Here is a 1,130,160-nt window from a genome sequence, read left to right on the forward strand (position 1 = left end):
TTTAGTACTTAACAGCAAAATTATCTGCACTGCCATGGACTTTGCATCCGCCAAGGCACTAATTTTGCGGATAGTGAAGGTTCTAGCTATAAGCCCAAATGTGGGCACACGATATAGTTGCAATAGGCCTAATGTTTCAATGTATGTGTGTATGTATCTATGTATGTATGTCAAAATTCAAGAACACATCTTTCTCGTAGCATACTGTAGAAACTACAATTGGCAGCGTCAGTGTTGCCTTATAATCACTTTAAAATTAGAAGTGGTAATGCCTAGAAGAAAAGAGCAAAATGCTAGTTCAAACGTTGAGCACAGAAGCTGGCAGTTATGTTCTTTCATTTTAAAGCGAATCCAGATCAGATATACGCAAGTGGAACGCGTTGAGCACAGTCCTGGGTCTCAGAGGAGACCTTTAACTTGTTTATACAAACATAAGAAATTCTTATCTGAGAACAAATTAACAAATGGCAAAGAAAGAAGGAAATCCCAAGAAACGTATTCTAGGTACGTGATCCTGAACTTGTACTTGAAATGAAGACAATCTCGAAATAAAGATTATATTGACCTGACCATCAATAATGCTAAACAGAGAGAAACTTGAAATGGTTGCTGACATTTTAACGTCGCACTAATTCAGATAGGTCGCGGATGTCGGCAGGGATAAGGAAGGACTAAGACTGAGAAAGAAGCGGAGATGGGCTTCATTAAAGGTAGTGACCCAGAGTTCACCTGGTTAGAAAAAGGGAGACCATGGGAAATAGTCTTCAGAACAAGATGAAAATAAACATCAGTAATACAAGAATTATGATGGGAATCCCCCATCTTCATGTAGTGAAATCGTATGGCAAACCCCTAAACAGAGTTCAAATTGTTCGTACAGATACGAGGGCTACGGTATAAATCATGGTAACTATTTTTTGGCACGAATGCGGAATCTACAAGACAAATGGAAATATACAGGTGGCAGTGGGGAGAATAAGGTGCTGTGAAATGTATGCGTAATGCTTAATAAGTTTACCAGGTGTAGGGTACAAAGCAGGGAAACTGTTAGTCATAAAATCCTTGTGCTAGGTAATGTATAATCTCAGGAAGTACAGTAACATTAAAGGGTAAACCCTCAAAGTGGTGCCCTATAGTGTCCACAACACGTCGGCTACCAGTCGCTCCACCATGTGTAAACTTTGGAATCTCATGTTTCACAGTGTTAGCAATGTCCTCTCGTGTCCAAACCGTCTCCCATACAATGTTCATTCCTTGTGGGATTTAGACCAAAATCGCACGAAGACAGATCCTGTGAATATGGTGAGGGTTCCAGTACTTGCCTCGTCATATTCATTCTAAACGGAGCCCGACTCACTACTGCAGTCCTATCGCCCTTTGCATGGTCCCTGCCTAACGCAGCATTACTTCCAGAAAAACTGAAAACTAAGCATCAAATGTACAAACATACGGTCACAAAGTTTATCTAAAGAAGTTTAGTAACCAAGTTAAGAGGGTTATTGACAAATGTTTTAAATATTCTCTTTAAGTTATATTCTACATGAAAGGAAACAAAACAAACAACTCTTAAACATCAGAAATCAATATTGTACAGAAGGTACTACCATGTTTTATCAAAACTTATAATGACAATTAGAATGATTTTTGTTATCTTCCGGTTAAGTAACAAGATTACTTTAGACACGATACTGTATAGGATTTTGGGCTTATGCAGCGGCAAGAAAATAAGGTGAAATTCTGTACGTTTCGCAGAGCACTGTGCTCTGCGTCATCAGAAGAAAATCTCGACTGTCCACGAGAAAGGTTTCTTAAACATTTTTTAAGCACCTTATTTTCTTGACACTTCATAAGCCCAAAAGCCTATACAGTATCATGTATGTAAGTACGGGCCGTGAAAGCATCAATGGCAACAAGATTACTTTAGTTGAAAGTTAGAAATAAACATGTCTACATACCAAAATTCTATCACAGAAATAATCTTGAAATATTAATCACTGTCCTCGTCCCCCAATTCAAGTTGCCCACGGTAAATTCGGTTGGTAGAATATTTTGATTACTTCAGGAATATAATGAATGATTTAAACATCATCATTGAGATTTATTTTTTGTGTGGGGAACCTTCTCTTCGTACGCTCTGACAATAGGAAATGTAACCTCACAACACTTGCACAGATTATTAAACACATCACTAGTTAAACCATCAATAAAATCATGGCCGGTTACCTAACCTCCTGTTCTAGACGGAAAACAGGCTTTTTCTATCGGCTGATTTGAAAGTTTTCGTTTTCCCAACATTTCAGGCGGGTTGTATTTTCAAAGAATGGCGACGACCAGCTCTTTACTGCAGAATTTAAATGGCTTCGCAGTTTATCTTGAACAAAATTGGTAATATTTTCCTTTACAAACTCACCCATTCAATTGATATATACACAGGGGAGAGATCCCTGTCACTTTCACCATAAGAAGGAGCGTACTGAGACAAGTACATGTTTCAGATGAGACTCGAATATAGTCCGTGGTCCACGCTAGTCACAAGATCATGATAGTCAACGGTCTAAGCCCTGCCTCTGTTCTGAGGTTCTCGGTCTTTTGATCAGTGGGGCGTTTGAGGGGCTTCACGGACTGCCGAACTGAGCCCAATGGATATTACTTGGCGAGATGAGTTTCATCTCCCATCATTACAAAGCTTCTTTCTTTCTGACAATATTCCGTAGTGCTTTGCTTACCTCTAGTTCCATTTTATCATGTTAATGAGATCTCTTCATCACAAATATTAGCTTTCATCTGCGATACAAGTTTCCTCACCTGATGATTCCTCGTCCGAACCCTGAATACATTTAATCCTAGCATCATATTGAATCGTGAGTTTATATAACCATGTCGAATATTAACATACTATTTTAACAAATAATTTGCAAATAACCAACTCACCTTACGTAATAAGATTTGTTTACATTAGAACTTCTTCCTGCCGTAGAACACTTCAAATTACTTCGTCATTCATTCTCGTACAGCTAACGAGGTAGTCTACCCATTTACTACAGAGCACACAATACAGTTAATACCAGTTCCACTAAATACAGATTCGCACATCCAAGTAAACACCATTAAAAGAATTACACTCATCACACACACATGGGACTGATAAACCTAATCTTCTTACCTACAAATTGGTGAAATCACAACAATGTTCAGAAGTAAGAAGTAAGTCGACATGACTCCCGTTAGATATAAATTGATCACTCACTGTTCAGATTACAAAAAATTGCCCAAGCTTCCTATTAATCTGTGACTGCAGAATTTAATGTAGCATACTATGATCGTACCTTATAACGATACATTTAGTTTGTATGGCAGTCATCATTTGATGTAGCAACAATTCAAAGCCAAACATATTAGTTATATTTCTTTTAATATCCTAATCAAAAATTTCTCAAAAAATTAATGACAGTTTCATATAAAGTGGCACCATAACGTATCTATGGTCCTATGATGATATAAAATACAGAAAATAACTGACTATGGAGAAATGACAATCAATCACAATAGCAAAATCAGTTGTATTCTCTCCTCAAAATAGAGAGTTAAATCCCGACTGAGGTCGGTGCCGCTCGACTACGTTTAAATGCGACTAGTCCGTGACGTCGGCTGAATAGATCATCTCCAGTATAGACTCCAGTAATCGAGCATGTCAGACTCGGATTAGAAATTACATCGTAGATACTAATTATCAACAGGTATTAGGCAACAAATATGCAATGGAATTACTACTGCTTAGAATAACGTTCGGCCACATACGACGGACGATAATAGAAACAGGAGTGAATCATGGTCGTGTTCAAAAAGCAATTAAATTTAGAACGATGGAATACCGCAGTATATTAATTTACTAGCAAATGTGCCCGTGCTTCGCCACGGTATTCTACTCGGACATTGTATACTTCTGTGTAAATTACTGTTCACGCAATGAATAAGATTATATTAAATTGCATGTCTCTTAGCGATATCCGAGAAACAGCATGAGAAAGTCTCCATACATTGTTTCCGATGAAAGGTGCTCGTTGGGGAGTATTGATGATAATGACAGGCTACGTTTCCTACTGCCATTCACAATCGAGATTGAAAGATTCTACTATAAAGGCAGGCTCACTTGCTACTGTATTTCACAATCGAGTAGGGAAATTTTGGTTATAATCGAGAAATGATGCTCTATCTAATGTATAAGGGATCGAGACACGACAAAAAGTCATTGGACGAAAGTTGTATAGTTGTTTTGTGATATGATTTTCCGTTAGGCCACCAATTACCCGAAGGAAGGTCTGCGCTGTCACATTTGCCTCCATATTTCGACAGTTTTCTGGGCCAAGGTGTTGCACATTTGAACAGCTTGGAATTTTTCCTCAAAGGAAAGAGTCTCCAGGTTTCGAGATTAGCGGTCGTATACATACGGATAAATGAAGGAAGAAAGATGACATTAATTTAAGATAGGATAATAACTGAGGACAGCTGGATAGGACAAATATGTAAATACGCGTACCAAGTGGATGTTCCTCACTAAATTGTGATGATATGAGTTACGGATTTAAGAAAGCGGTGACAAAGGAGAAATTTAGGCACACGGATTCTTAGGTAATCAGATAAGATTACATATGGTGTTATTACCCAAGCCTAACGAGGCAAAACAAAGGAAAGAAAGCAGAAAGCGGAAGTAGAAGAGAAACACAGTAAAATGTATAGCAAGTGCCAGAAAACACGTTACGTTGTGAAATAATGGGCTACACTCCGCGGTACTGTTGAAACATTGACAGCCACCCTTATTGCTATTCGAAAACGGTTGTAACCTCCAACGGTATTCCGCAAATATCCAGCAGAATGGTAGCTTGACGCCTCTCTCGCCTTCTATCCAACGAACAACCACGAGTTTACAGCAATAATGACGAAAATGGCACTACGTTACTTCGCTGCTTGTAAGCAGACAGAGACGTTGCTATGATAACTGGTAGGTTCGTTGTCCGTATGCGAGGGTGTCCGTTACTCAAAGCAGAGCAAGAAATCCGCAAAAAATTGTAATTTTCTCTGTCATTTGAAGAGTTAGCGAAATTATGGAGACAACGAAAAATATTTAATTTGAAGGAATGTTTTATATATAGCCTACAGATAGTACAGAAAATCAATAGTGCATGAGAAAATATTAAGTAACTCGTTAGATCCTCCCATAAACACCCAGTCTATTACGTGATTTCAAAATCATACGCATATGAAAACCTGCTCTTAAATGAGTATGAAGTTTTGTCGAGAGCTATGCAGACGTTTCGCCGTGATAGTGGAACAAGCAGACAGACAGAGACATGAAAGCGAAAATCACCGAGCACGATAGCTGCAGTCGCTTAAGTGCGGCCAGTATCCAGTTTCGGGAGATAGTGGGTTCGAACCCCACTGTCGGCTGCCCTGAAGATGGTTTTCCGTGGTTTCCCATTTTCACACCAGGCAAATGCTGGAGCTATACCTTAACTAAGGCCACGGCCGCTTCCTTCCCATTCCTAGCCCTTTCCTGTCCCATCGTCGCCATAAGACCTATCTGTGTCGGCGCGACGTAAAGCCAATAGCAAAAACAAAAAAAGCTTAAATCCACTGACATGATCTTGAGTTGACCTAAAACGGATAAATATCTGAAAAATTGGCAATGTAAACGAAATCACAGACCTCAGACCCCCTAAAACTTCATTTTTACAGCTTTACGCTCTACCTATTATAGCCATAAGTACTGTTACATATTACAATAGCAACATATGAAATACAGATTGCAAAAGAGAATTTAATTTTTTTTTGTATCAGACATGGATTTCAGGTATACTATTCAAGATATCCACCCTTTACTCGAACACAGGACTTTAACCTTCCTGACCGCGCATCGACTGCGCCAAGCACGATGTCTTTTTTTTCTTTTCTTTTTCTAGTTGTTTTACGTCGCACCGACACAGATAGGTCTTACGGCGTCGATGGGACAGGAAAGGGCTAGGAGTGGGAAGGAAGCGGCCGTGGCCTTAATTAAGGTACAGCTCCAGCATTTGCTTGGTGTGAAAATGGGAAACCACGGAAAGCCATAATCAGGGCTGCCGGCAGTGGGGTTCGAACCTACTATCTCCCAAATACTGGATACTGGCCGCACTTAAGCGACTGCAGCTATCGAGCTCGGTAAAGCACGATGTCAGTGGGAAAACTGGCTACATCAGTCTTGAAGGATCCTTCTAGGCTGTCAATATTAGGATATGTCTTCCCTCCGATCATTTTCTCACGCACTGACCACAATTTGAAATAGGCCTATAAATCTTCAGTGATGCCCGATGATGAACTCCTTGTCTATTCCAAACTGTAATTGCATTCAGGGCAGACACGCGATCAGTTTGTCGGTTAAAATACTCTTGAGATTTCTAAATCCTCCCATCAGTTACGAGAATTTTTCGATGATCACTTCACGCGTATCCGTTAAGCAGGGCTCGCCATTTGACCGGGTTCGGCTTCTTCAGTAGTTTTTGGGAAGTGCCTAGTGCTGCGACAACCTTCAGTCCAGTGTCACTTCTCAGCACTATAGACAATGATTGTCTTAAAATGGTCACCTCACTTACTCTAAATCTTTGCGTACAAGATTTAGGCCATTATTTTGTTTCATGGCATCGATGAGCTCTGGTATCCTAGCAGACTTTGGATGGCCCGAAATACGCCGTTCGGACATAGCCCGGCATCAAGGAGGCGTTCGATTGTTTCATAGATGTATATTTTGCTTATGCCAAGTGTTTATTATTATTATTATTATTATTATTATTATTATTATTATTATTATTATTATTATTATTAAACATATACAGTCGTATCAGCACACTAAATTTCATTTCAGAACTGGTTTTCGGACTAAGGTTCGTTGAGATCAACCGTAAAATAAGAAGTGTAAGAGTATGCGTAAAACACATATAAAACTCAATGATGATGTAAAAATATATATGACATACCACAGGAAGGGCTGGATTATCCTCGTGATCTAGTATTAGACAAACTTTCAGCTTTAAGTACGGGGCACGCTGGAAGCACATGATACTACGTCACCTCAAGGTTGTGAACAATATGTTGCTTGCGACTGTTTCATTAAATTTTTTATCAGGTTCCGTTATCTGCGCCAGGAATATTTCAATGTTTTTGCGGGTATTTAGTTCAGATCCATAATTATCCTTAATAATTAATTTCACGTCCTTTTCTATCCCTGAAAAGTTATGATTATTGTTATAAATGTGTTCGGCAAAAGCTGAATATTTGTTGTACTTTATTGCCTTGACATGTTCTTGATATCTTTGATTTAAGGCTCGGACAGTCCTTCCTATGTAAAACATTTTGTATTCGTTACAATTGAGCCTAAATACTTCTGAATTAGTGTAGATATCATTTTTGTTGATACTATGTGCATTATATATTGTTCTGATATTTTATTTCAGGTTCTAAATGCTGTTTTGAGTTGAAATTTCTTGAATATATTAGCGATTTTTAAAACTTGAGTTCTAAAATGCGCAAATGTTACAAATTGACTACGTTCAGAGATTTCCTTTCTTCTCTTATGTTTTTTCTTTTTTTCCATTTTCTTTTTTACGTATAATTTTGTCTATCATTTCTGGGTTGTAGCCATTTGCTTTGGCAATTTATTTTCTTATTCTAATTTCTTTCAGAACATATATATATATAAAATGCACATATTATCAACAAAAATGATATCTACACCAATTCGGGAGTATATAGGCTCATTTGTAACGATTGCAAACTGTTTTACATAGGAAGGCCTGGCCGAGCCTTAAATCAAAGATATCAAGAACATTTCAAGGTAATAAAGTACAACAAATATTCAGCCTTTGCGGAACACAGTTATAACAATAATCATAAAATTTTAGGGATCGAAAAGGACATGAAATTAACTGTTCAATATTATTATGGATTTGAACTAAATACCCGCGAAAGCATTGAAATATTCCTGGCGCAGATAACGGAACCAGATAACATTTTAAATGAAACTATCGCAAGCAACATATTGTTCACAACCTTGAGATGACGTAGTATCCTGTGCTTCCAGCGTGCGCCGTACTTAAGTTAAAGCTGAACGTCTGTCTAATCTAGATCACGAGGATAATCCAGCCCTCCCTATGGTATGTCATATACATTTTTATATCAACATTATGTTTTATTTGTGTTTTATGCATACCCTATACATTTCTTTTTCTTCTTTTACAGTTGATCTCAAGAGAGCTCTATTTTAACTATTTTAAAACTCAAAGTGACAACCCATTAATGTAAAATCAAATGGTTTAAAATATTTCAGCACTGATGATGATCCTTAGAGTCCGAAAACCGGTTCTGAAATAAAATTGAGTGTGCTGATAGGACTGTATATGATTAATTATTATAATACGTACCACCATCAGCACGTTATTAAGATGGCTTTGTTATTTTATAACGATTATATGTGCCAAGTATCATAAATCAACGATGCCTGCCTATTAAAGCAATACGATTTTCCTTATCATCCTATTTTACGATTACGAGGCACTGGATGCAACGGAATCGTCTTCGAGGTTAATGCAGACTATTATATACCACCAGATAGCGTCACGGAAAGAAATACTGGAACCTTGCGTGTAGGTTGTAACAGTATTGAAGACCAGAGTAGATAGATGTTTCTTCCAATCCACGACAAGTACCATTCGAACTGAAAAAAAAGCTATTTTTGGCAGCAAACTCCCCAGATTTATTCTGAATGCAGTTGTTAATATTTCCATTTTTTTAAGACTAGCAAATGTACCCGTGCTTCGCTACGGTATTCTATCTACATTGTGTACGGATATCGAAGTCAATTACTGTACACGCAGGGAATAATATTTTTTAAATTGCATGTCTCTTGGCGTTATCCGAAAAAACATGGGGAGGTCCCCATACGTTGTTTTCAATACAAAGTGCAAGTTGCGGAGTTGTGATCATAACGGCAGGCTCACTTGCCTACTGCCATTCGCAATCGAGTGGGAAGTTTTCATTATTATGACATTCCCCCTTGCCTACTCCACGGTCACAATCCATTTGGGGAATTTTCTTTACAACGGAAGGCCCCTCTCCTACTTCCATGCATATTACAGTTGACGGGTTTTTGTTATAATGGCAGTCGCCTTCCCTACTGCAAGTCAAAATTTAGTTGTGTTGTTATCATTATAATGACAGGCCCCTTTTCCTAATGCCAGTCAGCTTACTGCCGAGTTGATGAGTTTCCAGTAACTTATAACAGCAGTCCACTGTGCCTAGGGTGAATTTGTTTATAATTGCGGGTACCCCGCCTACTGCCAAACACAATCGGGTAGGGGAGTTTTGAACAAAATTGCATGTTCCCTTGCCTTCTGCTAGTCAAATCGAGAAGAAAATTATTGATTACAACGGTGGGTCCTCCTTACTACTGATAGTTACGCAGGAGATTGAGAAGGTCCCCGTTCCTACGGCCAGTCAAAGTCGATATCGGAGTATTGACTATAATAGCAGACGCCCTGCTGCTGACAGTCGCCATAGATTTGGAAAGTATTAATTATAATTGCAGACATACCCTTTCAAGATCGCTACAAATCGATTTCAATGAATATATATATATATCGACATACGAAAGTATATGCACGTTAACAATTTTTTGCGGATTTTTATTCACAGATGAATTGCTGCTAAACGGCACGTGATATCGATAAACGGATTAAACGATAAGACGCCTCTTTTAGTGGTCTAAATGGTTGAAAATATGACATTTTCTCGTATACCCTCTAGAAACATTGAATAGGCCGAAATATGGGTAAAGTTTTCATACAGTGCTTTACTTTTCGGATACTAATGTCACAGCTAGACACATAGAATTTGAATCACATATGGCTACTCGGTGGCCCAATGTTCGTGCCGAATTTGATGATTCTATCTTTCCTATACGTGTGTCGAACTATGAATTATACGTGCAAAAAGTGCAACATTTACGTACAAACGAGAAATACAGCCAAATCTAGCACATAAGAGATAGGGATACGACAAAATGTCATAGGACCAAAGTTATATATCACTTCAAATTGAACCGAGATTGTGCCATCCGTTTTGTGATACGACTTACCGTTTAGCCACAACATACCTCGAAACGATTGTCTCCATATTTCGATATTTTCCGGGAGTAAAAAGTGAAACATTTAAACCTTTTGGAATTTTTCCCTTTCTTACAAGCTATAACCTATAATTTGCCCAAATTTCAATTTTCTAGCTCGTGCGGCAGATAGTGCCGCCATCTTGATTTTAGAGGAGGGGTGTAAAAATTAGGAGTTTCAGGAAACTAAAGCTAAAAATATGCAGATGATCATTATTACACCTGAAAAGGATGAGTGTATGATCATTTCGCTAAAATAGTCAATGAACAGACACACGGTCGTTATGATTTTATTTATATAGATAAGAAATCTGTTCCAAGTGCAACACCTTTCGGTCACAGTCTAATGCGACATAGCCTGTAGAACCATTCGTCAATGATATCTCCCTTGATAATCATCCTATCGAATAGGTGTATATGAGAAAAAGTTTTACAAATAAATTTCCTTTAATGTTGGTAGATTTCCCTTCATGGCGGTCATCCTACAGATGGCGCTATCAAAATGGAAACTGGCGATAGGTGTTTTTAAAGAGGAAGTACACTGACTGAGCAAATGTCATGGGATAGCGGAGTACTGATGCGCAGGTGTGTTGTCTGCGCACAACACGCCCCCTGTGCCGGCGGCAGTTGTATAGGAGACCTTGTGAGCAGTGGCTGTGCATGTGACAGGTGTCGTCGTGAGCTGACACCGTTCGAACGGGGTATGGTGGTCGGTGCCCGACGGATGGCAAATGCAATTTCGGAAGTGCTGCAGGAATTCGGCTTCACATGATCAACCGTGTCCAGGGTGTATCGTGAATGGTTGAATGCGGGTGTCACCGTGCACAACAGACGAACAACCGGTCGTCCAGCCACCCTCGATGACCGTGACCGGCGACATATGAGACGGATTGTCAATAGTGCCAGACGGGCAACCGTGCAACAAATCACGGCTCAATTCAACACAGGCCGTACTAGGCACGTCTCCCAGTGGACAATCCGTAGGAACATGGGTTTTATGGGGTATGGAAGCCGGCGCCGTACACGGGTGCCACTCTTAACCCAACGTCATCGGGCACAACGAAGCGCATTTGTCGCCAGTCACCAGGGATGGACACTGGAACAATGGCGTAACGTGATATGGTCGGACGAATCACGATTTCAACTGCACCATGCCGATGGGAGGCACCGTGTATGGCGCAGACCACATGAAGAGATGGATCCCGCCTGCCTCGAAGATGTGGTCCAGGGCGCTGCTGTCTCTGTTATGGTCTGGGGTGCATTTTCCTGGTATGGAATGGGCCCCCTGGTTGTTCTGAAAGAGACTTTGAATGGTACGCGGTATGTTGATCTGCTCGGAGACCATCTCCACCCATTTTTGGCCTTCCAGCGCCCAGGCGGTTCTGCGGTGTTTCAAGATGATAACGCGCCGCCACATCGCTCCCACGTCGCCCGGGAATGGTTCCAGGAACATGCAGCGGAGGTCCAACGACTACCATGGCCACCCAGGAGCCCCGGTATGAACCCTATCGAGCATATCTGGGATGTCCTGGAACGCAGGCTCCGTGCCATGGATCCTGCACCCACGAACAGACCAGCATTAGCGGCCGTTCTGCAAACGATTTGGTGTCAGCTGCGTCCAGAGGACTACCAGGGACTTATAGAGCCACTTCCAAGGCGTCTCACTGCAGTTCGCAGGGCCAGAGGAGGCCCCACACGCTATTAGGTGACTATCCCATGACATTTGCTAAGTCAGTGTACACTGTAAGTTCTGCTAGAACATACATCATTACTTTCAAGTATCCTTATTTGCAGTGTTACAGGCAATACATTCACGGACTACTGTGAAGTTAAACGAGTTATTAACGATTACAATGAAGTTAAGAAATTGATAAAATAAATACTAATATCATCACTTAGGTTTTCAAGGCCAATATAACTATTCATGATGTAATATTTTTGGGATTGTGCCATGCAACCTATATATATAAAATAAGAGTTTTGTCTGTACATTGCTCAGAATTTGAAAAGAATGGTAGTTCTGTATCGGTCATGTCCACAGTAACAAGAAAATAAATTTTTTACATTTCCGTAATTTCTTTCTGCTGTATGTATGTACACGCATCACGAGAAAATGGCTGAAGAGAATTTTATGAAAATCGGAATGTAAAGTCGGGTGATAAACCGCTACAATCTAGGCTATAAATTATTTTAATCACGCTGAGTGAAATGGTAGTTTAGGGGAAGGCCTGAAATTGAATTCTCAAATATTTATGTTATTAATGGTCGTTTCTTAACGAAAATCGCTAGACAAAGATGGAAAGTAAGTCGCTACAATATAGGCTATACACACTGAGAAAAATGGTAGTTTAGGGGAAGGCCTAAAATTTAATTGTCAAATATTTATTTTATTAGTGGTCGTATCTTCACTGAAATTGGTATGCAAAGTCGGGGAATAGGTCGCTGTAATCTAGGCTATCAATAATGTTATTTGCACTGAGTGAAATGGTAGTTTAGGGGAAGGCCTGAAATGTAATCTATATATATAAAATAAGAGTTTTGTCTGTACATTGCTCAGAATTTGAAAAGAATGGTGTTTCAGAACCGGAAGACAATTAATAATGTGAAGGCCTACAATATCGAAAGCGCGTAACATAGATCAACAATAACATTACACTGACCGTTGTTTGTTGTAATGTTCTTTGTCTCTTATGCTGACATTGAACTCCGATAGATGGGATTACTGCTGCGTACCGAGTATAACAGCCTAACTGAATATTGGCGGGAAATAGCTGAGGAGTCAGATAACTTTCTTCTTTAGCACGCCAATCCTCTGGTTCATACATTTTCTGATACTGCTGGTACATAACACACTGCTTCATCATAGTATGCCAGCTATTCGATACCTACTCTGACGCACTGTTTTGAAAGAGCAGTGTGCGCACTTAAGTCAGAGTCTCAGTTAGTAGTAGTAGTAGTAGTAGGAGTAGTTGTATGAACTGGTCTGGAATTACAATTTAGCCCTATTTCAAATTATAGTACAATGGAATTACAATTTAGCCCTATTCCAAATTATAGTACCACAATTCACTAAATAACTCAAAATTCAACCCTGAAAAGAGCCGTTTCTTAAGAAAAGTTTCTTCCTCTTCACTTTCATTAAATCTGCATTAATTTTATTCCAAATTAGCAGCGAAGATGTGGTTTCTTCTCTGGCTTGGAGGAAAAATTGCCTCCACGTCAGACAGTTCTTTCCCCCGCCAGTGTAGTGAATTGAGATTTTCCGACTCATCGGGTACTCCCAGGAAACAGATAAGTAAACGGGCATAGTTTTTGCCCTGGGACTATCCACTATTTGAACCCCCCCGCCCCCCGGAAAAAGGACGAAGATTGTTCACGGATCACGGATGTCTGCGTCTTGGTCATTTCAGCACTGTAGCTTTGGACTGTTAGATCGGCAGTGTAGTCCCGTTCGTTAAAAGTGAGAAAATATGTGGTTTTTCATTTGATCGAGTATTTCATATGAAGGCATTGTTTTTAATCGCGCCATTCCTACTGACGTCATTGTAATGACCCATGTTCATTTCAGTTGGGAAAACCACTAAGAGAGTCTTTCTGAGAATCTATACAGGCAGGCGGAGGGTGAGTGTCTGCCATTATAATGAAAACTCCCCAACCTGATTGTGACTGACGGTAGGCAAGGTGGCCTACCATTACAATGAAAATTCCCTAACCCAGTCTTCATATGAGAAAAGACGTTGGTGACTTGCCCGTCGTGTTTCTAGGGCAACTTTAAGAGCTATGCAACTTAATACAATCTTGCTCACAACGTTTATACTACCTAACCTAGAATTCTGTATAAAATTTAGAATTCCGTAGCGAAACACTGGTACATCAGCAAGTAAAACATATAAACACACTCAAGGCGCGTTTTGAAAGATATCTTGCCTTTCTTCATCAGATGTGGATGTTCTTGTCCGTATAAAACAATATCGCCCCAGAATACGTAAACTCAGACAATTTCAACCGTAATACAGGCTACAACCTCAGTGAATCATTGCTACCTATTATCAGAACCATCAGAAAATGATACTTTGCTGCTGCCATTCGCTAAATGGCGTCCGTATACATCTTAGGGCACCATTTTAAGTTCTTTGTTGCGTTCTCTTAGCAATCATTGATACTTCGTGTTTCCGTGTTTTGTTTCCTCCTGACGAAGAAAGGTAAGGTACCTTTCGCAACGCGCGTCAAGTGTGTTTATATATTATTATTATTATTATTATTATTATTATTATTATTATTATTATTATTATTATTACACGTCATAATCCCAAACATATTCCGTCATGAATAAATGCTGATATTGTTTGGCAGTACTAAGTAACAATTAAATAACAATTGATGATATCGCGAATTTATCCCTGAATTCTCTAAATTAAACAAGAAGTTAAAAATAAATGACAAGACTGGAAAATTACTCACGAGTTATGTATTATAATATAGAAATTACAATCAGTGGCATGCAAATTAATAAATTTACACAAAATAACTTAATATATTTCCTTGCATGGAACGTGCAACTAGCACACACAACTCAGTTACAAGATTTTGAGTTTATTCCTGAGCGACTAACATTATTCCACTGATTAAAGTAACACAGGATAGGATAGTATCGAGGCAGCCTATGGTCTGGGGACCCAAACAAACAACAACAAGAACAACAACAACAACTTCAAAATTAATTTCGTAGCTCTTACTCTTGTACGTGTTTACAACTCGCTTCTCTCCACATTTAGTTCATAAATAATGACACGCAATTTTTCAGCCAATTCACTATTTCTGCAGACGTTACGAAGCATTATTTACTGACAAAATCAGAAATTGATGAGGGCAAGCAAATGACAAGGGAATGACAGTACAGGGTATGAAAATAGCTTCAGGTGCATCAGTGAGCTGAGAGTAATCCCATATTGAACGCCTCACATCTGTTTCTCCAATACATCATTCGTGGAATATTTCATCTGACATGCACAGCGCCGGAGAAAAAAACTAGCTCAGAGAAGTAACTTTATTTCTTTTCTCATCTATGGTGCAGATGGAAAGATATTAATAGAGATAGATTTGAACGGCTCCTTAGGGACTCAACAGGCTACTGCGGTCAGCTAAAGAAGAAATTTACATTAAGTGGTTAGGCCCTTGTCTTCCGTTGCGGGGTCGAATACAAACATGGTAGTCGGCATATAGTTAGCCTGTAAATACATTTTTATTTCATTTTAACATTAAATACTTATTTTTGGACTCCTTGGAAGGTTTAAACCACGGGAAGATGTTTTAAACATTTTAAAAATTTAAAGAGATTTATTTTGCAGGTTTGATCGTGGATCAGTCAGGTTGTATTTGAAGGTGCTCAAATATGTCAGCCTCGTGTCGATAGATTCACTGGCACGTAAAAGAACTTCTGCGGGACAAAATTATGTCACCTCGGCGTCACCAAAAACCATTAAAAGTCGTTAGTGGGACGTAAAAAAGTATTATTATTATTATTATTATTATTATTATTATTATTATTATTATTATTATTATTATTATTGAAATGAAAATCCACAGCCTGTTTCCAGTCATTCGACCTGGCCAGGAATGGAATGAATGAAGCCCCAATCTAGCGGCGAGGGTGGGATTTGTGCCGGCTGCCGAAGCCTGCCGCACTCCTCTGGGGCAATGATTAAGGAATGACAGGTGAAATGACATGATATTGGAGAGTGTTGCTGGAATGAAATATGACAGGGAAAACCGGAGTACCCGGAGAAAAGCCTGTCCCGCCTCCGCGTTTTCCAGCGCAAATCTCACATGGATTGACCGGGATTTGAACCAAGGACCCAGCGGTGAGAGGCCATCGCGCTGCTACCTGAGCCACGGAGGCTCTATTATTATTATTATTATTATTATTATTATTATTATTATTATTATTATTATTATTATTATTAGCTGATGTACCCGTGCTTCGCTACGGTATTCTCAGTAAGACTGACTTAGTGGTTTTCCTAACCTAAGTCAACATATGTCATTACAAAAACGTCAGTAGTTATGTAGCGATTAAAAGCAATATTATCACATAAAATACTCGATCAAGTAAAAAAACGCACATTTTCTCACTTTTAACGAACAGTACTACGGTACAATTTATTAACTTGATGAGTATTGATTGGGTGGACCAAAACCTAGCATTGTTTCTCAGTAATATGGTGCCGATCTAACAGTCCAAAGTTCAGAGCTGGAATTACCAGGCCGCAGACTGCCGTAAACTCTTCTCTGTCATTATTCCGTTAAATATGCACACTGATCATTTCAATCAGTGCCTCAGAGTAGGGATTGATAGCTCGAATGCTATGATAAACCAGTATGTTACGCACAAGTAATATCAGAAAATTTATGAACCAGACGAATGGCATGCTAAAGAAGAAAGTTACCTAACTCTCCAGCTATTTCTCGCCACATTCTGGCAGGCTGTTACACTCAATACGACCAGGCGAGTTGGCCGTGTGGTTAGGGGCGCGCAGCTGTGAGCTTGCATCCGGGAGATAGTCGACTCGAACCCCACCGTCGGCTGCCCTGAAGATGGTATTCCTAGGTTTCCCATTTTCACACCAGGCAAATGCTGGGGCAGTACCTTAATTAAGGCCTAGGCCGCTTCCTTCATACTCCTAGCCTTTCCCTATCCCATCGTCGCCATAAGACCTGTCTGTTTCGGTGCGACGTAAAGCAAATTAAAAACAAATACTCGGTACGCAGCAGTAATCCTATCTATCGGAGGTGAGTTGCAACAGAAGACACAAAGCACATCACAACAAACAATGCTCAATGTAATGTTATTGTTGATCAATTTTGTAATATTTCTATATTGTGGGCCTTAACATTTAGTTTTCTTTCGACTCTGTGATATTAGGGCGTCTTATAAAATTATTTATAACGTAGACTGTAGTTCCTTATTCTCTGACTTTACATACCGATTTTTATTAAATTCTGTTTACCCATTTTCTTGACTCGGCGCTGATATGGACTTTGTAACAAAAATCCAAATTCATGAATATCTCTGTGATCATAGCCGGTACGGTAACACTGTATAAGACACAAATGATCGGAAATGACATACTACATAACTTTAGTTATGTATTCATCGATACGACCACCAATAACAAATATTTGAGAATTAAATTTTAGGCCTTCCCCTAAACTACCCTTTCACTCAGCGTGAATAAAATTGTTCATGGTCTATATTATAGCGACTTACTCGGACCTTGTAAACCAATTTTCATTACGATAGGAACACTAATAACATAAATATTTGAGAATTAAATTTTAGGCCTTCCCCTAAACTACCATTTCAAACAGCTCGAATATAACTATTTGCAGCCTAGATTGTAGCGACTTATTCCCCGACTTTGCATACCGAGTTTCATTAAATTATCTTCAGTCGTTTTCTCGTAATGCGTGTACAGACAGACAGACAGACAGACAGACAGACAGACAGACAGACAGACAGACAGACAGACAGACAGACAGACAGACAGACAGACATTACAAAAAATTAAAAAGTGCATTTCCTTGTTAATGTGGACACGGCCGATACAGAAATGCCATCCTTTTCAAATTCTGAGCAATATACAGACAAAACTCTTATTTTATATAGATATACATTATTATTATTATTATTATTATTATTATTATTATTATTATTATTATTTTGCATGTTACATCATAGATAAGTATTCGTTTCACAATCGACATGTTTCTATATACAACATATAAACGTAAACAAGTGAGTTCTTTTTTTTTTTTTTACAATTTGTTTTACGTCGCACCGATACAAATAGGTCTTATGGCGACAGTGCGATAGTAAAGGGCTTGGAGTGGGAAGGAAGCGGCCGTAGCCTTAATTACGGAACAGCACCAGCATTTTCCTGGTGTGAAAATGGGAAACTTCGCAAAACCATCTTCAGGGCTGCCGACAGTGGTGTTTGAACCCATTATCTCCCGAATACAAGCTCATAGCTGCACGACCCTAACCGCATGGCCAATTCGCTCGTTCTTCATATTCCTCCCCATTTATTTGCTACAAATAATGTGCATGCATTGTGTGTGTTTATTCACTGATAAAACAGTAGATGAAACCATAATACAGCTTACTTTCTTAGTTTCAGTTTCTCTCAGTATTCTTCTCATTTTAGGAGGACTGCACCATCACAGTCTAAAATTACATACTACTGGGGAAAGCCCATGTAACAGTTCTGTGTAGAAATAAAGGAACACTTCATACGAGTATTTTGAGCAGGAAACCAGTGTGAACACTTAACTTCATTAGGAAAACACAGTTATGAACTTGCAGGCTGTGGTCTAAGGTATTATTGAAGACGTTTCACTACACTTCTATCGTGCCGAATGTACATAAAAACAACTGCACATAGGTGCGATAATACAGAAATAATACGAATGGCGATAGACTGTTGTTGATTGAAGTTCCTGATATTCTTGTACCAGACTAGCAAATTCAACCATGAACTAAACCAAACCAAACCCCACGGCACTTAACGCCCTTGAAAGGGCCTTGGCCTGCCCAGCGACCCCTGCTCAGCCCGAAGGCCTGCAGAGTATGAGGGGTCGTGTGGTCAGCATGACACATCCCCTCGGCCGTTATTCTGGGCTTTCGAGACCGGAGCCGCCATCTCACCGTCAGATAGCTTCTCAGTTCTAATCACGTAGGCTGAGTGAACCTCGAACCAGCCCTCAGATCGTGAGAAAAATCCCTGACCTGGCCGGGAATCGAACCCGGGGCCTCTGGGCGAGAGGCAGGCACGCTACCCCTACACCACGGGGACGGCCATGTACTTAACAGTCGTTAGTAAATTTTCTTTCCTAACCTCAGATTTCTAACAAGGCGACTTCAAGACCTCTAAAAGTTCTACAGCTGCTCAAAGGTCTGGGAGTAATGAAATTGAAACTTATGACTTCGGTTATCATTTTAACTTATCATTTTAAAACGGTGAAATGACAGGAAATGGCTACGACTGGGAAGGAAGCGGCCGTGGCCTTAATTAAAGTACAGCCCCAGCACTTGCCTGGTGTGAAAATGGGAAACCACGGAAAACCATCTTCAGGGCTGCCGACAGTGGGATTCGAACCTACTATCTCCCGAATACTGGATACTGGCCACACTTAAGCGACTGCAGCTATCGAGCTCGGTGGTTTATCACTTTATAGCAAACAAGTGACCACCAGATGATCGGATGAAACTATCTTTACATAGGTTTCTTTTCAGACCAAATTTTGTGTACGCGAGTGAATGGTGGGTGGACTCAGGATGTCGCTATCTTAAGTTACAAGTAACATATAAGGAAGTATAAAGATAAAAACAAGAGAGAAAAATGGCAGGGAATTCTGGAAATAAAGAGAGAAACGCCAAGATAGGAATAAACTAGATGGATGTAGCTATAGGTATGAATCGTCTTCGACTGTGGGATCTTGTTAGGCGAATGGAGGAGTAAAGGTTATCTGGAGAGTAATGGACTCTGCCTTGGAGGGTAAGAGAAGTAGAGGGAGAACAAGGTGACGATGATTAGACTCAAATTTTAATGATTTCATTACAAGAGGCGAGGAAGTAAACGACGTATGATATGTTGCAACCTGGAAATGTAATGCAATATTTGCGAAATTATTTTTAAAATTCGCGTAATAGTTTACATAAAGATGGTGTCTCATCATTTCTCACTCAATCACCGCTACACCAACTGAGCTGAAATTTGGTACGGGTATACCTCAGATCAGGGCCTCTCAAACGCTCAAAATCTCACGCGTGCAAATTGAGGTGCAGAGTTCCTGTGCACAGTGCATCGGTCCCATTCGGTTCGGCTCGGATCAACGCTTCGTCTCCGGGCTACTCGGCTAAGCTCGGCTCAACTCGGCCCGGATTTGGAGCGCTACGGAGCAACCAAGTGAAGTCGTCTTTTGCACCGTGCACTGTGCATGCACCACATGCATGCACTCTGAGAGGCCCTGCCTTAGATATTCAACTTAAATACAAGTTAATTCTAATTTTTCAGGAATTAACCTTTTAAGAATGGCGGCTCTTAATATGTACATACTGAACATCCGCATGTTTTGACCGCTAAAACTCCTAAATAATGGGCAGTTCTATCGCCAAACAAAGCCCATCGTAAAAGAGGTAAAACACAGTTTAAGTAGTGGCAATATTGATAGAACGATATATTTAATGAACTAACAAGAACGATTGGATTATATTCCTATATTCCTTCAGTGTAGTCACCCGCAAAGTCTATTACCTTTTTCCAAAAGTCGGGAAGCCGTTGGGAACCGGTGGCAAGGCGTTCACTGTTGTTGACAGCGACGGAGGGCCCTTCTGCAAGGAGTACAGATGGCTCTACGGATAATTCCCGGACAGTCCATCGACGGTCTACGGAAACGAGACAACTCACGATATTAATCTGGTCTTGAGGTTTGGACGGACGACCTGTGCGGTGCAAATCCGCAGTCTCATTCCGGCCAGATCGGAACGCCTTGAGCCATTGTGTAACCCTTCTATACGGCAATGCATTCCCGCCACAGGCTTAACGTAATCCTCGATAACATTCTGATGGACTTTTGTCAAGGGAAACCTCGATTTTTATTAATGAACGCTGACCACCTTTTTAAACATGTTTTAGAGCGATAAAATCGACACTCTTCACTTCAACGCCACAATTTAACAATACTCCCAATTCGATGCCCGTCAAATGCACACTGCCCATCGACAACAGGGATACTTGACCGATCCCATATCCTATTTGCGCATGCCCGATCTCCTGTGAATGTCTGGACTACGTTACCACTACCATATTTATAGCCCTACTATGCAAAAGAAAAGGACGTACGCATTTTCTCTGTAAATCCGTGGTCTTCATGAAATTCCACTTTTATGTGTTAAAGCACACATTCCAAACACCCACCAGGCGAGCGCTGTTTCGATGAGTATTTAGCAGGTTTTTGGTATATCTTGCAAATTCAAACTGGACGCCAGAGTGTGCGAAGGTTTCTACAAAAAATTTACACGTGAAGGGGGTACAAACAGAAGTCAGTGACATCATCAAATATCGCCTCATCAATGACGGGTACGTTCTGCTAGCCCTTAATAAAAAATAAAATTAAAAACTATTGTGCTAAGGGACAAGCATAAACCGTTTTGTGAAAACTAGGAACAAAAGTTAATCAAATATTAGTCCGTGAACATGAAATCACACACACAAATTTAGCAGTTGTCTAAAAGACAAAGTATTTTAAACTTTGTTACTTCAATTGGTGTAATAAATTATGCAATGTATTTCTTCATGACTTTCTTTCTTTCTTTCTTTCTTTCTTTCTTTCTTTCCTTCTTTCTTTCTTTCTTTCTTTCTTTAATTATTTATAGTTTATCTCCGCCTTGAAGACTTAGATACCTTGGTTTGGGATGTTAATCTCTCTGTATATGCAACAGAAAGTCTTTGTTGGTTCGTGAAATATAGTTATTTCCAACATACGGCTTGAAAGTAGGAAATGAAAATGCATGTCAACTTAACTAGTAGACATTGTTTGATCAGACTAACAGGTTATTTGAATAATATAAATAAATAGAAGAATAAAGTGCATCACGAAACATCGGAGGATATCAATCAATATCGAATATAGAGCCAGGGTTAGAATACTGACAATAAATAACGTATGCAGATATACGGTTTATTTACCTTCAATACAGATAGCATTTATGTATTGGTCTTCATAAGGACATAAGCAAAGGAAACACATCTCCGTACAGACACGGAAGTCTATTGGCAGAGTGGCTTTCCCTCTTCGTACCTTCAGTAGAAACAATTGAGATAGAGTAATTAGCTCTATTCCTGGCCGTCTTCGTCCTCAGGAGTTAGCCATGTACGCATTTTAGGTGTAGGCAGAGTGAACATCCAAGTGCTCCTTAAGAACTGAAAATCACGCTTCAAAATATCTTGAATTCTTGATGGAAAATCAAACCCACATCAACATTAACTGCATCAGAGATTATTGATATCGTACATTGTTTCTTCAATCGATATTTCCTTGGCATAGTTGTTTATAAATATATTGTAAATCATGATGATACAAGAAACCGCCCCGTAGTGGAAAGGATGCTAATGTAAATGCTTATTGAATTTTTCAAGCATTGTAGTCCAGAATATCTGATACGAAGTCCAGCTATTAATTGCAATTTTTTTCGATAGCCTATGATTATAGGTCCCATAATACCTCCGTTTTCAGGATGTATTTTTATCACAGTTGGAGAGCTTCAGTATGGTTATGTCCTTCACGAGCATTTATCACAGCTTGGCACCTACGTGGCATGATCCGTATAAGTCGACGGAGGTCACCTTGCAGTATAAGGTCCCATTCTTCAATGAGAGCCTGTTCGACATCTTGAAAACTCTGTGGTGGAACAGGACGCCCACGAACACGTCTGTCAATTCTATTCCACACATACTCGCTGGGATTAAGGTCTGGAATCACTGCTGGCCATTCCATCTCTTGAATGTCCAGTTCTCGCAAGACAGCTCTGGTGATGCGTGCTACATGAGCCCAGGCATTGTCGTGCATGAGTACGAATTCAGGGCCAACACCGTATGCAGCAACCAACACATACTGTAGCAGTATCTACTGTATGTACCCCGCAGCGGTAATTAAGATTACCACGGACGACGACAAGATCCGTGTGGCCATCAATACTGATGCCACACCACATAATCACAGAAGCTTGTCCGAATCGGTCGCCTTCCTGGACAACATTTGGCATGTACTGATCTCCACGGCGTCTCCATACACGTTGACGTCCATCACGCTATGTCAGGAAAATCTGGACTCGTCTGTTTACAACACAGGTCTCCATTGGCGAAGTTGCCAGTTGACGTGGGCACGGGCAAACAGAAGGCGAGCTGCGCGATGTGGCTGCACTCGAACAGGACGTCTGGGAAATCACGGAAACCATCTTCATGGCTGCCGCGAGTGGGGTTCGAACCCACTATCTCCCGAATACAAGCTGATGGCTACGTCACCCGAACCGTACAGCCACTTGCTCGATCAAGGAGAAAATTAAAGCATTTCGGCGTATTATTTTCTTCTCTAAACCAATAACACTGTTCTTTGCTGATTTGTAACATTTCGTTCTTCATTACAGAATCTAACAATATTAATTTCCCTGAACTCGAACTAATCCGACCCATTTTATTGCGTAATAGGTCAAGTCACTCTTAAAATATGCATCCCCTCTTATAAATTTCTGCCTATTACTCAGTGGTCTGCTGTAACAATCGTGGAAGTAGCTACTACACGCGTGTGGGAAATGGCACGTGCGTGACGGCACGAAGAGTTCAGATTACTTCTCCCGCACGAATCCCAAGTTTGCAGATAACATGCCTGCTACTTCACACTGCTCCGTATCAGCAATGTTAACGAAAGGGGAAACATGCATAATAAACTTTGTTTGCATTAACTCGTTCAGGTAATTATTGCGGCTGTTTCGTTGGGATCGCTTAAGAAAATAGTCTCTGATTAAAAAGCGAGGGAATGAAAATGAGGAAGTGTAATGTAGGCACTGAAATATTTTGATTAAGAATATTCCCTCGAATAACCACCTAACCGCATCTCTCTGTTTGCATTATACATATTTTAACTCGTCCTGCAGATAGAGAGGTTATACAATCCCGCAGCTTTACATCTACACCACCACAGGTGCTCTTTCGTGTACAGAGTACAACAGAGAGAGAGAGAGAGAGAGAGAGAGAGAGAGAGAGAGAGAATTGAATTGAATTGAATTTATTGATAATGATGATATACATGCCACTGAGGCTGAAAAGCCCCTTTATGTAGCGTCTACTTATAACACAATACAAGTTTATGAATATACTAACTACATTTTATAATATTAAAATATCAAATTAAACATTAAACTTAAAATTAAACTTAAAATTAAAATACAGATACCAATTCCAATAAAGTTAAAACATAAATCATATAAGAAGTAATAAAGCATATCATTCGTTATTTTAATATTTTAGGCTACAAGAATCTCAGGAATATAAAAAACAGACACAATTTTCTTAGAAATATACATATTTCTTATTATTGGACACAAGAATACCTGATCTCAGCCCCTTGCGTACTCCTCCAGGAAGATAGATGTTAAGGACTGCTTTAGTTGGGTGTAGTTCCTGTCATTTGCGAAACGGTGAAGGTTAAAGACATTGAAGATACGGGATGCAGTGCAAACAAAAGATTTGTTAAATTTAGTGGTACGATGAAGGGGAATTTGAAGGGTAGTTTTTGTAAACCTATTATCTCTGTTATGTACTGACTCCATAGATTTAAATGCATTATATAGGTAGGGTGGGGTCTTCAGTTTGAGAATTTTGTGCGTAGCAACGGCTACTGAGATTTCCCGTCGTTCATGGAGTTTCAACCATTGCAGCTTAATGTAATAGGGTGTTATGTGTTCATCACGCCTGGCATTTGTCACGTAACGAACACATGCGTTTTGCACCCTCTGTAGTTGTATGTTCAAAGTTTCGGATAAGTCGTTGTATACGACTGATCCATAGTCAATTATGGGGAATATAAGACTTTGAACAAGTAGTTTCCGCATAAAAGGTGGTGTACATGACACGTTACGTTTCAAAATATGCATGGATGACACAACTTTTCTGATCACATTTGACGTATGATCAGACCAGGATAGGGTTCTGTCGAAAATGAGTCCTAGATTGTTAACGGTGTCACTATAATGGATATCTGAATCTAGAATTTTTATTGGTGGGAGGGATTTGAGGTCAACAGTTTTCAGGAGTTTTGAGTAACCTATGCAAATAAACTGGGTCTTAGCCACATTTAATTGGAGATTATGATTTGCGCTCCATTCGATCAATCGAGAGATATCATGGTTGAAATGCATTATACAAGAAGGTGCGTTAGTGGGACTGAAGTGGAAGTAAGCTTGTAAGTCATCAGCATACATATGGAAAGTACTACTTTTAGAGAGAGAGAGCACGGTGTCATGTGGGCAGGTGTGAATAGCTTAACGTAATATTCTTTATTCTTTATTCTTTCTCCAGATCTACATAATATGTATATGATCCATTTATGTGGAGAAAAAATAACAAATCTTACCTAAACCAGCTCACAAAAGGAAAAGGAAAATACTGTCACCTGATAAACAAACAGACACATGAACAAAACAAAATAATAATAATAATAATAGAAAAAAATGGCAATAGGCAGAATAAACACTGCCGCCTCACCCGAGATCAACCCTTATTGATAGTCTGTTGGCCGTGGCAGAAATGTAGTCTGGGAGTATAATAATCAGAAACTAAAACAATAACGCATTGCTGCATATAGATATTAAACAATAACATATTGCTTTGTAGAGTGCGAACTAAACCCATAACACATTGCTGTGGAGAGTGTCTACACAATAACATATTGCTATGTAGGATGCAATAGTGTAAGCAGACGGTGTCTGTTCTTTAAACACGCGGCATGTCTCTTCCGGCCTGGTACGTTACTCAGCACAATCTTTTCTGAACACTGACCTTCCTGTATTTCTACTTACATTGCAAACCCAGCTATCTTGTTACTTCCATTGCCGTGTCCTTGAGCACTCTTTCTCCTCCCGTTCCATTGTTACCTCCACTGCCGTGTCGCTGTGCACTTTTTCTCCTTACGTTTCATTGCTATTGTCCGTTCTTGAATTCCACTGCCTCGCTACACTTATTTACTTTTATCCACACACAGTTCACCTCCTACTAATTTAATACTTGATCACTCTTATTTTAACTGCAAATAACACACATCCTCCACTATTCCCTTGAGCTTAAACAATTTACTTGCTACTACTGCTTGTTTTTTTTTACTTCTCGTCATTACACCTACGTCCAGGTTACTCGTCTTCTCCCAAATTTCTTTCAGGCTCAAGCTCCTCCCTTTTACCAAGCCACCTCGTGCTTCTGTCTTCTCCCTTTCACTCCGTTTCTGTGCACTCGTCACGTCTTTTGGTTCCTGCCCCCCATTCACTCCGTGTTTCTTCCTTTCGTCTCTGGCACCGAACTCCGACCTCATCTCCTCAATCATCGTCTTGGGCTCCCTCCTCATCTCTTCACCGATAATCTGTATGATCTCCTCTACCGTGATGTCTCCTTCTCGTTGCGAGCTCTTTTCTAATGCCCTATTTTCCTTGGTTTTTTCTTTGTTTCCATGCCCGTTTTCACCAACTATACTATCTGTAGTTCGCATTTCTTCCACCCTCTTCCCCATTACCACTTCCTTCTCATTCTGCTACATTTCATGTAATTTCGTTACTGTCCAATATTTGGTCCATTGACCATTGGTTACCACTAATAATTGACCGTTGATGTAGGCTCTTAACCCTTGCAATCGAGCCCGGACCAAATGTCTTTTCAGGGTGTTTATATTCTTGATCCCATCTCTTCCCATATCTCTTTTAATCCAAATTTTTGCTCCCTGTATATTACCCGCTCCTCTTATCACTATTTCCGCCATCAGAGTGGAAAACAACTTCATTTTTATCGGTCTGTTACCCCGTGCTTTACCTACCCTTTCCACATCGTCAATATCAGCTTCGCTAAAATTGATTTTCATCATTTTTTGGATGACTTCCACCACTTTGCATATAGTCAGCACTTTGTCCTCACCTTTTTCTTCCGGCACCCCATATATGAATAAGCATTTATTCCTGCGTTCTTGGTTACCATCTTCTACTGCTGACTTCAACTTTACCATCTCTTCCTCCATCTTCCTTATTTTCGTCTTGAGTGATGTAATTTCTCTCTCGTTAGTTTCCACTTTGGTCATTGTTTCCTCCGTTTTTCCCTGTATCCATCGCCTTATATTTTCAAGTTCTTTCACTTGTTCCTTCATCACATTTTTAATCTGTTCAAACGGGCAAACTTCTTCTACAACTTCTTTGACCACTTTTCTTATGACCTCCACGTCTTCCCAGTTCATGTTGCCACTGTGAGTCGGGCCGGGATTTGTTTCCACACCCCCTATAATTAACAGTACCATAATCACCGCTGCCACCAGTATTATCTCACCCATCATTCTCGTTTCTACTTTACCTCCTTCACTCCAGGCTGTTTCCATCTTCCATCTTCCCTGCCATATTCCAATAACCACCCGATATTGGTCCACACCAATCATCTTCCTCTTCCCTCCCGTTTTCCTTCCCACTCGCCGCACACACTGCGCTCCCGCTCTACCGGCACTGTCAGCTCCGAACGTCTGCTTCCGTCCGCTGCTTAGGTAAGACTGCTTAACGTAATATCATATGCAGGGTTATAACAATAGTCATGTATTATTTGTTCTATATTATGAATACATCAGTTGCAAAATCACTGCATGAGCCGATGTTTCTTCGAAGTAGCTCGTTCACCCACGATAACGTTTTAACTCACCGGCTTTCGATACCCAGAATCTGAAATTCAGTATTGGAAACCATCTGTACGATATTTTATTTACGTCTACACGAATATCCCGGTACCTTCACTTGCGCTGTACAGAACGTATGACCAGCCGAACAGACACACTGCATAGTTTTCGTAGATTAGATTAACTAAGTAAATTAAGGAAATTATAAATGGTCAAAGTCTTTATTATAATAATACATACGGATTCTTTCATTTTTAATTTTTTTTAATAAGTTGCTTTATGTCGCACCGACATAGGTAGGTCTTAGGGCGAGGATAAGACGGGAAAAGCGCTAGGAGCCGGAAGGAACCGGCCATGGCCTTAATTGAGATACCAACCCAGCATTTGCTTGGTGTGAAAATGGGAAACCACGGAAAACCATATTCAGGGCTGCCGACAGTGGGGTTCGAATCCAATATCTCCCAAATGCAAGATCACAGTTGCGCGATCCTAACCGCATGGCCAACTCACGCCGTATTTATTTATTTATTTATTTATTTATTTATTTATTTATTTATTTATTTACTTATTTATTTATTTATTTATTTATTTATTTATTTATTTATTTATTTATTTATTTATTTATTTATTTATTTGACTTTTCCTTCATGCCGGTTTCGCCCGCGGACAAAGCAAGAAATAATTCCTCAGTTATTACGTCATTTATTTTGGCATACAAAATTAAGGATAGGGATTTGGTCTGAAGTGCAGGTCTTAGAGAGATATTAATGAGGAGGTGTATATCTAAGATGGAAGATGTCATGTCTGTTAAAAAATTTACTGCCGTATCAGTTTCCTAAGGTAATGCGGAACCACGTAAAACCATAGCAAGTGCGGTTGACGGTAGTGAAGGAACGCATTGCGTATTACATATTTTAACTATTATAAAATCTGAGTGGTACGTAAATCTTCATGATGCTATTGGTCTTAATGAGATTCCTGAGTCCCTTAAGTTCCTTAAAATGAGTTCCCCAATGTGGTAGAACATCTGATTGTGCAGTCTCTCACCTTAAAAAGTCCGAAATGTAATCCGATTCGGCTAGGATTATACCTTACAATTTTAAACCAAACAGATTCGAACCAGCTGATCCACCCAGGCAGCCAGCCATTTCTCACCTTACTCTTCTGAATGCAGAAATATAATATTTCGAATTTAACTGATTCAATGATTCACTCTACACCGCCGGTTCCCAAACTTTTCCAGCTGTAAACCCCCCCCCCCCCACACACACACCTACCTCCTGCTAACCCCACCTCCGACTGTAAGCTCTGGAAATTTGATACCCACCTCCCCACACCATTCATACTATAATTTTGTTCAAGAACAGTTATATTTTAGAAAAATAAATCACAGGATTACAATAGTGATGTAACAAATGTTAACAAAAACTGGGTTTTATGGCCGAAACATTATTATTATTATTATTATTATTATTATTATTATTATTATTATTATTATTATTATTTTCCTTCTCCCAATCACGTAGGGCAAGGCCTCTCAAACGCCCAAAATCTCACACGTGCAAACTGAGGTGCAGAGTTCCCGTGCACAGTGCATCGGTCCCACTCGGCTCGGCTCGGACTAACGCTTAGTCTCTGGGCTACTCGGCTAAGGTCGACTAAGATCGGCTAAGCTCGGCTCGGATTTGGAGTGCTACGGAGCAAGTGAGGAAGAGGGAGAGAGGCGTGAGGAAAGAGAGAGACAGCGCTATTGCTCCAAATCGAGGAGTGGGAGTCTGCAGTCTGGTCAACCAAGCGAAGTCGTCATTTGCACCGTGCACAGTCCAATGCACTGGTGCATGCACCCTGAGAGGCCCTGACGTAGGATCAGCACTTTGCATAGATCCAGCATGATTTCGATACCTTCCTCAATGCAACCCTATGTTGAGGGATGTATTCACTATTGCGTGTTTCTGTGATGGTTTGTAGTGTGATATGTATGTACTTCTACCCCTAAGCCGCTCTTCCTGATACAGTGTCATGTTTTCCGGCCGGATGTCCTTCCTATCGCCAATCTCAGTTGAAGAGCTAATGAAGATGAATGATGGTAAGGAGGAGAAATGAATCGGCTGTGATTTACTAGTAGGAAATGCATTTGCCTGGAAGTGAAAATGCGAAACCACAATAAGACATTTTCAGGACAGCCAACGGTGACGTTCGAATACACTCGCCTCCCGAACGGAGAGCCTGACTCCATAACCGTGTCTATCTACATAAGTTTTCACTACGTCCCTAAAGGGGATAGCGGGCTTCCTAGACGGTAAACCGTCTCTCTGGCCAGGAAATTTGTAACGGTGACGGAGAAGGTGAGGGGATGGCGGCCGCGGCCTATACTAGAAACTGTCTCGATATTCACCTTAGTGCAGGAGAATGGAAAACCACGGAAAACCATTCATAGCCGTAGTGCGTTAACACGTGCAGCGACTCCGTTCGGTTCTTCAGCGCTGAATTTGCTACTGTTAAATGTCGTTCCAGACGTATGGACCGCAAAGCGTCGTTACTGAGGGCATTATAGCACACAACAGGTTACGACAGTTTTTCAACAAACGCGATTCGTGATGAATACAGTCTTCTTTATACAAATCAAATCAAATGAAATCAAATCAAATGAAATCAAATAATTTTTTAACAAACATTAACACATAACATACAAGTGCAAATAAATTACTACAAAATACTATCGGCTCAGCATGCAAGTCAAAGCTAACCTTCTAGACCAGCATCAAACACCCCAACACAGTTCTATGTATTTTTCTATGTATCGTGTCGCGTCTTATTTCTATATTGAGTTGAGAAGCTGGTCTTCTGACCCCAACTTGGCCAGTTCGATCCCGGCTCAGTCCGGTGGTATTTGAAGGTGCTCAAATACGTCAGCCCCGTATAGTCAGATTTACTGGCACGTAAAAGAAGTCCTGCGGGACTAAACTGCGGCACCTAAACGTCTCCTAAAACCGTAAAATTAGTTAGTGGGACATGAAGCCAATAACTTACTTCTGAGTAAGTTTCTCGGACACTCTTCTCCCCGCCCACCGTAAGCCGTCAATTACTCGCACCCCCAGGAAGGGGGAGGGCGCAACGACCCCCTACCACCACCGCAGTTGGAGAAACATTGCTCCATTATGTTCTTTTGATATTTTACATAAAGAAATTATCATTGAGTTGAATAATTTGTGTAGCGATCTTTGATTTCTAAAACTAACGAAATATTGCAAGTATAATTTATTCGAAATAGGATTGCACTTTGTCGTTATAGGCGCTAGTCCTTGTTTATCGCAGTAGTTAGACTGCAGTGGGGCGAGCAGCGAATACGTCAGTGGACCGAATGCAGCCATCACGTGAGTCTCACGCTACCGACAGGACAAGATGAATTTTAGAAAAGAATTTGTGAGTGCTAAAGTGCAAAGTTAATAGAGAGAATTAATCGGAATGAAAATATGCAAACGAACAAGACAGTAAATAATCCACGAAGTGTTAGAACGATAAGAACCACCGTGTCACCAAGAACTGGCCGACTGCCTAACTGTTCAGTCACAGATTTAGCGGGCTTCTGTCCTCCATGATAGAGTCGGAAGTAAACGAGCTTTATTTTCTGGCAAAATGCACATATTGGACTATGGAAGGCGGGGCAAGATTCTTTCTCCCATAACCTTTAGTAGGCCCCTACCTCAATAATAGTACATAAGCTTCTCTGTTACTACCTCGTTCAGAGTCTCCATGTCTGCTCCTGAAAAGGCGAGCTAAACTGATTAATTTGATTAGAACCATGTTTGTGTATTTACTCTCCATCGTAGTATTGCTGCTTACCAGCTATGTAACCTGGCTGAACAAACAGCTCCCTAGTTAAAGACAACAAGAGGCAGTAGCTGCTGGCAGGATTCATCTCCCCGGACCAATCCTGATCGTATAGTTTGCAAGTTAGCCGGTACTGACGGTAATCCCGTGTTCACATCGCGCGTCCATTAATAGTATTACGTCATATCTTGTCTCTAATTTCATTTTTCTAGCCGGGCTGTGTGTTCAGACGACAGAGCGCTGGTTTCTAAGTCCAAGTAGGTGGTTTTTGTCCCGGCACAGTCCGGTGCTATTCAAATACGCCACTCTTGTGTCTTAAGGGGGACCGACACCTTGACCGACCAAAAATGCAATTTTTCAATTTATTCTTTTCATTTATAACTGAACTTGTTGTCTTTATAACAGCGCAAAGGTGTTGTTAATATCTCCAATACTTTCGGGGTTATGACCAAAAAAGTGAAGCTCTGTCACCCAAGCAAGCCCTTTGTCGGTAAATTTGTTGCTCGTTTGCCGTAATTTTCGTTTTCAGAACCGTTTCCCAAATAACTCGGAACTGCTCGTTGGTAACCCACTAATATTGCCCCCAGCTAAGTCAGGAGGCCACTGACAAGTATCCTGAGCCGGAGTTAACTTTTGGAAGAGTGACTATTTTCTTTCGGTTCCTCTTGTAGCCAACAGCATGCTGGGTTACCCATCCAAGTAGAAACCAGGCCCGATGTTGCTTAACTTAAGTATCTCACGGGATCCGTTGTTTCAACATGGCTACGCCTTTAGCATTGTGTATGTATGTATGTATGTATGTATGTATGTATGTATGTATGTATGTATGTATGTATGTTCAGTCCTCATCCACAAGGCTGGTTGGATCCTCAACAGCTCCACCACTAGCTGACATAGGTGGCGTAGGCATCACTGAAAATGTGATTTTGGGAGATGAGGAGTGAGATAGTTTGTTTTCCTCACTGAACAAGAAGTTGCTATTAGAAATCGGTTTGCCAAGCCCACTGAAACGCATGAACGAATCGGCCCTATGAGCAGGGACTGGCTGCATAAGGAATGGCATTACACTATTAGCATCGATCATACCTCAGTCACTTTCACACTGTCAAAGCCAAGGATAAGGCTGAGATAGATCAATGAAAGTAACAAATTATTTTTTTTTTTTGCTAGTTGTTTTACGTCGCACCGACACAGATAGGTCTTATGGCGACGATGGGACAGGAAAGGGCTAGGAGTGGGAAGGAAGCGGCCGTGAACTTAATTAAGGTACAGCCCCAGCATTTGCTGATGTGAAAATGGGAAACCACGGAAAACCATTTTCAGGGCTGCCGACAGTGGGGTTTGAACCTACTATCTCCCGAATACTGGATACTGGCCGCACTTAAGCGACTGCAGCTATCGAGCTCGGTAGTAACAAAATTGCTCTAGCCCATAGCAAAGGACATAGTGCACTGTAAACACCAGGTCTCTCTAGCAAACGCAACCTTTAAGTATTAGAAGAGATAACATACCTTCTTAACTAAAGACATATAATGATTTACGAATGTAGTGCTAATACATGTCTTTATATTCCAGGCACTCATTAACCTCCTGCCATTTTTCTGCCTTTTGCACATTCTTCTATCCTTAAATGGCTTGCCACACTCTACATACTCGCCCTCCAACTATCCTTGTTTAAATCCTTGCAGAATAATTTCAACGACAGACCATTCAACGATTTCGGTGCCTTAAAATGTCACTTAATCCCTTAAAATTCATCACTGGGTATCCTGAAGTTCGGCGAGTGTTTCCACGTAGCACTTTGTACAGCAAAGTTCTATCGTACATGAGCAGTCGAGTTGGCCGTGCGGTCAGGGGCGCGCAGCTGTGAGCTTGCATATGGAAGATAGCGAGTTTAAACCCCACTCTCGGCAACTCTGAAGATGATTTTCCGTGGTTTCCCATTTTCACACCAGCCAAATTCTGGGGCTCTACCTTAATTAAGGTCATGGGCACTTTCTTCCGGCTCCTAGACCTTTCCTTTACCATCGCCGGCTTAAGACCAACCTGTGTCGGTGCGACGTGAAGCAAATTCTAAACAAATAGTAGCCTACATTATGCAACAAGCCTATAATGGTAAAAATTAAGACACGAGTATCTTCGCGAGTTTTATAATTTCCATACGAGTGTCTTAATTACCATTATAGGCGAGTAGCATACGGCTGTTTATGCTCGACGATAATTATAACTCTATTTTTAAATATTCATAAATTTCTGTGGAGATGTCGCTTAACAGTTGAGTTTACTGAACAGAGCGCTGGGTTACTGATTTTCTGTGAGTGGATCAGAGACCTTGACAATGTCATATGTTTTCAAAGCTTTGATAGAAGGTTATCACAACCCAGCTTTATTTCAAATACAAATTGTTAATTGTACAGTTGGTGAAGTGAATTTGCGGGTAGATGTGAATATGTGTGTCCGTTATGTTTTATTTTGAAAAACAAGTGCGAAGCTAGTGCATTGAGCGCAGTGCGATGCTAATTGGTCAAACAGTTTTATCATAATGAAATTCTGAACTCTGATTGGTGGAGAACCTGTGTCATAATGAAAATCTGAACTCTGGTTGGTGGAGAACCTGTATCATAATGAAACTTGAACTCTAATGACCCTCATTAAGATTCAGTTTTCTAGCATATAATATTTACATTTCGGCATTATCGAGCATAAAATAAAGAAATCCATCGTACATCTTCTTAAAGGAATAAAGTTCCCTGTAGAGTGTTCTGCTCGACCTTTATATTCAACTAATAAAGAATACTAAAACTGAAACACTTTTAACTGGGTTATCTCTGTCCAGGGAGTGCAACTTTCACTATGAGAGCGAACTCCATGGTAATTGTATGACTTCTGAGAGTACAAGAAAAAAATTAGAAAAAAAAAAAAGAAAACATTTTTAGAGAGAATAGAGTGTAAGCGTTAGCTGGAAATAATGAAACCAGGACCATGTAATGAAGAGCACAGCGAGAGGTCTAATCTGGTAGTCCTCATTAAAACAAGGTGCCGGTGCTGCAGTCATGGAATATTAAACTAACATTTACATTTCACATGGAACAGCCTGCCCTTAGGTTAATGTTATTTATATTCTCAGACAAGCACGCTGAAACATGGCTACTACGATGTACACAACCACCACCTCGCGATAGGCAACTTTTTTGGAACTGTACTCACACGGTAAATATTTGGAATATTTTTTGTGTCGGCCCTGCAGGGGAGTAAATGTAAAAAAGAAAAACAATCCATGCAATTTAAAGCAGATCTAAAATTTTACAATGGTAGCTGTTGTTTAATTAATGTTATTAAACCACTAGTGTCGAACATTCCCTTCGTTTGATGATAGTTTCATTTTCATTATTGCCTTTAGATTTTCTCAGCCCAAAAATAATTTCAAGATCTTAGATTTCTGAACATTCTATGAATTTATCAATTTGTACTTTTCGTTCCGATTGAATGACTGGTACTGCTATAAATCTGCTTTCATTCCCTACGCATGTTTTGGATTCTACAAGCCACTTTTTAAATAAACACAAGTTGTAGAAATACGTGTAAGCAAGCTTTCACTTTTCCATGTCCGTTCTTCTTCATATCCGTCTGACCAGGCTGACTAGCTCAGGCTTCAAGTTGTCGGGTTCGATCCTGACTCAGTCCGGTGGTATTTGAAGGTCTCAAACACATCAGCCTCCTGTCGGAAAAGTCCTAGGAGTGGGAAGGAAGCGGCCGTGTCCTTAATTAAGGTACAGCCCCAGCATTTGCCTGGTGTGAAAATGGGAAACCACGGAAAACCATCTACAGGGCTGCCAACAGTGGGGATCGAACCAACTATCTCACGGATGAAAGCTCACAGCTACACGCTCCTAAACGCACGGTCAACACGCCCCGTTTATTTGTTATTTACACTGACTGACAGAGCAAATGCAACACCAAGAAGGAGTGGTTCGAAAGGGATGAAAGTTGGGGAAAAAACAGAGACGGCACGGACGAATAATTGATGTTTATTTCAAACCGATATGCAGGTTACACAATGCGCACGGCATCGACTCAGTAGGATGTAGGACCACCGCGAGCGGCGATTCACGCAGAAACACGTCGAGGTACAGAGTCAATAAGAGTGCGGATGGTGTCCTGAGGGATGGTTCTCCATTCTCTGTCAACCATTTGCCACAGTTGGTCGTCCGTACGAGGCTGGGGCAGAGTTTGCAAACGGCGTCCAATGAGATCCCACACGTGTTCGATTGGTGAAAGATCCGGAGAGTACGCTGGCCACGGAAGCATCTGTACACCTCGTAGAGCCTGTTGGGAGATGCGAGCAGTGTGTGGGCGGGCATTATCCTGCTGAAACAGAGCATTGGGCAGCCCCTGAAGGTACGGGAGTGCCACCGGCCGCAGCACATGCTGCACGTAGCGGTGGGCATTTAACGTGCCTTGAATACGCACTACAGGTGACGTGGAATCATACGCAATAGCGCCCCAAACCATGATGCCGCGTTGTCTAGCGGTAGGGCGCTCCACAGTTACTGCCGGATTTGACCTTTCTCCACGCCGACGCCACACTCGTCTGCGGTGACTATCACTGACAGAACAGAAGCGTGACTCATCGGAGAACACGACGTTCCGCCATTCCCTCATCCAAATCGCTCTAGCCCGGCACCATGCCAGGCGTGCACGTCTATGCTGTGGAGTCAATGGTAGTCTTCTGAGCGGACGCCGGGAGTGCAGGCCTCCTTCAACCAATCGACGGGAAATTGTTCTGGTCGATATTGGAACAGCCAGGGTGTCTTGCACATGCTGAAGAATGGCGGTTGACGTGGCGTGCGGGGCTGCCACCGCTTGGCGGCGGATGCGCCGATCCTCGCGTGCTGACGTCACTCGGGCTGCGCCTGGACCCCTCGCACGTGCCACATGTCCCTGCGCCAACCATCTTCGCCACAGGCGCTGCACCGTGGACACATCCCTATGGGTATCGGCAGCGATTTGACGAAGCGACCAACCTGCCCTTCTCAGCCCGATCACCATACCCCTCGTAAAGTCGTCTGTCTGCTGGAAATGCCTCCGTTGACGGCGGCCTGGCATTCTTAGCTATGCACGTGTCCTGTGGCACACGACAACACGTTCTACAATGACTGTGGGCTGAGAAATCACGGTACGAAGTGGCCCATTCGCCAACGCCGTGTCCCATTTATCGTTCGCTACGTGCGCAGCACAGCGGCGCATTTCACATCATGAGCATACCTCAGTGACGTCAGTCTACCCTGCAATTGGCATAAAGTTCTGGCCACTCCTTCTTGGTGTTGCATTTGCTCTGTCCGTCAGTGTATTAAGTTTATTATTATTTTCACATGGGAAAACGCAAGCAGCGGGATAAGGAGGCTATGCAAAAGGTTATTAAGGCAGTGAGAGACAAGATAATGGGTAACAGACGTGCAAGTAAAGGGTTTAACATCCCACGAGACTATGTTCAAAAGAATTCAAAAGAAAATATTTTCATAAAGGGCTTTCAAGTAATCCATTATAGGGAAAGTGTTTGGTAAGGTCAGAGAGGAAAAATATATTAAAATTAATTTTACTTTTCATAAATTTGGTGGGGGACAATATTACGAACACATTTTTGGTAATTTAGTTTTTATAATATTTATAACAAATATTGACTACCTTACATTTTAACCGCCTATGAAAGCGTTCGCGCCTATGAAAGTCCCGAAAACGCTCGCGCTGCGGCAATTGGACCGCATAAGAAAAGCTAGAATTTTTTCCGTGTTAAAACGTTTTATTACAGTGGAAATTGGATAAATGAAAAAAAGGCACATATTAGGCAGATATGAAAGTATGTTTAATTAATTACTGAACTAGACACAGTAAAATAAAAACAAAATATTAGAACCAGAATAAGTAATTCACACAAGAAAAATATAAACCTGACAGTTTTACAAGGAATCTGTTGAAATATAAACAATTTGCAACAAAGTAACATTAACGCTGCAATGAGACGTCTCAAAGTACAATGTCATAGAAGAAACTAGAAATACGATTTTTCCTCGGTATTACTTATTGTTTTTCTAAAGGTGTTATATGTTGAACAAAGCAAGTCAACAGTATCAACAACTCCCTTTGTTGAATTGTAGACAGGGATCTGCAAGGGTTTGTTTGTGTCATGGTCCATCTTATTAGTATCATGCACTGAAGACAGTAAAAACACAGCCTTCTTCTTCTTGATGAGGAAAGACACTAAACTGCAAGGCAAATATACGCGACTCAACCTCACGCGATTTGTCCTGGAGGAATTTAGTATCTCTTTTTTCTATTTTTCTTCAAGTTTCCCAAGTAAGTCAGCCCGTTTTCCAACAGGCGTTCGGCCAAGGGATAGCTGCTGAAGTAGTTATCCGTGGTCACATTGCTGAAGTTAGCACGAAGAATCGTCATACTGCCGGTCCTTCTATTTTTTTTTTTTTGCTAGTTGTTTTACGTCGCACCGACACAGATAGGTCTTACGGCGACGATGGGACAGGAAAGGGCTAGGAGTGGGAAGGAAGCGGCCATGGCCTTAATTAAGGTACAGCCCCAGCATTTGCCTGGTGTGAAAATGGGAAACCACGGAAAACCATTTTCAGAGCTGCCGACAGTGGGGTTCGAACCTACTATCTCCCGAATACTGGATACTGGCCGCACTTAAGCGACTGCAGCCATCGAGCTCGGTACTGCCGGTCCCATCGGAGCGTAAGTAATCTAGGCTATTAGCACGGATGACTTTCTTGACAGAAATGAAAATCATGTAAAAAGGATCGTCCAACATTTCCGCATCCCTTTCTTCATCTGACAACTCTTGGAGAGTCCGAAAAATTGCATCAGGATTTGATGTAAAGATGGACCAATGCTATTTTAAAACCCTTCCCCCTCTCTGACCTACTAAAAATACACTTTTCATCCAAACCGCAAACCGATAAGAACAAAAACCACAGAGGAAAAATAATTAGAAAGTAAAATATATATAATTACATTGTCAATCGCACCGCGGTTTGTAGAACAATTGCGCTCGCGCGGGGGCTTCCGGACTGCACTTAGCGTCCACCCATGATGTCACTCATCTTCACACTGAACGCTGATCAGATGGTGCAAATCATAGTTGAAGATTAGCAGTAGCTCTCATTGGTCTGCCTACTGCCGTGAAGCAGCTGTATCAAAAATGTAAAATGTGCGGTCCCAATGCCACACATGCGAGCGCCTGGAGGTTAACAGTTTCATTTTAACTTTCCCGTAAGTGGAGAATATATTCAGTAATGTATATACCAATTTATAGCCTTGTTCATGATATTCCTGAATTTCTACAAGTCCATATCTGTTAAGGGGATGATAAATGGGCCCCATGCCTTAATAAAGGGGTTAAAACTTAAAAGGGTTAACTTTAATTTTCTTTATCATTTCTTTCTGTAAGATCCGTCCTGTTATTTCAGAGGATACAAAAAGTGACATAGACGTGATACACAGTTTAGTCCTTTAAAATCCCTTAGAAATACTATTGAAGATAATTTTCCCTTTGTGTCTGAATGGTAAACGTGAAGAGTGGTCACATGCTGCTAGTAATTATCCCGGACCATTGACATGTCTTACCCTGGAGAACTAGAACCGGGGGCGAATGACTTCATTTGACGAGTTTAGCCAACGTCCCAAGAGACTGCAAGCTCCATTAGTTTAGCGGTTCGTGAAGTGCTTGCCTGCCTTGCCTCGCCTTCCATTCCACTCCGTTTTACGAGAATGACCCCGAGAATCAAGCCGTAATAGAACTGTGCTCCGCAAGATATCCTTCGAAATCAGAGAGCGAAATTATCTTCCTTGATTATTATTATTCACTAGTAAGAGAGAATTCGGAGACGACATCTTCCTGCACTGAGAGAGACATCGGTTCTGAACCCTAGCGAAACTGTCAGTTCCTCTTAAATATTGGGCAGGGATGAGTTTGTACGGTTTTGCTTTTAACATTTTTGTTGCTTTGTGGGCAGAAGATAATGACACATTAACTTATATGGCAAGGCGCGACAGGGATTTTGTTGGAGTTCTTTCCAAGAAAGCTCCTATTTCGTCAAGCTTTTCCTCTATTAAACGGTTTGTCTCCTGCGTGATTTCTTGTTAAAAATGGACCCGATGGTACGGAACTTCTTTACTGATTTACGTACCGTACTCCTATGGGGAGGGAGTATGCCGGGAAATTTGCGAATGAATCGAAAGCGGCTTTCTGTATAAGAAGAATGCTTCGCATAGCACAACACAATGAAGACACGCTGTTCTACTGTGTACATCACTCGTTAAACAAATTATTACTTTAGTATTCCTACAGAAAGTACGCTATTTTAAAGCGAACACATTGAACACGCTACCAATACTACAGATGTTGAACTAAACTGTTGCTCCCGAGACCGGGAGAAGTTTTACTACTATGATTTCTGTTTTCTACGTCAGTCGGTTCAGGATACCTTAGCGGACAATAATCAGAATAAGGACGCTACATTATCCAGCCATAATGATCAAATGCTGCTTCTGTGATACGCCACCATTACTAGCAAGGTTGCATGTGAGCGAGCGACACGTCAGTATACACGTACTACGGTAGCGCATCACCCTAGGTTATCAAACAAGAGAGTTTGACCGGCTACACGCTGCATAGGCTGATACAGAAGTTGCTCACGACTGAACTTACGCAGCTAAAATCTCCGACGCGGTCGAGAATAGAACCGGAAGTTCTCTTTTTTTTATACAAGTTGTTTTACGCCCCACGGACACACATAAGTCTTATGGCGACGATGGGACAGGAAAGGGCTAGGAGTGGGAAGGAAGCAGCCGTACAGCCCCAGCATTTGCCTGGTGTGAAAATGGAAAACCACGGAAAACCATCTTCAGGGCTGCCGACAATGGGGTTCGCCCACTATCTCCCGAATACTGGATACTAGCCGCACTTAAGCTTCTGCAGCAATCGAGCTCGGTCGGAAGTTCTCTGAACTGAACCGCAGTACGCTGACCATTAAGGCAAAGAGACGGCCAAACAATTATAAAAATAATAAGTAAAAATATTAATTTTGCATCTCACGTTCATCAGGATCTTTTTTGTCAGATTTCAATTTTAATAAGAAAATATAAATATCGAAGTATTAATTTTCGTAAAATGTTCCCTCTCTTGAGAAATACGTATACATAAACATGTATTTCCATATTCGAGGAATACCTAAGAGTTGTCAAGGACCAAAGAAACAAACAAACCAAAACTTACTACAGCTCAAAGAGCCATGAAAAGATCAATGCTAGATTTCTTGCGAGTACACAGAAAGAGACCGGGTGATATACGCTTAGTAACTAAGATTACCAACATCATTCAAAGAGCGGTAACACTTAAATGGCAGGTTCGTAGAAAACGACTGTCGTCCGAATCCTTGGCTGAATGGTCTCAACGTAGTGGCTGATTTCGATTTCTGGCTGGGACAGGGATTATAACTGCGTCTGGTTACTTTCTCTAGCCCGGGTGCTGGGTGTTTGTGTGCGTCTTAAATATATAAGTTCAATTCAACAAGTCAATTCAGAATTAATAATAAGAAAAATACAAAATTGCAGCTGAGGATGATGATTATGATATTTCTTGGGCCGGTATCCGATTTGGTCGGCTTCGTGGTGCCTCTTATCCGGAGGTCCCGGGCTCTGTTCCCGTACAGGTCAGGAATTTTTACCTGGATCTGAGGGCTGGTTCCAGGTCCACTATGCTTACGTGATTACAATTAAGGAGCTATCTGACGGTGTGAGACAGCGGCCCTGGTCTAGAAAGCCAAGAATTACGACTGAGAGGATTTTTTCGTGCCGACCACACGACACATCGTAATCTGAGGGCCTTCGGGCTGAGCAGCGGCTGCATGCTAGGCCAGGCTATTCGGGGATGTTGCGCCAGGGGATTAGGTGATTTTGCGTATTAAAAGAAGAATACTTTCTATCACCATAGTAACCCAGGCTCTGATTTTACAACCCCATAACTTTTAAGCTCTATTTGTTACTGATGTTATGTCAAAACACAACGCTGATTTATGTACAAGTTAAACCGATGTTATTGCAATGCGGTTATACACTATAATAGTTCATGCCATATAGTGTCACATATACAGTATTTCATGCATTGCGTGAGGGATTTGGGTTGTTATTTTACCGTACAAAACATCTGGCAGCAAAAGACAAATATCAAATTCGGGACTAAATGACAAGTCTTCAGACAAAAAATGCAAGAGGATAATCTCAGGCATTTTTTATTTTACTGATGACTCACTACAATCCCTCAATGTCCCTCCATCTGACCATTTGCTACTTCATCGCTTAGAAATAGCTGATACCAGAAAAGTGAGAAGAGTACTGAAAGAAAGGGCATTCAATTACTGGTGTAACTTGCAACAGAAAGGTAAAGATGTATGTTTATACAATGAATATACCCCTGCCAACTCCCGGATTCGAGGCCATCAAGGCGTTTATTGTATCATATTTCCCGGCTACTAGATGCATTAAGAAAGCTAGTGAACAACTTAAATTGAAGGAAGAAAATCTTGCAAGTAATAGATTTAAATATACTGAAATCTGCACAGATCGTGCCAGGATTCGGCACCACAATCTGCAGGTGAGAAGGTGAAAACATAACCAACAACGCTCAGCAGCCCATTCTAAAATGCGTAACAGAGATGTCAGTGTTTCCTTAGATTCCGTAACAGAAGATAGAGGCATTTTGTGCCGTTTCTTTTGGTGAGTGGAATTAGAGTGCTTTGCAGTTTCTCTTAATCGCCCATTGCGGTAATTGCCAAACTCCATTTACCTTGTGAGAAAAGATAGCAGTGTGCTCGCTTTAGACGAGCTATTTACACTGTAAGCATCGAGACGACGTACTGCGATTAATAAACTCACCCCATGGAGCGGAAGAGACGTCCATCAGCTGTCGTCTTTCACTTCCTGGACATTAGCGTCACCAGAGCACGCCTTTCAGATAAGCTCGGTTATTATCACTAAACTCGGTGAGCTTGTCAACAATGACAGGCAATGAGTAACAACAAGAAGGGAGTGATTTAGAACACTCCGGATCACAAATATACTTTTCCAAACAATGTTCCGAACACATTTCAATCCACCTTCTAGTATTTTATTGAGGCCCTTCTACTAAGGTAGTCAGCTAAGATATCAACCTCAAATAACTCAAAAACAGTTAAGACATCGGAAATCTGTTTTCACTTCTAGAAATCGTAACAGAGCGCGGGAATAAGAAAAGCGAACAGGCCAAAGATCAGGACGACTTTATCGTTGCCTCCTTTGAGACAATGTTGTTGTTAGCCATTTCCATAGAATGAGATTAGCTCATGTATTTTCCGGTCGATATATCCAATTTGGGCCGGCCCCGCTGTGTAAGACTAGTGTGTCTGCCCCATACCCGGAGGCCCCGGGCTCGACTGCCGACAAGGTCAGGGATTTTTACCTGGATCTGAGGGCTGGTTCGAAATCAATTCAGCCTACGTGATTATAATTGAGGAGCTATCTGACTGTGAGATGGCGGCCCTGGTGTAGAAAACCAAGAATAACGGCCGAAGGGATTCGTCACCACACGACACCTCATAATCTGCTGGCCTTCAGGGTGAGCAGAGGTCGCTAGGTAGGCCAAGGCCTTTCGGGGCTGTTCCTCCATGCGGTTTGGTTTGGTTTATATCCAATCTGGATATGACTTTCGTACTTCTAAACGATAAGATGCAAAAGAATCAAAACTGCACCAATTTCCGAAATACATTTTCAACATCGCCCTTTTACCTTGATTAAATACTTCAATGTCCCCCTCTGTGAGGGATGGGAGGGGATGACCTGTAAACATAATTAATAATAACTGATATTAATTTCGAATCCATTGTTTATGTGTCTCTGAGATGAATCGAGACCCTCTATACTGCTAATAATAAGAGTTGCCGTCTGACATTTCTTAGAGGGAGGTCCGTTTACTGCCTGCCGAGGCGGGATAAAGGGAGTGGCTATGTGGTTGCCATGGAAACGAGGGTGGAGCGACTGCGGTTGCCATGGAGATAAAACTTCAGGGCAGCTCGTCTTTCTGGGAGTTGCCAAACCTCTCACTGTCACTGATAAGAACCGGATTGTTTGTATAAGAGTGATCGCAAATGGGACGACACCGCCTCGCCAGGTAGTCTACAACAGATCACAGCGGTCAGAATGAAGGAGGGAACAAGTGAGCCGGAAGCGAGGGGTAAGAGCATGTAGAAAGGAATGCTGGAATGTGGCAACATCGTGAAATGGCACGTGCAGTGCTCCTCCCCCCAACCTTACCTGTCAGACGCCAACTTTAGTTAAGGTTATAGGTACCGCTTAAGCCCATGATTAGCCTCCATTGGGACGGGGGATGAGATAGATGATGATGATGATGATGCTTGTTGTTTAGAGGGGCCTAACATCGAGGTCATCGGCCCCTAATGGTACGAAATGACGCGAAATATAATGAAAATTAAAAGTCCAATATCCTCCACTGACCAGAATTCAAAACGTGAGGTCGAAAAATGAATGGATGGATATGAATTTAAAACAATCAGTGGATCCGACCCGCAATGCCCCACATTCACAGAAACTGACGTAAAACAATAGTATTACTGATTAACCAACCCTGTGGCCAAGCAATCAAACCATCGACCAGAGGAGAAGCATTATACACATAAAATATCTGACTTAATTGTGAACATGGAATCGTCGATGTTACAACCCACCCTTAATACTCAAGACTTCACTTCACATCAGTGTCAACCACTGTAAGCAGGAGGCAGTTCTCCTGTCGCAGACAATCAGTACCCATCGAAAGAGATCACAGGTCCCACGTATACCGTAACACAACTACGTATTATAAAAAAATCAGGTAACAACTTAATATATACTTTCAATGGTGCTCCTGAATTTCAACTGAAACGTTTCCGTCGAGATGACTGTGATAATAATAGTGACAATGTTGGTAACATGATGATGGAATCTAGTAGTGTTCTCGAAACGACCAATCGTTCGGGCTTGGCAATGAACAATTCTAACGCAGTAACCCCCACCCCCCCCCCTCCGTAGATTCTTCGAGAACCTCAAAACCGCCACCCCAACGCAGTAAGGATAACCGATATAATAAATCAGACAATAGACCTTTTTTATGTTTATATCGATGGAATGCGCCGCACAATAGGTAATTTACACGCTACGACACTCGGAAGAAATGAAATGAAATGTCGTATGGCTTTTAGTGCCGGGATATCCCAGGACGGGTTCGGCTCGCCAGGTGCAGGTCTTTCTAATTGACTCCCGTAGGCAACCTGCGCGTCGTGATGAGGATGAAATGATGATGAAGACAACACATACACCCAGCCCCCGTGCCGTAGGAATTAACCAATTATGGTTAAAATCTCCGACCCGGCCGGGAATCGAACCCGGGACCCTCTGAAAAGAAGACCAGTACGCCGACCGTTCAGCCGAGTCGGACAGGAAGGAATGATATTTAATGAGGCTATAGTACGCAAATCGGGCATCGTAAATATAAACTATGTGGGGAAAAATAGACTCAGAATCAGACATGGTGCCGAATCATTTAGTTGAGTCTCCCTACTTGAATCCCCCTGTGGGTGGGGGCGGTAGAATAACACCCACGGTATCCCCTGCCTGTCGTAAGAGGCGACTAAAAGGGGCCCCAGGGGCTTTGAACTTTGGAGCGTGGGTTGGCGACCACGGGGCCCTCAGCTGAGTCCTGGCATTGCTTCCACTTACTTGTGCCAGGCTCCTCACTTTCATCTATCCTATCCGACCTCTCTTGGTCAACTCTTGTTCTTTTCCGACCCCGACGCTATTAGGTTTGCGAGGGCTACGGAGTCATTTTCACGCCCTTCGTGGCCCTTGTCTTCCTTTGACCGATATCTTCATTTTTCGAAGTGTCGGATCCCTTCCATTTTTCCCTCTGATTAGTGTTATATAGAGGATGGTTGCCTAGTTGTACTTCCTCTTAAAACAATAATCACCACCACCACCACCTCCCTACTTGAAGCAAAATAATCTAGAAGCTTACATACCTCATCATACCACTCATAGGGAAGGTCTCATAAAGAATGTTGTCATTCTGCTCTTAAGTGAGATTTACAGAGATTTCCCGGTATCACGCGTAAAGCGATTTACAAAACAAACCCCATCTAAGGAAACTAGGCCAATTCCAGTCTGCTTAGTAACATTTCGCTCGTAGTGCCTGCCTGAAGCTGTTTACATCCACGGTACGCGCTATGCTGTTCTCCCGCATATGCTACCTGTTGTCCAATGTCACCGTTGTTTACGTTATAACCATTCTAGTTTCCAATGCCGCAGTGTTCAGCGCTTCAACCGCTGTACAGGACCTCACGGTGTTACTGTATGTTCGGCATCAGTCAACCCGTGCTGTATTTACTGTCAGGGTGCACATCTATCTACAGACAAAGGATGTCCAAAGCACAAGAGATGGGCTGAAGTGAAACAACTGATGGCATTGAACAACAGCACCCAGCAAGCTGCTCTTAACGTGTTGCCGTATGCAACAATTGCTTCCAGCCCTGCTTGCAACTGGTAAAGCAGAGAGGATTTTTGTCCTCTCCCAACTGTAACCTTTCAAATACGAAATGAAAGGGCTGTCACTCCAACTCAGGGAACATATTTCCGATCTTACAATCCCATTTGAAGTACCGGCCAACGCTTCTAGCTTACAGGGGCTGTTGAATCAAAAACCCATTGATACATCTCGAAATATTCTTCCTACTCCAACCTACCCTCCAAATAGTTCTATCAGTCAGCCTTCTGCAGTCGTTCGCCAAACGAACTATCCCTCTATTTCTGAACGTACTTATATCCCTCAACATTTACCTATAACTCCCATACAATATAATCCGTACCCTCCAGAGCCACATAGTATAACCCCCACCACCACCATACAGCGATCATAAGAACAACTAATCGAACAAATCTTTATTATTATTATGGTCATCATCACCCAACTGCGGTCAACTACGTCACAGACCTTACATCCGGCGTCTATATACGTCAAACGATTACCAGCAATTTTAATAACTCCAATGCACTATAAGGTAATGCAGTGAATGCCCGATCTGTTAATGCGAATCGGTAAACTTCACAACACGAACTCTACGCACAAGAAGTTCAAATCGCCGCTCTCACTGAAACTTGGTTCCACCCCGGATCAAATGTGTATTTCAGAAGTTACAATACAATACGTTCCGATCGTGACGATTGGTAAACAGGAGTTGCTTTGCTCATTAAGAATTCACTATCTGAAGCTAATATTAACACTGATCATTCCAATATAGACAGTTTTCAAGCAACCGCATGTCGCGTCTCTCTTCAAAATTACTGTTCACAGTAATTTTTATCTACAGTCATCCAATAATGGCGACTAATAAGAATGATTGGATTCTCCAACAAATGGAACCATATTACTTGTTCACGAAGATTTTAATGCTCATCACACTTCGTAGGGTTGTGATTTCAATGACGCCTGTGGGTACGCCATAATGGACATTATTAAAGTTGATAATTATTTCCTTCTAAATGAGGACTCGCCAATCTTAGTATCCACCACAGAACATAGACCTTTCGCTATATACCTTACTTTTTGTTCAGCGTCTCTAATGGTTTTCAATGGAATGTTTTACCATGTATGTTGGGATCTAATCAATATGCAACACAAATTACGATTATCAAAACAGGCGCACCTATAACGTATTATGTCACTTCAAAATGGGTAATTAAAGATGCTGACTGGGTAAAATACCGTAATTTCATCGAGGGACAGGATATTGTGCTAATGTTTGGTGACCAACTAATTCTGTACGACGCATTCATACACGTCATTAATTCAACGACAGCTTCAGCTATCCCACAACGAAGGACAACTGTTTACACAAAGGGACCTCCAGCACCGTGGTGGACTCCGGAATGCTGTCGACGGATTGCATGTCTAGTGCATGATTAACAAACTCAACAGGAAACCTACTCATCACAAGTCTCTTCGGAACTGCACTGAATAATTTGCAGACCTTATCGCCCCTCCTATAGCAATACCAGCAGAGTCCCTGTTATCTAAAACTGATTCTTCTACACCGTCTCAGCATACTATGACAATGTTTGGCGACCCACTAATTCTGTACGACGCATTCATACACGTCATTAATTCAGGTGCAGCTCCAGCCATCCCACAACGAAGGACAGCTGTTTACTCAAAGGGACACCCAGCACCGCGGTGGACTCCAGAATGCTCCCGAATGACTGCAAAAATAAGACAAGCACTCCGTATCTATAAACAGTTGTCAACTTGGTATCATTATCGGGCATATCGGAAAATGGACGCCGAAGTAAAACGATTTCTTAAACGACTAAAACAGAATAGTTGGCGACAACACTGTGAGAAAATAAATTACGATACTACTCTGTCAAATGTCTAGTGCATGATTAACAAACTGAAAAGGAAACCTACTCACCACAAGTCCCTTAGGAACTGGACTGAAGAATTTGCAGACCTTATCGCCCCTTGCACAGCAATACATGCAGAGCCCTTGTTATCTAATCCTGTTACTTCTACACCCTCTCAGCATATTCTGCTGAAACCTTTTACATTTCAAGAATTCCTAACAGCAGTAAAGTCTTCATTAAACACTGCACCAGGTTATTACCAGATACAATATCCCACGATCTGCCATTTACCACTAAAAGCCATGAAGTTTCTTTTACGACTGTTCTCGGATTTTTGGACAAGAAGTGTATATCCTACGGACTGGCTCGAACAGGGGAACATGTTTTGTAACGTCTGGTATGTGGACGTTAATTTTGTAGACGGGGTTCCAATGGTCGTATAGCGTACCTTGAGAGCTTAGCTACTCAGGGTGTGTCAAATCGAAGTTATACTCCATCTGTAGGCGTAGCCATGCATTAAGCTCTTAGGTGACCACTCAAAACAAACCGAATAGCGGTGAGTCTGTGTGCCGTTGTGAGGTACACAGGCCACTGCGGTCATTTGAGCACGTTGTATGTAAACCAGCACATCCCATGAGACATCTTCACGAGGTTGAAATCGCAAGGGCCGTCACTTTAATCGAGGAAGGATGGACTTCTCGTCGTGTTGCTGTGGATCTCAATTTGTCTCCATCAGTTATTCAACGCTTATGGAATCGCTACATTGAGACAGGTCAGTTCACAAGGAGGGTTGGACAAGGTCATGGACGCATTACAACCCCACATGATGACCGATATCTGACCATCTGTGTGTTGCGACGTTATTCAGCAACTGCCAGAGAACTGCAAGAAGACCTCAGAAGGGTCACAGGCGTCACGGTGTCTGACCAGACGTCCAGTTCGAGTGCCGCGTTTAACGCAGCAACATCGCGCAGCTCGCCTTCTGTTTGCCCGTACCCACGTCAACTGGCTACTTCACCAATGGAGACCTGTGTTAATCACAGACGAGTCCAGATTTCCCAGGACATAGCGTGATGGACGTCAACGTGTATGGAGACGCCGCCGTGGTGTGCAGTACATGCCAAATGTTGTCCAGGAAGGCGACCGATTCGGACACGGTTCTGTGATTATGTGGTGTGGCATCAGTATTGATGGCCACACGGATCTTGTCGTCGTCCGTGGTAATCTTAATTACCGCTGCGGGGTACATACAGTAGATACTGCTACAGTATGTGTTGGTTGCTGCATACGGTGTTGGCCCTGAATTCGTACTTATGCACGACAATGCCAGGGCTCATGTAGCGCGCACCACCAGAGCTGTCTTGCGAGAGATAGAATTGCCAGCAGTGCGTCTCGACCTTAATCCTATCGATAATGTGTGGGATAGACTTGACAGAAATGTTCATGGGCGTCCTGTTCCACCACAGACTCTCCAAGACCTCGAACAGGCTCTCATTGAAGAATGGGACTTGATACCGTAACGTGACCTCGGTCGACTTATACGGAGAATGCCACGTAGGTGTCAAGCTGTGATACATGCTCGTGGAGGACATACACCATACTGAAGCTCTCGAACTGTGATAACAATCTAGCCTGGAGGACTGTTATCACTTTGTTTTCGCCCCTATTTTGACATTTTACGTTTGTGTTCTGAAAATGAAGGCGAACCCATCGATGTTCTTGTATAGGCTATACATCAACGGTAAAGATTAAAGGTTTAGTTGGTAATATGCCGGGGTGTGATGTATTGTTTTCTGGAGCATGGCATACGTTCAAAAACATGTTCCCTTAACTTTTTGAACTGTTTACTTACAATTCTCAAACCGGGCAAAGACTCGAACGATGCGTCGTCATATCGTCCGATAACGTTATGGTCCTGTGTAGTGAAAACGTTCGAATGGCTTCTGAAACTCCGCACAGAATGGAGCACCTCAATATCTTGCCAACATCACAATACGGTTTCTGGAAATCCAAGAGCACTGAGGACAACCTCAGCATATTTGCGATGGATATAGAACGAACTTCCTGCATCAATGGGCATCTTGTGGTTCTCTCTTTAGACATATCCGGAGCTTACGATAATATCATTGTACAGATCCTTATTAACATACTTCGACTTGTAATATTTCCTGAAATTTATCTTCGAGGGATTTACACCTTGTTACACTACCGAATCACTTACGTCCGACAAGAAGACAACACTCTATTTGGACCACGAATTGAAACACGAGGCTTACCCCAAGGCACCATTTTAAGTCCACTTCTGTTCGCATTGTGTGTTGCAGATCTGGACCACATCTTCTTCACTCCAAGTACAAAGGGGGATGGCGATTGCATCTATTATTCATCTCCTAGCTTTCAGATCGCACGTTAATGGATAGAGAATGCAGCAAGGACACACTTCAAAGCGACTTTACAGACCAGACTCACACTTTCGTCCACTAAAACCTCAGTGGTCATATTCGGAAGACAACGAAAAACATACGTAAAATCCGATATTCGTCTTGGCCCGTACACCTTTCCTGTGTATTTATCATTGAAACTTTCTGGATTATATTTCTACAGGCGATTAACGTGGAATCGCCAGGTTAGGTATATATCAAATATCGCACATGGTGGGGAGCCGATCCTGCTACTCTATTATTATATTACTCAATCGATCCCTAATACGTCCTGTTCTTGATTACGGCGATATGGTCTTCTGAAATGCATCAAAATATGTACTATTTATTACAATACGGGCCATCCGCGTATGCCTCGGCACCATGAATTTTACACCAACTAATGCTCTTTTGGTAGAAGCTACGGAAATGGGACTCTCACATCGTCGACAGATGCATTCCGACATATTCTTGCGAAGCCGAGCTTCAATTACAACACACACTCTTCCATCAAGAGCCTAGCAAATGGATAGGCTTCTTCGCACCAAACGGATTCCTGAACACCGTATTCCTTTGCTAATTAGAAGCCATCGAGGTCTTCATCATCTGTTTCCACTTATACTGAAGAACAACTCTGTACCTGCCTTTTGTCATGCGTATGAATTATCCCTTTCTCCATTGAAATACTTCACTTTGCCGGACTTCATCATTTCCAGCCCTTCCATAATCAGTATAGTAGATGAATTCCTACATCAAGTTTGGCAGGAGAAAATTGGTTAACAGAATTGAATGAATATCGGTATGTAAAGTCTGGGAATAAAGGACTAAAGTCTAGGCTATAAATAACTTTATTCGCTCTGGATGACATAGTAGTTTAGGGGAAGGCACCTAAAATTTTATTTTTATGTATCTATGTTATTATGCAATATAATAAAATTTTATTAAAAACGTGTACGTAATTCCATCTAAAGTTCTGTATGGAATGTAGAATTCCGTAGCGCAGCACGAGTGCATCAGCTAGTTATATTATAAATAATTTTGAGGCGTCGTCACACAAATCATGCACGTTTCACGAGGTGCCGCCTGAATCATGGGTGATCGAGGCGGCCGTGATCGACAAATCGATACAACAGAACGTGAATAAATGATAAACATGAATCGGTCAACGGAGGGAAATTCAGAAAATCAATGCTCGAGAGGAATTTTTAACGATTCAGAGAAGCTGTTGGTATGCGAACCTGAGTTCAACAAATTAAAAACGATTTTTGAAGAAAGAAGTGTACGGCAAGTAGTTTCTGAAGCCTAAAATGTCATTCACCGTACATTTTTGAGTGTGGAAGGAAGTCAAGTTTGTCATGGAATGGAATAAATGGTCTGTACACGTACCGCTGAATGTCTGCACAGCGCAGTACATTCTTCTTTTCCCTTTAGGGCTGTCTAGCCCTTTCCGGGTCACGGCGCAATATATTGCGCCTCGCGGGAAGTGCCCCAGCAGTTACGGCGCAATATATTGCGTGTCGAACTTCCAAGCATCATATCTTCGCTTCTCTTTGACTTTCAGCAATGATTGAAGAATTTGTCGTATCTGCCATCTATCGGCTATATTACGGAAGCTTGCGCTAATTTGTATTCTCTTTGGGAACGCTGTTAACTTAAATTTTTTATGTGAATGTCTACCACACTTGCGAGTCAATGCGATCTGATAAACATGGCTGCTCGCAGGCAAGCGGAAGTTTTTGAAAAGTGATGAAAAAATGTTTGAAATATTAATGAATGATGAAAGTGAGGGTTCAGAGTTGTGTGAAATTGACTTAGAAAGTGTTGACGATATTGTGCCCGAAATTTCAACTTGTGACGATGAAGGTGTAAGTGACAATGATGAAGAATTATAACCAGCTACCGCGAAGAGGCAGAAACGAAATATATCAACTGATCATCGGGTCTGGGAAAAAGAAACGGGTATTAATAAATTTTTACCTACTGATTTCGGCTATAAGCCTGATCTTACCGGAATCCAGGATCAATATTTGAATGAAAACTCTCCAGAACTAGACATTTTCAAAATAATTTTTCCGCATACCTTAGTGGAAAAAATAGTCATAGGAACGAACTTGTATCACTCGCAATATGTAGAGAATAATTAGGTCATTTCTCCCACATCACGAGCGTCAAAATGGACTGATGTTACTGTCGAAGAAATGTATTTGTTTTAGCAATAAGTATTAATGGGTCATGTAAACAAACATACCTTGGAAGAATATTGGTTTGTGCTCAGCCCCGTGCTTTGAGGAATATCATACAAAAAAACTTTTAAGCAGGTAAATTGTGTGATATTGTTGTTTTTCATTTCATTCATCTGTATTTTATCCATTTTTGTGAATATAATGTCCAATGAGTGTGTTTTGCTATTTATAGAGAGATTTATTTATGTGCCTGTAAAAACCTAAATTGTGGGGTATGTGAGCGTTTAGAAAACCCGACCTTGAAAGGGCTAGTGCTAACCTCAGACGAAAGATTGAAAAATGTGTTTACACGTTCTGTAGGTTAGCTTATTAAACAGAGCACAGCGTTTACAAAAAGATTGGTTAAACACGTATGAGTTAACACACGTCTATCTGCTGTTTCAGTTTATGGGAAAGTTTAAACGACTGACATTCTTTAGAAATTCTTATCGGTGCATTTTTTCTTTTGTACTCCTCATGAAATTTACGAATATTTATGTATTTCGTTTCCTGCCTTCTTCTGAACTTCTTTCTGCTGGCACCTCCAAATTTCAAATATCAGTGGCTATGTGGAGTGATGGATTAGATGACTAAAAATTCTCCTAGAGATTCTTGTGAAAGCATTCGGCTCGATTAGTCGTGCAAGGAGTGTGTAAATACACCGAAAGTACAGAAGGAAAGAAACTATCTTACGGGGCGAATGTTTCAAGAATACAGTCGGAGAAAATGTTAAATCTGTTTTCTTGCAACGAAACGCTGATAAGGTCCAAAAATGCTTCATCTATAGCTATCAAATTCAAATAAGACAGTAAAAAACCATGATCCGTTCACTTATTTCCCCTTTACTCTTATACAAATTTGCCAATCCCAATTCTGAAATCATTTGTGAACAACTGAAAGCGCCCTGTAGGAAGATCAGAAATGTAACTTATATGTTGCAGGCCTCCCATGGATCGATTACCGGAAGTGTTGTGCGCCTCTCACTGGTACGTTTTAATGGGATTTCATTAATTCATAAACGTCAACTTTGGTGAACTTGGTGCGCTTTCAACGCGTCGCCAGCTAAAGTATTGGCAAAGCAAGTGGTAACGAAAGGGTAAATCCACGACTGCCATGTAGATCGCAAATATGAAGTTCCCAACACACGATAAATCCAAATTAGAGACAGCACAGGCACCTGGCAGTTTGACAAGTAGCTTGCTCTGTAGAACTAAGGCAGTTTTCCTGCAGGCCAAGCTATGATTCATCTGTCTTGATACTTCTACATTACCAAAGTGAAATCCATTACACTGTCAATATAATTATAACTAACACCATGTACAAAGAATATTCATATCCGAGATAACACTTTTCACTCAATTACCTATGAATACGAGTAATAATATTATTAATGTGTTCAAGCTCTTTAAGAATATTCAATCGTGAAGCGTTTAGCCCTAATTGTAAAAGAGAGCTCAGCAGTTCGTTTGTCACACTTTTGCAAGACGTTGGAGGCTACTGCACCGTTGAGAAACCATGCAAGCCTCCTTTGTAAGACAGTGGAGAGTGACTGTGTACTAGGAAATATATGTACCTACATCAGTATAGTCATTACGAAAATGAGCGCATGGTATTGTGTAAGTTCCTTGCAAGAACACTTTTCTCAGAAACAACTGAACCTAAACATATAATGTTTGGTGTGGGTATGTTACTTAGTATGTTACAGTTACAATGACTGTACAGTGTAGCCTAATTACTCGCGGTTAATGTAAGTGTTCAAAGACTGTTTTCATGTTCATTCAAAACAACTGCACCAAAGTATCTAATAACCGTCAACACCAGCTCAACACTCGACAACGCCAATCGCTCAGCTCCCAATAGAGACAGAACTTACACATCAATCCAAACGATACTATGGAACGTTGAAGGACTCAGAACGCTACTCTCCAGAGATGCAATCACAAATTGGGACACATACGACATCGTAATGCTTACAGAGACCCTCGCCACAGAGGGAATTGACATCCAGGGATTCTACGGCACCCATATCATCGCAAAACAAGGAAGCAGAGGACGCCCTGAAGGTGGGATCAGTTGCTACCTCAAACCACACTTGCAACCAACACGTGTAGTTTTCAAATCACAGTTCACAATGCCACTATCTACCCAACTCATCAACATAATAATAGCCTATTTCAATCCAAATATCGATGCAGAAACCATTATAGACAGCTTAGGAAGAGTCATCGAAGCATTCAACGACAATAAGCCCCTCCTTGTGGCCGGGGACTTCAACTGCTGGATTGACAAAAGAAGCATCAAAACTGACAATGTTGTAGATTTCCTAATAGACAACGGGCTGAGACTAGTGAACACAGAAGATACGTATACATACATAGGACATAACGGGAAAAGTACAAACGACCTGGTATTCCTCAGTAATCAAGGGATATACCAAGTGGAGCAGAGGATCGCACTCAACAATCCAATCAGGAAACACCTACCAGTCAAGACCTCCCTCCGCATAGGTTTAGACGCAACCATGGAGGTTCCGGAATTACCAACAAGATTCCCTAGAAGACTAGACATGAACCTATGGGAGGTAAACAAAAGAGCCATACCGGAAATAAATTCAATGATCAAACTGGGAGACATTGAAGAAGCCACGGCAAAACTGCAGCAAATTCTACTGGCCTCAACTACTAAACCAAACATCCAGAGAACGGCCAAGAAATGGTTTGACAAAGAATGCTACATTGCAAGACAAGAAACTCTGGAATACCTCCACAAAGCCAGATCCAACTACTAGAAGAGAAAAAGCTGATCGAGGAAGCAGAAGAAAAACCCCACCGAATCCTGAAAGGAAGCAAGTCAACACAGAAAACCTCTATAATAAGCCCGCAGCAGGGAATGCATCTTCGAACGAGTTTGAAAAAAGAGACATACCGGACATACACTCCAACCACTCACAGCCGATGAAGTATGGAGAATTATCCAAGAATCCAAGGACAAAAAGGCAGCAGGCCCGGACGGAGTGTACAACGAGCACATCAAGGCCACGGCGGCGGACACTGTAAGTGTACTGACGCTACTGTTCAATGAATGCCTGAGAAGCAAGAGGATTCCGAACATATGGCGACAGGCCAACCTAATCACACTGTACAAAGGCAAAGGCAATAGGGATGATCCCAGCTCATACCGAGGAATCGCCCTGGAGTGCAATATCTTCAAAATGTTCTCAAAGGCCATCATGGCCCGCATCAGACCAAGAATAATAGAAGAGATACCACCCAACCAATACGGATTCATGGACGGAAAGTCAACACTACAAGCCATAGGGAAAGTAACAAATGAAATAGACACCGCTCTAGCACAACCATCCACACCACTGTACACTATATTCATCGACTATCAAAAGGCCTTCGACAGCATCGACATGAAGACACTAATAGGAAAACTGGAAGCAACACTAACACCAACCAACTTGCAGCATGAATTGGAAATCATAAAAGATATACTTAATGTAAACTACGTGAAAATCCACGATGGGACAACAATCTCAACACCTATAACGCAGACCAAAGGAGTACTCCAAGGAGATCCAATGAGCCCGGTATTGTTCAACCTGATGACAGCCGACATCGCAAGTGCAACAGAACCAGCAGGGGTCAATCTTGTAATGTATGCCGACGACATGGCTCTGCTATCAAGCAACCCCATCGCAATCCGGAAGGCATTCAATAACCTACAAGAATGGGCAGACAAAAACTCATTAAGTATCAACAGTGAGAAAACAAAAGTGATGAAATTTAGAAGAGGAGGAAGACTCGCAAAAGACGACGTTTTCTCAAACGGCAGGGACCAGCTAGAAATAGTATCGTCATTCAAGTACCTAGGTATCACGCTCCAGACTACAGGAGCAACTTTCACACTACACGTCAAAGAAAGAGCGATAGCAGCAACTAGAGCAATGTTCGAAATCCCCAAGCTCCAGAATCTATCAGTGAAAACGGCCGTGGCATTGTTCAAACTTAAAGTTGCCCCGGTAGCCACGTACGGTATACAATTAGTCTGGAACAAACTAACCACAGCGAATCTAAAAAGAATTGAAAATATCAAAGCCAGATACCTCAAGCGAATCCTCCAACTATCAAAATATACAAAGAACAGACTGGTGTACACCCTGGTGGATGAGCCGTTCTTCCTAGAGGACATAAAAACCTCCTTCAACCTTCCCGAGACCGAAGCATCCGCCGCAGTCCTGGAAGAAAGACGACGAAAAGCACAGAAAATCCCGGAAGAATTCTATGAAACTGAGGCAGTGAGGAACGGCGAATGGAAAGGGCCAGGCTTCAACCTACGCCACACCTTCACCCGATTCGCCGTCCACGGGTTCCACGGAAAGGTATGCCAAACCGGTAGATACCACGAACCAGACGAAGAATGTACCTGCCGGCTCTGTGGTGGAAAATGCCCCAGGTACCACCTCATCAACTGCACCGCAAGAACAATATCCATTACCGCACTCGCTAAAGACTAGTAAAGAGGAACCGCGTGCACCTACAAGCGGACGAGGCATGTTCAACAGAGTGTTGCAAATTAGACAAACAGAAGACTTTTCATCACTGTGCCCTGCAAAATGCAATCTCAATTCAGTGTCGCAAATTAGACAAGCAAACGGCGTCTCATCACTGTGCGCTATAATATGTGTGAGGCAGAGTTCAGCTCTAAATGTCCTCTCACAGATGGAACACATGGACACACGAGCACCACTGTACGGACCTGCTTACAAGCAGAACGGAAGTCGATCCCCACTATGACTACTCGTAAAGACCTGACATTGTACCTTTTACTCTATAGATTACATAGGTAATTAAATTCCAATCATTGTGAATTGTTGTGTGTATGGCCATTGGCTGCAATAAATTATTACTTTTTAATGTTGTATTGGAACCTTTCCCTAACTAGGATGACGTCTGCACACAATCAAGTCATTGGTGGCTGGTAACCACAAATTCTAAGTTATCTCGCAAACGGCTCGTTTGCGGACCCATCTTTACTAACACTGTTTTGCTTCTAGTATCGTGTACTTACAGCTGTTTTAATTTGCGCTGTTAATTATGCTACATCCTGTATATAAAATGAGAGTTTTTCTATATATTGTTCAGAATTAAAAAAAAATGTATTTCTGTATAGGCCATGTCCACAGAAACAAGGAAATGCAATGTTTCATTTACCGTTTTTCTGTCTGCCAATATGTATGTATGTACGCGCATTACGAGAAAACGGCTAAAGAGAATTTAATGAAAATCGGTATGGAAAGTCGGGGAATGAGGCATTACAATCTAAGCTGTAATTAAGTTTATTCACGCCGAGTAAAATGGTAAATTAGGGGAAGGCCTAAAATGTCTTGTGAAAGTTATTAGTGGCCCTTTCGATAAATATTACATAACTAAAGTTATATATAATTAATTTCCTATCAGTTATGTTTTATACGTTTTCACTGTACCGTCTGTGATAAGAGAGATATTCATGAATTTAGATTTTTGTTGCCGTGTCCACATCAACGCCGAGCTACGAGAAAATGGAGAACAGAATTGAATGAAAATCGGTATGTAAAGTCGGCGAACAAATAACTACATTCTAGGCTATAAATAAATTTATTCACGGTGGATGATATGGTAGTTTAGAGGAAGGCGCCTAGATTTTAATTTTTAACTTCCTATGTTATTATCCAATGTAATAAAACCTTATTTACAACGTGTATGCGACTTCATGTAGAATTCTGTATGTAATGTAGAATTCCGTAGCGAAGCTCGGGTACACCAGCTAGTCAATGTGGCCTGAAGTGATCAGAAATGAAAACATTTGGAAGGAAACCAACCAGAAAAAAATTGATGTACAAGTACGGAAAAGACAGTGGGGATGAATAGGACAAACTATTAGAAAACAGGCCGGAGCAGTTGAAAAGTCGGTCTTAGAATGGAACCCAACAGAAAAGAGGAAGCGTGGAAGACCTAGGAACACTTGGAGGCGAAACGTTAGACATGAACGGATTGGAATTGGGAAAACATGGGATGAAGCAAAAGACCTGACTGCAGCAGTTTCGAATGGCGAGCTCTTCTCGACGCCCTTTGCTCCACAAGGAGAAACAGGAATTACGTAAGATTAGATTACATTAGATCTGTTGACGGCGATCAGGCTGAGTGGCTAAGACGGTTGAGCTTCCTGACCTCAAGTTGTCTGGTTAGATCCTGGCTCAGTGCGGTGGTATTTGAAATGTGCTCAAATATTTCAGTCTCATGTCGGTACATTTGGAGTCTCCAAAACTATGAAAGTAGTTAGTGGGACGTAAAACCATTAACAGAAATTCATTGATTATTCCGAATGGGAACATGAGTAGAACATTCATTATATATAGCAACAGGTAGGAATATCCTGACTCTTACAAACTAGTGAAGAGATTCATAAACTTTTGAACAGCCATCATCGGGCACATCACAAAGAATTTTTCAATGTTTGACAATGCAATGTTTGTGTAATACAACAACGTCAAGCAGGTTATCCATTTCTACTATGAGTGAGAATATTTTGTTTTTCGTATTATGATGGGTCTGGGTCTCTTTAGGGTTGATCTGGAGTCAATTTCGTGCAGCTCAATCACAGTGGGATTACTGTAAATAATTTAGCTCTAGCATGATTCCCGATATATTACCTCTGTCATAGTGCATGCAAACCTATATATTATCGGCGTAGAGAGGTTTTTAATGAGTTTGAAATGTCGTTGGCAAAAATCGAAAACGATAACGGACCCAGCACAGAACCTTGAGAAATGCATTAGTGACTTTATTCCAGGAAGATGGACTATTGCGAAAAATGACTAAAATCGAATTTACATGTTAGAGTCACTTTTCTCTTATATTCGCCAATAAACAAAAGAAATAGGAAACTGAAAAGAAAACTATATCTTTGAGTCTCCATAGGGTGGAAGCAAGCAGGAGAACAGCGCCAAACAACGATGGTGGAGAGAACAAGGAGAGCTCTCTGGAGTGTAACGCTGACACAACATCCCCAGGGTTTATTTAAACGACCTGACTGAATTCTTCGCCACGCTCTGATTGTGCCATTCTATAATGCAATAGAGTTCAAATTCGAACGACCTCAATACTTTTCAGGGAAATAATCGCCAACTTAATTTCGAATCATCGTGAACTCAGCGGCATCAATATTCGTTCTTCGCGATGGAAATAAAGGCTTAAGCACCCTTGAAGTCCAGTTTCAACACGTTTACACAAATTATATTGAACAAGAGTAAAGAACTCTATTTTTAATACCGCATTACAGTAACTTAGTAACTATAACGGGAATTGAACAGATGATTATCACAAGTCTGAGATCAGAGGGATATCAGGTTGGTGATTATTATTATTATTATTATTATTATTATTATTATTATTATTATTATTATTATTATTATTATTATACTGAATTCTGACTTCAATTTATACATTCGTAGAAAAATCTAAAAAGAACACTGGAAAACAGTGAACAGAAGAAGGTAAAAACATCACAGCGAATTCATGAAGAGATTTTGAAAGAGAAGCAGAAGAGGAAGCCGTCAAATCAAGTTGACAAGTTCAAACGTGCTTTTTAATTGGGAATAACAAAGGAAGGAAGAAAGAAAGAAAGAAGGAAAGAAATAAATAGAGAAAGAAAGAATAATAATAATAAATTATAATGGACCACGGTCCTTTGTACACAATTTGCTGTAATTTTATTTATTTCTTTTAGTTAAACGTCACCCTAGCCTGGGCAGGTTATCAAAAACGCTAGGATTGGGGAAAATAGAGGCCGAGGCCTAAGTAAGGTTAGACCGAGTGAGTTGGCCGAGCGGTTAGGGACGCGCAGCTGTGAGTTTGCGTGGGTTCGAGCTCCACTGTCGGCAGCTCTGAAGATGGTTTTCCTTGGTTTCCCATTACACACCAGGCAAATGCTGGGGCTGTACATTAATTAGGGCCACGGCCGCTTCCTTCGCACTCTTAGCCATTTCCAGTCCCATCGTCGCCTTACCATGATGTATCGGTGACACGTAAAGCAACTTGTTAAAAAACTAAGTAAGGTTAAGTTTCGGCATTTACCTGATGTGTAAAAGTGAAACCCATCTTAGAGTGCTGACAGTCATATTCGAACTCATTTTCTCCTGAAGGCAAGCCTACACCTACACTCCCCATAGACTACAGGAAAGAAAAATGACATTGCGTATGACTTAGTGCCGGGAGTGTCCGAGGACAAGTTCGGCTCGCCAGATGCAGGTCTTTTGGTTTGACTCCTGTTGGCGACCTGCGCGTCGTGATGAGGATGAAATGATGATGAAGACACATACACCCAGCCCCCGTGCCAGAGAAATTAACCAATTAAGGTAAAAATTCCCGACCCTGCCGGGAATCGAACCCGGGACCCCTGTGACCAAAGGCCAGCACGCTAACCATTTAGCCATAGAGCCGGACTACAGGAACGGAAACTTGCCCAGTCTAGTTAGTTAGTGAGTCATATCAGTCAAATAACATGATAGCGTAATTCTAGAGTATGCACTTGTATCTCTAATTAAAAGTGACTTGGAATTTGATGGAAGTGAACCTGATTCAGATTTTGAGTAAAATTAATTCTACCATGATGGAGGAAAGGAGTTCAGTTCACTTTTCTCCGTCAGACCTATATGTGCGTAGCTCCAAATTACGATACTAATAATAATAATAATAATAATAATAATAATAATAATAATAATAATAATAATAATAATAATGGAGAAAGAAAAGCTATTTTAGTTTACAAGAGGACAATCACAGGTCGTTGTTCTTTTCCCAACAATCCAGTGTAGCAAATTCCACTCACTACAGGATGAAGAGGCAAATAGTACGGACTGTCTGTGTTGTCAAGGAACCTCTCCTCAGGACGAAATCTGGCATTCCAGTGTGTCTTAAACATTATACTTGCTAAAAGAAAGACGCATGGATATTACTATGCCTCGCATTCTCATTATCATCAGAAGATACTAGTACTTATTTCTCTTCTTGTTAACTGGAACAATGTAAGCACAATTAGATTGTGATTAGGTTTACGTAGTTGAAATAACAATTGTTCCCCTGCAATAGCCTGCTGCTAGTTCTTTATGAATGCACCATTTTTGTATCTGCATTTCGACACAGAGTGAGAAAAATGTAGCTTCCACTGAAGTCGCAGTCTCATTTATGGCTATGGAAGTTGCTGAAATATGTGTGGGTGTTGAGTAATGACATTGGGGCACGACTAGTGCGTCCGGGTGGAATGAAAGGTGTTACTTGTAGGGTTGGTCGTGCTTCAATAACATTATCTGTCTCAAGGAGGAAAGCTCTGGCAAACTGTCTCACCCCTCATTATGACACCATAACCGGAGAAACTTCAGAAGTGGTTTTTGAAGATCCAACCAGCCTCCGGGCTAAAGGCCTAACAAATCAAATAGGTGAAACACGTTGTGAAGTCTACGATGCTGGCAAATGAACTAGTAGGATTAATGTAGTGTTTTTATCGAAGATACTGTTCTTTTCCCCTTTCTTAGATATACGTTTTATTGATTATATACTTGTAACTTATACTTGTGCAACCTTGATAGAATTCTGCATCTTGAGGAATTGAGTTCCTTCTTATTAAACTTGTTCCATTGCAGCCCTGACAGATTAGGGCTAATAAGTAGATGTCTTTATTAGACATCCATGTATGTATGTTGGGTATTCAGCCCGAAGACTGGTTTGATCCTCTGCAGCTCCGCCAATAGCTGTCATAAATAGCCTAGGCGTCAATGAAGAGGCGTACTACCGAAACGAGGAGTGGGGTAGTTTCCCGTTTCTTTCCTCACCGAGCCAGCTGTTGCTATTACATACCAGTCTGCCAAGCCCACTGAAATGCATGCACCAACCGACCCTATGAGCGATATTTTCACACCATTCATAACAGGGACTGGCTGCATAAGCAATGGCATTACTAGCATCACTCGTACCTCAGTCACTTTCATATTGTCAAAGCCAAAGATGAGACTGAGACAGGTCAATGAAAGCAACAAATTTGATATAGCCCATACCAGAAGACATAGTGCACTGTAAACAATACATCTCTCCAGCAAAGGCTTTAGACATCCATATATTATACAATTACTTAAATATTTAATTCAAATTTGCTTCAAATATACAGCCGACATGTTTTCTTTCCATGAATATAAGAGAACTGCCATGTTACCAAATAATTAAATAATTTATTGATATCAGATGCAGTATATAAAATATCGAGTACAAAAACTATTGGACACTTTAGAAGGAACGTGCACTTTTAACCTATTACTGCCCATTATTACAATTAAAGGTAAAACACTGCTTAAATGTTTAAGTTTAGAAAAAATATGACAATGATCACTCAGTGTAATTTGTGGGTATGAGCGTTGCAAAATAAGATGTATAACACTGTGATGTCAGTACCACTGTATTCTTCATGCTCCAGGGATAATATCGTACATAATGCTGCAATAATTTGTTAAAAATTAATCCGGAAAAAAACACCTGAGGCTCCGATTCCAATAATTCACTTTTGTCTATCCAATCATGTCACGAAGTTTTATCCAAAGCAATAATTAAAGAAGTTGGTATACCAAACTGCTCAAAAATGGTAGCTATCGAATAAGAAACATTAAACCAAAACTAGAAGCGTTGCTTCATATCTTATGGTTAAAGTAACCCAAAGAGAACAAAATTGAGATTATGAAACAATGCAGCCAGAAGGATGACGTCAGGATGTTAGCTAACGGATCCAGAAGTTCGAAGACTACAATTGGAGATTAAGCGCGATAAATTTATCTCTCCCGATTGGACAGGCATAGCCCAAGCGGGGTACGTCATGATGAATAGAAAGGGAAAAGTGGAGGCATTTATAATGTGTGTCTGGACCGGTCCAGTGTTCAATTTCCACTACTGATTAAGCGTCACTAGTCGGTGCATATCGTCGTTGTTCCATCGTTGATGCATGGTAGCCTACTGTTGTCTGTATTTCGTTATATTTCTTGTTGTAGGAGAGCATGTACAACTTTCAGAACTTTCGACAACAGGCTTAGATTAGGCAGAGAATATGTTACCTATAGATAGAAATAATTACGTGGTCAAGGGTAAAAATGATTGATAATCAATGGCACGATTTCAAGGCATAGATAATCAGCGTGTTATTTGTTCAAGTGAAAGTATAATTAAACCAAGTGAAAAAATCAGTGAATATAAAAAGGCACAGTATTAAGTGAATGGATTCTTCTGAAGATACCATGTGTCGATGGTAAAATTCTAAAGTTTGTGAAAAGAACCCCACATATACAGTACGTCCATTTCGTTATTTGGCTATTGATGCTAGGTCTAATACGTGCACGCTTTTTGCAAGGTCAAGAACTACGCGCCTCCCGTTTAGATGCTTAGGTCTGCGAGAGTAGAAACGCCACTGGACGGTCTGGGTTTGTAGGAAAGACCCTGTACAACCCCTGGGAGAGAAGAAAATTATCATGCTCTGTGTGAATTCGGAGGATGAATTTTGATGAACTCTAGCGCCCAGTAACGGACATTTCGGTTAATTATTTTATCTAAAATTAATTCATTTCAAGTTCAAGGCAAAGCATAATCAGTGAAGTTACAATTGACGCCCAGTGTGTGACATGTGTCATAACTGATGTTACGACTGGCGACCAAAGTATCAATATTACAAGTATAGTCCTAAGTCACATCACATGCGCTATTTACAGATTGGTTATAACAGCCACACAAACAGCGATAGAAGAACCGTTGCGCTACGTCTGTGTTTGTGTCATCGCTCGAAACTTTAAATGTTTGCAGATCCATTTACCAACATTCGCAGATACAAATGCTTTCTACATGCACTGATACATATTGTGACAATTATCAATAGTACAATAACTTCGAATAATTCTGAGCTGTGCTTGAATTAACAATGAAACGAATAAGGGTTTCCAAAATTCTCGAAGAGACGGTCATAAACAGAGTCGTAAAGCACATATATATTTTCAAAGAGCCCTGTAATACCATAATACACAAAAGGGTAAGATAGAAGAATATCTTTATAAAGCTGAATGGTGAACACGTCTAAATGATCCAAATAAATGTTCGTTTAAATATTACTACAGAGACGAAAGTTGATGCAGGATACAGCCAACAGGATAGCAAAGTTAAGCAGTTTTTCCTCCTCACAGCACTCGGTACAGAACGAAGAGTGGAACAGCTACAATCCATTAGCTAGGCAAGGCTTAGTTATGCAAATCCACTGGCTGCCACATAATTGCCATCTCCTCTTCCAGTCCTTTCTCGTATTGATTTTCATACACGAACATGACAAGATGCATCTCAATTGAAACAACTCAGATATAAAGGAAGGGCTTATAGCACATCACAGAGTGAAGGTGTCTCAAAAAACCGAATCACATCTTGTTTCCAAGCAGAGGACTGCAAATGTACTGTAAAAGAGATTTCATTCGCGCATAATAATAATTTCGTGTGGCTATTTCTAGCCGAGTGCAGCCCTTGTAAGGCAGACCCTTCGATGAGGGTGGACGGCATTTGCCATGTGTAGGTAACTGCGTGTTATTGTGGTGGAGGATAGTAATATGTGTGGCGTGGGAGTTACACGGATGTTGGAGACAGCACAAACACCCAGCCCCTGGGCCAATGGAATTAACCAATGAAGGTTAAAATCCGCGACTCAGCGTGGAATCGAACCCGGGACCCTCTGAACCGAAGGCCAGTACGCTGATCATTCAGCCAACGAGTCGGATACTCGCGCATTATTAATTGTGATTGCCTTGAATATCTACCCAATGGTAAACAAATAAAAGGAATTTCCACCGAATTTCACCAAAATCGATTGACGAACTTCAGTATCATGATATACCTATGTACAAACTATCTGTAGTTTAAACGCATGCAAAATTCTAAGTCATATGCAATATTTTGATGTGTTAATACCATTTCAAACATGCACTCATACGCCCACCCTTACCCTACACCGATTACAACAGCGATTCGTAAACAGGGGTAAAATCAAATCTTTCACTTCCTCTCATGCGATCCACCTGTGATGTAATCGTTGACAATGGTTTCGCGAGATCCGTAGATGTTATTCACCATACGACAATCTTTGTATTCAGCTGTTAGATAGGTTTTCTTCCTACTCGTATTTTCAATTACCTTGGTAATTCACTTATTTCATGCACAGTCATACTCCACGAGATATCAATCTAATTATACACTAACTTAATATAGTATTAGCAGATTAAATGTAACGCACTTCACTTCCCGTTTCACTTGCACTCTTAAATAGTTCACATTTAGAATACTCTATACTAATGCATATGCCTAGCTAAACTAAGAATTATAATACTTATGGCAAACACTTAGCTCGTCTTTCATCATATCAGCAGCTGTCAGTTGCTCTCCTGCTCGTCACATCGCTGGTTCATTGGCCATGGTTCGAGGTTCGGTTGGATTCCTCATTTCATCTTAGGTAGGGTCAGCTGGTTGGATCATATCTTCCTCCAGGTTGGTCCATCTGGATGTTTAGCAAGTCATCATTTTCTCGGAATAACTGCCAATATAATCAAATAATGACGACAAGTAAATGTTCATTTTAAGTTTTTCTTAGAGTAATATTTCTTTTTTTTTAATGTTCTATTAGTCTTCTCTTGCGTTCTAGTTAACCAGTTCTCTAAATCTGCGTAAAATCTTCCGCCTCGTCTTATAAAAATCTTCAAATTTAAAATTATTTGTTTTCTGAAAATATTATTCCTTCCTCGATCCCTTTTCTGACGGAATGACTCTTTCCTATCCTTTTCTTCTTTTACGACTTCCAATAATTAATGTTTTCCGATGTATCACTAATCTTGCGCCTCGGGTTTATCAGTGTACGTATTTAAATAAATCCTCGTATATCCCGCTGTCTCTATATATTTTACAGTGTTTCTGCAAGTATCTTGCCGTCTTCCCCTAATTTATAATAGTTAGGCCTATTCTTCTAAACTTCCGCCGTAATCTTGACTATTTCCCTTCTTCGATGCAGCAACAGCAGTTTGCTTCCTATCGTCTCGAGTTCAGTTTTCAAGTATATTTTTTTAAAATAATATCTAATATTTTACTTGTTTTTTTTAAACAATTGCCCTGACATTGCTCTGTTCTGCACCGCCTTTGAAAAGTAGTTGTTCCAAGTTAATCATGGCCTCCTATTGTATTCACATGTCAAGACTTTCTTGTATACTCTCTTGGGTCTGAGTGGTCTATACCTTTCCTGGACGCCATTTTGGAACACGTCCGAAAATGCAACGGGCACAGTATTATCCGCACACTTTATCTTGGTGCATTTGTGTACGGGGGTGAGGAGTAAGGAGGGAGCTGTCCCGGTATCGATAGTGCTGCCTGGTGCTGCCAACTGAATGAAAATGAAATCTGAATTGAATCGAGAATATGATCGATCGATATGAAATTTCTAAACTGTTATCATCTTAAGCCTTGCAACCACTCGCTCGGTACAAAATGTTTGTGGACCTTGCACAGAGCAGTAGTTAACAGAATCTTACTAAAAATAAGAAATATGCTATAATTTGATAACTTTTTCTTCCAATGTTAACACACAACAGCCGGCAAGGCAACAATGGTAAATGCAAGTAGCTGTAACAATAGCGGCTTCGTACGGCTAGTGCAGCTGCGGGCTGATGGAAATTCCAGAGTCAAGAAATACAATCACTCAATCAATCAATCAATCAATCAATCAATCAATCAATCAATACTGATCTGCATTTAGGGCAGTCGCCCAGATGGCAGATTCCCTATCTGCTTTCCTAGCCTTTTCTTAAATGATTTCAATGAAATTGGAAATTTATCGAAGATCTCCCTTGGTAAGTTATTCCAATCCCTAACTCCCCTTCCTATAAATGACAAATAAGGACGATGGTTTGTATACATACAAAATCTGAATTGAGAAACGTCACTTGATTGGTAGAGATGACGAACGTAACAGCAGATCGGCACAGGCAGCAACTGAAGATATTTTCTTGCAACGGTTTCGTTCTACAATGGTCGAGTTCCCGAAACGGATGCGTTGTATTTGTCTTGGCTCTAGCACCTACCAGGGGTGAAAACAGCAGTGATTACATAATCATTATATTTCCTGTAAATTGTACAGTAGCCGGGCTGAGGGGCTCAGACAGTTGAGGCGTTGGCCTTCTGACCACAACTTGGAAGGTTCCATCCTACCTTAGTCCGGTGGTGTTTGAAGGTGCTCAAATATGTCAGCCTCGTGTCGGTAGATTTACTGGCATGTAAAAGAACTCCTGCGGGACAAGTTCCGGCACATCAGCGTCTATAACAACCGTAAAAGTAGTAATTGGGACGTAAAGCCAATAGCATTATTATTATTATTATTATTATTATTATTATTATTATTATTATTATTATTATTATTATTATTACAATGATGGAAAAGATATCCAAACACCAAGAAGGGGTTGTGCTAAATTCACGAACATTGGTAGGCGTGTTTATAATCTGACAGGTGATGTTGATTCAAATTTCTTGCAAATTGCATTAGCGTCTCGCTAGTAGCGGCACAAGGCGTAGATCTATATAAAGTGCGCGGCACATGGCTTGGATCTATACAGAGTGCGTGGCACAGGCTGCGGATCTATATGAAATGCACGGCAAATGAAGTGGATCTATACAAAGTATGCGGCACAGACAGTGGATCTATAAAAAGTGCATGACACATACACTGGATCTATATAAAATGCGCGGCACAGGCCGTGGATCTATATAAAGTGCGCGGCATGGCGTGGATTAATATAAAGTGCGCGGCAAAGGGCGTGGATCTATATAAAGTGCGCGGCACAGGGCGTGGATGTGTATAACTGCGCGGAACAGGTCGTGGATGTATATAAAGTGTGCGGTACAAGCCGTGGATCTATATAAAGTGCGCGGAACAGGGCGTGGACCTATATGAAGTGCGCGGCACAGGCCGTGGATGTATATAAGGTGCGCAGCACCGGGCGTGGTTCTGTATAAAGTGCGCGGTACAGGGCGTGGATCTATATAAAGTGCGCGGCACAGGGCGTGGATCTATATAAAGTGCGCGGCACATGCCGTAGATCTATATAAGGTGCGCGGCACAAGCCTCTGATCTATATAAAGTGCGCGTCATAGGGCGTGGATCTATATAAATTGCGCTTCACAAGATGTGGATCTATGTAAAGTGCGTGGCACAGGCCGTTGATCTATATAAGATGCCCTGCACAGGGCGTGGATCTATATAATGTCCGTAGTACAGACCGTAGGTCTATTTAATGTGCGCGACACATGCCGTGGATCTATACAAATGCGCGGCACAGGTCATGGATCTATATAAAGTGCGCGGCACATGCCGTGGATGTATATAAAGTGCGCAGCACAGGGCGTGGACCTATATGAAGTGCGCGACACATGCCGGTGATCTCTATAAGCTGCGCGGCAGAGATCATGGATCTATACAAAATGCGCGGCACAGCCAGTGGATCGATATAAGGTGCGCGGCACAGGACGTGGATCTATATAAAGTGCGCAGCACAGGGCGTGGATCTGTATGAAGTGCGCGGTACAGGCCGTAGATCTATAAAAAGTGCTCGGATCGGGCCGTGGATCTATATAAACTGCGAGGCCGAGATAATGGTTCTATATAAAGTGCGCGACACATGCCGGGGATCTATATAAACTGCGCGGCAGAGTTCATGGATCTATACTAAGTGCGCGGCACAGGCAGTGCATCGATATAAGGTGCGCGGCACAGGACTTGGATCTATGTAAAGTGGGCGGCCCAGGGCGTGGATCTGTATAAAGTGCGCTGTACAGGCCGTGGGTCTATAAAAAGTGCGCGACACATGCCGTGGATCTATATAAGGTGCGCTTCACAGTCCGTAGACCTATATAAAGTGCGCGGTACAGGTTGCGGATCTTCATGTTATGTGCGGCATATGACGTGGATCTATATAAAGTGCGTGGCGCAGGCCGTGGATCTATATAAAGTGCGCGCCACCGGGCGTGGTTCTGTATAAAGTGCGCGCCACAGGGCGTGGATCTATATAAGGTGCGCGGCACAGGCTTCTGTTCTATATAAAGTGCGCGGCATAGGGCGTGGATCTATATAAATTTCGTGGCACAGGCCGTGGATTTATATCAGGGGAACTGCACAGGGCGTGGTTCTGTATAAAGTGCGCGGCACAGGGCGTGGATCTATCTAAAGTGCGCGGTACAGGCCGTGGATCTATACAAAATGCGCGGCACAGATCATGGATCTATATAAAGTGCGCGGCTCATGCCGAGGACCTATACAAAGTGCGCGTCCCAAGCCGTGGGTCTATATAAAAAACGCGGCAGAGATCATGGACCTATATGAAGTGCGCGGTACAGGCCGTGGATCTATAAAAAGTGCCCGGCACGGGCCATGTATCCATAAAAATGCGCAGTATAGGGCGTGGGTCCATCTAAAGTACGCTACAGAGGCAGTGGCTCGATATAAGCTGCGCGGCACAGATCATGGGTATATACAATCGCGCGGCAAACGGCGTGTATCTATAAAAAGTGCGCGGCACAGGGCGTGGATTTATATAAAGTGCGCGGCATAGGGCTTGGATCTATATAAGGTGCGCGGCACAGGCTCTGATCTATATAAAATGTGCGGCACAAGGCGTCGATCAATATAAGGTGCACAGCACAGGCCTCTGATCTGTATAAAGTGCGCGGCACGGGCCGTGTATCTATGTACATGGCGCGGCATAAGGCGTGAATCTATAATAAGTGCGCAGCACAGGCCGCGGATCTATAAAAAGTGCGCGGCACGGGCCATGCATCTACATAAAATGCGCGGCAAGGGCGGGATCTATATAAAATGGGCGCCACAGGCTGTTGATCTATAACATTTGCGCGGCACGGGCCGTGTATGTATATAAAGTGCGCATCATACGCCTTGGATCTATAAAAAGTGCGCGGCATGGGTCATGTATCTATATAAAATGCGCGGCATAGTTCGTGGATCTATAAAAAGAGCGCGGCACGGGCCATGTATCTATCTAAAGTGGGCGGCATAAGGCGTGGATCTGCATAAAGTGCGCGGCAAAGCCCGTGCATCTATACAGAGTGCGCGGCACAGGCCTTGCATCTATATGCAGTGCGCGGCAAGGGCGGGATCTATATAAAGTGCGCGCCACAGTCTGTGGATCTATAAAATTTGCGCGGCGCGGGCCGATGTATCTATATAAAGTGCGCAGCACAGGCCATGGACTTATAAAATGTGCGCGGCACGGGCCATGCATATGTATAGTGCGCGCCACAGGCTGTGGAACAATAACATTTGCGCGGCACGGGCCGAGTATCCATATCAACTGCGCAGCACAGGCCGTGGATCTATAAAAGGTGCGCGGCACGGGCCATCTATTTATATCAAGTGCGCGGCATAGGGCATGGATCTTTCAAATTAGCGCGGCACGGGCCGTGTATCTATATAAAGGGCGCGGCACAGGGCGTGAATGTGCGCGGCACAGGTCTCTGATCTATATAAAGTGCGCGGCAAGGGCGGGATCAATATAAAGTGCGCGCCACAGGTTGTGGATCTACAAAATTTGCACAGCACAGGCCGTGTATCAATATGAAGTGCGCAGCACAGGCCGCGGATCTGTAAAAACTGCTCGGCACAGGCCATATTTCTATATAAAGTGCGTGGCATGGGGCATGGATCTGTATGAAGTGCGCAGCACAGGCCGTGGATCTAAAAAAATGCGCGGCACGGTGCATGTATCTTTATAAATTGCGCGGCATAGGGCGTGCATCTATATAAAGTGCGCAGCACAGGCCGTGGAGCTATACAAAGTGCGCAGCACAGGCCGTGGAGCTATACAAAGTGCGCAGCACAGGCCGTGGAGCTATACAAAGTGCGCGGCACCGGCCGTGTATCTCTATAAAGTGCGTGGACCAATAAAAAGTGCGCGGCACGGGCCATGCATCTATATAAAGTGCGCGGCACAGGGCGTGGATGTGCGCGGCACATGTCTCTGATCTATATAAAGTGCGCGGCAAGGGCGGGATCAATATAAAGTGCGCACCACAGGTTGTGGATCTACAAAATTTGCACAGCACAGGCCGTGTATCAATATGAAGTGCGCAGCACAGACCGCGGGTCTGTAAAAACTGCTCGGCACAGGCCATATTTCTATATAAAGTGCGTGGCATGGGGCATGGATCTGTATGAAGTGCGCAGCACAGGCCGTGGAGCTATACAAAGTGCGCAGCACAGGCCGTGGAGCTATACAAAGTGCGCAGCACAGGCCGTGGAGCTATACAAAATGCGCGGCACCGGCCGTGTATCTCTATAAAGTGCGTAGCAGAATCTGTGGATCTATAAAAAGTGCGCGGCACGGGTCATATATCTATATAAATTGCGCGGCATAGGGCGTGGATCTATATAAAGTGCGTAGCACAGACCGTGGATCTATAAAAATTGCGCGGCACGGGCCATGCATCTATATAAAGTGCGCGGCACAGGCCGTGGATCTAAAAAAAGTGTGCGGCACAGGCCGTGGATCTATAAAAAGTGCGCGGCACGTGCCATGTATCTATATAAAGTGCGCGGCATAGGACATGGATCGATTTAAAGTGTGCAGCACAGCCCACGGATCTAAAAAACGTGCGCGGCACGGGCCATGTATCTACATAAAGTGCGCGACCAGGGCGGGATCTATATAAAGTATGCTCCACAGGCCGTGGATCTATAAAAAGTGCGCGGAACCTGCTATGCATCTATATAAATTGACGGCACAGGGCGTGTATCGATATAAGGTGCGCGGCACAGGCCTCTGATCTCTATAAAGTGCGCGGCACGGGCCGTGTATCTATCTAATTTGCGCGGCATAGGACGTACATCTATAAAAAGTGCGCTGCTTAGGGCGTAGATCTATATAAAGTACGCGGCATGGGCCATGTATCTAAATAACGTGCGCGGCATAGGGTGTTGATCTATATAAAGTGCGCGGCACATGCCGTGGATCTATAAAAAGTGCGTGGCACAGGCCGTGGATCTATAAAAAGTGCGTGGCACAGGCCGTGGATCTATATAAAGTGAGCGGCAAGGGCGGGATCTACATAAAGTGCGCGCCAGAGGATGTGGATCTATAAAATTTGCGCGGCACGGGCCATGTATCTATATAAAGTGCTCGGCATAGGGCATGGATCTATATAAAGTGCGCGGCACAGGCCTTGGATATAAAAACGTGCGCGGCACGGGTGTGGATCTATATAAAGTGCGCGGCACATGCCGTGGATCCATATAAAGTTCACGGCACAGGCCGTGGATCTATCAAATTAGCGCGACACGGGCCGTGTATCTATATAAAGTGCGCGGCACAGGCCGTGGATCTATCAAATTAGCGCGACACGGGCCGTGTATCCATATAAAGTTCACGGCACAGGCCGTGGATCTATCAAATTAGCGCGACACGGGCCGTGTATCTATATAAAGTGCGCGGCACAGGCCGTGGATCTATCAAATTAGCGCGACACGGGCCGTGTATCTATATAAAGTGCGCGGCACAGGCCGTGGATCTATCAAATTAGCGCGACACGGGCCGTGTATCTATATAAAGTGCGCGGCACAGGCCGTGGATCTATCAAATTAGCGCGACACGGGCCGTGTATCTATATAAAGTTCACGGCACAGGCCGTGGATCTATCAAATTAGCGCGACACGGGCCGTGTATCCATATAAAGTTCACGGCACAGGCCGTGGATCTATCAAATTAGCGCGACACGGGCCGTGTATCTATATAAAGTGCGCGGCACAGGCCGTGGATCTATAAAAAGTGCGCCGTATTGGCCGTGGAACTTTAAAAATTGCGAGGCACGGGCCGTGCTGTAATAATCGTGGTCGCCACGACATTTACATAATTTGATTACCCACCCGAATTAATTGTATATATATGTATCATGTATCATATGTAATTTTATTAATTATTAACGTCCATCATCATCATTTATGCAATTGTACGTAAGAACGAGAAATAATTTTTAATTGTAATATATTAGAATATTCCGTGGTAATGTCAAGACAGGTCTTGCGCTAACAGGCTACTTGGTGTCTCGCAATAGTCCAGGAAGGTTAATTTTGGATGGTTCTTGGGAACGTACGCAACAGCAAGAGGAAGATACCTAATTTCGTTGTTGCGACGCTAAATTACCCCATATCACGTGCTCCTATCAGGAGGGCTTTTTCTGTCAAGGACAGACACTTCATCTATATATCGACAGGGTAGTGACGTATATCGGCTCTCTTTGGAACGAGATGTCATGTGACACCAAGGGAGGAAGTGGGAATATGAAGAGGATTTATATAGATCTAAACGGCGTGGCGAAGATCATTCATCATTCTGATTTTTCTTCTTCATTCGGCATTCTGCATTCTGCATCCAACTCTGCTATTTGAGTGCATCGCTTACGATGTGCTTATACTCAACATTTCTTATCGGCTCTGTGAGACTTACTCAGATTATTTAGAAAGACAAGTTCAAATAATATAGAAGGACTGGATGTTTTCCTTCTCTCTATTCAATTAATTCCGATGTGGAATTTCACATTGTAAGGCTGGTACTATGTTTTTGGTACTCAGCACAATAGGGAGTGATAGATTCGGGGTGGAATCCATTCCATGAAGCAGATGCCAAGGATGATGCTGGTGGAAGAGGGACAACAACGATCAACCACGGAAGCAGACGATGAAAAGATCAACCTACGGTGAGCATTAGTAATCCCTGTTAACGCAAGTCCGCGCGTGTAGTAATGAATTGTAATCTTAGTCAGTAATTTTTAATTTTGGTAAAAACTCGTTTTTACGTAATTCCATCTTTTTTAAATAACACTTTTTTTCTTTTTATGTCGTTAAATAATTGACTTTTTAGTAGGTTCCCTATGTTTTTCCACATGGTATTTAATGGTTAGTATCCCTATACCTTACGACCGAGATAGTCTCATTAAATTATGTTTAGTACATTTTATATCTAAATTCGGTTTCAAATTACATTTAATTTCGAAGCCTGGCGTCCAGCGTGCAATTGTTGTTAATTATCTATATAGGGTGTTTGATCTGTTACAATCTATATATATAAAATAACTTGTCCTGACTGACTGACTGACTGACTGACTGATTCATCATCGCCAAGACGAAACTATTAGACATAAAGAAATGAAATTTTGGGCATAGATTCATATTAAGATGCAGGTGCTCGCTAAGAGAGGATTTTTGGATATTCCTTCGCTAAGGGGGTGAAAAGGGGGTTGAAATTTTAAAATGAGTGTATCTATATCTCAAAACTTTAAAAGTTTACAGATGTAAAAATTGGTATTTAGAATCTTCTTTAAAAATAAGGAAACACGTATTTTTTGTTTTCAGAAAATCCCAATAGGAGGGGTGAAAAACGGTGAAAAAGTGATTGAATGGCTTTTATCAGGATACCGGTACTTATATCTCAGAAACTGAAGATATTACTGACCTGAAAATTGGTATTTTTGATCTATTTTAAAAGTAAAGAAACACGTATTTTTTCGTTTTTGGAAAATCCAAATATTGGGGGGTGAAAAGAGGGGGTGAAATTTTTAAAATGAGTGTGTCTACATCTTAAAACTTTAAAATTTACAGATGTAAAAATTGGTAGTTAGAATATCCTCTGAAAATAAAGGAACACGTATTTTTTTGTTTCCTGTAAATCCTAATAGGAGGGGTGTAAAAGGGTGAAAAATGGGTTGAATGCCTTTACTGGGGATACACATATCTCAGAAACGAAAGATATTACAGAACTGATAATTCGCATATGGAATCTCCTTTAAAAATAGAGAAACACGTATTTTTTAGTTTTTGGAAAGCCAATTAATGGCGGTTAAACAGGAGTGACAAATTGGGGTGAATTTTTTGAAAGACTATATCTACAGAATATCTTGGAAACGTAAAATGTTGCAGACGTAAAAAGTGGGTGTAAATCTCCTGTAAATGTAAAGAAATATAGGTGAATTTTTTTGGAAACTCCACTTAAGGGGAACTCAAAAGGGGTGAAATTTCAAAATGAGAATTTTTACAGTATATCTAAAAAACTTAACATGTTACAGAAGTGAAAAATGGTATTTTTTATCTCTATTAAACATAAAGAAAAGTGTACTTTTAGTTTTCGGAAATACCACTTGGGGGGGGGGTAAACGTAACTGAAAATTGTGATGAATTCTTTTAATTAGGCTACTGATATCTCAAAATGAAGATGTTACAGACGTGAAATTTGATATTTGCAATCTGCTTTAAAAGTAAAGAAACACGTATTCTCGGAAAATCCAATGAAGGGGGGGGGGGCGTGAAGGAATTTAAAAATTAATTGACTTAATTGTATGAGAATACATACATCTAATAAAAACTAAAGTTGTTGCAGACGTGAAAATTCGTATTTGGATCTCATTTAAAAACAAAGAAAAAAGCGTTTTGGTGGGGAAACCATCTTGGAGGGCGGGAGTGTAAAGGAGTTGAATTCCTTTCATGAGGACACATAAATCAAAAACTGAAGAAGTTAGAGTCGTGATAATTGGTATTTAGAAGATCCTTTACTATTAAAGAAACAAGTATTTTTTGCGGGAAAATTCACTTGGGGGGGGGGGATTATTGTGAAATGAAGTGAAAAAAGTAAATTATGTTTATGGGGATACTTATATCTCAAAACTGAAGGTAATAGACGTGAACATTGGTGTTTGGAATCTCCGTTAAACATAAAGAAACAAGCATTCTTTAATTTTTTTTGGGGGGGGGGGGGTGGCGGTAAATAAACTTAACGGCGGTGGGGTGTAGAAGGAGGTGAGACCAATTGATTTTACTGTTATTAATGTACTTATAAGGATCCTCCGTTGCTCAGGCGGCAGCGCGCCGGCCTCTCACAGCTGGGTTCCGTGGTTCAAATCCCGGTCACTCCATGTGGCATTCTTGCTGGACAAAACGGAGGCAGGACAGGTTTTTCTCCGGATACTCCGGTTTTCCCCGTCATCAGCCATTCCAGCAACACATAATAGTAATAATAATAATAATATTCCGGACCGTCGTCAAATGTGCGGACCGCGCTGGAACCGGCTCCTGGACGGGTAATGACTAAGAATGCAGTCCGGCCGCGGGTTCAGTGCCGCCAAAGCACCCAATACGACACCTCGCCGGATCTCCTGAAGGATTTTATACATATTAAAATGATTATAGGAAAAGATGGCAAAGATTTACGGACCCAACTGACCGGGAGGGATACCTGAGACTAGGCCGGGAAGTACGAAATCGATTGCTGGAAAGGAAGATTGAAAAATGGGAGGAAACGTGCCGGAATCTAATAGACAACGAGTCAGATCGGTAATTTTGGTGGATTCTCGCAGAAAACGAGTCAGATCGCGAATTTCGGCGGATTATATATCTAAAACAATAAGCATTCAATTATAAATTTCAGTATAATACCGTAGCGAAGCACGGGTATCTTGCTAGTGCATCTATAAAACGTGCGCTGCACAGGGCGTGGATCGATATAAGGTGCGCGGCACAGGCCTCTGATCTACATAAAACGCCCGGCACGGGCCATGTATCTATATAAAATGCGCGGCATAGAACATGGATCTATAGAAAGTGCGCAGCACAGGTCGTGGATCTTTAAAATGTGCGCGGCACGGGCCATGTATCTATATAAAGTGCTTGGCATAGGGCGTAGATATATATATAAAGTGCGCGGCACAGGCCGTGGGGATAAGGATAATGGTGGCAATTTCTTCTTTCATGTTGTCTTGCTTTCAGTTTTCCTATAAAATAAATAATACTTATTGGGGCGGGATAGTGGGATTATAGCAAGCGTACAGGAAGGATCTCTCCTGTCTGGTACTCCAGATATTGTAAAACGTTCCTTTTCAATGTTTACTAATGATTACCAATGCCGGCCCGCTTGCGGTAGCGCGACCAAAGTGCGCAGCACAGGCCATGGATCTATAAATTTAGCGCGGCACGGGCCCATTATCTGTATAAAGTGCGCAGCATAGGGCATGGTTCTATAGAAAGTGCGCGGCATAGGCCGTGGATCAATAAAAAGTGCGCGGCACGGGCCATGCACCTGTATCAACTGCGCAGCACAGGCCGTGGATCTATACAAAGTGCGCGCACGGGCCGTGTATCTCTATAAAGTGCATAGCACAGGCCGTGGATCTATAAAAAGTGCGCGGAACGGGCCATGCATCTACGAAAAGTGCGCGCCACAGGTTGTGGATCTATAAAATTTGCGCGGCACGGGCCATGCATCTATATAAAGTGCGCGGCATAGGGCATGGATCGACATAAAGTGCGCAGCACAGGCCGTGGATCTATAAAAAATGCGCGGCACGGGCCATGCATCTATATAAAGTGAGCGGCAAGGACGGGATGTACCTAAAGTGCGCGGCAGAGTCCGTGGATCTATAAAATTTGCGCATCACGGGCCGTGTATCTCTATAAAGTGCGCGGCATAGGGCATGGATCTATATAAAACGCGCAGCACAGGCCGTTGATCTATACAAAGTGCGCGGCACGGGCCATGTATCTATATAAATTGCTCGGCATAGTGCATGGATCTATATAATGTGCGCGGCAGAGGCCATGGATCTATACAAAGTACGCGGCACGGGCCATGCATCTATGTAAAGTGCGCGGCAAGGGCGGGATCTATAAAAAGTGCGCGGCAAAGGCCGTGGATCTATGAAAAGTGCGCAGCAAAGGCCGTGGGTCTATATAAAGTGCGCGGCAAGGGCGGGATCTATATAAAGTGCGTGGCACAGGCCTTGGATATATAAAACGTGCGCGGCACACGGCGTGGATCGGTATAACGTGCGCGGAACAGGCCTCAGATCTATATAAAGTGCGCGGCACGGGCCTCGGATCTATCAAATTAGGGCGGCACAGGCCGTGTATGTATAGAAAGTGCGCAGCATAGGCCTTGGATGATGGGACAGGAAAGTGCTAGGAGTGGGAAGGAAGCAGCCGTGGCCTTAATTAAGGTACAGCCCCGGCATTTGCCTGGTGTGAAAACGGGAAACCACGGAAAACCATTTTCAGGGCTGCCGACAGTGGGGCTCGAACCCACTATCTCGCGATTACTGGATACTGGCCGCACTTAAGCGACTGCAGCTATCGAGCCCGGTCAAGGCTTTTTACTTAGCTTATTATTTTAATAACTCAATACTTTGCCTAAGTATCGCAGATCAAACGGACCCTATATTATCATTAATATTTTAGGAAAATACCCCAGATTTTTCTCAGGGCCAAGGAGGAAGAGGGGCTCTGGGAAAAAAGTTTTTTTCACAAACAGAAAGTAAAGATGTGAAGAAAGGTGGACATTCAAACAAATGATCGACATTACAAAAGCATATGCGGATTACAGATCCAAGTACTAGTTAGTTATCGTATGTTTAGAATTTCAATAATTGGAAAGAAGCATAATAATGATAGCCTGATAGCAACAGAAGTATCACTTTATGGAGATCAGAGCGCTGAAGCCTCGGATCTATCAAATTAGGGCGGCTCAGGCCGTGTATGTATAGAAAGTGCGCAGCATAGGCCTTGGATCTATAAAAAGTGCGCGGCATGGGTCATCTATCTATATAAAGTTCGCGGCAAGGGTCGTGGATCTATAAAAAGTGCGTGGCACGGGCCATGCATCTGTATCAAGTGCGCGCCACAGGCTGTGGAACTATAACATTTGCGCGCCACGGGCCGTGTATCTATATCAACTGCGCAGCACAGGCCGTTGATCTATAAAAAGTGCGCGGCACGGGCCATCCATCTATATAAAGTGCGCGGCATAAGGCATGGATCTTTGAAATTATTGCGGTACGGGCCGTGTATCTATATAAAGTGCGCGGCACAGGCCGTGGACCAATAAAAAGTGCGCTAAGATCAAACCACTCTAATTTAGCTCCCTTGCCCGGTGATGAATGAGCTGTGAACGGCTATGAAAGAAATAAGGCATGGGCGAAAGATGAACATGTTAAATAGGATTGAAGGGGAGAGATCATATATAGAGCAGGGTAACATAACAATGTGAAAATAAAAGGTAATATGATATGCCAAATATTAAAGAGCACGAAAATGAGATTTGGTGGAGATGGATAAAGAGGATGAGAAAGAAACAGGTGAGAGAGTGGGACAAAGGAAGAAACGCATTTAATCACAATCACTGACGACAGCACGCCGTAGCGGGAGAATATTAATTGAGATCTCCACGGAAAGACTGGCAAATTAACAAAACTGAAATTTATAGACGTAATCAAGTTTTTAATGGAATTGTACAAACCACAAAGTTAGAGAAGAAAAGTAAGAAAAATATTTCTAAGTATGCAGACAGGGTAATGAAGAAACAGAAATAATAAGACTTCGAAAGCAAGAAGAATCTAAAATAGTGAATATAATATTTCTCGTTCTAGGTCTCGTCCGGCAGTTTCTTAGAAGGAACCGAAAAAGTGGCAATCATCTCGTACAAATGAAGCGCACTGTATAGACAGAATTACATATCGTCGTTGCACCTAGAAAAACCGCTATGTGATAATATTTCAGATGAAAAAACTAACCAGAAAGGTTCTGTCATCTAAGGTTCAGTATTGCATGAACTATATCAACAAATTTTCATTCTAAGTGATACATGTGCTACGGGTCAGTATTTCTACCCTGAACAATAGCACAAAACGGTATTACGAGGCGCAAGGATGTTACAATATTCTTCAACCGGAGAGGCTGACTGGCTCAAACGATAGCGCACTGGCCTCTTGAGCCTAAGCGGTTCTTATTCCGACTCAGCCCAGTGGCATTAGAAGGTGCTTAATTACGCCAGTAGACCTACTGAAACTTGAAAGAACTTCTGACGGATAAAATTTCGGCACATTAACGTCCATGGAAATCGTAATAGTAGTTAGTCGTATTTAAAATAATAATAATAATAATAATAATAATAATAATAATAACAATAATAATAATAATAATAATACGAAAGTCTTCATATATTGTTCCCTTATACCATTCAAAGATCTCTCACATTCTCTCTCTTATTCCCACTCTTTTTCTAACTGTTTGAAGAATCATGATGAATTCCTGATACTACGACGGTGCAATATATGATTTTATTCATATTATACTAGCAGTTTCCCGCTGGCTCCGCCCGTAATGTACAAAGTATGGTGTTGTTCATTACTATCATACGGATGTATTTGCAAAGTTTCAAATTAATGAAATAAAGCACATGATCTGCTGTGGTAATAGAATGCAATATTATGTCAACAAAACACTTGAAAATACATCACACAAAGAAATTGAATTAAATGTTCCTTGGAACAACACTACGTGCCGAACTGTTAAAAAGTCCTTCAAAGATCTTCGTCGTGGAGACAAATGTACTCATAACTTTTCTCAGGATCTACCAATTTAAGTAGTTAATACTTCAAAAGAAAGCGCTTGATCTACTGAGTGTGTTTAGATCAAAACGAACTGCGTACCTCAATTAGAACAAAAGATATGATTGCTTCAATGAGAAAAAAATGTTGAAGAACTGAGACGTCAAATTGATTGTGCACTGATAATGTTCCTCAGAATCAACCCATTTGAATAGTTAAGAGCCGAAATGAAAGAGTTTGATCCACTGAGTGTTCTTAGGCCAAAACGAATTCCGTACCTCAATTAGAACCAAAGAGATGATTGCTTCAAAGAGACAATAAATTGAAAAATCAAATAATTTGAGGAAGACGTAAGTTAAGTGATTTATAGTACCTGGTGACAAATCTGTGCATGGATACCTTTCAGTTAAAAAAGAATGAAGGAAATCGACCGGATATAATGGTCAGACTGACTGATTTTAATTTTCATTAAAAAATTTAATATATGGATAGAACCAGCTGTTTTACCCGTCGATGACAGGATAGTCACTTGGCAAGAGTACGATCATATTTTTGAGGGCCCATCAGAGCGTTCCTGAGATTCTGAGGCTTATAGGTGGATATGCGGCTGCCAGTGCTTACTCGAGACGTACAGCACTTGCTTTCTGGCTCTCTGTGGCCCTTTCAAGTTTCGTCTTTATTGCTGCTCTTGATTTGATCTCCCCCTTCGAGGTATGAAAATCAAGTATCAGGTTAATATTCAAAGAACTTTCTTTTTACGTGTTTAACGTCGCGCTAACACATCGAAGGTTTTCGGCGATGGTAGGATGAGAAAGGGCTAAGGTTGGGAAGATAGCGGCCGTGGCCTTAATTAAGGTACAGCCTCGGCATTTTCACTGTGTGAAAATGAGAAACCATGAAAAACCATCTTCAGGGCTGCCGACGGTAGGATTCGAACCCACTATCTCCCGAATGCAAGCTATTATCTGCGCGACTCTATTCGCACGGCCAACTCACACGTAGTCCACAGGTACACCTTCATTAAACGGTGCCGGGATGATATTCATAGCAACTTGCTACAGAGTTAGTTATCAGCTCTTAAACTTAAACTTCCACACGACCGGCAGCGACATTTCCCTTACTTTCACATTATCGGTAAAAGGTATAGAACAAAAATGTTTGTAAATGGCATTCTAAATAAATGTTGTCATGAGCAATTTCCCTGTAAATTCAACTATAAAAAAAGATACTCGAGTTTTATGTTCAAGGCTGCGACTGAAGCTTCCCTCCTACTGAATGTTTTTGACATCCATCACATTATGTATACATCAATTTCACGGAATTAAACTGACTTCACTGTTCGGCTATAACGGTAAGCGAACTACTTGAAAACATACATCAAGAGCCCGTGTCCTGGTAATCAGCGGTTAATGATGGCCACTCACAAGGGAACTACCGTACCGTAACTGTTTGGGTTCGACAAAACAGATTTCAATACAACTCGGGCGAGTGATCAACTAACATATCCTCAATTTAATCCCCAGCCTGTATCCAGTCATTCGATTGGGTTAGGAATGGAATGAATGAAGCCCCATCTAACGGCGACGATAGGAACTGTACCGGCTGCCGAAGCCTATAGCACTCCCCTGGGGAAATGATTAATGGCTGACAGATGAAATGGAATGATATTGGAGACTGTTGTTGGAATGAAGGACGACAGTGAAAATCGGAGTACCCGGAGAAAAACCTGCCCCACCTCCGCTTTGTCCAGCATAAATCTCAAAAGAAGTGACGGGATTTGAACAATGGAACCCAGCGGTAAGAGGCTGGCGCTCTGCCGCCTGAGCCACTGAGGCTATCTTCAATTTAAATGGCAACATTCCTTGTGCCGAAAAATCAATGGTAGTTTCATAAATAATTGCTAAAAGAAACATCTGGGTGTCTCACAACAGTTAGCTGATGGTGACAGACCTCACGTATTCGAGAGATCTATTTTAACTTTACATTAAGGAATTTATACCAAAATTGAAATTTTGACAACGCGAATAAAATTCGACGTCTTAAAATCCTATTTTACTAACATAATTTATATGCATATTCGAGAATATCATGGTTTTAATACTTCTATCGTTGGAAATAGAAGACAAAATATTACTCAGTATGAAGAAGATATACCGCCATCTTGACCCACAATGACATGGCTATGTACATTGATATTCTCATGGTTTTCGATATAGTCAGTTGTTATTAGCAGGCTGTGTACCTGATCTTGTCATATTTTGTTATGTTTGTTACACAATGAGTAGCCGAAAGTCATGGGAAGACACTGAATGTGATATTAATAACGAGTTGCTCTACGCGAGCCCTCAAAACGGCAGGAATACTGCGAGGCATCGACTCCACAAGGTGTTGGAATCGTTCTAGAGGGATCTAGATCCACGCATCTTCCACTGCTACCCACAACTGGTCTTGTGTAGTTGTGTGGAGTTCATCGAACGTACACCAGCATCCCATAAATGCTCGACTGGATTAAAATCGGGGGATCTGGAAGGCCAATCTATGATCGTAACTTCACTGGAGTGTTCCTCCAACCACCTGCTTACCACCAAAGAGCGGTGACATGGCGCATTGTCCTGTTGAAACATGGCATCTCCATCAGCGTACTCTAGGGCCAGAAAGGGATTCAGATGGTCTGAAAGAATGTCCACATAACGTACACCTGTCAGCGCTCCCTGCAGCCGGACAATAGGGTCTAATTGCGACCATGAGAACTCCGCCCAGACCACAACTGAGCCACCTCCTGCCTGGACACAACCTCGTTGACACGCAGGATCCACTGCTTCGTGGGGCATACGCCACACTCTCACGCGCACATCAGCTCGATACAACAGGAACAGGGATTCATTGGACTATACCACACGGCGCCACTGTTACATGATCCATTGCCGAAGTTCGCAAGCCCATGCACGTCGTTGACCTCTGTGTCGTGGTGTCAGCAAATGGACACGAGTTGGTCGTCGGCTGGTGAAGCCTATGCGGTGCACTTACCTCTTTACAGTCCTGACAGAAATGGGTTTCTGACTCCCAACGTTCAGATCGGCGGTGATATTACTCACAGTAGCCCGTCGAGAGCCCAATATGGTTCTGCGGAGGCGACGCGATGTCTGTCCTTTAATCACCTGTCGTCTTCCTGTGTGGCGGTTTACGCGGGTGGTAACATTCCCTCTGCGATACTTAAGATCCACCCTCGTCACTGTTGACCTCGGAAACCCGAATTCGTGTGTAATCTGCGCAATGATATGGCCCATGCACCGTGGGCTGATGATCATCCCACGTTCAAAGTCTGTTACTCGCGACGTGTTACCATCTTCACGACACAGACTGCTCAGCTACGCCGCAGCTAGCCACAACGCTCACGGATCCTACACGACACATCTTCTAATGGGACACCCCTCCCAATGACTTTTGGCCACTCAATATATTTTATTACGAAAGTTTACATTTAGTAGTTAGTCTGTTGACAACACAAGTGAAATGCGCTGACGGTGAGTATGGTTCGTGAATAAATTGGCTTATGAGAAACACCTGTGCCTAATTATGGTTTTTATACTTCTATCGTTTACAATAGAAGGAAAAATATTATGCAGTATGACATCTTGGTCATCTGCACATAGATATGTATGCTATTAATACAATATTTTATTGGCGCAAACGAATGAACTGACGGATTTCTGTTCAGGATCACCAGTTTTGACATGCTATGGCTAGCCAAGGTAACAATAAAAATGGATGTGCAGAGATGTTCTACGTTCTCTACTAATAATACAACCAAACTTCACTGCAATCAATGCCTTTGCCTACACCACGTTCCATTTAAGACTGCAGAAAATAAATTGCTGTAATTTAAGTGTGTTAATAATATTATAGGGGCCTGGTCGAGGCGTTAAAGGCGTGCTTGGTTCGAATCCCCGTCAGGAAGTCGTAAAAATTTAAGAAACGAGATTTCCACTTCCGGAGGTGCATATGGCCCTGAGGTTCACTCAGCCTACACCAAAAATGAATACAGGTTAATTCCTGGGGGCAAAGGGGGCCGGGCGTAGAGCTAACCACTCTACCCCATCACGTACCGAAGTGAACAATGGTGGAAGCCTTTACCTTCCACTCCTCCAAGGGCCTTCATGGCCTGTACGGAGGTGACTTTGCTTTGCTAATATTATTGTACGTCATAATGACTAATACCGTTCAGTTAACGATGACTTAATTGATCGTCCTACTCAGTTTCATTATAATCAGGATGGTCTTACTCACTAAATTCCTGCGTCAGAAAGGGTTAAATGCTATAATGCGGTAATTCATTTACCGTTATTAGACATTTGCGACGGCAACTCGATTTCGTAAATAATATGTCGATAAATTAGGGACTTCAATGGCACTCTTTTATTTCCTTGACTACAGCCTGGAAACCTAACATCATGCTAGCCTGCTTGAACTCAGGGCCGATGACCTTCGATGTTAGGCCCATTAAAACAACAAGCATCATACTTTAAATCAGTATTCACCGAAGAGGCCTGAGCGGATATAAAAGTATTGTCCGCATCCGCTCCGCATCTACGCATCCTTCATCTGCAACCGAATGGATATCCGCGGATATTGCAACAAATTAGGTACATTACACCCAAGGTATTGAAACGGATAGATCTGTTAACATAATACAATAGGCCTAGTACCTGGCAACAGTCCCCCTACAGTCATAGGTTTGTGAGGAATTTCCTCTTGCGACAGCTACGGACATATTGAGCGGTTCTCTTTCGGAACTTTTGTTCCTTCGTTCCATTAATTGCGGACAGGAGACAGTTAGGCTTACTGTAGATCAGATTTACGGCTTCATGGACTCACAGCTCTTTATATATCACCATTATCCCATACCAACGTCAAGGATTGTCTCACCAGAAGCCAAATTAACTGCATGAAATGTATAAAAGACTGACGTGTAGATATTTCTAGAGTATACCTGAGAGAAAAATCAATAAACATCATGATTTAGGATTTATCAGCAAAATTATCCGCACTGCCAAACATTTTGCATCTGCAAGACACTAAATTCCATGCAGGGCTCTACTCGTGGTCCGAATTAAACACTCTACAATACATATTTTTCCCGATTACCCTTATTTCTCACCACCTTATTAATTATCCATACCGAGCGAGTTGGCCGGGCGGTTAGAGTCACGTGGCTGTGAGCTTGCTTTCGGGAGATGGTAGTTTCGAAACGCACCGTGCGTCGGCAGCCTTGAAGAAGGTTTTCTGTGCTTCGCCATTTTCAAGCCAGGCAAATGCTGGGGCTGTACTTTAATTAAGGCCACGGCCGCTACCTTCCCATCCGTGCGTGGCCGCAAACCTTCAATGTGTTACAGCGCCATTAAAACACTAGCAAATAGATCCGAGGGTTGGGGCATAAGTCATAGCAACGACATTTTTTTCGCAAGAATGCGACAAATGGAAATACTGTATAGAGATGGGAGTAGGGAGCCTATGGAATGTATGGATAATATCGAGCAGGATAGAAATCGAGGAAACTATCAGCCAAGAAGTCCTTGTGCTACATAATGTTTATTCCCTAAGAGTAAGGTAACCTTCAAAAAGTAAATATTCAAAGTACTCCTCTAGATTGTCTACAGCTCGTTGACAGCGATGCGGAGACGTCGGGTACCAGTCAACTCACCATGTGTAAATTTTGCAATTTCATGCTTCGCAGCGTTGACAATGTCCTGTCGTGGCCCAAACCACATCCCACGTAGTAGTTCTTTTCCTTTGGTGATGAGTTCAAAATCTCACGGAGACAGGTCCGGCGAGTATGGCGGCTGTTCCAGTACTTCCCACCCCAATCGCTGAAGTTACCTCGTCACATCCATTCTGCACGGAGCCTGACTCACTACTGCAGTTTCATCACGCTGTGCGTTGTACCGGTCCAATGCACAGCCATATCGTGCTTTGTCTGTGTACTATGCGCCATGCTTTCCAGAACATATGATCATTGTATGGTAGCATCGTGCAAATGTGAGAAAAACAATAGTTGCAGTGACTTATGCCCCAACCCTCGTGTATATATACGAGGCGCGTCTTTTAAGTAAAGGCCGATTGAAAATAACTACACAACGAAAGACGATTTTCAAACACCACATTTATTTGCAGATTCTACATACTTTACTCTATTATTCAACATTCAATTATCATACCTTACAACTAAGTTTTGAATACCCTCTTTATATAAACTTGCCGCCTGCTCCGATAACCAAGAGTTCATGATCTTGATCTTGCGCTGGGACAGAGTCTGTTTACAGGCGAATGTTGCTTCGATTCGGGCGTGATATGCGAAACCCATGATTCGTCTCCCGTTACGATCTGACTCAACATGTCGTCACCTTCTTCGGCATAACGAGTCAAAAACGTCATCGAACACTCAAACATGGGTTTCGCATATCACGCCCGAATCGAAGCAACAGAGCATGGAATGGAGACACATTCGCCTGTCCGGTTGGCCATTTTTGTTCTGTACTTAACATCTCTTCAACACGTACTAAATGTACGTAACACGACGTAATAGCAAATGCTGAGGCTGTACCTTATTAAGGCCATGTCCGCTTTCTCCCCACAGCTCTTTCCTGCTCCATCGTCGCCATAAGACCTGTCTGTGTCGTAAATCAACTTGTAAAAGCAATCATATGAATCAAGGCTTTTTTTTTGCTATTTGCTTTAAGTCGCGCCGACACAGATAGGTCTTATCGCGACGATGGGATAGGAAATGCCTAGGAAGTGGAAGGAAGCGGTCGTGGCCTTAATTAAGGTACAGCCCCGGCATTTGCCTGGTGTAAAAATGGGAAACCACGGAAAACCATCTTCAGGGCTGCTGACACTGGGGCTCGAACCCACTATCTCCCGATTACTGGACACTGGCCGCACTTAAGCGACTGCAGCTATCGAGCCCGGTCAAGGCTTTTTACTTAGCTTATTATTTTAATAACTCAATACTTTGCCTAAGTATCGCAGATCAAACGGACCCTATATTATCATTAATATTTTAGGAAAATACCCCAGATTTTTCTCAGGGCCAAGGAGGAGAAGGTTAAAGACTGAAGGTTCATTCAGATCGAAAGAAGAGGGGCTCTGAGAAAAAAGTTTTTTTCACAAACAGAAAGTAAAGATGTGAAGAAAGGTGGACATTCAAACAAATGATCGACATGACAAAAGCATATGCGGATTACTGATCCAAGTAGGCTACTAGTTAGTTATCGTATGTTTAGAATTTCAATAATTGGAAAGAAGCATAATAATGATAGCCTGATAGCAACAGAAGTATCACTTTATGGAGATCAGAGCGCTGAAGCCTCATAAACTTTCAATTACTTTGAAGTGTGTTTTCTCAAAAACCTTTCATTTTATTTTATTCTAGGCCACTAGTCTTATTGGTATGGTGCGACAAATAATTAAAAATTAAACAAGATTTAGGAACACCGCCTCGCAAAGTCCATTTCAATTCGCCCGCGAAGCGATCTGGTTGACTAGCTTCAGATGCTAAGAAAATAACAACCGCGCGAGATACCGAGTTATGTTTTTAAAATTATTGTTACGAATAAAACTCCCGTCTATTTCATTACTCCAATTTATTTCAGGATGACCAAATAACTGCACACACACATACCCACACAATTCTAATTAACCATGAATGGCCACACTCACAAATTACAAGTCTATTCACAAGTCCCTCTTCCTTACGGCGTAGCAGGCGGTCCAGCCCGTTGTTATACCTGCGGACGCTTAATCCTTACTTTTACTTCCCCAATTCCAGTCACCTCGTAGAGTAGCTGTGTGTAGACAGCTGGATCTGAACACAGGGCTACGGGCCACTCAACACACGACGACTGTTCGTTGGTTCGACTCCATAGACATTCCTGTAATTCACACAGTCACATGCAGCGAACAACCAAACAGCTCAACAGTATTCATCAGCAGGACGATACTCACGACAGCGAACATTAACACAGGTCCATTTATCCTCGCACTCACGATAGCGGGTTTCCTCACTGGCTCACGGCGGTCCTCAGTCCACAGAAATACACAAGCACACAGTACTCTCAAGTAGTAAACGCCTTCCGTTCCATCGTCTCCGGCCCATCTACTCACTGGTCTCTCCGACACCACAACACCGTTCAGACCTCGGTGGGACACTAGCGACAACCAACACCGCTGTCGCCCTCAGCCCAGCCACCGAACCCTAACGCACTGAGTCTATCACTGACTTAACCACGGAGTCCAACACTGACCCCGCGTCCAGCACAGACTGTCCGCGACTAGCCTCCGTTTTTATAGCTCGGGTGATTTCAGCCAGAATTTTCGCGAGGTGGCTACAGGCAGAACATTCCCGTTAAATCTCTAAGAAACTCACAGGTAAGCCGGCCGACGAGAACAATACACGGAAAGGTCGGCCCCATCCCACAAGCCGGCTGGGAGATCCCAGGTCGTCTGAATCACTATCCCTCTCCTGTAAGTAACGAAAGGGGCTACCACGGGGCTGGTACGTAATAATATTTATCAGTATAACCAATCCTCTAACGCACATATACCCGGTCCACGTTGTTTTTTTTTTTTTTGCTAGGGGCTTTACGTCGCACCGACACAGATAGGTCTTATGGCGACGATGGGATAGGAAAGGCCTAGGAGTTTGAAGGAAGCGGCCGTGGCCTTAATTAAGGTACAGCCCCAGCATTTGCCTGGTGTGAAAATGGAAAACCACGGAAAACCATCTTCAGGGCTGCCGATAGTGGGATTCGAACCTACTATCTCCCGGATGCAAGCTCACAGCCGCGCGCCTCTACGCGCACGGCCAACTCGCCCGGTGGTCCACGTTGTTTCCGACCACCCTGAATATATTGAAAATGGATCAAACCGGCAAGGCCATATTGGCAAGGTCTCCTTGAGAATGCGATAATTTTCATATGAACTCATTTGCGGAGCTATCGGAAAACAAAGATACAAAATGTATCAAAAATACACAAACAGGATATGTTGAGGGGAAAACTGTTTTAAATTTAAAGAATCATGAAGTTCATATCTTCCACCCAATAATATGCATCAACATCAAAATATACATAATAAGATCGCAGTTGCATAAATGGGATTTCGAACAGATAAACGGGATTCTTACAATAATTACCTTCCTCACTCCCCTTAGGGAATCGTATTACGTTCTAGAAATACCCACTCTCATAACAGACCACAAATGGAAATCCAGAACAAATAGAGAACTACAGACTACACAATCCAACCCAGACTAACGTCGTTACGAAGGAATTTCTGAAGTTAACCGGTAATAACTTACCTTTCCCTTAGACGGTCGGTCAGGATTTCATCTTTATTACTTCCCCGCTGATATTTCTGGAACAAAGATTACTCTTCTAATAACTACCCAGCACAAGCAATTTCGTTTCTCTTTTCGTTATACCTCATATGTATATTGAATTTCTCTTAGTATTTTCTTTATGATGTTATTATTGTCTTCAGTTTGTTATGGCAGAAATAACCACTTGTATGAGCGATGTGAGAACAAAGAATGGGCAATAAACACGGACAAAATTCATTTTTAAACAATCTGAGCGTCGTATGTCAGAGATAGAGTCCCCCCCCTCCCCTGTGAGTGGGGGTCAGTACAATACTTCCATGGTACTGCTCCCTGTCGTACGAGGCGACTAAGAGGGGACCAGGGACTCACAACTTGGAAGCTTGGACTGGCAACCACGGTTTTCGTAGATTAGTCTGGCACTGAACTCATGTCCCCTTTCGATACCGACGGTGTTAGGTTTGCGAGGTCTAGGAAGTTTTCATTTTCACCCCCTTCATAGACCCCGTCTTTCATTTGTCGATACTTTATATTTCTTAGTGTTTTCAATCTCTAAAGACCTCCTAAGAATCGGAATCCACTTGTCGAGCATCATGCGGAGAGGTGGAAAAATGAGATCACATTCAAGTTATACTGCAGTATGAAAACGAAACCAAACTCCATGGCGCTACAGACCCGAAGGGACATGGCCTACCAAGCGACCGCTGCTCAGCCCAAAGGCCTGATGATTATGAGGTGTCGTGTGACTGAAGTATGAAGAGGGAAAATTAATTGTAGAAAAGTGAACTAAAGAAGTAGTAGTTCGAAAGGAAATTGATTGAAACATCTAAGAGAATTTCTGTTATTTATGGAGGCAAGTGTAGTGGGGCACGAATTTTATAAGGATGCCGGAAATAAAAATTGCGCATTCGAAGTGAGGTAGCTATAATCAAGCATTCACCTCAAAGAACTCGTAAACTTTTGATGATATCGAAAATCCGTTTTGTACTCTGGTAACATTACAGGCGGTCTCGTTACAGAATTTGCAGTACTTTTACAGAAACTGCTGAGAAGCGGTATTAACTTTCCTAGCATCTTACATTAGTTACGGACGTTGTAAATTGAGGGGTATACTTATTTTCAAAATGTAACAAATATTTCCTAACCAAATGGAATGCTTTCAAATCTGTTTCGTTGGCCAACTATAGGCTACCCTGTTCGAATGAACTACCAGACAACTGGTGAAGGCACGTACTGCGTACTGTATGAATACAGAGCTGACATATAGAGATCCAGCATCGACTTCTGACAACCACGTAATTCACTTTAATGTGCTCATAAGTACAGTATTATAAAACTGTATGATTCAAAACCTTTAATATCGTCGTAGGTAACAAGTAAAGGGAAAATATGGACATGCGATGGCTTTTAAGTGATATTATTATCCTAATGAACATTCAGCCAATGTCACTTCTTCTTCTTATTTCCTGGTCTTTATTCAATTACCTGGGATCTGCACTAATGTGAATTTAGCCACGTTTTACAGCCGGGTGCCCTTCCTGACGCCAGCCCTTTGCATAGGAACGTATTCACTATTGCGTGCTATTTTTTTTTGTGGGACTTAGTACAGTGATGTGTTAAATACGCAATCAATGTCAATGAATGATTGAAATTAAATCAAAGTTGTATTTGCTCGGGAATAACGTAGCCAATCACGAATAAACAAAAAATGTTAAATGTACATGATAAGGGTTAGCATTACAAGTCCGATAGTAATGTTGCCCATGAGAAGCCGTCGCAGATCAATTTTTTCCTTTACTCGTTACGTATGATGATTTTATTATTTGTATTCTTTTTACAATTTGCTCTACGTTGCACCGACACTGATAGGTCTAGGAAAGCGCTAGGAGTGGGAAGGAAGCAACCATGGCTTTAATTAAGGAACAGCCCCAGCATTTGCCTCGTGTGAAACTGTGAAACCACGGAAAACCATCTTCAGAGCTGCAGACAGTGGGGTTAGAACGCCAACACAAGCTCATGGCTACGTGACTCAAACCTAGTAGCCACTCGCTCGGTTTAAATCATACAATGTTATCACTAGAGGGCAAATTTTGTCATATCTGCATGTTTTGTTTGTTTCAAGATTTAACTTGCCCATAAGAAATAAATGGCTAAGTTTTATAATGCATATACATGCATATATGCATAATACGAGCATATTCTTGACATACGTGTATATAAACGCACAACTGCAGTTTTATTATTTTGTATATTGATGTACAAATTGGTACAGCAATGCAAATGAATGAATTTTTAAAAATTCCATTCGGCGCCGGTTTCCTTTACAAGGCATTCTTGTTAACAGACCACAATATTAACAACAGCTTGAAAATGTGCAACTCTCTTTTTTCTGGTGGCATTTTGACATTACGTTCATTTGTTGGAATAATTGAAAAATAGTGTTTTACGACACTTGAAGTATCAGAGAGAAGAGATTCTTGCTCGATACATGCCAAGACCCAACCCACCCATTCGAAAACGTATTCCTACTTACATAGAAGAAATAAAACGGAAACAGCCTGAAACTAAATAAAGCCACCATTTTCTTTGTTCCCAAGGTCTTGTCACTAGCCCAACCTAACCAACCCAGACACATTGTCTTGTCCAGGCCGGTGTTTTGTAGCTCTAACCTATCATCATTCCTGTTGGATAATGTGCCGACGTTGGCAAGCTTGTACAACGCATTGAAAGCTCACCGGAGACGCTCCTATGTTGGATTCTTCGCTGTATGAAGACCAGTAATCACTAGCAATCTTGCCAAAAGAAAAATCAGTTAGAGCAGTGAATCAATCTTATACATAATGGAAAAACAACTGTTTTACATAGTATGCATTAGAGCATACATGAATGCATGTATTCTTGTTTATAGCGCATAGATCCATGCAGATTTTACTGTTTATAGTGCATATAAATCCGCCCTCTAGTTATCATAGTGTATTGACGTGATCGAGTAGTCACGCAAGGAGGTCCGTATAGTAGTGCGTTTTCTGCGGGGAAAAAGCACGGAAGCTGAGAATCTTTTGTATACGGAGAGAAATATCTAACAAGTGCGGAAGTGGTGCCATGAATTTATAGACGCTGGAAAATGTGAAATCGGCACAGCGGAGTGCCTGTCCATCAACATCAGACGCGCTCGTTAATGCCATTGATGAAACGGAGCGGGATAACCGCTCAATGAGTTATAGATATTCAATGAATTGGACCTTACTTATATCGTCAAGCAAAGTGAAACATTTATTTTACACTATGGCAAATGGTTGAATAACTTTAGATAGATAGATAGATAGATAGATAGATAGATAGATAGATAGATAGATAGATAGATAGATAGATAGAAACCTTTATTTTCTGTGGCAAAGTTTGGGCTCCTGGCCCTTTCTCACACTTAACTTCGGTGATTATATCAAAAAATAAAATATACCGTTGTTGCGCTTCGAAGTACCGTTATGTGGCTATGATAAGGGGAGAAATACTGGCCCGCAGCACATGTTTCACTTAGAACGAACACTCATTGAAACAATTCATGCAATACTGAACCTTAGATGACAGAACTTTCTGGTCAAAGTTATTTTTTTTTCTATTGTCTTTACGTCGCGCCGACACAGATAGGTCTCATAGCGACGATGGGATAGGAACGGACTAGGAGTTGGAAGGATGCGGTCGTGGCCTTAATTAAGGTAGTCCCAGCATTTTCCTGGTGTAAAAATGGGAAATAACGGAAAACATCTTCAGGGCTGCCGGTAGTGGGATTCGAATCCACTATCTCCCGGATGGAAGCTCGCAGCTACGCGCCTCTAACCGCACGGCCAACTCGCCCGGTGGTCAGTGTTCTAAGCTGAAATATTATCATATAGAGATTTTTCTAGGCGCAACGACGATATACTACTACTTTTACTACTACTACTACCGCAACATCTACATTCCGTACCTTGAATGGGTACGGCGGGCATCCTAGAGGGTTAAGCCCTCCGTCAGGCCAAGGAGCTTTGAAGCGGTGATTTGAGGTGCGGAGAAATTGACGGGTGGCGGCCGTGGCCAATAAAATCTATCCCAACATTCGCCTTAGTGCAGGAGAATAGAAAACCATTCTCAGAACAGTAAACGGTGGTGATTTTCCCCTCTATCTCCCGTATGCAAAGCTGCCAGGCTAGTAAAACTAGCCACAGTTAAGCCGAAACGTACAGCTCGGTGATAAAATACACACCTTCGTTATAGCCCTACGACGTCATAACAGAGTGCCCTGCTGCCCCATATTTTGGAGCGGGCGCTGTGCTTATGTTAAAGTTAGCAGTGCCAGCCCGTTGATTTTTTGATGACTGTTGTTCATACTTGAGAAACTTAACCTAGCACTAATGACGAAATTAAATAAACCGTGCGCTCATTTCAAACTTCCCACCTAGAATAAATTTAATGGTTCTTATTTTGATTTTTGGTCCCAAAACACGTCAATTTAGGGATAGTACATAAAATTCAATCAGCAGTTGTTTTGAACTTTCCCCTAGAAAACGAAATTGACGTACTTTAACTCAATAGCAACAAACAAAATTAAAAAAAAAACATTAAATTTATTTAAGGTGGGAAATGTTGAATTGAAAGCACGTTATATTAGAGGAATATAAAATCAATTAACTGCAAATATAATGTTATCAATATTAACCAAATGAATTATTTTATATCAGCTATTATCCCAATTACTTTTAAAATATATTCAAAATGTTTATAAATGCATACATACAAACACACATACAACATTACATACATCTTCATCTTAGACTATTATGCCTTTCAGTGTTCAGTCTTCAAGCCTCTGTGAATTTACTAATCGCCGCCACAATTCGTTATTTGTCACTTGCTCTGTGGTCTCGTTTAGTTATATATCTCTTATCTTTAAACCGTTAGAAACTAGTCTAACCATCGTCATCTTGGCCTTCCTCTACTCCTCTTAGCCTCCATAACAGAGTCTATTATTACCCTAGATCACCTATCCTCCTCCAATCGCCTCGCATGACTCCACCACCGAAGCCGGTTTATGCGTACAGCTTCATCCAACGAGTGAATTCCTGGCTTAATCTTTATCACCACGTTCTCCGAGTACCCTCCTGGCATTTAATGGTTCTTATTTTGATTTTTGGTCCAAAAACACGTCAATTTAGGGATAGTACATAAAATTCAATCAGCAGTTGTTTTGAACTTTCCCCTAGAAAACGAAATTGACGTACTTTAACTCACTTTAACCGCACGGCCAACTCGCCCGGTCACCTGTTTGTACCAGCAATCGTTCTCGCTACTTTTAACCTGTGAATAAGACATCCTGAGTCCACCCAGCTTTCACTTCCGTAAAGCATAACTGGTCTGAAAATAGACCGATATCAATAAATTAATATTAATTAATTAATTAATTAATTAATTAATTAATTAATTAATGTCATCGTCAACTATTCAACAGCGTTGCATCTTACTAAACTTTATATTTACCCAACTCTTATTCTTATAATTATACCAGGAACTATCTTTTGTTCTTCACACTAAGGGAAAAAGAAAACTGAATATACCTAGTGAAATAATAACTTTATAATTCCATCTCATTGCTTCATACAATAATACAAAATTCAACATCGTACTCTAGTTGCACGTGTCCACTCCTGCCACACTCCAGTAAAGACCTCCCTCTCAAAACACGCTTACCAGCACAGAAAGTACTTACCTCGCCCTCTGCCCACTTTTTTTGAGTTGAGGCTGCATGTTAGAGCTTGTTATGCCTTTCATCGTTCCGTCTGCAAGCACCTGTGAATTATGTAACCGTCTCCGCAATCATCTATTTGCAAATAGAATTGTCGCCTCGTTTAGCACCAGGCCTATTATTATCAAATCACTAAAAACTGAATCTACACACTACCGTCTTGGCCTCCCTCTACTTATCGTACCTCTGTCTTTCCCCATTCGCTTCACATGACTCCACCACTGAAGCTAATGAATGCGTACACCTTCATAAATACAGTTTATTCCTTACTTGGTCTTTATCTTCTCATTCAGAGTATGATAATGATGATGATGATGATATTGATTTTACGTCCCATTAACTACTTCTACGGATTTTTGAGACGCCGAGGTACCGCAATTTTGTCCCTCAGGATAATCTGCCGACACGAGACTGACGTACTCGAGCACCTTCAAATACCACCGGACTGAGCCAGGATCGAATCTGCCAAGTTGGGCACAGAAGGCCAGCACGCTACCATCCGAGCTACTCGGCCAGGCATATTCCAAGTATCCTCTTGTTATTGTTCCCACCGTTGTGTACCAAGATCATTCTCGCTACTTCCTACTTACGAATAAGATATCCTCAAAGTACCCAGTCAAATGAATGAAAAGAATGATGCTGAAACAAAGAATTGCTCTTTATCTTAACATATCCTTAACTGTGCACCTAAAATCTATAAGCGAAACTAACTTTTTGACTCTCGTATGAATGTACCCATAGTAGGCAGTATAAGAACAAGAAAAATGTGTAAAATCCAGCCATAACCTTTCTATCAGAAGGTTCCTGAAGCGTACTGGCACGAAAGTGAACACGACGAAATGCCATCATTAATATCCTCCCTTCGAGCTAGTCAGGACGTTTAACTCCCCTCAGACAAGCTTTATAAAGTTAAATGCGCCAATCTGCCCGTTTAATAACATCTCCTCCTAGCTATATAATCTTCGCGACATTTCACTAAGACCTAATGATGCGTTATTCAGCAATCCCGGGCGTCCCAAACTGAGTTAGCTTACAATTAGCGTCACTGAGAACGACAAAGCATGATAATGACCAACTGGATGTAACTATATTTATTATCCATAATAATGTCAGGAGGAGTTGGATTTATTCACTACGTACTGTACACACACTTGTTGAGTAACTCACATGCACAGTGACCCGTCAATAACATGAACGACACCTCATTTACCTGAACAAAAGAAATGAATATCATATTTACTGTAATTCAGTTAACTCCTCGTATCTTCAGCTGATAACTACGACCTTGCCTTTACAACGTTTTCCCTCCGTGATCACTCATTCACATCAAAAAGAACTTCAGGGGCCGATGATCTAGATGTTAGTCCCCTTAACCTTTTCACTCCCACTGCCGAGTTAACTCGGAAATCTGCGAGTCTTCCACTGTCCTAACCACGAGGTAACTCGAATTTCAAATTTCGCGCTTTCTTCCTGTCCCGTGTTTAGTCGTATGGACCGGTTCTCTTTATTCATTAACAACTATCTTAGTCGCGCGAGATGGCTGCATCCACTAGTAAACACAGCCTGAAGGAAGATGATGCCGGTATTTTAGATATTTTTTGCAATGATGATGATTGATGAGTCAAACTATTACTAAGATAGTGAAGATGATTAAAATCCACAGCCTGTTTCCAGTCATTCGACGGAGTCAGAAATGGAATGAATGGAGCCCCCATCTTGCAGCGAGGATAGAAATTGTGCCGGCTGCTGAAGCCTAACGCACTTTTCTGGGGCAATGATTAACGACTGACAGATCAAATTATATTTGAGAGTGTTGTTGGAATGAAATATGACTGGAAAAACCGGAGTACCCGTAAAAAAACCTGTCCCGTCTCCGCTTATGTCCATAACAAATCTCAGGTGGAGTGTCAGGGATTTGAACCAGGGAACCCAGTTATGAGAGGCCAGCGCGCTGCCGCCTCAGCCACGGAGGCTATAGTAAAGATAATATCTCAGAGAATGATTCTGTGGAAAGTGATAGTAGGAGTGGTTTATCTGGAGGTGGGGAGGAGGAGGAAGCGAAAAATTAGCCTGCTCGTGTGGTGTACACCAGTGCATGGAAATTTATCACACAGTGTGAAATTTCGATGAAAATGTGAAGAGACAATGTTTTAATTTCATGTTTGTCCTAAAACTTTGTAAATAGTTGTAAATTTAAATTAAATATTAGCCTATATCAGTTAGTGTCAAAATATCCAAAATAACCTGGGACGAGTCGTGCGTAAGATACCTGGGAGTGAAAGGTTAATAAAAAGCATCATCATCAGCATTATCACCATTATTATCATCATAATCATTATCATTAAAAGAGAGTTGCCAGATACCTGAAATCAAAATACGGGGCAGATATGGGGTTGACAAAAGAACAGGCTGGGAAACCCACATTCTTTCAGAAATAACTACCGTACTGTTATTGACGAAAGAAGCTCTGCACTACGACGGCCTAAGTTTGGAATAACCCTCTGCAATACAAATAATACCGTGTTGTGTGCTGTAGCTTTATCAATACGTAAAATCACTCTTCAGCTATTGAATTAAGAAACAGTCATGGGCCCCTCACAAGCCGTGGTCCTCCCGCCCCGTGGGTTCTGCGCGGTCCTTATCGCCGCCACTGCTGCCTGGGCTTGAGCGATGGTCGTATGCGTGTCCGACGTAGAGAGAGACCTGGTATTAATCACCTATGTGTGAAACATACTGTGCCCACTTCAGGTGTTATGGTATGGGGGCCGTGTTTTACAATAGTCGCACAGGTCCTGTCACAACCATCGGTAACCTGACAGCCGAAGCATACGTGCAGCAAGTTATGTAACCTGCCCTGCTCTTTATTCTTTCAAGGCCGCAGGGGCCTTCTTTTCCAGCAGGATAACACCCATCCTCACGCTGCACATGTAACACAACGTGCTCCAGGGATTATGTAGTCCGCTGCTTGGTCCTGCTCAATTCCAGCCCTGTCCCTGATCAAGCGCGTATACCTAGGTAGATTGGATTACACATGACGTCTTCTGACTCCGGCGACAAATCACGACCACTTCAGAATCTGTACGGCACTATGCATATTAGAATATGCACGTGCATAGGAGCGCATCGTGGTTATCCCCAATATAAAATGGTGTATTGGGGAATAAGCCTTGACCTCGGTATGACGAATTCATTGCCATACTACTTACATCTTCGAATGATTTGCGCAGTTCCCTCGCCGATTTTCACCTTCCGATCACCATGCCTTCTGGGTGATATTTTACCAGTGTATTACAATTTAACGATTATATCCTACTGCCTCCTTTACTCTCAACGGAGTAATCCATAATTCCTTTGCATAATACTGTACATTTAAAGTCCGGCAGTTGCTGGTAGGAGAGGCATCGAGATCACACAAACCTCAGAAAATTTCGGTAGTCGTGCCCGACAACAACTGCGGTAAGTATGACTCGGCACGACTAATCCACTGTGTAGCAGTTATTTTCAAATTTCCTTCCATGAAGCGAGTACTTAAGTTTACCAAGGCAACGGTAATCAGAGGGTGTAATATCAGAACTGGAGACTGGGTGTGGATCTCAGTTCTGGACAGTGTCCTTGGTTTTCTTACAGACTTACAGTCGAGCGTTATCGTGCAACGTCAAAATATCCTGCTGTTGTTGATGTGGTCCAACACAACTCAGTCAAGAGTGAAGTTTCTTAAATGTTGTCACATATGAGTCGGAAATAACGGTGGTTCTTCGAGCCATGATGTTCACAAGCAGAGTGCTCCCGGCCGCCCACCACCGTACTCTTCCTTGATTCCCAGGAAACGATAATCATAACATTTTCTCCCAAATTGACCACTTTGTTTTTCTTGGGGGGCCTGGGAGGAGGATGGGCGAATTCGCATGATACCACTACCTTGTTTGTCTCTTCGTCTCTGGTTCAAAATGGTGCAGCCATGTTTCATCTTCCTCATAATTCTTGAAAGGAATATATCCACACTATTCTTGTACAACGCCAAGGGTTCGCTGCAGATCATCTTTCATGCTTCTTTATGAACAGCTGTCAACATTCTCGGAACCCGCTCGGAGAAACCTCAGATGTAGAGCAGTTGTCTTGGAGTAACCCTTGTAGATAAGCATACGCACTGGTGTATGAATGAAACCACGGACGAAATTTTCGTGTTTTTTTAAACTCGGATACAGCTCTTTCAGAATAATATAGCCGACCTAGGGTATGTTGCATCAACAAGCAACGCTAGGTTAACCTGGGAAAAACTGAGACAGTTTTGTCTTAAAATAGTAAGTCTATGGTACATGATCTAATACATTTAAAAAACAATTTACTAAATTAACGGGTTGTTCTCGCCTAATATTTATAGGTTGCTACTATTGAGAGAAAAGGAGAGGCGGGTGGGTACTGTTACCGGTAGACCGTTAAGATTATTTTGATTTGTATTCGAACTGTAGTCAGTGGACAGCTACAGATTCTAGTTCCTATTAGCGGTTCCGTATATTGCATACTTTTATACTACGACCCGACTTAAATTTGGTAGCATGTAGCTCTGTTTTCTCCACTATCACGGTTTGGCCCTCTGGTTTAAAATAGGAGTGAGGAGACTCCATCACATCGCCAAACGGACTATGATTTCCACTCTTTGGGAGAAATAGGCTAATTCCGCACTTACTGAAGTATATTTACTGCGGCTTTACCTCACCTTGAGGAGGAGGTCTGATCGACTTATTAAGTCCTCTAAACATCTTGTACTCTAGTGGTTTTAAATAGTGCAGTATGATTGCAGAAGTAGGGAACTACTACATATGATGGCTGAAGAGGGATTTACACTGGTTAGTAAGAGAGAAGACAACACATACTTCGCACATAATGGTAGCAGTACCATAGACATAATCCTGTACAAAGGCAACGATCTAGAAGTAACGGACCATAAGGTGTTATATTCCGACGCGGTGACACCAATAAAGAAACATTGTCCAGTGACAACTACTTTCAAATTGAAAGAGTCTACAGGCACACGACAGGAAACAAACCATACGAAACGAACCTCCAGAAAGATAGACGTGAATAAAATACGCGAAAATGGAGACAAGCTTACCATCTTTGAAAACAAGATTCAGGAAAAGGACCTAGATGCTGCTGCAACAGCGCTAGAAAACATAATCAAAGCCGCAACCTCCGCAATAAACGAGAGAAAGGCAAAGAAATGGTTCGATCAACAATGCTATACAGAGAGAAAGAGAGTCATATCAGCCCTTCATGTGGCCAAACGCACTCAAAATCAGGACGACCTGATCACATATAGCAGACTCAGAAAAGAATATAAAAACCTTCTAAAGAAGAAACGAGACGATTTCACAGAACTCGAGGCTAGAAGAATGGTGGAAGAAGCAAAAGAAAACCCCTACATTGCTCTGAAGCCACGATAGTCACAGACAATGGGGAAAATAGAGATGCCAATCTGGGAGGCTCACTTCACGAACATCCTAAACCAACAAAGGGTCAACGAAGCTCATGAAATAACAAGACAATACGATGACATCAGAAGATTTACAACAGAGGAAATTAGAAACACTATATTAACATTGAAAAACAAGAAGGCAGCAGGCCCGGATGGGATATTTAACAAGCACATCAAAGCAGCCTCGGAAGTTTTAATCCCAGCAATCACGAACATGATGAACTTATGTCTCTATAAAGGACAAATCCCGGTGAGCTGGAAAACCTCGAAAATTAGAATGATATACAAGGGAAAAGGAGAGCCACTTGACCCAAACTCGTACCGGGGAATCGCGCTAGAGAACAACTTTCTCAAAATTCTGACGAAGCTTGTGAAGATAAGACTAACAGAGGAAATCGACAACAAGATCCCAGAGGAACAATTTGGATTCAGGAAAAGCCGAAGCACCCTACATGCAGTCAAAAACCTCATAGACGACATCGAGGAGGATATAAGATTCCCAAAAGGAAAATTCCACGCAGTATTTGTCGATTTTACAAAAACGTTCGACAATCTCAACAGGACCTTAACATGCGCCAAACTAGAACAGATGGTGGAACAAAACAAGGAACTAAGCGTCTTGATACACAACATCCTGAGTAAAAATACTATCATAATTTCAGACAACGTAACAACCTCGCAAGAAATTATACAGACAAACGGAGTGTTACAAGGAGACCCCCTTAGTCCCCTTCTGTTCAACGTAGCCACACATGACGTGGTCCAAGCAATAAGAACTTCCGCTCCGTCCCTCAAGATTTATATATACGCAGACGACATGGTGATGGGTTCTCACGATACTAACGAACTCCAGAAAGGAATAAATGCTCTAGGAACATGGGCTGAATACAACGGACTGCAAATAAACGCAGAAAAGACAGTACACATGGTCTTCAGGAAAGGAGGACGCCTATACGCAAGGGACAACATTTACCTCAAACATGAACCTCTACAAACTACGAACAGCTTCAAATATCTGGGCGTAACGGTCCAGACAACAGCACACTCATTCAGAATTCACACAACACAACGAGCAGCTGCCGCAACCAAAGCCATCTACGACATCATGCCATTAAGCAAACTTTCCCTGGATACAGCTATAGCCCTCTTTGAAGCCAAAATCGTTCCTATTCTAACATACGGAATAGAGATAACATGGGAAAAGTTAAGCTATAAAGACCTAATACGAATGGAAAAAGTGAAAGCCAGATTCTTGAAAGCAGCCCTCGGAATTTCAAAGTACACCAAGTCAAGACTAGCGTACGAACTCGCGAGAGAAACATTTCTAATAGAGGACCTGAGATGGAAATTCAATCTGCCCTGTACAGAGAACTGGAAGAAACTGCGGTTAGAGAGGGAGAAGAAAAATAAGGAGATATGGCCAGAGTTCTACGCTTCAGAGGCCATGATGAACAGAGCATGGACCGGCACAAACCAGGAGCTGATACATTTTGCAAATTCCATGGCAGTCCATGGCTACCATCACAAAATCTGTAGGTCGAAGACATACCACGACCCGGACTCGATGTGCATATGTGAACTCTGTGGTAAACATTGTGACCGATACCACGTACTGTCGTGTAAAAATCGTATGAAATCAATCATAGACCTCTGTATTGATTAATTATCCTAATACTGCACAACTTGTGCGCAATAAAGTTTATATTAAATAGTGCAGTAGATCCTTTTGGCGGAAGCTTTTAGAACTTCAGTACTTATTCTGTTTACTACGTTTGGAAGACAAGCTTCTTTAACGTGAGTACTACTAAAATATTTATTACTACTTTCAAGCAGTATTGTTCGCAGTTTTATTAGCAATGAATTAACGGATTACTACGGATTTACCTGAATTACAATTATAATCATATGAATGAATTAAAAAGTAAATTGTAAAATTGTTAGAAGTACTAAGTTCTTTTCATGGTGATCAAATTGCGGTGTACGATTAGCCAAAAGTTCTCCAGGAATGGTCAATTTTGAATAAATCTTAGTTTCGTTCATCATATCTAGATGTCCAGAAAAACCGGGCTTGTCATCAGCGCTGCACGTATCCATAAACCACTGATTTCGTCTCAAGATACAGCTGTAGATCAATCAAGGTTTCGCGTGGTTCAAGAGAAGAAGGCTATCTTTGGCTCACAGTCATTCCTTCAACCAATACAAGAAATTTTATGGATAAAACATCTTTTATAGATAACTTTATTTCCGGATTGCAGTAGCCTTGCGCCTGGGTTGCAAAATATGTCCGAAGCATATCTGCATCTGCGGTGTCATTGTGAATCAACTAGAACTCCATGGTTTAAGTTGCCCTAAAAGCTAGGGAAGGTTTCCCAGGCATTTCTCGTTGAATGACATAATCAAAACAACCTTGACGTCTGCGGATGTTTCAGTTACTTTGGAACCTGTAGGAACCAGTTTACCTGATGGTTCATGAGTCACACCTTGGAAGAACGGATAATCATTAATGTGGAATGCAACTTGTGTGGATACTGTTGTGGTTACACATTTGAGTACCTACCGCCTGTGAAGAGTTTAAACTTGTGTGGATACTGTTGTGGTTACACATTTGAGTACCTACCGCCTGTGAAGTGGTTGGGTCAGCAGCAGAGCCAGCGGAAAAAAATATTGATGCACAGTCAATAATTACATTTTCGTCGTGTTTGGTGTTAAACGCCCCATAGTGTTCCGAAGCAAAGGACCTCTATTCTGAAAATGGGAACTGCTACAGAGTATCGCATATGATTCCTGTGCTATAGAATATCTCCAGCAACGCATTGGTATCGTTATTCAGAGAGGGAATGCTGCAAGTACCGTGGGAACGTCTTCTTTCTCTCCTTTCTTGGAAATAATATTTAATTTTTAATTCTCTTCGAATCATTGTATTCTACTCCTGATTCAATTTGTATACCGCGACAAATTGTCAAGCACTAAATACAGTATAAGTAACAGTTGTTTCACTGCGTCAGTATTATTATTATGATCATTCTCAAAATACGGCACACTTCCAATGTCACTTTAATTGTGCGAATTTATCCAAACCTCCCCTATCACTCTTCAACGCTGCTCCAAGACAAAATAAATGGCAGTCAAAAAGTGATGTCTGAATACAGAAGATTCTAGAAGTCCTAAAAGAAGGCCTAGAAGTTCATCAGCATCCTTGTGTGTTTTGTTTGGTATTTAGCAACGTTTCCATACCTCGTTTCTTTGTGTACTTTGTTATCTGCGTATCTTCACAAGGCTGACCAATTAGTTTGGGGCAATTGTAATAAGCCGCTCTATCTCAGGACTAAAGAGATTAGTGCGAAATATTGTATTGCTCTGGTTCAGCTATAATCATAGCCGTTTTCCCTTTAAAATGTCATATTCGAACCACACAGCGCCTCTTACAAGTTTATGGACCATAGTTCTGGACACATACACTGCATATCCGTTCTGTGGATTCGTAACGATAAGATGAAAGTTACTACTTTGGCAACATCGACGACTACAAAAATAAATCTTACAGAGGCAACCAATCCTAATGGAAATCTTTTCTTTGTCGTGAGTTTTCTGAAAGCGAGAATAGGCAAAATTGAGGACTAAAAGGAATCACAATGGCGAGGAGACTCTGGGAGATAAGTAAGAATAGCTATTTCTGAGCAGTAACGACTTCCGCGACACAAAGGATTCCGGCCCGACTTTAATGACATCCGCTACCGGCGAAGCTACAGGTGCTTCACCTCGGCGTACATGCTCTGAACCAAGTCTCTATCTTACGAACGATAACAATTGTTCCCCCACCCATTTCCTCGTGTCACCAATTAAGATCTAGTAGCTTCCACACAGCGAGCACGAACAGTTCAGTAAATTAATTACTTTACTAAACTGCGCTGTATCAAAAGACAGCGGTTGTGACTAACGACAATCGGAGCACAACTCCACTGTATTCTTTAGTGAAAATGCACCTTCCTATATTATGAGGAAAAACGTTAATAGCACTCAATAGCTCCTCTAAGCAAATATGCAACTTCCACGAAAATTCCATACACAGACTCGTCATTTGCAATGGCCTCCTTTCTTTTGACTCGTTAATCTCATGGCAGAGGAATTCGGGTCTTGTGAATTAGGTACAACTCCTAACTATTGCTCCCCGTTTTAGTTGAATTTCTATTCTCTGATAGAGGTCAAAGAGGTATTCTTGTGAAGCATATCAGCATTTCATCTGTTCCGATCATCTAATTCCTGTTCTGCCTCTGTTCCGCTTTCAGTCTCCCTTTCCTTGTACATGTTTCTCAAGGCTAGTTTCATCACCGCGAATCACGTGCCCAAACTATTGTAAAATGCGACATCGGCAAATTGTGGATAGCCTGTGCTGAATATCTAGTTCGTTTATAGTTGAAATGTTAATTCATCTGGCCGTCCTCTGAATACGTAGTATTCATCGCCAGAACCACATTCCAAAGGGATATATCCGTTGTATATCTGATGCCTCCATTGTTCATGATTCGACATGGACAGAAAAATGCTGAACACCAGCATTTCCATACTTCGCTTTTTTGTGTGTTTTGTTGCCTAATTATAAGACCCTATTTTCACAAGGCTGACCAATGTGTTTCGGGCAGTTGGTATACGCCTCTATCTCTGCCACACAGCTGCCCTAGTTAGAAATTAATCATCTAAGGTAAATTAATTCGTTAACAACTTGAATTTGGGGTGGAAAATGTAGGCATTGTGTCTTTCCATGCTTATCTCCACTTCAAAATTATCACTTTCAGAAGTGATCAGCTGTAGCATGTCCCGGAGGTCAGCAGCGCTCTTGGCAAGAACAGTCATATCTTCAGAATATTGCAAATTGGTTAACTTCTGAGCTCCTATCAACACGTCCTCTTCAAAATTCTCCAAAGCTCGTCTTATTACAAATTCGCCATTGGTATTAAACAGTCTTGGCGACAGAATGCAGGCATGTCGTACGCCATTTTCGATGGTGAAGTGTTTTGATTTATTATTTTCTACCCGGGCGATTCCAGTTTGTGCACCATAAAGTGTTTGAACCACGAGTACAAGATCGTTTAATAAATCTTTCAAGGTAAATTTATTTCAAGTGATAGGGCAAGGTACTCTTTCATGAAAAATTACTGAAATTTACATACCGAACACGATGCTACAAATATTAAGTATATATTCGAACTTCGTTATGTTAAAATATTAGTGACGTCATACGGCATCAATGAGCAGATTCAGCCAAGGAGTCTCATTCAGACAAATTCTAAATATATATTTCACTTCATTCGATCGATTTTTTTGTATTATATGGGTGATCGTTTGTGCATGAACTGCAGGGGCTAATATCTAATTTAAAATTTCTCTCCCATTTTTACAGACTTAAGATTGCCTGTATACTTTACCGGTGGAGATGCTGTGTTTAGTATATGCAGATATAGTGTAACAAAATATTCAGTGTTAGAAAGACTGAGCTAATACAAAATTGTCTTAAGGGGATACGGAACGGCTAAAATGGTCAAAAGTACATTTTTAAATTTTTTTATTTTATGAATCTCTGAAGTGTTCTTTTCAAAATGATGCATAATACATTATAGTTTAACCATTAAAAGTTGCCACAATTTTAATTTAAACTTATGCTAACAATGAGAAAATCATATGTGTGGAAAGTTTTAACTGCAGTTTTCACAGTTTCTAATTTTTTCAAATGTATGTTCCTTTTTCTAGGTGACTATTTATCATAGAGCTGTGTAATTTTCATCATGAATTTGTATCATTGTGGTTAACATTTTAACGGAGGTATTTCCTGATTTATATAAAACTGTATGAGATTTGGCTGTTTTTCTAGGAAAAAATAATTCTACTTATTGGCTGTTGAAAAAAATATGTACTGTATCTGAGTCCCCTTAAGTCCAATTACAAAAACGCTCCGTCAGTATGTCAAGTAAGGTTTGAATAAAATGTGACATAAATTTCGTTTTCATAACGTTTTTAGATCCTGAGAAAAAGGAACATGAATTAAACAAATTTAACATTGGTAAGATAGGCGGCTCCGTATCCCCTTAAAGAGCTGATGTAGTACTGCCTTGTGGACTTTTATTTTATATTTCCTCATAGTTATATCCCGAATATTTGATCTGTTACATACGAGTCATTCACCAGCTACATATTTATTCCACAACTAGCAGTTGTGCCCATTCTTTGCACGGGGATTTGCAATAGATTACATGTTTCCTTCACGAATTCATGCGAAGTTACACGCCTGTATTCAAACGTTTAATACGGAAGGTTAAAGTGAATTTTTTCTACGAAAGCACGTGGCAGTAACGAGAAGTACGATAAATATGAACAAAGTAGAGGCAGAATGAGGACGATTAGAGAGTTTATTGTATGGTACAGTTCCTGGTCCAAACTTGCACGAAATTCTCGGTTACATATTGTTGTTTCTCTGACTAGTGGAGTGGGCTGTGGCTAAAGACTTATGAAATCCATTGTTGATGACAATCCCACTTATTATCTGTTCTACCGAAAAAAGTAAAATGTCTCTTTATTTCTTCCTGTTAACACACCTTGAAGTGATATGCACCAAGTATTTCACGGAACTTGGACTAAAAAGCCGCTATGCTTTACACGCAGCCGCTTTTAAGCAAAGTCCGTTGGGACATACACTGAAAAAACGGTCCGTTAATAATATCTCCCTTATTGATCCTCCTATCGAAAATGTGCATATGAGAAAAATGTTTTAGGAATTGATTTTCATTAAGGCTGGTAGATTTTTATTAAAGTTGGTCATGCATATTGTGCGGGAGGGTAAAATCACTGTTTCGTCTTCCTTATAAACTCCCAGTCCATTCAGGGGTTTAGAAATAATATTGGCCCTAAAACCTACCCAAAGGCAGGTGAATTACATATATGACGTTTGGTAGAAATATATGCAGTAGTTTTCTATTTTTCCAGTTATAAGAGCTCAGACAAACAGAAAAACCGACTAACAAACGGACACCAAAGCTAAAAAAAAAAAGAAAAAAAAAAGAAAAAGCCGATGGTCATTATTACAACTGAAACGGATAAATGTACGAGAATTTTGCCAAAATGTTCAATGTACAGAAACATAGTCGTTACGATTTTATTTATACAGTTTTTTTTTTTTTTTTTTTTTTTTTTTTGCAAGTTGCTTTACGTCGCACCGACACAGATAGGTCTTATGGCGACGATGGTACAGGGAAGGGCCAGGGAAGGGCCAGGAGTGTAGGAGTGGAAAGGAAGCAGCCGTAGCCTTAATTAAGGTACAGCCCCAGCATTTGCCGGGTGTGAAAATGGGAAACCACGGAAAACCATTTTCAGGGCTGCCGACAGTGGGGTTCGAAGTCATGATCTCCCGAATATTGAATACTCGCCGCACTTAAGCTACTGCAGCTATCGAGCTCGGTATTATGTAGATTTCAATTGTTCTTCTGTTCTATTCATAGTCTGCAATTTCACCTTCCTTGTTAGCTGTTAGCTTATGGAGTTGATTTTCACAAATGTTTCTATCTGAACTTTTTTAATAATCTGTAGAACACAGTGTATCACTGTTTACTACGGTTTGCAAAATAAAACTGTTAAAGTCGCTGTTGAATTTTACGGCCTCATTTGTCGGGCGAGGCCCCCTTCGACTTTTATATCACAGGAAACTGTTTCTACCTGAAAACATGTTGCCTTTGTTTTCATATTATTTGCCAAATTGATGTGCCGGAGACTCGCCCAAATGATGTGTTTGTTTTAACCGAAAGTTACAGGATCCACCCAAATTATTTACCTTTGATTCAATGTAACTCTTTATGGAATTTCTATAGTGTGAAACAGGTATTCAATTTAAAATTCATTAATAGAAACCTCTTGGCTATAGAAAAAGTATAGCGGAGGACGAAATTGCTGAGATAAAGAATAAAATAGATGATATGAAATAACACAGGACAAATACTTAAGTAAATCAGGAAGATATTAATAATATCGTTTGTTTTTACGTCACACTAACTACGTTTTTCCGGTTTTCGGAAAATACGAGGTGCCAGAATTTAGTCCCGCAGGAGTTCTTTTACGTGCTAGTAAACCTACCGACACGAGGCTGACGTATTTGAGCACCTTGTAATACCACCGGACTGAGCCAGGATTGAACCTATGTAACAAGTTGGGGTCTGAAGGCTAGCGCCTCAACCGTCGTGGCGGTTTTTCTGACCGAATGCCCTTCCTGACGTCAACCTCAACAGAGAAGTTGATGAAATGAAATGAATGACGTGACATATGATAGTGGGAAGGGAGAAGGTGAAGCCCGGTGCCGGCACATATCCTACTCCTAGCGAATAGCACAAAAGGGGTTGCTCAAGGCATAACGTCTCCATCCGACGGACAAACCGCCAGACAAATCACCATCAAAAGCGTTGTATGTCCTCGCTCCATATGAGTACTGCGGAGAGGTTTGGAATTTAATCCAGGCGTTTGGCACGCAATCTACTGATTAGGAATTGTATACCATCTCCTCCACTACGCCGCCGGCCAACATTCCGATGGTGAAATTGTTTCGACCAACGGAACTCGAACCGGCTAACCACGGTGTCAGACCGTTTATACTTCAACGCCTTAACGATCGTGACCACCATGCAGGCTATGTACTTCATGAAGATTTAAGAGTAATGTCTCTTGTATAACACGTAAGTCCTGAAAATACTCAAATATTTTGGAATGGTCAATTGCTAAGCTACTCTAGTGTTGCCAACTATCTCGTTTACACCACAAAGAAAATTACCATAATGTCATATAGCTTAATTGTAAATTATAAATGGACTAAAATATCAAGAAATATTGTAATGCCACATTGCATAACTGGGTTGGTAAGGTTCAAAAACTATAAAATTTAATTAGAACCTACAGTAGTCCGGCTCCATGATTGAATGGTCAGCGTAGTGGACTTCAGCTAAGAGGGCCCCGGATTAGATTCCCACCTCCTTTATAATTTTGTTCGCTGGGGGACTGGGGTTTGTGTTGTCCCAAACATCCTTCCAAAATTCATGCAAATCATCCATCACACAACACTATCATCCACCATAATAATAATAATAATAATAATAATAATAATAATAATAATAATAATAATAATAACAATAATAATAAACAGTATAATTAGTGCGGTATTTCAGTGCTGCAGAGGTAGTGTCTCAGGATCTTCATGGAGACTCGGAAGACGAGTGTCACAATTTCGGGGATGTTATAATAATAACACATAAATCGCATCTTCAATATCACCGAAGTGGTACGGGTATTTTCTGACACACCCCCAAGGGAGGTGAGTTACAAGTACATTTTCAGAAACATTCACGCTCTCCTATCATTTTTAAATTTCTGTCGGAGGTGGGAATCGACCCAGGCCTCTAAGGACACGAGCTAATAGCGTTAGTCTTGCACTATGGAAGCGGACAAAACACTGTACATATATGGGATTCATCGCGGAACAGTAATTTTTAACATAACTCTCACCTTTTCTTCTTCATTTTTACCGGCATGTGACTAACATTCAGCTGTCGAGCTAGAATTGCCTCCTGGAAACAAAAATGGCATACATTTCCTAACTGTCCTAAAACAAAATGCCTGCAAATGAGTAGGGCTTCGCTAGCAATATCCATATCTGATTTCTGTGTGTAATACACGCCTTCCCCAGCATTCCACCTCGTTTTGCAGTCGACTGGGACGATATGACAAATGACATGAAATCGAGTTTCCTCACAATAGTCAGCACTTTTGCATTTTCTCTAGTATCATGTATTTTTTGTTGATTTATTCATTCACTTATTTATTCACTCATCATCATCATCATCAACATCATATTCTATGAGTCTGGTGACTACAGTGTTATGATGATCCGTTGACACGTATTGCTTTTCATACTGTGCCTCCCCATCGGTTACTGTGTTCAGCCACCCGGGTCGCCTGGTACTGTGCAGGTTTCCTACGAGGACACTCCAGGGGGTTAGCGGCCTGCTATGTCGTGACTTCCCGTTGGACTTCCCCTAGACCAGTAGTATTCAAAGTGCGGTACGCGTCTCACTAGAGGTTTTCAGAGAGTAGTTCAGAAAAGAGTCGAACCTGCTCATTTTCAATAAAATTTCCTTTTTGATTTAGTATTTTTGTCTACCAATACACAGAGTCCCCCTTCTGAACTTTTTTTTTCTAAAATATGTCACTGTGTACCTCCCATTGATTTGATACGTAAAAATGCTTACTCGTGCTGCACTGCCCTGGTTTCATTTTTGGTTTCGAAATCCACTCATTCACGTCATTTTTAGTAGCAGTGTATATATATCTCTCTCTGAGTCCAACCCTTCGTGAGGGTGTAGTGGCATCACGCGAAAATCCTTTGGTGATCTGCATCCAGGAGTCTCTGCTTTGGGCATGGTGATTTACTTACTGTAAGTTCATCCTGGTCAAGCTCTTGATCTGGTCCATCCATTATATCGGTGCACAACCTCTAAGTCTTCGGCCGTCGACTTTTCCCTCTATGATAGGTATATCCATTCCCTCTTGCCTCCTGACAATATGGCCAAAATATCTAAGTTGTTTTTGGTTGATAAGGGTCGACAGTCTTGTTCTGATGCTGATATGTTACAGGATCGATTCATTAGTACGGTGTGCTGTCCATGGTATTGGCAGTAATCTCCTATAGCACCACATTTCTAGAGCATCAATCCTGCGGCAGTCCACCATCATCATCGTCCAAGTTTCTGCTGCATAGGTCGCGATAGGGAAGATCAGAGTTCGAATGAGGGTGAACTTTGTCTTGAAAGTGATGGAGGTGTACCTACAGATGCGAGCAAGTTTTGCTGTTGAATTTCTCGCATTCGCTATGCGCTTACGGATCTTAGCTTCACAGTCTCCGGTATTTGTGACAATAGATCCCAGATACTCGAAGCGACTGACAACCTGATAATCAGCAATTCTTGTTATGGCAGGTATATTGTTATTAAAACGATCTACAATCATCTTGGTCTTCTTATTGTTGATTTCAAGACCATATTCTCTGCTTCGCTCGTCTAACCTCCGCATGATGGTTTCTAGTTCATGATCATCTGTTGCAATTATCACAGTGTCATCCGCATATCTGAGATTGTTAATTTTCCTGCCACCAACTGTGATACCGCCACTCCAATCTTCGAGAATCTCCCTCATAATGTACTAACTGTATATATTAAATAGGAGGAGGGAGAGAATGCACTCTTGTGGCACTCCAGCAGTAGCAGAAAAGATGTCTGCGAAGTTGCTATTAACTATCGCTGTCGCAATGTATATAGTACAATAGTAATTACAGCATTAATAATTTTATATATATATATATCCTTGCTAGGCAACGAAGTAATTCCGCTCGTGATAAAACCTACCATTCTCCACCTGTCTTATAAAGGCTGGCCGCGTTGCCTGAGAAAGGAAAAAACAAAGACTCCAATGGTCGAATAATTAGGCTACTTAAGCACTGAAAATGCCAGGAACAGTTCTCGGGCCATTGCTGATCGCTCATTTTTGGGCTTCTTCTGCAAATACTCCAAAGCAGTGAACGAGGTTTCTTTTGCCCTGCGACAATATACAGGGTGGGCTATTTTAATCTATCGGAGTAAATATCTCGAAAACTACACATCGGATCAAAAAATGGGTAATAAAAGTTGTTTGTTTCGGCAGGACACATCCAATGATACCAAACTCCACCCCCTACCCACACCCCCTGGGGGGTGGAGGAGGGAGGAGAAGGAAATCTTAACTAGGAACCCCCATTTTTATTTCAGATTGGGATTCCCCAGAAATAAATACCCAAATTTGACCTATGATTAAAGTCATTTTGGCTGTCAGATGGCGCTGTAATCGACGAAAAGGAAAAACTTATGTTTACAAGCTGATGGAGGGAATTTTGAAACACATATCCGTGGTTAGTACTAAAGGCCGAAATGTGAGAAGCAAGGAGACCCACCTAAAGAAGCACCCCAAAGGGAACAGAAAACTGCTACCACGTCGTTGTTCCTGGGTAACGCTAAAAGTAATATTTAGTTATTGATAAACAAATAAATGAACTTTCCCATAGTTTTTTATTGCAGCGCCATCTAACAATAAATTTGCACCAATATTAAAATCAAAACATTCGATTCGGTACTGGAAAAACAAGATTTGATTTTAAAAATTGGTTTCCCATTGAAGATTTTGAAATAATTTCCACTCTCATAAGTGGGGATGGGGTGCGTCGGTGAATAATGGTGCCCCAGGATACCAATTTTGAAAATATCGTTTACATGTACTTTTATTTTTCTGATATCATGTTTTTCTCAAAATATCCCATTTTTGATGATTTGTTAACCGATTCAATTTTTGTCGATTACAGCGCCATCTGTCAGCCAAAATGACTTTAATCATAGGACAAATTGGGGTAATTTTTTTGGGGGAATCCAAATCTGCAATAAAAAAGGGTCCCTATTTAAGATTTCCTTCTCCCCCTCCCCCACCTCCAGAAGGTGTGGGTAGGGGGTGGAGTTTGTTATCATTGGATTTCCCCTGCTGAAACGAAAATCCCGTGGAGTTAGGAAGGACATTCGACCTTAAATCCCCGGCCACACATCTTTCATACCTCAGTGCATGCAGAGACCATGAGCAAGCGGGATAAGCTGCAGAAGTAGAAGAAGAAGAAGAAGATGATGATGATTATAGTCAGTATTATTTGGCATCTAGCAACAATCACTCTCTCCGGATTTCCTCTCTTGTGATTTCTTTATCCAGGTCATAAATTGCCACTCCCCTATTCCTCCAAATTACTTCTTCTCCCGAACCTCTCCATCTATCACCCCCCTTTTTTCCTAGTAATTCATCAAAGTGCCTGACCCATTGCACTTCCTCAATACTCGTTCTCTCTATATTCCTTCCACCCTTAATAATTCTATTAATCTTATCCCAAACTCTCTCAAAATTGTTTGTCTTGCAGTCATTTTATGGCTTCCATTTGTTCCTCTAACCACGTCTTTTTTGTCTCAGAGATTTTCTTTTTATACTCCTTCCTCAATCTACAGAAAAACTCCCTTTCTTGGCTCCCACCTTTCCTTCTATATTCTCCTAACGCGTCCATCACCTTCCTCCGCAATCCTTCACACTCCCTATTAAACCATTCTTCTCCCTCTTTCTTATTTCCTTTTCTAGCTTTCACCTTCTGCGCTATCATCTTTATTGGATGTAGCAACAATTCCAAGGCTTTATCAGTATTATTCCCTTTCTAACGCCCCTTCCCACCCATATTTCAGAAGATGTAGCTCCTCCTTTACTACCCTATTCCAATCCCGGCCCACCTTCTCTGTCCATTATACTTATTATAACCACTCCCTCGTTTATCCTTTGTCTCATCTTCCTTCATTGTACACTTCTCTTCCTCCCTTTTCAGCATAACCCTCACCGGGAAATGGTGTGATTCAATCCAATCTCCTATTTCCATACTTACAACTTCCTCAATCATCCCTTCCGAACTTAAAACCATATCTATCACACTACCCCCCTTCTCCGTAACATATGTCAATTTCCCCGTCCTGTCACCCTCTATCCACCCATTCAGAATATACAAATTTCCCACAGCACACATCTCTAGGAGCTTCTCTCCATAACTATTTGTAATTTTGTCCTCACTCCTTCTACTTTCCAACAAACACATTCCATCCTCCCTACTATAAACTGGGCTCTGTTCTCCTATTCTCGCGTTCCAATCCCCAAATAACAACATATCCTCCTCACCTGGATACATTCCCCTTATCCTACCAATATCCACCAATAACTCTTCAAAAAAATATTTATTTGCATATGCTGAATTACTAGGGTGGCAGTAAACAAAAGCTAGATTTATTTTCTTCCTCCTTCCCTCACTCCCTCCCAAATTCAATCTCAGCCATATGGTTTCCATCATATCGGTCTCTATATCCTCTACTCTTTCACTAATTTCTTCCCTAATTAGAACTATCATCCCTCCTGGTGCTCGTCCCTTATTCCTCTCTTTTCTTCTATATTTATATTTTATCTCAAACCCCTTCCATGAAATCTCCCTCCCTGTTTCCAGCCACGTCTCCAAGAGTGCCACAACATCAAAACTTTCAATTACTTCCCGAACTTTCTTGTTTCCTAATTTGTTCCTTAGTCCCTCAATATTCACACATCCTATCTTCCAATATAGTTATAACTTTCCCTCCCTCCCTTCTAGGTCTCCCCCTCTATTCTTACTTCTAGTATTTATCGACCTCTCTCCCTCTGTATCCTCCATCCCTTTACGTACTTTTCCCCATATGTCTTTTAAGCTCTTACTTCTGACTTTACTCATAATTTTTTTACCTTCTTGTCGATCTGTCTCCTCTTGACCTTTCTTGTTCACTACACCACTGCACCCTGTTCTCACCCCTTCTTGCTGCTCACCTCCACTCACCCCCTCACTATTTTGGACTTCTGAATCCACCTTCCTTTGTCCTTTCTTGCTCACTGCACCTCTACACTCTACTCTCCCAGTTTCTTGCTGCTCACTCTCACCGTCCACTTCACTATCTTGATCTTCTGTCTCCCGGCTGCACTGCCCATTCTCTTCCGAGATGCTCTGCTCTCCTGCCACGTCCCTCCTCCTCTTCTTTTCTTCTTTCTTCTTCCCATCTTGCCTTGTCCTCTCACCACCCTCAACCCTCTCGTTTTCGTCCATTTCCTTTAGCTTCGTCACTGAATGTACTCTAACCCATCGCCCGTTTGTCACCTCCAACCTCAGACCTCTTATTCGGGCCTTTAGCCCCTGGTTCCTCGCTCTCCATAGGTGCCTATTCAAGATCTTCATATTTTCACTTCCTTCTCTTCCCATGTCTCCTTTCACCCCTATTTTCAGCCCTTGTAAATTCTTGCTGTTACCTAACACAGTTTCTGCCATTAAGGTTTGGAACAATTTAACCCTAATTGGCCTCCGACCTTTGATTTTACCAACTCTCTCTACATCATCTATGTCTATCTCACTAAAGTTTATCTTCATTGCATCACGTATAACTTCCACCACCTTATATATCAGCTCAATCTTGCTCTCTCTCGCCCCTTCCTCAACTCCATATATAAATATGGCTTTTTTCAATCTCTCCTGCCTGTACCCCTCCGCTTCTTTCTTCATCTTCATCACCTCCTCTTTCAGATGTTTCACTTCCCCTCTCAATAACTCGATTTCTTTCTCGTTATTGACCACTCTCCTGCTCGATTCCTCTGTCTTCGTTTCAAGCCATTTCTTCATGTTCCCTATCTCCTTTCTCTGCTCCTCCATCATGTCCTTTATTTCCTGCACCTTATCCCATTGACACTTTTCCTGCATAACTTCACTTACAACCACCCTGAGTGCGGCCAAATCCTCCGTACTATATTTTCCACTGGTATTTGGGCCTGGGTTTACTTCCACCCCCCCCAATAACCAGTAGCACTGCTATCACTGTCACCACCAGCACCGCCTCACTCATTTTCAATCCGTCCGTACTTATCACCAATCCACTCCTGGTCTCCTTCTTCTGCCTTGCCTGCCATTTCCCAATAGCGGCCCGGTACTGTTCAATGCCGACCATGTTTACAGCACGCACTTCACTACGCAACCTCTCTCCTCGACCGCTCGAGCTAGACTGTGATCTAGCAACAATCATTATTTTGTTATTGGCTCGGTGCATAAGTTCGTGCGATATTCTTTTTGGTTGGCAACAATGCGGCGTGAAGCGATTGCTTATCCTTATTCCGTTGTTTTAACTGAGTTTGGAGTTTGTGTGTTGTCAAATACAGGTTTTCTTGATTGTGAATGTAATATTTGTGTATATTTCAGACAAACGGACATGGAATGTCATGTTGAGAAAAGTGATCATTTCCGACACATTTTACTTTTTGAGTTTAACCGAGGATCCAGTGCAGCAGGAGGTGCGAGAACAATTTTTGAAGAGTACGGGAATGAAGCAATCGCTGAAAGAACAGCACAAAAGTGGTTTTCCCGCTTTCGAGCAGGACGGTTTGACTTGTCTGATGATCCACGTTCTGGAATACCTTCCTAATTTGATGAAAATCGCTTGAATGAATTTCTTCATGAGAATCCTCGTTAAACAACGCGGGAACAACAACGTGGGAGTTTTTGAATGTGATCAGTAAACTATTGTACGCCATTTACATTCTATGGGTAAGGTACAGAAATTGGGTATATGGGTACCACATGTGCTAAGTGACAGTAACAAAAATCAACGAGTAAACATCTGCTCGTCATTGCTTGGCCAGCACCAGTTGGCTTGTGATAGGCGCAAGTATTTCTTTCGAACATTGTCACCGATGACGAGAAACGGTGCCTGTATGTGAACATGAAGAAGAGGAAAGAGTGGCTCAGCCCATCAAAAAAAGCAACTCCCCGTGCCAAGGATAGTGCCCAAACACAGAAAATCGTGTTGTATGTTTGGTGGAACAAAGATGGCATTCTTCACCATGAACTTCTTCCGAAAAACGTTACAATTACCTCTGATGTGTTCAGTGACCAGCTAAGATGGCTTGCCGTTGCTTTTGACAACAAAAGACAAAGACAACACCCAGTCTTATTGTTCCATGATAACGCTCGTCCGTATACAGCGCAACTGACCAAAGGTGTGATGATGATGCTTGTTGTTTTAAGGGGCCTAACATCGAGGTCATCGGCCCGACCAAAGGTGTGATTGCTGAACTTCGTTGGGAACCTCTTCCTCAACCTCCGTATTACCCTGACCTTGTCCCCTTAGATTTCCATCTTTTCCGCTCTCTTTTCTAAGCACATTCAGAGGCAAGTGTTTCATGACGAAGCTTCTCTTGACCAATGACTAACAGATTTCTTCCAGTGAAAACCAAAACAGTTCTACCTAAACGTTGGCAGAAGGTCATAGAGAGTGGAGTGAATACATCACTGAGTGATTGTGAGTTACAGTGCGTGACAGTGACAGTAAAATACAATAAAATATAAGAACCACACAAACTTATGCATCGACCCTATATTTCTGGTATAATCGCAATATACTCGTACCTTTGGGGTACGAAGGTAAAATAATTGGATTTTGGGGATTCACCAACCAAAAAGTTTGAATACCACTGCCCTAAACCAACAGCTTCTCCAGATGCAAGCTACGAACAATATGCCCAAAGAACGAAGGATCCTCTAGTAGAACAGCGTGGACAATCTTTGTGGCGATCGAACTTCCGCGATGACGCATGCGTTACTTCCGAGTGTTGTCTGCGGAATGCCACAACTACCACATCCCAAACGTCTCGACACCGTGGAGGCCAGAGGTCCGTGAAGTTCATGTCCTTGATGTAGGGAACACCAAGGTGTTGACCAGCCTGACTTTTGTCGCAGAGGTTACCTCCTCAAACTTTGGTCAGTTGTGTCATGGCAATGCACCCCAGTTGTCTGATCCAATTTGTCATGTGTAAACAGAAATACAGTCACGACTATGGCTGAAAATGGAAGGTATGAACATCTGCAAGAACCGGAGAACCGGAGGAAGTAATGGAAGAATCACGGGAAATTGCTAGAATTCTTAGACCTCCTAGATCAACACTAACAGGGTCAGAGAGGAATAAGAATAGACAAGGACGGACGGACAAAAACTAACACAGGGATCCTGCCAGAGAAAATGAAATAAGTAATGCCAGTAACATTAGTTACTTGAGAGGGTTACGTAGACAATTCGTGGGGAGAGTATACTCCCAAGCCAACGCATTCGGACCCAGGAATTGCTCTGATATTAAGTTCTGTTACTCTCCAGATGTCATCTTCTAAATATCTCCCTACTTCTTAATGGTGGGGCCGGCCTCGCGGTGTAGGGGTAGGGTCCTGTCTCCTACCCGGAGGCCCTGGGTTCGATTTCCGGCTAGGTCAGTGACTTTTACCTGATTTTGAGGGTAGGTTCGAGGTCCACTCAGCCTACGCTATTACATTTGACGAGCTATCTGACGGTGAGATAGCGACCACGGTCTAGAAAGCCAAGAATAACGGCCGGGAGGACTCGCCGTGCTGACCACAGGAAACCTCGTAATCTGCAGGCCTTCCGGCTAAGCAGTGGTAGCTTGGTAGTCCAAGAAGGCCCTTCGGGACTGTTGTGCCATGTGGTTTGGTTTAATTTGGTTTCGTAATGGTGGATTGTAGGTACTTTTTTGGGGGGTGAACCAAATAGGCTTTAACAACACCGGTAAGGCAACCCTAAAGTAGTGGAATAAAGGCAATTCGAATTTGAAGGGTTATGCTGGTTTTTCTGCAATTCTATTAAAATTAATCTCCCTTTTTAATCGTTACGAGAAAAGTTGTTATATAGTGCATCGTGTAAGTTAACACGATTGGCGGAGATTTGTTCGCGTTATTTACTCTGGTTTTCGAGTAATAGCGTGAAATTTACAGCGAGGTTTCCCCGGGAAGCAAAGCTTTTTCTTCAAATTAGGTTTGGGAGTGGCTATTATCGTTGCATCGCAACAAAAATGAAATATTACTAACACTAAATAAAATATTGGATTTTCCCGACAAAATTTTGCGATGTCAAGTAATAGGTCTACACTTCCAGATACAGACCTATGTCTTCTTTGATATAAAGTTGCCTTCCAGGCTTTGTACTCCCTCACCCACCTGTAATTGGGTTGGGAAATAAGGTTTGGTAAAGACGAAGCATCTACTTGTTATACCGGTTTTGATTAAAGTAATTATATCGGAGTAAAGAAATATGCGACTGTGTAGAAGCTGATCATCTTTTCCCATTAATTCGTATTTACTCAATCTTCAGTTTAAATTATAACGTGCGAGAAATTTCTGGTTTTTTAGACAGCAATTTCTTCGTAATATTGTACACCTTACGGGATAAATGAGCAAAGGAAAATCCTCTTATAATTAGATCCGACAATATGTTCATTTTTTTGAAATATGAGAGGCAATGTTACCTCCCTACAGACTATGACAGCTTGTAGTGGATTGAACAAACACATCTAAGACAGAGCGTCGATTGGTTATCCCGGTCGCCTTTGATCCCAAGAATTAACCTGGGTCGTGTGCTTTTCCAGACGAAAAAATTCCGTTTCTAAATTGTTCGAGTTCGCGAAAGTGATTGGAACCCACGTCTTTCTGGGTGAACCAGACACGGCTTTACCACCTGCGCTAGGCAACTCCGTCTCCATATTTCACTTGTTCTCAACTTATGGGATAGTAAGATACAAACCATTCTCCGTGGCTAAGGAGGCAGCGTCCCGGCTGGTTTCCGTGGTTCAAATCCCGGTTACTCCAAGTGAGATTTGTGCTGGACAAAGCGGAGGGGGCAAAGGTTTTTTCTAGGAGTATTCCGGTTTCCCCCGCCCCTGTATGTGGAGGCGGTAGAATAACACCCACGGTAACTCCTGCCTGTGGTAAGAGGCGACTAAAAGGGGCCCAGGGGCTCTTAACTTGGGAGCGCGGGTTGGCGACCACTGAGCCCGTAGCTGGGTCCTGGCATTGCTTCCACTTACTTGTGCTAGGCTCCTCACTTTCATCTATCTTATTCGATCTCCCCTGGTTAACTCTTGTTCTTTTCCGACACCGACGGTATTAGAACACTCGAGGCCTAGCGAGTCTTTAATTTCCACGCCCTTCGTGGCCCTTGTCTTTCTTTGGCCGATAACTTCATTTCTCGAAGTGTCGGATCCCTTCCATTCTTTTCTCTCTGGTTAGTGTTATATACAGGATGGTTGCCTACTTGTACTTCCTCTTAAATCGCCGCCACCACCACCTCCGGTTTTCAATGTCATCTTTCATTCCAGAAAGTCCGACTCGTTGGCTGAACGGTCAGCGTACTGGCCTTCGGTTCAGAGGGCGCCGGGTTCGATTCCCGGCCGGGTCGGAGATTTTAACCTTAGTTGGTTAATTCCAATGGCACGGGGGCTGGGTGTATGTGTTGTCTTCATCATCATTTCATCCTCATCATGACGCGCAGGTCGCCTACGGGAGCAACTAGAAAAACCTGCACCTGGCTTGCCGAACCCGGGATATCCCGGCACTAAAAGCCATACGACATTTCATTTCATTTCATTCCAGAAACACTCACCAATATCATTGCATTTGTCAGTCATTAATCATTGTCCCAGAGGAGTGCGAGAGGCTTACGCAGCCGGCACAATTCCTATCCTCGCCGCTACATGGGGATTCATTCATTCCATTCCTGACCCAGTCGCATGACTGTAAACAGACTCTGAATATGTTATTGTTATAAAATAAAAAACCTTCAGCTATAACCTCTAACGTTATAAATACCTGTCAATAACGATTGAAATATATTGTTGTAAATGTAAGAGTTGTATACAATGTACTATCGTCATCACTTTAATGGTCTTCTTACTTTGTTTGATTGACGTCATATATATTTAGCTCAGTATACCACAGTCCGGCTCCATGACTGATTAATCAGCGTCTTGACCTTGTTTCCTTGGGAACCTATATTCTATTCCCGGCCTGTTCGAAGGATTTTTATCTTAAGAACTATTCATCATCCATTTCCGTGCCTGGTCAGCATTTCCAAAAAACTGCAGCCATGATGGCCTTGTTGTTTCCTCTAAAAACATTTTGTGATGTTAATTTCCCCTTCTCGGAGGCTGAGAGTTCGTGCTGTCCAAAACAATCCTACAACTCACGATCACACTAAATATAGTAGGTACGATTAGTTGTCCGATCATCAAATGTTTTATAATGATTACATCATGGTTGCCTTAGTTGTACTTCCTCTTAAAACAATAATCACCATCACCACCACCATCAGGTGCTGGTTAACATTTCCATATGCCTATTATTATTGCGTTTAATACCAGTTCAGGAAACATTAGTGCACAATGGTAAATAAGCACGCAATTTTGAAAGGTCATTAGCCCTCACTACGATATAGACCAAATTAACGGGACAAAACTGAAGACCGCAGTTCAAAAACCGGCCAAGTAAGAAAATGTTACAGATGACAATGAATAACGTTCCGAAACTTTCAAATGTGCGTGAAAATGTTTTCACTCAAGAGTTACAATAATTATCGAGAATATTATGTAGTTACCTAGGTATTTGTGCTTTTTGTTTTTTGCATAGACGCATTTTAGAACGATACATTAACTGTACTTGCTCCGAAAAGAAACAGTGTCGTTTTAGTTGAGTTTAAATTGTGTTCATTTGTAAATTACTTAAAAACAAAACCGTACGCCCATTTTGCTCTCAGTTTCAAAAAAACCTTGGTCGTTAATCAATGTAAATATGGAAGTCTTCTACGTATCCATAAGTGTACATATCCAATCAAGTGTAATTTCCACGTTGAGGGTAATAAAGAAAACAGCTGATATGAACAACATAAAAAGTGACAAATATAATACAAAGATTCTACATCTCGCAGTTGTCGTATGGGCTTTAGGCTGCTTCTTAAATCACTTATTTCTTGTTCTGTGTCCAGTTCTTTGGCTGAATGGTCAGTGATGATGGCTTCAGTTCAGACGGTCCCGGTTTCTATTCCCGGCTGGGTCATGGATTATAATCGCATCTGCTCATCCTTCTGAATTAAGGACTAGGTGTTTGTATTTGTTCCAATGCACTCTTATTCATATTCACACAACACACCATACTACCGAACCCATAGAAACAAGCATTAGTGAATATATCTCTCCCCATAGGGCTGGCGTCAGGAAGGGCACCCGGCTATAAAACAGGGTAAATTCACAAGTGCGCCATAGTTTTCACCCGCGACCCCAGCAAAAGGTACCACAATAGGAACAAGAATAAGAAAAAAACTTTCCTGTTCTGCGGAATTACATTACTTAGGCCTACGAGAGAGAGATTTATTAAATTATGTGTTTATTTTATTTTATTTATTAATTACTAGCAAAAGTACCCATGCTTCGCTTCGGTATTCTACATTTTATACGGATATCGAAGTAAATTACTGTATATGCAGTGAATAAGATTATTTCAAATTGCATATCTCTTAGCGTTATCCGAGAAACAGATTGGGGAGGTGACCAATCGTTGTTTCCAATGTAAAGTGTGAGTTACGGAGTTGTGATGAAAACGGCAGACTCACTTGCCTGCTTCCATTCACAAACAAAGGTCTGCACTATCATTAGAATTGCGTCCCTATTTCGTTATTCTTCAGGGATAAAAAGTGAAAATGTAATGATATTGGTAGTTCTCCACCGGTTAGAGGCTAAAACGTATACTTTTTCCAAATTTCAATTTTCTAGCTCGTCTGGCAGCTTGTGCCGCAAATCTTGATTTTTAGGGAGGGGGTAAATGTTAGGACTTTCAGGAAGGTAAAGCTAAAAAGTATGCAGTTCATCATTATTACCCCTTAAACGGATAGCTGTACGAAAAATTCGCCAAAATAGTCAATGTACAGACACACGGTCGTTATGACTTTATTTGTATAGACAGATAAGGAATCTGCACCATGTACAACACCTTCTGGGCTATGTCCGCTGGACTTAGCCTCTAAAACCGACCGTTCATGATATCTCCCTTATTAACCCTCCTATCGAAAAAATGCATACGAGAAAAATGGATTTCTATCAAGGTTGGTCGATTTCCAGTCAGACTGGTCTCGTATACATCGTGAGAGAGTAGAATCACTGTTTCTGTTCCATGAAAACTCCCAGTCCATTCCCGTAATATGAAATGATATGGACTTTAAAACCTACCTTTGGGCAGGTGGATGCTAAATATAAAGTTTGGTTGAAATATCTTCAGTGGTTTTCAAGTTATAAGAAACATGCTTCACACGCACTCGTTTTTAGTCACGTCCGTTGGGACTTTGAGTTAAATCCGTTGAAAAACCGTCCGTTAATGATATCTCCCTTATTAATCCTCCTATTGAAATGATGCACATGAGAAAAAAGTTTTGGAAATTGATTTTCATTAAGGCAGGTACATTTCCATTCAGTCTGATTGTGTTTATTTTGTGGGAGTGCATAATCAAAGTTTCGGTTTCTTATAAACTCCCAGTCATGTCAGGGATTGAGAAACAATATTGGCCCCAAAACCTACTCAAGGATAGGTGGATTCCAAATATGATGTTTGGTAGGGATATATCCAGTAGTTTTCAAGTTATTAGAACTCAGACAAACAGAAAAACACACACCAAAGCTAAAAAATATGCAGGTGGTCATTGTTACACCTGAAACGATTAACTGTAAGTACATTTCACCAAAATAGTCAATGTACAGACACACGATCGTTACGATTTTATTTATATAGATATGTATTAAAGAATGTATTAACACTTTGGCACATATTATATTAAAAGCATTTACACATATTTAAATTAAGCTGTCTTGATTGTTAATGGACTATGGTACACGTTAATACACTAACACGTATAATTTAACGCATCAACACACACAAGGAGTCGTATTCGCACCGTCCTTAATTGCAACAGACACGTGAGTAAGCTTACCGCCATCTAGCGAGAGGTTTTCGGAGCAAGTTCAGTCAAGTCCGGACTGGGTTGTTTTTGACACTAATTCTAGATGCAAAATATTCCTTCCCTACTGTAGAGACGTTGTTTAAAGATGGACAAGTCTGATTATTTGAAAATATGTGTAGCATCTTATTGCTCTACCCAGTGCACATAAAATGTCTTTTTTTTTTTAAAATAAATTGGGTCCGATCGGTTTTGGCGCACAGGTCTTTAATTATATTTTCGTGAAGAAAAGCGTATATTAAAACTGTTATATCATTTTTATCCGAATAGTGTTCCAGGCCTCAGGAATATATTGGTCGGACAGCTTGTTCTTGATGACAAATTCTTCCACAGTAGACTTGTTGGTAGAGAAAGTCAATTTCCTTCAAATTTCCACCATGTTTCTGTACTGATCGTTACACCCATATGTAAATACGATCAGTTTAGTCTAAGTCCTCCTAGATTTAGCCTCAAGACACCAACGACAGTCCTGAATAGTGGAGTTGAAAAGAGTGAATACAGCGGCCGTTAAGGAACTTCAAAAGCACCGTGTTATCATCCTAGTTCCACCCTGTCCACGCACAGGGAATACTGAATTGTCCCAAACTGCTTTCACAAATTGATAATTATCCGCTTTTCCCTCACGCCATGGGCTCTGCACACGCACTGAGCTAATTGTCGCAGTTCTGGTGAATCACTAGTGGAAGTCGGAGAGCTGAGACAAACAAGAACGTGCCTCTAATACCAACTAGATCGGTTAATTTAACAGAGCTCCAACTCCAACGGTTTGTAACTTATTCAATTATAAATGTCACACGGTTTATTAACCTATTTCAAAGGGTAAAAGATCATATGGAATGAAAACTAAAGTTGTAATGTAACACTCCTCCTGAAGCTGAGGATAGTCACGTTCACGCTCTAGTCGAAATTCGTGGGGAGGTTTGAAGGCAGAATTCTTCTCTTCTTGAACTCTATGTCGTTGACTAATTTTATCGGAAACGCACAGTCTAAGGAGTACAAGTAAAGCACAGCTAAATGTCCACATAGTCGTTCAATTCTATGATTAGTTTCGCACAGAAAAATAAAATGGCGTATGGCTTTTAGTGCCGGGAGTGTCTGGGGACATGTTCGGCTCGTGATGCTTAAAATTCCCGACCCTGACGGGAATCGAACCCGGGACCCCTGTGACCAAAGACCAGCACGCTAACCATTTAGCCATGGAGTCGGACTTCGCACAGCAATTGTATACCTTAACATGACCAATCTAAGGACAAACATAGCGATGCAGCTATTCAAAACAGTAGTACCGCCAGTCGTGACATATGGCATATAAGTTGTCTGCTGAAAACTCAAGATAAGAGACTTGAGAAGAATAGAAAAGATCAAGGCGATATTTATGAAACGAGTAAGCTATTAGGAGTCAGGAAAACAGCGCTATCACCACTGGTATACGAGCTTATGAAGGAAACTTACTTCATAAAGAACATCACGCTACAGCACTGGTTACCATCCACAGGGCTCTACCAGAAACTAGTCAATATCAGAGAAAGGAGACAGGACTAGAGTTGTACACCACTTCAGTCATGATGGATGGCAGCTGGAGAAAGAAGTGCAAGACGCAGAGATATGTCACAAAAAAGAACAGCAATCCATGGGTTTCACCATAAAATATGCGAGAACAAGGGATTCTATGAACCGAACGAAACTTGCCGGTGTTTGCTATGTGGACAGGGCTGTGTAAAATGACATACAGTAATACGTGCAAAGAGAAGAAAATCTCTTCCAGACTATAGCAAAGATTAAATTGATGTTCCTTACATCTGTACATTAACGCTCAACCTTGAGCGCACTCTATGAGTGCGCTCCCGGAAATTTACTTTCAAGGGAACTGTTTGGACCGGATTAGACCACAGCTTGAAAGTGGGTAGGAAGCTCAATTGATACCTTATCAACTTAATAGTAATAGTCGTTCCTCCGCAAAAAATAGTATCTGTTTGAATTTCATAACGTTCAAAACAATGTTATAATGACTTAAAGTACAGCACTGTCATTTAACGTAACCCAGCTACCGTAACAACGAGGGTTGGATCTTCTAATTGTGGCAACTGTTTAATTGCAACTGATACAAAAGAGATAAATGTTACCAAGTTTTACTGTCCTTCAAAATAGTCACCAGCATTGTGTACAACTCGTTGCCCGCGATGTGGAACTCTTAGGATACCTTTAGCACCGCCTGTTGTATTGATAGTTCGAATGGAGCGGTCTGCTGCCAGAAGAGTTCTGAAGCAAATGCCACGAAGTCGTTCGTTCAAATTAGGAATCAATTCAGAGTCGCAAGGACTTAAGTCCAGAAAGTATGGTGGATGGTACAGCGATTCCCAGCCCTATCGACCGAACAAATCAGTTACAGCTTGCGCTGTATGCGGCCGAGCGTTGTTGTACAAAATAATGGGTGGGTTCTGCAGAAAATATCGCCGCTTTTTTCTCAAAGCTGGTCGCAGGTTGTGTTACAATAATGAACAGTAATAGTGCGCAGTGACGGTCTGTTCTGGAGGAGCGTAATGCGTTAGGATAACATGATCACAGTCACACATGAGAATAACCATAACATTCACATTGCCGGGGTTCTAACGAACTTTCGATCTTACTAATGATCGGTAATAACGCCATTCCTTCGACTGACGTTTCAGTTGTGGCTCGTACTATTTGGCGCATGTCTCACCTAGCGAAATGACACGGCGTAAGAAAGCCTCTCATTCGCGCTCATAGCGCTCCAAGTGCTTACGAGCAGCGTCGTATCGTAACAATTTCAGCATTTCCGTCAAATTACGCGGAACCCATCGTGATGCAATTTTTCTCATGCCCAGGCGTTTCTTCAGAATATGAAGCATAGTCGTATGCGCTCATCCCGTGTCTCGGGCCAGCTCACGAATCGTATGGCGTCGATCACTGTCCAGTAACGCGGCAAGAGCATGCACTTCTTCTCTAACACCAGGACGACCTGGCCGACGCATGTCTGCTACATGTTGGCGTACGTCGCTGAATACTTTCACCACCCGTGCCTCTGTTCTTTAAAGCAATGCAGATTCCCCGCAAGCCTCTTGAAGACCTTGATGACACTGTCGTGCTGTGCGACTTCTGGCACCTTCAATCTGTATCCAACTCCGTTGTTCCTGTTTCGAAAACATTCTGACAACACTATCTTAGATCGCCAGCTAACACAAGGCTATGTTCCTCTCGGCAGTTCGCATGCACCTGATGTGGGATGTAAGTAACGTGCGCTATCAGTGACATTATTAGGTTCTGTTGCATGGCGTCCCTACAGCAGTGTTGCTACTATTAAAATTCCTACCTTCGTATGTAAGTAACCATCCATAAACAATGCAGCCAGGAATGAATACAAAGGAGCCATATTGGTGGACGTATAGCACAACTAACGCTCAAATTTAAAAAATATATTAGTTTGCTGCAGTTTTAGAATGCATTGATCGCAATAAAACTTGGTAGAATGATCAATTAAGAAATCAGCAAATCCCTAAACACCTGCCAATGTTGTATGGACTGTCCATACCATGGGAGAATGAATGATTCTGAAAAAGAATCCGGCAGTTTACTTGTCTGTTTTACAACCTCTGTCTGAATAGTTCGGTGAATGGTCTCATGAAATAAAGACAACGTAAGTAACACAAAAAACTCCTTTACTGGCCTTCGAAGTAATCTCCGTTGGCTACAACGCACTTTTGACATCGACTGTAAAGCTGCTAGAAATTGAAAGCAAACGTTTCTTTTGGAATCTCCCGGAGAACCTTTCTCACACGTTGTTGGATACCTGCTACACTATCGAACCGGTGGCCTTTCAGGGCTAATTAAAGGCGGCGGAACAAAAAAATCTGCCGGCGCCAAATACGAAGAATACGGAGGGTGTGGAAGAACAGTCGCCTGGCGTTCAGCGAGAAACTGGGTCAAGCGGATCGCGGTGTGCGGACGGGCATTGTCGTAGAGGAACTTCCACTGTCCACTTCGGTACATTTCAGGCCGAACCCGTCTGATGCGTTGAGTAGCCGTTTCAAAACTCCCTCGTAGAATTCCGCGTTGACAGGTGTACCCTGTGGTACAAATTCATGATGAATGACACTATTGCTGTCGAAAAAGGCGATCAGCATTGTCTTAATCTTGGACTTTGTGCGCCGACTTTTCTTGGGAGGCGGAGAAGACGCTGAACACCACAACATTGACTGTCTCTTGGTCTTCGGATCATACTGGTAGCACCACGACTCGTCTCCGGATTTTGGTCACAAACGTCAATGAAATCTCCCGACGTTTCCACCCGAGTTTGCTTCTGTTCGTCTGTCAGGTTGTGCGGTAAAAACCGGGCACAAATCTTCCGCTTTTTTCGAATGTTCGTGATCAATGGTCCTTACACTGTTCTTGGCTACACCCACTTCATCTGCTGTCATTCGCAAGGACAGTCGCCGATCATTCGCAAGCATCTGTCTCACTCGTTCGATGTTATCTGGAGATGTGCTTGTGGTTGGTCGACCCGAACGCGTCTCGTCCTCAACACCTTCCTTTCCATCTCGAAAGCGTTTAAACCGGTCAAAAACGCACTTTTTACTCACTCCTTGAGCGTGGTAAACTTGCACTAACATTGCGTGTGTTTCCGTTGCCGTTTTGCCTAGGTGGAAGCAAAACTTCATGTTAACGCGTTGCTCCGTTTCGCACTTCATTGTGCAATGACACGAGTCCTCACACTGACTTCGTGGGATGTGTTGCAGCATTCAACTCCGTTTAACTGTGTTCAGTTGACAGATAGGGGCAATTGTTATCATGTCTCGCAATGCGTATGCGCAAGCGCATCGTCCGAACTAGCACGGAGTACAACCAAGGCGACCATTCACCGAACTTTTCAGGCTCAGGTTGTATATTAACAGCATTCACGTTGCTGTATATACCACCAACATTTTATACCCCAACATAAACGACACAGAAGTAGTAAACCGCTAATATTTTGCTATATTCATACACTGTACATTTATTGAGCCTGTCGCGCAGTGTAGGGGTAGCGTGCCAGCCTCTTACCCGAAGGCCCCGGATTCGATTCCCGGCCAGGTCAGGTATTTTTACCTGGATCTGAAGGCTGGTTCGTGATTAATACTGAGGAGGTATCTGACAGTGAGATAGGTCTAGAAAGCCAAGAACGGCCGAAATGATTTGTCGTCCTGACAACACGACACCTCAATCTGCAGGCCTTTGGGCTGAAAAGTGGTCGCCTGGTAGGCCATGGCCCATCGGTTTGTTTTGGTACCTGTATTGAAAGACTCGAGCAGGGTGGTTAATGTAGTCGCCGCCAGGACCTCGGTGGAAGCAAAACTTCATGTTAACGCATTGCTCCGTTTTGCACTCCATGGTGCAATGACACGAGAATATGTTTCGTACCATATGACCAAAGTATTCAAGTTTTCCTCTCTTGATGGTATTGAGAATTTCAGGTTGTTTGTTCGTACGATTCAGAACTCCTAAATTGGTCATTTTGGCGCTATCTTTTACAAACTTCAGTATTTATCCTGTTTACTGTGTTTGAAAGGCAGGCTTATTTAACGTGAGTACTTCTACAATATTTAGTACCACCTTCAAGCAGTTTTATTAGCAATGAGTGCACGGACTACTGCAGAATATTGTGGCTCAATAATTTCAACCAATGGTATGAGCTAACTACAATTTCTTTGTTTACAAAAGCTACGGAGATCACCAACGTTCTGGGGCGACAAAGCACGCGAAGAAGAAGAAGAAGACAAAGAAGATTAAGATGATGAAGAATAAGAAGAAGACTATACACTGGGAATGTTAGTAAAGCATAGTGTAGAACGTGAACTTCTGCCAAGTGTTTTATGTAACTTTGAATGTTTACGCAACATATTTCTGTGTCATCCATCATCAATTAACTGCTACGAGCTGGTCAGTTGGTTTTCAGTAATTAATTATAATACTACCACTGATTTTACGGCAATATTATTATTACCCTCATTTAATTGGCTTATGTCTGGTTCAACCCTAAGAGTTCTTTTGTCTGTACTAATTTCTCTCGTAAGCTCCCTAAGTCGTAGGTAGCCTCGGTTTTGAATTTCTCTGGAAAAAGTTGGTATTATACATCTATTCAGATGGCAGATAGCAAATTAACCCAAAGAAATAAATTTTACGACTTGAAGACTAAATATCAGCTCTAGAACTCGCGGTGCTCTGTAACAGTTGGTTCTTTTCGTCGAGGTAAATTAAATCTATTAACTGAGGAACAGCACGTTAGATTCAAGTCACGCAATCCTGGGGAGATTTTCACATCAGAACTGGTCTCGGTGGAATTCACGTCTTTATCCAATTTAACCTAAATCTCATTGCCTTTGATCAAATTAAGAGAAGAATTTCATCCTACAAGAATGTATAGTCTATCTAAAGGAAATATCACATCGGTATAGTTGCTAAACGTGCGATGAGTAAAATACTACACTTTCCTTTAAACTCTGGATTCCTTGGTTGCGAATACAAAAAATATTGTGAGTTTCCGTTTTCTGATAGGCCCTACGTATAAGTATTATTCAGGTATTTTTCGGATGATCTACATTATGATAGTAGACTCGATATTGTGTCTCAAACTCATCTTCAATTGTTAATTATTTATTTATTTATTTATTTATTTATTTATTTATTTATTTATTTATTTATTTATTTATTTATTTATTTATACACTTATTCATTAACATGATATTAGTTTATCGTCGCACTAAGACATCCGAGTTTTCCGTAACGGAAGAGGAAGAATATTTGCTTGGTTTGAAAAATAAAGCAAGGCTGTCAAGAATGGGATTCGAATCCACCATCATCTTTATACATGATCACAGCTACGGGACCGCGCAGCTAACTCACTCGTGTTATATTGCATTGATCAAAATGATCATACCTACAAGAAGCCGCACTGAGAAATCCAGTAATTTCAGATAATAATATGATAAAAATGGTGGAGGTGTCCGATTTCTTCACGAATCTCGTTAATAATGCTTCCAGTTGACATTCTTCTCTCTTCAGTCATTTTAAGTTCTAATCTGGATGATCACCTCTATCCCTATCGCCCTTTTCCTAAACGTTAATCATTACTTCCAGTGACTTGTCTGCTCACAGATAATAAAGTGACACCTAACAACACTCTATATAATGTTACCAACGCTCAGCGGTCCTAACGAAGTGTCAATCTGACAAGTCAATGACAGCTTCCACTCCGATTAATTACTACCGTGCCCTTTTATAATGTACCTTTCGGTGACGATATGACGTAGCAATAAGAAAGATTATTTTGTGATATCAGAAGCCATCTCTTTTCACTTTCGACTCGGTTACTTTATAACTGTTCGGTTCTTCCAGTCTGCTGAAACTAATTTTGAATACATACATTTATAGACTATCTGAAAGAGAAAACGTATGGTAACAGAATTATAACTAATAATCCATTTACCCTCCAGAGTTGGTTTTCCCCTCGGACGCAGAGAGGGATCCCACCTCTACCGCCTCAAGGGAAGTGCCCTGGAGCGTGAGACTTTGTGTCGGGGGAAACACCTGGGGAGAAGGACCAGTACAGTTGTTCTATATGATCCCACGCGATGCTCTTCTTCAGAGATGGTCAACACGTAGCGCTGGGAGTAAAGAGTGCCCGACATTCTTACTTACTGCTCCCAGCTTGTAGCTGTTCTCTATCCCTTCACTCGGTCGTCGATTTGCAGCTCTTTGCTTTTACTTTAATTTTCTGTCAGTAACTGCGTATTACAGTATTTTTGTATATTTTTTATTTTTCTTCATTTTCCACAATTTGCTTTACGTCGCACTGACACAGATAGGTCTTATGGCGACGACGGGACAGGAAAAGACTAGGGGCGGGAGGGAAACGGCCGTGGCCTTAATTAAGGTACATTACCTGGTGTAAACATGGGAAACCACGGAAAACCATCTTTAGGGGGCCGACAGTGGGGTTCAAACCCACCTTATTCTGAATGTAAGCTCACAGCTGCACAACCCTAACCGCACGGCCACTTTCTCGTATAATTTTGCCTTAAAATATAGGCCGATAAGAGGTAACTATTCACTGTACCTTCTGCAGACCATGGTACTTGTCAAACTTACCTTCCTGTTGTGTTTCTTAAGTTGAATGAATTGAAATGGCGTATGGCTTTTAGTGCCGGGAGTGTCCGAGAACAAGTTCGGCTCGGCAGGTGCAGGTCTTTCGATTTGACTCCCGTAGGCGACCTGCGCGTCGTGATGAGGATGAAATTATGATGAAGACGACACATACACCCAGCCCCAGTGCCAGTGCCGGGAATCAAACTCGGGACCCCTGTGATCATAGGCCAGCACTCTAACCATTTAACCATGGAGCCGGACGTAAGTTGAATGCAGAAATGTATCTAAACTATTGAGCATATAACATTTAAATATCATAGGTTTTGCATTAACATGTTCACTACACTTGTTACTGAGCAGCAGTTCACTAAACTACTCCTACTTCGATCCTGAAAATGCTTAGCCAGACAGCTTTGCAGGTAAGTCGGCTCCGTACCGAGCTTCGTACCTCACAATGGCTCCACGTGTATTTATACAACATATTGCACTGATGAGTAGTTGAACTAGAGAAAGCTGACGTTTTAAATTAATTACACTGCATTCTGCCCGGCGAATGTAATAGTAACTGTAATGTCGTGAGACCTCGCACTAGCCAAGCGAGTAAAGCAGAGGATAGGTAAGACACGAAGTTTCAGCACATTTAATGGCGGCCAGACTGTCGGCTCTAGATGTACGGGACATTCCATCTTCGACGTCAAGCAGGCACTGCGCTCTCCACTGGCCACTATGTCAAACGGGCACCGTGAGTGCGTGGATTCGGGAAAAATCACCGCCACTGGGGTCAACTGCCGTGGTGTACATTGTCTTGATGCGAGGGGTTGCAGTTGGCTAGCTCGGATGGAATGAATGGGTAGACGGACCAGAGGGCATCAAATCAGCCGCAAATTCAAGGCTGAATAACGACGAGAAGAACAGCTAGGTAAACACCTCCTCTTAACTCTAATCAGAGATGAAAAAGGAAGAGTTCTAACCTCTCCAAAGGTATTGCGAAAAGAAAAGAAAGGTCCATGAAGTGCGAAGCATTTAAATACCTCCAGGATCAGAAGAGTGTTTGGATAGCATAAATGAAAGCGAGGAGTCTGATACAAGGAAGTAGAAACAACGTTACACTAGGAGAACCGCGGTCACAATTCTACGCCACCAAGTTGAGAGCCCTTAAGAGTCACCCCTTTCAGTCACCGCCCCAACCCACATTGGGTACACAATGATGAAGCTTATTACATATTTACACACAGAATTAAGGACCACATTTGTTCCTGATCACATTTAAATCGAACCAACGACAACTATACAGAAATCAGGGTTATAATTTAGGCATCCATACATTCCCCTTCCGTCTACTGCTAAATGAGAGGAGAATTATAAACCAGAACCGAGGTTTAATAACCTTTGACGTCTTATAATTTCCTTCCCTTCGCAAACCTTTTCACGAATTATAATTACTTCCAGTAAATATCAAATTAAAAAGACTAATTCATTTCTAGCAGGCTGTAGGTGGAATAAATCACGAATTGCTCTTTTATCTCTCCTTCCCCCTACTGTAAATGCAAATCCTACACGCACATTACGTTGCCTTACAAAAACCACGCTATGTCAATACCAGGAGATTATGCCGAACCAATTAAAAATGAAATACAAAAAGTTTTAAAGATAAATATTCCGATGAAATTCTTACGAGCACCTTTTCTAATTAGAACCGAGATGATGAGCTATGGATGGGCGTGGTAGAGAGCACCTTCTTTATCTGGCCGATAATAAGCTACAAGTTCAAAGGTGTGCTCTGCTATTGCCATACCAGAGAAAATCAGAATTTGAGACTAATTGAAAAAATAAACATTATTTAATCCGCAACAAAGAGTAAGTTCTCACAATGTCAACGGTTATTTCTGGGAGAATTTAGTGACTGGCATCCGCATATTCAGGTAAATGATATAAAATATTCTTCTCACTGGGAGAGAAAAATCCTCTTCACACTAAGAAAGGAAATCCTTCCAAACCGATAGAAGTTTTCAGCTCTGGCGGAAACTAACACTTTGATAGAGTGTCAAAGGAAGGTCAATATAATATGGTTGATTAAAAACTTTAATCGATATGAGCAGCGCATCTTATACTTTCGAAACACATTATGAATCTCAACGTCATCTAAACGGCATTATTCAATTTAATATAATCTATCGAAGTTTAATATAACCTAGCAAATATGAAGATATAAATTAAAGTAAGTTTAAATGTACGACCTGTGTTTGTTATGCAAGAGAAAATTAATTCTTGATAGTCTGGAAAATGAAACACGCCATAGAGACATGCACAAAATGTTTCTTTCAGAAGAAATTTGTCAATGAGATAGGTAAATGAGAGCACCATTTTAGGGTAAAATATATCCCTAACATTTATCCTAAATTACCTTCTAGTATTATCAATATAAATAAAATTGCAAGGAGTACCTTTCGTGTACAGTCAATTCTTTTGCATTTCCAGGGATATCTATCCGTATCAGGACAACTCTAAACTATATCAGCCGTTTTCAGCATTCATGTCCGTTTGCCTGTTTGCTCCACCATCCAGGGAAAGCGTTTGAATATACAATATACAAGTGCATAACTTCAATTTAAGAACAAAAAGTGTATTTAATTACCTTAAGCCTTGGATGTTCTTCATTCCTACAACATTTATTATAAAATGTTAACAAGTGCTCTGCATACTTCATACTGATTATTGAAGTTTTTTCTAAGTTCATCCAAAAATTTCTTAGATGCTGTAATTTATTAAAATGTTATTACCTTAAATTAACATGTCAATACATTGAGCAAACTTATGAACATACCACTGAAAGCTTTCCTGATGTCACTCTACACATTTCTTGCCTTAGTATCGGGTCTTACCACTTCTGGCGATGATTATGGCTTCCATCCTTCGCAACATGATAGCTAGAAGGTCCTGGATCGTTTCCTGCGGGATGAGCGCCCACTCTTCCAGCAGTATTGCCGCATTTCGCTGAAAGTGTCAACGTTGCGACGCTGGACATTTCGGCCAAGCATATCCCACAGGTGTTCTGAGCGAGCTGGCCAGTCGACGTTTCGTATCCTGACGTCGCGTAGATAGGCAGCGAACGGCATGGGGGCATGCATTATCAGGCATCAAGATGAAATTTTCATCAACTAAGGTAGCATAGGCAATTACATGCTCTGCTAACACCTCTACGATGTAACGGTGTGCATTCAGAGCACCTGCACCGTTGAAACTAATTTCCGTCCGGGCATCAAAGCTGATACCAGTCCACACCGCGATGGAGCCACCCCCAAATGGTGACCTCATGGAGATACTGCAAGGTGAATATCGCTCCCCACGCCTTATTCACTCTCTCTCTCTCTCTCTCTGCCATTAGGTGACCGGAAGCATAATCGTGACTCATCTGTGGACAGTACCATTGACCACTGCTCCACAGTCCAATTCCGATGTTTCCGCGCAAACTGTAATCGAGCCACTCTGTGCTGGGTGGAAAGTTCTGGACCAGTTTCAGGTCTTCTTGTGATCAAATTGGCTACTCATAGTTTTTGTCTGACAGTCCTCGCAGTCATTGTGACATTTTTTACTGCTTTGTGTTAATTTCTGGCTTGGATGGCTGTAGTTTGACGTTCCCTCAAGACTTGGATGACCAGAAACTTATCGTCCCTAACAGATGTAGACCTCCGACGGCCTCATTCAGATGGTCTGTGGTAGATACCGAGTTCATGAAATCGTCCTAGAACACGCTGGATGCTTCCATATGATGCACCGATGGCATTAGTCGCATAATGAATGCTGCATCCATCATCCAAAAACGTCTCTGCCTTTGCAACGCCCTCTGGGCTAAGAGGAATCTTAACTTGTCAAATATGAAAGAGGAAGTGAAGGAAAATGTTCATTTGTGACAGATATTGTGTCACACACTGATACTTCATCAACAGCTTCCCCCCCCCCCCCCCCAGTATGGTAAAACTTCTAAGGTGTCATTGCTAGTCGTTGCAATAAAATTGAGTGTTTAGCACTTAGGGATCAAAAGTGGCTCCTTAATTTTATTTATGACTTCAAAACATTATATTCTTATCCAAAACTGCAGAATACATATTATAAACTGGTTTCAAGTATAAATTAATGTAATTAATCGAAAAATTCCCTCTAATAATTGTTTAACAATTACGATTTTGTTTTTACAAAGCGAACCACTTTTTTGTCCGCCAGTGTATTTCTATAAAACTTCATATTTAGAGTCTACCCATCCAGAACAAGGTTTTAAGACACATGCTACGTCACTATGACTCAATTGGCTGGGAGTTTACAGGAAAACTAAAACGGTTATTCCACGTTTTCTTTATATACCAATAGGTTATTTTAAAACCTGCATAATCAGTCTAAAACTTACATTTTCTTAGCTTTTTTTTGTCCACAATACGTTTTTTTTACTCTTGAAATAATCGAGTAAATAAATACTTTCTCTGGGGCTTATTGGCTCCCTCGCAGCTAGCCGCTGAACCTGCTATTTGGCTACGCTGCGGTCTGGCTGTAACTGCTCCTGCCGGCGAGGAAGTCATTTGACAACACATTCGTCAACTATACAATATAATCAACAATCATTACAATGAATGGAACAGTGTCATAGTAAGAAGTATGACTTAAATGCATGACACGTTTTATGTACGCCCTACAAGGCAAAAACTATGCTGAGGTTATTCCAGATAGCATAACATTCAACCTATGATAATTATTATTTTGTATGGCTATTTCTAATTTCGTGATACCCTTGTAAGGTAGATCTTCCGATGAGAATACGCGGCGTCTTCCATGTATGGGGGAACTGTGTGTTAGTGTACTGGAGGATAGTTTTGTGCATAGTGAATGAGATGCAGGTTGCAGGAATGTTGGGAACAGGGCAAGCACCGAGTCCCTGAGTCAAGGGAATTAACCAACTAAGATTGAAATCCATGGACCCGGCCTGGAATATAATGAGGAGTCCCAATACTCAATGGGCAATACCCTGACCATTCAGCCATTTATCTGGACAACAATCTACCTCAAAGTGGGGTAATATTTATTGTATAAAAATTACGAATTAGTCTCCACGTTCCGTAGATCAATAGCACAAATTAACAGATTATGAAGTGACTTACATTATTGAATGTACGGTAGCAAAGAGTAGAAAGCATAAAAGCAGAGTTGATTAGAAATCATAGTCAATAACGGACATATCAACGAGGCATAGTATGAATTTAAAATCCCAAAGTGAATGAAGAAGGAACCTTTTTTAGGAAATATCCCATTTACTGTCCTGCTAGATGTCCCGAAGAGAGTAGTGTGCGAAGTGGTCAACATGGTGATATCTTCACTTGGCCAGCGTGTCGACATCTTCAGCTGTAGTGCTTGCCTATTTCTGCGTGCATTTCGATTTTCAGTCAAATTTCACTCATACCTTTTTTTTCACAAAAATAATATTCTCCTCACCAACAATTGTGTGGGCTTAGAGAGGTCGGAGAGATAGGAAGAACGAGAGGAATCTGGTTCAAATACAAGTAAACCAATGTTGAAATCGCCTTGACCCCTTTGGTCCAACCATTCTATTTCATGTTACTGGAAAAAATAGCAAGAAATTACGGCAGTTCCATTACATATTTTTCACGATTGCATGTTAGAATCCAGACAATGCAGGGTGTAGTGTAATATTTTTAAATGAGAGATATAGGTTATCTTCTAGTTTACGGGCACCATAAAGCTAGATTAATGAAGACAATAGAGAAGAACTATCTCCTTGACGTCGTGTCTGACATCTGACATTGAGTGTGTCATAATAACATGCGAAACAGGACGACTCCACGAGGTAATTCATTTTATGTACTTTATCAGGCGACACATCCCTAGTGGCTTAATTTACATTCTGTATGTGGCGTGGTGATAGGATCAATGGTTTTGTTCCTGCAGGCTACCACCGTCCTGCGCTGCTGATAAGACTCGCCAATTCACACAAACAATACTGATGCAATATGGTGAACGTATTTACTGGTTCGATAGAAACGGAAGAATAAGCAGCTGCAATTACCGCGACAAGAATCAGTCACTGAAACACTTGTCAAGCAATATGAAAGAAACCGGTGGTTAATAATGTGACGCAATTTACAACATGATTTGAAGCGATCAATTACATCGTAATGGAGGCATATTGTGACTGTTAAATTCTTTATACTCGTATATTGCCGTCGAAAATATATGGAAAAATACGAATCTTGGAGTGAGAGCTGGAGTTCACTTAGACACGTAAGATGAAAGCGTCTGGTATAAGAGGCAGCAGATGAAATCTCTTTAGTTTCAAAATCTGCTCATAAAGATTCTGAAACAGAAAATTTGACGATCACGCACCGCAAGAACATAAAACCATGTTACATATGTATGTGCTATGGATGCGAGACATGGGCATTAAGAACTCAAGACGTTTCAAGAATCACAGAAGGAGAAATGGTGTTTATGCGCAGTACTGCAGGATACACCAACTGGGATCATAAAAGGAACGAAGTGGTGCTAAAAGATCTGAAAATACAACCAACAACTGACTACATATAGAGTTATCACCTATTCATAGCAATACTGTCGGTTACCTGAAAGCTTAATATTCCTTGAATGTTCAACGATGACCAAAATCCCGAGCTCGATAGCTGCAGTCGCTTAAGTGCGGCCAGTATCCAGTAATCGGGAGATAGTGGGTTCGAGCCCCGCTGTCGGCAGCCCTGAAGATGGTTTTCCGTGGTTTCCCATTTTCACACCAGGCAAATGCTGGGGCTGTACCTTAATTAAGGCCACGGCCGCTTCCTTCCAACTCCTAGCCCTTTCCTGTCCATCGTCGCCATAAGACCTATCTATGTCGGTGCGACGTAAAGCAACTTGCAAGAAAAAAAAAAAAATATATAAGGCTAAAATAAATTAACTAGTATGTTACGATCTGAGTGAACTAAAATCAATGTTACTCTGTAGTCTATTTCTATGAACAGTCTATAGCCTTAAATGAGAGTAGTATGAACATAAATGGGATAGCCTAAGAACTTAAATCTAGTACGTCATTTTTGGTTTCATTCACACGTCATTCCCTCTTACATTCATTCGAGTCAACTGTATGTACTCTGGAGGAATTTACGGTAGGCTGTTTTATATGTCCTAGACGAGCAAGACTTTTTAATATCATCCGGGATCGTATTCCATAACCTCGTAGCGGAGACCAGAAATTAATGGCTGTAGGTATTCGTTCGATGCGGTGCTATTTCAAGCAGTGATCCGGAACGAGTGTTAATTTCGTGGAACGAAGAAAGAAGCCTAAAATTGGACGACAGGTAGGTGGGGCTGTTTGAGGAAAGCAAGATGCTATAGGTTTTCTAATATTTTAATTAGCGGAAAGAAGCACTATCTTAGATAAATTTTCGGTGACGTGGAATATAAATGGGATAGTACTGAGAAGTAAGCGACCTTGACATTAATTAAGATACAGCCCCAGTATTTGCCTGCTGTGGGTCTGGAAAAACACGGAAATCTATTTTAATGGTTGTCAATACACTAAATGCAAGCTTACAGCTCCATGTAGCCATTTCACCAGGTATAGGTACTGAATTTTAGACGATGTGAGAGAAATATATGTACAAATTAGGTACCGAATAGGATTCATTTGTTATCCCCCTCCCGCCCTCCAGTCCATACCCCATCAGTCTCGCTCAGAATTGTCTTACGGGATGCATACCAGAATATTGCACTCGGGCCGCAGCAGAATAATGTCAAACACTGACGTATTATTATTATTATTACTATTATTATTATTATTACTGAATATATATTGTACGGAATGTCGTATTATGAATATATTTCTTTTTCTTGCAGGTAAGCCATCGTTTCACGGTGATTTCCCTTGCTGAGGTGTTCCATTCCAGAATCAAGGAAGCTGTTTAGTACAAGGTATAGCAAAATTAATGAAAGATAATACACAAGTGTAATGTTGCCAAAGCAAACATCAACTATAAAAGGGAAAATATCGCATTGCACAACACGGCGAGTTAGGAAAGACAGAAACAAGTTCAGAACTACATAATATGCACCTAAAATTTAAATGTCACTTTTCGACACACCAATACGGCATACGTGGAAATGTACAAGATGTAAGCTGAAAATCCTTGTTTATAGGAGCAATTAAAGTAAAACATTAATCCTGAAGTAAATGAAACAAGTACAGTTGTCTTAGAAATACTAAAGGATTTTTTTTTGCTGTCACATGCTTGTTATTAGTATTTCTCTACTACTTTCCTTGCTCGACTTCGGAATGTCCTTCATTAGGATAGCTAATATGCATTCATTAGGGTAACAAGTTAAGTTCCTCAACAATTACCCGTGTATTTACCCAGCCAAATATTCTTTTCAGTAACACAGATACAAAACTTAACTACAGTACCACAAAGTATAAATTTCATGTTTCCGTATTGACGGCTAAACTAATATTCTTTAAATTACTATAACAATGATTTATTGTTGAACAGTGTCCTCCTTATTCAATACTTTATGGTTACTGTGAATTTAGTAAAACGTAAAATTTCACATTCGTCACAGCTATACATGTTTCGATCCTAATTGGATCATCTTCAGTAGATTGCTAAAATTGACATTACATATTGTAGTTAAAACATTTAAAACTGAAGTAAGAATGATGTTATAAATGTTAAAATGTTCGTTTATGGTCTCATAAGGTCGTGTTTTCAAATCTTCAGTGTGCACTGTTATGGACTTGTGATGTCGTCTTGATGTTATCATTAACCGAAATTCTACTAATTGGACTAAGCGGTATCTGAATAATAATTGATATTATGTGATATGGTTTGCTGCCAATAATGATTAGCATAACTGCATACGTCTCTGTGGTATGATTGCCTTCTTTGCCCAGTTGACCGTTGTGTTTACATGCGTGGTTTTGTGCAAACTGTAGTATCCAAAACGGGGAACAACAACAAGACAATGAAAAAATATGCTACAGTTGCAGTATGGAACATACGAGGGGGAATCAAAAAGTAAGTTGCACTAGTTCGCCGCGAGAGCACGCTGTGTGTCGTGACTGTGGCCAATGCGGAGCAAGCTACAGTAACTGCTGATACGTCCGACAGGAAGGTTGGTGTGGTATCCCGTCGTACTGTGTGTGTGTGTGTGTGTGCAGAGCGGGCTAAGGCTCAATGACGCGTCAACTGGATGTTCACTCCAAACTGGAGGTGCGTGCAAGGATCAGATTTATACAGGCTAAATGGCTCAATTTCACGGACATTCATCGTGAGATCACTGCTGTGTATGGTGAGCATGCAATTTCTCGCCCAGGTATTGTAAAGTGGTGTAAGCAATTTGACGTCGTACGCACGGATCTCACAGACGAATATCGCAAAGGCAGGTCCGCAATTTCCAGTACCGTTGCAAATGCTGACCGTTTGGATGGGATCATTAGAGAGAATCGGCGCATAACACTGCATAAAATTTCCAGCAAGCTGAATATTTCGTATGGCAGTGTGTTCTCCATTGTTCACCAGCACCTTGATTTCGTAAACTGTGTAAAAAATGGGTCCCCCGTAAACTCACCGATGTTCACAAGAGACATTGGCATTTTTGCAACGTTATTCTCTGGAGGGCAACGAGTTTCTGCGACGAATCATCACAGGGGATGAAACGTGGGCCCACCAATTCATCCCCGAAACAAAGAGAACATCGATGAAATGGGTGCACACCACATCCCACCACGAAAGAAGTTGAAGGACCAACCTTCAGCAGGAAAGGTAAGGGTGACAGTGTTATTTGACATGGAGGGTATGGCGCAAGTGGAATTTATGCCGAAAGACACGGCAATCAACTCGGCTTAGTATTGTCAAACGTTGAAACGGTTGCGCAAGGCAATTAAAGAGAAGCGACGAGGATAATTGAGCGCCGGTGTGATTTTGTTGCACAGTAATCCAACACCTCACACGGCCCGCCAAACGTCCGAACTGCTGCAGGTATTAAAGTGGGAGGTATGGCATCGACCTTCATATTATTCAGACGTAGTTCCATGCGATTATCGTGTGTTCGGTAAGCTTAAAAAGTATTTCGGTGGACGACGATTCCGAAACGATGAGGAGGAGAAAGCACCTGTCTTCACGTGGTTACATAGCGCTGGAGGTGACTTCTACGCGTCCAGAATCGAAAAGTTGGTTAACCGTTCCGAGAAAGATTTACAGTCTCTTGGGGACTATGGGGAAAAGTTAACTTACATTGTATGTTGTCATAGCCGCGTTACCTATGTGTCGGTGGTTCCATAAATGGCCATAATTTGGAAGTGTAACCTACTTTTTGATTCGCCTACGTACAACGTTATGGCTTGCACAACAACTGAGCTTCACTTTTCGCTCACTTGGAGAAGCACTATCTACATCAGCTTTTGGATGTTGTAAATCGAGGCACTTACAACCCATTACCACAAGCAAACGTGTTTCGCTCATTTTGGTATTTACAAGGTTTCGGCATGGCAGCCTTCATTTATGTTAAAATCAGGGTTGTAGTGGAAATGCAGGGTTTCTGCGGCATCCTCACACCTCACGCTGAGGAGTCTCGGCTACATGCGCCGGCTTCGCTGAGAAGCATCGGTTAAGAGTGCAGGCTTAACCGCACATAACATTACGCTGACCACGTGTGCAGGTTTAACCTCAGATGACGGGATAACCTAACTAACGCTGGCTAAGAGTACAGTATTAACTTTACATAACGGCGCGGTGACCACGTGTGGAAGAATAACCTCACATAAACTCAGGGTCTTAGAACTACCAAGATGACGTTCTCAATATTTTATACCCTGGATAAAAATTTAACTAGCTTGAAGCAAGAAATGTACATTCCGATGATTTGTTGTAATGCATGGTATTATTTTAAAGCGAACTACGATAGTAACATTTCATAAGCGAAGCTTTATTTAGCTGTTATTTATTTAGTTCTAGTCTCATCGTCCACGAGCAACGACGCTACTTTCTAAATGAAAGTCTCTTGCTGGATTCCCACCTCGTTTAAACGTTTGAGGGAAGAAACCGCACACGGCATACGGACAATTCACCCCAGATTTGTTGTGAGTTTATCCCACACACGTGAAGATCTTTTCCACACTTTTAAAAGGTTATCAATAGTATTCTTTTTTTCATAATAGAGTCGATATTGAATTGTACTGCACATTCAAACCATATCTATATAAATAAAATTGTAGGGGGTCCGCTGTCTGTAATTTCTTTTGTTTTGCCAATTTTTCAGATATTTATCCATTTTAGGTCAACTCAAGACCGAATCGGTGGTTTTTACGTTTCGTGTCTGTTTGTTTGTCTGTTTGTCTGTCTGTTTGTCTGTTCCACCATCACGTCAAAACGGCTGGATAATTCTCAACCAAACTTCATATTTAGAGTATACTCATCCCGGGGAAGGTTTCGATATGCATATCTTTTTAAAATATTTGAATACACGGGGGGTTATAGGAAAACCAGAATGGTTTTTCCACCATCACGTCGAAACGGCTGGATAGATCTCAACCAAACTTCATATTTAGAGTATACTTATACCGGGGAAGGTTTCAATATGCATATCATTTTAAAATATTTGAATAGACGGGGGGTTTATAGGAAAACCAGAATGGTTTTCCTCCATTTTCTCTTATACTATTGATTTTCTGTAAACTTCGTTTACCGTACGTGAAACGTCTCTTCATTATAAACAACTTTCGTTATGTTCTTAATTTACCTTACTCTTCACATGACAGAGAAATTTACAATTTTCCGCTGGTATCATGCTCTGCATTGAGTGACCGACAGACGACAACGAACCTACAGGTTACCATGGCAACGTCTCTGACTGCATGCCAGCAGGGAAGTAACGTATTGCCATTTTCCTCATCATGCTTTTAAATTCGTGGTTGTTCCTTGGGTAGGAGGCAAGAGAGGCGTCAATCGGCCTATCTGCGGGATACTGGCGGAATATCGTTGGATGTTATAACCGCCCTCGAATAGATTAAGTATTAACACCATTAGTCATCTTCTTCTTATTTGTTTACCTGGGAATCACTGGACCTAAATTTCTCCTCTGTTACCGCTTTATTATATCCATAACTCACACTAGCATAATTTATTGAGAGGCATTTGATTTTCCAATACATTAACTTGGCATTTACATATTTGTCGTTATCTGGCTGTCCTCAGTTATTTTCTATTACTTTCAACTTTCTTAACTGTATTATTTTCTTCCTTAATTACGCCGTATGTACGCGAGTGCTACAAACTACTGGATGTATTTCCACCAAGACTCACATTTAGAATACACCTGTCCTCGATAGGTTTTAGGGCAAATATTGTTTCTAAATCCCTGAACTGACTGGGGGTTTATACGAAACCGAAACAGTGATTTTGCACTTCCACAAAATATACACAACCAACGTTAATTTAAATCTACCTGCCTTGGTAGAAATTAATTTCTAAACGTTTTTTCTCATGTGCATCATTTCGATACGAGGATTAATAAGGGAGATATCATTAACGGACCGTTTTTCTGTACAAGTCCCATCGGACTTAACTCACGAGCGGGTGCGTGTAAAGCGTATTCCTTACAACTTGAAAACTACTGAAGACATTCGAACCAAAATTTATATTTAGCATCCACCTGTCCAAAGGTAGGTTTTAAACGTAAATAACATTTCATGTTCCGGAATGGACTGGCGGTTTATAGGGAACCGAAATGGTGATTTTACTCTTCCACAATATATACAGAACAAGACCAACCTGACTGGAAATCAACCAAACGTGATGGAATTCCACCTCTAAACCTTTTTTTCATGTGCATTTTTTCGTCAGGAGGATTAATAAGGCAGATATCATGAATGGTCAGTTTTGCAGGTTAAGTCCAGCGGACATAGCCCAAAAGGTGTTTTACATGGAGCAGATTTCTTATCTATATAAATCAAATCGTAACGACTGTGTGCCTCTACACTGACCATTTTGGCGAAATTTTCGTACAGCTTTCCGTTTAAGGGGTAATAATGACCATCTCCATAATTTTTGGTTTAGTTTCCTGAAAGTCCTAATTTTTACCCGCCTCGCCCAAAATCCAGATTGCGGCATAATCTGCCAGAAGAAAAAGAAGATAATTGAAATTTGACAAAATTATACGTTTTAGCCTGTAACGAACGGAAAACATCCAAGATCATTAAATTTTTCACTTTTTATCCCCGAAGAATATCGAAATATGCAGGCAATTTTAATGGTGGTGCAGACCTTCGGAAATTCCTATCACATAACAGATTGCACAATCTCCGTTCAATTTGGAATGATCTACAACCTTGGTCTTATGACTTTTGCCGTATTTGTATCCCTTTTACGTTTGATTTTTCTCTATTAATCGATGTTAAGTCAATTTGCAATTTTCACATCCATAATTCATACTTTCGATTACTTATATGAATTACAGAATCATCAAACTCTTCACGAATATTGGCCCACCCAGTAGCCATATGTGAGCCAAATGCTATGTATGTATGTATGTAGCTGTCACATAAGTTATGTAATGTGAGATAATCTTACAAAAACATTACCCTGTTCCACGTTTCTAACTCAGTCTGACCCAAGAATAGATGACATATCATAGGACCAGCCATTTAGGCCACTAAATCCGGCGTGCCTTATGGTATAATCCTTTGTCGATATGACGTACGTTTAGTAGCAGTTAATCTGTAAATGAAGGTCTTCAATATTGTAAACACGCATATACTTTCGTATGTCGATCTATATATATTCACTGATGTCGATTTGTAGCGATCGAGAAAGGGTGGGTCTGCTATTGTAATCAGTACTCCCCACACCGACTTTGACTGGCAGTATGAAAGGGTTCCTTCTCCAACTCCTGTGTAACTGTCGTTAGTAAGGAAGGCCTACAATTGTAATGAATAGTTCACTTCTCGATTTGACTTGCAGAAGGCAAGTGAGCATGCAGTTTTGTTTAAAACTCCCCTACCCGATTGTGTTTGGCAGTAGGCAAGGGTGCCCGCCATTATAAAGAAATGTCCTCATCTAAAATGTGACTGGCATTAGGCATAGTAGCCTGCTATTTTGATGGAAACTCACCAACTTGGTGTGACTGGCAGTAAGCTGGCTGGCAGTAGGAAAATCGGCCTGACATTATAATGATAACTGCACAACTCAATTTCGAGTGATAGTAGGGTAATTGCCTGCCATTATAATAAAAATCCTCAACTGTAATCTGTCTGGAAGTAGGAAAGGAGGGCTGCCATTTTAACGAAAACTCCCCAAATCGATTCTGTCCGCGTAGTAGGCAATGGGGCCTGCAATTATAATGTAAACTTCCCAACTCGATTGTGAATGGCAGTAGGCAAGTGAGCCTGCCGTTATATCACAAATCCATAACAAACACTTTACATTGGAAACAACGTACGGGGACCTCCCCATGCTCTTTCTCGGATAACGCTAAGAGACATGCAATTTTAAAACAATCTTCTTTACTGTATGTACACTATTTACTTCGATATTCGAATACAATGTAGAATACCGTAGCGAAGCACGGGTACATTCGCTAGTTCCAAATAATCTAATGACAGATATTAAAATACTGAAGAATAAGTCTAGTATAGATATTTCGCTTCATTGACAAATCACTAAGTCTATCAAATGCAATTTCCCTAATGCTCCACACTTACCATGAATCTATCCCTTGAAGCGAACGATAAACGAACAATGAAATATCACCACAGTATGTCGGATGTAACACATATGATCAGTGCTATTTCAAATGGAGTGAGGTAGTTTGTTGCCGCTCACATGAACAAGTGCAACATGGACATCGATATTAATGTGTCTTGTATGCGCAATGCCACGCCTGACAAACGATACAATATACAGAGCTGAACAGGTATGAATGCCAACGTTTAATCGAGAAAATAAACCTACTCATTCACAAGATTTGAACGTATGCCGTTAAAATGCTTGCATCGATTCATTTTCATGGTCACAATGTAACATTATATGGACGAGAAATTACTTTCCAGAACACCGTAATAGATAACAGTGATGTAATAACTAAAGCAGTTGTATAAAATATTGTGCTTTACTTCAAGAGGTGACATTTAAAACAACACACCCATCTTGTAAACCAAAATTCAACAAAGTCCTTATCAGAGAAATATTACACGCATTAGTTGTATCATAGGGTAGTGATAATAATCTTATCGGATTTACGTTCTACTAACTACTTTGGTCGCTTCTTGAGACGCTGGCGTATCGCATAGTTTGTCCACGTGAGTTCCTTCTGTATGGTAAACCCATTAGAACGGAACTGGTGTATTTGAACAAATTTAAACACAACCGAACTGAGCTGGGACCAAATCACTACGTTGGACTCAGAAAACCAGCGCTATACTCAGCCCGGCGGATCAGAACGTTATGATAGCTGAAGGATCTTAGTTTTAGAAAATAAACTTCTTTCTTGTTTTATTTCTTTTCTATGACTTTTCTTCGCCATAATTTCTTTGTCTACATCGAATCGAGTTTTCTATCTTGGTTCCTCTTTCTCAGTGCCTTCCTATCCTGTGCTTCCTCTCATCTCCACCCTTTGTCTCTCGATTCGACGGCTACCATATCCTTCCAACGTAGCTTGGGTCTTCCTCTTCTTCTGCTCCCAGAAGGAGCCGATAACCTAGATGTTAAGCCTCTTCAAGCAACAATCATCATCATCATCATCATCATCATCATCATCATCATCATCATCACTACCTCTTCGTGGCAAAATCTGCCCCTCACACTATCATTCTCTCCATACGTAAAACCATTTCAACCTACTGTACAAAAGAATCCCTGTATCCCACCTTAACCGTACTCCTAGCACGCCTGGTGGCCGTGATCGTTAAGGCGTCAAGTCCATATGGTCTGGCACCGTGGTCGGCCGGTTCGAAACCCGTTGGTCGAAAAACCTTTACCGTCACAATATTGACCGGTAGGGTAGGAGAGGTGGTGGTATACATTTTCTAATCACTAGACTGCATGCAAAGAGCCTCGATTTACCGAGCTCGATAGTTGCAGTCGCTTAAGTGCGGCCAGTATCCAGTAATCGGGAGATAGTGGGTTCGAATCCCACTGTCGGCAGCCCTGAAGATGGTTTCCCGTGGTTTCCCATTTTCACAACAGGCAAATTCTGGGGCTGTACCTTAAATAAGGCAACGACCGCTTCCTTCCACTCGTAGCCCTTTCCTATCACATCGTCGCCATAAGACCTATCTGTGTCGATGCACAACTTGCAAGAGATTGGATTCTATTCCAAACCTCTCCACAGTGTTCATATGCAGTGAGGGCATACGACGCTGTTTGTGGTGATTCATCCGTCGGATAAGGGACGTAAGGCTTCGTGTTATTCGATGGGAGCAGGCTACGTGCTGACACCGAATTTCGCCCTCTTCCTACCTCATTACCATCATCCCACAACCCTCATGGGCGTCAAAAAGAAAGACCTGCACTAGGCGAGCCGAACATATCCTCGGCACTAAAAGTCATACGAGAAATAAATAAATAAATAAATAAATAAATAAATAAATAAATAAATAAATAAATAAATAAATAAATAAATAAATAAATAAATAAATAAATAAATAAATAAATAAATAAATACCGTACTCCTAATGTATTTACATCTTATTGTATTTTCCCCGTTACACTACACCACGAATTAAGTCATTAAAAAGAAAAAGAAACCTATTATTATTATTATTATTATTATTATTATTATTATTATTATTATTATTATTATTATTATTATTCTAGTACCTTGTAACTGCCCACACTGCTCCATACAGCACTGCAGATATCCCCAAAATACTGTATTGTGCAATATGCTCTTCAGGCTACACCTTCCTTTCTTGTCACACAACACACCACCCAATTGCCTCCAGTTCAGATGGTGGTGGTGATTATTGTTTTAAGAGGAAGTACAACTAGGCAACCATCCTCTATGTAACACTAATTAGAGGGTAAAAATGGAAGGGAACCGACACTTCGAAAAATGGAGATAGGCCAAAGGAAGACAAGGGCCACGAAGGGCATGAAAATGAAAGACTCCCTAGGCATCCATACGTAATACCGTCGGGGTCGGGAAAGAACAAGAGTTAACCAAGGGAGCCTCCAGTTCAGCCACCCACATCGGACTCTACGCTGTGTCTCATTCCTTGATCCCCTTCAACAGTTGATACACCCACCAAATTCTCATCCTTAGATTTTATGACACTGTCTTCTCTCTTCATGATCATATACTTTCTGCTCTGCTTATATTCATGCCTCGCTCTTCCATCGCTTTTCTCCATTATTCCAATTTATGTTAGAGAATAATATCGAGCTTAAAAGTGTACGTTAAAGAGATATAAGGTCTTAATTAAGTCGGAACGTTCATTATAAAGAGAGCAAAAAGGCAAGAAAAGCTATCCCCGTATAGTCCACCAAGATCCTTGGAGGAAGGGAAAATAAAAACTGTAAGGTTTTCTTGACTTCCTGCCGGAGAATCAACATCGCATCCTTCCGGGATAATTGAGTACACCTTCACTGCTTCGACAAGGTAGATATATATTAGAGCAAGAGGTATACATTACAGTTAATATCTACTAGAATTAGGAGCTGCCTGGCCGAGGCTCGGTTCGCCCGGAAGGATGTTAATTCGATTCCTTTTCAGGAAGTCGAAATATTTAAGGAACAAGATATTCACTTCCGGAGATAAATAAATTATTTATTTAATCTGGCGAAGTTAGGGTCATCCGTGCCTGTCTTATACTTAACCCACATTTAGTAATTTTGAGAAATATACAAAATAATTGAAAAATATTAATAATACGTCAACTATCACTGATATTAAGCTAGGTGGTGTTGATGATGATAAAATAAATCACATAATAATAATAATAATAATAATAATAATAATAATAATAATAATAATAATAATAATAATAATAATAATAATAATAATAATAATAAAGGCTCAGGTGTTAAAGCAAAGTGATTTTACCCGAAATGCGAAAAACAACTTTGAATTATGGGTTCCTGGACCCGTTTCAAACATTTTATATTGCATATAAATGCATATTTCGGCCATTGCTTTGAAAATATTTTTTATTTCAGTGATATAATATCATACTTGGTTATATTCTGAGCATTTTTCTTTAAACTGAAGCATCGTTTTTAACAAGGTACACGTTATCTACGTCGAGTTTCAAATACAGAATTACAAAATACTGTTAATTCCTGGGCAAAGGCAGTCGGGAGTATAGCTAACTACTCTAACACATCAAGTGCCGAGGTTATGGATAGTGGAAGCCTTTACCTTCTACCCCTCCAAGGGCTTTCACGACTTGTACGGAGATGACTTTCCTTTTGCTACTAAAGTAGGTTTTACTATAGTATTCAGTCCAGATATTTTGGCATTTAGAGAATACCTTCAAAACCTCAGAAATCACCTAATCAAAAACTGAGAACACTATACGGACGAATTATTAACTTGCATTACATTGTATATTTTGTCAATTTTTGTAACCCAATCATTTTATGAAATATAAGTAGAAAAATAACAGTTTCTTGGAAAACTACGAATTTCTTTGAACTCTTATAAATGTTCCTGATCTGTCTAATAATAAACACAGAACTTGACAGCTTTTATAAATAAAGAAGTCAAATCTACTGACACAAGCATTTCGAATGTCAGCTTTCACCCAATAAGTCACTGATATGTAGTGCGTGCTTCAGACACATACAGCTCAGTTAGCTGGGTGGCCTAAGTAACCTGTGCTTCGAAGAAGTTTTCTTTTCTTGCTATGTGCTTTACGTCGCACCGACACAGGTAGGTCATATGTCGACGATGGGATAGGGAATGCCTAGGAGTGGGAAGGAAGCGGCCGTGGCCTTAATTAAGGTACAGCCCCAACATTTGCCTGGTGTGAAAATGGGAAACCACGGAAAACCATCTTCAGGGCTGTCGACAGTGGGATTCGAACCCACTATCTTCCGGATGCAAGCTCACAGCTGCGCGACACTAACCGCACGGCCAACTCGCCCGGTCTTCGAAGAAACAGATTTTTCAGTCTACACATTCGAAATGTCGGCTATCTCTCTGCTTTACCTGTACAGCGGGACGGTATAATGTGAAGGTGAAAGCGTAATGAGATGAAGAGTATCGTAAACAAACAGAGCAATTTCTTTACCGTGTAGAACCATAGTATATACAAAACATACTGGCGGAAAAAATATCCAAACACCATGAAATAAGGAATGTAGAGTTCAGAAATTTTGGCAATATATTTATCGACATAATATATTTAATTGATTAAAGGTAAAAAAACTACAGGTTAAAATCCGCGCGAGAAAAGCCATCGCAAATGTGCCATGCTGGTCCATTTATAACCGGTGTAATCGCCTGACTGTTGAATACAGGCATGGAAACGTGCATGCATTGTGTCCTACAGGTGCCAGATGTCAGCATGTGGGATGGGATCCCATGCCTATTGCACTTGGTTGGTCAATACAGGGACTGTTAATGCCGGCTGTGGATGACGCTGGAGTCGGGCAGGCTAAGGGAACATGTCGACATTCTGTATAGCACGTTGGCTTATAACAGCGGCACGGGTTGCGTGGATTATCCTGTTGGAAAGACCCCCGGATATGCTGTTCATGGATGGCAACACAACAGGTCAAATCACCAGACGGACGTACACATCTGCAGTCAGGGTGCGTGGGATAATCACGAGAGTGGTCCTGCTGTCATAGTAAATTCCTCCCCAGACTAAGAACTACCGGTGTACGACCAGTATGTCGACGCCGCAGCAGGTAGAATGCAGGCGCTCGCCTGGCCTCCTCCTAACCAACAAACGGCCATCACTGGCACCAAGGTAGAACCGGCTTTCATCGGAAAACACAACGGACCTTCACCCCATCCTCCAATGAGCTCTCCCTTGACACCACTGAATTCGCAGACGGCGGTGATTTGGGGTAAGTGGAATGCACGCCGCAGCGTGTCTGGCAAGGAGCTGTCCTTCAAGTAACCGATTTCGAACAGTTCGTTGAGTCGCTGTGGTGAAAACTGCCACTCGAATTGCTGCTGCAGACTCACTCCATTGCGCCACAGCCATACGCCGAATACGGCGGTCCTCCCTCCCGGAGGTGCCACGGTGACGTCCGGAGCCCGGTCTTTTTGCGGTCTTCTCGTGACCACTGCTGCCAGCACGCATGCACAGTGGAGACTTCCCTGGCAAGTCGTTATGCAATAGTGCGGAAGGAATGTCCACCTTCACGTAGCACTAATATAGAGCCTCGTTTAAACGCAGTGAGCTGTTGATACTGACCTCTTCGTCGTCGTAAAGGCATTCTTGACCCACTCAAGTCACTCCGTTCAATCTCACGGGTAACTAACGCTCTTACACAGTACAGCCTACTTTTAAAGCAAATCTGATGTGCAACGTCTTGGGGCCGCAACTAGCGCCACGTTAATGCGATTTGCGGGAAATGTGAATAAATGTAATATTTCAGATGTATAAATACGCTATCAACCTTCGATAATCTAGCACAACCCCTTCTTGGTGTTCGGATATTTTTTCCACCAGTGTATGTTTAAAAATCCCACTCCCCTGTTCCACACGCCTCATAACGCTTTCCTACCCACTCAACAGCATGAGGGGTATGGTGATATTCTCACTTACTGTCCAAATCCTTCGCAGAATTCATCTCTACTTTGCAGGCAATGTTGCGTAAATTATGTCACGCATGTATCCTACTAGAAGAAATCCATTTCTTGGAATATCCCATACACTAACAGCATAGCCACCATTTCATTGTTGCTATAACGTCCCTGTTCCATTCAATAGCACACAACGTGCATCCGAAATGTTTATTAATGCTGTAGAGTTAGCAAAGACATAATGCGAACAAATATCCCTCCCCTCACGAACAATGCTTTTACCCCCATCTAGCGAGTTGTAGGAAGACCAGCAGCATTAGCCATGCGTCAGAGAACATCATCCCGATGCACAGTTACAGCAGAGAGTTTGCCGCCATATCGGGAGTCTGGACTGAACGTCTACTCCTCCGAAGCACCTGTTACTTTAGGCGAAACACCATACTGAGCTGTTTGAATCGAAAGCATGCGATACTAAACATAACTCATATGTAATATTTACCTATCCTAGAATCGACAGACAAACAAGAAAGTAAAAACAGTCGAAACCGTTTAAATCGGCATCGCTTTTAACGACGTATTGGATATAACGGCGAAATCTAATGGTCCCGTTTGAATTCTATATAAACACCATATTTAAAACATCGCTTAGTACGACATCAGTTATTGCGACATATCGCATAAAACGACGTATTTTATCACAATTTCGGATAATTTTATCGGCTATAACGTCCAATGATATATTTTTTTAAATGTAATGTATTTTGGGATTACTGAAAACACTGTAACGCTCATTATCGGAGACTTCAAATCAGTCTGTCAAATATTCAAGGCAAGCATCGCTGTGAAGACGTCGCAAAAGAAACTGAAAATGTTTAATATTGGACAAAAGTCACACATAATTTGGCAAGTGGAAATTGGGGAAACAGGCGTAATATCGCGAGGGAATTGGGTGTATAACACAGAACGATTTTTACAATTAAGAAGAACAGAGAAAAAATGCAGTCTCTTCTCTAATATTTAAAAAAATCAAGCGGGCCAGATCATCTGGGCACAAAGATAGTGAGGAATCTTTACTCCGAGCGTTTAAGCAGCAAAGAAATAATGTGCCGATCAATGGACCTGTTCAAGGGAAAGCCAATGAAATTCCTCTCACTTCCACTCCACAAATATTATACTGTACTGTAAATAGAGTACTAATGTCAATTACTTTGTTTTGTAGTTTTAACTTAACATTATGGTAATTAACCATGTAAATGTGCAGCCTAAAACTTATAGATATTACATTTTTAATTAAAAAAATAAAACAGTTTGTGCGACCATCGGCTATAACGACAGTTGAATGGCGGTCCCTTCGGAGTCGTTATAATCGAGTTCGACTGTATTTCGATTTAATTTCTTGAAAACAATGGTACACGACTCGCAAATAGCTGCGTAATGATTATCATATGATTTCACTGAGGGGCAGAGGATACTGTGCAGAGCAAAGGAATCTTGCGACAACTACAATAGAAAACTGACGAATGTAACAAATGAGTGGCCATCGTTTCACACAATGATGAGATATTTGTGAGTAGAACGTATGAAACCCGAAGGCATTCATCGATAGATCGTGTCTGTGTAGAGGGGTGAAAATGATATCATAATTTTCGCCGGAGTTCAAACGCTAAAATTCGAAAAAAAATAAGTTTCTCCCACTAAAACGTCAGAATTTCCCAATCAAATTAGCATATCGTTTGTTAAGAAACTCATACTAAATACACGATATTTTCGAAGTTATCGAGTACCTAACAAGGAATACTTTTTTACTTGCTCTACATTTCCGAAATAGTATCTGTCATGGTGGTTCCAAATTATATGTAGGATAAAGTCATTATTTACGTGCGTGTCATCGTTGTAACAGGTAGAGTGTAGAAAGTTACTTGATTTTTGTTTGTTATTTACATAGTTTTTCCTTTTGTGGTCTAACATCGCGCTGAAATAGGAGGTTTTCCGAAACACTGGGGCGGAAAAGGGTACAATTAAGGCACAGTCCATTTACTTGGTGTGAAAATGGGAACCCAGGGAAACCATATTCAAGGCTATCGACGGCGGGGTTCGAATTTACAATCTCTTGAATGCAAGCTTACAGTTAAACGATCTGCACCACGTAGCCTGCACTTCTCTAGTTCTGTAAGTTCCAAATGCCTCATCTTGAACTTATAGAAATTATTAGTTATCAGCAATGAATTAAAAATTTCTGGTTTCAGTTTACTCGATTTGCTTCAGTAAGGCACATCATAGAAAACATCGTTGTGTGTCTACATTTGAACGTTACAGCGTTAATACTATTTTAAGAGTCCCAATATTTTGAGAAATTAGTTTTTCCTCAAAATGCTTCACCAGTGATAATTTACAAAGAGTCCCTTCATTTCGAGATAAATTCAGATATGATGCTCACTTTTTTACAATTTACTTCGCGTCGCCCCGACACACATAGGTCTCATGGCGACGATGGGATAGAAGAGCTAGGAGTGGGAAGGAAGCGGCCGTGGCCTTAAGTAAGGTACAGCCTGGTGTGAGAATGGGAAACCATCTTCATGGCTGCCGACAGTAGGGTTCGAACCCGCTATATCCTGAATGCAAGCTCACAGCTGCGAGCCCCTAACAGCGTGGCCAACTCGCTTAGTCATATCATGCTCAATATCTCAACATTAGAGAAAATGAAGCTAAGCTGCTGCGCGTAATGGCATTCCTCTGTGATACAATTGCATACATATTAAAATCTGAACTTCGACGATAAAAGGTGCTCAAGTATCCTTTGAATAGGGTCGAAAGATTGAGATAGCTACTACTAAAATGCTTTCATTCCTCCTCTGAGGGGAGGCTATCGCCGTCTCTCAGATCAGGGAGATATGATACGGAACTGTTCCGGTTTTTGACTTAGTGCAGAAGAATGAAAAACCATTCCCAGGACAGCCGGCGGTGAGGAAGAGCCCCTCCCGGTCTCCTAAATGCAGAGGCGTAGAGCCACGAAAGAGCCGCAGCCACCCCTGCTCTGCTCATTTGGTCGGTCGGAGTGCTGAACCGTCGAACCACGGACCAGCCGTGGCCACCTATAGGCCGAAGACCATTCTGCAACTGCAGACGTTGAGAGAGGTGAATTTCGGAGGTGGCATTCATCAATGTAAGACGTATATATTTGTAATAAAAGTAGTCGGAGGAGCTACTGCTTCTGTCCGGTTTTCTTGTGCTCTATTGGTCGAAACACATTTCTCAGTTTGTAAGCAGGTCGGGCGCAATCAAGTTAATTTCGATCGTGGTATGGATTGGCTAAAGCTGAAGCAGTCATTCGTGGTTGAAACAATAGTGCACTATGTGTTACTTCAACCAATTCATGAGCCCATGTTGTTGTTATCCGCGTGGAGTTAGCTGCCTCAGAAAACGATCAGCAGTACCAGGGAACTGTTTTCCCCTCAATGATTTTAATTAATTAATTAACCTCAGGTGTATGTCAGTCTAACTTCAAAATGGCCACATACACGGGCTACAAGCTGGTAACTCATATATAGTCCAGCAGTTTTTGAAGAAAATTGCTGGATTTGATGGACAAGGATTCACGAATTTAAAACGGATTTGAAAAGCCTAATCCTCGTTAGGATAATCATGGAGCTATCTGTTTCGGATATAAGGTGATATGTTTTTAGTAAACGGTAAGTTAGTAGGACCCATTGAAGTCGGAAAATAATGTCCTTTATCGAAGAAGGCAATCAATCATCTTTCGGTATTATAAATAACTAGCTGATGTACCCGTGCTTCGCTACGGGATTCTCAGGAAGACTGACTTTCCTAACTGAATTCAACATGGGTCATTACAAAAACGTCAGTAGGAATGTAGCGATTGAAAGCAATGTTATATAAAATACTCGATCAAATGAAAAACTGCACACTTTCTCACTTTCAACGAACAGTACTACAGTGCCGATCTAACAGTCCAAAGTTCCAGAACTGGATTAACCAGGTCGCAGACTGCCGTGAACACTCCTCTGTCATTATTCCGTTAAATATGCACACTACTCATTCCAACCAGTGCCTCAGAGTAGGGATTGAATAGCTCGAATGCTATGATGAACCAGTGTATTACGTACCAGTAATATCAGAAAATGTATGAACCAGAGGAATGGCATGCTAAAGAAGAAAGTTATCTAACTCCCCAGCTACTTCCTGCCAATATACAGGCAGGCTGTTACACTCGGTACGACCAGGCGAGTTGGCCGAGTGGTTAGAGGCGCGCAGCAGTGAGCTTGCATCCGGGAGTTAGTGGATTCGAACCCCACTGCCGGCATCCCTGAAGATGGTATTCCGTGGTTTCCCATTTCACACCAGTCACAACAGACTGTACCTTAATTAAAGCCTAGGCCGCTTCCTTCATATCCCTATTCCTTTCGTATCCCATCGTCGCCATAAGACCTACCTGTGTCGGTGCGACGTAAATAAAATTTTAAAAACCTCGGCACGCTGCAGTAATCCTATCTATCGGGGATGAGTGGAAACAGAAGACAAAAAGCACATCACAACAAACAATGGTCAATGTAATGTTATTGTTGATAAAGTTTATGAGCTTTCTATATTGCAGGCCTTCACATTAGTTTTCTTTCGACTCTGTGATATTAGGGCGCCTAAAAAAATTATTTTTATCGTAGACTGTAGTTATTCTCAGACTTTACATACCTATTTTCACTAAATTCTGTTTACCCATTTTCTCGTGACTCGGCGCTGATATGACTTAGTAACAAAAATCCAAATTCATTAAATATCTCTGTGATTATATGCGGTACGGTAACAATGTATAAGACATAAGTGATCGGAAATTTAATAACTTCTTACATAACTACTACTAAATTACGACATAACTAAAATTATGTTAGTTACGTAGTATTTATCGATACCTGCCTACCAGGTATCCCTTGAGAACCTTATTTGAGAAATAAATAAATAACTTATTTGAGAATTACATTTCAGGCCTTCCCCTAAACTACCATTTTAATCAGAGTGAATAAAATTATTGATGGCCTAGATTATAGAGACTTATTCCCCGACTTTGCATACCAATTTTCGTGAAGATACGACCACTAATATAATAAATATTTGAGAATTAAATTTTAGGCCTTCCCCTAAACTACCAGTTTTCTCAGCGTGAATACAATTATTTATGGCCTAGATTATATCGACTTATTACCTCGACCTTGCATACCGATTTTCATTAAGACGCGGCCACTAATAACATAAATATTTGAGAATTAAATTTCAGGCCTTCCCTAAACTACCATTTCACTCGGCGTGAATAAAATAATTTATAGCCTAGATTGTAGCGGTTTATCACCCGACTTTACATTCCGATTTTCATTAAATTCTCTTCAGCCGTTTTCTCGTGATGCGTGTACATACATACATACAGACAGACAGACAGACAGACAGACAGACAGAAATTACGGAAAAGAAAAAAATGCATTTCCTTGTTACTGTGGACATGACCGATACAGAAATACCATTCTTTTCAAATTCTGAGCAATGTACAGACAAAACTCTTATTTTATATATATAGATATTTTTAAGCAGTTTTAACACCGTGTTGTACTATAGTGTTTCTCGTCGACGGTGAGATAAGAAAGGGCGAGAACTGATGTAGCCATGGTGTAATTTAAGCACAGCCCTAGAATTTGCCTGCTGTGAACATTGAAAACCACAACAATAAAACACAGATGCAGACATACCGAAAATAGTGCTCGAACTCACTGTCTCTCGAACGAAAGCTTACAGCAACAAGGTTCGCACCGCGCAGCCTACTAGATCGACGATAGTCTAAAGGAAGAATGAACCGAATGTAGCTGAAGGTTGTTTGGATGGTTGGTTGGTTGGTTGATTGATTGATTGATTGATTGATTGATTGATTGATTGATTGATTGATTGATTGGTTAATTAACTGAAACACTATACACGTCACCTCGTAGCGTCGTTGCACCTGAAAAAAAGCGCCTTGTGAAGGTATTGTTTGGAGAGATTCTGACCCGCAAAACGCATCAGTTCTATCACTAAGGATAAAGGCCACTACACACAGAAAGCTAAGCTAAGCTAAGCTAATCTAAGCTAAGCTAAGCTACGCAACCCAACGAAAAAACTCGCTGTAATGAAGTTGTATGGAATGGCACACAGAGACTGCTATGCTAAGCTACGCTAACCTACGCAATGCCAAGCTAAGTTTTACAGATCGTCAAGGAGGCAATTTTAACAGCTGTAGCAGGCTTTACGCATGCACACAATCATTTTTTTGCCCGGCATATAGCTAAGAGCCGTTTCACGTTTCTTGAATTATCTCATTTTCAATTAATCACCATTTCCATGCAATACTCGAATGGAGTTATGAAATTTACCATGAATTATTCTCCTTCCAGGTTTACGTTTGTATACAGAATAATCCCCTCGTTCTGTTTCTTTCTCTTTCTTCATCTCCCATGACGTCCGACTCGTTGGCTGAATGTTAAGCGTACTGGCCTTCGGTTCAGAGAGTCCCGGGTTCGATTTCCGGCCGGGTCGGGGATTTTAACCTTCATTGGTTAATTCCAATAGCCCAGGGGCTGGATGTTTGTGATGTCCCCAACATTCCTGAAAACCACACACCACACATAACACTATCCTCCACCACAATAACACGCAGTTACCTACACATGGCAGGTGCCACCCACCCCCATCGGAGGGTCTGCCTTACAAGGGCTGCACTCGGCTAGTAACAGCCACACGAAATTATCATCATCTCCCATGACAGCGGCCAATAAAGAAAGCCTCCTCCTCAATCAATCCGCCATCTTTGAACGGCTTCCTGGTACAGGTTAGTTTAGCGTTCTATTCGTGACATAGCACAACATATGGTTAGCGTCCTGGCCTTTGATCCAGAGAGTCTCGGGTTCGATTCCCGGCTGGGTCGGGGAATTTAACCTTAATTGGTTAATTCCAATGGTTCGGGGGCTGAGGGTGTGTGGCGTATTCACCATCAGAAATCATCCTAGGTCATCTTCACAGACATGCAGGTCGCCTAATAGGCCGTCTACGAGAAAAAGACCCGCATCAGGCCTCCCCGGAGCTAATCTAAGCTAAGCTAAGCTACGCAACCCAACGAAAAAACTCGCTGTAATGAAGTTGTATGGAATGGCACACAGAGACTGCTATGCTAAGCTACGCTAACCTACGCAATGCCAAGCTAAGTTTTACAGATCGTCAAGGAGGCAATTTTAACAGCTGTAGCAGGCTTTACGCATGCACACAATCATTTTTTTGCCCGGCATATAGCTAAGAGCCGTTTCACGTTTCTTGAATTATCTCATTTTCAATTAATCACCATTTCCATGCAATACTCGAATGGAGTTATGAAATTTACCATGAATTATTCTCCTTCCAGGTTTACGTTTGTATACAGAATAATCCCCTCGTTCTGTTTCTTTCTCTTTCTTCATCTCCCATGACGTCCGACTCGTTGGCTGAATGTTAAGCGTACTGGCCTTCGGTTCAGAGAGTCCCGGGTTCGATTTCCGGCCGGGTCGGGGATTTTAACCTTCATTGGTTAATTCCAATAGCCCAGGGGCTGGATGTTTGTGATGTCCCCAACATTCCTGAAAACCACACACCACACATAACACTATCCTCCACCACAATAACACGCAGTTACCTACACATGGCAGGTGCCACCCACCCCCATCGGAGGGTCTGCCTTACAAGGGCTGCACTCGGCTAGTAACAGCCACACGAAATTATCATCATCTCCCATGACAGCGGCCAATAAAGAAAGCCTCCTCCTCAATCAATCCGCCATCTTTGAACGGCTTCCTGGTACAGGTTAGTTTAGCGTTCTATTCGTGACATAGCACAACATATGGTTAGCGTCCTGGCCTTTGATCCAGAGAGTCTCGGGTTCGATTCCCGGCTGGGTCGGGGAATTTAACCTTAATTGGTTAATTCCAATGGTTCGGGGGCTGAGGGTGTGTGGCGTATTCACCATCAGAAATCATCCTAGGTCATCTTCACAGACATGCAGGTCGCCTAATAGGCCGTCTACGAGAAAAAGACCCGCATCAGGCCTCCCCGGAGGCACAACATAGCTTGGCATTGCTTAGCATACTGCAGCTTATCTTAGCTTTCTGTGTGTGATGGCATTAAGAATCCTGTGAGGGGAATCATACAATATTGAACTTCAAACGACAGAACCTTTCCAGCAAGATCACTATTACGAAATATTTCACATAGCGGTTCTTCAGGATGCAACGGCCATAAATTTCATACAACCGATAGGTATTGTCATCCTAGGAAAAAACAAGGAATAAATAAACATTTTGTCATTCATTTAGCAGACTGAGCTAACTTAACATTAGTTTCCCCAATTCCTCGGTGTATGAGTTATTGGAAAGGCATGTCTTCAATAAACTATGTCATTCAGCACAGTGGCCATGTTTTATTCTAAACAGAATGAATTATATGTCTCGCTACTCAATAAACAGTTTTTGTAACTCGGCAATAAATCGTGAAGCTGAGTGATGAATATTTCAGAGCCGAGTGGCTTAAACAGCTATGATTGAAAATACTCTGACACTGTTCTAGTTTAATCATGATTAATAACATACCGATGGTGATGCAGACAACACAGAAAGGCCTTTTCAAAACCACTCACCTGAAAACAAAAGAAGATAATTAGATATATGTGACATTAACACCAAAATAAATAAGTTTATAACCAAAAATTGTTATTTCAAGGATAATACCGTCAAGATCATTTGCCCATTTTAAGGAGCCAAAGGCACTTATTCAATAATTAAGAATTAATAATTAATTAATTAATTAAGAATTAAGAACTAGCTGGATTGAGAAGAAAACTAATGAAGCAGTGCTTAGAGAAATAAACACCCAGAGACATTTAATAACAACGATAAAAAGGAGAAAAGCGTCAGTTTTCGGTCACATTCTCCGGCATAATAACTTCATAAAGAACTTGTTCGAAGGCAAGGTGATGGGAAAGAAAGGCAGAGGGAAACCACGGAAGAAGATCATTGAAGAGGTAGTTGAGATGATGGGATGCCAAGGTTATGGAGAGATGAAAAGGATCGCAGAGAGAAGAGATCAATGGTTGCAGCGACAAGGCGAAGCCTTTAGATAATGATGATGATGATGATGATGTTTACGACGGAATGCACAGTGTTTCAAAAAGATAAATTATACATAATTGCAAGAATACGAACATAAGTAACTTGGAGCAAGATGATACTAAAATTTGTGATATTTGAATCCAATTATTTTCAGTTTCGATTAGTTTAGTTTTCGAATAAATAAATTTAAATTTTCAGGTATAATCTGTTATAACAATCTAAGTTTTCATTTTCATGATTTTATATACTTCCTTAGCATGCATTAGTTCCGGTAGACTGAAGAACCTAACAGTTATAAATTGAGTCGAAAATGAAAAGGAGTGGATTCAGATATCACCAAAGAATCCAGACCTTTCGCCAGTGTTCTCACCTACATCTACCGGCAATCATTCTGTTACTTCTAACTTATGAGCAAGATATTCTGAATTCACCCAGCTTTCGCTCTCGTACAACAAAATCGGTCTGAAAACAGACCGATGTAAAGATAATTTGTTCGAGAACTTGCTTTTTTCTTACAGAAGATCGTTATTCGCAACTGCGAGCTCACTGCATTAGCTTTACTGCACCTCGAGTCAATGTCGCTCTCTGGGGGTAATAAACTTCTTAAATACAGGTAGACCTCGTTATATGCGATAGTTATGTTACGCGGAATTGCGGCGCATACCGAATTCGCGTAAATCGAGAGCCATTTTATATGTAAAATATAGGGTTAGGTTTCCGTTTACTCGCATATTAAGTTTAAAATAGCTGAGATTCTTACTATTTTCACACACAAAGTAGCCAGTATGTTTCTGAAATGCATTTTAATGCAAATTTTATATAAACTTATATTTTTAACACTAAAGCACAATAATAAACTAAATTTGGCATACAAGCTCTTGGATTTAGCTTCAATAGCATCTCTATAGAGAGGCATGTGTTGGTTGAGGTTGGTTGTGATGCTCAATCCAATCCATTATTTCCATCGCTTCCGAACGAGATTTGGTCACTGTAAACCACTTAAGTTAGTAGAAGATTGAGCAGTTTTTCGAATTGATTTCTCATTGCCACGAATAGTTCTCACAGTGGATTCAGTAAGTCCCAAAGCACGCTGAATATCAACAATACGCTCACCTTCTCATAGCCATCCAACACTTTTAACTTTGTTTCTATGAATACGAGTTTGGTAAACTTCACAGCTCTACTGACCGAAACTGATGATTCACGTCTCGTCAAATACGACAGAACATACGCTTGCTCCGTTTAACCTTGGCGCGCGACGTAGTGTACGTTACACAGTTCGGCATGCATGTCTGTACCCGCCTTAAGGCATTACAGCTTCCATGTACTGTTAACAGATGGCAGGACTAGACTTAAAACCAAAATCGCGTATATGCGAAATCGCGGGTATCGAATCCGCGTATAACGGGGTTTAGTTGTACATAGAATAAACAACCTGTTCAAGTCATATTCCGTACATGGAATTCAACCCTCTTAGGTTTCTTTCCTACTCACATTACCTTATTCTTGGAACGCTAATTTTCATATCACATGTCGTATCACATTTTTCATATCACATATGACATATTTCTTATTTGAAAGAACATCATCAGATTTTATCAAATCACACTCAAAAATATTTAGAAATATATAAACATTGATGATTAAATTATTTTGAAATCCATAAATAACCGAAACTTGGAACTTATATTAATGAAGTCCTCACTTCTCTCCACTCGAGCATAGAATGCAATGAGGTGTAATCAGTATTGCCAACCCTAAAAGCAACGAAAACGGTACCCGAGATAAAAATTAACCCTATTTCCGGCGGCAGGATCGTACAATACTATTTATAAATGTTATGGCTTTGTTATGTACATGATAATTTTCACTCTTTTCACAGATTATTTTGTCTACATATTTTACTCGTAAACCAAGCGATAAATTGTTATTTATAATAATAATAATAATAATAATCTACAAAACAGAAAAAAATAAGTCACCGATATGTCATTCATCAAAAGTGAAGCTGTCAGTTTCATCCTAAAAAGGGACGTTGTACCTTTCTGCTGCTTGTGATTTTGTGCTCGAACTGTTGAGAAAACATCCTGTGATGGCCTTGAACATTGTTTTTAGTTGGTGCAAAACTCTCGGATGTGGATCCATCGTTTTGTACACTCTTACTGGTTAGATCACACGCATTAATTGTCGACATAATTCATTTCTGTTTTTCACTTTACTTTGATTTTACCGAACACTCCCTCACAATCGGCACTCGAGTACGGTAAAGATAAGGCAGAGAGAGCAAGTTGAGAGAGATTTTTTAAAGGAAATCTCGTCAGAATATTCTGTGGAACTTCAGAAAGTGGCCCCAAAATTTGTCTCGTTTGGTGTAGTAATATCACAAAAATTATTGACGTGAGAAGTGAGAGGAAACAGGAGACAGAAAACATTGTAATTTCCCTTGTCATTAAGGTCTATTAAAGACAGCTTTTTACTGAAAAACGCATTTCACAACAAAATGTCACAAGACCGTATATAAAGCGTACGGTCGAAGAGTCGGGCCATACACCGTACGGGAAGGGCAAAATACCGTATTTGTACGGCCCAGGCCGTACGGATGACAGCACTGGGTGTTAGCACTTTCGTTGGCCAGTTAGCAGTTAATTAAGTTATTTCTTTTTCAGGTATAATTCTGTTATCATATTTTTTCCTTTTCAGTTAATTCATAAGCTTATTTATAAATTAGTTTCGGCAGATTCAAGAACCTAACATTTATAAATTCAATGAGAAAAGGGTACTCAAAATGAGAAGACAGGGGTTAAGTTTATTCCCAACCGATGAAACTTAACGCGTAAACAGGCTTCGGTGGTAGGGTCATGTAAGGCGAATGGAGGAGGGCAGTTTGCCTTGGAGAATCACGGTCTCGGCCATGGAGGGTATGAGATATAGAGAGAAGCCAAGGCGACGATATTTAGTCTCAGCTAATAAACATTTAATGATAAGAGGCATGGAACCGTTGCAAACAGAGGATTTTTAGAGGTAGAGGCGATTACTTAATGATCAACTAGAGGATCTGTGCTGCTTCACAGCATTCGTTATAAATAGGTCAGATAACTCGTCTTGATACGCCTGTCGTATTCATATTGTTTTGCCTGCCCCTTTCAATGGTTTTATGAACACGCAGTTGTTCGTAGTCATGACATCATCATGTCGTCTGTTTGGTAAAATCTATCCGTATTTTCACTTTTTTATCCTACAGTTATTGATGTAAGGCTTGGTATTGTGACGTAGAAGGCAATGGTATTTTTCATCGCAGTTCTTCCATATAGAACGGTTGTTTTGTGAGCTCATAGGTCTGCCTCAGATGAGCGTTCTTTGCCAAGCAAAGAGCTTTTTTAACATGCATGGCCTTCACTCTTTCTAGTGTAGCTAGGTTATCCTTCGACTGGAGCTTCCATATAATGTCTAAGACGAATGTCGTGATGGGGTCGTTTGTACATAGACTTTTTTCTCTTAGCAGCATGTAAGTTATTAGGAACGCTCTGCCATCTTTTGAATATATTTGGAAGCTGGGAAAGGTTAGAGAATCAGAGTATCTAGCAGGGAACAGTATTCTTCCGCGATCAGAGTAAGTGTATACTCTCCGGCTTTGCAGGAAGTAATCAAACATGGCTACATACAGTGACATTACTAAGGATTAAAATCATATATATAAGAAGAATAATGAAAGTGATAGACGCTTAGCAACCTTGGTTCAAAATGTATTGCGGGTTAGGGTAAGCCTTCACCTGCAAGTACTGGAGTGATCATTTAATGATTTGATTTTATGACTACTCAAAGTTGGCTGAACTTGTAGACCTATCAATGCTTGATGATTCACTGTCAGGTAATTCCGGAGAAAACAAAGCAAAAATGAAGCAAATCGGTTCAGTAGAATAGGCGAACGGATTTGCCAAAGCTGTTTCTAGTAAACTAACGTCTTAAGACGGCCGGCGACGGGATGAATTACTTTCCGATCGTGTGGGCCGTGGCGAATTGGGTTAGTAGCTCCCAACGTTTCACCGAAAACCTCACCTAACTTCTCAAGGGCTCTGCTCCTGCTGAAGGTCAAAAGTAGACTACAAATAATTTCTCCTTAATTCAGAGAGGATTATAGACTGAGCGTTGAAAGTTCGGGGTAAAGTTGGGGGATTCCGATCAAGGAGGCAACTTCGATCACGACTTTCATTCAAAAACGAGAATGAGAACAATGTTCTGTTTAGGGTGGCCAACTCTAAACTTTCAAATGGAGGTCAAATTCTTAATAAAAGGAGAACTTTTCATAAAAATGGAGGACGAATGGAATTTTAATTTTTAAATACAACGTTCATTATTACATACCATATTACTGCTATGCTGATATAGATGCTCAAAATTGTAGCCATTCTTTGCTGATACTTATCGACTGCACCAACTTTCGACAGCAAAGATGAATTGTTTTCTTGTAATAAATACACTTAAGAAAATGGAAATTGCAACACCATGAAGGCATTGGTCGTTTGTGTTGATTTTCAAGATATGGAACGATGCCACATATGTATGTAAACGATCAAAGTTTCAGACCCATTGGACTGTTGCTATTGGTCTCCCCACGTGATTAGTCGCGGAGGAATCAACTCCAGTATACGGACTCTGGTGTAGCGTAGTTGACTTGCAGTCTGTGCAGTGAAGTGTTCCCCGTCAAACATGCCTCGACGACAGAGAAGAGCACGCTATCAACAACTGTCGCCGTTTGAGAGGGCTCGGATAATTGGGCTGTGTGAGGCTGTATTATCGCTAAGGACTGTCGCTGCACGTGTTGGCCGACAGGCATCTACGATACAACGTGTATGGCAGCAGTGGTCAAATTAAGATATCCACACTCGTAGACCTGGCACAGGCCGAGCGCGACAGACAACTCTGAGAGAGGATCACCGCATCATTCGGATGGCCCGGATGGAATCCCATGCAACAGCAGCGCAAATTCGAGCAGCTGTGGCACTCCACGTTACACAACAAACAGTTTGTAATCGCCTGCGTGCAGCTGATTTACGAGCCCGTGTCCCTGCAGAAGGTGTTCCATTGACCCCACAACAACGACGTGTAAGGCTGGCCTGGTATCAAGAGCGATCGACGTGGGTCGACGAATGGCATAGGGCCGTCTTTAGTGATGAATCGCGCTTCTGTCTTGCCCGCAGTGATCGCCGGAATCGTGTGCACCGACGTACCGGGGAGAGGGCCGCCCAGATCTTATTTTCGAGAGGCACACAGGGCCAGCACCAAGCATTATGGTCTGGGGAGCTATTGGCTTTAATGTGAAATCACAATTAGTGCTCCTTGAGAGCACTATGACTGCTCGAGAGTACGTTGATAGGGTACTCAATCCAGTGGTTGTCCCTATGATGGCGAACATTGCTAATGGGATGTTTCAGCAGGACAATGTCCGGGTTCACACTGCACGCATCCCCAGAGAGGCTCTCCACGACAACACAACCTGTGAATGGCCCGCCAGATCCCGGGAGCTCAGTCCTATTGAGCATGTGCGGGACATGATGGGTCGACAACTGGCCAACCGTCCTCAGCCACCCACAACTCTGGAACAACTGACCCGTGCAGTGCAGCAAGCATGGGCCACAATTCCTCAGGAAGCGATCCAGGGCCTTATTGACTCCAAGCCTCGACGAATTCATCAGTCTATTGCAGCTCGTGGTGGGCACATCCTGTATTGATTGTTGTCCAAACTTGCGGTCAGAGGGACCTGAAAGTGTAATCATCGAATCATAACCGAACACTCGTCCTGCATGTTCAATTGCAGCAATGTAGCACCACTCCTTCTGGGTGTTGCAATTTCCATTTTCTTCAGTGTAATTGTAAAACCTCCACATGGCATGTTTTTAAAATCGTAATTCACTATTAAAATACACTTAAACGACTCGGTCAGCAAACGGTTTCTTTCTTCTGACACTGTGAATTAATAAGCGAAAACAATCTTTCAACAGTTGCATTGCAGCCTGGAATAACGAAATAAAACTGACAAAGTTAAAGCAGCTCACTAAATGTTTCACTGTCAGGGCTAAATTTGAAAAACTCGCACCACTGCTTATCTAATGTTATATGTTTATCAATTTCGGAACTCCTAGGGTAATTCTGAACATTGAAAATTTGGTCAAAAAATTCGAATCGTCTATCTCCACACCTTTAGATAGAAAATATTCTAGACAAGGAAGAACATTTTCTAACTTAATGTCTTTCATACTATGGAGTTTCATGTATTGAAAATATTTAAACGATTCCACCATAGAGTTACTCCACTTCAATAGATAATGAATGCACATGTTCTACAAATGCATTCTCTTTCGAAGTCAGTTCCAGTGAAGGATTTCAGAAACTGCTTGCTTGACTTTAAGAGGCATACATTTATGTTCCATCCTATCATGAAAGGTTACTTTGGTGAATACCCGTCTGAGTTCATTTGAAAGCCAGGGTAGGGAGGGTGAACATGAATGGATTGCTGCAACTTACGATTGCATTGCAAGATGTCATCACTGACGAAATCAGAGCGACTGCTCATCGAATAACCAACTGTGTAAATGACAGGGGTATCCAGAATATTGATTGAGATAGACGAAGTTCAACAACAATAGCTTTGCGACAAAGAAGAGAACAGGCAACTGAATGATTAAGAACACAATATACAAAGAGCCGACATTTAATAGCAAATAATAAATGCTTACCGGACGGAGGACAAGCATTATGAAAGGAGGACATGTCCTGCAAATGCCGGAAGGTTGGTCACCCTAGTTTTGTTTAGTGCTGACATCAATAGGAAATTGCTTGGAGTCTCCTGCAGAGCAGCCATGTGAGCAGCTTGTTTGCTGTGTGGCGCACGTTCTGTGTTTTGTAATATGTTTTTCTTGTTTACTGTTCGCTTTACATCGCACCAACACAGATAGGTTGTATGGGCTAGGAGTGGGAAGGAAGTGACCGTGGCCTCAATTAAATTCAAGCCCCCACCATTTGCCTGGTGTGAAAATGGGAAACCACGGAAAACCACATTCAGGGCTGCCCGCAGTTGGGTTCAAACCCACTATCTCCCGAATGCAAGCTGACAGCTAAGTGACCTAAATCACAGAGTCACTTGCTCGGTTGTGACATTTTCTTATTAACGAGCTGAGTCGATAATTGCCAGGTAAGTCACGCATATTTATTAATTATTATAACAATTTTACAGACTACCATACCAGGCGAAGTAACGATGTCAGTTTATTCGTAACAGTTTTAATTTCTAAATTCGTTAATTAAGCGAAGGCGATGTGTAATTTCCAATATGGCAAGCTGAGGTAAGTCCGATCATCAATGATGGTTCGTGCGAGGATGATACTGTATCTCTTGATCTCTGTGAGTACAAGAATGATGACATAGAGTCCACAATTTGCAGCGAGAAGGACATTTGCATCCTATGTGGTGATGAAGGCCAGGACAAGGAACTGTGATATAGATGCACTCTATACTCAGCTTGGGTCCATGCAGCGTGCAGTGGCTATAACACAGCAAGAGGTGTGAATACTGTTTTAAGTCGCAGATAAACTAAACAGGTGAACGGAATTATCTATGTGTCAGGGCAACTTCGATCGATTTCACAGGTACTGTAAAAATTTATATTTTCTCTGTTAAGATTAAAACACTTTCTGTAGACCTACTTCCACGTGTAATCAAGAAGATAACAAGACAATAAACAGTTATCCATTTTACTTCATTTTCTGAACATAAAAATAGCTGATTCTATTAGTCATTGCTTAAGTGTTCGGAATTCCCCCACTCTGTTCCTATACCATTCCATAATGGAGGTGCGGTGTATGTGGTTTGTTTGTATATATCAAGGTCTGTCTAGACAGACAGGGTCTAGACAGACCTTGTATATATTATTATTATTATTATTATTATTATTATTATTATTATTATTTACTTGAATGATCTGAAAATACAATTTGGTTAACATTTATTATACTACGTAGCACATTTCATGATAAAGTAACAACTTTTTTTTTCTCGATGTACCCTTGTTATTCTTTGACTGCCTGAAGTGAGTTCTGTAGGTTTATTATGGTCCATCAGTGAATCTGCCGAGGCATACTCACAACGCCGTAGGCAGCAGGACAAGAGCCATTGTGTTGAGTCCTAAGTGACAGCATTACAAGCCATTCGCAACTGTAGCAGTGGGAGTTGACTGGCTGCCATCATTGTACGCCCCATTGGTGCTCTTTGACAGACCAGGTGCCGCGCGCATTGGACCATATTACGTCACGCCAGCCTTGCACTATATCATCACATTCATCACTCTTCCTCCCTGCATTTCCTCACTCCGGACAAAGGAAGCCAGTCACTGCTGAATGCTCGTAAAGTGCAGGGGATCTCCTCTACTCAAAGCTTCACCTGATGCTCATCTCAACACACTACAACGTACGTTTGATCTTCACGGCTGTAACAGACCATCGATTTAATGAATGAAGCCTTGACTGCTCGGTGTTAAGGATAAGCTTCGGTACGAAATTGTTATTCACGTAACATTGGCTAGAAATGATGTTTTACATAGGAGGATGACTCGACCGGAATTCCGAAACTAATACGTGAAACACTTTCGCCTGTGTAACGTATAAAATTTCATACTATGCCGATTTTTAAATGTTTATTTAAACGACACTGAACCCGTCGAAAATCGATGGATTTGTTGAAAAAATGTAGAAATAAACAGCATGTTTATATTTTTAGAAAAAATTATAATAGGTAACTTTCTGTAATAGATAAGTAAGAGGTCCCGTATTCATTGCATTCAATGCCGTTTATAAACAGCATTTTTATATTCTCCATTGATCTTTGCGTATTGTCTGAACCTTGAAATAATCGAAGGAACGCACTCGACACATACTCATATATAATTCACTACGAGTAAATACTTGTTGGAATAGAGACACCAACACAATATTACTAAGTTTGTCCTTGTGGTTTGTTAATCGTCATGCAAGAAACATACAGAATTAGAAAATATCATCGTCTGAACGAAATATGACATGTTATGTCTGATCGGGACTGATGATGTTAGATCAATTCTTATAATTAGATTTATTTGACTTATTTTTTACCAGTAATAATTTCCACATCTAGACGATACGTAAAAAATTTAAATCTAGAACGTAATCCACCTCTTATCATAAATTACAATCACACTTACACAAATTATAAAAATTCATCTTCAAATATTCGATTATTTGTTTTTCTATCTCTCCATGGTATTAAAGTAAAACACTTTGGATAGCTTGTATTGGGTTCTGACACGCAACAAAGCATTTCAGATTCCTACTATTTATTTCAGGCTTTTAAGAACGATCGAACATTACACAGTATTTGTCAATGACACTTTTATCGTCCAAATCCCTCTACGTTTCGAATTTGCTTTCAAAATCTCTTTTCTTACGTATAACTATTCATCAAGTACATCATTTTTATTCATCGCAAAATTGTGTGGCACTCTGTCTACGGATAAGTAACTCTCTTTTATGTTCTTCCGTGTCACAGGCTCTTTTCACTTCAAAGTGGCCATACCTACAGTGTGAAAAGACTTGAGAAGTAGTGATCACAACTCAATATACGGTTTTCAATGCAGGTGTCAAAGAAATCTATTCCATGGTTATGAAGTCCTTCAAGTATTATATGTATATTTCAGCTTCTAGTCCTTGCAACCACGTATCGTGGGTTAAGAAATAATACCACGTATCTGATAATTCTCTTCCTATCCACGCCTCAGAGCCACACCTGGATATGAAGTCCATCAGAACAATTTTCGTTGTGTTCGTTTTCCTATGTTTATATGTAAAGAAAAATGAACCTTAAATACATCATACTCTACAAGTGGGTAAATATGTCATGCACATTTACATTCCTACAGTAAGGTTCATTTTTCTTTACACATAAGCATAGGAAAATGAAAACAACGAAAATTGTTCTGACGGACTGCATAATCCAGATGTGGCTGGGAGGCGTGACCTGTCTTATGGAAACTAATGGATAGGATGAGCATTGTCAGATACGTGGTACTGTTTCTTAACCCGCGATATTTGACACGGAATACATTCTGAAATTCAGTTTCTTTTCGAAAGGTCACTTAAAAAGAAAAACATTCAGAAAATTTTCGGGACACTGGGACTTTTGAACGGAAAATGGAACAGTTATGAACAAGAAAATGGGAATCAATGGTGACCCTATAAATCACAACTGTCCAACTCAAAATCCATCATAATGTCCATGTCCATAGACAAGTTCTTGTAGGTCGAGATGGCACCAAATGTAGGAATTATCACAGGTTGGACTGTCCATTCAAATTGAGGGCACTGGAATTTTGGTCACCAATTATATGTAAGTGTTAAATATATGTTTAATCAAGTGTTAACATTTGTAGGATACTCATGCAGCAAGAGTCAACTCAACGTAACAAATGAAAATCTGAATCGATAGCTGTCTCATTTCGAGTATCTAGGATTCCAGGTAAAACAAGAAGGGAGTGCAGATGCAGAAATCACAACTTTAATTGTCATTGCAAGAAGTACAGCATTGCCACAACGAGGTAGAAACTCACGTCCTCGGTTACTGCTCGCACGGAGAAGCTCTACGCAATGCTAGGCATCATAAAGTACGATCTACCACTGCTCAAGCGTTAAGGGACTCAGGCTTTACTGTCTTCGAGGAGGTTCACGGTCGCTCTGTTACAGGCAGCACAAGTCGAGTTGACACTAAATAAATAATGGCGTATGGCCTCCGGAGAGGCCTGGTGCGGGTCTTTTTCTAGTAGACGGCCTATTAGGCCACCTGCATGTCTGAATAGGGCCCTACCTAATGTTAAATACGCCACACACACCCAGCCCCCGAGCCATTGAAATTAACCAATTAAGGTTAAAATCCCCGACCCTGCCGGGAATCGAACCCCGGCCCTCTGAACCGAAGGCCAGTAAGTTGACCATTCAGCCAACGAGTCGGACGAGTTGACACTAAAAGGGCTTAATAACAGATCCTACGATCATATTTGAGACATCCGAGAAACAACCCAATGAGGTACATGAGGAAGAGAAAAAACATATGAGTCAACCAACCCATTCTATCAGCAAGGACACCAGTTGGATGATATCGAAGTCATAGGATTACTGGTTGGCGCTAGAGGAACCATTCCTCTCCTATTCGTCAAATTATTCGAATATTTTAACCTCGATCAGGCGTTAATAAGGGTAGTAGAAGCGACTACCTTGAAATATTCGATACAAATCCTGAAAAACCACATCTCCCAAAATGTTTAACGCAAGAATATAGCCTATGTTAAATGCGCTTACGAACCATTATGCAATCAACTCACAATTACTTTTAATATTAATCTTGTTTCTTTTTTCCTAAGGGGCAATCTCCAGTTCGGGAAAGTCGAAATAAATAAATGAAAATCCACAGCCTGTTTTCAGTCATTCGACCGGGTCAGGAATAGAATGAATGAAGCACCCATCTAGCGGCGAGGATATGAATTGTGCCGGCTGCCGAAGTCTGTCGCACTCCTCTGGGGCAATGATTAATGACTGACAGATGAAATGAAATGATAGTGGGGTGTGTTGCTGGAATGAAATATGACAGAGAAAACCGGAGTACCCAGAGATAAACCTGTCCCACCCCCACTTTGTCCAGCACAAATCTCATATGGAGTGACCGGGATTTGAACCATGGAACTCAGCCGTGAGAGGCCGCCGCGCTGCCGCCTGAGCTACGGAGGCTTACTCAAAATAAGTCAATAAATAAATAAATAAATAAATAAATAAATAAATAAATAAATAAATAAATAAATAAATAAATAAATAAATAAATAATATCTGAAATTAAAATATCTTATGTGGAACCGTGATGTCGGATTAAAAACTCGTTGGCGTGTCTGGAAGTGTTATTTCTTTCTGGTGCTGCTTTACGATGTGGAAGTATGCATACTAATAGCTTCGCCAATGAATCGACCGAAGGCCTTTGAAATTCGGATGTGTCGTATAATATTGAAGATTTCATGTGTAGCAACCTATTTCGGTCACCATCTTCCGACATGACAAATACAGATTGATAAAACTGATCATTAAGGCAGCAAAGAAGGAAAATGTTGAACGTAGGTGGAGAAGGTTATCCTGGATGTAGGACGTTCGACGTCCACAATACGATAACTCTCCTACGGGAAACACTAAACAGAAAACATTACACTCTGATGGTCGACAAGCTTGTGTGAGAAGACTGCACCAGAGGAAGAAGAAGAAGAAGGGAGTAAATTAAAGACTTGAAAAAAATTACTGTGTGGAAGATAGATGATGTATCTACTGAAACTAATCGACGTTAGTTGTACTATTTTTATTATCAATGATAAAAGGAAAGGATACGAAGAAATGCTTCTTTGTTGTTTAAAGTAGTTTAACATCTAGGTCATCGGCCCGATACGAATAAACGTAACTCGTAATTAAGAGGAGAGGCATGACAAAATGGGTAGAAAGAAAGTACGGGAATGTAACAGTGTAGAAGAGAACAGATCATAAAAGAGGGGAAGGATATGAAGTAGAAAATTAGGAAGACAAGAGGGCGGATGGGAAGGAAGAAAAAATATATTAGAAGCGAACAATCTCTGAGATTGTTGAGGCATTCCGTGAATGAAAAATTAAGAAGACCTATCCCACTTGCAGTATCCCCAGTAGCTGGAGATGGTGCACAGAATGGGAGCTACTGGAAGGATGAAGCAGCCCGGCTATGCCATCATATTACACTTGACAGCGGGCGAGATTGCCCAATTACGTTGGCGCGGCAGTCAGGGTCGACCGAGAACAGGGAGTACGCAGTTTAACTGATTGTGATCTAGAGTGTGGTGTGTGAAACTTGAACAGGACATCAGCAGCATTAACACCATGTAAGTCAAAATTTAACACATAGTTGCTTAACAACGGAGACCTCATATCTGCAATTTAGTGTTCGTTGTGGCTATACGAAGACTTCGAATCGTTTTGTGAACACCACGAAACAATATATCCAATAGAACTGTTTACAATGAACCTACACCGCAAATTCATACTGTACTGTATACTATGACGCTTGTCTTACAAATACCTCGCAAGCGTAAAATGAAAAGCATTAAAAAAGCACAATTAATTTTGCGTACTAATCAATATCAAATTTAATTTAATTCGAACAACTGTTTTTGAACAGTTTCTTCACTCTCCTGAAACATCAAGTTTTTGTTACATACAAGGTCTCCATTCTTAAGCGATGTGATTTTTTTAAATTCAAGACGTAATTTTGAGCTTGTCAGAAGTAATGAAGATGTAACACGTTCGTGATGGTTCTTCTCCTTTCAAAAGATATTCGAACGTCACGCACTGTTGGCTGTACGTTCTACCACTCTAGAAAACGAACTAATTCAGCACTCTAATTTCGAAATGAAACAAAAAGGAACATTTTTTTTTTGCTAGGGGCTTTACGTCGCATCGACACAGATAGGTCTTATGGCGACGAACAAAAAGGAACACTTTGCACCAAAAATTAAATGGCCAAAGCACATTCCTCTTTCGCATTTTAGAAAAAACAAATTGCCATTCATTTCCGTACTTTTCTGTTCAGCCGTCCAACACATTAAACGGAAAACCCAATTACCCTGAGTGAGTAAATACTAATAATTCGTGCCAGGTCATAATGTTGAATAAGACGGGCAACGCTATCAATGAAATAATGCCTTTTGACATGCTTTTCATCATTTCCAAATCGGCCACTCCCACACCTCGGCATCTCCGAAAACCTAAAACGTAGTTAGTGGGACGTAAAAAGCAATAACAATATTATTATTTTTTAATTATATTATAGTTGCACTCTAGAGTTGCTACAATCGACTCTTGGGTAATACGGATGGCAGTTATCGAAGGCCTATCAACCGAAGCAGTTCCGGTGTTTGTCCATTCATCAGATCACTGGATTATTTATTTATTTAGCGTATGACTTACATACAATACAAAACTATGGGCTATAAACAAAGAAAAGAAAAATAAGCTGATTATGGACACTTTCCAGCAGCCCTTATAAATTACAGTCCAGGTTGTTGAACCATTCAATTACATTAGGTGTCGCATCAATAAAATCTCGTCTCTCGCCTGGGTAACACCTGATAGGACACTCAAAGGCGATGTGGTAGATTGTCTGACGGTCATTCTCACAGTCGCAGGCAGCTGGTGGTTTCCAACCCCATTCATATGCCACGGCAGCACAGAGTCCATGATTAGTTCGTATCCGGTTTAATCGGGTCCATAACCGACGGGGTAGCTGGAATCCCGGTTTTTCTTACTATGCTGTTTAACTCGTAGCCATTGTGGAGGGGCTTGGTGGACCATTCTTCAATCCAATTCTGCTGAAGCTTGAAGTTGTTTACTTAGTAAATCAATCCTGCTGATATCGGTGGATTTCCTGAAGCATGATGTAATAGTATATGATCTGAAATATCAGCATTGATTGGTAACTGTAGGTTGGACTCATTTTTTGTACATTCTCGGATTAAGCTGTTTTGTCTCCTAAGATGTGGAGGAGCAGAATCACTGAGAGTTGGTAACCAATAAACTGCGGTGGATTTAATGGTCCCAGATATCAGACTCATAGTCTGGTTCAACTGGACATTAATCTTCTTGGCAAGGCAACTGTTGAGCCAATCTGGAGCACAATATTCAGCCAGAGAGTAAACTAGGCCATGTGCAGTCGTCCGGAGTACATTTGTATGAGCGCCCCATGAAGTGACCGTCAGTTTACGCAGGATATTGCTTCTTGCTCCTAGTTTAGCTGAAGTCTGAAATTGGTGTTGAGGGTAGGTCAAGGATCTGTCCACTGTCACACCCAGATATTTAGGATGTTTATTGTGGTGAAGCTGTACGCCACTTAAGACAGCAAACTTGTAACTCAGATGGAACCAACTTACTTCAGATTTTGTCATATTAGGGGAAAGTTTCCATTTTCTGAAGTAGTCTGCCAGTATGACCCGATTAGTCGTCAACGTTTCTTCAGTCACAGTAAAGGATCAGTGTTGTGTGGTCATGGTACAGTCATCAGCACACCCAAATTTTCTGCTGGATCTTTGCGGCATGGCGTACAAATAAAGGTTGAAAAGGATTAGTGCAAGAACAGATCCTTGTGGCAGACCGTTGTTTAGTTTGAACTGCCTGCTGGTTTCGTTGTTGAGATGTACCGTGGACAGCCTGTTACTCATAAAACTATTTATTATGTTTACTACAGGGTACTACGTTTAATATTTTGTAAACAACTCCTTTTCTCCAAACAATGTCATATATGCTGCAGACAGATCTATGAATGCTGCTGATGTTTTTAGCTTTACTGGATGATCTTGTATAATCATAAGAATTGGCAATTTTACCCTTTAGCGCATCTTTTCGTTGAATATATATGTTCTTATTCTTCCTTTTCCTAATTATTTGACCAAGTTTTACAGCCGGATGCCCTCCCTCACAGCAACCCTAAGTGAAAGGATGTACTTACTAGCGCATGTGTCAATAGTGGTTGGTAGTGTGGTGTGTTGTATGAATATGAAGTGAAGTGTTTTTTAAGACGAATATAAACACCCAGCCCAGAGACAAAGGAACTAATCATACGCCGCTAAAATCCGCATTCCGAGCGGGAATCGAACCCGGAACACTCCGAAAAGAAGTTATCTACTCCGACTTTCTGCTAACGAGTCGGACACACAAAGCATAGTTCTCCTTCTTCTCAAGTTACTGGGGTCGGTACTTGACATGGATCTGGTCCAGTTTTACGGTGGGATGCCCTTCCTGAAGCCAACCTTACTGGATGGATCTATTTACTATCGCATTTTTCTGTGGTGATTAGTAGTGTTCTGTATATAGATAAACAGAAGCGTATTACGACAAACAAAAACATCCAGTGCTAGAGCTAGAGGAACTAATTGTACCCAGGTAAAACTCTCAGTCCGGCCGGGAATCGAACCCGCGACCCTCTTAACCGAAGGTCAGTACGCTGACCATTCAGCCAAGGAGACGGACAGATATAGCAAATATTTTAACGTGAAATATGGGATTCTTGTTACATCCTTTCAGGATGTTAGTTTCGTAAGGATTTTTTTGTTCACCTGTCGGAATGAATTGAGAGAAGGCTAGTAGACGTGTCCGGAAAAGATAAATATCTCCTTTGTTTATTTATTTCGTATCATTCTACGTATACATAATTCATCATGAAAAGTTTCTGAAAAAATCTGAAGCGTGTTTTAATCTATTTAAAAAACGAGGTGATGCTTAGTACGGAAGAGTTTGTACGTATGACTTAGTTCTTTTTCTCTTCAAACTTCAATTTACGTCAATTAATGCCAGCCATACAATTGGAAACATGAAATAAGTAGATCTTAGCAAAAAAAAAATTAAGGCGTATGTGGTACTGGGCTTTTCAATCAACCACGCGCTTAGACGGAAGACAGCGATATAAATTCTCATTATACAAGCTGGGTTTTATTCTTTCCCTTTCTCCGACAAGAACGGTAATGAATGTCACAAATAACGTGTTTGTTTTCATGTGATTCATCATAATACTGCATTTTATTTTACGCGGAATGAAATTAGTTTTATAATACACAAAGAGGGATTGCGTAGTCGAGCACACATCCGCCTTTTCTCTCTCTCTCTCTCTCTCTCTCTCTCTCTCTCTGCCTCCTCTAGAAACACAATGAAACAGAAAACGGATAACAACAAACTCCATTCTAAATGAGACATAACTACGTGGCACTTCTACCATTTATCAACTTGTCTACTCCAATAAACATCACATTGAAGTAAACGTAACTTAAAAGCTGTTCATTCTGTCGAACACACAAGTTAAATATACATACTACACTATAACATATCTGTAAAAAAAACACACACATTATTAAACAAGGAACAAAATTACACACTATTACTAAAAATGACATTTTTTGTTCTTAAAGAACATCATCAGAATCCATTAAGGTAAGTAACAAATTTCAAATTCCTAGGTGTTTAGACCGAAATATAAATATTTCCAAATACTGAGTGTTCCTTGATATACAAGCTTTTCAGTTAAATTTAGTTGAATCGACAATTGAAAGTATGGCTTCCTTCTTAACAAATCACATTGGAGTCAATACTGTTGAACAACACACACAAAATCCTTCAACAAAGACATTTAGTTATGAATGTGAACCGGGTAAAAGATATTTTCATTCTAGGATAGTATTTAGATTAATGGATTGTCATTATGTGTGTCTAAAAGGAGTACGGTTTATGCGCAGATGTATAAGTACAACTATAAAAATAAAGCAAAAAACTTGAAAATTCGTCGTAGAACTAATGATAATTCTATCAGTCGTTCAACATAAGTTGCTACTGTAGTTGCTTGAAGTATTTGAAAGAGAGAGGTTCGTCTGCAACATTCTATACATCAAGTCCATCATGTGTTTGGAAAGGGAGGGGGTTTGCGAACGTCAATTATTACTACACACTTATCATAAATGGAGACAAAGAAATATCGAATGCACGGCCAACAAAAACATTTTGACAACAAAATCAGTAATGTAAGGATGACTATGATGTCTGCTATTAGTTGACTTATAACTATTCTTCTGCAAGCGTGAAACGGCGCTTGTAACTTCAAGTTCGGAGCATATCACTCAGACGATTTCCTCTACGACCAGTGTCCGCACTTATTTCGTTCTCTTGTGCCTATCACTTATGAACTATATATATAAATCGTTCCTTCAACCTAAATTCCTCCGTACGAGAAAGCAAAGCAGTCTCCGCTCAAGCCATGAAGGCTCTTAGGGGAGTGAAAAGTAAAGATTTCAACTATCCGTAACTTAAGTGGGGTAGAGTAGTTAAAATTATCCACGGAAATTAACCTGGTATTCCTTTTCCGATGTAGACTAAGTGAACATCATGGCCACGTGCCTCTCTGGCAGTGAAAATCTCTTTATTAAAGTTCCCGACTTTTTGGATAGGGATCGAACCAACGTCCTTCCGGGTGAACCGAACACTCTTTCACAATCTCTCCTCCTTACAGTACCTATCTGGAATTCTTATACAAGAAAAAGAAAACGTATGTACTCTTTATTACTGAAAAAATGTGCAATATTGATGTTACTTTCTATTAGTATAAAACTTGTTTAAAAATATGTTAGCCAATGTAAATAACGGATTTATCATACAACACCACTCAAAGTGCATAAGTTGTAACGCAAGATCAAAGAACCCCTTGTAGAACCGTACAGACCGACCCTGATACCAGGAAATGAAGTAACTATGAATGTAGTTGAATCGATGGATGCTTAAAAACACGAATCCCTTTTTGCCCAAGCATTCTTAAATAGCAAAAACATATTTTGACACAAAAACAACGAATTTAAAAAAAGGATATATCCCTATGATATATTCTGTAATTTCTTCATATTTACCTTCTGATACCAGCAAATGTACCGTCACATGGTAGAAATGAATGTTCACACACAGGTGAGAAGTATCTCCGAACCTGCTAGTATGTACGAAACATTTCATTGCCCTAACAATTTTATTATTCGTACTGAGAAGAACATCCATCAGGAAAAAAAAGTTCAGTTCTGTAATACATTCTGGCAGCTCTGTTTTGAAGTAGACAACGAAAAGGAAAAAAGAAAAGAGCAAACTTCATTGGGTGGTATACAAATAATTTTGAATCATTGCTCTTCAGGTCTGTGACGCGGAATGCATTAATGTGCTAGCGTAGATAAAATGCTTCCTGGACAGGCACCTGTGGAATCGGGACGTTTTGTATGTAATCGAAACACAAACCTGCCACTTTCTTATTTTCTACTTCTGCTTTACTAGTTCTATTAATTTACCATTTTTATAAAACATTCCAGATATACCCACAACAAATTGTGTATGTATGTTGGGTAGTCAGCCCGAAGGCTGGTTTGATCCTCTGTAACTCCGCCAACAGCTGTCATAAACAGCCTAGGCGTCACTGAAGAGACGTACTAGGGAAATGAGGAGTGAGGTAGTTTCCCGTTGCTTTCCTCACCGAGCCAGCCGTTGCTATTATATATCATTCTGCCAAGCCCACTGAAATGCATGCACCAACCGACCCTATGAGCGATATTTTCACACCATTCATAACAGGGACTGGCTGCATAAGGAATGGTATTACTTTTTTTTTTTTTGCTAGGGGCTTTACGTCGCACCGACACAGATAGGTCTTATGGCGACGATGGGATAGGAAAGGCTTAGGAATTGGAAGGAAGCGGCCGTGGCCTTAATTAAGGTACAGCCCCAGCATTTGCCTGGTGTGAAAATGGGAAACCACGGAAAACCATTTTCAGGGCTGCCGATAGTGGGATTCGAACCTACTATCTCCCGGATGCGGAATGGTATTACTAGCATCACTCATACCTCAGTCACTTTCATATTGTCAAAGCCAAGTATGAGACTGAGACAGGTCAATGAAAGTAACAAATTTGATATAGCCCATACCAGAAGACATAGTGCACTATAAACACTACATCTCGCCAGCAAAGGCATACACTACAAATTAACATTTAGTAAATTCAATAATTAAACAGTGATAATAAAATGGTTTTGATACATTATAGGCGTAACATTTCGTACCAAAACTTTTAACTTGTAATAACAAGATAAGTCCACAATATTTAAACATTGTTGAGCAGCAACAATAAACAGAATCATCTCGCTCTCTTTAGGAACAGTAAGCAAACACTGGGGCTTAGTACTGAACAAATTGAAGACACTCCAGTGCCTGGCTGAGTGGCTCAGGCGGTTGAGGCGCTGGCCTTCTGACCCCAACTTGGCAGGTTCGATCCTGGCTCATTCCGGTGATATTTGAAGGTGCTCAAATATGTCAGCCTCGTGTCGGTAGATTTACTGGCACGTAAAAGAACTCCTGCGGGACAAAATTCCGGCACATCGGCGTCTCCGAAAACCGTAAAAGTAGTTAGTGGGACGTAAAGCAAGTAGCATTATTATTATTAGACACTCCAGTGCTCCCCATTTTGATGTTAAGTCGTTTTAGGTTTCTCCTGTAAAATTTATCTTTATGGACTAATGTTGTTTATGCTTCTACTAATACATTATGCATAATCCACGGCACGAAGGCTGATCAGATCCACAACAGTTCCACCATAAATTTCTGTAGATAATCCGGGGGTATTTGAAGAGGTTTGGGGAAATAAGGAGTGGGATCTTCTTCCGTTGGCTTCCTCACGGAAGTGGTTTACAAATCAGATAGCCAAATCCTCTGAATATAACAGAGTCTTTCACATAAAACGAGTGTTTCTAATACTGTTTCAATTTTGTTTGGTGACTGCAATAAACATACGATACATTTCTAATTTACAATGCTTGTAAGAAAATTGCTTGCCCTTCAGTTGATGTTGCAAATGACCTCCTCCTGTCTGTAGACATCGTTGCGTGTTTCTGTCAGAACACTGCAGTACATCTGGATCAATATAGTTGATTTCGGTGACAATATCCTTCTTCAAATCGTCAACTAGTCTTGGCCGATTAAGATAAACGCTATCTTTAAGGTAAATCCAAAAGGGAAATCTAGTGGCGTGAAGTCGGGAGATCTAGAAGGCTATAATGTTCGTGAAATTAATAGGTCTTCACAGGAACTTTGTACAATGTACTTACTTACTTACATACTGGTCGGCGCTACAGTCCTTGTAGGTCCTTGGCCTCCTTTAACACCTGCCTCCATCCACCTCGGTCCTCAGCTTTTCTTCTCCAACGTTTAACTTCTAACTTTCTAAGGTAGCCGATTTTCTCGCCGGTTCGTCACCAAGTTTTCCAGTCCTGCTTTATTCATTCTTAAGGTATCCGTAACAGTTGTTTTTTTACGAGGTAGGGGAGTTAACCCTACGCTCAACCCCCAACTTGGAGGACCAGGGTATCACTCTTAATCTGGATCATCACCTTAGACCTGCTCGGCTTGGGTGGCCCTACCAGGAGCAGATGCTCCCGCCGGCATAGCTCTAAGGGTCATTTGACCACGCAAGCCTCCAATAAACACCCGGCAAAATATATTTTGCCTTCGTCAAGGTGGTGATAACTTCGGGAGGTTGTACAATGAAGGTAGTAATTTAATTCAACAATTGTGGAGAAATTCCCCGTCCCACAATACGTAGATCTTACACTTCGAAAAATGAAAATATATTTTATCTTTAAATACAATACGTAACAAGTAGAATTAAAATTACGATATTTAAAATCATATGAACAATTATTTTTATTAATAGTGAATCAAAGCCATCATAATTCGAAACCTCGTTCATAATTATTTTAACTTGTAGTTGACAGAAGTACGAAGACGTGTTGAAAGGCAAGTATAGACAATGTCTCATTGGAATGAATTTGAACAGAGTCAGGTTTGTTGTTCTAATTATGTCCACTGTGTGTCTCTTAATTAATTTGTCTGCTGGGCGAAGGACAAACAGAATGAAGACTAATTAAATATGCTGTGATCAGTTGCGCAGACCTGAAATGCTAATTGCCTTACAGAAGCTACTGTATCCGACTGGACGACAGTTACAGTAGAGCATTGCAATAAAACAAGAGAAATAAAATGATGACCGTCCGTGTCACAGGATAAACCATGCTGTGTGTTAGGTGACGGCAAGGTTTCATTCAGTTCCGCAACTATGTTACAAAACTGACATATATAAATGCTACGTGTTATTTATACAGATGAACGATCTCTATGAATTAATAAAATCCTAGATATATTTATTACGGCAAATATACATAAATGGCAATCACACAGGACAAGTGGTTATTACGTATAATCACATTAAGTAATTTTCAAAATTTTGAATTTTAAAACATAGTTTATTGGAAATGAGGAATTGAAGTACAGTTTTATTAAAATAGATATCTAAGGTTTAAGAGTACTGTAAGTGAACACTTTGAATGTGTGAAAATATACTAGACATTCATAGAATTACAAGTAAATCTAAGAAATACAGTACCCGGCATAAGCCTCTTATTCCCCTATAAGGTCGACATTCAGTTGACGGTCACTACGAATCGACTCCAGCTGTGACATATCCTCGTTTGATTAACTGCTGCCAGAGAGCAATAAAGCCTGCTGAATCATGTTTCAAGTTAAACGAAATGATAAATAGGCAAAAGTGCGTACCTCTCTGACCAGATTCCCACATGCTGCACACTTTCAAGAGAAAATAAATGTTACTGGTGTCACAATATGGGCAGGTATATGCAGTTCCAGTGTGCTTGATTCGTATCTCATTATGATATTGTGAACGCTGTAAATTATTTGCATATGTTGGAGGGAAATTTTATAAATCTAGAAAATAATCCTTTTTTTAAGTATGAGGAACCAACACATCTGGCAATAGATCACTGGATTAATTGTTCGCGAATTCCTTTATGAAAATTTCACTGAATGGATATGCAGACGCGGTACAACTGAGTGGTCCATAGGGTCACTGGACCTTAGGCCTTGTTATTCCGCTATGTGGCGGATGTTGATGGACATACATTTTGCTACCAAATCGACAGACATGGAACATTTGAACAGCTTGATTAACAAAGAGGAAAAATATTTTTCATTATTAGTCAGAACTGTGTCATGATATATACAAATCCGTGGTCAAAATTTTTTCCAATGCACAGATAATAATGGCGAACATTTTGAGCAGTTTGACTACCCATATCGATATCTTAAAACTGTATTTCTTAGATTGCATCAGAACACAAACTACATTTTTGGGGTGGCGAATTACCCTGTGTATTGTACCAGTAAAAGAGCCCGACTCTCAGATTAAATTTTAAAGTAGCATGAATATAGTTCTCAGGGCGAAAAACTGGATTAATTGTAGCTAGGGCTCGGTACAGGAGGTAGGGTCCTATCTACAGAAAAACTTTGACTCTGATTGCACAAGAGTTTATTCAAATAAGTCATGAATTTGCACATCACCTCTAAGTAGAAATGGATTGTCTTCCTCGTATTCCAATAGTATGGCTCGGGTTCTCCAGCTCACCAAGGCAAGCTGGTTGAAGCACGTTCCAGAAGACTCCAGGGATTCCAGGGACTCCAGATACTCCAGACAGAGGCAGCTGGACTGTCTGGATTGACGGCAAGTAGAGATGTCTCGAACTCTGAGGCCCGGGTTGAACCCCGGTGATCCAGGCGATGTTGTAGATAGTCATGTACAACCTCAGCCCAATGAGACTGAGAGGATTGATGTTCCCAAGGTCACTAGTAGCACTGAGTCCATGAAAACCTTGGATGATCAACTTATAAGCAGAGTTCTTGATAATTGTACATCCAGACTTCCAACACTCCTAAAACGATATGAGTGGTATTGTTCGGAGATCAGAAGAATGCACATGCCTGCTGTGGCACGGGGTGAAGGGGTTTTCACCGGCAGAGCCAGTGACGCAGTGGTTACCATAGCAACTCCGCTACTACCCAGGCGACTTTATATTGTCCTCTACTGGCAGCTCTTCGATCTTGTCAGTTGTAATCCAGCTGTGTCTGCGTTCATTGCTGTTGTGTTGTTCTGCGTTCGTTCGTTCGTGTTCCTTTCTCAGTTGTTTGCCTTTTATTTCTTGTTACTGATGTTGCTCTTAATTTCTCTTGTTATTTCTGTGCGTAACTGTTTTGTAAAGACAGCGTAATGTCTGTCGTACGCAAGAAGGGAAAGACAATTCACAGTGAAGCTAGAGAAGTGATCAGGAATATTACAAACCAATGTGATGAGGAAGCTAGACAAGGAAAATTCAAGTACTTAGTAACTGAGAGTAACTTGCGGGCTGCTAATTACAGTGGTGTATCTGTTCGAACGATCTCAAAGATCCGAAAGGAAGGACTTTCTGCTGGTGAGTCTTCACTGTGTACTCCAGGAAAAAAGAGGCCTAGATCAGAGGAACATAAGTTTCATTGTGATGAATTTGATAGGGGAGTCATAAGAGACGTCATAAACGACTTCTATGTAAAGCTGAGAATAGTTCCAACAGCACCGAAGCTGCTGAAGGCAATTCAAGCGAAAATTAACTTTCCCTGGAAGGTGCACACACTAAGAAAGTTGTTACATGATATGGGTTTCAAGTGGAAGAGATGCGCCAGTAACAGGAAAATACTGATTGAGCGCCCAAACATTGTTTATTGGCGGAGTAACTATTTAAGACGCATGAGAATTTACCGTTCTCAGAACAGGAACATCATTTATATTGATGAATCATGGGTTGACAATAACCTGACATTTAATAAGTGTTGGCAAAGTGACAGTGTTCAGGGCATAACAACCAACAGAAGCTCTTCAAATAGGCTTATACTTGTCCATGCTGGTTCTAAGAGTGGGTTTATTGATGGAGCAAAGTTGATTTTTAGAGCAGGAAAGGCCACAGGAGATTACCATGGCCAAATGAATGGAGTAAATTTTCATAAGTGGGTGAGTGAAAAACTTCTTGCTAATCTTCCCTCTGAAAGCGTTATAGTAATTGACAATGCATCTTATCACAGTACTGAAGTAAACAAAGTACCTTCTCTGTATGCTAAAAGTGATATGGTGAAATGGTTAAAAGAGAATAAAGTGAATTTTTCTGAAGAAATGTCAGCTGTTTGAACTGATCCAGAAGTTCAAAGATCCTGAAAAAAAAAATACCGGTTCGATGAATTACTGAGATTTCATGGGCACACGGTTTTACGCTTACCTCCTTACATGTGCGAATTCAATGCTATCGAACTGGCCTGGGCCAAAATCAAAAGAACTGTACGAGAACAGAACATTTCGGGTGACATCTCGTTAACGAAGCTGCAGGAAGTGACGGCGAATGCTATCGCATCTGTGACACCCGCTGACTGGGAGGGATTCGACCAACACGTCATCAACCTCGAAAACAAGTTCTGGGAAAAGGATGGGTTAATGGAAGATGCAGTTGACAGTTTTATCATACGCTTAGGTGATATGGAATCCAGTGACGATGATGATGGGGAGAGTGGTGATTCATCTTCTGATTCTGACCTAGCTCAACCGCTTGCAGTGAGCGATGATTAAATTGCTTAACCGGAATCCTGTTACTCACTCTCGTTTTTAATTCCTCCATATCTGTTCAAAATCCTAAGATTACTGTGTCCCCATGCAGGCTACATTTTCATTTTTTCCTGAGTAACTTACTGTATTTTATGCCATTTATTCAGTCTCAAATTGTTCATTCAATTAACTTCAACTTTCATGTTTTCGCATAATCTTCAAAGCATTTTACTGAGCACCATATTGATAACTACCATACTGTAATAATTTGCAATTATTTCTTTGAAGATTTGTGATAGAAAGTGCAAACTTTATTATTTTATTATTCTCAAAGTGTTTTTGTCGTAGGCTTAATGCATTGTTAAGTGATATTTACGAACTATGTTATTGTACTGAGACAGATATCACAACCCCTAGACATACATTATTACATGTAATTCAGAATTAATTTATTTGATACGTTAGATGTAGAAGCTTGGAGATTTTTCCATAGTGGATACTTTTTACATATAAATGTGCAGCATTTGGAAACTATGTTCTAATTACGGACTAGCATGATGTATTAAGAAGACGAACCATGTTTTACCACGTACTTTTATCTTTTTATGCACAATATATTCAAATGTTTGTGGGAAACATTCTAGTCTTTGGTTTATTAGTGTAGGGTTCATTATTATCGTATGCTTGTTTATGAGATATGTATATATAATATATATTATGCATTGTTGTATGTATTGTTGAAATCTGAGGTGTGGATATATTATATATAATATAACAGGAAACAGCTGGTTGATTTCAAGTCAGTGGAAAGGTGTACAACCCAGGTGCAGTTCCCTAAACTTTTAGTCGTTTTCAGATGGTTAGGTAAGCCCGATTAATGTGAGCACAACACGGCCTGAAGTACATGTGCTGGGAGGAAAGAAAGAACTATCACTCTTTATTAAAATAAAAGGGATCGATTTTGGTGAAATTTTCGGACATTTATTATTATTATTATTATTATTATTATTATTATTATTATTATTATTATTATTATTATTATTATTTACAAATAGAGGATTGTGGCGGTGATTAGCAAATTCACAGAGGCCTGCAGAATGAACGATGACAGGCATAACAGTCTCTAATGAAGATGCATGTATGTTATTATTACAGTGTTATTAATCACACATCAAGAGAAGTTTCAAAGTTTCAAAATAGGTACAGCTACAACATTGTCGAGGTCTCTTTGCGGTCACTCACAATCCTGTAACTTATTTCACCTGCAAGAAGTCTTATCTGTAATTCCAGTTCCATTTCTTTAGTCATTCTTAAAAAAATAGTGTTGTAGTAAAGAAAGTCACTCGGTTGCAATCCAAATCAAGTGCCGACTCCAGTAAATAGGCAAAAAAGGCCAAGGAGAAGGAGGAGGAGAAGCATAAGACTTTAAAATACAACGTAAATCAAAATACTGGAACTCGACATGTCTGTCTAAATAATGTTTCACCATACATTTGGTAACCAGGCGAGTTGGCCGTGCAGTTAGGGGCGCACAGCTGTGAGCTTACATCTGGGTGATAGTGGGTTCGAATCCCACCGTCAGCAGATCTGAAGATGGTTTTCCGTGGTTTCCCATTTCTTCACCGGACAAATACTGGGGCTGTACCTTATTTAAGGCCACGACCGCTTCCTTCCAACTCCTAGGCCTTTCCTATCCCATCGTCGCCATAAGACCAATCCGTGTCGGTGCCACATAAAGCAAATAGTAAAAAAAGAAAGAAGTTTGGTATGCTTTATCATTACTAAGATTAATTCGAAGCAGTGGCGCCCGCATCAAAATACATTCCCTAGCGCATGAACTAATAGCACTTTCAACTTGAGATTTGATATAGTATATTATATTAAGTTTATAAACTTTGAACCTTTCTCTCCAACTCTGTCGCTGGAAGTTTTCGAGGTAATAATGCGTGTTTTCATAGCATGCTGAAATAACGCTTGCAAAAGATTTAGCCAGATATATTGCAGACTTTTGCTCTTATTAATGCTGTGATTTGGTATGCCTGACCAATATAAATTGTGGCAAAGCAGTATATGGATCAACTAAGTGAAAAATCGACAGATTCTTCCATATTCATCTGAGTGTTCACATATCTGATTAGATCAGGCAAGACATTGAACACTGCAAAGTGTGAGTCAACGTTTTCGTGTAGCAGATACGAGCAGATAAGAGCCGATCTGTCTGGGCAGAACACGAAGTTCGTGCTTGCAGCCACATTCCTCATTCTTGCATTCTTCTCATCTCGCCACAATATTAATAATTTAGAGTTCATCACTAGGAAAATCCTCGTCCCTGAATAACTTCGGCAACGAAAAATACAAGTCCCTTCTTGTGAAATTATAGTTAAACTCAAAGTTCATTACTGGCGAAGGTGCAAGTCTTTGCCTAAACTCGAATGAAAAACACAAGTCCATTCACTTGGAAGTTTGAATATATTTAAAGTTAATCACTGGTGAAATTCATAAAGTCTTTGAGTGACCACTGACGGAAACACAAGTCCTTCCACATAAGTAAATTCACTGACGAAATTTATAAGTCTTTTAAACCAACACTGGCAAATGTACAAGTCTTTGAGTAAATGTAAGTGAAATCCTAACTTCGTTTAAAGCCGTTGGTAAGTTAAAGTTCATCACTAGCAATGTTAATCAATCACTGTCTATTAGAAGGATGAGTTCCTCAACAGTCGCAAATATTCCACGTAAATAATACAAGTCCATTTCACGAACACTTAGAAAAATTCCAATCTCGAATACTCGTAAATAATACAAGTCCATTCAATGATCACGTAGAAAAGTTCTGGTCTCGAACACATGAAAATAATACAAGTCCATTCAGTGAACACTTAGAAAAGTTTCAGTCTCGAAGGCACGTAAATAATACAAGTCCATTTAATTAACACTTGTAAATATTCTAAGTTCAATTACGAAGACTTAGAAAATTTTCTACAACATTCGAAGTCTTATGAGTCCACTTTATAGTACTTGGAAGAATCGTCTTCCCACACTTGTATAATGACAGAGTTCCACGATGATAGTAGCAGCAAGAGTGTCCCCGCTGACTACTCAGCTGAGACTGTGTGTATAGGCTACAGTAGGTCCTCTTTTTATTCAATCCGGGATGTCTACGTCATAATACGGTTTGATTGAATATCTCCCGAATCCCTCGATGGATTTGCTTGAAACTCGAGCATTGGGACGTTTAGGTGGTCTCAAACAAGATGACATATCGCTCGACTCGCTAGCATCATTATTATAGAAATTTCAAAATTATCTCCATCGAACTCTCTAGAACAAGTGACGTGGAATCCAGAAAATACCAGTCAAGGCTGGTAACACGTGTTGAGACGAGCGGGCGGTCTAGCTAGCCCCTGTGGCTATGTCACAGCTCACAGTCGTCATACACTCGCTAGCTGGTCCTCGCTGCTGGTAAACAAACCAGGCGCTCTTGGAACATTACGCGTGGTAAATAAACGTAACTTATGCTCAATAAATACTTATGTACAGGTCGTAACCGGTACAGTATCTATCAAACCAAATGAAGTATAATTAAGCCTGTAACTGGATTTATTTAATGTTGAATATTAAGTCAGAAATTTAACGAACAAAGGGTACAGATAAACATGTGCACATAACTTTCGAGCAATAATAATTTGGGATATCTAAAAATATTCCTTACGTAATTAATTTTAATCATCTGACACCTTCAGTTCATTTCTTGGAATAAATTACTCGAACTACTAGTCCGCCCAAGATCTTCGCTTTACGTCTGACAACTCTCACAAGGATTTAAATAAATCATTACTTCCTCACAAGTTACATTTCTGTATATTCTCTGCAATTGTTGCATCAGTTGACTTCTTCCAACGCGGCCAAGTGCTACGTTTCTCAAGAATGAACTTTAAAAGTTCATATCTTAAAGCAGAGTACCCAAGAGTATAACTTGATCCATTCACTAGATAAATAAGCTTATCACATTCACTCTCCCTCATAATATCACAACGCGTCAGTGTTCTTTTGCCTTTTTATCACTTAATTTAAATCTGATCAATTAATGCACTGCAATTTTCCTTAATTGAAATGCTATTGCTATTCCCTCTCCTAAATAGTGTCAACAAGTTTGCTGTCTATTTGAGTGCATGATCAGCGCACTGGTTTTCGGTCCAGAGGGCCCTGGATTCGATTCCCGGCCGGAAACAGACTTTTCACTATGTTTATGGCTCGGGGACCGATTGTTTGTGTTCATCTTAATTTATTTATTTCTATCTACATACAGAACTCCAAACAACTAACGACCACAGAAACATAAAATAGTGAATACATCTCCCTACATAAATTGTTGGCGTCATACAGGGTATCCGACCGTAAAATTAGACCAAATCTACATCAAATGCCAACCCCAATAAACTGGTAAAAGACTAGGAAGAAGAAGAAGAAGAAGAAGAAGAAGAAGAAGAAGTTTGCTGTTAAATCATTTCACCATTACTCCCAAGCTACATCCATACACAGACTCGGTTGTTATCGGCAACTCTCCGTTCTCGACATCTGGGAACAATTTATTATTTTTGACATAATGTTATAGAGATTATTCATAATAGGGTATACAGTAAATATGAAACACATTAATCATATTCACCAATCTTGGAAATTACGAATAGTATCCGGCTATTATGCATAATGCCATCATACTTCAAGGGACTGTGGCTAAGCGAATAAGTGTCACAAAGCACCTATCTCAATTTCTGTACGTGTTAAGTTTGTAATCAGAATAGTCAAGAATAATAATTGCAGCTATTAAATCAATCGATGTCAATAAGACAGGGAGAATGATTACTTCTAGTTCTCAAGCTACTCACTTTAGCTATAATCAGGACTACATGATAGAGAAGAGCACTCGCTGTAATTTTCACGCAATAGGTAAGAGGGTAATGTAATGAGTTTACATGAAGGGAGATGGAGAGAAAAGAAAATGAGGAACGGAGATATATCCGGACGTTTTCTTATTATTTAAACATACTATCGGCAGTTTTATGATTTCTGGGCAAAACTATAGCGTAGAGAGAATATGTATGCAAAGTTTGAACTCCGTACCTCATACGGAAGTCGGTAATAATTTTCGGATTGACCCCACAGCCGGTTAGAAATTATAATGGATTATATTTAGATTATTACGTCTAAATGAATCAAAATCCACAGGCTGACTCACAAGTGCACAGAAGTGTAATGTATTTTATATAGAACGGGATTGAAGTGTAGACATGCATTTGAATTACATCTTAAATCAAGCAATGTAATTTATTCAAGATATTCGTAGTTGTGGAAATATACGCCATTCGCGACCGCTGCTCGGCTCAAAGGCCTGCAGCTTACCGGGTGACGCTAGGTCAGCGCGGCGAACCCTCTGGGCCGTTAATTTCGGCTTTCTAGAGCAGGAGATACTAAAATGTATACACGCTAAAAGCTTTCATTCTCCACCCTAAAGGGGTGCAGCGGGCATAAAAGGAAGAAAATCCAAAAATAATAGCAGTACTAGGACGAGTCAAGCGGAATATGTGTAATCAAAATAAACAACTATCCTGTTATCGAAAGTACGTTACGGATCTCTAAGAATAGAATGTACACTCAAGGAAAAACAGTAAACATGCAGAAGCAAAGAAGAGTGATGAATTTGACATTCTATCATGCAAGTTCACTCGATTGCGCGGAATCATGCCGATATAGAAACAGCCGTTTAGGTTGGTAATATAAAGTTACAAAGCCTCTGCCCCACCCAGTGTCAATTAATTGTGCATCCGGTTCTAGCAATTATGATGTTTCTTCACGGCCTGCCCTCATCCTTTGCTCGTGGTCGGTGGATACAAGCTGCAGTATAACGAGGTAAAGATAGCTAAAAGGTCAAGTTATAACAATGTGATAGGCTGGAAACCATAACAAATACTCTGAATTAATCATATATTTTCGTTTAATTAACGCCCAATGGTTGAAAGTAAATATTTCAATTCCTTCCTTGTACTGCATGTTTGCTTTTCACTGGTGGTGGCAGTGATGGCTATTATTATAAGAGGAAGTACAACTGGGCAACTATCCTTTCCTAACAACGAATTAGAAGGAAAATGGATAAGAAAAGTGAAGGTATCGGCAAAGGAAAGGAAAGAGTTAAGTAGGGAGTGAAAATGAAAGACCCCTTAGCTTTACAAACCTAATACTGTCCGGCTCGGAAGAGACGAAGAGTTGTTGCACGAGAGGTCCGATAAGAAAGGTGATACAAGCAAGTGGAAGCGATGACAGGCTCAACTAAGAGAACCCTGGTAGCCAACCCACACTCTCAAGCTGAAAGCTGGTCCCACTTTTTAGTCACCTCTTACGACATACAGGGAATACAGTAGATGTATTCGACCGCTCGCAACCATACAAGATAGCTTTCCATTGGGATGAAACCACTTATTAGGCCATAACATCTCTATTATATACAGCCAGAAGGCAAACTGATTCACTTACTCACTCACTGACATTAATGTCTAGCCACTTTTAGATAAGCTAGAAACTTGAAATGTTACACCTATTAGGCTGTACCATTTGGAAACAAATTTTAAATTTGAAATTTTAGATTGTTAACCCCATCCTTCTAACAAAATGGCGGACGTAGATTTCCAGGTGCGTTAGAAGATTGAAATTTGGCAAAATTATAGCTCATAGCCTGTAACCGACTGAGAGATTCCAAAAATTCCAATGTGTGAGTTTTACCTCCCGAAAATACCGTCGTTTTGAGGCATTTTGTGGTTAAACGGTAATTCGTATCGAAAAACGAACAACACATTCGCCACCCATCATGAAGAGATCTACAACTTTGCTTCTACGACTTTTAGCCGTATCTCCATCCCGTATGCCTTAAATAGAGTTGCATTTTCCGATTTTACGTCAATTATGTACATTTTCCATAATTAATTTTACTGTTTGGCATACTTAAATGACGGATGGAATCATGAAATTCGGCAGGCTCAGTGGAACGTTCGTGAGCCAAATGCAAGCCAAATTTGATGATTCTAGCTGCCGTATATGTATGATTCAATGAAAGGAATATGTGGAAACTATACTCAGATTTCAGCCTAACCTAAGTTTCTAAACCAATGTAAGGTGTACCCGATGGAGATCCGACTAAACATCAACGAACACAATTGGAGATAGTTTCATCCTCGATACGCCTCCCAAGTGTCAAGACTGTAGCTGTCCATTAAGCGAGGAAAATAATTATTCAACTTATGAAAAACGTACGAAAGTTACACCAGATCGAAATGTTTCCCTCTACCTCTGCTATAAATCACCTTAAAACGAGAAAATGCCATAGGACCAAACACGTAGGCCACTAAAAGAGCGGTCTGGTGGTGTAATCCGTGGTGATACGGCGTACCGTTTCGCTGCAGTCATTTTTCAAATGGCCATTTCAAATGAAGAGTAACTGGAAATTTGGAGGCGTAGACCCCAAGGAGCAAAAGCGAGTTAAACATAAAATTTGCAAACGCTTTATAAGACTCGACAAGTAACACGCAGATTTTCATTTAATGCAGTTATATTGCAATTTATAACTGTATGTCAGAAACGGCTTGTTGTCGAAGAAATGGCAAAAAAAATTGCAATACATCGTAATTATTTAATACTATATAAATAATACTGTATGACTGTTCGACCCGCCACTGCTACTCCTGACCTGTGTGTGCATGTGTAGAGGGAGTAGCGGGTTTGGGGAGGGAATGTATACTCGTATGAAGGAAATCAATAATTAGAATTTGACATGTAAATAAACTCGCTTGCGTTATCAACTAGAGTCGTATGATGACAGTGTAAACTCGTCCGGATGCAAAAGAGAATCCCGAACATTTTTCTTCCCTTTTATCTATATTTAGGACAGGCAACATTTATATGAAAACTGGCATAGTTAAAAATATTTGCCCAACTGGGCTTTTGTGTTACAATTTTAGAGGCCTTAGTCAATGTAAATTAAAATAAGATACGATTTTTATAAACTGTAGCGCAGACCCTGGTCAATGCAGATTAAAAATGGTGTGAAGTGACTTTAATAAAATGTAGCCTGGATACATTCCCAGTTTTATCATTGTCAAGGGATATCCATATAGGAATTTCAAGTTTTTCTTTATAGAGCTCATTCCTGTTAGAAGATAATACATTCTTAAAACCTTTGATGTTTACGTTTCATACTAACTTACAATACTTATACCAATCTGAAACAGTACTAGTAGATGGCACATGTAACTACCGTACCAGGTTTTTAAACCCAATTATTTACAACCCATGGGCATTTCGAAAGGCACTACGTACCTCGCCTGTTTTGGATCTTACCTGACAAGATCTTGACGATTTCCAAAAAAAATATTAAAAATACTTTTCAGATCGTTCAACTTGAGTGTGATAAGTAATGATTAGCATTTTCTCCGAAGATCGCTGAAGCATATTTTGAAAAAGCAATCTACGCTGCATTTATACTCGTATGGCTAAGATACCAAACTCTCAGCTGGCCGATTTTACATTTCTCAAGCCTGGTGGCGAAAGATTAAACATCTTCGATAAACTGTGGAGTATAAGAATAAAACTGAACTACTGTTTGACATCCCTTTTGTGGGCGCACGTGACAAGGCAGTTCGTTTCAACCACTCAGGTTGACTTTCTCTCATTCTCCCCTTTCATTTCTCACCTAGACCTGAACTTTGTTCATAGGATAGTGTATGTGTGATGGAAATTACTTCAAACCAACAAAATACTGGTTCATCAAGGAACAGGTGTGGCCAAAGAATGATGAGGAATTTCTGCCAACATTAGGTAAGAGGAAACAATATTTGATACCACATGCAACAGCACAGTACTCTGCTCTTAAGAGTAACTGTAAAATAAAATAGAAATAGATATTTTGCTACTAATACTTTCAATGTTTATGAGGTACTGAATTATTAATGTTCAAACTGAGTACGCGGAACGAGGGATAATTTGACTGTACGAAGGATTTTCTGAGGTCTGAAAAGGATTTTCGTTTCCTTGGACCTCACAGCATTCGTAGCAGAGATTATTATCCTTCCTAGCGCTTTTCCCACCATACTGTAGTGTTTGCTACTTTGCACGCCATTCACTATTTGGTCCTGTCAAGGGCATCATGAGCTCTAATTCTCACGACCTTCATGTCTTCCTTCAGACGATCAAGCCACCGCTTCTTGGGACGGCCGCGTGGTCATATCCTACTAGATTTTTCTGGAGAGCTGTCTTAGTAACCAATCGATCGTCTCTGTTCATGTCATATCCATACCATCCGACATCTGTTTCGATGTCTGACGTCACTGTGTCCATGCACAGGATGAAAAGCAGAGGTGAAAAAGGAAATCTTTGGTGGACTCCAGCACCGACTGCAAATACAGGCGAAGATCCCGCTGGGCAACGAACCGTAGTTGCGACATGCTGGTACAGAATATGGACCGATCGGACATAGACTTCTGGGACTTCATGTGCTCGGAGTTCCCTGCAGGTAAGTTCATGTGGCACCCTATAGTAGCAGAGAATATCAGAGTACTTTAATCAGTACCAATCCATTTTTCATCATCCATGAGCTGTGTGACAATCCTCCGTCACCACGTACCACGGTATTAGTTTGGACTTCCTCACCAAAATCTACACTAGTCTGAAATAACATTAGGCAGATTATATCTATCATTAATCGCCTGCATGATCATAGCGAGTGTAAGTTACTTGTTTTGGTTTCTGCACCAATGTGTAGACGATGGCATGCGATCAATTGCTGATAAAACTGGGATGGAAGCTGCTTACATCTACTGTATATGTCAGAAAGAGGAGGTTGAAAACGTGATAACTAAGTGGTATACTTACTGGATTCTCACCAAGGCGGTCGCGGTTCCAATCTCGGCTAATGCATGTGAGATTTTTGAAATAAAATGATCACATCCCGATGGTTAAGATTCCACAGCAAGCTGACATTCCGTGCTATAACATGAATAGTCACGTAAAATTATGCTGAGTTTCTCTCATCGGTCGGCCGGCAGGGGCGCCGAGCTTATCTGTCTTCCGTTGACTCATCACTTCCCGTTACACAGCCCAGCAACAGCACGGGATTGCCCGCACTTCGCAGTTCAGGTCCGTGCTTAGAACGTGTATTAAGTGTTGATCTGTCGCTCCTACTGTTCTCAAGTTGTGGAGGTGTATAATTCTCATAATGCCTCCACATTTGTACACGGCAGGGTATTTATGTACGATAATTATGTGAAAACAGAGTCTTTCTGGGAAGTCGTTATGCGATTTCTAACACAATTTCAGGTGTACGCCCTCCACATACAGAGACCGTGCGGAAACTCGTAAACATATTGAGAGGAACTGGTTCTTCACTCGATAAGAAGCGAAGTGTTAAAAAAGGTGTACTTAACGACTAAAAAGTAAATGAAATCGCAGAGCGATTAGAACATACGCCTACAAAATCCCTAAGACGACTTGGACAATAATCTGGGTTTTCGAAGAACTCAGCATAGCGAGCTACGAAAATGTTAAAATTGAAACCATACAAGGTAACTGTATTTTCTTATTATTTCTTATGATTTTCTTAATTGTAATTGTTATCTCATGTCATGCACGGATAAAGTGAGCGAAGTGCTGTCCTTGTTGCCGCGGAGCGGGGAATGATGAGTCAACGGGAGGCAGATAAGCTCGGAGCGTCTACCGGTGAAACGATGAGAGGAACTCACAATATAAGCTTGGTTGCTACATGCCAGATACCATCCCAGCATTTTATCCATAGCTAATGTGACACGGATCACATACAACCAATTTCATGATACCCAATAACTAGTCCTTCAAACACCTTTATCACGCATATCGTCACTTAAGAAACAATACCGCATATCTGACAATGCTCTTCCTTCCTTCCTTAACACTGGTCACGCCTTCCAGTGACATAAGGATATGCAGTCCGTCAGAACAACTTTCGTTGTGTTCATTTTCGTATGCTTCTGTATAAAGAAAAATTAACCCTATATGCAGTATACAGTAGGAATGCGTGAATATGACATGCAAACATACATCCCTACAGTACGGCACGGTAAGTTTTAATTTCCTTTACACGTAACCATAGGAAAACGAACACAAAAAATGTTCTGATTGCATATCCATATGTAGCTAGGAGGCGTGACCTGTCTCAAGGAACATAATAGATACGAATAGGATTGTCACATAGTTGGTATTGTTTCTTATGCGACAATATATTCCCTAATCTAAGTAAGCACAGCTTTACGGTCCCGGAATAATCTCAAATTCGAAACAAAGAAAACTGGATGGGAGTCTTATGTTAAACCATAGATTATGGTGACGCTGAATGTAAGGATGAAAGGCTTGAGGCCAAAGGTACACTTGTAAAAAGTACGGTATGTGAACCAAGTATCACATGTTTCTACACAGAAGAGTAGTATATGTGTATGTTGGGTAGTCAGCCCGAAGGCTGGTTTGATCCTCTGTAACTCCGCCAACAGCTGTCATAAACAGCCTAGGCGTCACTGAAGAGGCGTACTAGGGAAATGAGGAGCGAGGTAGTTTCCCGTTGCTTTCCTCACCGAGCCAGCCGTTGCTATTACATACCAGTCTGCCAAGCCCACTGAAATGCATGCACCAACCGACCCTATGAGCGATATTTTCACACCATTCATAACAGGGACTGGCTGCATAAGGAATGGTATTACTAGCATCACTCGTACCTCAGTCACTTTCATATTGTCAAAGCCAAGGATGAGACTGAGACAGGTCAATGAAAGTAACAAATTTGATATAGCCCATACCAGAAGACATAGTGCACTCTAAACACTACATCTCGCCAGCAAAGGCATAAGAGTAGTATAAGAATAAGAAAATACTTTTTCCACGAAATACATGTTTTTTACCTTCTTCACGTTAAATTATGTGCTGTGTTGTATTGTGTCTTTTCTATTTAACAACTTACACCTGGCTGTTGAGTAGTGCTCCGTTATATTGTGTCAGTTTTATAACAAGCTACAGCTGGCTGTTGAGTACCACTTGTCAATATGTATACCGAAGTGGGCTCACACACAGCGTCTTCTAATGTCAACACCGTGAAGCTAGTGCTAGTAGTAACACTCCACCACCCTTGTGGGAAGCCACGAGTGGTCTGTTTGCGGTTATCCCGGACGACACACGGGTTACTACAGCTTCGATCCTCAGAGGAGATGTTTATAAACTGATTAAGGCTAATGAGTAGAGATGATGAAGAGTTCATTAATTCGGTATAATAACAAACATGATCACATCAATATATTTCATATGTTGATGTATAGGAGTTATACGCATATGAGTCATGAATGAAATTAAAAGGCGAACAATTGGGGCTAGTCGCAACAGGTGGAGTACTGGAGAAGCTATAGCCTCAATTCTATGATGTAAATTTGACAGCTGGCTGAATACCTCATATGAGAGAGCACTGGTCTTCTACAGTACCTAACAAAAGTTTTTTTTTTTTTGCTAGGGGCTTTACGTCGCACCGACACAGATAGGTCTTATGGCGACGATGGGATAGGAAAGGCCTAGGAGTTGGAAGGAAGCGGCCGTGGCCTTAATTAAGGTACAGCCCCAGCATTTGCCTGGTGTGAAAATGGGAAACCACGGAAAACCATCTTCAGGGCTGCCGATAGTGGGATTCGAACCTACTATCTCCCGGATGCAAGCTCACAGCCGCGCGCCTCTACGCGCACGGCCAACTCGCCCGGTTACAAAAGTTTAAAACCACCAGCGAAACTAAGTTAATGAGTTAATGAACTCCTGGTCCTATTTTTATTGTGAGAATTGGTCCGCAAAATATTGAGTTGCTTATTCGTGTTGACACACACATTATGAAAAACAACAGTTGAACCGCATAAATTTAATTTTTCAAACATTTTGAGAACCAATAAAAGTACCCAACTTTTGGTTGTTAAGACAATCGTATTCACTAAACTACAGAAGGTATGTGGCTGCTTTATCTTTTTCTAAATAACTATCCAATAGACAGTATATATTAGCATAAAATCCGAAAGATGAAAGTATCATGGGGATGTTCTTTTTAAATTTTTGCATTTAAATAATAAACACTAACACCGTATTTTGAAATGCTTGAAAAAGCTTTGAAATGAGCTTAAAGGTGTACAAATTGTACTTCAGGCTTGCCTGCCCCAAGCTGCTCTGCAACAAGCAAAGCAGCTTAGCTTGAGCGTCAGCGAAGCAAAAGTGCACCCGTACTGAGCGCGCTAGTCTTAGCAAACCAAAACCTGGGTTTCCCTAAGCCTGACAGGTTGCCTGGGACCCGTTCGGACTGCCGGACTTGACAAGAGTGAACGTGAAGTTTGCTATCGACGTGACGTGAATGTGTCGTTATATGTTAGTGTAGCTACGTTTTGAGCCCAGTGCAGCTCCGTTGTAGTTAGAAAAACCAACAAATCAACCGTAAAGGAAGTCGAAGAAAAATTAAAAAGTGGTGAATTTATTCTAGTAGTAAAGCAGGGCTCAAGTCTATTATGTGAAAAATTTTCACGTGTTTATGAACAGGTATCAAATAAACCAGTAGGTTACTCGCAATGCAATTTTTGCAAAAGCTACTCAGCACCCATTCAGAGACCTCAAGTATGTTGCGACATGTCTACAAATTTGACCCAAATTTTCCACAGTCTAAAAATATTTTGAAAGATAACAAGGACTTGGTGACTGATAAGTGCGTGGAAATGTGCGCCAAGGACTTGAGACCGTTTACAACTATTGAGGGTGAAAGATTTTTAAATTTGGGGCAAACGCTGATAGAAATGGGCAAAAAGTATGACTCGGTGGATATTAAAATTGTTATACACTCTCGAGTCACAGTTGCTAGGAAGGTACAAACTTTCGCGGATAAAGTGCGCAGTAAAACGCTTCTTGATATAGTACGTGCTATTAAATCTGGTATCTGTGCGAGTAACACTGACCTGTGGACAGATAAGTACAAGGGTGTGCACTATATGTCTGTCACAATGCACTATATAAATACAGATTGATCTCTCAATAAGTATGTATTCATGTGTTCGGCCTTCCCTGACTGCCTAGAAACTGGTGAAATTATTCGCAGTGAATTTGAAGATCGTTTGAAAGGACATGGCGTTTCTCATGAAGATATTTGCAAAATTACATTTGTAACAGGTCAGGGAAGCAATATTGTTAAGGCCCTCAGCATATACAAGCGTCTTCCATGAATGGCTCATATTACGGTATTAATACGGTCTTCAAGCATGTTCTGAGCGAACCTCTTTTGAAAGAAAGTGTTCCTAATGTGTTGGCAGTTATCCATTCAATGAAATCTCCGGTTTCGTACTTTAAAAGAAGAAGCCTATGTGTGAGGTTACAATCATCTTTGAAACCGTATGTTTCCACTCGGTGGAACAGTTATTTTGACATGCTGCAATCAGTTCACTCCCAGATAGATGCTGTGAGAACTATTTTAGAGAAGGAGGGTGCCTCTGATAAAATGCTCGGTTATGATCAGGACATTACTGGCCTGCTTATAACATTTCTTAGGCCACTTAAGGAAGCCACAATTGATCTTGAGGGTGATCAGGAGCCGACTTTACGTCTGGTCCTTCCGTGGTTTTATGCCTTAAGAACCTATTGTACTCCACAGGATGACGATGAACAGCTAATATTTCATTTCTTTTAAATTTTAATGTGAGTCTCCTGATATTTAAATGTAAAAATGTTTTCACACTAAATGAATTTTCATTACTTGAAGCTTTTGAAACAAACCGGTGCTGTCTGTCTGGAGCAGAAAATGGAAGTCACCATGTTACAAAAAATTGCAACACTTTTGGTGCCTAAATATCGCAGATTAAAGAAACTAAATGTAGGAGAACAAATGCCTGTTTTAGAGGCAGCTCGACAAATGTGTGCTGAAGGTAAGGTTCTCTGGTTATTTCTTCATTATTATTATTATTATTATTATTATTATTATACCTATGCAAATTAAATTTTCTTAATATTCTGTTATTAGCATAAAATATCAATAACTTGGGCAGATATATTTTCAGAGCAGCTACCCAATCAAAACAGACAAAAAGTCCAATCTTCTTCAAATGAAGAAAATTCAGTGCAACGTAAGAAAACAAAATTTGACGATTGGGCAGAAAATTCGCCAATGATACATGATGAGGTCAGTAGGCACTTGCAAGAAAGGTTTATTAGTGACGAAAATATACTGCGGTGGTGGAAAAATAATTCGCCTGTGTAGCGAAAAAGATGCTTAACATACCCGCTACAAGTCTCTCCAGCGAGAGGGTCTTCAGCTGTTCGGGAAATTTAATCAGCGAAAAACGTTCCCGTCTTCATGCACAAAGACGTAATGACCTCATAGTAATACACACAAGCGATAATGTGTCCATGCATTAAATATTGGTATGCAATGTGCACAGTATGAGGCGACCACAAACTAAGAGAGCAAGTGGTAAAATTACACTTCTAAACTGATTAATTTTATAGTTATTTCTTTTGGTTTTGTGGGGAAGGGGTTCCTAAATTATTAAATGTATTTCCAAAAAGTTACCTATAAAATTATTTTTCTAAATATATTTACGACCTGTACCTACATTATGTATATCCTTGTTTCTAATTCTCTCGAATAATAAATAATGCATTATATTTATGGTCATAGTTCCATCAACAGGCATTATGTTTATTTAAATATTCAAATATTTTGTTCAGAGAACCTACTGTTTATTAAGTAACTATGCTTGACAGAGAGAAATATTATTTGTTAATTAGTTACATAAGACCTCTGAATTACGAAATACATTTAAACACAACTTTGCAATGATTAACATAATACTAAATAACCATATAAAATAATATTTGTGTTGACGAATCCTATATAAATTTTGGCATGTAACAACCCCTTTCCTGCCTGCATTCACGCGAGTCTCATATCAGCACAATGAACGAGCAAACATCAATTAACGCAGCAGGAAGAAGAAAGCAAGCAAGCAAGCTAACCTGTAGCCTGTCCAAGTTGGGCTGAGCTTGACCTGGTCAGGAGTGCAGCAGCCTGCCTGTACTGTTGTTTACGTGTGGCTAGCTTGCCTGCCTGGAGAGCAGGCAAGCATGGGCAAGTTAAATGCGGAGTTTGTACACGCACGCACATTAATGGTGTCCCGACATAAACAATCAACACTGCCCCACCCCAGTACTGAAAAGGAGGGGAAGGGAGTGAACAGGTAGTGCTGAATACACAGTGTGTGTATTCCGGCGTTATACTGTAACATTGTAATAAGCTGGCTCCTATCCTATCGCAGGTGAATCAAGGACGTATTATTGGCATGTGGAAGGCTCACATGGTCCCCCAAGCAATACCATGCAGTCTTAAGTCAGTTTGGAGATGGATAGAAATATGGCAAGAACGAGGTGAAGAAGGATTGGTAGACCCGATATAACGCAGCTACAAAATATCCCTAACTAGTATAAAATACTTTTCGGTTAAAAACCTCCTTTACCGCTTAATACTGTAATTATCAGAGTAGGTTACTTTTTATTTTTTAAATGTTAAAATGCTATTTGTTCGGGGCGTCGACCTATAGAGTTCTTTTTCCCCTACTTGCACAATATATGAACCTGCATGTAATTGGAATTGCGGAAGTGTTGGGTGTTGAATGTGAGAAACGTTAAGGACGACACAAACACGCAGTCCCCAGGCCAGGGATATAATCATTTACAATTAAAACCCCCTGACCCGGCCGGGAATCGAACCCCGGGTGGCCGGACGCGTTGCCCCGTACACCGCGGGGCCGGACGAGTAGGTAACCTAATGCTATACGTCAATACATCCTCCACTGTGCCCATTTCGATCACAACGAAGTCTTGTAGCGGGCTGTCTGCATGCAGTCCATCCAGCAATGCGTTAAGCGAGAAGGTGAGTCATTGTGCCTTCAACACTACCCCTTCACTCTCTCCCCTTCTTTTCAGTACTGGAGTGGGGCAGTGTAGATTGTTTATGTCGGGACACCATTAATGTGCACGTCTGTACACCTCTAAATGAGCTACCGTCACCAAACTTGCACACTCCTCACGTAGTACAGGTTTAGCTCAACAGATCGCAGGGGCCGATACTTGTTATAGATTGAGAATTACCGCAGACTGGCGTCTTATCTTCGAGGTTACAGTCATCGTCTGAACTGGGAGGTGAGTGTCATGAAATACGCAAAAAGAATAAAAAGGATCCAGTGATTCTTTCGTCTTCCGCATTTTACGGATATATACATTCTATTGGATAAGAATTTAGAAAAAAATTAAGTAGCCATAATACCTGCTGTCGTTTAGTGAACAGGGTGACTTTTACACCCAAAATGGGGTACATCTATAGGTTCTCAAAATATTTAAAGAATTATAGCTCATAAATTTCATTCAATACTTCAATAGTTCCTTTTTCATTAGTTTTATATAAACAGGAATAAGATAAAAAATATTTGCAGACCAATTAATACCACAAATGCAGGACCAGGACTTCGTAAACTGATTTTCGCTGTTGGTCTTAAACTTTTGTTAGGTACTGCAAGTCGACGATGGCATATTCGATACTGGTTCAGTACAGTATTAGAAGGTTTCCAAATATATCAGCCTCAAGCGGTGCATTTTTTCCTTATTCGTTCTGCCTCTCGGCTGAAGCGTCGTGACTATCATAATTCAGCCATTTAGCTCATGAACAGGCCTACACTCCATCATTCTTCTCTATCTAAAGCCTTCAGTGTGGTTACTCTGTAAGAGACCATTTGCTATGTCGATCAATCGTGTTGGTACTCGCCCTCGTGGTCTGGTTCTTTGGACTTTGCCCTCAGCAATTAAATTTTTAAGACTACCTTCTCGCCTCATTATATAGCCGGAGAAGCGTATGATCGGCTGATGCAAGACAGACGAACATTTATCTAAAGTTGGTTTAGGAGATGAGCTATTCAAGGAATCCTCTGCATTTTCCTCCATTTCGAAACTTTCTATTCTTGGAAGCAGAAACAGAAGCACTACAGATATGCTCTTTCACAGCACAGCAGATGCCTGTAAAATGTAGAGAATAAAATAATCCTTTTATACATTGCCTTCACCGACCTCACCAAGGCATTTAATTTTGTAAGCCGTGAATTTTTACGGAAGATCTTGGCTCTGTATGGCTTTCCGCCTAAATTCATCACTATTCTGAGTTTGCTGTGCTAAGATATGACTACAGAAGCCATGACTAATTATTCTACTGGGGAACCGTTCCACATTAAATCACAAGGTAAGCACGGTTGTGTGACTGTTCTCACTTTATCTCTATCTTGCCACAGCAACGTTGCTTGTCAAAGGCGATCTTCCTCCAAGAAACAAATACCATACAGAATGGATGGGAGACTTTTCAATTCGAGTATATTAAGAACCAGAACACGAACATCTACTGCAGCTTTAGTTAAACTGCAATATGCTGATGACAATGCCATTGTAGGACAGTCAGAGAATGAAATGATGCACATTTTGAATGCTTTCGACACTGCAAACAGAAAGATTGATCTTCAGATTAATACATAAAGATCCAGATCCTGCATTTATCTTCCCTAAGAGAAGATCAACTAAGGCCTCAATGTGAATTTCAATAGAGTTAGGTCTTCGAGTTGTAAATACCTTTCCTTTCTTAGGCAGTAGGCTCTCTTCGAGCGCAGATATTGACCTAGAAATCCAGCACAGAATTAACCGTACGGGAGCATCTCTTGTCACTTGACAGTAGAGTCTTCCACAACTATGATATCAATGCAGCAACCGAAATTCTCGTGCGCAATTCAACTGTAATTCCCACCTTGTTGTAGGGTGTGAATGTTGGACAAACTAAACATTTAAAAAATGCTGGAACAATAGCATCAACGACGTCTGAGGAGAATACTTGGAATAACATAGCAAGACGCGTACAAATATCAGTATCTTGAATAAGGCTAAGTCCTAAAGTATTGAAGCTATGAAGCAATTATGCTGGTCGGGCCATTTAGTCCGCACTCCCAACATCGGCCTTCCCAAACAAATATTATATTTTGAGCTATCAATGGGTAAACGCGGTTTGGAAACTCCTAGAAAACATTTTAAAGATGTATTTACAGCAAGTATCACGAGGTGCAACATCGTATTAATAACTGGGAGCCGATATCCCTGGACGGTACATCTAGGAGGGCATTGGTACGTAATGGTATGCTCCATTTTGAAGCATGCCAGCGGCAGACTGAGATGATAGGAAACAACGAGGGAAAGGAAAGGAAAGGAAAGGAAAGGAACGGGAGTTCTCAGAAGAAACTGAAGATTTATTGTTCAACATCCCATCATAACTCCGCATTAGGCTATGCTGCTTTCTCAAGACCCGGATATTAAGTTAGACCTACACGTGTTCGAGTGTTTATTATTATTATTATTATTATTATTATTTTATTATTATTATTATTACAGGCTGCCTAGCAGAGGTGGTAAAGATGTATTCGACGCGTGGGTTGATTCTCCTTTAAAAAGAAGAAAAGTTTAGAAATGTGATTTCCACTAGGAAAGGCACATACCCATGAGGTTCAACTCAGCCTACGCCAAAAGTGAGTACAACATTCATTTATGGAAACACAGGCGGCCGGGTATATACTCACCTAGTTACGTTGCTGTGCAGTTCGGGCCTTGTAGAGGTGTGTTTGAACCCCACCGTCAGCAGCCTTGAAAATAGTTTTCTAAGGTTCCCCATTTTCAAACGAGGCAAATTTTAGGGATGCACCTTAATTAAGGCCACAGTCTCTTCCTTCTCAGTCCTAGCCCTGACTTGTCCCATCGTTGCTATAAGGACTGCCCAAGTCAGTACGATGCAAAACCAATAGAAAAACAAAACAAAAACAAAACTACCAAAACCTTTTACCTTTCGCTCTAAAAGGGCTTGCATGACCCTACAGATATGGATTTGCAGTATTATTATTTTTTACATTTTTAATTTGTGAATTAACCACTTAAGATCACGCTACAATTTCATATTTTCTTTGTCTGAAGTTTCCTCTTCCGCCAGTACTCCTCCTTATAGGCTCTATGCTGTTTCTTTGTTCATCCGTCCAGGCTCTTCCCGTCTTTCTTTCCACTTGAAACCCTTGCAAATTTTGAATCATGGTCCGAAATGCTTTACTGACTTAACATCTGAGCTTCCTGGATGTTGGACTTCTCTAGATCTTTACGAACTTCCTTAAGTCATACCGTCGTTGTCTCCTTGTTCCACAGGTAGTCGAATCATTTTTTGGTTAGTCTGGTTTTGTCCATTCTGTACAAATTTCCGAGAAATGATAACCTGATGATGATGCTCGATGTTTTAAGAGGCCTAACATCGAAGGTCATCGGCCCCAAATGATAACCTACTCTTTTTCGTGGTCTCTGAAATTTTCTCCACATTTTTGCAGACTTCATTGTTGTTCCGGTTTCCAGCCGGTTTCAGTATGGATTGGGCCCAAGATTTTCCGTAGTATTTTTCTTCCTAGGATCTCCAGCTTCTCTAACTTGTAATTCATAGTATTACTGTTGTTGTTGTTGTTGTTGTTGTTGTATTCGAGTGATTGAATAATTTTTACACAAAATAACCATTGATCAGCCTATTTATAGTACCGTACGCGAAAGTTGAAACTGCTGAAATCTGGTTTTAATTACTCACCGATTCAGGATGTGAATTGTGAACGTTCTATCTGGCCACGATGCGCATAGCTTTCGGTGACTCCATGAATAAAGCAGTTCTGCAATGGACATTAAAACTTAATTTGCTTAAATTTCCAAACAAATGGCAAGCGCCACAAATCAATGGAACGGAATTAATAACGATATTTTTCAAAAAGAAAGTATTCAACAAATATATCTCCATTGTTTTCCTTTGCTAATTTTGTCCAACCCCGTCGTGTACAGGTACCATGCTTACGTCTTACCCAGAGGACCCAAGTTCGATTCCCAGCTAGTCCTGGATTTTAAGTCTGAACAGAGGGCTGGCAACAGTAAAGCATCATTTTTTTTTTATGATTCTGATAATAGGTAGCCATGATAAATCATGATGTATATTTTGGGTTTATGCCGAGTAATGAACTATATATGTTGCCATTCGTTGTCCTAAGATAGGGCTAAAATGGCATCCCTATTAAATCTTCAGGCACCATTTTAAGTTCTTTGTTGCTTTGTCTTAGCGACCTTTGATGCGTCATGTTTCATTTTTCTTGTTTTCTCCTGATGAAGAAAGGCAAGGTTCCTTTTGAAACACGTTGACACATATAGTTCAACCATTGTCGTATTCTGTAAATAAGGACGTAAGTTAAGAAACAACATTATATCTTAACAAATTTTTGGGGAAGAGGACTTGGCCCTCACATCCCTCCAGTTATGTATCGAATAGCAGAAGGCATAATGGTGTCAAGCAAATATGTGTGAGGTTTGATTGTAACCGTCGATAATATGGATGTGCCTAAAATACGGAGCGTGGAGCAAATATTTGGATGGGGCACACGGACTTGTAGGGTACACAGACATTATAACCTTCGTGTGTGAAATACATGCCGTGGTCATTAGAGATTCATATATGAAAATATATGCTCATAGCAAATTTCAATTTTGATTATGGGGGAGAAGTTCCAAGTTTGTGCTCCTAGATTCAAATTCGTGTCCGTATATTCTGGGAATGGCAGAGTATCTATGTACCATATTAATGTCACTTAAGTTAATCTGCTCCATGTAATTTATTTTGGAAGAAAATAATGTTTAATTATTGTTCTTATTTTGTTTATTATTTATTATTTTCTGCTACTTGTTTAACTTAGCAATAACACATCGGATGTTTCGGCGACGAAAGGGCTAGGACTGGAAAGGTAGCGTCCGTGTCCTTAATTAAGGTACAGCCTTGCCTGGTGTGGAAGTGGGAAACCACGGAAAACCATCTTCAGGGCTGCCGACGGTGCGATTCGAACCTACTATCTCCGGAATGCGAGCTCACAGCTGTGCTACCCTAACCGCACGGCCAAATCGCTCGGTTATCGTTCTTATATAATGCCAAATTGTCTATTATCGGTCACATCGGGAGTTTCGGACAATTTGTCGTTTCTTCTTTTACATAATGAACACTGTATAATTTAGGCGTAAAGATGTGCTCGGTTCACCGGAAGGACGAGGGTTCAGTTCTGGAAATTTACAAAAGGAACTTTTACTTCTGAAGTGACACATAGGACTAGAATTCAGCCAGCCTACACCGGAAATAAGGTATCGTGCCGGCTGCCGAAGCCTGTCGCACTTCTCTGGGACAACGATTAGTGGCTGACAGATGAAATGAAATGATACTGGAGAGTGTTGCTGGAATGTGCTTAATCCAGCAAAAATCTCACATGGAATGACCGGGATCTGAACCGTGGTACACAGCGGTGAGAGGCCAGCACGCTGCCTGAGCCACGGAGGCTCCATATCACTACATATGTACCGCAAGTAAGCAATGTGTTCGGTGGTCATCCTGTAGTATTGCCAGTAATTCAGTGAGATACGTTCCTAACTGTTAAAACCTATTATATCTGTACATTAAAAACCAGGCATTAATTATTATTGTTAATAATAATAATAATAATAATAATAATAATAATAATAATAATAATAATAATAATAATAATAATAATAATAATAGTAGTCAGACCATCAGTCCTCTATGCAGCAGAATGCCTATCCCTAACTAAAAAAAAACCACTGAGAGCCCTGGAAGTGCAAGAACGGAAATTCCTGAGAAGAATAATAGGGCCAAGGATCCTACCAGATGGAAGGCGATGGTACAAACCCAACAATGAGCTCTACCAGCATCAAGAAAACCTCATAGATGCCATCAGGAGAAAACGTCTGACTTTCTATGGACACCTATACAGAATGGATCCTAATAGATTATCCCATAAAATCTTCAAGGTTGCTAACAAAGGCAAAGCTACTGGATTCCCCTGGACCAAACAAGTGGACAAAGATCTTGCAGAGCTTAATATTAATCAAGCCGCCATTACTGACAGAAATGCATACCGTTTAATGGTCAAAACTAAACCTTTCCTAACATCCCTTACATCAGCTAGCCACAAAGGAGCCGGGAATTGGTCAGAGGAGCGCAGGAAAGAATTCAGCGAGAAAATGAAGGAATACTGGGCCAACAGGAAGGCTCAAGAGGCCACTAAGAACACAATCCAGTATGATAAAAGGGGCAGACGAAGACAAAAACACAGCTAGAACACAAGCACCGTGGTCCACAGATGGCCTAAACGCAAAGAGAGAGAGAGTTAGAGTGAATGTATATTACTTTAATTTATCCCTGGCATTTAAATGAAACACATATAGCATGAAGGGGCTGCCTTGTCGAGATATGAAAGGCGTTCATCGGAAACAAATAGGTTCCATTCCCCATCAGGTAGACGGAAACGTTAGAAACAAGATTTCCACTTCTGGACAAACACATATCCCTGCGGTATACTAGCTACCGTTACGTGGTATTGCACTATCTGCTAGGAAAGAGCGGGTAATTTGCTTAGAGACACCGAATATTTTTCACTTACAGTAAATTTCATTCATTTCTGCTCTTAATTCAAAATATTGTGATGAAGAACTTGGTTTAGTGACTCCGAGAGTAATTTTAGAGACAGTGAAAGTCATGGGGGAAGTCATACTGCATCCTCGGATGAAGAACGTGATCCCAAATCTTCCGATGTTAGTTTATTGAGCATCACAATGTGGTTGAAAATAGACATGAACTCCCTTCACTTAAAATTTTTAATAGATATTGTTTAGAAAATAGTCATTGCTAAAATATTTCACGGAGTTGACATTTAACAGTAAAGCATATAATTTGGGCTTTTAAGATATCGTCGCTGCCGGGAAAAAACCTCCTATGTGAAATATTTCAACTTACAACTTTGGCCGGTAAGGTTCTGCCTTCTAAGGTGCAATATTGTGAGAATGTTGTAAAGCATTTTCGCTCTTCATAATGTATTGCTGCGGGTCAGTATATCTCCAAAAATATTGTCACATAGGAGGTTTTGTCCCGGCAACGACGATATGTTGTTTTAAACAAATGTTTAATGATCATCGAATAATTTTGAAAATTATATTTCTCTATAATCTATATTTATAATAAATACTGTAAATTTCAGGAACAGCAATTTAATTTTTCTGGATCAATATTTTGTTTAAAAATGTAAAGTTAGGAGGATAATGTCGAGTTGGTCGAATGATTTCAACGAATTAATATTTTGACTACAGAGTACCATGGATTACTAATAATTAAATTATTTAGAGTATTCTATCGTCCGTTTCGTGGAACGTTACCGGTAGGAGAGTAGACGAAAGATGTGGCGAACCCGTAAAGCAGGGCAAGCGTGCATGAAGAGTCACAGTGTGTGAGTGGGCGGATCGAAGTTGTATGTGACCTGTCGCCGTTCGGAAGCAGGAATGTCCAGCTATTTTTATCGCACCAACGAGTGGAACAATGAACCTATCGTACATCATTATCCTCCAGCTTTTGTTTCACACAAAAATGGTCTACATCACATACATTATCTGTCGTTTTTCTCACTGTCTATATGGTCCTATAGCCACAATGAAACCCATTATCCATCAAATTCCGATAAAGTCTATCATTTTGAGGTCTCTATTCTGCCAGTAATGAGATGAAAGTCCATACTTAGAATGTTATATTACTTCAATTACAAGTGAATAATCGAAGTAGGATATCAAATGTTTCGTTACAATACACATCAAGATGCAAGGATATTTCATTCACATAATAATAATAATAATAATAATAATAATAATAATAATAATAATAATAATAATAATAATAATAATAATAATAATAATAATAATAATACCACAGTAATTAAAAAGTTATTTACATCTCAGAAACTAACCATCAAAGGAACGAAACAGTTGCACTAACTGGAGGTCGAGAAAAGAACCATACTGGGAATAGGACCAAGGATTATAAACGGAAACACAGCAATGAGGAACTATATCTCGAACAAGAACCTTTAACGGGCGCCATTATCAAATGACGCCTCAGTTTTTATGGACCCCTAGAAACGGTGGAAGATTCAAGACAACCAGCATTATCCACAGAACAAACATATGTAAGAAAATAACATCGCTTTTGTACAAACAAATCAAACAATATCTTGAAATTTTCAACACCATCTCGGTAAAGTAACACATAAGAGACAATATTTCAAAAAAGTGATGCAAAAATAATCCATAAATTGAGTTTAAGAAAGAACTTAATTAATTAATGGCGTGTGACCTCTGGAGAGGCCTGGTGCAGGTCTTTCAATATGACTCCAAACAGGCGACCTGCGCATCTAAGAAAAAACTTAAATGAACGAGATCGAAAGAAGCTACACAACTGAACCATCAGTAAGGCTTGCACCAGTGGTTGCGAAGACCTTAAACGGCTGAAGTCTCGAGAAGCCAGCCTGAGTCTTATGAAAATCACATCATTTTCAAGTTTCTTGATAGATGTTACTATTTTGATTTTGGGTACCACCTAGTGATTTGGAATGAACTCTCTTTAGTGGGGTATAGTAACTGCTATTTCAAAGTAAGTCAACCAATTATCGCCCAGCTCACCCCTACAAATAAGAGCAAAATTGGACGTTATGTATCCATCCTGATCAGTGCAACGACCAGTAAGGTTCTCCTCACATAAGGCTACAGGCGAGCTGGGGCAACATCTAAGGTAGGCGGCTAAAATCTTACTCAATCATGTCAACTTACTTGCCTGTGGCAACGGAAAGATACCAGCGTTGAACTCTAGCATGCAACAGTTAGGGTTGAGCCGCGTTTACCTCGTTTTAATGTAGGTTTTTAAAAAATTTAATTTAGTTTGTAAAATGTATGTCTTGCTACAAAGACACAGAATGAGACATCCAAGCAAGGAAGGAACCTCTCAAGAACGCACAATCAGTTCTTAGTTCTTCCTTCTGATTGAAACCCTTCCACTGTACCCCGGAATTTATTTCTATTTAACATTTCGAACGCTGGGAGGTTAAACCATTCAATATCTTTCAATGCTGTAGTAGTCTTCTTTATCCAGAAATAATAAAATAGCTGTTTGGTAAGACTATTTCCTGAAGATGGTTTTCCGTGGTTTCCCATTTTCACAATAGGAAAATTCTGGGGCTGTACCTTAATTAAGGCCACGGCCGCTTCCCTCCAACTCCTGGGCCTTTCCTCTCCCATCGTCGCCATAAGACCTATCTGTGTCGGTGCGACGTAAAACCACTAGCAAAAAAACTATTTCCGTTCACTCTGTACATATTTATGAGAAACGCCTGCCTCCTCTTCATGGTTTACCTCCTGGTGAATATTTTTGTTGCTCTTAAGTTACAATCTGCCTTCAGATTGGAAAGGATTCTCCTTTCTAAAACATTTAGCTTCTCCAAATTGTGGTTCATGAGCAGGCATTCACTGACAGACAGAAAATCTGCTTTAACGACGATTATTATTAACTTAGTCTCATCATCATCATCATCATCATCACATCATTTACCGATATAAATTAATTTTATTCATTCCATTTCGAATTAAATAAAATGTTGGGAACGTGCATACTTACTTTCTGAACAAATGCATATCTCTCTTCATATAATTGAGCCACATTTTAGTATTTTTCTTTTCTGAGGAATTTAGTCAATTTATGCATCATTTCCTGTCATTTATTAGGCCTTAAAAATGCAGGACTTAGTTATGATCACATAATTTAGGATTTTTTTACTTTATATTTAGTAACAAAAATTTTGAACGGCCTCTGGGGCCGTACAAGAGGCATGCATAAACTGGTTTAAATCCGGGTCGGTTTCGACCGACCAGCGAACATAGGGTGGTGTAGTCCCAAAATATCCGAATTCCAGAGGACAGTTTAACAAACCAATTTACTATCTGGACAAGTCTCAAGGTAAGGTAATGGTTATTCTGCCCGAAGGCAGGTCCGAACCTCCGCAGAGGTGTTCCTGAGCCGGAGTTTACGTGCGGTAGGGTGGCCAGTTCCTTTCCGCTCCTCAATTCCCTTACCCCCCACCAACAGCGCGTGGCAACCCATCCAACTTCTGACCACGCCCAATGTTGCTTAACTTCGGAGATCTCACGGAATCCGGTGTTTCAACACGGCTACCGCCGTTGGCGACAAGTCTCAAAATATCCGAATTTCCAAGGCGGTACTGTTTCAAAACACCCTGCATGTATGCAGTATTATCATAACAAGCATGAAGTAATACACTAACTGAGCAAATGTCATGGGCTAGCGGAGCACTGATGCGCAGGTGTGTTGTCTGCGCACCATGCGCCCCCTGTGCCAGCGGCAGTTGTATAGGAGACCTTGTAAGCAGTGGCTGTGCATGTGACAGGTGTAGCATGGAACGTCGTCGTGAGCTGACACCGTTCGAACGGGGTATGGTGGTCGGTGCCCGACGGATGGGAAGTGCGATTTCTGAAATGGTGCGGGAATTCGGCTTCACACGATCAACCGTGTCCAGTGTGTATCGTGAATTGTTGAATGCGGGTGTCACCGTCCACAACAGACGAACGACCGGCCGTCCAGGCACCCTCGATGACCGTAACCGGCGACATCTGAGACGGATTGTCAATAGTGACAGGCGGGCAACCGTGCAACAAATCACGGCTCAATTCAACACAGGCCGTGCTAGACACGTATCCCACTGGATAATCCGTAGGAACATTGGTTCTATGGGGTATGGGAACCGGCGCCGCACACGGGTGCCACTGTTAACCCAACGTCATCGGGCACAACGACGCGCATTTGTCGCCAGTCACCAGGGATGGACACTGGAACAATGGCGTAACGTGATACGGTCGGACGAATCACGATTTCAACTGCACTATGCCGATGGGAGGCACCGTGTATGGCGCGGACCATATGAAGCGATGGATCCCGCCTGCCTCGAAGGTGTGGTCCAGGGCGCTGGTGTCTCTGTTAAGGTCTGGGGTGCATTTTCCTGGTATGGAATGGGGCCCCCAGTTGTTCTGGAAGAGACATTGAATGGTACGCGGTATGTTGAGCTGCTCGAAGACCATCTCCACCCATTTTTGGCCTTCCAGCGCCCAGACGGTTCTGCGGTGTTTCAAGATGATAACGCGCCGCCACATCGCTCCCACGTCGCCCGGGAATGGTTCCAGGAACATGCAGCGGAGGTCCAACGACTGCCATGGCCACCAAGGAGCCCCGATATGAATCCTATCGAGCATATCTGGGATGTCCTGGAACGCAGGCTCCTTGCCATGGATCCTGCACCCACGAACAGACCAGCATTGGCGGCCGCTCTGCAAACGATTTGGTGTTAGCTGCGTCCAGAGGACTACCAGGGACTTGTCGACTCACTTCCACGCCATGTCACTGCAGTTCGCAGGACCAGAGGAGGCCCCACACGCTATTAGGTGACTATCCCATGACATTTGCTAAGTCAGTGTACAAACAGATGCGAAAAGATTCGTTGTTAGCACCAGCAAGGGCTGCGTGCCCTCTTATTAAAATGGCACCTCAATCTTGTGCCTGCCGTATAGCCTCTCACATATACGACAGGGGTCAGTAGATTCACGGAAGTCATGAACCCTTTCAAAGTTAGGCTTAATCCCATTGTTTAAAATGCACCTATTACTTTGTCAGATATGAACAAACTTAACCATTTACAAATTTTCTATTTCGTCAGAATGTTGCCACAGGTTTCAGTCCATTTGATGACGTAAGAGATTATTGTGAAAAAATCGATGTCTCCAGTTTCGACGCATATAGTTGTAGCCCTTCTGATTCTGTCGTCTAAAATGCAATATTACTTTCTTCTCTTCTAACCGAAATTCACATCCATCTTGGCTATTTGAAAATCACATGTTTCAGCTCCTTTCTTCCAAACAAGATACCAACTCCTTGAAGCGGGAATGAGGTGTTTTTATCAGACAGTTGAACTGAGAATACCAACCTTCAGCGATATTGTTTGTTCGATACAAAGCAAGTGGCCGCGTGGTTTGAGTCATGCATCTATCAGCTTGCACACGGGAGATAGTGGGTTCGAATCCCACTGTCTGCAGCCCTGAATATGGTTTTCCATGGTTTCTCATTTTTACACCAGGCAAATTCTTGTTTGGCTGTTAATTAAGGCCATGACCGCTTCCTTCTCACTCCTAGCCCTTTCCTATCCCATCATCGCCATAAGACCTATCTGCATCGGTGCGACGTAAAGCAGATTGTAAAAAAAAAAATTGTTGAGTGTCGTTTTCCATGACAATTCTACAGTACAAGTGGCATTTGTAGATTGTCCAGCCATTGGTCATCGAAGCAGTCGAAAACATCTTTCAAATAAAATGAATAATAATTTAAAAAATTACCTTCAACGTAGCGAAGTACGGCACCTAGCTACTAAATTTAAATTGATTTTCAAGTCCCTGTCACCTATACTGCTGCCTACACTTCTTGGAAAATTTGATACTCGTTAGCTTATTTATTTTGGATACACATTTCTTGCGGATATTTTGAGACTGCACAGGTCAAACATTTCATAGTTGAATGTTCTTACTCCAGAGTAAACCATCGCTTAAGGAACAGATTCGCGTAGCTAATATATACAACCAAATGCAGCGGTTCAATATCGCGTAACCAACATGGACACTTACCTAAAAAAAAAAAAAACGAACGTATGGATATAATGTGTGTTATAGGTATCCACAAGGTTTTGTATCTACAAGGAAGGTGAATTATAATGTAATAATAATCAAAATTAAGCCTACCGGGCGAGTAGGCCATGCAGTTAGGGGCGCGCGGCTGTGAGCTCGCATCCGGGAGATGGTGGGTTCGAATCCCACTGCCGGCAGCCCTGAAAACGGTTTTCCGTGGTTCCCCATTTTCACACCAGGCAAATGCTGGGGCTGTACCTTAATTACGGCCACGGCCGCTTCCTTCCCATTCCTAGGGCTTTCTTGTCCCATCGTCGCAATAAGACCTATCTGTGTCGGTGCGACGTAAAGCAAATAGCAAAAACTAATAATTTGAAATATTTCGTTATAAGAGACCAATTACTAAGACTTCTAGACAATGTTTATAGTTTTATATATTTCTTCCATTCTGGGGTAAAATTACAATTTTGTTCTTACGCAGTAAGCGAATCCCACTGTCGGCAGCCCTGAAGACGGTTTCCGTGGTTCCCCATTTTCACACCAGGCAAATGCTGGGGCTGTACCTGTACGATATAGATTTTATCCATAGGAACTCGTTACTCTACGATTAACATTAAAGCCTGGGGATTTTTTCTAAATGATTAAAAATGCACTTCTTTTATTCTAAATATGTTAACAATAATTAATTTATGTCTAGTGTTACAAAATTATTTTCTCAGTCATAATAGGAAGAAAACACCATACCGTATGGCTATGTGGTGGTGGTAGTGATGGTACAATTCTGCGGCAAGCAAAGAATTACCCGAAGGGACAGATTTGATACAGACAGAATGGACAATACTGCTTTACAAAAACGTCTGGTGGTTTGCCGGTACAGTCGGGCGTCAGACTACTTCATTTAAACCAGGGTATTCATACTCTGTCATTCGGGGCTTTAGTTCGAATTCAGATCTTGCGAATTAATGGCCCTTAGGTAACTTAAATGCCTTTCGGCGTTCCGTTCTCGATATCAGACTGTGGCACCTATCTTATGTAACAATTACCTGTCTAAGTAGCTCAATGAAGAATTCAACATTTGGAATGCAGGGTTGAAGATCATTTTTTTCCAGTGGTTTAACATCGCACTCTGATAGGTATATGGCGACGATGAGCTTTGAAAGGGATAGAACTAGGAAGGAAGCGGCCTAGCATTTTGGGTAATGTGAAAACGAGAAACCACGGAAAACCAACTTCAGGGCTGCCGGTAGTGGGATTCAAACACAACAGCTCCCGAATGAAAGCTTACATCCACATGGTCCATACCACGGAGCCAACTCGCTCGATAAAAGGAATGGATGCTCGAAATCATACTCTCTAAATTAAGTAAGAAACAGCTTAGCAATCTCTTAACTATTTTTTTTTTTTTTTGCTATTTGCTTTACGCCGCACCGACACAGATAGGTCTTACAGCGACGATGTGATACGAAAGGCGTAGGAATGGGAAGGAAGCGGCCCTATCATTTGCCTGGTGTGAAAATGGGACCACGGAAAACCATCTTCAGGGCTGCCGACAGTGGGGTTCGAACCCACTATCTCCCGAATACTGGATGCTGGCCGCACATAAGCGCCTGCAGATATCGAGCTCGGTAATCTCTTAACTAAAAAAATGTTAAACCTAATTATAATAATGGCTTGGCGTTTCACTAACTATTTTTACAGTTTTCGGAGACGTTGAGATGCCGGAATTGAGTCCTGCAGGAGTTCTTTTACGTGCCAATAAGTCTCCCGACACGAGGCTGACATATTTTAGTACCTTCAAACATCAACGGAATAAGCCAGGGTCGAACCTGCCAAGTTGGGGTCAGAAGGCCAGTGCGTCAACCATCTGAGCCATTCAGCCCAGCAAAAATGTAAAACATAGCACTCACTCAATGTGTCGGCTGATGTAGAATTACAGCATAATTCCAAACTGAGAGACAGAATTTCAATGACCGGAACCGCGAGACTCGACAAAGCGAGGAATATCAAAGAGGCAAGTGCTGCCCACCCCTGCAGGCGCTTTTCCGTCGCAATCACATAAACGTTTCACATAATGAGTTGTCATTGAGTCCCCGCCGTCAGCAGCTGGCCGCTACAGCAGAACTCCTCTCACGCTCCAACCAATGGTGCCTATCAGAGACCTGCTCCCAACAATACCTAACGTGTCAGTGTTATGTAAGCAATGGTGAACTCGAAATGCGAAGGGCGTTTTCAAAAGGTTTTCCTTTCAAATCCTCGATTGTGATGATCTAAAGAATCGCAAAAAGTGCATGCAAATGTGCACTTTCCTGATCTCCTTCCAATTGTCTGAGGTCGGTGCTACATATGCATTAAGCCCAGTTTTATGGTCGGAAGAACTTCGTGACACTAATCCGATGTAGACGGACATACTCACTCTTGAGTGTGTGTCTGTGGTGGTTGGTAGTGTGGTGCGTTTTGTGCGTAATTGGGGTGTGGACTAAGAAGAACAAAAACACCCAGTCCTCAGATCACAAAAATTAGCTAGGTGCTGATAAAATTCTCGACCTAGCCCACTGAACCGAAGGCTGCTACCCTCACCATTCAGCAAAGAATCCTGGCACCGTTAAGGTGGTACCTTTAAGAACATATCATCTAAAACTAACAAGAACGTCCTAAACATGCTTCTTATGAATTATACAAAATATGACTCAAATCAATGCAGTAAATAGCCGACATATTATTTTCCATTTAATCTTTATTTTCTTATTAGATTTTTTGGAATATGTATTCCTACTTGGGAACATTTTTGTAAGCTGCTACACATTAGATAAATTTAGAAATTTGTCTTAAACAAAGAGGAACAACGTCATTGTTAACCGCTAAAATACGTCAACTTATTGTTATACACGATTTTAGCTAGTGCGAAGCGAGTCTGCTAACCGTACTGTGAACTTGCATTCACGAGATGTTTTGTTCAAAGTTTACTACTGGCAGTCCTGCAAATAGTTTTCCATGGTATCCCTTATTCATCGCATAAATACCGAGGCTGTATATTTCAGGTCACGCCTGCTACTTTCCCTGTCTTAATTCTTTCCTCTCCCATCGTCAGCGATAACCTAGCTCACTCTGTGAAACAGTGGTTACAGTGTTGAGTGTTCATTGAAATAAAAGTCATCGCCATCATTATATACATCCATATGAAGTTCATTTTAGAATGATTAATCGGAATGCTGATTTTCTTATTCAGTCCGCCAACGGTCAATATGCGAGTACGGCACTCTGACGTTCTATCCTCCCGATCTACCAAGCGATATTGAAATTGACCGCTGACATGCGGAGCCATCTAGCTGCCACGAGCCATGCTAAGAATTCCACCTTACTACCTCAAGGATACATAACGTGGACGAACTGGAGAGGGATTAGAATGACTAGAATTCATTCAAACACAACATTACATGTAAGTCATTTCATATATAGTTTGCCTGTTCTATTTACAGACTGTCCATTTACTTTACCTTTCACGAATTGGTAGTAGTCCGTTTTAAATTTAGAGACTGGCATTCATCTGAGGTTTTTGGCATCACCTTAAACCGTTCTTTAACATACAAAAATCACCTGGAAAATACAAGTCAGAAACTTAAGTCAAGAAACAACATCATGAAAAAACTAGCTGGTACGACATCGGGAACTGATGCATCCACACTACGCACTACTGCCCTCACCATGGTTTATCCAGTGGCTGAATATCGTATCCCGGTGTGGCAACGTAGGGCTCATACTAGGAAGATCGACATCCATTTGAACGAATGTATGAGAACCATAACAGGCACACTAAAATCCACCCCAATCCCGTGGCTACATACTATCAGTAACAAACCATCTCCGGAACTGAGACGGCAGGAAGCAACTGTACGCGGCTGGAGAAAGTTACACCATCCTGATTATCCACAGAATCTCCCAATCCATGAGGTCCTTACAGACCTACAGTACCTCCTTCTCGTCTTAAATCAGGGAAACCAATATGGCATGACATAACTGGCTTCAATATCCAGGAAAAATGGCATCAAAACTGGAGCTCTGCACGTGTGAAACACCAAGGCATCCAAGACCCCACAACTGGACTCCCAGGATTTCACCTGAAGAGACACAAATGGTCTAAACTCAAACGTTTAAGAACAGGCCACGCTAGACGTAATGCCATGCTACATTAGTGGGGACTTCGAGAATCCACTGCCTGTGGCAGCGGAGCCCCTTTCCAGTCAGTGCAGCACATTATTGAAGAGTGCCCTCTGAGGAAGTATGGGCGACCAGCCCAAGATGTCATCAGTGCTACACCCCTCCTTTCTTAGAATGGCTACAGCAACTGGGCATTGATTTGTAAATGTGAACGCTACCAACATTCTTGTCCTTGTATATAGTGTACATTTTCTTTTGTATACTTGCCATAAGATAAATAAATAAATTAAAAAATCTGAGGTTTTAAAAGTAGCGGCGAGAGAACAGTTCCGCCTACAACTGATAGTTTTCTCTGCTAGTTAACTCCTTATGGATGAGAACAGAATAGGTTCTTTAACTGACTGAAGTAAGGTATTCTATTGGTTGAACTACGGACTACTAATTCATTTGTTTTAACCATTCCTCGCTGCGATCGATGTTAACGTATGTTGAAAAACATGAAGAAATCAACAAGGCACTTATAGTTTAGATATATAACATGTTTATGTATGTATGTTCAGTCCGTCAGCGCTAACCCTGGTGGGATCCTCAACAGCTCTACCACCAGCTGTCATAGAGGCCTAAGCATCACTGAAGAGGCGTACTAGGGAAATGAGGAGTGAGGTAGATTCCCGTTGCTTTCCTCACCGAGCCAGAATTGCTATTACATATCAGTCCGCCAAGCCCACTGAAATGCAAACACCAACCGACCCTACTGAGCAACAATTTCACACCATTCATACCAGGGTCTGGCTGCATAAGGATTGGCATTACTAGAATCGCTCATACCTCAGTAACATGTTTATATCAAACGTTAAATTCGAAATGAAACTGAACGTATGCTGTTATATCAGTAACAAACCACCTCCGGAACTCAGACGACAGGAAGCAACTATACTATACAGACAGGGAATCTGCCAACTGGGCGACTGCCCTAAATGCAGATCAGTATTCATTCATTCATATAAATATCTCGGTCTTATTAATTTAATAACCTCAGCCTTAAATTTGACCCATTAGAGAGCGAAGGACGATGTTTAATTGAACTTCTGAATTCAAAAACGTCCCAAATTCAGGAGACTATTTTTTTTTAGAAAAGAGGAAAATGTTAATATTTGAAAAGGAATAGGAATAACATGAAATATACTTACACAATGAAGTAGAAACCGTCCGCCTCTGTGGTGTAGTGGTTAGCGTGATTACCTGCCATCTCCGGAGGCCCGGGCTCGATTCGCGGCTCTGCCACGAAATTTGAAAAGTGGTACGAGGGCTGGAACGGGGTCCACTCAACCTCGGGAGGTCAACTGAGTAGAGGGGGTTCGATTTCCACCCCAGCCATCCTCGAAGTGGTTTTCCGTTTCCCACTTCTCCGCCAAGGAAATGCCGGAATGGTACCTAACTTAAGGCCATGGCCGTTTCCTTCCCTCTTCTTTGCCTATCCCTTCCCATCTTCCCATCCCCCGATAAGGCCCCTGTTCAGCATAGCAGATGAGGCCGCCTGGGCGAGGTACTGGTCATCCTCCCCAGTTGTGTCCCCGACCCGAAGTCTCACGCTCCAGGACACTGCCCTTGAGGCGGTAGAGGTGAGATCCCTCACTGAGTCCGAGGGAAAAACCAACCCTGGAGGGTAAACAGATTAAGAAAGAAAGAAGAAAGAAGTAGAAACCTCTCAACATACTTATAACAGTAGCATATATGTTGGTTCACCTATCATTTTGTCTAAACTTTTATTTTTGAATGAAGTTGGTTCATTCTTGAAATATATGAAACAAAACAAAAATCCACAAGGAATCTCACTTGTTAATATATATTTTAAACATTTTATGCAGTTTCATTCCTAATCATTATTTGTTCACATAACTGTGCTTTATTTTAAATTATGAATAAAGGAAACTGTATCAGGCGCTAAGAAAACACAGTATCTTTACGTACCGGTAACTTAGTTTCTCTGGCTTCACAGGTATTCGATCATTATAACATTTAACATAATTCTAGGATAACATAATTGTTTAGAAAAGGAAACCTGTATCTTGGAGCAATGGAAGACATGGATTTAGTAATCGATATTTTATTCTTCATACAGCTGTTGAAAAGTGAATGTTTTGTATTCACTCACATTGAAATTTTCGTTATTTTTTGGTTACAGAATTTTTAAAGAATATCTGTAAGTGACTCTTAAGTTCAGAATCATGTCCACAGTCACCCTCAAAACATCAAATTGTATTTCAACAAGTTGCGTCCAACCGTCATACATCCCCACCCACGCAACTTTTCGTTTCATTTTTCAAGAATGTCATATTTCTGGTCACACGGGAGGAAAACTGTCACCCCATACCGGCACCTTGTATAGAATACAGTATTAGTGAATTTACCTGTGAATAGTATGATGAATAAGATTCGAATCACTGTGTAATTATAACTTTCAACCTTGCAGTCATCTGAAAACCTTTACATCTTTCTTCTTCTCTTCTTCTTCTTCTTCTTCTTCTTCTTTATCTGTTTACACTCCAGGGTCGACTTTCCCTCGGACTCAGCGAGGGATCCCACCTCTACCACCTCAAGGGCAGTGTCCTGGAGCTTCAGATTCTGGGTCGGGGATACAACTGGGGAGGTTGATCAGTACCTCGCCCAGGCAGCCCCACCTGCTATGCTGGACAGGGACCTTGCGGGGGATGGGGAGATTGGAAGGGATAGACAAGGAAGAGGGAAGAAAGCGGCTGTGGCCTTAAGTTAGGTGGGGAAAGCACGGAAAACCACTTCCAGGATGGCTGAGGTGGGAATCGAACCCACCTCTACTCAGTTGACCTCCCGAGGCTGAGTGGACCCCGTTCCAGCCCTCGCACCACTTTTCAAACTTCGTGGCAGAGCCGGGAATCGAACCCGGGCCTCCGGGTGGTGGCAGGTAATCACACTAACCACTACACCGCAGAGGCGGATACATCCTTATTCAAGTGATTTGTAAATGTGAAATAAGCATGGCACAACTTCCTTCACACCTCTGCGTGCTCCATTTTCATGTGAATCGCCAACGGCCGTAGCCGTGTTGAAACAGCAGATCCCGAGATATGTCCGAGGTGAAGAAACATTGGGCGTTGTCAAGATTTGGATGGGTTGCTACGCGCTGTTGGTGGGGGTAAGGGAATGGAGGAGCGGAAAGGAACTGGCCACCCTACCGTACGTAAACTCCGGGTCAGGCACACCTCTGCGGAGGTTCGGACCTGCGTTCGGGCAGAATACACCCTTACCTTACATTATTCACAGGAGCCTTTTTTTGTTTTATAGTTCTAAGCTATGTGAAAAAATTATACAATCATAACTGTCGAGAAAAGAATACATCGTCTACTTCTAAATGCGGAAATGAAATATTTTGTTCAAAGTCAATGCACATTGTTTCTACACCTGGATTAGTCTGTGATTCGTTTTCATCTTTCTTTGGTTGTTGTTTAAGGTATTTGCATTTAATTTATGGACCCTTAACTGTAAAGTCAGCTTCCCCATAATATTTACATCCTCATGGTTAATTTCCATTTCAGAACAGCACATGTGCCACAAACATTTGTTTTCAGTTTCCTAAACCAAAGTTGAACTGAATACGGAAGTACGGAAGTACTGTACGGAAGTACACACTTAAGTTTGTGTACGTCATACCCTGATTTTAGATCCAGAAAGGCATCGAGATAATATTCCTTGCTGAAAAGGGTTTACATTTTTAAAACATTTACGTCACTTGATAAAAATCTGCGTTTACTGTCACCTCATTTGTAGTGAGAAACCGTGTACGGAAATCGACTAATATGCCCATTATGATTTGTATAGATTTCTTCTGTCTTCTGTTGTGGACGTGCCAGGCCGGGTAGCTCATGCAGTGGAGTGCTGACCTTCTGAGCTCAAGTTGGCGGGTTTGATCCCGGTTCACTCCGCCGGTATTTGAATGTGTTAAAATACGCCATCCTCGTGTCGATGGATTTATTGGCACGTTAAAGAACTCCTGCGTGACAACATTCCAGCACATCGAAACCTCCGAAAACCGTAAAAGTAGTTATTGGAACGTAAAATTATTTATGTATTAATTTATTTATTTATTTATTTATTTATTTATTTATTTATTTATTTATTTATTTATTTATTAGTTACTTCCGTTTGGGCTTGCTATGGACCACGTGGTTCTTTCTTCTTAGACCAGTACTCCTTCATTCTTTTAATGTGAACGTATTTCCACTCCTGAGTCCATTTCACACCTCCTCCCAGACGTAGTTTTGTCTGTTAGTGGCTGGAGAGAGTTTGATGTTCTGATCAACGTTCTGTACCTGTTCCTGTCATAGATTTCACTAAGAGGAATGTCCAATTTTTGAAGGTCTTTTCTGACAAGTGCCAACGGCCGTAGCCGTGTTGAAACACCGAAGTTAAGCAACATTGGGCGTGGTCTAGATTTGGATGGGTTGCCACGCGCTGTTGGTGGGGGGTAAGGGAATGGAGGAGCGGAAAGGAACTGGCCACCCTACCGTACGTAAACTTCGGCTCAAGCACGCCTCTGCAGAGGTTCGGACCTGCCTTCGGGCAGAATACACCCTTTCCTTACCTTACCTTTCTGACAAGTCTTGCACACTTGGCATTAGCCGCTCTCCCTCTTCAGATCGTTATCCTGTGCTGCTCCTTGTTTTACTTCGGACAATTTACTCTCTTAATAGTTTTCTTCAAGTTACGTTTCTCAGTGTCGTTTTGTACTTCCTTTGTACACAGATATTTCCATACTCAATACATCTCCCTCTTGCATTTGAAATTTAGATTGCTGTCGGGCTGAAATTTATTACACCGTTTTGTTCAAGGCTCTTCTGTGAATAATGCTGAAGGTCGAATTACTTCCATGCCCTAGCAAGTGCGTGTTAACTAATCCACATGCGCCAGAAATGGCACCCCCCGACCTACATCCTTTCCTTTTCATGTTCCTTTCTTTAATGCAATTCGAGGGAAATATTGATATATTGAGCTGTGTATAGTTCTTCCCATCCTTAAATAAACACAGTTAACCTTTATTTATGCTATGTCGAATTTCGTATATTGGTAAGAATTGCTGTCCATGGAATGCAAAGCATTCTTCTCCAATACTTGTTCAATATTTAAGAACAACACTCTAGTGGAAATTGATAGGCCTACTTTATAGCGAGAAGATCTAGATATGAAAACATAATCTGAAAATAGTCGCTGAACACACTATATAAAGCATGCAACCAAGACATCCCCAATACAAGTAACACGGTTGGAAGAAAGGTGCGAAGGATGGAAACGGATATAAAGAAATACAGACATCGCGATCAATCAGGGCTGAGGAACAAAAAGATAAAGCTCCTCAATAATTGCTGACTTGTTGATATAGACGCGCTCTTTGAGCTCTTCCCTAGAAAAAATCCAGACCTGTCAAATGTGAGGATAAGTCAGAATAACAAATTGCTGATTTGCAAAGCAAAGTTTAGTAAGTCCCGTTCGCTGTTCGGTTCTCAGCTTCTCCACGGATTCTTTCCCAAGTGTCCTTTATATGACAGCAAAAGTAAAAGATAATGTCATTGTAAAGTCAAAAACTATGAATTATTTGAACCCATGTGTGAATTCCCCGATATTTCAAGGCCTTAGTACGAGTATACCAAAACGACTGCTGCCCAGAGCCACATGGCATGTTTATATTTGAGTGCCATGTAGTCAGAATGATGACTTCGTCCTTCGTATCGTTTGGCTACCTTGACCTGCTCCACTGTGTATCATGTTATCTAGCTCTTCATTTGGGCTCACGAACCGACGGTAAGAAACAGTGACGCTACCTCTACACCACGGAACTAGAATGTTATAAGCGGCAATTTACAGCAAAAAGAAATGCATTTCCGTAAGACTTTTGGAGTAGTGGAACGTAAAGACTTCCAATGTTCTAACCTCGGCACTAAGTTGAACAGTGTGGTTAGTACTATGCCCTACCACTATTGCTCCCAAGAATTAACCTGGCACTCATTTTTGATGTAGGCTGAGGTCATGTGCCCCTCCAAAGAGAAAATCCTGTTTCTAAATTTTTCGACTTCCTGACGGAGAATCGAACTCACATACTTTTAGGTGAGCCAAGCACGCCTTTACCACTTCGGCTAACTAACAAATTGTTCCAAAATCAATGTAAAATAGTCTTTCCCTCACTCCAATATGTTTATACGCTGTAAAAATATCTCAAGAAATCTACCTCTCGGTTTAGGAGCCATTTCTTTAGGCAAAGTAGCATTTCATGGGTGTTATAGTCTACAAATGAAATTTTATATATCATTTTATAGCCTTAATATAATTTCGGTATGACTGTTTCATCTAAATTAATGCAATTCTAAGTTTGTTAATTTTAGTTGTAGACCACCTGCCCCATAATTTTATTATGTTCCTTCCTAAACATTATTTTACCTCTTAACCCAATTTTATTCTGGGCCTTGTCACACTGAGTAACCTCCAATTATGAAAAACGTAAAATAACATTCATTCGGAATGAAAAAAAAAACTCTTTCAAAATCCGCTGGAATGTTCTGTTGATGTGCTCTGCCAAAGGACACTCATTTATAATGAATGCTAACATTTTTAGTCTTAAAATATGTCGAATTCGTTCTAAAGATACTAGGTCTTCTCAGAATTCTCGAAAAGAAACAGTTCGCTCAGAGTAATCAATTTCACGACCCAGGAAACTGTACAAGGTAGAGCAGACAGGACAGGAAGGGCCGGCGAGGGAAACGAGCAGCTTTTCAAAGGGTATCCTGGAACAAAGGAAGATGGTGAAGAGCAAGAAGACTTCCTGAAAATAAAGAAGCCTTACACATGAGCTACTAAACGTCTGTCTGCCCAACGAATATTTCTTTTATTTCCACGCTAAGCTGAACTTCCCCTAGTGTACGCTACGATAATTTCTGTCCGAGATAAACCAAGTGTAAACCATGTACGACAGACGTCTTTCCACATTAATCACTTGCTGACTAAAGAAGAACGGAACACATTTATTGGTGGTGTACATATATATTTAGAGTCATTCTCAGAGAGAGATTCACGGTTTATGGAGAAGGGGAACAAAATGTTATCGTTTTTAATAGTAAATGTTAGAAAATTGCCTTGTCATCGTGAGGACAGAAAGATTTCTTTGAGAGCGCGAAGGTCCCTAGATTGAGGTTCATTTCTGCTATGCATTTGCTCCAGCTGTCGCACAGTCTTCACAAAACTTTTTAATAATAATAATAATAATAATAATAATAATAATAATAATAATAATAATAATAATAATAGGCCGGCTCCTCAGCTGAATGGTCAGTGTAGAGGCCTTAACATCATAGGGCCCTAACACAGGGATAAGTCCACATGTGGGCCACAGTTGCAACCGCGACCCCTCAAGAGTAGGGGGAAAACGAGAGAAGGAGAAAGTAAGGAGGAGAAGAATAATAATAAGAAGAAAAGTCATGTCTCACGATTTTAATTGAAAACTACTACAGTAATGACTATACACATTCCCAACACATGGAATTCGTCCGCAGTATCACCCTGAATTCAGTAGCTATTGTTTGTTACTGTTGCGTCATTTGGGAGACTAGGTGGTCGAAAGTGGTGAATACAGGAAAATTCGAAACCAAACACTAACAAATCCTGGCTGTCAGTTTGAGAGTGGGGTCATTTACTAAGTTATATAAAGTAAGTACTGTCAGTTCCATTCTTCCTATTTGCTCTTGGATTCTTCCGACACCAGTTGTAAGGCACGTCAATGCTCTTCATAGCCCTTCCTCCTACGTCATACATGGGCATTTACAGGTTCACGAACCACACATACAAGAGATAGCACCGCGGGAGTTCAGTATTTATTCACCCGTTACTCGTTCATATATTTGCAAATATAAAAGAAATGTACTGAAAAGTAAAGTATTGTAATTAATTATTTGTTTAATATTGTCTCAAGAACATACAGACTGTAATCAGTATTTGTGCAAGAATCAGCAACACCACTGCACTCAATGTCCGTTTGTGCCTCCATCTACCAGTTCGTTCAGATTTAAGTGAATTTTGCTGGCTTAGCGAGTTGCATATGAAGTGGTTCCCGGTTTACCCATACAGTAGCCTACATCCTCTTCTTCCAAGGGACTGACTTCACTTTTCCCTACGATTAGAGTTTATTGAGGCCGATGATCTCGCCCTGTTTCTTGATTGAATTGTCAGCGTTATGGCCTTTGGTTCACAGGGCTCCGGGCTCGACTTCCGGCCGGACCAGAGATGTTAGGCGCGTCTGGTTAATTTGTATAACTCGTAGGTTGGGTGTCTGAGCGTCTTAAAACATATCTTTATTTACTAACACGTGGTAGTGAATACATCCCTCCACATAGGGTAGGCGTCTAGAAAGGCACCCGGCCGTAAAACTGGGCTTAATCCAGATTAGTGCCGACCCCAGATAATTGGGAGGAAGTTCAGCAAAAAAGGGGATGATTATTTCGTTTTCCCAGGGTCGTGAAAGATAAGTGGTGTAGTCACTAACTTCTCACCAAGGGTGCGGCGTCTGAATTTCAGCCAATGCAAATTCAAATGAAAATTCTGGTCGCTATGGTTCGGATTCCTCATTAAACAGGAGGTCCCGTAGCTATGACTGTGATAACACACATATGTATATGCCTAGGCGTCACTGAAGAGGCATGCTAGGGAACTGAGCAGTGAGGTAGTTTCGTGTTGCTTTCCTCTCTGAGCCAGAAGGTGCTGTTACATATCAATCTGCTGATCCCACAGAAATGCCTATGAGCAACATTTTCACACCATTCATCCCAGGGACTGGCTCGTAAGGAATGACATTATTAACATTTCTCATACCCCAGTCACTTTCATTTCGTCAAAGCCTAGTATGAGCCTCAGACAGACAAACTAAAGTTACAATCTTGTTGTAGCCCATACCAGAATTCACAGTGCACTTTTTTTAATTTGAAGACTAGCAAATGTACCCGTGCTTCGCTACGGTATTCTACATTGTATTCGAATATCGAAGTAAATACTGTACATGCAGTAAATAAGATTGTTTTAACATTGCATGTCTCTTAGCGTTATCCAAGAAACAGCATGGGGAGGTCCCCATATGCTGTTTCCAATGTAAAGTGTTTGTTACGGATTGCCTACTGCCGTTCACAATCGAGTTGGGAAGTTTACATTATAATTGCAGGCCCCATTGCCTACTGCGCGGTCACAAACGATTTTGGGAGTTTTCGTTACAATGGCAGCCCCCCTTTCCTACTTCCAGGCAGATAACAGTTGAGGAGTTTGTATTATAATGGCAGGCAACTATCCTACTATCAGTCGAAATTGAGTTGTGCAGGTATCATTATAATATCAGGCCCATTTTCCTACTGCCAGCCAGCTTATTGCCAGTCACACCAAGTTGGTGAGTTTCCATGAAAATAGCAGGCCACTACGCCTAATGCCAGTCACATTTTAGATAAGGACATTTCTTTACAACGGCGGGCACCCTTGCCTACTGCCAAAAAAATCGGGTAGGGGAGTTTTAAACAACAATGCATGCTCCCTTGCCTTCTGCAAGTCAAATCGAGAAGTGAACTATTCATTAAAATGGTAGGCCTTCCTTACTACTGCCAGTTACACAGGAGTTGGAGAAGGACCCAATTCCTACAGCCAGTCAAAGTCGGTGTGGGGAGTACTGATTACAATAGCAGACACACCCTTTCTCGATCGCTAAAAATCGACATCAGTGAATATATATAGATCGACATACGAAGGTATATGCGTGTTTACAATATTGCAGACCTTCATTTACAGATTAACTGCTGCTAAACGTACGCCATATCGACAAAGGATTGTACCATAAGACGCCGGATTCAGTGGCCTAAGTGGCTGGTTCTATGATATCTCATCTATTCTTGGGTCAGATTGAGTTAGAAACGTTGAACAGGGTACTGTTTTTGTAAGATTATCTCACATTGCATTACTTTTCGGATAATTATGTGACAGCTACATACATAGCATTTGGCTCACATATGGCTACTGGGTGGGCCAATTTTCGTGAAGCGTTTGATGATTCTATATTTCCTATAAGTGATTGAAAGTATGAATTATGCATGTGAAAAGTCCAAATCTTCTTAACATCGATTGAAAACCTACAACCTGTTTTCCAGTCATAGACCGGGTCAGGGATGTAATGAATGAATCAGATATAGGCTGTTATTACGATGTGGTCGCCACTCCCAAAATGATTTATATTAATGAGTGATAGATGCTATGAAATGAGTATGGAGAGTACCGGGCGAGTTGGCCGTGCGCGTAGAGGCGCGCGGCTGTGAGCTTGCATCCGGGAGATAGTAGGTTCGAATCCCACTATCGGCAGCCCTGAAAATGGTTTTCCGTGGTTTCCCATTTTCACACCAGGCAAATGCTGGGGCTGTACCTTAATTAAGGCCACGGCCGCTTCCTTCCAACTCCTAGGCCTTTCCTATCCCATCGTCGCCATAAGACCTATCTGTGTCGGCGCGACGTAAAGCCCCTAGCAAAAAAAAAAAAAAAAGTATGGAGAGTGTTGCTGGAATGAAAGATGACAGGGAAAACCGGGGTACCCGGTGAAAAATCTGTCCCGCCTCCGCTTTGTCCAGCACAAATCTCACATGGAGTGACCGGGATTTGAACCACGGTATCCAGCCGCCATCTGAGCCACGGAGGCTCCCTCTTAACATCGATTAATAGAGAAAAATCAAACGTAAAAAAGGATACAGATACGACAAAAAGTCATAAGACTAAGGTTGTAGATCATTCCAAATTGAACGGAGATTGTGCAATCGGTTATGTGAGAGGACTTCCCGAAGGTCTGCACCATCATTAAAATTGCCTCCATATTCTTCGAGAATAAAAAGTGAAAAATTTAAAGATCTTCGAAGTTTTCCGTCCGTTACAGGCTAAAACGTATAATTTTATCAAATTTCAATTTTCTTTTTCGTCTGGCAGATTATGCCGCAATCTGGATTTCGGGCGAGGAGGGTAAAAATTATGACTTTCAGGAAACTAAACCAAAACAATATGCAGATGCTCATTATTACCCCTTAAACGGGTAGCTGTGCAAATTCGCCAAAATGGTCAATGTAGAGGCACACAGTCGTTACGATTTGATTTATATAGATAAGGAATCTGCTCCACGTACAACACCTTTTGGGCTATGTCCGCTGGACTTAACCCGCAAAACTGACCATTCATGATATCTCCCTTATTAATCCTCATGACGAAAAAATGCACATGAAAAAAAGTTTTAGAGAGGAATTCCATCACGTTTGGTTGATTTCCAGTCAGGTTAGTTTTGTACTGTATATATTGTGCAAGAGTAAAATAACCATTTCGGTTCCCTATAAACCACCAGTCCATTCCGTGATCATGAAAAGTTATTGACCTTTAAAACCTACCTTTGGACAGGTGGATGCTAAATATAAAGTTTGTTTCGAATATATTCAGTAGTTTTCAAGTTGTAAGAAATACGCTTTACACGCATCCGCTCTTGAGTTAAGTCCGATGGGACTTGTACCGAAAAACGGTCCGTTAATGACATCTCCTTTATTAATCCTCGTTTCGAAATGATGCACATGAGAAAAAAAAGGTTTAGAAATTAATTTCCATTAAGGCAGGTAGATTTCCATTAAGTTTGGTTGTGTATATTTTGTGGGAGTGCAATATCACGGTTTCGGTTTCGTATAAACCCCCAGTCAGTTCAGGGATTTAGAAACAATATTTGCCCTAAAACCTACCCAAGGACAGGAGGATTCTAAATGTGAAGTTTGGTGGAAATATATCTAGTAGATCCTAGCACTCGCGTATATATGGTGTAATTAAGGAAGAAAATAATACAGTTAAGAAAGTTGAAATTAATAGAAAATGGATTATAACTGAGGACAGCTGGATAACGACAAATATGCAAATGCCAAGTGAATGTATTGGAAAATCAAACGCCCCGCAATAAATTATGCTGGTGTGAGTTACGGATATAATAAAGCGGTAACAGAGGAGAAATTTAGGCGCAGTGATTCTTAGGTAAATAGATCAGAAGATGACTTAATCATTCGAGGGCGGTTATAGCCTCCAATGATATTCCGCCAACATCCCGCAGATAGGCCGATTGACGCCTCTCTTGCCTTCTACTCAAGGAACAACTGCGAATTTAAAAACATGATGAGGAAAATGGCAATACGTTACTTCCCTGCTGGCAAGCAGTCAGAGACGTTGCCATGGTAACCTGTGGGTTCGTTGTCGGTCTGTTGGTCACTCAATGCAGAGTATGATGCCCGCAGAAAATAGTGAATTTCTCCGTCATGTGAAGAGTAAGGTAAATTATGAACATAACGAAAGTTGTTTATAATGAAGTGACGTTTCACGTACGGTCCACGGAGTTTACAGAAAATCAATAGTAAAAGAGAAAATGGAGGAAAACCGTTCTGGTTTTCCTATAAACCCCCGTCTATTCAAAGATTTTAAAATGATATGCATATCGAAACCTTCCCCGGGATGAGTATACTCTAAATATGAAATTTGGCTGAGATCGATCTAGCTGTTTCGACGTGATGGTGGAACAGACAGACAAACAGACACGAAAAGTAAAAACCACCGATTCGGACTTGAGTTGACCTAAAACGGATAAATATCTGAAAAATTGGCAAAACAAAATAAATTACAGACAGCGGACCCTCTACAACATTATTTATATAGATTATATAGATACAGCACACAAATTGTGCATAGAGTTGAGAACAAACCAGAATTACTGACATCACTCGCTTTTACAAAATTATACAAGACCTCCGGCTTGTACAAGTGAGTACATGGCATCGGCTGCATTGTTCACCGCATAATTTACATACGCAGGATTCGTCTGGGTCATATAAGTACTCGGTATTACACAGCTTATGGTGGTATCCATGTTCCGAAATAGAGTTAACAAAGTGCCACGGGTCTTGGTTAGTGTTTGTCCATGTCCTATTCATCGTGCCCCCCGTTGTATAAAATTCAATCCAGATTTCGACTCCTTTCCTCACTACGTTCTGCATTAGTTTCTCCCAGGCGTCTGTGAATGGTAGCCCTCTCTTCATCCGAAGGTTCTTGATGAAGAAGTTCTCCTTGACAAATTCATATGCTAGTAGAGATTTTGCGTATTTCGATATCCCCAGGGTAGCTTTCACAAAACGCAACTTGGCTGCTTCTAGTGTCCTCAAGTCTGCCATAGTCAGTTCCTCCCAGATGATTTCCAGCCCGTATGTGGCAATGGGAGCTATTTTCGCGTCAAATAACCTCATAGTGGTTCCCAGTGAAAGTTTCGTGATTGTTTTATGGCTTTGGTTGCCGCCGTTGCTCAAGACTTTATGTGGACTCTGTAAACTCTAACTGTTGTTTGTAATGTCAATCCTAGATATGTGAATATATTTAATGATTTGAAGGGAGTTGATCTTAGGTAAATCTTATCACTAGCTGCTTCTCTGCTTCCTTTCCGAAACGTCATTTTTACAGTTTCCTCAGTGTTGATTTTCATCTTGTTATCCTGTGTCAATGGCTTTTTGGAATTCAGGTAGGGAACTCGAACCAACGACCATATCATCTGAATACAAATATATGTTAACATTTACTGTCCCAAGCTTAGTTGCCATCACCACGTCGTATGTCGCAATGTTAAAGAGCAGGGGGCTGATTGGGTCGCCTTACAGTACTCCACTGGTTTGCGTTATCAGATTCAAAGTTGTAACACGGTCATCTATATTATATTTTGCACATGGTATTTCACCAGAGACAGATTTGAGTTTACAGTTACGTAAAACTACTGAATAAGCTAGCTTTTTATCTCAGTGTTCCCTTTAAAACAATCATCACCATCAGTAACAAATCTTGAAAACAAACCTATATTATGACGCTGCCTCGTTTGCATACACACAATTTCAAACCATTATAGGAGGCTCTGAATGAAATACATTGCGCGCATTTGAAATTGTAGCAAAATCGAGAATAGGCAGATACAATACCACACACACCGTGATGACAAAACATAAAAAAGAGCAAACGCAACGCACATCAAATAATATTACGTATATTCTCTAATGCTTTTAGTTCCAACGATGGGAAGTGCGCATGTGCATGCGATGTGTGGCACCTCACGAACCCTGCACTTGGCTAAACACCAATACATTCAGATGCGCGGCACGTTAAGCTCGGAACGTGTCTGAAATACATGACATTTCAGTTAGCTTTGATCATTCTGTTCCACCTTCTCCTTGGTTTTTACTTTCTTTCAGTCACCTTACTCATGTTGCAACCTTACTTTCATTACTATTATTATGATTATAATTATTATTATTATCATCATCAAATTCTCCCAATATTGTAAGACGTTAATCAAATAACTCGATCATTTCTTCTGTGGGTTCTTCTTGTTTTTCCAATGTTCTTGTTATTATTATTATTATTATTGTTATTATTATTGTTATTGTTATTATTTTCTCACACTTGTTCTATTGTTCTGTTCCATTTCTCATAGCCCAGCATCCTGCAATACAAGTTAGTTTCTCTCTTTGTTCTGTAAAAATCACCAATGGCTTTCATCCGTACAGTTGTTCCTGACCTATACAGCCCTCTTAGATGGTGAAATAAGGAAAGTAGTGAGAGTTCACTTATGTTACACTGAGCAGACATTCGCCTCAGTGTCACAATCTGAATGGTTAGAGACCACACTTTCCATAGTCAACTTATTTACAGTTTAAAAAAAATAAAATGATCGAACATAGTTTCAGATTTCTTAAATTATACAAAGCCTCCTTGAACACGTATACGAGTATCATCATAGCCAATACAATGAAGAAACATGAACAATGATTGCAACCCAAAATAATAGAAGAGTTTGAGATGTGGGTCTACAGACGCATAAAAAAATCTCTTGGACAGACCACATAGAAAACCATGAAGTATTGCGGAAACTCGGGAAGGACGTATAAATTATTAAAACCGTGAAGAAAATAACATTTGATATCTGGAACAAATAGTGAAACATCCTGAGAGGTTTGGAATCCTTTAGTTAATTCTTGAAGAGAATGTAGCTGACAGTCGGTGACGTGGAAGACCTCGGATGATCTGGCTAAACATTTTGAAGATTTGGTTCAATATTTCAGAACTACAGAACTACTTCAAACTGCAGTCAACAAAATAAAATTGCCATGTGATCTTCCAATATCCGGTAAAACACTCTAAGAAGAAGAGAGATGCACAATAGTTAGGTTGACCTCTGGCGAAACGTAGTGTTCACAGTGCATTATGTTTTCTAGTGTGGACTAGAATAAATTTGTTGATTTCCTTCATTTGCCTGATATCTTCAGCCATCATTGTGTACATTGCAATGGTTATACGCACAGAAATACAACATGGAATCGTCAACTGGGTGTGTCTGAAGGAGAACAAGTCATATCATGTTTTTGGAAACATACAATTCTGCTGTTTTTAAAAAAAGTTTAAAACATCCCAATGTATATTGTGTTGAAAATTGGATTAGATCAGATGATGGGTTTTTGAGTAACAGTATCTTAAAATTAACGCATGGTTGAAAGATATTTAAAAACGGGAATTTTTGCGTTCCACCTGCGATATGAATTATTAATATAGTTACAAATTCAAAACTTAACGTAAAATTAAATTAAAATAAAGCGAGGAAAATGATGTCATTGGATTTTCTGTAGGCCTATTGGTTATTTTCCGTGGTGTAGGGGTAGCATGCCTGCCTCTTACCCGGAGGCCCCGGGTTCGATTCCCGGCCAGGTCAGGGATTTTTACCTAGACCTGAGGGCTGGTTCGAGGTCCACTCAGCCTACGTGATTAGAATTGAGGAGCTATCTGACGGTGAGATGGCGGCCCCGGTCTAGAAAGCCAAGAATAACGGCCGAGAGGATTCGTCGTGCTGACCACACGACACCTCGTAATCTGCAGGCCTTCGGGCTGAGCAGCGGTCGCTTGGTAGGCCAAGACCCTTCAAGGGCTGTAGTGCGATGGGGTTTGGTTTGGTTTGGTTCTATTGGTTATTTAATGAACAACCTCCGAACTCGAGTATATAGCCTATAATAATTTGGTCGAGAGTAAATTATAAGTTTTAAAATACTGATTACCGGGCGAGTTGGCCGTATGGTTAGGAGTGCGCAGTTATGAGTTTGGATCCGGGAGATAGTGGGTTCGAACCCCACTATCGGCAGCCCTGAAGACGGTTTCCCATTTTCACACCAGGCAAATGCTGGGACTGTACCTTAATTAATGCCACGGCCGCTTCCTTCCCATTCCTAGGCCTTTCCTATCCCATCGTCGCCATAACACCTATCTGTGTCGGTGCGACGTAAAGCAAATAGTAAAAAATTAAAAAAAGCTGATTCGCATCACACTTTATCCAGAATGTTAATCTAGAATGAGCGAGCAGGAGCTCAGGCTGGTTAGCATGAATATCCCGAGATTAATCTAATGAGGCCCCCCTCCCCCCCCTGCAGCAGTGACCGCAAATCTCATGTGAATGCTGGAGAATTTTTGTGAGCGGCCACAAGTTTATCTCAGTTACCGCAAATGTCCCTGATCGCAAATACCCGGCAACCCTTTAGAAAGCCTGCACGACTTCAGAGATGGAGTGGTCCGTAAGTCTGGCGCCGACAATCTGGTTGTGGTCAAATGGACTGAGGTCTCATGTCTTATTCAAACTCAAGTCAACTGTTATTTATACAGCCCGTATGAGGTGTAACGTCCGAACTGTTAAATTCTACGTGTTAAATTCGCCGGTACGAGTAGAGCGTCATTTCGCCACTAAGGGCCGGTATTGTAATAAAGATTTAAACTGTTGGTTCAGTTTAAACTTCGGTTTATCTGTTAGTCGTGTATTATAAAACTTAATCTTAAGTTTAACTAAAGATTAATTTTCACTCATCTACCATTTAAACTGAAGTTTAAGAATATATAACCTTACAACATGGCAGAACAAATAGATCTCGAAGATATTTTTGAGGTTTTTGAAGAAGAAGTGGTTCAAATTATTGAACGGCCATGAGCACCACAAGTTTTTCGAGCAAGGTCGTGTCATTTTCATGGAATGAAAAATTGTTTTTAAATAGGTTTAGTTTTTCAAATCAGACTGTCATAAGCCTATTTCAGCAAATCGGTGCTAGAATAAAACATGCAACGTAAAGGTAAGAATGTAAAAATGACTTTTTGAACTGTTTGAATGTCAAAAGTGTAAATTTTAGAAAATAAAGTAACTTCCTTCTATTTCAGAAATCGTGCTGGAGAAACCCTCAGTCAGCTACTAATAGCATTACGATTTCATGCCTCCCGTAGTATGTTTATTACAATGGGAGATTTCGGAGGAATTCGTAAGGCCACTGTTTCACGGACTATATAAATATTTCTGTACTAATTGCACAAGCAATTCTATTTCCTTACAAGTAAAATTAGGACAACGTTTATTGCAAGTCACTGCTACCAAAATCGTATATTTCCTTCTTCACCTCAGTTTAACTTAGGCCGGCCATTATAAGACTCAACATAGGTTTAAACTCAAGTTACAGTTTAACTCAATCTTCAGTTTAAACCCTCATTATAATACCAGTCCTAAGGCAGTTATTTCTAATCCAGTTGCTCATGAGTACACATTGTCATAAAATTTATTTTCCCTTGTTTAATGGGGTGCTCCCTTCCCTTGTTCTTGTACATAGTTAATATTTGCTTATTCTAAGTAGCTTGCGATTAGCCTTTGTTTGATGTCGTGTGTAATGAGCCCCCCATATGTTGAGATCATAATTAGTTCTCTTTCACGTTTCTTTTCATATGTTATTGATTTTAAGTCCCACTGACTGCATTTAAGGTTTTCGGAGATGATGAGGTGCCGGAGGTTTGCCCGAATGAGTTCCCTTACGAGCCACTAAATCTACCGATACGAGGCCGGTGTTTTACTTGTTTACAGTCGCACGAACACACTGAATGTTTTCGGCAACAGAATGACGGGAAAGCGTTAGGAGTGGGAAGGTAGCAGCCGTGGCCTTACTTAAGGTACAGCCCAGCATTTGCCTGGTGTGAAAATGGGAAACGACAGAAAAACCATATTTACAGCTGCTGACAGCGGGCTCCGAACCTACTACCTCCCGAATACAAGCTCACAGCTACGCGATCCTAACCGCATGGTCAAATCGCTCGGTGCTGGCGTATTTAAGCAACTGGACTGAGCCGGGATCGAATACACTACGGTAACTTAAGATCAGAAGGCCAGCACACTTCCGACTTAAAATCACTCACATCGGCTTTCCACGTTTCCATAATTGCAAATTGTTAAGTGTTGTTCCTTTGCATGCTGATTTACATCGCACAGACACAGATAGATCTTATGGCGACGATGGGAAGGGAAGGGCTAGGAGTGGGAAGGAAGCGTCCGTGGCCTTAATTAAGATACAGCCCCAGCATTTGCCTGATGTGAAAATGGAAAACCGCGGAAAACCATCTTCAGGTCTGCCGACAGTGGGGTTCGAACCCACTACCTCCCGAATACTGGATTCTGGCCGCACTTAAGCGACCGCAGCTATCGGGCTCGGTATGTTGTTCCTTAAAGGGTAGGTACGGATTATATCCTGTGTAAAAGAGATACCAACGCGACCCCGTATTATTATTATTATTATTATTATTATTATTATTATTATTATGATTATTATTATTATTATTATTATTGTTGTTGTTATTAGTGGTCCCATGATGCTCCGCAGCAGTCGTTATAAATAGGTCAGATAACTCGTCTTAAAATGCCCATCGTAGCGGTATTGTTTTGCCTGCACTTTTCAATAGCTTTATGAACATTTGGTACCGGTACATAATAACTGATTCATTCCGTATAGAGTGTGCAACACTTCTTTTTCCATACAATATTCACTGTGCTTCGACTAATCGGAAGTGTCTGAATCTTAACATTTTCGAATGTTCTTGCCCGAGATGGTGCAACATACAATTGGCCGAGACTAAATACTTTTTCAACATTTTGTCCCTGCACTTTATTAATGAACATACATAAGGCCAGTCGACTTGATACCTCCCCATTTGCGTAAGTCGACTGTTTTCTCTTACCAGCATGTAAGTTGTATGGAACGTTCTGCCATCTGTTGAGTATATTTAAAAGCTGGGGAAGGTCGGAGAATCAACGAGTGATAGCAGAGAATAGTATACTTACATGATCACAGGAAGTGCATACTCTCTGGCTTGACACGTAGTAATGAAACATGGCTGCATGCAATCACATTTCAAAGGGAGAAAATCACATACTATACATCAGAAGATTAATGCAAGTGTTAGTCGCTTAGCAACCCGCTAAGTACAGAATGTATTGCGGGCTAGGGTCCTGCAATTATTGGAGTGGTCATATAGTGATTTGATTTTAGGATTATTCAAAGTTGACTCAAGTTAGAGACCTGTCAATGTTTGATGATTCACCGGCAGGTGATTCCGGAGGGAACAAAAAAAGAATGAAGTAAATCGGTCCAGTAGAACGGCTGTACGGACTTGACAAAGCTGCTTTTAGGAAACTCTTTTAATATATTATAAATGATTATTACTATTTTTAGTATTATAATATACCAATCTGCTAGGTGCTTTCTACTGTTGGTAATCAGCCTGAAGTTCTGGATTATTTCCAGTTCCTGAATCAAGTAATCCTGGTAAGGGTCCCATACACTGGAACCATACTCAAGTTGAGGTCTCACCAGAGACAAATATGCTCTCTCCTTTACATCCTTACTACAACCCCTAAATACTCTCATAACCATGTGCAGAGATCTTTACCCTTTATTTACAATCATATTTATGTGATTACTCCAATGAAGATCTTTCCTTATACTTATACCTAGGTATTTCCAATGATCCCCAAAGGGAAATTTCACCCCATCAACGCAGCAATTAAAACTGAGAGCACTTTTCCTATTTGTGAAACTCACAGCCTTACTTTTATTCCCGTTTATCATCATACCATTGCCTACTGTCCATCTCACAACATTATCGAGGTCATTTTGCAGTTGCTCAAAATCTTGTAACTTATTTGTTACTCTGTTCAGAATAACATCACCTGCGAAAAGCCTTATCTCTGATTCCACTTCTTTACACATATCATTGATTCATATAAGAAAACAAAGGTCCAATAATACTGCCTTGAGGAATTCCCCTCTTAATTTTTACAGGGACAGATAAAGCTTCACCTACTCTAATTCTCTGAGTTCTATTTTCTAGAAACAGAGCCACCCATTCAGTCACTCCTTTGTCAAGTCCAATTGCACTCATTTTTGCCAGTAGTCTCCCATGATCTACCCTTAGATAAGTCAATCGCAATACAGTCCAATTGACCTCCTGAATCCAGGATATCTGCTATATCTTGCTGGAATCCTACAAGTTGGGCTTCAGTGGAATAACCTTTCCTAAACCCAAACTTAGCCAAAATTGTCAGCTTTTTTGTACTTTTCTTTCGGTCCTGCACTCGGAACTCATATTGGCTGTAATAATAGTAATCACAATAATAATAATAAAATAATAATTAAGAAGAAGATGATGATGAAAATACGGTACGATGGATATGAACAAGAGTAAAATATGGTAAAAGAAAATCACGCATGTATAGAGCTCTAGTCTTCAATGTTTGAAGTAGAGAGCAGACGTGAAAGTGACACTCGATATCCGGTGACTGCGACTTGGTTAAGAAAGAAAAAAGAAAAGGAAGTGGAAGAAAGACATCCTCTCGTCTTCATCTTCAGAACGCATGCTCAAGCTTCTTCAAAAGCTGGATATTGCGTTACGTAAAGAACAGTGCATATCGTAATTAAATTCTTTCTTTTCTCTGACGCTTTCAAAGACTTTCAACTCCACACTCAGCGACAGAGTAACTCGTGTTTAGTGTGGAACACCAAACTGCATCACAATGTCTGTTCATATGACACTTCATCAGTGCAACCCGTTGGTTGTATTCCTTCTGTCACCAAGATAACTGGTTCGATTCTCACTAAAGATGCAGATATTTTAGGGTGTTTAAAGGTGACACTTCTGCTTTATTAGCTTCTGTCATGGTTTCCTGAGGGATAACATTTCAACAGCCTGGCATCTCTTAAAGTGGCAGTGGTGGTGATTATTAGAGAAAATACAACTGGGTAGTCAACCTCGATTAACAGTAATCAGAAGAGAAGGAAGAGGTCCGACCCTTCGAAGAATGGAGGTACCGGCAGAGGAAAGGAAAGAGCCACGAAGGGTGTGAAACTGAAAGACTCCCTAGGCCTCGCAAAACTAATACCGTCTAGATCAGAAAAGTACACAAGTTAAGAAAGCAGATAGGGAAGATGAAAGCGAAGAGACTGAGAAAAGTAGATGAAAGCAATATCCGACAAGCTTGAGTCCCCGTGGTCGCCAATCTACGCTCCCAATTTGAGAGGCCTTACCAACCCCTTTTAATTTCCTCTTGCGACAGGCAAGGGATACCGTGAATTTATTATACTCGCCACCCATGGGGCGAGACCTATTAACAATTAAATGGAGTTTAAGTGAAGAACATTATCACGTCTCTTAATATATAGTTTAGAATTTTATACCATTCTAAAGAACGCAACGCTGCGTAATATAGTTAAACTATGCTCAAGGTTTCTAGATCAAATTTCAGTACATTCACCTGGCGACTAGAATTGTTCGAACAACAGATATCAGTGAAAAGAGATTTAGTAGCACGATAGAGAAAACTTTACAGGACAAAATGTCGGTACTCCACAGTCTTTTAAGAATGACAACAATTAATAGGACCTTAAGTAAATAGCATCGTATATGTTTCTTTTTCTTCTGCTCAATTTCCCATACCTTCGTGAGGTTGTGGGAGAGATTATATAATAATAATAATAATAATAATAATAATAATAATAATAATAATAATAATAATAATAATAATAATAATAATAATGCTCCTAACATTGCTCTATATACAGAAGAATGACGAAATAAAAAATCAGGGTCCACAAATGGCTACTGAGCTAATTATGATCATCATGAAATATAACCCCGGTACCTTAGAGGAAGTAAGGTCTATGAAACATGGTAGCAGATGTTGGATGCCAGCAAGCAGTAATATTTAGATACCGATCCTAAAGTTGCGTTGTACGATCACTACGAGACTTCTGATTCACACTGTCCGTTTCACTGAAATTGTTCTACTCCACATACACGTTTAAATGTTTCACTTTCAGGCGCTGTTAAGTGTATTTATTCAAATTTCAGATTTCTGTTAAGTATATTTTGTCATCAGCGTGTCTTTACGGACGCGTTGTATTCTAGCACTGACGTATTTAGAGATCTCCCTTGCGGTTTGCCAGAAATCACAAAAATGATTAACTAAAGGAAACAATTTTACTGTATTTTCTCCAGCGATTTAAATTACCGTGCAGATGAAATTAAGACAATTGTATAATTTAACTTGACTTACAACGTCTTGTCACATTAAATTAGCTGTAGAGGCGGTCTAAGACAAAGGCAATTAGCTAATGCTGCCATAAATAGATTACAGACTAAGAAACTGGAGAATCCAGCGGGGCATAACACTGGATGTGCACAGTGGAGGATGATAAATTCCCTAAGGCCTATCAATAATGCCGATACAGTAGTAGTAGTAGTAGTAGTAGTAGTAGTAGTAGTAGTCAGTCCTGTAGTGTAAGACAGCAGGTTTGCCTCTTATTTGATGGCCTGGATACAATACCTGACCGAACGTTTTTTTTTTGCTAGGGGCTTTACGTCGCACCGACACATGTAAGTCTTTTGGCGACGAATCTGACTGAACGAGTTGGCTGTGTGGTACGGGCCGCCTAGCAGTAAGCTTGCATTAGGGAGATGGTGGGTTTGACCATCGGGAGATCTGAAGCTGTTTTTTTGTACTTTCTCATTTTCAAATCAGGTACATGCTGGGGTTGTACTTTAATTAAAGCCACGGCTACTTCCCTCCAAGTCCTATCCCTCTCCTCTGCCATCATTGTCGACAACCTGTCTTAGTGCGACGTTAAAAAAATTCGATCCCTATTTCGTCCAAGATATCTACACTGTCCGTGCCACAGTTGAAGTACTAGTAGATACTATCAAACTTTATTAGGAATTATTATTTATCGGGGTAATATAACGAGATCTCTAGAATTTAACTTGAGAGGATCTGAAGCTCGTGTTGTGTTCATTCGGACTACTTAGCAAATAACTACAAAGTTAAATAAGTAACGATAATAAACGTGAATAATATACTCTTATATTTCCATTTAAACTCTTTGGGCCGGAACCTGCCAAAATGTCGGGTGTCGGCTTCTTCACAATAACAAAGTTATGTCTTCCTCACTGTGTGGTCAAAGAAGCTACAAAGATAAACGGTAAAAGATTGAGTATACCTGCACCCGTATTAACCAGCTTTAATACATTTGTATTTAATACTTTAATTATTTGTATGACTTTGCCTTAAAAATAAACAAAATTCACCGTAATATAACATGAAACACTTATAGCTTTGCACGACAGACTTTGGGGATTCAAATTTATAACCATCTGCGACACTCCGTAGGAATTTCTTTGCATATTTTGTCCCGCTTGATTGTAATTTGGAACGATATAATTATTTTCAAAGTTCTGGAACCCCCACCTAATTCTTGATCAAAATGCAACATTTATCTCCAATAATCAAAAGGATCATTGATATACAAAGTTTGTGGTTGTTTATTATCATGGATTTGTTAATTCACTTTAAAATCATTAGCCGGAATTTCAAATATTCTTCTCCTTACCTTCGCAACAATCATCAAGAATACTGGAAAGAAGGAGGAGGGTCAAAGAGTAAACAAGCTAACGACTTCTAAGGACTGCAGATATTGAACTATCACACGGTCAGCGGCTTATTCAATCGTGTAGCTTCGTTTCCGTGACGGAGTCCGCTGCTTCTCATAGACAACAACGTTACTCTGGTCTTACCAAGATGAACTAAACAAAGTAAGCAAGTCTGTAGATTTACATTAATATTGCCGTTCCGGCCTCCAGTTTTACCTGGTTTCCAAACAGGAGAGGCTTTTATTTTACTATCAGCAACCATTTGAGCTGGTCATAGGGGTGGATCTCTGGAACGAAGCCGCTTTATAAAGTCATCATCAATCGGAAGTTTTCAGTGCTACACCTTGAGTGGTTAGCTAGATTGGACGTTAGGCTCTAAGATTATTTTATTATGTGTCATTCCTCTAATATGTATTTTATAATTTGTATTTTTAATTTCTATTATTGTGATTAGTTAATATTTGTATGTATTATTTTTATTATCTGTTATTATTTGTAATTATAGTAGTTTGTATGTATACTTGTTTTTCTTCCTTGTGTAATGCGTTACGCTAAATAAATAACCTTTTACTTTTTACTTAAAAATCCAAACTTCAACTGATAATCCCGGTCTAGGAAGCCAAGAATAACCGCCGAGAGGATTCGCAGTGCTGACCACAAGACACCTCATAATCTGCAGGCCTTCCGGCTGAGCAGCGGTCGCTTGGTAGGCCATGGTCCTTCGGGGCTGTTGCGCCATGGGGTTTGGTTTTTTCGTCTGGCAATGGCACTCGGATATTTTTTATCGCACTCCGAATCAAGGCGATTCAGCCATCCATCCAGTACTAAAATGCTTGGACGAACACAGGCATCCAGGTAAGGGGCAGGCACGCTACACTTCAGTTGCGAGGGTGGAGTCAAAGGATAAAGAGCAATGTAAACAAAGGCTATACTAGAGATAACCAGTTCTAACGTCAACAACATTCTCTGTTTCAACGTCGGAATGCACAATCAACTTGCAGCATGGCACAGTCAAGGTCTGACCCTGCCATTCCAAAATAAAATGTGAAAAGGATCCGGGTGCTATTTATCGAAAATTGCACGTGTTGTTGACATTAGAACACACAACGAAATACACTACAAACACATACGTAGGTACTCCGCGCGGTATGGACGGTTGCCGCACTTCTTAGTTTCAAGGCCGTGAATCCAACCAGGTCATTCTTGGCTTGACATTGCATAGTTTTATGATGATCACAGACTTATACAAGTGCTAGCGTAATTTAATAACGTGGTAAACGACACACCTCATACTTGAACGAAATATACAGTTGTTGCGTTTGCAAAAATCGCTATGTGAAATAACTTAGCTTAGAACTTTGGCCGCTAAAGGTCTGTCATCTAAGGTTCAATATTGTGCAAATATTACAACTAAAGATCACAACCCTAAGGTTGGTTGATGTCAGCTCGCCAAAGGTACCGGTCTTGTGACATTCTCTTCAATTCTACATAAGTTTGGCATCCCAGCTCCTCTACCAGTTAACTAATAAATTGCATTCCAGTCTAGGCCTTCCCCTACAACTTCTTCCTTTCACAGAGCCCTCCAGGATGAAGGCTAGTAAACTCTCATGTCTGATTATATTTCAAATTCATGTATTTCTTCATTTCTTAATATTCATTGAGAAGCTCGGTATTCTTCCAACTCTTTCGATTACTTCCTTATTAGTAACAATCTGTCCAAGGAATTCTCAGTATTCGTCTATAACACCATTGTTCAAAGCTTCTACCGTCTTCCTCTCTGCCATCCCTATGCCCAGGTCTCACTTCCGTACAGAAATACACTCCATATATATAACTAATTGTTTCATCAGTTTTAAGCTGATATTTTTAAATGTGAAGAGCTTTCTCTTTTTATTGAAGGCTATCTCTGCCTGGTTAATTCTGCCGACAAGATCTCTCTTACTTCAGTTATCAGTTGTTATATTGGTACCTAAGTAAGAAAACTCTTCAAAGTTACTGAGCTGGTTCCCACGCAGAGCTGTATTTATGTACCTTTCTTGCTTAATGATCACCATTAATTTCGTTTTGTCTGAATTTTTCATGTTATATCCATATGTAAATGAACCGTCCATTACTTCTAGCATTGTCATTAATTGCTCTTCACTCTCCGCTATTATTACTATGTCGTCAGCAAAACGAATTGTATCTATTCTCTCTCTTTGAATCTAAACATCAACTTTTTTCCTAGCTTCTCCCATGCTTCATATAGAGCTTTCTGGATATATCTGTTGAATAGTACTAGTGGGAGAGCACATCCTTGTTTGCTTCTTGTTGATTCCTACCGCAATTTATGACCACCACTTCTTCTTTGTAAAGACTCCAAATAACGCTCCTGTCTTTAAAATCTCTCTCTTCGTGTGCTGCGGGTCAGTATTTTTTCTAAAAATATTAACACACAGCGGTTCCCACAGGCGCAACAGCAACATGTGCGGTGGCACAAACTGTTTCTCAGTAGTTACATTTGTCTGTTACTTATTCTTTCGTACTCTGAACGCACTGGCACCCTTAGGAAAGCATTTCAATCAGAAATAATTCCCTGTTCTAAAACAGGGTAAATATTCAAGGTGTATGGTGAGAGTACAAGTTGTCCATGTAGGCCAATAGGAAGGGGAACTAGAAGAGGTTAGTCTGGATGTGCATAGCATTGCGTGCCATGAAGTAGCAACAACAACTAGTAGATGGGTTTTGCGTGAGTACAAGGCAGTGGTTACACGCAAGTAGTAAGAGAAGCCGCCCGAAATATGGATGGGGAGAGAATACACATGAGCTCTGTGTCAGCAAAACCCCTCTCTCACAGTCAGGTTATTAGTGTGCATCATGAGGGAATTCGCTATCATTCAATTAGAAGTAACAGTGAGTGGGGCAGTATTAAGAGTGGGGAGGACTGGTATACCACGCTGTGGCGAACACTCGCACAATCTTGCCCATGCGCGCAGGCGCCAAATTTGACAGTGAAAGATAATAATAAAGTTATTGTTTCTACGTCCCAGGAACTACTTTTGAGTGTTTTCGGAGACGCTGAACTACCCGAATTTTTGCTCTCAAGAGTTCTTTTACGTGCCAGTAAATCTACCGATAGGAGGATGACGTATTTGAGCATCTTCAAATACCACCGGACTGAGCCATGATCGAACCTGCCAAGTTGGGGTCTGAATGTCAGCACCTCAACAGTCTGAGCTACTCAGCCCGGCGAGAGTGTATGACATCTTCAAGTTCTGAAGACAGTGACATTGCCTCCCTTCCAATAATGTTACCGAGGAGGCCTGGACGAAATGCTTCAGAACACTGGTCATCACTCATCAGGAATCAACAACATTTTGATAAATTCACAAAGAGCCTCTACCTTTCCCTTAATTCCTGACCTATTTCCCAATTATCTGGAGTCGGTAATAATGCAAATTAAGTCTAGTTTTACGGCCGCATGCCCTCCTTTACGTCAACCACATGTGGAATGATGTATGCATTACTACTTGCTTATTTAGTGGTTGACAGTGTTACGTGGTGCATGCAATAATAAAGATTATTAAGACGATCACAAGTACCCAGACCCCGAGTTACAGGAATCATCCAAACGCGGTTGAACTCAGTGGCCCAGTCGGAAGTCGAACCCTGGGCCCTCTGAACCGATGGTCCGTACACCGGTTCTTCAGCCAAGGAACCGGACAAACTTTCTTCATCTTATCTATATAAATGTCCGACTCGTTGGCTGAATGGTCAGAGTACTGGCCTTCGGTTCAGACGGTCCCGGGATCGATTCCCGACCTGGTCGGGGATTTTAACCTTCATTGGTTAATTCCAATGGCTGGGTGTTTGTGCTGTCCGCAACATCCCTGCAACTCACACACCATACATAACATTATCCTCCACCACAATAACACGCAGTTACCTACACGTGGCAGATGCCACACACCCTCATCGGAGGGTCTGCCTTACAAGGGCTGCACCTGGCTAGAAATAGCCACACGAAAAAAATCTAAAAGTTGTAGGGGGTCCGCTGTCTGTAATTTCATTTCTTTTGCCACTTTTTCAGGCATTTATCCGTTTTAGGTAAAGTCAAAACCGTTTGAGTGCTTTTTAGCTTTCGTATCTGTCTGTTTTCTGTTCCACCATCACGGCGAAGCGGCTGGATAGAGCTCAACCAAACTTCACATTTAGAGCATACTCATCCAGGAACAGGTTTTCATAAACATATGATTTGAAAATCACGGAACAGAATGGGGGTTTATAGGCAGATCAAACGGGTCATTTGATATTTTCTCGTACACTATTGATTGTCTGTAAAATCTATATATTCTATGTGGAACGTCCCTTCATTTTAAATAATTTTCGTTATCTACATAATTGCGCTTACTCTTCAAATGACGGAAAAATTACTATTTTCTACGGATTACATGCTCTGTGTTAAGTGACTGCCACCCTCGCAGACCAACAGCGAACCTACCAGTTACTATGGCAACGTCTCTGGCTGCTTGCCAGCAGGGAAGAACATAAAGCCATTTTCATCATCATTCCTGTAAACTCGTGGTTGTTCGTTGGGTAGAAGGTGAGAGAGACATCAAGCTGCCATTCTGCGGGACATTCGTGGAATACCGTTGGATGTTACAACCGTCTTCGAGTAGCACTATTATTTCAATGTTAATATCTGAACAGTACCGCCGAGTGTGGCTCGTATTTCACACCGTAAGGTGTTTTCTGTATTTCTGCATTTCTCTTCTACTTCCATTTTCCGCTTTAATTTCTTGCCTCTGCCCTGCCTACAATAACACCATAAGTCATCTTATCTGATAACCTAAGAATCCCTGGGCCTAAACTTCTCTTCTGTTACCGCTTTCTTAAATCCGTAACTCACATCATCACAATTTTGTGAGGAGTATTTCATTTTTCCAATACACCCACATGGTATTTACATATTTGTCCTATCCGGTTGTTTTCAGTTATTATCCTATCTTCAATTAATGTCAACACTATTAACTGTATTACTTTCTTCCTTAATTTATCCGTATATATGCGAGTGCAAATCCAGAAACCTGAACTCTCTTTTCATTGAGTGAGTCTATGTACTCTTTCTTCCGTGCATCTTTTTCTTCGCAGTCTATGATTTCGCCTATTAAGCTGCATAACGTACCTTTAACTCGAACTTACTTACAGTCAGTAGGTACGTTGTGACACTTTTGAGAGTTGGTGCCTCTTTCTATGGGAATTAAAAACCGAAAACCACCACGCCACGCCTAGGGCGTCTGAGAATATTTCTGAACGTGAAGCCGGTTTCAGTGTGCTCAGATTTAAGAAGCATTTAGGGACGATGCTGATAACAGGCCAGGTTCAGCTCGCAGAGAGGGCGTCTGTGGCTGCTGTTAATAACGCTGCTTACATCCCAAGGTTTCCGAAGACAGCGAGGAGCCGGATATTTTGTGCCGAAAGAGTTCAGTTATGTACAGGTAGATCTACCGACACAAGCTTTGCAGATCTCCAGCTTCCCAAGAGTGATACCTCTTCACATACCATCGAACTGAGGTAGGATCAAACCCAGTTCTGGATTTGAAATTCGGGGATCACCACAAGAACGCAAATGTAAGCATTTCTTTCACCCAAATTTGTTATTTTCCCGAAGCGATGACATATAGTTGTCATGGGCTGAACAGTTTTGGGACGTTCCTAATCCCCCCCCCCCACCTCATCCAAATAAAAATGCCGGACACAATTTGGCAGACGAGCTATAAAATTGAAATTTGGCAAAATTGTAACTTTTAGCCTGTAACCGAAGGGAAAATTCCAAAACGTTCAAATGTGTAACATTAGTGAGTAATGTTTAATTTTACCTGGCAAGATTAAGGCCTTCAGGTGTTCTCTTACATCTAACCAGGCACTGAAATATACATATATTACATTGTATCACTTTACAATAATAGATTTAATACTAATCAAATTAATAGTAATGCAAGAATGATGAGTGATAAGATTAAATTGTGATGAAATAAATTAGATATAATAAAGGGATACATTTTTAAAACTAATATCCTACATGTAAAAAGAGGTAGTAGGCCTACATAAAATTTAATAATATTTGAAAAACAGTTCGGGTAAGAATTTTAGACTAATCTTCTACCAGAACATCCATGACAATAGAATAGTTGTGAGTAGCTGCATCAAGTTTACAGATGATCCTTATTTGGTGCATAAAATGTCTCCAAAGTGCTTCCTTGAAAATGCGAATAGCGCTTAACCCTATGATATTTTCGGGAAGGAGGTTCCACTCCAGGCAGGGAATTACTGTGAATGATTTATCGTAGATTGCAGATCTATGGGTAGGTAAAGCAAGGATGGAATTATAAGTAGATCTGGTGTTAAGATTGTGATAAGAAGATAGGTTTTTGCCCTGAAAAATATCGTTTCGGGGTAATTGGTGGCTAAACGGTAAGCTGTAATACAAAACAGATAGCACAATCGCCCCTCAATTGGGAGAGATCTACAACTTTGATCCTGTGTATTTTTGGCGTATCTCGATCCCCTATATGTTATATAGAGCTGTATTTGTCGAGTGTAGATAAAATTTGTAATTCTTACACTTAGTGTACCCATTCCGGGCAATATCAGGGCAACAGTTACATTATTCGCCTTCACAAACAAGTACATATATGGAATTCCTGGATGAGAACCTTCGGAAATCACTTCTCGGGGCTCGAAGTCTCATCCTCCCTACTTTCATTGGGTCAACGGCTAAAGCTCAAAAGCATATGGGTAATGGAATGTTCGTAAAAGAAAACTAGGCACTACATAAAATATAACGAAAGTAGGGTTCTCTATAATGTAAGAGGAATACATTAATATTATAAAATGAGGAGATTCTTTGTTAAGTACATTTACTAAACATTTTATTAAACTGATAGAATCACACGATAAATATATGAGATAATGCCATATTATTACATACCATATAAACAAAGAAATAATCATCTGAAAAGCAATCACTTGTACACAGTATCCCTTAACGTCCTTTCAATTTATTCACGGTTGTGGTTGTCGCTTGGCATACTTTAAATCACTTTATTAACGCGCACTGATACTATGTACGGTTTATTTATTTCTAAACAATGATATTCGATGGTATCTGTTATCTGAATGGACTGACCAGAAGTCATGATGGCACTTTCTCAATGAATCATATTATTATTAACTGTCATGGTTGTGGAATTTATGTGTGTTAGTAGGTACATTTTAACGCACGAAATTGCATCGCCACATATCAAACACGTGGTCTATTTGACCACGTCAATTGTATATTACACTGAACACATACGCGTATCCTGTGTTTACCTAATCCTGTTATATAGAAAGTAAATCAACCAACACTGGTATCTAACCCATCACCTTAAACACTTGGGAATAATGAAATATATAAATACATTACATAGGAAAATATCAAACATATAGCAAACAATACATCTTGAAGATATGACCTAGTCAAGTCATAAAGTATCAGATTAAATCCATAGATCCAACGCGGGACGAACCCACGTTCTTCACCTTCCGAGGTAAAAATCTGAAACTCCTATCACGAGCTAATTTGATACATAAAAATGGGGAGGAATACGTCCTTCGCAGAATCATAAAATTATCAACGCTACTCATAACGTGTCATTAGCATGGAATTGATATTGCATTGGCGTATGAAAGAAAGCTTACAGGTAAATGTTACGACGCTTGGAGACAACACAGATCCCCACGGACCGTGCGAACCCTTGCATCGTAAATCCTTCTTCCTCTAGTAATGGGCCATTGTCATGCCTCGTGGCAGCAAAGAGACTTTCTATTCTATCTTTCTTTCTTTTTCTTTCTTTTCATCTTGGCTCGTTCCCAAGTACACGTTTATTTAAAGGCCACCAATTCTTATTAATTATCCCGGCTACATGTACGGCCTACTTCAATACATCACGATAGCCGTTATTATTATAATTCTTTGTCATTCCAGCATCTCAAACATTTCACAAGCCTCATCCTTCCCATATCACACCACTGGATTTCAAATCCATTTTTTCATTTATAGAGAAGACTCTATTCTCACAGGTTATTTGACTGATTCAATTTCACTCGCGTATGTATATAAGTCAAATTATACCTCGATTTGAACATCTTCAATGACCATGTATTATTGTATGGGATTTATACAATACCTGACTCACCCTGTGAAGCGAACAAACAGTCTGTATTCAAATTACTATGAAGATCCTTACCAGTTAGTAACATTAGGAAGAATTATAAATTTAACTGAAGTGCCGTTCTCCTCAAAATATGTGCTTCATACGCACTAAGAATTTATGGGATCTATGTACTAATTCATGCAAATAAGCCCACTAAAATATTAGTGATTATCCTTAAAACACAGAAAAAGTCCTAATTAAATTAATAAAATATTCCCAGTCACACGCGTATAGTGTTCCCTACATTTAATATTATTAATTACAACATTCTTTATTATATTTTTATTTACAAATAAAAAATTGATATTAGCATGCAAATCTCGTGGTTTAATATATTTTAAAAATGTACTTATCAGACAATGCCTGTGGTTCGCTGCCATCTCGAGGGTACTTCTAGAAATTTTAGATCATCATGATGACAGCTCCACTTTTAAATAGTCCTTGGTTCTTCTTCCTCCTCACAACGTCCATGTCCCGAATTGAGGAGCGTTTCTTTAAAACTCGATAAATGCAAAAATTTTCGAAATTGAGTTATGCATACTAATGTTATCAGTTTGACCTTGCTCACCATCCTGTGCAATCATCCTTTGCATAAGTCGATATTTGCCGTATATAGAAGTGGTTGAAATCACTAGGTTTTTGCAAAAGTCGATATACGCTCTCGGAAAGTTAAAGAAAAACTCGATAAATGCAGTTAACTATTAATCACGTGGCATTCTCATGGATAATCGGAAGTGTTATTCTGTGGAACAATAGAACGCCGGATTCCTTTATTGAAAGGCTGTATTCTTGGAAATGCATGCCACATGTTCCCGCGATTAGCCCTCATTGTCGTCGACAGAATAAAACTCACTTCTTGAGAAGTTTTAAGTAAGTTACTGTGTGAGGAACTATTTCACTCTACAACAGTATGAATAATGAATATGAAGATCCTGAAGCTGGCGTGCCGGTTCAGGAATGTGTCAGAAGAAAGTCTAGATACAAGAAGAGAATACCTGGAAAGCTGGCTAGAACTAAAAACGAACCTAATATTAAATGCATTCATGGACTCAAAGACATGCCCACAAGTACAGAAGCTAAAAAACAATGCAAAGCTGCTGAACTCTGCTACGATGATATCACAGAATTCCATCATCACATCACTTCTTTAAACAAGATCGATCAAGACAAGTTTCTATTGAAGTATATGCACACTTCCACACCTCAGCGCAGGGTAGTGAACATTGAAAGTGCTAGGAAAAAGAAAACGGTTTCTGTGAAGTACAGCATTACGAAGAAAACTGGTGAAATACTTCCTGTCTGTGCTGCAACTTTTCAAGGAATTTCTGGGATGTCAAAGGACAGATTATCTTATCTGGCTAGTAGGTTTCATCATACCGGGAAGTTACCTAAGGAAAATCGAGGTGGTGACAGAACAGACAAGGAACACAAAGACATAACAGTTGCCATTAAGAATCATATCAAAGGTATAAATGCAGAGAGAGCCATCATGGCAGAGGAAAGTCTAAGAGAGGATATTTACCGTCATTTCTCTCAGTCAATAAGATGTGGAAGACATTCTGTGAAGAAAGGAAAAGTTCTGGATTGAAACTGTGCTCGCTGTCAAAATACAAGTATATATTCTATAAGTGTTTCAAACTGTCATTCAAAACTCCTCACACTGATACCTGCTCCACTTGTAAAATTAGTCTGATGAAAATAAAGACAGAAATATGCCTAGAGAAAAAGAATGAACTGAGGACAAGTTATAGATTGCATAAACTTCGTGCAAAGCAGTTTTATCAAATAACGAAAGAAGAAAACCCAGGTGTCATAAAGATATGTTTTGACATGCAACAGAATCAACCAATTCCAAAGTTATCAGTGAGTGAGGTTTTCTATGCTAGACAAGTGTGGTTATACAATCTCTGCATCATGATTCACTCAAAGGAGCAGAGAAAGGAAGACATATTTTTCTATACTTGGCTAGAAACAGAATCTTCAAGAGGTTGCAACCAAGTTGCTTCGGCTTTATTGGACTTTCTTTTTAACCTGGAAAAGAAACTGCACAAGGATGGCCCTACCACGATACATTTATTCTCAGACTCCTGTAGCAGCCAAAACAAAAACAGTGTCATCCTGGCCACACTTACGGCTTTCTTGGAAAAAAAGCACATTATTCAGTAATATTCTACATTTTTCCCCTATTCGGGGACACAGCTACATGGCTCCAGACAGAGTGTTCCATAGAATTGAGAAATCTCACAGAAGACAGGAAAACATACTGTCTCCCAAACAATACTATGATATCTTAGAGAAGCATGGCACCCTTAATATTCTGAGCAGGGACTGGGAAATCAAAGGTCTAAAAGAGAGTTCACAGAAGGTACTACGAGCTAGGTTGCCATTTAAAATGAATAGTCAACGTGTTATCACATATAATAAGAGACAGAGTCTCCGTATCAGTACAGGATACCTACTTCGCATACCCAGTGGAAGTTGAAGTTCTGAAATGAAATCCAGCCATGAAGTATTGCTAAAATCCTCTGTTTTACCAAAAAAATATGGTGAGCAAAGAAAAGAAGAAGGATGTTCAAGCTCTGTTGAAGTTTTTTGAAATACCGGATGATGCTGTGGATTTCTACAGGGCCGTGTTAGAAGACAAGTAACAGCCTTCTGATGGCTAAGTGTTTTGATGAGTTCTTAAATATTAATTGAGTAGACTTTATTTTGTAAGACTTTAATTTAACGTGTGTGATATTAATGTGTTCATTCATTACAATAGGATTGATATTATAGGTTAATACCTTATTTTGTTTTATGTTACACTGCTTGATGCTCAGTATATTAGAATCTAATAATATTATGTAATCTTACAATACCAAGTAGCCTATATTAAAAAATGCATGACAATGGAGCTCAAAAATAAATAAATAAATAAATTTTAAAAAATATTCACTAAATAACAAAAATAAAAATAAGTAAATAATTCCATAAACAAAAGTATATCATTCAGTTAGGGCATTAATGTGACGTTCCATGTTACCAGAATATTTGCATATATCGACTTTTGAAAAAACTTGCGAAAATTATCTTCTAATCTTACCTCATCCACCTTAAGTTTCAACAAGTTCTATTCAGGTATCGTGCTTGTCTCTATTGGAACTAACATCGACGAAAATTTGAAATGTATCATGCATATCCTTCTAAGTGGAAATTAAAAAAAAACACATTTCCTGAAAAATGATGTTTGCTGCAAATGTCGAGTTTTGAAAAAAACGCTCCTTAATTGCGGTCTTCCGCTTTTGGAATCTCTAGACGTTCCCTGAAGAGATGAATGCTGTCACTTTAGGCGCGATTCTCGTTGATTCCGGTTTTTGGGTACAACGATCACTCACGAACATACAGGCAAAAATTGGAAAATTAGTTAATAACACTGTTTATGTGTTTTCAAAGAAACTACTGGTGATTAGGTCCACTTATAATAAGAAATGGACTAATCCAAATAGTGGTAAGTTTGTATAAATCACTATTCGTTTCCCCATTAATCACACACTCTGACTAATTGTTACCACGAGCGCCCATGGAGTATGCAAACGTTCTTTCTGTTACGGATACCGTTCCTTTAATTTTTCTGAACGTCACTCACTGGTTAAATACTTTTAAACCGGCCACTAGCAATTACTGAACGTAATCGGCTGTCTCACTACTTCTAAACCACTTGATGCGTTTTCCCTGTCTCTGATGATTGCATCATAAGCCGACACTGACTACCGTCGATATTTAAAGGATTAAATGTTGAAATAAGACTTCTATTCATCACTACTGTACTTTATCTCGTACCACACAGCTTATTTCGCGATATTTACACCGCATTGATATGTTTTTCCTCGACACAGCACTTCATACACTGATATTCATTGTTCATCACTACACGTGAGTACTGCGGCTACACAAATTGCAATGGGATACTACATCTAAGTCCGGGTCTTATTTATAGTATCTGGGCTGAGTGGTTGGAGAGGTGGTAGACCACATCCCTGATCGAAATTGAGCTCCGGTAAACGGAATCTTTCAGCGATGTGAAAGCAATCAAATTATAGTTCATGTCCCCTTGTTTTATACTGATCTACTTTTGAATAAATACGATCAGCGGGTCATTCACAATCTCAAAAGCGTCCTTTTATAAATTCACGCGTCATGGTTCATCTCGCAAGACCTCCCACTTTTTTCCTCACGTTGCCAGATCTCGGTAGTCATCTTTAGTCTGCGTACCACTATATGACATGCGTCATTACCGATCCACTATCAGAGTATTTCGTTTATATGCATCAATAATTAGTATTAAATACGTTGGTTCGAATGAGACCTGACTTATAAATATCCACAGATTATCTCAGACAAAGGTGTTCTACTTCTCCTTTTTAGTTAATTATGGTGAATTAGCACCAATGAATGCGGTGATGAATCAGTAAGGATTTTTATATCTTGGGGGTTAACACACCTTAATTCAGCCCACTCTCTGACAACCTACATGTCCATGCGTAGCGTCATCTCTCCTCCTCTCTCGCACGGAGTGAGAGCGCGATCTCAAGGTTCCGTAATAATACGTTATCTTTTTCTCAATACAGCGCAGAAAACTGCTTCCTTCGGGCCTGCGTATCGCAAATCATACCCCGGTTCGGCACGTAGATTGCTAATTACAACTGTATATGTCACAGAATGTTGCGGATAACGGCATATATGACTGACTACACCTCCTAACATGCCTATGGCATAGTGATGAACGGTCACATCATATTTCTTAGTGTGCAAGGAGGCCTGCCATTGTAATCAAAACTCACCAAGCTCGACTGTGATTGTCGGTAGGCAAATGTGGCTGCCATTATAACTAAAACTGCCCAACTCAATTGTTACTGGCACTAGGTAAAGGGGCCTGTCAATATAATGAAAACCGCCCAACTCGATTGTGAATGGCAGTAGGCACGTGAGTCTGCCGTTATAGCAGAATCTCCCGAACTTGATTGTGGATGGCAGAAGGAAACACGCCCTGCTATAATCATCAAAACTCCCCAGCGCGCACCTTACATCGAAAACAACGTATGGGGACCTCCCCGTGATGTTTCTCGCATAGCGCTAAGAGACATGCAATTTAATAAAATCTTACTCACTGCGTGTACAGTAATTTACGTCATTCGTATACATTGTAGAATATCGTAGCGAAGCACGGGTACATTTGCTAGTTACTAGTACTTCTTGGGAGCCACCCAAGCTCACTTTCGTTTTACCAAGGGGTTTAAGGCTGAAAGACCTTCCTGACACCACGTGACTTTTGAGACAAAATTTTTAACCGAGGATCCACCGCGATTCGAACCTCAGCCTGATCCACTGACCTATCATATGTATAATAACACATCTGCACTTCCTCAAATGGTATGTAATCTCCCCCTGTCTTTCCTCGTATAGGCTTCTGAAAGAATAGCCAACGGGACATCACCTGTATGTGACAATATTTTCATTAGGCTCAGGTTGTACACATAACTTCGATCTTTTATAAGATAAGGTCGGCTAAACACTGTTTTCGACATTAGAAAACATCAGGAGAGCATAATGGTGTTGACAGACAAATTCATTGGTAGGAAGAAGTAGGAGTGTAACATTCTTGGTGGTAAATGAAAATGAAATGGCGTATGGCTTTTAGTGCCGGGAGTGTCCGAGGACATGTTCGGCTCGCCAGGTGCAGGTCTTTCGATTTGACACCCGTAGGTGACCTGCGCGTCGTGATGAGGATGAAATGATGATGAAGACGACACATACACCCAGCCCCAGTGCCAGTGAAATTGACCAATGATGGTTAAAATTCCCGACCCTGCCGGGAATCGAACCCGGGACCTCGGTAACCAAAGGCCAGCACGCTAACCATTTAGCCATGGAGCCGGACGGTGGTAAACAATAAGGTTAAATATTGTATTTATTGATTGAAAAGTTCTTCTTCTTTTCTTAATCTGTTTACCCTCCAGAGTCGGTTTTTTCCTCGGACTCAGCGAGGGATCCCACCTCTACCGCCTCAAAGGCAGTGTCCTGGAGCATCAGACTCTGGGTCGGGGAATACACCTGGGGAGGATGACCAGTACCTCGTCCAGGCGGTCTCAGCTGCTATGATGAACAGGCGCGTTGCGGGAGGATGGGGAGATTGGAAGGGATAGACAAGGAAGAGGGAAGGAAGCGGCCGTAGCCTTAAGTTAGGTACCATCCCGGCATTTGCCTGGAGGAGAAGTGGAAAACCACGGAAAACCACTTCCAGGATGGCTGAGGTGGGAATCGAACACACCTCTACTCAGTTGACCTCCCGAGGCTGAGTGGACGCCGTTCCAGCCCTCGTACCACTTTTCAAATTTCGTGGCAGAGCGGGGAATCGAACCCGGGCCTCCGGGGGTGGCAGCTAATCACACTAAACACTACACCACAGAGACGGACGGTTGTAAAGTGCAATAACTTGAAATCGTTTGAGTAAATCGTGTTAGAATGTTATGACAATTAAACAATGGTGTTAATGCTATCAGTAGTTGATATCTAATCTTGCAAATACTCACCAATATTTCAGAGAGCTCTGTCTATGCGTGTCTTACAGTAAATTCAGTAGCCTGAATAGTCATCATTATTAAACTCTTCCACATTCTTACAGACAGAGGGTTGCCGAGTGACAGTGTCATCACCGGCATCCCACTAAGAAAGCCGCGGTTCGAATCCCACCTCGTGATTGCGGAATTTTTAAAATTAAAAAGTGCATTCCAATCCCATCCGAACATCGAGGTCCCGTGACAATGATCACGAATTCAACAATAATTCACAATTACAAGCTCGCTTGCTCCCGAACTTACACGGGAATACTATGCACATTAAGGGGAAATTACATGACTAAACGATGAACTGTGTATCGGAATTGGTTAGGCAATCATCTCCCGCGCTCAAGGTTCACCGCTAAGTTCCACCACAGTTGATTGGCATTTAGCAGTGCTTAAATGTCTTTGTTATGAATTATACATGGAATAAAACATGTTGAAATAGTATGTTGCCGCATGACATTACTGGGATGGAAGGGGTTCACGTTAAAGGTAGATAGGTTTGAATCACATCGCAGGTTATTCCTGAAATGTTCTCCGTGTTTCAACAGCAAGCAAATACCGAGATGGCAAGTTTCTTAGGAATACAATTGTTTCCTTACCAATTAGTTTCATAACAGAACAAAATAGGAAAACACACACAGTAGAGTTACAGGAAGTCGTTCACCATGATAATCGAAACGAGTGTCCGCCTTCGAAGCGTAACGGTTACTAGTATTAGCTGCTGTCCTCGGTGGCCCGGGTTCGATTCCCAGTACTGCCAGAAATTTAAGAATGGCAGGAGGGCTGGTATGTGGTTGAAATGGTACATGCAGCTCACCTCCATTGGGGTGTGCCTTGCACCACCTCGGGATGAGGACACGAGTTTACTTTATCGAAACGAGTGGCTTCCTGTGTGGATTAATAGTAGAGCGTCGGCCTGCAGATTAAAAGATTGGGCGTTCAAAACAGGCAGACGTAAAAAATCCATTCGACTCCCAACGTAATGAGAAGTTGGCATTTAAAAGATTTCTGGTAACAAATTTGGTATTTACTCGAAAAAAAGTAATTAAAACTCAGCCCAGTATGGATCTGCTTTTCTGCCATCTGCTAGAGGAAAACAGAACGTCGAAATTGACACATAGGTAGCCTAAACGTTGTCTAATGAAAATACCTGCACACGGTAGCCGAGGCTACATTTTATTATTATTATTATTATTATTATTATTAAAAGTTATAACGAAACAGCAACACGAAAACCACCATAGAATTAAACAACAGTGAGAAAATACAAATTAGAACCATAGAAAGACCTCAAGCATTAAGATCTAACGAAATTATTATTAAGCATTTAAAGGAGCGACGCAGGTGTTCTTGATGCTATACTGCACATCATTTCCACCTTCCTTGCTAGTTTACAGAAGGGATGACAAGCTATATCCCTTGCACCTCTCCTCATAGCTATTCCCAATTAAAACCGATCCTCAACCTACTAATTACGTCAAATAGCATAGTTAAACAAGATTTGTATGGTGTTAGCGAGTCGCCTCATTAGGAAGGAAGACCTCGGACACCAGCTGCTACACACACACACACACACACACACACACACACACACACACACACACACACACACACACACAGAGAGAGAGAGAGAGAGAGAGAGAGAGAGAGAGAGAGAGAGAGAGAGAGAGAGATCCGCCATAAAACCTCAAGACCAAATATTACTATCATATTTATAAGCGTGTATACGTACCGGCACACATACTGCAGGTAATTGGCAATATATATATATATACCGTACCCTATGTATAATCGTGACGTCTGTCTATTTTTCACAACGATACTGGGAAACGAGACCGTTTCAACTGGTGATATGTGTTTACAAGAAAAATACAATTAATCTCTCACGACCAAGATTATCTGCACTTTTTTTTACAGAAAAATACATCTCTTTCACCGAAGTGAATGTAGGCTCAGATTCAGTGTTTTATTCCAAGAATATGAAGGGTAAAGGAGAAATAGTAGATATCAATTTCTTCTACTTTTGTGTAAACTGAATTTCAAAGTTTGTAATCACGTTGTATTCAAGTTTACTGGGTCAGGTTATCCTTCCAATTCACAGTAGTAAATGGAACTTACATATTACAAGCAGGCAATTTAATTGGTTGGCTACATCTCATTGTAAGGTATTATTTAATATTTTATCCACTATAACACCGGATCGTAAAGATGAAAAATAATGAACGTCACATTAAACTAAACAAAGACAATGAATGTCAACACTAATACAATAATACAATGAATAATAATACTGTCAGTGTATTTAAACGTTGGAATTGCATCTCCATCTTGCACTTGCCCACAATGAGGTAATGATTCAAAAAATGCTTTAGCATCATTGCCACAGAAGTTTTTCAACACAATAAGGTCCTTATACTTACTAATGGGTAAGAGTTCATCATACAGACGATCCGGCAGTCTGAATTCATGAGGATGAAGACACAGAATATGAGGCGTTTCTTTCTTTGGAGCAATTGCTGCAGTCAGACATGCACCATTTATAATTCAGCTGATTTTTCGCGAGGCGTGGGTGTTCCTGTTCTATGAGCAAACGTATTATTGGTCTTGTTGGAAAAGGATATTTTGTTAACATATGCAGCGTAATATGTGTTTCTAATTCTTGGGTTTGTGCCTGTCAGCAACACAATTAATTAATCAACATCACACGCAGTCATTAATGACATTGATGAATATCAGCAGGACAGACTATTTTCCAAGGACGATCAAGATGAAATGATGAAATAGTTCAACAAGTAGGACACCACTGTCTGTCCTCAGGGAATGGAGAAACTCTTTTTTTTGCTATGAGAAATGCTTGAATAGCTTTGATGATTATGCAAAAAATCAAGGAGTGGTTCCAAAAAAGCAGTGCCCTATATCTTGGTTTATCTCTTCAAGTTCAAAGAATTAGTATAAAGTATTTCTTGACTCACCCTCGTACATATAATGATGAATGACATGCAAGTTGCTCAATGTCCAATACAATGTTTCGGCTAAACTACTTAAAACATACGGTAGGCATATTTTGAAAAGAACGTGGATATGAAAATGAATGTAAGTCTCTAAGTCACGTTGCAGATAACTCCATCCGCTTTTATTTGCTCGGTGCACGCCAAGTGACTCTGACACGCAAACTGGATGCTTAATGCAATCTGCAGTTGTAAGTTCCGCATTCCCCCACCGAGCAGCAATAATTACAGGAACAACACGCACATATGCATGATTCATTCTCCATAATAAAAACAGCGGTTATCTCTCCAGATAGTGCAGCAATTAATACTTTGACTTCTCGTACGTGACGGTTTACTGCATATTGAGGATGAGATTTAGAGTAGCCGACGGGCTACCAGAGCAGCGGAACCAGCGTGTGTGACCTCGGAGAAATAATACCTTGAATGGTCTCAGAATTAATTTGTAGCCATTTCCAGTTATTTCTTATTAATAACCGCTTCAGAAGCAGCTGTACTCTATCAGGCCTAAATTTCCCAATAGGCCTCATGGGCCCAGGGAAGCCGCTGTACTTTCCTAATATGGCTGTAGGTTTCTGTATGAACATATTCCTATCTTCAGTTTCATCGTCATCATGGTCGTCATCATCATCATCATCACTGAATACAGAGTGCATCATAATTTATAGCGCAAATTGGAACAGCTGTACGTACGCGATACTAGAATCAAAATAATCTTAGTAAACATGGGTCGCAAACGAGCGGTCTGCGAGATAATTTAGAATTCGTGGTTACCAGCCACCACTGACTTGATTGTGTGTAAATGTCGTCCTATTTAAGAAAAATACCAATATAACATTATGAAAAGTTATTAGATACTTTGGTAGAAGTGCAGTTGTATATAATAAAAAGGAAAACACCCTTACTTAGTATGTTACAGTTACATCACAGTCTTATATATACAGTCGCGAAGCTCTGATGATATTTTTCATCCGAGGCGACTACAGCGCTCCAAGCGGCGAGGTAGAGGCAAGTTGCTAGCAGACAAAAGGGAACGAATTACCACCACAGTCTAAAATGGCCATAACTTCTGAACCATTCATGCAAATAATGTCCTGACAAGGTTATTGTTAATCCTTATGAAATAGTGGAGGAGGTCGAACAATTTATTTCGATGAGGAGTTCGAGGCTAATATCGAAATATTTATTTAATTTTAAGGAGTTATTTTTCTTTACCGCGGACTATAACATAAACTCGCTTCTAGAGGGCAACCGGTTCGAAATAGGCATATACCATCCCGGACTTTTTTGTAGAGGTTTCTATGCTCTACAATTCGTACGTTTACACTTGGGGTCTATCGTTGACGGTTCAGGCAGCGTAAGCCAAGAAAGCAAGTGACCGACCGACCGACCGACCGACCGACCGACCGACATCGAACCTGCCAAGAAGGCCAGCGCTCTACCATGGTCGGTCACTTGCTTTCTTGGCTTACGCTGCCCGAACCGTCAACGATAGACCCCAAGTGTAAGCGTACGAATTGTAGAGCATAAAAACCTCTACAAATAATGTCCGCGAAGGTATATACCTATTTCGAACCGTTTGCCCTCTAGAAGCGATTTTATGTTATAGTCCGCGGTAAAAAAACATAACTCCTTAAGATTAAATAAATATTTCAATATTATCCTCGAACTCATCGAAATAAATTGTTTGACCCCCTCCACTATTTCATAAGGATTACAATAACCTTGTCAGGACATTATTTGCATGAATGGTTCAGAAGTTATCACCATTTTAGACTGTAGTGGTAATTCGTTCCCTGTTGTCTGCTAGCAAGTTGCCTCTACCTCGCCGCTAGAGGTGCTAGTGTTGCTCCAGCTGTCAAGTGGATGAACCTTCCTCTTATTAGAGCTTCGCGACTGTATATATTAGACTGTGGTTACATGTTACAATGACTGTACAGTGTACTTACTCGTAGTTAAAGGAAGCGTTCTACTGTCGTCCTTGTACCCGGATACAACAAATCTGGAAGATAATGCCGCAGAAACTGAAGGGTCCATTGAGTTTGTTTGGTAAAATGTACGACCCAATTAGACGATCTCCTAGCGCACATTCATTGAGAAAGTAGCTAATAATAATAATAATAATAATAATAATAATAATAATAATAATAATAATAATAATAATAATATAATGGCGTGTGGCCTCCGGAGAGACCTGGTGCAGGTCTTTCGATCTGACGCCGTATAGGCGACCTGCGCGTCTGTGAGGACGGGGCCCTATCTAAGATGAAATATAATGCTGAAAACGTCACAAACACCCAGCCCTCGAGCCATAGGAATTAACTAATAAAAGTTAAAATCACCGAACCGACCGGGAATCGAACCCGGGACCCCTTGAACCAAAGGCCAGCGTGCTAACCATTTAGCCATCGCGCCGGACGAGAGAAAGTCGCTGATGTGGTGACTCACGCACAGCATGTGGGTTTAAGCCACGATGACTCCTTAAAAACAACTGTACTTCTACCAAAGTACCTAATAACTTTTCTTACTGTTATATTGATACCTTTTTCTAACTAGGATGACGTTCACACAAGTAAAGTCAGTGGTGGCTGGTAGCCACACATTCTAAATTATCTCACAAACGGTTTCTTTGTGGGCCCATGTTTACTAAGACAGTTTTGCTTCTATTAAGGTGTACTTAGAGCTGTTTCAGTTTGTGGTATTAATTATGATACGCCCTGTAGGCTATATTCCGTAATGGTTTAGCCGTAATGTACAGTAATCAGTATTCCTTTTCAGGATATGATATTATGACAGGGAGTAACATTACCACAAACAGAATGACAAACTTACTTTATTGCTATATATCAAATCATTAATTTACATCACGAATATACACGTCAATAAATATACTTTCTAGCAAATTAACTTACGAACAAGTGGCTGCGCGGTTTTAATCACGTAACTACCACTTGTATTCCGGAGATAGTGGGTTCAAATCCCACTGTCGGCAGCCATGAAGATGGTTTTTCGTAGTTTTCAATTTTCACACCAGGAAAATGTCGGGGAAGTGCCTTAATTAAGGCCATGGTCGCTTCCTTCCCACTCCAAGCCCTTCCCTATCCCACCGTCGCCACAACACCTATCTGTGAAAGTGCGACGTAAAGCAAATTGTAAGAGAACATTATATACAAAATCACGGAACGCTCTTCATTCTCAGAAGAGCAATCAAAGTGCTTATAAAGCACATCATGTTAAGCATATAGCAATTATTTGCTGTTTACTGAAGACTACACGAGACAAGGCATAATTACCACCATATGCAGAATTGCCTCCAATTTACCTTGCTCTGCTTGTTTTATTAGGTACATTCATAGCTATACAAGATCATACAGAGCACATAGTTACATGGAAGGTATAGCGAAATAATGAAGTCGGATTATTTGTTCCAGATCTGAAGAAAGTTAGTTGATATATAGGTTGTCCTTGAAAAAGGCGCCAGTATGTATAGAGGAGGAGGCACCCAACAAACCAAGGAAAAATGGTCCTATAAACATTGGTCGCAAACCCAATATCTCCGGAGTTATGGTCCGTTACCACTACCATCAATGACCATCTTGTCTTTGATGTACTCTTCACAACATGTGTTCGATGTGGCCACCATCCATTGCAATGCAGCCTTCCACCGTACATCGCATGGAATCACGCATTCGTTGGAACAATATTGCTGTTGCCGGATTACATCACAGGCATTGAACACGCGTTCTCGTAGTGTATCCATATCGTTTATGGGGATCGCATACACCATGGTCTTTACATATCCCCCAAGCCAAAAATCTAAAGGTTTATATTTAGGAGAACGGACAAGCCAAGGTATTAGCCCTCCCCGACCAATCCATCGCTGATGGCAGACCCGTGTTAGGTGACGCCTAACACTACGATGAAAATGGGCTGGTGCTCCATCATACATGTACCACATTTTCAGTCGTTTACGACCAATGATTAGGTTGCATGAGACCCTCCGTAAATTACTGGAATATAGTGGTTATTGATGTTAGTGGTAACGGACCATAACTTCGAAGATATTGGGTTCGCGGCCAATGTCTAGACCCTATAGCACAGATTTTCCTTCGTTTGTTGCGTGCTGCCTCCTCTGCAAATAATAGAACCTTTTACAAGTACACCCTTTAGAAACGTCTCCATAACAGTGTGAGTCAACTAAATGTTCACTTTGGACCGATGACCTGCGATGTTAGGCCCCTTAAAACAACAAGCATCAGCATCATCAGCAAATGTTCACTTTAAATAATTCGTAAGCCATAAAAGATACCGAAATATCTGTTCTTACTTTCAGTCATGTTAGTTACCAAGGAGTTCGTAATCGAACCTGCAATTCTCTTCTGGGAGGTCAAAATCTTCTAAGACTTACTTTGTTTTCTAAAATAGAACTGCAGTCTTCTACATCCAGCAATAATATGGGCATTGCAAATTCAAGGGTGTGATTAGTTTCAAATTCAACAAGTACTTGTCGGTAAAATGTAAAGTATTCAAATGTAATTAGTTCGCCAACTGGGGGCCACTCTATTCAAATGAATCACTGGCGAAGCGGGCAAGGCATTCACTACCTCGGTGTAGAGCACGGGTGCCAAACCTTGCCCGCCGTAAGCGCAGTGCTCGTGCTAGATATATTACTGCACGCGGACCAACGAGCTAGAATAACATAGAGGGGCTGTATACCTGACATCAGCGCTCCCTGCTTGAAGCAAGTTGATAAGGGGCAGCCATGTTAACGGTTGTCAAAACAAAGCGAATTGGCGCGAGAGCATATGTTGATTTGACAGGGAGATCGTGCATGCCAATTTTTAAGAAGTGAAAACATAGATTCTCGCTTTCAAGAATGCCAGCCGTAAGCTCAGCGTATGGTTGTACTAATCGGAGTAATAAAACCAAGGATATATCGTACTTTAAGTAAGTATTACTGAATTATAGCCGAGATTCCTTTTTGTAATTTCTGTTTGTAATTAAATCCATTTTATTGTTTACTTAGCGAAAGTACGCATAGCCAAGGTAATTATTTGTCGAATTTTGTTTCAGATCTCGTTTAAAGAACAAGAAATTAACGGAACAATGCGTTGTGAGGGCGAAAAGGGATAAATGGTATCCCACTCAATTCAGTTGCTTATGCTCTGTACATTTCCAGCCCTATTTAATTTTCATTCACATTTACAAATAAAGGAAATGGAGCGCCCACCACCAAGAAAACGTAACCACAAAAAATCACTTATTTCGTTCAAACGTACACTAAGTATGATAAATACAGCATTTTACTGCTATTTTGGAAATGTATACAGCCTTTATTGTAGATGTCTGTTGCCTTGGTTTTTAAAACTATGCCACAGTTCATAATGGACAACTTTCAACCTTACCTTTCAGCTAGTAATCCCAGTATGATATGGTAATGGGAGAAACATGATATCCCCCCTATATTATAATAAATAATTACACTAAACGATTATTGTGGTAAAGTATTCATGGGCCGCCTCTGTGGTGCACTGGTTAGCGTGAGCAGCTGCCACCCCTGGAAGCCCGGGTTCGATTCCCAGCTCCGCCACGAAATTTGAAAAGGGGCACGAGGGCTGGAACGGGATTCTATCAGCCTGGGGAGGTCAACTGAGTAGAAGTGGGTTTGACTCCCACCTCAGCCATCCTCGAAGTGATTTTCCGTGGTTTCCCACTTCTCCTCCAGGCAAATGCCGGGATGGTACCTAACTTAAGGCCACGGCCGCTTCCTTCTCCCCCCACAAGGCCCCTGTTCAGCATAGCAGGTGCAGCCCTCCCTCACAGTTGTATCCCCCGACCCAATGTATCACGCTCCAGAACACTGTCCTTTGGGTGGTAGAGGTGGGATACGTCGCTGAGTCCGTGGGAAAAACCAACCCGGGAGGGTAAACACATTAAGAAAGGAACACAGTACTCATGAGGATGCAATAATTTTTAAAATATTAACAGAATGAGGTTGTAACCTATTGTAGGTCCTATGATTTTAAGGTTTCCTGTCATAAATATTTACAGTATGTACATCGTTTTTATTCTAATTTACGCTTAACCACAACAGCCAAGCACGGTAACGCTCTTGTTCCGATTTCGAGGCCTATTCGTATGTCACTGTGCGATGATTTCGAACTACCCTAGAATCAACTGATCGAGATGTTGGCCTCGTGCCGCAATATGATGAAGTGGCTTCGCTTTCATGCTTCAAGCTTTCGGCAACGGTCTTTAATTCTCCCCCAGCGATTATAAAATGCGCATTTTCTACACTTTTCGTCATTTAAAGGCCATGCCCCCTTGCTTGTGTGACCACAGGAAACATGGCGGACGTTCGTTCTATTAGGTTCACCCAGGCAGCGCTTCCGCCTCTCTATGTTATTCTAGCTCGTTGACGCGGACGCAAGTCTCTTCCCCTCAGTCGGCTTCAGGCTCCAGTTACCCGTTTTGGTCTACAAGCAATGGTTGAAACATACACTTATATCGGCTGTGGCATAAGGATTGAAACAGTAATTTGTTAGTGTATGATTGTATTTGTGTATTTTTGTATCAACATGGTTGCTTGAGGAGCTCCTACTTTTAAGCCTAGTTTCCTTTGTTTAAGTTTATAAATGATGATGATGATGATGATGATGATGATGATAATAATAATAATGATAATAATGATAATAATAATAATAATAATTTTATATCCCATTAACTACTTTTACGGTTTTCGGAGACGCAGAGGTGCCGGAATTTAGTCCCGCAGGATTCTTTTACGTCCAGTAAATCTACCGACACCAGGCTGACGTATGTTTTGCACCTTCAAATACTACTGGACTGAGCTAGAATCGGACCTGGCAAGTTGGGGTGAGAAGGCCAGCGCCTCAACCGTCTGAACCACTCTGCCCGGCCTTTTAAGTTTATAAAATCATTACGGTTTGCTACAGAAACGATATAGAAGAGGCCCAGTATTCAGCATTATTCTGCTTCGTAATTGTTCAAAGGAGAGTTGAACACGGTAAGTCCCCAAAAATATAAATGTCCTTTTTTCTGTACTTCATGCTTTATGACAAGCATTTATGTTCCTAGCACACGGTAACGACAAACCATGGTGTTTCGCGCATTTGATGTAACTAAGTGTTGAGCATATTTAGTTGTGTGTCCTTATATGAAAGAATACATACATGTACTGCAGGAGTAAATAGTTATTCACAAGTAAGGTACAACCCTCCACGCTTGCGTTATCGGATAACGTCCTGGGATAGCGGTCCAAACAGCTGTTTCTCATGCACGCCGAACTGTCAGTATGCTCGGAGGCCTTGACATGCCTAGTCTAGGGCGTTGCCTACGAGATACATAAGGCCGGGAAATACAGCACACTAGACTCGGCCTCGAGATACTTCCGACAAGCGCCGCTAGAGTTCTCTTCACTGAACTGTCTCGCCCGCTCCTTGCAACACGTTCCAGTACGAAAACCTATAACAATTTATTAAAACCAGCAATTTCAGAAGACACCAAACATGTGCGACATTTAAAAAAATAGACCAAGAGCAGTTGTATGACTTACTTTCTACAACGTATTTCTTACACTTTTCTTAAACGAAATAAGTAATTCACGAAAGAAGCAGAGAAGTCTATTAGCGAGTTTGTCACTTCTTCCCGTTTTCTCTAATTCTGCCTTAGCGTATCCGATAAACTGATCGAGTTTGTGGTCATAAATAACTTTGGGTTTAATCAGCATCTTATAAATTATAAGCTCTCCTACCTTTTCCTCCACACATCTGATGTTGCGACATTCTTATTGAAACCGCTGTTTGGAGAGCGATGTTATGCCCGTTTTGCCATTAGAAAATCCTATATAATGTTTAGCATCTCCTGATGAGGTACAGTTAGGCAGTGCAAGGATCTCAAATCTGTAGCCGGTAGGTGCTTTCCTAGGCCAGAGGACGCAAATTTTTAGCGTCGTTTCTCCGTATTTCACTTTTTCTTCCCGTAAGATTCAGTTTGTTCTATAAGGGATAAAGCTCCTAAATGATCATTTGTACCATTATTTTGAATTTGGTTTACATTTTGGTTAACTTCAGATACCTTAAATCATTTTTCTGATTTCATTACCGTATCCTACTTCTCAATATAATACTGTTTTCCGCAATATGGCCTTTGAAATCTCATCAATATATATTTAGATTTAACATAGATACTCGTAACCTTTCCTTGACATAGAAACGAGACTTGTAGGTACTTCTTTCTTGTTTGTAGGCGACGTAGATCAGTTATGTGCTGAAGATATGGTATGTTCATCGTTATCTGAATCTGAAATTTTACTAAATTTTGATGGCAATACGTCATTTCTAGGAGCTGGAGCCTTCCTGCGTTTGACACTTTTCTGTTGTGAACAGGATATACACTAAAAACAAAAGGAAATTCGTTAGGGAGAAGTCGCTTGATTGATATGCTTACACTGAAATCTGATGTATTAAAATGCAAGCTACACGCTCGTGCCTCGAAATAGCTTGTCTGCATCTCTAGGGCTGCCGACAGTGAGGCTCGAACCCTGTATCTCAAGAATGCAAGCTGGCGTATGTCGACCTCCGACCTTCTGTAGAGATATCATGAACAGTAAAGCACTACCTGGTTGGCCTGGTTTAATGTAGTTTTATGTTGGTTCTTCATCGCTACATACCTAGCACATCCTGAATCCGTCCTATTTCATTCTGTTTCCTTGGCCTTCCTTGGCCATTAATCCCATACGCCTCCCTCCGAAGCTAAATCAACAAGTCCTGTGTGTCTCAGAAGGTGACTAATCAATATCTTCGTTTCAAATGTCGCCATATCATATTTTTTCCACACCTGCTCGGCTCAATACATATTCGTTTGTAATCCAATCGACCCATCTCATTTTAAGCTAATTACTGTGATACGCGATTACATAGCTCTATATTATACATGAAATCATCTTTGACACACACACACTCATACACACTCATTAATATTACCTTTGTGCTGTGGCGTGCACTGAATCCCAGCTATCCCAGCGCTGGTTGGGTAAGAATTTTGTATTTACATTTTCGTACTGTTTCATAGAACGTTTCTTTATCAATTTAAAAAACTGCAAACAACTAAGTCAAGGCAAGACAGCTGTCTCGATAACCCGTTCGCTTGGTTGATACATGAGCTTCAAAGCCTCCTTCTGTAGGGGTGGATAGCTGTTGGCCTCGCTCGAGATTAACAGCATCTTACGGCGGCAGAGCAGCTAGCTTGGGTGCATGTTAACACTCTAAGTGTTCAGCGCCACACACCAGAGGCTACAAGAAGAAGCAGTACAGCCACTTGCAGATAGTCTTGCTCATAAAAATAGCTACTTTATAAATTCATTGTAATAAAAGTATTTATTTTAGTTTTGGATTTCGGCATGGATGAAGTTTTTGGTAGTGATTCATTGATGGCAAGTGTAGAGTACATGTTTCGGTGATGGTGGTGGTGATTATTGTTTTAAGAGGAAGTACAACTAGGCAAGCATCCTCTATATAACACTAATCAGTGGGAAAAACAGAAGGGATCCGACACTTCGAAAAATGAAGATCTCGGTCAAAGAAAGACAAGGGCCACGAAGGGCGTGAAAATGAAAGACTCCCTAGCCCTCGCAAACCTAATAGCGTCGGGGTCGGAAAAGAACAAGAGTTGACCAAGGGAGGTCGGATAGGATAGATTAAAGTGAGGAGCCTGGCACAAGTAAGTGGAAGCAATGTCAGGACTCATCTAAGCGACTCGTGGTCGCCAACCCACGCTCCAAAGTTCAGAGCCCCTGTGGCCCCTTTTAGTCGCCTCTTACGACAGGCAGGGGATACCGTGGGTGTTATTTTACACACAGGGGGTGTACATGTTTCGATGTATGCGGAAAAATATTTAGGTTGCCCAGCCTGAACACGGAGTCAAGCGGGAGAAGTAAAATAACTTTGTATTTGCTTGCTCTGTACGAGTGAGTTTGCCTGTAATGGTGGTATATTGTGAATTTTTGTAGCGTTCCTCTTGTATTATAGGTGAAGTATTCGCGATTTCTGTGGCATTCTTCGTGAATATAACAGTGGTATACGTCATGAGGAATGTTTCCCTCATTTTGCTCATTCACTTTAGATTAGTCTTTTTAAGTTAAAAACAAGAAGTTAGTCCCCGCATATTTTTGTGAAAACCATGACTGTACTATTAACAAGTGTAAGTGGGTGAAATTGTTAGTACAATTTTAAAAATCTGCTGTGGCTTAAATTATAATGGTACCGTCACTGCCGTGAATACCAATTTGGAAATATGTGCGAGTATGAGGTTGAAAATAATGTTATTCAAGTGAGTTATTAAGCTCTTTAATATTTCATTATTTATTTATCTATTTATTTGATCTGTTTGCGTGTTATATTTCCACTTAGTTATCGAGTGAGTTAATGAAACAGTAATGTTGGCTTTAGAGAAGGACATGGGACTGCGATTGCTTATTTTTCTTAATTTCAGCTGGTGTAACGAATGTATTCACCGCACGCCACTGGTTTTATTAGAATACATCCAAATTAATAGTATGGAATTTTCTAACCCATATTTCTTGCAGTGGTCCGTGGGACCTCACGTCAGTAACTACGTACAAAATTACAACATCCGTAGTTAAGGGTTAGACTCAGCTAGGGCCTTCTGATCGCAATCCAAATTCCCAAGTTGAGAGCCCCTGAGGCCTCTAGTTCAGTTTCCTCTTACTACAGACAGGGGATACCGTCGGTGTATTTTGCCCATAGAAAGAAGAAACATGTTTGAAAGACTCCAAAACCAAACCATCAAACCTCACGGCACTTAACGCCCTTGAAAGGGCCTTGGCCCTCAGATTACGAGGGGTCGTGTGGTCAGCACGACGCATCCTCTCGGCCGTTATTCTGGGCTTTCGGGACCGGGTTCGCCATCTCACCGTCAATAGCTCCTCAATTCTAATCACGTAGGCTGAGTGGACCTCGAACCAGCCCTCCTCTATCCATATTCCCTTCAGCTCCGATTGTGTTAGGTTTGCGAGGTTTTGTGAGTTTTTGTTTTTCACGCCTTCCTCGGTCATTTCCTTTCTTCGGAACTTTCCTTTATTCTTCCACAACTGGAGTTATCACGACAACGTTGAGGGATTACATCAATACGAGTAAAACAAATTTATTAGAACAGAACCATTCATCAGTTTCTACGGAAACATCTGATTCTATTCTTGACATTGCGTACATTGTTGGGAATTTAACTCGGAGAAAACGATCAATTAGTTTGGGTGGTGGTGGTGGTAGTGGCGATTACAGTTTTAAGAGTAAGTGCAACTGATAGTTTGAAAGGAGCGAACTGATATTCAGAGGACATAACCGGACAAAAAATTAGTCACCCTAGTGCGCACGCACAGATGGATCGTTAAGCCTGTACAGATGGTGCAGCGAACAAGTCGCGTACTCAACCGCAACCGCCTGCCTCTACGTGAGCATTAGGCCGTAGCGATCAGTGAGACATTGATATTTCAAGCGGACAGTGTACGTCAACAAGGGTAGATGTAATGGATGTAAGGGTATGACAGAATGGCAAAAAGGGGCAATAGTGTTTGGCCGTTGCTGGATTTGTGGTGTTTTGCGGCGGACTGTACAACGTGTCTGCAACGTGGCCACGAAACACGACGTAAGAACTGTGGTTGGAAAAAGATCCTGACTGAGAGGGACCGCAGACGCGTTTCACGGCTTGTGAATCAAAATCGCTTCCAAACCCGACAGGAATTGCCGCAGTCAGTGAATAAAGGTCCATTCCAAGACATCAGCGAGAGAACATTGCGACGGAAACTGCATTCAATAAACATTTGGAGTCGGTCACCTCGCAAGAGGCCATTGCTCACAAGGGAACATAAATCTGCTCATCTTCACTGGGCTAGAAATCATAGAACGTGGACAGTAGCTGACTGACAGATCGCAATGTGGTCTGACGAATCACGTTTGTGACTGTATTCCAATGACGCACGTCATCGAGTGCACGGAAGGCCCAATGAAGCTTTTCATCCTGATGTGTGCAAGATCAGATTCAAGCCGGAGGTGGGTCTGATGTTTTAGGGATGTTTCTCTTATTGATTGGGCTCACTCACTGAGGTGACCACTAACGTGAACCAACATGTTTATTTAAACATTCCGGATGTTCAGGTCTTGCTGCCTTTCAGTCAACATCTGCATGATGAGTATGCAATTGATATCCAGATTGTTCAAGGTGACGACAGTAAATTTCATCGGGCTGTTATATCTCGACTGGCCTTCAAAATCACCTGACTTGAACCCCACTGAAAATCTGTGGGATATATTTGAACAAGGGGTGAAACGCCGACATTAACATTCCCGCAATTTGATAAAAATGCGCGATCACATCCTCAGCGAGTGGCTTAACGTGGATGCGACATACCTGCACAACCTTGTGGACTCACTTCCTAAATGAATCCAGGCTGTTATTAAGTTCATAGGTCGAGTTATACGGTATTAAATTATGCTTGTAATTATTTCTCCAGGGGTGAATAGTTTTTTGTCCGGTGAGCTTTTTATGAAGCTTATTCTCAAATATTTGGGTGTAAATACTGCTCATATTCGAGAGGGAATAATGCAGCTCAAGATGGATAGAACCAACGAATGAAACTCCAACGTTTTGTTACACACGGTAACATTTCCCTGTTTTTTAGTCATAAACACAATATCAAATTAATCATTCTCTATACCGATACCAGACAAAGCCAGAACGTATATCACTACGCTACTCTATGGTTTCCTGTACGGTCCGTGCTCGGCTTATATAGAGAAGTGCATTAGGAATTCAGGGCACCTTTACGCCAGGTAAGTATGCCCCATTTGGGATATACCAATATCCCTACAGGCCGTGAGCCTCTGCCTTCCGGTACGCTCTTATGCGGCCACCAATTGCCCCCCACTGCAGTGCCGAGAGCCTCTGCCTTCTGGCATGTTCTTATGCGGCCACCAGTTCCCTCTCTACAGGCCGTGAGCCACTGCCTTCGGGTGCCTTCGGGTCTTCGGGTACGCTCTTATACGGCAAACTCACAATAACGGAGGCGATATTACCTGGATGATCGCCACGGGTGTCGGGCGGGGAGGAGCCTACACCAAAACACTGTGATATCAACAGTGCGTCAACCAACCTCGAGACTATAGGAAAGGTTCTTACATTACATGGCTATCCTCCAGTGGAGTGCACTGAACCCCATCTACCCCAGCGCTACTGAGGTAAATAACTTTCTATTAACATTTTATTATTATTCCTTAGAACGCTTTTTATAATATTTCAAAAACTGCGAACATCTGAGCCAAGCCAAGTACAGCTGTCTCGACAATCCGCTCACACTACCACAGTTCAGCTTCTCCAGCGAGCTGGATTTCCTTGCCGGCGCGAAAGAGAGCTACCCCAGCGAAATTTAAGTCGCTTAATTGACGCATACATTTGAAGCTTCCTTGTCCTAGGAGCGGGGCGGGGCTGTGGGTCCACCCCGACAGCAATTTAGGCGACAGGCCAGCTAGCTTAGATAAGGCATGTTAGTTTTAATACTTGACACTCGAAGTGTTCAGCGCCACACACTAGAGACTACAAAAAATATATCAACATGTTAACAGTGTAGACACTTGCACATCGTCTTGATAATAAAAACAGAGCCAATTTATTAAATAAATTGTAATACAGAAGAATATATTTTATTTTTGGACTTCGGGATGTATAAAAAATATCGAGCAATTCATTGATGGCACGTGTAGAATATGTTTTCCGATAGCCACAGAAAAATATTTAGGTTGCCCAGTATGAACACAGAGTTAAGCGCGAAGTAAAATAATTATGTATTTTGTTGTCTGCAATGGTGGTATATAGTGAATTTTTGTAGTGTTCCTGTTGGATTATAGGTGAAGGTTTCGCTAGTTCTGTAGCATTCTTCATTAATATAACGTGTGTTATACGTCGTGACAAATACTTTCCCTCGTTTGTTGTTGATGGCGCGTACACTCAGTAAGCGAGTGAAACTAAAACTTCGGCGACGGTAAAATACCAGTAAAATTTTGCTGATTCAGTTTCGGTTAGGCTTTTTAAGTTAAAACAAATAGTCCCAGTGTATTCAGGTGAAAACCATAACTGTACTATCACGAAAAGTCACCGGGTAAAACTGTAAGTACATTGTTTAAAATCGGCTATAGATTAAGTTATGATGGTGTCGTCACTGCCATGAATATCAATTTGGAAATATGTGCGAGTGTGTGGTTGAAAATATTCCTTAAGATATTTCTCAGGTAGACCTTTCCACGAAATATGCAGCCTTATAAAATGGTAATGTTGACTTCGCTTACATTAAAAAAAAACATTTTTTGCAGCTGGGGTAACGAGTGTGTTCACCGCACGCCACTGCCTGCGTGTAATAGTTTCCCTGGCCTTCAATTATTTTGAAGTGTGTGTAGTACAGTATAAGAAATGTTCGATGTAAAATCTTACACTGCATTAGTTTAAACAACTGAGAATGTCTTCAAGAAAAATCTTTCATTTCTGAGTTAGAGAGCAGTTGAATTATTCGGTCAGAAGCCAGACTATTGAAATATTTAAATACCATGTTACTCGAAAAAATACTACCTTAGCTGTCACGTATTTTGACAGACACTAAGGAATGTTTCTAATTATAAACACTTGTCACGAGACGCCTAGTTAAAATACGTCCTATCAATATTCCCGCAACTTCTATGGCTAAAAAAGCGAATGGCAGGCATTTATACCAGTGGTGCTACACATATCCTCCAGTGCACCATCACTGCACTGTCCTACATAGCATGTTTGCTGTGGTGTCTCAACAGCGCACAAGCCTCCAGCGCCTTGGAAAGTTGTGGCAATCCAACTGATGAGCCACACTGAGACAAACGCTGGTAATTGCACGAATCAAAAGATCTAAACAGCTTGAATGTCTTTAAGTCACTGATACTTATGAATCGTTTCCTCAAGAGCAGCGTGAAGATTAAGACACAGCCCTGACATTTACCTATGTGAACTTGGGAAACAGAAAAAGTCTACAGCTGCACGACCTGTTCCACTTGCTCGGTATTCTACAGTCTAATTTCTCACATATAATATTTGTAGTCAACACTACTGACAACATCAAAGGGACCCAAAGGTAGAAGCCTGTGACAATCAAGTGTTTGCTACATTCAGTATTTACTTGTAATTACAACAGCCACTAGAAAGCTTTGTAAGATGTACTCACTAATGTAATTGAATGTTGTACATGCGGACATGTCTGAAATACTTTTCACGAGATATTCTGGAGAAAAAGGGGACGTCAAAGGAGAGTGGTGGTGGTGGTGGTGGTGGTGGTATTTATTTTGATATCAGAGAGAAAAAGGAAGAGGCAAGATCCTTCGAAAAAATAAGTTACTGGCAGAAGAAAGTGGATGACCTCGGAGGGCATAAAAATGAAAGACTCCGTAGGTCTCTCAAATTTCATACCGTCGGGGTCGGAAAACTGCAAGTCTTGACTAAGGAAGGTCAGATACAGAAGGTCGTTCGGGATCTCTGGTGACGAGTTTGAAAGCCGCTGGCGGCGTTGGTATCAACTTGAACACGTCAAAACTGGGAATACTGAGATCGTGTGTGTAGAGTTTCGTGACATTAGCTGCAATGATGCCGAAGCGGAATGACCCTTACTGGGAGGGTTACATAACAGCCTTTTCCGATGCTAGACAGAGAGATTTATTAAAGAGAAAACATCCGTCCTCCAATGAGGATGACAATTCGGATCTGGAATACAGTTACAATTTCAATGGAGTTTAAAAATATAAAAAGTGGCATATTAATCGTCAATGCTGTCAACATTTTTCCAGGGTTACTGGAGGAGGAATGTTAATCACGTTCTTAGGTATAGATGGAAATGAATGATTTGTAGAGAATCCCTCCTTTTGTAGAAAGGTCGATGTCTAACTAGGGAGGTTGCCTCTTGCTCAGAATAGCAGGCCTCTGATAATCCACCGATCTATAGGTATTTGATACTTTGTTGACAGGTAAGGCAAGCACGGAATATAAATAGCTTGCTTTTCTAGGTCCACATTCCGAGCCTGATTTAGGTCTCTTTCAAAGCGAATGGTGGGATCTAAGACCATTGCTTTAATGTCCTTTCTGTTGATGGCTATGATGTCAGCCCTCCGATTAGAGTCATCGGTAGAAATGCAGTGAACCTCCTCATGCACCTCCTATCCACGATGTCTCATGGATTGAGCAATCGACGTTCTTACACGGTGGTGGCGATGATTGCGCATTACCTCAGTGCTCCGGAAGAATCCCAGCACATGTCCAGGGGTTTTTGTCTCGTTGCAGCCATTTTGGCGGCAACGGGTTGTGCTGAATGACCTACCAGGAACCGATCTGACTGCGGTGAGGTTGCATGACATCTTCAGTGCGTTTATGTATTCAGAAGAGGACAGAGGTGATTTACGAGTCATCCACAAGTTTGCCTTCGGGCAGTCTGAATAGAACGAGACTCCCTTTCCTTTATGTGGCAACTGGCACCACGACAAAAAGGATCGATTTCTCATCATTTCATGTAGTTTTCTTCCCATAATCTGTAGGGCAAGACTATTTTTGTATGTCTAGTGTGTGGAGTGCGTATCTTGTTTTTCAGGTAACATCCTTACGTATTATAGGTGAACGTTTTGAATATGAAGTAAGCGACTACAAATATTTTAATGCTGTATACTGGCTTCCCATTCTGCGCAAATTATTCCCATCCCTCTGAACTTTCTGGCACTATACAGCATTGAATTTGGAGTATCATCTGGCAACATCATTATTTCTGTTACAGAACGTCTTATAATTTTGTCAAGACCTTTCAGAAAGGCGTTTGATACTTGTGTCAGGGGGGCACACTGTAGAGGATAGATCAATCCGGCCAAACAAACTCGTTAATAAACTTGATCTTTTGCTCTGGTTTCAGAAGTTTTATTTTTACGAGATTATTATTTCTGCCTGTCAAGGGATATTTCGTTGTTGAAGTCAATTCCTAAGTACGTGATTCGCTCATTGTTTGTTTTTATAGATGGAAGTAGTGATCCTTCGAGTGTAGTGACGTTTCCTTCAGTTAATTTTCCTTTCTTCAGTATTATATATTTGCTTTTAAAAGGATGGGTATCTAAACCAATTTCTGCAAAGCTGCTTTCGGCTAAATTTAACAAGGTAGTAGCATCACTTTCGGCTTTGCTGAGTATGACTAGGTCATCTGCGAAAGCAAATGAGGATAACGGCGGTAGATCGTCAGATAAAATATAACCATAACGTTGGCATATGTCATGGGCAGTGAGATATTGTATTACAGTATTGATTACTGAATTAAAAAGCAATGGTAAGATGGGGACCCTTGAGCTACGCCACACTTAATTTCGATAGGTTTTGATTTCTTATGACCAGCTTCCACTTGCACTGTGTTCTTTTTAAGACATGCTTCAGTTAGTCTACATAAGTTTGGAGGAATTTCATATTGTCGGAGAGATCGTTTGACATGTTCATGTTCGATAGAGTCAAATGCTTTTGTGACATCTAAAAAATGACGCAACAATCCATTTTGCTACGTTTCGAATCCTGGAGGCAACCATTCACGGGGGAAGCGTTGACACGAAGCCACGCTGGTGAGGACTTAGTGTGACATGAACGCAGTCTCATATCTAGTACTCAATCAGTTATTCTCCTAATCACCGAATATATGGTGATAGGTCTCCATTCTTTAATATCATTTATGTCTCCACCCTTATGCATTAAAGCTGTTCTGGCCATTTTGAGTTTTGTAGGTACGTAAGAAAAATGAAGCATCGTGTTGATGAGTAACGTCAGAAATTGAGTAGCTTTTAAGTGCCGTAATACACGAACTGTAATATAATCTGGGCCTGGCGAAGTGTCAACTTTATTGTTGTACGTATAATGCCTTATGGCATCTACTGAAATATTAATATCAGCAGGTAAGTCGGTACTTTTATCCATGCGAGAAATAAGGAAATTGTTATTTTCGGTAATACATGTCCTTCCAAAATGATCCGAAATAGTAGTTATTGGGATTTTACAAGAATGGGCCTTAGTAGTTTTGTCCAAAATTTTGCGAGCAATTTTCCGCCTCTGATTATAGAAATGATACTGGGCTACCTCATAGGATGTTGAGGGCCAGGTAATTGATTTACCTAATCTGCAAAGAACTGCATAACCTCAGAAGTAAACGATTCCAGCTGATCAGCATCACCGTTTTGCATACTGTTTGAAATCCTATTCTCCCAACTCTTCATAGGATTAATATTTTCAGCTCTGTGCTTTTCTCCCGTTGACTTTTATATCTCCGCTGTGAATTACTACGGATTTTATGGTCATATTTACGATTACTTTGTAAACTTTTACTTTTGCAATATCTAACAGCAGGATGTTGAGGCCCAGGTAATTGATTTACCTAATCTGCAAAGAACTGCATAACCTCAGAAGTAAACGATTCCAGCTGATCAGCATCACCGTTTTGCATACTGTTTGAAATCCTATTCTCCCAACTCTTCATAGGATTAATATTTTCAGTTTCATGATCAGAGACTATAGGGGTTTCTTCTGTCAACTGTAAGCTTTCCAAGACATTCATGTTACTAGCATGTTGTGTTACGATTTTATTTCTCCTTTTCTCAGGGTGAGCTTTTCCTATGCGAATATTTATTCCTAACGTCGACTTATATAACATTTATTACAGATAAGTCATGGAATTTCGCCATCAGACTGTGAATCAATGTTGGGCATTTTAATTCAGTATGTTTATTTAACGTGGCAGAAGATGGACGTTATTTCTTTTTCATATAGTTACTAAGGTACAGTACTGTAGATATCGGAGCTGTAAGTATTCTTAGCGCTGGATCAATGATCATTTGTAGAGACAAGATAGTTGAACGTGGTGAATATTAAAAAGAAAAACACTGTAAATCTAATATACGAGGTACGTAGAGTATACATACGGGTAGATAAACCCACTCCATATGTTGATATCAGATGTAACTAATGCGAATTCCGCCAGATGGTAGTGCGTTATTACTTCAAAGATTTGGTAACGTTTAAATTAGTCTGCCTCGAGAACTATTTGCAATCAATGCCAAGCAATAAAATAAAAATGGCTGTTGACTTTGCCACTAACTTAACTTCACAGTGAAATGAAGAATCTCGTAACAGGAAGATCGCATAAGACAGACAACACTACTGCCACGTAGAACATATTCTTGTATCATAATTTTGATTAAATGGTATATTCCCTTTAATATAATTTATGTCTCCACCCTTATGTATTAAAAATTTTCGGGCCTTTTTGAGTTTTGTAGGTAAGCAGGAAAAATGAAGCATCCTGTTGATGAGTAACATCGGAAATTTAGTATCCTTGAGGAGCCGTAATACACGAACTGTAATATGATCTGGGCCTGGTGAAGTGTCAAATGGCTTTCCTTTTGAGCATGATCATTGGTGGAGAGACGACTTTACATTCATCAGTTAATTAGCCTCAAACATCGTCCCCAGAGATCCCGAACGACCTTCTGTAGGGAAGATGAAAGTGAAGAGCCCAGCACAAGTAAGTGGAAGCAATGCCGGACTCAGCTAGGTGAATCGTGGTTAACAATTCATACCACCAAGGTGAAAGCACATAGTCCCCTTTTTCAGTCGCCTCTTGCGACAGGTAGGGGATATCGTGGATGTACGTCCCAGTGGTTGGCATTTCACTTGAAACTGGAGACCATGAGGCCACGATCACGATATCCATAACCATATAAAACAACAAGCTGGCTTCTGGAGAGGGAATGAAATCTAAGTGAAATGCTTCTTGAAGTTTAATTCATTGACCTTCAGTGCTTCAGTTATACAAACATTAATAAAAATCTAAGCTGTTACAGAAATGTACAAAGAATTCATGGAGAAACGTTAATAACACATCAACAGCGGGTTGATAGCAATAGCCAAATAATATTCCTATTGTGAACATCTATAATAAGTCATAATAATTAATATTCATTACGAACTAGTCCATGCTGACACTAACCGAGCCAATTAATGGTTAATAAAAGAATAATCAAGTTTTAATTGCATAGTGTTTGCAGTGGACATCACTGATAACATCAAAAAGTTCAAACAAAGTTTCGTTGACAATGGGACAGTCACTGAAAAAGTACACAAAGACGAAAATGAAACGTAAATCCTTTAAAATATGCGGGAAGCAGTGATGATGTAATCGAATACGAAAAAAGTAAATACTCATAATTAAATCCCCAGCATTTGATAACTATATCAGTGGATATAAATGCTGGACAGGAGGCTGAAAAGAATATATATTTTGTTACTTGTTGTCGAACGTTTTCTGCTACGGAAGGATAGGAAAGGACGAGGATTGCGAAGGTAGCGGCCGTGACGTTAATAAAGGTACAGCCCCAGCATTTGCCTGATGTGAACATGGAAAAGCACGTGAAACCATCTTCAGGGCTGCCGACGGTGAGATTCGAACCCGCAATCTCCTGAATGCAAGTTCACAGCTGCCCGACCCTAACCGCACGGCCAACTCGCTCGGTTCTGAAAATAACAATCCGCGGAGAAAAGTCTACCAATGTATCAAATTTCATCAAAATTAGAAGAAACTTTCTGATGTTCATAGAAATAAATACACAAGCATGGAAAGAAGAACTAAATTTAATTTATTGAGAGTTTACATACCACGAAGCCTGAAGAGCACCTTTATACATCGTCAACATAAAATAAGATAAATATCTAAGAATATACCAAATAAATGTACATAACATTAACACAGTTAAACATTAAATTTGAAACAGATTTATATTAGGATTATGTTTGTACAAATAACAACTCGAGTTAAATTAAAATATGCAATATTACCTAATTTGAAACTAAATCACTAATACATTATTTTTTTTAGCATTAAGAATTGGAAAATATCAGAACTCCAAATACCTGGATTGCTTTTTATGGCAGATATTCATACCATTATTGTAAAAGTTCCTGGCTATAATGATTGTGATATAGATGATGTGAGTCAACGGTCCAAGGATTTCAGATGTTAGGTGACGAAGAAATTGTACAAAACATTATGAAATAATCTCAGTAAATGGACAGTGATGACGAAAATATGATTGAAAATGAACCGAAAAGAGGACATATTGCTGGTGAAGCTTTCACCTGTTTTGATACCGCCCAAAAGTGGATGCATTGACAAACTGAATACGATCCGCGACAGCCTTTTGCCATTAAGCACCGGCGAGACCTGGCTACACACAAGAGTTTTCGGCCTCAAAGCAACTAAATTTGTAGGAAATATTTAAATAAAAATATTGCTTTTGAGTGTACACAGTCCTTTTCTGTAGAGCAGTATAAAGAGTTCCTTGTACGGCATTTCATTGTATGTTGTGTTTAGAAATACTTCCATGTTTAGATACGGTATTTGAAACTTCGCTTCTTTAATACATGCAGTACCGTACAGCAATCTCACAAAGCAATAACATGTTGTTTGACTGCAGTTCTGTATTTCTGCATGTCCAGATGATGCCAATTCCCAATTACTCCGGATAAATCGGAGTTCTGCTGTAATTAAAACAATTGTTTTACGACATATCTGGCTTTCTGATTGAAAAACTCAAGCTTACGTGTTTTCAGCTCCTTGCGTTCCCGTCCAAAAAGGTGTTAGTTAAACGGTGAAGGTAAAATGCAATTAAAGATGCGTGATACCATGAAAATAAAATATTTCTTAAACTTAATGATACGGTGTATGGGAATCTGAAAAGTAGTCTTTGTAACCCCTTTATCTCTATTATGCAGTGATTCATTCTAGTAGTTATAACATCACTCCAACACAGACAGGCTTTCTGACAACGATGGGAGAGGATGGGAAGAGCACGTGGCCTCATTAAGGCACAACTACAGCATTTTCCTGGCGGCAAAACTACGGGAAACTATCTTCTAGGCTGTCGACAATTAGGTTCGATCTCACCAATCCAAGCTAACAGCTACACGAACCAAACCGCTCAGCCAGCTCGCTCAGAGTAAGGAGATTAATCCACATGTCTATTATATAAAGATAGTAGACTTGTGAGGCTGTTTGTGGAGAGTAATCTCGGGACTCATAAAACCGATTTAAGTAAATCTTGCACCAGAAAACTCACCTCTTCCATATTATTATAAATCAAAAGTAAAGTCATCTTCATTACAGGCCATGAAGGCCCTTGGAATGGTGGAAGCTGAAGATTTCCACTATCCGTAACCTCGGCACTTGGTGGGGTAGAGTTGTTACCTCTACGCCCAGACGCCTTTGCCCCCACGAATTAAAAAATCTGGAGTGTCACTATACTTCTCAGCGACCCCGAAAACTATGGGTTCAACACTATGTCAGATTATTCTTATACCTCATTCTCCTCTCGCCTACCACCCCAAAGAGTGATGAACTTGAACTTTAAAAAATTCCGGAGTGTCACTATTCATCTCAGCCACCCTAAAAATTATGGTTCCGACTCTATTTTCTATTATTATTATTATTATTATTATTATTATTATTATTATTAGTATTAGTATTAGTATTATTATTCCTCACTCCCCCCTCTCCCCCACCCAAAAGGGGGCTGAAATTGGACTTTAAAATTCCGAAGTGTCACCATTCCTTTCAGCGACCCCGAAAGTAATGAATTCGACACTGTTTTCGATGTTTTAATATTCCACACACCTCACCCCCAACCCTAAGGATGCTAGGGGTGTCTTGACCCCACGCGATTAGTCTCCTGATAGTAAGACATAAGTGTACCAAGTTTGATTCAAATCGCCCCAGTAGTCTTGAAAACTATGGATTCGACACTATTATTGGTCCTTTTTATTTGTATTTGCATTTCACTCTTTCTCCTAATGTTTCTGCGGGTGTCTCGTCCCCACCAAATATTTCACACATAGTAAGTAATATTTGCACCAAATTCAGTTGACAGATATGCTGGAAAATACACACATACATCCATTATCTCTGTTATTTTGGTCATTTTTTTACCCTTTCTCACCTTCTATGCCAAGGGTGGCTGAACTTGGACTTTAAAATATCCGGAGTGTCACTATACATCTCAGCGACCCCAAAAAGTATGAATTCGACCTTTTTCCGATTATTTTTATATCTCACCCCCCCCCCCTCATCCCACTCGAAAGAGTGCTGAATATGGACTTAAAATCCGGAGTGTCACTATACATCTCAGCGACCCTGAAAACTATGCATTCGTCACTATTTCCGAATATCTTTCTATGTTATTCCCCCTCGCACCCCACCCCAAAGGTGATGAACTTTGACTTTAAAATATTCCGGAGTGTCACTATCCATCTCAGCGACCCCGAATACTATGGATTCAACACTATTTTCGATTATTTTTATATCTCATTCTCCCCTCGACCCCCACCACCAAGGGATAAAAATCGGGAGTGTCACTATTCATCTCAGCAACCCCGAGAAATATGGATTCGACACAATTTTCTATTATTTTTATATCTCACTCCCCCATCACCCCACTCGAAAGAGGGCTGAACTTGGACTTTAAAATCAGGAGCGTCACTATTTATCTCAGCGACCCGGAAAAGTATGGATTCGACACTATTTTCGATTATTTTTGTAACTCAGACCCCTCGCACCCCCCACCCCCCAGCCTTTAAGGGTGCTTGTGGTGTATCTCCCCCACGAGGTTTGTTTCCTGATACTCAGTCGTAAATGTACCAAGTTTGGTTGAAATCACTCCAGTGGTTTAGGAGGAGATTTAATACATACATACCCACCTATAGATCTATATATAGATTACCTAGACTCGCCTTTGCTCGTTGGGAACCCCCAGTTGCTCTTCGTTAGGAGTGGGTGATAATTCGTGTCATTCCACTGCTGATATTCAATATTTTTAACAGTTTCTTAAATATTTTCACACATCTAATGCACAGCTACATTCTTCAAAATGGGCAGACCCTTCATTGTTGGGTCCTATCACATAAAAGTACATCTCGATCACGGCATGTTGGATTGCTATTTCTAAATAATAGGCATAAGAATGAACCTCCTATCAAAAAAAGTACTCTATAAAACATGGCGGCGTGTTCCATCCTCCTATATACAGCATTTATTACCGGACTATCATGAAATAACGTAAGCTGCTGTCGCCTAGCGACAATCTATCAAGTCGGTCCAATTTTGGTGCAGCTTTGCAATTTAATAAAATTACATGAAATTACTCATTGTAAAGACTATCCATAGTATTTCGTTCAAACAACTTCATGAACATTCTCAGAATTAATAAGAACAAGTTGTGCAATTTTCAGCGAAATCGGTTCAGTAGTTTTTGAATCTATTAATCTCAAATATACCAACATCCAATTTTATATGTATAGATATAGATTTTACTAAAAAGGAGGCGTAAGGCAGAGGCATAAGGAAAGATTCATGCAACTTTTTCAGTATATGCAGTAATGCATACGGTGTTTTATGCGAAGAGGCACGGAAAGTTGCACCGGATAAACGCCGACAGAAGGGAGTTTTAAACTCCTCATAGTTGCATGATGCGGAAGGCAAAGAGAAAGGAAAGATAACCCGCCATCACAAGCTCCATACTTCCTTACACTTCTCTCAGCTGTCTGTTCGCGAGACTGCCATACGTGTCACCTTTGCCAGGTAGGTTCACACTGTCAAGCTTTACATATTGTCCGTATGAAGGGCTGAAGCACTGTCATTATCTTGCAGGCAACCAGATAAAAGATACTTTTGGTTGAAATTCATATTAAATTGGAAGGAATTCCACGCGTGCGAAGCCACGGGTATACGCTAGTACATTACGAACATAGAACGGAGTTTGTGTTTTTAGATTTTTATCTGTTGTAGTTATTGAGATCGAGTCCGGCTCCATGGCTAAATGCTTAGCGTTCTGGCCCTTGGTTCGACTCCAGTCACGGATTATAACTTTAATAGGTTAATTCGCCTGTCTCGGGGGCTGGGTGAGCACGCCATCTTCATCATCAGAAGTCATCTTAGGTGGGGCACCATCCTCACAGGCATGCAGGTTGCCTGTATATCGCTTACTAGAATCAGAACCGCATCAGGCCTCTCTGGCTGCCATACCCCTTTATTATTGTATCTAATGCGAGAGACAGACAGACAGACAGACAGACAGACAGACAGACAGAGAAAGAAAGAAAAACAGAATTACACCACACGAAATTGGTTTCAAAAAGTTTCTATAGTAAAGAAGTATGGAAAACAAAACACTAATTAGAAATAGTAATTACAAAGGCGAGACTTCTCTTTTTCGCTATTTGCTTTACGTCGCACCGACACAGACATGTCTTATGGCGACGATGGATAGAAAAGGCCTAGGAATGGGAAGGAAGCGACCGTGGCCTTAAGTAAGGTACAGCCCCAGCATTTGCCTGGTGTGAAAATGGGAAACCACGGAAAACCATCTTCAGGGCTGCCGACAGTGGGGTTCGAACCCACTATCTCCCGATTACTGGATACTGGCCGCACTTAAGCGACTGCAGCTATCGAGCTCGGTACAAAGTCGAGAACATCGAACTTGGCAAGAACTCATAACTCCACACAGAAGCTAATGGTAAAATCTATTTCTCTTGAAGCACGATAATCTCGCTGTTAACAAGATACGCTGTGTGATACGTGTACAACACGAATGCGATTTTATCTACTTAATGGAAGAATTAGCGACAAATGAGATTGGAAATAAAAGACTAGCAGACATTAACGATCGCAAATAATCAAGAAATATATGCTGCATGCTAGAGAAAGAATAGCGTGTGTTAGCTCACGACAGCTTCCAGCGAGACGATCATATTACTCTAGTTATTATTTGAGAGCTCATAGCTATTGTACAGTAAGAGTCATAAGTTTACGATCACCTTATATGAAACCACGATATTTGCTGACAATTGACAGGTTACCACATTCCAAGTATCCAGGATGATAGCTAACACAGAATTGGAGTCCAGATATAGAAATCAAAACGAGAAATCAGAAAGTTGGCAACGCAAGAAAGAGTGTTCCTGAAACTGAAACATCTTGCGACCAACGTGACCTCTCATTCGAAACTCATTGGTGTATCGTGAAGTGTTATTCGTTATAGGTACAGCTTTACAGTATCGAAATATGGGCACTAAGGGCTTCGTCAATGAGTATACCGAAGGCCACTGAAATATGTATCACAGAAAGATAAAAGATCATATGGGTATACCATGTCACCAATGAACAGGCATTCCATTGTGCCAGGAATTCAGGTGAAGTCTTGCCCCTCATAAAACGCAAGACGGACACAAATGACTAATACAGCCTGATACAAATTATCATAGAAGGAAATATAGAAAGAAAATGTGGACGTGGATGTAGGCATGCTAGTGGAAGATTATCCTGGACGCTTAATCACCTACACTGATTTGAAATCCACGTTACGGCAACTAGGGAACGATAAACACAAAATATGAAAAAAAAATCTTCATGATAGTCACCAAACAAAAGTGATCAAATAGGTGGTCAAATATGTGGAAGAATAGACCTCAGAGAATGAGAGTACGGTAGTTGAAGCTTTATCTCATCCTCTAAAGATAACCCTAAGGATGAGGGTTCCACGCAGCAGAATTATACGACCTTAGATTTTTTACTGTATATGTACCGAGTGTTTTGGAGAAGTATAAATAACCTTGCAGAAGGTAGGAATGAAATTCCTCTGAAATTACAAATGTGATTTTTTTTAAATTTAGCGAATGGTTTGTCCGAAGGAGGAGCTTGAAGTAAAGTGCAATGTATGTGAGGTACGTTGTAGCTTCGTTTGCCCCTCGACTGATACTACCCGCCGTTCACGCATATGCAAGCGTAATGTGCAAGAAACAGTTCTAAGTACATCACTGCACTGCAGCTGCAGGTAGTATACATGCGTTAAGTTATATGAAAACGTTCCACATACAAGAAGCGAATGTTTTCACAATGGAAAATATTGTAACATATGTCAGCAAAGCAGAAGTGAACATTTTCATAATGGGAAATCGAACATCACTGCCTGACTACAAACATCAAATGTTGAATTTTACTTTCATTTTTTTAATAGGCATTACTTTGACATATTCCGAGTCTTACCAATCATCTTCCTAGCGTTTTTCCCGCACAATATCAGGGTCCGCTTATTCAGGGCTTTACTAACAACGTGCAGAGAACATATTTGTATATATCTCCTAAATACTTTGTTTAAATAATCAGAGTAAGGACCTGGAAGCATAGCTAAGGTCTTTTGCGGATCATACTTATGTATAGAGTAATAAATGTTACAGGATTGTGAGCGATTGCGAAAAGAATGTTATGCTATGGACTGCAGACCATAGTATGACGGTTAAGGAGTCGAAAATCAGGTCGTAAGTTTCACCAAGAAGGAAATTTCTCTAAATTTTAATTACAATGCTGATAGAGTGGAAGTAACTCGGGAGGATCACTGTAAGGACCTAGGTATAACAGTAAGGAAAGACCTTTTTTGGGAATATCACATTAACGGGATTATAAATAAAGATTACTGATCTCTTCATATGGTTATGAGGATATTTAGGGGTTGTAGTAAGGATATGAAGGGTTCGGCCCCGCAGTGTAGGGAGCAATGCGTCCGCCTGTCACCCGGCGGTCCCGGGTTCGATTCCTTGCTGGGTCAGGGGGTTTTAGTTGTAAATGATTAATATCCCTGGCCTGGGGACTGGGTATTTGTGTCGTTCCTAACGTTCCTTTCCTCGCATTCAACACACTACACTTCCGCCATTCCAATTACACGCAGGTTCATATCACATGGTGCAAGTAGGGGCAAAAGATCTCTATTGGTCGACGCCCCGAACAAATAGCATTTATACATTTTTAAAAAATATATGAAGGAGAGGGCGTAAACGTCATTTGTCAACCCCAAATAGAGCAAGATTCCAGTGTACAGGACCCTCGCGAGGATTACGTATATCGAAAACTGGAAAAGGTCGGAAGGGATGCAGCCTGATTTGCTGCGAGAGATTTCTGACAAAAGAATGTTGCAAACCTTAGGCTGGGAAGAACTGGGAGTACGGAGACGAGCTGCATGACTAAGCGGTATGTCACAAACTTTCAACGGAAAGATGGCGTAGAATAACATTTGTAGACGAATTACCTTCGATATAATTATTTTTGATCAATTTCCAACTTCTTTAGACTAATTTAAGAGAAGAACAAAGAACTATTCTTATTTACAGGCCACAGCCGCTCCATCTCAAATCACCACCACACATCTCCTGGCCAGAGGGATGGCGTACAAGGTAGACCGTCTTGCCCATTCAGAGTACGGAATGAAAACTTGCAAGAGATGTTCACCGAACAGCGTGGCTCTCGACACAAGATCGCTTAGTGCCGGGAGTGTCCGAGGACATGTTCTGTTCGCCAGATGCAGGTCTTTTGATTTGACTCCCGTAGGCGACCTGCGCGTCGTGATGACGATGAAATGATGATGAAGACGACACATACACCCAGCCCCCTTGCCATCGAAATTAACCCATTATGGTTAAAATTCCCGACCCTGCCGGAAATCGAACCCGTGACCCCTGTGACCAAGGCCAACACGCTAACCATTCAGCCATGGAGCCGGACAAGATGTACTTTAAGCCAGTAAAATTAAATAGTTCATGGCTTTATTTGATACAGAAAGCTAGGAAACGAATTTCGGAAATCGTAACCGACATTATAGAACAACATATCTTGTATCTATATGTAAGAAGGACCTATGTCCGACTCCTTGGCTGAATGGTCAGCGTTGATCGGTTCAGAGGGTCCCTGGTTCGATTACCGGGAGAATCGGGGATTTTAATTGCGCCCGATTAATACTTCTGGCTCGAGAACTGGGGGTTTGTGTTTGTCCCAAAATTTTCCTCTTCATATTCAAACAACATACTACACTACCAACCACTGAAACATATAGGGTTGGCGTCAGGAACGGCATCCGGCCGTAAAACAGCAGTAGTAGAAGAACATACATGAAGAATCAACGATTTTAATTGAGAAGAACAGTTTGATTCATAATCGGGACATGTTCCTTTGGCCTTGACTAAGCGAAAGGCTCTGGAAAATGGGGAATAGGAAAAAATGAGAGCCGTCTGGGATGTGAAAATTAATGACCTGGAGCCGAGTAATTAACAATAAGAAACACGCAATAGGGTTGGTATGACTTTACTCGGTAGATGTAGTGTTTACAGTTCACTCTTCTGGTATGGGCTAGAACAAATTTGTTACTTAAAATGACCTGTCTCAGTCTTATCCTTGGTTTTGACAGTATGAAAGTGACTGGAGTATGAGAGAAACTAATAATGTCATTCCTCATGCAATCATTCCCTGTTATGAATGGTGTGAAAATGTTTCTCGTAGGGGCTTTCGGTGCGTACATTTCAGTGGACTTGGAAGACTGATATGTAATAGCAACTTCTGGCTCGGTGAGAAAAATCAACGGAAACTACCTTACTCTTCATGCAGTGATACGTAGGTTACCTTAGACAACTGATGGTGGATCTCTTTGAGGTTTCAACCAGCCTTTGAGCTGAGTATTCGACCCAGAAATATATTTATTTAAAGGTCCCTTTGGCTGTAACTAACTGCCACTGTAACTTAAATGTGTATGTTAATATACAAAATCTGATAACAAGAATACATAAAAGAGCGTAAGATACAGTCTCCGACTGAAGATATATAGAAGATTAAAGTCATCTTTGTACAGGCCTTGAAGGCCCTTGAAGGGGTGCAAGGCAAAGGCTACCACTATCCGTAACCTCGGCACTTGTTGGGGTAGAGTGGTTAGCTCTACGCCTGGCTGTCTTTGCCCCGAGCAATTAACGTAGTACTCATTTTTTGTGTAGACTGAGTGAATCTGAGGATCATATGTACCTCCGGAAGTGGAAATCTCGTTTCTTACACTTTTCGACTTCCTGACGGGGACATCTAGGAGATAATAATATTACTTTTAACATTTCAGAAACATAGACTATACTAACAAGGAAGAGAAGATATATTTTAATGCCAAGAATGAATTAAGAATAAAACTAAACATCTAAAATGTACCTACAAGGTTATAATATTTCGTAATATTTAATTTATTTTGTGAAAATTCACTTACATGGCTTAGTAAGTGCATAGGGAGCGGTATTTAAGACATTTTTTTCTAAATTTTGACACTACTTTGCTGTGTTTCGTATAGTTTAAGGTCATTGTATAATTGAGTGAAAACAAACAACTTACTGCACTTTACCATACGATGCTGTGGAACGTGAAGGGTGTGAGCCTTAAACCTATTGCATAGGGTTGCTATCGGGAAGGGCAACGGACCGCAGAGCTAGGCCACATAGACATGTGCGAAACGGTTCGCACCAGCGACCGAACCTCAGTATGGGAAAAGAGCAGCAGAAGAACAAAGAATGAAAACAAAAGTAACTAAGTAGAATAATTCATCTCCGTACTAAGGCTTTCGCATTAATAAACACTAGCAAGCCCTCTCCACACTCACATCACAGTATTATATAGAGTACATCTTCATCATAATATACTAGAGCAGGGTACGTTCTTTTTAATGGACTAAACTTTTCATCTCGTCGTCCAGAGACCTGCTGTTAGTTACATTGATGTACACTCCAAACCAAAAATGGAGATTCCCAGCGGTAATTTCATAACCAGACCTGTTTTGCATCTGCTGGATGATATGCAAATATTCCCACAGACACCAGAACTGGTTTGAACTCCAAAGTACACAGTATATCAACAGGGAGAGATATATCACCTCCATAATACGACTGTCGGATTCGAGGAAGAGATACAGCAACTGGCTAACTCGCAATAACCGAAGATAAACAACAATGGTTTAATTTGAGTAATAACAATAAGAATGTGATATACTGAGGGCAGCTATAGCGAAACGGTGCTGGTGATTATTGTTTTAAGAGGAAGCCCAACTGGGTTATCGTCCTTTCTTTACACTAGCAAAGCAAAGCAATCTCCGCACAGGACTTGAAGGCCCTTGGAGGGGTGGAAAGTAAAGGCTTCCACTATCCGTAATCTCGAAACATGATTGGGTAGAGTGGTTAGCTCTACGCTCGGCCGCCTTTGCCCCCGGGAATTAACCTGGCACTCATTTTTGGTGTAGGCTGAGTGAACCTCAGGGCCATGTGCACCTCCGGAAGTGGAAATCTCGTTTCTTAAATTTTACGACTTCCTGACGAGGATTCGAACCCACGACCTTCCGGGCAAACCGAACACGCCTTTCCGTCTCGGCAGAGCAGCCCCTTTTCTTAACACAAATCACAGAAAAAATCAATTAAGGTAACGGCAAAAGAAATACAAGAACCCCGAAGGGCATCAAAATAAAATAATGAAAAACTCTAGATCTCGCAAACAAAATACCGTCGGAATCGTATGAAAAACTCTCTAGATCTCGCAACCAAAATGCCGTCGGAATCGTATGAAAAACTCTCTAGATCACGCAAACAAAATACCGTCGGGATCGAATGAAAAACTCTCTAGATCTCGCAAAAAATACCGTCGGGATCGTATGAAAAACTCTCTAGATCTCGTAAACAAAATACCGTCGGGATCGTATAAAAAACTCTCTAGATCTCGCAAACAAAATACCGTCGGAATCGTATGAAAAATTCTCTAGATCTCGCAAACAAAATACCGTCGGGACCGTATGAAAAACTCTCTAGATCTCGCAAACAAAATTCCGTCGGGATCGTATGAAAAACTCTCTAGATCTCGAAACAAGATACCGTCGGGATCGTATGAAAAACTCTCTACATCACGCAAACAAAATACCGTCGGGATCGTATGAAAAACTCTCTAGATCTCGCAAACAAAATACCGACGGGATCGTATGAAAAAATCTAGATCTCGCAAACAAAATACCGTCTGGATCGTATGAAAAACTCTCTAGATCTCGCAAACAAAATACCGTCGGGATCGTATGAAAAACTCTCTAGATCTCGCAAACAAAATACCGTCTGGATCGTATGAAAAACTCTCTAGATCTCGCAAACAAAATACCGTCGGGATCGTATGAAAAACTCTCTAGATCTCGCAAACAAAATACCGTCGGGATCGTATGAAAAACTCTCTAGATTTCGCAAACAAAATACCGTCGGGATCGTATGAAAAACTCTCTAGATCTCGCAAACAAAATACCGTCGGGATCGTATGAAAAACTCTCTGGATCTCGCAAACAAAATACCGTCGGGATCGTACGAAAAACTCTCTAGATCTCGCAAACAAAATACCGTCGGGATCGTAACAAAGCAAGAGATAAGCAAGGAAGGTCGGACAGGAAGAATGAAAATGTGGAGCCTGACACAAGTAAGCTGAAGCAATACGAGACCCAGCTAGATGAATCATGGTCGCTAGCACACCCTCCTAAGTTAAGAGCCTCTGGTCCCCCTCCTTACAATAGCAAGGGGATACCGTGTTTGTACTGTACTACCCCACACACGGGGTGGGCTGTTTTTAATGAATCGTCAAATGTTTTCTGGCATGTTAATTCCGAAACAGGGTGATTTTTAAGGAACTCTTAAAGCCAAACTAATTTTCACTCAAATCTGGACTTATTTTTTTTCATATGGGGCCTAAGCATTCATCGTACTAAAACAAGACTGAAGAACTCCCGACGGTATTTTGTTTGCGAGATCTAGAGGCTTTTAGTGCCGGGACATCCCAGGACTGGTTCGGCTCGCCAGGTGCAGGTCTTTCTATTTGACTCCCGTAGGCGACCTGCGCGTCGAGATGAGGATGAAATGAGGATGAAGACAACACATACACCCAGCCCCCGTGCTGTAGGAATTATCCAATTAAGGTTAAAATCCCCGACCCGGCCGGGAATCGAACCCGGGACCTTTTGAACCGAAGGCCAGTATGCTGACCGTACAGCCAACGAGTCGGACTACAGGGGACTAACAGCTAGGTCATCAGCCCCTACGGTACGGGGTGCAATGAAATGAAAATTTAAAAATGTATCCACTGACTAGAATCTAAAAGGAGTTATGATGAAACAATTATCGTCCAATACAATCAGTGGATCCAATTCACAATGCCTTAATTACTGGGATGAAGTCCAAAATCCAGATAACCAACCCTCATAATAGTACTAATCTCTGGTAAAGTACAACCATGGTGTTCCTCCTATAGTGGTACTAATCACAGATAACGCAGACTCGTCATGTTCCTTGCATGGTGGTACTAATCATAGGTAATGCGGACCCATGGTATGTCACACACAATGGTACCTTTCACAGTCAACACAGACCCATGGTGTTCCTTACAGAAGGGTACTACTCATAAGCAACGTAGACCCATGGCGTTTCTCACATTGTGGGGACTAATCACGGCCGCTGACTATATCCATGGTATTCCTCACATAGAAGTACTAAGCACAGGCCACGTATACTCATGGTGTTGCTCACATAGTGGTACTAATCACAGGCAATGTAGACCCACGGTGTGTCACACATTATGGTATCACCAACAGGCAACACAGATCCATGGTGTCCCGCACACAAGATTACTAGTAGTATAATGCAGGGATTCGGCCGCCTCCTCCTCCTCCGGCTCTCGGGAGAGGCCTCCTCCTCAGCCAGTGGCCTCCTCCTCCTCAGCCAGTGGCCTCCCAGTGGCCACCTCCTCCTCCTCCTCAGCCAGTGGCCTCCCAGTGGCCTCCTCCACCTCAGCCAGAGGCCTCTTCCAGTGCTGCCAACTTAACCTAACTAGCGCGAGATAAACAAAGCCACGTGCTTTTTGACAGACAACAACGCACCGCTAACCTCAGTACTGCCATCTTGACGGGCCTAAACCTCAGTAGTGCCAACTTAACCTCACAAGCGCGAGGTAAACAAAGCCACGTGCTTTTTGACAGCCACGTGCTTTTTGACAGATTTGTAAACAAAGCCACGTGCTTTTTGACAGCTGTCATCGACAACAACGCATCGCAAACCTCAGTACTACCATCTTGACGGGCCTAAACCCCAGTAGTGCTAACTTAACCTAACTAGCATGAGGTAAACAAAGCCACGTGTTTTTTGACAGCCACGTGCTTTTTGACCGATTTGTAAACAAAGCCACGTGCTTTTTGACAGACAACAACGCATCGCTAACCTCAGTACTGCCATCTTGACGGGAATAAACCTTAGTGGTACCAACTTAACCTAACTAGCATGAGGTAAACAAAGCCACGTGCTTTTTGACAGCTGTCATCCGCCATCTTTAAACTACAGAGCGCTGTGCTGCCCTCTTTCGTCACCTGTCATCGGCAGTGCTGCCATCTTGGCGGGCCTAAACCTTAGTGCTACCAACTTAACCTCACTAGCTCGAGATAAACAAATCCACGTGCTTTTTGACAGCCACGTGCTTTTTGACAGCTGTCATCCGCCATCTTTAATCTAAAGAGATCAGTGCTGCCCTCTTTAGCTACTTAGCTTTGAAATGTGGTGGCGGATAATTTGAAAAATGCTTTTTGACAGCAGCCATCTTTGTACACCGTGCTGCCCTCTTTAGCTAGATACCTGTGGTGGCAGACAATTTCACGTGACAGCAGCCATCTTTAATCAAGAGAGCACCGTGCTGCCCTCTATGTGGTGGCGGCAATTTGAAAAATTCTACATTCTCTTGTTTGGAAACAAACCCATGCGCTTTTTTTGACAGCTGCCATCCGCCATCTTTGAGCACCGTGCTGCCCTCTTTAGCTACTTACCTTTGAAATGTGGTGGCGGCAAATTCCACGTGCTCTTGGTTGGAAACAAAGCCATGTGCTTTCTTGACAGCTGACATCCGCCATCTTTAATCTATAGAGCACAGTGCTGCCCTCTTTATCGTAGTAGATGTAAATTCGTCACAGCTGTCATCCGCAGTGCTGCCATCTTGACGGGCCTAAACCTTAGTGCTACCAACTTAACCTCACTAGCGTGAGATAAACAAATCCTCATGCTTTTTTGACAGCTGTCATCCACCATCTTTAATCTATAGAGCACAGTGCTGCCCTCTTTAGCTACTTACCTTTGAAATGTGGTGGCGGATAATTTGAAAAATGCTTTTTGATAGCAGCCATCTTTGAGCACCATGCTGCCCTCTTTAGCTAGATACCTGTGGTGGCAGGCAATTCCGCGTGACAGCAGCCATCTTTAATCATGAGAGCACCGTGCTGCCCTCTACGTGGTGGCGGCAATTTGAAAAATTCTACATGCTCTTGTTTGGAAACAAACTCACGTGCTTTTTTCTGACAGCTGTCATCCGCCATCTTGCATCACAAACCTCTGTGCTGCGCTCTTTAGCTAGATACCTTTGAAATGTGGTGGCGGCAATTTGAAAAAAATCTATGTGCTCTTGTTTAGTAAACAAAGCCACGTGCTTTTTTTGACAGCTGTCATCCACCATCTTTAATCAATAGAGCACTGTGCTGCTATCATGCGGGTAATTTCATCACCTGTCATCCGCCATCTTTAGTCTACAGAGCACCGTGCTGCTCTCTGTAGTAGCGGGCAATTTGAAAAGTTCTGTTAGCTGTCATCCGCCATCTTTGAGCGCCGAGCTGCCCGGTGGCGGCAAATTCCACGTGCTTTACAAACTCACGCGCTTTTTTGTCAGCTGTCATCCGCCATCTTACATCGCAAACCTCAGTGCTACACTCTATGTGGTGGCGGATAATTTAAAAAAGAAAAATTCTACATCAGTCCTCTCTCGACGCTAATTGCACAAGATGGTGGCTATACATGACTCCTTAAAGGTGCTTATGCAAGATGGCCGCTATACATAGACTCCCTTGGGTTGCTTGCGCAAGATGGCGGTTATACATGGCTCCTTTTGAAATATGGTGGCGGATAATTTAAAAAGAAAAATTCTACATCAGCTATCTCTCGACGCTAATTGCACAAGATGGTGGCTATACATGACTCCTTAAAGGTGCTTATGCAAGATAACCGCTATACATAGACTCCCTTGGGATGCTTGCGCAAGATGGCGGTTATACATGGCTCCTTATGAGACGCCCTAGAGATGCTTGCGCAAGATGGCGGTTGCTCTTATGAGGTGGCTTAAGGGTCCTTGCACAAGATGACTAGAGACGCCCTAAGGATGCTTGCGCAAGATGGCGGACACAAGATGGCGGCTATACACAACTCCTTATGAGACGCTTTAAGGGTGCTTGCGCAAGATGGCTGCTGCTCTTAGCTTAGAGGCTAACGTGTCGTGCTAGTTCGATTCATTAAATTTGGGGTTTAAATGCAAAATGTTAAATATCTCGAAAGCAGTGCATCGTAGAGCAAAACGGACAAAATTTTTCTGACCAATGATTTAACAGCTGCTGTTATGCATGCGGTGGAGGGCAATTTGAAATTCTATGTGCTTAATCAACAGAGCGCCCTGCTGCCCTCGTTAGCTGAAATGTGGTGGTGGATAATTTGAAAAATTCTTTTGACAGCTATCATCCTTAAACAATGGCGACTATACATAGGCTGTTAAGGCCTTATCATGCTCCTCCTCCTCCTCCTCCTCCTCCTCCTCCTCCTCTACCTCCTCCTCCACCTCTTATGTCAAGGCATAGCTTTATATCGAACAAGTTTAAACCTGCATCGCGAAGGCAAGCGTGTGCAGCGATAACATTATTGTGCATGTTTAGACTTTCGAAACATAAGAAGAGTAGAATCAAACGCTGTACTAGATACGACATGTGATCAGAACATTGATTGATGCGTTCAGAAAACAAAATAAGTGATCAAGACTAGAATCGAACACTGTACTCAATACATCATGTGTTTAGAATATGTCATGGGATACCCTTGATCAGATTGAAACATAACAAGACTAGAATAGAACACTGTAATCGATGTTGTTAACTTCAACATGTGATCAGAACATTGATTGATGTGTTCAGAACACAAAATAAGTGATCATGACTAGAATTGAACACTGTACTCGATACAACATGTGATCAGAACATTGATCGATGTGTTTAGAACACAAAATAAGTGATCAAGACTAGAATCGAACACTGTACTCAATACAACATGTGTTTAGAACATGTTAGGGGGTACTACAACCTCATCGATCGCTATCAGCAAGAACGCTTGTACTTTGTTAAGTGTAGAAAATTAATCTTTATTGGTAAATGGTTTTATGTTCAGAACAAGGAATGGAACCTAGGGGTTACGTCTTACCTAATAAAATCCCCGAGGTGCGATGAGTTACGTTTTTCGAACTAGTGTTTGGAACACTGAACTTTTCAAGATGGCAAGAGTGAGGTTAGCAATGTTCTGTTGTTGGATTTTAAATTCCGCGCTGTAACATGCATAAGGTGGCAGCCTTGAGGTTTACCGCCGTAAAGATGGCAAGAGTGAGGTTAGCGACGTTCTGTTGTTGGATTTTAAATTCCGCGCTATAACATGCATAAGGTGGCAGCCTTGAGGTTTACCGCCGTAAAGATGGCAGCAGTGCGGTTAACGACGCTCTATTGTCCTTCAATGTGAGGTTAGGGTCCGTCAAGAAGACAGCTGTCAAAGAAGCACGTGGCTTGGTTTACTAAACAAGAGCACGTGGCTGTGACGTCACGGTCACGTAATCAATCCTTAGCTCGACGTCGTTAAGAGCAGCATTAGGATTAGCTATGTTTAAAAATCTTGGGAACAGAGCAGCAATATGAATAGCCATGTTTCAAAGCGTGTACACATCACCTATCGATTTTACATGCATCGACCCTCGTACTAATCTTCTTCCGCTAGATCGTGCTGCTATCTTAGCATAACTTATACGCATGAACTTACAGTACAAAGAATAGCCATGTTTCAAAGCGTGTACACATTACCTATCGATTTTACATGCATCGACTCTCGTACTAAACTTCTTCCGCTAGATCGTGCTGCTATCTTAGCATAACCTATACGCATGACCTTAAAGTACAAAGAATAACCATGTTTCAAAGCGTGTACACATTACCTATCGATTTTACATGCATCGACTCTCGTACTAAACTTCTTCCGCTAGATTGTGCTGCTATCTTAGCATAATTTTATACACATGAACTTACAGTGCAAAGAATAGCCATGTTTCAAAGCGTGTACACATTACCTATCGATTTCACATGCATCAAATATCGCACTAAACTTCATCCACTAGATTCTGCTGCTATCTTAGCATAACTTATACGCATGAACTTAAAGTACAAAGAATAGCCATGTTTCAAAGCGTGTACACATTACTTATCGATTTTGCATGCATCGAATCTCGTACTAAACTTCTTCCGCTAGATTGTGCTGCTATCTTAGCATAACCTATACCTATAAATTTAAAGTACAAAGAATAGCCATGTTTCAAAGCGTGTACACATCACCTATCGATTTCGCATTCATCGACTCTCGTACTAAACTTCTTACGTTAGACTGTGCTGCTATCTTAGCCTAACCTATACGCATGAACTTAAAGTACGAAGAATAACCATGTTATAAAGCGTGTACACGTCACCTATCGATTTTGCATGCATCAAATATCGTACTAAACTTCTTGCGCTAGATTGTGCTGCTATCTTAGTATAACTTATACACATGAACTTAAAGTACAAAGAATAGCCATGTTTCAAAGCGTGTACATATTACTTATCGATTTTGCAAGCATCGACTCTCGTACTAAACTTCTTCCTCTAGATTGTGCTGCTACCTTAGCATAACCTATGTGCATGAACTTAAAGTACAAAGAATAACCATGTTTCAAAGCGTGTACACATCACCCTGAACTTCTTCCGCTAGATTGTACTCCTATCTTAAGCATAACCTATACGCGCGAACTTAAAGCATAACAAATAACGATGTTTAACAGCGTGTACACATCACCTATTGATTTTGCATGCATCGACTATTTTTTTACCGCCAGAGTGTACAACGATCGCATATGTGTATTGCTAACGTATGTGTATAAAGTTAAAGCACAAAGAATAGCTATGCTCCAAAGCGTGTACACATCACCTATCGATTTTGCATGCATCGACTATCGTACTAAACTTCTACCGCTAGAGTGTACAACGTTCGCAATTGTGTGCTGCTACCTATGTGCGTGAACTTAAAGCACAAAGAATAGCGTGTACACAACACCAGTCAATTTTGCACGCATTAACTCTTGTACTAAACTTCTTCCACAACAGCGTGCGATCATCGCTTGTGTGTGCTGCAATCTTAACATAACCTATGTGCATGAAGTTAAAGCATAAAGAATACCCAAGTTCAAAGCGTGTACACATCACCTATCGATTTTGCATGCATCGTCTTTCTTACTAAACTTTTTCCACTAGAGCGTGCAACAACCTTATAAGTATGATGCTAACTTAGTATAACTTATACGCATGAACTTAAAGCATAAAGAATACTGATGTATAAAAATCTTGTGAACATAGCAGCAGCAGCAGTAAGAATAGCAATGTTTTAAAAGCATGTACGCATTGAATATCGATTATACACGTATCAACTTCTTCCTCTAGATTGTGCTGCTACCTTAGCATAACCTATGTGCATGAACTTAAAGTACAAAGAATAACCATGTTTCAAAGCGTGTACACATCACCCTGAACTTCTTCCGCTAGATTGTACTCCTATCTTAGCATAACTTATAAGCGCGAACTTAAAGCATAACAAATAACGATGTTTAACAGCGTGTACACATCACCTATTGATTTTGCATGCATCGACTATTTTTTTATCGCCAGAGTGTACAACGATCGCATATGTGTATTGCTAACGTATGTGTATAAAGTTAAAGCACAAAGAATAGCTATGCTCCAAAGCATGTACACATCACCTATCGATTTTGCATGCATCGACTATCGTACTAAACTTCTACCGCTAGAGTGTACAACGTTCGCAATTGTGTGCTGCTACCTATGTGCGTGAACTTAAAGCACAAAGAATAGCGTGTACACAACACCAGTCAATTTTGCACGCATTAACTCTTGTACTAAACTTCTTCCACAACAGCGTGCGATCATCGCTTGTGTGTGCTGCAATCTTAACATAACCTATGTGCATGAAGTTAAAGCATAAAGAATACCCAAGTTCAAAGCGTGTACACATCACCTATCGATTTTGCGTGCATCGACTTTCGTATTAAACTTCTTCAACTAGAGTGTGCGACAACCTTATAAGTATGCTGCTAACTTAGTATAACTTATACACATGAACGTAAAGCATAAAGAATAGTGATGTATAAAAATATTGTGAACATAGCAGCAGCAGGAAGAATAGCAATATTTTAAAACCGTGTACGCATTGCCTATCGATTGTACATGCTTCAACTAGAGTACAAAACTTCTCCCGCTAGAGTGTGCTGCTATCTTAGCATAACCTATGTGCACCTATTTAAAGCACGATGAATAGTTAAGTTTCAAAGTGTGTACACAACACCTATCGATTTTGCATGCATCAACTCTCGTACTAAACACATCCCGCTAGAATGTACAACGTTCGCATGTGTTCGCTCTGCTACTTTAGCATGACCTATGCGAACGAACTTAAAGCATAAAGAATAGCGATCTTTGAAAATCTTGCGAACATGGCAGCGGTAAGAATAGCAAGGTTTAAAAGCGTGTACATATCATCTTTTGATAATGCATGCATCTTCTACTAGAGCACGTGACCATCGCTTGTAAGTGTGCTGCTATCTTAACATAACCTATGTGCACGAACTTAAAGCATAAAAAAAGTTATGAGTAAAAATTTTGTGAACATAGCAGAGTGTTTACTACGTAGGTGTAGACATTGAACTTTGCATGCTGAAGCAGCATACTACGTGACCGTGACGTCACGACCACGTGCTCTTGTTTAGTAAACCAAGCCACGTGCTTCTTTGACAGCTGTCTTCTTGACGGACCCTAACCTCACATTGAAGGACAATAGAGCGTCGTTAACCGCACTGCTGCCATCTTTACGGCGGTAAACCTCAAGGCTGCCACCTTATGCATGTTATAGCGCGGAATTTAAAATCCAACAACAGAACGTCGCTAACCTCACTCTTGCCATCTTTACGGCGGTAAACCTCAAGGCTGCCACCTTATGCATGTTACAGCGCGGAATTTAAAATCCAACAACAGAACATTGCTAACCTCACTCTTGCCATCTTGAAAAGTTCAGTGTTCCAAACACTAGTTCGAAAAACGTAACTCATCGCACCTCGGGGATTTTATTAGGTAAGACGTAACCCCTAGGTTCCATTCCTTGTTCTGAACATAAAACCATTTACCAATAAAGATTAATTTTCTACACTTAACAAAGTACAAGCGTTCTTGCTGATAGCGATCGATGAGGTTGTAGTACCCCCTAACATGTTCTAAACACATGTTGTATTGAGTACAGTGTTCGATTCTAGTCTTGATCACTTATTTTGTGTTCTGAACACATCGATCAATGTTCTGATCACATGTTGTATCGAGTACAGTGTTCAATTCTAGTCATGATCACTTATTTTGTGTTCTGAACACATCAATCAATGTTCTGATCACATGTTGAAGTTAACAACATCGATTACAGTGTTCTATTCTAGTCTTGTTATGTTTCAATCTGATCAAGGGTATCCCATGACATATTCTAAACACATGATGTATTGAGTACAGTGTTCGATTCTAGTCTTGATCACTTATTTTGTTTTCTGAACGCATCAATCAATGTTCTGATCACATGTCGTATCTAGTACAGCGTTTGATTCTACTCTTCTTATGTTTCGAAAGTCTAAACATGCACAATAATGTTATCGCTGCACACGCTTGCCTTCGCGATGCAGGTTTAAACTTGTTCGATATAAAGCTATGCCTTGACATAAGAGGTGGAGGAGGAGGTAGAGGAGGAGGAGGAGGAGGAGGAGGAGGAGGAGGAGCATGATAAGGCCTTAACAGCCTATGTATAGTCGCCATTGTTTAAGGATGATAGCTGTCAAAAGAATTTTTCAAATTATCCACCACCACATTTCAGCTAACGAGGGCAGCAGGGCGCTCTGTTGATTAAGCACATAGAATTTCAAATTGCCCTCCACCGCATGCATAACAGCAGCTGTTAAATCATTGGTCAGAAAAATTTTGTCCGTTTTGCTCTACGATGCACTGCTTTCGAGATATTTAACATTTTGCATTTAAACCCCAAATTTAATGAATCGAACTAGCACGACACGTTAGCCTCTAAGCTAAGAGCAGCAGCCATCTTGCGCAAGCACCCTTAAAGCGTCTCATAAGGAGTTGTGTATAGCCGCCATCTTGTGTCCGCCATCTTGCGCAAGCATCCTTAGGGCGTCTCTAGTCATCTTGTGCAAGGACCCTTAAGCCACCTCATAAGAGCAACCGCCATCTTGCGCAAGCATCTCTAGGGCGTCTCATAAGGAGCCATGTATAACCGCCATCTTGCGCAAGCATCCCAAGGGAGTCTATGTATAGCGGTTATCTTGCATAAGCACCTTTAAGGAGTCATGTATAGCCACCATCTTGTGCAATTAGCGTCGAGAGATAGCTGATGTAGAATTTTTCTTTTTAAATTATCCGCCACCATATTTCAAAAGGAGCCATGTATAACCGCCATCTTGCGCAAGCAACCCAAGGGAGTCTATGTATAGCGGCCATCTTGCATAAGCACCTTTAAGGAGTCATGTATAGCCACCATCTTGTGCAATTAGCGTCGAGAGAGGACTGATGTAGAATTTTTCTTTTTTAAATTATCCGCCACCACATAGAGTGTAGCACTGAGGTTTGCGATGTAAGATGGCGGATGACAGCTGACAAAAAAGCGCGTGAGTTTGTAAAGCACGTGGAATTTGCCGCCACCGGGCAGCTCGGCGCTCAAAGATGGCGGATGACAGCTAACAGAACTTTTCAAATTGCCCGCTACTACAGAGAGCAGCACGGTGCTCTGTAGACTAAAGATGGCGGATGACAGGTGATGAAATTACCCGCATGATAGCAGCACAGTGCTCTATTGATTAAAGATGGTGGATGACAGCTGTCAAAAAAAGCACGTGGCTTTGTTTACTAAACAAGAGCACATAGATTTTTTTCAAATTGCCGCCACCACATTTCAAAGGTATCTAGCTAAAGAGCGCAGCACAGAGGTTTGTGATGCAAGATGGCGGATGACAGCTGTCAGAAAAAAGCACGTGAGTTTGTTTCCAAACAAGAGCATGTAGAATTTTTCAAATTGCCGCCACCACGTAGAGGGCAGCACGGTGCTCTCATGATTAAAGATGGCTGCTGTCACGCGGAATTGCCTGCCACCACAGGTATCTAGCTAAAGAGGGCAGCATGGTGCTCAAAGATGGCTGCTATCAAAAAGCATTTTTCAAATTATCCGCCACCACATTTCAAAGGTAAGTAGCTAAAGAGGGCAGCACTGTGCTCTATAGATTAAAGATGGTGGATGACAGCTGTCAAAAAAGCATGAGGATTTGTTTATCTCACGCTAGTGAGGTTAAGTTGGTAGCACTAAGGTTTAGGCCCGTCAAGATGGCAGCACTGCGGATGACAGCTGTGACGAATTTACATCTACTACGATAAAGAGGGCAGCACTGTGCTCTATAGATTAAAGATGGCGGATGTCAGCTGTCAAGAAAGCACATGGCTTTGTTTCCAACCAAGAGCACGTGGAATTTGCCGCCACCACATTTCAAAGGTAAGTAGCTAAAGAGGGCAGCACGGTGCTCAAAGATGGCGGATGGCAGCTGTCAAAAAAAGCGCATGGGTTTGTTTCCAAACAAGAGAATGTAGAATTTTTCAAATTGCCGCCACCACATAGAGGGCAGCACGGTGCTCTCTTGATTAAAGATGGCTGCTGTCACGTGAAATTGTCTGCCACCACAGGTATCTAGCTAAAGAGGGCAGCACGGTGTACAAAGATGGCTGCTGTCAAAAAGCATTTTTCAAATTATCCGCCACCACATTTCAAAGCTAAGTAGCTAAAGAGGGCAGCACTGATCTCTTTAGATTAAAGATGGCGGATGACAGCTGTCAAAAAGCACGTGGCTGTCAAAAAGCACGTGGATTTGTTTATCTCGAGCTAGTGAGGTTAAGTTGGTAGCACTAAGGTTTAGGCCCGCCAAGATGGCAGCACTGCCGATGACAGGTGACGAAAGAGGGCAGCACAGCGCTCTGTAGTTTAAAGATGGCGGATGACAGCTGTCAAAAAGCACGTGGCTTTGTTTACCTCATGCTAGTTAGGTTAAGTTGGTACCACTAAGGTTTATTCCCGTCAAGATGGCAGTACTGAGGTTAGCGATGCGTTGTTGTCTGTCAAAAAGCACGTGGCTTTGTTTACAAATCGGTCAAAAAGCACGTGGCTGTCAAAAAACACGTGGCTTTGTTTACCTCATGCTAGTTAGGTTAAGTTAGCACTACTGGGGTTTAGGCCCGTCAAGATGGTAGTACTGAGGTTTGCGATGCGTTGTTGTCGATGACAGCTGTCAAAAAGCACGTGGCTTTGTTTACAAATCTGTCAAAAAGCACGTGGCTGTCAAAAAGCACGTGGCTTTGTTTACCTCGCGCTTGTGAGGTTAAGTTGGCACTACTGAGGTTTAGGCCCGTCAAGATGGCAGTACTGAGGTTAGCGGTGCGTTGTTGTCTGTCAAAAAGCACGTGGCTTTGTTTATCTCGCGCTAGTTAGGTTAAGTTGGCAGCACTGGAAGAGGCCTCTGGCTGAGGTGGAAGAGGCCACTGGGAGGCCACTGGCTGAGGAGGAGGAGGAGGTGGCCACTGGGAGGCCACTGGCTGAGGAGGAGGAGGCCACTGGCTGAGGAGGAGGCCTCTCCCGAGAGCCGGAGGAGGAGGAGGCGGCCGAATCCCTGCATTATACTACTATTACTCCTAACAAGCAACGCAGACCCATGATGTTCCTCACATAGGGGTACTAATCACGGGCGATGCACAAACCCGTCGTGTTCTTCACACAGTGGTACTAATCACAGGAAACTTAGACCAATGGCGTTCATCATATAGTGGTGCTACACGTAGGTAACGCAGACCCATTCTTAACACAGTGGAACAAACCCATTCGAGGGGAGCGCTCGGCACCTGCTCTCGCTAGTCTATGCAACCGAGCGCCCGCGCCCCCCCACCACGCTGGAATACACACGATGGTACTAATCACAGGCAACCACCAGGCCCGTGGTGTTCCTCACGTAAAGGTACTAATCATAAGTAATCTCACGGTTCTAATTTCATCATCCCTTGGTCCCGCTCTTTTAGTCGCCTTTTACAACAGGCAGGAGATACCATGGGTGTATTTTTCGTCTGCGTACCCCAATCACAGGGGATGCCCTTAGATGAGTCCTGGCATTGCTTCCACTTACTCGTGCAAGGCTCCTCACTTTCATTTATCCTATCCGAACTCCCTTGGTCAACACTTGTTCTTTTCCAACTCCGACGGTATTAGAGCATTCAAGGCCAAGGAAGTCTGTCATTTGCACGACCTTCGTCGCCCTTGTATATCTCTGGCCGTCACTTTCATAACAATCACCACCACTACTGAAAATGCCACAGACATAAGCATCTCTCATTAAAGCACACGTAAATTCCAAATAACTGTGCTAACTGTGCAAACTTGACCACAAAGAAAGCCATTAACCAACTATGATACTCAACCTAGACAAAGAATTTTGTTTTTTGCACTGCATCACTGTATTCATTCAATATAAGGGACAAGGAATAAAATTACTGAAATGAATAGAAAATAATAAAGAGGAGAAGCCGTTATCTGTTCATGAGTGTATTAACACAATCATAGGATACTCAGGCATACTTATAGAATAGAGACACGTCATCAAGTCCACGAGACAAGGAATTCCTTTCCAGGGGTTTATTACTTTGAATGATAATGTCCGTCCACATCAGGTAAGTACTGAGCAATATGCTCTCAAAACACTGAAAGTAGAATAACAACCTATTTAAAGCACTGTTTCACTATACATTTTAATGAACTGCGCCGAAATATTCAACCGTGCGAATGTGAGAAGGCTGCGAAAATGCTTTTCAGGAGAAACCGACCATGTTCGACAGTACAGTCACCGATTTTAAGGAAATATTTTCAGATTTTTCGTTTAAATTTCTATGTGATTCGTTTTAATTGTTGTGTTACACCAGTGGTACGTAATTTTGAATTATCGTGTCTTTTTTCTTTTTGTTTTAATGTATTTCATATTTTATCTTATTCTTCTTTTGATATAATTCCATGTAATATTTTCTTTCGTGTAATTTTTGTCGTATTTTTATTGTAATGTTATTTATATTGTAATTCAATTATATATGTATAATAATAATAATAATAATAATAATAATAATAATAATAATAATAATAATAATAATAATAATAATAATAATAATAATAATAATTGTACCAGGCGGTACACCTCCGCGCCGCTAATTCAGACTTTGCGCCAGTTGAAACTCCTCTACTGGAGGAAGCCTGAACTCTAACAACCATGTTAATTCTCAAGTTTCTCAGAAGATGTCCCTACTTGTAAATTTTGAAGTGTTCTGAACTGTGTTGTTTTCGATGTATTTTTGTTTTCCCTGTAGTAAGAAGTGTGAACATTCTCTTCTAGATGGCACTACTGAAGGACTATAATTGTGCACCCTAGTGCGAAGTGAAAGAACTGTTTTTTTATTTTTTTATTTTTTTTGGGGAAATTTTGTGTTCATAAGTTTGTTCTTTGTTAAATTTCTTTCAGTCATTTGTTTGGGTTGGCAGTATAACCCTTCTCTTTCCCCTTGTTTTGAAGAATTTAACCAATCCCGAATTTCTCTAATTAATTTTCCACCAATAATGTGTTTCTTCCTCATCAGGTGTAGTGGTTTTCGTTGTTAGCCAATAAAAGCTTGTGGGCGGGTGTTCTTATTCTTGAAAGGTCTCGAATGTTCCACGAGGGTATATAAACTGCTGATTTTCTGGTCTCCTCGCCACTTCAGTAACATCTATCATTGTGTAAATTATGTAGCAGGGGGCGGGAAGCGCCTCTTTCTTCGGGCAGCAGTTCAACCACCAGATAATGGCCTTTTAATTACTTCTTTTCTTGCTAGCTCAGCAGTTTAACTCTCGGGGCAGGTTCGATACCTCTTACCATGTAACTTTCCTCTAAAATGTAAAAGACTCTTGGTATAAATTCTATCTCTTTAAACTACAAATGGGGATAGAGAGTGCCTAACCCTCTCGAGCTCCCTTTCATATTGTTTTTGAGGCGACTACGTTTTCTCAACCATTTTTCTTCGTTTCGTAATGTAATAAGTTTTCCTATCGTATCACCTCTTTAGTATGGGATTAGCCCTTGCATATGCGGCCTAGTGCCAAATAGGTTTTAAATAAAGTGTATTACAAGTGCAAGGACGCCTCCTCTCAAGTTGGTATTTTGGAGGTCATGTAATTGTCCTGTTTCTTTATTGAGTAGGCCTTAGTAGGTTGGGTATTTTTACCCCTGTTTTCATGTGCTTGGAGGTCAACTTGAAGGTGGAGTTTGGTGTGGCCTTTGATAGGCTGGAACTTTGAGAGCGGGTTGCTCTTCCCAAAAAAAATTGTTTCTGCGTGCCTCGAGGAGGCTTTACTGTGTAATTGGGAGCAAGAGCTCCTGGGCATGATTGGGGTTTTCTGCCCCTTTGTCAAACCTGGTATCTGGCTAAAGTTGGGCTAATTGCTCAAGAATTATGTGTCTGGCTCTCGGAGTCCAAATCCTGTAACATTGTAATTGTACATGCTCGATTTGTTGCTAGGCTATTGAGTACCTGTTATATTTGTTATTTCTTGATCTTAAAAAGAAAATATAACCTTGTTAAATTTTAAATTAACTTTAATTTCGTAGATTGAGACCTATTCATCCCAGCACCTTCTTTCACCTCTAACTACCACGGATAACTCCGTAACAATAATAATAATATACATAATTATGCTTTGATTTCTCACACTAATCAGTTATCGTTTAGTTGACGAGGCATTTTCCACTTTTCAAAAAGATCAAAAAGCTACTAAAGATTGTCTCGGAAGTGGTTGTTTGGAAAGTCGAAGCATTACAAACCTTCTGTTTGCACATTCTATTGTACTTCTGTTTGCACATTCTATTGTATATTATAGAAACACAATAATCCATTACAAATACTCTAGGTATCCATTACCCAGTGTATGAAATATCGTTAGAAAATATTTTTTGTTCAAACGGTAATTTTAAGTCAGAAGAGCTGAAAAATAACAACGTCAGTGTAAGACAGAACACTATGGCACCGCTATACATTACACATTACAGCTAAAATCAGGTTTCCACAAGGCATAGGGTTAGTCAAAGGGTGTTAGATATATTGTGAGAGTAGAGGGTTTTTTGATGGCCTCAGGCGACACGTAGAGTGGAGTGAAGCAGCGATTTAATTGTTCACAGAAGGCAATGAAGTAATGTGAGTACAACCCTTTTTAATTAACACGAAAATGATCCTCCCACAGAAGTCAGTGGCACGGAACTAAATTGTAACTCTTCGTTCCTAACACCAAGATCTATTTTCATGTTTAAATCAGCCTGAAAATATTGTAAAAACGTCTCTCGTTTCTCCAAATGAATGTTATGAGTGGTTTAACACTCACAAAAATATTGCTTGGATTAAAACAGGGAGATTTCAATGAAACTTGGGTAAATGGTTAATTAATAAATCCGGGCGAGTTGGCCGTGCGCGTAGAGGCGCGCGGCTGTGAGCTTGCATCCGGGAGATCGTGGGTTCGAATCCCACCGTCAGCAGCCCTTAAGATGGTTTTCCGTGGTTTCCCATTTTCACACCAGGCAAATTCTGGGGCTGTACCTTAATTAAGCCCACGGCCGCTTCCTTCCAACTCCTAGGCCTTTTCCATCCCATCGTCGCCATGAGACCTATCTGTGTCAGTGCGACGTAAAGCCCCTAGCAAAAAAATAATAATAAATGTTAAACTTAATGATGATGTGATGTTGTTCATAATGATGATGATTCTGCCTAAAAACTACGCTAGTATTATAATTAAGAGCTGAAATATGGCTGGGTAGTTCAGAGCAGTTAGCTGATGACGTAAAATGACCTTGCGTATATAGAGTGTAGAAACATATCGATAATTTTGATAAATTTAGAGTTCCAATTACAGTCGTATTCTTCTGTACTAATGTTTGCATTTTCAAGTCTAGCCTTATCTTACCTTTCTAATTAAAATTGAAATAAAGAGCCTTAGATGTGGATTTTAGAGAAAATAAGAATTGTTCCTTGTACAGCTTCGCGACACCAACAGTGAATTAATTTACACAGAATTTTAATAAGAACAGTAGAAGGTAAGGCTGTATGACACGAACGTCTCCTTTCACCTTAAATAATCTAATGAGTTCTAGAAATGAGAGTAAAATAAAATGAAGTAAAAATGTTCGCGTAAACTCTCGTAGCCCTCCCTTGAGATCACCTCAGCCTCTCCATATATTCTACGACCTCTTCTTCCTTTTCTGTCCATTATTATTATTATTATTATTATTATTATTATTATTATTATTATTATTATTATTATTATTATTGCCTTCTTCCCAGTTATGTGGGGTCGGCATTTATGAAGAATAAGCCTATTTTTAGGGTTCGCAATGGACTTCCTGACGCTAACCTTATGTGGAGGGATGCATTCACCATTGCGTGTGCTTGTGATGTGTTGTATGTAAATGAAGAGGTGCATTAGCGCGATCACAAACTACTAGGCCTCGTGCTAGAGGAATTAGCCAAAGAAGGTTAAAGTTCTCGGCCCGGTCGGGAATCGAGCCCCGGGCTCCATCAACCGAAGGCCACTACGCTGACCATTCAGCAGCCAAGGAACCAGACACACTCATTCCATTTTCCTTAGAAGAAGAAAAGAAGAAGAATACTGAAAAAATTAAGTGGTGTATGGTTTGTAGTAGCAAGAGTGTCCGACGATATGTTTGGCTCGCCAGGTGCAGTTCTTTTGATTTGACGCTCGCAGGTGTCCTGCGCGTCGTGATGGATAAAGACGAAATATAGCTACATCCAGGCCTCACGCCAGCGGAATTAACCAATAACAGTTAAAACTCCCGACCCTGCCGGGAATCGAACACGGAACCCCTGTCATCAAAGGCCAGCACGCTAACCATTTAAGCAGTGGAACCAGACGTAATAATAATAATGATAATAATAACGCTGTGGCACATACAGCTAGTTAAGTGTATGTTTTTGTTAAGACGACTCCTGCCTATCCAAATGACATGCATATATTGAAGCGTTACGTGGCCTTCGTGACGACCTCCTCAGCTGTATCGCTGTATCGCTTGCCTCTCGTTTGAACTGACAGGTATAGGCTATGCAAACTCCCAGAATTGTGTGAGGTTGATTACTTGTGAAATAAAGAGTGCATGTAAATTCTCACACATGTGCGTCGCCAGTGGTATGAAGAAAGCTCCCAACTCTTGTTAAACAGAAATGGAACGTTGGCAACATTACGCGTGATGACGGTATTATATCGACCCCTTCCTCGGTTTCAAGTTCAATTGGCCCTAAATTATAGCAGTCAGTATGTGCCAAGGTGGTGTCTGAGATGATAACTCAAAATGGGAAGATGCTGTTAGTGATAGATGGAGGTAAAATTAATTTGGAATGTACAGGAAAGGATGGACTGGAAACTTAAAGGCATACATATAAGTGTAAATGTCAGATACAAACATGATGTGATTAGTTACTACTGACCAATTAATCATACCTGAATAAAATGGCTTACTGTTATTAAACCATCTGACAAAGTTGGGGAGGTAACTTTAGTGTTACGTAACTTCATTGGAAGTACATATTGTAGTGCAGTTCTGCAATTCATAACATTCCTCGGAGATTGCATTGTAGTAATTACGGAATAACTCAAGTTCTTCATCCCATTAAGGTCGCCAAATTAAATTTTCTAGCAGTTTACATAGTTAATTTATAGAAGTGTACAAAATCTCTAGGAGTTAACCATCTGCGGAATTAACACGAGGATGAGTGAACCTTGTTCCTTCAACTAACCGGAAATTCAAAACAAAGCCTCTGCGTAAGAGGGAAGCATGCTACCCCTAAACAAAGCCAGTGCATCTACGAGCAGGCCAGGAAGGCCCTTGGAAAAGAGGTAACCTCGACTCGGAAAATCTATAGGATAGTTTTATGCATGGCCACATTTTCTCCAGAAATTAACCTGGTACTCATTTCTGGGGTAGTCCGAGTGAACTTCAGAGCCGTGTGAACCTCCAGAAGTGATTTCGTTTTGAAATTGTTTGAACAAACATCAGTGGGTTTTCGAGCGAACCAAGAACTCCTTTATTGCCTTAGCACGAAGGTCTCTCCTACACCGAGGGGTTTATTATTATTATTATTATTATTATTATTATTATTATTATTAATATTATTATTCCGGCGATACCGCGGAGCATAGAGGTGTAAGAAGGTGCGGGATGAATGGGTGGACAGAGAAAAGATCAAATCTGAATGTAAAACTCTAAAATTTGAAATTTTCTTTCCTTGTTTTTTTTCTTCTAAATGAAACTTAGATGAACAACAGCCGAGCTCGATAACTGCAGTCGCGTAAGTGCGGCCAGTATCCAGTAATCGGGAGATAGTGGGTTCGAGCCCCACTGTCGGCAGCCCTGAAGATGGTTTTCCGTGGTTTCCCATTTTCACACCAGGCAAATGACGGAGCTGCACCTTAATTAACCCACGGCCGCTTCCTTCCAACTCCTCGGCCTTTCCTATCCCATCGTCGCCATAAGACCTGTCTGTGTCAGTGCGACGTAAAGCAGATAGCAAACAATACATGAACAACACCAAATAACAGTAGGAAGGACAAGGTTTGGCTCGTTAACTCTGGTAACAAGAATGATTTGAAAACCCTAAAACAAGCAGGAACATAATAAATTACAGAGTGAGCTTGAAAGTCCAACGTGACATCTCTTCCAAAGAGCGCCTTCGCTCCACACAATTGACTTTCTAGGAGACTATTCTCCAAAACATATTCCAATCTAGCCCCTCCAAGGCACAATCTCAATTTTACATTAGGTCAAATACAGTTTTCACTGTCTTACTCACTCGACAGTCTAAGTTACATTTAAATACGAAGTTAAATAAGAATAGTTAACTTTAACGGAGGCAATAAGTGCCCGTTCTACTTGGCCTTAGTGAAAAGAAAAGGTTAAAGTTATTGGCCGTAAATCAAAATGTTAGGAGGCGAACACTTCCACTCCTTTGAAATTCACTTGAAAATACTTAAAACCTTATGAGGGCTTATGGCCAGAAGTTACAGAGGCTAAGCCTATACTACGGAGGTGACTGGATGGAGAGAAAATTTTAAATTACAAAAGGAAGAGATAAATTTTAAAGTTTACGAAATCATAGTCACCCCAATACCAAGTTGAATGGGAACTGAAAGAGGGTTCACACTCGTTATTCCCTAAGTTCGAATAAAATCTTAGACTTGTTTGAAAGTTTACATTGAAAGATTGAGTTTTACATTAAGAAATAACTTTGAAACCTTCTCCTAATGTTAGTTTTCTGAGACTGTTACATGATTACAAGGTGTCTGCCATTACCTTGAGCTGGTGGGCTTTCCGGAGATGGATAAGCCTTGCCTCCTGCCTCCTCTACGAACACACTTTAAACCTCTTGACTGAAGCGATCGAAAGACAACATGGCCCAAAAGGTCCCAGCTTTTATAGAGGAGAGGAAGGTTCCAGAACTATCTGGGCCGAAGACACCCAAGATTTTGATTGGTTACAGAGTTAAATACCGAAATTTTTTGATTGGTGGAAAATTTACATGAAGAAGGAAGGGATAGCAGTGCTAGTAACCTAAGAACACAGAAAAATCTACAAATATTACAATTTTGCAAACTTAGAAACTAAACACATCTTTGAGGATTAATTGGTCCTGGGAAAGGTAGATGCTGCATACAGGAAAATCAAGGAAACCTTTGGAGAAAGGAAATCTAGGTGTATGAATATTAAGAGCTCAGATGGAAAGCCACTTCTAGGGAAAGAAGACAAAGCAGAAAGATGGCAGGTGCATATCCAACAGTTGTATCAAGGTAAAGATGTAGATAATTTGGTTCTGGAACATGAAGAGGCTGTTGATGCTGATGATAAAATAAGAAACTTCTTGTGCAAGAAAGTTCACTGTGCGTATTGCAGATGCCTTCTAAAAGGCACTCACTTTAAATGAACGGGGTTGGTGTTATTACTATTATTATTATTATTATTATTATTATTATTATATTATTATTATTATTATTATTATTATTATTATTATTATTATTATTATTATTATTATTCCTCTGCGAACAATGTGACCTTGCCGCAGTGGGGAGGCTTGCGTGTCCCAATGAAGCAGATAGCCGAGCCGCAGGTGCAACCATATCGGATGGGTATCTGTTGAGAGACCAAACTAACGAATGGTTCATCGAAAGGGGGGTAGCAGCCTTCCGGTAGTTGCAAGGGCGGCAGTCTAGATGATTGACTGATACGGCCTTGTAATAATACTCAACATGGCTTAGCTGTGTTGATACTGCTACACAGCTGAAAGCAACGGGAAACTACAGCCGTAACTACCTCCCGAGGACATGCAGCTCTCTCTGTATGAATGATGTATTGATGATGGCTTCCTCCCGGGTAAAATATTCCGGAGGTAAACTAGTCCCCCATTTGGATCTCCGGGTGGGGACTACACGAGAGGGGGCGATCATCAGGAAGATGGATACTGACATTCTGCGAGTCGGAGCGTGGAATGTTAGAAGTTTGAATCGTTGTGGTAGGTTAGAGAATCTGAAAAAGGAGATGGATAGGCTAAAGTTAGATGTAGTTGGTATAAGTGAAGTACGTTGGCAGGAAGAACAGGATTTTTGGTCAGGCGACTACCGAATTATCAACACAAAATCAAACAGGGGAAATTCAGGAGTTGGTTTAATAATGAATAAGAAAATAGGACAGCGGGTAAGCTACTACGACCAGCATAGTGAAAGAATTATTGTCGTCAAGATAGACACCAAACCAATGCCCACCACAATAGTGCAGGTCTATATGCCTACTAGTTCAGCGGATGATGAGGAAATCGAAAGAATATATGAGGAGATAGAAGCTTTAAAACAATATGTCAAAGGTGACGAGAATCTAATTGTGATGGGAGACTGGAATGCAGTGGTAGACCAAGGAAGAGAAGGTAATACAGTAGGAGAATTTGGATTGGGACAAAGGAACGAAAGAGGAAGTCGGCTGGTTGAATTCTGCACTGATCATAATTTAGTCCTTGCCAATACTTGGTTCAAACACCACAAACGACGGCTGTATACGTGGACGAGACCTGGAGACACTGGAAGGTATCAAATGGACTTCATTATGATTAGGCAGAGATTCAGAAACCAGGTGTTGGATTGCAAAACTTTCTCAGGAGCAGACGTGGACTCTGACCACAACTTGTTGGTCATGAAATGCTATCTGAAGTTGAAGAAATTGAAGAAAGGAAAGAATGCAAAAAGATGGGATCTAGACAAGTTGAAAGAAAAGAGTGTGAGGGATAGTTTCAAGGAACATGTTGCACAAGGACTAAATGAAAAGGCTGAATGCAACGCTATAGAGGAAGAGTGGATAGTCATGAAAAATGAAGTCAGTAGGGCTGCTGAAGAAATGTTAGGAAGGAAGAAAAGATCAACTAAGAATCAGTGGATAACTCAGGAGATACTAGGCCTGATTGATGAACGACGAAAATACAAGAATGCTAGAAATGAAGAGGGCAGAAAAGAATACAGGCGATTAAAGAATCAAGTGGATATAAAGTGCAAGGTAGCTAAGGAAGAACGGCTGAAGGAGAAGTGCAAGGATGTCGAAGGCTGTATGGTCCTGGGAAAGGTAGATGCTGCATACAGGAAAATCAAGGAAACCTTTGGAGAAAGGAAATCTAGGTGTATGAATATTAAGAGCTCAGATGGAAAGCCACTTCTAGGGAAAGAAGGCAAAGCAGAAAGATGGCAGGAGCATATCCAACAGTTGTATCAAGTTAAAGATGTAGATAATTTGGTTCTGGAACATGAAGAGGCTGTTGATGCTGGTGAAATGGGAGACCCAATTTTAAGGTCAAAGTTTCACAGAGCTGTGAGTGACCTAAACAGGAACAAGGCACCTGGAATTGATGACATTCCCTCTGAATTACTGACTGCCTTAGGAGAAACCAGCATGGTAAGGTTATTCCATTTAGTGTGCAAGATGTATGAGACAGGAGAAGTCCCATCCGATTTTCGGCAGAATGTTGTTATACCTATTCCCAAGAAAGCCGGTGCTGACAGGTGTGAAAACTACCGCACCATTAATTTAGTATCTCATGCCTGCAAAATTTTAACACGTATTATTTACGGAAGAATGGAAAAAAAAGTTGAAGCTGAGTTGGGAGAAGATCAATTTGGCTTCAGAAGAAATGTAGGAACACGTGAAGCAATCCTGACTTTACGTCTGATCTTAGAGGATCGAATCAAGAAGGACAAGCCCACGTACATGGCATTCGTAGATCTAGAAAAGGCATTCGATAATGTTGATTGGACAAAGCTATTTAAGATTCTGAAGATGATAGGGATCAGATACCGAGAACGAAGAATTATCTACAATCTGTATAAAAATCAGTCTGCAGTGATAAGAATCGAGGGCTTTGAAAAAGAAGCAGCAATTCAGAAAGGAGTGAGGCAAGGCTGCAATTAGTCCCCCTTCCTTTTCAGTGTTTACACAGAACAGGCAGTAAAGGAAATCAAAGAGAAATTTGGAAAGGGAATCACAGTCCAAGGAGAGGAAATCAAAACCTTGAGATTTGCCGATGATATTGTTATTTTATCTCAGACTGCAGAAGATCTCGAGAAGTTGCTGAATGGTATGGACGAAGTCTTGTGTAAGGAGTCCAAGATGAAAATAAATAAGTCCAAAACAAAAATAATGGAGTGCAGTCGAACGAAGGCAGGTGATTTAGGAAATATTAGATTAGGAAATGAAGTCTTAAAGGAAGTAGATGAATATTGTTACTTGGGTAGTAAAATAACTAACGATGGCAGAAGTAAGGAGGACATAAAATGCAGACTAGCACAAGCAAGGAAGAGCTTTCTTAAGAAAAGAAATTTGCTCACTTCAAACATTGATATCGGAATTAGAAAGATGTTTTTGAAGACTTTCGTGTGGAGGGTGGCATTGTATGGAAGTGAAACATGGACGATAACTAGCTCAGAAAGAAAGAGAATAGAAGCTTTTGAAATGTGGTGTTACAGAAGAATTCTGAAGGTGAGATGGATAGATCGAATCACGAATGAAGAGATACTGAATCGAATTGGTGAGAGGAGATCGATTTGCTAAATTTGACGAGAAGAAGAGATAGAATGATAGGACACATCTCAAGACACCCAGGACTTGTCCAGTTGGTTTTTGAAGGACGTGTAGGTGGTAAGATCGCTAGGGGTAGAACAAGGTATGAATATGACAAGCAGATTAGAGCAGATGTAGGTTGCAATAGTTACGTAGAAATGAAAAGGTTAACACAGGATAGGGTGGCATGGAGAGCTGCATCAAACCAGTCTATGGACTGATGACTCAAACAACAACAACAACAACGTTATTATTAAGTCCAGATACATGACAGTGAGGTATAATGTTTACAGTGCTCTCACTATATCTTCTGGAATGAACTTTTATGTTTTGGTTTTAACTGCACATAGAAAAGTGAGTGAAGTTTCAACGTCATCACAGACAAGCTCTGTGTTAAATTGTGTATAGCTTATGGATGGCTCATATCATCAGTTGTGTACGTTTCAGAGAGCTTGGCAGGCAGGTATGTAATAACACCTTTTGACAAAGTGAGAAAAATAACTATCACAATTCTCGTTACCCTAGTGCGTTCCTTAAGTGACGCATGGGCTTTCTATGACATCCGGGGGCGTGATAGCCGAGTGATATTGTGGTGGCTTCTCACAAAGGCAGCTACGGTTTTAAACTTAAAGTCAGGCCCCTGTGGTACAGAATCCACGTTAAACTAGAGTCAGGTGACTATGATCCAGACAACAACAGTTACCTTTTTCTATGGCATCTGACATTGGGGCTGGAATTCAACCAGTTCTCGTACTGAGGGATTAACATAAAGTATTATTGCGATGTTTAACGGTGAATGGTTGGTGGCATGTTAATATATTGTTGGTACACCCAGTAATGCTGACTGTAAATTTGGCGGTCGAGCGCAAACGTAGGGGAGATATTGTTCACTGGTGCTAGTACATCATACACACACTGTACTGGACGTCCCCTGTCGGTCTTCTGTCCAGTAATAACTCTTGCAGCTGCCCACAGCAAACTAGCCGTGACGTGGGATGACCAACTCGGCTAACAACTCGATCATTGCCACAAACAACATCAAACTTTCACAAACAGCACGCGAGCTCCAACTCAAAAGAACAGTTCAAAACCGTGTAATAAGGTTCATAAAGTCCACGCTCTCTACGTAACTTTAGGATACTGCTGAGTAGACATCTGCAAATATCCATTTCAATTCCATGCCTGTATCTCACCCGCCTAGTTAAATAATTGCACACCCCATACCACTAATTTAAGAGGTTATCAGATCGATTTTACGCTACTATATAGGGTGGTTCTCTCGAAGGTATCACTACCATGAAAGTAGAATACATTTTGCCGGGTGCTTTAGAGGCTTGCGTGTTCAAATGATCCTTAGAGCTAAGCCGGCGGGAGCATATTTATGCCCCTGTTAGAGCCACCCAAGCCGAACAGACCAAGAGTGATACCCTGGTCCTCCAAGTTGGTGGTTCGGCGTAGGGTTAACTCCCATACCTAGTAAAAAGAACATTGTTACGGATACCGTAAGATTGCCTAATGTAAAATTAGATAACTTGATGACGACTCAGCGAGAAACGGCTAAAGAGAAGGAAAATTGACATCGTCTTATCGTTCTCAAGTGCGATTTTATTTGACGGAAATATCACACAAGAACACGTTCACTTCCTTGTGTAAATTTCTTATTGCTTATTTCTAGTTAGGCGTTTGTTGAATAAGATCTTTCGGATTATTTGACATAAAATTATAAAAGTACAGTATTTTGAATGGTTCACAATTATTTGAGTAGAGAATACCAAATAATACTTCTGACATATGTCTGGAGTTGAAAATAGGAAATTACATCACAGAAGGTCGACGGAGGAATTTAAACCAATGTATCTCTGAAGTCCAGTTAGTCAACCCGATAGCTGAGTTGAGCTGATGAGCGAGCATAAAATCTAGTTGTTATTTTTGTTGTTTTTATCGTTATTGTTTCGGTCAACAGTCTATTGACGGGTTTGATACAGCTCTCCACGGCACCCTCTTCTGTGCTGACCCTTTCATGTCCATGTAACTACTACAGCTACTCTAATCTGTTTCGTATATTCATATATATAATCATTTATTATTTAATATCTATTTATTTATCCATTTTATATACTGTTTTGTCGTTTAGCACAAGAGCTCCAAGTAATACGATCCAAGGTTGTCTGTTCTGATGAAACGAGGGACGAAAAAAAAATCGTTAACCAAGTCTTGGAAGGTCGCTCTTTTCCTTTTTATTATTTCCTGTAGTTCTAATATTCTTCCTTGGCATGTGAGTTTCTGGACAACGCATTACGTTAACGTACAACCTGAGTATTCATATTAGCCTGATATTACGATAACTGACGATGAACAACGCTTCACTCTCATACAGTTTAGGGGCTACAACGGTGACTGCAAGTGCTATTACACCACCTATCTAGTTTAATACGCCGTTTACATTTAATTTTCACACTCCCATTACATAAGCTTCATCCAACTATGTTTCCAGAAATAACTACTATTTAAGTTAGCCCTGCAAATGTTCCCACAATGATAACACTAATTGTGCGAGAACAATTTTTACCCCAACAAGGCCAGATTAAATTTGTCTATTGAGAAGATTAGTGCCACGCGATGCCTTCTTTTATATCTTGCCCCGTGGTGTAGGGGTAGCATGCCTGCCTCTTACCCGGAGGCCCCGGGTTCGATTCCTGGCCAGGTCAGGGATTTTTACCTGGCCCTGAGGGCTGGTTCGAGGTCCACTCAGCCTACGTGATTAGAATTGAGGAGCTATCTGACGGTGAGATAGCGGCCCCGGTCTAGAAAGCCAAGAATAACCGCCGAGAGGATTCGTTGTGCTGACCACACAATACCTCGTAATCTGCAGGCCTTCGGGCTGAGCAGCGGTCGCTTGGTAGGCCAAGGCCCTTCAAGGGCTGTAGTGCCATGGGGTTTGGTTTGGTTTGGTTTTGGATGCACTACGTTTGCTCCTGCCTCTTGGCACAAGCCGGAGTAAAATATAGCTTCCACCGAAGTCTCAATTCCATTCGTGATTGTCACAGTATGGTAGGAGCTGAGGTAGGAGTGGTGTTGGGTAATGAATGACGTTCGGATCACGACTATACTGAGAGTCAACTCAAGACCTAAGCGATCCCTTTGATGTAGGCCAGACTTCTGGTCAGTGAAGAGGCTTCCGCAGCGGTGTATAGTTCCTAGGTTTGTTGCTTGTTTCTGAAGTCAGGAACTTCCTTCAGTTTGGTGAACTGAGTTGGCCAATTAAAAATTTATGACCTGTAAAAATATGGATAATATTTCACAAGTTGTATGTTATTCGTGTTCGTTACCAACTCTTATCTTTCATACCCATTTGGCTGTGAATAGTTGTTGTTCTCGGTGGTATTTGTAGCAAAATATATAATTATTTAACATGAGCTTGATATCCTACTGCACTTTGTACTTACTATGCTTTATTCGAGTTCATTCCATTTATTTTTATTTGGCATAATTTTTACGACGTGAAGATGGATTCCAGAACAATGTTGGCAATACTGGTTGTAATAGCATGCTCAGTATCCATAATGGCTGTCAGCTGTGAGCAACATGTGTGTGATGCTGTGACGTTTGAATTACCAATGAAATACTTTAAAACTAATAAAAGTAGAGGGAAATTAATTAAGACATCTAAACAAATTGTTCTGAACGTTATGAGATGAGATGAGAATCCACTGTGGACTGTAGAAGAAGTGGTAAACAAACCACGCAGCTGACAGGCGTTCCTACGTACAGTACTTAAAAGAATTCGTATGTTTTCTTGTAGTACTATATCACATATGCTGTCCTGTGGTTATTTATATATGTCGTGAATGTTTCTAATGACACGTCTCCCTAAAGTCGCTGAAAATTTAGTTTTAGTTTTAAGAAAGTGTCTGAATTAGGTATGTAAACAAGCCATCAAGGCCGTAAGGAAAGTGAAACAAAACGCAACTCAACTAAGCTGCATGCCAAATTTACTGTATGTGACAGAAAAAGTTTGTTCGTTTGGCCGTTCGTCAGTAGGCTTATATATCAGCTCAGTACAAACTATGCACTCGCCGTAAGTAAAACAGGAAGGGCCTTAATACGGTGTGGGTATATGATCATTAGTGTACTCGAAATAATAATAAATAAAATAATTTGCACTTTATATTCGTAACTGTCGTCTATCTGCAGAAATGTTTTAACGAGGAGATAATGAGTTCGTTTTTACCTTCCGAATGACGAGACTACAATATTTACAACATTCCTGGAAACACTGTATTTTGCAATTCCACTCACATGTGGGTTTTCAGCTAGTTGAAATGTGAGAAACTGCCACCGACAGTCGTTGCACGAGAGCTGAACCGTATACTTGTGTCGTCATACTTCTGGTTACAAGTCCCCATGTGCCTCACATAAATTGCATTATGAAATAAAAATAAACTTTGCTTCTCTTGCCTCGGTATTCTTCAGTAAGCTGTAGGTTGTAGATAACCAATAAAGGAATAAATAGGTACGATACGTAATCAAAGTACAACGATGTGAAAGGAAGCAATTTATTTTGATGCTACACTATTTGAGAATGAAGTATTTGTCAGATAAGCGCTCGACTTTAATAAGCCAGCTGTGGCGGAGAAGGAGAAGCGGGACGGGGAGGGGAAACAGGGGAAGTGTTTACTCGCGGAAGGATACTTTTCCTCAGCTCTTGAGTTGACTTTCACCATAGTGCGTCTGGATGTTAAGAAATGTGCTACTCATATGGCCGTCGTGTTCCAGGAATACTTTCGAGCCTAGTGAGAAAAGTAACAGCACGCTATTGTAGCCTACTTCGCTCTTCATTATGCTTTATAGCCTCCTCATTATGGCGTTGTCATCGGTTTGATTGCGGTTTTCCTATAACCGCACAACTTTCGGTGGTGCTTTTGAAATGAACATGTCTTACGGCTGGGGTTATCCGAAAAGTTGTGTAACGTTAATGAGACAAAATGTGAGACGGATTGACGTCACAGTAGTCGTTACCGTAGGCCTTGGCCGCCAAAAATCCTGCGGCTACAAGTTCCTTTGACGTAGAATTGTAGACCTCCTTGATACAACATTGAGTTTCATTTTTGAAAGACATATTCATGATCATTAGCTTTTCGTAAAGGGAAACGTTTCTTTTTGAGGACCCAACCAGCCTCCAGGCTGAAGGCTTAAACTGTGTAAAAGGGAGCTATCCCACAAACCTAGAAAAAAAGAGATTTTATGGCAATCAGACACCATCGTTTATCTAGTGTAGAAATGCTTAGTACTTTGGCTATGCTTCTGGTCACCTACAGCTAGTTACAGAAAATCATTTTTTTGCTTGGTGAGCGTTTTAGTAGCAGGAGTAGAAATTCCACATGAGGATGTTGTCCACTTTATAGACTAAATTTGTACCAAACCTACCAACTACTAATTTTATCGTTTAACTTCAGATACAGTATATGGTTTATTTTTCACATTCACTCAATGAGTCATCCTTAGCGCTAGAAACGAATGTTCACCATCCTTTTTATGATAGTTTCAGAGTTCCAACTCTTTAAATTCCAATGAATAGCCCGAAGTTATTGTATAATTGTAGAAAGAATTCATTTAATTATTTTTTTCTCTTAGAGAAAGAAAAGCAAAGCCATATGTGTACAAGTCATAAAAGCCCTTGGAGGAATGTAATGCAAAGGCTTATACTACCCGTAAGTCCAGTACTAGGGGAGATAAAAGTTAGTTCTATGCCTGGTCTCCTTTCACCTAAGCACTTACCATCTTACTCAATTATGATTCAGGCTAAGAGAACCCCGCTGTTATGCGCCTCTCCGGAAGAGGAATTCTAGTTTTTTAAAATATTTCATCTTTCTGACGGCTAATTGAATCCACGTCCTTCTACGTGAGCCAAATACGCCTTTGCCGCATCTGCTAGGTAGCAGCCATTTGATTTGGAAGGGAAAACCTTTTCCAGAATAAGAGAAGCACAAACTTGTGGTCTAAACTGCATTTTTTTTCATTTACAGATAAATAGTATAACATGTATTCGATGAAAGGAACACTTCTTCGGTTTACTCAATATCTGAACACCTATGCCAACAAGAAATATATTCACAGGAATTTTTCTTCATGAACTATATATTATAAAATGATTTAATGCTTCATTGCGATAAATATTCTTTGTTAATGAGAGAAACTGTGGGCAATCATTTAAGTCGAGGTTTATAATGTCCGGAATTGTTACATTTGAGAGAGAAGAAAATGTACTCATTTTGTTATTCAAGGCGTAGAGTTATATTAATGTCCAATTTAGGACATATAAACTTATTTTGCTTATCAAGGCGAGTATTAAGATAGAAATAACTCCACGTAATAGAGAAGATAGGGACACGTTTAGTCATTTAAGGACCGGGCGAGTTGGCCGTGCGGTTAGGGGCGCGCGGCTGTGAGCTTACAACCGGGAGATAGTGGGTTCGAATCCCACTGTCGGCAGCCCTAAGATGGTTTTCCGTGGTTTCCCATTTTCACAGCAGGCAAATGCTGGGGCTGTACCTTAATTAAGGCCACGGCCGCATCCTTCCAACTCCTAGGCCTTTCCTATCCTATGGTCGCCATAAGACCTATCTGTGTCGGAGCGACCTAAAGCAACTAGCAAAAAAGTAGTCATTTATGGAGAGTGGCGGTAAGAACTAATCTATCGGAAATAATGTACCGATTCTATTAAGGCAAATTACTTATAATTTTGGCATATTTAGACTTTTTTGACTTCCATTCTATGAAATGTTTCAGAATTATCTGCATTAGTTTGTCATTTATTTAAAAGTCAATTTTCGAACAGGTACTTGATGTTTACTACGTTACATTACTAACAAGGGATTAATAACCGGGGATTCGCCGATCTTACGTAAATTTTCAGACATGTTAAATGAGCCAAGAATAACACAACGGGGACAAAATATTTCTTTCGAAAATTAACCTGTTCGATCTACAGAACGCGATAAAGTTCGTATGTATGAATTAGCGCGCTCAGGTACGCAGGATTGCGTCGCGTGCTGTGCTCGCTCGTCGAGTGACCGTACCACAGATCTCCTCTTTTATTCCGTCCATAATTGCGTAGCACGTCGTGAAAATGGTGTAGCGGCTTTAAGAGAAATAATTTAACTCCTACACTAATTGTGGGTCAATACAGGCAATAGAATAGGATTATTATGGGGAAAATACAGGTTTCCATCAAGCGGGTAGTGGTAGGACAGTAGGCTATCATATGGAAGAAAGATGTAAAATCATTAAAAATTCATGGCATGTTGTATTAGGAACAGTACCATTTGAAACATCAGGTACAAACTCAAAGTACACTGACTGACAGTGACAATGCAACACCAAGGAGGAGTGGTTCGAAAGGGATGAAAGTTGGGGAGAAAACAGAGACGGCACGGATGAATAATTGATGTTTATTTCAAACCGATATGCAGGTTACACAATGCGCACGGCATCGACTCAGTAGGATGTAGGACCACCGCGAGCGGCGATGCACGCAGAAACACGTCGAGGTACAGAGTCAAGAAGAGTGCGGATGGTGTCCTGAGGGATGGTTCTCCATTCTCTGTCAACCATTTGCCACAGTTGGTCGTCCGTACGAGGCTGGGGCAGAGTTTGCAAACGGCGTCCAATGAGATCCCACACGTGTTCGATTGGTGAGAGATCCGGAGAGTACGCTGGCCACGGAAGCATCTGTACACCTCGTAGAGCCTGTTGGGAGATGCGAGCAGTGTGTGGGCGGGCATTATCCTGCTGAAACAGAGCATTGGGCAGCCCTTGAAGGTACGGGAGTGCCACCGGCCGCAGCACATGCTGCACGTAGCGGTGGGTTTTAACGTGCCTTGAATACGCACTAGAGGTGACGTGGAATCATACGCAATAGCGCCCCAAACCATGATGCCGCGTTGTCTAGCGGTAGGGCGCTCCACAGTTACTGCCGGATTTGACCTTTCTCCACGCCGACGCCACACTCGTCTGCGGTGACTATCACTGACAGAACAGAAGCGTGACTCATCGGAGAACACGACGTTCCGCCATTCCCTCATCCAAGTCGCTCTAGCCCGGCACCATGCCAGGCGTGCACGTCTATGCTGTGGAGTCAATGGTAGTCTTCTGAGCAGACGCCGGGAGTGCAGGCCTCCTTCAACCAATCGACGGGAAATTGTTCTAGTCGATATTGGAACAGCCAGGGTGTCTTGCACATGCTGAAGAATGGCGGTTGACGTGGCGTGCGGGGCTGCCACCGCTTGGCGGCGGATGCGCCGATCCTCGCGTGCTGACGTCACTCGGGCTGCGCCTGGACCCCTCGCACGTGCCACATGTCCCTGCGCCAATCATCTTCGCCACAGGCGCTGCACCGTGGATACATCCCTATGGGTATCGGCTGCGATTTGACGAAGCGACCAACCTGCCTTTCTCAGCCCGATCACCATACCCCTCGTAAAGTCGTCTGTCTGCTGGAAATGCCTCCGTTGACGGCGGCCTGGCATTCTTAGCTATACACGTGTCCTGTGGCACACGACAACACGTTCTACAATGACTGTCGGCTGAGAAATCACGGTACGAAGTGGGCCATTCGCCAACGCCGTGTCCCATTTATCGTTCGCTACGTACGCAGCACAGCGGCGCATTTCACATCATGAGCATACCTCAGTGACGTCAGTCTACCCTGCAATTGGCATAAAGTTCTGACCACTCCTTCTTGGTGTTGCATTTGCTCTGTCAGTCAGTGTAAATACATGTTGTGAAAGGAACTGCTACAGTTTAAAGTAAAAGATATAGGGACTGCCTAGCCGCGACCGTCAAGGCATTCCTTTTTCACACGAAAAGAGTTACGAATAATCGAAGTCTTTGCCTTTCAATATTTCAGTATCTACTTCTCACATAGAATACGGACATTACTTATTCAAAATGCGATTTGCATTTGGGCGAGGAATCTCTAGTTTTTGTGGAGGACAGGAGGGCGAGCAGCGGGCACATCAGTTGACCGAGTACTGTCATCAAATGCGTCTCGCATTACTGACATGACAAAATGGATTTTGGGGATGAATATTGTGTGATCTACAAATTCAAAACCATTAAGGCGAATTCAGAATGAGATGTGTGTTGATTGTTCAGGGATTAGCTACGTTAGAGCGAAGGAAAAACCATTGTATCACCAAGAACTGACCGACTAAATAACTGGGCATTCATAGATTTAGTTAGCTATTACACCTGGTGACAGAGTCGGATGACAGAGAACCGGACGATAGCACACGGTAGTTCCTGGCACGACTGAGTACAATCGCACTTTAAACACGTAATACTTATTTCTTTTTATTTGAGAGCGGCAGAACATCGAGTACTCAGCTCTGTTGACTGCATGTGAGTATTTCTAACTATAGATCATTCCATGTTAAGAAAACAGTGTTGCTCTTATGACAACAGGGTTGCCATATCGAACTGTTCTGCTCAACAGAATCACGGAGAAACGGTGGCACGTGCATTTTTGAAACTCATTATTTAAGTTCAAGATAAAAGGTAGAAGAAAGTAAGCTGAAAATAGTTTTAATGAGCTCAGGAGGACGGGGGTTTAGAGGGGGGCTCATTTCGGCTATACACAGCGTAATGGGAAAAGGGCGGCACATACATTGGTGAAAGTCAAGTTTCTAAGTTACAGATAAAAGGTACAAGAAACTAAGGTAAGATAAGGGTTATTCTGCCCGAAGGCAGGTCCGAACCTCCGCAGAGGTGTTCCTGAGCCGGAGTTTTCGTGCGGTAGGGTGGCCAGTTCCTTTCCGCTCCTCCATTCCCTTACCCCCCACCAACAGTGCGCGGCAGCCCATCCAACTCCTGACCACGCCCAATGTTGCTTAACTTCGGAGATCTCACGGGATCCGGTGTTTTAACACGGCTACGGCCGTTGGCTAAGAAACTAAGGTTAACATTATATTCATGAAATCTAGGGGATTCGGGGGGGGGGGGTTTATAGGGTCTCGTTTTGATCAGTTCGCAGCATAAAGAGAACGGTGCTAGATAAATTTGTGAAACTCTGTTTTTAATTTCAAAATAAAACAGGAATGTAAGCTGCAAATTAAGCACATTTTACTTTTATCTCTTCCTCAGCCTCATCCATAAAGTGAATTAAATAAATCACGATATTAACGTTAAAGAAAGAAATCGCACACGTAGGCTAATTAATCACCTACAAATCACTCATCACAAGACAAGTACGCACTGGTTTAAAGACTAAGAAACATGCGCAACACAAAAATAGACGACTTGTCTAGAACAGTAATAAGCTTCGAGGATTCACAGAGTAACGGATTGCGCGTTACAGGTACCAGAGCGATACAGAAGGATAATGAAGGAAGGCAACAAACCGATGGCTGTTCCCGCCATTGTGCTTCCTCCCTGCGAATGTATTTATAAAACAGAAAAGCTTCAAAAGTTCTTTTAATAACGCACGAGCATCAAATGCCTCATCCTTGTTTTCTTTCTTTTATAATAGATCATAAAATAAATTATAATATTCCTTAATCACGAGGAATTATGGGTGTCTAAGAGGGGGTGTGTTCACTCCTTGTAGTTCCATAAGAGCAATACTGTTTCCTTAACATGGAATGATCTATAATAATTGCTGACTTATAGGAACATTCCATCACTTAAATCTAGAAATTTATGCTGAAAAATGCAGATCTTTTTAAGATATATAGTATATCGACTTGCAGCATTTCACCGAATGATTGAAGCGAAATAAAATAAACTGAAGGAAACACAAAGAAACTCATAAACATCAGTCACTTTACATTAGCAAATCTTCTAGGGTCTTCATTCGGAGAACGACAGCCTTGTTACAATCAGATAATCAAAAGCTAACAATTTCAACTCCCGCATTCTGGCGTATCTCATTTTCCTTGAAGAAGACGCGAGATGAATGTCTGAACTGTCTTGACGAACGACAGATTACAGAGCATTCTGCATGCGGTGTGCTATTTAGGAGGAGATTCCTGCTGTTCCCAGAATTTAGTTACAGCCCACTGTTGATGAGCTTGAAGCTCTATGGGGTACAGATGCAACATAATAACACATATCCCAATAACAGACGCTATTAATTGAAATGTAACTCTTTAACATAACGAACCATACATATATATGTTTAAAATCTTTTACAGTAAAATGCAAGTCATTCAGCTAGTTAATTAATGTATGTTAATTTTACACGAGACCTTTCGTGCATATGAAGATTCATAGCTATTAGTAGCATAATGCAGAAATATAACAATTTGCATTACGACATTACGACATCGACACTCTTTCAAATAACAAAAGTTGAAAAGAAAGTTCGTTATTTACATTCTGAGACAAATATCATCGATGAAGGAACCAAACCTCTTTCTTTCTTTCTTTCTTTCTTTCTTAATCAGTTTACCCTCAAAGGTTGATTTTTCCCTCGAACTCAGCAAGGAATCCCACCTCTACCACCTCAAGGGCAGTGTCCTGACGCATGAGACTTTGGGTCTAGGGATACAACTTGCGTTGAGGACCAGTATCTCACCTGCAAATGCTGAACAGGGTCCTTGTGGGGGCATGGGAAGATCGGAAGGTATAGACAAGTATGAGGGAAGGAGGCAGCCGTGGCCTTAAGTTAGATAACATCCCGGCATTTGCTTGCCTGGAGGAGAAATGGGAAACGACGCACAACCACTTCAAGGATTGCTGTGCTGGGAATCGAACCCTCCTCTACTCAGTTGACCTCCCGAGGCTGAGCGGATCCCGTTCCAGCCCTTATACCCCTTTTAAAATTTCGTGGTAGAGCCGGGAATCGAACCCGGGGCTCCAGGGGTGGATGCTATACACATTAACCACTACACCACCAAGGCGGACCATAATACTCTTCCTATCCATTATGTTCCTTAAGGGTGTCACGCCTTCCAATCACATATGAACACGCAGTCCATCAGAACAATGTTCGTTACGTTCATTTTCTTATGGGATAGTGTACAAGAAAATGAACCTTAAATACAGTACTACTGTAGTAGTGACTAAATGCATCACCCAAACATAAATTCCTACAGTACGGTACGGTAAGGTAAGGTCATTTTCCTTTTCTTCTTCATAAAGGAGCTGACGTAAATGATCCCAGTAACTGGCGTCCAATTACTATATGCTCAGTTATTAGACGAGTCATCAAGAAAGTTCTTGATAAATAGCTTCGGAACTACACTGTGTTTCTAGAGAATCAAATGGGTTTCACCAATACACATGGTACTTACATAAATTCCTCGATTTCGGAAGCCGTTTTACAGCACACTAGGCAAGAAAAGGACGATGCATGCATTATATTCCTGGACGTTCGAAGAGCTTTTGATAACGTCGGACATGCACACGTCAGAGTACACTGGAGTCGGTCGGAGTGCCCGAAAAATTGATGAAGCTGCTAATTGCTCTACAAGACGGAAAAGTAACACAGATACAGACCCGAAAACAGGGAACAAAACCCATCAAAATTAATCGCGGTGTGCATGAAGGCTCCCCTTTGTCATCGGCATTATTTAACATCGCTACCGTCCGGCTCCATGGCTAAATGGTTAGCGTGCTGGCCTTTGGTCACAGGAGCCCCGGGTTCGATTCCCGGCAGGGTCGGGAATTTTAATCATCATTGGTTAATTTCTCTGACACGGGGGCTGGGTGTATGTGTTGTCTTCATCATCATTTCATCCTCATGACGCGCAGGTCGCCTACGGGTGTCAAATCAAAAGACCTGTACCTGGCGAGCCGAACTTGTCCTCCGACACTCCCGGCACTAAAAGCCATACGCCAATTCATTTCAACATCGCTACCAATCATATTGTGGAAGAACTATCTGAAGAATCTTTAGCAGGGAATTATGATTACTCGATTGCAAACGAGCAGCCTTACCTCACTATAATGTGTTTCGCCAACGATACGGTAATATTTGGGAAAAATCTCGAATCTGCTACCGAACTAGCCAGGATCACCATAGAAAGATTTAAGGAACTCGGCCTGGACATCAGCGCTTCAAAATCAGCTTGTGTTTCTATCAAGAAAGGTCAGCTAACGGAGGAGAATATGATCATGAATGACGACGGTCAAAATTAAGTCACAGTGCAACGGAAGTGCTATTCGCTACTTAGGTGTGAACTTCATTAATGAACTTAAACTGTATCCACAAGCCGTACTTGACAAGACGCTAAACAAGATTGGCACCCTTGTTAGCTCACCATTGCTGCAATTCGACCAGAAATTTTCAATTTTAAATAGTTCAATATCACTTACTCTTATTTACGCACTCCAAGTTACTCCTCTAAACAAGATCCCTCAAATTCTATCAGATGCGGATAAAATATTAAAGAGTGGAACTAAATAATTATTACAACTGCCAGCAGACGTTCCGGACCACATGGTGTACACCGAAAGAAGGTATAAAGGTCTCAGTTTGTTTCGCGCCACTTGGGAAGCCAAACTGCAGCATATTAACGTCTGTAATAAATGAACGCTTGCAAGTAACGGCTATATTAATGCAACTAGGAACTTGGAGGAAGAACATATAATTTGTTTGCAAGATCTAGGCATAGAACCAATAACATTAGCATGAAAATACACAAAGAACCCGCACAGTGAAGTAATGATTCTAAAATATCCTTAAAAATAACAAATTTGATCTTTCTTTCTTTCTTTTCTTTCTTTGTCTCTTTCTTTCCATCCTTCCATAACCAGCCTAACACAGGGATGACATGAATCTGGTGGCACTTGAATTCATTTCAAGACATCATATTGTAAAAAATGACCGATTTACGGTGAGTTTTTCGAGTGGTTGGAAATTAAGTTGACAGAATTTCAAGAGAGCTATATCTGGATGAACAAATTCGCCAAACTTGGTGAAAGATTGGGGAAAATCGAGTGTGCTGAATTATGCTGAATACTCTGTCCAGAAGCCCGAGAACTTTATACTTGAAGAATAGAACAGACTCTCACAAAAGTTTAGAGCCATTAAGAAACTTGCCACTGCTTACTTTGTTGCGGTCAACACACAGCTCTGAGCAGATATTTTCAGCAGTGAACTTTGTGAAGTCAGCTGTTAGAAAGCGTCTTTATACAGACTTAAGTTCATGTTCCGTGTTACTGAAGACAATATGTTATCAAAATAACGTCGACATGGCCAGTAAGATTCAGCAATAAGTATGACACTAAATATAACCTAAGTAAGTAAGTAAGTAAGTAAGTAAGTAAGTAGCTCAAATCCTCGTATTTCTCGAGATGATGCAGCTTATTTAAGGCACACCGTCAATGGAAGAGAGCTGCATGTACCCGTTTAACTACTTACAAGCTATCCTGTCTTTCTTAAATCTCTGGCAGTACGAGGAATCAAATCCAGGTCTCCGACGATGGCAGCTGATAGTGCTAACCGCTATACGCTACGGAGGCAAATAATATTTCTGATAAAACTCATTGGCAAAATACCTTTTAAGTTTGCAATATATCTACCATTCTTTTTAATAAAGAAGTTTGTTACATAATGTATGGGATTATATTCTTACCAATTATTATTTTTCATTATTTCCTATTTTTGAATTGCAAATTTTGTGTGACTTATTTTACAAAATAAAATAATGGAACATTTATTCCAATCTACTGTATTTGTGTGTGATGCAATCTAATATCTATATAAAATATTATAAAGTATAATTTGAAGTTGACAGTCAACCGAGGGATTTCACGAAATATTTTGAAGGAAAGTAACAGGCAGGACAGACACAAACTTACATTATGACTTCTAGGTCTGCACTCCATTCCTTCCCCTTCAAGAAGCCAAAGAAAGAAAACGATGGCAGAAAGCGTATTTTCGTTTTAACACCACAAGGGAGACGAAGACAAATCGACGAGTATTGTAGTGACACAGGCAATACCTGGTCCCAGCGACGAGATGAAGCCATCCAATGGACAGAGGAAACAAAACAAAAGATTATCAACATCCCTGGAGTTTTATTCGGCTGATAGCATATCCACGCTCGTAGGCCATACACAATAACAAGGCGACGACGACGTCTGAAATGATCAACCACAAGCGAGCATCGCTATGGTGACAAAACTTGAAGGGCTTCTCGAGAACATAGATGGCATTTCTTCTTTTTGCCTCTGCAATGAATCCGTGAACTGTCTTCGGAAAACTAATCATGTAACTTACAGGCAGTGGAAATACCAAAAATAAAAGTAAAATTTAACCAAGCGATAAGAAATATTACCCAAAACAATTTATACCCTTTAAGGACATACATTTTCTTTTTAGTTCCTTAACATAACTGGTTTGTATGCAAAGACAGTTTAATTTGCCCTCTTATCTTTAACATTCGTGTCTATATTAATCTTCAGAGTGAGACAATACAACTATTTTGTATCCTTTGTAGGCTGACGTTCTCAATGCATCATGTTCAAGTTTTACAATCATCATTACTTTTCCTTACAGTATATATCAAGTGAGCCTGCAAACCCTTATAATTTTGGAAGATATGTTATTCAGCAATAAGCGTCTCTCCTCATGGTCGATATTCCTATGCTTGCGTCCCGTATGGTAATAAGCACACTGGACACTATCACCTATAACAAAATCGGAAAACGAACTTTCCACAATATTTTTTTCAGTCAGTTGTACATTAATCTAACAAAGAGTGGAGTTTTAGGTCGTGCCAACTAATTGCGTATAGCAAAACCAGGATACAGTGGCATGATACAATTATGAAACACAGCGAAAGAGAGGAGAATTGCACGCTATCCAGGTGTCCTTAATACTAGCACCTATATTCCGTAGCTGAGTGGGAAGATTATTGAAGCACTTGTCAGACGGTAATAGGCTCAGCGATCCTACACTGCAAAAGTATTGTTACGTGTACATGGAGCTTCAGTTTTCAAAAATAGGCCAGTTCTTTCCACATTTGACCGGTAAAACACTGGTATGTTACTTAAGTTCGCAGTAGGGTGTTGGAAATCTCTACATAGGCCGATGTACTTTCAACGCGCTCGGCGAACCACAGCCTAACCAACATATAGGCTATTTGCTTCATGGGAATAAAGCATGTGTCTTTGATATACTCACTCCTTGTTTTTCAACTCCACGTTTACGTTCTGCTTGTTGTTAGCAGTGAGAACAAATAAACATAAAGTATATATATTGCTGCGTGCTTGACTGCGATTTTTCTTTAGCGGCCTGTGTATCAAACTCGACATTCAGATTTTCTGCCGTCTATGAGAGAAGCGGACCTTCCCTACGGCACAGTTAATTCTGACAAGTGGAGGCGGAGTGTAACAGCAGAAGTCTTTAACATGCCAACAATTGTAACATAGAGAGACAAGATTTTGCTTCATGACTGCTCGACAGTACGCTGGTAGAGAAATCAACCAAGTGTTGTACATCTTATATTCCACCCTAGAAAATTATTCGTTCCAGAGGATGCAAGAGAAAAAATTAGAAGCAGCTTGTGGAATTCTCATCATTCATCATCTAATATTCACCAACTGGCAGTCTGAGTTCAATGGTCCAGAAATTTAAGGCAGTCATTCAGAAACGTTTCGACGATAAAAGCGCAATAACCAGTATAATTCACCATATCAATTGTCAAATTTCGTGAGGTGCAAAGTCAAACAGTGAAGCTGACCTAAATTTGCGATAAAATACTATTTACGGATGATTATGTGAAGTAAATATTTTAAATTATTTTAAATACAAATTGGCTGACAAACCGAAATTTCTTACATTACTTCTAGCAATATATTTCGAATCTTAAAACATTGTTTCCCACTCTTCATCACTGCCGTGTGTACGCTAACAAACGAACATCTTTCCGCAAATTCCGCCATTCATACTCGAACATTTGTTCGAAAAAATAAATTAGGATATTTTTTAATGTCGTGCAAATTATCCTAAGTGTAGTTTGGGTAGGGAGATTTCGGAAAGAATCTTGCATAAAATAGATGCGATGCTCGCTTCTATCTAATCGCACCCCGTCTTCACGGACGGGGCGAGCAAGTTTCTTTCTAGGGCCGTAATCTGTGGGTTAGAGTTGGAGATTATGAATGATTCATGCTGTAAAGCTGGTGGGCTTAGTGTGGCAAGCCAAATAATGAATAAATCTGGGTGCGAAGCCGCGAATTGACAGGAATGAATAATGTGCAGGTTAGTAGGTAGATGGCAGCAATCAATACATGACAGCCTCTTTAGCACCCCCCCCCCCCCCCCCGTTTCGCGAATCACAAGCTGTTATCAACCACCACAATTCTTCAAAGTTATTGGTTGAAAAACATGTTTGTTAATCGTTTATTTATGTAAAAAATAAAATCGTTGAAGTTGCGTGCCAGTACATTCCGTGAACTGAAATTTCCATAGCCTGTCGAACTAAAAATACGTATTTCGTATGTGTTAGAATCTGTTGTATCCTGTGTACAGATTATCAAATTTAGGTACAGACTCTTAGGAAGAAACTGAGAAATCTATAGTTTGAAACATGGAAAAAGCTACCAGACCGTGGAAAAGGTGTCTCGCATTTTTCAGAATGGTCACAATCAACACCTGGATTACAACGAAGAGAGGACGTTCAACTTCCCAATGGACTAATGCCATTAAAATGAACTGTAATGTGATAGTAGTCCGAAGCGCTCCCGGTAGAAGCCAAGAAAACCGTTGCCGAGACTGCAACGAGATTTTGAAAAATGTCAGGCACCATAGGGTCAGGAGAAATACTGCATAACTTCTATAAAAAAAAAAAAAGATGGCAAATTTGAAGTCTTGGAAGAAGTGCACTGTATCTCTAGCGATGGATCCAGTAAACGTGCAGACATATCGCGACTGATAGGAAGAGAAAAGTCGGCGTTGTTATTGACCCAACAATAAGTTTTGAGAGTAACAGTTCACATGCCAAAGAAGTTGATTCTGAAAAGAAGAGACACTACGAACCCTGTTTTAAGTATTTTGAAGAAAAGTATCACATACCCGCCAGCTACTGGGAGGAACTCACAAAATTTTAAGTTAATTTCTTGCTCCGTTTTGGTATTCCTGTTTCGTTTTTAAAAGATATTTGTTTAGATGTATTACGTAATTCATTGTCAATCGTATATCACCATTTATAGGGTGTATGTAAAGAAAAACAAAGTTGTCCTGATCGGGGATAGCTGTACAATAGGAGAATTTAAAAATTTAAAAATACGTAAGTTCATTTTATCCAAAGATAAATGGTGCGAAAATTGTGGATTTTCTCTCTTCTCTCTCTTTAAAGTATGGGTATTCTTTTTCGATGACACTTTATTTTATTAACGTATATCTCTAAATTTCCAGGGAAACCGTGTATTATTATTATTATTATTATTATTATTATTGTTATTATTATTATTATTATTATTATTATTATTATTATTATTATTATTATTATTATTATTATTATTATTATTATTATTATTATTATTATTATATAATTCGCTGGGGCCATCAAGGACCACGTTAAGTCTTGTTGCATTTGACACTGAACTTGGCCTTCTTTAGAGCCCAAATTTCCCTCATTCTTTGTGAGTGGGCCTGCTTACGCTCCTCTGTCCAAGTGGCACCGTGTCTTCTCTTCGGTTGCTCGTCTCGGTTTAGCCCGTTCGTCAATATTTTCTTGCGGAAGAGATCTCTGTTAATGGCGTCTTCAGCTGAGATATGTAGCATTTGCAGGTCTTCTTTGGTATTTCTAAACCAGGGAATTGTGGTTTTGGGGTTTGAATCAAAACAGTGAAAGATTCCTTTAATTAACTTTCTTCCGTCCATTCTTTTCAGATGACCGTAAAATCCTGCCCGTCTTTTTCTGATTGTGTCGGTAATTTTCTCTATTTTGCTGTAGACTTCCTTGTTGGATCTCTTTTGATGGACTCCATTTCTGTACTTTGATCCCAAGATTCATCTCACAATTTTGCGTTCTCTTTTCTCCAGTTCTTCAAGGAGTCCTTTGTTGGCATTTAGAGACAGGGTTTCGGCTGCATATAGAAATACTGGCTTCAGAACTGTTTCATAGTGACGTATCTTGGTGTTTTGGGAAAGGCATTTTTTGTTGAAGATTGTGCGGGATGTTTGGTAGGCTATTTCCAGTTTGCGTACTCGCTCCTGAAGTGCTTCTTTGTCCAGTCCATTTTTCATGATGATCTCACCCAGGTATTTGAATTTGTCTACTCGGGTGATGTCCCCGTATTTTGTATGGAGTTTTGGTGGAGCCTCTTTGATGTTAGTCATTACTTCTGTTTTCTCAAACGATATCTGCAAACCAGTTTGTTCGGCAATTTCCTTTAAAATTTCAACTTGAGCTCTAGCGGTTTCTATGTCGTTTGAGAGAACAGCAATATCATCGGCAAATGCTAAGCAGTCTGCTGCGATCCCCTTAGATTTGGTTCCTATTCTCAATGGACTGTAGTTGGTTTCCTGTAATCTCAGCCGCCAGGTTCTGATGATCTTTTCAAGAACACAGTTGAAGAGTATCGGGGATAGCCCATCACCTTGTCGGACTCCTGTTTTGATGTCAAAGGAATGCGAGAGACATCCGTGGAACTTCACCTTGGATTTTGTATCGGTCAGAGTGGCTCTAATTAATGACAGCAGTTTCAAATCAACTCCAAATTCATTTAAGATGTTTAGCAGGACATCCCGGTCAATGGAGTCGTACGCTTTCTTAAAGTCCACAAAGACAGACACATACTGCTTGGACCTTAGTGTACAATATCTGATGATCGTTTTGAGATTTTGGATCTGTTCAGCTGTTGAGCGACCTTTTCTGAACCCTCCTTGGTATTCACCTATTTGATGTTCGACTTGTGCTTCCAAACGCTCCAGGATGGCAAGTGATAGAATTTTGTAAGTCACGGGTAGCAAAGATATTCCTCTGTAGTTGTTGATGTTCTTCATGCTGCCTTTTTTGTGTAATGGATGGATCAAAGCTATTTTCCAATCTTCGAGTAGGGTCTCCTTGTTCCAAATTTCTTCTATTTGCTTTTCCAAGATATCAAGTGATTCCTCTGGGGCATATTTCCATAGTTCTGCTACTACTGAGTCTTCACCCAGCGCTTTGTTATTTTTGAGACGGGCGCTTGATTTCATCTCTGCCGGGTAGTCTGGAATCTGGGTACCTGAGTAAGGGTTCCTTGGTTTCAATGGGGCTTTGCGGTTTAGAGCAATTTAGTAAATTCTTGAAGTAGTCTGCCAGAATGCTGCAATATTCTTCATTTGACGTCGCCAGTGAGCCGTCTTTTCGCTCAAAGCATAGAGATGGTGGTTTATAGCCAGTGAGTTTGCGTTTGAAGGCTCTGTAGTACTCTCTGCTTTCATTCTTCCTAAAGTTTTGTTCTGTCTTTTCAATGAGAGATTTTTCGTATTTACGTTTCTCAGTTCTGAACACCCTAGCTGCTTGGGCACGTTGGGTTTTGTAGGTTTCCCAATCATTTTCTGATTTCGTAGAGTAATACTGTTTCCACGCATTGAGTCTTTCTTGGAGGACTGATTCGCAGGTACCATTCCACCAGGCATGCTTTTTGCTTCTCTTGATTTCTGCAACGTCTTTGGCGGCCTCAACAATGAGACTTTTGGCGTTGTTAAAGTCACAGTCATTTGGTCTAGCCTTCTCCTGGAACTCCTCGGCCCTTTGCCGAAGTTTATCTTTGTCGAAGCGTGTGATCTGTTTGGTTGTCTTCCTTGTGTTTGCGGGAATTGGTTTGAATTTGATAAGAGACATATAATGATCTGAGGCCACATTGATGCCTATCTTTACCTTGACATTCATAATCTCGGGGCTGTTTCTCCTGGAGATTGCAACATGATCAATTTGGAACTCTCCGAGAACTTGGGGGGGAGAACGCCAAGTCATTTGCTTTCTGGGTAGATGGCGAAAGTGGGTCGACATGACCTGCAGGTTGTGATTTTCGCAAATGGACACCAGTCTTTTGCCGTTGGGATTGGTTCTTTTGTGAGCAGGGTAATTTCCTATAACTTTCTTGTACTTCCGTTCACGACCTAGTAGGGCATTGAAGTCACCCAAAAGAAGCTTGACATGGTGTTTGGGGATTTTGTTTAATTTTTCATCCAGTAGGTCCCAGAAATTATCAACTTCGTCTGGATCAGACTTGTTCTTATCGTTTGTAGGAGTATGTGCGTTAACTAGGGCGTAGGTTTTGTTCGCGCATTTAATTGTGAGTATAGACAATCTGTCATTCACAGGTTCGAAATTTACAACCGATTTAAGGATCTTGGTTCTAACAGCAAACGCGGTTCCAAGCATCACAGCTCCATTGAGGATTCCTCTTTGCGCTTTGCTCTTGAAAAATCGGTAGCCTTCGGATTCAAAAATCTCTTCATCTGGGTAGCTTGTTTCCTGTAGGGCCATTATGGATATCTGATTTTCGTGAAGAGCTTTGGTGAGGGTTTTCAGCTTGCCAGTTTGTGTAAGTGAATTTATGTTGAAAGTTGCTAGAAAGGTTTTAGATTTTGGCCTGAGTTTTTGACTCTTCGGGGTACACCGAGAGGCTCCGACTCGTCTCTTGCATGATGTCGAGTCTCCCCCAGAATCCGAACGAGACTCGTGCGCCGTGCCGTTCACGACGAGGGATTTATCCGAAGATTTACCCCCTGGGGTATGTTTCTTGAAATGTTGTGCCATCATGCTTTTTGACTTGACTTTGCTTTGGACGGGTACCCATCCTTTTACAACTAGGGTTGTTAGCCCTAGAGGTTGCCTCAAGATGTTTTCTGGCTTCTGGTCATTTACCAGTCTTCGCCGTAACCCTGGCAAGGGACCAGGTTTTTTCACGGTGGTATTTTATTTCCCTACTACCCTCTGACTCTGCTGGTGGCAGAGCCAGCGAGCTTCCCCAATTCCAGTGGGACGCGTCCGATGGAGGTAACCGGTATATCCCCACACGGGTATTATTATTATTATTATTATTATTATTATTATTATTATTATTATTATTATTATTAGTCTGTGCATGTGAATGTAATCTCTGCTGTCATTCGGCATATTTTCCTCAGAGGAATACGTAAACATACTCCTAATTTATGGGGAAGCAAGCCAAAATATGTGAAAGCAGTACGTCTGTAGCAGGAACGGTATCCCGAGAGGCGACACTCGGCTTCTATGGCATTCCGCCGTGTTGAAAGACGCTTAAGGACAGCAGGAGTGATTTCCAAACAGCCACCAGTCCGCGAAAGGCCCGTTATATCGGGTGAAATAGAAGCGGCCGTTCTGGAGGCACCTCGTATTAATCCACTTATCAGTGCAAGGACGATTGCGCACAACAGGCGAACACGAGCCAGCCGTCCGTCTGGCGAATTCTGCATGAACGTAAATTTCACCCATACCATTTGAGCTACACCTAAAGCTCCATGGGCGGCATTTGGAAGCTCGAATGGAGTTCTGTCGGTGGCTATTAGGCAGGCTAGACAATGATGCAGCATCCGCATCTCACACCTTGTTCTCGGATGAATCGCGCTTCCACAATAATGGTAACGTTAAACGGCACAACATACACTATTGGAGTCCGGACAATCCTCACTGGGTGCGACAGACGGTCCATCAAGTATGATGGGGAGTGAATGTGTGGTGTGGAATCTTGGGGGATTGCCTGACTGGATCTTATTTCTTGGACGCCACGTTTCACTTTACCCGTTCGTAACCATCTAAACGAGGAACTGCCAGGGAAATGGATAGGACGAGGAGACCCTGTTTCTTGGCCCACCAGGTCGCCGGATTTAACGCCGTTGGACTTCTTCTTGTGGGGGAGCAATTACACCTGGCATGTTTCAGCGCGCAAGACGATCTATTGGACACCGAGCCCGACTGTGCATAAACCAAAACCGTCACCACATCGAGTATTTGCTGCGATAAAACATTGTCAGAGCAGCTGTGTTCTTATTATTTCCTGTCCGTATGTGTCCGGCCTGCTAACTAATCGGCCCTTCTTAGGGCCACAAACACATTCATTCACACACAATTTGCATGAAAGTGGATATTTAACTTGCATTATGTGTGGTACGTATTAAACAAACATATTAAAAATATGTAATCTTCGACCGGACTCGAAACTCCCACCCCACATGTAAGCCCTCTTCGCCGCACCTTTACCAACTACGCCACGGTTTCGTACGACACACTGTGCAGTTTAGAGCATGTATTAGGTTTACTGCGGTCACAATATCAATTTAGTATTTCGTCGGCGTGTCAGGTTCATCTGATCTACAAGGCACACGCATGCCTTCCAGTGTTTAATACGCGTATAATATTACGGCATCCAATCACGGTTAGGCGGTAAATACCGAGATATCCGGTTGTGTTGTCTGAACATATCGGCAGGGCAGATGTTTTCAGAACGGAATTAATATTGCGGGTTGCATAAAACTACATTGGAAGGAGCGGCTGAATCATGCGGTATAAAAGTTTTAAATTCGTAGGGAATTAATTTGTAATTTACGGTGCGCCATGTATGTACAATGATGATTGATGCTTGTTGTTTAAAGGGGCCTAACATCTAGGTCATCGGCCCCTAATGATACGAAATGAGACGAAATGAAATGACAAATTAAAAACCCAAAATCCTCCACTGACCACAATTCAGAACGTGAGGACGAAGAATGAATGGATGGACGGATATGAATTTGAAACGATCAGTGGAACAGACCCAAAGTGCCTCACATGCACAGAAGCTAGCGTAAAACAATAGTATACTGACCAAGGGATTGATTCTATACCACGATACTGAATCGATGATGCTTGTAGTCGAAAGGAGTCCAAAATCCAAGTCATCGGCCCCTCATAATGGGACTTATCGCTAGAAAAGTAGAACATGGTATTCGTCATGTTGCGGTACTAATCAAGAGTAGCGTAGACTCGCGATATTCCACACATTGTGGTACTACTCACAGGTAATGAAATTCGCACATGGATTACAGACCTGTTGTGTTTCCATATTGCGGCGTCATTGACAGGCAACGCAAACCTATGGTGTTGATCACCTAAGTGAACTAACCACATGGACTCGTACTATCCCGTGGTGTTCTTCATATAGTGGGTACTAATCATAGGCAAGCCAGAATCATGGGTTCCGCCATCCCATGGTGTCACTCATATAGTGCTACTAATCACAGGTACGGTACTGTAAAAGCCGTCGCGCTCTCGTTTGCTACTAATCACAAACCTATTTGGTACCCAACATAGTGGTACTACGCGCAAGTAAAAACGAACTATGGTGTTCCCTACATGGTGGTACTAATCACAAGTAGTATCATGGTTCTAATATAATCATCCCTTAGTTGCCCCTATGAGTAAAGGAGTGGAATCGGAGGTAAGGCTTTTTGCGGATGATGTTATTCTCTATAGAGTGATAAATAAGTTACAAGATTGTGAACAACTGCAACGTGACCTCAAAAATGATGTGAGATGGACAGCAGGCAATGGTATGTTGATAAACGGGGCTAAAAGTCAGGTTGTGAGTTTCACAAACTGCGTTGATGGGGTGAAAGTTCCTTTTGGGGATCATTGTAAGTATCTAGGTGTTAATATAAGGAAAGATCTTCACTGGGGTAATCACATAAATGGGATTGTAAATAAAGGGTACCGACCTCTGCACAAGGTTATGAGGGTGTTTAGGGGTTGTAGTAAGGATGTAAAGGAGAGTGCATATAAGTCTCTGGTAAGACACCAACTAGAGTATGGTTCCAGTGTATGGGACCCTCACCAGGATTACCTGATTCAAGAACTGGAAAAAATCCAAAGAAAAGCAGCTCGATTTGTTCTGGGTGATTTCCGACAAAAGAGTAGCGGTACAAAAATGTTGCAATGTTTGGGTTGGGAAGAATTGAGAGAAAGAATAAGAGCTGCTCGACTAAGTGGTATGTTCCGAGCTGTCAGCGGAGAGATGGCGTGGAATGACATTAGTAGACGAATAGGTTTGAATGGCGTTTATAAAAGTAGGAAGGATCACAATATGAAGATAAAGTTGGAATTCAAGAGGACAAACTGGGGCAAATATTCATTTATAGGAAGGGGAGTTAGGGATTGGAATAACTTACCAAGGGAGATGTTCAATAAATTTCCAATTTCTTTGAAATCATTTCAGAAAAGGCTAGGAAAGCAACAGATAGGGAATCTGCCACCTGGGCGACTACCCTAAATGCAGATCAGTATTGATTGATTGATACCGTGGGTGTATTCTTCGTCTGCGTCCCCCACCCACTTTATATTCCTCAAGTTCGCCGGCAAGCCGGTTAGGACCCCCTTTCCACCACCTGGGACGCGCCAGGTGCGAGTATCACCTCTCCCCTGCTACGCCAGCGTAGTAGGTTCGTGGACGTAGGCCTATGTACAATGCTAGGTATGGCCTGTTTTACGGATAGTATGGAGACTTGGACGTTGAATACTTCTATATATATAAAAACAAGTCGGGCTGGAGCGATATATATATAAATATTTAAAAATGAAAAAAGACGTGAATTAATGAGGCACTTCCAGAAATATCAGAAATTTGAAACTTGGTACGGGGGAAACTGATGACCCCATCATCCCTAGAAAAATAGGAAATTATCCAAATTCCCTGAAGGGGGCACGCTGGGGGGCTCAAATTTTGGGCTCAGCATAAGAACACAGTCGTATAGTATATCCAAAACGATAACCTATAGGTTTCGTGGGCTTAAAAATTTTCGGGAATTTCCTCATTTTTATCCCCTATCCCCCCAAATCAAGATGGCGGCACAACCTGCCAGACGAGGTAGACAATTGAAATTTGGTGAAATTACAGCGTTTGGTCCCTAACCGACGGGAAAATTCCAAGATGTTCAAATTTTTCACTTTTTACCCCCAAAGATATCGAAATATGGAGGCAATTTTAATGACTGTGCAGACATTCCTTTTGAGCTATTTTTTGGCTAAACGGTAAGTCGTATCACAAAACGGATGGCACAATGTCGCTTCAATTCGGAGTGATCTACAACTTTGGTCCTGTGACATTTTGTCGTATCTCTCTCCCTTATACGTTAAATTTGGCCGTATTTCTGGATTGTTCGTAAATTTGGTGATTTTTACAAGTATATTTCATTGTTTGACACACTTATAAGAATGATAGGATCATCGCGTTAGGTGCGCACATTGGCACGATTAAGGGACATATGTGTACCTAATTTCATGATTCTAGCGTATACATAAGTAGGCAAAAAGTAATGTAAAATGTTAAAAATGCGCCCAAATTTCACCCTATTCAAAACTTGAACTCAATTTACCCCCTTAATATGGGAGATACGAGGATATGGTTTAGAAACAAACATGTAGAGCGATAAATGAGGCCTCTGATGGCGCAAACCGTTTCTTAATATCATAAACCGTTTAGGAGATATGAATCTCGAAGTAGAAGTCTGCACTTTTCAACGTGCTAATGCTTATCCGTCATCTATATATATAAAAGCAAGTCGGGCTGGAGCGATGTATATATAAATATTTAAAAATGAAAAAAGACGTGAATTAATAAGGCACTTCCAGAAATCTCAGAAATTTGAAACTTGGTACGGGGGAAACTGATGACCCCAGGATCCCTAGAAAAATAGGAAATTCTCAAAATTTCCTGAAGGGGGCACGCTGGAGGGGCTCAAATTTTTTGCTCGTCATAAGAACACAGTCGTATAGTATATCCAAAACGATAACCTATAGGTTTCGTGGGCTTAAAAATTTTCGGGATCAATAATATAAAGAATTAAAATTTTAGAGATATGGGTACACCGTCCCAGTACTGTAAACGGAAATTACTTTTAGAGGAGACTGCTAAAATCACTTAGCATTATGTCAAAGGAGGCTCCACATGGGCTCGTATTGTATTTCTTTTGCAGTGTTTAATATATTTATTACACCTACGTAAACTAGCCAACATGTTCATCCTAAAAATCGCCTTCAGTAAATTTAAAATGGCCGAAATGTTTTATTGGCAATAATTAAATCTCTTATTTTAGTGGCTTGATGAACTTTTGAACATGGCAACGCAAGGTATTTTCAATTCAAAGCTAAAGAAATTATTTAGAAGGGTTCGATTTAGCCACAAATTATATCACTGGCTACAGTGATAAGTTAATTCCTCCTCGAGCAACCTGAAAACACTAAGCCTTTGCAATTCTGGAATAAGCAAATCATTGAATTGGAATTCTTGATGTACAACACCAGAATGTGAACGAACCTATTCGAGGGTAAGCCACGAACGTTCGAAATTATTTGACCACATAACAGCAAATGATAAGGCGGCCGTCCCTAGTTTTCAATAAAAGCAAACAAAGAACACGTGTTTCACGAAAGAGAATAAAATACAATATTTTGAAATCAAAATAGTACTGAATTTTAGAAACTTCATTCTGTTCCGAATTGAACTGGGATTACAGTAAAATGGTTAAAAGTCCACCTTTTCAATACAATGAATATTTATTGATGTGAGTATATATCACATAACGTTTAAACAAGATTGGTACTAGTTTCGACGCTCATTGCGCGTCATCATGTGTTATATACTCACATCAATAAATATTCATTGTAATGAAAAGGTGGACCTTTAACCATTTTCATCAAAATAGTTTTAAATAGTTTTAAATTCTATGCATTTTTGTCAGTACGTTAATCACGTGCTTTTATTAATGCTGGCACAGCATACCGGTCCATCTCAACTACAATACTGCACAGTCCCTTACTGAACGTTCCTTGGACGGATCGAGTACAGAATGATGACGTCTATACAATTAAACTCAGGAAAACATCTTATTTCGGTCATATCGAGCCGAATCTCAAACATAAAATTCATCAACTATTCTTCACAGCACATTAGTTAGCAAAAATGGATCAAAAACATCAAGGAGTGACGTCAGCGAGAACAACTGGTGAGCTCTCCTATTTATAGCCTCTAACTGAATTAAATTTTGACGTGATAATCAATATCAAGAAGTGGAAGAAGAAGAAGAAAACAAGCATTTCTGTTGCTATAAGCAAGGCTGATTTGTATGCACAGCCGTCCTACATGGCACTGATTTCCTTGAGTCACTTCCGTAGATGGGAGTGGTAGAATACATCTGCGGTATCCCCTGCCTGTCTGAAAAGGCAACTGAAAGGGGACCGAGGGGGTTTGATCTTGGGAGCATAAGTTGGCGACCTCGGGTCCCCTAGCTGAGCCTGGCATTGCTTCCAAATAACTGTGTCAGGCTCCTCATTTTCAACTGTCTTATCCGACCCACCATGGTTGCCTTTTGTTCTTTTCCGACCCCGATATTATTAGGTTCTCAATGCCTAGGAGGTCTTTCATTTTCACTCCCTTTGTGCCCCTTCCCATACTTTTGCCGATACCTTAATTCTTCTTTTCCTTCTGATTATTGTTTTGCCCAATTGTACTTCCTCTTAAAACAATAACCACTACTACCACGACTCTCCTCGAGTCGATTAACAGCATTCTCTAATCAGGTCCGAGATATGGTACTTTAAACACTGGAGATATTCGAACCTATTCGTACTTATTTTTTGTCACGTAATGGCGTCACTCACAGACCATCGCGTTTTTGTGCGACATATTTACCTGTAATGCAAAAAATTAATATACCGTAATTAAGCTCTCTATGGACTTTCATTCAATAGCAGTGCATAATTGACTTTGGCTAATATTACTCATTAAAGCGAAATTTCAGAACTGCGCTTGCGATTTTGGTAGTTTATTTTGACAAATTGGTTTTTTAATGCCATTTTAAGCCTCAACATCATATCAGTTTATGGAAATAACGAAACTCCGTAATTTGGTTTGACGTCAAATATGTACATCCACCTGGACGACCAGATAAGCGCTGGACAGATGAGGTAAAAGAGGAGATGAGGGCCGTTGGTTTGAGGCCAAATGACGTCCACGACCGTGCAATACGGTGCTTAAAGACTCGAAGAACGGACCCTGAACGCTAATAATAAGAATAACAAGAAGCATTATTACATCTCTTTTCCTGGTTTGTCAGCAACGAATACATGCATTTCAAGCTATGTACCTACACAGGAACTTATTATCGGATGACAGGGGGAAAATATTTTTAGTTTATTAACTGTGATTTACATAAATCAGAAGAAACAGTGGCAGCCGATTCACCCGATATGTCTCGTGAACTCTATTTAGATATTTGTGTGTCTATAGCTATTTTAAAGTACATTATATTTGCTTAAATATGCGTAATCCACGCACGGTGAGCAAACACGTGATTTGATATTTAAAACTTTACAAATAAGCAGAAAGACCGGTAAAATATGTCTGAACACTCCTACAGGTATTTAATTGTTTCCCTGGAGCAATAATATGCGTCATCCAAATGACGTTGTGCGATCTGCCTACACGCAGAGTACGCCGCCAAAAATGTGTAACATAGCAACTAAGTTAAGAATGTTTAACTGTCCTCCGGAAAACTTCTACCCAGACATTGCATTACTCAGGAACACTGCCTCTAGTCCACCAGAGTTAAACTATATAGCGACATCGTATATAAACCAGAGAGAAACATTTTCAATATTGTGTTCATTTCATTAAGTTATGATTGTCAGAACTACGCTGCCTCTTTTTAATTCCAGCTAAGCACAATTCTCGTTTGAACCAATAGTCGTCCTCGTTACATTACTCATGCCATAATTGACTTAAACATGCAGACGGAAATGTATATAATATTCACTATGACAATGAAAGTGATGTGAACACCTTACATGGTTATTTAAAAAAAACGCCAACATCGGTGACTGATGGATATGTACTCTATGTTACTAAAGCCTTACAGCCAGATATGTCACTACTGAAGCAGTTTTTCCCAACATACCAAGAGCAAGAAATCATGCTTCAGGATTTCCAACTTCATATTACACAAGGGTGAAACGAACTGACAGCCATAACATAATTTTTATTTACTTGTTCGAAATATAGTAGAGTTCCATAAAGACTTTTGCTAAACTACACTCGGAAATCACATCATTTCGCGAACAAAGTTGTTTTGTTGATTTCAACTTGTAGATTGAGGCACTTGATTCGTATAAGAGCGGTTTATACAAGAGTTGATCATGAAATTTCTAATTTCGTTTACATTCGCTCTCGTGAAAGTAGCCTACCAAACGACGTGTGATGTATGACGGGAGAGAGCGTTCCAGACGAGCAACTCCTATGACGAGAAGCGTAAAAAAAGATACTGTTTGAGAAAAGAAGAAGCCCACGGGACATGTGATAAATAAAGGATATTTAGCGTAAACAAGTATTTGATGATGTCCTTATATACAGTAGTTCTGAATAAAAACATGTCGTGTAATATACTAGGAAACGAGAATTTCAAAGAATAAGCAACATATAAGAAAACTAAACGTTGTGTACAAAACACTAAATTCGAACAGGTAAGTCTCATTCAAAAGCTTGGATACAGATTTACTCCACGATTTAAGTATAATGATAGTGATATAATAATGAACAAATAATGCTGAATGAGTGAACATTCCATTGTGATCTAAAACATATTTCAAGAAAGAAGTTGGTCTGCAGATTGACCTATTCTTACGACGTTCGAAACTGAGATCGATGCTCCTACAGCGACGGGAAGCATATTAAGGGTTTCTGGCTCATAACTTGTAAAACATATACATAGCAACAACGAGAATTATTCCATGTACGTCTTAAATGATTCGAAAAATATCAGGAAGATTTGGTGGTTGGCTACTTGCTACTCCCGAACGTACTGATGGGATAAAGACTGGCAATTCAGTACCAGCAACTTTTAATAGCAATGATTTCCACAAAACTAGTTCACATACAATACTCGTAACTATGCAATCTGTCACGGAATATAATGCAAGAAGTACTGGTAATAAAACTAATCCCGCACAGTGTTGACAATATCCAGCAGTACTTCAAACACAAAGCTATTCACAATGCGAAACCGATCGTACTGGATGTAATATGCCATACCACTACTGACTGATAGAACGATAACTGCTAACGAACCAGCCAGAGTTCCATAAATTCTACTCCAAAAATACAGGTTATGCACACTTCAATTCATAACATCAAGAACAGATGGTGGAAGCAAATTTGAGTAATACCACTCAACATTAACTGTAATGAGTTTAGCGGGAGGAAGTATGCACAAGTTGCATATACCCAATAGGTCAGCGAAGTGAGGGAAACAGCATTGACTGCCTTACAATCAGTAGCGTACCGTAAGGATAAAAACATGCCAGGATATATATTGTATTACCTACACTTTGGTTCAAAACTGAAATTAAATCATTAGATAAACATACGATGAAACTTTATGAAAATCTAAGAAATGCTTTGAAGTAACAGGAAATGGTATTTCAGGAAATTAGAGGCATTATGCAATCGCTCAGATTTCACAGTTATCTTGTCACCAACTAAAACCTCAAATAGTACAGTTCCACTTGGTGAACAAAATTAGAATGACAGTCTTATTCAACTCGAATGTGAATGTTGTTGTTGCATACCATCCCCTTCACCATAAGCAAGCAAGGCCTTCTCCGTATTAGTTATTAGTTAGTTTATTTATGCTTTTCTTTTCATTATTCCGTACAGAATGGCTAAGGAGTGCAAGTGTAGAAACTGCGGGAGTGGCCAGGCATTAAGGAGTATAAGGGAGGAGTTGGAGAGTCTCAGGGAAATAATTAGGATTCTCTCAGAATCCAGGAAGACCTCCCTCAAAAATTGTGCAGGATACAGTAGGTGTAAAAGAGGGATGGGAAGGAAAGCAGGGGGCGGGGCACTGTAGAAGATACGTGGTCTATTGTTTTAAGGGGAAGGACATTGTAAGCTAATAAGGGCTCTATTCAGGATTTGAATTCAGGACAGGTGCCTATGAGAAATCGGAACGAGTCTCTGCAGGTAGAACAACAGAGGGAAGATGAGAAACAGGGAACTCTTGCTGAGAATTGTGGAAACAGGATGTGTAGAAAGGAAAATGTAAAGTAGAGAACAGGGCAAGACAGGTGGAACAGAGTCGTGGGAGGTAGAAAAGGGAGAAGGAAGTAGTTTCTTCAGCCGTCAGAAAAGATAGGGCTGACCAAGAGGGGAGGGGATCAAATGTGATGGGTAGGGTTGAGGCTCTGGTCATGGGGGATTCAATTGTTAGACGTGTCGGGAATGTGTGAGGAGCAAAGGGAATCAGGGTAGAGTTTTATCCAGGAATTAGGTTAAGGCAGATGTTGATGAAAATAGAAGAGGTGGAGGAGAGAAAGAAGAAGATGGTACTGTTTCACGTTGGTTCCAACAACGTAAGGCGAGCAGGTATAAGTACCAACATAATTGGGGATGTGTGGAATCTGCTAAATGCAGCACGGGTGAAATATAAGGAAGCGGAGATTGTTATCAGTGGAATACTGTGCAGGAGGGACACTGACAGGAAGGTGATTGGGGATTTAAATGAGACTGTGAATTTGGTATGTGAAAAACTGGGAGTGGAATTTCTAGATCGTAATGGGTTGGTAGGAGATACGTATCTGCACCAGATGGTCTCCACTTAAACCGCAGTAGTACGTATAAGTTAGGAAATTCCTTTAGAAGGGTTATAGGAGGTAAATTCAGGGAAACGGGGTGGTCTACGAAGCAGCGATAAGCGTACAGCGATCTGGAAGTCTAGTAGGGATGACATAAAAATGTTAGTGTTGAACTGTAGAAGTATTGTAAAGAAAGTAATAGAATTAAGTAATTTAATAGATATATACTTACCAGGTATTGTAATAGGAGTTGAATCACGGCTGGGAAATTATATAATGGATGCAGAAATGTTCTCACGGAAGTGGAGTGTGCATCGTAGAGATAGGATAGGAATGGTACGAGGGGAGTATTTTTTATTTATTTATTTATTTATTGACTTGTGGCGTGGCTCAGGCTATGAAGCCTGCTGTTATGCCAAACCATCTCATATGTACTACATTGTACAAACTACAGAGTATTAGGATTTCTAGTTACATATAATTAATTATAAAATTAAACTTAAATAATAGTTATAAACAAAAGGAAAATTTCTGAGAGTTACTTTTTTAAAAAAAACATTAAATACTAATTTCTTAAGTCTATGTACCATTTATAACATGTTTTTTAAATACATTTCTACTATGTATGTCTCTAATTACAGCCGGAAGGGAATTCCAAGAGCGTATGGTTGCAGGTATGAATGAGTTGCCGTACCCGGTCGTGCGGTAAATTGGGAAGCTCAGCAGGGAAGAGGTTTCTGACCTTGTAGGTATGCTGTTGGGAGATGACAAGTATTTAAGATCCATTCTCAGATAACTTGGTGTGTCTGTACGGAGAATGTTGTGAACAAGCGAAACAGAGTGAAGGTTTCTTCTCTCCGCCAAATATAACCACGACAGCTGTTCAAGACAAGGTGATATATGGCAATACCTGGGCATATTTAATACAAAACGGATGCATGTATTATAAGCCCGCTGAAGTTTAGTGTTAAGTGTGGTGTTTAGGTTGTTGTATATTACGTCACCATAGTCGAAGATGGGTAGAATTAAGCTTTGAATAAGTAACTTTCTCGTATTTAGAGGGAGGAGATCCCGTAAACGTTTAAGAGAGTGCAAAGAAAAGAATACTCGTTGGCATATTTTCGTCGTGTTCTCCGTCCAGTTTAAGTACTTGTCAAAAATGAGGCCAAGGTTTTTTACTGTTTCGTTTATTTGTATTGGTGTTGCGTGGAATAGGATTGGGGGAATTTTAACACTTTTCAGTTTGGTATGATTACTTTTGGATCCAATTATGATTGCTTGCGATTTGAATGGATTGACTTTAAGAGAATTATTTTTAGTCCAGTCTTTTATATTTTCCAGGTCATCGTTTAGTTTGTCAATGTCTAGTTGGATGTCTTTCGGGTTTGTTTGTATATAAAGTTGAATATCGTCTGCGAAGAAATGGTATTTACACGTTTTTATATGTTCTGGTAGGTCATTTAAGTACAGTGAAAATAGCAGTGGCGCTAGAACACTGCCCTGAACTACGCCAACTTCAGTTTGTTGCCAGTGTGACACTTTCGTACCTGCTGAAACGCACTGCTGCCGCCCAATTAAATAAGAGTGCAGCCACGTCAGTGCGCTTGAAGAAAATTTTTGTGCTTGTAGTTTAGCTAATAATATTTCTCTGTCTACACAGTCAAATGCTTTACTTAGGTCTAAAAGTACAAGGATAGTCATTTGTCCGTTGTCCATGCCTGCTTGAATGTCATTTGTAACTTTTAGTAGTGCTGTAGTTGTGCTGTGGTTAGGTCTAAATCCTGACTGGTATTTGTCGAGTAAATTGTGTTTGTTAATGTAATTTGTTATCTGCTTGTGAACGACCTTTTCTAATATTTTACTAAGACAAGGAAGTATGCAAATTGGTCTAAAGTCTTCGGGTTTTGTTGGATTATCGATTTTTCTTATCGGTCGTATTATGGCACTTTTCCATATATTGGGAAAGATTCCTGTCATGAGTGAGGTATTTATTATGTGTGTAATTGTTGGGAGAACAATTTCAGTGAGTCTTTTAATTAATGTCAATTTTTTTCCGTCACATCCTGTAGCCTCTGACTTTATTTCATGAATTGCGTCTCTGGCGTCATTAAGAGTTACATGTGAAAAATAAAATTCTTCTCCATCGTGTTTTGTTTTCGTATGTAGTCTGTCGATTGTTTCCCTTTCAGTTCGTTCGTCTGTATGTGAATTTTGTGAGCAGAAAAATTGATTTAATTCGTCTAATGGCAAGTCAGTGTTGTTTTCGTCGGTTTTATTTTTTGTCAAACCAATGTTCCGAAGAATTTTCCAAACATTGCCAGAACTGTTATTTTTTAGAATTTCATGTGTGTGGCGTATCTTAGCATTCCTGATGGTCTGAGTTGTAGTGTTACGCAATTTTTTGTACTTTTCGAAATTTTCTGCGGTTGGATTTTTTCTATAATATTTGTAAGCTGCATTTCTTTCCTCCATTTTTAACCTTATGTCTTGCGTCAGCCAAGGTGATGGTTTTCGTTTCACTCGTGCAGTCCGTATGGGGGCGTGTTTGTCATACAGTCCTAAAAGTAGTTTGTTAAACAAGGTTATTTTATCGTTAATGTCTTGTACGAGTTGTATGTTGTGCCACGGTGTTTTGAGTGCGTCCTCAATGAACGCCTCTTCGTTTAGGCTTTTGAAGTCTCGATAGGAAATTAATTTAGGCTCATATTTGGGACATTTCAGTGAGTAAGTTGCGTAAATAAAGTCATGTTGGGAAAGTCCGGGAGCTGGCTGTTGTCCGTAAGTCTGTATTCTATCAGTATTGTTTGTAATAATTAAATCCAGTAGTGTATGGGAAGTAGCTGTGTGGTGTGTAGGATTTAGGAGAAGGATCGTCATATTGAGTGAGGTAAGCATGCTTTTGAGTTGTCTAGATTCAGCAGAGTCACATTTTATCATGTCAGAATTAAAGTCGCCCATTAAAATAGCATGCTCATACCTGGGTAATAGGTCCTGTAGTGCTTCCTCCAGGTCTTCGATATATCTCGTCTTCGGTGCACGATACACAACACCCAGTAAACACTTAACACTGCGAATTTGTAATTCAATAAATAGGAACTCCGGCCCGTTGTGAAATTCACTTGGTGTTTTGAGTAATTCTTTGAATTTCATATCTTTGCGCAGATATATCCCTACGCCTCCCCCACCTTTTCCTACTCTATCGTTTCTTATCAGCGCGTAACCCTCCATATTTACTAGTGAAGACGGGATACTTGGTTTCAACCACGACTCTGATATTAATATGGCATGGAAGTTGTTGTTAGAGAATATGTCTGAGAATTCAGTGAAATGGGAAAGAAGGCTCTGTGTGTTCACGTGGCCCACCTGCAGAGAGCTTGGAGGTACAGGAGGAATGTTGCTGGGGCAGCCAGCAGTGGTTTGGGAAGGGGTGGTTGTAGTTTGACCGGTCTGCGTTTGGGGAGGGGAGGTTTGCAGACTGTAATTAGAGACATTTGTTTCCTTTAACCTAAGAAAAGCCAACTTGACAGTTTCTAAATGCTAACTGAACTAGTTTCCTGGAATTTAGTTAAGCCTAATCTAAGTTATCAATTAAATTTAACATATATTTACAAATCTAGGTATTTTCCTATTCAATTACAGTTATCGCCTAGTTTTAGCTTAGGCTCATGATTAACTAATGTTGTTTAGTTCTTGACGATTTGTGACCCGAATTTTCCTGTCACCTCGTTTCACTATCACTGTCCCGTCCTTCGACCACGTATTTTTTACGCCGTACTTTGAAATTGCCTCCTGGAGAAGCTGTAGTCTCAGGGGAGTGAGATCTTCTCGGATAGTTTTGTTTGTGCCCTTCAGTTTTTTCTTATTTGTGAACATTGCATTCCTTTTCCGATAGGACACAAACTTCACTATTATTGGTCTCGGACGACCGCCTTCTCTTTTGCCTACCCTGTGTGACCTATCAATGTCTTCTAGACTGAGATCGACCCCAATTTCCTCAGCGATATTTAAAATTATGTTGTCCGTGTTCTCATTTGCGGACTCTGCTACACCGAACACTCGCAAGCACTGGCGCCTCGTGTACTGTTCCAGATCGTCGGTCTTCTCCTGTAACTGGGACTCTAGTCTCTTTATAATTTTGTCCCTATCTTCGAGAGCACTCCGCAAGTCTTCAATTACCTTAGTATTGAAGTCTATAGACTCCTGCAATTGTTCTACCACTACCTTTGTCACTTGCTCCTGTATTAGGTTGGCAAGCGTGCTCAAGATGTCCTTGCTACACAGCGCGTCCTGGACGGCTTGCTTCACCAAGTTCTCCATCGACACTTGCTTTACTTTACGCGGCATGATATTTTTGTCTGCTGGTAGATGTTGATCACACGTATCACGTCACTAACACTTCTGTATACGCACAACAATGGTAGGAACAAGTATTAGCGTCACAAATCGTTTACACTGCGAAAGTACACCTTCAAACTTAACGTTAATCAGGAGCCTTGCCTTGACCGACTATGCACTGTCCGCCATCTTGTATTACTCTACATTCATCCTCATGAAAGAAGAATTTGTGAGCTACGAGAAAGTTAAAGCTGAAAAACATGAAATTCTAGGTGTAAGCCTCATATCTAAAGGTGATAGGCAACTTGATGTCTTTGGAGTGTACAGACCGGGAAAGGGTAGCACTGACGCTGATTCGGAATTATTGATAAGATAATCAACTATGTGGGAAACGGCATGGAAACTAACGTGATTTTAGCGGGTGATCTCAATTTACCAAATGACAATTGGGAAGGTAATGCAAACAACAGGAAGCATGACCAACAAAAGGCAAATAAATTAATATGGGAAGGACATCTGATTCAAAAAGTGATGGACCCAACCAGAGGGAATAATATTCTGGACGTGGTGCTGGTAAAACCAGATGAGCTCTACAGAGAAACCGAAATAAAAGATGGCATTAGTGATCACGAAGCTGTTTTGTCGTAGTTAAAAATGAATGTGATAGAAAGGAAGGTCTTAAAAGTAGACTATTATGTAGTACCATATGGCTGATAAAACGGTTCTGTATGAGTTGCGCCGGGTATAATTTGCGCCGTGGAGATTCCCCACTGGGAGTACAAGTGGTTTGACAGCTGTCTTAAGCATCTGATACCTGCGCTGCACCGCAGGGGGTTATTTCCAAGTTCAAGGAATGTCTGTGAATATCTGTAGTACTGAGATTTTGAAATGAATATATAAAAAATATCATTCACTCTATCTTTTTTTTGCTAGTTGTTTTACGTCGCACCGACACAGATAGGTCTTACGGCGACGATGGGACAGGAAAGGGCTAGGAGTGGGAAGGTACAGCCCCAGCATTTGCCTGGTGTGAAGATGGGAAACCACGGAAAACCATTTTCAGGGCTGCTGACAGTGGGGTTCGAACCTACTATCTCCCGTATACTGGATACTGGCCGCACTTAAGCGACTGAAGCTATCGAGCTCAGTATTCACTCTATCAATGTTGGTTTCTTGCATATTTAGAAAACCTGCATCATATTTATATCAGTGGGTGAAATGTGTATAACTACGTAGTTTGACTTAATTTACAAACCAAGTGTGGAAACATGGAATCAGTCTTTCAGTCTTATGAAGAATATCCACGGCCTGTTTGTAGCTAACTGATAGGGTCAGGAATAGAATGAATGAAGGATGAAATACCGCTAAAGGAAGAAAATATTGCCGAATGCGAGATCTGACGTGCTTTTGCGGACAAAGATTAATGGATGGCAAATGGAATGTAGCGAATTTGTTGAATAAAGAATGACCAGTGAAAACAGAAAAAAACTGTCTCACCCTACGTTTCCCCCACATGCACCCCTTATGAAGTGATAGGGCTCAAGAATGAACCATAGCTACTGCCAAAGAAAGGAAATTGTGTGCCCTGGCGAGGCCTGTCGCATTCCCTGGGTATGAAAGATTAATAAATGACAAATGGAATTGTTTCAAACAGTGATGCTGATATAAATATGAAGAAATCAGAAATAATAGTTTGACGCCAGCTTTGTCCAGCATAAACGCTATCTAAAGTTATCGTAGATTTAACCCCCGGAGCAGTGATGGGAAGCCTATGTTCCATCAGCGTCATGAAGAAGCTTTTTCAAAACCCTGGTAGGGAGTGGACACTGTCACATTCTGAAACACTAAACTTCCCTGTGGAATTCCCAAACAAGACCTCTAGTTCCTAGAATGATTAATGACCACGGCGCAAGTTATACTGATTTTAACACGGCGCAACTTATACTCGGCGCAACTCATACGACACCGATAAAACAGGCATGAGGGAGTTTTCATAAAGTAACTATGATCGGTGGAAAACGGTAAAGACAAATATAAACAGACTCTGGGTGGGTTTAAAGCAATTGATGAGAAATGTGAAAACAAGTTTTGTACCTTTAAAGGTGGTAAGGAATGGTAAAGACCTTCTATTATAACAGAGAAATAAAGAGACTAGGAAGGAGGTGCAGATTGGAAAGAAATAGAGTTAGAAATGGCTATGGAAGTAAGGCGGAATCGAAGGAACTTACCAGGAAATTGAATCTAACAAAGAAGTCAGCTAAGGATAACATGATGGCGAACATAATTAGCAGTCATCTAAATTTCAGTGGAAAATGGAAGGGTATGTATAGGTACTTTAAGGCAGAAACAGATTCTAAGAAGGACATTCCAGGAATCATTGATGAACAAGACGAATGTGTTTGAGAGGATCTTCGAAAGGCAGAAGTATTCAGTCAGCAGTACGTAAAGATTATTGGTTACAAGGATAATGTCCAGATAGAGGAGGCGACTAATACTAAAGAAGTATTAAAATTTACCTATGATAAAAATGACATTTATAATAATATACAAAAGTTAACAATTAGAGAAGCAATTGGAATTGATAAGATTTCAGGGGATATGGTATCATATCTGAAGTACTTACAAATTATTGTTAGCATGAAGGAGCTATACCAAATGAATGGAGAGTTGCTACAGCAGCCCCTGTGTATAAAGGTGACAGACATAAAGCTGAAAATTACAGGCCAGTCAGTTTGGCATGCATTGCATGAAAGCACTCTTATTATATGAGACATATTTGCGAAGTTAATAACAGGTTATATAGAAGGCAGTTCGGGTATAGGAAAGGTTATTCCACTGAAGCTCAACTTGCAAGATTCCAGCACGATATCAGGAGGTCAAATGGACTGTGTCGCGGTTTACCTGACCAAGGCATTTGATAGGGTGGATCATGGGAGGTTGCTGGACTAGACAAAAGAGTGACTGAACGGGCGGCAATATTTCTAGAAAATAGAACTCGGAAATTTAGAGCAGACGAAACTATCTGACCCTGTAATAATTAAGAGGGGAATTCCTCAAGGCAATATTATTGGATCTTTATGTTTTCTTATTTGTATATATATAAATGATATGAGTAAATATAACTCAAATAAAAAATAAGGATTTTTGCGGATGATGTTATTTTGTATAGAGTAACAAATAAGTTACAAGATTGTGAGCAAATGCAAAATGACCTCGATAATGTTGTGAGATGGACAGCAGGCAATGATATGGTGATAAACGGGATTAAAAGTTAGGTTGTGAGTTTCACAAATAGGAAAAATCATCTCAGTTTTAATTACTGCGCTGCTGGGCTGGAAGTTCCATATGAGGATCATTGCAATTACCTAGGTGTTAATATAAATAAAGATCTTATTGGGGTAATCACATAAATGGGATTGTAAATAAAGGGTACAGATCTCTGCACATGGTTATGAGGGTATTTAGGGGTTGTAGTATGGATGTAAAGGAGACGGCAAAGTCTCTGGTAAGACCCAAACTAGAGTATGGTTCCAGTGTATGGGACCCTCATCAAGATTATTTGATTCAAGAAGTGAAAGAAGTCCAAAGAAAAGCAGCTCGATTTGTTCTGGGTGATGTCCGACAAAAGAGTAGCGTTAAAAAATGTTCCAAAATTTGGCTTGGTAAAACTTGGTAGAAAGAAGACGAGCTGCTCGACTAAGTGGTATGTTTCGAGCTGTCAGTGGAGAGATGGCGTGGAATGGCATCAGTAGACGAATAATCTTGAGTGGTGTTTTTAAAAGTAAGAAAGATCACAATATGAAGATATAGTTGGAATTCAAGAAGATAAATTGGGTCAAATATTCGTTTATAGGAAGGGAAGTTACGAATTGGAATAACTTACCAAGGGAGATGTTCAATAAATTTCCTATTTCTTTGCAATCATTTAAGAAGAGGCCAGGAAAACAACTGAGAGGGAATCTGCCACCTGGGTGACTGGCCTAAATGCAGATCAGTATTGACTGATTGTGATTTTATACAGGCTCTTGGAATTAAGTGCGATGGTGTGGCTATCTCAATGCCTGTCCGCCTTTGCCTCCAGAAATTAACCTGAAACTCATTTTTTGGTTTGGCAGAGTGAAACTCCGGGCCAATTGCCTCTCCACAAGTGAAAATGCCGTTTCTATTTTTTCTTTTCGACTTTTGGAAAAGGGAACTGAAATCGCCTCCTCTGGATGAACCGAGCATGCCTTTATGGCTTCGGCTAACACCCCCTTGCGTTATCACCAAACTATAAATTTGAAAAGACCGAATTAAACTTCAAACTTTATTAAGAATCTTTACAAGGTATTACGAAACGAGACGAAGTACGGTATTCTATTAGTACTACTTTTCATTCTACGTTCCAATACCGGAAGATCTCTTTTTCAGCTAATGTTACAGGTAGTACGATGAGTTTATAACGGAACGTAGCAACGTTTTGAATTTATTTACAAGGTCGAATATTTTCGTTCACTTTTAATGCCGTATTTAGTATGTCCTCGTAAAATCTTTGTTTTAAAAAACATACTTTTATGGCCACTGTTATCCATAAATGTATTTAATATAGCCATTCAACCAGTGGTCAATATTCACACAAGCAATCAAACTGTTAATAGATTGTCCTATGCTACAATAAACAGGATCTATGACGGCCATAACTTCCCTAACCCAACGTTTTAGCATCACGTCTGGTTGTATGTCAAAGTACTCACAGCAAAATACAAAGTTCATAAAATCATAATAACATAGAGGTCACCAAGAAATTAATTAAAACAATTTGTGCAAGAAATCGCGAGATATTTAACCTATATTTCCAACCTATACTTTCCACCTATCATACAAAACTCGCTGCACTGCAGTCGCTCAAGTGCGGCCAGTATTCGGGAGATAGTGAGTTCGAACCCTGAATATGGTTTTCCGTGGTTTCCCATTTTCACACCAGGCAAATGCTCGGGCTGTACCTTAATCAAGGCCACGGGCGTTTCCTTCATACTCCTAGCCTTTTTATCTCCCACTGTCGCTATAGGACCTATCTGTATCGGTGTGACGTAAATCAACTTGTAAAAAAAAATCCTGACTTTGTTTTGTTTTTCGTTTCTAGTACCAGCATATTTTGTTTAAAATCCAGATATATAATGGAGACTTTCTGAGAGCATGTTTTATTCATGAATTAATCAATAGGCCTATTACAATGTTTTCAGTTCAGCAAACATTTTATCGCTAGAGGCAGTACTTTCAAAACATTTTAGTATGTTTAAAATATTATGAACAGGGGAATGTTAACAGATACTGTAGTCTAATGGTAAAAACTCGTGTCCTCATCCGAGGTGATGCAGCTCTTTTCAGTCACCCCCCCCCCCCCATCACAATGAGGGCGAGTATCATGTACCACTGTGACACATACCAGTATCGGAAATCAAACCCTTACCTCCAATTACTGGAGCTAGTAGTGCTAACCGTTACGCTACAGAAGCGGACAGTCTAATAGTTGACAGATCGGAAACTAAATTACGTTTACTGAAACAATAAGTACGTAATAACTAACTTTTATGACAGAATCGGCATTAAACTTAGTATATATAGCCCTGTGTTACGGCCTTTCAAAACGAAATATTTATAATCTACACTTTTTGCCCAATACACACTTTGTTAAATAAACTTGTGAATTTCTAATATTTTAGGAGACTAACAACGTTTAGTACGGTTGACAGCGAATATTATCATTCAAACTCATTCTAAAAGCACATAAGTGCACCTTTTCATTGGTTAAGAGTAGATGAACCTTAACGTATAAACTGGTCAAAGGATATCTATGATAATGACCTCTCTCCTTTCGATCACGCTTGTACTCGGGACGTTTTAAAACGAAAGTAGATCTCTTCCTGTGCTACGAAGTGTACGTACCTGAAAATGAAGCAATAATGTTTGTTATGTACAAAATTTTTCCTACAAAAGTTCACTCATAGCTAATGATTTTTTCGTGCGAAATTTAATAAGCGAAGAAAGAAGGGGCAAAAGATCTTCATAGGTCGACGCCCCGAACAAATAGCATTTTAAAAAAAGGGAAGAAAGATACGCATATGAGTGCTAATCTTAAGAAATGTCACTATTTTTACTTCCGAACCGAAATTCTAAAATCACATACTACTAGCAAGTACCACCCCTACGCAGATGATCTTCAGATTTATTGTCATTAACGCGCCTGACACGCATGTGGTTAGTCGAAAAATAAATTTTGACTCTCAAGAGACTACCCCAAAATTAATACTTTCTTAATGAATCGTAACAAAGCTCTGAATATAACCTTAACTCGTTAAGAAGCAGACTTGTGCCCTCAATTATGTTTAAGGATACTATAATGCCCTGATGTACATCAGTAAGAAACTTGGATATTATAATGACTGACACGCTAAATTTGACTGAAGAAGTGACAAGGTACATGCCGTAAAATTCAGATATCACTATTTCCCCTCGAACTCCACTATATTTCCAAAGCATCTTAAAATACTACTGGTATAGCAGCTAATCTCACCCGTTATAGAGAAATGCGACACTTTACTTACAGATATATCTCAAGAAAGTAATAAGATGATCGAATGGAGTTTAAACACTCGTACTTTATTATTATTTAAGCAGCGATACAATTCTCACATTTCACCTTATTATAGGATGTTTTTCTCATAGCTTCGTGTACGTACATAAGCGTCGCAGTCACCACATGTTGTCCCTTCTGCAACGAGTTCTAAATTCGGGTGTACCGAATTACTTTTCTTCAAACTCCAATCATAATCATAAAAATCATGCATCTAACAACAGAGCTGCTCTGCCATAGAAAGACTGTTTGAACAATTGCACTTGTATCTGAATGAAAAGACACTAAATTTCTGACAATTTACAAGAAAAAGTTTAATAGTGAAATATTGAACTATTCTGGCTCCTTGGCTAAAAGGTCAGCATAATGACCTTCGGTTCAGAGGGCCCTGGGTTTAATTCCCAGCCGCCCCGGTCGAACTAAGGATTCTATCTGCATATGGTTAATTCCTCTGGTGCGGCGACTTGGTGTTTGAGTTCGTCTCAATTCACACACAATAAATCACTCTACCAACCAACACAGAAACACGCAATAGTGGATACACCCTTCAGCGTATGGTTGGCGATAGGAAGGGCATCCGGCCGTATAACTGGACTAAACCCTTACCAAGTTCCGACCCCAATAAACTGGAATAAAGACCAGGAAGAAGAAATATTGGACTATTATTCCTATAGATTAGGCCTACTGATTTTAGAGTACGTGGCCTACCAAGCTGAAAATGATGCCTGTAATGAATTTTAACCTCACTACGAGCATCATGTTTTTAAATAAATGGGTGATCGCTATTTAAGGTGCAAAATTCCTATATTATCGGCCAAAAATTATTATCCTAAGAATAAAATGCCGCAATCGAATGCCGGAGAAAATATTAATGACGTACCATGTGCAGATGCCATCTTCCTCCACGAAAGCTCATCGACATAGTTATAGAATATGATAAAATGTTCTGATTCTCAAGTCACCCACCTTGTGTTCACAGACAAACTCATGATTTAGACTGCTTTGAACATTTATGCCTTGTTACCATTTCTTGATAGATGCAGTACTTTTGCATCTGTTATTGGGCACAGGCTGAAGCAAACTGTAGCTTCCACCGAAGTTCCAGTCGCAACCGTGGCTGTGACAGTACGGAGACTGCTGAGGGATAAGTGGTGCTGAGTAATGGCATTCAGAGCACAACTAGTGCGTCTGGATATTATGAAAGGTGTTACCCATAGGGACGGCCGCACTGGACCAGACCAAGGAAAGGGTTTTCATTCCCCTACCCGAAGAGGAGTGGCGGGCCACCTAGAAGGTGGGTTTGGGGGTTTGATGGAGTAAAGGGATGGATTAGGGTGGTTTGGCATGGTGAAGGAGATGGGAAAATTTTGGCTCTGGCTGTGTGCTTTATTGCCGTTTCGAGAATTTTTATATTAGTTTATTTTTTACAATAATTTGTTAACAATTTACAATTTTCCTGTTGATTTACAATTGGGTTGTAGCTTCTTATATTCTATTTGAGACTTACAGTTATTGTGTGTTTCTTCTATCTAGGATGGTTGGTCAGATTACAGCTGATATACGCTTTTACATGGTGTTAATTGCAATATATTAACACGAGACTGAAGTATTGTTACATTTACTATATATACAAATAATGAGCTCATCTTCTTGTAGATATCTTACAATTGACATATTCCCTTAGTGTATTCTACAGTAGATTTACATATGCCGTGAATTTTTACTCTGGTATATACAACTGAAGTGTTTTGCTGTAGTGGTTGTATACAGATAATTGCTTCGTCTTCATTCTTGATAGTTAGGCCCATATAATGTACTGCTGATATATGCATTTATGGTATACATGCTATAAACAGTTATAGATTGGATCTACAGTTGAATTACAATTGGGGTATTCTTCTAGCGATGGTATATACAATGAGGTGAGAAGTTAAGTTGGCGTGACCTTCTTTTAATATTATACACATTTTTGGAACATAAAGAGTAATTGGATTGCGGGCCATTGTGGTAACTTAGTGTTTACAGTTTTTCTTGGTCCAGTGAGGAAAGCAACTGAAAATTACCTCACTCCTCAACTTGCCTAGTATGCCTCATTTTGGTGCCGTTATCGGTTTTTGTGGTTTCGTTTATTCGTAACTTCTCAAGGTGCTATCTGAAGATCCACCCAGTCACTGGGCCGATGGGCCAAACAGACATGGCAAACCATTAAAACGATTTAACAAGCCTAATTTTCTTGCTCTCTGTGTCATATACATATCTGGACTGAAGAGATCAATGCACAATCGAAACGGCTCGAGCAATATTTTCTAAATTATGAAGTTCAGGGATATTCGGGTTAAGCACTAGCCTGTAAATTATTTCGTTGATAAACAGTGGCGTAGCAATAGTAATGGGGCCTGATTTTCCCGTTAATGTTAGCCTGTCGAATAAAAGGTGTGCAAAACAATATTTCTGATCTTGTATATTCCAGACGTTTCTACTGTACAAGGAATAATAACGGAGATATTCAAGATTATTATAATTATCACAAATTTCCATATAACTCTGGAGATATTTGTTCTGTCTAAAAAAAATCATAACGCACGATTTATAAAATGCAGTTTCGTATCTTTTACATCCTATACATTTCACTGCAAAATGCTAAGAGTTTTATGTTTATTGCGAAGACGTTCAACGCGAACATCGCTGACATAGAAGTATTGTTGAGTGCGCAGTGCTCATATGGAGTGAGGGCATATGGCACTGTTGGTGGTGATTCGGCCGTCGAATGGGGACGTTAAGTCTTGAGCTGCCCCCTTGGTGCTATTCGACAGGAGTAGGCTATGTGCCGGTACCGGGTTTCACCCTCTCCCTGCTATCATATATCACGTCATTCATTTCGTCTCATTAACTCCTCTGATGAGGTTGACGTCCGGTCATAAAAACCCGCCACGACAGATTCATCTCACTTCATACCCGACCCCGTAGGGAAACGGGAAAAGTGTTGGACAAACAACAGAGACGGTTGGTGAATGCATTTCGGTGGGCTTAACAGACTGATATGCAATAGTAACTTCTGGAACGGTGAGGAAAGGAACGGGAAACTACCTCACTCCTCATTTCCCTAGTATGCCACTTCATTGACGCCTAGGCTATTTAGGACAGCTGTTGGCAGAGCTGTGGAGGATCAAACCAGCCTTCGGGCTGAATACCCAACGCACATTATTACAATACATGAATACAATAACATTACAGTTATATATTGTTGTTAATTGAGGTGTACTTTGTCTTTTATGTTGACCGGGCGAGTTGGCCGTGCGGTTAAGGGTGCGCAGTTGTGAACTTGCATCCGGGAGATAGTGTGTCCGAGCCCCACTGTCGGCAGCCCTGAAGATGGTTTTCCGTGGTTTCCCATTTTCACACTAGGCAAATTCTGGGCTGTACCTTAATTAAGGACACGGCGCTTCCTTCCAACTCCTAGGTCTTTCCTGTCCCATCGTCGCCATAAGACCTATCTGTGTTGATGTGACGTAAAACAAACTGTAAAAATTGTGTCTTTTAAGTTGCCATGTACCTCCGCAAGATGACATTACTAATGTGATTACAAAACTAACCGATCAACGACGGGTCCACAGCTAGTTTTAAATTTAATGTCGCTAGATACTGAGAACAAACCAATGTAATCTATTGAGACTCAGACAGACAGAGCCGGATAAGCAATGATGGTGGGTGGCAATATAGAACAAGTCCTCGGAAAATGTCTCGACGCTCCAGTCCCCGTCGTACAGTAGAAGGTACAGACGCGATATATCATCCCCTTCTCTTTTCCCTCCGTCCACGGCCACGAATATCAAGAAGATATATGTAATCAAAAAACAAGCCCGAACTCGCCACATATATCCAAGATAGCGCAAGTCCCTAGGGTGAGAGCTACTGAAGTAATACAAACGGAAAGGAAATCTGATATCTTGCAGCTTCACTTACAATAGCGTGAACGTAGAACCCACGAGATGACAACTTACGAATTAAAGTCTACATATGCTAAACTTCTAATATAGTTTTTCTCTCATTTTACAAACAGACATTCATACGTTTAACTTTCTAAACCAACGTACTGGAGTTATAAATGATCTAATACCCCCTAAACTTGGCAAATCCAGGATTTTGGAATTAAAAGTATTATTTAGTGGAGTATTGTCCGACTCGTTGGCTGAACGGTCAACATACTGGCCTTCGGTTCAGAGGGTCCCGGGTTCGATTCCCGGCCAGGTCGGGGATTTTAACCTTAATTGGTTAATTCCAATGGCACGGGGGCTGGGTGTATGTGTTGTCTTCATCATCATTTCATCCTCATCACGACGTGCAGGTCGCCTACGGGCGTCAAATAGAAAGACCTGCATCTGGCGAGTCGAACCCGTCCTGGGATATCCCGGCACTAAAAGCCATACGACATTTCATTTTCAGTGGAGTATTGTACTAAGAAACAGGTATATAGTGAAAAGTTATAAATTTTTATTTCTAGGTACTTTCTGAGTAGTATCTTACAGATACATTGCCAAGAATATCGACCTAGAAAAAGTAACCTTAACTTCAGATCAAAATAATTACAACAGCTTTATATACTACAAACATTGAATAAAATATTGCAATATTGATTAATTAAACCTAAAATTATATAAATGAGTGTGATAATCAAAAATATTGAACCACACTTAATATTCAAAGATATTGCGTATGTCAATACCACCACTTAGGCCTACTTCATCATCCGAGTGTATCATGTCTTCATCCTGAAGTTCAAAATCAGGACGATATACCTCTTCTTAGTTTTTAAATAAACTTCCTTCATCTGCATTCCCATCCAAATCTTCTTCTGTGTCAGATTCTGGCCCTTGAACTGACAATATTGAGAGCATCTTCTTGGTTCGTGACTTATAAAAAAATATTCTTGTGAAAGAATATGTAAAAAGCCCATTCATTAAACATATTTTCACCACAGATAATATATTAAAATGTAAATAATTAATTTATAACTAAAAACAACTAACTACCTAACAATTTGTGGTTATAATTACGAATCTCGCAGGGCTTGGCAGCGTATCTCCTGAGATACACTACTTGTAAAAACTGAAATAATTTTTATAATGAATTAGAAGAGTTCTACGAAGTCAATAGGTAAAAAGCTTTATTATTTAAATATATTTTGTGACATTTATTTGTAAATTGTTACTTACCTCTGAAGAACTCTTCATGTAGGCAGCCATCATGTAGACTCCTTTGTCTTGTTATTACATTTAGTTCCACAGCACGTCCTGAGAGGGCAGTACACGATAGATTAATACTTCAGCGTAGTATCTAGCAATAAACACTGCTATGAGTACCCAAACTTTAATACTTTAGAGACAAGACGATGAAATATATAAGTATCCTATAGGATACTTCGCCAAGTTTATGGTTAATGGACTTCCGTGAAAACGTGGCACAAACATCTTAGGATGTTCATGTATATTTGAGTTTTAAGGCTTGAAATACCATTCATACAAGCAATAAGGACAAAATAACGCTCAACTGCAGTGCCTTTTAGAAAGCGAGCATCTGTGAGAAAATCATAACTTGCAGAAGTAATAAACAATAATGAACAACCATCGGAAGAATTTACGACATTTAAATACGGTGATGAAAGAGGAATGGACTATGTCTTCACAGAAATTCCTGAACATTCTCCACCAAAGATTGCAGAGATGATGCAATGAATACATAGTCGTTGGAGATGTTCATATCCCCTACTGATGAACCAAATATCTCTTCTGTACATTTCCAGTTCCATTTCTTCAAAGGTCAGTAACATTATTTTTGAAAATAGTTGTAGATTACAATTTACAAATAAATGTCACAAAATATATTTAAATAATAAAGCTTTTTACCTATTGACTTCGTAGAACTCTTCTAATTCATTATAAAAATTATGTCACTTATTAGTATGTACCCATTTTTAATAAAACATTAGGCCTATTGTACAGATTTCTATTTATTATATTTTATATTCATCACTGTTTTAACTTCAGTTAATTACGAAGAAGCCTATATCTGATATAATTTTCTCGCACATAACTCATTTCCTACAAGTGACTATAGGAGAAAACCTTAGTATTCCACACTAATGTACAGTACACAGGGTGATCGGAAACAACGTGAACCGAGTATATGAGCCTTAGAGCGTTGGTCATACTGATAGGTAAGTTGAAAACATTACGCCGATATCCCGCACCGTTGTCATTTTATCACCTGCTGAAGTTAGCCAATCAGGTCGCTTCCCGGGACACTTCAGACGGGCTATACGAGGCGGTGTTGCTAAACCTGCACATGGCTTGGTCGGACTTGAGAGCCATAACAAGAAATGAGCATCAAACACTAACACACCGTAGGTTTCAACCAATGCCACCGTCCCAGTTCAAGTCCCTCCCCTGGAGAAGTTTATTTCTTCTATTGGCGCTCTCAAACCGGGCATTATAGACTTTTTTTTACAATTTACTTTGCATTGTACCGACACAGATAGAACTTATGGCGACGATGGGATAGGAAAGGGCTAGGAGTGGGAAGGAAGTGGCCGTGGCCTAATTATGGTAGGGTCCCAGCATTTGCTTGGTATGAAAATGGGGAAACGAAGGTGTTGTATGTCCGTCGCTCCCTTCTCGATCCGCCAGCCAGCTACACGCGTGCCAGTGTGTTAATCTTCGAGCCTCGACGCGCAGCCCTCAGTGCGCGTGCCTGGAACGTCGTGTGTGCTATATAAAGGAGCTCCTAGCCTGTCCAGACGCCCACTGACCCCGGTGTCCAGCTCCAGAATACACCCTACGTCGAGCACGGAGGCTACTCGTCTTGAAAATGTGCTTCGGCCAGGTGGACTGAATTTCTGGCAGTAAGAGGTCTCACCTCGGGTCACCGCTCCTCTTGCCTATTCCGCTGTCCATGCCCAGTCTTACCATTATATGCCACTATCATTCCCTAGCTAATACAAGCTCCCATTATCGACTTAGTTTCGCTAAGTAGGAACTCTTCAGTCATTGAACTTACGTTAATGAACTCAGACACTTCAACAAGGAAGGACTCTCTGAGATATTTACGTCAGTGCTTCTGATAGTTTTCGACTATCAAGAACTTTTCATGTCACAAAGACTATCTTTCCGAAATAGTAGTGAACGTGAATACTCCAACGTGTATATAGTGTACAAAGACAGACTCTTTCTCCAAATTCATAGTTCAATTTGCTTCGAGATAACTTTCAGTTTTGTTAGTGTAAATATTGTAATTTTACATGTGAAGCAAATAAAGAAGTTGTGCTTTTTGTAAACCCAACCTTGTTTACAACACAACTAAAACCATATGCAGGGCAGTGGGGTTCGAACCCATTATCTCCCTAATTTTAAGCTCACAGCTACGCGCCCCTAACCGCACGGCCAACTCGCTTGGTACTATTACAGACTGCTATGCCTCCTAGCGTTCGGTTCGTAAGCCTCTGTGAATTAACCACCGCCGTCTCAATCTCTATATACTGCCTACTCTGTGCCGCGAGAATTGCGTTTACAGCGACATTGCAGATGGCAGCACTTACCGCACCCAGAGTACATGTTGATTAAATGAGAGTTGGTCCAATATAAAATGAAAAATAATCCTTAACATGTTACTAATTGAGAAGATAATGCACATACAGAAACTAACATTTCACATTTGAGCTTGGCTTAAGATATAGAAACGTAAAATATATAAAAGCTTACCAGTTACAGTAGATATATTAGGATCATCCCATGCTGCATAGTACATACAAATTTCAGAATTTTCTCGACACGAGTAACGGAGCACCTTTTCAGTCCTTTTCTTTACCACCAGTGGACGCAAAAAAATTCTATCACTATTTCCCTGACCCTTTGTTCATGACCAGATATCAGGATAAATTTTATAGCACATAATGCAGTCATGTCATTAAATCCACCACCCAGTCTCACTGAACTAAACAGAGCTTCTAATGCGTCCCCAGAAAATCATCTAATGAGAACATAAAACATAACCGATTTTGTAACAGACAAGACACACATTCCACTATAGATTTCACAGTTAGCGAGACAGCATCTGCCGTCTCATTAGTCAGACACTTCAGGTTTTCACGCTTTGATTCCAACCGATTAATTTTAACATACTCGATGAAATCATCATTCAACCATTGTATTTTATCTGCTGGTGAATAGAAATGCACACAATCTGGATTGTTTTGCCGAAAGGCATTACAGTAATCATTTCTGAACTAAAAGGGATAGATCGGAGGCTTCTAAGCCTTTAACGAGAAAGTAAGCAGCAGGACTAAAGAACTTCTTTGAAAGTCGGATTACAAGAAAACACAACAGTTTATTCACGAGAGCAAGCGATTTTACAATATATGTGTCGCGTACACCTTCAACATTGACCACGCAAACAAGCCTGTCACTGGTTCGGTCGTAGAGGCGCCGTACCTAATTAGCCATTTAATCGGCGATCTCTGTTACACTCTTCTCTGTTGGTCTGAGAGTTTTACATTCAGCTCTAAGTCTTTCCTTCACTAATTGGGAAATCCCGACAAACACTATCAACATTTTCCACTTGGGCTACCTGTCCAGAGTACTTCGTGACGGAGCTGACACTAGACCACGAGTCCTGCCAAATTCGTAACCGTTTGGGATATTATTCCCCACGCCGCATAGTACCGCGTGATTTGCTCCGACTGCCCGGACTTTATCCTGCGGAAATTATGGATTTCATTTAAAAACGATCGTTTTTCCTTTATATTTGGCTGCTTCCTTTATTTTATTCAGACGATCAATTTCTGGGTTGTCTTCGAATTGTCTCTGTAGTCTCTTAACTTCATGATGGTTAGTCATCAGCTGTTATCGCAGTCTCAGAATTCTTGATCGGAGCCTCTAATGTCTGATTTTCTGATCACTGCTGCCCTTCTTACTCGTTGGAGTATTGACTCGGATTGATAGTCTACATCGCTGTTCAAATTAATTTCGTACTCGTCATCCAATGTATTTCCTGCAGTTGAACAGCTTGTTTCACCACAGATTTCTTCCGAAGAAATATCTTGTCGCTGTCTGGTCTTTCGTGGAGCTATTTTTCTGGTTTGAAGGTAATGGGGATAATTCGAAGACCGACTAGGCACGCTCTCTGGCTTCAATATATTTTTCTTTTAGTTTTATCTTTTATCTCCATCTCTAAAATTCAGGCTACAAACACGAAAATAATCGGATGGATCCATTGATTACCCTTGGTTGATCCTTGCCTTGATATAGCGGTAAGCCAATTTTCCCAAAGTTCTTTACATGGGAGGATAACAGGAATCCTCACACCTGAAGAATTTGGATTTCCTGCTTTGATATACAGAGAGGAACACAACAATTAATCATTTTACAACCAGAGATACATACATAAATGCTCGATGCAAAACGCACTGGAACACAACAAAGTGGGTACGGAGGTAAATTGGGTGCGTTAGCTGGCGCCCCTAGCGGAGGTTCGTGACACTAAGAGCTCACGCTGCGAAGCATGTTAACCGCATACATAGAGCAGGCAGCATATAGGATTGAGACTGCGGTGGAATTAGTGGTTTAACGTCCACCGACACAGATAGGTCTTATGACGACGATGGGAGAGGAAAGGCCTAGGAGTTGGAAGGAAGCGGCCGTGGCCTTAATTAAGGCACAGCCCAGCATTTGCCTGGTGTGAAAATGGGAAACCACGGAAAACCATCTCCCGGATGCAAGCTCACAGCCGCGCGCCCTTAGCCGCACGGCCAACTCGCCCATTGCCGCGTTTAGTTACACACCTCTAATGTTTAAACAAATGGAAAATGAATCTAACCATGGTCACCTTCCGTCACCCTCTGTTCGTTTTACCTTTCATGATCGAGTCCATTTTTCTGGGTCACGTATCTTCCTCCATCCGTCTGAAACAAGGCCACCACCGAAGCCAGTTTAAGCGTACAGCTTGCTTAATAAAGTTCATTCCTAAGTTCGCCTTTATTTCCTCATTCAGAGTACCACATTTTTGTACCAGTAATCATTGTTGCTACTTTCATGTGTGTGTGATAATAACATTATTGTTTTTTACGTCCCACTAACTTCTTTTGACGGTTTTCGGGGACACCGTGGTGCCGGAATTTTGTCCCGAATGAGATCCTTTACCTGCCAGTGAATTTACCGACACGAGGCTGAAGTATCTGAGCACTTTCAAATACAACCGGACTCAGCCAGAATCGATTCTACCAAGTTGGGGTCATTAGGCCAGCACCTCAACCATCTGAGCCATTCAGCCCGGCCTGTCTGCATTCAGACCGACTCTGCTGTAAGAGAGTAAAACATCTTACCCATACTACTCATACTCTCGAAAGATTTCTTTCATAAGATTTCATACGAAATCTTCAACACAATTCGAAGTCTTAAAAGAGATACATAATTATACTGTCTGTATGTTTAAGTTCCTAAACATTGTTGCTGAATCGTTCGAGTTGTACAGCAACAGAATAAAAAAAGACTACTTAAAAATATGATGTTAGAGAAGAGATCTGAATTTGGATTGCAGAGCTTACAACGGTCTCTCTTAGTGTGCTATTCAAGAGGTGACTGCTTTTTATACTGGCAGAAAATAATAATAATAATAATAATAATAATAATAATAATAATAATAATAATAATGTATGACCTCAGCTACCGGGACGCAGACTTTCTGAAGTGCTGCCATCTAGGTGGCCTGCCTAACAATTCAAACATTTCTGATTATGCTGCTATCTAGCAACGAAAAGGAATTTACAGTATACTGGGCGGCTCTTATGCCTGAGTTAATTTTATCGGATGGCTCTGAGCGCGCCACCAGAGATATTTTAACTTGTAAATGACATGAGGGCAAGGATTAGACCAGCCTTTCAAAATCCACTCATTCAGGCGGGATCGAACCCGACAACTTAGGATCATAAGTGGCACACGCTACCACTGACGTAGCTATCATGATGTTGAATTTTACGAAAGAGAGATGAATCCACAATTACGGACTGTGGAGAAGTACCCCATTTTAAATTGACAGTGAATACAATGAATGGAATAATCGTCAGCCTGTAACGTGCTAAAGCATAGAATCTAAATTCGAATTCCAAAACTAACAAGTGCCTACATTAGAATGCATTGTTTGAGATATCTGCTTCAGATACTGGTAAATAAATATGAAGATACAGAGAGAAAAGGAAGAAATCCATGATTTCCGAACTTTAAAGTAGTAACTTTTAAAAATAAAGTTCTGTGTTCACCACGGAATCAGACTTTATCTACGCATCCTGTATCCAATTGAACATTTCGTTTATTCTTTTCAATTTAATCATAATTGGATTACTGTTCTGGATTCGATTAGTATGAATTCTGCCTGCAATTTTGAAGCTCTGAGTGTCAATTCGATGTTATCAATATGCATTAACTGCATAAAATTAATACCACTTACTGTGCATTTCAAATGTTACATGCATTAAAAATGACCACTCCATATAACCTGTATGGTGGTCCATTGCCAGAGCTGAAATATCAACTGTAAAAAGTCGGCCAACTACATCCATAATTAGCTGCTGTAAATCAAATACAATTAATTATTCTATTAACGAGATGGCAGTTCGCTGAACAGATGCCACGGACAGGGTGGTGGTGGTGATGGTGGTGGTTTTAAAAGGAAGTACAATAAGGCAACCATACACTATTAACACTAATCAGAGGGGAAAATGGAAGGGGACCGACACTTAAAAAAATTAAGGTATCGGCCAAAGAAAGACAAGGGCCACGAAGGGCTTGAAAATGAAAGACTCCCTAGGCCTTGATATCTAATACCGTCGGGGTCGGAAAAAAACAAGAGTTGACCAAGGGAGGTCGCATACAATAGATGAAAGTGAGGAGCCTGGCACAAGTAAGTAAAACAGGTGGAACTTCAGTAGTGAGTCAGGCCCCGTGCAGAATGGGTGTGATAAGGAAATTTCAGCGCTGGAGGTGGAAAGTACTGAAACATACTCACCGAACCTGTCTCGTGCGATGTTGATCTCATCCCCAAAGTGAAAGAATCATTGCGTTGGAAACTGTTTGCGCCAACTCGGTGAAACATTGTAACATCCGATGTCTCCCGCATCATTGGCAACATGTTACGGCGTTTACCGTAAAGGTTGTTGTAATTTCTGAGAATAAACACAAGAATTCATGGCGGATAATGTCCTCGCTTTATATCCTACACACCTGGTAAACCTACTCGACATTATTCATATATTCCACAACACCTTACGCTTCTCTCTCCTTCTGCATATTTCCATTTGTCTGGTAGATCCCGCATTCGTGATAAACAAAATAGTTGCCATGACAAGGCAACGAAACTAATAGATGTAGCCTATGGTTCTTACAAGACTCGAATTTTTTTTAAAATTATTATTATAAAACTTGATATGAGGATTTCTTGTTTTACACAGATAGATAAATCGGTCGATACATATTTTCTGTCGTGATGCAAACAGTTATACAAGGAAACTGAAAATAACACCGACAACACTTAGTGAGTAGTAAGAGGTGACAAACTGATTATTTTACAAGAGAGAGCCTATGTCCAAAAATACACGGTTTGAGCGCCAAAACAGTCACCAGATCTCAAACCTCTCGACCTTCTTGTTTGGGACCCTATCAAAGGTATGGTGTGCTGGACTTTTGTATCATCGGAGGAGTTTCTTTTATCGCACTAATACTGTACAGGCAGTGATTGAAACTTTTTTTTGCTAGTTGCTTTACGTCGCACCGACACAGATAGGTCTTATGGCGACGACGGGACAGGGAAGGGCTAGGAGTGGGAAGGAAGCGGACGTGGCCTTAATTAAGGTACAGCCCCAGCATTTGCCTGGTGTGAAAATGGGAAACCGCGGAAAACCGTTTTCAAGGCTGCCGACAGTGGGGTTCGAACCTACTATCTCCCGAATGTTGGATACTGGCTGCACTTAAGCGACTGCAACTATCGAGCTCGGTGATTGAAACTCTGAACACTCAATCACACGTGTGCCAACCTCTATACCGCCGAAATACACAGTGTAATCAAGTTGGAGTTCAAAAATTCGAGCCCTTATAACGTACATAGAATACGGCAACAGTTCTGTAACTTGGGCCGGTGAGCATTACAAAAGCATGGAAGTTTCAAAATCGATATAATTTCTAGATAACAAGTACGAAGACAATGTTCAATATCCCATTGTAAAGAGGAAGGATCAATGCACCTAACAAGCAATAGAGTCTATCAGTGTTCCCTGCAAACGTCTCTTAGATAAGACACAGTGTGTTAATCAATGTACGTGATAAATCACATTTAATAAGGCTGTAAGAAAACCAGTTAAAAACATAAAGAAACACACTTAAATACCCATTCATCTTTCATTTTATACTGCACACCCTACTTTTCCTTCCATAATTTGTTTTTCAGTACACTACAAAAATCTTCTCCAAATTTTCTCATACAAATCTGTGGAGTTCGTCTGTTAAAATGAGCTTCAGTGCGGGGAATGAATGGTCTCTCTACATCTACAAATGTGACAGAACAGCCCTTGAATTCAGGAGCGAATGCAGGTGTTAAACATCCTGGTAGATCCACATTAACAGTACCAGTATCTGTTTATAGTTAGCATGATGGCGTAGCTCGGATATCGTTTGAAGACATCACGATATTTTGTGTGAGACAGCGTCATCAGCACCTGTCAGAGTTAGAAAAGGGCCTCACTGTGGTCTTCATTTGGCCGGCAGGTCAAACAGTACAATATCCAAATTTGTGGGACATTCAGGTGTGACAGTGGCCCGATGATGGACTGCATGGGAACGTGAGGGCAGGCATACTCGTCGTCAAGTTTCCGGTCGAACACGTCTAACCACTACAAGGAAGGATCGCTCTATTGTACACCAAGCACATCGTAACAGCTTCACATCTGCACCTGCCATCCGAGAACAAGTAATGGACTCCCTGCAATATTCTGTGTCCTGCCGCACCATTGGTCGGAGACTAGCAGCGACCCGACTAGGAAATTACCGTCCCATGTGTCGGCTGCCGGCTGCCGTTAACACCACAACACAAACGGCTGCTTTAGGAGTGGTGCCGAGACCGGGAAACATTGATTGCTGATAAATGGCGTCGCACTGTATTCAGCGATGAATCGCGGTTCTGCACTACCCCGGATGACCATCGTCTGCAAGTATGACGGCGACCTGGGGAGAAGTCCCATTCTTCCAATGCTTTGGAGAGGCTCAGTCGTTATGGTGTGGGGAGCCATCGGATATGACTTCAGGTGGTGGTGGTGGTGGTGATGGTGATTATTGTTTTAAGAGGAAGTACAACTGGGCACCCATCCTCTATATAACACTAATCAGAGAGAAAAAATGGAAGGGGTCCGACACTTCGAAAAATGAACGTATCGGCCAAAGAGAGGCAAGAGCTACGAAGGGCATGAAAATGAAAGACTCCCTAGGCCTTCATACGTAATACCGTCGGGGTCGGAAAAGAACAAGAGTTGACCAAGTAAGGTCGATAAGGATAGATGACAGTGAGGAGCCTGGCACAAGTAAGTGGAAACAATGCCGGGACTCAGCTAAGGGTCCTGTGGTCGCCAACCCAAGTTCCAAAGTTCAGAGTCCCTGGGTCCCCTATTAGTCGCATCTTACGACAGGCAGGGGTTACCGTGGGTGTTATTCTACCGCCCCCACCCACAGGGGATATGACTTCGGGTCACGGCTGGTAGTGATTGAGGGAAATCTGACGGCACAACGGTACGTCACGGACATCCTCCGTCCTCTCTTGCAACAGTATCGTGGTGCCATTTTTCAACAGGACAATGATCGTCCAGACATGGCACGTGTATCTATAAACAGTCTGCGTGATGTCGAGGTACTCCTATGGCCAGCAAGATCTCCAGATCTATCCCTGATAGACGTCAACTCCGTCCCAGTGCCAGTATCCAGGGTACCAATGATCAGTTACAACAGTTGGCCAGATTGCCTCAGGAGAGGATACAATGGTTTTATGACACCCTTCCCAACCGAAGCAGTGCGTACATCTAGGCAAAATGGGACGCAACGTCATACTGATAAGTGGGCTCTTATTGCCAAGTTTTTTGTAAATTTAGCTCGATTTTGTAATCACTGAAATAACATCACATATCCTCTCAACCTCTGAAGTACCGGGCGAGTTGGCCGTGCGCGTAGAGGCGCGCGGCTGTGAGCTTGCATCCGGGAGATAGTAGGTTCGAATCCCACTATCGGCAGCCCTGAAGATGGTTTTCCGTGGTTTCCCATTTTCACACCAGGCAAATGCTGGGGCTGTACCTTAATTAAGGCCACGGCCGCTTCCTTCCAACTCCTAGGCCTTTCCTATCCCATCGTCGCCATAAGACCTATCTGTGTCGGTGCGACGTAAAGCCCCTAGCAAAAAAAAAAAAACCTCTGAAGTATCATTTCGTTTCCTACTCGTCTTCTGTCAACGGCCGTAGCTGTGTTGAAACACCGGATCCCGTGAGATCCCCGAAGTTAAGCAACATTGGGCGTGGTCGAGATTTGGATGGGTTGCCACGCGCTGTTGGTGGGGGGGGGGTAAGGGAATGGAGGAGCTGAAAGGAACTGGCCACCCTACCGTACGAAAACTCTGGCTCAGGCACACCTCTGCGGAGGTTTGGACCTGTCTTCGGGCAGAATACACCCTTACCTTCCTCCTCTTCTGGGTGCTCCAAATTTTTGTCAGGCAGTTTATGAAAGAAGCTTATAGTTTTATTAATTAATGTTATTGGCTTTACGTCCCACTAACTATTTTTACGGTTTTCGGAGACGCCAAGGTATCTGAATTCAGTCCCGCAGGAGTTCTTTTTTCGTACCAGTAAATCTATCAACACGATGCTGACGTATATCTGAGCACCTTCACATACTGCCGGACTGAGCCAGGATCGAACCTGCCAAATTAGGTTCAGAAGGCCAGCGCCTCAACCGTCTGTGCCACTCAGCCGGGCGTTTACAGTTTTAAAAGATGGTTGATATCGTGGCCAAGCCACAGTTTCCCCAGTTGCAGTGTCTCAACCACAGGAAAGTGAATTTTCATTTCAAAAATAACACACTCATTGGCCGGGATTCGAACCGCGTCCGTTATGCGAGAAGTTAGTGACAATGCCACTCAGCTCTCATGTCCCCAAGAATACACGAGTGCTGTATCACTAGAGCTAATACTAAACTGTGCCGGGGGTAGAGTGAATCAAGTTGTAATCATCCAATCGACTTGATGAGATCGTAAATTGTAGGTAGGTGTACGGACAAGAATTGCTATGAAGCACGACACGAGGAATAAACAAGTCACATCCTTTAATCAGAATCACACGACGCAGTTTCTTTAGCACCTCAAACTAATGCCAGCACTTCTCTCAGTAAACGATAAATCGTTAACCATCTAACGCAGAATGAAATTGAACTGATCGGACCAAGTGACCTTCCTGTCATCCAAGGCCAATCCCGATGTTTTCGCGCCCACTAAAGATACGTTCTACGACGGGCAGGTGTTATTATGGACTTCTGCAGTTGTATAGCTCTTAACGCAACTGCCATATGAATTTATACAGGGTGGACAAAATAAAATTGGCTTGGAAAATATTTTTAAGATTGACGGAGAACTGCCCTCCAAAGAAATGCTGGAAATCATGATTTTGATTCACCAATCAGTTGCTGTCACATATCTGCGCGTGCGCATCGCCCACATCTCCCGAGTACTCGCTGCGTTATTACTAGAGCCCGGATTATATGTAATTATATATTCTGTTCCCATATATGTAGCTACAAGAAAAGCTAAAATGTAGGCAAATCACACTAAAAGGAGCATTATTCCAGGAGTTTATAAATACACTGACTGACAGAGCAAATGCAACACCAAGAAGGAGTGGTCAGAACTTTATGCCAATTGCAGGGTAGACTGACGTCACTGAGGTATGCTCATGATGTGAAATGCGCCGCTGTGCTGCGCACGTAGCGAACGATAAATGGGACACGGCGTTGGCGAATGGCCCACTTCGTACCGTGATTTCTCAGCCGACAGTCATTGTAGAACGTGTTGTCGTGTGCCACAGGACACGTGTATAGCTAAGAATGCCAGGCCGCCGTCAACGGAGGCATTTCCAGCAGACAGACGACTTTACGAGGGGTATGGTGATCGGGCTGAGAAGGGCAGGTTGGTCGCTTCGTCAAATCGCAGCCGATACCCATAGGGATGTGTCCACGGTGCAGCGCCTGTGGCGAAAATGGTTGGCGCAGGGACATGTGGCACGTGCGAGGGGTCCAGGCGCAGCCCGAGTGACGTCAGCACGCGAGGATCGGCGCATCCGCCGCCAAGCGGTGGCAGCCCCGCACGCCACGTCAACCGCCATTCTTCAGCATGTGCAAGACACCCTGGCTGTTCCAATATCGACCAGAACAATTTCCCATCGATTGCTTGAAGGAGGCCTGCACTCCCGGCGTCCGCTCAGAAGACTACCATTGACTCCACAGCATAGACGTGCACGCCTGTCATGGTGCCGGGCTAGAGCGACTTGGATGAGGGAATGGCGGAACGTCGTGTTCTCCGATGAGTCACGCTTCTGTTCTGTCAGTGATAGTCACCGCAGACGAGTGTGGCGTCGGCGTGGAGAAAGGTCAAATCCGGCAGTAACTGTGGAGCGCCCTACCGCTAGACAACGCGGCATCATGGTTTGGGGCGCTATTGCGTATGATTCCACGTCACCTCTAGTGCGTATTCAAGGCACGTTAAATGCCCACCGCTACGTGCAGCATGTGCTGCGCCCGGTGGCACTCCCGTACCTTCAGGGGCTGCCCAATGCTCTGTTTCAGCAGGATAATGCCCGCCCACACACTGCTCGCATCTCCCAACAGGCTCTACGAGGTGTACAGATGCTTCCGTGGCCAGCGTACTCTCCGGATCTCTCACCAATCGAACACGTGTGGGATCTCATTGGACGCCGTTTGCAAACTCTGCCCCAGCCTCGTACGGACGACCAACTGTGGCAAATGGTTGACAGAGAATGGAGAACCATCCCTCAGGACACCATCCGCACTCTTATTGACTCTGTACCTCGACGTGTTTCTGCGTGCATCGCCGCTCGCGGTGGTCCTGCATCCTACTGAGTCGATGCCGTGCGCATTGTGTAACCTACATATCGGTTTGAAATAAACATCAATTATTCTTCCGTGCCGACTCTGTTTTTTCCCCAACTTTCATCCCTTTCGAACCACTCCTCCTTGGTGTTGCATTTGCTCTGTCAGTCAGTGTATTTTTACATATTTCGATGCATAATCAATATTTTGATAAGTATTGCATATTTTAAATATTTTGAAGGATACTGCGCATCTGTGCACATTTTGTTTCACTAATTTTACATCGATTTAAGTTTTTTAATTAAACACCTGATAATAATTGGAAAAGTCTGTACATCTCCAAATCTGTAAAAAATTTAATTAATAATTTAAAGTGCAGTATTCTGTCAAAGAACGCATCCCTTAAGAAGTGACGGTACAGTGTGAAGGGTTGGTCAATGACATGTCGCTGCTCCTACGGAGAAAGACACAAAGTAAAATTATGACAAATGTATTGGGTGTAACTCCCTGAGAATTAGAACGTATCTTCCAGTATCATTCCTTATTTAAAATACGCGCCAGTGACTTCATGTGAAGTAAAAGATCTTTCTCTATATAGAAAAGAACATCCTAACAGACAGAAGGCATTCGATGACCGCAGAAATTTTAGAAAATAATTAGTTATTAATTGCGCCCCCAAATGAAAATTAGAGTTTGAATATTTTTTTATGCGGGTTTGTTTCCTTTTCTGTGTACAAGAATACATTAAATAAAGCTTAGAAATTAAGTTACATGTTTTTTTAATTATTTCATATTTAACAACATATTTTGTCAATTTTAGCTACGTATTTATGTGCATATTACTTATTTTTATTCTACATATAATCCGGGCTCTAGTTATTACGAGTGAGTGATGGGAGCAGACGTGTTTAGTGACCAGTTGAATGCAACACAAAATGGTACTCACGATAAAACAGCGCGTGTTCATTGTCGAGTGTTCAGCGAAGCACGATTTGTGGAAAACCTGTGCAGAACTGTTCGCGCAAGAGTTTAAGATTGGAACTGATTTGGCAAAACCACCAGCAAAGTCTGCAATGGAAAACTTAGTGGCAAATGGCGTAAAACGGGCTCTGTAGCGAATAAAACCCGTAATTATCCGTAAAGAGTTAGGACACCAGAAAACGTTGCTCGAGTCAAGAAAAGCTGGAACGAAGTACGACGAAATCTCAACGCCGTTTATCTGTGCAAGTGAGAATTAAGAGATTGTCGTGTCAAAACATTATCAAAAAGCACCTGCATCTGTATCCTTATAAATTTACTATCGTGCATGTGTTAAAGCGTCCAGACGAACCTTCGCGTGTTGAATTCTGCCGGTGGATTCTGAATGAAGAGGAGTCCGGACTTCAGATGATCCTCACTTTTCATTTCTTCAGATGGGGCTATCTCCAGCTTCTTTTGTGATGTTCTATCTCTTCTTCTCGTTAAATTCAGCCAAATTCGATTCAGTATCCATCCATCTCACCTTCAGCATTCTTCTGTAACACCACAGACCAAAAGCTTTTATTTTCTTTCTGAACGAGTTATCGCTCATGTTTCACTTCCACGCAATGCCACGCCCCAGACCAAAGTTTTCAAAAGCATCCTTCTAATTCCTATATCAATGCTCGAGGTGAGCAAATTTCTTTTCTTAAAAAAGGCCTTTTTTGCTTGTGATAGTCCGCATTTTATGTCCTCCTTACTTCTGCCATCGTTAGTTATTTTACTATGCAAGTAACAATATTAACTACTTCTTTCAAAGAGTTCATTTCCTAATCGAATATTATCTGCATCACCTGACTTCGTTCGACTGCACTCCATTTCTTTTGTTTGGGACTTATTTTCATCTTGTACTCCTTCCCCATGACTCTCCATACCATTCAGCAATTTCTCCAGATCTTCAGCAGTCTCATATAAAATATCATCGGCAAATTTCAGGGTTTTGATTTCCTCTCTTTGGATTACCGTCTGTTCTATATAACATTGAAAAGGAGGGGAACAAACTGAGCGTTGCTTCACTTCTTTCTAGATTCCTGCTTCTTTTTCACAGCTCTCGATTCTTATCACTGCAGACTGATTTTTATACAGATTGTAGAAAATTCTTCTTTCTCGGTATCTGATCGGGATCACCTTCAGAATCTTAACTAGTTTGGTCCAACGGCCGTAGCCATGTTGAAACACCGGATCCCGGGAGATCTCCGAAGTTAAGCAACATTGGGTGCGGTCAAGATTTGGATGGGTTGCCTCGCGCTGTTAGTGGGAGGTAAGGGAATGGAGGAGCGGAAAGGAACTGGCCACCCTACCGCACGTAAACTCCGGCTCAGGCACACCTCTCCGGAGGTTCGGACCTGCCTTCGGGCAGAATACACCCTTACCTTACCTTACCTTAATCAACATTAATCGAATGACTTTTCTGGATCTTCGAACGCCATGTATGTGGGCTTGTCCTTCTCAATTAGATCTTCCATGATCAGACGTAAAGTCAGGATTGCTTCACGTGTTCCTACATTTCTTCTGAGGCCAAATTGATCTTCTCCCAGTTCCTTACCTCTCAGCTGGTTTTTGTTTTATCGAACTGTAAAACCCCGGAGGGACTTACGACTTACTCTGTACTTTAGGTACTGCAAAGTGTAGTACATAATGCTTGTTTATTTACATTTGTAAACTGAACCAAGTGCAATTGTTAACTATATAACAGACAGGTCAGAAAATCTGGCTATTTAGTTCATCCTACCTGTTTTCGTTCAGTCAGCGTTAAAAGTATATCGCCTAAACCATAATTTTGTTAATGATTATTTTTGAAAGAATATAAATGAGTAGAATGAATAGATGAATACACTTATCTCTCAATCACGAATGACAAGGAAGCGGGGCGAGAGTTTTACTGTATTTTCTGTAACCGTTACTGATATATGCAGTTAGTTCTTTATAATACAAAATACTAAAGATATTGTAACTAACAAAATATTAAAAATATTATTAAAATATAATTTAGTAATGTATACACTATATCGCTTCTTAGGCGTATATTTTTTTAAACTACAGTAGACAAGTAGACTTTAAGATATTACCTGGACTTTAATTTAGTTAGGGTGTATAGCATGAACTCAATGTACATCCTTACTATTTCCTACAAGCATCTTCTCTGTTTTTTATCTTCCTTGGATTTCTTTTCGCACAGTCCTCAGATATCATTACATAGTTTTGCTATTCTCCTCGGTTTCTTACATTATCTGTTTAATAACTTAACAAGAGTGAAAGTTTAAGTTAATTTTCAATTCTAGCTATCTCTTCCCCATGTATTTGTGTATGTATGTATGTATGTATGTATGTATGTATGTATGTATGTATGTATGTATGTATGTATGTATGTATGTATGTATGTATGTATGTATGTATGTATGTATGTATTTATTTATTTATTTATTTATTTATTTATTTATTTATTTATTTATTTATTTATTTATTTATTTATTTATTTATTAAAATGCCGAGTGGCCTCCGGAGGAGCCTGGTGCAGGTCTTTTGATTTGACTCCCGTAGGCGACCTGCGCGTCGTGATGAGGATGAAATTATGATGAAGTTAAGGGGAATGAACCAATTATGGTTAACATTCCCGACACTACCGGTAATCGAACCCGGTGCCCCTGTGACCAAAGGCCAGCACGCTAATCACTTAGCCATGGAGCCGGACATTCATTTATTTATTTATTCGATGGTTTTTGTTTCATTGCAGTGTTTATTTCATAACATACATTCATTTTCCTTATTTGCTTCTCTTACGGCTTTATTATATAATTTTTTAAGAATATGCTCATACAAAGTGGAAGTCGCAACATTTATAAACAAGAGTGTTACTTCGGGAGAGGCAGATAACCACGGGGTTCACACAGTTTATACGAGAAATAAGTATCAGATTAATTCCAGTGCCGAGGTTAGGAATAATAGAAGTCTTTACCCTCCACTTTTTCAGGTTCCCTTCGTGGACTGTACTATAAGGAGATGGTTTTATACTAATACAGATCAAAATGCACGACAAATTTAATTACGATTATTGTTAAAGTAATTACACAGAAAGAAGCATACTCTACTGGAGAAAATAGCTGATTTCTTCAACCATCATTTGTCATTCCAAATTCATACCTGGTGCTGAAACTATGTTACTGGCTATGCCAGTGTCATACAGAATAAAAACAAATAGCGAAACATTCCCGAAGATAAGAAGGTGGTTTGAGGCTTAAAAATATAAATATTCTAATTTTTGTTTACAGTTTGTTTTACGTCGCACCAACACAGGAAGGTCTTATGGCGACGATGGGACAGGGAAGGGCTAGGAAAAGGAAAGAAGCGGACGTGGCCTTAATTAAAGTACAGCCCAAACCTGGTGTGAAAATGGGAAACGACGGAAAACCGTCTTCAGGGCTGCTGACAGTGGGGTACGAACCCACAATCCCCAGAATCATATATTATTAATTTACAACAGGTACTAATGATGACATTGACAAACAACAACATTATTATATGATTTTTATTAGTTATTACTGTTTCTGTATGCATTAGTCGCTATGTATAATAATTATGCAACGATCAAAATATTACTGTAATATAGCAGACACGGATAACTACGTACTGCATCAGTCTATCGACCATAATTTAAACTCAATCAGGAACAGCAAGAATAGCTGCAGCAATTATCCAAAGTTTTTCACCCCACTAAAACCACTAATTGTACAACTGTTGTACGCTTTAGCTTTTAATTCTGCAGTTAACATTCCTGGTATGATGTGCGTGTTTATCCACATCCATCAAAATGTAATTTGTGGGATTAGCCTTAATCATATCTAAGAATAAACTAATGTTGAAATGAGGACGAAACAAATAGTACCAGGGGCTACTTTATTTGCATGTACGTCATCAAGGAACGTCAGAGGAAACAAGTGAGCCATTTCCACGAGAGGAATAAAATTGAACAGTTTATTGTGTAATTAATGAGAATGTCTGTCTGTCTGTCTGTCTGTCTGTCTGTCTGTCTGTCTGTCTGTCTGTCTGTCTGTCTGTCTGTCTGTCTGTCTGTCTGTCTGTCTGTCTGTCTGTCTGTCTGTCTGTCTGTCTGTCTGTCTGTCATAACAAGGCTTAAATTTTTAAACTCCTTGAACTTTTGTTTCAGGTTTTCTTATATGTCTAAATTATGTAATCTTCAGGGTTTTTGTTACAATGGCAGAATGTTAAATAACTATTAGTATTTGTCAGCATCATCAGCGTCAGCTAATTTTATCAAGACACTGTGGCCCCGTGAAGTCGTAAGTTCAAGTAATTCTTCTCTAGTTCTTTACAGGTGGAACTGTTTCGGGCGGTTCTCCGCCCATGACCTCTAGCGATCTTCCGATTGCTGTTATTCCATCGCTCCGGCGGTTTCCCTCTTGGTCTCTTGGACTCTCTTCCAGCATTAACTTCGTCCATCTGTCGCCTTTCTTGCGAGCAACAGGCTGGTCCACTGTCATTTCAAGATGGCTATTGTCTCCACGATATCATTAAACATTGTGACCACTGCTCACTTCATATCCTTCCGCGAAAAAGTCAACACTGACCTCTCCATCCCTTTTTGTTGGGTTATTCTGTGTTTTCCTTTTGTTAACTCATTCACAGCCCAGGTTTCACAGCCATAAGTCACCAATGAGAGAATGCGCTGATCAAAAACTATTTTCTTCAGATTTACATCTACGACTGATCTGAAGATGACAGAGTTTCCCAAATGCTTTCCAGCTTAGACTGATACCTAGGAAGATTTCTAGTTTTGTATCTCCCATCATATTTAACTTATAACCTGACCAAAGTAGATCCATGTAATTTTTTTTACAAAACCGTTCTTCGGTAAACTGAACATCAGAAATGCACAGATAAAACATTTAACTGGTCCTTTCCTTTGTAATCGCAGTAAACAACTACATACATGTACAATTTTTCGATGTGAACGATTTTCTATCATTTCACAGCACATTCCTCAAAGAGGAAAAAGTTAATTCAACGACACATGACGCCGGTGAAGCCAATGCTACAGGTTTTTTAAAAGTTGTTTTTCCCTAGTACTGAACAAACGTTATGCAAGTCTCTAAATTGAGGATTGTGTTCAATAAGTGTTTTCGGTTTCGAAGAATATGCAGCTTCCATTGGTCTGGGTTTTCGGATTTCCTTTCAGTTTCAAAAACGTTCACAATTTTAAGGAAGCTAAAATGATCGCAAAAGCTCATTAAGGCCAATTCTAGGTCAATTAAATTCACATAGTTTTCTTCAGGAAATTTAAATACATCGTACTCTAGAAGTGCGTAAATATGTCATGCAAACATAACTTACGTTCCTACAGTACGGTACAGTAAGGTTCATTTTCCTTTACATATGCGCATAGGAAAAGGACCTCAACGAAAATTGTTCTGATGGACTGCATATCAATATGTGCCTGAGAGGCGTGACCAGTCTTAAGGGAAATAATGGATAGGAAGATCAGTGTCGAATTCGCGGTTTTGGCACAGCAGCGACGCCATGCTAATGGGTCTTAATGGAGAAGCCTTGTAAGTGTACTCAATAATAAACACAATGGATGCATAGTGTGCAACCTAGAAGAATATGTTGTCTTCCTTGTACAACACGAACTGATCCCACCTCGAAACGTAGATACTGCGTGTTAAATCTGGCTAAGATGACAGGAATATGTCACGAGCACGTTAACACGTGACCTCTTAGTTTTAGTTTAAGTTTAGTTTTAGTTTGATGGTGACAGATTCAGTTTCTCTTTTCGGCACTTACGTAATCTGCCGACTTCTTCGAAGATCCAGCTCTACTGAAGTCTGGCGACGTTTCAACATCCGCGACTACGTTTGTGCGACAGAATGGATCCTTGTACGCATAAACAAGTTATAATGACGTATTCCTTTCTCCACAGAAAGACTTTTTTTAATTTTTATTTTTTTTGCTAGTTGCTTTACGTCGCACCGACACAGATAGGTCTTATGGCGACGATGGTACAGGAGTGGGCTAGGAGTGGGAAGGAAGCGGCCGTGGCCTTAATTAAGGTACAGCCCCAGCATTTGCCTGGTGTGAAAATGGGAAACCACGGAAAACCATCTTCAGGGCTGCTGACAGTGGGGATCGAACCCACTATCTCCCGAATACTGGTTACTGGCCGCACTTAAGCGCAGAAAGACTAGCAGTACGAGAAATTTGAAGAAGTTGCTAGGGAATCCCATCTACTTCAATACTATACAAGTAGTATATGTGTTGGTCGTGAGATTTTGCTAGTCTCTGATTTAAAACCCTACATCACACCGACTTGAGAGAGAAGAAAACAATATCAGAGAGGAGTTAAGTGATACACACCTTCTAATACATTTTGGTGCAAACCGAAATTCAGAACATATAGACAACACAAATTGACAGGAGAGGCTTAGCCTTACAGACCACATGTAAAAACTCTTTCCAGACAACTACAATGCAGAAAAGCTGTTGCCGACAAGGAACAGGATATTAAACAGAATGAGACATACTGCCATAGACGAATATCTTTATTTCGATTAGCAACCCAAATACGTAAAACCCTAGATCGTTCAATAGCCGATAAAGAAGTAGACGTAGTCCACATGCAGGAAAGATTTGCCTTTTCCTCCCGTTTAATAGCATCAAGGTTGGTGGATGTTAAAGTTTTCGTAAACTCTTCGGAGACTTTTCCTAAAGGAGAACTGAGTACAGTCGCACTCTCTACACAGGACACAGTTTTGGCGAGAACTATAGGTACTATGTAGAAAGAATAAAATTTTCAGAGAACTAGCAGTAACGATGTCTATTAGAAAGCAAGTTAGAAAGAGAAACATTCTCCCAGGTACGAGAACTATTCATAATTATTTATATTACCCAGAAAGATATTTTTGACCCCAAAACGAGTTAAAACTAAACTGACCATTTTTGCGAGGTGGGTCGGGGATTCAAAGAGGACAGTTACTGTAAACTGACAATGTTTGGAGGGACAAAGTGGGACGGTGAGATTCTGAAAGGTTTAAAAGTTTAGTTAAATTCCAGCACAAATCACGTTTAATTAATTATTAGATATTATTAATACAAATGCACAAACGTGGTCACATACTTGCATGGTGCTATTCAACAAGTGTGAAGGTTAGTAATATACAAATTTATGAAACTGCAACATATTTCATAACATTGCCCGATGTTTTACAAGATTGAGACTGAAGTTGTAGTAGTTTCACTTCAACACCAATGAAAGAATCATAAAATCGAACGACAGGAAACAACTTTATATTTCCATGGTTCGACGCATAAACAGCAGAGTGCACTAGTGCTCATACACGCAACATAACACAATACACGATTAATTTCGCAAGTGAATTGCACTAACTCAAGAACCAGAAATATCTTATTTGTTTTTCAGACGTTGCCAATACTGTGGTATATGGAAATGAGATCTCCATAATTGCGACATAAAGCGTGACATTTAATCGTCCCCTGAATTTTGGCGGGGGTTGGGTGGAACAGCAGGGCAAAATGCCTAAAAGCGGGACTGTTCTACCTAATCCAGGACGTTTGATTAGATTAGTTAATCCAGAATCGGCCCCTCTGTTAGAAACATTCTAACATCGGTAGCCTGGATCAGCGGGTAGATCTCTCTGGAATGCTTTCTCCTCTTCCTTAGCGACGCCATGTCGTTATTTTCAGGGGTACAGGAGTAGCACGTGAGGTTTTAGAACATTCTGAAGTGGATACCACCCTCGCATTATTTGGCATCTAGCCACGGGACTGCTTGGTTTGGGACCCGTCAAGCGGACCACAGGAATACTACAGCACTGCACCATTACGACGGAAATATGGGGGATATAATGTATTTCGCCCCGGGTGACAAGTACGAATGATGTTGCTACCGCTGGGTTGGTCAGTGGGCTCTTTAACGTCCAGGAATTTTGGGGATGGACTCACTTTACACTCTCCATTTCACAGAAATAAAATATATATATACAAAATGATGAAAGAATAAGTCCACTAAAAACGTTCTTCATGAGTCTAGGAGATAATGATGTATATAGCTGATATTTGGGCATGATGACAGTATGAGGATATCTGCTGCTTCTGTAACCTCGAAAAGTCAACGAGGACGAAAAGGTCTGTATCTCCATCCGTTCTGACATCCGTCATAATTGTACATTATATAATGTCACGGTCTATGGAGTTAAATTATGGGATGAAAAATCCAGCGGCAAGAACATCATTCGTACATGTCACCCGGGGCGAAATACATTATATCGCCCATATCTCCCGTCGTAATGGTGCAGTGCTGTTGTATTACAGCCGAGTAACTACAAGAGGACATACAATTTTCGGATTTTCAAATTACAGCATCTTAAAAGTATCTGGCATTTACATTTGCACTAGTGAAAGAATTATAATAATATACGGTTTAATCATGGAGATTAATAATAAGTTGACATTGGCGGAAAATTTTAATAATAGCCTACAGTGATTTACTTACCACATTGTCAATATCGTGTGGCATCTATATATATAAAATAAGAGTTTTGTCTGTACATTCCTCAGAATTTGAAAATAATGGTATTTCTGTATCGGTCATGTCCATAGTAACAAGAAAATGCATTTTTTACTTTTCCGTAATTTCTGTCTGTCTGCCTGTCTGTCTGTCTGTCTGTCTGTCTGTCTGTCTGTCTGTCTGTCTGTCTGTCTGTCTGTCTGTCTGTCTGTCTGTATGTATGTATGTACACGCATCACGAGAAAACGGTTGAAGAGAATTTAATAAAAATCGGTATGTGAAGTCGGGGGATGAGCCTCTACAATCTAGGCTATAAATCATTTTGCTCACGCTGAGTGAAATGGTAGTTTAGGGGAAGGCCTAAAATTGAATTCTCAACTATTTATGTTATTAGTGGTCTAATGAAAATCGGTATGTGAAGTCGGGGGATGAGCCTCTACAATCTGGGCTATAAATCATTTTACTCACGCTGAGTGAAATGGTAGTTTAGGGGAAGGCCTAAAATTGAATTCTCAACTATTTATGTTATTAGTGGTCGTATTTTACAGAAAATGGGTATGCAAAGTTGAGGAATACGTTGCTACAATCTAAGCTATCAATAATTGTATTCACGCTGAGAAAAATGGTAGTTTAGGGAAGGCCTAAAATTTAATTCTCAAATATTGTTGTTATTAGTAGTCCTATCTTGATGAAAATTTGTAAGCAAAGTCAGGAAATAAGTCGGTATAGTCTAGGCTGTAAATTATTTTATTCACGCTGAGTGAAATGGTAGTTTAGGGGAAGGCCTAAAATGTAATTCTCAAATATTTCTTATTAGAGGTGTAATCGATGAATGCTACATAACTAAGGTTATATAGTATTAATTTTCCTATTATTCATGTCTTATACATTGTTACCGTACTGGTATGATCACAAAGATATTCATGAATTTGGATTTTTGTTACTAAGTCCATATCAGCGCCGAGTAACGAGAAAATGGGTAAACAGTATTTAATGAAAATTGGTATGTAAAGTCGGAGAATAAGAAACTACAGTTTATGGTATAAAATATTTTACAAATCACAGAGTCGAAAGAAAACTAAATGTGAAGGTTACAATATAGAAAGCTCATAACATTGATCAACAATAACATTACATTGACCATTGTTTGTCGGGATGTGCTTTGTGTCTTCTGTTGCCCCTCATCTCCGGTAGACAGGATTACTGCTGCGTACAGAGTATTTTTTATTTGATTTACGTTGCACCGACATTATTAGGTTTTATGGCGACGATGGGATAGGAAAGGGCTAGGAGTGCCTTAGGCCTTAATTAAGGTACAGGCCCAGCATTTGACTGGCGTGAAAGTGGGGAAACCACGGAATACCATCTTCAGCGCTGCCGACAATGGGGTTCGAATCCACTATCTCTCGGATGCAAGCTCACAGCTGCGCACCGCTAACCACACGGTCAACTCGCCCAGTCGTACAGAGTGTAACAGCCTGTCTGAATATTGATGGGAAGTAGCTGGGGAGTTAGATAACTTTCTTCTTTAACATGCCATTCCCCTGGTTTATAAATTTTCTGATACTACTGGTACGTAACACACTGGATCATCATAGCATTCGGGCTATTCAATCCCTACTCTGAGGCACTGATTGGAATGAACAGTGTGCATATTTAGCGGAATACTGGCAGATGAGTGTTCATGGCAATCTGCGGCCAGGTCATCCCAGCTCTGGAACTTTGGACTATTAGACTGGCACCGCAATCTAACCGCAGCTCTGTTCGTTAAAAGTGATAAAACGGGCGGCTTTCCATTTGATCGAGTATTGTATAGGATAGCATTGCTTTTAATCGCTACATTCATACTTACGTTTTTGTAATGACCTATGTTGATTTCAGGTTAGGAAAACCACAAAGTCAGTCTTTCTGAGAATCCCGTAGCGAAGCACGGGTACATCAGCTAGTTCTTTAATAAACCAAACTCGCTCATTTCTAACTATCAATCACTTTGGCAGACTATATTTTTCTTCCGACCGCAACTGTATTACGTCTGGAAACATAGGCAGAGTTTCATTTTTATTTTTATTGCTAGTGGCTTTACGTCGCACCGACACAGACAGGTCTTATGGCGACGATGGGATAGGAAAGGCCTAGGAGTTGGAAGGAAGCGGCCGTGGCCTTAATTACGATACAGCCCCAGCATGTGAAAATGGGAAACCACAGAAAACCATCTTCAGGGCTGGCGACAGTGGGATTCGAACCCACTATCTCCCTAATACAAGCCTCAGAGCCGCGTGCCTCTAACCGCACGGCCAACTCGCCCAGTAGAGTTTCATTTTAAAGCCCTTGGTGGGCTTTCCGTGTCTTTCGACAAAACCTTACTTTTTAACGTAGACTTACGTTCCTCAAAAACGGGTACATGGAAAGAAAAATTTTAAGACGCTTTCAGTGATTGCTAGTTGTTTTACGTCGCACCGACACAGATAGGTCTTACGGCGACGATGGGACAGGAAAGGGCTAGGAGTGGGACGGAAGCGGCCGTGGCCTTAATTAAGGTACAGCCCCAGCCTTTGCGTGGTGTGAAAATGGGAAACCACGGAAAACCATTTTCAGCGCTGCCGACAGTGGGGTTCGAACCTACTATTTCCCGAATACTGGATACTGGCCGCACTTAAGCGACTGCAGCTATCGAGCTCGGTTTTCAGTGAGATAAATTTAACTAAGGACTATGTTTAATGTCTCAATTGACAGATAAAAGAGGAGGCTACCTGTCGCAAAAAAAAAAAAAAAAAAAAAAAAAAAAAAAAAAAATCTGAAACGTAATTTTCATGAAATAGCGCTTCAAGTAAGGCAAAATTTGTGCTATATGTGTGACGTCACATGCATCCTCTGTTTGTTGTTTGGGTTTTTTTTTTTTTTTTTTTTTTTTTTTTACGATTTGCTTTACGTCGCACTGACACAGATAGGTCTTATGGCGACGATGGGATAGGAAAGGGCTAGGATTGGGAAGAAAGCGGCCGTGGCCTTAATTAAGGTATAGCCCCAGCAGTTGCCTGCTGTGAAAATGGGAAAACACGGAAAACTATCTTCAGGGCTACCGACAGTGGGGTTCGAACCCACTACCTCCCGGATGCGAACTCACAACATGCTCTGTTATAAGATGGCGCTGTGTTGACTCTCGCACTCACTTAGAGATTAGCTGTCGTTGAGAATACATCGCGGTCAGTTGTATATTACTCGTAATATTACTACAGAATTCTTAAATTATGTCTCGTTATTTCTCATATCACAGGCCACATTCCTAGTGTACCACATTCTACCGAACAAAATGTATTATCCACATAATATTTGTCGTTTATTTCTAGTAAGTAAGACCGACTCCTTGGCAGAATGGTCAGCGTTGAGGCCTTCGGTTCAGAGGGTCCCGGGTTCGATTCCCCACCGGGTTGGGGATTTTAATATCGTGTGATTAATTCTTCTGCCTCGGGCACTGGGCGTTTGTATTTGTCCCAACACTTTCCTCTTCATATTCAGACAACAAACTACACTACCAACCACCACAGAAACAAGCAATAGTGATTATATCCCTCCTTATAGGGTGGACGTCAAAAAGGGCATCCGTTACAATATTGACAACCAACCGATAATTGTTCTAATGTTATGACATCTTTCCATTCCTCCCTCTGATTATTAAAGAGGGGAAGGTTGCTCAGTTATACTTCGCCATAAAACAATAATGAGCACGTCATCGCCACCAGATTAACTTTTCACATTTCTAAAATATTAACGACAATATCCCTGCAGTAGTCATGCACATTTCAGCGTTAAAGGTCACGTGACATTCAACAGACGCAGTTAGTTTCCATATGGAATTTTTGCTATCTTTGTGACAATTCATATTTGTGCTTTTTAACATTATTTGAATCATTATTTACACAATGAGAAATTTTCATCTTCTTCTACCGCTTTAACCACACTCTGTGTCACACATGTTGATTTGGTCCTTCTTTTTTTTTTTTTTTTTTTTTTTTTCGCTAGTGGCTTACGTTGCATCGACACAGATACGTCTTATGCCGACTATGGGATAGGAAAAGCCTAGGAGTTGGAAGGAAGCGGCCGTGGCCTTAATTAAGGTACAGCCCGTGCATTTGCTTGGTGTGAAAATGGGAAACAACAGAAAACCATCTTCAGGGCTGCCGACAGTGGGATTCGAACCGACTATCTCCCGGATGCGAGCTCACAGCCGCGCGCACACTGCCAACTCGCCCGGTTTGGTTCTGTTTTACGGCGACGTATGCTGTGAATACCATGGAGAGCCACAGGAACGTAAAGTACATAATACGGGCGCGCCTGCCAAAATTAAATGTTAGGTCCCCTGAAATAAAATGTAAAACCCATAAATAAGTAATAAACATTAAATTACAGTAGGTAGAAGTAATGCAATATACTGTCAAGTTGTACAAGCTATTGTAAATCTCAACCTCCCAATGCCGTGGATCCTGGACTCAAACCACATTAATTGGTTCCATTTTATAGTAACTAGAAAACGATACTCTGTAGCCAGTATGGAAGTCTCAGTAATAGTTTATTCCATTAGGTTTAGGCCGCAGATCTCTCACTACGCGGTTCAGTGGTTCAAATCAGGACCCTCCGTGTGAGATTTGCGCTGGACAAAACGGAGGCGGGACAAGTTGTTCTTCGGGTACTCAAGTTTTCCCTGTCATCTTTCATTCCAGCAACACTCTCCAATATCATTTAATCTGTCAGTCATTAATTAACGCTCCAGAGCAGGGCCTCTCAGGGTGCATGCGCGTGGTGCATGCACTGTGCACGGTGCAAAAGACGACTTGGCTTGGTTGACCAGAGTGCAGACCCCCCACTCCTCGATTTGGACCAATAGCGCTTACTCTCTCTTTCCTCACGCCTCTCTCGCTCGCTCCGCCTGTCTCCCTCTGTCCCACTTCCGCCGTAGCGCTCCAAATCCGGGCTGAGTTGAGCCGAGTATAGCCGAGTAGAGCCGAGCTTAGCCGAGTAGCCAAGAGACGAAGCGTTGATCCGAGCTATACCGAGCGGCACCGATGCACAGTGCACGGAGCTCTTGCGCCTCGCTCTGCACGCGTGAGATTTTGGGCGTTTGAGAGGCCCTGCTCCAGAGGAGTGCGACAGGCTTCGACAGCCGGCAAAATTCCTATTCTCGCCGCTAGACGGGGTTTCATTCATTCCATTCCTGACCTGGTCAAATGACTGGAAACAGGCTGTGGATGATAGTAAACGAGATGGAAAGTCAGGCTGCAGGTTTCTCCAACAGGAACAGTCCTCTCGGTTTTAATTACTGTGTGGATAGGGTGAAAGTACCTGATGGGGCTCACTGTAAGTATTTGGGTGTTAATATAACGAAAGATCTTCACTGGGGTAACGGCACTAACGAGGTTGTAAATAAGGGTCACGGTTATCTTCATACCGTTAAGAGGGTATTCAGGGGTTGTATTAAGGGTGTGAAAGTGAGGACGTATAAGTCTCTGGTAAGAGCCCAATTATAGTTCCAGTGTATGGGACCCTCACCAGGATTACTTGATTTGTGAACTGGAAAAGACCCAAAGGAAAGTTGCGCGATTTGCTCTGGGTGATTTCTGACAAAAGAGCAGTGTTATGAAAATGTTGCCAACTTTGGGCTGGGTAGACTTGAGAGTAAGGAGAAGAGCAGTTCCGCCCGCGGCCCCACGGTGTAGGAGGCAACGCGTCCGCCTGCTACCCGGCGGCCCCGGGTTCGATTACCGGCCGGGTCAGGGGTTTTTAATTTTAAATGATTAATATCCCTGGCCTAGGGACTGGGTGTTTGCGTCGTCCTTAATGTTTCTTTCCTCACATTCAACACGTCACACTTCCGCCAATTACATAATACACGCAGGTTCCTCAAATATGGTGCAAGTAGGGGCAAAAGATCTTCCTAGATCGACGCCCCGAACAAACAGAAAAAAAAGGAGACGAGCAGCTCGACGACAATGCAGTGTGCTCCGAGCGGGTACTGGAGAGGTGGTGTAGAATGACGTTAGCAGAAGTAGAAAAGAACTCAAGAGGACAAACTGGGGCAAATGTTCATCTGTAGGAAGACGAATTGGAGAATGGAATAATTTACCAAGGGAGATGTTCGATAAATTTCCAACATGTTTGAAATAATTTAAGTTACGACTAGGCAACAGCCCTAAATGTCGATCAATGGTAATTAATTAATTAATTGACTGTCGAAGGTTCCGCGCCCACGTCCACGTTTCTCCTCGATCTTGCCTTCTATGATTAGTTGTATCATGTCGTATTTATCATTTCTGAATATGTGACCGAAATAGGTTATTTTCCTGCATTTTGCGAGAGTTAAGAATTCTCATGATTTCCCGGCAACGACGGTTGGTGACGTGGTCGAACCATATGATCTTCATCATTCAGCGATACATCCGCATTTCAGAAGTCTGACGAAGCTTTTAACGCCCATACTTCAACACCGTAAAACTGCACCGATAACACAGAACAATTCACGTTATGACGAGTTTCGAACTGGAAGTCGCGGTTGCACACAATATATATTTTTAATTTCATAAACACACTTCTTACAGTGCCAGTTTTGGTTTAGATTTCCGGATCACATTCTTGCGTTAGCCAACACCGTAGATACTCTAAATATGATGCCCTGTCCAACATGATAGCAGTATTGCTGATTTACTGTTGGGTGATTACCATGAAAATATAATAGGGGTCCGGTACAACCAAGGAGAAGCGAGGGCCGTAAGTTGCGTCCCCAGGTAAAATATCCCGTTATTTGCATCCTCTGTTGACTTTTGCTATTTGCTTTACGTCGCACCGACACAGATAGGTCTTATGGGAAAGGAGGAAAGGCCTAGGAATAGGAAAGAAGTGGCCGTGGCCTTAATGAAGGTACAGCCTGGTGTGAAAATGGGAAACCACAGAAAACCATCTTCAGGGCTGCCGACAGTGGGATTCGAACCCACTATCTCCCGGATGCGAGCTCACAGCTGCGCGCCCCTGACCGCACGGCCAACTCGCCCGGTCTTCGTTCAATTCGTGGGTACAGAAGTTATGTTCAGTGGTTCTATAGAATCGATTTCCACGCGCAGGAAGCATTTATTTATTTATTTATTTATTTATTTATTTATTTATTTATTTATTTATTTATTTATTTATTTATTTATTTATTTATTTATCTATTACTAAAGAGCAACCGTTCACGGGTACACTGAATATGTGTAAACTGAGTGTGTCACGAAAAACATTGAATTATAAACAAACATTATCCTTCCCAACTACATATACAGGACTGACATTAACACCGAAAAAAATGTTGCCAATATTAATTATATGGTTTAAAATGTTTGTGACATTCAGTATTTTTTTTAAATATGTAAAATCAATTAGTCATTATCTTTTAAAAATGATTAGGTTATACGTGGCCCTTATCGGAACGTGTTTAAATGCAGTAGTCTTGTAAAAACTGGGGTACTGAAATTTATTTAGTCATCGAGGAATGCAGACCTATGTCCCTTTTCATTGTGCATTGATTCCACGCTTATCCATTGAATTCCTCGAGCACTATAAAACTAAGATATTCACTGTATATGATGGCATCGTTCCCACTACCAGAAATATGTGCTTCAAACCAATGCAATTCATCGCACATATTCAGGAAATTATATCAAAAATATTACTTATGATGAATAATAACATTTATCAATTAGTGTTTAGAATAATCTGCTGTTAAGCTGCTAAGTCACAACATGCTACGTATGAAGTAATGCACAAAAGTTTGTACGGTACTTGGTTAGCTTTTTAAAGAAATCTTGGTACAACCTTGTGTGACGTAAGTTACGTGGCTCAAAATTCCGCCCTCAAAATCGTAAACAAACGACGAAGACCCAACATGAGTCACAATTTACCTGCTCCCAGGGGAAGCAGTGCCAGACTAAGCAGGATTCTCTTTAATCTCTTATATGTCTCACACAGTATGAATTTCTAGCAGTAGGGGTGATTGATTGATTGATTGATTGATTGATTGATTGATTGATTGATTGATTGATTGATTGATTGATTGATTGATTGATTGATTGATTGATACCGTGTGGCCCCTGAGCGGCCTGGTGCAGAACTTTGTAGTTGACACCTGCGGGCGTCCTGCGTGTCTGGGTACGTGGTGGTGGTGGTGGTGGTGGTGGTGGTGGTGGTGGTGAGGCAGGGGAGGGTAAAACCCTGCACATAGCCTACTCCTGTTGAATAAGGCCAAGGGGTGGGTCTGCTCAAGGTTTTACGTTCCCATTTAATGGACGAATCACCAACAGCGTCATATGCCCTCACTCCATTTGAAGCTGCCTCTGGGGATCCGTGGTAGAGTGTCGGCCTCCGGATCCCAAGATAGCGGGTTCAAACCCGGCAGAGGTAGTCGGATTTTTGAAGGGCGGAAAAAAGTCCATTCGACACTCCATGTCGTACGATGTCGGCATGTAAAAGATCTCTGGTGATACATTTGGTATTTACCCGACAAAATTAATTAAATCTCAGCCATAGACGCCCAAGAGAGATCCGGTTTACTCTAGGTCCGCTAGATGGCAGACAGAGTAAACCGGAACGTCGAAATTGACGAGCAGACAGCCAGATGGCGTCAAATCGAAATGTCTGCAAACGGTAGCTGAGGCCATACGATTATTATTATTATTATTACTCCATTTGAACAATGCGGAGAGGTTTGGATTTAAACCCAGGCTTTTGATACGCAATCTAGTGATTAGAAATTGTATACCACCACTTATCTTATCCTGCCAACCGACATTCTAATGGTGAAGATGTTTTCCACCTACGGGACTCGAACCAGCTAACCACGGTGTCAGACCACAAAGCCCTGCCGCCTTACGGTCACCAGGCGGGTTTATTAGCAACCTGCCAAATTGTTTCACCGACGAGTCGCCGATCTCTTGATTGTTAATAATAGACAATCATGGTCTCACCTGGAAAATAATAGTGAAATAATTGATAATTAATAAGTAACTAATTAATTGATCATTAATTATTTCCCACGGTATCTTCGGTGTGCTTGTGTCGTGCCTCGCGGTACTCTTTAACGCAGAAGACGCTGTGACCGTCTGAAATAAAAATGAATTATCCAGGAATAAGCATTCCTATTTCACTATTCTCTTTTCTACAAACAAAGCAAAGAACGGTAGCTGCATAATACACACATTCATTCCCGTAAGTAATTATAGAGAATGACGTAATTCCAGTCAATACCGGTTCGTTGAATAATCCTAATAAACTAGAATATGTTCCCGTTTCACGAATCCCCCGATTCTCTTCACCAGTGAGATATATAAACATGATTAAAAATTTAATTGATAGCCATAAGCTAGCTTCGGAGCAATACATCATAATTTATAGTCTTCCAATCCCGTTCTCACTGTGTAACACATAAATAATGAGACCTTTACAGCAATAAAGAGAAGGGGAAACGCAGAAAATAATAAAAATAATAATGTTATTTACTTTTTTTTTTGCTAGGGGCTTTACGTCGCGCCGACACAGATAGGTCTTATGGCGACGATGGGATAGGAAAGGCCTAGGAGTTGGAAGGAAGCGGCCGTGGCCTTAATTAAGGTACAGCCCCAGCATTTGCCTGGTGTGAAAATGGGAAACCACGGAAAACCATTTTCAGGGCTGCCGATAGTGGGATTCGAACCTACTATCTCCCGGATGCAAGCTCACAGCCGCGCGCCTCTACGCGCACGGCCAACTCGCCCGGTGTTATTTACTTTACATCCCTCTATGTTTACGGTTTTCAGAGACGCCGAGGTGCCGGAATTTCGAAATTCTTTTACGTGCCAGTAAATCTACCGACACGAGGCCGATGTATCTGAGCACCTTCAAATACCATCGGGCTGAGCCAGGATCGAATCTGCCAAGTTGGGGTCAGAAGGCGAGCGCGTCAACCGTCTGAGCCACTCAGCCTGTCTTTATTATTATTATTATTTATACATCGTTTGCCCTACTCAGGAGCACGGGTGAACTTGCTTAGCTGATGTGTTGGCCTTCTTTTCCTCCCAAAATCTCTTCATCCTCTCGCTGAGCTTCTTCCTTCGTTCTTCTGTCCAAGTTATAGTAGCTCTGGTGTTGGGTTTGTCTTCAAAGTGGTTATTGTCGATTTTGGTTCTGAATTTACATCTGTCCTGTACAATGTCTTCTGAGATGTTGATTTCCTGGAGATCTGTTTCAATTTCACGAAGCCACCTGTTCTTGGTTTTTTATGAAAGGGCCAGGTTGAGAATTCTTTTAATTAGCCTGTTAGTGTTGTTATGTTGTTATCAAACAAGGCAAATGGAGGATAATAAACCACAGCTCAAACGAGCGATTACGCTGGCCTCTCCTGCGAGAGGTGGACCCTAAAGATTCTCTGCCCGACCGGGTCCCTAAGTAGCAGCGAAACTCCAATATAGTACACGGTCCCCAGAACCGGGGGGCAAGCTTACCAGATGGAACAATTTTTTTTACAAAAACCTTATCGCCGACGGCCAGGCTGGTAGGTTTACGCCCTTGATTGTAGCGTTGTTGCTTCTTCAAATGAGAAACCTTCAAATTATGCATAGCACGTTTCCAAGTAGCCCTAATATCAGGAGGGTGAATATTCTCGGGTAATAAATCACTCATGCTCCATAAGTTGGATAGGGGGGAATTAGGAACGAATGAAAACATAAGCGAAAAGAGCGACATTTTATGCACCTCATGGATAACAGTGTTGAAAGCAAACTCTAACCATGAGATGGATATGTCCCACCTCGAAACATCCAGGTGATGGAAGGCAATGAGAGCGGAACGTAAATTACGATTTACCCGTTCTGCGTACGACGGCTGAGGGTAGTACGCGGAGGTCGTAATATGCGAGATGGACAGGCCAAAGCAAAACTTCCGGAACAGGTTAGACGTAAATGCTTTTGCATTGTCAGAGACTAAACACTGACAAGGCTCAAAGGTAGAAAAAATGCTCTTCAAACATTTTATGGTGGCATCAGCAGTAGCCCACGTAAAGCGAGAAAAACCAGCCACACAAACTAGGATGAAAGGGTTCCCCTCTCCTTTCGACTTGGGGAGAGGTCCAACGTAGTCGATAAAGATACGCTCCATGGGGCGCGTCGCCTGAGTCGATGACAATAGTCCTACCTTGGCACTAATCGCCGGCTTACTGATCCAGCAGATCTTACAGGCCTTGACAAGTTCTCGAATCTCTCCATCCATCCCCTTAAAAATAAAATACTCCCTAATTTTTTCCCTAGTTTGAAATATTCCTTGATGCCCGGCAAAAGGAGTTTCATGATAATATTTGAATATCATTGGAATCAAAACTGTGGGCACCACCACCTTCATCTTCTGATCGTGGCGAGAAGGACAACAAAGAACTCCATTTCTGAGAATATAAGGAGCAACCGGGCTACCTTCCTTTAACTCCTGAATAACAGGTCCTAACTCAGAATCTTCAGCTTGAAGCTTAACAATATCATGGTATAGAAGGGGAGCATTGGCCAAAATTGCCCCAGAAATCGACAAGGAGGTTAAAGGATCAGGGTCTGAGTCGTCTTCCTGTTCAACGCTGGGATAAAACATACGACTCAGAATCGGCTACTACATTTTCCGTGCGCCGAATATGACGGACATCAAACTTGAAAGCTGAAATCCTAATTGCCCAACGAGCTAAACGACCAGTTCTTCTGGGCCTACCCAAGACCCAGCTCAACGCCTGGTTATCCGTTTCAAGTTCAAACTTGACGTGTTCCAAATACATTCGAAATTTCTCGAGGGCGAATAGCACAGCGGGTCCCTACAACTCATATATGGAGTACTTAGTTTCAAGGGGAGAAAGGGTTCTGGATGCATACGCGATGGGACGTCTCCCTAACTCGGAGTCCTGCATTAAAACAGCGGCGACTGCAGAGGAAGACGCATCAGTTTGAACCACAACCGTTTTCGAAAAGTCAGGCATGGCTAAGACAGGGGCATTAGAGATAGCTAGCTTAAGGTCTTCGAAGGCTGCTTGCTGGGAGGGATCCCACTCAAATTTAACACCTTTCCGACGGAGAGCGTTCAGTGGGGCAGCACGCTTAGCAAAATCCGGGATAAACTTCCAGAAAAAGTTTATCATGCCGACAAAACGAGCAACCCCTTTTACGTCCTTAGGAGGGGGAACTCGCGAATAGCCTGAGTTCGTGACAAGTCGACAGACACACCTCCAGGAGAAACGATATGTCCAAGGAATGACATTTGGGGCTTCGCAAAAGAGACCTTCGAGAGCTTAACGGTGAGCCCAGCCTTACGGAGACGGGTCAGTACCTCCTTGAAGTATACCAAGTGCTCCTCAAAACTTTCTGAATATACGACTAAATAGTCCAAATAATGGTAGAGGTAATTAAACTTAAGATCTGAAAATATATTATCCAATAGCCTGGATAGCACCGCGGCGCCTGAGGAAATGCCAAACGGGAGCCGACAGAACTCGTATAAATTCCAGTCGGTGGCGAATGCGGTTAAATGGCGAGATTCTTCGGCCAGGGGAATCTGACAATAGGCTTGATTTAGATCTAAAACCGTAAAATAGCGGGCCTTCCTGAACCATGAAAGGCACGAGTGTAAATCGGGGAGAGGAACCGACTGTAAGACAATTTTCTTATTTAGGACACTATAGTCAAGAACTGGCCTGGAGCGGCCCTGCGGTTTAGGGACGAGGAAAATGGGTGACGAGTAGGCCGAGGTGGAAGGCCGAATGATTCCCTGATCGAGCATTTTATCAATGATCTCCTTCAAGACCTTGACCTTAGGAGGAGATAAACGATAAGGGGGAATTCTTACAGAAGTAGGATCCGAGACTTCGATTTTATAGTCCAATACATTAGTCATACCCAATTTCTCGGAAAAAACATCGGAAAATAAGCCACATAACTCCCTCACACGCTGCACCTGATCCTCAGGCAGATGGCTAAGGTCACAGACCATCTCGCTCTGAAGGGGCGTAACCGAAACGATAGGAGAATTTTAAAAACTTAACGGCATTTTTACAGAATTACAAAATTTGAAGCAACAAGTGTGATTTTGGAAGTCTAAAATTAATTCGGAATAAGAAAAAAATATGTTCCTAATATGATGGGGCACGACAAATTTACAGCTACGAAAAATGAAAATTTCCAAGAGAAGTTTGAGATTCGAATTTTTGCCCTAACCAAACTCCTAATCTCTACGTTCGAAGAGTTGGCCGATAGGCACGAAAATGAAACATGTTCCAAGTCCGAAAACTTACAAATAGACTTATGGGCGGCATACCACTTCTCACTTATGAGGGAAACCACACTGCCGGAGTCTAACAGTGCAGACACGGGTTCGTTACCAACCTCAACCTTAATAAAGGGAACAGGACCTTTAAGATCGGACGAGATGCTTACACAGTCTACCGGACACGTACTAGCAGGATGATCAATAGGCAGACCTCTATCACCATTGAAACACGAGGGTTCATCAGTGGGAATATCCACGACTGCCCCCTCACCTAGTCAACTGGAACTCGAAGTTCCCGGACAATTTCTCGCCAAATGACGAGCTAGACTACACTTAAAGCAAACCAACCTACTGGTCCTTGATTGTCCATTAGCGCCAGTGCTAACTCCAGAAGACCGCGCTTCCGAAAATTTAACTGGGCAGCGGTTTCGCAGATGTTCTGACGAGCCGCAGGCATAGCATTTCCTTACATTTCCTTACTTGCGCGACGAAGGTGTACTAAGAGCCTTAGGCACTGAGGGATCACTCGACGTACGCAGAGAGTCCGCATGACGAACTCCTTCGGCAGATACTACCATCGCCTCCAACTCCGAAAAATTGCGAGGATGGGCCGCAAAACACAAGCAGGAGCGGTAAACAGGAGAAATCCCCTCTACGATGGTTGAGATAATTTGCTCTTCCGAGTAGTTCAACGCAATGACTCTCGCATAAAATTTGATGTCAGAAATGAAGTCCGATAAGGACTCGTCAACGCGCCGCACTCTAAAATAGTAACTTTGAATAAAGGAATTAAGTGCCCGAGCCGGAATGAAATGTGTTAATAAATATGCATGAAACTGTTGAATGGACATATGCTCAGCAATTGCATTCACTATCTTTTGCGACAAAACACCAAGAGCAAGCGGATAAATAATCTGTAACATACGAGCGTGTGATAATCCAAAGAGCGGGGCATGGTCTTGGAACTCTACGAGAAAACGCAGGGAAAAAAACAGTATCGCTAGCCGAATTTACACGATAATATGGAGCCTCTTTTAACATCAAGGTCAACGGATGGGGAATATTAGAAAACGGCGAAACATAAGACGATAAGGTTGACTGTAAAGGTTGCTGCTCCACCGATTCTAAATTCTCTCGATGTTTACCCAAATCGTCTTCACCTACAACTACACCAAGCGGGGTAGATTTGGCCTTAACGGCCAACTTACTTAGCCGCGAGTCAAGCTTCTCTAAAAGGCTACCGGCCTTAGCTTCTAAATCCTTAATTTGGTTCCTAGTTTCCTCCTTCAAGGTTAATGAGAGTAGGTCTTCGATACGGTGAAGGTAATGAGTAATGCGACCTTGAACTCTTCGAAGTTGGTGGTTCGATGCTACATCGCTCTCAAGAAACTCCTTTACTGACAAAATTTCAGATAGGTTTGCTTCAATCAATGAGGCCGCTCCACCAACCTCGCCGTCAGTTAGGTTGGGCACAGAGATTACTTTGTCTAAGTTAGCACTTAATAATACCTTGTCACTCTTAACAGTGCCTCTAGATTCCAAGCCGCGAATAGCTAATTCGTACAAAAGTTCCTCCATCCGGAGAGCCCCAGGATAGGCTATTTTACGACAAAAATAAAGAAATTCAGGGATCCCACAGACGGAAACACCCTCAGGGCACACGTCTCTCCCAAGCTTATACAGCGGTTGATCCTAGGCCAGCCCCATTCAACCACGACCGCTCTGCTACCAGAACTGTGCCAACATCTGGCAAGCGTAGCGAAAGAGAAGGAAATGGTGGGCCTATGGGGCTGGAGAGATAAGCACTCGAAATCAAAGTGCCAAAACTTTATTATATAACAGATTTAAATTTGCCTTGTTTTGATATCATGTACTACGCACCTTAAACATAAACTCTGTCAGACTCTTTATCCAATATATAGTAAGAACACTCTGGTATAATATTTAATTCACAACCGTGACACAATGTCACCTAGGGAACCAGCCCAGGTAATTTAAAAATACAGATAATACAAGCTTAAGAGGAGGGTATTCCACTTCATATTATCGCCAAATACCAACAGGTAATTCTAGAAAATACCGTGGCTAACAATCTAAAACTATTACACTTTAGGAAAGCATAAGTTTGCCATAACATCTAAACAGCTCTTGGAACAGCATAGAAACTCTACGAGTTTCTAACTGATGCGACTTACACATTACTTGGCATTAAACGAAAGTGCGTAAAACCTTGCCACTTCATTATAAGGAACCTCAAATAACATTACCCGTGGCTTTACAACTCATAATGAAAGACTTTACAATTTAAAGGTCCCCATGCAAGGGGTCCGACATGCCTCATCAAACAAACTGCCACGGCAGAAGTGGAAAATATTACAAGAAATAACGAGCACTAGCTCTAAGTAAACGCACCAACGAGACTTTTACAAATGAAAGTTACAATTAAGTTTTGCGCCAACCTAAAGCCTTGATTTCATATCATTACAATACTAAAAGAGGTCCAACCACCTCATACCCTTTCTTACTTGGTAAGACATCGGGGAACTATAGAAATTTCAGCTCCCTACCTGAAGGGACCTGACCTTGCCGAAGGGGCAAGGTGACGTGTCGAGCGAGTCAACAACGATTGGATCCCCGAAGGGGCAGGGGAAGTAGCCCAAAGACATGGAGGCATGAGAAGAGGGGAAACGCTCCCAAAGTGGGAAATATCCACTTCCTCTGGGGCCATACTTAATAATTAAGGAATGACACTTTATTAAGGGAGGGAAGACAGGCAAAGAAATGAATACATAAAATATACATATACAAAAAAGAGTTACAAATATAAGGTTACACGTAAGATTAGAGCCTGGCCAGGCTGAATAAAATACCAAGGGCCGGGGGAGACTTCCCACGGCACAATTATTGTTATTATTATTATTATTATTATTATTATTATTATTATTATTATTATTATTAATACATCGTTTGCCCTACTCAGGAGCACGGATGAACTTGCTTAGCTGATGTGTTGGCCTTCTTTTCCTCCCAAAATCTCTTCATCCTCTCGCTGAGCTTCTTCCTTCGTTCTTCGGTCCAAGTTATAGTAGCTCTGGTGTTGGGTTTGTCTTCAAAGTGGTGATTGTCGATTTTGGTCCTGAATTTACATCTGTCCTTACAATGTCTTCTGAGATGTTGATTTCCTGGAGATCTGTTTCAAATTCACGAAGCCAGCTGTTCTTGGTTTTTAATGAAAGGGCCAGGTTGAGAATTCTTTTAGTTAGCCTGTTAGTGTTCATTCTGATAATGTGTCCATAAAATTTCAATCGTCTTTTCCGAAAAGTGTGAGAATTTTTTTCAGAATGACAATATATCTCCTGGGATGATTTTTTTCCTCCATATTCCATCTATACAAACTGGGCCAAAAAATTTTCGTAAAATTTTCCTTTCTTGTTTCTCAATGTCTTTGGTTAAAGATCCGCCACCAATGATTAGGGTTTCTGAGGCATATAACGCTTAAGGCTTAATCACTGTATTTATAGTGTCTAAGTTTTGCATTCCGAGATATTGATTTATTATTATTATTATTATTATTATTATTATTATTATTATTATTATTATTATTATTATTATTATTATTACTATTATTATTGCCTTTATGTCGCACCGACACAGATAGGTCTTATGGTGACGATGGGACAGGAAAGGGCTAGGACTGGGAAGGAAGCGGCTGTGGCCTTAATTAAGGTACAGCCCCAGCATTTGCCTGGTGTGAAAATGCGAAACCACGGAAACCCAACTTCAGGGCTGCCGACAGTGGGGTTCGGGTTCGAACCCACTATCTTCCGAATACTGGTTACTGGCCGCACTTGAGCGACTGCAGCTATCGATCTCGGTATTATTATTGTACCGGGCGGTACACCTCTACGACGCAAGTTCAAATCTTGCGCCAATTGAAACTCCTCTACAGGAGAAGCTCTGAATTTTAAAAACGGAATCAACTCTACTGGTTATCAGAAGATGTCACTGTGTGTTTTTGATTTGCTTTTGTTTTTCATTGATCAAGAAGTGTGGACATTCTCTAACAGATGTCTCTACCAAAAACTATGATAACGCACTCTGGTGTAAAGGAATGAACCTTCTTGGAGAAATGTTGTATTCATAAGTTTTGTCTTTACTAAATTTTGTTCTGTGGTTTGTGGGTTGGCAACATTAATCCTTTCTTTCCGCCTGTTTTGAATTTAGCCAATCAGTAATTTCTGTAATTAATTTTCCTCCAATCATAGCTTTCTTCTTCGAATGTCCATGTGTAACTCCTTGTCAACCAATAAAAATTGAGTGGGTGTGTCTACTCATTCCTGAAAGGCCTCGAATTTTTCGCGAGGGTATAAAAACTGCTGATTTTCTTGTCTCCGGGCCACTTCAGTAACATCTAGCTTAGTGTGTGGATATGTAGCAGGAGGCGGGAAGCGCCTCGTTCTTCATGAAGCAGTTCTTCAACAAGGTAATGGCCTTTTAACATCTGTATTTCTTGCTAGCTCAGCAGTTTAACTCTCGGGGAGGGTTCGAAACCTTTAAAATGTAACCAAACTCTTTAAAATGTAAATCCCTTTTCCCTCTATGTAAAAACTACAATCTCTTTAACTGTAAAGCGAGGATAGAGAGTGCTTTACCCTCTCGAGCTCCTCTTCATTTTGAATTTGAGGTGATTATGTTTTCATAACCGTTTTTCTCTTCCTTCTTGTATACTAGTCACCTCCATAGATTGGGATTAGCCCCTGTGTGATCGGCCTGGCGCCACTTAGGTTTTAAAATGTGTATTTAGGGGTGCAAGTTCACGCATCCAGTCCTCTCTGTACTTTGGGCCAGTAACTTAACCTGTTTTTTTTTTTTTCTTTTCTTCATGCGATGGCCCTGTAGGTTGGGTACAAGATACCCCTGTTTCACTGTTAGTGTGCCTTGAGGGCAGTTAGGAGTAATATTTGTTGTGGCCTTTGATAGGCTTGTAAAATTGAGAGCAGGTCAGCTCTTTCTGGTATGTTGGAAGGTGCCTCTAGGTGGCTTGACATTACTAAGCGGGAGCAAGAGCTCCATGTAATTAGGGGTTTTCTGCCCATTGGTATTTTGTGGTTGTGAGCTGAGAGCTCAGAGATTGTAAAAGGTGGGGCTTGAAGCCCAGATAACTAATTTGTCTCTAAATCCTTGCTTTTCTGGTCTTGTACCTGATTGACTTGTTAAGTTTTCAAATTATATGTAAACTTTTGTTAACTCTTGTTGTCTATTGAAAATATAACCTTTATTTAAATTTTAAATTCATCTTTCGGACTTGTAGTTAGACCCATTCCAGCCCGCACCTTCTTTCACCTCTGCTGTTCCACAGATACCTCGGAACAATTATTATTATTATTATTATTATTATTATTATTATTATTATTATTATTATTATTATTATTATTATTATTATTATTATTATTATTATTATTATATGTATAACCCCATGTCCGCCTGTTTTTCATGGCGATACTGAGACAGGTTGTTATCTCATCTTTAAAGAAAAAAGACAATGGACCTCTCCCGACCAATATTTTTATACTTTTTAAAGAAAAATATTTTTCAGCGAATTGACTGTGTCATATTCAACACGTTAACGTGTACAGCTCCATCTATCTATGTTTTATACCGGAAGTAAGAGATCAAATCAAGATCAGCAATGGAAATATGAAACTGCACAGGGTCATAGAGAGCAAGGGAATGAGTACGTCATGTCCATTTCCGAGTTTTTCCACTGTGATGCTGTAAAAACGAGCATGTTGGGAATGATGAAATTGGAGTCAGATATAGGGGCTGTACCCTAATTACTGTAAGGCCACGGTCGTTTCCTTCTCATTCCTAGCCTTTTCCTGTCCCATCGTCACCATAAGACCTATCTGTGTCGGTGCGACGTAAAGCAACTTAAAAATAACAATAAAAACCTGGAAGAATGCAATGATGACTATCATATTTCAAGTGTTTAGTGAAAAAGACCTTCTTTCATTGAAGTGAATTAATCATAATATTGTATGTAACGATATTACCTCTGTCTATAAGCACGAGATAGAAAACTTACTGCTGAGTTTGGGAAGAAAAATCTACAAAATTTAGATCGTAGATGTTTTTTTAGTTCTCATGGCAGGGATATGAATCGGGCGAGGTGGAATTTCACAGGCTTTGTTCTTTCTCAGATAAAATACCTCTCAGTCGGTGAGCTGAGACTGTAATGTTTTTGGACGTAGCAATAGTAACATTGTCTAGTGGCATAAGACCGAACCATGTCTTATTTATCAAGTACTTAGCCTACTGCTGTTAAGTTTTCACGTATACAGAGCGATATCTAATAAATGACGATCGTTGAAACTTTGCTGTAGGTTGTAGCGTGGTAGACGAAGTCTCTATTTATTCGCACAATGACAGATTTAAAGCGTAAATTAGACTTCAGTGATCATTTATCGGAATAACATGTTCATTTCATGTATCGAATTACTTTATAAATAATAATAATAATAATAATAATAATAACAGCAACAACTGCAAGAAAGTTCGGAAGGAAACATGGACGAAATGAAGAAGATTAACGTGAGCGCAGAACCTCGAACAGTAGCTCAGCATCCACGATAAAGCTGCAGTGAAAAAACCCATGGCACAACAGTCTGTAAGGGTATGACATGTCAAGTCGACTGCTGGCCAACCACATGATTTGCTGATGTTAGAGTGCCACCAGATCAACGTCCCCAGCTGAATTGCTTGAATTTCTTGACTGAGCTCCTCAGCTGAGACCGAATAAACGCCGTTTCAACCCTCAGTCCAAATTAATGCAAATCCTTGAACTGGCTGCAAATCAAATTTGGGGCCTCCAGGTACGATATAAGCATGCTTGCTACACCTACACCATGGCGCTGGCGTGCAATCCAGATAGGAGAGATGCAAAACAGAGAGAAATATTCCACGACGGTAATCAATCTTAAGTGAGGAAAAAGCGCCAGATGAATTTGATGATATCCAATGGTCATAATTCATTATTTTTTTATTTTGTTATTTATTTATCTTTTTGCTATTTGCTTTACGTCGCACCGACACAGATAGGTATTATGGCGACGATGGGACAGGAAAGGCCTAGGAGTGGGAAGGAAGCAGCCGAGGCCTTAATTAAGGTACAGCCCCAGCATTTGCCTGGTGTGAAAATGGGAAACCACGGAAAACCATCTTCAGAGCTGACGACAGTGGGGTTCGAACCCACTATCTCCCGAATGCAAGCTCAGAGCTGCATGAGGTCATAATTCATTAACGACTAGAGAACATAAGAGCCGTTACCTATACTAATAAATGAAATTTGAAGGCAGCGATGTCTTAAAGTGGGTATGAAAATGAAAAAAAGACATGAATTAATGATAGACTCCAAAAACCTAAAACCCCACGGCGCAACAGCCTCGAAGGGCCATAGCGTACCAAGCGACCGCTACTCAACCCGAGGCCTGCAGATTATGAGGTGTCGTGTGGTCAGTACGAAGAAGCATCTCGGCCGTTATTCTTGGCTTTCTAGACCGGGGCCGACATCTCACCGTCAGATAGTTCTTCAATATTGTAATCACGTAGGCTGGGTGGGTTTCAAACTAGCCCTCAGATTCAGGTAAAAATCCTTGACCTGGCCGGGCATCGAACCCGGGTCCTTCGGGTAGGAGGCAGGTGCGCTACCTCTATACCCTGAGGCCAGCGTTGAGGGGCTTCAAGAGACCCTAGAAATTTTTAAAATCTGGTACCCTCCCCCCACTCCAACATCCTTCGAAAGATCTAAAATTTTCAAACCTCCCCGAGAAGCCGAGCTGGGAGTGGTTCCATATTGAAGTTCAGAAGCAAAACAGCACAAATACCGAGTGGAACTTTTTACAACGGTGCATGTGTTAAGAGACAAAATATCAACTTAATAAAACACAGGAGTTAAAAACATTTATACGAATGAAATAACTTATAAACTTAAGGAACATATTTGGTCGTTTAATTTGAAGGCGATGGACCTAATTAACCTATAGTGACCACAAACAAGTGTTTACGACAAACTCAAGTGAAGCACGCATGGAAAGCTAGCGAGCTGACAGGAAGAACAGGCTGTATTCACCCAGAACCCTACCAGCCCTTCCCGCTGGAGACAGCCACTATTCGCTTCGACAAGAAGGAATTTGGAAACAGCCCGATTACCAGTTTATAAAAACGGAAATAAATAAAAAGCAGGCAATGATTCTTCTTTCGTGCCTTTCTTACGGATCCATTTGCACACCATTTTTTCCAGCAAGGCAGGACATACGGATATGATGGTGTAGAACTTTCCGGAAATCATTTGCGATACTTCCGCACCCACCTATAATTCAATTCCCTCTTTAAAATGTTTCAACAACAAACAATCGTTGCTCAACGGTGTACTTAACCATTGTTATGTGCACTTTGTAACTGCAATCACACAGCGCGTCAAACAATACAAGCACAAACCTCCACTAACAACCGAGCCTTACAGGACAGAGGATGGGACGAAGAAGCTCCTCGCTTGTCCTACCTGTCAGTTCGTTGTGTGTGACTCGCTTGTATTTGTCGTAAAGTCTTGTTTGATAGTAACTGTATTAATATGTTTTACGGTCCTTTCCATTATTAGCATGTATTTATCGTCGATTTCTTTTAAACTCGTTGCGATTTTTATGTGTACCGAAGAGCACGAGTTTTATGTAATTAATGTAAAAGGAAAATACAGCAGTTTAAGAAATACATTCAAAGCGGCAAACAGTATACGTACTATTAGACCGTACTTGAAAAATAAACAAACTTGATTCAAATCGTCATGCTCAAGCTGAAAGGATATCAATGAATTGATTACATTTTTGTTTTTGAATATTAAAGGGTTAAACTTAGTTTAGCCATTCTTTAAAATAAGAAAGGATAACAAAGAGTGATAATAACAAACACCATGTTTATTTTTTATTTTTTATTTTTTTACAGTTTGCTTTACGACCCCCGACACAGACAGATCTTATGGCGACGATGGGATAGGAAAGGGCTAGGAGTGAGAAAGAAGCGGCCGTGACCTTAATTAAGATACATCCCCGGCATTTGCCTGGTGTGAAAATGGGAAACCAGGGAAAACCATCTTCAGAGCTGCCGACAGTGGGATTCGAACCCACTATCTCCCGAATGCAAGCTCATAGCTACGTGATCCAAAGCACGTGGCCAGTTTCTCGGTAAACACGTTTTTCAGAAAAATAATTACACAACTATCCTCTATGTGGCATATGGTTGAAACTGTAACAATTACAGAGACAAATAATTAAGCTGAAAAATCATAAATATGCAGCCTTATTCTACAGATCTACAAAATCAAATCTCTTTTGATCCATTAAATTTTAAATGGATAGGAATATCTTTTGGCATAGCGTGAGGTTCGAAAATTCGACATGTATAATCTTATAATTGGAAAAGAAGTATTCAAGAAACCTTAGCATTCTCCGCATCTACTCTTTGTTGAAACATTGGTTTCTTCTACCCTGACAGTCACATCTTGTAAGAAAGGTAGGTACGTTTGAAAATCACTCTCCATCCTTCCTGATCGCAGGGATATTTAGAACAGTTAACATACAATGCCGTGTGGGTGACTTCTGCAACAGTTCAATTATCGTCATCATTTCTCAAGATATAGTAAAAACTGCTGACAACACACCCAATACGAAATCAAAATCTCTATACAGGGTATTAGAATGTGAGGACAAGTTAACAAAGTGAAAGAGTGTTCACTATGCTTCATTTACATGGCTATGCGAACGATATGATGAGCTATGGACAAATTTGTCTTCACACACTCTCTGACGGGAGTGCCAAGGTAACGGATAGAGAAAGCCTTTAGTTCCACTCCTCCATTGGCCTGCAGGGCCTGAACGGAGATAGCTAAAGGGAATCACATGAAAATGAAGTACTTTTCACTGTAATTTAGCAAGCATGGAAAACTTGTTTCTAGAAAGAGTTTATTAATAAACTAACAATGTCCACGATTTCGCATGCGTGGAGATTTATGTTGTAGCCATTTAAATGATGAACTCTGGAAACTGTATCGAAATGCGTTCAATATCTTTTTGGTAACGTTAGAACAAGTGCATTTCTGTTAATTTGTTGATAGAGGCGGAATGTTTTCTGAAAGAAGAGAGTAGGAGTGTACAGAAACCAGCAATCCACAGAAAATCGCTTAAAGTGGGCATATAACATCGCGATCGGGAGGAAACACTAGCACTGACGTTTCCAATGGAACACCACTAAAACTAGGTCTCAAAACAACGTGAAAGAATAAGGTACCTAGGATGGTTTTGGATTCCATCTAGCGAGCGGAAGGCGAGAAAGTGCCAAACATAACCACTGTTGTTAGCAGCAACAAGGTGTGATATCGGTGGCCCGCGAGGTAAGTTGCTGACTCATTCTCTTCTCTCTGTCAAAGATGTGGTATTTTTGAGGTTGAAAAGGTTATTTTTCAGTTTCTACACAACGGACTGAGATAAAACTAAGGAAATAAGCAGGGAAAATTATTTACCATGTTTTATCAAGTATGTATCAAAATATGTTCAAAGCGGATTGTCCAAGTTGATTGATTTTAGTATACTGTGTCTTCTAGCAGCTAGATGAAAATCTAGCAGTACATTAAATAAATGTTTTCTCCTCTCTCTCTCTCTCTCTCTCTCTCTCTCTCTGTATATATATGTTAATATTGGCCAGAATCGTGAAAAAAATGTGTTAGCAATTTTGCGTTTATTCAATCTAAACTAGACGACAGACACACAGATAACACTTTCAAATATGTTTGATATCATCTCCGCATTGTGTATACCATCAGCCCTGATAAATCTGCGATATACACTATATTCTCAGTATATTAGTAATATGATATACTAATTTAATTAAGAAATTGTAAATTCCTTTGTGAAATGAAAATCCAAAAATGTCAGAATTTCTACTTTTAGACCTATGGCTTCCCCTGAAGGGATGCCTGAGTGCCGGAACTTTGCCCAGAACAGAGTTCCTTTAACGTGTCAGTTTTCTACTTACGGACTTCTCGAAAATTACCAGAACGTACTTTTAATTATGAACCGACCACGCTGTGAATAGTTCTTTAATCATGAACACAGAAGTGAGCATCTAACGATGCTATTCAACTGACCACACCAATTGGAATTCTAACTGCTTTAAAAATGAATTATTGGTTTTTTGAATCTAAAGCACGACTTTCTGTTAAATTAAGCTTTTTTTTTAATTTCTGCTACACTGATTCTAATGTCCTAAGCACGAATTACACATTGCTTTGTTCTCACAACCTGTTTTACTCCAGTGAACAATATTAATACTCTATTGACGAAAATTATGCAGTTGATTGACCTGGTACGATAAAGTGAGTGGCTCATAAAAATTCCCTGTTTCTACATCGCCTGGATATGGCAGTATAATTAATAAAGAGTGAACTTCTGAATGAGAGTTTGTGCGGGATTTGTTGGCGATGATCAATGGCCGACGTGTAGTGTAGTGTAGCTTGAAGGATGGCTTCATACAAGCTCCACTAATAACAATGTAGCCGCCTGATTGATGGACCGCATTACAACCTAACCAAACACAAACCAACCAGCAAACTTGCGTATCGCTTACTACTCAATGAATACAGATTGTTACAAGACTGATATAAACGTAACCATCTGACAGTATTCATCTACGAAAGCGTGGTAATGGTATTTCTCTGCAAAATTTGCCATACAGATATAGAGGAAGTAGGAAAGATACAATTGAATGGTGGCAAGTTGTACGTTACACGCGATTTAATAAATAATCTGCTTGTCACGATCAATGAAGGGGTGTACTAATAAACGTCTTCGAGGATTAGAAATAGCCCACCATTATACATATTAACGGGAAAACTAGATGATTACACTCCAACTCATTTAAGTATTAAATTCGTATACGTTCTTTAACAAATTCATATTTGATAGCTTCACAATTCAGGCAAACACTGTACATCATGTCTACGAAATCAAGACTTCAGCAATTTCGTTCCATTATTAAGACAAAATTGTATATATACAATATAACAAATAGAAGTTTGCTATTACCATAAATATAACTCACTCTGTGGATCAAGTTTCGGCTCCCGGATGTCAAGATTACGGGTTCAAAGCAGTCAGAAGATGGCGTCAAATCAAAAATGCTTGCATACAGTCGCTGAGGCCGTACGGTTATTATTATTATTATTATTATTATTATTATTATTATTATTATTATTATTATTATTATTATTATTATTATTAGGGTCTACAGTATGTATGCCCAGGTTCGAACCCCAGCCCGGTCAGGAATTTCAACCTGAATCTGAGGACTGCTTCGAGGTCCACTCATCCAATGTGAGAACAACTGAGGCGCTATCTGACGGTGAGATAGTGGCTCCAGTCTAAAGAACATTCTCGCGCTGACCACACATCATTTCACTGAGCAGCGGTCACTTAGTAGGCCAAAGCCCGTAAGAGCAGTAACACAATTAGGTTTGTTTATTATTATTATTATTATTATTATTATTATTATTATTATTATTATTATTATTATTATTATTACGGGGTTACCGGTGGAGCATAAAGAGGTTAAATAAGGTGCTTGAACTGAAGGTTATATTTTTCCAAAAATACAATAGCTTAACAATTTTCACTTGGTGAACATAAAAAACATATCAGGTACAAAGCAATCTTGAAACAAGACTAGAAAAATTCAAGATTAGTGATTTTTACAAATTCTGGGCTTCAAGCCCCTAGTTTTACAAATTTCTGAGCTCCCAGCTCAAATTTACAAAAGAGCACAAATTTATTCAAGGACAGAAATCCCTTAATTCACAGAGCACTCGCTCCCCAACATACAATTTCTAGCCTTCCAGAGGGACTCGTTAATCTTACAAAAACTTTGAAAAAGAGCAAACAGGCTCTCAGTTCCTTACTGCCTACTCAAGTCAACCTTACATAAATCTCTTGCCTCCCAAGCCACCATTTACAAATCGAACTTACTTTACAGGGATATTTAATACCCAACCTACTGGGCCTTCATGGAAAAAGTATAGGTTAGATAACTGGCCCAAACACAAAATGAATGGAAGCGCACACTGCGTTCCAAGACAATGAACACTTAAAATCATAAAGGGCTCTAGGCCGTTGAAACAGGGGATATTCCCAAACCACTAAGGTGACTCGTATAGAAATGACTTTTACACATTACAGAAGAAAACCGTTACAAAACGAAGTCACCTCTAACCAAGATGAAGGGGAGCTCGAGAGGGTACATCACTCTCTATCCCCGATTTACAGTTAAAGATTTTATGAAATGTTTACACTAGCCGGAAGAAAGTTACATTTTAGAAACGTAGGTTACATCGTTAAAGATTCGGACCTTCCCCTTGGAATAATCTGCGAAGGTAGCTACGACAAGAAAGATGTAATTTATGTGGCCGTTACCTTGTAGATGTTCTGCTGCCGACGAAAGAGGCCGCCCGCCTCCTGCTTAAGCACACACACCCAGATAGATGACGATCAATTGGCCAAGAAACGTGATAAGCCGCAGTTTATAAACCCTCAGGGAAGGTTCGAGATCGTTCAAGACTAAACTAGCCACACCCTTTCAATTTTATTGGTCGAGTTCAAAAGTAACAATCAAAATCGAACAAGAAGCCTGTGATAGGTTGAAAATTAATTACAGAAATTAGTGATTGGCTAGATTCAAAACTGGTGGAAAGAAAAAGGAAATATTGCCAATCCAAAAATAAATGAACATCAATCAGTTACAAAAACCTAGAAATACAAAACTCCTTTAAATTATAAGATCTTACACCTCGCACCAGGGTGCATGATCATAATTTTTTTTTTTTTTTTTTTGGTAGTGTCATCTATGGAAGAATGTCCAAACTTCTTGATGAATGGCAAACAAAACAAGGAGAAATTCACTCAGATTAGGAAACTGCACAATAACAAAATTACATAATATTTCGATGGTGACATCTTCTGATTAACGTTCCAACTTGTTGTGTTATTAGTTCCACTTTTGATTGATAGAGGAGTTCATTTAGGCGCTAATTTAGAATGCGCGGCGTTGAGGTGTACCTCCCGGTACGATCATTATTATTATTATTATTTATTTGCTAGGGCCATCGACGACCACGTTAATTCTTATTACATTTGGCTGCAAACTTTGCTTTCTTCTAAGCCCAGAATTCCCTCATTCTTTTTGAGTGGGCCTGCTTGCGTTCCTCTCTCCAAGGGACACCGTGTCTTCTTTTTGATTGTCCGTCTCGGTTTAGCCCGTTCACACTATCTTCTTTTTATTATTATTAATATTATTATTATTATTATTATTATTTTACAGTAAGGTATGCTTACTTGTGTACTTTCGAGAATAATTTATCTTCTACCGGGCGAGTTGGCGGCGTGGTTAGGGGCGCGCAGCTGTGAGCTTGCATCCGGGAGATAGTGGGTTCGAACACCACTGCCGGTAGCCCTGAAGATGATTTTCCGTGGTTTCCCATTTTCACACCAGGTAAATGCTGGGGCTGTACCTTAATTAAGGCCACGGCCGCTTCTTTCCCGTTCCTAGCTCTTTCCTGTCCCATCGTCGCCATAAAACGTATCTGGATCGGTGCGACATAGAGCAAATTGTAATAGTAATAATAATAATAATAATAATAATAATAATAATAATAATAATAATAATAATAATAATAATAATAATAATAATAATAATAATCGTCTCTCCTTACAGGCAGCTATTGACACATCAGTCAGTTTTCTTTGGTGAAAAATAGTTTTGAAATAAATACATTCCCCAACAATACAATGCAAAACCACACGAGAACGACAACGCAAAGAAATACATATTGTATAGACTGCAGTTCCAGAACTTAGAGCATTCGCCATACTGCTCGGTCCCATTCCATATCTGAACAGTGGTCTAAACAACACGATTTACAAAAATACAGGGGATGTAAAAACAAAATTGTAAGACTATTTTATTTCAGAGAGCCAGAGATCTCTTCAGTTCTGACACTAAATAACCTGTAAATATCCTAAATGAGTTTATTTCGAGTACGTTAGCACAGTATCTCTCGTTCAGATATGCCATTCAAACTGGCCATTATTTTCTGATCGACCTGGTAAACCAAAGGTTGGAGGTATTTCAAAGGCGAAACGTCCGACAAGCGAATATCGACTACTACGTTCCTAGACTCAATTAGAAAGCAATAACGACAGCATAAAGTAGGTTAGTATCAAATCTGTACCTGCCAACTGTGTGTCAAGTCTCGTATTGTGAGTGGACCATGAAACTTTATTACATTTAGTTAATGGGAGAGTAAGTGCTTTTGAAGACTAAGGTGTGGTGTTGCCATGGTTGTGAACAGTTCGGATTGTACAATGAATCTTCAGCTTGGAAGCTGGTTGGGTCTTCAAACAGCATCACCAAAGGTCATGTGGTTACAGGGAAACATTAAAAAATCTGATGATGGTACCATAATGGAGCATGAGGTAGTCTGCCATTGTTTTCCTCATTAGGCTTACCGTCTCACCAGAGAAGGCAAGGCTGGAGCTGTGGAAAAAGAGGATCTCACACCTCCGCGCATGGATGCCAAGCAGCTGAGTAGTTACCAGCTGGACATAGTGAAAGCTGGCTGGTGTGGAAGTCCCTGAACAGGCTGCGCGATTAGGAGTGGGAAAATCCAGGAATAACTGAAGAAATGGGGATTCAGCACAAGTGATATTCAGTGCCCAGATGAAGAGATTTTAGGAGATGAAAAAATCAACATCAGCTAAAAAACGTTCTACCGCGCTCCAGAGATGGTCATAATGGTGCAATAATAATGAAAAAGATGAGATTGACGTTCTATGAACATATTAAAAAGGATGGGATCAGAGAGACTCGCCAACAGGATCCTCACCTTCCAGGAGAACAGGAAGACACAAGTCCCATGGGTAAAAGCAGTCCACCGAGATTTAGAAAAATGTGGGATCGCGGCAGAAGATATAACAAACAGAAAAATCTTCAGGTAGAGAGTTGCGGAGGTGAAGGACCTAGCTGAAGAGAAAACGAGAAGAACAGAGTATTCTCGGCAGAAGAACGAGCACGAGCAAGCCAACGGATGAAGGAATACTGGCGAAAGGGGAAGGAGAAAGCAATGGAAGTTGCGTAATCGCAGCCCATAGATGGCTGAAACGTAAATAATAATAATAATAATAATAATAATAATAATAATAATAATAATAATAATAATAATAATAATAATAATAAAAATAATAATTGTATTGTCATTCTGAAAAGATCGCCGATACCATCAGGAAAAGGCGACTGAAGTTCTATGGCCACATTCTCAGGATGAACCATGACAGGCTCACCAAAAGGATTCTCTGCCTTGCACTCTAAATAAAAATCAAGAAAAACTCGCTTTGTGAAATAGAAAAACACATTCAAGAAATTGGCATCCGACAGGATATTGTTCAAGATCGACTCCAGTTCAAAAAATAAAAGCAGTCAACAGCCTTCATTTTGCTGAGAAAAAGAATTCCAGGACCAATAAATCATGGTCTACCGGGCGAGTTGGCCGTGCGGTCAGGGGCGCGCTGTTGTGAGCTTGCATCCGGGAGATAGTGGGTTCGAATCCCACTGTCGGCAGCCCTGAAGATAGTTTCCCGTGGTTTCCCATTTTCACACCAGGAAAATGCTGGGGCTGTACCTTAATTAAGGCCACGGCCGCTTCCTTCCAACTCCTAGGCCTTTCCTATCCCATCGTCGCCAAAAGACCTATCTGCGTCGGTGCGACGTAAAGCCACAAGCAAAAAAAAAAAAATCATGGACTGAACAACGGAGGAAAATGTTCAGCGCCCAGGTAAAGAGATTTTGGGAGAAGAAAAAAATAACATCAACTAAATAAGTTCTACCGCGCTCCAGAGATGGGCATAATAATCATAAGAAGAAGAACGTCGAGACACATTACTTGTGCTCTGGATTCCATTACTCAGCAGTTTACATAATGTCACAGATATAAATGAGACTGAGACTTCAGTGGAAGCTACATTTTCTCTGGCCTGTGCCAAGAGATAGATGCAGAAAAACTGCATCAAGACGCAGGCTAAACATTTAAGTACTGGTCCGTAAATGATGTGTTAACTGACGGTAGACAACAAAACGAAAGCACACGCTCCTTGACAGAACTCTACAGTCAAAATGATGCTATAATAAAAATTTCGTGTGGCTATTTCTAGCCGAGTGCAGCCCTTGTAAGGCAGACCCTCCGATGAGGGTGGGCGGCATCTGCCATTTATAGGCAACTGCGTGTTATTGTGGTGGAGGATAGTGTTATGTGTGGTGTGCGAGTTGCAGGGATGTTGGGGACAGCACAAACACCCAGCCCCCGGACCACTAAAATTAACCAATTAAGGTTAAAATCCCCGACCCAGCCGGGAATCGAACCCGAGACCCTCTGAACCGAAGGCCAGTACGCTGACCATTCAGCCAACGAGTCGGACAAATTGATGATGATGATACTTGTTGTTTAAAGGGGCCTAACAACTAGGTCATCGACCTCACAGTCAAATTGGATACCGGTTCAAGCTATATTAATAACATGCAATTTTGCTATTGTTTTAAGTATCCCTTTCTCTCCAAGAAAAAAGGTGTTATAATATCCTATTAGAAGTCGTTGGTTAGGTAGCCCAGAAGCAAATCACATACTTGACCCTTACCATCAACTCCGCAAAAGCGCACGTGTCAGACACCTTCTGTACGAACGGGGCTGATGATAAGAGGTATCTCCATCAACATCTTTTTGGCCTTTTCGCCATTTTATTGGGGTTAATACTTGTTACGGATTTAGTCCAGCTTCTCTTTTTACGGTCGGATGCTGTTCCTGACGCTAACCCTATGAGGAGGGATTTATCAACTATTGGCGTGTTTTTCTCGCGGCAAGTATTGTGGTGAGTTGTGCGTACACGAAGAGAAGACGAACACAAACAGCAGTCCCCGAGCCAGAGGAATTAACCATACGCAACGAAAATCCTCAACCTGACCTTGAATCGAACACAGGGCCCTCTAACCGAAGTCAGAACCCCAACCATTCAACCAAGGAGCCGGACCAAAACGTATTAGATAAATGAAAATGCTAATTTGAGGATATTAGGTCGCGTAATGTTTATAATCTGCTGCAGCGTTTCGATCCTGCGACTAGGATCGTCTTCAGAGCAATAACACTTTTAATTTATTTTACAATTGGCTTTACGTCGCCGACACAAATAGGTCTTATGACGACGATGGGATAGGAAAGGGCTGGGAGTGGGAAGGAAGCGGCCGTGGCCTTAAATACGGTAGAGTCCCAGCATTTGCCTGGTGTGAAAAATGGGAAACCACGCAAAACCATCCTTACGGCTGCCGACAGTGGAGTTCGAACTCACTATCTCCTGGATGCTAGCTCATAGCTGCACACCCCTAACCGCATGGCCAACTCGCCGGTGCAATAATAATGTATTGTCAACTGTTACTCTATAGTAATCAGACTCAAGACAGAGAGACCCTTTTAGAAATATAGTTCGTTCCAGGGCCTCCAGAGTCAAAGAAAAATATGTTAACGAGGTAACTATGGAGAGTAGCCATGATCTACTCAGTACAGTATATAGCCGTCACCCTTGTTAAAATTATTCGGGTGTTAAGCAATTTCACCGCCTCACGAATGTTTCTTTATAAATGACAGAAGTTGCTTATGCCTATACAACATACACTCTAACACAACTATGTTGTTGATCCGCTCCTTCGACTCTTAAACCCAAGTAACAAAAATTAATGCAAGAACTTCTGTTGATTGGTTATTACATCCATAGCATTATGTTTAAGCCATATTTATTCTAGAACTGCACCCATAACATTGCTTGAATAAATGGTTTATCCACTGAAGTAGTAATTATTTCCCAATGCAAGCATTGCCTTCAGGACTAAGCATATCATACAAAAATATCTCAACTGAACAACATGATTAAAATTACAGAATAAATATTTATAATGTGATTTACATACTTTACTTATGCAGAATGTTCAAATTATTTATCAAAATATGCAGGGAGCCCTTCAGTGTTAATATGCGTACGTCCTAAACTACTTGTTTTCTTATAGAAAAGTGGCCACAAAAGTTACAGAAGAATCTGGATAATGTCCCCTGCATTTCGACAATCAAATGGTTGAGGTTGCACAGTATGTTGTTTGTCTACCCCCTTGGTCCCTTTCTCGATACGGGGTCGGGGATGAGGTGAGATGAATTTATTGTATGTGACATATTTTACGACCGGATGCCCTTCCTGACGCCAAACTCAGTTGAGGAGATAATAAAGATGGAATGTATGATGATGAATGAAACTGCGTTAGGAGGCGGAAGGAATCAGCTGTAGTGCAAATTCGAAACCAAAGAAAATCCTTCTCACGACAGTCAACGGTGGGGCTCGAACCCACGCGTCTCCCGAATGCAGAGCTTGGCTCCGTAGCTGTAGCGCGTCAACACTCTGCTCGGTGGATGACATGTATAGTAACTCAAAAAATAAAGATGGTGATTGTTTTGTTTATGGGGCCTAACATGTAGGACATCGGCCCCACAAAAAATTAGCACATGGTATTGTATGTTCCTCGCATTTCATTGTTCTTCTTGGTTCGAATGAACCTGATTTGGACCACGCTTGTTCAACTGTTGGGCTTTGATCTTTGCTCATGTTTGACGCATTTTCTGCCGGTGTAACACCTTTCTTTTATCTAACCAGGGGGCACCTTTCTTCAGGGTTTTTTTCCTGAAATCCATGGATTTCTTTCAGAGTATGTCGTACAGACCGTCTATCTCAAAGATCTGATATTCCCAATTCTTTAATGTCCTTCTCAGTTTCTGTCAGCCAAGTGGTACGATTCTTCTTGTTCTGCCAGAAGATGAACAGGCGATTGGTCAGTCTTTAGGGAGGCAGCCTTACTACAAGGCACAATCAGAGAGCCTCTCTATACGTTCGTACAGCTCGGAATTGTGCCGTCTACGGAATTCTTTATCTTCTGTTAGGCTAGTTTCACACCAAAGAAGTCTTTACATGTCAATCCAGTCACGTCTGGGTATGTTTAGGTCCGTCAAGGCCAAGCCCGTCTAGTTAAGTCCTGTGGTTTCAAACCAAGTACGTCCAGTCCAGTCACATCCCCCGAAGAAAGGAAGGTGTGGATAGAAGTCAGTTTTCCTTCTGCCTTGGAAATGGAAGGTGAGCTAGTTAAAATTATAGTTTTCCGCCGGATAGTTCGCCGGAAAAAAAAGCAGATCGCGATCGTGGGTTCATCCGATTAATTTCAGAAGGGTGCTTTCTCATTTGTTTCCCGACTTGGTGAACGATCCATTCAAATTTTTATATTTTTTTCCGGAAGAGATATAAAAGTTTTGTGAAGCTTAATGACCTGGTTCGAAAGGAAGTTGAAAAGCAAAACACTAATTACCGAAAGTCTATACAACCAGAGCTTCGGCTAGCAATATTTTTAAGGTAAGTTAACACAAATACTACTTTTAATGCAAATTAGTATTTATTACACCACACAAAATCATTTCAATACAACTGATTTTATTTTAACATAAATATTATAATTACAGTGATATTAACATAATTACAAAGCACAGACATTTAAGAAAAGTGTATAAAAGAAAATTCACTTTTCCAGATTCATGCACAAAGCGAAGGAAGGAATAAACGCTAAATCACTACACTGCTTAGAATGTGACTCGTGTTGTTAAAACAATGAGACTGGACTGGACTGACGCATCAGAATCAAGCCCGGTTTGGTTCCCCTTCCACTTGACGGGACTGGTTTAACCTTGACTTGACTGAGACTTGGTCTGTGTGAATGAAATATAGCTGTGGTAGCCTAAAACAAAGGGAGATTTCAGTGTTGGATTTTCCTATTGTCGGACTAGACGTGACTGGACGGGCTTGAAGTGACTGGTCGTGTTTGGTGTGAAGCCAGCCTTACCGGACCTGAATTCTTCCTGAGAACTCCCCTTTCTGTCTTCCATTTCTCCATCAGACCTCTTCGGTTCAATGAAAGACACTCCACTGAATACAGAGTTTCTGGTAGTAAGACTGACGTGTAGTGCTTCAGTTTCAGATGGCGTGACAGGCATTTTTGTTATAATTGTTCTTTGTCAGTCGATAGGCCAGTTCCAACTTGTTGACTCTCATGGATAATGATGCTCTTCCTAATAAGTTAGGTTCAATCCATTCACCGAGATTCTTAAGTTTATCAGTCCTCTTGATTTTTCCCCGTTTTGGTAGTAGGGGAGCCTCTCCCAGTACCGGCCATTTCCCAGTACCGGCCGCCACTTGTTTTTCCGAAACGCAGCTAGATGGCAGATGTTTACTGTGTCTGGTACTTACATACAATGACAAAGGGATGCCCTACAGAATCTCTCGCGTTTGTGTTCATTTGCTTGAGAGCTGTTGTGATGAGAAGTTGTCATTGTGTTTTCGGTCTGTACTTGCTAAACTTTCGGTCTTTGTGTACCAATCTCTGGTGAGTTGATCTCTTTTTATTCATATTTATTTTATTTGTAGTTAGATAAGGCATAGATAGTAATCGTAACAACGTTATTGGTAGACTTGTGATTAAATTAAAAATATATGTATGTTGCCGTGTATATCGCCCAGTACCGGCCACGTGTCATTTCCCCAGTACCGGCCATAAAATTAATTTATCATATAATTACAATATCAGATTTTCTTGCTTTCCAGAACTATTTTATCGATAATGGAAGGCAAATCTAAAAGGAAATGGTTGCCGGAAAACATGAAAGAGGCAATTCAGATGGTTATGGACAGAAAATTAAGCATCAGGGAAGCTTCAACGTAGTAGTCTGTTCCAAGAAACACATTGGGAGGTAAAGTAAGAGTAATAAGAACTGGTGGCGAAGTGACTGTGTCTCCACAGATGGGAAGAAGAATTGATGCTCAGAAAGAAGATCTTCCTACAGAAGCAACTTCTTCTTCCAGAGTTGAAATGCCTTCTACATCACAAGAATTTCTGAAGATTGTAGAAGAAATATCCCCACAATCAGATTTGACAGAAAGGAAAATTACCATAAGAAAGAGGAGAAGTGAAAAGAGTGAAATTCTAACATCCACTCCCTATAAGAAAATGTTGGAAGAAAAAGACCAGAGAATGAAAGAAAAACGGGAGAAAGCTGATGAAAGAAAGAAAATAAGAGATACAAAAGTGTTTTCAAAAGTTAAAAAAAACAGTAGAGCTCCGAAGAGACTTAACTTCGAGTCCGAGAGAAAGCATAATGGCACAGGGCAATCAGGCGATCGAGAAACAGAATGCATCATTTGCCTGGAAACAACGGACGAAGCTTGGGTTCAGTGTGTTTCTTGTCAGGGTTGGGCACATCTTCAATGTGCAGATCAAGAGAACTTTGACTTTTACAAATGTGATCATTGCATTTATAACATTTTTTGTGTATTCCACTGAAGTTTTTAAATATCTTGTTTGAACTTTTCTAACTTTGATATGCAGGATTATTTATTTATCGTGTAAAAATTTGACGTTTACAAATGTGACCATGCATTTAGAAAATTTGTTTGTGTGTTCCACTGAAGTTTTTTAATATCTTGATTGGACTTTTCTATCTTTGATATGTAGGGATTATTTATCGTGTAAAATTTGCTTCATGCATTTGTATTGTTAATTAAAGTTTTGTAATGTCTCACTGAAGTTTAAATGTGTATTTTTAAAGTATCACTTCATCATTTTTAAATAATAAGAGAAAGTGTCTGGCTGGCCGGTACTGGGAAACATTTTTTGTAATGTAAGGTTTTGTAAGAATTCTATCTATTGTTGTAATGGACATGCACACTCATTTTCTTCATGTCTACTCAAGGCAATTGTAACAATACTGTATCAGGCCTCTTTTAACTTGATCAGATTTATTGCTGACCATTCTATTTTTAAACAATGAAGGAAAATTATTAGGTGGCCGGTACTGGGAGAGGTTCCCCTATCCCTCTGATAGCTTCTTTGATAGTGGTGAAGAATTCTGTTTTCTCCAACGACACTTGAAGACCCACTTTGGCTGCCTGTCTTCTGAGGCTATTTACCTCTATTTAATATTTTATCAGACTTCATTTTTATTATTATAAAGATATAATTCACTTTTCACCCACCCGACCCCCCATCCCCCACCAACAAACGTTATACAGAGCAAATCCCGCAAGGGTGAGTTTCCGTCCTTTCTGCATGCCGCATATCAGTGAACGAGAATGTAGTCCCCGTACGCTCCTAGAAAAACCATCAGCCTCAATAAACAGGTAGAAAAACACCACCAATTACCCCACTACAGGAAGTGTAGATTAGCGTAGTAGCTTGTGATGATCTTCCAATCGACTCTTTGCAATTCAGCCTCATGAATCTTCAAAATTGAGGTGCATTTAAAATACGCTGTTCAACACTTAATGCAGAAGCTATGAAATGTACTAAACTGATCAATTACCGCTGTACAAGAAGCAATCACGCTGTACGCTGTACGAAAGATGACCGCAGACAAGCTGAAACCATGATCATTGGTCGAGATACAGGGGTCAGGCGGCTATTCCGTCATTCACTCGTCCAGACACGGCACAGTACATAACCGGCAACTCGACTGAGTCTGTCACTGTACCTATAGGTTCAATTGTTTCGGAGGAAAGTATACCTGCGAGGAAATTTACTATGTATTCTTTGTTTGAGCGACTGTACATGTTTTTGAAATCAATCTACGTAAGATCATAAATCATCACCCTTTTCAGGATCAACTAGCGACGACTGATCTTTATCATTTTCGAACCGATTTTTAGAATCACTATTGAAGCTTGACCTCGTTTACTTGATTTTCAGAATGTCAGATACACGATCATCGTTGGTTCCAACGCAGTGGATTTCCTCGAAGACCTCGGAAGTTTTAGTGACGCTATGTTACTCTCTATCATATGGTGCCTTGTATTCTTCACGAGATCCCCATACTATAATTATATACTATTCCAGCAATTGACATTGTTCACTGGTGTAATATGCACCATTGTAACATTGCTTTTCTTACCGGCGCCAGCACTTTACTTACTACATGGCTCGAATAACACTTTTATCCTTTAAATCCTTCAGGTGTGAAATCCAAGTATTTTTAAAGCATTCAAGAGAATTTTCATAAAAATTGCAGTCGCTGTTATTTCTCACCTTACAAGGGAAGGGCACGTACCGGGGTATCGGCGATCTTACGTACATTTTACACACACATTAAATGAGCCAAGAATAACATAATGGAGAAAATACTTCTTTCGGAAATTAACTTGTGTGACCTACAGAAAGTGTTAAAATTCGTATGTTTAAATTAGAGAGCTCGGCTACGCAGGCCGTTATTCCATACCGTATCCGCAACTCGCACTGTCCAACAGCGAATTTGAGGCCACGCTGACATACGCTTAATGTATAGTCGTTGTATGGGACAAGTGGCTGTTTTGTATTATAGTAATCAACATGGGCAAAGTTATTTTTGCGTTGGAAGAAAAATATCGAAAATGTGATATTAAGGCCTTATCCTCGTTCCGTTAGGTGTGGTTGGTCTACAACCGCTTTGTGCTTTCAACATCTCTACCACGAGAATCATTGTTGCGGAAGCTATATGGAATAACTTGCTTTCGTGTGTAACGTCCCTTGTTATAATGATTAACCTTTATTTTCATCATAACAGTCTTATTTTATTGCCTTTATTGTCTCACAATCAATGCAGGAATTAAATTATAGATCTTAATACGGCTACATCATTTTCACGACGTGCTACGCAGTTATTAACGGATTAGACAAGAAGATCAGTGATGCCTTGTATTCTTCACGAGATCCCAATTCTATGTATACTATTCCACAGCACAGTAAATAACCGGCAACTCGACTGAGTCTGTCACTCGTTTACTTCTCGATTGTCAGAATATCAGATACACGATCATTTTCGCTGGTTCCAACGCAGTGGATTTCCTCGAAGACCTCGGAAGTTTTAGTGACGCTATGCTACTCTCTATCAGATGGTGATTCCCCGGTGCAACACACACCTAAATTAAAACGCTTATATGTTCAGCAATAACTACAACCAACGGCTTAAGAGCTATAAGTATAGCTGATGGCCCGCCTACCCTACTCGGGGTAGGAATGAAATAACCTCTTGATGATGATGATGATGATGCGCCGTGACCTTAGCTCCAAGTTTCGTTAAAGTACAGTATATCCATGAAGATCTTGGTTTTTTGTTTTTGTTTTTTCTAGTTGCTTTACGTCGCATCGACACAGTTAGGTCTTATGGAGACGATGGGACAGGAAAGGGCTAGGAGTGGGAAGGAAGCGGCCGTGGCCTTAATTAAGGTACATCCCCAGCATTTGCCTGGTGTGAAAATGGGAAACCACGGAAAACCATCTTTAGGGCTGCCGACAGTGTGGTTCGAACTCACTATCTCCCGAATACTGGATACTGGCCGCACTTAAGCGACTGCAGCTATCGAGCTCGGTGATCTTGAATTTAAAAACAATTTTCCTCTTAAGGGGCTTCTAATACGTTTTCAATAAACGGCCACGGTGGGGGTCCTGTATGGCAAGCATGACGCGGGCCAGCTCTGGCGCTTCTTGGATTGCGGTGATCCTTGTAAAAGAAAAAAACTATTGCATGAACGAGTGAACCCAGAATGCGCCGCAGTCCTGCGTAGCAAAGTGCGCCAATTCAAACATGCGATCTTTAGCGCTTTCTGTCGCATAAATTAGTTTACGAACGAAATGTTTTGGTCATTATGTTATTTCTGGCTCATTTAATGTGTGCGTAATTTACATAAATCCGTGATTCCCCGGTACACACCCTTCCCTTGTTAAACGTGAACCATATGTCTAATTTCTTGGTCGTGAAAGCATCAAACTATTGATCTTGTGAGTACATAAACACTAACGTGAGATATACTTGAGTACCATTTTAGTGGTGTATATAATTTCAGCCTGCAGAATATCAGTCAGATAGTGTCAGTAATTATGCTGTAATGTATATCTATTTCAGATCGTACAATGAGCTTTTGTCCATGATTGTATTGCCACTATTTTGTTAACTGAGGTAACTGCACTCAATCATGTAATATGTGAAGCTCATATTGACAACTGTACAAATGTTCAGTTTCTATATCTCAAATTGCCCGGTCTAGAAAGCTAAGAATAAAGGCCAAGAGGACTCGTTGCACTGGCCATGCATCACCTGATAATCTGCAGGCCTTTGTACTGAGCAGTGGTCGCTCGGTAGGTCAAGGCCCGTCAGAGCTGTAGTACCATGTTTCTTTTCTTTTTAATGTCTCAAATTGTGGGTTCTGTGCATTTTGAAACAAAGTGTTATATTATCAGTTACATCTCCCCTTAAACGTTGTTTCCCCAAGATCGAGACAGTAGGTTTCTATTATGTCTTTTTTGCTCAGCAAATATGCTCTTGTATCTTGGTGCTAATTGGGGTTTCATCACCAGACGCTTGGATGTAGTTGGGTTAAGTAGACTATATTAAGATACATGCAAAAGAAACAGCAATAAAACAAGGAGTCTGAAATCTGAATATTTCATATAGATGCGTGGATTAACTGGCGTGAATGAAAACAGAAATGGCAATGATGAGATCTAATAAGGCAATTAACATACCAGGTGTACTGCAGCAGACATTGGAGCAACGTCCAGAAACCACTCACCTGAAAGAGGAAAACATAATAAGATTCCTGAGGCAAAAGAATCTTGATACAAGCAAAACGACAACATAATTAATTACGACCTACTCTTCAATGTACATACTGCTTCAAAATGATCATATAAAAACTACAGAATGGACAAACAATGCACTACATTCAAGTACATTACGTGTAAAATGATTTAACACATTTTCTACATACATCCGATTTGGTAATTATTAAATGGCTTAGGATATTAAACAATCCAAAATGAAGTCTGATCTACTGTACACCATTATGTAGATATTAAGCCCGGTAATTACATCTGAAAAATTAAAGTGATCAGGATGTAGAAAACTAGATTGCATTTTGATTTCTTTTATCAATGTCTGAGGGAAGGCGTATTGACTTCTGTATGGTTTCATCTAACTTCAACAATAAGACACCTAGGTCCACAATCAAAGATTCCAAAAATGTCTTATTTATTTATTTATTTATTTATTTATTTATTTATTTATTTATTTATTTATTTATTTATTTATTTATTTATTTATACATACATACATACATACATACATTATCATTATAGACTGTTATGCCTTTCAGCGTTCAGTCTGCAAGCCTCTGAGAATTTACTAAACGTCGCCACAATCCTCGATTTGCAACTAGTGTTGTGGCCTCATTTAGTTCTATACCTCTTGTCTTTAAATCGTTAGAAACCGAGTCTAACCATCGTCGTCTTGGTCTCCCTCTACTTCTCTTACCCTCCATAACAGAGTCCATTATTCTCCTAGGTAACCTATCCTCCTTCATTCGCCTCACAGGACCCCACCACCGAAGCCGGTTTATGCGTACAGCTTCATCCATCGAGTTCATTCCTAAATTAGCCTTTATCTCCTCATTCCGAGTACCCTCCTGCCATTGTTCCCACCTGTTTGTACCAACAATCATTATTGCTACTTTTTATTTATTTATTTTTTATTTATTTATTTATTTATTTATTTATTTATTTATTTATTTATTTATTTATTTATTTATTTATTTATTTATTTATTACTACCGGCTTGTCAATATGCATTCCTCATTAACGTGTGAGAAAAACCTATTATCTAAATATAAAAAATACAAAATACGTAAAATTAAAATGAAAAGCAGGAATTGGACTTACATTAAATATTTTAAAATTCAAAGTAGACTTACCACCTAAAATAATTTCTAAAAAAAGAAATATATTAACTTTAAAGAAACTAACAATTTAGAGTTTACACCAAGTTACATCTCTCTTTCAACAAAATGAATTAAAGCCTTACAACGACACCAGTTAGAAAAAACACCCAAAACGTCTAAAACGGCAGGATAAACATTTAAGTACTGGTCCGTAAATGATGTGTTAATTGACGGTAGACAAGAAAACAAAAGCACACGCTCCTTGACAGAACTCTACAGTCAAATTGATGATGATGATACTTGTTGTTTAAAGGGGCCTAACATCTAGGTCATCGGCCTCATAGTCAAATTGGATACCGGTTCAAGCTATATTAATAGCATGCAATTTTGCTATTGTTTTAAGTATCCCTTTCTCTGCAAGAAAAAGGTGTTATAATATCCTATTAGAAGTCGTTGGTCAGGTAGCCCAGAAGCAAATCACATACTTGACCCTTACCATCAACTCCGCAAAAGTGCGCGTGTCAGACACCTTCTGCACGAACGGAGCTGATGATAAGAGGTATCTCCATCAACATCTTTTTGGCCTTTTCGCCATTTTATTGGGGTTAACACTTGTTGCGGATTTAGTCCAGCTTCTCTTTTTACGGTCGGATGCTGTTCCTGACGCTAACCCTATGAGGAGGGATTTATCAACTATTGGCGTGTTTTTCTCGTGGCAAATATTGTGGTGAGTTGTGCGTACACGAAGAGAAGACGAACACAAACATCAGTCCTCGAGCCAGAGGAATTAACCATACGCAATTAAAATCCTCAACCTGGCCTGGAATCGAACCCAGAGCCCTCTTACCGAAGTCAGTACCCCAACCATTCAACCAAAACGTATCTGTCGCCGATGTTTACGAGTTACCAAACCCACCTTCGTATTCCAGATCTACCATGAATTTCTGACGTGTTTTAGGAACCGAAACGGGTGACGCAGACTTAGATAACCCACGTGAGAAGAAGAAGAGTGGGTGACATCATAAAACAATTATTCCCTCCCACCAAATTAATGTGTGTATTTTCTATCTTATTTTCCCTCGTTTTACTGCATGTATTTATGCCTTTATTTTCTTCCGTATTAATATACCCGAATGTATTACTATTACAATTCGCTTTACGTCGAACAATACAGATAGGTCTTATGGTGACGATTGGATAGGAAAGGGCTACGAGTAGGCAGAAAGCAACCATGGCCTTAATTGCGAGGTGTGAAAATATCGGGCATGGTTACCACTTGGTTGGGTGACCACACGTCTGAGACTTGCCTCGCTGACATACTTCAAGACAGCCTGGGACTCAGCCACCGAGTTCCAAGGTCTCCATCGAGAAGGCGCCCCTAAGGGCGCAGGACACACTCTGACCAGCTACGATGTAAAAATCAACAACTGCCACCAACACTACAACATCCAGTATGGAAAGATGTACATCCGGAAATAGCACTAAAAGCCCAAAATGAGGCTGATGGGCTAAAAGCTCACGGCGCAGGCCCCGCCTGCGCCAATGAGAAGGCTGCGCGCGGGGAAACGAGGGCAAGCCATTTTCGGGTTGCAAACTGTACGTTTTGAACCCCATCTCCCGAATGCAAGCTGATAGGTACGTGAACTAAAACGCGTAGCCACTTGCTCCGTCATTATTAGTGTTATTATTATTTCACGAAAGGTTTTGTTCTATTCAGCTTACCCCAAGAAAATTTCCACGTTTCACCATTGCCCATTTTACTACCTATCTTAAGTACGAAATCCAGATTGACATTACGGAGGCGACCACGCGGAATCTGGAGAATCTGAGTGATATCCAACTCCGTACTCTATATTGAGTATACTAAAACTCGACGGCAGAAATTTAGGAATGCATTCCTGACATAGAGAGAAGAAAAAAAGTTTATTACAACATGGGTCCAGAGACGTATACTTACAGATTTATTCAAACATGTACATTTACATCGTACGTCTGTAACGGCAGCTGAAACACTTTGAGCATGTATCAGAGGAAATGTTCACAGTGACGACCTTCAGCTTGAATACAAGCCTCCGCTTGTCGTCGCATGGAGTTAAGCACGCGATGAAAAATGCCTGGTGTAGTGCGCACTGCCTGAGAGGTTGTCACAATGCGCTCCCATAAAGTTGCTTCATCAGTAACAGGAGTCGCATATATGAGAGACTTAACGTGTCCCCACAGGTTAAAGTCCAGGGGGTTCAAGTCAGGAGAGCGTGGTGGTAGCCACTCAATCGGTCCTCCTCTATCAATCCAGCGCTCAGGAAAATGGGTATTCAGGTACCTGCGGGCAGCAGACTGAAATGTGCGGGAGCACCATCATGTATGCAAAACATTTGTCGACGGGATGCAAGTGGCATGTCTTCGAAGTAATCAGGCAATGCAGTATGCAAGAAATTCGTGTAGTTCTGTCCAGTAAGCCTATTCGGAAGAACGTAGGGTCCCAACAAGCAATCACCAACAATGCCTCCCCAAAATGTTAGTGGCGAACCTCTGTTGATGAGACGATTGGATGATTGCATGAGGACATGTAAATTATTGCTAAAATTAATTTGTGTCACAAATCTGTAAATATACGTTTCAGGACCCATGTTGTCATAACCTTTTTTTCTTCTCTCTATGTGAGGAATCCATTCCTAAATTTTTTGCCGTCGAGTTTTGGTACATCCTGCATATACACGCGTAGTGATCGATTATATGCAAAGCGCCAGTGACATACTTCTGCTTCATTTTGTTGACTTTACTGATTATGTGCCATGACGTAAGCTTGGCATGTATTTATTCCATTAAAAGGACGGCGGTGGATATGAGTGAGGCGTAATTATTGGTTAATTAGACTCCGCTTTACAGCATAAGCGGTTGGAGTCGTATGAGTGTGTGGTGTTATCAAATTATTGGTCTGCTAGACAGTACACATACTGAGTGAAGAGAGGCATAACGGGTTAGATTTCGAAAATTATTATATTCAAAACATAGCTTGTGGTGTTAAAATAAGTTCTTCTTCGTCTTCTTCTTCTTCTTCATTCGAATGGACCTAATTGGGACCACGTTTGCTCAATTGTTGCTCTTTGATCTTTGCGCAGCAAAGTCGCATCCTCACCCAGTGTAGCTCTTTTATTTCTCATCAGCAATGGAAATTCAGTTTTTTGGGCCGAAGAAAATGCCGACCAAACGAACAAAATTCCCTTTGTCTTTTGGTGTACTGTAAATTTTTTGGTTCGAGGAAAATACCGACCAGGCAATAACATATTTTGTTTCGTTTAATATATCGTAAGCCCAATCCCATCTCCTCACTGTACGTCTTTTATCCCTCTCCTCATTCTTTCACTTCATCTTCAACCTGCCAGCTTCTCTTGGCCAGAGAGAGGGCGTAACCCTATAGGTAGCCCGCCCCACGCCTTCAGGGTTGGGCATGAAAACATATTTGTGATGATGATGATGATGATGATGATGATGATAATGATGGTGATTCTCAGCAGGAGAATACATTTCTTCTTAGCTTTTTCTGGAAACCATGAACTTTCATCAGGATCCGTATCACAGACTGTCTATATATATATATATATATATATATATATATATTTGTATCGCCAGAAAGTGAACTGGTGATTGGTAAATCTGTTGTAACACACTCTTGCCACACGACTATAGAAGGCTTACTCCATTTTCCTGGCACAGTCAGATAGCCCACCTATCTGGTAGCAGAACACTAAATTGTGTACTCTAATATAGGTCTCCATTACATATTCCTGATATTTTCACTAATATTTGCTTGTTAAGATAATCACTGACCGACAACATAACGTGGATCGCGAATGGGCGTGCGCCGTTATGTTGTATACATCCTTTTAAAAGTTTAACCATGATATGAAGATATACCGGCGAGTTGGCCGTGCGGTTAGGGTGGGTTCGAACCCACTGTCAGCAGCCTTGAAGATGGTTTTCCGTAGTTTCCCATTTTCACACCAGACAAATGCTGGGGCTGTTCCTTAATTTATTTCTTTTTTGCTATTTGTTTTACGTCGCACTGACACAGATAGGTCTTATGGAGACGAGAGGATAGGAAAGGCCTAGGAATGGGAAGGAAGCGGCCGTGGCCTTAATTAAGGTACAGCCCCAGCATTTGCCTGGTGTGAAAATGGGAAACCACGGAAAACCATCTTCAGGGCTGCCGACAGTGGGGCTCGACCCCACTATCTCCCGATTACTGGATACTGGCCGCACTTAAGCGACTGCAGTTATCGAGCTCGGTGCGTTCCTTAATTAAGGCCACGGCCGCTTCCTTCCCACTCCTAGGCCTTTCCTATCCCATCGTCGCCATATCTGTGTCGGTAAGACGTAAAGAAAATTTAAAAAAATTAAGAAAAATGTGAGGAATCTGAAATAAAATTCTTACCAGACAGAAATAGCTTTTATTACATATTGTACCGAGCGAATTGGCCGTGCGGTTAATGTCGCGCAGCTGTGAGCATGCATAAGGGAGATAGTGGATTCGAACCCCACTGCCCCATCGTTTCCCATCTTCACACCAGGAAAATGCTGGGGCTGTACCTTAATTAAGGCCATGGCCGCTTCTCTCCCACTCCTAGCCATTTCCTATCGCTTCGTCGCCACAAGAACTCTATGTCAAAGCGACGTAAACAAATTGTGTCTTAAATATTGTGTTCCTTAGAATTATATTTACACTTTATTCATTAAAAGCCTAGATCAATTTCTAGTGAGACATGGCGCGTACAGTTCGCACTCTCCTGATATGGGCTAGAATAAATATTTTACCTACATTGACGTGCCTCAGTCTCATCCTTGGCTTTAACAATATGAAAATGACTGAGGTCTGAGCAATGCTAGTAACACCTTTCCTTACGCAGCCAATCTCTGATGAATATCGCAAACTTCTTATTACTAGGGTTGGTTTCTCTGTTAGTTTCAGTGGGCTTGGTAGAGTTGATATCTAATAACACATTCTGGCTACGTGAAGAAAGAAACGGGAAACTACCTCACTCCTCATTTTTCTAGTAGACCTAGATGTCAGGCCCCTTTAAGCAATAATCGTCTATAACAGCTGGTCGAGTAAACTGCTGGGAATCCTGCCAGCCTTTGCGCTTCAGACTCAACATTATTCGTTGAGATACTACAAACGTACGAATCTAGTGGTCGTCTGCAGCTCCTTACTGACAAAGTTACCTCACGACTCACTGGTCTTGTCAGTTATACTGTACCCTAAAACCATTAAGACTCCTTTTATATGGATGCGAAGCTATGAATATCCTAGATAAATATTTGTGTAGATAAATTGTTTGGAAAGTACGCAGCTGTACCGGAAGCTAACGAATTATATTACGCTATACCCGTAAGACCCCTCCTTTGGAAACTGTGATCTTCAACCATGTAGATAGCTCCCTCTGTGAATCAATGGTAGACGATCAGCCTCTGGATACGAACATCGCTGGTTCAAATCCGAAAGAACAATTAGGAACCTTTGTAGGCGGGAAAAAGTGTCCATTTAGCATCTCTTGTCGTACGATGTCGGCATGTCAAAGATTTCTGATGAGGCACTTGGTGTTAACCCGACAAAATTAGTTAAAAATTAGCCATAGGTCGCCCAACACAGACTTGTTTCTCTGCCATCTAGAAAAGTAAAATGGAACGTCAAAATATGTATGCAGGTAAGATAAATGGCATCCGACCGCATGCCTGCACATGGCTGTTTAGGCCATACGATACGTAATTACATTATGAACGACATAGGTCAATATTTCCAACAGTCTGTGCAAACAAATATTTTCGCATTATAACTTTCAAAGATGTGTGTACCATAATACTTAGGCCTATCTCCTTTTCACACTGTTGCCTCGCAAGTACGCCTCCGTATGACAATCCCCCAAGGAAGGACATAACAGTAAATTTTCCCGTACCTCAAGCTAACGAAGGAGATCGGTCACCCCAGGGAGATATGTTAAAAGACTACTTGTTAGCAGTCTGAGAACACGTGCTGGGTCGGAAAATAGGACGGCAGAATCTCCCAGGACGGTAACACCGGCTAAATAATTAAAGTTCTGCTTTAATCAAAAGTTAGAACAGGTAAGTCTAGACTTCTTGTGGCTTTATGGGATGGTTACAATCAGAGCATAACCGAATTTAACCAAGGAAACGCTGAATGTTCATCTACTTTACAATTTCTAAAAATAATCACATTTACGTACTAAGATTAAATGTAAGGTAAAGCCAGGAATTACAGCACAAACTAATCAGGAAGTACTTAGTAGCAAACGATGAAAAATTACCATTGTGAAATGTTAATATACGTACTTGTATGGAACATTCCACGTCAAGAGCTAGGGAATTCAATCCCGGCCCTTATTTCTAATCCCGGGATTTCGGGATTACACTTGGTCAGTCCCGGGATCCCGGGATTATCCCGGGATTGAAGGTAACAAATAAAAAATAAGAAAATCTTGCAGAAATCAGCTGTTTAATCAGCAAATCGAAATTTAGACAAAATCAACATATTGTACGGTATACACGTAGCTAATGTAGTCACTCTAACTAATCAGACTTAGAGTCAGACTAACCAGATTTAAAACCACTCAGTCTCTATGTTAAAATTATTCTTTTCCTAGAATCAGTGAGATCTCTTTAAACTTACATAAATTTTAAGAATACCCTTGTGTAACAAACTATGCAAATAAACTTTGGAAATTAACAACAGTCTCTCTGAACATAGACTAAATAGACGACTTTCATGTAACAACATAATAAGTAGGTAAAAAGTTTCTTAGCAAAACGTATTTAAAAATAACATTAATCAGTCATATTTCACATTCCTCCTAAATATAAAGGAAACCAATTTAATAGGAAAATTCTAATATGAATTGCGAAAAGATGATCTGAGAAATAACAACGCGTCCAGTGTCTCATCACCAAGCCTGCTTCTCAATTTGTTGCACACATTTGCAGCCGCTGAGAAAGCGCGTTCAGGTTCCATGGAAGTTGGAGGAATCGTTAGTAAATACTTATAAGCCTGCTCTAGGTTATAGCTCCGAGTAGAATTTGAAAACTCGTATAGGTTCATTTCCTTCTTAACAATTCTGCAAAATTCATTTTCATTTTATGCTTCAGGAGACATAATTTTCATGCTGTTTTCTATTTCCAGCTGAAGCTTTCCTTTGAGCGTCAAATCACCTTTTTCTGTATTTGTAGGCTCGACTTGCATATTTTGTTCTTCCTCTTCCTCATTTTTTAACCATTTAATCTCTCAATTAAAGAAACAATCTGGTTTTTTTTATCAGGGCTTTGCTCGGACTAGAAAATGTACGCTTTATTTCATCATCGAATGCCAACGCCACATTGTCACTATGAGGATTTTGTAGGTAGCATAATACGCCACTCAACTCATTTCTTCGGCGATCTTTCATGCGCTTTTGTAAATGTATCTTGATTCGAAGTCAACTCGGAGCTATTGTCATTTAACTGCTTAAAAAGAAACTTAAGGGCAGCATAAGCTGTGCATAAATTCGCATCAGTGCGACAGAGTGCTTCTACAGTTAATTTGACTGGAGCCAAGACTTTAATGATTTCATGGATGAGCTCGAAATCGGACTCTTCCAACTACACTGGATTATTCAAATGTATAAGCGCCTTTTTGACGCTAAATTTCAAGAAGGCATTCAGTCATCTCACTCACACGGGAGAGGAAATATACTAATGCACGCATTGTGGTCAGACTTTCACGCACAGAGGGGATGAACAATACAGTCATGCGCTAAACTAGAACAGGCATTTACACACCGAAAAGACGCATAAATAACGCACTGGGAGTTTCGCTTCATCAAGTCTATTTTGTTAATTTTAAAAAATGATGTCAATCCCGAAAATCCCGGGATCCCGAAAACTCAATCCCGAAACATACGGGATTCAAAAGCGGTCGGGATCTCGGGATCCCGAAAACCGGGATCCCGGGATCGAATTCTCTAAAGACAGATAAAAACTACTGAAAATGAACTTAGCTCTTTTTAAATTACGGAAGTTCTAATCAGATATAATAGTGCTCCAAAATCAAGATTACCTTAAAAAAGGGGGGTATTTTCATACTGTAACAGTGCTCACAAAAAATGTCGTTAAATTTATCGTATATTATAACATTAACTTTTGTGACTTCCGAGGCCAGTATTTCAGATATCCTTAAGGAAAGAAAACTGAATGAAGTTTTACTTTCACACATATGGTGTGTTGTTTTGATTCGAAAATAGAACAAATCTGAGTACATCTATTCTTTTAGTTTCGCCTGCTGAATAAATCTGCGTTGTCAAATTTAAGGGGCCGTGAATTATATACGAATAAAATATGAATAATTACCAAAGGGAGACTGAGATCCCACAAGGAACATGTAGCTACTTAACAAGTGGAAAACAACGCAGTATTACGTTCAACTTACAGTAAGTGCGCAGATTTTAGGTAGTGCAGGGTTGCATAAAATTCAGGTGCGAGTTTCGAAAACTGAAGAGATAAATTACATTTCATATAATTACATGAAGACCCTCAAAGTTTTGTAACGCTATCTATCCTCTGCACTGAAGAAGAAACCGTAGTGAATTCCGAAATATTTTTTAATGTCGAGAAGTCAGTCAAATTACAAAAAAAATAGGTTTTGAGAAAATGTAAATAAAAAAGTAAATTTCTAACACAACGATACTCAGACTCCGATGGGACAATGACGACTACTGCCATCCCAGTTCAACTACTGAACTCAACTGAATGTTCGCGACTGGCCTCCTTTTTATATTCTGATGATGATTGAGTACTAGAATCTTCAAGGTGCTGCTAGAGAGGGAATTTTTCTCGTTTCCCGTCACAGAAGGCCCACAGGGAAACCAGACGAAAGCATAATAAAATGAGAGGCCAGCCATGCCCTCCATGCCTGCTGGGAGGGCCCGATCTGACTTACTAATCCCATCCAGAAATAACGCAAGCGGGCTGCGACAGGGCTGAAGGTTGCTTGAGCACATAACAATATAATTAACCCTCAAGCACACGCGCCAAATTTTAGGACGCAGACACACGCGTGGGGGTGCTTTCCACCCCACATATAATTGTATTGTAAAATATGAATTACTGTATTATTTGGAGATTTTAAGATAGATTATATAAGAATGACTCTGTCTGCGGGGATCCAGCCAGAAAGATATAAGAGCAGGGAGAGCACAGGAGAGTTATTTGTACATTTCACTAGGAAATAAAATGACCTGGGATGGATTCCACCCCATACGCGTGTGTTTGAGGGTTAAGACTGCTAAAAAGAGGAAGCTGATATTGTGCGGAAATCAGCACCTACAACCACTATATTTCTCTTGTTTCTGTCCGATTTCAAAAGAAATGCCCCGTATGTAATTTACCATCGTATGTACCCCTACTATATTAGCTTACTTCAGAGGACAGATCGCAATCTATCAATTTTTTGTGTGTGCAAATTAGACGTATGTTGAAGTAATCGAAGTCAGATGCACTCTGGGAAGGGAACTGATCTTGTAACGGTGAGGTTGTTACGGATTTTTCACCTCATAGAATTCAGATCGAAATTTATAAATGATCCACGCACAAATATGCCGAACAGTGTAGAAATCAGTCGATCTGATTCTAACACATGAAGCATGGCACTGTAAGTCAAGAATATAGATTTGTTTCTGATCGATGATGCATAGAAATATTTTCGTGCTACTAGCTACAAAGAGTTTCGAGAAAGTGAAGGTAAACATTATAGATAAAGTTTTGTCATTTGGTACACAACCCTTGTTACTGTATGTACCAAAGTATGATTTAAAAACTATTATACGTAACAGAATATTGTTAATATTACTATTAAATTGGTTCTTTATTGTTATACAAATGCGTATAGAATACATAGCTGTGTACAATTGCGTCCACTAAGCGCTTTAATTTCTGTGACTGATTGAGCATGTATCTGATTACAGTAAACACAGCGCATACACTACGTGATCTTACTTGAAGTACTTAACTTTGAACGTTATGTAATGGAAATGTTACTGAAAATGTAAATACATCCACTGCAAATACATCCACTGTAGCTTATTATACAACAACAATGAAATATAAGAATAACAGGAATATTATCAGTGACTCCGTATAGGACTGTATTTACTTTTCACGAGTGCTAGAAACTCTCAAGTCTCAGTATTACGAATGGAGAATTTATGGAATACAATAGGGAAATATTCCAAACAGGATACGTTACCAACGATACTAACACAAAAGAAAGTTTGTGTTTTAGTTTTGTGGAACATCAGGAAATGTTTGACATAGCAATAAGAGAAACTGTTAATCATATTATTGGGATTACGGTTGTCAAACGTATTGTTGAAATGGCAGGCTATGTGCAACATTTAGTCTGAAATCTTGGAGCTTGAACAGTGTGCAGTGTGTACGGCAATATGGCAATACGGACGCTGAAGTGATGTGTACATATGACTGACATCCAGACGAAAAGTGCAAAAATTACAGTAGAAAGAGTTTCAAGAATTAAGACTTATTTAGATTTCTGTATCTTGAATGTAATCGCCAATATAATAAAGCTCTTATACTTTTGTAATAAAACAGTTCACAGAATTCGTATCACTAATTCGTTCCGTTTACAGTACGTGTTCATGGAAATTTGTGTATATCTCATGAATACGTCGAAGGTAATAAGCATGAAAAGAGAGAACGAATGGAAAAAGGGACAATAGGGCACCATAAAGGTATGAAGGTAAATTTACAACGGAAAACACTGAATGGAGGTAGGGCATGGACTGATTTCGGAGATGGGATCATGACTGCAGTCGACTATAAAATAAATTATCTATAAGACGAATAATAATAATAATAATAATAATAATAATAATAATAATAATCATAATAATAATAATAATAATAGAAGCTAAAAATTATTAACTACTTTTATGGTTTTTCGAGACGCCGAAGTACCACAATTTTGTCTCTTAGGAGTTCTTTACCGAGCCCGTAAATCTAGCGAGACGAGACTGACATATCTGAGCACCTTCAAATACCTTCGAAATGAGTCGGGATCGAACCCGCCAACTTGAGTTCAGAAGGCCAGCGCTCTACCGCCTGAACTACTCAGCCTGTCTAGAAGACGATAAGATTAATGCATGGAAGATAAGAGAAACAAAAGAGAGAGAGACCCAGAAAAAGAAAGTTAGACTCTACAATAAATTATTTTAAGATAACAGCACAGTCTAATACCACTGCCTTCGTAATCTACAGGCCGTACTGTAGAAAGCGCGCCAAGCCAATCAGCTGATCAATTGAGGCGAGCTAAACGAATGTTACAAATTGTACCTGTGAATGTATTACATAAGGATTGGGAGAATTCTTTGGATAATTGTGACCGTTGAGGGACATACATTTATATTTATGTATATTGCATGTTTTTCTTTGAATTTATCACATCACGATTTACGTACACGGCTGTTATTAAGATAATGACACCTCATAGTTTAGGTTAGATATGGTATCTTCACGTGGTGAGTAATGTAAATTCAAGGGACGTAAAACTTCTCGTGTAATTTATTCATCTAATTGTTATCGTATAAGACGTTTTGGCGGATATATAATGTGCTACAAATTTAAATACAGTGTGTGAAAGTTCGCATTTGCCACAATGCTAAGAACTTGTGCGAACCACGGCGAAAATACAACTATACAAGTAAATATACATTAATATTTTCATTTTTTTCGTACGGGGGCAGATTACTTTTGTGAAAACCGAAAATACCAACCGCAAAACTGCCTGTTACGAAGAATAAAGAAATATGTTTCACTCATTTTCCAGAGCTGACGATGAGTTCTGCTTTTGACTTTCTTGTTACACAGATTTACAGTAGAGGGTTTTATTGTTGATACAGAACAAGTCTAAAATTGGAACCAATGGAACCTACATATAGTTATTTCTTGGGTTCGTAATGTTGAAGATGCGCTGCCTTTTCTCCCCAAAATTAATGCGAGTAAAAACTATTCCTCGGCATTTTCCGTGAATGTGGGAAGTAACTAATAGATCTGGCTGATCAGTGCATTAATATTTGGGAAAACATGGGCTATTCCTAAACAAGATGTGATTTAAATGTCTGCATAGAAGAAAGGGTCTCAAGGAAGTCTTCGAAGGATAGTGCCAGAAGTGTCAACAACAACAAAAAACCACGAAAGCTACTGTATTTATGGTCATTTAGAGATATGGGAATAAAGTTTATTACTGTAAGTTTGTTATCTCCACATTTGTATTAATGCATAATAATTATTTGCTGGATACATTGACGAGAAAAACACTGAAGCTTTGACCGCGTAAATATGCACTTCGAACCTACTTCCCCTAAAATTACATAGACCTGGCTTTCGAGTTATGATGCGATTGCAGGTGTTAGTGATCTCAGCTGTAATATTAATAGAACATTTGTAAATATTTCATCATTACAAAAGGTACAGACGCATCATGTCCTTGCATTACACGGGTCGGACGGAGGAAACAGTTCGCCTCTTTGTGTGACGTCATCAGAGCTACAGTACGGCCTGTACATCACGAAGGCAGAGCTAATACGTACTGTATATACAGTCGCGAAGCTCTGATGATATTTTTCATCCGAGGCGACTAGTGCGCTCCAAACGGCAAGGTAGAGGAAACCCTGTACGTTCACGTACTACCATTACAGTCTAAAATGGTCATAACTTCTGAACCATTCATGCAAATAATGTCCTGACAAGGTTATTGTAATCCTTATAAAATGTTGGAGGCGGTCAAACAGTTTATTTCCATGAGGAGTTCGAGGATAATATCGAAATATTTATTTAATCTTAAGGAGTTTTTTTTACCGCAGACTATAACATAAAATCGCTTCTAGAAGGCAACCGGTTGGAAAAAGGTATATACCATCGCGGACATTTTTTGTAGAAGTTCCTATGCTCTACAATTAATACCCTTACACTTGGGGTCTATCGTTGATGGTTCAAGCAGCGTAAGCCAAGAAAGCAAGTCCGCGACTGTGGTAACAGGCTAATCATTTTCATATAGCAAGAATAGTAGGCGTTTAAGTTCTACATGAATTTATTTTAAATTAAAGGATAGTGGTACTGTATTGGATCAAAGTTTTCGTGCAAGTTTTCCAAAACACACAGGCTTTTTCTTCCAATTTTCGCTCTCCATAACAATACTACCATTCTCATCTTAAATTAAAGCGATATCCTCCTATCGCATATGATTCCTGCCATATCTCTCCAGCTCTTTCATCCGGCTTGGATTCTTCATCTCACTCCTTTCTCTAGTCACCATCTTCTACCGTTTAGTCCAGATATGTAAAATCTTTCACCTTGACAGAATGTCCGTTAAGTCCATGTTCCTGAGGTGATCTGCCTCTGATGTGTAGCTCATGTATTCAATCTTGCTTCGGCTCATCTTCATACTTATTTATTCTAAGCCTTTAACCCACTTTCTAAATTACTTTTCACCTCTTTTCCACACTTACCATACAATACGATGGCATCCGCATACAGCATTGTCCAAGGTGCCTGTTCTCTCACTTCTTTCGTCATTATACCCATGATACCATTAAATAAGAGAGGAATTAACGCGGATCCTTGATGTAGTTCAATCTTTACCACGAAATTTTGTGATTCTCCTAAGTGGTTCTTAACCTTGTTGTCACGTTCTAACAGTTTCTGGATTAATCTGCGGGCACCAACGTTTTCCTGATGCACCTCCAGAGTTCTTGTCTGCGGGCACCAATGTTTTCCTGATGCACCTCCAGAGTTCTTGTCTGGGCACTCTGTCGTAGGCTTTATGTAAGTCTATGAATCTTGCTACTTCTCTCCTAACTTTTCCGTCATTTGGCGAAGCCCAAGGATTGGATCTATTCTTGATCGCCAAGGAATGAAGCCGAATTGCTCACTTGCGATGTCCGCCGCATGTTTCAGTTTTCCATCAATAATTCACTCCCAAACCCTCATCGAACGTGGCATGAGCTTTATCCCTCTGTAATTCTTGCATTCTGCAATGTGTAGTACAAAAAAAGCATAGTAGACTGCCACACAAGTATTCAGCCTATCTCGGCTTTTCCAATCTTGAAATTACCAGAGTTGAGCTTCAGTGTATAACTGGGCTGTTCAGCTGTCTTGTCATATTTCTCCAAGGCGCTGGTGACTAGTTCGCCGTTGAGATACCACTGCATACCTGGTTTTGAAGAACATTCAGTGACAGCGCACATGCCTCCACTTGAGCAAATGATTGTCGTAAGTTCCCTGGAGAGGAGCGGTAATCCAATTAATGAGCACAATGCCCCACGGGGATGAAATGGTGGTTATTTATTTATTTAGCGTATGACATTAAAAATAAAAACACACAATCACAAATTAAATATACAATACACTGTGTAGGTTACAATTTCACCATCAAGTTCTGCAAATAGTCTATACAAGAACGATTTGGGTCAAAGAAGTATTTTGGGTTACCCTGATAAGCACTCAGGGGGAACTGTTCCACTATATGACGAACTGTTTGCTTAGGGGAACCGCAGCTACATTCCGGGGAGGGAAGTTTTCCCCAATTATAGAGGAAGTCAGCGCACTTTCCATGGCCAGTCCTAATATGATTGAGGGTTGTCCAGGTTTTACGAGGTAGGTCAAATCCTTCTGGTATTCTTATAATACAGGGGAAGTTCTGATACTCAGCTGGAGCCATGGAAGTCCATTCTTGAATCCAATCCTGCTGCAGGCTGAATTTGTCAACCAGGGTTTTGGCAGTCCTTATTGGTGGATTTCTGGACAGAAGTCTGTTGTTCAAGGCGTTGGGTACATCTCCATGAATTGGCAGATTGGAATTCCTCGACAGCTTCTGGTACTCAGGCAGCAAGGCATTTTTTCTCCGTAGGTGAGGTGGAGGAATATGGCTCAGAACTGGTAGCCAAGAAATGGGGTAGATTTTATGGTTCCCGATATAATGCGCAAAGTATGATTTAGCTGTGTGTCAACCAGTTTTGTGTAACAGCTGTTCAGCCAGACTGGAGAGCAATATTCAGCAGTTGAGAAGACAAGGGCAAGGGCTGAAGTTCGTCAGGTCAAAGCAGAATAACCCCAGGTGGTGCCACACAGTTTGTGGATGATACTGTTCCGAGACTGGAGTTTCACTTTTGTCATCTCAAGATGTTCCCTGAAGGACAGTGTTCTGTCAAGGGTTACTCCGAGGTATTTCGGGTGTCTGTTATGAGGAAGTCTAGTGTTCTGGAATTTGACATTAAGTTCATGGTGGGTCAGTTTGTTGTTGATATGGAAACATGATACTTCAGTTTTACTCAAAATTGGCCAAGTCTCCACTTACGAAAGTACTGATATGTGGTGGTGAGATCAGCTGTCAGCGTATCTTCGGTGTTCTCCATAGATTTTTCCTGCGTTGCGAATGCCCAATCATCCGCATAACCAAATGCTTTGGAGGCTGTTTTCAGTAAGTCTGATATATATAAGTTAAATCACAGAAGTGCTAGTACCGATCCTTGAGGAAGTCCGTTGTTAAGGATCCTTTCCTTACTTGTCTTGTTTCCCAAAATTATACGAACCTCCTGTCTATAAGCATGTTTTCGATGAGTTTGGCGATTTTCTTACAAGGTATTACTCGAAGCAGTTTGTAGATGAGTCCTTGTCTCCATACTGTATCGTATGCTGCAGTAAGGTCCCTGAACACAACTGAGGTTTTTAGTTGATTTTGAAAACCAGCTTCAATATGTGTAGTCAGAGAAAGAACCTGGTCTGTGTAACTTCCTGCCCGTTGCGCCCCTGGTAAGGTAGTTGAAAATATTTTTCCATCACCGAACTGAACGTCAGCATTCGACAGCCAGGATAATCCTAGTGATCTCCTGGCTTAAAACTCACCACAATGAAATGGTAGTAATTTTACGATTGAAAGAAGCCTAAAGAGCTAGAATATTTTTATAATATTTGCTTTCAATGATACAAAATTATGGTTTCCTTCTCGGAATTTAATTTTTGATACAATGCCGTCATAAATCACATTCTTGAGTGTTACGAATATGTAATATGTAATGGTAATGGTAGGCATAAATGGGTTAAATATGACGAGAGAAGGGGAACTGGGAACCCTACACATTGAATTTGCAAGGAATATGAACTACCTATCTTTAAGGTAAAATAGCATTTGCAAGCAGAGATGTCACAGGAAAAGCGTACGTATTTAAAACGTACTACAATAAAACTCAGGTGATTCAGTGATATCCCCAATGAGCAACAATTCTCATTCAGCGTATATTTTCCAATGTAAATAGCGGTCATGAAAAATTCAAAGTCTATAGTACTCCAGGGGAGAGAAGCATTGTTCTATAACAGACACTGAATTAATAATACCTAGCAATTCACTAATCAGCTAAACCAATGAATTTCCATTAAATACGTAACACTCCACACATGCAAACGTTGTGGCAATCGATAACACTGGGTTACGTACAGAGTAAATGTGCCTCTTTTTCCCATCGGGCTTTTTACTAGCGTGTGGTCGTAAATAACGCCGTAGCGTGAGGGAACATTAAAAATAGAATAGCTCAAGAACAATTTGAGCCAAAGTGAATGAAGATATAAAAAATCCAAGCAGAGTCTTTTCAGAATAAATGCTACGGTTTAGCGAAGCATTATTGCGTCACTTGATCACCAGAAGCTACTTTTATTATGACTTCGCATGGATTTACGACCCATACTAGGATATGCATTTCAATATGGCTTTCAATAAACTAAGTTACTAAAAGCCAAGTTTATTCACGATCATTACTAGAAGTGCCGTTCATAAAAACGGAACAATATTGTTAATTTCAATTACAAAGCATCTGTTGGGTTTTATACTGAAGGCTACGGAATCCGTGGACATATTTTCACCCACTTTCATTGTGTGTGAATGTTGTAGGCTCGTTATGGCTTCACTGTAGTGCGCCATGCATTATTGTATTCACTTATTTATTTCCCTCACCTGACCGAGCACCTTTGAGACCTCTTGTTCCATTTAGATCTTGATGGAATTTTGAGTGACATACGACGTGTCTTTCGAGGTTCTTCCCTTTCTTCTTATTGAGATATTGAGACGCCGTTTAGATTTTAACGTATCAACATACACCTACAGAGAGGGATGAGATGAATGAATTCTCTTTCATTTAATTTGCAAAACAGGGCCATGTCCTTTTGGTATCCTTAGCAAACGATATTGTTAGCCTACATACAATACTTCTACAAATACACAAACATGGAGCCGAAAGTAGAATCGGTTATTATACCTAGTACATATCGTCCCTGCTCTGGCAAACTAGCGAAACTGACAAACTAAGGAATCTGTAGTTCTGAAGTTCTGGTCTAGATTTTGTTATTTATATATTGTCTACCCTCTGACAAAGTCTCACATCTGCAGCTCATTCTGTATGCCTAACACATAAAACCAATAATTAAATATAAACATTGATTTGACATGAGTAATCACAACTTCTTTCAGCTCTCCTAACCTTTTGACAATTTTCAGATTTGTTAGTTTGCCAGAGCAGGGACGATATATGAAATGAAACGAAGCATTAGTCGCCAAAAATCTTGAAAGGTACAGATTAGGTGTATTATTATTATTATTATTATTATTATTATTATTATTATTATTATTATTATTATTATTATTATTATTATTATTATTATTATTATCATTGCCGGCCCCTAGGTGTAGCGGTAGCGTGCCTGCCTCTTACCCGGAGGCGCCCGGTTCAATTTCCGGCCAGGTCATGGATTTTTACCTGATTCTGAGGGGTGATTCGAGGTTTACTCAAGCTACGGGATTAGCTACAATAATTGAGGAGCTATCAGACTGTGAGATAGCGGCCCCGGTCTAGAAAGCGAAGAATAACGACCAACAGGACTCGTCGTGCTGACCACACGACACCTCATATTCTGTAGCAGCGGTTGCTTGGTAGGCCAAGGTCCTTCAGAGCTGTTGCACCATGGGGTTTGGTTTGGTTTTGTTTTTATTATTATTGTTGTTATTATTAAATCCCACGGCCTATATTTGTTATTACGGCTCTTGGTCTGCTGCCTCTCGTAGCCGACAGCTCCTGAGTTAGTCTCACGAGGGCTGAGAGAACGACGCCACAGTTCTCAGTCCAGAATTAATATCCTTGGACTGGCCTCCGGGTAAGAATCAAGCGGCGTACACTTTAAACATCTGCCCGGCATTATTATTGTTATTATTATTATTATTATTTTTATTATTATTATTATTATTATTATTATTATTATTTTTATTATTATTATTATTATTATTATTATTATTATTATTATTATTATTATTATTATTATTATTATTATTAGCTGTCGTGCCTGTCGTTGGGGAGCGGGTTGTTTTTGTATAATTGCAGCAGTAATGCCATCTAGTGGGGATTAGTAGCAGCAGAAGACAGAAGACAAACCTCAACTAACAAGAGTCAGTCGGTGTAATGTTATTATTGATAGGTGGGCTTCAGACATTATAGGTCATCACAGTTTATTTTATTTCTCTTCAGTGAAATTAAAGCATTGGAGGCCTGGGCTTCCAGCCCCCTCTTTTATGATTCCTTTCCAGCTCATTCTTCGTTGCTTCATGATTTTCTTCTCATTTCGAGATTTTTTTCTTTTTGCACGAAATTCTTCAAGACTATGCAACAAAAGTTTTTGCTGAAATTCCCACCTTATTATGTTGGGAATGTAGTCCCAAAAATATTTGGTTGAATTCAGTACCGAAGTGCAATTCAAAATTTCAATTCCTAACATATCGCGTCAGATGCCACGTCCACTTTTTCATGCATTGCTATTTTTCATCTTCGCTGAACTCTTTACGACAGGCAGTTGACGGTATCATCGAGCCTGGATCAGAATACCAGTGTTCTATCATCCGAGCTACTCAGTTCGCCAATTTTCGACTTTTATACAGAGCCTACCTAATCCGAGATAAATGTACAGTGTGTGATCAAAACTGGAGCGTGCAGACAAAATTATGTTATTTATATTGGCCCTACATATTATTATAACCATCATTTATTTTTTCTTCATTGGTTTTAGGTACCAGACCAAACAACCAGCTACAAGTACACTCGGTGTTTTCCAAATTCGTACGATCCTCATCGCCAGATGTTTCATTCCAGGTTTTTATCAATATCATACACTTGTCAATGTCATATGTTACGTACACATGTTATGTGACCCTCTTAGACTGATTCTGATAGTTTGGTCAGCTTCCGCTTCGAGCGCTAGCGATGTGCCACGTCCGGGAAGCCATCTGGCGACGAATGAACGTTCCATTTCCACTTCTATTATAACGTCTAAATTTCAAAAAGTCATTGTTTAAGAAGCCTTTCTCATGGACAGTCGAGATTTTCTTCTGAGGATGCAGAGCACAGTTCTCTGCGAAACGTAAAGAATTTCACCTTATTTTCTTGACACGGCATAAACCCAAAAGTCTATACAGTATCATGTCTAAAATATAAACAGTAAATACACACATATGAATCTTCCATAATATTGTACTTGGATTTCGCAGTTTTAATAGTTCTGAGTCCTTACAGAATACTCTCTCTCTCTCTCACACACACACACACAGAGAGAGAGCGAGAAGAAGAAGAAAAATTAAAACACTGCAACTGTAGTATGTTAAGTTATTTTTTCCGGTTGAGGTGCTGGCCTTCTCACCCCAACTTGGCAGGTTCGATCCTGGCTCAGTCCGGTGGTATTTGAAGTCTTTCAAATTCGACAGTCTCGTGTCGGTAGATTTACTGGCACGTAAAAGAACTCCTGCCGGACTAAATTTCGGCACCTCGGCGTCTCCAAAAACCGCGAACGTAGTTGGTGGGACGTAAAGCAATTATTATTATTATTATTATTATTATTATTATTATTATTATTATTATTATTATTTCCGATGTTGTAGAGCGTCAGACTTTATAGTCTTAAATCGGTGTCTTAAGAATTTGGTAATTGCTTTATACACCTTCGGTTTTTTGGGATGATAAAATGCACTGTATGTTAAGTGGTAGTTGGAAGTTGATTGAAAGTAAAGTTATTATTAGTTTTTTCCGCTGCACATTATAATGAAATGGCGTATGGCTTTTAGTGCCGGCAGTATCCGAGGACATAATCGGCTTGCCAGGTGGTGGTTTTTGATTTGAAGGCCGTAGACGATCTGCGCGTCGTGATGAGGATGACATGATGGAGAGACATACCTCCAGCTCCCGTGTTCGCGAATTTAACCAATGGTGGTTAAATTCCCGAACCTGCCGGGAATCGAACCCGGCACTCCTGTGACCACAGGCCAGCACGCTAACCATTTAGCCATGGAGCCGGACTGCATATTATAAGGATGGCACGAGAAGAAAATATGGTTGAGGTCAGCGATTGCTTGGCGGGCACAGGAACAGTAAATCTAGAACTCCGATCCGGTAGAGATGGTTTGGAAAACTGCCGTGATTAAGGTGGTGGTGGTGGTGATTATTGTTTTAAGAGGAAGTACAACTAGGCAACCATCCTCTATATAACACTAATCAGAGGGAAAATATGGAAGGGGTCCGACACTTCGAAAGATGAAGATATCGGCCAAAGGAAGACGAGGGCCACGAAGGGCGTGAAAATGAAAGACTCCCTAGCCCTCGCAAACCTAATAGCGTCAGGGTCGGAAAAGAACAAGAGTTAACCAAGAGAGGTCGGATAGGATAGATGAAAGTGAGGAGCCTGGCACAAGTAAGTGGAAGCAATGCCAGGACTCAGCTAAGGGCCCCCATGGTCGCCAACCCACGCTCCAAAGTTCAGAGCCCCTGGGGCCCCTTTTAGTCGCCTCTTACGACAGGCAGGGGATACCGTGGGTGTTATTCTACCGCCACCACCCACAGGGGGATGCCGTGATTAAGAGAAGTGACGTAACGGCGACAAGCATTCCATTTGGAGAACCATGAGAGTGAGGAGGGTATGGTTGTACTATAGTGTAATTTTTTTCCGTTGCCTTTAAAAAAATCCATTCTTCTTCAATTTGCGTTCGGGAACGCTGCTTGATACGTGGCACATAGTCTCGAACTGGCCCAAATGCGTTGCTGCTCTATCGAGACGATTACCATCAGTTATTAGCAACCACAACTATCTTACTCAGAACAAAATACCTGTTCATTAGGAAATTCTAATATCACAAGATTCATATAAAAATTCTGGAGAGGCACATAGTCCTGATGTTAACTCAGTTTAAACCAAATGAGAGTACCAGGTTAATATTCCTGGAAGAAAAGGTAATCGGGCAAAGAGCTAATCACTCTATCGCATTTAGTGCCAAGGTTACGTGCAGTGGAAGCCTTTACTTTCCATTCTTCTAAGGGCCTTCATGGGCTGTACGGAGATGGCTTTGGCCTCTGAAAGTTATTGTATTACCTGGCCATAATTTCAGTTTTCTCTCTGCATGAATCCCATGGAGCTATATCTCATTCAGAAAGCATTCTGCAATCACTTCCGTTTTATCCTCTATTGTACTTCAGTTAAGATACATGGAAATCGAATAGTTCAACTTTAATCAGTACCAAGTAACAACAGAAACACAAGCATAAACTAACTGAAGAAGAAAATTCAATGTTCTTGTGTAACACACAAACCAAGTCAATCAATGGCGAATTATTAGAATTTCAAGTTAATGATGGATCAAGCAAAAATTATTTCGCTCGCAAAAGGGAGGCACATGATGACAAAGATAGATAACGTGTACGGCGATGATACAAGTATCATTAATTTCCGCTTAATTGCACTACTTGTGGCAGTAATCTCACCTTGTTACAAACCAACCCTACATTAATCATACATGTACCATGGACATGTCGTCCCTCATACGAAGCTAATTACCTTCTACAAGGAGCTTAACGCTCAGGAGAAAACTTATTGCCAATATTAACATCAAGCAGACATACTTAACCGCACATGGTAATTAACGCTTTGGATCTCGATGTATTTTCAGCTTCATAAATAAATGTTACTTCTTATTAGCACATAGAGAGTCAAGTAGAGGAAATGTAGGAGGAATGGAATGTGCAAAGGTTTGTGTGTATACTCAGCAGGGGCATGGTGGCGAATGGATGATAAGAAAGATAGCGAAGTTTAGTGGGTATTTATTCTAGTAAAGGTGTCTTTATGATAAGAGGTAGATATGTAATGATATGTGGCATGGAAATGAAGTGAATGATTGTTGAGTTCGATGGATGGATATTAAGAGAGATAGCGAAGTTTAGAGGGTATTTATTCAAGTGAAGGTGTATTTATGTGTATTGAGATAGTATTGGGGAGTGATTTATTAGTTAATGATAAGAGGTACTAGGATAGAAGTAGTATAGATTTAATGTTGTAAGTAATTAGTTATAGGCTTAATTTAGATGTAGGGGGTGCCCTAGCATGTGAGCTGGTCATCCGTCCATGTTAGAGGCAGCTTAACAGATTTAGCTAGGGGTGGAACCTTGCATGGTTGTCTGGTATTCCGCCTGTGTGGGGGTCCACCAAGTTAGTTGTATGAAATTTGGCTTAGGCTGGACATTGTTATTTTTCTTTATAACGGATCAAATGAGTATTATTACTGTAGATCTAAAGAAAAATAATAAATCTAAATCTAAATCTAAATCTATTAGCACATTATGAGCATTTCTTTCAACTAAATCGACCTTTCCATATCATATAAGGACTTCAGAGACAACCTGTTACCTTTCGGTATGTGTGTATTTGTACAGTACAATTTATACCAGGTGGACCAGCTACCCCTTATAATTTTGGAAGTAGTATGTACTTGTTAGTCGTGGTGGTCAATGTTCGTCTGCTTGCTTCTCATATCGTAAAAATCCATTGCAAAAGCCAATGGACACTATTAGCTTCTACATCAACATAATAAGACCCTTCCAAAAATACGACATTCTTTCAATCAGCTGTTGTTCTTAAATATAATAAAAGATTGCGTTATAGGTCATGTCAAGTGATTTTGTATAATAAAATGTACTATTATCGCTTAAATTCAGGATATAGTGACCAGCGGAGAGCGAAATGGAGAAGTATTGCACGCTACTTGTAAAACAAGGTTCTTGCACATCTGTTTAGTAACTGAGTGGGGGAAGTATTTTAATGATAGACCGTGGACGACTCAAGGGTTCGAGACTTAAATTGCACACATATTTTCAGTTGTACAGGCACAGGCCCGTTCTAGCCAGTATGTTACTTAAGTTTGCAGGAGCAGGTACACCCTACATAGCCCGACGTACTTTCTCAGCGCTCGGCAAATTACAGCCTAGTTGTATGTGGAGTATCGGCTTCATTAAAATCAGCATGCGTCATTATTATGCTCCCTGCTTGTTCATTAACACCGTGGTTACGTCCTGTTTCCTGTTAGATCTAAGGATAAATAAACAGAAAGATAAGATATCCCTCCCCCGAACACCTGCCATCTCACCATCCCCCACTCCCACCAACCCCGTCAAGACACATCCACCCTCATCCACATACTTCTAAGCCTACTTTCACCCCAATTCCCACCCCTATTACCCACCATGCCAAACAGACCCACCCCATCAAGCAACAGCCCCGCCAAGAAATTAAAACCCTCACTTCCCACCAATATAAGTCCTACCAGCCTGCTTCCCCCCTCCCGACAAGTCACCTTGCTAACTCCCACTCCCAGCATTCTTCTTCTTAAGCACTGAAACAGCTGTATGAGTCACTGATAGTCAAGTAACTACGGACGTGGTCACCAACCGGATGGGTGACCCAACGCCTCCACATCGCTTCGCTCACAACCGCCTTGAGCCGCTATGAGAGACGAAAAGCCTACCCACTACACATTAGGCAATTATGATACCCTTGGACTCAGATTCTAGAGACCCAAAGTCTACTTAGATTAGTCGCCCCATCAAAAGGGCCGGCTACGACTCGAACAACAGTTCACCTCACCACCCACTAATGCTGCTTAGCCAAATCGTCAAGAGATAGCACCCAAGACCATCATCGGTCTGAGGGCTACAATCTTCAACGGAATCGGCTCGCCCGGATTCCGTCTGAGACTTGAGGCATGGCCTTTATCATTAATTTATTGCGTAACTACAGGGACCTACGTCTTCAGGCAGCCTATAAATAGCGGGTGGTATAAAACTACAATATAAGGGACAGCTGGTTCGTCTGGTATATGTATGTTTATTCGTTTGTTCGAATATCATGTGAAAACGGCAGGTCATCAGTTCATAAAATTCAGCATTTATTTTACATTGTGTTAACTTCAGTGCCGAGGTAATTGACATTACGATATTCAACGGAGGAGAGGAAATTGTTTCATGCCAATATTTTGAAAAGGTCACATTTAGTTATAAATGTTTCAAAGAAAACTTACTTTAACTTTAATCGTGAACATTTTATGGCATGCCAGTTCTTTTAGACAGAGCCAAACCGGACTGACATATCTCCCAACCCGTACATTTTTGCGCCCGTACAGAGATTGTAAACATTGTCACAGAGTTCATAGAAAAATAACATAAACGCACTAGAAGTACAATGAAAAGCAAACAAAATATTGAGAAACGAAATGTGATTAGCTACACGCAGTATTTCTTGGTTTATTCTAAAAATAATACATAAAATAATTAGTTAAATCACTTTCGTCCCTTTTCACAGCCCGTGCAAAGAACGGGTACGTTACTTCTTGTATAAAATGTGACATTGTTATTTTTGAAATACATTACGAGTATTACATAAATGCCCGGCTTCGTAGTAGACTGTCGCAGTCTTATACTTCGGACCTCAAGGATCTTGGTTCGTATTCCAGCCTGGTAGTGGGATTGTAATCATAAGCTCGGGGACTGGATATTTGTGCTGTCTTCAACATTCCTACAACTCAAACACCACACACAACACTACCCTTCACCAGCCAAACCCTCAGTTTACTATACACAGAGCAGATTCTGCCCACCCTCACCGAAGTGTCTGCCTTACAAGGGCTGTACCGGGAGAATAATATCCGCACAAAAAATATTTATTTGATATGCAAATGTCTTGCAAGACGACTTATTATTTATATTTGTTATTGCTTTGCCAAATGACTGTTGTATGAAAACGTACATGTAAAAATAGTTTTAGTGAAATGTATGAAGAGAGTGCGGTTGATTAATCGACAGTTCGCCTCCTAGGCTGAGTGGTCTGAGCGGGCCCAGGTTCGATTCCCACTTGGGCCGTAAGTCTCTAACTTCTCCAACTCACAGGCAACACGTTCCTCTACGACAACTATACGCAGTGCCCTCACATGGCAGACGCCGCCCACCTTTCATTGAGGGTCTGTCCAAGATAGGCTCCATTCAGGTTACAATAGCCATATTAAATTTTGTTTTTAAACAGTTCGGATATAATTTTCGGAATATTCATGCAAAGATTAGTACTCTCTTTATCTCCTGAGAGGAGGTGGGAGCCATGATACAAGCATCCCTGGTCATCGTTCCTAACATCTCACCAAGGCGGCAGCGGCTCGAATTCACGTGATGAAAAGTCACGTAGCTGCGTTTCGGATTCTACAGACAATGAGTGGTGTCGTGGTTATGATCACGATATCAATATTTTTTTTAAAAAGAAGAAACAAGCTCGCATATTCCTAATACTCTAGGTCCATGCTACTTTAAAGCTTCCGAGGATTTTTTTTTTTTTCTACGATCTACTCTAACACAACACAAGATCAGTTCGGATGATGTACTACGCAAACATATGGAGAAGTGGCATCAACATTTTCAATAGAATAGTCCAGATCTAGCAAACAAAGAGGATGTTTATTCCACTAAGACAATAAAACGTGTTATACGTATTTCCAGAATGTTGCATGATTACACCTCCCGAACAAGAAGGTCATAACTCAATGTACTGCCAATAGGTAAGGTAAGGGTTATTCTGCTCGAAGGCAGGTCCGAACCTCCGCAGAGGTGTTCCTGAGCCAGAGTTTACGTGCGGTAGGGTGATGTACTGCCAATGAAGAGTGAATATTTAATAATCGTATCTGAATACAAGTTAAATATAGTTGGGAGAGGAGCCTCACATTTTCATTCTGGGAACCAACTCATTCACCCTTTTTTTTTTTTTTTTTTTTTTTTTTTTACAATTAGCTTTACGTCGCGCCGACACAGATAGGTCTTATGGCGACGATGGGATAGGGAAGGCCAAGGAGTGGGAAGGAAGCGGCCGTGACCTTAATTAAGGTTTAACCCCCGCATTTCCAGTGTGAAAATGGGGAACCACGGAAAACCATCTTCAGGGCTGCCAACAGTGGGGTTCGAACCCACTATCTACCAGATGCAAGCTCAGAGCTGCGCGTCCCTAACCGCACGGCCAACTCGCCCGGTTTCAACAGGCACAACGCTTGTAGAAGGCCATGTAAGTGCTGCCAGCGCGGGCATTTTGTAACTACATATAATATTTCGATAACTGCACATATGCCGTATGGTGGGATAAATATAGTAGGTTAGTCTTCATTTGGGTGTGTATGTGTGTGAGTGTAATTTATCGTTTCGTTTTGGTTCTGGTGAGACCGTTTCGTTCTGGTTGACAGTATACAGCCTATGCCGAATGGAGCGAGACATAGATAGTAGGATTCCATTTAGGAGTGTAAGTATATTTCTGTCCGCCTCTGTGGTGTAGTGGTTAGTGTGATTAGCTGCCACCCCTGGAGACCCGGGTTCGATTCCAGGCTCTGCCACGAAATTTGAAAAGTGGTACGAGGGCTGGAATGGGGTCCACTCAGCCTCGTGAGGTCAACTGAGTAGAGAAGGGTTCGATTCCCACCTCAGCCATCCTCGAAGTGGTTATCCGTGGTTCCCACTTCTCCTCCAGGCAAAAATACCGGGATGGTACCTAAATTAAGGCCATCCCCCACAAGGTCCCTGTTCAGCATAGCAGGTGAGGCCGCCTGGGCGAGGTACTGGTCCTCCTCGCCAGTTATATCCCCGACCCAAAGTCTCACGCTCCAGGACATTGCCCTTGACGCGGTAGAGGTGGGATCCCTCGCTTAGTCCGAGGGAAAAACGAACCATGGAGATTAAACAGATTAAGAAAGAAAGCATATTTCTTCGGCAGGTTCCCCACACTATCGGATTATATATACGTCTGGAGTGCGAATGCTGTTCATGTAAAAAGTGAAGAATTGCAAGCGTGAATGTGAATTTGCAACAGAGCAGACCAGCGTCACTACACATATGTGGTTAGAGCACAGCAAGATATGTACGGTATATGGAATTTCATAAAATGGATGAATCAGTCTGAAATGTGCAATAATTTGTATTGGAAATTATTTTACACACCAAATACTAAAATTTCCGGCTCTTTGGCTGAACGGCCAAAGTTTCCGCCTTCTGTTTAGAGGGTCATGATTTAGATTCCCGACCGGGCTGGTGATTTTAGCTACATCTGGTTAATTCCTTTGACACAGGGTGTTCGTGTTTGTCTCAATACTTATCTTTTCTTATATGTACAACACACTAACAAACGCAATAGTGAATACATTTCTCCACACAGCGTTGGCGTCAGAAAGGGCATCCGGCTGTAAAAAAGGGCTAAGTCTTCAAATACGACACTGTTTGTAACTGCAGTCAAAGAAGTGTTACAATGTGCGTGTATGTGTGCCATATGCGGGGGGGGGGGGAGGGGGGCAGCAAATTCTGAAGATAAATTTTATTATAACATATTCTAGCACTTCACGAAGTATGCAGCCTTCTCTTGAAGAAGCTTAACAAACTGCACATTTTTTTTAAGAGCATTATAATAATTAACAGAGGTAGGAACGAAAATAGAGTAAAATTAAACTTCAGAAGTATTAAGATAAAACCAATATGGAGTAGAGTTCTAATTTACCTTCATTACAGTACACTGTTATATAAGATAATAAGCAAACGATGTCTCCCTACGCAGCAGTCGCATATTTAGCTTGCTATAAAAACAATATAAGGGCAAACAAGTGCGCGGCGCGCAATTCACGTAAGCCGACAATGAATAGAGTGGGCTCGTAATGGAGAACGTTGTAATCTTAGAATAGCAGGGCTCAGTGTAAGAACAAGAGAAGGTTGGCCGATTGAGCTCCAGGGACATTGCAATTACAAGCGTGAGCCTTCCTGTGACAAGACGCTTGGAGCTTACTCCCCAGACACCAATCCTTTACAGCTAATCCAATATGGCCCACAGGCACCAAAGATAACTTCCGTTCCTTTTTCTCACTCTTCATTTTTCTAAAAGCGTCACGAATAACATGATTTGTACGCAATGCTGGGAGAATGTTATTCCTCCTAATTGCAGGTTCTTTAAAGTAGAAGAAAAAGAAGAAGAATATCAGGCAAGTTGACCGTGCGGTTAGAGGCGCGCGACTGTGAGCTTGCATCCTGGAGATAGTGGGTTCGAATCCCACTAAAGATGGTTTTTCCGATGTTTCCTATTTTCACACCAGGCGAATGCTGGGACTGTACCTTAATTAAGGTCACGGCCGATTCCTTCCAACTCCTAGGCCTTTCCTATCCCATCGTCGCCATAAGACCTATCTGTGTCGGTGCGACGTAAAACCACTAGCATTAATAATAATAATAATAATAATAATAATAATAATAATAATAGACCGAGCTCGATAGCTGCAGTCGCTTAAGTGCGGCCGGTATCCAGTATTCGGGAGAGAGAAGGTTCGAACCCCACTGTCGGCAGCCCTGAAAATGGTTTTCCGTGGTTTCCCATTTTCACACCAGGCAAATGCTGGGGCTGTACCTTAATTAAGGCCACGACCGCTTCCCTCCCACTCCTTGCCCTTCCCTGTCCCATCGTCGCCATAAGACCTATCTGTGTCAGTGCGACGTAAAGCAACTAGCAAAAAAAAAAAAAAAAGTAATAGTAGCAACTGGGATGAGAGTACCCGACGGTTAGAGCGCTGTCTTTCTGAGCACAAGCTGAAAGTTCGATTCTGGCTCAGTCTGACTGTATTTAAAGGTGCTCGAATACGCCAGCCTCGTCTTAGTACATTCACCGGCATGGAAAAGAACGCCTGCGGGACGAAATTCCGGCACTTCGGGGACTCTGAAAACCGTAAAAGTAGGCAGTGGGACGCAAAGAAAATCAATATTATTAATATAATAATAATAATAAGAAGAAGAATATATCTTTAACAGTCTATGGTCATAGGAGGGAAAGCAGGGAGTTATGGGCATTATAAAGCAAATTACGTATAAAACTCATACTCCGTGTGAGGATGTCCCACCAGCAGTCTCTGGCCAAGCCGGGGCCAATGTCTAACAGATCTCCAACGTCTAGGTTTAAGTAAGGCACTTGATTTCTTATTATATGCGTGGCATAATATTAAGAAAAGACCGGCAATTTAATGAAATTCGATTCGTGCAAACAAGATCGTAAGTTAGTCCTCAAAAATGAAATCAAGTATGCAGTAAGATAAGCACATAGTTGGATCTCATTAAAATCCGGGCGTTGTGTGGTTTTGAAGTATGGCCATTTCGGTGTTCAACATTAAAATTGTTTTCTATTATAGTATTTTCCTATTCTCATATCTGCTAAGTGTTAAAAGTATTTCAAAGGAAAACCTTATTTAGCTCTATAATAATCTTGCATAAATATTGCTCGTTCTTTTTCCTTTTAGAAATGCAATACTCCCACCAGTCCTCCGTTTCGCCAAACAAGAGAAGGTGTAATAAAAAGGAAGTATCTTTGTGATTACGAGTTTACACCGGGCAGCGGCATCAATAAAAATGCTCTCTTTGTTTTTTTACTTCCACAGAAAGGCGTGTTACATAAAGATACCAAAACAAGGACAACGCAGAAGGGAAAGAGAATAAAGCCTAAAACACAAAAGGCTTGGATTATAGTTCTAGGAACTGAAGGAACCAGCTAGTTTCCATATATATGTTTACCTCTTTAATGAATTTGCATTAAATAGAGCACCAAGCAATTTGAAATCAAAAGCTTATTTTCACTACTAACTAAAATGAACCTTCTTTAAAACTATGCTTGCTGATGCTGGAAATAATTATATTACAACATGTTTACGTACCCTAAGGTTTGAAACTTCTACAATCGCTAATGTTGTATGTCCGGCGCTCCCATCTCGCCTCCGTCAGCCAGCTGCACGCGCGCCTGTGTATCATTCTGCTAGCTTCGACGCGCAGCCCTCAGTGCGCGTGCCTGACCATCGAGTGTACTATAAATAGGAGCTCCCTGCCTGCTCAATTGCCCACTTGCCCCGGTGTCCAGCTCCAGAATACACCCTACGTCGAGCACGGAGGCTACTCCTCTTGAAAATGTGCTTCGACCAGGTGGACTGAATTTCTGGCAGTACGAGGTTTCACCTCTGGTCACCGCTCCCTTACCTGTTTCCGCTGCCTATGTTCCGTAATTCTTGTACAAGCCATTTTCATTCCCTAATTTATGCAAGCTCCCTTAGTTTCGCTAGGTGGAATTTCTTCAATCAATTGAACTTGCTTTTTAGGAATTCAGGCACTTCCACAAACAAGGACTCTCAAAGACATTTATGTTAGTGTGCCAGATAGTTCTCGACTATCAACGTGTCAATTCACAAAGACTATCTTTTCAAGATAGAAGTGTATATAAAGACTGCAAACCTGTACATATTGTATAAAGACAAACTTTTCTCAAGATTCAATATTCATTTTTGCTTCAAAATAAATTTCAGTTATTTGTGTAAATATCATAAAGTGAAGCAATAAAAGTTGTGTTTTGTAAACTTCAACCTTGGTTACAACACAACTCTATGGCGACGAGGTAAAAAAGCACCAACCTACAATTCTTCGACCCCAGTTGCCAACACTATGGCGACGAGGTAAAAAGCAACCTACAATTCTTCGACCCCAGTTGCCAACTCTATAGCAACGAGGTAAACACGGCACTACAATTCAACGGGCCCAGTTGTCAACTCTACGGCGACGTGCTAAACAACAACGACACTCCAACCAGTTCTGACACACAGCTTACCTTACTCTTTCTTGCACGCATCTCGCAATGGCTACTGCGGAACAACTCGCTACGGTCTTCCAAGCCTTACAGCAGCAACAACAACAGTTTATGCAACAACAACAGGCAGCATTACTTCAGGCTATTCAAGCTATTTCTGTCTCTACACAGCCATCAGCTATTCCTCCGTTCTCTGCTTTTGATCCGGCTAAGGAAGAATGGTCAGTTTATTTAGCCCGTTTACAACAGCATTTCATCTGCCATTCTGTCACAGATGATCAACGCCGCCGCGCACTATTTCTTAGTTCGGTTGGCAATGCTACGTGTGACTTACTACGTAAATTAAGTCCGGAAGAACACTTATCTGAGGTACCCTTCACGCAGCTCTTGGCCCGTCTCACGGAACACTATGCCAAAGCTCCTCACATAGTGGCTGCTCGCTATAAATTTTTTCAGAGCAGAAAGCAACCCCATCAGACACATACTGAATGGATAACTGAATTGCGTGGTCTAGCTAAACCCTGCCAGTTCATCTGCTCCAAGGACGGTTGTGGTTCATCCTACACTGATTCTCTCATTCGGGACATGATAATTTTACATACTCCTGAAGACAAAATACGTTTTGACGCTGTCAAGCAGAGTAACCCTTCTTTAGAAGACGTCCAGCGTATTGCTACGGTTTATGAGCTTACTACCAAGACTGCCGCAGCCATAGCTTCTCCACACGAAGTTGCACAAGTCTCGCCTCAGGCCCGCAAGTCCTCTGCTACAGTGAACCGTACGGATAAGGCGCTCTCCACCAAGCATTCTCGCCAGGTTCCCTCTCGCAATGCTACACGGAAGCCCAATTCTAAAAGCACCTCGAAACTCCTGCCTTCCTGCCGAGGTTGTTTCAAGCATCATGAACGTCGTGACTGTCGTTTTTTCAAAGCTACTTGTGAACGATGTAATAAACTTGGACACATTCAGACTGTCTGTCAAAGTTCGCTCCGCCCTGCTAAGACTACTGCAGCGCGCCGGAAGCATATACAGCCCCGCCAAGACATGGAAGTTGATCAGATCAATCTTATTCTTCCCACAAAGGATTCTCACAAAATCATCATTCCTCTCTCATTCTCTGATCGATCTGTCGATTTTCAATTAGACACTGGATCACCTGTCTCTATTATTAACCTGACTACCTACCACGACTTAGGTTCACCTGCATGCTCTCCAGCTGACATCCAGCTCGTGACATTTAACAAGAAGAAAATTGACATCAAAGGTCAAATTAAGCTTCAGGCTAGTTATAAAGGAATTCAGAAGGCCATTCCTCTTCTCGTAGTTAACAACTACACTGCATCAAACATTATGGGCATGGATCTATTTAACTTATTTGGTTTCCAGATACATGACAACATTAACGTCGTATCTACATTGCATCCTACTTCTGACGTTACCGCTCTCCTAGCGCAGTTTCCTGAAGTCTTCGACTCTCAGCTCGGAACAGCAAAAGACTATACAGCTCACATACAGCTGAAATCCGGAGCTAAGCCTCGCTTCCTCAAAGCACGGCCAGTACCCCTAGCACTTCAAGCCCAGGTCACGAAAGAATTAGAAAGATGGATACAAACTGGAATTGTAGTACCAGTTACTTCTAGTCAATGGGCTACTCCACTCGTGGTAATCAAGAAACCTGATGGTAATGTTCGACTTTGTGGCGATTTTCGATCTACCGTCAACGCACAACTCGACACAGATATCTTTCCTATTCCACGTCCAGAAGACTTATTCCGTCGTCTCTCTGGTGGACAATTCTTCTCTCGAGTTGATCTTAAAGAAGCATATCTCCAGCTACTTTTAGACGAAGAATCTAAGAAATTTCTCACGCTCAACACTCCTCTCGGACTGCTACAGCTCCAGCGGCTCCCCTTCGGTGTTTCATCCTCAGCGGCTATTTTTCAGCGCTATTTGGCTCAACTCACCGCCTCCATTCCCGGTTGTGCTAACTACCTGGATGATATTATTGTTACTGGAAAAGATCATCAGGAACATCTAACCAATCTACGCCTCCTTCTCCAGAAATTGAAAGACAATGGCTTACGAGCGAATCTCGCTAAATGTACCTTCTTTCAGCCTCAAGTTCACTACCTAGGACATATACTGGATAAGAATGGAATTCGTCCTAGTACACGGAATGTCTCAGCGATAGTAAACATGCCAGCACCTCAGAACCTCAAGCAGCTTCAGTCCTTCATAGGCAAAGCGAACTATTATAATAAGTTCATTCCACGCTTCGCTACAGTGGCAGCTCCCTTAAACGCTCTCCGTAAAAAAGGTGTTAAGTTTCAGTGGACTCCGCAATGCCAACAGGCATGGAAAACAATCAACAACGCCTTAATTCAAGCTATACAACTCACTCATTTTCAGCCCGACAAGATCATCACGCTAGCTACTGACGCTTCAGACTACGGTGTCGGTGCCGTTCTCTCCCAGAAGGATCGTCATGGACAAGAACGCCCCATCGCCTTCGCTTCGAAAACACTTAATGACCATCAACGTCGATACTCACAGATAGAGAAAGAAGCTTTAGCCATCATCTTTGGTATTCGCCGTTTCAATGAATATCTCTATGGCAACCATTTCCTGATCATTACCGATCATAAGCCTCTCGTACACTTATTCCATCCTGGTAATAAGATCCCAGAGAATTCCCTCAGAAAGCTTCAAAGATGGTCCATGTTCCTTTCTGATTATTCCTATCAGATTGTATATCGAGCCACATCCCAGCATTGTAATGCTGATGCCCTCTCCCGCTTACCCGTTGGTCCTGATACTGCCTTCGATTCTCAAGAATCTGAATGTCTTCAGTTGGACATAGACCTTGAAGATACTGTATCCAGTTTTCCTATTGATGCTACCTGCATAGCTAAAGCTACGGATCAGGACAGTACACTTGCTACTGTACGTACTTACATCCGCAACGGTTGGCCTCTTCAGAGCAAACTTCCTGCCCACCTGGCACCTTATCATCGTATGCAGCATCGTCTCACGACTCGTGCCGGAGTTGTATTACTAGAAGCAGGCACCATCTTCCGAGTGGTTATCCCACTTAGCCTACAGAAACAAGTTCTCGGATTATTACACCAAAGCCATTGGGGTATCTCCAGAACAAAGCAACTCGCCCGTCAACACTGCTACTGGCCCGGTATTGATGCCGCCATCGAAAAGCTAATACGTCATTGTGAACAATGTCAAACGAATCAGAACGCCCCGTCTTCTGATCTTGCTTCATGGCCTACTGCTACTACTCCATGGGAACGAGTTCACATCGATTTTGCAGGTCCTTTCCTCAATTCCATGTGGTTAATAGTCATCGATTCACTGTCAAACTTTCCATATGTAGTGGATATGCATTCGACTACTACCACCGAAGCTACCATTCGTGCTCTCCAGAAAATCTTTACTACAGAAGGTTTACCACAAGTACTCATTTCTGACAACGGACCTCAATTTACAGCTACTGCTTTTCAGAACTTTTGTACACATAATGGCATTCGTCATATCCTAGCACCACCTTTTCACCCTCAATCTAATGGTGAAGCTGAACGCTTCGTACAAACATTTAAACGAAGTATGAAGAAAGCTGTCTCTTCAGGCTTAACTAAAGACCAAGCCTTGCTCCAACTCTTAAACAACTACAGAACCCTACCCGGCGCTGATAATATCACTCCTGCACAGAAGCTCCATGGACGACCTCACAGAACTTTACTTTCTCTGTTACAGCCTCTTCCGACCCAGCATAAGACATCAACAACGAAGTTCTCCCTCAACGACAAGGTCTACACCAGGACATTCAAATCCAACCCACTCTGGATACCTGGAGTCATCTGCAGATCTTTGGGTCATCGTCTATACGAGATACAGACTACGGAGAAACGTATCTGCCGCCATCAAGATCAGATACGTCTGCGCTACCGCCCCTGTCCAGCTATTGATGCTATTGCTAAACCTGATAAATCTATTGCTGAACGCGCTTTAGATCATTTAATAACAATGGGTTCCTTTCAGGACGAGACAGCGCCACTCCGCCCAGTTCCAGCCCCGGACAATACAACAGAGAAATCAGCAGCTCCGCCCCAGCATCGCAGTCGCCGCCAGCGCCGCCGCCGTTTCACGCCGTACCGGCGTATTTAGGAGGGGAGGGTGTTGTATGTCCGGCGCTCCCATCTCGCCTCCGTCAGCCAGCTGCACGCGCGCCTGTGTATCATTCTGCTAGCTTCGACGCGCAGCCCTCAGTGCGCGTGCCTGACCATCGAGTGTACTATAAATAGGAGCTCCCTGCCTGCTCAATTGCCCACTTGCCCCGGTGTCCAGCTCCAGAATACACCCTACGTCGAGCACGGAGGCTACTCCTCTTGAAAATGTGCTTCGACCAGGTGGACTGAATTTCTGGCAGTACGAGGTTTCACCTCTGGTCACCGCTCCCTTACCTGTTTCCGCTGCCTATGTTCCGTAATTCTTTTACAAGCCATTTTCATTCCCTAATTTATGCAAGCTCCCTTAGTTTCGCTAGGTGGAATTTCTTCAATCAATTGAACTTGCTTTTTAGGAATTCAGGCACTTCCACAAACAAGGACTCTCAAAGACATTTATGTTAGTGTGCCAGATAGTTCTCGACTATCAACGTGTCAATTCACAAAGACTATCTTTTCAAGATAGAAGTGTATATAAAGACTGCAAACCTGTACATATTGTATAAAGACAAACTTTTCTCAAGATTCAATATTCATTTTTGCTTCAAAATAAATTTCAGTTATTTGTGTAAATATCATAAAGTGAAGCAATAAAAGTTGTGTTTTGTAAACTTCAACCTTGGTTACAACAGCTAAGCTGTTATTAAGTTGTATGTTATAAATCTCATTGCGTATTGACGGTTATCACTTTACAAATAAAAAGTATTTATATGATCCTACTTTTCAATACAAAACAACCACCTATATCAGATGGGACGATATCTATACATGTTTCAGCCTAAGCTAGTCCGTCTTTGTAGCGTAACGGTTAGTGTTATTAGCTGCCGTCCTCAGAGGCCCGGGTTCGATTCCCGGTACTGCCAGAAATTTAAGAATGGCAGGAGGGCTGGTATGTGGTTAAATTGGTACATGCAGCTCAGCTCCATTGGGGGTGTGCCTGAAAAGAGCTGCACCACCTCGGGATGAGGACACGAATATGCAGCCTAATCTAAAGGCCATCCTCAGTAGAAGCTCAATATTACATTTATGTAATCAATTGTTTACATAAATGTAATATTGAGCTTTTACCGAGGATGGCCTTTAGATTAGGCTGAAACATGTATAGATATTGTCCCATCTAATATACAGTAGATGGTTATTTTGTATTGAAAAGGAGGATCATGTAAACACTTTTTATTTGTACAGTGTTATTACGTTCTTCGTCTGAGTTGGAGTGAGTCATTGTTTTATATTCCTTATGTACAGATTTCCGACATTTCGAATACATTTCAGTGTTCTTTATTTAGTTCGGGGATGTTAGCCTCTAGCTCGAAAACAGGACGTTTGTGTTTGCATTAATAGACACTTCATCATTCACACACAACACAATAAACTGCCAGAAATAGGTAGAAGTAGATTAGACTAGATCCCTCCATATAGGGTTGAAGTCAGGAAAGGACAAGTACTGTGCATACGAACGACATTTCACCCGCTACTTCACCAAGGTGTGGGGATAAGCGGTGGATTTTATAGTTCGTCTGTGTAAATACAAAGCAAAAATTGTCAGACCGAAATAGCATCATTCGGGAACTCAATGGCAGTAATTGAGAAGCTCACCCTGATAAGAACTTCCGCCATGGCACTCTGTTTATTCCGGGGGGGGGGGAGGGTCTATTCATGTCATGTATGGCATAGCTCTGCTCATGCAAAGCAAGTGGACGTTGAGCTAAATAGTACTGTCAGACTTGTTACTGGGTGTCTGAAACGAACCCCTATAGATAAGGTTTATTGCTTGGCAGGTACTGCACCATCTGATATACAGCGAAAGTAGCTGCAGATGCTGAGAGAAAGAAGGCTGAAATAAATCAGTTACACACACTCCATGGTCATCAACCACCAATATCTAGGTTGAAATCCAGGAGAAGTTTCCTCAGTTCAACTGCGGCGCCAACTATGTCTCCGAAAAAAAGCCAGAGAACAACTGTGGGCAGCTAGATGTGACCATCCTCAAACGTGGATGAAATCTATTGAATGTTCACCTCCTGGATGTACTTTAGACTGGTTAACCTGGAGATCATTCAACAAACTACGATCACGTGTTGGCAAATCCAGAGACAACTTTGTCAAGTGGGGCTATTCCTAAGAGCCAACACAATGTGACTGTAGAGAACAACATACAATGAGACATCTACGCCAATGCCCACTCTGTCCTGAGTCATGCAATGCAGTTTGATTGTTGTCTGGGAGACTGATTACCTCGGATCGAGTAGGGGTATTTCAGTCGCCTTGAAAAAGAATACTGCAATGTATTCGAAACGTCAGAAAACCGTACGGAATGTTCAGAAAACAACATCACGGTTCAACCCGGAAAAAGAACTAAATTCTACACACCGTGGAAGCTTCACTTCTAAGATAGGATATACATATGTATATGACGGAGTTTTATCGTAGTGGATACGAAACGTAATTCCAGAATCAGTTTCGATAACCATTACCATTGAGTGAAATTTATTTCTGCTCAACCTAAATCCAGAACAATATAGAAGCATCTGTTACCGGTAGCATGTGAGATGTGAAAGAATGTATTACAGTCGATAACATGATCATAAGCTTGAAAAGTTTGTGGCTATAACCTCTGTGGAGCACTTAACTTGAAACAACCAGCAGTTGTATAGGGAGAGAATTTCATTTGAGGAACAGTAAATTACACAAGCACGCACTCACTCCCCATGAATATGTGTAACCACATTGCCCATGAAGTTCCACTACAAACCTAGTTCTGACAGACTATTGTAAAGCATTGGTTTGAGCTCAGTCTATAATACTAGAAACATGCCCACTCCACTCCGCACTCACCACTTGGCTGCCAACACACAGCTGGGGGTTCGGTTATATCGATTTCACCACAGTAATCCAATATTACTACTGCCTGGTTATTCCAATACACAGAATGTCGCAATTTACAGGAGCAATAATAATTTAAAATGAGAACCACCACACACGTTCTCTCGAGTGATAACAACATTCCTCTATGGTAGGGTTACATCTTTATCGCTTCAATAGAATGTTTGTGAAAATTGGCTCTATCATTGAAAAGCACGAACGGTTATGGCCAAAAAAGAGAGGAAAAGATCAGATGTCACATACAGAATACTGATGGGATATTCGATTCATTTTACTGAATCGATTAATTTGATTCCTTTCACGCTACTGAAACGATACAGTGATCCGATTCACGGCACATTAGAGTCACCGTTCCTATTAAATCTAGGTAGTGTGTACTGATAAGACAACAGCAACAGCATTCAGTGCTCGCTACTGCCATCTGGTTTTCATTCTATGAACTGCCTTTTCTATGCAACATCCAGCTTTCAGATTCAGGTTTCTTCTGCAGCCATCTCTTCGCATCAATGGATTTCCAATTAGACAAATTTTATACTATGTTTGTTCCTAACACTTGTCCATTTCAGTTCATAATTGAAAAAAAAAATCTACGTAAGTGTTGAATGGAAAATATTCAAGGCAAATGACGAAACTCGCTTAACCTACTAATATTCATTACTTAGAAAAAAAATGTAAATTAATTAATGAAAAACAAGAGTGGGTCTCGGCCCACAAGTGACCACGGCTGGTCCGTGGACCACCAGGTCCTCTCTCTGCCCGGCCAACTGAACAGAGGAGGGGTGGCCACGGCTCTCCCGTGGCTCTACGCCTCTGCATTCGGAAGACGGGACAGGACTGGACCTCGCGGCTGGCCCCTACCGTCAGCTGTCCTGAAAACGTTTTACCGTGGTTTTCCATTCTCCTGCACTAAGGCGAATGCCGGGACAGATCCTATTAGAGGCCACGGCCGCCAACACCCTCACCTTCTCCGTGCATCTCCTTCACCGTAACAAATCTCCCGGCCTGAGAGACGGCGTTACCGTCTAGGAGGCCCGCCTCCCCCTTCAGGGGAGGAATGAAAACGATGTAGTAGTAGTAGTAGTAGTAGTAGACATGGAAAACAAACTGAATTCGTAGTATATATCAAGAGAGAGTGTGAACAGACATCAACTAAAATGTTACAAAGCCGTTCCCCCACTCAATTAAATAACTATAGAGAATTAGATGGAAATACATCTGTACACACAATCATCAATGATCTACATTTAGGGCTGTCGCCCAGATGACAGATTCCCTATCAATTGTTCGTGTTGTCTTTTCTTAAATGATTTCAAAGAACTTAGAAATTTCACTGTATAATAATTACGGTAGGAGCCTCCGTGGCTCAGACGGCAGCGCGTCGGCCTCTCACCGCTGGATACCGTGGTTCAAATCCCGGTCACTCCATGTGAGATTTGTGCTGGACAAAGCGGAGGCGGGACAGGTTTTTCTCCGGGTACTCCGGTTTTCCCTGTCATCTTTCATTCCAGCAACACTCTCCATTCTCATTTCATAGCATCTATCAGTCATTAATAAATCACTTTGGGAGAGGCGACCCCATCGTACTAATAGCCTATATCTATGCTTCATTCATTACATCCCTGACCCGGTCAATGACTGGAAAACAGGTTGTAGGTTTTTTTAATAATTACGGTATTTAGCCTAATATCACTCTGTACGGAAATGATCAGGGCACTTTTGTAGAATCAGCCGAAACAACTTTTTCTTTACAATTTTTGCGTAGAGGAATTGCCACTTGATTACATCTAGCAGCAAGTAATTATGTTGAGTATAACACAGCACAGCTATAAACAAATGCTTTCCCTTGCCGTCTCCCGCAACACCACTACACGCTCATCAGAAAAGACCTGCACCAAATTATTTAAAAATAATTACAGCATTGAAAATTTGATAATATCACATTTTAATTACAAAATGATACGTTCTTGCCGTTAGTGCAACTGAGATCGTATTATGGAGATTTTTTTAGCTTTCTATCTTTTCTTTTTTTTACAATTAGCTTTACGTCGCAACGACACAGATAGGTCTTATGGGAACGATGGGATAGGAAAGGCCTAGGAATGGGAAGGAAGCGGCCGTGACCTTAATTAAGGTATAGCCCCAGCATTTGCCTAGTGTGAAAATGGGAAACCACGGAAAACCATCTTCAAGGCTATCGACACTGGGGTTCGAAGCTACTATCTCCCGGAAGCAAGCTCACAGCTGCGCGCCCCTAATCGCACGGCCAACTCGCCCGCCGGTGAAAAACATTTAACTGTTGCCATACATTTATTCGACAACAGTATATAAACCCAATAAGAAGTTGGTGTAGTAACAATCAATAAACTCAGTTTTCAACGAGGTCTCTTTGTGTGAAGTTAATAATAGGCTTATCAATTGTACGGTTTGGTATTTTTCAAACTTTATTTGAACAGTTATTGATTTCATTTTGTTCGTATATTTTTCTGTGTTGCAATGGAATCAATTATTATAACCGAGAATTCGGCACCCGTTACAGAGTATAGCTCTGTAGTTACTGAAAAATGAAACCAAGTGAATTTAAGCACGAACATCTAAGTAGTGCATGGCTGGCAGTTCAGTAGCTTAGCCGATAAACCACGGAGGCAGTCAAATCAAACCTATTAAACATTATGTAATAACAATCATGCAATAATGAATAACCCGTTCGTCCATATAACTTGAGAACATATTGCATTACTTCTACCTGCTGTAATAAAATTTATATTAAGTTATTCATAGGTTTTACATTTTATTTGCGGGAGCCCGAAATTTTATTTTGGCAGGTGGTCCCGTAACGCATTCGTTACTCCCCTGGATTCGATGACTGAAGTCTTGTGCAATAATGCGACTGAAAGAATTCTGAACGGTTCTTCCCAATACACAACAGATAATTTTTAGTGGTCATGAGCATGACTCATAGTAGTAGAGTAGGCTAGATAGGTAGATAGATAGATAGATAGATAGATAGATAGATAGATAGATAGATAGATAAAAGCCTTTATTTTCTGTGGCGAAGTTAGGGCTCTTGGCCCTTTCTTACACTTAACCACACACATATTATTATTTGTTAATGATGACACTGATTAACTTAAAATACTAAGAACTACAAGTAACACTAATTTTTAAGACAAGAATATGAATATATACAAGCAAAGAAGAAAGAAAGAAAAAGGAACTGCCTAGATAATACAGATTTGAAAAAATACTCATTTCAATACACAACGAAAGAAGTACTAATATAAAAATACTAGCAGTTTCACGCTGGCTCCGCCCGCAATGTACAATGTATGGTGTTGTTCGTTACTATCCTCACGGATGTATTTGCAAAGTTCCGACTTAACGAAATAAAGCACATGATCTGCTGCGGTAATAGAATTTAATATTGTGTCAAGAAAACACTTGAAAATACATTACACAAAGAAATTGAATTAAACGTTCCTTGGAACAACACTACGCGCCGAACTATTAAAAAGTCCTTCAAAGATATTCATCATGGAGACAAATGTACTCATAACTTTTCTCAGAATCTAGCAATTTAAGTAGTTATTACCTCAAAAGAAAGCGCTTGATCCACTGAGTGTTTTTAGACCCAAACGAACTGCGTACCTCAATTAGAACGAAAGATTCAATTGCTTCAATGAGAAAAAGTTGAAGAAATGGGACGTCAAATTGAATGTGCACTCATAACTTTCCTCAGAATCAACCAATTTGAATAGTTAAGAGCTGAAATGAAAGATCTTGATCCATTGAGTGTTCTTAGGTCAAAACGAACTCCGTACCTCAATTAGAGCCAAAGATATGATCGCTTCAAAGAGACAAAAAATTGAAAAATCAAATAATTTGAGGAAGGCGAAAGTTAAGTGATTTATAGTGCCTGATAACAAATCTGTGCATGAATACCTTTCGTTAAAAAAATGAAGGAAATCGACCGGATAGAATGGCCGTACTGACTGACTTTAGTTTTCATAATTTTTTTAATATATAGACTAGTAAGCTTAATAAAAATGTTAAGTGAAATCTAACTAATTGTATCCTTGCAATACTAGTCTAAGTTAAATACTGTAGTTACTACTAGCTATGTTTAGGCTACTTCTACTTCGTAAATACAGTACGGATGCTGTTAATTTAATTTACATTATCATATTAACTAAATATTTTATTGTACAATAATCTCATATCATTTTCACACACAATCACTCGTTCCACTCATACAAGTACCTTGCCGGAAGCACTTAACGAGGAACTGCTGGTAAGAGATTTTAAATATGCTTTTTGATGCAGTGCTGAGTTGAATTAATTGTCGAATGACAACTAAGTTCTAATAACAAGATTCATTAAACTAATAAATAGAACAATCTAATAACCTACGTAGTTACAAACGTACTTTGGAATTACGGTTTAACTATCTTTTTAACAGTGCAAATAAATTCAACTTTTATTTTAAACTTCCCTCTAAGAAAAGGACAGTGAATGCAAGTGGGTATTATTTTCAAATGACCGGGCGAGTTGGCCGTGCGCATAGAGGCGCGCGGCTGTGAGCTTGCATCCGGGAGATAGTAGGTTCGAATCCCACTATCGGCAGCCCTGAAAATGGTTTTCCGTGGTTTCCCATTTTCACACCAGGAAAATGCTGGGGCTGTACCTTAATTAAGGCCACGGCCGCTTCCTTCCAACTCCTAGGCCTCTCCTATCTCATCGTCGCCATAAGACCTATCTGTGTCGGTGCGACGTAAAGTCCCTAGCAAAAAAAAAAAAAAATCAAATGAGCTGCGAACGAAGTCCGTTATAGCGTACGGTTCTTTCAGTGAACCACTGTCTCGTTCGCAGCGCAAGTTCGGCTCCCTAGAAATGTCCACTGTTCCGATAATGAACCGTGTTTGTGTTGTGTCTCACTGCTCCGTGAGAGCGCCACTCGGCACTATCTGCTACAAGTCAGCTGAATCGTATGCCGTGAGCTCGCCGTTGCTAAGATTCGATTCACTCGGACAGCTGAATCAATACACTGCTTCGAATCATACTATCAGTAGCCAAAACAAATATGGAGTGGCCCACGTAAGCTTTTCACCGCTTCCCACTGAATACAGACTATAATAGAAATTACAATTAGGGGCACATAAAATAACGTGCAGTGCGTATCTGCTTTAATAATTACCAAATGCAGCCTTTTTTGGAATATTATCCCGCACTATATTTTTTATAAATTTACTTTCTAAAATGAGACTATACACTCTTCTGTTCGTAGGCAGCCCCATTCAGGGATGAAATTATTTCCACGGTGGGACATGTAGCACTTGAGGAAAGGAGTGCTGAAATGTGCACATTTTCACTTCTTGCGCCAACATTCTGAACGCTTAAAGACATGATGAGGATGATGTGTCATGCGTCATGTGTTGTTTGTATCTTCACTCTCCACAGTGACATCAACACGAGGTATGAGTCATACTTTGTCCTTGTCTTCTTGACCTACTCCTCAACGTGTCACATTTCAAAATGATTTCCTCACTTAGTGCCGCATGTCAAACTGAAAATAATTGCATCGTTGTATGTGGCAGCCTGCGAAAATCTACAGTTTGTCTGTCTGTTTGGTCATCAGCCCAGAGGCTGGTTGGATCCTCAAATAGCATCACCAAAGGCTATGCAGTTATAGGGAAACCACAAAAACCAATGGCAGTACCAAAATGAGGCGTACTAGGCAAGATGAGGAGTGAGGTAGTTTGCCATTGCTTTCCTCACTGGGCCAGACAGTGCTATTGTAGCACAACTAACCCCATGAGCAACACCTTTCATGACACTCAGACGCACTGGCTGTGCTCTGAATGTCGTTAATCAGCACCACCCATACCCCAGCAGCTTCCATATTGTCACAGCTATGGATGAGACTGGGACTTCAGTGGAAACTACACTTTGCTCTACCGGGCGAGTTGGCCGTGCGTGTAGAGGCGCGCGGCTGTGAGCTTGCATCCGGGAGATAGTAGGTTCGAATCCCACTATCGGCAGCCCTGAAAATGGTTTTCCGTGGTTTCCCATTTTCACACCAGGCAAATGCTGGGGCTGTACCTTAATGAAGGCCACGGCCGCTTCCTTCCAACTCCTAGGCCTTTCCTATTCCATCGTCGCCATAAGACCTATCTGTGTCGGTGCGACGTAAAGCCCCTAGAAAAAAAAAAAAAAAAAAAAAAACCACTTTGCTCTGGCCTGTGCCAAGAGATGGATGCATGTACTGTATCCATCAAGAAATGACAGCAGGCAGACTACAGTATGTATGCGACAGAAATGGGTGTGGAAAACCATAGAGTTAGTATTATTTACTAACTCTACTATGTGGGGAACGTGCAAGTCACGAGGTTCAGAGCGCTCTAGCGGCCTTCCCTGAGACACTGCGCAGTCTAGCGCTGCGAGTTGCTAATGCAAATAGCGAGCAAGAAGCGATCCAGTGGCGTATACTGAGGGCTACCAAGGCCATCAGTGAAGCCCAAACCTCAAATGCGAGCGATGGAAATCTAAAGCACATTATATTGTAAGCATCTGACACACTGTTCCATTTGCAAACCTTGAAAGCAATGAGAAAACACGTCGCACGTATTTCTGAGAGCAAGGCTTCGGAGAGACATATTGCGGCCCAGACTCGTCCCTTCCCATCGACTCGCCTCACGCGGCTTGCTGCTGTCTGCCTACAGGTGCGGGGACCGGCGGAGGATAGCTGTGCTAGGCTTCGGTCCGTCAGATCGCCACTGCTATCACCATGCGTTACTAAATGTATATACTTCCTCACCTCATCCTCCTGTCTTAAATATATAGATAACGGAGTGCTGGTATTTCACTCCCGTTTACTTCTACATCCTTGTAGGAAGACACTGTTATAGGAGTAATATAGTTTTCTTTTTATTGGTAGATCTGCTAAAATAAAACGCAATCTTTCAGGTTTAGTGTTCTCTTTTGTTGGTTGGAATCGAACCCGTGATCATGGGTCGGACACCACCACTGTTCTACCGAGGAAGATAATTAACCATTGAACGATGGGTACGACCACTGTAAAATTCAATATTGTTGAAGAATATTCAATTTTCACCACCGCATTGTAATCGAAACAGACTTTCAACGTATTAGGTCGTGTTACGTACATGTAGTACGTGTTGAAGAGATGTTAAGTACAGAACAAAAATGGCCAGCCGGACACCAGTGGGATCCGAACCCACAACCTCCCGATTTCGCGTCGGTTGCTCTACCAATTGAGAAACACGCATTTTTGTGTTTTTGGATAATCCGATGAATAGGGGGTGAAAAGGAGGGACAAACGGGGTGAATTTTTAAAAAGACTATATCTGAAAATTATCTCAGACACGTAACATATTACAGGTTTAAAAACTGGTATTTGGAATTTCCTGTAAAAGTAAAGAAACATACATATTTTTCCCCCCGGAAAATCCACTTAAGTGAAACTGAAAAAGGGCGTGAATTTTAAAAATGAGCGTGTATACAGTATATCTCAAAAACTTAACATGCTGCAGACGTGAAAACTGGTATTTGGAATCTTCTTTAAAAATAAAAAAAACACGAATTCTTTGGTTTTCGGTAAAACCCCTTAACGGGGAGGGGGGTGAAAGAATTAAAAAATTAATTGAATTATTTGTATGAGGATGTGTATATAGGCCTATACCAAGAAATCTACAGATGTTACAAACGTGAAAACCGATACTTGGAATCTCTTTTAAAAATAAAGAAACACGCATTTGGTGGGGGAATCAACTTGCAGTGCCAGACCTGTAGCTCAGATCCTTTCAAACAGAACAAAGATGGCCTAGGCCACCATAGATCAATTGGTGGAGCAACCGACCCGAAATCGGGAGGTTGTGGGTTCGGATCCCACTGGTGTCCGGCTGGCCATTTTTGTTCTGTACTTAACATCTCTTCAACACGTACTACATGTACGTAACACGACCTAATACGTTGAAAGTCTGTTTCGATTTCAATATTGTTATTTAACGATTACAATAATAATAATAATAATAATAATAGTGGTGCATGGCATCTACATAGGCTTGGTGGTGACCTAATAAGGATAAAATGAATGGCGAAGACGTCATAAACACCCAGTTCCCAATCCAGGGGAATTAACAGTATGAGGGGGTTGATTCTGAAAACCATGTAGCCTCAAAGCTGGACTTCAATTTGCTAAACCTTAGGCTGCCAACTCGGTTGATCAGGTGTTGAGTATTGGCGGTGGCAGAGGCCAGGGCAGTAGCTTGTGAAGCAGCCTTAACCACACAGCGGGCAGCTCCGTTAGCTGTTCGATGCAGCTCAAAATGCTCAAGGCTTGATGTTCCCTAAACCAACTATCGAAAAGGGGTAGCCTAAGTCTAGTGGTAGCCCACGTCTTGATACCAGCATACGCCACTGAAGCGATCATCGAGGGATATTCTCATTTTTTGATAGATTTAATGTCATGAATGTCATGCCCAGAAGTGAATTAAATAACACTACAGAAGAGCACGCTTTTTCAAAAGATATTATACGTGTTAAATATCAGAAGTTTTTCTTTCAATTTGCTTTACGTTGTACCGACACAGGCAGCTCAAATGGCGACGATGGGATAGGAAAAGGCTCAAGTACGTGTCAGCAGATTTACTGGCACGTGAAAGAACTCCCACAAGATTCAATTCCGGGACCTCGGCGTCTCCGAAAACCGTAAAAGTAGTTAGTGGGACGTAAAGCCATTATTATACATACATAATTACATTATCATTATAGACCGTTGTGCCTTTCAACGTTCAGCCTGCAAGCCTCTGAATTTACTAAACGTCGCCACAATCCTCAATTTGCAACTAGTGCTGTGGCCTCATTTCGTTCTACACCTCTTATCTTTAAATAGTTAGAAACTGAGTCTACCATCGTCGTCTTGGTCTCCCTCTACTTCTCCTACCCTCCATAACAGAGTACATTATTCTCCTAGGTAACCTATCCTCCTCCATTCACCTTACATGACCCCACCACCGAAGCCGGCTTATGCGTACAGCTTCATCCATCGAGTTCACTCCTAAATTAGCCTTTATCGCCTCATTCCGTGTACCCTCCTGCAATTGTTCCCACCTATTTGTACCAGCAATCGTTCTCGCTACTTTCATGTCTGTTACTTCTAACTTATGAATAAGTTATCCTGAGTCCACCCAGCTTTCGCTCCCGTAAAGCAAAGTTGGTCTGAAAACAGACCGATGTAAAGATAATTTCGTCTGAGAGCTGACTTACTTCTTACAGAATACTGTTGATCGCAACTACGAGCTCACTGCAAAAGCTTTACTACACCTTGATACAATCTCACTTCTATGTTACCATCCTGGGAGAACACACAACCTAAATACTTGAAATTATCGACCTGTTCTAGCTTTATATCACCAATCCGACATTCAATTCTGTTGAATTTCTTACCTACTGACATCAATATAGTCTTCGAAAGGCTGATTTTCATACCATGCTCATTGCACCTATTTTCAAGATCCAAGATATTAGACTGCAGGCTTTCGGCACAATCTGCCATTTAAGACCAATTCTCACTGAAGCCCAATTGTCAACATAAATGCCTTTGATTGATTTTAATAATCTACATTTAATTCCATAATCCCCCAGTATGGCGGACATCTTTTCCCCCGGTACCCTGCCATATGCTTTATCTAGATCTACGAAACATAAACACAACTGCCTATTCCTCTCGTAGTATTTTTCAGTTACCTGGCGCATACTGAAAATCTGATCCTGACAGCCCCTCTGTGGTCTGAAACGACATTGGTTTTCATCCAACTTCCTCTTAACTACTGATCGCACCCTCCCTACCAAGATGCCAGTGAATACATTGCCTGGTATACAAATCAAATCAATGAGGTACCTCGATAGTTGTTGCAATCCTTCCCGTTCCCTTGCTTATAGATAGGTGCAATTACTGCTTTTGTCCAATCTGAAGGTAATCTTACTACTCTATGAAGCCATTTCATCCCTGCCTTCCCACTATACTTCACCATTTCAGGTCTAATTTAATTTATTCCTGCTGCTTTATGACAATGGAGTTCATTTACCATCCTTTCCACTTCCTCAAGCGTAATTTCACCAACATCATTTTCCTCCTCCCCATGAGCTTGGCTGTTGGCAACACTGCCAGGAAGATTTCCCTTTACGTTGAGAAGATGTTCAAAATTTTCCCTCCACCTCTCCTGTGATTCCCTGGGATCTATTATGAGTTCACCTGAATTACTCAAAACACTGTTCATTTCTTTTTCGCTCCCTTCCTAAGATTCTTTATTACTGTCCAGAAAGGTTTCCCTGCTGCTTGACCTAGCCTTTCCAGGTTGTTACCAAAATCTTCCCATGACTTCTTTTTGGATTCAACAACTATTTGTTTCGCTCTGTTTCTTTCATCTACGTACAAATACCTGTCTGCCTCGGCTCTAGTTTGGAGCCATTTCTGATAAGCCTTCTTTTTATGTTTACAAGCTGCTCTCACTTCATCATTCCACCAAGATGTCCGCCTTTTCTCATCTTTACACACAGTTGTTCCCAGGCATTCCCTTGCTGTTTCTACTACAGCATCCCTGTATGCCACCCATTCTCTTTCTATATCCTGAACCTGTTTACTGTCTTCTGTTTGAAACTTCTCACTTCTGTCTAATTTCCTCGTCCTGGAGATTTTCTACCCTTATTCGTTTGCAGACAGATTTAACTTTCTCTATTCTAGGCCAAGATATACTTAGTTCACTACAGATCAGATAGTGGTCTGTATCATCGAAAAATCCCTGGAAAACTCGTACATTCCCAACAGATTTCCTAAATTCGAAGTCGGTTAAGATATAGTGTATTATGGATCTGGTACCCCTAGTCTCCCATGTGTAGCGGTGAATAGCCTTATGCTTGAAGAATGTATTCGTAACTGCTAAACCCATACTAGCACAGGAGTCCAGCAAACGCTTGCCATTCGCGTTGGCGTCCATATCTACCCCACATATATCAATCACCATTTCGTATCCTTCAGTTCTATTTCCAACTCTCGCATTAGCACCATCCTATCCTTGCTGTTGACCATGACCACTATGTCACTCAATGCTTCATAAAACTTGTCAACTTCATCCTCATCTGCACCCTCACATGGTGAATACACCGAGACAATTCTCGTCCTAATTCCTCCAACTGACAAATCTACCCACATCATTCGCTCATTTACGTGCCTAACAGAAACTATGTTGCGTGCAATGGTATTCCTGATAAACATCCCTACCCCATACTCTGCCCTTCCCTTTCTTACACGCATCAAGTAGACTTTATAATATTTTCCTCGTTATCTCCCCTTATCCGAATATCACTTACTCCTAGGACATCCAGATGCATCCTCTTTGCTGACTCAGCCAGTTCTACTTTCTTCCATAAGCCCTATTAATATTGATAGCTCCACATCGAATTCCATTTCGTTCGCCAAGTTGTTTCCCATGAGTCCCTCGCCTGTCAAATGGGAGTGGGACTCCGTTGCTCCCATAGGTCCGAGGCTTTCTTAAAATGTTCTGAGCTCGGTAAATTCATGAATCAGGATGCTACCCTACTTAAACATAGTCCAAGTGAGGATCTCTCCTGTAACGGGTTATGGACCACCGGTGGATTGTATAGTCCTAGCCGCCTGAGCACAAGGATGGCAATGACTCAGAATGTCCGAGATGCCCACTCCCATTCCATAGTAACTGGTATCCCGACTCTCAGGGCCACTTACTAGGCCACTCAGCCGTTGCCCACGCTTCACGAACTAGGACGTGACTACAGTAACCCACACCATGAACCAGAGCCATTATTATTATTATTAGTATTATTATTATTATTATTATTATTATTATTATTATTATTATTATTAACACAGTTTGAAGTACATCACATTTGATACCTAGGATATGATTTTTTTTTTTTTTTTTTTTTTTACAATTGGCTTTACTTCACACCGACACAGGTAGGTCTAATGGCGACGATGGGATAGGAAAGATCTAGGAATGGGAAGGAAGCAGATGTGGTCTTAATTACGGTACAGCGCCAGCATTTGTCTGGTGAGAAAATGCGAAACCACGGAAAACCAACTTCAGGGCTGCCGACAGTGGGGTTCGAACCTACTATATCCCGGATACAAGCTCACAGCTACGCGGCCCTAACCGCACGGCCAACTCGCCCAATGGGATATGAAAGAATAGCCTCTATATGTACATTCTGTGTTACAATATACTATTACACAGATAAATAGCAAATCTTTCCGTGAATCAACATGACATTCGTGCGTTAGTTAAATCAGCATGGCCTGCTCCCTACCTCACTGTTTCGCCACCTTTAGTGCCAGTGTTCACTTGCACGCTCCCCATTTACGTAGTTCCATTCTAGAAAAGGAACTTTTTATTGATGCCTCGATGCTTATTAAAAACTGAACTCGTACGTTCTATCATGTGAGGCGTCTAATATCAAAAGCCGTCAAATCCATTTTTTTAACAAAATGGAGTTATACATCGCTACTGACAGTTTTACCCCGAGAAATTCAATGAAACCATTAAAATACGTTGTCGAATATGAGGCTGTGTTTCAGTATACACCAAATCCAACATCTGTAGTGACGTTTGCAGTGTCAAAGTCCGCCAAATCCCTGTGAGCCAACCAGCGCATCCCGTGGCTCGCCGCTATGTCATGCGTGTGTGTTCACTTCTCCGTAAGTCACACTGTTGAAACTTTTTTTTTTCTCTCTGTGAATGGCACACATTAGGCCACATACATTAAAGAGAGTTGTTCTCCTAAAGTCTGCCAAAGTAAGTGATGTGTCAAAATTAGAGTCAAAACATTTTGGAGAGGGATGAAGGAAAATGAGCTGCTTCACTTTCATTCTGCTTTAGAAAAAAAACAGGAAGATCTACGCCTTCAGGTGGAAGAAAATAAAGAAGACGTAGTAGATTACGAGGAATAAATAGACACAGGTGTAGTATAAATGCAAGAAAAGTGTAAAATAACTTTCATTTTAATAATGATTCTTGAACTGTGTTTTAATCAAGTGACACCTTCCTTTATAAGGTGGTAATAAAATGTAGTTTTCAGATACCTGAATCAATTGATTCTAGTAACCATTAATTAATTAATTACCGATATTAAAAGTGACTGTTGTATTACACAGGTAATAGCACCTCTTTCACCGTTAGGTCTAGGCTGTATGTATTTTGAAATATTCCATTCCTTTGTTTCAAAACATGCTAAATCCCAATTGAATTTGGATTTATGAAGTCATTGTTTCAACTTGCCGAAGCAACGGTGTAATTTTAACGGCAACATAAAAAGTGAGTTTCTTTTATCACCGATAGTAGACCCCTAGAGGAACTGTAGAATGCATGTTGTACAATTCAAAATATTGAACAAGGTGGACGGTCTGACATTGTGAATCACATTAAAACGAAGAAACATCGCATGAGTGTTCAAACGAAAAATGTAAATAAGAGTGACTATCTAACCTTAAACACCGTGACTGAAATGGACATGCAGTTGACAGCACAAGAAGCTACTTTCGCATAACGCAGTGGAATGCATAACCATAGATTTAGGTCAATTGACTGCACCACGTCAATTGTTAGAAAACCATTCAATCCGAAACTCACCGACCTCGATAGCCGCAGGCCAGTATCCAATATTCGGGAGATAGTGGGTTTGAACCCTACTACCGGCAGCCCTGAAGATGGTTTCCGTGGTTTCCCATTTCCACACGAGGCAAATGGATGTACCTTATTAATACCACGGCCGCTTTCTTCCCACTCCTAGCCTTTTCCTGTCCCATCGTCGCCATAAGATCTATCCGTGTCGGTGCGACGTAAAGCAACTTTTTTAAAAAAGGAAGAAAAATCCTAAATTCTCATGTGGTCATACAAAACATAACACAATCATTTCTAATGTCATTGCACCCTACGCAGCTCAGCAGGATCTAAATGAACTGAAAAGTGCTCGATTATTTTCTGTAGCGGGGTTACACTTTCTCCGACCTGTTAAACTGTGCGCCTTCTATAAGGTCATCTATGTAATTGAACTTGCACTAACGTTATACAAGATACTTGGATTTTCAACCGCTAGATATCTCTATCATCGGTTTTGTTGTTCCCCCTAGCGGATCGAACTCTAACTAATTTATTTTATAATTTGTATTGTGACAGGTGGCAAACCTTACGTTTGTGAAGATGTTTTGTTGTTATGTCAATGTTGTCAACATGCCTACTGCTTCCTTCTTCCTTAGTTACCAACCAATCAGGAAATTTTCAGGATATTTTCTCGAGCCAATCAAAATTGGGGGTGTGCACAGGCATTCAGCTAATCTGTAAAGATTTCAGGAAACTTCCCCTCGAAATGCTATAAAAGCTGGGTGCTTTAAGGCCGTACTGTCGTCTTCATCGCTCCTGTTTAGTGAGTGCGGCGTGTTATTCGAAGGCAGGGGCAGCAGGTCGGCGTTCGGAAGGCACAAATTTCTCAACATGTGATAGCTCCAGGTAGATAGCTTGCGGGGAATGTTTCAAATTTCTTTTATTCATGTAAAGTTTTCACTTCATGGTTTAAACGTAGAGTTTCGGCAAGTCTGAGGACTTTGTTCAAATCCCGGCTGGGAAACATGTAAACTAAGGGAACAAAGCGTGATTACCCTCTGTTGAATCCCATTCAACTTGGTATGGGGTGACTATAATTTTCTAAACCTCTAAATTCTTAATATACTTTTGGCATTTAATATTTCTCGTTTAGTCACCCCTCTGTAAAATAGGCTTAGCCTCTGCAACTTTGGGCCATACGCCCACTTAGGGTTTTAAGAATTTTTCTAAAAGGAGTGCAATAGTTCCGCCTCCTAGCCTTTTGTTCATGGCCGATCTTGTTAAACCCTTTCTTTTCACATTAAGGCGATTGAGAATGGGCTCCCATAGCCCCTGTTTATTTTGTAATTGTTTATAGACCAATGTAACAAACTGTTGAGCAGAAGCGACTGTAAAAACATTATTTGAAGTTTGTCAGGCATAACCTTGTAATAAACTTGTGCCTGTGAGAGGCTGGACTATATTAACTTCCGGTGCTCAAGCTTCTAGACGATGTAAGTGAGTAGAGCAAACATGCTCTTATAAAATAATGTACCTGTTCAGAGCTATAATGCGCATCCCTTGAGTATTATCGTGTTCGTAATTCTCTCTAGTTCTTGCACCTGATTTTTGGACTTATAGTCCGCTGTTGTTATCGGAGCTGACGAGCTCATTGTTATTTGTTCCAAATCTTCTATCTATCAAATTTTAAAATTAAAAAGGGAAGGAAAGAAATACAATTTCAAAATGTAGTGCTTTAACTTATGCTCTGGTCATTTTCTTGTCCGCTCATTCACCCCGCCACCTTCTTAACCTCTGTGAACCACGGAATTCGCGTATCAATTTCAATAATGATCGACACATCTAATCATCTGTATATGATATTATTCCTCCCCTTGTGAGACTTTTTTTTCTTTTTTGCTATTTGTTTTACGTCGCACCGACACAGATATATCTTGTGGCGACGATGCGTCAGGAAAGGTCTAGGAATGGGAAAGAAGCGGCCGTAGCCTTAATTAAGGTACAGCCCCAGCATTTGCCTGCTGTGAAAATGGAAAACCATGGAAAGAGAGATATTTTCACCCTGAAAATGGTATGATGGTGAAAGTGCTCAAACTGGTTAATTTATCTGGAGAAACATCAGATTTACTTCAAAATTATGTGTTGGAGGTTTTAAACATTTCTTTTTCTTTGCTATTTGCTTTACGTCGCACCGACACAGATATGTCTTATGGCGACGATGGGAGAGGAGAGGCCTAGGAATTGGAAGGACGCGGCCGTGGCCTTAATTAAGGTACAGCCCCGGCATTTGCCTGGTGTGAAAATGGGAAACCACGGAAAACCATCTTCAGGGCTGCCGACAGTGGGGCTCGAACCCACTATCTCCCGATTACTGGATACTGGCTGCACTTAAGCGACTGCAGCTATCGAGCTCGGTTTAAACAAATTTGAACGTGAGGAAAAGGTAACTGCAATTTCTGCCGATAATACTAATAATTTTGGTGGTAAATAGAGGAAAGGGAAAAAACAATTTGTTCTATAAACTGCAACAAAACAATGAATGGCTTAATAGGTGTAGGCTGTCCTGCACATGTGGTTCACATGTCCTTACAAACTGGTTCAGTTTGTTTACCTATTGACCGGGCGAGTTGGCCGTGCGCGTAGAGGCGCGCGGCTGTGAGCTTGCATCCGGGAGATAGTAGGTTCGAATCCCACTATCGGCAGCTCTGAAGATGGTTTTCCGTGGTTTCCCCATTTTCACACCAGGCAAATGCTGGGGCTGTACCTTAATTAAGGCCACGGCCGCTTCCTTCCAACTCCTAGGCCTTCCCTATCCCATCGTCGCCATAAGACCTGTCTGTGTCGGTGCGATGTAAAGCCCATAGCAAAAAAAAAAAAGTTTACCTATTGACTGCCAATTAATTGTGAATGAAACCTACTCGCACTTCTACATTCATACAATAAGCATTGAATCCCTAAAATCATTCTGTATTTTCAATGAAACTGAACAGAAAACTGTTTGGGCACAGCCATACGAAGTGGCTATCCATGTTACCAGCATTGGAAAGAATTGTAGAAATATTTTCTGCTTTGAAATCTTAATTTCTGTCCAGTGATAAGCGCACTGTTGCCTTCGAACAATTATTTCAGAACTCTCTTTTTTATCTCTCTTCTCCAATTTTCTTGTTAATCAGCTAAAACTTTTCGCTACAACAATTAATTGTACTGAGAAACAAGAAATCACAGTAGTGCAGGTCTATCAAGAAATAAACAAGTTATAAACAAATTACAATGCAGAAAGCCTGGAATATTCCTCACTTCTGCTGTATATGATCATCAAAGAAAACTGGAAGAGAAGGGGCAAATTACTTCAGAAAAATTCCACAGTTACGTTGATATTTTTTATGAAACTTGCAATGAGTCTATTATGAATGGTGTGTATTATTTCTCACACGTTGTAAAGCATTTGTATGGGTGTTTTTACATGGAATAATATCCAAGATTTTTGTGCTTTTGTTAAAAGTGTTGTACCAAATTTTTCTGCTGACGAAGACGAAATATTAGATGAATTTTCATGCATACAGAACTACTTAAAAATGAAACTGAAAGCAGTAATGCAGGATATAATGAAACTATTCGTGAAAAGTGGGGTAAAATTATTGCCTACTTCAATAGTAAAAGCATTAACATTAAGAAAATGGTTTATTTCGTAGGGTTTTTGTCTGTCAGTTCCTGGGTCAAATGTTGCTGTGGAAGGTGTTTTCTATCTAGTGAACTCTTTGTGGTCAGATGAAAAAAAAAAAACAGAATGAATATTGCAACTGTGAAGGCTTTTCTTACTGTCGAAATACAGTTTAAAGGGTACCATGTGCTGAATTTTATGAACACATATTATGAGAAAAGGCACTTCTTGATAAAATACATAAAAGTGAAAAGTACGGGATTAATGAGGCATCTACTTCTGCGGAATAAGTAATCGATATCAGTCTGCAGAAGAAATTTATAAAGTCATTTTGGATTATGTGTATGCACGAATTTTAAATGTTCACTAAATGTTGCCAACAAAATGTTTGTCCTCTTTTTTTCTTAGCTGTCCCAGTTTTTTTTTCTATATGTCCCGTTTTTATATAAACATTATGTGGGCACCCTAATTTAGAAACGAAACTTCCACTTCTGAGCAGGCAAATAGGCCTGTTCATTCATCCAACACCAGACATGAGTAGTAGGTACATTTATGGGCACAAAGGCAGTCGAGCACAGAAAACAAACGTTCCTACTAAGAGTCGAGCAATGGCGATTATTCCATTTAGGAGATCAGGATCATCCTACACTTCATTTTATCCAAATTAATGTTTGTAAGCTTTCATTGTCACAATTTAAAAAAAAAAAAAAGGAAACGACAATCAGCGTTACTGAAAAGCGCTCAGGAAAGCGAGTTGGCGGTTAAATTCTCAGACGTTGCTTCGTCCTCAGCGTTGACGTGCCAAAGACGGGCAGTAAGGATAGGGACAAGGATAGAAAGATGGGGAAAAAACTGCCCGCAGTGAGGATGTCCTACACCCTACCATTTCTGCTTTGTAAAGATGTGTGCGTGAAGGGGAATTCGGATATTTCACGCGGGCTAGTATGGAACAAAAAGCTTTATTCAAGTACATCAAAATTTAGTGAAAATCCAATAAACGGGCCTAAAACTTGTGACTGTGAAGTTAAGGAATGAATGAAAAAAATTTCATTTCGTTAAGCTACCAAGAAAAATGAATTCATTTCTAATGGGTGACCTATACCAGTGTTACCCACTCTCACTCAATTTCGTAAAACAGGCGACAAATGAAAAAAAGATACGTATGTTTTATGTTTCTAAGTACACAGAAATACTGTATTAAAGTGGCCGTAGAAATATAGTAAACTGTTCTGATAGCCATGTTTATTGTTTTGTGACTAAATCATATTTGAAACAATGAAGGTGTGCTGGTTTTAAATAATTTAGGATATGTTCTTCGTCACCAACATCAGCAAACAAAGGAACACATTGCTGCTTCAATTTCACCAAAAAGTTTGGAAAATCAGATATTACATTTTTGGGTAATATTATAGACCTAGTTACTACTAATTCGCTCTTTCCATAACTTCAACCTATGTATCTAAAATACCAGGAGTCACCACTGCATTCCAGTCTACACCTTCCAGGGATCTGCATGATCCGTACAGAAAAAGTAAACTCCTTTGAAATATGTTGTTACAGGAGAATGGTTCGCATTTCTTCGACTGTATTTCAGACCAACGATTCCAACCCGAAGGGCTGGGCTGAGTGGCTCAAGACGGTATAAGCTCTGGCGGTCTGAGTGCAGTACGGGGGGTTCGATTTCGACTCCATCCGTTAGTACTTGAAGGTGCTGAAATAAGTGAACCTCGTGTTGGTATACACTGACTGACAGAGCAAATGCAACACCAAGAAGGAGTGGTCAGAACTTTATGCCAATTGCAGGGTAGACTGACGTCACTGAGGTATGCTCATGATGTGAAATGCGCCGCTGTGCTGCGCACGTAGCGAACGATAAATGGGACACGGCGTTGGCGAATGGCCCACTTCGTACCGTGATTTCTCAGCCGACAGTCATTGTAGAACGTGTTGTCGTGTACCACAGGACACGTGTATAGCTACGAATGCCAGGCCGCCGTCAACGGAGGCATTTCCAGCAGACAGACGACTTTACGAGGGGTATGGTGATCGGGCTGAGAAGGGCAGGTTGGTCGCTTCGTCAAATCGCAGCCGATACCCATAGGGATGTGTCCACGGTGCAGCGCCTGTGGCGAAGATGGTTGGCGCAGGGACATGTGGCACGTGCGAGGGGTCCAGGCGCAGCCCGAGTGACGTCAGCACGCGAGGATCGGCGCATCCGCCGCCAAGCGGTGGCAGCCCCGCACGCCACGTCAACCGCCATTCTTCAGCATGTGCAAGACACCCTGGCTGTTCCAATACCGACCAGAACAATTTCCCGTCGATTGGCTGAAGGAGGCCTGCACTCCCGGCGTCCGCTCAGAAGACTACCATTGACTCCACAGCATAGACGTGCACGCCTGGCATGGTGCCGGGCTAGAGCGACTTGGATGAGGGAATGGCGGAACGTCGTGTTCTCCGATGAGTCACGCTTCTGTTCTGTCAGTGATAGTCACCGCAGACGAGTGTGGCGTCGGCGTGGAGAAAGGTCAAATCCGGCAGTAACTGTGGAGCGCCCTACCGGTAGACAACGCGGCATCATGATTTGGGGCGCTATTGCGTATGATTCCACGTCACCTCTAGTGCGTATTCAAGGCACGTTAAATGCCCACCGCTACGTGCAGTATGTGCTGCGGCCGGTGGCACTCCCGTACCTTCAGGGGCTGCCCAATGCTCTGTTTCAGCAGGATAATGCCCGCCCACACACTGCTCGCATCTCCCAACAGGCTCTACGAGGTGTACAGATGCTTCCGTGGCCAACGTACTCTCCGGATCTCTCACCAATCGAACACGTGTGGGATCTCATTGGACGCCGTTTGCAAACTCTGCCCCAGCCTCGTACGGACGACCAACTGTGGCAATTGGTTGACAGAGAATGGAGAACCATCCCTCAGGACACTATCCGCACTCTTATTGACTCTGTACCTCGACGTGTTTCTGCGTGCATCGCCGCTCGCGGTGGTCCTACATCCTACTGAGTCGATGCCGTGCGCATTGTGTAACCTGCATATCGGTTTGAAATAAACATCAATTATTCGTCCGTGCCGTCTCTGTTTTTTTCCCAACTTTCATCCCTTTCGAACCACTCCTTCTTGGTGTTGCATTTGCTCTGTCAGTCAGTGTATTTATTGGCACGGAAAAAACTCATAGGTGAAGAAATTCCGGCAACTCGGCGTCTCCGAAAGTCGTAAAAGTAGTTAGTGGGATGTAAATAATTTTATCACCATCTCCGTCCGACTCCTTGACTGAATGGTCAGCGCAGTGCTCTTCGGCTCAGAGAGCCACGGGTTCGATTCCCGGCCGTGTCGAAGATTTTAACCTTAAATGGTTAATTCCCTTGGCTCGGGGACTGGGTGTTTGTGCTGTCCCCAACATCTCTGCAACTCACACACCACACATAACACTAACTTCCACCACAATAACACGCAGTTACCTACACCTGGCAGATGCCGCTCACCCTCATCGTAAGATCTGCCTTACAAGGGTTGCACCCGGCTAGAAATAGCCATACGAAATTTATTTTATCACCATCCCAAGTACCTACACACCATCATGTTATCGGCAATATGTGAGCAAGGAATTCCACAATTTTTTTCGAAATACAAAGTGACATGGAGAAGGGAGATATAAAATCGCATAATTTTGAGAGAAACATGCCCCAAAAGAGGAATTGCGGAAGAACTTCCATACACAGGACAGATATATCACATTTTCAACGAAGATATTTTTCACGCGAAAAATACATTTGGTAGAAAACAGCGAAGAATGGAAACGGACACAAAGAGATATCCAGGGAGATCACGAACGTCAGGTTTGAAGGAACGTATATCCAGTAGGTACTATATTCACAATAACATTACACCTTACAAGCACACATCTTAGCCTGCCTTGACGCGTATTCCACAAACCTAAAATTAGACTATCCGTTAGGACTACAGACCGTGTCCTATAAGATAAATGTTTTATTAGTTGCTTCAACAAAGTTAATCGAAACGATTCTCCCAGTACTGCAGACTTCTTTTCAACTGAAACAGGTTGCCTCAGTCCTCATAAATCGACTGGCACTCGTAAACACGATGTTGTAAATCTTTATTTTCTAGCAACAGGTAGAATACGCGTCAGAAGAAATGTATCGAAACGGCTATGCTTCGTGTGAACACGGCGGAAACGTTCCGGCTCTTTCACTTATAAGGAATATAATTTTGTCACAACCGCAGTGCACTCCTTGTGAACCGAGTGACAAATAAACGAATGTTCAGACAGACACTACGTTCTTATTATATTAGTAAGATGAAATCTGAAAGTATATATATATGGAATGTCAAACGATTAGAGTCGAAATGTAATAGATACCTTGTTTGTCAACAGCAAAACGTTCCATTACTGTCGTATGTTTCCGAGTAACAAGGTCTACCCAAGAAAGTAAACTGTTGATCAATTTAAATTTCTGCTTTGGGATTTCAGGAAATACACCCCTACATAATTGATTTGTCCATTCCTCTCATTACAGATTAGTTTGTCTTTGGTTACTGACACTAATTTACTAAGCTCAGTTGCTCGTGCTTCGTGAAGAATATTTTATGTAACGTGTTCTCAAGTTCAGGGTATAAATTTGGAAATTACTATTTAGAAATTAAACGTTGAAATTCTACAAAGAGAATATTTCGAACAGTTAATAGGTAAGCATTAACTTTTGAATGAGCTTCGAGTTACTCAGTAAGGTAAGGCAAGGGTGTATTCTGCCGAACCTCCGCAGAGGTGTGCCTGAGCCGGAGGTTCCGTACGTTAGGGTGGCCAAGTTACTCAGTAATATTAAATTATTTAAAACTGAAATTAATGATCCCACTTCACTTCTCAGTCCTGAGGAAAGGACAATCTCAGTAAACCATACAGTGGAACAAAATACGAGCTTCTAGATTGTAGACATAACAAGGAAAATATTTGAAAATATCACTTATACTGAAGAAATTCACAGAAACTGGTACAGCCGTACATTCACTTATAAGGAATATAATTTTGTCACAATCGCCGTGCACTCCTTGTGAACCGAGTGACAAATAAACGAATGTTCAGACAGACACTACGTTCTTATTGTATTAGTAGGATGAAATCTGAAAGTATATATATATGGAATGTCAAAACGATTAGAGTCGAAATTTAATAGATATCTTGTTTGTCAACAGCAAAACGTTCCATTACTGTCGTATGTTTCCGAGTAACAAGTTTGTTGAAGCAACTAAACATTTACCTTATGGGACACGGTCTATAGTCCTAACGGATAGTCTAATTTTAGGTTTGTGGAATACGCGTCAAGGCAGGCTAAGATGTAAGGTGTAATGTTATTGCGAATACAGTGCCTACTGGATATACGTTCCTTCAAACCTGACGTTAGTGATCTCCCTGGATATCTCTTTGTGTCCGTTTCCATTCTTCGCTGTTTTCTACCAAGAGATAAAATCACTTAAATTTGTTATATTTCACTAGTATTACAGCCGGTATACCGTGTGAACAGTACGATATGTCCGTCTTCCCTCGGTTTCTCTTCCCTAATAAACATTTGTAGATCTGCCGCATACCTACTACACTGGATGCATCACATTACCACTGAGATATACGTGAAGCTAAGGAAGGTTACTAATAGGCGTACAAATGAACAATGGAGCTGTGAATTCCGTCAAAAATATTTGCAGCGGTTAGGAATCGAACCGTACATTCATTTTCAGACCTCGAAGCCGAAAGACAGTCACAAAGACAATGGATAGTAAGCTCGCAGGATGTGTACTACCAACTAATGCACGTTCCTTCCACCGCGACATTTAATTCTTGGATGTTAGGGCTTCCATCTGTGTTACGACGAATTGTTAAACCTTGTTATAGAAATAATGTAGAGATCCAATATAAAGATATCAAGTATGCACGACGTGCTTCATTCACATCTTTAAATCACCCAACTATATGGAGACGCCATAACCACAGATCATAGAACTAGATAGTAGAACGTGATATTGGGGCAACCGAATGAATTCATAGCACTAGCTCTATTTTCAACTTCATACAGCCTTTGTAGGCTTCAAGACCATTTCTCTTTACGCTTGACAACTGGAGTTATATTCAGTCCATTGATTACCCTTCGGCAATCGATGCAAGACCTTATTATTCTTGAATCCACGGGTAAATTTCTTTACACTCGTTTCGATGGCATCTCACAACACATGCATCCAACTGGCAAGGGGGATCTATAGTGTGACGACACCTACTTCGTCGACTTTTCGCGAAAATCTACCTGGGTACAAAATCAATACGTATTCGCAAATGTTCACGAATGGGCTTTAAGTTTTGAGATTTGTGTATTTTGGTTTTCAAACATCAGCTATAAGTCGATATTCAGGGAAGCGTTTTTATAGCACAATGATCAAGTTTTCATTCCTTTATTTAACTCACTTTTAATAGGTTTATAATTTGCTTTACGTCACATTGACACAGATAGGTCTTATGTCGACGATGGGATAGGAAATGGCTAGGAGTGAGAAGGAAGCGGCCATGGCCTTAATTAAGGTACATCCCCAGTATTTGGCTGAAGTGAAAATAGGAAACCACGGAAAACAATTTTCAGGGCTGCAGATAGTGGGGTTCGAACCCACAATCTCCCAGATGCAAGTTCGCAGCTGCGCGCCCCTAACCGCACGGCCAACTCGCCCGGTAATTTTAACAGTATACTAGTACTACCAGCCACGGCTTCGCCCGTGATTATTTTAACAGAAGCATTCGTTGAAGTTATTTGACTAACTCCTGCTTAACGCCGGGATAGTTAGAACACCTTAGACGCACTTCTTTTTCATCTTCACCGACAAGTCACTTTCAAAGTTGGCATAAACGCGTCTTCTACAATTTGATCACCACCAAAATATGTCATCTAGAAACAGGCGTTGTATTGTTGAATGCGACCGATGTAGTGCCCACTTTGCCATATAATGTTGCTTCAAGCGCCCTCTTACAATAAATTATCCCGACTAAGCCGCCATTAAAGAAGTAATCGTACCCACAGTATAGATGACAATATTTTCTTAACAAGAATGATGTTGATATCTCATTTCGTTATGAAGCATTTCCTACATATCTGACTTAGTGATATAATTTTTGTCCAACATTTTGTACCCCTTGGAAATCGAATTACAAAAAGAAAATGAAGAAATTGTATTTTATGTATTTATATGAAGAATGTTTTAGGGCAAAAACAATATAGTATTTTATTTCGCAGCCGTGAAAATTTAAAAGAAATTCAAATATACGCCATTTTAACCCTTTAAAATACAAATTTTGAAAAACCATTCCTCAGCACACCTTCATGTGCTTGTTCTTCGTTTTCTTATTCTTATTCTTCTTCTTCTTCTTCCGCTTTTCCAACACCTGTGGAGCCGCGGGTGTGAACTGCTTCGTACATGGGGATTTTGACCATGTTTTACGGTCGGATAACCTTCCTGACGTCAACTCTATATGGAGTGATGTAATTACTATTGCGTGTTTCTGTAGTGGTTGGTACTGTGGCGTGATGTGTGAATATGAAGATGCAAGTGTTGGGATAAACACAAACACCCATTCTCTGAGCGAGAGGAATTAATCAGACGTGATTAAAATTCCTGACCCGGCCGGGAATCGAACCCGGTACCCTCTGAACCGAAGGCCTCAACGCTGACCATTTAGCCAAGGAGTCGGATTACGCACTTATACGAATATATCTCTAAAATTTAATATATCTAACTTTAATAGGCTACTCTACGTTGATAAGTAATTGAATCAGTCAACCCTTTGTACACCTTGTAAGTCGAATTTCATAAAATGAATTTCATTCTTGGCATTAATACGAAGAATATTTCAGTGCAAGAACGAAGTTGTATTTTATATCGCGGCCGAGAAAATCGAAAAAAAAAGAGTTACATTTCGAATGTGTCCTTGTTCAACCCTCGGCAGCCCTTGATATTTCATATTTCTAAAAATGCAGAAATTGTATTTTTCAGGTATTTGAAGAATGTTTTAGTAGCGAAAACAAAGTTGTATTTTATATCTCGGCCGAGAAAATCGAAAAATGTGTTACATTTCGAATATGTCCTTTTTCAACCCTCTGCACCCCCTTGTTATTTCATATTTCTAAAAATGCAGAAATTGTATTTTTTAGGTATTTGAAGAATGTTTTAGAGCGAAAACAAAGTTTTAGTTTATACCGAGGCCGATAAAATCCCTTAAAATCAAAATCAAAAATTGTTAATACCCTTTCTTAATACACATTTGAAAACTTATACAAACATATCCTTAAAATTTCATCTCTCTGACATTAATAGTCTCGAATGGGCATTGATTATTGACCGAATCAGTTGTTCAACCAATCGCGCCCCTTGTAAGTAATATTTCATAAAATGCAGAAATTGTATTTGAGGTATTTATATGAAGAATTTAGTATTAAAAAAGTAGTATTTTATTCCGCTGGCCGAAAAAATATAAATTTGGAAAATACACTTATTGAACACTTTGCACCCCTTCTACGTCGAATTTCAATAAATGCGGAAATTAAATTTTAGGTATTCATATGAAGAATGCTTTATTGCAAAAACGAAGTCGTATTTTATTCACATGTTCAACCCTATGCTGCCCTTGCAAGTCGAATTTTAAGAAGTGCAGAAATTGTACTGTAGGTATTTTTATGAAGAATGTTTTCGTGTAAAAACGTTTTTTTTTATTTCGCGACAGAATGCAGAATTTACATGAAGAATGTTTTAGTGCAAAAACGAAGTTGTACTTTATTTCATGGCCTAGAAAATCGAAAAAAAACCCGTCAAATTTCGAATGTACAGTTGTTCAACCCTTAGCACCTCCTGTAAGTTTGATTTCGAAACAATGAAAAAATTGTATTTTAGGAATTTATGTGAAGAATGTTTTTGTGCAAAAACGGAGATGTATTTTATTTCCTGGTCTCATGCAGTAGCTCCGCACACTATAATCCCAAGGGTAGGAGAAGTATACTTCTCAAGAATCAGAGATGGATTTACCTCATCACCAGCTCTTCCACGATTTTGTCGTTGTCGATCTGACAACCCAAGGCAGGAGCGAGACTGATCATTAAACACCACAGATCGCCACTCATCAGCCCAGTATCATCTGGCTCTACACCATGCACAACTCTGCTGTTTGTGGCATGACGTAAGAGGAACACAGCACTTGTGTGTAAGGGAGTGCTAAGAAAGGATTTTACAAAATTTCGATTTTAAGAGATTAAAATATTTGTAACGTTATTATTAACAAATACATCGCAACTGGGAAATACCCCGGGGGCAATTATCACTTACAGTAGTGTGATAATAAAGTAAAGTTCAAACATAATTACTTAACAACAATTCGTGAGTAAATTTAAGTTTGCAGTGTTGCCAAACATGTATGAAGCAATAGGCGGGTGTATAGAACACCATAAAAAACTCAGAAAGTCCCTACGTATACTGTATATATCCTATGGCCGCCATACGCTCCCCAGCTTCATGTAGCCACACGATGTCACTCGTTTTGAACTCTACTGATATAAAATGGATGTTGTTGGCATAGCCATCACAATGACCCTCACTCCCTACTACAACAGAAACGCGTGGGAGAAGCATTATCTGATCTGATAGACTAATGCCCTCCGGCAGTTGAAAATACCAGGGCACTCAAACCATATACATATAGCATGACTCAGTGCCTGTATACCAAAAGGCATTGTAACGCTGTGTTTAACATTCCTTCCTTCAACAATGGAACGCTAGTGTTAAATTTTACACTGAAATGGATTCTTTAAATTTCCGGTAAATCAACTGACATGCATCTTCTCACTTAAGGGTGCCTATATGTGAAAAGTACGTTAATCAAAAACTCACATTATAAACATTATATTCTATACTAGAACGAACACTTCACCCATGATCAGGTTCTCCGAAAGAATGAAGTATACCTACCAGTACAATTTATATGTCGCAATAAAAATGGTGTCTTATTTCTAAAAGAGAACCTTCCAGGGCTAACAAAACAATGGACTTTATCAGTGATGGAGTAATATTTCCTGAATCCAAATATATATATATATTTGATTGATTGATTGATTGATTGATTGATTGATTGATTGATTGATTGATTGATTGATTGATTGATTGATTGATTGATTGATTGATTGATTGATTGATTGATTGATTGATTGATTGATTGATTGATTGATTGATTGATTGATTGATCATTTATTTAACATGGCAAATTTAAGGTCATGACTTTGAAAAAGAAGGAGCAATCTACAAAGGAGTGAGGCAAGGCTACAGAGGAATTTGGAAAAGGAATCACGATCAAAGGAAAGGAGATTTGTCGATAATATTATTATTTTATCGCAGACTGCAAAAGATCTGCAGAAATTGCTGCAGAGTCATGGGGAAGGAGTATAAGATGGAAATAAGTCCAAAACAAAAGTAATGGAGTGCAGTCGAACGAAGTCAGGTGACGTAGGAAATAATAGATTAGGAAATGAAGTCCTACTTGGCTGGTTAAATAACCAACGATGACAGAAATGATATAAAATGCAGACTAGCACAAACAGATTACAGTAGATGTAGAATGTATTGTAGTAGTTCCATAGAAATGAAGGTTAGCGCAAGATAGGGTCCGCCTAATCTTCAAAGATTTCGGTAACATAAACAAAAGTATCAATATTGCCTCTTTCCAAAGATCTTCACGGAAGACTACTGCCATATATTTGTTTCATGCCAAACTATCCACACCAACTTGTGACAAAGTTCAACACGTCTCCAAGCCCACTACACACGTTCAATTCGGCTTGTCAATTCGATGTGAACAAGCCGAACGGACAAGCCGAATTGACCGTGTGTATGCAAAAGTTTGCTCAAACGATGTGAGCTCAAGCCAGAAATTTGAACTGATGGCATGATGGAAATTCATCATTTTTGCTTGACACATCGGCTTGACGGCAAGCCGAATTGATCGTGTGTGTGGGAGCGTCAGTTCAGTTCCTCAAATCAGCTGTTCTGCGCATGCGCACGAGTGATTGGCAAGTGTCCCGCGTATTTTTTGCCATGTGCGTAGTCAGTACATTGATAGCCCTTTTTCAAGTGTCACCAGGCTTTGCTAAAGTAGTTTCTAAAATTTACATTACGTAGTGTTGTCAGTGCAATGAGTTTTTGGAGTAAGGATTTCCTTCTTCAGTTCATAGAGTTGTTTACGGGGGGGAGGGAGAATGCGTGCGGAAAATATCCTCTACAGATTATCATAAAGTGAAACATGAGGCAGCTTATAACAAGCTCGTACAAAAAGTTAAAGAGATCGATCCTCTTGCCAACAAAGCACTAATGACAAAGAAGATAAACGGGTTTGAGAACTGCATTTCGTACAGAACTGTGTAAAACAGACAGTTTGGTTAGTGGAATGAGTGCAGACGACGTGTATGTACCTACACTATGGTACTTCGATCAATTGTTATTCCTGACGGATCAAGAGGTGCCAATGATGTCCAAATCTTCGTTATCAGTGTCCTTTATCAACGAAGAAACACGGGACAGCAGACCTAGATATGTTTCTTCTTTCATCCGCAAATAATTATGCCAATCTTTGGGGTGAATCCGTAGCTCTTTTAAAAAGGTTAACATGGGAGTACTAGGCTCGTTTTAAAAGCCAGTCTTTAACCCACACATTCCGCTTGAATTGACGACTTCTTTTCACAATTACACAGCCACTGCACCATACATCAGTAAGAGCTCATCGTCCGAAAACATTAAGTTGCAATTTCCGAAACACAAGCACGACCAAATTTTGTAGTTAACCACATCGAATTGACACACCAAATTGAACGTGTGTATGTGATTGCTGCGTCAGTTAAATTTGTCAATTCTAACTGACAAGCCGAACTGTCAAGCCGAATTGAACGTGTGTAGCGGACTTGAGACGTGGTCTGGTTCTTCGGTCTCGGCGGCTGGCCACGTCCCTGAGATGTTATGTGGCGATGGGTTAAATCAGAAAGAAATTGAGAAGCCAGGAAATGTCAGTAGAAATTGTTCTCTAGTTGCTTCATATGAGTACTAGAAAATTATCCCTGACGTTAGTCAAGCAAAGAATTACTGAGCATAATTGTATTACACAGGGTGTAACAAAAAGATACATATTCTCCGCATTTAGAAGAAAATATGTTATATGGATATGGGTCCGGAAACATTTTATTTCCATGTCCACATTTCAGCCATTTAGGCTGACAGCATGTAAACTTAAGACGTTCCGTTTCACAGTAGATGGCAGAGAAACCAAAACTCCTTGGGGTGACTGAGTTATTACTGAGTTTTAATGTTTTCGGCTAAACACCAAGAGTGTCACTAGAGATATTTTGTATGCCGACTTCGTACAAGTGCCTAATGGACTTTCCTCCGCCCTTTAAAATTCCGCATCGGGCTGAGTAGCTCAGACAGCAGAGCGCTGGAATTCTGACTTTAAGTTGGCAGGTTCGATCCTGACTCAGTTCGGTGGTATTTGAAAATGTCTCGTGTCGGTAGATTCACTGGCACGTAAAATAACTCCTGCGAGATAAAGTCCCGGCACCTTCGAGTCTCCGAAAATCGTAAAAGTAGTTAGTGGGACGAACAATTATAATAATAATAATAATAATAATAATAATAATAATAATAATAATAATAATAATAATAATAATAATAATAATAAATTATATATAATAATATATAATAATAATAATAATAATAATAATAATAATAATAATAATAATAATAATAATAATAATAATAATAATAATAATAATAATAATAATAATCTCTACGCCGCGCATTCAAAATGAGCGCCTAAAAGAACTCCTCTATCAATCAAATGTGAAACCAATAATTCAACAAGTTCGAACTTTAATCAGAAGGTGTCACCACTGAAATATTATGTAATTTTGTTATTATGCAGTTTCCTAACCTGAGTGAATGTCTACTTGTTTCGTTTGACATTCGTCAAGAAATTTGGACATTCTTCCACAGATGACACCACTAAAAACTATGATCATAAACCCTGGTGCGAAGTGAAAGAACATATAATTTAAAGAAGTTTGGTATTTATAGGTTTCTAAAACTAATTGTTGTTCATTTATTTTTGGGTTGGCAATATTTATCTTTTCTTTCCGCCAGTTTTGAATCCAACCAATCACTAATTTCTGTAATTAATTTTCCACCTATCACAGGCTTCTTCTCCGATTCTGATGTGTTATTTTTGTAATCTATATCTATATATATATAAATGTCATTGTATGTATGTATGTATGTGTGTATGTATGTATGTATTGCATCTCCTCCTAAACCACTGGAGCGATTTACACCAAACTTGGTACACTTACGACTTAGTATTAGGAGACAAACCGCGTGGGGGTAAGACATCCCAAGTACCCTTAGAGGCGGGGGGGCGAGGGGGGTCACATATAAAATATATGAAAATGGTATCGAATCCATCGTTTTCGGATTCCCTGCGCTGAATAGTGATACACCGGAATTTTTCCAAGTCCAAATTCAGCCCCCTTTCGGGTGGGGGGCGAGGGGGTCACATATAAACATATACGAAAATAGTGTCGAATCGTTTTCGGATTCGCTGAGATGAATAGTGATACTCCGGAATTTTTCCAAGTTCAATTTCACCTACCTTTCGGGTGGGGGGCGAGGGGGGAGTGATATATCAAAGTAATAGGAAATAGTGTCGAATCCATCCTTTTCGGGGTCGCTGGGATAAATAGTGACACTCCGGATTTATTTTGGCAAACTGCGTGGGGGTAAGGCCCCCATGCACCCATATAGGCGGGGGGGTGGGCGAGGGGGTCACATATAAAATATACAAAAATAGTGTTGAATCTATCGTTTTCGGGTTCACTGAGATGAAAGGTGATACTCCGGAATTTCCCAAGTCCAAATTCAGCCGACGATAGGGTGGGGGACCAGGGGGGTCACATATAAAAACATACGAAAATAGTGTGGAATCCATCGTTTTCGGGTTCGCTGAGATGAAAGGTGATACTCCGGAATTTTCCAAGTCCAAATTCAGCCCCCTTTTGGGTGGGGGGCGAGGGGGGTCACATATAAACATATACGAAAATAGCGTCGAATCTATCGTTTTCGGATTCGCTGAGATGAATAGTGATACTCCGGAATTTTTCCAAGTCCAAATTCAGCCCCCTTTTGGGTGAGGGGCGAGGGGAGGGTGATATAAGAAAATTATCGAAAACAGTGTCGAATCCATCCTTTTCGGGGTCGCTGGGATGAATAGTGACACTTCGGATTTCTTTTGACAAACCGCGTGGGGGTAAGACACCTCATGTACTCATAGGGGCGGGGGGGCGCAAGGGGGTGACATAAAATATTCTAAAATAGTGTCGTATCCATACTTTTTATGGTCACTGAGGTGAATAGTGATATTCCAGAATTTTTCAAAGTTCGAGTTCTCCCCCTGTTTGGGGTGTGGGTCGAGGGGGAAGTGATTTATCAAAATAACCTAACATGTTGTCGAATCCATCCTTTTCGGGGTCGCTGAGATGAATATTGACAATCCGGATCACGTACCCACTGAGGCGGGGGTGGGGCGAGGGGGTGACATATGAAATATTCGAAAAATGTGTCGAATCCATATTTTTCGTGGTCGCTGGGATGAATAGTGACATTGTGGAATTATTTAAAGTTCAATTTCAGCCCCCTTTGGGGTGGGGGCGAGGGGGAATGATATAAAAAATTATCGAAAACAGTGTCGAATCCATACTTTTCGGGGTAGCTAAGATTAATAGTGACACTCCGGATTTTTAAAGTCCAAGTTAGCTCCGTTTGTGGTGGGGGCGAGGAGGAAGTGATATATCAAAATGACCGAGAATAGTGTCGAATCCATCCTTTTCGGGGTCGCTGAGATGAATATTGACAATCCGGATCACGTACCCACTGAGGCGGGGGTGGGGCGAGGGGGTGACATATGAAATATTCGAAAATGTATCGAATCCATACTCTTCGTGGTCGCTGAGAGGAAGTGTGACACTCTGAAATTTTTAAAGTCCAAGTTCAGTCCTCTTTGGGGTGGGGGTGAGGGGGGGGGAGTAATATAAGAAATTTATCGAAAATATTGTCGAATCCATACTTTTCGGGGTCGCTACGATTAATAGTGACACTCCGGATTTTTAAAGTCCACTTTTTGGGGTGGGGGCGAGGGGAGAGTGATATGTCAAAATGACCGAAAATAGTGTCGAATCCATCCTTTTCGGGGTCGCTGAGATGAATAGTGACACGCCGGATTTCTTTCGACAAACCGCGTGGGGGTAAGACACCCCACGTACCCATTGTTTTAAAGTCGAAGTTCGGCCCCCTTTGGGGTGGGGGCGAGAGGGGAGTGATATATCGGATCGAAAATAATGTCGAATCCATACTCTTTTGGTCGCTGAGATGAATAGTGACACTCCGGATTTTTTGACAAACCGCGTTTGGGGTAAGACACCCGAAGTACCCTTGGAGGCGGGGGGGGGGGCGGGGCGAGGGAATGACATTTAAAAATATCCGAAAATAGTGTCGAATCCATACTTTTCGGGTCGCTGAGATGAATACTGACACTCCGGAATTTTTTAAAGTCCAAATTCAGTCCCCTTTGGGGTGGGGGCGAAGGGGAGTGAGATATCAAAATAATCGAAAATAGTGTCGAATCCATCCTTTTAGGGGTCGCTGAGATGAATAGTGATATTCCGGATTTCATTTGATAAACCGCGTGGGGTAAGACACCCCATGTACCCATAAGGACGGCGGGGACGCAAGGGGGGTGACATATAAAATATTCGAAAGTAGTGTCGAATTCATACTTTCTATGGTCGCTGAGATGAATGTTGACATTCCGGAAATTTTTAGAGTCCAAGTTCTGCCTCCTTTGGAGTGGGGAGCGAGGGGGAGTGATATATCAAAATAATCGAAAACAGTGTCGAATCCATAATTTTCTGGGTCGCTAAGATTATTATTATTTTTTATTGTTTTGGAATGAATCAAATACTTTTCAGTCAATTCTAGCTTCCACAATAACAAGGTTTTACTCGAATATTAAATAATCTAAAACATGAAATCAGATACATCTAAATAACTCTAAAACTACATAATAGGTCGGAATATGAACATCTCAAAACTAAATCAATAAGCATCCACTTCACACTTAACTAACTGGTGATAAAAATACTAAAGATAAACATTCAAAAGCTACCCGGACAACGCCGGGTACTACAGCTAGTATATATATATAAATGTCATTGTTTGTATGTATGTATGTATGTATGTATGTATGTATGTATGTATGTATGTATGTATGTATGTATGTATGTATGTATGTATTACATCTCCTCCTAAACCACTGGAGCGATTTACACCAAACTTGGTACACTTACGACTTAGTATCAGGAGACAAACCGCGTGGGGGTAAGACGCCCCAGATACAATTAGGGGCGGTGGGGCGAGGGGGTCACATATAAAAATATACAGAAATTGTGTCGAATATATCGTTTTCGGATTCGCTGAAATGAATAGTGATACTCTGGAATTTTTCCAAGTCCAAATTCAGCCCCCTTTTAGATGGGGGGCTAGGGGGAGTGGTATATCAAAGTAATAGGAAATAGTGTCGAATCCATCCTTTTCGGGGTCGCTGAGATGAATAATGACACTCCGGATTTCTTTTGACAAACCGAGTGGGGGTACCCATAGGGGCGGGGGGGAGGGGGTCACATTTACAAATATTAGAAAATGATGTCGAATCAATACTTTTCGGGGTCGCTGGGATGAATAGTGACACTCCAGAATTTTTCAAAGTCAAAATTCAGCCCCCTTCGGGGTGGGGGGCGAGGGGGAGTAATATATCAGAATAATCGAAAATAGTGTCGAATCCGTCCTTTTGGGGGTCGCTGAGATGAATAGTGACACTCCGGATTTTTCGACAAACCGCGTTGGGGTAAGACACCCGAAGTACCCTTAGGGGCGGGGAGGCGGGGGGGCGGGGTGTGGCGAGGGGGTTCACATTTACAAATATTCGAAAATGGTGTCGAATGCATACCTTTCGGGGTCGCTGGGATGAATAGTGACACTCCGGAATTTTCCAAAGTCCAAATTCAGCCCCCTCTAGAGTGGGGGTGAGGGGGAGTGACATATCAAAATAATCGAAAATAGTGTCGAATCCATCCTTTTCGGGGTTGCTGAGATGAATAGTGACACTTCGGATTTTTTGACAAACCGCACTGGGGTAAGACACCCGAAGTACCCTTAGAGGCGAGGGGGTGGCGAGGGTGGTCAAATTTAAAAATATTCGAAAATGGTGCCGAATCCTTCCTTTTCGGGGTCCCTGACATGAATAGTGACACTCCGGATTTTTTGACAAACTGTGTTGGGGTAAGACACCCGAACTACCCTTAGGGGCGGTGGGGCGCGAGGGGGTCACATATAAAAATATATGAAAATAGTGTCGAATACATCGTTTTCGGATTCGCTGAGATGGATACTGACACTCTGGAATATTTTTAAGTCTAAACCGCGTGGGGTAGGACACCCCATGTACACGTAGGAGCGGGGGGTCGAGGGGGGTCACATATCATAATATATGAAAATGGTGTCGAATCCATCGTTTTCGGATTCGCTGAGATGAATAGTGATACTCCGGATTTCTTTTGACAAACCGCGTGGAGGTAAGACACCACCACGTACCATTTGAGGTGGGCGGGGGGGGGGGTTCGAGGGGGTGATATATAAAATATTTGAAAAATGTCGAATCCATCCTCTTCGTGGTCGCTGAGATGAATAGTGACACTCCGGCATTTTTCCAAGTACAAGTTCAGCCCCCTTTTGCTTGGGGGCGAGGGGGAGTGATATATGAAAATAATAGAAAATAGTTTCGAATCCGTCTTTTTCTGGGTCGCTGAGATGAATAGTAACACTCCGGATTTCTTTTGACAAACCGCGTGGGGCAGGATACCCCACGTACCTATAGGGGCGTGGGGGGCGAGGGGGGTGCCATAAAATATTCGACAATAGTGTCGAATCCATACTTTCGTGGTCGCTGAGATGAATACTGACACTCCGGAATATTTTAAGTCAAAACCGCGTGGGTAGGACACCCCATGTACACGTAGGAGCGGGGGGCGAGGGGGTCACATATCATAATATATGAAAATAGTGTCGAATCCATCGTTTTCGGATTCGCTGAGATGAATAGTGATACTCCGGAATTTTTCCACGTCCAAATTCGGCCGCCTTTTGGGTGGGGGCGAGGGGGGAGTGATATATCACAGTAATAGGAAATAGTGTCGAATCCATCCTTTTCGGGCTCGCTGGGATGATTAGTGACACTCCGGATTTCTTTTGACAAACCGCGTGGGGGGTAAGACTCCCCATGTACCCATAGGGGCGGGGGGGGCCGAGGGGGCGAGGGGTGACACATATAAAAATATACGAAAATAGTGTGGAATTCATCGTTTTCGGATTCGCTGAAATGAGTAGTGATACTCCGGAGTTTTTCAAAGTCCAAATTCAGCCCCCTTTGGGTAGGGGCGAGGGGGCTGAGATACATCAAAGTAATAGGAAGTAGTGTCGAATCCATCCTTTTTGGGGTCGCTGAGATGAATAGCGACACTCCGGATTTCCTTTGACAAACCGCGTGGGGGTCAACCCATGTACCCATAGGGGCGGGGAGCGCCAGGGGGGGTGACATATAAAATATTCGAAAATAGTGTCGAATCCATACTTTTTACGGTCACTGAGATGAATAGTGACATTCCGGAATTTTTTAAAGTCGAAGTTCTGCCCCCTTTGGTGTGGGGGCGAGGGGGAAGTGATAAATCGAGATAACCGAAAATGGGGTCGAATCCATCCTTTACGGGTTCGCTGAGATGAATTTCGATACTCCGGATTTCTTTTGACAAACCGCGTGGAGGTAAGACACCACCACGTACCATTTGAGGTGGGCGGGGGGGGGGGGTGCGAGGGGGTGATATATAAAATATTTGAAAAATGTCGAATCCATCCTTTTCGTGGTCGCTGAGGTGAATAGTGACACTCTGGAAGATTTTAAAGTCCAAGTTCAGCACCCTTTGGGGTGGGGGCGAGGGAGGGAGTGATATAAGAAAATTATCGAAAATAGTGTCGAATCCATACTTTTCATGTTCGCCAAGATTAATAGTGTCACTGCGGATTTTTTAAAGTACATGTTCAGCCCCCTTTGGGGTGGGGGCGAGGGTGGAGTGATATATCAAAATGACCGCAAGTAGCATCGAATCCACCCTTTTCAGGGTCGCTGAGGTGAATGGTTACACTCCGGATTTGTTTTGACAAACCACTTGTGGGTAGGACGCCCCATGTACCCATTCGGGAGCGGGAGCGAGGGGGTGATATATAGTATATTCGAAAATTGTGTCGAATCCATACTTTTCGTGGTCGCTGAGATGAATAATGACAATCTGAATATTTTTAAAGTCCATGTTCAACCACCTTTGGGGTGGAGGCGAGAGGAGTGTTATATAAAATTAATCGAAAATAGTGTCGAATACATAGTTTTCGGGGTCGCCAAGGTGAATGTTGGCACTCCGGAATTTTTTAAAATCTAAGTTCAGCCCCCTCTGGGGGGGGGGGGGCGAGGGGGAATGATATATCCAAATGACCGAAAATAGTGTCGAATCCATACTTTTCGTGGTTGTTGAGATGAATAGTGAGACTCTGGATTTTTTATAAGTCCAAATTCAGCTCCCGTGGGGTGGGGCGAAGGGGTAGTGATACATAATAATTGTCGAATGTAATGTCGAATCCACATTTTTCGGGGTCACTGAGATGAATAGCGGCACTCCGAATTTTAGTATCATGAGACAAACCACGTGGGAGTTAGACACCCCACCTACCCTTAGGGGTAGGGGACGAGGGGGTGAAATATAAAAATCATCGAAAGTAGTATTGAATCCATACTTTTCGCTGTCGCTGAGATGAATAGTGACACGCCGAAAATTTTTGATGCCCAATTTTAGCCTCCTTCGGGGTGGGGGAACGATGGGGGAATGATATATAAAAATATTCGAAAATTGTGTCGAATCCATACATTTCTATTTTTTTTGCTAATTTGCTTTACGTTGTACCGACACTGATATGTCTTACGGCAACGATGGGATAGGAAAGGCCTAGGAATTGGAAGGAAGCGGCCGTGGCCTTAATTAAGGTGCAGCCATACTTTTCGAGGTCGCTGAGATGAATAATCACACTCCGGTGTCGTTGTTCAGCCTCTATCGGCATGGTTATTAGAAGGGGTGGAAAGAAAAATGTTCAAAATGACCGAAATTACGGTTGTATGTTTTATTCATCCAGCACAGCCCTCATATAAAATTGGTACACGTAGGACTTACTATCTGAAAAAAAAAAATACTGTTCGGTAAAACACCCCTAGCACTCCTAGGGGAGATGGTGAAATATAAAAATAAACGAATTTGACTGATATTAATGTCTATTACATTCTTTACGAGGTCAAAAGTTGAACTGTGACACTTTGGATGGTTAAGGCATACTTCAGCCACAATCATTATGAAGGTTGAGAAGGGGTGAAATTGAATGTAAATATGACGGATATTCTGCATGTACTGTATGTGGGTATGTTCCAGAATGGCTCTCAACGAAACTTGGTACACATACGACTTACCATCTTAGAAAAAATGCTATGGAGATGAAAAATAACAGCCTCCGCGGGGGATGGGGAATAAGAGGGGCTGACGTGCAAAAATAATTGAAAATAACCAATATTAATGTCGAAATTCATCGTTAATGTGTGTCTGATACGAACTGTAACGCTCTTGATACCGTTTAAGTCCATGTTCAGTCTCCACTGAGACAGGAGCTGAGAAGGGCTTAAAAGTACATAGTATAAAATGACCGAGATGAGTGTTGAACCCACTGCTTCCGGGGACACTAGGATGATTGTGACAGTCTCAATGACTGCCGAAATCGTGTACATTATTATGTACGTTGCGACTGGTAAATACATATTATTATTACTTTTAATTTTTGGAAAAAATCAAATACTTCCCGGTCATTTCTAGCCTCCACAATGACAAGGTTTTACACGAAAATTAAATAATCTAAAACTTGAAATCAGATACATCTAAATAACTCTAAAACTGCATAATTGGTCGTAAAATCAACATCTCAGAAATAAATAAATAAGCATCCACTTCACTCTTAACTAACTGGTAATACAAATACTAAAGGTAAACATTCAAAAGCTACCCGGACAACGCCGGATACTACAGCTAGTCTACCAATAAAATTCAGAGGGTGTGTCTTGATTCCCTGAGGGTTTAAACTGCGGCTTTTCACGTTTCTTGGCCAATTGGTAGTCATCTTATTGAGTGCGCGTGTCAAAGCAGGAGGCGGGCAGCCTCTTTCATCGATCAGCAGTACATCAACAAGGTAATGGCCACATGACATCTTTCTTCCTTGCTAACTCCGCAGTTTAACCCGAGGGAAAGGTCTTAATCATAAACTATGTAACCTACTTTTCCTAAAAATATAACTTTCTGCCGGCTTATATAAAAACTTCATAAAATCTTTAACTGTAAACCGGGGATAGAGAGTGATGTACCCTCTCGAGCTCCCCTTCATCTTGGTTTGAGGTGACTACGTTTTGTAACTGTTTTCTACCTTTCCGTAATGGATTAATTTATCCTTATACGAGTCACCTCAGTAGTTCGGGTATAGCGCCGGTTTCATCGGCCTAGTGCCCTTTAGGTTTTAAGTGTTCATATCTAGGAGTGCTAGTATACGCCTCCATTCATTTTGTGTTCGGGCCATTAATTTAACCAGTTATTCTTATCCCACGAAGGCCCAGTAGGTTGGGTATTTAATACCCCTGTAAAAATAAGTTCCGTTTGTAAATAGTGCCTTGAGAGGCCTGTAATTGTAAATTGAGGTTGCCTCGAGTAGGCGTGGAAATCTGAGATCCTGTTCGCTCTTTTTCAAAAGTTTTGTAAGGTTGATGAATGCCTCTTGAAGGCTGGATGTTGTAATTTTGGGAGCAAGTGAATGTTGAATTAAGGGATTTCTGCCCTTGTACAAATTTGTGCTCTTTTGTAAATTTGAGCTAGAAGCTCAGGAAAAGTAAAGCGAGGGCTTGAAGCCCAGGATCTGTTAACACCACTATTTTTTTTTAATAATTGCTACTTATACCTGTAATATTGTCAGGAAAAATTGTTTGTTTGAAGTTCTAAAAATATAACCTTCAGTTTAAGTTTTAAATTAATTTTGATTTGGTAGTTAGACCCATTTCACCCCAGCATCTTCTTTCACCTCTGCGTTCCACAGATACCACGGAACAATTATTATTATTATTATTATTATTATTATTATTATTATTATTATTATTATTATTATTATTATTATTAAACACTCCGAATACCCCTATCCCAAAATCGTGGATTCGAACTTGGCAAAGAGGCCAACATTCTATATTTGATCCAGAGACAGAGTTTAGAAAATGTTAAATAACATCGAATGGGCCGAAATTCACAAACTTGAGCATAAAAGAAAGCTCACTAGTAAGCCTCAACACTCCCTTCCGGGAGCTCAACTTCTCATGGCTGTCAGTGTACAGTAAGTCATATTAAAATTGGTATCAGTTAAAAAGCTTGCTCTAATTACGAACTGCAGATAGGCTATCAAAACGAGTCCATTTCAACTTACAATAGCTGGAGAAAAACTGGCGTAAAGGAAATTCTCTTCCGTATAAAACGAGCCGCGATTTTGTATTTCCATATTACTTCAAGCTGTAAGTTTTCCTGTCGTCCTCGATAAGTCAATCACGTTGTGATCAATACTTCGCACCTCAACAGTGCAGTTCGCTGGAGGGTTACCTGCCTTTCTGATATAATCCCACACTGCCTTAATGGAACTCCGGAGAAACCAATAATCGATAAGACACCGAACTGAATGTGTTATTTGACACTTCATTTCGTATTCTGTAGCGACATAGGAATGCGCATCTTATTCATCTATCAAGCTTTACGTTCTATGCTGCATCGAAGATGCGAATTTCTCCCAAGGAGATCGCATTTACGAGTTTAAAAGGTATAAATCACGTTGATTATCTACGTTGGAGGAGCGCTTGTGAAATTTCAAATCAGTCAAGATCTACAGGACATAGGCAAAGCAGAAATAAATCACTGGGAAACGACAGATATGAAGAATGAACACGTGATCTTGGCATAGGAAAGTTGGTAAACTGTTGCATAAAAAATGTGGCTCATTATTTGGAATAATGTTGAACTGTCTTCATTTAGCGTTTCTACTTTACTAGCGATAAATACCATTCTGAGGGGCCTTAGACCTGGATTTTGGACCCCTTTAGACATCAAGCATCCTCGATTCAGGATTGTGCTTTATACGTTTGTCCCTTGGTCAGTCATACTATTATATATGATATTTTTTATTCGAATCCAATGTTTCTTGTTTGCTTGTATTTTGTTTATTGTTTTTTTGTTTTTTTGTGTTCATGTCCATCCATTCATTCTTCATGACATTTTTATTTTGGTCAGTGGATGATTTTGAACTTTTTGTTGTCATTTCATTTCGTACCATTAGGGGCCGATGACCTCGATGTTATGCCCCTTTAAACTACAAGCATCATCATCATCATCATCATCATCATCATCATCATCATCATCATCATCATCATCAACTCATTGCAATTTCAATCACCTGCAAGTTAGCAAAGGAATGGAAATTTACCTCTTGAGCTTCGATTCCACCAAACAGTAAGCCTTTAACCAAATTTATTTCCGTACATGGTCTGAACGTAAGACTAAAGCGAGATACGTCCACAGTGTTAGTGTGCACAAGATGAGGTGCCATGTTCCAAGAAAATAGTCATACAACACACACTTATACAGTATTGGTGAACAAATTACTACAGTATATTACAATATCATATTCGAGTATTAACATACTAGCATGCACCCGTGGCTTCGTCCGCGTTTATTAATTCAACCGATTGATGTTTCTAAACCATCTACTTAAAAGCAAAATAAAAACACTATTTTAATACACATCGTTTTTACATAAATTGGATGAAATGCATTATTTTATTTTTAATTATATTGTTATTTTAAACGTTAAGATATCGGATTGGTCGATGGTGCAAATAATATTAAAACAATATAAAAGACCATATGATATAAAAACAAACTAATTTTTCCTTATAGAGCAGGGCCTCTCAAACGCCCAAAATCTCACGCGTGCAAATCGAGGCGCAAGAGCTCCGTGCGCTGTGCATCGGTCGCGCTCGGCTTGTCTTGGACCAACGCTTCGTCTCTCGGCTACTCGGCTAAGCTTGGCTATCGGCTCTACTCGGCGCAACTCAGCTCGGATTTGGAGCGCTACGGAGCAAGTGTGGAAGAGGGAGACAGGGGGAGCGAGCAAGACAGGCGTGAGGAAAGAGAGAGTAGGAGCTATTGCTCCAAATCGAGGAGTGGGGGGGGCGGGGGGGTTCTGCACTCTGGTCAACCAAGCGAAGTCGTCTTTTGCAACGTGCACAGTGCATGCACCAAGCGCATGCACCCTGAGAGGCCCTGTTATAGAACTTCCGGATATATTAAGTGTCCTTCCATTTGGAGCTAAGATGTATAGTGTGTTTGCCTTTCCAACTCTTGAACAACCCACGTAGAGTTGGCTATGGGAGAAGTACGGTTTCCGAGGATCGAGTCCTACAAATTTAAGCGATTGCCCTTGTGCCTACGGCAATTTGTAGACGTCTAAACTGAAACGGTATATTTGAAGCAATAGTTTTAATCCGAGGAATGAATTTTACTTCGTCCGCGGCATGTCCAATAATGACGGTGGCTTCAATAATATTCGTTATCAGTTTCTTGACTGAGAGTCGTGTTTCATTGCAGAGGGAATAAAAATTCATGTTGTTTTTGTGTTCCAATAACTACTTTTACATTTTTCGGAGACACCGAGGTGCCGTAATGTTGTCCCGCAGCAATTGTTTTTTGCCGGCCCCGTGGTGTAGGGGTAGCGTGGCTGCATCTTACCGGGAGGCCCCGGGTTCGATTCCCGGCCAGGCCAGAGATTTTTACCTGGATCTGAGGGCTGGTTCGAGGTCCACTCAGCCTACGTGATTAGAATTGAGGAGCTATCTGACGATGAGATAGCGGCCCCGGTCCAGAAAGCCAAGAAAAATGGCCGAGAGGATTCGTCGTGCTGACCACACGACACCTCGTAATCTGCAGGCCTTCGGGCTGAGCAGCGGTCGCTTGGTAGGGCAAGGGCCTTCAGGGCTGTAGTGCCATAGGATTAGTTAGTTAGGTTAGTTAGCAATTGTATTACGTGCCAGTACATCAAATGCCTTGAGGCTTCGTACCTGAACACACTGAAATATCGCTTCTACTGTCTGAGCTAATCAGCTCGACACACAGCTGAAGGCCGTACGCTGGTTACTCAGTCATCAACTGCTCATCTCTACGGTATTATTGAAACTTACCTCTATGTTCTTATTTCATCTGTTTTGCACTGATCATGTGTTGGTCATTCTCTTCTCTTGTTATCCCTTTAAACGTAATTTTAATGTGATGCATGCCTTACTTCATTGTACTGAACTGCATTACACTTGTTGTCTATTTGAAAATCCACAGCCTGTTTCCAGTCATCTGACCGGGTCAGGAATGGAATGAATGAAGCCCCCATCTAGCGGCGAGGACAGGAAATGTGCCGGCTGCCGAAGCCTGTCGCACTCCTCCGGGGCAATGATAAATGACTGACCGATGAAATGTTAATGGAGAGTGTTGCTGGAATGAAAGATGACAGGGAAAACCGGAGTACCCGGAGAAAAACCTGTCCTGCCTCCGCTTTGTCCAGCACAAATCTCACGTGGAGTGACCGGGATTTGAACCACGGTATCCAGTGGTGAGAGGCCGGCGCGCTGTCGCCTGAGCCGCGGAGGCTTCTTGTTGTCTATTTATTTATTTAATTTACTTATCGATATTTATGAATTTATTTTATTTTTTATTTTTTCCACCTTCTACGCCTTCTCAAAGACCAAGTTCCAGTACACAGCAACTTCTCCAGATCCTGTCTACGGTAGATTCGAAGAAAATAAGCGGTTTTTTTTTTCCTTCAGATAAAATGGTTGCTAGTGGTTTACGTAGAATCAAAGATGGCCGTCAAATTAGCAGTCTATATTCTTCATGTCGCTGTGAAAACACATTTTTACCTGTACCAATATTCATCGAAAAATGCGCCTATGTTAAAATTCCAGACCACTGTGTCCCGTGGATTTGATTGGGCATTGCACATAAACACATTCGGATATCACGAACTGAATATGGCTCCTCGTGTCGGGGACCGAAAATGGCTTCCTACACCATGGACTTAAAATGGTTCCTTGACTTGTATTACGATTCTTATGTACGTTGCCTATCGACAGTGAATCCATTTAATTCTGTGACAGCACGTTGGATTGTCATACCCCAACACACGTTATCCGCCGATTTTTCGTTCATAACACCCCAACGAAAGCGAAGATGAAAATCCGGCTTCGAGGTGCATTTAAAGTCCCTTCCATCCACCCATGTTTAACATTTCAAACCTATACGTGCCGTAGATTTGGCAAACGCACGCACGCACGCACACACACACACACACACACACGCGCGCGCGCGCACACACATCATTTTATTATTATAGATAGCCCGAAGGCCTGGAGATTATGAGCTGACGCGTGGTCAGTGCAACGAATCGTCTCGGACCGAGCAAGTTGGCCGTGCGGTTAGGGTGACGTAGCTGTAAGATTGCATTCGGGAGATGGTGGGTTCGAATCCCACCGTCGGTAGCCCTGAAGATTGTTTTCCATGGTTTCCCATTTTCCCACCAAGCAAATGCTGGGGATGTACATTAAATAACGCCATGGCCGCTCCCTTCCCACGCCGAGCCCTTGACGGATGCTTTATTCATTCCATTCCTGACCCGGTCAAATGAATGGAAATAGTCTGTGGGTTTTCATACCATACCTAATAAATTTCAGAAAATGGCAGTGTCGGACGATTCGTAGTCATCTATACATATAAAATAATATGTCCTGACTGACTGACTGACTGACTGACTGACTGACTGACTGACTGACTGACTGACTGACTGACTGACTGACTGACTGACTGACTGACTGACTGACTGACTGACTGACTGACTGACTGACTGACTGACCGACCGACTGACTGACTGACTGACTGACTGACTGGCTAACTGATTCATCATCGCCGCCTGACTGGCTAACTGATTCATCATCGCCGAGCCAAAACTACTGGACATAAAGAAATGACATTTTGGGGACACATTATATCAGGGTGTAGGTGATCACTAAGGGGGAATTTTTTGATATTCCGTCGCTAAGGGGGTGAAAAGGGGGGTGAATTGTTTAAATGAGTATATCTATATCTCAAAAACTTAAACGTTTACAGATGTAAAATTTGGTACTTGGAATCTCCTTTAAAAATAAAGAAACACGTATTTTTTCCCGAAAAATCTAATTAAAGGGGGATGAACAAAGATGAAAAAGGAGTCGAATACTTTTAATGAGGAAACTTACATCTCAAAAAATGAAGATGTTACAGACATGAAAATCGGTATTTGGAATCTTCTTTAAAAACAAAGAAACTCGTATTTTTTGTTTTTGGAAAATCCAATTTATGGGGGTGAACAGGAGTGATAAAGGGGGTGAATTATAAAAGAGACTATATCCACAGTATATCTCAGAAACGTAACATGTTACAGACGTGAAAACTGGTATTTGGAATCTCCTGTAAAAGTAAAGAAACATAGTTTTTTTTTTGAAAAACCATTTAAGGGGAACTAAAAAAGGGGTGAATTTTAAAAATAAGCATATGTATAGTATATTTCAAAAACTTAACATGTTACAGACGTGAAAATTGGTATTTGAAATCTGCCTTATAATTACAGAAACATGAATTTTTTTGGTTTCGAAAAATCCACTTAGGTGGGGGAGGGGGAAAGGACTGATAAAGGAGTTGAATTCTTTTTATGGGAATACTTATAATTCAAAAGCTGAAGATGCTACAGGCGTGGAAATAGGTATTTATTATCTCCTTTAAAAATAAAGAAACATGTATGTTTCTTTTTTGTTTTCGACTTGAGGAGACTATTTCTCACATGTACAGTTCTATGTCGCCTGGTCATCTTAGCCCCAAAAGGCAATACCACAAACCTGGTTTACAAAGAGTTTCTGAGGTAAATGAAACTAACATTTTTGGTGAGTTCTTATGCTTTAGGTATTTTCAGATAATTTCTTACTACAGTACCGAGGAACGATTACTTTTATCAAATTACGAAATCCACGCGAGCGAAGCCGCGGGTAACTGCTAGTTTACGATAAAAGTAAATATGCTTCTGTCCGGATCCTTTGCTGTATGTTCAACGTACTGGCCTTCGGTCCATAGGGTTCGATTCTCGGCCCGTCCAGGAATTTTAAACGCGTTTAGCTCGGGGGCTGGGTATTTGCAATTGTCTTAACACACATCTTCACCACGTACTCTCACTACATCACACTACCAACCACCGCGGAATCATGCAGTAGTAAATATATCCCTCAATATAGTGTTGGCGTCAGGAAGGGCATCTGGCCGTAAAACAGGGCTTAACCCTAGCATTACCAAGGTAAAATCTGTCACTTGGATATCTAAGGGGGGGGGGGAGGCAAAATTTACCCGCTATTATTTTCATCTCTATTGAAGTTTTTAATATACAATTCCTGTAATATTACAGTATTGAGATAAGTTAACAATGACTGCACTCACAAACAACAACAAAAACAACAACAAAGAGAATAATGAAATTTGCATGGTGTATAGCAACAGTTAAGTCATAAATCATAGGAACATTATGAATGTTCTTTCATTCACTTTCACTTTCACAGTTGGTACAGATAATAGTTTTCGTAGAATGAGTCTTGCAGACGTATTTGGAACATCTGCAAAAAACCATTGTCACTTTGGTCATCTTGTCTTTGTCCTTCTTAGTGTGAATTGATTTCAAACACTGATGACATCTTCCTCTTGTGTATGATGGAGCAGAAGCAGTTGTTGAAGTAGCACTGGGTAATGACCTTCCAAGGACACTTTCCATAGCTGAAATGATAGGTTTCTTCAAACCAAGCCTGTTCTTTGCCCTGTCTTCTGCAAGTGGTGACATCTTAGTAGACATCTTATGAGATAACTATTCAAAATATTGCTTTTCTGGCTTACAAATTGCGCATTTTATTCATAAAATGAGATAACGCGGGCAATTTTTGCTCCCCGATGGTAGTTCTAGGGTTAATCCACATCACCGCCAATCCCAAATGACTGGGAAATGGCCACGTATTTCTGAGGCGGGTGTGTGGGGTCCCTAGATTCGGTAATGAACACATCTCTCCTTCATGTTACATCAGGTAAGATTTGCATTTTAAGTACTTTATGCTGAGGGGATATTGAAGCATTTACCCTTGTTTTACTCCAATTTTGATTTTGAAGGATTCTGAGATTTTCCCCATGAATTTGACTTTTTTTCTGTGTGTGTGTGTGTGTGTGTCTGTACTATGATTGCAAGGTATTAAGGCCCGAAGCATGTTCTTTCAGAATATGGAACAGTAATTCGTTGTCTGTTGAGTGATAAGCTTGTTTTCAGTCAATGCAAAGTGCAGAATAAGTTTTCGCTACAAATTCTTTGTTGAATAGGTAGGCTGATAGCTTTAGGTATAGGATTTGTTTTGGGAAAGACCTGCCTAATTTGAGTTAATTAAAAATCAGTCATACAGCACCCAACACAGATTCGGTTTACTTTGCCACCTGGTAGAGTAAGATGGAACATAAAAACTGTCGCGCGGCAGCCTAGGTGGCGAAAAAATATGATGATGATGATGATGATGATGATGATGATGATAAGAGTATAGCGCGGAATTTCGCCTCAGTGTGTAACACAGAAAAATACACAGATATATTCATAAATGTATACACAACTCATAAATATTTTAATATCCAATTTCCTTAGGTATGTCGAATAAAAATTGCCCGTCGTGGTAGCTGAGGCCGTTCGATTATTATTATTATTATTATTATTATTATTATTATTATTATTATTATTATTATTATTATTATTATTATTATTATAAGATCAGAGTTGAAATTGGAATTTATGCCCTTATTCGTTTTCATGTTACCAAAAGTTTCGGCCTATATCTCAAATCTGGACTGCTGTGACACATTGTAATTCTAGTCTTTAACCGCGAGGTTAGGTCATATTTGCACCTCCAGATACGATCTGTATAATCCTCGCGGAGTACGTGACGAAGTTGGACCGCGTTCTAGCGGCGTAAATCCCCCGGTCGTAGATTTGTCATGGTGCGGGAGTTTCTAATCCCCGGCGAAAGGGAGAGAGGAGAGGGGTTGGCACGGTTTGTAATTACGTCGTTTTGATTATTGCACCTTCGCGCCTAAACGCTTTCAAGTAGGAAGCTCATCACAGGTATGGTGAACTCAAACTTGTTAACGGTATTCCCATATCGCGATATATAACTCGAGTAATGTAATTAATTATCGTATGCCAATGTAATTACAGGGCGACAGGTGGCTCGGTTGATTTCGGTAGTGTGCCGCCTCCAGGGTACTCGACACAGGATGTGAGGACGTACTGTCACTCATCAATTTAACTTTTGCTCTCAATATCTGGTACAAGAGGTTATGGAAAGACATAAGCTATCGCCTGAACAACCTCCTCCTGAGTGGCTGGACTGTAGTTGGTTCCCAAAAATTTTCGAGGAGGCACCCAAATTGGCTCCCAAGCTGCTGAAGACGGTTTCCCAGGAACATTTTCCTTCCTGTTTTCTTTTTAGTTGCTTTACGTCGCACCGACACAGATAGGTCTTATGGCGACGATGGGATAGAAGAGGACTAGGAGTGGGAAGAAAGCAGCCGTGGCCTCAATTAAGGTACAGCCCTTGTATCGTATCCATCGTTACTTCGGAATACGTGTGTTAGCCATGTGGCAGCAACCCTGAAGATGGTTTTCCGTGGTTTCCCATTTTCACACCAGAAAAATGCTGGGGCTGTATCTTAATTAATGCCACGGTCACTTCCTTCTCACTCTTAGGCCTTTCCATCTCATCGTCAACATAAGACCTATCTGCGTCGGTGTGACGTAAGAGCAATCTGTAAAAAAAGCTCTTAAATACAACTCTGTTCGGTGAAATACGTATATAGAAGGCACGCGGCTATTTGAAAACACCTGCGCATACCGTTTGCGACCTTCGGCTACACTGCGACCAGATTCTCCACAGATTAAAATTATATCTGTGTATTCGTCGTTGCTGAAAACACTAGTCATTGTCGATATGTTGACAGCAACTGTATCAAATATCAGCCTACTGCTGAGCGTTCGAAAACGAGGCCTACTAATGCAAGGGGGTGCATCTGAAGGGTAGCGCTGAGAAACATGCAGCTAGCGGCCGTCCGGTTGTTATCTCTTCACAATGCGATGTAAATAACCTGCAGGCATAATGGCCCTGTGAAAATCAGTTATTAGACATCCCATTCATCATCAGTGCATGCAGGACAGTTATAAGTAGAAAGTACGGCTCTGACGGGCCACCTGGTATACATAACAAACACAGTTTAATGTGAACAAACACATATTTTGTAAAATAAGCTATTCAGTGTTGGATCGATTGTCTGACAAATTCAATATCCAAGTTTATTTCTTAACTTTGATTACACATACGTGGAGTGGAAGAATACAGTTTCTCACAAGTAAGTAAGTAAGTAAGTAAGTAGTGGAGAACACGGTTACACAATTCAAAATTTTCTTGAGAATTTAGGATGGAAATGTTAGCTAGTGTAAGTGTGAAAACTACAATTTTAATGAACTGTCAACGGATATGCGAAAAACCATCTTGTAGCGTTGGAGAGAAGTTGGCTGTTATCCCATCAGTAAATGGTTTCCGTATCCACATATCACTTACATCCTCATCAGGAACACTCCCTCTGCTGCAAGGTTCAGTTGCTCCAAATGTGAGGTTGAGGAACTCCTTTGAAACATTTTTTTCCCGAAATCTCGACAAATCTGCATAAAAGGAATTTACTTGGCGATTTTAGAGCCTAATCTCTGAATTATTCACGTCTTGAGATTTTTATCATTCACTTCGTTTTATCTCGAACGTATGTCCGGCTCCATTGCTAAATGGTTAGCGTGATGGACTTTGATCCAGAGGGTACCGGTTTCGATTCCCGGCCAGGTCGGGGATTTTAACCTTAATTGGTTAATTCCAATGGCTGGGGGCTGGGTGTGTGTGCCGTTTTAAGCATTAGAATTAATTATATGTAGGGCCCCATCCTCACAGACGCGCAGGTCGCCTATACGGCGTCAAATTGAAAGACCTGCATCAGGCCTCTCCGAAGTCCGAAGGCCACACGCCATTATTATCTCGAACATATAAATTTAAAAACTGACGGTATATATATATATTTCTTAAAAGTGTCTGCGAACCCTCTGAAACATAGCTGCGGACACGTGGTGGTCCACGGACCTATCTTTGAGAACCTCTGCTCTAGTTGACAGAGGGTCTCTTTCTATCTGAGAAAATCCATTAGTGTCCTTGATTGTTGATACTCGTAGCATCCATGCAACATGACCGGTCCACTGAATCCGACAGCACCTAATTAAGCATATGATTATTTCTTATTCATGTCTTTGTATACTTCTCCATTTGCCCTTTGTCACATTTTCTTCCATTGAATTAATTAACTATAGCATTATTTTTCGTACGCAGATATCAAGCTTTCTGAGGTCGCTTTCCTTGGCCGACTATGCTTCAGAGCCGTAAAGAGCAGTGGCCCGTCTGATGATATTGTTGATGTCTGTCTCAATATTGGTGGCTAGTTATTTGAGATACCAATAATGGTCCGTTATTGGACATTATAAATTCTCCAGCTAACTCATTCCTGGTTGCCAGCGTTTTACCCCCGTGTACTAGGTTGGGCTCATCAGTTGGTACCTAGCGCACCTACCAAGACGCATGGCTAGTGCATAGCGCGGAGGCCACTGCGTAGGCTACTTGGAGCCACCGGCAGTGCCAATGCACTATGAGCGACTCATGTCTCATTACCAAAAATTGATGCCTGCTTGGCCATCAGTGATATTCACGGTGTGGCGGAAAAGAAAAGAATATTTAAAATCCTTATTGGATTCTCCACTGCATTTCAACGTCTAACTCGTTCTGGTTAGTTAAGAAAGTTCCGAGATTCTTAGATTACTGTATTGATTCAAAATGCATTTCATTCCGCATACATGTGCATATTTACGCAAGGCTGACCTAGATATAACAATTAAAGTGCTATTCAGTTGAGTAACGGGCGACAGGTCTAATATTGCCATTTTCATTACAAAATTCATTCCCCAAATGTACCTCTCACGCTAATTCTTGAAGTTTCTCTTAAGTAAACGAACCGAAGAAGCTTATGCGATGTTGACTTATAGAATCAAAGCATTAAGTGTTCTCTCTAGAACGTGGAGTCAACTTTCACCCCTTAAGCTGGCTACTGAATTTATCTCGTAATTCTTGTGTTTAACTGTTATAAGCACGATAACTCCCTGCGACAGATCGGCAGATAGGCCCCGGAACTGAAGATGTAGATAAATAGTAATTAGTGGGACAGAACGACAGATCATAATATGATGAAAAACATGTACAGGATATTAATAGCATGAGTGTGTAACTTGTAACAGGAAATGCCTTAGGTACCTTCATATTTTAAGGGTACTCTGAAGTCCGAAAAGGCCAAAATGGTATCCTTTCAAATTTACCACCAATATCTAGAGGAAACCTTTCTTAAAAAAATCTATAGTTTATCTCCCTCTCAAGTTCACTTAAATAACTTTAGGGTAAATCAAATACTGAAACTTGAATACTGTAATACTTTATGTTTTTCTGAAAATTGATATATTTCAAACTAAGTAACATTTATCTTCTAAAGTTTTCCTGGTAAAATAATATAATCTTCCAGTAAGTTAGATACTGGCATTTGCTATTATCTGTACCCAAGTGTGATTATTTAGTTGAAAATTCTTCTTTATATTGCACGCTAACCATTTAGCTATGGAGCCGAACTCTACGCTTAAGTATTTGTAGAACGAAGTGAGATGATGTAATAACCTCTGCAGCTCTGGTGGTATCTATCGACCTTGATTCAGAAGTAAACTCAGTCAGTGAATAGCGCTACAGCCAAGGAAACACCAGTAGTCTCAAATATGTCTTCCCTCACAACCTTCTCTCTCATAAGTTATTTTTCTATGGAGTAGTTTATTGTGCAACAATGTTTGTAACAAATTCCAATTTTCATCAAAAGAGACGGCTGTGATTATAACATATATCGTGGGCTTATTTTCAATACACAGACAAGGAACAATTTCATTACTCTGCATTCATTATAGAACAGTCTGAAACACGCAAAGAACTCAGGGAAAATTTAGCAAGAAATACATTATTATTATTATTATTATTATTATTATTATTATTATTATTATTATTATTATTATTAAAATCAAACAGTCGTATCAGCACATAAGTCTTAAGTTCAAAAACGTTTTTTGGGCACTAATGTCCATCAACAAGAACTTCACCAGCATGTCCAGCCAGCCCTTCTAATGTTTATTTCATCTGGACTCCAGTTTAACTTGACGACATACCTATGTGTGTTTAAAGTTTTAATCACTAATGATGGTCTTCAGCATCCGAAAACCGGTTTTGAACTGAACACCTGTGTGCTGATAGTTGATACGACTGTTTCATGATAATAATAATAATAATAATAATAATAATAATAATAATAATAATAAACCATCATCACTGTCTTTAACATAATGGCTGTTTGATATTTTATGATGATTACGAATACAGTAAAGAGAAAAATTATTCAAAACACTGGTGATCTGTCGGCTGAAGACAATGGCCGCATGCGTCCAGCGAAGCCATATTTTGCGGCCCGCGAGGGCTTTAACAAACAAATATTTTAATAAATGTGAGGAAAATTTACCAAAAGAAACCTGAATAACTCACTCAAAAATGTACTTTTTTTACCCTTTATAAACACAAGTCATAACCATTTCATTCTTTAATATTATTTCCTTTTTTTAAGTATTCACTTGGTCTGAGTAGATTATTTTTATTTAAAAAATGTAATATCCAAACTTTGGCGGAAAATGGGCCCTCACAAATGCCATTGCTAAGTCTTAACCACTATAAAAATGGCTATGGGATCCATACCAAACCTTGAAATCCATTCCAACCTCACTGTGGACATTTTATGCGACGTAGCATGCAATGGATACCAAGAAATACTTTAACTGCCATTGGTGTAAGAAGCGGTTTCAGTTCTCTCATTGGTAGTACTGGCTGGTACACAGCGCTGCACACTTCAAGAAATCTCAGGGAAGTACATTGCTGGGATTTTAGGCTCTTACAACTGTATATCATTGTTCCCTTCACACTACTCCCACTAAACTGTCCTTCTATAAGTTTTGTTTTTACTACATAATTAATCTCGGTTTGTCTTTAGGTATTTGTTTCCATTTTTTCTTCTCTTCTTCTTTATCTGTTTATCCTCCAGGGTCGATTTTCCCCTCGGACTCAGTAAGGGATCCCACCGCTACCGCCTCAAGGGCAGTGTCCTGGAGCTTCAGACTCTGGGTTGGGGGCTACAACAGGGGAGGATGACCAGTACCTCACCCAGGCGGCCTCACCTGCTATGCTGAACAAGGGCCTTGCAGGGGGGATGGGAAGATTGGAAGGGATAGACAAGGAAGAGGGAAGAAAGCGACCGTGGCCTTAAGTATCATCTCGGCATTCGCCTGGAGGAGAAGTGGGAAACCACGGAAAAACACTTTCAGGACGGCTGAGATGGGAATCGAACCCACGTCTACTTAGCTCACCTCCCGAGGCTGAATGGATCCCGTTCCATCCCTTGTACCACTTTTGAAATTTTGTGGCAGAGCCGGGAATCAAAGCCGGGCCTCCGGGGGTGGCAGCTAATCACACTTACCACTACACCACATAGGCGAACTCCATATTTGTCATTTTTCAAATATTAATTCAAATGAACTGATTTTGTTGGGTGGTCTTCCAAATTCAATTGTCCTCGGTGTTCATTTTTAATTTTACCCTTTTGTGCAATTATTGTAAAATGGTGTTTTAAACAATTTAAATTATTAAACCTTCATTTCAGCTGAATTAGGCATGTTATTTCATACTCATACCTCTGTACTATTTGCGGAATTTTGAGAAAATTGGCCTATTATTAAAGTGCAGCCTGCGTTAATGCCTAAGGTTTCCAATATGGCCCTCGAGACCTTACTAATTGGAAACCCCTGTTCTACAGCGTCCAGTCGTTTCAAGGGGGCCCGTTTTGATGTCCAAGCTTCGACCTCATACTGCAGAGAAGATCAAACTTAACATGCGCTGCCGAAATGTTTAGTTTAAAGGTATCATTACAAAATGTTCTCGAATGCTGATCTTGCGATTTCTAATTGGCTCCTGATTTCCATGTCTGGGTTCAAACTTTCATCACCTTTCCCACACCCTGGTGCGGTCGCAGGTGCGAATTGTCTCAGGCAAGTGGATCTGACCCTGTTCTACGGTCGGATGTCCTACCTGACACCAACCCTATGAGGAGGGATGTATTTACTATTGCGTGTTTCTGTGCTGGCTTGTAGTAGGCCTGTGATATGTTGTAATTTTATGAATAGGTGTGTATTAAAACAAAGACACTCCCTGAGTCAGACGGATTAACCATACGCGCTAGAATCCCCGAGTAGGCCATGAATCGTACCCGGTTGCCTCTGAACCTCTACACCACGGAGCCAGACCCATTAAGGCCAAGTATTTATTTATTTATTTATTTATTTATTTATTTATTTATTTATCGTACTTCAACCAGTGAAAACAGATTATCAGAATATTTTTATCACCGTACAATAACTTTCAGCCATAGTATGATAATTCTAGTATTCTTCAATTAAAATATTGTAACCACTAATTGCGCACAATTTTCTTTGCACTCCGTCAGTAGTTCCCCATTAAGATGAACTGATATTTAATGACCTTTTATTACACCAAGATTTAAGGGTATCTTTAATAAGATCTTTACATTTCCATAAGATTTTATCCACATACACAGCGAGCGATGTTAGCTAATTCTGGACACTAACGAAGTAATAAACCCATTTTACACATAAAATACTAGAAAAGTAATTCCTTCATTTTCACATTTCTTCTTTATAAATAGGCCTACTAGATTTAAGTTAATGATAACTGAGAAGGTGCTAGCATTAGGGCCTAGGAAAATAGGAACATGCCCAGAGAGGAAGCTAGGTGGACCGAGGTGAGGGAGCTTTCCATCTGTAAATCCATCTGTCTTTTATTCACTGACAACAACATATGTACAACATTATAGCTGAAGCACTCTTTTAAAAGTAAACCAATAAACTTCTATTGGCCTCTTACATACAAGAGAGAAAAGAAAATCTATTATCTCCAGAAAATGTAATGGAAACAAGTAGTACTAGAAAGTAATATTAAACGTTAACATTAAAGAAAACGAAACGGCCTTCAACTGGCCATAGGCCCCTGGACTACGAACCCGGCCCATCCAAACAGCACAGCACACACAGAAGCACAACTCAAAACCACTTACACACCCATTCGCGGCCACAAGCATTAACCTCTCACTCAATACACACATACAACATTCACTCACGACTTACGCTCCGATGTTCGCAGCCCAGAAGCCTTGGGTTCGAAAGGAACCTCCCAGTAGTTGCTCAAGAGAGCGACAAATAATAAAATTGAGAATCTAACGCTGGATACAACCAGCCACCAAGACTACGTTTGAGAAGGGAAGGGGAAGGGACAGGAGGAGGAACAACCAATGTAGAAACAATACACTCGACTCACAGCGCAGGCGCACTTCAAGTGTCTGTAAGAGTCTTGTGAGAGAGCGTAAAGGGGCCCATTCACAGTCGAGCGGGTTGGCGAGCCCGTTCGTGACCTTGGTCGCACTGACCGGCTCGAAGGTGTATGGGGGGTTGTTGAGGGTTGGGCTCGAGGTTGGGTCCGTGTTGGCGGTTCGACTGCTAAACCAGCGAACCCGACCGGTTCGCCAACCCGTCAGTGTGTGTATGGCCACTACCTGACCGGCTCACTGTGGTTTCGTCTGTAGCTTAATTTGGTTTCTGTGTGAGTTAATTAGGCCTACCTCAACTAACAATGACTTTTGAGAAGAATAAGCAGTTCCGGGAAGAATTTATTGAAATGTACCGGGCGAGTCCTGTAGCTTTCCCATCCTTGCGTCACGCAATACCTTCCATGTGTTAGTGCGACATTCGAACACTAATAATAATAACAATAACAACAATAATAATAGTAATAATAGTAATTTGAAGAAGAAGAATCCATGGTCTCCCGATACTCTCGTACAAATATTATTAGCCTATAGACCATTGTGCTATGACATATACGACTCTCGCGCCTCTGCACTTAACTTGTTAATACTGTAAGTAGGCTATGTATCATAGATTACTACAGTAGTGAAATTTTCTGTACGTCATAAGTAGTAGTGAATAACATTTCTAAGTAGTAGTGAATAACATTTCCCAAACTAATCACTTTCAAAGGAATATTATGTTTGTTTTATAAAAATTATCTTATAATACATCACAATCAAAATTGTGTAGGCCCCCTTACGTGCAAATATTCCAACTGCAACGTATCGAAGATTGCCCAACACGTCTCAGGAATGATTTTTCCAAGTAGCTGAGGAGATATTACACTGCTAAATTTCAGGTCTTCATAACTTTTCCCTGTCGCTAGAAATCGCAATGACCGAGCTCGATAGCTGCAGTCGCTTAAGTGCGGCCAGTATCCAGTATTCGGGAGATAGTAGGTTCGAACCCCACTGTCGGCAGCCCTGAAGATGGTTTTCCGTGGTTTCCCATTTTCACACCAGGCAAATGCTGGGGCTGTACCTTAATTAAGGCCACGACCGCTTCCTTCCCACTCCCAGCCCTTCCCTGTCCCACCGTCGCCATAAGACCTATCTGGGTCGGTGCGACGTAAACCAACTAGCAAAAAAAAAAAAAAAAAAATCGCAATGTTACAATTTACCTCTCTTCAGCACAGATGGTATCTCTCATGTGTGTCTCCTGTTTCTCTATGTTTGGCCGAATCAACTCCAACAATTTTTCGCAAAAACTGTCGCTATCCATACGCAGAAAGTTCTTATAATCTGCAGGTTCTTGTACGCACAGAGTTCTTAATAGGCTAACGTGTGAAAATCCTAGTTTATCTCTCAACCATTCCTTCATTCACACACGTTTCTTCTTCTTTACTTCATCATTGCACAAATTCTGCAACAGCTACAGCCACTTTGGAATGTTTTCGTTGGGCCATAACAAAAACATTTTTTTGCTAGTGGCTTTACGTCGCACCGACACAGATAGGTCTTATGGCGATGATGGGATAGGAAAGGCCTAGGAGTTGGAAGGAAGCGGCCGTGGCCTTAATTAAGGTACAGTCCCAGCATTTGCCTCGTGTGCAAATGGAAAACCAAGGGAAAACCATCTTCAGGGCTGCCGACAGTGGGATTCGAACCCACTTTCTCTATAACAAAAACTAGGCAATCCACGTACTATTTGCAATACAGACTGGCGGAATGGTCCGCCAACGGGTTCGCCAGTGTATGGTCACCGTCGAGCCAGTCGGGTTCGGGGTGTGGATTTTATACATGGACGGGCTCGCCAACCGGCTCGACTGTGAATGGGCCCCTTAATAGAAGTTTCTCGTAACACAATTTCTTAAATACATGAAAATATATGTGATATAACACACTAAATAAAAATTGATGCTTCTTCATTTTGCAGTCTACCTTTGTGTAATTCATCTAAAAAAATCTTCTGGAGAAATGTCTCTCTACTTCAGAATTACCCTTTGCTCACATGGCATGCACAGGGTCACCGCACTGTTCGGTAAATCCTACAGTAATGCATGCAAATCACGAAATAACATCCTTCCCGTCATAATATAAGTCATTATTTGGCAGTTCTAATATTGTTCAGTTTGCAATAATGAAAACCGACGATCGAGGACGGTAATATTGTAGCTAATCTGTACATGTAACGATTGAAGTGCAGTAGCGCACTGTTTCTGCAATGACCTTTTAATACCGGTACAAGCTGATCAAACACGATAAGTCGTGGACATGCCTGAGTGACTACTTGAATGCCTAACATACATTCATATACAGAGAGATAAACATATGAATACAGCGTAAATGAAAAAAAAAAAAGCTGGATGGATCCTTTACTTTTTTGTAAGTCGTTTAACATCCTACTAACACAATGAAGGTTTTCGGCGACGCAAGGATAGGAAATGGTTATGACGGGGAAGGAATCGGCCGTGGCCGTAATTAAGATACAACCCCAGCATTTGGCTGGTGTGAAATGGGAAACCACGGAAAACTATATTCAGGGCTGGCAACAGTGGGATTCGAACCCACCATTTCCTGAATGCATGTTCACAGCTGCGTGAGCCTAACCGCATGACCAACTCATTCGGTGACCAAAATAAACACTTTCCTGGTACAACCAACGAATGTTCTTGGAACCTCGAGTTTGAACAGCCCTGGTCGAGAGATTTTTATGTGAAACTGCGACATTACCTATTATCAATAGAAATTACCTTTGACCAGAAGGCAATGGAGCACTCTCCGCCCGTGACGGCCGCCGGCAGTTTGGGGAAATGTTTATTAGGAGCTCCTTTGTGACAGAACCACGTTTGTAGTAGATTGGTCGTACGTGGCAACGGCGGTGTTCTATGAGATCAAATGATCACAGCAACTTCTAATATCTGTTCGAGAATTGGTCGTCGCATTCATAGTCGATAGAAGGAAACGTCAAAAACGCTTTCCCTATACAATTTTAAAATTATAATAATTTACATTAAATCACCATGATGTAATGTGATGCCTTGTCAAGAAGTCTATTAACCCTGGAACACAATAGTGGGGTCTGAGAAATCCGACGTGAAATACGAGTACATCATTTCATACCTTTCTTATATGTACTAATGGAATTTAGGATCATCCACGTAAATGAGGTTGGTACCCATTCTCAATAATGAGTTCTTATAATCTGTCGGTTGCAAAGGGCATTTTTTTTTACAATTGACTTTACGTCGCACCGGCACGGAGAGGTCTTATGGCAACAATGGGATAGAAAAGGGCAAAGGGCTAGGAGTGGGAAGGAAGCGCTCGTGGCCTTAACGAAGGTAAAATCCCAGCATTTGCCTGGTGTGACAATGGGAAACCATGGAAAACCATCTTCAGGGCTGCCGATAATCGGGTTTGAATCCGCTATCTCCCGAATGCAAGCTCACAATTGCGCGCCCCTAACCGTACGGCCAACTCACTCGGTAAGGGGCATTCTGAAGACACACAAAAATACAGGTCAGGGTCCCAGAAACACCAGCGTGGTGTTGACATTGAATAACCTATGTGTGTCTGATTTCTGACAAGACTTACAGTGTATTTGTGTTAAAATGGTTAGTTGCCGATTGAGACTAATCAGACAAACATAAGGCATATATTGTAATGGGGTGACAATGAAAGGAATGCAGATGGTAATTGGAAATTGAGTTAGATTCCGCCAATGCAACCGAGGACATTGAAACCAGCAGTGAGTTGATGCGTTCGCAGCGTGGCAAACTATTTTGGCTTACTAACAGAACCATGCTCTGTGTCGAGTGCGAACACTCGAAAACTTCTTGTGAACATCGCTGGAACCCTACGCTAAGTAAACCTATAAGAAAGTATTCCAAGATATGGTTTTGTTATGACGAGGCATTTCTACTGTGAGCAAATAACATCACATAAATGTTTTAATTAATAAACGTAACAAAACGCATTGGGTCATAGAAGTATTTTCCTGTTTTACTCAATTATAATATAATAATTATATGCAGGAATATGAGGGGATGGAAAGAAGTCTTAATAGAAGTGAAGGGAACGCGAAAATTACTAGAAGAGATAGAAAAGAGAAAATTGGAAGTAATATGTTAGAGTATCAGTTCTTGGAAGAAATATGACAAGGAAAGATCCCAGGATGGGGAGGAGGGGAATAATAATGATAATAGTGGTTTTTATGTCCCACTAACTATACAGTTTTCGAAGACGCCGAGGTGCAGAAATGTTCTTCCGCAGGAGTTCTTTTATTTGCCAGTAAATTTACCCACATGAGGCTGACTTATCTGAGAACCTTCGAACACTAGAGTGGTTAGTGCTTTTGCCTCCATGAATAAATTTGGTACTCATGTATGGCGAACGCCGAGTGAACCTCAGAACCATGTGTCTCTCTAGAAATGTCAAACACGTTCTAACATTTTTTACATTGACGGGGAATCGAACCCATGTCGTTCGAGTGAACCCGACACGCCTTTAATACCCCGGGTCAGGTAGTTCCTAAACAGGAGGGTGGATTTTCGATGTGCCAAAAGAATTTCATTTTAATGTAATCATTTTATCACTCTTTTTACTATATATTTATAAACGTGCGGTATTAGATATTAGAGAAAACAAGAGGAAGGACGAAGAAATCTATGAGTAGGCCGCCGCCGCCCACCCACGCCTACCTCTGTCACTGCTAGTGTGTGAAATTTTAATTAACCAGGGCTAGGACAGAGCTGGAAGCTTTGGCCTGTCTGTTTAATGTCATTCAGACTTTCTCATGGAGTTGAAGAACAGAAACAGCAAAACTCTCAACTGTCTGTTAGGCACAGGTATTTTTTCCTTCCTTCTTTCCTTTTTAATCCCAGACGTAATGCGTTAACATCAGAAAATGTTTTCACGTCAGTCGAAGGGAATGCCCATGGCCATGAATGCTCTCAGATAAACTACGTATCTCTTTTATATTTTTCATATGTGCAGTGGAGAACGACTCTGCCATCCTATGGATCATGTGTCTCCATTCACCTCAACATTCTAAGCATGCAACTCCTTCTTTTTGAGATACTTCTCATCATGTGGCCTTTTCTCTGTTTAATTTTCAATTTTATCTACCTCCCTTCCCTATATATATTTTTCTTCGATCGTTCTTCTTTCTTTGCAGTCTTTTATGAGGTGTGTCTCTTCTATATCTTTATTGCATAAAATGCATCGATTTTCCTAAGTTTTGACGTAGGCCTTTATTATATACTCCCATCAGCCACCAAATTATCCCCTCTTATTTTCTTTTTTGTTAATATTCCGATGCTTATTGTCATATTTTTACTTAGGTCTACAAAATTATGCACTCATGGTTTGTAATTTTATATTTTTACTCTTTGTACTATCTTAGTACAAAGTCCTAGTATCAAATCTTGATAATCCGCCTCCGTGGCGTGAGGGTTAGCACTATTAACTACCGTCCTCGGGGGCCCGGATTCGATTCCCGGTACTGCCAGAAATTTAAGACTGGTAGGTGGGCTGGTAAGTGGTTAAATAATACAGCTCCTCTCCACTGGGATTGTGACCAAAAAGAGCTGCACACCTCGGGACGACGACATGAATTCATTTCCTAGTGGTAAGTTACCCCATTCCCTAGTCATATAGTAGATCCCTTCACCCCACCCACTCAGTAACCCTCATATTCATGTTTCATTTGGTGCTGGTATGCTATCCTTAGAATTTCAGCTCTTGTCCCAGTTTTTAGTCTCAACCAATATTTAGCTATTTGTACACTCATCCCTTCGCATATTATTCTCACTGTACTGCAATACAGCTTGGCAATCCTATTATTATTTTGACAAAATTACTAACGAATAACGACTACACCTAAATGTTGCCTTTGCTGGCAAAATGTAGTGTTTACAGTGCACTATGTCCGACTCGTTGGCTGAATGGTCAGCGTACTGGTCTTCGATTCAGAGGATCCCGGGTTGGATTCCCGGCCGGGTCGGGGATTTTAACCTTCATTGGTTAATTACAATGGCCCAGAGGCTGGGCGTTTGTGCAGTCCCCAACATCCCTGCAACTCACACACCACACACAACATTATCCTCCACCACAATAACACGCAGTTACCTACATATGGCAGATGCCGGCCCACTCTCATCGGAGGGTCTGCCTTGCAAAGGCCGCACGCAGCTAGAAATAGCCAATTAAATTAGTGCACTATGTCTTCTGGTGTAGGCTAGAACAAATTTGTTACTTTCACTGACCTCTCTCAGTCTCATACTTGGCTTTGACAATATGAAAGTGATTGAAGTATGAGTGATGCTAGTAATGTCATTCCTTATGCAGCCAGTTCCTGTTATGAATGGTGTGAAAATGTTGCTCATAGTGTCGACTGATGAGGGCATTTCAGTGGGCATGGCAGACTGATATGTAATAGCAACTTCTGACTCAATGAGAAAAGCAGTGGTGAACTACCTTACTCCTCATTTCCCTAGAAAGTTTTTTTACAGGTTGCCTTACGTTGCACCAACACAAAGAGACGACGATGGGATATGAAAAGGCTAGGGGTGGGAAGGAAGCGGGCGTTGCCACAATTAAAGTACAGCCCCAGGATTTGCCTGGTGTGAAAAAGGGAAACCACGTAAAAAAACATCTTCAGGATGTCCGACAGTGGGGCTCAATCCCACTATTTCCCGAATACTGGATACTGGTTACAGTTAAGCGACTGCAGAACACTTCTTCACTGACGCCTGGGCCACATAACGGCTGATGGCGGATTTGTTGAAACCCAAATCAGCCTACGGGCTGAGCACTCAACATACACCCAAACGCTACAATCCCATCACCTACTCCTCAAATTTCTGCTCAATAAAATAAAAAAGTGCATTTTGCGTGTTGTGCATTTTTCATTCCACAGTGGTCAGAGGTCGCTAGAATACTTCCTTATATCAGATGAAGGGATTGCTGATCCTCAAAATATGTTCTCCTTTTCTCAGTGATATCCGAACTTGATATCACTAGCATGGGATTCTACTTTTCAACCTGACGCAGAGTTTGTGTGACATCAACGTGACATATTTTCTGATTGAAATCATTAACATTTTCTTGTTTAGATTTAGAGGATGATTGCTCCGTTGTATTTCCTCTTAAAACAATAACCACCACCACCTCCGCCACTACTTGTTCAGATTCATTTTAATTTTCTACACAAAATCACTGCTATATCAACTAGATAGTAAATTAATCGGAAAATACTATTTTCTGAATTTCATTGTTGTAACACTGGTCACCTGCCTAGAAGAACGAATGGCAAACAAGTACAGTTTTATTTTTTGCTTAAATGCAATGCTGCATATTTAAGGGTTAAATATGTAGTCTGGACAAAACGCGATATCACCCCTAGACTTAGGCCTATACGTCTAATTACGGTAATTTTGATTTGATCTGGGAACCAGTTAAGCATCCGTCTCGTTTCAACCTGCCAGGGAGATGAGAACACCATTAAATCGAATAGGTACACAGCAGGGTAGATGCCAGTACTAAAAATGCGGTGGAAATTATCCGAGAGCCTTTACCGTGATTGTGGTAACGTGCCTCAGACCATTCTCCATATCGTTATGGACTGCACACTTCGAATATATGTTTACAATTTGCTTTGCGTCGCACCGACACAGACAGGTCTTCGACGATGGGATAGGAAAGGCCTAGGAGTGGGAAGGGAGCGGCCGTGACCGTGTCAGGTGTGAACATGGGAAACCAAGGAAAACCATCTTCAGGGCTGCCGACAGTGGGGTTCGAAACCACTATCTCCTGGATGCAAGCTCACAGCTGTGCGTCCCTAAACGCAAGGCCGAATCACCCTGTACTTTGAAAATATATTACAGGGATAATGTTTGACATCGGTGAGCCCAGTGCCGAAAGTGTTAAAATGCTGGACATTGATCTGTGACAGACTATACTTGTCTTTGATCACGGACCTAATCTGTCTTTACGAGCATAAGTTTGTAAAAATAATGTAATTTAATTTGTATCCTTACGTCATAAGAAATACTGAAACCCCTAGAATAGGTTACGAGCGAGACTGCAGTAAGAACATTTCATACTACCATATCAAAATCTCGACTAAAAGAAAGCGACAAATATTTTAAAAGTGTTAAAAACAAAAGCGCCATCAATCACATTTGCAGACACATTGTGGAAAGGTCGGGTCTTATCTCTGGGGTAGCAGATTACGTCAGGCGAACAATACCGAGCAATTCGTCTGGCGTCTCCGTGAATAGTGTCACGTGCTAAGGGCAGAGTCGTTAAGAGATCATTAGGGCGCCGGGACGGCGGATTTTAAGGTGAAACACAACTCTCACATATACTGAGAGTAAAGGGAAAAAATCAACTATGGTGACAAATAAAATGAAAAATGACCGACTGTCTTGAACATCACAAGAAAAACAGTGCAGTAAGATATAATATACCACAGATCCAAGAAATTTTCGAGGTAAATTGAGATCTTTAATTATGATAATCATAATATCAATAACCTATATATTAAAAGAGTTCACTAAAAACAGCTTTGACAAATCCGTCCGTCCATTCTACTGGACCGATTTAGGCCTACTTCATTTTTATTTTATTCTCTCCGGAAAAAAAAATCATCTGCCGGAGAATCATGAGACATTGATAGGTCACAAAGTTCAGTCACCTTTGAGTAATCATAAAATAAAATCATAAATTATCACTCCAATATTACAGGCGAAGGCTTGCCCCAACCCGCAATACATTCTTTACTTAGCACCTTAGCAGGTTGCGACTAACACCTTCATTAATATTCATTATTTTCATTCTTAGTAATGTCATTGCATGCAACCATGTTTGATTACTACCTGTCAAATGAAGAGTACAATTCCCTGCTACATACTCTCTGATTCTATAACATTTCCTAGCTTCCAAATATATTCAACAGATGGCAGAACGTTCCTAAGAGAAAAAAGTCTGCGTACAAACAGACCCCATTATAACATACGCCTTAAACATTATCTGGAAAGACATATCGAAGGATAACCTAGCTACATTAGAAAGAATGAAGGCCATATATCTTAAAAAGTTCTCTACCTGTAAAAAAAAAAACGCTCCTTCGAGACTAACCTATGAGCTCACAAGATAACCGTTCTATAAAGAAGAACAGCGATTAAAAATACCATTGACTTCTACGCAATACCAAGCTTTACATCAAGAACTGCAAGATAAAAAAAGCGAATATGTGGATAGACTATTTACCAAACAAACGGCATGATGACGTCTGAGTGAATTAATTCTGACTACGAACTACGGCATACCATAATACGCTTCTTATGAAATGTTCGTAAAACCATTGGAAAGGACAGTCAAAACAATATGACTACGACAGGCATATCGAGACGAATTATCTGACCTATTTATAACGAATGCTGCGGTCCTCTAGTTGAAATGAAATGAAATGTCGTATGGCTTTTAGTACCGGGATATCCCAGGACGGGTTCGGCTCGCCAGGTGCAGGTCTTTCTATTTTACTCCCATAGGCGACGTGCGCGTCGTGATGAGGATGAAATGATGATGAAGACAACACATACACCCTGCCCCCGTGCCATTGGAATTAACCAATTAAGGTTAAAATCCCCGACCCGGCCGGGAATCGAACCCGGGACCGTCTGAACCGAAGGCCAACGAGTCGGACGTCCTCTAGTTAATGTTATAAAATAATATGTAAAGAACGCAGAATCATTAGAGGAGTCATGGGATCAAAACACAAGAATGCCATCCAACAAGGAAGTCCATAGCAAAATACAGGATATTAGAGACATAAACCGCAAAGAACAGCCACAATATTATGAACGGAAATAGTTTGCCAAACATGTAAACAAGGATACGTAGGACAGTCTGGTAGAAGTTTGGCAATAAGGTACAAAGAACATGTTAATGCAGTTAAACATAAAATATATTCGGCAATGGGAGAATATATGATTGAAATGAATCATAAATTTACAGACATTTCCAATGACATGAGATTATTACATTCGGCCAAAAAGGGAAAATTAATAAATGTTTTGAAAAATTTAGAAATTTACCTTACACAAAAAATAATTTTGAATCAAGTTTAAATGAGAGAAGTGCAGAAGATAACCCACTGTATAGACTAGCATATGATCATGTAAGAGGCAAAAAGAAGAAAAGAAGAAAAACTTGAAGATCCTAAATGTATATAGTATTCTCATTCAGTTCAACCAAAATTTTATGTATTGATCATTTTTATAATATTTCTTTTTACTCTTTGAGATGGTGTATTAGGACAATACTACTTTAAATTGTAAAACAAAAGATTGTGTGATAATGTTTTGTTCTTTGATCTGACCACTGAGGAAGGGAATGGTTGAGATTTCCCGAAACATGTTTGGTTTAATAAATAGTTTTTTATTTACTTAATGAGTGTATTGATCAAGGCGGATTCAAATAAACTATTTTAAATACTTACATTATATATTCAGACTAGTCAATACGGACGAAACACAATATTAACCTATCATGGTTGAGTTTATTAACAGTATAAAAATATATTTAACTTTTTTTATTCAAAAACCCAAAACCACGATGCTTTGGTTTAGGAACACCAAAGAAGACCTCCAAATGCCACAAATCAAGACGCCATTGATAGAGGCAGATTGACTGCAACGTAGTGAGCAAATAGAAAAGTAAATCAGGATCATCAGCTTACCGCCAGCGGCAACACAAGATCGAGCAACGTGGTACCACAAGACGAGAAGATCTGATCCCAAATGATTGAAAAAGGTAAACAAAGAAGAAGAAGAAGAAGAAGAAGAAATTACAATAGCGGTACCCATGCGCTTGGCCGCACGTACAAGAATAGAGATAAGTGTATATTATAAATGGACCATATTACTAAACGAAGGCCAACCCATTCTTCGAATTAAAGCGCCGAAATACATTCAGTACCCTAAGATTTGTATGTATATTAGTTTTACCTATACCGGGAGAGTTGGCCGTGCGGTTAGAGGCGCGCGGTTGTGAGCTTGCATCCGGGAGATAGTGGGTTCGAGTCCCACTGTCGGCAGCCCAGAAGATGGTTTTCCGTGGTTTCCCATTTTCACACGAGGCAAATGTTGGGGGTGTACCTTAATTAAGGCCACGGCCGCTTCCTTCCAACTCCTGGGCCTTTCCTATCCCATCGTCGCCATAAGACCTATCTGTGTCGGTGCAACGTAAAGCCAATAGCAAAAAAAAAAGTTTTACCTATAAATGTATTTGACATTTGTATTAAATTCCAATACACTAAGCACATGATTTTAATGTACTGGAGGAAAAATAGTTTACGCTTGCCTACTTACACTGTTATACTTACAGTGTTGCCAACAGTGGAAAAGGATTACACACTAAACGTCTGCCTGAAAACCACCAGAAACCACTAACATACCTCCTTCTCCCTCCCCCCCCCCCCCTACCTTCCCCTCGTTAAGCTTTGTTGAGGCACGAAAATGCTACATCAAAAGGAAAATTAAGTTAATGGTTAATGTATTCGAAATTTATTTGAAAGTAAAATCCTAATAGTAATTGATCAATGATGTCTTTTCCTAACACTTCGATAGAAGGCACAGAGGAAGAAAATATCTGCTATATTTCCACAGTCCCTAATTTTTTAAATACTACGTTTGGTAGATCATAAGGCAGCACTGTTTGTTTCTTCTCTGTCCTGCCCGAATCGATTTTGCGGGTCTCATTTTATTTTTGACTTTAGTTTTAATAATGACTAAACATTACCTTCTATTCCTCATTTGACCTTGGCAATACTAGGCGCGGCAGTACAAATGGTGCCGGCTCCTGAAACGGATTGGTGATATGTACATCTCAGAATTTCATCACTTTACACCAGCGGTGTCCATGACTTGAGACTATTTGACAAAGGACACATTTATTCAGCCGATAAATTCATATTCGCTCCGGCATCATAATTACAAGATTCAAGAAGGGGAATCTGTGACTCTGTAACACCTTAAGTGCATTTGACACTTGCAAAAGTGACATTTTACTACCAAAGAAACGCGCACTGAAGCGTTTCTTACTTCCTTACTTTTAATGGAATGCACTCCATCTAAGCTCCGCCTACAGTTCAGGTCTTCCCCGGTTTGGCTTTTGACGGCTTTACGACGGTAAATGTCAAGAACTTAGATTTGAACTATTATATTATTATATTACCTAAAACTTTAATTGAGAAAACACCAAAATATCCACTGACATAAGCATGAAAAAGACTCGATTTTCCACTGCTCATCGTGAGTTAAAATTTACCCACCGACGAAGAGTAAGAAAACTTAGATTTAGTGGGAAAACCAAGGTGCTGGCAACACTGCTGTTATTCTACTGTGTCCCCATTTCGAACACACTGTTACCGAGCGAGTTGACTGTGCGGTTAGGGGCGCGCAGCTGTGAGCTGGCATTCGGGAGATAGTGGGTTCGAAACCCACTGTCGGCAGCCCTGAAGATGGTTTCCCAGAGAAATGCTGGGGCTGTACCTTAATTCGGGCCACGTTGAAAAAAAAACCACACTGACCCGGCCCCTTTTGGGAGGCAAGAAAATGATTAATTTTTATAGGGAGCTTACGGGGTATCAGCTTCTCCGTTACCAAATACTTTATTAAGATGTTAAGGTAACTGGAAGTGCCTCACGCATTCATGCTACAATATACTAAAACCTTTCACTCCTCACCCCAAAAGGGTTGCGCGGGCCACCAAGAGGGTGACGGCACCCCCTCTCTCTCTGGCCAGAAGGTGCGAAGTGATGTGATTGATGAAAGATTACTTATACATGTTACACCTAACTTTACACGGTGCTATACTTCGACTTCCGTTTTTTCTGACTGATTCAGACGGTTGAGGCGCTGGCCTTCTGACCTACTTAGAAGGTTCGAGCCTGGCTCAGTCCGGTGGTATTTGAAGGTGCTCAAATACGTCATCCTCGTGTCGGTAGATTTACTGGCACGTAAAAGAACTCCTGCGGGACGAAATTCCGCACCTCGGCGTAAAAGAGTAGTTAGTGGGACGTAAAGCCAATAACATTACTTTTTTACAATTTATTTTACGTCGCACCGACACAGAAAGGTCTCATGGCGACGATGGGATATGAAAGGGTTAGGAGTGGTAAGGAACCGGCCGTGGCCTAAATTAAGGTACAGCCCTAGCATTTGTCTGGTGTGAAAATGGGAAACTACGGAAAACCATCTTCAGGGCTGCCGACAGTTGGGCTCGAACCCACTATCTCCCGGATTCAAGCCCACAAATGCGCGCCCCTAACCGCACGGCCAACTCGCCCGATAGACCTACCTCCTAATGTCAAGGGTAATATAACGAGTGGGTTTTATTTTGTCGATAAATTCACGAGCGCGCACAAGATGAAATCATGGGTTGTATTTGCTAAGACTATTTACTGAATGAGTTCTTTATTAAACAACAATAATAAAATGAAAATAACAAGTATTCAATACAACATCATTTAATTGAATTTATTGCATACCCATGTGATAACGTCGCTTCAGAAAATGTCTTTCAGACTGCCGCCATGTTTAATTTATTCTCTGCCTTGTAAATATTACGCATTCCATTACAAGTAGGAAACAGTAAATCACCTTCAATACTTTCCAAACAGTTGCTTATCAGGTACAATAATTTCATTTCGATACTATTTAAGTGATAGGCGACCGTGATTGGTTAAAACTGACACGAACTGTAAACTGGATTGGTCAATATTCAACTCGTTGCGGATGAGGTAAATAGTCTATAAAATTTTACCGAACATTTTCTAGCAATCTGATATTAAAAATGAATTTGGATTTTCAGGAAACTCTTCAGTCTACGAAGTTTATAGATCAACGTTTCGGACAAAACGTTTCCTACTGGGTGAAAAAATGCTTACGCTTGCGTGCTTGTGCTGTTTTGCTTCTGAGCCCCTATTTTGAAACCCTTCGCGCCAGCTGCCCCCCCCCCCGCCCGAACATTTTTTTAACTTTCGGTTTTTGTAATCACCTTGGAGGTACCAGGGTTTCTGGTACTAACCGTTAAGTTCTACGGTGCCTGGAATTTTTCTCATTAATTCATTTCTATTTTTCATTTTTATACCTATCTTTATTCATAACTACATTTTGACTTCCATTTAATAAGGTATATTATTATTATTATTTCTTGGTCCGTTTCTTTGGCTGATTGTTCTGCATAGAGGCATTCGGTTCAGAGGGCCCCAGGTTCTATTTCGCACTGGGTAGGGGATTTTAACCACGTCCGGTTAATTCTTCTTGGATTAGTTTTAACACACATATTAATATATGTAAAGCACATCATACTACAAACTATCACAGAAACACACAATAGTCGATACATTCCGTCACATAGGATTGGCGTTATTGCTTTACGTCCCATTAACTACTTTTTGACGGTTTTCGGAGATGCCGAGGTGCCGGAATTTTTTCACGCACGAGTTCTTTTACGTGCCAATAAATCTACCGACACGAGGCTTACGTATTTTAGCCCTTTCAAATACCACCGGACTGAGCCAGGATAGAACCTGCCAAGTTGGGGCCAGAAAGCCAGCGCCTCAACCGTCTGAGCCACTCAGTATCCGGCCGAAAAACAGTGCTCAATCCATATGTCACTCCAACCTCACTTAACAAGGGAAAAGGTCAGGTGTCTGATTGGGATTAGAAAAGAGAAAAGGGACGTTAATAAATCCAAAATGAAATTGGAATGCTGAGAAAATTATTTAGAGAACGCTCTGTCGACAAAAGGTGAACCTACTTTCTTTCCAGTCCATGGATAACTATCTCATTAGGATAGAAGATATTAATGTCATTGCTTTTGCGGTCATCGGAAATGTCGAGGTGGCGAAATTTTCTTCTGCAGTATTTCTCTTACGTACCGGTAAATCTACTGACACGAGGCTTTCATTATTTGAGCACCTTTAAATACCATTGGACTGATCCAGGTTTGAACCCACACAGTTGAGCTCAGAAGGCCAGCGCTCCACAGTCAGAACTACTCATCCCGGCTCAGAGGATAATATGACCGATTTTTGAAAGACTAAACTGAACACCTAGGTAGTTACTTGGTAATCAGGTGAATAATCCTATCCACTTGCTACCTGTTACATGATTGCGAGCTGGAGTTATTGTTGATCAAAGCATAGCTCATTCTCATTGTCAATAGTACAGGAAAGTGAGATTGCGGTAGCGGCATACACTGGATACACCCACGCTTGCATGCACGTCGCGGTACAGGAAGGGCTCTATTACATACGTCACACTCGCCGGGGTCGACTGAATCACACAAGATTAGATACAAGCCTGACTTACATAACTTAACATCCATAATTATCTATGTTGTCCAAGTTCGACAGTCTTGGGTTTACATGTGTTGAGTCGTGTTCCTTAAAGTCTATATAATTAGGGAGCGGAGCTATAGAGTTCTTCTCAGAAGACATCCAGGTATGCATTTAAACTAGGTGCAAGCGTAAATGGCATATGGAGGCGATGCAAATATTCAAAAATAGACATGATATAGGCTTTTTGGGTTTATGCCGTGTCAAGAAAATAAGGCGAAATTCTTTACTTTTCACAGAGAACTTTGCTCTGCGTCTTCAGAAGAAAATCTCGACTGTTTACGAGGAAGACTTCTCCAAGAACTACTCAACCCGGCTCAGAGGATAATATATATAGATAATTTACTGAAGACACGGCGTAAGCATTAAAAGCCTATATCATGTCTATAAGTACGGGTCGTGAAAGCATCAACGGTTACAATTCAAAAAATATATACCACCACGGCAAGATTATTAACTGCATGATTTTAATAGTGTTCTTCTATGCTGGAATCACACCTGCAGCCTAACCTACCTACCAAGTTGGACAACAGCACTCTGCACATACACTAATATTAACTATTTCTCATATGCCATTAACGCTTTGTACGGAATACGCAATGCACTAAAATTACACATCAAAAATGCGAAATGTTACTTCATTTATAGACCTTTTTTCAACGCAGTTAAAGGGATCACACAAGGCTGTAATATTTCACCACTAGCTGATGTACCCGTGCTTCGCTACGGGATGCTCAGAAAGACTGACTTGGTGGTTTTCCTAACTGAATTCAACATAGGTCATTACAAAAACGTCAGTACGAATGTAGCGATTGAAAGCAATGTTATCATATAAAATACTCGATCAAATGAAAAACCGCACACTTTCTCACCGATCTAACAGTCCAAAGTTCCAGAGCTGGAATAACCAGGTCACAGACTGCCGTGAACACTCCTCTATCATTATTCCGTTAAATATGCACACTACTCATTCCAATCAGTGGCTCAGAGTAGGGATTGTATAGCTCGAATACTATGATGAACCAGTGTGTTTCGTACCATATATATCAGAAACTGTATGAACCAGAGGAATGGCATGCTAAAGAAGAAAGTTATCTTACTCCCCAGCTACTTCCCACTAATATACAGGCAGGCTGTTACAGTCGGTACGACCAGGCGAGTTGGCCGTGTGGTTAGGGGCGCGCAGCTGTGAGCTTGCATCCGGGAGATAGTGGATTCCAACCCCACTGCCGGCAACCGTGAAGATGGTATTCGGGAGATAGTGGGTTCGAGCCCCACTGTAGGCAGCCCTGACGATGGTTTTCCGTGGTTTCCCATTTTCACACCAGGCAAATGCCGGGACTGTATCTTAATTAAAGCCACGGCCGCTTCCTTCCACTTCCTAGATCTTTCCTATCCCATCGTCGCCATAAGACATCTGTGTTAAGCAAAAAAAAATGGTATTCGTGGTTTCCTATTTTCACACCAGTCACACCAGGCTGTACCTTAAAGCCAAGGCCACTTCCTTCACACCACTATTCATTTCCTATCCCATCGTCACCATAAGTCCTACCTGTGTCGGTGCGATGTCAAGCAAATTTTAAAAAAACCTCGGTACGCTGCAGTAATCCTATCGGGGATGAGAGGAAACAGAAGACAAAAAGCACATCACAACAAACAATGGTCAATGTAATGTTATTGTTGATAAAGTTTATGAGCTTTCTATATTGCAGGCCTTCACATTAGTTTTCTTTCGACTCTGTGATATTAGGGGGTCTTACAAAATTATTTATATCGTAGACTGTAGTTCCTTATTCTCAGACTTTACATACCGATTTTCACTAAATTCTGTTTACCCATTTTCTCGTGACTCGGCCCTGATATGGACTTAGTAACAAAAATCCAAATTCATGAACATCTCCAATTATATGCGGTACGGTAACAATGTATAAGACATAAGTGATCGGAAATTTAATAACTTCTTACATAACTACTGTACTACTAAATTACGACATAATAAAAATTATGTTAGTTATGTAGTATTTATCGATACCTTCCTACCAGGTATCCCTTGAGAACCTTATTTGAGAAATAAATAAATAACTTATTTGAGAATTACATTTCAGGCCTTCCCCTAAACTACCATTTCACCCAGCGTGAATAAAATAATTTATAGCCTAGATTGTAGTGGTTCATCGCCCGACTTTACATACAGATTTTCACTAAATTCTCTTCAGCCGTTTTCTCGTGATGCGTGTGCATACACACAGACGGGCAGACAGACAGAAATTACGGAAAAGTAAAAATGCATTTCATTGTTATTGTGGACATGACAGATACAGAAATACCATTATTTTCAATTTCTGAGCAATGTACAGACAAAACTCTTATTTTATATATAGATTACATTTCAGGCCTTCCCCTAAACTACCATTTCAATCAGAGTGAATAAAATTATTGATGGCCTAGATTATAGCGACTTATTCCCCGACTTTGCATACCAATTTTCGTGAAGATACGACCACTAATATAATAAATATTTGACAATTAAATTTTAGGCCTTCCCCTAAACTACCAGTTTCCTCAGCGTGAATACAATTATTCATGGCCTAGATTATATCGACTAACAATGTATAAGACATAAGTGATCGGAAATTTAATAACTTCTTACATAACTACTGTACTACTAAATTACGACATAACAAAAATTATGTTAGTTATGTAGTATTTATCGATACCTTCCTACCAGGTATTCCTTGATAACCTTATTTGAGAAATAAATAAATAACTTATTTGAGAATTACATTTCAGGCCTTCCCCTAAACTACCCGACCTTGCATACCGATTTTCATTAAGACACGGCCACTAATAACATATATATTTGAAAATTAAATTTCAGGCCTTCCCCTAAACTACCATTTCACTCGGCGTGAATAAAATAATTTATAGCCTAGGTTGTAGCGGTTCATCACCCGACTTTATATTCCGATTTTCATTAAATTCTCTTCAGCCGTTTTCTCGTGATGCGTGTACATACATACATACAGACAGACAGACAGACAGACAGAGAGACAGACAGACAGACAGACAGACAGACAGACAGACAGACAGACAGACAGACAGACAGACAGACAGACAGACAGACAGACAGACAGACAGACAGACAGACAGACAGACATTACGGAAAAGAAAAAAATGCATTTCCTTGTTACTGTGGACATGACCGATACAGAAATACCATTCTTTTCAAATTCTGAGCAATGTACAGACAAAACTCTTATTTTATATATATAGATTGTTGTTCACAGTAGGCCTATACATTGATGATTTACTGAAGCCGGGTTGAGTGGAACACAGACCTACGGTAAAAGCGCTGGCCTTTTTGAGCTCAAGTTCGCGGGTTCGTCCCCGGGTCAATCTGGCGGTGTTTGAAGGTACTCACCAGAGCCGTGCAACGAGCTGAGTCTGAGCTCATTCCGTTAGATTATTCCTCTACAACTTGATCAAAGAACAAGCCTGTGGCTAGAACGAATAGAGAGAGAGAGAGAGAGACTTGCAAGTCTCATAACCGAGACCGGACAGACTCGAGCCGGACTTACGGGTGTTCAGGCAAAATAGGTGATAATCTGAACAATGAGCTGTGTGCGTCAACCTAAATTCGAAACTCGATAACGGGCTCGGTATACCGGATACCGGACATGTCATACCAGGGACATTGCCTACCACTTGACCGGCTGAATACTTGTAAAGTGCCAGCTAATGACGTCAAGATATTTAGGATAGGACAATCAGTACCACTTCAAAGAATGGGAAATATTCTGGATTTATTTATTTATTTATTTATTTATTTATTTATTTATTTATTTATTTATTTATTTATTTATCCGTTTACCGTCCTGGGATGGTTTTTTACCCTCGGACTTAGCGAAGGATCCCACCTCTATCGCCTCAAGGTCGGTGTCCTGGAGCGTGACACTTTGGGTCGGGGGATACAACTGGAAAGGAGGACCAGTACCTCGCCCAGACGGCCTCACCTGCTATGCAACAGGGGCGTTGTGGAGGGGGTGGGAGATTGGAAAGGATAGATAAGGAAGAGCGAAGGAATCGGCCGTGGCCTTGAGTTAGGTACCATCCCAGCATTTGCCTGGAGAAGCGGTAAACCACGGAAAACCACTTCGAGGATGGCTGAGGGGGAAATCGAACCCCCTCAACTCAGTTGACCTCCCGATGATGAGTGGACCCCGTTCCATCCCTTGTACCACTTTTCAAATTTCATGACAGAGCCGGTAATCGAACCCGGGCCTCCATGGGTAGCAGCTAATCACGCTAACCACTACGTCACAGAGGCGGACCTGCGTATATAATTGCCTATTTAAATGTGCGCTTACAGAATATTATTTAGTAATTTATACGAGAAAATGTCCTATACACTATAGGAGTACAGTGAGTGCAATTAGTCTACGATTTACCATTGACGAGGTCCCGGAGACAGACAGAAATACTGCTATGTTGAGTTGAGAGGTAACAAAACTCTTTGGTGTTTTCTTTCTTTCTTTCTTTCTTTCTTTCTTTCTTTCTTTCTTTCTTTCTTAATCCGTTTACCGTCCAGGGTTGGTTTTGCCCTCGGACTTAGCGAGGGATCCCATCTCTACCGTCTCAAGGGCAGCTGATGATACAGTTATATTTTGCATGGCAATAGTGTGGGTGATTTAGAAGCTTCATATCAATTAAGTTTTTGAAGTTAACTTGTTGAGAAATGCTTATGAAACAAATGGCCAATGGACCTAAAGAAAGTTCCAAAAACAAACTGTATTCGCAACAGAGAAGAGAAGGAGGTAGTGAAGGTCAGAATCCATAAATTGCGATACTCATCCACTTTGTCATAACATAACATAACAAACAATGATCCTTCAATTCATTTTAACCGAAAATATTTATATTTGGACGTTTCGGTTAAACGGTATTTCGATTAAAAGTGTTCCGGATAACAGAGGTTCTACTGTAAAATTAAAATGACAATATTCTAATTTTCATCTAATATCAAATAAATAAGGAGAAATATGTTACTAAAATCCACCAATGTATATTCAAAATACTCTCCGCTTTCTTCTAGGAGACTGCGATTCTCTGGTAAAGAAAAACTTTTTTTTTTTTTTTTCAGTTTGCTTTACGTCGCACCAACACATATAGATCTTAAGGCGACGATGGGAGAGGAAAGGGCTAGGCCTTGGCCTTAATTAAGGTACAGCCCCAGCATTTGCCTGGTGTGAAAATGGGACACCACATAAAACCATCTTCAGGGCTGCCGACAGTGAGGTTCGAACCCACTATCTCCCGAATACTGAATACTGGCCACACTTAAGCGACCGCGGCTATCGAACTCGGGAAACACTTTTCTGAACTGCACGAATGTATGCAAAACATATGCAGAACAATTATAGATTATTAGTCTGTTTCATCTTCTATTGCTTTTTCCACACCCTGGTGGGGTTGCGGGTGCGATTGTACATGTGACTTGGCCCTGTTTTACGGCTGGATGTTCTTTCTAATGCCAAACCTATGTAGAGGGATGTAAAAAACTATTGTTTTTTTCTAAGTTTGTTGGTCGTGTGGTGTGTTGTACTACGTGTGCATGAAGGGGTCTGGTATGAAATAAACACAATCACCTAGTCCCAGTCCGGCTCCATGGCTAAAAGGTTAGCGTGCTGGCCTTTGGCCACAGCAGTCCCGGGTTCGATTCCGGGCAGGGTCCGGAATTTTAACGATAATTGGTTAATTTCGCTGGCACGGGGGCTGGGTGTATATGTCGTCTTCATCATCATTTCATCCTCATCACGACGCGCAGGTCGCCGACGGGCGTCAAATCAGAAGACCTGCATCTGGCGAGCCGAACTTGTCCTCGGACACTCCCGGCACTAAAAGCCATACGCCATTTCATTTGCCTAATCCCAGAACCAGAGAAATTAACCAGACGCGGCCAAAAAATTCGATCTGGTTAGGACTCGAGCCCGGTACCCTCTGAACCGAAGGACACTACGCTTGCCATTCAGCCAAGGAGCTGGAATTATATCAAAACTATAAGATATCACAGTTAAATGTTACTTTGTTTATACATATTTCACATCTATTTCAGGCGATGAACAATAAATTTATCGCAAAGAAGGTCAATAGGTCTTATAGTAATCTCGTGCCGGACATACACATGCGCTCTCAAGGCAACAGGCAATATCTTAAGCACACAAAAACAAGATCATGTGAGAACTTCTTTCTTTAATTAATTAATATTTTGCCGGGCTGAGTGGCTTAGCTGTTTGAGGCGTTGGCCTTCTGACCCCAACTTGGCAGGTTCGATCTTGGTTCAGTCCGGTGGTATTTGAAGGAGCTCAAATACGTCAGCCTCGTATTGGTAAATTTACTGGCACGTAAAAGAACTCCTGCTGAACAAAATTTCCGCACCTCAGCGTCTCCGAAAACCGTGAAAGTACTTAGTGGGTCGTAAAGTCAATAACATTATTATTGTCAAAAAATGCTTTCACAGCCGCAGATCTTAAAATCACAGCAATAGAACCAGCTTTTGGGTGGTTAGGCCGTGTGCATTATGCAGAGTTTCGTCCAGACGTGCCATTTGGACTCATCAGCTGGAATGGCACGCCCCTCCAGGACTCTGCTTAGCAGGCAGACCAAACTGTGTGGCCCCGCCGAGTTAGCAAATCAAGTTTGCTAACCTGCTAAAGGAGAAATCATTTCTCCGTTCAAAAAATGCTCCCCCATTGGAGATACAATGTCAAAAAATGCTTTCACAGCCGCAGATCTTAAAATCACAGCAATAGAACCAGCTTTTGGGTGGTTAGGCCGTGTGCATTATGCAGAGTTTCGTCCAGACGTGCCATTTGGACTCATCAGCTGGAATGGCACGCCCCTCCAGGACTCTGCTTAGCAGGCAGACCAAACTGTGTGGCCCCGCCGAGTTAGCAAATCAAGTTTGCTAACCTGCTAAAGGAGAAATCATTTCTCCGTTCAAAAAATGCTCCCCCATTGGAGATACAATGTCAAAAAATGCTTTCACAGCCGCAGATCTTAAAATCACAGCAATAGAACCAGCTTTTGGGTGGTTAGGCCGTGTGCATTATGCAGAGTTTCGTCCAGACGTGCCATTTGGACTCATCAGCTGGAATGGCACGCCCCTCCAGGACTCTGCTTAGCAGGCAGACCAAACTGTGTGGCCCCGCCGAGTTAGCAAATCAAGTTTGCTAACCTGCTAAAGGAGAAATCATTTCTCCGTTCAAAAAATGCTCCCCCATTGGAGATACAATGTCAAAAAATGCTTTCACAGCCGCAGATCTTAAAATCACAGCAATAGAACCAGCTTTTGGGTGGTTAGGCCGTGTGCATTATGCAGAGTTTCGTCCAGACGTGCCATTTGGACTCATCAGCTGGAATGGCACGCCCCTCCAGGACTCTGCTTAGCAGGCAGACCAAACTGTGTGGCCCCGCCGAGTTAGCAAATCAAGTTTGCTAACCTGCTAAAGGAGAAATCATTTCTCCGTTCAAAAAATGCTCCCCCATTGGAGATACAATGTCAAAAAATGCTTTCACAGCCGCAGATCTTAAAATCACAGCAATAGAACCAGCTTTTGGGTGGTTAGGCCGTGTGCATTATGCAGAGTTTCTATTGCTGTGATTTTAAGATCTGCGGCTGTGAAAGCATTTTTTGACATTGTATCTCCAATGGGGGAGCATTTTTTGAACGGAGAAATGATTTCTCCTTTAGCAGGTTAGCAAACTTGATTTGCTAACTCGGCGGGGCCACACAGTTTGGTCTGCCTGCTAAGCAGAGTCCTGGAGGGGCGTGCCATTCCAGCTGATGAGTCCAAATGGCACGTCTGGACGAAACTCTGCATAATGCACACGGCCTAACCACCCAAAAGCTGGTTCTATTGCTGTGATTTTAAGATCTGCGGCTGTGAAAGCATTTTTTGACATTGTATCTCCAATGGGGGAGCATTTTTTGAACGGAGAAATGATTTCTCCTTTAGCAGGTTAGCAAACTTGATTTGCTAACTCGGCGGGGCCACACAGTTTGGTCTGCCTGCTAAGCAGAGTCCTGGAGGGGCGTGCCATTCCAGCTGATGAGTCCAAATGGCACGTCTGGACGAAACTCTGCATAATGCACACGGCCTAACCACCCAAAAGCTGGTTCTATTGCTGTGATTTTAAGATCTGCGGCTGTGAAAGCATTTTTTGACATTGTATCTCCAATGGGGGAGCATTTTTTGAACGGAGAAATGATTTCTCCTTTAGCAGGTTAGCAAACTTGATTTGCTAACTCGGCGGGGCCACACAGTTTGGTCTGCCTGCTAAGCAGAGTCCTGGAGGGGCGTGCCATTCCAGCTGATGAGTCCAAATGGCACGTCTGGACGAAACTCTGCATAATGCACACGGCCTAACCACCCAAAAGCTGGTTCTATTGCTGTGATTTTAACATTATTATTATTTATTAATTAATACTTTCAGCATTTTTTGTATAAAGGAAATGTGAGATCTACGATACTGATGCTGACACAGAAGATAAGAACATAAGCTGAGTAAGTGTTAGTTTTAGGGTCAAAACAGCGTGATTATCAGCCCTTAGTACAAGTAAGGAGAAGCTACTATTTTACCTTTACACCCTTTCATCCAAACGGCCAGGAGAGCAAAAATGATTAGTCCTATCCCACTCCCACAATCAAATAACCTTACTTTAGTCCAGTGTTAATGATTCCTAATTGCATATTTTGGCTCAGAAAGCCACTCCGCACCGATATTTAATTCGAAGAGAACGATGAACACACTGTAGACTGAACAACAAGCAAACTATTTAACATATTTTAAAAAATGTATGTCTTAAAATGTGCAAAACGGAGAAAAATAGCGAGATTTTCAACCTTTACCCCTACATCCCATAAATATGAGCACACACACAAATATATATGTTAGTTGTTGATATGGACAATAACCATGGAATGGTAGCAAAGGAATATTGAAGTGGAAGGGGCGTGCTAGCGGAATACCATCGTCACTGCCCAGTCAATATGCGCGGGATTATTCAAGGATTTTTTTTCAAATTTCGGAGACCTCATAAAACTGGAGGTTTCATGGCCTTGATCAAGAAGACAACAACAGTCACGTAAAAATGTAAGTTTTGAATGCAACAAGAATAAAGAAACATTTCCGAAAGTAATAATAAAAATAATCGGATGGTTTTATTTTGCAATAACAACTTTTATGGTTTTCGGAAACAGTGAAGAGCCCAGAGTTTTGTCATTAAAGGGTTCTTTAATATTCCGGTAAATCTACCGACAAAAGATGTCGAGCACCTCCAAATACCGGCGGAATAAGCTGGAATCGAACCCGCAAGTCTGAGCTCAGAAAGCCACTCAGCACCGATATTTAATTCGAAGAGAACGATGATCACACTGTAGACTGAACAACAAGCAAACTATTTAACAGTAGAACAGTATTTTATACATCTGTTAGATACATCATAGGTTGCATAACATACCTTGCGTTTACCAATTAAAATATTCTACATTGGGCAAACCAGTAGAAATTTCAAATCATGGTACACAGAATGCACAATCACGTACGTCAAGAGAAATGTGCTGTATATTAATGTTTGTGGAAGCTAGTTTGGATTAGGCCTGAGACATCCACACGCAGAGCTACACAACCATTGGCCAAGAATTTTACTGGAAAGCACCTGCGATTCTTTTAAGTCTGAGGGCTGGAGATCGATATGACGTCAAGGTTTATGATAATTCCTCACCATATATTGTCTGCAGCAGGAAGGAGCACCTGCGTAAAACCATTCATCTTGGAGAGAAATTCACAGCTCGGAAAGAAAGAGTCTTGTTATTCTTACGAGATCCACAATGCGTGTGAAATATTGTTCCTCCACGTTGTCTCAATCATTTTCAGTACCTTGGGTTGTTAGAATAGAATAACTAGCTTCCTCTGAGGGTCAGTGACAGTGTGTCGGCCTCTGGATCCCCAGACCACGGGTTCAAATCAGGCGAAGGCAGTGGAACTGTTGAAGAGCGTAGAAAGAGTCCACTCAGCATTCCGTGTCGTACAATGTCGACATGTAAAAGATCTTACCGACAAAATTAACATGCATATATTGCCCGAGAGACATCCGTTCTTCTGCCATACAAAAGGAAACTGACACGCGGCCAGCGTAAATGGCGCCAAATGAAAATGCACACGGTAGTTGAAGGCACACGATTATTATTATTATTATTATTATTATTATTATTATTATTATTATTATTGTACAACTAAATCCAACGTGAAATTGACGTTTGCCAGTGTATATTCTACGTCGCAATCCTTTTTCAATTGTCCTTTCCCTTTGCTTGGGTCTGTCCGAAAAATCCGTCCAGCTTCTGTCGTTAGCTTTCGTAACAAGTGCTTTTTCCGGGGTGAGATGTTAGCCTACGCCCAACCCCCAACCTGGAGGACCAGGATATCCCATTTGGTCAAAATTATCATTTTTTTCAATTATCGGTTCTTTCCAGTGTCTGTAAGCTCTATATAACTCAAGCAAAAGAAAAAAGTAGAACTACTCCAGCGTTACTGCAGGGAGTTATCATAGCAATACCTTAACCCTACCAATGGCATATTATTTGGAACAGAGAGAAAATAACGTTTTGTCTGATTATGAGAAGTAACTAAAATCTGCATTCTATATCTACTGGCATTATTATTTATTGTTGTACTTATACTGAGGTCAATGGTATTTTAGAATGTTTAAATGCGCTATCCCTGTATCACTGAATTCCGTCACCATTAAAGAACTCCTGCCACATCAGTACCCCACTAAATTTTCAAATCCACAACAATTTACGGGTTATTATTATTATTATTATTATTATTATTATTATTATTATTATTATTATTATTATTATTATTATTATTATTATTATATTCACATATATATTTTTTTGCTATTGGCTTTACGTCGCACCGACACAGTAGGTCCTACAGCGACGATGGGAGAGGAAAGGGCTAGGACTGGGAAGGAAACGGCCGTGGCCTTAATTAAGGTACAGCCCCAGCATTTGCCTGGTGAGAAAATGGGAAACCACGGAAAACCATCTTCAGGGCTGCCGGCAGTGGGATTCGAACCCACTACCTCCCGAATACTGAATACTGGCCGCACTTAAGCGACTACAGCTATCGAACTCGGTATATTCACATAGGCTATATAAAATACCATAAACACACACTAACACGTCGTACAGTTTATCTGTAGACTTCTGTACATAGTACAGACTTGTTATAGCCATAAAATCAAACGTTGAACGTATTCTGGATTCTTAATCGCAAAATAATCATTGCTTTACCCTAGTGTGGCAGTGGGTTCATCAATTGGTATGCCTTACCGTTCCAAGATGCTGTCTAGTACACCGTTGCTATATATGCCCTCCATGGCTTTCACAATAATAAAAAAATGTTCCCAGTAGGGAATCGTAGCTGAACTTCACCGAATTAGAACAGAAAATTAGAAAATTGAAAGTATTCAGGTTTCTCGATCGTAAAATCGTTTCTCCCTAATATGGTAGCGGACACATCAGTTGGAAAGCCACACCTCCTCAAGACGTTGGCTGTCTAATACATCAATGAGACACCAATGCAAGCTTCCTTGGCGCTTGGAAATACATTTTATGTAAAAAGAGAAAAGAGGAAACAGGTAACCTGTGATTTTATGAACTGTTCACTAATGGCTGTAACTGCAGTTAAATGCTCCTATGATTCGTATAGCTATACTATGATTTGAAATAAGGCATTATCCCATTATTTACTAGAGACAGGAATAATTGAAATTTTGTAATCACGGTTATAAGTGTGATTACTACCTTTCAGTATATGTTACTTTTAACTGTGATCAGATCATATTTACTTACAACACAGCGGCTGCCATTGGATGCGATGACTGCACTGACAATCTGTCTGGGAGCCTAGTTTACCCTCATCACCGAATTAATTTGGAAGCAAGTACTATAGAATTTTATTTAGAGTAGAAAGGGGATCTCCTTTTTGTAAGAAACGAATTTCCAATAACTTTCTGAGAGATACGTTTAAATTTAGAAAAGGCCGAAATAGTTTAAGGTAGGTCATAAGTGATCCAAGGGCCTCGAGGTTTAAATATTGTCTTTGGTTCCATGGTGCTTATCACCTGTGGGTAGCAGTTATGACAGTTATAAGTACTGTTCCCCTATTGCTGCACGGTAGCAATCACAGCTAAGTCAGAAGGTCGACCGCAATTGGTGAGCCGGTAGCAGTCACAGCCTCTCAATTCAGAACTGCGTGGCACTGTATCACGAGTGCTAGTAACCGCGTCACAGAATAGCAGGTCTTAATGTTCCCACTAGATCTGTCGCTAGGAGAATGCCTACAAAAACTCCGAAACAGTTCATTTTATGCGCCTAAATCGGTATTCGAAACACTTTTATCACAAAAATATATTTTATTCGATTTACTGCATGTTCTACAGTCATTCGTTGAACAGGACGGAAAAGGTTGTAAATCACAGATATTTCGCTCCAACAACCATATATTTTGATTGCTACTGTTCGGTATCTGTGACCAAATTACGGTTCGTGATTGTGGTGCACATCTCTATTATTTAACAGTACATTCGCTATCACAACCGGAAAGTGTACAAAGTTGGTTGAACTGTTTACATATCCGAGTACGTACGTGGTCTAACACAGCAATACTAATTTTCTCCCATTTCACTGTTAGATAGCAAGATCTTGTTAGAATCGCATTTACTTCCCTACTCAGTGGCCCTACAGAGCATGAAGGACCTTGGCCTCCTTAATGACTTCTGGCCATTCTGCTCTGACCCGTGCCTTTCTCCGCCAACCTCGGAGTCCCAGCTGATGTACAGCTTTCTCCACGTCATGCAGCCATTTCTTCCTTGGTCTACCCCTGTTTCTCCATACTACACATTTGTCAGTGCGTATTCTACATCACAATCCTTTTTCAATTGTCCTTTCGCTTTGCTTGGGTCTGTCCGAAAAATCCGTCCAGCTTCTGTCATTAGCTTTCGCAACGAGTGCTTTTTCCGGGGTGAGATGTTAGCCTACGCCCAACTTCCAACCTGAAGGACCAGGATATCGCATCTAGTAAGCATCATCATCTTCAACCTATCCAACATGGGAGACCCTACGAACAGCTAAGATACCGCCAGCACGACAAGATAAGGATATCATTGGTGGGGTTTAATAAAATCACTCAATTTAAATACCTCGGTTCCTACAACAGCTCGAATAGCGGAACGCTTCTTGATGCTCGAGAAAAAGTAAACTCAGCGTGGTTGAAATTGCACTCTATGATTCACAATACTACTACATCATACAACGGATGGGAGTTGTGCCAATTTGGGACAAGATGCGAGAATTTCACTTCAGATATTACGGACATGTGATCAGTGATCAGAGTGATCAATTATTAAGACAGCTGCCTTGTACAACCTAGGAGGAAATTGAACGCACGACCGACTCAACAAACGGTGGCTTGATTGTCTCAAGAACGACATGAAGATCGTGGGTGCCAGATCTGACGACGCCCTTAACAGAACCAAATTGGGGCCGATGACCTTAGATGTTAGGCCCCTTTAAACAACAAGCATCATCATCATCATCATCATCAACAGAACCAAATGGAGAATGGCATACAAAGTAGAGAACCCGACACCATTGTAGGAGAAACACTAGGAGGAAGAAGACTGTTCACTCTAGGGGAAAGAATGATACATCGCTGCATATTATAAAGGTCTCGTTATTTTATTATTTATGTTACATGATACTACTTTAAAATCCTTCACAGGAGAAAAGACTTGCGGATAAAATATCGCACCGGGCGAGTTGGCCGTGCGCGAAGAGGTGCGCGGCGGTGAGCTTGCATCCGGGAGATCGTGGGTTCGAATCCCACTGTCGGCAGCCCTGAAGATGGTTTTCCGTGGTTTCCCATTTTCACACCAGGCAAATGCTGGGGTGTACCTTAATTAAGGCCATGGCCGCTTCCTTCCATCTCCTAGGCCTTTCCTATCCCATCGTCGCCATAACACCTATCCGTGTCGGTGCGACGTAAAACCCCTAGCAAAAAAAAATTAAACAAATAAAAATATCGCAGCAAAATTTGGGCCGTACACTTAATGGGGACGATATATCACTATAATAATTCTCCTATTACTCTAAAAAGGGTTACTATTTGAATATCGCAGAGGGAAACGAATGATAATCAACTACCGTATAAATAGATTGAGAAACATAGTTAGATACTTTTAAATTAATAGACCATTATAAAAATCCTCAGCCTATTTCCAGTCATTGGACCGGGTCAGGGATGGAATGAATGAAGCCCCATCTAGCGGCGAGGATAGGAATTATGCCGGCTGCCGAAGCCTGTCGATGAAATGAAATGATATTGGAGAGTGTTGCTGGAATGAAAGATGATAGGAAAAACCGGAGAAAATCCTGTCCCGCCTCCGCTTTGTCCAGCACAAATCTCACATGGAGCGACCGGAATGTGAACCACGGAACTCAGCGCTGAGAGGTCGGCGCACTGCCGTCTGAGCCACGGAAGCACAACATACCAGTGTATGCCGTTCTAATATTATCAGTACACTCCAGGCACTACCGTATGAAATAATAAGCGAATGGCATCAGCTATTGTGTGCAGAAATTTTGATGCGATGCCATTTATGTTCCCTAAGTTTCAATATTTTTTTTTCTTTTCAATTGGCGTTACGACGCACCGACACAGATAGGTCTTACGGCAACGATGGGATAGGAAAGGCCTAGAAGTGGGAAGGTAGCGGCCATGGCCTTAATTTAAGATACAGCCCCAGCATTTGCCTGGTGTGAAAATGGGAAACCGTGGAAATCATCTTCAGGGCTGCCGACAGTGGGGTTCGAACCCACTATCTCCCGGATGCAAGCTCACAGCTGCGCGCCCCTAACCGCATGGCCAACTCGCCCGGTCGTTTCAATGTCGACCTTCCGCTTTACTCTATGATATGCAAGAAACGCATCTCTGTTGGGTGACTTTTGGCAAAGTTTTACTTAATTTTACCGGATAAACATTAAGTGTGTCAATAGAGATACTTTGCATGGGGACATCATACGACTTGGAGTGCCGTAAGGACTTTCTTTCGTCCCTTAGACATCAGACTACCTCCGCCGGGCTTGAACCATCGACCTTGGGATCCGGAGGTCAACACTCCGCCATCAAAATGGTTCAGCCCAAAAATTACGACAGATGCATAAAAATGTGGAAAGGGGGAAAAATGTAAGCCACCGTAGGTCAGTATGGTGCTTGTTTCACGAGCTAAATACAACTAAGGAGTTCCTGATTCAACTCACACTAAATTCTAAGATTTTGACCTGACGAGTCAAGTTTATTCTAATTTTTGGTAACCATCTAATTGTAAATTTCTCCCACAAATAGTGTTTCAAGAAGACCATGCACGTCCCTTAATTTCTTGTTTTCCTTCTGTCCACAGAGTACGACCGGTGGCGACTACCCTGGCATCCTCGATGGCATAGACAGGGAAAGAACCGAGAATGAGTGTAGCAGTGCGAGGCGCGTTGTTGGTGGTGCTCTGGATATGTATGTGGGTGGGAACGGCCGGTCAGAACGTGGCACAGTGTCCGCCCGACTCTGACATCACCCCGTGCGCATGCAGTTGCAAGAAAAATGGATTGGACGTCATGTGCGAGTTTACGGACCCCCACCATATCAACAAGGCAATGGCGGCGCTCAAAGAGCGACCCAACGAGGTGATTTTCTATCTCAAACTGAGGCACAACAGTCTCCATAAGCTGCCAAGATTTGTGTTTCTGGGGCTAGACATTCGTCATCTGACCATCCACAACAGTAGTCTCTCTGTCATAGAAGAGTCTTCTCTGAGCTCCATAGGTAAGTGCTTTCAAAACTTCTTCATAAACAAGAGAGTAGGTTGGTTTTAACATTTTCTACGCAAGATATCACTTACTGTGGATCAAATAGGCTATACCTAGATTTATGAAGAGAAGATGAGAGAAAATTATTATTCTTTGCTATGCTCAATAGGTAAAGAGAACTCTCTTCATAAACAATGGCATCAATATCTATTGTGCAAGCCTCTGATTGTGTTCTAAATGTAACTATTTTTATAAACAGAATTAAAAATATTATTCTCTGCTAAGCTCTACAGACACGCGTTTTCAAAAACCTCTCTATAACGAATACGGCAAACTTGTTTTAACATTGTCCCTAAAAGATTTAAAATCTCTTATTCGAACCAATTTTACCAATATTTATAAAGATAGTAATAATAATCATAATAATAATAACAACGTTATTGGCTTTACGTTCCACTAACTACTTTTACGGTTTCTGGAGACGCCGAGGTGCCAGAATTTCGTCCCGTATGAGTTATTTTACGTGCAAATCAATCTACCGACACGAGGCTGACGTATTTGGGCACCTTCAAATACCACCGGACTGAGACAGGTTCGAACCTGCCAATTTGGAGTCAGAAGGCCAGCGCCTCACCCGTCTGAGCTACTCAGCCCGGCGATTTATAAAGAAAATAGAAAATAAATTATGTGCTAAGCTCTAAGTTTACAGATAAGTGTTTTGAAAAACTTGCCCATATACAATGGCGTCAACATGTTTTGACTTCTTTCGTACAAGACTTCAAGCCTCTAATTAAGGTCGAAATTTACCTAGGATTTATAAACAGAATTCAAAATTACTTTTCTTTGCTAAGCTCTATAGGGGTTTTCAAAATATTATCTATAAATAATAGTGTAAACTTGCTTTAATACTTTCACTGCACGACTTCAAATACCTGACAATGAACCAAATTACAGTATATTTATAAACAGAATCCACACTATTTTTCGCTAAAAGTAAGAGTTTTCAAAATATTTTCTATTAAAAAGACTGTCAAATTGTTTTAACACTTCCCTGCAAGAATTCAAGGCTCATATTGTGGATCAAATTTACCTACGTTCGTGAAAAAGTACCGACTTATCATTCTTATTCGACGTACGTATTTAATGGCTGAAGCGCCGTGGCTGTCATGCAGCATCTTTATAGACCAATTTCCAACAAACTTTTCAACCAAAACTCGTAATGTGGTCTTACGAAGGGAGCTTTATGTGGAGTGGGTCATAATACCAATGTGGCACTTGCCACGTGGTCGTGTAACTTTGATACTACCCTCAACGAACAACTTTCGTAAGCTATTTCTCGAGCATAACGAGTCCAAAATAGCGCAAGAAAGGATTGGAGACCTTGGTTATCAGGCGAGCTCTTACTCTGATTCAAAACTGACAAATTTGTACGGCGAGATGTGAAAGGAATTCAGCACCACATTTTAAAGTTCATGTTCGTGCATGGTCATGTTTCACGAGAGTACATATTTTTACACAGCACACTAATAAACAGAAAATACTAGTGATTCAAAAATTCTCCTTGTTTGTACCGATAACGAGGTTATTATGTTTCCTCGATTTCTTCACGCGTACTATTGTTATCTCAATAATTTCATTTTTCCTTTGACCTTCTTCCCCGGAACTATCAACAGCAATATACCCAAGCATACATCCTGCGATGAACGTTACATGCAATCTAGCTATTCTTGCAATTTAAGACTAGACAGTGGCTTCTCCCCAAGGAGACCGTAGTCGAGTCCTGGCCAATGTAGGGCCTATGTGGAATTTTCGAAATGAAAAGTCATGCCCCAGTGGTTCAGGCCCCGTGAAAAACTGAAGGTCCCGTAGCTATGATCATGGCTGTAAAACAACCACCTTTCTCCTAAAAGACTTGTGATCTATGATCATCACCTTAAGGCTTCGATCACATTGGCGGCACGCTTGTGCAAGTAATTTGGTGGTGCGCGCGTGCACAAGCTGGCTTGAACAGCAATGTGCTCACACTAAATGCAAGCAGGTGCAAGTTAATTATTATAAACAGGTCAGTCAAAATGGAGATGTCAGACGAAGAGTATATTGTTTTGGAAAATGGTGTTTTAAAATTTTTAATTTTGGATGAGCAGGAAATCAGGGAAGAGTGGGTGAACGAGTATTTTTTGGACAGAGAGGAAGATGGAGAGTATGCACGAATATTCGACGATTTGCTTAGACAGCCTGATAAGTTTTTTGAATACTTCAGAATGATACCAGACACTTTCTACTGTATTCTGGACAAAATCACACCTAGAATAAGGAGGCAATCTAATTCCGAAAGTGTGAATCACCTGAAGTGAAGCTGATGGTTACGTTAAGGTAAGACTTGAAGATTTATTAACTATTGACTTTAAAATATGCTTTTGATGAATTTACAAATGATATTCAATCTGCCAATATTAAAAATGTTGTAGGCCTTTCTCTCCCAAAAAAGTTAATAATAACGTATTCATTATAAGGATTAAAAAGTGCCGATTGAATATTTTTTTGAGTGAATAGTTTATGAAAATAGGCTGGATACTGCACGCTTGCAACTACAAAACAAATATTTTTGTTTCGAAGTGGAGTCGGATCAAGCTTGCGCAAGCGTGCACTTGCTTGTGGCGAGCAGTGTGAGCGGCGATGAACAAGTCACCACTTGTTTCTGTCGCGCTCCTGCAAATTTTGTTTATATGTGCACGCTTGCGCACGCGCGCGCCACCAAATTACTTGAACAAGCGTGCCTCCAATGTGATCGAAGCCTTAGACGTAATTCCATATGCAAGCTTGCTTTCTTCTTTACGGATCAACTCTGACAGCTCCCCTTCAGACGTCGCTATCTTTGTGATGTAATCAATATATCACAAATTATTGATCATGCATCACCCAAAGGAAAATCCTCCATAATATTCACCACAAAGCAGTTCCCACTGACTGTTTACCGTACAGGATGAACACATGAAAATCATGCATTGTAAATGAATCTATTAGAGCCAAGAAGGACTAAAAGGGAAACGCTAAGAAACAACTGTGAAACTCCCACGGATTGTAACATGAGAGTACAGGTGAATGCGTAGCAAATTATAAGTTTTCAACTTTATTCACCTGAAGTTACGACCCGTCCTGTTACTGCTCCTGGAAGTTGCATAACGAATGGAGGGAATAATACCAGGTTATATGCAACGTTCTCCGCACGGTGATAAGTACACAGCCATTGCGAGGGAGGAATCTCTTTCATACAGATACTTCTAAACTCTTTAATTCCTTTGGGAAAGCATCACCAAAGTAAGCAAGGAATTCGGTTTTAAAATTAATGTTCAAAAAAATCATGGTAATCGGCAAGCAGAAAAACCCCCAACGCTGTTATCACCTAGGACGGAAATATCATTGAAACGGTATCACATTTCAAGTGCCTAGGATACTAGCTAACATAACAATGGGATCTGGTTGTAGAAATCAAAACCAGAATCAACGCTGCAAGAAGAGCGTTTAATGTTATCGGTGCTGCTTTACGGTGTCGAAGAATGGCCATTAAAGGCTTCGCCAATGAACCAACTGCAGGCCTTCTAAATGTGGATGTATCGAGAATATTCAGGATCCCATGGGTCGACCACATCACGAACGACAAGGTTCTCCATCGTGTCGGGAAATCGTGTTAAGTCTTTACCATTGCAAATTACACGAAAACAATTGATCATCAATGGGAAACGTGGACATGGTCGGAGATTTTAGTGGACGCGGAACATCTGACAATGGTTACACATCCACAATACAATAACTCAAAAACGGGAAGAATGAAATGGGAGAAATTGACCCATGATGGCCACCAATGTTCAGGGATGAGATGGCGCAAGAAGAAGACGAAGATCACAGTAATAGAATGTTAGTGTAATTCATTCTTCGTCTACAAGAGAATCATTTGCATTGGTAGGAATATCTATAAAAATATATCAGGCCGTTGTTCAGTTATAAATACCCAGCTAAGTAAATTAACTAAATGTTGTTATATTTTCTCTTTTTTTACTGGACGTCCTAGCACTTGTTTCACTGGCTTCAACGCTAACCATTCTTTTCCTCTCTTCAACAATGTGTGAGAACACATAGTTATTCCAGAGCAAGTCGTTCGGCAAGCCACTTTGGTGCCTGTTACCTAAATGCATGTCACATACTGGAATTCATTTGGATTTAATATGCTCCCACTTGTAAGAAAACCAATCTTTACTAAAGACGTATACAAATGTATCGATTACATTTTGATAGTCTGTTGGCATGTATCAGTCATGTAACAAGGAGCGTCAGAGTGTTGGAAACAACTAGAGGAAAGAATATTCTAGACGGGTGCTGATAAAACCAGGTGAGTTCTATAGACAAAGTGAAGTGATAAATCGTACAAGTGATCACAAGGCTGTTTTCGTGAAGTCAAAATAAATTGCGATAGAAAGGGAGGTTAAAAAAGTAGGAATATTTTTAGTGTAGTACCACATAGCTGATAAGACAGGCATGAGAGAGTTTTTAAGAACTATGGTCGGTGACAAATGGCAAATACATTTACAATTTGCTTTACGTCGCACCGACACAGATAGGTTTTATGGCGAGGATGAGACAGGAAAGGTCTAGGAGTGGGAAGGAAGCGGCGGTAGCTATAATTAAGGTACCGCCCCAGCAATTGCCTGGTGTGAAAATGGAAAACCAAGGAACCATCTTCTGGGCTGCCGACAGTGGGGTTCGAACCCACTACCTCCCGGATATAAGCTCACAACTGCCCGCCCCTAACCGCACGGCCAGTTGAAATAGGCGCATTCACAACTTCAAAGAAGAATCTACCGAACGAGACCAGTAGTAACAATTCACAGTCCAGTGGGGGAGCCCACATCAAGTTCGTTTAGTATGCGTGATACGTAAGGTGAAGGAAATAAGGGATACTAGCATGAGCAGAGTAACGATGATCATAGAATCGTGCTGGAAAGGGCATGGATTTGGAGGGAGGGTAAAATAAGATAGAAGAAACAAAGGATACATTTCGGTGACCAAATGAGATAATCTGGAATATTACTATCCAACAATAATAACAATTAATGCCACGGAAGGAACGATGGATTTTACCAGCAAGAATAATGAATAAAGTTAATCGCGAGGCCTACTTTAATTGAAAATTCAATAAGTGACAAAAGAGGCCAAAGGAAGTAGACAGAATTTGGAACATCAACATTTCCACATGGGAATAAATGCACGATGCATTGAATATTAACAGAGAATTACACAGAGTTACACAGTAAAATTAAGATCTTATAAAATCAAGAAGTTGAAGCCTCCGCGGTTCAGGCGGCAGCGCGTCGGCCTCTCACCACTGGGTACCGTGGTTCAAATCCCGGTCATTCCATGTGAGGTTTGTGCTGGACAAAGCGGAGGCGGGACAGGTTTTTCTCCGGGTACTCCGGTTTTCCCTGTCATCTTTCATTCCAGCAACACTCTCCAATATCATTTTATTACATCTGTCAGTCATAAATCATTGCCCCAGAGGAGTGCGACAGGCTTCGGCAGCCGGCACAATTCCTATCATTCATCCCATCCCTGACCCGGTCACTGACTGGTAAACAGGCTTTCCAAATCAAGAAGTTGGAGAGATCTAGAAAATTTAAGGAGCATTTTTGAATGTATTATTTACAAAGAATCGCGATGATAGCTTATAATGCAATAGAAAGGAGCAAATAAAGTTTACAAAGAAAATTACTACATTCCTGAAATGCTTCCACCGGATGGCCAAAATGACCAAATCTTACCCGATGGAAGAAGACATTACATTAAACTACTTATAAATATGAAGATAGGCTTTCTTAGTATTTAGTGATCAAGATGGTTGCCGACTGGATCCCCTTTTCACAAAAAGAAATGAAAAGTTTAAAGCTACGTAAACAGAACACATTTAACTTTCACGGCTCGAGAAGAGTAGCCAGGAATAAAACTTCGGTAGCATTTATTTATTTATTTATTTATTTATTTATTTATTTATTTATTTATTTATTTAGCGTATACACCATATGAACACAATGGAGAGCTTTGGAGCTGCTTCTGGCACGCAATCTAGTGCGGGGGGGGTGGGGGAATTGTATACCACCACCTATCCTACCCTGCCGGATTTCCACCTACGGTACTCAAACCGGCTAGCCATAGTGTCAGAACATAGAGACCATGGTAGAATGACGCCAATTGAATATTCACAATATTCATACACTAACATTAGCATTAAAAATAGTAAAGAAGTCGCATCACGGATCTAGTTACCATTCGGGGAACACGGCGCAAATTCCATCACTGCCAGATTACGAATTCAATTCACTGAAGGAAATTTTTACCTTAAACCACCGGGCACACCATGATGTAGTTCCCCCTGAAGCACTAGCGAATATGGCGAAGGATAATCGTGCAAGAGAAGGCTAGTAAAATTGATGACGCGAGAGTGACATGACACGCATACGCGCAAACGTCAGACATCACAAAATCATGCTTGGACACACAAATCAAATTACTTGTATGACGAGTCACAAGCCGGGGATGATGAACCGGTCCGTCAGAAAGTTGAAAACTATAACAGCACCTGGAACTGATAAGATTTCTGGGGATATACAATGAGAGGCCAAAAGTTATGGGAAGACACTGAATGTGATGTTAATAACGAGTTGCTCCTCCACGAGCCCTCAAAACGGCAGCAATACGGCGAACGAGGCATCGATCCTAAAAGGTGTTGGAATCGTTCTGGAGGGACCCACGCATCTTGCACTGCTACTCACCACTGGTCTTGTGTAGTTGGTGCGGGGTTTATGTAGCGCACACTAGCATCGACAGCATCCCATAAATGCTCGATTGGATTAAGGTAGGGGAATCTGGGGGTGAATCCATGGTCATAACTTCACTGAAGTACTCCTCCAACCACCTGCGTGCCACCACACAGCGGTAACATGGCGCATTGTCTTGGTGAAACATGGCATCTCCATCAGAGTACTCTAAGGCCAGAAAGTGATGCAGATGTTTACAAAACGTGCACCTATCAGCGCACCCTGTAGCCGGATAATGGGGCCTAATTGCGACTATGAGAACGCCGCCCAGATCAGAACTGAGCCACCCCCCACTAAGACATAACCTTGTTGACACGTAGGATCCATAGCTTCATGTGGCATACGCCACACTCTCACACGCCCATCAGCTCGATATAACTGGAACCGGGATTCGTCGGACCATACAACATGCCACCACTGTTCCATGGTCCACTGCCGAAGTTCGCGGGCTCATGCATGTCGTTGAGCTTTGTGTCGAGGTGTCAGCAAAGGGACGCGAGTTGGTCGTCGGCTGGTGAAGCCTATGCGGTGCAATTGCCTCCTCACAGTCTTGGTTGAAATGGGTTCCTGATTCCCAACATTTTATATTTGCTTTACGTCGCGCCGACACGGATAGTTCTTATGGCGAAGATGGGATAGGCCTAGGAGTGGGAAGGAAGCAGCCGTGGCCTTCATTAAGGCCTGGTCTGAAACGGGGGAAACTACGGAAAACCATCTTCGGGGCTGCCGACAGTGGGGTTCGAACCCACTATCTCCCGGATGCAAGCTCACAGCCGCGCGTCCCTAACCGCACGGCAACTCGCCCTGTACTCCCAACATTCGTCTGGGTGGTGATCTGACTCACAGTAGCCCGTCGAGCGCCCAGTATGGTTCTGCGGAGGCGACGTGATATCCGTTCGTTAAGCACCTCTGGTCTTCCCGTGCGGCAGTTTACGCGGGTGGTAACATTCTCTCTGAGATATTGAAGAGCTACCCTCGACACTGTTGACCTCGGAAACCCGAATTCGCATGTAATCTCCGCAATGCTTCTGACCCATGCGCAGTGATCATCCCACGTTCAAAGTCGGTTAAATCGCAACGTTTTGCCATCTTCACGACACTGGTGCCTTTGATAGATTGCTCAGCTAAGCCGGAGCTAGCCGCAACGCTCAGGGGTCATACACGACACATTTTCGAATATGCACCCCTTCCCGTGACTTTTGGCCACTCACTGTATAGTGCTAAAGGCAACAGGTTGGGATATAGTACCTTATCTGTAGCACCGTACTTATTTGATTACTGCTTGCATTAAGGTGCTATACGGAATGAATGAAGAGTTGTTACAACAACCCCAGTGTAAAAATGAAAAGGTATTAAACATAATGCGGATAATTACAGGTCAGTTAGCGTGACATGTATTATAATATGTACGCTCTGGGAAAGCATTCTTTCTAATTATATTACACAGTATTGCGAAATTACTAACTTATTTGACAGAATGCAGTTCGAGTTTAGGATCAACTTGTAGGATCCCGGCAAGATATAGCAGATATTTTAGATTCGGGAGTTCAAATGGACTGCATCGCTATTGGCCTATTGAACTACCGAAGGTTTTTGGTGGGGTATATCGTGGGAGACTTCCAGCAAGTTGAGGGATATTGAACTAGAAAAAATAGTGACTGAATGGGTAGCTACATATTTAGAAAATAGAGCTCATAGCATCAGAAAAGGTAAAGCATTGTCTGAGAAGGGAGGTTCCTCAAGGTAGTATTATTGAAGCTTTACGTTTTCTTGTAAAAATGATTAGTAAAGACTTGTAATCGGAGATAAGGCTTTTGTTTGGATGATGAATTAATGTATGAAGTAATAAATAAATTAGTGGATTGTGAGCGACTGCAAAAAAGACCTCGAAAATGTTGTGAGATGGACAGCAGTCAATGGTATGATGATAAACGAGGTGAAAAGTCAGACTGTAAGGTGATCACTCTAAGTACCATTTACATGACTATAAATAAAGGTTACAAGCCTTTTCATGTGACGAGGGAATGTAGGTGTTGTAGTAAGTGTGTAAAGAACATTGTGTATAGGTCACTGGTAAGACTCACATTGATGTACGGTTCCAATGGATGGGATCCTCACCAGGGATTACTTGATTCGAGAGCTGGAGAAGATCCAAAAGAAAGCAGCATGATCTCTTGTGGGTGATTTCGGACAAAAGAGCAGCGTTACAAAAATGTTGCAGTCTGCCGGCTGTGAAGACTTGGGAGTAAAGAGACAAGCTGCTCGACTACCCGATAAATTTTAAATTTTTCTGAAAAGGCTAGTTAGAATCTTCCGCCTGTGCCCTAAATACAGATCATAGGTTAGATTGATTGATTGATTGATTGATTGACTGATTGATTGATTGATTGATTGATTGATTGATTGATTGATTGATTGATTGATTGATTGATTGATTGATTGATTGATTGATTGATTGATTGATTGACTGATTGATTAAACAACCACGGTGAGTAATCTGCACGAGTCAGAAGATTAGTCAAATGAATAAAAGGCATACAGGAAATGAAAGCAGTGGGATATAACACTCTTAGGAATCAAACACTATTTCTATAACCACTTATGGGATGCAAGACGTTTAGGCACATAAGGTTATGTTACATGTTTTATTGTTGAAAATAAATTGAGAAATAAAAATAATGAAAACTAATCATTTTGAATTAAAAACAGTTTGGAAACAAGCTCTTCAAAATGATATCCCGAAGCTGTAGTCCACACAACCAAGATTATCACAAAGTGATTTTTTTCGCAATTTGTTTTACGTCGCACCGACACATGTAGGTCTTATGGCGACGATGGGATAGGATAGGAAAGGCCTAGGTGAGGGTAGGAAGCCACCGTGGCCTTTATTAAGGTACATTCCCACCATTTAACTGGTATGAAAAAGGGAAACAACGGAAAACCATTTTCAGGGCTGCCGACAATGGGGTTCGAACCTACTATCTCCCGAATGCAAACTCATAGCTGCACGCGCCTAACTACACGACCAATTCGCGCGGTATCACAAAGTAAAATTCCGGTCAAAATCTTAGATGATGTGTCTATCTCTGGCTTTCAATAGTTCCTAACCACAAATTATTATTATCCTTCGTTTTCTTTTTCTTCTCCTTTGTAAGGGTCTAATTCTAAGGTATATAGCCCCAACTCGCTTAACAAATAGTGTGAGAGTCAAATTACGTCAGTGTAAATCCTTAACTCTTTGTTACACCAGGGTTCGTCTGTTAAGTACACAGAGCAATTCAGTACATTGCATACATAACAACCGGCTGAAGCTACGGCGGAACACCTTACAATCTTGGTTCTAACAATTGATAGTACTAAAAAGTTCCACATTTTCTGGTTTAGTGTAGTTCTTTTTATTCTATTATGTGTCTGTACATAATATAGTGTGATTTAAATGGGGTGTCTGAAAATAAGTTACGGAAGTTGTAAGAGGACACAGTGGTTTCCCATTTTCACACCAGGCAAATGCTGGGGCTGTACCTTAATTAAGGCCACGGCCGCTTCCTTCCCACTCCTAGCCCTTTCCTGCCCCATCGTCGCCATAAGACCTATCTGTGTCGGTGCGACGTAAAGCAACTACCAAAAAAAAAAAAAAAAAGAGGACACAGTGTTCTGAAACAAAATTCGATCTCTAGCGTAGTTTACTTCCTCCTAGTGAAAGCTCACTAGGAAATCGACGAAGAAAATCACTAGAAAATCAATTGTGAGCAATTTTTATGTCCGCCTATGCAGCGTATAGCCAGCCAAGCTCTCTTGCTTGGTAACCTTGGAAGGTGCGTTACTGTAGCACACTGACGTGTCGCTCGCTCACATGCAACCTTACTAGTAATGGCGGCATATCACAGAGCAGCATCTGATCATCATGCCCGGATAATGTAGTCTTTATTCTGATTATCATGCGTTAAGGTATTCTGAACCGACTGGCGTACAGAACTGAAATTCTAGTAGTAAAAATCCTCCCGGTTTCGGTTGAGCACAATGCATTTGTTTTATGAAGCATATCGGTAAACACGGTACATTTCGTGCATGTCAAAGTGCGCCACACTGCAAAATAATTACTGAAATGCCATTCCCACGTAACATTAGTTATGTAATAAAAGTAAACTTTGCAAGCACGTCCTGTGGTGTTGACAGGTATTAAAATCTAAGATTGAAACAGAGTATCCTAGGATATAAGCTACTGAAACTAAGCCCAACGTAGTCCCGTACGTTATTATTGTATTTTGATAGTTGCTAATCAAAAATGTACACCGCGCGTAGAGGCGCGAGGCTGTGAGCTTGCATCCGGGAGATAGTAGGTTCGAATCCCACTATCGGCAGCCCTGAAGATGGTTTTCCGTGGTTTCCCATTTTCACACCAGGCAAATGCTGGGGCTGTACCTTAATTAAAGCCACAGCCGCGTCCTTCCAACTCCTAGGCCTTTCCTATCCCATCGTCGCCATAAGACCTATCTGTGTCGGAGCGACGTAAAGCAAATAGCAAAAAAAAAAAAAAAAAAAAAATGTACACCACTATTAATGCTAAACATCTTCTTTACGTTATTTGGATTTCCTGACGTAGCAGACCGGCCCTTTACAGTTCGTCTTTAGAGTCCTTAGGCCATTAAGGAGATATATTTAGTGATAATTAATTTCTGTTAATTGTATATGTATCGTACCTACTCTGAACATTAATACTTTCATTTCATTCGCCAAGGATATACAAAAGTCAGAAGAGGAGAAAATGGAATATTTCTATGTTGCCTCCTGAATATGGTCGGTGCTGGAAAAGAACATTAACTGTGTAAGGGAATCTGGACAAGAATATGACGGGAGTATGCAGTACTAGCCATCCCTGTGGTATAGGGGTAGCATGCCTGCCTCTTACCCGGAGATCTCGGGTTCTTTTCCGGGCAAGTCGAGGCACTGTAATTCTGGACAAAGAGCTGGAACTGGGTTTAATAAACCTCGTGAGGCCAAAATAATGAGGAGCTGTCTTACGCGAGCTCAGCCAGATGGCCGGCAAATATTGGAGTCCCAAGTTGTAGCCTGACGAAATTCTCAGCCATATTGCTTGGTAGTCTTGATCGGATATCCTGCCGCTCGCGCGAGGCTGAGTGAATTCCATCCCTGTATCTCCGTCCAGAATTAAAATACTTGGACTGGCCGGGAATCGAACTTATGTAATCCGGGTAACAGATAGGCACGATGCCCCCGCGCCACGAGGTAGATTACTATCATATAACAACTATATCTAGCAAAATTTCGTATATTTCAGTGCTGCCCATTACAAATGGCAGTGCCCACATTTCATGCTATAATTATTTAATGGCTCTTTCAGTTTTCAAATATGTTGAGTTTGTATTTCATTTTATGTGTGCGCAGTGACTCATTCAAAATTGATAATCAGCTCTTTTTTCCCCATCATCAATTACATCACAGCATTCATCCAATTTCAGTCATTTTTAGTTTTTGCCTTTAGTATTATATCCTGTAGATATTCAGCGTGTATTCCACCAACAGTATTAGTGTAACAAAGATGGAACTGTTAATTAATATACGAAGCACAATTTACAATTACCACAGTAATATGTGTTCCACAGTGGCGACGAGTATGGAATGAACAAATGCCATACAATACTACAGAATTTCAATTCATACCATCTATATATATATAATAAGACTTTTGTCTGTACATTGCTCAGAATTTTAAAAGGGTGGTATTTCTGTATCGGTCGTGTCCATAGTAGCAAGGAAATGCACTTTTTAATTTTCCGTAATTTCTGTCTGTCTGTCTGTCTGTCTGTCTGTCTGTCTGTCTGTCTGTCTGTCTGTCTGTCTGTCTGTCTGTATGTATGTATGTACAGTATGTACACGCATCACGAGAAAACGGCTGAAGATAATTTAATGAAAATCGATATGTAGTGTCCGGGAATAAGTCGCTACAATCTAGGCCATAAATAATCTTATTCACGCTGAGAGAAATGGTAGTTTAGGGGAAGGCCTAACATTTAATTCTCAAATATTTGTGTTATTAGTGGTCCTATCGACAAATACTTCATTACTAAATTTATATAGTATTAATTTTCCGATCATTTATGTCTTATACTTTTTTATTGTACCGGCTATGATAACAGAGATATTCATGAATTTGGATTTTTGTTGCTAAGTCCATATCAGCGCCAAGTCACTAAAAAATGGGTAAATAAAATGTAATGAAAATCGTTATGTAAAGTCGGGGAATAAGGAACTACAGTCTACGCTATAAATAATTTCGTAAGACGTCCTAATATCACTGAGTCGAAAGAAAACTAAGTGTGAAGGCCTACAATACAGGAAGCTCATAACATTGAACAACAATAACATTACATTGACCAATGTTTGTTGTGATGTGCTTTGTGTCTTCTATTGCCAGTCATGTCCGATAGATGGGATTACTGATGTATAGTCCGACTCGTTGGATGAACGGTCAGCGTACTGGCCTTCGGTTCAGAGGGTGCTGGGTTCGATTCCTGGCCGGGTCGGGGATTTTAACCTTAATTGGTTAATACCTACGGCACGGGGGCTGGGTGTATGTGTTGTCTTCATCATCATTTCATCCTCATCACGACGCGCAGGTCGCCTACGGGAGTCAAATAGAAAGACCTGCACCTGGCGAGCCGAACCCGTCCTGGGATATCCCGGCAATAAAAGCCATACGACATTTCATTTACTGATGTATACCGAGTTTTTTTAAATTTGCTTTACGTCGCACCGACACAGATAGGCATTATGACGACGATGGGATAGGAAAGGGCTAAGAGTATGAAGGAAGCGGCCTTGGCCTTAATTAAGGTACAGTTCCAGCATTTGCCTGGTGTGAAAATGGGAAACCAAGTAATACCATCTTCAGGCCTGGCGATAGTGGGGTTCGAATCCACTATCTCCCGGATGCAAGCTCACAGCCGCGCGCCCCTAACCACACGGCCAACTCGCCCGGTCGTACCGAGTATAACCGCCTGCCTGAATATTCTTAAGCATGCCATTCCTTTGATTCATAAATTTTCTGATACTACTGGTACGTAACAAACTGGTTCATCATAGCATTCGAGCTATTCAATCCCTACCCTGAGGCACTGACTGGGATGAGCAGTATGTATATTTAACAGAACAATGGCCGAGGAGTTTTCACGGCTGTCTGCGGCCTGGTCCTTCCAGCACTGGAACTTTGGACTGTTAGATCGGCATCGTAGTACTGTTGGTTAAAAGTGAGAAAATGTGCGGTTTTTCATTTGAGCGAGTATTTTATATGATAACTTTGCTTTTAATACCTACATTCCTACTGATGTTTTTGTAATGACCTAAGTTAACAGTAGTTACGAAAACCACAAAGACAGTCTTTCTGAGAATCCCGTAGCGAAGCACGAGTACATCAGTTAGTGTTGAATATTTTTATCCTAAAATAAAATAAATCTATTCATGATCATGATTTTAAACACACAGTACATAGTGTGTATGAATCTTTGTACAAATAACTCCAAAATTCATTCTGATAAGTTTTCAGAGTTGCTTCGGTGGATCACCGATGGAATGACCGACTTTGTATTCCAAAGTCACGGGTTCGATTCGGACTGACGTAGTCAATGTTTGTAGGGCGGTCGAAAGTTTCAGCACGTTAAAAAACTCTGGAGGTGTATTCAGTGTTACCCGACTAAATGAAATGGATTTACGCTAGAGAAAGCATCCACTAGTATTCTGCGTTCGTTGCAACAAAAGCAGCACAATCCGAATGTCAAAACTGGTACGCCATCTGCCTACATGACCACACATTAGAAAGCCCGTACCTCGATAATTGAGCCCATACGACAGTTAACTTCCCAGCATATACAAAAACTGTGATGAAGTACACCTTTGACTGTCGGAAACCTTTGTACCGGGCGAGTTGGCCGTGCGCGTAGGGGCGCGCGGCTGTGAGCTTGCATCCGGGAGATAGTAGGTTCGAATCCCACTATCGGCAGTCCTGAAAATGGTTTTCCGTGGTTTCCCATTTTCACACCAGGCAAATGCTGGGGCTGTACCTTAATTAAGGCCACGGTCGCTTCCTTCCAACTCCTAGGCCTTTCCTATCCCATCGTCGCCATAAGACCTATCTGTGTCGGTGCGAAGTAAAGCCCCTAGCAAAAAAAAAAACCTTTGTAGATTTGGGTACGCTTTGGGGCAGCGGCCCCGAAGGTCTCGGATTCCAATCCTGGCTCAGTCCGAAATTTAAACTCCAGGCTAATTCAGGATGACCTGAGCCTAATAAAAATGTTATTGGATTTACATCCCACTACCTCTCGTCCTATCATGAACACAATACAAGATCTGGTTCCTCTCTTGCCATACCTATAAACCGTACTGCTGTGTACAACCGCTCCTTCATAATCTCTGTGTCTAGGTCATGGAATTCGCTACCTGCGAACATTAGAGAAAATCCTTCTCATCGCAAGTTTAAAGTGGCTTGCCGGGAGCATTTGCTGGGTAGATCCCGCTGACTTGCTGGATAATTGTTGAGTGAATGAAGGAATGAATGGGATGAATGAATGGATTACTGCAGTTACATAATTTAAGTGTACGTTATTTTGTGTATTTTAAAATTAAGGATTCTTTCATTATTATTATTATTATTATTATTATTATTATTATTATTATTATTGCTATTAGTATTATTTGTTTTATTTGTATTCCAAATTATAAGTTATGTATATGTATACTCATCTAGTGGTTAAGTGTAAGAGAGGGCCTTGAGCCCTAACTTCGCCACCAATAAAGGCATTATCTATCTATCTATCTAACTACTTTTTCGGTATTCGGAGACGCCTAGGTGCAGGAATTTAGTCCCGCAGGAGTTCTTTTACGTGCCCGAAAAACTACAGACACGAGACTGACGTATTTGAGCACCTTCAAATACCACCGGACTGAACATTGATCGAACCTGCCATGTTGGTGTCAGAAGGCCAGCGCCTCAACCATCTGGGCCACTTAGCTCGGCACCTGAGCCTCGTGAGGACAATTGAATAAAGGTGGGTTGAAATCCCAATCCTTGGCCATCCTCGATGTGGATTACTGTGTTTTCCCCACTTCAATTATAGCCAACTGCTGAAATGTAAATCTAACTCGGATATATTTTCCTGATCCTCGCCCATTCCCCGCTGACTCTCATATCTGGAAAGAACCGTAAAAAACATTTCCTCTAGTGTGCGCAGCTGCCTGGCGAACGCACAATCCTCCCTTCCCAGTTGTTGCCAAGATTGAATGTGTCCAGTTCCGGGACACATCCTAGCAGATATTGAGGTGAAATCTCTCACTCAGTAATAGAGGATCAACCGAACTAACGAGATAAATTTAAACAATGAAATAAAGGTTTCTATTGTAATTTATATGGTGTTTAGAGATGAGATCTTCAGTGTTAATTTCCTCATAGTAATTGCTGATGATTATGAATAGTAAAGAGCCTCCGTGGCTCAGACGGCAGTGCATCGGCCTCTCACCGCTAATACCGTGGTTCAAAACCCGGTCACTCCATGTGAGATTTGTGCTGGACAAAGCGGAGGCGGGACAGGTTTTTCTCCGGGTACTCCTGTTTTCCCTGTCATCTTTCATTCCAGCAACACTCTCCATTCTCATTTCATATCAGCTATCAGTCATTAATATATCGCTTTGGGAGTGGCGACCCCATCGTACTAATAGCCTATATCTGCTTCATTCATTGCATCCCTGACCCGGTCAATGACTGGAAAACAGGTTGAAGGTTTTCATTTTCAATGAATAGTAATATCTTCTTATTCTTCTTTTTTTGTCCTTTCCCATTTCATTAGGATCGACAATTGATGTTGATTTGGCCCAGTGTTACGGTCGGATATATACATATTACGTTGCACCGACACAGATAGGAAAGTGTTAGGAGGGGAAGGAAGAGACCTGAAAGTACAGCCCCATCATTTGCTTGGTGTAAAAATGGGAAACCAAGAAAAACACCGTCTTCTGGGCTGCCAATTGTGGGGTTCGAACCCACTAGGCCATATCTCAAATGCAAGCTGATAGCTACATGACCCAAATCTCACAGCCACTTGTTCGGTCGGCCGGATGTCCTTTCCGACGTCAACCCTATGAGGAGGGATGTACTCATGAGTGCGTGTTTCTGTAGTGGTTGATAGTGCGGTGTGTTGTATGTAAATGAAGGGAAGCGTTTCAACACGAACACAAACACTCAGTCCCCGAGGCAAAGAAATTAACCATACGTAGTTAAAAATCCCCGTCCCGACCGGGAATTGAAGCCGGGGTTCTCTGAACTGAAGGCCAGAACTCTAATAATTCAGCCAAGGAAACTGACGATAATAATAATTGTTACGGGGATACCCGTGGACCAGCAGAGGTGAAAGAACGTGCCGGGGAGAATGGGTCTAACTTCCAAATCAAAGTTAATTTAAAACTGTAACAAAGGTTATATTTTTTCTCTTAAAAAATAACAAGTAACAATGTAACAGGTACCAGTAGCAATAAACAAGTATAGGAAAGACAAGATTGGTGGTATAAACAGATCTTGGGCCTCAAGCCCACACTTTACACTTCCTGAGCTACACGCTCAACTTTACAAGGATCATAACCTTACTTAAGGGCAGAAATCCCCTAATACATGGAGCACTGGCTCCCGGCTCACAATATCAAGCCTTCAAAAGGCATTCAGTAATCTACTTTGAAAAAGAGCTAACAGGCTCTCAGTTTTCAAGCCTATTCAAGGCAACACAAAAAATATCTTACACATTTTGGCCTTCCCTGGCCCAGCTTACAAAATTGAAACAGGGGTACCTCGTACCCAACCTATAGGGCCTTCGTGTAAAAGAAATAACAGTTAAATAAATGGCCCGAACACAAAATGAAAGGAGGCGAATACTTGCACTACTCGATGCGATTTCTTAAAACCTAAGAGGCACAAGGCCGATGAAACAAGGGCTATTCCCAAACTACTGAGGTGACTCGTATAAGGATAAATTATTACGGAAGGGAAGAAAACCAGGTACAAAACGTAGTCACCTCAAACGAATATGAAGAGGAGCTCGAGAGGGTACATCTATCCCCGATTCACAGTTAAATATACACTGACGTTCCGCCATTTCCTCATCCAAGTCGCTCTAGCCCGGCACCATGCCAGGCGTGCACGTCTATGCTGTGGAGTCAATGGTAGTCTTCTGAGCGGACGCCGGGAGTGCAGGCCTCCTTCAACCAATCGACGGGAAATTGTTCTGGTCGATATTGGAACAGCCAGGGTGTCTTGCACATGCTGAAGAATGGCGGTTGACGTGGCGTGCGGGGCTGCCACCGCTTGGCGGCGGATGCGCCGATCCTCGCGTGCTGACGTCACTCGGGCTGCGCCTGGACCCCTCGCACGTGCCACATGTCCCTGCGCCAACCATCTTCGCCACAGGCGCTGCACCGTGGACACATCCCTATGGGTATCGGCTGCGATTTGACGAAGCGACCAACCTGCCCTTCTCAGCCCGATCACCATACCCCTCGTAAAGTCGTCTGTCTGCTGGAAATGCCTCCGTTGACGGCGGCCTGGCATTCTTAGCTATACACGTGTCCTGTGGCACACGACAACACGTTCTACAATGACTGTCGGCTGAGAAATCACGGTACGAAGTGGGCCATTCGCCAACGCCGTGTCCCATTTATCGTTCGCTACGTGCGCAGCACAGCGGCGCATTTCACATCATGAGCATACCTCAGTGACGTCAGTCTACCCTGCAATTGGCATAAAGTTCTGACCACTCCATCTTGGTGTTGCATTTGCTCTGTCAGTCAGTGTATTATGAAGTTCTTACATAAGCCGACAGAGAATTGCATTTGTAGAGAAGTAGGTTACATGGTGAAAGTTTCGGACCTTTCCCTCAGGTTAGACTGCGGAGCAAGCAAGGAATAAGATGTTAAGTGGCCATTACCTTGCTGAAGACCTGCTGCCTGAAGAAAGAGGCACCTCCCGCCTCCTACTTGACACACACAATAAGTTAGATGTTGATCAAATGGCCAAGAGACGTGAAAATCTGCAGTTTATAAACCCTCGGGGAAAGTTCGAGACCTTTCATGAATAAATTAGCCACACCCTCTCAATTTTATTGGCTACCTTAAAGTTATACACCAAATCGAAGAAGAAGCCTGTGATAGGCCGAAAATTAATTACAGAAATTAGGGATTGGCAGAATTCAAAACTGGCGGAAAGAAAAGATCAATATTGCCAACCCAAAAATGAATGAACATAATTTAGTAAGGAACAAACTTATGCATAAAGTCTTCTTCAAAAAAGTTCTTTCACTTCGCACCAGGGTGCATGATCATAGTTTTCTTACAGTGACATCTATGAGAGAATGTCCAAACTTCTTGATGAACGGAAAACAAAAACAAGTTGAAATTCACACAGTACTGAAAACTTCACAATAACAAAATTACGTCGAATTATATTAGTGACATCTTCTGAGGAAAAGTTTAAGTAGGTCTAGTCTCAATTTCACTGTTCCTCCTGTAGAGGAGTTCTATTGGCGCAAGATTTAAATGTGCGGCGAAGAGGTATACCTCCCGGTACAATAATAATAATAATAATAATAATAATAATAATAATAATAATAATAATAATGCCCCACTACTGTAATTACTTTTACGGTTTTCGGTAACAGCAAGGTGTCGGAATGTTGTCCGTCACGAGTTCATTTCCTACTGATAAATCTACCGACACGCTGCTAAAGTACACAGTTACAAAATTAGGAGAACATGTTTTGTAACGTCTGATATGTGAACGTTAATTTACTAGATGGGGTTCCAATGGTCGTTCAGCATACCTTGAGACCTTAGCTACTCAGGGTATATCAAATCGAAGTTATACTCCATCTGTAGGCGTTGCCATGCATTAAACTGTCAGGTAACCCCTCAAAACAAAGTGAATATCGGTGTGTCCGTGTGTCGTTGTGAGGTACACAGACTTCTGCGGTCATTTGAGCACGTTGTACGTAAACCAGCACATCCCACGAGACATCTTAACGAGGTGCAATTCGCAAGGGTCCGCCTCTGTGGTGTAGTGGTTCGCGTGATTAGCTGCCACCCCCAGAGGCCCGGGTTCGATTCCCGGCTCTGCCACGAAATTTGAAAAGTGGTATGAGGGCTGGAACGGGGTCCACTCAGCCTCGGGAGGTCAACTGAGTAGAGGGGGGTTCGATTCCCACCTCAGCCATCCTGGAAGTGGTTTTCCGTGGTTTCCCACTTCTCCTCCAGGCGAATGCCGGGATGGTACCTAACATAAGGCCACGGCTGCTTCCTTCCCTCTTCCTTGCCTATCCCTTCCAATCTTCCCATCCCTCCACAAGGCCCCTGTTCAGCATAGCAGGTGAGGCCGCCTGGGCGAGGTACTGGTCATTCTCCCCAGTTGTATCCCCGACCAAGAGTCTGAAGCTCCAGGACACTGCCCTTAAGGCGGTAGAGGTGGGATCCCTCGCTGTGTCCGAGGGAAAAGCCGACCCTGGAGGGTAAACAGATGATGATGATGATGATGAATTCGCAAGGGCCGTCACTTTGATCCACGAAGAATGGACTTTCGTCGTGTTGTTATGGATTTCAATGTCTCTCCGTCAGTCATGCCACAGGCCGTAACCGTGTTGAAACACCGGATTCCGTGAGATCTCCGAAGTTAAGCAACATTGGGCGTGGTCAAGATTTGGATGGGTTGCCACGCGCTGTTGGTGGGGGTAAGGAAATGGAGGATCGGAAAGGAACTGGCCACCCTACCGTACGTAAACTCCGGCTAGGCAAACCTCTGCGGAGGTTTGGACCTGCCTTCGGGCAGAATAGACCCTTACCTTACCGTCAGTTATTCAACGCTTCTGGAATCGCTACAATGAGATAGGCCAGTTCACAAGGAGGGTTGGACAAAGACGTGGACTCTTGACAACCCCACAGGATGACCGATATCTGACCATCTGTGCGTTGGGGCGTCGTTCAGCAACTGCCAGAGAACTGCAACAATACCTCAGGAGGGTCACTGGAGTCACGGTGTCTGACCAGACAGTAAGGAACAGGTTAAGAGAAGTGTTCTTACTACCCAGACATCCTGTTCGAGTGCCCCGCTTAACGCAGCAGCATCGCGCAGCTCGCCTTCTGTTTGCCCGTACCCACGTCAACTGGCAACTTCGCCAATGGAGATCTGTTTTGTTCACAGACGAGTCCAGATTTACCCTGACACAACGTGATGGAAATCAACGTGTATGGAGACGCCGTGGTGAGCAGTACATGCCAAATGTTGTTCAGGAAAGCGACCGATTCGGACAAGGTTCTGTGATGGTGTGGGGTGGCATCAGTATTGATGGCCGTACGGATCTGTCGTCGTCCGTGGTATTTTTACCGCTGGAGGGTACATCGAGCAGATACTGCTACAGCATGTCCTGCTTGCTGCATACGGTGTTGGCCCTGGATTCGCACTCATGCATGACAATGCCAGGGCTCATGTAACGCGCATCACCAGAGCTGTCTTGCGAGAACTGGACATTCAAGAGATGGAATGGCCAGCAGTGAGTCCCGACCTTAATCCCATCGAGCATGTGTGGGATAGGTTTGACAGAAGTGTTCGTGGGCGTCCTGTTCCACCACAGACTCTCCAAGACCTCGAACAGACTCTCATTGAAGAAGGGGCCTGATACCGCAACGTGGCCTCCGTCTCTTTATACGGAGCTTGCCACGTAGGTGCCAGGCCGTGATAAATGCTCGTGGAGGACGTACAACATAGTGAAGCTCTCCAACTGTGATAAAAATCTACCCTGGAGGACTGATATCACTTCGTTTTCGTCCCTATTTGGACAATTCAGTTTGTGTTCTGAAAATGAACGCGATCCATCGATTGCCTTTTGTATACTTCAACGGTAAAGAATAAAGGTTTATTGTGTAATATACCTGGGTGTGAGGTGTTGTTTTGTCGAATATGGCATACGTTCAAAAACATGTTCCCCTAATTTTTTTGAACTGTACGTTTAATTACCTCTAAAGAGGATCTTAATCTTGCTCTTGTAAATAATATTATTTCGTTTAAGGTGGGTTCTGGCTTTCTAAAGGCTTCAACGGATGCCAAGGTGTCAACATTTTGCTCCGTAGTTCTTCAAAGTGCCAGAAGCCAAAGACACGGGGTAATCGCATTCGAACTTCCTCAAATGCCATTCCGAGTTGTCAGCGGAGAGATGGCGTGGAATGGCTTCAGTAGACGAATACGTTTGAGTGGCGTTTATAAAAGTAGGAAAGATCACAATATGAAGATAAAGTTGGAATTCAAGAGGACAAACTGGGGCAAATATTCATTTATAGGAAGGGGAGTTAGGGATTGGAATAACTTACCAAGGGAGATGTTTAATAAATTTCCAATTTCTTTGAAATCATTTAGGAAAAGTCTAGGAAAACAACAGATAGGGAATCTGCCACCTGGGCGACTGCCCTAAATGCAGATCAGCATTGATTGAACCTTTCATATTCCGGGAAGATACATAGCGTATGTTCCACGGCATGATATTATCTTTCGAATGATGAAAGAAATTTCAAAATCGATCCATTACCTAGGTAGTTACTCGTTACATATCTCCTGTTCATATATTAGTATAGACATACTTGCAATTTGCTTTACGTCGCACCGACACAGATAGGTCTTATGGCGACGATGGGATAGGGAAGGGCTAGGAGTGGGAACGGACCGACCATTGCGTTAATTAAGGTACAGCCCCAGCATTTACCTGATGTGAAAATGGGTAACCACGGAAAACCATCTTCAGGGCTGCCGACAGTGGGGTTCGAACCCACTATTTCCCGAATGCAAGCTGACAGCTATGATAGTACGGATAGAATAGCTCGAATAACGAATGCTATGATGGACCTGTGTGTCGAGTACAAGTAGTTGTCAGAACAACTATCATACAGAGGAATGGCAAGATAAAGAGAAAAGTTACCGGACTCCCCAGCGCCTTCCCGCTAGTATTCATAGTCTGCTCGGCGAGGTAACTCCCCAAGTTACTTTACGCTCACGACCCGCTTTGGGAAAGACAATGCATGTAAGTATCGGAACCGTTCAACTTTCTACTACGATAAAAATGTAAAAGGTATGGTTATTTTAGAAATGACCGACACAAGAATAGCAATATATTCATTTCTAATTCTGACCAAAGTATAAACAAAACTCCTATTTCATTCATATAGATTCTTCTTCTTTTTTTGCCGTTTTCCCCACATCTTTGGGAGTCGCAGATGCGAACTATGTAGCACATACGGATTTTTCCCTACGTTACGTCCGGATGCCCTTCCTGACGCCAACCCTATTTGAGGTACCGGTATGACATTACTACTGCGTGTTTCTGTGATGGTTGGTAGTGTGGTGTGTTGTCTGAATTTGAAGAGGAGAGTGTTGGGACAAGCACAAACAACCAATCTCCGAGCAAGAAAATTTAATCGGACGGGATAAAAATCCCCGATCTGGCCGCGAATTGAACCTGGGACCCTCTGAACCGAAGGTCTCAAGGCTCACCATTCAGCCAAGGAGTCCGACTTTATTCATATAGATAGTGATTGTTAAAAGATGGATGTGCAAAAATGTTGACCTCAGTGGAAGTATATTACGTTACGAAACACCAACAGTACAGCTCACCAGATATAAGGGCTCGCGGCGATCGTAACCTCCATCTCCCTCCTCGCACCCCCCACGCACCATGGCATGTGCCAAGCCTGACCAGAATAATCGACTTAATTTCAAACATTTCCACGACGTGTATGGTGTGGCCAGTTCAATATTCACCCGCGAAATTACCTGTTAATCCCTGAGCCTGACTGACATGTAAAACAAAACGAAACAATGGCGAACAATACATCACCTACTTCTCTCGAGAGAACAGAATGCAATACAGTGCAATGCGTCATGTACCTGCGTTCATATGACATCCGTGAGTGCTAACAGCTGTAAACAACATATCGTGGGTTTACAAGCAAACCACATTAAGCCACTTTTTTTAAGTTTTGGACATTTTCACATCGCTGTATGTGATTTCTCCCACTCTACTCTGCTACATTAAGTTGGATGTCATTTTAGTTAGTCAATTTTCTAATTTTAGAGTTCTTGCTAAGTATGAAAAGAGGAATTTCATTCAGGTAAAACATATTAATACAATTTCACCTACAGAGCGTTATTCTAGGTAATCTAACAAACCCGTTGCATTCAGGCGCGCCGATTTCGGGTAATTATTGCGGGGACATGATTAACATGAACACAGGCGTATGAAATGGGGAACAACTACTGTATTAATGCAAACATTCATATATATATATAGTAACAATATTCACAAAGAAACAGAAAAAATAAAATAATAATTGAGCTAGTTTTTCAAATACATTTTTGAACGAGTCTTGAGTATGGAATTTTCAATAATATTCACACGTAAACAGAAAAATAGAACTTGATTCATAAATAAATATTTTGAAGGAGTTTTATGTATGAAGCTATCAAAAATAATCACAAGTAAAAAAAAAAAATAGAACTTCATAAGTACATTTTCTTAATAAATACCATATTTCTGTATATTATGCACTTCATGATATGAAATGTGAAAAGCATACCACCAGATGTACCGCCTGAACAGTGTTCATTGGGAAATGTAGTTTTTTCGTTTTTAAATGTATTTAATTGACCTTTGCTGTGACAACATTTGGTCATCCTCCATGCACAAAGAACACTCACAGCACACATACAACCCCCTGCGGGTGGCGGACGCACATGTAGAATACACCCGCGGTATCTCCTGCCTGTCGTAAGAGGCGACTAGCAGGGGCCCAAGAGGCTCTCAACTTGGGAGTGTGGATTGGAGACCACGGGGCCCTTAGCTGAGTCTTGGCGTTGCTTCCACTTACTTGTGCCAGGCTCCTCACTTTCGTCTATCCTGTCCGACCTCCCTTGGTCAACTCTTGTTCTTTTCCGACCCCGACGGTATTAGAGCATTCGAAGCCTAGGGAGTCTTTCATTTTCACGCCCTACGTGGCCCTTGCCTTTCTTCGTCCGTTACTTCATCTTTCGAAGTGATGGATCCCTTCTTTCTTCTTCTTTTCTCTCTCTCTCTTTACCCCCTGTGGGTGGGGGATGCAGACGAATAATACACCCACGGTATCCCCTACCTGTCGTGAGAGGCGACTAAAAGGTGCGACCAAGGGATGATTGAATTAGAACCATGAAACTACTTTTGATTCGTACCATCATGCGGGGAACACCATAGGTTGCCTGTACTTCCGAATAGTATCACTAAATTCGGTACGAAATAGGTTTGTGATTAGTAGCAGTAAAGAGGCTGGCCTGGGGGCTTCCAGTACCCGTGCGTCGTACCCATGTGAGCAACACCGCGGGTCTGGGCGTAGCCTGTGAGTTGTACCACTATATGAGCGACACCGTGGGTCTGCGTTGCCTGTGATTAGTACCCACTATGTGAGGAACACCACGGGAATACCGGCGCCCGTGACTAGTACACCTAGGTGAGGAACCTCATCGGTTTGCGTTGGCTATGAGTGGCGCCATTGTGTGAGAAACACTACAGGTCTGCGTTACCTGTACGAAGTGCAATACTTGTGAGTAGTACCATCTTGTGTGGAACACTGTGAGTCTTCGCTACTTTTGATTAGTACCCCAACAGACAAATACCATGGTTCTACTTTACTCGCGACATGTACCATTCTGTGGGGCCTTAGACGTGGATTTTGCACCCCTTCAGACATCAAGCATCATTGTGCTTTATAATTGGTCCCTTGGTCAGTATTACTATTATTTACGATCTTTTTTCAGTCTGATCAACTGTTTTTTGTTTGTTTTCTGTTTTGTTGGGTTCATGTCTATACATTCATTCTTCATGACCAGGGCTCGGATGTTTAGGAAAAGTCATCTTTTTTTCTTTTTGTCTATTTTCTTGCCTGATTGGATTTTGGTGCAAATCAGGTGATTATCGTCAAAATTAAATGATTTTATTTGTCATATAAATGCATATATTGGCCATTTTTTGTCATAAGGTCATATTTTGAGCTATTTTCGTAGAAACGTTATATTCTGGCCATATTTCGGCAGTTTGGTGATAACTGTAGCTATGCAAAATCAACTCTTCGAATGAGAACGAGTATTCACAAAACTGCTTTTCGGTATCACATCTGTAGTTAATACAAGTGGAATACTCTACCTCTTCTATCAAGATTGCGCAGTGTGAAACGGAAACTTCAAAACGTGCTTAATCGAAATGACAGTTTTCGCTGTATGTGCAAGATAAATGATGTTCTTAGACAAGAAAGCACCAGTACATTTCGAAGTGAATGCATATTCGACAGCAGTGATTTAATATTATTTAAATATGCACCAATAATGTCTTGTGACGTTGAAACGAGCTTCTCTTCTTAAAAAATGTGTTAAGTAATAATCAGAGGTCTTTCGCGCCTGATGTTTTGAAGATGAACCTTGTCATACACTTCAATACCACCCGTGGAGAAGAATGAAAATGTTATGTGAGTTTGCACTATTTGCCCTGCCGCCCTACCATAATGTGTCGAAAGACATCTACTAAATTCGTTTCGTAGTGCTCAATTTAAACTTTAACGAATTTCAGTAATATTAATGTAAACTGGGCTTAAACGTTCCAAAATAATTATTTTTAAAAGATCGATTTCTAGTTTTCTCGTACTTCAAACCACCAATGAAGGGTGCAAACATGTTTTGACTTTTAAAATGTTGTGCGATCTGATAATCTTAGCGAACTTAGTATTTTACATGTATGTATTTACAAATGTTTGATAAGTGAATCAAGGGCAACAGACTGTGAATAACTGCTAAATGTGTAAGCCTATATTCAGAAAACTGATATGAAAGCAAGAATAAAGAATTAAGTTAACAAATATGTATCAAAGAAATTGGTGTTTCTATTCATAACTTATTTTAAAATGGCCATATTTAGACTAATAATTTTCGGGTCATATTTTGTAATTTTTACGCCATATTTAATCACTTTTGAGGTCATATTTGCTTGCTTATTTGGGCTATTTTTTAGGTCTTAAACATCCGAGCCCTATTCATGACATTTTTTAATTTTAATTTGGTCAGTGGATGAATTTGAATTTTTTGTTATTTCATTTCGTACCATTAGGAGCTGATGACCTCGATATTAGGCCCCTTTAAACAACAAGCATCATCATCATCATCAGCAGCAGCAGCAGCAGCAGCAGCACACATACACAAATATAAATTGTCAGCGCAAAGTACGAATATATACAAGTATACAAGTATATACAAGAAAAAAAAGCCAAATCGTCCACATTCTTCAAGTACATAAAACCACACGGAATCTCTCTTCCGGGAGGAGAGGGGGAGAACAAACAAAACACTGGCAACAATGCGATGAGCACAAAGTCAAATTCTTATATTCGCTGTTCTCACAAAGTCCATCACAGCATTGAGAACTGAACTGTTTTCACCTTGCAACAGCAATGCAGTGCTGGTCGGTAACGTCACTTGTAGATAACATAGTTCAGATAGAAAGAGGCTTCAAGAAGCATCATAAAGGCCACACTTGAACAAAATATGGTTGAGATCTCCATCCTCCGCATACTGACATCGACAGCGCGGTGAAATCAAAACTCCTATGCGATGTAGACGTGAAGGGAATGATCCATGATTTAGCCTCATTCGGATTACTGTAACCGTTCAACCTCGTGATCAACGAAACTTATAATACCATGGGTTAGGAGGGATGTTGGGTTATACGGGAGCACAAGCTCAACCTTTGTGCAGTTGAGATGTTTCCCGTTCCGTAGACCACTTGTGACGAATTTGTTGTCGAATAGTGAGAATGAAGTCCATCCATGGGAGTTGCAGCGCTGTAAGTAGACCTTCCGATGCACCACGTTTACCTAATACGTCAACCTTATCATTGCCAAAAATTCCGCTATGTCCTTTGACCCAAAGACCCAAACAACCTGAAGAGTAGATGTTAAAAGCACGCTCGGTGATGTCACACAAGTAACCATGCGTTTAGAGATTTCACTGGAGATTTTGTAATTTCTTCATAACACTTTGGGAGTCCGTAATGATGAGAGCGGATTCGAATCTCTTGTTTTGACGAAAGGGAAATGTAGTTCCCTGAAGGAATGCCAGCTTTGTAATATCATTTTTTGATATAAAATCATCTGCCACCTTCTCCAGATTTAACGCCTTAGCAGCCTTCGAAAATACCAAACTCCGCATTTAAATGGGACTTAACATCCAGGAGGAGAATTGTTTAGGGGGCAAAATGGCACTCTGCCCCTCTAAGATCACTTTTGGGTGGGCAGAAAACGCCTTGGAAGGGGTTCGACACTTCGAAAAATAAAGGAATCGGCCAAACAGAGACAAGGGCCAAGAAAATGAAAGACTCTCCAGGATTTTAGAACTTACTACCGTCGGGGTCGGAAAAGAACAAGAGTTGACCAAGGAAGATCGGATAGGAAAGATGAAAGTGAGGAGCATGGCACAAGTAAGTGGAAACAATGCCAGGACTCAGCTAAGGGCCCCGAGGTCGCCAACCCATGCTCGAAAGTTCAAAGCCCCTGGACTTCTTTTAGTTGCCTCTTACGACATACAGGGGGTACCGTGGGTGTTAATCTACTACCACCACCACCACCACCACCACCACCCACACGGTTACTGACGTCTGGGAAGGTGAAACGCGCTTATAGGTTTTGAAATATTTCATCGTATAACAGAGAAGCACATTATTTCCACTGACGTTTCCAACAGTGCAGCCAACTCAGCGGATTTTCCGCTAAATTTGGCGGATTTTTAAATGGAACAGCAGATAAATTTTCCATTTGCAGACAGCGTATTTTCGGACGGATTTTCAAACTTCTGTTAACGATTTCCAGCGGTAACAATATCACCTTGTATCACAAGGAAAAAAAGATAGAAGTTACAACGGTATAAAACTTACGATATAGAACTGAACATAATATTCTTCTTTTTCTGCTTCCACCGCTTTTCCGACATATATGCGGTCGCGGGTGAATTTGACTCTTTTTTACGGCCGGATGCCCTTCCAGGCGCCAATCATATATGAAGGATGTAATCACTATTGCATGTTTCTATGGTGGTTGGTAGAGTAGTGTGTTGCATGAATAAGATGTTGGGACAAACACAAACACCCAGTCTCAGAGCCAGAAGAATTAATCGGACGCGATTAAAATCTACGAACCCGACCGGGAATCGAACCCCTATAACGAAGGCCTCAGCGCTGATCATTCAGCCAATGAGTCGGACATAGAACTGACCATAATCCCAGTTTTAACTGAACTTGCGCTGCAGACTGCATTTAACAATATGATGACACAGCAATGTTTCTTATTCGTCACGTGAGGCTAATAATGTCCCTCATTTTCTACACCAGCTCCGGCCTTCGGCCTCAGTCAGCATTTTTTGATGATGCAATCGTTACTGTAATCTTGATGAGCTGGGTAGTGCCAGTTTTGATACCGAATTTCTTTTGAAATTAAATTAGTTTTGTATCACTTTGTCGAAAGAAAGATTAAAAAGTGCAGTCAGATAAAGACTTTAAAAGACTAGATGGCTGAGCTTCCCACAGATCCCTAATACGGACGGTGCAGATATTGTCAGTGAAATACAGTATAAATGCTACATTGTCTGATATTCTTAATCATGAAGTAGGTATCTAATATACATTTTAAAAAACTGTTTTACCGGTTTCAATGCAATGGCAGTCAGGAGTACAGTTCTCTAAACATTCTAAAGAATGTGCTTCAACATATAATAATAATAATAATAATAATAATAATAATAATAATAATAATAATAATAATAATAATAATAATCGTATGGCTTCAGCTACCGTGTGCAGACATTTCGATTTGACGCCATCTGGCTGTCTGCTCGTCAATTTCGACGTTCCGTTTTACTCTAGGTTCGCTAGATGGCACACAGAGTAAACCGGATCTCTCTTGGGCGTCTATGGCTGAGATTTAATTAATTTAGTCGGGTAAATACCAAATGTATCACCAGAGATCTTTTACATGCCGAAATCGTACGACATGGAGTGTCGAATGGACTTTTTTCCGCCCTTCAAAAATCCGACTACCTCTGCCGGGTTTGAACCCGCTATCTTGGGATTCGGAGGCCGACACTCTACCACGGATCCACAGAGGCAGCAACAACATATGCAACAACGTGATTTGCTCCAGTTATGGTTGGCATAAACAACAGAGCGTGCAAGCCATTAAAAGGAGAACTTTCTAACAGTACCTAGGTACATTACGGCAATTCTCTGTGCGTGCCATTATATTCAGTTAGCAGTACCATGTATTCTGTTGCAGCTGAATCTCTGCCCAGAAATATCGATTTTTTCTGGTTGTCAAAATAGTCTTTGCAACAAAACTTATACTAACAGTTGCTCGACGTAATCAACAATAGTGCTGATCTCCTGAAAATTGTGCAGCAAAGTAACACAAGATGACCGTATTCAAGGCGCAATGGATCGTGTCCTTTTCCAGTGGCATGTGTTTCACTGACGAACTTCCATACAGCATACAGAGTGATATTATTAATAAGCTTTATCTTGCTTTTCTGAAATCATGTTTGGAAGAACAATGGAAAGTAAAGAAATCATTCCAGTCGAACTCTGCAAACCAGTCTCAGTTTTTAAATGACCTCGTTGTACAAACTAACGTATCATCAGAAGAACTGTTGTTCCAGGACACAAGGGTGATCTGTTGACAGCAGATGTTAGTAAACATAAACCTCCTAAAATACATTTTCGCTATGAAGTTGAAATCATTCTTTCCGAAGTGACAAAAAAAAAAAAAAAATGAAAGCAGTTATAAAGGTGAAAATAATTTTCGAAATGGATGTGAGAATTCCCTTTAGTACCTTGTTGCTGAGCTGCAACCTCGACTGCCTCACAATGTAGCAGTGTTACGGAATGTTTCTCTGGCTGCTCCGAAAGGGTGCTAAATGATTAGGATTTTGGTCCAATGCTCATGCTGAAAGAGCTCTCAGAGAATTCATCATCATCATCATCATCTGTTTACCCTCCAGGTTCGGTTTTTCCCTCGGACTTAGCGAGGGATCCCACCTCTACCGCCTCAAGGGCAGTGTCCTGGAGCTTTAGACTCTTGGTCGGGGGATACAACTGGGGAGTATGACCAGTACCCCGCCCAGGCGGCCTCACCTGCTATGCTGAACAGGGGCCTTGTGGAGGGATGGGAAGATTGGAAGGGATAGGCAAGGAAGAGGGAAGGAAGCGGCCGTGGCCTTAAGTTAGGTACCATCCCGGCATTCGCCTGGAGGAGAAGTGGGAAACCACGGAAACCACTTCCAGGATGGCTGAGGTGGGAATCGAACCCACCTCTACTCAGTTGACCTCCCGAGGCTGAGTGGACCCCGTTCCAGCCCTCGTACCACTTTTGAAATTTCGTGGCAGAGCCGGGAATCGAACCCGGACCTCCGGGGGTGGCAGCTAATCACGCTAACCACTACACCACAGAGGCGTCTCAGAGAATTAAATTTAGTTAAAACATCTCTGCGGAACAGAATATTTACAACTATTGTTTGCCATAAAAGGAGGGTTGAAACGAGTGAACAAGTGTTGTAGTGATTATGAACTACCATTAGATATGTCTTGCTCCATGGGATAAATGGTTAGCGTGCTGGCCTTCAGTCACATGGGTCCCGGGTTCGAATCCCGGCAGGGTCGGGAATTTTAACCATCAGTGGTTAATTTCGCTGACACGGGGGCTGGGGGTGTGTGTGTTAATCATCATTTAATCCTCATCACGACGTGCAGGTCGCCTACGGGAGTCAAATCAAAAACCTGCACCTGGAAAGCCGAACATGTCTTTGGACACTCCCGGCACTAAAAGCCATACGCCATTTCATCTTTTACCATCAGATATTTTGAAAAAGAATAATACCATGGTTTCATATGAAATCTGTCCGACTCGTTGGCTGATTGGTCAGTGCACAGGCCTTCGGTTCAGAGGGCTCCGGGTTCGATTCCCGGCCGGGTCGGGGATATAACCTTCATTGGTTGATTCCAATGGCCCGGGGACTGGGTGCTTGTGCTGCAACTCACACATCACACATAACACTATCCTCTACCACAATAACATGCAGTTACTTATACATGGCAGATGGCGCCCACCCTCATCGGAGGGTCTGGCTTACAAGGGCTGCACTCGGCTAGAAATAGCCACACGAAATTAAATTAAATTAAATATGAAACATCAGGGAGGAGATGATGACCTCCTGCTCTAAAAGTGATAAGTGTTGAGTTAATTTCCTCGATAGAAATAGTTGTTATATGCTATTTTACTTCATTTCGGAATTTAGCGGTTTTTAACACACACAAAAACGTATTCTTCTTCTTCTTCTTAATCGGCATACCCTCCAGGGTTGGATTTTGCCTCGGACTCAGCGAGGGATCCCACCTCTACCGCCTCAAGGGCAGTGTCCTGGAGCGTGAGACATTGGGTCGGGGGATACAACTAGGGAGAATGACCAGTACCTCGCCCAGGGGGGCCTCAGCTGCTATGCTGAACAGGGGCCGTGGTGGGAGATGGGGAGATTGGAAGGAATAGACAAGGAAGAGGGAAGGAAGCGGCCGTGGCCTGAAGTTATGTACCATCCCGGCATTTGCCTGGAGGAGAAGTGGGAAAGCACGGAAAACCACTTCCAGGATGGGTGAGGTGGGAATCGAACCCACCTCTACTCACTCGACCTCCCGAGGCTGAGTGGACCCCGTTCCAGCCCTCGTACAACTTTCCAAATTTCGTGGCAGAGCCGGGAATCGAACCCGGGCCTCAGGGAATGGCAGCTAATCACACTAACCACTACACCACAGAGGCGGACTTCAACTAAAATTTACCGGAGAAAATATCTTTGGGTTGGCAATAGTTGTTTCCAGGCAACCGACATGTTGAAAGAGCTCCGCAGTAGGATGTCTGCCATGCGTCGTGATAGTTGCCTACTATGGTCGTCTGACGAGAAGTCGCTTGGCATGCTGGGTAAGGGTAAGCATGGCTGCTGCGCATGTGCTAGTCTCAAGCCTCAAAGTCTTACAATAAACATCGGTTCCGTCCTCTGTAATTCTTGTGAACTGAGGTGCTCCTGTGAAGTTTCAAACCGGTAGTGTAACTGCGCTTTAGTTACATATTTACTGTAAGTACTGCATAATGAACATGCATCTCTTTCAGAGAGCTCTCACGGTTTATCACGACAAATGTTTGTAGCTTAGTGTAGTATCTGTTACTCACGTCGTACCTACAAGCTTTTCGTGAGACGCAGATAGTATATTTCAGTCGCTTACTTATACTTTAATTCTTCACACACCGAGCGGAGTGGTCGCGCATGATAACCCGCTATGGCTTCGAAGTCAGGTTCTGCATTCGGGAGACGAATGGGTTCAATCCCCACCGTCGGTTGTCCTGAGAATGATTTTTTTTACAGCTTGCTTTACTTCGCACCGACACAGATAGGTCTTATGGTGATGACAGGATAGGAGAGGGATAGGAGTGAGAAGGAAGCGACCGTGGCCTTAATTAACCACGAAACCACAAAAAACCTCCTTCAGGGCTGCCGACGGTGGAGTTCGAACCCACTATCTCCCGAATGCAAACTGATAGCTGCGTGACCCAAGCCGCGCGGCTACTTGCTCCGTGGGCGGTAGAATAACACTCCCAGTATCCCCTGCCTGTCGTAAGAGGCGACTAAAAGGGCCCCAGGGGCTCTTCACTTGGGAGCGGGGATTGGCGACCACGGGGCCTTTAGATGAGTTCTGGCATTTCTACCCCCTTGTGTCAGGCTCCTAACTTCCATCTGTCCTATCCGATCTCCCTTGGCCAACACTTGATATTTTCCGACCTCGATGGTATTATGTGTGGAGACCTAGGGAGGCTTTCATTTTCACGCCCTTTGTGGCCCTTGCATTTCTTTGGCCGATACCTTCATTTTCGAAGTGTCAGATACCTTCCATTACTTCTCTCTAATTAGTGTCATATAGAGGATGGTTGCCTAGTTATACTTCCTCTTAAAACGATAATCATTACCACCACTCTGTAGTTTCTCATTTTCTCTTCCAGGCAAATGCCGGAAGAGTTTCTATTCATACGTGACAGCCAATTCCTTCTATTTCCTTGCCCAATATCGTTCATTTTGGTTTTCTAGACCGTACTCATTTATAATTATATTAAATAATATCCTCGAACCAAAAATAACGGCCGAGAGGATTCGTCGTGCTGACCACACGACACCTCGTAAACTGCAGGCCTTCGGGCTGAGCAGCGGTCTCTTGGTAGTCCATGTCCCTTCGGGGCTGCTACACCATGGGGTGTGGTTTTATAGACAAATAACTGTTTGGCGATAAGCATGTGGCAAAACAGACAAAACCTTCATGAAATCTCTTCCAAGAACAAACATTTTTCCCACCATAGGGAATGGAATGTCATTAACTATGATTTATTTAGAAGACTATTCATACACATTAATGAACGACTATTTGCCATTGAGGCTTTATCCCATACTGATCCGTGCTAATCGAATATCGCCAGCGGCTCTGGAATTTCATGTTCATCCAGGCACCGAATTCTCATTTAGATTTAGAAGAATGTTGAATGTAATGTGCGCTGTTCACCAACTGGGCAGCAAAACACCGGTTTTCCCTATCTACGAAGTAAAAACTGACCAGTAAGACACTGACTGCGCACGTGTGCCTACTCACCTTCTACCCCCCTATCGTGCCTGCTTGTTAAGTTCTCCCACGGTTCAGGCTAGTGATGGGATATTCGATTCATTTTACTGAATCGATTTATTTGATTCCGTTCACGTCACTGAATCGATACACTGAACCGATTCACGGCTCATTAGTCACCGATGCTATTGCATCTCTGCAGTGTGTATTGATAAGACAGCAGCAACAACATTCATTGCTTGCTGCTGCCATCTGGTCTTCATTCTATGAACTGCTTTCCTATGCGTCATCTAGCTTTCAGATTCTCGATGCTCCTGCAGCCACTTCTTCGCATCAAGTTTTGATGTTACAAAGCCTTCCCCCGACAGTGACAACTCCATTAAATAAGTACCTATGTAGAGTTAGATGAAAAATATTTGTACACACAATCATCAATGATCTGAATTTAGAGTTGTCGCACAGGTGGGAGATTTCCTAGCAATTGTTTGCCTAGTCTTTTCTTGAATGATTTCAAAGATCTTGGAAATTTCATTATATTATCGGTCAGTACATAATAAAAAATAAATTAAAAATTGAAATGCAGGAAAAAACAGGTAATTGTGCAATACTATACAAGCTTATTACAACACAAGACTTACGTAGTTAATAATAATAATAATAATAATAATAATAATAATAATAATAATAATAATAATAATAATAATAGTTTATGTACCTCAAATTTTATATACTACCTTTTGGTTTTCCAGTTTTCTGAAAGTCACAACTCTATTATACATACAGAATTGTAAAAATACTACCTTTTGGTTTTCCAGTTTTCTGAAAGTCACAACTCTATTATATATAAAGAATTGTAAAAATACCTGTGTCCACAATAAGTAGCCTACATATTAAATATAAATCAAATAAGTTGCTTTACGTCATACCGACACAGATAGGACTTATGGCGACAATGGGATAGGAAAGGGCTAGAAGTGAAAAGCAAGTGGCCGTGGCCTTAATTAAGGTACAGCACCAGCATTTGCTTGGTGTAAAAATGGGAAACCACGGAAAACCATCTTGACGGCTGACTACGGTAGGATTCGAACCATCATCCCCAAGCTCATAGCTACACGACCCTAAACGCACGGCCAACTAGTTCGGTCGACTTTGAAAACGTATTTTTCTACCAGCAGAGGATTTTTTAAATCGTCATATTTTGTATAGGCTACCCGAGTTTTACAGTACCCATTGGTTTTCTAATTAAACATCTTTTCATTTAAGCTATTGAATCAGTCGGCTCACTTACTCACGGTCCACGTACACCGGTGATTTTGTGATTCGATTATTGAAGTACTGTGCAATGATGCGACGTACAAACTGAGAGAATACCGAGGGGTTCTTCCCAAGATAAAACAGACAATTTCGAGTGGTCATGAGCATGACTCATAGTCATAGGGTAGGCTAGATAATGTTATTGGCTTTACGTCCCACTAACTACTTTTACTGTTTTCGGAGACGCCGAGATACCGGAATTTAGTACTGCAGGAGTTCTTTTAAGTGCCAGTAAATCTCCCGACACGAGGCTGACGTATTTGAGCACCTTCAAATACCACCGGACTGAGCTAGGAACAAACCTGTCAAGTTGGAGTCAGAAGGCCAGACCTCAACCGTCTGAACCACTCAGCCAGGCGGGTAGGCTACAAAGGTGAGTTTAATTAATTTTCGAATGTCAACTAGTTATAAAAATGCTGATTGAATAAACTAATACGGTAAATAGAAAAACCTAATAGCCTACATATTTACAAGCTACGTACTTTGGAATTATGTTTTGACTACCTTTTTAACCCTGCAAATAAATCCGTCTTATTTAGTGTGTGACCGAGCTTGATAGCTGCAGTCGCTTAAGTGCGGCCATTATCCAGTATTCGGGAGATAGTAGGTTCGAACCCCACTATCGGCAGCCCTGAAAATGGTTTTCCGTTGTTTCCCGTTTTCACACCAGGCAAATGCTGGGGCTGTGCCTTAATTAAGGCCACGGGCGCTTCCTTCCAACGCCTAGGCCTTTCCTGTCCCATCGTCGCCATAAGACCTATCTGTGTCGGTGCGACGTAAAGCAACTAGCAATATATATATATATTAGTGCGTATTATTTTCAAATGAGCTGAGTGCGATAGTCCGTTATAGCGAACGATTCTTTCAGTGTGCTATGGCTCTGTATGTATCGCTGCAGCGGAAGTTCGGCTCCCTGCCAATATCCAATGTACCGATAATGAACCGTGTGTGTCTTGTTTCTCACTGATCCGTGACGGCGTACGATTCTTTCAGTGTGTCATGGCTCTGTATGTCTCGCTGCAACGAAAGTTCGGCTCCCCGCCAATGTTCAGTGTCCCGCTAGTGAGCCGTGTGTGTATTGTATCTCACTGAACCATGAGTGCACACTGTCTGCTGCGAGTCACCTAAATCGTGTGCCGTGAGCTCGCCGTTCCTGTGAATCGATTCACCCAGACACTTGAATGAATCGATACACTGCTTCGAATCATACACTGAGTAGCCAACACTAGTTCAGGCGAGCCAGTAGGCGAGCTCATAAGCCAATTAAAATGCAACATTTTCTTTAATACACTGACTGACAGAGCAAATGCAACACCAAGGAGGAGTGGTTCGAAAGGGATGAAAGTTGGGGAAAAAACAGAGACGGCACGGACGAATAATTGATGTTTATTTCAAACCGATATGCAGGTTACACAATGCGCACGGCATCGACTCAGTAGGATGTAGGACCACCGCGAGCGGCGATGCACGCAGAAACACGTCGAGGTACAGAGTCAATAAGAGTGCGGATGGTGTCCTGAGGGATGGTTCTCCATTCTCTGTCAACCATTTGCCACAGTTGGTCGTCCGTACGAGGCTGGGGCAGAGTTTGCAAACGGCGTCCAATGAGATCCCACACGTGTTCGATTGGTGAGAGATCCGGAGAGTACGCTGGCCACGGAAGCATCTGTACACCTCGTAGAGCCTGTTGGGAGATGCGAGCAGTGTGTGGGCGGGCATTATCCTGCTGAAACAGAGCATTGGGCAGCCCCTGAAGGTACGGGAGTGCCACCGGCCGCAGCACATGCTGCACGTAGCGGTGGGCATTTAACGTGCCTTGAATACGCACTAGAGGTGACGTGGAATCATACGCAATAGCGCCCCAAACCATGATGCCGCGTTGTCTAGCGGTAGGGCGCTCCACAGTTACTGCCGGATTTGACCTTTCTCCACGCCGACGCCACACTCGTCTGCGGTGACTATCACTGACAGAACAGAAGCGTGACTCATCGGAGAACACGACGTTCCGCCACTCCCTCATCCAAGTCGCTCTAGCCCGGCACCATGCCAGGCGTGCACGTCTATGCTGTGGAGTCAATGGTAGTCTTCTGAGCGGACGCCGGGAGTGCAGGCCTCCTTCAACCAATCGACGGGAAATTGTTCTGGTCGATATTGGAACAGCCAGGGTGTCTTGCACATGCTGAAGATTGGCGGTTGACGTGGCGTGCGAGGCTGCCACCGCTTGGCGGCGGATGCGTCGATCCTCGCGTGCTGACGTCACTCGGGCTGCGCCTGGACCCCTCGCACGTGCCACATGTCCCTGCGCCAACCATCTTCGCCACAGGCGCTGCACCGTGGACACATCCCTATGGGTATCGGCTGCGATTTGACGAAGCGACCAACCTGCCCTTCTCAGCCCGATCACCATACCCCTCGTAAAGTCGTCTGTCTGCTGGAAATGCCTCCGTTGACGGCGGCCTGGCATTCTTAGCTATACACGTGTCCTGTGGCACACGACAACACGTTCTACAATGACTGTCGGCTGAGAAATCACGGTACGAAGTGGGCCATTCGCCAACGCCGTGTCCCATTTATCGTTCGCTACGTGCGCAGCACAGCGGCGCATTTGACATCATGAGCATACCTCAGTGACGTCAGTCTACCCTGCAATTGGCATAAAGTTCTGACCACTCCTTCTTGGTGTTGCATTTGCTCTGTCAGTCAGTGTAATTTAAAAATATACGACAAGAAATGTGTATGCTTTTAAAGACACTCTGAACATCTACAGTTTGCTTTACCACGTCCATCGGTTCAGCCGTTGTCTCAAAATCGATGTTAGATAAATCAGCCTAGTAATTTAAATATATAGATAATAGTAATAATAATCTTCTTCATCATCATCAAAGCAAAACCATGACACTTATGCTCAGATGACCGAGGTCTCTGTAGGAGTGGAAAGTAAAAGCTTCCACTATCTCTACACTCAGCACTACTGTAAATGGAAACGAGGGGTTAGGTCTATGTCTGAGCACTTTTGCCCACAGGTTTTAACCTGGTACTCATTTTTAGTGCAGGCTGAGTAAACCTCCTTGCCCTGCGTTCCTCCAGAAGTGGAAATATTGTCTGCAAAATTGTTCTGACGGGGAACAGAATTCTTACAATTTGATTTACGTCGCACCGACACACGTCTTATGGCGACGAAGGGATAGGAAAGGGCCAGGAGTGTGAAGGAAGCGACCATGGCCTTAATTAAGGTACAGCCCCAGCATATGCCTGGTGTGAAAATCAAAAACCACGGAAAAAGATCTTCAGGGCTGCCGACAATGGGGTTCAAACCCACTATCTCCCGAATGCAAACTGAGAGCTACCTGACCCAAACCACACGGACACTTGCTCAGTACGGGGAATGGAATCCATGTCCTCCTGGATTAACTGGGCATGCCTTTATTGTCTCGGTCAGGCATCCCTTAACACAAACAGTAATGATAATAATGATTAAGAATACGAGCAGTAGTATATGTTGGAGATTTACAAAATGCTTTCATTTTTCGTGTTAAAGGTATCAAACTTATCTACTGACTTCTACATGGCCATTGCTCGCCTTGTTGGCTGTGTCCAACAGGTTGTTCTGTGAATGACCAGACATACAAAGTGATTAATGAGGTTGTCAAATCCTATGCAAGGGTTATGTAACTAAATGGCATGTCTATGATATTTGTACATTGTACCTCATTTGTATCTTAATTTTGATCCAGTGACATGACAATTTGTCACGTTGTACTTGTAACAATGGGAGAATACCATAATGAATCAACACTAAGTAGCTGTTTTCACATAATTAGACGGAGCTATGACAACGGTGTGAGAGATTAATGTAACGCGTATCCACTTGAGTTCAGTTTCTAGTCTCCCGCGAGTTGTGCGCACAAGAATCGGCTCAAAAGAAAAACCATTGCGCAACGATTTATTGGAAATTACGAGTACGAGCCCTTAGAATTTTATCATAACCAAATTAGATTTAATCAATGGGTGCGTTTCGTTATATCAACAGGTTCTAGCTTTACTCGTGAGAATTCCAGCAAAAGTGGACTTGACTCTTGGTGGTTTAACAGGAGTTGTATTAGCCAGTTCCTCAAATTATATTATCCTACATGGCACATATTATGTTGTTGCTCACCTCCACTATGTCCTATCTATATGAGCAGTATTTGCAATTATAGCCGGATTTGTCCAACGATATCCTTTATTCACACGGTTAATATTAAACCCTAAATCACTAAAAATCCAATTTACAGCTACCCTATGTATATTTGTAGTTTTATATTTTTGGTATATTTTTCTTCCCTCATCATCATCATCATCATCATCATCATCATGGCAATGTATTGGCAGGGGCTACGTCGAAGCAACGGCGGCAGACCTTTAGGGCGCATAATACGTCGCTGTGAGTGTTGTATGGTTGTTAGAAACAAGTGAATCCGCGGAGTTCAGGTTGAGAGAGAATATGTTTCGCGAATGTTGTGAAATCACGCTCCTTCCAATTCCAAAGACTCGATTACATCTTGTTGTGTATTTTCGGACTTATCTCCACAAGTCAGGCGGGAGCAGTAAGTAAGAGTAAGACGTATTCGGTTGCAGCTCGTGGTGTTCGGCCACCTCTGTTTTGTTACGTTGTAGATAGGTCCTCTTACGCCGAACCTCGAATATTTCGGGCTTATTCTATTCTCCTTGCTCATTCTTTCCACTTGTTTTAATTCTGACGTAAACTTGGACTTACTTTAAATGAAGATAGTGAGATATTTTAGAAATATTAACAAATTCTCAACTATTTCACAATTTTTCACACACTCAGTCAAGTTTTCACAAATATTATTACAGATATCGAAACAGATATGGTTCCGAGCTATACTAATTTTACCATACACTCCGAACTCCAATTCCACCATAAAATGGCGGGTGCGCCAGCCTCACATTATTGCGCGGTCTAACCTTGAAAGCGGTAGACTCTTTGGACCTTGTCCTTTTTAAGTCAGTTCTTTTATATATTTTTGCTAGCTTTTACGATTTTGAAATTAATGAAGAACTATTCGAACATACCCGTCATTCATGGATTCAAATGGACCACGATACACTTAACGTTGTATTGCTCAATAATATACATAAACACAGCTTACTCAAATGACCCCAACACTTCCTGGGTAGACAACTTTTTTGTAGTACCCTGTAGTGCACAAATAAAATGTGCAGATCTGTTGCTGACCAGGGAGAAGGCGACATGGCTGTCCATAGGAGAAGCAGCTCGAACGCATGCCAATGCCTGTAATTTGTAATCCGTAAGATTTGTTGGGTCATCGCGAACCAGACGCTTGCTGGAAACTAAAGGGCTTTAAACTGAAAAGGGTAGTGTGGGAATTGGGGGAATTCTGGGGATAAAAACAGACTGATTTTTACCGCACCCTGTCAGTACCGTAGCGTCAGTAATGAACTTATAGACGGCTTTAATTTTAAGGTAAGTGTCATTACAAAGTTTGGGGGCGTTCAAATTCCGAAGTAACAAAATCGGAACTCCCACTTACAGACGGAGCTTGTCCGCAGGCAGTCCAGGAGCTGTTACAGAATTAAGGAACTCAACAGGGTAGTATACTGCTTCTTTCTGATTTACTACTGTGTCCACAGATGACTTCAAGCGTATTAAACCTGCCAAGAATGGTATTGTTAATAGCCTCCATTCGATCGTTCCTGGAAGTGAGAATCGCACGTTCACATCACCAGGAGTTTGTTCTAGACAGCAGGTTTTGAGTGTCTCGAGAGAGAGCTCGTATGAGAGTTTCAGTGTCCGAGACAAATTGGAAATACGATTTCCCAATCAACGTCTTCTAATATCCCTTCCCCAGCCATCTAGCATCTTAGCATTAAAATTCACCACTTAAGCGGCCTCTCGGGTTGCAGGTACGACTCATGCCGCTGCATTTCTAAAGACTGAAAGTTGGTGCATCGGTTCTGTGTAAATCGAAAATATTTTAAATGTAGAGTGCGCTACTCTACCTACTGAGAGCAAAGTTGCAACTATGCCTGAGGATGCCAAGGCTTACGCGATTTTACCATCTCCACGAACTTTACAAAGTCATAATTTAATTTAAAATGTTTTCCCAGTACCGGCAGGAGCATCAAACAAAGAAACTTTTTTCTTGTATATTACATGAACTCTCCAAAATAGCAAAAGGGCAACTTTTGTTCTTCCGTTAAATAGTTTTCGTTTAGTCTCACCATTTATACAGAATTTGCTTTACATCGCACCGACATAGATAGGTCTTATGACGACGATGAGATAGGAAAGGGCTAGGAGTTGGAGGGAAGCGGTCGTGGCCTTAATTAAGGTACAGCCCCAGCATTTGCCTGGTGTGAAAATTGGAAACCACGGAAAACTATCCTCAGGGCTGCCGACAGTGTGATTCGAACCCACTATCTCCCGGATGCAAGCTCACAGCTGCGCGCTCCTAACCGCACGGCCAACTCGCCCGGTGTTTGCCACTTTCACACCAGGCAAATGGCTGGGGCTGTACCGTAACGAAGGCCACGGCCGCTTCCTTCCCATACCTAGTCCTTTCCTGTCCCATCGTCGCCATAAGACCTATCTATGCCGACGGAAGCTTCAGAGGGATTGTCTTTATACTTGTTCCATAAAGCAATATGGTCAGTCAGATTTCAGAATACCAGCATACCGGTAAAATGCTATCTAATCTTCAGTGGCCTCACAGAAACAGTAGCTTCCTTAACGGTTTCATCCCAGTGACTGTCATCTTCTAGTAAGCCATGAGCCCTACATGTTAAATGAAACGTGAAATATTATATCCCGTCTAACAACTCCAAGCAAACAAATGAAACAGGATCGCTGACTTTATGAAGGAGCACGCGAAGATAGTAAAACACGGTATCAAGTGCATTTTTACACTATTGCAATATGAAAATGAAAATTTACAACCTGTTTTCCAGTCGTTGACCGGGTCAGGGATGGCGAGGATAGGAATTGTGGCGGCTGCCGAGGCCTGTCGCACTCCTCTGGGGCAATGAATAATGACTGACCGATGAAATGAAATGATACTGGAGAGTGTTGCTGGAATTAAAGATGACAGGGAAAACCGGAATACGCGGAGAAAAACCTCTCCCGCCAGCGCTTTGTCCAGCACAAATCTCACATGGAGTGACCGGGATTTAAAACACGGAACCCAGCGGTGTGAGGCCCACGCGCTGCTGCCTGATCCACAGAGGCTTACTATTGCAATACTCTACGTTAAAGTGACAACCAAGTATGTGTGATAATACAGGGAAGTATGCCACAATGCACCGATTATCTACCTGCGTAATCTGGCCTCACATCATAATCTCGGTAGAAAATCCACCAGACGTTGGAGCACGATGCCTGTACGTGGGGTAGCCATTATCACATGCATCTGACCCATTTACAACATTTTTTAGGGATCTTATTTCAGCATTTTTTCTTCCTTCATACATAGTGAGTTCATACTGAAATGACCGCAAAGGCCGTGGATCATGTGAGTCTTAATGTTGCACAGTTCTAGGTTTTCTTGATGATTCAGCAGTTCTGCTTGCATGACGTCATCAATCTGAGTTGGACTGATTTTGTCTTCTAACTAAAGGAGAAATCGACACGTGGAATACCGCAGGTCTGTCATTCCACTGAGAACACAAAGCACCGATGAGGTCCAAATATCCTCTTTTTGGTGAACCTTAAATGAAACACCCTCGAGGTGTAGATTTGTGAAATTATTGCAGGAAGGTTGCAATCTACAAAACTGCAAGATGGGAATATCTTAAAGTTTTAATTTCTTTGGCGTCTTTAGACTGGTATGAAATGTGACTGTATGTTTTTCTCTGAGACTATACGTTCTTGTGTTTTGTTTGTTTTATATGCTGCTTTGTTTATATGAGATCCAAAACCCAGCGAGCCTTACTATGTAAATACTGTAAATGTTCGGATATAGATATGCACTGATCTATTATCATTTATTGTTCCATTCTGTATAAGAATTTCCAGCACCCAGGCTCAATCCTGATTCAGTACCGTGATCCTTGAAGGTGTTCAAATAAAGCAGCCTCGTGTCGCTAGATTAATGTGTGCGTAAAATAACTCCTGTGGAACAAAAAAATACCTGAACAATTTTGCAACAGATGCACTTTGGGTGCTCCTGAAGGAAGTCCGCTGAGATACGAGGTTCGAGTCATAAGTCAGGGCAACTATTTTTTTTCTCGCGACCAGGAGATAACACCCAAAATCTACGATTTGCATTTGGAAATATAAGGCATGTACTTATGCACAGTGCCTGAAGACAAATTCTGACTTCAGGAGATTCTCGCAGGAAAGTGACAGAACACAGGCCATTGGTAAACATTGTTTTATTATGGTACAGACAGCAAATACAGAGGACTACGTACAAAAGACAGGTCTCCACTGGTTTCAGACCTTCAAAATAATCACCCAAGGTCCATGGACACTGGACGACCGACCTGGGCGAGGCAAATCGGCAGTTGATACTCCACCCCGTATGAACGTTTCCACCCACCTCGCCACTGTTCTACAGGGCATGGCATGCACACCTAATGCTTCCCGCAGCTCTGCATGGCATTGGCGTGCATTTCTGCCCCGAAGAACTGCTATTTTAATATACTTCCATTTTGTGACGCTCTCACTCACTCACTGAACTTTGGGGCCTGCTTAGACCCATACTGTTGTTTACATACACCATCTAGTGGCATCATACGCAAGTATATACCGTACGTCTCCAAATGCATATCTTAGATTTTCCGTGTTGTCTCCTGTCCGCGAGAGAAAAACAATAGTTGTCATGACTTATGACTCGACCTACGTAGTAGTCTCATTAAAAGGAGACATCGGAAAGCAATATAACGTCACCTGTTAGGTGTACCTACATGGAAGCACGATATGCAATCTCAGGATAGTCCAGAAGAATGCAATGAAACTGGAACCCTAGGACACAACATACACAGAACGCAGCTTGTGGCCTGTCACGATGAGCCGTTACAGCATTTGATCGTACGCACATCAATGCCTCCATGAGAAGAAAAATTAGCGACCTAGCTGGCGCACACCACAGTGACACTGGGACGGAAAACCATTATTGTGTGGCACAATATGTTCAACATCCATCTCACAGTGGTCACCCGTTGTCAACAACAGAAACTGATGACCAGTACTTATTAATCTAGGCTCGCAGGAACCGACGAGACTCCATAACAGGGCTGCGCAATGCATTCCTGACGGCAACTAGAATAGTTGTATCTACTCAGACAATCCGAAATCATCTAAACAGAGCCCACCGGGCGAGTTGGCCGTGCGCGTAGAGGCGCGCGGCTGTGAGCTTGCATCCGGGAGATAGTAGGTTCGAATCCCACTATCGGCAGCCCTGAAAATGGTTTTCCGTGGTTTCCCATTTTCACACCAGGCAAATGCTGAGGCTGTACCTTAATTAAGGCCACGGCCGCTTCCTTCCAACTCCTAGGCCTTTCCTATCCCATCGTCGCCATAAGACCATCTGTGTCGGCGCGACGTAAAGCCCCTAGCAAAAAAAAAAAAAAAAAAAAAAAAAACAGAGCCCACCTACACTACAGAGTTCCTTAGCGAGCATCTGCACGTAATACTCAATACTGTGGCGTCAGGTGCAGGTGGGTAAGGGGACACTTGCACTGGAACCTGGCATCATTGAGTCAGGTCTTCTTCACTGATGAGTGCAGAATTTGTCTGACACCCAAAAATCTATGGAGAAGGGTATGGAAAGGAATTCATGCCAGACGAGTATTATACACCATACCACAGGTCCAAATAGGACGCGGATTTGTGGATTCGTTATGTTTGGGCTGGCACAATATGTAAACGCCGAACGTCGCTGAGGGCACTATGAAAAGTGTTCAATATTAGTACTGAATCCTCCAGTCCACTGTTCGACCTTATTGACAACAAATCGGAGACAGTTTCCATCTGCAAGGCAGTAATGCTCTCGCGCACAGCTTCCGTCTCGTCATTTTCCCCGGGAGGTCCAAATCAATCAGATAAAGTAGTCTGCGGTGCCTGCTGGCATGATTCCGACTGAACATGCCTGGAACCATAGACATGATAAAAGCTTTTGGGCTTATGCCATGTCAAGAAAACAAGGTGAAATTCTTCACATTTCGCAGAGAACTTTGCTTGCGTCTTCAGAAGAAAATCTCGACTGTTCACGAGAAAGACTTCTCAAAGAATGAGATTTAAATTTAGACATTATAACAGAAGTGGAAATGGTACGTTCATTCGTCACCAGATGACTCACCGGACGCGGTACAGCGCTAGCGTTCGAACCGGAAGCTGACATCAGAATCAGTCTGAGAGGGAGTCACATACCAAAACATGTGTACACACATATGAAAGTACGACACTGACAGAAGCCTGGAATGAAACATCTGGTGATGAGGAACGATCGAATTTGGAAAACACCGAAACAAAATGACAATTCTTTAAGAAGTCTTTCCCGTGAACAGTCGAGATTTTCTTCTGAAGACGAAGAGCAAAATTCTCTGCGAAACGTACAGAATTTCACCTTGTTTTCTTGACATGGCATAAGCCCAAAATCCTATATCATGTCTATAAGTAGGATCGTGAAAGCATCAATGGCAACATACCTGGAACTACCTGAAACAAGCGGTTCGAAGATGTAGAAACCCGTGTCTAATCCTGGACAATCTCCAAAGGGCTACTCTCGAAGAGTGGAACAGAATAGAACAGGACAATCTCAACAAGCAGGTGGGCACAATACCACAAATAATCAAACCATGCCCCAACGTAGAAGATGGAGGAACACCATACTAAGACGCGTGTTGTGATTTCCAGGCTTTGCCAAATAATGCGTCGCGTTTATCGTAGGTCAGTATGTATTCTTCAAAGCGATCATGTTATTCTTTCAGAAAGTAAATACGCTCTTCCCATGCTTTCTGTTGGATCTTAAGCAACCAAGTACCACAGTAATTCAGGTGGTGTGAAACTTTATCGTGAGGTGTGTGTAAAAGTGAGGAGGCTAGGAAAGATATGTAGAAGTAATGTCAACCGTAGCTCCTGAGAAAAGAGCCTTGGGGATTCCCTTTTAATCACCTCTCGTGACAGTCAGGGATGTATTCTATGTCTCCAACTAACCTATAAGCCTCGTGGCCATGATCGTTAATGTATAAAGTCTTGATGGACTTACACCGTGATCAGCTGGTTGGAATATAAATATTTCTCGATCAGAATGTTGCCTGGCCGGGTAGGACAGGTGGTGGTATACAATTTCTAATCACTAGACTGCGTACCAAAAGCCTGGGTTCAATACCGAACCTCTCGGCATTCATACGGAATGGTGATTCCTCCGTCGGATGGGGACTTTAATCTTTGAACAGACTCACTGGTGTTATTCGACAGGTGCACCGACAAAGGGTTTCACCCTCTTCGTACCTCATCACCATACATCCAGACGCACAAGTCGCCCAAGGGAATCAAAGTACTTCAGAATTCACAACGTTTCACCGGAGGCCTCACGACATCAATAAACCTGTCTCATTATTTTAACACCCACGTAAATGATTTAATGTAAAAACAAAACTTATTAAAAACAAATACAATATATTTAATTAAAATCTGCAATATGATTATTATTTCTTTCTTTCTTTCTTTCTTTCTTTCTTTCTTTCTTTCTTTCTTTCTTTCTTTCTTTCTTAATTCGTTTTACTCTCCAGGGTTGGTTTTCCACTCGGACTCAGCGAGGGATCCCACCTCTACCGCCTTAAGGTCAGTGTCCTGGAGCGTGAGACTTTGGGTCGGTGGACACAAAAGGAAAGGACGACCAGTACCTCGCCCAGGGGGCCTCACCTGCTATGCTGAACAGGGACCTTTGCGGGGGTATGGGAAGATCGGAAGGGATAGGCAAGGAAGAGGGAAGAAAGCGACCGTGGCCTTAAGTTAGGTACCATCACGGCATCTGCCTGGAGGAGAAGTGGGGAAACCACGGATAACCACTTGGAGGATGGCTGCGGTGGAAATCGAAACCACCTCTACTCGATTGACCTCCCGAGGCTGAGTGGACCCCGTCCCAGCCCTCGTACCACTTTTCAAATATTGTGGCAGAGACGGGAATCAACACCGGGCTTCCGAGGGTGGCAGCTAATCACACTAACACTACACCACAGAGGCGAACATCATTATTATTATTGAAGACCTACAACCTGTTATCCAGTCATTGACCGGGTCAGGGATGTAATGAATGAAGCAGATATAGGCTGTTAGTACGATGGGGTCGCTACTCCCAAAGTGATTTATTAATGAATGATAGATGCTATGAAATGAGAATGGAGAGTGTTGCTGGAATGAAAGATGACAGGGAAAACCGGAGTACCCGGAGAAAAACCTGTCCCGCCTCCGCTTTGTCCAGCACAAATCTCACATGGAGTGACCGGGATTTAGAACCACGGTATCCAGCGGTGAGAGGCCGACGCGCTGCCGTATGAGCCACGGAGGCTTATTATTATTATTATTATTATTATTATTATTATTATTATTATTATTACAGTTTTTTAATTAGCTAACTAGGATGTAACATTCATCTTAACACAAAGATTATACGTTACATAAAGTGAAAAGATGTTTTCTCCTTTCGTAACTCAAAGACGTTTTACGGATGTCAAGCTACTATAAACCTAAATTGGAAAGAAAGTTATCACTCCACACAGGGCTTAAAAAGAACGACTGTAATCCAATATGTTTGGTCGTTTTCTGTGAAAGTGAATTCTCATCCCCTTGTGTTATAAATTTTCCACAGACTTGAGTCGCTAACACATAGCTTCCCCAGGCAGTGCTGATCTAACTTGTATGTAATTAACCGCAGGAAATTAAGTTTATTATACAGGCCCACTATGTCCGTAACACAGTATTACCCTCCCTCCTCACTTCCCCCGCGTTTAGCTCATACACGAGCCGAGGGCAACATGAGATACTGAAGTCAAACTACAGTACAAGCTCTTCAATCGTATACTCTCTGAAGTTTGAGGCACAAAATTACTACAATTCGATATACTAATTTGTTTTTAAAAATTACCTCAGCATAAGTTTATGAGACAAAATGAATCAAGTACATTGTTCGGTTCCTTGGCTGAATTATCAGCGTCGAGGCCTTCGGTTCAGAGGATCTCGGATTAGATTCCCGGTAAGGTGGAGATTTTTAGCCACGGCTGGTTTTTTACTCTGACCCGAGGGCTGGGTGTTAATGTTTCTCTAAATACGCGCAAACCACACTGTCAACCACCGCAGAAACACGCAATACTGATTTTTTTCCCTAGCGGTTTAACGTCGTCCTAACACACTGAACGGCAACGTAAAGATGGAAAAGAGCTAGGATTGAGAAGGAAGCGGCCGTGGCCTTAATTACGGTAGAACCCCAGCACTTGCCTGATATGAAAATAGGAAACCACGGAAAAGCATCTTCAGGGATGCCGACCGTCTTCAGAAAGCAAGCTCATAGTTACGCAATCCGGAGCGCACGACCTATTTGCTGAATACATCCCTCCACAAACGGTTCGCATCAGAAAGGGCATCCCTCTCTAAAAACAGGACCAAATTATTTTGTGCGGCATAGCCTAGTTTGCAACTGCGACCCGGCCAGAGTGTGGGAAGAGAAATAAATTAATTGAATATCTCTGATTAACTATCTGAGAAAAAGTGCACTTAAGAGAGATTTCTCAGTTTATCTCAGTTACTTCACGGGTATCTGAGTTTGAGTTTTGGCCAGGCTTTAACACTCGACGTTTTATCACACACAATGTAATTTTCAGTTGAAAATTTCACCCCGTAGTTACCACAATTTGAAATGAAAATTCAGTTTTACATAATTGAGTGGACGTTACCCATGTTTATTTTATGCATTTGCTATTCAGTCAAGAGGAGATGTATTTGTAACAACCGCATACCATGAAGATGATAGATAGAAGCTACCAGTCGTCCTCTTAATATATGTTTCATTTTAGGGTCTAGTGACGACATGTTCGCAAAGCCTGTACTGCTGGGGTGTCTGTCATCGAGGGTTAAGTTAGTAACTGAATGAGGCTACGATTGAGAGAGACATAACTGTGAGTAAGTTACTTTATCATCATTTTCCTGGAGTTGAAATGCAACCACTGAAAACCATTTTAAGGACGGTTGACATCCCTGAGTTCATGCCTCAGGGCGTTGAGTTAACCTGGTTTTATTCCTCTTTTAATATTGTTATAACCTACAGTTCGAGGTGAAATACTGATGAAGTTAGACATTTCATTCAACTTATTAAGAGTAACCCAAAGAGGCACTTTCAGACGGTTGCTACCTGCCCGTTCCTTATTACGTTAACAGTATTGTTATAAGCTGTATATCGTTGTTGCCGGGACAAAACCTCCTATGGGATAATATTTTGGGGGATATACTGACCCGCAGCACATACATTATGAAGAGCGAGAATGCCTTGACAATATTCACACATTATTGCACCTTAGATGACAGAACCTTACCGGCCAAAGTTCTATGCTAAAATATTTCACATAGGAGGTTTTGTCCCGGCAGCGGGTACGATGCGCAAAGGTATCACCGAGATATCACTATAAAATTTTTGTCACAAATGGAACATAGCAATTGCTTTTACACATATCAAGTGAAAAATTCCTGGCACATTAAGAAATATTTCATTTTTGGAGTATATTATGTATGCGTACTTTACCACTTTACAAGTACATTTGGTGTTACGCTCACAGTGACACACGTATGTCTTTTGTCTCACACGTTGAACAATTTCGTGTGTAATGTCTTTGTTCGCTGAAGTTCTTTGATCACGACGAGTTGTGGACTTGTGCCCTAACTGATTCATTAAGTTATTTATTGGTCCAGGGATCATGCTACTTCGGCAATAGCTTAAGGTCTTGTAATTTAACAATAACCTGTTCATTTGCCTCATCGAAAAATGAATACTGTTCACCTCCATTTTGCTTTTTGAACTAGCCGCTCTACTCATAATGGACAAAGATAATGAGAATCCACAGACATAGCACTCGCATTCCTCGGTGCTAGCCCTGGACCTCAAGAAAAGAACAAAAGACGGCATCAGCAGCGGAATACGACATAAACCAGTCCTGTCTACAAGCCTTAAGTATGTTTTCATATTTCTCAAATAACGACGGTATTTCTTAATGTGCCAGGAATTTTTCACTTGATATGTGTAAAAGCAATTGTTATGTTCCATTTGTGACAAATTTTATAGTGATATCTCGGTGATACCTTTGCGCATCATACCCCCGGCAGCGATGATATGTTTCAGGCTAAGGGCTTCCGCAGCTCGACCTGTCAATGATCTTGCTGAATGTAACCAGAAACATCAACCAGCGCCTCTGTCCCTTATTCTGCGTACAATACTGTTCCAAGCTACGATGATTTGTTTCAGGTAAAAGATTGACACAGCTGGACCTGTCAATGATCTTCCGGAGTGCAATGGGAGACATTAGCCACCTGCCTGTATTCTATAACTCCTTCATTCGTGTTATAAGCTCTGACGACCTGTTTTAGCAATGGACTGACACCGTTAGACCTGTCCATATCTTGCTGAGTGTTATGAGACACATCAACCAACTACCCGTCAATCTTGTTCTAAGCTACGACGATCTGTTTCAGCAAAGGGTTGACACACTAGACCTATCCATGATATTGCTGAGTGCTATGAGAGACATCAACTACCTACCCGTCAGTCTTGTTCTAGGCTACGACGATCTGTTTCAGCAAAGGCCTGGCACAGCTGGGCCTGACAATAATCTTGCTGAGTGCTACGAGTGTTAGTGCTAGCCAGTTCTCTATTACATTCAATTTTGTTCTAAGCTAAGATTATGCGTTTCAGGTAAAGGGCTGACGCAGCTGGACCTGTCACAGAACTTGCTGAGTGCGATCCCGAGCGTGGCTCTCCGGGACCTTCACCATCTCCTCATCCTCAACCTTAACCACAACCGGATAACCTCACTCCACAGTCGCGCCTTCGAAGGTCTGGACACGCTCGAGATCCTCAGTTTGTACGAGAACAAGATCACCTCGATTGATGAGGATGCATTCAAGGGGGTTGACAAGTAAGTAACAGTTTTAATTTCAATTGACTGGATTAAAAACCCGCATAATCTGTGTTTCTGAAAAATGACCGCTGATCTCTCCACGTTTTACCGAACTCTTCGGCATTCTTAACGATCCGCTCTCTCCGAAAGTCCTCAGTCGGTGTGAGTGAAGTGTGCATTGTATTTCAATTAAAATGCTTAAATCTGAAATATAAAAAAGGAAGAAAAGTACTCACCCATATGGCCGAGTTTGTTTTGTATTGTTTTGCTCCAATTTATTTTAATGTATTTAGAAGTTCAAGGTCATTTCCCTTATTTTTCTGCTGACCCTTGAAGAGAATATACACTTGGATTTGCCAAGTGCAGTCTTTGATGAAACATCGGAAGACTAAATCATCTCTGGACCACTAAATACAAGTCCGGAAAACGTGTTCTTAGAATTGAGCGCTGGCCGTGAAAGACTAAGCAGTCATGAACGTCGTAGTTTATTAATGGTGACGGATTCAGGCAAGTGTTTTTGTGGAAGTAGCGGTGTTATTATTGCTGTCGACGGTTAACTTTCTTTTTGCTAGGGGCTTTACGTCGCACCGACACAGATAGGTCTTATGGCGACGATGGGATAGGAATGGCCTAGGAGTTGGAGGGAAGCGGCCGTGGCCTTAATTAAGGTACAGCCCCAGCATTTGCCTGGTGTGCAAATGGGAAACCACGGAAAACCATCTTCAGGGCTGCCGACAGTGGGATTCGAACCCCCTATCTCCCGGATGCAAGCTCACAGCCACGCGCCTCTACGCGCACGGCCAACTCGCCCGGTGGTTAACATTTTAAGAAGTTGTACAACTAGATGGCCATCACCTCAGAGAGAAGTGTTTCAGCACGTCATTAGTTGCGTCGTTCTTGTAAATGAAACCAGAGAACGAAATCATGTTATTTTGTACTGCACCTACCGATTATACTAAGCTTGCAAGTGGTGTAACTGAATTACTTATTTTACGGTTGGGAAGTGAATGATCCCACGTTCGATAAATCGTCTTAGTATCAGGGAAGCATTTGAAAGAAAAACTATAGGACTATTTATCCTAGAGTAGAATTTTCTAAATATATATAATCGGGTTGCTGGAAAGTGCAAGGAAACATGGAGGTAAACGCAAAATGGTGTTAAACCCAAGCAAGGAAGTCGCTCTGAAAGCTGTTCGTCGTTGAATTAAACGGAAGAATGAAAACCTTAATGAGCGCTCGGCTGAGTACCATGGCCAGTTCCTCCGACGTTCATTAAGGTGCTAATGAGTTTGTTGAACACTTAAGGGCACGAAAGCCGGTCCAGAATACTCAGTAAAACCAATAATCCACTTATTAATCATTCGTTTACTTAACGAGATTGTTCTTATTTCTGACAATAATAATCTGTGAGTGATTATATTATCTAAAACACAAAAAGAATGATCACTTTAAATATAAGAACTTCATCTTTGTAAAACAACGAAGTACTTAAAATACGTCATATTAAATGAAAAGACAGTGTACAGATTACGCTTGGATGACATACTGTAGGCTTAAGAACGGCGAACAGTCCTGGTTGGTGAAACGACCTATATTTAGTGAGATTTGTACACGATAATTTACTTCACCCCCATTACTTCCTGGGTTAGAAGTTAAAATAACAGTTTACGGTTGAGAGTCTCAAAGTTTGATTCCCGGCATTGCCAAATATGTACAAGTCATAAAGGATTCAGGAACGAACTAGAAACTCTATTTCTCTTATCTGAACCTAGTAACGTCCAGAAACTATATGTAATAATAATAATAATAATAATAATAATAATAATAATAATAATAATAATAATAATAATAATAATAATAATAATAATTTTATTTTTAAATGAAATGGAAATAAGCAGAAGTTTATAATAGATAGGAAGGCTAGTCTGAATTACTTAGACCAAAAATCGGTATTATGTTTAGTACTGTAGTATAGATAAGAGCCCACCACATTGATTTACTGGGTACGTGATGCTTGTTGTTTTAAGGGCCCTAACATCGAAGGTCATCGGCCCTACTGGATACGTGAATCCTGCTGGGTGCTTCTGAGTTAAGTCTCAAGCTCTGCCTAAAATTTGCAATCAACATTAACTTCCAAGACAAGTGATATATTCTCAATTGAAGAATTATCAACGCGATCAAGGAGGATAGTAAGAACGATATAAGGAAGCTATGTCGTCGCTGTTCGGGCAGAAGGTCATATCTCCCAAGGCTCTTTCTATCCATTATTTTCCTTAAGACTGGTCACGCCTCCCAGCCACATATGGATATTTAGTTCATCAGAACAATATTCGTTGTGTTCATTTTCCTGTGCTTGCGTGTAAAGGAAAATGAACCTTACCGTACCGCACTCTAGAAATGTATGTCTCAATGACTTATTTACGTACTCCTACAGTATAATATACTTATGGTTCATTTTCCTTTAACATTAGCATACGAAAATGAACACAGCGAAAATTGTCCTGATGGACTGCATATCCTTATGTTGCTGAGAGGCGTGACCAGTCTTAAGGGAAATGATGGGTATGGAAAGCATTGTGAGGTATAACCTTTTACCCGAACAGCGACGATATATTCCAATGTGAGGAAGTGCCAAATTGACATTACTGCACGAAGGATGTAGCATCGGATCCAAGGCCCTACAACGTTGGCTGCGCAGTAGCCTGTGACTGGGGAAGAGCTGTCCATGCGCGTATCGCCATGTTGCGGGCACCTCACAGCTCGCCGAGGAGATCGTAGTATGGAATTCACGCATTAACTTCAATTACGCACAAATGAATTATTTTTATTCCTGCGATACAGGATAACACGGTAAGAAAAGATGTTCATTAGATACATCCAAAATAAAATGTTAAAAAGGTGTCGCTTTAGAAAACAGAAGATCCGTACGGAAATGTTGCATTCCAAGCATCAGGGAAACTTAGCTATTCCCAAGTCCTAATTCATTAATAATATATGATACAGCCTACACCGACTAACGTGAATATACGCAATAAATATACAAGAATCAAGACGACAATAACACGGAAATGATACTTATGCATATAAACTGAACACATTTGCATTGTTATCGAACAAATCTCCACAAATCCTTTGGATAGCTCACCTAAGTAACATACGTAATAAAACAACATTTAGAAAACTGGATAAGAAGACTTCAAAATACACTACTAATGATAGTAAATACATACCTACGTAGATAAACACATGTCTTAAATTTAGAGAACACTCTCCAAAAACAGAAAAACATTGTATACCAGTACATTAAATTAATAATCTTCAAGAAAGAATATGTAGCTCACATTAGGCCTACTATAATGACCATGTTTTTAACTGATTTGTTTGCATATTCAGAATAAACACATGCAATTAAATCCTAAATTCGGCAGTTAAGCTATCATGAAAATACCAAGACATTTTCAAATCAGAGCAGTTTACAACTTCAGTATGATTTACAGATCATGAGGAGAAAAACAATCTTTTACCTGTGACTTACGAGACTGAAGAACATCAATAATCCATCAATTCTTTCAATATTTACAAACAGTTGTATCAAAAGCAAGAATCTGTAATATTGGCAAAATGAAAACTTGTGAAATATTTTCTATAAAAGTTACATGGCAGATCTTTTCCTTCTGATGAGTAAACACAGCAGGTATTATTCAGTACTATGAACAGATTGTTGAAAAGGTACATGACTGCAGAAATCTGTAAAAAAATAAAATAAAGCTATGCCCAGTGTTCACTACAAGTAACTTTACTCTTTACTAATTCCCATCTGAATGAAATTTTTCTTTTTTATTATTTCCAGGATATGAAATTGTATATCAGGATGAGTATACCTTCAATTATGATTTCTATATAGTTTGGAAAATAGCTATCTAAAATCTACTGAGATATACTGAGATTTTTATATGTTTTGTGGGGTTTTCTGCACTAAAATAATTGTGCTCAGATGAAATGCACTGTGTAACAGCACTGACTGAATTGCTACATAGACTGGGATCTATGGTGTTATTCTGTTGATTTGTCCCTCCAAAATCGAACTAACTTTTTAAAATACTATGGGGAGCCTTGTCAGTCTGAAAAAATAAAAATATATAGGCCTATTGGGTCTACCATAAGCAAAGCCCTATCATTGATAAAAGAAATAAAAATAAAATGAAGTAATACAATATCTAATCCAAATTACTTGACCTACAAGTACCTTTTCAAGATGATTTGGAAAGTCAGTGTTGGCACTGCATCAACTTTCAGAATTTTGTTCCCTTCAGATTGCCAAAAACTTGCTTCTGTGAAGTGAATTGAACATAGTCTATGAGAATAAGTTGGAACAAACTTGTCTCTTTTAACATCAACAAGCCACTTTGACAGAAGTTCAGGCTTATTCAATGGAAAACTGTAAGCAATAAGTCTAAAAATATTAGCCATGTATTCAAAATCAAAGAAATGTATATATTTCTATCTCCTTTTTTTTCTCAACCATTCCTGGTACAATGACAGAACATTCTCCCATTGATTTATCACAAAATATTCTTCTGCTTCATAAATAGAACCTCATGTGATATATTTCAGAACAGAGTTGTGGAACCAGCAATCATTCACATTTCACTAAATTATTTTACATTTTGAAAATATTCTTCCTGAAAAAACTCATTACACTAGTGCTACTCTACCTCATAATTCTAAATGTATCTAACACTGAAAAGAATACCTAGCTTAGTTTAATTTTCTCTGAATTAAATATATTTTTACCAGTTGATTAAATTTAAGAGACGAAAAATATATCATTTAGGATGCAAAATTCCCTCTCATACTATTCTCAACTTGATTACCAATATTAGGCCTACTGATTTTATCAACTCGAACTGAAAGGAGATTTTCTGAGCACAAATTAAAATTGAAAATGTGTTCTAACTTTTCTATTGCAGGAACATTATGATTCACATAAGGAAGAAGATAAAGGAGCTTGAATATTAAGCACATATGCATATAACAGTTAAACAGGTAGATTGATTAGTGTTTTCTAGTGCAAAGTAGGAGTCAGCCTAGTCAAACTTCTCTGGAACAACATATTTAACAATTCTTTTATTATAAAGGAGATGTGAAAACATGGATAATGGTATCAATAAATCATTTTTCTGATAATTGTCAATAATCTGAAGTCATAATTTGACTTAAAATAGATGGGTTTACCAAGCTTTATCAATCATATTTTTCGGATTCTAGGTCCGTGTTTATCGACATTTTAATATGGGTGCACAGTCTGTAAGAACAATATGTGCGCTTTTTCAGAATAGCTGATTAGTTCTTAAGAATTGTACCTAATGAAATGAAAAACGCCAAGAATAAGAAGCCTAAATATTAAGAATGCCACGTCCATACATCCCTGAATCCACCAATCTGTATCCCATTCTCGATTTTGGTAATTTTATAACATTTCAATTCCTACTCACTTGTAAAAAGAAATACCAGATCCTTTCTGATACCGACTGTGGATTGAAAGCTGCACAAGAGGTCACCATCGTGAATAGTTCTCCACTCCGCACTTACGGCTTAACTTAGGCCTACTCTCCTTTAATATCACCGATCAATGTAAGCTCGCACTTATCACTAAAATAGTTGTCAATACTATAAATTATCACTTTATCACATAACACAACCACAGATCCGTTAACCGATAGGAATCACCATAAAAAACACACACGAAACTGTAAACATCACTACGTGTTAACCATACATTCAAAACTGAAGTGCCCGCAACATGGCGATGCGCGAAGATATTAAATTTTTCGCATAGCACCAGCGCGCTCTGTGAGTCTAGATAAGTAATATTAAAGTCTTTGATCGGATCGGATGATGTAGCGAAGTACTGACCATGACGACCCACATCATTCTAAGATCGTTGAAAAGAACCAGAGAGTTAAAGAATGAACAATCACTAGACTCAACAACATTTCGTCGTTGCCGGGACAAAACCTCCTGTGTGATAATATTTTTGGGGATATACTGAGCTGCAGCACAAACATTATGAAGAGCGAGAATGCTTTGAGAATATTCATACAATATTGCACCTTAGATGACAGAACCTTAACGGCCAAAGTTCTATGCTAAAATATTTCACATATGAGGATTTGTCCCGGTAGCGACGATTTGCACTTCAGATTAGAACGTTAACAAAATTTATGAGCAGTGTACTATAGTTCAGAAGGTATAACTTTGGGAGCTTCTCCCCGATACAGTGGTTCGAACTCAAACCAATCCCAATCCCAGCAGCGGATCCCGCTGATTGGTGACCTCGTATTCTTAATTTTATTTTGAAAATAGGATGAATATAAATGAATTTTCGTCTTGCAAGGTATCAATAACGAAAACTGGTTGTTACGGACATACAATGTGTGATCCAGCATAAGGATTATTCCGCCTTAAAATAAGTATACGCTTCAGTTGGGATTGATTTTAGGCACAATAAAACTTTCGTTAACGACTGACTGACACCAGTATCCTATTTGCTTATAAATATGTAGTACTCGTACTCTGAAATAACATTTACTATTCATCAGCCATTGAAATTCTGAAGCACACCAACAGCTTCAACCGTAAGGAGGAATCTGAACAGGTAAACAAAGCCTGGTTTCCAGGCCTGAAAGCCTTAAATCCTGAAGGACACGATGGTCGAGGCAGAGCAGAAAAAGCAACGGGTGATCAGCTGCCTATCTCCGCCAAGGCAGGTCAATGTATATCGGGCTCCTTAATGCTTCAACCATTGGCCAAGGAACAGCCAATCAACGATCGACCCCCCCCCCCCGCCCCACCAGCATGACGAACCAATAGGCGAGAAGCGTACCGTAGCCTGCACTACATAATGAGCTGGAAATATCTTCGCTGCTATCGAAGACAGTGGGAACCCTTCGGTGAAACTTCGGGGCAATCACTTGCTCCTGGACCACGGCTTACAAGCCCGGAAAACACAGACATGGCATGATTTCATCTAAAATAATTGATTTACAGTGGCTTATTCGGATAAGTACAACGACCGAGAGGATCCTTCACATTGAACATGTATCACCTCATAATTTGCAGGCCTTCGGGCTGAGCAGCGGTCGCTTGGTAGGCCAAAGCCCGTCAGGGCTGTAGTGCCACTGGATTTGGGGTTTGGTTTGGATTTATTTGGAACTATCGAACATAATAGAGCACTTGTGGTATGCATCTCATTATTCATATGATTTGTTTTATTATGAAACACTGAAGATATGATTAACTTACGTATATAGGACGAGCAGATACGTCGGGCTGAGTGGCTTAGACATAAGAGTGGTTGGCGTGATCGATCCCGGGTCATTCCGGTATTAAATGAAGGTGCCCAAACACGCCAGTTTCGTGTTGGTAGATTTATAGCGTAAGAACTACTCTACCGCAAAATGCTGGCACCTCACCGTCTCAGGAAACCGTAAAAGTAGATAGTGGAACGTAAAACCAGTAATGGCGATGTGTCCAGCCCAAGCTTGTTCAACCTGTTGCTTTCGTCTAAGCATTGAGCCAAATAAATTTATTTGCGTTCTGTGCCATGGCATCCTATCTATCACTCACCTCTATTCAAAGTTCATCGACCATTGTGTCCGGCCCAATGGCTGAGTGGTCAGCGTCTTCACCTCCAGTCCTCGAGGCACCCGGCTCGATTCCCGGCCGGGTCTAAGGATCAGAATTTTAAACGGTTAATTCCCTTGGTTCGGGGACGAGGTGTTGGTGCTATGCCCAACATTCTTGCAACTCAAATATCACATACATTATCTCCTACCACACTAACAGGTAGTTCTTTATGTACGCGGCAGATGTTCTTTCCCCCACCCCCACCCCCAAACTCACCTCCCACCCCACCACCAAACGCCGTAAAGTCTGCCTCACAAGGGCTGCAACAAACTAACAATGTCCGAAAGGTTGTAATCCCCCACCCGAAATGTTAGCATATCGCAGTCATATTCCGTTGAGTGACAAATCTGAGTGACATATGGAGATGGAAACCTAAAAGTCGAAAATAATCACAGTTTTAGATTTTCATCCCATAAAGAAATTTGCAATTTTCCAGATTAAATTAGGGTATAAATTATTATTATTATTATTATTATTATTATTATTATTATTATTATTACACTGTTATTTGTTATACGTCCCAATAACCACGATTAGGGTTTTTGGACACGCGGAGGGGACGGAATTTTGTCCCGCGGGAGTCCTTTTGCGTGCCGGCAAATCTGACGATATGGGGCTAACGTACCTGAGCACCTTGAAATACCACCGGACTGAGCCAGGATGGAACCTGGCAACTCGGGTCGAGCTCAAAACGCCAGCGCCAGCGCCAGTTCCTCGGGTTCAACCGTCAGCGTCGCGACCGTTGGTTCAGAGAGCGCCGAGATTTAGCCGCATTTTGGTTAATTCCCGCAGCTATCAGTTTTGGTGTGTGTCATCGTCTTGATACATATCTTCGTTTACACACAACCGAAAACGTAATAGAAAATACATCCTTTCACATAGGGTCAGGGAACACATCGGCCGTAAAACTAGGCTTAATCCACATTCAATTTCAACCTCAGATAATTGAGGAAAAGCCAAAAGGATTAATAATAATAATAATAATAATAATAATAATAATAATAATAATAATAATAATAAAACATATTTATGAAACAAGGAGCCTCCGTGGCTCAGGTGGCAGCACGCTGGCCTCTCACCACTGGGTTCCGTGGTTCAAATCCCGGTCACTCCATGTGAGATTTTTGCTGAACAAAGCGGAGGCGGGACAGGTTTTTCTCCGGGTACTCCGGTTTTCCCTGTCATATTTCATTCCAGCAACACTCTCCGATTTCATTTAATTTCATTTCATCTGTCATTCATTAATCATTGCCCCGGAGGAGACAGGCTTCGGCAGCCGGCACAATTCCTATCTTCGCCGCTAGATGGGGCTTCATTCATTCCATTCTTGACCCGGTCGAATGACTGGAAACAGGCTACGGATTTTCATTCATTTATGAAACAAAAGTTACCAGTCCGGCTCCTTACCAGATGGTCGGCGTAGAGGTTTTCCGTTCCAAGGAGCTCGGGTTCGATTTCCGACCGGGTTAGAAATTTTAAAAGCGTCTGGTTAATTCTAACTGCCCAGAGACTAGGTATCTGTGTTTGTCTCAACACACATCTTCATTTACATACAACATACCACGGGGACACGCAATATCCTCCACATACGGTTGGCAACGGAAAAGCCATCCGGCCGTAGAACTGGGTTTAATTCACAGGTAACATCGATCCCGCGTAGAGAGAAAAGGGCCAAGAAGAAGAAGAAGAAGAAGAAGAAGAATACCAAAACAAGAGTTATTAACAATATTCATCCTAAACGTGAAAGATAAGAATAAATTGTAATGCAAGTATCAAATGGAAATTAACATTTCTCCAGTTAAAATGCGGTAAGTAGGCTACATCTATGATGGTACTCATTAGGACCGACCACTACGGTGACGTGGTATTACCCCTCCTGAAACTCATATCCTCGTGGTGTGCTAATTAGCATCGTTAACAGGTTCTCAAGAGAATTACTAACTCCAGCATCTTAACAGAGAACAACGATGCCGTACAAATTAACACAATAACCTTAGCAAGATATATTACAGAGCTCTAAATCTAAATTTGGTCAATGAACATTTCTAGAGGTCCAGTCACTGATAAAGTAAATTACAATAATATGGTGTACGGTTAGCTTAATCCATCTACATAAACAAAATTAAAATTTCGTTTGTACACTATACTTCGTTTTTATACAAAAGTCGAAAGGAGGTTCAGATCAATTCATATTTGTTTGTTTGTTTGTTTGTTACGTCACGGGAAAATGGTCTAACAGAATTTCTTTGAACTCAGTATTAAGGTGGTATGTAAAACTGAGAATACATCACTAGATTTTGAATGCAAAAAACCCACGATTTGGGAGATAGAAAACAGAAACTTTGCATAATTATTAATATACGCTTCACGTATAATATGGTAGAGTACAGTTACACAATTTGATAAAATGGTGGCAGTACACTCATGGTCAAGCGTTCACCGTATGAGCTGAAACAGGTAGGCCTACATATTACAGCATAACTACTGATGGTATCAGACTTATCATTTTCAGGATTTAATTGGACATATTTATCTAAAATGTTAAGAATAATGAAAATATATACATACATAACTGTGGTGATTTTAATTTTGGAAACAAGAAAGCATAATACAATATCAAATTGAATGTCCTATAATATCTATGAATATCTTAATAAATATACAGTTCTTCATAAAAGAAATCTACCAACTCATCTTCTACAGTCACTGAAAATGTCAAAGCATTAACACTTTTAGGTTCAGAGGAAACTGTACCTATATGGTGAAAAATGGAAAGCTTAGAAAACATCGTTGACAGTTTCAAATGGGGAGGTCCTATTGATTTTGCAACGCATAGGAGGTAATTTTTGAAAATACTTCCCACTGAGCTACAAGGCCGTAAATTTGAAAAAATATAAAGAAAGCGGTTAACTCAGGAAACATAATATTCAAATATTCGAACTTTTGACCCCTGATCGATTACATCCCCCACTGAAATTTGCCAGTGGTATGGTCCCATCAACGTAGCAACAAATACAAAGTACTTTTACATAATACTTCCAGATGAGCTACAACGTTGAAATTTTCGAACAATGTAAGGAAAACATGATTAATTCGGATAAATTAATTTTCAAAATTTTGAATTTTGACCCCTGATCGTTTACATCCCCCTTAAAAGTCAGAGACAGCGGGGTTGTTGTGCACTAGACTATTTATCATTTGATTAGTTTACAGAGGCGTAGCAGTAAAGGGGGCCCAAGAATGAACGACCGAGTTGGCTGCGTGGTAACGGTCGCATTTGGTAAATGGTGGGTTCGGACCCCACCATCGACAACGCTGAGGATGATTTTCCATGGATTTCCCAATTTTCAAATCAAGCAAATGCTGGAGTGATGCCTCAATTAATACCACGGTCGATTCCTAGTATTTTACTATCCCACTGTCATCGAAAATCTATCTGGGTTAACGCGACGTTAAAATGATGATGTCAGACAACCTTGAATGTAGGGAGAGTGAAGACGATCAAAAGAAACACAGTATGTACTGAAAAATATATACTTAATACGAGTACAGCATACTGATGAAAGCTCCAGAAAGTCTACAGGTAACAACCCCCACCGTTCAGGCACCTGTTTCAATGCGGGACAAGTTTTTCTATATCCTCCGCAGTAAAGGAGTACTGATTGGTAGTAAGAACACTATTCTACAGTATCAAGAACCCCTTGATCGGTGGTGAAACACTTACTTTTCAGGGCTTTCTTCAAGAGACCAAAGACGTAGCTCTCACGAGAGGAAAGAACTTGGCTGTAAGGTGGGTGATCCATAAGACCCCAGAGAAAACAACGCCAAATCTCCAATGTTGCGTTGTCAGTGTGTTACCGCGGAGCTCAAGCAAACTTTGTAACAGTTTTCCCAGCTAAAATACATTATTTATAGAAAAACTGAACCATGCCACGTTTTATTAAACACGAATGTTGCTTCAAATTTGTCCTCCACTTACTGGACGTATGTCTCAGACTTACCACGTTCTGAGCTGTTACTACAGACACCAAACTACAGGGTCCTTCATATAAAATAATAATAATCGTATGGCCTCAGCTACCGTTTGCAGACATTTCGATTTGACGCCATCTGGCTGTCTGCTCATCAATTTCGACGTTCCGGTTTACTCTGTCTGCCATCTAGCGGGCCTAGAGTAAACCGGATCTCTCTTGGGCGTCTATGGCTGAGATTTAATTAATTTTGTCGGGTAAATACCAAATGTATCACCAGAGATCTTTTACATGCCGACATCGTACGACATGGAGTGTCGATTGGACTTTTTTCCGCCCTTCAAAAATCCGACTACCTCTGCCGGGTTTGAACCCGCTATCTTGGGATCCGGAGGCCGACACTCTACCACAGACCGTGCAAATGGCGTTTTTACTGCTAACATAATGAGACAGTTGTCACTGCAACACCGTGTTTTCGTCTGTAAAAGTTATAAGTAGAAGTCGGCTCGATGGGTACGCGATGCATTTGTTCAGCAAATTCCTGGTGAAGTGCCACCTTCAGGAGCACAGATTCACGTAACTTCATTGTAAGCAAATGTGAAACTACTGGCTCATGCTCAATAAAAAACATGAGCGCACACGAACAACAGTTTTAACAGAGGAAAAGCTAGTTGACATTGGTGCGAATCTTGAACGGTCACCGAATAAATCACTCACAAAATAAGCACAACAAGTAGGGGTTTCTTCTAGAAGACCCGTGCTGCTTCGCAACGTTCATTATAATCAGGTCAAAGAACGTGTCTTGATACGAAATTGCTTTATGCGTTGCCCTGGTATTTTCTTGGAAAGTTTATTTTAGGATTTACATTACCTGCTAACGTGTCAAGTGTATTTTCGTGGATTTTTGTGACACTGATTGATATTTTACGAATTTCTTATACTTTTAGAATTAATGATGTGTGTTTCATTTAAAGTTGTATTTACTTTTTAAATTCTTTAAAGTTTTAGATTGTTGCGGGTGTAAGTTTGTCCTCGATGCAGCCCATATTGCCTGCGAATTAGATGATCCTTTCAGACTAATAATAAAAGTAACTTACGTGATGGTTGTATGTGTTTACACGTCGCGCAATAGATATGATGTACACGATTCCAATTGTCATTTGGATTGTCACCAATTATCCCAGTGAACCCGAGAACAAATCGTCACACATTGGAGGAACTGAAAGAAAACATAACAAATGAAATCAGAAACTTTACAGTGGCACAACTCACTCGCGTCAGCCAGAATGTGGTTACCAGATACAATGCCTGTATAACCAAGAATGGACGACACTTCCGGCATCTTTTTTAAGGTAATAGTTCATATATGATTGTATAAACGCTTAAAGCAGAGCGGCCGCGCGCGACATAAGTTCGGCTGAGGCAACTGCCGAAGCGCAGATTACAGACACCGTGCGTTCGGTCTTAGTTTATATGAGAGACCCTGTATGTAGGGCTACCGTCCCTTGGTTGTCCCGTCAGTTATTTGCGGCGTTTTTAGCTTTTCAAATGAACAACCTTTATATACAGGTAATTCGAAATCAGAATAATTTCAATAATTATCTTCCAAGGAGGAAACCGTAATTTAATTTCATCAATTGCAAATGTTAAACACATGTAAGGTCTTAAGGCCGTTTCAATCATCTTATTAGCGCACTGCTACACTTCGGCAAAACGCTGGCAATTTCACAATTAAAAACGCCTAAAGAGCTTGTATGGGGCTATTATTATTTTTATTATTATTATTATTATTATTATTATTATTATTATTATTATTATTATTATTAAACAAGAAAAGTTTCGTTTTCTGTGATTGTTCATTACTAGAAGGCTGGGTATTTGTGTTTGCTTTAATACGTTTATTTCCACTTACATGCAACATATCAAACTACCAGCCACTACAGACACAAGGAACATCCCTCTGCATAGCTTCCACACAGGGGTGGTGTCAGGAAGAGCTGGACTAATTCCAAATCAAGTGCTGACCTCAATAAATAGGGGAAACACTGGCAAGAAGAAGAAGAAGAAGATATTATATTTCAAAAGAGTATCAAAAGCCCTTAGACGGTTTTGCTACGAGATTGGCGTAGATAATTGGGGTACGGCCTGTTATAACTCCTATGCTATAGACAACTATCCTTACACATCCGTAGAGCGGACAAGAGGATGTACCTGATACTGTACAGTAACTGCATAAAATTTCTGGCCAATCCAATCATAAACAACACTCTGGACTATTTCCTTTCCACACCCTGTACGTTGAAATCATGAAGAACTTGGTCTAACCACCGTCTGCTAGGTCTCTCTCTGTTTATATAATTCTTCATATGCCAGTTCATTTGCCTAAGTAGCCAATCATCCTCCATCTACCTCACACGATCTTGCCACCAAAGCTGGTCCTTACGCTCAACTATATCCATTGATTTAATTTTTCTTTCCTTCATTAGCCTCGATATGCGAATGACCTCCTGTTATTGTTTCCATTTCCCTCTACTAAAATGTTGCATATCAAGTACTGTAGTAAGAATATGTGGCATTATAGGTGGTTTACGATAGAAGGACTTACAATTAAGAAAACCTGACGAGAAAATGAGTCGTAAAAGAGTCTGTACTCAGTCTGCTCTGTTGATACAAACCACGAAAAGCTACGTGTATGAGAAGAGGTCATTCCAACTTCGATCAGAAACCACATAAAAGTGACTTACGACAGAGATTGCGAAGCTGGTACACAAGTAGATTCAATATTTCACACTACACAAAATGAGTAACTGTACACAAAAGGGTGGTAGGCTATTTATTATCTATGCATAGCTGTACAATGATCCAAGAAAAATAAGAAACGTGACGTAAATTCCACGTTACCACATCACATAAATGGCGTCACACGCTAATTCTCTCTCACAGATAAGCCATGTGTCAGGGAGTAAGAACCCAAGTGACAGTGATACGGATATTAGTATATCACAGCGTAGTTCTCGAGTGGAATTATTTTCGGGTAACCCCGCTGAATGGAGGAGTCAAGTAACAGGTCGGAGTGTTACTTCAGCTATCATAAACAACTTTTGAAGTTTATCTCCAACATCAAATTTAGAAAATACTCAAGGGATAGGTTCATCTACACTATGCGTTCAGATCTACCATGCATATGATATATTCTACACGCATGACAGAATTAAAACTTTCTATTGTAAAGCACACAAGCTAGTAGTTTTACACGACTATTGATATCGCGATCACAGCCATGAGACCTCCATCTATAAGTGCAGCCGGAACCACACGGACATGAATTTTCATTTCAAAAATCCCATATGAAATAACCGTGATTCGAACCGGAGTCGCCTTGATAAGAAGCCAGTGATTACATCACTCGGCTACCACGCCTTAAACTTTCTATTACTAGGATGATTGTGAAATACATGCTTTTATATATGCTTTTACTCGTTAGCATATGCCGACATAACGTCGTTAGGTAACATCTTGCCGGAAACGGGAACTTCTCATAAGCTTTAAACATACCCAACACATACGAGCTAAGGAATTTCGGAGGAGCAGAATATTCCAACTCAGAATCCAAAATCGCATAGACATTGTCTTTCTCTCACTCTTAAGAACTAAGTACAGTAGGGTACACCATTCTAAAAATAGGACGAATCCCCAGGTGCTCTCAACTTGTGAGCAGGTGTCGGTGCTCAGAGCCTCTCGATTAGTTCAGCATTCCTTCTACATTTTTCGTGCCAGGCTCCTCGCTTTCAGCTCTCCTATCCGACTTTGTCTGGTTAACTGTATTACTCTTCCAATCCCGATGGAATCAGATTTTTATTTTCATTCTTCTAGTGCCGGGCTGAGTGGCTCAGACAGTTGAGGGGCAGGCCTTCTGACTCCAACTTGGCAGGTTCGATCCTGGCTCAGTCCGGTGGTATTTGAACGTGCCCAAGTATGTCAGCCTCGTGAGCAAGTTCTTCTTTCTTATATGTCTTAAATCGCACCAGAGCAGGCGGGTCTTATGGGGACGATGGAACAGGTAAGAGCCTGGAGTGGCAAAGAAAAAACTGCAACCTTAACAAACCTAACATTTGCCTGGAGTGAAAATGGGAAACACCGAAAAACCATCCTCAGGGCTACCGACGGTGAGGTTCCAACCCACCATTTCCCGAATGCAAGCTGACATCGCGTAGCCAACTCGCTCAGTGACCTAGGAAGTACTTTATTTTCCCGGCTTACATGACGATTTTTATTTAGCTGATATCTTCATTGTTTCTTTCTTCCGCTGTGGTAGGCGGTAATGGTGGTTACTCGTGAGGGTAGATTTACTGGCACGTAAAAGAACTTCTGCAAGACAAATTCCCGGCACATCAGCGTATCCAAAAACCGTCGAAAAAATAGTTAGTTGGACGTAAAACGTTTTTTCTTTTTTTAGTGGCGTCTTTTTTCTTAATAAATTATCTTCCCGATTCATTTATTTAGAACATGGCAGCACATCATCACAATTGCAGGTATCAAAAAAGGAATCTTAAAATAAAATACAAATGATAACAAATAAGAGAGTAAAATGTTACAGTAAAGTGACCAAATTGCAATGAAATTTGACAGTTTGATCGGTTTCATCAATAAATACATAGAGTCCCCTCTATCAGCCCTAGTCTCGAGTGCTGTTTACAGTACAGATAAGCAATATAAGACTGCATGTTTATTGTAAAATGTGTGATTGCCTTAGAATGACATGTAGCGTAGTAACATACACATTTTACAATATTAAAACATGCTGTTTATTCTTATAATTAATTTTGACAGTATTATTTCTAACGTAATAGCGTATATGTGCATAATATTTAGCTTTTATCTTGTGTACATAGAGCTGTAAATAATTTATTTACCGTTATTCTCGTCGTTATGCATTATGTAGAGTATGTAACTGGCTAGAGTTTTATAATGTAATAAAATATAATGTATTATATTATTTTCATGATGATTATTTGTTTTTCTATGCTTCATATTTATTTTTGTTGAGCATTGCCTTCTTTCTTTATTGTATACTCTTATATTATATTATATTTTAACTGATTTCTTATTAATATTCCTTTCCTTACCAGATAATTTACGTGAGTGTGTGAAAGAGTGGGCCACGAGTCCTAACTTTCGCCACTACTAAGGACATCAATAAATAAGAAGTATATTTCATGAATGGTATTTTATCCTTCTTGTGGATGGCATCTCCGTATCGGCTACGGTTACGGCGTATTCTGTTCAAGGTCAACTAGAATCTGTAAGGAGTAAAAGGAATGTAGCTTGCCCGGCTTCTTGGCTAAATGGTCAGAGTCGAAGCCTTCGTTTCAGAGTTTCCCGGGTTCGGTTCCAGGCCGGGACGGGGATTCTAATCAAGAAAGGTTAATTTCTCTGATGTAGAAACTAGGTGTTCGTGTTTGTTCCGGTACCTTCCTCTTCATATACACTGAACATATTACACTAAAAAAACACAGAAACACACAAGCGTGAATACATACCTCCTCCTTTTTTTTACAATTTGCTTTACATCACACCTACACAGATAGGTCTTATGGCAATGATGGGATAGGAAAGGCCTAGGAATGGGAATGAAGTGGCCGTGGCCTTCATTAAGGTACAGTCCCAGGATTTTCCTGGTGTGAAAGTGGGGAAACCACGGGAAATAATCTTCAGAGCTGGCGACAGTGAGGTTCGAACCCGCTATCTCCCGGATGCAAGCTCCATACAACCTCATAGGGCTGGCGTAAGGAAGGGCATCCGCCAGTAAAACAGGGCCAAATCCACAAGCTCGAAATGGTTTGCGCCCGCGACCGCACCGAAGTACGGGAAGAAGAAGAAGAAGAAGAGTCGAAGTTAGGTAGTTTCTTTGCAGTGCAGGGCTGACTTCAGTACTTTGGAGGGCAGGTATCATGCCAGTTTTGCATCCAGGCATTTGGTGACACTAAAGTCTGTCTCGATTAATCATTTTTGAATGTCTAGACAGCAGTCTGCTTCTTTGCGAGTCTCCCATATGTCTGTGTATGCGGAATTAGATGCTGCTGCTGCTGCTGCTGCTGCTGCTGCTGCTGCTGATGATGATGATGATGGTGCTGGTTTTAGATATCACTAACTACTTTAAATGTGTTTTCGGAGACGCCGAGGAAATTTGTTCTGCAGGAGTTCTTCAAATGTGTCTATAAATCTACAAACACGAGGCTGCGTATTTGGGTACCTTCCGAATTGAGACAGGATCGAACCCACCAACTTGGAGCTCAGAAGACCAGCGCTCTACCGTCTGAGCTACTCAGCCCAGCGTGGGGAGGTTGCCTTCTATTTTCTTGTATTTTCGAAGGAGAACTCTTCCACTGGCGATTCGGAGGAGATATGTGCCATAATGATATGCACCCAGCAGGTGGGAGGCGTTAATAACCGAGTGACATAATCGCTGGCTTCTCACTAAGACAGCCGCGATTCCAAATCCCCATAAATGAACAATGGATTTTTTTATTTTTTTATGACGTATGGCCCTCGGATATGCCTGGTGCTGGTCTATCGAGTTGATGACCATGGATGCATCTAGGATCAATTCTAATGTGGATGACGGTACTCTCTACTTCTCTCTCTTCGAGCCGGAGGAACTGACCAATGGGGGTTAAGGCAGGAATTGAACCAAGGACCCCTTGGACCAAAGGCCAGCATGATAACCATTTAACCATGGAGCCAGACATTTTTGAAATATCGTGCGTCTGTGATTCGAACTTCCATGTGAAACCGTCTGATCACGATATCAACAGTCACGTATTCATGCTTCCTTTTTTTGATAAAATGTTATAAAGTATACCTCTATTTAACGGACTACTGAGGGATACGGGTTGTCCTTAAAACCAAAAGTACCGAGCTAGTTGGCCGTGCGGTTAGGGGCGCGCAGCTGTGAGTTTGCATTCGGGAGATAGTGGGTTCCAGCCCCACTGTCGGCAGCTCTGAAGTTGGCAAACGCTGGGGCTGTACCTTCATTAAGGCCATGGCCGCTTCCTTCTTACTCCTAAACTCCTAACCATTTCCTATCCTATCGTCGCCGTAAGACCTATCTGTGTCGGTGCGACGTAAAGCCAACTGTAAAAATAAAAGGTTCGTTAAATGGCGAATCTCAGAAATATTTTTGATAATAAAAGATTTTAGGTGGTATTAAGACTTCGTGGGAACAGCTTTCTTACATATAATTTTGCAGCGCATTAGACATGAAAAAGCATCGTCTGAGTTGCTTTCCATTTGTATACTCTTTGTTAAACATTTCTGATCGAAACTGCTGAAAATATTCCTAATAAGCAGTCATTTCTGGATCTAACGAGACATATCTGAACTAAGTAATGTCGTCCATATGTTGTATAACCACAGATAGTTTCGGACCAGCTCTGGAACTACTATTACTACTACTACCACCACTACTTTATACTTCTGATCATCCCGCAGTACATCCAAAACAATCTCCTCCTACCTAAGAATTTGGTAACCTGGGTCGCTTCCGTTGATGCCTAGCCATTGTTCACTGAAATTATCATCAATTTGCTTCAAAATTTCACAAAGTCACGGGATTCAAAACACCTCAAATCGTGTTCTGGTGTATAATAAATACTGTCTATCGCTACTGTCTGTTATCCATCGTATTATTTTAAAATTATTTTCATTATCTATATTTATTTGAAGCCCCCGTGGCTCAAGCGGCAGCGCACTGGGCTCTCACCACTGGGTTCCGTGGTTCAAATCCCGGTCACTCAATGTAGGATTTGTGCTGGACAAAGCGGAGGCAGGCCAGGTTTTCTCTGGGTATTCCGGTTTTCCCTGCCATCTTTCACTCCAGCAACACTCTCCAATATCATTTCATTTCGTCTGTCAGTCGTCCGACTCGTTGGCTGACTGGCCAGCGTACTGGCCTTCGGTTCACAGGGTCCCCGGTTCGATTCCCAGTTCGATTAACCTTCATTGGTTAATTCCAGTGGCTCGGGGGCTAGATGTTTGTGCTGTTCCCAACATCCCTGCAATTCACACATCACACATAACACTATCCTCCACTACAATAACACGCAGTGACCTACACATGGCAGATGCCGCCCACCCGCATCGGAGAGGCTACCTTACAAGGGCTGCACTCGACTGGAAATAGCCACAAGAAATTAAAAAAAACTGTCAATCAATCTTCATTGCCCCACAAGGAGTGCGAAAGGCATCGGCAGGCGGCACAGTTCCATCCTAGCCGCTAGATGGGAGCTTCATTCATTCCTGACCCGGTTGAAACTGGAAACAGGCTGTGGATTTTCATTCATCTATATTCATTTGCTAACTTAAATCCTATGTCCATTGAGTTCACTGTACTGACAGGCTTTTGCATATCCTCTTTTCCTGTAACACTGGTTATATACTAAATTCTAATTTTGCATCGTCCACACGCAAAGTGATAAAAAGTCAAATATTGAGGACACAGTAAAAATCAATTACGTGTAATGTAAAATTAAAGGAAGTGCCGAATTATGTATTTTGAGGATAGAAACAAATATTCGCTTATTCAACATGCATGTTAAAATATGTTCGCGTTGCTAACCACCCATGGAAACAACAGGTCTCAAATCACTATTCGATTCGGTAACGCATTCCAGCAATTGTACTCTCGTGTCTGTATCATGTTCTTTCTTATGAATATCGGATTATACCTATTTGTTTGAGAATTATGGTTCCCTTGTCAATTTAATTTTAGTTCTCTGTCCCTCCGAAGGTTAACTATACATCTTTCCAACCTCTATGTGATAAACATGGTCTTAAAAAGAAAATATAGAAACGACATGCAGAGAAGATTGTAGAAGATACCTTAGTCAGAGCAACTGCACTTCATTTTTTACATGGACGTGATTGTGCATTTCAAAATCCCACCACATGCACTGGTCGGAATCCGAACCACGGTCGCCTTGGTGAGAAGCTAGGGATAATATCACTCGGCCTTCAAGCCTTTACAAAATGAGAGAATTGATACTTTTCCGTAGCAACTAGTACACATGTGTAATTCGGTTTTATAGAGTTCTAAAGCACACTATTACCATGTGGATTTACAACTTGCGAGCGCAGAGTGACAACCACGGGGAACTAGTTCACCATGGAGTTGCTTTTAATTTTCTAAGAAAATACTCCTTCACTTTTCGTATCCGACCATCCTAGTTAACTTCGTTTCTCTTTCGACCCCAAAGGTGGTCAGTAAAAAACGTGAGCAGGGTATATGAGACAGTCTTAAGTCGCGTGAAGGTTTAGAAATGCAAAAGTAGAATGGCCCTCGTCCGGCCCCGCGGTGTAGGGGGCAACGCTTCCGCCTGTCACCCCGCGGCCCCGGGTTCGATACTCGGCCAGGTCAGGGTTTTTAATTGTGATGATTAATATCTGGGTGTTTGTGACGTCCTTAACCTTCCTTTCCTCACACACAACATCCCACACTACCGCCATTCCAATCACACGCAGGTTCATACAATATGGTGCCAGTAGGGGCAAAAGATCCTCATGGGTCGACGCCCCGAATAAATAGCATTCTAAGAATGTAGGCAACGGAAAAAAAGGAAAGGGCCACCGTCGGGAACGGAAAAGAACGAGTCGCATAAGACATATTAAAATGAGGAGCCCGACACTAGCAGTGTCTAACTCAGCAACCGTCTCGTGGTTTCCAATTCACACTCCCAAGTTTAGAGCCCGCTTGGGAGTGACGTCTCTTCAGTTCTAGAAAAGAGAACTCAAGAGAATACAAGTAGATGAAGCTTTATCTGATCCTGTAATCTATAAGAGGGGCATTCCTCAAGGCAGTATTATTGGACTTTTATGTTTCTTTTCTTTATATATATAAATGATATGAGTAAAGAAATGAAATCAGAGATAAGACTTTTTTCGGATAATGTTATTCTATATAAAGTTACAAGATTGTGAGCAACTACAAAAATAACCTCAGCAATGCTGTTAGATGGACAGCAGGCAATGGTGTGATTATAAACGGGGTTAAATGTCAGGTTGTGAGATTCACTAATGGGAAAAGTCCTCTCGGTTTTAATTACTGCATTGAAGGGGTGAAAGTTCCTGTTGGGGATCACTGTAAGTACCTGGGTGTTATTATAAGGAAAGAACTTCACTGGAGTAATCACATAAACGGGATTCTAAATAAAGGCTACAGATCTCTGCACATGGGTATGATGGTATTTAGGTGTTGTAGTAAGGATGTAAAGGAGAGGGCATGAAAGTCTCTAGTAAGACCCAAACTAGAGTACGGTTCCAGTGTATGGGACCCTCGCCAGGATTACTTGATTCGAGAACTGGATAAATCCAAACAAAAGCAGCTCGATTTGATCTGGGTGATTTCCGACAAAAGAGTAGCGTTACAATTTTTTTTTGCAAAGTGTGAGCTGGGAAGACTTGGGAGAAAGGACATGAGCTGCTCGACTAAGTGGAATGTTCCGAGCTATCACTGGAGAGATGACAGAGAGTGACATTAGCAGACGAATAAGTTTCAGTAGTGTTTTTACGAGTAGGAAAGATCAGAATATGAAGATAAAGTTGAAATTCAAGAGGACAAATTGGGGTAAATATTCATTTAGAGAATGGAGAGTTAGGGACTGGAATAATTTACCAAGGGAGTTGTTCAATATTTTTCCATATTCTTTGCAATTACTTAAGAAAAGACTAGGTAAACGACAGAAAGGGAGTCTGCGACCTGGGCAACTGCCCTAAATACAAATAACAAAACAAAAAAATAGCCCCAAATGCAGATGAGTGGTGAGTGATAATGACTGATAAGGGTTGCATTCTACGCATCCGCCAACTGGGGGTCGCTATGATAAGTCGTGAGAGGGAGTGAATTCCGTCTTTTCTTTAAAATAACATATTCTCATGATCAAACCACGCAGAAACTTAAGAAAAATGTCGAGAACAAAAAACTCAGGTTATTTATTTCTGTATGTTTCAGGAAACTTAAACGACTGAACTTGGGAGGCAATGCACTCACCAGGATACCGACCGAGGCTCTCTCCAAGCTCGACTCCCTCAAGAAGCTGGAGATGCAGGAGAATGACATCAGTTTCATCAAGGAAGGAGACTTTGAAGGTAGGTAATCAAGATGCACGAGTTTATTCTAGACATCTACAAAAAAATCATCAGTTTCTTTAGTTTGAATATGAACAACGCCCGAGCAGCAATCTATCATTAAAACTTATTCTTTCTTTTACTTTCGAGGACACTTTTTACAAATTTCAGTTTGATTAAAAGATAATTCATTTGATCAAAATACTTGAAATTTTACCAAAATGGGCGAAAATTACGCACAGTGAGAATGCAGCAGTATGTATACACCTCTGTGGTATAGTGGTACGAACGCTGAAACGGGGTCCACGCAGCCTCGGGAGGTCAACTGAGTAGAGGTGGGTTCGATTCTCATTTCAGTCATCCTCGAAGTGGTTTTCCGTGGTTTTCCACTACTCTTTCAGACAAATGCCGGGACGGTACCCAACTTAAGCCCACGGCCACTTCCTGCCCTCTTCCTTGTCTATCCCTTATAATATATCCATCCCCCACCACCAGGCTCCTGTTCAGCATAGCACGCGAGACCGCCCGGCGAGGTACTGGTCCCCTTCCCCAGTTGTATCACCGACCCAAAGTCTCACGCTCCAGGACACTGCCCTTGAGGCGGTAGAGGTGGGATCCCTCGTTGAGTCCGAGGGAAAACCAACCCTGGAGGGTAAACGGATTAAGAAAGAAAGAAAGAAAGAATGTACACACCAGCCCTGTGTCAGCGTTAATATGGTAACTGAAATATCATGCCTGGCAATATATGTGTCACTGGAGAGTTTTGCCTGTTTTTGAAAACAACTGTGTGGTAAGGCTGGTTGCTCATCTGCACTAAAAGATAAGAAAAGAGAAATGTAAAAACACCACTCCATCCGCTCCTAAATAAGTTCTATACCGAATGACCACTTACGTTTTTCAACTCAATTATCTCCAGACTAGTTGAAGTTAATGATAAGCGGTTTTCGTCCAGGTGAATAAATTTAATGGGCACATGCAGGAACGTGCAATTTGTGTCCAGTGCTTTAATAAGTACCAACATAGCGATAGCAAGTTGTTCATTTAAAAGGAGTTTTGCCCATTTCTGTCGCATACATAGTTGTTCCTAGGCAGCCACATTTAGGGATGTAATATTTGCACAATATCCGGCCCCATGGCTGCATGGTTAGCGTGCTGGCCTTTGGTCACAAGGGTTCCGGGTTTGAATCCCAGCAGGGCCGGTAATTTTAACCATAATTGGTTAATTTCGCTGACACGGGGGCTGGGTTTATGTATCATCTTCATCAACATTTCATCCTCATTACGATGCACAGGTCGCCTACGGGTGTCAAATCAAAAGACCTGCATCTGGTGAGCCGAACTTGTATTGCAGAGGTGCTCAGCTGGGCGCTCGATGACGCTAGCCCAGTGCGGCCGTGCTGCCGTGACGTAGATGCGGGCAGCATACGTCACAGTGTAGCAAGAGAGCGAATGCACTTTGCAGGGAAGCGAGGGAGCATTGACGTTCGATTGTGATGACGAAGCTCTCCTCCACTACTCAGCGAAGTGCTCACTGGAATACGTTTTTAAAAATAAAACTATCTAATCGCAACAACAACAAAACTGACCTATTCAAGATATTGCGGTTTGATTTTTACTGCGCTCGATATAAACAGTCCGTTTTATTTTCTTATAATGATTCATTCAAAGAAAACTGACACGTTGTAACTTTTGTGTTACCATCTACAAAGGTACAGAGTTCTAGCGTACAAGCTACGATTTACAATTCCTTGCATGGGAATGACAGTATTTTCATTTTTTTTAAAAGTAAAATCCCTGTTATTCATTAAGCAAAAGTTAATATAATTATATAATGCAACAATTATTTTGCACAATACTGTAGTGTTGTGTGACTTTCCCTGTTCGCTGAATTTCTGAAAATAGTGATAATAGCTAGCCTCTAAATGGCGATAGGAAGTTTCATCACGAGTGAGAACATAGATATTTACTATCCAACGTTCAGGCCATGGTGAATAGGGATGCATCATTGTTTGTTTATAAGTTCACTCTCAACGGTGACATCAACAACACGAGCTATGAGTCCTACGTAGCTCTTGCCTTTTTGACCTCGAGATAATAACTCTACCGATGATAAATAGTGTTTCATGTGTTTTATGGATCGTTGACAATATGAAAATCACTGAAGTATGAGCAACGCTATAATGTTTCGAGAAATTCAATTGGACTGAACACATAATAAGCACCTGTAATAATATTTAACATTATTCACAAATTCCTCTACCCATTAAAACGCTACTTAACTATTTTATCCGTAACCCTTAAAATACAACTTGTTCGCACCTTCACCTTACCTAACCTTGACTACTGTGACTGTATAGCTGCATTAGATTTAATTTTAATCTACGTTATGCTAGTCGCTTAATACTGTACGTTATAATACGAAATTGTTATGGCTTCGAGTGCAAAACCGTCTTAAACCGCACTCATTAACCCTCCTCCACAGAATACTTAGTTCAGACCCAAATTACCTTTCTTCACAATTAAAATTCCTCTCATCAAATTATCACCACAGCAAACGATCCGGTTCCTCTCTCACTATACCTTTACAGTGCACTACTATCTACAACCGCTCATTTGCAACCTCTGTCGCTATGTCATGGGATTCCATTCCTCCCAACATTAGTGAGGTGATTTCCCTTAATATATTTAAGGTGAACTGGGGAAGGTACTTGTTTGATTCATCGAACTGATTTGTGGAATGACCGAGGTATGAATGTGTCAGTGAATGATAATTTATAATTATACTCATATTATAAATACGCATTACAATTAGTGTTAGAGCTACTATAATGATCAAATATTCTATTTAGATTATAATTACGTATTAGGGTTAGTTTTAGAGTTATCGGGGATCTTGTTCTACTTAAAATGATGTACTAGAGTTAGTTTCAGAGTTAACTTCTTCTGATTATTACCATTTTTATTATATTCCTAGCTTGCAACCGCGGCTTCGCCCGCGTTTATTGATTCAACCGCTAGATGTTTGTAAACCATTAATTTAAAAGCAAAATAAGAGTACAGATTCATTAACACTCATCGTTTTAAAATAAACAGCATGCATTAAACTGTTTTATTTTTATTATAATAATATTGTTACATTCGATGCTTAAGACACCTGGTTGGTGGATGGTACAAATAATACTAAAACAATATACAAGCCATATTATATAAGAAACAAACTAATCCTTCTTTATAGAGCTTCCGGATAAACTATATTAAGTGTCCTTACATTTAGAACAAAGATGTACAGAGTGTTTGCCTTTCCAACTCTTGAGCAACCTACCATGGGAGAAGCACAGTGTCCTTCCATTTGGAGCAAAGATGTACAGTGTGTTTGCCTTTCCAACTCTTGAGCAACCTACCATGGGAGAGGCACAGTGTCCTTCCATTTGGAGCAAAGATGTACAGTGTGTTTGCCTTTCCAACTCTTGAGCAACCTAGCATGGGAGAAGCACAGTGTCCTTCCATTTGGAGCAAAGATGTACAGTGTGTTTGCCTTTCCAACTCTTGAGCAACCTACCATGGGAGAAGCACAGTGTCCTTCCATTTGGAGCAAAGATGTACAGAGTGTTTGCCTTTCCAACTCTTGAGCAACCTACCATGGGAGAAGCACAGTGTCCTTCCATTTGGAGCAAAGATGTACAGTGTGTTTGCCTTTCCAACTCTTGAGCAACCTACCATGTGAGAAGCACAGTGTCCTTCCATTTCGAGCAAAGATGTACAGAGTGTTTGCCTTTCCAACTCTTGAGCAACCTACCATGGGAGAAGCACAGTGTCCTTCCATTTGGAGCAAAGATGTACAGTGTGTTTGCCTTTCCAACTCTTGAGCAACCTACCATGGGAGAAGCACAGTGTCCTTCCATTTGGAGCAAAGATGTACAGAGTGTTTGCCTTTCCAACTCTTGAGCAACCTACCATGTGAGAAGCACAGTGTCCTTCCATTTCGAGCAAAGATGTACAGAGTGTTTGCCTTTCCAACTCTTGAGCAACCTACCATGGGAGAAGCACAGTGTCCTTCCATTTGGAGCAAAGATGTACAGAGTGTTTGCCTTTCCAACTCTTGAGCAACCTACCATGGGAGAAGCACAGTTTCCTTCCATTTGGAGCAAAGATGTACAGTGTGTTTGCCTTTCCAACTCTTGAGCAACCTACCATGGGAGAAGCACAGTGTCCTTCCATTTGGAGCAAAGATGTACAGTGTGTTTGCCTTTCCAACTCTTGAGCAACCTACCATGGGAGAAGCACAGTTTCCTTCCATTTGGAGCAAAGATGTACAGTGTGTTTGCCTTTCCAACTCTTGAGCAACCTACCATGGGAGAAGCACAGTGTCCTTCCATTTGGAGCAAAGATGTACAGTGTGTTTGCCTTTCCAACTCTTGAGCAACCTACCATGGGAGAAGCACAGTGTCCTTCCATTTGGAGCAAAGATGTACAGTGTGTTTGCCTTTCCAACTCTTGAGCAACCTACCATGGGAGAAGCACAGTGTCCTTCCATTTGGAGCAAAGATGTACAGTGTGTTTGCCTTTCCAACTCTTGAGCAACCTACCATGGGAGAAGCACAGTGTCCTTCCATTTGGAGCAAAGATGTACAGTGTGTTTGCCTTTCCAACTCTTGAGCAACCTACCATGGGAGAAGCACAGTGTCCTTCCATTTGGAGCAAAGATGTACAGTGTGTTTGCCTTTCCAACTCTTGAGCAACCTACCATGGGAGAAGCACAGTGTCCTTCCATTTGGAGCAAAGATGTACAGTGTGTTTGCCTTTCCAACTCTTGAGCAACCTACCATGGGAGAAGCACAGTGTCCTTCCATTTGGAGCAAAGATGTACAGAGTGTTTGCCTTTCCAACTCTTGAGCAACTTACCATGGGAGAAGCACAGTTTCCTTCAACTTTAAGCGATTGTCGTTGTGCCTTGCTGATTCAGGTAGCGAAATAGGGAACAGCAGACGTCTAAACTGAAACGGTGTATCCCAAGGAATGATTTGAATCTAAGGATGAATACTACTACGTCCGCTGCCACATCCAGTCATGATGATGGCATCACTTTCTTGACTGAGAATCGTGTTTCGTTGCAGAGGGAAGGAAAATTCATATTCCTGAGAAGGATAATCGATGCGACAACCGTCCGCTCTAAGATGTTCGAGGGTGACTCCAAATTGTTCAAAAGCTCCGCAGTGCAGTTGACAGCCTTATCGTGTCGATAGACTTGTAAACTTGTAGAACTCCGGCGGGTATCTTGTAAAAGTTGCTTTTTGATGACGTTGACAGCTTCATTTCTTGAAGCAAGAATTGTTCTTTGACACAGCCGTGCGGGATCGGTGTAACGGCGTGTCTATGTATGTCAAACATTTCAGATCTCTGCGTGCCGTAGATTTCATTGGGCATCGCGCATGAACACATAAACATTTCTGGATATCACGGACTGAATATGGCTCCTCGTGTCAGGAACCTAAAATGGTTTCCTACGCCATGGACTTAAAATGGCTCGTTGACTTGCATTATCTATATTATGTACGTTGCCTAATCCTGCTGACAGCACAATGGGTTGTCATTCGTTCAGAACTCCCCCAAGAACGCGAAAATTAAAAATCCGGCTTCAAGGTGCATTTGGACACCCTTCCATCCACTAGGTAAAACATTTCAGATCTGCGCGTGCCGTAGATTTGGCTGGGCATCGCCCACACACACACACACACACACACACACACACACACACACACACACACACACACACACACACACACACACACACACTCCCCCTCTCTCTCTTTTCTTCTTCTTTTTTTCTTATTATTAATATTATTCCGCCTCTGTTGTGTAACGGTTAGTGTAATTAGCTGTCACCCCCGGAGGCCCGGGTTCGATTCCCGGCTCTGCCACGAAAATTTGAAAATGATATGAGGGCTGGAATGGTATCTACTCAGCCTCGGGAGGTCAACCATCCTCGAAGTGGATTTCCGTGATCTCACACTTCTCCTCAAGGCAAATGCCGGGGTGGTATCTAACATACGGCCACAGCCGTTTCCTTCCCTCTTCCTTGTCTATCCCTTCTAATTCCCCCCCCCTAAGGTCCCTGCTCAGCATATCATGTGAGGACACCTGAGCGAGGTACTGGTCCTCCTCCCCAGTTTCAACCAACTGACCCAAAGTCTTACGCTCCAGGATAATTATTATCATCATTATCGATGTGAGGAATCCATTCCTGAAGTTTCACCGTTGAGCTTTGATTCACCCAGTATATTATATGTGCATTTCCTAGTTCGCATGGACAAAAGAAAGAACAGAATAGAGAAGGGAAGAAAGAAGAAAAGAAACAGTAACACATTGAGGTGCTGTGACCCGTCAATCTAGGGAGGCCATCCGTGGCAGTCAGGAAGCTGACTACTCTACCAACTGCGCTACACATACCCGCAGCCGAATTACCAACAGGTATGAAGGCTGTAAAATTTAAAGGGCTACTTTCTTATTAAACAAGGGCCAATCGCACAAGCACCAAAATTTTGACGTAGACGAACCTCCCAAAATATGAAGAACATGATGATCCCACAGCTGTGGCTTCCCCTTGTAAGATGACGATCTGAAAAGCTTGTGAAAGTGTTCTGTTCTGTTCTGTTCTCTTGGAACCTAGACATTAGCAACGCCAAGTTATGATAAGAGAAATAAACAGGACGCACAAATGTTGGCTCACAACAAACAGCTTTGAGGATTCTTTTTACACTTACTGAAGTTGTTGACTCCCTTTTTTCACTGGAGTTAGATTAAGTTTGTAGCGAACTTCACTGGCAGGGAAAAGACATAAGAAAATATTTATTTAGCTGCGAGCTATTGCAGGCCGCAATGCGTTTCAGAGAAAATGTTTGCTACTACAACAGCTCAATTAAAAGTTCTTTATTTACTTACTTAATTCGTTTCTTCTCTTTAAGGAGACTACCCTTAATCGTTTATCTTCACTCCATTTCAGCTTCAAAGAAGTTTTCTTCCGTTAAACTGGTCCTGGAAGCCTTGGTTGGTTGACAGTGAGTCCTTTAAAACGAAGGTCGTGTTTCACATCACAGGTTATTTAATTATATTTAAGGGTTCTGAAATGGAATAGCTTCGTGACAGCAGGTGTACGAGCACATACAGGACAGCAATAGGCCGAAGTTCTGCCACATTAGCACCTTTGTTTAAACTTCGCCAGAAGAGGTGGCAGTGAACCTCCACTGAATAATAATAATAATAATAATAATAATAATAATAATAATAATAATAATAATAATAATTTCAGCCTCATAATGTAGAGGCAGCGTGCCTCCCTCTTACACCGACAGCCAAGATCCTATTCCCAACTAGTCCAAGGATTTTAATTCTCGACTGAGGACTGGAACGGCGTTCACTCAGCTCGTGAGAAGTTATTGGTACGAAAGGCAACGCACGGCGAAAGCTAAGGATGTCGTCACGCTGACTACGTGCATTCGAAAATCTGCAGGCCATCTAGCCGAGCAGGCCAAGAGATTCAATGGCCTACATGCGCAATGGGTTTGCATAATAATAATAATAATAATAATAATAATAATAATAATAATAATAATAATAATAATAATAATAATAATAATAAGTGGACCCGTGCTGTTCCACAGCATTCCTAATAAGAATCTCGTCTTAATATGCCTGTCATATTGTTTTGTTTGGACTTTTCAATAGATTTAAGCCCGACTCGTTGGCTGAACGGTCAGTGTACTGGCCTTCGGTTCAGAGGGTCCCGGGTTCGATTCCCGGTCGGGTCGGGGATTTTAACTTTAATTGGTTAATTCCAATGGCCCGGGGTCTGGGTGTATGTGTTGTCTTCATCATCATTTCATCCTGATCACGACGCGCAGGTCGCCTACAGGGGTCAAATAGAAAGACCTGCACCTGGCGAGCCGAACCCGTCCTGGGATATCCCGGCACTAAAAGCCATACGACATTTCAATAGATTTAAGAACACTTAATACACGTAATGTGGTTTATAACACTTCTTTCCATACAATATTATCTGTGCTTTGACCATTCGGCCGTATCCTGATCTTAACATTTTCAATTGATCTTGCCCGAGAAAGTGCAACATACAATTGACCGTGGTTGAATACTGCTTCGAATAGTAGACTACCCACTTTTTGAAGAGGTTGTCCCTGGGCATTATTTATGGTCATACAGAAGGCTAGTCGACTTGATACCCTCCCGGCTGTACGTAGCTGCATGTAAGTTGGTAGAAACGTCCTGCCATCTGTTGAGTATATTCAGAAGAAAGGGAAGGTCAGAGAATCAAAGAATATCTAGCAGAGAGTTGTATTCTTCCATCTTCAGAGGAAGTACTGTATATACTCTTTGGCTTTACAGGTAGAAACCAAACATGGCTGCATGCAATGACATTACTAAAGATGAAAATCACATATATCAGAATATTAATGAAAGTGTTAATCGCTCAGCAACCTGTTTTGTACAGAATGTATTGCGGGTGGGGATAAGCCTTCGCCTGCAATTATTGAGGTGATGATTTGATTTTATGATTACTCAAAGTTGCCTGAACTTAGAGACCTATCAATGTCTCATGATTCACCGGCAGGTAATTCCTGAGAGAATAAAACAGAAATGAAGCAAATCGGTCCAGTATAACGGACGGACGGATTTGCTAAAGCTGTTTTAGTAAACTATTTTAATATATAGATAATAATAATAATAATAATAATAATAATAATAATAATAATAATAATAATAATAATAATAATGTTCATGTCACACTTTAACGAATTTTGGAAACGCTGAGGGCCAGGAATTTTTCCCGCAAGAATTCTTTTATCTGCTAGTAATTCTAGTGACACGTGGTGGGAGTATCTGAGAAGTTTCGAATACCACCCGGAATCACTTAAAATGTGTATCCATTGAAGGGGCGTTAGAACGATGTCATTATCATTATTTGTCCAGAAATTTAACGACTGGAAAGAAAACTTGTGTTTATACCTATAAATATTACTTTAATCGCTTTTTTTTTTGCTAGTGGCTTTACGTCGCATCGACACAGATAGGTCTTACGGCGACGATGGGATAGGAAAGGCCTAGGAGTTGGAAGGAAGCGACCATGGCCTTAATTAAGGTACAGCCCCAGCATTTTCCTGGTGTGAAAGTGGGAAACCACGGAAAACCATCTTCAGGGCCGCCGACAGTGGGATTCGAACCCACTACCTTCCGGATGCAAGCTCACAGCTACGCGTCCCTAACTGCACGGCCAACTCGCCCAGTTTAGTCATTTTAAAAATGAGATATATTTTTATAAGTAGTAATTGAAAAATGTAACACAAACGGATCAAAAGAAAATTTTAGAATATTCTGGAAGGGACAAGAAATCTTTAGGTACAGTTAAAACATCAGGATCTTCAATTTAACATACATTACAGTAGCCTAATTAATCCTACTTTATTGACCTTCAGTTATTCAGTTTTAGAAAGAGAGGACAACCCTCATATCATAGTACTTCAGTACTGTTAGCACAGATGAAACAAACGTGTCATAACTTATTTGTATGTGTGTCTGCTAAATTCATCTAGCTCGGGAACTCAGTGTTTGTTTTGATCTTGATATACATTTCTGTATGTACGCGCAACCCATTACGCTACCGATGGAATAGTGAATATAATTGTTACGGAGATATCCGTGGTAGTTAGAGGTGAAAGAAGGTGCGGGCTGGAATAGGTCTCAACTACAAAATTAAAGTTAATTTAAAACTTTAACAAAGGTTATATTTTCGAAACTTAATAATGGTAACATAGAATTTGAAAACTTAACAAGTCAACAACAAGCAAAAATCAAATACAAAGAAATTACAAGTGTTAGGGGATAATTACAAGGTCTGGGCTTCGAGCCCCACAATCACAAATCTTGAGCTATTAGCCCAACTTTACCCAGGGTACAAAATAGAACAAAGGGGCAGAAAACCCCATCATGCCAAGGAGCACTTCTTCCTAATTACAATGTTAAGCCTCCTAGAGGCACGCAGAGATCAAATTTAGGAAGGAGCAGACCCGCTATCAATTTTACAAGCCTATCAAAGGCCACAACAAACTTCACTCAAATTGCCCTCAAGGCACAAATATAATGGTACAGGGGTACCACGTACCCAATCTACTGGGCCTTCACAGGAAGGAAAACAAAACGAGTTAAATAAATGGCCCAAAATACAAAATTGAATGGAGGCGATTACTTGCACTCCTACACTAAAGTTTTTTGTTTAAAAACCTATGTGATGCTAGGCCAATAATACAGGGGCTAATCCCAAGCTAGAGAGGTGCCCCTTATGAGAAAACTTTAATACATTAAGGAAGAGAAGAGACGGTTACGGAAACGTTGTCACCTTAATTTCAAAAATGAAGGGGAGTTCGAGAGGGTGAAGCACTCTCTATCCCCGCTTTACAGTAAAAGATATTTGTAGATTTTACATAGACAGAAAAGGAATTTACATTTTAAAGAGATGGGTTACATATTAAAGGATTCGAACCCTCCCCGAGAGTTAAACTGCTGAGCTAGCAAGAAATAAAGATGTTAACAGGCCATTACCTTGTTGAAGAACTGTTGCTTGGAGAAAGAGGCGCGTCCCGCCCCCTGCTACATATTCACACACTGAATTAGATGTTATATTAGTGGCACCGAGACAAGAAAATCAACAGTTTTTATACCCTCGTGGAAAATTCGAGACCTTTCAGGAATGAGTAGACACACCCTTTCGCTTTTATTGGATAGCTTAGAGCAACACATCTATGTCGAAGAAGACATACATGACTGGTTGGAAATAAATTAACGAAATTTGGGATTGGCTAAATTCAAAACAGGCGGATAGAAAGAATTAATGTTGCCAACCCAAAGATAACAGAACAAAATATAGTAACAACAAAACTTATGAATACTAAATTTCTTCAGAAAAGTTCATTCCATTACACCAGACTGTATTACCATAGTTTTTTGTAGAGACATCTGTTAGAGAACGTCCACACTTCTTGATCAATTACGAACCAAAACACATCAAAATTCACACAGAGCCATCTTCGGAGAAACTGTTGAGTTAATACAGTTTTTTAAAGTTCAGGCTTTCTCCTATAGAGGAGTTTCAATTGGCGCAACATTTGAATTGGCGGCGTGGAGGTGTACCGCCCGGTACAATAATAATAATAATAATAATAATAATAATAATAATAATAATAATAATAATAATAATAATAATAATAATAATAATAATAATAATAATAATAACCATCAGAGTGGAAAGTCAGAAGCATAATCACTGCATTAATTACGCCCTCGTCGATGATTAATGAATATAAGAAGTTTTTTGCAATCATGTAGAAACCTTCAGGTAAAGCACATCACCTACGATTTTTCTCAAACACGGGACAAAGTTGGTGGGGAAAAAAACTTAAAATATAAAAGCTATATGTCAAAGTGTTCCTAACACAGAAGAAGAAAGATAAACGAAGAGATCGCGCGTTCAAACCTGATAGAGGTAGTCAGATTTTTGAAGGGTGAAAGAAAGTGCATTCGACACTCCATGTCGTGTGACGTCGGCAAATGAAAGATCTCCGATAATACACTTGATGTTTACCCGGCGAAATTAATTAAAAACTCAGTGATAGGTTTCCCTAAATAGAGATGTGGTTTCTCTGTCATCTGGTAACGTGAAACGGTACTGCGAAATTGACCCGCAGCTAGCCTAAATGGTGTTAAATCAAAATACTTGCACCCGGTAGCTGAGGTCGTACGATAATTAGTACTCTATGCCGTACATAAATGATAAAAATCTAGGGCTTCCACCAACTGATGTGTGAGGATGGGCCTATCAGCAAAAGAAAGAGACACACTGAGAAAGGCTGTGGGATGAAAGAAAGCTTACACTTTGCACACTTATGCCCGGTTTCTGGAACGTGAGATATCGAACATATAGCGCTGTTGAATGGTTAACTTGTGTTTCTGCGTTGCACGAACGTAAGATACATCTATCGGTTCGATAAATCGACTGATAACTTAGAGGGCCATGAGCAGGAGATATCTATTTGTTAACTTTATGGGCGCGTGCGCAGTACTTCAGTATCGGTAACTTCTTATTCTCTTCTTCTTCCTCTTCTTCGTCTTCTTGTCTTCGGATAGCTCTACTATGGACCACGTTAAGCATCGTTCATTTCCGGTTCTTCTTCCTCCGATCAGCCCAGTACTTTTTCATCCTTTCGGAATGGGCTGCTAAGCGTTCTAGCGACCAGGTGTTGCCGGTCCGTTTTCTGCTCATTCGATCATAGAATCCCTTAATTTTGTTGATGACCATCCTGTATTCTTGTCTATTGTATACAGCATCCTGTGTTATGTTCTTTTCTTCCAGGTCCTCCTTGACACCTTTAAGCCAGTTGCTTGCGTCTTCCTGCTCCCCATGTACTCCAGAATTATCTTGGCTGTTGTCTTTGTTGGCATTCTTTTAATGAGACCATAGAAGCAAAGTCTTCTCATTTTAAAATATGTTGTGATTTTCTTGGTCCTTTTGTATAGTTCCTCATTTGGACGCAGTCTAAATTCTTGTTCCAATTTCCTATACTGTAATTCAACTCAAGAGCTTAGGAAAAGTACCCTTCCGCACGTGAGCACGTCCCCTGTTCCCCCTTCCGTTTCCGTTCTCCATCTCCGCCACAACCAGCTTATTATTAACGTCGTGCGTCTGTCTGGCAAGTAGTTCATTCTGAAATAGTGAAGCATCAAACAAAATCACATCCTTTCACATAGCTGTACTTTGATCACGTACCATACCTATTTATTCCTTTATTGACCATGTAAAACCTACAGATTACTGACGAATACCGAGGCAAGAGAAGCAAGGTTTATTTTTATTTCATAATGCAATTTGTGTGAGGCACATGGGGACTTACAACATAAGTATACGATTCCGCTCTCGTGCAACGACTGTCAGTGGCAGTTTCGCACAGTTCAAAAAACTGCAATAAACACCTGTAAGTGGGATTGTAAAATACAATGTTTTAAGGAATGTTGTAAATATTGTAGTCTCGTCATTCGGAAGGTAAAAACGAACTCATGATCCCCTCATGACAACATTTCTGCAGGTAGAGGGCGGTTACGAATATAAAACAAAGTACAAATTATTATTATTATCATCTAATACGCCAAGGATCCTACTCCCATACCGTGTTAAGGCACTTCCTGTTTTATTTACGGCGAGTGCTGAGCTGACACATCGACCTTTCGCTGGCGACTTGTATTTTCCGTGGAGTTTAAATTCTACGCGAGCGGCGTAAACACTGTACACAGAAACGCCGGTCAGCTGCGCGGTGTTATTCACCACGTGTTCTACAGTCAACAGCGGATTCTAATCTCGTAGGCTACTGTAAACGTTTAAAACAATTTGTTTAGATTTCCTACTTAATTTTTCTCCACGTTTGTTAGCTTTAAAGTATTTCACAGGGACTCAAGCGCCACAGCATCACATACGTATTGCTCACAGCTAGCAGCCATTATGAATACTGAACATGCTGTTGCATTGCAGCCAGTATTGCCAACAGTTTTCTTGGATCCATCTTCAACGTCTCACATATTATGCGAACTAATCAGCAATGGAATGAACTCGAACAAAGCTTACTAAGTACACAATGCAATAAGATATCAATATCATGTTAAATAATTATTATTTTGCTACATACACCACTGAGAACAATAACTATTCACAGCCATCTACGTATGAAATATAAGAGTTGGTAACGAACCCGAATAACATTCAACCTGTGATATATTTTCCGTATTTATACAGGGCAAAATTTTTAATTCGTCAAGTAAGTTCAACAGAATATCTAACCGAACTGAAGGAAGCTCCTGACTTCAGGAACAAGTAACAAACCTAGGGAACTATTTGGCGCTGCGGAAGCCTTTTCACCGACCAGAAGTCTGACTAACATCAAAGAGACCGCTAAGGTCTTGAGTTGACTCTCAGTATATTTCCTAGTATCTTCCTCAAGATTTTTCTCCCTTTTTTCTCAATGTTCTCTAGTAATCCTTTTCAGTTCAATGGAATGCATTCGATTGCATACAAACTTTCTGGCTTTATCACAATGTTATAATGTCTGAGTTTCGCAGTGATTGAGATTGATTTTTGGTTGCAGACATTTCGACATAAATGCTATGATGTTTCCACCTTTCTTGCCCTGTTCTGTAACTCCTGGTAGTCCTGTTGGGGTTATCCACTCTCCTAGGTATTTAAACTTCTATGGACTTCTCATCTTCTTCCGAGCTAATATTATAATGAAGTATAGTGAAAGTGAATTGAAAGACAGATACAGGCTAAACAAATATACTTTCATACGTTTGGTTGAGGTTATAGGTGGCAATTTGCTTCCTGTGGCAAATAATTTTCCAGTGCCCCCTGTTGATCAAATATTAATTACTATACCCTTTAATACTACTGAGTCGTATCATATTTGTACCTGTGACGTCATTCGTGTCCATAAAAGTGTTGATACCAGTAACTGAACATAACAGATAATTACACGTTTATCGTAGTAGGCCTACTGCAGGCCTAATTGCATTGGCAGTGAGCATATACTTTTATCGAGGGATTAATTAGCGAAATTACATTACAAATAATTAACAGGTTACATAATTATGTTCATTACCCGATATTTATCGTTATACTATGGTCAAACGATGTATATATTTTGGAAAAACAGGGAATAGATACGGTATATCTATAAGGCTCAGTGCAAACTGGATCGCGCAAGACACGTTCTGCTGGTGTGCATATTTTATTAGAAATCCTCCAGCAACGTCAAATTTTTCTGACTGTCCTTAAACACTACCTACGAAACTTACACCCACGTTGACAGAACTAGTCGAATACCAATTTCTCGCTGCATGGCGAAGAGAAGAAGAAGAGCTGCTTGGAAAGCTCAAATGCGATGCATTACTTGTGAGTGTGCGTCTGACAGTCTAGGAAATATATATAACGCACAAAAACAAAGCAGTGCGAGGGGTGGCATGTATGAAACTTGACCAACGAGCCAATAGCTAACAGTTCGATAAGTTAGTTGCTATTCCGCTATGCAACGCGGCGAAAATTTATGGAGTCGACAGCTGCAACAAATCAATAGCTATCGGACAGATATCTCATCACTCAAGAAACCGACATTAATGTTTTCGGGGTTGGAACAGAACAAGAGTTGGGGAGCAGAGATCATGCAAGAGATACAGTAGAATGAGGGAAGCCTGGATCTAATAATTGGGAAACAGTTACCAGCTTCAACTGAAACCCCAAGTTTGTCATACCCTTCTCACAACCTGTGGGGAGGGAATATTGTCCAACACGTTATGCAGATAAGTTTGAAAGCCTAATAAATGAACGAATCAGATGTGAATATCAAAACTGGTTGTGTTTCTGTTATAGCCCTCACAGTATACTTTCTCTTTTTTGCCACGTCTTTAAAGTCACACTAACATATCGACAGTTATCGGCGACGGAAGGAAGCAGCCATGTTCTTAATTAAGGCACAGCCTACGAAAAATCGTCTTTAGGGCTAGGATTCGAACCCACTATATCCCGAATGCAAGTTCACAACTGCACGACCCTAACCGCACGACCAACTCGCTCAGTTTCTCACAATATACGTAGATGGCTTCGCTAAAAATACACAGTGCACGGTGAAATACAGTAATTTTGTATCCGTTTACATAACACACGGAATTGAGTCTATGTGCTTTTCGTGAACCTAGAACAATATTTCCTGCCAGGAAGAAGAAGTCGATGAAACAGAGCTGAGTTTATAATTTAAATTTCAAAGCTTCATATTACAAATAGAAGCCTCCGTGGCTCAGGCGGCAGCGCGCCGGCCTCTCACCGCTGGATACCGTGGTTCAAATCCCGGTCACTCCATGTGAGATTTATGCTGGTCAAGCGGAGGCAGGACAGGTTTTTCTCCGGGTACTCCTGTTTACCTTGTCACCTTTCATTCCAGAAACACTCTCCATTAACATTTAATGTCATTAATCATTCATTAATCGTTGCCCAGAGGAGTGCGACAGGCTTCGGCAGACGGCACATTTCCTATCCTGGCCGCTAGATGGGGGCTTCATTCATTCCATTTCTGACCCGGTCGAATGACTGAAAACAGGCTGTGGATTTTCATATATTACAAATGACGCCTTACATAGATTTTAAATGAAATGCCTTCAAATCGTCGTTACGCCTGTGAAAACTTACTTGGGCCGGTCAGGTACTGTCATTCAAGGTTCAGTATTGAGCAAGTAATTTAAACGAATAATTCTTGCTATTGACATAAGTGTTGCAGTCAGTGTTTCTCCCACAACATTATCATACAGGCGCAACGACGAAATGATACAGACCTCCACACGAATAGAAACCACGGGCTTGGGAACAGGAAAACGACACCGAACCTACTGAGCCACTCCCGTCACTTTGGATCAACACAAATGACAGAATAACAATTATTGGGAACTCAAGAGTGTTGTTTCGAAAGTATGGATAACATGTATTTAGAACGAGTGGAACTTTGTTTAATTTTATCATTGACTCACTTGTGTAAATAAACACATTTTGCCTTATATCAACAGCCCAAACGTTTAGTTTCACATATGGCAAAACAGGTCCAGATAAAAAGTGTGTCTATATGATTTATATTTGGAACACGTCTTTATTTTGATGTGAAATATTGATATCATTTGATCGGCTTTTTCTGTGGAGAATGTTATGAACAATAATATTTTCCATTTGACGTCCAGTGAAACCGAGCAAGTAGCTGCGCGGTTTGAGTCACGTAGCTATCAGCTTGCACTGGGGAGAGAGTGAGTTCGAACCTCACTGAAGACAGCTCTGAAGATGGTTTTTCGTGGTTTCCCATTTTCACACTAGCGAATGCTCGGGCTGTATCTCAATTACGGCCGCGGTTGTTTCCTACCCACCCGTAACCTTTTCCCATCCCATCGTCGCCATAAAACCTATCCATTTCGCTGCGACGTAAGTTAAATTGTCCATTGAAATAGTATCGATATGAGTAAAACTTATCCATCGGAAATTCGTCCCAAAAAGTGATTGTTTGACTTGCTGATAAATTTACTGACAACACGCCTCTCACATTTAAATATTAACCGACAGTATCGGGATTTAGTCCTGGAACGTGAATCGCAGGAGTTGAGCGCCTAACCAACTATGTACCGCGAAGATTAGTTAATTATTAATTATTTTATTATTTTATAAGTTATTAATTATTTTTTGCTTGAATTACTTTATTGATCACATGTTGCCAATGATGAGCTCGAATACACAATATGTTTACATAAACTATATATTTCACTTCATTTATCATTCTATTAATAAATTTTCTGGGGTATCCGTTGTCACGAGCAATCTGGTCGATTAATTTTATTTCTCAGTTATAATTATTCTTAGACATAGGTATGTTCATAGCTCTATTAATTAAGTTGTACGATGTTGCCTTTTTATGGTGATCTGGATCACTGGAGTCGTTTCTAATGATAGTATCTGTTTGAGTAGCCTTTTGAAAATTTGTAAATCGAGATGACCAACATTTCTAGTAATTGTACAATTTCAGTTTATTTTCCAGTTATTACTATTCTTTAGTCTATTAATGAAAATGTGTACCTACAAACCTTTTTCCCGTCATTCGACCGGGTCAGGAAAGGAATTAATTAAAGCCCCATATAGCGACGAGGATAGGAATTGTTCTGGCTGCCGAGGTCTGTCGCACTCCTGTGGGGCAATGATTAATGTCTGACGGATGAAATGGTATTGGAGGGTGTTGCTGGAATGAAATATGAAAGGGAAAACTGAAGTACCCGGAGAAAAGCATGTCCCACCTCTACTTTGTCCAGCACAAATCTCACATGGAGTGACCGGGAAATGAACCACGGAACCCGGCGGTGAGAAGCCGGCGCGCTGCCACCTGAGCCTTGAAGGCTCTGTAGTCTGTTAATACTTGGCACATTTTACTATCAACCCCATGTATTTGTGGATATCACAATTGTCTCAATATAAATGAATAATAACAAATGCAGGTCACAAGTTTTCTGGTACCGTATGTGACAGTAGACGGTACTACCTGCGACTGTCTGGCCGAGGATTGGGCAGCCAATACCAAATCTGACACCCCATGAGAGAACCAATGGCTTCGGGCGGAGGAGTTCTCTCATGGGAGGCTTAATGAAGCCTTTGTGGAGGAAATGCCTCATCAATCCATTAAGAAGACCTCAACGGCAGCAAAGGCGGAGAAGATGGACTTTGGTACGGTGGAGCTCGCGAAGGAGGCACTCTACTGTCCATCGTTATAACGGGCAGAGGCCACGACGATTTCATATGTCAGTGGCGGTACACCGGCAGCATCTGTTCCACATGTTAGTGGCAGCTGATAAAATATACTTCAGGGGTAACAACCTTGAGAGTTAACAACCGTCACCCGCTATGGTGACCCCACTTATATACTCGTTGGACTCAGCATGAAAAGAAATATCAACAAAAATATTACCCCAGGTGTTAACCAATCCACCTCCAGTCATGATGGGGTAATCGGGTCATCAGATTCTGGGGAGCCTGCACCTTCATGTACCTCACCACTACTACCTTCATATAAAAAACAACAGAAAAAGAACATTACTTACCTAGCTACAGTGAACATGAACTCCCTGTTAAAGGTAGGTAAACTCAAACACACCCTTGTGTTGAACAAGTAAAACATCAAGATAGCAGAATTACGACAGACTCGGTTCACAGATGAAGGCGCAATGGAAACCCAAGGATACAGGATACGAGGGCGATGAAGACAGTACTGGCTTTGCTTTACACCATAAAATGGTCGACCATATATTAGAATTCATCTTGCCCAAAGGGAGAACCTCCTCACTATCCTTCAGGTCCCACAACAGAGCGTACACCATAGTGAATTTCTATGCACCTACAAACAACACCGATAAGAAAGATTTGGAAGCAGAAGAGTACAACTGGAGCACCCTTGAAGAGACCCTAGACAAGATCTCAAACCACCACACCACCATACTCACGGGCGGCTTCAACGCACAAGTCCGCAAGGAGAAGAAATACCGCAGGATAGTAGGCAGTTACCCAGCCCACAAAAGGACCAACAGAAATGGCGAGCGACTCATAGAACTTTGTGACAAATACAGTCTGGTCCTAAAATCAACCGCGTTTAAGCGATTGTTTAGGAAGAGTCCTAATCACATGCTGGGTGAATTTCAGATAGAGCCATGAGATGCCACAGGAAAATACAGAACGTCAAGGTCTCGAGAAAAGCCAACCTCGAATCTGACCACTATGCCTCCCTAGTAAAGACCAACCTACAACCTCGGGGAGAGCACCCAAAACCCCAAAGAACTCGAGCATACCTAGGTTTAACACCCAACGACTGAGCAATGAGGTTTGTTACTTCGAGACCACCCTTGAGTAGATTGCACAAAAACAAGGGTGGCCTACTCTACAAAAGGATCTACTGGATGCCGTTCAAGAAACCATACCTGCTTCATCCACACCTGCTTCAAGCACACCTGGTGGACCACAGTGTGCGATCAGGCTATAGAGAAAAGGCGCAGAGCCTGGATCACATGGAGCCAGAGCAAGGATGAGCACAACCATCAGGCTTTCACTGCGCAAAGAACCTAAAGTGAGACTGACCTTCGCCGAGCCCACTGTCAGGAACCAGGCCTCAAGAACAACAATCCCCAGGTGAAGATTGTATAGTTGCAGAGATGAGGATGCATGTAGATGAACAGTCCCTGCAGAGTATCATCCAAATCATTCAAGACATATGGAGAACAGAGATCTTGGCCGAGGGATAGAACCTCAGCCGTGATCCACCCACTACACAAGAAGGGAAGTAAGACCGACCTCAACGACTACAGAGACATCTCCCTGTTGCTTATAACCTACAAGATCTTCTCTACAGCCTTGCTAACTAGAGTCACCGAACAGCTTGAATCGGAACTAGGTGAATATCAGGCTGGTTTCAGCGTCAGTAGGTCCTGCACATAGCACATACAAAACCTCAAGACCATCCTCACGTATACGAGCCGAGGGGTATACCACTGGGTAGCCATTATGGTGGATTTCCAAAAGGCATACAACTCAATAGACAGGCATACCCTCTCTTCTACCCAGCGGGAATTAGGTCTACATGAGAAGACCACGAGACTTGGTCAAGCTACCTTGATGAATACCATCTCCAAAGTCAAGTTGAGGGGTGACCTCTCTGAGAGCTTTCCCATCCAGACAGGAGTCAGACAGGGAGATAGTCTCTCTTGCATCCTTTTCAACTGTGTACTAGAGAAGATAATCAGAAAATGGACTGCCACATTGTCATCAAAAGCAGGACTGAAGCTTAGGTACAAGAAAGACAATCCCAGCGTACCCTGTCTAGCCTGATGATCTCACCCTCCTGGCCAACAGCTTGGAGGAGACTACTCATCAACTACAGAGCCTCTACAGTATTGTAGAAAAAAATCGGCTCGAAGGTTAACATACAGAAGACGGAGTTTATCACTAACACAAAGCAAGCTCCTTCTACAATCCCACTAGGAAACAACACCATAAGTAAAGTTCCTGCAGTCAAACACTTAGGAGAATGTTTCTCAGCAAGCGAGAGGGAAACTTTGGCCATAGACACCAGGTGCACTAAGTCAGAGAGGGCTTATCATTCCTATAACCATCTACACCTCGAAGTACCTCTCCAAAAACCTAAATCTCAAGCACTACAACTCAGTAGTAAGACCCTCTGTACTCTACGCCTCTAAGTGCCTCTTGATTAATCGAAAGGACCCACTCAGGAAACTAAAACTTAGAGAGACGAATATTTTGAGGGGGATACTAGGTCCCATAAGAGAGGAGGATGGCACTTACAGGATCAGGCACAACAACGAGCTCTATGAACATCAGGAAGACATAGTCACATGTACGAGGAAAAGACGACTGACCTTAGACGGGCACATGACCCACCTGAAACCCCGCAGGTTCACCAGCAGAATCCTCACAGTGACAAGTAGGGGAAAGGCTTCCAAGACCACCTGGATTACCTCAGCAAAAGCAGACCTAGAGGAACTACAGATCCCATTAGAGACCACAGAGAACCGATCTCAGTAGCGAAAGGCCTTTCTACAAGGAGTCTTCCCACTGTCCCTCACAAGCAAAAAGAGTACAGAGACCACCAGACATAAGTAGACGGATGGAAGCAGGCACACAGTCAGAAAATGAAAGCGTACTGGGCCAAGAAAAAGCAGAAGACCATAGCTGAGAGCTAAGAAAGACGAGCGCTGTGGTCCCTAGGAGGCTAAAACCAACCATAATAATAATAATAATAATAATAATAATAATAATAATAATAATAATAATAATAATAATAATAATAATAATAATAATAATAATAATAATAATAATAATAATAATAATAATAATAATAATAATAAATGGCAAACACAGACTACAAGTACAGACATGTCCAAATTGCAAAAATCATTCACCAGAAAGTAGCCCGACAAAATAACCTAATCCATTGTACCACAGCATATTGGAAGTACAAACCCCAATCAGTCTTCAAAAGTGAAAATTACAAACTTTACTGGGATAGAAGTATCATCATTGATAAAACTATTACCTGCAATAGACCAGATATAACTTTTGTAGATGAAAACAAGAAAATCAGCTTCGTAATTGACATAGCATGCCCTAATACCCACAACCTCCAATCAGCACATACAGAGAATATTTCCGAATACACAGATCTGGTCACAGAGATAAAAACCATGTGGAAACTCAACAATGTTATCATCCTTCCAGTAGTGATTAGATGTAATGTTTTTATACCAAAGACACTACACAGGAGCATTGAAGCTCTTAATCTCCACCCTCTCACTTACAGAGAATTACAAAAAGCAGCAATCCTGGCCACTTGCCATATAGTAAGGAAGTTTACTGGTATGAACCATCCACAATATACAGAGGATTAATGAAAATCGTCCACTAATAATTTTGACGATTTATGAATAGTAAATATCTCATAAATATCTGTCAAATTTATTTGTCAACAATGTAAGTATATACCGATATGTATGAAGCATATGTGCGTATGTACTAAATAGTACTTCTTCCATGTACATTGTACCGAAGAAGCTCATAAACCCAATTATAAAATTGTGAATTATATAGAATAAAATATAATAATAATAATAATAATAATAATAATAATAATAATAATAATAATAATAATAATAATAATAATAATGGGCAAGTTGGCCGTGCGGTTAGAGGCGCGCAGCTGTGAGCTCGCATCCGAGAGATAGTAGGTTCGAATCCCACTGTCGGCAGCCCTGAAGGTGATTTTCGGTGGTTTCCCATTTTCACACCAGGCTTCCTTCCCATTCCTAGGCGTTTCCTGTCCCATCGCCGCCATAAGGCCTATCTGTGTCGGTACAACGTAAAGCAACTAGCATAATAATAATAATAATAATAATAATAATAATAATAATAATAATAATAATAATAATAATAATAATAACTTGCGTAATGTCCCGTCAGTTGCTTAAGATATTTATGAGACGCCACGGTGTCTGTATCTTATCCCAAAGGAGTTATATAACGTACCGGAAACCAGTGATACAGAGTTGTTGCATTTAAACCTTTAAATTCCATTGATCTCAGCTGGGATTAAACCCACTATCTCGGGAATAGAGAGGCAACGACAAACCACCTCCGTCACTAACGTTGGCTCACTGTAATATAATTTGCATCATGTGGATAGATTCAAATAAGCTATCCCAGTATTGTCCTGGAGTAAATGGGAGGAAACACTGGAGAGAATTGCAGATAGATAGAGAGTGTCAGTGTAGCTGCTCAATCCATTCACTATTAAACGAACAAGGTAAGATGGGGAGAATAAACTGTTAATAAAAAATATACACCCTGTGCACCAAAGAGACTAGGTCAAGAAATTCTTCATAAAAATAAAGAAACGAAGAAACAAGCCATCTTGTTGAGTGACTTCTGCAATTTCATCTCTAGTTTCATTTACGCTGCTGGTATTACATCAGAATGTTCGTTCACTAGGTATATGTCTTGGAGGAGAACGGTACGTAGATTGAAGAGTATGTTACACGCTGAGAAGATCTGCTCCTCCCTCACTGCGACCACGAGGCATGAGGCATGACGGCGTCTTGGAGCGCCAGTCTGATTATTACAACAAACTTTGGTCGTGCTGTGGCTCCTTTTATGGTTATGCCACAAATGGGAAATAACACGCGGTACAACTTAATTTACAACAAACTGCATAAATTACGTGGCAACAAGTGAATGAGAAAAGTTTTATCACACACCTGCAAGGAAGAGGAAATTAACGAAACTAAACGGCAGGCAAGTAAAGAAAATTGAATCATTAAGTGGATGTTGTAATAAAGACATCCTCAGTGAGTTCTTGAGAGAACAATGAACAGTAACTCTTATAATAAGTGTTATAATTATCCACGAAAAACATCAGAACGGCATGCTCTCACATTTCCATCACGAAGAGAATTTCTAATCCTTTTCAAATTTTGAGTAAGTATGGTTTCCTTTCTAAGCTCATGTGCGGTGATCTTTGTGCAATCCTGGTACGAACACAGAACACTGTCTTTGTAAGGAAAGGTTATTAATTTTGATAAATCAATTTTATTTCAGTTTAAGAAAATGAAAAAAAAAACTAAGAAAATGTTGAACCACAACAGAGTCAGTGCATTTAAAAGGCAATAGCGCTTTTTTCCCTGCACAATTGCAAGAGTTGCCGAAACAGACTTGTCCCATCTCAGTTAATTTATGTCCGGCTCCATGATTAAATAGTTAGCATGCTGGCCTTAGGTTCAAGAGATCCCGGGTACGATTTCCGGCCGGGTCGAGGATTTTAAGTTTAATTAGTTAAATTATTTGGTTAGGGGCTGTGTGTTTGTGCCGTCTTCATAATTTAGAATTCATCCTAGGAAAGATCCCATCCTCATAGACGCGCAGGTCGCAGGCGTCAACTCGAAAGACCTGCGCCAGTCCTCTCCAGGGGCCACACGCCATTATAGGTAATTTATCCTTATAGCAACAGTTTTCAGTAGTTATACTGCAAGATCAGTCACGCAAGCTCAGAAATGATCGAGTTGGAAATCAAAAATCATTGCTATTTGTTTATTTTACGTCGCACCGACACAGATAGGTCTTATGGCGACGATGGGATAGGAAAGACCTAGGAATGGGAAGGAAACGGCCGTGGCCTTAATTAAGGTACAGCCCCAGCATTTGCCTGGTGTGAAAATGGGAAACCACGGAAAACCATCTTCAGGGCAGCTGACAGTGCGGTTCGAATCCACTATTTCCCGGTTGCAAGCTCACAGCTGCGCGCCCCTAACCGCATGGCCAACTTGCCCGGTGGATGTTCTTCTTTGCATTTTCGGGTAGAAAGAGAGTAAACATACACTACTATTAAGATAAACTATCTTTTTCGAAATCTTCCAGAAGTACCGTGGGTTGGAAAGGGTAAGGAGAATGATTCCACGGGGTAGACCTATGAAGAAAAAACTGAGTAATAAGGAAACTTAACACTAGTACTTATGATTCAGTCACGCGCTACCGCCACATTCAAATTTGGTTATTTTGGGTCACCTCTTTTAAGTTAAACGCTTTGCACCTGGTGCTTTACGTTATATTCTGCTGGTATAAGGAAGGCTTCTAGAGCCTGGTAAACTGCTGCCAGTGCGACAGAGTCAGCTAGAGCAATTTCGATCACGAGTAATTCCATCTACCTCCCGGTTTTTTTTCATTCTGGCACTGTTTCTTCAGTTAGTATTCCTGCAACATAGAGCAAGGTTCATAAATAAGCCTGATGATTTCTTTTCGTACACACTGTAAGGATGAAAAGGGAGATAGACAGAAATACCCTGTGGTCGAAATTACCCCAGCTGACCCGATAATAGTTCGATGTATTTTGCATATCAATAAATACCATCAACTGTTCGTAACACAGAACAGGAGAACTAGGCCTGACATTCCTTTACGATCTTTTGATATGACAATAACTAATACCTAATGTTTGTGTTGCAGGTCTTAGGAATTTGGACTCTCTAGGCCTGGCGCACAACCACCTCAAGGAAGTGCCTGCTCGAGTCTTCTCCCACATCACTCTCCTCAACTCCCTGGAGCTGGACGGGAACAATATCGCTCACATAGATCGTGAGGCTTTCTACGGACTGGAAGGTATGTAAACACTTCAGTTTTCACCCACGATTTTTATCAATTACAAAATATTTTTTCAGACCTGAAAATGATGACATATTTAGCGGCAGAACAAAACGTCTCATAATACGGTATTTTCCAAATGTCATTCTGATGATAGTGACAAAAAATAAAGTGAACTCCTCCTAAAGAAAATTTACATCAACTCAATGGTATATATATATATATATATATATATATATATATATATATATATATATCCTTCGTAGACAACAGGGCTTACTTCTTACGTGCCTCAGTTACAGTGTACTCACGCTGCTTATTGGTAATAGGCAGGATTCGGATGTTTAGAGCCTAGGAAATTTTCCAAATATGCTTTTAAAAATAGCTAAGCAATACACAAAAATGGAAAATATGACCAAACTTATGCATTTCCAACGACAAAATGGAGTGCTGCAGTTATTCAGACAAAAGCCACAGAAAACAACGTACAGCCACACATTCTGCGATATATGGAAGAAAGAGTTTGCTTCGAAGGATTTGATAAGAGAGTTATTGTCGATTCTTCGAAATCACATTGTATCTTTTCTATATCAAAATAACTATTAGAATTTCCCACCAAATACTAGGGCGGAACACTACACTTATGGGTTCTCGACCACTTGGTAGAGTGAATTATGTTTCAAGCAATTAGTATCTGCAATCAATTTTTATAATTTATTACAAAAAGAGTAAAGACTTTTTATTGATATCATTTTTTAACATACGTCACCCTGCTTCTTAATACACAGGGTCCACCGTTTCAAGAGCTTTCCGATACCCTATGCAAAACAGGGGTTTTGGTTGCGCAGCAAGTCACGTATGCACCGCTTCCTTCATCTTCACCTCAACGGCCTCTTAGAGCATTTTTAAGTGGCCCAAACAGTTGCTAATCCGATGAGGAGAGATCGGTAATGTACATAGGATGCTCGAACATCTCGAAACGCAGCATCTGAACAGTCTGAGTGATGTGGGTGGCGGTATGTGGACGCGCATTGTCATGCAACAAAAGAACTCCTTCCAACGATCGACCTATGCGTTTGTCGTGAATTACAGATTTCAGCTTGTTTATCACTGTAACGTTCACTGATTCCTCCTCTTTTCCTGGTAATGTTCCATGATTGGTCCTTGAGAGTCCCAAAACACTGTGAGCATCGCTTTTCCTGCAGAAGGTTGACTCTTCAATTTCTTTTTGACTGGGGATCCGGGACGTTTCCATTCCATGCTCTGACGTTTGCTCCCTGGTTCGAACTGGTGAACCCATGTTTCATCTCCAGTGATGATCCGTTTCAGAAACCTTCGTTAGCATGACGGTCCAGTAGATGCTGACAGATTCTCACACAATTACGCTTCTGCTCTTCATTGAGTTGTTTTGGAACCAATCTCGAACAGATGTTGTGAAAGTTAAGCCTGTTATGCATGATTTCATATGCAGAACCATGGCTAATGTGCATATGGTTTGCCACGTCATCAACAGTCACTCTTCTGTTATTCAGAATCATATCAAGCACTTGTTCAATATTGGCATTACCGAGCTCGATAGCTGTAGTCACTTAAGTGCGGCCAGTATCCAGTATTCGGGAGATAGTAGGTTCGAACCCCACTGTCGGCAGCTCTGAAAATGGTTTTCCGTGGTTTCCCACTTTCACACCAGGCAAATGCTGGGGTGTACCTTTATTAAGGCCACGGTCGCTTCCTTCCCACTCCTAGCCCTTCCCTGTCCCATCGTCGCCATAAGACCTATCTGTGTAGGTGCGACGTAAAGCAACTAGAAAAAATATATATATATATTGGCATCGGTTACGGCTGCAGATGGACGCCCGGATCTTTCCTCATCCTTCATGCTCGTGCGACCCATTTTGAACTGTTCTTTTTTTTATTGCTATTTTGTTTAACGTCACACCGACACAGATATGTCTTATGGCGACGATGGGATAGGAAAGGTCTAGGAAGTGGACGGAAGCGGCCGTGGCCTTAATTAAGGTACAGCCCCGGCATTTGCCTGGTGTGAAAATGGGAAACCACGGAAAACCATCTTCAGGACTGCCGACAGTGGGGCTCGAACCCACTATCTCCCGATTACTGGATACTGGCCGCACTTAAACGACTGCAGCTATCGAGCTCGGTTTGAACTGTTCATTCCACTGGTAAACACTTCGTATTGCTCTGAAAGTCTTCTATGAATTTCTGCTCCTGCTACACCCTAAGACCACAAAAAAAAAAAATAAAAAAAAAAAAGGTTACGGAACGCTGTTCTTCCTTGGTGCAAACATAGAGAGTAGCGCGACCATCTTTGCGTCGCAACAGCGCAAGCTGTACAGATCTGGTAACGCTGAAACCAACCACAGACGTAGACAACGGCGCCATCTAGCGGCTAGTGAGCACACAATGCCATAGAGCCAACCTAAAGACAATTAGAGCAAAACTGTATACACTTATTGGCCTATGTATCTTCTCCAACTAAAACAACCAATGTGAAGGCTACTATGATACTCTTTCCTGTTTGTTAGTCAGTTGTTTAGAACTCACCTTCACACGAATACACACAAGAAGACCAATCCATCCCCGTAGAGGGTAGGAAAACCCTTGGAAGAGTGGGAGGTAAAGGCTGCCTCCTTTGCTACCAGGAATTAACCTGGTACTCATGGTTGGTGTAGGCTTAGTGAACCTCAGGGCCATGTGCTCCTCCAGAAATGGAAACTTTGTCGAGTTCAGGTAACAGCCAGCGAGATAGTACCTGTTGGTTCGATTCCCCTGTCATAGACCGATCGAAGAAATACGAACCGCTTATAAGGTCATTGGTAACACTGGGCCCATAACATAACATGAGGAGTGTGCTACTTATTTTTTTCCCCATAATAGTGCGAGTTGTCTTTCTCCCACATAAAAACATTTCGAGACCGGGAGCTGAGATACGCAGTACATTCATCTGTCATAATAACGTTACGGCGAGCCGCTAATGTTGGAAAAGATGCGAGTACAGTAACTGTCCGCACGAATCACGTCGCGTATTCACATCGTGATCACTTATTTCACTTATGCTGTCTGGTCGAAATGAACGATAATCTTCATTCCTCATCCAACGATGCCGGAGGTTCTGGGAATGTCCATCTCCGCTGACCGCTTCCTTGTCGATTTTGCTGGTGAACGAAGCAATGATGCATTTAAGCGTTCAATGACTTCATTATCGTTGTCATATTTCTTGGGTCTTCCACTGCGTGATGGATCTAACACAGACCCAGTTTCCGAAGATAAGCCTCCGTTAGGGCTTCATTACTGAGGCGATTAAAACACGTGTTTCCCTAATTTTATCATAAAAATGTCTCATCCGTTCGTTCCTTTTCAGGCACCTATACGCTAAGAATGAGACGTTCTTCCATTGTGAATTTGCTTGTATCCGCTACTATAACACAAATGTTTAAAACAGTATCACCTTGGTAGCAGTCGCTGATTGGACAGCTTCCTTCCTTCCTTCCTTCCTTCCTTCCTTCCTTCCTTCCTTCCTTGAAATAATAATAATTTTTAATATCCCTTTATTATTAACGGATTTAGATACTCAGGAGTGTGGATATTTTGCCTTGAAATAGACGTCTTTAACTTCCCGGTAAAGTCCACTGACAAAGGTCTTGTTTATTTAATAATCTTTATGGTATCAGGATTCTATCCCTAAACTTTAAACATATGAGAAGAGTGTTTTAACAACTGCGCTATGTATCCAGCTATTTTGAAACTGTGTTATTACAGAAATATATTATTCTTTGGACTTTCTATAAAGCGCTTCCATAATCCTCTATTTCCAATAAGTTCTGTGGCCTCGTTTATTCCACACCTCTTTATCCTGAAATCAATCAAAACTTAGTCTACCCATCGTCATATTGGTCTTCCTCTACTTCTCTTACCCTCTCTGGTCGAGTCCATTTCTCTCTAAGGTAACCTACCCTCGTCTATTTGCCTCACATGACCCCGTCAACGGATCTTCATCCATCGAGTTTATTTCTAACTTAGACCTTAACTCCTCATTCCGAGTACCCTGCTCCCAGCTGTTTGTACCAGCAGTCTCTCTCACTAGTTTCATGTTTGTCATTTCTACTTCATGAATGCGATATCGTAAGCATGGGCGCCCGCAAGGGGGGGCAAGGGGGGGCACTTCCCCCCCCCCTGGAATTCTAAAGATGTTGATGTTCAATTGTTTAATATCATACCAGATTATTTCATAAACTGAAATTACTGACAGTCATCTAGCATATGTTATAACTGGAAGTTTCTGTAAACAATTTAATGTTGCTGACGTTATATTGGTTTTTATATTCAAGAAAATTGTTAATATGCCCCCCCCCCTGGAAAAGATCCTGCGGGCGCCCATGATCGTAAGTTCACCCAACTTCCATTTCCGTACAGTAAAGTTGGTCTGTAAAATATAGTTTCGTCCGAGAACTCATTTTCTTTTTTTTAATTTTTTTTTATTTTGCAGAATACTGGTGATAGCAGCTATGACCGCACTGCATTAGCTTTGCTGCGCCCTGATTCGATATTCATTAATACAGTATGCTATCATCCTGGGAAATGCACATATTCAATACTTGAAATGATCTACTTGTTCCAGTTTTGTATTCCCGACGTAGCAATCACTCAGCTGAGGTTACGTCCCTACTGACATCACTTTAGTCTTTGAAATGCTAGTTTGGATATCCTTCTTCTTTTTTTCAATTGGCTTTATGTCGCACCGACACAGATAGGTCTTATGGCGCCGATGGGAGAGGAAACGCTTAGGAATTGGAAGGAAGCGGTCGTTGCCTTTATTAAGGTACAGCCCCAGCATTTGACTGGTGTGAAAATGGGAAACGACGGAAAACCATCTTTTGGGCTGCCGACAATGGGATTCCAACCCACTGTCACCCGGATGCAAGCTCATAGCTGCACGCTCCTAACCGCACGGGGCTTATAAATTGAATTGAATTCGTTGCAGTCACACTGTATCATTGCTAAGCTATTTTTAAATATATATTCCAAGTTGGATTTTGGGTAATTTTATGTACTACATTTCTTGGAATATTATAATTATGGATGTTATACTTATTTTTAAATTGGTGAGGGTCAATATGGATTGCAATGCGATGTTACCATAAGACAGGAGTCGGAAAGCGGGCACCAGAGTAGACCATTCCATTGCTCTGGTTTATCACGGAGTTAATAATAGAACTGGATGAACTGAAAATAGCACGACCACCTACTGTTGGCGTGCCATCTCCCACTTGGCTACATGCTATTAACGTGGAATCCATATTCAGTGAAATATGGTGCTGAATGGAGAGCATGCAACAATGTTCTTATTAATATTACGAGTATTTCTTCCTCAAAATAGATTCGACGGAGAGGTGAATCGATAAAATAACAGGTTGCAATTGTATGTTTCTTTCCTTTCCACATTCTATGAACAATCATCTGCTGTATAATATATGTTTGACTGGAGAGAGCTGTTTTTATCACGTAATTCTCTAAAAATATTAGGATATTGAGTTCCTTTCAAACCCACATCGGTCCTGGACTCGCATGGTTCTAACACTGATCGGCAAGATGCGCCCATGACCCATTGCATCAGACTACTACTACTAAAATGTTTTCATTCCTCCCCTGAAGGGGGAGGCGGGCCTCTTAGACGGTGACGCCGTCTCTCAGGCCGGGAGATTTGTTACGGTGAAGGTGAAGGTGAGAGGGTTGGAACTGTCCCGGCATTCTCCTTAGTGCAGGAGAATGAAAGACCATGGAAAAGCATTCTCAGGACAGCCAGCGGTGGGGACCAGTCCCTCTCCATCTCCCGAATACAGAGGTGTAGAGCCACGGTAGAGCCGTAGCCACTTGTAGGGCGAGATCCACTGTGCATCCGCTGACCTCTGAATTACACGTTTATTTAATCTTGAAAAGGCAATCAAGATAGCACCACGGCCTACAGAAAAGAAACCACTTTTCACTGGCGTCCATCCATGGAAGAAAGATGCGGAACTTATCAAGGAATATTATTCGGTAAGTTATATCCCACATCAACATGTTCGTTTCTATGACAGCTTACTGCAGTGGCTCCGGTCTAGAAAGCCAAGAATAACGGCCGAGAGGATTCGTCGTAATCCGCAGGCCTTCGGGCTGAGCAGCGGTCGCTTGTTAGGCCCTGGACCTTCGGGGCTGTTGCGCCATGGAGTTCAGTTTGGTTCGGTTTATTGCAGTGTCTGGTTGGCTCTTAAGCTGTGGATACGTACACATTAGATGATGTAGACGAACAATCTGAAAATGAACATGTAAATAATATGTGTTTTGTATGGATTTCTTCTCTTCATTCGCAGGGAAATGTGCAGTTGATGTTGTAACGGTTCAAATCCCGTTACAAGATGATATCTGTATTTTTATTATTTTATCTGTATTATTATTATTATTATTATTATTATTATTATTATTATTATTATTATTATTATTATTATGTCCGTATTATTATTTTATCTGTGAGATTACTATTATTGTGTTATAATTATTATTCAATTCGATTATGCATTGCTTGTTGCTTGCGTATTTGTAATTGAGTGTATGCATATATACGTATATGTAGATTAACATTAAATACCTGTACAGTGAGAGTTTCGATATATCAGATATGGATGTGACGTTGTTATATTTTGCACTACTGGCTATTCTGCCAAGTCATCGCCAGAGTCGGCCGCCCCAGGGGATTTCACCATTACATGCAACAGTTTGAGGCGTTGTGGGAGTATGTCATTGTTATTTCTGGAGATTACGTAGCTGTGTCAACCAACGTCTATAAAAGGTGGGTGCATATTGTAGCGTCATTAGTTAAACGGAAGCTGAACAGTGAAATAGTCTACTAGATGAAGAGGCCTCAGTCGGTCAGTCAACGAGTGTTAACGAGAGATGGAGAAGACTCAGTGAGCCATTAATCATTGGTCACTGAGAGAGTGAGGCCAAACGTTAGTTGGTCACTTAGTTGAAGACACGGACGCAAGGCTTACCATGGAGTCAGAGAGGGCAACCCTGGACCTGCCAAGAGGTAATACCATTTTGACTTACAAAGAAGTCAGATGATATGGAGAAGAAGCAGTCACAAGGATGTATCACCAAGTTAGGCGTGACACATCTACAGTAAACACCAGATCAAAGGAATACGTCGTAATTACACTCAAAGTGTTGAAGGTACAGTCAAGTGAATCAGTGAGGGAAATATTTCGTATAAATTGTTAAATGTCCGGTCAAGAAGAATTCAAATTCATGCCTAGTTTCTTTCAGTTGCAATGTCATAATTTCATATTCTCATCTGTTTTATCGCAATAAGACTCACTATTTTTTATATATTATTTAAAGAATATATTATGTTCTATCAAACGAATTCATACTTTTATTTAAATGACAGTAAAATATCTTAACCTCAAAATTGATGAGGAAACCGAACGCCAATCTCCTTTTCCCAGAACTTATATGGTATGTTGTCAAAAGTAAGCTTATTACCCCACACCCTAGAGATAGTCAAGAGTCTCATTCTATTATTGCTGCACTGAGTGGCAGCTGGTGCCCTTCAAATAACGTATGTGTAAGTAAGCAGGTAACAAGTAAGTGTGAGTACAAGGTCCGACGAGTGTGTATTTTATTTAATGAATATTAATTTTCAGATTTTCCATTTTTAAATGCTGTTTTATAATATATGTTTCTAAAATAAGTCAGAGATTTAGGAAAGTTTCAATGTTATTCACTACTGTTAACTAAAGATTTATGTGTACTCATGCATTTCCATTAAACAAGTGACACGCTGGTTTGAAAATCAATACTGTGAAAAACTCGGTTATGCTATTCCAAATTTAATTTGTGAATGGTCTGAATTATTTTGAATCTGAAATTGAACTAATAATAACAACAATAATAATAATAAGACTCATCAGCATACCAGAGTTGTTATTTTGGGTACTTGTTAAAACAACACGAATACAAGAATATCTGAAGACGATAAGCATTTTTTTTTTTTTTACAATTTGCTTTACGCCGCACCGGCACAGATAGGTCTTATGACGACGATTGGATAGGAAAGGGCTAGGAGTGGGAAGAAAGCGACCACGGCCTTAACGTACAGTCCCAGCATTTGCTTGGTGTGAAAATGGGGAAAACACGGAAAACCCTCTTCAGGGCTGCCGACAGTGGAGTTTGAACACACTATCTCCCAAATGCAAGCTAATAGCTACGTGACCGACGATATGAAATGGGATCTTTTTTTTTTTTGCTAGTGGCTTTACGTCACACCAACACAGATAGGTCTTATGGCGACGATGGGATACGAAAGGCCTGGGAGTTGGAAGGAAGCGGCCGTGGCCTTAATTAACGTACAGCCCCAGCATTTGCCTGGCGAGAAAATGGGAAACCACGGAAAAGCATCTTCAGGGCTGCCGACAGTGGGATTCGAATCCACTATCTCCTGGATGCAATCTCACAGCCGCGCGCCTCTAACCGCATGGCCAACTCGCCCGGTAAATGAGATCATTAAGACATAATGCTTCCATAGTAAAACATACTGATTTATGGTCCCAGTGCAAAAATGTCACATAGCTAAGAATGTTTTTAACATTATATAGTGTTTTTCTGTCTTCTCGAAACTTATTTTTCTGTGACTCAACCAGTTTTGCAAATGACCGATTGCATTGTCCTGAGTTCGAATACAAGTGATTTAATGTGGAGGGATCGTATTTAGGAACATTTCGTGGTGATCAGAATGGTAATAACAACTACCCTCGGAGAAGCCGAGTTGCCGGAATATTGTCCACTTACAAAAGGTATGTTCTCGCAAGTTTCACGCAAGGAGATATTGATTCTGCTTTCATTCATTTTCCAAACGAATCTGGCATCGAATAATGAAATTATCTAACACTTTTCTTAGTTCCATCGGGGAAACTGAATGTATTTATTGACGATTTTATTTATTTTGTCTGATCCAGGACACCCTAGATTTGCCATAAGACACAGAATAATACACAATAACAATTTTGAGGGAAGATAAAAAGATTAATGTTTAAAAAAATGATAGGTTACAATTAACCATGTTAAATGGCATGAACTCCATATAAATGGTGACGAAGAATCGAAACGGAGTACTTGATGAGTGAGACGACTATCTCATCTTGTAGGCTTCTCGCTAGTTTATATTTTTGTCGCCATGTGACGAAAGATTTGGGAATTGTTCCCCTCGCGCCAAAGAAAAGTCCAGTCACCGTAATTTTTTAAAGGTTATACGACTCAAGAAAGAAAGGGATGGTTGGATTATAGATATCCTTTTTCTCATTGTCTACGTCAGTCGGCTGAGAGGCTGAAGATTCAAAGCGTACCGTAGGATCAATAATTTCTGCTTCGTTCCTCCGTCTGTCAATCGCTATAATATCAATTCTGCGAGTGCTGCCTCCTTCGGCGAGGCAGTGGACTTCTTCGTACACTTCTAGATTTTTGAGACGAAGAGCATTAGCAATCAGGTTTCTGATGATGTTATGGCGTTTGATCCTAAGCAGTTCTCCTTGAGGGCAACTCCCCAGCACATGTGGTAAGGTTTCATACTCACTGCAGTGTCTGCAGTGGCCTGTGCTGGTAGAACGTCCCGGCAGAGTACGTACTGGTGCAACCATCGCTGTCATCTTCAACATCTCCCTCCATTCCGAACAAGTTAAACCATCTCTTCTGGTAACCCAAGAATTAGCAGCAGGAACTTGAGCAAATAACTCAACACCTCTTCCTTTTTGTGGATATGCACACCAAGCTTCAAATTCGCGTGTTCTAAGTATATCGCGCAGTTGTCTAACAGATTTCGTTGATGTCTCTTCATTGAGTTGAAGTTCAGATAGTCTTCAGTTCCTCTAAAATGTGTGGATTTGTCCTGGAAACTTTATATTTTAATAAACTCCGGAGATAATGGTTACAGGTGGTTAGATCGGGGCAGCGTTAGTGACAAATGTCGTCACATAACTCTGTCGTCAAACATATCCTCCTAGATGTCAAGTCCCCTTAAAACGTTGAGTTTGGTTGTCTAAGGCGTGAAATCGGGAGAAGGTGGTAGATTGTTTTATATCAAGAAATGAGATTAGAAAGCGGACATTCCTTCAGAGAAGTAAATTTCCCAATGGAGACTGTTCAGGCGGTACTTTTGTTGGTAGAAATTTTAAAATTTCTTATCATGAATGCATAATATACATTAATAGGACATATATGAAGAAAATGTATGTATGAAACAAGTTCTAATTATTTTACTTATGATTATTTTTGATAGCTTAGTACATAAAACATTCCTTCAAAATATTTATTTATAAATCAATTTTTATTTTTCTATTTACTTCTGAATATTATTGAAAACTCCGTACATAAGACTCGTTCAAAAATGTATTTGAGAAATAAGCTCTATTACTGATCCGTTTTTTTCTGTTTGTGGGATATTATCATATAGGAATGTTTGCATTAGTCCTTGTTCCTAATTTCACATACCTGTGTTCATGTTAATTACACCCCCCCCCCCGAAATAATTACCCGAAATCGGCGCGCCTGGATCTCCTATAAGGATGTTTTGAAGGGGAGCAAAAGGAAAAGGTATAGCCTTACTTCATCCTAGACCGGTAAAGCGCAGGGCGCATGACGATGCTTTCATCCTCGTGACTTACCTTTAAGTCCTGACACCATTACTAACTGTCGAATAAGCACTCTGCTGCAATGAGTTATGTGCATATTAACTACAGTGATCAACAAAAAATGACTTTCGGCGGATATCTTCGTATCTAGCATGCGTTTTAAGACAACTGAAACATGTTGATTCAAAATATGCAAACCATTTGTCTCTCTCACCCACCGTTCTTGAGATATACGACATCAACCATTTGCATATGTTTAACATTATATCAAGGAAAATAACTCACAGAAATTTCACTAGGGCAATGATTGCTATATGAGTACTAATGAACATGACTTTAGCTAAAATCAGTGCAAATGCAACATATGGCGCTTACTGGATTTGTCTGTTACTTAGTCGTACACGCAGCAAAACAGATCTAGTGAATTTATGAAACCTTTGTAAGTCACAATATCTACTGACACTGACAATAAAAAGAAGAAAATGAAAATGTTCGGCTTAGTATGAAAAATAATGAAAACAACTTTCGACAAACTCTGTTCCATGAAAAATAAAACTTTGTCAACATTTTCAAAACCTGGCGTGATGGAGAAAAACGGTTTCCAGATTTGAAATCAGGATGAAAAAAATGCACTGGAAATAGTAAACAGATATCTACCCTTTGTAAATCAGTGTTATTGTTATTGGTTTAACACGTCAGGAGTGCATAGCACGGAACATAGTATGTAGCGGGGATACTATTTCTTGTCAGACCGTCCGCCTAACAGCAAATAAGTGTTTATTGTTCAATAAATAGTTGGTAATGAAACGTATCTGTGTTGAATTCTGGAAGAGATGCCATATTTAAAAAATAGCCAGTGGCAGTGGTTCGTCATTGCGCCTCGAAACACAGCTACGCTATGTGACAATGATGAGGGGAAGAATAGTGACCCGCAGCACAAAAAACAGTTCATGCAATACTGAACCTTAGATGTCAGAAACTTTCTGGTCACAGTTCTAAACTCAAACATTATCACATAGCGTTTTTTATAGGCGCAACGACTAATACCAGGTGGTTCGCCAGCCCCTTGCGATTAGTTTTATGCATCCCGTCGCTTTTACTATAATTCTGAAATACATCAGTCCCTCTCCCTAAACCGTGGTAATATAACGAGATGTGTGGTTACGGGCTAGAAACCACCAGGAATCGTGAGCGCCTCTATTAATTCATTGTGAGTGCCCCGAATGATCCCGTAAAGCGAGCATAGGTACGAAGAATATGTACCTTGCAACAGGAGGTGCGCACAGAGATCAGGAACAAGTATTGTATACGCTGGAAACTGCACGTAGTTTGTCAAGCGTAACAATAGCTCATTTGGTAGGGGCGTTGGGGGCTGCTACAGTAGACAGTGCTCGAAGTTTCAAATCCAACATAAGCAGTTTTTTATTTATTTTGTCGCCAACTGCCTAGGATGTGGTAAGATTGCCTACTTGATAGCTTCCACAGATTTATTTATTTATTTATTTATTTATTTATTTATTTATTTATTTATTTATTTATTTATTTATTTATTTATTTATTTATTTATTTATTTTATCCGTTTACACTCCAGGGTTGGTTTTTCGCACAGACTCAGTGAGGGATGCCACCTCCACCGCCTCAAGGGAAGTATCGTGGAGAGTGAAACATTTGGTCAGAGGTACAACTGGGGAGGAGGACCAGTACGTCGGCCAAGCGTCCCCACCTGCTATGCTAAGCAGGGGCCTTATAGGGGATGGGAAGACTGGAAGGGAAGATTGCCAGCATCTTGACATGACATTCATACGAGTTCTTTGTTTTTATAAATAGGTATTACGTGTGTCTCACAATGGTCCCAGAAGAAGTTGCGGAAATAATAAGAGAGCCTAAACATTTTCAACCATTTAATGTAATCTGATGACGCCTGGGGATTTTTGTGATTTCGTCATGGAAAGCAAAACATATTTAAAAATACTGAACAACTTAAGATTAGCACTATGAGCTAGATAAGGATTTCCAGAGCTTAACTTCCATAAATCAAGTTAAGGCATTCAAAGAGTTAAAACACCGAGCTCGATAGCTGCAGTCGCTTAAGTGAGGCCAGTATCCAGTAATCGGGAGATAGTGGGTTCGAACCCCACTGTTGGCAGCCCTGAAGATGGTTTTCCGTGGTTTCCCATTTTCACACCAGGCAAATGCCGGGGCTGTACCTTAATTAAGGCCACGGCCGCTTCTTTCCACTTCCTAGGCCTTTCCTATCCCATCGTCGCCATAATACATATCTGTGTCGGTGCGACGTAAAGCAAATAGCAAAAAAAAAAAAAAAGTTAAAACCGTGGAAGGAACACAGCACTCTCAAAAGGGGGCGGCCCTATCACGCGATCAATAATATCAAGTCCTTACAACAACTTGGAAGGAGACCAACCAACAGCGAACCCAAAGAAAAGGGCTTATTGGCCATCCTGGATTTCTTCGATGAAAAATATCATGTGTTTTACCGTGTAATTTGTCCTCGATCATACGTATCAACTGAAAAACTGATTAGACAGTGATTTTTCGCAATATGTGTTATCGCATAATTTGCATACCTTTGTGTGTTAAATTGATAAACGAATAACTCCTTGAGCTTTCATGGTATTTGTTCAATGTCATCTGCATCACAATGCTGGTAAGGCTATTTTTTCTTCTCCTGTAAAATTCCCGTTTTATGACTTACTACCTTCCCATGTCCATGCCTCAATTATACTAGTCTCTTTCTCTATTGGGAGATCGCTGTCGCACACCATATAGTTTAGTGATTCGAAATCAAATCAATAACTAGTCATCAGCATCCTGATTTATTCCCACTATTGAAAGGCATCAAATATTTAGAAAGCACTTACAACCAATGATAATGCGACAACAAAGCTTCTATAAATGTTTCATTTACACCGCTACAGAATCTGGTTGACGAGCAGTGAGGAGTGAGTGCAAGGTGGGTAGTGTTCATTTGCAAGGGAAATAGAATTTGTAATGAACGTGCAGCCAACTGTAGAGTACGATCCACTTCAAACAAACTGGGTAATTGCTAGAATACCACTCCAATTAATACTTTAAAACTGTTAAATATACGCTCACATACAATTAACTACGTGCTTCTCTTTGACATTATTTCTAGTTGAGTTATTTTGCTTCTCCGTCTTCAGATCTCTTAACAATAAATTAAGATACTCTGGACATCACTCCACCATTCATTGGTAGGCCCTATATTCTACGAAAACAAATGTCGTTTGATATATCAGGTGAAAAGACCAAAACACAATGTAGCTTCCCTTCAGTAAACCTGCGTGCTTTTCTACCTAACAGCATATAGCTCATATATCCCATGGACAGAAAAACTCACAAATGAATAAATTTTTACAAGAATAGGCGAAAAAAGATGTTTTTATAATCAACAATAAGAAAGAGAATACACCTATTAACTGGCTATTTTTTTTTTCAATTTGCTTTACGTCTCACCGACACATATAGGTCTTACGGCGACGATGGGATAGGAAAGGCCTGGGAATGGGAAGGAAACGGCCATGGCCTTAATAAAGGCACAGCCGCAGCATTTGCCTGGTGTGAAAATGGGAAACCCGGAAGACCATCCCTTCAGGGCTGCCGACAGTGGGGGGTTTGAACCCACTATCTCCCGGATGCAAGCTTAGAACTGCGCGCCCCTAACCCCATGGCGAACTCGCCCGGTTGGGCATCTCTACAAGCACAATAGTTGTATAGTTAATGTCATGGAAGGAATGATTCAAGGCAAGAAAGTAAGAGAAAAGACTAGACTACAATACTCTAGGCAGATCAGCGAAGATGTAGGAGCAGAATTGTATGAGGAAATGAAGAGGACGACAGATTGCACAGATGAATGGAGTGGAGGAGAAGAATTGCTGCCAGCCAATCTTCGGATAGAGAATTAAAAAGAAACATTTAGCGTAAAAATTCATCCGCTTCGATTGGGCGTTTAATATAACGATGTTTACATTTCCTTAAAGGCATTTAAAAGCCTGTCTATTATGATATGAACATAGGGCAAAAGGAAGTACAGGTATTGTATGTTCGTGATAGATCTTGGAATAAGTATCATGTGTCAGCTAGAGCGATGACGACCAATGCAAGTAGCTAGAAACATTGTCGAGAACTCAGGACACTAGTAGTAATTTTCAAATGCTTATTCCGCAATAGGGAAGTTCATGATACTTATTCAAAGATTCATCACTAAATTACCTATCTCACGAATATACCTCCCTTTACCCTACTTTTCTTTTACTAAATAGACCACTTAATACCGTAGTTTGTATTCAGGCATTCTGCTACAATGATGTGTTCGCAAAAGCGATGCGCTAAAACGTCGCACTAATACAATGAAGTTTTTCGACGACGCACGGATGCAAAAGGGCTAGGATTGGGAAGGAAGCGGTCGTGACTTTAATTAAGGTATAATGTGAAAATGGGTAAACAATCTTCAAGGCTGCGATGGTTCGATACGAATCCATCATCTCCCGAATGCAAGCTTGCAGACAACTACGCGACTCTAACCGCACGGCCAACTCGCTCGCTGATAAAAGTACATTCATATAAGTAGGCATACTCATTAGATAATTACCCAAATACTAAATGTAACAAATCTTCATTAAACACTCTCACTTCCTCGCTCAATCACTTCGTTTAGCTTCGAAGAAGTATCCATAGACGTATCAGCAGCGGTTTCTTTCTGTTATTCAGTGCTGCTCGAAGATCATACTTGCTGTATAGACAATGCACTATCTTCTGAAATGTGGGTTTCAAAACCACAAAAGCGTCCACGAGAAATACACAAACAACTGGCAGCTCTTCACTAGTAAAACGACACCTTTGTAAAAAGCAAGTACATTCATGTTCATAAAAACCAGAATACCTTGAAAGACTGGAGATAGGAAGTTCATATTCACAGGGCATATGCAATACTATGTTCTGAAGAAATGATTAACATTTGAACCATGTCTGCCCTCAGGTTCAAGGTCCACATAGATATCTCGGCGCACCACCACCGACTGGTAAAATGTGCCTGCGACTCTCGTTGTACTATAAACCGAAGGTAATGGATCAGTGTTGGTTGACCAGACTTGCAGGATGCCTCGCAGACGTATGCGAGAACCGTACCGTCAAATGGGTGAGTTTGAAAGAGGGCGCATTATTGGCATGAGTGAACGCGATACATCCATCCGGGAAATTGCTGCTCGTGTGGGACGAAGTGTGTCGGCAGTCCAACGGGTGTGTACAGAATGGTTCACACAAGGCCGTAACACGACGAAATGGGCCTGGTAGTACCACCCAAACCACCCCACCGAGAAGATCGAAACCTCATTCGAATGGAATTGCAGGACAGATCTGCGACCTCCTCTGGCGCAACAGTGGAACAATGTAACACATCACACTATCAGGAGTGACATTCTGTCGCCGTTTATAACGGTCTGGGTTACCGGCGCGTCATCCACTTCTCCGCCTACCTTTGACTGATGTGCATAAACATGCTAGACTGCAAAGGTGTATGGGGCGACGTCACTGGAGACAGGAATGGCAGCAGATAGTGCTTTCGGACGAATTCAGGTTCTGTTTGTTTGAAAATGATGGCCGCATTTTGGTTCGCCACATACAAGGGGAGGGGCATCACACTGACTGCATTCACACAAGACCCGCTCCAACTTACGACCTTACGGCGTGGGGTGCTATTGGTTACAACTGCAAAATCACAGCTGGTGCGTGTCCAGGGCACTGTGACCAGTTTAACCTACGTGAATGACATCCTGCGGCCCGTAGCCATACCCTTCCCGCACGACACCTCAGATGCCATATTTCAGCAGGACAATGTGCGACCACATGTTGTCACAGGATGTCAGACTGTTGCCCTGGGCCGCCCGATCACCGGACTTGTCGCCAATCGGAGATGTGTGGGAAATGGTGAAACAACGGGTGCGGCGCTGTGGCCGACTGCCAACCACCAAAGATAAACTGTGGAGCCAGGTGAATGCAGCATGGATGGCTATACCCCAGAACGCCATTCGTGCCTTATACGCGTCGATGCCATCATGCATGGTACAAGTTATCAGTGTCCATGGAGAACCTAGTGCCAACTAGGCAACAGCACACATGCTGAAAATGAAATGGCGTATGGCTTTTAGTGCCGAGTGTGTCCGAGGACAAGTTCGGCTCGCCAGGTGCAGGTCTTTCGATTTGACTCCCGTAGGCGACCTGCATGTCGTGATGAGGATGAAATGATGATGAAGACGATACATACACCCAGTCCCCCTGCCAGAGAAATTAACCAATTATGGTTAAAATTCCCGACCCTGTCGGGAATCGAACCCGGGACCCCTGTGGCCAAAGGCCAGCACGCTAACCATTTAGCCATGGAGCCGGACAGGACACATACTGAACCTACGTGACTGAAATGCTAATCATTTGTGCAAAACACACTAATGAACATGTCCTGTGAATATGAACTTCCAGCCTCTAGTCTTTCGAGGTGTTCTACTTTTTATGAACATGAATGTATAAAGGTTGCATTGATTTGGATATGTTACAAAATATTAACCCATCTAATTGCACATTTCTCAGGCCATTTGCTGACAGGATCGCACCTATTTTCGGGTCTACATATGTAAGCAATTATTGTTTTGAGCAATGAACATCCTAAAACAACGACGGAGAACCCAATTAACAGAAGCCAGGCTTCATGCACAATGAACAGTGGGTCTTAACCCTAATTAAAGTCACGGAACGTAAGATGTCCTTTCAATTGTAGCATAACAAAAAGGGATAATTAAAGATAAACAACAAAGTAAGCGAATACAGAGAATATATGACTAACAATCAATGTTTTAATCCTATTTTCACCGGGGGAGTTGGCCGTGCGGTCAGGGGTACGCGGCTGTGAGCTTGCATCCGGGAGATAGTGGGTTCGAATCCCACTGCCAGCAGCACTGAAGATGGTTTTCCGTGGTTTCCCATTTTCACATCAGGCAAATGCTGGGGCTGTACCTTAATTAAGGCCACGGCCGCTTCCTTCCAACTCCTAGGCCTTTCCTATCCCATCGTCGCCATAAGACCTATCAATGTCGGTGCGACGTAAAGCAATTAGCAAAAAAAAATCATTTTTTCTTGTTATTTCTTTATTGTTAACACTGACGGTAGAGGCATAGCTCACAGTCCACTTGTGTGTTCTCGCTCACTACAACGAACCTACCCCACTTCGAGTCATCACTCTGTGTCGAGCGGGTAGTTACCACAATACGTCATTAATTTGTGATGTTATTCTTTCATTATTCTGTCCAAAAGCCTCCGTAAATGAACTAACCACCTCAATAATCCTTTCTTTACAACTACCTTAATGACCACGTTTAGTTCCACACCACTTATTTTTGAATTATTAAAAAGCTTCGGCTTGGCCTCTCCAGTTTCTTCCATCCTCAATGGTGGAACTTATCATTCACCAAGGTAACCCATCCTCCACCATTCACCTCACATGATCCGAAATCCGAGTTCATTCCTAACCAAACCTTTATCGACTGCCCTTCTGGCACATGTTTGTATCAGCAACTATTCCTGCAACTGTCATGTCTGTAACATCGAGTTTATGAATAAGACATCCTGAGCCAACCCGTCTTTCACTTCCGTACAGAAAAGTCTGTCTGAAAACATTGTGATGTTAAGATAGTTTCGTCTGAAAGTTCACTTCTAACAGAATATCATTGATTGCAACTGCGAACTCGCTCGATTAGTTTGGCTATGTCTTGATTCAACTTCACGAACTATACGACCATCCTGGGAGAACACACATACTATGTACTTGAAATGATCCATCCGTTCCGGTTTCACACTCCCTACCTATCCTTCAATCTTCTTAGGTTTCTTCCCAACTGACATTACTTCAGGACAAATTACGTAAAACGTCGCTAAATGCATGAACTTTTACGAAAATATCTCCGCATTTAATAATTTTTAACGCTGACAACTCGACTACGAAGTGATATACCCTCCTTGAGCTTACGTACACATCTGAACTCTAAGGAGTAGTGAATGTATGGCAGCCGCAAAATGCCTTCCATGGACCCGATATTTTTAAGTTGCACTTTCGTCGACCGTAGTTAAATGCCTAATAAAGTACAGATAATTGTCGTAAGTCGAGTGATTATTGTTGTCCTATTCAAACCATAGTCACTTTGAAGCACAAATCACAAATCGGCAACCTAGACGCTTCAGGGATCTACTAAAAAGCTCTCACAGTTTCAAACGACTTAAACTTTAAACCAATGCAATCTAACATAGTATTTTTTTAAATCAATTAATTTAACAGTAAATCAAACTCCATACAATAAAACTAAGATATACATACGGAATAAAATTATACTGCAAAACAGCTTCAAAAATATGAAACTTTACTAAGACCATTTTTTACTTAGAGTGAAATTTGGCAGCACATTTCTTCAACAATAGAATCATAGGTAAAAGTGGAATGTACGTTTCCAAATGTTCATCCCTTATTCTTGTTTTTATCTTATTTGTGATTAGGACCATGCTTGAAGCAAACAAGGCCGAAGTTCAACGTCAGTTAATAAGAATCACAAGACCAACATTTCAAAGGTTCTGTTCAAACACAGAAAGAATGGATAAATAGTACAACCTCACTACATCATATGCATGCAAAAGAAATTATATTTTCAGCTGTTACGGATCCTGCTCGTCTGCGAACAAGTGAAAATCAAAATGCAAACGAACTTCTCAGAGCGTTTGCGCGGTAATTTAGCGGGAGTAATTTACATCTTTAATGGAAACCTCATTTTTCTCCTTTAAGGTAACCCATGAGTGAAATTGAAAAGTCCTAAACTATCATGGCAATATTTTTCAAATTTATACCAAAGATGTAATATGACATCAGAAGACTGTTTATAAGTTTTCAATTCAGTAGCTTTAAGGTTCAGAAGATATGGTCAAATTACTTCATTTTTATGGGACGCCATAGAAAAAGTTCCTCGTATTGCAATTTTGATTTTTGCAACTCCATATTTTTTCAACATATTCATCAAACATGCACTTTTTAAAATTGCCTTTGGTTTTAATGTGCTAATGATAGATAATCCACTACAATTTTTTAAATTTATGCATTCATAATTTTTTCCTTAAATATCAGCAAAAAAATAGTAATTTGAAAAAGAATAATAGTAAATTTCTTTCCAGAAGAAAACTGTTCGCAATTTTAATTCATCTTATATCTGTGAACTAATGTACCAAGTTTGAACTGCCTATCTCAAAAACTGTAACGCAAGGGACATTTTATATGCAGGAAGGTACTGAAAATTTGAAGTATGAGAAAACAGCAATTAAAGACCTGCATGCACTACACACACTAAAATCCTCCTGGTACATATGTGTGGCCCTCAGATTTCTTTTTCTCCTGCTCTCCTGATGCTTTAGCAATCTTCTTCTTCTTTCTATGGTCCTTTCCACTGGTAGAACCTCGCTTCTTGCATTTAAACACAATGCAACGAAAATGTAAATGAAAACTAAGTGATGCATGGAGTGAAGAAGTGGGCTCCGCGAGACATTTAAATCGCTTCGGGGACTTTAAAAATGGCGATTGAGGTTCGGCGATGCAATATTTGGATAGAAGAAGGCCTGGGGTATTTTATAACGTCAGAATCAAAATTTCAATTTTTTAATCGATTTTCACGAAAATTCACTCATGGGTTACCTTAAGCACGTAATCTGTTAAATCTCTTCTCGCGATGTACCGGCAGATCACGATCGACATGTTGCCATTCCCTGCTTTAGAGCAATCAGAGAATACCGTATGTAATGTATCCCGCATTGTCTGCTGTAACGGTTCAAATCCCGTTACAAATGATATCTGTATTTTTATTATTGTATGATTTTATCTGTATTTTATTATTATTATTGTTACCGTGTTTTAGTGGTAGGTAGAGGAGAAAGAAGGTGCGGGCGTGAACGGGTCTCAAGCTACGGAAGAGAAACTAAGTAAAATTTAACCAGGTTATATTTTCTTTTCAAAATTAAGTAACAACAAATAGAACAGGTACTTAGTAGCAGAAACACGATTCGAAATATACAACTTACACGGTTACCCCCTTCGGGGCTTCAAGAATCAGATATATAAGTCTTGAGCAATGAACCCAACTTTACAATATAAACCATTCAACAAAGGGGCCGAAAACCCCCAATCCTGTCAGAACCACCAGTTTCCAATTACATCGAAAAAGCCTCCTTGAGGCAGAAACCACAACTTTCAAGAAAGGGTTACTTCCCCTTAAAATACAAGCCTATCACAGGCCACTCAGAATTCTACCTTTAAGCTGTCCTCCAAGGACATATACACAGGGGTAAAAATACCCAATCTACTGAGGTCTATTAAATGAAAAGCAGGTTAATTGAATGACCTCTAAAACAATTTGAGAGGAGGCGAACTTGCAATCCTAATACATTTTGATTTTAAAACCTACTTTGGCACTAGGCCGTTATTACAAGGGCTAATCCCATACTACAGAGGTGACTTAATAGCAATTTACATTACATTACGGAAGAATTGGTTGAGAGAATAAGTTCACCTCAAGACAATGTGAGTGGGAAATCGAGAGGGTTAAGCACTCTCTATCCCGATATGTCGTTTTAAAATAGAATAGATACCAGTTGTTTTTACATTTTAGGAAAAGGTTACATGGTTGAACGCTTAGAACCCGCCCCGAAAGTTAAACTGCTGAGCAAGAAAAGAAAGAATTTATTAATCGGCCATTACCTTATTGTTGACCGCCGCCGAGGAAAGAGGCGCTTCCCGCCTCCTGCTATGTACTTAATACACTGAAAGATGGAACAGAAGTGGCCCAGAGACCCTAAAATCAGCAGTTTATATACTCTCGCGGAAGTTTCTAGGCGTTAGGGGAATGAAAACACCCGCCCACAATGTTTTTATTGGATAGGACCCCGCAACAGATACAAGTTGGGGGAAGATACACTAGATTGGTCAGAAATTACTAAAAGAAATTCGGGATTGGATAAATCTAAAACAAGGGGAAAAAGAGGGGTATACAGCCAACTTAAACAATAACAGAAAGAAATTTAACAAAACCCAAACTTTTGAAATAAAAATTTCTCCAACAAAATAGTTCTTCGACTCCGCACAAGGGTGCACTATTGTTGATCTTCAGTAGTGTCCTCTAGAAGAGAAAGTTCACACTTCTTACTTCAAGCGAAACAAAAACACATCAAAAGTGACACAGTTCAAAAACTCAAAATTTTCCACGTGGTGACATCTTCTGAGAAAGTAGAGAATTAATAGAGTAGATAAAGTTCAACCTTCCTCCAGAAGAGGAGTTTCAACTGGCGCAACTTTTAAATAAACGGTGTAGAGGTGTACCGCCCGGTACAGACCTCCCCCCCCCCCAAAAGTTCCTCCAAGGGGTAACACAGAAGAACATAAACTTTTGTTTGAAAATAAGTTCCAAGTTTTGATGTTGAGATTAAGATAACTTGCAGAAGTATTTGAGAAATTTCTTAATTCGGTTCCAAAATTTTGTTGTTGCAGGTGAAGTAAAGTCTTTATGTTTATAGAAGTTGAATTTCTGAAGATAAGCTTTTAATACTTAAAAGTGAAGGAAAAATTTGCAATGTCCATCAGATATTGCTGTTGAATTCCCAAATGTAGTTATCTCTGATAGTAACTATCCATGTAGTTGATGTTGATGAAGTTGGATGGCCGGACCGGCCGTTGCAGCTTGCGTCCAACAGGAGGCCGCTCGGACCCCTCAAGTACCCTGAGATACCGCTCGCCCGCACTATGAGGGGAGCAGAGGTGTAGAAACACGCCGCGCCCGCGGTGAACATATACAGGCTGCGGGCAAGTAGCAGGTCGTGCGCCGCACATCAGCCTTAGCCGGGAGGAGAGCTCCGGCTCGCCATGCACATGTCGTCCTCGCTGGGGCCAAGGGGGCCCGACCTTGGCTCCAGTTGCTGCACGGCGCCGCGCGGCTGCGGGGGCGCTGAAACATTAAGCTAGGCGGCAGAATTGTGTTGGACCATCATGTTTCTTTTAAGGGCACAGGCATGTAAAGAGATTGAGGGGCCGGCGGCGTGCAGATATCCATGGCATTTCATCTAAGCCAGCCACTGAGTGTAGTGGAGCAGGAGACGGGAGCGTGGTAATGGCCGTGGAAAGGACAGAATGGCAGTTTAACGGGTCGGGACAGGTTTTACAAAAATGCTTACATCTGAAACAAAATATTATAGGTAGTGCAGAATGCCTTAAAAATGAAACTCAAAAAAAATATAACCTTCATATCCTTTCAAAATAATATAAAGCAAGTTAACACAGAAATTACACCGGCTTCACCTGGGACAGGTGAACTCTAAATATCCTCTCGGTGGCTGGATTACTTAACAATAAGGTAACCGGCGTAAGAAAATCGAGAATGATACAAGGCCCCTGAAATCTGGGGGCAAGCTTGCCCGCGGGAACAAAATTTTTGACCATTACTTGGTCACCTACCTTTAAAGGGGTGGGTCTCCGTCCACGATCATACCTTTCCCTAACCTTTTCATGAGATACCTTAAGGTTGGCTTTAGCCTTCTTCCAAAGATCTTTAATATTATCCGGATCTATTGTCTCGGGCAGAATGTCACTCAGAGACCAGAGGTTAGAGAGCGGCGTGTTGGGAACAAACTTAAACATCAAAGAAGCTGGAGTAAACTTGTGTGATTCATGAACCGCCGAATTCAAAGCAAAAGCTAACCAATGCAGGGACGTGTCCCACCTAGAATGATCTTCATGATGATAGGCAATAAGTGCGGACCTGAGATTACGGTTAACCCGTTCAGCCAGAGATGGTTGAGGGTAATAAGCAGAAGTGGTTACATGAGAGATGGACAAGTCAAAACAGAATTTACGAAAAAGATTTGATGTGAACGCCTTAGCATTATCAGATACAATATATTGGCACGGACCAAAGGAAGCAAAAATAGAATTTAGACAGGTAATGGTGGACTGAGCGGTAGCCAGCTTAGTCGGAAATAACCAAGAAAATCTGGTAAAACCATCTACACATACAAAGATGAATTTGTTGGCATTTCCCTTCGACTGGGGGAAGGGTCCTACATAATCAATATACAGGCGTTCCATGGGGCGCGACGCTTGATGAGAAGACAAAAGGCCTACTTTAGTGGACATGGTGGGTTTACTGATCAAACAAGATTTACAAGCTTTTACAAGTTCCCGAATTTCACCGTCCATACCTTTCCATATGAACATTTCACGAATCTTTTCACGAGTTTTAAAGATTCCAAGATGCCCCCCCCAATGGGGTCTCATGATAGTATTTGAAGATCATAGGTACAAGAACCGCTGGAACAACAACTTTCATCAACTTATCATGCCTCGAAGGGCAACATAGAACACCATTCCTCAGAACATAAGGGACAACATGTTCCCCAGAAGAAAGGGTTTCCATTATCGGAGCCAGCGTCGGATCTTCCCGTTGGTATTTCTCGATATCCCTAAAAAGCATGGGAGCATCTGTTAGGATGGCATTAACCTCAGATAGCATGGACTCGGAAAGTGATGAACTGTCGACCGGTTCGTGGGTCTCGACGTCGTTAAGAAACATACGGCTGAGTCCATCAGCAACAACATTTTCGGTACCTCTGATATGTCTAACATCAAACTGGAAGGCGGAAATACGAATAGCCCAGCGGGCTATACGACCAGTACGACGCGGCCTACCTAAGACCCAGCTTAAGGCTTGATTATCTGTCTCCAGGTCGAATTTGACATGTTCCAGATAGAGACGGAACTTTTCTAAGGCAAATAAGACTGCCAAACCTTCGAGCTCATAGATGGAATACTTGGCTTCTTGGGCCGACAATGTCCTAGACGCATAGGCGATGGGTCGCCTCCCTAGTTCAGTCTCTTGAAGAAGGACTGCCGCTACTGCTGACGACGATGCGTCGGTTTGGACAATGAATTTCTTCGAGAAATCAGGCATAGCAAGGACAGGGGCATTACAGAGAGCTAATTTCAGATCTTCAAAAGCGGCTTGTTGAGAAGGTCCCCACTCGAATTTGATGTCTTTCCTACGAAGAAGGTTTAAGGGCGCCGCTCTATTAGCAAAGTTAGGAATGAACTTTCTGAAGAAATTCACCATACCAATGAACCTGGCGATACCTTTAATGTCCTTGGGAGGTTTAAAATCACGGATGGCCTGTGTTCTAGACTGATCGACTGCTACACCATCGGGTGACACAATATGCCCTAGGAATGACATAGAGGGCTTAGCAAAGGCAACCTTGGACAACTTAACAGTTAACCCAGCCTTACGAAGGCGATCAAGAACTTCTCGCAGATGATCTAGGTGTTCTTCAAAAGTCTCTGAAAATACTACGACATCATCTAAGTAGTGATATAAGTACTCGAATTTGATGTCGGAGAAGACCCTATCTAGTAGCCTAGTGAGCACAGCTGCCCCCGTGGGGAGCCCGAAAGGCACGCGGTTGTATTCGTATAAATTCCAATCCGTGGCAAACGCTGTAAGGTGTTTAGACTCTTCGGCAAGGGGAATTTGATTATAGGCCTGATTTAAGTCCAAGATGGTGAAGAACTTGGCCTTACGAAACCATGAAAAACAAGAATGAAGGTCGGGAAGGGGCACAGATTGTAACACCACCTTCCGATTGAGAGCCCTGTAATCAATGACAGGCCTGAAGCCTCCTTGGGGTTTCGGTACTAGAAAAATAGGCGAAGAATACGCTGACTTAGAGGGCCTAATAATACCGTCCTTCAACATCTGATCGATGATTTCCTTCAGAGCCTTCATTTTAGGTGGAGATAGCCTATACGGTGGAAAACGGACAGGAATCGAATCCGTAACCTCAATTTTGTATTCAATAAGGTCAGTAACACCAAGAGTATCAGAGAACACCTCGGGAAACGACTGACACAATTTACGAATACTATCAGCCTGCTCCTCAGGTAGATGTCTAAGGTCTAACAACATCTCATCCTGGGTAGGCGAAATAGAAGAACATGACACAGAATTACACTTTAATAGTGGTATTTTACAACTAGAAGCAAATTTGAATGTGCACGACCTAGACTTGAGATCGAGCACAAGACCAGTGTGAGAGATAAAGTCAGCTCCCAATATAATGGGGCAAGACAATTGCTTGGCCACGAACAATTTAACTTTCCATGTAAACTTAAAAACACGAATTTTGACCAGTAAGGAACCTAGAATTTCTAATGGAGATGAATTAGCCGAAACGTATTGAACAGGAGAAGAGACATAGTCAGGAAGTTTACAAACCGATTTCAATTTAGAATACCATTCAGCCGCAATAATCGAACAAACACTACCTGAATCTAAGAGAGCTGTTATAGGCTCGTTATTTACCTCAATCTTAAGAAAAGGAACAGGTGCGGGGGTATCCGCCGCAATCCTAAGACATTCTTTAGGGCATTCAAAAGATGAACTTGAAGGCTGATCGTTCTCTGCATTTACAACCTGTTTACTAGGGGCTGAGTCTCGGGAAGGTGGATTAGTCGACTCAGCCGAAGCCACTAGTCACTTTTTATTATTAGCATAGCTGGAATTTGCACCAGAAGTTGAGCAGGAGGGGGTGCTATTTGAGTTTGGGCAATTCTTGGCGATATGTGAGAAGGCCCCGCACTTAAAACAGCCTTGTGATGACCCGGCTCCATTCCTTGTCCCACTTGACTTGATCAGTGGACACTTGTCGCGCAGATGGTCAGGCGACCCGCAAGCATAACATTTACGGGGATTGACTGGTCGGCGAGGTGGAGGCCGAGTGTTACTAAAGGAAGGCGGGGGTTCTTTCGCGACACGCAAAGAATCGGCGTATCTAACTCCTTCCGCTGAAACGGCCAATGCTTCAAGTTCAGAGAAAGTTTGCGGGCACGCCGCGAAACACAAATATGACCTATAGGGAGGTGAAATGCCTTCCACAATAGCTTGTACAATTTGATCCTCAGGGAAGTGAAGAGCAAACACCCTGGTATAAAACTTAATGTCTTGTATGAAATCAGCCAAGTTTTCATCCAACCTCTGTACTCGATAATAGTATTTCTGAATCAGAGATGACCTTGCGCGGGCAGGAATAAAATTAGCAAGTAGATGTGCATGAAAATCTTCGATGGATGACTGTTCAGCTATGGCTCTTACTATTTTGTCGGAGAGAATACCAATAGCATACGGATAGATAATTTGCAAGATTTGACATGGAGACAGAGAAAAAACAAGGGCATGATCCTGAAATTCTACTAGAAATCTTAAAAATGAAATTACGTCACTGGTGGTATTAACCGAAAACTTGGATATAGCTCTGAGCAACATTGCTAATGGATGAGGCAAGCTACTAAATCCGGGTGACATAGTAGGTAAAGGTTTCAATGGCAAGGAAGTCAATTCAGAACGGATGTTACTCAATGATGCACGATGTTCAGATTCGTTGTCCAATGGGGCAGGGATAGTTTGAGCAGCAACGGTTACCCTATTAACTTCTCCCTTGGGAGGCGCTTCCTCACTACCTGGATTCACTATGGTGGGTTGATCAGATTTGGGAGGAACTTCCCCAGTTAACAATAGAGTGACTTTACTAGATAATTCAGAAATAGTTTCAAGGAGCGTATTAGCTTCCTTCCTCTGAACGTCATTCACCTTTAGAGACAACAGATCATTAACTCTATTCGAAAAATGATATAGCCTGCCTTGCACACGCTTAATTTGATTTGGAGACGGATCATTTTCATCAAAAAAACTAACTACAGAAGCTAGCCCAGTAATATTCTCCGTGATCGTGGAAAGAGAGTCGTCAATTTCTTTCTCTCCCAAATTGGGGATGGAAATGGGCAAATCAAGGGACTCTCTAAGCTTGTTAGTGTCGATTGCAACCGTGCCTCCAGATTGCACATTTCTGATAGTTAATTCATAGATCAACTCCTCCTTGCGCAAATAGTTAAGAAGGAGAACATCGCGAGGGCCGGGCATGGTGACAGAACAATTTTGAAAAACTCAAAAAATTCCAGCAACTGGGAAAATGGTTAGAGTTCGGAACAAACAATGTTTAGCCGTCAAAAGGGGCTAAATTGAGACCCATTCAACCACGCTCTGCTACCACTTGTTACCGTGTTTTAGTGGTAGGTAGAGGAGAAAGAAGGTGCGGGCGTGAACGGGTCTCAAGCTACGGAAGAGAAACTAAGTAAAATTTAACCAGGTTATATTTTCTTTTCAAAATTAAGTAACAACAAATAGAACAGGTACTTAGTAGCAGAAACACGATTCGAAATATACAACTTACACGGTTACCCCCTTCGGGGCTTCAAGAATCAGATACATAAGTCTTGAGCAATGAACCCAACTTTACAATATAAACCATTCAACAAAGGGGCCGAAAACCCCCAATCCTGTCAGAACCACCAGTTTCCAATTACATCGAAAAAGCCTCCTTGAGGCAGAAACCACAACTTTCAAGAAAGGGTTACTTCCCCTTAAAATACAAGCCTATCACAGGCCACTCAGAATTCTACCTTTAAGCTGTCCTCCAAGGACATATACACAGGGGTAAAAATACCCAATCTACTGAGGTCTATTAAATGAAAAGCAGGTTAATTGAATGACCTCTAAAACAATTTGAGAGGAGGCGAACTTGCAATCCTAATACATTTTGATTTTAAAACCTACTTTGGCACTAGGCCGTTATTACAAGGGCTAATCCCATACTATAGAGGTGACTTAATAGCAATTTACATTACATTACGGAAGAATTGGTTGAGAGAATAAGTTCACCTCAAGACAATGTGAGTGGGAAATCGAGAGGGTTAAGCACTCTCTATCCCGATATGTCGTTTTAAAATAGAATAGATACCAGTTGTTTTTACATTTTAGGAAAAGGTTACATGGTTGAACGCTTAGAACCCGCCCCGAAAGTTAAACTGCTGAGCAAGAAAAGAAAGAATTTATTAATCGGCCATTACCTTATTGTTGACCGCCGCCGAGGAAAGAGGCGCTTCCCGCCTCCTGCTATGTACTTAATACACTGAAAGATGGAACAGAAGTGGCCCAGAGACCCTAAAATCAGCAGTTTATATACTCTCGCGGAAGTTTCTAGGCGTTAGGGGAATGAAAACACCCGCCCACAATGTTTTTATTGGATAGGACCCCGCAACAGATACAAGTTGGGGGAAGATACACTAGATTGGTCAGAAATTACTAAAAGAAATTCGGGATTGGATAAATCTAAAACAAGGGGAAAAAGAGGGGTATACAGCCAACTTAAACAATAACAGAAAGAAATTTAACAAAACCCAAACTTTTGAAATAAAAATTTCTCCAACAAAATAGTTCTTCGACTCCGCACAAGGGTGCACTATTGTTGATCTTCAGTAGTGTCCTCTAGAAGAGAAAGTTCACACTTCTTACTTCAAGCGAAACAAAAACACATCAAAAGTGACACAGTTCAAAAACTCAAAATTTTCCACGTGGTGACATCTTCTGAGAAAGTAGAGAATTAATAGAGTAGATAAAGTTCAACCTTCCTCCAGAAGAGGAGTTTCAACTGGCGCAACTTTTAAATAAACGGTGTAGAGGTGTACCGCCCGGTACAGACCTCCCCCCCCCCAAAAGTTCCTCCAAGGGGTAACACAGAAGAACATAAACTTTTGTTTGAAAATAAGTTCCAAGTTTTGATGTTGAGATTAAGATAACTTGCAGAAGTATTTGAGAAATTTCTTAATTCGGTTCCAAAATTTTGTTGTTGCAGGTGAAGTAAAGTCTTTATGTTTATAGAAGTTGAATTTCTGAAGATAAGCTTTTAATACTTAAAAGTGAAGGAAAAATTTGCAATGTCCATCAGATATTGCTGTTGAATTCCCAAATGTAGTTATCTCTGATAGTAACTATCCATGTAGTTGATGTTGATGAAGTTGGATGGCCGGACCGGCCGTTGCAGCTTGCGTCCAACAGGAGGCCGCTCGGACCCCTCAAGTACCCTGAGATACCGCTCGCCCGCACTATGAGGGGAGCAGAGGTGTAGAAACACGCCGCGCCCGCGGTGAACATATACAGGCTGCGGGCAAGTAGCAGGTCGTGCGCCGCACATCAGCCTTAGCCGGGAGGAGAGCTCCGGCTCGCCATGCACATGTCGTCCTCGCTGGGGCCAAGGGGGCCCGACCTTGGCTCCAGTTGCTGCACGGCGCCGCGCGGCTGCGGGGGCGCTGAAACATTAAGCTAGGCGGCAGAATTGTGTTGGACCATCATGTTTCTTTTAAGGGCACAGGCATGTAAAGAGATTGAGGGGCCGGCGGCGTGCAGATATCCATGGCATTTCATCTAAGCCAGCCACTGAGTGTAGTGGAGCAGGAGACGGGAGCGTGGTAATGGCCGTGGAAAGGACAGAATGGCAGTTTAACGGGTCGGGACAGGTTTTACAAAAATGCTTACATCTGAAACAAAATATTATAGGTAGTGCAGAATGCCTTAAAAATGAAACTCAAAAAAATATAACCTTCATATCCTTTCAAAATAATATAAAGCAAGTTAACACAGAAATTACACCGGCTTCACCTGGGACAGGTGAACTCTAAATATCCTCTCGGTGGCTGGATTACTTAACAATAAGGTAACCGGCGTAAGAAAATCGAGAATGATACAAGGCCCCTGAAATCTGGGGGCAAGCTTGCCCGCGGGAACAAAATTTTTGACCATTACTTGGTCACCTACCTTTAAAGGGGTGGGTCTCCGTCCACGATCATACCTTTCCCTAACCTTTTCATGAGATACCTTAAGGTTGGCTTTAGCCTTCTTCCAAAGATCTTTAATATTATCCGGATCTATTGTCTCGGGCAGAATGTCACTCAGAGACCAGAGGTTAGAGAGCGGCGTGTTGGGAACAAACTTAAACATCAAAGAAGCTGGAGTAAACTTGTGTGATTCATGAACCGCCGAATTCAAAGCAAAAGCTAACCAATGCAGGGACGTGTCCCACCTAGAATGATCTTCATGATGATAGGCAATAAGTGCGGACCTGAGATTACGGTTAACCCGTTCAGCCAGAGATGGTTGAGGGTAATAAGCAGAAGTGGTTACATGAGAGATGGACAAGTCAAAACAGAATTTACGAAAAAGATTTGATGTGAACGCCTTAGCATTATCAGATACAATATATTGGCACGGACCAAAGGAAGCAAAAATAGAATTTAGACAGGTAATGGTGGACTGAGCGGTAGCCAGCTTAGTCGGAAATAACCAAGAAAATCTGGTAAAACCATCTACACATACAAAGATGAATTTGTTGGCATTTCCCTTCGACTGGGGGAAGGGTCCTACATAATCAATATACAGGCGTTCCATGGGGCGCGACGCTTGATGAGAAGACAAAAGGCCTACTTTAGTGGACATGGTGGGTTTACTGATCAAACAAGATTTACAAGCTTTTACAAGTTCCCGAATTTCACCGTCCATACCTTTCCATATGAACATTTCACGAATCTTTTCACGAGTTTTAAAGATTCCAAGATGCCCCCCCAATGGGGTCTCATGATAGTATTTGAAGATCATAGGTACAAGAACCGCTGGAACAACAACTTTCATCAACTTATCATGCCTCGAAGGGCAACATAGAACACCATTCCTCAGAACATAAGGGACAACATGTTCCCCAGAAGAAAGGGTTTCCATTATCGGAGCCAGCGTCGGATCTTCCCGTTGGTATTTCTCGATATCCCTAAAAAGCATGGGAGCATCTGTTAGGATGGCATTAACCTCAGATAGCATGGACTCGGAAAGTGATGAACTGTCGACCGGTTCGTGGGTCTCGACGTCGTTAAGAAACATACGGCTGAGTCCATCAGCAACAACATTTTCGGTACCTCTGATATGTCTAACATCAAACTGGAAGGCGGAAATACGAATAGCCCAGCGGGCTATACGACCAGTACGACGCGGCCTACCTAAGACCCAGCTTAAGGCTTGATTATCTGTCTCCAGGTCGAATTTGACATGTTCCAGATAGAGACGGAACTTTTCTAAGGCAAATAAGACTGCCAAACCTTCGAGCTCATAGATGGAATACTTGGCTTCTTGGGCCGACAATGTCCTAGACGCATAGGCGATGGGTCGCCTCCCTAGTTCAGTCTCTTGAAGAAGGACTGCCGCTACTGCTGACGACGATGCGTCGGTTTGGACAATGAATTTCTTCGAGAAATCAGGCATAGCAAGGACAGGGGCATTACAGAGAGCTAATTTCAGATCTTCAAAAGCGGCTTGTTGAGAAGGTCCCCACTCGAATTTGATGTCTTTCCTACGAAGAAGGTTTAAGGGCGCCGCTCTATTAGCAAAGTTAGGAATGAACTTTCTGAAGAAATTCACCATACCAATGAACCTGGCGATACCTTTAATGTCCTTGGGAGGTTTAAAATCACGGATGGCCTGTGTTCTAGACTGATCGACTGCTACACCATCGGGTGACACAATATGCCCTAGGAATGACATAGAGGGCTTAGCAAAGGCAACCTTGGACAACTTAACAGTTAACCCAGCCTTACGAAGGCGATCAAGAACTTCTCGCAGATGATCTAGGTGTTCTTCAAAAGTCTCTGAAAATACTACGACATCATCTAAGTAGTGATATAAGTACTCGAATTTGATGTCGGAGAAGACCCTATCTAGTAGCCTAGTGAGCACAGCTGCCCCCGTGGGGAGCCCGAAAGGCACGCGGTTGTATTCGTATAAATTCCAATCCGTGGCAAACGCTGTAAGGTGTTTAGACTCTTCGGCAAGGGGAATTTGATTATAGGCCTGATTTAAGTCCAAGATGGTGAAGAACTTGGCCTTACGAAACCATGAAAAACAAGAATGAAGGTCGGGAAGGGGCACAGATTGTAACACCACCTTCCGATTGAGAGCCCTGTAATCAATGACAGGCCTGAAGCCTCCTTGGGGTTTCGGTACTAGAAAAATAGGCGAAGAATACGCTGACTTAGAGGGCCTAATAATACCGTCCTTCAACATCTGATCGATGATTTCCTTCAGAGCCTTCATTTTAGGTGGAGATAGCCTATACGGTGGAAAACGGACAGGAATCGAATCCGTAACCTCAATTTTGTATTCAATAAGGTCAGTAACACCAAGAGTATCAGAGAACACCTCGGGAAACGACTGACACAATTTACGAATACTATCAGCCTGCTCCTCAGGTAGATGTCTAAGGTCTAACAACATCTCATCCTGGGTAGGCGAAATAGAAGAACATGACACAGAATTACACTTTAATAGTGGTATTTTACAACTAGAAGCAAATTTGAATGTGCACGACCTAGACTTGAGATCGAGCACAAGACCAGTGTGAGAGATAAAGTCAGCTCCCAATATAATGGGGCAAGACAATTGCTTGGCCACGAACAATTTAACTTTCCATGTAAACTTAAAAACACGAATTTTGACCAGTAAGGAACCTAGAATTTCTAATGGAGATGAATTAGCCGAAACGTATTGAACAGGAGAAGAGACATAGTCAGGAAGTTTACAAACCGATTTCAATTTAGAATACCATTCAGCCGCAATAATCGAACAAACACTACCTGAATCTAAGAGAGCTGTTATAGGCTCGTTATTTACCTCAATCTTAAGAAAAGGAACAGGTGCGGGGGTATCCGCCGCAATCCTAAGACATTCTTTAGGGCATTCAAAAGATGAACTTGAAGGCTGATCGTTCTCTGCATTTACAACCTGTTTACTAGGGGCTGAGTCTCGGGAAGGTGGATTAGTCGACTCAGCCGAAGCCACTAGTCACTTTTTATTATTAGCATAGCTGGAATTTGCACCAGAAGTTGAGCAGGAGGGGGTGCTATTTGAGTTTGGGCAATTCTTGGCGATATGTGAGAAGGCCCCGCACTTAAAACAGCCTTGTGATGACCCGGCTCCATTCCTTGTCCCACTTGACTTGATCAGTGGACACTTGTCGCGCAGATGGTCAGGCGACCCGCAAGCATAACATTTACGGGGATTGACTGGTCGGCGAGGTGGAGGCCGAGTGTTACTAAAGGAAGGCGGGGGTTCTTTCGCGACACGCAAAGAATCGGCGTATCTAACTCCTTCCGCTGAAACGGCCAATGCTTCAAGTTCAGAGAAAGTTTGCGGGCACGCCGCGAAACACAAATATGACCTATAGGGAGGTGAAATGCCTTCCACAATAGCTTGTACAATTTGATCCTCAGGGAAGTGAAGAGCAAACACCCTGGTATAAAACTTAATGTCTTGTATGAAATCAGCCAAGTTTTCATCCAACCTCTGTACTCGATAATAGTATTTCTGAATCAGAGATGACCTTGCGCGGGCAGGAATAAAATTAGCAAGTAGATGTGCATGAAAATCTTCGATGGATGACTGTTCAGCTATGGCTCTTACTATTTTGTCGGAGAGAATACCAATAGCATACGGATAGATAATTTGCAAGATTTGACATGGAGACAGAGAAAAAACAAGGGCATGATCCTGAAATTCTACTAGAAATCTTAAAAATGAAATTACGTCACTGGTGGTATTAACCGAAAACTTGGATATAGCTCTGAGCAACATTGCTAATGGATGAGGCAAGCTACTAAATCCGGGTGACATAGTAGGTAAAGGTTTCAATGGCAAGGAAGTCAATTCAGAACGGATGTTACTCAATGATGCACGATGTTCAGATTCGTTGTCCAATGGGGCAGGGATAGTTTGAGCAGCAACGGTTACCCTATTAACTTCTCCCTTGGGAGGCGCTTCCTCACTACCTGGATTCACTATGGTGGGTTGATCAGATTTGGGAGGAACTTCCCCAGTTAACAATAGAGTGACTTTACTAGATAATTCAGAAATAGTTTCAAGGAGCGTATTAGCTTCCTTCCTCTGAACGTCATTCACCTTTAGAGACAACAGATCATTAACTCTATTCGAAAAATGATATAGCCTGCCTTGCACACGCTTAATTTGATTTGGAGACGGATCATTTTCATCAAAAAAACTAACTACAGAAGCTAGCCCAGTAATATTCTCCGTGATCGTGGAAAGAGAGTCGTCAATTTCTTTCTCTCCCAAATTGGGGATGGAAATGGGCAAATCAAGGGACTCTCTAAGCTTGTTAGTGTCGATTGCAACCGTGCCTCCAGATTGCACATTTCTGATAGTTAATTCATAGATCAACTCCTCCTTGCGCAAATAGTTAAGAAGGAGAACATCGCGAGGGCCGGGCATGGTGACAGAACAATTTTGAAAAACTCAAAAAATTCCAGCAACTGGGAAAATGGTTAGAGTTCGGAACAAACAATGTTTAGCCGTCAAAAGGGGCTAAATTGAGACCCATTCAACCACGCTCTGCTACCACTTGTTACCGTGTTTTAGTGGTAGGTAGAGGAGAAAGAAGGTGCGGGCGTGAACGGGTCTCAAGCTACGGAAGAGAAACTAAGTAAAATTTAACCAGGTTATATTTTCTTTTCAAAATTAAGTAACAACAAATAGAACAGGTACTTAGTAGCAGAAACACGATTCGAAATATACAACTTACACGGTTACCCCCTTCGGGGCTTCAAGAATCAGATACATAAGTCTTGAGCAATGAACCCAACTTTACAATATAAACCATTCAACAAAGGGGCCGAAAACCCCCAATCCTGTCAGAACCACCAGTTTCCAATTACATCGAAAAAGCCTCCTTGAGGCAGAAACCACAACTTTCAAGAAAGGGTTACTTCCCCTTAAAATACAAGCCTATCACAGGCCACTCAGAATTCTACCTTTAAGCTGTCCTCCAAGGACATATACACAGGGGTAAAAATACCCAATCTACTGAGGTCTATTAAATGAAAAGCAGGTTAATTGAATGACCTCTAAAACAATTTGAGAGGAGGCGAACTTGCAATCCTAATACATTTTGATTTTAAAACCTACTTTGGCACTAGGCCGTTATTACAAGGGCTAATCCCATACTATAGAGGTGACTTAATAGCAATTTACATTACATTACGGAAGAATTGGTTGAGAGAATAAGTTCACCTCAAGACAATGTGAGTGGGAAATCGAGAGGGTTAAGCACTCTCTATCCCGATATGTCGTTTTAAAATAGAATAGATACCAGTTGTTTTTACATTTTAGGAAAAGGTTACATGGTTGAACGCTTAGAACCCGCCCCGAAAGTTAAACTGCTGAGCAAGAAAAGAAAGAATTTATTAATCGGCCATTACCTTATTGTTGACCGCCGCCGAGGAAAGAGGCGCTTCCCGCCTCCTGCTATGTACTTAATACACTGAAAGATGGAACAGAAGTGGCCCAGAGACCCTAAAATCAGCAGTTTATATACTCTCGCGGAAGTTTCTAGGCGTTAGGGGAATGAAAACACCCGCCCACAATGTTTTTATTGGATAGGACCCCGCAACAGATACAAGTTGGGGGAAGATACACTAGATTGGTCAGAAATTACTAAAAGAAATTCGGGATTGGATAAATCTAAAACAAGGGGAAAAAGAGGGGTATACAGCCAACTTAAACAATAACAGAAAGAAATTTAACAAAACCCAAACTTTTGAAATAAAAATTTCTCCAACAAAATAGTTCTTCGACTCCGCACAAGGGTGCACTATTGTTGATCTTCAGTAGTGTCCTCTAGAAGAGAAAGTTCACACTTCTTACTTCAAGCGAAACAAAAACACATCAAAAGTGACACAGTTCAAAAACTCAAAATTTTCCACGTGGTGACATCTTCTGAGAAAGTAGAGAATTAATAGAGTAGATAAAGTTCAACCTTCCTCCAGAAGAGGAGTTTCAACTGGCGCAACTTTTAAATAAACGGTGTAGAGGTGTACCGCCCGGTACAATTATTATTATTATTATTATTATTATTATTATTATTATTATTATTATTATTATTATTATGTCAGTATTATTATTATGTTATCTGTGATATTGTACTATTATTGTAATTATCCGTTTTATTCAATTTTGCAATTGCCTGTTGCTTGCAAGATTGCACTTAGATGTATACACATATACGTATGTGTAGTATAACACTCAATACCTGTACAGTGAGAATTGTTGTATATATCAGAGATTAGATGTGACGTTGGGGCATTGTGCAATATTAGTGGCGATTCTGCCAAGTCATCGCCGCGCCATGGCTACGGCATTGTATTTATTTAGATATGCGCTCACGGAGTTAGTCGCCGCGGGGCTATTTCACCACTGTATGTAATATCTGTCGCGTAGGTGGGAGTATGTCATTGTTATTTCTGGAGATTACGTAGTTGTGTCAACCAACGTCTATATAAGGTAGCTCCAGATTGTAGCGTGAGTCATTACTTATACGGATGCAGTACAGTGAAGTAGTCTACTAGATCAAGAGGCCTTAGGTGGTCAGCCAACCAGTGTGAACGAGAGATGGTGAAGACTCAGTGAGCCATTATTGCTCATTGAGAGAGTGAGACCAAATGGTTGGTCCGTCACTTAGTGGAAGACGCGGACGCAAGGCTTACCAAGGAGTCAGAGAGGGCAACCCTGGACCTACCAAGAGGTCATACCATATTGACTTACAAAGAAGTCAGATGATATGGAGAAGAAGCAGTCTCAAGGATGTATCACCACGTTAGGCGTGACACATCTACAGTAAACACCAGAGCAATGGATTACGTCGTAATTACACTCAAAGTTTTGAAGGTACAGTCAAGTGAATCAGTGAGGGAAATATTTCGTATAAATTGTTAAATGTCCGGTCAAGAAGAATTCAAATTCATGCCTAGTTTCTGTCAGTTGCAATGTCATAATTTCATATTCTCATCTGTTTTATCGCAACAAGACTCACTATTTTTTGATATATTATTTAAAGAATATATATTGTTCTATCAAACGAATTCAGAGTTTCATTTCATTGACAGTAAAATATCTTAACCTCAAAATTAATGGGGAAACCGAACGCCAATCTCCTTTTCCCAGAACTTATATGGTATGTTGTCAAAAGTAAGCTTATTACCCCACACCTTAGAGATAGTCAAGAGTCTCATTCTATTATTGCTGTACTGAGTGACAGCTGGCGCCCTTCAAATAACGTATGTGTAAGTAAGCAGGTAACAAGTAAGTGTGAGTACAAGGTTCGACGAGTGTGTATTTTATATAATGAATATTAATTTTCAGATTTTCCATTTTAAATTAAGATATTCAGATTTTCAATATAAATTCAGATTAATATGTTTGTAAAGTTAGTCAGACAGTTAGGAAGTTCACACTGCACAACACAAGATTTATCCCTTTATCTCTAAATTGTTACATTTAATAGGGTCTTACATCAATTCAAAGATTTTACTTAAGTATTAAGCTATATATGACATTATTATTCCAGAGAATCTGCAGTATTTGCGACTCGGTGACAACAACATCCACTCCATACCAAACAACGCGCTGCGACCATTACACCGCTTGCGCCATCTGGATTTAAGAGCAAACAACATCACCGTCATCCCAGAAGATGCTTTCACTGGCTACGGCGACTCCATCACCTTCCTCAATCTTCAAAAGAATGAGTAAGTACAAATACTTGTATGTATACCTGGCTCAATGCCATTTCGGTGATTTGTTTCACTGATTTGATTAAGAAATTGAATTCTTGGCTCTACTACTACAGTCAGTGAGTTCGTAGCCTGGCGCCTACAGCGTAGGCAACACGGCCTACACCAATGTACTATAAGGTTCGTCCCAACACGAGTTTCTGACGGTCACCGGCGGATTCATGCATCGCCCTGTGCGCATGCGCCGGTTTGGGATTAGTTAGCGGCTGGTCCCGAACTTGATCGTGTTGGAACACTTTCTGGACAGCAATCTGACGTGTAAACAAAGAGTATGGCGCGTATTTAGTATTACCTTTCCCAGTTTAGTTGTTTGCAGATTCGTGCGAAAAAGGAAAGGGCAATTACTGACATACTGATGAAATTCAATATAATAGAACACGGTAGAACAAGTATTTCAAAAATTAATTAAATATAAAATACACACACATAGTTTATATTCGTGCCTCCTAGCCTTAGGCCTGTATTTCACTCTATGATTTAAGTAACTTGGATCAAAGGAACTCTATAATCTTTGATAAAAGAACTTGGATGAAACATAAATGTTTATACATATCTTATACAGTGATTAAGGAAATACAGCAAGAGAGCCAATGATATGGAGATTATGGCTGAGGATGTAAGGAAGGAAATAAACGTTTTCAGCTCCCAATACACGGCAGAATAAACTGTGTAAGGGAACTGCTGATACTGTCACATGTTTGTTCGGCATAGTAAATCTCAAACTACAAACGTAAAATTAAATTTACAAGCTACTTTACGTCGCACCGATACAGATAGGTCATGGCGACGATGGGATACGAAAGGGCTAGGAGTGGGAAGGAAGCGACCGTGACCTTAATTAAGGTACAGCCCAAGCATTTGCCTGGTGTAAAAATAGAGAACCACAGAAAACCATCTTCATGGATGCGGAAAGTGGGGTTCGAACCCACTATCTCCTGAATGCAAGCTCACAGCAGCGCGCCCAACTCGCTCGGTATAAAAATAAATACCCTTGCACGTTCTTTATTATTTATCATCATAATTCACTATTTTCAAAGGTCATTGTTACTACCTTCGGTTCATAGAGACGCGGGTTCAATTCCTGACCAGGTCTGGTTAGTTTCACGAACGCGGGAACAGGGTGTTTGTGTTCATCTCAATACCAACCAACCAACCAACCAACCAACCAACCAACCGACCGACCGACCGACCGACCGACCGACCGACCGACCGACCGACCGACCGACCGACCGACCGACCGACCAACCAACCAACCAACCAACCAACCAACCAACGAACGGAGAAACACGTAATAGCAAATACATCCCTCCACATATGCAACACAGTTCGCTCCCAGGCTCCACTAGGGTGAGAGGAAAGCAGTGGAACAACACTAGGAAGTAGGTTTCCGTTTCCCTTTTGAAGTACCAGGATTACCTACAAGTTTTAAATTACTAATTAACTTTTATGTGGCCGTGACCCTGTAATTTTCTACCATTAGAAAAAACAACATCTAGAATAATCACTACTGAGTTTGGACAGTGAAATCAGAATGACGCGATTAGAAAAAACCTCGAGAATTCCACTAGCAACAATAAAACTTACGCAAATAATTTTCTCGCTTCTTTGACACTGCTAACTGCATATCCAACTCATCTTCTCTGGATATTCACCGAAATCCCCATACCTTCCCATTTTTATTACGTATTTATTAGTTACTTATTTACTAATTATAACTAATGTATTAATTTTTTACTTATATATTATTTCTACTCCTCAATTCACAAGTACCTTAATAGAATTCATTAACTGATTTACAAATAATTACTACCGCTTAGAGGTTATGGCAATGTTAAAAAAAACACGTTCGAGAAGAAAAGGAACAGAACAGGCGTGGAAATGCACGTGGTCTGTCCAGTGAGTTTCCTCTATTGCGCATGTCCATACTACCGGTTCATGCCACAGGCCGCGGACGAGTTCTGGCGGTCAGTAACTGCAGTTTGAAGTGTTTTGGAACGCCGAATTTGAGTACGTGCATCAGTCCGTGATTGGTTTGGTGTGTGTTGAACGCTTTCTCTCAACTGCACATGCGTCGGATGGTCGGGGACTCGTGTTGGAACGAACCTATAGTCAATAACTTACTGGACTGACGCTTACAGTGTAGGCAACACGTGTATACCTATGTACGTACTACAGTCAATATGTTCGTGGACTGGCGATAACAGTTCAAATATCACATAGCCTTTTGACCTGCCTTTTCGCGTCTTTTTCCCCATCATGGTGTTCCGGAAGATTTCGACTTCACCATCGCAAACGTTTCGCTAGCGGATTTGCCTAATTTTTGGCAGAACTTGAAATTGACCCGTTACTCGAACTACGACATTCTCAAGTTCAGCCACTGACATGCAACTACCCTTCATAACAGAGACCGCGGATCTGCTTATACTGTTTGCACGCAACTGCCTCTTGCTGGACTAGCCAATACATTTCACGGCAACATCATGTGGTTCGAACTCTTCGCTGTAGTGCACCACAGTGAAACTAAACGGACAGTCCACGAAGTTACTGACTCTACTATACATGATCATAAAAGTCTGTCAAGGTAAGCTTCATTACCTACAAGAGGATCGGTGAAGGCGGTCCACTAGGAGAAACTAATTTCTCGACATATGAAGTAGATCCAGACTGGAACAAGATTCAGCTTTTATTAACGCCCAGTTCATTAATAACAGTGATTGTTACAGGAGATTCTGAAAATATAATCAAAGAGAAATACGTTTACATTAGGTAAAGCCGAACATATGAATAGACATAGCTCATTGGCTAAATCAAATTTTGAGAGCATGACATATCACATGGAGTATACGTCAAAAAATTCTATTGAAGTTGTATAATTGAAAGAAGGGATAAAGAGAAGAATTAAGAGAATCAGCTGAATATGAGAAGGTCTAGTGTTACGATGTTCATTCAATTTTAGAACCGTTTTACGTGAAGTTTGAACGGTCTGTCTGTTAGGTCATCAGCCTAAAGGCTGGTTGGATCCTCAAATAGCAACACGAAAGGTCAGTCGATCATAGAAAAGCCGCAAAAACCGACGACGGCGCCAAAATTAGGGTCGTACTAGGCTAGGTGAGGAGTGATGTAGTTTGCCATTGCTTTCCTCACTGGGCCAGAAACTACTATATAAGCAGGACTAACCCTATGAACAACACCTTTCCTAACAATCAGCAGCACTGGTCGTGCTCTGAATGTCACTACCGAGCACCAACCAGACTCCAGCATCATCCATATTGTCACAGCCATGGATGAGACTGGAACTTCTGTGGAAGCTACATTTTGCTCTGGCCTGTGCCAAAAGCCAGATGCAAAAGTACTGCAGCCATCAAGAAGTAGGCGGAAGTCTAAACTATATATTTTTTAAATCTCAACTGAAATATGTTTATTTTATTTTAAGAATTCCATATGCATTGACCAGAATTCGAACCACCGCCCCCCTCCCCTCCCAAGTTGAGCAACGCCAAGAAAAGGAACTTATGTTAGCAAGATGTTTTACAACAGGTATCTAAAACACTTCATCACGCCTTGATTTCAACAGAGCTAACTTTGCGCAGTGTAGGCGGGCTATCACTTATCTGCTTTACATACTTCTTTTCCTCTACCTAATGCCATCAACCTCCGAGGGATAAGAAATCTTCCTGGTTCGTTTTACACCCCATACAAATTGCTAATGAATTCGACTTTAATGCTATATATACTGATAAGAAAAAGTCTGCTGCATGATATCGCTTGGAACCTGCATCGTTCGGAGATCCCAGGTTTGAATATCTTCACTTGTATAATTATCTACACTTTTCTTCTAATTTATAACAAGTATTAGCAACCCACGCCGACGTAGCACGGAAGTAATTTCGAGTTTATGGTGATAGGCCTCATAGGATTTACTTGTAGACGACGTTACTTTCGTCCACATGTACTGTATGTACGTGTGACGTTTTTCCAAGATCCTTCCAGCCGCTTGCTGGAAGATTTTTATCTTAATAAGGTGAATAAACAATTTATTTTGATAAGAATTATGTGATAAATCTCAAAATACGGTTTCTAATCTTATAGTTGATTTTTCAAGTAAACTATAACATAAAACTGCCTACTGAATCCTACATTTTACACATAGGGGTCGCCGTAGCCAGTGAAAGAGTATTCTGGGATGACAATGATGTTCGTGGCGGGTGTGTGTAAACACATGTACTTAATGCACATGGGTGACCGACAGACAAATAACCATGACGCTGGTACCTATGGAAAACTGCGCGTGTTTATAAACAATTTTTTTTGCTATTTGCTTTACGTCGCACCGACACAGATAGGTCTTATGGCGACGATGGGATAGGAAAGGTCTAGGAAGTGGAAGGAAGCGGCAGTGGCCTGAATTAAGGTACAGCCCCAGCATTTGCCTGGTGTGAAAATGGGAAACCACGGAAAACCATCTTCAGGGCTGCCGACAGTGGGACTCGAACTCACTATCTCCCGATTACTGGATACTGGCCGCACTTAAGCGACTGCAGCTATCGATCTCGGTTTTATAAACATTAAGTTACATACTGTGGATGCTGACCTTCGCACGGACATGACCGACTATTGCAGAAATGGTGGGAACACCTCCGAATGGACACCGAGGGCGCCCAAGCTACTAGAGTAGGTGTTTGATATGTCCAAGATTTGCTTGCAGGCATGCTTCTCAGCGACGAATCCATGGTGCTTGAACACGTGCAAACACTTGCGGGTCCACCCGTATGGATCCCGCTGCAGCAAAAACACGTTGGTGGAGCTCATCTTCCATGCCGACTTCATCTGCATACTTGATATGGCCCCACATGTAAAAAATCCAGGGAATTTCAATCAGGAGACCGAATTGGCCACCTAATTGATCCATTACGCCCTATTCAACAGCGTGGAAATGTACGGTCAAGGCATTTACATATATCGCGGTTCTCAAAGGCAGAGCACTATCATGAAGAAAGTGCATGTGCATGTGCATTTGCAACGATATATTCTCAAGATACGCCGGTAGTTCATCTCTGACGAAAGTTAGGTAATTTGCATCTGTCAAAAGCATGGCAATACGTGGGGCCCAATTAGGCAATCACCAATAACACCGGCTCACACATTCACTGTAAATCATCGCTTGAAATGTCCCTACCGAAACGTATGTGGGTTAAGGAGAGCCCATGTATGGGTATTATGGAATTTAACACCCCATTCCTCTAGAAACAGACTTCGTCTATGACAAGCACTTGGAAGGGAAACAGTGGCTGTTGTGCCGTTTCGTTTAAAGACTACGTACAGAATACCCGCCTTTATGGTAAATCCTCGTTTTGCAGGAACTGTGCACGTTGCACATGGTACGGTATAAGGCGCTCTTCGAGTAAGACTCGATGCACAGAACACGGACATACCAACAACGCGCGCAGCATTTCGCTTGCTTCTCTCCGAGTGCTGTTCAATTATGTCCAGAATGTCGGCTTCTACTGCTAACACTTGCCGCGAACTTTGCCTATCACAGTTTCGAGAAGATAGTAAAATACTACCAGTGTCGCATACAGTACTCGCTGTTATGCAGCAATGCACTGCCATTCAATGGAATCGACAGAAATAACATTCGTCAAAAACACCGGACTACATTATTATATAAAAGTTCCAAGAATTTCCAACACGATTTCCCTCATACGTCAGTCTGAGAAACTCACTGCATTTCAACAAAAGTACGAACTTCTTATATTTACACCTTCCATATTCTTCTTACCATGCTTCATTACTGACAGTGTTTCCATCAATGAAAATTGATCAGCTATTCTCCATCCCACATGGCCCAATTTTGTTTATATCTATACTGATGGATCCAAGTCCTCAACAAGCGTGGGTTATGCATTCTTGTGTGTTGCATGTCAGGTGTTAAGAAAGGACTCCTTACCCCAAGAGACGTCTATCGTTACTGCAGAAATCTTAGCTATCCACATCAGCCATTAGCTATGGAATTCATCACTTCAGTAATACGTTGGTACCTGTGTACTCATCAGTATGTATTATACATTTTGAACTTAATCTATACCGCCCAGAAAGCAGCTCAGGAAGTACATCTTCTACAGGTTAAAGAACACGCTGATATAACGACGAACGAGATAGTAGACCAGTTAGCGAAAGAACACACATCATCTTGAACACCGCCTTTACAGTTACCATATTTTCAGATTTCCTGCCAACAATCAAGTAGCAGGCCTACGGGGAATGGTCCAAGAACTGAAAAACGTCAAAGCTTGCAAGAGGTAAGCACTATGCTAAACTTCAGCTCACTATACCAACGCAAGCCTGGTTCAAGAAATTGAAAGTGACATGACGACACCTTTCATCTATGCATATAAAAAAAAGAGTTTTGTCTGCACACTGCTCACAATTCAAAAATAATGGTATTTCTGTATCGGACGATTCCACAATAACAAGTAAATGCACTTTTTTTTAAACTTTCCATCATGTCTGTCTGTCTGTCTGTCTGTCTGTCTGTCTGTCTGTCTGTCTGTCTGTCTGTATGTATGTATGTACGTATGTATGCGCATCACGAGAAAACGGCGGAAGCGAATTTAATGAAAATCGGTATCTAAAGTCGGGGAATGAGCCACTACAATCTAGGCTATAAATCATTTTATTCACACTGAGTGAAATGGTAGTTTAGAGGAAGGCCTAAAGTATAATTCTCAAATATTTACGTTATTAGTGGTCCAATCGACTAATACTGCATGATTAAAATTATATAGGACTAAATTTACGATTATTTATGTCTTATACATATTAACCGTACCGGCTGTGATAACAGAGATTTTCATGAATTTGTATTTGTGTTGCTAAGTCCATATCAACGCCGAGCCACGAGCAAATTAGCAAACAGAATTTAATGAAACTCGGTATGTAGAGTTGTGGAATATGAAACTACAGCCTAGGATATAAATATAAATAAAATGGTATCTTAGTTATTGGTCCTATCGAAAAGTACTGCATAACAAAAGTTATAGAGAATACAATAATTTCCGATCATTTATGTTTTTATCAGCTTTACCGTACCGACTGTGGTATGAGTGGTATTTCAAGATCGGAAGAAAACTAAATGTGAAGGCCTACAATGTCGAAACTCAAAAAATTGATCAAAAATAATATTACTTTGACCATTGTTTGTTGTGATGTTCTTTGTCTCTTATGCTGCCACTCATCTCGGATTGACGAGATTACTGTTGCATCTCGAATATAACTGCCTGCATGAATATTGGCGGGAAATAGCCTGGGAGTTGGATATCTTTCTTCTTTAGCATGCCACTCCTCTGGTTCATACATTTTCTGATAATGCTGGCACGTAACACACTGTTTCATCATATTATTCCAGCAATTCGATCCCTACTCTGACGCGCTGATTTGAATTAGCAGTGTGCACTCTTAACGGAATAATGGCAGAGGATTCACGGTTCACGGCTGTCAGAGGCCTGGTTATTCCAGCTCTGAAACTGTGGACTGTAGTAGCGTAGTATTGTTCATTAAAAGTGAGGAAATGTGTGGTTTTTCATTTGATAGAGTATTTCATATGACAGCATTGCTTTTAAGCGCGCCATTCCTGCTGACGTCATTGCAATGACCTATGTTGATTTCACTTGGGAAAACCACTAGGACAGTTTTTATGAGGATGTAAAAAGGCAGGTGGAGAGTGGGTGTCTGCCATTATAATGAAAACTCCCCAATTTGATTGTGACTTATGATAAGCAAGAGGACTTTTCATTACAACAAAACTTCCCTAACCCAGTCTTCACATAAGAAATGACGTCTGGTGACTTCCTTATCCCGTTTCTGGTGTAACAGTAAGAGCTATGCAATCTTACCCACAACGTGTACACTAACCAACCTAAAATTCTGTGTACAATGTAGAATTCCGTAGCGAAGCACGGGTACATTTACTAGTCTTTAATAAGAATGCGCCTGGGCCATGGATGCTATCCCAGTCATCTCCACAGTATCAGGGTACTCTATACCCCTCACTGCCCAGAAGACCCTGAAGAAACAGCCGATTTGAACCACATCCTACTGTCATGCAATAAGTACTCCCAACAGAAGAAGCATCTGTATTCCTTCCTAGTGAAGTTAAATACCCCACTATCAACTTCAATTGTCATCCCCTTATCAAAACTAACTCCACAATTACGTGCTATAGTTTGTCAATATTTATCAGACTTTAGTATTGTTATAAGTAAGGAAAATATTTCCGGATTAAACTTGGTTATAAATCAAAAAGAGTGTCGAAAGGGTAAAACAATATTCATACTATGGAACCATAATAAATGAAGACTGGGACTGCTCACAAGAAGTCAAGGTACGCATTGGAAAAGCAAGAAGTGTGTTCCAGAAAATGAGTAATGTGTTTAATAGCCACAATCTAACTTTAGGGACTAAAATCAGACTTTTGCACTGTTATGTATTTTCTGTTCTTTTATATGGACCTTAAATAAAAAAAAAAAACAGGGAAGAAGCTGGAGGCCTTTGAGACATGGCTTTATATGCGGATCCTGAGAATATCTTGGACCCAGAGAATGACAAACGTGGAAGTAATGAGAAGGATGAACACAACACCTCAGCTGATCAAGATAGTGAAATGCCGCAAGCTGCAGCATCTGGGACATATCATGCGCAACACAGATAGATACAACCTACTCCAAAAAATACTCCAGGGGAAAATCAACAGTAAAAGATGTCCTGGAAGAAGACGAATATCTCGTCTTGACAATCTTAGAGGATGGCGCAATATGTCATCAGCTGAACTGTTCTGCGCTGCCAGAAACAAGACAAAAATAGCCATCACGATCGCCAACATCCGAAACGGATAGGCACCGAGAGAAGAAGAACTGTTAGAAGTTATGGCTCTTTTTCGACAAGAAATCTACGAATGTGTGCTCTCTCACTATGTAAATGCTGACAGCATGGTCTTCTGAGGTCAAAAGCCATTAGTAGTAATAAAAATAGCACTTATTGGGTGTGCGGCGATCAGGAAATCGTTCTCTGCGCAATCAGAAGGCAGCTGCTAAATTACGATGTGCTTCACCACATGTAAGAAGCATGTCTACTAAGTCGTTCGTAAAAAAAAAATCCATTTTTCCCACAAGTACAGAATGCAGCTTTACTGTGCTTGTAGTCCACAGACAGACCACGTCCGCATCCAGGCTAAGCTATAACCAGTTCGCCTGTTTGTTATGATTCACTTTACTACTCTGACCTTCGTCTAGGTAAGAGGTCGCTTAACCTTGCGACTGGAGTGACTCGCAGCATACAGAAGCAAGTCACCGTACTACTGCACGTGTTCTTACATATTTTACTACCTTACATAAAAGTATTGTGTGTTACAGCGTCATTCCAGTTCCATCACAATACCTACAGTGTGTCCGAATAAATAACATAAAAATGATTTTACGGTATGCCTTGCAAATATCATTCTCTGCTGTCCCGTATGATCACAGTACAACATTCCCTTTTGGCCTCTATACTGTCATGAACTTTTTGTACAGCTTTTTATGCTCAACAGTTCTTCCACGCACAGTTTGGTCTATTGTTGATGGTTTAGTGAGCGTAAGTCCAGTAAACACTAGAGTGGTCATTCTTAAAATCGCTACTGCTCGACCCATTTTGTTGTATATTAATGTTCCACATACTTAACTTCATGTATTACACAATGAACATTCACTTCATAGTCTATTTTTCTGCATTTGCCATGCAAATGAAAGTAAGCAAACAATGCTTCATTTTTCTATATAATAATTTGGTTCTAATTGTGTGGCATGTGGATTTAATATTTATAACAGTGGTTTGAGTATGTGCGCCTCTGTGGTTTAGTGGTTAGCGTGATTAGCTGCCACCCCCGGAGGCCCGAGTTCGATTCGCCGCTCTGCCACGAAATTCGAAAAGTGGTACGAGGGCTGGAACGGGGTCCACTCAGCCTCGGGAGGTCAACTGAGTAGACGTGGGTTCAATTCCCACCTCAGCCATCCTGGAAGTGGTTTTCCTTCGTTTCCCACTTCTCCTCCAGGCAAATGCCGGGATGGTACCTAACTTAAGGCCACGGCCGCTTCCTTTCCTCTTCCTTGTCTATCGCTTCCAATATTCCCATCCCCCCGTAAGGCCCCTGTTCAGCACTGCAGGTGAGGCCGCCTGGGCGAGGTACTGGTCATCCTCCCCCGACCCAGAGTCTGAAGCTCCAGGACACTGCCCTTGAGGCGGTAGAGGTGGGATCTCTCGCTGAGTCCGACGGAGAAACCAACCCTGGAGGGTAAACAGATAAATAAGAAGAAGAAAGTTTGAGTATGGTATTGTGAAGAACTATAATTATAAGAGAAATGCACAAATTAAAACCCAACACTATAAAAAAGAAGACATTCTAAACATGTGAAACAAGGGTAAATTTAAACAAAGCTAATAGATTATCATGATGCCCATTGAGAATGTCTCAGTGGCTTAATGGTTAACGTGCTAGTCTTTGGTCCAGCGGGCATGGGGCCCATATTTTAACATTCATTGGATAATTTCGATGGCTCGGGGTCTGGGTGTGCGTGTCATTTTCAGGATTAGAATACGTCATAGCCAGGGCCCTATCCTCACTGACGTGCAGGTCACCTATACGGCTTCAACTCGAGGAAGACTTGAACCAGCCCTCTCCAGAAGCCACACGCTATTATTATTATTATTATTATTATTATTATTATTATTGAGAATGTCAACATTTCCACTGCATTCAACCTGGGTATTATTCGTAATTTCTTATTACAATGAAATTAAATTCTGTTCTAGGCTCAATGAACACCAGCACTATACACCAATCTGGAAAAGGAATCTACTCTGCCCACGGAATCGAACCGTGTCTTCTTGAATGAGGAAAGGACAGCTTTAAATCTCGGCTACGTTCCAAAGAAATATACAATTCCCAAACAGTATACATTTATATTCTGTAACCCTCTATGCATATAGGCTACATACATACATACATGAATGAAGTGAGGTTGAGACCAGAGAGCATTTGCGATACAGATACAGATTAAACAGACATGACGTTGCCCCAGCCTGGAGGGAAATTACTAGTAAGTCCTACGGGAGCGTTCCGCATAATTCTACTCAGCAGAGCTAGAAGGTGAATGCATGTGGTTTAACCATCAAATTTATTGTCTCATGAATATCAATATACGTAGTTTACAATAAGGTACTAGTTATGCACAACGAAATCTAATATTTCTCACTAAATCCATATCGACAAATCTCACAGAACATTTGTGGAGCAAAACCGGCACTACTTCTTTCCTATTTTTATCCAAAGAGCAGTCTAATTGGAAATTATTGTTATTCTTCCCAAGCATGGTTGAAATAAAAGGGCAATAGCTTTAGCAGATTATCAAAACTCTACTGCTGTTATAATCCAAGGGTTAGCAACAACAAGTTGGATCATATTAGTTCATATCATAAGTAGCTATAATTCTGTAAACAATGTTTATATTTCCTTAGGTATATAATTACGAATATGCCTTTGCTGGCGAGACCTAGTGTTTACAGTGTCTTCTGGTTTGGGATAGAGTAATTTTGTTACTTTCATCGATTTGTCTCAGTCTTTTCCTGGGCTTTGACAATATAAAAGTGAATGAGATGACAGCGATGTTAGTAATATCATTCCATACGCAGCCAGTCCCTGCTATGAATGGTGTGAAAATATTGCCCATAGGATTGGTTGGTGCATGCATTTCAGTGGGCTTGGCAGATTGATACGTAATAGCAACTTCTGGCCCAATGAAGAAAGCAGAAACTACTTCACTCCTCATTTTTAGTACGACACTTCAGTGATGTCTAAGCCATCTATGACAGCTAATGGTGGAGCTGTTGAGGATCCAACCAGCCTTCGGGCTGATGATTAAACATACATAGTTACGAATAAAACACTGTCTGCCGGGCTGAATAGCTCGGACGGCAGAGCGTTGGCCTTCAGAATCCAACTTGGCAGGTTCGATCTTGGCTTAGTCCGGTGGTATTTGAAGGTGCTCAAATAAGTCAGCTTCGTGTCAGAAGGTTTACAGGCACTCTTGCGAGTGGGACGTAGAATAAAGTAATAATAATAATGTATGTTTTATCAATCTAATTTAATTCTAGGATGGCCTAAATTAATATATACACACCCAATCATGAATGACTACACTCCATTAATTGCTGTTCATTTACAAATAGCGTTGGCTGCTGAGTGTATGATTCGAATCAGTGTATCGATTGATTCAAGTGTCCGAGTGAATCGAATCCCAGGAACGGCGAGCTCACGGCACACGATTAAGCTGACTCGCAGCACACAGTGCTGAGTGGCGCACTCACGGATCAGTGACACACAAACACACGATTCATTATCGGCGTACTGTACTGCACATTGGCAGAGTCCCGAACTTCCGCTGCAGCGAGACATACAGGGCCATGGCACACTGAAAGAATCGTATGCTATAATGGAGTCTCGCTCTCAGCTCATTTGAAAACAATACCCACTTGCATTCACAGTCCTCTTCTTACAGGGAGGTTTAAATTAATAATAGTTGGATTTATTTGCAGTATCAAAAATATAGTCGAAACATAATACCAGAGTAGCTAGCAAGTAGGTAGGCTAATAGGTTATTCTACGTATCAGTTTAATGAATCTTAGTATTACAACTTAGCTGATATTCGACTATTAATTCAACTCAGCTCTCTAGCCTACCCTACGGCTATGAGTAATGCTCATGACCACTCAAAATCATGTGTCTTATATTGGGAAGAACCGGTCGGTATTCTCTCAGTTCGTATGTAGCATTATTGCACAAGATTCCAATCATCGAATCTCAGAGATCACTGGTATACCTAGACATTGAGTAAGTGAGCCGTCTGACGCAATAACGTAACTAAAAAGATGATGAATCAGAAAACCGAGAATACAGTGAAATTTTCAAGTCTTTGAAATCATTTAAGAAAAGACTAGCCAAGCAGCTGATAGGTAATTTGCCACCTGGGCGACAGCACAAAATGCAGTTCGTTGATATTTGTGTGTACAGATATTTTTTCACCTAATTATATATACTTATTTAATGGAGTTGTCACTGTGGGGGAAAGGCTTTGTAACATGAAATTTTGATGCGAAGAGGTGGCTGCTGGAAAAATCTGAATCTGAAAGCTGGATGACGCATAGGAGAGCAGTTCATGGAATGAAGAACACATGGCAGAAGCGAGCAATGAATTCAGCTACTGCTGCCGTATCAGTACACACTACACAGATGTAATAGGAACGGTGACTCTAATGTGCCGCGAATCGGATCACTGTATCGATTTAGTAACGTGAACAGAATCAAATGAATCCATTCAGTAAAATTAATCGAATATCCCATAATTATTTACAAAGTTTCTGTCCGTCCTCACAGTAGGTAGTCCGGCTCGTTGGTATTACCTAAGACAGGCGATTATGCAGATGACAGCTCGTCTTACTTCCACTTTCGCTCGCAAGTTCAGTCACCCCGCACAACGGCTGCAGGCGGACAGGTACGAACACACGGCTACTGGCGACCACAACGTACGACTGTTCCTTGGCTCGACAAAGTCCACAACTCATGCATTCAACACAGTGAACTACTCAACACTGGCAACTAAACATCGGTTACAAAAACAACAATAACAACTCGTCAGTGCTAGCCAGCACAACAATATTCTCAAAACAACGACAATTAACACTGCTACGATTCTACTCACGCCATCTATTCCACACATTGACTCCAAAACAGTCTACAGTCCTCGGTAATACACACACAGTACTCCAAGGCAGGACACAGACAACCAGGAGCTTCCCGGTCTGTCTCACTAATCCCTGGCAAGAAGTACCGAAGAGGGCTACGACAGGGCGGACACATAACTAAATGTATAACTAATTAATGTTGGAAGTGATAGGCTACTGAATTGCAGGAAACTTACAGTAGGCTACAGTCTGATTAAAGGGGCTGTCAGCACCAGAATTTATATTTTAATTGGGAAATGCTAGTAAAACTAGAAACTTACGCTTAATAATGGAAACAATAATATTCTAATATCATCTCCTCACAAATCTTTGGTGACCGTCATGGAGTAATACTCTCTATTTTAAGCTACCCGTATTACAGTTGCCATATTGCTGACGTTGAAGCAGGCGTTGCCGTACCACGATAATCTTCTCCACCCACGTCCACGTTTCTCTTCTAGCGAGCATTCCATGATTAATTGTATCAGGCAGCTTTCCTGCGTTTTACAAGGGTTATGACTTGCTAGCTTACATCATCCAAATTCATGCATGGAAAGGGTCACTCTATTTCAAACCATTATTCTCGTCACTGTTCCGTATTTTTATTTATTTACTTATTTATTTATTCAGGATCAGCAACAGCATAACGCCGAATTCACTAAGTTTACAAAGGAGTATTTTATTACAATTCAATACAATTCATTCCACTGTGCGTGGTCAATTGGACATAGAAACTACCAGATTTTAAGGTACATGTTTCGCCCCTCTTTTATAGCGCATTATCAGCCTTATTTAAACCTAAAAAGAAAATTTGATCTGAAGATCTTAACAAATGGAATGAGTTTCTCCAGTAAGGGAGAAAAGAAAGCCACTTCTATAAACAACAACAATCACGGAAAACAAGTATTCAGCGTGAAACATTAAAATAAATAACGAGAAATTAATTCCGATATTATGATTTTCTACGGAGTTAACTTTTTTTTTGCTAGGGGCTTTACGTCCCACCGACACAGATAGGTCTTATGGCGACGATAACGGAGTTAACTATTACAGTAAGTTAGTGTTATACCCTTACCTCCGAATTATATCTGTTTGATGCTGAAATATCACTTAAGTATACAAATTATGCCAATTTGAGGAGTATTCACCAATGTCTTCATTGTATTACGAACTCCAGGACTCAGTGTTCTTAAATGCATGATCGGTCTGGTAGCCGAAGTCACTCCACGTTGCCCTCACAAAGGAATTATGGCATCAAAGGTATTACAGGCAATAAATGACCTTCATTTTGACAATGAGGATGTAGTGTGATAGCTGGCGATGGAATGTGTTCCAAAAATAGATAAGAGGAACGGACGAGATTGTAAACTTTCTGTACTTTTTGTTAATGGGTTTAAATGATTCACTTATAAATGGCATAGAATGCAGGAGTGTATTCAATCAGTGGAACTGATGTAACCAGTACCTTATGCCGATGACTTACTTCGTAGTTGTAATGATAGATGATTTATAGTCACTTACTTCTCAGTGACGGACAAACACTTTATCATCAAACTTTTAACAATGAGTTACTATAAAATATTAATATACATATTGTTAAATAACGTTGAGGGCTTCATACTAACCTGTACAACAGCATAATCAAGAGGCAACGTTTAAACGATCTGGTTCTTACCTGGAAAGAAAGAAAACACATAAATTATTATCAAACATGAGTTCACTGAAGAAAATGGTGAATCATGTGAATTAAATAATAAATACAATAAATAAATGCGAAAATAAATACGTAAAATCAGTATCTGTATCCGGAATATGCCAATCCCTTTACAGATCAGCAGCACGGTAGCACAATGTGCTCCAGAACTGCAGTGAACACAAAAAAAATACGAACGGTTACCGTGACACATGGTCACAATGAAAACAGAGGACATTTTTCTTTTTGAACAGGACACTTTTAACTGACAAAGGTAACATAATATTCTCTGGCCAAAATATGCTACAGCTATTGGCTCTTTACGTCGCACCGACACAGATAGGTCTTATGGCGACGATGGGACAGTAAAGGGCTAGGATTGGGAAGGAAGCGGCCGTGGCCTTAAATTAAGGTACAGCACCAGCATTTGCCTGGTGTGAAAATGGGAAACTACGGAAAACCATCTTCAAGGCTACCGACAGTAGGGTTCGAACCCACTATCTCCCGAATACTGGATACTGACCGAAGTTAAGCGACTGCAGCTATCGACCTCGGTGGCCAAAATATGACACAAAGTTGTGGTCTAAGCCGACAGTCAGCTTCTTGCTATTTCTTTATGGATGTAGTATTTTTTGAATCTGTCTCTTTGCAAAGGCCACAGGAAAATTATGGATGTGACAGTATGGAAGTGCCGAGGTATAAGAGTGCTGAGTAATGACATCCGGAGCGCGACTAGTGTGTCTGTATGTTACAAAATGTGCTACTAATAAGGCTGGTCGTGCTGCAATAATTCTTTCCAGCTCAGTGAGGAAAGCAATGGCAAACAAATCAACATGCCTTGGCCGCCTCATTATGGTGCCACCGTTGGGTTTTGCGGTTTCCTTACAACCTTCGGTGGTGCTATGTGAGGATACAACCAGTCTCCGGGGTGAAGACTTAACAGACGTCAATATTATGCATTTCTGAAATAAAGGGATGCTTTCACAATTATAATTATCCTATTTTACAGATCAATGTTCCCCGAGAGCATTTCTCCACCACAATATTCAACATCCTTAGTGAAAGACGAATACCTTCCAGAAGAATTTATTTCGTAAAGCTTTCTTTCTTAACAGATACTCGTAAAAACAAACGCGGATGATATTTTTAAAACTTTACTGTACACACACAATACATCTTCCACATTTTCAACCCTGAACTTGTTTCTCTCGTTAGTCTGCTGCGCATTTATCAAATACGACACCTTCAGCTTTCGCACAGCGACTGGGAATTGAGAACAATAATTCTCCACAACTCTCCGTGGCATTAAGTAATTTATATTTCAACGAAATATTTACTCCACACTTGACTAGCTGATTCATATTTGTACCTTCATTATTTCCGAAAACTTAATTAGATTACAAAATTGATCAGAACAGAATTTCTTTTCAATGTTTAGGTTACATCTATTTCACGTTGAAGTATTTGCTGCTTTCCTTATCTCATCCAGTCATGTTATTTTATTTTGCTAGTGTTTTAACGTCGCACGAACTGATACAGGTTTCCGGTAACGCAGCGATCGGAAAGGGCTAGGAAAGAAGCGGTCGTAACCTCAAATAAGGTACAACCCCCAAAATATTTACCTGCTCTAAAAATGGGAAACCATGAAAAACCATTTGATGGCGGTTTTCGAAACCATCATCTCGCAAATGCAAGCTCGTGCTTCACGACCAGTACCATAGTCAACTCACTCGGTCCGTAAATCAGGATCCTGGGTTTGATTCCCGGCTGGGCAGAAGATTTTAATTGCGTATGGTTAATTCCTTTGACTCGGAGACTAAGTGTTTGTGTTCAACTTAATACAGATCTTTTCATCAACATATCACACCATCAGCCACCACAGAAACACGTAATAGTGAATACATCCCTCCACATAGATTTGGGGTCAAAAAGGGTGTCCGGCATATAGCAGGGGCAGGGCAAAATCTTCATCAACTATCGACACAAACTGGTGATTACTCTATAGGTAATGGCAGCAAATTCAAAATTTGTAAACAAACCTTTTCAAAGTTTGAAGTACACACGGTGTATGCAATAAGTAACATGAAATCACATTATTTAACTGTGCTGTTGTACAAGACCATTTATAAATTTATAAATTGAGAAACTAACATAAATATTTACTTTAATCCACATGCATTTTTCTTAAAATTCCAGTTTTATATAAATTGATTAAACAAATTAGCCCACTAACTGCTTTTTACGGTTTTCGGAATGTTGTCCCGGAAGAATTCTTTTAGGTACCATTAAATCTACCGACACGAGGCTGACGTATTTAAACATCTTCAAATACCACGGGACTGAACCAAGATCGAACCTGCCAAGCTGGGGTCAGAAGACCAGAGCCTCAACCCTCGGAGCCACTCAGCCCAGCAAAATTAACAACCTCCCTAAGAAAAAAATGAAGAAAACGTATGTATTCCGAAACCTCGAACGACATCTTCAAACGAACAAATAAGAACGGTACTGAACATAACACGCGTCTGACTCACAAAGGAATACATAACCGTAGCTACTGCCAACATACGTACATGCGCACACAAGCACTTGATCATAATGTCAGTAGCAGCTAAAATGAAATTTACAAAATACCTTGCCTTCAAGTTCAAGATTACACGCCTACATAAATTTGGCAAGGATATCCGCTGAAATCTATATAATTGCACACAGAAGTAATTTAACGACGCTATTCATAAACAAATAAAATAGAATAACAGAAAAGTTAGCAATTTTGATACTTTGTACTTGCCTTCAGATAGATAAAGGTAACAGAGCAAAATTCATTGCAAAAATCCCAGATTATTAGATTTAAAGATTTATTTCTGTCACTATTACGAGTTCTAAGAGAGGTCGCTGAGTGCCTATTTCAATACGAAAGAATGAAGAATATCTTGTTAAAAGGTATAATGTTCGCCAGATACAGTGCCAAAATTGCTATATTGGGTGTTGTGCTTGTCATATGCTGTTCTGTGGCGTTCCTAGTGGTTAAAATATAAAGAAGTTTTCATTTGGCACGGCCGACTGGATCCCTCGCTGCGCTCCCATCAAGTCGGCCGTGCATTTGGGCTTGTACATGCTGCTCTCTAGCGGAAGAAATTGAAGCGTTGCGTCACGCGGCCACTGGCACACTCTCAACCCTTAACAACACATACTAAGCCCAAGCCAGCAGTCTTTTGTTGTGTCTTACCTCCGGAAGCGGTGCCCGTGAGATCTGGCTCACATACTCAGACAAGCAACGCCAGAGCGCATGTCAGTTCGCGCGCTCGTTCAATTATATTAAGGCAAAATAATAACATATGCATACATTCTCTTGAAATATAAACTGTTTGTGAGGGAAATATTAACTCATATTCTCTCTTTATTACACTGATGGCACCATGGCACACCGGCGCTACCTCAGGAACCACCCTTGTAATAAACAACTACTTCCAGTCACCAAGTAATCACAGATTCACAATCATCCAGGAGGTAACCTTCAACCATTTCCATTTATGAAACTGCATACGGATTTGGTGGATAGTAATGAGTATCTTAAGAAATGATTCCACAGCTCTCGCATCTAAAATCTTTAAGAAATGATATTAGCTTTGTGCTCTTCACTCTTGGACGGTGGTGGTGATTAATTTTTTAGAGGAAGTACAGCTGGGCAGCCCCCCTCTATTAACACTAATCAGAGAGAAAAATTAAAGCTCCAACACTTTGAAAAATGAATGTATCTGTAAAAGAAAGAGAAGGGGCACAAATGCCGTGAAAATCGAAGACTCCCTAGGCGTCGAAAACCTAATGCAGTCGGGTCCGGAAAAGAACAAAAGTTGACCAAGGGAGGTCTGATAGGAAATATGAAAGTGAAGAACCTGGCACAGGTACGTGAAACCAACGCCAGGACTCAGCTAAAGGCCCCGCGGACGCCAATCCACGCTCGCAAGTTAAGAGCCACTGTTATACGGTTATACATATTGGAATAGCATGGACTTGCAGAGCGATCATGCAGTTTAAAGTATAGAGTACTTGAAATCCTGCGCAGGTCCATCTTTGGTGAGATACAATGTGCAGACTCTATTGCGTCTCCTGTTATGGGTTAGATCAAGTATGTTACTGCTCTTTCATTTCTCTATCTCAGTCTCATCCTTGGCTTTGACGGTATGACAGTGACAGGTACGAGCGATGCTCGTTTACAATTTGTTTTACGTCATATGGCGACGATGGGAGAGGAAAGGCCTACGAGTGGGAAGAAACCGGCCGTGGCCTTAATTAAAGTACAGCCTCAGCATTTGCCTGGTGTGAAAATGGGAAACCACAGAAAACCATCTTCAGGGCTGCCGACAGTGGGGTTCAAACCCACTATCTTCCGGATGCAAGCTCACAGCTACGCGCCCCTAACCGCACGGCCAACTCGCCCATTACGCGATGCTGGTAGTGCCATTCCTTACGCAGCCAGTGCCTGTTATCAATGGAGTATGAAAGTGTTGTACAGAGAGTCGGTTGGTCTACGCATTTTAATGGAATTGGAAGACCGATATGTAACATCACCCTCTGTCCCAGTGATGACAGCAACGGGAAACTACTTGACTCATAATCGAAAGCGACTTTCAACCTATTAGGTCGTGTTACGTACATTTAGTACGTGATGAAGAGATGTTAAGTACAGAACAAAAATGGCCAACCAGACACCAGTGGGATCCGAACCCACAACCTCCCGATTTCGCGTCGGTTGCTCTACCAATTGAGCTATGGTGGCCTAGGCCATCTTTGTTCTGTTGGAAAGGATCTAAGCTACAGGTCTGGTACTACTACCATCACACTGTAGAGTGCGTTCAAGTTGCCCGTTGAGGGCCAAGTCAATGAATATTGAATTTTCACGACCACATTGTAATCGAAAGCGACTTTCAACCTATTAGGTCGTGTTACGTACATTTAGTACGTGATGAAGAGATGTTAAGTACAGAACAACAGAGCAACCGACGCGAAATCGGGAGGTTGTGGGTTCGGATCCCACTGGTGTCTGGTTGGCCATTTTTGTTCTGTACTTAACATCTCTTCATCACGTACTAAATGTACGTAACACGACCTAATAGGTTGAAAGTCGCTTTCGATTACAATGTGGTCGTGAAAATTCAATATTCATTGACTTGGCCCTCAACGGGCAACTTGAACGCACTCTACAGTGTGATGGTAGTAGTACCAGACCTGTAGCTTAGATCCTTTCCAACAGAACAAAGATGGCCTAGGCCACCATAGCTCAATTGGTAGAGCAACCGACGCGAAATCGGGAGGTTGTGGGTTCGGATCCCACTGGTGTCTGGTTGGCCATTTTTGTTCTGTACTTAACATCTCTTCATCACGCACTAAATGTACGTAACACGACCTAATAGGTTGAAAGTCACTTTCGATTACAATGTGGTCGTGAAAATTCAATATTCATTTACTTGACTCATAATTTTCCTAGTTATCCCTCTTCAGTGATCTAGGTTACTTATGACAGCTGATGGTGTATTTGTAGAATTTCCGAACAACCTAGGACTGATGATTCAACATAAATTACTAGAAATCGGAATACATTCTTTAAAACGAACGTGCTCATTATTTAGACTCGTACAACTGAACAAATACGTGGATACTCTTCAAAATGGTATAGTTACACTTCAAAGTGTCAGTATCTATAAACCTACTATTTAGACCATAAAAATAAAACAAGCAAGTAAGAAAAATCTGTTCCTTTGATGTACTGTACGAAGTAACGATATAGATTATAGCTCCAGCCACATCTACCTTCATTCTCAGCAAATTATTTGTGGAATAAATCATTTTGAACCAGCGTATAGCAGTTTGAATGATAAATATCCGACGAAGAAACTTAAGTAATTCTGAAACGGGACATTACTTCTGTAGAAATATATATAAAGACTCCCATAAAGTTGTCTCGTTTTGTTGTGGAGGAACTTCTTAACATCTAACTTTAGGCGATCTGTTTAACTTGCTGAGAGTTGCCACAAGTCGGTCGGTTTCTTTTCGCCTTAGGGAATTGCTTTATATTACTTTTTTTTTTTGCTGAGGATTTGTTATTTGTCCTCACTGACGTAAGCCAACCAACGTTGAATCCTTTCAGTGTACATATTTAGATCCGTATACATAACATATCGAAGGTACCCAAACTCAGTAAAACTCGTTTATTTTTCCAGAATACAACTAAGCATTGTTTTTAAATAGAAATATATATGTTCGTTTCAACAACCTTGAAATATGTAGATTTTTTTAGTAAATTCAAACCTTATTTCCCTGTAACTACATATTATTATTATTATTATTATTATTATTATTATTATTATTATTATTATTATTATTATTATTATTATTATTATTATTATTATTATTATTATTATTCTGCACGAATAGGTCACTTAGGACCACGCGGAATCAACATTTGTTGAGCCACTGCCTTCGTAATGTCCAGGCCGTACTGTACCTCTGATGACGTCACGCTTTGGGGGGGACTTGAAGGCGATACGCATACGCTGCGCTTGAATAACACACTCGTTTAAATTACTTACATTCTCACATATATCTGAGTGAACATGCGGCCACTGGTAAAAATTTCAATAAAACTGCGAAAATATATGTTTAACTCTACTAACTCATGTGCTAAACTTCCCTCCTAACGATCAGCTGATTGCTTTCCCGCGCTCGTTACAGTACGGCCTGGACATCACGAAGGCAGTGGTTGAGCTTTCCTCCTCGCCCAATAGTTCTTCATTTTAATCGATTGTTGTAATTTATGTTCCTCCGACCAAGTATGTCGTGTTGGTTTCTTCTTATCTTCCTCGAATCACCTTGTGTGAATAATTTTCCTGATTACATCTTTATCCTACAGATTTGGCGATCCTAATTCAGTGAGGTCTTTCTCTACTTGCTTATACCATTTTGATCTCGTAAGTTTGATTTGCAAAAGAAAGGTGTTATTCGATAAGTAAGTCTGTTTTTATTCATTCTATCCAAATGGCTTAAAAACTGAATTCATTAAAAACTGAATTCATCGTTGTCTCATTGTATCAGTAAGTTTAGATATTTTAAAATATATTTCCAAGTTAGGTTTGCGGTAATGTGTTCCATGTATAATTCTTAGCCGTAAAATTTATCTCGTGATTTTTCTTTCTTTAATCTCTAATTGTTCCTTTAAATTTTTATGAAGTAAATTGAGCGTTTCTGAAGCATTATTATTATTATTATTATTATTATTATTATTATTATTATTATTATTATTATTATTATTATTATTATTATTATTATTATTATTATTATTATTATATTTCGTAAGAATTGGCAGTTCACGGCGGGTCTAGGTCTCCTAGTTGAGTTTCCACTGTTCCTCCCCATAATGGACAGTAAGTTAATTCTCCGCCTTCTGTATCTATGTCTGGCCATACGTCCTAAAATTTCTTGTAATGTTTTAAGTAGGTAAATCTCTGATAAAATGGTTCAAAAAATAAATCTAATAGTATTGTAGTTCTTGACTTATCTCAGCCATAATCATCCTGTGTGGGTGGGGATGGTAGAATGCATCCTCTGCCTGTCGTAAGAGGCGACTAAACAGGGCAAATCCCAGAGGCTCTAAACTTGGGAGCGTGGTCTGGTGATCACGGAGCGATACGGGGCGGGGAAGAGGAAGCTTGACCGCAGCAATTTTCTAAGGCCAATGACAGAAGGAAAATTTTGTTGGACGCCAACCCCCCAACCTCAAGTTCTAATATAGATCTTAAAATACATGAGTTCTTAGAAATTTCTAATACAAAATGAGATTTAAAATGACGTTATATACAATATACATCATATATGTTTCATGTAGGCTTCCTTATGAGGAATACGTTCAGTACCACAGACTATCTGACGCTACAAACGAGTCGTTCGAACCGATGTCGCTATAACTAACAAGGGGACATTCCCTACTCGTCACCACCAATTTCGCTCAAATTTATAGAACATGCAGGGCTTGGCTAGAAATGAAAGTACCCAAAGTGGGAACTCCAGATGGCCAAGCGTATAGAAAATAAAAATAAAAATAAAAATAAAAATGTTGACGCGGCTCTCGCACCGTATAAGCCGAAGCCACTTACGTTAGTGCACACGCCGAGCAGTAGTTGGCGTAGCGGTAAAAGCTCGGACTGGTAAATAGATGGTCGTGGGTTTGACTCCCCGTGTGGGGAATATTTTTCTCAATTTTTATGTTATTCATTTATTTTAATTTATTTTACTTATTTATATGCAAAAGGCATATAGGACGTCATTTTTTTTAATAAGCGCACAATTGTAGAAAATTTGGAGTTGCGAACTTTCCCGACGTGGTCAAACAGAAATTCTTCTTTTTTCTTCTTTATTGGCTATCTCCCCTCCTAGGGGAATGTGCCATAAATATGAATAGCCATTTCGCTGTAAGATTCGTTTTCACGTGACAAGTGAAGGTTGATCCTGGCGGCTGTTCACAAACAATAGATTCTTGGCGCAGGTAGACAATGACAATGAAATCCCAATTTTTTTACCTTTTCTATGCCTTTTGCGTATAAATAAATAAAATTAATTATTCACCTCTTTGCGTAATTGAAAAATGAATAATATAAAAGTTGACGGAGAAAACAGTCTTCCCACGGGGAGTCGAACCCCCGACCATACAATTACCAGTCCGAGCTCTTACCGCTATGCCAACAACTGCTCAGCGTGCGCGTGCTAACGTAAGTGGCTTATACGGTGCGAGAGCCGCATCAACATTTTTATTTTTATTTTCTATACGCTTCGCCATCTGGAGTTCCCACTTCGGGTACTTTCATTTCTGGCCAAGCCCTGCGTGTTCTATAAATTTGAGTTAAATCGGTGGTGACGAGTAGGGGATGCCTCCTTGTAAGTGCTACAGAACACGGCAATTGAATATCTCTTGCGAGCAGTGTAACATAACAATTAAAAGAAGTCGCACTGAAATGCATACGATATTTTTGGAAAAGTCAAAATATTCCCCATGTAGTGTAACATAATTACACTGCAGTCGCTCAGAAATTCTCTCAAAATGTACCAAAATATCCCATTACAAATGGAGTGGGATGATAATTACAACTCAACCACCTACCAATTCAAAGATAACTTTAAAATATTGCCCAGACCCATCTCTGATGGGATACAGTTTGCAGGGTGTTCTGTGTCCCTGGGTAACATTGAAGAAAGGGTCCAGCTCCATGGCTAAATGGTTAGCGTGCTGGCCTTTGGTCACAGGGGTCCCGGGTCCGATCCCCGGCAGGGTCAGGAATTTTAACCATCATTGGTTAATTTCGCTGGCACTGGGGCTGGGTGTATGTGTCGTCTTCATCATCATTTCATTCTCATCACGACGCGCAGGTCGCCTACGGGAGTCCAATCAAAAGACCTGCACCTGGCGAGCCGAATATGTCGTCGGACACTCCCGGCACTAAAAGCCATACGCTATTTCATTTCATTGAAGAAAGGCAGAAAGAAAGGAATACGACTGTTATAGCCAATTTTACACTTTTCCTCTTACAGCATCTTTCCTGTTGTTTAATAGGAGTCAATCTAGCAGAGTCCGTGGTAGAAAGAGTTCTCAGTTTAAAGTTTGTTACTTTCTTGTTTCTGTCTCAGTCTCATTCTTAGCTTTGACGCAGCGATCCTCTATGGATTAGTGGTAGAGTGTCGGCGTCCGGATGCCAGGGCAGCGGGTTAAAACCCGGCAGAGGTAGACGGATATTTGAAGGGGAGAAGAAAGTTAATTCGACACTCCATATCGTACGATATCGGAATGTAAAAGGTCTCTGGTGATCCTTTCGGTGTTTACCCGACAAAATTTATTAGAACTCAGCCATAGACGCCCAGGAGAGATTCGGTTCACTCTGCCATCTAAGAGGCTTAGAGTAAAACGGAACATCGAAACTGACAAGCAGGCAGCCATATCGCGTCACATTAAAATATCTGCATACGGTAGCTGAGGCGATACTATTAATGGTGGGAAAATATTGGACATAGGGTCGGTTTGTGTATACATTTTTGAGGACTTCGCAGACTGACATGTAACAGTAACTTCTGACCCGGAGAGGAAGGCAACGTGAAACTACCTCGCTCATTTCCGTAATAGAGCTCATCAGTGACGCTTGAGCAACCTGTGACACCTGACAGTAGGTTCTGCTATTTTGCTTTACGTCGCACCGATACAGATAGGTCTTATGGTAACAATGGGTCAGGAAAGGCCTAGGAATGGGAAGGAAGCAGCCGTGGCCTTACTTAAAGTACAGCCCCAACATTTGCCTGGTGGGAAAATGGGAAATCACGGAAAACCATTTTCAGGGCTTCCGATAGTGGGATTCGAACCCGCTATCTCCCGGATGCGAGCTCACAGCTGCGTGCCTCAAACCACACGGCCAACTCGCCCCGTAGTAGAGTCCGAGGCTGTGGACTGGACATACACAAGTATAATATTTCCACTGCACTTTACATCATAGTGAGCTGGATGAAGACGTATTACTAGCTTGGTATTTTGGTATTTTTAAGACTCTTATGTCAATGTCAACATTTGTATCTTTCAGCACTTCGAACCGTTACCTTCCTCTTCATTAATAGAATTACATGTTCATTATTATTTTTACAATTGGCTTTCCGTTGCACCGACGCAGAGCGACGATGGGACAGGAAAGGTCTAAAAGTGGGAAGGAAAAGGCTGTGGCCTTAGTTAAGGTACAGTCCCAGTATTTGCCTAGATCAATAAAAATGTTAAGTCTTCGGCCCTGAGGCTCCTCAAATAGCACCACCAAGCTGTTATGGAGAACTCACAAAAACTGATGGCGCCGACATGATTGAGGTGAACAAGGCGTGACGAGGAATGAGGTAGTTTTCCATTGCTTTCCTCACTGGGTCAGCCCTATGAGTGCACCTTTCATAATATCCAGATGCACTAGTCGTGCTCTAAATGACATTTCTCAGCATCTCTCTCAGGAGCTGCCATACTGTCACAGCCATAAATTAGACTGAAACTTCGGTGAAAGACATTTTGCTCTGGCGGTACCAGGAAACAGATGCTAAAGTACTGCATCCGTAAAGAAATGGCCACAGGCAGTTATACTTGATGCCAATCTAAAATCCGATAGCTAGCATGCAATGTGATCGACCTCGTAAATACCTGAACTGTAGTCTTTGTTATGGCATACCCTGTAGCTGAAGAAACTTTTCAAAATTAAATTTTAGTTGGAAGTAAATTGAATGTGTGCGTCCTCCTCCTTTTTCGTCTCTTTATGGAGAATCCACTTGGTTAGGTTGGAAATTGTTTCGCAAGGGAGCGAACGTATATTTGGAACGATTCTTCTTTTACTTCCTTCTCCCTCGAAGTGGATGAAACTGATGGAGTGTTTCCTCTGTAAATTATTCTTGCGTCTCATATTTTGAAACATACAAGAGCATGCTTATATGTAGTTAGATTTAAACAGGTTGCGGCGTTCTCTATTTCCAAAACAATTTATCCCTTGCGGAGGAAGAACTAATCAGCATTCCATCGGAGCATTCGAAAGGTGTTCGTTTTGTATGAGTACATCGAGTTAGCATAGTTTATGTGGAGCAGGTAGAATCGTATTAATGTAGTATTTATAGTCTATATCTCGTAACATTAATTCAAGTAGGAATAATAATTATATTTCTCGGATGAGTCCCGCGGTGGCGATGGTGGTTTAAGGGGAAGTGCACCTAGATAACCATCCCCTCTTAAACCTTAATAAGAAGTGGAAGAGAAGGAGGAACGAAGCCTGGAAGAATGCAGATGTGTAGGAAAGAAAGGGAAGGGGAATGAATGACGTGCTAATGAAAGACATAGACCTCAACAAATATGTAGGTGGATGGTCCGCCTAGTCAATACTAAATATTAATATTTATATTTATTTAAATAAGTTTAGTACACGTTTCGAGAATCTATATACATTCCCTTCATCAGCTAGTCAAATTAAAATTCCTGTACAAAAAAGACTTAATAAAAATGGGGGCGCCCATTAGGAAATCCAAAACTATTGCTAATACTATTTAACATTTTAAAAATCGGAGAGTAGATGCATGGAATTAAATTCCATCTAGTCGAATACGATAAAACACAATAGAATAAAGTCTGTATGAATTAAAATATTGAGCACTATTGTTGCGTCTGGACAAGCAATGTTATTGTGAATCAAGAAGGCGGTGAACTCGTAAGTTAAGTTTTGAAGAAACGAAGAAGAATGATCCTTTTGTTGTGCTATGTGATTGCTGTGAAATTGGCTGAATATCTAAATATACGGTTTGAGAATTTGGGGAAGGAGTGAAACGGGTAGTTTCATTGCTATTCCAACATAATTTTGGTGACCCCGACGTGATGTAATAACGCAGATACTGGTGAGTCTCAATCTGGTTATAATAGACCTATTATCGTAACGGAAGAAATGGAGGCAGTACTCAAGACGCGTAAAGTGGTGAGAGCATGTTTTACTAAAACTTAGGACAGTTTTACACAAGAAATAGATTCTGAGAATCCGAATGAGGAAATAGTGAAAATAAACTAGACGATCAAATGGTCACGTTGATGTTCGATGATGAAAATGCTGACTTTGAAACAGAATATAACACTGCAGAAGCATATAGAGAAAAAATGGATCGTGTTAAAGTGAAAATGGAAACTTTTGTTAAAAAATGCGCTCAAGTAGGACTAGTCAATGATGCCCAGTCGGTTAGTTCATCCCTAATCTCAAGTAGGAGGAAACTTAAACTTCTTAAAATAGAACTGAAACAATTTAGTGGAAATATAAAAGACTTTTTGGGTTTTTGGAAACAGTTTAAAAGAATTGATGAGGACAGGGATATGGACGATGCAGATAAATTTCAGTATTTGCTTCAGGCTACACTAGAAGGTTCATGATCCCGAGAGATTGTAGAGAATTTCCCCTCATCTGCTGAAAATTATAACAAAGCGATTGAAAGCTTAAAAAATAGATTCGGTAGGGAAGAATTGTTGACCGAATATTACGTGAGAGAGCTACTAGGACTCGTGATAAAAAATGTAACAGGGACCCAAGCCAGGTTTGAAATAGCTCATCTCTATGACAAGTTAGAAGCACACCTGAGAGCATTGGAATCAATCGGGATGACATCAGATAAATACGCAGCGATGCTATTTCCACTTGTGGAATCCTGTATTCCAGAAGATCTACTTCGCGTCTGGTTAAGGAACCCTGTTGCAGTCGAACAAGAGAACGAAGAAGGTAGAATCTATGAAGACCGTTTGAAACGTCTTTTAGGATTCCTGCGGTGTGAAGCTGAGGGTGAAGAACGAATAGCACTTGCAAAAGCTGGCTTCAAAGTTCGTAGAGATATTAAGCAACAGGAGAACAACGGAGAGCAAGTTGACAACAATGATGTTATGATTACTGCAGCAGTTTTATTTTCTGGTGAGAAGAAGAAGAGTCCTGTTGTGTGTCTGTTCTGTGATAAAACTCATGACAGTAAGGATTGTTTCCATGCCCAAAAATTATCCCTTAGCCACAAGCAAGACTTGGTGAGAAAAGGGAGAGGATGTTACGCATGTTTAAAACATGGTCATTGAGCAAAGGACTGCAAGCAGAGAGTACGTTGCATAATCTGCTCCAAAAGACATTATACAATCATGTGTCCAAATCTAGAAAATGCACAGAAAACTTTATCTGTAGAAGACAAAAATGATGAAGACGACAAAACGTGTTTATCCAGTCAGTGTACCTCAGAGGTATTTCTTCAAACACTCATGGTAAATCTCGTTGCAAATGGCAGAAAGCGAAAAGTAAGGGCACTAACTGACTCAGGTTCACAACGATCGTATATCCTGAAGAAGATTGCAGAAGAAATGAGGTGTCAACATGTAAATACTGAGATGATAAAACACGTCCTATTTGGTGGAAGCTCAACCAAGAAAACGGAACACCGATGTTACAGCATCTGCTTAGAAAGCTTGGAAGGAAATTACGCTAGCAACGTTGAGGTACTAAACCAGCCCATAATAAGTGGATCCATATCTCGACTCTCGTCTACGGCTTGCTTGAAAGAGCTGAACCAACGTGGAATCAAAATAACTGATGTCGGAAACGGACAGCCAGCAATTGAGATATTGTTAGGAGCGGACGCTGAGGCGATGCTTTACACTGGAAAAGTTGAAGAAATGGAATGTGGGCTCACAGCAGTGGAAACTCGAGTAGGATGGGTTGTGATGGGACAAATGGAAAGAGGGCTCGGGCAACCTAACCATGCTGTGATGTTAACCACCATGCTGACACAAACAAATAATTTACCAGGGCTATAGAAGTTGGATGTTTTAGGGATTCTTGATCCTTCTGAAAGTCAGACCAAGGAAGAGGAGGAAGCAATGGTTATGGAGTACTTTGAAAAAACTGTGAAAAGGGACTATGAGGGGCGCTATGAAGTTAGTCTACCTTGGTTACAGGGTAGGCAAGAGTTACCGGATAACAGGATCCTTGCTGAGAAAAGATTACTATCTACAACTTCCAAACTCAGAACTGCTAATAAGTTACTGGATTACGATCGGGTATTGAAGGGTTGGCTGGAAGAAGGAAAAATTGAAGAAGTGTCAAGAAATGAAGAGGATTGTTCAGCGCATTACCTGCCTCATAGACCAGTGTTTAAGGAAAACTCTGCAACTAATATTAGGCCTGTTTTTGATGCGTCTTGCAAAGCAAAAGATGGCTGTTCTTTGAATGACAATCTCTCAAAGGGTCCAAACCTGTTAGAATTGATTCCAAAAGTAATGATGGACTTCAGATTAAGAATTGGAGTCATCTCCGATATTAAACAAGCCTTCATGCAAATATCAGTCAATCCATAGGAGAGAGATTTTCTGCGATTTCTCTGGTGGGAGAGTGTGAATGAGAAGAAGATCAAGATTTTGAGACATTGTAGAGTACCATTTGGAGTAAACTGCAGCCCATTTCTTTTAGGGGCTGTCATACATCATCATTTGCATCAATACAAACCACCGCTGGAAGCCATTGCTGAAAAACTGAGACGATCATTTTATGTAGACAACTGTGTCACATCTGTTAATTCAGAAGAAGAGCTACAAGAGTATATTAATAAGGCTACGCAGATAATGGCTGATGGAAAATTTGAATTAAGAAGGTGGGAACATACTTGTTTCAAACATCTGGAAGAAAGTATAAGGCCGTCGTCTGTGCTCGGACTCTTATGTGATAAAGTCGAAGACTCACTTTTTTGTGACGTAAGTGGAATTAGCAAGCCTCAAGGTGTAATTACACGAAGAATTGTGCTGTCTACTGCACAACGAGTGTTTGACCCCATAGGTTTTATCTCGCCCGTTACCCTTTGTCCGAAGCTGCTCTTACAGGAAAGCTGGAAAACCAAGTTGGGATGGGACAATGAGATTCCGGTGAAGTTGCACAGGAAATTCATCAAATGGGTTGAAGAGCTGTCAGACCTAACAAAGTTAAGAGTGCCTAGATGGATCTCCTTTGAAGAACACTATTCATGCTCGTTACACATTTTCTGTGATGCTTCAAAGTTTTCGTATGCAGCTGCAGTATTCCTATGCTCTAACGATAATACCAATGTAATGGTTCAACTGCTGCAATGTAAATCAAGAGTTGCCCCTCTGAAGAACACAACAATACCGAGACTAGAATTAATGGCATGTTGCATTGGAGTACGACTGGCCTTACAGGTAAGAATAGTCTCGAATCGTTACATCTGAAGGAGTATTATTGGACAGATTCCACTTCTGTTCTGTACTGGATCAAGAATAATGAACAGTGGGGGACCTTTGTCAAGAATAGGGTTAAAGAAATACGTCCTTACTCGGACAGTGCAGATCTGAGACATATCCCAGGTCAAGATAACCCAGCTGATCTGCCTTCAAGAGGCTGTGGTGTGGAAAGATTAATCGAATCCAGATGGTGGGAGGGGCCAGAGTGGTTAAGATTTGATGAGAACGAGTGGCCCACAACTCACTATCAGCCGAATGAAGATGAAATAAACCAAGAAAAAAAGGGGGAACTGTTAGCATGTTGACATCTGCATCGCCCTCGTCTGAAGAAGAATGGTACCTTAAATATTTCTCGAGGTATTCAAGAATTGTACGCACGATGGCTTGGGTACTTCGGTTCCTTAACAACGCCAAACGTAAAGAAGACAGGCTTATGTCGACTAAGTTATCAGTAACAGAAATAAAGAATGCAGAAATAAAAATCCTGAGAATTGTGCAGAGCGACGCTTTTCAAAAGCGAGAAAGATCAGATTTTAAATCACTACATTCATTCCATGATAGAGAGGGGCTTTTGAGAATTCGCACCAAGATAGTGAGAAGAAAATATGAAGAAGACTTCAGATTTCCCATATTGTTGCCATCTGAACATAAGGTAACAGCCTTACTTGTAATGGAAGAGCACTTGAAAGCTTCTCACGCAGGAGTACAGATCTTGTTATCTATACTTAGAGAACAGTTTTGGATCATCAAGGGAAGGAAGACAATTCGTTGCATTCTGGCCAAGTGTCTCAGATGTAGAAGGTTTGAATCAAAGAATGCTGAAACAGAACCTGTCGAACTTCCGGAAGCTCGAGTAAGAGAAGCGTTCGTATTTGAAGTGGTTGGAATTGATCTAGCGGGTCCATTGCACCTAAGAGGTAATATAAAATCATGGATAGTAATTTTTACATGTGCTGTTGTTAGGGCAGTTCACTTTGAACTAGTTACCTCGCTCGCTGTATCCAGTTTTATGTTGGCATTGAGACGATTCATATCTAGACAGGGTAGACCGTATGTTATATATAGCGACAATGGGACAAACTTCCGTGGAACAGAGAATTTGCTCAGGACACTTGACTGGAATAAGATAACCGAAGGAACAGCAGTTTTCAAAATTGAATGGAGATTCAACCCACCCACTGCAGCTTGTTGGGGTGGATGGTGGGAACCAGTCGTTCAGATGGTCAAAAGGTTGTTGCGACGGGTACTGGGCCATGCTTTCGTAAACTATGAAGAAATGATGACGATTCTTATTGACTGTGAGCAGTTGTAAATTCCAGACCATTGACCTACATATCAGATGACCAGAATGACCTTGTGCCTCTGACACCTTCAATGTACATACAAGATATCAAAAGGGTGGGAGTGCCAGATCTCGATTCCATTGATAACATTAATTTATCGAAAAGGTTGCAATACCAACAACGTCTGAGAGAAGAATTGAGGAAGAGATTTAGACTGAAGTATCTAGGTCAACTCGTTCACAAGAAAGGAGACATGAAGGGGAGGAGAGATAAAGTGTGGAGATGTTGTGCTGATCGGCAATAACAAGAAGAGAATGGACTGGCCCTTGGCGAGAGTAACAGAGGTGTTCCCCGAGAAGGACAGTGTAGTACGAGTAGTGAAGGTGAAAACTGCTGCTGGAGAATTCATCCGGCCAATACAACACATCTATCCCTTAGAGATGTGTTTCTCTCCCATAAGCCCAGGTAAAGGCGTAACACTACACGTTGCCACAAAAAATACCAAGGTACCTGTTCCAAGGTCTCCAGATCCTGGTGTCCCCGTGCAACGTGCCAAAGTTACCAGGACAGGCAGGAAAGTGAACATCCCTTCACGTTTTCTTGAATGAAAGAACTTAAACTGTGTTTGAAATTTTGTTTAATATATCTTGTTAATGTGTAAATTAATTTGATTTGACAGCGTATAATCAAAGGTGGGATGATGTTGCGTCTGGACAAGCAATGTTATTGTGAATCAAGAAGGTGGTGAACTCGTAAGTTAAGTTTTGAAGAAACGAAGAAGAATGATCCTTTTGTTTTGCTATGTGATTGCTGTGAAATTGTCTGAATATCTAAATATACGGTTTGAGAATTTGCGGAAGGAGTGAAACGGGTAGTTTCATTGCTGTTCCAACAACTATGTTCTTGTTGTGGCGTTAGATCATTGTGTACTTGATGATACAATGATTTCTTGTAAAATTCAATTGGAGTTAAGAATAAAGTAAAATAGTGCAAAAACTTGTTGTCATGCCGAAACCATCCGTTAATGGGTGTGTTATGCAGCCAAGTGATATGAGCTTAAAATGATCTGTAAGAGGGAAAATTATACAGATTCTCGACCCATGTACTAGACTTATGCAAATAAATATAAATATTAATATTTAGTATTGACTAGGCGGACCATCCACCTACATATCTGTTGTGATCAAGTCAATACGGATCAAATACCGGCCACTATGGTCAAGATTATTAATACACATAGACCTCGCAAAACTAATGCAGTCCGGATAGGATGAGAACAAGAATAGAACGGAAGGTCGAATAGGGAAAAAGTAGAAGCTAGGAGCCTGGCACAAGTAAGTGGAAGCAGTGCCTGACTCAGTAAGGGGACTCGTGGTAACAAACCCACGCTCTCAAGTTGAAAGCACCTGGGAAGGTTAAGGATCCACAGCTGTTGACTTGTGAATGGTAACCACAGCGCTTACTTTTGAATACAATCGTCTCGACTAAACCTCAACCAGCCTCTTTCCTATCCGAACTTCTATGTCTAACTCTTTTTCCGTTTTGACCTCCCAGCCATTTGGGTATCCTAAGACCACACTGCTCTTTATTTGTCTTCCTTTCATGACTTCACAATCATCTAATAAGACATCCTGGAGGAGTGAAGTCTCTTCGTTTGGGTAAATTAGTATGACGATCACCCAAGCTGAGTCCTTACACTTAATCGATAATGTAATCGCTAATGGAATCGCCATCGCGAAATAAGAAGTAAACATGATATACAGACATGAACAAAAGTATTCATACCCCTAGCCATCCAATACAAAATGCTCCATTGCTAGACCAATACGGAGTAGAGGTCAAAATTACAAACCCAAACGTATACCTTGCACAACACTGGTCATTACAAAGCACAAAATAAACTGGAAGTAAATAACAATACATAACAAAGCAACAAATGCGTACTCCATGCCACTATTTGTCTGGACATAAGTATTCCTACCTTACGTGTAAAAATGGGGTTTGAACGAGTAAAGAGGAACCTGTGTTGTTCCGTGGCATTAGTTGTGTAGTAGGTGCAGACAGAGACGGACTGATCAGCTGGTCATAGACGATACTAGTCCAATGGCGAGGAAAACCAAGGAAGCGTCTGTTGAAGAGAGACGACTTATTCTACGCCTTTACCACCAAGGAAAATCGTATTCCTGGATCGGAAACATCATTGCAAGATGTAAACTAACCCTGCAAAGCATCATACAAAGGCTAAAAAGACAGGATGTTCTCATAAGCAAGAAGAGAAATGGACGTCCGAAGAAACTGACCGCACGAGAAGAACGGTTCATAGTAACCACAATTAAAAAACAACCACACAGTACATCTTCGGAAATAGCATCGCAGCTGGCAGAAATATTTCCATCATGCAGGGTCAAACAAAACAGTAAGGAGGGTCTTTCATCGTGCTGGGTAGAGATCTAGGGTCCCAAGAAAGAAACCGCACATCACGCACATGTGTATGACAGGGCGTTTACGCTTTTACATTTTCCCCTCATAATCCCTGGCCACTGTCTACATATTCCATCCGTATTGTACCGGGAACGCCGCTACGAGAGAAGTCCGAAGTATGTTTGTTGAACTTCGCGCGAGGAGGAAGGTAGGCAGCCCGCCGAACGCAGTGACGTACCCAGCGAGTGACGTGGCCGCCGTAAGCCAGCTATTCGTGCCATATATGGTAATGTTCCAGCTCACCCTCAAAAGTACATTTTGAGCTACTTTATCGCTATTTTGACACTACTATCTTAAAAACCTTTACAATGGACGTCATCTTTCAAGATTTCAAGAAAATCCACCGAGTATTATAGAAGTTATAAGGGTAGATAGTACCCGAGTTCTAGACACTTCCATGCGAACGTGTATAAAAGGAAGACCGCCCGACCTACGAATTGAGTGTCTGTCACTCCGCCGTCTCTGTGACACGGGTGACAGGAGAAGTATTGTGTGTGTCGAACTTCTGGTTGACAGTCTGCGAAATCCAAGTATTGGAACTTCGGTATTTTCTCTAAGTGTTGTATCGGGACTTTATCATATTCTTGAAGTGCCTGAATGGGACTTTGTTATTTTTCGTGTGTCTTGATCGGACTTTGATATTTTCTGAAAGTGCCATACAGGAACTTCGTTATTTTTTCCGAAGCGTTTCATTGGAACTTTGTTATTTTCGCCAAGTGTCGCGATAAGACTTTATTATTTTCTTAAGGTGACATATTGGAACATTGTCATCAGAACTGTATTTTCTTCGAGTGTCGTGTCGGGACTTTAATATTTCGACACGTTGGAACTTTATTTTCTTCGAGTGTCGTGTTGAGACTTTAATATTTTGACACATCGGAACTTTATTTTCTTGGAGAGTCGTGTTGGGACTTTAATATTTTGACACATCGGAACTTTGTTATTTCTACACATTGAACTTTGTTATTTTTTTGAAGTGCCACATAGGGACTTACTTATTCGACGACGATTGAAAGGACTTTGAATTTTCACGAGTGTTGTGTACCGCATTGAACTTACGTTTCGAACTTATTCGAACTTGTATTTTTTGAATCAATTTCTGGAACATTGAAATTTGTCCGAGCGTGTAGGATGAACTTGTGCCCTACCAACATAAACTTTCGTGTGAACGATATGACTTGTTTTCTCAAGTGCCTCATTGAATTTATGCCTTGTAAAGACTATGAAACTTACGTCTAATTGTGAAATATGCAATACTTTCCAGGTGCTGCACAGGGACTTATGTTTTGATTCTTACAGACTGTGACAATTCAGAATACGCATATCGCGTTCCCAGAAAGCCTAGAACTTTCCAGTATTTTGAGTGATCCACTTCGCCTATTGACGGAACAGGACAGTCTCCGAGTACTACTTATTCAGTTCATTGCCAATATGTTTTAAATCTTCAGAACTATGTATTCAGGACTGCAGTGACAGTAATCCTCTAGAACATTCTGACTTACAGTGGGCTTGCATTATGAACTTGCATTTCTACCAGTACTTGTTCTTCGAGTGATTATTCCAGAACGTTTTGATTTAATATCTAGAGTGCAGTAACCATAATTAAAAGGTCATATCTGTTCAGACAGTGCCATGAATATGTGGAGTGCCGTGCAGGAAATTCAAGTGTGAATTACGTCTCGAATCGAACCCAGGAACGTGTGCCAATCTTCGAGACATTCCAGAACGTCGAGACGTTCCAGAACGTCGAGACTTCCAGAACGTCGAGACATTTCCAGAACCTCAAGACATTCCAGAACTCCTCATCCGAGCAGGTGTGGTCCCTGCCCAGTCGATGTCCAGCACCATCCCAGGACTTGGAGGTACCAACCAGCCACGACACTTCCACGCTGCTGTACGAAGGTGATATGAACTTGCTTTTGATGATCAATAAACTCAATTTATCAAAAGAATCTCTCAAATTGATAACTATACCTCTCTCTGTACCAGCTCCAATGATAAAGCCACTCCCTAGATTAAGAATCATGCTCGTTAATTTAATAGCAAGCGCCTTAAAGATATGAACACATTTCTACAGGTACAGTATATTGGAAGAGACTACAATTTGCAAAAGAATATGTGACGAAAGATAATGCGTTTTGGTCGACAGTGATGTTTACAGTTGAGAGTAAATTTAATATTTTCCGAAAAGATGGACTCATTTTAGTGTGGAGACGCCCTAACACAGACCTCGATGAGCAAAACCTCATTACCACTGTGAAGCACAGCGGGGGTTAGGTTATTGTGTGGGACTCAATGGCCGCTTCAGGTGTCGAGGAGTTGGTGTTTATGGACTGATTTCAATATTTGAACATCCTGAAAGAAAACATTCGCAAAAGCGCCGAAGAGCTTGGGATTGCTAATGAGTTTGCCTTCCAACACGACAATGACCCCCAAACATCCGGCGAAAATTTTTCACATGTGGGTACTCTACAACACGCCGCACACATTAAAAACACCTCCCCAATCGCCGGATACCAACTCCATCGAACATCTGTGGAGTGAATTGGAGTCCAGACTAAGAAAACACCACATAACAAGTAAAACACACTTGAAACAGTTACTATAACAATGGGGGAACATTTCATCTGAACTAATATGGAAACTGGAGTTCTCAATGACCAGCAGATTAAAATAAATAATATAAAGAAAAGGCAAACAAAGTCGCCACTGATCGAGTTGGTAATATCTGTTTCTTCATTGAGTTGTGAACTCTTCTGGAATACGGTATGAATACTAATGTCCAGATAAGTAATGACTTGGAGTACGAATTTGTTGCTTTGTTATGTACTGTTATTTACTTCCAGTTTATTCTGTGCTTTTTAATGTACACTGCTGTACAATGTATACGTTTGGGTTTGTAATTTTGACCTGTACTCCGTATTGGTCCAGCAATAACGCATTTTGTTTTGGATGGATTGGGGTATGAATACTTTCGTCCATGTCTGTATGTATGAGAGGGCGTTTACGCTTTTACATTTTCCCCTCATAATCCCTGGCCGCTGTCTACATATTCCATCCGTATATTGTCCGCCTCCGTAGCGTAACGGTTAGTGTTATTAGCTGCCGTCCCCGTGGGCTCGGGCTCGATTCCCGGAACTGCCAGAAATTTAAGAATGACGGGAGGGCTGGTATATGGCCGATATGGCATATGCAGCTCACCTCCATCGGAGTTGCACACCTCGCAACTAGGACACGAGTTTACTTTTTAGCTGTATGTTTGTTGTAGGAGCTGTATTAATTTCGTAGTCAGTAATACGATAATTTTTTCGGCCTTTTAGTCGTCGACCGTTTCGACATTTTGACAGAGTTAAGTCAGGTGCTCGTACACCATAAAACAAGTCGCGCCATATGATATTCTGGTATCGGCTTGGCCATTTATGTATAATCGATAAACCAATTACCCGAGGCAATCGTTATAATACCTAGAGCCTCTGGCTAGCTCATTGCACTTGATCGTTATCAGAGGAGATCATGCTACGTTGTGCAATGCACTTTTGAGCACGTTTCCATTCGAGTGATGTTAGGAAGATAACAGAGTGATAAACTTTACAACTAGAGAGGAAAAAAATCAAATACTGCATTGTTAAGACATAAATTATTCTTGTTCTGATTAAGGTTTTATGAGCTCGGGATACTAATATCGTAACTTTGTTATTATGCTACTTAAAGTGGAATAATTGCTTCCAATCATGAACAGTTTCCAAATAAATATGCTTTGCGTCTTTAATTCTTATTTTATTATACATGGCATAAACTCGAAAGACTGGCATGTACCATGGCTGGGATTCGAGCAGTGACCTTTCTGTGAGAAACCAGTAACAGTGTCCTCCAAGAGTCACGTCACTGGGTTACCTGAAGATCGATCTCGTGTTCTTTCGCGTCACTGTGGAGTAGTGGCATCTGTGTATATCTGTGTTGACAAATGCGGGTATAGATTTGCTGTTGGTGCTTCAGAGGATACGACACGATCGTTTCTAGTCGTAGCATAAAACTTCAGGTTCACAAATCCCTTGAAAGAAGACAAAGCGAAACCCAACTCTCGAAAAATGAAAAGCTGGTACAAGAAGAAAGTAGGCAAATAGAAGTTAATAACGGTGCTTCACTGAAAGTCATTGGCCAAGTTTAGGGGAGGTTCCTGTCTTCACGGATATCAGAGTAGCGCAGTTGACTTAGCGTTCGCTTGTGTGTTCACGGTTTTTTTAATTTCGTGTGGCTATTTCTAGCCGAGTGCAGCCCTTGTAAGGCAGACCCTCCGATGAGGGTGGGCGGCATCTGCCATGTGTAGGTAACTGCGTGTTATTGTGGTGGAGGATAGTGTTATGTGTGGTGTGTGAGTTGCAGGGATGTTGGGTACAGTACAAACAACCAGCCCCCGGGCCACTGGAATTAACCAATGAAGGTTAAAATCCCCGACCAGGCCGGGAATCGAAACCGGGACCCTCTGAACCGAAGGCCAGTACGCTGACCATTCAGCCAACGATTCGGACTGTGTTCACGGTAGCAAGCCGAGATTCGACGCAATTTGCTGGCATTAAAGTATGCTTCACTGTGAGAGACCCGAGTCAATAAATACATTGAAACGATAAAGATTCCCTTCTCAAAACAAGATGTTGGTATTACAATGGCTCTTAAAATGACCGGGCGAGTTAGCAGTGCAGTTAGGAGCGCGCGACTGAGAGCTTGCATCCGGGAGATAGTGGGTTCGAATCCCACTGCTGGCTGGTTTTCCGTGGTTTCCCATTTTCACGCCAGGGAAATGCTGGTGCTGTACCTTAATTAAGGCCACGGCCGCTTACTTCCAACTCCTAGGCCTTTCCTATCCCATCATCGCCATAAGACCTATCTGTGTCGGGTCGGTGCGACGTAAAGCCACTAGCAAAAAAAAAAAAAAAAAAAAAAAAAAAAAAAAAAAAAAAAAAAAAAGAATGATACAGAAAACAACATTTAGAGAGCAAAATCCTAGCGCTTCAGTGTCCGGCTCCATGGGTAAATGGTTAGCGTGCTGGTCTTTGGTCACATGGGTCCCGGGTTTGATTCCCGGCAGAGTCGGAAATTTTAACCATCACTGGTTAATTTCGCTGGCACGGGGGCTGGGTGTACATGTCGTGTTCATCATCATTTCATGCCCATCACGACGCGCAGGTCGCCTACGGGAGTCAAATCAAAAGACGTGTACCTGGCGAGTCGAACATGTCCTCGGACACTCCTGGCACTGAACGTCATTCGCCATTTCATTTCATTTCATTTAGCACTTCAGTGACTCTACAAAATGGATAGCTGTTGATTTACTGGAACGGTAAAGGGAACTTTTTTTTTTTTTTTTTGCTAATTGCTTTGCGTCGCACCGACACAGATAGGTGTTATGGCGACGATGGGATAGGAAAGGGCTAGGAGTTGGAATGAAGCGGCCGTGGTCTTAATTAAGGTACAGCCCCAGCATTTGCCTGGTGTGAAAATCTGAAACCACGGAAAACCATCTTCAGGGCTGCCGACAGTGGGATTCGAACCCACTATCTTCCGGATGCAAGCTCACAGCCGCGTGCCCCTGACCGCACGGCCAACTCACCCGGTGTAAAGGGAAAACTCTGTCACCTCAGTGACTGTAAAAATAGACAGTTGTTGTTTTTCCGTTACGAAAAACTCTTTTTCAGGTCAAAATTCCGACATTCCAGTAATTCTTACAATCAACATCAGTAGGTTTGCCTCCAATCAACAAAGAAAAAGAGGCTGTCGACATGCTGCCACATGGATGGGCAGCAGTTGTCTTGATAGGCAAAAGCTTCTAATGAGTTGTATGCGTCATAAGAAGGTCCAATCACTGGTTGAATGGTCAACGTCAAAACCTTCGGTTCAGAGGATCCCGGATTCGATTCCGTCTGGGTCGGCGATTTTAATCGCGTCTGGTTAATTCCTCGGGCTCAATGACTGGGTGTTTGCGTTTGTCCAAAACACTCCTCTTCATAGACACACAACACATCATACCAACAACCACCAAGGAAGCACACAAAATTGAATACATCTCTCCACATACGACTGGCGTCCGGAAAGGCATTCGGCCGAAAAACAGCGCCAAATCCACTTATGTTTCACAGTTCGCACCCACGACCTCACTACAATGTGAGGAAAAGCGATAGAAGATGAGTCATTTAAAAAAATGACGGAGCGGTACAGACCCTCTTATGACGGCAAAATTTCAGAAGTCCAGCAACTCTTAAGCCCTACGACAGTCAATTTATTGGTACTGTAAACACCCATTTGGGAGCAACATTTTTAGCATTCCAACGCCTCTTACAATAATTATGGCTGCTTAAATGGCGTTGAATACTGGTTTTATTATTATTACCGAGCAGAGTGGCCGTACATGTTAACGCGCTACGTCTATAGAGCCAAGCACTGCATTAGGGAGACAAGTGGGTTCGAACCCCAGCGTTGGCTATCCTGTGAGTGGTTTTCTGTGTCTTTTTCATTTTCATTTCCAGGCAGTTCCTGTTCATACGCCACAGCCGATTCCTTCCACCCCCTTACCTATGTTCCATTCACCATCTTCCATTTCATCATTAGTTCCTCGACTGAGGTTGGCCTCAAGAAGGGCATCCGGCCGCAAAATCTCACTATAAAAATTCATATCACCTCATCCCCGACCCCTTATCAAGAAACGGCACTAATGGGTAGTCATGCAATTATTATTATTATTATTATTATTATTATTATTATTATTATTATTATTATTATTATTATTATTATTATTATTATTATTATTATTATTCCTGGTTCAAATCCATGGGGTCGGCATTTCGTACGAATTTAGGTTATTTTTACGGCCGGGTGTCCTATCTCCAAACCTATACGGAGGGACATATCCGCTATTAAGTACCGTTGTGGTGGTTGGTAATGCGGTGCGTTGTGTGCGTATGGAGAGGGATAAACATGAATACGGTCCCCGAGTCAAAATAATTAACCAGATGCAGTTAGTCAGCGACTCGGCCTGTATGTCTTTTCTGATGCCAACCCTTTGTGGAGGGATGTAGTCATTATTGCGTGTTTCAATGACGGTTTCTCGTGTGATGTGTTGTATGCACAGTATTTGAAGATGTATACTAAGACGAACACAAACATCCAGCCCCTGAGCCAGAAGAATTAAGCAGACGCGATTAAAATCCCTGACCCCGCCGGGAAACGAACCCAGGACTCTCTGAATCGAAAGCCGCAATGCTGACCATTTGACTAAGAAGGCAAACAATATTATTATTGCTATTGATGCTTTCACGGCCCGTACTTATAGACATGATAACGTATAGACTTTTGAGCTTATGCCGTGTCAAGAAAATAAGGTGAAATTTCTTTATGTTTCGAAGAGAACTGTGTTCTACGTCATCAGGAGAAAATCTCGACTGTCCACGAGAAAGGCTATTAATGTTCTGCCGACAGTGATATTCGAACCCACTATCTCCCGGATGCGAGCTCACAGCTGCGCGCCCTTAACCACACAGCTAACTCGCCCGGTTGTGGTTATTTCTAGCCGGGTGCAGCCCTTGTAAGGCAGACCCTCCGATGAGGGTGGGCGGCATCTGCCATGTAGGTAACTGCGGTGTTATTGTGGTGAAGGATAGTGTTATGTGTGGTATGTGAGTTGCAGGGATGTTGGGGACAGCACAAACATCCAGCCCCCGGGCCATTGGAATTAACCAATGAAGTTTAAAATCCCCGACCCGGCCGGGTATCGAACCCGGGATCCTCTGAACCGAAGGCCAGTACGCTGACCATTCAGCCAACGAGTCGGACACTGAACGTAGTGATAATAACTCTTCCCCACCAGGTGTGGTTTGAATTCCCGGAGTTCGAAAGACTCTGCTTTCTTCATTGTTTCCCAGAAAAGGTCTTAATGCTCGCGTATTTTGTACGTTGCTATGACGAATGTATTTGATCTGCAGTACTATCTTCAGCTTATCACAGCTATTTCTGGGGTCGCTGGAGTCACCTTCCACCCCTCCCAGGGCCTTCATGGACTGTACAGAGATGACTTTGCTTCCTTTACATAATTACGTTAGCTGTTTCGCAACCGTCACTGGTTTGAATTCCTGGAGTTCGAACGGCTCGACTTTCCTCATTGTTTCCAAGAAAAGTTGTTAATACTCGCGTATCTTGTACTGTAATGATAGCAGTGTTATTTTTTAAAGGGGCAAGCCGAAGCGATTATCAACCCATAGTAATATTAACTGGCCAGTCCCGTAATGTAGGGATAGCGCCAGGGTTATCATCTTTTAACCGTGAACATTCGTATGTGGGGTGACTGAATGGTCAGCGTAATGGCCTTCGGTTTAGAGGGCCCTGGGATCGATTTCCGGCTGATCCGGGGATTTCAATCATGTCTGGTTAACTCCTCTACCTCGGAGGCTGGGTGTTTGTGTTCGTCTTAATATACGTCTTCAAATTGTCGTTGCGCCTCGAAATACCGTTATGTGACAATATGGAAGGGAGAAATACTGAACGGCAGCACATGTATCACTTAGGACGAAAATTCGTTGTTATAATTCAGGCTATACTGAACCTTAGACGACAGAACCATTCAGGTCCGAGTTCTAAGCTGAAATATTATCACATAGCGGTTTTTTCAGGCGCAACGACGAAATACTGTTTATACAACACATTACACGACAAACAGAAACACGCAATATTAAATACATCCTCCCACAAAGGGTTGCCTTAAAAAAAAAAGATAGACCGTAAAACCAGGCTAAATCCATTCAAAGTGCGAACTTCAGGCAACTGAGAAAAGGCCAAGAAGAAAACGGGAAAAAAAATGAACTTTCAACGTTCAGTGTTAATATAAAATAATATCCTCATATAATCACAAACGAAATTCTATTGTTACACCTTACAAAGAACCTACAAACGCATAAATACAATATCTTATTTTATCTCATTTAACTTTATTTTCATTACATTACATCCGCCTTTTGCTCTTATCCTCATTCTCTTATTTGTACATTTTATGACTGAGAGCTGCATCTAACATTTGCTTGTCATCTTTAACAAAATATACATACGCATAGCCGTTTATGAAATGTTTAAGAAATTTGAATTTCTCCTTTGATGAATTTTTACATTAATCTTAAATTCAACAAGAATACAATACAACGCACTCTCGCTAATTTTTAATTTAATGTTCACCATTCAACAAATCAGCAGCAGCTGGTACCAGCCTAAATAAGCAATAGTTGCAGAACGTGAGCAGTGTTGCCAACACATTTTTTTCCGCTGACGCAACTCAATCTACTAACATCCATTATTTGGTATATAATTAACTCATGGACAACAACCCGAATTCGGGACAATTCCCATCCTGAAAGGCTTTCACCCGGGAAGCGGTAAATTGTGCCCAAATTCGGGAAGGTCGCAGGAAATTCGGAACGGGTATGAAATGGAGTATGCCTTTTAGTGCCGGGAGTGTCCGAGGACAAGTTCGGCTCGCCAGATGCAGGTCTTTTGATTCGACTCCCGTATGCGACCTGCGCGTCGTGATGAGGATGAAATGATGATGAAGACGACACATACACCCAGCCCCCGTGCCAGCGAAATTAACCAATTAAGGTTAAAATTTCCGACCCTGCCGGGAATCGAACCCGGGACCCCTGTGGCCAAAGGCCAGCACGCTTACCATTTAGCCATGGAGCAGGACTTCAGAACGGGTAGGAACCCTGGATAGTATGCCTGCGCTCTTGACAGGAAGTTTCGACTTCCGACTTGACCAATGATTTTAATTCTGCATTGAGGGCTCGAAAAGGCCTCACTCAGCCTCGTAAGTCCAACTGAGGAGCTTCATGATTAGACAGAAAGGGTATTCGGTGTGAAAGCCAAGCGATACGGTTGAAGATTTCACAACGTTGAGCACCTGGAATACTATTATTTGCAAACCACAGGGCCGTATTTCGATATTCTGCCGCCCGGGACAGTCGTATTTTGCCGCCCTTGTTCCTTATATGTCTAACTAGAATGCATACACAAAAAACATTGCTTCGGGAAAAAATATTACTGTCATTAACTGGCGAAGAATTGCTTGTGCCCTTCACTTTATCTGTATATTTTGAATCAAATATTATCACTTACCGGTAAGTCAGAAGCTATGGACTTAAAAACAGTACCAGGCTACTGGGACGAACTTCTCGACAGTGATTTCTTTTTTTTTTTAAATTCTAGTTTTCCGAATGAGTTCGATTAATTCTTCTTGCCGAAGAACTTTTCTTTGCTGTGGTTTGTATTGTTCACCACTTAATGTAACTCTATGGGCATTCATTCAGCAACAGTTACTGTAACTAGTCACCACATCACATGCCAACTGACCAGCTTACTAGCACTCGACAAATACAAGACTGGAAATTGCATTTTTAACTAATGGAATTAAATAGGATGCCAGAAGATATTGTTGACAATATTCCTGCAGTACAGATGTTCGATAGTCGAAGCTGTTATATCGGTAATTGTCAATACGGTACCATATAACTTAGTAGTAAAATAAAATGTGGGTACCCGGTCAGCCCCTCCTCCATTTCAACCTAATCAATCCGTCCGTCCACCCCTACTCCCAACTAATTTCTTCTATCAACCTCCTCCGCAGTTTGAACTCCTCAGACTCCTCACCAACTCATTATGTAATATCACAGCAACCCTCCATCTTCTAACCCTTCAACTTCCTCCTAACACTCTCAATTAAACCTTCACTCCTCACACACAACCCCCCCACATTTCCACCCTTTCTCCTCTATCAACTTATCTCAGCCTTTCCCACCTTCTTCATTCGACACATCTCACTGTTCTTTCCACCTCCCCCGGCCCGAGAGAGCGCGTTACGCTCTAGGGCGCCCACCCCTCCCCCTCAGGGAGGGGAATCTAAAATAACGTGGGTTAATAGCTATTTATAGATACCTTGGTTCCATAATATCTCGAGATAGGAGAGGACAATAATATTCACAAAATTAAATTAACTTTTTAAACGTGTTTGTGATTAAATTAGCCTATGCCTGAGAATAGCATTTCAGGATAGCTGCTCGGAAGGACCGCGGAATGCTCATTCGGAACTCAAGTCACCATACTGTAAGGTCAAAGTGAGCTTACGCCCTGAGGAAGAAGTCCTGGGCAGTAAATATGGACATTTCCAACCTTGCTATGAATGGATGAATTCGGAGGATTGACATGATAGCGTACTCTACGTACTCTAATACAAAGCGCGGTGTTACTGCGGAACCCACAATATGGTATGAGTTCGTAAATGAGCAGGACACAGAGGCACACCAAGAAAAGAAGAGTATTTATGAGCCCACAGTAAATGTCTTCAAAGATAAATATCACTTAGCGTCAATCGAAGTTTATGGTCTTTTACTCAAAGCTCGAGGTGCCATATCACGCACGATTTTTTGAAGATTTGAGGACGAGATTCGGCTTACCATACCGTCTTCAGAGATGAGACTACAGTCATGGTGCTTAAAATCCTGCCAAATTTCAATTCGTCATCTCAGTCCAAATATTTGAGTACTATTTGCTATAGGGCTGCCTGTTATACAAAATTTCCGTTAGTGTGTATACTGCGTCTTACGTGACTACCTTCCTTGGAAAGTAGTTTTGTAAAATATAAATAAATAAACACTCAAATTTTAAAAGATATTTCCCTCTCTCATGACGGAATTCACGAATATTTTGCGGGTCTTTCGGGAACAAATACCGCACTGCTCTGTCCATTGGTATATCTGTGCAGGCAACAGCCGTCTTGTCTTGGCAGCCCAATAACCTCCTCATTCCTCAATCCGAAGATTTGGTGGGCAGATATTATTCTTCTCTACAGTTCTTTTCTCCTCCTGGGCGTTTCATTCACACATAGGCCTAGGATTTCGCGTTTACATCATCAATGCTGTGATTAATAAAATGCAATCTTGGCGTCCCTCTTCCTCTTTTCCCCTCCACTTTGCCCTGCTGAATACTCACCATAAAAACGTTGTGTCAGTACAAGTGTCCAGTAAATCGATCTATTCGTTTCACTAGTTCCTTAGTCCGGCTCCATCGCTAAATGGTTAGCGTGCTGGCCTTTGGTCACAGGGGTCCCGGATTCAGTTCCCGGCAGGGTCGGGAATTTTAACCTTAATTGGTTAAATTCGCTGGCACGGGGGCTGGGTGTATGTGTTGTCTTCATCATCATTTCATCCTCATCACGACGCGCAGATCGCCTGCGGGAGTCAAATCAAAATACCTGCACCTGGCGAGCCGAACTTGTCCTCGGACACTCCCGGCACTAAAAGCCATACGCCATTATTATTATTACTAGTTCCTTAGATAGACTTTCATTTCCCCGTCTCTAGTATGCACATCTTCATTAGTCATTTTTGACATTCAAGATATTCTTGATATTATCTCCAACACCACAGTTCGAATGTCTCTAGTCTTCTCTTTTCATCTTTGCAAACGGTCCACGTCTCCTGGTGAGCAATACAGGACTACATTCCACACATAATTCTTTATGTTATTTCATCTTCTTTGTACAGGAATTTAGAGGTTAGAATGGTCCTTCCCTTGTTGAATTCCACCTTGTCTTGGGCAATACTGCTTTTTATATCACATGTGTTTCGTACCTTAATGGGCCTTAATACCAATAACACTGTTTATAACTGAATTTTCCGTCTTATTTAATATTAAACCAATATCTATAAGCCACTTAGCGAATATTTCTGGTCAGTATAGCCTCTGTCAGTGTCTTGATTCGGCTATCAAAACTCAGAGAATTACAGTTTGCCAGTCAACAACAAACACTGTACGTGATTAAAAGTATATCTTGCTTTTGTAAAGTGCATACTTCACTTAATTGTGATTCCCACAATGTTGGCGCATGATGCAAGTGTAAACGTGTATATTAATACCGTTATCTTGCTGATTATCGATGAAGGTCGTAAAACGGATATCCACTCTATACATGACTAATCTCAGTGGAGATAAGACAACATATCACATCAGCGTAGGTGTGATGAACAATACTAATTCGTTGTCAGGAAGTACAATTTTCCTTATTAGAAAACAATCTTCTGCCATCAGTCGTTTCAAAAATGCACGAGGACTCAAGCCCATTGTCATGGTGCTGATAATTGAAGAGTACAGGGATCAGGGTCATACAAGACAAGTTTCAGGAGAACAAATTGGAAGTTCGAAATCTCACAGAGAATACAATTTCAGAACCATATCATTTATGTCTTGAAAATACCATGGGATGACGCTTTAAGCAAAAACCCACACACTAATAGTTCTACTTTCGAAGTAAATATTAGTTAACAATTACATCATGTAATGAACACTGACCATTCTTCCCTGGAATTATTTTTTATAAAAATTGTTGATGTTTAAGTCTTAAGTTCAAGAAGGTGAGATGTAGTGGGCGAGAATAGTGCGAGAGAGGAGAAGGTGGCGTATCAAGGGAAGAGGGAGGGGTTGGGGCTTGACCCAACCCAAAGAAGCTAGGCTTTAGCATGTCTGCACGGCAAGAAAAGAAAAAGAAGAGGGAAGGTAGTGAGCTGACAATGAACAGAGAAGGTGTGACGTATATAGCGGAAGTGTGTGACAAGCCATGTGATGGGTCTGGTTTCCGCCAAGCTGGCTTGACACACATGGTAGGTAAGGAATACATTGTCGGCAGGTGTAGGTGAGAAATAAGATCAGTTATCACGTGGCGAGGCTGGTCCCTGCGATCAACGGGTTGGTGGGCATGTATTCCATACCAGGGCTGACGCAGAGACCAGTCTACTTTTTTTTTTTCTAGGTGGTTGGTAGGAATAGGGGAATAGGGAAATAGGGTAATTTGTAGTGCGGTGCTGCCTGCACGTTTGCCGGCTATCCGCGTGCGTGTGGGAGGACACTGAGTAGATTTAGAGGTAAATAATTTAGCTAAGTAGTTTTAGGAGTGATGTAGTGCCTAGTGTTTGTTTGTTTCTTTGTTCTTTTTGTTTTTGGGTTTCGCTCTGTCTTTATTACCTGTAAAGCCGATGGTGTATTCCAGGGTGGGTAATAAAGATATGTATGTATGTATGTATGTATGTATGTATGTATGTATGTATGTATGTATGTATGTATGTATGTATGAATTATTTTATAATTTGCTTTACGTCACACCAACATACACATACTCGGAGTCAACTCAAGTCCTAAGCGGCCTCTTTGATGTTTCACAGTGCATGTTATATAAAAGCCGCTTGCATTTACCCGCCAGGTTCAGGACGAGAACCGTGATGGAGAAGGGGAAAGAGGGGAAGTGCTCAAGCGCGGAATGATATTTTCCTCAGTTCTTCAGTTAACTACCGGTATAACATCAACTTGAGTTGCCGCCGACTATAGCACATATCCCGACGATAGGATAAGAAAGGGATAAGCGTGGGTTAGAAGCGAACGTAGCCTTAATTAAAGTACAGCCCCAGAATTTGCTTGGTGTGAAGATGGGAAACTACGGAAAACAATCTTCAAAGCTGCCGAGAGTTAGAACCCACTATCTCCCGAACGCAAGCTAACTGATTAATATTGGCGCTGACGTCCAAGTTACATGATTAAAGAAGAGGAATCAACGACTCATTAGCAATCTTAAGTGCATTTAACACTTAAAGAAGAAAGAAAGAAAGAAAGAAAGAAAGAAAGGAAGAAAGACGCATTGAAGCGTTCCATGGTTACTTGCTTGCTTGCTTGCTTGCTTGCTTGCTGTAACTTCGCTACAGTTGTGGTCTTCTCCGGCTCGCATTTTGATGGCATCGCGACTGCCAACGTCAAGAACTTATTAAATTCAAACTATTACACTAATACACTCTATCATACTGCGTAAAACTTGAATTGAAAAACACCAAAATATCCACTGATATAAGCATGCAAAAGACTAGATTTCCCTCTGCTCACCGTGTATTAAAATTTGCCGACTGATGAAGAGTTATAAAAAAAACCTAGATTTAGTGCGAAAACCATCGTGTTGGCAACACTGCTAGCCACGCCAAGCAGATAGATGTCGCAGATTATACCTGCAGATACATGATTGGTTGTCTGAGGTCCACATCACTTGAAACAGTTTACTGTCTAACAGGTATCCCACATCCAAACATCCGTCGAGAGGCTGCAGCCAGACATGAGAGGTCTAAGGCATCAAAACACAGTTTCATATATTTTATACGTATTAACAAGCAAATCCATGGTTCAAATTATAGACAAGTTTCCTTCATTCCACACATACCTTCACTAAACCCCCTCCTGAATTCAGGCTGAGATCTTTGTAGTCTAGATGAAATGATCCTGCAAGGTGGATGGTAACATCAGAAAGTCTCCCTCCTCATCACGAAGAACATTGGGTGACATGGAAAACTATCAACAGGTAACGATTCGGAGTTGCTCGGTCAGGGACCAACTTGAAGAAATGGGGATTGCCAGTGGATCAACTCTGTGAACGTGCGAAAAACTATCTCCTTTTCTGCCACCTGCGCCTGACTACACGCACCTTCGGGGAACTGATGGGTGCAACGCCTGAAACTTATGATCTGGCAAAGCACTGGTCACAACGTAAGCTCACTTACTACTTACTTACTTCCTCTTCATGGATTAGGCTAATAGCATGTTCCGACCTCAGATTTCATTCCATCTCTTCATAGGACGACCAATATTTCTTCTTCCCTTAGGATGGTATTCCAGGGCAAGTTTTGGGATTCAGTTGTTATCCATCCTCAGACGTGTTTTTTCCAATTCATCCTGTTTTATAATATTCTTTCATTCACTGAGAATATATTTAATTATTGCCATATCTCTTCAATTCGTATTTTATCTTTTAGGGAGTATCCTTTCACTGATCATGGGAATCTCATTTCAGATGATTGTATTCCTATAGCTTGTTTTATTCACCCATGTCTCACTTCCATATAACAAAGTTGGTACAACCATAGTCTTATAGAATTTAAGTTGAGTATCTTCTCTTACTTTTCCTTTAAGTGTTCGGCGAATTGTTCCACGGATATACTGAAATCTATGAAGCTTCTTCTTCACCTCGTCATCATCATTAAAAGATATTTCACAATGAAGGTACTTAAAATTTGAGACTTGTTCTACTGGTTGATTGTCAATTACTATCTTCGCTCTGATGGGATACTTCCCTTGCCATGCCATAACTTTGGTCTTCGTTCTGGATAGCTGAAGATTATAACATTTACAAATGGTATGTAACTGATGTATTGATTTCTGGAGTTCATCTTCATCATCCTGCAGGATAAACTGCAAATATCATAGTATTTATGTATGTGTCTGTATTCAATTTTATTCCAGAGTGCACAGTTCGTTTCTAGTTTCTGTTTAATTCCTCAATATCTATATATACATATATAGATATTGAATATTGTTGGAAAGAGGCTGCATCCCTGACGTACACCTTGATTAATTAATATTAATTAATATTTATTCTGTTAGTTTGTATCCTAGATCCAATACAATTCCCGTCCTTTTGTACAGACTTTGGATAACTTGGATAAGATATGTGGGGTATCCATTTTTTACCATTATATTCCATAACGGTTCTCTATCTACCCTATCAAAAGCCTTTTCATAATCCACACGTTATATTCTCTTCTCCAGTATCTGTTTGAGGCTAAATATATTATCTGTACAGGATCTCCCTTTTCTAAATCCACATTATTCTTCCAGTAGGAGATTGTGAGCAATAAATTTAAGTCTTTTTTTTATTATTTTAGCAATATATTTTATGGCCAACATTTAATAAACTTATTCCTCGATAGTTACTGCAAAAACTTCGATTTCCTTTCTTGAAAAGTGATATTATTTTAGTTTTCCTCCATTCTTCGGGTATATTTCTTATTCTCCAACAAAGATTAATTAAATGTAACATTCTAAATTTAAGAATGATCCCACCATATTTGAACAACTCCATATTTATATTGTCTAACCCTGGTGCTTTTCCATTTTTGAAGGATTTCGGAATAGCATTAAGTTCTTCTATATCTATTAGGTCAATTCCTTCAACGTCGTTATCTATACCTTATTTTCCTAGCTCTCTCCATACTCTCCGTTATGTCACAATTCTTTGTAGTGTTGTATCCATGATTCTTCCTCGATTACATTTATATTAGCAGTTTCTCTTTCATCACTGTTGAGGTGCTTCATTAACTTATAGGCCATCTCTTGCCTACCATGGATATCTCCTTCTATTGAGTTTATTAACCTATCCCATGATTCTTGCTTGAGTTTTCTCGTTAGTGACTTGACCTTGTCCCTGCTGATTTTATATTTTAAAAAATAAGCTCACCGGACAAAAACTTAATCACCCCTGGAAAAAATATTACAAGCATCATTCAATACCCTGTAACTCCCCCTTCGGACTTGAGAACTGCCTGGTTTCGGTTAGGAAGTGAGTCCACAAGGTTGTGCAGGTACATCGCATCCCGGTTAAGACACTCGCTGAGGATTTGCTTGCCCAAATCCACCAACTTGTAGGGATGCTAATATCGGCTTTTATCCGTTGATTCTACATGTCCCACAGATATTCAATGGGGTTCAAGTCAGGTGATTTTGCAGGCCAATCGTAATAGGATGGGGGAATGTTCATAAAACCAGTCATATAGGCCTATGCGTCCAGCCCGATGAACTTTTCTGTTGTCATCTTGATAAATCGGGGTATCAATAGCATACTGTACTCATTATGCAGATGTTCACTGAAAGGCACCACCTGATCATCAAGAATGTTTAAATAAACAAGCTGGTTCATTCCAAAAATGGCTATCACGGCCGCAAACGCACACGGCATAACAACCCAAAAGCTGGCCTATTCCTGTCATGTTTATGTTGGTCCATGTTAGTGGTCACCGCAATGAGCGGGCTCAATCCACTATAGGAAAAACACCCCCAAACCATCACAGACCCACCTCCGGCTTGAACCTGACCTTGCACGCATCCAGGATGAAATGCTTCATTTGGCCTTCGGTGTACTCAACGACGTGTGTCATTGGAATACAGGCAAAAATGTGATTCGTCAGACCACATTACTTTCCGACAGTCGATGATTTCTAGCCCATTGAAGACGCGCAATGGTCTCTTGCGAGGACCGACTCAAAATGTCATTGCATGTAGTTCCCGTTGCAATGTTCTCTCGATAACAGGTTGGGATGGACTCTCATTCACTGACTGCAGCAATTTCTGGTGGGTTTGGAAGCGATTTTGATTCACAAGCCGTGAAACGCGTCTCCGGTCCCTCTCAGTCAGGATCTTTTTCCGACCACAATTCTGACGTCGTGTTTCGTGGCCACGTGTTGCACACCACTGCTTTTAGATACGCTGAACAGTCCGCTGCGAAACACCAACATATCCAGCAATTTCACGCACCGCATGGCCATGGGCACGGCCAAGCGCGATTGCTCCTTTCTGCCACTCTGTCACATCCTTATATCTACCCATGTTGACGTACAATGTCCGCTTGAAACATCAATGTCTCAACGATCGCTACTGCTTTCTGCTCACGTAGAGGCAGTGCGCCTGCAGTTGAGCACGGGGCTCGTTCGCTGCGCCATCTGTACAGGCTTAACGATCCATCTGTGCATGCGCACTAGGGTGATTAATTTTTTGTCCGGTGAACTTATTTAATGTCTATTTACCTTCAGGGTATGTGTTCAAAATGTTTACAATAGCAGTTTCTTACGTATTTATTTTTCTTTAAAAATGTTGCTCGACTTTGACCCAATTAAATAAATAAAAACTAAACATACTGTCAGCCTCTTTGGTTTAATAGTCAATACCGCGGCCTTCCTTTCAGAGGGTCCCGGCTTAGATTCCTTGCCGAATCGGTGATTTTAGCCATTTCTGGTTAATTCTTTTGACTCAGGGACTGGGTGTTCATGTTTATATCACTGTACAACTTTACTCACTCACACAACACACAACATTACCAATCCCCATAGAGACACGCATGCGGTAAAAGAGAAAGAGGAAGAATAAGAATAAGGAAATAATAATAATAATAATAATAATAATAATAATAATAATAATAATAATAATAATAATAATAATAATAATAATACGTTTCTTAATAGGAATTGTGCACCCCGTTCTTCCATAATGTAACACGAGTAACAAATTCTAGATCTACAGGCTGTACCCCTAGTATCTATGCAAATCTTATAGCATAACTGTTATACAGGGTAGTGTATAAGTAAGTTTGCATTCTACCCTAATACTGCCTAATAATACGGAAGGAGAAGAAGAAGAAGAAGAAGAAGAAGAAGAAGAGGAGTAGGATTAAACTCTGAGTCTGTGACAAATAAACGAGGCACTGTGTACGAAATAGCAGAATACACTCGTGACTCCTGAAGATGACAGGGTCGATGCTCTTGAAAAAGAGGGGTGTCTACCTCGGGTCCTATAGCCTTTTACGATTCGTGAGTGAACAAAGCATGTATGACTATAGACGTGTTGACAAACTATATTACGAAATTAGTCTCATAAAACAACATGCAAATTGAAGATATTAAAATATCCCACGAGATATATAACAAAGTGTAACTATCTAACCCACCACCAATACGAACGAATAGCATTATTCACTCTGCTACACATTTACATGTAACACGTTCACATAACCACACCATATGCATTAGGCCCGAATGAAATGTAGGACTCGTGGTCGCAGCTTATAGCACAAACACATATGCACGTTTTGCATGTTTATTACTGTCTGGTCTGGGGATTATAAAATGTCAGCATTTCCACAGAGGCCTCATTCGCATTATGGTCTTGCGCTGATGAGTGAAGGGTGTATAAAAACATATACCCAGATGAATTACCATTTACCATAATAGACAGAATGTAAGAGAGGTGCTATATTCAACTTACAGTAGGACTATATTACAAATCCTATAATAGAAATCTGGGCGTTTTGAATTAGGTGGCTTTTCAGGCCGGCAATTAAAAATGTCATCGATACTTTACGCGGTGGCTATTTATTTATTTATTTATTTATTTATTTATTTATTTATTTATTTATTTATTTATTTATTTATTATTTACTCTCACCGCTGGGTTCCGTGGAATAAATCCCGGCCATTCCATGTGAGATTTGTGCTGGACAAAGCGGAGGCGGAACGGGTACTCCGGTTTTCCCTGTCATATTTCATTCCAGCAACACTCTCCAATTTCATTTCATTTCATCAGTCATTCATTCATCATTTCCCCAGAGGAATGCGACAGGCTTCGGCAGCTGGCACAATTCCTATCCTCGCCGCTAGATGGGGGTTTCATTCATTCCATCTCTGACCCGGTCACTGAATGGAAACAGGCTGTGGATTTTCATTCACAATTCATGTATCGATCTTTTTAGCTAGCTTAGAGCCAAGCCAGAAGAAATGGTGCAAGTATTTTGAGTAGTGTAATAATGAAGAACAATTTAATGAATTACTTAAAATTGCACAGTTCTTCTTTGCAGTGCCAGCCTGTAACGCTTGTGTTGAGAGGATGTTCTCCTTATTACAGGCACAGTGGACAAAGCAGAGAAATGAATGATAGTTGATTCTGTAAAAGACATTGCAATGGTAAAATTTAACTGTAGACATGTGAACTACAAAAACTAATTTGAATATTTGTGTGATCAGAAGTAACTGTTCAAAAAAATCAGTCCTGTGAGATATACCCATGAGACATGAGCTCTAAAATGTAGGTATGTGAGATGTGTGCAATACTTTTATTTTGTTTGTTTCTTATGTAAATATAGCTATTTGACAACATAAAATGGAACTAATAATGTGTCATTCCGGATTCGGCAGTCCTAAGACCGTGTTTATCAATCCCGTTGAGAATGCCCTCATTTTGGGGTTTCAGAATATGGTAAACCTACTCGAAAGGAATAACTCTCGATTCGAGATGAAAAGCGGATTATTAATTGGACATATATTAAGCTTTGGAGATAATTGAAACCACAATCGTTTAGAAACAGAAAGGATTAAGCTAGTGTTCGCCAGATGAATTAAATCTTGTTAAGAATATTTCTTTTTTCTTTCCTATTACTGAACTCAGAATGCAAGTAATTACGTATTTCCGACCCTATTTATGTTTTTACATAATTATATTCAGTGTATGGTACTTAAGTTCAACATTTTATGGATTATTCTTGTATGTTTAACGAGTCTTTGATTTACTGCTTTACAAAACTTCACATAATTAAGATTTTTGCACCTGATTTCTGAGGCCAATGACACTAACAGATCGCAAGATCGCGTGTTACAAGATCAAGCTGTAAAATAAAATATTTTATTTTCATTTCTTCATTAATTTCAGTCGCTACGGATATTTTTGACCATAACTTTAATATATTGTACAGTATTTGTATCGTATGAGTTGAAAGTGTAAGTTAACTATTCCTATTATATGGTCTATGGTGAAGTACTTAGACCCAGGAATTGGAATAGGTGTCCACAACATCAAATAACACCCTAATATCGGGTTTAATCTCACGTGAATGAGGAGAGAATCCAAGGAAAAAGTATAGTCATGATAGAAAAGATGTGTGGTAGAGTCAACAGCAATATCCAGAAAATTAGATAAGTGTAGTGCTATATACTACGATATTGACAAAAACATGTTCCTCTTTGCAGTATCAAGGTGTTACCAGCTATGGCATTTGAGAATCTCAACTCCTTGGAGACTCTCAACTTGCAGAACAACAAGCTGACTCACATCCCGGAGGAAATCATGGAGCCGATCGTGGACACACTGAAAGTCGTCGACATCACAGGTTTGTACCTTCTTGAATAATTATAACTATTATTATTAAACTAAATTTAACGGTACGTTTTCTTCCCGCGGCTGTCACAACGAAGTTCTGACTTGGTTCGTAGGTATCATCAAATCAAGTGTAGAATTCCTGTGCAATATTTTCAGCACCAATGTTATTCACCTGGTCCTTCTAAAAACGAACACCCCTTATCGTGATTTTCTTACATGACGATCGTTCTCACTTTCCACTGCTCAATCACTCGAATCGTTTATTTCTTCGATTTGTTGAACCAGGGGGGGGGGAGGAACAACGGGGGTGGGAAGTTTACTGGGACTTAGAACACCCCCACGGATTTTCTAGAAAATAAAATAAACATAAACTTACAATAAACATGTGGAACTCGATTCAATGGGTTGGCTCTTTTGAACATTCAGCGAGACATAATTGTAAAACCAACAGATCTCTTGAATATGTTTTATATGAAGCGTCGAAAGTTGGATTCTAGATTGTAATTTGAACATACGATACGCTGTAAAACTGTTGATCTTGATCATATTGTTCTTGTTCTGTATTATAGTGTAAGATTTTGTACTGTACCGATACTGCAATCTGGATACCAACATACGTTACTTGTGTCAGTGTCCTCATCATGACACTCGTGAATGCACGAACCATACACGCACAAGCACCTTCATTATGTTCTATCAGCATTATGTAATTATAACCTCCCTCCCACTATCGGTCGATCCTGGCTACGTTACTACTTGAAACTAGACCTACCTTGGAAGGACCTGGACTCTTCTTTCAAATGTTGCTAACTTCTTTGCTGTCATTCTTTAGGTGGAAATTGAAGAGAGAAAGAGAAAATCCATTATAGATAGCTGCTTTATACGAGGAAAACCACGAAGTTTCAGCCGACTGATGAATCTAATACAATAGAAATTAAAATTTAATTGTTATTGGAATTTTAAGAATATGAATCGCAATATTCATTATTTTCGGGCAGCTACCCCGGATGGATTTTATTTATTTCAATGGCAACTTTTTAAAATTATAAAGTTGGTTTTGTGCAATGTGGAGGGAATCTTTCAAAGTCGCAATTGACATATCTTGCAGAACATTCGTATGGAGTCGAAACCGTCTGAAAAGATTCATGGAGAAATTTGTGATTGTTCCGCGCGCACCAGACAACATATCAATAACTTCTCAGTCATTAATTTTATACACTTTTGTCCCAACTCACGAAGGCAAGGCTCATAGTCCCTCCTCTTTTCTCTATCAACCTATTTGGACTGCTTTTCATTTCGCTTGCTTAAATCAAAATCTAATTTTGGATCGATAATGACCCCTTTGTTAGGTAGATTTCCTATCGATAACTACAATATCCGATCGTTTAATTGAACCTTCAAGTCGACGTTCGGCTTACTTCTTCATACGCTTCGAACTGTTTTGTTTTTCTATGACAGTCAGCTATCCCCCTTCTGAGCCTATGGTGCCTGTTGTTTCTCAAGAGCTGCCCTATGCGACAGAAACCATGAACGTGAGGAAGGATTTCAGTCTCCTTGCACTCACGGCAATGGATATTTTGGCTTCTGCGGGGAGCACTTCGAACTGCGACAACACTGCAATTCATCCTTATGGCGTTCAATTGGAAAGACGACAGCCCATTCTTTATGGATATTCCTCTGTAAAAGCAAACCTAACACCATTTGGTACCATTGGGTTCAGAAATAAGCAGGAGTTGACCACAGGAGGTCAGGCAGGAAAGATAACAGCGAAAAGCCAGGCAGAAAGAAGAGGGGCCAGGTTAAACTGGAGCACCAATGGAGCATGTAAATCGGAAAGATCTTCATCCAGTTTCTATGATGTGCTTGCATAAGTCTAGGGTCTATTCTATCATTACGGATAAACATGTTTTCACAAGCTTATCAAGAAAAATAAAAGAAATGCAGAGTAAATATAATTATTTTAGCGACAAAACCATGCTTTCATTGTCTCATTAAGGAAAAGAACGATTTGAAGAAAGCAGCCTATAACAAACAAAACTGATTTTTTTTCTCTACGAGCTTAACCCCTTTTCTCACTTATTTTCTTAGTGATCTCGTTTCAGCGCGTAGGTGCCTGCAAAATTTTATACTTGGTACCTGAAGTGTTTGAAGTGTTGTCATCTTCTTCTCTTTCAATGCCAGATTCTGATACAAAAGATAGTGGACTTTCCGCAATTAACATTTCTGTTCTTATCAGCAAATGTGTAACAGACTGAACTATACTTTATCATTTTTTATGATAACACATATCAATTTAAAATTCTAGTACCGAGCTCGATAGCTGCAGTCGCTTAAGTGCGGCCAGTATCCAATAATCGGGAGATAGTGGGTTCGAACCCCACTGTCGGCAGCCCTAAAGATGGTTTTCCGTGGTTTCCCATTTCACACCAGGCAAATGCTGGGGCTGTACCTTAATTAAGGCCACGGCCGCTTCCTTCCCATTCCTAGGCCTTTCCCATCCCATCGTCGCCATAAGACATATCTGTGTCGGTGCGACGTAAAGCAAATAGCAAATAGCAAAATTCTAGTACACTATCACTTTACACATATAACTTATCATTATCAATTTAATTCTTTTCGTATTGACTACGGTTTTACACATTAAAGGAAAATGGTGGTACAGTGGATTTACACAAAGGTATAAAGTAAAGTAAATTGGTGTTCTCGCCCCGGGGTGGTGCAGCTCCTTCCAGGCACAGCCCGTATGGAGGTGAGCTGCATGTGCCATTTTAACCACATACCAGCCCTCCTAACAATCTTAAATTTCTGGCAGTACCGGGAATCGAGCCCGGACCTCCGAGCTAATAGCACTGACCGCCGTTACGCTGCGGAGGGGGACAAAGAAAGGTATGAAACAGGGTTTATCCTAAGAAAGAGTAGTACGTGAAAATGGCTCTTGATTTCTAGAGGTGTACATCAAGTGAGAGATTTGTTTGTTTGTTTAATGAAATTTAACCCTCCACCCTGGTGCTTCAATACTCAGCATTCCATTCCATGAACGGTATTTAAATTTCTTGCCATATACACGGCATAGTTGGTGCATAGGGCGTTGAATTTGGACCTAAAAACTAAAATGTATTCAATCGAAACCGACTTTCAACCTATTAGGTCGTGTTACGTACATTTAGTACGTGTTGAAGAGATGTTAAGTACAGAACAAAAATGGCCAACCAGACACCAGTGGGATCCGAACCCACAACCTCCCGATTTCGCGTCGGTTGCTCTACCAATTGAGCTATGGTGGCCTAGGCCAACTTTGTTCTGTTGGAAAGGATCTGAACTACAGGTTTGGTATTACTACCATCACACTGTAGAGTGCGTTTAAGTTGCCCGTTGAGGGCCAAGTCAATGAATATTGAATTTTCACGACCGCATTGTAATCGAAACCGACTTTCAACCTATTAGGTCGTGTTACGTACATTTAGTACGTGTTGAAGAGATGTTAAGTACAGAACAAAAATGGCCAACCAGACATCTCTTCAACACGTACTAAATGTACGTAACACGACCTAATAGGTTGAAAGTCGGTTTCGATTACAATGCGGTCGTGAAAATTCAATATTCATTAAAATGTATTCATATTTCTTCTTATTATTATTCTTCAAGTTGATTCTTCTCGGTCGTGATCGCCATCACTCATCGTCATTATTGATTCTCCTCTTCGTCAGGACAAGTGTAGGAGTGAACAAAACTCCTCCATAAACTCCATCCTGCCACCACGTCTCTTACAGTATCGTCTCCTATTTTCTGCCCCTCCTTGTCAGGTCTTTTTTTTACTTACCTGCATCGTCCAGTTAACTCTACATCTGCCTCGCGTTCTTTTTCTAATGTTCTTTCTGTCAATGTATGCCTTCGGTATTCGTATTGAATTTATTCCCATGGTGTGACCAAATTATTTCAGTCGCGATTGTTCTACAATATGAAACACGTCCTAATGTAGCCGTAGTTGGAGGCGGACTGATTCGTTTCTTAATTTGCCTCATCTACTCTTCTCTACGCTCGACCTGCAGAACTTCATTTCAGTTGCTTGTGGTCGATTGTTGTCCCTACTGGACAGCGATGAAGCTTCCAGTCCATAGGTCAGAATGAATAGGAATATGTCTTACAGAGTGACCTGTGCCCAGTGTATGGGAGGCCAGGATTTGCCTGCCACAAGCTTGGACAAAGTGTGGGCGATATAGGAGTAACACACTGGTCCAGCTGGCCCAGCTGATAAAGGCCGCTTGCGAGGCTAAAGATGAAGTCCTTAACGGCAGTTACAGCTGAGAAGGAAACTTTCACAACGTCGCCGTAGGCGTATAAGGCATCCCAGTACTCAAGCCTTACAATTTTTCTTTTTACGTCGCAGTGACACATATACGTTTCTTGGCGACGATGGGGTAGGAAATTGCTATGAATGGGAAGGAAGAGACCGTGCCTTTAATTAAGGCATAGCTCCAAAATATATACGAGGGTTGGGGCAAAAGTCACGGCAACTTTTTTTTTTTCTTGAAGATACCAGTCCGGTTGGAAAATGTGACATATACAGACGAAAGGACAAGGTGTCAACTACATGTGTGGACAATGAATAGCACTGAAATATCGTAACACACTAATTTATTAGGGTAGTATACAGGGCAATATGGACTTCCCGGTGCAAAAGAATGACAACACAGTACACATAAAGTTGGCATGACAAACCTGGGCCTAAAGACACTCAAAGAAGGCCCCTACTACTGACACCACACGCTGCCAACGATTTGGGAGGCGCTGAACACCATCTGCCTCAGTATTTGCCGCACCATGTGTGAATCGGGTCACCTGTTGGCGCACAGCATTAGCAATGTCCTCTCGTGTTGCAAACCGCCTATCAGATAGTGGTCCTTAATCTTTCGAATTAAATCAAAGTCACAGGGCGAAATGTCGGGAGAGTACGGTGGGTGCTCCAATTCTTCCCATCCACAACGTCACAGTAGCTGCCCTACACACTCTGATTTATGTGGTTTTGCATTGTCTTGCAGGATTACTGCACAGTCCACAAGATCCGGACGTTTCGCCCGAAAGCCACGTCGTACCTGGCGCACCAGGAAATCTCTGTAGTACTGTGCAGTCACTGTTCTGCCACGTGGAACAAAGTGGCAAAATTGACACCCTGACGTCATACGCGACGATCACCATCAATTTGACTGGGGAAGGATTCTGACGCACCTTCTGCCTCCTTGGTGAATCAGCATGTCACCACTCCGCGGACAGGCGTTTCAGTTCTGGTTCGTATGCCCTGGCCAAAATTCATCGATGGCGATTATTCGTGACAAGAATTGATCGCCGTTCTGTTGTCAGTGTGCAAGGTGGTCGGAGCATATTGCATAGCGCACCCACCTTTGAACTTCCGTCAGTGCATGCGGTACCCAGCGCGATGCGATTTTGCGCAGTTGCAGCTCATTACGCAATATCCTTTGGACGGTGCGTTTCTCGATGTCACTTGCCCTCTCTAACTCCAGTAGCGTCCATCGTCTGTCTTCATCCAGGAGCTGCTCGATGACGGCACGTGCCACGTCGGTCCGCACACTGACAGATCATCCCGAACGTTGCTCATCACTGGTTGACACACGTCCTTGCTGAAACTTTCCTACCCACCGAGCTACTGTACGGTATGGTAGGGCATTATTCCCAAGGGCTTCCACTAATTCACTGTGACATTCCATCGTATTTCTCCCTCGGAGAACGGCTAGTTTGATGTAAGCGCGCTGCTCGACACGGGTTACTTCCATCTCGCACGACACTCACCAACTGACTGATTTCACAGCCCTCGCTGCACTACTACCAGCTATCACAGAGTCATCTGTTGTTCTGCATACACACTATGCCTGCAGAATTTCCACACGACACATATACGTTTGTGATCCGTTCACATATCTACAAGAAAAAAATAGTTTCCATGACCTTTGCCGCAATCCTTGTATATACATATATTTGCCTGCCGTCAGTGGAGTTCGAACCCACATCTCCTGAATGCAAGCTGACAAGTACTTGGGTGGGTAGGAGATAAGGATCTGCGCTCAGATGGCCTTCACTTAAACCGCAATGGTAAATGTAAGTTAGGAAATGTGTTTGGAAGGGTAATAGGGGGGTACATTGGAGGAAACGTGGTGGTCTAGGGAGCGGTGATAAGGTTACAGGGATCTGTAAGTCATGTAGGGATAACATAAATATGTTAGTGTTGAACTGTAGAAGTATTGTAAAGAAAGGAATAGAATTAAGTAATTTAATAGACATATACTTACCAGATATTGTAATAGGAGTTGAATCATGGCTGAGAAATTATATAACGGATGCAGAAATGTTCTCACGGAACTGAAGCGTGTATCGTAGAGACAGGATAGGAATGGTGGGAGAATGGTGAAAGAATAATTTGAAAGCTACGAAAAAGTTAAAGATGACAAACATGAAATTCTAGGTGTAAGGCTCATTTCTGAAGAGTACAGACTGGGAAAGGGTAGCGCTGAGGCTGATTCAGAATTACACTTAAGAAAATGGAGCAACACCATGAAGGCATTGGGCATGTATAAAGGAAAGGATGATAGGCATAAAGCTGAAAATCACAGGCCAGTAAGTTTGACATGCCTTGCATGTAAGCTTTGGGAAAGCATTCTTTCTGATTGTGTTAGAATGTTTACGAAATGGATAACTGGTTGGATAGAAGGCAGTTCGGGTTTAGGAAAGGTTATTCCACTGAAGCTTAACTTGTAGGTTTCCATCAAGATATAGCAGATATCTTGGATTCAGGAGGTCAAATGGACTGTATCGCGATTGACCTGTTTAAAGCATTTGATGGGGTGGATCATGGGAGACTACTGGCAAAAATGAGTACAACTGGACTAGACAAAAGAGTGACTGAATGGTTTGCTATATTTCTAGAAAATAGGTCTGAGAGAATAAGAGTAGGCGAAGCTTTATCTGACCCTGTAATAATTAAGAGGGGAACTCCTCAAGGAAGTATTATGGGACCTTTATGTTTTCTTATATATACATATATATAAAAATAATATGAGTAAAGAAGTGGAATCAAAGATAAGGCTTTTTGAAGATGATGTTATTCCATACAGGGTAATAAATAAGTCTCTGCACATGGTTATGAGGGTGTTTAGGGGTTGTAGTAAGGATGTAAAGGAGAGGGCATATAAGTCTCTGGTAAGACTCCAACTAGAGTATGGTTCCAGTGCATGAGACCCTCACCAGGATTACATGAAAAAAATTCAAAGAAAAGCAGCTCGATTAGTTCTGCGTTATTTCCGACAAAAGAGTAACGTTACAAAAATGTTGCAAAGTTTGGGCCGGGAAGAACTGGGAGAAAGAAGACGAGCTGCTCGACTAAGTGGTATGTTCCGAGCTGTCAGGAGAGAGATGGCGTGGAATGACATTAGTAGACGAATAAGTTTGAGTGGTGTCTTTGAAAGTAGGAAAGATCACAATATGAAGATAAAGTTCGAATTCAAGAGGACAAATAGGGGCAAATATTCGTTTATAGGAAGGGAAGTTAGGAATTGGAATAACTTACCAAGGGAGATGTTCAATAAATTTCCAATTTCTTTGAAATCATTTAAGAAAAGGCTAGGAAAACAACAGATATGGAATCTGCCACCTGAGCGACTGCCCTAAATGCAGATCAGGATTGATTGATTGATTGATTGATTGATTGATTGATTGATTGATTGATTGATTGATTGATTGATTGATTGATTGATTGATTGATTGATTGATTGATTGATTGATTGATTGATTGAAAACTCTCGACTATCTACGACTTAGCAAGTCAGCAGAAGAGGTAAAAAGAGGGAGACCTTTCAACAACAGTAGAACAAGCCTCGGAACAACGTCACTGTTTTAAATAATTGTAATGCTTCATAAATTATCTCTCTCTCTTGCTCCTTATGTCGAAATGTGCTCATATCTTGGTATCTGATAACGTGGGTAACCCATATATGAATGTTCGCGAGACTTTCCTTGTCAGTATGAAATTTCAGATTTCGGCAGACGTCTAAGATTAACACATTGTGTTCTTTCATAGTAAAGTAATTTCTTTTTCCGCAGTAAAATAAAGGACAAGTATGTTAGTATTATACATGTAATGCATTGAAATTCAGGAAATTGCATGCCATGAGAGATGGCGGTTGGTACGATACCATTTCACACTTTCAGAATTACAATCGATCCAAACATACTGTCCCCGTGAAAATTGGCGATTTTACGAACATTTTAACAAGTGGAAAGCAAAGATTTTATTGTCTGCTTGAAGCTACAACACATCACTTGGGAACTTGTGGCGAGCCGTGAACGAGTTTTTTTGTCGTTCAGAGGGGTGCGATACGTCACCGGCAGGACTGTGTCAAGGTTATAGCTAACCACGTGACTACCTTCGCACGCGCGACTCAGCCTGTTTCTGGAATAGTCTGCGCAAATTAAAGGTGATCATCAGCCAATTACCGTACTCGCTGAAGAACACGCCTTCCTTGGGCTAATTATAAAAGGCCTTGCTTCGAGTGGATCGCTCTCTTAATGCTTAATGCTCTTCGCTTTACGCTCTTCTTAATGCTTGTTCGCTGCGCGAGACATCACATCACCGGACCACGTGGAAGGAGAAATTTCAAGACAAGTCGACGCCCGTTTTACCAGAATTTAGTCTGATAATTAGTGAATTCTGTGGAATAAAAACACCTAGGAGCCAAGTTAAGTGTGACAGTGTAGACGAGCTGTTTGTATTCTGCGTGTGCTTGTACAAAATACTTAATTTTGTCATCTCAGTTACAGCTTGTGACCAGCGATCAACGAAGACGTCTTGAAACTGAAGATCTCAAGATGAAGAATTCCGCAACTACCAACATCATTTCATCGAGGGACATCCATCGCAGAGCCTCCATGGAGCTGTAAAAATGTAAGGCGTCTCTGGTAATTGGAAGAAGACTGGCCGGAGTATGCTGAAATAACTGACTGTCGACGGGAATCGAACTCTACAAAAACTTGAGTACCTTTTTAATTTAATTTATCTGTCCTATCTTTTGTACAACTAGAGGTCTTTCTTCTTAAGTCGTAGATCTATCAGTTTGCTGTAGTTAGAAATGTTTCATTTTCCTACTTCTTAAGGTGTCATGGTAGACTAGGTACGTGTGAATGAGATTTTGAAATCTATTAGAGTAGACATGTAGGTTGTCTTTGACTGACTTCCCATGCTTAAGGAGCTTAAGTTTAATAATCACTGACCACACGATAAATCTATTTTGTTTGTAATATTGAAAGTTACCGAACGGAAAATTCGCGTGTACATTTTGAGTGAATAGGGTCGAACCTAGTGTCTTTTAAAATCACTTGTTGTTGTCTTTTATGATGAAGTCATCTAATTTTACGACATTCCAGGAGAATCAGTAGATGTAATAATCACTTAAATAATAATAATATTGATTAAAGATCGGGTAAAACAGAAGTAAACGCTCGTGAGCCATAAAACTACTGTAGAATTCCTAAATGTGAGATAGAACGTGCTCTGTTCATGAAGGGTCTGGAATATGGCCTATCCTGAGGGATATTTGTTGCATAATTAAGTAAATGATGAATTAGTGGTGATATTGATTTATTCTTGTGTATTTGGAGCGCAAGATAGATTATAATTAGTGGAGCACGTGTTTGTGAGTGTATTTTACAGGTAGGAAGTAAAAATAATGCGAGTAAGGCTCACGCTTGCGGTGAATTCAACCTGTAGCCCACATGATGGTAGTGCTTATGGATTTTACTAGAATCTTCCATAATAATCTCATGAATTAGATGAACTTGCGCTGACATATGAAATGTATTTCTACCAAGTGATACCCACGACTTCGATCACTAGCCACCATTAATGTAAGAGAATTTCTGTGCACGGATTATTTTTGCGAGACATTACGCGTCCCGACCATCGATAAAAATCATAACTAAAATTGCCAAGTCAGGATTCGTTGTAAATAGTGTACATAAAACGTGTTTCCCTAGTGTGAATGTGTGTGTAAATGTGTATATTTCTCTTGTGCCATGCTTATTTCATTTAATTTTGATCTGGTCGCGCACTCGCCGTGACGCGGATCACATTCATCGTTGTGTGTTGCCTTAAGAAATAATTTCATGCCCTTAAGGGAAAGTTTAATTAAATTAAGTCAAGGAAGACTAGGAAGGAATTTAATTTTTTATTTGCGAGATTTAAAAGGAAAGATCATCTCGTTACTTTGTAAAGGCACTCGATTTGTAACAAAATTTATTTAACTAGCTCACACGTTGGTAATGTAAATTTCTAAGAATCTGAAATACTTTAAGATTAATTTAAATAGTAATGAAATGCAAAGATTAAAGGTGGAATTTTGTCAGCCGCATGATTGTTTTGAAACATTGTGAAAATAAGTCATTAATAATTGATCAAAAATCATTACTCTGAAATATTAATGATGAACATTAGATAAATGATGCGGTGGAGAACTAGTAAGAACACGATCGTGTTACAATGAAACAGGTTAACTGTATGACAAAATAATAATAATAATAATAATAATAATAATAATCGAGATAATAATTAATTAATTTAAGTATTTTGGAAACAGTTTTTCTTTGCTACTGAAGTTCATGTTAGTGTCATTAACCATTATTAAATAGTGTAAATGACTAATTCAGTTGTGTACATCGTAGAGACCACGTGTTGAGGCAACTTTAAATTGGTGAAACTTTGAACACATGTTTATTTAGTTCTTTCAGTTAAATGTTTGGTTTAAGGAGGCAAGTGGCCTAATTACTTCTTTGGTTTCATTTACAGCACAGTAGAGCTGGAGATATGAACACAAGTCACTCTAGATCGAGGAAGAAACCCGATATTATGAAAGCTCTGTTATGTAAAAAGGAAATATTAGCAAGAATATTTTGTTGTTAATTGCTTATGTGAATAAATGTCAGAGTGTTGTTTTAATATTTCTTTTTATCCTGCTTGGTCATCAATCCTTACAACCCTTAAATGCCTCTAGAAAGTGATAGCCAACGATCGAACGGTCCACCTTGGGACTCATCGCTCGATGGCTGGGCTTAGCTCGGGAAAAATGGGGGCATTTAAGATGGCTTAATCCAAGCGTGGGGCTCGAGATTGGCTTATCCAAGCTCGAAAATGATCTTGTGCTGTCCAGTGTTTATGACATTGACAAGATCAGATGACCAATTAAATTAGGCTGACTCTGACACATTTATTCGCCCAAATTCTTGTGGCTAACATGAGCACATGTTAAATGTAACTTGTATGAATATTGTTAAAAACAAATTCTTGCTGGTAATTAGAAATTTGAATTTGCTGCGATGATAATTAATTAAAGTTAGACTCATAATTGCGACCAATATTGGTGAAAATTTGGAACTTTCATGATATCGACAAATCGGTGCCTTCACAAATTTGATAGAGTTCGATTCCCAATATTTCAGTAGTCCGGTTAGAATCCTTCCAATACCAGAATAGCCATTTAATGAATAATTGTAACTATGGAGGACTTAAGGCAGATGTTGTTGGCAATGGAGGAGAGGATCAATGCTAACTTAGAACAAAAACTTAATGAAAATCAAGCTAACTTAGAGAAAGGACTCTTTGAACTCAATAATAGTCAAACTAACTTAGAGAAAAACTTAGAGAAAGGACTCTTTGAACTCAATAATAGTCAGGCGAACTTAGAGAGAAAATTTAGTGACACTCAGGTACACTTAGAAAAGGGACTTAGTGATCTCAGTGACGCACAAATAAACCTCGAAAAATCTCTCGGGGAAGCTATTGAAGAAAAGTTGACGGACATTAAAAACCAAACTGAAGAAGGTTTAGGAAAAATATGTTCGGACATTAAACTTTTTAACGGCAAGTTAGCCTCAGTGCAGAGCGAGCTCGTAATAGTCAAAAATGATTTCGCTACTATGAAAAAGGAGGTAAACGAAAACATTGCCAAGTCCATGGCGGGCATGTCCAATGAATTCAGTGAACGACTGGCGAACGTTCAGCAGGACATATTAACTGGAATCGACAAATACAAGGGCGAAGTTGAACAATCATTCCTGAATATTGAGGAAAAGATTGACACAAATTCAGAGGACCTTAAGGTTACGAAAACGGCTTGGGCGAAGAAATTCATTGGATTAAACGAGAAACTACAACAAGTCGAAAAGGGCATTCTCGACAAAATCGAGACATCCCAAGTCGATACCTCGGAACGGATGGATTATATCCACGAGTCGCTTGAGGATAGTTGGGGCGAAATAAAAACCATCAAAACCACCCTGATGAATGCCATACATAAGGTCACGACTGAGTCAAAAACTGAAACCGAAGGGATTCGAAAGGAGTACACGGATGGAATTAAGGAGCTTGTACATGAAATGCATCTCCTGAAAATCCAGAACGAGAACACTAGCAAGGTCACCAACTCATTGCTAGAGAAGCAGGCATTACTGGAGCAACGTGTAACCGGCACGTGTCAGACGTCAACTCCACTTGCAACTGCAGGGAAAGGTGCTGCGAATACAATCGACATTTCTTCAGAGCCGACAGTAAATGCGTCTCAAATGAATACAACCGGCCAGACGCAAATAGTAAATATAATTCGTCTTCACGAAGACCAACCCAAGAAATTCAATAACGTTAGAGGAAACGTGACTCCGAAAGGCTTTATTCGGGAACTGCAGGATTACTTTCGCGATGCGAAAATTCCACCAGAAAGGCAGCTAAGGGTCACCGAAAAATTCCTGGAAGACTCAGTTCATACCTGGTTTGTCGCATTTCGATTTTCGTTTGACGATTTCGAAAGTTTCAAGAAAGCATTCCTGGAGAAGTACTGGAATAGCGACGTCCAATACAACCTTAGGACGGAGTTATACGCCAGGAAATATGCATCATCTACGCCCACGAGATATGCGGACTTCCTGTCCAGCCAATTAAGAAAATTAAGGGAACTAGACTCACCGCCATCAGAACCTGAGTTGGTTAAGTTGATCACCCGACAGTTACCACCGGATGTGCAGAGGATCATGATAGCCTCAAATACGCAATCTGCAATTCAGGCTGAGGCGTTGTTAAGACAATTAGACATGACTTCCAAGGAACCAGTTCGTCAGGGACGAAACTCGGAACCTCAGATCCATCAGGTAACAACGAATAAGGAGGAAGAATCGAAATCAGTCAACCAAGGGAGAACGTGGAAACGTAACCCTGGAGGGCAAGATTCACCTCGTGATCGATCGCCCGTACGCAGAAATAGACCCATTAGAAACTGGGAATATTCCAGACGTAACGAGAGGAAGCGTCCATACTCAGATTACCGAAGGAGCTGGAACCGAAACCAGGACTTCCGCCACTCAAGAGGAAGGAGAGACTGGCGAGAAGAAGAGAAGGAAAAATATCTAAAAGACCTTCAAAACTCGACGCAGGAAAACGAAAGATGGCGAAGAGCAATCCAAACCCAGGATACCAACCCTGATATCGTGGGAGCGGAAAGCCTTCAATACCAAGAGGCCAAGGCTCGGGGAAGCCAACATAACAACTCGAGTCAGGAGCACAGCCAAGGTGCTGACAAAAAAAAACTCCATCTCCAGTAAGAGGAGATAGCCTGAATCCTGAAGGCAAGATCACGAAACTTCAAGAATGGATTGTGGTACAGGTCGACTCATGGACTACCAAGCCCGAAGACTTGTTAGATGAAGTTGGTCAGCGTAACAGCGAAATACCATCGACATTACCCATCATTTCAGCACGAATCTGCAATGTTCACGTAAAATGTCTCATAGATACTGGATCGACGATTAGCGTCATTTCGAAGGCATTTTTGAGAGACCTGAGGGACCGAAATGATATACCTGTCATACCGGTATCTCACGTAAAAATTAAGGGCATAATACCGGACAAGTCTGTCATGTGTAAACAACAAACATTGTTGGATGTCGAGATTGGACGGACGATATTTCCTCAAGTATTCTTAGCCATGTCCAACATTAAATTTAATATTATTTTGGGTGCAGACTTCCTAATGTCTTACCAAGCCATGATTGACATGCAGTCAAACTCCATTCAATTTAGGAAGGCGGATTTTTCCGAGACTGCCATGCTAAACCCTTCCGATGTAAACGATCCATCTGCTTATTGCGGGGAAACAGACGCCTTATCTCCGAGGGAAACCGAAGACCATGAGGCCTCTGAGGAAATTTTAATGGCCATGGATAAAGTGTTAGAAGAAGGCGATAACGACATACACCCCTTCGATCTCATTTTTGAGAAATCAAGGCAAGCCATGGGTACGGAAAAAGAACAGATTCAACTACAGAATTTGCTACTGAAATATAAGAACTTGTTCGATTCCAAACCAGGTCTTATTCCCAACTTTCAATACTCACTTCTTGTGACAGACTGGCTACCCTTCAAGAAGAAGCCGTATCCGATACCGGAAAAATTTTACTCCAGAGTCGGCAAGATTATTGAAGAAATGGAGAGGGATGGAATTGTCATGAAAGCTAGCAGTCCATTCATTAACCCTTTAGTAGTCGTGTCTAAGCCAGACGGATCGCTGCGCGTGTGTTTAGACGCTCGATCCGTGAACGAAAAGCTAATTCCGGAGAATGATCAGCCTCCGACGATCAAAGACGTCATTAGAAAATTCAGGGGTATGAGATACTTCTCTTCTGTTGATTTTACGTCATCCTACTTCCATATTCTGCTTGAAGAAAAATCTAGGCTATTGACAGGCTTCATATACGACCAGCAAACCTATGTTTTCTGCAGGCTACCCTTCGGAATCCGTAACGCTGGCTGCGCGCTTATCCGAGCACTCGAAAGATGCCTAACCGACGAGGTTAAAGCCTTCACAACGAGGTATGTTGATGATCTCCTCCTAGCGAGTGAAACGTTAGAGGAACACCTCGTTAAATTGGAGAAACTCCTTAAGAATTTATCCGACGCTGGCTTCCACGTGAACCTGAAGAAGTCTCACTTTTGCAAGTCCGAAATTTTATTTCTGGGACACATCATAGACGGCGATGGCGTGAAACCCAACCCAGTCAAGATCGAAGCCATTAGTAATTTTCCTAAGCCTGTGAGAGTGAAACAGGTCCGGCAATTCTTGGGAATGGCCCAGTTCTTTTCGAACCACTGTCCTAACTACACTCAGACAGTTGCTCCATTGCAGGATCTCCTAAAGAAAGGCAATAGATGGAAGTGGAGCGCCGAATGTGACAAAGCCTTCGCTAAGACGAAAGAAATGCTCGTAAACAACGTTAAGCTGGGATACCCTGACTTTACTAGGCCCTTTATTCTACAAACTGATGCCTCAAACATTGGCATAGGAGCCGTTCTTTTCCAAGAAGACAAGGAGAACCCTGAAAACAGGACATACTTGGCTTTCGTCAGCAGGAAGATAAGGAAGCACGAGAAACATTACTCCGTAACTGAACTGGAAATGTTATCCATAGTCTACGCTCTCAAATACTGGCAGAAATTAATTTACGGATTTCCCATCATTGTCAGGACTGACCATCGTGCATTAACTTTCATGTTAAAAACAACTATGGCTTCCGAACGAGTTTTCAGATGGACACTCTTTGTACAACAATTTAACCTCCAGTTAGAACATTGCTCCGGGAAGAACAACCTGTTAGCCGACTGCCTGAGTCGAAACCCTAATTCTGAAGTCGCAGAGATACATCAGATAACGTTAATTCAGGAAGACCACGAGTTCCTACGCAAACTTGGTTACCTTCGACAGGCACAGAAGCGGGACCCTAATTTACGGCCTATCATTGACTGTCTCGAAGACAAACTTACCCCAAATGAGCCAGGATTTCGGAAAATAAAGAGACAAGCTAGAAATTTCCGTTATATCAATGGAACCCTGTATAAGTTCATTGACTCTGCTAGGACGAAACTACGAGCTGTTATACCGCCGAAGCTACGGGAACTTCTTACTTGGCACGTCCATAGAATTACAGGTCATGGTGGAGTAGATAAGACTGTTGCCACGATATTAGAATCATTCACATGGGAAGGATTGAGAACCTTTGTAAATGATGTCGTCAGGACATGTGACACTTGTCAGAGAGTCAAACCAAGCTCTCATTTATTACAACAAAGTCCCATTCCTATTCTGCCATCTGCTCCGAAAGAATTATACGCAATGGACTTGTTCGGTCAGATTCCAACTTCTAAGCGAGGGAACCGTCATGTGGTTGTGACCATCGATGTGTTTTCCAAGTACGTGACGTTATATCCAATCCAGAAGGCCACCACTAAAGCCGTTCTGTGGAGAATCACCCGGAATATAATTCCTCACATGGGAAAGCCTCAGGCTATTCTAACAGACCACGGACCACAATTCACCTCGGCCGAATTTAAACAAGCCATGACCCAACTGGGCATCAAACATGTACTTAATTCCGTGAGACATCCGTCTAGTAATCCAGCGGAACGTGTAATGCAAGAGCTGGCCAAGTTCTGTAGAATATTCTGCGGGAATGCTCATTGGAAATGGGTAGATGTACTTCCGATTATTATGGAATGTTCTAATGGCACTATTCATGAAGCTACCTCCCAAATTCCATCAGTGCTTCATTTTAATAATTACCCTGTGAGATCTTGGGATCACATCATTCAGTGTCCTGGAACCATAAGACCTACTCCCCAGGAAAACATTGAGAAGGCAACGGAATCACTGAGACGCCACGCTGAGAGACGAAACCGAAGAGTTCAAGGGAGGAGATTTCACCGACCTCTCCGATTAAACGAATACGTATTATTGAGGAGACCAGCTGTGTCCGAGCCTACAAGCAAATTTTATGCTAAATTTGCACCCTTATTTGTGGGACCCTACAAGATCATTAAAGTCTTTGGCAACAACTCCTATAAAATACAAAGTTTGGATAAATCTTACGAAGCTGTCCACAATGCCGCTAATTTAAGACTCTACCGAACACCTACACCACTAGCTGACACCGTGTAACCGTCTGTTAAAAGGGAAAAATAAGTTACTGAAGATGGAAATAAAACTTGAGGAACACCCTGTATGGAGAGACTAGGCTACTGGATGCCAGGAGCGGAACGAGGAACTCCGAGTCTCACACCTATCGCGAGCTCAACTAAATTACTACCAGGTGATTCAACAACCAATTTTCCGGAACAATAGTAATGGACACTGTTATGTAATAATTTCATCTACAAATGAAATTATGCTCCAACCAAGGGAGAGATGTCCCCGTGAAAATTGGCGATTTTACGAACATTTTAACAAGTGGAAAGCAAAGATTTTATTGTCTGCTTGAAGCTACAACACATCACTTGGGAACTTGTGGCGAGCCGTGAACGAGTTTTTTTGTCGTTCAGAGGGGTGCGATACGTCACCGGCAGGACTGTGTCAAGGTTATAGCTAACCACGTGACTACCTTCGCACGCGCGACTCAGCCTGTTTCTGGAATAGTCTGCGCAAATTAAAGGTGATCATCAGCCAATTACCGTACTCGCTGAAGAACACGCCTTCCTTGGGCTAATTATAAAAGGCCTTGCTTCGAGTGGATCGCTCTCTTAATGCTTAATGCTCTTCGCTTTACGCTCTTCTTAATGCTTGTTCGCTGCGCGAGACATCACATCACCGGACCACGTGGAAGGAGAAATTTCAAGACAAGTCGACGCCCGTTTTACCAGAATTTAGTCTGATAATTAGTGAATTCTGTGGAATAAAAACACCTAGGAGCCAAGTTAAGTGTGACAGTGTAGACGAGCTGTTTGTATTCTGCGTGTGCTTGTACAAAATACTTAATTTTGTCATCTCAGTTACAGCTTGTGACCAGCGATCAACGAAGACGTCTTGAAACTGAAGATCTCAAGATGAAGAATTCCGCAACTACCAACATCATTTCATCGAGGGACATCCATCGCAGAGCCTCCATGGAGCTGTAAAAATGTAAGGCGTCTCTGGTAATTGGAAGAAGACTGGCCGGAGTATGCTGAAATAACTGACTGTCGACGGGAATCGAACTCTACAAAAACTTGAGTACCTTTTTAATTTAATTTATCTGTCCTATCTTTTGTACAACTAGAGGTCTTTCTTCTTAAGTCGTAGATCTATCAGTTTGCTGTAGTTAGAAATGTTTCATTTTCCTACTTCTTAAGGTGTCATGGTAGACTAGGTACGTGTGAATGAGATTTTGAAATCTATTAGAGTAGACATGTAGGTTGTCTTTGACTGACTTCCCATGCTTAAGGAGCTTAAGTTTAATAATCACTGACCACACGATAAATCTATTTTGTTTGTAATATTGAAAGTTACCGAACGGAAAATTCGCGTGTACATTTTGAGTGAATAGGGTCGAACCTAGTGTCTTTTAAAATCACTTGTTGTTGTCTTTTATGATGAAGTCATCTAATTTTACGACATTCCAGGAGAATCAGTAGATGTAATAATCACTTAAATAATAATAATATTGATTAAAGATCGGGTAAAACAGAAGTAAACGCTCGTGAGCCATAAAACTACTGTAGAATTCCTAAATGTGAGATAGAACGTGCTCTGTTCATGAAGGGTCTGGAATATGGCCTATCCTGAGGGATATTTGTTGCATAATTAAGTAAATGATGAATTAGTGGTGATATTGATTTATTCTTGTGTATTTGGAGCGCAAGATAGATTATAATTAGTGGAGCACGTGTTTGTGAGTGTATTTTACAGGTAGGAAGTAAAAATAATGCGAGTAAGGCTCACGCTTGCGGTGAATTCAACCTGTAGCCCACATGATGGTAGTGCTTATGGATTTTACTAGAATCTTCCATAATAATCTCATGAATTAGATGAACTTGCGCTGACATATGAAATGTATTTCTACCAAGTGATACCCACGACTTCGATCACTAGCCACCATTAATGTAAGAGAATTTCTGTGCACGGATTATTTTTGCGAGACATTACGCGTCCCGACCATCGATAAAAATCATAACTAAAATTGCCAAGTCAGGATTCGTTGTAAATAGTGTACATAAAACGTGTTTCCCTAGTGTGAATGTGTGTGTAAATGTGTATATTTCTCTTGTGCCATGCTTATTTCATTTAATTTTGATCTGGTCGCGCACTCGCCGTGACGCGGATCACATTCATCGTTGTGTGTTGCCTTAAGAAATAATTTCATGCCCTTAAGGGAAAGTTTAATTAAATTAAGTCAAGGAAGACTAGGAAGGAATTTAATTTTTTATTTGCGAGATTTAAAAGGAAAGATCATCTCGTTACTTTGTAAAGGCACTCGATTTGTAACAAAATTTATTTAACTAGCTCACACGTTGGTAATGTAAATTTCTAAGAATCTGAAATACTTTAAGATTAATTTAAATAGTAATGAAATGCAAAGATTAAAGGTGGAATTTTGTCAGCCGCATGATTGTTTTGAAACATTGTGAAAATAAGTCATTAATAATTGATCAAAAATCATTACTCTGAAATATTAATGATGAACATTAGATAAATGATGCGGTGGAGAACTAGTAAGAACACGATCGTGTTACAATGAAACAGGTTAACTGTATGACAAAATAATAATAATAATAATAATAATAATAATAATCGAGATAATAATTAATTAATTTAAGTATTTTGGAAACAGTTTTTCTTTGCTACTGAAGTTCATGTTAGTGTCATTAACCATTATTAAATAGTGTAAATGACTAATTCAGTTGTGTACATCGTAGAGACCACGTGTTGAGGCAACTTTAAATTGGTGAAACTTTGAACACATGTTTATTTAGTTCTTTCAGTTAAATGTTTGGTTTAAGGAGGCAAGTGGCCTAATTACTTCTTTGGTTTCATTTACAGCACAGTAGAGCTGGAGATATGAACACAAGTCACTCTAGATCGAGGAAGAAACCCGATATTATGAAAGCTCTGTTATGTAAAAAGGAAATATTAGCAAGAATATTTTGTTGTTAATTGCTTATGTGAATAAATGTCAGAGTGTTGTTTTAATATTTCTTTTTATCCTGCTTGGTCATCAATCCTTACAACCCTTAAATGCCTCTAGAAAGTGATAGCCAACGATCGAACGGTCCACCTTGGGACTCATCGCTCGATGGCTGGGCTTAGCTCGGGAAAAATGGGGGCAATACGATTCGAAACAGACTCTGAAGCGCTACAAGAAACGGGTCGTGAGAAGAAGAAACATGTATCTGAACCGACAGTAGAGTATTTCAAAAACAAATACGCATTTGAAAAAGTCTGTCTTTGGCTTAAAGGTCGGCAGTCATGGAACTGTCCCAAAGACATTTCTAAATTTATGCAAGTTGTTTTCCACTTCTAAACAATTAAACCAATAAGTGGCCGTTCTCGCACTGAAAAGTTCAATACAAATTCCCTGGAGTCATTTAAATTATTAATGAAGAATAACTAGGTGTGGATATAGAACACACTAACTCATCAAACAGTTCAATGTACTAATTAACTTGCATTATAACTTAATTTAATTGCAAACGGTATTCTTTGTCTTATGGCAATCTGCAGTAGCAGAAAGAAACACCGTATACATATGAGTATATATTTCTGCGTCATCCAATTATCTTCGACCCGGATCCGTGGTTGGGAGTGGTTAAGGCGACAGCTGCGCGGGAGAGATGGAAGCCTGCAAGAACTACCGGTACTGGCTGTGTCTCGCACCGCAGTTTGTTTCGTGTTTCAGTGAGAGCAACACCCGTATACAAAGTAAAATGAGAACAAATGGAAAATAAAAATGGCATAATTATTTTATTCCACATCGAGTGTTCATTCACAATTCGTATGTCCGATCGTGCTGTTAGGAGATTATTTTAAGAGAAATTCCCAGATGCACGAGTTCCAAGCCCAGGGACAGTCCACAGACTAGTTAATAAAATCGTGAAATGGGAAAGATCAACGAAAAGAAGCGAAGAAAGCGACGTACAAGAAAATCTTGAAGACAATAGACAATGCCTGAAAAATTCTCCTAAGGAATCTCGTAGCCGTCTTTCTCAGCACACGGGGATTTCTTAGGGTTCCGCATAAGGGGCTACGAAGTTACTTAAGTAAAATCCTATACAAGTACTGTGGTGCAAGAACTGAAACCGAATGATCATTCCTGTGTTTAGGATTAGATTTAGTGAATGGATTTTGAACAAAGTGCAGGACGGAGAAATTGATCCCAGTCTCAATTTCTTCTCAGACGAAGTGTGGTTTCACTTACGTGGGTACATAAATTCTCGAAGCAGCCGATACTGGAGTACCAAAAAAGCTAATCTGCTCCATGAGGAACCTCCTTATGATGAGAAATTAGGGGTGTGGAGCGCAGTTTCCAGTAAGAGAATAATAGGACCAATTTCTTTTGTTTTGAGAAAACAACAGTGTTAGTTACGTAAACAACATTTTGCGACCCTTTTCTTGTTAAATTAACTTTGATGTAACGTACTTTCGCGTTTAGTATAATGAGTGAGAACTTGTAAAGTGCATTAGTGTTCATCAAACAGTCACTCTAGTTTCCTCTCATATTTTCCGGCCGCGAGGAAGCGATAGTTTGCCGGTCTCAGCCTCTAACTCACCTCAGCTGCGGATCTGCGTTAATTGGATGACCCTGTATGTACTGACGTACAATTCGTCTATAATTTCTGAACCGCACTTGGGCTGGTGAGCGTTACAAAAACATCACAGACTTAAAATCAAAATAATAATCTAGAAAACAAGTGCGATGTCGGTGTCAATGCCTCACTGTAAGGAGTAACCAGTGTACCCAGCATCTACAGTCTGTCCTCGGTATGACGTCAAGGGGTCATCCAATAGCACTGCTACAAACGCCGTAGAGCGCAGGTATAAAGTAATGTAGCTCTGGACTCCGGCGTGGTAGCACGTCATGCGAGGTGTCCTTTCATTCATCTCGGTCAGTTTTACAAAAAACAAAATATTAAATAGAGAGAATTTGATTAAAATGCGGTGCGGGGAAATGAAGAGAATTCATTTCTTTCGCAAAACATCGCGACATGTGGACAAGAAGTGGTTTTAAAATTAACGGAAAAACATTCGAGTGGAAAATGGAAATAACACGTTCATAATTTCCGTCATAAGGTTTTTCTGCATTTTTTTCATCCAAAATGAACATAGAGACTCCTATTATATTTGCAAACTGTAAAGCAAAGCTTCATCACTTTGGACTTCAATGAGATCTTCGTGTAGACCAGCAACGTCTGAAACCTGTTCCGACAAGTCTTCAACGTTTCTCCAGATACCCGATTGTAATATTTTTAACTTCTGCTACCTGAAATGATCGTCTTCTAGAGACAGGATAAAGTCGGGGAAAGATACTTACTCCTAATTTTCACGGTTTCAACTTTACCCTGAAATAAATAATTTTCTCAGTGAATATGATTTTTCGGAAAGCAACGGCGACACACTTCCACGAACTTGAGATAAAAAGTTTAGGAATCAATGTATTAACCTTTTAAATTGATATGTCTTATTGTATTTTTCTTTGTTGTTAACAGATAATCCCCTGGTGTGTGACTGTGAGCTGAGATGGTTCCGGGATTGGCTGCGTAACCTGCGCGACAAAGATGACGAAATGATGCAGAAGAAACGTACAATTTGTACAGTGCCGAATGAACATCGGGAATTTAACTTACAGAACCTTCCTCTCGACAAGATGAACTGCGTTGGCAAAAACCTGGAACGGACTTCGTCGGGAGCTGCAACTTTGGGAGTCATAATAACGGGCTTTGGACTGGCAGCTATAGCTGCAGGTGCCTCCATGCAGCATCGGTGGCGCCCTCTTTAAGAGAGAAAAAGCGTACTGTATTCGCGAAACTGCGACTCTGAGGCGCGATTCATTTCAGAACGAGATTCTGGTTAATTCGGCGAACCCCTTCAGTGGCCACAGAAATAAGAAATATTAAGATCAAACGTTGCCTATTGGGTTGCTTTTAAATTACACAGACATTTGAAAAACTAAAGTAAATATTACTAATTAACAAAGAAAGAAAATATTTTGCTATAAATTAGGAAGAATAAAACGAAAATTTGGTTTCTTATAGCAGAGAAAAAATATCATTCATAGATGGAAAATCAAATTAATTTCACGAATTATCTATATTCTGCGCCAAATGAGGGGAAGAACGTTATAAACACTTGAAGAATCATATTATTTAAATTAAACATATCAGCGTAAAAACTGAGAAGTTGAAATTACTAAATTTCAGAACTTCACAACAAAAACGTAAATTCATATTTGTCGAAAACTGTTCGACCATATCTCACAAATGTTTATAAAGAGAAATATTACATATACTGTTAATACAAGAAGTGGTAAATTACCGAGGTCCAATCTTTTTTTTCAAAATCAGATAGTAAACCAGGAGCAAAATTTTAAAGCCTTACGAAGGAACTTGAAGACTAAATTAGTCAAGCGTGAATACTAATTTCAGTCAAAAACTTGTTTTACTCTCTCAACGTACATTTCTTATTTAACCCTCGATTACTGCTTTTCTAGTGGACACGCTGAACCATGTACACTCAAGACATAGTGAGGTAATTTCTGCAAACAATTCACCACCATTTAAATAAATGCATACATACATACATACATACATACATACATACATACATACATACATACATACATATTATCCGCACACTTTATCTTGGTGCATTTGTGTACGGGGGTGAGGAGTGAGGAGGAGCTGTCCCTGTACCGATAGTGCTGCCTGGTGCTGCCAACTGAATGAAAATGAAATCTGAATTGAATCGAGAATATGATCGATCGATATGAAATTTCTAAACCGTTATCATCTTAAGCCAACAACTATGTCACATACAAATTATATAACATTATGAAACATTTCTCTATGCGAATCTTGTTCCTAGCATGAATTCTATACTTTGGCTTTGTTGTGTAAACAACAACAGTACTAGTACGTAAAGTGTACGCCAGATGTCGCACAACGATGCTTAAGCGATTCATAGTTTGTGTTTCAAAGGTTGCCAGTACGAATCTCGAAGATCGCCGAGGTCGACCGATTCAGAACTAGGGTGTAAATGCACCAAGATAAAGTGTGCGGATGATACATACATACATACATTACATTACATACATATTACTCGCGAAACTTTTAGTGATACTTCTTTGTACAGGGTTGAGGAGTAAGAAGGGAGCTAGCTCGGTTTCGGTAATACTGCCAACTGAATGGAAATGAAATCTGAATTGAATCGATAGTATGATCGATCGATAGGAATTTTCTAAACCTTTATTACCTTAAACCAACAACTGTGTTACACACACATTATATAACATTTCTCGATCCGAATCTTGTTCCTACCATGAATTTTAAATTTTGGCTTTGCTGTGTAAACATCAACAGTATTAGTACGTAAAGTGTACGCCAGATGTCTCATGGCGACTCATAGTTTGTGTGTCAAGGTTGCCAATACGAATCTCGAAGATTGCCGAGGCCTACCGATTCAGCACTACGGAGTCCAAGTATCACTAAACGTTTCGCGAGTAATACATACATACATACATACATACATACATACATACATACATACATACATACATACATACATACATACATACATACATACATACATACATACATACACAGGCCTACTTCACATTTGTCGGATGAATTATATAATATATTTCAACCTGAATATAAAACATACAAATTATATACCCGTATATATATTGTATACATATTGTAATTCGAATTTTATATTGGTATATAAAGATCTAAAGAAGTCATGTTCAGTATTTAACAGACAAGAAAAGCTGTTCCTAAATATACTCAGTACGATAAAATTCTCACACGCTCTGTACTGTGGTTGAACAATTCGAGGTTCAGGTAACTTGCCACGTAAATCTCGCTATCCTTAAATTACAGTCGTAATGATCGTATTCAATTTCCACGTTCTTCATCAAAATCTATAAACTGATCATCTGCAATGAAAACTAATTACACTTCCAAATCAGTGAAAAACTTTGCATTATAATCTCACAATAATTTGTTTTGGAATATGAAGTTAACTTCCTTTCTTCCTACGAACTTAAATAATTCAATACTGAATTACAAGATCTCGTAGTATTTTACGAGACATCAATACTACAGGAAAATACAAAATATAATTCCTTGCAAAATATAAATGATATTCGTAATCATTATGGTATAATGAATGGTAGCAATGAATGCAAAAGAAAACTCACGAAGTTATTCCTCTAACCCACTACATAATCCGTATACAAATATGGCCGTATAGACCTAACATAATAAGACCGCTTATTTTTCCGTAATTATTTTAATGAAGATGAATATGTTTTAACCTTCAACCTGAAGCTTTTTAAAACGTAGGGGAAACATACAAAGAGCATGTTTCTGAGTCTATTCGTTTGGAAACATGCTCATCTTCACAAAACACGTAACTTGCAATATTTACGAACTGTTACTGATGATAACGTGACTGTATTCCTCTTAATAATCAGACACTACTTTTTAGGTTGCATCTCGTCACCAAAATCTTTCAATGACACTGGAGTTTCATATTCATTACTTACGAGAGTACTCATAGAAATGATAACACAGAAAAACTGGCAATCATCAGAGAAATATTACAAATTACATTTCTGTTGAAATTGAGCTAAATACAAAATACTAAATCTCATTTGTATCATCAAACTGAATTTATGCATTTAGACTGAATTAAAAACTAAAAGTAAGAAACATAACTTCAAAATGAACTGGAATAAGTTAATTTCTGTACATAATGCATAAAACTAATACACAAAAATGAATCTAAAAACACTTAAAACTGATTTCATATAGTCCAAAATGATTAAAGCACTTGCTATCATACGCTAAAAACGAATAACGTTCTTAGAAATTATGTATCACATGCACGTAGACGGAGCGCAAATTAGAATGCAGTGATTTTGCTGGAACTAGAAAAGTGTTCAATTCTATATTTGAAGGTTGGTTTCAAAATAACCAATCAGAAGATAATCTACTTTTAGGGAGAAGTAATCTTAATAGTTAAAGCCATAGACCATTGAATGTTGACAATTTTATGGAAAAATTAGTTTTCAAAGACAGTGGAAAATTTAGAAAACAAACGCTATAAGAAAAAATAGGTCCTAACTTGCCTTCTATTATAGTTATTTTCACTCTCTAAACATAATAACAAATATTGCTGAATATAACATTGTGTTTCACTTTAAAATTTGTCCGTACAGAACATATTTCTAAACAACCTCCCTTCTTTAAATCCTCGAGCTACTGGAAGGCAATTTTCCATCCCCATAGACGTATGACAAGAAGTGCTCTCTTTCTAGCCTTCGTGTATAAGCATTAAAAATGTTTTAAAAACAAAAGTATTATGTTGAAAGTTAAAAAGAACGCACATATTGTATAAGTGACTGTAAAATATTTTAAAGAAAATTTAAAGGTACTTTAGTCTTACAATCATGGGCAATTTTCTGTGGCTATTTAAGGGTCAATCGTTACATTCATAGCGGAAGGGATAAAACCAAACACCGAGACACAATGCGTATTTGTGATCAGCTAACGCTAGAAACATACCGCTGGACTCCTAATTCCGTACACAAAGATACTTTGTATGTGATGATCATGGTGTTCTAAAAGGCATCAGCATTTAAAGTACGTGGCTTAATTCGGTATAATTCATACAGTAAAAAAAATTATCTTAAAATTTACAATTATTTCACAGCAAACTATACCATCAGAGAACAACACAAAATCACAAAATTTTCTCTACTGAGATCATTTTTAATCTGCAACACGGTGTCAAAACAAAATAGGATCTATAAGAAATCTGGTAGCAAAAATACGCAACACAAAGGTGCTTAGGTTAAATCTAAATGTCACAGTTAATTTTATTAAATGCGATTATTGTGTTGGTGTTTGTTCAAGAAAGAGGGTAAAAAGAACAGAACTGCGCAGCAACTCGTTCTGTATTCGATCATGTTTCCTACATCTTACTTTTTATGCCCAGTTGTAAGAAAGCTGGTCTCGTGCCATGAAAGACTTACAAGAAGAAGGAAAATACAATGAACTGAGTTTATAATTTGTAAGTAGCGGAAGTTAGTAGAACCCAGATCATCCAAGTCCCGACACTGATCCTTTCAAAGTAGTTATCTTCTCATTTTATCCTCTAAAACTGAAGATCCCATTCTTTCATACTGAGTCATGTAAGATGATTATACCGAACTTTTAAATAACCAAGGGAAGTAAAATGAAAATATCAGACGATTAAAAATGTTAATATATAATTTTTCAAAAATATTGATAATAATTTCATTAGTTTATATTTGTATAAATACAAAGTTCTGTTAATTTTATTGATAGAAATTTAGAAATAGTTTGAGCGAGACATCATCGCACATGTGTAAAGTATTGGCTCGGATGAACTTGGTTCAAGACTGTGATAACCATCACTAATTAATTAAACAAATAAATCGAGCAATTAAAAAATATGCACTACCTGCTTCATGCGGCGTAACTAAAGAGAAACCACAGCAAAAGTATCAGAAACCCCATACATATCAATTGTTCCTACCTATTGTAATTTAAAAACAAAAGTAAAAAAGGAACCACGACTGGAAAACAAAAATAGATGCCTGATTGTGTAGTACTGCTACCTGCCGTTAATTTTTTAGTAGACAGTAACGGAACTTATAACTTGAATGAGATTATTTTACATTATTCTACAGTAGAGTGAATATTATGTTGAACTTTTTTTAAAGTCAAAGAAGATTCAAAGAATGAGCAAAATTTATTTTATATATTTTTTTGGGAGTGCAAATGTTAGAGAAATATAAATGAATATGTAAACAGTTCGACTACAAGTTTTCCAGACATCAGAATAAGCGAATACTAATTTCAAAGTATCTTTTGCCCAAGGCAAAACTGACCAAAATACGGTACACATCTATTCGTCAGATAAATCCTGTGGAAGGAAACCATCTCATATCCACAAATAATTATAACATATCACGTTTGGAAAACTGTCCTATAGAGGAGGTCGTACGAGTGAAATACATATTACCTGCGTTTGTTATGTAACATATCATATTGTCGTGAAATGAAAAACACAGGTACTCTAAAATACTGTCAAAACAAAATACTAATAAAGGGTGAAGATTACCATGAATATTTAGTTTCAAAAATTTGCAAAATTGGCAAACTTTTAATCATTGTTTTGGATGGCCTAAATACATATCAGATTTAGAAAATAAGCGACTACAATCAGAAATTCGCCTGTGGCCCTACGACCAAACATTTCCGACACAAAATGGAGGAGGAATCAGTCTGTTGTATTATTGTGATATACTGTGAAATGATATACAATATTCTTGTATACATTTGTCTTGCGATGCCTCCTCCATTTCTTTTGACCAGCTTGCAAAGCATATCATATTTAACATTGTTATTATTATAATATACACTAAAAGGATTCTTTCTGTTCGTGTAATTGTTATCGTTGATTAAAAATTGCAAATGAATGTTTCATATCACGTTTGACAGTTTTGTACAGAGGGTATGCAATGGCTGACATACTGGATTCTTATATCTCTTTTTAAATTTCATTTTTGTAAGGATACATATCAGTCATTTTTGAGGTATAGTCCGTGTTTTTAAAATATATAATGAAGACGTCTTTCATATAGCTCTTTTTATTGCTGTTTATTCTCATGTTACATATTCCACATGTTGTTAATGATACTTAGACATCCTTACAATAGTAACGTAAATCATCTTTAGAATCCTGTTTCAACAAATTCCCCACCCCTTCCCTTAGAATCATGAAATAAACAAATGCTCGACGTAAAGCTATTGTGATGTAATATAACCTCCGCCAGATATGAAGGCGAAACAGCTATCTATTTGTGTGTATCCTTTCGCAATGTTAAAACCAATGCAACAAGCATTATGAAAGCTTGTTCTTTTTTTAAAAAAAATGTTCAAACATCGCAAATCTGTATGGATATTGGTGAATGTCGTGTTGTACAAGCCAGGATAATATCTTTTAAACAAATCTGTATTTCAGTGTAATACACTGAGGCACTCAATATACATAATTTCGTATATTACTAAGTGTTGCGATAAAATCATTAGGAAACTATGTATAAAGAATTGTAAAGCTGTGTTTTGATATCATTATCTCGTTGGTGTTAAAACAAACACAAAAACAAGACCGCAGCCTTCAATGGCAGCGGTCAAGGAACCATGTATGACACATATCCTTTGTCTTGGTCCGCCTATACTTCCCGTAGGCATCCAGTCAGGCATATTTTTATATGAACCCTTATCAAAGTGTCAGGTCGTTATCTAGTATGACTACGGAAAGGGCGATACCAGGCAAAAATCGCGTTTTTTACTATTTGTGAAACAAAGTATCATTAGTATTGTAAGTATTATTATTAAGCACATATTATCATAATTATTATCATTAAAATAAATGTTATTTGTCCATATAATTACTCTTTACATGCATATAAAGGCTTGGGAGATAAAATACAAGGATTTTCTCTTTCACTAACAAGGTACAAAATGTTTAACTTTATTAATTGTAAGAGACTACGATGTTGCATTTATGTATGTGATGTAAATTTAGTCCAATAAAATAAATACAAATAAAAAATTGTATATCTGAATTAATAACATACAAAACTCCAGCTTGGCCCCTCCTTCTCGACAGTGTGTGCCGATTAAAATTTAAATTTATAAATCATTTAGTTTCAAAGTAATTATGCACCTGTCCTTATTTCTTAACCTGATGTCCTGTCAACATTACAACTTTATTCCTGAGGGAACTAAAACATGTCACTTCTACCTCTAAATCTTAGATAAATATTATAGTATTAACTTACATCCATATAAAAAATTAGTCTCAGAAATTGTAAATGCAAAATTCCCACAAGCAATTTATTCATCTGTATAGCCAATAATAACAACTTTCGAAACACGTTTTTTTTTTTTTCTTCAGAAGTTATTAAAAGAAGAATCTCTTGATTGTTTGTTGTTGTTGAGGGGTCGCACCATTACATTTCACTTAATATAAAAGGTTTGGCTACTTTGAGTAATTGCTGAAAAATGATTTACAGTACACAATTAAAATCAAGATGTCTACAGCTAATAATTAATCAGAATATCGTAAGGCTGCAAAGTATGCTCCTCCAATATTTAAAAAAAATTACAATTGACATTCAGCCATCAGCGAAGCTTATAATTAGTCGAATATACGAATACATTGCTTTGTAAAATGAATACAGGCCTTCAAGTCGCAGAACCTAAAAGTAGCATATTTCTTCAATTGTGTCAGAACAACCTTAACAGTGTAAAAAATAAAAAAAAAGAATAAAAATGTAAAAAATAAATATTTACATGGTATTTACAAGACGCTAGCATTAGATAAAGTTCTGTGCACTGATAGGGGGACAGAGGGCAATTGATAGCAGCTTTCTTGCCTAATGTGCACTGAAATCATACAAGGTGTGACCTCACAGAAAACTCTATTTCTTCAGACTGTCCTTGAATCTTTTAAACCCAACTCGTAGTCTGTTTAACAACTTCCATTAAGGCCAGGGAACAGTTTTTCTTCAAGTTTCACACGTCCCTGGTGGTGACCCATACTTCAGCCCTGGTTTTCTTTGGCTCTGCATCAAGTGGCGTTGTAAAGTGCAAAAAATACTCCTGGATTTCAGTCAAGTTGACGTCAGGTAGGCTTAATTCTATGGAGAGGATAAGCTGAGGAGATGGAGGCCTTTGACCTCTCCACAACTATAGCTACTTCACGAAGACGGATGTCAGGTAATGTACATAAGTGAATACAATATAGCTACAGGTGCTAATTTTAGACACCATGTGATCAGCCAGTATGTTTCATTGAGGGCAATATCGACCATCAAAGTGTGAAGAGATTTATTAACCGACAGGGATGGCATATTCCCCAGTCCATCAGAGGCATGTTTGAAAGGTATGAAAATGAAGTATTTTGATATATATTTGTAAGCACCATGAATTATTCACTATAATGAGATTAGCTGGTGGTATTATTAGTAGTAGTAGTATTAGAAGATGATTCCTAGTTCATCACGGCCGAGCGCGTGTACGCCGATTTTCATCGGAGGCCATGGCACTTGGTACAACGGTCGGGCGGAGACAGGCTGGTAGAGTGTGTGTGATGATCTGAACGATGTTTTTATGAGATACTCTGGGGCTCATTATTCCCGTACACCAATCCCTAACAACTATCCGGTAAATGGACTTTATTAGGAACCAAATCCATCCGTTCATGTCAACAGTGGTCCTTAAGGCGATAGCCACTTCCAATGCGCCATTTGAAAGACGAATTACAGACAAGACGCAGCGTATGAATCACTCGCACAGGAGTTATTTATTTTCCGTGTCCAGATACACTGCCAAATAATGTTTTTTTCCAATATTCGGCTACAAGGACAGCTTTATCATTAGCCTGCAAAACATATTCCTTGGTGCCCGGTTATGTCAAATGTTAACAAACCAGAACGTGTTCTTCATCCTGTAGTAGTCCACAATCACAGGTCATGTCTCCTAGTAAATGCCCCACGTAACTACGTTAGACTTGCACTTTGAAACACCTGTCCGCAGTCGATTGTGAATCTCCCGGGCGGGATACGAAAGGCGAAAACCTGCAGAAGGTTCTTCCTTTAAACTCAGGAAAGAGATTACATACTTGCTGTTGCCACAGTTCATGCTTTCGTTTTTGTTGTTTGAAAGATAATGTTCTGTCCAGTTTCACACCATGGTACTTTGGTGTATAACAGTGTTCAAGGACTACTCCCCTCCATTCCACGCGCAGTTTTTACTGTCTTCTTTGTTAAGTAGATGAAAGGCACAAACTTGAGTTTTGCGGGGTTAAGTCACAAATGATTGTTCTCGTAGTATGTAACAAGTTTTTCTTGAGATTTTGCCAGGTTTAACCACATCAAATGTGTTCCCTTGTGCTGTCACTGCTGTGTCATCAGCGTACATATACTGTTTGACTTCGGCAGGAAATGGTTGGTCATTGGTGTAGATGTTATAGAGCAATGGTGCAAAACTCGCACAGTGAAAGAAGCCTACGAAGTCACATATGCCGCATATTTCACAGTAAACGTGCCTAGTACAAAAATCAACTAATGGCGCTGATGTAAAAGAATTTCAAATTCCTTTGTGCACTGTGGTTGTAAATGTTTTCTTTTTGATCTTGTGTTTGTAATCGTTTACATCCTCTAAATATTATTATAGTTCCATTCATAGTCTCATTTGAAGAGACTAGTTCAATCGATTCTCGTATGATACAGGTTCTCCTTCTGCTTCGTGCTACATCACCACTGCCTAGTAGTGTACACGAACTGGAGAACTTACTGTTGCGCTTGTTGTAACCATATACCCCACGATAACTTCCAACACCTCTCTGAATCGATGCCTCGCCGAGTGACCGCGGGTCTGTGGGGAGAAGCTGGTCCTACATCGTATTAGGCAGGTGGACATAATGTAATGGATCATGGTGTATGTTAATTAAGGATTGGAAAAAATATATGTGAGCGATATTTGAAGGAATTTCCACAATGGCAGGAAAAAAGCCTCACAAGTATTTCTGATGTTCAGGAACTAATATTACAATTTAGCATGCATTGTTGTTCATATAATATAACGTTGTTATTTTGCTTTACGTCGCACCGACACAGATAGGTCTTATGGCGACGATGGGATTGGAAAGGCCTAGGAATGGGAAGGAAGCGGCCATGGCCTTAATTAAGTTACAGCCCCAGCATTTCCCTGGTGTGAAATTGGGAAACCACGGAAAACCATCTTCAGGGCTGCCGACAGTGGGATTCAAACCCACTATCTCCCGGATGCAAGCTCACAGCTGCGCGCTCCTAACCGCACGGCCAACTCGCCCGGTGTATAATATAAGGAGCAACGTTACACATATACGGGAGCATGACTTTTTCCCGTTAATTTACATTCGATTTCGCGAAAAGGAAACAATGTTTCGCGTTATTTCGCAAAATAGGGGTGACCCCATCGCTTTCATTTCGCTTTAATCCATTCCTTAAAGTTATTCATAAAAGCTTTAATTGGTGCGATTTGTGAATTATTTATGTGCAAGATAGATAAATAAGGAGAAGCAATATTGATAATAATTCGTCATTCTTTATTAATCTTGTTTAGAACTATGATGCAGCCCTAATACATAACAAATTACCCTTTAACCCCGCATGGCCATACCATTAAGAGATTTTATAGAATATTAATACTTCTGTAAAAATGAGAAATCCGTATTCTGTCTTCTCATTCCCTTCACACACGTGATATTGGAATACAATTTCAAGATCGTTATTTTCCACGAATTTCGCTGCATTTTCGCAATTATCGCAAAATAAGTTATTTTTGCCTTAAACTGGCCTTGTCGCTTTAATTTACTGTAATTCGCGAAAACAAAATCACTAATTTCTTAACCAGAATCATATGATTCGTTAAGATATTTCAAAATTGATTCAAAATATTTTTGTAACGCTTATCGTTAATGCGAAAAAATCGTGCCTCTACACATATACGAGGATGAAGGATAAGTCACTGCAACTATTTTTTCCCTTACATTTGCACAGTGCTATCATACAATTGTTAAATGTCCTGGAAAGTATGACATTCATAGTACATGGACACGAGATGACGATGTACTGGGCAGGTAGGCCTACCACGCACAGGACGATGAGACTGCAGTAGTGAGTCAGGCAGCATCCAGAATGGATGTGACGAGGTCATTTCAGCGACGGTGGAGAAAAGGAACATCCGCCATACTCGCCGGACCTGTCTTCGTGCGATTTTCATCTCATCTCCAAAAGGAAAGAACTATTAGTTGGGACGTGGTTTTGGACACGACAGGACACTGCCAACGCTGTGAAACATGAAATTACCGAGCTCGATAGCTGCAGTCGCTTAAGTGCGGCCAGTATCCAGTATTCGGGAGATAGTGGGCTCGAACCCCACAGTCGGCAGCCCTGAAGATGGTTTTCCGTAGTTTCCCAATTCCACACCAGGCAAATAATGGGGCTGTACCTTTATCAAGGCCACGGACGCTTCCTTCTCACTCCTAGCTCTTTCCCATCCCATCATCGCCGTAAGACCTATATGTGTCGATGCGACGTAAATCAGCTTGCAAAAAAACTCTCCGAGAATAAACATTATGTAGCACAAGGATATCATGGCTACCGAGCTAGATAGTTGCAGTCGCTTAAGTGAGGCCAGTATCCAGTAATCGGAAGATTGTGGGTTCGAACCCCACAGTCGGCAGCCCTGAAGGTGATTTTCCGTCGTTCCCCATTTTCACACCAGGCAAATGCTGGGGTTGTACCTTAATTAAGGCCACGGCCGATTCCTTCCGACTCCTAGCCCTTTCCTATACCATCATCGCCATAAGACCTATCTGTGTCGGTGCGACGTAAAGCAACTTGTAAAAAAAAAAAGAAAATCATGGCTCACAGTTTCCTCACTTTATATTCTACACCTAATAAACCCTACTCGGAATTATTCATACTTTCCACAGCACCTTACGCTCCCCATTCCCATTTATATCCATGTGTCTGGTAGATCCCGCATTCGTGCGTAAAAAAATGTAGTTGCCATGACTTATGCCTCAACCCTCGTATATACTTCCAAGTTTCACATTTTAACTGTCTCCAAAGTAAAATATCCTTCCAACGCGCTTTAAAACAAGTCGTTAATATTTCAAAAGCAGAACCGGCCACACTTAGGACCACGCCAATACCACTTCACTTCCTTCTTATCATCCCTTCCTCCTTCCCCTTTCTCCACAGTGCCGGCATACTTTCAGAATGTTGCACTCTTCTCTCTTCAGTCCATCTTCCCCCTCTGCGCTCTTTCTTTTCTTCCACAAAAACGTTTATGTTGGAAAGTCTTTTCCTGAATTGGTCTCTACCACGACATTCTTCATCTGCATTTCCTAACCTCTTGAGATTTTCCTTCATCTGGTTGGCATATCCCCCCCCCCCCCAGGCTCTTCAAGTAGTATATTTTATTAACATTTTGTTTATTTGTTTATCTATCCTTGGTGGATCCATTCTGACCATGTATCCATAAAATCGCAACCATCTTTTCCTTATTGTTGTTTCCAGGTCTTCTGTTCTTTTGTATATCTCCTTGTTTGATTGTAATCTGTAGTTTTTCTCTACCACCCTTGGGCCGTAAATTCTCCTTAATATTCTCCTTTCAAACTTTAGTAGGTTTTCCAGGTTTGTTAGTGTTGCTGTTTCCACCCCATACAGAATTACTGGTTTTATAACAGCATCATAATGTCTTAGTTTGGCATTAATGGAAAGATTCTTTTTGTTGTGAATGGCTTTGGTGGCAGTGTTTAGCCTTTCCAGCTTAAGTCTCCTATTTTCCATGGCCTCTTTATCCATCCCGTTGCTACTGATAATCTCTCCCAGGTATTTAAACTGCTTGGTGACCTTCACTTCGCCATATTCGTCTTCATTGTTCTTTTCACATAATTCCTGTCCGTGCTCATCATCTCTGTTTGTGTGAAGGAGATATTTAAACCTGATTATTATTATTATTATTATTATTATTATTATTATTATTATTATTATTATTACACTGACTGACAGTGACAATGCAACACCAAGGAGGAGTGGTTCGAAAGGGATGAAAGTTGGGGAAAAAACAGAGACGGCACGGATGAATAATTGATGTTTATTTCAAACCGATATGCAGGTTACACAATGCGCACGGCATCGACTCAGTAGGATGTAGGACCACCGCGAGCGGCGATGCACGCAGAAACACGTCGAGGTACAGAGTCAATAAGAGTGCGGATGGTGTCCTGAGGGATGGTTCTCCATTCTCTGTCAACCATTTGCCACAGTTGGTCGTCCGTACGAGGCTGGGGCAGAGTTTGCAAACGGCGTCCAATGAGATCCCACACGTGTTCGATTGGTGAGAGATCCGGTGAGTACGCTGGCCACGGAAGCATCTGTACACCTCGTAGAGCCTGTTGGGAGATGCGAGCAGTGTGTGGGCGGGCATTATCCTGCTGAAACAGAGCATTGGGCAGCCCCTGAAGGAACGGGAGTGCCACCGGTCGCAGCACATGCTGCACGTAGCGGTGGGCATTTAACGTGCCTTGAATACGCACTAGAGGTGACGTGGAATCATACGCAATAGCGCCCCAAACCATGATGCCGCGTTGTCTAGCGGAAGGGCGCTCCACAGTTACTGCCGGATTTGACCTTTTTCCACGCCGACGCCACACTCGTCTGCGGTGACTATCACTGACAGAACAGAAGCGTGACTCATCGGAGAACACGACGTTCCGCCATTCCCTCATCCAAGTCGCTCTAGCCCGGCACCATGCCAGGCGTGCACGTCTATGCTGTGGAGTCAATGGTAGTCTTCTGAGCGGGCGCCGGGAGTGCAGGCCTCCTTCAACCAATCGACGGGAAATTGTTCTGGTCGATATTGGAACAGCCAGGGTGTCTTGCACATGCTGAAGAATGGCGGTTGACGTGGCGTGCGGGGCTGCCACCGCTTGGCGGCGGATGTGCCTATCCTCGCGTGCTGACGTCACTCGGGCTGCGCCTGGACCCCTCGCACGTGCCACATGTCCCTGCGCCAACCATCTTCGCCGCAGGCGCTGCACCGTGGACACATCCCTATGGGTATCGGCTGCGATTTGACGAAGCGACCAACCTGCCCTTCTCAGCCCGATCACCATACCCCTCGTAAAGTCGTCTGTCTGCTGGAAATGCCTCCGTTGACGGCGGCCAGGCATTCTTAGCTATACACGTGTCCTGTGGCATACGACAACACGTTCTACAATGACTGTCGGCTGAGAAATCACGGTACGAAGTGGGCCATTCGCCAACGCCGTGTCCCATTTATCGTTCGCTACGTGCGCAGCACAGCGGCGCATTTCACATCATGAGCATACCTCAGTGACGCCAGTCTACCCTGCAATTGGCATAAAGTTCTGACCACTCCTTCTTGGTGTTGCATTTGCTCTATCAGTCAGTGTATTATTATTATTATTATTATTATTATTATTATTATTATTATTATTATTATTATTATTATTATTATTATTATTGTAGTTCTAATTACCCAAACTTCTGGTTTCTGTTAACGGAAACCTCAATGGTGATGTCAGGTAAACAAGCACAATGTGACACAAAATCCCATTATCCAACAAAGGATCATGACGTCGCGACTATGAAGGAGAGTGCAGCCAAAGCACTCAATTAAGAGAAGAGTGGAAGATCCAATCAAAAGTCAAAAGAAAATGAGAAAACTGACCGAAATCAGGAATTTCATGCAACTGCCATTTCCTGACATCACACTCCATGAATACCTGCAACGTAAGGATCCTACAACTTTAGTCACATATTACATGTGTTTCTTCGAAATTTCTATTAACAGGAGAAATGACATAAAATTAAAGGAAAGTTTTGTCCCTGAAGAAATTGAAGTATTTGATCAGAGAAGAGAAAAACGCGAAGATAAAAAAATATCTTAGGCTCCAGAATACTTTAATGGCAGTGCGGTGAGAGAAGCTCACCAAAGAGGATAGCGAAGGAAGTGGAATGAGCGAAGTCAGAAATGGCCTCTTTAGACCTGGCTTTTCCTTGTACAACTCAATACGTATTCAGTTGATGGGTCCTTTAGTCTAAGAAGGGTACAGCAGAGCTGGAACCTGCTACTGGGAAACAAATATGTACTCAGGCGGTCCGGGGACGTTTACATCGACACGGTTACCATGAACGTGTACCAAGGAAAAGGCCCTATGTTAGTAAGAAGAGCCGTGCTGCAAGACTGCTCTTTGCAATAGAACACGTCAACAAAGGCCAGGAATTTTGGAATAATGCCATCTGATCCGATGAAACTAAAATCGACCTGTTTGGTTCCGATGGTGCCCGCAGGGTGTGGAGAAAGACCGCTACGGAGAACGATGTGGCCAATACAATTCCCACAGTGAAACACGGAGGTGGATTGGTTATGATGTGGGAGTGTATGTCGGCGGCACAAGGTGTAGGGAACATTCAATTTATTGAAGGCACGATGGATAAAGTAATGTACAATAATATTTTGAAGAAGAATATTAAACAAAGTGCTGAAAAATTGGGTATGCTACCGACCTACATGTTTCAACAGGATAACGACCCCAAACATACCGCTGCCCTCAACAAGGAGTGGTCAATTTGGAATATTCCAAAACAATTAAAAACACTTCCCGAGTCTGCTGACTTAAAACCTATTCAACATTTATCCCGCTATTTGCTTTACGTCGCACCGACACAGATAGGTCTTATGGCGACGATGAGATAGGAAAGGCCTAGGAATGGGAAGGAAGCAGCCGTGGCCTTAATTAAGGTACAGCCCCAGCATTTGCCTGGTGTGAAAATGGGAAATTACGGAAAGCCATCGTCAGGGCTGCCGACAGTGGGATTCGAACCCACTATCTCCCGGGTGCAAACTCACAGCTGCGTGCCCATAACCGCACGACCAACTAGAACGGTATTCAACATTTATGGGCGTTTTTTGAAGCCTAGGGTTCAAAGTAGAAAGGTTTCATCCCAAAATGAGTTAAAACGAGTGGTGACCCAAGAATGGTACAGTATCAGCCATGAAACGTGTGCGAGGCTAGTAAATTCAATGCAGCGTGTCAAGCTGTCATTAAAGTCAAGGGTTACTCCACAAAGTACTAGGATTGATGCTATGGTTCATTTCATTCAAATGTTTAGTTGAAGAACTGGCATCTGTATGAATAACAATGTGACGTAGGAAAAGGTCATGTTTTGTTATACAGGGTGAACAAAAAATACCGCACTTGGAGGTCGGCATACGATTCCCCATTCCATTGCAAAAGTTTCTATAGCCAAATCGGATCTGGTGCTGTTGGAAAACAAGTCGAAAACGAGAAGCTGGCAACGTTATCACATCCAGCAGCTCATCGGAATGTAATAGAGAAACGTGCATCATCCCGCTCTACCGTACCCGCCGTCGCAGCTCACTGACTAGACTGCTGGGTTATCAAACTCACATGACCATGGAGCTACGACTCGAATCTACGTCAGATTGTTTTTTTTCCTTTTGTGTGTGTGACGTCAGGTCCCTAGTTCCCGTCGTGTAACTGCGTTTGTAAGCATGACATCTTGTTGTCACATGAAAATAGTCGAATACATGACAGTGTGATCCATTCACTGAATGCATGAGTCGACTAACCACGCACTGCACAACCATAACTGGTCCTGTCTGCATGTAGGGCAGCTTCCTGATGGAGTACACAAACGGCGAATAAGTCGATATGCTTTTAGTGTTGGGTATACGATAACCAAGCTTCTGCTTGTAACAACACAACAGTATAACAACCAACTCTACCTTGGTGTCTCCAAAACTTCCCAATCGGTAGTAGTTGTCAACACTGGACCTTACAAGAAAACAACGGAAATGAAATACTTACCACGGTGTCCAAAGAAGAAAAGGCATGAAAAACGGACTCTCGGTGCCAGAGGCTATGTGAATCAAAACCCAAGAGAATATACTAACTATAAAGGAAAGACCGATTAAAAATTTAAACCAACTTTAATGGATCTGGACTTCAATTCTCAAAGGACAGTAATAACTTGGAACTTACAATTCGATGATTAAAAGAAAAGAAGAAAATTATCATACTAAAGGAAAAGATAATATAACTTGGGTCGACCCTTGAAAATATAATAAATAAACCTTGGGATCACAATCCTTGAAAACCAAATAAATCAATTTAATTAGTAGAGCAGTAGCGGAATAATTGACGGTAAGTTGAGGCTTGTTTCTCGACACGTCTAGTATAATTCACAGAAATAACCGAAGTGGCAAATAAATGTTACCAAGATTTAGGCGAAATAGAACCCAATAGTAATTAAATTAAATCATAGGAAAGGAAGGCGTATTTCAATTTTAGAATTAGTAAACTGGAGTACAATACGAGTCCACACACCGGATCAAAGATACAATCGACAGCCATCAGCTGTTTTTTCAACACACGGAAACCATCTTTGTTTACAACAGTTCCCATAGAAACGAATCACGTGTCGCGATTAAAACATGGCTTCAAAACATTATCAGATAGACATCGACCAAACAACTCCAACTTACCGATTTTCATCTGTGATCCGCCGAAATAACCCTTAACTATCTGTTACAAGAAGTTGTGAAATGAAAATTTACCAACACATAAGAAATCCGAGTCCCGATTTTAACAAAATTACATCTTATTAACGCCAGAGTAAAGGCTACCGCGTGATAAAGAAATTCCTGTTGATAACCGTAGTTTAAAACATACTGGCAATTCAATTTTTTTTAACTTGTTCAGTCTAAACCAAAAATCTTGAGGATTGTGGAGATATCTTGGTGGGAAAGGGTATTCATGCAGATTTCATCATGCAGGGTACTTACAATTTCTCGGAAGCAAATATAAGTTGATAAACAAACCACAAATCCAACTAGAATTTGTGGCCGGTTGGCCACAAATTTAACCAGGGTCGAAAATCAGCCACATCTCGCCCGTCTTCATCTTATTGATCGGGTTTCTTTTAAAAAAACAAGTATCTGCGACCAAGTTCCAACAGTTTGGCTTCACGATCTCCAACAACAACTAGGAAAAAAAAAAACAACTACGCACATATTGTCGAACTCGATCGATAATTGGCAGAGCAGCGCTGAACTTCACACTGTGCTCACAGATGGCAGTAGGATGCAGTTCAGATGGAACAATCAGTCTGATAGCCGACTTTTCTACTAGTAAGAATCCGCTTCCAATGAATCGTGTACAATTCCATCAGGCTTTGAACAACCTTTAAATAATGTTCAAGTCCATGCATACTCGAAATGCGTGATATATATGCATACGCCATATGCTGCTGCTCGTAAGTATGCAGCACGGTACCCTCAAATGCGCCATACCGATAGGAATGTTTTTCGTCGCCTTGAGCAACACCTGCGGGACACCGGTAATCTTCGTGCCCAAGTAGTGGACAGAGGTCGTCCAAGGACTAGACGTACTCCACAAACGGAGAACGACATTCTTGAAGCCGTTCACCAAGCACCTCGGCGAAGTACCCGTGATATTGCAAGACAGTTCCAGGTATCTCAAACACTGGTTGTTGACGTGTTGCATGACGAGAAAATGCATTCATATCATTACACGTTAACTCAACACCAGCGGCCAGAAGACCGCATTCAACGAGTACAGTTCTCTGAATGGCTTTTGCAACAAGTTGCAGATAACGAACATTTTATAAAGAATGTGATATGGAGTGACGAGTCACTCGGGAAGGTATTTTCAACCATCACAACAGCCATTATTGGTCTGACTACAACCAACATGTCACCCGTGAACGTGGCTTTCAGGCACGCTTTGGCATAAACCTGTGGGCTGGAATCGTGAGAGGAGTGCTTCTAGGACCTTACCTATTGTCTGACAAGTTGAATGCACTCCACTATCGTACGTTTCTGGGCAATATTGCCTGACGCTTTAGAAAACGTTCCAGTTGATGTTCGGCGACAGCTATGGTTTCAGCATGATGGTGCACCACCACACTTTGGAATGACTATGCGTAACTGGTTAAATGAAGCGTTTCCAGGGAAATGGATTGGTCGTGGAGGTCCAATGTTCTGTCCTCCACGTTGCCCGGACTTTAACCCACTAGATTTTTATTTGTGGAGACTCTTAAAGGAACATGTTTATAATACTCCACCCATGGATGTAAAAGACCTAATAGCTCGCGTGCATGCTGCATCGGCAATGGTGTATGCAGGTATGTTGCGTAGGGTCCGGCAAAGTATGCTGCAGCGAGTGGCGAAGTGTTTGCAAATGCAAGGTGGTCGCTTTGAACATCTCCTGTGAAGTGAACGTTGCTCGTAAGTGTACGTACCGGCTCTGTGAAGATAAGACTGGACGTCACACGTACACTATGGAATTATTGTGCGTAGCATAATGCGCAATCCAGTGTAGCCTACCTACTGTACTGTATTGTGTTTCCTTGTATCGCACTGGATAGAGACGATGTTACTGTATCCACTATTATGTTCTACGCATTGGTTTTATTTGTGCCATGGACGAAACAAAGTGGTCGTTTACGTCTGTACGAAGTTCATGTTATGTTTGAATGTTTAAACAAAGGTAACTGTAACTGTAAGACAGAACATAGTGTATTGCATAGTGGAGGTGTACACTGGATACAATTTGATACATTAACTAAAAGAAATTGGCGCGAACGCAACTCGAACATCGGCGCATCAGCACAGCCGGCATTTATGGCATTACCTCGTCTCACTGACCTAATGAGACAGCTCCGGATGAGCGCCGAGTTCATGTGACCTGTGCTTGCCCACACTGCACGCCGTTACAGCGTTGCCAGAGCCTCGTTTCTTAACTCGCATTTCGATTAAACCTATTGGTGGGACTAGGTTTTGCAAGATAAACTTTTGTCGTGAATTTCGACGAGGAAGCGCATGCCGACCTCCACGTGCGGCGTTTTATTTTTATTATTTTTTTTTTTTGTGTTCACCCTGTATTCTCGAGTATTTTGTACTGTATATTGTTATAAATATTATTTGTGTATGGCATTGTAAATACCATAAAAAAATCTTAAAAGTCAATTACTATAACATCCATTTGAATATCCCTCATATACTGTTCTTTCTACAATATGAAACTGTATGAATAAGAAAGTGACATACTGTATAGCTAACTCTGGAGAACTCATATCTGATTGGTCCAAGAGGCCATTTTGTTTTGAGAGAAAAGGACGGACGCGGTATCACAGAAGAGGTGATGAGTTAGGAGCATATTACAACATGTCTTTTCAGCACCTTATCCCACAGTCGTATCACATCAAAACTGATGCAAAATGTCGTTTTTCCTTTTATGGTGTAAACTGTGGCACGCAAATGTGCACGAGACGCGATAGCTTACGCCATGTAACTACTATTAACGCGTTCAATAAAGGCTTAAAAGCGGGCCATAATTCTTTAACACATAAGCACTTTTTCGAAGTGAGAAATTCGGTCTCCTAGTGAATATAGAGTTATAATGAGCAAAGCTGCAAATTTCAGCGGATAGCTGGCTTTTCAGAGCAGTAAATATTCCTATACTATTTCACTCATACTTTTTCGTATTTTCATTTCGTACAAGGGCAGGCATCTTGCATGAAGATTTGACTTTCCTGAAATCGCAGATATCCTTATAACGAAGTTATAATAACTATCGCCAAGCAAATATTGATGAAGGAAAAATGAATTGTGCATCCCATTGTCAGCCTTATGCCGGACCCATTCAACCAAAATGACAGGTACATACCCCATTCGTTGGGAATGGCTGCAACTATATGGGCTTAAGAGAGGTATGATTCTTCACTACACTGTGGTGTTTGCAGTAAGGTAAACCTGTTTGCACATTCGAGTCATAGTTCTTCTATAAGCAACTACTACGAATTCGGGCGATGATTTCGTGGATAGAAGAAGAATAAGAAGAAGAAGAAGAAGAAGAAGAAGAAGAAGAATATTGCCCAGTCCTCGGGCCAATGGAATTCACCATTTAAGGTTAAAATCTCCGACCCGGCCAGGAATCGAACCCGGAGCTTTTTTGAAACGAAGAGGACTATGCTGACCATACAGCCAAGGAGCAGGCCCTCGCGAATATGGCATTACTCTGCATTACTCTGCGGAGGACCATGATGTAATGCAAGGGAAGCACGGCGCTTATCCCAAGGACGATTTCCTGGACGAAGACTACCAACTGCGGCTGCAGATATATTTCGAAGGCAGTAGTCGGGAGATAGCGGGTTCGAACCCCACTGTCGGCAGCCCTGAAGATGGTTTTCCGTGGTTTCCCATTTTCACACCAGGCAAATGCTGTGGCTGTACCTTAATTAAGGCCACGGCCGCTTCCTTCCCATTCCTAGGCCTTTCCCTTCCCATCGTCGTCATAAGACATATCTGTGTCGGTGCGACGTAAAGCAAAAAAAAAGCATTTCGAAGGGCTGAAAGACGCCTGTGTGAAGCGATGTGCGTTGGAAGAGAACTATCCGTTGAGAATGCACCAGTGGCGTTGTAACTATTTGATGACTACCAATGAATAAAAGTATATAAATAAATAATATTTCACAAAAACTTCATAAAATAATTGAAATTGATTAAATTGATAAAAATAATTATTAAACTTAATACACATAAATAACGGAAATGTCCGTAGTATGGGCGCCAGAGTTCACCAGAATGGATCCCTCGAATTTTGATAGAGCATGATAAATTTTATATCCTTGGGCGTGTACATAATGCTGCGTACTGCAGGCCTTACCTAACCTCCTGAAAACGACTAAATAGGTAGGAACTGCACCTAGGTTCATCAATAACTCCACTGATTCTAAAATAGCTAACTATATTCTTAACAAAATCCGTGCATGAGCACCTCATCAACACACACAATTATACATATAATACACACACGAAAGATTGCTGGAAGACTCCATATTTACAACAACGACAATAATAAAACAGTGGGAAAACGAAAGCGAGAACTAAGCTACCATTTGTAGATAGTCCGATGAACAATGTACATGTATGAAGATAAATACCCTTCACTGTCTCTATATCAATTCGACTTACCGATTCTCATAATCGGCAGTTATCACATCACACAGATACTGTACCTTGTAATACTGTGTTCACATATTTTAACACTTGTTGTAAAGATATATACACACGTCTGTCGATCCTCAACATAAATTATGGAAAGTCTGAGATAGCTTTCACCAACATATAATGCCAGACCTCCACAAGTACTACAATACTTAATGCATACGCCCTCCACAATTTGTTAATCAGCCACTTTCCACGAACATAACAAGACTACGTTCCACGAACGTTTGAAGTCCAGTCCATTGCAGCCGTGTCACTCGAGTACCGTCTATCAGCACTACTTCCTTCCCGTACAGTGTGTCAGTTGTCGTTCCTTCATACAGTGTTACTGCTTGTAGTTGTAGTAGTTACATTACAATGTCACTGGTTGCCGCCGTATGATCAACCTTTATAGACATCAACATCCCCCTCCTCTCAAATGATACGTCTGGATTGGTGCTTGCCAGCCAATCATGAGTGAACCTCTTGTCAAGACATGCCCTGAACTTCTCCTTGCTCCCAAGAGATAAACAAACTCTGGAGTTTATTACACGAGTCAACGAACTTCCCTAATACAACAACAAGCTCATCTCATCAGGCTGGGATATATACATGACTCAAGGAATATCCCGACACAAGTACATCACAACAAACACTGGGGTAGCCACATGACTCATCCAAATTACCAGAGTTATTAAAGCAATGTTTTCCCACTCGTGCAAAACAAATTACTCATACCTACATATGTGGATATCTTCCAGCTTACAAATATAAATGGCAAAATATACAAATGAAATACTGACAATAATAATAAGAAGAAGAATAAGAATAATAATAAATCGAATACTGACAATAATATATCTAACTTCTACATATAATTCGGGGGTGTGATATATATGTACTATCACAGCGTCTGGTGATAACGAAGAAACAATGTTTAATGCGAGTGAAAATAATCCACACACCAGCCATATTTAGCACTTGCTTTGTTAATTAAACCCTCTTTCACTAATGCCTTTTTTTTTGTACTTGTGAAGACATCCTTCATGAAAATTTGACTCTCGTGAAGTCTCAGATATCCTTATAACGAACTGGGTAAAAGAATCGGATGTTGATTCACAATCCCATCACACCATTGGCTGTAAGAGCTGCTTCCGTTACAAATAGCTATTTTTATAGCCTTCCGAACATGCATACTATACAGCACGTCACGTGTGAAATGTGATAATTACTATTTTTATTCATTACTGCGGCTCACATGTGAATGAAATAAAGGTACTCAAATATTCAAGCAGCATCAGCTTTGAATTTCGAACAGAAAACACAGCGCTGGCCGTTCTGATCAATAAGGAACGTTCCTTTTACAGGCATAACACAGTTCTATGCTATCATTCATTTTTACCTCCCCGTTGCTAGTTTGTCAGCAACGAGACGTGTACTGCATTTCAAGCCCTGTATCTATACAAGAATGTATGTATTAATTATCGGATGAGAGGGGTGATGTTTTTCAGTTAGGTTATAAACCGTGGGTTATAAAAACTCGGAATAAATAGGGGCGGTTGATTTTCCCAATATACTAAATGAAGCAGACGAGATTTACCGCTAAGGAGGGCTTAGAAGGAAGGTAGTCCAAACAAATAGAGTTGTATTCCGAAAGAGGAAAATAGCTCATCTGAACATACATAAGAAATGGAGACTCATTAGAGAAAATGTATAAGGAAGTTGCTCTTTAGGTAAAATAAACAATGGCGAGTACCATGACAGAAAAGACGGTAACATTTTGCGAAATGTTATGTTACGGAAGAATTCTGAAGGCTGATAGACTAGATCACAAATGAAAAGGGAGAATTTTACCCGAGGAATCGATAAGTAGACAAGATGAAACTCAAGAAAACTTTCAGTATGGATTATAGAGCGATACAAAAACATATCAAATTACATTTATACTATCAAGAATACGCCCACACGAGGAAACGAAACGGTTATTACGATATGAGTGGGGTGGAATGCACGTCGAAAACAACACATAGAATGATGGCACAAGCAGCAGCAATCACAACTTGATTGCTGCTATTGTTTTATCTTTCAAGGTGACATTGCGTGATGATGAGTCTCGCGTATGCCACCTTGCTACTTAAGTGATTACCCTTAGATAACATAAATGTGCCTTGTTCTGGTGAGTATTTGTAATCAATTGAGACTAAAGAAAGTGGCTATGGTCTTTAGGAAGACATAACATTGGTTCGGCCGGGTTTAAAACCGCGATCTTGAAATCCTGAGTCCGACACTCTCCCACATATTGACAGAAAAAGTTTATTTATAACTACAGAAACATGACATTTGTGTCATAAATGTTCAGTTCGATAATCTAACATTAACTGTACAGTAAGGAAAATTTCACAAGCTGGTAAGATTTAGCCTATAACCACTCACTAAATGTCTAAGATTCTTTAATACATAGAAAGTCCTTGTTAATATACGAGGGCAAGTCAATAAGTATCTGCAATTGTGCTCTAATTGTCTTTAGGTTGGCTCTATGGCGTTGTGTGCTCACCAGCCGCTAGATGGCTCCGTTATCTACGTCTGTGGCAGGTTTCGGCGTTATCAGATCGGTACAGCTTGCGCTGTTGAGAGGTAAAGATGGCCGCGCTACTCTCTGTTTGCACCAAGGAAGAACAGCGTTCCGTAATCCGTCTTTTGTGGTCGGAGGGTGTACCGGGAGCGGAAATTCATATAAGTCTTTCAGCACAATACTGGGACAATGTTTTGCCACAGCGGATACTTCCATTCCACGCTCTGACGTTTGCTCTCTGGTTCGAACTGGTGAACCCATGTTTCATCTCCAGTGATGATCCGTTTTAGAAACGTTTCACCTTCATTAGCATGACGGTCGGACAGATTCTCACACGACTGCGATTCTGCTCTACACTGAGTTTGTTTTGGAATTCATCTCGAACAGACTTTGTGAAAGTTAAGCCTGTTATGCATGATTTCATATGCAGAACCATGACTAATGTGCACAGGATTTGCCACGTGATCATCTGTTATTCAGGATCATATCATTCACTTGTTCAATATTGGCATCAGTTACGGCTGCAGATGAACGCCTTGATCTTTCTTCATCCTTCCGGCTCGTGCTACCTCTTTTGAAATTTTCAATGCACTGGTAAACACTTCGCTGTGGCAAAACTTTGCCCTCGTATTGTGCTGAAAGTCTTCTATGAAAATCCGCTCCTGGTACACCCTCAGACCACAAAAGACGGATAACGGAACGTTGTTCTTCCTTGGTGCAAACAGAGAGTAGCGTGGCCATCTTTACGTCGCAACAGCGCAAGCTGTACTGATCTGATAGCGCTGAAACCTGCCATAGACGTAGATAACGGTGCCATCTAGCGGCTGGTAAACATACAACGTCATATAGCCAACCTAAAGACAATTAGAGCAAAATTGCAGATACATATTGACTGACTTACGTATAAAAAAATTCACAACATTTTAGAAAAAGTTTTTACATTTAAAAAACAATATGATGGTTGTGTTCGCCGTACATAAAATCTTAGCGGTAGTTCTGAGATATTTTGTTCAACGTAGAGTATTATTTTTCTTGTTAATTTCACTGCATTGAAAATACCAAACGTAGTTCGGGTAAGAGGTAGGTATCACACGCAGATCTCCCAACCACTCTTGGCCGTCTGCGACGTCATGTGAACCCAGACATCTCACAGAGCCTTGTCTTCTGTATGAGAGGGAATCTCTTTCTAGCCACACGTCAAAGATGAGAAAACTTTGTCGACATCTTATTACCACCACAGACAAGACATTTCACTATTACATTAAAGTAATAACATGAGATTTATTTATTTATTTATTTATTTATTTATTTATTTATTTATTTATTTATTTATTTTATTTATTTATTTTATTTATTTATTTATTTATTTATTTATTTATTTATTTATTTATTTATTTATTTATTTATTTATTTATTTATTTATTTATTTATTTATTTATTTATTTATTTATTTATTTATTTATTTATTTATTTATTTATTTGGGCAGTCTGGCTAAAAAACCAGGATCAAAGCTAAGGATATAATCACGCTCCTCAATAATAATAACAATAAGAAGAATAAGAAGAACTGTAGGAAGATAATTGACCAGTAGCTTAAGGCAGTAATCATGTTCTATTTCACATCTAAAATTCCAAGAGGGAAAGTAAGACGGCAAGTCGATAAAGAAAACACCACAGAGGAAGCTCAATTTCTCAATTCAACTCACGTATCTTCACGAGGTCTGATGCTATAGAATTAATTTACTTGGGCTACCGTCAAAGAAAACGGCGCGGTTAGCTCGACAATGACAAAGTCTCTGAACACTACCGCCATTACTGTCTGTTTCTTCGTCGAGATAGAATCAGTTTGAAAACGTGACACTTTATTTCTGCCTCGCTCGTTAGGCAGACGAGCGAAGAACGACAGGATTAGAAAGGTAACGAAGAGTCCCCACTTTAATACAGAAAATTGAGTATTCAAAAATATTATTATTTTCACCCTCAAAAGGTAAATATGTTGAAATAAAATGCCTGGTATTTGCAGATGATGTCGCTATACTTTCAAAACACTTTACTAATTCAGTAACACAAATATCCTGGAAGGAATAACCACAAAAATAATCTCTGCAGATAAAACCAAATTTATTACAAACATGAAATATGTTCCTAAATTTTTAACGACAAAATATAAGGTGAAGTGAAGAAATTCACATATTTCGGCGAGATAATACAAGAAAACCGTTTAGAAATATCTACTGTAGAAGAAAGGAGACACAAGATAGAAAGGTTATTACAAAGAATGTTTACAATAAAAAAGTGATTATCTAAAAATCCTTTAAAAGCGCACTATAATACAGTAGTGAAACCGGACGGTTTAAACGCGAACAAACGCCTAGCAATGAGTTCTATAGATTATATACGTTTAAAATATTAGAAAAAAGAACCATTAGAAAAATCCTGGGTCCATTGGAAACTACAGAATTGTGAAAATTACGAAGTAATAATGAAATGTATCAGAACATAGAAAACATAATGAAAACAATAACAAAAAGGAGATTGCTATTTTTTTGGGCGTTTAATATTTAGGATGGACGAAAACAGATTTTTTTTTAAATATCCAGATACCTTAGGGGAAAATATCCGGATACCTTTGGGAGAAAAAGTCAACAACGACTAGTTTTCAAGAGGTCAAGAAAGATTTGCAACAATATAATATAAGAGAAGAAAAATCAAGGAAACTGGACTTATAGCACGGGAAAAATGAATAACAATTTTATTTGTTTTATGTACTTTTAACTAGTTTTGCGGTTTTCGGTTGTACCAAGGTGCCGGAATTTTATTCCACAGGAGTTATTTTACGTGTCGGTAAATGTACCGTTTGAGCTACCCAGCCCGGCATAACAGAAAATTGGTACCAAGTGGTCTTAGGAGAGAAAGAAGAAACACAGCGAAAGGTTGAAGGAGTATTGGAAAGAAAGGAAGAGGATACATCAAAGGCTAAGTAACTGAAATTGACACGTGATCCCCAGCTGGCCATAACGGGATTATTATTATTAATAATAATAATTTACTCTAAAATATGACGTACAATCAAGATGAGGAATTTAGACTAGTCATGACTAGGATTGCCACCTCTCCGGGTTTAACCCTGAGCCTAAAGGTTCTGGTACCTCATCTCCGGTCACCGGGTGAAACTATGATTCCTCCGGAAATCATGCGCTTAGGAAAGTATCTACGTAAGTTTTCCAACAATCCAAAGTGTACTGCATATTTTAGAGACAGGGATACTGCACTAGTCAATTTTCAGTTAAACATGACGGTGTAAAGGCAGAGGAAACGTACCTAATAGCAAGAGGCATCAAAACTAGTCAAAAGTACACCACAGAAGCCAGTTTCTTACCACATTTGTGCCTTAAAAGCATTCAACAGAATAAAATGGCTCTCATAGAAGTTGCAGAACTGTTTGAATTTTGGGGCAATGAATTTGAAAATATTTTTAGACAGGGGATCACAAGATGGTTGTCCTTGTTCAGTGTATTACAACGTCGCATTCTGTCCTGGCCTGCTATTAAGTCCTATTTTCTAGAGTTGGGAGTAGAAATTCGTAAGACGTGTGTGTGCGGGAATTTATCCGAACACAGGGAAATGGACTGGATGAAGTTATAAATACACATTTGTTTTCCTGAGTGTCATATGTACTCTGTTCATCATTATATGAACGTATTGCAAACTGCTATCTTGAAATTAGAATGTAATTCCTTAACTAGTTCAGAAGTTCATGTAGTAATGGAGGAATTAAGAACAAAATTGATACAAGGTTAAAAGATAGGTTTCTTGGTGGTAATGTTATGTCTGCCTTGAATTATTTTGATCCAAATGGAAAACAAAAGTTCATACAAGAAATGTACATCAAAGAACCTTGAGTTATTTATAAAAGTGCTATGATTTTTGAGAACTCTCTTTTCAAATACTTTGTAATTATAAATATCAAAGAGAACCGTTCAATTTATTTCAATGAAATTATTCAGGCCAAGAATTCTTGCAGCGTTGAAGTATATGAAGACATTATTTATGATGAAATGACTCTTTTGAGGAATTCTTAGTAAAGCAGATAGTAAATGATTAATAACCTGTCTGTAGGTCAAACATGGGTCGAAATTTTCCGAAACTGAAATTTTCTCCAACGTTTGAAGTTGGTATCAAAAATAATTCCCGTATCTGTTAGCAATGTATATACTGAACGAGTAATTTCATTGATTAAGTCTGTGGTCTGATGAGCGCAACACATTAAGCGAAAACTTAGTTAAGGAAGAACTATGTGTCAAATTAAATGTTTATATAACGTCTCGGCAATTTTCTGCATATTTAGCGAAAGAGGATCAAACCATCTTGCTAAAATACTGTCAAAGTAATCAAAAGTATACCTTTCAGTTTAAGAAAACTACGCTGTAATTTGTAAAATCAGTTAACGTTCAATACTCAATATTTGCCTTTGTCTTTGTAAAATACTGTCAGATCATGAGGATTCAGTATTGAATACATGCCTATGTCATGCTAAATGCTGTTAGAAGTTTAGCTCTACGTTTGAAAAGTTGCCAGATCAGTTAAGGTTCACTTTTCAATATTAACCTGTAGTGGAAATGTTATTTACATTAAAACATCACATTATTAGATCACTTTATGTTCAGTGTTGAACATTTACCTATGTATACCCATTTGTTTACAAATAATTAAGAATTATTTAATCTGGTTTATTTTCTCAGGGTTAAGATTAACTAAAAGGTGGTCACCTTAGTTATGACCCTATCAACACTGGACGCAGTTCAGATCTAATCCAGACGACTAAACATGTAACTAAACATGTAATGCAGAATGAGACCACCTCACTGGACATTACGGTGCATGTTCATTACAAAACTGCAGTTGATGCTACAATATGTCTAAATGTGATCGACAATATTACCCTAATATTTATGTTATGTTTAAGATAGTAATAATAATAATAATAATAATAATAATAATAATAATAATAATAATAATAATAATAATAACGGCGTGTTGCCTCCGAAGACGCCTGGTACAGGTCTTTCCAGTTGACGCCGTACAGGCGACCTGCGCGTCTATGAAAATGGGGCCCTACCTATGATGAATTCCGATGATGAAAATGGGGCACACACACCCAGCCCCGGAGCCATCGGAATTAACCAATTAAAGACATATCTAAGAATAATGTAAATTGGTGGAAATGTCGGCTCTGTTAAATATATACAAAGGGCACTAGGAAAGTTTTGCAATTCGCAAAAACGGTTGGCTGGACACCCCTGTTATGGTGAGGGATGAAAAGATGGGGGTTAAAACCGGTCTAGAAGACAGCAAGGCGCGACCTTCACACCAGTTGTTACCAAGCAGTGGGAATAAAAGCAAGTTAAGATGTCAGTGTGGTCTAAAGGTGAATATCGCGCAATTATCCGCTACAATTTTGCTCGTGGATTAACTGTTGACCAGTGCCTGGAGGAAATGACTCCTGTGCTGGGGAAAGACTGTCCACATCGGATAACAATTTTCCGCTGGTATAAAGAGTTCCAGAGGGGAAATTTTGGGGTTGAAGACGATCCTCGTTCTGGGCGACCGTCTGAATCAGTGACTGAGGAAAACATTGAAGCTGTGAGGAAAATGTTTGAGCAAGAGAGGCGGTTGACATGTCGGCAGGTAGAAGAGACTCTCCACATCCCTGCACCAGCTATTTATTCAATTCTACACGACCATCTCCATGTTAGAAAAGTTTGTTCACTTTGGGTGCCCCATTCATTTTCAGAGGAACAAAGGGCACATCGAGTGAAATGGTGCCGTGAAATGCTAGAACAGTTTGAAAATGGGACATCGCGTAACGTCAACAGCATCGTTACTGGTGACAAAACTTGGCTTTATTATTACGATGTCCCAACAAAATCCCAGAACAAAGTGTGGCTGTTTGAAGATGAGGGTACTCCTGTGACTGTGCGAAAGTCAAGGTCAGTGAAGAAAAGGATGATTGCAGTATTCTTCACTAAACGGGGCATCTTGACTTGGGTTGTGTTAGAAACACAAAGGATAGTTTCTGCGAAGTGGTACAGTGAGACTTGTCTGCCTCAGGTCATCCAGGCTCTCAAGCAGCACCGTCCAAGGTCACGGTTCAACACTTGGCTCTTGCATCACGACAATGCTCCAGCACATCGTGCTAATGTAACAATGGATTCTCTTGCCAGATCAGGGTTGACTGCGCTTGATTACACTCCACACAGTCCTGATCTTACCCCATGTGACTTCGCACTCTTCCCAGAAGTGAAGATGAAGCTGAAAGGGCGGCGTTTTGCATCCGACGAGTAGCTTCTGGCAGCATGGGATCAAGAGTGTGAAAATGTAACCGAAGAAAAGTGGCAGAGTTGGTTCAGTGACTGGTTTCGACGTATGGAGAAGTGTATTGAGTGTGGTGGAAATTATTTTGAAAAGTCTAAAGCGTTCACTCACACTGCAAAACTTTCCTAGTGCCCTTTGTAAGTGGCTTTAATTAAGTTAGCATATTTATTTATTTATTTTACATATCTGAGAAGTGCAACATCTGATTCACGATTAAATGCTCTGCTATCGATTCATCGTAATATTCATGTGCCTGATGAAAGTTACAGATACGTTTGCTTGTGTTTCAAGAAAACTTAATTTTGCACATTCACGTTGTTTCTAAACAAATCACTCAAAATTTGTGAACATTTGTTACACGAAATGTGTAAAATACAAGTTGTAGGAAGCTGCCGTACAGAAACAGGAAGATATATGCTTTACATCCCATAGATTATACTTGTTTCGAATAATAGTTCTCGATAATATTGTGTGTATATCAGTGTATTATGGCAACGCCTCAATCATACGTATTCTAAACTTGTATGTAGGTTAGTCGCAATAAGTCTCACAGTCAAACGTTTAACAGAATCTGTGTTTATTTTCCAAAACCAGTCTTCTGCCATAGGCAAATTTATGTAGGTCTTTCACGAACGAGGTCATGTAGTACATTACCTGTCGTATCACCAATTCAGGAAATAAAATATAAAGAGGTCCACTCAGATTGGCATGAAATACGAAGGTTAGCTGAACACTGCTTGGATGGAACGTCCTTGTAGGTTCAGCTTCAAACGTAGATCGCAATTTCAAAGGGAACAAGTAAAAGGTCAAAAGGAAGAGTTCCTTCTAGGAAAAATGACAACCAATTTAGGAACATTTTTTACTTCCTGTGTAACTACATTTCCTAATCACAGTGCGTAGATATTCTGCGCGATATATGCTCATTATTATTATTATCATTATCATTATTATTATTATTATTATTATTATTATTATTATTACGAAGTTATTCAATTCTAACTCCTCTCAGAAGTAGTTACCGTCTACATTTGAAATAAAGCAAGCCTCTGATTTACCAAAACAACATTCCTACCGCTATCGAGAGAGGACAAAGACAAGAGAAAGAGAATAGCGCAGGTCACGTTGAACCAAATGATAACGAATTCTAGTTGCACCATCCAAACACTATCTCTTCAGTCGGGAAAGCACATTTTTTTCCTTTTTTTACTGATAACATTAGCTCCATAATCCATCCAGCTGGAGGAACTGACCTACAAACACTACACTGCCATTGTTCTCGAGACACGTAACAATATTTACAGCGAAATACTTGAGCTGCACTCGCTATTTATTTATTTATTTATTTATTTATTTATTTATTTATTTATTTATTTATTTATTTATTTATTTATTTATTTATTTCTGTACATGGCGGGGCTCAGGTTATGAAGCACGCTATTATGCTAAACCATATACCTGCACAAACATAATATAACTGAGCATTATAAGGGTTTTAAAACTATAACTAAATATAATTTAAAGTTAACGTAAAATGTCATTTAACTGAAATTTAAATTGTCATAAAACGCATTTTAAAATTAGTAAATTAATGTACAGTATTTACTATGATTAAAAACTAAATCTTGAAAAATTTAAACTATAATTTACTAATCTTACATTTACATAATATTTATTTAATATTCTAACGTTTGAGGGTGCTTCTTAGTTTCATTTATCTCAATGTAGGTATAACGTCCAGCACCTTCACCTGAATAGCTTCAGGTTACTAATGTCTTTAATTTCAGCCGGGATAGAATTCAAGGAACGTTTGGTCCCCGGTTTACGTACTGCTGTGATGAGTGGAGATGGACAGCAAGGATCGTGTTAATGACCTTGAGGGTGGTCCACCTGAGGTGGTAACTGTTTGCAGTATTTTGTGCAGAAGAGAAGCAGCATGGTACAGTATTTACAACTATCAACTAATATTAACCAGGACAGCTAATGGAGGAATAAGTTGTGGGAATGGAATGGAACATTTAGAACGAATCGCATGCAGGTATTATGCGCCCGTTGAAGTTTAGAACTAAGTGAACAACTTATGTTAGTGTAGACTACATCACTATAATCGAATACTGGTAGCATTAATTCTTGAACAAGCAATTTCCTGGTCACGTGCTCTGACCAACTGAAATACTTATAAAAAATATTCCAAGGTTGCATTTCAGTTTTACATTATACTACACACTAAGGATAGGATTCCAGCTAAGTAATTCTGGTCAATTTCCTTGGCAATAATATCTATCATAGCGTGGCGATTATTACTTTAAGAGGAAGTACAACTTAGAGGTCTGACACTTCGAATAACGAAGACATCGGCAAAGGAAAGGGAAGGCCCACGAAAATCCGTGCGGCTATCAAAATCAAGAAACACCCGAACAATATGAATTTAGAAGAAAGATATAAAATCAGGAATTCTTGGATGCCAATCATACATAGATTAAGACATACAGACCACAACATAAACACACAGGATGAACCTCTAATTACATAACAGCGCGGACAAGTCCCCCTACCTGGCTGTGGCATATACTTTCCAGAATTTTCACGAGACAGCCAGGGGGCCTTCGTCAGCCAGAAAGACTAGGATAAATAAGACCAAGGTCGGGAACCACTCTTGTAGTGTTAACACCCAGACAACCTCACATCATCCCAACCGCAACCAAATATACCCAAAACAAATTAATCAAAACCCACCACGAAACCATGTGAACAATCCCCCACCCCAGTTTGAGCAGCTCAAACTATCTGACTTCCACCCCCACTGCAAACTACTCCACCAGTTGTCACACCTCTTTCCCCCCACACCCCCGCCGCCCCCTACCAGTCCAACACAAACCGAAGACAGGATAGGGGCCGAACTACTGTACCTCTGAAAGCGGCCCAACATCCGACCACACTAGAAACAAGCACACAGACTAGAAGAAGGCGTAACAAACCTCCCCCCTCAGTCTCGTACACAGCCAACACATGACACGCACACAAAGACTCGTGCCAACTGCCAAGGCAGTCATGCCGCTTCGTTTCCTGGCTGCCCTTATCTTAAACAGGCAATCAAGAAGCACTATAGACATCAACACCACCTTACGCACACGAACACACACCCCCTAAACCAACCAACACCTAAGCTTTCTTCTTCTTAATAGCACTGGAACAAAATCTCGCCTGCTACAGATAGTTAAGCAGCATCGGGCGCGGTCACTCTTTGGATGGGTGACCTACGTCCGTACTTCTGCTTCGCATTCTCAGCGCCGCTGCTGAATGCTGATTAAGCACTAACAGAGCCCGGTCATATTCTGACCAATGAATGACTACAAGATTTCCACAGTATCCCAATCCATCAGCAGCATTAGAGAAATGGGATTAACTACGATAGACATAGCACTCAAGACCAATAAGGTCGATGGGCTACAAGTTCATGCATCGACCCCTACGGCTCGATGCAACGAACATGGGGATGGCATGGCCACTCTTGTAGTGTGTTTGCTGCCTGGGAGACTGATTACCTCGGATCGAGTAGGGGTATTTCAGTCGCCTTGAAAAAGAATACTGCAATGTATTCGAAACGTCGACAAACTGTACGTAACGTAAAGAAAACAACAACACGGTTCAACCCAGAAAAAGAACTAAATAATTAAATATATTAGTATAAATACGGCAGACCTAGCCATTTTAATTAGGATTTCTCTATCTTGCGGCACCCCAGTCATCAGTATTAAATGTGGTTATGTTCCCACGAGACATTGAAAAATGTAATCTTATTTCACTGATCTGGTAACACTGCTACCTTCAACTGTGAATAGAAAAGCTATCATTTACACTGATAAAAGTGATCGCATACCTCATGTTGCAGAGACTGTTAAACTTTGCCTATTTTACCATACACAAAAGTATTGTGTTATATGTGTGAAAATGCAAACGATAATGTATTAATGATGTAGTATATTTTATACATAATTAACATTCTACAAATACAAGTTTAATAAAAAATCAAAGAAAACAAAGCGGTGTCAGAGAACGTACTCATCAGCGCTCGGATTTCTATAACGTTCTATTTTAAAAAATTAAACACATTTCTAGCTTTTGTGAACACGATAACTCGATTTTTCTTTATTGGTCATATAAATGTATATTTTACCATTTTTTTTTACCTTAAAACATATTTGACCAAAAATATTGTAAGAGCTTATCGTTGGCCATATTAAGCCGTTCGCAAGGTGTTTATTACTCACATGTTTTGTGCCTATAATGCCAAGTGATTTTCTTCGTGTTATTTTGGATTTCTTAAAAAAACATTGTGTGATTAAATATAATTTGAAAGTAGGATCTCGCGAACAGTAAGCTGTCAAAATACAAAGGACAAAGGAATATAAGGAATATGGCCAGTTTGTTGCTGGTCTGTCCGCCGACATTGTCTTCAACCCTCCTAAACATTCTCTGTAAAATACTGTATTTCCAGTCCCGTTAATACAAGGCAGTAATTCTAAGCAGTCACGTTTCAGTCGTATATACGACAAGCACTAAACATTTTCTTTTCTTTCTTTTTTTCTTTTTTTTTCCCCCCAGGAATTAACCTGGTACTCATTTTTGGTCTCTGTACAGTTAAATATATTTCTTTGTTTTCGCGGGAAAAATTAATTTAGTATTTTTCTTTTTAAAAGGGGCTGGCTGGCCGAGGCGGTAAAGGCGTGCTCGGTTCCCCCGGAAGGACGTGGGTTCGAATCCTCGCCCTTAAGAAACGAAATTTCCACTTCCGGATGTGCATATGGCCCTGAGGTTTACTCAGCCTACATCAAAAATGAGTACCAGGTTAATTCCTGAGGGGCAAAGGCGGCCGAGCGTAGAGCTAACCACTCTACCCCATCACGTGCCGAAGTTAACAATGGTGGAAGGCTTTACCTTCCACTCCTCCAAGGGCCTTCATGGCCTGTACGGAGGTGACTTTGCTTTGCTTTGCTTTGCTTTTTTTAAAAAAAATATACATGGTAGAGTATACTTTGGCTAATAGGAGTTAATATTCACCATTATTTTAGAATGATGAATTATGATAAATCTTCTAACCAATTTTGGACGATATTTAACTTATTTTGGGTCACATTTCCAAGGTTTTATGCCATATCTATACTGCTATACTAATATTATAGAGAGGAAAAATTTGCTTGTCTGTAACGAATAGGCTCAAAAACTACTGAACCGATTTTAAAAATTTCTTCACCTATAGAAAGCTACATTGCCAGTGAATAACATGGGCTGTATTTTATTTTCAAAACAACTCGAGGCGGGGGGGGGGGCACGGGGGGAAGATATAAAAATAATAGGCTAATATAGGCAAAATATCGAATTTTTCGTATAAGAACGAGACAAAGGTCTATTTAATCCTCTTGACGCAAAGAACAAAACTCGGTAAGCCCTACGGGCCCGAAAACCATGTTTTAAGGCCCTAAGACCAACCGTTACGGAGATATTGGCACCACACTACCCCTGCTCTAGGAATCGGATCAAGTAATGAACTGCCGTAACCATGGCAACGTCAGCTCCAGGATTCTACAGCAGCGAAATTATGTACAATAAATCATTAAAACCTTACATGTTACAGACATGAAAATTGATATTTGGATCCCCTTTAAAAATAAAAGAACACAAATGCAGTAGTCTCTCGTTAATCCGAACTAATTGGGACCGGAGCCTGTTCGGATTACGAAATTTTCGGATTAACCGCAAAATATTTTCTAATAATAATGTTAGGCTATTGCTTTTACGCCCCGCTAACTAATTTTACGGTTTCCGGAGACGCCTAGGTGCCGGAATTTTGTCCCGCAGGAGTTCTTTTACGTGCCAGTAAATCTACCAACACGAGGCTGACGTATTTGAGCACCTTCAAATACCACCGGACTGAGCCAGGTTCGAACCTGCCAAGTTGAGGTCAGAAGGCCAGCGCCTCAACCGTCTGAGCCACTCAGCCCGGCTTTTATTTTGTCCTAGACGTTAACATTGTTATATAGTCTAGTACAACATGTATCTTACCCCTATAAATTCGTGTTAGTGCAAGTATTTATTTGTGTCACGAGTCTGAACAGTTTTATCCTTAGCTTACAATAGACATTGTGAATTTACTGAATGACTGTATGAGAATTAATTGCCTAACTGAACTGTTTTCATGCATGCATGAGTGGATGAAAACTCATCTCTCCCAATCATCAAACCGAATATTGTAATTGTAATTGCATTCTGTTACTGACTCATATTTAAGTAGGTACTGTATCTTCTCTGCATCTCTTCTTCAAGTTGGCCCTCATGGGTCTCAAATCTGATGATACGATCTATGTTGTATCCTTGAGAAGAGTTTGGTTTAAAGAAAATGATATCAATAAGCGTATCAGAATCCTCTCCGGAGAGATCATGTATCTCCTACCGAGCGAACTGGCCGTGCGGTTAGAGGCGCGCAGCTGTGAGCTTGCAGTCGGAAGGCAGCGGGTTCGAATTCCACCTTCGACAAGATAGTTTTCCGTGGTTTCCCATGTTCATACCAGGCAAATGATGGGGCTGTACCTTAATTAAATCGTCGGCCACTACCTTCCCAATCCTAGCCCTTTTCCATCCTTCCGTCGCCGAAAACCTTCGATGCGTTAGTGCGACTTTAAACAAGTGAAAAAACAAAATGTATCTTCTCATAGTTGCGTAGAAGTAGGTTTTTTCCTGTAAGGCCCAAATCTTTCTAATAACCTGATTTTCTACAGACCCTCAGTGTGTTTCCGAATTATGTGAACGGTTCATTATACAAAAGATATAAACTCAGTAATGAACAAGGAGCAATGTATTCTTGATTAACGGAGAGATAACACTTCTGAAACTTCAGAATGACTGGGGGCGGCAGATGGTTCATGATATCCGATCTGTCAGTTATCCGCTATCACTGAGGAATGTCTTATCACTGCACCTACAGCTGTGGCAGCGTGTGGAACCTTGGAGTAGAGCAGAAAAATAAATCAGTGCTATCATATCTGTAAAATGTTTATCCTCTAAGGAGAGGAAAACCGGAAGGGAAGCCTGTGAAATGTTTCTAAATCCGTGTTGGAGCTCGCCAACGTTCCCAGGAAGTTAAGTGGCAAGATTTCTTAAGTTTGTTCGATGACTTTGGAAACACCGCCCTATGTTTCCTTTTCGAGCAAAAATAAGGGAGTTAACAAATATGTAAGGTAAGTAATAATCCTCTGTAAAGTTTAATTTACTGTCTAAGCCTTTGTTATACCTATCGGGTGATCTGAGTTCATTTATCAACTGCATAAGGTAATAACCGTTCATCTATAGAGGATGAAACAAGAAAGATTTTTAAAAAGCGGCAGAAATTAGTTAAAACTCAACGCGCTCTAGGTAATGTAAAGAGAACGCAAGTAAAAATGTTGTGAGGTGATATGATAATCATGAACACAACTCTTGCATTAAAATAATGCTTCAAAACAGACCACGTGTAACTTCGTTTCCTATGATCTGAGAATAAATGAACTGTTTGTCGTAGAAGCAATTTTCTCGGACACTGAAGTGTAGCTCATACGATAAAATATTGTTGTAGTTTATTTCTTGGCTCATATGAGCAGCAAGTGTCATCTAGGACAGCTCTAGATTTTAGAAGTTGGGTGAGCATATCATTCATTAAGGTGGGCGAACTTATACCAGACTCATAGAACAGTTGAGAATTCTGAGAATCGTGACAAGATGTGCCTATTTTGAGACGTTCCTCTTTACCTTTGACGGCGATTATCAATGTTTGGTAAGCTTCCTTCCATATATGAAGAAGGTTCCTGACAATCAAACTGGCTGTGAGAAATAAGCTCCTACACGTTCTTAAAGAAGAGGATGAATTCTTTGATTCTTTTCAAAATAAAAGCTTTTAAAAAGAATTCATATCGCTTACTATCGATTATTAGTAAAACATTTCAAAGGCGTTATTGTCTCCCTGAAGTGTGGCATTTTGGCTATTCTTGGTCTATTGAATACAGAGTGTAGTTTTGGGGTGTTTTTGGACGCATCCGATGATGTTCAAATCATCGAACGGATAATGGAATCTCCCAATGGCTTCCTTTTAGCTAGTGTCAGGGGGTTAGAACCCCTCCCACTCATGGACGTTTTTGAAAAGAAAATTAACGGAAACTGACAATAAACAAGTGAAAGTCGATTCAAAGTGCTGGATCTTTTGAACATTCACAGAGACATCATTGTAAAACCAACAGATCTCTTGAATCTATTTTCTAAGATGCCTCGAAAGTTGGATTTTATATTGTAATCTGAACACACCATTCACTGTAAAACTGTTGACCTTGATCTGTATTTTAATGTAAGATTTTGCAGTGTACTGCACTCTGAATATCAACATAATTCACTTGTACCAGTGACCTTATAAAGACACTCATGCATGCGCACACCACACACTCACAAGCACCTTTATTATGTTCTGTCATCATTTCGTAAACATAACCCTAACCGCCCCCCTTCCCCCAATCGATCGATCCTGGCTACGCTACTGGCTAGTGTTACCATCGATGTCTTCTTTTGCGATTTTTCCTCCGACGCCTCATCAGGTAGTAAATCTCCTAAAAGTAAACTAAACCCATATCACCCATCTCACAGAATCTTTAATGATCTTAATAACTTGACAACGCCTACTACAGAAAGACACACAGAACTGTACGGAATAGACGCCAGCAGACAGTTGCGCGAAGTCGCCTGCAGTGGACGAGCAGCCTTAATTCTACGTTCATCGGCTGGCACAAACGTTGTTGCTAATATGGCGACGCGAACAAATCCTGGCCTCAGCGAGCAAATGCATTGCGGTCTGAGTCGCCATCTCTATGTTATTCTGTGCTCGTTGACAATTATCTGCAGCGAAGCTTCAGACGCGTAATCTTAATTAAAAAGTACCAAATTCCTGGTTGTGAGAATTTCGTTGTATTTTTCTTGTAAAAAGAGGCAACAAACATATCTGGTGCGAATTTCTTTTTTTCTTTTTTTTTTTTTTGCTAGTTGCTTTAGCCTACGTCACACCGACACAGATCTTATGGCGACGATGGGACAGGGAAGGAAGCGGCCGTGGCCTTAATTAAGGTACAGCCCCAGCATTTGCCTGGTGTGAAAATGGGAAACCACGGAAAAACATTTTCAGGGCTGCCGACAGTGGGGTTCGAACCTACTATCTCCCGAATACTGGATACTGGCCGCACTTACGCGACTGCAGCTATCGAGCTCGGTGGTGCGAATTTCAGCTGTTAAAACAGACTCTTTTTCTTCTTCATAATCGCTGTGGATGACATGCGGAATATGGATTTTATATATACCCTGTGGTTCACCATCCCCTTATTTTTTCCGGAGGTAAGTAACCCAACTAACGCGCATACCATAGTCATCCGAAAAACATTAGTACCTGCTTCTTTATGGCCTTATTACAACCGTACCGTTTATATAATCCTCGCGAACAAGGAAGAAATCATTAGCGGCAGTGTTATCTCTATTATCTGAAATATAATGAATGTGGAAAACGATCACAGCTGCGAATAACACTATCTTACGTTTGGACAGGAAGTGTCTATAAGGACTACAACGTGCTAGCTATACACCACGGCTCGCGGTAGCTAAGGTGGCTAAAGCGCGCGTTACTGCTTTTGCATCAGAGAAGCTGAGTGGTAATAGGTATGAATCACAGGCTGGCGCACTTTTATTTTCGATTAACCCCAATTACAGTGACTATAATATGGCCGCATATCATCCTGCTCCAAAGAAAAGGACCGTTCTTATCCGATGTTACGTAACCAGATTGGACTACAACGTGATGGTCTGTAACTAGGAAGCAGGGTACTCTCTCCATACTCAAAGTAACAAGCGTTCGAAATATCGACCAGTTTACAGTGTTCATTTAACTTTTCACCATCACAGAGCACGTGACATACATTTTAATTCGACAGCACTTTCTCCATAAATTAGCAACAATTCAAAGTGTACCTCACAGGAATACATTGTGAGGAAATGAGTAAGTGCTGTGATGTGACCTGGTAGGGGTGGATTATTATTTGTGTGCGTTGGATTCGAATCCCACGCTGGCCGTCCTGAAAACGGTTTTCCTCGGTTTCCCATTTTCACCACCAGGAGAATGCTGGGACGGCACTTTAATAAAAGACCAAGGCCGATTTCCTTCCTAACCTTTCCTCACCCATCCTTAGGGAAAATACGCCAAAACAGAGCGCGCCCCTTAAAATGAATAGCAAAAAAAGTATTTATTAATAATGTATCCCCGCTGAAATGGAGCACCACTGTCGTTCAAAAATTTGCCTTATGCTGGATTCGAACCACTAAGCTGACGATACTCACACATCTTCTGCTCCAGCCCTTAACCGATTCAGCCACGAAATCAACATACTTGATGCTTGCTAGAGGTTTAGTACTTAAGTATGGCCTCCTACCTAGAAAGTTAACATACGTGTCAAAGTCTTCAGTGAAGGTTTACAGTGTTCATTTAACTTCTTTGCGTTACACAGCACGTGGCATAACCTATTAATCGATCGTATTACGGGTACCTGTGTTTTTTCAAGGCGCAATAAATCTCATGTTTGCAGAATGGTCCTTAGTATTTGGCGCGGAATTGTTCATAGCAGTTTTGCCTTTGCTAGGTCCTGGATCCATTTACAGTGATGACACACAGGTAGGGTAGAGCCTTATTGACCATAAGGAGAAATTTCTAGTTATTTGTTGTCCATAAAACTAAATTATAAGGATCTTTAGGTTATACGTGTTATTTGGGTTGCCTGTCTCCGAAAATATAAGGGGCTGGTGAACCACTCGGTATATAGATGAGAGCCTACTACGAAATAATTTCATGCAATTATTCTATACATGAATTCATGTTTCACCAAAATAAAGGAAAAGAAGAAATATGAATAATGAAACTAATCTAGAAATCTAGAAAATAAATTAGTTATGCGTGTGCTTGCATGCGGGAGGTGGTGGGTTCGAATCCCACGTTGGCAGCCCTGAAGATGATTTTTCGTGGTTTCCCATTTTCATCCCAGACAAAAGCTTGGGGCTGTACCTTGATTAATGTCACGACAGCTTCCTTCCCAATCCTAGCGCTTTCCCATCCTTGGGTCGCCGAAAACCTTGTCACTGCAACGTCAAACCATTAGAAAAAATAAAATTTAAATATGTGTATGTTTTTCTGCCACCAGCAGCACATTTTCTTCTTCTTAATAAATTAAAACATTCAACGCGTTTAAAAATAGGCTCATGTAATGTTACGTCACTCTTGATCCACTTCCCTCTTCCATGTTTCACGAGCAAATATACGGGAATATTGTCTGTTCAGCTGTGATGTTACCCCATTCACGTATACAGTGAGCTTCCATTCAAGCCCACAGAAGCACAAGTCGAACGAAGCAGAGCCCACGAAATATGACGACGTAGCCCGTGCACGCCTTACCAGCATGCGGCATACCCTCAAGGTTACAAGCAGAGTTGAAGAACTTTCGCGTTTAGGTGCTGGCACTGTTCGACCACGGTCCGTTTAGATGAACAAGGAATCTGGAAATAAACTCGTTAAACCCCCGCTCCTTCGAGAATACGAGACAGCTGTGGGCAGCAAATTTTATATTTGGTGTTGTCACAGTTCTTCCTAAATGCACTATAATAATTGTTCTTCCTCATATTACACATAGAGTGAGGGACATAAGTTATTCACACAGCTGGGTTTATATGGAAAAAATGTCAGTTTATCAGAATTAAGAGAACGTAATCAAGTAATGAACACTTGTTTATTAACGTCTCGACTTAAACATATACATACAGAAAATCAACACAAAATGACTCCTTACTAAATAAAAAAATACAACTCATTAGAATATCATTTTTACGTAGGACATAAGTATTCACACAAGACCAAACGCATGTTGTTTCTATAAGTAACACGTCTACTAAATCGTTTCTTAATACTTGGTATGCATTCCTGTTGTTATGGATGACTTGCGTAAGCCGCTTTGGATTGCAATATACAAATTTCCCTGTTATTTCGGAACCAAATGTGTTCTACTCCTGTAGCAACAGTTCCTTTAACCTTTATTTGCTGGTAATGTCATGTTTCCTACTCTTGTCGCCAGCTCGCTAAACAAATGCTCGAGTGGATTGAGGTCTTGGGACTGAGCTGATATTTTCACGGTGTGTGGTGTATGATAAAGCAGCCAGAGACGAACAATTTCCCCAGTACGTTTTGGATCATTATCTTGCTGGAAATAGATATTGTCTCCAATGCCCAGTTTGTCGGCACTCTTCTGCAAATTTTCCTTCAGTATATTCAGGTAACCAAATCTCACCATAATTCCAGAGGTCTCCTACACCGGTAGCTGTCAGGAAGTCCCGTACCATTGATCCACCTCTTCCATGCTTCACTGTAGCCTGGATATTTTTGATGTCCAGCACAGTATTAGGCTTTCTCCAGACCAACACTCGTCCATCATTGTGAAATATATTATATTCACTAATAAATTCGGCCCCAAAATTCATTATTTTCTTACATACTCATTGGTAAACTGCAATCTGGCTACTTGATTTTTCTTAATAATATAGGTTTTCTTCCTGGGGACACTAGCTTTATACTCCGTGCGATGAAGGATTCTTCTGATGGTTCTACTTACGACTTGTTTACCATAATATTCTTCTACATAGGCCTTAATTTCCCTCGCACTACCTTCGGATTCTTCATGACTGCTTTCACTACCACCCTCATTTCTCGAGTCGTCAGTTTGTATGGTCGGTCTGGTCTTTCGCAGTTTTCAAAGGTTTTATTTGTTTTAAATCGCCGTTGGAGACTTTAGACTGTAGCACAGCTTGTATTAGTACATCTGCGGTTTCAGAATATGATTTATTTTGATTATGAAGCCGTGCTATAATCTCTCTCTCAGCAACCGTAGTTTCGTTGGTCTTGCGCACCATTTGAATAACAATACCAGCTTGTACTCTGTACCGATGCTGTGCACTGCTCATCAACGTCTTGTTAACAACTGCTGGGCACTGACTGAATAGGGAGGGGAATGTATCCACTGCCTGTTCAGTTGAAGTACAAACCAGGTGTATGAATACTTACGTCACTGGGTTAATCCAGACTAGTTACGTATTTCGGTATTATTTTCAAACATTTTCCGTTTATTTATGTTGTCTCGTTTACGGTGTTTTGTGATGAAGCATCTCAGTTTATGTTTTAGTGATCTAAACTGTGTACATAAGACAATTAGAAATTTCGTGCCAATATCAGGCTGTATGAATACTTATGTCCCCCACTGTAGATGTTAAGATGAGTCACTGTGTACCAGCGTAACTCCATTCCTCGTTAATTCCAATTCTCTGTCCCGGAGATGCAGGACACATACTTGAACTTTTCACTGACTGGTTTTTAATTGGTTACTCTTAATAGGCTGGACAAGACAATAATAATAATAATAATAATAATAATAATAATAATAATAATAATAATAATAATAATAATAATAATAATAATAATAATGTGGACTGGACAGTAAAGCCAATTTAAGAAAACACCAAACTCCAGAAAGCGTAACACGGAATCACTGCTATAAGGGAGTGATATCGCATAATGCGAATCTTCGTCATTAAAGGACAGTTGTTTTGCCGGAAGTATTATGTGCATCAGGAACTACACCTCTAGGAGGCCACTCCAGAAGTGATGAAATTGGAAAATGAATAGGAAAATATATGGTCCCACTCATGCAAATGGCCAATGGATTAAAAGAAGAACTACAAACGTACGTAGGAGACGCTTCAAATTCTATGTCACGTCTGTAGAATGGGCAATAACAGATTTACAATAAAATGATTAACTATAATCAATTCAAAGAAGATCAAGATCAACTGGTTGGAAGAAATTAAGCAGGCTTTACAAGAATCAAACGCTACAGACGATACGACAAAAGTCGTGAAGTATTTGGAATTCTGGTTGCAAATCACACATTCGTGGAAAAAGCTAAAAAGACCACTGGAAAACAGTGGACAGAAGAAGCGAAAATAACACCACAGCGAATTCATGAAGAGATTTTGGGAGGAGGAGGGATAAGGAGGAAGAGGAGAAGAAGCCGTCAGACCAAGCTAACAAGTTCAGACGTGCTCTTTAATTGAGCATAACGAAGAAATAATAATAATAATCAGTAAAAAGCCTTCTTCACACAGGACACGCAGGCCTCTTGAGAAGTGGGAGGTAAATTCTTTCATTATTCACAACCTCAGCACTAACCCGGCCTTCTTTGACCCCTGAAATTAAATTCGAAAGCCTCTGTTTAGGTTGAATAAGCCCCAGGATCACATTACTCTTCAGAAAGTAAAGACTTGTTTCTAAATTCCTCGATTTCCTGGCAGGAAATCGACACCCCGACCATCCGAGTGAACCGAGCTTTTACTGTCTCGGCTAGGCAGCCTCCAATTGTACTCGTATTTCACCATGACGAGGAATTTCTTTGGTCAAAACGTATTTTCATTCACGCCTAAAATGTACGTGTAAGACGAATCCTAAATCAATTCTATGGTATATTATTTACAATTTTAAATAAACCAATAATAATAATGTTATTTGCCTTACATCCCACTAACTACTTTTTACGATCTTCGGAGACGCCGAGGTGCCGGAATTTAGCCCCGCAGGAGTTCTTTTACGTGCTAGTAAATCTACCGACACGAGACTGTTGTATTTGAGCACATTCAAATACCACCGGACTGAGCCAGGATCGAACCTGCCAAGTTGGGGTTAGAAGGCCAGCGCCTTAACCGTCTGAGCCACTCAGCCCGGCTTTAAATAAACTGGTATTTATTTATTTATTTATTCATTTATTTATTCATTTATTTATTTATTTATTTATTTATTTATTTATTTATTTATTTATTTATTTATTGTTTGGCATTCAGTGCCGGGAGAGTCCAAGGACATGTTCGGCTCGCTTGGTGCACGTCTTTTGATTTGACACCCATAGGCAACCTGCGTGTCGTGACGAGGATGAAATGATGATGAGGACGATACATACACCCAGCCCCCGTACCAGCAGAATTAACCAATTATGGCTAAAATGTCAGACCCTGCCGGAATCGAACCCAGGACCCCTGTGACGAAAGGCCAGCACACTAAGCATTTAGCCATGGAGGCGGTCTAATTTGAACGAACGGGGCTCGAACCATATAAACTTCACGCATTAACGACCATGGCCACCAGCTCGGCTGCAGTTCTTTCTATTTGACAACCACGAACGATCTGCGCATCTGGGTGTGAGTTGATGAAAATAATGAGGAAGAAAGAGGGTGAAACGTGGTGTCGGCACATAGGCTACTCCAGTCGAATAGCACCAAGGGCTTAACGAACGATGGCAAATGCCCCCACTCCTTATGAACACTGCGGATAGTATTGAAAAAAAATCCAGGCTTTTGGCACGCTATCTAGTGATTAGAAATTGTATACCACCACTTCTCCTACGTTGCTGGCCAACATTCCGATGGAGAAATGCTTTCCCGCTAACGGGACTTAAACGGCCATCCATGGCATCAGACCGTAGAGACTTGACGCCTTAATAATCGTAGGAACCAGGTGGGCTTATATAAACTCGTCTTAAAGTGCCAAAGTCTGCAAACATAGTCAATCTTCTATTTTATTTTATTTTCACTCGAAAAGAAATCCTTCATAGAATTTCTAAACAAAACTTTGTTGTACACCGGTTCTAAGATAATGACAAAGTTTGTTTACAATATTATCAATGCCACAGTGTCAATCATAAAGTCGATACGTAAAATTTTCGTGAGGCACACAGAGATATCAATGTGTTCAGGGAGGTCCCCATTATTCTTTCAGCCTGTAAAAGGGTCAGAATTTCACCTTTTCTAATCCTACATTTACTCTCCTCATGTTTTCATCATCATCATCATCATCATCATCATCATCATCATCATCATCATCAATGTCCCACTCCAGTCGCCCGGTGTGCTTAACAAGCCTCCTCCACTCCTTTCTGTCTTTCCACTTTTCCTGCTTCATTACTTCCGCCACATCCAATCCAGCTTTTCTAATGTCCTTCCAAATCTGATCCATCCACCTTCTTCTCGGTCTTCCAAATAGCCTCTTTTCCCTAACTTCTCTTTCCAATTCCCTTCTTGCTACCCGTTCCTTTCCCATCCTTTTTACATGTCCGAACCATCTCTCAACCCACTTTTGTTTAATCATTGTCATCGTCTTGAAACACACGTAAAAATGTTTGTCCTTTTTGGGTGTTGATGACTGAAGTGTAAATTCCCTTAATTTGAATGCGTCATATTTTACATGTGTGGTATAAGTACTGGGATTAGGCCTACTTAAGTTTCAATGAAATCTGTACGACCAAAGGCAGACGACACATTTAGATAAGAAAATGATTGATTAGCTGTGAAAACCATCTATTGTTAACAGAAGGCTCAAGTTTCACGCATTTTTTCAATAACTCTATAATAACTTGCCTGGGTTTTTCTTTTTCATACATATCAATAAATAAAATCATCGTAATTCCCAAACAGTGTAAATAAATATATTTTAATGTTCTTCGATAAGATTGTAAATAACCACAGACGTTCCAGTTGGCATTATTGCTACCCGTGCCGCCGAGTAATATTTTACGGGAAGGTACAACGAGTTAAAAATTGAAAGTGAGAGAGCTAGGCACAAATGGAATCAATGGTACACTCAGTTTTGGGTCCAATGATTGACACCCCACGTCCCCAAGTTTAGAGCCTCCGAGGAGTCACTCCTTTTTTTACGACGAGTAGAGACTGAGGAGCTGACAGGCATGAGAAGCAGCGGACCCAGTCGCACACAAGGCAAGCAAGGCAGCTAAACAACTGGCATTTCCCTACCTGCACATCTAGCCGGACAGTAGTCGTCTTGGCAAGCCGAGGAGACATATTGGGTTGTATATGTCACGGTTTTTACGACAGGCAGAGGTTACCGCAGATGTATTATATGTTCATCCCGTCGCGTAAAACACAGTTCTTAAATGTGAACAAATTTCAAAAAGTTCGTGGTGGTGGTGGGGGTGGTTTCTGATGAAAGGGCTTATCAAAATTACCAACCACCGTTGGAGAAATTGAAGAGAAAAAAGGAAGAGTAGAGGTCCTTCGAAGATCGACACTATTGCGTAAGAAATGAAGGATCATATAGGTGAGAAAATGCACTCTTGTAAGCCACGTCAGACTTATATCAGGGCAGGAAAAAAGACTGGGATTGGCTGGAGAAGTCGGACATGAAGGTTGAAAAGGGGTGCTTAACACAAGATAGTAGAATACATTTCACGCTCAAATGGTGTCCCGTTATTGGCATAAACATCTCTCAAACTGTGCATCCTGAGAGAATAAAGTAGGAGTTTACAAGTGGTATCGTGTGGCATGAGAAAGGCGATCCGAATATAAAACAATGATCTCCAGGCAGTTCCGGAGACTCGAATAAACTGGCAAAAGGAAGAGTGTTTTTTAAGTCTTACAAGTGGTGAAACACTAGGAGTTTTCTTCACGAATTGATTGATTGATTGATTGATTGATTGATTGATTGATTGATTGATTGATTGATTGATTGATTGATTGATTGATTGATTGATTGAATCATTCATGATACTACTGTCTTACATCTACTACTAGTGTCACCACTACATCTTTTTAATATGTCGCCGAGCAGAGTAGCTCAGAGGTTGGCGAGTTCGATCCCGGCTCAGTCCGGTGATTTTTGAAGGTGCTCAAATATCCCTGCCTGGCTGTAATATTTACCAGCACATACAATAAATCCCGCTGGAAAAATTCTGGCATATCGGAGTCTCCTTATGCCGTATTACTATAAACTATTATTATTATTATTATTATTATTATTATTATTATTATTATTATTATTATTATTATTATTATTATTATTATTAACACTTTTAATATGTAGGCCCTACTACATTTTTGTGAAAATTCTACAATACCTGATTTAATTACAATATATGCAAATCAATAAACAAGAGAAAGTAAGAAATGTTTTATTAATCACTATACTTTTCAGGACCGGATATGTCCCTTATTTACCGTATGCCCTAATCGACCATTCCTTTCAGGATTTCTGCATCTTATGCCATTCCTTTTTATTGGCAATAAACAGCATTGAACATTTGCGAATCTATTGCCCTCTGTGGGTGGGGCGAATGAATACATCCTCAGCATCTCCTGCCTATCGTAAGATGCGACTAAGAGAGAGCCTCCAGAGGTTCTCATTTAGGGAGCGTGGGTTGGCTACCACGGGTCCCCTAACTGAGTCTGACATTAACAACCAAACCCCATGGCGCAACAGCCCCGAAGGACCACGGCCTACCAAGTGACCGCTCCTCAGCCAGAAGGCTTACAGATTACGAGGTGTCGTGTGGTCAGCACGACGGATACTCTCGGCCGTAATTCTTGGCTTTGTAAACCGGGCCCGCTATATCACCGTCATATAGCTCCTCAATTGTAATCACGTAGTCTGAGTGGACCTCGAACCAGCCCTCAGATGCAGGTAAAAATCCCTGTCCTGGACGGGAATCGAACCGGGGCCTCCGAGTAAGAGGCAGGCACGCTACCCCTACATCGCGGTGCCGGCTGAGCCTGACATTGCTCCCACTTAATTATGTCAAACTCATCACTTTCATCTTTCTTATCCGACAATTTATTTCCTTCTAACCTCGATCCCGACGGTGTCTTCACGCCTTTCGTGGCCCTTCCCTTCCTTTAGCCGGTACCTTCATTCTTTAAAACCGTGGAGCTCTTTCACTTTTCTCTCTTCCTCTTAAAACACCAACAACCACCACCGCCGCCGCCGCCACCACCAAAACCAAAACCACCACCACCACCACCACCACCACCAAGAAAGCTCGAAAACGAAGCATATTCCTAGTATCTAGGCTAACGAAAGCAGAGACATCGCAGTGCACTCTGGCGAATTTAACACCGTAAAACAACTAGACAAACGAAACTATCTAGACCAGGGATGGCAAACATTTTCCGACTAGCGAGTCAATTAAAGTCTTGTTTGCATCCAGGAGATAGTGGGTTCGAACCCCACTGTCGGCAGTCTTGAAGAGGGTTTCCCGTGGTTTCCCATTTTCACACCAGGTGAATGCTAGAGCTGTACCTTAATTAAGGCCACGACTGCTTCCTTCTCACTCCTGGGCCTTTCCTACCCCATCGCCATAATAAGACCTGTATTTTCCGGTGCGACGTAAAACAAATTGTGAAAAACAGTCTTGTTTATTACTTTTTACTGCCTACTGCCCTATCGGCTATTTTCCTTTAAAGTCATCATGAAACTCATTCGACTTCATTTAGGTATCAGGTTACATTACCCACAGTATGCATTCGAATGCATGTTTCATGATGTTATTTTAGGAACATAACTGAAAATTACATTTTAAAAACAGGTACATCTTAAGAATAAGGTATACACCCATTTGCTTTAAGTAATAAAATTTGTAATAAATATGGCCATAGAATTAACGGAGACATACTTCTGTCTTCTTTCTTCGATTTTGGCGATCTAAGGACCACGGAAAGTAACCCTGTGCATTCATCTTAACCCTACTTTTCTTGACTTCCGATAGTTCTTGTTAATGTTATTGGCTTTACGTCCCCACTAACTACTTTCACGGTTTTCGGAGACACCGAGGTGCCGGAATTTAGTCCCTCAGGAAGTCTTTTACGTGCCAGTAAATCTACCGACACGAGGCTGTCGTATTTGAGCACCTTCGAATACCACCGGACTGAGCCAGGACCGAACCTGCCAAGTTGGGGTCAGAAGGCCAGCGCCTCAAACGTCTGAGCCACTCAGCCCGGCCGGATAGTTCTTTATCCTTTGACTTTGCTGTTTCCTCCTCTCTTGTGTCCAGATGTTATTATTACCTTTCCTCTTTTCCCTCTCCTGGAAACCCTTGACATTTTGTATCAATCCTCTGAAAGTTGTTCTGTCTTGTACTACATCATCTGCTATTCCAATCTCTGTCATATCTTTTCTTACTCCTTGGATCCACTGGTTGCCATTCTTGCTCTTGTAAACATGGTTAAACACTCGTTTCGTCAATCTACTGTCCTCATTATGTGACGAAAAAATGTAATTCTCCTCTTTTTGATCGTGTCTAACAGCCTTTCATTTTCTTCATCCTTGTACCCAGGATCATTATTCCGCCTATGTCTAAACTCTCCTTCCTTCGTTTTCAATGGTCCCCACATTTTCCTCAATATTTTCCTTTCTTTTTTCTCTATTTCACCAGTTTTCATAGAGAACATGCATTCTTTATTAGAGCGTAATGTTAAAATATGTTATGTTGGTAGATTTTCGACCTATTTATTACATGTTGGAAACATTCAAATACCACAGTAGTCGTGTTCGCGTGTCACCTAACGGCACGCGTTTCATAGGTTCGTCATCCCTGAACTAGACCAGGGGATTCCAATTACTAAGAGCTCGAGGGCCACATTGGAAACCTTAGGCATGATCGGGGGCTGCACTTTAATAGTAGGCCAATTTTTATACAATTCCACAAATAGAAGTACCAATATGAAATAGCATGCATAGCTGAATGTTTAATAATTTTAATTGCTTAAAACACTAATTTACAATTGCATAAAAGAGTGAATTTAAAAACGAACACTATTATACCCAGGACAATTGAATTTGGAAGGAGGGCAACAACAATGTTAGTTCATTTGATTTAACATTTGACAAATGAAAAAAAGGGGGAAAATACCTAAAGAAAAACTGAAATTAGTAATGCAGTCCAAACAAAACTTAAAGGAGGACAATTTAGTGGGAGTAGTGTGAAGGGAACAGTGATATGCAGATGTAAGAGGCTAAAATCCCAGCAATGTACCTACTTCCAGGAGTACTTCCCTGAACATTCCTTCGAGTGTACAGCACTGTGTACTATCCAGTACTACCAATGAGAGAAGAACGAAGAATTGAAACCGCTTCTTACACCATTGGCAATTACAGTATTTCTTGGTATTAATAGCATGCTACGTCGCATAAAATGTCGACAGTGAGGTTGACGTGCAGTTCAAGATTTTGTATGGATCCCGTACTCATTTGTATAATGGTTAAGACTTAGCACTGGCATTTGCAAGGGCATTTCCGTCGAAGTTTGGATTTTACATTTTTAAAGTCAAAAATAACCTGGTTATACTAAGTGAATACAAAACAGGAAATAATATTGAATAATGAATTAGTTCTCACTTGGGTGAATAAAGGGTATAAAAGTTAATACATTTTTGAACGAGTCATGAAATATATATTTGTAAATTTCCCTCATATTTCTTAACATATTTGTTACAGCCCTCGCGGGAGGCATGCGACCCGCGTGCCGCCATTTGAAAATCTCTGATCTAGACAAATGATGATGGAGCTCTTCCTTTAATACAAACTCCTGAGAAGAATAACACTTCACAACCGCGTTCAAAACAAAACAATGGTTGGAGATGAGGGTGAAGTGTATGTTCCAACTACTCTAGCCAACACGTAAAGTGTGTAGAAAAAGAGAAACAAACGAGTATTAGAAATAATTGAATCAGCAGAATATTTAGGTTTAGAAAGACTGCCTGGGCTCTTCTTTTGTGAAAGACGTCAAATCACACCATTTCCAATCTTCATCGATTCGATTACATCTTCTTGGGTGTCTTCGGGCGTACCCACCACCATTGGCTAAGGCTTCGGCCACAACGCAAGAAGCGTGATAGATGTATAGCGCTCTGGATAATTAATTAACCTAATCAAACCACGGCCGACTTGATGCGTCGCTCTAGTTAGCAAACAGCGCAACGTAGATGTAGTTGGCCGTGATCAAACAAACAATGAGGAACATTTGAGAGCGGCCACACTAGCGCTCAGCAACTACCCTAGTGAAAGACCGCGTCCGCTTTCCCTGAATAGTTACCCAGGTAGCTTAGCAACCTCACTTGGAGCGAATTAGTGTTATTTTACACAATTTCAATTACTCATATATTGAGCAAAACTATGAAGCAATAATAGCAGCTATGAATGGGAGAAAGACATTCTGGAATCCGTTTGATGATCTGCAAAAAGAGCAGACTATTTTCCCTTTGCGAAAATTGAATGATCATAAAAAATATGTCTCCCGATCACGGCCATCCATCAACGGCTGGTAATTTCAGATGGCAACCAGCCGTAAGGCACAGCCTACAAAGTTGCTAGGTAACATTGTCTGACCATCCATCCACAGCTTACATCACTGCCTGAAGGTTGCTTCCGTTATACATTTTGTCGCGTTACGTTACACAAATTTTCGGACGACCCCTAGCCATAAGACATACTTATGTCAAAACGCAGTTGTGTTGAAAAGCTATGGGAGGAGGTAGTTAAACTCATTTGTTACTCGCACCGATTAACTTCATGCGGTCACGATGATCGAGACAATCAGTCCCACTTTTAAGGAGTACTTACCAGCAGAAGTACCTGCCTTGTTAACTTGAAACATTTTTATGTACGTTGTTCATCAAACAAACGAGGCAAAATCTAAGCGCCTACCGTGACAGAGTGCTCACTGCTGGTATATCTGGGACCAACGCGACTACCCAAGCGCAAAACACGCAGCATGCTTCCTCCTACGCAGGACCATACAGTATGGTCCTGCTTCCAATGTGGCCGCAGCCTAAGCGAAAGCAGTAGACGTACAGAGTAGAATTCCAAGTATCCGGATCAACTAAGACCAGACCCAATCCGGATAATCAAATATCGGGATAATTGTATAGTATACGAAAAACAGATTATTTCTTAGAAAAAACAAAAATTGCTTATAATGTATTCGTTCAGTGACTACTAGAACAATGCTGCTGTACTTACATACTGTATTAAATTACTGTATCACTGCGTGAGCATACCTGTTAAAGGCATTTGTTCCGCTGTCTGAACCCGTTTCGACGAACACCCACCTACAGTCTCGCGGAGAGACATACTTTATTTTTAATGTCCGAAACTGTTCATGTTTCCACGCTATACACCTCAGCAAAAAAGCTTTCCAGTCACTCGTTTGTCTAACTGTTCAATGACTATTTTTTCTACCAATGATAAAACAATACGTTTCCTGTTAAATGTCATATTGCACAGTAGAACAAAGCACTGCATACGCACAAAACAGAACAGAACAGAACAGAACACGGTAGATGCTACGAAGCAACAAATTGGTTCAACACACCTGAACACTAAGGCCACACTGACAGTGACAGACAATGCGAAACTGGTGAATCATCGCCTGTGTATGCGTTACCGCTACAGCTGTTCCTCAGTGAGGGCCAAATATGGCGCACGAATACTAAATATCCATTGTTCGCGGAAAAATTGTGTATTTTTAAAGGCCAATTTTTCGAATTTCTTTTTTTTTCTTCTCGAAGTGATCCAGACAAATGGCGATCCGTATAATTGGAGTTCTAAAATATTTTAGACTTTTTCAATTCCTTTTGACTAATTTTTTCTACTCGTTTGCGTTTGCAGTAGGCTTGACCTTCTTTAAATTCATCATCATCATCATCATCTGTTTACCCTCCAGGTTCGGTTTTTCCCTCGGATTTAGCGAGGGATCCCACCTCTACCGCCTCAAGGGCAGTGTCCTGGAGCTTCAGACTCTTGGTCGGGGGATACAACTGGGGAGTATGACCAGTACCTCGCCCAGGCGGCCTCACCTGCTATGCTGAACAGGGGCCTTGTGGAGGGATGGGAAGATTGGAAGTGGTAGGCAAGGAAGAGGGAAGGAAGCGGCCGTGGCCTTAAGTTAGGTACCATCCCGGCATTTGCCTGGAGGAGAAGTGGGAAACCACGGAAAACCACTTCCAGGATGGCTGAGGAGGGAATCGAACCCACCTCTACTCAGTTGACCTCCCGAGGCTGAGTGGACCCCGTTCCAGCCCTCGTACCACTTTTCAAATTTCGTGGCAGAGCCGGGAATCGAACCAGGACCTCCGGGGGTGGCAGCTAATCACGCTAACCACTACACCACAGAGGCGGACCTTTAAATTAAGATATCAAAAGATTTCGGAACTTCACAACTATTTAACCATTTTTTCTCACAAAAAATTACAACAAACATTGATAAATCTCACGCAGACGAAACGAACGGCACCACACAGTACATGCCATCAGGTCATGGTCCCGAGTTATAGTAACATTACCACATGAACCGAGCTCCAGTTTCAGCACAAAATGGCGAATATACATGTCACTAACTGTTGTGCCATCTGACCTAAGCAGTCACCACACTAAAACTTCAGTATTTTTCTGTTGAGAGACTTATTGTGAGGCTGCAAACCTTTCATTCCTGCTCGTGCGTTAAAGGCTAGGTTGTCTAGGAGCGGTTTCATGAATTTTTGCAGAAGAATAATCGGAAGTTCAAGAGTCATTGTATTTGCATACTTAATTGTTTGAAAAAACTTGTCTTTTAATAAAATAGTACAGTTTGTAAGTTCTTACGAGGCAGATACTGGACGGCACGGGGATTTGAATTGCGTAGCTTACTCTAGTGTCGAACTCTGTGAAAAGCACATCTGAATAACAAACGTAATAATATGAAGGAAAATAGTGAATGTGTACATTATCCACATTATCTTTAACTCGTAATTAAGTGAAAATAATTAATAGGTATCATCTAATAATAATAATAATAATAATAATAATAATAATCTTAGAGACCAACCATGTTAACTTAACGTCTGCTAGAAGGCAGTAATTTAATTCCAATTCTATATCTCCTTATGGTAATTTAGTCTAAACGTCAGCAGTACCGTATATCATGTATTTTATACGGAACTGTTCTGTAATACTTATATAACCCGTCGCAGACGGACAACTCACACCAACAGCGTTAACAGGAGAAGGTAATCAGACACCACTCTGTCCTCATGAAAGGCCTAGCCATATGCCTAAATGGTTTCTGATCAAGGAAAATAACGTCATGGGTTTCCTAAAAATATGTATGCTTGTTTCGGTACACAATCAGAAGATTTTTGTGAAAAATGTATGAATCACGAATATGTCCATTATTATTTCTCGTACGATAAAAATGCATGAAACATAAAGGACCGGAAATTATACGAGAGTTGGTATTTTAGTAGTGGGAATTAATTTGTTACGGCAGACACAAAAGAGATACCTCCGTGAAACCTATAGAGTCCCCCGACGAAGTCCCTAACATTGTGAAGAATCCCTTACCAGCCATGTGGAAGACGTAGTGTATCTGTCGTAGCACCTGTTCTCTGGATGATTCGAGTGGAGTGGTCTACCACCTACAAAACGTTTGGAACTGCTCGGAAGCGGGTTCTTCGTCTTCGGATCAGTGGCGGCTCGTGGAAAAATCGTCCTACGTGCTACAAAAACCGCTAAATACGCTGTTTTCATCTGCATATTGCCATGATGAACAACTTATTACTTCAAACTTCTTAACAATAGTGGTGATCTACTAGCCAAAATACATTTTAATGTAAGCAAATCAAACTTGCATAACTGGACGTACTTTTACAATCCCTTATCCAACATTAATTCTATAAATTTGCCATTAGTAAGGATGTGTAGTACGTTTAATGACGTATTCAGAAACCACGACACAGATATCTCAATGTCCCTAACAGACTTCAAAAAATGTCTAGTGATTTTCTATAGTGAATATACTTCAACAATCTTCAGAAATAGCATCTCATAAAAAGTAAATAGAATTCATTACACTATCTCTTTGTCATAATCCAACTGGAATTCAATTGTCTATAAACTTCGAGATATTATTTTTACACTGTTAATCATGCGCCTGACCTGTTCGCATATGCGTGTGCCTGCACATACAGTTTTAGTTCTTCCTACTTATGTAATCACCGATCTCTATAGCTGCAATCGCTTAAGTGCGACCAGTATCCAGTAATCGACAGATAGTGGGTTCGAGCCCCACTGTCGGCAGCCCTGAAGATGGTTTTCCGTGGTTTCCCATTTTACACCAGGCAAATGCCGGGGCTGTACCTTAATTAAGGCCACGGCCGCTTCCTTCCAATTCCCAGGCCTTTCCTATCCCATCGTCGCCATAAGACCTGTCTGTGCGACGTAAAGCAAATAGCAAAAAAAAAAAAAAAAAAAACATATGTAATCAGGAGCCAGTAATTGCAGCACTATCTAATCCTGATCTGTATGTAACCTATTGTTGTTTTTATCATTTTTCTTCTAAATTTGCTTATTATAATTTTTCAAAATCTGCTCGACTGATAGAATCGCTAATACATTCAACCGTTCCTGACACATAGTATTTCTCCGGTTCTGAAGTAGTCATTGGAATCGTAATCAAAATCCTATGCAATTCTGTTATTTGGGCGAAGGTATCTTGCAGTTTGTTCTTCAGGATCAGCTGAAGCAAAGAAACTGCGCCGTCAATTTCTCTGAAATCAGTCCTTTCATACAGAACGCTGTGCTCGGTCATTAAGTCTATTCCTGTCTGGGAGTCTGTATATGTCATTCGATAAAATTCATCGAATCTAATCAATTTGCAACCTCTAAATAAGAAACAGACTCAAGTCTACGACCTAACTCTTCAGTGATTCGATCACAAACGTCCCTAGCATCAGCCTTCCTGTAGGATTCCGTTCTGCGTCTTTTGCTTTGTGGCATTTCTGAAGAAACTTCATTTGCTATTTTATCGACAGAATCCCTGACTGGAGCAACAGTCTTCGGAAAAATGCCAGCAGCATTTCCTATTTTGATTGCATCCGTCGATCTTGCTTGTAGTGGGAGTACAAAAAATCCATATGAGGCATTATTCTGTGAAAGAAGGACAGCCAAAATAAGAACTCTTCGTCCTCCAAATTGTGTCTGAGTCCACGTGCTTCTTGAACTGTCCTTACAGATTTCGACTTTTCCAGGTCCAGAAAGCATTGCAACAAAGCATCTTTGTTTTCATGAAAGACATTGACGGTTCTAGACTTGAAGTTCCATCTTGTTGATGAACATCCTGGAATTCGTCGTGCTACCACTTTTTCCAGAGCTGCCAGACGTTGAGGAGATATGGAAAAGAATGCAGGAAATACAGATAGGCTGCAGAAAAATACGCGCGCAGCTTGATTTTGAGAGGCCGCGTGTTCTAATACGAGGTTGAGCTGGTAGGCGTAGCAGTGAATGTAATTGGCTAGGGGATAGTGAGCTTTGATTTTCCTTTGAACTCCACCTCTTTCACCACTCATCACAGATGCTCCATCGTAAGTTTGGGCGATAATTTTCTCTGGATTGACCCGAAAAATACTATTGACCTGCTGCAGTATGCCCTCAGATATTCCATCTGCAGTTTGTCCATCTGGATTAAAGAATCCCCAAAATCTTCCAAGTAGTTGGCCATTTAATACGTATCTGAACACAATTGCTAACTGTAGCTCTTCAGAAACGTCAGTAGTTTCATCTGCCATGATAGCAGTGTACTTAGTGTTATGTACTTCCTCCAGCATCTTTTCACGGCACTTCCCGCATACAGTCTAGGAATTCATTCTGGGTGGTTTTTGATGTGCCCTAAAATACCTTATTGGATCCCACGTGTTTCTTAATGGCACTGTCTAGACTGCTCATGAAATTAACTAATAGCAAGAACACGCCTGGATTTTCAGATACGGAAGACTCATCATGACCACGTAAAGCTAGTTCGAATGCCCCACAAAATTTTATACAATCAATGATTTTAGACAAAATATACCTATTCTTCTCTAGTTCTGCATTATGTCTCTGCAAATTGTCGTGATATGCCCTACTAAGTTGTGTTGCAATATTCACATTTCCTAGAGCACTCAGGTCCAATACATTATTGATGTTTTTTTCTGTTCGACGAATGCTTCTTCATATACTCGTTTAAATGCCCTAGATCCTTCACACCTTTCGTACTCCACATATCATTATTTCCAAATAAGACGCAAGGAAAACAAAACAAAGCATTTCTTACATCACAGCCACATATCCAACTGTTATTGTCGTAAGCTTTACAGTTGAAATGCCTGATATAACTGGAATTTTTCCCTCTCGAAGCCTTCCGAGTTAAATTTAAGACAAGAGTGGGACGAGCTATAATTTTCATGTTCACTTTTTCTTCCAATGTTCTCCTAGAAAATGGTTCGTTCATCAAACTGTCCATACTATTCATGCTGTATACTCACTTCCCAACTTACATCAATGCAAATATAATCGTGGAAATATAGATCCTCACTAAGAACACTAGTTTAATCTCACCTGATATACACTGCAGTGGATAAATAATTGGATAAATCTCCGTATGGACTTTAGCACTAACACAGTGATAGAAAAACACGCACCAACAATACAACCGCGAGATCAAACACCGCACAAAGCAAGTGAAAGTGCTGCCAAACTGAATCACTGAGAGCTCCCCTATTACTAGCATAAATTACATTCTGATGTGGAATAACATTTAGGGTCAGTCCAAGATTCTCTGACTCACCTACGAATTACTTATTTTTGACACAAAAGGAAGATGTATATTTTAATAAGCATTACGAGGTAATTTGGTTTCCTTAATAACAACATTATGTTTACGACAGATTTCCCCCACTTACGCTTTACCTTTGAGCCCAGACGATGCTATTCTCTAGTGACGGAATCGCTTATCACGTTCAACATCAAGGCAGCAGGAGGCATCGACCACTTCTACCCCCTTGCGGGAGGAAAAGTAAGTATAGACGGGATCAGTGAAAGTTGATTACGGTTTATGGTATACTCTACCGGCTACGGGGTGTGTTGCAAGCTTGGCTGCGCCTGTCTACTGCTTCCTTCAGACTGCAGGCCAGAGCTCATTTCACATGAGCACGAGCCAAGTTCCCCTGGAGAACGCAGCTAGGTGTTCGACAGGTCTTGTCCTGATTTTCACAAAACACAAATTCATACCGTACTCAAAACAAAGAAAAGGCACCACGATAATTGTACGGAATATAATTCTTCCCTTACAGTTCCAAGCTACGTGCTGGAGCCCGGTAGCACGTACTGACCGGTCGCCACTGCTTCGGATCAAATCAAAATTACACGGGTTGAAGTTCTAAGAGTATGGGGGTTGATAGAACACTTTCCAGCCCCCCCCCCCCCCCGTTGCGCCATATGCGCACGAGCACTGTCTTGAAAATGGTAAGCAGAATCTGTAGAACTTGACGCCCTTTCTTTCGTAACACATTCAATTGTCATCCAACTGCACTGTTCCTCTTTCGAGAACATCGTGGCTACTCGCCTTTAGACCTCCAGCTCACAGGCGACGCTCTGTGCAATGTGGAGCGCTGGATGGGGGAGTCTATGAACTACGAGGTGGTTAGGCTAATGTGTGGTATAGGCGAGATTCCCTGTGTTCAAACAATCACAGCAATAGAACCAGCTTTGGGTTATTAGTCCGTGTGTGTGTTGAGCGTTTCGGCCATAGCGTGCGATTATGCTCATTAATTGGACTGGCACGCCTTTCCAAGATGCTGCTTAGCAGTGTCATACTTTAAGACGACGACGACGATGGTGTTTTCATTCCCCGCCCGAAGGGCGGAGCGGGCCCCCTAAAGCGTAACGCGCTCTCTCGGGCCGGAAGAAGTGAAGAGAACTGGGAGGTTTTGTAGAAGAGGAGGATGGGTAATGGAAGATGATAATTAGTAGAGAAGGAGTGATGGTGGCCTCTTGGCTGGAGAGATGGGAAGAAGTGGAGATTTAGATGAGCGTGCTAGGGTTGAGGTGAAGGGCGAGGATGTGAAGGGTTAGGTAATGTTACATAGAGAAGTTGTGAGGAGTCGGAGGAAGTCGATTGTTGGCGATGGTGGGAAGATGGGACTAGTTGGTGGGGAGGGTGGACAGACGTAGGGACGAGGTTGAGAGGGAGGAGGGGCAGGCCTGGAGCGGCGACTTCTTGTGGTGGGAGGAGGTCTAGGCAAAGGTTGGGGTGGGGAACGAGAGGGATCCACTTTTTGTATTGGCGGTATATACAGGCTCCAATGGTGATGAGGCGCCGGACATCATCTTCGGTGGGGAGATGGAGGCGAATCAGATACGTTGGACCGTAGGTATTCTCGACGGGCTGGGACGCCTTCTAGGTGAAATTCCCGAAGTACGTCACGGTCGATGATGGAGGCATCAACGCCGCGGATAACACAGCAGTGCATGGCGTTGGAAGACGGTGGTGGCTGCGAAGGTGCGGCTGCTGCGGAGGCTGTGGAAGGCGTGGCAGATGCCGGTGGTGGGAGGGCTGCTGCGAGCGTGGCAGATGCTGCATCAGGTTGCGGGGGTGGTATGTACCTAGGACTAGATTGTGAAGGGGTTGGAAGGTTAGGGAAAGTTGAAGTCATAATTGGTGAAGGATGAGACGTGGCGACAGTGGTGATAGGAATGTAAGAAAGGGTTTGTGCAGATGTCGTTGTGGTGGTGGTGGGGGTAGTGCAGAAATAGGATGAAAACGGTTGCTCTGGTGTCCACGATCGTGATGCGGCTGCTGCGGGTGTGGCAGATGCGTCGTCAGATTGCGGGGATCGTATGTGCCAAGGACTAGGATCTACTTGGTGTAGTTGTCGGTATATATACGCCCCGCTGCTGATCAGGCTCAGGACGTCGTCTTCAGTGGGGAGCTGGAGACTGACCAGAGTTGTTGGATCAGAGCCTTTCATTATCCTGCATGCGCTGCGAGCTGGGACGCCTTCTGCGTGGAGTTCGACGAGGATGCCTTGGTCGGAGAGGACATGATCAACGCCGCAAATTACACAGTTATACATGATGGGGATGGTGACGTTCTTTCGTGGAGTCGGTCGCTTGCTTATTTAGTTCGGCTGGAAGCTGAATTAAAGTTGAGGTGCCACCCGGCCGATCAAAAAATGTAGAGGATGAAAGACCCATACTTTAACCGCAGTACCGCCTAGTTAGCAAATAAGGATTGCTAACCTGTTAGAGGAGAAATGATTTTCCATTTTCAAAATACTCCCCATAGAGGTACTGTATAAAGCCATTTCGGGTTTCACGGCTTTCATTGGGTTCGTTTCATGGTCTATCAATAAAAGTGTTGCCACTGTCCGACTCCATGGCTAAATGGTTAGCGCACTGGCCTTTGGTTACAGGGATCCTGGGCTCGATTCCCGGAAGGGTCGGGGAATTTTAACCATAATTGGTTAATTCCCCTGTCGTCTTCATCATCACTTTATCATCATCAGGACATTCAAAGTCGCCTACAGGCATCTAATCAAAAGAGCTGCACCTGGCGAGCTGAAGTCCTCGAACACCTCCCGGCACTAAAAGCCATACGCCATTTCATTTTCAGTGTTGCCACTGTTAATCTGCCAATCCTAGTTTTGGGATACAGCTAATATTAACAAATAAATTTGGCATTTCTTGTGTTAAACCAGTTAATATTGGTACGCTCTTGTACAATAATAATATAATGTATAGCCTAGTGCACAACTCGGCTATCCTGAACTTAATATTGAGTCCCGAGACATTCTGCTAAACCGTTTTCCCGCGATGCAGTAACAGATACAAAAACCGAACTGAGCCTACTTTCGATATTAGTACATTTAATCAGAAATAAATACGAAGTATGAGCCAAACATCCGACGTGTACAGACAAAATTAAAATTGTATTTATATAAATGGGCTTAAAACAAAAAATTAAAGAATACGCATTTTCTTCGTGTACAGTAACTGGTCGGTCAGTAAATGTTCTTATTTTTCCTGTTGCAGGAATTTTACATGCAGATACAGTTTGTGGCTAACGGTTGGAGGATTTTCACTATGCCTTCTACTGCTGATCTTAAACTTACTGCAAACCGAGGATACTACTACAGCGACAACCGCACTAGCAACGACGAGGATAGCTGAAACATTCGGACAGAGATCGAAAATAAACCTAGGAAGGTCTAGTTCAAGTTCAGCATGCTCCCATAAAGTAAAGAGACCACGCATTTGCGAATTCCGCTGCTATGATATCCAAGAAGATCCAGGAAGAGTTGCAGGAGATTACATCACAACACATATGGTATATTCAAAAACCTATTGTTAAAGTGTTAAATATTTGCATACTATTGTAAATAACTCAGTATTTCTTATTTTCTACATTTTCCTGTTAACTCCCTCCTTTCTCCACAGGTATGCATAGAATATTATGCAGGTGAATTACAAAATCACACTGAGTGTTTGTATAGCAACACTCAGTCCAAAAAAAAAATACAATATTTCTAAATAATTTACAACAATAAGTATAATTTCGCTTTCTTTCAATTCTCTACAGTTATCTGCCAACAACAGCTGCAAACTACTCTTTATCTCCCATAGCAAGAATCGCCGCAGTGTTCTGTTTCCCTCTTCCGAGAGAAAGCCTGAGGTATTTTGAAGGTTAAAGAGCAATGTTATTTTTCACTTTATTGAACGCATCAAGATAAAAGAAAGTGTATGGTACTTCTGGATGTCTGTACTTAAATGTTGGCAGTGGTGAAGTGTTGGAGCTATCTACTCGTTGTCATTTACTATAGCCTCTCACTCGCTATACAGGTTGTATCTAAATTATACCGACAAAATGTCAAGGTTGCTCTTCATGTTACATAAAGAACGATGGGGCAATCGGATTGGCAGAGAAACTTTTTTCTTTTTCTTTTCGAGAAAATAAGGCTACTTTACTTCCGGGCACGCGATTCAAATTGACGAACTGGCCGTATTTGCTCTGCCAGAGTACAAACTGTTGCCCGCTGCTGTGCTTCTGGGAAGGGAGGGGAAATGGGGTGTATGCTAGACGGAGACAGAGATAACGCTCGACGCACAAGTTTGTCGTTAGTTTAGCGCAGTTGGTTTCCAGCCCCAGTAAGCAATATACAGTTTGTTCTGTCCATTTTTGCTACTAGGTTGGCGGTATAAACTGGTGATAATAGCTCCGCTTCGATACTCCAACGAAGAAAATATGGCTGATGTGTAGCTAGCCTACGGCGTAACAAATGGCAATGGGAGAGAAGCCGCACTGATTTATGGCATCCGGCACCATAATCGCCGCCAACCACATCATTCCGCTTTCGTGTCCATTGGCGGGTGACTAAGCGAAGGAGAGCAACAGAAAACACTCACGTGACGGTAGTGCGCACTTTTCAGCACTGGTTTACTGTCAATACTTGGGTCGGCATTGTTGGTGACTAATTATTTGCCTGAACGGTGAGGAATGCTACCGTTTCTCAGTAGAATCTCAGCCCGGATTACTGGATAATATTGTTCCCTGGGTATTCAGCAGCGAATGTGGCTGTCATAGAGCGCTCCGTCACATTTTACTCGCCGTGTCACGCTTCACTTAAATGAATTATCCGGGGGAAGGGTAAGCCATTTTGAAGGTACATACCTGTTTTCACACTTTTGTTTTGAACCCACCTCACAGGTTGTTTACAATATTATTTGCCATTTTACCGGGCGAGTTCGCCGTGCGGTTAGGGGCGCACAGCTGTAAGCTTGCATTCGGAAGATAGTGGATTCGAACCCCACTGTCGGCAGCCCTAAAGATGGTTTTCCGTACTTTCCCATTTTCATACCATTTTCATACCTATGCAAGGAACTGGCAAATATATATTATATATATTGTAAAACTAATAATTTTACAATTTTACAAAACGTAGTTTCTACATTACATCTGAGCACGAAATTGACAGTATGAACACATTTACTCCCACAGACCACCAGAACACATCAAACTCTCTTCTCATCAACGAAACCCCCCTTTGCTGCAAGTACACTTTTAACTATTCTCGGCATTCTCAGGACAAGTTTTCTAACACTGATGCAGGTATACTTTGCCAGGCATTCTGCGTTCCATTAAAAACAATTCCCCAGAGTTTTCTTTGTTTTGCAGATAATTCATGTAATAGCGAGACGTGTGTCTGGGGTCATTGTCTTGTTGGAAGACAAACCCACGTTGCTGTCCAGTCAGAAGAGCAAAACGAGACAGCATGGAATGGTAGCCGTTTTTGTCCACTGTTCCTTGAATTCGGTGCAGTCTACCAACTCTACCGAATGTGAAACAATCCCAAACCAATACAGAGCCTCTCCATTATTTCACTGTAGGTGTGATACACTATGATGCATTTCTTCCGATGTTGAACGTCGAACATAAACTCGTCCCCATTGCCCGAAAACCTTCGAAACATGGTTACAGTAATATATTCTGTGAGTAAACAATCGTTAAACATATGCGTGCGGGTACATATGTTTTGTACGGAAAATTTTGGCCGGCAGTGCATGTCCATGAATGTTTATTTAGTTTATTGTCAGTTTCTGCTTAGGCCTACTTTAGTTTTGTAAAAATTCCATGGGAGAAACTAACCCCCAGTAACTACACTCCTATCCCTGGCTACGCCCCTGCTGTCAAACTATTATATACAATAAAAAACACTTCGTTGCCAGGGAAACGTGGACAATAGATGGGCAATAATTTCAGTTTTGCCGCATACCGTATACCCGTACAGGCTCATTGAAGGCATCAACCAAGGAAATCTGTTCGATTATCACACAATTTATGACGGTATTCATATATTTAACTATTTAATGAAATAAGATACAGAAGCAATGTTATTGTTACTGCGCTCCTGAAATTATAATATGAAGAATGAGCCATTTCCCAAGGTCATACGACGTACTGAGCTCCCACACTTTGTTTTCCTTATGCAAGGATTGGAGCACTAAACAGATCATGAATAAGTTCATGAAGGTTGATTATAGTATTCATTGTGGAATTATATATAAAGATTGGAGCACTAAACAGATCGTGAATAAGTTCATGAAGGTTGATTATAGCATTAGTGCTTTGGAGGTGGCTAATAGTATTGTCAAGCAAATTTCGCTTACAGAGCGCTCGGCAAACGTTTCCATTGACGATAAAAGAATGCATCTAAGGTTGATTTTTTCAATTTGTTTTACGTCGCATAGACACACAGATCTTATGGCGACGATGGAAGAGGAAAGGGCTAATAGTTGGAAGGAAGCAACCGTGGCTTTAACTGAGGTACAGCCCCAGCATTTGCCTGGTGTAAAATGGGAAACGACGGAAAACCATCTTCAGCGCTTCCGACAGTGGGGTTCGAACTCACACTCTCCTCAAAGCAAGCTTACAGCTACGTGAGTCAAACCGTGCAGCCACTCCGTCTCTAAAGGTTGAACCAGTGAAGTTGTACTAGGTGGAATGGTATTTATTTTGATGTATTTATCCCACATTGTAAACATACTTTGTTGATGGAGTGAAAACACATCAAGAACCAGTCGTCATTTCATTTCAACAGCGAGAGAGAAAATTACTCTACGATGTCTAAACTGAAAATACTTTTTTTTATTAAGGCACGTTCTACTTCTCTAATGATTTTCCCAGTACAGAGGATTATAATCTCCACGAAGATTGCTGTGTATATTTCTCCGTCATTTCTGGTTGTCGGGCAGATGCGAAACCTTTGTGAAGTATATAGCAGTAGCTTATTTTATGGTACTGGACCAACGTATAACAACACATCCACACTCCCTTTTGCCAGGGAAATTTCCTGTTAAGCTTCAACTAGACTCCCCGCTCCATGTCGGACTACATGGCCAAAGAACTGGATAATCCTTTGTTTGCATATTATCAAAAGCCCAATTTTGACTGTAAGCTCCTCCAGAATATAACTAATTGTGCGGAATGCTGTCAAAGATACAAAGTATTATTTTCCACCACATTTCACACGAGTCGATTATCTTTAAATCTACAGCTTGAAGAGTCCACTTTTATGTTCTGTTGATGAATACTGATATTATAGCTCTAACTATCCTAATTTCCAGTTTTATAGTAATTGAACGACCTCCCATAAATCGGATAATTATATCATGATGTTCTTAGCTATGGCAATTCTTCAACTAATTTCAGTTCCGATACCGGTATCACAATTGCCCGTGGCCAAAGCACATAAAACACGTATAATTCCACTACGGAGAGCTATAATTAGTATAATATACGCTGTCTACAGTTGAATCTTCCATCTTATTCAATATTATACCAGTATCTGTTAGGAAATTTGCGACTTTCCTTATTAGAGGATGATTATATTAGGCATGTTTACGAAATTAATAACTGGTTCGACAGAAGACAGTTCGGGTTTAGGAAAGGTTATTCCACTGAAACTCAACTTGTAGGATTTCAGCTCGATATAGCAGATATCTTGGATTCAGGAGAATTAGACTACGCGAAGCTTTATCTGACCCTGTAATAATTAAGAGGGGAACTCCTCAAGGCAATATTATTGGAACTTTATGTTTAGAATCAGAGATAAGGCTTTTTTTCAGATGATGTTATTCTGTATAGAGTAGCCTAATAAATAAGTTACAAGATTGTGAGCAACTGCAAAATAACCTCGATAATGTTGTGAGACGGACAGCAGGCAATGATATGGTGATAAACGGGATTAAAAGTCAGGTTGTGAGTTTCACAAATAGGAAAATTCCTCTCAGTTTTAATTACTGTGTTGATAGGGTGAAATGTGTTAATATAAAGAAAAATCTTCATTGGGGTAATCACATCCATGGGATAGTAAATAAAGGGTACAGATCTCTGCAGAGGGTTATGAGGGTATTTAGGAGTTGTAGTAAGGACGTACAGGAGAGGACATATAAGTCTCTGGTAAGACCCCAACCAGAGTATAGTTCCAGTATGGGACCCTCACCAGGATTACTTGATTCAAAAACTGGAAAAAATCCAAAGAAAAGCAGTTCGATTAGTTCTGGGTGATTTCCGACAAAAGAGTAGCGTTACAAAAATGTTGCAAAGTTTGGGCTGGGAAGAATTGGGAGAAAGAAAGAAGACAAGCTGCTCGACTAAGTGGTATGTTACATGTTACAAATTTCATGTTTGGTCCGTATTGAAATGTACATCAGTTTAAAATACTACCAAAATTTATTAGGATCAACCTATTCAATACAATTGTATTGTTACAAGATTGTGAGCAACTGCAAAATAACCTCGATAGTGTTGTGAGATGGACAGCAGGCAATGATATGGTGATAAATACAATTGTATTGAATAGGTTGATCCTAATAAATTTTGGTAATATTTTAAACTAAGTGGTATGTTCCGAGCTGTCAGGGGAGAGATGGCGTGGAATGACATGAGTAGACGAATTAGTTTTGAGTGGTGTCTTTAAAAGTAGGGAAGATCACAATACGAAGATAAAGTTGGAATTCAAGAGGACAAATTGGGGCAAATATTCTTTTATAGGAAGTGGAATTAGGGAACGGAATAACTTACCAAGGGAGACGTTTAATAAATTTCCAATTTCTTAGAAATCATTCAAGGAAAGGCTAGGAAAACAACAGAAAAGGGATCTGCCACCTGGGCGACTGCCCTAAATGCAGATCAGTAGTGACTGATTGATTGATTGACTGATTGATTGATTGATTGATTGAGTGATTGATTGAGTGATTGATTGATTGGTTGAAAAACAACTCACCAGCCAGTGTGATCCTAAAATATCTCAGAACTATTTTGGGCTTTATGTCCTGTCCCATGATTTGGCTGAAATTAAGTTAAATAGATGAAAATTCTGCAAGTATCTGTTCATGAAAAAAGTAATGGGAAGAAACAAACAAGTCACAAATAAATCATATACATAGAAGGATAATAAAATGGACAGGAACACATAATAAGATAAACACAATGAGAGCTCAGCATCAGACAAGAGAGCAATAGAAAGAGATCATGATAATGAAGGAACTCAAAAGGACAAAGATGATGAATTACAGTTAAACCTGACTTATACGTATATCAAGGGGAAGAGAAAAAACTACTTGTAACTCAGAATTACTTAGAAATCAGACTTACACAATACATTACATATTTACTGAAAATCCAATGGAATAGACCTACATGTGTAGATCCTTGCAAAATAATAAATACCTTAAGACAGAACATATTATTTTGAACTTGGTCCAGCCTTAAAAAGTCAAATAGTTTGGCTTGTTTCACTTTTCTTGCATTAAGAGTATAAAGCTCCTTTTGCAAACTTAGTAATTAATTCAAAGCATTTTCACCACAACTTTTCGCACTGATGTAACGGCTACACACATCAATTGCACATAACACTTTACTCAGTTCAGGTGTTTCAAGATTCAAATCGCTATCTCCATCTCCATCACTGTCACTACCGCTTGTAGCTGGTCCATCTCCACCGCGTTGTTGGCATACGTCAGCGATAATAACTTCATCCGGTTGTTCTCCACATACAGCCAGATTATCATCGAAATACACAAAAGTTTCAAATTCTACACCCTTCGGTAGCATTAGCTCATTGCCAGACAAAACTTCGTCCCCATAATCATCATTAGAGGCAGCCTCTTCTAGTAAGACACCAGCTTTACGGAAACAGTTGCTGATTGTGGAGAATGACACCATGCCTTGTAGCAAATTAATGGAGAGAGGTTCATTTCCTGCATCACTCAGTGTTATTAAATGCTGAACCAGCATTTTGATATAATGCAGTTTGTAATTTGCAATGATGCCCAAATCAAGCGGTTGTAGGACAATGGTACAGTTAAAAGGAAAAAAATTCTACTCGGACATTCTCCAGAACGATTTGAAGTAGATGTGCTGCATATCGTCCATAAGAAGAAGGTTCTTCTTCTGTTTCTTTTTCATTTTAATGTCCAGTTTTTTCAACCACTACTCCATTAGAAGCGTAACATCCAAGAATTTCTGTTGGATTCATATTCATTAGGTTTTGTTTTCGCACCCTTATAACACCTCGGTTTCTTCGATTTTCTTATCACAAGTGGAGGAAGTTTGTCAGATCCATCTGCATTGGTGGCGAGAAGTACTGTTACACGAATTTTACTATTCTTCCCTCCATGGCAAGAATGACCTTATTCAGCTATTGTTTTATTAGGAAGGAGATTGTAGAATAGGCCGGTCTAATCACAATTGTAGTTTTTTGGAGGGTGACAATCGCTTACGATACCCGGCAGAACCTCTTCTTTCCAGTGTTGCACCGCGATGTCGTCCACAGCTTTTGAGTCACCGCAAATTGTTCTCCCTGTGATTCCATGACGATCTTTAAATCCTTGCAACCATCCTGATGAAGCCTTGAAATCGTCAGTGATACTCATCATTTTAGCTAGATCTATCGCCTTTACCTTCAGCATGTCACCACTAATTGGTAGAGCTCCAGCCCGCTTTTGCTGGAACAACGTGAAAACTGCTTTCTCCAAATCTACGTACTTTACGTGGTATAAGCAATCCCTGAGTCTGAAGCAATTTCAGTTATTGTTTGGTGTGGATTAGCGTCCACTTCTCGTATACATTTTAATTTTCATCTAGGGTATAACTTTTCCTTTTTTTTTTTGTTCTCCATGGCTAATCAAAAGCAACTGAATTATAAAACGACTGTTCAACAGTAAACACCAGATACCAGCATTATGGACATTTCACTTCTCCGTTGTTCCCACGAAATAAATTCTCATATTCAAACAAATTTACTGTATTTTCTTTTTTCTCCACACCGAAACCGCCCACTTTGCTTGTAATGTATCTTAATCTTTGGCGGCATTGTGAAGGTCAAAAACGACGAAGGTAGAGGACTCGCTCGGTTGGCCTTTGTTAAGCCACCAGTAAGAAAGGGTCAACAATGTCACTCGGCGAAACACTTTGTGTTCTGTTACAGCACCGAAACCCGACCGCTCTACTTCCTCCTACGCCGACAAAGAGGCAACTTCGCAAATACAGTAGTTTATTTTTAAAAACCACGTGCTCATTACAATGTTATAAGTAAGTTATATTTCACTGATACTTAATACGTATAACAGCGAATTACGCATAAACGGATTACGTATAAATAAGGTTTAATTAACACGCTTTTAAATTACATTTTGCCGGGACCTAAAGGAAATTACGTACAAATACGAATTACGCAGAACTGAGTTACGTATAAAGCAGGTTCAACTGTATTGTTGTTTAAAGGGGCCTAACATATAGGTCATTGGCGCCTAATGGTACGAGATGAGACGAAATGTAATGACAATTAGAATTCCAAAATTCATCCATTGACCAGAATTCGAACCATGAAAATGAATGGAATGAATTAATGAATAAATATAAATTCAAAATAATCAGCAGATCCAACTCACAATACTGAAGTTAAAACATTTCCAAAATCTATCTACTGACTAGAATTAATAAAGATGACGGGGAACAATCATTATGAACAATCAGTGGATCTGACCTGCAATGTGCCATCTTCCCATAAAATAACTTAAAACAATGGTATAAATTGAACAAGGGACTGCTTCCAAAGCAAAATCCTAAATTGATGCTGCTTGTTGTCTAAAGGGGTCTAAAATCCTGGTCACTGGCCCCTGATAATGGTACCAATTGCTGGTAAAAAAAAAAAAAAGTGGTGTTCCTCATATAGCAGTACTAATCACAAGTAATGTAGACTCATGGTGTTCCTCACACAGTAGTAATAATCACAACGATTGTACTACGCACAGATAAAGCAGACTTATGGTGTTCCTCACATACTGACACCACTCACAAGTAACGAAGACCCATGGTGTTTCTCATATAGTGGTACTAATCACAAGTAATGCAGACCCATGGTGTTCCTCCACATAGTGGTTCTAATCATAGGCAATGTAGACGCACAGTGTCACTCATATAATGGTACTAATCACAGGCTATGACCAGACCCATGGTGTTTCTCACACAATGGTACTAATCACAGGTAACACAGACCCATGGTGTTCCTCATATAGTGGTATTAATCACAGGCAACGCCCAGACCTGTGGTGTTCCTCACATAGTGGTACTAATCATAGGTAACATAAACCCATGGTGTTCCACACATCGTGGTACTAATCACTGGTAACGTAAACCCATGGTGTTCCACACATAGTGGTACTAATCACTGGTAACGTAAACCCATGGTGTTCCACACATAGTGGTACTAATCACTGGTAACGTAAACCCATTGTGTTCCACACATAGTGGTACTAATCACTGGTAACGTAAACCCATGGTGTTCCACACATAGTGGTACTAATCACTGGTAACGTAAACCCATTGTGTTCCACACATAGTGGTACTAATGCCAGGTACTGTAAACTCATAGTGATCCACCCACGATGATACTAAACACAGACCCATGGAGTTCCTCACATAGTGGTATTAATCACAAGTACAGTCGACGCATGGTGCTCCTTTTATCCCGTGGTCTCCCCTTTTAATCACCTCTTACAACAGGCAGGCAATACCGTGGGTGTATTCTACATCTGTGTCCCGCACCCACAGGTGGTAAAAGGACAATCTCTGCACCTTCAAATAGACAGACTCTCTTCTCATCAATCCACTAGATGAGTTCCTTCACATTCATATAGAACTGATGAGGAAAGAACCCAGCTATCTGAAGGCAGAAGTGTATGAAGATGTGAAAAATGTCCTTGTCACCTCCTACACAAGACTTGGATTGTCACGTTTGCTCCTTTTCATTATTCATCTTGATACATTCAGTTACTTCTTTCCTTTTGTGGTTGTCCTGTGGTCCTAGTCATTTGCCGCTTGTATGCACCTTTATCATTGCCTTTTCCTTTTACCTGCTCTTACATAATTTTTTTTCTTACTCCACACTCCCCATACCAAGATTCAATGAAACTGAGAAGCAGAAACAAGCTCATTGGGGACTGATAAGAAGTGTATGTAGAAGAACTGGAATTGATGAAAGCCTGTCTATTTGAAGACAGCAGTATATGAAAATATGGAGACTGTCCTTGTCCTTTTGTGTTCCAAGTTTAACCTTGTCTCCTCCTTCTGCCCTCTTCTGATGCTGAACTGTCTTCTTTATCCTATTATGTGATCTTATTCATCTTTCTATGTATAACTTGTTTAAGTGAAAAGTTATACCATATATACTATTACAAAGTTATAAATGAAATTCCAGTATCATCTAAAAGATATTTTAATTTCCTTATTACATATGTTACTTTCAAGTATTTTGAATATTAAACATAAGTCACTTTTCAAAATGACCACCTGTGTAGTCCTTCATCGATGGCACTCCTGTATGGTCTCCACTGAAAAATCTGCCACCGCCTTCACCAGGGAGTGTTTCAGGCTGTCAATACTGGAGTGTCTCTTCTTGGAGACCATACCCAAAAGCATTACCCTTAGCATGCCAAGTTGAGGCTGAGGTCAGGTCTGATGGTCAGACAATCAGCTGGAGACATATCAAGTCTGACATATTCCTCTGAAGTCTGTACTGTTTAATCCTCACCTTGCCAAATCCTGCTAGAAACTCCACTGTTGGTTACTGAGCAAGGTGTTGCTCAAATCCTACACAACTGGTACCAACATAGTGCTCTGGTAGATAGTAACCAAAATTTTCACCCCTTTCTCAAGGAAATGGAGCTCAGTGGTACCGTCATGCGATAACCCCAATGAACCATACCAAAGGCAGGATGATGATCCCTCATGATCCTCGGCAGCTTTCTGACAAACTTCTCATGAGTTGGAGGCAAAAACTCTATCATTTTGATGGTTGAAAGATTCGTGAATTGTATAAACCTTTTCATGTGTGAAAAGAATCATCCTGTGTCACTTTTATGCAGAACACTAGATAAGGTGTTGTAATTTCAGCTGTCTTTACTATCTCACCTCCACAGTGAGCTAGCGACCTATGCTTCACTGGTAATCTTCCATCCCCTAAGTCACTTCTTAGCACACACAAAATTGAAAGCTTTGAAATGATCATCTCACGAGCCATCACACGTGCTGCTTTTTAACAGGATTTCACTGAATGCAAGCCATCACTGCTGCAGCCAGCCTCCTCATCTTCATAGTGTGCGGTCATCCCTGTCTCAGGCAGTCATCAATGGTCCCAGTTTTGGTGAACCATCACACAGTTCAATACACAAACATCTTGCTGATTTTCAACTCCTTAAGGGTTCTGTTGTTAAAATCTCAAAAGCTTATTTTCCTACTTTATGAACTGCTGTTACTGCTACATAATGTTCACACCATGACTAAAAGTTTAGCAAAACGCACTTTCTCTTCTGTAGCTGAGCTCATAATTACAGCCACTGATGATTATTTACAAGGGTACTTGCTGATCCTCAAAACTGGATGTACACTCGAGTGCACAAAAATTAGCAAAAGATTGCTATCTTATGAAATCCTCTTCTTTATGATGGGATGAACATATTCTACAGGTGGCAGGATTCCATGTACCATCCATTCAACCAACAGTTACATACCGTTTATGAATATCCTCATATTGTGATAATGTATAAAATTAAATATTTTGCTGACAGGCAATTTTGTAACAGCATTTACGGTAAGCCTGGGCATTTTGTTATTTAACTAAACTTATGCATTATTTCTTTGCATTACAGGACACGTTACAATGCTCAACAGCAGAAGTTTACATACACAGCTCAAACTTCAGAGACAGAAAGCTGAGTAAAGGATGGTTTAAAGCAGATGTGAAACTCAAAAAAGTCCATCTAGAAGACTGTGATATCAGTCTGATTGATGATGATGCTTTTGAAGGACTAGAAAATTATCTTGAGAAACTCAGCTTGATACAACTGGATATAACTGCGCTTCACAAGAAGATGATCAGCAACCTATCTTTACTTAAAGAATTGTATTTAAACAGACTTCATTTAAATCAAATTGAAGATGAACTTTTGACTGATTTTGCAAATTTTGGAACATTACAAATGCAGGAAGATCATGGTCTTTCATCTATGCTACCAAATATAACTGGGAAAACAATACACAGTATTTCTATTGTTGACTTCCAGTTCAATGATTTACGTGTTCTGAAGCCAGAGTTCTTTACAGGGTTAAAAAACTGTAAATCCTTATATTTCTCACATAGTTCTATAAGATACATAGAGCCTAAGACATTCTTCTTTCCTAGAAAAATACAAGCACAGATTTACCTCGATGGGAACCGTTTGCAAACACTTAGCGAAGATGCTTTAAATATAGACCACTTTGAGAAAATTAATCTAGGAGGCAATGAGTGGAGGTGCAATTGCTCATTAGCTTGGCTTGCTAAAAGAATTAGGAAAAACCCAGGCAAATTTGAAGGTAATATAACCTGTACATATCCATATAACTTAAGAGGAGTAATGGTAAAAGATGTAATTATAGAAGATTGTACAGTCACTACCACTATTCCAACAACAGATATTACAGTGACACATAGTCCAACAGATGAGTCAACAACAACACACAAAATAACAACCACTGAGATGATTCCAACGACGATACCTATCAAAACAACCACAATGTTAACAGAAGGAACAACAAAACCACAATCCACAACAGAAAAAATACAAACAACCACTATATCAACAACAACAACAACTGAAGTGTCTTCAACAGATAATTCAGTACCTGATATCACTACACCATCTATTATGATATGCGATAACATAGGTCACATTGATGATACAAATGACCAACCAAATGAAACATACAGCATTAAAGAAAAGAGAGAGGGAGAATTAGAAGTCTGTGTTGGATTTTATGAAGGTGGGTGGAAACTATTTCTGAGAAATGAGGAAGACAATGAAGCTTCATGCTGGTATATAAACAGAAATGGGAAGCGAGGAAATTATAAGTTAAATCTTAAACCAGGAAACTTATATCTCCTGTGTATAATGGCTACAGAGAGATCAGAAACAGAACCCAACAACTGTGTGGCCCATTCTATGCTGCCCTATGAGGAATTGCAAGCCTGGTTACTGAACAAAGATGCTCCATTAGTTATAGCAGGATCTACTGTGGGCATAGTAGTGGTCTCAGTATTGATTGCAGGAGCAGTCTATGCCACAGTCCGTCATTATCCTACACTAATAAAGGACAACAAGAGAGTTATTCTTGTACACCATCGTTCTTCTGCTAAATTTCTCATTATGCCAAAAGGTTACAAAGGAAAATTACCAGTCTCAAAGGAAAAAGTGAGGGCTACATCATCTCTGCCAAGTTCTACAAGTCCCACATCTTCTCGAAGAAGTAGCATATCCTATATAAGTATTGCTGAACCAACAGCAATGGAATTGCTTGCATGGAGGTTGCAAAGACTAAAAGAGAAACCAAAACAATCTATGGTTGAAAATAATTCAGAAGATACTGGTAGTCCCCCTCCTCCTCTTCCTCCTCCTATACCACCCTACCCAGCAGAAAGAATACACTCCCTTTCCTGGCGAGTTGAGTCAGTCACTACAGGGTATGCCAATACATCGTCAGCATAGGGTGAGATTTTACATTTATCACTAAATCCACGATGGATACATTCAATGGATGCTGTTACATCACAGATTTTTACTGGTGGGGTTCTGTTTGTTGTGGACTTTATGAACACACTGCTAAGAGAATTTGGTGACAAGTGAAGTTAGTTAACACATACATGTATGTCTACCCCCCCTTAATCCCATTTCCAGATACAATCATGAGTACATTAAGTTTCTAAAAATATTACAAAGGATGTTCCACCAATCAATATTATACAAGATCAATATTTAATATATGAGTACCAGTTTTGGCCCTTTTGGGACCATCTTCAGCTCTAAATACATTAATTATAAAAAGCATTTGACCAACACACTTACAAACTAACACACATAAGCTAATTAAAGTATTGGTATTTCATTAAAATTGTTTCGTCTTTAAATACAGTGAGAATTGTCCTTCTTGTTATGGACGACACTTTATAAAATTTTGTATTTATTCATTTGAATAAACTGAAATTAAAATAATGTGTGGCTCTTATGGCCAAAAATCTTCGAAGTTCTTGATAAATGGTGATTTGTTGATTGACATGTGAATCGAGACACGTCATGAAAGCTTGATTATGACGTCAAACAACCTATTTATTGCCTTGTTTGTTGACACCAGTTTAATTTTGGTAACACTAATTTAGGTGATACTTTAAAATGTTACATTGTTAAAAATACAGGGAGTTATATAATTTTATTTTGCTGTTGGTCAAATTGAACTGTGAAGGTTTATATTTAGAGTTTGTATGGTCTTAAAATGATCATGTTAACGCTTATTAGGGTATATATGTGGGGCTGTTAAGCCTTGAGGGAACATCCTGATACAGTGTCGAGGATGAGATGATATTTTATGACACTTTTACGGCCGGATGCCCTTCCTGACGCCAATCTCAATAGGGGAGCTAATGAAGATGAAATGAAGGATGGTGAATGAAAATGGGTAAGGAGCTGGAAGGAATTGCCTGTGGCCAGTGGCATATACTGAGGGCTACCAATGCTATCGGTGAAGCCCAAACCTCAAATGAGAACAATGGAAGTCTAAGCACATTATAATGTAAACATATGATACATTGTTCCATTTACAAAACTTCAAAGCAATGAGAAAAATGTTGCACGTATTTCTGAGAGCAAGGCATTGGAGACTGATCTTGCAGCCCAGACTCTGCATCCCTCTCCCCTCGACCCACCTCACGCGGTTTGCTGCTGTATGTCCGGTAGGTGCGAGGACCGGGGGGAGGGGGGGATATGTGTGCTAGGCTTTGCTCCGTCAGATCACAACTGCTAACTACCAACAATGCATTCCTCATCGTATATACTTCCTCACCTCATACTTCTGACTTAATTGTATAGATAACAGACTGCTGGTATTTCACTCCCGTTTACTTCTACATCCTTGCAGGAAGGCACTGCAGGGGTGCTGTTATAGGAGTAATATAGTTTCCTTTTATAGGTAGATCTTATAAAATGAAATGCAATCTTTCAGATTTAGTGTTCTCTTTTGTTGGGTGGAATCGAACCCATGATCATGGGTCGGATACCACCACTGATCTCCCAAGGAAGTTAATGAACCAGTGAACAATGAGTACGACCACTGCAAAATTCAAAATTTTTATTTAATAATAATAATAATAATAATAATAATAATAATAATAATAATAATAATAATAATAATAATAATGCATGACATCTGGATAGGCTGGATGGCGACCTAATGACGATGAAATGAATGGCGAAGAAGTCATAAACACCCAGTCCCCAAGCCAGGGGAATTAACAGTACAAGCGGGTTGATTCTGGGAATTGAACCAGGCCCATTGGACCAAAGGTAAGCATTCTAACCATTTAGCCACAAAGCCGGATTTTAATTTGCTAAACCTTAGGCTACTATCGCCACTGATCAGGTGGCGAGTATTGGCAGTGGCACAGGCCCGGGCAGTAGCTTGTGAAGCAGCCTTGATAACACAGCAGGCTTCGCCATTGGCTATTGGCTGCAGCTCAAAATGCTTAAGGCTTGATGTTCACTAAACCAACCATCAAAGAGGGGTAACCTAAGTCTAGTGGTAGTGCACGTCTTGATCCCTGCATACGCCACTGGCTGTGGCCTATGAATTGGAACTGTCCCGGCATTTGCCTGGAAGTGAAAATGGGGAGTAAAACCATTCTCAGGACAGCCGACAGTGGAATTCGAATTCTATTACCTCCCGAATGCAGAGCTTGGCTCCATAGCCATAGCACATTAACGTGCCCAACCACTTCACTTGGTAGTTAACATATACATAATTTCCATTTTTTTGAGTAGACGATGGATTGAAAGAAACTGTGCTAAATTATGATAATTATAAAGTGGCCTTAGATTTCAACACATGGAAAGATCTGAAGTCTGGTACTCATTTCACTGTAGTTTAGTACTACATTAAGTAAAAAATCTGAATTCTTTGTACGCATATTTCTGCTTTCTTTTCACTTTTAAAACAAAATTATATCATCTTTGTTTTCGGAAGGTTCAGATTCTGAAGATTAACAATTTGGCAACTTTCCAATGAAAATAAACTTAATTACAGTATTACTGTGAACTCTCAGTCAACTGCTTTACAACCAACAGAAATATCATACAGTAAGTTTGGTGAATCCAGTGACAAACAGTACACTTTATTACAGAATTGCAAATGAGTCTGAATACAGATAGCTGATTGTTCAGTTATTTTTCCATCTACTTTAAGAACACATTGATTCGAACAGTGAAATTACAGTGACTTTAAAAACTCATTCTAGTCTTTTCTACTAGATCTAAACTGATTAATCTATCACAGACAATACATTCATCTGTGTTAGAGATAAAGACATTCCCACCTACATAATTATCATCGACATTATTCCAAATACAGTACGAACCATATGAGAAATTGGATAGAAATCCAACAGTCATCATAGTTCAAACTTTCCAAAATTCCTCAATATAATGGCTACAGGGTAGACTAATAATAACTGAAAAATTGCAACCTATGGCCGAAAAGGTATGAGAAATTGGATAGAAATCCAACAGTCATCATAGTTGCAGAAATCTATTCGGAGGCACAACACAGGATAAAGACTCCACTCGTAGTGGTGTCGGTCGCAGTAGTTTTTGCATAACTTGCAAGTACAGTCGATGACTGATTCGTGAAAGCGTTTGACCATGCATAATTTAGGGTGGATGTCATGGACAACTAAGCGTACACTAACGTGTCTTAGATTGCAATTAGTTTGTTTCCAATATACTGTATGTTGCATAAAACTCCCTCCAGATTTATTTTCTCTTTTGTTGTCTTTCATTTAGCACCTTTGATGAGTTTCTAGTAGGTGGCAGAGGGCACTTTATTCTGAGATCTTTGATTCATTCCTTTTTAACACATAATGGTCTGGACTTTAAACTCTGCACCAATCATTCTGGTCTGGGGATTTTTGAAGTTGTTCAAAAATTTCCCATCTATTTGTAAACTTATTTCTGCATTAGACTGAGTTGACTTTCTAATTAATTTGTCATATTAATGTCAAACACAGATTCTGTAGTTTATTTTCCTATTATTAAAAATAATGACCATGTTTCACCATACAAAAAAAGTCAACAGATGTGTGTTATACATATTTTTGCTGCAAAACCAAAACAATGTATAGGTTACATGGGGACGAACATGTTATTTTTAATAACAAACAATATTAATGAACACAGTAAATATTTACTAGATTTTAAGTATTTTTATGAATGCCCTGTGTAAAATTACACTTGGTTATAGCACATCTCAATGTAATGCAGCCATGTTTAAAGAACGATGTCAGAAATAGTCTTCTAAGATAGAAACACTCGAAAAATACCATACATCATTGACTTGGAAATAGTACTGCCATCTAGTGACACGCAGAAATGACATGCACAGTTCGTTCCCGATTTTTAATATATTTTCAAATCCTATTACAGGCTATGCTCACACTTAGCCCAAAATGTGTTAAGCCTAGAATGGATGACTCATACAATCTACCCATCTTATCTTGCAACTGCCAAATACTGAGTCTAACCATTGTCTACCAAACATTAACTTCCTGGTTCCCTTATTTTGCACTTTAGAACATTCAACTGAATAAAACATAATCAACTGATAAAACATTCCACTGCCTCAGTTATCATTATTCACATTAACAGCACATTTATGCTGATAAGCAGCTTGCTCAAATCTAGCCCACATAGCAACATCATCATTAACATGGTGGCAAAGCTGCAGCTGGGGAGAAAATAATGTTTAAAATCAAGTCCCCTGGAAACTATACACATCTTCAAATTCTTAAAAATGACTGTATAAATCACAGGCAAATTGTATAAAATACATATCAGGGAAAAATTAGCACCACCATCAAAAACATATAAAATATAAAAGAACTCAACAAAATCTCCATAAAAGCAGTAATTAGAATTTTTCAATTGGTGATTAGTCCCATTATATCCTGAGGATACAAAGGAACAACCAAAGGGGTCTGCAACAAATATTTTTGAACATTTTTGAGGAGCAGAGAATATGACAACTTTGGAGTCATCATTCAGCATGTTGAAACAATCATTTTTTCCAGTCAGATGACCTACCTAGGAATGTCCCTGAATTACAAGAGAAGATTATAGTAATGTCTGCATAGTTGCTGCAACCTGTATTCATCAACATGTTCGACTATCTGCAATACCGTTATGAGCAATATCCGAGACATAAGGGAGCACATTTTGATCATATGCTGCACCAGTGCAGTTAGACACGTGTTGTCGTCACCTTGCATGTTATAATGATGTATCTTGATGTTCAAACAATGTTCGTAATTTCAGTACTGTTTGTTTTGCCACATACTCTACAGTATTTATGGGGGTTCTGCCAAAACAAAAGAAATATTTCAAGGGAGTCATGACACTTAAAATGTTGGGAACTGCTGACCTGTAGAATAGAGATTATCTAGTAGAAATTATCAACAACAAACCTGAGGACCAAAGCAAGATTCTTGAAAAGAGCCTTATGCTTACTCATCTTGAGCCTAAAAATTAGTCAGTGAAACTTTCTTTGCAGAAGTTCTCCAACTAGAGCTACCACACACCCCACAGTATGCACAAGCACTAAAAGCAAGAAGGAAAGAGAAGAGAAATGGCTGGACGTTTATGCCACGGGTGCTACGATAAACTGAAAATGGACAGAAGCACACCAAGATATGCACCATGTGATCACCAGACTTGCTGCCTATGGATTTCACTGTCAACTGCGTGGTGCTCAATGATACCACAAAGTCAACAAATAATGTGTATGTTCACTCTGTGGTGAAACTCGTGCAAAAACAGAACCAAGTCAGTGTCACAGTATGGCAAAGAACCATGAATAACTAACCTTCATGCATATCATCATCATCATCATTAATCATCACATTACGTCCGGCTCCATGGCTAAATGGTTAGCGTGCTGGCCTTCGGTCACAGGAGCCTGGTCTCGATTCCCAGCAGGGTCAGGAATTTTAACCATAATTGGTTAATTCCACTGGCACAGGGGCTGGGTGTATGTGCTGTCTTCATCATCATTTCATCCCCATCACAACGTGCAGGTCGCCTACGGGAGTCAAATCAAAAGACCTGCATCTGGCGAGCCAGACTTGTCCTCTGACACTCACGGTACTAAAACCCATATGCCATTTCATCACCATTTCAAGTTGGTTTCAACTTAAACTAAAAAATCTTCAACTGCATCATACCAACACATTAAGGAAATAAAGGGTCTACTACAAGATAACCTAACACCATCATGCTACATGTGAATAGCTCTGACAATTGCCTACAACAATGTCTACTATGACACATATTCCCATAAGACTAATATGTACCACAATACGATACATATATCTGTCAGAAATTAAAAATGAAACTAAAAAACTCTGATAGTTCATGCCAACAATTTCATCTCTTATTACCTTTAAAGATTCAATGACAAATGTTCAATATCTTATTATACAGGGATGTATAAACAGTAAAATATGACTCGTTTTTTAATACATCTGGTTTCAATGTTATGACAACCTGAGGCAATAAGTATGTAATTTTAATTTTAATTAATTAATTACTTAGCTAATTCATGAATTAATGCATTAGGATTATTTAAAAATATTATTTGTATATGATTGTATTTTTGTACTTATTAATAGTATATGATACCTATGAACCCTCTACAGCAGGGAAATAAAAATATTGTTCAAGAATATGTCAATAATAATAATAATAATAATAATAATAATAATAATAATAATAATAATAAAACTAAGAACTCTGTCTAACATAAAAAATAATATTCAGAGGCTACAACAAATTTTTAAAATATACTGTACTTCCGTTCAAATATATCACTGTAATTTGCAAGATTCTTACAAACTGAAATATATTCCTTGAATATGTACCTAAATATAATGTTTAAATACTAACTGATGATTATGATGTAAGAAAGTGGTTTCTTCTTCTTCTTTTATATCTGCATAGGATCACTTTAGTCAGTCCATCGTTCAGGTCTCTTTGAAGGGATTGTTCGGGCTTTGCGGTACTCTCAGTACTTCTGTGTTGTAGTGTTTTATTTTTGCATTTATTGATAAACATTTCTTTTTGTAGATATCCCGCATTAATTTTTGTGCTTTAGCTAATCTATTTGTTCTTCTTTGGATTGATATTTTTTCATTTAAGTTATGTGTTATTACTTCTCCAATATATTTAAATTGAGTTACCATACTATTTTGATTTTATTACCATTTATGGTAACTTCTTTTAGTTGTGTTGGTTTTTGGGTGTTTCATGTTAAGTACCCAATATTTAGATGCATTTCATTTCATATGAGGAGACACGGTGGAATGTAGAATGAACTGTCTTGTGCCCCCTAACTTATCCTAGAAAATCTACCTTAAAGAGAAATATTCAGCAAATAAAACACAACTATTAATTTTTTTAACACTTCTGCAAAGTTCAGAATAGGTTGTTATAAACCGTCAGCAAAAAAGTAGTGTGAAGAGGTGAACAGGCAACAGATATCTGAATAAACTTAAAAAATTGATGGATTTCACCTGATATTTTTCTTTGATGTATAAGTACCAGTGAGCAAACCATGAGTTAGCAGCCCATAGGTCAAGAAGACAAGTCAAGTAGCCCATGCATCAAGAGACAAGTCAAGGGCTGTGTATGACTAATACCTCATGTTGACGTAACCGAGGAAATGTGGTGGTGATGATTACTGTTTTAAGAGGAAGTACAACTAGGCAACCATCCTCTATATAACACCAATCAGAGAGGAAAATGGAAGGGATCCAAACTTCATAAAATGAAGGTATCGGCCAAAGAAAGGCAAGAGCCACAAACGGCGTAAAAATGAAAGACTCCCCAGGCCTTGAGTGCTCTAATACCGTCGGCGTGAGAAAAGAACAAGTGCTGACCACGGGAAGTTGGATAGGATAGATGAAAGTGAGGAGCCTGGCACTAACCGAGGAGAGTGAACGTACAAACCGTCTTTGACACACCGTCATCCACTTGTACCAATCTTCTCAGTTTCCTAACAGTGTCAGATTTGAAAACATGTGCACTTCAATACCCCTTTTAATGCCAGTGTTACATGTCTGACTGCAGAAATGCTGAATGTGGCAACATATGACCAACTATACATGTGACTGAAATGGGTATGGTTCCATTCTTAAAAAAACTTCTCACCATCTTGGTGCTTATTAAAGAATGAGACACACATTGCACGTATTTTTCATGAGCCCCTTATTGTTATTCACCAAGGTTTACACTGCCTATTGCTATAATGAACTACTCAGAAGTAGAAAAGCATTTGAAAAACTTACCCTTATACAAAATGAACATTTGAAGGGTCAAATTGCTTTTGTTTTGTTTGTTTCATCACTTCTTTCAGAGCTTTCATCAGAAAAACTTAGGTAGACCAATCTGTACATGAAATCAAAATCTGAGGGATCAAAATTGCTTAAGTTTTGTTCATCTCATAATTAACACTACCTCTTTTAGGGCTTTTATCAGAGAAACCTCTCCAAAATAAAAACAAGGAAACAGCATTTTTTTTCTCTATCAGTGAAACATCAATGGCTCACAATAAGAAAACAATGAAATAATATTTTTTTGTTCATAATCAAGAATTTATTAGGAATAAAATAGCAGTTTCTTTTCTTACACTGTGTAATTACAAATTCAATAGTTATGGATATAATTGTAATTTACTGAATAAAGTCAATCATTTATAAATAATGTTATGTTTTATTCTGATATTAATACCGATTTGTATTCCAATGAACATAATAATAAAAAAGGATGTATTTCTAACTTCTGCTTGTAAAGTGTAATTAATTATCTCAGATTCAGAAACTGAATCTGATCATTGCATGCCCTGTTCCTACGAAGCCTAAGTAGTACAGAAAACAAAAACAAGTACAAAATCCAATAAATAACTTGTTTTGAGTAAGCCTTTTGAATGATCCCAGCATGATATATTATATCAGAGGAGACATACAGCCTTAACTGAATCAACACAAACGAGTACTGATGTTGAAGAATAATGGCCATCTTGGTAAGAAAAAATGGTGGCTAGGAAAGAAACACTTAAGACACTCGGATGATCATAGTGAGAAACTAATTACAGACAAGAAGTATTTATCAACAAAAAAATTAGAAGATAAATTAGACTACCAGCAAAAATAAGGCCATAGAAAAAAGAGAAGATCAAAAAAGTCATAGAGAGAGGTGGGGAAACTTTGTCTCCTCCCTCAGAACAGACATAATGAGACCTCGGACCAAAAAATACAAATTTTAAAGTACCTGAACCCAGAAACAAAAGAAAAACTAAAAATGCACGCAATTACAACATGAAAAGGCTAGGAAAACAACATTTTTTTTTTGCTAGTTGCTTTACGTCGCATTGACACAGAAAGGTCTTATGACGACGATGGGACCGGAAAGGGCTAGGAGTGGGAAGGAAGCGGCCGTGGCCTTAATTAAGGTACAGCCCCAGCATTTGCCTGGTGTGAAAATGGGAAACTACGGAAAACCATCTTTAGGGCTGCCGACAGTGGGGTTCGAACCTACTGTCTCCCGAATACTGGATACTGGCCGCACTTAAGCGACTGCAGCTATCGAGCTCGGTAGGAAAACAACAGATAGGGAATCTGCCACCTGGGCGACTGTCCTAAATGCAGATAAGTAGTGATTGATGATGATTGTGATTGATCCCTCAAAACATGGATCATTATTATAATCAGCACCTATGGTCAGAAAATGTCAGGACGATGTCCAGGAAGATGATCAAGTAACTACTCAAGAAAACAGTCAAAATGATTACATTTTAGAAGTGCAAAACTCAATAGTACCACAGGTTTGCACTCAAAGTTTCTTTGACAAGCGATATGCACTCTGATTTATTTACATTAATATTAGACCCAATATCTCAATTTAGCACTGTAATACTAGTATGATGTTTACTTGAAATTTAATTATTTGCTACAATCCAAGTGCCATCAGCAAATCCCATGGCCATTAAACTGGAGAGGTCAGGACCAAGAGAGTAACCCTACTATTCTGTACTACACCCGATGCAAGTTCATTGATTTTGTGGTCAGTAGCAGAGTTATACAGGCTAGGTGACAGTGGTGATCCCTACAATATTCCCCTTCAAATACTGACAGGCTGAGATTTTTTATGGTTCGAGTTGTACTGTTTAGCTTAAATTTTAAAATAGACTTGCTAACTTCAGTGGAATAGAAGGTGAGGTAAATGTGTTAGAAAAGTGCTTATGCCCTATATAATCAAAAGCTTTGCTAATGTACACTATGACTAGGGTGGCATCATCTTTCTTGTTCTATGTAGAAACAAGAAGCAACTCGAAGATAGTCACATTAATCTGAGCACCACTCATGTTTGTGAAGCCTCTCTGATTTTCGTTGAAGCTAATCAACATTCAAAGGCATATGTCAAGACTATTTCCATTATTCACCTTATCACTAAGCAGATGGTAATCAGTCACCACTTTGCCAAATCTAAAAGGTCATTATCTTTACATATCAATACTGTCCTAGATTCTTTTAAATAAGGAGAAATGACTGCATGAGTAAATGTACAAGAAGCTATAATTGCTAATATGTCATAACAGACATCATCTTTCAATGCTCTTATCAGAACATGATCTGGTCCATGAATCCCCTTACTAATTACAGCATCCAGTCGAGCATTCTCCATTAATTCAGGGCTGATGACCTAGATGTTAGACCCTTTAAACACCAACCATCATCAGCAACCATTAATTCTCTCCCCAGGTATTTGAACATCTCCACTACTTCCAGGGGCTTGTCTGCAAGTCTAATCTGACCTTTCCCTTCGTTCTCCCCTCTAGTCACAACAAGAGTTTTACTCTTTTCTACACTTATTTTCAATCCACATTCTTCGATCTTCCCATTCACCACATCCAACTGTTCTTAAACATTCATGTCCTCTTCTCCCCAAATCACAATATCATCTGCACGAACAACATGTTCATTTCTCTTCCTCTATATGCTGCTTTTGCTGTTCTCATGATGTCATCCATTACTATTGTAAACAGGATTGGCGATAGAACACTTCCCTGTCCCAGCCCATTAGTGATTTTGAACAAACTTGTCCTGCCAACTTGTGTTTGCATGCAACTACAACATTCCTTGTACATTGCCATGATCATTTTTATTAATCCCTGTCCAATTTCTTTTTGCACCAGACTGTCCCAAACTTTAGTCCTGGGGACACTGTCATATGCCTTTTCAATGTCAATGAATGTCATCACTATATCATTCCCATACTCCCATTGCTTACTGCTTTTCCATTAGTTGTCTCATAATGAAAATGGACCCTATTGTTGACCTTCCCCTTCTGAAACCAAACTGATTTTCCTGTATCTGATTTTCAACCCTCAACCTTAATCCTACTTTCCAGTATCCTATCCATTATCTTAGCAACATGGGATATCAGAGTATTTCCCCTGTAGTTCTTCAATACTTTCTTATCGCCTTTCTTGAAAATTGGGATGATTATTCCTTTTTGCCAATCCTCATGGACCTCCTTATCTTCCCAGACAATCCTGAGAACTCGATATGTCCACTGCAGGCCTACAGCTCCAGCTGCCTTTATCATCTCCACTGAAATTTCATCTATTCCAGCAGTCTTTTCATTCTTCATCTTTCTGACTGCCATTTCAATTTCATTCATTGTAATTGCCTTGTCCATTTCTTCATCAACTAGCTGCCTTTCCTGGTGGTCTGTTGAATGACTGTCATTAGTTCTCATGATCAGCAACTTCTGAAAATACTCTTTCCATCTATTTCTTATTTACTTGATCTCTCTTTTTGTTTCTTAAGATACCATACAATAATTTCTTGCTGACCTGCATATCATCTCTCAATTTCTGTGTGAATAAGCTCCGACTTTTCTTCCTCCACTACTTTCATGGCCAAATTCTTTGCCTCCACATATTTTCTTCTACTTCCTTCAGTTTTAGATGTTTTCCATGCTTTTCATGCAATTTTCTTTTCATTCACTTAAATCTTTACCCTATCATTCCACCAATGTATCTCGTTGTCTTTCACATTTCCTGATGTTCTATCACACACCTTTTCTGCACATCCAACCAGTGCTTCCTTAAATCTTTTCCATTCCCCATCTCCGTCCCGGGTACCAAGGATTCGTCACAACCAGACACGCAGTTCACCTAGAGACGTCAACTAAAAAGATCTGTACCAAGCCTCTCCAGAGTCCACATAACATCACTATCATATTGACATCATAGTTCTGGAAATGAAGCTTTTCATTCCATATTCAGCGTACTTCTCTTATAATAAACATATGTCCAAAGAGTTCTGACACAATAGGAAGATTGTATATTGGAGCATATCTAACATATCATCCTTAGAAAACCAGAGTGTCAGAGGTTAAGACAAAAATATACTCAAAATGGACGTCTGCACATACTGGCAAAGTATCGTAAGCATACCTGCAAACATCTGAAAAATTGAAAAAAATTAATGCCGTTTTAACCACTGCCTTATTTTTCTTACCAGAAAAATATCGTAAGAGGACAGTAAAGTTACCACAAGTAAGGTTCAGTTATTGTACGTATCTTATGCATTTATCGAATGCACCACTTTAAAAATGGCAGCTGAACTGTCTTATCACAAACGACATCCCACCTTACGAGAGTGCTGAGAAGAACGTATTGTTATTAGTCGTGTAAGACCTCATCATCGAAGGAGCTGTTTCTGAGCTAGTTGTGTATCAGGCTGGTGCATACTGTATTATTTGAAATATTAAGTTTAATTAATGCAGTGCTATGGATGCTAACTCAAGAGCATTCAGTAATATCGAAGAAGATGACTCAAAGCATTCTAAAATCCACATCAAAAGTGAGAAAGAGGAATGCCAGTCAACTGGAGATGTTCTATACTCAGTTTGTGAAGTGAAAAATGATTACATTGATGATGATGGTGTGCTTCGTGAAGTGTCAAACAGTACTGAACAATGTGAGGGGGATAATAATGATACTGTAAACCACTTAGCACACTTGGACAATTGAGATAAAGCTTTAAAAATCAGCTCAAGCACCAGAAATCACACAAACATGCATAGACTTTATGAAAAGGACTGTTGCATAAATAATACAAAACCAGTTTCATTCAAAGTATTTCACCATATGTTCAAAGAGTATAATCTTGGGCTTCCAAGATTTGGAAAGATTGTGCTGTAAGACCATCATGTCTGAAGTGTACCATTAGTGAATTCATGATGATCCCCAGAGAATCCAATGTTGAGGACATTCTACCAGAGACAGATGAAGAATAAAGTTTTCACCTAAAGGCAAGGTGCATTATTCAGTGTTTTCCACCACTTTCAATGTCCACTCATTTTAATAACTTAAATTATGTGTCTGTATTTTACTCTGCAATCCCTTGTGTCTCTTTCTGAACAAATATTTGTCTTCATTATCTTGTTGATCAAACAATACCTTATTTTGTATCAGTATTTTCAATTTACCTAGTATATTACAGAGAACAGTTAGGGCTGGTTTACACGGGTAGAGTAGCGAGGCGAGTAGAGTAGTTAGTAGAGTAGCCACGTTACTCTACTCTACCGCTGTCTGGTAGAGTTGACACTCGTATCGTTCATATGGGAGTAGAGTCATACAGTAGAGTACAGTAGTAGCACGATGTCAAGACGTAAGCACATCGTAAGGAAGTGTTTAAAGACATTTACAAACATATTACTGCAAGAGGTTAGTGAAACGTTAGAAGAAGAAGTAAATGAGGAAAAAAGGGAATGGGTAAGAGGCTGGCTTAGTAGGAGAGATACACTCGGGGCATCGGCATTAATTCTGAGAGAACTTGGCAATTTGGAGAAATATCGGGGGGACAAACTCGACACAGTTGGCCAAGAACATGAGGGATCGTCTCAGGAATCATTTTGTTAATGAAGGAGCAGTTCCCTGGCAGTACAAGCATGTATTTTAACCCAGGAACACAAACGATTGAATTTTTATGACTTTATTATTATTGTACAGAAAGTAACGACAGTATAATCATCCCCTCAGGATTTTACTAGTCTTCGTCTGTGAATACTGTAGTGGTGATTTCTAAGATAAAACTATATGAACGAGTTCCAGTCTAATTATAGATCATAATTCTGGCGAAGATTTTTGTTCCACGGTGGAGAGGTGAGGTACTCCTTTCCCCAGTTAGACTGTAGTGAATTTTCTATTTCCATTTTTTTGTATTTCAGCCAACCTAAATCTTATCCGAATGAAATTTTACAGAATTCATTTCAAAAGTTATAGAAAGAATACCCATTGGCCATCAGTGTGTCGTCTCAGAACCCACGAGTCTCAAAACTCACGAGTATCAAAATTCACGAATTCTAAGAAGAGGATTAGCAAGAATAGGTTTCTCTATCTGGGCCAGTCTCAAACCTCACGAGCAGGACCAGTTCTTCTTTGAATGGATATATGCCCACCCTACCAGTGATGATATAATCGGATATTTTAAAAAAAATCAAATAGCTTCCATCCGGTTATTTAAATATTGGAATAAATAATCAAATGAATTTCAAATATCATTCAGTTATATCGCGTAGAATAATCGGTTGCATCATGAATAAATTTTTCGGTATAAGTGTGTCGGATGGATAATCGACTGAATTATGTGAATAGATGAAAAATAGAAATACGCCTCTTTTTTTGCAATCCATGAAGTCCAATGCTGAAGACGGCACAAACACTCAGTTCCCGAGCCATAGGAATTAACAAATGAAAGTGAAAATCCCGGCCAGGAGTCGAACCTGAGATTCCCTGGACCCATTGGACCACAGGCCAGCGTGCTAACCATGTATCCATGCAGCCGGACGACATAAAATTAAAGTAGGTATATTGCCTGCTGCTAGTTAAAATAAATTTTCAGTTGCCAGAAGACGGCATTTACTTATATAAGAAACTTTATTTTACCGATATTAAATATTACGACTGTTAATTCACTCATTTAGTTTCATTAGAGATTAATTTGGTCATGAATCTCATTGCAGGGAAATTAAATTACTTATCTCCATTCCCTTCAGAAAGTGGGCGAGTATGATGAACGGTCTCTGATACGCTTTCCGAAAATAATATGAACTCATGCTCCACACGTATGACTGAGTCATGTACTCCCAGATGCCTTACTTAGCATAGATTAATATATTACATCACGCCCCCACGTGATTACACGAAACGCAATGTTATATACTCGTAGTATTGACTACTTGGGTCACCAAATTTATAAAATCATAAATTAAAATGTGTCAGAATTTTATCTAATACAGCGAAGTAGCCAATCGCTATCTTTGACGTTCTGTTGCTATATGACTTAAAAAAGACTCCACAGCGCTGATGTTGATATTTTATGATGGTGGTTCTTTCCCCAGCCAAGAAAATGTGGAAAGGTTCATTAAAAATCAATAAGTGTTGAAAACAATGAAGGAAAAGGTGGTGGTGGTGGTGGTGGTGGTGGTGGTGGTGGTGGTGGTGGTGGTGATTACTGTTTTAAGAGGGAGTGCAACTGGGCAGCCATCCTCTACTGAAACTAATCAGAGGGAAAAAATGGTAGGTGGCCCATACTTCGAGAAAATGAAGGTTTCGGGCAAAAAAAGACAAGGGCCTTTTCTAAAAAATGTAAGTACCCCTGGGGCCCCTTTTAGTCACCTCTTACGATAGGCAGAGGATACTCTGTTACTCTGCCACCCCAACACACAGGGGAAAATAATGGTCGGTGAATGACACAGAGGTTTATTATTATTATTATTATTATTATTATTATTATTATTATTATTATTATTATTATCATCAAAACATTTTTCTGTGGTCTTAAAGGTAATATAACGTATTTTTCCTTTTGATATAAATTTAATGTTAATGGTATTGTGGCCTCAGGAGAGGCCTGGTGAGTGAGTCACCGCGCACCTCACCCCTCCTGCCGTCATCGCAGGCACCTGCTATCCGGAGTCGTGAATTTTGAGACTCATTGGAATATTACTTTAGCTATTAATTTGCAGTCGTGAGTTTTGATACCATTTGCTACTAATTTTCGCATGTGAGTTTTGAGACGTAACCGGCCATAAGTACACTGCAAATTATGCTGGCGCAGGCCTGATTTGCAGTAGCTTCTTCGCCATAAATGTCCCAGTTATTGACTTTTTTTTTGTTCATTGCTTGTACGGCCCAGGTGTAGAGCTTAAGCTTCTAGATCTGATACTGTACTGTAAACAATAATTATTTTGGATATTCCAAACAACATATGGAAACTATTCAATTTGTTGGGGAAATTACTGTTATTGCTGAAAATTAACGGCAGTGGCAAGTGATATGTAGAAGATCCCTATGTATGTTATTAATATGATTAATGTACACAGTCCTGCACCATTGTATTGCCTAACTTAAACATGTCGAGACACATGATGAACACGCTGTGTAACACTGAAACTTGAGAAATCTTCATATTAAGTGAAAATCCCGCTGACACTTGTTTATATTTTATGTTGCATCTTCGAGTGTAGATGTCTGCGGCACCACCTCCAGTCTTCTTGGATCTTTGTATTTTCATGAGTTCTTCATTGTATGTACATCGTAATTTTTTTTTTTTTTTTTCTGTTTCAGTTCCGTTAACCCAAAACCCTCTTTACCCATTTTCGCAATCAAGTCCTCTTCCGCCGCTTGTCTCATATTCTTATTTCTATAAGTAACGCTGTTTATGTTCCATAAACATTCTTTTTCACTGTAGAGCTCCACAAATTTGCAAGTTTCTTCTTCCGTCCACTTCATTTTGCCGCCAAATAAACGCTCAACGTAATACCACCGTCTTTACACACATGTAAATACAGCAGTCGAGTGACGCGCCAGCTGAAAAATCGAGCGTCCTCGGACTTCTCCGCCAGCTCTCGGAGCTCGGTTCCAGTGGAGGGGGAAGGATAGTGGTAGAGTTACTTTACCGCAGCGGAAATCCACTCTACTCTACTGCCTACTAACTACTCTACTCTACTTGCTACTATCCCGGTCGTTTACACGATGCTAGTAGCTCTACTATCCACTCTACTCGCCTCGCTACTCTACCCGTGTAAACCAGCCCTTATAGCCTACTACAGTGCATTATGACTAATGTGACGTAGCCTAAAACTGCTCAGTAATCTTGAAGATTTAAGGTGACGTAAAGTGACATTAAAAAAAAACTATACAGAGTGTGAATTATTGCCTTGTATTGAAAGCAACATCATAATGATTTTATTTTGCAAGTTGCTTTACGTCGCACCGACACAGATAGGTCTTATGGCGACGATGGGACAGGAAAGGGCTAGGAGTGGCAAGGAAGCGGCCGTGGCCTTAATTAGGGTACAGCCCATGCATTTGCCTGGTGTGAAAATGGGAAACCATGGAAAACCATCTTCAGGGCTGCCGACAGTGGGGTTCGAACCCACTATCTCCCGAATACTGGATACTGGTTGCACTTAAGCAACTGCAGCTATTGAGCTCGGTTCATCATAATGATGTCATGTTACAATTGACAGCCTAACAAATTGTTTTAAGTGCAATTTTGTGAAATAAAATGCACTTTAACAGTATAACCCTTTCAGACCATGTACGCACAATTGTGCAGGTTCGTATTGGGGCAAAAGTTCAGAACACCTTACATTTTCGAGCGCTACGCATCAAGGCGCGATTGCACTGTCATTTGTTTCTCTCTCGCTCACTTCTCGCGAAGGACTTGATCGTGCGGTGGACAGCGCTGCCAACTGTTCATATAAAGAACTAGTCTAGTGCAGCGGCGCTACTTTTATTTACGAATCTCGTGACAAAGCCATTGGTCTGGATTGGTTAGACCATTGGTCAGTGACAAAGCCATTGGTCTGGATCAAGCAAAGGGGGTCTGGGGGCGTAAGCCCCCAGGTTAGAAGCCGCGAAGCGGCCTTAGGCCTCTAGTATCCCGCGTGAAAGCCATTGGTCTGGATTGGTTAGACCATTGGTCAGTGACAAAGCCATTGGTCTGGATTGGTTAGACCATTGGTCGGTGACAAAGCCATTGGTCTGGATTGGTTAGACCTTTGGTCAGTGACAAAGCCATTGGTCTGGACTGGTTAGACCATTGGTCTGGATGAAGCAAAGGGGGTCTGGGGGCGTAAGCCCCCAGGTTAGAAGCCGCCCTAGGCCTCTAGTATCCCGCGTGACAAAGCCATTTGTCTGGATTGGTTAGACCATTGGTCAGTGACAAAGCCATTGGGCCTGGGGGCGTCCAGGTTAGAAGCCGCGAAGCGGTCCTAGGCCTGTAGTATCCCGCGTGACACCTCCATTGGTCTGGGCAGTTGTGTATTTCTTGTGCGCGGGTTGGTAACGGAATTCACTTACTTCATTGCTAGGAGTGACGTCATATCCCATAGCGTCTCACCCAATGGAAATGCTGGTACGTAGTTAGGCGATGGACTATGGCGCGTGATAACTTCTATTAGGTTATAAAAGCAAAATTATTTCTGGGGGATGGTGGGTGGGTTCTTAACTGTCGCAGTGAACACATCGCTCCTCCACAAGGTATTGCACTTACGATTTCCAACATATTTCATCCTTATCATGCTATAAAAGTAATGTAAGTCTTACTGAATTTCTACCCAATTTTGTGAAATAAAATGCACTTTAACAGTATAACCCTTTCAGACCATGTACGCACAATTGTGCAGGTTCGTATTTTATTTATGTCTGAGCTAATTTGACGTTTTCTTGGCGCTAGACTGGACTGCAGTGATTATGCGGGACAGGTAGCATGTACTTCAGCTATTTTTATTTAGTACTTGACCACCAGGGGGCAGGAAGAAGAGTTTAAAAATACAGTTCATTAGCAAAATGGCGGGAAGCAGTAATGCCTAAAGTAAGTATTTATTTATTGCATTCATATTAATGTAGAAGCTTTACTGAATATCAGAATATAATCAATGAAGTGTGTAAATTGTGTAGCAAACGTAAATTGTGAACTTACAACATCGTACGTAATACCATGAGGTTTTGAATGTTGATACGCACATATGTGCGGGCTAGGTTTCCTTACAGGCAATGCATGGAGGACTGCTGGGTGCTGTCACAAAAAGGACTGTGAAAGCAAAACTCGTACTCTACATGAGAAATATAATGTATGAGATTTTAATTGTTTAAAATCGTTCCACACTGTAAAATAGAACATTTGATCATGTACATGAGCATATTCACATGTACTGAGTTGAATTTTTTAAATTTTTTATTTTTTGCAAGTAGCGAATGAAGTCCTGACACGCACAATTGTGTGGGTTCTGTTTTTCAGCCGATAGTTCTTATTTTGTAAAATAAACTGTAAAAACATGTATTTGAGAGCATTTTAGTAAGTTTTTTATGTTTTGACACCTCCAGATTTCTTTCAGGTCTGACGACAAGTTGCTGCTGCCAAAAGGGCAGTAAAAGCAAAACTCTTCCATAATGTAGAAAATGTACTTAATGTTTACTTGTGTTTGAATGAAGATTTAATTGTTTTAAATTATTCCCCACTGTAAAATAGAACATTTGATCATGTACATAATATGTATATTCACATGCATTGAGGTAATTTTTCTTTTTTGTAAATAGTGAATTAAGTCCTGACACGCACAATTGTGTGGGTGCTTTTTTTCAGGTGTTAATTTTTATTTTGTAGAATAAACTAAAAATATATGTATTTAAGAGCATTTTAGTCAGTTTTTGATGTACAAACAAAAATTCACACCGCCAGTTTTCTTTCAGGTCTGAAAGGGATAATATATAAATAAATGTAATCATTTTTAGAATTAATTTCATAGAACCATTTTTAAATTTGCAGTGCATAATGTGTATGAAGAAATAAAATGTTGTGAACAAAAACAGTATTTTTTTTCTCCTGTAAAATTACATTTTTGGTGCTTATGACACTCTGGCTTTCTATGGAAGATATCATATAATCTTGAATACCACCCGCCACCGAATAAGACCCACACCCTTATTTTGAAAGAACAAAATTTAAAAAAAAAAGTTAAGTCAAAATTATTTACAATCTTTACTAACACACATCAAATGATTAGAAAATACAAATAAAAGTAAACAAACATTTCCAGAATGATATTCAACAAGTTCATTCATTCATTCATTCATCCATCATCATCATCATCATCATCATCATCATCATCATCATCAGTACCAACTTTGGAACTTTCTTCACCATCACCTTCCCACAAAATGTCGTCATCGCTGCCATCCATAGCATTAGAAAAGCTACATTTCCTGAAGCTCTTCCATATGAGGTCTCCAGGGACACGATTCCATGCCGTCAAAATTCACGAACACAATAGCTGAACTTCCGGGTGCTGAATGCGACCAGTTGGCGTCAGTGTGTGATTATCAGCTGCCATCCATTCTGTATAGAGCTGTTTCAAGGCTGCTTTAAATGGACGGTTCCCGCAGACATCAGCGGCTGTAGCATAGACGTCATCCCACCCGGAATGACTGCTAGGTCGGTTTTCCCATCCTTGATATGTTTCTTCACAGTGTCTGTAACAAAAAACCTCTTTCGTCCCAATAATGAACCAGGGCAACGTTGCCAGATGCACTTTACCCAGTCTTCCACAAGGGAACTCTCCATCCAGCCGGAGTTCTGAGATCTGATGATAACACTAGCGGGTAGATTTTTAGAAAGAGTCTTTCTCTTGAGAACAATGTACGGCGGCAATTTGGTTCTGTCAGCTAGAATACACAACATTATCATACACCGTTGTTTTTCATTACTACCTGTTTTAATGGTAACACTTTTCGCACCCTTAACATTCACAGTCTGTCCACTGGCATTTCAAACTAGACTGGCGTCTGATCTGCATTGCCAATTTGGGAAAGCAAATATGCATTTTCCTTCCGCAACCGAATTATGTGATGCTGAAACGACAATAACTTCTCATCATAGACACCAGGAAGACGCTGTGAAATTGAGGTACGCCTTCGTATGCTCAACCCATTTCTTTTATAAAAATTACAAACCCATCCTCAGCTTACCTTAAACTCTTCCGTTGAAAGTTCCTTTGCGATCTCTAATGCTTTTAGCCGACACATTTCGGTTGACACACCATATCCCAATTCCTTCCTTTATGTCACATATTTATAAAGTTTTTTTTCAATTTCTGGAAACTGTACACTCAGTCCACAAAAAGCTCTACGATCACCACTACATGTTAATAGCACATTTTTCTTCTTTCTCCAATCGCGAATACACGACTCGTCAATATCGTATTTCCTACCGGCGGCACGATTTAAAATAATTTTGGCTTCCCGAACTACTTTCAGTTTCTCACTCGCAGTAAAAGATCGCAAACGCTTTGTGGAATTCATGTTGATACTCCGAGAACGTGCGTGAGACTGACGCCAAGCGCGGAAGTAGCGTATACAGAGAGCGGAGAGAGCATTGTTGCCAAGCCGTGCCGGCGGTGATGCCCGATTTACGCGCATTTGGAAAGATAAATTTCCCAAAATTTTAAATAAGACCCGCACCCAATTTTGGAAGCGAATTTTCAAAAAAACAGTGCGGGTGGTACTCAAGATTATACGATATGTTAGGGTTAAAAAAGAAACCATTTTCTGCTTTTCAGAATTTATGAGCAACATTAACAGTTTTTTCTTGCTACATGTTTAACGTCGCATTAGCACATCATAGGTTTTTGGCGACAGAAAGATGGGACAGGGCTAGGATTGGGAAGGTAGCGACCGTGGCCTTAATTAAGGTACAGCCTAGTGTGAATATGGGAACCCACAGAAAACCATCTTCAGGGCTGCCGAAAGAGGGATTCGAACCCACCATCTCCCAAGTGCAAGCTCACAACTGCACAACCCTAACTGCATGGCCAACTCGCTTGGTAACATTAACGGTTATCCTTCACAACGGTTCCAATATTGCCTAGTGAGATAACCAACATTTCTCTACAGCCAAAGGTCTACAAATGATATATCTATTCACCATTATCACACATGTCAGAGAAATACTTTGTCCTTACCTGATTTCCATACTTGAAGAATGTTGTACTCTTCATGGTCAGCATCAGTTTCATTATCTGTAGTTGTGATGAAGATAGGAAGACCAATATTGTATCCTGGATTACCTGACCTCTGAACTGGTTCATAATCTTCATTAGTCACATTGTTTTCATCAGAAAAGTTACTCTTGAACTGCCTAAATGTTGAACTAAAATGTTGTGTAACAAATATGTCAGCTTTTTGGCTGAAGTGAGATGGATTCTGATTGAATACATGAGGATTCAACAAGTATGTATTACCCTGTGCACCAATGAAAGCTTCTAGGGTGACTGGAACATCAGCTATTACGTATGAGGTCTCTAATTTTACAAGGTCCTTGCTGCTCCAATAAAAATTATGAGACACTGAGACAAGGACATTGTAACAGATTCCGGTAGACTCATTAAATGATGTTTGCAGATAATCTTGATTTATTCCCTCACACTCATTATATTCCAGTCTATCATTTAAAGACGTCAAATTCATACTGCTATCTAACTTTATAAAAATATTCTGCCCTAATGTTAAGTAATCAGAACCTTTCTTCACACAGTAAAGTTTAACATTTGTATCAACCAAATCAATCCCACTAGAGTCTCTTTTAATGAATGGTAGTTGATACAGAGAGCTGTAATTCTTTCTAGTATCTCCTACAGCAAAAGTTAAAGCACTAAGCAAGGAATTTGTTGTACAACTTTCTGGAGTCATTCTACGAATGCAGTAGGCATCAGTATTCACTAAATATCGAACTGGACTTGAATCAACACAAAATCCTCCACCAAGATGGAAGTAGTTAGTTGGTAACTGTAAATATGTATGATCATCTTCTAAGTTCAGGTACGAGTAGAACTTAGCTTTGATTGGAACACCAAACTTGTATTCTTCACTACTTGAAGAATCAACCTTTTCCCCGATATGTACTTCATAGTTAAATCCTTTGTGACTCAGTGATTTCTTTAGGTCTCTTTCAGTCTTTATCTTCTTAGGAGTAATAAAATACTGTCCTAGATATGGCGAGTTGGAGTAGATAAGGCACAGAAATGGTGACCATTCAACGCCCGTGACAGTATTCAAACCACAACTTAAGTAATGTGGAAGGTGATCACTGTCATCCAGGCACCAGAAGCTATTCATCTGTTCCTCCGAGCAATCCTGTAACATAAAGCAAGGCATAGGTAAAAAAGCACGAGATTAAAGAATATAACAATTAATGAATGAAGTAACAAGTGAATATATAAAGGAAAAGAAAAAGGTTTTATTACACAGGAGAGTTATCTGGTGGATCAGAGTGTAATTGAAATATTAAAAACCTGTGATGGTGCATTACCATCCACCAGATAAAATTTACTACTCAGTCTTAATAATTCACAAGTTCTACTTTAGCTGCTAGACAAATGTTGATTTGTGTATGGAGGCCACTTAAATGGCACCACTTTGGAGATGTGCCACCTAGTAACTGAGACCTCATGAGGATGTTATTGATTATTATTATTATTATTATTATTATTATTATTATTATTATTATTATTATTATTATTATTATTATTATCATTATTATTATTAGCCAGTCCCATGGTATAAGGATAGGATGCTTGCATCTTACCAGAAAGTTTCAGGTTCATTTCCCAGTAAGTTGAAGCATTTTAATTTTCAACTGAGGACTGGAATGGAGTTTACTCAGCCTAATGAGACTAACCGAGTTGTCTGACATGAGAGCTAGCGGACTGAGCTAAGCAATACAGCTGAGAATGTTATAGGCTGACCACATGGTGCTCCAGAAATTGAAGCCTTTTGATTGGGCAGGATTTATGGTCTGTTAGTTTCTTTTGCTGCCATTACTGGACCCTGATGGAGGATGCAATACTAAGCCAGTGTCTCATTAACATCACATGAGTAGACGCAGCAGTTGAGTGTTGCTTGACGTAGCATATGGCAACTTTGAAGGCGGTCACAAAGTCTGAATGTAAAACAAGTGGCTACCTGTGGTCATTTGCTTTGTCATCATTCTCTTCTTCATGAACATCAAAATCTTGCTGCAACATAGCCAGAAATTTTTCATCTGTATACGAATGATGGCTGTCATCTGCAATCCACACGTTAATATCATTTTCAGTGGCTTCCTCACACCCTGGAATTTGTTGAACAACCCCAAGGAGATTGTTGTTAAAATTCACATACTTCTCTTGAACTTTCAATGAATGTGAAATTCAGCGACATTTTTTTCCATGAATTTCTTCATGAACTGCTCACTACTAGCGGCAGAACATGGAAGTTAACGTCTGAAGCCAGCTCAGAGCTGCATTCTAGGAATTATGATTTTCTGGTTAATCAAAAAATTTCTTCCCAATAGGGCCGAGTTTCAATTAGTTTGCATTAATGAGACTCTACTGTACGGTACCTAGGAGTAATAACTGAGGCAGGATACCTTTGACTGAGCATGTAATTTTGTTGATGTCACACATAGTTTCAAACACAGTCTGTTTAACTACCTCACTTCCCCAAGTATTTAGTTAGGTATCACAAAGGATGAAAAGAAACTTTTTTATGTAGATATGTGTTAACCGAATCTTAAACAAGGGTGATGCGCTTAGCCATTAATTAATATTCTAAGCATTTTAATGACTTTAATATGGTCTTGAGCTCAAGGTCAAGAAGACAAAATGCATGGTCACAAGCAAGACAACCTTTGCCTCCAAGCATTGTTATAGTAAACAACCAACCAATGGATTGTCCAAGTTCCACTATAAATGAATGGGAGCACATAACTAGAATTAAAAGCAGGATTAAGAGAGCCTAGACCTGAGGAAGATGGTGTCTTTTCAACTATATGGCACTGAAAAACATGGACTTTTTCTGTCGCTATACAGATGAAGATCCAAGCTTTGGAAATATGGGTGTATAGACAGATCTTGAGGATCTTGTGGACCGAACATATCACAGTTGAGGAGGTTCTTCAAAGAATGAACTGTCAACTGATGACACCCGAACTGATTGACTGACTGACTGACTGATATAGTGTGGCCTCCCAAGGTGCCTGCTGCAGGATTTTTTTACTTGATACCCATGCGTGTCTGGATGTGTGATGGTGGTGGTGGTGATGATTATTATTATCATAATAAGGTAGAGAGGAGGATGAAACCCAGAATTGGCACAGAGCCTACTCCTATCGAATTACATCAAGAAATCTGCTCAAGGCTTAACGTCCCCATCCAATGGTCGAATCACCACCAATAGCAGCATATGCCCTCACACCACATGAATACTGTGGAGAAGTTTGGAAGTGAATCCAGGCTTCTGGCATGTAATCTGGTGATTAGAAATTGCATACCACCACCACCTCTCCTACCCTGTTGGCCAACATCCTGATGGTGAACATTTGTTTCCACCAACAAGACTAGAAACAGCTAACCATGGAGTCAGACCTTAAAGATTTAATGCCTTAACAATCATAGCCACCAGGCGGGCTTACAAGCCTGAATATCTTGGGCACATTATGAGGAATGAGCAAAAATATAAGTTAAGCTTCCACAAGTCAAATAGCTAGAAAAACTAGATGGTAGATGAGGACCCGGCAGAAGAATAATTTTCTGGTTGGTGAAATTACGAGAATGGTATAATTCGAACTCTGCTCAACCTCTTCAAAACTGTTCTCAACAAACTGAAACAGCCATGTTGACAGCCAGCATCTGGAATGGATAAGACAAATAAAGAAAACGTAAAAGAATCAACAAATGCTTTTAGAATAAAGTAAGTAATCTGTTCCTTATTTCCTCAACAAGCCAGCTCCTGGCACAGACACTTTACTGTCATTATTTATACAGCATTATCAATCTGACTTCAAGAAGCAATTGCTAATACAGTCTCAGTCAATTTATACAAAGACATTCATTTATCCCTTACACAAAAATACTGCCACAGAGGATCACAGTGTCCAACCAATGATCCTAGGTTGTAAGTTGATACTGATCAAAGCGGTTCATCTTCAAACTCTTGACGCTCCACAGCACAATCTTTGACATGTTAAAAACCTCTGGTAGGTCACTCAATGTTTACCCAACAAAATTAACATAGCCTTACAATATTTTCTCTAGAGTTTTGCACTGCAACTCTATCTCAGCACTATTGGAAGGTAGCTATTGGTAAGCAGACTGCCTAAATGGCATCACTTAATTATTATTATTATTATTTTTATTTTATTTTTGTTTTGTTTTTGAAAAATGCCATAAAATGTCTGTTTCCATTATGGTAAACTAGAACATACCTCATCCTGACAACAATGAATATCACAGAATTCTTTAGTCAGGTCACAGGGAGCCACAGCAACTTCATTAAATGCAGGATGCAAATACTCTCTCTCTTTAAAAGATGAACCTTTCTCTCCAGCTACCTTCCAGTTTATTGGGCAGTTTCTTGAAGCACACAAGTAGATATCTGGAAGAAGACAATACAATTCCAATAAAAGTGAGTGTTCAGAGATTCCATTTTAAACAAAGTATATAATAACACAAGAAACTATCATCCAGCCCAGGGCTGGATGAAGGCATCTTGAACGACGCAGTGAAAAGTGGGCCAAGAAGATCGCATGTGTCCACTGGCTACTTTTAAATCAACATGAAACCAAATATTCAAAGAATTATGGAGTCATAACAATTGAAACAAAATAAATCAAATCACAATACAGGATAAGTTTGTTTTGTGTTAGTTTTATTCATTCAACTTTACAAGGTTACAGTGTTCAGTGCCTACTTCTGTCAACATAACTCCAAGATTCTGCTTCATTTAAAAAAGTGGACCCTTTTAAGTTTCCTATCTTACGTCCAAGATTCTGTTCAACGCTTAACGGCACCATATAACAAACAAATCACAATCAAGAGCATCACAAGCCCTCACTCCATATGAATGCTGAAGAGATGTTTGGAATTTAATGCAGGCTTTTGGCATGCAATCTACTGATTAGATATTGTATACCATCACCTCTGTTACTCTGCCAGTCAACATTCTGATGGTGAAAATACTTTCCACCAATGGGACTCCAACTGGCTAACCACAGTGAAAGACCATAGATGTGGGGCAGGAATTATATAATGGACATTTTATTTATGTTTCTAAAATGCTCCACATTTCTAAACAGTTCAGAACTGACAATCAGTGAAGTGATTGTCTTTTGTGAACACAGTGAAATTAGGCATTGGACTCTGAATGTTTTACAAAAGCTGTTTGAACTGTCAATCACCACATTCAAATCAGACATCACATTGGTATAGTAAACTCTGTTGTATCCACCAAATACACAACAAATCACATGAACTTCATTAAATGTTGCAAGTATCCTGGCAACAAGTGTTTCTGTGTTGGGCACTGTTGTCACATACACATATACAAGGCTTCTGATATGTCTCTCCTAGAAGAAATTTAGAGACGTTAGATGAGGGGAGAAGGTTGGCCATACACTTAGACCTTCTCTTCTTATCCAATGCCAGTGATATCCCTTTCAGACCGTGTACGCACAATTGTGCGGGTTCGTATTTTATTTATGTCTGAGCTTATTGGACGTTTTCTTGGCACTAGACCGGACTGCAGTGATTGTGCGGGACACGTAGCATGTACTTCATGTACTCAGGAAGAAGAGTTTTAAAATGCAGTTCATTGGCAAGGTGGCGGGAAGCAGTAAAGCCTAAAGTAAATATTTATTTATTGCATTCATATTAATCTAGAAGCTTCAGTGAATATCAGAATGTAATCTATAAAGTGTGTAAATTGTTTAGCAAACGTAAAATTGTGAACTTATAACATCGTACGTAATATCATGAGGTTTTGAATGTTGATATGCACAATTGTGCGGGCTAGGTTTTCCTACAGGCAATGCATGCGGGAGTGCTGGGTGCTGCCTCAAAAAGCACTGTGAAAGAAGAATTCGTATTCTACGTGAGAAATGTAATGTATAAGATTTTAATTGTTTTAAATCGTTCCACACTGTAAAATAGAACATCTGATCATGTACATGTGTATATTCACATGTGCTGAGCTTAATTTTTTAATTTGTTTCTTTTTTGTAAGTAGTGAATTAAGTCCCAACACGCACAATTGTGTGGGTCCTGTTTCTCAGACGATAGTTCTTATTTTGTAAAATAAACTGTAAACACGTGTATTTGGGTGCATTTTAGTAAATTTTTGACGTACAAACATAAATTAAACCTCCAGTTTTCTTTCAGGTCTGACGAAAAGGTGCTGCCGCCAAAAGGGCTCTAAAAGCAAAACTCGACCTCAGTATAGAAAAGATAATGTACAGAGTCCGCCAGAAAAATGTATACACTCTTTGTTAGACGATATCGGGATATGGATATTGTCAGCAGTTATCATTGTTTTTAAATGTTGTAGTATGGACTTTCGCTCAACAGATGTCGGTACTTGCATCAAGATAGTGGGAAAACAAAATGGCTGGAGCGCGCTTGACGTTCGAGCAACGAAGGTACATTCTGAAGTGGTTTATCAGGTTTGATAATGCCGTTGAAGTGCAACGTCAGTGGAGGAGGAAGTTTGAAACAGAACCGCCAACACGCCTAACAATTAAACGCATTACTGGAAAGTTTGAGACGCATGGAACGATTTGTGATATTCACAAAAGAAGATCGGGAAGAACGCGCACAGCTACCAGTCCTGCTTCGTCGGCTCATGTGTTGGGAAGTTTTGCTAATTCTCCACAGAAGTCTGCTACGCAATGTGCACGGGAAGTGGGGATTAGCAGTACAAGTGTACGACGAATTTTGAAAACAGCTAAGTGGAAAGTTTACATCCCATGATCACTGCATGCGCTTAATGAGGACGATCCCGATCGTCGAATGCAATTTTGCAAATGGTATCAGCAAATGGTAAACCAAGATGAACAATTTCTAACGAAGTTAGTGTGGTCTGATGAAGCCCAGTTTAAACTTAATGGAGCAGTGAATTGACATAACCGGGCTCCGGAAAATCCGCATGTTCATGTGGACAAGGCGGTCAATCTACCAGGGGTTAATGTCTGGTGTGGACTGTCGTTGAGGGGCTTACTAGGACCCTTTTTCTTTGATGGTACTGTCACTAGAGCAGTGTACTTGGAAATGTTACGCACATTAATTTTACCAGCAGTACGTGCACTTTATGGAGCCGATGTTGAAGTCTTCTACCAACAGGACGGGGCGCCACCACACTACCATGTAGCAGTACGAGCTTTCCTGGATGACAATCTGCCGGGACATTGGATTGGACAACAGAGGTCCATTGAGTTCCCCCCACGGTCGCCAGATCTTACCCCTATGGCCTTTTACTTGTGGGGAACTGCGAAAAATCACGTCTATCGACGTAAGCCACGTACGATGGAGGCCCTTCGCCAGGAGATTACAGCAGCATGTGCAGAGATCCCCATTCAAACATTGACGGACGTAGCTGCAGCGACCGCTCGTCGTTCTGCTATGTGTCTGGCAGCCAACGGTGAACATTTTGAACATCTTGTGTAACCATATGTTTAACTGAAGACAGTACTACATGTGTAATCAAAATGTAAATGTAAAGAAACACACAATAAATAGTTTTTGTTCCGTAAGGAGTGTATACATTTTTCTGGCGGACCCTGTATACTTGTGTTTGAACAAAGATTTTAATTGTTCCACACTGTAAAATAGAACATTTGATCATGTACATATGTATATTCACATGCACTGAGGTAATTTTTCTTTTTTGTAAGTAGTGAATTAAGTCCTGACACACACAATTGTGTGGGTGCTCTTTCTCAGAAATTAATTTTCATTTTGTAGAATAAACTAAAATATATGTATTTAAGAGCATTTTAGTGAGTTTTTGACGTATAAACAAAAATTCATACCACCAGTTTTCTTTCAGGTATGATTTAGTATTGTATCACGTACTGCATGAGTAAAGTATGCAGGAGCTCCATCTAGTTGCATCCAAAACTGAGTATGCATGACCAGTGGTAAACCCTCTGACAGTTATGTCACCCCATTTAAAGGTGGCAGCAAGAGGTATGGTCCGACCAAGTGACTACCCATAATACTAGTTCATACACTCACTGGGAACCTATGTTGGTGATTATGTTCGAATATGGCATGGAGGAGGATTGTGCCACCCCCAGACATAGCTGTTATAACAATTAAAGAAACCATCTCCTGTGAATTTTACCTTATCTGTGAACAACACATAGCTTACAAAATTGGGCTCATTTGCACAATGGTACTCCAGCCATCGACAAAATTGTACTCGCCCTGGGAAATCCTCTGCAGTCAAACCCTGATTTCACTAAAACAGGAACAAAATTCACTGATTTCACTGGCAATGATTGGGCTGCAGTTGGTTGTTGTGCAAGGCATGCCAGATACTACTTTAGGAAACTCCAATGTTTATGACCAATAGCACGTGTGCCGGTAGACTGCTCTCCTTCTACATGTGTAAGTACCTCCTCTTTAGCAGCAGGTGTTTCAGCCTGCCACGGCCAGCCAACATGACGCACTATGCACAAAGAACCTTTCTCCCCAAGCTGGCAGTGAATGTTATGAAACATACAGGGCTGTAGAATATATATAACATCATATTATATGAATTTCCAATTGGAAATAAAGGTTAAGTTAAATGGCTGATGATGACCCACGGCACCTGTCAGGTAGAAACTAGTCCCATGAGTACAATTGGTATTGATTAGGTGGAACCAAAACCATATAAGAGAGGGAAAACTGATAAATTGTAATCCTGTATAGGCCCTATATGAGAGTAAAGCAAACTCGTATATTTGCATGAATACTGGTATTGCCATCATAGCCGTTGGACCTAAATTGTCCGTGGAATCCAAACTACAGAGTTGTGATGTTTCATGTCAAAAATCTCATAAGAATTACCATGGATTCGAAGCGCGGCTGCGTTGTTGCGGAGCCATGTGTGTGCGTATCATTAATATCAAACGCCAAGAATAAAATAAGGAATATGATTTTATAAATAAAAGTAAAATATGCTTTCAACAAATTACTTAATAATGAGGGACTTTCGAGTAAATAAGTAAAGTTGACTAAGTGAATAATGCCGTTATTATAGAATAAAAGTACAAACGATAATGATAATCAACAGCAACCTATTCAACACATCTATTGAAATAAATGCATGGTATATCACGCCAGAAAATGTATCTTAAAATAAGAAGTGTGCTCGAAAAGGGGTACAGGTGCTGTACCAGTGATGTATCTATAACCTTAAAAATAATTATTCAATACTCCATTACAAAAACAGCTTTACCTGTCAGTGCAAAAAGCAATATTATTTTCAATCCAATGGTCAACATGTTGTCATATCTTGATCTATTTTACACTAAACTACGACTAAACCGCACATATCACAAAAACATAACTACACGGCTTTCAATACCCGCACAAAAGACCGCCATATGTAAATAAACTAATGCTACCAACATCACAGTACTCTCTACTGCTCGTGCTTTGCTGCCACCAACCATCTGTTGTTTGCGAAAAAACAAAAAAGAATAAAATAAGGAATATTACGCACAAAGGAGAATTCTGTAGAGTGGATCGATATAACAAAAGACTTACAATTTGAAAGATGTACAGCGCGATCGTGGCATAGTTGGAAGAAAGCGATGAGAATAGAGCATGATGGAAAATATGCGGCTGGCAGGTACACTGGGAGGCGAGTAAGCGACTTCCTGTCCTTGGTTTTCTCATTAGCTCTCGTAACACCTGTCCTGGATAAGGAGTTGTTGTTGTTGGAGTCATCAGTCCATAGACTGGTTTGATGCAGCTCTCCATGCCACCCTATCCTGTGCTAACCTTTTCATTTCTACGTAACTATTGCATCTTACATCTGCTCTAATCTGTTTGTCATATTCATACCTTGGTCTACCCCTACCATTCTTGCCACCTACACTTCCTTCAAAAACCAACTGAACAAGTCCTCGGTGTCTTAAGATGTGTCCTATCATTCTATCTCTTCTTCTCGTCAAATTTAGCCAAATCGATCTCCTCTCACCAATTCGATTCAGTCTCTCTTCATTCGTGATTCGATCTATCCATCTCACCTTCAGCATTCTTCTGTAACACCACATTTCAAAAGCTTCTATTCTCTTTCTTTCTGAGCTAGTTATTGTCCATGTTTCACTTCCATACAATGCCACGCTCCACACAAAAGTCTTCAAAAACATCTTTCTAATTCCGATATCAATGTTTGAAGTGAGCAAATTTCTTTTCTTAAGAAAGCTCTTCCTTGCTTGTGCTAGTCTGCATTTTATGTCCTCCTTACTTCTGCCATCGTTGGTTATTTTACTACCCAAGTAACAATATTCATCTACTTCCTTTAAGACTTCGTTTCCTAATCTAATATTTCCTACATCACCTGCCTTCGTTCGACTGCACTAAGGAGTACAAGATGTAAATAAATAAGTCCAAAACAAAAGTAATGGAGTGCAGTCGAACGAAGTCAGGTGATGCAGGAATTATAATCATAAGAGAAAAGCGCACAGCGTGCATTCACTTGAAGAAGTATTAATTGCCCTGAAGATGGTTTTCCGTAGTTTCCCATTTTCACACCAGGCAAATGCTGAGACTGTACCTCAATTAAGGCCACGGTCGCGTCCTTCCGACTTTCCAGTCTTGCACCGGGTCAGGGATGTAATGAATGAACCAGATATAGGCTATTATTACAATGGGGTCGCCATTGTGTAAATGCTGGAAATGATAATGGAGAGTGTTGCTGGAATGAAAGATGACAGGGAAAACCGGAGTACCCAGAGAAAAACCTGTCCCGCCTCCGCTTTGTCCAGCACAAATCTCACATGGAGTGACCGGGATTTGAACCACGGTATCCAGCGCTGCCGTCTGAGCCACGGAGGTTCTTTATAATCATCTGTGTTCAACCAAATATCAGACAATTCTTCGCTATGCAGTTGGTTTTCTTCTTATTGCTTCTCGTATTCGATGTTCAAATATGGTTTAGACATTAATTTCAGGTGTCAGGAAGCTACAGTGTAGATAATTGTGATGAAAATGCTTTCTTTGTGTGTTCCTGGTGCGATAATAAACATAGTATCGTACTTTGTGTTCTTCAGCTACATTACATTGCCATCATCACATACTACAATTTCCGTTTTACAGGTAATTTATACTAATTAATAATTAGTATTATTACTTTTTCAAATGAGATGCATGTTCTGATAGGAACTGAACTGAGATAACGTTTAAACATGGTTTTTTCTATTTTTTTTTTTTTTTTGCTAGTGGCTTTACGTCGCAGCGACACAGATAGGTCTTATGGCGACGATGGGATAGGAAAGGCCTAGGAGTTGAAAGGAAACGGCCGTGGCCTTAATTTTATTAAGGTACAGCCCCAGCATTCGCCTGGTGTGAACATGGGAAACGACGGAAAACCATCTTCAGGGCTGCCGACAGAGGGATTCGAACCCACTATCTCCCGGATGCAAGCTCACAGCCACGCGCCCCTAACCGCACGGCCAACTCGCCCGGAAACATAGTTTCTATCTTAACATTTTACCAAAGGGCGCTTTTAGGTTGTCTAACTGCTGGGAGCAGTTTAAAGTTTTCCTTTATAACTCGATATAGATCTCCGAAACAAACTGCTTCTCGGATGTTACTTTTACCTCAGTGCACGCTTAATTACTAAATTTCGTCAAAATCAGGAGCGGAAAAATCGCGGGGTTTCCTTGTCGGTGAAAATGAAAAATAGCAACTAGGTCTAATTGCTGGAAACTACGTTAGTTAAAAGTAATGTATGTGCAATTATTTAGATAAAACTATTAAAACATTAAATAAATAATGAAGTATTCTGTGTTTGCACCTGAATTTAATTAGGGCCTATATTAGTACGGTATGACAATAATTATTTTCTTTCTTTCTTAATCCGTTTACCCTCCACGCTTGGTTTTTCCCTCGGACTCAGTGAGGGATCCCACCTCTACTCCCTCAAGGGCAGTGTCCTGGAGTGTGAGACTTTGGGTCGGAGGATACAACTATGGAGAGGACCAGTACCTCGCCCAGGCAGCCTCACCTGCTATGCTGAAGAGGGGCCTTGTGGGGTTATGGGAAGATTCGAAGGGATAGACAAGGAAGAGGGAAGGAAGTGGCCATAAGTTAAGTACAATCCCGGCATTTGCCTGGAGGAGAAATGGGAAACCACGGAAAACCACTTCCAGGATGGTTGAGGGAGGAATCGAACCCCCCTTCTATTCAGTTGACCTCCCGAGGCTGAGTGGACCCCGTTCCAGCCCTCGTACTACTTTTCAAATTTCGTGGCAGAGCCGGGAATCGAAGCCGGACCTCCGGAAGTGGCAGCTTATCACACTAACCGCTACACCACAGAGGCGGGCACAATAATTAGTTAATAGTCTAAATAATAGAAAATTCAAAACCCTAGAATATAATATTTTTAGGTTTTTTGGTAATTTTGGGCGTATTTGAAGGATTTTTAGGACATAAATGCCTTATGTATAGGCCATTTTATGTCATCAAAATCCCAGCCCTAAAAATATGCTAACAATTGCCCCGACTTCGCTCCCGTACGTTCATGAAATCCTTAAAAAGAACGTCACCGGCACCGTGTTGATCTGTTGACATCATGGCGATTGTTGGTATACTTGAATAATTAAAAGTCCCTCTTCGTGATGTTGACTAAAAAATAATCCGGCAAGAGGCCTAAGGAAACTGCAGAGTTCAAGGAAAGTGTTGAATACAAAGCAGGAACATTGTTGGGTGATCTGGCTGCTATCTTCAACTGAAGAATTGAGGTAACCACTATATCACCCGCCTGGTGGTCATGATCGTTTAAGCGACAAGTCTTTCACCGTCAGAATGTTGGCTGGCAGGATAGGAGCGGTGGTGGTATACAATTTCTAATCTCTAGATTGCGTGCCAAAAGCCTGGATTTAATTCTATATCCTGTCCCCGATCCAAAGGAATTACGCAGACGCAGCTAAAATCACCAGCCCGACCGCGAATCAAATCCTGGACCACTGAATAGAAAGCCACTGTGCTGACCATTCATTCAAGGAGCCGGACTGTACTGATATAAATCATTGTGAACAATCAACTTCAATGTATTTAAATTATATTAGGGCTGTAAGGCGAAGAGCATAGCTTTCAATGAGCACTAACAGTTAACGAAGATGTCACTTTGCCCCGGGTGATTTACGGTTCTTGTACTGTTTCAAGTCATGAAGATATGTTTGGGTACATTACCGCTATATTATGTATTAAGCAAGAATATTTCAGTCTTCGATCATAAACGCATTAGACAGTCGGAACAAAATGTGGAGGATACGCTTCTTCATCATATTAGCAATTCATTCAGGTAAGGAGATGTAACTGAAGTGTACGTTTAGTTACGATGTATTCCAATACATCATAACAAATTATTCAGTTTTTAAGAGAGTGGAATTTTCTTAAGTTCATGGATTAAGTAGAATTAAGACATTCAAACAATGACAAACGCCAAGGACATCCAATTAATGGAAAATAAAATTTCTGAAACTCCGACGTCTCTTCAGATTTATTGTAATTGAAGACATGTTAAACACATTATTATTATTATTATTATTATTATTATTATTATTATTATTATTATTATTATTATTATTATTATTATTATTATTATTATTTCGTTATACTCATTCATAGAGGACGTTGGAACTTGTTCATTGGTTTGATGATTTTCGCCTTTCTATTCTTCCAAAATTTCTTCATGAACTCATTGTGATGCCTCTTCCATTTTTCTGACTTATTCATACCAGTCCTGCTGCTAGTTTTCACCATAAATGTGTTTTTATTTACCGAGGTTCTGAAGACCTCGCAATTTCTCATAATGTCTTCCCTGATGTTCAATTCATTCGGGTCCCCTCTTGTTTCCTCCAACCAATTTATTCTATTTTGGGAATTGATTATATTGAATAATCTTCTTGAGAGTCTATTGCTATCCCTCCTAAAATGTTTCCAAAAACTGTCTTCCGTATAGTATCGATGAAATTATCTGCATGCCTATAGTTTAGAGGCCTTTTGATCCAAATTTCATTTTTTGTGTGGATCCGAAATTTTCCTAAGAATTTTACGTTCTTGTTTTCCACTATCTGAATTTTAGAATGAACTCTCAAAGTTAAGGTTTCTCATGCATATAGAGCTGTTTTGCAATGTTCCAATTTAGCATAGCGTGACATTACTCATTTATTGTAGTGATCCCATGTTAGTCTAAATGCACTCTGAAGTTTTGAGGCCCTTTTTTGTATTGGCCAAACTATCTAATCCCGAAGGAAGAATTATTTCTCCAAGGTATTTAAAAAAGGACACCTGTGAGATTGTCTCATATGCCGTTTCAGTTTTATCTTTCTTGCACTTTTGCTTGAAAATTCTGCATATACTTGGTTTTCTCGGAAGATATCTGCAAACATGTCTGTGAGGCTATTCTGTGCATTTATTATTATTAGTATTATTATTATTATTATTATTATTATTATTATTATTATTATTATTATTATTATTATTATTAATGTGTAGATCGAATCACGCTCCGCCTATGTGATGTAGGGGTTAGTGTGATTAGCTGCCACCCCCGGAGGCCCGGGTTCGATTCCCGGCTCTGTCATGAAATTTGAAAAGTGGTACGAGGACTGGAACAGGGTCCATTCAGCCTCGGGAGGTCAAGTGAGTAGACGGGGGTCAAATCCCACCTCAGCCATCATCGAAGTGGTTTTCCGTGGTTTCTCACTTCTCCTTCAGACAAATGCCGGGATGGTACCTAACTTAAGGCCACGGCCACTTCCTTCCCTCTTTCTTGTCTATCACTTCCAATCTTCCCATCCCCTACAATGTCCCTGTTGAGCATAGCAGGTGAGGCCGCCTGGGCGAGGTACTGGTCATTCTCCCCAGTTGTATCCCCCGACCCAATGTCTCACGCTCCAGGTCACTGCCCTTGTGGCGGTAGAGGTGGGATCCCTCGCTGAGTCCGAGGGAAAAGCCAACCCTGGAGGGTAAGCAGATTAAGAAAGAAAAAAAGCTAGTTGCTTTACGTCGCACCGACACAGATAGGTCTTATGGCGACGATGGGACAGGAAAGGGCTAGGAGTGGGAAGGAAGCGGCCGTGGTCTTAATTAAGGTACAGCCCCAACATTTGCCTGGTGTGAAAGTGGGAAACCACGGAAAACCATTTTCAGGGCTGCTGACAGTGGGGTTCGAACCTACTATCTCCCGAATACTGGATACTGGCCGCACTTAAGCGACTGCAGCTATCGAGCTCGGTAAAAGAAAGAAAGAATGTGGAGGAGAACTGTGTACAGACTTATGATAAATAAGTGCTACTTTAAGTTCAAAGTAGCAGAAATTTAATTTGAAAATAACAATGCAATCTTACTGGATATTGGTACTGTATATTTTTTGGATGTGGAGAAACATATCACATGCTTGTGATTATATACTGAATTATTTGAGAAAGCGAGAAAAGGAAAATGAGGAGCATCTGTGGCTCAGGTGGCAGAGCACCGGCCTCTCACCGCGGCGTTGTGTGCTTCAAATCCCGGTCAATCAATCACTGCTGATCTGCATTTAGGGAAGTCGCCCAGGTGGCAGATTCCCTATCTGTTTTCCTAGCCTTTTCTTAAATTATTGCAAAGAAATTGGGAATTTATTGAACATCTCTTTGGTAAGTTAGTTCAATCCCTAACTCTCCTTCCTATAAACGAATATTTGCCCAAATTTGCCCTCTTGAATTCCAACTTTATCTTCACATTGTGATCTTTCCTACTTTTAAAGACACCACTCAAACGTATTCGTCTACTGCTGACCTCCCACGCCATCTCTCCACTAACAGCTCGGAACATAGTCGAGCACCTCGTCTCCTTTCTCCCAAGTCTTCCCAGCCCAAACTTTGCAATATTTTTGTAACGCTACTCTTTAGTCAGAAATCACCCAGAACAAATAGAGCTGCTTTTCTTAGGAGTTTTTCCAGTTCTTGAAGCAAGTAATCCTGGTAAGGGTCCCATACACTGCAACCATACTCTAGTTGGGATCTTACCAGAGACTTATACGCCCTCTCCTTTACATCCTTACTACAACCCCTAAATACCCTCATAACCATGTGCAGATATACAGTCATATTTATGTAATTACCCCAGTGAAGATCTTTCCTTATATTCAGACCTAGGTAGATGATCCCCAAAGGGAACTTTCACCCCATCAACGCAGTAATTAAAGCTGAGAGAACTTTTCCTATTTGTGAAACTCACAACCTGATCTTTAACCCCGTTTATCATCATACCATTCATGCCTTGAGGAATTCCCCTCTTAATTATTACAGAGACAGATAAAGTTCCGCCTACTCTAATTCTCTGAGTTCTATTTTCTAGAAACACAGCCACCCATTCAGTTACTCTTTTGTCAAGTCCAATTGCACTCATTTTTGCCAATAGTCTCCCATGATCTACCCTATCAAATGCCTTAGATAGGTCAATCGCGATACAGTCCAATTGACCTCCTGAATCCACGATATCTGCTATATCTCCACTCTATGTGGGATTTGTGCTGGACAAAGCGGAGATGAGAGAGCTTTTCCTCCGGGTACTCTTTTCTTTTTCATGTCATCTTTCATTCCAGCAACACATTCTAATATCATTTCATCTGTCATTCATTAATCATTGCCCCAGAGGAGTGCAACAGTCTTCGGCAGCCGGCAAAATTCCTATCCTCGCCGCTAGATAAGGGCTTCATTCATTCCATTTCTGACCCGGTCGAATGACTGGAAACAGGCTGTGGATTTTTTGGGGGGATGGAAAATGAAACCATGTGTTACATAATATGCAGCGCAAAATAATACGGCAGTACAGTTCAGTGATTGCTCCAGAGCGTAAGGGGATAAGAATATTGCAAGCATCATTTTCTGGACTGCTAATTATCATGGAATGTCATTGTGCCAAACATGACCTTGTAGAGATCGATCTAAGTAGCACAGTCGGTTAATCGTTGTTCTTTTGTTTCAAGAAAGTGAGTTCGATCCCCGATGAGTCCAGTGACAACTCCGTGCCATTCGTTTCCGGCATGTTAGAAAACTCCGGTAGAGAAAAATTCCAAAGTCCAGATCTCTGTAGTAGTAGTAGGGATGTTTTACTACTACTACTACTACTACTACTACTACTACTACTACTACTACTACTACTACTACTACTACTGTTATCGGCTCTACGTCCCACTAATTAACTACTTTTACGGTTTTCGGAGACGTCGAGATGCTAAAATTTTTGGCCCGAAGCAGTTCTTTTACGTGCCGGTAAAACAACTAACATGGTGCTGACGTATCTGAGCACGTTATAGTATCACCGGACTGAACCAGGATTGAACTTGCAAACTTGGGCACAGAAAGCCAGCCCCTTAACCGTCTGAGCCACTCAGCCCGGCTTAAAACTAAAAAACCGAGAACCAAACCCCATGGCGCAGCAGCCTCGAAGGGCCTTGGCCTGCAAAGCGACCGCTGCTCAGCCGAAGACCTGCAGATTATGAGGTGTCGTGTGGTTAGCACGACGAATCCTTTCGGCTGTTATTCTTGGCTTTTAGACCGGGACCGCCATCTCACCGTCAGATAGCTTCTCGATTGTAATCACGTAGGCTGAGTGATCCTCGAATCAGCCCTTAGATTCAGGTAAGAATCCCTGACCTGGTCAGGAATCGAACCCAGGCCCTCCGGGTAAGAGGGAGGCACGATACTCCTACACCGCGGGCCCGGCTTTAGCCCGGCTTAAATAATAATAATAAAAATAATAATAATAATAATAATAATAATAATAATAATAATAATAATAATAATAATAATAATAATAATAATAATACCCACATCTTTGAGGAGTCATGGGTGCGACCTGTATCGTTTTACGGCCGAAAATCTTTCGTGACAAAATTCTATATGAGGGATGTATTCTAATTAAAGATTATAAGGTGCCTCTGTGTTAATTTGAAATAATTCTTGAACCAGACTTGCTTTGGCATGGAGGGTTGGATTCTAGTGTAATGTCTCCTTCTCGTTAGTTATGTCATGTTCCAAAAGGCTGCACTAGAAATGTGCACCACTTGAATTTATCAGGATACAGCTGGTCTGACATAAAACTAACAACTCTCTCCCACTTAAAATAAAAATAATGTTATTGAATTTACAACCCACTAACTACTTTTAGGGTTTTCAGAGACTCCGAGGTGCTGGAATTTTGTCCCGCAGTAGTTTTTTACATGCCAGTAAATCTACCGATGCGAGGCTGACATATTTGACCACCTTCAAATACCACCAGACTGAGCCAGGATCAAACCTGCCAAATTGGGGTCAGAAGGGCTGCGCCTCAAACATCTGAGCCACTCAGCCTGGCTCCCTCCTACTTGGTGCCTAGGTTACGACTATAGGAAACCTCTACTTCTCCAGGTGCCTTCATAGCTTGCAGGAAGGTGTCTTTGATCTCTTGGAAAATTATATATATGCTGTCTAAAATGAAAGTACATGATTATTTAAGGACATATGATAGAGTTTGGGGTAGAACTAAACACAACAAAATGTGTATTTTGATGCCACCCTATTCCAATTCTATTAAGAAAAGAAATTTGTTCACCTTGAACATTGATATAGGAATTAGAAAGATGTTTTGAAGACTTTTGTCTGGAGCGTGGCATTGTATGGAAGTGAAACATGGACGGTAACTAGCTCAGAAAGAAAGAGAATAGAATCTTTTGAAATGTGGTGTTACAGAAGAATGCTGAAGGTGAGCTGGGTAGATAGAATCACAAATGAGGATATACTGAATTGACTCAGTGAGAGGAGATCGATTTGGGTAAATTTGACCAGAAGAAGAGATATAATGATAAGGCCCATCTTAAGAGATCCAGAACTTGTACAATTGGTTTCTTAGGGAAGTGTAGGTGGTAAGAACAGTAAGGGTAGACCAAGATATGAATAAGACAAGCAGATTAGAGCAGATGTAGTAGTTATGTAGAAAAGAAAATGTTAGCACAGTATAGGGTGGCATCATACCAGTGCTATCAAACCAGTCTATGGACTGAGGACTCAAACAACAACAACAACAACAACAACAACAACAACAACAACAACAACAACAACAACAACAACAACAGCAGCAGCAGCAGCAGCAACAACAACAACAACAACAACAACAACGCTTTAACAGAAATGAAAACTGCCATTAAACACAGAACAATAAAATTTTACACATGTACTAGCTAGTTCTTCTTTAAGCCAACACAAAAAATATGGTATGATTTATGCATTCATTTCCAAAAAAGTATTTCAAAATTTCATGTGAGAAATATTATTTTTTAATTTTCTTCTAAAGGTGCACTTTCTGCAGAATGTGGCCCAAAGAGAAAGCAACTAAACTTCATAGATATGATTTACAGACATAGATTTACATCATAGATGAGATTTTATATTAATTTTCCTAGCAACTTGGTCATATAATATATTAAATTTGAACCACCATATTAGGATATGTTTTTACAGTATTTAATATATATATATATATATATATATATATATATATATACACACATTTTATTTGATGAACATTTTATTTATTTTCAAGATATCTTCCACCTGTTACAAGCTACTATCTCTGCAGATACCCTCAACAAATATTACTTCAATTGGTTCAACGGTTTCAGTGAAAAGACGTGTACCTTTAGAGAACAATACATTAAAAATAATATATTGCACTTGAAATTAACTTTTTTGGAAACTAATGCATGAATCATGCGATAATTTTTATTTTGGATTAAAGAAGAGCTATGTAGTGTATGTGTAAAATTTGAGTTCTCTATGTGCAATAGGATGGGAATAAGGTGGGATCATAAAAACATGTTTTGCTTATTCTACACCCAGCACTCTCTACCATGTGCCCTTAAACTACCAACAATCAATCAATTATCAATGATCTGCATTTAGGGCTGTCGCTCAGGTGGCAGATTTCCTATCAATTGTTTATCAAACTTTCCCTTGATAATTTATTCCAATCCCTTACTCCTCATCCTATAAATGAATATTTGCCCCAATCTGGCCTCTTGAATTCCAAATTTATCTTCATATAATGATCTTTCCTACTTTTAAAAGCTCCACTCAAGCTTATTTTTTACTTATGTCATTCCACGCCAACTCACCACTGACAGCTCGAAACATACCACAGTCGAGCCTCTCGTCTCCTTACTCCCAAGTCTTCCCAGCCCAAAGTTTGCAACATTTTCATAACACTACTCCTTTGTCGGAACAAATTTTGCTGCTTAGCTTTGAACTTTTCCAGTTCTCATATAAAGTAGTTCTGGTGAGGGTCCCATACTCTGGAATCATATGCTAATTGCAGTCTTACCAGAGACTTATATGCCCTCTCCTTCACCTCCTTACTAGCCTACAACCCCTAAATACTCTTATAACCCTGTGAAGAGATCTGTAGCCTTTCTTAACAACCTCATTAATATAATTACCCCAATGAAGTTCATTCCTTATATTAATACCTAGGTATTTACATTGTTCCTCATGAGGTACTATCACCCCATCAACTATGAAGCATTCTGAAAAGTAAATGCACAAAGCCAGTGTTCACAAAACTTTCACTATAAAGGTGTACATACTGTATACACTGACTTTCCCACTTCGTTGTCATCATTATCCAAACACTTACTTAGTCTGGGTAGTAGCTTCTCTATCCACCCTGCTCCTTGGCTGAATGATCAACGTAGTGGCCTTTGGGTCAGAGGGCTCCGGGTTTGAATCACGCCTGGGCCGGGGATTTTAGTTACATGTGGTTAATTTCTCTAGTTCAGGGGCTGGGTGTTAGTGTTCATACAACATACAACACATCACACTACCAATTATCACAGAAACATGCAATAGTGCGTACAATGCTCCGCATAGAGTTGGCTTCATGGAAGGCATCCGAGAGTAAAACTGAGCTTAATCCACATTAGCGCTCACCCCATGTAATTGGGATAAGGCCAGGAAGAAGTAACTTCTGTGTTCCAGACTGTCATAGAAGTCTGTCGCCTGTCTCTTCACTTCAATCACATCTTGAATTATTCTTTTTTCATCGTCATTGAATCTTAGCTGGATAAGGTGTCCAAGTTCATTCAAGTCCACTCTTCATCCATTCATAGTGTTCCAAAAGCACCAACAATTTTCTGGTCCGCTGGTTGTGTCGTACATGTTAATTTGGCCCTATTTTACAGCTGGATGCCCTTCATGACACCAGCCTACCTGGAGCCAGACCCATACCATATGCCACGACATGAACAGCCCTTTTCAGGGCCAAATAGAAAAAACAGTCTGTGGAAACCATTAAGCATGCAACCTTGCCACATCCCAGGCAAGTAGCTGTAAAAAAGAACAAGAAAATACTTACAGTACGTGGAATTCAAACCTTCGAGCACTGTACACTTTCAGATCTCCGACCACGCCCCTGCCAATTGAGCTATTGTGAGGCTAGACATGCAGCGGGCAGTCCCAGCCTATGATATACCTGTTCCTGGTCTGTGTGTGCACTTCCTGTTGTAAGGTAAATATTCTTCATATCTGTGCTAGTTTTACGAGTTCATTCGGGGTACTCATAATGAATTAATACTGGCGCTCACAATTTAGGCTGTTTTCTAGCCCACAAGCACACATCTCATTATATTACCCTGGTTAGGGAGAGGGACCGATGTATTTCAGAATTGTAGTAAACACGGTGAGTTGCATAAAACTAGATCTCAAGGGACGAGTAACCACCCTGTACTGGTATATCTCCTTGCTCTCTCCTATTAGTACAACAAATAATTTGTGCTACTTTCATGCTTTTTGCATCCAATAATGTTATTGATTTTATGTCCCAATAACATGAGGTGCCAGAATTTTGTCCCACAGGAGTTCTTTAATGTGCCAGTAAATCTACTGACATGAGGCTGATGTATTTGTATACTTTCAAATACCACCAGAATGAGCCAGAATCAAACCTGCCAAGTTAGGTTCAGAAGGCCAGCGCTCTACTGTCTGAAATACTAAGCCCAGCGTTTGTTACATCCAGTTAATACTTAAGATATCTCCATTCCTGTCAGCTTGCACTCGCTGAAAGAAACAATGACCTGAAAACAGAAAAAAATAAAGGTCATTTCGCCCCTACTTTGACGCCTGTTATTCAGTATATTGTATTATACTACTCGCTACTTCTTTTAAGAAATCACAGTAGAGGTTTCCAACAACCAAACCATCAACATTAATATATGTCAGACTGCTCAATTTTCAGTCAGCTTAATCCTACTTTGTGATCAATTGGCAATACAGTCAAGAATGAAATTTATTACTTATAATCCTGCTCTGTTATTTTATGACTTTCATTAAATGACATCACTATGAAGAAGTTCAATTAAACGAATGCTGATAGCTGAATGCTTAGGATTTAGCATGTGGCTATTTTTAAATCACTCCGGGTTTTGTGGATCGATAAGAGTTATAGATTTATACCTGCTTTTTTTTCTTTTTCAGTTTCATCACAGGCACAAGCCAATGCCACTCATCCTTGTTTTCGACAATGTAGATTAAATGAGAAACCGAAGACTTGCTATTACAGATTCGAATTGGAGAATTATCATACCATGGGAGTGTAAGTAAACTCAGCATTTTCTTTGTGCCTTATAATTTGTCAGTGTATAACCATCTTCCTAACTTCTAATGACCTTCTGTGTCCGCTCCATGGCTAAATGGTTAGTGTGTTGGCCTTTGGTCACAGGGGTCCCGGGTTCGACTCCCGGCAGGGCCGGGAATTTTAACCGTCGTTGGTTAATTTCTCTGGCATGGGGGCTGGGTGTATGTGTCGTCTTCATCATCATTTCATCCTCATCACGACGTGCAGGTCGCCTACGGGCGTCAAATCAAAAGACCTACACCTGGCGAGCCGAACATGTCTTCGGACACTCCCGGCACTAAAAGCCATACACCATTTCATTTTTCATGACCTTCTGTAATATTGCGAGAACAAAATAATTTTGAAATAATTTATACATTGAAACCAGAAAAAGCATTGCAGGGATGTAACAAGAAGGTTTTTAGGTGATATACTTTTTTTAAATGATATTTATTTGGGGCATCGACCTAAGAAGATCTTTTGCCCCTACTTTGCACCATATATTATGAAATTGCGGAAGAGTAAAGTGTTGAATGTGAGGAAAGGAACATTAAGGACGACACAAACACCCAGTCCCCACGTCAGGTATATTAATAATGTACAATTAAAAACCCTTGACCTGGCTGGGAATCAAACCTGGGGCCGCCGGGTGACAGGCAGACGCGTTGCCCCCTACATCGTGGGGCTGGACTAGGTGATATACTACTTTTTATTAAGAATGAACATAAAATCAAATTCAACTCTTGCTCATTATGAGAACCTCTCTCTGTATCCACTCCAATTAGAGTACGACACATGACCCTGCATACAGTATTCTTTATGGTCTTAAAGCTAGCCATTGGTCCGGGCTATTTCTTGGTACAGTATCTATGTATTATGTAAGTATGTACGTAGGTACTGTGTGTAAAAAGTGTGGAGAAAAAACAGTGGATAATGAGTGTAAGTCTGTTGGGGTGGGGAGCATAACAGTATGTATGTATATTGAGTACTTAATCTGAAGGCTGGTTGGATCCTCAGCAGCTATGCCACCAGCCATCATAGATAGCTTAGGCGTCACCGACGCTTACTAGGTAAATGAGAAGTGATGTAATTTCTGTTGCTTTCCTCACCAAGCTAGAAGATACTATTATATATCAGCCTGCCACTGAAATGAATGCAATAACCAAGCCTGTGAGTCACATATTCACATCATTCATAACAAACTCTGGCTGCATAAGGAATGGCATTGCAAGCATCACTCATACCTCAGTCAGTTCGATATTTTCAGGCCAAGGATGAGACTGAGACAGGTCAATGGAGCTACCAAATTTGTCCTAGCCTGTATCAGAAGACATAGTGCATTGTAAATGATACGTCTCATCAGCAAAGGAATAGTACACCTAGACAACCACTCCAGAACCAACCTACTCTATGTGGAATCCAACTACCAACTTCTAACTCCATCAAACTGCTCAGTATTCACATTACGGACAATCTAAAATGGAATAAGCACGTGGAGGAAGTGAGGTGTAAGGCATACAGAGCACTAGGTTTTGTCCAAGATGTCTCTTGGGAGGAAGAAGTAAAGCCCTACGAACAGCTTACATTTCCCTGGTGCGGCCCATTCTACTATATGGCCTTCCTACTTGGCACCCAATGACAATGGAAAATATGAGGAAACTAGAGGGTGTCCAGCGATGAGCAGAATGTTTAATTAACAAACACATCCCTTTAAACACAGCCAGGTCATTCCCACCAGTGAACTTGTTATGTACACAAATAGACATAGCTTTCCTTAAGAAATCCCTGACAGACAGCATACACCTCTTCCCTTTCCACTGCCTGCAGCTTAATTACCTCTCTGTTAAGAAAGGCCAAGGAGTTACTCTTGTTCCTCCCTTCACCAGAACAACCTCATATTTAAATGGGTTTTATGCAAGATCTGCTCGTATCTGGAATCTTCTGCCATCTGAGGTAAAACTACTTCCTCTTCCTAACTTCCTGTGCACAGTAAAGAAAATGTATATGTAAATAGAAACTCGTATTTGATGTATATAACTTGTATAAATTAGAATTGTAATAAAGATGGGTGCAAGTACAATTGAATGAGGGCAAATGTGTATGCGTGCGCATGTGGGTGTGGTTGTGAATGAGTGTGTATACAGGGATATGAGTGAGAGTATAAATGTCTGGGTCTTCTTACTCTAATATGTATAGAATAAATCAAGTTAATATTTATTATTCTAAGAGTACAGTGTTTGGAGTGTAAATATGTAAATTTAAAATTGTCTACATTTATGTAAATATTCAGTAGAGTTTATGTACACATACATGTGGGGATGGAGATACTTCCGTGTATGTGGGGCTTGCCATTTCTCCATCTACCACCCTTAAATTGTACAGTGTACATGTACAATTTAAGGAATAATAATAATAATAATAATAATAATAATAATAATAATAATAATAATAATAATAATAATAATAATAATAATAATAATAATAATAATAATAATAATAATACCCTTCATTTCATTTAACTTATATTTAATATACTTTATATTAATTTCTTCCTTCCTCTTTCATTCCAACCTCTTTGGGGTACATTGAATCAATCATTTCTCTGTGTGTTGTTCTTTTCTTAATGCTGAGTATTTCTTCATTGTTTCTAATCTTGAGTTCCTCTCATCTTTATAGATAATAGGTTTGGCTTTTAAAGTAGATTTGTCTTGGAACCTTATGTTTTTGTCTTTAGTTATTACTTTAGCTGCTTGATCGAATGGTAAATTTTCTGTAATTTTTCAGTTTCTTTAAACCATTTCAGTTTTGTTTTGTGGTTATAGAAAAAGTCAAAGATTTCTTTGGTTAATCCATTAGAGTTCATTCTGAGAAGATGACTGTAAAAATTTATCCTTTTTTGCATAATATCTGAGAGTTTTCCAATTTTCTTGTAGAGTGTTTCATTCTTGATGTGTACTATCTCAAAATCCTGAAATTTTGCTTCTGTGACCTTCCTTAAAATTTCCTTTGTTTTAGCTCGAGTTTTTCCATCCAGCCTTTGAAATTCATGTTTGGTGTTACTGCTGCGTGTAGTGCTTCTTGTTTAATCACTGTTTTGTAATGTTTAATTTTGGATCCCATGAAAGGCCAGTTCAATGGTATCGCCTAACAGTGTGAGGAAAATGATTTGGTGAAATTTAAGAAGGGATAGAATGATCGGACACATATTAAGACACTGAGGACTTTTTCAATTGGTTTTTGAGGGAATTGTAGGTGGTAAGAACAATAGGGGTAGACCAAGGCATGAATATGACAGATTAGAATAGATGTAGGATGTCGTAGTTATATGGAAATGGAAAGATTAGCACTGGATAGGGTGGCATGGAGCACTGCATCAAACCAGACTAAAACTGTTGATCCAAACAACAACAAATTTAACTGGTAATGTTTATGAATTTCTGCATGCATAAAAAATGAAATGACTCCATTCTAATATGTGTGCTTGATCTGGTGGCTTTCAGTAAATGATTACCAACAGTTCAGACAGTAGCTAGGAGTTTTATCTTGCACTGTACAACATCTCTCAAGCACACTATACACATTTTTGTTGATTTTGGTCGACGGATGCAGAGTGGGTCCTGGCCTACAAGTGGCCACGTCTCTACGGTGGCTCTACCGTGGCTCTATGCCTCTGTATTCGAGAGATGGAGAGGGTCTGGTCCCTACCGTCAGCTGTCCTGAGAATGGTTTTCTGTCGTTTTTCCATTTTCCATTCTCTTACACTAAGATGAATGATGGGACAGTTCCTAGTATAGGCCACGGCTGCCAACCCTCTCACCTTCTGCGCACATCTCCTTATCCGATAACAAATCTCCTGGCCTGAGAGATGGTGTCACCGTTTAGGAGGCCCTCCACCCCATTTGGGAGAGGAAATAAAACATTTAGTAGTAGTGGTTGATTTCAAGCTGAAGATCAGCCTTGTAAGATGAGAAGACATTATAGTATTCATGTGAAACTTATTTCCTGAATGTTCTCAAGGTGACAATATCATGAATTACAATCCTTGTGTTTTAGAGCATGTGGTCGTTGTCCATGGAGGAGGAAAGATTGCTTCGCTCCACAATGTGTGACAGCAGATGGCTATGAGAAGGGTATATTAACAGTCAACCGACAACTTCCAGGTCCTTCTATCCAGGTAAATATCACAACATACTAGCAATATTTTTGTAGCATAATTACAAAATAATTCTTAATAATAGCTTAATGGTATTTTTAATTATTAATTTTCATAACACACATCAGTGTCAAGAAGTAAGTATAAATAACCACCTAATCGATACTAAGTGGTCGAAACATGTCCTGTAAGTTTTAATTTTATTCAATTTTGCCTGAGGCATTAATAAAGTATCGATTAGGTGGTTATTTATACTTACTTCTTGATTAAACATCGATACGGTCATGAAATGGACAACTTGTAATACACATCAGTGTGTCGGAATTTTTGTACCAAGTGAGTTCTGGAACGTCCTTGAGCTGCCGCATTTATCCTTTTTAAATACTAGGGAAGTCACCCAAGATATAACCGGCTTTCCATCTTTGTTGGTGACAGGAAACTAATTACAAATGTTTGAGTCCCTTAAGTCAGTATGTTGCGGTTGCTGTAGTTGGTAGTTATGAATTATAATATAAACCCAGGACTTTTTTTTAACATCATTCCATGCACTTGTTTGTATGTGGGTGGAGTGAGGAGGGAGCATTTCTGTCTAATAACCTGTACAAATTCTAGATCAATGGTAATGTATGAAACTACAAATAGTTATGCTTAAAATTCGAATAGGTTCCGAAGGTCTTTAAACAAGGTAATATTTGACCATATGAGTGTGAGAAAAACTGGAGAAAATTCACACTTAGTATAGGCATTGCTGAATTTCGTATCTATAAATGATTGAAATTCTCCAGTTGTATCGTGGATTGTAAGTTAATGAGCTCAGCAAGTGCCAGTACTCTGACGGCTTGCTAAAGAGAAGGTTTTGTATTCAGGGGCATACACAGAAATTATTTTTGGTGGGAGTGAGGGTTGAGGGGAGGTTTTCTTGCTTCATTATTTTTGATCTCACACAGCTTACCCTTAAAATTTAAAAACAAAACTAGAGGAAAACGTTAAAATCTGAGGACTTCTATAAAATAATTTTGAGTGCATATTGTCAAAAATAAAAGCAAAGTCACCTCCATACAGGCCATAAAGGCCCTTGAAGGGGCAGAAGGTAAAGGCTTCCACTATCCGTAACCTCAGCACTTGATGGAGTAGAGTAGTTAGCTGTACGCTGGGCCACATTTTCCCCCAGGAATTAACCTGGTACTTATTTTTGGTGTAGACTGACTGAACCTCAGGATTGCATGTTTTCAAATTAGAAACACTAAATTAAAACTTCCAAAACAACACAGTTATTTAATTAAGACACATTTATACTCATGTTGATGATTACAATAGCAGAAGTCTCCTAGGATTCCTGGCCAGTTCATAGATTATATTTTGTATAGCCACATGTTCTTTTTTGTGTATATACAACCAATTCAAACTTTCCTGCACAATCATATTTTGCATATAACATTTTTAATTCTTCAGGGATGAAAAGGAGCATTATGGTGTGGAAGTGGTTACTGGTAAGACAGTAAAGAGTTTCAGTCTTGTATTGTTGAAAAAAAAATCACTGCCACAAATGTTAAAATTGCAGAAAAGAAGTTCATTGGTTGAGGATGATTGCTTTTAGAAGAAATATTCCTTTTCTACATGTCATGCTCATATTATTTGGCCATTGAGTCATAATGGCACCAACAACAATATTTATTTCATCATCCAATGTCTTCACAATTGACTAAGGGAGAATTATTTCCATGTTCTTCAGGATATATTTGTGTAGCAGAAATCAATCATGTAACTGACTCAACATGTAATGAAAGGGAAGAAAATTGATATCCTGTATTACTTCTCTGGGTCATCGGTCTCAAAGTCAGTTCAATGTATTTGTCGATCAAATTTCCCATTTTCTTTTTTTGCAATTTCTTCCTACTGCAAGAAAAACAAACTGAACTTGGATATCAAATCTATCTGTTGTTTTTTAAGGTCTTCACCAGTGGCGGTTTCTGGTATAGCGCAATGGAGCAATGAACCTCCAGTTCATATCAAATTTTATTCAACTACTTAATATTCATAACTCCCTTGTCAATCTCGAAGCTCTTGCTTAGCCCATCTATCCGTAATATACTCGTACTGACTTTCAATTCTTGTGAACTGCGCACGTTCCGTGGCTGGATACTTGTCTGGAATGAACCCCCTTGGAAGGAAATCTCTCCGTCCGTACCTGGGCGAAGGGAGTGGCGAGGTGCGGGGGGGATATCGGCCGGCACGTAGACAAGACCAGGATATCGCAGAAACAGATATCCTTGGTTTACGCATGCGCAATATGCCACTCTCTCTAGTCATGTTGTCTTGTCGGGGGGTGTTGGGGCAAGGTCTGTCCAGACTGACCTTGTGTTGAGGTAAGTATGTGCCTGCCATCTGTTGCCTTTACAGAAATTCAACTATGTAGCAGAAAATAGTGTACATAATTAGCGCTAGTGTTAAAGAGCATCATTACTGCTAGCAGTCACATTAAACTGCCAAATTCCAATTGATGTCTTTTCCCAAATACATCAATATTTACTAAACAGCTATTCATTTGCCTTCTTTGGAATAATTACTTTTTTGAAAGAAAATTAACTTAAAAATCACCGAGGCAAAGAGTAGCGGGAATGTAATACGAAAGAAAACGGTAAATACCTAGCCACAGGAGTTCTTAAAATTAAGTTACCAACATTGCGAACATACATCCCTAAAGTTTACTCTGTTTTTCAAGTGTGATGCTAGTGTTTACAACAGTTTGCAATAGTTATCATAATTCGTAATATTATTGTACGCTGTGCAAGCGTGTGAGTGTTTTTTCTGCACTGTTGTGCCGTTCAGAAACTTAATTGTTAGGACATAAAGAAGTTACAATATTTTCTCCGTGTGTGTATTTTTGTGCACTGTAGTTGCGTCCATAATTTTTGTTCCCAAGAAAGGTAACGAGCTACATAATGAGTTTGAACGGTGATATGATACTTAAGAAGACAAACTTTTCTTCTCTCTCTCTCTCTCTCTCTCTCTCTCTTGAGCGTAAACTTAAGATTAAGATTAAGGATGCCGGACGCCCAGTGCCTGATCTTGTATAACGAGGCATCCTAAAAGTAAAGGTAATGAAATCGTGCGTAAATTCAGAATGGATTTATACCGTATAAAAGAATCGAGTGGATCTGTGAATCTTGATTCAATACGGAACCTGAAGAATGAAATTCTTAATGTTAAATGGATCTGTTGATTCGAAATTACTAACATGTTGATTTGTTTTCCTTTTTTATGATTCATGAGTGATGAAAGAGAAGGGACTTGGACCAAAGTCGGAGTGGTAGATATAGGATATCTGTCCAAAAAATAATAATAAAGAAACACAGTTCTAAATCTCATATGCTTGCCCAGTTACAATTCGATCTCCTGGGAAGACATGATAACCGTCAGTAATTTGACTGTGCTTACAGGCAGTCTGTGGAAAGAGACAACGACCAAGTACGGAAAATTTGTCATGTGCTGTGTAAAGTTCTGTGGCGCGTTTGAGATGGCATTGCGTGGGCATGACGAAACAAGTGAATCATCGAATCCTGGCATATTTCGAGGCCTCATCAATTTTAGTTCTGAAATTGACGTTGCATTAAGAGACCATCTGTCCAAAGCTACTGTTTTCAAAGGCACCTCGAAAGACATTCAGAATGATTTACTTTCGTGCATGTATGAAATCTGTCGTGAGAAAAAAAAAGAAATCACCACAGCGCACTTCATTTCGGTAATCACAGATGAGACCACCGATATATCAACTACAGCACAATTCTTCCCAACGGTAAGCCAGTTTAAATATTCTGGGGTTTCCTCTACCCTCTAGTCATGATGCTAAGACAATAGCAGAGTGTTTAAAACTTTCTTTGAGCGAAGTTGTGGATAATAGGGATAAGTTGATTTCACAAGGTTACGATGGCGCAAATGTAATGAGTGGTCACCATTCAGGGTGCAAGTTCTCATCAGGGAAGATTTTAGGCATGCACATTATGTGCACCGTTATGCCCATTCTCTGAACCTAGTCATGTCACAGGTGACAGGGAGGAGGTGAGATATTGAGGGGGGGGAGGTATTTTTCCTTCTGTTGAACCCCCAGTAACGAAAGTCACGCGCCGCCACTGGTCTTCACACAGATTAACACAAGTCTTCATATCTTTCTTCTTTGACTGAAGAGGTGTGGAAAGTCTAAGGGACAAACTGATGTATAAGAAAACCTATCAGTGACGCCATGTTCAGCTCCATATGGTTAGCGTGCTGGCGTTTGGCCCAAGGAGCCCTAGGTTCTATTCCTGGCTGGGTCAGAGATTTTAAACTTTATTGGTTAATTCTGGCTATACCATGGAGCACAGAGGTGTAAGAAGGTGCAGGCATGAATGGGTGGACAGAGAAAAGACCAAAGTATAATTTAAAACCCTAATATTTGAAATTTCACTCCTTTCCTTGTTTTTTGTTTCTTTTCAGATTTTAAAATTTGTTAAACAATAACAAATAACAATTGGATAGATAAAGGTTAGCTCATGAGCTTGAGAAACAATCTTAGAAAAGCCTAGAACAATCAGACAACAACGATTAAAAAAATGAGGTTGAAGCTCCACAGTTACAAATTTTTACAAGGGCACCACCACTGCTCCATTAAATTAATCCACTAGGAGACTGAGCTCCAAAATTTTACTACATTCAACAGAGCATCTTTGCCCCACACACTTAAATCTCTAGGAGGCTACTCTCCAAAATTTACAAGATTCAAGCCTCTCCAAGGCACAATCTAACTTTAACAAGGTCAATACAAACAGTTTCCACTGTCTTACCTGCTCAACAGTCTAAGTTACATTTAAATTGGAAGTTAACACTTTAACAGGGACAATAAATGCCCATTATATCTGGCCTTAATGGAAAAAGAAAAGATTAAAGTTATTGGCCAAAAATCAAAATGTTAGGAGGTGAACACTTGCTCTCCTTTGAAATTCACTTGAAAATTCTTCAAGCCCTATGTGGGCTTATTACCCAAAGTTACAGAGGCTAAACCTATACTATGGAGGTGACTAGATGGAGAGAAAATTGTAAATTACAAAAGGAAGAGATAAACTTTAAAGTTTACAAAATCATAGTCAGCTCAATAGCAAGTTGAAGGAGAATAAAAGAGGGTAACCCTCTTTATTCTCTAAGTTAGAGTATGGTCTTTAGACTTGGTTGAAAATTTACATAGAAAGATTTACATTACCAAAGAATTTGAAACCTTCCCCTCAATTCAGCTTTCTGAGGCTATTACATGATTAAAAGATGTCTGCCATTACCTTGAGCTGGTGGGCCTTCCAGAGATGGACCAGGAAAGCCCCCTGCCTCCTCTACAAACACACTCTACTTCTTGACTGGAGCGATCGAAAGACAAAGTGGCCCAAAAGGTCCCAGCTTTTATAGCGAAGAGGAAGTTTCCAGATTTCTCTGCGGTGAAGCCTTGTGCACCCCTACAGTTTCTATTGGTTGGTTCAATAAATTTCAAAAATTCCTGATTGGCTAAAATTTTAAGCAGGCGGGAAGAGATAGAAGTGCTAGTAATCTTAGAACACCAAAAACATCTACAAACAATTCAGTTTTGAAAACCTATGAATACAAAAATGTTCTTGAAATTGAATTGTCCATCCTCTCACCAGAGGGAGCACATAAATCAACAGTAGAGTCATCTAGAGTTCAAAACTGCTTCAGAAATGAGTTTCACTGTTCATATAACAGATGGCCTTCTAAAAGGCGTTTACTTTAAACGTATGGAGTTGGTGTATCTCCGGTACAGTTTGGGTGTTGGATGTGTGATTATTATTATTCCTTTGTGATGCATGTTTCAACAGGTATGTGAAGGTGATCGAGTAGTTGTGGATGTGAGAAATATGATGATTGGTGTCTCCACCACCATTCATTGGCACGGTATTCTCCAACATGGCTCTCCTCACATGGACGGTGTACCCATGGTGACACAATGTCCCATCAACAGTGGTAACACTTTCCGGTATGCCTTTAATGCTTCTACTCCAGGAACGCACTTCTGGCATTCTCACGACGGTAAGAATGTGTTTCAGAATATATTTTTGTTCTTACAGTAGTTGTTAATGTTGCTTCAGTTAGAGACAGTAGAAAAAAAGGTATTTCTTTTCATGTCATATTTATCAGCGTTTATGGGCTAAATTAGTTTCATTAGATCATCATGGTAAAGTTATAGGTGAGGCTTTTGTTAGGAAAAAGACATAGTTAGTGGAAACTGACTCGTACGTGTAAATAATAATAATAATAATAATAATAATAATAATAATAATAATAATAATAATAATAATAATAATAATAATAATAATAATAATAATAATAATAATAATAATAATCCATCACTACAGGCTATGGCAGCCCATGGAGGAGTGGAAGGTAAAGATTTCCACTATCCATTACCTCAGTACTAAGTGGGATAGAATGGTTATCCCTATGCACAGCTGCCTTTGCCCTCAGGGATGTAGGCTGACTCAGGGATATGTGCTTCTCCGAGGATGGAAGTCTCGTTTCAAAATTTTTGGCTTCCTGATGGGAGTTCAAATCCTGTCCTTCAAGGTGAACTGAGAATGCCTTTACTGCCTCAGGTAGGCAGCCCCTTAATAATAATAATAATAATAATAATAATAATAATAATAATAATAATAATAATAATAATAATAATAATAATAATAATAATAATAATAATAATAATAATAATAATAATGAGAAGAAGAAGAAGAAGAAGTTCATGTGTATGTTTGGTCCACAAAACATAGATCTGTTTGTAAGAATTATGCTTCATTAACGATTTCAGGGAAGAATTGTGACATATTTTGTTTGAGAATTATGTGTTGGTGTTGTCTGATGAATCTATGCCCTATGACACCTTTTTAAATTGATTTTGGGATCATATCTGTTATTAATCTTACCGGGTATGTTCTAAGTTGGAGCCATCTTGTTTTCACTATAATTGTCCATAGTCAATACTTAAAAGAGGGATACTTGATTTATTTGAGGGATACTTGATTTATTTGAGGGATACTTGATTTATTTGATCACAATCTTGTCCTAAGTTTCCGACATCTGGTTTCAATTTGCCACCACTCTCACTGAAATCACAAAGAAGTCTGGAACTCTACACTCTCTCCATAATGTTGCCTAGGTCACAGAGTATGCATTGTTTGTTTCTTACCGGTACTTTTGATATACGGTAACTAAATGAGCCATCTTTAAAAAGGGCAACCTGCACTCTTCACATGGTGTTGCATAAGATACATGATCTACATTTCACTCAAACCTGGAAGTAGGTATAAAACGTGACCCAGTTTTATGGCGATAATGATAAAGGAAGATAACCTCGGAAAACAGCCGCTGCATAGGGATCGCTAGGGCACTCTTGGAACCACTGCAAGGAGTGACAGCATGCAAGCCAGTGGTGGTAGGATGGTGAGCAGACGGCCTCCTACCGGGAGGAATCCCGAAGAAACTACAGTCGCCGAAGTCAAAGAACACTATGTTGTGTAATGCCTCATGACAACAACTACTGAAGGTGCTTTTACAGAAGATGCAACCACCAAAGTGCCAAAAGTCCATACTCAAATGAAATGGGAAAATTCTGTCAATGAATTTATAATGAGGGCTTACTATATACTTACCAGGCCACAGAAATAAAAACCATGTGGAAACTCAACAACGTTATCATCATTCCAGTATGGTAGGTAGTGATTCGATATAATGGTATTAAATCACATTACATAGGAGCATTGAAGCACTTCATCTCCACCCTCTCACTTACAGAGAATTACAAAAAGCAGCAATCCTGGCCACTTGCCATATACAGTGGAACCTCGATTATCCGTTCCCGGAAACTACGTTTTCCCGGAATATGCATTCAAATTACGTGGTCCTGCAAGCTTCGTAATTCAGTCACGTTGTAAAAATCCCACATTATCCGTTCCTCGATGAAACGATTTCCCGGATCAACCGTCGAGAAATTTCAGTCCCATCAACGCTAAATCCTCGATCAATCGTTTTTTAATAAACTGTATCTCACGAAAGGACGACCATGGCATTCTTATGGATCTTGGCGTTAACTCCCCGTCATTGCGTTAATTAGAGCAAGTACTGTACTGGAAAGGCGATCGGCAGTAAACTTGCATAAGGGACCATCTTAGCATCGTATTCGGGTGGTATTGTTTAGAAAATGCTTGGAAATCATAAAGCAGAGAATAGCCACAACAATTGTAAGGTGACCCGGCGCATTTTGACAGCTCTACTTGAAGACAAAACGAATTTCGTCAAATGTTCGCACTTATAAAACGTCTACATTACGTCCAGGATCAGATGTTTATATTTTTACTTTTTTTTTTTTTTTTGATCAAACTGCCGAACAGGTTTTCGGCACTTTCCTCAGGGCACTGTAGAGTAACTGGGCTTTCAGGCAGGGATCGAAACTGCTTCTTCTTAACACAAATCTAGTATTTTCATATTTTTTTTTTTTTTTTGCTAGTTGTTTTACGTCGCACCGACACAGATAGGTCTTACGGCGACGATGGGACAGGAAAGGGCTAGGAGTGGGAAGGAAGCGGCCGTGGCCTTAATTAAGGTACAGCCCCAGCATTTGCCTGGTGTGAAAATGGGAAACCACGGAAAACCATTTTCAGGGAAATTAAAAAACTAGATTTGTGTTAAGAAGAAGCAGTTTCGATCCCTGCCTGAAAGCCCAGTTACTCTACAGTGCCCTGAGGAAAGTGCCGAAAACCTGTTCGGCAGTTTGATCAAAAAAAAAAAAAAAAAAAATTATAATATTATCATACACGATTATGTTATCAAAACCAGAACAGATGTTGCACCTCACATTAAAAAAGAAAGCCATGGGAGGTCTTGGGATTGCCTATTACTGTTTTGGTCCTAATGTAAGACTGGGAATTTTATGTTTTCGTGTTAAAATGCCAAAAACCGCAGTCGTTTTATTTGCGCACGTTACATTTCAATGGTTTGTATCATTTCCAACTCTTACTGACATGTGCAGTGAGTGCGCTGTCCTGATGACCTCAAGGTCACGAATAACCTTCCCCCTGTGGGTGGGGGCAGTAGAATAACACCCACGGTATTCCCTGCCTGTTGTAAGAGGCGACTAAAAGGGGCCCCAGGGGCTCTAAACTTTAGAGCGTGGGTTTGCAACTACGGGGCCCTTAGCTGAGTCCTGGCATTGCTTCCACTTACTTGTTCCAGGCTCCTCACTTTTGTCTATCCTATCCGACCTCCCTTGGTCAACTCTTGTTCTTTTCCGACCCCGACGCAATTAGGTTTGCGAGGGCTAGGGTGTCTTTCATTTTCACGCCCTTCGTGGCCCTTGTCTTCCTTTGGCCGATATCTTCATTTTTCGAAGTGTTGGGCCCCTTCCATTTTTTCCATCTGATTAGTGTTATATAGAGGATGGTTGCCCTGTTGTACTTCCTCTTAAAACAATAATCACCACCACCACCATCACGAATAACCGTATTTTCTGAAGTTTTGATGTTTATTTCTCTTTCCAATTTGGATTAGTGACAGGCAGAATTGAATATAATGGACATAATGCATTCGAGAACTTTTGAGAATCGATACTTACATTCGAAATCATGTTTTCGAGTTCAACATAACCTTTAAAAGTCGATGTAGGCCTAATTTATGCGGTACAAGATTTCCAGAAACCGACTACGAACAGTATACCGGAGACCAAATTACAATGGAAAATTAAGAAAAGAAGGGATTTCACTATCATGTTGGGTGCTTTTGTATCTAATGTGCTTTATTTTATTAGATGAGAGAATTAACTACCGGTACTTGTGGCCGATTGTCGTTTGGCTTGGCTTTATTAGATTTTTCGAAGAGTTTGGGTAAGGGGAGACTCTTGGATCTCGATTATCTCCTTGCAACTGGACGTCCGACCTCCAACACAACACTTCTTCATTTTTGATTGGCTGGGTGGCTATTCATCTCTACTGTCAGCTCCCCGCCGACCTAATAAAGCATATAGGCCGACTCCGCACTGGAAGTTAGTCTCCCCATCATGACCACCACAACCACAACCACCACCACCACAACCTCCACTTTTACCTTTCTTCCCCTTCCTATCACAACTGTTACGTCCTCCCACCCTTCACCGATTGTTACTTCCTCAGTGAACATAGCCTGATCCATCCAGTTTTCTTTACATCCCTCCCCGCTACTTTAACCACTCGCCAACCACCGCCGAAGAAAGCTCTACGACGCCACCAGCAACGCAGCCACCGCCTCAAGCAAATGCCACACAACAATCACCATTGCCTCAGCTACAACCAACCCGCAACATCATGTATAATAGTGTCCTCCGCGGCGTGGATAACCTCATTTCTGACAGAGACGTCATCCACAAGCTCAACCACGAAGGTATCCCTGTCCGGCGAGCCTTCCGCATCTGGAATTCCTCGGGACCAACATACTTAGTCCGTCTTCATCTGCAAACTGAAGAGGATGTCCAACGCCTCATCACCAACGGCGCACTCCTCTATGGTCGACAACTCACTGCTGAACCTTCCCGCTCCCCTCCCAGATCCTCACACACCTCACGCCATCGACCCCGAACTGCACCCCCCCCCCAATATCGACCTCCACCACAAGTCAGTCCACCCCTTCCTTTAACGACCTCCTTCATTCCATCACCTCTAACAGCTGACCTACTCCGACTTCCCACCACCTCCCTACGTAACATCTCAGCCACGCTTCACCTCTTCATCTCACACATCGGAACTCCAGTTTGAACCTTCAGTACTCCCTAACCCACATCTCCTCAATCAAGAGACCCTCATCACTTCTCCACCTAATATCAATTCGCATTATCCACCTTCTTCATTTCTCACAACTCCCAGATCTCTTCACTCCTCCCAGCCCGAGAGATCGCGTAACAATCTAGGGGGCCCGCCCCGCCCGACAGGCGGGGAATGAAAACTTCTCGACAGACAGACAGACAGACAGACAGACAGACAGACAGATAGACAGACAGACAGACAGACAGACAGACAGACAGACAGACAGACAGACAGACAGACAGACAGACAGACAGACAGACAGACAGACAGACAGACAGACAGACAGACAGTTTGGGTAACTCGGGGGACACAGACACATCAACCGGGGCTCTTCGCTGTCTGTCTCTATAGTGGACTGTGTAATCCCTTATCTCACTACTTTTGATTTGGCCAGGTGACGCCGCAACTCTACCATCGCACCCAGCCGACCCAACAAAGCATATAGGCCAGACACCAAGTTGGAAGTCGGCCTCCCAACATGTACACCTGTGTTGTCCTGTACGTCCAATCCATCACTGAAGACACTATCCTATCCGAACTCTGCAAGTCTGAGTATTCTACGCCACAAGGCTTTATGAAGGCTCCGTACCATCAAACGACGTCCTTCTTCACTTCAACACATCCACGGAATGTGACCATCTTCTCGCCACTGGTGTACAAATCTACCAACGCCTCCATCGCTTGGAAGACACTCCCAGCAATATTTTAGAGCAACTCCCGGACTATTCCCCTGATCCACCTCCTTACACACCCCCGCCACAACCCTTGTCCTTTCCTTACACCAGTATTACCACCACCACTACTACCACCCTCACAACCTCCCCAGTTCACACCTCCCTCACAACTTCGCTCCCTATCATGACCACTACAATCACCACGCCTCCCACCCCTACCTCATCAAGTCAACAACCAGCGCCTGCAAGTGACAACTCCACCGACATAATGCCGCCACCATCGACCAATTGCACCTGCATCATCCGAGGAGTGGATCCGCTCTTATCCAATGACGCCATACTTCAAGACCTCCACCAGACAGGAACACCAGTTCGCAGAGCAACTTGGATTTTCAATGCTACAGGACCTACCCACCTTGTTTGCCTTCATCTAGTGACTCTGGACATCGCCCAACATTTCATCAACAACAGAATCCATCTTCAAGGCCGCCATCATTACACTGAATCATCTCGCTCTCCTCCCCAACCTGCTAACCGATCTCATACACCCCGTCGCCGTCCCCAGCCGGCTCCTCCTTTCCTTCCACCGAGTCCACAAATCCGTTTTTACCCTCCTCAACCCAGTTTTTCTCCTCCAATACAACCCCTAAACAACCCCCTCCACATCTTACTCACTTCCCTGCATAACTTCTCCTGTATCTTTCACATCTTAGCCCTTTCCATTACCTCTAGCACTAACCCCACCTTCGTCCCACAGACGTTATATCATCCTCCTACATACTTCTAAATCTGTGTAATATCTTTTGTACTACTTTATAACCATCTATGCTAAATAAACTCACCCAACGAACTTCAATACTTAGGCATACGCACAATTCATCTCCCACCTCCTTCTTCCGTCACATCTTCCCAACCCGCCCGCATCTCTTGGCCAGAGAGAGGGCGTTACCCTCTAGGTGGCCCACCCCACTCCTTCAGGGTGGGGAATGAAAACATTTAATAGATAGATAGTTTGGGTAATCAAAGTTGCTGAACTGAAAGAAGTTTTCACGGGAAACTGACGAAGATTCCCCTGTAAAAGTGAATATAAAGTATCAAGATTTTGAACTTGCGTACCAGTAATTAATGCGGTTTTGCCTCTTATCCAGAGGGCCCAGGTTTGATTCCAACCAGGTCAGACAATTTTACCTGGATATAAGGGCTGGTTCCAGGTCCACTCAGCCTACATGATTACCTTTAACTGAGGAGCTATCTAATGGTGAGATGGCGACCCCGATCTAGAGAGCCAGGAATATCGGCCGAGAGGATTCGTCACTCTGATCATGCGTCACCTCATAATCTGCCGGCCTTCGAGCTGAGCAGTGGTCGCTTGGCAGACAAAAGCCCATTGGGGCTGTAGTTTTGTTTAGTTAGGAGTTTTTGTAAGATTATAATTACACATGGGCTATTTCATTTTTGTGATGTTTAACCAAATTGTTGATAGTTTTCATTCATTCATTCATTCATTCATTCATTCATGCATTCATTTTCCATTTTCCTGTATTGTACGTTTTATTTTCATGGTCCCTCGAAAAACGGAGAATTGAGGTTCCACTGTAGTAAGGAAGTTTATTGGCATGAACCATCCATCATATACAGAGGACTAACGAAAATTGTCTAAATGTATAGTAAATATCCTATAAATATCTGTCAAATTTATTTGTCAACATTGCAAGTATGTTCTGGTATGTATGTAGCATATCTGATGTATGCACTAAATAATACTTCTTCTATGTACATTGTACCAAAGAACCACATAAATTCAATTGTAAACTTGTGAATCATATAATAATAATAATAATAATAATAATAATAATAATAATAATAATAATAATAATAATAATAATAATAATAATAATAATAATAATAATAATAATAATAATAATAATAATAATAATAATAATAATAATCCTGGTAGGTCAACTAATTACTTCTCATTGTCTCCCTGATTGGAAGCACATGGTCACTGGCACGAGTACGTGCTTCTAATCATGCCCGAGATACCTCAGTCCGGAAGGTCTCAAAACCAAGACTTTCAATATGTTTTATTATGATTGTTATGGATGTTGTTCACCATGGGACAAGTAAAAAGTCACCCAAGAACAACCATTCAGCATAAGAAAGGTAGCAGGTAATATAATTGTACATATTGGCAAACATAGCCTATTGACCTATAATGGATGATTGATGTAACATTCACCAGGCATTAAGGAGTATGAGGGAGGAGTTGGAAAGTTTGAGGGAGATAATTAGGATTCTCCCAGAGGACAGGAAGGATAGTAGGCCGCCCTCAAAAAATGTACAGGATACAGTAGGTGTAAAAGAGGGATGGGAAGGAAAGGGGGGAACTATAGAAGACAGGTGGTCTAATGTTTTAAGGGGAAGGAGATTGCTGGCTAAGGGCTCTATTCAGGATGAGTATTCAGGACAGGTGTCTGTGAGAAATAGGTACGAGTCACTGCAGGTAGAACAATTAAGGGAAGATGTGTTTGTTGTCTTCAGCATTAGAATTCACCGTAGGTAGGGCCTCACCCTCACAGACTCTCAGGTTGCCTATAAGGCGTCAACTCGAAAGACCTGTACCAGGCCTCTCCAGAGGCCGCATGCCATCATCATTATTATTATTATTATTATTATTATTATTATTATTATTATTATTATTATTATTATTATTATTATTATTATTATTATTATTATTATTATTATTATTCATGGATGTATGGCTTACCCCTATATAATTATTGATTCAAAATTGCTTATACCTTCATTTTGGGACATTGAACAGCTTGCATCAGGAGTTTGAAAATCATAAGCAGCTTCAGCTCCTTTGCATTTTTTTGGGCGAGGAGATGTGGTATTAGTCATTTCTTTTTTGGGGGCTCCTGATAATGGCCACCTTATCACTAGAATAGTTAGTGAACAATAATGTTACAGAACCTCTTTTTAGTCTCCTAATTTTGCGTACATATGAATATTCATCTTTGAAATGTAGGGTGCAGACAATAGAACAAGCAGAATTACTGTTTGGGACAAAGTTATCACAAGAAATTGCTTTCAGCTATTCATTACATTTGTCATTGTCTGCAGTAAATTCATGAAATGATAGCACCCCTTTGCTTTTATCTGTGCAGAGTACAAAAAGGCACATAACAATATCACATACATATTTGTAGATTTGTAAAGACAATTAAAAAAAAAAAACAAATTGCTACACTACACAATAAAAGAACAAATAAATTAGTGCATAACTATCAGCTCTCAATAACAAACAATTTAATATGAATCCATTAGCAACACTACCAACAACAAAACAATACATCTGAAACAGCAATACATCTGCACAGCTTTCTGTCAGTATCATTGGCTGCCAGCACTCCAGCAGCATTATGGATTAACTTTCCAATTACAGCTTTATGCTAAGCTCCACAAGTGACTGTCAAGGTTGATAAAGGAGCTATCTAGAGCAGTGCATCAAGTCAGCTGTGCTAATAGCCCACAATAAAATAGAACCTCTGAAAATTAATGCCATATTTAAAAATTTGAAGACAATGAGTTCTTGAACTGGAACACTAATGCTGTAAATTTTCAAAATCAGTACACTTTGCATATGGTTTTTCATGGTGTGTGCTGAACAAAACAAGGAAAATACTGTATGTACTGAATGAAAAGATTGCATCTTTCTAAAGGGAACAATGAAATCACATCTTTACACTTCTGTTTTTGGGAGGAAAGAGGAGGGGAGGGGGTTGGTGGTTATTGACCAATTTAATGTATTTTTATGCAGAAAAGTAACATCTAATTTGATTTCACAAATATTGTATTATTCCACCTATTCAATACTTTCAATTTAGTTGTAAAGTAGTTATAATACTTTCAAGTTAGTTGTAAAGTATTGAATAGGTGGAATAATAGAATATTTGTGAAATAAAATAAGATGTAATCTCAGTTCAATTCGAAACCAAAATGAAATTTATAACCCTTACAGAAAAGTAAAACAAAATGTTGTTTAAGTATTATTTCTTGACTCTCTACAACATACCCAAAATTTAACAAAATTTGAAGATGACACCTGGCAATCTTAACAGTTAGTGCCAAGGTTATAGATAGTGGTCCTTACTCTTTTCACTCCTCCATGGCCTTTTATAGTCTGTACTAGCTGTAGTACCCAACATTGACGGGACAATCATACAACATGTGCAAAGTTGTCTAATTCCCCAGCTGCTTTCTGCCAATATTCAGGCATGCTGTTTTACTCAGGACGCAGCAGTAATCCCATCTATGGGAGATGAGTAGCAGCAGAAGAGACAAATCACATCCCAACAATGGTCAATGTAATGTTATTGTTAGTCAGTTTTCTGAGCTTCCAATCTTGTAGGCTTTCAAATTTAGTTTTCTTCTGACCTTGTGATGTTAGAGCATGTAATATATAAGGGGACCCCTGCCCCTCTCATGACTCCATCTTGTCTTATTCTTTAAACAGTCATTCCCCTGCGTTTTTCCTAATTTCTTATAATTATCTTCACAATTTTCCTTGTCGATATGGACCAAAGACCACGCAGTTTTACATCTTAAGACAAACTTGATAAAAACCATCAACAGTTAACACGATTGAACAATATTTCCATGTTAGCAATGCTTGGCATTGATATGGACTAAGCAACAAAAGTCTAAATTCATGAATTCTATTATCATAGTCACTATGGTAAAACTCTATAAGACATAAATGATTGGAAATTGTATTTAAAAATTACATTTTAGGCATCTTCCCCTAAACTACCACTTCATGTAGCGTGAATACAATTATTTATAGCCTAGATTCTAATGCCTCATTCCACAACGTAATATACCGATTTTCATTAAATTCTGTTCAGCCGTCTTCTTGTGATGCATGTACATATATATGTACAGACAGAAGACAGATGGATGATGGAAAATTAAAAAGTGCATTTCCTTATTACTGTGGATATGACCAATAGAGAAATACAATTCTTTTTAAATTCTGATCAATGTACAGACAAAAATCTTATTTATATATTTCGATGGAGAGAGCTCACTCTTATCAGTTATATTTCCATAGCACCTAACAACCTAGAACATGGTGGCAAACAACAATCATGGGAATAGCATAAGCCAGAATACAGAAACTAAGGATTTTTAATAAAAAGTCTTCAAATCAATGAATTGTTCACATATGCTTAAAATCTTCTCTCTGCTTTTAAGGAAATGCAGTCACCTTTATTATTTTCATTTATTTTCTTGTTTTATCCTTAACTAGCAAGATACCCGTGCTTCGCTACGGTATTATACTGAAATTTATAATTGAATGCTTATTGTTTTAAATATATAATCCGCCGAAATTCGCGATCTGACTCGTTTTCGGCGAGAATCCACCAAAATTCCCGATCTGACTCGTTTTCTATTAGATTTCGGCATGTTTCCTCCCAGTTTTCAATCTTCCTTTCCAGCAATCGATTTCGTACTTCCCGGGCTAGGCTCAGGTATTCCTCCCGGTCAGTTGGGTCCCTAAATCTTTGCCATATTTTCCTATAATCATTTTTAATATGGATAAAATCCTTCAGGAGAACCGGCGTGGTGTCATATTGGTGCCTTGGCGGCACTAAACCCGCGGCCGGACTGCATTCTTAGTCATTACCAGTCCAGGAGCCGTTTCCAGTGCAGTCCGCACAACAGACGACGGTCCGGAACATTATTATTATTATTATTATTATTATTATTATTATTATTATTATGTGTTGCTGTAATGGCTGATGACAGGGAAAACCGGAGTATCCGGAGAAAAACCTGTCCCGCCTCCGTTTTGTCCAGCACGAATGACACATGTAGTGACCGGGATTTGAACCACGGAACCCAGCTGTGAGAGGCCGGCGCGCTGCCGCCTGAGCAACGGAGGATCCTTATAAGTACATTAAGAACAGTAAAATCAATAGGTTTCACCTCCTTCTACACCCCACCACCGTTAAGTTTATTTACCGCCACTCACTCCCCTCCCAAAAAAAAAAATAATAATTAAAAGAAGGCTTGTTTCTTTATGTTTAAAGGAGATTCCAAACACCAATGTTCACGTCTATTACCTTCGGTTTTGAGATATAAGTATCCCCATAAAATTTTTTTTTTTTTCACTTCATTTCACACTACTCCCCCCCCCCCCCCACTAAGTGAATATTCCCGCAAAAAATACGTGTTTCTTTAATAGTAAAGGATCTTCTAAATACCAATTATCACGACTCTAACTTCTTCAGTTTTTGATTTATGTGTCCTCATGAAAGGAATTCAACTCCTTTACACTCCCGCCCTCCAAGATGGTTTCCTCCCAAAAACGCGTTTTTCTTTGTTTTTAAAGGAGATCCAAATACGAATTTTCACGTCTGTAACAGCTTTAGTTTGTATTAGATGTATGTATTCTCATACAATTAAGTCAATTAAATTTTCAATTATTTCACACACACACACACACACACACACACACACACACACACACACACACCCTCATTGGATTTTCCGAGAATACGTGTTTCTTTACTTTTAAAGCAGATTGCAAATATCAAATTTCACGTCTGTAATTCCTTCATTTTTGAGATATCAGTAGCGTAATTAAAAGAATTCAACACCATTTTCAGTCACATTTACCCCCCCCCCCTCCACCCAAGTGGCATTTCCGAAAACTAAAAATACACGTTTCTTTATGTTTAATAGAGATAAAAATACCATTTTTCTATTCTGTAACATGCTAAGTTTTTTTTAGATATACTGTAAAAATTCTCATTTTAAAATTTCTCCCCTTTTGAGTTCCCCTTAAGTGGAGTTTCCAAAAACAAATCACCTATGTTTCTTTACATTTACAGGAGATTCCAAACACCCACTTTTTACGTCTGTAACATTTTACGTTTCCAAGATATTGTGTAGATATAGTCTTCCAAAAAATTCACCCCAATTTGTCACTCCTGTTTAGCCGCCATTAATTGGATTTTCCAAAAACTAAAAAAATACGTGTTTCTTTATTTATAAAGGAGATCCCATATACAAATTTTCATTTCTGTAATATCGTTCGTTTCTGAGATATATGTATCCTCATTAAAGTCATTCAACCCATTTTTCACCCTTTTTCACCTATTGCGATTTACAGCAAACAAAAAAAATACGTGTTCCTTTATTTTTAGAGGAGATTCTAACTACCAATTTTTACATCTGTAAATTTTAAAGTTCTAAGATGTAGACACACTCATTTTAAAAAATTCACCCCCCCCCCTTTTCATCCTCCAATATTTGGAATTTTCAAAAACGAAAAAATACGTGTTTCTTTACTTTTAAAGTAGATCCCAAATACCAATATTCAGGTCTGTAATATCTTCAGGTTCTGAAATATAAGTAGCCTCATTTAAGACATTCAACCCATTATTCACCCTTTTACAACCTTCCTATTGCGATTTTCCGAAAACAAAAGAATACGTGTTTCTTTATTTTTGAAAGAGATTCTAAATACCAATTTTTACATCTATAAACTTTAAAAGTTTTGAGATATAGATACACTCATTTAAAAAATCACCCCCCTTTTCATCCCCCCCATTAATTGGATTTTCCAAAAACAAAAAATACGTGTTTCCTTATTTTAAAGGAGATCCCAAACACCAATTTTCAGATCTGTAATATATTCAGGTTCTGAAATATAAGTAGACTCATGAAAGGCGTAGGACAAATTTTTCAGACTTTTCCACCCTTCCTATTAGGATTTTCCGAAAACAAAATATACATGTTTCTTTATTTTTAAAGGAGATTCTAAATACTAATTTTCACATCTATAACCGTTAAAAGTTTTGAGATATAGATACTCATTTTAAAATATTACCCCCTTTTCACCCCCTCTTAATTGGATTTTCCAGAAACAAAAAATACGTGTTTCTCTATTTTTAAAGGAGATCCCAAACACCAATTTTCAGGTCTGTAATATCTTCAGTTTCTGAGATATAAGTAGCCTCATTAAAGGCATTTAACCCTTTTTCACCCCTTTTCACTCCTCCTATTGCGATTTTCCGAAAACGAAAAAATACGTGTTTCTTTATTTTTAATGAAGATTCTAAATGCCAATTTTTACATCTGCAAACTTTACAAGTTTGGAGATATAGATTCACTCATTTTAAAAATTCACCCCCTTTTCACCCTCCCATTTATTGGATTTTCCAAAAACAAAAAAATACGTGTTTCTTTATTTTTAAAAGAGATCAAAAGTACCAATTTTCAGGTCTGTAATATATTCAGTTTCTGAGATATAAGTACCGGTATCCTGATTAAAGGCATTCAACCCATTTTTCCCCATTTTTCACCCTTTTCACCCCTCCTATTGGAATTTTCTGAAAACAAAAAAAATACGTGTTTCCTTATTTTTAAAGAAGATTCTAAATACCAATTTTTACATCTGTAAACCTTTAAAGTTTTGAGATGTAGATACACTCATTTTAAAATTTCACCCCCCTTTTCACCCCCTTAGAGAAGGAATATCCAAAAATCCTCTCTTAGCGAGCACCTACATCTTAATATGAATATATCCCCAAAATTTCATTTCTTTATGTCCAGTAGTTTTGGCTCGGCGATGATGAATCAGTCAGTCAGTCAGGACAAGTTATTTTATATATATATAGATAGACTAGCAAGATACCCGTGCTTCGCTACGGTATTATACTGAAATTTATAATTGAATGCTTATTGTTTTAGATATATAATCCACCGAAATTCGCGATCTGACTCGTTTTCTGCGAGAATCCACCAAAATTCCCGATCTGACTCGTTTTCTATTAGATTCCGGCACGTTTCCTCCCATTTTTCAATCTTCCTTTCCAGCAATCGATTTCGTACTTCCCGGGCTAGGCTCAGGTATTCCTCCCGGTCAGTTGGGTCCGTAAATCTTTGCCATCTTTTCCTATAATCATCTTAATATGTATAAAATCCTTCAGGAGATCCGGCGTGGTGTCATATTGGATGCTTTGGCGGCACTGAACCCGCGGCCGGACTGCATTCTTAGTCATTACCCGTCCAGGAGCCGTTTCCAGCACGGTCCGCACATTTGACGACGGTCCGGAACATTATTATTGTTATTATTATTATTATTAGTAATATTATGTGTTGCTGGAATGGCTGATGACAGGGAAAACTGGAGTATCCGGAGAAAAACCTGTCCCGCCTCCGTTTTTTCCAGCACGAATATCACATGGAGTGACCGGGATTTGAACCACGGAACCCAGCTGTGAGAGGCCGGCGCGCTGCCGCCTGAGCAACGGAGGATACTTATAAGTACATTAAGAACAGTAAAATCAATTGGACTCACCTCCTTCTACACCCCACCGCCGTTAAGTTTATTTACCGCTACCCCTGCCTCCCCCCGCAAAAAATTAAAAGAAGGCTTGTTTCTTTATGTTTAAAGGAGATTCCAAACACCAATGTTCACGTCTATTGTCTTCAGTTTTGAGATATAAGTATCCCCATAAAAATAATTTACTTTTTTCACTTCATTTCACACTACTCTCCCGCCCCCCCCCCCCCCTAAGTGAATTTTCCCGCAAAAAATACTTGTTTCTTTAATAGTAAAAGATCTTCTAAATATCAATTATCACGACTCTAACTTCTTCAGTTTTTGATTTATGTGTCCCCATGAAAGGAATTCAACTCCTTTACACTCCCACCCTCCAAGATGGTTTCCCCACCAAAACGCGTTTTTCTTTGTTTTTAAAGGAGATCTAAATACGAATTTTTACGTCTGTAACAACTTTAGTTTTTATTAGATGTATGCATTCTCATACAATTAAGTCAATTAAATTTTTAATTCTTTCACCCCTCCCCCCTTCATTGGATTTTCCGAGAATACGTCTTTCTTTACTTTTAAAGCAGATTGCAAATATCAAATTTCACGACTGTAACATCTTCATTTTTGAGATATCAGTAGCCTAATTAAAAGAATTCATCACCATTTTCAGTCACTTTTACCCACCCCCCACCACCCAAGTGGTATTTCCGAAAACTAAAAATATACGATTCGTTATGTTTAATAGAGATAAAAAATACCATTTTTCACTTCTGTAACATGTTAAGTTTTTTTTAGATATACTGTAAAAATTCTCATTTTAAAATTTCACCCCTTTTGAGTTCCCCTTAAGTGGAGTTTCAAAAAACAAATCACCTATGTTTCTTTATATTTACAGGAGATTCCAAACACCCACTTTTTACGTCTGTAACATGTTACGTTTCCAAGATATTCTGTAGATATAGCCTTCCAAAAAATTCACCCCAATTTGTCACTCCTGTTTAACCGCCATTAATTGGATTTTCCAAAAACTAAAAAATACGTGTTTCTTTATTTTTAAAGGAGTTCCCATATACAAATTTTCAGTTCTGTAATATCTTCAGGTTCTGAAATATAAGTATCCTCATTAAAGGCATTCAACCCATTTTTCACCCTTTTACACCCCTCCTATTGGGATTTACAGGAAAAAAAATACGTGTTCCTTTATTTTTAGAGGAGATTCTAACTACCAATTTTTACATCTGTAAATTTTAAAGTTTTAAGATGTAGACACACTCATTTTAAAAAATTCAAACCCCCCCCTTTTCACCCCCCAATATTTGAATTTTTCAAAAACGAAAAAATACGTGTGTTTCTTTATTTGTAAAGTAGATCCCAAATACCAATTTTCAGGTCTGTAATATCTTCAGGTTCTGAAATATAAGTAGCCTCATTAAAGGCATTCAACCCATTATTCACCCTTTTACACCCTTCCTATTGGGATTTTCCGAAAACAAAAGAATACGTGTTTCTTTATTTTTAAAGGAGATTCTAAATACCAATCTTTATATCCACACACTTTAAAAGTTTTGAGATATAGATACACTCATTTTAAAAAGTCACCCACTCTTAACCCCTCCCCCCCCGCAGTAATTGGATTTTCCAAAAACAAAAAATACGTGTTTCTTTATTTTCAAAAGAGATCCCAAACACCAATTTTCAGGTCTGTAATATCTTCAGGTTCTGAGATATAAGTAGCCTCATTAAAGGCATTCAACCCCTTTTTCACCCCTTTTCACGATTCCTATTGCGATTTTCCGAAAACAAAAAAATGCGTGTTTATTTTTAATGAAGATTCTAAATACCAATTTTTACATCTGCAAACTTTAAAAGTTTGGAGATATAGATTCACTCATTTTTAAATTTCACACCCTTTTCACCCTCCCATTAATTGGATTTTCCAAAAACAAAAAAATACATGTTTCTTTATTTTTAAAAGAGACCAAAAGTACCAATTTTCAGGTCTGTAATATCTTCAGTTTCTGAGATATAAGCTCCGGTATTCTGATTAGGCATTCAACCCCTTTTTCACCCTTTTTCACCCCTCCTATTGGGATTGTCTGAAAACAAAAAAATACGTGTTTCCTTATTTTTAAAGAAGATTCTAAATACCAATTTTCACATCTGTAAACTTTTAAAGTTTTGAGATATAAACACACTCATTTTAAAATTTCACCCCCCTTTTCACCCCCTTAGCGACGGGATATCCAAAAATCCTCTCTTAGCGAGCACCTACATCTTAATATGAATATATCCCCAAAATTTCATTTCTTTATGTCCAGTAGTTTTGGCTCGGCGATGATGAATCAGTCAGTCAGTCAGTCAGTCAGTCAGGACAAGCTACTTTATATATATAGATATTGTTTACTATTGTCACTCAATTCCTGGTGAACTTGTTCAACACAGATAACAATGAAATAAACATATTTACTGTGTGCTCTAGTAAAGCCATGAATTAGATGATTTGTAACAAATAACTGAGAATCTACTGTTACTCACAAGTAGAGATATTTTTATGATATTTATTTTTTGTTAGGTTTGCAAAAACTAGATGGCATTGTAGGGAGCTTTGTTGTTCGTCAGCCTCGAATTGTGGACCCTGTCAGCCAACTCTACGACCGTGATGTCACCTCTCACGTACTGGTTATCACAGACTGGTGGCATCAAGATTCCAATGATAGGTTTCCAGGCCATCGGAGGAGGGACCCGGGACAAAACCCAGATGCCTACCTAATCAATGGTCTAGGACAGATTACGGTAATAAAGTTGTTTATAATATGTTAAATACTACTCCATCAATTTCCCATAAGTACATTTAAAATGTGTTACCTAACTACATTGGGTGATTCAAAAGGTTGCGGTCGAAGTACAACAAATTTCCGACAGGAATGTTTAGTCTAGGATAAAACCCTGCATCAAGGCAAGCCTAGGAATGCCAGGTACAACATAATGGACAATTGTGGAAGTAAGGAGAGATTAAAAGAACATACGAGGAAAGTGAATTTAACAAACAGTCAGCTAAGGATAACATCATTGCAAACATAATTAGCTGTGATATGAATTTTCATGAAAAAATGGAAGAGTATGTATGAGTAGCATAAGGCAGAAACACAATCCAGGAAGGACATTCCAGGAATCATTAATGAACTAAAGAAGAGTATGTGTGAGGATTTACAGAAGGCAGAAGTATTTAGTCAATAGTTTGTAAAGATAGTTGGAGATAAGGATAATTTCCAGGTCAAGGAGGTGACTAATTCTAACTAAGTACTGAAATTTACCTATTATTATTATTATTAATGACTTTATTAGCCACATTGGACCACTTGAGTCTCCTATGTACACTTTTTCTTTGAAGGTTGTACTGTTTGATTCTTCTTATCTGCCCAACACTTCTTCATTCATTCAGTTCGCAGTGTTCTTAATTTGTCTAAAATCTTGACAGGCATGCTATGAATCATTTCAGTTGAAAACTTGTGATTCTTATGAAGGGTGGTAATTTTATTATTTTTCTCTGCATCTGTAATTTTGAGTCCAACTGTTTTGAGATGCTCTTGAATTTCTTTGATCCACTGTCCTCCTGTCTTCTTTGCCAGATTTCTCATCATTAGTTGTCATAACATTCTGTTTTCTGGTAATTGTAAGATGTGAAAGAAATAAGAGATTCTTCTTCATCATGCTGGTAACTGGGTCAATCTCTGGATAGACAATTTCATTGGGGAGTATTCTCCAGACTCCTTCAACCTGGTACTTTTTATTTATACAAGTTCTGATAATTCTTCTTTCAGTTTTGAGGAGCTGATGAGTTGTTCTTTCATTTTTAATTTGGACCAAGGTTTCGCAAGTGTAAGTGGCTTTGGGCAAAGTTACAGATTTGTAGTGTTGGATTTTAGTGTCTATTGACAAGCATTTTTTGTTATAAGTTGACCAGGTTAGAAATTGTGCTTTTTTCATTTTGTTGGTTCTATTTATCCATGTTGCTTTCTTGCTTAAGTTGTGCATAATGATTTCTCCAAGGTATTTCAATTGTATAACTAAGTTAAGTTTTTCGATCATTTTGATGACTTCATTTATGTCAAGCGGTTTCATTAGCATGATCTCAGTTTTCTCAAAGGATATTTGTAATCTTATTTTTAATGCAATTTTCTGGAGACTGGTGATCTGAGCACTGACTTCTTCCATGTCAAGGGCTAAGAGAGCTAAATCATCTGCAAACCCTAGACAGTTTGTCCTTATTGAGGGTTTTGCTCCAATTTTGATTTTAGGTGGCTTTGCTTTTTGCCAAATTTTCACGATGTAATCTAGAACCAAATTGAAAAGCAGTGGGGATAATCCGTCACCTTATCTGAGGCGTGTACTTTTGAAATTGTGTTGGTTAAAGCTCAATAATTTTTGTTTATTTAGGATGAAGGCATATGATCTGAAGATTTTTTAAAAGAGTAGGTCCGCATATACTATCATAAGCCTTTCTGAAATCTATGAATGAAATAAACAGCTGTTTATTTCTGTATTTATAATATTCCATTATTAGTTTCAGGCTGAGAATTTGGTCTGGGCAACTTCTGTATGGGCGAAATCCTCCTTGGTATTCTCCTAGTTGAGGTTCCAGAATGTTTTTTATCTATTGTAAATTATGCAGGAGAAAATTTTGTAAGGGCAGTCCAAAAGGGTTATTCCTCTGTAATTGTTTTCCACTATTTTGAATATGTTTGTAAGTTTGACTTAGAGGCAAAGCACTCTCAGTTTTAATTATGTTGAGGGAGTGAAAGCAATTGGATAGCCAATATTTGTAGGGAGATGGTGTCAGAAGGAGAAGAAGAAGAAGCACAAGAAGAAGAAGAAAAAGAAGAAGAAGAAGGTACAATTGCACATAAGTTGGTAAACTGTCAGCCTTTACCTCTCTGTCGAAATTTGCTCAGAGAGCATAAAACCTTACCATTTTGTAGCTTTCTTTTCTTTTCTTTTCTTTTCTTTCCTTTTCTTTTCTTTTCTTTTTTTTCAACCATGAGGTAGAGAAATATTTTTGTGGAGTTTTGTACAATCAGAACTCTTTCTATCTTTCCTAGCCATAACTAGTGATATGCTCAGCAGCAGATTTATAACATGCCTTCAATGATACGGCATGACCTGGAATGGAACCAGGAATATCTCCTTTCCCATACCATGTTTTATCTATTGAGCTTGAATCAGGGACCTCTTTCTTACATTGCCATGCTTTAGCTTTGCTTTGATTCCAAATCAAGCCCTGGCATTTTGACTCTGTAGCAGACATCTGTAAGGAGTGTACATAATTTGCTCTACACTACACAATCTAAAATCTGGAAACAACAATACAAATTTAATATGGTAGCGTAAATTCAATATTTATCAATCAAAGTATTATACAAAGTGCACACAAAGTCTGTATCCTTTGCCAGATGTTAAATGTGAAATCCAACATTGATGAAAATATATTTACATAATTTGCTTACAGTGGTATTGTGATATATAATCATTCCACTCATTAGATTAACGGCAGTTTATACTTTGGTTTTTGATTGTTACTCGCTACTGTGCCACCAATAATGTATAACTTAATTGACTGCTTGTTGTTTAGGATCACAAGGACTTCTCATGCAGTTAGTTCAATGTTGCAATGTCTATATAAGTACTAGTGGACCCGTGCGCTGCTCCACAACATTCCTTATAAATAGGTCAGATAATTCATCTTGATATGCCTGTCGTAGTCATATTGTTTTTCCTGCCCATTTCAATAATTTTATGAACACTTAATACCGATAATATATTTTATGGATTTTCCAAAAATAAAAAATGTGTTTATTTTTAAAGATTCCAAAAACCAATTTTAACGTCTGTAACATCTTCAGTTGTACAATCCCGCCCGTATGTGTGTCTTACCCTACAGTTTTCTTTCCCAAACAGTAAGTCATAATATGTTTACCATACCGATTGGGAACGAACTTTGACTCAAACGGCATTCAGAGTGTCACAGTTCATCTCAGCTACCCCAAAGACTATGAATTTGTCACTAATATTGTCATTTTTGGATTTTTAAGTTTCACCCCCTTCCTTTAGGGGTGCTAGGGTTTTCTTGCCCCTACAGTAATTTTTCCAAATAAAAGCAGAAATAAGTTTTACGGAACACATCATAATCTTCACATACTGTTGGGTAGGCAACCCACTGATTGGACTTGTCTTGCGGTTTGCTTATCTTCCCCTATTTTATTTTTCACCCCTTTGTGCCAAACTACCAATCAGATTTCATTCAAACCACTTCATAATCCCTCTCAGATGTAATAAGAACAAACTGTGAAAATTTCAGCGAAATCGGTCCAGTAGTTTTTGAGTCTATTAGCTTCAAACATACCAACATCCAATTTTACATATATAGATTCAAGTGTCATTTCTTCAAGAAACATAGTTATCCTACATAAATGTATTGAATCCTTATTATATACACTGCAAGAAAGTTTGGAATATCAAGGATGCAGTATGTTAACTTTTACAAACTTAAATAAACTAATGCAAATAAACAGTAATAATAAAAAGGTTACAATATGTGCTTTTTTTTTTTTTTTCATTGAAGGTTATTCCTTGCCTCTTCTGGCATTGTTCAGGTCTTGACATGCTATAGCATCTTGCAATCAGTTGCATTGATGTCATATTGAGGAAGAAGGTTCCATTCCATATATATCTCAATATACACAAAGGAGGTGGCAAATAGAGTGCAAAAGAGCTCTCACTTTTACCAGCAAGTATGAATTCTCCTCTGGGATCCCATAGTACCAACAAAATCAAAGCTGGTGATGTTCAATCAGTATTTCATACCAATCTTAACCTATGGTATCAAAACTTACACCCTCCCTAAGAAAGACTCATCAAGGTTGCAGGCATCTGAGATGAAGTTCCTGAGGTCCACAATTCAAAAGACAAAACTCGAGAAGTTAAGGAATCACATCATTAGGAAGGAAGTTGGGATTGAGACATCATTGTTAGATTGGGTCAGCATGTCCAGATTGAAGTAGTTTGGTCATGTAATGAGGATAGAACCAACAAGGACAGCTTATATTAACTTGAAGAGGCATGTGGCAGGAAAACAGATGGTGGGAAGACCAAGAACCTATTGGATGGACATCGTAAAGATGGACATTGTAGAACGGGGAAAGACACTGAACATAGGTTAGTCTTCTAATTTGTGTATGACCTCGTATTATTTGTATATTATTATTAAGAACAGAACGTATCTCAAAAGACAGAGTGGAAGAGGCTCTCAAACAGTACCCAGGAAACTGAAAAATGATGATGATGATTCATCTCTAAAGAGATGTACAAACGTTTGAAGAATTTCATCAGTATCCTGTTGGACATTTAACATCCCTGAAATTAGTATCAAAGGTATATGATGGACATGTATAATCCCAATCCAAAACATTACACCACCACCTCCAGGTACATGCACCTCTTGAGCATGCTGGTACTTTCCACCCCACATTTTATATCTCTATACCCTTTGATGTCATGTATCTGGCCTAAGTGTCATTTGCAAACATGACATTATGCCATTCATCCAACTCCTAATTAAGATGTTAGGGGGTCTATCTTCTCCTTTCAAGATGATGATGAATCTGTAGTAAAACACATTGAATTGGTCAAAATGTCCTTAGCTGGGCATTGTGCAGCCAATTGCATATAGTCTGTGCAAATAAACGGACTCCAATTGCCCTCAAGAATTCATCTCGTAATTGTTGAGCAGTCGATTTTGATGTGATGTTATCACCCACACTTGACCTTCCCTTGGTTTGTCAGTTACATCATTGGTCTCACAGTACCTTTTGATGTTTTCAACATCATACTTTGGGTAACCCCTACAATGTACGATAGTATTGCTTGTGTATGTTCACCTTAAATCAATGGCTACAATTCTGTCTTGGTCAAAGTGGGAAATACACATCGCATATGAAACATAAACTCTAGCTGAACCTCGTACTGAATTGTATACATTACTATCAGTATTCACATGAAATGGTATAGTTCACCCCAGGCTCAACACAGACCATAGGCAGTGACATCTGTTGTATTGTAAACAAGCAATTGAATTACTTGTGTCTAAACAGTGCTCTCCACCTGTTGCCATTTCTTGATGGATGCAGTATTTTTGTATCCGTCTCTTGGCACAGGCCAGAGCAATGTGTAGCTTCCACCGAAGCCCCAGTCTCATCCATGGCTGTGACAATATGGAAGCTGCTGGGGTATGGGTGATGCTGAGTAATGACATTTGGGACACACTAGTGTCCGAGTGTTAGGAAAGGTGTTGCTCATAGGATCAGTCGTGCTGCAGTGGCACCTTCTGGTCCAGTGAGGAAAGCAATGGCAAACTACCTCACTCCTCATCTTGCCTAGTACGCCTCATTTGGGCTCTGCCATTGGTTTTTGCAGTTTCCCCATAGCTGCATAGCCTTTGGTGGTGCTATTTGAGGATCCAACCAGCCTCTGGGCTGATGACCTAACAGACAGACAAACAGTGCTCTGTACCACTAACAACAGAAAGTAAACAACTTCATATTTGATCCATACTGACACAGTATTCAGGAGAATAGGAGAGGAATTTTCCACCTTTCAATAGAAAATTAAATGGAATAACTAAAGATTACACCATTTGTGTAGGATCATCTTGAGCCATGTAATTTAAAACTGGCAAGTTAATAAAAGTATACAAAATATTTAAAACCTAGAAAAAACACATCCATAAACATAAAATTAAAATACTACATACACAGAGTTTTAAAGCACTTTAAATTATGGTACTATATGTCAGCCGTTTAAAGCTTTGCCAAATTTTGTTTATGTTAACTTATTTGAAAGTCCCACATGAATGGTTGTCATAAAAGCACATTCCTTATCACATTTAACCACAGCATGTATGTCCAGCTTGATATGGTGGATCCAGTGTTCAGCTCTACTGTGATTTGTCTTCTTGATTTGATATTGATAAAATGACTGATGATGGTTTCTATTATAAACAATATATCCGATATAAGGCAATAACATGTATCCAGGGGTTCTGATTAAAATGAAAGGTGAAGCAATTAGGTTGGATAAGTCCAAAGGTATCCTCCTAACTGTGTTGAATAGGATCAAATTACTAAGGACACTGTTTGTTGTCCACCTATGAGATTAACTTGCCGATTTTAAATTACATGGCTGAAGATGACCCTACACAAGGGACGAAACCAGTCCCATATATATGAAACAGTGTAATTTTTAGTTATTCCATTAAATTTGGTATTGAAAGGTGGATAATTCCTCTCCTATTCTCCTGACTAACAATGGTACTATACACACCCTACTACATAACATGCCTAATCCAACAATATTCCAAACTTCCTTTGCAGTATATATAATACAGCCTATTACAAGTATCGCAAGTGTAAGTGCATTAATGAGTAAATTGTATATTTATTTGTGTTATATTAATACAATATGTTTTAATAATACAATGAATTATGCATGACATGTGGAGACAGTAGGAAAATTATAAAGACAATCATAATGGCAGTGAGGTCAAATTTAATGTGGCACAAGATAATGATGAGCCTGGTTGTGCTAATATTGATGCAGGTGGGGAAAGCTTCTAAAGATGGTCATCCAAAAAAGTGTGTGTAAAGAAATACAGGACATTGTACATTATGTGCAAAAGTACATTAAAAATCTTGCATCAGAAAGCAGGGAAGGAGGCAATCATAGAAACAGCAAAAGCAGAGAGATTAAGCAGAAAAACAGTGAGTAAGGTTGTAAATAAAAACCAAACCAAACCAAACCAAACCAAACCAAACCAAACCAAACCAAACCAAACCAAACCCCATGGTGCAACAGTCCCAAAGGGCCATGGACTACCAAGCGACCGCTGCTCAGCCCGGAGGCTTTCAGATTATGAAGTAATGTGTGGTCAGTACGATGAATCCTCTCGGCTTTTATTCTTGGCTTTCTAGACTGTGGCCGCCATCTCACCGTCAGAGAGTTCCTCAATTGTAGTCACACAGGGTGAGTGGACCTCGAACTAGCCCTCAGATCCAGATAAAAATCCTTGACCTGGCCTGAATCGAACCCAGAGGCTCTGGATAAGAGGCAGGCTCGCTACACCATGGGACTTACTAAGATTGTAAATAGGTGACCAAAAACACCACAAAAAACCAGGTAAAAAGGAACAGAAGTTTGAGAAAGTTGATAATTTCACCTGTGGTGTAGTTTGTAATGAGTCACAAAAGTTTTTGAAAAAGGACAATCATCAAACAGCAATTAATCTGCTAGTCGCACTTCAATTGAATTTCTGTTTCAAAGTGGGTGGCTTAGATAGTTATTAAATCTTGGATTCTGCTTCTGCATACTCAATAAAAGATGATTTATTATTGAATCTACCAGGATTTTTGCATGGAGGTATTTGACTAGCTTAATTATCTGGGGCAAGAGGGAAATCTTTAAATATCTTTTAGATGAAACATGGTATGACACCCACACCCATGATACTATCAATAAAGGTTGTTTCCTGCAATTAACAGCTTGTTGTGGGAAGAGGATCACGATATTACATGCAGGGAGTACTGAAGGTTGGGTTACTATTATTAATCTAATCTATCCTTTTATTATGGGCTTGGGCTTACAAGTCATCATTACAATATTGTATATACTGTAATTAATACATTCAATTAATATATATACACAGTATGTTGACAATTAGGCATGCAGGTTTTTCAGCCAAATCCCCATGGTGTAGGGATAGCGTGCCTGCCTCTTACCCAGAGGCCCCGGGTTCAATTTCCGGCCAGGCCAAGGATTTTTACCTGGACCTGAGGGCTGGTTCGAGGTCCACTCAGCCTACGTGATTAGAATTGAGGAGCTATCTGACAGTGAGATGGTGGCCCTGGTCTAGAAAGCCAAGAATAACGGCCGAGAGGATTCGTCATGCTGACCACATGACACCTCGTAATCTGCAGGCCTTCAGGCTGAGCAGCAGTCGCTTGGTAGGCCAAGGCCCTTCAAGGGCTGTAGTGCCATGGGCTTTGGGGGGCAAACTAACAAACCAACAAACAGGCAGATAAACAAACAACCTAATTAAAAGGAATACAATATGGAGTACATATCAATGAAATTAAATACTACTAATTAGAAAATATACAGTACATAATGAACATTAGCAAAACTGAACAAATATAAAAACAGAACATGATATTAAAATTATAATTATTGTCACCCTTACTTATTACTGACTTTAACTCTATAATTTTCCATACCTGTGGGTCTTTTTTTTATTTTTTTTTATTTTTTTGCACCTTCAACAGCATGTACCATTACCTCATTCACCACTTTCATTTTTTTCTCCCACGTGTTTTTTTACAATTATCAATAATTTTGGTAGTTTCCCTGGCCTTCTCCATTCCCTGTTCATTAATTTGACAAGAGTATAATACACTGACTGACAGAGCAAATGCAACACCAAGAAGGAGTGGTTTGAAAGGGATGAAAATTGGGGAAAAAAACAGAGACGGCACAGACGAATAATTGATGTTTATTTCAAACCGATATGCAGGTTACACAATGCGCACGGCATCGACTCAGTAGGATGTAGGACCACCGCGAGCGGCGATGCACGCAGAAACACGTCGAGGTACAGAGTCAATAAGAGTGCAGATGGTGTCCTGAGGGATGGTTCTCCATTCTCTGTCAACCATTTGCCACAGTTGATCGTCTATACGAGGCTGGGGCAGAGTTTGCAAACGGCGTCCAATGAGATCCCACACGTGTTCGATTGGTGAGAGATCCGGAGAGTACACTGGCCACGGAAGCATCTGTACACCTCGTAGAGCCTGTTGGGAGATGAAGCAGTGTGTGGGCGGGCATTAACCTGCTGAAACAGAGCATTGGGCAGCCCCTGAAGGTACGGGAGTGCCACCGGCCGCAGCACATGCTGCACGTAGCGGTGGGCATTTAACGTGCCTTGAATACGTACTAGAGGTGACGTGGAATCATACGCAATAGCGCCCCAAACCATGATGCCGCGTTGTCTAGCGGTAGGGCGCTCCACAGTTACTGCCGGATTTGACCTTTCTCCACGCCGACGCCACACTCGTCTGCGGTGACTGTCACTGACAGAACAGAAGCGTGACTCATCGGAGAACACGACGTTCTGCCATTCCCTCATCCAAGTCGCTCTAGCCCGGCACCATGCCAGGCGTGCACGTCTATGCTGTGGAGTCAATGGTAGTCTTCTGAGCGGACGCCGGGAGTGCAGGCCTCCTTCAACCAATCGACGGGAAATTGTTCTGGTCGATATTGGAACAGCCAGGGTGTCTTGCACATGCTGAAGAATGGCGGTTGACGTGGCGTGCGGGGCTGCCACCGCTTGGCGGCGGATGCGCCGATCCTCGCGTGCTGACGTCACTTGGGCTGCACCTGGACCCCTCGCACGTGCCACATGTCCCTGCGCCAACCATCTTCGCCACAGGCGCTGCACCGTGGACACATCCCTATGGGTATCGGCTGCGATTTGACGAAGCGACCAACCTGCCCTTCTCAGCCCGATCACCATACCCCTCGTAAAGTCGTCTGTCTGCTGGAAATGCCTCCGTTGACGGCGGCCTGGCATTCTTAGCTATACACGTGTCCTGTGGCACACGACAACACGTTCTACAATGACTGTCGGCTGAGAAATCACAGTACGAAGTGGGCCATTCGCCAACGCCGTGTCCCATTTATCGTTCGCTACGTGCGCAGCACAGCGGCGCATTTCACATCATGAGCATACCTCAGTGACGTCAGTCTACCCTGCAATTGGCATAAAGTTCTGACCACTCCTTCTTGGTGTTGCATTTGCTCTGTCAGTCAGTGTATACAGATTCTCTTTCCATTTTATTTATCTCTTCCATTTCCAAGTATTTAACCCATAATGCTCTTGTACTTTCATACTGTCTCAAGAAATGTGCATTTCCTAACACCTTCTCACACAATAAACATGTATTTGAAACTTCTGTAAATGCCATATTTTTTATAAACTCCCATCAGCCAGCATATCATTCCCCTATATTCTCTTCTGGTTTATTTATCATGTATTATTTTCATACCTGGATATATATTCATGAAATCCTCCAGAGTTCAACATTTTAGATTTAATCACAGCACTGCATAGATTTATTTGCAGCCTAAAATTGAATATTAGATAACAGGATGCCTAATACTGATTGGAATTTTGACAGGATTGAATGTCTCTTTGCCCAGTTCCTTAGTCTATTTGCTAGTATACCAGTACATATATACTTTCCCCAATGTATCTAATAAGGTAATTCCCTTATAGTTGCCTGGATTTAATCTGTCCCTTTTATTTTTGTATAAGTTATATGGCGTATTATCCCCTCTTTTTCAAGCTTTTGGGAATACCCCTTTCTTGAAGATTTTATTGTATATCCTTGTAAAAATTTTGTTCTACCACCTCTTTCCAAAATTCATATGTGATACCCGAAATAGCTCCTGATTTTTCCCTTTTTGGCTCCTTGTAACAGGTTCCTTATTTCCTGAGTTGAAATAGCTTCATCTGATTCAGGCAAAGTGACACTCAAACCCCCACCGAAACAATAATCCCCTCATGATGAGCTCTCCATTCATCTTCTTTGTTCAATAATTTTTCAAAATACTGGACCCAGATACTATGCCTTATATTGGCCCCCACCAGAACCTGACTACTTCTTGGTTATCTGATTTATTTTATCCCATACTTTCTTGCGATCATTGTCTTTACACTTTTTATTTATGTCTGCAGCCTTCTTTTGTTGCCATTCTGACTTTGCCTTTCTTAACAATTCTCTGTATTCTTTCCTTTCTTTTTTAGAAATTTCATTTCTAGCTACTTGACTACCATCCATCCTGTATCTCCTAAGTGCCTTCATAACTAGTGACTTTTTCGTTGCACATTCTGTATTATACCATCCACATTTTATCGGCATTTTACCTAGATTTTGCCTCATACATTTTCCTGCCATTCCTATTAAATTTTCCATCCCGGTTATTGCTTATTCAACTCTATTCTGTTCTATCAATTTTACAATACCTATTTTCCAAATCTCAAAATTCTCTCCATTGAAGTACTCTCTGAATTCATTTCCTAATTCTTCTCTTCAATGATGCCTAGGTATCTCCTTCTCCTTTATGCTATCGTAAATGATCTCCTGCACTCTTATATCTTGAATCATTAATTTTATAGATACTGGCATATGGTTTGCCTCTGCCCAATCCCTAATGTGTATCTCTTTGATAACTTGCAGACTATCCCTGCAGCATACAACTAGGTCAATTGTACTGCCCCCATTTTCTACTATACAGGTTAGTTTTCTACTCTCATCACCCATAAGTCCAACCCCTCATCCACGTTGTGGGAGATGGGTAACATCATCAAGTAGGGAATAGCCTGTGGGGATGAGGTACAGTGGGGACTGTGTGGGCCCCGAGACTGCTATGGTAGCAGTGAAGGCCCTACAGGAATCCTGAAAAAGATGGCAGCTAACGGAGCTCTGGTGAAGTCATGACAGGCCTAGAAAGCAAGTGATGGGTATTAACTCACCTTCAAGGAAACAAGGAATGATAAGCCAGACAGATGTAACAGACGACGACCCTGGCAAGGAACAGGATTATGAACTGGCACACTGAATATACAAACATTGACTGGAAAAGTAGAACAGGTTGTAGACATGATGGAAAGAAGAAAACTGGATGTACTAGGGCTGGCAGAGACGAAGTGGAGGGGTGAGGGTAGGAGAGAGCTGAGGAATGGTTTTTGGTTGTACTGGATAGAAAATGATGAGGGAAAGCGAAATGGAGTAGAAGTGGTAGTAAGAAATGGATTGAAAAAGGAAGTAAAAGGGATAAGTGACAGGTTAATAAAAGTCAAAATAACAGTCAAAGGAAAAACCTAGGAAATTATACAAGTGTATGCTCCACAAGCAGGATGCACACAACAAGATAAAGATGACTTTGAGGAAGAATTGGAGTGACGATTGAATGGACAAAATAACGTGGTAATGGGGGACTTGAATGCCCATGTAAGCATGGAAAGGAAGGGTTATGAGAACATGCTTGGAGCGGAAGGATGGGGAAATAGGAATAAGGAGAAAGACTACTGGATTTGTGCAAAAGGAATGGGATGATGGTTGGGAACTCGTGGTTCAAAAGGAGAGAAAGCCATAAGATAACGTGGTATAGCAGTGACTGGTCTAGGAAATCCATTATAGAATACATGATCTACGACTGGAAAATGAAGAGGAATGTTATAGATGTAAGGGTAATACCATCAGAGGCTCTAGATAGTGACCACAGACTACTGGTAATGAAACTGAGAACAATCATGGAAAGGAAGAGAACAGAGAAGCAGGAAAGATGTATCAAAATATGGAAACTGAAGGAAAAGGAAACCAAGGAAGAATACCAGGAAAAAATAAGATTGAACGTACCAACAGATGATACAAAAAACAGGAGAGGAGGAATGGGAAAGGTTCAAGACAGTAGTATGTACTGCAGAGGAAGTTTGTGGGAGAACTAGTGCCAGGAAAAGATGCAAGGAGACCCCATGGTGGAACAACAGAGCCAAAGCAGCAGTTAGGGAGAAGAATAAAGCTTTCAGAGTGTGGTTTCAACAGAGGACAATGGGGACAAGACAAGAATATAAGACAAAAAAGGAAGAAGCAAAAAAGGTTGTAACAGAGGAGAAAAAATGGATGGAAAACTGGACAAACATGATGGAAGAGGATAGCAAAGGAAATAAAGAAAGTACTGTATGGAATGGTCAAGAGTAAGAGGAAAGGCAAGAGGGAAAATGTTATAACGATAGACAAAAATGGAAATGAAGTGCAGGAAATGGAGAAACTCAAAGGAATGTGGAAGGAGTATTTTGAAGATTTACTAAACCCAGAAGGATGCACTGAGGAGGAAAGTAGAAGCAGCGAGGAAGAAGTATGGAAGAAGAAAAAGACTTAACATGGGCAGAAGTGGAGGTAGCACTGGACAAGATGAAAGTAGGGAAAGTCCCAGGGTTAGATGAAGTGAGTATTGAGATGGTGAAGGCAGCAGGTGAGGTAGGGAAACAGTGGCTTTATCGTGTGTTGAAAGTAGTATGGAAGGAAAGGACAACCCCCTGAAGATTGGAAGAAGAGGGGTAATCATACACATTTTCAAGAAGGGGAATAGAAAAGAGTTTAAGAACCATAGGGGATTCACATTGATATGCCACTGTGCAAAGGTGTTTGAGAAGATTCTGGAGAATAGAATCAGAAAGAGGGTGGAAGAAAAGTTAAGAGAAGAGCAGTATGGTTTCAGATCAGGAAGGTCCACAGTAGACCTTATATTCGCAGTAAGGCAACTACAAGAGCATCATTATGAATGGGGTAAGGATCTTGTGATAGCCTTCATGGACTTCGAGAAAGCTTATGACCGTGTGTGTAGAAGCAAGGTATGGGAAGCCTTACAGAGAAAAGGTGTTGAGGAACAGAACGTAGAAAGAGTGAAGGAGATGTACAATGGGAGTGTCAGTTGTGTGAAAATAGGAGGAGAGAGAACAGGCTGGTTTTAGCAAAGAGGTGGATTAAAACAAGGAAGTGCTCTGTTACCTTTGCTTTCGTAGTAACAATGGACGAGATAATGACAAAAATGGCAAGGAAAATTGGAGAAGTAAAAAATGAAAGTGATGATGTTTGCAGATGACCTGTTAATCTGGGGAGAGAAGGAAGAGGACATCCAGGAACAGTTAGATGTTTGGGTAGATGAGGTAGAACAATATGAAAACAATTTAATGCCCAAAAGAGTGAGGTAGTGATCACAACTAGAAAGAAGGAGAGACCTATGAGAGGGATAATGCTTGGAGGGGAACAGCTTAAGAAGGTAGAGAGTTTCAAGTACTTAGGAAGTATCATAGAGGAAAGTGAAAGAAATGATAAGGAAATAATCAAGCATGGAAGACAAGCAGGAGCATTTCTGAAAAGTGTCGGAAGCCTGGTTTGGAGCAAGGATGTCTCTCAGAGAAGCAAAAGGGTGATATACAGGATGTACTATATACCTATTCTGACGTACACAGCTGAGACTTGGGTAATGAGGCAGAGAGCCATGAATAGAATACAGGCAAGTGAAATGAAATTTCTGAGAAGCAGGATAGGAGTGACAAGATGGGATAAGATGAGAAATGAGACGGTTCGAGATATAGTAAAAGAAGAGCCACTACGGAATAGAATAGAGGCATCTAGGCTTAGATGGTATGGACACATGAAGAGAATGACAGAGGAAAGGATACTGAGGAGGATGCACGAAATGGAGATAACAAGTAAACGGCCAACAGGAAGACCAAGAAACAGGTGGATAAAAGGAGTGAAAGAGTGTGTACAGAGAAGAGGAGGAGAGGACTAGGCAAGAGGGACTAGGGAGAAGTGGTGGGAAGACAAAAGGAGATGGAGAGGCTTATGTTCCAAGCAGACCCGGCCAACAGCTGGAAACTGCAGATGATGATGATGATGATGATGATCTCTGAACCACCATCCATTCAATATATAAAGCTCCTCTACCACACATAATTCTAGTTGTTGTTCTCCATTTCTGATATATTCTTTATCCTGACTATTTCTATTGACTACTAATACCTCGCCCTCATGTTGACTGTAAACTGGCTTCTTGTCTTTCCTATTGTTGTTTGAGTTATTAGTCCATAGACAGGTTTGATGCAGCTCTCCATACCACACCCTATCATGTACTAACCTTTTAATTTCTACGTAACTATTGCATCCTACATCTGCTCTAATTTGCTTGTCATATTTATACCTTGGTCTACCTCTACCGTTCTTACCACTTACACTTCCTTCAAAAACCAACTGAACAAGTCCTGGGTGTCTTAAGATGTGTCCTATCATTCTATCTCTTCTTCTCGTCAAATTTAGCCAAATCGATCTCCTCTTGCCAATTAGATTCAGTATCTCTTCATTCGTGATTCAATCTATCCATCTCACCTTCAGCACTCTTCTGTAACACCACATTTCAAAAGCTTCTATTCTCTTTCTTTCTGAGCTAATTATCGTTCTTGTTTCACTTCCATACAATGCCATGCTCCACAGAAAATTCTTCAAAAACATCTTTCTAATTCCTATATCAATGTTTGAAGTGAGTAAATTTCTTTTCTTAAGAAAGCTCTTCCTTGCTTGTGCTAATCTGCATTTTATGTTCTCCTAACTTCTGCCATCATTAGTTATTTTGCTACCCAAGTAACAATATTCATCTATTGCCTTTAAGACTTCATTTCCTAATTTAATATTTCCTGCATCACCTGCCTTTGTTCGACTGCACTCCATTACTTTTATTTTGGACTTATTTATTTTCATCTTGAACTCCTTACCCAAGACTTTGTCCATTCCATTCAGCAGCTTCTCGAGATCTTCTGCAGTCTCAGATAAAATAACAATATCATCAGCAAATCTCAAGGTTTTGATTTCCTCTCCTTGGATTGTGATTCCCTTTCCAAATTCCTCTCTGATTTCATTTATTGCCTGTTCTATGTAAACATTGAAAAGGAGGTGGGACAAACTGCAGACCTGCCTCACTCCTTTCTGGATTGCTGTTACTTTTTCAAAGCCTTCGATTCTTATCACTGCAGACTGATTTTTATACAAATTGTAGATAATTCTTCGTTCTTGGTATCTGATCCTAAGCACCTTCAGAATCTTAACCCCTTAAGCGGGGAGCTCGGTTCACACTAGCTCACTCCCAGGTGGGGAGCGATTTCCCTGATTGAAGAAAATATTTAATTACTTGATTAAAAACAATCTTAGACTAAAATGAACTATTGAAGGGCCAAAAGAGAAATATTTACTTGAATATAATGTATTGCTGAAGAATTCGATTATTTTAATTTTTCAATACTTTGTGCAAAAACATACTAAGTGCTTTCACACTGTGAAATCGAGATTGCTTCTTCCTAACAGCAAAGCTCTGGTTTTTGTTTATACAGTAATTCACCTGAATATTTTAGGCAGTTTACTATCAATCTCTGCCTGTAAATAAATGTTTCTGCATATGTAAATTGTAGATGTACAAAGTTTACATGTACTTAAGAAATAAATTATAATACTCACGAATTCTTCTGTTATGTTGATTAGCGCTTTCGAGGGATCAAGTATATATCGCCTCCCTACAATTCATAAGTGACATAAACGGACTATATTACACTACAATACAGGTAATATTTACAGTATTTACAGTATTCACAGTGTTATATCTTTTACAGCTGTTCATTATGATACACACGGAAGCAGGTCATGTTATATAACCTGTCTCGCCGTCGCATAATTTATGTAATTCCATTCCAAAATGTGATCATTTACTTGTTATGTAAACTTTCCACCCTAGCCACCCTTTCCATAGCAAGAGGTTGTCATCAATTGACATTTTGCCACCGGGGGTATAAGCTTCCGAAAATGTTACTAACAGGTGGTCAAATACTGGATTTATCTCGTATTTGGGAGGAAGTTGTGCATTATTCACCTCATTGTCAGAGATATGTAAAAAGCTGTGAAGGAAAATATAATAATAATAATAATAATAATAATAATAATAATAATAATAATAATAATAATAATAATAATAATAATAATAATAATAATAATAATAATAATAATAATAATAATAATGTTATTGACCTCACGTCCCACTAACTACTTTCACAGCTTTCGGAGACACTGAGGTGCCGGAATTTAGTCCTGCAGGAGTTCTTTTGCATTCCAGGAAATCTACTGACAAGAGGCCGACGCATTTGAGCACCTTCAAATACCACCGGTCTGAGCCAGAATCGAACCTGCCAAGTTGGGGTCAGGAGGCTGGCCAGGCCACTCATTCTACGAGAAAAAAATCTCTTCTGTCTCATCAGCTCATAGAAAGTAGGCGTAGTGAACAAGCGATTGAGAGAAATAGTGTCCTAATTTAGGTTTCTCTACAATCCCCTGCAGCAACAGTATGGCCATAAGAGGCTTTATTTCATCCTTATTTGTCCGGACACGGTCTTGATCTCGATTCCTTCCTTTCGTCTTACTAAACTGGGATTTATGTGTGATTTCCTGCTTGGCATATTTTGTCTGTTCAGCTATGTTCTGGCATATCTCGTCATAAGAAAGTAATTAAAATATTTCGCTCAGTTTTGTTTTCCCTAAAAACACTCTTTTTACATCATGATGGAAATTTGGATCAAAGCGGGAATTTCTTTGTCCATTTTCACTATAAGTTGACGAAGAACTCGCAATGGTTGGATTGTAATCAGTATTATCGTCACAACTGTCACTGTCATGATCGCTACTTGAACTGGAATCGAACACGTGTTATCTCTTTTGCGACTGCTGAATATTCGTATCAGCTACGCCCAAACCCTGTATATTCGAGCTTGCAGTACTTTTTCCAGGTAAATTCCTGTCGCTTACGAATTCCCCTTCGGCAGAACTTACTTCACTAATATCACGATTCTCCCCACTAAATTCTACCATTTTGTTTATCATGACCCATAAATCGTCTTCCTCTAACAGCGGGGGCCGGCAATTCGTTATAGATATTTTAGCTGAAAAACTGTAAGAAAAAGGATCGAATAGAACCCTGATTTCAGCAGTTTGACCGGAAATCATGAAGTAGGACTGTATTACGGATGCGTACGATAACAAAATGTTGTGTAACTCGAGATAAACGCACACTCCAGTCGTGAAGGATGAACTCAAGACTGGGGATAATAAATCAGGTCACAGTTCTAAAATGTCATCAGAGAAGTCTGTTCATTGTCATAATCTCTAGAAATCCCTTCTACAGCAATATTATTACATCCAAGGGACGATTAGGCGATGAGCTAAAGCTTCAGCGTGGAGCTATTAGGCCTTATGTCGTTCTTGCCCGGACTCAGCTGCGTTCTTTATGTTGCAACTCGTGGATGACACATTGGTATTGGGAGAACATAGGTGAAAAAATTCACATCAGAGGGCAGACTCATCCAGAATACGCTGCTAAAAAGGAAATAAACCTCTGTAGGCATGCAACTGAGAACAAAATATAATTCGAATCGGCGGATATATCCGTGTTCCCGACCGAGCAAGCGACTTGTAGCCGCGGATCTCGCCGCATCGCCCACCGAAGGGGTTAAATAGCTTGGTCCTATCAACATTATCGAATGTCTTTTCTAGATCTACGAACGCCATATACGTGAGCTTGTCCTTCTTGATTCAATCCTCTAAGATCAGACGTAAAGTCGGGATTGCTTCACGTGTTCCTACATTTTTTCCTACACTGATCTTCTCCCAACTCAGCTTCAACTTGTCTTTCCATTCTTCTGTAATTAATACATGTTAAAATTTTGCAGACATGAGATACTAAACTAATGGTGCAGTAATTTTCACACCTGTCAGCACCGGCTTTCTTCGGAAAAGGTATAACAACATTCCGCCGAAAATCGGATGGGACGTCTCCTGTCTCATACATCTTACACACTTGCCATGCTGGTTTCTCCTAAGGCAGTCAGTAATTCAGAGGGAATGTCTTCAATTCCAGGTGCCTTGTTCCTATTTAGGTCGCTCACAGCTCTGTCAAACTCTGACCTCAAAATTGGGTCTCCCATTTCATCAGCATCGACAGCCTCTTCTTGTTCCAGAATCAAATTATATACATCTTTACCTTGATACAACTGTTGGATATGTTCCTGGCATCTTTCTACTCTGTCTTCTTTCCCTAGAAGTGGCTTACCATCTGAGCTCTTAATAGTCATACACCTAGATTTCCTTTCTCCAAAGGTTTCCTTGATTTTTCTGTATGCAGCATCTATCTTTCCTAGGACCATACAACCTTCAACATCCTTGCACTTCTCCTTCGGCCAGTCTTCCTTAGCTACCTTGCACTTTGTATCCACTTCATTCTTTAATCGCCTGTATTATTTTCTGCCCTCCTCATTTCTAGCATTCTTGTATTTTTGCCGTTCATCAATCAGGTCTAGTATCTCCTGAGTTATCCTCTGATTCTTAGTTGATCTTTTCTTCCTTCCTAACATTTCTTCAGGAGCCCTACTGACTTCATTTTTCATGACTAACCGCTCTTCCTCTATTGTGTTTCCTTCAGCCTTTTCATCTAGTCCTTGTGCAACATGTTCCTTGAAACAATCCCTCACACTCTTTTCTTTCAACTTGTCTAAATCCCATCTTTTTGCATTCTTTCCTGTCTTCAACTTCTTCAGCTCAGATGGCATTTCATGACCAACAAGTTGTGGTCAGAGTCCACTTCTGCTCCTGGGAAAGTTCTGCAATCCAACACCTCGTTTCTGAATCTCTTCCTAATCATAATGAAGTCTATTTGATACCTTCCAGTGTCTCCAGGTCTCGTCCATGTATACAGCCACTGTTTGTGGTGTTTGAACCAAGTAATGGCAAGGACTAAATTATGATCAGTGCAGAATTCAACCAGCCGACTTCCTCTTTCATTCCTTTGTCCCAATCCGAATTCTTCTACGTATTACCTTCTCTTTCTTGGCCTTCCACTGCATTGCAGTCTCCCATCACAATTAGATTCTCGTCACCTTTTACATACTGTATTAAATCTTCTATCTCTTCATATATTCTTTCAATTTCTTCATCATCCGCTGAGCTAGTAGGCATATAGACCTGCACTATTGTGGTGGGCATTGGTTTGGTGTCTATATTGATGACAATAATTCTTTCACTATGCTGGTCATAGTAGCTTACCTGCTACCCTATTTTCTTATTCATTATTAAACCAACTCCTGCATTTCCCCTGTTTGATTTTGTGTTGATAATTTGGTAGTTGCCTGACCAAAATTCCTGTTCTTCCTGTAAAATGTACTTCACTTATATCAACTACACCTAACTTTAGTCTATCCATCTCCCTTTTCAGATTCTCTAATGTACCACAACGATTCAGACTTCTATCATTCCACGCTCCGACTCACAGAATGTCAGTATCCATCTTCCTGATGATCGCCCCCTCTCGTGTAGTCCCCGCCTGGAGATCCAAATGGGGGACTAGTTTATCTCCAGAATATTTTACCTGGGAATAAGCCATCATCTGTACATCATTCATACAGGGAGAGCTGCATGTCCACGGGAGTTAGTTACGGCTGTAGTTTCCTGTTGTTTTCAGCCATGTAGCAGTATCAACACATCTAAGCTATGTTGAGTATTATTACAAGGCCATATCATTCAATCATCCAGACTGCTGCCCTTGTAACTTCCCATAATTATAATGCTTGCCTGATCATATGTACTTCTCATTCGTCTAATTTCTGCCACTAACTTCTCAAAAAATTCATTCTGCACAAATGGGGAGCTCAAAGGTAGATTATATGTAAAATCTATAAATATTTCATTCCTCCAGTTGACCCTATCTAATATGCTTATCCAGATTAATTCATTAAACTTACATTCTAAGAGTTGTATTCTATATTTTAAGTTGTCTTTGGTTACCACCAAAATTCTGCCCTGTATCCTTCCTCTATTGGATCTCCTTGATCCATATTGACTCCATACAATACACCCTTCTATAGGTCTTTCTTGTAATCAGACCAAGTTTCTACAAGTCCAAGGATGTCCATTTCTTCCAGTAGTCCTTTAAAGCCTTCGTTACCTATTTTGTTCCATATTCTTTCAATATTAACATAAGATACCTATAACTCTAGTTATTTTTTTACTTCCGTGTTCCACTTAACTCCCTGACTTACTTCTTGTCATTCTAGATCTTTCCACTTCCATTATACTCCCCTCAGGGGAGCAAATAACGTCCTTCCCAGATAGTTCTTTTGTGATTTTTACTCTACTACCTGAACCCATTCCCTCCTGAAAAAAGTCTTTTAGACTCGCTGACTTATGCCTCGAAGTGTCCTCAGCTCCTCCACACAGCCCCGCTGTTGACATCCGGCTCGCCTCATTGTTTCTCCCCCTGTTATTTGATTCCACTGGAAGATCTGACGTAGACCGTTGAATCACCTGTCCAGGGTTATCAACACCAGCACTGAACGTAGACTCAGGAATCCCTTGTGTCATCACTCCTACACCATGCACTTCCGCTGATGACCCAAACTGCTTACTTCGTTCTTTGAAAATATCGACCAGATCACTGACCATCCACTTTCCCGCCCAAGTATCTCCTATCACATGAAGTGGTTTCCCGTAGATTTGACTTTCTTGTTTGTCGTAAATGGAATTGTAGAACTCTTTGCTCGTGCAGGCTTTTTCTGTCTATATCCCTTTTTATCCAATCCTTGCTGCCCTTCAAGTTCCTCGCACTATTCAAAATTTGGCTTGCCATTAGTAAAGAAACAAACTTAACTCTAACAGGTCTTCTTTACCTATTCTTTCCCATCCTATACAAATCATCTATATCCCTTTTAGTACAGTCAACGCCTAAATTCTCTCTCATTAGCTTTATGACTGAGTTCATCAATTCCATCGTGGACTCTCCTCTCATTTCCTCCAGGCCATAAATCATAATATTTCTTCTCTTTTTCTCCTCAGCTCTTCTGCTATCGCGCCATTGAAGTACCTGAACTTGTTCTTCTAGCGCCTTTATCCTCTGATTTAGTATCGCTCTTTCTTCTTTGTCTTCTCTTATATTCTCCTTTATTTCTGTTAGTTCTTTGGTTGTGATGTGCTTCATATTGTTAATTTGTTGATACTGCACCTCGAACATTTCTTTGGTCTGGTCAGTCTGAGAAGCATCGCGCACAACTTCCTTGATTTTCTCCATATCTTCCCATGTCAGTGGGCCTGGGTTCATCTCAATGCATCCAATGACTAACAGAGTAGTCACTATAGCTGCAACCATCAACAGTTCTGTCAGTCCTATTCTTTTATTAATTCCTAATTTGCACTCCGTCTTGCTCAACTTGACCCAGCTGTGCCATTGCCCTATCGCACTCCTATACTGCTGCATTGTTACACCCATCCTGTTTTCTCTGCACTTCCGGATTGTTACCATGCACATCTGCTCACTAGCTCAGCAAAGACTGGTTGAGTTAATAGGTGCCCCTCTTTTACAGAGACATTCAAGATTCTATGGTTGATTTATAGAATGAAATGAACACCACCATTTTTAAGAATAGTTTCAAAACACTCTCCTGCAAAATCTCTCACTTAAAAAGTGTGCAGTAGTGCTACATGTCTCACAATACCATTCCAGGATAAAACTAAAGAACCCAACAAAAAACCTGAACCCATTTGAAATAAATGCAGTGTTGTTGCAGATAATAAAAGAAGCTAAAATTGGCAAATGAGATGCTCTTGAGGAAATGGCACAAGTTTGTGGTCATGAGGTTTCAAGTTTATTACCATACCAGATAGACAGAAAATCCAGAAAGATGATGGCCCTTGAATAAGGGTTACTGTAAAGTTATAGCTTCATAATTTTTCAAACAATTTTTAAATAATATTATGAATTAAAATGTCTATTACTTACTGAATCATTTTTTCAATTATTGCAAGTAATAAACTTCATTCTGGTTCCATATTAACTTCAAATATCTGTGATAAAATTCTAAAAGAATTCAATTATATTCGGTCCACCTATTCAATACACTTTTACCATTTATTAAAATAAGATAAAAATAAACCCAGCGACACACTTAAAAAACAAAAGAAAGAGAATACTAATTTTGTCACCTTCACTTTCAACAGCAATAACATATACCAAATCTCAAACATTTAAAAAAAACAGAACCTCAACGTCGTCTTTAGAACCAACAAAACTACTTCTAAACTTTTCTGTAACACAAACACACTTACCGGGAACAAATACAACAAACATTTGCAATCAGGATTCTACAAATTAATGTGTAACCAGTGCAATATCAGACAAACTGGGAGAAACTTTCATATCCGCTACAAAAACATGTTAACGCAGCTAAATACAAAAGATTTTCCGCCATGAGTGAACACATGAAAGATCACAATCACTCATTCTCCACCATAGATAAAGATCTAAATATCCTAAATGTAACCAAAAAGGTAACCTTTTTAAACATTTTGGAAAACATTTACATAAGCTTCGATCAAAAATCAAATTCCAGTCTTAACAAAATCCAAGAAAAAGCAAACATCCTGTTTGACACAATAATCGAGAAAGATTATAAGCAAAGCTCAATAAAATCTGTCACAACACGCATCACTGGTCTGTCCTCCCATAATTCCTCTCGCCCTCCCTCCCCTCACCCGCTGTTTCTCCCAGCCAACGCAACATCGGAACAGTTGCCAGTCAATGTGGAGGTCAACACCGATCCACCTGATCTACACAAGCATAGGGCTGGAGGAAAGAGGACGTGAGTACTATTTTGCAACTCCTCATACTATCCTTAACCTCTACCTTATTTTTCGTTCTCATACTCAGCTTTTTATTTCCACTTTCAGATCCTGGCTATACTTGTGTTCTCTGTGATGCAATCCAATGGATTTTTTTAAAACTTCACTCCTTTTTTCCAGGAACATAACATATTAGAACAACATCTAACCGTCTTCTCTATTTCTTAAGTATTTCCTCCAGCCAACCAATATTGTACTAAATATGGTTGGACCTATACTCACAACTTATTTTATCCAAGTTTGAATCCATGTACATTTTTAACAGTTTCCAGTGTACTTGTTGAACATCCACGTTTGAAGCCATATACATTTTTAACAGTTTCCAGTGTACTTGTTGAATATCCACGTTTGAAGCCATATACATTTTTAACAGTTTCCAGTGTACTTGTTGAATATATTTGTAATATAGAAGCTATGTGCATTTAAACATAAACTCCAATTGCATTTGTTGACTATATGTTATCTCGGATTTTTTTATGTATTGGTGTTTTTTGTTGTATGTCTTTCTTCTCTATTATTCTCTAAGCTAGGTCGAAACATGTCCAAGGTATTTTAAACAACTATGTAACCTTTAAATAGACCATTTAATGAATGGTAGAAGTGTATTGAATAGGTGGACCTAATATAATTGAATTCTTTTAGAATTTCATCATAGATATAATTTTTTCAAACTTTTCCCTAAAGAGGCTGCTATCCCTAAATAGAAACATTTTATTTCATTGTAATTTGTTGTGCTATATATATGCGGTGATTGACAATTTAGAGAGAGGGGCCCTGAGAATATTAGTAACAATTTCCTCTAGTTCCAAAATATTAATGCCAAAACTCCAAAAGAAGTTTATGCAGAATTTAGATACTGTACTACTCCTTGAACCATGGGAGCCCGCAAGGGGGGGAAAGGGGGGGCACTTGCCACCCCCTGGAATTCTAAAGATGTTGATGTTCAATTTTTTAATATAATACCAGATTATTTCATAAACTGAAATTACTGACAGTCATCTAGCATATGTTATAACTGGAAGTTTCTGTAAACAATTTAATGTTGATGATGTTATATTGGTTTTTATATTCAAGAAAATTGTTAATGTGCCCCTCCCTGGAAAAGATCCTGCGGGCGCCCCTGCCTTGAACCCCACTGAATTAGAGTGGGCACAACTCAAACAAAATGTGAGAAAAGAGAATGTGACTCCCTTATCAAACAGATACATTATATACTGTACCCAATAAATAATATATGAAATTACATACATAATAATGGAGATACATCTGTTACGTATGCCCTGTTTTACTGTTGCATAATCATGACGGTATCATTTCTTCATTTCCCAGTTACGGATGTATTAATACTATCACTAAGCTATGCACTGTTTATGGTTGACAGCTGTTGATTGTTGGTGGTGAGCAAGAACAAAGATGGATCACTTATGTTTGAAAAGCCAAATATTAACCTAATGAGTGGAACAACTATACAAGAACCATGTTCTTCATTTAAAAGGAGAAAGTTTCAAAATATTTGGTGATTTCTTTAATAATAAGTACAAAGGAGTTCTCACAAAGTATCTAAGAGGAAATTGAACAAGTTTTGCAGGAAAGATTATTTTCTGTACCCGATCATGTTACATTTTTTCTTTGTTTCAGACAAGGCTACCCACACCACCCTTAGGTTCGCTTGAACCTGTAGGATTTACACTCCAAAATGTGAATAAGTTGAATGAAATTCTTAATAATTCAGCTCTCTATGCTAAACATTTGGTAGCAAAGAGATCTGCTAAATCTAAAGAACTTGCACATAATGCAACAATAATGTTAGAAGGTTTGAGGGTAAAAGCAGAAAGGCTGCTGTGGCCAAGTCGCCCAACAACTCCTTTAGCAGAGGTGAGAGTTCGTCAAGGACTTCGATATCGTCTACGGGTGATTGGTGCTACTTGTCTGGTGTGCCCTGTTCGTCTTAGTATTGAGAGACACCGCTTAATAGTTATTGCCACTGATGGTACTCCTGTCCAGCCCGAGCCTGTGTCTTCTGTCGTGCTCTTGGCAGGTGAGATGAATACTTAGGTTTGAAATAGAATTTAAATTGTTAGACAACTAATAGGTTGTGTCCTAGTAAAATATGATCATTCAGCACAGGGGTTTTGAAAGTCAGTAAAACATGGTACTGTAATATGAACATATTGCATTTTAGTCTCTGAATCATCACTATTATTATTATTATTATTATTATTATTATTATTATTATTATTATTATTATTATTATTATTATTATTATTATTATTATTATTACGTTGTAATTTACATGGTTAAGTATAAGAAAGGGCCATGAGCACTCCTCAAGTAAAAATAAATAAAATAAATTAATAATCAGCCTCCATAGCATATCGGTTAATGTTATTAGCCGCCATCCTCGGGGACTCGGGTTCGATTTTCAGTACTGCCAGAAATTTAAGAATGACAGGAGGGCTGGCATATGGCAAAAATGGTACATGCAGCTCACCTCCAATGGGGGTGTGCCTGAAAAGAGCTGCACCACCTCGGGATGAGGACACGAGTTTGCAATATTGAATTCATTAGCCACTTCTGTACTTTGATTTATTAATTCAGAAGAACATTTTTGTAGCATGTCTTGCTGGTGTATAATAGTACAGTAAAACCCATGTAAACTGGAATGGAGATTTCTGGTTTACGAAGGATTGTGTTAAAAAAAAAAAAAAAAAAAAAAAAAAAAACTGTATTACTGTGAAAAAAGAAAAATATTCAAGCTCTTAAGTCTTTAGGCTTTTTCAATTGTGAAATTACCAGCGTTTTGCCCCAGTGCAGCAGTGGGCTCATCAGTTGGAATGCAGCACCTTTCCAAGACGCTGGCACTGTTATGCCGTTGACCCACTACTGCAAGCCTCCTATGTAGAACAATGCAGTGACGGTGCACTAGGGGAAGCATGTGCCTCCACTTGTATAAATGCCTGCCTTTGGCCTATATAAAAAAAATAAGGTTCCTAGAATGTTTTTGAATGAAAAATAGTTTACTTTTATCCTCTGAATCAACTTAAGTGTTTGCAGTCTTTCCTTGTTTCTAGCATATTATATTTAGAAGACATATTTTTCTGTATCACAAAAATACAGAATAAAACTGAATTTAAAAAACCACTGTTGTTCACAGTTTTACTCTACTCATTCTCCACTAAATTGCTTGTCAGCTCAAAACTGAGAATGAACCACAACTAGACTACCCTACAATGTACATGCAAGAGCAGTGTAAGAATTAACGGTAGACTATTTACAGCGAAGTAGGGTTAGAAACCTTCCAACCGGGCGAGTTGGCCATGCGGTTAGGAGCGTGCAGCTGTGAGCTCGCATCCGGGAGATAGTGGGTTCGAACCCCACTGTCGGCAGCCCTGAAGATGGTTTTCCGTTTTTTCCCATTTTCACACCAGGCAAATGCTGGGGCTGTACCTTAATTAAGGCCATGGTCGCTTCCTTCCCATTCCTACCTTTCCTGTCCCATCATTGCTATAAGACCAATTTGTGTCGATGCGATATAAAGAAACTAGCAAAAAAAATGAAACCTTTCATAATCTTCTGTAGCACTCTACCAAGAATACCATGGAATCTTCCAAGGTCCTTAAAGAAGACAATCACCAAGTATAAGGTTAATGACTTCTACAAGTCTGAGCTCTTAACCTAAAAAATAATGCCTTTGCTTGCTATCATCATTACAAAGTTGAAAATGATTCAATACTGTTTAAATTAATCAGTTTTTAACAGATTATTTACAGAAATGGTACCTCAAAATGGTTATGTTTCTATGTTAGGTAGTTTCCCTTTTAAAAGTATTCTTTAACATAGGAAATTCCTCCATTCAAAATCTGTTTTCCATTTTTATAGTTTTGTGGATTATAGATCTGATTTTAGTAGGTTTTACTGTAATAATAATAATAATAATAATAATAATAATAATAATAATAATAATAATAATAATAATAATAATAATAATAATAATAATAATAATAATAATAATAATACCCATGTGGGGATTTACCGGTTACCTCCATCGGGCGCGTCCCATTGGAATTGGGGAGGCTCGCTGGCTCTGCCACCAGCAGAGTCAGAGGGTAGTAGGGAAATAAAATACCACCATGAAAAAAAAAACTGGTCCCTTGCCAGGGTTACGGCGAAGACTGGTAAATGACCAGAAGCCAGAAAACATCTTGAGGCAACCTCTAGGGCTAACAACCCTAGTTGTAAAAGGATGGGTACCCGTCCAAAGCAAAGTCAAATCAAAAAGCATGATGGCACAACATTTCAAGAAACATACCCCAGGGGGTAAATCTTCGGATAAATCCCTCGTCGTGAACACCACGGCGCACGAGTCTCGTTTGGATTCTGGGGGAGACTCGACATCATGCAAGAGATGAGTCGGAGCGTCTCGGTGTACCCCGAAGAGTCAAAACCTCAGGCCAAAATCTAAAACCTTTCTAGCAACTTTCAACATAAATTCACTTACACAAACTGGCAAGCTGAAAACCCTCACCAAAGCTCTTCACGAAAATCAGATATCCATAATGGCCCTACAGGAAACAAGGTACCCAGATGAAGAGATTTTTGAATCCGAAGGCTACCGATTTTTCAAGAGCAAAGCGCAAAGAGGAATTCTCAATGGAGCTGTGATGCTTGGAACTGCGTTTGCTGTTAGAACCAAGATCCTTAAATCGGTTGCAAATTTCGAACCTGTGAATGACAGATTGTCTATACTCACAATTAAATGCGCAAACAAAACCTACGCCCTAGTTAACGTACATGCTCCTACAAACGATAAGAACAAGTCTGATCCAGACGAAGTTGATAATTTCTGGGACCTACTGGATGAAAAATTAAACAAAATCCCCAAACACCATGCCAAGCTTCTCTTGGGTGACTTCAATGCCCAACTAGGTCGTGAACAGAAGTACAAGAAAGTTATAGGAAATTACCCTGTTCACAAAAGAACCAATCCCAACGGCAAAAGACTGGTGTCCATTTGCGAAAATCACAACCTGCGGGTCATGCCGACCCACTTTCGCCATCTACCCAGAAAGCAAATGACTTGGCGTTCTCCCGTCCAAGCTCTCGGAGAGTTCCAAATTGATCATGTTGCAATCTCCAGGAGAAACAGCCCTGAGATTATGAATGACAAGGTAAAGAAAGGCATCAATGTGGCCTCAGATCATTATATCTCTCTTATCAAATTCAAACCAATTCCCGCAAACACAAGGAAGACAACCAAACAGATCACACACTTCGACAATGATAAACTTCGGCAAAGGGTCGAGGAGTTCCAGGAGAAGGCTAGACCAAATGACTGTGACTTTAACAACGCCAAAAGTCTCCTTGTTGAGGCCGCCAAAGACGTTGCAGAAATCAAGAGAAGCAAAAAGCATGCCTGGTGGAATAGTACCTGCGAATCAGTCCTCCAAGAAAGACTCAATGCGTGGAAACAGTACTACTCTACGAAATCAGAAAATGATTGGGAAACCTACAAAACCCAACGTGCCCAAGCAGCTAGGGTGTTCAGAACTGAGAAACGTAAATATGAAAAAACTGTCATTGAAAAGATAGAACAAAACTTTAGGAAGAATGAAAGCAGAGAGTACTACAGAGCCTTCAAATGCAAACTCACTGGCTATAAACCACCATCTCTATGCTTTGAGTGAAAGGACGGCACACTGGCGATGTCAAATGAAGAAAATTGCAGCATTCTGGCAGATTACTTCAAGAATTTACTTAATTGCTCTAAACCGCAAAGCGCCATTGAGACCAAGGAACCCTTACTCAGGTACCCAGATTCCAGACCACCCGACAGAGATGAGATCAAGCGCCATATTGCCCGTCTCAAAAATAACAAAGCGCCGGGGGAAGACTCTGTAGTAGCAGAACTATGGAAATATGCCCCAGAGGAATCACTTGATATCTTGCAAAAGCAAATAGAAGAAATTTGGAACAAGAAGACCCTACCCGAAGATTGGAAAATAGCTTTGATCCATCCATTACACAAAAAAGGCAGCATGAAGAACATCAACAACTACAGAGGAATATCTTTGCTACCCATGACTTACAAAATTCTATCACTTGCCATCCTGGAGCGTTTGGAAGCACAAGTCGAACATCAAATAGGTGAATACCAAGGAGGGTTCAGAAAAGGTCGCTCAACAGCTGAACAGATCCAAAATCTCAAAACGATCATCAGATATTGTACACTAAGGTCTAAGCAGTATGTGTCTGTCTTTGTGGACTTTAAGAAAGCGTACGATTCCATTGACCGGGAAGTCCTGCTAAACATCTTAAATGAATATGGAGTTGATTTGAAACTGCTGGCATTAATTAGAGCCACGCTGACCGATACAAAATCCAAGGTGAAGTTCCACGGATGTCTCTCGCATTCCTTTGACATCAAAACAGGAGTCCGACAAGGTGATGGGCTATCCCCGATACTCTTCAACTGTGTTCTTGAAATGATCTTCAGAACCTGGCGGCTGAGATTACAGGAAACCAACTACAGTCCATTGAGAATAGGCACAAAATCCAAGGGGATCGCAACAGACTTCTTTGCATTTTTGATGGTTATGAATTTCATGTTCTTGGTCCGTATTGAACAATATATAAGTAATAATAATAATAACTTAAATGTTTCCACCTTTGTAATCTTGTGAATATATTGTATTGAAAAGGTGGAAACATTTAAGTTATTATTATTATTACTTCTTTGCATTTGCCGATGATATTGCTGTTCTCTCAAACGACATAGAAACCGCTAGAGCTCAAGTTGAAATTTTAAAGGAAATTGCCGAACAAACTGGTTTGCAGATATCGTTTGAGAAGACGGAAGTAATGACTACTGTAACATCAAAGAGGCTCCACCAAAACTCCATACAAAATACGGGGACATCACCCGAGTAGACAAATTCAAATACCTGGGTGAGATCATCATGAAAAATGGACTGGACAAAGAAGCACTTCAGGAGCGAGTACGCAAACTGGAAATAGCCTACCAAACATCCCGCACAATCTTCTTCTTCTTCTTCTTCTTGCGTTACGGCCTCTGTAGGACCACGGACAGCTCCTTCACGGATTGCATTTTCTTCTTCTCCTCCCAGAACCTCTTCATCCTTTCTCTTCTTCTCTCCCGCTCTTCTTCCGAGATATTCAGTATCCTCTTCTCTTGTCTACTCCACTGGTGACTCTCAATCCTTTTCCTGTATCCATCCCTATCATTGATCTCTGGCATATTAGTCGGTATGTACTTGCTTTTCCAATTTTCCTTTTCTTCCACCTTGATCCCCAATTCTGACCAATCTTTCCGGAGTTCAACTACCCACTTGGTTCCTGTCTTTCCTCGTGTCCTCGCTGTTGTTTCCCATACTCTTTTCGTCATTCTATCCATATTCATCCTGATTACATGTCCCGCAAACCGTGCTCTTTTCAGTCTGATTTCTTCTGAGATTGTCCTCATGTTCCGGTATAGTTCTTCCCTGGGTCTCCTCATCCATCTCTCACCTCCTCTCTTAGGGCCTAGTATTTTCCTCAATATTTTTCTCTCTTCTTTCTCTAGTTGTTCCGCACCATTTCTTCCTAGTGCTATTGTCTCAGCAGCATATAATACAGCATTTCTCACCGTTGCCTTGTAATGTCTGATCTTTGCGTCTGTAGATATATTCTTTTTATTGTATATATCTCTGGTCATACAGAAGGCTGATCGCATCTTCTTTATCCTCTCTGTTATTCCCTCATTACTCCTATTCCTTCCTGTTATAAATTCTCCTAGGTACTTGAATTTGTCCACCTTTTGCACGGTGCCTTCCGGTGTTGTCCAATCCTCAGTGGTATTCAATGTCTTTGTCTTGTTGTAGGCGATCCTCAGTCCTACCCTTCCGGCTATATTGCTTAAGTTGTTGAGTTGTGTCTTTGCATCTTCTTCTGTCTCACTTACTATAGCTATGTCGTCCGCAAAGGCTAGACAATCTACAACAAAAAATGCCTTTCCCAAAACACCAAGATACGTCACTATGAAACAGTTCTGAAGCCAGTAGTTCTATATGCAGCCGAAACCCTGTCTCTAAATGCCAACAAAGGACTCCTTGAAGAACTGGAGAAAAGAGAACGCAAAATTGTGAGAGGAATCTTGGGATCAAAGTACAGAAATGAAATCCATCAAAAGGGATCTAACAAGGAAGTCTACAGCAAAATAGAGAAAATTACCGACACAATCAGAAAAAGACGGGCACGATTTTACGGTCATCTGAAAAGAATGGACGGAAGAAAGTAAACTAAAGAAATCTTTCACTTTCTTGATTCAAACCCCAAAACTACAATTCCCTGGTTTAGAAATACCAAAGAAGACCTGCAAGTGCTACATATCTCAGCTGAAGACGCCCTTAACAGAGATCTCTTCCGTAAGAAAATATTGACAAACGGGCTAAACCGAGACGAGCAACCGAAGAGAAGACACGGTGCCCCTTGGACAGAGGAGCGTAAGCAGGCCCACTCACAAAAAATGAGGGAAATTTGGGCTCTAAAGAACGCCAAGTTCAGTGTCAAATGCAACAAGACTTAACATGGTCCTTGATGGCCCCAGCGAATTATATATATATATATATATATATATAATAATAATAACAATATATGTTCAAAAGAAGGATCTAGATACACATGTGTACCATTTCCCAAATACGGGGGTCCTAGGGAATGCTTGAACTATCACACATTAGCTCTTATTTCACATATCAGTAATAATGACGGCTCGTTTGCAGACCAGTGTTTACTAAGACTTTTTTGCTTTTGGTATCGTGTACTTACAGCTGTTTCAATTTGCGCTATGAATTATGATACACTCTATATATGTACAGCACATACATACATACATACATACATACATACATACATACATACATACATACATACAATTTTATGCTCTATGCTGAAGTCATATTTTACATTTTAGAAGTATTAAACACCCTCCTGAAGAGCATTAAACTTATGTGTAGTGTATTAAGAAGTAAAAATTAAAATATTTATGTTTTTTTGAAAGGCATGCTCCCCTGTCACCTTATAGGTCAGCAATGGGAATGGAAATGCAAAGTTTAAAAAAATGGACAGAAAATTATTCACCACTTGAGAGTGCAACATAGAAAGTGACAAAAATATTCAACACAAGTAAAACGATTACTTAGAAGAATATTGCTGTTCCCTCAATCGTATAATCAAATATTCTTCTCTATGAGCATTGTACGCAGCACTCGGAGTATACTGGATGGAATGATAGAGCAGCGGCCAGCAATTGAGCACATCTTTTGTATAGAAGTAGGTATCTGATACAAAAGTATCATATATTATACCTACTACAAACAGTAGGGGATGTTGGGAGGCACTGGACAATGTCAGTTTAGAACTTGTAATGAAGGAATAAAGGTAACTTAGGAATGAAGCAGTGTGAATGAACAAGCTTACTGATGAGATCATGCAAGACAAATGCAGAGGGAAGGTGAGGGTAATGGTGGAGGAGAATGAGGTCATGCAAGACAAATGCAGAGGGAAGGTGAGGTAAACGGTGGAGGAGAATGAGGGAAGTCAAAGGAGCCTTGAGAAATTGTACTCATTTTAAGTATTGCATTATTCAAAACAAGAGGATCAGAAGCAATGGAAATGATGGTGCTTACCTTGAGCAGGAGACTATGAAGGCACTTAGTTCATTCACATAGAATTGTAGACTAAACACTGAAAGATTTGAACCTTTAATGAAAATATATATTATATATATTTCAGGAGAGCGCTATGATTTTGTTCTGGAAGCATCTCAGGAAATTGGTACATACTGGTTGCATCTACAAGGACTGGGTCCTTGTGCCATTGAGCGAATCCATCAGGTGGGAATCCTCAAGTACATTGGTTCCCCAGATGAAGAGCCAACCTCACCATTCCCTGGATATGGAGGATTCTTCCCAAATGAACAAGTAAGCTCAGTGGAATATCATTGTAAATACATGTTAAGCTTAATTTTAGATCAATATCCTTCTTTCATTTTGCACTTTGAAATTTCTGTGTGTTTTGTTTTGTTTATTCTTCTCTACTGTTATGTAAAATGGTATTACCGTTAATAAAGTATTAAAGTATTAAAGTATTAAAGACATTACTTTCATCTTTGGATGTAATTCGAATGTCACCACCTGTACACACCTGTACACCTGTACACCTGTACTGTAATTATAAAGTAGTTAAAACCTACTGAAATAGTTTAATTGTGTGTGTGTGTGTGATCCATTTAGTGCTAATTATATTTTGGTGTTTAGTGCTTGTTGGTAGAAATTGGGAGTAGTGATATTTATTTGAATTTTTTATCAAGTAGTTCAGTAGATTATGTTTTCTAGGTTAAGTAAGCTAGCTAGGTATATTTTGTTTCAAATTTAGGTTTAGGAAATAATTTAGGTAATAATATTAACTTTTATAAACATTTAAATATCTGTAGGTTTGTTAGTATAATACTTACGGTACAAAGACAGATTATCATAAGGCATTCTAACTTCTGCAGCGTTTACATTCGAGCAGACAATAGACACGGTATTTCATATAGATATCCATTCAAAATATCAGGAAGGTAATAATTTATTCATTAAATAACATGATATGCCTGTAAACTTTGATTTTTAAAAATAAATTAAAGAGAATACATGGTATTTCACTGTTGAATTACTCAACAGCCTTTGGATTTTTGACATATGTTTGCTGCATTCCGATGAGATCAATGAGTAGAGGGTAGCTGAGTAAACAATAATACAAGAACCAGCTGATTACTGTATTCTGATAATTTGTAGCTCCAATTCCTCAGCATACTTTGTACTTTGCAGTGATTGATTAGGTTCTCTTCCTTCCAGTTTGTAATTCATTGATTGCAGAAGCAATTAATTTTACTTTACCTGAGCTGTTTCTCTAAATGGGTTGAGAACCAGTTTTCAGAGGTGACTGTATTATTGTGTTCAAAATTCTATTATAACTACTAAACAAAATTTCATCTAATAACTGATATGAAGTTTGGTGGTGATAATTTCATATCTGTTCAGTTGGTAGTGGTATAAGTAACGGAAAGGAACAAGCAAGTGCAAATCATGTCATGTATAGGCTAGAAAGATAGGCACATCAGAAGAAGCACAAAATTGGACAAACAAAATGATAGGTTAATGTAGGAAGAGGGGGAAATAGAAAGAAGACACAAAAGAACAAGGACAATCTCTGCATCTTCATATACTACCTGCCACTTTGTATAGATTTGCTTTTCTTCATTAATCCTAGTTCTTTTCAGCCCCAATGAGATCATTTCTGTATCCAAGATTCATTGGAAGGGTGGGTTTCAACACTAATTGAGGGGACATCTTGTTGTCAAGATTACCACTGATCTGCATTTACAGCAGACGCAGGTGGCAGATTCCCTGTCACTTGATTACCTAGTCTTTTCCAATAGTTTCAAAGAACTTTGAAAATTATCGATCATCTCCCTTGGTAAAATATTCCAATCCCTAACTCTTCTTCCTTTAAACAAACATTTTCCCAAATATGTCCTCTTGAATTCCAACTTAATCTCTATATTATGATCATTCCTACTTTTATTATTATTATTATTATTATTTTTTTACAACTTTCTTTACATTGCACCGACACACACAGATCTTATAGCAATGATGGGGTAGGAAAGAATCCACCATGGCCTTAATTAAGGTACAGCCCCAGCATTTGCCTGGTGTGAAAATGGAAAACGACGGAAAACTATCTTCAGGGCTGCTGACAGTGGGGCTCGAACCCACTATCTCCCGATTACTGGATACTGGACGCACTTAAGTGACTGGGGTAGGAAAGAATCCATCATGGCCTTAATTAAGGTACAGCCCCAGCATTTGCCTGGTGTGAAAATGGGAAACCATGGAAAACTATCTTCAGGGCCGCTGACAATGCAGCTCAAATCCATTATCTCCCGGATGCAAACTCACAGCTGCATGCCCCTAACCCCACGGCCAACTCACCCGGTGTTTTCTAATGTCATTCCATGCCATCTCTCCACTGACAGCACACAACATTCTGCTTAGTCAAGCAGCTCATCTTCTTACTCCCAAGTCTTCCCAGCCCAACCTTCGCAACATTTTCATAACATTACTCTTTTGTCAGACATCACCCAGAACAAATTGTGCTGCCTTCCTTTGGAATTTTTCCATTTTCCGAATCAAGTAATCTTGGTGAGGGCCCCATACACTGGAACCATACTCTATTATGGTCCCACCAGTGACTTATATGCCATTTCCTTTACATCCTTACTTTAATGCCTAAATGTCCCATTCACCATATGAAGAGATCTACCGTATAACCTTTATTTGCAATCCCATTTATGTGATTATCCCAATGAAGATTTTTCCTCATATTAATACCTAGGTACTTACAGTGATCCCTGTGAGGAATTTGCACCCCATAAAAGTAGTAATTAAAACTGAGAGGACTTCTCCTCTTATTGAAACACAATATCTGACTTTTCAGATCCATTTACCATCATATCATTGTTTGCTGTCCATCTCAAAACATTGTCGAGGTTTTTTGTAGTCGCTCACAATCCTGCAAATTATTTATTACCCAGGCCATACCCAGGAATTATTTTTGGAGGGGGTTACGATTTATTGGGAGAGAGGATATTTACAAAAACAAAAAACTATAGTAACTAATATTTTTACTTTCAAGTACATTTTATGAGAAGAAAAATTTGAAACAGTTTTAGAGCAGTACCTTTTACAACTCAACAGGTTAAGTGGAATGGTAAATTTGTAGCAGTCTGGTGGGCAGTGCATGCTTTAACATGTGTGCAGCATGAGACACAGATTTCTGTCATGTGTTTAAAATGGAGGTGGCAATATTATAAGTATTAAAAATGTTTAGAGATGTGATACATTTTTAAATATTTCTATATTTCTATATGTTTATTGAAACTGATTTTTTTAAAAATGCCATCTGAGTGTCATATTTAACAGTTTGTTCTTGTGTATAATTATATGTGACTTTCATTAATTTACAAGATCAATTTATGGAGTAATGACATTTTTTATACACTGCATAAAAGTTCATTTGATTATTTCTCTTTCAAATAGGCGTACTTGGGACCATGCTTGTTCAACCATTGGGCTTGGATCTTTGCCCAGAAGTCACATCTTTTTCCAGTGTAATTACTTTCTTTCCTCTGATATGTGTGATACCCTTCTTCTTTATAGGTTTTTCCTGAAAACCACAGACTTTCTTCAGCTCCAGTTCACTTATATCCTCTCAGTCTATCAGGCATGTGATACAGACCTGTTTTTCCAGAAGGTGAATAGGCAGTTGATCAGTCTGTTGGGACAAGATCTTGCCACATGATCATAGAAAACTAACCTGTTTTTCATGGCATAGTCAGAGATACTTTTAATTTTGATATCTCCAGTATTCCCCATCTTCCAGTACCAGGCCTCAGATCTTTCTAAAAATTCTTCTGTCTCTCTCATGCTGTTATTTCAATGTTCTCAATCAAGTCTTGTCCGTTTAGTGACAGATTCTCCATGGCATACAGGGCTTCTTGGCAGATGCCTATTGTGCTCTGGCTTCAGATTACGTGACTGGCATCACCTTTTGTAGGTGTTTCGAGTCACTCAACAGGTCAGTTCCAACTTATTAACTCTTGCTGAGAGTTGTTCATATGTTTTACAATATGATATTTTTAATTTTTCGAAGTTGTTTATATTCAACACAACTTGCAGGTGTGTTAGTGATGTTAGGATAAATAATTCGAGAGATCATGATCAAACTATACCGAGTAGAATGGTTGCGCAAGTTAACGCATGACAGCTATGGAGCAAAGACGTGTGGGCTCGAACCCCACTGTCGGCTGTTCTCTATTTTTCTATGGTATCCCGTCTTCATTTCTAGGCAAATGCCAGGACAGTTCCTATTCATAGGCCACAGCCAATTCCTTCCACTCCCCACCCAGTTTCATTCACCATCATTCATTTCAGCTTCATTAGGTTGGTGCCAGGAAGGGCATCCAGCATCAAAGGATGCCATATAACTTCATGTCACCTCATCCCCTACCCTGTATCAAGAAACAGGACTAAAGGGTAGACATACATCACGATCAAATTATCACTATTCACAATTAACAAGTGAACAGGTAGTCAGAATGATGTGATAATGAGACTTGGGCTATCCAAAACTGACTAATTTTACTACATTTATCCATTTTGTTTACTACAAATATGGCCCTTCAGGAGCTAAAATGTATAGGCTAGGAAAAATGTGTCCAACATCTGTCAGGATTTTGTACAAATTTCTGTGGCTTTGAATCAGTGTAAAATCTGTTGGATTTTCCTCCAGCTAAAGCTTCTTTTTGCAAGTTTTTAAATCAGGCTTCTGAGTCAGGGAATGGCCTTTTGTTAATAAGCTGACCTAGGTTAGGGTTTTACAAGTGCAGTTACTCTAGGGAAAATTCACAATTAAGAAATAAATTTTTAATGATCATCATGACCGGTTTAAAAATATTTAATTTTAATTTAAAAGCATGAATGCGTGAAAATTATTCAGGATGAAGTCTGCTAGGAAGCAAAGTAAAGTAAAGCAAAGCAAAGCAAAGTCATCTCCATACAGGCCATGAAGGCCCTTGGAGGGGTGGAAGGTAAAGGCTTCCACTATCTGTAACCTCGGTACCTGGTGGCCTAGAGGGATTAGTTCTACACCTGGTTTCCTTTGCCCTCTGAAATTAACATGGTGCTTATTTTTTGTGTATCCTCAGAGCCATGTATGCCTCCCAAAGTGGAGACGTTTCTTAAATGTTTAACTTCTTGACAGGAAATCAAACCCACGTTCTCCCAGGTGGACCAAGCACACCTATACTGCCTCAGCCAGGCAACACCCGAATTTGATTCGGACACTGTAAAATTTGGGACTAAAAAGGGAATATTTTGTTTAAAAAATTAATTGGTTATTTGATTATTTTACTATTGACTATGGAAAATGTTTTAAGTGTACCTCCTTGGCTGATTTGTCAGCATAGTGGACTAAGTTTAATAGTCCATAGAACCCTAGGTTTCTGGGTCTTTGTGGTTGCCTTAACCCCTTAAGCGGGGAGCTTGGTTTACACTAGCTCACTCCCAGGTGGGGAGCGATTTCCCTGATTGAAGAGAATATTTAATTACTCGATTAAAAACAACCTTAGACTAAAATGAACTATTGAGGGGCCAAAAGAGAAATATTTACTTGAATATAATGTATTTAATTGTTGAAAAATTCGATTACTTTAATTTTTCAATACTTTGTGCAAAAACGTATTAAGTGCTTTCACACTGTGAAATCGAGATTGCTTCTTCCTAACAGCAAAACTCTGGATTTTGTTTATACAGTAACTTTCACCTGAATATTTTAGGCAGTTTACTATCAATCTCTGCCTGTAAATAAATGTTTCTGCATATGTAAATTGTAGATTTACAAAGTTTACATGTACTTAAAAGATGTACAATGGAATAAATTATAACACTCACAAATTTTTCTGTTATGTTGAAAGCGCCTTAGAGGGATCAAATTTATGTCGCTTCCCTACAATTCATAAACGGACTATATTACACTACAATACAGGTAATATTTACAGTATTTACAGTGTTCACAGTGTTATGTCTTTTACAGCTGTTCATTATGATACACACGGAAGCAGGTCATGTAATATAACCTGTCTTGCCTTCACATAATTTATATAATTCCATTCCGACACGCGATCGTTTTCTTATTATGTAAACTTTCCACCCTAGCCACCCTTTCCATAGCAAGAGGTTGTCATCAATTGACATTTTGCTACCAGGGGTATAAGCTTCCGAAAATGTTGCTAACAGGTGGTCAAATACCGGATTTATCTTGTATATTTTGGGAGGAAGTTTTGCATTATTCACCTCATTGTCAGAGATATGTAAAAAGCTGTGGAGAAAAATCTAATAGTAATAGTGATGATGATGATAATAATAATAATAATAATAATAATAATAATAATAATAATAATAATAATAATAATAATAATAATAATAATAATAATAATAATAATAATAATAATAATAATAATAATAATGTTACTGGCTTCACGTCCCACTAACTACTTTTACGGTTTTCGGAGACACCGAGATGCCGGAATTTAGTCCGCAGGAGTTCTTTTGCATGGTAAGGAAATCTACTGATAAGGGGCCGACGTATTTGAGCACCTTCAAATACCACCGGGCTGAGCCAGAATAGAACCTGCCAAGTTGGGGTCAGGAGGCTAGCCAGGCCACTCAATCTGGCGAGAAAAAGTACCTTCTGTGTCATCAGCTCATAGAAAGTAGGCGTAGTGGTCCTAATTTAGGTTTCTCTACAATACCCTGTGGCAACAGTATGGCCATAAGAAGCTTTATTTCATCCTTATTTGTCCAAACACAGTCTTGATCTCGATTCCTTCCTTTTATCTTACGAAACTGGGATTTATGTGCGATTTCCTGCTCGGCATCTTTTGTCTGTTCAGCTATGTTCTGGCATATCTTGTCATAAGAAAGTAATTGAAATATTTCGCTCAGTTTTGTTTTCCCTAAAAACACTCTTTTACATCACGATGAAAATTTGGATAAAAGCGGGAATTTCTGTGTCCATTTTCAGTATAAGTTGACGAAGAACTTACAATGTTTGGATTGTAATCAGTATTATCGTCACAACTGTCACTGTCATGATCGCTACTTGAACTGGAATCGAACACGTGTTATCTCTTCTGCGACTGCTGAACATTCGCATCACTACGCCCAAACCCTGTATATTCGAGCTTGCAGTATATTTTCCATGTAAATTCCTGTCACTTACGAATTCCCCTTTGGCAGAACTTACTTCATTAATATCACAATTCTCCCCACTAAATTCCAACATTTTGTTTATCATGACCCGTAAATCGTCTTCCTCTAACAGTGGGAGCCGGTATTCGTTATAGATATTTTAGCGGAAAAAATGTAGGAAAAAGGATCGAATAGAACCCTGGTCTCAGCAGTTTGGCCGGAAATCATGAAATAGGACTGTATTATGGATGAATACGATAATAAAATGTTGTGTAACTCGCGATAAACACACAATCCAGTCGTGAAGGATGAACTCAAGACTGGGGATAATAAATCAGGTCACAGTTCTAAAATGTCATCAGAGAAGTCTGTTCAGTGTCATAATCTCTAGAAATCCCTTCAACAGCAATATTATTACATCCAAGGGACGATTAGGCGATGAGCTAAAGCTTCAACACGGAGCTATTAGGCCTTAGGTCGTTCTTGCCCGGACTCAGCTGCGTTTTTTATGTTGCAACTCGTGGATGACACATTGGTATTGAGAGAACATAGTTGAAAAAATTCACATCAGAGGGAAGACTCATGTAGAATACGCTGCTAAAACGGAAATAAACCTCTGCAGGCAGGCAACTGAGAAAAAAAAATCGAATCGGCGGATATATCCGTGTTCCCCACCGAGCAAGCGACTTGTAACCGCGGATCTCGCCGCATCGCCCACCGAAGGGGTTAATACAAGTCACTTAAACACAATATATCATACTATTATCCACCACATAAACATGCTGCAGTAGTAAGTACATCACTCCACATAGGTTTGGCATCATGAAGAGCATCCTACCATAAAACAGAGCTTAATCTCACATAGCTGATTATTTTATCAAATAACTCCATATCAGCATCTGTGTCACCCTTTCCAGGTGTGTACATCCCAAAAACATTAAGTTGCCTATTATCTTTAGAGATGTGCCTTACATCTAGAATTTCATGTTTCTCATCCTTAACTTTTGCGCAGTTTACAAATTCTTCTTTCACCAGTGTGAATACTCTTCTACCATTCCTATCCTTTCTGTGTGATAAACTCTCCAGTGCAATGAGGAAATTTCTACACCCATGATATTGCATCTCAGCCATGATTCTAATCCTGTTGCAATACCTGTTAAAATATCATCATCATCATCATCATCATCATCATCATCATCATCATCATCATCATCATCATCTTCCTTCCAAGTATTGGGCCATGTGTCCCGTTACGGTCTTGTATTTTCTTTTTGCAAGACTTGAAAGCAATCAAATGTCCTTCCAACAGGTTGGTAGCCTGAAGGAACCTGTTAAAATATATATTTTAAATGACTTAATAATACTTTTAAAGTTTAATACTATCATTTCTATGTCATCCTTACTTGACTTCCAGATCCTTGCACACTATCACCCTAGTCCAACCCATTTCCCTGAATGTACCTTCCTACAACCCTGCTAAATAAACCTGTTTACTTAAACATACCACCATAGTTCAAGTGAAGGCCATATCTTCTTCTTGATATGGGAAGTGTAGGATAAGAAGAAGGCTAGAAAAACATTGGACCAAGCGAATTACCCGTGTGGTTAGGGGTGTGCAGCTGTGAGCTTGCATTTGAGAGACAGTGGGTTTGAACTCCACTGTTGGTGGCCCTGAGGAGGGTCTTCTATTGTTTCCCATTTTCACAACAGGTAAATCCTGGGGTTGCATCTTAATTAAGGCCATGGATGCTTTCTTCCCACTCCTAGCCATTTCCTGTCCCATTATTGCCATAAGACCTATCTGTGTCGGTGCGACACAAAGACAATTGTAAAAAAGAAAAACAAAGAAAAAATCTATTGGAAAAGGGAAAAGACAAAAAGATGAAGTGGTTAAAGACTATGAATGCAGGACAAACACAGAAGGAGGAAAGGATCACATTGTGTAATGGAAAGGAACAAACAAGTGCAAATTAAGTTATATATACAGGGTCTCGCATATAAACTAAGACCGAACACACGGTGTCTGTACTCTCCGCTATGGCAGTTGCCTCAGCCGAACCTATGTCGCACGTGGCCGCCCTGCTTTATATGAAATGTTACCTTATAAAATATGCTAGAAGTGTCGTCCTTCCTAGGTTACACAGGCATTGCATCTGGTAACCACATTCTGGTTGATGCGAGTGAGTTCTGCCACTGTAATGTTCTGATTTCATTTGTAATATTTCCGTTCAGCTCCTCCAATATGTGAAGATTTGTCTGATTCACTTTTTCTTTCAGTTTACCCCACAAGTAAAAATCACACACTGTTAGATCTGGAGAAGGAGGGGGAAATAGAGCAACTTTGATCCTTCAGTGTTGTTGTCCAAAAATTCTGATAGGATATACTCTAAGATCGGGCATGACAAATCCTGGATGCGAGACCAGCCTGACATTTAAAATTAGTAGATTACAGCTAGTTGCAACAAACTTCCCTCAGTATGGCATAAATCCGGCATATAGAAGATATTTTATGATGACAAAGAAAAACCCCATATTTCAATGCATAAGTTTGTAAATCTTAATTTGCTTACACAGGAGTTTTCTACTGGACCTATTTCCAGCTATTTATTAAAAAAACTATCCAAGATACCTCTTTTCATTTACGATCACACTTTTCACTGGAACAAACTCTTTAACTGATGTATGTTACAGTATGGTGGTTTTGCAGCCACATTTTTGTATATTTCTTAGGCTTATATCAGTCAAATTGTGAGACATTTATGAGTATAGAAATGGACTTTTTGTAGACAATATTATAGTCTTGATTCACGAACTGGGAGAGATCCAAAGGAAAGCAGCTGCAGACGTAAGCAACGAATAGTGGTGACCTTAAAAATGTGATGGATGATAATATTATTCAACAAGCTGAACCTTCTATGTTCACAATTACGAGCGTAGCTGGAGAGTTAAAACTCACTGAATTATAAAGTAAGAAAGCCTAAGTAGAAGGTATACGCAAGAAATAAGAAGGTGTACTCTAATGAGTGGAGTGAAGCAGAGGGTATACCTGCGTATACCCTCAACTACAGCCTGGGATACATTTAGTGTTTATTTACAGTATCATTGCATTGTCTGAAATTTACACACACACTGATCTGTCAGTTCGAGTCTTGTTTGTTGAAGATATGTTTACCATCAGAATGTTGCCTGGGAGGATAGGGGAAGTGGAATTATAGAATTTCTAATCATTAGAATACATGCCAAAAGCCTGGATTAAATTCAAAACCTCTCTGCAGTGCTCATATGGAGTGAGGGAATACAATGCTGTTGATGGTCAATCACTTTGGACAGTTGTATAGAGTACAAGATCCATAGACGTCAAAGTACAACTCTGAACTACAACTTCACTCAGTTTGTAGGGAAATATGTACATTGCCTGTTTTCGTTCCATTCAAATACCATATAAAACCTGGAAAGTGTAACTTTTATTCATAAGATATATTAATAGTCCATTTAGAATTTCCAATTACTTTATAGGTTGTAATATCGACTGTCAAAGACAGGATTGTCCACCTCTGTGGTGTAGTGCTTAATGTGATTAGCTGCCACCCCCGGAGGCCCAGGTTCAATTCCCGGCTCTGCAACGAAATTTGAAAAGTGGTACGAGGGCTGGAACGGGGTTCACTCAACCTCGGGAGGTCAACTGAGTAGAGGTGGGTTCGATTCCCACCTCAGCCATCCTGGAAGTGGTTTTCCGTGGTTTCCCACTTCTCCTCCAGGTGAATGCCGGGATGGTACCTAACATAAGGCCACGGCCGCTTCCTTCCCTCTTCCTTGCCTATCCCTTCCAATCTACCTATCCCTCCACAAGGCCCCTGTTCAGCATAGCAGGTGAGGCCGCCTGGGCGAGGTACTGGTCATCCTCCCCAGTTGTATCCCCCGACCCAGAGTCTGAAGCTCCAGGACACTGCCCTTGAGGCGGTAGAGGTGGGATCCCTTGCTGAGTCTGAGGGAAAAATCGACCCTGGAGGGTAAACAGATTAAGAAGGAAGACAGGATTATGTACTAGTACTAAAATAAACATCATAAAGGCAGAATGCAAAAACTATCAAAGAGGAAAGAAATTGTTTTCCACCAAAACAATGAAATACAGTAGTTCACATAGTAATATGTTTTAGGTTACTTAGAATATCTTGTGATATGAATAAAATTGACTGAACTATCCAACTTCTCTAGTGTTGGTCTTAGAATTCTTTGAATGAAAGATTATTCATTCAGAACTTTTGAGGTAAACTAGTGTAAATAGTACTCCCTCCTCAGTCTCTGGAGGTCATATTATAATCCAGTATACATTTTTAACCATTTTATTTATAAACAAAGATAATCTAAATTTACCCCTCCCACACTTATGTTAAGAAATAAAAATGGAAAAATGGCACACAATAATCAGGATAATGCTAACATCCTTGCAGAATACTTTAAAGAGTTACTTAATTGTGAGGATCCTGTGGAACATTTAGAATTTGACCCTAACCCAAGAAATAAAACTCCATTACAAAAGATTATACCACCAGTTTACAATGAAGTGAAAACAGCAATTAATGCACTCAAAAATTACAAAGCAGCAGGAGAGAGTCAAATAGTAGCAGAAATATGGAAGAATGCTAATGATCACACTATTCAAAACCTACATAAATACATCATTGATATTTGGAACACGGGGAAGCTTCCCGAGGAATGGAATACAGCGATAATCCACCCGCTGCATAAGAAAGGTGATTGCTCCGATCCAAATAATTATCGGGGGATATCCTTGCTTGATATTACATACAAGATTTTATCCAAGATTATATACACAAGAATCCAAGAACAACTCGACCAAGAACTTGGAATATCAGGGAGGATTTCGACCAGGTAGAAGCTGTCCAGATCAAATCATTAGTTTAAAATGGATAATGAAGCACCAAAGAGTTCGAAGTAAGGGTATAGTCATCACGTTTGTAGATTTAAGAAAAGCATACAACAGTATTCATCGTGAATCATTATTAAAAAGCCTTAAAGAATTTGGCTTACACCAAAAACTTGTTAACCTCATTAGTATGACTTTTTAAAATACGAAGGCAAAAGTTAAATTTAGAGGTGAATTATCAGAATCATTTACTATAAGAACTGGACTTCGACAAGGAGACGGTCTTTCACCATTGTTATTTAATTGTGCATTGGAGAAGGTTATGCGTGAATGGAACAAGAAATGCCAACCAACTATCAAGATCGGTAGAAATATTAAACTCAACTGCCTTGCTTTTGCGGACGATTTAGCATTCTTGCAAATACAATAGAAGAGGCTAAATTTCAAATTGAACAACTAGAAATTATAGCTAAAAAAATGGGATTAAAAATTTCATTTGGAAAAACAGAAATGATGCCAACTTTTAAAGGTGATTTACCAGTTATTCAAGTGAACAGTAATAAAGAGATTAAAATTGTTCAGAAATTCAAATATCTTGGGGAAATAATAACATGGAACAAAAATGAAAAAGAAGCAATAGAACACAGAACAACTAAATTTAAACAAGCACAAAGACTTACCTGGCCAACCTATAAAAAAAAAAAATCTCTTTCGATAAACGCTAAGCTGAAACACTATAATTCCATAGTTAAACCAGAGGCAACGTATGCTAGTGAAACTTTATTCAAATTAAATGTAAAATCTACAACAGACAAATTACAGAAACCTGAGAGAAGAATTCTTAGAACAATTATTAATAAAAAACACCAAGTTGATGGACAGTGGAGATTGTTGCCTAACAACATTGTCTATTGTGAATGTGAATCAATAATATCTACAATGTGTAAAAGAAGAATTTCCTTTTTCTGTCACATATCAAGATTACCAGACACCAGGATATTGAAACAACTATTCAATTACTTTTTGAAGAATAAAATCAATAATAATTGGTTCAAAGAAGTTCAGGATGATTTGGAAGAATTGGGTATAACTCGACAACAAATCAAAGACAGAAAAGAGAAGAGGATTTTGAAGAACAAAAGCATAAGTCTCAAACTAAAAACAGTTGAACGGAAACAATATACTATATCGGGCACACAAAGGGCCTCCAGGTCGGAGAGGATGAGAAAGTTCTGGGAGAAGAAAAAGAAGAAATTAACTCAAATGTATTGATTTTAGTGCTCCAATGTGGGCGTAAAATATGTAAATAATAAATAAACAAAGATAATTCCATGAGATTAGATCGTAGTATAGAATCAAGGAATTTGGTTTATTTATTTATTTATTTATTTTTTTATTTATTTATTTATTTATTTACATTTTTTACTCCCACATTGGAGCACTAAAATCAATACATTTGAGTTAATTTCTTCTTTTTCTTCTCCCAGAACTTTCTCATCCTCTCCGACCTGAAAGCCCTTTGTGTGCCCGATATAGTATATTGTTTCTGTTCAACTATTTTTTTTTTTGCTAGGGGCTTTACGTCGCATCGACACAGATAGGTCTTATGGCGATGATGGGATGGGAAAGGCCTAGGAGTTGGAAGGAAGCAGCCGTGGCCCTAATTAAGGTACAGCCCCAGCATTTGCCTGGTGTTAAAATGGGAAACCACGGAAAACCATCTTCAGGGCTGCCAATAGTGGGATTCGAACCTACTATCTCCCGGACGCAAGCTCACAGCTGCGCGCCTCTACGCGCACGGCCAACTCGTCCGGTTCAACGGTTTTTAGTTTGAGACTTATGCTTTTATTCTTCAAAATCCTCTTCTCTTTTCTGTCTTTGATTTATTGCCGAGTTATACCCAATTCTTCCAAATCATCCTGAACTTCTTTGAACCAATTATTATTGATTTTATTTGGTTTATTTGTAAAAGAATTCTTGTAATTAATGATTAATGCTACCCAGTCAATGTTTTAATCATGTAACATTCATGGAGAGTTTCATTTTAGTCATAGGGGTCATGAAACATCAGAGCTGCCAATTTATATGCTAATTTGCAATTTCTTATACTATCATTTGTAATATTGCAGGTGTTGAATGCTGTGAATGGTGCCTGTGGACCCAATGAGAATGGCCTCTGTGTAACACAACTGTCTCCCATAAGACCACCTGCTGCTGATATTCTCAAAGTCGAGCCTGATTTGCACATGGTGATGAGTTTCGGCTTCCATTTCTACTCCAAACGTGAACTCTTTAGTACAAACATGCATCACAGATTTTTCCGTGAGTATAGATAGTTTAGTTACTCATACAAGCTTGTAAAAACTTTTATCTATATATATCTATATATATAAAACAAGAGTTTTGTCTGTACATTGCTCAGAATTTGGAAAGAATGGTATTTTTGTATCCGTCATGTCCATATTAACAAGGAAATGCACTTTTTACTTTTCCGTAATTTCTGTCTGTCTGTCTATCTATCTGTATGTATATACATCACAAGAAAAAGGCTGAAGATAATTTAATGAAAATCAGTATGTAAAGTTGGGTGATAAGCCACTACAATCTAGGTTATAAATCATTTCATTCACACTGAGTGAAATGGTAGTTTAGGGGAAGGCCTAAAATTTCATTCTCAAATATTTATATTATTAGGGATCCTGAAGCCTCCGTGGCTCAGACGGCAGCACGTCGGCCTCTCACCGCTGGATACCGTGGTTCAAATCCCGGTCACTCCATGTGAGATTTGTGCTGGACAAAGCGGAGGCGGGACAGGTTTTTCTCTGGGTACTCCGGTTTTCCCTGTCATCTTTCATTCCAGCAACACTCTCCATTCTCATTTCATAGCATCTATCATTCATTAATAAATCACTTTGGAAATGGCGACCCCATCGTACTAACAGCGTATATCTGCTTCATTCATTACATCCCTGACCCGGTCAATGACTGGAAAACAGGTTGTAGGTTTTCATTTTTCATTTTCAGGGATCCTATCGATAAACACTACATAACTGAAGTTTTATAGAATTAAATTTCCGATCATTTATGTCCTATACATTTTTACCTTACCAGCAATGATAACACACATATTCATGAATTTGTATTTTTGTTGTTAAGTCCATATCAATGCCGAGCCACGAGAGAATGGGTTAACAGAATTTAATGAAAATTAGTATCTCTTGTTAAAGTGTGAATTTATATTTAATTTATGTTAGGTAAGGATAGCCTATAGGACTGCACAAAATATTAAACATTAAACTGAATGCTGTTGCTTCCACCTCGAAAATAATTGAGTTGGTGGGCCCAGAATGTTCATGTATAATAGAAAGCTTAATGAACACGCCATTTTCATGAAGAACTTTTGAAGAAAGGAAAAATATAATTGCAAAAGGTAGACCTATGCCTTCTCTTAAAAATTTATTCAAGGAATCGAAAAGAATAGTACAATATTTTCATGACCCATGGTACATAAATCTGGACTGATTATGTGGTTGTGCAAAAATGAGTAAACTGTACTGTTGGCCATGTATTATATTTTCCTCAGAAAATAATGCTCGGAATAAAGATGGTGTGGACAATTTAGATAGTTTCAGAGTTTTAAAGAGACGCCATGAGGTGTCTCAAGCACACATCAATGCTGTTGCTGAAAGCTTACGGAAAGAAAATTGATGAGCATAATAAGCTAGTAAAAAATTACATATATATTGTCAGCACTTTAACAGATACTCTGTTTTTTCTTTCAAAGCAAGGATTTTTCAGGGGTCATTGAGAAACTGAAGAATCTGATAACAGAGGTAATTACAGGGAGTTACTAGCATTAATTGCTAAGAAAGATGACATATTTCTGCACCACTTAGAAACATCTGTAGTTTTCTCAGGACTTTCATCTAATATACAAAATTATATTATTGAAGCCATAGCTACTTTTATGATCAGCGAAATTAAAGACATGGTTAATAAAGCAAACTTTATTTCCATTATTTTGGATGAAAGTACAGACGTTTCTAACAGAGCATGACTCTTGACTATATTTAGATATATTAGTCCTGAAGGCAAAATTCAAGAGAGATTTTTGAGATTCAGTGATGTAAGCGGTGACCGTTTTGCTGTTTCTCTTTCTAAACATCTCTCTGGTGTGTTACAAGAATTTCAGTGTAGTGGAAAGTTTTAAAAAAATTCTATTTGTTTGGGGCATCGAACATGGGGTGGATGTGGGTGTTGCTAAAGGTAAAAAGTGCGTAGTCTTTCTTAGGTTTGCTGTTTCTACTTAATTTGGATTTTGGTTGATGTTTTATTTTGTGAATGATTTTGTTTATCATGTTTCTATTGTATCCTATATGCTTTGCTATTTTGTGGATTAGGTTTAGTTCTTTTTTTAATTCTTCCTGAGAAAAGGATATGTTGTAAGCTCTGTATATCATACTGTAGTACGCCGCCTTTTTGTGTGCGTTAGGGTAAATGGAATCTATTTTTATTGTATTGGAGGTTTGTGTAGGTTTTCTTGTGAATGGAATCTATTTTTATTGTATTGGAGGTTTGTGTAGGTTTTCTTGTGAATGGAATCTATTTTTATTGTATTGGAGGTTTGTGTAGGTTTTCTATAGATTTTGTATGTTAAGTGGTCTTCAGTTTTAGTAACAGATAAATCAAGCTTCAGAGTGTGATATTTCTCAGTTTCCATCGTAAATTTTATATATGGATCTAGTTTGTTTAGCTCTTCAAGTATGTTGTTTACGTTTGTAAACCTGCAATCTATAACAACGAAGATATCGTCTACTCTCAGAAGGAGTGTGGTAACTCTTTTCAAAACGTCCTGCATCGCCACTGCATGTTACTAGTGTCTTGTTCCACTGTTTGGTAGCAGCACACGCACAGGGGCCAACAAATGCACTCGTTGTAGCCATTTCATAACAACACTGTCAGCGTAGGAACAGACAACAGGGAAAGCAACCATCAGGGACAGTGCTATACGACTTGGTTCCTATGGAAAGAAGGCGTGACCACTGCAGAAATTCATCGGCGCTTGGTGGCAGTCTGTGGAGCACGTGTGCCGTCACAGAAAACAATTTATAACTGGGTGAAAGGTTGGAAAACAGGGCTCACTTTGGTGGACAAGGGAACCAGTTCTGGGAGGAATGTGACAGTGTCAATACCAGCCAACATTGCCCAGGTCGAACAGGCCATCCAAGGAAACAAATGCATCCCATTTATGGAAATGGAGGCAGCCAGAGGAATTAGCCAATAGCTGATAGATTATAGTGACCTCATTCTCACCATCCCAGCAATTAGTACTTCCACTGAAAGAAGCTTCTCGGTCTTAAAAAGGATACACACCTTCCAAAGAAATTCACAAGTACAGGACAGGCTCTCTGCACTTTCTTTGATTGTGATTGAGAAGAAATTTCTGAGTGACTTAATGAAGAGGCCTAATTTCTACGAAGCTGTGATAGATATTTTTGATGCCACAACATGCTGTCGTATCGACCTTAAGTACAAATAGGAAATACTGAGGTAAGCCTTGAAGCTCCGTTAGAAATTAATTTTTTAACTTTATGTTTATGAGTGCATGAGTAGCCTGCCATACGTTTTTCATGATGTGAACCATTTTCAATTAGTGCATGATCAAGACTGCTAGTTTCTATGATGTTGATGCTCACTAGTGTTCATTATATTACATGCCAGTTCATAATTTTGAAATGATATATCAATTATATCAATTATATCAATTATATCAATTATCAAGTCTTTCACTTTTATGAAATTACATCTGTACTGCTCATAAAAATGCTGCGGTGCGAGCGACAGTATACTCTCAGAAGGGGTGTGTTAACACTTTTCAAAATGTCACGCATTGCCACTGCATATAACTAGTGTCTTGTTCCACCATTTGGTAGCAGCACACGCACAGGGGCCAACATATGCACTTGTCGTAACCATTTCATAACAACATTGTCAGCGTAGGAGCAGACAACATGGAAAGCAACCATCAGGGACAGAGCTGTATGACTTGGTTCCTATGGAAGGAAGGCGTAACCACTGCAGCAATTCATTGGCACTTGGTGGCAGTCTGTGGAGAACATGCGCCATCATGGAAAACAGTTTACAACTGGGTCAAAGGTTTGAAAACAGGGAGCACATTGGTGGACAAGGGAACTAGTTCTGGAAGGAATGTGATAGTGTCAACACCAGCCAACATTGCCCGGGTCGATCAAGCCATCCAAGGAAACAAATGCATCACATTTACGGAAATGGAGGCAGCCATGGGAATTAGCCGAAACACCCTGCAGCGGATCGTACACAGCCACTTACAGTTGGGGAAGGTGTCATCCACATGGGTGCCTAGACTGTTGTCTGCAGACGAAAAGCAGAGGCATGTGGACGTGTGCAGAGAACTTCTGCAACACCGTGATCAAGATCCAGCTGACTTCATGGGTAGGCTTGTGACTGGTGATGAAATATGGCTTCATTACCATGAGCTCTGTTTTCCAACCTTCCACCCAGTTGTAAACTTTTTTCCATAACAGCACATGTATTCCACAGTGTCGATGAATTTCTGCAGTGGTCATGCCTTCTTTCCATAGGAACCAAGTCATATAGCGCTGTCCCTGACGGTTGCTTTCCATGTTGTCTGTTCCTATGCTGATGGTGTTGTTATAAAATGGCTATGACGAGTGCATTCGTTGGCCCCTATGTGTGTGCTGCAACCAAACGGCGGAACAAGACACGGGTTACACGCCACCACCTTCAAAAGTGAAATGTGAACCATTCTAATTCTAATTCTAATATTAAGTATCTTAGTGATAGAAACCAAATATGATAAGCAGTAATCTAGAATACTAAAACAGTACTCTATAGGCTAGAATTTTTTTCTTTTAGATAATTAGCAAGTTTGGTTTTAAAGATTGGCAATTTAATAGTTAGTAGGCTATTGGAAAACTTTACAGAGTAATGCTACAAAGAATTAGTGCCATACTTAGTAGACTTTGATGATTTAGAGTGAATTTTGGTAGATCCTCTTGTACTGTATGAATGTGTGTCAGAATTCAAGTTGCATAGAGTGTTGGAATGAACTTCTTTCTTTTTCAATTTATACAACATAATAGCTGAAGCCTTCTTATGAAGACCATATAGAAATAGCACATTACAATACTGGTAGGTCTGTATGGTTGGTGTTAAGGTGGATAAGTTGAAGAGTATTTTCAGTGCTCTTTTCTGCAAGAGACTAACCTTTTCAAATTGTTCTTTATTGCAACATGTCCGACTCGTTGGCTGAATGGCCAACGCACTGGCCTTCGGTTCAGAGGATCCCGGGTTCGATTCCTGGCCGGGTTGGGGATTTTAACCTTAATTGGTTAATTCCAGTGGCTCGGGGACTGGGTGTTTGTGCTGTCCCCAACATCCCTGCAACTCACACACCACACGTAACACTATCCTCCACCACAAAAACACGCAGTTACCTTCAAATGGCAGATGCCGCCCATCCTCATTGGAGTGTCTGCCTTACAAGGGCTACACTCGGCTATAAATAGCCACACAAAATTATTATATTATTGCAACATGTCCAGATATGGATTATATAATTCAGGTGGCTTTCAATTAGGGCATAATAAATACTTTTCAACAGTCCACGAGAAACTTTGTATTTTAATCAGCTGAGTATACCAATAGCAGGAGTTATTCTATCACAAAGCATTGTGATGTGATTCTCCCATGTTAGTGACTCATCTATGCTAAGTCCTAGAAATTTGGTTGCTTGAACTCGAGGTATCACCTGATCATAGACACTTGAGTTGATGTCCAGGGGAGATGTACATAATGTTTTGTGAAATATGATATACAGTAGTTTTAGTACGATTAATTCTTAGTCGGTTGATAGTAAGCTAAGTCTGAATTAAAGATTTGTCACGTTGCATCTTTTCTTCAAGATTATAAATACGATTCCCTATCTAAAAATGATTTGCGTCATCAGCAAATAATGACAGTCTGCCAAACAGCAGTAAGTTCCCGATATAATTGACAAATACAAGAAATAATATTGGTCCAAGAATAGAATCTTTCTCCTTATACTTATTTTTGTGACTGCTACACAGATCACCCTGTACAATACTAACTCCTCCCCTGACTCTCAACTAAGGAGAGCAGAGTGGCAACCATGGTGCCCCTATCTGAGTTTGGATTTCTTCTACTTAAACTAGTTCCTCACTGTGATCTTTCCTATCAGATCTCCCTTGGTCAACTCTTTTTCTCTTCTAACGTCAACAGTATTGGGGTCGTGAAGTCTAAGGAGTGTTTCATTTTAATTCCTTTCATGACCCTTGCATTTCTTTTGCTAATACCTCCATTTTTTGAAGGCCAAACCTCTTTCTCTCTCCCCATATGGTTTCAAATAAGAAGGGATAATTACCTCTGATTTTTTCTTCTAAAAATAATAACACCACCACTATTGTGCATAATTAAGGAGGTAGTCTGTGCTTATGGATATAGACTTTCAATTGGTTTATGGATAGACATGAGCAGACATACAATATCTAGACAACTTTGAACCACAAAAATGTTATGGTTTCCAAATTGAAATAAAATGAAGAGTGGAGCAGTGGTATATACTGAGGGCTACCATGGCTATCGGTGAAGCCCAAACCTCAAATGAGAATGATCTAAAGCATATTATAATGTAAGCATTTGACACAATGTTCCATTTACAAAACTTGAAAGCAATAAGAAAAAGCATAGCACGTATTTCTGAGAGCAAGGCATCGGAGACTGATCTTGCAGCCCAGGCTCTGCGTCCCTCTCTCCTCGACCCACCTTGTGCGCTTGCTGCTGAATGTCCGATAGGTGCAGGAACCTGGGAGATAAGTGTGCTAAGCTTCGCTCTGTCAGAACACCACAGTTAATGAACAACCATGCATTACCCATCGTATATACTTCCTCACCTCATACTTCTGACTTAATTATATAGATAAGAGTGCTGATATTTCACTTCCGTTTACTTCTACATCCATGTAGGAACACACTGCAGGGCTGCTGTTATAAGTAGATCTGCTAAAATGAAATGCAATTTTTAAGGCTTAGTGTTCTCTTTTGTTGGTTGGAATCGAACCCGTGATCATGGGTCCACCACCACTGATCTCCCGGGGAAGCTAATAAACCAGTGAATGATGGGCATGACCAATGTAAAATTCAATTGTTTAATTTTTTAATAATAATAATATTAATAATGGTGTATGGCATCTGTATAGGCTTCGTGGCGACCTAGTAAGGATAAAGTCAATGGCAAAGATGTCATAAACATCCAGTCTGCAAAGTGGGGGAATTAACAGTATGCGGGAGTTGATTCTGATAACTGAACTGGGTCATCAGACTAAAAGCAAGTACTGTATTCTATCCATTTAGCCACAAAGCCGGACTTTAATTTGCTAAACATTAGGCTACCATCTCCAATGATCAGGTGCTAATTATTGACCATAGCAGAGGCCAGGGCAGTAGCTTGTGCTGCAGCCTTAACAACACGGCAGGCTACTCCGGTGGCTATTGGCTGCAGCTCAAACGCTGCACTAAACCAACCATCGAAAAGGGGTAACCTAAGTATAGTGGAAGCCCATGTCATGATCCCAGCATGCACCACTGAGGTGGAGTTATACTGATGGGGAAGTGTGCTTATGGAGAGATTCGGTCTTTGTACACAGGAAGATGTAATTATTTCAGTGGACAAACTGCAGAATTTTGCCATAGGTAGACATGTTAAGTATGTTCATGTATATAAAGGAAAAAATGGGGCAAATGTTCATTTATAGGAAGAGGAATTAGGGATTACTCACACTCACTCCATAGGCTTCTGAGGGACGTGAAGTTCCCGTGTCGATCTCACAATCCTCTTCCATCCTTTTCGATCTTGAGCCTGCTCTTCCCAATTATCAATTTGGAGGTTCTGGCATGCCTTGTTGATCTCCTTCTTCCAGGTGCTTCGGGGTCTTCCTGAAGGTCTTTTCCCGTTAAGAGATCCCTCGTATAGATCTACTGGTGCTCTGTTATCCTGCATCCTAGTACATGTCCATCCCAGCACAGTCTGTTGGATTCTATCACACCCATTATAGTGTGTTGTTGAGAGAGGGTGTAAATCTCATAATTAGATCTTTTCTGTCAGCTTTGAGAGATAGGATCGAACCATGGATCAAATATTCTTCTATAAACTTTATTCTCAAAGATTTGCAACTGCTGTTGCTCTTTCTTGGTTATACTCCATGTCTCAGAACCATACACAAATACTGGTTGAGTGATTGTATTGTAGATAATCATATTTTGCATTAGGGATTGGAATAATTTATCAAGGGGAATGTTCATTAAGTTTACAAGTTCTTTGAAATCATTTAAGAAAAGTCTAGGCAAACAAGTGATAGAAAATCTGCCACCTGTCTAAATGCAGATCAATGATGAATGACTGAAGAAGAAGAAAGAGGAAAGAGAAAAATCCTCTGATCCTCTGAACAGTGCCCTAACCTCATGAGCTTTCTTTCTTGCTGGTACGCATGCAAGTTTATGATCATATCCCATCCTACAGCTATTTATATCTTAAAAAATTGATACACTAAACATATGAATAGAGATTACTTTGTCCATGAGAGTAATTAGAAAATAATTTCGATTATCACAGATTCAGCCCTAGGTCTCTTATGTCCCCTTGTTCAGTTATTCACTCCATTCTTATGAGGGTCTACCTCTCCTTTGAATTCCTTCTGATTCTTAATGGTAAATCCAATTTGTAAGTAAAATTTTTCAGTAGGCTTGTAAGAATAATGTTCACTTTACTTGTGACATAGTGATCTTAAAAAGAAGTACGTTAAATCAGAAAACAACGATAAGGAACAAGTGGACAGAGCATCATCATTGTTGGTTGTTACTTGTTTCCAAGTACACAGTTTCTCTTGTTTACAATCCACTAGCACTCAGTGATGTTTGTGCTAGCACTTCTGATGACTGAACAAGCCAATTCTAGCATGAAACTTGCATTCACACAGATTGCACTTGATGGATGGGGGAGGACGAGGCTGCATCTGACGGAGTAGGCACATCTGTTGTTTAGCCTCTTTATGACTGCATCGCTGTAGCTCATACAGTTCAAATTCAGTAGAGGTGGTTCTGTGCCAAAGCGAGTGATCCTTGGCAAGTGTGTCACAGGTATGAGGGTTGATATTTCTGACCTTCGTGGTTTGTTTAAGCTGGTCTTTATAACACTTCAAAAGGGCACCACGGGGTCTTGTACCTAAGTAATGTTCACCATAGAGGAACTGGCAAGGAAGCCTGGTGTTGTCGCTCGTATGGCAGACATATCCTGCCCACTAAAGACAATGATGGAGATTTCTACACTGTTCATGTACGCTTTCTCAAGAACTGTAAGATAGGAGACTTGGTTCTTCTATTTGATGTTTAAGTTGGAATGAAGTTTCTGTAGATAAAAATGATCAAGTTTCTTGATGTCATAGTGTTTTAGGGTCCAGGTTTCACATCCATTGAGTAACGTTGGGATGACCACTGCTTTATACACTATGAGTCGGGTATGAACTGTTAGGTCTAGACTCATTTGCCAAATGACCAGCATGGAGTCTGTTTTCCACATCCTCTTTTGAGGTTTATTGTTTAGACAAGGTATGAGAAATGTTCTACCTGTTCCAGAGTCATGTCTGAGACAGACATTGAACTCTGGGAAAGGTTGGGCAAGAATCTTTGTTTCTTGTGCATTGATGAACAGAGCATGCAACACAACATAACAGAGTTCTCTAGCTCAAATCATCCTTGTGTGTTTCTCTGCTTCTTGCAGGCTTCTCCCTGGAGCCTAACTTGGGGTTGCAGTAAACTCTGCACCAAAACAAACAAACAAATGGTCTTGTTACATATATTCAGTATATACTCCTAAAGCAAATTTACCCAAAATAGGTTACCTCTCAAAGATTCAAGAATTACTTGTTTAGCTGGTGGTCCAAGTACATACTGCCCTTTGCAGTTTTCTTATTGTAGTGAGCATCATTTCTTGCTGACATTTTCACTATCTCAATTCTTTCTACTTGTATTACATCTTAGCTGAATGTGATATTCTTTGCTATGTTTATTCTTAGAACCACCATTACCACTCCTGTTGAGTGGTCTCATCAACAACATCTCTACATTGACTCCACCCTCTCCTCTATTGACCCAGTGGTCTGACATTCCTCAAGATCTGTTTTGCCCTGGTACTGAAAATGGACAACCTCACTGTCTGAGTGGCTTCTGTGAGTGCGTGCATGTGGTGCAGATACCTCTGGGAGCAGTCATTGAGCTCATCATCCTGGATCAATGTAAGTTATAATTTACATTCAGTATTAGCAGTTCTACAATTGGCACAAGATGTCTCTCCAAATCGAGGAACATTGTGAACTCATCAGAATTTACATTTTAAAATAAAATAAAGTAAACTTTCATTTTTCATATTTTGAATTCTATTCCTGTATGCTAATTTGTTTTCAAGACCAAAGACCAATTAAAAATTTCATTTCATTTTTGAATGGCATCAAGCCTAGGAGACCTATAATAAGTCAATAAAACTGAAGATTAAGTATATGCCAAGTTGTATTGAAAACTAGGGTAAACAGTATTTACACAAAACAAAGAACGTAAAGTGGACGATAGGAGTTATATACAGTAGACTCCCTCTAGTTCGGCCACTCAGGACTGGACCCTAGGCCAGACTAACAAAAGGCCAGACTAACTGACAATATGCTATAAATACCAATATTTAGCTTAAGTAAAATACAGTATAAAGAACCAATTATAAGGCAAAGTAGTATTTATGTGTCTTTACCAAGTGTACTCACCTGAAATGAGTTGATTATGATGTATCCATATGCTATTGAAGTTTCACTCCCAATGAGAGATAAACAGTTGTGGTGGAAAATTAAATGCAGAGAAACATATTACAAAAACTCAGAATTTAATTTGTTTAGGTACACTAACATTTCGTATAAACATCACAGACTATTGTAAACAAAAGGAACTCACATTATATTGAGTCATAAGTACTGCAGAACTAAAAAATTAAAAGAAATTGGTTCCAGTTATCTTTTCCTGATTTTCTATGTCAATTGCTTTTTTTAGAAGCAAAATCATGCCATTTCTTTATAAACATTACATCTACTGCTATTGCTTCCATCTGCTGCTTGATATAATTCACTCTTCCCACAGTGCGACTCATTTTTCCCTCTTCATTCAAGGACAGGTGCCGACCAGACTTTCTGGTGCCTGAACTAACCGAATTGAACTAAAAGGATTCTACTGTATAGCTTTTCTTCACTGCTGTAAAAATGTGAAACCACAAAAACCATTCTCAAAACAGGCAACGGAGGGGTTTGAACCACTCATCTCCCAAATGCAGAGACTGATTTCTGTAGTGTGTCAACACATGTGGCCACTCCACTTAGTATCTCGTTAATATGCAGAATATACTGAGACCAATATTATTGCAGTTCACCATGAATTTACATTTTATCTTAAAATGTTATCCTGATGTCTGGAACACATATATTGAAGCTTTAGATCATTAATACATATCTTTCTTGATGTTTTTATAATGTTAGTAATGTGGAAGTCCTATTAGGGTCTCCTCACATTTTGGGAAATCTATGTGACGTCAGCAGAGCTGTAGCTGAGTTTGTCATGACTTGTGACATGCTCCTTTCTTTCTGCAAGATCTCAGTAATGAAATCCAATTTCCTTCTGACCTCTATCGTGAGACAGGCATTATCCAAAATACACTCACCACCAAAAAAAGCAGAACACTCCGTATTTCAGACAAAATTTAATGTTAGTCCATTTGAAACCCAAAATTAAATTACAACAATATGGCAATTTATGTAAGCCTCCGTGGCTCAGGCGGCAGTGCGCTGGCCTCTCACCGCTGGATACCGTGGTTCAAATCCCAGTCACTCCATATGAGATTTGTGCTGGACAAAGAGGATGTGGGACAGGTTTTTCTCCGGACACTTCAGTTTTTCCTGTCATCTTTTATTCCAGCAACACTCTCCATTTACATTTCATTTCATCTGTCAGTCATTTATCATTGTCCCAGAGGAGTGCGACAGGCTTCGACAGCCAGCACATTTCCTATCCTCGCCGCTAGATGGGGGCTTTATTCATTCCATCCCTGACCCGGTCGAATGACTGGAAACAGGCTGTGGATTTTCATGGCAATTTATTATAATTAGCCCTTTGAAGAAGTTTCAGCACAATAACTGATAAACGTTATTGACCGTGACAATCACAACACCAATATCACCATTTACTGCCTTTGAAGAAAAATAACCACAAACAGCTGTCTTTAAGATTTATTGCTGTGAATTATCATGCCGAATATCTTTGAGGACATTACAGCTTGTCTACAGCAGTTAGTCTTGCTTCTAAGTCAGGTCATAATAGCTCTTTCACCTGAAAATGCAGCAAGAGCCCTGGCTTTAGAGGAGGATAGGTGCACTATACACTGTGTAGCAGACATTATGAGCATGTCTTATTCTAACTTGTACAGAACTGTTAAAAGGTACAGAGAGGACAATATCTACACCGGGAGGCCCAGTTCTGGTTATAGGAGAAGCCCTACTGAACATAATGATAGCTTTCTCGTAATGCAAGTTATTTGTGATTGACACACAACAGCTGTAGAGGCCAGAAATCATCAGCAGCAAGTACGGGGCATGAAAATCAGAGAAAAGAACAGTAAGAAGGGGGTTATATGAAGCAGACTTAAAGTCCAGGAGGCCTGCCTCAGGACGTCTGCTTACTCATGAACACTGTGCCTCTTGGATGCAATTTGCTATCACCCATTAAAACTGGACTGTGGAGCAATGTAGCTCAGTGCGGTGGATGAATCCAGATTTTGTTTGAGGGCACTGGATGGAAGGGAGAGTTTATGGAGAAGGTCTGGAGAAATGTTATTCATCATGTACTTTGTCAATCAATGTTATTTGCTTCATGTCTCACTAACTACTTTTATGGATTTTGGAGACACCAAGGTACTAGAATTTTGTCCTGCAGGAGTTCTTTTAAGTGACAGTAAATCTACTGACATGAGGCTGATGTATTCGAGCACCTTCAAATTCCACTGGACTGAGCCAGGATCAAACCTACCAAGCTGGAGTCAGAAGTCCAGCACCTCAACTGTCTGAGCCACTCAGCCCGGCCCTGTACTTTGTCTGCAAGGACACTGTTCAATGGAGGTTCTGTGATGTTCTGGGCTGGGATTACCGCTGATGCATGCACGGAGCTTGTGTTCATTGAGAATAGAATTCTAACAGCCCACTAATACATCAAGGAGATTTTAGTGGATCACGTAATGCCTTTTCCACCTGTCATTGGTGAGAACTTCATCCTGATGAATGACAATACTCACCCACACCGTGCCGTTTATGTACGTGAGTACCTGGATGAAGTCAGAATTGAGTGCATGATGTGGCCTGCTTGTTGTCCCAACCTAAGCCTGACAGAGTGTGTCAGGGATATGCTTGGGAGATGTTCTACGAGTAGTTTCCCTGACACACTGCCTCAATTTCGGTTTGCGCTCCAGGTAGGGAAGCTCATACTAAAAGAGAACATTCAAGACTGCATCCTGAGCTTCCCTGATCAAATCACAGCTGTAACTGCAGCTAGAGGTTAATGAGGCCATGGAAATGTGTTGAAGATATGTGGACAAATGGAATGCATACGAAACAGTGCAGAGCTCCAGCTTTCAACATTTCCAAATTTGTGTTAGTGGACTGTTGTGGTTAATAATTATGATGTTATTGTTTTTACGTCCCACTAATGTCTCTCAGTTATTGGGTTGAAACTTTTCAAATGGGCTATTTAATTTAATACATTGCCATAATGTTGTAATGTCATAATATTAGAATTTTTTACCAAGTTTCAAATTGACTAACATTAAATTTTGTCCAAAATACATGGTCTTTCATTTATTTTGCTGGTGAGTGTATCAGTTTCTATTACCATTTTCATCCCATTCATTCATGTTACCTGAAGTAGTAAAGTCAAGTCCATGCGGATCCTTGATAACTTCACTGTATATTGATCTTCCTCGAAACAGGTAAACTTATAACTGGATAATAGTGTTTTTGTGTTCAGGAAAGATATTATGAAGGGTACAGTTAATGACTTCCTGGAAATAGATAAGTGTATTACCATTTGAAAATATCTGTGTGTTCAGGATAAATATTGTGAAAGTTATGAAACAATTAAAGTACTGTAGATAATATAGTTTCCAGTCCTCACCATTAAATCATGCTGATTGAATTGCAGCTCCAATACCAGGTTTCTTAACACATCCTTTTCACCTCCATGGAATGCACTTCTGGGTCATGGAAATTGGTGTAGTTCCTCCAGGAAATTTTTCCATTTTAATTGAAAAGAAGAGTAAGAATTTTCTTGAAGCAAACCCAGCTCCTGTGGAGAAGGATACCCTTGCTGTTCCATCTTCAGGATATGCTATACTGAGATTCAAGGCAGACAATCCAGGTAAGGACCAGACAAATCAGTCATTTATTCACTTACTAGTTGTTACCCACAGCTTTGCTTGTGATGATTTCGTAAGTTGATAAAAATGAATTTTTCCTCGGTACTGCACTAAGACATTATCTGAAAATCCCTAAAGTGTAAAAACTTGCCAAAAAATTGCATTTCATTTGCCCAAGAACATCGAAACCACATTTGTGGCATTGCCTTTAGGGGCCAAGATGACCAAGCTACTGGCAGAGCTAAATCTGGAACATGCGACATGGTACTCTACATGTGAGAAACAGTCCTTTTTTAAGTCGATAAAAAAGATAGGGTTTCTTTACTTCTAGAGGGGATTCCAAATACCAATTTTCATGTCTGTAACATTTTAGTTTTTGAGATATAAGTATCCTCATAAAGAGAATTCAACCCTTTCTTCACTTGTTTTCGATCTCTAGTTTAAGTTGATTTTCCGAAAACAAAAAGTATGTGTTTCTTTATTTTTAAAGGAGATTACAAATACCAGTTTTCACGTCTGTAACATCTTATCTTTTGAGATATAACTATCCTCATAAAGAGAATTCAACCCTTTCTTCACTTATTTTCGATCTTTAGCTTAAGTTGATTTTCCGAAAACAAAAAGTATGTGTTTCTTTATTTTTAAAGGAGATTACAAATACCAGTTTTCACATCTGTAACATATTTATGAGATATACTGCAGATACACTGAGTTAACTAAGTTAACAAGACATGGAGGGAGGTGAAAGCATTGGCAGCAGATAGAACAGGCTGGAGAAATTTCGTCGAGGCCCTATGTTCCACCTGGAATTAAAGGAAATAAGTCATGTAAGTCAAGACATAGGGTTGGCATCAGGAAGGACATCCAGCCGTAAAACAGGGTCAAATCCACATTTGTGACACAGTTCGCACCCGCCACCCTACAGTTGTGGGAAAAGCAGTTGAAGAAGAAGATACTCATTTTAAAAATCCACCCGCTTTCTTGTTATTATTTCACCCCTTTAAGTGGATTTTCAAAAAAGTGTGTTCATTTATTTTTAAAGGAGATTCCAAGTACCAATTTTAACATCTGTAACATCTGCAGTTTCTGAGATATATGTATCCTCATATAAATAATTCAATCTTTCCTCACGTCTTTTTACCTCCCCACCATCAATCCTCAAGTGGATTTTCTGAAAACAAAAAATTGTGTTATTTTATTTTTAAAGGAGATTCTAGATACCAGTTTTCATGTCTGTATCATGTTAGGTTTTTGTGATATATTGTAGATAACCTCGCTGTTGTTGAATCTTGGAGCTAACATTCCCATGGTGACGGCAATTCATTTCTTTATCCAATTCCTAGAGCAGGGGTAGTGTGGTGCCAATATCTCCGTAATGGTTGGTTTTAGGGCCCATAGGGCTTACCGAGTTTTGTTCTTTGTGTCAAGGGGCTTAAAATGAGCTTTGTCTTGTCCCTGTATGACAAATTTGATTTCGCCTATATTAGCCTATTATTTTTATATTTTTATATCTCCCCTCTGTCGCCATCCCCCCTTCGAATTGTTTTGAAAATAAAATACAGCCCATTTTACTCACTGTCAATATAGATTTCTATTGGTGAACTAATTTTTAAAATCTGTTCAGTAGTTTCTGAGTCTATCCGTTACAAACAAATATACAAATATTTCCTCTTTATAATACCCATTAGTATAGATTATTATTTTGCTAAAATAAGGAATGAAATTTTACACATTAAAAATTAGAGTCAGGAAGAGGGGAATTATCTATTACAGGAGTTAGATCAATTATATGTAGTTCTATAGCATTGATCTCCCACACCCTTAGGCCCAGGTTTGATTCCCAACTCTGCCAAAAAATTTGAAAAGTCGTTTGAGGGCTGGAACAGGGTCCACTCAGCCTTGGGAGGTCAACTGAGTAGAAGGGATTTGATTCCTACCTCAGCCATCCTCAAAGTAGTTTTCTGTGGTTTCCCACCTATTCTCCAGGCAAATGCTGGGATGTTACCTAACTCAAGGTCATGGCCCCTTCCTTCCATCTTCTTTGTCTATCTCTTTCAATCATCTTATCCCTTATAAAGCTTCTGTTCAGCATAGCAGGTGAGTTTACCTGGGCGAGGTACTGGTCTTCCCAGTTGTATTCCTGACCAAATGTCTCACACTCCAGGTCTATCTTTGAGGCGGCAGAGGTGGGATCCCTCCCACAGTCCAGAGGAGAAACCAACAGATTGATTTTAAAAAAACCTACTTTGAACATACCAAATATTCCAGGACAATGGCTGCCAAACCACCAAAAATATTGTTGCTATTGATGGTATTCTTACAGAGATGTAAAATAACACATCTCTGCTGAGAAGAATTCTGCATTTCAGCTTCACTGACCATTTGGAATAAATAATTTAAAACAAACTCATCCTAGCTAGACTAAAATTAAAATTATAATGACAATACATATATATTCAGCCAAAAAACAAGAGTTTTAAATATAATAACAGTATTTCTATTAATTTGGAACTAATATTAATCTTCAAAAATAAAATAGTGGTTTTGTGTGTATACTTCAGATTTTTGCCTCATACTTCTTACGAGTACACAAAATTCAAAAATAGATTTGGTTCAATTTCTGTCTGTCCATTTGTTATGATATAACAGGAAAATAATCCAACAGAATTTTTTGAAACTTTGTATTTTTAAGTCCAGGGACAGCTGGGTTGTGGAATAGGCTATGAATTACATTGTACACAGTAGCATAACAATATTAAGTGTTAAAATCAGGAAATGTCAAATTTCTCCATTAATATTCACTGTATTGAGAAACTGTAAATAATAATAATAATAATAATAATAATAATAATAACAATAATAATAATAATAATAATAATAATAATAATAATAATAATAATAATAATAATAATAATAATAATAATAATAATAATAATAATAATAATCCTTTCATGCATTAGTCCGATAGAAGAACTGTTACGGTCTATACAAAAGATTTGCATTTTCATGCCATCTCTTCCTGGGGCGTCCCAGAAACCTCTTCCTGCCAGGGCAGTAATTTAGGGCTGTTAGGAATCCTGTTTCTGTACATCCTGTTTAGGTATTCTAGCCAAGTTCTCTGGTATTCATAGATGTATTCCAATACAGGTCTGCTTTTAAGATCATTCAGTACTTCTGTATTTCTTTTGTTTTTCTACTTAGTGACTCCTACTGTTCGCTGCATGTATTTCATTTCAGCTGTAGTAATGCTTCTCTCATCGCATTTCCTCGGGGTCCACGCTTCACTTTCGTAACAAAGTACAGGTCTTGCCAAGGTTTTGTCGATTCTCGTACGGGTGTGTTTATGAACTAATGATGGTCTAAAAACTTTATTGATGATTCCAAAACATCTGTTGAATTTGGATATTTTCTCCGGTAGTGTATATCCAGTTCTTCAAAGAAAGACAGTTTTTAGCTGAGGTATTTAAAATAATTTACTATTTCCAAAATGTTATTATATAAGCAGGTCTTGCTTCTTACTGGTTCCTTGCCACAGAAAGCCATTATCTTAGTTCTCTCAGGGGATATTTCCATTGAGTAGTTTTCTGAGACCTGGTTTAGGTTATGCAGGGTCTTTTTTATGGCTTGCTCCGTGTGACAGGGGAACACACACGGAAGGCGATAGCCGGGTGACTCATTTGCCGAGAAATACATTGCTCTGAGTGGTGCTGCGGAGCCAGCTAAAAATAAAGACCCTGTACATTGAACGCTGTAAATCATCATCTGAGGTGGCGACCAGCACTAAGTCATCTGCACGTAATATTGTGTCTAGCTCTAGATTTCTGTTAATGTGAATGAAACCATGTATTGTTAATAATAATAATAATAATAATAATAATAATAATAATAATAATAATAATAATAATAATAATAATAATAATAATAATAATAATAATAATAATAATAATAATGTCAAACCAATAAAAGGAAATAATCAAACTGACAATAAACTAAATAAATATTGAGAAACATAATTGTGGAACCGACAGATCTGTTGAATCCATTTTCTAAGAAGCCTTGAAAGTTGGATTTTAGATTGTAAACTGAATATACCATTTGCTGTAAAGCTCTTGACCTTGATCGTATTTTTCTCGTTCAGTATTTTAATTTAAGATTTTGTAGTGTAGCGCAATCTGAATATCAACATAATTCACTTGTCAGTGTCCTCATAATGACAAGCCATGCATGCGCAGCACACATGCACCTTCATTGTGTTCTGTCATAATTTTGTAACTGTAACCCCCTCCATCAGCCAATCCTGGCTATGCTACTGGGTCAAACAAAATATAATTTCTGATCTTTTATGTTTCATGCATTTTTATCATACAAGAAAAAATAATAGAGTTACTATTACATATTTCACAAACTTCCAAATATCTTCATAAATGATCATCATCGTCATCATCATCATCAGCATCATCATCATCATCATCATCATCTGTGGATCTTTGCAGCAGACTGTGCAGGATTTGTATGAATGATATGCTTCCATCTGTTTCTGACTTTGTAAACTTCTTCTCTCATTGCATCTTTTAACATCTCTTAATTTTGTTAGATTTTCTTTAATTTGGTCCAAACACCTCCTTCTGGATTGCCCAATTTATCTTTTTCCAGGCACCATCCTCTCTAAGTACTTCCTGGGAATCTACATTTCCTGTGTTCGCTTTACATGATTAAACAATTTCAGATATGCAGCTGTCATTCTTTCCTCCATTGTCAAGTTGCTTCATGTCTCTTCTGATGTAATCATTCCTGATTACGTCTATTCTTATTACTGGTGTATGCATAGCTGATCTTTGAAACTTAATTTCAGCAGCTTTTAATTTACTAATGTCTCGTGTAATACGCAAGTCTCCAAGATGCATGTCATGATTGTCAGAAGGTATGATTTGAACCAGTGACATTACATCAGGGCTGGGGGGCTTAAGGAGAGTGTAGACTTATCCAGGAAAAAGAATAAAAAAGAAAAAGATACATAATTTTATCCGAATACCACTCTGGACAGAAAAGAATGCTGTTTTAGAACAGGCCGAAAAAGATTGTTTTTACAATTTGTAAGTAGAGTATCGGTAATTGCCAGGTGGGTCCGGCTCCATGGCTAAATGGTTAGCATGCTGGCCTTTGGTCACAGGGGTCTCGGATTTGATTCCCGGGCAGGGTCGGGAATTTTAACTATCATTGGTTAATTTCTCTGGCACGGGGGTTGGGTGTGTGTGTCGTCTTTATCATCATTTCATCCTCATCACAACGTGCAGGTCGCCTATGGGAGTCAAATAGAACATGTCTTCGGACACTCCCGGCACTAAAAGCCATACACCATTTCATTTATTTTATTGCCAGGTGGTTGCATCTGGCCGCAGTTATTGTTATTGTGTTGAATCTAGCACAGATAACACATGTGCCACGCTCTCTCAGTAAGATCTTTGCCTCATTATTATAAGAAAACTAATTCAAATTGGTACCAAAATATCATAATTTAGACCTAATTATTCCTGGTGCTGTTTTTTCTGCAAAACAATCATTACAATGATTAAACTTTCAAGGTCCACATATTCAATACAATAATAATGTTGTCTAGATGTAATTACAACATTCTAAATTTATTCAGGACTAGTTTCGACGCATTTTTGCGTCATCCTCAGCTGTACAAAGAAATTGGAGAATAGGTAAATTATATAAAGCTTATGATAAATATTAAATTTTACATAATATAAAAACCCTATGATGTCTACATTAAAACAGCAACACATAATAAAACCCTAAATTACACTGATTAACTGTTCTTTCTTTTCCAACAAGTTGAAGACTTGCGAGTCAAATATCCTGGATGTTGAATAACAATAATCAAGATGATTCATGTCCCTGTGGACATACAGTACTAAGCTCGAGAAATTTGGTTAGTGATCCACAATAATAAAATAGCTTGTTATTTCAAACATTTTTACGCCTTAATTCATCTATGGTTCATAAACTGCATTCTCACATGGAGCCATCTTAAAATAAATGTGAATATAAACAACTGAATAAGGTTTGAGTATGGTGGTATTCTTCTATATCTAAGGCCTTTAAGGTGGAAACATGTAAATAAATTCTTAAGATGTAAACAGGAGCTATGTTTTTCAGTTCAAATGTGGAGCATGTGAATAATAAAAAAATGCTAATAATAATTTGAAGTGGAAAGTTTTAAGACTCTACTTGTCCCACCCAGATATGCATACCTGACTCAAGGCTCCCATCTGTGAACAAGAATCTTCCTCATCCAATCATCGTCAAGTTCGTCAACAGGTGGAAAAAGCATGAATTAATGATGGACAAGAAGAAAATTAAGACAACTGCAGTCCTCGGCAGTTGGAATAAATGCTGCTATCCACGCGGTCTACATAAATGATCACCTCACTCCTAAAGCTAAAGGGCTACTAAAAAGAGCTAAAGACCTGAGGATAAAGGGGTATAAATATGTGTGGACCCAGGATGGGAAAATATATGTGTGAAAAGATGATACCTCCCAAGTAATTATTGTCAAAACAATTGATGATATTGTCAGAGTAGAATCATAAATTGTACAGTTTAGCCACTTGAATGAAAATTACCATCATAATCATCGTAATCAATGGATAGGTCAGAAAATCAATTAAATAGCTTAGGAGATATTAAAGATAAAGGGAACAAAATTAGGATGTTATATATTAATGCTCAGAGTATACGTAACAAATGGATAACATTATCAACTCTCATTGTGGAAGCACACATGCCGGATGTTATCGTTATTACAGAAACTTGGCTGAATCCAGATGAAGAAATATATTATAACTTACTAAATTATGATATTTATTTTGTTCAAGTTCATTAAAAAAGGGTGGTGCGATTGTCATCTATACTACCACTCATTAATTTCAATACACCCTGCTATTTAAGATTTACAACACAAATCAAACATTATTTTTCACAAAAGATAATTATATTAACTTACACATATATAATACCATCACAAACATTATAATTTACTTTCATCAAAGTATCCTCCTTTGGATTTAATGACTGCCTCACAAACTCGAGGCATGCTGTCAATCATTTTTTGTAGGTATCGTGAATCTATATGATTCCACACGTCCTTAACAATATATCAGAGATGTTCCTTGCTGGATATATTAACTTCCCTGATACATCTGCTCACTTCATCCCAGACAATTTCAATGGGATTACAATCGGGGCGTTGGGACGGCCATACCATATATTTCAGTACTTTCTGTTTTTCCTTTGATGCAATGTAGTTCGTACAGTATGCCGACCGATGTTTTGGGTCATTACCCTGTTGTAAGGTGAACCCTTTCCATATTAAGCGCAATCCACTTGGTATTGCATGATACTGGAGTATGCGGTGGTACTGCTTCAGATCCATACATCCTTCTATTCTCACAATGTAGCCAAATCTATCTCTGCCAAAACATCCACAAACCATAGTAGAACCTCCACCGTGTTTAACTTTAGGTAGAACACACTGCTAGGCTACCCTTTCCCCTACAAATCGGTGAACAAATATTCTTCTTTTGGTTCCAAAAATCTCGAACTTCGATTCATCAGTGAATAACACCTTCATCCACTTTTCTGATGTCCAATTATGATGTTTTCTAGGCCATTCAAGTCTCTTTTGTTTATTCATGGGCCTCAGAAGGGGTTTCCTTGCTGTGACACATCATTTCAAGCCAGCTTCTATCAGTCTCCTTTTTACTGTTGCAATGGATATTGTTGTCGTGTTCATTTCTACCAATTCTGCACGAATTTGGGGTTGTTTTATGAGGTCGTCCTGGTCGTGGAATGTCCTTATTGCTGCCTGTTGTCTTCTGGCAGTGAAGGGTGTATTGAACTCCTGCTAAAGACACACTACACTGTTTCGCAATTTGGTGAATAGATAAACCTGCTTGGCTAAGTGCTACAATTGCAGCACGTTTTTCTATGGATATCTCCACTCGTGGAGCCATACTAGCGATGTGCACACTTCAACTGTCACGAAGGAACTGACATGCAGGAACCACATGTTATGCATCATGGCAATGCTTGCCGTTCACTGCAGATATCACATCACTACAGGGAACAACACAGGTGCACCAAATGTGGCGTCCGTCGGCAAATAGGTAAACAAACATATCTGATAGGTACATAACGTTTATGCACACAACATTGTTTGTCGGATACTATTGTATCTTGATGACCACAAACAAAAATCATGACCTGTGTACAACTGTTGTACTATTCCTTTGCTTCCTCAACCGTACCCATGGTATTAGACCTTATCTATAGAGAAGTAGTTGTCAGTTATTGGGTGTATTGAAATTAATGAGTGGTAGTGTATGTCCTAAGGTCCTAAAAACTGTAAAATCTACAGATGTGCCGTTTAATGTGTTATTAGTTGAAATTTCTAGTTCTGATAGAGAGTTTCTTGTTCTAGCTTGCTATTTTCCAAATATGAAATATGCTGATTCATTCATCACTTGTCTTGAAGAGATGTGGAGTAAATATAACAGGAAGTTCTGTGTTATTGTTGGAGACTTTAATATAGATAAACTGGAACAAAACCAGCAGTCAGAGGAATTGAACAGGCTGAGTGTATGTTATAATCAAATATCTTGTAATAATGTTTTTCCCACTAGAGTTACGGTACTAACAGTAGTGCAACCTAGATAGATCATATATATATAAACGAACACCGCTGTTTTCAGTTGAACAACATTTTTAATGATTTTAGTGACCATAATATATTAATATTTGACTTAAAAATCAGATCGCTGTCCAAACAAACAAGAAACGTCTTGTAAACAAAAGAATAGATGTTAAACATTTAACTGAACACATGTTTAATAATCCATTAATAATTGATAGGAACGACAAGTGTAACACAATCACAATAGTAAATAAACTTATTAGCTGTATAGACGAAAAGTGTATGCTGTATGTCAATAACCGAGGTAACTTACACAGTAAGATACCAACATGCCCATGAATGACAGATGACCTCTTGAAACTTGTTGAACAAAAGAACAAGCTTTATGCCAAAATTAAAAGGCAACAACTTAGAAACAGAATGGGGTGTAAATATTATTCAGAAGAACTGGTAGGGGACTACAAATCACTATGTAGCAAACTAAAATGAAAAGGGAGCTAGAGAATTCATATGTTATTGACAAATTAAATACTACATAAAACTGTTGAAAACTGGTAAATGAAATCCTTACCACAGGCAGCGATAATGATAGTAAAGAAATACACTTGAGAGTACAGGATATGGTTATCACAAATCCACTAGATATATTAACAACATTTAATGAATATTTTACTAATATTGGACAAAACCTATCTGCTAATATTCCAAGTAAAACCACTCCCAATTTAGGTACAGGTCCATGTAGTTCTCTATTTTTACACTCTACCAACAATAATGAAGTATTAAATACAATCAGAAAACTGAAAAATAGCAGTAGCCGTGACTGTTATGGTGTAAGTAACAACCTTATAAAGAAATTGGCTCTGTACCTAATCCCCTATATTACACAACTTATAAATACATTATTTAATGATGCTACTGTCCCCAAAATGTTGAAGGTCGCAAAAATTGTACCAATATACAAAGGTTTATATAAATTTGATGTAAATAACTATTGTCCAATTTCTATACTACCTATCTTATCTAACATTTTATAATACATAGTTAAAGAGAGATTGCTGAGCTTTTTACTTAAAAATAATTATTTTTACAGATATCAGTATGGATTTTTACCAAATTCTAGTACCTACAATCCAATAGAAGATATAATAATTAAACTTCAGTAAATATAGCTGCAGGATTATTCATTGACTTGAAGAAAGCTTTCGACATGGTGGATCATCATATTTTAATCAGGAAGTTGGAAGCTGCTGGAGTTAGAGGAACAGCATTAACTGGTTTATCAGTTACCTTACAGACAGAGAACAATTTGTGTCCTGTAATAATGTGAACAGTATCATCGGTCTACCTCAAGGTTCAGTACTAGGTCCCATTCTTTTTTTATGAATGATATAGCATCGCTAAAATTTATGGATGATTGTCTCTATTTCCTGATGACACTAACATGTTTTACATGGACACTTCTCCGGATAACCTCAAAATCATGATGCAGTCCGATATATCTTTACTTCAGAATTAGTTTCTTGTAAATCGTCTAACTGTTAATCTGACTAAAACAAATCATATCATCCTTCATAAACCAGCATGCAGGCTTTCTCTGGATATTACACTTAAAATTTATAACTGCAAAATACCTAGAGCTAGGGCGATAAAGTTCCTAGGATTAATTCTTGATGAATTCCTCTCTTGGAGTAATCAGGTTCAGGTGATTTGTAATAAAATTACACCAGCGATTGGTGTTATTAATAGACTTAAATACAAACTTAGTAAAACGCTACTGAAAAATATTTATCACGCTCTTATTCAAAGTCATATACTTTATATGGTGCATATTTGGTCATATTGCAGTAAAAAGCTATTTCAGACTGTTGAAATCCTTCACAAGAGAGCATTAAAAATACTGTTTAAGCTACCTACATTGACACCAACAGCTTATCTATACAAACATTGTAATGTTCTTCCACTTGAGGCTTTACGTCAGAAGGCTTCAGCTGTGATGGTCTATAAATTGATAAATAATACAATTGATAAATAAACAATACAAGTGGTATCAATAAAATTCACATTGAATTAATTAACTCAACTAAATATGGCAACAAATATGTATGGTGCTGCTCAGCACATGTGTATAACTCACTTCCTGAACATATTCAACAGGCTGCTTCATTTACTGTACTTAAAACTTGTAAAATATTTACATACTTACATATTTACATGAACATCTGAGATATCTTGACTATGTACATGTATATGTTAAATGTATTGTACTTCTATAATGAGTTTAACTCACTTTCCGTTTATTCTCATGTAAAACATTTAAGATTCTGTGTTACGGTATCTCCTAATTATGCTACATGTATATCAGATATGTATTGCACCTATATGAGCCATGGCTCAGGTGCCTTTTATATAAAATTAAAAGAGAAGAAAAACAGTGTAATTTAAGGTTTTAGTATGTGTTGTTGTTTTAATTTAGACATCATAGGGTTTTTATATTATGTAAAATTTAATATTTTGTCATGAGCTTTACACAATTTACCTATTATCCGATTTCTTTGTACAGCTGAGGATGACAAAAAATGCATCATAACTAGTCCTGAATAAATTTAGAATGTTGTAATTAAATTTAGACAACATTATTATTGTACTGAATAGGTGGACCTTGAAAGTTTAATCATTGTAATCTCAGTTCAATACGGACAAAAAAGAAAAAGAAAAAAGAAAAGAAAAAGAAATTTATCATGTTAACCAAAACAATAATTTTCAAAACTGTGACTTATAAAGAACTACCTGCAAGTGGTATGACCCAAGACAGACTCAGCAAACTCAGTTTCTTCAGCATGGAATGTGACATCCACTGACATTGTAATCATCAATGCCTTTGTATCCAAGAAAGTACACCACGTGGTCCAGTTTCTTTATACTACAATGTGAGCACCGTAGAGTTTTGAAAATTTAAAAACAAAATATAGAGTTTATATTGTACACTGGCAGGAAAAATATCCAAACACCAAGAAGGGGATGTGTTAAATTAATGAATGTTTGTAAGCGTGTTTATACATCTGAAATATGACGTTGATTCAAATTTCCCGCAAATAGCATTAGCGTGGGGCTAATAGTGACCCTATGTCATTGCACGTCAGGTTTGCTTTAAATACAGGATGTAATGTGCAAGAGTGTTAGTTATCTGTGAGATTGGACGGAGTGACTGTGAGTGGGTCAAGAATGTCTTTCCAATGATGAAGAGGTCAGTATCAACAGCTCACTGCGGTTGAATGAGACCGTACAATAGGCCTATTTGAAGGTGGATTTTCCTTCCGCGCTACTGCAGAATGACTATGGGTGCTGGCAGCAGTGGTCATGAGGTGATTTGCTCTCAAGAAGACCGGGTTCTGGATGTCCCCGTGGCACCACTGAGAGGGAGGTCTGCCGTTTCAGCGTATGGCTGTGATGCAGCGGACTGCGTTTGCAGCAGCAATTCGAGAGGCAGTTGGCACCACAGTTACGCAACAAACTGTTCGAAGGACAGCTCTGAGCTAGACGCTCTGTGGCGTGCATTCCACTTACCACAAACCACTGCCGTCTGTGATTTCAGTGGTGCCAAGTGAGAGCTCATTGGAGGATGGAGTGGAGGTCCATTGTGTTTTCTGATTAGCTGGTTCTGCCTTGGTGTCAGTGATGGCCATGTGTTGGTTAGAATGAGGCCAGGTGAGCACCTGCATTCCACCTGTCTGTGCTGTCAACACAGTGGACCTACACCAGGAGTTCTGGTCTGGGGAGCAATTTCCTATGACAGCAGGAGCACTCTCATGGTTATCCCACGCACCCTGACTGCAGATGTGTACGTCCGTCTGGTCATTCAACCTGTTGTGCTGCCATTCATGAACAGCACTCCAGGGGGTGTTTTCCACCAGGATAATGCAAGCCTCCATGCCGCTGTTGTACCAACGAGCTCTACAGAGTGTCAACATATTGCCTTGGTCTGTTGATCCCCCAATCTGTCCCCAATCGAGCATGTATAGGACATGTATTGGACGACATCTCCAGCGTCATCCACAACCGGCATTAACTGTCCCGGGATTGACCGACCAAGTGTAACAGGCATGAAACTCCATCCCATAAGCTGACATCCAGCACAATGCATGTACATTTGCATGTCTGCATTCAACAGTCAGGCGATTACACTGGTTATTTGCGATGGCTTTTCTTGGGTGAATGTTAACCTGTAGTCTTGTATCTTTAATCAATTAAATATGTTACCTCAACAAATATATTGTCAAAATTTGCATATACTAAATTCCTTATTTCATGGTATTTGGATGTTTCTTCTGTCAGTGTATTTCAATCCCTATAAAATATTTAATTTTCAAATTAAAATCTGTTAATAAGTTATGTAGTTTTGTAATAGGCCACATTAAATTTATGGTTGTATCTGGTGTAGTTAATTTTATATATGTTATTGATAGGTTGTGTACAATTTCTTTGACGGGGCCCACTTTTCTTCCTGCAGGTGGGCCCTTGTCATATTTGTTACACTTTTGATTTGAACATTGTCTGTTTTGCTCTTGAAGGAACTGCCATGTCCTAGACTAGATTTCATGCTTGGTAGAAGAAGTTGGATTCTTTGGTGACACTATTTTGAACTTCTAATTTAATATTCCCCTTACTGGGGACAACAAAGATAGCTAAAATTTTTCACACCTTCCATAAATCATACTTTTATAAGGACATTGTTTTTAAGAAAACTCTAGAAAATTCAATTTCTGATCATTTATATCTTCTACATTCTTCGTGTATGAGCTAACTGAGATATTCACAAACTTACATTTTTATTGTCAATGGCAAGCATTGCTAACATGGAAATATTGTTCTATCATCATGGTAACAAGTTACTCAATGATGGTAGTAGTTGGCATTGTAATTATTTTTATAAGATACAATATTGCTTTCATACCCCTATTGGTCATAAAAGTAGTGAAGATGAATATATAAATGAGGGAAAATGTGAAGAAAAAATCACTTGAAAAATGAATGAGAAAGGATAAAAGGGCTACCACATCAACAGGAGTTGGTGGCAAGTTGTTGAGCAATCCACTTGTATGGTTATAAACTTACAACTACACTATATCAATTACTTATTTCAAATATCACATAAATTTGTTGATATTTTTTAATAGTACATACAGCCTCAGCCAGGGATGGTATTATTATTCATATTTCACTCACCATGACGGTTTAGTGATAAGGAGATGGACTTTTGTCAAGCAGATGTTGTTGCATTTTATTGTGTACAAGACCTGTGGTAGATATGACTCACTGTTGCCAGGTCCATTCCCCAAAGTTTTCAAACTTCCGCTGCAACGTTAGTGTACTCTTCAATCTTCTGGACATACGCCTGATGAACATTGTGATCTGAATGGACCGTCACATCCATGTTTGTCAATCTGGCCTGTTTAAGCTTATGATCCTATCTGTCTGCAGAGAACGATTCCAGCACAGCTTGAAACTTTCATTTTTCAGCACATCATATGGTCTGTTCTCATGTTATGGGATTTTCTTGAATAATTGTTAAACCTAACATTGCAAACGATGGCCCTGTGTATAATAATCAACTGTATGTGATATTAGGTAGGAACTTCAAATACAGTGTGATTGGTTGTCCAGTGCCTCCTACATTCACGGTTATGGAATTAAATCCTAGGACAGTTGATTTGCTTCTAAGAGTACTTAGATGAGAGAGATCTCTGTTAGTAGATTTATTGATGCATTAAAGAACTCCTTTGTTTAGTCACAATTCCAACACTCCAGTACCTCTCAGAAGTTGTAAACAATATGCAAAACTGTCTCTGTATAGGGTGTGAAGTCACCTGGAGGAGTGGAAATCAAAGGATTTGGCTATATGGAACCTTGATACTAAGCAGGCTGGAGTGATTAGCTGAATATTTTTCTTCACCCATTTTTGGTGTAGACTGAATGAACTCCAGGACAGTATGTGTCTCTAAAAGTGGAAATTTTCTTTCAAAATTGTTAGACTTCCCAATGGGAAAGTTGAACCTATTTCCTTCTGGATGAAAGAAGCTTGTTTTTACTGTCTTGGTTAGGTATACCCTAAGAACAGCAAATATTGAATCTCAGTGTAAAACTGGTACTGCATATTAATGGCATCCATCAAGTGGAATGGTAATGCCTGCTTTTTCAAAAGAAATTATGTATTTCTAAAACTTATAAACTTGTAATTCAACTAGAAGGGAAGATACACAGGTTACGTAATACATCAGGTGCTGATGATGTCCGGTTCCATGCCTAACCGGTTAGAATGCTGCTCTTTGGTCCAAGGGTTCCTGTGTTTGAGTCCCTGCCTGGTCAGGGATTTTCACCTTCATTGGTTATTTGGGGACCAGGTGTTTGTATTTTCTTCAATATTATATTTCTACTACTACTTGAAGGGGGACGCGGGCCTCTTAGACGGTAACACCATCTCTCAGGCCGGGAGTTTTGTTGGAGATTTGTTACGGTGAAGGAGGTTCACAGAGAAGTTGAGGGGATTGGCAGCCATGGCCTATGTTAGGAGCTCCCCCAGCATTCGCCTTAGTGCAGGAGATTGGAAAACCATGGAAGACCAATCTCAGGACAGCCGACGGTTGAGGCTAGCCATGAGGTCCAGCCCTGTCCTGTCTCCCGAATGCAGAGGCGCAGAACCACAGTAGAGCCATGGCCACCCCTCCTCGGCTCAGTTGGCCGGTCAAAGTGCAGAGCACTGAGCTCGATAGCTGCAGTCGCTTAAGTGCGGTCAGTATCCAGTATTCGGGAGATAGTAGGTTCGAACCCCACTGTCGGCAGCCCTGAAAATGGTTTTCCGTGGTTCCCCATTTTCACACCAGGCAAATGCTGGGGCTGTACCTTAATTAAGGCCATGGGTGCTTCCTTCCCACTCCTGGCCCTTCCCTGTCCCATCGTCGCCATAAGACCTATCTGTGTCGGTGCGACGTAAAGCAACTAGCAAAAAAAAAAAAAAAAAAAAAAGAAGAAGAATGCAGAGCTGTTGGACCCCTGACCAGCCATGGCCACTTATGGGCCAACACCCGCTCTGCATCCACTGACTTATTATATTTCATCCTAGGTGGTGTCCCATTCTCAGAGAAGTGCAAATTGCCTATGGGTGTCAACTCTAAAGACTTTTACCAGGCTTCTCTGAAGGCCATGTGCCATTATAGTTATAAAGACTGATAATGATGATACTTTCTCTTCTGTTTCAGGATTTTGGTTATTCCACTGTCACTTTTTACTTCACCAAATTACTGGAATGGAGTTGGTAATACAAGTTGGAACCAGAGAGGAAATGGCGCCCACTCCAACAGGATTTCCTAAATGTGGAAACTATCAACCAAGCTTTAGGTGACAAACAGTTTGATATAATATTCATATGTAATTATTTATTTATTCAAATGTAAATATTTATTTTTATTCATAAATAATCTGGTACTGTATTTCTAATCTGTAATTTTAGAATAAAAAGATTTATATTCTTACACCATGGGCTTTATTTTGAAACAGAAACCAGTATTTGAGATGAATGTCATTGGCAACAAAAACTCCGGTTATTCCTACCTACCTATATACCTCACTGCATATAGGTGTCTGCCATTCATATTTACACCATTAAAAATCATAACATTAAGCTTTGTGTTTTATTGTAGGCTAGGTGTTGTGTGCCCATCACTCATGGGTTAGATTTCATAATTGCAGGAGTAATGCCGTCTAATTAGAATGTGTGACAGCAGAAGAGACAAAACACACCTCAACTATCAACAATAATTGATCAGTATAAAGTTCCTGTTAATAAGGGGCATGGGACATTGTAAGCCATCACAATGCTCTTTCTTCCAGAGCGGAGATATTAGGGCATTCGAGGCCTAGGCTTTCACCCGACCTCCTTTCTTAATGATTCCTTTTCCTGTTATTCTTGAAGTGATAGTGATAATTATTTTGTGCTTTTCTTTTCACTTCAGTAGTTATCATTATCTTCCTGACCAATTGGGGCTAAGGACTTCAAGGTTTTACAGCTTATAAAAACAATCACACCAATCCAATTAACAAGTGAACAATGCAGCCAGCCCGTGTTATGAATGGTGAGAAAATGCCACTCGTAGGGTCTGTTGATGCGTGCATTTCAGTGGGCTTGCCAGATTGATATGTACAAGGACACCTGCATATTTCCTTTTTTTTTCTATTTGCTTCACATCGCACCGACACAGATAGGTCTTATGGCGACGATGGGACAGGTAAGGCCTGGGAATGGGAAGAAATCGGCCGTGGCCTTAATTAAAGTACAGCCCCAGCATTTGCCTGGTGTGAAAATGGGAAACCACCGAAAACCATCTTCAGGGCTGCCACTATCTCCCGGATGCGAGCTGACAGCTGCGCGCCCCTAACCGCACGGCCACCTGCATATTTCATGAACATGATTCCTGCCCTTAACCCTCACGGAGTCGCTCACTCATTTGCAACGTTAGTAGTCGCGCGGGGTGTTGACAACACCCCAACTATCATTTCACAGTACAACCTACATAAAGACATTTTTTCCAAAAATGTATTTTATTATGTGTAATATAGATTTACAAACGAGACTAGCATATGAAAAACATAGAATGCGAAATATTCTCCTACAAAAATCCAAGCATACGGAAATATTGAAATTATTACTCAATTTATGCATTTCAGTACAAAACAAATTAATAAAAGAATATTTTTGAATTAGACTCGATGTTTCTGTTATCAGATTGAAGTAAAGACATGCAAGAAAACATTCAACATAACACAAGGTAAGAAACTTAGTCTGTATCACTTTGTGGTTCACCTGAATCTTGGTAAAATTGTCCACACACATTCCTCATACGTTTCAGACTCATCACTGTACAACAGCGGTCACAGTACGAGTTAGTCTTTATATCTTTGTTTCTAGGGCATACTGGGTACCGTGATGGTTTTGGAGCTCGTTCTCAGACGTTTGTCGTCTTACTTGATGTCCAGAGCGATAAACACCTGCTAATATCAGAATACCAATCACACACTTTACTTCGGATTTATCGGTATGCTTAGCATCGCGATCTCTGGAATAATTTCCTAATAATTTGTCTATATAAATGTTTGTACAATTAGTAACATTTATGATCATTACATCATCGACGAATAGCGAAAAGCACTTTTAGCAGGGACCTTGACACCAGGGAGATGTAATAGTATGTTTTGTTGACGCGGCCTAACGTTCCTTGGAGGGGGATCTTTCTTCAACTTAGTCTGTTCATCTTTAAACAAGTACCGATTTCCTCCTTCATGGTGAACTGAATCATTATCACTGTTCGTCATTATCTTCTTCACTATCAGCCTCTGTATCACTGTCTTGGATAAGTTCCTCACAATTGTCCCTTTCTTCTGGATCTGACTAATCGGAATCTTCTCCACAACTTCCATCTTCTTCTAAACGTTCGCGTATTCTAGCCTCCTGTCGTCCATAGCAACACATTTTCACTGAAAATGAGACTTCCACCACTCAAGCGAGAACTGAGTACTGAGCGGGAAATGTTACGATAGTGGTCGCGCGGGGGTATGAAGACACCCCCCGCGTGAAGAAAGAGCGCTAATGCGTGTTACAGCGATTCTAATTATAAGCACTCGCTCAACACGTCATGGTCAAGGTCACTTTGAGAGGTATAAGAGATTACAGCAAGCTAAATGAACTTGATTGCAAGATTTAGCCTAAAAAATGAACGTGGGGTGTTGCCAACACCCCGCGCGACTCTTTGAGGGTTAAACTTTTAGTCTCAGGCATACGATTGTTTACAGGGAATTAGAATATATTTAGAGGAACATTTCCTGAAAATTTCATTAAAATATCGTTCTTTGTTTCGAAGTTACTATGTTTTAAATGTACTAATAGTTGGAAAGAAAATAGCTATTTTTTTAATACTTGAGGAGCTCTGGACAGTACAATATAGGGATTACGTTAATAATATTTGTTATGGAGAAACACAGATACCTGAACAATATTTATAATTGTAATAGAACAACTGAATACGTTTCCCTTTAAAAATATCCCCCGTTTAATACCTCGCAATAGAACCACAGGAAGTGGTAAAAAAAAAAAAAAAAAATTCTTGACATTGGATGGACAGGAAGCCCCTCAAGCTACCGAAATCATTTGTGTGTTACGTTGTAGCGGGGTATCTACAGTACAACATAACACAAAAACTATTGCGACCTATAAAGCGGAGCACATTTAAAATTGGAAATAAATTATGTTTCTCTATTACAATTATAATAATATTCTATAGATATCTGTGTTTCTCCACAACGAAAATTATTACTGTAATCCCCATATTGTACTGTCGAGATCTCCTTAAGTATTAAAAATAGCTATTTTCTTTCCAGTTAATATAGACGAGAACTTCAATAACTTCGAAGCAAAGAACGATACTTTAATAAAAATTTAAACAAATGTTCCTCTAAATATGTTCTAGTTCCCTGTAAACAATCGTATGCCTGAGACTAAAAGTTTAAGGACAGGAATCATGTTCATGAAATATGCAGGTGTCCTTAAAACTTTTGGTAGGACCTGTAATAGCAACTTCTGACTCGACGAGGGAAACAACGGGAAACTACATCACTCCTCGTTTCTCTAGAATGCCTCATAAGTGTCGCCTAGACTATCTATGACAGCTGATTGTGGAACTGTTGAGGATCAAACCAGTCTTCGGGCTGAATACACAGCATATATTATCATTATTATTATTATTATTATTATTATTATTATTATTATTATTATTACAGTCCGTGCCAGGCGCAGCCTGCTCGATAGAGGAGCTCTGAACTGAGTAAGGGGCTTTTCTGTACTTTGTGATAGACGAATCTGGGCAGGGAAGTCCTAAAACCTGACACCGGCGCGTCCCAATGGCTGATAGGGGCTCTCGATGAGAGTGGTGCTTGCACTCGCGGATCAACTGAAGACATGATATAGTGGCAGCAGCTATATCATTATTGTTGATACAAAGACCTATCCGTCGACTTTGTATCAGGAAACAGCTGCATCGTATCGTGGCACACTTGGATGTCGGGATAGGATGTGGTTACTGAGCATTGAGGAAGGCAACGGGAAACCACCTCAATTATTTTTCCTCTAGTACATAAACAACCATGATATTGTCACAGCAAGATGTACAGTCTACTGATCATGAGGCGCGAAACCCAAGGAATGAGGCTTCTTAGGTCGTCATCCAGCGAAATGCTCAAAAGAATGAATCGATGAACATTGGAACATGGAATGTAAGAACCTTGCTAGAGGCAGGAAAACTGTAAGTAGCCGAAAAAGAAATGAATAAGAAAGACATGGATGTTCTGGGGTTGTGTGAAATCAGGTGGCCAGGGAATGGCGATTTCTGCAGTGATGATTTCAGAATGATTTACAGTGGCAGCACAAGTGGAGGAAGTAATGGCGTAGGACTTCTACGTACTATTAGAAGCAAATGGGCAAGAAATGTGATGAACACCTATCACGTAAATGAAAGGATTCTAGTTGTAAAAATCGAAACAAATCCCAAGAATATAGTTGTTGCTCAAGTGTACTTTCCCACATCGAACAGCTCGGATGAAGAAATTGAAGAAATGTATGAAAATATTGACCAAATATGCAATCTGACAAAGGAATTAGGTAATATAATTATGGGATATTTTAATGCTATTGTTGGAAGTCATCCAGATCAAGAAGGAATAGGGAAGTTCGGACTGGGTATCAAGAACAAACGAGGAGAGAGACTACTTGACTTCTGCAATCAGTACAATATGATCGTAACATACACGTTATTTGATGTACCATTACGGCAGAGATATACTTGGAAAGCCCCGGGTGACACTGCTCATTATCAGAATGATTATATTCTTGTCAAGAGAAGATATCGCACTCAAGTTAAAACAAGCCATAGCTACCCTGGAACAGAGATTGATAGTGATCATTGCCTAGTCATGGCCACATGCAATATCCAACTGAAAAAGAACCGGCATCGAAAAACAAAACCTCTAGATGTGACCAAACTAAAGGACAACAACAGTGAAGAGATTTTTGCCCACAAAACGAATGAATTGGCTGAAAGACTTGAAGAATCGAAATGGGAAAACATTAAAGAAGGTTTGATAAACATCATGAAACACTGGGAACAAGAATTTTGGAACCAAAGAAACCGTGGATTACAAGAGAAATATTGGATCTGACAGTAAAGAGAAACCAGTACAGGAGGGAGAATACCATAAGAAGTCAGGAACAATATAGACTTGTTAAGAAATCAAATTACAACCCTTTGTAGAAAAGCAAAGGAGGAATGGATGGTTGAGATAACTAAAAACATTGGAACGATATTGCTGAAAGAAAAACTGACAGAGCTCATCGACACATCAGAGCCTTAAACCAGAAACCGAAAGTGAAAAGTTCTATAATAAAAAATAAAAATGGGAAAATCTTAATAGATGCAGATGAAGTCAGCCTGCGGTGGAAAGAATGCCTTGAAGAACTGTATGATGGGAATGTATCTAATAAAACATGGTAGGCCTATATTGAACTGGAAAATGATATAGAACAAGTTGATAAGGGCCCTGTTATCACAAAAAGATAATATGAATCAGCACTTGAGAGAATAAGTGACAATAAAGCTTGTGGTCCAGATAACATACCAGGGAACTACTAAAGAATATGGGCGAGAAAATGAAAGACCTACTTTATGATGTAATCTGCTGATGCTACGATAGTGGCAGAATTCCTGAAGACTTCACCAAAAGCAGAACAGTTATGATACCAAAGAAAGGAAGTAGTGTAGAATGCTCTGAATACATAATTATAACACTGCTCTCTCATGCAACCAAAATATTATTGTCAATAATAAAAGCCAGGATAAATAACAAACTTGATTTTCAAATTGATCCAGACCAGTTCGGTTTCAGGAAAGGGATGGGAACAAGAGAAGCAATGTTGGCTCTAAGAATAATATTAGAAAGAGGAATGGAGATGAATAGAAACATATACGGTATAGCATTTTTAGATACTGAAAAGGCTTTTGATAATGTAAATTGGAACCAACTCTTCAAAATTATTAAATCTTCGGGTTTAGACTGGAAAGATAGGGAGTAAGACAGGGTTGCCCACTATCGCCGTACCTCTTTAATGTATTCATCGAAAAAACTTTAAAGAAGTTCAAGACGAACACAAAAGGAATTAGAATAAATGGACAACAAATCTGTTGTATTCGATTGCAGATGATATAGCAGTGGTTGCAGACTCAGAAAAAGAATTATCCAAGATGCTGATACTGTCAAAAAATTTAGTAGATGTATATTTAAGCATTAACGTGAAGAAGACAAAAATATTAGTTGTAGGCCTAAGCGATATCACATCAACATCAGGCTTGCTAACAAAGTAGTGGTACAAGTCACCAGTTTCCCTTACCTCGGAAGTCTAATCACAAATTATAACAGTTGCAGCAAAGAGATAAGGAGAAGAATAACGCTTGCCAAACAAGCATTCAGAAACAAAAGAAATCTTCTGACCAATATACATCTAGATATTTAGATTAGGAAAAGTTTTGGGATGTCATTTGTGTGGGTCGTACTCTTATATGGATATGAATCTTGGACAATCCAAGAACAGGATAGGAAACGGCTTCAAGCATTTGAGATGTGGGTCTGGAGGCGAATGCTTAAAGTCAGTTGGACTGAGGAAAGAACGAATGAAAGTATCCTGCGAGAAATACAGGAGAAGAAACAGCTGATGACACCAGTACATAGAAGAACAGCTAAATTCATTTGTCACACAGTGCGTCATAATACTTTTTTAACCAATCTACTAGAAGGAACGATCTTAGGAAAGAAGGGGCGAGGTCGACCTAGGAAACAATTCCTTCAAGTATTGATGCAAAACGTTGAATGTAGTTCCTACTGTGAGATGAACCGACAAGCTGAAGACAGAAGGCAATGGTTGAATACACAAGGCATTGCCTTTAGACATTGATTGATAGATAGATAGATTGATTGATTGATTATTACAGTACGGTAATAATCAAAAGCAAATCATATTATCTTTAGGGTGTGTATGCCACTGTTCACGTATTGTTAAAATTCCACTCAGCGCTATCTTCCAGCTGACGTAGTGGGAGGACTGGCCTTCGAACTGTGCACGAAGAGTTATGGGCAGGTGCTCGTGGTAAAACGAGAGCAGAAACCACCGGTGGCTGTTTTCTGATAATGTGAAACGCACGGTGTACATTTTTGCTTCCACGCAGAGGAAGGAATTAATGGAGCTGTTTACAAAACTGATTTGAGTGATCTCGACAGGCGTCAAGAGGAATGTAGTCCTCCGCCAGAGTCGTTGCTTTGGCACTAAGCGCCCGGGGCGCTCATCATAAATGTCATGTTCATCATAGAATGTAAAGGAACGTGAAGATAAAAAAGGAAAAATCCTAATATATAAATATAATATAAACCGCTTGAACATTTTTATCGGGAACATTATATGCATCTGGCATCTCCTTCAATAACATTATGCTTCTAAGGTGAATCAATCATTGGGATTAATATAATATTACGAATGAGCTTCTAATCGGATTTAGCTCATATACGTTCACAGGTTTACTTGTTAACTTTCATAAACTCAAATATAAAGTTAGAGTAGGCCTACTCTCGTGACCCCACTAATATTGCAACTATTTGAACTAATTTACTGCGCAATATGTATACAAATAAATCATCACAAAAAATTGTGCTTCATTTTTCAATTCCGTTAACCCTGATAATACAAATTACAAGGGCATTTTTGGGCTGTGTTTCCACTTGTTGTAACAAGAATATTGTATTTTAATAGGCCTCCGAACCCAAACCTCAGTAAGCAATTCATAAAAATACAAAAAACAAATCTGCATATGTATTGCCTGTGTTACCGATTGTTATTTACTGACCGCTTTGCCTAATGATTGAATTAGCTTTACGTTTTTATCAAATGTAACTGGTAGTCATTATGCAAGTGTTTAATTTATAACGTGCGTTATTTTTAGCTTTACATCTGAGTGTAGAGGGGTTCGATTCCCACCTCAACCATCCTCGAAGTGTTTATTTCGTGGTTTCCCACTTCTTCTCCAGGCAAATGCCGGGATGGTACCTAACTTAAGGCCACGGCCGCTACCTTCCCTCTTCCTTGCCTATCCCTTACAATCTTCGCGCACCCCCCCCCCTCCCCACAAGGCCCCTGTTCAGCATAGCAGGCAGCCTGGATGAGGTGTTGGTCCTCCTCCCCAGTTTTATCTCCTACCAAATGTCTCTCTCTCCAGGACACTGCCCTTGAGATGGTAGAGGTGAGGTTCCTAGCTAAGTCTGGGGAGAAACCAGCCCTAGAGGGTAAATGGATTAAATAAATAAATAAATTGATAATCCTGTAAATGTGTCATATTGCTAATGCTACGGTATTTGATAATTAACTGAATCAATTTCCACTGAATTTTATGGTGACTTCTTGAAAAATATTCGTCAGGAGGCCCTTTTAATTTAAAATACAGTAATGTGTTTTTGAAATGAACCATAATGGGGCCACTTAGCGGTGCCAACTAACTTGTGCCATCCGGAGAGACCGCTCCTCTCGCCCCACCCTTGCAGCGGTCAGGTTAGACTGGTATGGATACTCAGGTACCCTGATAGTTTCGCTAGTAACTGAATAAGGGATTGAGGGTTAGATTGAGGGTTATGGATACTCGTTGAGGTACCCTGATAGTTTCGCTAGTAACTGATTTTTTCTATTTGTTTTACGTCGCACCGACACTGATAGGTCTTATGGCGACGATGAGATAGGGAAAGCCTAGGAGTGGGAACGAAGCGGCCGTGGCCTTAATTAAGGTACAGCCCCAGCATTTGGCTGGTGTGAAAATGGGAAACCACGGAAAACCATCTTCAGGGCTGCCGACATTGGGGTTCGAACCCCAAGGCCAACTCGCCCGGTACTAGTAACTGAATAAAGGGTTGAGGGTGAGGGTTATCGTCGAAATTATTTCATATTAATAACTTTTACAGTAGTCTGATACATTTCCAAGTTAATTAATTTAGTAGGACGTTAAACTAATATCATCATCATGCCCACCACCATAGTGTACCGGTTAGCACTATTAGCTGCCATCCTCGGTGGCCCGGAGTCGATTCCTGGTATTGCAGGAGATTTAAAGAGGTTTGGTATGTGATACATTCAGTTCAGCTTTATTGGAGGTGTGTCGGAAATTAACTTCACTAGGTCTACCTCGGGACGAGGATACGAGTCTACATTACTTTTTCACAATTTGTTTTACGTCGTACCGACACAGATAGGTCTTATGCCGATGATGGGATAGAAAAGATCTAGAAGTGGGAAGGAAGCGACCGTGGCCTTAATTAAGTTACAGCCTTAGCATTTGCTTCGTGTGAAAATGGGAAACCATCGAAAATCGTAGACAGTGCGGTTCGAACTCACTATCTCCCGAATGCAACCTGACAGCTACATGAGCCAAACCGCGCAGCCATTCGCTCGGTTTCTTTGTTTTGCAGTTTCTTATTAACAATCAGCTCTAATTAGGCAACAATAACAGTTATGGCTTATAGACGAATTGAATTATCTCATGAATTTTCCCGTCAATATCAAGCTTATGAAACAGAAACCTACAGCTCATGTAATACTTTCCATATTTACAGGTAAACAAGGCGGTCGTTGATCACTGGAGATGTTGCCAGCTGGATTCCTGGGAGCTGATTAATCACCGTCTAGCTGGCAGCTTGCTTATATCATCGTCTGTTGAGAACAGGTGTCGAGATTGGCCACCTCTCCGTCTGGTTGGAGGAAGTGACTGGCGCATGTATAACGATCAAAACTTCTCGTTGACACGTCACTGTAACGAACAATTTGTCATCTCTAATATCCTGTCTTTAGCAGTATACCATGCGATCTGACTGAGAATTTTCCGACTTTTAACTCCTTGCTATTATATTCAGGAACACTTCACTAAACATCTGTTTAACGTTTTGCCATGGTTTAATGCAATCTATAGTAGTAGGAAAGTAGGAAAAATCACAATCTTACGATACAGTATACAGTACATAAAAATGGATGTATGTGTGTAAATCACACATCTCCTCCTAGACCACTGGAGCAATTTCACTCAAATTTTGAACACTTATTATTTGCTATCTGGAAGCGAGCACTGTGGGGGTAAGCCAAATATCCCCCTTAGGGGTGGTGGGTCAGGGCGTCAGATATAAAAATAATCAAAAATCGTGTCAAATCCATAGTTTTCGGGGTCGCTGAGGTGAATAGTGACACTCCGATTTTGTATGAGTCCAAGTTCAGCCCCCTTCGTCGGGGGGGGGGGGGGGGGGGGCGGCGAGGGGGGAGTGAGTTATAAACATAATCAAAAAGTGTCGAATCCATACTTTTCGGGGTCGCTGAGATGAAGAGTAACACTCCAATTTTTAAAAGTCAAAGTTCAGTCCCCTTTTTGCGGTGGGGGCGAGGGGGCAGTGAGATATAAAAATCTTCCTATATATAAAAATGGATGTATGTACAGTATGTGTGTAAAAGACACATCTCATCCTAAACCACCGGAGTAATTTCAAACAAATTTTGAATACTAATTATTTGCTATCTGGAGACGAGCACTGTGGAGGTAAGCCACCTCTAGCCCCCTTAGGGGGGTCAGGGGGGTTAGGTATAAAAATAATCGAAAATAGTGTCGAATCCACACTTTTCGGGGTTGAAGGGATGAATAGTAACACTGCGAATTTTTAAAAGTCCAAGTTCAGCCCCCTTTGGGGTAGGGGGCGGGGCGGGGGAGTGATATATAAAATTAATCGAAACTAGTGTCGAATTCATAGTTTTAGGGGTCTCCGAGGTGAATTGTACACTCTGCAATTTTAGTATCAAGAGACAAACCACGTGGGGATAAGACACCCCAGGAACCCTTAGGAGCAGGGGGCGAGGGGGTGAGATACAAAAATAATCGAAAGTAGTGTCGAATCCATACTTTTTGGGCTCGTTGAAATGAATAGTGACACTCCAGAATTTCTTAAAGTCCAAGTTCAACCCTTTTCGGGGTGGGGGGCGATGGGGCAGTGATATATAAAAATAATGGAAAATAGTGTCGAATCCATAGTTTTTTTTTGCTATGGGCTTTACGTCGCACCAACACAGATAGGTCTTATGGCGACGATGGGATAGGAAAGACCTAGGAGTGGGAAGGAAGCGGCCGTGGCCTTAATTAAGGTACAGCCCCAGCATTTGCCTGATGTGAAAATGGGAAACCACGGAAAACCATTTTCAGGGCTGCCGATAGTGGGATTCGAACCTACTATCTCCCGGATGCAAGTTCACAGCCACGCGCCTCTACGCGCACGGCCAACTCGCCCGGTACCATAGTTTTCGCGGTCGCTGAGATGAATAGTGACATTCCGGATTTTAGTATCAGGAGACGAACCACGTGGGGGTAATACACCCCTGGAACATTTAGGGGCTTGGGGAAGGGGGCTGAGATATAAAAATGATCGAAAGTAGTGTCGAATCCACACTTTTCCGGGCCGCTGAGATGCATAGTGACACTCCGGATTTTTTGAAGTCCAAGTTTAGTCCCCTTCGGGGTGGGGGCCGATGGGAGAGTGATATATAAAAATAATCGAAAATACGTGTAGTGTCGAGTACACAGTTTTCGGGGTCACCGAGGTGAATTGTATACTCCGAATTTTTAATAACAGGAGACAAACCAGGTGGGGATAAGACACCCCAGTAACCCTTAGGGGCGGGGGCGAAGGGGTGAGATATAAAAATTATCAAAAGTGGCGTCGAATCCATACTTTTCGGGCTCGCTGTGAGGAATAGTAACACTCGTGATTTTTAAAAACTAGAAGTTTAGCCCCCTTTAGGGTGGTGGGGGTGAGATATAAAAATAATTGAAAATATTGTTGAATCCATAGTTTTACAGGTCGCTGAGATGAATAGTAACATTCCGGATTTTTAAAAGTCTAAGTTCAGTCCCCTTCTGCATAGGGGGTGAGAAAGGGTGAAAATTAATTATCTAAAATGACCGAGATAATGGACGTGTGTATGTTCCAGTATGACTTACTATCTGGAAAATATGCTGTGGGAGTAAGACGCACCTGGATCCACTAGGGAATGGGGTGAAATATAATCCATATGAATAAATGGGTATACAGTATATATCAAGACAAAAATTAAAACAGACGTGAATTACCGAGACACTTCCGGGCATCATAGAAACTTAAAACTTGGTACCAGACAAACTGATGATTTCAGAATCCCTGGAAAAAACGAAAATTCTCAAAATTCTCTGAGGGGGACACGCTGGAAGTTTCAAATCTGCATAGGAACGCAGTCGGATATATTTATCCAAAACTAAAACCTATAGGATTCATGGGCTTAAAAGTTTCCGGAAAGTCCTAATTTTAACCCCCTCCCTATATCAAGATGGCGGCACAATCTGCCAGAATAGCTAGAAATTTGAAATTTGGCAAAATTATAGCTTTTAGCCTGCAACCAACGGGAAATTTACGAGATGTTTGAATTTTTTATTTTTTACCCCCGATAAATATAGTTTGTTTTAATCCCGGCGCAGACCTTCCTTTTGAGTATTTGGTGGCTAAACGGTAGGTCGTATCCCAAAAAGTATGGCACAATCTCCATTGAATTTGGAGTGATCTACAACTTTTGTTCTATGACATTTTGTCGTATCTATATCCCTTATACGTTAAATTTTGCTCTATTTCAGGATTTACCTAAATTTTGCAATTTGTACACGTATAACAATTGATGGTTTGAATCACTTATAGGAAAGATAGGATCATCAAATTCCACACGAATATTGGACCACCCAGTAGCTATTTGTGAGCCAAATTCTATGTTTGAAGCTGTCACATAAGTATCTGAAAAGTAATTAAATGTGTGAAAACCTTAAACAAATTTCACCCTACTCAACGTTTTTAAAACAATCTTACCTTTAAATAGATGAGATCCGGAAATATCATAGGACCAGCCATTTAGATCGCTAAGTGAGGCCAGAGGCGTCATATCGTACAATCCGTTTTTCGATATGATGCACCGTTAAGCAGCAGTTATTCTGTATGTTGATCTATATTTATTAACTGAAGTCGATTTGTAGCGATCTAGAAGAGATGTGTCTGCAATTGTAATTAATACTTTACAAATCAATAGTGACTGTCAGCAGGAGGGCGTCTGCTATTGTAATCAGTACTCCCGACATCGACTTTTACTGGCAGTAGGAATGGGGTCCTCCTCCGACTCCTGTGTACCATTGTAATGAATAATTCCCTTCCCGATTTGACAAGCAGAAGGCAAGGGAGCGTGCAATATTTTTCAAAACCCCTTTACCCGATTCTGTTTGTCAGTAGGAAAAGGTAGCCCCTTGCAGGGCTACCCCCCATAATAAATACCCATCAAAATGTGACTGACGTTACGCATAGTGAATTGCAGTAGACAAGTGGACCTGTCATTATTATCACAATTCTGTAACTCGCACTTTACATTTGAAACAACGTCTGCTGACCTTCCTGTGCTGTTTCTCGGATAACGCCAACAGACATGCAATTTAAAAAATCTTATTCACTTCATGTACAGTAATTTATTTCGATATCCGTATACAACGTAGAATACCGTAGCGAAGCACGGGTACACTTGATAGTATGAAGATAAAGTTGGAGTTCAAGAGGACAAATTGGGGCAAATATTCGTTTATATGAAGACGAGTCAGGGAGTGGAATAATTTACCAAGGGAGATGTTCAACACATTTCCATATTCTTTGCTATTATTTAAGAAAACGCTAGATAAACAAGATATAGGGAATCTGCCATCTGGGCGACTGCCCTAAATGCAGATCAGTCGTGATTGATTGATTGATTGATTGATTGATTGATTGATTGATTGATTGATTGATTGGACTGTCATTCGCGCTTCAGAGGCAATTTTGTAATCGTTTTATTAGTGTTGTTATTGTTGCTTTCTGCAAAGAAGGGACTTACATAGGCCTATTGTGGTCAGCAGTCTCATGGACTTAGTATATAAAGTCTGTGTGATAACTTGAGCCTGTATTTATATTTCTTCTGCAATTCTTCTATTCACCACCAACGTAATAAAAATTTAAAAATATATGCACTGACTCGATGAATCCCACACTTCGGCACCAATTCATCAGCCATAAAACTTGACATCTATTTATCCACACTCCACTCCACTTCACATCCATATTCAATCGAAACCATCCATATTCCATATCATACGCCAAACCCCATGAATCAAAATCAAACCAAACCAAAACCAAACTTCATGGCGCAACAACTCTGAAGGGCCATGGCATATCAAGCGACCGCTGCTCAGCTCGAAGGCCTACAGATTACGATGGTGTCGTGTGGTCGGCACGATGAATCCTCTCGGTCGTTATTCTTGGCTTTCCAGACCGGCGAATCAAAGTCAACCACCAATAACATCTCTTTGAACAAACTCTCCTTCTTAGCCAAGAGGTCAAATATTTTCTCCCCCAGACTGACAACTTGTTTGATCCACCTCAAGCAAAATTCAATACCGTCACTAACACGGCCAAGCTCTTGGCCGGAGAGAGGGGGTTACCTTCTAGGTGGCCCACCTCCCCCTTCAGGGGAGAAAATTACAACTAGTTATGACGATGAAATTCTTCGCTATGTGCAGCGATCATTGTGTGAATAAATGAAAGCATATATTGTAGCTAATGACAAATGATTTTACAAAGATGTTGAACGTATACATACGACAGAGATAACCACATTAGTAACAGTTCAAATGGAGCAGACAAATCGAAATGTCTTTGATAAGGTCATTAACTATTAACATTAGGATCAAGCATTACGCGCCATTGTGATTATAATCTTATCTACTTTCACTAAGAAATATTATTAGTCATTCCATAAGTTCTTGTTAGAAAACCACTTGTGGTTCTTCATTTATAAAATAATTTGTATCTTTGGTTTGTGGATTAGAATGGGATTCACACAGACTCGTGAATTAAGCTGAAGAGTTATTTCATATGGGAGGTAGCGAAGTTACTGATTGCCAATTAGTACGACTGAGGGAGCTGCCACCACATGTCACTCCAATAGCCGCGAGTCATTTGTCTGGCAGCAGTCATCTTGGCAAGTCTAATGACCTTTAAACGGGTTAAATTTAAGTACAGTATGCTGTTGAATTATTCTAATTGCTGTCTAGAAAGGGAATCAAGCTGTAAATATTCAAATACTTCCGAGGCTTTTTATTTCATATTCACCCTAAATAATAATAGATTGGAGGTGTGTGTGTGTGGGGGGGGATATTATTTATCTCCACTGATATTTAAATTTACTTCGTCCTGAATCTTAAGAATGTTGTTAAGTTCAACGATTGCGTCTACTGCCAATTTTATATAGTGAGTAAAGTTTATTTTTGTTTACTGCCCGTTCTTTAGCACACGACACTAATTTGTAGACCATTCGAGGAGTGTCCTAGGGATTCCATTTTGGTTAACATTGAAGATCAAGTATTGATAATACCAGGTGGCCCGCTAACGCCGTATTATCTACTTGTAAGTGTCCGGCATGCAATAGTGATGAATGGGATGCCTAATATCTGATTTTAATAGGGGTATTATTGCATGTAGGCAGGTTACGTCAGGATAGGAAGAGATAACAACCGAACGGCGGCTCGCACCTCAGCGTTAACCGTCTAATGCGTCTCCTTGTGTTAGTAAGCCTCGTTTTTGAACGTACGGAGCTTGATTTAAGTCTCCTAGGGAGCCAATTAGAACTGAGGTGGTAATAATAATGATTTACTGTTTCCAGTGCAATTTCTTATCTGATTTCAAACCTGAAAACCGTTTTGCTCTATCACGTCAGATTTTGAAGATACTATCAAAGTTTCATTTTTCATGGAACAGCGCTAATCGAGAATTGTTTTCATAGTTTTTCGTTATTTTTCATGGAAAGCTGAATATTTTCGTTTGCGTCTTCCTTATCGTCAGTGACAGAGGGCATTATGGGGTCCAGATGTTGCATAAATTCACCAGATCTGTTTTGCTACGTGTGCGGCTACGTAACAGAAAACTCTAATAAGTGTCATATGGTACATTCTTAACTAAAGCCATGTTCATTAGTACTCCATGTAGCTATCAATGCTCTAGTGAAACTTCTGTCTGCGAGTTGTTTTCTTTGATATAATGTTAAACGTATGTAAATGGTTGATGTCGGATATCTCAAGAACGGTGGCTGATAGAGACAAATATGTTGCATATTTTGAATCAACATGTTTCAGTTGTCTTAGAAAGCGTGTTGGATGCCAAGATATTCACCGAAAGTCATTTGTTTGTTGAACAGTGTAATTATTCTGATGAGAATACTTATTTCAATTACGTAAGCTAACAGTATTAGCGGTGCAATTTTTTGACAGGTTATTATAATGGAACAGTTTTGTCATCTTAATCCTTCTATTCTTCCTAAAAATAAAAAAAATGGAAGGGGGGGGCTCCCACTTTCAAAAACAGCGCAGAACAAATAAGAGGTTCAAAGATACCAGTTTCTGTAATGGAAGGAGTCGAAAGCAGGTTCAATTCAATTTTTTCCATTTGTTTGTTTGTTCGTTTGGTGTGGTAATACGGGAAATCAGGTAACCAGAACTTCTCGGAATTCGGTATTTAAGTTTAGGAATTGCAACGTCGTGCACTAGGCTGTATAATATTTGATTCAGCGGCGTAGCAATATTAAGAGGGTCAAAACAGGAAACATTCAATTTTTCCGTTAATATTAACTGTATAGAAAAACTGTACGTTATAAATTTTAAGCAGAATAGAATGTTTTATATTTTATAGTTCAAGCGTTTTTACCGTACGAGACAATGGCGATTATTACATTTTTCACAAATGTGAACTATTAGTTCTGTCTAATACATGTCCATAATAAATGTTGTAGAAAAGCTATTTTTTAATTTGTTATCACCCTTTCATATTTACTGCCAACAGTGAGCATTGTTGACATGCAAATATCAATAACTAATCAGTGACGGATGGTGCAGTTAGTATTCCATATACCAGGCCGCCTTCCAGCCCGGTACTTTCTACATATAAGCCGGCCCGCATGCGCTAATGATGAACGGGATGTCCAACCACTGGTTTATAAAGGAGAACTACAACGTGATGTATTTCGTATGTGCAACAAATAAGAGTTATTTTACTACGCACGTTCTGCAACAGGGAGCGTTTGTAAATACGCCAAAGTAGCAGACAATAGAGACAATAGACAATTACTCATTAATTTGTACTCGTACAGACATTTCACTCTACCAGAAACTATGTGATATTTGCCTTGAACTATCCATTAGCTCTTAATTACATTTCTGTTCGGCAAAATACGTCTATGGAAGGCAGGTGGCTATTTGGAAAATCCTACCCATACATTCTGCGATTTCGGCTGCATTCCGACCAGATTCTCCATAGATTAAAATTATGTCTGTGTATTCGTCATTGCTGAATGCACCAGCCATTGTCGATATGTTGATAGCAGTTGATAGCAACTGTAATGCTATTGTACCAGATACCAGCCTACTACTGCGAGACTACTACTGAGAGAGTATGATTGCCCAATAATCACCGTCCGTCCGTATGTCCACCCGTCCTTCTATCAATCCAACCATCCACCCTGCGCGGCTGGCCCTGATGACGTAGCGAACTTCAAACATTCACTGGCTGTCTGTATAATAATAATAATAATAATAATAATAATAATAATAATAATAATAATAATAATAATAATAATAATTTTTTTGCTAGTTGATTTTACGTCGCACCGACACAGATAGGTCTTACGGCGACGATGGGATAGGGAAGGGCTAGGAGTGGGAAGGAAGCGGCCATGGCCTTAATTAAGGTACAGCCCCAGCATTTGCCTGGTGTGAAAATGGGAAACTACGGAAAACCATTTTCAGGGCTGCAATAATAATAATAATAATACTCATCACTTCTACCAGCAGAGCCTCCGTGGCGCCGGTCTCTCACCGCTGGGTTCCGTGGTTCGAATCCCGGTCACTCCATGTGAGATTTGTACTGGACAAAGTAGAGGAGGGGCAGGTTTTTCTCCGGGTACTCCGGTTTTCCCTGTCATATTTTATTCCAGCAACACTCTGCACTATCATTCCATTTCATCTGTCATTCATTAATCATTGCCCCAGAGGAGTGCGACAGGCTTCGGCAGTCGGCGCAATTCCTATCCTCGCCGCTAGATGAGGGCTTCATTCATTCCATTCCTGACCCGGTCGAATGACTGGAAAGAGTATGTGTATTTTCACTTCTACCAGTCGCCTACAAGATACTTTCCAGACCACTCCAGCGCAGGATAGAAAACACATTGATCATCACCTAGCAGAATGCCATGCCGGCTATAGAAAAGGACGATCATGTGCAGAACAGATTTTTACCAACAAGACCTTAAACAAAGTGAAGACATTAGTACGAGAAAAGAAAGTGATCATGACATTTGTTGACTTCGAAAAAAGCATACGACTTTATAGACTAGAACGCATTAATAGGATTTGGAATAGATGAAGACTACAACACTTATCCAACAAACTGATAAACACCCGATCGCGGGTTAAATTTATGGGAGAATTACCACAACCATTTGAAACCAAAACACGTTTAAGACAAGGAGATGGCATTTCTCCAGTCTTGTTGAATAGTGTTTTAGAGGAAGTTATCAGGGAATGGCGCAGAGAAATGAGTCAGTTTAACATTCCAGATGGAATTAGATTGGGGGACAAAAGAACCGGTCTTAAATTTGAATGTCTCGCATTTGCTGATGGTAGTGTTTCTTTTTGCAGAGAGCCTGCAAATTGCAACTTCTCTTTTTTTGCTATTTGCTTTACATCGCACCGACATAGATAGGTCGTATGGCGACGGTGGGAAAGGAAATGTCTAAGAATGGGAAGGAAGCGACAGTGGCCTTCATTATGGTACAGCCCCAGCATTTGCCTGGTGTAAAAATGGGAAAATCATCTTCGGGGCCGCCAACAGTGGGGTTCGTGCCCACCATCTCCCGGATACAAATTCACAGCTGTGCGCCCCTAACCGCACGGCCAACTCGCCCGGTAAAATTTGCAGTTAAACATATTGAAGTCCTCAAGGGAAAAAAGCAGAAAGACTGCAAATAAATTTTGAAAAGACGGAGTAAATTAACATACATGCCACAGATCAATCCTGGACGATGGAGACAAAGTATGGTCTAAGAAATTCAGGTACAGGTGAGATTCTGACTCCAAGTACCAATTGAAAGGCAGAAATTGAAGAAAAGACGAGAAAGGTGGATGCGGCATTCATACTTCTGAATGTCAAAAACACTTACAAATTGGAATTACTCTCCTATCAGGCCAAATTCAGACTAGTCGGATGTGAATATTTATATGCAGCTGAGACAATAGTGAACAAGGGACTCTCAGACGTGGAAAAAAAGTTTTTAGAAAGATTCTTGGACCCAGGGAACCAAAATATGAATTTACTTTCTGATTATGACCAAACAAAGAACTATACCAAAGATTTGAAAATATCACAACCACAACGAAGAATTTTTATATATATATATATATTTGTTTACAATTTGCTTCCCCTACCTCCGACACAGATAGGGCTACGAGTGGGAAGGAATATGACCTGGGTTTAATTACGACACAGCCCCAGCATTCACCTGGTGTGAAAATGAGAAACCACGGGAAACTATGTTCAGGACTGTCGACAGTGGTGTTCAAACCCACTATCTCCCGCATGCAAGCTGATGGATTTCTATGGACATATTAAGAGGATGGAATAATAATAATAATAATAATAATAATAATAATAATAATAATAATAATAATAATAATAATAATAATAATAATAATAATAATAATAATAATAATAATAATAACTCACGTCCTCGTTCTGAGGTGGTGCAGCTCTTTATAGGAGGTGAGCTGCATGTACAAGAGATGTATAAGGAATACTGTCTTAAACCGTGCGTTAGTATGAAATATTTAAGGTTCAAATCCAGACTGAAACGAAAACTTAGTTTTGGTAAACCGAGATAATAAATTCTGTGTAGGCCTAGGCTATAATTTATTCTTGATGATGTTAATACTTTCTGTCACTAAATTCAATAATAATTCATTCTCTTGGAAAGTCGTATTAGGCTTTCTTCTTCGTTTCTCGTCATTAGCGGAATAATGTATGATACATTATTTGCAAAATCCCGAATTAAATCAAAACGTGTTTACATTTCGATAGTGGCGGCAGCACGTAGTAATTTGTTTTCCGTGCGTAAATATGAAACATTTAAGGCTCAAATTTAGATTGAAACGAAAACTTAGTTTTGGTAAACCGAGATAAATTCTGTGGTGAATACAGAAGTGAGAATTATCCGAGATAATGACATTATCCGAGTTTTGGAAATCTAAGATAAGATCAAAACTAACTGACGTTGGTAAATACGGGCCTAAGTGAGATAGAGTGACTAGCACTATTGTATGTCCAGCTGCCTTTGCCACTAGGAATTAATCTGGTTCTTATTATTGGTGTAGGATGAGTGAACCTCAGTGTTATGTAAAATTTTCGACTTTCTTGTTTTGTTTTTAAATATATAATTATACTAGTTCTTTAACGTCTCACCAACTATGAAGGTCTTTTGGTGACGATGGAATAGCAAAGGGTTTGCACTTGGAAAGAAGCGGACGTGGCTTTACTTAACCCACAGCTGCTGCGGTGAGTACTCAGTAACACTGATACTGACATTGCGTCTGAGAGACTCCCCTAAAATAAATTTCAAATTATGGACTGTTAGTATAAGCTTTCATGAGTAAAGTATTATCAATGAATTTAGCATGCATAGTAGGAAACGGTTTAGTGCAAGATTCGACATGACATCCCTATCTTGCTATAAACAAGGCATTTTTTAATGACCAAAAAGTCATTAACATTTCACATTTGTTTTCATCATATAAAGTCTAAATCGTACATAAATGGATCAATACCAGATTTCTGCATCGTAAGATATGTATGTATGTTCAGTCCGTCAGCGCAAACGCTGGTGGGATCCTCAACAGCTCTGCCATCAGCTGTTATAGATGGCCTAGGCATCACTGAAGAGGCGTACTAGGAAAATGAGGAGTGAGGTAGTTTCCCGTTGCTTTCTTCACCGAACCAGAGTTGCTATTACATATCAGTCTGCCAAGCCACTGAAATGCATACACCAACCGACCCTATGAGCAACATTTTCATACCATTCATAGCAGGGACTGGCTGCATAAGGAATGGCATTACTAGCATCGCCCATACCTCAATCACTTTCATATTGTCAAAGCCATGGACGAGACAGAGACAGATCTATGAACGTTACAAAATTGCTCTAGCCTATACCAGAAGACATAATGCACTGTAAACACTAGGTACTACCAGCAAAGGCTTCGTAAGATATGATAAATAAAAATTTACTGAATATATTTCTTTTATCATAACTGACTAAAACTCACACGTACTTCATCGTACTGACTTGGCTCAGTAACACTGATACTGACATTGCGTCTGAGAGACTCCCCTCCTGAGACTCCTACACTACTTCAGACATGATTATTTCGGTTCCACATTAATCCTCCTCAGTCCGTATGTAGCATATGCTCTGCACGTGGTTTTGTTTACTTACAATCATACAAAACAATTTAAAGAAAAATGTAATAATGGTAGGAAAGTCAACTCTGAGACCTGATGTAGTATATATGCTACACGCATAAAACAACTTAGTGAAACACACTAATTTCCTATGGTGAATTTTTAAAAGTTATTTGAGTAAAATCTAATACATTTAATGCAAAAACACGTTCAGGACTGTGGCTAAAAATGACCAGCTGCTTCATTGCTTAAGACTATGAAAGCGGAATCTAGTAGGAGAAACAGGGATGTAAAGGGAAAGATCTGAACGGAAGCGAATGACTACAGGAGTCCGTCAGACTTCACGTCAGTAGCTGAGGGTTAAGGCCAGAAAGAGGGAAAACACAGGGTTCCTGATGATGGGGTTTGAAACCACCATCTTTCGAATGCTGGGTGAACAGACCACCTCAGTTACGCTGCCCCTAAAAGGTATACAATACCATAATGAAAAAATATATCTATACAAGTATGGGAAATCAATTTAGAATAACACTGCGCCTTCTTCCTCCTGGCAACGAGCCTCTTTCTGGCCCCAGTATTGCCCACTGGTACCCTTAGCTCCGAAGAACACTTTGACTTGCTTTTCTCTTAATTTTGTATATTATGTTCAAACAATCGTAGAACTCAGTGTGCATGACGACATCAAGGTTGCATAGAGCTGTGTTCGGGACGAAAGGCACAGTTCTGGGTTAAAGGGCACGTCTCTAGAACACGGGCATTGTTATCTATAAATAAAGTCATTTTCTTGTTGGCTGCGTTATGCGAGGTCTGCGTCGACAGGAATCTTACTATGTGTTGTGGTGTTACAGAACGCAGCATATAGTCGATTAGTGTCTGAGACTTAGGTGGGGATGCGCCTTGATCTCCTATTGGTTAGTCCTCAGATCACGTGGGTATTATGGTTTTTTCCTCTCTTCTCTGGTAGATGTTTTAATTGTGGTCCGGAGGGCCCACTGCCAAATAGTATGTCGACTGCGAAAACAAGTATAATACTGTCAGCATGACGTCACCCACCACACAAGAAAACGGAACAATATGAGGCACCCAGGGGTGAGCAAATTGATGTGAGTCCTAATAATAATAATAATAATAATAATAATAATAATAATAATAATAAAGGCCTTAATTAAGGTACAGTATCCCATTTCATGTTCATGAACTATATCTTCTCCTTCCATCTGTAAATTGCTGGATATTTGCTCTGCTCCACAAGGACTTCTTAAATTGTGTCCTATCCAGCTCCTTTTTCTATTCTTCACTATCTATAACACACTTCTTTCCTCTCCAACTCTCTTTTAAAGCTCTTCATTCCTCACTCTGAAGGTTCAACTGATATTTCGCATTTTTGGCCACATCAACATCTCAAATGCTTCAATTCTACTCTCGTCCACTTTCCTCATCGTCCAGGTTTCTGCTCTGTACAAGGCAGCAATCCACACCAAGCACTTTGCCAGACGTTTGCTCAGTTCTTTATTCAGGCTATCACAAATTAGTCTCTTCTTCCTGTTAAATGCTTTTCTAACCATTGCTATCCTGAATTTGATTTCTTGTCCACATTGCATGTCCTTCCTTATCCAGCTTCGTAAATAATTGAAGGCCGTTTCCTGGTCGATTTTCTCATGTCATAACATCCTAACTTCTGTCCTTTAAACCTAAAACCATCCCTTTTGTTTTCTCCTTATTTATATTCATTTCAATTTCCTGGCAAGCCTCACTTAGGTCCCTTAACATTTCATTCAAGTCCTTTTGCTTTCTGCTAAAAGCGCCAAGTCGTCAGCAAATCTGTTGCATTGACTCTTTTTCCACCGATAGTGATACCTTTTCTTCCCATCCAAACATAGTCCTCCAGTCCCTTAAAAATACATTGAATAGAGGTACATAGAGACAACAACCTTGTCTAACACCTCTCTCAATCTTGCTGTCTTGGGACGTCTCATTCCTTATCCGTAATATTGCTTTCTGGTTCATGCACATATTCTTGATTATTCTTTCTTTCCAGTCAACTCCCTTTCTCCGGAGAAACTCTTATCATTTATAGTTTAAGTTCAAATTTAAGTAAGAGTGATTGGTTATATGAAGTTTAAAATTATGTATGCAGCTCCTTCTACGGGTCAGTGGTAGATCGCTGGTTCACCCCTGGCAGAAGTAATTGGATTTTTGAAGAGCGGAAACAAACGTCCATTGGACACTATGTCGTACGATGTCGACATAAGAAAGGTCTCTGGCGGCAAATTCGATAATTACCGACAAAATTAATTAAAACACGGCCATATATCACCCAAGAAATATTCAATTTACTCTGCCCTCTGGTAGAATAAAACAGCACATCAAAATTGACATAAAAACACCTCAATAGTGCCAAATCAAAATGCCTACGTACGGTAACTGAGGCCATATTATTATTATTATTATTATTATTATTATTATTATTATTATTATTATTATTATTATTATTTATTTCTTAATCTATTTACACTCCAGGTTTGGTTTTTCCCTCGGATGTGGCGAGGGGTTCCACCTCTACCACCTCATATGCAGTGTCCTGGGGCAAGAGACTTTGGGTCTGGGATATAACTGGGGAGAAGGACCAGTACCTCACCCAGGCGTATTCATCTGCTATGCTGAACAGGGGCCTTGTTGGGGGAGGGGATGGAAAGATTGGAAGGGATAGACAAGGAAGAGGGAAATAAGCGGCCGTGGCCTTAAGTTAGGTAACATCGCGGCATTTGTCAGGGGGAGAAGTGGGAAACCACGGAAAACCACTTCGAGGATGGCTGAGGAGAGAATCAAACCCACCTCTACTCAGTTGGCCTCCCGAGGCTGAGTGGACCCCGTTCCAGGCCTCATACCACCTTTCAAATTTCGTGGCAGAGCTGGGATTCGAACCCGTGCCTCCGGAGGAGGTAGGTAACGCTAACCACTACATCATAGAGGCGTATTATTATTATTATTATTATTATTATTATTATTATTATTATTATTTCTTAATCTGTTTACCCTCCAGATTTGGTTTTTCCTTCGGACTCGGCGAGGGATCCCACCTCCACCGCCGCAAGGTCAGTGCCATGGAGCGTGAGACTTTGGGTCGGGGTATACAACTGGGGAGGAGGGCAGAACATCGCTCAGGTGGTCTCACCTGCTATGCTGAACTGGGACCATATGCGGGTAAGGGAAGATTGGAGGGGATAGAGAGGGAAGAGGAAGGAAACGGCCGTGGCCTTAAGTTATATTACTATCCCGGCATTTGCCTGGAGGAGAAGTGAGAAACCACGAAAAACCACTCAGTTGACCTCCTGAGGCTGAGAGGACCCCGTTCTAGCCCTCGTACCACTTTTCAAATTTCGTGACAGAGCCGGGAATCGAACCGGGGCATCCGGGGGTGGCAGCTAATCACGCTAACCACTACACTACAGAGGGGGATTTTATTATTATTATTATTATTATTATTATTATTATTATTATTATTATTATTATTTCAAGCGAGTGAGTGGGCATACGATACAGATAGCCTCATGATCTAGGGAGGAAACATGATATTAGAATGTAAGGCAATGGGAGGCAGGCTACTGCGATAGAACCCAATATTTCGCATACTAGTGAAAGATGCTATCTTATACCTTGCGAGTTATCATCTGCAGCTATTTCTGTTTGAAAACACCACTAGTGGTACCAGTGGCGGCTGGTGATATCTGAAGCTGGGTGTTGCACCAAAATTTTCAGTGTCACATATTCATAGCTTACAGAAATAAGAAGAAACTCTATTATCGCTAAGTAATGAACTACATTCCTGCTAAAACTGAAATGTATCTGGCAATTACAACCTAGGAAATAATAGGTTAATTATACACTATGACTACAACCACTCTTATTAATAATGATATTGGCTTTACGTCCCACTAAGGACTTTTTTTTACGGTTTTTGGAGTCGCCGAGGTGCAGGAATTTAGTCCCGCATGCGTTCATTTACATGCCAGTAAATCTACTGACACGAAGCTGACGTATTTGAGCACCTTCAAATACCACCGGACTGAGGCAAGATCGAACCTGCCACGTTGCGGTCAGAAGACCAGCACCTCAACCGTCTGAACCACTCAGCCTGGCACAGTTACTGTTGCGTCACATGAATTGAAAATTTGCCCTTCTGTTTGTCATTGAAGCAAGAAGTTGGTAATAGTGTGGGTGGTTTGGTATGGCGTGGAAAAGAAATTATCCAGCAAGTTGGCTGTGCGTTTAGGGGCGTGTAGCGGTGAGTTTGCATTCGGGGGATAGTGGTTTCGAACACCACTCTCGGAAGCCCTGAAGATAGTTTTCCGCGGTTTTCCATTTTCACACCAGGCAAATGCTGTGGCTTTGCCTTAATTAAAGCCACGGTCGCTTCCTTCTAACTCCTAGCCCTTTCCATTCCCATCGTTGCTCTAAGACAAATCTGCGTCGGTGCAACGTAAATCAAATGTTGAAAAAAAATTAACAATGGAAATGAAATTACTTTTGCAAAGGGAGAGAAAGTAGGAATGAAGTAAGCTCCGCAGAGTGGGGCAATCTAACGGGGACATTTCGAACTATTTCTCGGTAGGGGACTTGCCAGTCTCGTGCAACTCCCTGAGACCGGTACTGGCGAGCATGCTACCTGATACTATACAGGCTTAGGCGCGTTCCTACTGAGGTACATTAGCCGCGCTGTCCGCTAGGGAGTTGTCATAGGAAAGCAAATCCCCTGAGTTTGATTTGAAGGCAGCAGCGTTTATTAGTCCGTTACGAAGCATTAGTACAGGGAACGACCAAAGATGGTTGATTCTAACATGTTTTCGAATATATGTTAAATTTATTAAACTAAAACATCAGAAGAAGAAAAGACGACAAATGAAGTGTAAAATTATTGGGTGTTGTGCAACACTGTAACAATACCACGCACCTCCCCTGAGCGGTACTACAATTTAAATTAATCACGGCACAATTGGAACCATTTTTTCAGGTGGTATAACTGAATAATAATGCAGTATTTCCCTTACACGAGATTACGTCCAAATCTCAATACACTAAGGCCAGTGAGTTATTCTGACGTGTTTGAATAGCATTCTATTGTTGTTTAGCACTACTCATCAAAACGGAAGTTCCAAGTGTGGTTATCTTGCACCATGCAACATTTTAGCGAAATGGAATGGGCCAGTCTGCGTCATTGTCGGTAGTGTGTTACGGCAGCTTTTAAAACTGTTAGCCTGCTACATTACAACAGTCAAACATTTGTTCATAAGTTTGGCATCCGTCTTTAAAGACATCGATAAAACTGAACAATTGAAACACGGTAACTGATGGGAAGTAACTTGAAATATAACTTGCGAACTATTTTTAAGTAGCAGCTGTAATTTAGGTAAAGTTATATGAATGTATGTCCGACACCTTGATGAAGTTGCGGATGTGAACTTTGTCACATACTGTACGTGGATTTGGCCGAATGCTCTTCCTGACGCCCAACCCTGCGTGGAAAGAAGTATTCACTATAGATGGTTTTTGTGGTAGTTGGTAACGTGGTAGCTGTTTCAAATGACCATGAGAGATGTGTGAAGTTTAGGAAGCCAATATGACAATGTGTGAGAGATGACTTCAGTAACAGAGAAGAATCGCGCCAGGTTTGGAACTCAGCATGAATTAACCACCACCAAGGTGTGCCAGGAAAACGCAGACGTTCTATCTAAAGAGGAATGTGTGGACTAGACTGAACCGTCTGGAGGACGAGGCACGCCAGGTGCAATGCTTTCTTGTATAAATGGGGACTCTGCAGCTCTCCAGCCTGTGACTGTAGAGCACGGGTGTCAAAACTCGCCCGCCCTAAGCGCAGTGTCTATGCAAGAAATACCTGTAAACACGGGCGTAAGTCTCCTTCCCTCAGTCGGCTTGTACTTCCCCACTTGTGAACGCCTATGGATGACAGGCTCCAGTTACCTGTGTTGGTCTACAAGTACTGGTTGAAACACATCGAGTGCAAGCACAGATGGTAAATGGAAGACATTTTCATTCTTCAGCCGTGATCATGACGGAGAAGTACAGTACCTTGTGCTTAAAACGCATATTGTTACGAATAAAACTCCATCAGTTTCATTACTCTAATTAATTTCAGGATGACTCAATAAATGTACACACACAATTTTTATTAACCATGAATGGCCACCCTTACTAATTGCTGACTATTTACAACTCTCTCTTCCTTATGGCATAGAAAGCGGTCCGGTCCGTTGCTATACCTGGGGACGGGTATAATCCTTACTTCCACTTCCCCAACCCCAGACACCTCAAACAGCAGCTGTGTGTGTAGACCGCTGGATCTGAACACAGGGCTACGGGCTACAAAAGACACGACGACTATTCGTTTGCTCGACTTCAGAGACAGTCCAGTAATTCACACAGTCACATGCAGTGAACAACTAAACAGCAACAGCTCAACAGTATTCAACAACAGGACGATACACACAACAGCGAATATTAGCACAGGTCCATTTACCTTCACACTCACGATAGCGTCTGACTGACAGCGAACTCAGTCCACAGAAATACACAAACACACAGTACACTAAGGTAGTACACAGTTTTCCGTTACTCACGTCATCTGCAATCCAGCTATTCGCTTGACACTGCGACACATACACCAACACACTAACAGCTCCTGGTTCAGACCTCGGTGGGACACTAGCTACAGGCAACATTTGTGTCACCCTCAGCCCCGATACCGAACCCCAACACACTGAGTCTCACACTGACTATAGCTCCGCCACGGAGCCCAACTCTCACTCCGAAGAGTCCAACACACTGACTGACTATCCGCGGCTAGCCTCCCTTTTTATAGCTCGGGTGATGGGAACCAGAAGATTCGCAGGGTTGCTAGAGGTGGAACATTCCCGTTGAATCTCCAAGAAATTCATAGGTAAACCGGTGGACGAGAACAGTACACGCATTACCAGCCATGCCCTCCAGGGCTGGGAGCTCCCCGATCGGCTGATTCACTAGTCCCTTCCAGGAAGCACCGAAATGGGCTACCGCATGTCTGGCACTTAACAATATCATATGTAAGAAGTTTTGTGTCTGGAGGCACTATGAAGTGTATCATTCTTGTTAATAAAAGGGCATCACAAGAGATAACAGGAAAGCCTAAATAGCCGAATTATCAAAATGGTGTTCAACCTATGAGATTATTAAAAGAACAGTTTTTACAATAATCACGTTTTGCTACCTACGCAATATAGCAGAGGCGTAGTATTCGATATTATTCTGCTTCACAATTGTTCGTAGGAGAGCTGAACATGCTAAGCCCATAAAAATTAAACTGAATGTATTTTATTTTGCACTTTATTGATTATGATAACTTTTAAAGTAATTATTAATTTTCCTGGTACATGGTGATTACAAAGCATGTTGTCTCGTGCATTTCATGCAAACGCTGTGTTGAACACATTTATGGATGTCTTTATAAGAAGGAATATATGTATACATGTGGTGTACGGAGTACCGCTGTTATGAACGTGTAATGTACCACCCTTTCAGGCTTGCGCTATCTGATAACTAGAGACGAGAATTATAGGCACTAAAAGCAGTTAAAATAGGCAGGCATATAGGCTCTTAAATTAGCCAAAATATGCATTTAAATAGGCACTAATGTGTAAAATAGGCAATAAAATAGGCATGAAAAATTACTTATAATTTAATAACACACTCAATTACTATAAAAGGAATTTACAAGCAACGTTTCAATGTTTTCCGGTAACAATCTTGTTTTCCTCTCATGCATAATGTTTTTGTACTGAGGGAAAGATCTCTCAACAATATAAATGCTCTGGTTTATCATCATCATCATCATCACTGGTGGTCTGCCTATTGGCAGGTCTTCGCATGAATTTTCCAAGCTGTTCTGTCTTCAGCCATTCTCTTTGTCTTCCAATAGCTTCTGAAGATGGTTGTTGGTCGCTGCCCAAAGTGGATTGGTAGAAAGGCTGCGATGATATAGATTTCTGTACTCGTATCAGATGCATTGCAGTATTTCTAAGTTGATCTATGTGGTATTTTTCTCACATTTGATCTGAAAAATAATAAAATTGACATAAATTACATTGTCCCTATATCTTAAATTTCTACAGTTGGGCTCTAATTGGCAATAATGCTTAGTATATATCATGCATTTGTTTCATAAAAGAACTATTAGAGATGATGTTTGTAGAAGTACACAACTTTAAAGTAGGAACAAGGGAATTAGTAATTTACATGGAAATATGTCCTCAAGGATTTTTCAGTTATGATTTGGCAGTATCGTGTAGAGTTCACCGGGTGAATAATATAATAAAAAAGACGTGAAACAATACCGGAGTTGCGTAAAAGAGAGATCCATCCTTTTTGCTTGCCAAGGACCCACCAAGCTGGCCCTAGCAGTATTCTTACTTATATAGAAGAATGAAAACGGAGGCACTATAGATCTCAGATTTGTGAACATTTTATTTGTTTCTATTTGCCGGCTTTGATCAGCCGGGTCAGCTGTCAGGAAGACTATTTTCTGTTGCCTGCAATAGATCCTGCATCATGTGTGCCCACAAGGCAGCCACCCTCGTTGAAATAAAAACCGCGTAATTTGAAATTGTCGTGATATGCGCCCATAAACTTATTTTTGTCGCAATTTAGCAAGACTCTAGAGGGGATGCTGGATGCTTGTTAACCTGGGAGCTTACGTCTCTCAGACTCTCTTTGCTTCCCCCTCCCCCCTCTAAGCACGATGGTTACTTACCGGACCTCACCAATCCAGACCAACGGTCTTTTCGCTGGCCTGGTCTTGTAAAGATGGTCTTGGCAACCTCGTAAAACACGCTGTGACATCGTCCTAGCCGGGCTACATTGGATATGTAACCTGTGTTTCGCGAAGGCTTAGCGGAAGTGTAATAGAATTCACGATTTTTAAAGGGAGTTTTAAAATTTGCATTTCAGTTGTAAATCTCTATTTTCACAGGAAATGAATCACAGTTCAAAATACCGATTTAATTTTCATCCATTCTGTGACAAGAGACCACCGGCGTTCCAACTCCTCGTTCAGTAATTTAATGATTATTTACATTTTAGCAATATAAATTATTGAAAGTTCACGACTAATACAGCATTCCAACGAAACAACTTGCCACAATACATAAATTAATAGGCCTATATATGCTACAAATGAAATTCGATCATAGTTCTCAATCACAAAAAAGATAAAGGGAACAGACGAACTTACTTCCTTACAGCAAGCTTGACAGATCCGTAGTGAAATTGGGATCACCTGTGATCCAATGCTTCAGCCAGTAGGACTTCGACAATTTTTCTTTGGGCATTGCCGCAAACACACTTCTTCTTCTTCTCCCACTTCACAATAAATCACAACACGTTCTGAACATAAAGCGTACACGTACAACAGTTCACATCGAAAGGGAGGTACAGGGCATATGGGTTGTGCAACATAGCTTTCTTTTTTTGCAAACCGCGCGGCCACTTGTTCAGTAAATAAATAAATAAATAAATAAATAAATAAATAAATAAATAAATAAATAAATAAATAAATTCAGGCACAGCAGTGGAGTGACTTCATATACACTAAATACACAGAGGTTATCGATCACGATGTTACTAGCCCTTTCCATAAAGTAGCAGCCGCTGAAACTGCCACAGCAACGGACATGAGAGTGATTCATTTCTGAATACAACAGACTCCGGTTTATTCGTGAGCGGATATCCAGTTTTGGTGTAATTCTTACCGGACCACCATGTTTGTGCCACTTTCTCCTCCTTGAAACAGTAGCCTATTATAGCACCACTGAAAGTCACTTAGCGTCACAATGTGGTAGCGTTATTCAGTCAAATATGTTTTTTTTTTAAAATTTTGGTTGGCACCATATCGTCAGCTCCGGGGGTAAATGGTCAGCGTAGTGACCTTTCGTTCGTAGGGCACCGAATTCGATTTACCGGTCGGCCTGGGGATTTTAACCACGTTTGATTAATTTCTCCAACCCCGCGGCTGGGTGATTGTCAATACATGTCTAGGCTTAATTTATATCAGTGCCGACCTCAGATAACTGGCAAAGATGCCAGGAAAGGAAAAGGTTGGCACAATATGAAAATCTCAGAGCACAAATTTCCATCCCACTTCTCCAGACTGCGGACTGACAAATGAGAAATTGAATTCCTATCTCATGTGATAAAATGTGGTTTAACTCTTGTCGTTATTGAATTAAACATATTAAAATATGTTAAAATAATATTAAAGTTGTGGAGCGGGGGGGGGGGGGATTCCGTCCCCGCACCTTATTTCGTCCCCCCTAGGTATTTTTAATTTGCATGGTTGGTACCTAATGTTTACTCGCGCGCACACGCGTAGCCTCATCCCGTTGTATTGTTGTGAGAGTTGATTGTGTGCACCACGTTTCGTTTCCGTGTACAAGGAGGATTCATTTTTCATGCCGAGATGAGTTAGCGCAGCGTTCAAATTAAGAGCCTCTTATTCCTAGAGTGAGCACTGATATATGTATGTAATACTGGACTGCATTTCAATCGTGTGACACCGGGCGAGTTGGCCGTGCGGTTAGGGGCGCGCGGCTGTGAGCTTGCATCCTACTGTCGGCAGCCCTGAAGATGGTTTTCCGTGGTTTCCCATTTTCACACCAGGCAAATTCTGGGGCTGTACCTTAATTAAGGCCACGGCCGCTTTCTTCCAACTCCTAGGCCTTTCCTATCCTACCGTCGCCTTAAGACCTATCTGTGTCGGTGCAACATAAAGCCAGTAGGAAAAGAAAAGAAAATCAGTCGTGTGGTGTAGTTTCTGTAGTGTAATTGCTACAGTGAGGTGGTTGGCTTGAGTTACTGTAGCGGCCATTATAATAAATCAAGGAATATTCGTAATCACTAAAAATTCAACTTGTTTAGTCATTATTATTTCCCATTTTTGACTACTGTGATGTATTTTTTACGGATATAACAAATGAATTAAGCTTGAAACTACAGCGCATTCAAAATGCTTGTCTTAGATATGCTATGGATTTACGGTATTACGCTCGAGTTTCTCCCTATTATAAACAATTATCTTGGTTACGACTAGACGACAGGCGTAAACTACATTCAAATACTCTTGTGTACCAGGTACTTTCGGAAGGCATCCCTGTTATCTCTCCAGCAATTTTCGTCACCTTGGTTCTTTACATCTCCATGATACTCGCTCAGTGTCCCTCCTAGAAATACCTATCCACCGAACAACCACATACCATCGATCATTTGCTATCACCGCTTCGGGATGGTGGAATGCTCTTCCCAAAGACATCAAGGATGCTGCATCAAAAAGTATATTTAAAACCTCTTACCAGCAGTTCCTCATTAAGTGCTTCCAGCAAAGTACCTGTATGAGTGGAACGAGTGATTGTGTGTGAAAATGATATGAGATTATTGCACAATAAAATAAAATATTGGGTTAATATGATAATTTAAATTAAATTAAAAACATCCATATTGTATTTACGAAGTAGAAGTAGCCTAAAAATAGCTAGTAGTAAGTACAGTATTTAACTTAGATTAGTATTGTAAGGATACAATTAGTTAAATTTCATTTAATATTTTTATAAAGCTTACTAGTATTTTTACGTTCGTATTTCTTTCGTTGTGTATTGAATTTTTTATTTCAAACCTGTATTATGTAGGCAGTTCCTTTTTCTTTCTTACTTCTTTGCGTGTATATATTCATAATTTTGTCTTAAAATTAGTGTTATTTGTAGTTTTTGGTATTTTATGTTAATCAGTGTCATTGTATGAAATAATAATAATATGTGTGTGGTTAAGTGTAAGAAAGGGCCAAGAGCCCTAACTTCGCCACAGAAAATAAAGGCTTTATCTATCTATCTATCTATCTATCTATCTATCTATCTATCTAATTTTGTCTCCCTTCATTTTATTTGTTATTTATGAAGTTTACTATAATTTTCAGATGGGAAAACGTAAGCAGTGGGGTAAGGAGGCTATGAAATAGGCTACTAAGGTAGGGAGGGACAAAATAATAGGTCAAGAACGTGCAAGTAAAGCGTTTAATATCCCAGAGCAACGCTGAAAAACTATGTAACAAAGAATACCAAGAAAACATTTTTCATACAAGACCTTCAAGTAATTCATTATAGAGAAAGTGTGTGGTACGGTTAGAAAGGAAAAAATATATTAAAATTAATTGTACTTTTCATAAATTTGGTGGGGGACGAAATTACGAACACATTTATGGTAGTTTAGTCTTTATAGTGTTTGTGTTTAAGTCAAATATTGCACGGTTGGTACCTAATGTTCAGCCGCGCGCACTGAGCACTGATATGTGTATGAAATACTGGACTGAATTTCTACAAGTCCAAATCTGCTAACGGGACGAAATATGGACCCCCTACTTTATATACAAAACAGTCAACTACTTCTGATTGAAATAAATAGGATAAACCAGAACAGTGTGTTTGTTAGACACTTTCCAGCTGGAGAAAACTTGTTTTTGTAGTCCTTTGCTAGGCTAAGACTCCTGTACTTTACGGCACCAGGTCTGGCACAGATTAAATCAACAACCTAGGACTTGAGTTGCCTTAGCTTATGTTGACTTTATGTTCAGCATCTCTTTATGATCTGCTTGGGTAATATCAACTTTACAAAAAAATACTAATCTGTGAAGGCAGAATGTAAACGCATTTTACTGCACTGGTGACCGGGGGAGTAAAGAGCGACCTTGGCGCAAAGGCATTGCACCTCATTCATGCAACATAAAAAATTTAAAAATAAATAGATAGTAGGCCTTAATGACAAATTGTGACAAACGCCAGCAGTCTAATATCTTGGAACTCGAAAATAGATCCAATGAGTATGGTATGAAAATTAGCGTTTCCAAGACAAAATTGATATCAATAGGTAAGAAATCCAAGAGAACTGAATGTCAGATTGGGGATAGACATCTGGAACAGGTAGGTAATTTCAAGTATTTTGGAAGTGTGTTCTCCCAGGATAGTAGTATTCTAAGTGAGTTTGAATTAAGATGTGGTGAAGCTAATGCAGTTAGCTTGCAGGTTGCGATCAACAGTATTCTGTAAGAAGGAAGTCAGCTCCCGGACAAAACTATCTTTACATAGGTCTGTTTTAAGACCAACTTTGCTGAACGGGAGCGAAAGCAGTGTGTACTCAGGATATCTTATTCATAAGTTAGAAGTAACAGACATGAGAGTATCGGGAATGATAGCTGGTACAAATAGATGGGAACAGTGGCAGGAGGGTACTCGGAATGAGGAGATAAAGGCTAAGTTAGGAATGAACTCGATGGATGAAGCTGTACTCATAAACCAAGTTCGGTGGAGGGGTCATGTGAGTCGAATGGAGGAGGATAGGTTACCCAGGAGGATAATGGACTCTGTTATGAAGTAGAGGGAGACCATGACCATAAGATACGAGGAATAAAACTAAACGAGGCCACAGAACTAGTTACAAATAGAGGATTGTGGCGACGTTTAGTAAACTCACAGAGGCTTGCAGATTGAACGCTGAAAGGCTGAAAGGCTGAAGATGTATTTATGTACTTGGCTGAAAAATTATTAACGGAGAAAGATACCACACACGCAACGAGGAACTATACTTCAAACATAGATGTTACCGGGCGAGTTGGCCATGCGGTTAGAGGCGCGCAGCTGTGAGCTTGCATCCGGGAGATAGTGGGTTCGAATCCCACTGTCGGCAGCCCTGAAGATGGTTTTCCGTGGTTTCCCATTTTCACATCAGGCAAATGCTGGGGCTGTACCTTAATTAAAGCCACGGTCGCTTCCTTCCAACTCCTAGGCCTTTCCTATCCCATCGTCGCCATAAGACCTATCTGTTTCGGTGCGACGTAAAGCCACTAGCAAAAAAACATGGATGTTTTAATGGACACCATTATCAAAACACGGCTAATTTTTATGGACACACAGAAAGGGTAAAGGAAGCAAGATTATCCAGCATATTCCACAGCCAAACAACGTAAGGAGACAACATTACTTTCATACAAATAGGTCAACAAGATCTTCAAACTTCCAGAATCAATGGCAGAAAAGCTCTCCGAAAAGTAATACAAAAAACCCACAAGTTAATTTTAAGAAAGGATTGCGACTAAAGAGATCAAAAGAAGCAAAACAATAACAAAGCTAAGGAATGAAAGAGGTAATCGCAAGGAATAAATTTCTGAAGAACACACAAGCGACCTCAACAACACAAGCTACAATACATTCTTAGTCCATAGTCGGCTCATTTGAAATGGAGAACAATAAGTATATAATGTAGATTATTTTCCCGCTTTTCAACTAGCCATTTTTAAGTTTAGTTCGTAAGAAATGTAGGCATTGTGACAGCAATGTATCTAAAGCTATTAAAAACTCTTTAAAATAATTCTGTATATGATTGGTCCAACTTGTCGATACACTTTTATCGCTGAAAATCATTTATTCAAACAAGTTTCAGGAACATAATGCATTCTCTTCATCATTGATTATTAAAGTCTTAACTTGTTTACAAATACCAAAGAAAAAACAATATAACACTTTCTTTTGTTTAGCACAAAATTTAAAGAGCTGTTATATCATGATCACCATATCAATGAACAAACAAACGTTAGTGGTATATTAGGAAAATTATTATTACATACAATTATAATATTTAGATGAAGTTTAATAAGAATCACGCCGGGCTGAGTGGCTCAGATGGTTGAGGCGCTGGCCTTCTAACCCCAACATGGCAGGTTCGATCCTGGCTCAGTCCGGTGGTATTTGAAGGTGCTCAAATACGTCAGCCTCGTGTCGGTAGATTTACTGGCACGTAAAAGAACTCCTGCGGGACTAAATTCCGGCACCTCGGCGTCTACGAAAACCGTAAAAGAGTAGTTAGTGGGACGTAAAACAAATAACAGTATCATTATTAATAAGAATCACTTTCTAAATAAATTTAAGATCTTCAAGTCTTATCATTTTTCTTCTTTTCTTCCTTAAATTATTAAATGATGGTTTATACAATGGGTTTTTATCTGTAATTATTTCATTCAAACTTGATTCAAAGTGAATTTTTTGAGCAAGGTAAATTTCTAAACTTTCTAAGACATTTATGAATTTTCTCCTTTTAGTCGAATGTATTGATTCCATGTCATTAAAAATGTCTGTAAATTTATTATTCAGTTCAACCATATGCTCCCCAATTGCTGAATATCTTCTATGTTTGACCGCGTTATCGTGCTCTTTGTACCTTACAGCGAAACTTCTTCCAGACTGCCCTATGTATCACTGGCTACATGTTTGGCATGTCAGTTTGTAAATTCCTGACATTTATTCTCAATTTTATCTGAATTAAAAATTATCTTACTAGTATTATTATCAGTTTTTAATGCCATATTGATGTTTCTTTTGCTGAAAATTTTAGCTAGTTGATAAGAGTGCTTATTTCTAAAAGTTAGAACTGGAAATTCCCTTTTTGGAGTATCCGTTGTTACGAGCAGTTTGGTGGATTATATTTATTTCTGTTTATTCTTCTTAGGCATAGGTATATTCATAGCTCTATTAATAAAGCTGCAAAATGTTGCCTATTTATGTTGACTTGGATGTGCGGCTACGTAGCTAAATGGTTAGTCTGCTGGCCTTTGGTCACAGGGCTCCCGGGTTCGATTCACTGTAGGGTCGGGAATTTGAACCAATATTGGTTAATTCCGCTGGCACGGGGGCTGGCTGTATGTGTCGTTTTCATCATCATTTCATCTTCATCCCGACGGGCAGGTTGCCTACGGGCGTCGAATTAAAAGACCTGCATCTGGCGAGGCGAACTTGTCCTCGGACACTCCCGGCACTAAAAGCTATACGCCACTTCATTTTGACTTGGATGATTGGAGTCATTCCTTATAATGTATTATGTTCCCAAAAAGAGTTTGAATAAGTGATTTTCAATAATGAAAGTGAATTGAAAGGTGGACCAGCATATACTATTTTAAATAGTGTTTAATAGCTTTAGAAAAGTCAATACAGGAATAATTACAGATACCTATTATTGTTTATCAACAGAAATCCATCTCGTACCGCGGGACAATAGCCGATAAACATAAGCAAACTGTTTTAAAAATAAAATAACAATGGGAAATTTCCAGAATGTGAAAGAAAATTCGAGGAGGGAGAGTTTATTACTAGTTTTCCGCAGATTACATAAACGGAGTTCAAAATTTTCGGGGTTTTAAGAAAAGTAAACCTGGATGACTTTGTGTGGAACAGTGATAGTAGTTGTGAAGCGCGCCTGGTGGCCATGGTCGTCAAAGATTTGAAGCCTAAACGGTCTGACACCGTGGTTAGCCGGTTCGAGTCCCGTTGGTCGAAAAAAATTTCTCCATCAGAATGTTGGCCGGCAGGGTAGGATGGGTGGCGGTATACAATTTCTAATCACTAGATTGAGTGCCAAAAGCCTAGATTAAATTCCGAACCTTTCCGCAGTGCTCATATGGAGTGAGGGCATATGGCGCTGTTGATTGTGATTCGTCAGTCGGATGGAGGCTTTGAGCCTTGAGCAGGCTTGGTGTTTTTCGACAGGAGTAGGCTATGTGTCGGCACCGGGTTCCACCCTCTTCCTTCCTACTATCATATATCACGTCATGCATTTCATTTGATTAACTCGTCTGATGAGGTTGACGTCAGAAAGGGCATCCGGTCATAAAAACCCGCCACGACAGATTCATCTCACCTCATACCCGACCCCGTAGAGAAACGGGACAAGGGTTGGACAAACAAACAGTGACGGTAGTTGTGAATCTTCAAAACGTCAAAGTTCAAAAGGAAATCTACGTTACGAAGAGTAAAATATCTCATTTACAGCGGTTCAGTCGAACAAGGGACGGAAGGAGTTTTCATTACGGTATAATTTGAGCAGAGAAAACCAAGTTTTCTCATGGATTTTCATCGACGAAGCGAGTTGGCTGCGTGGTTCGAGTCATGTAGCCATGAGCTTATATTTGGGAGATAATGGATTCGAGTCCCGCTGGCGGCAGCCCTGAAAATTGTTTCCCAGGATTCTCATTTTAATACCAGTAAATGTCGGGGATGCACCTTAACTAAGGCCCCTGTCGCTTCCATCCCAATCCTACCCCTGTTCTAACCTATCGTCGCCATAAGACCTGTCTCAGTCTGTGTTGTTGTGTGTGAGTCATCAGTCCATAGACTGGTTTGATGCAGCTCTCCATGCCACCCTATCCTGTGCTAACCTTTTCATTTCTACGTAACTATTGCATCCTACATCTGCTCTAATGTGCTTGTCATATTCATATCTTGGTCTACCCCTAACGTTCTTACCACCTACACTTCCCTCAAAACCAACTGGACAAGTCCTGGGTGTCTTAAGATGTGTCCTATCATTCTATCTCTTCTTCTCGTCAAATTTAGCCAAATCTATCTCCTCTCACCAATTCGATTCAGTATCTCTTCATTCGTGATTCGATCTATCCATCTCACCTTCAGCATTCTTCTGTAACACCACATTTCAAAAGCTTCTATTCTCTTTCTTTCTGAGCAAGTTATCGTCCATGTTTCACTTCCATACAATGCCACCCTCCGTACGAAAGTCTTCAAAAACATCTTTCTAATTCCGATATCAATGTTTGAAGTGAGCAAATTTCTTTTCTTAAGAAAGTTCTTTCTGGCTTGTGCTAGTCTGCATTTTATGTCCTCCTTACTTCTGCCATCATTAGTTATTTTACTACCCAAGTAACAATATTCATCTACTTCCCTTAAGACTTCGTTTCCCAATCTAATATTTCCTACATCACCTGCCTTCGTTCGACTATGTGACATAAAACCAAAAGAAAATCCCGTTAAATTTGATTATCCATGTTTTCCGATTTTTCTTGCGTATTTCCTCCTTCGTTATCCCCAATAACCGGAAGTTTACTCTATAGTGGTACGAGACGTTTCGTGTAAAGGCGGATGTTGCTTGTGACAGAGCGACAAAAGGCCGTGTTGTACACCCCTGATGGGGCCGGAGCCAAGTAGGCAGAGCTCACCTATAAACATTGCAGAGTTTAATTTGGAGAGGCTTTGTGACCGCCTCGATCTCGCTCTCTCTGAGCTAAAACAACTGCAAGCAACACTGGATGTGGCACACAGCCGAAACTCACAATCATGTAATGAAATTTTGAGTGTATGATCATAAAACGGATTACGGATTTATTCCCGGTGACTTCCTTTACTACAAAGCAGTATCAATTTCAGTTTATGTTCAGGAACTGGCTAGAAGTAATTAGCGGCCGGAAGAAAATAGTGTAATATTTCGAAAGTTAAATAGACTTCATTTCATAATTTAAATAGGAGAATAAAAATTGATCAGCTGTAGATCACGGAAGAGAGATTTTATTATTTAGCGTATGGCTTTCAGTGCCGGCAGTGTTCGAGAACATGTTCGTCTCGCCACCTGCAGGTCTTTCTATTTTACGACCTGGGCGTCTAGATATGGGATGATGATGATAATGAGGTAGGGAGAAGGTGAAACCCGGTGTCGGCACGTAGCCTACTCCTGTCGAATAACACCGAGGCGTCTGTTCAAAGCTTTACGTCTCCATCCGACGGACGAATCACCATTAATAGCGTCATATGCCCTCACTCCATATGAGCACTGCGGAGAGGTTTGGAATTTAATTCAGGCTTTTTACACGCAGTCTAGTGATTGGAAAATACATACCATCACCTCACCTACTCTGCCAGCCAACATTCTGATGGTGACATTTTTTCGACCAACGGGATTCGAACCGGCTAACCATGGTATCAGACCATATATACTTCAACGCCTTAACGAACATGGCCACCGAGTGGGCTTACAGACGAGAGATATCAACAATGCTCGCTTCACATCACAAGTATGAGATCAATTTATAGGACAGTGTTGGGCTTATTGTCTTCCCAAAAAGCATCACGCAGAATTCAGTGATCTTCCTTTTCCTTCCTAGCCGTTTCCCGTCAGCATTAGTGTGAATTAATTCAAGTTTCTCGACCAGATATCATTCCTAGTCCCCGAGCCAGAGGAATTAATCAGACGGGGCTAAAAGTCTTCGACCTGGCTACGAATTTAACCGAAGTCCCTCTGAACCGAAGGCCATAACTCTGACCATTCAGCTATTTTAACGAAACTAACTATATAAATAAAATTATAATTTTGGCTGAACAATTCAGCCTCCGTGGCTCAGGCGGCAGCACGCCGGCCTCTCGTCGGTGGGTTCCCTGGTTCAAATTCCGACCACTCCATGTGAGACCTATGCTGACAAAGCGGAGGTGGGACAGGTTGTTCTCGGGTTACTCCGGTTTTCCCTGTCATCTTTCTTTCCAGCAACACTCACCAATATCATTCATCTGTCAGTCATTAAACATTGCGCCAGAGGAGTGCGACAGGCCTCGGCAGCCGGCACAATTTCTATCCGCGCCACTAAATGGGGTCTTCATTCATTCCTTCCATTCTTGACCAGGTCGAATGACTGGAAACAGGCTGTGGATTTTCATTTTCCTGAACAATTAAATTTCTTACGCCATAGTTAATTTTCCTTTCTTGGAATAGATGTATGAAAGTTAAAAGTAGATTCAGTTCAGATTCATCTACCTGTTGTCTGGCTCCATAGCTAAATGGTTAGCGTGCTGGCCTTTGGTCACAGGGGTCCAGGGTTCGATTCCCGGCAGGGTCGGGGATTTTAACCATCATAGGTTAATTCCGCTGGCAAGGGGGCTGGGCGTATGTGTCGCCTACATCAATATTTCATCACCACCATCATCATTATCAACATCATCATCATCATCAAGGCGCGCAGGTCGCCTACGGACATCAAATCAAAAGACCTGCACCTGGCGAGCCGAACACGTACTCGGGCACTCCCGGCACTAAAAGCCATACGCCATTTCATTTGTCTGTTTGTTTCGGTATCATAGGAAAACAGCTAAACATATTTTCTCGAAATTCGGTATTTGAGTTTCGGTTATCCACTAGATGGCAGTACTGCTGCAGTTGTACAAAAACTAACCTGTCAACGACGGGTACCAGAGCTAGTATTCTAATAAAATAGAACAAAAGTGTTTAAGTTACTATTTACGTAACGGAGAGGGAAGAAACGTTATTTTCGTTTTGCTTTTAAAGCAGGCTCAGGTATGATCATCATCATCTTCACGATTTAAGCCTTCATCTTTGTTCCATTTCCAGAGCTGCTTGATCATGCCATGTTTTAATGTCTTGTTCCTTTTCTTCTGCCTGTTACTTGGTAAACGTTGTTTCGGGATGGGATACGGTTGTCGCTCATTCTTCATGCATGATTCTACCATTATTATATTTTTGTACGTCCGGCTCCTTGGTTGAATGTTCAGCGTTCTGGCCTTCGATTGAGATGGCCTCAGGGTTCGATTCCCGGCCGGATCGGGGATTTTAACCGCATGTGGTTAATTTCTCTGGATTAGGGACTGGGTGTTTTTTAGTTCACGTCTTCATTTACATACAAGACATCACACTACTAACCGCCACAGAAACACGCAAAAATAAATACATCCCTAGACATAGGGATGCTGTAAGGAAGGGCATCTGAGTGTAAAACTGGGACTAATACACATAAAGCGCCGACTCCAATAAATAATATTTTCCATATCGTGTTGTTGCCAACCATCTTAATCTCTGCACGAATAGGATTTGTACCTTAAAAGGCTAGGGCATCTGTATTTTTTGTTGAAACATTTAAACTTTATACTTTGCTTGTAAGAAATAATTTATGAACAGTTTCCTGCAAGTCACCTTATTATTCCGCAAGTATCACTTGTTTGTCAGCAAAGAGTATTATATAATGGGAGATTTCACTTATATAATACGCACTTGTCGGTGACGACTTCATCCATACTTTCTCACTTCGTTAATGTATAGATTAAAAAATGCCTTTTGCGACCTCTCTTGTAGTTTCACGCGATTCTTCATGTGCTCAGTTTACTTTATTTATATTAGTTCTTATTCTTTCCTAATGACTCTCTATGACTCTTAACAATTGTCTGTTATTATAGTTATTTAGCAGAAATACGTAAATCTATTATTTCTTTACTTTTGTAATACATTCACTATAGGTTATTTCATACATTCTACCAGTAGTAGGTATAGATACTGGCTATAAATGCGGAAACATAAAAGAACAAATTGTCAAAGAGAGACAATTTCTTTACCAGATACTCAGGATCATAATTTTTCCGTCAGTAGATTCATCATCATCATCATCATCATCATCATCATCATCATCATCTGTTTACCCTCCAGGTTCGGATTTTCCCTCGGACTCAGCGAGGAATCCCACCTCTACCGCCTCAAGGGCAGTGTCCTGGAGCTTCAGACTCTTGGTCGGGGGATACAACTGGGGAGTATGACCAGTATCTCGCCCAGGCGGCCTCACCTGCTATGGTGAACAAGGGCCTTGTAGGGGGATGGGAAGATTGGAAGGGATAGACAAGGAAGAGGGAAGGAAGCGGCCGTGGCCTTAAGTTAGGTACCATCCCGGCATTCGCCTGGAGGTGAAGTAGGAAACCACGGAAAACCACTTCGAGGATGGCTAAGGTGGGAATCGAACCCACCTCTACTCAGTTGACCTCCCGAGGCTGAGTGTACCCCGTTCCAGCCCTCGTACCACTTTTCAAATTTTGTGGCAGAGCCGGGAATCGAACCCGGACCTCCGGGGGTGGCAGCTAATCACGCTAACCACTACACCACAGAGGCGAACCGTCAGTAGATTCACAGAGTGAATTCTGAAAAACCGTTGTAAAGTTTTATTGAATGTTTGCATTACTGTCTATAAATAAACAGTTCTCTTAAATAGCTTTGTGTCGTTCCCTACATTGGAATCAATAGGCATGCATCAGGTGTCTGCTATCTACCTCACTGCAAACGGACCGTAATTCACGATCAGGAAACGAACGGCTTCTCACATCAAACATGGGCTTCTGAGTACGTGATAGCCTTACACCAGGGGAGTGGCTAATAATATTATTGCTTGATCAAAAAGTTTATTATTGGTGTGTTTTAATTTTCGCTACCTGTACTATATTAATAAACGAAGCCCCCTTGTTATTTACATCAGATAAGTTTTGTACAAAATTAGGTATACAGTATACAGTTTTTTCTATGCTTGGGTGGAGACAAAAGGAGACTTCATTAATTCCATATTTCAAGTTCATACGTATTTAAACAGAAATAAACACGAATGTTTATATATTTCTAAATTTTTGATAGTGATTTGATAAAATCTGATGATGTCCTTTCAGGAATATGTCATTATATATTAATTAAGTTGTTCCTTTTTCAGGTTTAATACTGTTTCCATAGGCTTTTTCCTTTTTCAAGAGCCGAGCTGAGTGGCTCAGACGATTGAGGTGTTGGCCTTCTGACCCCAACCTGGCAGGTTCGATCCTGGTTCAATCCGGTGGTATTTGAAGGTGCTCAAACACGTCAGCCTCGTGTCGGAAGATTTACTGACAAGTAAAAAAACAAAATTTCGGCATATCGGCGAATCAGAAAACCGTAAAAATAGTTTATAGGACGTAAGCCAATAACATTATTATTATTATTATTATTATTATTATTATTATTATTATTATTATTATTATTATTATTATTATTATTATTATTGTACCGGGAGGTACACCTCAATGCCGCGCAATCAAAATTAGCGCCTTAATGAACTTCTCTATCGGTCAAAAGGCAAAACTGATAACACAACAAGTTGGAACTTTAATCTGAAGATGTCACCACCGAAATGTTAAGTAACTGTGTCATTGTGAAGTTTCCTAAACTGATTGAATTTCTCCTTGTTTTGTTTGCCATTCATCAAGAAGTTCGGACATTTTTCCACAGATGTCACTACCAAAAAAACTCTGATCATGCACTCTGGTGCAAGGTGAAAGAAGTTATAATAATTTAAAGAAGTTTTGTATCTCTAGGTTTTTATAACTGATCTATGTTCATTTATTTTTGGGTTGACAATACTTCCTATTCTTTCCGTCAGTTTTGAATCTAGCCAATCATGAATTTTTGTAATTAATTTTCAACCAATCCCGCATTTCTTGTTCACTTTGAATCTGCCAATAAAAATTAAGAGGGTGTGTCCCCATTAGTCTTGAATGCTCTCGAACCTTCCCTGAGGGTTTATAAACTGCGGCTTTTAACGTTACCTGGTCAATAAATAAATGTTTTATTGCGCACAAATGTGCATGGACAAAATTCTTATGAGCAATCGTCTGTACAGAATTTTGTTAAGTATTCTATTCTCAGTTTACACTTAAGTACGTGATAGCGTTCACAGAGTTCGCCGCATCTTTTGCACCTGCAGTCCGGACTTGGCTCATGAAAACTCGCTTTAATACATAGGCGTTGGTGAAACGCATGGATTGAGAGTCTGGTCACAATCACCGTCTTGATAAGTGTGTGTGCGTTAAGACAGGAGGCGGGGTAGCCTCTTTCTTCAGTCAGCAGAACATGTATAAGTTAATGGCCACATAACTGAATTATTTCTTGCTACCTCGGCAGCTTTATTCGAGGGGAAGGTCTGAATCTTGAATTATGAAACAGTACTTTTATCAAATGTAAATTTTCTTTTGGCTAATGTAAAAACTTCATAAAATCTTTAAATGTAAATCGGGGATAGAGAGTGAAGTACCCTCTCGAGCTCCACTTCATCTTGGTTTGAGGTGGCTACGTTTTCGCAACCTTTCGTTTCTGTAATGTATTAAGGTTATTTACATCCGAGCCACCTCAGTAGTGTGGGAATAGCCCCAGTTTCACCGGCCAAGAGCCCTGTAGGATTTTATATTTCATTATCTGGAGTGCAGGGTACACCTCCATTCAGCTTGTTTTCGGGCCGTTTATTTAACCTGTTCTTTTTTCGCAAAGGCCTTGTAGGTTGGGTGCTAGAAACCCCTGTGTAGAAACAAGTTCATTTTGTAAATTGTGGCTTGAGAGGTCAGAGATTGTATATCTTGATGTAATGTTGCCTTGTGTAGGCTTGAAAAACTGAGAGCCTGTTAGCTCTTTTTCAAAGTTTTGTAACAGTAAAGTGTGCCTTTGGGAGGCCAGATATTGTGATTTAGGGAGAAAGTGCTCTTGAATTAGGGGATTTCTGCCCTTAACTAAATAATACCACTTCTAGTTGTAAAATTGAAGCCCAGAATCTGTAAAAATCACTGATCTTGGACTTTCCTAGTCTTGTTTCAATATTGCTTTTGTACCTGACATGTTGTTATTGGTTGAGTTGTTTTTTTTGAAGAAATATAACCTTCAGTTCAAGTTTTAAATTAATTTTGATACTGTGGATAGACCCATTCACCCCGGCACCTTCTTTAACCTCTTTCTGCTCCACGGGTATCCCCGTAATAATTAATATTATTACTATTATTATTATTATTATTATTATTATTATTATTATTATTATTATTATTATTATTATTATTATTGTACCGGGAGGTAGACCTCAACCCCGCGCATTTAAATGAAGCGCCTTAAGGAACGCTATCTATCATTCGAAACTTGAAACAGCCAGTGCATGAAGTTGGGACATTGATCAGAAGATGTCACTACTAAATGACAGAGTAATATGTTGTTTTAAAGTTTCCTAAACTGACTGGATTTTTTTTTTTTGTCTGGTTTTGGTGTATCACTGGAAGTTCGCACCTTTCTCCGGAGATGTCTCTACTAAAGAACTGAGGTCATGCACTCTGGTGCAAAGTGGAATAATTAGAGATTTAAAGGTTTTGTGTTTTATAGGTTTTCTCAACTGAATTGACTTTCATTATTTTGATACTTCAAGGTTTGCAACACTTCCTTCTCATCCCGCCAGCGTTGGTTTTTAACCAATCATAAATTTTCTGCATTTATTTTTCAGCCAATCAAACGTTTCTTGTACCTATTTTATCTGCCAATAAAATAAAACGGTGTGTCTGGATTTAGTCCGGAGCCTTCTCGAAGATTCCTCTCGGGTATAAAAGCTGTTGCTTTTTCAAGTTAACTTGTCTTATTGATCGTCGACTTACTGAGTGTGTGTGTGTTGAGACAGGAGGCGGGGGCCTCTATGTCCGGCAGGCAGAGCATCAGCTAAGGTAATGGCCAACAGTTTTTCCATCTAAGTAGTTATCTCTGCAAGCTGACCCGAGGGGAAGGTTCTAATCCTTAACTATGTAACCGTCTGTTTTCTAAAATGTAAACCTTCTTCTTTCTAATGTAAAATTTCATAAAGACTTAAACTGTAAATCGGGGACAGAGAGTGCTTTACCCTCTCGAATTCCCCTTCAATTTATCTTGAGGTGACTACGATGTTATAACTGTTTTTATCCTGTAAATTACAAATTAACTTGTTCTTCTAGTCACCTCAGTAGTTTGGGATTAGCCTCTGCATCATTGGGCCGCAAGCCCAAGTAGGATTTTAAACTTGGTTTTCTAGGAGCGCAAGTGTACGTCTCCATATATTTTTGAATTTGGGCCAGAAATTTAACCCGTTCCTTTTCACGAAGGGCCAGTAGAATGGGTACTAGATACCCCTGTGTAAAGTAAAAGGTAATTAATATTGTATTAAAAATTGTAGGTTGTGCCTAGAGAGGCCAGAAATTGTAAGGTATTGTGCAAAGTGGCCTTGAGTAGGCCGTATGTATTTGGGAGCGCAGCCTCCTTGGTAGAATTTGTAGAGCATGTAAGCTCTTTTCTGATATTTGTGTAATATTGAGTGGTGCCTTCGGAAGGCAGTATATGTAACTGTTGGAGCAAAGTGCTCTTGAAAATTGTGTTTTGGGAGATTTCTCTCCTTATACAGGGTTATTCACCTAACATGTTACACACAAATTACTTCTAAACCATTAAAGATATCAGCATTCTGTTTTCATATTCGTAAATGGTACGCAGGGTCTTGTAAAATAACGTGCTACTTAGTCTCATGGGGGTGATTAACAACCGAGATATTGATACTAACTCCATATTTTTAAATGGAACGGCACAAATTTATACAGCTGATTTAAAAGTTCATCTGCGTGCAATTTCAAATATGTAAGTATTTTCAAAATCGGACAATTATTTTTTGAGATGTAAGTAAGAACAGCATGCGCTGTTTTACATGCCGCATCAGACGGCGTGAAGTCAGGCAAGGACATATTGAGGCGCAAGCAGTTTCCTGGGAGTGAGTTCAGCCACAGAATGGGTACCAGGGATGAAAGCACCTCGTACATATGTGATGGGTTTGCAAAGTGTGTATGACAGGCGAACACATGACAGGACAGAAAGGGTTGATGTGTTTAAAACGAATAAAATAAGTACTTTGCCTTGAAAGGAACATAACGTAAGGTATAATTGTCATTGGTTTTAGTGTACAGTTCATACTACTCTATGAGTTGAGAAATAAACATAATACAAAACACCGGAAGACCTCCTCCTAGAAAAGCAAATGTTCAGAGCTGATCGTAGTGAGATGGCAGCAACCCTATTATTTATGTTTTATTTTACACGCATTAATCTCCGCAGAGCTCCAGCGCGACTGTAGTAGCATGCATTCGGGAGAGCGTAGGTTCGAGTCCCGCCTCGCCAAACCTGACATTAATTTTCATGGTGTCGCATGTTTAACACCAGGCAAATACCGGATAGGTACCTTTGTGATAGGCAACGGCCGACTTCCTTTCTAAATCCTTCCCATTTCCATCCGTGAGAAAAAAGACGCTAAACTGAGCGCAGCCTATTACATGTCAAAACAAAACAATACAACTTTAATCTCCCTTCCCCGTTGTGTGTTCGCCAGTCATACAATAACGTTGCACACCCAGGGTATGTTACGGTACAGCACATTATGTTTACAGTACAAGCCTGGTACCCGTTCTGTGGCTGGAATCAAGGCCAGGAAGCAGCTTGCGTCTCAATATGTTCTTGCCCGACTTCACGCCGTCTGATGCGGCATGCAAAACCGCGCATGCTGTTCTTATTTATATCTGAAAAAGTAATTGTCCGATTTTAAAAATACTTACATATTTGAACTTGTACGCAGATGAACTTTTAAATCAGCTGTATAAATTTGTGCCATTCCATTTAAAAATATAAAGTTAGTATCAATATCTCGGTTGTTAATCACCCCATGAGACTAAGTATCACGTTATTTTACAAGACCCTGCGTACAATTTGCGAATACGAAAACAGAATGCTGATATCGTTAATGGTTTAGAAGTTATTTGCGTGTAACATGTTAGGTAAATAACCCTGTATATCTAAACGCATCATTAGCGACTTTGGAAACTTGTAAATTAGGAGCTTGAAGCTCAAAAAAATGTAAATTACCAATCCTTGGGTTTTCTATTTTTGTATCAAAATTGCTCTGTACCTGAAATTTTGTTCTTTCACCAAGTGAAGAATTTTGTTAAAATTTGAAATCTGAAAAGAAATATAACCTTTATTTTAAAGTTTTAAATTAATCTTTAACTTTCGTAGATAGACCCATTCCAGCCCACACCTTCTTTTTAACTCTGTGATCCACGAAAACTCGGTAACAGTTATTATTATTATTATTATTATTATTATTATTATTATTATTATTATTATTATTATTATTATTTGCTAGTTGCTTTACGTCGCACGGACACAGATAGGTCTTATGGCGACGATGGGACAGGGAAGGGCTAGGAGTGGGAAGGAAGCAGCCGTGGCCTTAATTAAGGTACAGCCCCAGCATTTGCCTGGTGTGAAAATGGGAAACCACGGAAAACCATTTTCAGGGCTGCCGATAGTGGGGTTCGAACCTACTATCTCCCGAATACTGGATACTGGCCGCACTTAAGCGACTGCAGCTATCGAGCTCGGTATTATTATTGTTATTATTTTTATTTTATGTAGTTTATGAATGTATTGCTCAAAATTAGTTTCGGTAGACTGAAGGACCGAACAGTTAAAAATTAACTGAGTCGCAACTGGAAAGAGAGGGCTTCAGATAAAAATAAATAATTAAAGAACAGTATATAGAGCGTTCACGAATAACATACTACAGTAGTAGAGTCAAAAAGTATCCGAGGTTTGATTGGCTGCGCCTAGCTATGCAGGCAAGCGTAAGGGAAAATTTATACCCGAACTATTCTTCGATTCTTTTGATTGGTGCACTTCAAATTCCTTCCAGAAGGTCGAACGCTTTTGTTTAGGGCACTGTGAGGAATATTGTGTACGAGACTCCTGTATCATCAGAGGAGTATCTTGTTACACAAATTCACTTAGCGACTGAAATACAGAGCACACAGGCAATCTCTGTCAATATCTGCAGCCCCAATGTACTTTCTGTAATCAAGTTCAATTTAATGCACAATGTGAAGCTCTTGTCGGGTGGGTGGAGGTTTTCTGACAAAACGTGGAACGCCTGTCCATCACTATACCCAAAGCGTTACCAAATTTTAACGCCTCACAGTGCACAAACCAAGCATTTGCAGACATAGTTGAAAAATGATCAGTTTGCCGTGTTGCATAACATACTAAGCGTTATCGGTGTTAGTATGAATCACGCTGTAGAGAAGTCATTGTCAGTTCTGTACATGAGCAAGGTACAGTTCTAGAAACCTTTCTGGAAAGTTCAAGGACAATTCTTAAAAAATGTGGTGTATACAATATTAAGGATATATCCGTCAGTCACCTCGAAAGCCGCCGACCTCAGCCCGGGTAGACTCGCTGCCTGGGGAACGAAAGAACATCTAACTGACTAGGGCACTATGGTTGATGACATCTTTTCTATTGTTCAGTTATGGTAGGGTGTTTTTAATCGAATGTTAAATGATTCGTGTGTAACATTTTTTTTAAAATTTAGTCTCCGAGACAATGAGATTTCTCATTTCCTTCCCCTTCTAGGGAGTAACAACTTACACGGTGACATATGAGCAATAAACGAGTCCGACATTAATGTTTCTTATCTTTCTTTCTTTCTTTCTTTCTTTCTTTGTTTCTTAATCCATTTACCCTCTAGGCTCGGGTTTTCCCTCGGAATCAGCGAGGGATCCCACCAGGACAGTGTCCTGGACACTGATCTCTATACATGGATGGCTGATGGCAGCTCTCCGCTGCAAGAGAAAGTACGCCAAGTTGAGCGCGCGGTCCGCCATGTTGGTGTACCCATTCTAGAGCTCTCCGTATGGGGCAGCAATGACAATATAATCTATTTTAAATCGCAATTAATGGCGCATGGGAATAATTAAAAATATAGGGACATGTTCACTCAAAGCATAAGGACACTGGGAACAACGACAAGTCATTCCGAGCTCAGTAAATCTCCGGGATAGCAATAAAAATGAGTGTATAATAGCGGTCGATAAATATTAACTTAGGTGCTGAATACATGCAATTAGCGGTCGGTAATGCAATAGGAGTGAAAAACAGTTTCTGGAAGCATTGTTGTCAATTTTATACATGTATGCCACGAAATTATGCATTCTTAAGAGGAGGTATGACTGAATTTTTCGTATTTTCAGCCCAAAACTCGGATTTTCTTTTTATTCATACAAAAGTAGCCCTATTCTTCCTGTTTCAGAAAATGTTTTTATTTTAGTAATTCCGGCTTGTTTAAAGCTTGTAGAAGCCATTTAATTTGAGCCCGTAGGTCTTTTAAAAGCCCAGAACCACACCCACTTCTCCTTTAACGGCATAATGATTGTTTACTGTGTGTTTTTCGTTGGATATTCAAGTATTTCGCGGAATATTTGCCGTAGAAGTACACTTCGGCATGCTAACAGTCACTTGTTTACTACGTAATCAATACAATTACCTTATGTTAGGAAATATTGTAATTTGAACTGATGGAGAGAATGTGGTACCTCTTTCAAATTGTACTCAATTTATATCTGCCACACATGTATACTTTGATAGTTTAAATATGTTACGGTACCGTATGTATTTGTATTATTTACATTTAGGAATTCGTATTTGTGTTAATCGTAGTAGTACAAGCATGGATCCCTTGTTTGTTTATATTTTACTAACGTGCAGAAGTAACATGTGGTTTCAATTCAGCGAGTGAAATATCTAAACTAGTGATTTTTCATTGATGTATTTCATCTTAATTCCTTTGTAAATGTGTGGGGTATTGCAATAACACAGCGCAGAACACCAATGGAACTACAATAAGGAGGCCCGGCGTCCCTGAACTAAGCATGAACAAAGCAAGCGCGCTCCTCGTGGTCTACTGCACCATGCGCTCGCTGCCATCTTACTATGCCAGTCAACTTCTATTCGGCTTACTGCTACCCAGGCTACCAGCCATCCATGTATAGAGATCAGTGGTCCTGGAGCGTGTGACTTGGGGTAGGGGCAATACAACTGCTAAGGATGACCAGTACCTCGCCCAGGCTGCCTCACCTGCTATACTGAGTAGGGACCTTGTGGGGGGATGGGAAGATCGGAAGGGATAGACAAGGATGAGGGAAGGAAGCGGCCGTAGCCTTAAGTTAGGTACCATCCCAACATTTGCCTGGAGAAGAAGTGGGAGACCATGGAAAATCACTTCCAGGATGGCTGAGGTGGGAATTGAACGCCCCTCAACTCAGTTGACATTCCGAGGCTGAGTGGAACCCGTTCCAGCCCTCGTACCACTTTTCAAATTTTGTGGTAGAGCCGCGAATCGAACCCGGGCCTCGGAAGGGAGGGGGGCGGGGTTAGAGCTAATCACACTAACCACTACACCACAGAGCTGGACTACTGTCCCTTATTCGAGTGAAATTTATCATGTCATCTTTCTCTTTGATGCGGTACTAGAGAAGCTAAGCTCGGAAGAATCTTTGATTTCAACTTCATCACTTCGTAATACAGTGCTTTCCTTGGAGCTATTCTCTAACATAAGCGATATTGCTACATACATTATAGTATATAGCCTACATAACAGTCAGATTTTGTCTGAATAGGTCTATGTATGGCAAGTTTCGATATTCCGCTATAACACGAGAATCGTAGGATACATTTTTATGCGATATTCGGTGTTGTTTACAGGATCTCCCGAGAAAGGTTTGGAAGCCGAACAATGGCAGTTTCTGCGAAGCAACTTGAAGAATTTGACGGCACGCGAAACACTTCCTCGGCTTATGCTGCCTAAATCATTAAAGGTATCCACAAACTATTTGCGTAAGAATTGTAAAGCATAAAAATTCCACAAGAAAAAGTACACGGAGACCACACACCTGTCTCTAAAACGTTGCGCACAATGACGGATTTTATTGTCGTCAACGGAAGAAAACCTGCATTATATATGGAAAAGCATTCCTGAGGCTTAGCTTAATGCTGCCTCAACCGTTAAAGATCGAACAATTCCTCGGCTTACGCTGCCTAAACCATTAAATATATCTACAAAGTATATGCGTAAGAATTGTAGAACATATCAAGTTGTACAGTTAAGTCCGTGGAACCAAATGTCCATCTGAGAAAGGTCACCTACAATAACAGTTTTTATAGTGGTTAACACCAGAAACCCAGTGGTAAGTATGGGAAGAGTATTCCTGAGGCTCGGTTTAACTCTGCGAGTTGGCCGTGTGGTTAGGGGTGCGCAGCTGTGAACTCGCATCCTAGAGATAGTGGGTTCGAATTCCACTGTCGGCAGCCCTCAAGATGGTTTTCCGTGGTTTCCCATTTTCACACCAGGCAAATGCTGGGGCTGTACCTTAATTAAGGCCACGGCCGCTTCCTTCCCATTCCTAGGCCTTTCCTGTCCCATCGTCGCCATAAGACCTATCTGTGTCAATGCGACGTAAAACAAATAGCAAATATATATATATATATAAATATTTGTAAGTATTATCGAGTACTAGCTTGTGTACCCGTGCTTCGCTACGGAATTCTAAAGTGTATACAGAATTCTAGACGAAGTCGTGTACACGTTGTGAATAAGATTTTATTAAATTAGGTAATAACATAGGTATTTAAAACATTTCAGGCGCCTTCCCCTAGACTACATTTCATCCAGCGTAAATAAAGTTATTTACAGCTTAGACTGTATTGCTTTATTCCCCCACTTTACAAACCGTTCATTCAATTCTCTTCACTCATTTTCTAGTGGGTCGGCAATGATATGGATTTTGCAACAAAAATCGATATTCACGAATATCTCTGTTATCATATCCGATACGGTAAAACTGTATAAGACATAAATGATCGGAACTTTAGTTATGTAGTATTTATCGATGGGACCACTAATAATATAGATTTATGAGAATTGAATTTTAGTCCTTCGCCTAAACTACCATTTCACTTAGCTTGAATAAAATAATTTATGGCCTAGATTGTAGTGCCTTATTCTCCGACTTTACGAACCGATTTTCATTAGATTCCCTTTAGCCATTTTTTCATGATGCCCGTACAGACAGACAGACAGACAGACAGACAGACAGACAGACAGACAGACAGACAGACAGACAGACAGACAGACAGACAGACAGACAGACAGACAGACAGACAGACAGACAGACAGACAGACAGACAGACAGACAGACAGACAGACAGACAGACAGACAGACAGACAGACAGACAGACAGACAGACAGACAGACAGACAGACAGACAGACAGACAGACAGACGTTACTGTCGACACGAGCGATGAAGAAATACCATCCTTTTTAAATTCTGAGCAATATAGCCTACAGACAATTTTTTTTAAAATGTATAGTTAGAGGGTTCCACAAAAACGTCCGCGAGACCACATGTACGTAAAGAAGCCCCAAGCTGAATAGCTATATTTTTCCGCGTCTTCACTCATGTGAACTATATTCATTTGCGAATCTTTGTTTCAGACCAATAACAGAGGGCAGATTCATTACTTCCATGCAAGTGGAGTTATCAATATTTACGAAAATATAGAAGTTAGAATGATCTATATTTTCAGAAATATTAATAAATCATTACTGAGTGATAAACACTCAACCTAAAACTGGTTCAGCTTTGTTTTCCAATTAAAGTTTTTTTTTACAAACCTCAGAGGGTACAATCACTCAGATTCAAAAACCTGGTCGATGAGAATGAAGCCGCGGGTAAATGCTAATTTAATACACAAAATCATCATGAACTGCGGTGTATCCTGTATTCTCAACATCAGTGATTGCAGTCAAGATGGGCAATGGAGAAATAACTCTGGTTTGAAGAAGAAAGCAGTCTTGAATCTCATTTTTGGGCAGCGAAAGAGGTGTGAAAGTGAGTATTTCAACTTTAATAAGCTATATCGCTAGCAAACTCAGTGATAGTGAAATAAATAAACCTTTGTAGAACGCTGTATAATACTGAAGACAATGATAGCGGACTTTATAAAGCAATTCATTCTCAATGTGGAAATTAATTTATAAATTGCTTCTTATATGTACTCACCTTGTCGTATCTTTGACTATTCACAGACCGTAAAGTTCACGGGGATGATAACCGTACTGCCCGAACGAAACAATAGAAATAAGCCAGCTGGAATAGAAGCATAACGTGAAAGAGGGACCTTTTCGATACGAGCCTAGTCTTCTCTTTGTCAGATAGAAGGCATTGCCACTTCGTAGGGTAAGCCAATACCCAGGAAAAGATGATGGGTAAAGAAGGAGCAGCAGATGCCATTTCGTAGCATTAATGAATGCTGTGTTTATCTGGCACAAATGGAGGGCTGTTTACTCGAGAGATCAAAGAAGACTTCGGTGATGAAACGAGTTTTATAGCAAAAAGGTGACTGTTCTCAACAATATAAAGATGTACGTTTGTTTAACTGTGGAGGAGGAATATACTATAGTACCTTATAGACAGTAATAATTCAACTAGATGATTACTGGGTTTTTAACCTATTTTGCAACAAATGGGGAGTAGATTTTACGAAATGTCTTTCAGAAATTGCCTCACCACCGCATGAAACATCTATGAAACAAATTAATAATATACGAAAATGAAATATATTGCTGTTACTTTGGTACTTATCTTGTTATTGGCATATTTTTATTCAACTTTAATCAGTATATAAAGATGGTGTTCAATCGAACATGGTAACACAGTAATAAGTACTTAAGGTAGTGAGTAAACAACGACGTACAGACTTGTATAAAGAGAAGAGTTTCCTTTTGTTTTTAAACATCGTACATTATTTTATTTCTATTTTATATTTTATTGACTTTAGGTACCAAACCAAACAGTCAGCTACAAATGCATAGGAATACAAAATATAAATAAACAGTAAATGGTGTAGCTATACCATTTCAGAAGTCGGTAAAAAATATTGGAATTATCATAAGTGACACACTAGATTGGAGTGAGCACATAACAAGCATCTGTAGGAAAATTCACTCGTCACTTCACCCTCTCAAAACTCGCCAATCACTTCTTCCACTAAGCTTGAAAATTAAACTTATCCAGACCCTCATATTTCCCATACTTAATTATTGTGATATTGTAATGATAGATGCCACCATGGAACAGACACTAAAATTACAGAGGGCAATGAACTCATGCATTAGGTTTATATTTTCAATTAAATTTTCAACTCATATCTCCCCCTATTTTGAACTTCTCTCCTGGTTAAAAATCGATAAACTACGACATCTTCACGTTGCTACTCTCGTATTTCGTCTGCTGAATGAATCTAAACCCCAGTAATTATCCTCAAAGTTTAATTTACTCTCCTCCTCTCATGAACACAACACACGATCGACTACGACACTCTCAATTCCTGTGCATCGCTCATCTTCATTTAACCGCTCCTTTCAAGTGTCTGGTGCAAGGCTATGGAATTCCCTTCCAGTTAGTGTTAGGAATTGCACTTCCTTAGCTTCTTTCAAGCGGTCTTGCCGAGATTACCTATTAAATGTATAACCAGCTTGTATGAATGGCAGTATGAATGGAAGAATGAATGAGGTTAGGATTTATATTTTGTTAAATTATTTCATTATTCTGTTTTATAAAGTTTATTAGATATGTGGTTATTTCATTATTCTGTTTTATAAAGTTTATTAGATATGTGGTTAAGTGTAAGAGAGGGCCGTGAGCCTTAACTTCGCCACAAATGAAGGCATGAAATAAATAAATAAATAAATATACACTTAGAATACATATACAGATATGAATCTTCCATAATATTGTACTTGTATTTCGTAGTTTTAATAGTTCTGAGTCCTTACAGAATACTCACACATACACAGAGAAGAAAGAACAAATTTAAACACTGCAACTGTAGTATGTTTAGATATATTACATTGCAATCCATAAACTAATTGAGAAGTGTCTGTTCAAAAGTGTTATTTCTGCCTTTAAAAAGTTGTGGGAAAAGCGCAAGAAACGTGAAGTAAAAGGCACATGGAACGTACCCATGATCGGCTTTGGTATAACTTTTAAGGAATTACATCTTTCTGGTTTAGATTGCTCATGGCATTCGATAATATTCAACTACTAAATACTGGACTAAATACTGATTTATTTTATGGAAGTGGAAGTAGCACCTTTCGAACAGACACTCCACAATTGTTGTGTAATTTGCCAGTCTTTCAATTTAATCTAGGATAGGTAACGTAAAATGCTTCATGTCTTATTGTAGTCAGGGGCCGATGACCTTAGATGTTAGGTCCCTTTAAACAACAAGCATCATCATCATCATTATTGTAGTCAATTGTGAATAATATTCAATTCACTTCAATTCAATTTTCTTTCTCTCACCGATCCACCATGTCCGACTCCATGGATAAATGGTTAGTGTGCTGGCCTTTGGTCACAGGGGTCCCGAGCTCGATTCCCGGCGGGGTCGGAAATTTTAACCATAATTAGTTAATTCCGCTGGCACGGATCTGGATGTACACTGACTGACAGTGACAATGCAACACCAAGGAGGAGTGGTTCGAAAGGGATGAAAGTTGGGGAAAAAACAGAGACGGCGCGGATGAATAATTGATGTTTATTTCAAACCAATATGCAGGTTACACAATGCGCACGGCATCGACTCAGTAGGATGTAGGACCACCGCGAGCGGCGATGCACGCAGAAACACGTCGAGGTACAGAGTCAATAAGAGTGCGGATGGTGTCCTGAAGGATGGTTCTCCATTCTCTGTCAACCATTTGCCACAGCTGGTCGTCCGTACGAGGCTGGGGCAGAGTTTGCAAACGGCGTCCAATGAGATCCCACACGTGTTCGATTGGTGAGAGATCCGGAGAGTACGCTGGCCACGGAAGCATCTGTACACCTCGTAGAGCCTGTTGGGAGATGCGAGCAGTGTGTGGGCGGGCATTATCCTGCTGAAACAGAGCATTGGGCAGCCCATGAAGGTACGGGAGTGCCACCGGCCGCAGCACATGCTGCACGTAGCGGTGGGCATTTAACGTGCCTTGAATACGCACTAGAGGTGACGTGGAATCATACGCAATAGCGCCCCAAACCATGATGCCGCGTTGTCTAGCGGTAGGGCGCTCCACAGTTACTGCCGGATTTGACCTTTATCCACGCCGACGCCACACTCGTCTGCGGTGACTATCACTGACAGAACAGAAGCGTGACTCATCGGAGAACACGACGTTCCGCCATTCCCTCATCCAAGTCGCTCTAGCCCGGCACCATGCCAGGCGTGCACGTCTATGCTGTGGAGTCAATGGTAGTCTTCTGAGCGGACGCCGGGAGTGCAGGCCTCCTTCAACCAATCGACGGGAAATTGTTCTGGTCGATATTGGAACAGCCAGGGTGCCTTGCACATGCTGAAGAATGGCGGTTGACGTGGCGTGCGGGGCTGCCACCGCTTGGCGGCGGATGCGCCGATCCTCGCGTGCTGACGTCACTCGGGCTGCGCCTGGACCCCTCGCACGTGGCACATGTCCCTGCGCCAACCATCTTCGCCACAGGCGCTGCACCGTGGACACATCCCTATGGGTATCGGCTGCGATTTGACGAAGCGACCAACCTGCCCTTCTCAGCCCGATCACCATACCCCTCGTAAAGTCGTCTGTCTGCTGGAAATGCCTCCGTTGACGGCGGCCTGGCATTCTTAGCTATACACGTGTCCTGTGTCACACGACAACACGTTCTACAATGACTGTCGGCTGAGAAATCACGGTACGAAGTGGGCCATTCGCCAACGCCGTGTCCCATTTATCGTTCGCTACGTGCGCAGCACAGCGGCGCATTTCACATCATGAGCATACCTCAGTGACGTCAGTCTACCCTGCAATTGGCATAAAGTTCTGACCACTCCTTCTTGGTGTTGCATTTGCTCTGTCAGTCAGTGTATGTGTCGTCTTCATCGTCATTTCACCGTCAAATGAAAAGACCCGCATCTGGCGCGTCGAACGTTTCTTCGGACACTCCCGGCACTAAAAGCCATAAGCCATTTCATTTATTACCGACCCACCAACAAACAGAGAGAGAGAGAGAGAGAGAGAGAGAGTGAGACAGAGAGAGATCATAAAATGACTTCTGATATTTTATAAAAAATGGTCAAAATAATTCAGTATTTTCTCTCTCAGTCTGTCTGCCCTTCACATACACAAATACAGAGAGAGAGAGAGAGAGAGAGAGAGAGAGAGAGGTGCTGTGCTGTGCTGTATTTTGGATAACCCTTTTCTTCTGACAACAGCTAATAATCATTGTGTACTTAAAAACTACTCCGCTTGAGCACCTATATTCTCAATCATCGCTTATTTCAGTGCTACCAACAGACAATATATTTCAATTTTCACTTTATGTTGATAGAAATATAGCTATAAAGTAGCGTTACTCTTCCAGTTCATTCCGATTAATGTGCTACACTTGAATATGAAATTGTTATACCACTATATACATATTGTCAACTGCAAACAATATATTGTTGAATCCTTGGTTGAATGGCCAGCATTCAGGCCTTCGGTTCAGGCGATGCCGAGTTCGGGTCGGGGATTTTAATCGCTTGTGATTAATTCTTCCGGCTCAGGAAATGGTTGTCTGTGTTTGTCCCAACACTCTCCTCTACACATTCAGTCAACACACTACACTTTCAAACACCACAGAAGTACACAGCAGTGATTGCATCCCTCCACATAGGGTTGGCGTTAGGAAGGACATCCGGCCGTAAAACAGAACCCATTACAGATGTGCGATCCAGATTCACCCGCGACCCCACAAGGAGTAGGAAAAGTGGTAGAAAAAGAAGATCAACCAAATGTTCTTTTACGACAGACTGACTAATTCTATTTCTTACATGCTTTTGCATACTTGTAATATTTTGCATAGTGTTAGGCCAATTCTTGGAGACACATTCACACAGCTTTCGTTTGTATTAGTACTTTCATATGAAATCAATATTTTGATCTTGTTGCGTATCACGTCTTAGCAACTACTTTAATTTCAGCCGAATTGAGTATCATCTTGCTCTCAACACAAACTATTAATACAATTTTTGTATAAGTATGGGTTGAAAACTGCTTAAGTTATACAGCTCAATGAGGGTCAATCATGTGTTCATACAAGTGTATGAAAGAATGTAGAAGTCTGTAACCATCGAGCTGTTGTTATATGTTACTTGCGCAATTTGTTAGCTATCTCTCGGTTTTAAATCTTTCTCCTGTGGGTAGTTTATTTGTAATCACATCCTTGAGGTCATCAGGAAAAGAATTTGGTTTTACTATAAGAGGGTAAGTGTTATTTCTACCAAACAAGTTTGATATTTCTATAATTCTGTGCTATTTTCCTTCAGCGGGAAGTAATTTCCGCTGAGCTGTAGACCTACTGTAATAGATTATTAAATTATTTCACTGCGTTACCATTCAGATCCCTCTTCACAGTTGTATGGTCTCTTCGCCAATCATTTCTATGGTAATTTATTTTGATCGCCTTGTTTGGAAGTGATGAACACCACAGGCCTACTAGGTACTCTCTTTTATCTCGTTGCGTAACTTGTAAACATTTCTTCTATTTTTGGAGGCTCTTTGCTGTTCCTCTATCTATGCTACCTTCTAACAGCGTGAAATAGTTTACCTCCAGTCGATTGCGAAGGATCGTTGCTATATATAGCCTGTTTTGCACTTCGCAAAAGCCAGACACCATCATTCATTCTCTAAGTTCTATGATGATGACGATGTTGATGGCGTTGACTAAAATTTTGTTCAATATAATTGCCGAATAGGCGGGAGGGAGAGCCACCAAGCCTAGGCAATAAAGGCATGCTTGGTTCACTCGGAAGGACAGATAGTGACAGCTTGCTACTCCTCCAAGGGCCTTCATAACCCATACGGATGTGAATTTGCTTTGATTTGCATTGCTTTCATGGGAGAGAGAGCCTAATGATTCGAATTTCCCAATTTTAATCTATGATTATGTATTTTAAAAAAATTCAGTCAAGTCTATCACTGTCACTTGTTAATTTTGCCCTAAGAGTCAACTTCATTTTAATAATTTTTCATATCGAGAGATCACGAGGCTTAAAGATATTATATAACTGTTCCGTAATTAACCACAATTATTTCCATTAACTGTAGTATAAGTAACACACCAAAATAAGCATGTGTCCTTATTCTCAGACCATTCTTTATTTTCTTGGTCTGTCAAGAGAGCATATGCTTTGTCAGAACACTATGCCTGACGGTAAGAATTCCTCTAATGAAGCTCTGATTTACGTTTGGTCCTGAAAATATTTAACGCCTTGTTTCACATCTGAATGTTTGGAATGGCAGGCTTCCCATTCTTTGGCACTAATTTACTTCTTCATGGCCAGAGATGCTAATAATACCCCTTTAAGAATTAGTTTTAAATAGAAATCAAGTTCAAGAGTATAAATATATTTTTAAAATTCTGGCTATTAGGTAAGGTCAATATACCATTGTCTTTACAACACTAATGATTTCGGCCTTCGTGGTATGAATTTATAAAAGAAGTACTGTGTAGACACTCCCAGTTGGCTTTCTTTAATTTCGGGTCGTCAGCTCTTGTAACCTCAACTTGATCGAGCGTTTATTTACAATCTATCTTTCAGATGGCGTCTGGCTGGAATAACAGGACAATTAGAGGTGAAGAAAGCATGTATTAGTCGACTGCATTGAAGCTCTCGAAATTTAAGTTCGGTCGCTCTAGAGCAATTCATTTATCATTCAGTAACCCACTAGCCAGGCGTTAGTTACATGTTAATAGTTGGAGATGGTTGCATTGCTGCCTGATGGTTATGACCTAGACCTCGGATTTTGATGCGGTAATAGGCAGAGGGTGAAATTTTATACGGTAATAGGTTAGATTGCAAAATAACTGAAGGGAGTAACAAGTATACTCTAAACTGCACAACGGTCATGGTATGAATTTTGTATAAATATTAGGGGCTCGTCCCACCAGAACCCTTATAGTTTATATTACTCTCACTACATTACCAAAGAGCGGCCTAGTCGACACTTCCTAATAACCACATTAGTTTGCATTCTAACCTATTAATGCATACAACTCCGGGGTCTAGTAATAGGTTAGAATGCAAATTAATTTGGTTAGTAGGAAGTCTTGTCTAGGCCGTTCTTCCGTGGTGTAGTGAGAGTAAAATAAATTTTAGGGGTTCTGAAGGGCCGAACCCCTCATGTTTATGCAACGCTCATAGCATACTCGTCGTGCAGATTAGAGTATACTTGTTACTCTCTTCAGTAAGTTTGTATTCTAACCTATTACTGCATAAAAATCCGGGTTCTAGATGACTGTGTAACGTGTTTTTGTGAAGCAAATTTCCCTAAATACAGTAGGTACACATGTAAGTTAGCAATTACAACTCCCAGATAATCAGTGTAATACGTGGAAAGAGGACATATATTGAAGCACGGAGTTGTGTCAATTTTATTATAATGCCAACCCCCCTCCCCAATTATACTTTCCACAACTCCATCGTAAAAGGGCCTAAGGGTTGTCCATATTCAGCTCCACTTACATGTGATTGGATTCTGATACATACATACATACATACATACATACATACATACATACATACATACATACATACATACATACATACATACATACATACATACATACATACATACATACATACATACATACATACATACATACATACATACATACATACATACATACATACATACATACATACATACATACATACATACATACATACAGAGGACGCCCTCTTAACCGGCCTCGGGTTGACCGGTGATGTGATGAATAATGTCGCTTCTGGTTTCTCACGATCACTGAAAAGCATAGAGAATCGTCTGCGTTAATGAGGAAATGACTTGACTTCGCCTTCAAAAAGTCATTGGATGGAAAAAATCATTATAGATTACTTTAAGTAAATTCAGTTTCGTGTGTTAAGTTAATTTTATTGGTTTAATAATTTTTAGTAGTTTAATGTTATAATTTATTTCAAAAATGTACTTTACTGAAAATTTGATTGTGTTGTGAAGTGAAACACACAGCTGTCGGACCATGAACTGGACCTAATAGTTCGTATCACGGCAGACTATCACATTAGTATGCAAGTAATGGTACTGTGCTTTTATATCCTTTTTTCATAATTAAATAATTTGTAATACTATGGATTACTTTAATTAAATAAACTTAATTAGCCTAATATTTACAGAATATTGTTTCAAGGTGAATTAAGTTAACTTTAAGTATGGTAGAATAAATTGCTGGATAGGCCATTTATTTTAACATTGTCGATTTCTTTACCCGACAAAGCGTTTCATTCGAAGGAAGCCAGTAGTATAATACAGGGATTCGGCGGCCACCACCTCCTCCGGCTCCCAGAGGCCACCTCCACCACCACCACAGCCAGAGGCCTCCCAGAGGCCACCTCCACCACCACCACAGCCAGAGGCCTCCCAGATGCCTCCTCCACCACCACCACAGCCAGAGGCCTCCCAGAGGTCTCCTCCACCACCCGCGGGAAATTTGAATTTGTAAACAAAGCCACGTGCTTTTTGACAGCTGTCATCGACAACAACGCATCGCTAACCCCAGTACTGCCATCTTGACGGGCCTAAACCTCAGTGGTACCAACTTAACCTAACTAGCGCGAGGTAAACAAAGCCACGTGTTTTTTGACAGCCACGTGCTTTTTGACAGACAACAACGCATCGCTAACCTCACTGCTGCCATCTTGACGGGCCTAAACCTCAGTAGTACCAATTTAACCTAACTAGCGCGTGGTAAACAAAGCCACGTGCTTTTTTGACAGCTGTCATCCGCCATCTTTAAACCACAGAGCACTGTGCTGCCCTCTTTATCGTAGTAGATGTAAATTCGTCACCTGTCGTCGGCAGTGCTGCCATCTTGGCGGGCCTAAACCTTAGTGCTACCAACTTAACCTCACTAGCGTGAGATAAACAAAGCCACGTGCAGCTGACATCTGCCATCTTTAATCTATAGAGCACAGTGCTGCCCTCTTTAGCTACTTACCTTTTAAATGTGGTGGCGGATAATTTGAAAAATGATTTTTGACAGCAGCCATCTTGCATCGCAAACCTCAGTGCTGCCCTCTTTAGCTAGATACCTTTGAAATGTGGTGGTAGACAATTCTACGTGACAGCAGTCATCTTTGAGCACAGTGCTGCCCTCTTTGTGGTGGCGGCAAATTCTACGTACTCTACAAACTCACGTGCTTTTTTCTGACAGCTGTCATCCGCCATCTTGCATCACAAACCTCAGTGCTGCACTCTTTAGCTAGATACCTTTGAAATGTGGTGGCGGCAAATTCTACATTCTCTTGTTTGGAAACAAACCTATGCGCTGTCATCCACCATCCTTAAACCACAGAACACCGTGCTGCCCTCTTGCGTCAGCTATCATCCGCCATCTTTAAACTACAGAGCACCGTGCCGCACTCTTGCGTCAGCTGTCATCCGCCCAGCAATTCTCTTTCTATATAATAATTTCGTGTGGCTATTTCTAGTCAAGTGCAGTCTAAAAATAAATCCTAGAGTTGTTGTATCAGGAAGGGTAACTGGCTAAATCCCGGTCTTTCAGCGTTAGGAAGGGCAACCGGTCGTAAAACAGATTCTTGCGATTTAAACTCTTACGTCAGGAGGGGGAGGGCACTCGGCTGTAAAACATATTTTTAATCCCAAGAGAATCGAACCCGAGACTGCTGGGTGAGAGGCAAGCATACTAAACCAAACTGTAGGAGCCGGTAATTCTCTTTCTATATAATAATTCCGTGTGGGCTATTTCTAGCCAAGTGCAGTCTAAAAAAAAAATCCTAGTCTTGTTGTGTCAGGAAGGGTAACTGCCTAAATCCTGGTCTTTCAGCGTCAGGAAGGGCAACCGGCCATACCGTGAAACAATAGTGTATGATGTAAGAGGCTAGATACTGCTTTTTAAAATCCTAGAAGGGCAACTAGTTGTAAAACAGATTCTTAATCCCAGTTCTTTGACGTCAGGAAGGGCAACCGGTCGAAAACAATAGTGTATGATGTAAGAGGCTAGATACAGCCAGTTTTGCGTCAGGAAGGGCAACCAGTCGTAAAACAGATTCTTGTGATTTAAAATCTCACGTCAGGAAGGGCAACCGGCCGTACTGTAAAACAATAGTGTATGATGTAAGAGGCTAGATACTGCTTTTTTTAAATCCTAGAAGGGCATCCTGTTGTAAAACAGATTCTTGTGATTTAAAATCTCGCGTCAGGAAGGGCAATCGGCTGTAAAACAAATTCTTATGATTTAAACTCTTGCGTCAGGATGGGGCACTCGGCTGCAAAAATATTTTTAATCCCAAGAGAATCGAACCCGAGACTGCCGGGTGAGAGGCAAGCACACTAAACCAAACCGTAGGCTATAGGTTACATTTTTTTGTCCCACAGTCTTTGAAGTTGTATCGGCGCAGTCATTCAGAGCGAGGTGCGGAATGCATCTGTTGACTGAAATTGTATACGCATCTTCCGGCTGTAGTAACCTTGAACGAAGACACTGCGTGCTGATAAGCCACTTGTAACTCACGGAACGTCTCTTAGCTGTGTGTAGCATTTAGCTGGTGTAAGTTCCTAACATAAAATATTATGATTGTACGGAGAGGTTAAAACACAGTGCCAGCATATAGCCTACCCCTATCGAAAGAGCCTGCACGGCGCCGGCATATAGACTACTCCTGTTGCAGGAGTCTACACAAGGTTTAACGCCCCCATCAACAGCCCTTACTTAATGCTGGCTTTTTGCATGCCCTCGAAACTACCTAAGAGTGTAATATACAACAGTAGGGAGAGGGTTAAACCTAGTGCCGGCACATAGCCTACTCCTACCGAAGAAGCCTGCACACAGCTTAACGCCTCCATCAGACAGATGAATCACCCTCAACATCTTGTACTCACAATCAGTTTCGGGGAAGCCTGCACAAGGTTTAACGCCCCCCTATCAACAGCCCTTACTTAATGCTGGCTTTTTTGCACACCCTCGAAACTGCCTAAGAATGTAATATACTACCGTAGGGAGAGTTTAAAACTCGGTGCCGGCACATAGCCTACTCCTACCGATAAAGCCTGCACACAGCTTATCACCTCCATCCGACAGATGAATCACCATCAACATCTTATACTCACAATCATTTTCGAAGGAGCCTGTACAAGGTTTAACGCCCCCATCAACAGCCCTTACTTAATGCTGGCTTTTTTGCACACCCCGCCTCTTAGATCATACACCATAGTTTTACGACCGGTTACCCTTCCTGACTAGGATTTTAAATCGCAGTATACGCGATAAATTTGTTATAGCGGGTTTTATAACTAGATATCCCGGTACCGGCATATAGCCTACTCCTACCGAAGAAGTCTGCACAAGGCTTATCACCTCCATCCGACAAGTGAATCACCCTCAACACTCTTGCACCCGCAATCATTCTCGCTATAGCCTCTTACATCATACACTATTGTTTTCGACCGGTTGCCCTTCCTGACGTCAATGAACTGGGAATAAGAATCTGTTTTACAACTAGTTGCCCTTTCTAACACGAGAATCGAGTTTTTACAGCTAGATGCTCTTCTTGGTGCAGGAACTAAGATTTTAAATCTCTGCATCACGAACTATTGTTTTACGGCCGAATGCCCTTCCTGACGCGAGATTTTAAATCGCAAGAATTTGTTTTAAGACTAGTTACCCTTCGTGATGCAAGAAATAAGATTTTAAATTACAGTATCTAGCCTCTTACATCATACACCATAGTTTTACGGCTATTTACCCTCCTTGACGCGAGGACTAAGATTTTAACTCGCGATAATCTGTTTTACTGCTAGATACCCTTCCTAACGCGAGAACTAAGATTTTAAATCACAAGGAATAATTTTACAGCCTGGTGTTATTTTTGATGAGAGAAACAAGATTTTAAATCGTGTCCCACACCACAAACTATTGTTTAATAGCTACATGCCCTTCTTAACGCATAAACTATTAGTATCTAGCCTCTTACATCATACACTATTGTTTTACGGTCGGTTGTCCTTCCTGACGTTAAAGGACTAGGATTTTAAATCGCAGTATACGCGATAAATCAGTTGTAGCGGGTTTTATAACTAGATGTCCTGGTACCGGCACATAGCATACTCCTACCGAAGAAGCCTGCACAAGGCTTATCACCTCCATCCGACGAATGAATCACCCTCAACACTCTTGTACCCGCAATCATTCTCGCTACTTCGGAAGATAGCGGGTTCGAACTCCTACTGTTGGAAGCCGTAAAAAATAGCAAATGCTAGGCGAGGGGCCTGCGCGATCGTCTTAACGTGTAATTACATGATCTCGCTAAATGTAGTTTTAGCTCAATACTTTTAAGTGCCTACAGGTAAGGAATACCGCGGATAGATGGTACATCAGTGTTACACTGCTCGCAGTGAATAGTCTGAAGTTCATTTTTCCTAGGTTTTTTACTACTAGTACTTTCTACAGCTACATCAGTAGCTGCACGCTTTTTCCCTACTACCTGAGGCCAAGTAGATATTTGATGTACCTCTGCTAAGTGAGCCTGATATTGCTCTACATTAGGGACGTACAGCCCACAAACTTCACATAAAGCGGATGTTATGCTAGGGTGTTTTACTTTTTTATGTCGCGTAAGGGCATCTACCCTCGTAAACGTCGCCTCACACTGCTCGCAGGTGAACGTAGTAGACGCTTCTCCATGTTTCATTTTTAAATGTCGTGTAAGAGCATCTCGTCTTGTAAACGTTACATTGCATTCCTCACAGCAGGGGAACATCTAAAAAGAGAACAACCAATAGAGATTAGGTGAAAGTTACGATGTTCGGATGAAACCAAGTTTCAACGTATAGAGGTCGGACATGGTTGTGAGTTTGAAATTATAAGATTAACCTCGTCTATAGCATGAGGATTGAAGAGAACGACTATTTATCAAGAGACTAATGTTACGATGGTCGGAAGAAACCAAGTTTCAACGTATACAGGTCGGACATTGCTGTGAGTTTGAAATTATAAGTTTAACCTCGTCTATAGCATGAGGATTGAAGAGAACAACTATTTATGATTAGCTTACAGTAAAGATGTTCAGAAGAAACCAAGTTTCAACGTATAGAGGTCGGACATTGCTGTGAGTTGAAATTATAAGATTAACCTCTTCTATGACATGCAGATTAAAGAAAATAACTATTTATCAATAGACTAAAGTTACGATGTTCGGAAGAAACCAAGTTTCAGCCTGTTGAGGTCAGACATAGCTATGTGTGTGTTTGAAATTATAAAATTAACCTCGTCTATAGCATGAGGATTGAAGAGAACGACTATTTATGATTAGCTTAAAGTTAAGATGTTCGGAAGAAACCAAGTTTCAGCCTGTTGAGGACAGACATAGCTATGTGTGTGTTTGAAATTATAAAATTAACCTCGTCTATAGCATGAGGATTGAAGAGAACGACTATTTATCAATAGACTAAAGTTACGATGTTTTAGAAGAAACCAAGTTTCAGCCTGTTGAGGACAGACATAGCTATGTGTGTGTTTGAAATTATAAGATTAACCTCGTCTATAGTATGAGGATTGCAGAGAACAACTATTTATGATTAGCTTAAAGTTACGATGTTCGGAAGAAACCAAGTTTCAGCCTGTTGAGGACAGACATAGCTATGTGTGTGTTTGAAATTATAAGATTAACCTCGTCTATAGCATGAGGATTGAAGAGAACAACTATTTATGATTAGCTTAAAGTTACGATGTTCGGAAGAAACCAAGTTTCAACGAATAGAGGTCAGACATACCTTAAAATCTTCGCGCTGCAAACTGTTACTCGGATGAATAAAATGCGTACTTTCAAGCCTGTAACTCGAATGATAATATTCTGGTCGTACCTAAAAGAAAAGAACAAACATATATCAATGTAGTGTAGGGTACATCAGCTAACCTAGCTATCTTTACAACTCAAAGTTCGAAAACATACCTTAAAAATGCATGTGCTGCAGACTGTTACTCGGATAAATAAAATGCGTACGTTCAAGCCTGAAACTCGAATGATAATATTCTGGTCGCACCTAAAAAGAAAAGAACAAACACATATGAATGTAGTGTAGGGTACATGAGCTAACCTAGCTATCTTTACAACTCAAAGTTCGAAAACATACCTTAAAAATGCTCGTGCTGCAGACTGTTACTCGGATGAATAAAATGCGTACTTTCAAGCCTGTAACTCGAATGATAATATTCTAGTTGTACCTAAAAAAAAAGAAAAGAACAAACATATATGAATGTAGATGTCTATTACCTAGCGTAGAAGTTGCTTTGCAAACAGTAACTAACAGTTCTGACTTACCTTAAGATAAAGGCTGAAGAATAATATTCACAGCAGACAGTACTTAGACGGGAGATGTGTACGTTATAAACACATACAGAGAACTGTGAGCGCTTCACGCAGACTGCAGCGAGTAAATATGCTGCTTGTTACCAAGCGGATGTGAAAGTCGCTGACAAATGCAGTACAGTTGGAACTAAATGTTTATGCAACAAGAGCTCTCCTGAGGGTCTTACGCTGAGTTCTGCAGACTGACGTATTTAAGCCGGAATCGAACCTGCTGTTGATGCCGAGGTATCAGAATTTAAGAGTTCTGCAGCGGATCGAGCCTTAGAAAGTTAGCGCGCGATCATCGACCTCTGGACTTAAACGGGAGGGTACTAAGCTACATCTGCGGTATTCCTTACCTGTAGGCACTTAAAAGTATTGAGCTAAAACTACATTTAGCTAGATCATGTAATTACACGTTATGACGATCGCGCAGGCCCCTCGCCTAGCATTTGCTATTTTTTACGACTTCCAACAGTAGGAGTTCGAACCCGCTATCTTCCGAAGTAGCGAGAATGATTGCGGGTACAAGAGTGTTGAGGGTGATTCATTCGTCGGATGGAGGTGATAAGCCTTGTGCAGGCTTCTTCGGTAGGAGTAGGCTATGTGCCGGTACCAGGACATCTAGTTATAAAACCCGCTACAACTGATTTATCGCGTATACTGCGATTTAAAATCCTAGTCCTTTAACGTCAGGAAGGACAACCGACCGTAAAACAATAGTGTATGATGTAAGAGGCTAGATACTAATAGTTTATGCGTTAAGAAGGGCATGTAGCTATTAAACAATAGTTTGTAGTGTGGGACACAATTTAAAATCTTGTTTCTCTCATCAAAAATAACACCAGGCTGTAAAATTAATTCTTGTGATTTAAAAATCTTAGTTCTCGCGTTAGGAAGGGTATCTAGCAGTAAAACAGATTATCGCGAGTTAAAATCTTAGTCCTCGCGTCAAGGAGGGTAAATAGCCGTAAAACTATGGTGTATGATGTAAGAGGCTAGATACTGTAATTTAAAATCTTATTTCTTGCATCACGAAGGGTAACTAGTCTTAAAACAAATTCTTGCGATTTAAAATCTCGCGTCAGGAAGGGCATTCGGCCGTAAAACAATAGTTCGTGATGCAGAGATTTAAAATCTTAGTTCCTGCACCAAGAAGAGCATCTAGCTGTAAAAACTCGATTCTCGTGTTAGAAAGGGCAACTAGTTGTAAAACAGATTCTTATTCCCAGGTCATTGACGTCAGGAAGGGCAACCGGTCGAAAACAATAGTGTATGATGTAAGAGGCTATAGCGAGAATGATTGCGGGTGCAAGAGTGTTGAGGGTGATTCACTTGTCAGATGGAGGTGATAAGCCTTGTGCAGACTTCTTCGGTAGGAGTAGGCTATGTGCCGGTACCGGGATATCTAGTTATAAAACCCGCTATATCAAATTTATCGCGTATACTGCGATTTAAAATCCTAGTCAGGAAGGGTAACCGGTCGTAAAACTATGGTGTATGATCTAAGAGGCGGGGTGTGCAAAAAAGCCAGCATTAAGTAAGGGCTGTTGATGGGGGCGTTAAACCTTGTACAGGCTCCTTCGAAAATGATTGTGAGTATAAGATGTTGACGGTGATTCATCTGTCGGATGGAGGTGATAAGCTGTGTGCAGGCTTTATCGGTAGGAGTAGGCTATGTGCCGGCACCGAGTTTTACCCTCCCCCTACGGTAGTATATTACATTCTTAGGCAGTTTCGAGGGTGTGCAAAAAGCCAGCATTAAGTAAGGGCTGTTGATAGGGGGGCGTTAAACCTTGTGCAGGCTTCCCCGAAACTGATTGTGAGTACAAGATGTTGAGGGTGATTCATCTGTCTGATGGAGGCGTTAAGCTGTGTGCAGGCTTCTTCGGTAGGAGTAGGCTATGTGCCGGCACTGGGTTTAACCCTCTCCCTACTGTTGTATATTACATTCTTAGGTAGTTTCGAGGGCATGCAAAAAGCCAGCATTAAGTAAGGGCTGTTGATGGGGGCGTTAAACCTTGTGTAGACTCCTTCAACAGGAGTAGTCTATATGCCGGCGCCGTGCAGGCTCTTTCGATAGGGGTAGGCTATATGCTGGCACTGTGTTTTAACCTCTCCGTACAATCATAATATTTTATGTTAGGAACTTACACCAGCTAAATGCTACACACAGCTAAGGAGACGTTCCGTGTGTTACAAGTGGCTTATCAGCACGCAGTGTCTTCGTTCAAGGTTACTACAGCCGGAAGATGCGTATACAATTTCAGTCAACAGATGCATTCCGCACCTCGCTCTGAATGACTGCGCCGATACAACTTCAAAGACTGTGGGACAAAAAAATGTAACCTATAGCCTACGGTTTGGTTTAGTGTGCTTGCCTCTCACCCGGCAGTCTCGGGTTCGATTCTCTTGGGATTAAAAATATGTTTTACAGCCGAGTGCCCCATCCTGACGCAAGAGTTTAAATCATAAGAATCTGTTTTACAGCCGATTGCCCTTCCTGACGCGAGATTTTAAATCACAAGAATCTGTTTTACAACAGGATGCCCTTCTAGGATTTTAAAAAGCAGTATCTAGCCTCTTACATCATACACTATTGTTTTACAGTACGGCCGGTTGCCCTTCCTGACGTGAGATTTTAAATAACAAGAATCTGTTTTACGACTTGTTACCCTTTCTGACGCAAAACTGGCTGTATCTAGCCTCTTACATCATACACTATTGTTTTCGACCGGTTGCCCTTCCTGACGTCAAAGAACTGGGATTAAGAATCTGTTTTACAACTAGTTGCCCTTCTAGGATTTTAAAAAGCAGTATCTAGCCTCTTACATCATACACTATTGTTTCACGGTATGGCCGGTTGCCCTTCCTGACGCTGAAAGACCAGGATTTAGGCAGTTACCCTTCCTGACACAACAAGACTAGGATTTTTTTTTTTAGACTGCACTTGGCTAGAAATAGCCCACACGGAATTATTATATAGAAAGAGAATTACCGGCTCCTACAGTTTGGTTTAGTGTGTTTGCCTCTCACCCAGCAGTCTCGGGTTCGATTCTCTTGGGATTAAAAATATGTTTTACAGCCGAGTGCCCTCCCCCTCTTGACGTAAGAGTTTAAATCGCAAGAATCTGTTTTACGACCGGTTGCCCTTCCTAACGCTGAAAGACCGGGATTTAGCCAGTTACCCTTCCTGATACAACAACTCTAGGATTTATTTTTAGACTGCACTTGACTAGAAATAGCCACACGAAATTATTATATAGAAAGAGAATTGCTGGGCGGATGACAGCTGACGCAAGAGTGCGGCACGGTGCTCTGTAGTTTAAAGATGGCGGATGATAGCTGACGCAAGAGGGCAGCACGGTGTTCTGTGGTTTAAGGATGGTGGATGACAGCGCATAGGTTTGTTTCCAAACAAGAGAATGTAGAATTTGCCGCCACCACATTTCAAAGGTATCTAGCTATAGAGTGCAGCACTGAGGTTTGTGATGCAAGATGGCGGATGACAGCTGTCAGAAAAAAGCACGTGAGTTTGTAGAGTACGTAGAATTTGCCGCCACCACAAAGATGGCAGCACTGTGCTCAAAGATGACTGCTGTCACGTAGAATTGTCTACCACCACATTGCAAAGGTATCTAGCTAAAGAGGGCAGCACTGAGGTTTGCGATGCAAGATGGCCGCTGTCAAAAAGCATTTTTCAAATTATCCGCCACCACATTTCAAAGGTAAGTAGCTAAAGAGGGCAGCACTGTGCTCTATAGATTAAAGATGGCAGATGTCAGCTGCACGTGGCTTTGTTTATCTCACGCTAGTGAGGTTAAGTTGGTAGCACTAAGGTTTAGGCCCGCCAAGATGGCAGCACTGCCGATGACAGGTGACGAATTTACATCTACTACGATAAAGAGGGCAGCACAGTGCTCTGTGGTTTAAAGATGGTGGATGACAGCTGTCAAAAAAGCACGAGGCTTTGTTTACCACGCGCTAGTTAGGTTAAGTTGGTACTACTGAGGTTTAGGCCCGTCAAGATGGCAGCAGTGAGGTTAGCGATGCGTTGTTGTCTGTCAAAAAGCACGTGGCTGTCAAAAACACGTGGCTTTGTTTACCTCGCGCTAGTTAGGTTAAGTTGGTACCACTGAGGTTTAGGCCCGTCAAGATGGCAGTACTGGGGTTAGCGATGCGTTGTTGTCGATGACAGCTGTCAAAAAGCACGTGGCTTTGTTTACAAATTCAAATTTCCCGCGGGTGGTGGAGGAGACCTCTGGGAGGCCTCTGGCTGTGGTGGTGGTGGAGGAGGCATCTGGGAGGCCTCTGGCTGTAGTGGTGGTGGAGGTGGCCTCTGGGAGCCGGTGGGGGTGGTGGCGGCCGAACTGTCCAATTATACTACTGAAGCCGAATAACAGGGCGTTCACTGTACATAATTTCATTACGGACTGTTGAATTTTAAAACATTGTTCCTCTATATAGGTACATGTAGCTGTGCCAGTGCAAGACTACGATATCTGTAAAAATCATGTTATTGAGAAAAAGGGGTTTGAAGTTTTCTAAAGATTGTAAATAATGCTCACGAAAAACACCGGCGATATTATAGAAATCGTGGTCTTGCAATGAAGGTGAATTTTCGTTCAATTTGCAGTATAAAAGCAACGCACCTGCAAATGCCGCAGTTTTGCACTGAACATCTTTAAAAAAAACTCCAGTGTAAAACAAATTTATTTTACATCAAGTGCCTAATTTTATTGAGCAATTTTCGCACTCTTACAATCACACTGTCCGTCTCTGTGGTGTGATCAGTGCAATTAGCTGCCACTTCCGGAGGTCCGGGTTCGATTTCCGCCTCTGCCACGATATTTGAAAAGTGGTACGAGGACTCGAACGAGTTCCACTCAGCATCCGAAGGTTAAATGAGTAGAGGGGGTTCGATTCCCGCTTCAGCCATCCTCGAAGTGGTTTTCCGTGGTTTCTCCTTCTTCTCCAGGCAAATGCCGGTATGGTACCTAATTTAATGCCACGGCCGCTTCCTTCGCTCTTCCTTTCCTATTCCCTCCAATATTCTCATCCCCCACAACGTCCCTGTTCAGCATATCAGGTTAGGTACTGGTTCTCCTCCTCAGATACATCCCCGACCAAATGTCTCACGCTCCAGAACATTGTCCTTGTGGTGGGATCCCTCGTCAACTCTGGACGATAAATGTATTAATTAAATACAGTACACAAATAAATAAATAAATAAATAAATAAATAAATAAATAAATAAATAAATAAATAAATAAATAAATAAATAAATAAAGAAATAAATAAATAAATAAATAAAAAAAATAGAATCACACTAAAATACACCATCTGATGTAAAAAACAAAAATAGAAAAATTTGCACTTATCGTGGTTTTGTTGACTTAGAGGGTGGGCGTACTGTGAAAACGTGGCATGCAGCGGTAAGTATCGAGTTGTTATGAGTGACAGTGGCATTTCTTGCGTATTCATTATTTGCAATAACGTTCAGAACGGAAACGATTTTCTGAAGCTCCGATGTCGTTGAGGAGATGAAATACCTGGACCGTGATTCATGAACACTATACCATTTGTAGTTGGTAGCACTGGCAACCGCAGAATTTGAAAAAGTAAAATATTATACGATGATTGTAACATCTGTGTTGATCAACTAGCTGCAGTGTACAGTCCTTGATTAGTTAGTTTTTGTAATTGCAACAGTAGTACCTTTTAACAGAGGTGAGTGGCAGCAGACAAGACGAAACAGACCCTGCCTAACAACATGAAACGCGTTCTTTATGCTACTTAGTCTCGTAGAATATATCAAAGTACTAGAGTTATTCCATGATTTGTATGAAGGAGTCCACCTCTGTCGTATAGTGGTTAGTGTGATTAGCTGCCACCCCCGAAGGCCCGGGTTTGATTCCCGGCTCTACCACGAAATTTGAAAAGTGGTACGCGGACTGTAACGGGGTCCACTCAGCCTCGACAAGTCAACTGAGTAAAAGGGGGTTCGATTCCCACTTCAGCCATCTTCGAAGTGGTTTTCCGTGGTTTCCTACTTCTCCTCCAGACAAATGTCGGGATGTTACGTAACTTATGTCTACGGTTGCTTCCTTCCCTCTTCCTTACCTAATCCCTTCTAATCCTCCCATCCCCATAAGGCCCCTCTTCAGCATAGCAGGTAGGGCCTCCTGGGCAAGGTACTGGTGTTCCTCCCCGAACAAATGTCTCATGCTTCAGGACACTGCCCTTGAAGCGGGAGAGATGGAATTCCTCGCTGAGTCCGGGGTAAAAAAAAAACAAAAAAAAAACAACAACAACAATACAGGATGGTAAACGGATTAAATAGTATGAAGAACATGGTAAGATACTTAGTGGGCCGAGCTCGATAGCTGCAGTCGCTTAAGTGCGGCCAGTATCCAGTATTCGGGAGATAGTGCGTTCGAACCCCACTGTCGGCAGCCCTGAAGATGGTTTTCCGTGGTTTCCAATTTTCACACCAGGCAAATACTGGGGCTATACCTTAATTAAGGCCACGGCCGCTTCCTTCCCAGTCCTAGTCCTTTCCTGTCCCATCGTCGCCATAAGACTTATCTGTGTCGGTGCGATGTAAAGCCAATAGTAAAAGAAGAAAAAAAAGACACTTAGTGGAGTTGACTTGTATAAAGAAAGAATAAAGAGGAAGGAGAAAGAAGCCTCCGTGGCTTAGGTGGCAGCGCACCGGCCTCCCAACGTTGGATACCGTGGCTCGAATCCCGGTCACTCCATGTGAGATTGGTGCTGGACAAAGCGGAGACAGGACAGGTTTTCCTCCGGGTACTCCGGTTTTCCCTGTCATCTTTAATTCCAGCAACACCCTCCAATATCATTTCATTTCATTAATCATTGCCCCAGAGGAGTGCGACAGGCTTCGCCAGCCAGCACATTTCCTATTCTCGCCGCTAGATGGGGGCTTCATTCATTCCATTCCTGACCCGGTCGAATGACTGGAAACAGGCTGTGGATTTTTTTTCAAAGAGGAAGGAGGAACCAACCAGGTTTAATACGACAGTTAAGCAGGAATAATATATTTAAATGAAGACGGGGACGATCCGTGAAGGAATTTCAAAACTGATACTTATGCCAAAATCTTGTAGATCCTCTCTTTCGAAATGAATCGCAGAAAAAGTATCTTAAATGGTAACCTCTCGAAATAATTCTGGTTTCTCATAACAATGCATGTAAAAGTGAACTCGTGTCCTCGTGCAGATCTTTTCTGGAACGACCCTGTTGGAGGCGAGATGAATATTCCATTATAACTACATACCAGCCTTTCCGCCATTTTTAAATATCTGGCAGTACCACGAATCGAACCCGCGCCACCGAGGACGGCAGCTAATAATGCTAACCATTACGCTACGTCATAATGTAAGCACAGGATATATAAGAACACTTTTTGACATATAGGACCTGAATTTGTTCACGAATATCTGCACTTCAGAGCGTATCTGAATGCAAGTGTCCTAGAAATGACTACATTCATACATTCAATTTTCACCAACAAATCGACAGGAAGCCCTACAGTGTATACATCCCAATCTCGACACTGATGTTCCAATTTATCTGTGTAAGATGGTAAAATACTACACAAGAGAACGATCGTTTACCAACCTGAAAATGTTGAAGGACTACCACAGAGCAACAATGACAAGAACAGCTTAGCACCTTGCCAGTTCTATAAATCGAGAAAGAAATACAAGGGCTCTGGTCAACGAGGATGTGATAAATACCTTTATCGAACGAGGAGCGAGGCGTAGAACATTCTAGGGTATTTCGCCAAACCATACCAAACCCTATGGCGCAATAGCCCCGAAGGGCCATGGCCTACCTAACGACGACGAAGGCCTGCAGATTACGAGGTGTCGTGTGGTCGACACGACTAATCCTCTCGGCCGTTATTCTTGGGTTTATAGATCGGAGTGCGTTTTGGGTGAGTCATGAACAAAAAATTTACGATATTGATAATTTATCTCATCGTCGCCATAAGACCTATCTGTGTCGGTGCGACGTAAAGCCCCTAGCAAAAAAAAAATTCCACTACTATGTCTTTTCAGCTGCTACCTGAAAGATAGAAAGCAGTATGTCATTTATCAGGGAACAGAGAATGCCCTGTAAATTCAGGAATAGTCCAGAGGTCTAATCGACGACCACAGATGTTCCTCGCACTAATCAATGACCTACCTGAACGAATAACATTTTCGGACTGTCTCTTATTCGCCGACGACTTCAAGATATTCAAATCAATTATCTCACTTAATGACTGCGAACTTCTCCAGGATAACTTAAGAAACATACCACACTGGACGACTGAAAATCAATTATATCTAAACGTAGTGAAATGTGTATCGATGTCATTCACCCGAAATAAAACATGTATTTTCTTCAACCATAAACTAGGTTTCGATGACCTTAAACCAGTAAATGACGTTAAAGACTTCGGCGTATTATTAGACCGAGAACTCACCTTCACTACACATATCGAAAGAGTAGTTGCTGAGCCATTCAGGACATTAGGATTTGTCATGAGTAATGAGGAATGTCAAACCCTTGAAATGCCTAAAAACCTGTATACAGCTCTACATTATCTCTCTCGTCAGGACCAAAGTAGGATACGCAAGCGTCGTATGAAATCCGCCAAATAAAAAATATATATAGCAAAGATCAAAAACATCCCTAAGAGATACTTAAATTAGTTACATTAATAAGCCGGTAAATATCCACCTATAGCATACAACGAACTTCTCCTAAATCTTGAAATAGAAAGCTTGCAACTGAGGAGACGAAAGGCAGATATGAAGTTCCTGTACAAAACTGAAAATTCGCTAAATGCCAACTGTAACTTTTTATGCCTCTTGAGCTTTCGCGTGCCCCGCTTGAATGCAAGGACAAATGTAACATTTCAGAATTAAAAAGTCGGATCAACCACTCACAAAAATTCCCTACTCTACAGGCTATGCAATGTCTACAACAATGCAAATCGGAAAAATGCAGTACTTCTTTAGACTTCTGTGTACCTGTAGACATGTTTCTACAACAATTCACCAATTCCGTGAAAACTCCCTAAATAACTTGTAATAATGATTTGAAGAAAAAAATATGTGTTTCATACCTTCTCCATTAAACCCCATCCCACAAATATAATCATGAGCGTTAGAAATAATAATAATTTAGATACGATATTACGCTTTTTTTATTTTTTAAATGGTGAAGTACGGGAAGCTTATATAAAGAAAGGAGTACGACAGGGATGTAAATTGTCACCAGTGCTGTTCAACCTGTATATTGAGAAAGGAATTGAAGAATGCAAAGAGGAAATGGAAGGGATAAAGATAAATGGAGTAGAAATCAAAATGATACGATTTGCTGATGACATAGCTGTCATAGAGGAGAACGAAGAGAAACTACAAAGTGCATTAATAAGAATGAATACGATATTGAGAGATAAGTATAACATGAAAATTAATACAAAAAAGACCGAAATTATGGTATGCAACCGCCAGCATATTGCAGTCGACATCAGAATTAGTGATATACCACTAAGGCAAGTAAATGCCTTTGCCTACTTAGGAAGTAAAATCACTTCAGATGGAAAAAGTTCAGTCGACATAAAGAGCAGAATTTCCCAAGCAAAAATTGCTTTTTACAAGAAAAGGATACTACTTATATCAAGGAATTTAAATGTGGAGACCAAGAAGAGTTTTATTAAGTGCTATGTCTGGAGTGTGGCCTTGTATGGTTCAGATACGTGGACGTGATAAGAAACGTTTGGAAGCATTTGAGATGTGGTGCTGGAGGAGGATGGAAAAGATCTCATGGACAGAAAAACTCACCAATGAAGAAGTTCCTCGACGAATAAGTGAAAAAAGAACCTTTTTAGCAACAATAAGAAAAAGAAGAGACCAGTTAATTGGCCATCTCTATAGGCACAATGGATTCATAGTTAATGTCATAGAAGGAAAGATTCAAGGTAAAAGAGGAAGAGGAAGACCTAGACTGCAATATGCAAGACAGATCAGAGATGACGTAGGAACAGGCTCATATGTGGAAATGAAGAGATTAGCGGATTACAGAGAAGAGTGGAGAAGACGAATTGCTGCCAACCAATCTTAGGATTGAGAATTAAGAAGAAGTTTCTTGTAAAGATTGAATTAGATTAGATATGGAATATTGTTTCTTTCTTATTGTAAATATAATATTAGAACCGTTTAGATATTAGGTTATTGGACTAATTTGAAACTCATTGACAAATAAACACACGTAAACAATTGCCACTGTAATTGGGATTAGAAATCATGTAGTGCGCAGTAAATAAATAAATATAAAAAAACATATAAATCAGTATGTTAATTAAATATGAGGGACGGAATTTACTGCAGGCCTAGGGGCAGGAAATATCTAAATAAGCTACTGAGCCATTGTAATGTTATTGTATAATAGGAGCGTAGGTGAAATGAAATGGCGTATGGGTTTTAGTGTCGGGAGTGTCCGAGGACAAGTTCTGCTCGCCAGATGCAGGTCTTTCGATTTGACGCCCGTACGCGACCTGTGTGTCCTGATGAGGATGAACTGATGATGAAGACGTGCCAGTGAATTAACCAATTATGGTTAAAATTCCCGATCCTGCCGAGAATCGAACCCGGGACCCCTGTGACCAAAGGTCAGCACGCTAACCATTTAGCCATGGAGGCAGACAGGAGCATAGGTCACAGTAGGTCACCACATTTTATTTTCTTCCGGCTCGGCGTGAAACATTCGATGCCCCCGCCCTCTCCCCTCTCCTTTGTATGATTCCTTTTGTCCAAATGCTTCGAATGACCGTTTCTTGAAGTTTTCTTCTAATTTCGATAGTCATATTCGTTATCTTCCTGGAATAGCTGTGATTTTGCAGCTTAGAAATACAATCACAACAACAAAAACCACCGCCATCACCAGGTAGTTCGTTCCCATGACGACTGAAGAATATTTCCATGCTAGTGATGCTTGCCGTTGAAAAACATTCATAAATATCTAATTTCGTTAATTTCTTCATTAAGTTACTGTAAATGTACATGTATTTATTAATTTATTTATTTATTTAATCCGTTTCTCCTCCAGGGTTGGGTTTTCCCCCGGACTCACTCCCTCTACTGCCTCAAGGGCAATATCGCGGACATTTGGCTGGGGAGATACAACTGGGGAGAAGGACATACAGATCGTCCAGGAAGCCTAACCTGCTATGCTGAACTGGGGCCTTGTGTAGGATGGAAACGGGTAGAAAAGGAAGAGGGAAGGAAGCGGTCGTGACCTTTAGTTTGGTACCATCCCAGTATTTGCCTGGAGGGAAACCACCACCACGGAAAACCACTTCGAGAATGGTTGAGGAGGGAATCGAAGATCCCTCTACTCAGTTGACCTCCCGAGGCTGAGTGGACCTCGTTTCAGCCCTCGCATCACTTTTAAAATTTTGTGGTAGAACCGGAAATCGAACCTGGGACTCCGGTGGTGGCAGTTAATCACACTAACCACTACACCACAGAGGCGGACATCAGACATAGCAAATTACTGAAAATATTATATTTTCTATCATTATTCTTATGTACACTTTTTTTTAGATAGACCTAATATTTTCGGAGACTTTTGGAAGTTTCCGAAAATTATAACAATAATACCAGCAGAGAGTTCATCGGAGGGTTGCTCGTGTCGAATTGCCTACTTCATTTTCTTCAAGGTTTGACAATACTGAACGATTCTGGCCTTTGTCACTCGTTCAAGGATGTCCATCTTCGGCATACTTTTATTCAGAATTCGCATCTTTTCTCTCGAAGTGGTCGCCACAGATTTGTTTCTTATAGGAGAAGTCAAATGTTTCCATCGTTGCCCTTTGAATTTGGGAGCAAAGTGATGGACAAAGATCTCATCTCAAAAATTTAAGTTCCCAAAAGGAAACCATAATTTATCATCGATTGCAAATATTTCAAATCTGCAAGCTCTTTAGGCACTTCAATCGTGAAATTACCAGTGTTTCTCTCCAGTGGGAGTTGACTCATCTGTTGGAATGCCACATCTTTCCAAGACGCTGGTGGCTAGTGCGCCGTTGAGCCTCCACTCTAAGCCTCCTTTGAAGGACAATCCAATCTCATCTTTTCTCACAAAACTCAGTGTTGATACGCACGTACTTAGTTGAAGTTGCATACCAAGTTTGGACAAACTGGAGTAATTTAAAGGGGAGGGTAACTTTGTGGAGAAATATATTACATATTTAAAATATTCACGATTGGCAAAGCCTTCAATGTTTTTAACATTTTTTTTGCTATGGGCTTTACGTCGCACCGACACAGATAGGTCTTATGGCGACGATGGGATAGGAAAGGCCTAGGAGTTGGAAGGAAGCGGCCGTGGCCTTAATTAAGGTACAGCCCCAGCATTTGCCTGGTGTGAAAATGGGAAACCACGGAAAACCATTTTCAGGGCTGCCGATAGTGGGATTCGAACCTACTATCTCCCGGATGCAAGCTCACAGCCGCGCGCCTCTACGCGCACGGCCAACTCGCCCGGTTTTTTAACATTTGAAAACGATGAATTAAAATTATGGCTTCCTTCTAGGAACCTTATTTTTTGATATAGGCGAAAGGCAGTCATTTATACAAGTGGCGGCACATGCTTCCCCTATTGCACCGTCACTGCATTGTCCTATATAGAAGGTAGTGATGTGCGCGAGTGACGCTTGGACTCGCGAGAATCGAGTCTGGCGAGTCCTAGTCTCGCCGAGTAACCCGTGCGAAGTACTCGAGTCTCCACTGTGACGTCACGATCCGTAACTGCGACCTGGTTGCCGAGCAGTCGGAAGAAATGCCCCGATCATTAACTACTATTACAACAGCTACGTAAATGATGACCATAACGTGAAACACGCGAGAAAGATTACAATCTAGCTGTATCCCTATTTCACATTAAAAATATCTTAACACAGTCGCTAGTTACGTAGATTCATCTGAACACACTGCAGACAATTGCCAGTGCGAGACGCAAGGTTCGGTAAGGGGCGTAATGTTCACACAATATTGTAGAGATCAGATATACCACACCCAGCTTTAAAAGCTTTGCGGTCAGGTATTCTTTGTATAGTCACGAGCGTACAATAATGCCCTTTATAATATAAATAGATTAGTCGAAAATGTACTTTTATCCTGCCTGATCTCTACAATTTCACACTGTGCGCCGGTAAAATGAAATGGCGTATGGCTTTTAGTGCCAGGAGTGTCCGAGGACATGTTCGGCTCGTCAGATGCAGGTCTTTCGATTTGACACCCGTAGGCGTCCTGCGCGTCATAATGAGGATGAAATGATGATGAAGACAGCAAACACACCCAGCCCCCGTGTCGGCAAAATTGACCAATGATGGTTAAAATTCGCGACCCTGCCGCGTATCGAACCCGCGTCCCCTGTGACCACAGGCCAGCATGTTAAACATTTGGCCATGGAGCCGGACTGTGGTTCATAAGCACCTGTGTCCACACGTTCCTTAGTTTACGTTACAGTATGGTTTTGTTGTGTAGGCCTATACATTCATGTAAATACGTCATAATGTACATGTTCGGCTGTATATATTGTTGTGCAGTAGAACAACGAATGCCCTAGTTGAACGCCCGCAACGTTCAATTGATTGAAGGAATGCTCTGGGCATTTGGTGAGATATCCAAGAATAACAATTATATTGTTTCCACCTCCGGTATTTTGTCCTGCCGGATAATATCGTACTTATTTTTTCGGTAAGGTACTGTGTGTATGTTTTGGGATTAACGACTGTTTCAAAGGGTGACTGTGAACACACTTCCTTAAAGTGATGTTAAGTACCGCATCGTCCGCCTCTGTGGTGTAGTGGTTAGTGTGATTAGCTGCCACCTCCGAAGGTCCGGGTTCGATTCCCGGCTCTGCCACGAAATTTGAAAAGTGGTACGGGGGCTGGAACGGGGTCCACTCAGCCTCGGGAGGTCAACTGAGTAGAGGTGGGTTCGATTCTCACCTCAGCCGTCCTCGAAGTGCTTTTCCGTGGTTTCCCACTTCTCCTCCAGGCGAATGCCGGGATGGTACCTAAACTTAAGGCCACGGCCGCTTCCTTCCCTCTTCCTTGCCTATCCCTTCCAATCTTCCCATCCCTCCACAAGGCCCCTGTTCAGCATATCAGGTGAGGCCGCCTGGGCGAGGTACTGGTCATTCTCCCCAGTTGTATCCCCGACCAAGAGTCTGAAGCTCCAGGACACTGCCGTTGAGGCGGTAGAGGTGGGATCCCTCGCTGAGTCCGAGGGAAAAGCCGAACCTGGAGGGTAAACAGATGATGATGATGATGATGATGAAGTACCGCATCGCAACATCAGTTTGTACATTATATCACTGTGTATTATTGGGAAACGGACCCAATACTTGTCCTTAGCCTACCTACAATATTAAGCATCGTGTTTCCATACACGGCTCGCAGATAACGCTGCCAGCGTCCTCGGGCTCGAGTTCGGACTCGAGTACCTCGAGTTTTACGATCCCAGACCCGAGTCTTCGCGAGTCCATTCGCAGCCCATCACTAACAGAAGGCTTGCAATGGTGTCTCAACGGCGCACTAGCGCCAGCATCTTGGGAAGGTGTAGCATACCAGCTGATGAACGCACTGCTACACTGAGGTGAAACACTGGTAATTTCACGATTAAAGAAGTCTAAAGACTTACAGAGTTTAAATGTTACGTATTGTTTACAATAGAATGAAATAGTAAAACAGAGAAAGAGAATGTGTGAATAATAATGAGCAAAGTCTCAATCTTGCAATTTTTAAAATAGGGATTACAACAGTTGTGGAAACACTACTGGTCGTTACTTCGAGAGGAATTTGTCAATACATTGCAGTACTGACTGTTGCAACTATGAACAGTATCAACTAGGTACTAAGTATGGGACAGTTCAGAGAGAATTTCATAGCCATTTCATTGCTTGAAGTTTGAATTACTGATATAGTCGGAAAGTGCAGAAGTCAGATGCACAGAGGGAATAGTACAAACACACTAAGTTCCATCAAAAATATGGGTCATTAAAAATATACCAAATTATACTTCTCCGCCTCCCTTCTCTCTCTCTCTCTCCGTCCCACCACACACACACCAGACAGAGATTCCGTTAAATCTATACCATCCGCTTTCATGTTGGAATTGCCGGTTGCGAAGCGCAGTTGGTCTTCAAGTCTCCAGTACGCCAGCGTCCCAAGCAACTTCAAGGGACTTCAAACACACAACATTATTAACTATAAGTAAAATCTTGCTCTATATCCACCGTCTTGAGTAGTGCACTCGCTTATTCGTCGTACATCTGTTACCGAAATGGAGAATTCGACCTTGCTTATATCGGTAGCATTTGTGGGTGTTTTTGTGAGACCATTCCACATCGTTGGCTTCCGACACATCGACTAACTCCTTCAGGACAAACTTCCCAACAACATGGCGTCTCGCAAAATCTATTGCCATTGGAAGAACATTAAAACAAATGACCTCATTACACTCATTTCATATTAAAACTAAATTTGCATTATTATTATTATTATTATTATTATTATTATTATTATTATTATTATTATTATTATTATCATTAGTTATGCCCAACTAAGGAGCGCTTGTGAACTTATTTGGCGCAACGTTTCTTCTTGTCTTCCCAAAATATGTTCATCATTTCGCTGTGCTTCTGTTTGCGTTCTTCCGTCTATCCTGTAGCTTGTCGTTTAAGTTGATCAGCAAATTTGTGTTTGTTTATGAGATTTCTGAATTTTTCTGTCTTGCAAGATTTCTTCATTTATACCAATTTTCTGAAGATCGTTGTTTATTTCTTTAAGCCAGTTGTGATTTTTTAGAGACGCTGCGAGATTTAGTATTTTCTTTGTTAGCCTATCGGTCTTCAAGTCTCTAGTATGCCAGCGTCTCAAGCAACTTCAAGGGACTCCAAATACACAACATTATTAACTACTGTATAATTAAAAATCTTCCTCTATATCCACCATCTTGAGCGGCGCACTCGCTTAGTCGTCGTACATATGTTGGCTTAAAGCTGTACATTAACAGCCAGGAAACATCTTGAGGCAACCTCTAAGGCTCAATACCTTAGTTGTATCCCTGAGACCGACTTCGATCTCCCTACTATCTTCAACTTGTTAGCATGATGGAAATGTCAGCTGAGAAAACAATTATTATTATTATTATTATTATTATTATTATTATTATTATTATTATTATTATTATTATTATTATTATTATTATTATTATTATTATTATTATTCACTTGATATCAGAACTGTAATCAAAATATCTTCAGAGAAACGCCCTTTTTTAAATTCTGAGAAAAGTACCAAAACAGCTTATAAAATCGAACGATTGTAAAAATTGTAGAATTATATTTTTCATCTGACAGATACGCATTGCAACAGAAGTTCATTATTTTATTTTATTTTTCCTTCCCTAATTATTTGGTTGGTAGTATGTTCGTTTTCCAATACACATCTATATCAGCACTCTAAAGTGGTTAAAAAATCAGAGATAATCACATCAGTGAGGGAATATGAAAATCCTTTAACAGATAAAGGAACTAAGAAACAGGTGAACCATGTGTATGCAACAAACGATATTGCTGATCGTAAAAATGGTTGCTCGAAATTAATGTTGAAGCCTGGACGCCAGCTACCACTATACTTCTCAATAGATGGTTTACTAGTCCTAATGAAGTAAAAAACTGAATTTCTCAGACTCCCACCATTAATCCTGTGACGGTTATATTCTGCTTTCCACATTCTTCTTTATAATATGGAACACATAGGTACGTAAATGTTCCTTTTCTCTTTCTTTACCCCTTCCGGTTTTCAGAGTGGAATTCAAATCTCACAGTTGGATCAGTTATAATTCCGTTCTTACTTTGCGGTTTAAAGGTTATGAAGTTCATGAAGGCTGCGAAATTTCTAACTTGTTTGATAGAATACAGTTCGGGTTTAGGAAAGGTTATTCCATTGAGGCTCAAATTGTAGTATTCCAGCATGATATAGCAGATATTTTAGATTCAGTAGGCAAAATGGACTGTATTGCTATTAGCCTTCTAAGGATGTTGATACCGGGCGAGTTAGCCTTACGGTTAGGGGCTGTGAACTTGCATCCGGGAGATAGTGGGTTCGAATCCCATTGTCGGCAGCCCTGAAGATGGTTTTCCGTGGTTTCCCCACTTTCACACGAGGCAAATGCTGGGGCTGTACCTTAATTAAGGCCACGGCCGCTTCCTTCCAACTCCTAGTCCTTTCCTATCCCATCGTCGCCATAAGACCTATCTGTGTCGGTGCGACGTAAAGCCATTAGCAAAAAAAAAAAAGCTGTTGATAGGGTAGACTACTGACAAAAATGAGGGCACTTGGACTAGGCAAGTGAGTGATTGAATGGGTGGATACATTTTTAGAAAATAGAGAGAGAATTAGAGTAGGGGAAACATAAAAATGTTATTGTATGTACTGCATGGTCCACCACCGTCTTGCGATCTGGTTTTATGCATCCTGCCGCTTTTACCACAGTTCTGAAATACATCAGTCCCTCTACCTAAATTGGGGTAATATAACAAAATGTGTGGTTACGCGCTTGAAGACAACAGGAATCGTGAGCGCTACTATTAATTCATTATGGGTACGTCGAATGAACCCGTAAAACGAGCACAGATACGAAGAACACTTACCTTAGAACAGGAGGTGCACGCACAGACGACAGACCAGGAGCAGGTATTGTATTGGCTGGGAACTGCGCGCTGCACGTCAAACCTCGCAGTAGCTCATATGGCAGTGGTGCTCACGCTTTTTGCAGTCTTCTACCTTTAACCACACATCTCGTTATATTACCCCGGTTTAGAGAGAGGGATCGATGTATTTCAGAATTGTAAGCGCGCAGGGTTGAGTAAAACTAGATCGCAAGGGGCGGGTGAACCATCACAGCTTTCCGCGGATGATGTTATACCGTATATGAGTAATAAATAAGACCTCGACGAAGTCGTGAGATGGACAGCAGACGACCGTATGATTGTAAACAGGGTGAAAAGTCAGGTTTTTTCACCAAGAGGGAAAGTCATCACCGAGATAATCACTGTGCTCATAGATTATTTTATTTGTTTAGCGTGTGGCTCTTAGTGCCAGGAGTGTCCGAGGACATGGTAGGCTCGTCTTGCGCAGGTCTTGCTGTCTGACGCCCATGCGTCATCTGCGCGTCTGGGTGTGAGATGGTGATGATAATGAGGTAGAGAGAGGGTGAAAATCGGTATCGGTACATAGCCTACTCCTGTCGAATAATACCAAGGTGTGTGCTCAACGCTTAAGGTCTCCATTCGACGGACGAATCACCATCAACAGCGTCATATGCCTTCTCTCCATATGTAGGGTCTACACTGCGGAGAGGTTTGAAATCGAATTTAGGCTTTTGACGCGCAGTCTAGTAATTATAAATTGTATACCTCCCCCTCTCCTATCATGCCGGCCAATTTTAATGGTAGCGATTTCTTTTTTTTGCTATTTGCTTTACGTCGCACCGAAACAGATAGGTCTTATGGCGGCGATGGGATAGGAAAGGCCTAGGAATGGGAAGGAAGCGGCCGTGGCCTTAATTAAAGTCCAGCCCCCGCATTTGCTTGGTGTGAAAATGAGAAACCACGGAAAACCATCTTCAGAGCTGCCGACAGTGGGGTTCGAACCCACTATCTCCCCATTACTGGAAACTGGCCGCACTTAAGCGACTGCAGCTATCGAGCTCGGTATCGAATATTTAAGAATAGCTTAAATGTTATATTTAAATGGTCCGCCTATTCAATACATATACTGTATAATTTATTACATCTAGTACATGTTTCTTCCCCTAAGGGACATCATCAGCTAAAATAAATTACAACAATATATCAGAATACAAAAAATACAATACTAGATTCGAAAGATAAATTAAAAACTTTTTTATATGCAAACCAAACTAAACCCCATGGCACTACAGCCCTTGAAGGGCCTTGGCCTACCAAGTGACCGCTGCTCAGCCCGCAGGGCTGCAGACTACGAGGTGTCGTGTGGTCAGCACGACGAATCCTCTCGGCCATTATTCTTGGCTTTCTAAACCAGGGCCGCTATCTCACCGTCAGATAGCTCCTCAATTCTAATCACGTGGGCTGAGTGGACCTCGAACCAGCCCTCAGGTCCAGGTAAAAATCCCTGATCTGGCCGGGAATCGTACCCGGAGCCTGCGGGTAAGAGACAGGCATGCTACCCATTCACCACGGGGCTTTTATATGCAAGGACATTTAAAATAAATTATTAGCAAAATTTTGTTAAAGTTGCAAGTCATGTAGTCAGTAAAAATGGTTGAATTGTTAATTAAACTCCTACGAACTTTATCATCAAAAGTAAACGCACACGGCCTAATCACCCAAAAGCTGGTTCCATTCCCGTGATCATAAGATCTGCGGCCGTGAAAGCCAGCTTCATACATGTAATTCTGATGGTGACAATTTTTTTCCACCAGCGGGACTCGAACCGGCTAATCACGGTGTCAGACCATATGGACTTGACATATAAATGATCATGGCCACCATGATGGAGTAAAAGTACCTAGGTGTTAATGGGAGGAAAAATCTTCATTGGGATAATCACATAAACGAGTTTGTAAATAGAGGTTACAGATCTTTTCATATGATTATGAAGGTATTTATGGGTTGCAGTGAAGATGCGAAGAAGGCGTATAATGTACTGGTAAGACCCCGATTAGAGTATGGTTCCGGTATATGGAACCAGGACTACTTGATGCGAGAACTGGAAAAGATTGAAAGGCAAGTAAAACGATTTGTTCTGGGTGATTTCCGATAAAAGAGTAGTGTTATGAAAATGTTTCAAACTTTGGGCTGGGAAGACTTAGGAGTAAAGAAACGATCTTCTCGACTAAGTGGAGAATTCCGAGCTGTCAGTAGTGGGATGGCGTGGAATGACGTTAGTATAGACGAATACGCTTGAATGGGGTTTTAAAAGGTAGCAAAGATCACGTTATGAAGGTAAAGTTGGAATTCAAGAGGACAAACTCGGGGTAAATATTCATTTATAGGAAGGGGAATTAGGAATTGGAATAATATCCAAGGGAGATGTTTGATGAGATTCTAACTTCTTTGAAACAATTTAAGAAAAGACTATACCAAGGTCCACGAGTGTTAAGAGTCTGACGTTAAGCGCCACCGGCGGAAAAAAGTTGACTAATGCTGCTCAAAAATGGTCTCTTGCTATGGCAACGGCAACAGCGATGCTACATTTATGGAAGCTATCGCTACGTGGGTTGGCTCGCTCTTAGTCGTTTTTGTGATATTGGGGGATGTATTGTTATAGCTGTGTTAACCGATGCTGCTTTATGCATTTACGGGCTTGTTTCCTGAATATCATTCATTCATTCATTCATTCATTCATTCATTCATTCATTCATTCATTCATTCATTCATTCATTCATTCATCATTCATTCATATACTGACTGATATTCTGTTCTCGATAAAGTATCGTCTTCCAATTGTGCTTATTATACCACAGCTTATTCCTGAAGTGTACCGGCACCGCTAACAGTCGGCGTTAAATAATAAAACTATCAGTGGGGGTAGTGTACTATTCTGTATTTAACATGTGCATTTGTTGAGGTTATTGTCAAGAACATGATTTTCTTAGTGATTAAGAAATGTCATATTTATCGGCAATGACGTGTTCTATTCTAAATGTTAGAATTATTAGCACGAGCTTAGGGAAGTGTTAAAGTTGATTGAATTGCATTAAACACTCAGCCTGTATTAAAGGATGATATTCCGCAGATGGATGTAACTATGGCTACGCAGCGTACTTCGTAGTTACTTTTTTCGCCGCTTAAATGTCAGACTTCAACTCTCGTGGGCCCAACTACAGGTAAACAAGTGGTAGGGAATCTGCCACCTGGGTGACGGCCGTATGTGCAGATTAGTAGCGACGTCTGTTCGCCTTGTGTTTCTCTTTGCCGCCAGTCTGGACACTTCCTCGTTAACTATATAGCCTCATTTTTTTAAGAGCACCAGCCATATATTGTAGCGTCGACTATGACTTAACATATTACTTAGGCCTAAAAGTAATCCACAACAGCGACAAAAACAACAACAAAAACAACAGTAGATGTTTGACAATGAGAACTGCAGTGAAGACACGCCCATGTCAAATAGTTGAAATGCCGTGCACTGACTACTCACTGTTATTAATACTTACTTCAAACAAGCTGTGGGACGCCACTAATGTTTTCATTGGCATAAACACTCGGCACAGTGCATTATTTTGTTCTCCTCATTCTCTTTCAGATGTTGGTTGCCATTGTCCAGCTTAAACTTTCTTTAAAACGAATTAAGTGCAGCTAGAAATGTTGGAGAAATGGTATACAAAAATCATTGTGTTATGTTTACTCCTGAGAGTTAGTCCTTTCAGTTACCCGCATCAGAATTTCTGGCTATGCAAATAAAGTGCACTTGATAAATCTCAACGTTCGCAGCTTCGCCATAAGCCTAAGGTTCCACACTGAGGACAGTGCGCCGTAAACTGTCGTAGCTTCATCCTGACCAAAAGCTTCCCCACATGGGGTGAGTCAATAAGAACATCCACCTCAAAAATTTCCTTCTCTACCCATTTTTTAATTAGTATACACTTACACATAAAGTTACAATATACACATAAGCACTGAACAAGGGACATGATGTATTGATACAGAAACGTGATGTCGTTATATATCATCATTAGCACTTTTCTTGCACCTTAGTGTCCTGTGCTTACTTCTTACGCCTATGCACTTACATCAAAATGTATTACTTCATGCTACATGAAATTCACTTAGGAACACAGTCTATACAATGTAACTTGTCGGAAACCACGATCTTCACTGTAACCCTGCGCGTCATTAACACTCGCACCGCTTTCCAGCACCTTTGTGACAGGGATTAAAGAAATAAATTATAACACACACGAGGTATCGGTGGAAGGTTTAGACACGGCTGAGACAACAAACCTGAATATATCACAGTATACTTTGGAGGTCTTTGATGAGTAGACTAGTGGCGGGACTACCACATCTTGCTATTTTCCATTTACATTCTTGAAAGTAGCTTCTGAAGGAAGTCAGGGATACCTTGTTGTTGGTTTGAAGGTAAGAGAGATACCCCATACTAAGCCAAGTCAGAGCATGTCGATGATCACGTCTGCTAATGTCCAAAGTCAATACTGCACGATACACATCGTTCGGGTTTCTAGATCCCGTCAACCTGTGGAACGCTACTCTGAGCCACTGCCAAATGTCCTTGACGGCTCCACAACTAGTCAGTCTATGAAACTGAGTGTCAATTACCGCGCATTTCTTGTGTCATCCTGTGGCGGAATTTCTTTTCTTCTGTCGGAAGTAACTCGTTTATAACCTTATAGCTAACTACTTTCCATTCTAACGGGATGCAAGACATTTGGAAAGTGGTCCAAATATTAGTCCAATTGTAATTGGGGTATTTGACCATGATGTGTGGAAGATGATCAGGCTTCTGTAGTAATTTACTATAAAGTAGTTTAACAGTGGGGATATTATGGTCAGAAAGTTGCAAGCTGTACAAAGCCTGAAGAAATGATTTAAAACAAGACGAGCGAAGGTAATGATTATTTTCCACAAGGGGGGAAACTGGACTGCTCTAGCGTGGTCGGAAGACGAATACTGCACCATTTCTCTGATCAGGAGAGCTTTGCATTTTTAGGAGACTGCTATGAGGCCTAATCCCCCTTGGTCAATTGGTTTCCTCAGTTGTGGTCTGGCTATACGAAAAGGATATCCTCTCCATAAGTAATATCCGACACAAAGTTCTATCCGTTGGGCAATTCTTTCGGGCATCGGTAAAATTTGTGCTGTGTACCATAGTTTTGACAGGGCAAACAAGTTGATATGCCATACTTTTTGTATTATATTGAGGTTCCTGCTGAGGTGCATCGATAGGGTGGAGCGCACCTTTTGAGTAATAGTAGTCCAGTTTAAATCGACTATTTCTTCAATGTTTGGGGTAAAGATGATCCCTGGTATTTTAACACGCTCTTTGGTTGGTACTTCGGCTAACGATACTGCCTGCGGCCATCTACCAAGAGGAAGAAGTTCCGATTTCTGGTAACTTACAAGGGCGTTGGAGGCCATTTCGTAGGTAGATATTATTCCTGTTAGCTGTTGAGCGACTTCTGGGGTCCGAAGATGAATAATGACGTCATCTGCATATGCTCTTATGGTAAACAGATTATTTGGATTAGGTATGGAGTTAAGGACTTGGAGAACAGCACGTACGAATGGTTCTATGCTCAAAGAATATAAGATCATAGACAAGGGGCATCCTTGTTGTACTGACGTCCGAATAGGAATCGGACGAGAAAAGAAACCATTAAGTAGAATTCGAGAGTGGGCGGATTGATAAACATTATGTATAATGTTACAGAGAGCGTCGGGGAAACCCATATGTCTCAGAACTCCCAGCAAGTATCCGTGATGAACTCGATCAAAAGCTTTCTGAAAGTCCAGACTTAAAATGGCACCAGCCAGATCTGTATTCCTTGCATAAAATAGCACTGTGTTCCTAATGTCTTGAAGATTGTGTGTTATTTTTCTAGTTGGAATACCACACGTTTGACCTTGTTTGATGACTCTTCCCATGAAAGGCATTGTACGACTGGCAAGAATGTTCATGAATATCTTGTAATCAGTGTTGAGCAATGTTATTGGACGGAAGTCTGATATTGTTTTGGGCATTTTAACCTTGGGTATGAGTATTATTATACCATCACAAATTCCGGTACAATCAGGCAGTTCTTCGAGAAGTACATTCATTAGCTCCACAAAAGTAGTTTTGATGATAGGCCAGTAAGTCTTGTAAAAAAGGTAGCTAAGGTCATCGGGGCCTGGTGCGGACTTGGGACTAGCTGCGCGTATTGCCGCAAATACTTCCTCTTCAGTGATGGGGCGGGTCAGATCCTGTTTCTCTTCTTCACCCAAGTGCTGCTCTACAAATGATAGAAGTTTTTGTTGTGCGGCTACGGAGTTCCCGTTATCTTGAAATGTTTCTTTGAAGTATTTCTCTGCTTCCTCTAGGCATTCTTGCGTACCATTCTACTGTCTACCATCTTCCGAGTGTAGGGTTTGTACAAATTTCCTCTGAGCCTTCCTTTTCTCCATGGCTATATGGTAGAGTTGAGCTTTCTCGTCCGCCAGGAGGGATGAGGGGCAGGACCTCACAAGGGAACCTTGAAGAATGTGGTCCTGGATAGATGTTATTCGACGTTTGAGAGCTGCTATACGGTTGGAGGCATCAAAGCCTGCTTGTTGACGAAGCAATAAATCATTGAGGATTACATAGTAGGAATGTAGGGTTGGGCTCCTGTTATTTGCCATTCCCACCCCATGTCGTTTAAAAAGGATTGAATTGCAGGCTTCAGTCTGTACAACCATGTTGATATGTTGAGGGGCCTCTGCCTTTGTAGTCGGTTAATTAAGTCTGTCCATATCTGATTAAATTATTCTTTTATTCCCTCCGTATTTAACAGGGGGTGGTTTAATTTCCAGTATCCTCTCCCTATCCTGGGTAAAAAAATAGTCAGATCGCATTTTCAGGACAACTGCATGATGGTTACTGAACGGTACGATATTAACTGTTATGTCATGAACACTAGAAATAGTGTCTTTATTAACATAGAATCTATCAAGACGGGATGCCGCTGATCCTGGGAAATATGTAAACTGAACAAACGGGCCATATTTGGATTCCCAAACATCACGAAGTTGGAGAGCCGTATAGAGGCGTTCAAGCGCTGGCGACGAATTGAAGTGACCTTTTTGATCTTTGGAATGCAACACGCAATTAAAATCACCTCCAATGACCAGTCTGTGACAGTTGTGTCGCAAATAGTATGGTAGTTGTGTGGTAACAAATTCCTCCCTTTCATGTCTTCGATGTGTCCCTGAGTGCAAGTAAATGTTCACGTAAAGTGTGTTGTCGTCTGTAAGTATAGATGTAATCCTTCCACTGGGATGACATTCGGTAAACTTGATGGGTATATTTGCTCTAAACAGTATAGCGGTACCTCTGGACTCCTCTCCGGGGTTGGCAATGTAATCATATAATGGGCCAAGAAAAGATAGATTACTGATGTTAACCTCTTGCAGAAAAATGATGTCAAGGTCGTGATCGCGAATAAATTCTCGGAGAAGAACTTGTTTACTTCTACTTCGCAGGCAGTTCACATTAAGGGTGGCGTAAGTGCGAAGGAGTATTATAAACAAAAGGAGAAATACTTTAGTCACCCACATTTTACTGACCATTTTTGATCTGGCCTCGAATTTTGTCTTGCGGGATGTTTTTAAGAATTTTCGGTCCTCGCTTATTACTAATGTCGTCAACCGGGCGTTTTAATCTGGGGTCTCTCGAACTGGTGCCCGAAGGTTTGATTATTCGGACATCCATTTCCGTATTCTCATGTGGGCTGGTTGGTAATGAAAGTGTTCGTAGTTGACCTGGACCATTATCCAAGATCTGTTCCGGCACTAGAACATCTGGAGTAGAAAGGTGTTCCGCTTGGTCAGCTATCATGGGTTCTTCGTCTTCCCCTATGTGTTGTTGGTCGCTTATAGATTGAAGTTCATGGGGTTGTTGTTGTTGTTGTTGTTGTTCTGGGACATCTAACGCCGGGGGAGAAAAATCTTGTTCCGTAGACTCATCAACTGATGTTGAGGAGAGGTTCGGTACAACAGTCATCTTGTCTGCACTTGTCATATCTAACTTACATGTCTCAATGTTTGTATCAACATCCATGAGGGGTGGTAGTGGAACTTGTTCGGAGTTCTGTGGGTCCTCTGTCTCTGGTGGTGTGCACTCAAGTACTGTGTCAACTGTGTGTGTGTTGTTGATATTGTCCTCGAGTGTGAGTTGGGTAGCTGATAACGGAACTCGTTTGGTTGGGAGTTTGCCACTCGCTAGTGTTGCCCAGGTCGGGGCATCGACCGCGGCGGCGTTTGAACTGGATGTTTTCGTTTGGGGCATTGACCTCGCAGATGACCTGTTTCACTGCATATCAAGCAAGTTATGGGCTGGCTTTCGTAGCTGATTAAAGCTCTGAAACCACCGATATCAAGATAGGAGGGGATATGCTGTTTTAGCATGATTTTAACTGCACGGACACCATTATTGACTTGATATCGAAAACCTGAACCCCAGGTCTCATCAGTAATGGAAAGCACTGTACCAAATTTACCTATCCGATCGGAAATTAGTGTGTGTGGCACTTCTATCGGTAAGTTGAAAATCCTAACCAATTTGGTGCCAAGGCCGGCAGAGTCTATTGTCACTTTACTTCGGAAACCATTACTATGAAGAAAGGTGTGCTCACCTGAATAATCTTGGAGTAATCGGTCCGATATTTCAGAATTCTTGCATTTAACGAAGATTTGTCGTGATACGCCGTTGAGCTGGAGCATTTCGATGTCATTTTCCTCAAGTTTCAGGGTGTCGAATATTCAGTCGTGAACTTCATACGGTGCCGGTCGGGGAATATCACGATCAATGAAACTAATCACAATTGTGTTTTTTCTTTCGATTGCTGTCATGTTGATTTGTCTAATTATCGTTGCCAATATGTAGAAGCACCTTGTCTGGAATTGGTAACAGTGTCACTGTTTGCAAAGTCCGAACACGACCAATACAACGGTACTCGTAACTTCCTCACCACACTGCTACTAAACACGTCCGACGCGCTCGCAAGCACAGCGAGAACTGATTCGCAGTTCCCCATTCTTATCGTTATATTTGTATGGACGGGGAATATTCATAATACGCTTTGTTACTAGGCGCAGTCCGTCTTTCAACTAGGTGAAGCAGTGAACTTCTGATTCGTGAATACTGGAAGGAGGTTCGACATTGATATGATAAGGTGTCGTAGAGCACTGGAGTTTCCCAGTGTCGATGTTTGCATCTTTGGATTATGCTAGTGTCCTCGTCCCGAGATGGTGCACCTCTTTTCAGGCACAAATCCAATGGCGGTGAGCAGCATGTACTTTTTGATCATACATCAGCCCTCCTGCCAATCTGTAGTTCTCACAGTTTCCCCGTTAACGACTGGCACCGTTTTTGAAGTCCACACTGAGCTCCACGTCATTTACAAGGCAAGCATGTTATTGGTCGAGAACCTTCTGCTATTGGCCGATAGACTAGCCGACAACACACGGCCGCATATGTCCCGTCTGCTATTGGCCGCCAGTCGAGCCGGTGTGTGGTTCTGCTTATCGTTTGAGTCGCCGGTAGTTAACGAGGAAATCGTGAGAACTATACCTGGAATCTAATCAGTGTCCCCGATGATGGTAACTAATAGAGCTAACCGTTACACTACGGAGGTGGATAGAGCGAGAAGTGTAAACGTGCGAAGTAATACTTTTGCTGAAAGGCAAACTACAGTAGTTCGGTATGACCTAGCCTTGCCCATGCACCGACATAATGGACTGTAGTCCACTGTGATGAGCAGACGTAAACTTAAGAAAATCTATCACACGTATTCCCTAACTGTCTCGTCTGGTGCACACATCTATTGGTCACAGTATCACTAAGGCAAGACATTTTCGCAGCTCAGGAACTAGTGATGTTAAAATCACTACTACAAAAAATAGGTCTCCATCTCTCCAACTAAGTGAAATGAAGCCGGTTTCTGTAAAACGTTGAACAGGGAGAGCTGACAGAAAAGGACCTGATTCTTTATACCGATTGTGTCATAAGAAATTAAACAAGGGGAGTGCGGCCCCGCGGCATAGGGGGCAACGCGTCCGCCTGTCACCCGACGGCCCCGGGTTCGATTCCCGGCCGGGTAATTGTAAATCATTAATATCCCTGGCCTGGGGACACTTCCGCCATTTACAAAAATGCACGCAGGATCTTCACATATGGTGCAAGTAGAGGCAAAAGATCTTTCTAGGTCGACGCCCCCAACAAATAGCATTTAAAAGAAACAAGGGGGAACCCATGAAATATTTAGGTGTTTCATTCAACGAAGAGAGAATTATTCATATGCAATCTTAAACATGGCCTTAGAAACTGAGTGTCAACTTCTATGCTTCCTCTGGATCAGAAAGTAAATGTAGTTAATCAGTAGGCCTACATATGCTGAAATGTATATATCTTTTTCAAAGGATACCAATTCAGCAAATTCCAGCAAAATACTTAGAAGATACAGATAAGATAATCCGTAGGTCCGTCAAGGAAATGCTGCTTTTACCATCAGATGTACCTAATACACTGACTGACAGAGCAAATGCAACACCAAGAAGGAGTGGTCAGAACTTTATGCGCCGGGCTGAGTGGCTCAGACGGTTAAGGCGCTGGCCTTCTAACCCCAACTTGGCAGGTTCGATCCTGGCTCAGTCCGGTGGTATTTGAAGGTGCTCAAATACGACAGCCCCGTGTCGGTAGATTTACTGGCACGTTAAAGAACTCCTGCGGGACTAAATTCCGGCACCTCGGCGTCTCCGAAGACCTTAAAAGTAGTTAGTGGGACGTAAAGCAAATAACATTATTATTATGATTAGAACTTTATGCCAATTGCAGGGTAGACTGACGTCACTGAGGTATGCTCATGATGTGAAATGCGCCGCTGTGCTGCGCACATAGCGAACGATAAATGGGACACGGCGTTGGCGAATGGCCCACTTCGTACCGTGATTTCTCAGCCGACAGTCATTGTAGAACGTGTTGTCGTGTGCCACAGGACACGTGTATAGCTAAGAATGCCAGGCCGCCGTCAACGGAGGCATTTCCAGCAGACAGACGACTTTACGAGGGGTATGGTGATCGGGCTGAGAAGGGCAGGTTGGTCGCTTCGTCAAATCGCAGCCGATACCCATAGGGATGTGTCCACGGTGCAGCGCCTGTGGCGAAGATGGTTGGCGCAGGGACATGTGGCACGTGCGAGGGGTCCAGGCGCAGCCCGAGTGACGTCAGCACGCGAGGATCGGCGCATCCGCCGCCAAGCGGTGGCAGCCCCGCACGCCACGTCAACCGCCATTCTTCAGCATGTGCAAGACACCCTGGCTGTTCCAATATCGACCAGAACAATTTCCCGTCGATTGGTTGAAGGAGGCCTGCACTCCCGGCGGCCGCTCAGAAGACTACCATTGACTCCACAGCATAGACGTGCACGCCTGGCATGGTGCAGGGCTATAGCGACTTGGATGAGGGAATGGCGGAACGTCGTTTTCTCCGATGAGTCACGCTTCTGTTCTGTCAGTGATAGTCACCGCAGACGAGTGTGGCGTCGGCGTGGAGAAAGGTCAAATCCGGCAGTAACTGTGGAGCGCCCTACCGCTAGACAACGCGGCATCATGGTTTGGGGCGCTATTGCGTATGATTCCACGTCACCTCTAGTGCGTATTCAAGGCACGTTAAATGGCCACCGCTACGTGCAGCATGTGCTGCGGCCGGTGGCACTCCCGTACCTTCAGGGGCTGCCCAATGCTCTGTTTCAGCAGGATAATGCCCGCCCACACACAGCTCGCATCTCCCAACAGGCTCTACGAGGTGTACAGATGCTTCCGTGGCCAGCGTACTCTCCGGATCTCTCACCAATCGAACACGTGTGGGATCTCATTGGACGCCGTTTGCAAACTCTGCCCCAGCCTGGTACGGACGACCAACTGTGGCAAATGGTTGACAGAGAATGGAGAACCATCCCTCAGGACACCATCCGCACTCTTATTGACTCTGTACCTCGACGTGTTTCTGCATGCATCGCCGCTCGCGGTGGTCCTACATCCTACTGAGTCGATGCCGTGCGCATTGTGTAACCTGCATATCGGTTTGAAATAAACATCAATTATTCGACCGTGCCGTCTCTGTTTTTTCCCCAACTTTCATCCCTTTCGAACCACTCCTCCTTGGTGTTGCATTGTCACTGTCAGTCAGTGTATCATGTTATATACCTGAAAGAAATTTTTGGTCTAGTACAAGCATCTTCGTAGGCTTACCTTCAAACTTCTAATATTATTAGTTTACTAAACTGTAATAATTCTCATGTGAATACGTTAAGGCCTCTAGTAGAAAAACTTAAATCATCATATAATCATCTGGATATCCCTTGTCCAACGGATTATCGTAAATCAGCTACTAGAAACCTCAGCGAAAACTTTATCATAGTGAGTATGATATTTGGAAAGTGCTGCCTGCAAAGGGCTAAGGGGTATGTAGTGAGGTCACCGAAATCAATAATTGGATAGTTAACAATTCAGGACTATCTATCTCTGAATAGGTTACCTGTCTGAAAATGAATGTAAATGCTGCGACAGTAAGGGTTAGTTTCCGGTCGGTCCGTGGATGGTTCCCAGTGCCCGGAGAATGAAACCGTAGCTCACGTGGTTTATGACTCAGAAACTCTCCACACTATCAAGTAAGGCCACTAATCGCTGCAGCATTGAAACACAAATGATGGGAAGTTGAGTTGCAACAAAAGGCTCCACTAGACGCATAAACATCTTTGCGTACTCAAAGTCCACCAGAAATGGATTCATAATAGACCCAACAAACTTTTTTACAATTTGCTTTAAGTTTCACAGAGACAGACAGGTCTAATGGCGAGGATGAGATAGGAAAGACGAAGTGCGAATTGGGAAGGAAGTGGCCGTGGCCTTAATTAAGGTACAGCCTGGCGTGAAAATGGGAAACCACCGAAAACCGTCTTCACTGTTTCTGACAGTGGGTTTCGAACCCATTACCTCCTGGATGCAAGCTCACAGCTGCGCGACCCTAACCGCACGGCCAACTAGCCCCGTCCCAACAATTATATTTGAAACTTGAAGGAATCAACCAGAAGAATAAAGGTTGAAAAGAAGAACATATACGAGCCAACAGTTGGGTATTTCTCGAAAAAATATAATCTGAAACATCTAGAAGTAATAGGATTTCAAATACGGTCTTGCGGTGTGATTTCTAAATTCTTTGAATCGTTTCGGAAGGAATTCTGATTATCGCTGTCTTTACGCGACGAAATTGTTACATCGTGCCAAATGTTAATCCACTCCTTACATAAAATGATACAATTATACATGATTCAATTCTTGAGAGTACAATGTGACCTTTGGGACTGTCTCCAATGGGAGATAGTTTTCAAATAATAAATAAAATAATATTTCTCCAGAACATCTGGTTTTTCGTTTCAGTGCATCCGCCGGCCGGGTGCTATTCGGCTGAGTATTTTTTCTGGCTCTTCGTAGGTACTGCTATTGTACACTGGATACCATACTGTGCGAAGTTTGCTGCTTAAAAATTACACACAAATAAAAGTCAGTTACATCGCCAACTATCGACCCATCAACTGCGGGTACGTTCTGTTAGTTTAATAGAATTTTGTTTAGACGGTTTTTACCGTAAATGAAGATTTGCTTTGTTTTACTTTAAGGTTCTTACCTCACCAGAGTCCGACTCGTTGGCTGAATGGTCAGCGTACTGGCCTTCGGTTCAGAGGGTCCCGGGTTCGATTCCCGGCCGGGTCGGGGGTTTTAACCTTCATTGGTTCATTCCAATGGCCCAGGGGCTGGGTGTTTGTTCTGTCCCCAACATCCCTGCAACTCACACACCACACATAACACTATCCTCCACCACAATAACACGCAGTTACCTACATATGGCAGACGCCGCCCACCCTCATCGGAGGGTCTGCCTTACAAGGGCTGCACTCGGCTAGAAATAGCCACACGAAATTATTATTATACCTTACCAGAGCCACTTCAAATGCCATCCTTGTTAATTCAAATTGTATTAATGTGGAAACGTAATGAAAATTATCGTAAAAATGAACACAGAATTAGAACTATTAGGGTTTTCTCTACCCCCCCCCCCTCCGCACCCTAAATTGATAATATTTTTCGTTATTTAGATTTCATTGCTTCATTTTTCAGATAGGTAGAACTTAGCGATCATTTTCATAATCATTTCTAGACAGGGAACTTTCTTTGTAAATATAATACAAAGAATCTATTATAATACTGTGAAATGGGTCTAACCAATTTATACATCCCCATTCTTAGGCTATACCTCTGTATTTTACAAGCCATTTCCTCTTAGATTAAGATTCATCCTGCAAACGGGTGCACTGTATAGAATACATAATCCTATACATACATAGGCTACCAAACCAAACCCTTTGGCACTACAGCCCCGAAGGGCCTTGGCCTACCAAGCGACCGCTGCTCAGCCCAAAGGCCTGCAGATTACGAGGTGTCGTGTGGTCGGCACGACGAATCTTTTCGACCGTTATTCTTGGCTTTCTAGACCGCTGCCGCTGTCTCACCGTCAGATAGCTCCTCAATCATAATTACGTAGGCTGAGTGAACCTCGAACCAGCCCTCAGATCGAGGTATAAATCCCTGGCCTGGGCGGGAATCGAACCCAGGGGTTCCGCGTGTAAGAGGCAGCCACCCTATCCCTACACCCCGGGCCCGGCTACATACAAAAATACATACATACATACATACATACATACATACATACATACATACATACATACATACATACATACATACATACATACATACATACATCGGCAAGATCAAGCAAGGTAGCTGCGTGCTTCAAGTCCCGTAGCTGTAAACTTGCATACGGCATATGGAGGTATCGAATCCCACTGTCGGCAGAGTTTTCCGTGGTATCCCATTTTCATCCCAGGCTAATGCTGAGATGTACTTTAATTAAGGTTACGGTAGCTTCCTTCCCAGTCCTAGCCCTGCACTATTCTGTCGTCATCATAAAACTCGTCTGAGTCGGCGCTACGTAAAACCTACAGTAAAGAAAAGAACTCCTGCTACTGTAGATTCGTTCTGTAACCTGTCGTCTCTACCCACCGTTGACCAACCACTGTTCTCTTCTGATTTTGAAATGGCTTAAGTTTCGAGGGTATCTTTACTCATTCATGGCCTCTTATTCTATGCACCCTTTTTTTTTCTCCGGAGGCTGATGACCTGACTTAACAGCTCTAAAATTGAAACCCAATACAGAGAAACCAGGTCAAACGTTTTATCAGTAGCCAATGTAAACTCAAGTGCTCTCAAGATAGACTCTAAATAGTTCCATTGGAGTCGTACTAAGTGTGTCTGGAATCCAATGGTTGTAAACACAGTGCCAAGTGGAAAGAGCTATCCTTTTCTCGGACTGATATCTCAACCACTGTTGATTTCTTGTTTATTTACTTATTCTAGGAAATATATTTTAGTCCGCCTCTGTGGTAAAGTGGTTAAAATGATTAACTGCCATCCCCAAAGACCCGGTTTCCATTCCCGGCTCTGCCATGCAACTTGAAAACTACAAGAACTGGAACGGGTCCACTCAGCCTCAGGAGGTTAATTAAGTAGAAGGGGTTCGATTCCCAGCTCAGCCATTCTCGCAGTGGTTTTCCGTGGTTTCCCACTTCTCATCCAGGCAAATGACGGAATGATACCTAACTTAAGGCCACGGCCGCTTCCTTCCCTCTTCCATTTCTACTCCTACAAATCTTCCTACCCCCCCCCCCCAAACAAGATTACTGTTTAGTATAGCAGGTGAGTCAGTCTGGGCAAGGTATTGGTCCTCCTCCCCAATTTTATCCTCGATCCAAAGTCTCACGTTCCAGGACAATGGCCTTGAGGCGGTGGAGGTGATTTTTTTCCTAGTGGCTTTACGTCGCACCGACACAGATAGGTCTCATGGCGACGATGGGATAGGAAAGGCCTAGGAGTTGGAAGGAAGCCGCCGTGGCCTTAATTAAGGTACAGTCCCAGCATTTGCCTGGTGTGAAAATGGGAAACCACGGAAATCCATCTTCAGGGGTGCCGACAGTGGGATTCGAACCCACTATCTCCCGAATGCAAGCTCCAGCCGAGCGCCCCTAACCGCACAGCCAACTCGCCCGGTCGGTAGAGGTGAGATCCTTCGCTGAGTCTGAGGGAAAATACAACTCTGGAGGGTAAACATATTAAGAAAGAAATATATTTAAGCAGGTAAGAAAAATGAAATGGAGAAAACGGACCATATTAATGATTTAATATGTGTATCTTCCTAGAGTGGCATTGTAGTGAGAGAAATCGAATCAACGTAATACATTGAATACATTGAGTTTGCATTTATGAACAATGGCATTTCGTACAAAGACGGCCGTGGTTAGAAACCCGGCCAATGCACGTGGGGATTGCGAAATGATCCACATAAAACTGGAACTCTCGTGGCTATGATCTCTCTGTCAACAATCACTTAAAATTTGAATCACTTGTTTGTTGGTATTTTATAACAAGGAATTGTTCTGTTCCATGGCTGAGAGATTAGCGTCTTAGCCTTCGATGCTTGGCGTACCGGGTTCGACTCCCGACCGGGCTGAGAGTTTAAAAAATTTAAATATTAGTTCCCTTGGCTCGGGGATTGGAGGTATGTGCTGTCTCTAATATTTCTGCAACACCATTCACATAACACTAAAACTCCACCACATTAATACGCAGTTTCCCATACACGGCAGTACTCACCCAACATCTTCGAACCGAGCGAGTTGGCCATGCGGTTAAGGTCACGTAGCTTGCATTCGGGAGATAGTGGTTTCAAACTCCATGTCCGTAGTCCTGAAGATGGTTTTCCGTGGTTTTCCTTTTTCACACCAGGCAACTGCTTGGGCTGTAACTTAATCGAAGCCACGGCCACTTCCTTCCCATTCCCAGCCCTTTCTTATCCCATCGTCACCAAAAGACCTATTGTGCCCTACAATGCTCTTGATTCCAATCAGGCAAATGCCGAGCTCGAACCAAGAACACCATAGTGAACAAAACTCCCACCAGCGTGGGCTCGTGCACATATCTTACCTGCGTTACATATCCATGCTCAGCAACTCAGTCGCACATGTCTCAGGGATATAGGGTATAACAAAGGGCGAAATACAATCAAACACGTGGATATGCATGAAAGCAAGGTAAGAACAACCCAAAATTTAAAATGAAAATACGGGAAACAATCCTGCATTCACAGTGAACATAAATGGATTTATTACAATAAAAAATATCCAAATATTTACAAGAAGTTAAAATCTCAAATAATTTTTGTCAATAGTTTGTCGCAGATGACTTCCAGGTCACAATCTTATCGTACTGCCAGGCTGGAACAAGCATGAATCACGGAATAAGTCAAAAGTAACGAGAAAGGATAACTTTCTGTACAAAAACACGTCAGAAGAGCCATCTCCTCTACATGAAAAATATCGTGTCACAGTACCTCGAAACCAAGATTTTCAAACAACGGACTACAATATACTTGGCCTGGACTGAATGAAGGTTCAAAGTCCGTCATACATAAGGCACCTGAACTCATCAATAAAATCATGGAAATTACAGCTCCATCATCAGGTAGCTAAATAAACACGTGGCCAGACTAAAAAAAACAAGGCCAGGCAGACAAAATGCGATCCCTGCTGGCTACACAATGTCAAGGCCGGGGGAGACTCTCCCTGTGAACACTTGAGCTAGCGCAGACAACTTAATCACTTTCCCTAGCCGGTGACGTAAAACTTGACTCCCTTAACCCCCACAAAGAACGGGATGTGTGTCGGCCCAGCTCCCCTTGAGAGCGCTCAGCTGCTCGGATAAAGGAATTCCTGCCGTGTACCTCAATTACCTTCTATAATCACATGATATAACATTCTTAGCGCCGAAATTATTCAATCATTATCTTTTCTCTGCCTCCACTGGGCTTATCCATAAATCACGTTCTCTTATATCTGCCTCCACTGGGCTTATCCATAAGTATACAAGGACTCAATTCCCTGGCGCTACCACGGCCAGAATAATGCATAATATTCACATCACAATGTTCATCATTTACTTGCGCTCGGCATCACTATAACAATACGTGCGATCAGCTAGAAGTTTATGTAAAGATATCTCAAGCAACAGGGCACACACACCCAGCCCCGTTAGCCTATGTGAGTCAAGGAGTAAGTCTAGATCTCCTCTAAATTACGTACTATCTCAAATAAATATAGGCTACGCGGCTCCAACTACCGTATCTGGTTAACAGACCTAGCAAACATGACCAAGACGGAGCAGATACTACAAAATAAAGAAATTAAAAAATCAAAATAATACAAGTGGGAATATACAACCTACTGCCTATCCTACTATCCTGAGTTCGAGGTCTGTACTTGATTACTCTAAACAAATTGTTATTTACATCAGACAGCTATTATTGTGGCTGACGGCCACCCTTAACCTAACTGCCATAATTTACATCGATGGCATTGCGAGGCAGCCCCTCTATGGACCCCTGGATTTTACTCCATGTTGGCAGTTGTCGTCGCCGGCAGCACAGGTATGCGGATTACTGGATACATGCTGGCTGATGAAGGCTTCTCCTGCAGCTTCCTCGAAGGTTGTGAGGTGTCTCCTTCGGCGTCGTGATGAGCACGCCTTCCTGGTGTCCCCGTGTCGATGCTCGGGGTCTTGACAGCTCCTGCCTTCTCCAACTCGCCGTACTTCTTTCTTGTTCTCAGCGTGTCGTTGTTCCCGCTGGGTCGGTGAAGGGAAAACTGTAAAGAGACATGTGTTACAGAGGGTTCCAATTCGATGCCTGTTTCCTCAAACGCCCCCTCTTACACGTTTCTAAGTTCGGTTCTCTACTAGAGTTTAGTCTTATGATTCAAGAATTCACTTATTCACATATGGTGACAAGATCTTGTTGTCCTCTCATAGAAATGTTACTCTCAACTACCAGAAATAATCTGAGCTATTATTATTCTCCGTACTTCCTTTCTAACAGTTGGTCCTCAAAGTCATATGAAGCTCCTAGCTAGGCAGTTAAGTCATAGGCAGTACATCTTCTCATGACAGGCAAGTCAGCACATGTAGTATGAAAATTTCAACTTAGTCATGCAGGTTGCTTACTTACTTTCTTTCCCGAATAGATCGTGCCTGGTGTTTGCGGCTCGCAGCTCAGATGCTAGTCTCGATGTTAGCTCGGAGCCTTATCACGCAGTCCCGAAAGCAAGACAGTCAAAGAATGAATCTCAAGCGCTCCGCGGCTCCATATATATATAATACGGCTCGCTTACCCACTCTAACGCGTTACCCGCGACATTCTCCCGCTCGTGGCTTGCATGCATAATGCGCGCCAAGTACTTATCTCCCTTATGCACTTCTCACTATGCTCATGCCGCATATCAAAATCTTGTGCCGATTACGGAGGTTGCCATTTTCTCATCAAATCAAATGCATCTATTCTGTCCTCAAAGATATAAATTAATTTCATTCTTCGCTCCAAATCCTTTGTTGGCGAAGTGGTTGGAGTCCTCTGCCTAAATTAAAGAGCTTCGCTGGGGTTATAAATTTATCTTATGAGATTCTAGAAACTTCATAATTACATAGCTGCTTTCTTCCCACGAGAACTGCTCACACTCCACTTCTCTCATGTTATAAATTAGTATACAAAGATCTTCAGGGTGGTCTCGAATATTCCAAATATCGCAGGCTAAAATCATGACTATAAGACAATGAACGGAATGGTTCACTATCTGAGTCAGTACGACGTAAAACAAAACCATAAAATAAATATCGTGGGAGGGTCAGCTTAACAAGGACTGCAGCAAGCTAGGAATAGCCACACGAAATAAATAAATAAGGAATTTACTTTGCAAGTCAAATTATCCTACCATTACCTTGCCTTTGATGTGGTCTTTCCTATTCTTCTTCCGCTTTTTCCATACCAGGGTTGGATCGCCGGTGTGAACAGTGCCACACAGGGGTATTTAGTCCTGTTTCACAGCCCATTGCCCTTCCTGACGCCAACTCTATGTGAAGGGGTGTATTCACATTGCGAATTTTCGTAATGTTTGGAAGTGCGGTGTGTTGTAAGTGCCTGGAGTGTTATGTATTGAAACAAACACAAACACAAGAACAAACACCTAGTCCCCGAGTGAGAGAAATTTACTTTACCGGCTTAAAGCCTTGACACGGCAGGGAATCGAATCCAAATTCCTCTCAGTGTTCTCCCCACAAATTTTCGTCAGCCGGATGGCAGGGATGAATAGCTTGGTGGGGAATATTACGTAAAATTGTATATGATAACATTTCATTTTTCTCTCAGGGCATTAGTAGTAATATCAAACAGGTAAACATTAACTGCAAAATTGATTTTTTAAAAACAGTTATTATCACGGAAAAGACATACGGGATTATTTTGAAATTCTAGCGTTTTACTGTTCGTTCGTAATCAGCCAATCACGTAACACCTTGGCTTTCCATTCGATTGCTGTGGGGTGCCACACGGGTTTGTGACTTCATGCGGAATCGAGTGCTCGCATGTGATTCCACGCTAATCGAGGCACCGCTCGCGTAAGGCACAGTCAAGCTAAACATTTGAACTCCAATGCAACTGGTGCAATTATGCTCAAAATAAAGAAGGTTTATCATTTAAATTAACCGTTTTATAGTATTTACAATTTGATTTGGGACACGCAATGACTCAATATATGTTAATATTATGTAATCGGCACATATCTAGGTTAGATCAGATGGGCGGTCTGTAAAAACGGCAGAGCTGTGCGCCCATTAAAACGGTCCTAGAGAGAAAACTGCCTCTGGATAGAAGGCCACTACGCTGACCATACGGCCAAGGATCTGGACAAAACTTCCTTCAGCTTATCCCATATAATTCTGGTGTCAGTGGAACCACCCAGGCCCATTTTGGTTTTGGCCATGTGCTTAAGAATGGGTGCCCTTCCTGAAACCACATGTTTTTTTCTGGTGGAAATTTCAACCTGGGATCAACTGAGGCTCGAGCCTCAGCCTGCCGGGTGGAAGTCAGCGGCTGGTCACTGCACTAATCACGTTCCCACGATGCGGCCTTTCCTTAACGGGTGGGAAATCCGATTTTTTCGGGATATCTTGTCCATAACTGACCTTGAAAATCCTTAGATTCATTGCTGGAACAGACAGGATGGGGGAATGGTGACAGGCGTGTATTTGGCATGAAAAGGTAAATACGAAGTTAGGAAATAAGAACTCGATGGATACACAGTTCAAAAAAGTTAGGGGAACATGTTTTGTAATGTCTGGTATGCGAACGTAAGTTTGGTAGATGGGGTTCCAATGGTCGTACAGCATACTTTGAGACCTTAACTACTCAGGGTATGTCAAGTCGAAGTTATACTCCATCTGCAGGCGTAGCTATGCATTAAACTGTCAGGTGACCCCTCAAAACAAAGTGAATAGCGGTGCGTCCGTGTGTCGTAGTGAGGTACACGGACTACTGCGGTCATTTGAGCACGTTGTACGTAAACCAACACATCCCATGAGACATTTTAACGAGGTTCAAGTCGCAAGAGCCGTCATTTTGATCCAGGAAGGATGGACTTTTCATCGTGTTGCTGTGGATCTCAATGTCTCTCCGTCAGATATTCAGTGCTTGTGGAATCACTACAATGAGACAGGCCAGTTCACAAGGAGGGTTGAACAAGGTCGTGGACGCACAGGATGACCAATATCTGAGCATCTGTGCGTTGCGGCGTCGTTCAGCAACTGTCAGAGAACTGCAACAAGACCTCAGGAGGGTCACTGGAGTCACTGTGTCTGACCAGACAGTAAGAAAGAGGTTAAGAGATGTGTCATTACGACCCAGACGTCCTGTTCGAGTGCCCCGTTTAACGCAGCAACATCGCGCAGCTCATCTTCTGTTTGCCCGTACCCACGTCAACTGGCAACTTCGCCATTGGAGACCTATGTTGTTCACAGACGTATCCAGATTTCCCCTGACACAGCGTGATGGACGTCAACGTGAATGGAGACGCCGTAGTGAGGAGTACATGCCAAATGTTGTCCAGGAAGGCGACCGATTAGGACAAGGTTCTATGATGATGTGGGGTGGCATCAGTATTGATGGCCGTATGGATCTTGTCGTTGTCCATGGTAATCTTACCGCTGCGGGGTACATCGAGCAGATATTGCTGCAGCATGTGTTGGTTCCTGCATACGGTGTTGGCCCTGAATTCGTACTCATGCACGACAATGCCAGGGTTCATGTAGGGCGCATCAGCAGAGCTGTCTTGCGAGAACTGAACATTCAAGAGATGGAATGGCCAGCAGTGAGTCCTAAACTTAATAGCATCGAGCGTATGTGAGATAGGCTTGACAGAAGTGTTCGTGGGCGTCCTGTTCCACCACAGACTCTCCAAGACCTCGAAAAGGCTCTGATTGAAGAATGGGGCCTGATACCGCAACGTGACCTCCGTTGACTTATACGAAGCAGGCCACGTAGGTGCCAAGCTGTGATAAATATATATAGATCGACATACGAAGTATATGCATGTATACAATATTGCAAACCTTCATTTTCAGATTAACTGCTGCTAAACGATACATCATATCGACAAACGGATGTACCATATGACGCCTCATTTAGCGGTCTAAATGGCTGTCTTAAGATATTTTCTCCAGTCTTATCTATTTAGGGTAAAATTCAGACAGAAGTGTTGAATAGGGTGAAATTTCGGTAAGGTATTCTCACAGTGCATTACTTTTCGGTACTAATATGTCAGCTACAAACATAGAATGTGGCTCACGTATGGATACAGGGTGGGCAACGTTCGTGTAGAATTAGATGATTCTACATTTCGATAAGTGATTCTAACTACGAATTATACGTATGCAAATAGCAAGATGTAGGTATAATCGAGAAATAGAGACAAATGTAACATATAAGGAATAGAGATACGACGAGACGTCATATCACCAAAGTTGTAGATCACACCAAATTGAACGGAGAACGTGCCATCCATTTTGAGATACGACTGACGGTCTATCCGCGAAATACCTCGAAACGAAGGTCTGCACCGACATTAAAATTGCCTCAATATTCCGATATTTTTCGGGGGTAAAAAGTAAAATATGTCAAGATTTTGAAAGCTTTCCGTCGATTACAGGCTAAGACTTATAATTTAGCCAAATTTCAGTTTTCTAGCTCGTCCGGCAGACTGTGCCTCAATCTTGCTTTGGGGCGATGGGGGCGATAAAAATGAGGACTTTCAGGAAACCAAAGCTAACAAATATGCAGATCGTCATCATTACACCTGAAACGGATAACTGTACGAAAATTTCGCCAAAATAGTTGGTGTTCAGACGCACGGTTGTTACGATATTATTTATATAGATAAGGAATCTGCTCCATGTACAACACCTTTTGGGATATGTCCACATGAATTAGCCAGAAAAACGGTCCATTCATGATATCTCCCTTATTAATACCCCTGTCGAAAAAATGCACATGAGAGAAAAGTTTTTAGAATTGGATTTCCATCAAGGTTGGTCGATCTCCAGTCAGGTTGGACTTGTATATATTGTGGGAGAAAACTAACTGTTTCGGTTCTCTATAAACCCCCTGCCCATCCTGGGAATTTGAAATGGTATGGACCTTAAAACATACCTTTGGGCAGGTGGATGCTATATATAAAGTTTGGTTGAAATATCTTCAGTAGTTTTCCAGTTATAAGAAATACGATTTACACGCACCCGCTCTTGAGTTAATTCCGGTGGTACTTGTACCGAAAAACGGTCCGTTAATGATTTCTCTCTAATTAATCCTCGTATCGAAATGATGCTCATGAGAAAAAGGTTCAGTAATTGATTTCAATTAAGGCAGGTTATGTTCGGTTGTGTATCTTTTGTGGGAGTGCAAAACATGGTTTCGGTTTCGTATAAACCCCCAGTCACTTCAGAGATTTAGAAAAAATTTTGGCCCTAAAACCTACCCAAGGACAGATGGATTCTAAATATGAAGCTTGGAAGAAATGTATCCCGTATTTTTCAAGTTATAGGCAAACAGAAAAGCAAACATACTCGGAAGCTAAAATATATGCAGATGGTAATTATTACACTTGAAACGGATAACTGTACGGAAGTGTCGCCAAAATAGTCAATGTACAGACACACGGTCGTTACGATTTTATTTATATAGATGACGGATAAGCATGATCACGTTTAAAAGTGCAGACCTCCACTTCGAAATTCACTACTCCTAAACGGTACATGATATTAACAAACGATTTGCGCCATCAGACGTCTCTTTTATTGCGCTACACGTTTGTTTCTAAATTATTTCCTCTTATCTCCCATATTTAGGGGGTTACACTGAGTTCGAAAATTTGAATAGGGTGAAATTTGGTAAATTTTTAACGGTTTACATTATTTTTTGCATACTTATATATAAGCTAGAATCATGAAATTTGGTCCACATACGGCCTTTATTTGTGCGTAATGTGCGCATTAAACTTGATGATCCTATCTTTTCTATAAGTGTGTCAAACAATGAATTGTACACTGACTGACAGAGCAAATGCAACGCCAAGGAGGAGTGGTTCGAAAGGGATGAAAGTTGGGGAAAAAACAGAGTCGGCACGGAAGAATAATTGATGTTTATTTCAAACCGATATGCAGGTTACACAATGCGCACGGCATCGACTCAGTAGGATGTAGGACCACCGCGAGTGGCGATGCACGCAGAAACACGTCGAGGTACAGAGTCAATAAGAGTGCGGATGGTGTCCTGAGGGATGGTTCTTCATTCTCTGTCAACCATTTGCCACAGTTGGTCGTCCGTACGAAGCTGGGGCAGAGTTTGCAAACGGCGTCCAATGAGATCCCACACGTGTTCGATTGGTGAGAGATCCGGAGAGTACGCTGGCCACGGAAGCATCTGTACACCTCGTAGAGCCTGTTGGGATATGCGAGCAGTGTGTGGGCGGGCATTATCCTGCTGAAACAGAGCATTGGGCAGCCCCTGAAGGTACGGGAGTGCCACCGGCCGCAGCACATGCTGCACGTAGCGGTGGGCATTTAACGTGCCTTGAATACGCACTAGAGGTGACGTGGAATCATACGCAATAGCGCCCCAAACCATGATGCCGCGTTGTCTAGCGGTAGGGCGCTCCACAGTTACTGCCGGATTTGACCTTTCTCCACGCCGACGCCACACTCGTCTGCGGTGACTATCACTGACAGAACAGAAGCGTGACTCATCGGAGAACACGACGTTCCGCCATTCCCTCATCCAAGTCGCTCTAGCCCGGCACCATGCCAGGCGTGCACGTCTATGCTGTGGAGTCAATGGTAGTCTTCTGAGCGGACGCCGGGAGTGCAGGCCTCCTTCAACCAATCGACGGGAAATTGTTCTGGTCGATATTGGAACAGCCAGGGTGTCTTGCACATGCTGAAGAATGGCGGTTGACGTGGCGTGCGGGGCTGCCACCGCTTGGCGGCGGATGCGCCGATCCTCGTGTGCTGACGTCACTCGGGCTGCGCCTGGACCCCTCGCACGTGCCACATGTCCCTGCGCCAGCCATCTTCGCCACAGGCGCTGCACCGTGGACACATCGCTATGGGTATCGGCTGCGATTTGACGAAGCGACCAACCTGCCCTTCTCAGCCCGATCACCATACCCCTCGTAAAGTCGTCTGTCTGCTGGAAATGCCTCCGTTGACGGCGGCCTGGCATTCTTAGCTATACACGTGTCCTGTGGCACACGACAACACGTTCTACAATGACTGTCGGCTGAGAAATCACGGTACGAAGTGGGCCATTCGCCAACGCCGTATCCCATTTATCGTTCGCTACGTGCGTAGCACAGCGGCGCATTTCACATCATGAACATACCTCAGTGACGTCAGTCTACCCTGCAATTGGCATAAAGTTCTGATCACTCCTTCTTGGTGTTGCATTTGCTCTGTCAGTCAGTGTACTTGTGAAAATCACCAAATTTACGAAGAATCCAGAAATACGGCCAAATATAACGTATAAAGGAGAGAGATACAACAAAAAGTCATAGGACCAAAGTTACAGATCACTCCAAATTGAACTGAGATCGTGCCATCCGTTTTGTGATACTACTTACCGTTTATCCAACAAATACCTCAAAAGGAATGTCTGCACAGTCATTAAAATTGCCTCCATATTTCGATAACTTAGGGGTTAAAAAGTGAAAAATTTAACATCTTGGTATTTTTCCATCGGTTAGAGGCTAAAAGCTATAATTTCGTGAAATTTCGTCTGGCAGGTTATGCCGCCATCTTGATTCAGGGGGACGGGGGTTAAAAATTAGGAAATTCCTGAAAACCTTTTAAGCCCACGAAACCTATAGGTTGTCGCTTTGGATAAATTATACGGCCGATTTCTTATGCTGAGCCCAAAATTGAGGCCCCCAGCATGCCCCCTTCAGGGAATTTTGAGAATTTTCGATTTTTCTGGGGATCCTGGGGTCATCATCTTCTCCCGTACCAAGTTTCAAATTTCTGAGATTCTGGAAGTGCCTCATTAATTCACGTCTATTTTCATTTTCAAATATTTATATTATACATAGCTCCAGACCGACTTGCTTTTATATATATAGATGAGTACACCTCATATTAATAATAAGTTGGTAATTTGTCCTGTAATTACTTTAGTTCATTATATTGTCAATTGTGAACTCTTTCTGTCCACCTGTAAATAAATAAATAAATAAATAAATAAATAAATAAATAAATAAATACATAAATAAATAAATTTCCTTACAAAATTACGAATGCTCGAAGACGTTCCTGCCAGGGCTATAATGACAAAAATGGTTTAAGTAGCAGTTTAATGGTTCTCTTGATGGTCGTGCGTTTTAACTACGACCTGCAAAACGGAAGACCACCCACGTTGTCTGAGATGACAAGAAACTGACGGTTATTACTGTGAGCCAGATGTGTGCAAGTACAGACAGCACTCAAAAAAAGAGTGGCCGCACTTGAACAGTGAATATACAGAGTGGGTCAAAAGTCAGAAAATAGTAATAATAATAGGCTAATAATAATAATGACATGAAAAAGGCCTGGTGCAGACCTTTCGCCGTATAGGTGACCCGCGCGTGTATGAGGATGGTGCCCTACCTATGATGAATACTAAGCTGACACACACACACCCAGCCCCCGAACTGTCGGAACTAATCAATGAAAGTTTAAATCCCCGACGAAGCCGGAATCGAACCCGGGGCTCCCTCGACCAAAGCCCAGCACGCGAACAATTTAGCCATGGAGCCGGACAAAAGTCAGGTGACAGCATTGTCATAGGCAGTACATATTGGTTACACATGATGTTTTGGGAGGTGGGGCAAACCCAAGGACACGCGTGGCCACTCTGGCACCATCTTGGAATCCGCCATCTTGAATTCAATTTAATTTTTTTTAAATGGAACGGTAGGCATGCGACACATCATTCCCACTTGCTTTTAATGTTGAAATGAAATGGCGTATGGCTTTTAGTGCCGGTAGTGTCCGAGGACAAGTTCGGCTCGCCAAGTGCAGGTCTTTTGACTTGATTCCCGTAGGCGACCTGCGCGTCGTGATGAGAATGAAATGATGATGAAGACGACACATACACCCAACCCCAGTGCCAGCCGGGAATCGAACCCGGGACCCCTGTGACCAAAGACCAGTACGCTAACCATTTAGCCATGGAGCCGGACTTTAATGTTGAAGACATTCCTTAGCAAATTAGGGGTCCGCATACTACGAGAAACGTAAAATTAAGCACTCTCCTCAGTTTTCCGAAAGTTGAAGGGCTAAAGGGCCCGGAAAGGTTTCAAATTGCGAATCTTGGATAGCTCTATCCAAATTTAAAAGAAAAAAAATTCGAAAATCTCTTCCGGCCTAAATGCAGTTCCGGAAAAACAGCGTAAATAGGTTCTTTCTTTACTCGTCTTCTTTTTGAATCAAACCCTAGCCAAATTAACTTATTTATATCATTATTTCTGTAATGTGTTCCTTGGTTCAATACCCTCAGTCGTTATTTGATTTTTGAAAAATGTCTTCACCGAATGTAGTTATAAGGGCTTAAGTGAAACTCTGCATTGACTCACATTAGCGCTCGTAGTGGTAGAAAAAGGCAAACTGCTAATCTGATCGACCGCATAACGTTAATTAAGAAAAGGATTTTACATTTTAGGAATAAATAAAGAATATATTCTCATACTTCATAATATTTTATTTACCTAAAATTCGTACCTCTTATCCCTAAGCTGTTTTCAACATTGAGTTGCTTGCCTGAAGGACTAGAATAGAGATTTTTTGAGGTGTCCAATGCCGAAAACAGTTTTTCCCTATCTTGAACCGTTTACTACTACTACTACTATATAATTTATAATTTCGTGTGGCTATTTATAGCCGAGTGAAGCCCTTGTAAGGCAGACCCCCCGATGAGGGTGGGCGGCATCTGCCATGTGTAGGTAAGTGCGTGTTATTGTGGTGGAGGATAGTGTTATGTGTGGTGTGTGAGTTGCAGGATTGTTGGGGACAGCACAAACACCCAGCACCCCGGGCCACTGGAATTAACCAGTGACGGTTAAAATCCCTGACCCGGCCGGGAATCGAACCCGGGACCCTCTGAACCGAAGGCCAGAACGCTGACCATTCAGCCAACGAGTCGGACACCACTACTACTACTACTACTACTACTACTATATATCTTTTCACGAGAGTTTAATCCTGTTGTAAACAAATAGGTGGAGCACCTTGCCTGCACGTAGACACAGACGTAGTTAATTGGAGAAGCAACCGTCACACTCATTCGACTGTATGCGAGCTCGAAGAAAAGTAGTACGTGGCATTTATTTTATTTTATTACATTTAGAGAGTTTGGATGAGTACGTAATCAAATTAAAGTATTGTTGTCATATATACCGGTATATATGTTTCTTTTATAAAATAGTGATTAAATAAGGAGAAATGAGTGCACAAGGCGTGGTGTAATACAAGAAGTCTTCTCGTAGCGGGGGAAATTCCCAAGCTGTACAGCGTGGAGATAAGGTGTTGCATCTTGCAGTAGCACTCAGTGTCAGTATTCATAGTGAGAGAAATGGAGCAAGAGGTAGGGCCATCGCGTGTAGTGAAGCACAAAAGAGGAAAACCGCTCAGAAGTGACCATTGTGAATGTGTTCAATAAACTAAGTGAACAGAATCCAGGTTTAGTCATTTATTCAGAAGTTCAGATATTCGCACTGTTGTCGTATGCTATGTGCAGACCTGTACGTCCGAACACGAGACGTTGACGGGGTGGAGGTCGTTACTACACGAATCAGCGAATCACAACTCTTTCTTTGGCGGAGGCGTGGACATATCATGTTTACGTCAGGATTAAACTCTCGTGAAAAAGCGTAAGTTTTATACTAAAATGTTTTAATTCTTCCCCTGAAAGGGGAGGCGGACCTCTTAGCCGGGGACGCCGTCTCTCGGGCTGGGAGATTTGTTACGGTGAAGGAGATGCTCGTAAAAGGTGAGGGGGTTGGCGGCCGTGGCCTATACTAGGAACTGTCCCGGCATTGGCCTTAGTGCAGGAGAATGGAAACCCACGGAAAACCAATCTCAGGACAGCCGACGGTTGGGGCCAGCCGTGAGGTCCAGCCCTGCCCCGTCTCCCGAATGCAGAGGCTAGAGCCACGGTAGAGCCGTGGCCACCCCTCCTCTGCTCGGTTGGCCGATTAGAGTGCAGAGCTGTTGGACCACGGACCAGCCGTGACCACTTACGGGCCGAGACTCGCTCTGCATCTACCGACGATGCGCTTATTGTTGAGGCAGAAATCCCGTAACATTTCAATCACCCTGCACACATGAGTAGGAAGGACGATCGTGTTTTGATCTCGAGACAAGAAAAATGTGGTGTAAAGGGACTTTCAGGGGAGGAATTAAAACATTTTATTAGTAGTAGTAATCAGCACATGAATGTCTCTTCCTTGTCAAGTTTAACTGAACTACCTGACCTGGACCTTATTAGTGAAAATCTGAGTTATAAGTGAAAAGATGCAAGATATGCTGGGAAATCCCTTGGTGACTTGTGAGTAAGCAGTCACTGGTAGTATACCCGGTCAATTAGAATTCTCAGAATGTACACTAGAACACGACCCTAACGAAATGTTTGGAAAGAGCCTGTACAGAACAATATTAACGTCACAGCTACTTCAGCGTTCCTATATACTTTTCGACTCTCCTTTCCTTGGACTCGAAATAGCACAAACATTGAAAAAGAATTCCCGTATGTCAGCAGAATGACATTAAGATAAAGAATGACGTAGCCTTGTGTGAAGGAAGTATCCTGGATCGCGTAAAGTGCCGACGTCCACTATCCGTAATTCGAGGTGTCCGCTTAAATGTGGTTTATTTAACACGTGCCTTATGTAAAATAAAAGCGGTTCCGTGGTAAAATGTCCGTATATGGAGGTGTCCGCTGAATAAAGGTGTCCGTTAAGGCAGGTTTGATTGTACTACTAAAGTCGAGTTAAACCTCGTAGCAGTAGGCAAGATATACTCAAGTGACCTCAAGAATTGTTATTATTATTATTATTATTAGTATTATTATTATTATTATTATTATCATTATTGTTCCGTGAAATCTGTGGAACGCATATGGGTAAGAAAGTGTGGGCATGAATGGGTGGATAGAGGAAGGATGAAATATTAATTTAAAACTAAAAGTAGAAATTGTATTTCTTTCCTTGCTTTTTTCTTTTCAGGGTTTAAACTTTGCAAACAATAACGAATTGGATAGATGAAGATTAGCTCTTGAGCTCGAGAAACAATCTTAGGAAAGCCTAGACTAGTCAGACAACAACGATTTAACAGAATGAGCTTGAAGCTCCCAAGTTACAAATTTTACAAGAACACCACTGCTCCATTTAATTACTCATCCAAAATTTAGTACATTCCAAGAGCGTCTTTGCCCCACATTATTAAATAGGAGACAAAATTCTCAAGATTCATGCCTCTCTTAGGCACAGTCTCACTTTACAAAAACAAACAGTAGTCACTGTCTTATCCCGCTCAACAGTCTAAGTTACATTTAAATAGGAAAGAGAATAAGAGTGGTTAACTTTGACAGGGACAATATGGCCTTAGTAAAAAAGAAAAAATTAAAGTTATTGGCCAAAAATCAAAATGTTAAGAGGCGAACACTTGCACTCCTTTGAAATTTACTTGAAAATACTTAAAACCCTATGAGGGCTTATGGCCCGAAGTTACAGAAGCTAAGCCTATACTACAGAGGTGACTAGACGGAGAGACAGTTTTAAATTACAAAAGGAAAAGTTTACGAAATCATAGTCCCCTCAGTACCAAGTTGAAGGGGAATACAAGAGGGTTCACACACTTTATTCCCTAAGTTAGACTAAGGTCTTTAGATCTGACTGAAAATTTACATTGAAAGATTACATAAAGAACGGATTTTGAAACCTTCCCCTCGGGGTAGCTTTTTGAGAATATTACATGATTAAAAGATGTCTGGCATTACCTTGAGCTGGTGGGCCCTCCGGAGATGAACGAGGCAAGCCCCCTGCCTCCTCTATGAACACACTCTAAACCTCTTGACTGGAGCGATCGAAAGACAACATGGCCCAAAGGGTCCCAGCTTTTATAGCAGAGAGGAAGGTTCCAGAATTGTATGGGCCGAAGTCCTGGAGGCAACCACAATTACTATTGGTTGATTAAATAAATATCAAAGATTCTTGATTGGCTAAAATTTTAAACAGGCGGGAAGAGATAGAAGTGCTAGTAATCTTAGAGGACCAAAACAATCTACAAACAATTCAGTTTTGAAAACCCATGAAAACAAAATTTCTCTTGAAATTTAATTGTCCATCTTCTCACCCGAGGGATCACATAAATCGACAATAGAGTCATCTGGAGAAAAAGTTCGGGACTTCTTCAGAAATGAGTTTCACTCTTGATATACAGATGGCCTTCTAAAAGGCGCTTGGTTTGAACGTACGAGCGGGCGAGTTGGCCGTGCGGTCAGGGGCGCATCCGGCAGATAGTGGGTTCGAATCCCACTGACGGAAGCACTGATGACGGTTTTCCGTGGTTTCCCATTTTCACGCCAGGAAAATGCTGGGGCTGTACCTTAATTAAAGCCAGGGCCCTTCCTTCCAACTCCTATCCCTTTCCTATCCAAACGTCGCCATAAGACCTATCCGTGTCGGTGCGACGTGAAGCCACTAGCAAAAAGTTTGAATGTACGGGGTTGGTGTTCTTCCGGTACAATTATTATTATTATTATTATTATTATTATTATTATTATTATTATTATTATTATTATTATTATTATCATCATCATCATCTGTTTACCCTCCAGGTTCGGTTTTTCCCTCGGACACAGCGAGGGATCCCACCTCTACCGCCTCAAGGGCAGTGTCCTGGAGCTTCAGACACTTGGTCGGGGATACAACTGGGGAGAATGACCAGTACCTCGCCCAGGCGGCCTCACCTGCTATGCTGAACAGGGGCCTTGTGGAGGGATGGGAAGATTGGAAGGGATAGGCAAGGAAGAGGGAAGGAAGCGGCCGTGGCCTTATGTTTAGGTACCATCCCGGCATTCGCCTGGAGAAGAAGTGGGAAACCACGGAAAACCACTTCCAGGATGGCTGAGGTGGGAATCGAACCCACCTCTACTCAGTTGACCTCCCGAGGCTGAGTGGACCCCGTTCCAGCCCTCGTACCACTTTTCAAATTTCGTGGCAGAGCCGGGAATCGAACCCGGGCCTCCGGAGGTGGCAGCTAATCACGCTAACCACTACACCACAGAGGCGGACTATTATTATTATTATTATTATTATTATTATTATTATTATTATTATTATTATTATTATTATTATTATTATTATTATATGTCTTTTAGTGACGGGAGTGTCCGAGGACATGTTTGGCTCGCTTGGTGCTGGCCTTTCTCTTTTATGCCCATGGGTGACCTGTGCCTCTGTGTGTGGGATGATGATGGTAATTACTGTAATTAGGTAGGGAGAGAGTGAAAATCAGTGTAGGCACATAGACTGCTCTTATCGAATAACATTAACGGGCCTGCTTAAGGCTTAGCATTCCATCCGACGGACGAGTCAAGTCACCATCAACAGCGTCATATTTCCCAACTCCGTGATTATGTACACTGCGGAGAGGTTTAGAATTGCATCCAGGCTTTCGGCACGCAATCTAGTGATTCGGAATAGCACAATACCACCTCTCCCTGCCTTGCCGGGCAACAATCTGACAGTGATTATTTTCCACCAAAGGAACTCGAACCGGCTAACCATGGTGTCAGACAATATAAACAGACCATATAGGCCGGATACCTTAACGATTATGGCCACTAGCCGGGCTAAAGAATACTAGTTGAGCGATTCAATTGGAATTCTGGTCGTTGTGTTTCGGGTCTACGGATTGTGAACGCTGTTTCAGAAGCTGAGAGGAGTAGGAATGTCCTATCTTCCCTATGTTAAATTCTCATAATTTGATGTACTTTTTCTCAGGATCCATTCAACGCAGCACGTCATATTTACACAGGCTGTTCTATTCCATGGGTGTTTATCTCGTATGATTAACTCGGGAAAGGGGCTGGCTGGCCGAGGCGGTAAAGGCGTGCTCGGTTCGCCCGGAAGGACGTGGGTTCGAATCCTCGTCAGGAAGTCGTAAAATTTAAGAAACGAGATTTCCACTTGCGGAGGTGCATATGGTCCTGAGGTTCACTCAGCCTACACCAAAAATGAGTACCAGGTTAATTCCTGGAGGCAAAGGCGGCCGGGCGTAGAGCTAACCACTCTACCCCATCATGTGCCGAGGTTAACACTGGTGGAAGCCTTTACCTTCCACTCCTCCAAGGGCCTTCATGGCCTGTACGGAGGTGACTTTGCTTTGCTTTGATTAACTTAGGAAACTCTTTTCCATGTCCGCCTCTGTGGTATAGTGGTTAGTATGATTAGCTGCAACCTCAGCCACGAAATTTGAAACATGGTACGAGGACTGGGTCCCCCATAAGTCCAACCCCTCGTCCACGTCGTGGGGGACGGGCAACGGTACGAAGTAGGGGATAGCCTGTAAGGGTGAAGTACAGCGGGGACCTTGTGTGCCCCAGGACCGCTACGGTAGCTGTGAAGGCCTTACAGGAACCCTGAAAATTAACGGCTAACGGGGCTCTGGTGAAGTCCTTAACGGCAAATGAGACGGAGAAGGAGACCTTTGGTACGGCAAAGTTGGCGGAGGAGGTAATCCTTCCTCTTGGGGTAAAATAAAGAGGAAAACCACTGCCTTGTGGTGAAGAGGGATCTTCAAAGGTTAAGGGAGACTACCCCAACAGAAAACAGCAGGCTTGGAGGCGTAGGTGGCAGCCCCACCACCAAGCTCGGGTGCTGTGGGCCAATAACTCGCACAACCTTAAATTACCTTATTACAGAAACATCAATAATGAGAAACCGGACGGATCCGAAGATGACGACCTTTGGCTTGAAAAGGCTAACGAAAATTGGGCTATGGAATGTGAGGACTCTGCGGGAAAGTGGAAGGCTACGACAGGCAGTGGCATGTATGAGGAGTTATGGTCTGAACATCCTAGGTTTGAGTGAGGTAAGATGGAGTGAGTTTGGGGAACTGGTAACCCATGATGGAGCTACATTTATATACTCTGGAAGACCCGAGGGCGGCGGAGCGAGTTATGGAGGTGTGGGTATATTAATGGATAAGGAGGCCAAGAGGAGCCTTATGGAGTGGTACCCAGTGACGGAAAGGATAATAGTGGCACGTTTTAAGACCAATATTAGAAACATTGTGTTGATAGTATGCTATGCACCTACGGAGTCAGCGGAGGAGGAAGACAAACAGACGTTCTATGGACATCTTAATAGAACGGTTAAGAAACAGAAAAGGAAGGATATCATCCTAGTTGGAGGAGATTTGAATGCAAAAGTGGGACAGGACACCGAAGGACTTGAACATATTATGGGAAGGCATGGTTTAGGGGAACGAAATGAGAATGGACAGCTATTTGTGGACTTCTGTGCAAGCCACGATTTGGTTATTGGTGGTACTATATTTCCACATAAAGACTGCCATAAGGTGACATGGGTATCACCGGATCATAGGACAGAAAACCAGATAGATCATGTGGCTATTGGACGAAGGTGGAGGAGTTCATTGTTGGATGTGAGGAATAAGAGAGGTGCAGACATTGGTAGTGATCACCATCTTGTTGTGGCTACCTTTAGAATGAAGATACAGGCACAAAAGAGAAGGATAGAGCAAATAAGGAAGCGATATGATGTTGGAAAGCTAAGGGATGACAGAAATGTGAAAGAAGCCTTCAGGATAGAGCTAAAGAATCGATTCCAAGCACTCACTGAGGTGGAGGATGAAACTATTGAGGAAAAATGGGTGAAGACTAGATCTGTATTTACTGAAGTAAGTGAAAATATCCTGGGTTTTAAGGACAGGAGGAAAAAAGACTGGATGACTGACCAGACATGGGAAATTATCAGACAAAGGAAAGAGATAAAGGAAGTAATGAATGCATGTAAGACACGAGCAAGGAAGGCAGAATTGCAATCCAAATATGCTGCGAAGGATAAGGAAGTAAAGAGAAGTGTGAGGAGAGATCAAAGGAAATGGATAGATGACCTATCTCAACAAGCAGAGGAGGCAGCCAGAAAGGGAAATCTTAGAGAACTCTATACCATCACCAGAGTTCTGGCAAGGAAGCAGATGCAGAAAAACCGTCCAGTCAGAAACAAAGATGGTGTCCTCCTAACAAACTCCGAGGATCAACTGAAGCGATGGCAGGAACATTTCTCTGCAGTGTTAAACCACTCCTTGGAGGAGCAAGTAGATGCAGGAGAAGGCGAAGAAGAGAAAGAAACTCAGCCTGACCCAAGGATTAAAGTCTGCATTCCAACAGTGGAGGAAATCAAGCGGGCATTGAGAGAGTTACATATTGGTAAGGCAGCAGGTGTTGACAATATTCCAGCAGAAGTCATGAAGGTTGATATGGATACCACTGCCAATATGTTGCAGCCGCTATTTGAGAAGATATGGCTTAATGGAGAAATGCCGACAGATTGGAAATGTGGGTTGCTGGTGAAGTTGCCAAAGAAGGGCGATACGTCAAACTGTAACAACTGGAGGGGCATTACGCTTCTTTCAATCCCTGGCAAAGTCTTCACCAGGGTTTTGTTAAACAGAATTAAGGAGTATATCAACTTGAGGCTCCGACGGGAACAGGCAGGCTTTCGATCAAATCGCTCGTGTGTAGACCAAATAAACACCTTGAGGATAATTCTGGAGCAGTGTGCTGAATGGTCATCTCGCCTCTATGCAGTGTTCATCGATTTCGAAAAAGCTTTTGATTCGATCAACAGAGAAGCTATGTGGAAGGAAGTGAAGCGGTATGGTGTGCCATCACAAATTACCAACCTCATTCAGGAAACATACCGTGATTATACATGCAGAGTCATACATGAGGGCCGTGTATCTGAACCTATATCTGTACGTTCAGGAGTACGTCAAGGTTGTATCCTCTCGTCAACCTTGTTCCTGGTGATGATTGATGCGGTAATGCGAAATGTAACACGAAATGTGAAACGTGGTATCCAGTGGGGATTGGCAAATAGGTTAGAAGACCTAGACTTCGCTGACGATGTGTGTCTCCTGTCTGAGGCACATGGTGAAATGCAATCAAAGATTGAAGACTTGGTAAAAGAAGGTAAAAAGGTGGGACTAACGATTAACTCAAAGAAGACCAAGGCCCTAAGGATGAACACCAACAAACTGGACCCATTTGTCTTCAGCGATGAACCTATAGAGGATGTGGATAGTTTCATCTACTTGGGCAGTGTAGTTTCCAAAGATGGAGGAGCAGTACAGGATGTTTCTCAACGTATACAAAAAGCGAACGGTGCCTTTGTTCGGCTCTATCCGGTATGGAAGAACAACAAAATATCTATCAGGACCAAACTTCGCATTTTCCGAAGTAATGTCAAGGCTGTTCTACTGTATGGGTCCGAGACCTGGAAGGTGACTAAAGTGATTACCTCCAAGTTGCAGACCTTTGTCAACCGCTGTTTAAGGAAGATTTTAAACATCTACTGGCTGGAAGTAATCTCCAATCATGAACTATGGAGAAGGACGGGTGAAACCGAGATGGCCATACAGATAAAGCGGCGGAAATGGAAATGGATAGGGCATACGTTGAGGAAAGGGAATGAAGCCATCGAGAGAGAGGCACTGGATTGGAACCCGCAGGGTAAAAGGAGGAGAGGAAGGCCCAAACAAACGTGGCGAAGATCTGTACACATGGAGGCAATGGAAGAAGGCAAGACCTGGAGAGAGGTGAAGAGGTTGGCTGACAACAGGATCAGATGGAGATGCTTTGTTGATGCCCTATGTTCCACAAGGAACAACAGGAATTAAGTAAGTAAGTAAGTACGAGGACTGGAACGGGGTCCACTCAGCCTCGGAAGGTGGACTGAATACGGGGTAGGGGAGGGTTCGATTCCCGCATAAGCCATCCTCGAAGTGGATTTCCATGGTTTCCCACTTTTCTCCAGGGAAATTTCGGGATAGTACCTACGTTAAGGCCATGGGTGCTTCCTACCCTCTTCCTTGCCTATCCCTTCCAAACTTCCATTCCCCACAAGGCCCCTGTTCAACATACAAGGTGAGATTCCCTGGGCGAGGTACTGATCCTTCTTTCCAGTTGTATCCCCAACCAAAAGTCTCACGCTCCAGGACACTGCCCTTGAGGCCGTAGAAGTGGGATCTCTCGCTGTGTCCGTGGGAAAATCAACCCTGGAGTTTGAACGGATTAAATAAATAAATAAATAAATAAATAAATAAATAAATAAATAAATAAATAAATAAATAAATAAATAAATTAACTCTTTTGATTTAGAAGTTCTTCTTATTCTTTATTATTGATCATTATTTGTTCTTGGAAAAGTGGATACGCAGGAGTCAGAAATTGGATAAGTTGGAGCTTTTCAGCTAGTTATGACACATTTTCTCCAGTCCCTAACCTTAAAGTGAGAAGAATCAAATCAGCTGTACCAAAGCTAATGTAGTGTGATCATATTGGCGATCAACGGTATATTTTAAAGAAGGAAGTTAGTTTGCAATAATAATAATAATAATAATAATAATAATAATAATAATAATAATAATAATAATAATAATAATAATAATAATAATAATAATAATAATAATAATAATAATAATAAATTGAAAATGAAAATCCAAAGCCTGTTTCCAGTCGCTCGACCTGGTCTGGAATGGAATGAATGAAGCCCCCATCTAGCGGCGAGTATCCGAAATGTGCCGGCTGCCGAAGCCTGTCGCACTTCCCTGGGGCAATGATAAATGACTGACATGAAATGAAATGAAATGATATTGTAGAGTGTTGCTGGAATGAAATATGACAGGGAAAATCGGAGTACCCGGAGAAAAACCTGTCCCGCCTCCGCTTTGTCCAGCACAAATCTCACATGGAGTGTCCGGGATTTTTACCACGGTGTCCAGCGGTAAGAGGCCGGCGCGCTGCCACCTGAAACGCGGAGGCTTTAAGTTTAATAATAATAATAATAATAATAATAATAATAATAATAATAATAATAATAATTCGCTACTTCTTATCCGACCCCGTAGAGTAACGAGGCAATGGTTGGATATACAAACGTATTATTATTATTATTATTATTATTATTATTATTATTATTATTATTATTATTATTATTATTATTATTATTATTATTATTATTATTACCTCTGCCAATATTTTTTTTTCTTTCTCCTACTTCCTGTTTCTCTTCTTCAGCAGAGGATCTCCCATTTTTTGCTAGTGTTTCCTCAGTATCCTGGAAACCATAGAACATTTGGACAAGTGCCTAAATCAGTTTTTGTCCATGATATAATCTTCCCGAACCCCAATCTTCAAGTCCAACCTCACTTTTCGAAACCATTTCTGTTCTGCCTCTTCCTGAAGAATTCAAAAATTCCTTTCGTTAGTCTGTTTCTCTCCATCCTCAACAAGTGTCCATAGAACTGTAACCTTCTCTTCCGAATCAGTTTAACCATTGCTTCTGTTCTGTGATACAATTCTTTGTTAGATTTGAGTCTCCTCATTCCACTTTTTACATCAGGACCTATAATTCTTCTTAGAATTTTTCTTTCTCTTTTCCGGATATCTTTACATTATTATTATTATTATTATTATTATTATTATTATTATTATTATTATTATTATTATTATTATTATTATTACTCTATGGAGTGATTTCCTAATATGTTCGGATTGCCTTCTTTTGTTGTTGGTTTTACGTCTCACCGACTCAGACAGGCCTTAAGGAGAGGATGGGATACGTCAAGGCTGTAACAGGGAAGGAAGGTAAAGGTACAGCCCAAACATTTGCCTCAGGAAACCACGGAAAACCATTTACATGGCTGGTGAATGTAGGGTTCGAATCCACCATCACCTGAATGCAAGCTAACAGCTACGTGGAACGAACCGCGCATTCAACTCGCTTGGTGTTTGGGATATCATTGTTATTATTGTATGTATGAACGTAAATTTAAATTTACCGAGCGAGTTGGCCTGCGATTAGGGGCGCGTAGTTGTGCGCTTGCATTCGGGAGAGAGAGGGTTCGAACACTACTGTCGACAGCCCTGAAGATTGTTTTCCGTGGTTTCCCATTTTCACACCAGATAAATGCTGGGGATGGTCCTTAATTAAGGCCACGACCGCTTCCTTGCAGTTCCTATCCCATCGTTGCCATAAGACCTATTTGTGCAACGTAAAGCAACTTGTAAAAAAAAAAAAAAAAAATCAACAAGACATTAACTTATATTTCAATCATTGAGTCACTCACTCACTCACTCACTCACTAAATAAATAAATAAATAAATAAATAAATAAATAAATAAATAAATAAATAAATAAATAAATAAATCAACCATTAAACAACCAATTAGTCGTACATGATTTTTGCAGAGTAAGATAGCGCAGTTGGATAGTAATTTGTTTCACTTTATTTTATGTTATTCATGTATTCATTGTAGAAGGGACACATGTCCCTAACTTTGTCAGCTAAAATAAATCATCTATCTATCTACCTATCTATCTATCTATCTATCTATCTATCTATCTATCTATCTATCTATCTATCTATCTATCTAGAAATTAACCAATTGATCTATCCATTGCCCAATCAATCAATCAATCAATCAATCAATCAATCAATCAATCAATCAATCAATCAATCAATCAATCAATCAATCAATCAATCAATCAATCAATCAATCAATCAATCAATCAATCAATCAATCAATCAATCAATCAATCAATCAATCAATCAATCAATCAATCAATCAATCAATCAATCAATCAATCAATCAAAATATATCTTACTATGTTCGTACCTACTTTTAATTACAGTATGTTAC

The 1,130,160-nt window shown here is 40.7% G+C and overlaps 4 protein-coding genes across 5 annotated transcripts; 3 read left to right on the forward strand and 1 right to left on the reverse strand.

The window, feature by feature from the left end:
• Positions 1 to 176,230: 176,230 nt before the first annotated feature.
• Positions 176,231 to 777,020, forward strand: LOC136879232 (leucine-rich repeat-containing protein 15). 2 transcript variants are annotated; one of them, XM_068228996.1, is made up of 8 exons: positions 176,231 to 176,289; positions 557,595 to 558,010; positions 609,889 to 610,111; positions 632,759 to 632,895; positions 658,046 to 658,198; positions 696,301 to 696,481; positions 753,273 to 753,412; positions 775,952 to 777,020. In XM_068228996.1, the coding sequence occupies exons 2-8, from the start codon at positions 557,656 to 557,658 to the stop codon at positions 776,239 to 776,241; spliced, it is 1,479 nt and encodes a 492-aa protein (XP_068085097.1). In that variant the 5' UTR covers positions 176,231 to 176,289; positions 557,595 to 557,655; the 3' UTR covers positions 776,242 to 777,020. The 2 variants fall into 2 exon arrangements, with proteins under 2 accessions (XP_068085097.1, XP_067009141.1); XM_067153040.2 differs by lacking the exon at positions 176,231 to 176,289 and adding an exon at positions 542,082 to 542,168.
• Positions 777,021 to 814,074: 37,054 nt separating this feature from the next.
• LOC136879233 (uncharacterized) lies at positions 814,075 to 852,972 on the forward strand. Its single transcript, XM_067153041.2, has 3 exons — positions 814,075 to 814,357; positions 838,924 to 839,218; positions 850,600 to 852,972. Exons 1-3 carry the CDS (start codon positions 814,290 to 814,292, stop codon positions 852,472 to 852,474), a joined length of 2,238 nt encoding a protein of 745 aa, XP_067009142.2. The 5' UTR covers positions 814,075 to 814,289; the 3' UTR covers positions 852,475 to 852,972.
• A 19,541-nt stretch (positions 852,973 to 872,513) lies between these two features.
• On the reverse strand, positions 872,514 to 883,543 carry LOC136879347 (tectonic-1). The gene is made up of 4 exons (XM_067153162.2): positions 883,412 to 883,543; positions 878,400 to 878,569; positions 874,120 to 875,290; positions 872,514 to 872,824 (listed from the first exon to the last, which is right to left on the reverse strand). The coding sequence occupies exons 1-4, from the start codon at positions 883,455 to 883,457 to the stop codon at positions 872,514 to 872,516; spliced, it is 1,698 nt and encodes a 565-aa protein (XP_067009263.2). The 5' UTR covers positions 883,458 to 883,543.
• Positions 883,544 to 887,319: 3,776 nt separating this feature from the next.
• LOC136879348 (uncharacterized) lies at positions 887,320 to 1,002,698 on the forward strand. Its single transcript, XM_067153163.2, has 11 exons — positions 887,320 to 887,488; positions 896,679 to 896,796; positions 900,871 to 900,991; positions 906,826 to 907,036; positions 924,425 to 924,645; positions 949,917 to 950,316; positions 958,068 to 958,255; positions 972,149 to 972,341; positions 982,169 to 982,387; positions 986,370 to 986,585; positions 1,002,538 to 1,002,698. The coding sequence occupies exons 1-11, from the start codon at positions 887,446 to 887,448 to the stop codon at positions 1,002,678 to 1,002,680; spliced, it is 2,073 nt and encodes a 690-aa protein (XP_067009264.2). The 5' UTR covers positions 887,320 to 887,445; the 3' UTR covers positions 1,002,681 to 1,002,698.
• The last annotated feature ends 127,462 nt before the right edge of the window (positions 1,002,699 to 1,130,160 follow it).

Source organism: Anabrus simplex, chromosome 8 (assembly GCF_040414725.1).
Source record: "Anabrus simplex isolate iqAnaSimp1 chromosome 8, ASM4041472v1, whole genome shotgun sequence".
NCBI classification, from domain to species: Eukaryota; Metazoa; Arthropoda; class Insecta; order Orthoptera; family Tettigoniidae; genus Anabrus; species Anabrus simplex.

Coding starts and splice junctions, on each gene's coding strand:
- LOC136879232 (XM_068228996.1), top strand. CDS start 557,656: ATGAGTGTAGCAGTGCGAGGCGCGTTGTTGGTGGTGCTCTGGATATGT. Junction 658,199..696,300: donor GGCTTTCTACGGACTGGAAG/GTATGTAAACAC, acceptor TTATTATTCCAG/AGAATCTGCAGTATTTGCGA. Junction 753,413..775,951: donor GAAAGTCGTCGACATCACAG/GTTTGTACCTTC, acceptor TGTTGTTAACAG/ATAATCCCCTGGTGTGTGAC.
- LOC136879233 (XM_067153041.2), top strand. CDS start 814,290: ATGACTTTGGAAACACCGCCCTATGTTTCCTTTTCGAGCAAAAATAAG. Junction 814,358..838,923: donor GGAGTTAACAAATATGTAAG/GTAAGTAATAAT, acceptor TTCCTGTTGCAG/GAATTTTACATGCAGATACA. Junction 839,219..850,599: donor ATTACATCACAACACATATG/GTATATTCAAAA, acceptor TTTGCATTACAG/GACACGTTACAATGCTCAAC.
- LOC136879347 (XM_067153162.2), bottom strand. CDS start 883,457: ATGTTGACCATTGGATTGAAAATAATATTGCTTTTTGCACTGACAG. Junction 875,291..878,399: donor TTCATTGTTGTCAGGATGAG/GTATGTTCTAGT, acceptor TTTATGTTACAG/GATTGCTCGGAGGAACAGAT. Junction 872,825..874,119: donor TCTTCAAGTATGGAAATCAG/GTAAGGACAAAG, acceptor TGTGTATTCTAG/CTGACAGAACCAAATTGCCG.
- LOC136879348 (XM_067153163.2), top strand. CDS start 887,446: ATGTGGAGGATACGCTTCTTCATCATATTAGCAATTCATTCAG. Junction 907,037..924,424: donor CTTCTGGCATTCTCACGACG/GTAAGAATGTGT, acceptor ATTTTTTGTTAG/GTTTGCAAAAACTAGATGGC. Junction 986,586..1,002,537: donor ATTCAAGGCAGACAATCCAG/GTAAGGACCAGA, acceptor CTTCTGTTTCAG/GATTTTGGTTATTCCACTGT.